This window comes from Opisthocomus hoazin, chromosome 1, assembly GCF_030867145.1.
Source record: "Opisthocomus hoazin isolate bOpiHoa1 chromosome 1, bOpiHoa1.hap1, whole genome shotgun sequence".
Classification (NCBI taxonomy): Eukaryota; Metazoa; Chordata; class Aves; order Opisthocomiformes; family Opisthocomidae; genus Opisthocomus; species Opisthocomus hoazin.
In genome coordinates, this window is record NC_134414.1 from 29,585,572 (window position 1) to 30,730,452 (window position 1,144,881).

Below are 1,144,881 nucleotides of genomic sequence, written 5' to 3' on the forward strand. Positions count from 1 at the left end.
AGGAAGCAGTGAAAGCCCACTGCTCCACAGGGGATGGGGAGCCAGGAGCTGAATGTGACAACACAGCCAGCCAGGCAGGCACTTGGCGGTAAGGACCCAGTCCCGCAGCACCTAAATGAGGCAAGTGGGGTCTGGCTGTGGTAGCCAGAGTCAGACACTGTCCAGTGATTGCAAGGGAAGTCCATAGCAGTGAGGCACAGCCGAGGTCAAGCCAGGAAATCAGCCCACAGGTCACGGTCCAAGCCTGGATCAGCAGGGCCCATGACCAGGCATGGCTGTGGCTGCAGGGCATGGGAGCTGTAGCTCAGGTGGGGGTCAAACAGCTGAGCTGCAGCTTAAAGCAGCTCCCACGAGAAAAGAGTCAGCCTTTGCTGAGGCCTTCCCGAAGAGCTGTCTGGGACCACTTTTTCCAAGGCCACCAAAGAAAGACCCCCAGAAAGACTGGCTCTCAGCTGCGCTATCTCTAAGCTAGCCCTGAGCCCAGGGAGCCAGACTTCTAGGAGGCAGGATGATCTCACGGCACTCGCACTGATACTATTTGATGTCTTTATTAAAGATGAAGTGCACTCTCAGCTTTGTGAATGATACCACTGAGAGGAATGGTTGATAAGGTGAAGGTCTGGGCTGCCATTTGGAGGGACCTCAAGAGGGAGAGAAACAGGCCAGCAGGAACCTGCCAGGGCTCTGCAGGGGCTGGCTGCCCTGCAACGGGAAAATGAGCTGAGAGCCAAGAGCAGCAGCAAGATGGGCAGGGGCAGACCTCACCAACAAGGATCCAGAATGTCTAGTCATTAAATCCGGGTCAGGATCATGTCTGGACACAGAGAACAGCTCCAGCCCCAGTCCAGTGATCACCCCAAAAGTCTGCAGTGACAAGTCAGGTCTGCTGCCATGCTAAGCAGGTCCGAAGTCAAAACAGAGGGTCTGGGCCAGGGTCAGGATCAAGAAGGTGCAAGATCAGGCGCAGAAGTAGATGCTATGCAACAGCAATGTAGCACAGGCAGGAGCCAGCAGTATAGCCTCAGCTTAGAAGTAGTTCCCAAGGGAACGGAGAGGCATGCCCTCACTTCTATCTTGCTTTGTAACAGCTCTTACTCATGAAGGCTCTGACCTCGGACTGAGCCAGCTACACTCCTTAACTCAGCCAACTAAATTACTAGAAGGAAGGAATGTGCTCAGGAACCTGACAGTGCCTCGTGAAATTCAGCAAAGGCAAAGACAAAATCCTGCATCTGGAATAGAATAGTGTAACAGCACAGGCTGACTATCTAGAAAGCAGATCTGTAGAAATGGACCTAGGGTTACCTAAAGGACAAGAAGGTAAGCATGAATAAGCAGGGCACTTCTGCAGCAATGCAAGCTTAAACACAAGTCGGGTTGCATTAGTAAGAATACAGCCAGCAGGTTATTTGAAGTGCTTATTCTCCTCTAGCTGGCACTTGCAAGACTGCACTTGGAAAACCATGTCGAGTTTGGGACTCGCCAGTATAAGAAAGACATCGATAAACTGGCAGAGTGGGCCTAGCGGAGGCCATCAAGATGGTCAGAGAACGAGAGCACGACATACAAAGAAAAGCTGAGAGCACTGAGCTTTTTCATTTTGAATACAAGAAGGCTAGGTAACAGCTAACTGCTGTCTTCAACCATGTGGGTGGAAACAAAAAAATATGGAGCCAGACTTCTTGGATATGCACAGTGAAAATATGAGAGGCAATGAACATGAGCTGCAGGAGGGAAAATTCCTGATAATTACGAGAGAAAAAAAGTTACCGTGAGTATGGCCAAATATTGGAAGAAGATTCCCAGAGAGGCTGTAAACTCCAGAGACATTAAAAACTTGGCTGGACAAAGCTCCTCAGCAACCTAAGTTCAATGTTGGACCCAACTTCGAAGTTTACCCTGTTTAAGGCCTCACAGCACTATTGAGTGTTGCAGGGTCAGAGAAGAGAATTAGACCAGGTCACCTTCCAAGGTGACCCTGCCAGCCTAAATAATGTTGTGCATTTCATTAGGGATGTCTTAGAACATACTTTAAAAGTAAGACTTGGAAACCTGTTCTTTATGTGTCTTCTATTATAAGGTTATAATGAACCTATATACATTGTTCATTACAATGAACAGGTATCGATGGCTCACCGGCCACATGGAAAACGGTGCCATGTGTGCTTCTGCAGGGGTGACCAAGGTTTTATACTTTATAATGATGTCATTAATGATCTGGGTGATGGAACAGAGAGTATGCTTATTAAATCTGCAAACACCACCAGGCTGGAAGCAACTGTGTGTACATTGGAGGACAAGATTAGAATTCAAAATGATCCTGACAAACTGTAGGAATGGTCTGAGAAAAACAGGATGTTATTGAACAGACACAAGTGTGAGGTATTACTTTTAGAAAGCATACCAAATTGCACGAATACAGGATGTGGCTCATCCAGCTTGTTTGTACTTCTGTAGAACAGGATCCAGGGGCAACAGAGCTCACAAGCTGAATAAGAGTCAACAATGTCATGTTGCAGCAATAAAAGCAAACGCTGGTATTTTTTGTTTAAAAGGTGCAGCCTGCAAGACATGTGAAATAATCTTTCCACTCTACACAGTACTGTAAAGTCTCAACTGTAGTAGCCCATCCAGTTTTAAGCACTACGTCAGGAAAGATATAGAACAATTAATTCAAGATTATGACCTTAAAGATCAATCCTATTGGAATTCTGACGACAGGGTGATTTTTACTTCTTTTCTTGGGGCAACTGTAAATATCCGAAATACGTCCTTTTCCCTGCTGCATGCCACACCTTCTTTTACAGTTTTGGTTAAGCCAAAATTAATAAAATATCAGGAAAGTTAATCCTAAAGCAAGGAAAACTAAATAATACTTGGAATTTGAGGAAGAAATGTATCATAGCTCTTTTCTAGATGATGGCATTCTTTTTTTCTTTTCAGTGATGTCAGAAAAGAACTAACCTGAATAACACATTATTTTCATTTTAGTGCAAGCAAACAAGCAACTAAATAAATACCTTTGGACAAATCCTGCACTTACTTTTACTCACGAAAATTCTCTGAAGTTAATTGCTTTGCAGGAATACAATTAAGCATATGTTTACCACATTGTTGTTTGTTTTTTTTTTAAAACTATTTCTAATGTTACAGATATAATAGCTAAATATATATTTTAGGAAGATAATAATAGAATCATACAACAGCCCGGGTGGGAAGGGACCTCCAAAGATCATCTCGTCTGACCTTTTGTGGGAAAGGGAGCCTAGGTGAGATTATCCAACACCCTGCCCAATTGCATCTTGAAAACATCCAGTGATGGGGACTGTACCATGTCCCTGGTGAGGTCATTCTAGCGCATGATTGTTGTCACTGTAAAAAACCTCTTTCTTATGTCAAGATAAAACCTTCCTGGTGCAACTTGTACCCACTGCCCCTTGTCTTCTCTGTCGCTTCTGAAGAGAGAGCCTCCGTCCTCGTTGCAGCTGCCCTTGAAGTACTGGAACACTGCAGTGAGGTCCCCCATAAGCTTTCTCTTCTCCAGGGAGAAAAGACCTAACTTCTTCACCCTTTCCTCATAAGGTCCTTTGATCATCTCCGTGGCCCTCCTTCGGACCCTCCCCAGTCTGCCCATGTCTTTCAAGACTTGTGGGGGCAAGAACTGGACACAGTACTCCAGGTGCAGCCTGATAAGTGCTTAGGAAAAAAGTGCCAAGTAGAGTGGGAAGTAATGTCAAATGATGCTCGTAGTTACTGAAGGTTTGTACCAAAATATCGTTGATATTATCAGCAAACTGTTCAGTGTTCCCTGATAATATTAGGCCATCAAACATATATATTTTTTTGACATAAACTAGCCTACAAATTTTAAACCTTCCACTGATCTCTATCCCTTGGTGTATTATAAATGTTAAATCCACAAAGTTATAATGTAATGATAGCTGTTTGGGAAAATGCTTGTAATGGGATATGAAAGCTTGTGATCCTTTTTGTCTCCTGTTGCTGGTCATACTGTGGTATATAGACAAGAGTGTGTGTCATATTATTGCAGAGAACGTTTCCACCAAAACTTAATTTCCATCATAAGTTATTGTCTAGAAATACATTAAAAGAAAAATGTCAGAAGTAACAATAATTTAGCTCACACTTGTGGAACTTTTAACAATGCTTGCTTGTTATATCATTTTTAAGACACCTGAATTAATTTTGTAAGAGCTATATGTTTTTAATTCTAATTAGAGTTTGGAATTTAGAAGATTTTTTTTTTTTTTTTTTGCTAGAAAACAGCACATGGAATTCTAGTTGTAAAAAGCATCTTGGAGTGAAAATGTCAGTATGGACTGATTTCTTTGTGAATTGGCCACACTGCGATGAACATCAGAGGATAATTCTTAAAGTTAGCTGGCAGCTTGGTATGCTGTAGGCAAATGGAGTGCTTAACAAAGAGCAGGGAATATGGGGAGCAGAAAGACTAACAAGATTCTCTTAAGATCCTTACTGTTGTCTAGAAAATAGATCTTTATGAGTCCTCACACTACCAAATTCCTATTGTGCAAGAGGCAACCGCATAGACTGAAGCATTTACAGATCAAAAAGACAAGACATGAAAACAACAAAATGAAAAATCAGTTATGGAGAGAACTAACAAAGAGGTTAATATTAATAATTGACCTTCATAATAATTGGCCTAATAATGCTTCAACATTAAAAATTACTGTATTTATTTCAGTAGTGAAAAGACTCTCATGGTTAAGTTTGTAAAAAATAATAAAGATGACAAGAAAATGGCTGAATTGCTTTTAAGCAGCTCAAACTCCTGGTTTTAAAGCAAGATTTGTGAATCATTCACAAAATAAACCCTTTCAAAGCCAGGAATGTAAGAGCCATGCATTATCATAACAAATTGTGCTGTATGTGTTCTGTAATATCACGAATCCTGCTATTTACATCTATGCATCTTTTACTATGATTATAGCATAACGAAAGCAATTAAGAAAAAAATGACAAATTGAATATATATTTTGATTTAAAAGTATGAGCTATATTTTAAGTGGATCTGGTTACTGTTTAACTACTTCTCAGACTATTACCTATTTTTACTCTAAAAGCTTACCTTTAATGAATTCTTCCCAGTAGTATTTACAACCTTAAGAACAAACATAATGTCTATTTTATTTTTACTGCTCAGAGTGTAAAAATCAGAGAGAAAATTAATTTTGAATAATATTAATTTCATATAGATATTAAATACATCTTTTTTAAATTACAGCTGAATTACTTGGATAACCTATTGCAATAAAAATCAAAATAACTTAGTGAAGTCATATTGGCTTCATTTACTTCACTGTGACCGAAACGTTTATAATCTCACTTGGAAGGCCTGTTACAGCGTTCCTGAAATTGCACAGGGTATAAAAAAATTTGCCTCTGGAAACACACACAATGTATTTTTTTCATTTTTTTTCTCTATCAAGACCAAAGAAATTATAGAAAAAGCAGGTAGAAATCATTTACAGTTAGAATAGCAAGAATATTCCAACTTCATCTTTTTTTACTTCTGCTTTACTGCACCCTGTCGCGTTGAAGTTTACAGTGAATGGAACTATTTGGTGCAATACATATGCACAGCAGGGTAAGTTTAGATGCTGTGATGGCCTTTCAGTTTGTATTTCCTTGCTTTTTGTTTTAAACTTATAAGAAATCATGGTTTTCAAGAGACAAGGGCTAATAGCACTTCCTGAGCCTGGCACAGGAACAAATCACATTATCCTTACTCATGAGAATAGTCTAATTAAACACAACAGGAGTCCTCATATGGACATGGTAAAGGAAGCAGTATTTTGATGCCACTGTGGCAGATAAATGAAAACTCTCTAACTCTTCCAAACACGGTTCAGTCCTGATCTACATCATTTCAGTATTAAAAAGAAAAAAAACCTGCTAAGATCTACTGTAAATATACACCTGTACAAAGCAGTACCTATTCACTTAAGTAGTTCCATTATTTGTAGCCAAGAGTCTTGTCTTCTAAAAACATGTTTTTTCAACTTTTTTCAGTTGAATGACTACACAATTTTTTTACTGAAAAAAATAAAGCAGTATTGCTACAATTTATTTTACAACTGAAATAAAAATTGAGCTAAAACTTTAAACAATTATTTGTTAGTTTTATTTTCTCCCCCATCTGTCTGTTTGTTGCAAGCATAAGAACATGGATACACGTCTTTTTCTTTGGTGTTTGAAATCATATTTGAGACCACCTTCTGACATTTATGAAGAACAGAGGCTCAGAATATTTAAAGAATATTATGAAAGAAACCTCCTGTCATCTATTACAGATGATGTAAAGGTATGCTCTGGCAGCAATGGCATTGCTTTCTCCCATTTCAGTGGGGAGCAAGTGCTGTGAGAGGTACAGAAAGGGACGAGATCAGATCCTGGCATCAGTTTTGTCTTTGTAAAGGATAAAGGAGTGCACAGGATCCTTCTACACACACTGTCTCCTGCCACACCTAGTCTGGGCCTGTGTCAATGACTGATCTTGCAAGCTGAACTGAAAATCATTATAATTACAAAAATATTGAGATTTGCTAATTCAGAACACCTTGCTGGACTGGGACCCAACTAGCCACCTCATGAATGAAATTGCCACTGACAAATTCACACTCTTTGTACCAAATATGTCAATATCAAGGAGACATGACAAACATTATTTTTAAAGAAAATAAATGAATCATGTTCTGTAGCATTTCTAGTGTACGCACTCTTCTTTTAATTTTCTGTCTGATGAGGTGTTAGAATGGAAGCAAATAAACACTAGACCTGCAATTACTGGCAGGGCTGAGATTAGTGTTACAGATTTGTTGTTCTTTCAGAATGCCAGTGCTACAATAATGTTCACATGAGTTGATGATGAATGGTTCACCTCAATGAAAGTTTGCTTATCAAAAACAAACGCTGTTGATTAGAGAAGACAGCTACTTCTTCACAGTGTTCCAGCTTATATAAATAAAGAGAACATGATTTTCTAAAAATTTCTTTCTAAAACCAAATATGAGTTTAAGAACTAAAGGAAGTCTCTCCTATTAAACATAATGTTGGGAATCCATCTTATTTTATGAAGAGGTTTTTCCCCTGTGCTACATATAGTACACCACATAATTTCAGCAGAAGAATTGACAGTCAACATGTTGAAGTCCTAAACTGGAAATTAGATCATGAAGAATTTCACAAATACAACTTCTAAACAAACTCACAATTGCAACTTTACCAGAAATATATTGTGTGGAGGGATGCATCGATAGTTGTATACAGCGTAGCTGTAGTCAAGAATTACCCCAGCATTTGGGTACCTGTGTAAATCATGGAGTCTTCCACGAGTAGTAGCATGAAGTATAGAATGGACAGTAAGACAGATATCAAACCATATTTTTTAATCTCAGTTTCCTACAGAAAGGAAACTTATGTGGCTGTGCTATTGGTCCATCTATTCCATCACAAAGATGAAGAACAAGTCATTGACAAATTTTAAGCAAACTTAACAATGGACCTCAAAATTACAAAGTTATTTCAGGATTTGTAAAAGTCAGTCAGTGGCTAGAGATTCAAATTTATATACCTACATGTAGAAAAGCAATTATAACTTAGCTCCCTACCCATTTAATAGACAGCAGTTAAGTGATGAATCAGAACAAGAAAACTGGTCAACTTATCAGGCAATATGAAGCTTCCAGCCAACCATACTATTTGTAGCAACATGTCTGTTGTGGTTTTGCCTCAATTTGCAACAAAGAACCATGCAGTTACTCTCTCACTCCTTCCCCTTCCCCAGTGGGATGGGGAGGAGAATCAGAAGGAAGAAGGCAAAAACCCGTGGGCTGCTATGAGAACAGTTTAACAGAATGGCAAAGGAAGAAGACAACAACAATTAATAATATTGATAGAAAGCATATACAACATTCAATGTTCTCACCACCCGATGCTCAGCTTGCTCCTGAGTAGCAAAAGCCTCTCCTTTAGCCAGTTCCCCACTTAAATACTGAGCCTGACATCACATGGTATAGAATATCCCATTTGACTGGCTGTTTGGGTGAGCCCAACCAGCTTCTTGTGAAAATTAACTCTATCCCAGCTGAACCCAAGACAATGTCTCACCATATAGATGTGGATATGGGAATAATAAAGTGTGTTAGTTCCTAAAGGTGTCTAAATTTTTAGTGACTGTTACAGAGTTCTAGGCTTAGGTGTCAAGCAGCTACGGACCTTGCAAACAAGTAAATGCAACATACTGTGTTTACAATCATAGAATCATTTAGGTTGGAAAAGACCTTTAAGAACATCAAGTCCAACCGTTCACCTAGCACTGCCAAGTCCACCATTAAACCATGTCCCTAAGCACCACCTCTACATGTCTTTTAAACGCCTCCAGGGATGGTGACTCAAACACTTCCCTGCTCTACCAGTATGTAGAGCTAATGCATCTCACAGTCCAGAGCTGAGGTCTTCTCTTGCTTCTCTTGGTGGAGCTTAGAGCAGGTGCTGTAATCCTGGAGGATGTAGTGATCGAGTCCTGCTGATTCACTGTGTTCATGCAGTTTATTTACTAAAGCTGGATATAAGGAGGACCAGCAATCCAGCCAAATCCCCAAATTTAGGGTTACAGAACAGACAGGATGAACGGTGTTCTGAGACCAGAGGACGAGAATTGTTGTAAAATTCCACTTTGTGATGACAGTCACTATGAAGCCAAGACAGAAGGTGTTTTTGAACAAGGATGGATTATTTCTAGCACATGTAAAGCAAATATATACAACTTTATTCAAACAAATGTTTGAATAATTTGAGCCTCCTCAAAACATCAGAGGTACTTCTGTTCCTCTGATATAATACTGCAGAGGCTTGAAAAAAGTGCTCATTGCCATGAGGCACCACTGAAACCAAGGGGCCCAGTAAAACTGCCGCCCGTGGGACATCGCTGTATGTAACACCACCACCACGAACCAGAAGCACAGACTCATAGAATCATAGAATGGTTTGGGTTGGAAGGGACCTGAAAGATCATCTAGTTCCAACCCCCTGCCATGAGCAGAAGCGCAGGTATTAATAAGAAATGAGGAAAAATATCCCTCTCCTCAAACAAGGAGTGCACGATCCCTCGGGCCGGCAGACCCCAGGGTTCCCCCTGCGCGTTCCCACGCCCAAGGGGGCCACAGCTCAGGAACCCTTGCACAGCCCCTGACACCCCCACTCAAAACCCACCACTCGCCAAGGCTGAAGTTGCTAAAAAAAAAAAACCACCCCAAAAGGTTCCCGGCCCAGGCACTTTTCCTCACACGACAGCGTGGGACCAGCGTGGGAAAGGCGCGGCGGAGACCACGGCGGCTGGTGCGCGGGAACGGGCCGAGAGGCCCAACAGCGTCCTGCCCAGCCGCGGGTGGGCGCCCTGTGGCGGCGGGGCGAGGCCGGGCCCTCGGCTGGGGGGGGCGCGGGCAGCCCCGCGCCGAGGCGGGCGGGCACCACCCTGTCACTTCAGCCGGCGTTGCGTAATCCCCCCCCCGCAGCAGGCGGGCGCCGGTCCGCGGCGGCGTGCGGCTGCCCCGGCGGGAGGCGGCAGCTCGGCGGCTCGGCGCCTCAGCGCGGCCCCTCACGCCGCTGCGGTGGCGGCGCTGCCCCCGTGCACCTGCTCACCTGTCTCCCGGCCGGCTGGGAGCGGCGGGGGGGGGGGGGGAACCCGGCCACGCCCCCCGACGGGCTCGGCGCAGGCGCCCTAGCGGCTACCGCAGGCAGGGGGCGGCAACATGGCGGCGTGAGCGGCGGCGGTTTGGGCTCCACAACAACAGCGGCAGCGGCGATCGCTCGCGCCGCCGTCACCTCCGCGCGCCGCTCGCCTCGGCTGGGCCGCGCTGCGCTTCGGCCGCGCCCGCCCCTCCCGCCCCGCGGCGGGGAGACGGCCCCGGGCTGGGCAGCCTTCGGCTAACGGGGCATCGGCGCCCATAATAATCCCTCATTATAGCGGAGCGGGGGAGCGGCTCCTGGGACGGTGCCTGCGCCTCGGGCCGGCTCCTTGCGGCCCCGCCGGGTGCGGCTGCGGTGGATGCGCTGCTCGGGCCGGCCGGGCGGGGAGGCGGCGGCGGCAGGTGCCGGTAACGGCGGGGGTTAAATGGCGAGCGAGAAGCCGGTGTCGGGGCCGGACCCGCAGCCCGCGGGACTCATCTCCGTCGGGGCCGGCGGTGGAGGCGGCGGCGGCGGCAGCAGCGTCGCGGTGATGGGGGAGCTGAGGGCGTCGGGCTCCGGGTCCGTGGTGCTCCCCGCGGGGATGATCAACCCGTCGGTGCCGATCCGCAACATCCGCATGAAATTCGCCGTTCTCATCGGACTCATCCAGGTCGGCGAGGTCAGCAACCGGGACATCGTGGAGACGGTGCTGAACCTGGTAAGCGGCCGGGCACCCCGCCCCGGTGACGCCCCGGCGGGCCCCTGGGCACCGGCCCGCGCAGCCCACCTCCTCCCGGGGCCGCTCCCTGCCCCCCGCCCCTGTGCAGCTCCGCAGGGACCTGCGTTTTCCCTGCTCCTGGGTCCCTCCTGTACGCGCGGCCCTTCTCCAGCCCATCGTTCCTTCCCAAACTCCGCTCGTTCCTCCCTCTCGCCGTTAATACCGCGACCGGCTCGTGTCCTCGGCGGGCGGGTGACAGAAGCCCCCTCAGCGCGCCCGGAACTCCGCGCAGGACCCTGGCTAGTCCAGGCAGGCCGCTCTTCCCCTTCCCATTGCCGCCCCCCGCAGAAGTGGAGTGTGTGCGGTTCACGGTGTGGAAAATAAGGAGATTAAGTAATTCGCGATTTCGGGTTCTGGCCGCTGCCCTGTAACCCGGTGGCTTCCTCGCTGGAGGAAGAGTGGCGTGAACACAGTATCTGTTTTTAACTGAAAAGCATTAAAAAAAGCCTGAGCCGCAATCTTTTCTTAGTGGCTGAAACATGTGAAGGGTTTAACCCTGTTAGCTCAGAGCTAGTGGAATGTTTTATGTAGAGGAAGGGGGAGGAGGGAGATTTTTGCAAAGATTTAGTACGCTTTAGTGTCTCTAATAAAGAGTTAGTTGTATTGCAGTATTGTATTGGGTTGCTCATGTCTTAATAATCTGCCATGCTTTCCAAAACACATTCTAGTCTTCAAAGTAAGTGCTGTTGCTAGTTTTGTTTAAGGTCTGTGCGTTGCAGAACACTACTGTAGGCTGGTAAATAGCTTGAAACAGGGAGAAGATGCTGAAATGTAGCTCCTTAGTCATCTGCTCACTTCATGGAGTGAAAGAGTTACTGCAGGACTGTATGACTTAATGTTTTTGCGCTACCTACACCAAAGCCTGAGGAACCTACAGAAGCCAAACGAGTGGATCTAAAAATGAATCACTTTCAATTATGTGCAATTTGGTGCTGCTCCTGAATGCAAGATTTGCTGCAGCAAAGCTTTTGAAGCAGTTCAGTCAATGAAATATCTCATTTTTTGCATATAAAATAGGATAGAAAAATGACTGCTCAAAGCTGAATGGCAATTAATTGAAACTGCCTTTGTTTCAAATGGGTTTAATGCTTCTAACCTCCACTTATTTTATACAAAGTCGTGTAAAGAATATATTTTGTTTCAAGCACTTTAAAAGGATATATTATTATGTTTGATAGCTATTTGCATTTGACCTAGTACAAACTGAATGGGAAAGCTGCAGCATGCGGGGAAGAGACATGGTTTGGTCAGATCATTTTAATATTTATGGTTTGTATGAACAGACAGTGTTAAAGCCATAATAGTTTTGTGAATATTTCAAAACAGTAATCTAGTATATTTCCCACTCCTCTCTACAAGCTGTTTGACACTTAACTGAAACGTGATTTGGAATTTTCTTTTTTGTGCAAGTGTGGTACAAGTCATCATAACTTTATTGGTTTATTACCCATTCCTTTAAAAGTAGCACTCTAAATAAGGGAATGACATGCAGTTACTGTATTAACTGGCCTTGTATAGATCACAACAGATACAAAGGTATTTAATCCTTTTCTGGTTTTCTTTCTTCTTTCATTTTTCTTACTGATATTTAAGCTTGTTTTAATTCTGGCTGTTAATGCGTCAGCAACTAGACTAACATTGGCTTGTCTTTGAGGGAGGGAGGCTAGAATGTGTTTTAGTATTTGTGTGGAGGACATACAGTGCTTGCATAGATCTACCTACTAATTAGTTCCTATTGCTGGAAACTGCTTATATTTAAAAATAAATTCAAGAGTGTTTAACAGTGCTCTCAGCATTGGTAGATATATATGAATGTGAAACTGTTTGGGAGTCTGCTGCAGTAGCGATGCATTCTGGATCAGTCATTACTTAACATATGGACTGTAATATACAATAGTCAGTATTCCTACAGCAGAGAGAGGTTATATTGTGTCTGCTGATCTTTTGCTTCTCAGGGCAGTGAATGTCTCACTTATGCTTGTATATTTGAAACTTAATTTGCTTGCATGTGAAACAAACATAGTGAGTATGGCAGATACAAAGTAAAGCTGGTGGCATATCCCTAAACTACTAAACATTATCTGATTCTGTGTTAAGGATTTGAATAGCAACTTAAAATACAAAATTCAGTTGTATTGAAGAAGCGTTCTTTGGGGAGTGGGGGAGTGGAGAGAATGTCATTGGTGATTTTTTTTTTTTCTTTCAGCCTTTACTATTTCTGAATTACTTTTGATGCAGGTGTGGTAAGGAGTGGACAGAGCTTAAAGAGCTGTTCTCAGTTTGATATATCAGTTGATAAGTCAAGTCTCTGAGAGAAATATGACTTATACTATACCATATTGGATATGTATAGGCTGTTTGGCAATAGCTTTTTAGTATTGGAATTCTGCATAGCTGAGACTTATTTTATTATCAGAGAGAATCAGAAGTTAAAGATTGAGATACTAGTGGTGGGTTTTGGTGTTTTTTTTTTATTTTCCTACCTGAGATTACCGCTCACTTCTGTGTAAAGCCTGAATAAGTCTATTCATTCTTCCTGCATCTGCATGGAAGCAGCAGAAAATGTCTGAGACAAAACTTTGGTTTGGCTTGCCCTTGTCATGGAAATGGTCACTCTTCTTTCCTGTTAAGTTTTCCTCTTAGGGTTTTTACCTTTAAATGTTTGTTTTGGTGGCCCCACACTGTGGTCTGTTTTACGGCATTTCAGACTTACTTCATGTGGTACCTTCTGATGTTGATGAACACAGTGATTTATTGTATCTGTGAGGTGGAGAAGTGCTTTTTATGCAGTGCTGAAAATTCTGTGTCTAATATGTTGTTGCATTTTCAACTTTGCCAAATGTTAGCAGCTGACTTTCAGCTCAGACAGTATTTTGTTCTTGGGCATGCCTACGCTGTTTACGGGATTAGCTGTTTCTCTTGATGATTTTCTTTTTCTTAGCAACACTTCTTTTCCTCCAAACTTAGTGTGTTCGAAGCTCGGTTATACTTGTGTATTTGTTTAATGGAGTATTGCTTTGTAGAGTTTCTAGTATTGTTTGTGTTATTGGTTGTTTAACATTACAGTGGAAGATATAATGGAGAGAGGGTTTGGCCCTTTATATGCCAATGCCTGTGAACTACTTATCCTTAAAAAAACCTGCTAGTGTTAATGCTGTGGACGTCAGAAGATGTTAACGGTCTATGAGCTGAAGGCTCTTCTGGAATGGTTTTATAGAATATTGTATTCCTTTTACATTTCTGGAAGTAGGAGGCAACTCTTCATCGTACCTCATGCATTCTTCTGTGATGGTACTTATTTTGCTTTTGGTCCATGGGTTTATTACGAATGTCCAAGTTCAGCATGCTCTCTCTGAGACGTCTTCACTGACCCCTGTGTACTGCAAAACACCAAACTGGAAAAGGCTTTGCTTGCAAACAACATACTCCTCTAATTGCTCTCAGTGATTTCTCTTTGGGGATATTCTGACACCAGTTCTATGCTTCTGTTGATGAAGAGGCCTTTCCCCTTTCAACAGCTCTTAGGGTACTGTCAAGGTGGTTGTTACTGCTATGATAAATGTGCGTGTTGTTATTCTCCATAGTTCCTTTGCTTCTTGATACCCTTTTGTACTTATGCTACGTGTTAAGCTGATGTTTAAAATAAAGTTCTGCACCGTGTGCTTCAGCAAATATGATACTAATGTAGAACTGGGTCAGTCTGTCCACCTGTATTCTTCTACTGCAGGTGTATTTCTGTTTCAGTTGTTTCCTAGTGCAAAATTGCCACACATGGCTTATGTTTTTCTATAATGTGTCTCGAATGGCCTTTCCTTTCATTGTTTTTACTGGCTTTCTTTCTCAATTCTCTGCTTGTCCAGTATTTTCATGGTCTTGAGAATTTTTCCTTCAGTGTATATTTTGAACTGTTTCTTGTCTGGCCAGCCTTCATCAAACACGAGTATGTGAGTTGCATTGTTTCTTATCTTTTAGAGAGCTTTTACTGTTCCAGTTTGAATTTCTAGAATTTTTGATTCTGAGTTTTGTAGTGCTGATTCTATGGCAGTGTGAAGTAAGAAAGGTGAACAGGAAGCTGACTGATACTGAAAAATTGTGATTGGTGCTGACACATGCTGCTTGTTTTGCCTATGCATGTTGAATAGATGATGTGATGCAGATTTGAATAGATTTCAGTCTGATACAGTTGTAGCTGACCAGGGTTCTCCTTGTGCAATCTGGAAAGCTTTTATGTATGTTTTGTCAGGCTAGAGAGTGCTTTTGAGAAGTAGGTCAAACATCAGGCATAGTTCAAAAGTCTCTTGCTGTTCCTGTTGACTACAGCCCACGCTTCTCCCTACCTCTTCTCATTTTCTTGGCTGTTCCAGCCTACTTCAGTGTTAGTCACCCATCACAAGAGGTAAGCCATTTTTTAGTGCTCTTTCACACTGTGTGCTTGTAGGAGCAGCATTTGCAGCTTCAGAGCAAATGGGTTGGATTATGTGAGAGATCCTTGTTGCCCTACAGGCTGTCTGTAGTAGTGATCACGAGGAAAAATGTAAAGGAAGGCATATGGAAGAAAGGTTATTTGCTTTGGTACTTCTTTTTCTCAAACATTGGTTGAGAGTCTTCTTAAGCTCAAGTTAGCTTTTGATATTTGAGTTCTTTAAATCCATTTACAGTTTTGGTTGCTGCAACATCCCGTGGCACAGTTCTACTCTTGTATGGGGAGGAGGAATCACTTTTGTTCGTTGGATGCTGTTGTACTCTGAGAAAGCGTGGGCCTCATGAGCTGTACCCTGCATCATATGACTCCTGTTTTTCTTTTGGAACTGGCTTTGCGGGCTTGAGAATCTTAATCTGTTTTCTTGGTGGAAACCTTCCCATTTTTGTAGTATAATTCTCTGCCGATAGATGGTGTTATTAAAAAAAGCAAAGTTTGGGGGAATTTTGGAGTCGTTTGCGGTTTTTTTGTTTGACGTGTTTTTTGTATGTGTGTTTTAAGTAATGCTTACCTGGAGGTGGCAATCCTTGTCCAAGTTACTGTCTGTCCCACTGGTCCTTTTTTGTCCTGCCTTTTTCATCTCCATGATAAGCTATCTCTGGATGTTACTGTAGAAGCTACCAGAGCTGTATGAAAAGAACAGCATCAAATGTGAGAGTTTATAATAGCATTCCATGGGCAGCTCCTTAAAAGTACTGTAGCTGTTTTCATTATCTAATACTTTAATGGAAAACTTAGTTTTGGTTACAGAAAATCTTTGAATGACTGAATGTTAACTTAATTTCTTTTAGTATAACTGATTGCATTTGGCTTTTTTATCTAATCTTTGACAGTAGGTGTTTATGGGTGGGAAGTTTTTTCAATCCTTGTATCAGTCATGAAACACTAGTGATATCTCAGCAGGTGGTTTGGAATCTGTTGTGGTTCTGGTATGACGGATTGATACATTTCTATAGGCGATAACTTTAAAATCTGTCCTAGTGAGCATATCACTGAGTATTCCTTCCTTACCACTTAACTCTGAATAGCTGTGTTCTTCTTAGCTTTAGATCTTACTTGTCTTCACAGGATTCAACTCATGGATTATAAGGAAGGTAAATACCTAAAGGCTTTTTTATCATTTTCATCACACTGAAGTAATAAAATTTTGAGACTGGTGTTAATAATAACACCTCCAATCTTTGGCCTTTCCCCCTACTCCCACCTGAGACCCTACCTACATTTTACCCCTTTGCATCAAGCAAAGGATTAGCACCTTTCTCTATCCAGATGCTATTTTTACAAAATTCTGACCTGATTCCTCATTTAAAGCATGTGTTTTATAAGATTAAGCATTTAGCTGTGTACGCAGTTATACAGTAGTCTTTCTCTCCCCTCCATATTTTCCCTCACTTTCCCCCCTGTCCCTTGGCTTTCAGATGAATACTCAAAGGGGCAGAAGTCAAGGGGCACAGCTCGTTAGATTCACAAGGTTGATGTCTAGGAGGCTGTGGTGCCGTTTTTTCTTTCATGTTAATGCTTTCCAGTGTCTCCGCTCATACTTTTCAACTATCTGAATCACTGTATTACATCCTTAAAAAAAAAAACCCAAACAAAAACCAACACCCGAAAAGTGCATAATCATCTCTGAATTCCTACTGAAATGTTGGTTTCCCTGTTACGCCATACTGAATGTAGTGAAAATGGAATGAAATCTGTGATTGGGTTAGTACCAAAACTGAGACTTTTATATCCTGATAAATAACTGTGCACAGTATTAACAGAGCTGTGTTAAGTTAATAAGCTATTTTAAATCAATCTCTTAATCTTACCTGTTCATTAATTGGTACTGCGCTTTTTTGATTTTGTTTCGGTAAATCTGCCATTTCTAACTGACTTGTGTTGCTCTCCCATTACTACAGCATTTTGTAGTAATTTACACAGAACAGTATCATTGCAGCTACCTCATTAGTTGATATCTTGTGTGTGACTGGTGGCCAAAGGGTCAGTGTAGTAGTGTGTGTTTATGTTCATAAAATTGTGATGGAATTTGATTGTTAGTTACCATTCATATTTTTTGAAATATCCCTTTGTGGAGTTTTATTCTTTCATACACAGACAGAACTCTTAATCAAAGAGTCTGAATCAAATCTAGACTTGCTTTTATAATCAGAGGCAGCAGTATTTTGAAACATCGGTTTTGAATTTGATGGTCTACCTCCCACTTCTGTCTCACAAAGGTTTGGCTTGGATGTACTATGGATAATACAGTATTCACTATATAATACTCAGCATACAGATTATGAACAAGTTAAAAAAAATGGATTTATTTGTGGGGAGTCACATACTGCTTACTTAATGATAGAATACCTATTTCAACTATAGGATTATGATGGATTTCAGCTATTTGAACTATAGTTTCCCAACTTCCAATTTAGGAAAATTGTTAATTACATTCATCTGTAAGAGAAAGATTATTTGTTATTTCCAGTAGAGAAGCACTTCAACTTCTGATTGACCTACTGACTCTCTGCTAAAATTTGCATTCTGGAAATATTTGTGGTTTAGAGTTTGTTCTACTTTTGAAGCATATGGAAAATAAAAATTGTCAGTAAATAAGTAAGTCTAAGTAGTTTTGGTGTTCCTGTGATTTATGCCAGTGATACCAATTAATTTATTTTAATGCAACTCTATAATGTGGCTACCCTGCTTTAATTTAAAATTGGGTTGCATCAGTGAAATTGTTCCAACATAACAATTCACTGAAAGCTTGCATAAAAGTGAATACTGCTTATGGTGTTCAACAGCTTACAAATGCTTGACTGGTATATTTGGAAAATGATGTTTGTTTCACTCCCCTTTTGTTTACAGTTGGAAGCCTTTCTTAACTATGCAGAATAGGTATTAGGTTTTTGAATTAGCTGAAAGTGAGATAGGGCAAGATGTTCACTTACAAGTGAAATTATTATTCATGTCATGCTTTTTGGTACCTGATGACTTTTGCAATACTGGAACAGTGTAGGCAGAAGGATGGAAATAATAATTCTCTGAGTAGAGTCTTCTAAACTAACTCCAGTACCAGCAATATGGCATTTTAATTGGTGTTACATGATCTAACTTTTTTTTTTCCCTTTAAATCTTTGTGTTCTGTGACAAACACTCAGTTACATAAAATTTTCTTACTTCCGTTGACTTTTGGTTGCCTGCTTTAAGAGCCGCTGCAACAGAGTTTTTTTCATTTTTGCTTGTTTGTTTTGTAAAAAATAAAAAGTTCTGAATATTTATAAACACAAATATGAATTTGGAAAGAACACGTCCTTTGATTCACAAAGGAGCCTGTACAAACCTATTGAAACAAAGACTCTTTACTACGACAGAGAAAACAATAAGATACGTTTTCAGTAAGTATGGAATAGTAACCACGAAATACATGTTCAGGCTAGTAATGAACTCACTAAAGCCAAGCCCTGTCTTGGATTGCTCATGCCTGACAGATCAGAGTTTGCTCTTACTCTTCAGCAATACTTTGTGTAGCTCACTGCATCCAAAAAATACTTCTTGATTTAATTGTGAGCTAAAAATCTTCCTATGTCACTTATAATGTTAAGAACCTTCAATTAAAAAAAAAAATATTACTATGAAATCAGAGGAGCATTCTTGCTTAAAGTTGAATTTGTGTTTTATAGCTAGTAGAATGGGAAAGCTGTCTACCCTTTCCAGCAGGACATGTACATCAGAATGTAGCTACAGAGTTTTGTCAGCTCCAGTTGTGTAGCATCTCCATAATGTGAGCAAATGTACCTAAAGATTGGGAGAAGCTAAACCACTAGAAATGTAAAATAAGATCTTGAAAAGCGGGGTTTGAAATAGTATATCGGAGGATGTTATGCAGGGAGAGTGAGCTTCCCAGTGGTCTGGAGAATGGACTTGGGTATTCAGCATCTTTGCAAAAAGGCATTAGCTGCAGCTGTTTAATTGCAGTAGTTGTGATGTTGAGAGAATGGGGCAAGAGCAGTTGCCTGAAATGAGAAGAAAAAGTCAGTTTTGTAGCAAGGAAGCAACTTTATCCGTCTTTAAATGGTAATTAATATTTTAATAAATGAAACATAACAAGGAGCCTCAAAGCTGCATTGTGGGTATGTAAAGTTATGGAAAGAGGCAAAGAACCTCATTAAGTGGTGTCTTATACTTCCATGGCTGGTGACTTTTGCTGTTCTCTTCTGAAACTGAGAGCTCCAACAAAAGCCATCATTGTAAACTCAGTGTTTGCATGTCCAGTAGGATTGTTTGCCTCAATATGTTCCTCCATGAGCAAGAAGTTCAATGACATAAAGTTGTCAAAAAATTAGTATCAGCAACCCTCTCTTTTCCTTCTGTTACTCCAGTGAAATGCATTCTCTGTTTTGGAAAATGACAAGGTCTGTGGTTTTTGTGAGTCATATCTGTGACTGATGGCTGCTTGGCTGTTAATATTCATATGCGGAATAGCTGAAACTTACAGAAACATTTGTGTAAGACTACATTTAACTGAATAAGGTCTTCCAAGCAAGATGCTCAAGAGGTGGGAGCTGCTTCATTCTTCTAATTCTTTTTCCCTGAAGAGTTTTCTGGAGCCCCTGCCCCATGTTTTAGTCTCCGGGGTTCCGAAAATCTTCTTCTTGCTTTTTCTTCTTTATCTTCAGCTATGGCATGTATGCCTCCAAGCGACTCATAGAAGTCTGGTTTTTGTTCATTTTATGCAGCTTTTAGGTGATTTGAAAGGCTTTCTCATACACTCTGTTCCTCCTGGAAGTGTTGCAGTTTCCATTGCGTCTTTTGATATCTTAGAGAGCATTATGTGAATGCAGAAATAGACTTGCAAGAAGAGATGCATCTACTGTCCAAGGCTGAACTGGGTTGAGTCCATCTGAAAAGAAACTTCAACATACTGTCCTGGGCTCGTATGCAACACACTCCCCCCCGCCCCTCCAAAATCATGTTAATTACCATGCTTCTCCATTCTTCTCTTTGCCACTAACACTACAACATCCTCCTGGAACTTCATTGTCAGAGCACTTTCATAAACCAGCAGAATCACAGAGGTTTCAAAGGTAGAACAATTGAGGATGGAAGGGTCCTCTGGAGGTCTCCAGGCAAAAATCTGTGCTCAAAGAAGGGTCAGCTAGAGCAAGTTGCTCAGGGCCTTGTCTGGCTGGGTTTTGGATGTTTCTAAGGATGGAGTCTCCCATGTCAAGTTTTTAATTAGATGTAAGTGGAGTTTTCTGTGCCTGTTGCCATTCATCCTGTCACTGAGTGCCACCGAGAAGAGTCTGGCTCCTTTGTCTCTACTCCCTGCCCACCCTAACCCCATTACAAATACACATGCGCGTTTATAAGATCTCTTCAAACCTTCCCTTCTTAAGGCTAAACAATTCCAGCTCTCTTCAGCCTTTGTATGTCAGATGCTCCAATCCCTTAATCATTCGCACATTTTTGTGCAGTTAACAGTGCTCCCTTTCCAAAAAGTGGGAGGTGTAGTCTGGGAAGGCTTTTAATTATAGCCACCCTTTTCCTCATCTCACAGTATGAGCTGCAATATCTACCACAAATAATGCAGTCAATATGGCTGTGCCTAACCCAGCAAAGGACAATTTGCACCACATGCAGCCAAGAAAGAAAACAGACCTTCGTGAGCCACAGCAGCGAGTGTTCGCTTTTCATCTGTTGTGCCTGCTTGCTAATAGATAGCTGTGGATGAAACACACAAACCCGAGAGAGTCTGTCAGTTCTGCAAATCGCAGTTATAGTTGTAGGTAAGCTTTATTTCCTGGATTTCAGAAATATAAAATGTAGCTATATTTGATATTGTGCTGAAAACCTATGAATTTAATATTAATGGCTTAATACTGAGTTAATGAAACTTTGTGGCTCTTAACATGTACTATAAATACTACCTTCTTCGACAAATTAGCATGAATTGAAATGAATTAGCATAGTCTTCAAAGTTACAGATGCTAGATAGCAGAAGAAAATAGATATTCAGTATAGAGCCAAAGCTGTTGAAGTTCTTCATTCAGTTTGTTGAAAAGAATAAATTAATGACTTTATATGTAGTCTAATATTTATAGATGAAATTTTCGATAGCACTTTACGTGCGTATAACTGTGTAACTTGGAAACTGTAGTATATTGAGCAAAGGTGATTGTGTAACAAAATATTTATAGCTCTTGCTTCATGCAAAGAAAATAGTTTTTTCATTCAAAGTAACTTATAATGTACAATAATAAACACATCGTGACTGGAACAATGTGTAGGCTTAGTCACTGAGAGGGTGTCAGTCTTTGACAGTTGATACAGTACAGGATCTGACATTTTAAAGGTAGCGCTCACTGAAGAGGAGTTGATACTGTCTTTAAAACGGACTGTTCTTCAATGAAGAAGCTGATAGTTACAAGTATTTCCTAAAACCCAGAAGCAGGTTATTCCCAGTTCTCACAGTTGTGATGATTTCCCTTATTACTAGTATAAATGTTTTTTTAACAAGGGAAAATTAATTATAGTAAAATAGCTTGTGTGATTTTTTAATAAAAAGTTATTAAATTCTATTTAAGAAGAAATTTGGGTCTATTCACTTTGTTGCATGTCCTGTTTCAGTTAAAAAATAGTTTTCAAGTCTGTAATCCTTTTTGTCACTTGAAGATGTAGTTTAGTAAGCAACCTATCACTTTTTCAGAAACCCAACAGCTCAAACTAATGGCAATACATGTAAAACAAGTATAAAGAGCCTTTGGTGTAACTATAAGCAACAATCAAAAGGAAGGATGGGAAAGGGAGAAGCAGAAGTTTGAACCAAATGAGGCTAAACCTTGGAAGCTGGTACCTTTTAGATTGTCAAAGGTGATACTTCTCCAGTTGAGTCTGTTCTTAAAAGTATCAGCACAAAAAAAAAGTAAATTAACTGTTAGGTGAAGTTTAGTTATTAAGAAATTATACCACCGAAAGGATGCTCTACATTTAAAAAAAACTCTCTAACAATATGAGTGGAGAACCCTGAGTACAACAGGTTGTCTCCTCTGTGATGCAGTGTCTGCCTGGATTTACAGAGACCTTGAAATGACTGGTTATATGATGGTTTATTAATTTTTGAAGTGTCTGAGAGAATTACCACCATCTGTTAATACCGGAGTCTAAACCCACATGTGGGCTTCAGAATGCCTTAAGCATTGATTTTTTTAAGTAAGAAATTCTTCGCTTTAAATTTAAAGCAGTTAAGAGATTTCAGACTTTTTTTTTTTTACAGTGCAGATTTAAGCTCATTGATTGTTTGTCACAGCTTTGATTTGTAGTTCTAGCCTGTCCTCTGAAGTTTAGAATGGCTGCAAATACTTGTAATTGAGCTCTTCTCCTGCACTAGTTATGACATAACTGGCTTTTCAACTTACTCTAAGTCAGTCAAGCTCTGTTTTAGCCAAAACTCACTTCACCCTGAAAAGAGAGCAGCACGTATAATGAATGGGTTGATCTCTAGCCAAGAAAGTACTAAATATGTCTTGTACCAAACTTGATATTATCCAGATGTGTAGATAAAGTTGTAAGAAGCATGTAGTGTTGATACAGTCTGAATCCTTTCTGGAGGTCAGAGGAATCTTAGGAGCACCTTGTTTAAATTACTATTTCAGAATTCCTCTCTCATATGCTCCTTGTGGAGTTACAGTAGATTTTAGGGCTTCCTCAGTAAGGAAGCTGGTTAACCAGCCTGAACTAAACTGGTGCCAGCCTGCTAACATAGGGATCCAGTTTTCTGAACTGTGTCCATGGTCATGTTATGTCTTTCTATATTACCATAGTGTTGTTTCCCTCAGTGCCTTCTAAGTACTAGAGCTTCTGGGGTGTGTGGATTTTTGAAGATGAGAGTTGGGTATTTTGCTTAAGCAGTACATCTGGACTGGCTATGTATGTTTTTACTGCTGTTTTTGAAAAATCTTGAATTTAAGTTTCCTTATGCGTGCATTTTGTAGAGCGTAAGCTGTTGAGGAGAGCACATACTTCATAGTACAAGCACCATGTGGTACAGGCTGCAGCTCATACTGCAGCCAATGTGAATTTTGGTGTAAAACTCCTTAAAGAGATCCTGAAGATTTCCTGGGAGATAGGAAGGAATTGTTTGTGGTCTAAAAACAAATCCTGACTTAAGAAAAACTCCTTAGCATTTCTATTTATTAAGAAAATTGAAATCTAACTAAATAGTCTATACTTAGTGTAGCAAAATGAGATCTTTAAAACACTGTAATTGAAGGCTTCTGAGGCATTATTAAAAATTAATACAGCCAAGAGAGTTATTGAGAAAAGTAGCATTTAGCAGTAATTGTTAATACATTTTGGTACTGCGATATGGTAAGTAGCTTCCAGCTTCTCAATCTATGTTCGTTTTCCCTAGTGATACTTTTAATTATTTTTTTCAACATTTTTTTTCTTCTCATATATTGATAAGTTAAGAGTAACCATTCTAGGACAATAGGTTTGTACTGTGACTGAAAACAATGACGTGCCTGAAGTCTTTTATTGTTAAAAGCATCAAAATAAGCTGTAGAGAAAAAATACTTTAATTAATCAGACTGATCTTTGGAGATTTAAATGTCATAGGAAAAATTGTATCATGATGTTTTGTGGGGACGGTGTCTGGGATGATGCTAGGGTTTTGAAGGTGTTGGGGTTTGGGGATTTTGGTGGTATATTCCTGATCTCAGAGAGTGTATTGGTTTGTGTGGTAGGGTTTCAGTAACAGAGGACCTACAGGGATGGCTTCTGTGAGAAGCTGCTAGAAGCTTCCTCCATGTCCAATAGAGCCAATACTAGCCAGCTCCAAGACAGACCCACTGCTGACCAAGGCCAAGTCCATCTGCGACAGTGGTAGCACTTCTGTGATAATGTATTTAAGAAGGGAAAAATGCTGCTGTGCAGCAACAGCTGAGGAGAAGGCTGAGAAAATGTGAGAGAAATGACTCTGCAGACACCAAGATCAGTGAAGAAGGGGGGAGAGGAGGTGCTCCAGGCGCCAGAGCAGAGATTCCACTGCAACCCATGGAGAAGACCATGGTGAGGCAGGCTGTCCCTCTGCAGCCCATAGACGTCCATGGTGGAGCAGATAGCCACCTGCAGCCCATGGAGGACCCCGCGCCAGAGAAGGTGGATGCCCAAAGGAGCCTGTGACCCCGTGGAGAGCCCATGCCAGAGCAGGCTCCTGGCAGGGCCTGTGACCTCATGGGGGACCCACCCTGGAGGAGCCTGTTAAGGACTGCACCTTGTGGAAGGCACCCACGCTGGAGCAATTCGTGAAGAACTGCAGCCCATAGGAAGGACCCACGTTGGAGAAGTTCATGGAGGACTGTCTTCCATGGGAGGGACTGCATGCTGGGGCAGGGGAAGAGTGTCAGGAGTCCTCTTGAGGGGGAAGGAGTGGCAGAGACAATGTGTGATGAACTGACTGCAGCCCCATTCTCCACCGCCCTGCGCTGCTGCTGAAAATCAGGAGTGAATTTAGGCCAGGGAAGAAGGGAGGAGTGGGGGTGAAGTTGTTTTAAGATTTGGTTTTATTTCTTATTATCTTACTCTGATTTGATTGGTAATAAATTAAACTTTTTCCCCAAGTTCAGTCTGTTTTGTCTGTGATAGTAATTGGTGAGTGATCTCTCCCTGTCTTTATCTCGACCCATGAGCCTTTCATCATATTTTTCTCCCCCTGTCTAGCTGAGGAGGGGAGTGGTAGAGCGACTTGGTGGGCACCTGGCATCCAGCCAGGGTCAACCCACTGCAGAGAGATAGGTTTTGTTTTAATGATGGAAACATTTGAAATATGATTTTTAGGGAGATATAGAAGACCTGTGGGTTAAATATTTTCATTTATAGTTGTAAACAGAATTACAGTTTTAATCAGAGATTGATCGATGTACACTACTATTCATGTTTGTGTATTTCAACAAACAGCTGGTTTTCATCTTTTGAAATCCATGGACTTTATTCATTGCGTTGACATTTGCAGTTGTGAGGTATAATTAAAAAAATGCAATCGATACTTTGGAGTGATAAACAAGGGTTAGTTATGCATACTGGCTGTCCTATATGCATTGTCGTTCCTGATACACCAGTAGATTCTGGCAAGTTAAAAGAACTGACAGTGGTGTGCAGCTCTTCAGCACTCCGCTGCTGCATCTGGAGAGTCTTGTTTGATGGAGAGGAATAAGCTTGTTCTCTCATGCAGGTTGCTGATGTCTCTCTTCACACATGTGGAGCTATTTAGAGACTTCTTGGAGGACAGTGTTACCAGTAAACGGCTTGTATTAAACTTTTTGTGTCTCCGATCCCACATTCTGCTTCAATGTAATGTGGATGAAAGGGCTTACGTTTTGTACTCTATAGCTTTTACATATACATCTAGGGATTGTTTCCTGCTAACTAGTTGTTCTTGTGTGACTTACCCACTGGAAATGCGTGCCCAGCTTTCACACAGCAGGCTCAGAACTTGGGTGTTGTAGGATTTGTATTTGATAAGATACATTGTGCTTTTTAAGTCCATGGCTGAACAGATGGAAAACTGTAACTGTTCTTCTGGTGGAGATGTTTTAACCTGGCTTGGAATATTATAATTGTGTATTAAAGAAGAAAATAAAAGTTGTCTCTTTCAAGTCTATCAGACAGGTACTGCTATTTAAAACTCTCTGTACAGGAGAAAACTGTTATTTGTTTGTTATGGTGGTTGAATGGTAAGCTACAACTGAAATGTAACAAATGCACAGGAGCTTTTTAAGTTTGTGTTGGTTCTGGCTACGTTCAAAATGTACCCAGTTAGTTTTCAGTTAAGCATTATACTGCTGTGGCACAGTTACTGTGTGATTTCTTTTTTTTTTTTTTTTTAAGTGCAAGGCTGGAAGGTTTTTCTAATTTTTTTTGTAGAAGAAAGGATCAGGGCCATGTTTCAACTCCTCCCTCTTATCACTATCATATAGTATTTTCTATTTTCGTTGACTGCCACAGACCAGTATATGTGTGTGTGTTCTATCTGGAAACATTTGATTGTCTTTATCTGTGTTTGGTAGTTATGCTGTGGATGCTTACGTAAGATTTTCTTTGTGTAGGTGAGATTAACATTGTTTAATTTTGTGTGCTTTTTAAACTGCAGGACCATTCTTGTTTTTCCTTGCACAGGACCGGTCAAGACTTTCACAGATGTCTGGCATGTTTAATTGCAAACTACCATTGAACTGCACACACATTTTTAAGTTGGATCATCTTTTTTTGTTTAAAAATTCATGGCAAAAATGAAAGAAAATGGAATGCCTAGTGAGCATTAGTAAACTATGAATGTAAATATAAGCATTTGGAGGCACTTCTGCATTATGAAAAAAATGTTAATGTAGATGATGTTCAAGCTTTGAATCACAGGATTCTGGAGCCTTAAAGATGAACTATGAAGGTTGGTTAAAATAAGAAAAAAAAGAGCCTTGGATCAGTTACAGAATGTGAAATTAGGACTCACAAAGTAATTTAGAATGGAAGGCCTCTTATTAGTGGTAGTCAAAACTGAGAAAGCTGTATTCAAGCATACACTAAGGAGGAGGACATGATGGAACACGTGCAGATCTAAAAATCTGATACCTGCCAGATACTGTGCTTTTTTCCTGTTTGTTTACATAAATAAAATGATTTGTTTCTACTTTCCTATCAAAAATGTTAAAAGGTTGCTTATTTTAAAAAAATGGCTTTATAGGACCTGTATGGTCGTTTTGTCCTTAACAGAGTGGCCTTGTGGCTCTTCTTGCTTGGTTGCTTTGGTGACACCTTACTTACAGGTGAATAACATTTGCTCCTTTGAGATCACAGAATCACAGAACGATAGGATTTGGAAGGGACCTCTGTGGATCATCTAGTCCAACCCCCCTGCAGAAGCAGGGTCACTTAGAGCAGGTTGCACAGGACCTCGTCCAGTAGGGTCCTGAATACCTCCAAAGAAGGAGATGCCACACCCTCTTTGGGCAACCTTGTCCAGTGCTTTGTCACCTTCAGAGTGAAGTTCTTCCTCATGTTCAGATGGAATTTCCTCTGCTTCAGTTTGTGCCCATTGCCCCTTGTCCTGTCGCTGGGCACCACTGCAAAGAGTCTGTCCCCATCCTCCTGACATCCACCCTTAAGATACAGGCATTTATAAGGTCTCCTCTCAGCCTTCTCTTCTTCAGGCTGAACAAGCCCAGCTCTCTCAGCCTTTACTCACAGGAGAGATGCTCCAGTCCCCTAATCATCCTCGTAGCCCTCCGCTGGACTCTGTCCAGTAGCTCCTCATCTTTCTTGAAGTGGGGAGCCCAGAACTGGACACAGTACTCCAGATGGGGCCTCGCTAGGGCAGAGTAGAGCGGTAGGAGAACCTCCCTCGTCCTGCTGGCCACACTCCTCTTAATGCACCCCAGGATCCCATTGGCCTTCTTGGCCACAAGGGCACACTGCTGGCTCATGGATAACCTGTCATCCACCAGCACTCCCAGGTGCAAAGCTGCTCTCCAGCAGGTCTGCCCCGAACCTGTACTGGTGCATGGGGTTGTTCCTCCCCAGGTGCAGGACCCTGCACTTGCCCTTGTTGAACCTCATCAGGTTCCTCTCTGCCCAACTCTCCAGCCTGTCCAGGTCACACTGAATGGCAGCATAGCCTTCTGGTGTATCCACCACACCTCCCAGTTTTGTGTCATCAGCAAACTTGCTGAGGGTACCTTCTAACTCTTCATCCAGGTCATTGATGAAGAAGCTGAACAAGGCTGGGCCCAGTACTGACCCCTGAGGGACACCACTAGTTACCAGCCTCCAACTAGACTCAGCGCTGCTGATGACAGTTCTCTGAGTTCTGCCATTCAGCCAGTTCTCAATCCACCTCACCAACCACTCATCCAGCCCACACTTTCTGAGCTTCCTTAGAAGGATGTTATGGGAGACAGTGTCCAAAGCCTTGCTGAAGTCGAGGTAGACAACATCCACGGCTCTCCCCTCATCTACCCAGCCAGTCATGCCAGTGTAGAAAGCTATCAGATTGGTCAAGCATGATTTCTCCTTGATGAATCCATGCTGACTGCTCCTGAAAACATTCTTTTCCTCCACTTGCTTGATGATGACCTCTAGAATGAACTGCTTCATCGTCTTTCCCGGGATGAAGGTGAGGCTGACCGGCCTGTAGTTCCCTGGGTCCTCCTTCTTGCCCTTTTTGAAGATTGGAGTGACGCTGGCCCTTCTCCAGTCCTCGGGCACCTCTCCTGTCCTCCAGGACTTTTCAAAGATGATGGAGAGTGGCTCAACAACGATGTCCGCCAGCTCCCTCAGCACTTGTGGATGCATTCCATCGGGGCCCATGGATTTGTGGGCATCCAGATTACTTAAGCGATCCCTCACGCAGTCCTCCTCGACCAAGGGAAGGTCATACTCTCTGTAGGCTTCCTCTCTTACCTCCAGGACCTGAGGGCCAGCCTTGCTACTGAAGACTGAAGCAAAGAAGGCATTCCATCACTCAAACAGCGGGTTATGGCTTTATTTTCAAATGAAGTAAATATTGAATTGTTATGGAGAAAAAATACTGAAGATGAGTTTCAGTGACCGTATTTGTGGAGTACTGGGTAGATATTGTTACGGAAGGAAACAGAAACCAAGTGTCTTATTCAAGCTCTCAGTCTGTTTGTTTGGGTTTTTTTCTCGTTTGTAGGTCCAGTCGATTAGATTTACGTATATTCTTACTTCAGCTTTGAATAGCTTTACTATTACAGCTTATCTGTAGCTAAAATTATAGTATTTATTTTTCAAAATTCTTATTTTAAGTCATTCTTCAAAGTGAGTATCATTGCTTATTGAGTGAAGGTAGGGCTACCATAGTCTTTTATCCTGAGTAAACAGATTACATTTTTCTGTACTTAGATTTTCATGAACATTAAAGCTGTGTCTATTCTTACAGGATTTGGGGCTAATTGGTTCTTGGTGTTTTTTTTATGGATTTCAAATGAAAAAATATGTACATATTTCTAGCTCTGCATTCCTTAAAATAAAAACATACTTTTTAAGTAATGTTCACAGTATTTGAAGTGTGAAGTATTTCTTCTAGCTGGAGTATTTTAGGAACATACTTCTTTCCATAAAAATTGTAGATGTGCTTACATTAACTTTGCTAAACTGCTTTTCATGAAGAACAGTGAAAAATCATGTTCAGAATTGTGGGATGATCTTGTCGTTTGGGGTTTTTTTTTTTTTTTACATTTCTTTAAAATACACATTCTTATGGAAGAAATAATGACAAACTAAAAAAAAAAACCAACAAACATAATGAAACTCATTAGACTGGAAGTCAAATAATTCTTTTTAGACTTCTTAGAATACCAGTCTTTTTTAAAAAGGAAAGTTTCTTTGAACTAAAATTTAAAACTGCTTATTTGCGCAGTGGGATATTAAGAGGGTGTCAGGAAGTCTAAGCAGTGGGTGTGGTCTATGAAAGTTTTCTTTCCAGATTGGTTTGTGATAGACAGATGTACGAAGGGCTAGAATTGAATTCCTAATATCATTTTCACTTGTAAGAGAATGGTGGGTTTTAGGCAGCATCAATAAAAGTAATAAGTTGATTCATTTGTGCGCTGTCTTGGTGGATTGTATTTCTACCTTTCTTCATAGATTTTTTAATGACTTCTGAACATCAAAAATGTATTTCACTGGGTGCCAATATACTGTTGAAGGAAAAACCAGGAGTTTTCAAAGCATATGAGAGACTATACAAAGAAATTCTAATGAAAAAATGTGTCTGGTCATGAAGTTTAATTGCCATAGTACATTTTGCTTAAAAGGATGTTTTCAGTGAACATTTTTAACTGTGTGTAAGTAGAATCTAATATAAGAAGAGGAAAATGTTTTGCTTGCAATTTTATATAAATATGCATCTTAATACAGCAACATAAATGCAAATACAACCTTTTTATTTTTAAAGGAGCTTTTTATTTTTAAATTTGTGTGATGTTTTTCCAGAAATTTTGGTTGCCTTTTCTATTTTTATGAATTTTGTTTGTTTGTTTTTTACTCGTACGTCCCCCTTCATGAAATCGGATATGTTAGATAGGCCATCATCTTCTGTTAGGTAATTAGTGGAGGAATTAATTATGTGGTGTAGATAGTACAAGCACCATTTTTTTTGAACATTAGTTGTGCTCTCTAGCAGTAAAGTTTTGTTGAGAAGGGTACATTTACAAACCAGAGTAATTTTGAAAAGTAGGATTTATGCATTTCTGCAAAATCTCTTCCAAATTTCTTGGTCATCAGTGTAAAAGACATCCTTTAATCCCTTTTAAATATTTCATTAGCCACAGAACAGGTACTGACAGGTAAGTTCTTGTATTGTTAACATGTATCTTGCACACTCAGATTACCAGCTGAATTTCAGGTTGGTCTTAAATGTTCAAGTATGGTACTAAACATCTTGTGGAACTCTTACATTCATCAACAAGTTAAAATATTTATTACAAGTGCTACAGGGAGCTATGAAGGCCCCTCCTTTAACTGGAGTAGATGGTTTATGGGATGGGAAAAATGGACAGGAAATAAACCCTTCAACATTCACTGATTTCTCAATTTCAGTATTTATAAAGCTGTGTTCCAAAAGTACTTGGTATATTCCTTTTTTCTGGCTGAGTTAGACATTCTTGCTGTAAGAATGTGTGCGTGTATTACACTAAGGTTTGATTAAGTGATTTTTTTATTTGAGTAAAAATACTGGTTTGATATATTCTTGGTGTTTTTTGATGCCTGAATGTAGTGATGCCAGTCACAAGCCCATGGGATTTCTGCTTAGGTCCTTGATTTGTAGTTGGTGAAGACAGAAAAGAAGTGCATTCTTGTCTCTGTGATAAAATTCTTTATTTGAATAGCTTATTTATTTTAACAATAACTATATGGTGTGGCAGTCACTAATTCGTGAGCTGCTGTGAGGTTCTTGCATCAGAGTTTTTTCAACTTGACAGCAACAATATATTCAGTAGTTGACTGCTGATTAAACTACAATAATTGGTATTAAGGTGCATGTTGAAATGGGGTGTTCATAATGCTGTCCTTAAAAGTGAAAATTTGTGACTGCATGTCAGACTTCTAACAGAGAAGGGGAGGCCATTTAGAAGCTCAGCTGTTTGGATCTGGTTTTGACGAAAGAGGATCTACTGATAGATAAATGTCACTGAGTGATGCTGCTCCAAATTTGAATTATACTATCACTATGAAAGATACGCTCTAAAACTTCAGTCCATTCTAGTAAGACATCAAGAAATCCTTTTAAAAAAAAAAGATAGGCGAGGTTTTAGAGTTGTGAAGCTGGAAGCTAAACTTATTTTTTGTTCCTGCTATAATCGCTCTTTCTACAACTTGGGGGGAAAAATAAAAGCTGGTCAATCTGAGAATCGTTTTCAGATTTCAGTTTTTCAAAATATACTGTCACTTTTCCTAAAACACAGGCGGAAAGCCTTGGCTTGATATAACCAACCATCTGTTGTAGAAGTTGTCCTCAAGATATCACTGCTCTGTGTGTATGAAATTATGGTTTCCTAATTTCTTCTTACCAGCTCTGTTTCTGTGCCCAGATAAACTTCAGTCTTATATGTCCTCAAGATCACATACTTTCAGAGTGCTGCTGGCACAATACTGCTGAGGTTCCTTTTTCCACAAAAAAATGGCAGGACCATCAGACCGTCTGAATTCATAAGTCTTTCCCTCCAAGTTGGTTGTCATTTATCTGCTGACTTGCTCTGGCTACATGAATAAGCTTTCCAACATGCACCTATCAACACTATTGTTATAGTTTGGCTGCGGCCGGCAACAAAAGCGCCGCGCAGCCGCCCCTCTCCCTGCCGGGGTGCGGAGGAGAATGGAAAGAAACAGGCAGAAACTGGTGGGTTGGGATAAGGGCACTTTAACAGAACAGCAAACAAAGGGAAGAGTAACAACAACGATACAGATAAGGAGAAAACACAACACAAACTGCACAACCCAGAGAGCCGCTTTCCCGGAGCACTACTGCGCGCTCCCGAGCCGCGAGAGAGTTCCTGCCGCCCAGCTCCCCGCCAGCTGGAACCCAGCATGACGGCACATGGTATGGAATACCCTGGTCTGTTTGGCCAGGTTGGGTCAGCCCACCCAGCTGTATCGCTTCCTGGATTCCAGTGAAAATTAACCCTGTCCTGGCCGAACACAGGACAACTGTAGAAAAAGGATGCACACCAATATAGTGTAACTTTGGTAAGGACCACATGCCAGGCATTTATCTTGTGTTCAAGATTATGATGTACAGGTGAATGACAACATGACTGTGTTGCTTTACTTCCATAAAAAAGAAATCTGAGTTTATATCATGAAATAGATCAGTCTTTTGGAGTAGCATAGAAATATTAACTTGCCTATCAGTAGTTTCCATTATGGAAGTGGTGAACTTACAAGAAAGCTTATAAGAAACGGAGGAAGGAATCACAGAATCACAGAATCACAGAATAGTAGGGGTTGGAAGGGACCTCTGTGGGTCATCTAGTCCAACCCCCCCGCCGAAGCAGGGTCACCTACAGCAGGCTGCACAGGACCTTGTCCAGGCGGGTCTTGAAAATCTCCAGAGAAGGAGACTCCACAACCTCCCTGGGCAGCCTGTTCCAGTGCTCCGTCACCCTCAGAGAGAAGAAGTTCCTCCTCATGTTCAGACGGAACTTCCTGTGCCTCAGTTTGTGCCCATTGCCCCTTGTCCTGTCGCTGGGCACCACTGAAAAGAGCTTGGCCCCATCCTCCTGACACCCACCCTTCAGATATTTGTAGGCATTTATAAGGTCCCCTCTCAGCCTTCTCTTCTTCAGGCTGAACAAGCCCAGTTCCCTCAACCTCTCCTCGTAGTGGAGATGCTCCAGTCCCCTCACCATCCTTGTAGCCCTCCGCTGGACTCTCTCCAGTAGCTCTTCATCCTTCTTGAACTGGGGAGCCCAGAACTGGACACAGTACTCCAGATGAGGCCTCACCAGGGCAGTGTAGAGGGGAAGGAGAACCTCCCTTGTCCTGCTGGCCACACTCTTCTTGATGCACCCCAGGATCCCATTGGCCTTCTTGGCAGCCAGGGCACACTGCTGGCTCATAGTTAACCTGTCGTCCACCAGGACACCCAGGTCCCTCTCCGCAGAGCTGCTCTCCAGCAGGTCCACCCCAAGCCTGTACTGGTGCATGAGGTTGTTCCTCCCCAGGTGCAGGACCCTGCACTTGCCCTTGTTGAACCTCATCAGGTTCCTCTCTGCCCAGCTCTCCAGCCTATCCAGGTCACGCTGAATGGCAGCACAGCCTTCTGGTGTATCTACCACACCTCCCAGTTTGGTGTCGTCAGCAAACTTGCTGAGGGTACATTCTAACTCTTCATCCAGGTCGTTGATGAAGAAGTTAAACAAGACTGGGCCCAGTACTGACCCCTGAGGGACACCACTTGTCACCAGCCTCCAACTAGACTCAGCGCCGCTGATGACAACCCTCTGAGTTCTGCCATTCAGCCAGTTCTCTATCCACTTCACCGACCACTCATCCAGCCCACACTTCCTCAGCTTCCCCAGGAGGATATCATGGGAGACTGTGTCGAAAGCCTTGCTGAAGTCAAGGTAGATAACATCCACAGCTCTCCCTTCGTCTACCCAGCCAGTCATGTCATCGTAGAAAGCTATCAGATTGGTCAGGCATGATTTCCCCTTGGTGAATCCATGCTGACTACTCCTGATAACCTTCTTTTCTTCCACTTGCTTCATGATGGCCTCCAGGATAAGCTGCTCCATCACCTTTCCCGGGATGGAGGTGAGGCTGACCGGCCTGTAGTTCCCTGGGTCCTCCTTCTTGCCCTTTTTGAAGATTGGAGTGACATTGGCCTTTCTCCAGTCCTCGGGCACCTCTCCTGTCTTCCAGGACCTCTCAAAGATGATGGAGAGTGGCTCAGCAATGACATCCGCCAGCTCCCTCAGCACTCGTGGGTGCATTCCATCGGGGCCCATGGATTTGTGGACATCCAGATCGCTTAAGCGATCCCTCACACAGTCCTCCTCGACCAAGGGAAAGTCGTCCTCTCTGTAGGCCTCCTCTCTTACCTCCGGGGCCTGGGATTCCTGAGGGCCAGTCTTAGCACTGAAGACTGAAGCAAAGAAGGCATTCAGTAGCTCTGCCTTCTCCGCATCCTCCGTCACCAGGACACCCGCCTCATTCAGCAGCGGCCCCACGTTGTCCCTAGCCTGCCTTTTGCTGCTGATGTAGTTGAAGAAGCCCTTCTTGTTGTTTTTGACATCCCTTGCCAGCTTCAATTCCAGGTGAGCCTTGGCCTTCCTCATCGCATCCCTGCATGCTCTCACTATGTTTCTGTACTCTTCCCAAGTGGCCTGTCCCTCTTTCCACATGCCATGCACCTTTCTCTTCTGCCTGATCTCCGCTAGAAGCTCCTTGTTTAACCATGCAGGTCTCCTGCCTCCTTTGCTAAATTTCTTTCTCAGGGGGATGCATTGCTCAGGGGGATGCATGAAGAATGGAGGAAGACTTTTTACCAAGGCCTGTAGTGACAGGACAAGAGCTAATGGTTTTAAACTGAAAGAGGGTAGATTTTGATTGGATATGAGGAATTTTTTTACAATGATGGTGGTGACATACTGAAACAGGTTGCCCAGAGGAGTTGTGGATGCCCCATCATTGAAAGTGTTCAAGGTCAGATTGGATGGGGCTTTGAGCAACCTGAAAGTGAAAGATGTCCGTGCCCATGGCAGGGGGCATTGAACTTCATCATTTTTAAAGGTCTCTTCCAACCCAGACTATTCTGTGATTCTATGAGCACACTGTGGCAAATGAGAAACAAGCATTTTATTTGCTTAGATGGTATAAATAGGAGCTATAATCTGTGCTTCTTGAGGATCTGTTTCTGTGAGATCATTTTTTCATGGAGGGCTCAAATGGAGTGTGCGGCCAGTCTACTTAAAGGTGTTAGTATGTGTTCCCTTCTTCTCCACGCTCTTTGGTGACGGAGATTTGAATGTAGTCAAAGAGGGGAGAGGGGAGGACAGGACTGAGATGAAGTGCTTGTGACCCTGCTTGTGACTGTGTGGGGAAGCTTAGGTGGCATTGTTGTTTCAGTGAGTTAAATCTGTTAGCTAGGATTTGCAAATCTGTTGTGTTCTTGCAAGACCTGCTCAGTCAGAGGATGAAGGGGGTATTTCTTAGCTGAACCTTGTATCCTTTGTGAAATGGATTTTGCATGCTAGGTACCTTTCTTTCCTAAGCCTGTTCAGAAACAGTTAAGGGCTGCGTAGATTCCACTAAAAGAATGAGATTCAAGCATGAGTCTTCCTCGTGGGTGATGGTCATCGTCAGATTAGGATGCTTCTCAGGCTGTGAGCTGCATTATGGTCTGCTGTGCTGAAGCTGTCCAACATCAGCTCTTCTTTGATCTGCTTTTTGTTGTCTCTTCCCACACTCCTTCCATGTAGAGATAGTAAGTCTTAATTTCGTCAGGTAGCTTGTACCTCCGTGGGATCTGAACTTGCCAGTTAGTGGGTGGTTGATATGTGTTCTGCCCTTAGCAATCCATTTATTGTTTCACCTTTTCAGAAAACTTCTGTCTCCACTGGAAGAACTTGTAGCTTTACTGGCACATTACTGTTAACACTGGCTTTTTCTCCAGTAAGAATAAAAAAATCGGATCACTCATTCTCATTGAGGGTCATGACTGAATTTCTCCTTAAATGAGTGTAATTTATTTCTATTTCTTTCTCTGCCTCTCAGGCAGAGGCATTCCTCTTGTATCTTGGCTCCAGGGAAATTACCGTCTTACCACGATGAACTAAGGTACTTAAATTACCATGTATTTTTAAAGATGCAGCCATCTTTGTCTGGAAGATATCAAAGTTCTATACTGTTGTGTCAGAACTTTGTACAAAGCCATGAAAATAGATTCAGTTCAAAGTTGGAGAATTCTCCTTACTGAACATCTAAAGGTTGCTACCTGGAGCTTCTTCCTCATTTCTGTCAAGCTAAGTGTAATCAAAAAAGAACCAAGAATAACACTTTTTGGCAGAGCAGTTTTGCAGTAACTTTCTACACAGGTCCTAAAAAATACTTCCAGTAGCTTATGATTTCACAAGATACTACTCAAGGATTGTTATTTCTCTTAGAACAACCCAATGTGTTTGTGCCTTACAGATGTAAAAATAAGTAATTAAGAAGTATAAAATGTTATTGTTTTGTATATGTGATTGCAGTTAGATTCAGGGTGTCAAGTTGGGAAGCTGGTCTTTCCTTCTTTGAAACCTCTAGCATGACAAGATCCAAGATGTTTTACTGACATCAGTGTTGTCTAGGAATTGGCATAGTCCTTTGGCTAATGCAGATCTGTTGGTAACCCAGTGATGCGACAGTTAGTGGAAGAGGGTTGGGTATGTCAGGATCCTACAGAACTTTGTTGATACGTAGCTATGCGTAGACCTTGATTGCTTCCTTGGAACACAGTCATCTTGTTTTTCACAATGAGAAAAAAATCCCACATTAACTATCAGTGCTAGTACCAGGAATTCTGAAGAGCAACGGAAGTGGTGCAGAGGACCCAGTGTCCACATGATATGCATTTTAGGGGAAGTTACTTCCACCTGATTTTAGTCTGGTGCTGTTTGTTAGCAACTGAAACACACTTTACTTTTGAAGATCTCTTTTTCCCCAGGTTGATTTTTCATGTGTACTCCTGGAGTGCACCTTTCATTCTAGTCATATGAAATATAATTTGTGCACTCCAGGATCGTGTTGTGAGGTGAACTGAAGCATCCGTATTCAAAATGGAGAAATCTAGATGATTTGCTTCAAAAGCATGCATCTGATATCATGAATTGTGATGCCAATGTAGACGTAATTTGAGTTTTCCCTTCTCATTTTTTTTTTTTTCTGTTTAAGTGCACTAATTACCAATCCTCATTTCATACCTGATGATTAAGCAGAGGTGATACCTAGGAAGAACCTTTTTGCCCAGTTAGCACTGTTAAGGTAGATGTAAAACTTTGACTGTACTTTTTCTTAGTCAAAAGTAAAGATTATCACTTTAATTTGTTCTTACTCTAAATTTTCTTCAGTTTAACCTGCATTTTCCCATTAGGAAATTAATTCCCTATAAAATGCTGAACTGTTTATTTATTTATGAGAAGTTTTGCATCTGACTACTGTAAGTATTCAAACTGTGTTTGTCTAGGAAAACTGTAAATTGTTACACTGTCCTCTGCTGCAGGGATCGTACTGTTAACCAGGGAAACACAAAGAAGTGATTTGATCAGTCTCACAGGGATTACAAGAGGAGAAGCTGAAGGTTATGTTTAGTCATGCTAACCATGCATTTCGGTCTTCATTCACTCCTCTGTTTAAAAGCAATACAATTTGCAGAACCCTCAGAGTGATAACACCTTGTTTATGGCCAAAATGAGAAAAATCTACAAACAGAATATGTTTAAATAAGTCTGATAACCTGGAGAATTTGGTGATTTCTACTGCACTCCACCCCCTGCACACCTGCCCCCCCCCAACAGAATTACATTATGATTTGAGTTTTGCAGTAGAAATTTATTTTTGAGTGGATGCTGTATTTTTGGAGAGGAAAAAAGTGATTTCCCCTCCAGTACTACTTTGTGGTAGGTTGACTGTGGCTGGATGCCAGGTGCCCACCAAGCAGCTCTGTCACTCCCCTCCTCAGTAGGGCAGTGAAGAGGAGGGGAGAAAACACTCGTGGGTAAAGATAAAGGCAGTTTAATAAAGCAAGAGCAAAGGCTGACTGTGGAAGCAAAGGAAAACGAAAGATTTGTTCTCTACTTCCCATCAGCAGACAATGTCCAGCCACTTCCCGGGCTTCAGTACGCGTAGTGGTTGCTCCGGAAGACAAACATCTTAGTAACGAATGCCCACTCTTCCTCCTCCTTTCTCTTAGCTTTTATTGCTGCTCAGATGTCATATGGTATGGAACAGCCCTTTGGTCAGTTTGGGTCAGCTGTCCTGGCTATGTCCCCTCCCAAGATCTTGCCCACCCCCAGCTTGCTGGTGGGGGGGGGAGGTGTTGGAGAGACAGCCTTGATGCTGTGCTCAGCGGTAGCCAACACACTGGAGTGTTGTCAGCACCTTTCTAGCTACAAATACAAAGCACAGTACTATGAGGGCTGCTGTGTGGAAAATTAACTCCATCTCAGCGAGGCCCCACGCATTCTTTTATGCATAACTTCATGGGCATGGCCTTCTGCATGCTTCCTTAGTAAGTACTGAGTTAAACAACTGTCTAAAGTAAGATTCTGTTTTGTGTGTGTGTGCTTCAGTATGTGTTTAAAGCCATGTGTTAGGGTCTGCTACAGGAAAATAAATGGTAGGAAATTGGTGCTGTCTGTACCAGGTGAAATTTGTATGTGCTCTGGGAAAGTAAGTAGCCTGAGTCTGTCAGTACAACTGTGAATTCTTCAACAGAGTTTTTCATTGTGCCTCTTTCACTGGATATTTTATTATTTTGGGACTGCAAGCATCTCCTTTCATAGGAGAATTTTGATTGTTTTCATTAAAATATGGTGGCTTAGAACACACTAGTAATGCCAAGTTGCACCAAAGAACCATCTGGCCCAGTATACTGTTTTTCAAAAGTGGTTGCCTAGGGAAGAGTTTTAAGTGCAAGGAAAGCAGGTGACAAAGCCTTTTCCTAATGCTGCTTTAGCCACTCGCAAAACATGGCTCTGAGACTTCTTAGGTGCCGCTTTTGTATACTGAGCATTGGCTGCTGTGTTTTTTCTTACCTCCCTCTAATGAATTTCACTGCTGCTTTTGAACATATGTAAAATGTGTTTGAGCATATATTCCTGTGGGAAGGAATTACAAAACTGATTATGTAGTTTTTATTTTTAAACATACCTTCTCCCACTTGAATGTGATGCCGCTTAGTGCTTGTATTTCAAGAGCTGTTGATGTTTGGCTTTACCATCCGTAATTTTATAGGTCTCATATTTTTTCCTCAGATGCCTTCTTCAGGCTGAAAAGTCCCGATTTACTTATTTTTTTCTAGGAAACTACTCCATATCTAAACAGATATAAACAGTGAATTGAAAAATATTTTAAAACCAGCATTTCAGTTCTTGACTGGAGTGAGAAGTGTTTTCTAGAATTACACCTTTCAATCTTAACTACTGGTTTCTTATTCATGAGCTTGCTGTAACAGATTGAAGTCATAATCCCTTAGTTTTAAATCCCCTAGTTTTGAAAACATACTGGTTCATTCCCCCCTCCCAGTTTAAGTATGTGATACATGGAGCAAATCCTTATCTGTTTTGTTTACTTGCTCCTCCTGTCTTACTAGGCCTTGCACCCTGCTGATACTGGTTATATCTTTTTGTTACAAGTAATCGTAATAACTATTTAGGGATGAGACTATTGTACTATAACTAAATTTTATGACCGTTTATTTTTTTCAGTGGAAAGAGAATACTGGGGAAATTTGTGAAGGCCATTAAAGTTTAATTGGAAAATTCACATGAGCCTTATTTAGGTTAAATTGGTTGCTTACAGGTAGCTGAAATTGTTGCTGTAGTGACATCCACAGAATCTAGTAGTGGTGCTACCTTGATTCTTGACTGGATTTAGCTACTTGTAAATTTGTTACCATGATGTTGTTAGATGAAATACTGAACTTTGGTAATTTATCAGAAGTTTTAATTTAATTGGAATTTTTTTTCTGATGTTTATGTAGCTATCATTACTGGAAAGTAGGATAAAACTCCTCTCGCCTTATACACAGGGCATGAGGACCTATATAAGTATATTTAATTAGTGCTTCACAATGTGCTTATTTTTTATTCTTAAAACATTAAAATACTTTAAAAGTCAGATTGTCAATTATTTTCTATGATTCTGTTGTAAAAACAGGTGGGAGCACAGAGGTGCTAGTATGTTGTTTCTGGCCTTTTTAAACAGTATCTCAAGGTGCTACTATTTTTCCATATTCCCTTGGTTCGTAGCAAGAGAATTCAAAAGGAGGTTGTTTGGCTTTTGTTAAATGTTAGTACTTCTCATAGTAGCTCCCATAATTTACTGTTTGATTTTTGCAAGGTGAATTACACTGATGAAGCAGATATATGGCTTTTATTGCCTAGGTGTGACAGATTGTCTGGTTTTAATGGTTGTATTGAATGTAGACAAATTGTGGCTGATTTTCAGTGTCTTTAGTTGCATGTAGATCTGGTCAGGTTATTGTGTAATTCTTGTCTGGTTTAGGACTAGTTCGGGGCACTGTTTTCAGTCTTTTTGGTTTAGTTCTTTGTGATAGCCTAACCTGCTTTTATGAATTCGTGTCAAAATTCAGTGTGTTATTTCACACTTTTGAGACTACTACTGCTACTAAGCAGTATGTTAACACCGGTATTAACTGATCAATGCTCACAAGAACGTGACCAAAGGCGTTATGAAGATGTGTTTAGATAGCACTTACCATGTGACAAAATACCAGTTTTCTGTGTTTCATCAAAAGCTAAACAAAATGAAGTAAAAACCAAGTCCTGTGAAAGAGAAGGTTATATCTCTTGTCCTCTGACCAAAGCACTGCTGCAGGGCTGTGGAATGAGTAATTAAAGATACTGTAGCTTTTCTTTTCCTGGAGTTGAGTCATACACCTGTTATGAGATTGTGAGATTATGTAGTTGGAAGCATAGCCAGCATTACGTCATGGATTCCCTGACAGGCCTTCTACTGAGACTCTGATGACTGTGAATGTGTCGGGAGGGGAGAATAAAATGGAGAATTGGTGATGATTGCAGTTTGTGGTAGGTACCAAGTCTGAGGCTATCATCTCTACAGGCATACCTTATAGCCCTTAAATAAAGGGAAGTGATGGAGAAGTACTCTTACAGAGGTGGGAAAATACCTGAATTACAATCTTTCTTTCAGTTGACCTTAGAAACGCGCATTTTTTGCATTTCCCTTGTTTTAAGAGATTAGCTCTTTATTTAGGAGCCAAATTAGATCTCTCAAATTTGGTGAGGTGAATGTTGTGCTAATCATCTAGTGATTAATTTTCAGTTAATTTGAGATCCATTATTGCACAGTCAATACTGCCTCTCTTCTTGTGGTATAGTTAGTGGTACTGACATTCAAATCTGGGATTTGAACTTTGAATTTGATATTTTCTGCTTGGACCTTTATAATAGTTTTGGGTTTTTTAACCTAGACTGTTCTGTTGTAATCTATTTTTGTATTGCCTATGCAAATTGTTGTATTGGTTATTATACTGATATCTGTAAAGATTTTTGAGCAATTTTGTTATACTTGATATAAAATGTATCTTTAAGTTTCTGATAGAAAAGCTATGAATATATATGATTTCAGACCATGCTTACAATAAAATCACTGAAATGTTAAGTTCATTATTTTGACTCTTAAGTCATTGTGCATATTTTTGCAGTGTACATCTGTCTCATGGGTACTTTTTTCTTGGTTACAGGACAATTGCCTAGTTAAAATTAGTGGTGTGATTCTTGATGGGTTTTCTGACCCAGACAGGGTATAGAATCATAAAATCATTGAGGCTGGAAAAGACTTCTAAGATTATCAAGTCCAACCGTCAACCCAACACCTCCATGCCTGCTAAACCATGTCCTGAAGTGCCACATGTACGTGTTTTTTGAACACCTCCAGGGACGGTGACTCCACCACCCTGGAGGTGTTCCTCCTGGGCAGTGACTCCTGGGCAGCCTGTTCCAATGCCTGACCACTCCTTCAGTGAAGAAATTTTTCCTAATATCCAATCTAAACCTCGCGTGGTGCAACTTGAGGCTGTTTTCTCTCATCCTATCACTAGTTACTTGTGAGGAAAGACCAACATCTGTCTCTCTACAACCTCCTTTCAGGTAATAGTAGAGGGCAGTAAGGTCTCCCCTTAGCCTTCTCTTCTCCAGACTAAACAGCCCCACTTCCTTCAGCCACTCCTCGTAAGACTTGTTCTCTAGACCCTTCACCAGCCATGTTGCCCTTCTTCGGACACACTCCAGCACCTCAATGTCCTTCTTGTAGTGAGGGGCCCAAAAGTGAACACAGTACTCGAGGTGTGGCCTCACCAGTGCTGAGTACAGGGGCACGATCACCTCCCTTGTCCTGTTGGCCACACTATTCCTGATACAAGCCAGGATGCTGTTGGCCTTCTTGGCCACCTGGGCACACTGCTGGCTCATGTTCATCTGGCTGTCAACCAACACCCCTGGGTCCTTTTCTGCTGGGCAGCTTTCCAGCCACTCCTCCCCAAGCCTGTAGTGTTGCATGGGGTTGTTGTGACACAAGTGCAGGACCTGGCATTTGGCCTTGTTGAACCTCATACAGTTGGCCTCAGTCCATCTATGCAGCCTGTCCTAATGATCCCTCTGTAGAGCCTTCCTACCCTCAAGCAGATCGACGCTCCCACCCAACTTGGTGTCGTCTGCAAACTTACTGAGGGAGCACTCCATCCCCTCATCCAAATCATTGATAAAGATGTTAAACAAGACCGGACCCAAACTGAGCCCTGGGGGACACCACTCGTAACCAGCTGCCAACTGGATTTAACTCCATTCACCGCAACTCCCTGGGCTTGGCCATTGAGCCAGTTTTTTACGCAGTGACACATACATCCGTCCGAACCATGAGCTGGCGGGTCACCTGGTCATAGAAGGAGATCAGGTTGGTCAAGCAGGACCTGCCTTTCATGAGCCCATCCCATAAAATCATTGAGGCTGGAAAAGACCTCTAAGATTATCAAGTCCAACCGTCAACCCAACACCTCCATGCCTGCTAAACCATGTCCTGAAGTGCCACATGTACATGTTTTTTGAACACCTCCAGGGATGGTGACTCCACCACCCTGGCTTGATCCCCTGGTTGTTCTTCGCATGCCCGGTGAGTGCACTCAGGATGAATCACTCCATAATCTTGCCCAGCACCAAGGTCAGGTTGACAGGCCTGTAGTTCCCAGGATCCTCCTTCTGTCCCTTCTTGGAGATGGGTGTTACACTGGCGATCCTCCAGTCATATGGGACCTCCCCTGTTAACCAGGACTGCTGATAAATGATGGAGAGTGGCTTAGTGAGCATTTCTGCCAGCTCCCTCAGAACTCTTGTGTGGACCCTGTCCAGCCCCATAGACTTGTGAGTGTCCAGGTGGCATAGCAGGTCATTAACTGCTTCCTCCTGGATTATGGGAGGCTTATTGTGCTCTCCATCCCTGTCTTCCAGCTCAGGAAGAGGTGAAGAAGGCATTAAGTACCTCAGCCTTTTCCTCATCCTTGGTGGCAATGTTGCCCACCTGCATCCAATAAGGGATGGAGGTTCTCGTTGGCTCTCTTTTTGTTGTTAATGTATTTGTAAAAACATTTTTTTGTTATCCCTTACAACAGTGGCCACACTGAGAGTAATGTTTGTGATTTTAGCTTTGCTTAAATAATAAAGCTTTTATTGCAGCTTCTTTGTGTTTTGGCAAAGAGTAGTCTTGTCTATTTATTTTCGTAAGATTGCAAGTCCAGAGTTACTAAAAATGATAGCCTTCCTTACAGAGTGAAGACTTTATCAGTTGCAACTGTTTCATTTATGACATTAGCCTTAGAAGTCCTAACACTTTAAAAAATAGTAAGAAGTAATCTGTTCTTGCACCTTTTAGAAAATTGCCATTTGCTACATGTGAATCTGAGTAATGGATTTTGAGGATCTGACTAATGGATTTGTACAGTAACTGTTGTCAAAGCTGTAACTTGTAAAGCTTTATCAAATAGCTGTTGGGTACCAAAAGCCAAAAAGAAGCAGGATGTGCAATATATTCTTACGGCAGTTTTCTATAAAAAACTTTTTTTTTTTTCCCCCTAACAGCAAAAAGTTTAAAATCCTTGTCTTGGATTGTTTGTTCTGTGTTGAATACCTAGCCTGAGGCTTGTATTTTGTTCTGTGCTTCACTGATGTTATAAATGAGCATGTCTAAGGAGACTGATGGAGATATTAATTAGGAGTGATTCCTAAAAGAAATAGTGTTGAGCACTGGAGGGCAACATTACTGTTTGCGGGAACCAGTCGGTCTCTGTGTGTGGGAGAACCTGTGCTCACACTCAGTGCTTTATGCCTGCTGGCTTTTCTACTTGCCCTGTTTTCAGGTTCTTCCCATAGATGTTACAATGAATGTAACTGTTACAGCTGACTGCTAATATGGCCTTTGCTCTGCTGTTTCCAGCAGTGTAGTGATTTAATGAAATTATTCGAGTTTTGGTCAAACTTTAAAATTACAGTCTGGGAGTGTCTACTTTTGATGAACTCCATTTACCACTGATGGTAATAAAAAAGTTAACTTCCATTCTGTATAAGCTAGTGATTCTTCAACATTGATTCAGTTAGTATTTTCAAAATGCATACTAAAAATATACATTTCTTTATTAGACGACTGAGGTGTTTGTCAAACTGAATTTGGATGGCAACTGGGTTTCATTCAAGTATATTAAGCAGCATTTTAACAAGTTTTAAAAGTAATTTTAATTGTTTTATGAAGTTTTAAAAGTATCTAATAGTTATATGCTCAGTATTCTAGTATTTGACAACATATTGATCAGGAAATTGAAAAATTGATGAGAACAGTGTTCCAAAACAACTTTGGCATACATGTAATATCAATTAGATGCCCAGATACCTCTGAAAAACTGGCTTCACATCTCCTAAAGATTTTTTTTTTTTTTTTCAAATCCTATAACATGTTTTTTCGAGCAGAGCTTTTGTGTTCTTTTTTGCAACTGGTTCAGTTAAAATATTCTGCTTTTCATTAAGTAGGATAAGCCATTACCTATGTTGCCTCCTTTAAAAACATAGCATTTATCTTGTAGCACTACTGTCTCTACTTGCTTTGACATGGGGCTCACCTTTTAATTGCTGAATTCTGACTCCTGATGCAAAAATCTTTTTGCAAAGATGCAAATAGCATTTTCTTACTGACATCTCTTTAAGGATAGCGGTTTCTTCATGGACCTGCTTCAGCATAATCAAATTTGTCTTTTACAGGTAGTGAATATTTCTGTTTGTTTCTTTACCTGAAGTCACATGGGATGTCTCAGAATTTATGCACAGACTTCTTCTAAAAGAAAGTTTACGTACCCTGTATTTGACAGCATATTAGTTTATTTGTAGTTATTGCAGTCAATAAAGGAGGATTTTGCATTCAGATTTTTTGAGCTGTGTTAGCAGTTATGTATGAATTTCAGTCATGGAATTGTCTTTGCAAAAGATAGCTGTCGAGGTCTTCATCTCCAGGTCACTACTGAAACAATTGTCTGATCTCAAGCTTCAGTCTCTGTGGTTAGAGGAGAATCTTGTGAGTAATCCAGTTCTGAGATGGATTAATTTTCTGACGTAAAACTCTATTGGCAGCATAAGGTATATGCTTGTTGGACTTTGCCCTTTGAAAGCTGCTTGTTGTGTCCGTGGGCTGAGATTCACCTTGGACCAATTTAAGGATTGCCAGGAACAATGTGCTTAATTCTTCTACTATGATAAATATTTAAGAGACCTTGATGTGTCTGTCGATTCAAGAATGTATGCTAATAACATTGATACTGAAAGTTTGGGAAAAAAGACATTGTGGGAAGTGTGAATTAATGAATGAGCAACTGATGGGTAGGAAAATGTAACTATTTTGGTGGAATTGTGTGGAAGTAGGGAAAAAGAGCAGAGAGAAATAAGGTGACATTAGAGTGACAGTGTAAAGAAAGGATTTGGAATGGAGAAGATTCAAGAGGCATCGTCTCATCAAAAGGAAAGTTTAATATTCTTGGAAACATGGAAGATGTGCAAGAAATGATATAAACCACAAGAACAACAAAGGATACAAATAAGGATAATCTAAAATTTGAGGAGCAGGAGGACGAGGAAAGAGGAAGAATGTAGATAATGGGAAGCAAAAGTTAAACACTATGCTTTGACTTTGATTGAAAAAATACTATCTTTAACAGTTTGTGTGGTCTGAGGATGTGGTCTTAACATCTTAATATCCTCAATTTGCAATTTCATGTGATATGATTCTGATAAATGACAGAGGAATCTGGGTTGAATGTTGCTAGTTGTCAAAGGTATTTTCCAGGCTACTTGCATTTCCTTTGGTTAACTCAGTGAGCCAACTGGAATCATGCTGCGAGGTCTTCCATAGTTGCATGGTCTTCAATAGGAACCAAGGAAGCCCTTGTTTTTGCAACACTGCTGATTTGGTTCTAGTCTACATATTTTCCTCCACCATGTCAAACTCTCACTGTAGTTCTGGAGTCACCTTTTCCTGCATGGGCTACCCATTGCAGTCTGTTTCAGAACGTTTGCCTGTTTGACTCTACTGTGCACACATCAGACCTGCTGCCGTAATCACAGAATCACAGAATGGTCGGGGTTGGAAGGGACCTCTGTGGGTCATCTAGTCCAACCCTCCTGCCGAAGCAGGGTCACCTACAGCAGGCTGCACAGGACCGCGTCCAGGTGGGTCTTGAATATCCCCAGAGAAGGAGACTCCACAACCTCCCTGGGCAGCCTGTTCCAGTGCTCCATCACCCTCAGAGGGAAGAAGTTCCTCATGTTCAGACTGAACTTCCTGTGCCTCAGTTTGTGCCCATTGCCCCTTGTCCTGTAGCTGGGCACCACTGAAAAGAGTCTGGCCCCATCCTCCTGACACCCACCCTTCAGATATTTGTAAGCATTGATTAGGTCCCCTCTCAGCCTTCTCTTCTTCAGGCTAAACAAGCCCAGCTCCCTCAGCCTCTCCTCATAGGGGACATGTTCCAGTCCCCTCACCATCCTTGTAGCCCTCCGCTGGACTCTGTCCAGTAGCTCCTCATCTTTCTTGAACTGGGGAGCCCAGAACTGGACAGCGTACTCCAGATGAGGCCTCACCAGGGCAGCGTAGAGGGGAAGGAGAACCTCCCTTGTCCTGCTGGCCACACTCTTCTTGATGCACCCCAGGATCCCATTGGCTTTCTTGGCAGCCAGGGCACACTGCTGGCTCATGGTTAACCTGTCGTCCACCAGGACACCCTGGTCCCTCTCCACAGAGCTGCTCTCCAGCAGAATAATAGAATAGTCTAATAGAATAGACTAGGCTATTTCAGTTGGAAAGAACCTGCAACAATCATCTAGTCTGACTGCCTGGCCACTTCAGGGCTTACCAAAAGTTATTAAAATTATATTATTAAGTCTGTTATTAAGGCCATAGTCCAAGTGCCTGTTAAACACTGACGGGCTTGGGACATCGACCACCTCTCCAGGAAGGCTGTTCCAGTGTTTGACCACCCTCTTGGTAAAGAAATGCTTCTTAATGTCCAGCCTAGACCTCCCCTAGTGCGGCTTTGAACCATTCCCATGTGTCGTGTCACTGGAGAACAGGGAGAAGAGCTCAGCACCTGCCTCCACACTTCATCTCCTCAAGAAGCTGTAGAGAGCAATGGGGTCACCCTGTAATAACGTGATAAAAAGTGAAATTGACCCAAATCGAGTGAAATTGACCCAAATCGAGGAAATACAGGTTTTAAACAGAAGTAGATAGCTTGTTGTAGTTGAAAGCTGATATGTGTTAATCTTGTATTTGCGTCTTGTAAATTAGCTTACAATGTGTCTTGTCATGGATAATATATTTGTAAGTAATATAGTTGCAAGGTATTTAACATATTGGAACTAAATACATATTTCTGTGACGTACAGATTACATTTTTATGCGTGGATCTGTGCATAGCTAGATATTTTATTTCATATTTTCTTTATTCTTCATGTAGTGCATGTGATTTGTGGTAGCTAGATTTAGTAAGACAATAAAACATGGAGGCGTTCTCAGAAAGCTATATTGATTTATCTGCTTCACTGTATCTTGTCATTTGAAAGTGTGGTTTTAATGTGGTTGGAAATTCCATAATTTGCCTTAATGTCAACTTTCTCTGAAGGCTGAACTGTTAATTATGTAAATATTGTATGTATAGTCTCTTAGCCTAGTAATTACACATCTAACAGCCTGGTTGAAGGAAAAAGATAGGTTTTCGTATCTTTGCTGATTTGCGTAGATTTGAAAAATACTGCTTATGCTTTTAATGATTATCTGCTTATTTCTTTTAGTAAGCTTTCCTGATTTAACACCTACAAACAATGGCCTTTTTTAGAGATTAGCTGGAGCTTACCTCTGCAGATGCAGCAAGACTGAAATAGGCTTTAGAATGGTTGTTTAACAGATAAGTTATTTAAATGACACACATTTTGTTTATATAGTGAAATAGTGTACCTTCAAAACGTCAGTCACATAATTAAAAGACTGATAAATTTGTAAAGGTCACTAACCTATCTTTTTTTTTACTAATCTAATGTTTTTAACATTGTTCTCCAGGGATTTGATTCTCTGAAAGTGTGTGTGTGGAAACCCAAACTGTTTTTACTTCAGATTGTAGAGAAATGCTTATCTTTTGTTACAGGCATTTTAGGAAGATATGCTCAACATAGATGCTAAAGGCTACATGAACTGCAGTCCCATGTAGTTTATAAAGGTTCAGTTACTTTCCAATTAAGAATTTTGAGTTGTTGAGCTAGTATTTTATTTTAAAGTTTCCTACTTGTGCTTGTCTTTCCACCATTGTAGAAAGATTTCTTGAGGCTCTTATGAAAGAATACTCTGCTTTTGATGGGATTCTAAGAACCACTTTCAAAAAGAATGAAACTAGGATGTTAGCTCTTCAGGTATTTTGTGCATTCCCCCTGGTATAGGATAAAGAAGCTTGTGGCATCAACTTCTGGAACTTGTTTGTGAATTGTATTCACCAACTGAGTCAATGCATCTCCTCACACAGAGTTTAGAAGGGAAAAAGACTGTCTTTGTTTCTAACTACTTGGGATGTAGTAAGCTTGCATTACTTTCAGAGTTGAGATTGCTTTCTTTTGTTATTTCTGTGATATTTTAACATAGGGGAAGAAAACAGTTATGTACCACCTGCAGGGTGCATACCTTATCTCTGCCTGCAAAGATGGAAGCATTGCCTTTGGTTCTTCTTAAGGAGCAGTTGGCCAGAATCGAAGTCCAGCCACAGTTACAGTGGTGGAGCATTAAGAGCTTGTAGGACTGGATCACACTGTGTTTCTGTTACAGCATCAGCCTTCTGTCCTGCTGTGTCCCTCATCTTTCTGCATCTTTCTACAACTGCGTATCACTATAGTACAGCACATGCACACCTCCTGCCACTGCAGCCTGGTGAGGTCCAGGGCTTTATTTACATAGTGATAGCTGAAGAAACTTTTTTTAACTTTAAAATAAAAAATCTCTGCTGCTAGATGTTGTATGCATAGACTTAGTACATTTAAAAATTATTAAGGTGAGGAAGAACTAGATCAGGCCACTGATTATGGACTGAATGAATCCATAGCTTAGATAAAATGTTGAGCACCTTAAAAGTTAAAATACGACTTTATTTTTGCAGGGGGAAATTAGTAGTTTTGTTGGTGATACCACTAGAATGCCCCAAGGACTGCATAAATCATTAAGAAAGACCAGGGAAAATAGTCATAAAGTCTAGAAACTTACTCTGTCAGTTATTAGACCAAGGATTGGTTAAAACCCGGATGTCTTACTTTGTGAAGTTACGTTCTAAGGATAAGGTAGCTACAAAAATGTTTGGCTTCTTCACTGGACGTGAATCACTGTAATTAAATGTGAAACTGCATTTGCTTGGAAGTAAGATATTTGAAGAAGGATTTTAATGTACTGATAAAATTATTAAAGATTTTATGTTAGAAATGTGATTGGCCTATAGTTGGAGGCTGTGGGGATTATTTACACATATTCAGCATCCTGACAAAGAACACTATTTTGTCTGTACCCCTTCCTTTCTTTTCAGATTGTATTTTACAGTATTTTTTTCCTTATCATTTAGCTAATAATTAAGTAATGAAAGTGACATGAAAATATAAAGAAATAAGGAATGTTTGATCTTTGTCGAGAAGATGAAACAGGTATGGATGGTGTAAAAATTAGAAAAGTAAGTGAAAACAATCCTGAGGAATTGTGCTAAAGCAGTTTTGCATTGCCGTGGTACATTTAATGCAATGAACATAAAAGATGGAATATCCATAGCCCCCGAATTTACAAAGGTTAAGAGGAAGTGAAGAATTTTTATTTTATAAACTCTTATTACGATGGTATGATGCTTCAGAACATCACAATTACATCTAAACATTCCTCGAAAATCATTATTAATGTCCTTATTGTAATGGTATGAAGCTGAAAGAATCAGACATGTCTACATAAAGCTGCAGTTGAAACAACTTGCTGAGACTTAGTTTACCTACTTAGGATGATGTGATTTGCCTGAGTCACCCTGGGTATTGGCATTAAGAGGTAAGTATCATCTTATTGGACTAGTAGTGAAGAACAATTACTTAGAAGAATTCATGTTAGGAAAGCATGCAATTTAGATATTCATGGGTGTTGCAGTTTACAGTTCATGAAGTTATATTAATGAGGTTATATATAGTAAACCAGCTGTGGTCGAGCACTCAATACTGTGGCTATTAAAAAATGCCTAAAGACAAAATGTTTGGTTTAACACGCCCATGTAACCAGGTTTGCATGTACATGATCTGAAGGTTGCTGTCTGAGAAGATTGATACTCAAAGTCCTGACAAGTATCAGATTCTGTTTGAAACCTTTTTCTTCACTTTAGTGTTAGAATAGGTAAAGAGATTTTAAAATAATAATAAAAAAAATGCTTCTGGAGTTAGGAACATAAAATACTTTTTGAATCAGAGGTTGATTAAAGGCTTCAAAAAGCCTTACGAACTTTAAATACAGACCCAACTACTGTGATACTAGGACTTGGTAATTCTTCAGGAACAGTCTGGTGTTTCAGTGTTGCCTGCAGTCTGCTCGATGGAGCATGATGTCACAAAATCAGATTGGAAGTACTCCAAACAGTGCCTGTAATGTCCTTCTCTGTGGTAACTGGTGACAGGTACAGCCGTCGCTCTCTGTTGTTTCCACTTGCTGATAAATGAGTGCAACATCTGTTACTTAATGAGTATCTTAAGGAAAAGTGAAAAAGAAGGAGTGTAATTTTTTTTTTTTTAGCTGACATTGGCCTGTATATTAACCTAGTATACTTTATTTAATTTTTATCAAGAAAATGTGTAGTTTCGTTTGGAGAGTTTTATGTCTGTTCTTGTATTTTGCTAAGGAATATAGGGCATATCCCACAACATGTTTCAATATAAAAGAAATTTAATTGTTGGGAAGCAAGTGTGCAAACATAAAATTGTGGACCTGATTCTGTATCTGATTCTGTAGTTGTCATCTGACTTTTGAGAGCACTGTGTCTTATGTCACCCTCCTCTCTTGTGGAGCAGTGCTTGGCACATAGCGTGTAGGTGCCTTCCAGCAGTCCCTCAGCAGTGTGACAAGTGTAAGGTGTGTGCCTTTTCTCCTGGGGATGACTACCTAAATCAAAGCAGAACTTCTCTTTTGAACCATTACCTTAAAAATAAACAAACTAAAAAATTCCTTGACCCTGAACTATTATCTTGAGGTCTTTGTTGCTCCCAAATCATAGATTTGCAGTATTACAATTATTACAAGTATTATTACAATATCAGGATGATTCCATTGAAGGTGAGGATGTGTTACTGAGGACCTGTTGGCTGTGGGGCTGTATGAATCTGCTGGGATTTGCAGAGCAACCTTTCCTTGCTGCATGAGTCAGCGGTGTGTTCAGCAGCACACGACCTTTCTTTACTTGGTATTTGGCTGTTGAGCTGCTTGATCCCACTCTGCTGACCCTAGCAGGAACTGTACATGTCATGTGGAGCAGCAACTAATAAGCCCAAGTCATCTTCACCCAGCATTTCTAAGGAATTCAAGTATGAAGAAATTGGAGTGTATAATAATGAAAATGCCCCTGAGGAGATCAGGGGAGGTGTAGGTCAGTTCATCTGATAAGCGTACTGGTAAGCAGGTAGAAATCACAATGCAGAATAGAATTAGAGAGCATGTGGGTGAATACTGGAAAAGTTTCAACATGTTTGAAGGATAAGCATTTTCTGAAGGAAACAATGTATATGAGCAGCTTATATCATGCAAAGTATTTGGCTAGATTTTTCACCAAAGGCTCTTTAAAGAATTTGAGCTGCCATGATATAATGGGGGATTCTTATGTGTGTAAAAACTTTAAAATATACAGTGAAAAGGACAAAAAAAAATGCTCTGGTTTCATACTGAAGGGAGGTCACCAATGGAATCCCATAAGGATCTGAACTGAGGCCTGCGCTCTGAATATATTCATAAATCATTTAGAAGAGGAATGAATAATGAGGTGACAAAGTTTGCAGACACTGCAGGGTAATTCAGGATGAGTAAAATCCAGCTGATAAAATGGCAGTTCAGTTCAAAGTAAATAAGTATGTATAAGGAGAGAGGGAATAATCCTAATTTTACATATAGACCTATGGTCCTGCAGTTGGTTGTTACTACTCAGAGAATTAAACCTTTTAGTGGAAATAGATTCATGAAAATGTTAGCTCAGTCCTCAGTCACAGAAAGGGAAGTTTCAGGAATCGTTACGAACGCAGTTGAAAGCAAAAGATCAGAGCAGCACACCAGTCGGGTACAGTTCTGCTGAAATAATGATATGGAGAGTTGAGCAGATTTGCTATTGCTTCTAACTAGGAGTTGTCATATTAATGTAACAAGTAGAAAACATTCAAAACAAAGTAAGATGCTTTTCAGCATACTGAGACTACTTGCTGTGGGCTTTTGCAGCAGAAGCTATCACATACAAGGATATACCCACTAGCTCAAGAAGTCTGAAGAAAATACTAGAGGTTGTAGAATGGAAAATTAGGCCAAGTGATGCATATGCTTACCCTATTCTTATATTTTTTCAATGATGTTTTTAATGTCTTTTTAATGAACAGGTATTTTTCTAGATAGATAACTTTTTTTTTCCTCTGACCTAGTACAGCAGTTCTTACGAACTTTTTCAGTATGAAAACTCTTATTCTGGCCTCAGGCTCTAATTAAAACTAATTAAATTCTTCTCATGAGGGAGAGGTGAGAGGGATGGGAGAAGTAATATTTCTGGTACCTCTCTTCCTCTGGTAGTAGTATCAATGTATGTTTCTCCTCTAGTCCTGCTGATGCTGGTGATCTGACCTTACTTCCTATACTCCTTCTGTCACACAGCTACGTATAGATGTGAGGTGGTTCTCTTTGCTTTGCTGTGAACGTGCTGATCCTGTTCTCCTACCACAGCATGACACTTCCAGCATGCCTAGTGCTTCTTTACTTCCTCAGCTCCTGGTGCTTCGGCAGGGGGGTTGGACTAGATGACCCACAGAGATCCCTTCCAACCCCTACTATTCTGTGATTCTGTGATTCTGTGTGTATCGGATACAAGCAACTGGAGGGAAGCTACCGTGATCTGCTAGACGTAAAGGTTTGCTTCGAGCTTTGCTGTGGAGCAGGAGATAAGGTCTGAAACTGCACTTAAAGACCGACCTAATTACATAGACCAGCCTGTTTATAAATATTATTCCCCCTCCTCTCTCTGAATTGTTTCAAATTAGAGCAGGATAACTAAACTAATTAATGAAACTTTATTGACCTGAATAGGAACCTGCACTAAAACTTAACTCTGTCTCCCCCTGCACCGAAGAACGAAGTTGTTGTGCACTATAGCTTGTTAGCTTTCCAAGGAGACAAATCTGTGTGATGCTAGGGTTATTTTGGGCTTGCTAAGAAACAGTTTCACTGTTAAATAAGATTGAGTTAGAGACATGCCATGATGTGAAAACTGGGAAGATTTTTTATGATCCTTGGTTCTGATGACATTCGTTGGTCTTGAACTGACTCCTTTAGAGATCTGCAATACAGTAAGGGAAGTGCCTCATTTTTATGTTTCAAAGTAAATTGTCAGCTGCAACTTCAAACACAAAATTGTAGGAGGTCTTTTAAAAATGAAAAAACCCATGGAACATAATTAAGATAAACACTAAATCTTTCATTTTGATTGTAATATTGTGAGAAAGTAGTATGGGAAGTGGAAGGTCAGATATGATGTGCTTGTAACATTTGTTTTCTAGGCACTGAAGACTGCCCCGACATTCTCTTCTGCTGTTATTTAGCCAGGCAAGGGCAAGTTATCATCTGCTTAGATTAGACTTCATTAATTATCTGGGTTTGAGATACCGCTGGATACTCACATATGAGTTTAGTGCCACAAGGAGGTACTAGGAGTAGTGCTAAAGTGTAGACTGAATTTTCCTGTTTTCAACCATTTGGGACTTCACCATAAACTGAAAACCCTTCACAGTCCTTTCCTTCTCCTGTGGGACAAGCTCCTATGTTAACTTCGGGTCTTGTCAGAAAACAGATCCAAGAAATTTGCAAGTAGGTGATTGGTAAAAGATTTTAGTTTTCTGAGATCAATTTTGTAACACAAGAAGATGCTGTAATTATTTGAAAAATTTGTAAATATTCATTTATACTGACTTGTAGATTTTGAGTATTTGATTGAAAAGTGCCCTGTGGGTTTACTGAAGTCACACTTCATTTACAAAAATGTAGCACTTCTTTTTCAAAATGTTAGAAGTGAGCGGTGAGAACCTCCCAATGAAGAGAAGCCATGTTTGTGTTGGGGAATTTGATTCTGAAATCATAATCTCTGTTGTTGTGGGTTTACCCAGGTAGGCAGCTAAGGATCACATCGCTGCTTGCTCACTCCCTCTCAGTGGAGAGGGGGAGAGAATCAGAGGGGTAAAAGTGATAAAACTTGTGGGTTGAGATAAAGGCAGTTTAATAGGTAAAGCAAAAGCTGTGCACACAAGCAAAGCAAAACGAGGAATTCCTTCACCACTTCCCGTTGGCAGGCAGGTGTTCAGCCATCCCCAGGAAAGCAGGGCTCCATCACGTGTCCAGTTACTTGGGAAGCCAAATGCCGCCACTCTCAACGTCCCCCCCCCCTTCCTGCTTCTTTCCCCAGCTTTACATGCTGCGCATGATGTCACATGGAGTGGAATATCCCTTTGGTCAGGTGGGGTCAGCTGTCCCGACTGTGTCCTCTCCCAACTCCTTGGGCACCCCCAGCCCACTCGCTGACAGGACAGAGTGAGGAGCAGAAAAGACCTCGATTCTGTGTAAGCGTTGCTCAGCAACAGCTAAAACATCCCTGTGTCATCAAGACTGTTTTGGTGACAAATCCAAAACATAGCCCCATACCAGCTACTATGAAGGAAATTAACTCTATCGCAGTCAAACCCAGCACATCTGGCTTTCAGAAAATGTGAATAAAAATTGGTTAACTTGCAGTGTAGAGAGTAACACCACCCCCTGCTCCCCCCCCAATAAAAAAAAAAACAGCCACCCCCAAACAATGCAACAATTGAGCATGGTATTTAAAATATATAAAGATTTCCACTAGTTCATGTGCCTGTATGTCTTTCCAGATTTCACTTTGAAACAGAAGATGTCTTTTTGTACTTTCTGATCATTTCTGAAGCAATTAATTTGACTTAATTGTCATGATTACCATATTTGTTTAGAGGAGCTTGCTTTAAAAACATTTTAGAAGTGTACTAAAGCATTTAGGATTACACTATATAACTGAGTAAAGGAAATAAGTAAGTATTTTAGCTGCTCTTTTTCACCAAATTTTGAAATGTGTGCTGATTGTAAAATATGTGTGCGTGTGCACACACAAGTAATAATATACAGCTTGAAAACATCTTTGAAATCGTAATACTTATGAAACCATTTCCATATCTCATGTGGGTTTCATGTTTTGCGATGTGTATCTCTCAAGCATTGCAGTTTGCTAAATATGGCAAAAGTAGACTTTACCTTTAGTGTATGTATGACTGTTTGTATTCAACTGTGTACATGCCTGAGGCAGTTGTAGCCTGTGGGTGGCTGGAGCAGAGACACAGCTGCAGGGCTGCAGCCCATGGGTGACTCGTAGTGAAGCAGGGACACCCCACAGGGACACCCCTGAGTTTCTGTTATGTAATGATTCATTTATCATTGGAGATGTCTTTAAAATATATGATATATGCAGTATTTTTCCTGGCTTTTTTAAGAGCTGCTTGAGAGATCTGCCTAATTCAAAAAAACAAACAAACGAAAAAACTGATGTGATTTTGCATGTAGTCCAAATTAAGCAATTTAACTGATCATCTCTAGACAATTGATATGTTAATAAAAATTGAACTGAATCTGCTAAATAGACTAGAAATTTGTTCTAGTTAATGTATCAGTTCATCTTGGTACCTTTTTAGTGTATTAAATTGTGGATGGTAGTCATTTGTTGTTTGCTGTTGTGTAACTTCTTTATCTGGCGTATTGTTCATGTAAAGACAAGGCCGTATTAGAGAAAGCTGAGTTATATTATGAAATACAATACCATACACCCAAAACAGTGTGCATTTAAAATTAGCAGAAGTTTAGGGTTTAGTTCTAAAAGACCATTTTTGGAATTGCGAAGTTATCTGTTCTCTGCGAATATGTTGTCTTATGTTAGATTAAACATATAGATGTTACAAAAACCTTGAGGTTTTTTTGTTTGTTTGTTTCTGTTCTAACTTTTGTAATCCATGGAAATTAAACCAACTTGAAATTCTTATAAGTGGATGAAATATGGGGCTGCCTTTTTTTTTCCCCCTTGAAGTAAAAAGTCTAAATCAAATTCTAAAAGTAATAATTCAACAAAGGATTATTTCACCTTCTTAGTAATTTGTAGGGTCGTGCAAACACAGGAGATGTGTATATCCTAATTTCTGTAGATGTTTTTACAAGACACTCGTTATCCTGATTGAATAAAAGGCAGACAATACACTTTATTTCCAGTGCTGAGATAAGAGTGTCATTGATGAAAAACTTGCATTAACTCCTAATATCTTTATTAAGTACCTCTGTCCTGTCCCAGGGGTCACATTTCAAGTTATAAATGCCTGAACTGTCACTCTGGTGGCTGTTTTGAGTATTATGGTGAGCAGTGGGGTAGCACAACTCCTGGTGTAATATCAGTAAGTGTTAATTGCTCAGCAGCTGGAATTCAAAGCTTGCTAGACATAGCTTTGATCATGTACTACAGTATAGTACTATGAAACTACATCAGTGTTAAGTGGTTGTATGTTATATGTATGATCTGTTATGTTTTGTAGTACATGACTAATTGTCCATGAAAGTATTTATATATGCACATACAAGCATACTGTTCAGTACCTTGGTTGTGTTCAGTGCATGTTATGTGCTATTCTTGTAGCCATTCTGTATCCTTTGTTTGAATTAGGTAGAATGTATGTGTGATAAGTCCAAATTACTTTCTTAACTGTTCTTGCTAGCATCTTAACATCAGATGCAGTCCTGCAGCAACCATCACTTTCCATGTTAATTGTTGCTGTATATAGTTTTTCCAATCTTTTAAGCCCTGGACTTTACTTTTCTTTTGAATGAATCAGTAGATAGAGATCAGTACTATTTTTCATTAGTGAAGGACAATTTCAGTATCAGTTATAATTGCTGTTTTCAGTACTAGGCAGGCTGTAGAGCCCACAATGTGAAGTGAAAGACCATCATTCAGAATTGCTGAGGGGATACCTAGTGAAGGGGGCACTATGCATGCTCATGCAGTATTGTTGGATAAAAGTGTAGCAATGCAGTGAAATCAAAGATGTGTTCATATCTGCTTTATAAAAAAGTTCTGTATCGTTGCAGTCATCCTGTTTTGCATTTAAGAACCACCTCATTTTTTTCCATAGATGCTGTTACTTAGCTAAATCTCTCATTTCTTCCTTGCTTGCTTTCTCTTTTGGGATCCCTACTGAAAATATGGGGAAGACTGGGATCAGATTTCCGTGATTTTGTTCTGACATCCATTAATTTGCAGCACTGTTTTCAGGTTATTTCCAGGCAACACTGATAAATGCTGTGATTAATAAAGTTGTTACTGTGTGAGTCTTTTTCCTAGTTGAACACGATTTTTCCCTTAATGGGAGAAGGGAATAAGCACTGTTTAACACACTTCACTGTACTGTTCAATAGATGAATGGTTTTGCCTTTGCCTCCTTTGTCTCAAGATTTTGCTCTATAAGCGTAGAGTGCTTCTGGTCGAGGAATTCTGTATTTTCTATCGTCTGAATGCTCAATTACTGCTTGTTTCCAGAGAAGGCTCGAAAGCAGTATTGGGTAAGTTGTACTCAGTCAAGCTTCCTCCCGCCCAGTTTAGGCCTTTCAGTTACTTGTTTGGACAGATGTTCATGTCTTGTTGGACTGCAGTTTCCTGTACAGGACCTGCATGGGTATTTACCTATCTTTCATCCAGATCATGTGCCTGATTCATTATAGCTGGGCATTTTTCAGTGCCTTGATGGATGTGTAGCTAGCTTACTGAAGTATTTAATCATTTCTAACTTGTTATATGACTTCAGTTGATGAGGATTTGAAGATGGGGCATAACTTCTTTTAATGACCACTGCTCAGGAAACACATCTAGGATCTGCCTATGCAATAACATAGGTAATAAGCACAACAGCAGTCTGGTAAACACAACAGCTTAGAACAGTTTTAATCTGGTGGAAAGGCATTAACTGATAGCAGCTCTGTACTGCATGAAGAGGTCAACTTTTATAGGCTTTTGGCTGTAAAAGACTATTTCTATACAAATACTGGAAAGATCATGCAAGATATTTGTCACCTGAATAACATATTTAAAATTCAGGGTATTCTGAAAGAGGATCTTTCCAATCATGGCCAGCAGAGAGACTCCACTTTACTGTACCAGTTGCACTTTTCTTTTGTAAAACGAACAGTAAATGAAGCCTAAATCCTGCTGGGAAAGTTCTTGAATTCTAAATGCAAGACAAAAGATGTCATAATTACTCACATGGTCTTTTACTGCACCTCAAAGATTTTAGCAGAGGTAGGTGGGATGTCTTTTGTGGATATGAGCTCTTCTCCATTGACAGTGAAGCTCATCCATGGTAACTTTTCCTTTTGAAAGAGACACAATTTAGTCGTTGGTGTGTCTTATGTGGAGGAGAGGTAAAAAAGAAATACTATCGAACAGTCCCAAAAGAACAGCTATTTTTATGGCAGTGCTTGTGCTAAAATAGAGTACTGCTTTCATATTCTCTGCTGGCACTTACAATTCAACATAAATTATTCTAAGAAAGTAGCAGAAGTCTTTGGTGATTATTTTTAAAGATGTTGTAAGACTTCATAGTCTCTTGAAATGTGCATCTTGAGTTGGACCATCTACCCCATGAAGTTTCATGTTAGCTAAAACCTGGCCATATTAAAAAAAAAAAAAAAAATCTGTAAACTGGCGTAGTACATTTCTGGATTCTTTTATCTCTGTATTTGTTTCTGCAATAAAAACAATGAATGCATTTTATACAGTTTTAGCTCTTGTAACAGTCCCCTTTTGAACAAAGCAGGGAATTCAAGTTAGTGTCTGGGCATACAAAATATGCAGGAATAGCTGTGAATTTTAATACAATGGGGTATGAAGTTCAGCATATCTAATGCAGATCTTAGCACAATATGATTAAGTGTCTAAATTTTGTAGCAGGTGAAAAGAGACTTTTTCATTCGTGTAGCATCCAGATGGTACGTAGAAGAAAATAGGTTAATCCCTATTTTGTGTACGGAACTAGTACATACTCATTAGCAGATGTCTTCTTTGTGGAAATTTCAGTCCGGTTACAATAGAGCTCAGTTCCGTTGCTGTTCCAGCATTTCTGTTTTTATAAGGATCTTGCACATAACATCTAGATCTCTGTGATCCTACAGTTCTTGAATGGTATGATACATTTTTTATTAATCAAATCCTTCATAAGAAACACAAAGTATGCCTTGAATGTTGTTCATTCTGTCATGGATGATCTGTTGAGAACTATCAAAATGAATAGTCTGCTTCACTGATAACACTTTTTGCAAAAAAACAGTCCTTCACTCGTGGTAGAGAGAAAAAAAGTTTGAAGGTAATCATGGTTGAAAGGTCTGTTATGATCCCTTATCTTAAATGTTTACATCTCCTTTGCTTTGACTTAATTATAGTTCTAGAATTTGCTTTGGAAATGTGTATGTGTCTGTATCCGAAGGTTCTTTTCCACAGGCTGTATCTACTCCAAAGAAAGCAGTCCGCATACGTAGGGCCAAGTGGGTACTCTTCAGTTTGTGAATCACGCTCTCATACTGAAAAGATGTTAACAGAAAGATCTCAAAAGCAGAAGGGACTTCTGATCAGACTTTTTCCAGAGCAGTGGTGGGATATATGGTGGACACAGGCTGAACCAGATATTCAGTAATCTTGTTGTGCGGCAGCTCGAAATCTTCCAGAAGAGACAAGAATGTCCATGTTAGTTGAAAGCAATCATACTCCTTTCCTGTAGACAGGAAAGTCAGCTTGGTCAGGAGAAACAGTAAATTAAGCTAAGAAATAAGTTTTATAATTTTTTTTTGAGACAAGTCCTATCACATTAAATTGGTGGTGCTGAGGTCTTGGTTTGTCAAAAATTTCATGTCTGTGTACTACGAAATGTAAGAGTAATTATTGCTTTTTGCAAGTATCCAGAGTGGCCTCTTTTTTTTTTTTTTTTTTGTTTTCTTCTCATCCCATTTTTTAGAATGCACTCTTTTGTGCTCTTTTTTTTCTTCTTCTTTTGGTCAACAACCTGACTATTTAAACATAGGCTATGAATATACTGTGAAATAACTATGGATTCCTTCCAGACAATAGAACAGTAATTTTAAATGGCTTTCAGTAAGAGGAGCTCACATTAACTTTTTCACTTAAAGAACACAGCAAATATCTCTAGATCAAATGAAGTGGTAGTTTGAACAATCATTATAGCGGTTTTCCAAGACAGGAAAATTAATGTAACAAAAGAACAATTTTTGGTTTTAAATATTTGAAAAAGTGATTTCCCTCCTTTAATGACTTGTTTGTCTTTAGCCTTTTAGAATATTGAGTGCAGTATTGAGTGCAGAAACAAGAAATTGATAGTGTCTGTGGAGGAAAGATCACTGTTTATTTTGTGTACACGTCAGAGATGTAACGAACTTCAGCATTCTCCAGTATTGCTACTGGTAAGGCCTCTTTGTCAGAGTCACATCAAAATCCATGGTTGTTTTCTGGGCCTGGTTTTTAGAGCTTTAGTTCATTTTTTTTTCCTTTTTTCCCAAAAGATTTGGAAAAGGTGAAAGAGTATTTTTTCTTGCATCTAAAAATCAAATCGGTGCTTATAATTAGTTGTCGGAACTAAGGCTGACTGCAACCCTAGACAAAAACCACAGGGATTTCTAGTGGTCCTGTCTTTTTTTTTTTTTTTTTTCAAATGTTGATGGCTTTGAAATAAAAACTTAGGTACCTGTTTAATTGTGTGACTCAAGAAATCAAAGCCAATTTGAATATAATGATTTAGTGATTAGGTATACTTTGCAGAAAGTGCTAGTTTCTTGAGACTTTTGGGGAAAGTACCATATTTATCCAACTCTTTGTGAGTGTGATAAGGACTTCTTTTCTAAAATTAGGTCATAATCTTATTTTAAATTAAAATGTTTTATTAGAGGAGTAAATATGTATTTTCAGAGTATCTGAATGATATTAATTTGTATTTAGGCAGTCAGTGTGTCTTCTACTTTTTGCTTCTTCAATGATGTTTTGTAAAGGAAAGCTCAATGCTTGGTAGCCATTAAGATATTCTAATATGTCCCCACATAAAGCCGTATTGCTGAGCTTGATTCCGCCTTTCTGTCAGTGAGTGTCAAGGTGTACAATTTTAGAACTGGTTTTGTTGGTAAATATGTGTAATTTTAGGTGTTCTGATTACAGTTCCTCAAAAACAACTTCGCATTTAAAACAGCCTCAGAAACAGTGCAGGAGGTTGGAGACTCAGTTGACCGAGTTCCTGGTTCTTCATGACATTAGAACTAGTAGATCCAACTGTTCACTTATATTGATAGATTAAAAAGGGAAGTGGGGTTTACATTTTTGTATCTTAGCCTGTTTCAGAAGTTTGAATGAACTGATGAGGGGGCTGGAGCATCTCTCCTGCGAGGAGAGGCTGAGGGAGCTGGGCTTGTTCAGCCTGAAGAAGAGAAGGCTGCGAGGGGACCTAATAAATGTTTATAAATGTCTCAAGGGTGGGTGTCAGGAGGATGGGGCCAGACTCTTTTCAGTGCTGCCCAGTGACAGGACAAGGGGCAATGGGCACAAACTGAAGCATAGGAAGTTCCAGGTGAACATGAGGAAGAACTTCTTCCCTCTGAGGGTGATGGAGCACTGGAACAGGCTGCCCAGGGAGGTTGTGGAGTCTCCCTCTCTGGAGATATTCCAGACCCGCCTGGACAAGGTCCTGTGCAGCCTGCTGTAGGTGACCCTGCTTCGGCAGGGGTGTTGGACTAGATGACCCACAGAGGTCCCTTCCAACCCCTACCATTCTGTGATTCTGTGATAATGATATAGATGAAGATACTAATAAAGTTTAATAATAAATAGACTAAAATTAGATATTTTCCAAAATTTTTCTCTTCATAAAAGAGACTTCTGTGTCGAGGGGTGGCTTAGCCCTTCAGCCAGCAGACCAGTTAACCAATGGCTTTTGTCTGTTTAGTTACATCTATCTCTCAAACTTCAGATGTGCTACTTAATTAGAGCATCAATACATTGTATTTACTTAAGATACAACCTTGTGTGATAGTTGAAAATGTGATTTTAAATTTTGTTTTAATAATTGTTTACTAGTAAAAAAAGAATAAATTTATTGAGGATTTAAGCAGTTCTAAATGTGAGGAATTGAGCTGACTTAGATACATGATATTTTCTTGGTTTAGTCTTAAATGACTTACAGGTATGTGACATTCTCTTTTGTCTTCTTGCTGAAACATAGGCCAGGCTTTCTAAAAGTATGAATATTTTTTTCTGGTGTGTTCACTATTTTGGTGGTTTGAGTTCCTTCTGTAACTGTTTTGATAAAGAAAGTGTTTGTGAAGCACATAAATACAAGCAGTTAATTTAAAACAATGGAAAGGAGCCTTTTGTTGCAACAAGTACTAGAAAAGAACAACAGAAAATTCTGTTAGTGTTTGCTGGTTGATTTTTGTCTGTCACTTGAACAATTACTGCATTGTATACAGGCAATCTTACTCTGCTGGAAGACTTGATAATGGTCCTTTAGGGCACAGCATCTGTAGGTCTTCTCAGAAACAGACCTGTGTTGTCGCAAGCAAGTGTAAGCTGCTGCTTTGTCTGCTGTCGTCTTTCTTACTGTAAGGACAAGTAATAGCCATCTGAGGAGAGAGGGAAAAGGAGCAAGACCCAGAAAGGTGCTGTGGCTTTATAAAAGGCTTGCAGGACAGAAACTTTAATGTATTCCAGCAATGGTTTTCATTTTTAGCAGAAATAAAAGGAGAGCCAACTACATCTAAAGTAGACTGATTTTAACCAAGCACAATCTACACCTTGTGGAGGAGGAGGTAAATTGTGCTAACCATCTCCCTGCACGGCACATTAGAGGTAGCATTTTTGTAGTGTTTTCTTTAGAGAAATGACTCAACAATTAGTTTTGCTTTGATATTTCAGAGATTTTTTAAAAATTATTTTTGATTACCTGATAATAAAGGGAAATTCATTGACTGCGATCTTTGTCAATTAAGGATTTGTGCTTTGTGTCTGTGCACTGTCTCCTGCTTACTGAATGCAACTTGGGGAGGACCTTTCTAGTGACTTTGCATTTAAAAGTGCTGACACTGACATTGCCACTTGGTGGGGAAAACCCATCCATATCCTGTCCTGAAATGCATCTGTGTTGGCAAATAGTGTTTGGTTAGAGAGCAAACGCTACAGCATTTGAAATTGTAGCTTCCTGAGGAGCAATCTGAGCTATACCAGTCAAACTTCCCTTACTATGATAAACAGTACCAAAAGTAAGAATAAAAGCATGGAAAGTTCCTTTTAGAAAAATGAAATACTCTGTTCTGTATTACAAAATCGACAATATAGTTAAAGAAGACGAAATAGAAAAATGTAACTTTAAATTGTGCTTTGACATTCAGATTAATGATTAAATCATTGTATCATTTGATCTACCAGCTGAAAACAACTATTGGTGAAGTTGCTCTGAGCTTTTTGTTTCTTTAGATTATCATGAGGTGGCCTTAACTTTCATGTTTTCTGCCAAATAAGCATCTTGTCTCAGGATTTACACGGCATCTGGCTGTGAAAAATCTATTTTTTAATCCAATTTAAATGAACAAATTAAAAAAGCAGATTTAATAAACAGAACATTTCCATACTGTCTTGCACTCTGAGATGGTGTTTTTCCCCTCCATTCAGAGAGTTTTCTTGAATTCACATTTCAAATGTACAATTTAATTAGTTGGACATGTTACTTCTTACCTAGAGATGATAGTTTTTATGAAGTTGCAAAATCTTCAAGAGCATGCAAAATTTTGTAAATGGTATGTGGTGAAATATTGATTGTAGATGCATCTTACTGAGCTTGAAAGTCATGGTGTCTTCTCCTGTTGACCATGGGAGACACGCTAGGCAGTTAAATCTGGCAGTTTGACTACTTTTTCTAGACTACACGGTCCTAGCTGTAGCTTCATTTTGGAGTTCAGCTGTCATAGCTGATTAAAGACTTAAACTGAAGTCTTAAATTAGTTCCATTAGGTAGATGAAGGGAAGCAAGTGACTATGAAATTATTAATCAGTCCAAGAAGAGAAACTGTCAAAGACTTTAAGTGAAATAAGTAAATTTATCACTTCTGTTTTGCTCCTCAAATTCAATAAACTCTTACATATTGTAATAGCTGAGTTTTAATATCTGGGTTTTCTTCCAAATTAAAAAAAAAAGAGGAGAGGTTTTGATTACATATTAGGAAAAATTTCTTTACTGAAAGAGTGGTCAGACATCAGAACAGGCTGCCCAGGGAGGTGGTGGAGTCACCATCCCTGGAGCTGTTCAAAAACGTGTAGATGTGGCACTTCAGGACATGGTTTAATAGGCATGGTGATGTTGGGTGGACAGCTGGATTTGATGATCTTAGAGGTTTTTCCAACGTAGGAGTCCATGATTCTATGAAATAACAGGTGCAGACTTCATTATGAGTGTGTTTTTTAGGAATTTGAAACTGAAAGTAAAAATTTTGGCCAAAGGAGAATGCCATTAGTTTATTCCAATGTTGAAGTAAATACTTAGTGAAAGATTTATATGAAGGTGTTTCTGCCTCTCTACTCTGCTCTGATGACACCCAATCTGTAGTCCTGTGTCCGCAACTCTGGAGCCCGCAGCACATGAAAGAAATGAACCTGTTGGAGCGGGTCCAGAGGAAGGCCACAAAAATGATCTGAGGGCTGGAGCACCTCTCCTGTGAGGAAAGGCTGAGAGAGTTGGGGCTGTTCAGTCTAGAGAAGAAGAGGCTGCGGGGAGACCTTATAGCAGGCTTTCAGTATTTAAAGGGGGGAAAATCTTTTTAGCAAGGCCTGTTGTGATAGGAGAAGGAGTAATGGCTTTAAGGGAGGGTAGATTTAGACCAGATATAAGGAAGAAATTTTTTTACATTGAGAGTGGTGACACACTGGAATGGTTTGCGCAGAGAGGTAGTGGAGGCCCCCTCCCTGGAAACATTCAAGGCCAGGTAGGACGGGGCTCTGAGCAAGCTGGTCTGGTTGAAGATGTCCCTGCTCACTGCAGGGGGCTTGGCTAGATGACCTCTAAAGGTCCCTTCCAACTCAAAGCATTCTATGATTCTTTGAAAACAGAGGAGAAAAATTGCGAATGTTCAATTGATCAAAGTCTGATCAAAAATTTTCATTAATGAAGATGGGTAGAATTTTTCTTATTTTAAGCTGTTGACAATTTTTAAACGTAATACAGAAGTCAGACAAGTATGTAATTTTCAGGAAAATGCTGGAAATTGCTTTGCTTTGAATTAAAAATGCAAACTTGAAAGTTTGCCTTTTAGATTAGAGGGATGTATTATTTTTTATATAAAATTTTATTTTACTATACTGAAACATAAATTAGCATATTCACTTCTTTAATACATAGTTTTGGTTCCAAAACCACAGAATAGATTTGATTGTTTCTGGCATCCAGAAATACGTAACCAAGTGTCCGTATAATAATTAGAATATTGCCCTTAGTAAGTCACTTACTGAGGTTTTGAAGGAAATGACTGTACACTGTAGTGAACAAAAATAGGTGCTTAAGTAAGAGTTTAAAAGTCCAAGATTACTATTTTGATACTGTCATAGTTCTGAATATTAGCTTTTACCTTAGGTGAAAACTGAAAAGCGTTGTTTGTATTAAATGTTAATTGTATTTGAAATTAGTGCATTATTAAATGTATTGATTATTGGAAGGGCTTCAAATATCGTCTGAATTGACTGACTGTGCTCTAGTTCCAGTCTGCTCAGTTAAAATGAGTAACAGTTCAATAGAGGCATGCAAATGTAAGTTGATGTTTTAACTGTGTACTATAACTCTGTTTGCCCGACAAGGCTGGTTTAATTAGTGAGGTCATTGCGACAGTTAAGTGAAGTGTGAACAGAGAAACTTGGACTTGGTGGCTCTGTTCATTTACTTCCAGGTACTTCTTCCTCACTCTAGTACAGAACACTAGGTGGAGAAAAGAAAGCATCGTTAAACCTGGTAAGATGCATTCTCTGAATGAGTTCCTGCGCTGCTTCTGCAAGTTCCTCTTCAGTGACTGGAGCAGGAATGAAAGCTTGAGGGGACAGAGAAAGTAGAGCAGCATGGTCAGCCCAGAGAAGTATGTTGCTCTATATAATCCCAACAATTTGCTGTGGTCTCCGCTGATCAGCAGTCACCCCTCATCTTGGTGGTGTTCTAGCCATTACCATCAGCTTCAGCTTCAATATCATCCTGAAATCTGTGCTGTCCTCTGCCAAAGCATCATTGTTCCAACCACCCCGGGCCGCTGACTGTTTCTGGAATTGAAGCAAGTTCTGAAGCAGTAGCTTAATCCCTTGTGCCATTCTGAATTCCCGTTGCGTATTGGTGTCACTTAGATGTAGGGGAGAGATGTTTGCTCCAGCTAACATCATGGGAATTACAGAAGACTGAACAGACATGAAACTAGCTGGAGGAGAGGAAGGCTGTGTGAGCAAGCATGAAGAGAATTCTGGTCTGGTGAGGTTTGCAGTGCTCCACTTTGTGCAAAAACCTCTGTGATTTATGACTTAGTTGCAGGAAAAAGTGATGCATTAATAGCAAGAAAATGCATTCATAGATCTCTGCTTATGTAGTATTAAATTAGTTTACACTGTTAATGGCGGCTTCTTAACGAGAAATTCTTTCTGATTCCTTCAGATTACATGTGTTTTACAGTAAACTAGCAGTATGGAAGAGCTGAGTTTGTTGCATAGGCAGAAATTTCGAGGTCAGAATGCATATAGTAAACAACGATGAAACAGCTAAAGAGAAAAATACTGTCAATTCACAGTTTGAATAACATATATTGGTAAGGTTTTAGCTGAGTAAACTTCTAGAAGGTGATGCATATGCAAAAGGCAGCAGAAGTACTTGGCATCTCACTCAAAAAAAACCAAAGCAAAACAAAGAAAAACAAACCCCACCAAAGCAACTTTCACCATGCATCTCTTCAGTTTTTGCTCTTTTTTTTTTCTTTACTTTGAGATTAGAAACCTTTCCCAGGGTAAATTTACCGTTTTCAGTCAGAGTGACTTTCCTGAAATTAACCTAGGGGAAAAGTTGAAATCATACCAGTGTGAACAATGATGTGATAATTACTTTGTTAATTTATAGAAAGGAAGGGGTGGAATGGAGGACTGCAAGAGAATGTAAGTAATACTTATCTTTCTTTTTGTGTTCTGTAATACAAGTGTCAGATTCTGCTAGATACTCCACTTTATAGAGGAAAGAAGTCCCATGCTGGAGTGCGATTTGTGTGACTTTTTTTCATTGTGGTAATAATTATTGTGGCTTTTGTATCTGTTTCTTGTTAGAGAGAAAACATGGTATGAGTTTAGGTGTATGTCAGGCATAATTTGTTTTTTTACACACAGTAACCTTGAAACAGAGGTAATTACAAGATGTCATATAGGCAGATTTTTTCATAAACTGCAGCCTGAGTGAACATCCGTGCAACGCAAGAGTTGTTCTTCTGAAATTGATCTCTTTTGTGTGCATGCTTGTCCCTGCACACACAGCAAATCGGAAATGATTTCTGTTAAATAAAGATTTACCAGTAAAAAGCATAGTATTAAAAAATGTGTAATAGTGCCATCTGCTGACCCCTGTCATAACACAGCTAAGTTGTATGCGTGGGCATTGGAGAAGTCATGGCAGAGAAAAGTAGAACTCCAGTCAGTTGACCTAAATGGAGAAATGAGCCAGATCTGGTAAGAGAAGTTAATACACTTTGAGCTTATACTAATGTAATGGAAAACAAATGCAAATAGAAGTAAATGTTGATCACAAGGAGTTGCTAAGAATTTTCCTGGCAATTTTGGGGCATGTATGTTGATGAATGATGAAATTTCATAGTAAATTAAGGTGAGTCTGATGCTTCCCTGCTGTTGAAAAATGGTTCTGACTTTGTGCTTTCAGTCAACATTAACAGTTTTCCTGTCATGTGGTGAGACATGCATCTGGAAAACTCATCGGTTTGAGGGTGTAAGAATTTATGGCTAGAGAGAAGTGGCTGATAAGACTGCTTGTTTCAGTGGCAGTGTGTTCTTGCACTGTCTTAAGTTGGTCATGAGGCTGCTTATTAAATACTTAATTTGAATCATTGTGAACACCTTTCTGTCATATTTTTTCTGTCCTCCTTTACTCCTGATCCTGAGCAGCTTTCTATGAAGTTTTCATTGTATTATGCTTATTCTTAGAGAAACTTAATGTGAAGATTGTTCTCACTAGCAGTTGTATAGAAATGTACTTACCATTTGGATTAACGAATAAGCTGGAGAGAAAAATACAAACTTTAAAGTCATTTAATTTAAAGTGCAACATTTGGAAGAGCAGTGATCTTGGAACTCAAGATGATCTCAGAAGATTGTTTCAAAGTCCTGAAAACTCACTAAATGACTGGATAGAGAAGATTACTGCAGGCGTGTTTGTGTATGTTTGAAAGGAGAGGCAATATTCAGTATTAGGTAAACTATTTGTATTGGCATTGGTTTTATTTACATGTATCAATAAAAGGTTATAGTTGCAGTATTTCACATGATCTGAAGAGCTTTAGAGAGAGAATTACACTAGCCCGAGCTGATCGTCCTTTATATTGCACCATAGTAAAACAAAGGCACAAAACCAGCGGAGTGCTATGTTACTCTAAAAATAGTGAGCAAAGTAACTGCCAACCTTCTTAATTTTTAAGAATTGCTTTGAAAAATTCATTGTTCGGGACACATTTACTCAATCATATGACAAGTATTTCCACAGAATCATTTTATGTAAGAAAATCAGAATCTGTATTATCGCAGGAACTACTGAGCAATATACGGGTTGTTTTGTTGTTGTTGATATTGGTTTCATAGCTGTTCCATGTGCTGAAACCATGAGAGTTTTCTGAAATTTTATTTTTGATTTACATACTTCAGACTTTGGGTCTTGTACTCATATTGTATGGGAACAAGGCAAAGCATGAAGAAATGCAGTTGCTGGCCTTGCCTTCTATCTGCAGGAATGGCAAGAAGAGGGATACAGGGATCTGCAGTCTCACCTTGATCCCTGGGAAGGCTATGGAGCAGCTAATGCTGGAAATCGTTTCCAGACACATGAAGGACAGGATGATCACCAGGAGCAGTCAGCATGGCTTCACCGAGGGCTTGACGAACCTGATAACCTTCTATGATGAAATGGCTAGCTTGGTGGATGAGGGCAGAGGAGGGGATATTGTCTACCTGAATTTCAGTGAGGCTTTTGATGCTGTCTCCCTCAAGATCCTCATAGGACAGCTGTTGATACACAGGCTGGATGAGCAGACAGTGATGTGGGTTGAAAACTAGCTAAATGACTGAGCCCAAAGGGTGGTGATCAGTGGCACAAAGTCTAGCTGGAGGCCAGGGACTAGTAAATAGGGTCAATAGTGGGTCCAGTGCTGTTCAACATCTTCATTAATGACCTGGATGATGAGACAGAGTGTACCCTCAGCAAGTTTGCACACGACGTAAAACTGGGAAGAGTGGCTAATATATGGTCATGCTGCCATCGACAGGCTGGATAAATGGGCTGACAGGAACCTCGTGATGTTCAGCAGGGGGAACTAAGTCCTGCACCTGGGGAGGAACAACTCCATACACCAGTAGATGCTAGGAGGTCAGTCAACTGGAAAGCAGCTTTGCAGAAAAGGACCTGGGGGTTCTGGTAGACACTATGTTGAACATGAGCCAGCAGTGTGCCCTTGCAGCAAAGAAAGTGAGTGACACCCTGCACTGCATGAGTCAAATTATTGCCAGCAGGTTGAGGGAGATGATCTTTCTCCTCTACTCAGCACTGATGAGGCCACACCTGGAGCACCATGTCCAGTTCTGGGCTCCCCAGTACAAGAGAGAAATGGACATATTGGAGAGAGTCCAGTGAAGGCACACTAAAATCATGAAGGGACTGGAGCATCTCTCCTGTGAGAAAAGGCTGAGAGAGCTGGGACTGTTTAGCCTCAAGAAGAGGAGGCTCAGGGACAATCTTACTAATGTATATAAATACCTGAAGGGAGGGTGCAAAGAGGGCAGAGCCAGGCTCTTTTCTGTGGTGCCCAGAGGCAGCGGGCACAAACTGAAATACAGGACATTCCTTCTGAACAAGAGAAAACACTCTTTTATTCTGAGGGTGATCGAGCATTGGCCCAGGTTACCCGGAGAGGTGGAGTCTCTCACCCTGGGGATATTCAGAAGCCATCTGGACATGGTCCTGGGCAACTGGTTCTAGGCGGCCTTGCTTGAGCAGGGTGTCTGGCTGAGATGACTTCCAGCTTCCAAGCTTAACCATTTTGTGATATGCCTTTGAATTTCTAATAATAAACTAGGAAAACAGGAGTAGCTTGTAAACATGTTACTTTTAGAGGCCTAAAAACAAAATTTATGCTAGGTGGCCTTGATTCTTGATTAAATCTGTTTTAACCAAGTCACTGAAGTAGTGCTTTATTTTAAAGCCTTTGACTTTGTAGTATAATTAGTGTGGGATTATGTAGCTTTAAAACAAATATGAAATCAACCTGAAAACCCACAAAAATCACCCACAAACCCATCCTTGTCAACAAACCTTGAACAGATGGTTTGAAAAAGAATAATTCACTTTCTCGCTAAACTCCCTAAGCAATATCCTTGTAGCAGTGAAAAGCTGCAAAATTTCAGTGAAGAAATTTTTCTTATTTTCTTCAGTGTGGCTGACTGTGTCTCTGCTGTCCTTGCCATTGTCTGGACATGTGTGAGTATCATCATAAAATACAGAGCTACATGTGATAGGCTGAATAGTTCTCTGGATTTCAGTGACTGAATTACTTAGATTTTTTACTGTCAAGAATGAGTGCTCACATAATCAGCTGACAATGTAGATATTTAAATTAAGAGCATGTTTAAACTGTACTGAAGTTCTGCCTGGCATTCCTACAAGACCTCAAAGTTCTTCCTAGTATTGCTTCTATTTTGGAAGCTCTGCCCGTCCAGGTTTCTTAGTGAATTAGAGGTTTCCAGGTGAATTTGCTGGAGTCCCATTTTACAAAAACTTCTTTTTTTGGTGTGCCTAAATTCTGGTCAGGATTTTATGTTTATCTCTTCCAAGTTGCTGCTCTTATATTTGTGGTGAATCGTAGATCTCCTTTTCACTTCTACTGCACGTAACTATTTTTTTTTTCTTTGTGGTACATGTTTTTTGTAGTCAAGATGGTGAAACTTTTCTCTCTGTACTTTTTCTCCTATATGTTCACATATTTCTTTCCTTTTGTCTCTTTTAATTCTTTTTTGCTCTCTATGATTGTTAAAATATTTTTCATTAACTGTCTTTCTATTTTCTGTCTTAACCGAAGTGCCAAGGCACCACTGTAGCCTCATCTCTGATGTGTTAAAGTACATTCTTCAGACTTTGCTCTTTAGTCCATATGTGTTCCAGTTATCCTAGCCATACTTTACACCATTTAATGTCCATTTAGTGAGCTTAGTTTGATTTTTCTCTTTGAATGTAAACTCCTCAGTCTAATAACAAACCAGTTGATTATGAACCTCCTTACTAATTGACTGTCTGACTGGCATGCTGCCATTAATACAACTGGATTTTTTTTCTTATTGTCCCCTCTGGTTTTTTTGGAGTACTATGTCATTTTCTTCCCAGTCTTATATAAGGAGTACTGACTTCCTTTCAAGGTACGCTGCTTGCAGAACACCTCGTAGGGCAACTTGTGATCTGTCCTTTAGCCTAAGTATATTTTAAGATTAAAAAATAATTTTGTGTGCTCATGCAATTTAAAATAAATTAAAAAAAGACTAACAAAATCTCAGCATCTATTTGATTTACATAAAGGTTTTGTGATAAAGCCTTTAGATTTCAGGTGGAGGCTTGTTATAATCATTATAGAAAATAACACAGAAACTTGCATATTTTTACCAGTGCTTATCTGAAAGGGTAGTCTAATGGGAATTTTAATAATGTGATTACTTTTTTTATGGCATTTTTTGTCTTATTTTTTGGCAACAAATAAGCTCAGACTCCTGTAGACAAAGATGTGCTGGCTTGTGGCCCCAATAAGCTTGTTGGGAAGTAGACTCAAAAGACTGACTCTCTTCAGTATCTTGGAGGGGTATTTGGGAGGCTTCTTTTTGTAGTGTTTTTGGTAATGGTAATTGTGTGATATTTACTTTGTAATTTGTGGTTAGGTTTGGCCCGTTGCTCTGTTACCACTTCTGATTATTTTCAGGTTTGCCTTTCTCTGCACTTCATTTTCAGATATAATTTCTTGTTGTTGCTAAGGGAACCTGGGGCTGTAGCTCTTGCTATTTTACTGTCTTACAATGGGTGTAAGCGCTTGCAATGCAGTAGGTTTTCTAAGTTATTTTCTCTTACTCTCTAGTGAATTTCTAGGTTTTATAACTTAATTTATCTGTCTTATAAAATCCATGAACTAGAACTGTAAAATTTCTCTGAATTACTTAATTTTAATATTCATTTTAAAGATAGTTGTTTCTGGAACAGAGTCTTACTTACCAGACTATGAATGTGTTTGATTTATAAATATGTGAGATAAGTTTAATGTTTTGTTTTCAAAGTCTTTTTTAACGTGTAGCAGTAGCTCTGTGTGGGTTTTTTTAATGTTAACTGAGAGCAGGCATCTTAAGGGAATTGCATCAGAATGCTAGGGGATTTCATGCTTACTTACCTTAAAGAATGGCATAAACCTCATTGCTTCCAAATCTTTCAAATCTTTATTTTTGTTTTCACTTATTCCACTAGGTATATCTGAATAATACTAAATTTTTACTTGTATTGCTAAATGGAAAGGAAGGCATCGTAAAAAGAAGAAATAATAGGGGGAAGGCAAGGATTGTGTTTTTGTTTAGTTTTGTTTCTTTTTTTTTTTTTTTCCTCTTACACAGTTTCAAGGTAATTGGTACCAAATCTAGCCAGAGAGCTTTAGGCTTAAATTGCTTTGCCACTGCCCAGTATGCCACAAATATGAGAAGGGGGCTGCTCACGTATGGTAGAACATGAAAACTAAATGGGTTAGCTACCAATACCTGGACTGCTCACCATTGCCATGCTTTGGTTGGATGGTCTTGTCCACTCATTGAGTTGCCCGTAGAGTTTGCTAGCGAAGTACAGAACGGAGTCTGACTTTTCCAATTATTCATATTTTTTTGTGATATTAAAAAGGAAATATAATCTCCATATGTTTTTCTCAAAGCTTTTGTATTTGATGAGCCAAGTGTTTATCAGCTGCTGTGTAGACTGGTCAAAAGACTCGGACTAATCGGTTCTGACTGGTGAAAGTTACATTCCTCTTCCATGGTTTGTGTGGAATAGCAATCATTTTACTGATGCGGGGACTTATTAAGGTGCTACTATAAGAATATAGGTTCAAAAACTGTGCGTGTGTATGGTTGCCAGATGGATAGTTTTTGCATAGAAAGGACAAAATCTCAAGTACCTTATGAAGAGGTGTGTTCTTCCTTGAGGGGAATCTTCTTCTCTTTTTTTAAATAATTTCTTTGAATAAATGCCTGGTTCCTGGTTTGGAGTTGTTCCTTGCTGACAGGGTAGGCTAAGCAAAAGCATCTTCCAGTGTATTTGGAATCTTCAAAATGACAATATTACGTTTTCAGTATTGAAAATGTACTGAAGTTAAACAAAGTACTTACAGTTGACTCCAAAATCTGTTTAGTGCAAACAGTTAGTAAATAACTTTTGTAATACAAAGCTACAATAATATATTTTCATTGCAGAATCAAAATGACTGATGGTTTGACATTAAAAATTCATTCATCTTTGAAGTGTTTCTTTTTCCAGATCTCTTAAAAAATTTTATGAAGGAAATATTTGTAAGTTTAGTAATGCGTGACATTTTTTGTGTAAGTAGTTTTGTTACCTATGAAAATCTGTCAAGTTTTTGCATAGAATTTTTGTTCTTTCAGCATAGTGTGTGCACAGAGAAGGGAGTCAAAAGGAAGCCAGCTGGGCCTGCAGAAAAAGCACTATTGTGTAGCTCTGGTTGCATTACAGCAAGGTCCTTTGGAACAGGCAGAGAGCAATGAGACACAAAAGCCTGTGTGATACTGGAGGCTCTTTTGTTAACGCTTAATAAGCGTAATGTAAGGGCAGCTGACAGTGGAAGCAGGTGGAAATGCTGGAGGTAATTACAAGCACAGATTTGAGAACTGCCGTGGTAAAAGGTAGTGAATAAATTGAGAATACAAGTATTATACTTTATATGTTTTACCATGAGAATTTTTAAATCTGTTATGGTGAAAATAGAGGAAAAGCTAAAACAACAAATCTTTATGCCCTTCAACTAAAGTCACTTAGTATCTGGGATCTGTATATGCTCTGTTGAGTTGTGCTTTGCAGTTTTATATGGAATGCATACAACTGGACTTTGCTGTAATTTACAAATTCCTAGCAAATACTCCACCTCACAAATAAGACACTCGTTATTATAATGGCTCAGACTGGTTTTTTTAATCTCTAAAACTAAATCATGAATTGCTTAAATAAAACTAAGCAATGAAGTTGAATAGTTAAGTCACTTTGCCAGCATTTTGCTCCATCAGCAATCTAAAATATTTTTCAGCGCACAAATTGTTTACTTTGGTATGGCATTGCTCTGAACAAAATAGAATGGCTATGTGATGGTAACTGAAAATAGAGTTTTAGGCAGAATATGGATTTCTTTCTAATAAGAGAAGACAAAAAATAACCATTTCTCTGAGGTCTGGTTCTCTGAACACATCTCTGCAAATTGTCTTAGTACTTTTTCTAGCTTATTTACTTATTTTGTCTATTAGCTTCAGATAGCATTCTCAGTTTGAACCATTATTTGATTCCCTTTCTCCTCTAAGTGTTATATCTCTAATGCAGAAAAGTATTTGAAGTCAGGGGAACCAGCTTGCATAGAGGGATTGCCTCCTGTCATTGTCCCATGGATCAACCACACGTTCAAATCTGTTACGGCATACAGATTTACAGTTAATATGAGAACAGCTTATAGACTGTTCAGATTTTCAAAAGGGTATTATCTCCATTACTAACGTAGTTTTCCTCATAGCTATGAAGTTAAATGCCTTAGGTGCCCTTGCATGTTGCACGTTCTGACCTAGTGTTTTCTTACAGAAACCTGGGTAAATGGGAGTGCTCTGCTTGTCTAATAATGTGTCATGGGCAAAACAGCCTTGACTCGAGGAATTTTTACTCAATTTACTGCCGGTTAACACAAACTCTGGTCACTGATTTGGGTATCAAGGAGAACTAAATAATCGAACACATAGATAAGCATTCTTTTGCACCTGCCCTAGGCTGGAGGCAGGCTGAGCACCTGTCCTCCCCCCAGCTCCTGCTTCCCCTGCCGTCACCATGTATTGTGCTGGGCCCATCCCAGCCCCTCGGTCAGGCTGTGGGCAGCACAGTTGGGAGCCATTCACAGTATGGCTTCTGTCCGGCACGGCTTATGTGGGGAGTGTGTGGCAGGTGCCACGGGAGCCAGGTCCGTTGCTCGGTGAAGCGAAGTTCCTGTGTATTCCAACTTACCAAGAAGGTTTTTTTGCCGTGTTCCAGCCCTTAACTACAGTTACCATTTATAGTCTCACCACATGACAGTTAGTGTCGTATGACAGAGCCAAAATGTTGGATGACATCAAGAAGCAGTTGAATTTCCTCATGCGGTTATCACAGAATCACAGAATCACAGAATGTTAGGGGTTGGAAGGGACCTCAGTAGGTCATCTAGTCAAACCCCCCTGCCAAAGCAGGGTCACCTACAGCAGGCTGCACAGGACCTTGTCCAGGCGGGTCTGGAATATCTCCAGAGAAGGAGACTCCACAACCTCCCTGGGCAAACTCTTCCAGTGCTCCATCACCCTCAGAGGGAAGAAGTTCTTCCTCATGTTCACCTGGAACTTCTTATGCTTCAGTTTGCGCCCATTGCCCCTTGTCCTGTCACTGGGCAGCACTGAAAAGAGTCTGGCCCCATCCTCCTGACACCCACCCTTGAGACATTTATAAACATTTATTAGGTCCCCTCGCAGCCTTCTCTTCTTCAGGCTGAACAAGCCCAGCTCCCTCAGCCTGATTCAGTCACAGGCAGTGGGTCGTCTGATTGCTGCAGTTCTGAAAGAAAATGTTTCTTCGGAGAAGATCAGACAGGTGTCTGACCGGACTTCTGCTCTGAGCTTGCTTTGGGAGAAGTGCTGCAATGAAAACGTTGCCTTGTGAACAGCCGGCTCTGTGGGGTTGGTGGCACTTGTTGCAGTGAAACCTGCTGAGCTTGACTATGTTCTTCGTGGAGATCTCAACCTAATGCCCTCAGCAAGGAATGTGCATGGTTTAGTAAAAATTTTTTGGAAATTACTAAAATTCAGGCTATTCAAATGGGAAAAGATGGAGAAGAGGCTGTTTGGAATCTGTATGGAATCAGGTAGTCAAGCACTGGCACAGACTGCCCACACAGGTTGTGGAACCTCCATCCTTGGAGGTACCAAAACCTGACTGCATGTGAGCCTGGGCAGCCTGCACTAGCTGACTCTGCTTGAGCATGTGGGTTGGACTAGATGATCTGAGGAGATCCTATCCAACCTAAACGATTCTCTGATTCTCTTCTTTTTAGTGATCTCTGCTGCTGCACTTTGCTGGTTCGTTTTCTCAGTGGCTCTATGCGTATTAATAGTTTTCCCCTGCCACACAGATCTTCTTCAGGTTTTCCTCTGACATGCTTTTCCTCGGCGGCTGTCCCTCAGGGGGTTGCCCATGGTTGCTGTCCCTCAGGGGTGTGCAGCACAGGCCAGCTATAGTTGAGTTGTACATCTCCCGAGAGGGTGTTATCCCCAGTTCAAGAAAGATGAAGAGCTACTGGAGAGAGTCCAGCAGAGGGCTACAAGGATAGTGAGGGGACTGGAACATCTCTGCTACGAGGAGAGGCTGAGGGAGCTGGGCTTGTTCAGCCTGAAGAAGAGAAGGCTGCGAGGGGACCTAATATATACTTATAAATATCTGAAGGGTGGGTGTCAGGAGGATGGGGCCAAGCTCTTTTCAGTAGTGCCCAGCGATAGGACAATGGGCAATGGGCACAAACTGAAGCACAGGAAGTTCCGTCTGAACATGAGGAAGAACTTCTTCCCTCTGAGGGTGACGGAGCACTGGAACAGGCTGCCCAGGGAGGTTGTGGAGTCTCCTTCTCTGGAGATATTCAAGACCCGCCTGGACAACGTCCTCCACAGCCTATTGTAGGTGACCCTGCTTTGGCAGGAGGGTTGGATTAGATGACCCACAGAGGTCCCTTCCAACCCCTACCATTCTGTGATTCTGTGTTGGTGTCGCCTGCCCCTGTGGCTGCCACCCCTGCCTTGCAGACAGCCAAGCTGGGGATTGGGATGCTGCTCAGGGGGGTTGCTGTTTTGGGGGGCCGCGGGTTACTCACCTGGTAAGTTGGCTTTGGAGCTGGCTGGGAGTGGCTGTGACCAGCCCAGGGCAGTTCACAGCCGCTCCCACACAAGGCCTCCTGTAGCCTCCTGATACAGAAGCCCTCCCAGCTACGCCTCGTACATACAGCATTTGTCTCAAGAATTTCCGTGTCATTTATTTTGGAAGCTAAGAATGAGGTGAGAGGAGGTGGCATAGGAATAAACGGAGAAGCCTGAGGCCTGTACTTGTACAAACACGAAGTTTGAATTCATTGAAGTTTCAAAGTGCAGCTCCGGCAACTCGCCAGGCAAATATGTTCCTTTAACTTGGAGAGTCTGTCAGAGGTTGGAGATCTTCATCTGTCACCTTGAATCCAGGTTTATGCACGCGTTCATATTGCTGGGCTTCAGAAAAGCTCTGTGCTTGCATCATGAGAAATCAAGTACACACTGATAGTCTTCTGCTTGTGACCTCTTAGAGAGCTGCTTCCCTCCAGCATCCGCTGTACAGTTTTGCTTTTGTGCCTAAAGCCCATATAACACCAGTACTGACTGCACTCCGTTGAACGCTGTTTGATGCCACCATAATTCTTATTAACCCTTCTTAATTCTGAAGAGGGGTGAATACCTACAGGACCCTTTTGACTGAAATAAGACACCGTCTCCAAGTTAAGCTGCTTTGCTTCTCCAGCCATGGCAGCTTGTGTCATCCTAAAGGGCATAACTGAGGGGGAGGTCCAGTCCTCTGGAGCTGATGCCAGGTAGTAATAACCTGAAGTTAAGGAGTAGGGATTTTGGTTTCAGTCTGAACAGGAGGGTTGTTTTGTTTACTTCTGAATTTTTGTAGGCCTATATTTTTTGTATCGTTGAATATGACCTCTCTATATTTTTGTTTCAAAATGTGCAGTTGTTTAGTGCTGATTCTGCCATTACAATGGTGGTGAAATTATTTATGTTCCTACTTGTAGAAGTACTTCAACAACAAAAAAACCCAAACACCAGACATTATTACAGAATGCATAAAGTGTCAGAATAGCAAGTGTAGCAGAAGCGATGTTCGTGAATATAGTAGCATCCCTGGGACTGGCAATGTCTCTGTTTTGAGTGTATGAAATAGATTTGTTACACTTCATTGTATTTTGTTTGCCTGTGCCTATTTTGTCTGTTGTCAGTTTTGTGACAGTTTAGGTTCCAACCTTAAAAGCTGAATATGCTGGCATTCAGAGCTAAGAGCTATGAAAACCCTGCTGTACTGGGCTCTTGCTTAGATGAGATGTGTGTTAATCCAGAAATTCTTTGGAAACACTGTGCATTTTAAGCTTAGTAATTAAGTGTTTATTAAAATAGTCAGACTGCAACATGATCAATATATCAACAGTATTATATTTAAATGCAAATTATATAGGGAAGAATCAGTCCGGTTTTCTAAATGAAGTTTTCCTTAACCACTGAGGAATGGAACTGGATCTTGGAGCATTCTTAATTTTTGCATATCTGTTTACTTTTTAAAGGGACAAAACTGCTCCAAGTTCACATTACTCTTCAAAATGACAATCCTCTTTATATGTTCCAAATAATATCAGAGCTCTGCAGGGCTAGATACTGTATACATTTATATCTTATTTTCCAATGGAAAATTATGAACAGCCTATAAAACCGAGAAGGTCTTGCAATGGTTTTTGAACCCAGTGACAAAGCTACTGAATATAATGCATATTTTTTGACTCATGATCACATAGATAATTAACCATTTGCACAGTGGAGCATTAACATCACAGAGATAACTTGGAGAATCTGTGGTGAATGTATAAGAAAAGTAAATTCCTGTTAAACAGCAGTGCTCTCTTTAGGCTCTAAATTGCAGGGCTAGAAAAGTTTTAAGTGATGGACTTAATTTAAGATAGCTCTTACATTCAGGATCAATAAAATTCTAATCATTTATTCTGTGGTAAATCTTGGATTAGAATATTTTGAAAAAAAACATACACCAGAAGTAAGATTTAGGATAGTGTAAATTTATTTGTGGAAAGGTAAATATACAAAGTAAAGCACCTGGAAAATAATTAATGTGCTGAAAGAATGCCCTACAGGGCCATATTGGAATTATCTTAAATTTTCCTTAGCGTTTTGAAAAAGAGGCAAAAACAGTACATGTGAAAACATAAACATTGTTCAGGTAAGAGCCTGAGAAATTCCCAGTGTATAGGGAATAAAAAGCAAAAGTTTGAACAGGGAATAGGTAATGAAGTAGCATTAAGAAAGCAAAATACAGATAAAACTGAGTATTAATATACAGGACAGTCCACATGAAAAACTATTTCTTACTTGTGTTTTCATGCATATCTTCAGAAAAATTCTTCCTGGTTCAACAAGTGAATAGAAGAAGAAAGCTATTTTAGTATTCATTAAGAACATAATAGAATTTAAAGTTAGAACATTAAAGTTGGTTTTATAAACACATCTTGAACACTATTAATTAGCTGTATTCACAGAATAAAAAGATCTTGCATAACTAATGAAAAATGGGAGGATAATATGAAGAGGAAAGAACAGCAGATTAGGAAGGAAGAAGATAAAGGTATTTTTAAGTAGGAGCAAGGGGAGGAGGGACTGAAGAGAGGATCTCCTTTGTATCTGTGTTAAGATTACATGGAAGAAAAATACTTGAGTCATATAAAAATTTGGCAAAATTAAATGGAATGAAACCTTTGTATTTGCTGGGTAAGATGAGTGGGGAGCTCTGGGATGCAATTTTTTTCGTAAGAACAAAACTAAAAAGTGTAGTTAAGAGAGGTTTTTTGTGTCTTGGAATATAACTTGACTGCTGCTTAGGAGAAAAAGTTTTTTCGTTTTTTTTTTTTGTGTTACTTGCTGTTAAAGCAGTTATAAAATTCTAAAATTAAATGGCTATTGAGTTTCTCCCAGCTCCTCTTTTTTTCATGTTCTCCTCTCTGTGTGCTAATATTTGTGCATAATTTTTTTCAAAATGTGTACTCATGTCAGTTCCTCTGTAACAATACATGTATTGTTTTTTTAATTTTTTTCTTCTTTTTTTCTTTTATTCTCTGGTATGCCTAGAGCTTCTCTAGTTGGTGGAGGTTTTTTTCCTTTCCTGTCTACTAGCCTTCAAAAGTAATTTGTTTTCTGTCCGTAAGAGAACATCTTGCAGGAAAGGACATAAAGCTCAGTCAAACGAACTTATCAGAAAAGATGAGGGGTGACTTGATCTGAAGTGTGTCAGGAATTCCTTGTGGTAAGATTTTCTGTTATAAAAGTCTTGTTAATCTAGTGACAAGAAACATTGTAAGAACAAGTGGCCAGAAACTGCAACAAGGCAAATTATAAATGAGATGTACGTTTTAATAGAATGAAAAGCCACTGTAAGAATTTATCCAGTAGTAGTAGTAAAGTATCCGTCTCTTCCTACTACATATTTTTAAATCAAGAATTTTGATGACTTTATATGGGCTTTAGCAAATCTAAGCACAGGCAAACTGATATTTGTTTTGGAAGGACTTTATAATTTGCTTAATTTTGAATACAAAAGCAAATATGCATTCTGACAACAACTGCTGCATTTTAAGATACTTTCTTCAGAAGAGCAGACTAGAGCTTTTCAAGGAAATGATGAGTGCAAAAAAATGTTTCCCATTGCTGTGTTGGCACTACGCTATAAAAGGTATTCAGTCCAGAGCAGACACTTAGTGAAATAATTGTATTTAATTTCACTGTCAGGTGCTTAACGTAGGGATTTTCTGAGTGTTAACAATGTAACCATCATGGAGGTGGAGGTCTGAATATGGTTGTAACCAAACTCTCGCATGAAAATAAAGCTCACATTCCACTGATTATTTTTCTTAGGTTTGTGCACCTGATAATGTAAAATTTTGCTCACGGTCCCTGTTTTGGTTCTTAATGTCTTTATTGTAGAGTAGTAGAACTTGAGGCGTTGTATTTCATGTGACTGGAGATATTTATGAACCTTACTGTGACATAAGGTATTTTTTTTTTGTGTCCTCCCATCTGATTAAACCATGACTATGATGAGCAATGTTGCACAGTAAGTGCCCAGGTATTCCCTCTTCTGTATGCAGGAATCAGAGGAAACCATTTTTACAATGGATAGTCTTTTTAATCATCTGTCCTTTTAGTCAGAAACCTCTTACTTCAGAAAAGTGGCATAAATAAAACTAAATGGGTAAAAGAACATTATCTTCATCTTGCAAGTTGGAAGACTCAAAAGGAATAGAAGACATTATTAATAGAAGGTGCTCTTTACGTGGAGGGGCATCAGTTACATTTAAATGATTTCAGCAACAAGAAAGCTCTAATAGCTTTTTTCTTACAAATGTTACATAAAAAATGCATAACTCTTAATAATTTCTGCCAATTCTGTAAAACTAGCTTATGGTTTAATAATTTAATTACCAAATCTATGATCAAATAGAGTAAATGAGTCAGATACATGTTTTTATTTGAGTATTTCCTCAAAGCGATGATTGACACAGCAAATATCCCTGCCATAAAAGAGGTTGTGAATCATAACCGGACTTCTTAATTGCACCAAGTTTGCTAAGCTTCGTCAGAATTATTTTTTTGTTATAGCGATGGTGTTGGTTGAATCTGTACACCAGTCTCTGAAGCTTGCAGTAAAGTACAGAGAATAACCTAGTTTCTCTTCTCCCTCTCATAATAAAAACACAAAGTAAAGGCTTTTTATAACCATATTTTGTAATGGAAATTTTAGCAGCATTTTGAATGAACAATTATGTCTTTGTTTCCATGGAGCTAGCGCGAAAATAGCTTGGAAGCAGTGTGGTGGTATTAAGAACATAATTTTAGGGCTACTTTGGGGAACTTTCCACTTGATCTGGTCAAGGCGATTTGAATTAAATGATTTGTCAGAAAAATGTTAGCTGATCAAAAGTAAATTTTATCAGAGTATTTGTTTTGCTGAATCTTTATTTAGCAAACGCTCCCTTGCTTCTCCCTCCCCTCAAGCCTTCCCGTCCATGACAGGCACATTTTCACTTTCTGTAAAAACTAGTGGTGACTTCACCCATAGACTCTCACCGACAGGAGGTATGTGTTGACACCCAGGATGCTGGAGTTTGGGGGAGTACATTTCTCTGTTCATTAAGAAGCATACTTGCACTTTTTGGAAAGTTTTGGCTTCATCTCGTTGTGGAATTGGAGTGTGTGAGGGGTGTTTATTTGAAGTTTGGGGTTATTAAGCTGTTTGTTTTGTAGCTCTCTATATGGGTGTTTAGGATGTCTCAAAACACAGAGTCATAGAATCATTTCAGTTGGAAAAGACCCTTCAGATTATCGGTAGCAACTGTAAATCTAACATTGCCAAGTGGACCACTGAACCATGTCCCTAACTGCCATGTCTACACATCTTTTACCTTCAGGGATGGTGACTCCACCACTTCCCTGGGCAGCCTGTTCCAATGCTTGATAACCCTTTGAGTGAAGACATTTTTTGTAAGATCCAATCTAAACCTCCCCTGATGCAACTTGAGGCCATTGCCTCTTGCCCTGTCGCTAGTTACCTGGGAGAAGAGACCAACACCTGCCTCACTACAACCTCCTTTCAGGCAGTTGTAGAGAGCAGTTAGGTCCCCCCTCAGCCTCCTCTTCTCCAGACTAAAAAGCCCCAGCTCCCTCAGCTGCTTCTCATAAGACTCGTTCTCTAGACCCCTCACCAGCCTTGTTGCTTTTCTCTGGACACGCTCCAGCACCTCAATGTCCTTCTTGTAGTGAGGGGCCCAAAACTGAACACAGTACTCCAGGTGTGGCCTCACTAGTGCTGAGTACAGGGGCACGATGACTTCCGTGCTCCTGCTGGCCACACTATTCCTGATACAAGCCAGGATGCCGTTGGCCTTCTTGGCCACCTGGGCACACTGCTGGCTCATGTTCAGCCGGCTGTCACCCAACAACCCCAGGTCCTTTTCTGCTGGGCAGCTTTCCAGCCACTGTTTCCCAAATAGCATGCTTATTTCCCAAACTGGTGTTAAAAAAGGGGAAAAAGAAAAAAGAAAAAAAGAATGTACTCGCCCTTAAAAATACTGAGAGTTTAGCGCTTCACATCTAGTCTTTGAACTTTCAGAACGTTAGAACCTGAAATTGAAATCCTGAACCTGTTGATGATTTTAGGATAGGTTTTTAGTAGTTATTTTTCAATATAAGGAGATTAGTTGAAGATGACTAGTTGATGCTAAATGTGTAATGTGTGTTCAGCTGTTGAAGTCAGTTCAAAGTTTTGAAATATCATCGGTTGTTTTGTGGTGATTAATGAGTGGGAAGGTATGAACTTCTCTGATGGGACCTTTTGTTTCTTAGGGAACAAGTTTCTTACTTGCTGCTGTCTCCACCCCCCTAAAACTCTTTCCCAGCCCTGGCCCAAGGGTTGCTGTGTATCTTCTATAATGCAAAGAAAGGCCTTAACACAGGCATTACTCCTTGTTACCAGATTCTGATCTGTATTTAAGAAGGTGGGTTGTTAGTATCACGGCAGTGGGTATCAGAAGAAAGCAAAAAGAAACTTGCGCTATTTTTTTTCCCCTTCCCTTTTAGTCTTAGACTGGTAGCCTTAATGCACCATGTTGAAATATCTAATCAGATTATTGAACTCAGTAGCAGTAAAAAAAGAAAAAAAAAGTCAGAAAATCTGAGAAAATAACAGATGAATCGATATAATTATTCATTACCTCTTTCTCAGACATAGCCTTTCTAGCTTGCAGAATAAAAGCACTGCATATTTAATGTCAGGTATTTAACCAGCTATTTCAAAAGGATGAAAAATGTTACAGAGTAGGTATCCTGACCACTATGTAGTGTCTGATTTTTTTCCAGCTGTATCGCTGTAAAATATTGAATCTGGTCAGTCTGGTGTTCCTTTGTTTCCAGTCATTCTGGTACAGATGGATTTGGGAGGTACCTGGGGCTTCAGCAGCTGTGGTGCTTGAAAAGCCTTTTTAAGAGTCCTGTTCTGTAGCTGAACAAGGCAGAACAAGTCCTGCCTTATTCTGTATCCTGAATAGTATCTGAAGTACCTGGTTGTCTGACCTTTATCCAGCCATCTTTTTTCCTTGCACTTGTGTTCGGTGCAACCCTTGACTTTCCCCACTACCTAACGTTCAGCTCAAGCCCTGGCTGTGTTCCTGCCTTGCTGTTTGCATTGGGTTAGTCCAGCTAGTGGCTCTCTGGCTTTAACTGTTCAGTTGGATTGTGCTACATTACACTCCTGTAGTTGAAGGAACTTTGTCTTTCTTTAGCAAATAGTGAGAAGAGGATAGTTACAACCATCATGTATTAATCAACTATTTTGTTATAACAATAGTCAAAACCCTTAAGAATCAGGTGAATAAGCCTGTATGAGTCAAATGGTTTTATCTGCCCACGAGGAGACTGTGGGTACTTCCCTAGTTACTTGTCCTTCATCTTGGTGTTATCTCCTGTGGTTTGAATTAGAGCAATGCTAACACCTTTTTTTTCTGTTGTTACTATTTATTTTTTTTATTCTGTTAATTAGTTAGACATTTCAAGGCCAGTTTATCTAGTCTATCTAGTTATGCTTTAAAAAAAGCTACCCTTTCCTTGCAGACAGGTTTATAAAATTCAGTTAAACAGATGTTCTGAAGTTCACTAAGCGGCAGTTCACCTGTCTTGCCTATTGCAAAGACTTTTGGGTAGACTATTTTTAATAAAATTATGAAACTGTAGTATTTTGGTATGTTAGTTAAATAACATTATGTAAAGTACTAAGTGTTGTTGAATAAGAGTGTGCATAAACTGAATTCCTGATGTTTGCTGATACTCCAGGTTGCATGGTGACATTTTTTTGTAATCGAATGGATCAAAGCTGACTCTTTGGCAGTCCCTTGCCAATTTGCTTGCAGTCTGTTCTTGTGGTCCCCAACCAGAATTATCTTGTTATCTGGCTGAAGGCTTACCTGACTAACTGCAGTATGAATCATAGCTTTTTGTTCTCTTTGAAAACACAGCACTGTATTGAAACTTTGGTATAAATTTGATCTTTACTTCTAGTTTACCTACATTTAAATACGTGCACTTCATGCAGAACAAATGTTTAGAAGAAGCCTGAGGAGAACAGCAAGAATTCAAGCTCATGTTCTGCAGCTGGGGAAGCACAGAAGTGTGGTCACTTCATAGACAGCTGTCTTCTAAGAGACAGCATGTGAGGAGCATTATCAGGGACTTTCCTAGCACCTTTATGAACTTGGTAATATGTGTCCCTTTTGTATGTCGTCTTCAGTTACCCAGTGTTGACTGTATCCCCGTTTTCAGTGTGGTGAATTCTGGACATCTGAAAATAACTGTTTTAAGAAAGAACTTGAGAAGCATGGCTAATATTTGCAGTTAAGCTCATTCCTGCATATTGTAAAACACTATAACAAGTTAAAGAGCTGAGAAGTTCACGAATTTTTACTTCTAGCACAACAGTACAAAGATTTACCAGTGTTTTCAATGTTGAATGTGTACTTTCAGAATTTTCTCAGACTGGATCCTGTCTTTCACAACCAGTTGCAAGACTGCTGATATTTAGGCAGTACTTCTGTAAGGAAATCTTAATAGCTTTACTTAATAGCCGTATGGAATATTCTGTTTTCTGTAATTTGGAGCTGCCTATGTTGTTGTTACAGATTTTTACTCTTAGAAAAGATGGAAATTACTTTCCTTCTTTGAGATTTTTCCAGATTTGAGAATTTCAAATTAAAGCAGAAGGAAAAATATTCTGTGACACTTCAGTGTCATATGGCTTGTGTATGAAACAGTAAGCATCTGACATAGTGGCTTTTCTTATAAAATGTGATAGATAAGGCATTTGGTCATCCATATCTTCTGTCACGATTCCTTGTTTTCACATACTGTGAGTGTTAAGCCTAGTTTCACTATGACCACGTACATCTTAAAATGTCTTTTCTGTAGACTATCATATTTTTCGTTATTTTCATAGCATGCAACTTCTAACTTGGGACATTTAAATATTTTAAATACCATTTAAAATATGTGCGTTACAGAAATGTTTCCTTGTGGTAATTCAGGGTCTCCTTAAAGTTACTCTGACGTGAGTATGTTTAAGTGCTCAGTCAAAAGACTTAAACAGCTCTTACATGTAAGTACCATAAGTGTCTAAAATGTGAGAGGGAGAAGCTTCTAGCAAGGCTGTAATAATATGAAGTCTGCAGAAGTTGAGTAAAACACTTGATATGGAAAATCCCATTTTAAATTTTAAGATGAAAAAATCCAGAGATTGGTTTAGAGAAGTAGTAGAAGGTGTGTGGTCTAGAGAGAGAGAGAGGATAGTTGGTGAGTTTTGATGACAGAGGTAGTAATATACTACTTTGCCATGTATGAGTATACTGTGTGAGTCCGTGTCTTGTGAGAATCGAGCTGTGCAACAACATTCTGCAATGTCTTTCTGATGAAATTTGGTCATGTCTTGTGATGTTGATGAGAGTCAATGAAGCACAAAGATGTATAATGAATGCTTACCCTTTTTCATATGCATGAAAGTGTAATCTTGATTGAGACTGCAACCCGTGTTATTCTGCAGTCATTTCTTTGATACAAATTATAATAGAGTCAGAGAATATCTTGGGAAGGGACCCGTAAGGATCATAAAGTTGAACACCCTGCTGCTCGCAGGACTACGTAAAACGAAGCCATATGACTAAGAGAATCATCCAGATGCTCCTTGAACTCTGGCAGGCTTGGTGCCATGACCACTTCCCTGGGGAGCCTGTGACAGTGACAGACCACCCTCTCAGTGAAGAACCTTTTCCTAATGTCCAATCTGAACTTCCCATGATGCAGCTACATTCCATTTCCTTGAGTCCTATCGCTGGTCACTAGAGAGAGGAGATCAGCACCTCCCTTCTTTCTTCCCCTTGAGAAGGTTGTAGACTGCGATGAGGTCACCCCTTAGCCTTCTCCAAGCTGAACAAACCAAGTGACCTCAGCCACTCCTCACAAGTCTTGCCCTTGAGATCTTTCACCATCTTTGTTGCCTTCCTTCTGGACACGCTAACAATTTAATGTCCTTGTTATACTGAGGCACCCAAAACTACACACAGTACTCGAGCTGGGGCTGCACCAGTGCAGTGTGGAGTGGGACAGTTGCCTCCCTCGACCAGCTAGCTATGCTGTGCTTGATGTACCCCAGGACTCAGTTGGCCCTTTTTGCTGCCAGGTCACACTGTTGACTCATACTCAACTTGCCGTCAACCCAAACCCCAAGATCTCTTTCTGCAGGGCTGCTTGCCAGCCTTTCATCCCCCAATTTGTACATATAACCAGGATTACCCTATCCCAAGTGGAGAATCTGGCACTTGCTCATTAAGTTTTGTATGGTTGGTGATTCCTCAGCCCTCTAGTCTATCCAGATCTCTCTGTAAGGCCTGTCTACCCTAGAAGGAGTCCACAGCTTCTCCTAATTTAATATCATTGGCAAACTTGCTCAACATATGCTCAATTCCTGTGTCCAGATCATTTATAAAAAGATTAAAGATCACTGGCCCTAAAATTGAGCCCTGGGGAACCCTGCTCATGACTGGCACTCCATTTACTGTGAGTCTGTGAGCCTGACCCGTAAGCCAGTTGTTTACCCATCATGTTATGGACTTGTCTAGCTGTGGGCTGGACAATTTGTCCAGAAGGATAGTGTGAGAGACAGTATCAAAGCTTTGCTGAAAACAAAAAAACCCACGTCTGTTGGCTTCTCTTGGTCAAGTAGATGGGTGACCTTGCCATAAAATGAAATTAAGTTAGTTAAACAGGTAGTTCTAGAGAGGAGGTAGAGAAAGAACTGCCATGTAGTGAAGTATTAACAAATGTACCAAGGATGGAATAACTGTATTGCAGCTGTTGGTCTACCTTTTGAAATAGGAAAGATTTATTTAGCTAATTCATCATTAACAGTCAATCTTTATGTGTTTATGTTCCCAGCTTTTATGGCCTGAGATAAAATTCAGGTTATTGATCTAAGGAACAATAGATTTTATGTTGTTGGTTAAAGATCTTTATTAGTGGCTTTAATAAATCATTATTAATTATTATTTTTCAAGTATAGATTATTAAAAGTATGTGTTTATATGCCACTGTAGTGTCTCATAGATATTAAGACAGTTGTATTAAAAAGATGGGCATCCTTAAATAATAAAACATAAAGTGGAAAATATTAACTTTCTTGTAACATTCTGCAGGATTTTTAAAAATCTCATTCTACCAGTGATCTGAAGTAAGCTTTTAATACTACTTAGGATATCTAATTATGCATGAAATGCATGTGGTTAAAAAATGTAAATATTTAGACAAAAGATTATAGTGTTTTTACACTCCTATTAAAACTGAGCATGCTAAATACTTTATATTGAAGAAGTTTTGATGCATTTGTAAGAGTCCTGTACTTGCAGTTTTTTTGAAAACATAGATATAAGTTGAGAATAATTAGCAGTGAAGTAAAATCTAAAAGGATCCATGTAATGTCTTTTCAAAATTATATTGTAAATATGATTTGGTCTGGAATATTAAGAAATTAGAGAGAAGTTTGTGGAAATTACTGTTCAGTCATCTAAGACACTTAAAATGTCTTGAGCTAGGCAAGCAAGGGTTGTGGGAATTTTGATAGTAGGGTACTTTCCACCAACTTCATTTGCTTTTACACAGAGGTACATGGAAGAGAAAAAAAACTTTTTCCAACCATGTTAATAGCACTACCAGAACTTTGAACACGCTTGCTGTGTTGTCTTACGTTGTTGAAGGTGGTTTGAATAGCTGCCATCCTACTATGGATGGGATTTGTATGTGAAGTTTTTGAGGAGATAAGCCCCCGACTATGTATTGAATTGAAATACCCCAAGAAGAATGAACAGAATAATTAGTTGTTTCATTAACTGATACAACTAAAAGTAAAATAGTTTATTTGCAGGATACAATCGTGATTATTGCATGTATTCAGCAAGTCCAGAATATAAGAAGATTTGACATGTAATGAATGTTGGGAGGAGTACTGGAAAGGGAAAGGCTTGAACTTTCGATTAAGATTATACAGTCATTTCAGTGACTATGTTCATGCAAAGTTGTTCTCATCTGTTGATACATGGGGTGAATTATTATTTAACTTGGCATACTCACTTCTGATTATTATCCTTCGATTAAAGAGCAACTGAAGAAGTTTTCTATTTTGCCAGTTGATAAAGGTTTCTGAAGACCTCACTTCTAAAGAGCTTTTATGGAACATCATTATTTATATAGCTATGCTTTTTCCATTTATGTAACTGTTTCATTTCCTCTTTCATTTTCACTTAAATTAAGTATTATTTCTGTTTTACACTGGCCAAAAGAGGAAAAACGTACTCTTAGTGTTAATCATGATGAACTAAGACATAAGTCTCTGAAAATGTTTGTGAACATTTTAATACAAATTAAAATTAATATAGTTAATTAATTATAAATAACAGAAATTTATACTAACTATGTAGTAGTATAAAACAATGCACTTCAGAAGGTAAAAATAATAGCAAAAGTAATACTTTCAGATTGCTTTTCTCAGAGTGTCTTTGTTGCTTTGACATTTCACATATTCAAGGTTCAATTTGGTATGTTTAAAATGAGATCTGAAAAGTCCTTTTGATAGATTCTGACAGGTGTATGTTATTAGATAAGTATTTTTAAAGAGTGAACTGTAGCTACAGTTCCTTTTTGTATTTTATTCCCCTTTCTAAATTGTGTAAGAAATTGAAAGGGGAGGGAAAGTAACAGAAAGTAATGGCTGAATCCAGCCATTTGAGGAGGCCTTGTTTAGAAGTCTGTTGTTTTTATTACTGGTTAGTATTTTATACTTTTTCCTCAAAATCATGAGGTGTGTAAGTGCTTTTAAGATGATGCAAAACCAGTCAAATATCAAGTTTGACTGGCACCTTGTGTGAATTACTTCTAATTTGGTTTTTTTTTTTTTTTTTTTTTTGCTTTCTAATTTCAGTTAGGTGAATGGAATGGTGGGGGCTTTTGCCTTTTTAAGAAAGAAAGTGTTCTAATTTCTTTTCTAAAACATTATGCACCTCAAAACATAATCACTTTAGTTTAAAAGTGTGTTTATTTTGGAACCAATGTCTTCATTAATAAGAAAATAGGAGTGTAATTAAAAAGGGGTTCTAATTCTATTACAATCCTCTTTTCTTACGGCCACCTCCTCTCCCCCCCCCCTTTTTTTTTCCTTTGAATCAGAGACACTTTCCTTTTTACTAAGAAGTTAAGAATTTAATTCTGCTGAGTAGAGGTAAATCTTATTTTAAGTATTGAGAAAAAAATTGTCAGAAAAATTTTTGTACTTTGGCAAGTGTTTAACCAAGAAGAGTACCATGATCCATAGATTATGTGATTTGAAATTGTATTAGAGCTATGTAAATAATAACCAAACATAGTGTCAAAGTAATAATCATATGTATCTCTAAGAAATTTCTCTTTTAATGCAATGCAGAACACTTGATTTTCCTCCATTGTGTAACCATTTACCCTTGTAATTTATTGACACTTCAATTGTAGTTGTCTTGTAATCTAATCAAATGACATGTGATTTCAGTTTTAGCCAGTTACATGATGCCTTAAAAACAATGCGTAGTACAGATGGAGCTGTGTAATTAGTTTTGCAGATGGAGTGTTTGAAACTCAGACTACAGGAATATTGTTTTCAAAATCTGGGTCTGAGTCTTGGAGAGACCTTAAGAGTGCATCTGTAAGTGTTCCCTCCAAGCTTCAGCCTGCATGAGTTGAGTAAATGATGAATAAGTATAGTATCAAAACGTGAAAGAAATGTCAAGATGTCATGGAGTATTTTGCTGAAAAGATATGTTGCCTGTTAATCATATTTTTTGTAAGTGCTTCTCTTGTGTTTTTTTACGAAACCCAACTAAGGGATAATGTGTTGCTGAGAGAGTGGTACTTTTTTTTTTTTAGTGTTGTTTGGGGGAGGAGAGGGTTTAGTATCCTAATTCTTTATTAGTGGAATTATCCTTTCATTTAAAACTGTATTTAACAATTATATATAAATGTAGTTTATGATGGGAAACATAAATGGGAAGGGAGATGTTTGGTGGTGTTTGCGGAGAAGTATGGTACTCGTGTCACATACTGCATTTATGTTGTGTACATATTTACAAGAATCAGTGTGTGGTGCAATTAACATTTTTGGAAGGTTTTTCAGAAGTCTATTTCCTCCTTATCTTATAAACAGTAATAGAAGGTCTAACTTAATTTCATATCTGCTACCCTCTGTTACCTGTTCTCTCTCACAAGTGCTCTTGTAAATGGCCTCACAGTTACAATAGTTCTGTGAAAAAAAAATTCTGTTCTTAGTAGCAGCTGTAAAAGCAAATTAAATATTAGGAGTCATTAATAAGGGGAAGGTGAGCAAAGCAAAGCATTTTTGTGCAACTGTATAAATTAATGATATGCCTGTATTTTGGATGTTGTGTGAAGTTCTGGTAGTTTCCAGTCACAAAAGAATCTATTAGAACTAGTAAAAAATATGAAGGTTAAGAAGGGCGATTAAATATGGATTTCAGATGAGGAGTGACTTAACAAAGTAGGACCATTCAGCTTGGAAAGGAGATGACCAAGTATATAGAAGCCTACACAGAGCACGACTTTCCCTTGGTCGAGGAGGACTGTGTGAGGGATCGCTTAAGTGATCTGGATGTCCACAAATCCATGGGCCCCGATGGAATGCACCCACGAGTGCTGAGGGAGCTGGCGGATGTCATTGCTGAGCCACTCTCCATCATCTTTGAGAGGTCCTGGAGGACAGGAGAGGTGCCCGAGGACTGGAGAAAGGCCAATGTCACTCCAATCTTCAAAAAGGGCAAGAAGGAGGACCCAGGGAACTACAGGCCGGTCAGCCTCACCTCCATCCCGGGAAAGGTGATGGAGCAGCTTATCCTGGAGGCCATCATCAAGCAAGTGGAAGAAAAGAAGGTTATCAGGAGTTGTCAGCATGGATTCACCAAGGGGAAATCATGCCTGACCAATCTGATAGCTTTCTACGATGACATGACTGGCTGGGTAGACGAAGGGAGAGCTGTGGATGTTATCTACCTTGACTTCAGCAAGGCTTTCGACACAGTCTCCCATGATATCCTCCTGGGGAAGCTGAGGAAGTGTGGGCTGGATGAGTGGTCGGTGAAGTGGATAGAGAACTGGCTGAATGGCAGAACTCAGAGGGCTGTCATCAGCGGCGCTGAGTCTAGTTGGAGGCTGGTGACAAGTGGTGTCCCTCAGGGATCAGTACTGGGCCCAGCCTTGTTGAACTTCTTCATCAACGACCTGGATGAAGAGTTAGAATGTACCCTCAGCAAGTTTGCTGATGACACAAAACTGGGAGGTGTGGTAGATACACCAGAAGGCTGTGCTGCCATTCAGCGTGACCTGGATAGGCTGGAGAGCTGGGCAGAGAGGAACCTGATGAGGTTCAACAAGGGCAAGTGCAGGGTCCTGCACCTGGGGAGGAACAACCTCATGCACCAGTACAGGCTTGGGGTGGACCTGCTGGAGAGCAGCTCTGCGGAGAGGGACCTGGGTGTCCTGGTGGACGACAGGTTAACTATGAGCCAGCAGTGTGCCCTGGCTGCCAAGAAGGCCAATGGGATCCTGGGGTGCATCAAGAAGAGTGTGGCCAGCAGGTTGAGGGAGGTTCTCCTTCCCCTCTACACTGCCCTGGTGAGGCCTCATCTGGAGTACTGTGTCCAGTTCTGGGCTCCCCAGTTCAAGAAGGATGAAGAGCTACTGGAGAGAGTCCAGCGGAGGGCTACAAGGATGGTGAGGGGACTGGAGCATCTCCACTACGAGGAGAGGTTGAGGGAACTGGGCTTGTTCAGCCTGAAGAAGAGAAGGCTGCGAGGGGACCTTATAAATGCCTACAAATATCTGAAGGGTGGGTGTCAGGAGGATGGGGCCAAGCTCTTTTCAGTCGTGCCCAGTGACAGGACAAGGGGTAATGGGCACAAACTGAGGCACAGGAAGTTCCGTCTGAACATGAGGAGGAACTTCTTCCCTCTGAGGGTGACGGAGCACTGGAACAGGCTGCCCAGGGAGGTTGTGGAGTCTCCTTCTCTGGAGATATTCAAGACCCGCCTGGACAAGGTCCTGTGCAGCCTGCTGTAGGTGACCCTGCTTCGGCGGGGGGGTTGGACTAGATGACCCACAGAGGTCCCTTCCAACCCCTACTATTCTGTGATTCTGTGATTTGAGGCAGAGGTGAATAAAGGAGAGAATGTGGTAGAAAACACTTATTCTTTGCTTTTCAAAATGAAAGAACTAGAGGGCTGAAATGGAACAATCCTATAGCAGATGTATAACGAGATATTTACACAAATCATGAGGAAACTGTGGAACTCATTACTATGGGATTCTAAGGATGCAAAAAGGTGAGAGTTCAGAAACTAAACAGAAATTAACTGAAGGAAATCCATCAGCTTGTTGAAACAAAGATGTTATTTCTGTATCTAGAAATTCCTGTGTCACAAGTAGTGGCAGGCTGGGACTCTATACTGGAGGAAATTCAGTATATGATTATGCTGTTCGTATACTTTTTGTAGATATTTGGCATTTTACCATTGGGATAGGTGACACAGACCTTTTTGCTGGTTTTATATTCTTGAACAGTAGTTCAAACAGTGATACCAGGGAGACACAATGGGACTACTAGTGCAATATTGAGATAACCTTGTTCTCTGTACAGGGACTTCCTGCTGCAATAATTTCGTTTCATTTCATTATGGGTTTCATCTTTAGAAAGGTGAGTTTATGTTTTTCAAGTGCTGAGATACTTTGTGTAACAAAAAAAAGGTCATAATAAAAGTAACAAAAATAGGGAAGAAACAGACTTACAGTATTAGAATAAATCAAAATTTTCACTCTTATCTTGGCTGTAGATATATAATTACATCTAACCCTAATTACATTGTCCTTTCCTCTGGATCATGGAAAAAGGTGAAAAATGCAAGTTGTACATAAAATGGTGTTAGTTTGGCAAAGCTGAACGATTAAGGGATCCAGCAAGCTTCTTACATAAAGGAAACTCTCTGACCACTGATTGATTATTTCTTATGTTTATTTAACTGCCTTTCAGTTTCCTCACTTAAAATTATCTTTTGTGGTTAGAGTTGCATTATTGATATCTCCTATTTTGCTATATAATTATGGCCTTTGTTCTTGACTTTGTTATCTTCTACAGGTTAAAGAAAATATTTCAGTGGATTAGGAACTGCATAATAAATTAAAAAGGGGGGAGGTGGAAGGCAATTAGGATTCGCTTCTGGCTTTGTAAAACAGCTGTCATTGCGGTCTCTGTGGTGCCTCCTTTAGCGGTTAAGGTTTTAGGTTTTATCCTTACAAAGTCTTAAATCATTAATGACAGCTAAAACGGTGTGGGACACCAGTCATAAACCAGAACAATTATCTTACACTACCCTGAGAGTTATTTAGAGAAGGAAAGGGCACAAATATTGACAAATCTGATTAAAAAAGAAATTGTATTCTAACAAATCTGAGTATCAGCAATTGCCTTTAAAACCAAGGGGAGCTTCTTGTAAGGACTTTTTAAAAAATAAAAAATGGCTTAGAGAAATTCTAAGAGTTTTTAAAGCACAATCCCTGTCCTTTATCAGTATCTTCCTCACTTTTGAGGACAAGAAAAATGTAACAGATAGTGTAACGTCTCTTGATTTTCTTGGGGGGAGGGGGGGGGAAGTATGGATTATCTTTACTTGAAAATTTAGATGATGGTGATTTTTCAACAAACTTCAGGCTACTAAAACTGAGAAGCCACAGGAGTTATTTATAATTCATGTGTGTGTGTAATGTGGTGGTATCCTTCTGCATTTTATCACATATTGAACAACATTATGCGGTTGTGAATTATTGTATTTACTGAGAAATTATTAATGTTTTTTATACTATCTAATTAGATATAGAAGTGTATTGTTAGCTATAAATTAAAATTTATAAGAAAAAATGCTCTTATCAGAAGAACAAAGTAAGCTTTGAGGTAAAATCATGCTTGTTTATACATTTGACTGTGCTTATTTATAGTCAACAGGCATTTCAGTCGTTAACAAGAATTAGGTGGGTTCTACAGGAAGCCTTTATTCAGGCTCCGTTAATAAGTATAACTCAGTTGTAGACTTTATTTATCTACATATCTTTTTAATAGAAGGAATGCTGACTGGGACTTTCCCATTTACTGTTGGCTCTCTTTTACCTCATTATGTCACATGTGGAGAATTGAAAGGAACTGTATCACATGTCTAACATTTGTTTAATAATCAATAAAATCAATGTACAGAAATGAGCTAGGGCTTTTCACTATGCCTAAACACTGGGTTGTTTTCTCCACGTCAGCTTCTGGGGAAAAAAGGCTGTATGATAAATAGCTAGTGCTTTTGGCATCTAATTAAACATGGAATGTTGTTGAAAATGAGCATGTTGAAACTGAATGTAGAGCTTCACAAACTGGTGATGGGCATTGCCATTGTAAAGTTGCAAAATACTGATACCAAAAATGTTACTAGGCATCTCAAAATTATTGATATAAGCAAGCAGCAGGATATTGAGAATTAAGGACACTTCTTTGTTCTTCACATTAAACTCCTGCTTTTTGGCAACATGAAGTGGGGGGTAAGACCTCTATTGGGCACCTCTCACTTCAGTATTGTTTGAGGTCGCGTATCCCCAGCATTGTGGTTCTTCTGGGCTATCACTATATCATTAATCATTAGTATGAACAGGATACTTTTGACACCTATATGTATCAGTTGGAAAAAGGCACTGTCATAACTAACTTCATGGTAATTGTTCTGCTTTTAAATATTGCATAGTCATGATTATGGTTTCTAGGCTTTTCAGAGTCTTAGAGTGTTTTGTGATGAGGGAAATGTTTCACTTCAAAATAAAAGCAGTTAAAGACCTAAACAAAGTCAATGTTTAAGAGAAAGGTGTACATGAGAATTGGACACTTCGAAATTGTATTATGTAATTTTAAAATAGGTAATAGATAGCTTAATCTTAGTGAGAGGAATATAAGTAATTTCTTTTCTTGACCAACACCAGTACAGTGGTATAAAAACAAAGCAAACTGGGTTAATGGCAAGTGATATTTAGCAAAGGAATGGAATTGCATATGTTGAATGTTTTACAGACACCTCATTGCAATATGAAAACTACTTATGCTAACCTTCTTTTTCTTTATGTTCAAATAGTCATATCCTTTAGAATAAAAGGTAGATTATTTCCTGGTTAGCTTATGAATATCTCAGGTAACCGTATTTCATTTGATATGAAAATTGTTGTGTTTTTCTTCTATAATCCTTCTATGTCCTTGATGTACCTGGGAACCATCCCACAGACTATTGTGAGAGAAAATCCACCTTTTTCCAAGACTAAAATTCCATTAAATGTATTGGTGCAGTGTATTCTAGTCACAAAATGCATCTGTGAGTTAAGAAAAAAATAAATTGCTTTGACAAGTACATTTGAATAATAACAAATGTTGTTATCTGTGAAAATAAAAAACCCAAATCTTTTGATTTACTTCGTTACTTTGCTTCTCTTCTGGCTTGGAAGCAAAAGAAGATAGGGTAAAGCAAAAACAAATAAAAAAACCGCAACCCCAAAGCACCACCAAAGAACTTGTTTTAAAATGTAACTGATTGTTGAAGCCTGGAAATTAGAAGCTATTATACCTCTCATAAGCTTATGTTGTACTTAAATCTGTATCTTGATCTTAAAGTGAAGTTTGTGAAAGTGAAAGAGAACCAAGAATGGGCTGTGAAATACTATAAGCAAAATAAACTAGGAATATCTGTTTAGAATACCACGTTTTATGCTCCTTGAACTATGCTTATTTATAAACAACTTTATTGTCCATAAAAATCAGTTTTGAATTTTTGCTTTTTGCTTTCACAGATGTGGCAAACCTAAGCTGCTTGATTTTGCATATTAAAGTAAATTGTCATTAACTGTTCCCTTTTTTGTGGTAAGGGGGCCCCCTTACCTAGCAGACTGATCTCTGTTTGATGAAGTCTGGATCAGAAGGAAACTGTAGGAGGCACTAAACCAGGCAAAGTGAAAACAAGTTGTTGCTTTTAGTTCCGAACTTGAGAATAGTTTTGATTTTACTTCCCTGAAAATAAACATGCGAGTTCTGTTTCTTAGTCTTTCAGTATTCAGGCTCAACATCTTGAACTAGAAGCTCATAGTCTGCTGTAGCCCAAAAACGTCCGTTTGAGATTGGTATAATAAATGGGAAGAGAGTCTTCTCCTGGTGACACAGGAACACTAGACTAGGAGGATGACTTCTGGTTTTATGTTTTGGATTAGGTACTTATATGTAAAATGCCTTTGTCGGTCTTCACTTCTGTCAGAAGTGACTAGGTGGCTCTTCCAGCTCTCCTGAGTGGATAAAATTTGTCCTGTGGCGCGCTTTAAAACTGTCTCCTCTTGCTTCCTTCTAAGGTAGGACTCTTTCAAGGAGTTACAGTCTTGTGCTAATGAAGCTTTTATGAGGGCAGACAATTGAACTTTATCAGACTTGTGTCCTACCCTGAAATCAAGCGTTCTTTACAGTTATGTAAAGAACAGCTAGAGAACTTTGTACCAAATAGCCCACTTTGTATTTTTTTTTTTCTTCTATTTAAGCATCAGTGATACTTAAAAAAGATCTGGCTTTGTCAAGTATGTGTTTAAAAAAGCAGGAGAGAAGAGGAGTTGAAATTCTCTCTTAGCAAACCATTAAGTCGAACTGTTAACTGTCTGTAAGTATGCAGACTTGTGGTGTATTTGAGTGTAATTGCTACTTGTCTCAGTAAATTGTATGCATACTTGACTGCAGTTGGTCTACTGTTGTTTTCGAGGCTTTGCTTTAATGCACACTTGCATTAATATTGATATGCAGAACATTGTATAGCATTGTACCCATAATTCAAATTTTAAGGTGTTCTCAATATACCTCTACGATTTTTTTCTTTTGATTTGACTTTGAGATCTGTCCCATTGAGAAGAGCAGTCCTGTGACCTTTTTTCCATTCAAACATCTTTGATAATTTATTTATTGAATTTCTATTTGATATTTATATTATCAGAGGAGCAAATTAATAAAACTCAACTCATCTGACCTGGATAATTACGTGTTATATGTGTTAACCACAATTCTAATGTACTGCAACACTACAGCATGCCTATTAGAACAAATATAGTTCAAACCATGCCTTGACAGTGTGCTCTTTTTAAACTAAATAGTAGACTTCCATTTCCATCGATCAGGGTTTGGGGATTTTTTTTGCCTTGAAATTTCAGCCAAAGAATTTGAACACGCCATCATGATAAAAGAATCAGACACTAATCAAGACTCAGTACAGGGGACATGTTTTGTGAGCAGCACAACAAAATGATTTTTTCCCTTTCTTGCATGAAAGTGACTTATAATTTTGATACTAAGAATCGATGAAGAGAGTCTGGAATAACATCTCATGTCACATGTAACTCAATTTAAACACATAGAAACCTTTTGTTTCTTAGGTACAGTTCCTTTAAGGGTGTTTCTTTAGGAAAGCTTGCTGAAGTGACTTAACGTTACCATTGCCGTTACTGAAGCATCACCATTATCATTAGATAAGTATTGACAACTGCTATTTTGCTGGTCTTATCAAATGAGCAAACATTTCTTCTGGGACTTGGGTAGTACTGGAATCATAGGACTGGACTGAATGGGTCTTGACAGACGTATACTTCATGTCTGTTACTATCTATACTTATGCATTCTAACATGTGCTTGTTTTCTTTGGAAAACCCTCTCAGGATGAAAGTTTACACCCTCTATAAGCAATGTATTAGGGCTGCATTGTGCCAGCTTTCATAGAATCGTAGAATGGTTTGGGTTGGAAGGGACCTTAAAGATCATCTGGTTCCAACCCTCCTGCCATGAGCAGGGACACCTTCCACTAGACCAGGTTGCTCAGAGCTCCATCCAACCTGGCATTGAACACTTTGCCATGTGAAACTGCATTATGGTTGTTTAGAGGACTATAGCGTATTTTTAAATAAAGCATCAATAGTGCCTAATAAATCTGTGTGTAATATTTTTACAACCATGCCAGTCTCAGTTTGTGTGCTGGGTTAACTGTGGCTGGATGCCAGGTGCCCACCAAGCCGCTCTATCACTCCCCTCCTCAGCAGGACAGTGGAGGGGAGGGGAGAAAATAAGGTGGACAAAACCCCGTGGGTCAAGATAAAGGCAGTTTAATAAAGCAAAAGGCAAGGCCATGTGCGGAAGCAAAGGAAAACAAGTGATTTATCACCTGCTGATGGGAAGTAGAGATTGTTCAGCCACTTCCCAGGCTTCAGTACGCGTAGTGGTTGCTCTGGAAGACAAACATCATAGTAACGAATGCCCCCCCTTCCTCCTCCTTTCTCTTAGCTTTTATTGCTGTTCAGATGTCATATGGTATGGAACAGCCCTTTGGTCAGTTTGGGTCAGCTGTCCTGGCTATGTCCCCTCCCAAGATCTTGCCCACCCCCAGCCTGCTGGTGAGGTGGCGGGGGGTGTTGGAGAGACAGCCTTGATGCTGTGCTCAGCGGTAGCCAACACACTGGAGTGCTGTCAGCACCTTTCTAGCTACAAATACAAAGCACAGTACTATGAGGGCTGCTGTGAGGAAAATTAACTCCATCTCAGGCAGGCCCAATACAGTTCGACAACTGCTAGGTTTGTCCTTTCTTTGTAGAAAACCTGACTGCTGGTGCCAGCTATGTTATTTAGAACTGTCCTCCCAGAAATTAAAGGAAAATAGACAGTTCTTGTAATAATTTTTATTGTCTGTTCCTGGTTTATGTCCTGAGGAAGCTAATGTCCTGAGGCAGGTAACAATGACAACAGGAGGACAGTGGTAAGTACAAAGTTAATCTTCATTGCTTATAGAGCCTTTGTTCTTTCACAACGTGCGTTATCTTCCAAGCATTTCAAATAAATTTTTAATGTTTCTCTTCATGCTTAGAAAAAAGGTCTGAAGTTTAAGAGAAGAGGAAAATCTGTAGGTATTATCAAAACTATTGACTTACAGAAAACGACTGTAGGATGGGGAAATGGCATGAAAAAATGCTTTCCCTGTGTAATAGTGGTGTAATATGCAGGGTTGTTTGAAATGGGGAATAAATATGCTGTATAGTGTATTCAGCAAATCTGAGTTTTGATGTTCTGAGACAAATGTTGAAGTGTGGTGTTTTTGGAAAATCTCAGCAGGCCATGTTCAAGGTTAGCTGGGCTCATACTCTTAAGCAAAGTTTGCTGCATCAGATTACGGTTTGATACTGTGTAATTTACAGTCTTCCCCTTCAGCGCTTTGTTAAGACCACTTATACAAGATTCATTAGAGTTTGCTGAATTGAGCAGTGCTGCTCAGTGAGAAAAACTGTGTGAAGTAAATTTGATAACAGAAGCCAAAAGTTTTAAACCATGGTGGGTTGATTCCAGCCAGCAAATAAGCAGCCACACAACCAGCAGTGTGATGGACAAGAGAATCAGAAGAGCAAAAGCAAGAAAAACCTCATGAGTTGAGATAAAGGCAGTTATAAATATAACCATGTGGGTGTGGAACAAGTGATGCAAAGGCAATCACTCGCTGCCTCCCACAAGCAGACTGATGCCCAGCCAGTCTTCATACAACCCCTGGTTTGGAAGGACTATGCCACAGTGTCCTTGCTGAGCATGATGGTGTGGAACATCCCTTTGGTCAGGTGGGGTCCGGTGCCCTGGCTGTGTCCCCTCCAGCTGCCCACCCCAGCCTGTTCACTGGCAAAGAAATCGGCAGCCTTGGCACTGGGTAAGCACTGCTCAGCCATAGCTAAAACATTGGTGTGTTATCAGCACTCTTTTAGTCACAAATATAAAACATAGCACTAGATGGGCTTCTCTGAAGGAAATTAACTCCATCCCTGCCAGAGGCAGTACACAAACCTACAGCAGTGCCCTCCTCTCCCAAAAGAAAATAGAAGAAGCTAAAGGTAAATCTTTCACTGAAATATTTTTAAGCTTGCATGGTCGCAGAATCACAGAATGTTAGGGGTTGGAAGGGACCTCTGTGGGTCATCTAGTCCAACCCCCCTGCCACAGCAGGGTCACTTAGAGCACGCTGCACAGGACCTCGTCCAGGCAAGTTCTGAATATCTCTAGAGAAGGAGACTCCATAACCTCCCTGGGCAGCCTGTTCCAGTGCTCCATCACCCTCAAAGTAAAGAAATTCTTCCTCATGTTCAGGGAACTTCTAATGCTTCGATTTGTGCCCATTGCCCCTTGTCCTGTAGCTGGGCACCACTGAAAAGAGTCTGGCCCCATCCTCTTGACACCTACCCTGAAGATATTTAAAAGATACCCTCTCAGCCTTCTCCAGGCTAAACAAGCCCAGCTCCCTCAGCCTCTCCTCGTAGGAGAGATGTTCCAGTCCCCTCACCATGCTCGTAGCCCTCCTCTGGACTCTCTCCAGTAGTTCCTCATCTTTCTTGAACTGGGGAGCCCAGCACTGGACACAGTACTGCAGATGGGGCCTCACTAGGGCAGAGTAGAGGGGAAGGAGAACCTCCCTGGACCTGCTGGCCACACTCTCCTTGATGCACCTCGGGATACTATTGGCCTTCTTGGCAGCCAGGGCACACTGCTGGTTCATGGTCAACTTGTCGTCCACCAGGACACCCAAGTCCCTCTCCGCAGAGCTGCTCTCTAGCAGGTCAGCCCAAAGCCTGTACCAGTGCAGATATAACAAGCTCATGCTTGAAAGTACCAAAGTGAAGCTGAATGTGTTACTTCAGATTTTCTCAGCAGGTATAAATAACATTTAAATTATTTTGTTTTCTTGGAATACTTTAAAATTGTCAGTTAATATAGTAGGTAGCATTCCCTTAGTGGCATACTACTGTGTGCGTACTATACATTTTTCAGGATAAAAATGTTTTTTAAGCAGAAATGAATTAAGTCACCTTTAAAAAGGGAACGATAGTGTGGAGAATTTTGTGCTGTTGTAATGATTCACGTGAGAATCAGTCTTTTTATTGCTGTCATTCGTTTATAAACCGTACTGTGAGCACACTGGGTAAGATTAATCTGACATAACTTTAGATGTGCCTGTCTGAACTAGTTGTTCGTTTATAGTCAGTGAAAGGTACTACATTCCCAGGGAAAGATTTATTTCATCATAATGTTGCCTCTAAAATCAGTGAGATGAATCACTTCCCAGAAGCACCTTTTACTTTCTATTGATGGTAAATAGAATTTTGATAATTACTCCAGATACACGTACCCATAATTCGGATCTCAAAAGAACTCCCTTCAACAACTAAAGATTTAAAAAAAAAAAAAAATAGAAGTATGTACCAGTTATGGAAAATAGATGAGATTTAAGTTTTTAGTGCTTGTGGTGTTCTCTGTAATCATACTGATCTATTTAGGTTAACAAGTACATGTGATCAGCACACACATTGGTCACTGAAAAGTTTAAGTGATTTTATTTAGCATTCTAAAGACTTTTACCTAGGGAAATCTTCATTCCTGCAGCTGAAGAAGAATCTTCCTTGAAACCTGAATTAATTGTATAGAAATTTAATGGTTGAGTGAATGACCGGAAGATAGTAACTTTTTTTTTTCTGCCTGGGTCCACCACCGCTTTTGTCAGACTACTGTGTTTTAATGCTGGAATTGGAGCCCTGTCTTTAAAAAACAAGCAGTAGCAGTCTGATTCCACGTATTTTGAACTCTCACTGGTGATTATGAAATTAATTCAATGCTGTTTTGTAGAAAAGATGTTCCAGTTTGAATAAGAATTATTACTGAATGTTATGTGATGGTCTTTGTTATCAAGGGTAAAAAGTTTATGAATTTTCTCTTTAAAGCAACTAATTGAGCTGGGATTTTAAGAGCTTCTCACTCCTATACCAGCTGGTCATTTCAAGCTCTTTCCCTGTGGAAATTTGTGCCAAATGCAAAGTCAGCTGTTTTACAATGCCTGGAAAGATGTATGAACATCAGAGAGAGGAAGAGAATTAATAATTTTGTTTCCAAACTGCTTTCCTCCTCTACTCATAAGGCAAGTTTGTTTATTCTAAGCTTATATGTATATATTTTATCTGAAGTGGTTCTCACAAACTAGTCCAAAACAGATGAGAATGCTTGTCAGGTTGACTGTGATATGCCCTCATTTATTCTTGGCTGTAGAAAAGGTGAAGGGATTGTGACAGTAGTTAATTAGGAGAGGGAAGGAAGGAGAGCCTTGGTGCAAATCGGACCTGAATGTTGTTAGAGTTGTAGTAATTATACCATTGTCATAATTCAGTTTTTCAAGGTTGTTGTCTGTCTAGTATTCTAGAATTGATATTCTTGATTTTTGTTGAAATAAATGCAGAGAGCAATCAAACCTGAAGGAAACTAGAAAGAAGTGCTTCTTTGCTGACAATAAACAGCAATTTTAGAGATTTAGATATTTGAAGACTTTGATTTATTGGTTCTAATATAATTTCTTTGATCAAGACAAATATGTAAAGTAGAAGCCTATTAATGCAGATGGGGAAAAAAGGGTTATAATACAGAGCTTTGTTTTTGTTGTAGATAAGTAGAATGAAATTTCACTTTATGCAGGATAAATGTAAAATTAAAAAAATATGTTTGCCTGCGCAAAAGTGTTTGCACATCTAGTAGTAGATGGTTATAGATAATGTCTTTTTCTCCTTATGTGCATCCTTGTAATTAAGACAACATTTGAGGAAACAACAAAATCTGCCCAAAAATGTGTTCTTAACAATTAAAAGTAAGTTTCAGTTGTATAGATTAGTAGTTCTTAAAACTATGAATCAGAGGAGGCGTAGACAGAAGTATGTGTAAAATGTGGGAAGTAAACAGAAATGTCCAGTTTAGGTACCATGAAACTTCTTCCAAATTATGGTTCAGAACATGAATAAAGAGACTGTTCTGAGAAAGTTGTGATAATTTATCTATTTATCATGAAAGTAATTGCAAAGAAAAATGTTTTATTTGATCTCCCTGTAGATTAGATTTTCACATTTTATTGTTGTAATTGTGTATTTGTATTACTGAGTCATTCTGTCTTTAGCAGAATGCATTCATACTTTTCATTTGACCAAAAAAATACCAAATGCCTCTAAAATATCTTTTTACATTTCACACACTTCTTAAGTTGCTTATACTTGGCAGTTGTTTTTGTGGTGTTTTTATTTGTGCATGAGATTGCCTTGAAAAATCTTCATATCTTCAGGGTTTTTATCTAAAATCCAAGTAGAATAAGATCTGTTATCTTCTTTGTTTTTTTTTTGCCATTCATAGCATTGTCATTTTGATGTTCGATTTGCTTATTTCTTCTAAGATTGACTGCCATCTTTCCTTCTTTGTTCATTTGATGAATTTTCAAGTCAAGAAGCCATCTATTAAGGGAGAAAAGGAGGCTGAGGGGTGACCTGGTTGCTCTCTACAGCTTCCTGAGGAGGAGAAGTGGAGAGGGAGATAATGAGCTCTTCTCCCTGGTATCCAGGGAATGGTTCAAAGCTGTGCCTGGGGAGGTTTAGACTGGACATTAGGAAGCATTACTTTACAGAGAGGGTGGTCAAACATTGGAACAGGCTTCTTAGAGAGGTGGTCGATGCCCCAAGCCTGTCAGTACTGAAGAGGCATTTGGACAATGCCCTTAACAACATGCTTCAATTTTCAGTCAGCCCTGAACTAATCAGGCAGTTGGACTATGGATGATCATTGTAGGTCCCTTCCAGCTGTATCCTCTTCTCTCTGCTCTGCTCTTTTTTCTCCTCTCCTCTCCTCTCCTCTCCTCTCCTCTCCTCTCCTCTCCTCTCCTCTCCTCTCCTCTCCTCTCCTCTCCTCTCCTCTCCTCTCCTCTCCTCTCCTCTCCTCTCCTCTCCTCTCCTCTCCTCTCCTCTCCTCTCCTCTCCTCTCCTCTCCTCTCCTCTCCTCTCCTCTCCTCTCCTCTCCTCTCCTCTCCTCTCCTCTCCTCTCCTCTCCTCTCCTCTCCTCTCTTTCCACTTCAATCCATTCTTCAGAACTTGAAGAATCTGATTCTGAAGAATTCTGATTTTCACGAATAAACAATTTCATTCTGGATGTTCAGCAGTGCATATTTTACTCCATTTCAGGAACTCGTCTGAATATACTGTCAGGCATGTGTAGACAACTTCTATACTTTGGAGGAGTATTTCACCTCTGTTCTAGGTCAAACAGGCATGAAAGACCAGCCGAAGTTCTGCATAGATGCGGCAGCTTAGGAGGAAACCCTTTTATTGAAAAGCATAGTGAGTGGCAGAAGCTTAGTGAGGAATGGCCATAATATTCAGAAAAAAGGAGATTCTGAGTAGTGCAGCTGCTTTTGAGGATGGTGGTGTAGGTGAAGATAGGTTCTTGAAGCAATTTTAAAGCGTGTCAGCCAGTCATTGTAAACAACCTCAGGATAGGGATGATTATAGCGTAATTTGTTTATAACTGCCAGTTCACTGCTTCTTCAGGAGGAATTATATTTGTTGGCCATATTCATCTGATTTGGAACCACGATCCGAACATCAGTTTGCTGCTTTGTTTCTTACAGCTGTGCTGTGAAAGATGCAGAATAGTTAAAAAGTGATACATGAGCTTGGCAAAGTACAAGCAATAATTCATGATACTTAATGACAGTGAAAGCATGGTCTTTACTGAACATTAAATGTTCACACGAAGAACGCAAAATAAGACCGAGTGTTTGACATAAGAAAAAAGATTGTGTTTGAGTTCTATGATATGGAAAGAGCACTGATTTATGGTACGGTATACTAGCTCCTGTAAGGGTTTCGGTGTCAGTGTTCATATTGCACTCTAGCTGAAATTTTTCTTACTACAGAACTCTTCCACATGTTATATTAAAAATAGGTTACTTTATGGCAGTATGATTTAACTCTTTTGTGTCTGGTATTGCATCTAGTATTGTACCCAGGTTATAAAGTTGCAGTTTCATTATGAATTTTTACAGTTGCCTACGGACAGTTTTTAAATGTGGTGTAGTTATTTAAAGTAGCACCCACAGAGACTCCATGATCTCTTTTCTGACTGATAATATCAGATTTGAGAGCCTGACATTTTGTACATATGGGTAGAACTATAATAATGTGGTATTGCTTTGCATTTACTAACTTTGAACTCTTCTTATATGTTGTTGCCTGGCCACTTGATATTGGAAAAAATCTTTGCAGGGCTCAGTACTTGGTTTAATGATTTTTGACTCTTCAGCAAACTTTGTCCTTTCATTAGTATCTGCACTTGTTAGTAGGTCATTATAGCTGTGGTTCTCCGCTGATAACCTCCCCCTGTTGTGAAGGCTGACTGCTTGTTCCTCTCTACCTACTGTCTTTTGCTTGGAAAATGCAGGTGTAGAAATGTTGTTAAAGACTGCTTTTTTTTATAGTGAATATTCCACTTCTTTTCTTGGCTGAATATTATTTTATTTTTCACACTTTAAAGCAGAGGTGGTTGCCTTGTATTTCTTCTTCAACACATTTTAACCATGGTCATTTATTTCTGTATGCTCACTTCATTTTTGTTTAGATTTTGCTTGTCTTCTTAGAATTCTTTTTATCATGACTGTTAATATTTTTAATTTATGTTGATTTTTAGGATGACTACTTTAAAAAAGTAACTGTTCCCCCACTTTCTTAAATTTTTGCTGTGACCATTAATTTGTTCATTAATTTTTTTCCTTTATTGAGGAAATTGACTTTAATGATAATTATGATCATAGTGGCTGAAATATGCTTAAAATGCAGTTAAGGGCAAATCAGGTACCTTTTAATGTTTTCTTTGGTGAAATAAGCAGTCACTCTGGACTATAGATGTCTTGCTGCCAAAAGGACAAGTAAAAGGATCGTAAGAACCTGCCAGATAGTCCATAGCCCAGCAGAAGATTCTCCATGAAACCAATTTTATTAACATTTACTGGTTTTTTTTGACGCAGATTCACTGAGATGTTTTATATATACAGACAGCATGTTTTTAACAGTACTGAAACGTCCCGTCACTTCAGACTGATACAGTGAGCTCTGTTTCAGTCTGGTTTAAATGTTACACGTTAGTATATTAATTTGCATTAGCAAGTAAATACAGTTTGAGTTATTTTAGTCTTTTGTGGATTATATTAGTCTGGTTTAACCATTCTACAGTAGTTTATTAATTTACATTAGCAAGAATTTTATGATGAGTAGTGTTTGAGGAAAGGGTAGTCAATCTGTATTGAACCTCTGCATTCCAACTGAGGTATTACTAGTTTTTTTCCTTGTTCTTAGGTCGATCTGTTATCAAAAACAAATGGTGTGATTCATCTCACCTAAATTAGGTGTCTAAAAGTTGTATATCTGAATATTATTAATTAGAATTGTTGAGGTTAGAAGGGATCTCTGGAGGTTCTCTGATTGAACCCTCCTGCACAAGTGGGGCCAGCTAGAGCTGGTTGTCCAGGTCAACGTCCAGATGGCTTTTGAATGTATCCAAGGATGGAGACTCCACATATGTGGTTTCCTGCATGGAAAGAAATGGAAGGAAGTAGACACTTCCAGGTGCTTCATTTCGCCTTAGGATAAGCATCAAAGAGAGTTTAATTGAATGCCTTCTACAGGTGCTGGTTTTACCTCTGTGTGTTTTTATCATAATCTCAGAGAGGCTCATCCAGATGGAGAGATACAAAAAAACCCACCAGTTACTCCTGTTTTCATAAATGGAAACTCCACCTGGGTTTCTTGAAAAGTGTGGCATTTTGCTCTGTAAAATTATTTCATGATTCTGAAGAATGACCATAGAAATACTGTGCTTCTAACTTTGACAGTTTTATTGCCTGCCCTTGGTACACAATATGTGTTTACTAAATATGCAAATATATCATATGCAGTCACAAGTTCTAAACTAAAATACTAATCATAATTAAGATAATAGTTTTATTTGAATGTAATTAGATGTCTCAGGAGAACTAAGGAGGTAGTCAGTTTATATGTTTCGTATATTAGAAGCTTTTATGTTAGAAAATTATAAATTGGTCATTAGCAATAATTGATAGAGAAAAAGTAATTTGTAAGTGGATGAAAATTATGAATTAGGGTAGAAGCCAAAGCTAGTTCTTGCTTAGTTGCATTAATTGTGTCTGAAGATTGGGACTGAAAGAAGACTTTGAATATTTGAATAGGTTTAACCATCAAAAAAAAGTTTGCATAATATTTCAGGTAGCTTCTTGTTTGGAGTTTAATTTTAAGGCAATATCAACTGCTTTTAAATAGGCTATGAAATACCCTTATATTATAAGTGACCATTGGAAATAAGTACTTATAAGAGATTAATTATTTGGGTATCTTTGATTGAAAACATTATTGCATTTTTAATTACATAACTTCCAGAAAAAAGTAGCAAACAGTGTCCTAAAAGAATTTTAGAATTAATTTATTCTGTTCTTTTGCCTTTCTGAATTGGGTAATATATTTGCAGTTATTGAGATTTAACACTTATGCTTTCGAAAGTTTTCAAAGTTACTGTGAGAAAGTAGGATGCATAAGAGTCAGGCTTTGTTTCCGTCAAAATTGAAAGATGTTTCTGCCATTAAAGGGGGATTTTTTTTTTTCAACTGTTTCATACTCAGTTCAGTAAAGTGTTTTGAGTTCATCTTTTTTAAGTTACGTGACTGAAATTGGTGAATTGCGTTCCTTGAGGTATATTTGATCTTGACTATATCTTTTGCAAATTGTTACCAATTTTTTTCTTTTTTTTAATTTTTCCCCTCCCACCCAAAATGTGCCTGGTAGTTGTGCTATTTAATTGGAGCTCAGGACATTGTATAGCATCTGATGATATCTGGGTAGATAGGAGTCAGGCTGTGATTTCATCAGTACTGCTGTTAAATCATTTTTCATCTGAGTGCTTATTCCTCACCCAGTGCTGTCTCTCTCGTGCACCAGCAGTAGGTTTCCTTGGCCACATGGTGAACTGACCTGTGGTATAATTAACAAGTTTTCCGTGTCTGCTTTGGTCCAGAGCAGATGACTGATTCTTTTTCCGAGCATGACTGAATGACTGTTTCGGTGGTACGATGGAAAGGGCAGTAAAGTCTTGCAAATACATAACTAAGGGCAAATGTTGGTTTATATCAGAAGAAAACATTGCTAGGTTATTTTCAGTGTCTTTTTATTTCCGAGTAGGCAAACTGATCTTCAGAGAACTGTAACAAAGCTTCAATTGCTCTTGAAATTTTCATGTTCTGCAGCTTCTGCACTGCCTCTCTCTGGGCCAGGCTACCATTTCAATTACTCTATAGGAAGGAATATTTCAAATATATTTTTATTTTATTTTATGAAAGTGTTGTATTTATCACTATGACAAAATTGAAGGTAATAAAATGATATTACTGTGCATGTTTTTTACAAGCTAGGTTTTGCATAGCATGATTGTTAATTTTCTGTCTTACAGATCATAGCTGTGAGTTTGTCTATCAAAATTACCTCTCTCATCAAGCAAAAAATATTCAGTGGTGGTCACAGTGAAGGTATGAAAGACACTAAATTGTGTTTCACACAGTAATGCTGTTCTTGTTTTCTTTTGTAGCTGGTTGGTGGCGAATTTGATCTAGAGATGAACTTTATAATCCAGGATGCAGAGAGCATTACGTGCATGTCAGAGCTTTTGGAGCACTGTGATGTAACGTGCCAAGCAGAAATCTGGAGTATGTTCACAGCAATTCTACGTAAAAGTGTCCGTAACTTACAGACTAGCACGGAAGTTGGCTTAATTGAACAGGTACTGCTGAAGATGAGTACTGTGGACGACATGATTGCAGGTATAAATTGCCAGCTGATGAAATAATTATTGCATTCTTGAACTGTCAGCATTTTGTGATTATGGAAGAGTTGGGCATGTCTTGGTTTTTACTTAATGTGGTGTTTTGGTTAGTACTGCTATTGAATCAGAAGTACTTTTTTATCAGTTTCAGCAAAATGACAAAAATATATTCTTAGTTTAAAGTATATGTGGATACATTGTTTAAAAGAACTGCCTGTTAATTCATCTGAGAAGATAATGTTATCTTAGTGACAAAAAAAAGCAATTTGGAACATAATTAAGAACAGTACGTGTTAGACTTATGAACTGTCAGGGTAATGTTTTAGTTTTTAAGTGCATTGATCATTTTGGATTATTCAGATGTTAGAATTGTTATTATGATCCATTTTAAACATAACCTATGCCTGACACCATATCAGAAATTATTCATAGCATTGAATGCTGGACATTTGGATTATATTAAACAATCATTTTGTAATATATAGCTATGCTCCCTATAATATCTCTTCACCTTTTATACTTATGGTTTTTAATGTCCTATAATTTTTACAGCATTAAAAAAATAGCATACTTTGTTTGCTTACTGAAAATAAGTGATGAAGTTATTGCACAGCAAAGGTTTTTAAAGTACTTCTGAAAGAATTTATGTTATTTCATACTACGTCCTCTCAGTAGTAGGGTACAGATTGTAATGCTGAATTACTTGGTTAGAGGAGCAGGCTTGGTTGTCACATTTAAATATGGCAGCTGAGAACTACGTATGAATATTTATCTACTTCTTATGTTTCTTGGGGAGAAACTTAAGCCAAGCAATTTCATTCAACTCAGTGTGAAAATTGTTCTTAATTTTTATATAGTTTGAGACTGATAGTAGGATACTTAAATTTTGAGGCATTATTGAAAGATTGAAGAGGTTTGTATTGCATAATTCTAAAATTTTATTTGATGAGCTGATTTCTGACAGAAATATAGGCTTTGTGGAACAGTAAACCAGGAAGGATTTCAGACCAGAAACAAGAGGAGAACAGCAGCAGCATGAAAACTGGAATATTCGAATACGTTTTTGTCCATGGCTTTTTTTCAGTATGAAGAAGGCTGTAATATTAAGTATTTGAAAAAGCTTCATTGAGTATTTCAAAGCAAGTCTTAGCGAACACCTTGTTATTAGAAGTGTATGTGTAAATGCTAAAACCAGAAGTGTTATACTAAATATTGTACTGTGAGATTCAGACTGAAGTATAATAGATCAATAGAATCACAAACCAGTGGTTTTCGCTAAGTATGTTATGTTTTGCAGGACTTGTAAATATGTCAGAATAGTATCAGGGCAAAGTTACTGTTTTATTCCACATTAAACATAAGACATTAGCTGATGAAAACAAACATTTCTATCTTCAAGTTTTTAAGGGTTTCACTGATGGTAATAATGTGCTTACATCAGTAATCATACCAATAAAATGTGTCAATTTTGAGCTCCCCTGAATAGTACTGCTGTACGTGGTGTATATAACTGTAATGGTGTCCCCATTAGAGAAAAATTTTTAAAATGCTTAGCTAATTGTAGAAGTCAGAAATCGAGAGTACAGGATCTGGCTTCCAGGAGCATTTGGGAATTGAAAAATCACTCTGAATTTACAATTATTTATATAAGCCAGGGGTAGTATATTAACAAAAAAATTAATGGAGCCTCTACCCCATTAGTCTTTTTCTGAGGCTGGTCACACAGTACTTCAGAAGGACACCTTCCACAGAAAAAACGGTAGCAAGCTTACTCTTCTGTATACTTAGATGGACAAAGAGAGCACATATTTAATTTTGAATCAAAACTGAAAATTGGAATTCTGATGGCATTTTAGCCCTGCAATGTGAGCCAATTATCTGAATAGTCTGCTAAATAACGTAAGCGGGAATCAACGTGTCACATTTTGTGGGGTCTTTCTCTGATAACTGTTAATAGATGAGAATGTGGGGTTTTTTGAATTTTTCTGACAAAGACATGGAAGCAGCCAAATTTGTCATTTTGCTTTTATCTCTTGATTTCTGCAAGCGCCTCACTACCCTTTTAGAAATAACAATGTTAATAATAAGTCAGAAGTAATAAATATGGTTGTGTAATTATTAGTTCAATGGTAAGAAACTGATGACAAAATCAGTGACAACTAATGCAGTATCTGTGTTCCCTAATCTGCTTTGTTGAGGTCATAATTGACACCAGATGACTGTGGAACTGCTTTGTCTGAAATATTTCTATGAACTTTCCAAACTCAGAGAATAAAGTAAGAAATTTTGTGGCAAAATGAATTTTAGCATTCAGGGAGGAAGTTTTGAACAAGAGCTGTGTTAGTGCTTAGTCCTAGGAAGTTAATGCCACTTCATTCCTGAAACAGTTGCTAACACTGTCAGCCGGATGTTTTGCGATTGGCTTTTATCATCCATAAAGGGTACAGGTTTTCTGGGTTTTTATTTGTTTGTTTTGGGAGTTGTTTGCTTGTTTTGAGGTCATCAGACTTGTTCCTTTGTGAAATGCTATGATTAGACCTAGATAAGGTTTAAGTAGAAAAGACAGGCATAATATCTGTTTTATGTTCTGACAGCATGCTTTCAGGACCAGTCTAAATCTGAAGCCACTCTTCTCTGGTTTTATGAAAGTAAGACAACAGCAAATAAACATGTACCCAATCTTTTGCAGTGAGAAGAACTTGTCTGTCTGTTTAGATGAAGACTATCAGATTCTTGAGGCTTCTCAGCACTTGAAATATCTCACTTCTTGAGATCTTGCAGATTCAGACTTAATCACCTTGAAAGTCTCAATTGCAATCCAAATGGGATCATTGCCACTTCTGTTCCAATTTGCTTTCCAGAAGCATCACCTGTGAGAAGTCATATCTGTACTGTGATGATCTGTTATGCTAAGACAGGGGATGGTCAGCCATTTTATCAATGATTAAGGGGAAAAGATTACTAAATTACTTGCACAGGTGATTGACACATTTTTTTTAACGGCTGCACAGGGTCTGCTTTGAGGGATTCACTTTTACAGTTCTCTGTTTCCAGGTGATGAGCAGTGAAGCAGCTCATCTGCTCTGAGAGCCTCTTTGGGATAGTGCACCTGTAGCACCTTCAGAGAAGTCTGAATGGTGGATGACAAAGTAGCCTGAACTCATACAGAGTGGAGATGTCTCCCTTGAGCCCCATTTTATTTCCGGCAGTTCTGTTGTGATGCTGTAGGTAGTTTTCTAAAATTGCTGGAACTGAATTCCTAAGCACTGAAACTTCCTAGTTTTTAAGCCAAAATGTTAGTTTTTGACCTCTTTGTCATTAATGGGCTGTTAACAAGCATTGCTCTTTCAACTGATTCCATAAGAAAAACTGCAAAATTATCACCTTCTTTATTGCCAACCTGTAGAAATTAATTTACTTCACCAACAGTGTTCAAACTCAACAGTTTCATGGCTACCTGGGTTAAAAGGTTAAGGAGGCATGAGGGTAGTTTTCCTGAAGTTGCGTTTCCAACGCTGTCCCAATATGTCTTCTAAAGTTAATGCCACACCGTTCATTTTGATATATGCTCATTGTTGCTTGAAAGACAGGCAGGCTCTTTTACCATTGTATTTTCATATTAAATGACTGCTTTAAGCATTCCTTCAAAGTTTCTGGTTAATTTCTAGACAGTATATAAACTGCTTAGTATGAAAGTAGTCAGCAGGTGCCATTAACAGAAATAAAATCTATTGCATTTGGTGCATTTTATAAATGCATTACAAATGAGAAATGGTGCCTGTTTTCTCCTTCTGGACTTAATATTATTTTACCCAGTCGTGTTTTTGAAATGGGATCATAGATACCAGTTATATATATGGTCTGTCTTAATACAGAAGAATGAAGTAAAGATTAAAAAAAATGCAATTGTAGTATGTTTTGTGACCTTTGTCCGTTTATAGATGAGTGGATTATTAGGATTTATAAAGCCAGATGTGGGCTGATTCTTTTATATGAGATTTCTAATAAGTATGAATAAATTCGTGTAATAGAGTACAGTTTAAGTCTTGTTATATTGAAACAAGAAACAAACTTCTTTAGAGGTGTTTACAGCAATGTTTTTACAAACTTCTTTAGAGGTGTTTACAGCAATATTTTTAATTATCAAGTGCTTCGACTTTGCTTGATCTTTACTTGTTACCTACTGGGCTTCAGTGTTTCAGGTCTTTGTTTTACCTAGAGATACATTGTTAGGGAGCTTACATTTATTTCTTCCCATCAATGTTTTATTCATTACTTATAAATATGTGTTTCTAATGCCTGTGGGTTGTCAACAACTTCAGTAGAAAGAAGAAATTTTCTGTGCCAAAAGGTAGTACAGGGCTATAACAATGAAACAAAGCAGCACAAGTTCAGTAATTTTAAAAAAACTGACAATCATTTCTGTGTTTGACTGTAATAATTTACACTTTTGTCATCTATGTTAGAAGATATATTTTTTAAGGTTGTCCTGATTTTCACCAAACAACTTTGCTTCTACGCAACACTTTTTATCTGTAAAGGAAGCAAAATTTGGAGTACCTAAGACTACAGAATAGAAATGAGGAAATTCTCAGCCACAGATTAGTATTCACTCATGCTGGTTTTTCTTTCCGAGTTTTCAGTGTGTTACTGCTCTCAATTTCTGATCACGTACAATATGTGCAATCACTGCCAGCTTCATGTTGCAGGCTGGAGACTGTACAGTGAAGGGGGCAGATGCTTGTAGATACTACAGGAGCTGAGTCATAGAATTCTCTGTCATAAAAGACAAGGGGGTTTAGTTTTCTTAGCTTTATTTTGCTTCCCTTTAAGAAATTCTGTCACAAATATGTGGCACTGGTTTTAAAGGGAAGATTAAAGAAACTCTTCCTTTAAAGAAAAGAGGGGAAAAGTCTTGAACATTAGGAATATATTCAGATCTTATGGCAAAAATGTCTGCAAGTTACAGTGTTTTTCTTTTGCGTTTCCTGACATGCGATTTCATTCACTGAACAGTTTATTGTATGTCCTGTAAATCAGATTATATTTCATTCTTCACACATGCTTTTTGCTTACTGAGGACCACAGGTTGATTTCATGGTGGAACAGGTTAGATATTGATGCTTTTACTCAAAAACACATACGTACAGATTTGCAGAGAGAAAATTTGTTTTAAAACAAAATATCAATGTGAGATGTCCTTGAAAAGGATGAATGCTTTTTAAGATTAGTCTTTGTTAGCACCTGTAAGAGTCATACTTTCACTAATGAACAAGGAGAGCAAGTAGTCCTGCAAAGAAGATATAAGCTTGTTCAAGTTTTCTACAAGTTTTATGGGGGGAATTTTCTGATTGTTGAGAAAATTGAAAATGTTTGTTAATGCTGATTCTATTCTGTCGTAACTTTTTTGTTTTGGGACTTCTGCAATTCACTGCTTGATCTCTGAATTGAATTTCTTATGCCACATCTGTAGAGATAAGCAAATTGTTTTTCCTCCTGCTAGAGGGAAGTAGTAATTCTTAGTAGTGTGTTTTATTCCAGAAGAAAGTGTGGAGTAGAAGGCAAGGTCCAGCATCCCACAAGCTAACAAATCCTTAAAATGAAATTCAGTTTTTTAAAATAAAGATCCAAGCACTAGCAGTAATTTCAAACCTGATAGTCTCTAAAGGGCCTGCTATGTAATGCTATTACTTTTAAAGTTTATGGGTTTGGGGAGATTTTTTTTAATGAAAGTTCTATTACATCAGTTTTGATCACTACTTCTTATAGTGGTCTGTTACTGTTTTCTCGTGATTTTTTTCAGTTTTTTTCATGGTTTTTTGTTTGTTTGGGATTTTTTCATGGCCTTTCATTGTGGTAAAAAGGAAGCATTATCACTGTAGCCAAACCATGGGAACCAAAAAAATTTTCAGTATAATGTGCTGTGCTGAAGTTAGAGAATAATGTGAAGCATCTTTTAGGTCATAAATTTTCGAAAAATACTGACGTCAGAGGAATGAAGAAAACCTTACTGCAGATGTAGGTACCAGAAAGGAGCAATAAATTACTTCATAAAGTATGAAGAATGTTGTAAAACAGAAAGAATTAATTCTTCATGAATTTAATAGATGCTTTGTTCAAAGTGTGATACAAAATCTAAAACTGCATATGTAAATTTATTTTTAAAATAACTAAAACAATGAGAATATGAAATCCTTTGTAAAATATTTAAGGCAACTAAGTTTGATTTTTAGAAATTGTGAGTACATTTTAAAGGTATTAACTTTTTCAGCTTTTTTGTCAAAACAATTAAATTCAGAGTTCAGAATAACTTTATTTTCCTTTGAAGATCTTCTAGTTGATATGTTGGGGGTTCTTGCCAGCTACAGCATCACTGTCAAAGAGTTGAAGCTTTTGTTCAGCATGCTTCGAGGCGAAAATGGAATCTGGGTAAGCTGTGATCAGATAAAGCATTAAGTGTCATTCCATTAGAGCCTGAAGTTAACATAAATTGTCTCCTGGGACATATAGACTTGAATTATCCTTTTTTTTTTCATGTTGATTGAACATGTGTTTATGAAGTATTTTTGCTAACTCCTTTAATTTGCTGTGTTGTTTGAAAGCCATCCAGTTTCCGTTGTAGCCTAGAGTACAAAAATGGTTGTATTAACTGTTGTGCAATTTTCTTGTTTTCACAGCCAAGGCATGCGGTTAAACTATTATCAGTCCTTAATCAGATGCCACAGAGACATGGGCCCGATACCTTTTTCAACTTCCCAGGCTGTAGTGCTGCAGTAAGTTTTCAAACAAAATACTTGAGGAAAAAATAAATTGCTCCTCATTTGCATTTCCTTTCATTTGGTTTTGGAAGTTCTTGAGAAGGAAACGAGATGGGAAGTACATGCTTGAGTAGTGTAGACCTTGACTTCCATCGGTTTGAAAAGTAGTTGTAGTGTTAAGAAGTTGCACTTGTGAGGACAGAATGTCAAATAGCGGATTTTTGTCTATGGAAATGATCATAAAAGTGAAAACTGAAAATTCCAAAGAACAATATTATTTTATTTGGATAATGTAATTGATATTGTGTAAAGTGGAGACTTCAGGAAAACAGAAGGATGAGCTTGTGCATGTCATCACACTTTACAGTGACAGCTTAGTCACAGATTTTGTTATGTCTTTTTCTTTTTGTCTGAACTCCATCAGCCATTGGCTTTCCCTGAAGGCAGTGATTTAAATGCAGTCTTCTTTTGGCTTTACTTTTTGTGACAACTTATAATAATGAAATTGTATTCCTTTCTAAACCTTCTCAAAGGTATATTCTCTTTTCCTTTCACTGCATGTATGTTCAGAAAAACCTAAAAATAAATTCACATACTGTATACAGATTTATAAATAAGATTGTTAAGACAGTAAATAGAAACGCTTAAAAATGAGAAATCCAGATTTGAGGTTCAGTTCCATTCTGTTACGGAACAATATGTGCTCATGGTAGAATTTGGAATCTTTTAAGGGAAAATAATCCTGGGATACCTTTTCATGCCAGTGCGTGAAAGGTGGTAGGAGCTTCTCTTGGGCTGTTCTGCTTGTATTTCCTCAATAGCACTGATGATAGTTTTCTTCAAGCATAAAGCACCACCTCCTCTTCTTTGTGAATACAGCTGTTGGTGTGGTAGATTGCATCAGGAGAATAAACTGGCTGAAAATCACTGTTTTTCACCTGGGTTATTTTTGGCTAGATCACTTCCCTGGACTTTTTTGGTATACAGCTGCACAAACAGATGTGTCAGCAAAATGCACAGGGTGGAGTGTGTAAGGAATTAATTACTGGGTTTTGAAAGAGAGAGTTTTATTTGCTACTGCTAAGTCAAAACCGCAGTTAACCTCTCCTAAAAGTACATGCAGCAGCAAGACAGCTGTTGCAGAATATGAAAGTCTACAATGACACATACTGCTTTGACATTTCTCAGCTTCAGAGGCAAATGCTGATGAAATGTCTCTCTTAAATTTAATTTTGTGTTATAGCTTCAAAAAAAGTTTTGCAGAAGAAGAATTTCAAATATTCCTCCCTGTCCAAAGAGATGCATCAATTATTGGTAATCATATTTAAAATTAAATTTTCAGTGCTGACAGTTTTATGGGGGCATAAAGTTGCTTGATTGAAAGGCATAAGAGGCATTTCTCTTTTCTTGGTTAGGATCGTGTTTCACATACCACTCATCATTGACTGTGCACCTGCAAATCAAGAAATATGAGTTTCATATTTACATTTCTTGAGTAGTACATGTTGGATTACACTGTGAAGTTGTGGAGAGGAGTCATCCTCTGAAGTGGACCTATTTTACTAGCACTGAGCGCAGGTTTTCAGGTCTGATGCACAGTAATGACATCAGACAGAGAAACAACATAAAGTTTCCCTGGCATAATAAATATGGGATTGGCCCTCTTTAAAGTTGAGTGCATGCTCCTTGTATAACCAAGACTTCAGTATGAAAGAGACAAGAGTCTGCTAAACCAGTCTGCTGACCTGCTGGTGAGATCTGCTTCACTGTCCCAGCTGAAGGGCTCTTCCCAGTGCTGTGTTGCATCTGTGCCAGTCTAAGTAGCACATTAGTCACTCTGTTTGGAGGGCACCTTGTAATGGTGGTAGTATTCTTAGCTGGTGCTCCTGTTTGTCATCAAGCAGGAATTTTCCTGTTTCAGGCGGGGAGCTTCATCTCAGGAGGCAGGAGTGATATCCCAAAAGACTTCCTTGAAATGATTTGTACTGAGCCGTTGGTACCAGACTGGTAGCAGAATTTTTGTTATTTTTTTTTTGTCTAGTCGAATACTAGCATAGTCTGAGCACATTGCTGTATCTCATTATAAAATTACGTTGAGTTCCCTATCATTCTTAATTATCTATTTCTCTGCTCTTAAAACTCTTTCAGCAATTGCCTTGCATATAAAAATGGTGAAAAGTCAGCCCCACTCTGTACCATTTTTTTATGTACTTGACTGCATTGGCATAGAATCTTAGTGTGGGTAGTCTTCTGTATGAATCAGGACAGTACAAGATTTGAGCACTGCTGAAAAGATATTTCCAACTGTGACTAATAAGTATCACACAGAATCACAGAAGGCTTGAGGTTGGAAGAGACCTATGGAGGTCGTCTTGGGCAACCCCCTATGCTGAAGCAGGGCCACCTAGACCAGGACCATGTTCAGATGGCTTTTGAGCATCTCCGAGGATGGAGACTCCTTAGACTCTGGGCAACCTGTGCCAGTACTCGGTCAATATCAGTGGTAGCTTTGATAAAAACACTTCAGTACAAATACTAATTAACTATCCTTTATTATATTGAGGTGTAGCAAAAGCTTAAATTATCTTAGTGGAGATGAAAAACATCAACTAAATACACTTAGAAATAACATGCTGTAGTTATTTAGAAAACTGTTTTCTTCTGCTTTGCATTCATATAGAACTTATTGCAAAAAGTGGTATTAAAGGCTATTATTCTTTAACTACTTTTGTGTAGGATATTCTATATTTTGTCTGGTGGAGGGCGAAAGAACTTATTGTAATGAGCACCTACCTCTAAATTATTACAAAAATTTAATTTCTTAAAAGTTTTAAATGACTGCATTTTGTGTATCGTTATCCTACCGATGAGAAAAAATGTTTCCTCTTTTAGTGGTATCATAGAAAAAACTTATTTAGTAAGAGACCTCTGAAGTTCAGTTTGTCAGATTTCCTTCCCAAAGTGTCAAAACTTCAAAAAAGTTTAAACTTCAAATGTAGATCAGATATTCAGGGCCTTGCCCAGGGAGAAAGAGTTCTCTGAAACCTCTTCGTCAGTCTTAGCCCAGAAAAATAAAATATTGAAAAATCAAATTTCTTCCCAGGTCATGCCTTACTAATTTATTTAACTGAGAATAGGGGTAAGATTTTCAGTCTCTTACCTTACTGTTTGTAGGAAAAAAACTCATAGCGCTCTTAAATCAGCGAGAACAACCTGTTTTTATACCATAGTTTTAACAGTGAATCTGAAGTTAATTTGATCTTAATGTTTAAATCTATTGATGAATGAATACTTAGTGAAAGCTGAATGTATAGTTTAGTTTTAGTATAGTTTAGTTTTAGTAATTTTTCTCTTTTTTTCTCTTGATATTGCCCATTTGCAAATCTAGTGTCATGTCCTCTATTGGTAGAATTTATGCAGTTAAAAATTAAAGTAGTTTAAAATAGATAGAAAACTAATGCATTTATTCAAAAGCACTACTTGAAGGATTTTTTTATATTCTTCTCTAATATTTGAAAGTTAGGTCAGATCTGCAGATCTAGGATGACAGGTTTCTAGAAAGGCATTCCCTTTAACCGTACTTCTCAAAAAATTCTTTTTTTGACTTGCTGTTTTCTTCTTTTCTTATTTTCCCCCCCCCAGGCAATTGCATTGCCTCCTATTGCTAAGTGGCCTTATCAAAATGGGTTTACTCTTAACACCTGGTTTCGTATGGATCCACTAAACAATATCAATGTAGATAAGGATAAACCCTATCTTTATTGGTAAGTAACTTATAATGCTGTAGTTATGGTTTGTTTTGACTTCCTAATAACCGTTAATCTTCCTCATATTTTTTTGTTTCTGACATGCTTTTCTTCCCCCAAATGCCTGCAGATTTTAATGGCTGCTTAGTGTATGCAAACTCTTAAAAAGTCATCTGAACTTTTTGCTTTGCAATTTATAAATCCATGGATGCAAGGCATTGTGCCTTGTAGATAAACCATAAAATCTAATGTGATGGTTTCTTTAGCAATTTTGAAGTACATTATTTCTTAGACCCGTAAACTGATAATGTGCTTGTATTTTCTGTTTGGTGTTTAAGATTCTCAGCTGATGTCGATACTATAAAACAAACCGTTTGCACGTTAGCTAGAGGTAATAGAAAGTGGATCTGTGAATATAAAAATGGCTCATTGATCACCCGTTCCCAAAAAGGGAAGCTGTATTTCCTAATAGATTAATTGCAGGAGAGACAATGTTAGTTTACTTAGGTTGACTGTTGTGACAAAAATAGAACTAGTTACATCCTTAATAAAGCCCTCTGATATTTAGAAATTATGGTACAAATATAAAAATGTTTATTCTATTGGTCAGTCATAAAAAAGTCTTTTCCTTTCAGAAATTAATCATATATCTGCTCAAGTATAGTTGTCTTAGCTGAAGGACAAAGGAATGAAGAAACCAAGGAACCTTTTGTTGTGTCAGGATGTGCTGGTATTTTCTTCAGCACTTCTTCATTCTTTATGTATTTGCTAGTTCATATACTTGCCTTTTCTCATATTCTCAAGAACTGTATATCAGCTGTGCAGACAGATGAGGACTGGACATCAAGCAAGATCTATTGAGTTTTGTCAGCTCAGGAATACAAGAGTAGGACAAGGAGGGAAGTAACCAAAAGTAATGCTTCTCACTTTGTAGTCATTCCAGATAGTCTAAAGAGCAGAAGGTTTTAGTAGTCAGCTGAGGAGAGCAGCAGTAGATGTGGTCTCAGGAAGGTACTTGTACTATCTATATATAAAAATCTTACTGTGCGTTTACTCGGAAAATCAAAATAATTCATATTTTTTATGGAACAAATATCTGATTTAAAATAATTTGGGTTTATTCTGAAGAAAAAAATTAGTACATTTTCTCTAAATTACCATCTGGGATAATGCTTTTCCATGCATCCATTTTCTGCTAAATGTTATAGTTATTTTACCATGGAGATTTTTTCAAGCTCTTGGCTGTAGATATGTTTATTAGTATCATCTATATTTTACTTATTTTTCAGTCTGTCAAGAACAGTAACAAATGGAATTATAGAATTAAACTTATATACAAGAATTTAACATGATCATTTGTTTCTCAGCCAAAATTTATGTTTCAAAATTGGCAGCTTTTGGTGATGTAATTGGTTTGAGAATTTATTACTGCCTCAGAACAGGAGAAGCATACTCCGAAGTTGCACAGCCTGTGATGTATGCTGCTTTTCTAAGGGTTAGTAGTGTAGAAAGACCTTCAACTTGGGTGATGGATATGATTCCCTCTGATTCCAGTATAATGCAGAAGCAGCAGTGGCATTAGGTTAGAAGAACTTCAGAAGTTTGATTATTTTATTTAAATATATATTTTCCGTGATGTAGTTCTGATGTTTATTGTGATACGGTTACAACTCTTACTGAATTCTAAGATTTTTGAGCATGCATTTCAGCATATTTTTTGCACTGAAATACTTCAAAATCCTCCGTGTGTTAAGCTTTCCTGAATATTTATGCATACTTCATATTTCTCTGTGTCAGAGGGAATTAACTTCTGGTTCCATTTTTAAGTATATTTATTTAGACCTTTTGTCCAAAAACATAGCCTGTGTTAACTTTGCTACAAAGAAGTGATATAGCTTAGAATAATTACCGTGTATATTCCGTCATGTCCTTAATAAACAGATTTTTCCTTGATTAGAGTGTTTGTTTCCAAATGTGTCATTGAATAAACCCCCCAAAGCTGCCCTTTGAGTTATTGAAGGAACCTGAATTTCTTTCTTCAAAAGAATTCTAGGTCTTACCTTAACATTACACTCTAAAGAATATTTTTTTGTTAACATACTTATTAGATACAACCATAACATTTCCACATTTGCTTAAAAAATGTCCACTGGCAGTATGATTTACTATAATAAGTAACTTAATATAATATCTATTTATTAGGTTGATTAGAATTAAGAGTCTAGCAGAGTAAGAAAAGATCTTTTTTCTTTGAGTTTATATTTCCTCATGGTTGATGTGTGCTTTTCTTTGTTTTCAGGTTTTTTCTCTTTTCATAACCGAGAACGTAACAAAATAATGTCTTCTATATTTTGTTGTTGCAATTTGGAAATCTGGGGAGAAAGTGTAGCCCCAAAACATAAGGAGTTTCAGCACTCTTATTGTAGCGCATAAAGCATAACCTCTCTAGTAAGCATAGGTATTTTGCTGCATGCATAGACTCTTGAAGTAATCTTTGGCCATATCCGTGCTGAATGAATGACTCGTTATCTCACACACACACACACTTGTGCACACAAATCTTTAATTATAGTTCCATGTTTCACTTTCTTATGTCACCTCTTGTGATGGAATATGTGTAAAAGGAGAATATTTATCAAGAGTGGGAAATAAAACTTCTGTGACTAAAAAATGTGGAACTTGCAAGTGCTTTATATGAGCCACAGAAAGAAGTCAGTCCTACGGAAATCAAAAGCCAAAACTGAGTCTGTGTAAATGTAATGTGCACGTACTACACATAAGAGAAACTGAATATGCTGGCCTCAGAAGGAAATTAGGAACAGTGCAAGTACTTGTCATTATTTTGTAGTGGCTTAAAGCAAGACATAATTAATAATTAAAACCAGGAAAAATATTCAAACTAAATCATTCATCCAAACTTCTTTACACAAATTTTAGACTTTGCCACATGAAAGGCTGAGTCGCACACAACCACCACCAAGAGGAAGATACCAAAGCAAAAAGTTGTTTTCTTTTAGTGTGCTTTTTGGACATGTTATATCTTTTTTGGTTTAACTAGATGAAAAATATATGTCATATAAATTAACTCATTCTTCATACTTTCTTCTTAAAAGTCATCCGTCTTTTAAACAATCTATATTTTAAAAGCAATAGCTCACTAGCATGCACAACTTGTAATTATAAAGTGAATGATCTTTTTGTACTGTAGTTTGTTATAAGAGGCCTGTATCACTCCCACCCTCCCCACCCCAACAACCACTCCTATTACCCCTCCACAACAGAGAGCAAGGATTAAAGTAAACCAGCCAGGCAGAGTATTTAATATCTTCACAAACAGACACCTTGCAGCTGATGTTTTTGTCCTGAAATGTTAAACATACAGTCTCTATGCACTGCCAGCAAAATAGCATCATGTTAAAAACATACCATGGAAAACAACAGATTCAACAAAGAACATATACTATTTCAATAGTCATAGAATCATTAAGGTTGGAAAACACCTCTACGGTCATGAAGTCCAACCATCAACCCACCACCACCATGCCTGCTAAACCATGTCCTCAATTGCCACATGTAGACATTTTTTGAACACCTCCAGACTAAACAGTCCCAGCTCCCTCAGCCGCTCTTCATAAGACTTGCTTTCTAGACTCTTCACCAGCCTCATTGCCCTTCTTCGGACACGCTCCAGCACCTCAATGTCTTTCTCGTACTGAGAGGCCCAAAAGTGAACACAGTACTCAAGGTGCGGCCTCTCCAGTGCCGAGTACAGGGGCACAATCACCTCCCTTGTCCTGTTGGCCACACTATTCCTGACACCAGCCAGGATGCCGTTGGCCTTCTTGGCCACCTGGGCACACTGCTGGCTTATGTTCAGCCAGCTGTCAACCAACACCCCAAGGTCCTTTTCTGCTGGGCAGCTTTGCAGCTGCTGCTCCCCAAGCCTGTAATGTTGCATGGGGTTGTTGTGACCGAAGTGCAGGACCTGGCATTTGGCCTTGTTGAACCTCATACAGTTGGCCTCGACCCATCCTGGCATGATCCCTCTTCAGGGCCTTCCTACCCTCAAGCAGATTGACACTCCCACTCAGCTTGGTGTCATCTGCAAACTTACTGAGGGAACACTCAATCCCATCATGCAATTTATTGACAAAGATGTTAAACAAGACCGGACCCAAAACTGAGCCCTGGGGAACACCACTCGTGACTGGCCGCCAGTGGGATTTAAGTCCATTCACTACCACTGTCTGTGCTCGGCCATTCAGCCAGTTTTTTGTGCAGTGAAACATACACCCATCCAAACCATGAGCAGCTGGTTTCTCCAGGAGGATGCTGACGGAGACAGTGTCAAAGGCCTTACTCTAGTCCAGGTAGATAACATCCAGAGTCTTACCCTGATCCACTAGGTGTTTCACCTGGTCATAGAAGGAGATCAGGTTGGTCAAGCAGCACCTGCCTTTCATGAACCTGTGCTGGCTGGGCCTGATCCTCTGGTTGTCCTTCACATGCCTGGTGAGTGCACTCAACATGAACCGCTCCATAATCTTGCCCGGTACCAAGGTCAGGCTGGCAGGCCTGTAGTTCCCAGGATCGTCTTTCTGGCCCTTGTTGTAGATGGATGTTACACTGGCGATCCTCCAGTTGTCTGGGACCTCCCCTGTTAACCAGGACTGCTGACAGATGATGGAGAGTGGCTTGGCCAGCTCCTCTGCCAGCTCCTTCAGTACTCTTGGGTGGATTCCATCTGGCCCCATAGACCTGTGAGTGTCCAGGTGGCATAGCAGGTCATTAACTGCTTCCTCCTGGATTATGGGAGGCTTATTCTGCTCTCCATCCCTGTGTTCCAGCACTGGGGGCTGAGTACCTTGGGAATAAGCAGTGTCGTGTCTTTTCAGTGGCTATCACCAAGAAGTGTCTGGCTCAGTCTTCTTTACTCCCCACCCATCAGGTATTTACACGTCTTCTCTTCTGCAGGCGTAACGGTTCCATATCTCAGCCTCTTCTCATGTGTCGGAGGCTTTGATCATTCAGTCATCTTTGTGGCCCTTTGCTGGACTCAGTCTGATGTGCCCGTGTCTTTCTTGTGCTGTGCATCCCAGATGGCAATGTTTTTCCTAATGCAGCCCCGGATGCCATTGGCTGCCTCTGCCATGAGGGCGCATTACTGGCTCATGGTGAACTTACTGTCCACCCAGACCAGCAGGTCCCCTTTCTGCAAAGCTGGTTTCCAGCTGGTCACTACACAGCATGTGCTGGTGCTTGGGGTAGTTCCTCCTCAGGGGCAGGATTTTGCTCTTTCCTTTGTTGATCTTCATGAGATTCTTGTTGGCCTGTTGTTCCAACCTGCTGTAGTCCCTCTGCACACTGCACACTTACTGGGTGTATCAACCACTGCTTCTGATTTTGCATCATCTGTAAGCTTGCTGAAGGTGCACTCTGTCTCACCAGTCAGGTTATTAATGAAGAATCTGAACAAGACTGGGTTCAGTATTGTCCCCTGGAGTACTCCAGTAGTAACTGGCCTCCAGCTGGACTCATGCCACTGACACCAGTGCTTTTAGCCCAGCAGTTCAGTTAGTTTTCAGAGCACCTCATCGTCCACTTATGTAGCTCGTTCTTCTTTAGTTTGTCATTGAGGTTATTACAGTGTTGAAAGGTCTTGCTGGAAAGTCAGGATAAACATCCACAGCTTTCCTTTCCATCTTCAAAGGCAGTCGTCTCATTGTAGAAGGCTATCAGTTTGATTGAGAATGTTTTCCAATTTGTAAATCCATGCTGACTATTCCCAATCACCTTCTTAAGTATGATCCAGGCTTTAAGTGAGTGCAGAAAGAAGTGGGGAACAGCCGTCGCGTCAGCTTGACCGTGATGTAAAAACTAATGCTTAACAATGAAGAATGAAATGCTTCCACATTTGCCAGATGTGAGGGAAAACTGCTACTGTTCTGTAATTAGCTAAATGCTAAGTGCTGCTTCAAGAACTGTAAGCCAATTTGTTTTGTTTTGCTTTGTTTTTTAAAGAATTTTAATTATCTCTGAGGATGATGTTGGGCAGCTGCTAAGTGACAGTCTGTTTATACATGTGGATTGGAACGTTATTGTAGCTTTCTTACCAAGTACAAAATGAGTGTGACAATCCTGGAAGAAAATCAGAAGTCTTTGATGTTTGCATGGGTGATAAATAGTGATAAGGAGGAAGCTTTGTTGCAGAGCAACCAGGTAGAAATGGTAAGATTCAGAATTCTATAGCACAAAGTTTAGTATAAGCAAACCAACCAAGCCCGTATACCTAGCAGTGAATAATGGGTGCCGTGTTTACAGAATAGGTCATTAGGTATTAGAAAGCAGTAATTCAGAAGGATGTTGAGGGGTATTGTAGGTAACCAACTGACCATAAACTACTTTTCATTGCTGAAAGAGCTACTGTGATCCTGTCAAGGACAGTCTGAACAGAGAAGAGAGTAAAGGTGATGTGATCACTTCCTGAAATCTTGCAAAAGCATTACTGGAATACCATTTACAGTTAATAATTGCTACTTCTTTTAAGAGATCACGGAAAAAAATGGTAATATTCAGAGAACACTCCGGAGTGAATTGTGCTCTGGAAAACACATTTTATAATGAAACCTTCCAAGAAAAAAAAATCAAATTAAGGATGCTCTTGACTTCTGTTCTCAGAATTTATGCAAAATCTAATGTTGATGAATTGTTTAATCTGAGATCCAGTGGGTAGACAGCAAAATAGGAAAATTCAAACTTTTAGACACACAGTACTATGGTCACTTTAACTATCTTAGTTTTAGTAAGACTTGGTGCAATCATAATCACATTTCAATACATTTTTGGAAGTATTTCCTTGAAAATGAGGTATAGATTCTTTGTCATAAAGACAGTGCAAATTTGAGAGTTTAGAGCTAACTTTAAGCACACTCAACTGAGAAGTATCCATCCTCTAAATCTCTATACTTCTTTCTGCTAAAAAAGAAGATAGAGTGACATTACTTCCAAGTGAGGCCTGGAATTAGATATGAAGACTGGGTTTTTGTTGGATTTTCTATGTTTTGGTTTTTTGTTTTGTTTGGGTTTGGTTTTTTTTAAGAGTTGCTTTCTTTCAAATTGTGCATTGGGCTCTGTGAAGGAATTAGAGGGTGAACTGAGGCTGGATTGTCATAATTGTAGTTTTTTGTCCTTAAAACATCCAAGTGCTTCCACAACAATTTAATGGACGAATGGCTAAAAATTCTGAAAGAGCTTTCTAAATTTTATTTTTACTGGTGTCGGGACAAGGAAAAAAACCCAGAAAGGAAAAATACCCAGAAAACCCACAGTGCAAAATGTCTAGACTTTTCAGTCCTCCTCTAGAGCTAATAGTAATAGGGATAATGCAGAACTGTTGCAAAAGCACATAACGGAATTTCAAATTGGTCGCCATCACAGAAATGTGGTGGGACAACTCGCATGACTGCCATGCTGTAATGGATGGCTACAGACTCTTTAGGAAAGACAGGCCAACAAGGAGAGATGGGGGAGTTGCTTTATATGTGAGGGAGCAACTGGAATGCATTGAGCTTTGCCTGGGGGCAGATGAAGAACGAGTTGAGAGCTTATGGGTTACAATTAAGGGACAGGCTCATAAGGGTGACATTACTGTGGGTGTGTACTACAGGCCACCTGACCAGGAGGAGGAAGTTGATGAGGCCTTCTACAGGCAGCTGCAAGCAGCCTCACAGTCACAGGCCCTGGTTCTCATGAGGGACTTTAACCACCCTGACATCAGCTGGGAAGACCATACAGCTAGGCATTCGCAATCCAGGAGGTTCCTACAGAGCATCGATGATAACTTTCTGATGCACGTGGTGCAGCAACCAACAAGGAAAAGCATTCTGCTGGACCTTGTGTTAACAAACAAGGAGGGACTGGTGGAGGATGTGAAGTTTGGAGGTAGACTCGGCTGCAGTGACCATGAAATGGTGGAGTTCAGGATCCTGCGTGGAGGAAGCAGGGTGACAAGTATGATCAAAACATTGGACCTCAGGAGGGCTGACTTTGCCCTCTTCAAGGAGCTACTAGGAGGAATCCTGTGGGCCAGGGCTCTCGAAGGCAGGGGCGTCCATGAGTGCTGGTCGCTGTTTAAACGACACTTCCTCCGTGCTCAGGAGCGGTGCATCGCCCTGAGAAAGAAATCTACCAAAGGAGGCAGGAGACCTGCATGGTTGAACAAGGAGATTCTAGCAGAGCTAAGGTGGAAGAGAAAGGTCCATGGAATGTGGAAAGAGGGGCAGGCCCCTTGGGAAGAGTACAGGAATGTGCTCAGAGCATGCAGGGATGCGACGAGGAAGGCCAAGGCCCACCTGGAATTGAAGCTGGCAAGAGATGTCAAAAACAACAAGAAGGGCTTCTTCAACTACATCAGCAGCAAAAGGAAGGCTAGGGACAATGTGGGGCCGCTGCTGAATGAGGCGGGTGTCCTGGTGACGGAGGATGCACAGAAGGCAGAGCTACTGAATGCCTTCTTTGCTTCAGTCTTCAGTGCCAAGGCAGGCACTCAGGAATCTCAGGCCCCAGAGGTAAGAGAAGAAGCCCACAGAGAGGATGACCTTCCCTTGGTCGAGGAGGACTGTGTGAGGGATCGCTTAAGCAATCTGAATGCCCATAAATCCATGGGCCCCGATGGAATGCACCCACAAGTGCTGAGGGAGCTGGCGGATGTCATTGCTGAGCCACTCTCCATCATCTTTGAGAGGTCCTGGTGGACATGAGAGGTGCCCGAGGACTGGAGAAAGGCCAATGTCACTCCAATCTTCAAAAAGGGCAAGAAGGAGGACCCAGGGAACTACAGGCCGGTCAGCCTCACCTCCATCCCGGGAAAGGTGATGGAGCAGCTTATCCTGGAGGCCATCATGAAGCAAGTGGAGGAAAAGAAGGTTATCAGGAGTAGTCAGCATGGCTTCACGAAGGGGAAATCATGCCTGACCAATCTGATAGCTTTCTACGATGACATGACTGGCTGGGTAGATGAGGGGAGAGCCGTGGATGTTGTCTACCTTGACTTCAGCAAGGCTTTCAACACTGTCTCCCATGACATCCTCCTAGGGAAGCTCAGGAAGTGTGGGCTAGATGAATGGACAGTTAGGTGGATTGAGAACTGGCTGAATGGCAGAACTCAGAGGGTTGTCATCAGCGGCGCTGAGTCTGGTTGGAGGCCGGTAACTAGTGGTGTCCCCCAGGGGTCAGTACTGGGCCCAGCCTTGTTCAACTTCTTCATCAATGACCTGGATGAAGAGTCAGAATGTACCCTCAGCATGTTTGCTGATGAGACCAAACTGGGAGGAGTGGTAGATACACCAGAAGGCTGTGCTGCCATTCAGCGTGACCTGGACAGGCTGGAAAGTTGGGCAGAGAGGAGCCTGATGAGGTTCAAGAAGGGCAAGTGCAGGGTCCTGCACCTGTGGAGGAACAACCCCATGCGTCAGTACAGGCTTGGGGTGGACCTGCTGGAGAGCAGCTCTGTGGAGAGGGACCTGGGTGTGCTGGTGGATGACAGGTTAACCATGAGCCAGCAGTGTGCCCTGGCTGCCAAGAAAGCTAATGGGATCCTGGGGTGCATCAAGAAGAGTGTGGCCAGCAGGACAAGGGAGTTTCTTCTTCCCCTCTACACTGCCCTGGTGAGGCCCCATCTGGAGTACTGCTTCCAGTGCTGGGCTCCCCAGTTCAAGAAAGATGAGGAGCTACTGGAGAGAGTCCAGCGGAGGGCTACGAGGAGGGTGAGGGGACTGGAAGATCTCTCTTACAAGGAGAGGCTGAGGGAGCTGGGCTTGTTTAGCCTGAAGAAGAGAAGGCTGAGAGGGGACTTTCTAAATGCCTGCAAATATCTCAAGGGTGGATGTCAGGAGGATGGGGCCAGACTCTTTTCAGTGGTGCCCAGCGACAGGACAAGGGGCAATGGGCAGAAAGGGAAGCATAGGAAGTTCTGTCTGAAGATGAGGCAGAACTTCTTCCCCCTGAGGGTGACGGAGCACTGGACAAGGTTGCCCAGGGGGGTTGTGGAGTCTCCTTCTCTGGAGATATTCAAGACCCGCCTGGCAAGGTCCTGTGCAGCCTGCTGTAGGTGACTCTGCTTCGGCAGGGGGGTTGGACTAGATGATCCCCAGAGGTCCCTTCCAACCCCTACCATTCTGTGATTCTGTGAAGTCAGTAGAAAAGAACCTTTTTGGTTTTTTTCTTTCAGGCAAGAATGCGTTAGTATCTTCTCAATGTCAGTACTATGATCATATGTTAAGTTGCTTGTAAAGCCCTAAACTAAAGGAACAGATCACTCAGCAGTTTTCACCAGCGGATGGAAGAATGCTTGCCTGCTATGAAAGTGTAATAACATCTAGTAGCTGCTCTGAGAAACTCTCTGAAATGAAACATAACTAGAAGGGCTTTATGAACGATCTGTAGTAAAACTGTATACCAGCTGCTGTGGGAGGTAGTTAAAGGCTCATAAAACCGTATGGGTGTTGACAGTAGTGCTCTTGTTTCTGTGGCTTTCATCTTTGGATGTGACAAGTTCTGCACGTGTAGGTAATTGGTAAGAGAATTTCTGTGCAGTATCCTAGAGACCAGCCCTAACCTACTTTACCTTTTGGCAAGATATAAAATGTGAAGAGTAACATAATCTAGATATTATAACGTTGAGGTAAACAAAGAACATATCCAAGTTCTTAGTTTTGCAACTACTGTTGTGTTAGAGTTCTAATTCACTAGGACAAAAAGTAAAATCTTGGTTAAGCTTCATGTTTAAGAAATCATTGATTCTACTCCAAGATGAAGAGTCCTGCTAGGAAATGAGATATTTTTTCATTATTTCATTGTTTTCTTGTCTTCATATGCTGAACTCCAGGAAGTTACACATGTAAGGACAATTTGGTGTTTAAAATTTCGGGAACAGTCCAATTTGACCATAATGGTGACAAAGTCAGCCCAGTAACTGAAGGGGTTGGGAAAGGGAAAAATTTTAAAGGTGTAGAAATTTCTTCAGGAGCCATTCTTTTCGTATTATTTAATTTTTTTCTTTTTTACTTAGTGTTCTTAGTGTATAACTAAATGCTTGCTAGCTCCTGTTGAAAGTAGTAAGGTGCACTTTACACAATTTATATAAAGTTTCATCAAGTAAAAATGTGAAAAAGTTGCATGATTGGCCATTGATAATTTAAAAAAAAATATTATTTGGCATGTCTAATCAAATAATACTACACCATATGTTGACAAGTAGTGTGTATTTTTTTCAGTATGCTTCAGAATAGGATTCTGTTAGCCAGAACCATTTTAGCTTGTAAAGATGACTTATGTTACTGAGAAACAAATTTGTCGTTATGAGAGATGCAGCTACCTGGTGAAAAGTTCTTTGAATGGCGTAAAACCCTAAGGAGGTAAATCAAAGTCTCAAACTAGCCCACACCAGATTCACTTGTTCTTATTGTAAAAGCTGTATTTTAAGGTTTTTAACCATCATTCTATTGTACAAAATACAGTACTGTGGTCGTGCAGGTTATTTGTGTATAGGGGTACTGCAGGTTCTGTATGTATATGAGTAATGTTCTCCCATGAGGCTGTTCACTGCTCCTTTTGTTGTGGGGTATAGCTGCCTATGGGGTCATTGTGGAAACCAGATCATTGAAATGATCCTTGTTAAAATTAGTTGTTAAAAGACATAGAAGAATGGCAGTATTATAAATTGTCTTCACCGTTGAGGTCAGTGGTGATGGACAGTATGTAATTTTTGTCTTCATTCTTAGATTATATCTTAGGTTTATTTAGAAAGGATTTTTTAGGTTTGTTAGAAGAGAGCCCTTTTTTTGCAAGGAGGATTGTGTGGAAGCCTGTACAAAGGGCTATGACAGGGAATAATGCTTCTTTCCAGCACAGCAGCTTGAGGAAAGATAGAATTGTATACGACGTATAGTGGCAGGTAGAAGAATGAGGAAACCACAGACTGAATTTGAGAAAATAAAGCTTCTGAAGCACCTGAACAGGTTGCTAAAGGGAAAGAGCAAACCAAGACATGCCTCAAGGCCAACAGAACCACCTTGATGACCAGAGATCATGAAGCATAGTCATAGAATCATAGTATAGTTTGGGTTGGAAAGGGCCTTTAAAAGTCATCTAGTCCAATCCTGCTGTAGTGAGCAGGAATATCTTCAGCTAGAGCAAGTTACTCAGAGCCCCGTCCAACCTGACCTTGAATGTTTCCAGGAATGGGGCATCTACCACTTCTCTAGGCAACCTGTTCCAGTGTTTCACCACCCTCATAGTAACCAATTTATTCCTTATATCTAGTGTAAATCTACCCTCCCTTAGTATAAAACCGTTACTTCTTGTCCTGTCACAGCAGGCCTTGCTAAAAAGTTTGTCCCCATCTTTCTTATAAGCCCCTTTTAAGTTCTGAAAGGCTGCAATAAGGCCTCCCTGCAGCCTTCTCTTCTCCAGGCTGAGCAGCCCCAACTCTGTCAGCCTGTCCTCACAGTAGTGGTGCCCCAGCCCTCAGATCATTTTTGTGGCCCTCCTCTGGACCTGCTCCAACAGGTCCATGTCTTTCCTGTGCTGAGGGCTCCAGAACTGGACACAGGACTCCAGGTGGGGTCTCACCAGAGCAGAGTAGAAGGGCAGGATTACCTCCCTTGACCTGCTGGCCACGCTTCTCTTGATGCAGCCCAGGATACGGTTGGCCTTCGGGGCTGCGAGTGCACATTGGTGACTGATGTCCAGGTTTTCATCCACCAGTATCCCGAAGTCCTTCTCCTCATGGCTGCTCTCAATCCCTTCATCCCCCAGCCTGTACTGATAATGAGGGTTCCCCCAGCACATATGCAGGACTCTGCTGTTGGCCTTGTTGAACCTCACGAGGTTCACATTATTCAGAAGGTTCACAGTATGCTGCAACTCCTAACATGACTGAAATCAAGACTGGAAGTAAGGACCTCTGTGCAAGGACCCATTGAGGTGAAGAGGAGTCATCTATAGATGTTGTTACTCCTATTCTGTTTAGCCTGATCGCTTTGTTTTTCACATTTAATACAAGTATTCTAATTATAGCATATGTGGCTTTGTAGAATTTGAGAATGTGGATGTCTCATTTTGATCTGCTTTAAAAATTTCCTCACAGGAGAAGAACATCTAAGCTCTGGTCACCTAAGGGCCTAGTCACAGCACCTGTCTTGTAAGGTCCTTGTTTTTTTCAGAAGGTCGTGGTTTATCGGCTATGTTTTTGACAATGAGGAAAGATGAAAATCTGATTCTTTCCTTCATTGATGTACACATACGGATTGAGCTGTAAGTGTCTGAAGATGGAATTAGGTCTCTAACCATGCAATTTTTCTGCATATTTGTATCAAGATTATATAGTAGGGTAGATGAAGGATGTAGAATTTCAGCAGATATTAAGTAAGGTGAGTTCTGAACAAAGTATTTGCATGTGCCCCTCACCTCTTAATCTCATTATGAAAAACCTAGTAAAAGTGTCTGATGAAAATGTTACAACAATGAAATAATTTAAAACATCATTATTGTAAAAATATGAAATTATTTTGTAAGTTGCCTACATTAAGAAAATGAGAAGGTGTTAATTAGAGGGCTACAGCAGTATGTACAACTGTTCAAAATTAGTCATTTTTTTTGTTATACTTGAAAAGCTTAATTTCAGAATTTATGGATGAAGTTCACCATTTAGACCTTGTATTTCAGCCACTGGTTATTTTTGCAACCTGATTGGTAACAAGATTAAAAAAAATAGACTAAAAGCTTTATAATGTGTGCTCCATATTAATGATAGGAGACTTCTCTTTACTGTACTTAGCTTTTTCAAAGGGAATGAGTGACATACCTGTAGATATGGACTTACCTTTTAAAAATGCTCTGTGTAATGTCATTCATGAATTTCCACCAGCTGCCTTTCCAAAATGTCTTTTAAGAAGTCTAGAATTTCTCTTTACAGTTCTTTTATTTTCAAATATATGTAGAGAAATGTATGAGCTTTCTGCATTATCTGTCTTTATGATATTTGTCACAGCAAAGCTGGAAACCCTTACTAAACTTACTTTGTTAAAATTGCAGTCCTTTATCAATTTGACAAATGAAAATAAAACCACAACTCAGATTGTTAAAGCTTCATATATCATTAGCTTAACTAAATCAGAAGTCTTGAAAAATAAAGAATTCTTGTGCATAGTAATTACCTTGAATCCAACCTGGTGTGTCATACCAGCCGCATTGTTCTCCCAACCCTGTAAAAGTGCTATGCGTCTCACATTTATTCTGTGATAGATTTTTCTTTACCACTTACATTAGATGTGTTATTTTAAATGAGGATGATTTAGGAAACTGAGGGAAAAACCTGACAGATACAATATTTACCATCTTGGATGTTTATTACAAAAAAAAAGTACTGATTTTTTAGTAGACTCTTTAGTAAATGTAGTAGATTTTTGTAGCTTGGAATCAAGTTAGCGATGGAGGTTAGCCGCTCTCCCCAAAGGGATGGTGGGAAGAGAAGGTATAAAGGAAATGACGTTCACCACTCCAGATGCTAATTTCTTTTCTTTCTCATGGCAATTTGAAGTAGTGTTTGGACCTTGTTTTATTACACGATAATTCCCCTTTTTCCGATTTCATGAATAATTCTTTCTTTTCAGTTTCCGCACTAGCAAAGGTGTTGGGTATTCTGCTCATTTTGTTGGCAACTGCTTAATAGTTACATCACTGAAGTCAAAAGGCAAAGGTTTCCAGCACTGTGTGAAATATGACTTTCAGCCACGCAAGGTAAGCAAAGTGGTATTGACAATAAAGAATAATATTGAAAATGTGACAAAGTGCTTCTGGGAAGAATTGCTAAAATCCCTTGAGTGCCAAAGTGTTAATAATCTATAATTTCTTATTTATAAATAGCTTTTCTGTTGGTCATGCAAAGTTTTATGTTAGTTGCAGATGAGAATCAATTAAAAAAATTTAATAATTTATAAAGTGACACTTCTATGAAGTCAGCTTGTTTTTAAAAATACTGTTTAATTAGCTTCAGACAAAGAATTTTGAGTATTTGTAAAATGGTTGTATTTTATTTTTAAAAGGCCATCATTTCTGAAAATTCTGTACTGCGTAACTTTGGAACAATTTTGCTGGCAATGCTGGAATTTCCTTATCTGTTGCTGGGAGATACAAGGCTCTGAACTTTTTTCTGTGTCAGTGGTGTTTTGGGATTTCTCATTTTTCATAGTAAATCTTGATTATTTCTCTAGGTCTTATTATTGTTCATTTCTACTCTGTGCCAAGTAGTCCTAAGTGACCAATGATTCTGCTGGCTTCAATATTTCAGTTAGCTGACTGAAGCATTGACTTTTCTGTACAACGAGCATTATGTGTTTGTCATTGGTAACAGCCTTGTATATATTTTGCTGTGAAGCTAATTTCTGGGTTTATGGCCTTAGAATTTGCATATTGATTTTCAGCGCTTATTTTGTTTTTAGAAGCCAGTCTCTTAGGGAGGGAATGCCATTGTTCACTTACCGGCTTTATGTTCTACTATTTTGTTTGGTATGTATTTGTGATTCAAAATCACTGATTCTAATTTTGTCATGTAGCTTTGAGGTAATTTGTGTTTTTTAAAACATAATAATATCTTTTTCTAGCATATTACTCAGGGATGTATAAAGTCTTATAAACACATAACTGCTGAGTGTATTGTAATGAATCAATTCTGTTTTGCAAATTTTTAGTTTTATAGCCAGAAAAGAGCTCTTTTCAAGTAGCATGTCTGATGCTACTGATAAATGCTTAACCCAGGAACAAATGGAATTTTTAGATTTGGGTTATGTTATTAATAACTAGCTTTTGGGATCTAGCTGATCATTTTTTTACTTCTTGTTGATGAAGAGGCAGTCTTTCGTATTTAACAAGATACTATTTTCATAATTTTTATTATGAATGACTAGTTTCCTTCATGCCATCCCTGGAAAATTTTAGCTCTTGCTATTCTACTTAAGACAGTTAAATCTTTAATACTAGTACATGTATATCGCATTAGATGAATATCAGTTTCAAATCATAATCTTCTGATCTGCAGAAGTATATCCAAATATAACTTCCATGCCAGTTCTATATTTCTCAAAGATCGTGCTTCGTACACTTTGGGTCGTATGTCAGATTAGACAGTATTTGAAATAAATCTTCTAGAATATAATTGCAAGTGGTTTCGTGTGATACTTTTTTTTCCATTAGTAACTTGTGTGTAGATGTATGTGGGAAGGTACATAACATGTAATGAATGGAAGAAAACTTGTCAAATACAATTCCTGTCTCTAACAAGTCAAAACACATCCTGTTTAACATGTAGGTTGGTTTTATTCATGTTATTTAGGTATTACATTGGTTCCACTCTCCGAGCATTGGATGTATAGAGATGTGTATTAAAAAAATGTGTACCCATTTAAAAAGCAGCTTACTGTCCAAATGCTAAGCGGAGAAGTGTGATTTTTGTCATCAGATGTACTATTTTCTAGCCATTTGCTTCCAGATATAAACATTTCAGCAGTAGCTTTTGCCAGAAACACCATGCGCATTAAACTTCTGGATAATGGTTTTTTAAATATTTTTTGTTGAATCACAGTAAAATTATATATTCAAGCCACCTGGTCAAAAGCTTTGTGTAGGCAGATCAGAAAGATACTATGTTCATGTGAGAATCTTCCCACTGTTAACTGTGTCAAATGACACCATTGACAGAATAATATGTAATCTTAATTTAAAACTTTAAGATGCATCGTGGTAATTTTAGGTTTTAATTAGTGTATTTTAACAACATTACAAAAGCAAGTATTTATAAAATATATGGAGAAATTTGGTGACAATATTCCCAAATAGAAAATGTGAGTGTAGTATAGGAGACTGACCTCTCAACAGAGCTAAACTAGCTTTGACAGTGCTGCATTTAATATGTCTATACTGCTTTTGGGGACTCCAAAGTGATATTTTTGTGTGTTAGTAACCCCTAGTAATTTTTCCTCCCTTGAGTTCCAGCCTCAGCATCAAGCCTTATGTAAGTATGAACAGGAAAACACTGTAGTCAAGAGCAAACAACTTATTTTCAGTGTTTCTAATCCTGAAGACCTTTACTAATAGTAGTATAGACTGAAAGAAATTCCACATTTTGGAAGTGCTTCATGTGTGATGCCTTATCTCTCTGCTTGTCCTGTGCAATGGAGTAGGAATATGACTTACTTAGCAGTGGGTGATTAAGATTGAAAGTTTTCAGCAGTATAAAACAATAGACAGCCTGTTATCTGAAATGTCTTGGAATACTACCTAAGGAAGCTCTTGATACAGCAGAGAGGCATGATCTTGGTGCATTTTGGAGAAAATTATATAGGGAAGGGGACAATAGGATGAACTTAAAATTGTATTACTGACTTTGAAAATAAAAAAAAAAGGTAATTTTTCAACTAAACATTGAAGAAAAATTGTGTGTGAGATTATACAACTTGGTTTGGTTCATTGTGTAGTAGTATGGTCTGAAAACCATGTCCTGAGAGACAGAATAGGAGAGAAATCAATAAAATGCCCGTACAACATCAGCGAAGAACATTCACATAAGTGAGACATAGGTAATAGGAAATTATGAGACACACATATATGCTTGCTTCTACATATCTAGAAAAATAAAGGTGAAACTGGAAAGTCTATTTTAAATGAGGTTATTAACATAATAGGAGTATGAGAAGCTTTGTTGACCATCAGTGGGCACTCGTTTCAAATTGAGCTTAAAAGTGACAGTGGGGCAGGTCTTGCCAATAGAGGAGTGATGTCCTGTGATTAAGATTTAACCTGATGAGACATATAAATTCATTGTAACAATAAATAACAGAGTTGCTGCGCACTGAAAATCATTAACTTAAGTAGGAAAACTATACTATTCAGCTTAAATTGTTAGCCACAAGGAAGGTTATAGCGTCTGTGGTGAACTGGGGAAGATCAGAAAGCATACTAATATGAAGAAGCTTACATTAGCTTACATTACTTTGCTATAAACTGGGTGGCATCTTACTGGGATGAGAGTTCAAACTGTTAAATAACAAGCATTTGGATTTATTTCTTTTTGAAACTTTTAGAGACCTCGGAGGTTGACTTTTGCTTGACTTTGTCTTGAAAAATGCAGAATATGTCTGGATATGTAGGATTTCTGTTTCTGTTTTGAAAGGAACTGCAAAAAAATGCCTTCACTCCTTAGGAAAAAAAAAAGGAGCAGTTAAAAGATGGAAGTGTTTGACAGTGCTAGAGAAATTGCTTAAATCCAAACATACAAAAGGCTAAAAGCAAATATACAATTAGTCAAAAAAAATCCAATAGAAAGTTTAAAAGCCCCTCAGAGGTACCTGAGCACAGATAAATAGCAAAGTAGAAAACATTGTAAGTAAAAAGAATTTGTTCAGAAAGCAGAAGTTGTATCAAAATGAAGAATTCTTAGAAAAATATAAATTATGGCAAATTATGTGTAAAATGATAATTCAATTTTTTTTTCCAGTCCATAGGGGCAGTTAGATGAGTAAGGCTTAATAGGAGCCCTTGAAGAATATAATGTCATAACAAAAAAGCTAAATCAATTAGTTGCATCATGGTTTACTACAAGACAAGTCAATGGGATTGGGTCAGAGGAAGCGTCTCAAATTGCAGTGTCAGTAGAAGCGGTGTAAAAATCAGTAGTAGAGAGAGTAATTAGTTGCAGGACTGCACAGGATGCACCCCCAAGTTCAAAATAAATTTGAATAAGACATCTGCCAAATTTTTAATGATTATATATAATCTATTTTGTCAAACAAATGGGTGATGGAAGATGATACAAAAGTTTAGAAAAAGGCTTTTCTTATTTTTAGAATTGCATATTATCATGCCTGATTTTTTAACCATCAAAATGGGGTAGAAGCTAGAAGAATGGAAAGGAAGGATTAGAAAACACATAGATAAACATACTGGGGGCAAAGCAGTGCAATATTGCACTGGAAGTCTTGTCCACCACTTCTGTTCAGTTATTTGAAGGATTCCTACTGTGTAGAAGGACAGGTTTGTGAGCCAGTTGGTACACGCTGTGTGGATTCCCAAAGAACTGTAGGAATTATACTCCTCTGAAAGTCTTAAAGAAATTATGCTGTCATTTGATAAGAGAATTTATATGTTAAAATACAGGGATGGAAGGATATGAATCAAGTGCACAAGCAGGAATCTCAGAAGGACCTTTATTTTCTTGTCGATGAGAATGCATTATGGACTTAACTCGGTGGAGTTTGTCGTCCTCTATTTTAGGAACTAGCTTTGAAAACCTATGTTACTCATTTTATCTAGATTGATACTAGTGACAAATAGGACACAAAAATCCCTTTTAAATACTTGAATACTTGCCTGGCTAAAAACAAATTACGGTTTAAAATGTAAATGTAGTTAATTCAAATGCAGGAGTCAAGGGAGCATTTTTTTTGCTGGATTAGTTATGATAACGAGCTGGTATAGACTGTGCATGCATGCGCATGTGTACAGGCACGTGTATTCAAAAAAAGCTTGATGGTTTTTGTAGAGCTTGCCTTGTGGGTCAGAGTAACAGACATAGGTACTGCTCTGACATAGTGGTGATGCTAAAGATTCAAAAAACTTGTGTGAAAGGAGACTTGGACTAAAAGAAGCTGCATGTGCTTGAACGGTGGTTAATATGGGGAAATAAAAGAGGCTATAAGAAGTGGATTATATAATTTTCCTAAAGTTTGACATGGACGCCAAAGCTCTCCCAAGATAGCATTGCTCATATTAGTTCCTGATGGAGAGTGTTTCAACAAAAGCAATGAACTATTTATTTCCAAATGAAGGAGTCATCTACTAAGCTTAAGCTACACACAGGGACAGTCTTACAAACAGGTATGTTGTCAAAAATGCTCTTAAGCACTGTAAAGCAAAAATCACAGGTACAAGACAAATGGATAAAACTTGAGGCTTATGGTTGTGAGCTGATTTCTGATACAAAAATATTAGAACTGGAAAATGAGTAAACAGTTATAAAACTTACCACTTTGAATAGTACTTTTGCACAGAACACCTTCTGTTGGGATGAAAGCATTTAAAATCATTATCATTTAGTGGAGATTATTGGTAATTTAACCTTTGTAGGAGAGAGAACAGGCGAATTTTTCTTTTAAGAGATTTATGTTAGTTGGTGTGCAAGCTTTGGAAAAGAAGTGTTGATGAAAGCAGAGCTCTAGTCATGCGGTTTGCCCTTCGTTTCTGATTAGCATAGTCACCAGTTAAGCTTCTAGACTTTGAGTTGTGAATATTTTGTTGAATTTAAGATGGGTGTTCCTTTATGAAATAGAATCTGCGTACAAAATGGGGAACAATGTATGCTTATTGAGTTGTGGGGTTTTTTTTATTTTTTGGGGCGAGGGAGAGTAGCCTACAAAAAATACTTGTTCATTCTTGCTTAAAAAAAAAGAGAATTAGACTGGCCACACGTGATTTCAGAAGGCAAAGCTGTAGCAGTATGTCCTTAATCTAGTATTAACCAATAAATCTATTTACTTGGATATCCAAGAAGTGAAGTACTTTTATGTACTGTTGAATGATTGGTAGGGTTTTTTTCCCCTTCCGTTAACTATAGATTTTAGGGGGGGAAAATGATAATGTATTTTTAAAGGCCTGGAAACAAATGTGGAGAAATATCTGTGTTCTAGTTTGTATAGATACTACAGCTATGTAGCAGAATACAGCTCAATTCAAGGACTACTGCAACGATTATTGTCAAAATGTATTTTGCTGCATGCTTTTCTAATTTGTAGTTCTGTGCTTTGTCAGATTTTAAAATCAACATGTGAAAACTGTTTTGCTTTTGCTTTCTCTGAGGCAGAGAGGCAGATTTTTATATCAGTAGGCTCTGTATCTACTTACTCCACCTCAGGGAGAGAGTCACCAAGTGACTTATTAAAATAATACCCCAAGGGGTGCAGAAGTTCTCTGCTTTCAAAAAAAGAGACTTAGCTGAACATAAAAATCAAAATATAATAATTGAAACAGATACCAAGAGAGGGAAGATAAGTAAATTGTAAATTACTATTCCAAATTACTAAAGTACAAAATGTTGTTTTCAAGGCAGATGAGCTGGCTTTTTCACAGATAATAAGATTGGAGGGGGATGTGTTGAGACAGTATAGTTTCACCCCCTGTTCAAAGAAGGGATGCCTAGATCAGGTTGCTCTGGATGTTGTCCAGTTAGGTTTTGAATATCTCCAAGCAAGGAGACTCCACAGTTTCTCTGAGCAACCTGTGCTAGTGTTTGACCATCCTTACTGCTGACTATCGCCCTTCTTATATATGTTGAAGTGGAGTTTCCCTTATTTCGATTTGTGTCCATTGCCTCTTGTCCTGTCACTGGATACTAGTGAGAAGTCTCCGGCTTCATCTTCTTTATCCCCTGCCCATCAAGTATTTATACACATGGATAAGATCCCCCTGAGCCTTCTCTTCTCCAGGCTAAACAGACCCGTATCTCTACCTCTCCTCATGTGTCAGAGGCTTTAATCACTTAATCCTCTTTGTGACCCATTCTGGACTTTCTCCAGTATGTCCATTTTCGTCTGGTTTGTATATATTTTGAAATAATACAGACACTGATTATAGTTAAAGTGTGAGTTGATTTGCAGATCTTAAAGATTAAATTTCCATTCCTAGTCTTAGGTGAGTTTAGAGGTTTGGTTTTGAAGGAAACCTAGGGTTTTCTTCTTGAACTTACTCATCATGGACATACTGATTCCTGTTGAATGGATTATTTGAAAGATCACTATTGTTGTAGTTAGAAGTGTTTTACTGTGGTGCTTTCTCTGTTTGATTGTATAATGCATTTTTAGTGATATGACTGTTGTCCAAAAATTGAAAAATTAGTGGAATGGTAAAGAACAGAGGAAGAAAATCATATGAAGCAATCAGGATGATGTCTTAAACTGGGCTGTAAAATTTGCTTTTGTGAATTTTTTCTTTTTGTTTAATAATCTCTGACAGAGAGCTATGATGAAAAGGCAGAGATAAGTGATCTTAATTTCTTCAGGTAAGTGCACATAGAACTGAATTTCCCATCAGAACTCAGTTATGCTTCGTGTTACAGTGTATAGTGTTTAAATTAAATTACACTTTCAGGAATGGAAGTGTATTCAATGTTTTAATTGTATGTATGCATTTTTGGCTCTAATCCCATAAAGGGATGCAGGTAGGTGCATCATTACATTTAGGCACAGTTCTACTGTCTAGACTTGAAGTTCCACTGACTTGACTGGTAATTTTATGAGTTTGCAGGATTTCATCTGTTTGTAGAACTTTACGAGACTGGTTACTTATTTTTAATGCCATTCTTTATCTTTGTGTTTTATAGTACAAAAACTGCCACTATATACTGATTTTCCATGTCTTTCCAGTGGTACATGATAAGCATTGTACACATCTATAATCGCTGGAGAAACAGTGAAATACGATGTTATGTGAATGGTCAGCTGGTATCCTATGGTGACATGGCCTGGCATGTTAACACGAATGATGTAAGATCTTATTTTATTCCTTTCTCATAGATTTTCATTTTGAAGTAAATTGAAAAAGAAAAAAAAAAGTACTGTATATGTTTTCTCTAGATCCTTGAAAATTTTCTGTCTTTTTTTTAACTTTCTCCTTTAATCTTCCTTAGTTATATACTTAATAAAATGTATTGTTATTGATTTTATATATTAATATTTTTAGAAGATTGAGGATTTTTTTTGCTGTGTTTTGCATAGCTATTTTATGAAATTTTCAGAGATCTTTTTTGGAGAGAATGTTATAGCTAGTATTTTTAATATGTGATACTGTATAGAGGACATTGATAACAGTGGGGTAATGCCTTGCTTTTTTCGCAGAAAAAATTGTGGTAGAGCTACAGATTTAACTTGAGAAAAGTCCTTAAGAAGCACTGATTCATTCTGCTGATGACTATGCATACTGTCAATGTATGCAAAAGTACTCATTTTTGTATCACATTTAAGTTCTGCGTTGGATTCAAGAGGCAATATTTGTTAATGGTTAAAAGATTTCTGTGCTTTTTGTGTTATTGAACATTAAATTTTAAGTAGCTTTTTTAATTTCAGTAGAACTGAGTAGCCTGAACTATAATCAGAGTCATATTGTTTTAAGCACTGTAAAAGTATAGTAAGACATCATTTCTTTTATGCCGAGTTTAGAGTTTTAAACCAACAAGACAGATAAGAGAGACAAAAAGTAAAAGCTAGAAAACGGAAGCATGGAGAAGTGTCAAGAGATTTATTGTATTAAGCAAAGTATAAAGTCTTAAATCTGTCTCGCAGTAACAAGTGTATTTTGCTTTTTATTGTTTGACTTGACATTACTAAATAGGCGGTTGACCAATATTAAAAACACTGTACTAAGTATTAAGGCATTAATATTTAATTAATATTGTTAGCAAATTAATTGCTACAAAATTGCATCCCTGAAATATTGAGCAATTTTCTTTGGTATTAAACTTTCGCATATTTGCCATCCAAACTACTTAAAAGATATTGAAAGACGTACAGTTTCATATCATTAGTCAGCTCAGAGCAAAGACAGTGATCTTGCATCTGCTTGTCCCTGAGGCAGGAACCAGTCATTTTTACCTGCAGAAGATAGCGTGTAAGTACACCTGTATTGGTTAATTGGACTGAGTTCAAATTAACAGTATATTCTTATAGGATATGCATCCATTTTCATATTTCCTATATTTAAATTCTTTTAATGAAATCTCTATAAGTTTCAAAATACCTTTTTTGAGCTCCTGTTTCATTCCTTCTACTTTGGAAGGTTTGAGAGTCTACACCTAATGATGAAGGAATTAGTCACTCCTTCTGGCCCAGCATTTTGGATGGGGAGGGCAGACAAAATGATTCTCTTGTGCTTGTCTCCAGCTAAAGCTGTGCTAAACTTTCAGAGGTGCTCATCAGCTTGCTACGCTTTTGTTATCTCTTATTTATAATAGAATTCTCAGTTGTTTCTGACTGCCTGTATAGGATAAGGAAGCTCTTTTCTACTTAAGGAAATTAACTGTCTTTTGCTAATTTCTAAAGGCAAAGTTGGATTTGAAAGAGAGAGTTTAAATATTACATGTTAATTAAAGTAGGGGGCATGTGCTTGCTGAAGCTTCTGATCATCATTCTTGGTTTTTTTGGTAGCATTTCTACTTGCAAGAAAAGGCAAGCCTTTCAGTTTTTGCAGAGCATGGTTTCTCCTTGGTAGTATAAGCATTTTTGTTATAGGTGACAATTTGATGACTGAAAAGCCAGCTGAGGTCTCAGAGGATCTGGGCTGAGTTACTAGTTACACAGCGTGGGGAATTTGTAATCCTTAATCGTAAATGATTAGCAGGAAGAGATGCTCCTTCTATTCATGTTTTCTTCACAGTATTCCTTTGTACTTTCTCGTGTTACAGAAGTACAATCTTCTCTTAAGGTGGGATTGGTTTACCAAGCTTTAGATGTTTTCGTATAAGTCTTTTAAGTTTCTGCTAAGGTTTTGTTTTGTCTACTGTAGAATAGACTAAGTTATGAAAGAGACGAGTTATCATTAGCTCTCTGCTTTTTAATAACAAAAACCTGTTGTATCAGAAGTAGGAAATAGAATAGAAAGTAGGAGAAAATCAGGAAAGGTGTATGAATGCAATAGTGTGTGTAAAATGCATCGAAAGGAAAATAGAGGAGTGCGTGCATACTATGCAAGTCGGAAATCGTTATTCTTTCTTTAAATCATATATCATGCGTAACTATATATGTAGATTATAGTGATAGATTTAATAGTACAGATTCAAAAACAGATAGTGAAAACTGAGAAGGGAACAGGAGTTGCATATTGTTGACTAAGTGCATCTTACTCTTTTCAGTCTTTTCATTTAAGAGAACACTGAGAGATAATAGAGATGTAGTGTTTAAAACATTAAATATAATGAAGACGAGATTTTTCAGTTGCTCACTGTGTCGAAGCTACCACTGAACAAAATGCATTAAGATTAAATTTTTTGTAGATTAATAAAACATTAATTAGATTTGCATTATTGAGTTTAATATTAGGGGACAGAGTTGAATTTTTTTTTTAAGCATAGGTTTTTTCTTGGTAGAGACTGTGAACTTATTTTATTTTTTTTTCCCAGATTGATCTTGCTTTGCAATGCTTATATTTTATGACCTTTTTTTCAATATCTGAAATTTACCTCTTGTATCCACAAAAGAACTGAAGAATACCTCAGTCTACAATTTTCATATGTACCCTCAAAGACACTGAAGTAAAGATGCAGATGACAAAAAGGGTGAAAGTTTAGAAAGATGCTTTTTTTTCATTTTTAATATTTTTTTTTTCTTGGGTTTCTTTTAATTCATTCTCATTTATACACAGCCCTGAAATCACTGGGTTCTGAACTGTTTCTGTAATATGGGCAGTGAGATATAGCATATGACATGCAGTAGTCATTAAGGCTTCACAATCATATTCTTCACAAATGTGTGTTGTCTTAATAGGCATGTTTTCATCTAGGGATTTGCAAAATGTGTCGTATGCGCAAAACTCTAAATCACTCAAAACTTCTTCAAGATTTTTCGTTTTATTGAGGGGTACTACATGTATTAATAATGTTGTACAATGTTCAGCCGAAATGTTGGAGGATATGAGTGTGGATGAAAAAGGGGAAGACACTGTAAAATTCTTTGTATAGCCATTTCTATTGTGAATGCTGCTGATATACTGTTACCACTGAGCCATTTTGGCTCCACCTCCATTATTGCTATTTAATGAAATATAAAAACCATACCAATGCTGAGATTCATTGTGTTAGGGTGCTACACCAGATACAGTAGCTAGTGGTAAATAACTCATTGAGTTTATATTCCAAGGAATACATATAGCTAGAAATTATGACAAAAAGATTAAGTGAAATGCATGACAGGGTATAGCATAATAAAATGTGTGCAATTGCTTGCTGGTCAGTAGTCACGATCAGCCTTATGGAGTGAATTTTTTATAAGAGATCAAGTACACTTTAAGATGAAAGTTAAATTGGAAGAGTTTGGCTATTACAGCTGTTAGATTAGGAATTCTCCCCAGTTATGGGAAGTAACTTCTCTTTGAGGTGTAGAATATGGGGATACGGAGGATTGGTGGAAGATACTTGTTAGGTAGCTGGATGAATATAAACTTGATGATGTCCTGACATCTTCCACAGTACAGTGCATTTCCGTTGTAGAATAAGGAAATTGTAGAAGGGTTTAAAAGTTGACATAAGTGGTGAAAAGCCAACAGCTTGATGACGTCAGTAGCACTTGGGTTGTATTTGAAAGAGGGCTTATAAACCTCAAGAATATTAAGGATAAAATTATGTCCTTAAGTAACAAAGTCCATAAGTCCCAAGAGTTTGAATTTTTTCTGTAAATAAAATAGGAGGATTCAGACCAAGGCACTGAATGAAGCAGATCTATCAATCACCTCATCTTGGTGTCATTAGTGACATATTACCAGAAATGTACAGAAATAGTTGCACAAACTTGGATCAATTTGTGTCCGTCGGGTTTTAAGCTGTGCAAATGTGAGATAGTTGAGGAAGACCAAATGCACTACGAGTGTAGGGTGCTGATTTTTAAATAAATAAATAGATAAATCAGGTTTACAGATTGTTTGGCATGTGGAACAGAAGTGAATAAAATTTGCCAGAGGATCAGGAGTTAGCCTTACCCTCCAATTAAAAATAATGGAAACATCTAATCCAGAATGAAGCATCAGAAATTAGGAAAGCGTAATCTGGTAAGAATGAAAAAAAGACAGAACTGGAGATTACTACAGGTTAACGGACCTAGAATGTAATTATATGTAAAACTCAGAATCCATTGAGAGCTAAAATGGATGTTGTAGAATTAAGGCTAACTAGAAGAATCCAGAAAATCCCCTTGTAATAGGCAGGAATGTATGTGTCGGAATTTGTAAGTATAAACCAGCAAAAAGCGTGACATCAGTAGCTCAGACAAATTCCTCAAATAAGCATTAAGAATGGCAATTGCTCAACATGAATTGACTTAACACTTTTTGACATTAGTGGCACAGGTGTCAGTAAAGCCTTCAAGGCTGAGCAAGGCTTCGGTGAACTGAATATTGTTAAGTTTCACCATTAGATTTGCCAGTAGTCAGAGTGGACTCAGCCCACCTTCTGCACTGTGCATCCTGGATATGACTTTGTAAACCAATTTTGATGTAGTTTTTTTTCAGAATTTTTTTAGTTTTGTCCAGAATAATTGTAAAAAAAATTTAGAAATTCCAAGGGAAAAATGTAAGAGGTATTTGGTCAAAAGGAGGATAAATCAGGGATAAAATCCTGGATGCCTCTTATCTCACCTCATTGCAAAGCTGAGCTCCAGATCTTTGACTTCCTTCTAACTCTTTAGACAGAGTCCCCTTTTCCTTGTTAATAGCTGATCCACCTAGATCAGTTGCTGTAGCAGTTCACCGTATTTGCTTCCATTCTCCAGACTAACAGAAGTTTTTCTCAGGGTTAAACTCAGCAGCCAAGCAAGGTGAAAAAGCAGACTTTCTAATGCAGATTCTACTGGTTTGCAGATTCATCTCTAAAAGTGACGCTTGATCCTTGTTTCCATTAAGTAAAGTATATGTGACTCAAGGAAACTGAGAGGATAGCCTTGTGCTTCAGGTGTTGTTCTCTTGTGCTGCATCTTGTTTTCTAATTCCCCAGATCTTTATTCTAGACAGTTACATTCTAAACTTTGTTTCATCTGAAAGCCTTTTTTCTTGGAAGCATCAGAAGAAATTAACCTAATTCTTGCAAAATAATTTTTTTTTGGGGGGGAAAAAGCAACAAAACCCCACTTCAAATCTGAAATAATAGGAAATGGGCAGATGGAGAACTGCAGAAGACCTTTGTGCAGAGGAATAGTTGCTGGAAGGAAGAATGGAAAAAAGCAACTCTTGTGACTGTGGAAGAAGACGGAAGAGGAGTTTAAGTTCAAACCAAATCAGTATAGGCTGTGGGCACAGAGGAAGACTGTGCACCAGCTGCAAACTAGAAAAAAATCATATTTTTTTTTTCTGCTAACAATGTTTAGCTATGTTAGCACAACAGTGAAAGGAGAGTGCATTTCCACATGTGCTCGTGTGCATTAGCAGTGGGAGTTCCGATTATAATTACAAGGAACTTCAAAGCTTTTGTGTTTCCTAGAAGGCAATAAGGAAGGTTGTTTGGTACTTGAATGTACTTTTCTAATTTTCTCTGTTGTATGTCGAACAATTAATAAAAAACAAACCCTAGCAGCCAGTCATAACAGCATTGTAATACTGACCCGCAATACAATTAATGCTATGATATGCAAAATGAAGTTCTTCACTGCAGGGAATCAGGTATGAAATAATAAATGATTGATTTATTTTCATAATTAGTCTCCCTTTATTTTTCGGCTTCAGTAGCTGTACATGAATATTACTTCATTGTATAGTTTATATGACTAAACTTTGTTAACATTGCTTCTTTCTGATACAGAGCTATGATAAATGTTTTCTTGGCTCTTCGGAGACTGCTGATGCTAACAGAGTGTTCTGTGGCCAACTTGGAGCAGTATATGTATTCACTGAAGCACTCAACCCAGCACAGATTTTTGCAATACATCAGTTAGGACCTGGATATAAGGTAATAACGGATCTCAAGGAATGTAAAACTGGAAAAATAAAATAATTGATAGATGTAGTTGGAAGATATGTAGGAGGGTAGATATTCCTCTTAGCATCATGCAGACCTGTGTGATTTGTTTTCAGCAAAAGAAGAACATTTCTTCAAGTTTCCTAACTAACCTTAATTTCCACTGGCTTTTTGAAAGATGCAAATCATTTATTTAAAGAGTAGCTGGAACATGTTTGTATGTGAAATTTATGACTTTCTGTCATAATCCTATTACAGCAGTTTTGTATTTGGTGTACTGAATACCAGGGGAATATCTTTCTTCTCTACTGTTCATCTTTAAAATCTTAGTTAATGCAGGTTAACATTCAAAAAGGCGTAATAAACCAATTCTGTTCACATACATGGTTTCAAACAGTTCTGCTGAAGTAAAGTTGAACTTTTTACTCCTACATTGCCAGTGACATTTAGGGGACAGTTTAGACAAATTCGTGGTGCATACATAAACTTGGATCCCTAGTATAAACAGTTATTATGTGTTGGAATGTCTTGGAATGGCTGTGTATTTCATCAAGAAAAGCAACGCAGATGCTTTGCAGAAGTCTGCAGAAACTGCCCAGTGGAGAAGGCTTGAACCCAGCTGAATACTGTTCAATATCTACCATCAATTATTCCCAGGTTTTCTTTTTCTGATTTGTGAAATTTGCAGTATCATCTGAAGTAAACTTTCAGTTTTTTAGCAGATATCATACACTCTGATAATAAAAACTGTAAAATATAGAAAATAAAAATCAACATTTAGATTCTAATAATATTAATTTACTGTGCTGAAAATGATTGCTCTAAATCATTTAATGACAGCTAACCCTTGAATGACAGTGACAGCTGAAAATATCTTTATGGTATGTATGCAGTATGAATACTGGAATAGATGTTAGGGTTACTTGAAGAAGAGGAAGTGTGTTACGGTAGAAAAACCTGCCTTGAAGCTAGTACTGTTCAGTCAGTCAAGAGAAGTGTATCACCTGTGCAAACAAGGAGTACTTTATTCCAGTCTTAATACTGTATTTTGTTTGAACAAATATTTCTGCAAATGTTTTTCTTGGTTGTACAAAAAAAGTAATGTAACCTTATACTTCTTCATAATACGTGTAGTAAATCTTTATGAATTTATGAAGTTCCTGGGTTTGCAGCAGCACAATGAAGTGATGTTACATAGGAATAATGCTTTCATTTGTTTCAAGACGTGAAAATTGTTATGTAATATTTCATGAGTGTTGAAGGGGTTCATAAGGCACACATGCTCTCATGCTAAATGGTGTTTCCAGTAGTTACTGCACTAACCTTATTAGAGTGTTGTCAAATTACCTTGCTTGATTCAGCGGCTTCCATTGAACTACATTTCTTCACACCTGTAGCCCCTTACAGATTTTTGTGAAATGTCAGTTAGTTGAAATGTAATACTTTGGGGATATTTTTCTTTGGTATATCATGCTTTTAGATTTAGGTCATGTTCCCAGCACAGTTAATGCCTCCTTCCTCTCTAAAGCAGCTTCCTTCCTTGTCTGAGAATCTGAAAATATATCTTCCTTATAGCAGTTTAAAAGAGCAGGTTCCTAGAACAGGACTCCAGAAATAACATAATTTCTTTCTCTAACTTCCTTATTTCCACACAATAAGACAAATCAGAATCCTTTTTTCTCACCCTCTTCCAACTCAAGACCTACCCACAACCAAAAATAGAATTGTGTCCTATAATTTATAGATCTTAGGGCACTGACTGTGGCTTTCAGTCAAAGCTTGCCTCTTTCATGTCTCAGTTAAGTTAATTTCTGTAAATTCTTTCAGATTCTCTGTGGGTGCAAAGGTCCATCATTTCAGAACACTTCAGTGTGGTATTTCATAGTCTAGGGGAGCCTCAGTAGCTCAAATTGCTGGACATTAGAGATCACATTATAACTCTTACCTGACTTGCTGATTCAAACTGACCTTTCAAAAACTTTCTTGAGTAGTTCATTACATGTTCTGTTCATTCTAATTGTTGGTACTGTCAGCCAACTGGGAGAATCAACTGTTCAACTTTTCCAAAAGAGCAGCTGTTCTAGATGCATTGTGTACTCCTGTTGTGCCAAAGCTATTCTTCCAAAGGAGAATTATTCAAAATACTTCAGAATTTTTGGAGAATGTCTTCATATAGATGTTTTTTCTTTCCTATGACTGTCTGTGGTAGTTCTATTGATTTACAATTCCTCCTTTAGTCCACTATATCCCAGGATTTTCATTCTTTAGGAACAGTGACCATCCCTTATTTAACACTCTACCTACTTTGTTCATGACAAGAGACTGTGATTTTGCCTCTCATTCAGCTACCCTACAGGACTTTTACTTACTATGTTGACACTTTCAGTTGCTAGAGGTTGCAGAAAGAAAATCGAAATGAGAGCAGCATCCTTGGTCTCACTGTGCTTTTTCTACTACCCGTCATTGTTCCCAGGCAGCAGAGAAGAGAGAGAAGCGTGTCTCAGCTGTGATCTTGAGGGGCTGATAAACACAGAATAGAAGGGCAAGGAAGGTAATGTTGGAGGAAGAGATGCATCTGATAGCAGGGTTTGGTGCTGTTTATAAAGGGACGTTTCAACAAAGTCCTTCCCTAATAGCCCTGTTAAGTCTGCGCCACTCGTCTTAACCCTCCCATACACATTTCAAAGTGAGTTATCGGATTATTCCATAAGTTGCTGCATCTGACTTTGCTCTTGAGTGGTGCTGCGATATCGATCTTTTAGTTGTGTTTGAAGGTTGGAGTAAAAATGCATTAATGCATACACATACAAACTCACACAAAATGCTCTTGAAAATTCAAATTTGCTTAACCTGATTGTAAAATATACTACAAAATAATATTCTGTGTGTGGCCACTGAACCTACAATAGCAAGATGGGGCAAATGGTAAATGAAAAAGCAGCACTCTTGCTGTTGAAGGAAAGGGAAAGCTGCTGATGTTTAGTGGTCCTGATCAAGCACAGCTTCTTTTACTGGAATAGACAATGCTGGAGTAATTCTCAGCTCTCTCTGTTCCCTCTCCTCTTCCTGTAGGAGCAGCAGCTATCCTTGATACCTTCTTTATGGGTCCTGTATATATTTTTACCACATATAGAATATGTTCAATCTAAGGCTCTTTTTTGCTGTCTTTATGCCCTCACACTGATTGTACCAAGTCTCAAAGTTGCATTCCTTTAGTGACCAGTAACTAACAATTTGTAATTTAAGCTTACACGCTTGACAGCCTCTGGTATCCTCCTGTGGTTCTGGATTTTCCCAAGTCCCCAGTACAGTATGTATATACTGAATTTCTTTTCTCTTTCAGTAGATCAGTGTTAGTAGTAAAGGAGTATTATATATCAGAATTTGTAGCCTCTCTTCTCATTCTGTTACAATAATCTTTTGGGTAGGAGACTAGCATTTCCAGTTTATGATCACTTTTGTTAGGCTTTGATGGCAGAAAGTCCCTTTAATTCCTGGTTTTCTCAAAAAAATATGAGACAGTATTATATTGATTCATAACTTATTTGTGCTTGACTGTCAAACAATGGTCTCTGATAAATTCTTGAGGCATAGTAAACATTGAAAACTAGTAGGTAGAATAATGCCAGAATTTGTTTACGAACCTGATTTTATTTTAACTCACACAGTTTAGAAAGTTGCAGAATCTCATGGTGGTGAAATGATACAGATTTTGTGTTGAAACACTGACATATTTAAAATGGCAAAGTTATAAAAAACTATATAGAGATAAAACATTCTGAGCTTTGCAGTCTGACAAAGCATAGAGGCATGAAAAATTTTCTGGGTAAGAAGTGTTTTCTTGTAGTAAAGCATCAAAATATAGTGCATGTAGAATGCAGGTATCTTTGGAAATCAATGAAATCACTAAATTATTTCTGTCTCTGCAGACAGTGCACAGAGATTTATCTGTATAGTTAAAAATGCCCTCTGGGGAGAAATACATCATCTCCTTCCTCAGTACAAATCTGTAATCTGTAGCAGTCATTTCCTGATAAGTGAGATGTAGCCAGCCATATCAACAGAGAGCCAACTCTCAAGCTCTAAGCATAATACTCATTCGCTGGGTTTTTCTACTGGAGTAAGCAGTGTGGCACAATAAGAACACATTTCTAGATTAAAACGTTTGGTGCTGAGGGCTGAATACCCACAGTGTGTGTATTTTGGGTTTTTGCTTCAGACTGGTTTTAGTCTGATCCTTTGGCTGAATGACTGCCACCAGTTGGAGGCCATTTCAGTTTCAGGTGAAAGGAAGCCTCTTTGGTTCTGAACAGCTTTGCGGTGTGAACAGAGCAGCAAGTGGGGATCACTGGGAATTTCCCTACAAAATGGACTCCTAACCCCAGTGCAAATCACAGAATCACAGAATAGTTGAGGTTGTTGGAAGAGACCTCTGGAGGTTATCTGGTCCACCCCCCCTGCTCAAGCAGGGCCACCTGGAGCTAGTTGTCCAGGACCATGTCCAGACAGCTTTCAAGTATATCCAGTGGTAGAGACTCTACCACCTTTATGGGCAACCTGTGCTAATGCTCGGTCATCCTCACAGTGAAAAAGGATTTCCTGATGTTCAGAGGGAGCCTCCTATCTTTCACTTTGTGCACACTGCCTCTCGTCCAGTCACTGGGCACCTCTGAGAAGAGCCTGGCTCCATCTTTTTTGCACCTTCCCTTCACATATTTATACACATTGGTGAGATCTCCCCTGAGGTTTCTTTTCTGCAGGCTGAACAGTCACAGCTCTCTCCGCTTTTCCTCATAGGAGGGATGCTCCAGTTGCTTTGTGATTTTAGTGGCCCTTCATTGGACTCTCTCCAGTAAGTCCATGGCTCTCTTGTACTAGGGAGCCTACAACACCAGGTGTGTCCTCACCAGTGCTGAGTAGAGAGGAAGGATCACCTCGCTTGACCTGCTGGCAGCACTCCTCCTAATGCAGCTAAAGACAGCATTATCCTTCTTTACCAAATGTAGATTAAACCACTGACCTCCCATTCACTTACTTTTGCCCTTCCTACTTGCATTCTCTGTTATGGTGCCTGCATCTCATACATTTGCAGCATGGCATTGCTGCCTCCCTTCTGCCTGACGCATCTGCTCCAAGGGTTCTGCCACAGCTGCAATCATGTGCCCAGTCGATTCAGTCTACATCAATCTTACAACCCACATACAAATGGATGCTTGTCACAAGACCTTATATTGCTGTGTGTCAGTCACTTGCGCGAATGCGCTTTCCCATCCTGGCTGTAAACAAGGAATTTCGTGAGGGTTTCCAACAGCCTTACAAGCTCTGCAGAAGCTGAGCTGGATGGATTTTATGAGTTTGCATAACTGGTAGGAACCTGTAATTTGTTTGGAAAGGGCAGCTGATAGCCTGTAAGTTGCCTGTTTTAATTCTTCTAGCCTGGATAACGAAACCCCTAGTGAAAGTACTTTCAATAGTTTCATGTTATATGATTTCTTACCATGTGGGGGGAGGGAGGGAAAGATATGGTAGGACCAAAAGTATAAAGAGAATTGTGAGGGCTATATGCAGTGAAAACAAGCAAAATGATTCACAATTAACCTCAGCAACAAATTATTTTAAACTGAGTAAGATTTTAGAAATATAACTTTTTTTATATATTGCATTAATTAAATGGTGGCCATATCTAACTAATTTGCTTTAATTGTATCAGTACAGCACTGTATGCTACTGCCAGTTATCTTTTTGCCACTGTCAAAAGATTGTTACATGCAAAAGTAGTTATGTGCCAAGTAAATCTGTCAGTGCTTTGGAGAAACGCAGAAATCTATCTTCCTGTGCTTGATTGATTTAGCAGTGTTGACAGAAAAACTAGTTTTAGATCATATATGAATCATGGTATGTTTAAGAATAATAGAAATTTTCAGTCTTCCTTTGTAAAAGCTTTGAGTTTGAGAATCATTAACTTGAAATGTGGCATTTATATTCTTATTTGGATTTTTTTTAATGCAAGTGACTTGTTTATATATACTTTTGACTGTTAATGAAGTATAAGTTTTAATGAAGATGGTATAGGAGCCTATATTCTAGTTTGACTTTATGTAAACTAAAATACAAGGCATTGAATTTGTTCTTTATTTTTAATACATTGTGTGCTCAATTTTGTATTTTAACATATTTATAGCTGTTTAATATGACACATTATTTCCAGATAGTTACTTCTGAAGCTTGTTAACACTGATGCTGAAAGGAGAGAGAAATAATACTGCATAAAACACCAAATATTATGTTGACAAGTTGATGTGGAGTAAATAGAAAAAATTGTCTCATTGTTCAGTAGCATTAAACTACTGGCAAATAGAAACATAGTTTAGCACTTTCTATCTCCCTCTCAAGTCCAATGTATTTTATGCACATTTTGTGGCAAGGATGTTGTCTAAAATATTTATATTTTAAAACATTTTCTCTTTTTTTTCTCAGAGCACATTCAAATTTAAATCTGAGAGTGACATTCATCTGGCTGAGCACCATAAACAAGTGCTATATGATGGGAAACTTGCTAGTAGCATTGCTTTTACTTATAATGCGAAGGCTACTGATGCTCAGCTATGCCTTGAATCCTCACCAAAGGAAAATCCTTCAATTTTTGTACACTCCCCCCATGCTCTTATGCTTCAGGTTTGTGCTACTAAATGGATGTTCTGTGATAACTGTTAGTTCAACATCATTTTGGTAATACGAGGATTTGTGTGCTAGTGTACAAAGAGATTGTTATTTTGTATTATTTCAGCTCTTACCTACCACTTGAACTGTTCTTTCTTTTCTAACTTCTAGAGTATGAAAATATTTATTTCTTTCTTAAGGAATATTTACTTCATACCATAAGGCACAGTTTGCCATGATACTGAAGTTCTGTTTCGTGTTTGTCTTTAAGTATAGTGATTATAATTGAAACACTAGTAGTGAAAATAAGTGAAAATAAATCTGATTTAGTTTGCACTTAATTCAGTGTTAAAGTGTTCCCAAGTTATGTTTGTAACTGTGCTTTAAAATTGAGATTAACTGAGATTTTTCCTTTTATTTATTTATCTTATTAATTTAGGACGTGAAAGCTATCGTAACCCACTCCATTCACAGCGCAATTCATTCCATTGGAGGGATTCAAGTTCTTTTTCCTCTCTTTGCCCAGTTAGACAATCGACAGCTGCATGACAGTCAGGTGGAAACAACAGTTTGGTAAGCTTCTTTCAAGAAAGATCAAAACAAAATTAAGCTAAGAATATTTCTGTTTTCACTGGGGGAATGTTTCTGAATGCTGTGACTTGTGAGATTGCAGGTAGAACTGGCATAAAATTCATTGGATAAAATAATGAATTCAAATCATTCTAGAGTCTTTAAGGATAGTTTTGGGTCAGTTTTTGCAATTTCTGAAAGAAAATAATGTGTTTTTACTTGACAGTACAATGTTGTTTACTTTCTCAAAGTCTGTGTCATTTGAATTCATATTTTGTAACATTCAAAATCAAGGAAAGATATCTCCTTCCATATTACTATATGGTCAGAAAGTCATAGAGCTATGGTCGGTTACTTTGTGGCCGTATTACAATTACAGCAGTGACTGGGGATACACCAAGAGAGTTTTAAACAGGGTCATACGAAGTCTCTGCTCTGGTGGTATGGAGGTAACCCACAGGTTGAAAAGCCTCCACAAAAGTTAGGTGAATGCTTCCATGCATGGTCTACAAAGGAGTGCTTACCAGTCTGTCAGTACCCACGCTGACTTCTTCAAAGCTAGCTTAACTGTAGTTATTTTTGCAGAGAAGATCTCTTGCCACCTGCTTATCAGGGCAAGTTCCTATTCTAGAGACAACACAAGATGTCTAAACTTGTCAGAACAAAGTGTGTGGCCTAAACCTAAGCCTTTGGAAGTAACAAAACTGAAAAGGTAATGCTGAAGAACTGGTACAGTGTTTTCCCCGTAGCTTGGTATCTAACCTAAACCTGCTAAAAAACACTGTTTAGATGGACAGCATAAGCTGACTCCTGAATCTGAATAAATTTATAAAATAGGTGCATAATTCAGAGTACATGGCTCATTTTCCTGCTTCAAATCACAGAATCACAGAATGTTAGGGGTTGGAAGGGACCTCTGTGGGTCATCTAGTCCAACCCCCCTGCCGAAGCAGGGTCATCTTCAGAAGGCTGCACATGACCTTGTCCAGTCAGGTATTGAATATCTCCAGAGAAGGAGACTCCACAACCTCCCTGGGCAGCCTGTTCCAGTGCTCCGTCACTCTCAGAGTGAAGATGTTCTTCCTCATGTTCAGCTGGAACATTCCTGTGCTTCAGTTTGTGCCCATTGCCCCTTATCCTGTCACTGGGCAACACTGAAAAGAGGCTGGCCCCATCCTCCTGACACCCACCCTTCAGATATTTGTAAGCATTTATTAGGTCCCCTTGCAGCCTTCTCTTCTTCAGGCTAAACAAGCCCAGCTGCCTCAGCCTTTCCTCATAGCAGAAATGCTCCAGTCCCCTCATCATCCTCGTAGCCCTCTGCTGGACTCTCTCCAGTAGCTCCTCATCTTTCTTGAAGTGGGGAGCCCAGAACTGAACACAGTACTCCAGATGGGGCCTCACTAGGGCAGAGTAGAGGGGGAAGAGAACCTCCCTCGACCTGCTGGCCACACTCTTCTTGATGCACCCCAGGATCCCATTGGCTTTCTTGGCAGCCAGAGCACACTGCTGACTCATGGTCAACCTGTCGTCCGCCAGGACGCCCAGGTCCCTCTCCGCAGAGCTGCTCTCCAGCAGGTCCGCCCCGAGCCTGTACTGGTGCAAATACTCTGCTGTTAATTGTTTGAGATATTTCCTATTACATTAGATATTTCAGTAATAAATTAGTTAACTAAGAAATAATTAAATAATACCAAAATTGCCAACAATTTTGAAAAATTTAACTGAAGGTGATACATTGGTATAATTTCTCATGAAAGATCACTTGTCTCAGTCTAATTTAAGAATTTAGTCAATTTGTTGAAGTTTTGTCAGTCGTCTGTTTTCCCCTTTGGTGACTCAAATATTTTTAGCTAAGGCGGGTGCTGTTTTATAATCATTTCTGCAGTGTGAAAAGTTAATGTATTTCATGGGAATGTTTTAGTACAAGCTTAAGTAATACCACAGTCCTAAAAATAATGAATTGTGCTTCTAAGCAGTATAGTGGTGCAAATTTCTTCACTCTACGTTAAAGACAGAAGAGATGGTTGTGTATTAACTCATGTGGGATACTTACTTTTTTGTAGTCTATTTTCCAGTATGTACCTTGCACTGAAGTATTGTGAAGTAAGTGAAATAGAAAAATAACGCTTGGTTTGAAATAATTTTGAAAAAAAAATTTACTGTATGTTTTTATTTGGCACAGCAGTAGGCAAAAATGCTTTATTCCCATTTGAGGAAGAGTATGTGTGTATGTGCACTACATATGGGTAAAATATATGTTAAATTCATTAATAAGATGAGTCTGTAATAAATGATAAAGCAGTAACTAGGTCTGTTTAAAAATGGAGAACTAATACAATGTAAATTTTATAAGATAAAGTTTTTCAAGATAAAGACTAATTCCTCCCAAGTGTATGGTCTTCCCAGTCAGTCAGAACATTCATAAAGTTCAATTTAAAATGTACAGAATATTTCTGGAGTTAGTTGAACTGTAAGTAGGGAAAAAAAGTTGTTCTTGAATAAATCAATGCATTTCTTCTTTAATTAGATTATATTCTACAAAGATATCTGTAATTCATTACGGTATATGATTGTAGAAATACATAATACAATGTATTGTATGTGATCCTAACTCAAGAACATACTCAAAAGACTTTTAAGCAAATGGCTGCTTGATAAGATGTAACTTAAATGTTGAAATACCATGGGTTTGGAGTGTGTGCATTATTTTCTTATATTTCATTTAATAAGATGTACATACTGAGAAAAATAATAGTTTAAGTGAACAAGGAGATAGGCAAATAAAGTAATAAAAGATTTGTGGGGGCAAAGAAAGGACATAATGGGGAAAGGGGGCTTAGCATGAAAAACAGGGCTACATTTAACATTCATTTGTGGAGTGCATAAGGAAAGGATCATAGTATCGTAGAATCATTAAGGTTGGAAAAGACCTCTGAGATCATCAGGTCCAGCTGTCAACCCAACACCACCATGCCTGCTAAATCATGTCCCGAAGTGCCACATCTACATGTTTTTTGAACACCTCCAGGGATGGGGACTCAACCACCTCCCTGGGCAGCCTGTTCCAATGCCTGACCACTCTTTCAGTACAGAAATTTTTCCTAATATCTGACCTAAACCTCACCTGGCACAACTTGAGGCCATTGCCTCTCGTCCTATCGCTAGTTACTTGGGAGAAGAGACCAACATCTGCCTCATTACAGCCTCCTTTCAGGCAGTTGTAGAGAGCGATAAGGTCTCCCCTCAGCCTCCTCTTCTCCAGACTAAACAGCCCCAGCTCCCTCAGCCGCTCCTCATAACACTTGTTCTCTAGACCCCTCACCAGCCTCGTTGCCCTTCTCAGGACACGCTCCAGGACCTCAATGTCCTTCTTGTAGTGAGGGCCCCAAAAGTGAACACAGTACTCGAGATGCGGCATCACCAGTGCCGAGTACAGGGACACGATCACCTCCCTCTTCCTACTGGCCACACTATGCCTGATACAAGCCAGGATGCTGTTGGCCTTCTTGTCATCTGGGCGCACTGCTGGCTCATGTTCAGCCGGCTGTCACGAACACCCCAAGGTCCTTTTCTGCTGGGCAGCTTTGCAGCCACTCCTCCCCAAGCCTGTAGTGTTGCATGGGGTTGTTGTGACCGAAGTGCAGGACCTGGCATTTGGTCTTGTTGAACCTCATACAGTTGGCCTCGGCCCACCAATCCAGTCAGTCCCGATCCCTCTGCAGAGCCTTCCTACCCTTGAGCAGTTGACAGTCCCACCCAGCTTGGTGTCATCTGCAAACTTACTGAGGGAGCACTCAATCCCCTCATCCAATTTATTGACAAAGATGTTAAACAAGACTGGCCCCAGAACTGAGCCCTGTGTAAGAAGTATACTTACCAAGTCCTTTCCTCCTTTCCCATTGTTTCAGACTATTGTCTCTTTATTTGTTCCTTTCCAAAATGCAGTTGTTTAACTGTATCTGATACTTGTTTATACCCTTCTTACCCAGGAAATTACATCTACAACAGCAACGGAGGGCTGCGCCACTTCTTTCTCAAAAGTACTTGTCGTTCAGCCATTGCAATCTGTGTGGTTTTATAAGCAGATAACCTTTAGGTTACTTTGCCAAAAAATAAAAGATCTGGGTGATACTTGATGACAGTAGACAGTTACGTTTGTAAAGGCTTACAGTGTTGTCCCTTGAATAGCTGTGCTGCCTTTTGTCTTAATGTGTTCCTGGTAGGTGGGAAGGATAAACACTTGATACCCCAGTGTAAGGGTGCTAGGTTTCGAGATTACTTTTCTGAGTCCTTCTTACCTCTTTCTCTCCTGCACATACCAAAATTTGTTTAATAATTTCAAGGTTCAAGTAATTTTTTAATTATTTTTTTTAACATTTGAAAGGGTTTAACAGGACTATGAGGGAACACCTTGCTCTTTAGTTGTCTTGATCCACTTACAGTTTTAATCTTTTTCAAATTAATGGATTCATTGTAAAAAAAAAAATTATAAATTATAAAGCAGGGCAATATGAATATAGCAACTTTGTGGTTTAATGGCATTCTTTGTAAATGTTCTTTATTCCTGTAATGTGTACAATATATATATTCCTGTGTGGCTTATCTACAGCTTCCGTGAGATCAAGTATTGAAATAACCTACAGTTCTGCTTTTGAAGCATTATACAGATTCTTATGTTCTCATACACTGAAATTAATAGAATGGAAACAGAGTTCATACCTTAAGTATGTTTTCTTAGATGAAGTGATGCACCTGCTGTTTAAGAGAGTAGTCCCTCCACTTGAATGTAAAGACTGCTGCTTTTCATCCTGCCTTTCAGTGCTCTGGTTAGAATATAAAATTTTGCAGTTTATGTAATGAAAAGAAATAGAGTGTTTTTTTCTGTTATGATACTGTTGTTGTTACCTTTGGTTATACCTGGGTAATATGATAGGAAGGACTTGCTTTGTTCATTTGTGGTCTCACGTGTGGTTTTGAATTCATCTAGGTCTGCTGGGCACAGGCGTACAGACTGATTCTGACAAGGTATTGGGTGCTCAGTCTTTGGCACTGACCCAGTTCCGTCACAGAATAAATAACAAGTGTTAATTCAGATGAGATTGTTGCTTTGGACTGTACCATATTGGGAAAGTATTTGAAAGTAGAAGGAACTGTAGCTGTTTACTTAAATAGATTAAGTCATTGCAAGAATTCTTTTATATACTTATTCTAGAAGTTACTAGCTGGATTTGCTACATGACATACACTGTACGATAAAAATTTAAAATACTTTTACTGTTTGTCATACTAAATAAATGCAGTTCCTAGGCCCACCTTAACTTTCTTAAAGGCAATATATACACCCACCTAAAATTTGTAGCAAAGTAAACGTAGGCATCTTTTCAGTCAGTTTTATTACTGACATTATTTTCACTCTTCGGTGTAGGTAGCCCTGTATATTGCCCACCCATTGTGAGCAAGTCAGTGAAACAGAAATGGTGAGGAGGACAACAGTAAGATTTCAGCTCCTGTTCTTCAGCTTTTCCTGCAAATGTTTTGCATGCTTTGCTTTGATCAATTAATAACCTGTACTCATTTTTTTAGTATCTTTTAGAGTCAGATGATGACTCTTGGGTTCCTGTCTGTAACTAGTGGTGTTGCTGCATCTGCTTTTTGATAGATGAGTAGTTTGATAGGAAATAGGCAATTTTCCTATCAGTTTGCACAGATTGATAGGAAATGCAATTTGATTTCTTGATTTTTTATTAGTTTAATATGAAAAATCTGTGTTTCCAATAATTCTTAATAATGTCATTAGTTTAATTGAATTGAAGATCATGGTAGCAAATAAGATGAATGACACTGGTATCCTACCTACTTAACCTGTCCTCTCCTACTGTCTTTCAAGGTTTTTCTTGTTTGTCACAGCTGGCCCAGGTATTTAAACTTGAGAGTGGGTATGAAAGTCATCCTTTCCAATATTGTTGCATTTAGCTTTGTGCCTGTGATGGAGAGCCAAGGTCCCAGTCCATCGCTGCCTCGAATCTGCAATTTAGAGTTTGCAGAGTTGGGTGCTGATAACCCTCTCCTCATGCGTTTCGAAGGAAAGAAGGCTGAATATTGCACCTGAAATTTCACAGTTCTAGTATAATGTAGCTGTGCTCAGGTGAAATCTTTGCAAACTGTGGCAGCAGGAATGTGACTTGCCAAATCAGACTGCCTGGATGGTAGTTTATATGAAAATAAAGTCACTGTATCATGTGGTAGAAATACTTTGTAAACTCCCAAACTGCGGTACCTCTGCATACTCCAGAAGATCCAGGAACTGTTAATGGTGGCTGATTTATGGCTGGAGTCTGTGTCCCAAAATGTTATGCCCGTAAGTAGAGGCATAACATCTAGTTCTCCCATGCAACACCGATTTATCTGTCTTGTGTTTAGTGGCATCAGTTTGGACAAAACACGTTTAGTAGTCTGCTTTTACTGTCCTCATCGTATGTTATGAGAAAAAGAACTGGAAAGGGGAAAATAAAGAAGTAGTTTCCCCTTTCTCTCCATCAAGCTTACAGAAACAAAAAGTAATTAAAGTGGAAGTTAAAGAAGCACTTTAGAGAGCAGCTGTAACTGTAGCTCATGGGATCTGCCTCTCCATCCCCACCATCTGTCCACATCTCTCCTGCTCTCAGTTTATCTTACCTCCAGCCTGGTTAAGGGAACCCTGCTTGGCTTTGCAGCATGCAGGCTTTAGTGGCCATGACAGCATAAATATGAGTAAATGAATATGAGTAATTTGTAATGTAGCAACAGAGCAATTGATCTTGTTCAAACATGCACAAGTGTTTGATTTCATGCTTTTGCACTGAATATACCTGGATGAAAATCTTTTTTTGTATTCCCAACCCGTATTATAAGTGCAGTCAAAACAGTTTCTGAAATCCATGCCTACCCATTGTACTTTGGTTTTCTTCCTGAAGGAATAAACTAAGAAAGAGGTGATCATCTCATGTCTTCTGTGCATCAAAATATATTGCTAATGTATTGCTGACGCTTCTCCCTGAGGATTTTTAAATTCATACTTTGAAACATTTAGTAAATATTCTGATGAAGTAACAGATTACTTAATGAATCAGCCAAGATCATTTAAAACTGTTTGCTAACAATGAGATGTCATGGCCAGCCAGCAGACAAAGGGTGGTGGTGGTAATAATAATAATAATAATAATAATAATAATAATAATAATAATTTATCTCAATACAGCTACTATAGTGTTTTGAGTTGTAGTTAAGGGGCAGGTACTGTAGGATTTTTTTGTCTGTAAAATCAAAACATTAATTGTTGGCATATGATTTTCCTTGATACCACTTTATCTGTTTATGCTAAGGTTAGTTTTTGAAAGTTGTATTAACAACCTGTGATGGAGTTAATGATACGATTCTTTTGTCTTATTTTGGAGAAGCTGGAAATACAAACGGAATTAGTTTATAAAGGATCCTTCTGAAAGATAATCAGAGAGGAAAAAATACCTGCATCATTCTCTTTTACATAGCCTCTTCAACTTAAATCATAAGTTATTAATCAGCATAGTTAGATCTTTATAGTGTCATGCCTATTTTAATTAAAGGTGCCTTTCGTAAAGCACAATCCAGATAACTTTGTAATACACACTCCAAGATGAAACTTAAAGTAATTAAGGTAATTTTTTCAGAGAAAATTATCATGGGAAAGGATAGACTAGAGAAATTGATCTGTGTACTGATTTCTTAAAAAGGAGCAAGAACAACACCACCACCAACAACACAAACTTCACTTTTATCCTACTGGTACAAATTCTTGACTTCTAGAGTTTTCTTTATTCCTCCAAAGCCTTTATCATCTGAGTTTATTTGAATAGATGACTGATGTTCCTAAAAGGATGCTTATAGAAATCCATTTCATCAGAATAGTTTTTCTAAATCATCCTGTATTTTAGCTCCACAAAACAGTAATAGTTGTTCACTTAGTGGGAACTACCAGTCAATTTAGAATTTGACAAAGGCGGCTCTTTCTTGTTCAATGTTTGTCATAGCAGAAAGAGTTTGTAACCCTGGTATTTCCACTGTAAGCTTCTTTTATGTGTAATTTGAAAAGGTTCTTTAAAGTTCCCATAGATATAAATGAAAGTGAAAATAAAGTATTTATTACTGTGTTTAATTGTTCTTATTTTTAAGGAAGAAGGAAGTGTCATATTTTGGAATTTTGAAGACTTATCTACAGAACCCATTGTTTTTGTGAATCACTGTAGCGTATTTTTTTTTTAAGGAATAACATTACATGGCTGTTGAGTGAAGATTTTGATGTTGAAACGTTATGATGATGAACTATTGAAACATAATAGTTATTTATATTATATCTATGTATTTGAATTAAGGAAATAAGCTAGGTGGTATTTGTAACTTCACAAATGTAACTGAATAACTGAATTATCAAGGTAGGAACTTCACAAATATCATAAATATGTGTAGACATGAAGGCATCCTTAAGAACATCTTCCAGTCAGACAGTATATGCTGTGAACACCAAATCTGTGCTCCGGTTTTATCAAATTTTTTTTTTTTAGAGTCTGCGCAAGGGACATGTATGTTTGAGGGGAAAATCAGGCAACACTGTAACAATGTAATTAATCTCCAGGTTTTTATGTAACAGTATTCCAGAAACTTACTGTCTCTACAATATGCCAATTGTAGAATAAGCAGTATCATAACCATTGGAAATACAGCATCTTCATGTTTTGATCTGCAACATTTTCTTTCTGCTTCTTAGTAATGGAAAGCTGCTGGAAAAATTTTGTCCTGAAATTAATTATATTTTCAGTAGAAATCATCACTGTATTTGCTTTACTGTTGGTTGACATATATACTTTCATTGTGTATCTGTATCTTAGCTGCACTGGAGACAAACTGAGCTGCTCTAGGCAGAGTGAGGTATAGAGGAGATGTAGGAATGGGCTGAAGTATCCTTTATATTTGCCTTTGTATCTAGGGGAGTTGAAAATAGGCAAGAATGGAGAGAGATTTTGTATGGCAGTGCACAGAATTTTGCAAGTTTAATGTGAGCCCTGCAGCAATCCGATGCATTTTAGTTACTGGTAAGTTTGCCTCAGTCTTCACTGGCAACCTCTCTCCTCACCCCTCCCGAGTCGATGAATGGCATGAAGGAGACCAGGAGGGTAAAATCCCTCCAGCTGTAAGTGAAGACCAGGTTCGGGACCTCCTGCAGAACCTAAATGTACAGAAGTCCATGGGACCTGATGAGATGCATCCCAGAGTCCTGAGGGAACTGGCTGACGTAGTTGCCAAGCCACTCTCCATGATATTTGAAAAGTCATGGCAGTCAGGGGAAGTTCCCAGTGACTGGAAAAAGGGAAACATTGTGCCCCTTTTCAAAAAGGGTAGAAAGGAAGACCCTGGGAACTACCGACCTGTCAGCCTCACCTCTGTGCCTGGGAAGATCATGGAACAGATCCTCCTAGAAGATATGCTAAGGCACATGGAGGCCAGGGAGGTGATTCGAGACAGCCAGCATGGCTTCACCAAGGGCAAGTGCTGCCTCACGAACCTAGTGGCTTTCTATGATGGTGTAACAACAAGGGTGGACAAGGGAAAACCTATGGATGTCACCTATCTGGATTTTTGTAAAGCCTTTGACACGGTCCCCCACAACATCCTTCTCTCTAAATTGGAGAGCCATGGATTTGATGGGTGGACCATTCGGTGGATAAGGAATTGGTTGGATGGTGGCAGCCAAAGGGTAGTGGTCAACAGCTCAATGTCCAGATGGAGACCAGTGATGAGTGGAGTCCCTCAGGGGTCCGTACTGGGACCGGTGCTGTTCAATATATTTATCAATGACATGGACAGCAACATCGAGTGTACCCTCAGCAAGTTTGCAGATGACACCAAGCTGAGTGGTACGGTCGAGACACCAGAAGGATGGGATGCCATCCAGAGGGACCTGGACAAGCTGGAGAGGTGGGCCTGTGTGAACCTCATGAGGTTCAACAAGGCCAAGTGCAAGGTCCTACACCTGGGTCGGGGTAATCTGCAGTATCAATACAGGCTGGGGGATGAAAGGATCGAGAGCAGCTCTGCTGAGAGGAGGGACTTGGGGGTACTGATAGACGAAAGGCTGGACATGAGCCGGCAATGTGCGCTGGCAGCCCAGAGGGCCAACCGTGTCCTGGGCTGCATCAGGAGAAGCGTGGCCAGCAGGTCGAGAGAGGTGATTCTGCCCCTCTACTCTGCTCTGGTGAGACCTCCCCTGCAATACTGCGTTCAGCTCTGGAGCCCTCAGCACAAGAAGGACATGGAACTGTTGGAGCGGGTCCAAAGGAGGGCTACAAAAATGATCCGAGGGCTGGAGCACCTCTCCTATGAGGACAGGCTGAGAGAGTTGGGCTTGTTCAGCCTGGAGAAGAGAAGGCTGCGTGGAGACCTGATTGCAGCCTTTCAGTACTTAAAAGGAGCCTATAGGAAAGATGGGGACAATCTTTTTAATAGAGACAGCAGTGACAGGATGAGGGGTAATGGTTTTAAACTAAAACAGGGTAGGTTTAGGCTGGATATAAGGAAGAAATTCTTTACAATGAGGGTTGTGAAACACTGGAACGGGTTGCCCGGAGAGGTGGTGAAGGCCCCATCCCTGGAAACATTCAAGACCAGGTTGGACAGGGCTCTGAGCAACCTGATCTAGTTAGCGGTGTCCCTGCTCGCTGCGGGGGGGTTGGACTAGATGGCCTCTAGGGGTCCCTTCCAACCCAAAACTTTCTATGATTCTATGATTCTGTGATTCTAAGTTTGTTAAATTCTGTTTGAAAAATTGTTCATTATAGAAGACAGCTTCTAGTCAATATTATTTCCCCTGTGTCAACAACAACCTTTTTAAAAGCATGATTTTGGCAACCTGGCTCTGCTGATAAAAATTTTTAAATTTAAAATCTTCAGTTTTAATTTATTTTCAGCTGCCAAGATAACCACATAAATTGACTATCCCTAGAAATATTTAAAAGTTCTGGATACTATCCTCTAAATTAGGCAGTCAGTTCTCTAGAAGACTAAATTCTTAGAATGCAATATTGAGGAGAACAGATCCGTTATGTCAGTATGTATTTGTATGTATGAAATATTTATACACACACACACACACGCTTAAAGGTTTGCTTGAGGTCACTCTGAGCATGTGGGGAAAGAGAAATTTTGACGAGGTTGGGAAAGCTTGTCTAAGAATTGTTGGTTATTTTCAGGCAGATTTAGTGCTTTCTAGCATAAAGTATGTAAGACAGATAACGTAATAGATAAAAACAGTGTTTTGTGCAACAGCTGTTATCTAGTGCAGTTTCATTCCCTGCTTCCTCCTCCAAGAGAGAAGTTTCACCTGAAACAAGTGTAAGCAAGATTTCTGGGAAAAAAATGAGACTAAACATGTAATCTGTTTTCTGCCTGTCTCTGGTCATCATATTCAGGTAGTCATAGCTTCAGTACTGTATGTGCAGTGGGAATTTAAAAACACTTCCATTTTGATTTTACAGTTCTTCTATCAGTTAAAATATTACAGATCTTTTAATTACTTCATTTTCTGCATAAAGATGTGGACAAACTGCTAGTTACTTTTAATTATGGTAATTATTTTTATCAATACTGTGGTCCTATGCAGTGTTCACCTCAAATTTCATTGTGCCTCTAGGTGACTGCTGGCTGGTTCTCTTTAACTACTGCCTTTTCTGGTACTTGGAATGTTTCATGTGCTTGAAGGTGTAAAGTGTAATGATACATTCACGTGTGCTATTCCAAGATTTGAACAACTATATACTACATTCAACTCTATTATTCTTCTGGTATTGAACCAGGATAGGTCCCTAGTATTGTAAGCCAAGATTTTACAAAAATAAGTTAATTTTCCTGTGGGTTTTACTATAATATTGAAAAGTTAGGTGATTGTCCTTGCTCGTCATCAATTTCAGACTGAAAGTATCCTAAAGTGTAAACCCTGTTTGAATTTTTGTGGGTTTTTTTAACCATGGATTTTTCTGATTGTATAATGCTGACTTTGAACTGATACACGCCCACCTTGACAAGCATCCTTTGCATGTCCTTCCTGTTTTGTGGCTGACAGGGTCATTAAAGTCGATCATTTGGGTTTTGAGCAGAAACAGAGGGAAGCCTCTGTTATAGAAAGATGTTACTTTCAGGATAAGACTTGAGTATTTCAGGCAAACTCAAAAAAGACAGGAGGCAATTACAAACATTTTGTAGTGACATATGGGAAGTTTCTCACTTTGAAGAACTTTGATTGATAGAAGCTAGTCATATTCTTCCATGTTTAAGGCTTCTTTCATCAGGACTGAGCACATTCTTGTTCTCCGCACAATATAATAGAACTCAGTGCTGGAACAGATTAGATTTCCTTATCTGTTTCATCTTGTTAGTTTTCATGTCATATTTCCTTCATTTATACCACTCAAACAATTGGACTTTTACTTTTCTGTTGTTGTTGTTCTCTATGCAAGTGGTTAACATTTTAATTTAGTTTCCAAAACCAGTGTCTCCACTGTTTGCCATTTCCATGCAACTCTAACATCAGTTTGATTATGTCTTTGTCAAGAGACTAGAATACCTTTCAACAACTTCATCTGTTCACTAGGAGGCCCAGACATAGTTACAGCTACATCCAGACTAACCGAGTTTCTCAATGCACAGCCCTGGCTTTGGGGTTGTAGCTGGGTAACAGGTGGCAGAGCGAGGAGGGAAACAAAGGGGAAATTATTCAAACATTGTGGTAAAGGTGGGGGGATTTTTTTGTGTGATTACCCCATCCTACATGAAAATTTACAGAGGACAAATGATACAGCCATGGACATTTGTAGAGAATCAAGGACTGAAACCTTTGGTGTGAAGGCATTTCTACCATACAAGTCATTCCTTCAGGCTACTTCTGCCTCCTAACGAACGTCATTATGTGTAATGATGACATGCTTTGTAATGTAATGCTCAAGCTTTGGTTTCAGTGCAACCTCTTACACTTTGATAGTGAGACCCTGACTCTGCCTGTTGTTGGAGATGGGCTTTATATCCACCTTATCCATTTACTTTGAAACATCCAGAGTTTTGTAAAGAACTGTCATAACTTGGGTGCTAAACTCAGCTTCTGCACGCCACGGTGTAGTGAGTATCAGTGGTGACTCCGAGGAAGCTGCTTATGAAAAGCCAGGGTTTTCACTTGTCATTTCATCACGAGTTAGCATTAGCAGAAGTTCCTCGTTTTGCATTTCAACTAGCCACTGAGGTGTGTTCAGTGTAAAACAGTGCGCATCTTTAATTGCTGTCTGATACACAGAATCATTATTATTATTATTATTATTATTTATGGTGGCAATCTTGGGTAGTGCAGAAGGATTAGAAGCTAGAGTTACTGCTTGCAGACCTGAGCTGGCTCTGCAGAGCTGGCTTGTGGTTTTCTTTAAGTGTCTGGTTCGATGGATGTTAAAAGCCATTTTGGACTTGAGAAAAGGCATAGCTCATTCACAAAGGCATTGGCTGAATTAGTACATTTTCCTGGAACTAGAAACATTGGCATCACTTTGCAGTGACAGCTAAGGTAGGTCTGTACAGAGCTAATGTGGGCAGGCAAGATTAAATAGTTCAGCCATACCCCACTTAAAGATGTTTTGTGTCTAAAAAGGGATATTTGGGCTCTATCTGCATCTGAATTAATAAACTTTGTTGATTCAGTCTTTCTTGCTTAGAACCAGCTTGTATGTTGCTGTGTCTGTGGCATGGTTAAATATTAACTGGCCACTGATTATTTCTGAGTTGACTGGTGTGTTTTATGTGTACTAAAAAAGAAGGAAAGAGAGAAAAATCTTTATTGTTAGGGTGTCAATGTGTCTTATAACTTGCATTTGGAGTCCTGTCAGAATTTCTAACAGTTGTGTAGAGATTGTAGTAATATGAGATAATAATAACTCTACCCCATGTGTTTATATCTAAGTTCGTAGAATGGAAAAATAAACTTCGATACAAAGAAAAGGGCTTTTGTAAGTCACTTGTAGAAGTGGAAGCAGAACCTTTTAAGCTTAAGTCTGGTGCTGTGTTCATGGTACAACAATCTTTTAAAATCAAGTTTAAGAATATTTCTTTACTTTTCAGTATAATATTAATAGTATTTTTATTGTAATTTAAGTCTTAATCCTGCAAATATGTATGCTCTTTCTTGACTTTACACATAATGAGTTGTCCTCCTAAGTCGTAAGGTTACTCATAAAGGATGATAGTAAGCACCATCTATATGGAATTTTCTCTGGCCTGTTCAATTATTTTAAAGAAGTTTCTAAATATACATCTTCAGCATTTTACATGAGCTTCTTATGGATTGTCATGTAGTAAAAATGATGAGTATCTTATCTTAGATGGCAAATACAATAGAAACTTTCAGTCAGGGTAAGCAAAAATTGATGCATATGACCTCGTTTGAAATTGATGTGACAGCTTAACAGGCTGTTTTGAGAAAAGCTTTGGAGTACTTTAAATGGATATCATCTGTGTTCTTGTACTGCTGACACTGTGTTGGAGCATTCTGTATGTGATTTTAGACTGATTATTGTGACCATCCAACAATGAAGCTAGACAAGGCACTGTTTCATGTTCAGAGCATGTACTTTGCCTACACTGTGTACTTTTTGCATGGCAGCCTTGCTCACCAAATACAATAAGTTTTGTTTTCCTCAGCATACTGATTTTTTTTCGGTGCTGGCATGGATTAACCAATCTCAACATTTATTTAAAAGATTGTATTTGGAGAGCAAGCGAACCTTTAGCTGACTAGATACTGCAAGTAAAGTTGAAATTTATGAAATACAGGTTGGACATTTCTTTTAATTCACTTTTTCATAGTTGCAAAAGGCACAGGTTTAACCCTTGCCTGTGCCCACCACCTGTTTGAGAACTTTCATGGTTGCAGATGTTTGTCTGTACAGATAGGAACTGTTATAACTATTTTATTTTTGGAACACGAATAATGAATGTATGTATGTGTTGTATATGCAGTACAATGCATTCCGTCATCTACTTTTTTGAAGTATTTGAAAAATCATTTAAAATATTTGCTTTATGTCACAAATATAGGTTTTTTCATTTTCCCTTTCCTCTGGATTTTTCAGCAACAGATGAGTATATTTTTGTCCTTCTCACCACCCAAGACTCAATTGTGATTTTTTTTTTCCCATGGCGCATTGATCTGTCATAGGTTTTCACTGTTGGTTTTCATAACCTAGGTTCACTCTCTTGCCAGGTCTGTCCCCTGAAGTCTTTTGTATCTCTTCTGTTTCTAAATTTTAACCTTTTCCGAACACTTCCCCCCCCCCCCCAACCCCAGCCTGTGCTTTCTGAACACCTCACTTACAGATACTGCTGGGATGGGCTGCTGGGTGATTTCCTTGTGGTCTCTGGAGTTTCTCTATGCTTGCCTAACTGGATGAAAGTGATTCTCAGCCTGTATTTGGTCAGGCCTAGGTATTATTCTCATGTTTAGTCTGGAGAAAGTATGAAGGAAGCTCTCCACTGTTGTTCTCTCTGCCATTGTTCCACTGTGGTTTGTGGTGGGCATTGTTGCCCATGTGCATGTTCAGCCATTTTGTGCCTCGTTTCTGTCATAGTGGTGACTCTGGGGACTGAACATGTGGAACAATGATATGCCTGCTGGCTCCAAATTTTACAGTTTAGCATAGTTAGTCTGGATGGTAAAATGGTTGAAGATGCAGGGGTTGCATCCCTGCCTGCATCATTCTAGCGCTGTCAGCTGGATCCCACTCATCATCTCCTGCGTCTTCTAACTGCAAAACCTTTGGCTAGAAATGCAAGCTGCAGGACTGGATAGTAAAACCAGGGATAGTCCCAGTCAAATCAGGAGAGCCGACAAAATGATTTTGCACTTCTCTTTGATTATGAACTCCCGCTCCTCCCATTTTAATATGTGAACAATCATTGGAGAAATATGTCACAGAAAAAGTAAGAATTTAAGCCTGTTTCTGTTCACTTAATAGCTGTTGAGTGTTGAGAATGTAACAGTTCGATTTTTCTACATTTGCAATCTGAAAAAATGCTTGTTTTTTACATGCAGTGCTACCCTATTGGCTTTCTTGGTTGAGCTTCTTAAGAGTTCAGTAGCCATGCAAGAACAAATGCTTGGTGGAAAAGGCTTTCTAGTCATTGGCTACCTCCTTGAGAAGGTACGTTTGGAGGTTTTTTTGACCTTTGTTCTTAGTATATCCACTGTTTTTTCAATCACTTAGCTTGAAGAACTGGTGGAATAAAATATGTTTGTGATATAAGGTATTTTTAATTTGTAATACTTTTAAGTTGTCTACAGAAGTCTTTTCATCTTCCTTATCCTCTTATATTCAAAGAATCAACTTTCTGGAGTTGATCCTGTTTGTTTACTTTATGTTTTCACTTTAGATCTGTTCGTGAATCACTTCAATGTATTTTCATTTTTGTTTCCTCACTCTCTGTCCCCTAGACTCTCGTTTTGGAAGGTTCACTTGTTCCCAGTTTGTACAAGTGTATCACAGATGTGTCATAGTTTAGGTTTAAATTTCTTTTTTTGTGTATGTCAATAAAAATTAAGTCAATCCCCTGTGGCTCAGTTCTGAAGTTGTTGAAATAGTTGCTGTCTGTTTTGAAGATGAGAAACTGTAAAATAATTTCATTTCTGAAAGGAACAGTTGCAAGGGGCTTTCCCTTTACTTGCTCGTAGTGATGAGCAGTTGCCACAAAACTGACGTTCAGTTCAGATGCTTGTCTGAGGAACATTACCTGCCTCATGGCCCAAAGCCCTCACAAGACCCTGTTTCTGTGATTTAATAATCTGAAAACAAACTACTATCAGCTGTACTAAGACAGTGATACTCTTACGATTGAATCTTATGGTTCTGATATGCTTGAATGGCTGCTACTGTATTTTTTATTAGCGTGTGGTCAGCGTAACAGTAATTTGAGAAGTTGTGACCAGAGCTTTGTGTTGTCTGATGGTGAAATTAAATAACAATTACCTCACTTCTAATCCTGTACTAAATTTTGAAGAGGAATGATAAATAATTTCTCTCATTCTGCTTCCTATGTTATTTTCAGCTAAGGAAATACATTCTTATAGTAGAAGGACTTTACCTTCACTGACCTAATACCTAAAAGCAGAGTATTTTCTATGCTTTTATGTTTTCTGTACTAAGCAAGTGTGATTTAGAATGTTGAAGAACTAGTCTAAGGAGTTTATTTTTCCAGTGGTAGGTTTTCTTGTGACATAATCAGAATCAATTTACAAAGCTCTTAGCTCCAGTTCTACAAGTTCTGTACAGGCAGGCTACTGAGCCCTCATGGAGTCCCTTTCTCTTGCTTACACACATTGAATACATTGATTTAGAATGTTGTACATGAAATTAAAAGAGAAAAATTTGCATACTATTCTAATTAACACCTGCTACAATCATTAAACTCAGGGTGTGTGAATATTTAAAGCATTTTGATTGATTTCTGTCACAACATATTTCTTACAGCATGTGCTGTTTTCTCTTTTTTTTTAATGCTAGTTAAAATTAAAAACAAATGCTATATTCTCCTTAGCTGCAGTTTTTCAAAAGGTTGTATTTTATTTTTTCAGTATATGCTTCTATTCAGTTGGCACACATGGCAGGAAAAAATCCTTTTGTTTCCTAGCCAGGCTCAATTTTATTATTTGTGAATTATCTGTTGTTCATTTGCATGTGATCAAATAGTTCAGAGAGGAGTGAAAGCTTGAAAGCTTTTTTTTTCCTGACTTCATCTTGAAAATAACATTTTTGTTCTTATTAGTTGCAGACTATTTATTGTGAATTGTGATGTACAAACCAAAGGTATCGTAACATTCAGGCTGAACTGGTATTACTGACAAATGGACTTCACTTCTAAAAATAACAAATCTGCATATTCCCAGACTGTACTTACAGCATTAAAAGTAATTGGAACGTTTTGTAGAGAAGGCAAAGGAAAGGATGTTTGGTGGTTTTTCCTGTTAGTTCCTTTTGTTAACTTAGTATATAAAGAAGTATGTCAAAGTCCGTGTGCCAGGTTTTACTGCATAGGAGCAGGTCTCAGCAGTGATTTTATAGCATATGCTATGAAACTGAAGGACTCTCTTGAAATTTGAGGAAACCTTGTACCCAGCTCCTTTAAATACCTGCTTACGTTTAAGAAATAAAAGCAACTCTACCAGTAATGTGCGTTTACGTACTGAGACACCCAATTTCAGTAAGACACATAACTAACTGAAAAAGACGCAAGGACTTCAGAGGAAGTTCTCAAGGCACTGTGCTGTGAAATGTAGAATCCTGGTTGGATTATAATAAAACTAAACCAAAAATGACAGAAAAAACAAACAAACAAAAACAAAACCAAAAAAAACCAAAAAAAACCCCACCAAAACCAAAGCACAAAGGGATTTAACCTCAGTTATTCATGAATGTTTTTAACCTGTTAAATGATGTAGGCATTATAAAGACTGTGAATATGTTTAGAAAGTAAAAGTTGTGGGTAATTTTTTTCTTACTTTCATATGAAATGACATAAAAACATATGAGGTGGCATGTATTTAGTAAAGATGAGCCTCGTGAAAATAATAAGTCATATTTCTGATTGAAGTACATTAATGAAGAAGATTTTTCTTTATCTTTGTTCTTTCTGATTATTTTTCCCCAGTCATCTAGAGTTCATATAACCAGAGCAGTTCTGGAACAATTTTTGTCATTTGCAAAATATTTGGATGGGTTGTCTCATGGAGCACCTCTACTGAAGCAATTATGCGATCACATCCTTTTTAATCCTGCTATCTGGATACATACCCCTGCAAAGGTAATTGTACACTTGAAGGATGTTATGACTCTCCTACAATGAAGTGAAATACTAGTATTCTTTTATACCATGGTACTTAGGGTTTTAATTTTTTTATTTTAAAATATGGTAATAGCAAAGATTTTTTAGATCATAAATTCTATACCCTGCTTAATTATATTCTCCAATGTCTTTTATAAGTTCCTAAAAGCAGTTACATTCTTGCCTAAGATTCTGGCTAATTCTGTTGAAGGACTGTTTGTAGAGACTGAGTCCCTTTTTCAGTTGTTGCATTAGATTGTTTTCCTAAAGATTAAGCACAGAAGTATGCATTTTTAATTATAAACAAAAGATGAGATGTCTTCTGTTACACATTCACATAAGCTTTCATTTTAATTTATGTATTTTGGTTTGATAAAAACTGTAAAAAGTTATTGTTCATCTCTGGGAATAATGAATTAGTTATTTTCCTAAATAATCACAGTTGAGAAATGTGGACCAAAGTGAAAAATGTCATGGTCCTAAAATCTGAAAGTACATACTTTTAATATAAAAAGCCAGAACAGAAAACAAACCAGTATGCTTGTCGTGACTTAAATCATAGAATCATATAAAATTTAGTTTTGAAGGGACCTCTGGACATCATTCCAGGTGTCAGTCCAGTCCCTGCCCTAACTAAAGGTGTAATTATTTTTTAGTTTCTTATATCATATCCAAGGTAAACTCTAAAAAAACCTAGAAGTTAAGGTTACTAATACAGAACTTAAGTTTATGTGGATAACTATTTCATTCTTCAGGTGCAGCTGTCTTTGTATACCTACTTGTCAGCTGAATTCATTGGAACTGCTACAATCTATAACACTATACGCAGAGTAGGAACAGTACTGCAGTTAATGCACACACTGAAATACTACTACTGGGTAGTTAATCCTGCTGATAGCAGTGGCATAACTCCTAAAGGATTAGGTAAGTACAATGCATAAGAAAGCAAATATAAGCATTTCTTGTATAAGACGGTTTATGGTGTAAATGTGTGATCTGTAGGTAAGGAGGAAAGTAAATGGCGAAAATCAGTACCAGTGGGCAACAGTAGAAGGACTGTGCAAGTACTTTTGGTGTACCATACACCTCTGATGAATCATAGAATCATAGGGTCATAGAATGGTTTGGGTTGGAAGGGACCTTAAAGATCTTCTAGTTCCAGCCCCCCTGCCATGGGCAGGGACACCTTCCACTAGACCAGATTGCTCAGAGCTCCATCCAACCTGGGCTTGAACACTTCCAGGGAGGGGGCACCCACAGCTTCTCTGGGCAACTTGTGCCAGTGCCTCACCACCCTCAGCGTAAAGAATTTTCTTCTTGTATCTAATCTAAATCTACACTCTCTTAGTTTAAATTCCTTATGTTTGTATGTATTCCCATAAGATTCCAACTCTGGTCTTCACTCGCATAGCATATTCTTATGAAGGCACACTTTAGGAAATATATTAAAGTCACTGATTTTTCTTCATCTGTAACAAAGAGGAAATCTTAAGTGTATTTCATATACCAGAGAAAGCTCGGTGAGATTTGAGTAATTGGTAGTGTTAAGCAATGTTGAAAACAGAGTGGACACTTCTAGTTGTCACTGCTGAGATCTCTGAAGTTGTATTTCCAGTATGATAATGATTTTTCACTGTCTTTATGAAATAGAGGTTGGTTTAACTTTGCTTATGGTCATGTGCTTAGCTTAACTCAGGAAGCACTGAATGACAGCAACCAGAAAATACAATAATACACACCAGCTAAACGCTGCAAGTAACAGACGTGTATTAACCAGAGCATCAAATCATTCTAATCCTATATACTCCAGCTGTAATGTCATTCCATTTAGCTGACTACTTGTGTAAAGCAGGGAGGATTTGGCTGAAAGTCTCTTAAAAATTAATTCATATAAAGAACTTCATTAATTACTTTATTCTGTAACTATTACTGTCAAGCTGAGAAATTGAATAGTTGGGGAATGTTTTAATGCTGTCACATATCCAAATATTTAAGAATGTGGCTTATATAACATTTAAGTTGTTGGATAATTCTTCATTTGTAAGTGAGCTGTATGCATAGAGTTTTTCTTCCATTTTTTTTTTAATAAATAAACATGGAAGGAATGATTCTTATCCTAGATTAGGAATCCTAATAGGCAGTGAAATTGTAACTTTTTGAGGCTCACAGAAAGAGCTGCTTTTGCAGCTGAGACTTATTCATAGTTCTCTCATAGTATAATTAGATGAATTATATTCTTCATAAAATTGTTAAAATTTGCTTAAAAATACCTAACAAAAGCATGCTGTTTGCTGTTCATTTGAATGTAAAGTTTGTAATACCAGATTATGAAAATTAACTGTGGTGGTTACCTCATTAGCTTGAAATTTTTGTCAGTGATAAAATGATCAGCTTATATGGACATCATATTTGTGAGATGAATGACCAGCTGTTGGGAGGTGATGTTTCCAAGTGTCAACCATATATGCACCTAGAGAGACCTGGAAAATTGCTCAACTAGTTTGAGACTAAGTTCGGTAGTACTGTCTGCTTGTTATTGCTGTAATTGTTTTGGGGATTTGTTTTTGTGTTTGGGTTTTTTTTTTGTTTTGTTTAGTTTGTTAATTAAAGAATTTCTGTGCTTCTGTATCATGATACTAGTACGTAACAACACTTTGAAAATCTGTTGCATATTACAGATGTCCCTCTGGCTAGGCTTGCTCTTTTGTGCAAACAGTATGACATTTCTTTCTGTAGGAGGTATGGCTTGGTTTTATCTTGCCCAGATCTGCCTCTCTGCCGTTAGCTGTATTTTTGGAGTATTTGTATGTGTAATGCCAGCTGAATACCTACAAAAAATATATAATGTATTCATCAAAATCTGAACAGAAGGCATGGGGTACACAAGAATACAAAATTAGGAATGAGAAATGAATCAGTTAACTCTAAATTACCATACATATGGCAGTTTTACTTCCCTAATTTTTCTTTCCTTCTTACTCATTTTTAAGGATATAGTAAGTTCTCTTCTCATTTGTGTCAATTCTAGACAATATTCTGCTGTTCTCAGGAAGGCAGCCAGGTAGTTCCCTGAAAGGTAATCAGATAGTGCAAATTACTGGTGGTTTGATGTAGCAGTATGACAAGAAAAATCACAGTTACCAAGGCCTTCATATAGTAGCTGGGAAGGTGTTTGGTAAGCTGTGAGGCCACACACATTTTCAAATACATGCTATTATCCACTACATCTGAATTTTCTCCTTTGTTTTCTTTAGTTAGATTTACAGATAAACGTGACTTTTTTAAGGGTTAATCTCAACTTCCTTCCTTGTTCCTTATCCTCTTCCTTCCTTCCTGTTGCTTAGACTGCAGAAAGTCCCATGTAATCGATACAACTATAAGAAAGTATTTTGTATTTCTCTTTCCCATCTGTAAAATGACTTTCCCTGTGTTGAGTTGAAGAATGATGGCTTACCAGGGAGAGGGATCAGTGTCATAGCAATGGACGTGCAAGTCCAGCATAGCTGTGGAATTTTCTCCATGCAAATCAGCACTAGGACTTTTTGTGCTTCTATTTCACAGGTAGCTTCTGCTTCTGACTGATACAGCTGTAATAACTGTGGTGATTTGCAAGCAAATGACTGTGGAAATGTTATAATTGCTGAGGTGATGGGTTACTAAATTTAATTTTGTAGTAACTTAATTTCATATTAGTTTTTTATCAAGTTCACTTTAATTACTTTCAGTTGATAAAATCCCTGAAAACTTTTCAAAATGTTTCATCACCTGGATATTACATAGCTTTTCTTCATCAGGTGCTCTTTCTTTTAACGTTAAGTGCAATCTGCCGATGGGATATGCAGGTCTGGCTGATTCAGGCTTATAGTCTTAGAATATTGTAACTAGCTGTAGTTAATGCACTTAATGCTTTTTTCTTTCCACTTCTGTTTTCAGCTGCTCATAACTTCACCAATCTTAATATTTAAAATAGTTGACTGTTCCAGGATTTTGTTTTTGTGTTGATTTTTCTTAGCCTGCATAAAGCCACTACTGCCATGTGTAGCTGCCAAGTTTATCATTTGTTAAGATGTAGAATAATGTGTAGAAAGAAGTTTTTGAAAGTAAGAAATTTATACTGTAAGAATACAATTACGTGAATGTTAGAGTTGCTGCATTTTAAGTAGCATTTGATATTTCAAAATGAAAGAACAGGACCCATTGTCTATGAACAGTAATTTTACTGTAAGAAACAGAAAAATATCATAATGCGAGAAAATGGCATATGATATTCCCTTATCAGAGGCAACTGAAACTCTTAGCTAACTTGACATCAGACTTTTCAGACCTGAAGAAGACTTTAATGGGAATCTTGCCAATATGCAAAATATGACTGTGTGTTACAGTGCCTTCAAATAATTTACTGTCAAATTAGAAAGCAAGCTTATTCATGCAGACATTTTAGTAGTGTGATGCTTTCTTGTCTTCTAGGCATATCTTTTTTTGTGTAGAGATACTGAAACACCTTTTAATATTGGTAGTTTTATTTACTATTACTTGCGGTTACTCTGCTTCAAGGTTTTTTTGCCTTCCCCTGTCTTAATAAAACACAAAGTGGGTGAGTTTTCTGTGCTGACAGTTTAGTATACCTCATTTACAGCCAAAGTGGCTCAATATTGAGGTTTCCAATTTGGCTAACGCTGTTTTCTTAAAAAATGAAAGTTTTCTCCCTTGCTTCTCCTGCTATTCTGCTTATAAAATGGGAGGTGTACATGTTTTGAATTACTTAAAAGGCTCAAATATTTATTTCAAATTTGGTTTTGTATCTCTTTCATTATTGCTTTCCTGTTTTAAGCTGGTATTTCTTCTTGGATTCAGTATACTAAATTTGTGTTTTTTGTTTCCTTCTGAAGTGTTAGAAGCACTTTTTTAGAATGTATACTTATCAGCTTGCTTGATAATTATGCTTAGTAGGTTTTACATTTTAGGCATAGGCAAGTTTTCTGTTTAAAATTGTGAGTGTTACTTTCTTTTTTGTGTTGTGTTTGTGTTTTTTTAAAATTAAATTACCAGTTATAAACAGGTGACAGGACAAAAGTGACTTGTGTTTTATGAAGACCATATTAAAAGTGAACTTGTGAAATAGTTCTCATGTCAAGAAGACCAGAAAATGTCAAGCCAATTTCCACAGGAAAGAATCTCTAAGCTTTATTATATTTTACATCCTACACTTGAACTATAGTTATAGCTGTTGTCTTGATTTGCCATGTGTATGCCTGTAACATTTTGTTAAATGATACAGAATAAGATGTTAAGGTGGGACAAGGTCATAGGGTTGCCCAACAGTTGCAGCAACTAGAGACACAGTGAAGCATGCAATTGAGTAAAAATTATTTGAAATTCTGTTACTTCTTGCTGTAATTATTTGCTTTTGTGGATTTTGGGATTGAGTAAGAGAATAAGAGGGGAGAGATTTGACTCTTTAACTTGCTATGGTAGGTGGTGCATTTCAATGATAATACTTCAAGCTGCCAGAGACGTCTTAGTGTTATGCTGCCAGTCTTTGTGCTTCTTTGATGTTTCGTCATTTCAAAATAGATACTAGACTGATATTTAAAGAAAGGCCAAGCTGTGCTTGTCTTTCAGAAGGGGCAAAACACGTATTTTTAATATCAGAGCAACAGAGAATAATTTAAACACATTTTTAAAATTTTCGTCTTTGGATGTCTACTTACTGCTAGATGGTTTAATTTCTTTGTTAACCTTTTTAAAGAAAAATAAAACATTAATGCAGTAATTTGATGTACAATTTTTGTAAATTTAAGAGAGACCTTGTTAGAGCCCACCAGAATTTTTATGCCTTGAAAAATCTTCATTGGAATTACTTATCAACTGCATGGCATTCTCTGAAAATACTGATGAGCCAACAGTGGTGCAGTAATGAGAAGGTATGAGTTGAAGTCAGTAACACAAAAATAAATATTGTGGAGTTTTTTTTGCAAGAAAAAATAACTTTGGACACACAGTGTTAACAACTCTCAGAAATGTATTGTGTTAAATAACAATTTTGGACCCTGTTGTGGAGTATCCCTGTGAAATACTTGCAACTTCATTGTTGTATGAGAGAAATATGCATTTAAGTTCCAGACTACTGAGTAATGTAGTTCATTCTTGAGCTGTTGGCTGTTTCTTTTTCTCTGCTGGTGTTTCCTGTGTGCTTCCCAACTCTTGCGCCTAATGTCCCAAATCTTACTCTGAATGGACCTCTATGAGCAGTGTCTTGCCTCCTACTAGAGAACGCATGGTTGGTAATGTCCAAGTTACCTCATGTTAAATACAGTTTTTAAGAACATTTTTAATATACAATATTTTGAATATGAGCTAGAAAAGAGGGAATTATGAAAATTATTATAAGGAGAAAATAACTATAGCTTTTGTGGACAGAAAAAGTTGCACAGAGTTATTTCAGGGGCTGGGTTAGAGTGGAACTCAGTTCTCCTTAGCTTTACAACACTGACATAAAGGTAGGTCCTTCTGTGATCCACATAACCTGTGATGTTTTTACGCATGCATGGAGATCAGATTCTGCTATCTGTATCATGTTTCAGTAATTTAAGGAGTAGAAAAATCATGCTTTTTACATATAAAAAAGCCAGGTGGAAGACTGATGCGTTTCATTGCTTGTTGAACTGCTAACACAATATTTTCTTTCCAAAGACACGATTAGAAATCATTATTTTTGTTATTCAAAGCTCCCAATCAGTTTTCTTACATGAGTGCTGGTTGTACTTTACTCTGTGGATATGTTTCCTTATTCCCTCTTAATTAGTTTTGGTTTATGCCCCTGTAATTGTTCTGTGCTGCACGGATGAATTGGATAAGCTTTTTTCATTTATTTTTGTCTGGATAAAGCTGGATAACTCACATTATGAGTGTGCAATAAAAAAAGATGTGATGCAAATCGTGTTCTATCTGCAATGAATACATACATAAAGAATCTAAAAGCAGGAAGTGATTGAGTGACTCACCCTGGTGTGGGATAAGGGAGCCATCCTTTCTCTTCACCGAGTAACAACAATGTTGTTATTTTGTGTTAGGGACGTACGGTTGCTGTACCAGATCTTAAAAGGATTATCGTTGTTGTTGATTTGGTTTGGCGTTGGTTTTAGTCTTTAGCAGTGCTGTTTATCAGTTTATGAGTGATGGTGACACTGAATTGTCTATATCTAGTGGTGGGCACAAAGAATAATAAACAGCAAAGAAAATTACTTTTGAATGTTTGAGTTGAAAAAAAAGATCTGCTTGTCTCTCTTTACCTCGGTGTATGCGTGACACCAAACTGGGAGGTGTGGTAGATACACCAGAAGGCTGTGCTGCCATTCAGCGTGACCTGGATAGGCTGGAAAGCTGGGCAGAGAGGAACCTGATGAGGTTCAACAAAGCCAAATGCAGGGTCCTGCACCTGGGGAGGAACAACCCCATGCACCAGTAAAGGCTTGGGGCGGACCTGCTGGAGAGCAGCTCTGCGGAGAGGGACCTGGGTGTCCTGGTGGACGACAGGTTAACCATGAGCCAGCAGTGTGCCCTGGCTGCCAAGAAAGCCAATGGGATCCTGGGGTGCATCAAGAAGAGTGTGGCTAGCAGGACGAGGGAGGTTTTCCTTCCCCTCTACACTGCCCTAGTGAGGCCTCATCTGGAGTACTGTGTCCAGTTCTGGGCTCCCCAGTTCAAGAAAGATGAAGAGCTACTGGAGAGAGTCCAGCGGAGGGCTACGAGGATGATGAGGGGACTGGAACATCTACGAGGAGAGGTTGAGGGACCTGGGCTTGTTCAGCCTGAAGAAGAGAAGGCTGCGAGGGGACCTAATAAATGCTTACAAATATCTGAAGGGTGTGTGTCAGAGGATAGGGCCAGACTCTTTTCAGTGTTGCCCAGTGACAGGACAAGGGGCAATGGGCGCAAACTGAAGCAGAGGAAGTTCCGTCTGAACATGAGGAAGAACTTCTTCCCTCTGAGGGTGATGGAGCACTGGAACAGGCTGCCCAGGGAGGTTGTGGAGTCTCCTTCTCTGGAGATATTCAAGACCCGCCTGGACAAGGTCCTGTGCAGCTTGCTGTAGGTGACCCTGCTTCGGCAGGAGGGTTGGACTAGATGACCCACAGAGGTCCCTTCCAACCCCTGCTATTCTGTGATTCTGTGTATAAGGATTATTCTTTATTATATCATAAAATATATTATTGTTTGGTCAATAATACATTTTTTAAAATAAGTTTTCAACTAGTGGTGAAGCCAAGGAGTTTGATGACATAACAATTATAGTGGCAAATCCATTTTATGTGGCTTTAAAACTTCCCAGATTAATTAACTCCCTTCAATTAGTATCAGGTGACTTGCATTACTACTGCTGCAGTCCTTTCTTCCACTCTTTACAGCTGTCTGCTGGTTACATAGCCTCCAGTTTCTCAAGCCTCTCTTATTTTTCTTTGTTAGTCCTCTTATTTTTTCAAACTAATAAAGTATTTTGGGTAGAGGCTGTCCCCTTTTTCTGATTCTAAAGCAGTGAATCTTCAACACACAACCAAAATACAGGGAATAAGTACAAGGAGGACCTAAGGAAAAAGCACCATTTTGCCTGCTCCGCATATAACCTGGAGACAACAACTCCTTTGGTATCATTTGCGTGTTAAAGAATCCTTTTCAGGGTGCTCACGCATCTCCAGAGAAACTAGTGAGTATGTGAATAAGCAGTATGAATCTCAGGTATCTTTGAACAGGTTCCCAGTTAATTTGGGATATCTTCTTTTTAATCCCTCCTTGAAATTTCTGTTACAGAAAGCTTTGCAGAGCTCCCTGCTTTCTTAGTGTTCTGTTTTCCGTTTCCATAAATACAGCCTTCCAGAAAAGACAAAATGCCTCTGGTTTTAGGCCTAGTTTTCAGATATTGTCCGATACTGAATCCCAGTAAGGTGTAGGAGGGAGGAGGGTGTGTGAAGAAACAGATTTCTGTTATGCCGTTAGAGGAGTTGAATCTGCATTTGAATTAGGGGGGAAAAAATAGCTCTTGGCTAGAATCACAGCATTGCCATAAAAACTCATGCAAGATTTAATGTAGTTCCAGCTAGTACCAAAAAAATCCAACTTACTTCTGTTTTTACAATGAGAAATAGATGTTTCATGGTTCAATTAGAACGTATGGGTATAAAAATGTTCTTATATCTTTAAAGCCTATGTGATATTTTTTTTACAGCAATATTCTTACTGGTTTTACACGTGGTGGTGGGGAGAGGTTGAGATCTATTTGCTTCTGCCTGAGAAGTACCCAGTTCTCCTCTCTCCACTCCCAAACAAAGAAGAAAACTTGAGAGGATTAGCCACTCTTTTTGTTCCTGATAGCCAAACAAATATAACTTACCTTCAGGTTTGTCCTTGTTGCAAGCTGGAATTACTGTGTGTACAGCAGTGGCTTTGCTTCCAAGAGTGGCACCAGAGACTATAAAAAAATCTTCATTAAAAAGCTGCATTTATCTGGATTGGAAATAATACAGAGACATAGAGTGTTATTAATCTTTGATATGTGTTTATCAGCAGAAGATGAAATGGTTGATGAAAAAATAAATTAGGCTGCATTTATTTTCACTGTGCAAAATTTAAAACTGTCTATGACATGCATTGTTTGGGAAGTAGGGACTTTAAGGAATTTACAGTTCAGCCTTAACTATTTATGAAAGGGAAGAACGGAAAATATGATAGAGCAAGTTTCAAGTAAGTGTAGTTGTCCAGGCTCTGTTTCTTATTCGATTTTTTAAATACTTCTGTTTTCCTGATGTACTGCCTTAAGCACAATTGTTTAAAGTGTTATGGATTACAGATTTTATTTTGTTGGTTTAAATTTAATATTTTCTACAGATGGTAATTTCTCTTCAGTTAAATAGCTTCAGTTTCTGCTACAAGTAATGGCCACCAATAATATTTCATTAATCCTTTCTCTGTTGGCTTTCAGATGGTATTTAACATGGTGGCTTAGTTATTCCAGGTTGTTATCACATATTTTATGTGAGATTCAACTTTGTATTCAGATCCTTTTAAGTTTACATGTCCTCAGTGTAGCTTGTACATGGTGTTTAAACTTTTATTGTTTTCCGTGGAATTCAACTCAATGTAGTCAATAGAACTAATAAATTTTACCCTGAATTGGGCACTGACATTGGGTCAGTTGAGTAGATCTAGTCAATGGAGTAGTTGCTTATACTGGGATTTGAAACTCCCAGCTCATATGAAGACACCTACAGAACATATACCTTAGTTTATTTCTGTCAGTGTAGACCTGATTACTACCTTTCATTTCCCTGTGTCTTTGTTTAAAGAAAAAAAAGGATTTATTTTTTTCCAAATGAAACATCACTTCTGTATAATGGTGTTGTGAAATATGATTCTGAAAGGTCAGAAATTATATCATTTGCAAATATTAACTTTTATATAATGAATAGAATACTAAATATGTGTTAGGAACTGTGATTTCCTTAAGAGGCAGCAGTTGTTAAAGGAATTAATTTATATTTAAAAGTTGTATATTTTGCTTCTTCCAGATGGTCCTCGGCCCTCACAGAAAGAAATCATATCACTAAGGGCATTTATGCTTCTGTTTTTGAAACAACTAATATTAAAGGTAAAACAGTCTATTCCGCATGGAAAACGTGAAGATCTGTTCTGTACATGTAATAGGATTTTTCATAGTAGTAAATATGTAATACTTGTCAGGTATTGTATCTGTTTCTGGATAATTTTAATGTTCATGCACATACTTCTAATCAACATAAAGGTAGTAAATCCACACAATCTTCCTTATTAATGTCACTAAATATGCCGTATGTACTTTATTAAATGTACTTGCAGAAGCAGTATATGACACTACAGAACATTCAGGATTTGGGCTTTTTTTTGTGATAGTAGACAGTTGCTCCATTGATCAAATGAAAAAGGTAATGGCAGTTGTTAAGTTAGTTGTTGCTTTATACTTCTATTTGGTTCTGCCGCTGATTGAAGTGATCTAGGACTCTTTCCCTGTGTTAAAACTGAATGCTAGTCTCTGAGGTGTAATCAGCCATTTGAGACTAGACTGAACACCAGTATTTTCTGGCCTGGCTTATTCCTCATGGTTTTTCTGTTCTGTCTCAGGGATTATAGGAGTGGCAGTAATAGTTGGCAGCATCTGTGGGCCCACACTAACAATCCTTTCTAGCAGGAACAGAGGATGGACTTCATATTGTTTTGAATTGTTAATATGATAAGGAAAAGCAATGGAATGGAAGAGAGAATTTAGTCTTTTGAGTTTAAATAGAAAAGAATCATAGGATTATTTGACTTGGTCCAAGTTTTTCTTGAGCCAAACGTAAAGAATGTATTTTCTCTGAAAAATGCCTCTCCTTTTTTATGTTTTTTTTAGGATCGAGGAGTGAAAGAAGATGAACTGCAGAGCATATTAAATTACTTATTAACAATGCATGAGGTACATTTCTGTAATTATGTATCTTTTACTGTGACCAGTTGTATCAGCTCTATGGGAAGCCTGCTGTTGAGGTTAGTTTGTGGAGTAACATTGATGCTTGTCATGCAGGATGAAAATATTCATGATGTGCTGCAGCTGCTAGTGGCACTAATGTCCGAACATCCAGCATCCATGATACCTGCCTTTGATCAGAGAAATGGGATACGGTAAGACAGTGAAGTGAGAAAATATCTTAAAGGTGGTTCCAGTATCATCACTCTCCAGGTTACTTCTTTTTCACTTGAATAGCACACTTGCTGATCTTTCAGACTACAATTTTATTAGTGTAGGCTATATTTTTTGTCAAAAACAGAGTGTTTTTGATAGCTTAGAGGAAGAAAATTTCTGCTTAAGGTTATCATTATGATATTTGAAGGTAGATGTGCTGTTGTACATGCTTCTCAATCTCAAATAAAAGGGTAATTAACAAGATGCATCAAAAAGCCAAGTATCTATCTCAGAATAATTTTGAATATTCTGTCTTCAGATGTTTAACATAATCTGGAAGGAAAAAGAGGAAAACAAGAGAAATCATGCCCTAATCGTGCCCTCTCAAATCCTCTCTGAAAAGATTAAATATCTGTCTGTGGAATTCATAAGTTACTCTCTTTGACAGTAAAATTAATAACTGATAATTCCAGAGAAGGGGTATTTTTGTTGTTTTCTTATGCCTAATTTGGTAATGCAGTTTTTTTCAGAGATTAATAATTTTCATGTTAGCAATTCAATATTTACTATAGAATTTTATTTTGTGCTGTTCTGAAAATACTTTGGAAAATGCTAGGGGCTTGTAAAACAGGGGGAGGGGGAGGAGGCCATCTACTACCTGAAAGATTCAAGCTCTGTTTTGCCAAAATACTAAGATCTTTGCACAAGTACTTTTTGAAACTGTTTGAATGACAGTGCTAGTTGAAGGGAAGATTCATTGTACTCATGGTTAGGACTTTGTTTTCTGCATCTGGTTGTCTGTATTCAGATGGAATTCTATTCCTGACAGCTTTCAAAGAAGGGTGAGACTGATCTAGAGGATTTAAGATATTTTATGTAACATTTGTGGTATTAAAATTGTTTGATGGTGCAGTCTCTGTGTTTAGAAGTCTGTGTTGAAAAAGCGGAGGGAATGCACAGAATTGCAACAATTAAGTATTAAAAAAAAAAAAAGCCTTGCATAGAATTAGGGGTTCCTCTGCTTTGATTGTCAGAGGATGAAAACTTCAGAGGTCGTTTGGTAATGGCATAAGTCCTTTCAAAAGAGGAAGATACTGTCTGCTAAAGCACTATTTAGTGGAGAAAGACTAAAAAGAATGGCTAAAAGCTGAAACTGAGCTAATTCAAATGGGAGACCAAAATATAAATTTAAATGTTTGTTGAAGAACAGTCCAGGGAAAGGGTAATGCTTTCTGTCTCTTGGTGTCCTCAAATCAAAACTGGTTCCCATTCTGAAAGACTATAGAATTTCTGCTTAAACCAATCATATTAATTAATCTAGTTAAATTTTTAGGCCTTTTTTATCCAGGATTTAAAACCAGAGGGTGTATTTTTTTTTCTACTGCAAATTTTGATGCAATGAGCATGTAGCTTCATAGGCATATGTGGGATTTTGAGTAACATATTGCCATATTTTAGTTTTGACAAAGGAGACTTCACTATAAACATCCTGTGATTAAATGCAGGTACCCTATCCTGTGTAGAAAGGATATTGAGTAGGGTTTTTAAGAACAAGAGGAGATTTGCAGTAGCATGCAGGTACTCCAAGAAACTCCAGGATGTAACCTTTTGTACTCCAATCTGCTTCTCTTGTCTTAAGCTGCAACTGCTCAGACTGTCTTTTATTTGGTTGTTCAAAGGTAGAAGTATGAGAGAAGGTTGTCATTTTCTTTTAGAAAACATTCAACAGAACCAAATGTTACTATGTGTCTAACCTAAAGAATTCATAATCAAACCCTTAGGATGTGCTTGCTGCTTTCAGTATATCCTTCATTTTTGTGTAAATTTCTGTTTTTATAGTTCTATTTATTAAGAAATTTCCCTGAAATGCAATCTATATATGTAATGTTTAGTAATAAACTGAAAAAAATGTTGAATTTGTTTTTCTTTTTTAGAGTAATTTATAAATTATTGGCTTCCAAAAGTGAGAGTATATGGGTGCAAGCTTTGAAGGTCCTTGGATATTTTCTTAAACACTTGGGTCATAAGTAAGTGTAGTTTTACAATCGTTGTAGTTGTGTATTGAAGTTCACAATTCTTCTTGTCATTTTGTCCTGATTACTGTGTATTCTTTGACAGTCTTTAGAAATCATTTAAAGTGCAATTGTTGGGTTTTCTGATTAATAATTTGCACCTTTATACATTGTGATAAAATTAATTTTCCAGTTAACTTGTTACTACTATGACATTTGAAAAGATACAGTGAATGTCTGCCAAATATATGACATGCTGAAATTCAAGTCTTAAAACAAATGAAAAACATTTTCAAAAAACAGTTTTTATAAATGCATACTGTGTGTTCAGCTAAGTATAATAGGGAACATATGAGCGTCATCGAAAATTTGTTGCTGGAATTTTCAGTGTTATTGCGATAAAAGTTTCAGGGCAGTACTTTCAAAAATAGCTTTAAAATTATGGGAAAAACGGAATACAAGAATATGTTATTCACGTGGGAAAGTTTTGGAAAGAAAAGCAAACAGGCTAAGTAAATGATCATTTAAAAAGGAGATAAGGACATACCTCTATGCAAGAAATATTCACATTTAAAAAGAACTGGTGTCACGAAATAGTCATAGTTGTCTTATCTTCCATATTTTGGTGTTAAGAAGAATTAAATAAACATGCAGCGCTGTGTAACCTGCTGTTGCTTACTTCTCCGCTTCTACGTGTGGTGCTTAACTGTCTGCCAGGTTAAGCCACAACAATATTCCAGTGGTAGACTGTGCAGGACAAATATTAACCATATGCTTCACGAGAGACTTCATTGCATAAAACGTCCTTAGAAGGGAAAGGGGCTAGGACTCCAGCCAGAGTGCAGTATTGCTAGACATGCTTTTCTCAGTAAGATCAATAAAGTATGACTGTATAATAGAGAGGTAGTTAGCTGTGAATATGCTCCCAAATGGGATTTTTCTTCTGGGATTCAGCAAGCCAAGTAGTGCTCTGGGAATCAATAAAGCAAATTGATGGTCTACTCAAGAATCTCCAAGGGCTTTTCAAATGTTACTTACTAACAGTCATTCACATTGATAGGAGTTGGATTAAGTAAGATACATCAGATGAAGGTTTGACTTGTGCGGAAGCCTGGTTGTGTCCAAATATTACATATGTTTAAGATATTTATCACGTATCCAGTAAATCAAGTAGCAAACTTTGTCAGTGGAACATTACAGAAAAAGTGATTTTTCAGAAGCCAAAGTTTCATTTCCAGGTCCTTAGTATCTGATTAGAATCATAGAAATATAGAATAGTTTGGGTTGGAAGGGACCTTTAAAGGTCATCTAGTCCAACCCCCCTGCAATAAGAAGGGACATCTCCAACTACATCAGGTTGCTCACAGCACCATCCAACCTGGCTTTGAATGTTTCTAGGGATGGGGCCTCCACTGCCTCTCTGGGCAAGCCGATCCAGTGTTTCACCACCCTTATTGTAAGAAATTTCTGCCTTATATCCAGTCTAAATCTACCCTCCCTTAGTTTAAAGCCATTGCTCCTTGTCCTATCCCAACAAGCCCTGCTGAAAATATTTTCCACATCTTTCCTATAGGCCCCCTTCAGGTACTGAAAGGCTGCCATAAGGTCTCCCCACAGCCTTCCCTTCTCCAGGCTTAACAGCCTCAACTCTCTCAGCTTTTCCTCATATGAGAGCTGTTCCAGCCCTCAGATCATCTTTGTGGCCCTCGTCTGGACCCGCTCCAACAGCTCCATGTCCTTGCTGTGCTGGGTGCTCCAGAGCCAGACACAGGACTCCTGGTGGGGTCCCACCAGAGCCGAGTAGAGGGGCAGAATCACCTCCCTCGACCTGCTGGCCATGCTTCTCTTGATGCAGCCCAGGATACAGTTGGCTTTCTGGGCTGCAAGTGCACATTGTTGGCTCATGTCCAGTTTTTCATCCACCAGTACCCCTAAGTCCTTCTCCTCAGGCCTGCTCTCAATGCCTTCATCCCCCAGCCTGTACTGATAGCAAGGGTTGCCCTAGCCCATGTGCAGGACCTTACGCTTGGCCTTGTTGAATGTCACAAAGTTCACAGGGCCCACTTTTCGAGCTTGTCGAAGTGTGCTTCTGGGTGGCATCCCATCCCTCAGGCATGTCAGCTGCACCACTCAGCTTGGTGTCATCTGCAAACATGCTGAGAGTGCACTCGATCTCACTGTTTAAGTCATTGTTGAAAATGTTAAACAGCACCAGTCCCAGTACGGATGCCTGAGGGACACCGCTTGTCGTTGATCTCCATCTGGACATTGAGTCGTTGACCACTACCCTGTGGATGCGACCATCCAACCAGTTGCTCATCCACTGAACAGTCCACCCATCAAATCCATATCTCTCCAATTTAGAGAGAAAGATGTTGTAGGGGACCATATTGAAGGCTTTATAGAAGTCCAGATAGATGACGTGTAGCTCTTCCCTTGCCCACTGATGCATCACTCCATCACAGAAAGCCACTAGGTTGATCAGGCAGGACTTGCCCTTGGTGAAGCCATGCTGGCTGTCTAAAATCACCTCCCTGTCCTCCATGTGCATTAACGTAGCTCCTAGGAGGATCTGTTCCATGATCTTCCCAGGCACAGAGGTGAGGCTGACAGGCTGGTAGTTCCCAGGGTCCTCCTTTCTACCCTTTTTAAAAATGAGCACAATGTTTCTCTTTTTGCACTCATCAAAGACTTCACCTGACCACTATGACTTTTCAAATATCATGTAGAGTGGCTTGGCAATGACATCAGCCAGTTCCCTCAGGACTCTGGGATACATCTCATCAGGTCCCATAGACTTATGCATCTTCAGGTTCCTGAGGTGGTCATGGACCTTATCTTTCCTTACAGTGGAACAGACTTTGCTTCCTCAGTCCCTGCCTTGTGGTCCATCCAATTGAGATATATAGGAAGAGAGGTTGCCAGTGAAGACCGAGGCAAAAGAGTCGAATACTTCAGCCTGCTCCTCATCTGGTGTTACCAGTTTCCCAGTCATGTTCATTGCAGGAGGTGCACTTTCTTTGACTTTGCTTTTCTGGCTGACATACCTGTAGAAGCCCTACTTGTTATTCTTTGCATCCCTTGCCAAATTCAGCTCTGTCTGCACCTTGGACTTCCTGACCCCATCTGTAGACAACCAGGAAGTGTCCCTATACTCCTCCCAGGATACCTGTTCCTTCTTGCCATTTAGTTTGTCCAGCAGTTCTTGACTCAGCCATGTTGGTTTCTTACCTTCCTTGCCTAATTTTTTACATCTGGGGACTGAGAGCTCTTGCGCTCTATGGAAAGTGGCCTTAAAGATCTGCCTGCAGATTAATAAAATTAAAGATTGCCTACAGCTCGTCATGCTACTTTTCCAGCAGACCTCAGGGTGGTTGAAGTCCCCCAGCAGCGCAAGAGACTGTGAGCATGAAGCCTTCTGGAGCTGGAGTAAGAAAGCTTCATCAGTAACATCTCCTTGATCAGGCGACCTGTAGTAGACACCAGTCACAAGGTTCCCTTTGTTGCCTTGGTCTCCGATTCTTACCCAAAAACTTTCTAGCTGCTCCTGGCTCTTCTTCAGAGGGAGCTCTTCATACCCTATCCAGTTCTTGACCTCAAGGGTAACGCCTCCGCCCTTCCTTCCTCGCATGTCCCTTCTGAACATCCTGAAGCCATAAGACTTGTCATTATGGATGTATCAGCATAGTTTCCATTGTTAAGTGAAAGTAAGTACTTAGCACAAGATTAAATATCTTTATTTTTCATGTAATTGAAGTCATTGAAATCTACTTGAGTATTCTGTGTGAATTTCAAACTTTTTAAAATATTTTCAGACCTCCAAACATCTGTAAATGTTCATGTTTTATGTAGATTTCAGCAAACAAAAATGCCCCTGCCTCCCATTTTCATATCTTACAGCTAGCACTTGTTAGGTGTGCCTATTTGTGCGCATACATACATGTGCATACACTTGATTTTATAAAATGGTAGTCAACTACAGGAAACTCTGATTATAAAATTAGAAACTACCTAAAACTGTAAAGCACTTAAATTTCTGTTTCACAGTGCAGGAAACAGGCATTGTATTTTAATACACTAAAGCAGAATTGCATGAAGAGATGTTATAATGTAATTTATGAAATCTGAACCAATACAATATTATAGAATCATAGAAAGTTTTGGGTCGGAAGGGACCCCTAGAGGTCATCTAGTCCAACCCCCCCGCAGCGAGCAGGCACACCACTAACTAGATCAGGTTGCTCAGAGCCCTGTCCAACCTGGTCTTGAATGTTTCCAGGGATGGGGCCTCCACTACCTCTCTGGGCAACCCGTTCCAGTGTTTCCACCACCCTCTTTGTAAAGAATTTCTTCCTTATATCCAGCCTAAACCTACCCTGTTTTAGTTTAAAACCAAAAGTATAGGTACAAAACCAATTACCATTGCTGTAGTCATCACAGATTAAGCCATAGAGTGAAGGTAATTGATGCTTAGAAGTGACCAGTAATGTGTTAGATGAGAGTCTGAATGACGTAACTGATTTTTCTTTGTCATCTGTGATGACAGGCTACTTTGTCTAACCTTAACAGTTGGCAAAATCATGGTTTTTTCCTTCTCTGCCATCCTTGATTCTTTCTATGCCACCACTGAAATCATACTGTTATTTACTTTCGTTTTTTATCTGCACATTTAAAGGAATTTTCACTTTTGTGTGCTACATCATAGCTCACAAGGTAGAATATTTGTAGTTTTTTCCATATGTAACTCCTGAACTCTCTTCCGTGCATAGAAGAATATACACTATTGCAAGTTGTTGCCACTCTCTTTTGTAGTTATTTGAAAATTATAATATAATGTATTAATTTCAGAAGTTCTAGAATGAATCTTTGTAATTTAAACCTGTGTTATTATCAGCAGTAATCATGAAAAGGGAGCTTCTTAGCTTTTAAATGCATAAAATTTTACAGAAACTTCACTGAATTTTATCTTAAATTTTTCTGCTTCTCTAGAGTATTAATTATTTTGAATAATGGTTTTTATTTCATATTCATTACAGTAGTAGATAAATTTAATGGTGCAATTTACGAGAAGTACTCTATTTATGATGTTATATCCAATTTTTAAAGAACAGTGTTTTGGGACAGATGGAATTCACTGATGCAAGCTGCGTTCTTCTCTGCCTTTTAAGATACGAGTAGTTTTGTTCCTAGCTATAAAATTCACTTCAATCATTTGGAATTTCATAGCTTTTCAGGATTTTATTGCCTTTGCATTATAATGTGTTATTCCAGGATTTAATTATTTTGGCTGCATGCAAGAATGCTGTATAAAAAGAGTGGCAGTACTGATAAATCTGTATGTGTGAGTATTTATGTTGGAAGCTCTGAGGTTGGATTGTCCTGAGTCCTTGAGGGAACGACGAAAGATATGTTCTGCAGTGATCACATTTTAGCCAGCCTGTGAACACCTTGAACGCTCTCAGCCTGAGTAAGATAGAAAGGGATTCCTTTGTCTTTTTCCACTGTGAAAATCATGGAGGGTGAGAATGGTGTGTTTGTTTTGTACAAAAGCTCATCCCAAATACAGCATTGCTTTCTGAGAACCTTTGTGTATTACTGCAATTGCGTTCATATTGGGAAAGATCTTAAATGATGTTTAATTCGTGATATTTACAGAATGACAAATTTTAGAACCTTTTAGTACAACATCAAAATATTTGGGTTTTGGTTGTTTTTTTTTTTGCATTTATTTAAAATGTTTAACATGCTTGGTATTTTCCTAATATTTTTATTTTCTCTTCCAGGCGAAAGGTTGAAATCATGCATACTCACAGTCTTTTCACTCTTCTTGGGGAGAGGTTGATGCTGCATACAAATACGGTGACCGTTACGACATATAACACACTTTATGAGGTACAAATTATTAAACAAAAAAATTGTCATCTCTGTTGTAAAAATTGTGACTTAGTTATACTGTGACTCTGTGCTTTACAATATCCTGATTCTTAACACTTTTGAGAAAATTTTAGATAGAAATTCTAAGAAAGGATTTCTTGGTTCGGAATATACTTTGCCATGCTTTGGATATTTTTCTTAACAATGTCATGATTTTTACATAGTCTCTATAGTACTTCCCACTTGCAGCATTACAAAGGGTGATGGAAAAAATCCTGCTGTCTAAGATGTTCGTCACTTTACACACACAAAAGAAGTTATTGCAGACCTGAAGTTGCTCTTACTTCTCCATTGCAATGGAAAGTGCTGGAGCCAGAGATACCTACCTCTTTTTCTTTCTTTTCTTTTTCTTTTTTGTGTCATTCCTTTCAAGTTTACAAACTTTTGAGAAGTGCATTTCTTCTTTTTTAACTAGTAATGCTGATAGTATGCCAAAGTGATAACAGAAGACAGCCACTTTTGTGTCACAGATAGTGCTTGAGGCGAATATGACTTCAAAGCATTTAAGTGTTCTACCAGGCTCTTGTAGAAACTTCACCTTTGATGATGAGCAATTCTGTTAAAGCAAAATATTGTCAACTTCAAATTGGTCGAAACCCACGTCCACGTGCCTGCAGATGCATAAAGTTCATGTCCAATGTTCAATTATTTTTAAAATGGTGACTTAGAATTGAACCTTTTGCAATTTCTGAGGATCTTCTGCACTAGAAAGACCTTTTTTTAATTATGCTGTTATTTTTTTTTCAGTGTCAAATAGGTGTAATGGCTAGATACTGAGGATTGATTCCAGAAAAGATGGAAGACTAAAGGAGTGCCTGATGTTTAGGGTTGTGAGTCTGAGTGATGTAGAAAATTTTCTCATATTACTGTAAAAATCTAAAAGTCATCTATTTGCCAATGACTTACTCAGACGTCAAGTTCTTTTTTATTGCACATATGTAAGCTTAACCTTTGTGGTTTGACCATTTGGGTCTCACAGTCTAGATGTCTCGGAGTTCAGATTTCTGAGAGCTTCTGTGATTGGTATTCTCAGAAAATACATAACTCAGTGACAAAATTAAAGTCCTCATAGAGTCCAGCATCCACAGGCGTTTACATTGGAAAAAATAGCCAGAGGAGAAGAAAAAGGAGTTAAGTCCCGGAAGTACAAAAGATTTGCCAAGGAGCTGATGCACATATTTTCCATGCTCTCCTAAAAAGCAAAGGCATATTTCTGCTCTGTTTTAAAGGCCAATATGTACAGACCCATTCAAAGATACTGTGTTTACAGCTGATGTTAGTTTGATTACTGATTAATGAATAAGCTGAAGTTCTGTTTTAAAATAAGTAAGAATTACTAGTGAAATGATTCTATTTTGAAATACATTTGCTTGAATATACTTATTGAGAATCTTGTGTTAATATCATTAATTTTTTAGCTTGTTCTTAAAAATATAGTTGATTGCATAGAATCTCTGACAGGTATCCCAGTGTGAAAGGTCTGTGTTGTTGCATCAATGCAGATTAATTAGTTTGTCAGGTTGATGAAACAGGAGAATGATCTGTCTTGATGATTATGTGAAGCCCCAGGATTATTCCTATGGAATGCTGTCTGTGACCATTTCTCTTTCCTAGCTGGAGAAAACCAAACCCACTTTTAAGAAATATTTGGTTTGGTTTTGGGTGGAACGTATGAGAATAACTTTTAATGCACACTGCTCATGAAAGTATTTTTGACCTGTGAATGTATAACACTATGAGGAATATGAATGAAATATATTTAAAACATCATTATTGTATATTTAGTCAGCTAACTAAAAAGGTATTTAACCAGCCACTGTGCATCCATGAAAATCTTGATCCTTGCATAGAAGAATTGCTCATTTCCAGTCTTCAAGAATAAAAACATTTTACCAAAATGTTTTATAGGAAGTTACAGTGTGGCCATGGTAAATGTTCTTAACAAATTTAAAAATGAACAAGGAAATGCTGTAGCATTTAATTAAAGGTAGTAAAAGGAACTTAATATTCTATTTTAGATTTTGACAGAACAAGTATGCACTCAAGTTGTTCATAAACCACATCCAGAGCCAGATTCTACAGTGAAAATTCAGAATCCAAGTAAGGACAATATATTATGTTTGTGTGATAAATGTATTGACTAGAGGTTGTGGGGTTTTTTGAAAAAATATGTTCAAGAAGCGAGTGTAATTTATTAGTGTATCTCAGATACATATGGGTTTCAGTTTCTACTTACATTAGTTCCTGTCAGCAACTTTTTTTTTTTTAATGTTGTTAAAATGTGTTACGTAACTAATTTATTCTTTCAAAGTGATTCTTAAGGTGGTGGCAACGCTGTTAAAAAACTCCACGCCAAGTGCAGAGCTGATGGAAGTTCGACGTTTGTTCTTATCTGATATGATAAAACTCTTTAGTAATAGCCGTGAAAACAGAAGGTATGTCACTACAAATAGTATTTTCTCAACCTTGACTTTTAAGTAATAGCAATCTGTTGTACTCTGTATAAAGTTTTATACCGTATATTAAACGGAATATATAAAAAATAAGTGGAATAGGTCTGTGGTAACTTTTTGTACTTCAGCAGCTAATATTGGGTTCTTCTGTTTAGAATATACTTTGAATTTGTATTCATCCTGAAGTATTTTTAAGTTTTTTCCTGCCCTTGGACTGATGTTCAGAGGAGATGTACCATATTATTTTCCTACTGTTTTAATCATCATAATATTAAAATAAAGAAGCTTTGTTTGGATATATTTTGACCTAATTATTTCACTTTAGATGTTTACTTCAGTGTTCAGTGTGGCAGGACTGGATGTTTTCTCTGGGATACATTAACCCTAAGAACTCCGAAGAGCAGAAGATCACAGAGATGGTTTACAACATTTTCCGTATTCTCTTGTATCATGCAATAAAATATGAATGGGGAGGCTGGAGAGTGTGGGTGGATACTCTTTCTATAGCGCATTCCAAGGTAAGAAGTGGTTCGTGGATGTTTTTTTAATACTGGTAGCTCCCCCGAAGGGACTAGCGATCTACTGAGAGTAGATGTAAAGTGATTCAGTGCCATCTGGTGGCTGTCACCACTCATCTCAAGGTGGCGATTTTTTGTCATCGTTGTACGTCCTTGGCTGTGAAACAATTTGTAAGCTGTATGTAATATGTTGTTCAGATTCTTGTTATTTTTTGTCCACGTTCATGTAGCATATATTGATGCACATAATCTGTTCTTTTCTTTTTAAGGTCACATATGAGGCTCACAAGGAGTATCTAGCAAAAATGTATGAAGAGTATCAAAGGCAGGAGGAAGAAAACATAAAAAAAGGGAAGAAGGGGAATGTGAGCACCATCTCAGGTCTTTCCTCTCAGACAACAGGAGCAAAAGGTGGAATGGAAATTCGAGAGATAGAAGACCTTTCACAAAGCCAAAGTCCAGAAAGTGAAACAGATTACCCTGTCAGTACAGATACGAGGGACTTGCTCATGGCTACGAAGGTGTCAGATGATGTGCTTGGAAGTGCTGAGAGACCAGGAGGAGGAGTGCATGTGGAAGTTCATGACCTTTTAGTTGACATAAAAGCTGAAAAGGTAGAAGCTACTGAAGTAAAACTTGATGATATGGATTTGTCACCAGAGACACTGGTAACTGGAGAAAACGGTGCACTGGTAGAAGTCGAATCTCTTCTAGATAATGTATATAGCGCTGCTGTTGAGAAGCTCCAAAACAATGTTCATGGAAGTGTGGGTATTATTAAGAAGAATGAGGAAAAAGATAATGGTCCATTAATAACTCTGGCTGATGAGAAAGATGAACCTTCTACTAACAGTACCTCATTTCTCTTTGATAAAATACCTAATCAAGAGGAGAAACTTCTACCTGAACTTTCAAGTAATCATATTTCTATTCCAAATGTGCAAGAGACACAGATGCATCTTGGTGTGAATGATGATTTGGGGTTGCTTGCACATATGACAGGTAGTGTAGATATAACATGTTCTTCAAGTATAATGGAGGACAAGGAGTTCAAGATTCACACAACTTCAGATGGAATGAGTAGCATTTCTGAGAGGGAGTTGGCTTCATCGTCTAAAGGATTAGAGTATGCTGAAATGACTGCCACAACTCTTGAGACAGAGTCTTCTGGTAGCAAAACTGTACCTAGTGTTGATGCAGGAAGTATAATATCAGATACAGAAAGATCTGATGATGGTAAGGAAGCAGGAAAGGAGATACGGAAGATCCAGACAACTACCACAACCCAGGTAAGTTTGAAGTGCTGTAGCCGTGTATGTGTCTGAGGTAATCGCTGTTCGTTGCTGCTGGGTAAATTGATAGTATGAGATCTGAGAGGTGTTTGAAGTATATTTCTTTAATTATATGAAAGGTGTCTGTCCTCCAAGCCAATTTGTTTTGCAAATGGCGTAACGTGTAAGGACTGTGAAGTCTTTCATGTCTGTGTAGGAAATATGTATTGCAATTGGGGATGCTTTAGTTTGAAAAGAACTTAGCTAGGAGAATCTCTCATCCATTTTCCTTGGTTCTTCTGGACAGATTAACTGATACTCTTAGAATTCTGCTTTAGACTTTCTTGTTAGTATGTCTTAAGATTACAAATATCTATATTTCACTATGAAATACACATTGAATTGTTTTTTACTGTTGCCGTACCTTTCTCAGGGTGTTGTCTTACAGAACTTTAGTACAGTCTTTCTTCCTGTACAGGAATGATGGCATAAATAATGGCCATATATGTTCCTAAGACAAAAAAAGGAATAGTTTAGGGATAATAGAAGAAACACTGTGACTCAATTTCCAGACCAGAGATGATTAATAAAAGAATATCTGCTTTCTTCTTGGAGATTCTTTCTTGTCTAGGTCTGCCTCTGAAAAATTCTGAGAAATCAGTGGTTTTGCGAGAGCCATAATATTCTAAAAATGGGAAGGCCAAGGTGGAAGGCTACTCTTTGAAAGAATTTGTACTCTGTATGCACAGCAAAATATAGAATCACTTTGAAATTGTAAAGCACAGGATTAATTTCCTCACTGGCATTCTTCAGAGGCTGTAGCATGTAATCAAAGATTGCTTTTAAGGATGCTATCAGGTGAAAGAATTGACTACCTTCAACATTTTACTAGTGGACTATATGTCCAGTATGTACACCAATATTTATCTTCTAGGATTTTAAAGTCAAGCAGACTTTCTGCAACTATGGAAGAAAAGCCAAACAAAGATTGCTTTGCCCAGTACTACGTAGTGTGTACCAAACAGAAGAAAGAGTTTCAGAGATAGACTCAAATACACTCAAAGTATATGTCATCTGATGAAAGAATACAGATCAGGCTGCCTGCTTTGTTCTTCAGGGAGACAGTACTTTCAGAAAAACCCCAGTGAATGGACATTTTAATGTATTTAAACAATCTGTGGTTTCCAAAAATACTTTCCCTTTAAAACAAACAAACAAATAATTAAATAAATAAAACCCCAGTTGCTCAGACCAGTGGGTTCTGACATACAGAAAGAACACTGTCTTCTAAGTGTCTGTTCTACGGCAAGAACCTCTGTTTTGAAGAGAAGTGCAGATGGAGCTCTTGCATTCCCTAGACGGGTAATAGAAGAAAAGTTTGGGGTTCTCTTGTAAGTATTTTTTTAAAACTATGAAAATCCTCACAACATGAGTGACAGACTATCAAGTGTTGTGTATGGGTTCTTATATTTAAAGGCATTCTGTGTAATGCAGAACCAACCCTGAAAGCTCTCGGTAGGAATAGTGTATCTGTTATTATCAGTTCCCGAACACCTTATTTTAAGTCTTAAAATTAAGCTTGATGATACCATGGAAACTGATAAATGGAATGAATGGAGGACAGCAAGAAAAAGGAGCAGTCATTTTTTATTTTGAAAAGTGGAATTTTGTTTAAAGAGTAAAAGACAAGTGAAATGCTAGTATTCATTGGCTATGTATATATATGCACCCATAAACACAGTGAATTTATAAGATATATCTTTAATGAAAAAGGTAATCTGACTTTCTACTAGATACTGTAGAAAATCCTATTGGTGTGACTTTGGGACTTTTCTATTCCTTAACCTCTTTTCTTGATGAATTTTACCTGTAACAGTTGAATTATAAAAATGTAAATTCTTCAAGCCTGTAATTATTTGTTAGGATTAAAATGATACATAAATCTTAATGGTCTTCTATCAGATCATTGTAAGATAGGAGCAACAAAATATTTTCCAAATGTTTTACTTTTAAATTTTTAAAAATTTTTACTTTTTAAATTTTACTTTGTAAATATTTTCTGTTTAAATTAGGTTAACCTTAATAAAAAAAGGTGGAAGTATGTATTAAATAAAACATAAATCAAGCATTATTGTTTTGCTGAGTAAAGAGCAAAGTTAATTTTAACACATCTACAGTGGAGCCGGAGGTTGGGGTTTTGATTGCAGCGTGCATGGGAACTGCCACATTAGATTTGATCTCTGAGACAACTGAAAACACTGAAAAAGACTTAAAGACTGGCAGCCCAAGTGTGGATGGTTGGGTTTCATGGTGGTTTATGCAATGCATATCAAAGCCCATTCTTGCAAATACAGTATTATTGGCTAGATAAAAGCTTTCCTCTTATGATAGAGTTATGATACCGTTACTGCTGCTGACATGACAGCTACCTGGAGTTGTACCCAAAATAGAACAAGGGGTGTAAGTGGAGCTGCTAACCTCAAATTCTCTGAAAACAGATCTGCAAGCAGCTCCCCACCATATCAGTAAGAAGTAAGCTGTCTTATGTTCAAATGGACTGAAAGGAAGCAACGAATTACACAACAAAGTAGAGATGAGAACTCCTGCTTACTTCTAAGAAGCATTTAAAGATAACTTTAAGAAAAACATAGGAAGTGAAAGCAACAGTAACAAATTTGATGATGATAAGTCAAATTGAATGAAGGAAACCTGTCCTCCTCTCAAAATGCTGGCTACAGAAGATCAGAATCAGACTAAAGATCTAGGAAGCTTTCCAGCTCAACTCCAATGCCATGTCCATTTTTACATTGCTAGCACAAATATTTCATGAATGTATTTTTGCTTTTAAATGTCCAGATTTAAAACAGTGTGCTGAGATCAGGAAATGAATAGGTGAGCAAAGCAAGAATATTTTCGATTTACCAGTTTTAAGCTAAATTAAAGTTGCTTTAAAATAATTTCAAGGGTCAGACTTTGTATTTCTTCCTTTCAGAGATGTTGCACATTGTAAGTAATTTCATTGTTATGAATATTTGCCTCAAATTCAGTCCAAATGTTTGTTCTTTACTACTTTTTCCTGCATGGTATTCTCCATCGTGTCTTTTGTTTTGTCTTTAACCAGCAAGTGGAAACAGTCATGACTGTGTAGATATTGAAAGGTATTGTAGGTGGTTAAACCAGGACAAAAGGGAATGAAATTCACATCCACCACCTGTTGGGAGAATCTAAAGAATGTCCTGAGGATCCGTAAAACAGTTAACCAATTAACAAAGTGTAACAAAATTGGCAAAATGAGTTTTAGAAGACTAGACTTGATTCTCTAATGATCCTGCTGAAAAGACCAGATAAATAAATTGCTTTTGAAAAATGAGGAGCTGTCTAAAAGTACACTGATTTCTTGAAGCCATCACTGTATAGTTTGTCCATGTTTTGGGTCAAATATTCAAAGAAAATTGTGTTTTCGGCACAAAACGGGAGTTGTTTCGTATAAACAAATTTTGTCACTGCTGACCTTGTACGTGCTGCATTTGGTCTTTTCTGTAATACTTCATATGAAGAAACCTTAGTGTAGAACGTCGATGAACAGCTGAAAGCAAGGCCAGCCGCAGCCCCTCAGTGCTGATTGATTTGAACTGGAGCAGCTTCTTTACTGAAGGATACTGCCTGCCTTGGAATATCGATATCTCCTTTAGTTTGTGCTCAAGTCCAGTTTTAGCCCATCCTTTCTCAAATTCTGTTATCCACTCAAAAACACATTGTGGAAAGTTAATATGATTTTTGAACTTCTTGTTGATGTAGGCAGTACAGGGTCGATCTGTCACCCAGCAAGACCGGGATTTGCGTGTTGACTTGGGATTTCGAGGAATGCCAATGACGGAAGAGCAGCGACGACAGTTTAGTCCAGGCCCACGCACAACGATGTTTCGTATTCCAGAGTTTAAATGGTCTCCCATGCACCAGCGGCTCCTGACAGACTTGCTTTTTGCACTAGAAACAGATGTACATGTTTGGAGAAGGTAGGTGATTGGTTCTTCTTTAACTCCTGTTCTGCGTTTCCATCAACGAGGAAAAATCAGATGTGTTGTAGAGGGGATGTTGCTGGGATAGTGGGAAGGGAAGGAGTTGCTTTTAGCTGAATTGCCCTGCTGTATCTTGGACCTGCTTTTTTCGTCCCTTCCCAGTCTGTAGCAGCTCTGTTTCACAGGTAACAATTTCTGTTTTCTTGAGAGATTGTATATGCTCATACCTACCTAACTAAACTGAGGTGCTCTTTCAGCTTATGTTTAGCGTTAGAATCTGCTGCTTCTGCTTCAGATGTGAGGAAGACTTGCATGTCTGCTAATGACCAATTTTTTTCAGCTGATCAGTTAAAACAGAACTGCAAACCTTATAAATAAAAACTGTTTCCTATAACATTTTGTAAGGAATCACTCTTTCTAGTTGACAATAGGTTTTTCTGCATGCCAGCTCCTGTTTGTAGTTAGTGTTGGTGTTTGTTTATATTATATTTTGTGACAGCAATGTGATATATATAACTTATTGTTCCAGAGCCCTTAGGTATAACAGACACTATTTAACCAGGAGACAATAGTTCATTTTCAGAAAACTAGAGCATAGTTATATCCAATGACCAATTTATATTGCATTTAATTTCCCCTTTGGTGAACTGTTCTGTGATAGTCACTAGAAAATAGACAATTTTGATCAGTTTTTGAGGGCCAAATATGTGGGAGGGGGTTGTACTTTCTGTTCAGGTAATGCTTGGAGATTGAAGTTCAGTTTGTACATTTTCAATTTACGCCTTCAATTTTTGTTTGCTGGCTGGCAACAATGTTGTTTTGGGAAAAGAACCTACTGGTAGACTGAGTATTCCTCAATATTTTCACACAGTGTTTTCTATTTTTGGGGAGTGACTGTTTCATCGGACAATTTCTCACCAATTAGGAGTTGCTGAGATTTCAGCTAATCTTATTAGCATCTGTGGCTTGCAAGGCTTTTGCTAATGCTAAATTTAATATTAGTTAATATTAGATCAAGGTATCGCCATATTATCAAGTTTCTCCTTTAAAACAGTAGCAGCTGTAATAATGAAGTGTTATCCAGGGTGCTTCAAATGGCACAAAGAAACATTCACGGTCTCGTTGCAAAGAATAAATTTATATAAACTTTTATTTTAACTGTTTGTTTTTAATCCATCCTTTCTTCTGTTCTTGCAGTCACTCCACAAAGTCTGTGATGGACTTCGTCAATAGCAATGAAAATATTATTTTTGTACACAACACAATACACCTCATTTCCCAGATGGTAGACAATATTATTATTGCTTGTGGAGGAATTTTACCATTGCTGTCAGCAGCCACATCCCCAACTGTAAGTACAATATTTCCACCTAGTGGTCATATTAGAAATTGTTTTTACTAATACAAACTACTATTTGCAGCTGACTTTTCTTCTTTAGGGACTCCTGTCCCCTCTCAGCTAATTCCTTCAAAAATTTCAATTTGTTAAAAAAAAACATGTTAAGATTTGATATACAGATTGCTTATTTTGTATTTGAAATGCTAATTTTACTAGAGAAGTAGTACTAAAAATTATATTTCATAGATATTTAGTATTTCATTTGAAAGAGAAGACCATTAGGATCATGGTTACAAGTCATGATTACTGTAACAAAATTACATGCTTATGATGGCTACTCATTGATATTCATAAATCTGTTCTGCATGGGCACCATTTATTTGCATGCCAAATGATATCAGAAGTCATCCCCTCACTACGCTGTTTACTTCCTTCAGTAGTACCTGACCTATGTTTCTTTTTTTTTTTTTTAAAATCCTGTATTGAAATAGGCTGATATTTTTATCCACTCCAATGTTCATAGTAAGTTGTAATTGCTTAGGTGATCACAGTTCAGGCAGGCAGAGTAGCCTAATGGAATGCTTCATGAAAAAGAGAGAAATAGTTTGTAGATATTGCATTATTGACAATAATAATTACAGTATTTGAATGTGAGGCCTAGTCTGTGCATATAATACCTGCAACTATTTATTTCAATCGAAATGTTTTATCTTGAACATCCTGTAAGTGTCTGCAGTTAGTTTTGGTCTTTGAAAGGGGAGAAAATGAGGCCAAGATGGGACAAAGAGGCTCCTCTGAAGTAAGGTGGCTAGTAGGCACTGGAGGCTACAAATGTAGTTTGGCAGTAAAAGCTCAATACCTTGTTCTAGCCATTCAGCAACTGAGATTACTTTGCCTCTACTACTACTTCTAGTTAGCTAGCGAAGAAGACTGTTGTGCACTATTTTATATGAAAGCTATGAATGTATGGACTAGCAATTGGCTAAACATTAATACGACTTTCAGCCAGGCAATTAATGGTTAAATACTATGTCTTTGCTATTTTCACTGTGCTAACTGCAAAAATATTTGCAAGAAGCAAAAGTGCAAGACTCACAGGAAAGACTTCAGTTCTCCGTAGTCACAAGAATGATGTCAAGGTTGCAGAATAGAAGATTCTGCACGTGCTGGATTGTCAATATTGACAAGGATGAGAGTGCGCACCAAGCCACGCTGAGATGCAGGCTGTACTATTAGTCTTCAGATGAAATGACACACAAAATCACACAGAATCACAGAATCACAGAATCACAGAATGGTAGGGGTTGGAAGGGACCTCTGCGGGTCATCTAGTCCAACCCCCCTGCCCAAGCAGGGTCACCTACAGCAGGCTGCACAGGACCTTGTCCAGGCGGGTCTTGAATATCTCCAGAGAAGGAGACTCCACAATCTCCCTGGGCAGCCTGTTCCAGTGCTCCGTCACCCTCAGAGGGAAGAAGTTCTTCCTCATGTTCAGACGGAACTTCCTGTGCTTCAATTTGTGCCCATTGCCCCTTGTCCTGTCACTGGGCACCACTGAAAAGAGTCTGGCCCCATCCTCCTGACACCCACCCTTCAGATATTTATAAGCGTTTATTAGGTCCCCTCGCAGCCTTCTCTTCTTCAGGCTGATAGACACTGGGAGATATTTTTTTAAAACAAACCGTTTAGACATCATTTGAAAATGAAGACGTTTTTGTTGCAATCTTTTATATAAAAATATAAAACAGGCACAGCATTAATTAGGCTGCATCTCCATTGAATCATCTTGGTGGTGGTTTTTAGCTCTTATCCTGGTTTATGATGCTGCAGAGCCATTCTATAGAATAATAATTTTGCAGTTCACCATTTCCCTCTATTCTGGGTAATAAATATATTTATGTGTATGTGTACAGATAAATAGCTGATACAGCTTTATAAATTACACACCCATTTATTAAAATATTGTGTGTTGATACTGCCTTGCTATAATGGCAGTGATTTTCATGCATTGATACAAAAGACAAAATTTTCAAATTTGTGTAGTATGCATGCATTTCTCCACTACATGAGGACTGTGTGTATTACTTAAATGCTCAATTTTGCCATCTGTTTTGGATAATAAAATAAAAATAAATTGTGAAATAAACTAATTCACTAGAAGATCAGTAGCTGGCTTCAAACTGAATTAATCATACCCTGTGAAATTAAAAAAAAAAAAACATGATTACTTTTGTCCCAGATGTACAGGGGTGGTGGGGAGAAGTAATTGATAAAATCACAAATTAACTTCACCTGGAAATGACTGTTACCATCTAGGTGATGATTTCATAATCACTTTCACCTAGCAGAGAAATTCTTCCCTCCCATTCAACTTCATTCCTGTTCTGTCATTGCCTGTCCATACGCATTAGCAAGAAGGTGGCTTTATTCATCAGTGTGATAGATGCAAAGAGCCCAGCACATCCTTCCTCATTCTTAGAAAAGGTGCTCTCTCTCAGTATTGTTCTGAATCACAGTTATGAAGGGACCAGATGCTCTGTTGGGCAGCAGACCATTTCTGAATATCCATCATATGATGAATGAAAAAAATTTCATACTGATTCTCAGACTTACTTTTGCATCCTTGAACTGCTGTGGAGAAAGTGGATGGACTGCTGGTTGGGAATATATTTCTTCTCAGTCTTGAAAGGGCAAAGTAGTCCAGTCCTTACAATCAGTTACAAAAGACTCTCTCACTCTCCTCCTTCCAAGAGCTGCTAATTGGAAGAGAGAAGAGATCTGAAACTGGAAGATTTATATAATGTCTCCACTGCATAAAATAACTTACGGCAGGCATTCTAGTGACACCTTCTGCCAGAGTAACTCTTAAGGGAAGAAAGAGCCAATGCTCTTTTTCTCTCAACAATTCAAAGAATCACAGAATGGCAGAATGGTTGAGGCTGGAAGGGACCTCTGGAGGTCATCTCGTCCAACCCCCCTGCTCAAGCAGGGCCACCTAGAGCTAGTTGCCCAGGAGTGTGTGTTCAGATGGCTTTTGAGTGTCTCTGAGGATGGATACTCTACCACGTCCATGGGCAACCTGTGCCAGTGCTCAGTCACCCTCACAGTGAGAAAGTGTTTCTCAATTTTCAGATGGAACGTGCTGTGTTTCAGTTAATTACATTAATGATTATTTTTTTCCACAAGATATACAGTCCAGATTTTGTGTTGCATCTCATGAATCCCTTTCAACCTCAAGTATTCTGTGATTCCATGTGATTTTGTGATGTGGTAATTTAAACTGGGCATGGTATTAGAGGTCCCATCAGGCCATACTGCATTACTCTTAACAAAAGCAAGCTGTTCCCATGTTGCATAAACTGCCTTACTGGGTCAGCCCAAGGGCCTGGCTGGTTTAGCATTCAGCCTCCGGCAGGGACTGTTTGCAGCTTACATCAAAATACAGAAGTCTGAACAAGCATATTGATTGCTCTAATGATTCTTCATTTCAGCATTTAGGACTTTAACAGCCAGAGAGGGTGTCCAGGCTGTCATGTTTAATAACTACTGAGGAATTTATCCTTCTAGACTTGATCTAATCTTTTTTGAAGCTACTTACGCTTTTAGCCTCCATAATATCCTATGGCATTGAGTCTGACAAAGTAATTACATAACCTTTGAAGCACTTCTTGTCTGTTTTTCTAAGCCTGCTTAAATGCATAAAGTCACTATGTGCCTTACTGTTTATGCTATGAAAGGAGTGGTTAATCACTTCTTTATTCATCTCTATATCATTTATGGCTTTGTAGGCTTGAGTCATATCTCCTGGTGTGCCTGTTTGAATCCTCTGAGTCTTCACTGTGTTAGTCTGTCTGTCTTTGGAAGCCTCGGATCCTCCATATCTCTATTCTGTGGAGCTTTTCTAGGGTGTCAAAACCCTTACATTTTGTAGATCCTGTAGAATACATACATTCAGTTTATCAACAAGTATGAACTCATTTTACTTAATTTCTTCCTTTTCCACTTTCATGAATGGTGACTCAAATATTCCCACTGAAGGCCTTTTGGGCCCATATTGAAATTTTAAAGTAGTAGTTCTTACTTACTTCCTCCTAGTGTGTTGTATTTTTGACGTAGGACACGTATTTACATCTACTCCTGAAAATTAATTGACTTTTTGATCTGGAAGAATGAAATATGAGAGCAAAAAGGGCCATAGAACAGACAGTAACAGACATCACAATGGTAAACCAGGATGGAATTCAGGAAGAGATTAGGATAAATTTAGGTATCCACCTGAAATACTTACATGTGGACTAGATTTCTAGCCAATGGATGTCTGCTCAATAGAAGCAAGGGTTCAGCTGCCTCTGATGTAGACATCTAGTGGCTCATCAGCCAGATCCCTGTTGGGTCCATCAGCTGCAATGATTGCTAAACTGGAGATGAATCCAGCCTCTTTTTCTGAGGTAGCTTACGTTTTGTAACAGAGAAGATGATGGACAGAAACACATAGTTCCTTTATCGATCTCACAGTTGCACCTATCTACAGTTCCTTGACTTCAGTGTGTCAGTCTGAGTTCAAGCGAGGCCTCATCCTGAGCTGCTGGTTCTTAAACCTCAAAGTTTAAGGCTTTTGTCAAGGCTTTTGTCAAGGCTTTTGTCAAGGCTGTTGACACAGTCTCCCTTAACATCCTCACAGGCAAGCTCAGGAAGCATGGCCTAGATGAGTGGACAGGGAGGTGGATTGAGAACTGCCTGAATGGCAGAGCTCAGAGGGTTGTCATCAGCGGCACTGAGTCTAGTTGGAGGCCGGTAACTAGTGGTGTTCCCCAGGGGTCAGTATGCAGCCCAGTCTTGTTCAACTTCTTCATCATTGACTTGAATGAAGGGACAGAGTGTACCCTCAGCAAGTTCGCTGATGACACAAAACTGGGACAAGTGGCTGATACACTGCAAGGCTGTGCTGCCATTCAGCGAGACCTGGACAGGCTGGAGAGTTGGGTGCAGAGGAACCTGATGAAGTTCAACAAGGGCAAGTGCAAGGCTCCTGCACCTGGGGAGGAACAACCCAGTGCACCAGTACAGGCTCGGGGCTGATCTTCTGCAAAGCAGCTTTGCAGAAAAGGACCTGGGAGTGCTGATGGATGACAAGTTGACCATGAGACAGCAGTGTGCCCTGGATGCCAAGAAGGCCAGTGGGATCCTGGGATGCATTAAGAAAAGTGTGGCCAGCAGGTCGAGGGAGGTTCTTCTCCCCCTCTACTCTGCCCTAGTCAGGCCTCATCTGGAATACTGCATCCAGTGCTGGCTCCCCAATTCAAGAAAGAAGTGTTCAGCAGAGAGTTGCGAAGATGATTAGGGGACTGGAGCATCTCTCCTATGAGGAGAGGCTGAGGGATCTGGGCTTGTTCAGCCTGAAGAAGAGAAGGCTGAGCGGGGACCTTATAAATGCCTATACATATCTAAAGGGTGGGTGTCAGCAGGATGGGGCCAGACTCTTTTCAGTGCTGCCCAGTGACAGGACAAGGGGCAATGGGCACAAACTGAAGCACAGGAAGTTCCGTCTGAACATGAGGAAGAACTTCTTCCCTCTGAGGGTGACGGAGCACTGGAACAAGCTGCCCAGGGAGGCTGTGGAGTCTCCTTCTCTGGAGATGTTCAAAACCCACCTGGACAAGGTGACCCTGCTTTGGCAGGGGTGGTTGGACTAGATGATCTCCAGAGGTCCCATCCCACCCCTACCGTTCTGTGATTCTGTGAAACAGTCCTAAATGTCTGTTACAAAACTCTCTTCTCAGCAGTCTGCTAGAGAGTTCTTTGTTAATACATGTGTCCCATTGCCTCTCATTTTTTTAAAGGCATTTCACCTATTTCTCATTAGTAGAGTAGATGCTGAATGTTGGATGCTTGAATTAATTAAGGCTATATGCAGAAAAGAACCAAGAGATAAATTTAGAAAAATGACTTCCAGAATAGTGGAGGAATTGCAGACTGTTTTTTTTCTTTTGTGCAACAGATTCTGTGTGGTGTTCCGTCCCTTGCTGAAAAAGCAGTACTGTCACAGTTTCTTTAAAAAGATGAGTGTTTGGGGAATTTCCCATTTCAGAAGGACTTTTGCCTGTGCGTAGTTAGGATTTGCAATGAAATAGCCATTCTTCTGGGCTGGGTGGAAAATTACTCCATGATCCCTTCTCTGCTGTAGAGCAGGCAATCTTCATTATGGAATTTCCTTACTAAAGAATTCTTGTAATAGGAATCTGCCTTTTGCCTTGCTTTTTTTAATCCAGGCTAGGATGATCTGAATAGTGCTGCGAATAGGAGCCTTTAAATATGAACAGGAAGAATAAAACAAAAAATTCATTATCTGTAAGAACAAACTGCTCACGAATCTGTGAGTGAAGAGGAATAGAGTGAAGGTTATATGTCTGGCTCCATCATCTTTGAGAGGTCCTGGAAGACAGGAGAGGTGCCCGAGGACTGGAGAAAGGCCAATGTCACTCCAATCTTCAAAAAGGGCAAGAAGGAGGACCCAGGGAACTACAGGCCGGTCAGCCTCACCTCCATCCCGGGAAAGGTGATGGAGCAGCTTATCCTGGAGGCCATCATGAAGCAAGTGGAAGAAAAGAAGGTTATCAGGAGTAGTCAGCATGGATTCACCAAGGGGAAATCATGCCTGACCAATCTGATAGCTTTCTACGATGACATGACTGGCTGGGTAGACGAAGGGAGAGCTGTGGATGTTATCTACCTTGACTTCAGCAAGGCTTTCGACACAGTCTCCCATGATATCCTCCTGGGGAAGCTGAGGAAGTGTGGGCTGGATGAGTGGTCGGTGAGGTGGATAGAGAACTGGCTGAATGGCAGAACTCAGAGGGTTGTCATCAGCGGCGCTGAGTCTAGTTGGAGGCTGGTGACAAGTGGTGTCCCTCAGGGATCAGTATCGGGCCCAGCCTTGTTCAGCTTCTTCATCAACGACCTGGATGAAGAGTTAGAATGTACCCTCAGCAAGTTTGCTGACGACACCAAACTGGGAGGTGTGGTAGATACACCAGAAGGCTGTGCTGCCATTCAGCGTGACCTGGATAGGCTGGAGAGCTGGGCAGAGAGGAACCTGATGAGGTTCAAAGAAGGCAAGTGCAGGGTCCTGCACCTGGGGAGGAACAACCTCATGCACCAGTACAGGCTTGGGGTGGACCTGCTGGAGAGCAGCTCTGCGGAGAGGGACCTGGGTGTCCTGGTGGACGACAGGTTAACTATGAGCCAGCAGTGTGCCCTGGCTGCCAAGAAGGCCAATGGGATCCTGGGGTGCATCAAGAAGAGTGTGGCCAGCAGGTTGAGGGAGGTTCTCCTTCCCCTCTACACTGCCCTGGTGAGGCCTCATCTGGAGTACTGTGTCCAGTTCTGGGCTCCCCAGTTCAAGAAGGATGAAGAGCTACTGGAGAGAGTCCAGCGGAGGGCTACAAGGATGGTGAGGGGACTGGAGCATCTCCACTACGAGGAGAGGTTGAGGGAACTGGGCTTGTTCAGCCTGAAGAAGAGAAGACTGCGAGGGGACCTTATAAATGCCTACAAATATCTGAAGGGTGGGTGTCAGGAGGATGGGGCCAAGCTCTTTTCAGTGGTGCCCAGTGACAGGACAAGGGGTAATGGGCACAAACTGAGGCACAGGAAGTTCCGTCTGAACATGAGGAGGAACTTCTCTCTGAGGGTGACGGAGCACTGGAACAGGCTGCCCAGGGAGGTTGTGGAGTCTCCTTCTCTGGAGATATTCAAGACCCGCCTGGACAAGGTCCTGTGCAGCCTGCTGTAGGTGACCCTGCTTCGGCGGGGGGGTTGGACTAGATGACCCACAGAGGTCCCTTCCAACCCCTACTATTCTGTGATTCTGTGACTGGAATACAGGAGAGAGTTTACTGTAAGTCACAGTAATCTATTCCCATGTTTTACTATTTCCCTTGATTTCAGTTCTATACCACATCTGTCTCAGGGTCTGTACAAGGACTTGCTTCAAATGCTGGTCTTTTTAAAGGGTTTTCAATTGTGCATGTGAAAGGATTTGAAGTGGAAGCGAATATTAACAACATCTAACCAGTTTTGTTGTTTCACAATATAAGCTGGACTCTGTTCCACTGTTGATTCTGATGTCTTGCATATTAAATTGGGGGTATTAGAAAACTCTGCCAGTATTATAGGGAAGTCATACAATATGAAATACCGATTTTCTTTTTTTTTTTGCTTTCTCCAGGGGAGGTCTTTGAAGGTTGTATTTTAATTACAGCTATAAGGAAGACATTTTTAAGATAGTGTACAGGTGTGAAAAAAGCGTATTTGGGGAGCTGTAAGGGAAAAGGTTTGCAGAAGATGCTTTCAGTTAATAGCAGCTGATTGCCAGATAAAACACTTTGTGTACAAGCTAGGAACTTGAAATAATCATTGTTTCCTACAAGGGTAACTGTGACAAAAACTTTAGGCCATTGAGTAAGGCAAAAGAAATTTGAGGAGTTGAAATATATGTGACAATTGAGAGTGAATTTCCACACCCCTTGCAACTAGTTTGTTTTTCCACTTCGTCTGTGAAATCTATAATTTTAATTCTTGCTTACAGCATTTAAAATAGCAGCTCTCAGATTGTGATCTGAGGGCTGCTGGTGTTATATGAGCGACTGTCTACAAAACTCAATTAAAGACAGCCTTATTAGGTCTGTGGGTTAAAAGCCAGGATGAGGTATTTTTCTGTATGTCCTTTGTATAGTGTTAGCATTATCGTGTTCATAACTCAAGTGGTACCACAGGTGCTCTGTGATCTATAACAGTTTTGAGAATCAACAGTGGTACGCTGATGTAAAAATTGTCAGCTAGTAATTGAGAGAAAATAGCCATAGGTTAATTCTTGAGGTTCATCCAGCTACGAAAGAAGATGACACACTTAAAATCTGGCTGAATGTGGTATCTTCTGTTCCAAAAGGAAAGCAAGCAGTTTGTTTCAGCATGTTTTTCTTTCTGTTAGATTAGTTCTTTCCACTATTTCAATGACAAAACACTGTCATACACTTGAAAATTCAGTTTCTTTCTCTTTTTTAAAACATAACTAGTGAAAACAAGGATTTGTTCCTGGCTTATTGTGAGAAGAGTGAAGGTGCTACTACCTAAAGTTAAAACATAAGAATTTTACACAGCTATTTAATTGTGAACATTGAAATTTGAAGACTGACTCAGTCCTAGGGTCCTAGGGGCTCAGTGATTCTTTTTTTTCTTTTTTTTTTAAGTTTGGATATCCAGTAGGACATTGGTTTAGGTTGAAGAAATCACACCCAAATGTAATATATATAATGAGCTATGTGTTGCTTCAAAGGAAGGAGCATTATACATGAAGAAAGATTTTACATTCTGTGATTTACATTTGTTTTGTCAAAGCATTTTAAACATATTTGCCTCCTCATACAAAGATTAAATACTTTATTACATTTCAGTTTAATGGCTTGTTGTAAAACGCTCATTTTATTTCTGTGTAATCAGTGAAAACATTACTCTGGTTTACATTGCTTCATAAAATTTCTCTGTGTACTATATAAAAGATGTACATTGGTTTGGAAGAATCAATGTTTACATGAGCTCCATAATAATACAAGATTTACAGTTTTCCTTGTGCATAGCTATCTCTTAGAACTCTTTATTTTCAAATGCTCATGCTAAGCTGAAATGTTTTGCTGTTCTAATTATAGATTAAACAAATGTATACTTCCAATATACTAATTTGTTTCAATTTTACATTGTAGTTTTAGTTAACTTAATAATTTTCTTTTTCTTTTATTGTTGTGATCTGTTGTCTGTTTTTGTCTGTTGCATGTCCAGGGTTCTAAGGTTAGTATTGCTGCTGTAAGTTTCAGTTTTTTGCATTTTCAAAAATGTCTTATTTTTGATCATTTAATATTTTGGCTTTTTTATTATTATTATTTTCCTATATCATATAGTAGGATGTGAATAGGAATATATTGGGTGTAATCATTAACTTTTCCAATTATGTTTCCTTTGAGTAACTTAAAGCACTGTCACGTGTGATGAACATAGGCAGGTTTGATTTGAGTTTAACTGGAGTTATACATGTTGTCAGTAGAAAAACTCTTTAGGCCCTGAGCATGTTTGTTGTATGGGAGACTTGTTACTGCTCTTAAAGTATCCTAAGTAGTCATGAAATGGTGATCAGTTCACTTTTTAAAGAGTTTTTGAGCTACATGTATCTAAAATATTGCCAATACCTGAAAACAGGTTGATCAACAGTGGAGTTTATTTTAAACATTATTAGAATATCGATGTGCTCTATTTAGCAGGTAAAACTGATGGTAAGTTTTGCTGTAAAAACCTGTCAGTCTTTTTTTTTCTTCCATCCAGCAGTATTTTAGAGAAGTTTGTAAAATAAGAGATTTTTTTTCACTTAAAAGTTTTCAAAAATTTTGGTGAAATTTTATTTAAAATGAATTTATACTTAACTTGCAAAAAAAAACCCCAATAGATATACTGAGTAGATTTAAGATTATGATTGGTACGATACAGTTGACGCTTGAGAAAAATCAACAACAGGCAGTCAGTTGGCTGCTAGCAGGCTTGATGTTATTTCAAGCCTGAGTTCAAAGTTCAAGTTTCTGTAACCACCTATGAGTTTTTCTAGCAGACTGTTATGGCTATAGATTTTTGCAAATCTATTTTCTTTGGATGAGTGCTTTCAAAAATGATGTTGCAGTCTGTTATAAAAAAACAGAAACTTATCTTTCCAAAAAGTAGGAACAAAGCACATGCTGAGTGGGGGAGACCTGGCTAAAGAAGATAGGCTGGAAATAGTTCTTCTGAGAATTCTTGTTTTTCCATTTTTCTGATATTATTGGGCAGATCAGACAGATGACAGCCCTTCCTAAATCACTCATGTAACCGACATGTTACATCCTTAAGAGAAATTAAATGAGGTGTTACCTGCCATTGTGGTGACACGTGCCACATTATATCCTTCATCTTTCAAAACAATTGTTTCCTTAATACTGTTTGGCACAGTTTGCACTTTTAGAATTTTTGATGTAAAATATTCTAAAAAGTGATTCATGAATGAGGATACTAATTTTTTAGAAATATGGAAATAAAGGGGTTTTTTACTTTTCTGTATTTCTTTTTCTTTGAAAGGAAATTACCTTAACAGCACAAAACATATTTTGATTTTTTTTCATAATACTTATAAGCAAATTAATGAAACCAAACAAGCACAAAGAAAGTAATACTATTCAAAGGGACTGAACTCTGTGTTCAGAAAAGCCCTGCGGTCTGAAATCTTGTTGACAAATCAATAAGAATCAGCCATCTGTAAACAAGTCTAAAAATAGTATTTAGGCGTATAAATGTGACTTGTGTTAGTCAAGTACTAAATCCCATTTTCAATTTTGCCTAGCTCCAGAGGTAAAAGTGTATAAACAGATATTTTTTTTTAAATTTAACTTAGTATTTCCTCACTTATCTGCGCCGTTAGACACATGAATGCAGTTGGAAACATGACTCTGGACATCTAAGTAGCTTTTTAGAGAAAAAGATGACCCCCTTTTAGACTTCAGAAATATTGACCTCATTCAGCATTCCTATGTGGATTCCCATTAAGGGGAGTCCACCACTATATTAGGAAAGAAATGGCCGTCCTCTGGGAGACGCAAGTTGCACGCCATGTAACTGGGTGCGGTTTGACTTCCCCTCTGCTGCTGTCATGAGGGAGTGAACGTACTTTCTTCTTATCTCCAGCAGAATTGTACTCAGTCAGGCTCCTATGTGGTATAAGCATTCCCAGGGAGAATCAATTTGTGGAAACAGGGCAAAACTGTCCCTTTTTTCCCACTCCACTCCTCCCGTTTACTTGATTATCTAAAGCAACGTAAAAGCTATGCAGACAGTAATTAATTTCCTCTGTTACCTGTCAATTTGCTTAGCCTATGGAAGAATGTAAGAGTACGTTGCATCCTTACATACCGTGCATTTTACTATCTGGCCCTACTTTGTCTGTATGTAATGGCTAATCACTTTCTCATTTATGTTAGACTTTTTCTTGTCTATTACAGCATGTAAATGTAAATAATATTCTCACTCTTCATGCTGTCTTACTTTGAATTTCACTCACAGTTTATGTTAATGGTAATAGTAGGAGATTTTTAAATAACTTTTCAATGTATTTGTCATTAAGCATAACAATTTAGATTTGTATATGTATGTGCTGTCTTTATATTTCAGTTGTGTTTAAACTGTTTAATTCAATTATCTCCTTTTAAAGACTGAATTAGAAAATATCGAAGTGACACAAGGAATGTCAGCAGAGACAGCAGTAACTTTTCTCAGCCGTCTGATGGCAATGGTTGATGTACTGGTATTTGCCAGTTCTCTAAATTTTAGTGAGATTGAAGCTGAAAAAAACATGTCTTCTGGAGGTCTAATGCGGCAGTGCCTAAGGCTTGGTAAGTCGGCAGACAATACATATTAAATAATTACTTACAGATCAATGAGCTACAGGTGGATCAAATAGTGACAGACAGAGGAAAGGGCTTGTACTGACTACGATGTGATAAAATAAAAATCCCATTTATTATTGATTTGCTACAGTTTTATGGTTGATTCAATTTAGGCACAAGAAGAAGTTAAAATGAAATGTCTGAAATTGTTCTTTCTTATGTATTTCAAGTTGTAAATATTTTGGGAGAGTAAAAATATTAAATAAAGTAAGTAAATGGAGATTTTTTTTTTCTTAAGACTGCTTTGGTACCTGTGTGTTGCAGGTTTCCTTATCCGAGTCTTCATGAATTTGGAAGACTACTTATAGGCTATGTAAGATTAAAAGCATGGGATGCGTGTGCAGACTCTGTAGACCTTAATATGTCTCGCAGCAGTCTGGCACCTCTCTTCACTATTCACTATTTGCTATATGCTGTTATAATTTATTTAAAACATTTAAAAATTTATTAATAGTTCAAACTATTCTATGCAAACTATATCACTTTATCCTTGTGAATGTCAGGTTTTGACTGTCATCTGGCATGATGCTGCTTTGCTAGTGTTATGTTCCACATACTATTTGATCTCTCAAATAATGAATAATTTTTGTACTCAGATTCTGTCCTGTTATTAATCACACCGCTTATTAGGTCATTGATAATTATACTGCTTCTGGTATAAAACTTGTGCTTTATTCTTAATGATCAATTTTCATCAAATTCTAAATTACCACCTGCTGTTTTTTTCCTATTCTAGCTTTACGTAAGTACTTCCAGATTTTAAGTGTTGATAACCAATCAATAATATATGAGAGTTCCAGTTCAAAGCCTAATAATTTTTAAATTTTAGTATAGTGATACAGCAATTATATAAAACATTTCCTTGTTCAACTAAAGAATGAAATGAAAAAGTTACCATAATGCTTTCTTAGTACCAACAGAGAGTCTAAAGTGAGAACTATGTTGCGCTTATATTTGGACATGGTTATTGACATATCAAACTAGATGTCCAGACTGCTATCTGATGTTCTGGATATAATAATGAGATAATATTCTAATTTGTAGCATTTTCATAACTTCTTTTTTAGTTTGTTGTGTGGCTGTGAGAAACTGCTTAGAATGTCGGCAGAGGCAGAGAGAGAGAGTGAACAAGACGTCGTTAATCAGCAGTAAAACTCAAGACGCTCTGCAGAGTGTGACTGCAGCAGCAGCAACCAAGGTAACCCAGTCTTCAGCTACCAGCCGCAATGGCAAGTCTGTACCACTGCTTTACAGGATCGGAAAATAATTGTCATTGCCTTCTCAAATATTTGGCACAAGCTTAGGTTTTTTGCTATTAACTGGCTTAAAGTGAAGGTATTGGGCCGGGGCAGGGGCTGCATTTGTAACAAAAACATGTTAATGCAGTAGTATGGTTGGAGCAATTTTAAACAGCTTTTTCACTCTTGCTTGGTCTACTTCAAAGAGCAAGTCCCCATACTCACATCTGTTGCATATACCCGCATAGCTTTTTTAATCTGTCAGGGCACTTACAATTCTGGTGCAATCCCGCAGTCACGTCTTTGTTGGTGGAACATCAGAGTCCCAGTAACTTCAACAGAGCTTTGCATACATATTAAACATCAGTATTTTCTATCTGATTTTAGGAATGAAACTTGGTTAATATTCAATTACAGCTTAGTTTTTCTAGTTTCATTAATTCGTTGTTCATCTTTTTTTTTTTAACTTGTTTACAGCTTTAAGACTTTAGGAGTCCTGAAACTAAAATCTCAAAAAATTTAGTACAACCTGTGACTAAAATACAACACTTTGTATGATGTAAAGGATTTCTTATTTTTTTGCTACTATATTTTCATTACTAAATTCAGTAGGTTTTCTTCTCTGAAGACTTTTTCAGATAGCATTTACAAACTCAGCTCCTTTCACAATACTGTTTCATTAAATCTCACAAAAACATTACATTTCTCCATGTTATCGTATTCAGTGCAAAGCAAATCAGTGTAATGAGACTATTAATTAGGTGTTTAGGCATCATTTGTAATACATTATCTTTTTTTAAAGGAAACATACTACTCTCTGCTTTTGTGATAATAGCAGTTATTCTGTTAGTACGATTCTCAGTAATATGAACATAAACTGATTTTTTTAAAATGTATCTGCTCATTGTTTTTAAAACACATTAGAATTAATTTATTGTACTGCTATGAAGCAACTGTAATCTGAAATAACTTTTTGAGTGCAAATTATATATCTCTGAGAAGAGATACATTTGTTCTGAGGTACTAGGAATATGTAACAATTGGTATCTTAATAGTTAGTATTAAGACAATAATTCAAAACATTGCTTTATTCCTAGAACCCTTGTCTGACTATTATTTTGGAAGTATGTTGGTAGTGAAAAGTCATCTAAGATTGATGCAATGCCTAAAAAATCTGTCAAATTAAGGCTCTAACAGAAATGCTTTGATATTTGGGGGGAAAAAAAAGATCTCACTACTTTTTATTTTTAGACTCCCCTTGAAAATGTCCCTGGCAATCTTTCTCCTATAAAAGACCCTGACAGGCTTCTTCAGGATGTTGATATTAATCGTCTACGAGCAGTTGTTTTTCGTGATGTGGTGAGTAATATGTGCTGTAACTCTTTCTTTATGCAAAATCATCGCTTATATTTTGAAAGAGATTTTGATTGTACTGGAATTAAAAATATCCTTTGTGCACTGCACTTCATATATTATCTGCAAACCATCTGTTTGTGGCTTGGTAACTACCAGACACTTTCTGCATTTTAAAATCCTACTGGTGAGCTATTTGAGATTAGTAGCTAATTGTATTTAACAGTCAAACTTGATATTTTATTAACTAAACAATCACAGCCAGAATAAATCAGTTATGACTATGTTGATTAAAACTGTATTACTAAAGGTGTCCACTATTTGTCCAACTAGGGTAGGAGGAAGAATTATTATATGTATTGCAGAACTGCAGAAAATTGATTCATGAAGACAGTTTTTAGTCCTGCTAAACATATATATCCATATACTAGATATAAATATATATAATTTTTTTCAGAATTTTCTGCAACTGTTTTTAGCATAAAACTGTACCACAATGTGTTTGTTTTTGAAAGTAGTACAATAGGAATTATTACTATGTATATGCAAATAGATATGTTATGTTTAAATGTCTCCAACCAAAGTTCAAGTGGATTGAAGTGAAGACTTCAGTTAGAAATAAGGAAGTAGAAACTTTGCCTGGTCATCTTGAAAGGGCAAGGTTGAATTTGGGTCGAGATCTTTTGTCACCTTCTCTATTGTTAACTAGAGAAGAAGGGAGTAGGGGAAATATTGTTTCTGGCATTTCTATGAAACAACCTCATAAGAGGGTTTCTAGTTATTTTAAGAATTGCAAAGACATGCAACCAAATTAAATAACACCCAGAAAACATGGAAAGCAAGCACTGGATTTGTAACAGAAAATGCATACCTGTGGAACTGAAACAAGGTGAAACTGCTATAGGAGTAGATAGAGGCTGAAATCTTAATTCTACCGTGTTGGGTTTTACACCGTAATAACAATAAAAGATGCTTCAGTTGAACTACAGCAACTTAATCTCAATCAGGAGGAGATCTAAGCCATAGATGGTAGTTGCCATAGAACAGCAGGCTGCATGGGGTGGGAGGAAAAGATGACAACAAACTTGTGGTACTATTAGTTATAAAGCCTTGTGATGATATTGTGTAAAAATGCTATGGAAGTGTCCGATATTATAGTCTGTTCCTTTTTCTCCAACACAGGATGACAGCAAACAGGCTCAGTTCTTAGCTTTGGCGGTAGTCTACTTTATTTCTGTTCTGATGGTCTCCAAATACCGCGATATATTAGAACCGCAACGAGAAACTGCAAGATCTGGGAGCCAGGCAGGTAGAAATATCAGACAAGAAATAAATTCACCAACAAGTACAGGTACATTTGTTTTCTTCAGATGTTATTTTTCATTTTGATACGCAGATTTTTTTTTTAGAACTTTATTTATTTTACTACACAGTTTTTTTAGTGAATATCTTAAGATCCTAATAGGAAATTACTTACCACTTTCTTCCTGTATAAATATTCAGTTCTTTAACATACATTGGCAGATTTCAGTTTTTCTGTATATTTGGTTATAGGATATAACTAATTTTCATTTGCATATTGCTTTTTTTATCCCTTTTTTCTTTAATTTGAAAATAATTAAAAAGCAACAGGGTGCCTGATGGAGTTCAAGATGTAAAGTACAAGATAGCTGATCAGCACAACTTCCTGACTCTCTAATTTGTTAGTAAGAACAGATATCTTTAACTCTATACTATGAAATACATGACGAACAAACACAGCTGTTTGCCCATGTGAACTCTTGTTTGGCTGAGGAGCTTTTTGCAAGGGTAGTGGTGGAGTACTTTCTTGGGAATCCTGCTGTGTTGGTGTCTGCATTTAAAAGCCTATGGAAACAATATAATGAGAAGGAAGCATTTCTACTGCCTGCTTTGACTGAACTGTTTGTGATTTTTAGTAATAGTAGTGGTTTTTACTAGCATATGTTCTTCAGCCTGAGAGGTAGGGAGTCTGTGAGCTGTCAGAACCCATCAGAAATTAAGGATCCAAACTTTACCCTGCTTCGTTTCAATTATTTTACACTGTCAGTTCAGTAGGTTTTTTCAAGTCTGACTGGACTGATTATAACTCTACCTTCTGTCTTAAAAGAGCTGAAAACAGTAACTGAATTTGTCCATGAAGCTCTTTATGTGCATTTTTCTTCATGTATTGATTTTTAATTACTTTCTTCATTTATGGAGTTGTTAATTTTCATTTTTCATAGAATTTATCTTCCAATTTGTGTCATATTTACATTCAATCATTACTTTCTGATTCATCATGCTGTTTTAATTTGCTACTTATACATAACTTTTAAAGTCCATGTGCTTGTAGGCTCTCCATTTTAAATATATTACATGAAAGTCATCAATTATGAGAAATCATATTTTTTTTATGCCTGCCTGGTTCTATGTTATGGTTCTGCACTAAAAAACTGCTAATTTCAGTGAACTATTTCACCCATGATTGTCTTGCCTGTGTCCGTGTGTTTATATATATATATATATATATCTGTGTCTCTTCTTCCCCATGAATGTTGCTCTTGAAGTGCCCAAATAATAGATAATGCTGTTTCCTATCTCTTGATACAGAACTTATTTTCTTCCTTTAGAAATGCAATTTTTTTTGGTTGATAATACCATATTTGCATGTTTCAATGAGATAGGATATCCGTCATGGATCCACAGTGGACCAGGCCACACATGAATACTAGCTGGCTCACATTTGATTCCATGATTTTCTCCACAGTTGTGGTCATACCATCTATCCCTCACCCAAGTTTGAACCATGGATTCCTTGCCAAGTTAATTCCTGAGCAGAGCTTTGCCCACTCATTTTACAAAGGTAATATTAACATCATCTCCTAACCTGTTTGGGTGTTCTTATTTAATGTAATGTAATTCAAGAAGTAACTGTCATGTAATTGTTGAAAAATAAGTATACGCCTCAGGTTACATGGAGATCAGACCTGATGACACCTTCAAAACTTTAACTTCCTGCCTACATTTTTTCTAGGAAATCTCTTTCCCACTTTTACTACCATTTATTAACTTTACTTATTATTAAATAAAATAAAATAAATTTAAAAAGCAGTCAGGAGGAGGGAATGGATGTCAAAAATTGTAAATGCTTTTGGTTTGTGTTTATTCTGCTACAATATTAGGTCCATAAAAATAAAGCCCGGCCTATTTTAAAAATATTGCATACCACATAAAGTATGTAGTACTTTTATAGTATTCCCTGTCCCCATATCTTTTCCTGTTCTTTTGCCTTCCTTTCTTGCTTTTTTTCTTGCCTTCTTGATGGTATGTAAGCCTCTGATACTGTATGTACTGTGAATTATTTTATGCCTGTTAGTTAATGTGCTGTGCTGTGCTTTTCTTGAAGGAAACCGCTTTTGTGACCAGAGCAACTATTACATGTTTTGGGCCTGATTTGTTTTGTTTGTTTGTTTGCTTTAATAGATACTATATAATGTAGGGAATATGTTTTTCAGATGTCATTACTTGAAAAAGAGTTATCCAAGTGTAACTTTAGCCAAGTTTTCATGTACATTTCCCCGTTTATTTGCATGCAGCGTGCTGCGAATACAGAAATGTAAAACAGGTTAAAAAATTTAATCTGATGAAAATGTTCGTGGTATAATTTTGAAAAACCTCAATGGGTAAAGAGATTGATTCATAAAAAGCCTAAGAGATTTGAAAAATCTCTTATATATAAATCTCTGGTATATATCTTTATAAAGAACAGCAATAGTTAACTTCCTACTTTAGTAATAATGCAACTTGTGTTTATCATACAGTGTTCTAGGAGCATTATGTTAAAGTCTTCATTAAATCAACTTAAACTATCACTATGTTAATCTGGCATTTCTTAAACTTTCATATATATATGTATGTATATTATAGATCACTTTAAATTCTCACAACTAGTAAGCAAGGTTTTGAGATTTCGATTAATAAGACTATTGATGGTTGTCCAAAGGAAAAAAGTATATTTTGGATCACTTAGTTTCCTGATGTAATATTCTTTATTCCGACATAGTTGCATTTGTATGATTTAATCCATCGTTGATTAAAAAAGGAATCATTTGCTCTTAGTTCAGAAGAGTACTACAGTTCTATGTGGTACTGCAGAATAAACTCTTAAAACTTAATTAAATATTGCATTCTTATCTTTTTTTTTTTTGCATTTAGAGCATGTTTTGTGTATCAGGCATAGGATATTTTATTTTTAACCAGATTTGCTTGAAAATTGAGGTTGGTTAGACTGCCTCAAACACAGTTATATAAAGACATTTTAATTTTTATCAAATTTGATACAATCAAAATATATTATGCAACATAAATGAGATTATATTGCTATTTGTGCAAAACTCAACATTTGATATAATGGGTGGCAAAAGGAGGGGAAAGCCAAACAGTTTTTCTTCTTATCCACATATAGTACATGAATAAAATATACATAATGAAAGCAGAAAAAAGATTAAGAAGAAATGGAGGCAGCCACACAAGCTCATCAAAATATTTCAGATAAAGCATTTTTTAAGAATAGTTTCTTTGATACTATTGTCCATAGTACTTGTTTTACTCAACAAGTTCAAGTAAAATATAGTTTTGTTTTTAAATTAGTTCAATAGAGCTGTAGCAAAAGTGTGAGCAGGATACCAGAGAGAAGTGTTTTATCTCCAGAATCAAATTATTCAGTAAAGGAAATGTTATCTATAGCTAATTATTTTATTTGTTGATACCATCATATCCTTCAAGCTTTAAGTCTATGAGGTCTCAGCCTCTTACACCCAACTAACCCATTAGAGAAGAAAAATTTTTCTGCTTTTTATATTCTGAACCCAGTTCCTCAGTTTTGAAAAACATTAGCAGGAAGTGAAATGAAAAAAAAATTGCCAACACTGTCAGAAAAGGCTAAAAGTCAAAACCTATTTTGTCATTTAAAGAATCATTCGTTCCAGTGGCTAAGCCAATTGGTTTCCTTGTAGTGATCTGACATGCTTTCAGACGTTGGCAGCAAGCATGTAATATTTGAATGTTATTTTAAATTTTAAGGTATTTTAACATATTATAGAGAGGTTTAATGTAGTATTTAAAAGTCAATACATATTTTTAAAGCAAAATCCCATTTATTAAAAAATGGATAAAAATTCAGTGGTTACATGGAAGTAAAGCCTCTATATTTTATTCATTCGACATGACACTAAATCAATGTAAAGGATTCGTTCTTTGTCAGTCCAATTCAATACAGCAAATTGTGTCATTGTTGTTAGAACTGTACAAGACTTCTTTGGGACAGATCTCTATGAATTAAGGGAGAGAGACTGGCTGCTTGAAAGAAATCTCTTTTTAGTAGATGGAATCTATTTATCTGTTCAGGAAACTTGGGGGGGGGAAGGGTAAGATTGGGAATAGGTATATTAGTGGTATTTAAGACACCGATTTTGTTCTTAGTGATGCTTCTTTTTTTTTCTTTACATGGGGCAATATGTTTAGTTAAAATATATTTAAGGCTGTGTGAGACCCTGCTTGTCTCAGATACATTAAGGTGTGTGATTGGTGTACACTTCTTACGAGTAGCTACAGCTAGTGTCAAGTGCAAGTGACAGCAATTGTAAACATCATTGTACTTGGTATGAAATTTTTAAGTTCACATCATATGCAATGTTGACCTTTGTCTAGTTTATTGATGATATTATATATGAATAAAATGTGGTATTGAAATAAAAGACTTTAAAATATGCTTTGCAAGGAAAAATGTTTGTAGGTGGTTTAATAAGGATTTAGTGTTTGTCTTACTGTTAATCAAATATTGATCACAAGCTATATGTTATCTTATGGTGCTTAAAGGAGAAAGGACACACCCAGGAAGGTAAAAATAAATGATGGCCCATGACTACCATTTAACAATAACAATGTTTGTTTCTGTATAATGTACTGTACTTCTGTATTCTTTTTTCTTTCTAAGCTGGTCCACGAGGAGGAGAAAAGCATGTCTCTATCAGTAGATTTACTCCTTGTCATAACTTTGTCACAAGTGCTTGGGTTTCTCCTACTAGTTTATGATAACTTTTAAAGCGTCTGCAGTACTTCTGAAATAGTCTGTGCTTAGTCAGACAAAGCAGAACTTGCAAAATGAAAAGAAAGCTTCCTCTCTTTTCAGTTCAGGTCATGTATAGTATCATTCTTTGGAGGAGTTTATTAACATGGTCTCAAGGAAAAAAGCAGATCAGAACTATTCTCTTGCATCTGAAGGATGTCTGAGAAACACAGTCCTACAAAAGTAAATGTTGCCAGAGTTGCTTCTTTCTGTCAACAATACCAAAGAATTGGAGTGAGTTAGACTTCTGGGGTGTCAAATGGTTCAGTTTCTCTGCATCTGTGAAGATTTTAAAGTGGAGACTTCAAACCAAGAATATTTAAACGGAAGAGCCTGTCAAGTGGTCTAAAAAGTTGCCTGGCCTACAGACCTTTCAGTTCATCAGATTTCTTCAAATGACTGGGATGAAGAGAAATTCTTCAACGTAATTAAAATGTGGAGGTGTAGAAAAGATGGGAATAGCATTCAAAATGTCTTTGCCAGAAGCAGAGTTGTTTTTACCTGACTAGTCGAAGATGATAACAACATTCTTTATCACTCTCACTGTCTCTGTGACTGTGGGTATTGCAAAATGACCAAAAGCTCTGTACTAGATTTCCAGTTTTTATCTTGAAATAATCAATCATATGTGAGTAGTACTTTCTGGAAAATGTCAGTAGTAAATCAATGTGTGAGCTAGTCATCCTAGACTCCCTTTGTAATAGATGGAAAGAAGTTAGAGCACCTTTAGGGTACAATCCGTCTGGCCTGCTTTAGAGAGAGATAAATTGGGCACTAGAAATCTCTCTTTCCACTCACTGCAGAAGTCATTGTAGACCTCTGCCTTGGTCAGATTAATAGTGACTCCTTTGACTAGGCTTAACTGAACTCCAGACACAGAACTCTCTTTATGACAAAAGCTGGCATGAAATTCTTTGATCTTAGGCACTTCATCCAGTGTAATGACATTAAGTGCCTTAGTAATATCCCCATCCCATAGATAGCTATAATTTGTTACATACAGGTTCATAGATACATATTCTTCTTTATGAGTACTACATGTATATGGGTTGAAAGTAAGAACTTTATATGCGTCTAAACACTTCAATAATGTCTTCAACGTAATGGTTGGCAGGCATGTTCCCTTTGCACCTGGCATCTAATAAATCTGAGCAATGCGTATCATTGTCCCTCCAATAGCCCCTCATTTCATCTCTACCTGTCTAACAGTGTGCAAGGCCACTAATCTACACCTTCCTCCATTGTAAAGTATTTTCGAATACTGATTTGTTTCATTTTATGGTTGAGGGGATTTTCAGTTTTGTCCCTTTGTTTTATTCAGGTCTGCTTTTTTGCTTGCAGAGTGTTTGAGATCCTGGAAGGAGACTATTCACTGCAATCTGAAGTACTAGCAAACCCCTTTATAAAAATCTGTGCCTTTCATCTTTAGCAACATCTTCCACAAAGATCTTGTGTGAGAAATCCTAGCTGTGCTGTGTTTAGTAGGGAAGCAGTGCTAGAGCTTAATCTCTGCTCGTGGTGTTGGGAGATGGTTTCAAGTCCTTTGAAAAGCTTCCTTTCAGATTCAGTAGGATGAATAGTGCCAGTAAGCAAAGCTACCTCCCATGGAAGGCAGGCAAGCTTCTTCTATTTTATTTTGCAAGCAAATACATTAAATTAATCTTAACATCGTAGAAGGTTCAGGTCTTTGTAGGGGGGTTATCAAGACTCTTATAAAGCACATAACTTAATGGCACATTCTGGAAGTGGAACTTGCCGTTTCCCACAGCCAGTTTAAGATAAGATTGTAGAAGTCAGGACATCATTACTGGTCTTTACCTTTGTCCCTTTGGTCAGCAAGAGCTACCCTTGCGAACTGAGCATAAAATGGTGAAATTTGTATTTGTTGAATGGGAGCTTAACTTAAATAGTTTAGAAAATAATGTTTTGTTCTTGGTTGATTTCTCTGGTACAATAGGGATATATTCCCAAAACTGATATGAAAATATCTTCGTTATGTCTGGAAGGTGTGGAAGTCAAGACTGAAAAATTGAGAATAGCTCTTCCTCTTACCAGGTAGAGGTAATCAGTACGTATTTTGAGAGCAGAAATATCTTGTTGTTGGAATAAGACACAGGAGAAATAGAGGAGCATGGTATCTTCTGTTAATAGTAGCTAATCAGCCTTATTATGTAAAAGCAAGTAACCTTAAATTACAGCTATGAATGTGAAGTAGTTTTAGCTATGGTGGTCAGGGTCACTTAAGATTAGTTTTCTCGGTTCTAGCTGTTACCGAAGCTATCCTTGCTTACCTTGTAGGTTTATTGGGCTATTGTTTCTTTCAACAGTGCTTCCACACCTCCAGCAGTGGAAAAGGGTGAATAATCATTTTTTACACTTCAGCTGGCAGCCTGTTAGTTACTGAGAAGACAATTAATGTTAATGAAGTAATGGAAAGCTTGACAGGCTGGAGAGATGGGCCTGCGTGAACCGCATGAAGTTCAACAAGGCCAAGTGCAAGGTCCTGCACGTGGTTCGGGGTAATCCCAAACACAAGTACATGCTGGGCAGAGAGTGGCTTGAGAGCAGCCCTGCGGAGAAGGACGTGGGGGTACTGCTGGGTGAGAAGCTCAACATGAGCCAACAGTGTGCACTTGCAGCCCAGAAAGCCAACTGTATCCTGGGCTGCATCAAGAGAAGCGTGGCCAGCAGGTCGAGGGGAGGTGATTCTGCCCCTTTACTCTGCTCTCATGAAACCCCATCTGGAGTACTGCGTCCAGCTCTGGAGCCCCCAACATAAGAAGGACATGGATGTGTTGGAGCGGGTCCAGAGGAGGGCCACGAGGATGATTGGAGAGCTGGAGTACCTCTCCTATGAGGACAGGCTAAGAGGGAGTTGGGGCTGTTCAGCCTGCAGAAGAGAAGGCTCTGGGGTGACCTTACAGCAGCCTTCCAGTACCTGAAGGAGGCCTACAGGAAGGATGGAGAGGGACTTTTCACAAGGGTGTGTAGTGATAGGACAAGGGGGAATGACTGTAAAGTAAAAGAGAGCAGATTTAGATTAGATAGTAGGAAGAATTTCTTCACCATGAGGGTGGTGAGACACTGGCACAGATTTCCCAGAGAAGCTGTGGCTGCCCCCTCCCTGGAAGTGTTCAAGGACAGGTTGGATGAGCTCTGAGCAACCTGGTCTGGTGGAAGGTGTCCCTGATTATGGCAGGGGGGCTGGAACCAGATGATCTGTAAGGTCCCTTCCAACCCTTACCGTTCTATGATTCTATGATTTTATGATTCTATTTTCGGTTGAAAACTGATGTTTCCACTTAGCATTATTCAGGAGTGTTTTGGAAGTGAAAGCATTGCAACAATGCAATTCAGCTTGTGACATATTGTGGGAAGAAAATCAGTGTGTAGCATTTTATAAAAAATGGATTGGCTTTTGAACTCTCTTGATATCGCTGTCAGTTTTTTTTCCCAAAGCACTGTAAATGAACAGATCTCTTAAAGGTATGTGCTGTGGATGGACTGAAAGCTATTGATTTTTTTTTTCTTGATAGAATGAACTATATTAAAAAGTTGCAGAAATAGCTTTTTTCTTAGAAGACAAGTAAAGCATCAAGTTTTTCTGATCTCGTGGATGTACAGTACTCTGTCCATTATACATTGCTACATTGTTGTTTGTATTTCTAAAGTAGTAGCACAGAGTTTTCCAGCCTATTTTTAAACTAAATATTTTGCATAAGGGTAGCAGTTTAACTATGCAAAGTGGACTATACGACTAACTTCCATAGCCTGTCAAAATATCCTTTGCCTCCACAAAATCCTGACAAAATTCATAGCTTCATCTTCCTCAAAGTCTAGTTGTACATATGTTTTCAAGAAACTGAGTGAAATATTATAAGGGACATGGATGATAGTCTTGATAATCATAAAAGTCAAATTCTACTGAATTTCTGCCTGCTGCTCAAAATTATCATGTTGCTTTCCTGCTGAAATATATGCTGCCTATTCCAACTGCCTCTGAGAGAAAGTACCATAGGAGAGAAATAAATTGAAGACCATAGGATAGTAATAAATACATCCTGATCTAATGTTTATTGCCCTGAACCAACTACTTAATGCATCAGATCATTATGTATGCATGAAGCAGTTGTAATGTGGGGTTTTTTTTGAAGTAACAATAATTGTTTTAATTCATTTGTACAAATGACAGGTGTTTTAAGAGTTCTTTGATTTTTCAAAGTAGTGCTTGATATGAAACATTTTTAGTAGAAGTTTCATCATATCTGTGGAATATAACTCCATGCTTCACTGTTAACTTTTGTGACTGCACAGTGTAACCCAGGGGACAGATTTTTTTTATTATTACTATTGCAAGAAATGCCTAATCACAAAAACATAATTTTTCTCAGGGCAGATCAGAAACACCGATATTATCATAGATCTATTTTTTTCATAATGTTCTTTTTTGATTTTACACAAGACAAACATAAAAAATAAATAAAAACATCAAAACTGACAAAACTTAGGGAAATTCACTTAGGAAAAAAATACATATTACCTTATTGTTCCTAATTTGTGTTTGGTTTTTATTTCAAATGTAAAAAGCTGTTTTTATACTCTGAAGTTGACATTTCTTTAAGACAACTTTTCATTTTCTGAAATTTGTTTTATCTGAAGTCTTTTTTAGTTAATGCCTTGGTAATGCATTGTTTTAGGACTGCTGGCATTTTGTTTGGCAACCGGGTAATCAGTCAGACTGATGTACAGATGTCTTATCCATCAAGCACCAAGTGAAAGCACTTTGATTAGTAAGGAAGAATCAAGACATTGATTAAAGACATTGCCTAAACAGGTCAGGAGTTACATCTGTCATAAGTGGCTCTTTTAGTACTTTTTCTGTGGTCAGGATAGAAGGAGCTGCCCCAGGTGCCCGCCTGAGTCTAGGAGTGATTGTGGGGAAAGAAACAAATCATAAGACTTTTGAGGACCTTGAGCAAATTGAAGCAATTTCCAGTGAGCAAAAAGAGAAGACGTGTGCTTACGGACGTGCAGCTGCGACAAACGGCTGCTAACTGTCCTCTACCACACAGGCTCTTCATCACTTCCCAACCTTGATTTCCCCACCCTTAGTCTCTCCTGGTCCATTTCTCTCCCGTTTCAGAGCATCTCTATTTTTCCTGCTCCAGAGCTACATCCTTCTTCCTCACAGATCCACTCTGGTAAAAGGGAAGCTTCCAACCCTGTCTTACATCTCCTGTCTCAAGATCTGCGCCTTCCGAATGCCAAGCTGCACCAGAGTCTTTCGCATCGGACCTTCCCCAGCCCCCCAGTTTCCAGCTGTGCTCCCCCTGCTCTCAGCCGTTCGTGTCGGAGCCCTGGGCTATCCCTGCTTGTGGCTTTCACTCTTCCCAGCCATATGCTGCCGTGGCATGCGCTGATTGCTGGCACTCTGGTAGACGGACAGAAGTGCTATGACAAAGTAGAAATTCCCATTGCAACTCTGTTCTTGGTTACTCCTTTCAATGTACTTTTAAATCAGACCCTTATTACTCTCTGATTCTGTCCCCATACTTAGTTTCTCGTCTCAGTTTAATTGTGCTGCTTCTCATGTATGAAAACTAGTAGACTGATGGTGCTATGAAGAGTTTTTTCACTCTCTCTTTATAGCCTAGAGCTTAGGCATTGATTAGTTGGCTCAGCCACCTATAGAGGAAGCTGTAATATCACTGCTTGGTTGAGCTGAAAGCATTTTTAGCTTGTAGTGTACTGTCTCTGAAAGTTTGTAGAATACTACAAAGGGGTCTATAAAAGGCAGCTGATAAGGTTATTATTGATGCCTTAAGATAGCTATACAGAAAACAACTCATAAATATTCCAGTGCACATGCAGACTGAAAGATGGCAGCAACCTCTATATCAAGATCGCCCCAAACCTTCCGTTGCTAAATGCTGCTGTATTGTTTGCAGCAGAAATTTGACAATGGTTTGGGATAGTGTGACTTGCAAATAAATTTTCAGCCATATATAAGTAGTTACAAGTAATAATTTCCATACTTTTTTACTTTTGAAAATTTTCAGCTGATTTTTATCTAATGGGGGCGTTAAAAAAGAAAAAAGATCATAGGGATGTACACAGAATTTTTCCTTTTTTTATAGTAAATAAATATTAAAAGCAGAATGTTTTGTGTTGTCTTTTTTTTTAATAAGGAAAAAAATGTATAAATTTACCACAGACATGAAATGTCTCATTATTTAGGTCATAAACATGGGGGATTTTGTATTTTTAGGCATTTGGAAGTAGTGCAAGAACTATTTAGGTAACTCAGTAGGTTAAAACAATTACAATACACTTCATAAATCACAAGCAAACAAGATATTTTAGGGAAGGAGTGTGACAGATGAGGTCACTAGATATACAATATGTCACTTAGTTAACTTAAGCCCATATTTTTCCCATAATGTAGTAGATGAACTCATTAGTTACAATGAAAAACAGTAAGAAGGAGGCATCTGGCTTCCAACTGCCTGTTTCTGACAGAGTTAAGATCGCTAGGTCTAGTAATGTTTCTGCTTTGTCTACTGGCATGGCCTTGTGCTGCACAAAACTGTTGTGGTTTGCTGAAAATTTACATGCTTACCATCACAATTTTATAACACAGACAGATGCAATCAGTTATATTTTTGCTTCTGTTCATGTTTATCGTTTTGCTAAGTTGTTTGAAGTCTTTTGGATTTTTATAAAAGTGTGTGCATTACGGGTTTAAGATTTTTAGTAAATAACGTTGCGAATCAGTATTCGGTACTGATTCCTTATTCCTATATTCTGAAGGCTACAGAAATGCTATGACACTGTGTAAAAGAACATAGAATAAAACTTGTGGATACACACTATTGTAACTAAAATTAGTTGTTTTTTGTGACCCATGCTCAGGAGTTTAGAATTTACCTAAAATAGTACTAATAATGCTGATCCAGAAGATCTTTATTATAACTTTTCAGACATATTTATCTGAAATTCACAAATATGAATTTATTAGTATTCTTATTTGAAAGGCAATTATTTATCGGTTTTATCTATTCTGAATTTATTGTCCTCTGATTTACAAAAAAACCTTGGGCATTTTAAACCCTTATTCATTTAACTTGTTTGATGTTTTAAAAATGAGAGTTAAAGCATTGGATTTGGGTAGGTTTTTGAGATGTTATACATGGTGATAAATCAGACCAAGCTTAACTGACTTAGTGCAATGTATTCGTATAGATACTGAAGACACAATAAGAAAAATAAAGATACAAGTCCGTTTTCTGTTAAATGAAGTATGCATATATTTGCCTGTGTATAGAATAACTTTGCTTGATATTTTTTTCCTAAATCATTTTAATTAGTGTTATGTATTGTATAGTATGTCATATCGAAATTCTGTATCCACATATCTACTTTTCCTTCCAGTTTTATCTTCAAATGGTGCAATTCTCTAGGCATTTTATTCTCATTTGTGAACAAAGGATTACAAGGCACCTGCAGAGTAACTAAGTACAGTCCTATTTATAGTCTTGAAATTAGTTCTGATTTTTGTACTTGCGTTTCTAATTGGAAGGCTATTCCAGAACTTTAATTGCATAGTGGTGGCTGTTACTTCTCAATCTAAATGTATTCCTGGTGAGTTTTCACTCAGTTTTTCTCATGCCAACTCTTCTGTTTAGCTTAAATCCTTTTTCTGGAGTTTGCATCCTGAAAATATTTGTATAGTAACTGTTGTATACCCTCTCAGTATTAGTTTGGCCAGTCTATATCATCCAAACTTTTTTTTCTGTAACAGTCGATCCGTCTTCCTCAAATATGACAGCGTACACAGTATTCCATCACGAACTCTACCAAAGCCTTCTCTAATGTCATTCATACTTCACTGTTGCAGAAGCTATTTCTTCTGAAAAGTTTGGAATCACATTTGCCTTTTCTGTGGTAGTGTTGTATTGGTAACTGAATAGTTACCAGTGATTGATGTATCCAGGTCCTTCTCTTCAGTCATTTCCAGTTGATGAATTCCAGTTATAATGGGAATCTCTATGTTAGTCACTGGATGCATAGCTTTTCACTATGAAATGTAATCTACAGTTCTGTCATGATGCCTTCTTATAAAGAAGCATCAATTGTATCTTGTAACTTTGTCATCAGCAAATTTCACCAGAATGTTTTTACTTTTTCATCTGAAATCTTTATTAAAATTTTAAATGAAATAACTCCTGTGGTAGTTGTCCTCAGTCTAATGTTTTTTCTTTTGAAACTATTTGATGTCTCCTTCTTATGCAGTTTCTTTTCCCACTTTCTATTCATTTCCAGGTGCTCCTGACTAAATTACTATCTGTTGTGACAGCCCCAGCTTTACTGCATTTTATTACATTGGCCCTTATTTTCTTTGAGCAATAAATATTTGAAAAGCCCTTTTAGCAGAGCCATTTTGTAATCTGTCTCATTCCATTCTGTTATGATTCTTTACTCCAAAATAAATCCTGAAATCTTTCTTACTGTTGAAGGCTTGTAGTTGTCCAGATAATTTTTCCCCTTTCTTAAAAAGAGAAACCATGTGTGGTTTTCTCCAGTCATATATCGCTATCTCGACTTCCCTGTTTAGCAAAAGTACTTGCTACTAGACCAGTAATTTTATAGACTGTTTCTCTGAAAATTGGCTTGGGGTCAGTTCATTCCCATGATTTTAAGACATTAAGATCTCTCTTCCGGTTTAGTTAGGGTATTTGAATTTCCACAACTGCATTTCCATTAGCTTTCCTGTCTTTAGTTTTGTGTTCAGCATTGTTGACCTTAATGAAAATTGATGTTAGGTGTACTCTAGCTTCACCATGTAATGGCCCATCTTCTTTTTTTCAGTGTCCTCTTTTCATTTACGTAATGATGGAGCCTTATGCTATTTTACTTACCATACATTACAAGGGCAATAATCTTCTTGACTGGCAGTCAGGTCCTACTCTTCAGTTAATAAGTGTTGTATTTGTATGGATGAAGTTTAAAGAGACAAACAAGCAGAAAATTCATTAGGATCATTCTGTGGATCAGATGGCTTTCTGTGCCAAATATAGGCAGTACTGGGTACTTTTTACTTCCTGACCCGGCAGATGCTAAATGCATTTTATGCAGCTCATAAATCCGGTTTCTACTTCCTGCTTCACAGAGCAGGGCTCATATCTATTTGATAAGATGTGTTTAAGGCACTTAAGAGAAAGAGAAGAAGGAAGTGGCTTCAGCATTTATGGCTATTAAAGAAAACAATAGTCCTTATAATGGGTTATTCTGCCTTGTATTTTTAAAAGCCTCTTCTGTTCTCTCTGTATCTGTTAATACTTGTACACGTGAAGAGGTTCACACTGCCATTAGTTCAAACACATAAATAATCTCATATAGAATTTTTTATGTGCACGTGCATACACGCACACATATACCCATGTGGTGAATATGTAGATATTTTACACCTCACTGTGTCAAACAATTGGTAATAAGTTTTGTGATTATTATTAAAGTTACATTGCTGAAGCACATTTTTTTTTTAATAGTCAGAAAGGCAGAGCTTCATCTAAGTATGTTGTAAAATATTTTCCATAATAAACTGCTATATCAGAATCATGAAAAAAAAAGTGTTACTATTTCACACACAGGCCAGCTAAATTGTATAATCGAGACAAGTAATCCAATGAAAATAAGATAGTTTGTCAATACGTTTAAAAAATTGTTTGAGTGCCAGCTTTTTGTCATTAAAAATAGCCCCAGTCTGTTGCTCTAAAAAAAAAGTAACCTAAAAGATGAATATGGAAGTTATTCACAACTCTAGCTAACTTTCCACTAAGCATAGCAAATTATTCATATTTAATGAAGTTTTTGTGTCTGTTTTACTGAAGTAGTTAGTAGAGGTACACTTTTCTCGGTTACAAGATGTTGTAGAGTCCGTTTCGATCTGGAAATGTTCCAAACTCAACAGATTTCACTTGCCCATCTCTGTAAAGCTGAGTTTATTTTATTCTTAAGATTTACCTGAAAGAATTACAGAATTTTACCATTTGTGGGGGAAGGGGAATTATCTAAAGAATCAACAATAACTCTTCTTTTCTCCATTCATGTATAAATAAATTTGAATTCAGTGTAATAATACGTATGTAAAAATGTGTATAGTACAAATTTTAAACAAAAGATAAAGCAAACAAAAGGTCTAGCAGTTGTCTTTTGAATGCAAGCTTAAGATTTGCTGACAGCAATAAAAAGACTAAATTTTATAGTAATCCTAAAGCAGAAGTGATTGCATTTTTCTCTTCCAGTAGTCTCACAGATAGTACAGATATGCAGTTATTGGCTGTAATTTTTAATCTTGTTTTTGTTGGCAGTATTCTGCTATTTGATAACTGTGTGAGTAGTGGGCTGTAATTTCTAAATGTCACTGAGCTTGCATAATGCAACTTTAGGCTCCCTCTTCCAAGCCTGTATATATGCCAAACAGCTGTTCAAAGCAAAATGTTTTGTACGTAGAATGAGTTTTTAAGGTGTAAACTGCTAAGATTTGTGGGCTTTTTATTACTTATGTTTCTGTCTTGTCAAACCTCGTGATCATGTTTTAGGAGAAAAAAATTCAATTAAGTTATAAATATTGTTCATAATCTCTATTTCACTGCAGAGACACCAACTGTATTTCCCGAAAATATCAAAGATAAAGAAACACCGACACCAGCTGAAGATATTCAGCTGGAAAGCTCTATTCCTCATACAGATTCTGGAATTGGAGACGAACAGATGCCCAGTATTTTGAATGGGACAGACTTGGAAACCAGCACGGGCCCTGATGCTATGAGTGAGCTGTTGTCTACTTTGTCTTCAGAAGTGAAGAAATCTCAGGAGAGCTTAACAGAAAGCCCCAGTGAAATCTTGAAACCCGCATCATCGATATCCAGTATCAGCCAAAGTAAAGGCATCAATGTGAAGGAAATACTGAAAAGTCTTGTGGCAGCCCCTGTTGAAATTGCAGAATGTGGACCGGATCCGATCCCTTACCCAGATCCTGCACTGAAGAGAGAGGCTCATGCTATTCTTCCCATGCAGTTTCACTCATTTGACAGGTATATGGCTGGATTCATTATTTTATATTGATGTTAGTCAGAAATTTGAAGGATTTTTTTTTTTTAAACATGGTTATTCTTCTGTTGGTTTGTATTAGACTATGTTAAAGAACAGCTGTATTACTTCTTCTCTCTGTTACCAAGACAGACTGTATAGTATAGACAAAAGTAATTCACCTTGTTTTTCTCTGTCAGCAGTGAATAAAACTCTATGAGGTACTTTGAAAACAAGCCTGTTGTAAAGAAATATTTTTGCAATAAAATCTTTTTTCCTTTAAAACAGCATTTTAGTGAGGAGAAGGAGGGGTAATATCTGCTGATATAGAACAGACGGACTGTGCAGAAATTCAGTCAAATGTTCTTTCAAAGGCTTAAATCTTAATTGGATCCATCATTGCACTGTTTTCTAGTACTGAAATGCTTTGACCGTGGCAAATTGTATGGTCATGGTGAAACCCAGTTTCCTTTAAAAAGCAAATAGGCTCAAAAGTTAGTGTTTAAAAATAAACTGCTGAACATTTCCACAAGGAGTCCTTTGTTTCCTTTTTTTAGGCTGTAGCTTCCAAGCTTCTAATGAATATACTTTTCCTTAGATGTCCATTCCATCTCAGTTATCCTAAACATGGAAGTTTTGATAAGATGTGCTATCAACAGCATCTTTCCAGAAGAAGGGTAACCTGTTCCATTGTGGGCTCCGTCTTAACCTGTGCAAAGGGCTCACTCTTATGCTGCTTGATGTGGTTACATTTTCCAGTATGACAAGATCCCTGGAGTTTCTTCATAAAAATGTTTTAAAAAAATAAAAAATGGAACCGAGACTTATCTCAAAGATGTGGTAAATCATGTCTCAAAATTTTAAGCAAAATTGTAGAAATATATTAGTGCATCATGCAGGTACAAGAATTAAAATTCTGGAGGAAAGAAAAAAGAAAACAAGACAATGGCTGTTGTGATTGATGAGAAAAATCCATGTGCATTTACAGAAAATCTGCAAAAATGTCACAAATGTCTTCATTAAAGTCTTAAGAAAAACAATATGCAGTCAGTGTTTTCAGCACAATGTAAAGTGCAAGAATACATGAGAATTTTACAACAGAAGTGGAGAAGCACTTTTTCGTTAGGAATTCCATAGAAAAGCCAGTGCCTTTTTGTGTGTTTATGTATATTAGTACTGAAACTGCTTTTCTGAAATAATTCAGTGAACAATCCAGTAGCATCTATTGTAACAAAGAGTGGATTGATAGAAAAAGTGAAATGTGCTTTAGAAGCAATGAATATATCCCTTTGGTAATGATATTTTAGGTCTTAAGGCCATTTCAGAGAAAAGCTCTTTTAAAAACTTTCATTAAGAGTATATTTTTTGTTCATCAATCTGCATGTTTTGATTTTAGAATGATTTCAATGTGAAATGAAAAATATATTTTTTCCTATATGGTTAGGAATTTTTCCATAATCCTGTATGAGGAGCCATCATATTCTAGAATGCATTACTGTATGTGAAGCAGTAGAAAAATTTGTGCTGCATGTAGGATTATTAGCACCTAACTGTAACCACCAAAAGGTTTTTTTAGTTGAACCTATTCAGCTAAATTTCTGCCTTGGTCAATTAAGAAAAATTCTTCATTCAGAGGGTTATTATTAATTCACAAAATGCTAGACACTTAAAATAAAATGGAGTCTATTGCCTCATGAGATGTCTTTGTCTTTGTTAGAGGAAACTTACCATCAAGATGTTTGAAGAGATGAGTTTTATTCTGCGTTTCTTGATTTTAGCTTTATAAGAAAGCGTTAAAAACTGTAACGGGCTGCAACAGGTTGGCCATAACCTGTGTTTAGTGTGAGCACCTCCATTAGATTCTTCTTGCAACAATGTGACTGCTTGTACAGTTTGAACATCATTATTAATAGTTGCTAACATAGAATTATGGAATTATCTGTGAGGTGCTTTTTGTGTAGAGCTTACAGATTTTGATAGGCCTTTCATACTTAATAAGTTTGCTTAGGAGCCTAAAGGGTTTCGTGGTTTGGTTTTTCCCTATCCTGCTACCTTGCTGCCCAAGTTGTGATTCTGTGATTTGCTGTGTGAAGTGTACAGCTATGTTTGTAGCTTTGGTAGTGTATGTTGTACCATGTCAGCCATTGTTTACTTCTTCAGCAAATAAAAAGTAGTAATGGTTGAAGTTTAGGCAAAAGAAGATCGATTTGTGTCCATTTTGTTGGGATATTTTCTTCTCTTCAACAGATCACCCTGCTATCTGATTTTGGTGAGTGAGTTAGGTCATGCTTTTTAATACCACCAAAACTGGCAGGTCCAGGCAGGTCCTAGCAGATGAGGAAGCAGTAAATTCTTACCTGCAACTAAACTCTGTTATTGAACTGTGGGAATCTTGCTAAAAGTACTGATATTGTTAGCCCACAGGACCTCAGCTGGCTGGCTGCACTGCACAGCTACGTTACTGAATAATGACCACTGTTCAGGCAAACACTCCTCTGTGCACTTTGCTTGTGTTTTCAGAGAACTTACTTGACCGCTGTGGCAATTTTTGGAGGCAAAAGGTGGGTGGCATTGTCGCTTTTCTTTTTCAAATTACAGAGAAGAACATTGAGATCCTGACCCTGCAACTTTTCATGTGGGGTGAAACAAAGGTTAGGACAAAAAAACCTTGAATTGCAAATTAAAATAATATTAGAACTAATTAAAATAGTGAGAAAGCAACATGAATTTTAGCTTGTGGTGGTTTATGATCATTTTGTATTGCTTATCATGTCCCAATTATCGTTGAAAAACTGAAAAAAATCACAGTGTGATTGTTTTTGCATGCTTGCTCATGTAAATATAATTGTGTTTACTGATATAAACTAACAATTAAATAATACACAGTGGATATTTTTTAAAAGCTAACACTATGCCTGAGGACCATATTTCTGTGAATCTTCTGTTGCTGTAGTTTATGCAGCTCTTGGTACTTCACTGAGCAGTGTGGCAATTGGTCATGTTTATTCTCTCTAGGGAGAATCTTGAGCAATGGATTGTATGGTTTTGTCAGGTTTTATTTGTTTCAGTTTTTATAAAATATACACAGTGGTTCCATATTTATAAGCAATTCGAGGTTAGAAAAATGTATTTTTCACTTTAATCAAAAGCTATTCTTAGTCCTTGTGAGGCTAGACTTTTTTATTTTATTTTTGCATTTGATGACTGGGTGCCTTGTAAAACAAGAACAGAGGTAATAAGTAATTAGTAGAAAAGTAACAGTATCTTTGTTGTTTTAAAGATATTTCTTTAACTATAATCACTGATCTTACAGGCAGGTAAAAGCCATGTAAAGCAAACTCCTGTAAATAGAACTGAAGTTAGAAATTCTATTCTATCATTTAATAAATGATGTGTTTTGCTCTGCATGTTTCTTTAGTTGTACATTGCTAATATGTTCATAAGAGTCATTGTGTAATAGGCTACAGCGTATTCTTCCGTAGAATTTGTGCAGTTGTAAATGAAACATAAAAGCAGAAAACGTGTCCAAGACGTTTTATCGACTGCAACTTGCATGTAGTTAATGTATGCAGCAGTTCAAGCACTATCGAATGTAAATGATGAGGTGATATTGATGAAAGGAGGGGATTGAGGTCTCGGGGGGCACTGATGACGGATTGAACAGAAGCGGCCTTGCACCGCACGTAACTCAAGTCTGTCGTCTTCACCGCTCAAAGCCGTAATGGGAGGTGGCAGTCTGAAATGAGTTGCCACGGCAAAGAGTATTATTTTTGAAATGCTTTCACACAAATCACTAGGCCCTGCATACAACTTAGTTTCATGCTTTAATGTCATCAGGAGGCACAAATTGGTGTGTCTAATTGTTTGCCACCTGCCAGCAAAATGAGCTGCCAGCCAGCCAGACGGGTTTGATTGTCTGTCAGCTCTTCAATAGATTGAGAGTGACAACATCAAAAATTTCACTTCAAACTCTGGAGCTTTGAGCAGCTTTTCAGAGACCTCTTCCCCACAACTGCTTCTGGACAACTGCGTTTTTCAATTAGTTTTCAATATATCGCTGCCTTCTGCCTCATCTGTCTTAAGGTAGCTGTAATTACATTATAAGCTATATAAACAGATTTCTGGGACGCTGGAGCCTGGATCCTCAAAGTTATGACATGTCTTTTAATGTCAGACTGAATTCCTTGAAAATGGCAGCCAGGATGACATTTTTAGAAGCAAACACAAAGGGTTATTTCACCTAGATTTGCAACTAATGGAGCATAACTGACCAATAATTCCTTTTTGCCTTCTCATCTTATGTCTGACAAAAATCAGCTCCTGTTATTGATTTTTAGGGTTTGGGGATTTCTTGTTTTTGTTTTTTTGTCAGTTTGCATTTTTTCCCACTAGACGCAACCTAGACCATTAACGTTTTTTGAATTTATTTCTGATTCTACCCAATACTGCATTTTGAAGCTTCCATTTGCTCCACTCTACTTTTTTCTAGTGGAGGGTTTTTAGAGGGTGCTATTATTGAAATTGAGAGTGCTCTTGGTTTTATGTCTCATTTATGATTTTTTCAAACTGAGGTAATTTACATGTATCTTCTGTACTTAGCGGAATTATTTCAGTAGGAAGCATGCTTGCATAAGCAGAAAATTTTGAGTTCCTGGAAATGAGACATCAGTTATTTTTTCTGCTATTAAATATCTTATTCGCTTTTAATCCATCATCATTTCATGAATTGGAATACTATGGGCTTGCATAGTTTAAATGCTCAATGAAGTCTTTACAAGCATATTTTGAAATATTTTGAAGGACACCTTTTTGAAGTATTTTATTCTTGTTTGTTGTTTTGGTGTCCCCTGTCCCCCAGTACCCCCCCTGCAGAAGGTCCTTGGAGCCAGTTTTAAAGGTATTTTATGCTAGGAAAGGTGGACATCTTGTGAAATCCAGTCAGGGCCGATACATGTCCTGCCAGTTAGTACAGAAAAACAAGGTCTTCAAAAAGTATGTTTAGATAAAAATCTGTATTTTATGTATGTATGCTAGATTCTCCAAAACATGGTTGCTGAAAACCAGATTTGATTTTCCTGAAAAATTTAATAAAAATTAGTTACAAATTAATATGTTTTAGTGTTCTTCCAACAGAAAGAATTACTTTTTAAAGTTCATAATGAAAAATAATTGGAGAAAACAGACCATCTTTCCTGTGAATCGAGAAGAAACAGTTACAGGTGCTGTCTGTACTTAGTCATTGCATTCCCCATTACTTTGGGTATCACAGTAGTTTGTAAACATGTGGATGAAAAAAAAAAATCAGTAGTGTGGGAATTAAGTTCCTATTCACTCTCAGTAATATTTCTGATCTTTGCCTGGTGGAGATTGTGGTCCAAAGGAAAGATTCTGCAATCTTTTCTAAGGCGGCTGTTAAAATACACTCCAGAGAATGGGAGGTATGGTTTCAGATCCTGTTGGACAGAAAAGGGAATTGAAGTTGCGTTGTCTGTATCGCTAAAGAGTGTCTCAGCCACTCATTTGCTAAACTAAGTAGAGGACAACGTGGAAGCGCACCTCCAGCTCCGCTGTTTGTTTAGAACAATTTCAGCCCGGATTTACTAACAGGTTCAAGTCAACCAAAATTGGGTATATTAACACTCTTTTATTTTCATCTAGCTGTAATCATATTCCTCCTGTCTGTCATGTACCAATCTGTACATAGGTAACTCTTTCAAAACCTTCCTTATAACCTGTGTGATGTGCATCTTTTCACATGCCGTGCACAGAACTGTAGCTATATCTCAACTGAAGCTTTATGTATGTTTTATCAGGAGAAACCAGCATCTCTTTACTCTTTAATATGATTCACTGGATATACAGCTGAAAATTATACTGTTTTTTTGTCTTGCTTTTTTACCCCAATAAGCCACTGTAAAATCACTATTAAAGCTGTTTTCATAGAATCATAGAATCATAAGGGTTGGAAGGGACCTTACAGATCATCTGGTTCCAACCCTCCTGCCATAAGCAGGGACACCTTCCACTAGACCAGGTCGCTCAGAACTCCATCCAACCTGGCCTTGTACACTTTTTTTGACTTTCTCAGGACTGTGGCTTTTTATCTCTTGCTTTTTGGGATTTTTTTGCACCATAGATACAGGATTATGTTCATCACCCATCCCCAGTCTATACCTCATACTGTTTGCTTCTTTATGTTTTTTCCTTTATTCGATTATGTTTCTGGCATTTAATACATGACATTTTCACTTCTATTCACATTCTTTAAACTCATTAAATTTCCAGTATTTCCAATTTCCCTGTTCAGCTAAGACCATTCCTCTTTCTTGACAGTTAGTCTATTAATATTTTACAGTTTTTCCTTCTTTCCTGTCAATATTTTAGAACATTTTAGATACTTCAGCTAATTTATCCTGAATGCAAAGGAGTTACTAGTGATGGGGAATTTCAATGGGGGTAAATACTCACTGCTTTATCTGAGAGCAAAGATCAATGACCTTCACGTCCTTGTCCTTAAACCACACCTCAGATGATTCACTTTCTTCTTAGTGCATACGACCGATTGCTTGTTACAGAATCAAATCACAATCTGGGGCTGAAATCAGGAGGAACACTGAGTAATCAGAATGTTTCATAAAGGACTAGACCTGTACGTAGGTGTGGAGAATAGGAATAAGTTTCAGAGAAAAAATACGAAGTTTTCTTTCCAGAGATTAAATTAATCTAACCACAGGACAAGGTAACATGTAATATAGCAGACAAATTTTCCCCCATGTTCTACCATGATTCCTTCTGAACCATCTGGAAGAAGCTGCTGTTTCACACAGAGTACTGCTGTAAAGAATTTGCCTGAAATCTGTACTGCTTTTTGAAGAGCATTTGAAAATCCTCATGCTTTCTGCTGCTGTGGGGGAGGAAGGGAGGAGCAGTAATATTAGTTCAGCCTTAAGAGGTTCCATATATCCCGGAAGAGTTAAAAGTAGTTCTAATTTAATTGGCACTGCTCAGATAGGTAGCGCAAGACATGTGGTATGGGAGGCGTATCTCTGACCTCTTGACTGACCAGAGTGATCAGGTTGGAAGGCCTTTAGATTTTAAAATGCAGAAGAGGTAAGGAATGTGGATCAGACCAAGAGAGAGAAAATACAGTGCTGCATAACCTGATTCATCTCTCACCAGCACCGGGTAGCTAAATTTTAAAGGAAAGTTCGAGGACTTTTTTTTTTTATTTCAGTTTTCTCTTGTTGCAGTTCAACACATTAATGGTATTATTTTCTGTCTAAACTTACTAAAACCCAGAAGAATCCTGTAGCCATTTGCTGAGGTTATTTAATGAACCAGCAATGCACGAGTGGTGTGTAGGCTGAACAAACAACACTCAAACATAGTGTGAATTCCGAGGACTTCAGGCTTAGATTTACTATTTGACAAGGACACTCATCGAGCAACAAAGTAGTGATTAGCCATCACAATTCTTTATAGAATTGTAAACTACCTGGTGAACAGTTAAATAAAATCAGCTGCTACAGCCAATTACTACTAAGCTTTTGTTGACTAATCATTGAGGCTCATTTGTGACCGTGATAATGTGATTCATTAAAAAGTGGACCACTTTGGAGCATTTTGAAAGTTTGAAATATGTTGTAGAAAACAAGGCATAAAATGCAGTGATGGAAGTGTATATAACCTTTTCTTCTAGTCTATAGATTTCTCTACCTCCATGAAAGAAATATCTGAATGTGCTGTTGGAGTGATTTGATTGGTTAGAAGAAGTTTTTTTTCTCTTGAGCATGATCAGTCATCCTCTTTCACCTTTCTTGTTCTGCTGTTCCTGTAATTGTTTTGCACATTTTTGACCACTGTATTCTGTTGTTGATCTAGTTGTTCAGTCTCCTTCATCTGGATGTCATTCTGTATTCCCTCACTGTATTTTGTTTTATCAGTAGGAATGAGACATTTTGACAAGGTCACCATGTATGAAATATCAGAAAGCTGCATTTTCTCTCAATCTGGAATGATAATATCTTGCTGATTTTGCCTGTTCTTATGGTAGAGAGGTTTCTCCTGATGTTTCTTGATAATCTGTAGTTTAGTAACACCAGACCTGTCTTAATGCCCAGATTCAGATCTACAAAAATCTGTCAACCGTACATAGAGCAGTAGTATTTGTGGGATCTAGGCAGGATTGTCCTTTCTTGCTGTAGGAGTTGATTTTCAGTCTTAAACTACACTCTTGAGAAAAGAGTCTTTGCCTTTATAGGAGGCCGGGATGTTTGGGGATTGGACTAAACGACCTTTAAAGGTCCCTTCCAAGCCAACTATTGTATTACATCTGATGAGAGAAGTTGACATGTGGTCTTCACTGTGGAAAGTTAGGTGATCTTTTGGATACTCTGGAAGACCACTGAGCTGTCTGAAGATGAGAAGGAAGACCTTGAATTTAGCTTCATCATCTTTGGAAAAGTAGCAGAAAAGTAGGAAATACTTTTGAAGCCATTGTATCAGCAATTTAGCAGATACCAATACCAAGCCTTATAGGAGGAAAAAATAGTTTACTTAAAACCCGAAACCAAACAGATCTGGCTCACTCACACTCTGTCTTACGTTTGCAAACACTAGAATTGGTGTGTGTCTAAGGAGTCTGTCCAGCAGTCAGGCATCCCCTGTGCTTGTGTCCGGGTGCTGGGTCCAGGATCTGCTGCAATGATAGGGAGTGCATGGGACACCAGCTGTCAAGTCTTCCTCGCATCTCCTGCGTTCTTCGTAGGTTGCAACTATTTTCAGCTTTTGGATATGTCTTTTTCTACTCTTATGGAGCTGCCAACAGTCTCTCTGTCCTTCCCCTCCTCTTTGAGTCATCACTGTTGACTGTTATTGTCTCCAAGGTCTGGTTAGCTTGTGAAGCTACACACACACCAGTGGTCTTGATGACCTGATAATCTATGTGTCATTAGCATAGGCCAGTCTAAGACAGCTTTTACTGCTGTGTCTTTCCTTCCTGAGCCTCATTACCCAAATATTCCTATTCATTCTTCATTCACACCAATCTTAACCTTTCTCTTGCAGTTCTCTGAAAAGATGCTGTAGGTAATGGTAATAGTTTCCTTATGAAATTAATATAATCAGGAGGTGCTTCCACTTAAGATACTAGTCCTCATTTCTTCTTGTGTTTTTATGCACTACAGGGACTCTGTTCTTGAGCACTGATTCAGTATTCCTGAACAACCAGAACTCAAGTATTTGTGTTAAGTATTAGGTGAGCTAGAGATCTTTGTGTGTGGATAGGAGCTAATTTTAGGAAATCTATTGATGTTATGGAGCAGATTAATCTAACCCATGTAGACCCAGCTTTATTTACCTGTAGCTGCTGCTCTGTAAACACTTCATATCAGCAACAATTATAAGAGATTATTAACTACAGACAAAAGCAATTATTTTAGTGTGACGTATCCTAATCAATAGCTATTGCATTGTGCAGACTCATCTTCTCCTAATGTAAATGGAAGGAGACAGAAAACCATCAATATGCCTAGAATTACCTTTCTAATAGTCCACACTTCAGGGTAGTGGTAAAACTGTTCTTCAGAATGCAGAGACATCAACTGGAACTGTTACCCCTCTAAAAAAGGAGAGAGAAAAATTGCTTATGGGTCATTTTGTACGCTGTCATCATGTAAGAGGAGATCACAAAAAATAACACTTGTATATAATTCTGACAGTGGCATCATCAATACCATTTGCATCAGCAGTCTTTAAAATCCAGGGAGACTGAGGATTTAGACATATATGAACAAACTGTATTACTGTAAAAAATTGTTCCGCACCTTTTGATCCATCATGTGCCATCATATATACACAGAAGTGTAACAAAATAATTACCAAAGGAATGTCTAGAGCAAAATATGGAATTATTATCCTAGTTACATTTTCTTCCTCTTTTATTCGATCACAATGATTAATTTTAAAGAGTGTATCTGTTTAACAAAAAAAGTGTGGATGACGATGATGAAAATACATTTTAATATATAATTTGTTTCAGATTTGTTTTTCATACAGGTTTTCTACTGAAATAGACTTTTTAGGAGCAATTTTTTAAAGAAAAATTGAAATATTAAATGGAAAAATATAAATATAGTTGTCTGCACTATGACAGCTATCCAGTGTTGAAAAAAATAATCATTAAATGTCTCTCTAATATTTTCCTTCTTCTTCCCTTTTAACACATACAGCAAGTCTTTTAGTTTAGAGATTTTTAAAAATAGAGTGGTTTAAGATTAAGTGAGAATGTGTTAGTTTGCATGCAACGTTGTCTATAGATATCTGATGTTATGTCAGATTTTTTGTATGGAAGCCCTGTTCTCTTCTTAAAAGCTTCAAATTCTCAAGACACCTTTATTTTCCAATGGACGTGATATCAGTATTGTGGGAGCAAATATTTACTCTGTTGTATTTTAGGTGTTCAATGTACATCATGTGCTGCTGATTTAAATGAGTGTGAAAGTTTTCCAGAAAGCTGAGTGCAAAATTGTGTTTGTTAGTCAACTATGTTTGCAAGAGCATTATGTGCATGGTACTGAAGAATCAACTACTGTATTCAAGTGTTCAGATGACTGGCAAATAAATTGTTATCTTAGATAACTTCAGGAGGATCAACAAATTAACATACTCATTAAGACTGCATCCATGCGGACTGCTAGTATGCTGGCATTGCTTCCAACACTTAACATTTTCTGTGCAGAGCTAGAACACAGGTGATAGTGGTGTTCGTAACATATCAATGAAATGGTGTGGTCTTTCCTTTTTATGGGCACTGAAAGAATCACATGAAGCTGCAGACAAAGCAGGTCTGGTTTTAGGGTCCATTAATGTAGTCTCACCCTATTTCAGGAAGGTTAAGAAAATTGACACTATGTGTTCCTCAGCAACGGAGTTATAATACAGCGTAATCCCATCATAACCGAAAACTTTTGCTAACTCTGTTGTGCAGTTTTAGTGATCTTCCACTTCTTTTTCCACAGGAGCGTGGTTGTACCGGTGAAGAAACCCCCTCCAGGTAGCCTGGCTGTTACCACAGTTGGAGCTGCCACAGCTGGGAGTGCACTGCCACCGGGTAGTACGCCTAATATATTTGCTGCAACAGGAGCTACACCAAAAAGTATGATTAATACAACAGGTATTGTCCTTAAATATTTTTGTGACCCTCATTTTTTCTTGTTTGTTTTTTGTTTTGTTACTTTTAGTGGTGTTTTGTTTTTTAATCATCTTTTTGTTACTGTTTTTGTACTTCTGAAATAAAGACCTGGAAAGATTCAATCTTGGCCTTTATTAGAGCCAGTTCTCTCTCTTGGTATATATTTATAATCTTTGATAGTGCACAATGGACTTGCACAGCCTTAAATAAGTGAATAAAGAGCCTTAACTTTTATAAGAATAGCTTGGAACTGAAATGAGCTGACTTCTCATTGCTCTGCAGTAGAGGATGTTTATATGATATATACCAATTAATGCCTTTTTGTGCATCAAAGGAAGCAGAGACAACTAACTACTTAATAAATATATTGTAGATTGTGGAAGATTAATATTTTGGGCAATTACTATTTATCAAAAATTATGCTATGATTTTTGGAAGGTTTTTCAGTAAGAATCTATCTAATTTAACTGTAGTCATGTCTTATCAGTAGTTGTTTATTGTGACCTATACAAGGAGGACAATACCTTCTTTTTTAATTATTTATAATAGTAATAGTGTGGTTGTCTATCATGAAGGAGCCTGTTGACCATGGAGACTGTGGTTTCCATTCTGAAATGAATCCTTACTGAGAGCAACTGATGTTTACTTAAACTTCTTTGAAATGTCTGGCTATGGTCTGTTTTCTTTCTAAACTAAGCAAAAGCACTTGAGAGAAGAGCTCTCTTCAAGGATATCACAACTTCAGTCAAGGCTTGAGAAAATGAAAATCTCCCTGGGGTTGCATAAAATGGTGGGGGAAGCTTTTGGCATCCTTCTGCTTCATAGAATAATATGAAGACACACTGATTTTTTTTTCTTTCCTTTTGCAGATTACCTTTAATACCTGGTAATAGAACTTTGATTTTTCTAAGGATAAATAAAAAATCTTAAAATCTAATTATCCTGAGGCAGATGGGAGGAATGAATGCTCTGAATAATGTTATCACTTCTATGAACAGTTCCATTTGTGTAGCCACTTCTGTTAATCTTGAATGGATTTCCTTTTAGGTACTCTTACGTCATGCAAAAAATATCCTACATTGGAAACCTTGTTTTCCAAAATGATACTGAATAGTTTAAGCTTTTCAGTCTTCTCACTGATTAAAGACCTGAACTGTTTGGGCTGGAATGTAGTAGCTCTTCTTTGTAAGTAATTGCATTTAAAAATCAGTAATTTCCCAGATACTGTTCTTAGTAGAGGACAGTATTGCAGACTCCATGGTACATTCACTGTGGATTAAAGGCTGTAGATCTTGTAGCTTTTTTTTTTTAATGCACCTGTTTCATTCTCCTAGTCTATGGATTAGCTTGATTAAAGGAAAAGTACTGATTCAACAGGAGTTCAGCAACTATCAGATTTAATTAGAATTATACGTATACTGAACTTCTTTAGTGATCTTATTTGATAAAGCCTTTTAGGCCTGAATTCATCTGAATGAACTTTATTGATGAATTCTTTTAAGAAATAGTTTGAAAAGTCTTTCCCCTCCAACTTTTTTTGAAGATTTGAATTTTATGCCAACATTCTGAAATACTAAACACATTAATGGCGGTAAAAAAACCTAGTATCACATTGAAAACATAAGTATCTATTCAATTAAAATGCTCATTTTACAATTTTTAATTAAGCTATGCCTACAGTAGTTAAAACAGTGATCATGTATGTCAGTTTTTGAGATACGTACATGAAGTATCCAGATACTTTCTGGTTTATATACTTGTATTCTGTGAAATTATCTATGTTGTTAATGATTTTAAATTAGTGTGTAGAATTTCATTGAACAGCACTTTTTTTTACAATGGTAAAAAAGAAACAGTATACAGTTTTTTAGAAACACTAGATGTCCCCGCAACCCTTCTATTTACAGTTGTTTTTACAGTATGTCCCAGATACTCTAGAAATACAGTTTTATCTTTGAGGTATGTTCTGTGCTGGACTTGTGTAAAAGGTGTTTTTTTCAGTTATTCATGGATTGCAGTCGGTGTTTACATTTCATCCGCCATCGCTGTCATAGTCAATGTCACTGTCACGGTGTAATGAGATGTATGTTACTGAAGTCTTTTCAGTGCTTTGAATGTGTCTTTTGGGAAATAGGCTTTCTTCCTTCATCTCTTTATGTAAAAGACCGGTTTTATAGGTTTTAAACTGGATTTCTGTAATTCATATCCTGATCTTACTTCTGTGTTAATCCAGTAGTTCTAGGTCTGTTTGGCCTGCTCTTCTGGGAGCCTAGCGGGTTAAACAACTTAGCAACTGCACTTGTAGACAACAACCTTAATGAAGAAAATTTAACTTGGGAAGGAAAAGGGAAGAAGTAATAAAAATATGTTACCTATGTATATGTGAATATAAATATGTAAATAATATAAGTAAGCACATGCACACACATGCGTATACACATATATACGAAGCCTTCGTCTTTTTTAAGGTACCCTGTTCCCAGCAAAGTTGCTGTGATTCCTAGCTGGGGAGAAACAGCCTACCTTATATTTTTGTGTTTCCTTCTCCATGTGTTTGGGTACATTTGCAATTTCTATTTAGTCCAAGTCAGAACCCACAGTGTAAGCCACAATCCACCTCCCACTTGCATTATTAAACCAGCAGACTAAATCAGTTCCTAGCCTAAATCCTGAACCTCATCAGCTACTGTAGTGTCAGCAAGCCCAGCAAATCCTGCTGCATTTTGATACTGTTTTGAATATAAATTTTCTTAAATGAGCCAGTCAAACTTGTGATTTTTACCTTATTTCTTTTATCAGTAAAAATTATTTAAAGGCAAATTAAAAAAAAAAAAGAAAACGCCTATCCCTGCTGCCAGAGAATTTTTCACCTTCACCAGCATTTGACCTCTATTTCATTGTCAGCTGACTACTTAAGCAGTTAAGAAACCATAAATGCTTTGTAGGGCTTTGCAGGAAACTGAAAAATAATATATACCTGTGAAATGCAAAGGACAGTAATGTATCATGCTGCTAAAACTGACCAGCAACAGGGAGTTACCAGTTTTCATTTTTCAAAACTGGCAGAATAGTGCCGTTGATCTCTAAACTGAGATTCTCCACCCCTCATTGCTACCTTGGATAAGTCTTGCCTGTCGCCCACATCTCTGGTAGCATTGTGGTCCCTTGAACTTGGAACCCCGGCTACCAGAGCGTTCGCTGCTGCCTGCCTTGCAGGGCCGGGTTGCCCCAGGACTGTGCAGCAGAACAGGGGCCGCATTTATCGCAGTGCCCTCACTGCTGCTTCTGGCCGCTCTGAGCCTTTGCTGGTTTGCTTCAGAGAGGCTGGACTCACAGTGCCATTTCAACCAACATGACAGAATGGCATTTAGAGTCTAAGTTTAGCCCTTAGCTCTGACCCAGATCACATGAAGTATAAATGTGTGCTCTGTCTGTATCTTTTCTCTGGGCAGCTGTTCACAGCCCATTGAAGTGATACCCCCACTGCCTTCCCTACTTTTAAGATCTTAAAATTCTCCATGACTTGAGGAAGGAGTCAGGAAAAGTAAAATTAGAGTCTTAATACTCCTCAGACAGGTTTCCCCCATTACTTCCTGAAGGAATATACGTTTTCTGTCTTCTCCGTCATTTTTTAATTTGCATTTTATTTTCTGCCTGTAGTTGCAGCTGAGCAGCCAAGAAGTGTGTGCATATATACATTATAAAAAATAGTTAAACTTCTATTCTCCACTCAAGCTCATCTTAAATATACCTTTATTTTAGAAAGATCTTGCTTTACAGGATGATGTAAAAATGTTTTCATCTTTGGAATATAATTTTGGAATAATGAAAATGAGGTAAGGATTTATTTTGCCTGATTTTCAGTAGCTTTTTAAGCTTATTATTGTTATACTAGCAAAATAAGGTATTAATTTATATGGTAATCATATGGAATGGTTTTGATTGTTTTAGAATAAATAACATTATTTCCTTACTTAAAAGTAGATGATTAAGACAAGGACTATATTATAAGTCTCTAAAAGTTATGTTTCTTCAGACTGAATTAAGACTTGTATTTTTTGGGGGACAGGTGCAGTAGACTCAGGATCTTCTTCTTCCTCTTCGTCATCCAGCTTTGTTAATGGTGCTACCAGCAAAAATCTGCCAGCTGTCCAAACTGTTGCTCCAATGCCAGAGGATTCAGCTGAAAACATGAGGTACACAAGTTCTGTCTTTGAATATTAATTATGATTTCTCCTTCTGCAATAATTTCATACATACAGATTAGTATAAAATGTATGTTAGCTCATTCAGTGTGCATTATGGTAATTATTAATGTAGTACAATATGTACTTTTTCAGTACTAAAAATGTATATACTAAAATAACACTTCACTGAAAAGTCAGACTTCTAAGAACTATGCCAGGCACTAAAACTTCATTAAAAGCAATTTTTTAGTTGACTGGCTTTTACGTTGCTCGGTAATGATAGTAAGAATTGGAACACAAGCATGACTTGGCAATGGAGCACTAACAAGCATAAAGAGAGATACAACCTCTTCTGAGCAAACAAAAACCCTATTTAAGCTGCAGGGGACGAAACCAGACATGTATTCAGGCAGCTGACTAAATGGTGCACCAGATCTGAGTCTGAGTTGCAAGAGACACATGCCACGGGCTAGCTAATACCCCTCTTACACTTACTGGCAGCCAGGAATATGCCCTCTGACATGCCTGTTAAATATCTTCGTATAATAGGTTATTATTTTGTAAAGGTATTCAGTTGTGCCGCAGCACACCTCAGAGACAAATTTTTGACCTTTTTGAGGTGCACACCTCTCTGTCCAAAAAAGCTGACCCAGGGTATGCTAAAGGAGTTGCCGAGTGTCTCTCAGCTAGCTGGCCACCTTGAGGTGTGGTTTTAAGATTGGAGTGGGGACAGCAGCCAAGTTAGCTATTGATGACCTTACTTGCTCATGAACAAGAGAATTTCATTCCCTAATGAATAAGAAAGGCAATAAGCTTAAATCAAGGGCCCTAGGTAACCTGTAAAAAAAGTATTGGTGCTTCAGCGATTTAACACACAGTGCAAAAAATGCCTTTTTTGGCTGGTCCTATCTGAAGCGTCAGTGAGTGGTGCAGGCGGAATCACAGCAATGGGTGCCAGCCCAGGCTGAAAGCGTAGGGCTGTTGGCTCCACTCCAAAAAGGTGCAAATGAGCAATGAGAGAATGACCAGTTGTATGGCGTTATTTATTGCCTGACAGTGTTATGAGACAAGTTAATAGAATTGTGGCGTAATTAAACCACTCCTTTTGCTTCTTGCCTTCTTCATATATTAGGACAGTGCTTTGCTGAGGGTGAGATCCTTTTTAAAATTCAGATACTGAAGTAGGTTAAAATTAAATTGGATTGTTAATCAGTTTATTTTTCAGTTATTTTAAGCAATGCAATGTTCTTGTCTTTTTCACAAGTATTTTGAAAGTTTATTTTCCTGGAGTCAATAACTTCAGCTGAAAAATCTAGAATTCATATTTGGAACTCAGAATTTGCACTCAGAAGTAGTGGTACTCTGAGTACTAACTGAAATTAGTGACTGAAAAAAATAATGTGGAACACAATATCAGAAGTATAGATAACTTAAAATCTAATCAACCCAAGAAATGTCTTTTGGGTTTTTTTCCCTTTTCTTCCGTGCTTTCCCCACACACTCAGGAAACAATTAAAACTTTATTTTGATAATAGAATTTTTGGTTTTCTCACTTTGAATTCATTGTGCTTCAGCTTTTATGAGATAAAAATCAGAGTTGTTGTGGGGTCAGAGAGCATGAAGTGAATCATAGAATAGAATCATAGAATGCTTTGGATTGGAAGGGACCTTTAAAGATCATCTAGCCCAACCCCCCTGCGGTAAGCAGGGACATCTTCAGGTGCACCAGGTTGCTCAAAGCCCCGTCCAACCTGGCCTTGAATATTTGTAGGGATGGGGCCTCCACTAACTCAGCTAAGCTTTCCCTTACAGCAACTGCATAGGAAAAGAGCTGCTTATGGTTGTAGACTGAGCAAAGTGAGTAGGAGGATGAGCTTGGACTTTTGGATATGTAAAAGTCTTGTTTTGGAGGTGGAGGTTTGGCCTGGAATGAGGTCAGGAAGGCAGCATACTTGGGACTGGGCAGTGTGAGCCCCCACCTCTCTTCGAACTTTCTTGTGACCAATTCAAGCAATAGGTAGTAAGAACTGCCTGCAGGATTCTTTGGTCTTTTTGCTCACAGTTTTAAAAGTATTTCTTTTAATCTGATGTTGCTACTGTGCTTTTTCTTTCCTGTCCCAGTTTATCATCTTTGTATATATAGAAATCATATATATTTATATATAATATATATAATTTATTTTCTGGTGTGTGTTGCCTTTAATCTGCAACATAAACAATCTTGAATTTCATAGAATTTGAAAGCTTGAAGTGTTTATTTGCCTTCAATGTCCAGAAATGGAAAGGAAAAAAAACAATATTCATTCGTACAAAAACCCCTTAGTATCTCTTGGTTCAGTCATGAAAGCTAGTTACATTGATCTCCACAGAGATTTCCATAATGATTGCAGGATGTGTTATAAGGTATAATAGATGTTAGAAACAGCTGTAGAATTAGATTGGTCTCTTTCCTTTTTTGCTCCTCTGTGCGTGTATGTACAGGAAAGGCAATAGATGAGCCACATCCTTCCCTGAAACATTTTTGGGGTCTCTGTGTATGTTTTTTTCTTAATTTTGCTGGTTCTTTTTAAATCTGAAGGACTAGAACTCCAATCAGTTTTCAACATGTTAATGCACCAGCGATTTGTACGAAGGAAGAAGTATTTTTTTTCTTTTTTCTTTATTTAAATACTAATTTCTGTCCTTTGATGTGCATTTTTAAACAGTGCTAAACTTTGGTCTCACATTTTTACAGAATGCTATGCCCAATTGCCCATGAATAGTTCCATAATATACAAGATCCATCAGATATCCATTTCATAACAAGGTGTTTCTTCATAGCTCCTCTCAGGCATTGATTAATAGCACATCCACACCTCCCATATTACTCGCTTCTTAAATAAAAATCAATCATAATTTTAAAACTTATGGACTTGAATTTTTTCATTTATACATAAAGTTTTCAGAGTTAAATGAACTTCAAAATTAGGCCTTTTAAACCAATTTACAGTGAAGGCCTATTTTAAAACACGGTTTAGAGAAGTCTGGGTTCATCTAGTAGGCTTTTTGTCTCTAGCAGCAAAAGCTTGGGGTAGATTCATGTTCCAAATTAAAAATTAAGCTAGTCACCTGTGTTTCAAGTATAGTCAACTGAGGCTTTAGCACAGTGAAATTCCCTTCAACTCATCATCTGTAACAGAGGCTGATGATATGAATCCCTCCTTTAGAATATTAGAAAATCAATATCTGAATCTGAAATGGGAAAGCAACACACTGAAAGAAAATAAGCTATAGGAATTCAGTAAAATGATTGACACAAAACTGGGAGGAGTGGTGGATACACTAGCAGGCTGTGCTGCCATTCAGCGAGACCTGGACAGGCTGGAAAGTTGGGCAGAGGGGCCTGATGAAGTTCAACAAGGGCAAGTGCAGGGTCCTGCACCTGGAGAGAAATAACCCCATTCATCAGTATAGGCTTGGGGCGGACCTGCTGGAAAGCAGCTCTGTGGAGAGGAACCTAGATATGCTGATGGACGACAGGTTGACCATGAGCCAGCAGTGCACCCTGGCTGCCAAGAAAGCCAATGGGATCCTGGGATGCATTAAGAGGAGTGTGGCCAGCAGGTCAAGGGAGGTTCTCCTTCCCCTCTACACTGCCCTAGTGAAGCCTCATCTGGAGTACTGTGTCCAGTTCTGGGCTCACCAGTTCAAGAAAGATGAGGAGCTACTGGACAGAGTCCAGCAGAGGGCTATGAGGATGATGAGGGGACTGGAGCATCTCTCCTATGAGGAGAGGCTGAGGGAGCTGGGCTTGTTCAGCCTGAAGAAGAGAAGGCTGCGAGTGGACCTAATATATGCTTACAAATATCTCAAGGGTGGATGTCAGGAGGATGGGGCCAAACTCTTTTCAGTGCTGCCCAGCAACAGGACAAGGGGCAATGGGCACAAGCTGAAGCAGAGGAAGTTACGTCTGAACATGAGGAAGAACTTCTTCCCTCTGAGGGTGACGGAGCACTGGAACAGGCTGCCCAGGGAGGTTGTGGAGTCTCCTTCTCTGGAGATATTTAAGACCCGCCTGGACAAGGTCCTGTGCAGCCTGCTCTAGGTGACCCTGCTTTGGCAGGGGGCGTTGGACTAGATGACCCACAGAAGTCCCTTCCAACCCCTACCATTCTGTGATTCTGTGATTCTGTGATTCTGTGATTCTGTGGTTTTAAGTTCGTGAAGGATAACTTGCACTGTTTATAATGTCAGCTTTCTTTGTAAATGTAGAGATTTTCATGGGATCTGAATTTAAAAGTCCAGTTTTTCTTAGTGTTTATAGATAGTAGATACAGTATAAAATTTTAATGTCAGTGTTCATTCTCTTAGATTATGTCAATAAATGTATATTCCTATAGGTGCGCTTGTAAATGTCAGTAAGATTTTGGTGCTGTAACTCAAGCACAAAGAGAACCCCTCCAGCCACCAGAAAAAGAACAGCAAAAGTTCTTGGTAGACCAGAACATGCATGTAATTTCACTTCTGTTTTTAAGTTATAGCTCACTTCTTTGAGATAACAGCAGGTTTTTAATCTTGGCATAAAAATTTCAGAGAGCGCAAGTGTTCTGCCCTGTCAAGTTTTGAAAGGGAAGAAGGACTCTTAAGGGGTGCAATCCTTAGCACACTGCTGACATTTGCATATTATTGGTATGTTTGTATCCTCAGACAACGGAATATTGTTTCTGGTATTTGAGAAGCAAACAGAAGTCACAACACCTATTCTCATTGCACAAGTAGAAATTAAGGAGCACACCGTGCTTCAAAGAGGGTATAATCTCAGCAGGCAGAAAAGTATAACTGCAAAGACGAAGTGATTTACATGGAATCATGTTCCCCCAAAGCTGAAGAAAAGAATATTGGTTTTCTTGATACCAGTGCTGAAGCACTTACTCATACACTCCCTTGTCTAGCATGGCACTGCTAGATGTTGTTAGTTGAAAACTTGAACAAAAAAGCAAGTTACTTGTGATTGCTTTGGGTCAATAAAAACTTCTCTTTTCAAGCTTTCAAAGGTATATAAAATGAGGAGGTGCATATAAGCTGAGATAGGTGAAATACACTGACACTTGAATATGTGACATTCTTCTTACTGTGTTTGAAAATGAGAATGAAAATTTTACATGTTCTGGAGTACTCTAAATGCTGTAGAATTTATGAGGCTGACACACTGCTGACTGACAGGACATTTGTGTCTACTTAAAGCCATTTAAACACTGTAAAGTTTAATCAAATTATGGTCAACTTCTTTTCTAAAGAAGCGTACAGTAACTTTTAAAAGCAGGTATGGTTTGATATAATTTAGCATCTGTTGTTAAGTGCTCTTCCAGTCATGGTCTCCGTTTTTCCACAGTATCACTGCAAAGCTTGAAAGAGCCTTAGAAAAGGTGGCTCCTCTCCTGCGAGAAATTTTTGTTGATTTTGCCCCGTTCCTATCCCGAACATTGCTGGGCAGTCATGGACAAGAGCTGTTGATTGAAGGTACTGTTTCTGTTTTAAGATTATATTATTTTAGCTATTAGTCATTTGATGTGAACAGTTTTTCATTTTCACTGGACTTTATATAACTATTTTTGCTAAATAAATGAATCATTTATTAAAGTGTTGTGATTTCACTTCATTGCATTTGATTTCATTTAAAGAAACTGAAAGCAATAGCTTTTGTACTCCTTTTTTCTCTAAGTGAGATGCTGTGTAAAGACACGCCCTGTCATCTTTGAATGCAAAAACCTCTCGGTTTGCTTTTTCCTCCTCAGAGTAATTATTCAAGTGTTTCCGCGTGACTTTGAGAAACTAGTGAAAGATACAAAAAAAGTGTAATCAATTCCCATAGAAGAAAGTTAATTGAAGGCTGTGCTCCAACATTATTGATACATCTATCTATATTTGGTAGGGACACTGTATGCTCAGGTAGGTTGGTTGGAATCACACAGGCAGATAAAGAGTTGTCCCTAGAGGAGAATGAAAAGGGATGATCCCTGCAATAATATCCTTCAACAGTTTCAAGGATTTTTATGGGGTTTCATGTGATGTCTTTGCTTCTTTACAGTTACAAAATTTACCTCGTAAGTGAGGCAGTAAGTAATGCAGAAATTATGCAGAAAGTGCAAATGTGGCAAGCACATGCAGAAAGTGACGAATCAGTGTTCATGCAGTTAAAACATGGGGGAATTTGCATGAGCATGCACTGCTCCCACATCCTATATCCAGAGCAATATATTCAACCAAGTAAATTTTTTTCCTTCCAGAGCTGTTCTTACACACAAAATTGCTGTTTATTGAGAGGAAAAAGTCTCATTAAGGCAAAGCTTTTAATGTTCAAATTCCAAAACTCCTTCTGTTATACATGTGTTTTATGTAAATATTAGTACATAGTCTTTCTATGGTCTCAGTTATTACCCCGCACAATGTTGGCCCTCTTTTACTCTTAATTCTAGAAATGTTTGCAACTTTAACTGAAATCTTTTAAATAAACTTTTACTTTTTTTTATAATTATTGTTTAATAATATTAATGTTTAATAATACCAAGGAATGGTATAGTAGCTTAGTAATTCTACTATATATATATATTCTCTATAGTAGCTTAGTAATTAGGTATTTTATACTGTTTATTTTATACCTGTGAGTAAGTTGCAGTTCTCACTTAATGACACCTGAGATTCATGATCTGAGATGCTCATTGAGAACATTTAGATGACTGTAAGATATTTGATGGATTCTGAAGTCTCTTTTTTCAATGAAGTCAATTGTAAAATTTGTAGCAGTGTTATCTTTTTCCATTTGACAATTGATTAATTGCACTATAGTTTTCATATGATACAAGTAGAATTGTCTTGGTTTCACCTGAGCTCTTTTGTAAATTAAAAAAATTCTTCACCAGTGCCATTATGACTTTGTCTTTTGGTCAGATTTGTAGCTGTGGACAAGGCTACAACAGTACCCGTCATATGACAAAGACTGAAAAGCTAGAGGCCACCAGAACCTCAAAACTGCATGGCAGTATGTGTTTATCTGATTGCCTGTCTGGAGAGAGACGTGGTTTTGTTGGCTGTAGAATTCTTCCAACACCCGCTTGGACTGCTGTTCCAAATTTTGTCCCATCTGTGACTCAGCCCCCCAAGTCAGTCTCAGAAATCATTGTTTATGAACTAAACACGGAGTTCCAAGATAAGTGCTGTCCTTCCCATCACTTAAAATTATGTCTAACCTTCTCTTCAATTCCTCTCTCATTCCTGGTTTCTAAAAACCAGTCCTTTCTTCCCAAAATGTAGAAATAGCAATCTATACAGAAATAATCCAAACATACCTTAGATTTTTACACTGCAGGACTTGAATTTCTGTTTGCTACCTCTAAAACAGTTGGGCTTTTTTTCTTCTTAACAGAGAACTGAGAGAGCTGCTTTTGTAGTCATTGCATACTTCTCATCTGTTCTTTCTTCATTGCCTTTACAAGACCCTTGATCTCTACTAAGCTGAATTTTAGACTAGTGAAGTTGCCTTTAAAAGAGAATTCTAAATTCTCCCCTGGTCTGGTACCTGATTTATTTTGAGAAATTTCCTGTCATTGTTTACTGAAAGCCAGTGGTGGTCCTTGAAGTGCTTGAAAGTGCTCTCCGTGTAATGACTCTGCAAAACAGTGTTTTAGTGGTGTTATTCAAGATATGTGAGTACATAGAATTCCTGTGGGGCTTTGATCATTTAAATTTAATTTAGTACTGGCAAGCAGTAATTAGCTTGACAGTTTTATATGAAATAGTTTCATTTGTTGCTTTACGTGTGAAGGTTTTAGTTATAAGAATCAAAAAGGAGCAAATAAACTTTATTTAATCAAGTCTGAAGCAGTTGTCTGTATTTCAGATTGATCACCATAAAAGTATCTGTTGCATTCTATAAAGCATGTCCTTTTCTTTCTGATTATTCCAGCTTGAAACATTAAAATACCTTTCCTCTTCCTGCAGTCTTTCAAAACCTCCATATGGTACGAAGCCTTTCCCCTATCAGATTTTGCTAAAATCCAAATACCTTCAGGAATCCTTGATGGTGTGTGCTTTTTTTATGAAGCTCTCCCTAGTGCTCTTGTGCATGTGCATGTGTAAAAATTACTAAATCATTTCAGACTTGGTAAGAATACCCACAGTTTTGTAGCTGAGGTTTTGCATGATGAAGAGACAGCCCAAAAGAAAAAGGAACTGAAAAAAAATAATTTTAATACTTCTAAAACAGGTTAATTATGCAAACCTTCCAGAATATCTTATGCTTTGAGATAGGTGGTGTTAATATGTATTTGGAAGCGTGCATACAACTTACTTATGATTTCACCTTTTTATAGTAGTTGAGCTGTCTCGAACTTTTGGTGAAATATCTTGCAGATGTACTGTGCCACCTCATTTTCCTTTAGCTTGTAATATCAGTCTGTCCCATGGAAGACTGGCTGGTTTATTCTCTGAGGAAATTATACTTAATATCCTAGCAGTGGCTTCGTAACTTTTGAGTGGAGTTGAAATGAACGGGCTGCAGTGATCTGGTCAGTCTCAACCAAAAACTTGGATCACTCCTACTTGAAATTGTTAATTTTTTTTACTTGTTCATGTAAATTCCCAAATGTGACTGGTAGCAGAGGAAGCCTGTCAAGTAGTGATCTCACATTGCGGAATATATTTATTGGTAAAACTCTTCATCTGTTTACTTACTGAAATAGTATAATTTTTGCTCCTTTTTCCAAAATGGGTTCTTTCTTCAAAGATATCTTACACTCAACTAAATTTCAAATGTTTCATCAACTTCCCAGAATATTTTGTAAGTGAAAATTGCCCTCAATAATAGGTTAAAAAGGACTGATTTGGAATTCAATGCAAATAGTGTCAAACAGAGTATACCAAAACCAACCCAACACTACTGTGGTTCTTCAACTGAGGACCTTTCAAAGTCTCAGAGAACAGAAGTTGCAAAGGTTAAAATCGTCCATATAGAATCTAATTGGAAACAAACACGCAGTATGTGTAGGTCACGTATTTGAACTTAGCAGTACTCATGGTGGAGTTGCGTTTAACACTTGCACAGATATGTTTTCACTAACTTCCATATGGTCTGAAAATTCCCTCCATGTAAAGTGCATTACAACGTTCTAGTTTTTGTGAAAATGTTACAGGCAAGTGTAATCTGAGCTGTATCCAAAAGAAAAGTTATATCCTCTTTTTGTTAGACACAGATGGGTGAAAATATTTTCACTACAGCTATTCTTGGAGTGTCCTGAACTGTAACAATAGATCCAAGATTGAAACATAGTCACATACAATGCTTTCCCTTCTCTTTAGTGATACCAAACAAAAATTACCAATGCTTTTCATTTTCTGATGTCATTAGCTGGGTATAAGGTCAGCCAGGTAGCCCTTCTCCAAAAGACCTCTTATGAATTCTTCGGCGTGCATTTGGTATGTTCCTGATACATGCACAAGCCAAATCAGACGAAACAGAAAATGTTTTTGTGCTGATAGGAGCAGACTCTGTTTCTCCTCATTAACTCACCACATGGCCTCACGAAAATATTCAGTAGAAGTGGTGATGGACTAGCTTTGTGTGGTACCTGACAGGAGGCTTCTTGAAACAAGTGAAAAATTGCCCAAAACATTCCTTTGGAAACCACAGCTAGAACTTGGGTGCTAAATGACGCTACTTTAAAAGCTCTCAGGGACCGCAAGCGTGGCATCTACCAATACTAGCACAATTAGTTTCTGATTTCCTTGTATAACACTGAGTTTTGTACTAGGAAAAACAGAGCAACTGTTTTCCTGAGATAATATAGCAATCTGGAAATCCCTTCTACTTTCTAGGAAAAGAAAAATAAAAGTAATTTTTTGGTGCCATGGCCTTTGGCTTTCTCTTAGAAACTTTTTAGAACCTTTGTATTATTGTTGTGCTCAGGACCGCAGATGCTATAAAGCAGAGAGACTGCATACTCTTGCAGAACTTTATTTTCCCGTTCGTATTATTCTCTCATTCTTTTATCTCACTCTGCCACATGCAAAATACTTTTGTTTGTGTGTCTTGTCATGTTTTCTTTCAACTAATTAGACTTTTGGTAATTGCTTACCAGTCTATAGCACAGCATGCAGCCAACATTCTAAACAAAATAAATAAATGAATAAATATTAGCAAGTAAGAGATAAAGGAAATAAAAAAACCCAGAATTCTGACTTTAATGTTTGTATTAACTGGAATTAACAGCACATAAGTAAAACCTGAAGCTATTCATAGTGCTGAAATTTCTATAAGCCACTTTTTGATCCTACTTTGATATTTTTCTTAACTGTCTTTATTATGGTGCACAGTTGTTCCTGGCAAAGCTAACTGCTTAGACAGAGATACACAAAATGAGAAGCAAAGGCATTCCACTGGAGAGATATGTTGAATCATTTTGTGAAATAACCGAAACTCAAGAAAAAGCCACATTTCAACACAGCCAAATGCTGAGTCCAATCTCTAGGAGCAAAGAATATAGACTATACCTAGAGAGTAGGAGATTAGGGACGAAGCCACTCAAACAGTGTAGGGATTGTTATAATACTTAGCATACTCTGGGCTCTCTTAGCTCAGTGCTGAGGCAATGAAGACTTTTCCAATACGTGGATGCCTAGGTAGAAGGGGTGAGGAGGTGATTTCATTTCTGTGCACAACTTCAGTAAAACTCCTACCATCTGGTTCTATAGTCAGCATTTCAAGAATGATACGCACACACTTCAGAGGGAACAAAAGAGCCGGGCACAAGAGTGATTGATGGATGGGAGATAAACTCTGTGAAGTACAATGGAAGGAGCTTGATTTGTTCAATGTACCAAAGAGAAGAGATAAAAAAAAGTTAGATACTACAGGATGTCTTAGGCTTTCTAACAACAAAATGTCTAATGAGGGTAAATAACACTGAACAACTTTGCTGGGGCTTACCATCAAGTGTTGAGATCAGTGTTACTTGTAATCTTTATGCCTGTTTTAAGCATTCTTTTTAAATATAGTCTTAAATCTAGCCTCTCAGGAGGAAAAATGGCATGTATCTGCTGAATGGTTTGGGAGCTTCTTTGTGGCTTTGGAGCCTGTGAATTGCCATTTCCTCTGTGCCATACCCTGCAAGGAATGATAGTCTGCATTGACCTTAATTTACTCTAACATTGCCATCACTACATTTGTTCAACTGGTCATGGACAGATGTACTTCAGTGTCAGCTAGTCACCTGCAGGGATCAGCACAAAAAGTGTTTTTTCCTTGTTCTGCAGTTGAGTGCATGTCGACTGCAGATGCAGCTGAGAATATATCATCTTCCCCTGAGGCATCAAAGATGGTCAGTGTTCAAGTCACCATATGAAATAAGCCTTTCTTCTGATTTTTTATGTGTGTTTGTGTGTGTGTATATACATATATAAACTGATTTTTATTTTGTATTTTACAAATTCATTAATCATTATCTTGAGGCTCATTTTAGTATGAGACATTTCCTTCTTTCTCTGCATAATGAAGTTTGTCTATTCAGACAAGCCTCTTATAAGGCTCATGCCAGCTATAGTTTGGTCCCAGATTTCAGAAAGCCCTTGCAAGTGAATGAATGCGTAGCAGTACATATACTTTAATGTGATTTCTTGAGGGTATGAGACTTATGTGGTCACTCTGAGTGAGGAGGATCCCCTGATAACTTTTCAATGTGTTGGCCAGGTTCAAACAGTTTAGCAGAGGATGCTTAAAAGATGCTATTTTTACACAGTATTCACAAATATAGGCATCTGTTTAAAGAAAAGACACTCTATAATGTCTTGGCTGAGGCAGTAGTTACATGTACATTTCTTAATCAGCTTCAGTATTTGCTCTGCACTGTTATTTGGGGTATGTCATCATCACGTAATGAATAAATGGAAAACTTAAAAGTACCTCTAAAAAGTCTCATCTGGCTTATTTGCAGCTGAATAGTATACAGTGTTGGTACAACACTATGGATATTGCAACATAAGGAATAGGCACAAACTGAAGCATAGGAAGTTCCGTCTGAACATGAGGAAGAACTTCTTCACTTTGAGGGTGACGGAGCACTGGAACAGGCTGCCCAGAGAGGGTGTGGATTCTCCTTCTCTGCAGATATTCAAGATCCGCCTGGACAAAATCTTGTGCAGCCTGCTGTAGGTGACCCTGCTTCAGCAGGGGGGTTGGACTAGATGGCCCACAGAGGTCCTTTCCATCCCCTAACATCCTGTGATTCTGTGAAAGCAGGACTGAGAGAGCGATCAGTAGAGACTCAACTCCATTAGACATCAGACAATCCCTGTTAGAAGTCAAGGTGAATGTTAAAAATGTTTCTGCGGGGATGATGTTCTGCAGTGGTCAGGCTGGTGTCATTTGCAGTATGTGTCTCACTGGACATGATCACTCTGGTCAGTCAGGGTCAAGAATATTATGGATCATTTGGTTTGTACTGAGGCGGGAACTCTGAATTAGTTTTAAGGGCCGAGGAGTTCATAATATACTTCTTCTCTGCTGTGCCACCTCCCAATCCTTTCTTTCCATGTGCCCTAGGTGTCTCAGTGTACGTTCGTCTATGTCTAGTAAGAGGTGGTGTTGCAGGCTTTGCACAGTGCAGTTAAAGCCAGTAAATTGCCTGACCCAATCCTCTGGAAGACAGATTTCCTTAATTTGTGGCAGTAGGATTTCTGTTCATAGATTTCTTTTTATCTTTCACTGTAAATGCTTGCTAAAAGATCCCAGCGAAATCGTACTACTGTCCTAAAACAAGCCCTGTTCAGATAATGAGGTAGGAACAATAATGAGTTACAGATAATGTTTTTCTTCAAGAAGTTTAAAAACATTCATTATCACTAACAATATATGGAATAACTTTATATTTTGTACAAGCTTTGAGTGTTTATTAGTACTGTGAAGAAGGTTTTTATGTATTTTTCTTTTTCACTGTATGAATTTCTGCAAGTAATTTGCAAGATTTGTTTTTTAACATGAAGAAAACAATAGGTAATTTTGAAACAGGGCACAAAAACCCTTGAAATCTTCCAATGGATATAATTTTAAATGATGATGATGATTGAAATCCTGCCTGCATATCTTGTAATCACTTCCTAAACAGGAAAAAAAAGTTCATTAATTTCAAACTGCTATTTATAGGCTTGTAAGAAATTTGTTCTAAGAAATTCTCTAGCTATGATGAGCTCTTAGTGTCTCACTGAAAGGCTCCACAGTGTGCTCATGTTTCTGCAAACATTTTGGGACTGAAAGTGTATATTACTGAAAAAAAATATCAGTGAGTCAGATTCACATGGAAACGGAAAATAACATCAGTTTTCTAGAAGGAACAAAGAAATTATGAAAGGTTAAATGGATATTCAGACCTCCCTATTTATTTACATGTACCCCAGCAGAATCAGGGCTCAAAGCTTTGCAACTGTTTTTCAGAATGTGCTACTAGCAACAAGACAAATCCCAATACTTGCATTCAGAAAAGCAACTGAAGAGCAGGTGCCACACTGGAAGTCTCTGTTATTTATCCGCAGTGAAATCTTCAAACTGTAATGACCCCCACACCAGTTACAGAACATTTTTCTTTCATATAACATTCCTTTATGATGCCTTTTAAGGGATACGGTTACGAACAACAGAAAGTGAAAAGGATGCACATTCATTCGATTTTGGAGATTTAACTCTTGAACTACTGAAGTTTCTGTGTGCAGAAGTATGTTCTGAACAGATGTTTAACATGGCAGGAAGCATTATAGATCAGAGATCCAGATAGCAACTAGGAAATGCATAGCATCTGGCACCTTTTTGAAAGTAAACCTGCCAATAATTAATTACGCATATATGCCCTCAGGAAAACAAAAGCTGGTAACAGTGTAAAGTAGTCAGGTTTGCTGAAAAGCTCTGGAAGTTATCCTTGAAAATACAGAAGCCACTAGATGTTTGAAGTTACTAAATTACTGTTGAAAGTGCTAATATAAAAATTATAGTATAGAAACCAAATGATACCAGTTGTTGTTCTTTTAACGCACATAAAGAAATGCACAAACTATTGGAGCCTTTAAGGAGTGAGGAGTTGTTTGTGGTCCTCAGGTTCCACTTACCTTCAGCAGTATTGGGCACTTTCTCACAAGTTTCTCCTTCAAGCTAGTAGTGTGTATTCCAGTTGCAAGCCATAAGGCCTAGGAAGGACAGGCCTTTTTGCCTTAAAACTCCAGAAGAATACCCTCCCTGATGACTTCATACTCCTTCTTTGTCCTGATACCATCCAGGTCAGATGTCCCTCTGTCTTCCTTCTTGTTCTAACTTTTAACTTTCATGGAAAATAATGTTCTTTTTTCACTTTTTTTTTTTTAGTAAGTTTGCCTCCTATTACAAAAAGAGTAACAAGAGATCTATTTAACGTTAATTCAAGGAAATAAGTTTTAAAAGATTCTTGAGAAAGTTCTTAACATGTACAGGCACTACTGTAACATAGCCTGTAGGTGGACTCATCATATCAGGTATACAGCAGTGCTGCATGGTAACATGGACTAAGATGTACAATTATTTTTTAGAATAGCCACCTTTTTCTCCACTTATTATTTTCTCCTCTACTGTCCAGGTCCAAAGAAAAACGAGGTGGTATGCCAAAAAGGTATTCAGTATCTACAGGATGTTCATGCTGTGACTGAAGCTCCCCACAGGGAGAGGTTCTCTGGTTCTTATTCCACTTAATTCATCATTCAGAACTCAGCAGGGGACTTTGCCTGATTTTGGACTTGAAACGGTTAGGCTGGTATTTGCCCCACCCTTTGTCCTCTAAAGGTTTAAAAATGGAATCAATCTACTTTATTATCTCAGCAGAATTTTCCAGAGAACTACCTAACTGATAAACTATAGGGTGCAAATAACATCTCTGTATCAGACTTTGCTCTGAAAGATGTATTTCTCATGAGGTGTAGTCTATTAAACCTTTTCCATGTAGCCTGAGCTCTGTGTCCAGGTTCTTTACAAAACTAATCTCATTAGGGTCACAATTTCTCCTTCTATATTCCTTAACTCTGTGTCTACTAATCACCTGCTCTCATGACCCAGACTGAAAACTTCCAATCAATGACCAAGTTTACTAAACTTCCTTACTTGTCCTGAGGATTTAAAGGCACTTCCACAGTTCATCTTATTATTGGATATGGATGTGCTTGTTTCCATGCCTTCAAGGCATAAACAAAGAATATTCCAGAAAAACTGGAATAAATTAACTTGAGAAACAGCTATACGTGAATCTTAAAGATATACCTATTTATAGAGCCCTTTGGTTTTGAGAGAAAAAAATGTCAACAATAGCGTAAATGTTAATGAACCGTCAATCTTAATTTACCTAGATGTTAACAGACTCCCTGCAGACCTGGGATTATTTTTAAAAGCTCTGAAAGAATACATCTCTACTGTGTTCAGTCTAACTTTATGTTAAAGTTTACCTCCCACCCAAAAAACAAACCTGCTAAACATATATTGTCTTATATCATGTCTTATTTTTGTCTATTGGTATGTGGAATTTTATGATCCAATCTTTTTGTACTAGTAGTGGTGTTGTCTGTGGAGATCTTCTTGCAATGGGAAAACCTCATGCTGAAAGAACTAGTCAGACAACAGAGACAGTTGTGATATGTCAAATTAAGACGGCAAAGTGATGTCAAAGCAGGTCTAGGGAGAGCTCATAACAATGTTACTGTCAAGTAAATAAAGAAAACTGAAACACAAGAAATACAAGTTATTTCGAGAGATCTATGACTGTGGTATGGTTCTGTGTTTTGAGAGGCACTGTTTTAGAATGATTACCATTTGTCAGTAGGGCTTCAGGACAGGAGCAAGATCTGATGGCTGCCAACTAAGGCCATCAAAGTTCAGCGTCGAAGTGGAAATTCATTTTTTTTCCTTGTTATAAAATTCTCAGAAAACAATTACCATCTAAATAAAGTATTAGTTCACCAGCAGTTTGCTCGACTAGGTACAAAAATTAGCTGTGAGTTATGCTACGCAGGAGATCACACCTAGTTAAAATAATGGTCATCTTGGCCTTAGAATTTTAGGAAGCTGCAGGAGTTCTGTGAGGTTTTGTTATATTTCCTATTTGTAGCTTCACTGGTTCACTCACTGATCTCTCAGTATGGCCCCACAGTTGCCAAAGGGAAGAAATACGAGGAAGGAGGACCAGTAAAGAGTAAGTGGTTTTAATGCTCTGCAGCTTATCCTTTGCTCGCCTTCCTTTTTTGTCATTCACCATATGCACGTTTCAGTTGTGTCATGCCATGGTGCTAATATTCCCTCTAATAATAGGAAAGAATGTAATAAAGAACTAGAAGGAAGTAGTAGAAAGAAGGAAACAAAAGGCAGTTCCTGTGTTTAAAAAAGGAGGAGAGAAACAAAAAAGAATAAACAAGCACAGAAAATAAGACGTCAAATAGGAGTAAGTTATAGACTGAAGCGAAGGAAAAGTTGATAAATCTCAGGAAAAAATTAAACCTCATACCTAAGGAAAAAATAAGATTGAGTAATGCATTTTCAGGGGAAGCATGATATTCTAGAGGCTGTCATTTGGGATCGTAATTATGATCCATCTTGTCCAGGATGTCACTTTTGACAGCTTTAGAGAGTATTGGAAAAGGTTCTTGAGATTAAGAGAAAGCATCATAGGTGTAGTGAAGGTATAAAGTACAAACAATTGCTTGTGAGTGAAATTAATGTTCTGATTTCTGCTTGGATACTTCTTTTAAAATAATACACTGTTGAGGTAATTCTTCTGAAATGTATTTCCTGTGACACAAGTTTGAGACCAGGTGAAGGACTGAGAAAAAAGAGGGATAGATGTATCTTCATTCAAATAAGAAAATGTGAGGAATCAGTAGAATGTAAAATCTCAGAACAGTTGTTTTTTCCCAGCTGTATTGCATATATGGCAACTTCTTTGGTATCAGTAGTTTTCATTTAGTAATTTTTGTACAAATTTAATCACAAAAATAGCCACTTGATCTGGAAAGGAATGGCATCTTGAGAAAAATACCACATGACAAATCTTGAAAAATCTTATAATTTGCACATTGTAAATGAATTTGTAAAAGGCTTTTTGCATAATTTTTTTCTTTCTCCACCCATTTAAATAAAATATCCAGGGCAGCAGCTGTAGCAGAAATTTATCCACAGCTTTGAGCCACTAATATCATACGATAAAGGGGGAAATCAGAAGACTTTTAGGATCATATTTTAATTTTCACAGTAGATTGTTGGGTGTTTGGAAAAAAAAAATGGAACTGTTTTCATAGAGATTCTTTCTATATAAATAAGAGGTTTGGATTTTACAAGGGCAAGTAGTGATAGGGCGAGAGGTAATGGTTTTAAACTGAAGGACAGTAGATGTAGATTAGGTATAAGAAAGAAGGTGTTTACCCTGAGGGTTGTGAGGCACTGGCACACGTTGGCCAGAGAAGTTGTGGATCCCCCCTCCCTGGCAGTGTTTAAGGCCAGGCTGGATGGGGCTCTGAGCAGCCTGGTCTGGTGGAAGGTGTCCCTGCCCATGTCATGGGGGCTGGAATTAGACCCAAACCATTCTATGCTTCTGTGATTTTCCAGAACCTCTTTGTAAGTGTAGTTTACTTTGTAGTTCTTCCAGGCTTCCACCAAAATAAAATGTTTATGAGTTACTCAAGTCTACCTGAAACTGAAGTAGACTTTAGCAGAAAAGCAATATTTAAATTTTATAGACATTTGCAAGATCAGAGGTGTTTTAATTTGATCAGCTGCAGTACAGTGTGATCCTTGGTTTACTTATTTTGACCCATTGTCTAGAAGGGGATTTTAGATGAGAAGGAAACACATTCCATTTCCAAATTAAATTCCAGTGTATAATAAGAATTATAGTTTAAAAAAAAAAATTCTGCTTCACTTAAATTTGACAGGGAGTTTCTTTCTTATGATTAACATTTTCGTTGTATTCTTTTATATGAAAAGAATAATTTAGTGTTATTAATGCTTATTAATACAATTTCTCAGTTGATACATGATTAATATAAATTTTAGATCTGTCCTGGTATAGCAATTAGATAAGCATATTCATTCACTAGGTCACATCAGATATTTGAAAAGAGATCCATCCAAAGAGATACTGTTTTAAGAGAAGAACAGAGAAACATAAATGCATATATTGAGTAAATCCCAATGGACCGTTGGCCAAGGAAAAAATTACCACAAGCGCTAAATTAAAAAATGGATCAGTTCTGAAAATCTTCAGTGAGATATTAAACTGAACAGTGGTAGTAGATTTTATTTTATAGATTAAGTGATCTTCTCATTTGATGAATGAGAATTTGTACATCCCATTAACACTAATAGAAAAATAACAAAAATTACGTATGTTGGTATAAGGCTAGACTCTTCAGAGTAAAGTGGCACCAGCTATGTTGGTATAAGGCTAGACTCTTCAGAGTAAAGTGGCACCAGCATCAGTTTTGTCGATATCATTACAACTCATGAGATCACAGTACAAAAGTCAGTAATTTTAAAAAGTGAATTGTGTATACATTGTAATAAATCCCTTCTCTATGGGTATGCTCTCAAGGGTTTTTGCCATTCTGTGGTTCCATCTGGATATTTTATAGTCCTCATTTAGATTCCTTTTTAGTAACTGCAGTGGTGAATAATTACAGGTTTCCTTACTTTAATAAAATAATTCAAGAAACTGTTACACAGAATTCTGATTCTTTTAAATATTATCCTAGCATTAAGATCTGGTTTATTTTACAGATTTGACTAAAAGGCCAAACCATTCAAGTGGGGTTTGAACAGATTAAAATCTATTTTTTATGTTCCCCTGTCATTGTTTATTTGAGGTAAATATCTTAATATATAAATTCTAAAGATTTCTGATAATATTTTAAAGGTATTTTATTTGATAACCTGGATGATACCTTTTCTTAGATTTTCAGGTACCAGATGTAAAGAATATTACATGTGTTGTGCAGTGTCTTACCGTGACGAAAAATCTTACAACTGGCTTGATCAACTACAAAAGCACTGAATCAAATCCACATTCATCGTATTCTTCTGTGTCACTCCTTTGCTCTGTAAAGGAGACCTGCCCATACAAAGGATGGTCTGGAGTACTAACACAGCCATCCTTCATGGTCCCTAGAGTTGGTGGTAATGCTGTATTCTGCCAGTCAAGGCTGCTGAAGGGGGTTGTTAAATCCATAATCCTGAGTTTGTTATTTTAGTGAGTATACATTCTTTGAAATAGCATTTCCTTTCATCTAGTAAAAATGGAGTTGTAAGTATTTTGCAACATGACTGTGATTTCCATCTGCAGACTTTCTGTAATTCCTGAATATTTGCCAGCCTTTGCTTTTCATAAATCAAGACCATTAGTGTAATTTAAAAGTCTAAGAAATACGTGACATATGTATAGTTCTAAAACCAATTTTGAGTGTAATCTTGCAAAACATTACATTCTGTTTAATACACATCTTGCTTTCTTTTTTTCTAATAATTGCTTTGCTTGGAATGAGAACATCTGTCATTTCAGTTAATAGTTTTACATACTTAGCATTTACTTTCAAACTTTTCACCTTTAATTTTCCCTCCACACTCTTTCTTCTCAGTTCTGTAGTGAACTTACCAGCAACTTGATAATTGACTAAAATCATCAACGTGGATCTAGGTTTCTCTGAGTGACAACACACAGCAGAGATGGAATAATGTAGATTTGAACTATCCAAGTAATTTTAATTAATGATCAAAAAAGAAATCCTAAGTTTATGTCTTTGATTCTACGCTGGATTTAGCAAAAGATTTCAAGAGAGAATTTGCCGTACGATTTTGCTGGCAGAATAAAGACATTTTGCAAGAACAAATAAACTTCAAGGAAAACTTGCACTTCCAATTGAAACATCACCATCATTTTTTTGCTAGTACTATCAGAGCCAAAACGTGCTTCAGTTTCTGTCACCAGCATGAACTGTCCTTGAAAATTTGTTGTGCCATTCCTGACAAATGATGAACAGAGTGTAAGGGAATGGTCTATCAAAAACGGAGACACAATTTGTGAGAGGTAATTACTGGTGGAAAATTCCTACTCTGTCTCTTGGCACAGAAGTCGGTGAGCATTATGGAAAGAGATACCACAGTATGAGCTATCAGTAGTTATAGAGAACAATTTGAAACAATACACTTTTCTTTAAAATACACGCAAGATTATATTAGTAGGAAATAGAAAATAGCTGGCCTTACAAAAATACCAGTTTAAAAGGAGAATTCTAGTATTTTCTGATTTTTTTTTTTTCTGGTTTTAGGACCTTATACTCATTTATAAATACATTTTGTGCTCTTTTCATATGCTAATAAAATAACACGTATAATAACATATCTTTATTTTGTCATAAGCATTTTTTGTCTGTACAAAGCTTGTAGTTTTGATGGCATGCTGTAGAGGAGTAATGAAGGCCAAGTTGTCTCAGTGAACTGAATTAAATGGATTAAACTTTCTCACACATTTTGTTTAGCCATACCTGAGACTTTCAGATAAGTAGAAGCTATAACTGAGTGAAAGATTTCTGCAGGCTCCAAAGTATAGTTAATTGCATGGTTTTTTCTAAGCTAAGCATAAGATATAAAAACATTTAACTTTTGTTTTTGCTGATATTACAATCGATTCCAGCTCCAATGAGGGTTTAAGTTGACACAAAGTAAAATCATTGAAAGAAAATGCAAGCAAATCTTGATAAAGACCAGATGAAATTCTGGTGGTATTCAGTTAGACTCTTACACACATTGTATTAATAATAATAAAAAGAAGTTCAAAACCATGATCTTATTTCATAAGGATTTTTTTTTAAATTGATTTTATCAGCCTACGTTAGATTTCTTCAAAATAAAAACTCACACTGACTAGTTCAGCATGGTGACTTCGAGGTTTTGAACCCATGACTTCATTAATGCCAGAGGCATGACTAAAATAGTATAGTTGAACTTAATCTTTTTTTAGACATTAATAAGTCATAGTGAAAAGAAATAATTAGCATATCTTTGGGCCAACGGAAGAACATTGAAAAAGAAGTCAAGTAAACCAGAGCATTTCAAGATAATTGCCAGGCATACATCATTTATTCCAGATTAGCTAAGGTCATGCACTTGATGCTCCCAGTTTTCCCATCCATATATGTGGTCATTGTTGCCATCAAGTTGCTGAATTTTGATGGCTATATTTAAGGGACTGAGAATAGACCATGAAGAAGAGTACTAAGAACAGCAAATACAAAAAGCACGTACTCCATTCAGTTAAACAATGACCTTTTTAACCTTGCTGTATGCAGGAAATATCCACTTGTATTTTAGTAATTGCATTAGCTTCCTTAATGGCATTTGATACAGATGGTATAGGAAGAAGTTATCTGCAACTGAAGAAAGCAGGCAATAGTTTTAGTTTGAATTGCAAATACTTTTTCTCGTTGGAGTTAAGTGGCGGGCAAGAGAACTGAAAGTAAATTTGTGTGCTCTCCTCAAATAAGCCATTATTTTTCAAAGCTTGTTATCATTTTCATTTCTTATTATTAAAACTAATAAAATTTTGCACATTTTAAAAATTTCTGTGAAATCCTGCAAAACTATCAAGAGGAAGAATAAATGCAGTTGTTAGTGCATTTGGGGCTTAGGAAATTGATCTTTATTCTGATTCATGCTACAAATTCTATTTCTGGTTTGGTGATGATACCTCAACCAGTTTGTGCATTCTCTTCTGTCTGTAAAATGGGAGCCGAACATTTTCTTCCTCCTTTACTTTTATCTGGTGAATATATACTGTCTGCTGAAGGAAATTATTTTAGTGTCTGCACCAAGCCAAAAGCAGTGAAGCAATTCACACAAGGTGAACTTCCTAGCAAAGAGGATCACACAAATTTAAAAACCAAAACATTATTAGAATCATCTTTTTTTCTGGTTTATATAGGATAGCTTCAGCAGAACAGGGATGAAGATTCTTCCTTAACTTCTCCTACAGCTTTTGATTATGTGGGGTCTTCATAAATCCGAGATTGCATTCTGACAGTTTTTCATAATAGGCAGAGTGGATCTGTCCTCCGTTAGGTCTGATCTGGTTTTATCTTTCTGTACTATTGACTCCATAATAACTCTGACCATAAACTCTGAAGATTAATTGCGCTTTGCATAACAGGAAAAAAAATCTTTATTTATTTCAAATCTTTCCTGCTTAATCATGAATAAGCAAAAATTGGAAGAAGCACAGGGGACTTAAAAGTAGAGCCTTTGGCAGCTAGGTAGGAGGAAATGGAGCGTATGATGGAGGGCACACATTGACCCTCATGCAATTGGAGGGGAAGGAGTCCTTGAAGTGGGAGTAGGAGGCTGAGAAGCAAGAAGCTTGTAATGTGAAATGGTGACCCTGCCATGAATGTTTCAACTTTTTGTATTCTGTTTTACTTCAGGAAATGTGTGGTGTGAATACTTAAAGGTGAATAGAAAGAATTTCTGTGTCTATTTCCTTCTTTCTACCCATCAAGAGGCATAGGATTCCCCATTTTCTGTTACGGCTACTCCTGGTTTTGCATATTTATAAATAGTGCTCCACACTTAATTTCTGCTGTAGACTGAGCTCTCTGCAAAGGGTGTATTCCTTGCATGCATCTTTGACATAATGAGCTTCCTCTGTGAGGCTTTCCTGTCTCCCTCTATATTTTCACATGTGAAAAGTGCTACAGTCTCTAAGATAGTTGTTTCTTTTTGACATGAGAACCAGCCTCTTAGAACGTCAAATTTCGGATGCTATTGTCTATGAGAGGTATTAATGGCTATTATAAATGGTTGTTTCATCAGCAGGCAATTACAGAGCCGGTTGCAACTCATGGGTGTGCTGATGTGCTAACCAGATGTCAGTTCCGCATCCTCATCTTTCTTTTTCTTAATTTCACCGAAGTCAGTTCGATTCTCCTTTCTGATGCTAGAATGCTACATCCAAGCTTGCAGTCAATTAGATGTGATATACAAAAAGTTATCAGGTGATGTTAATACAAATAGAAAAAAGACATCAGTTTTAGATAAGATGATCATTTTACTAAGCCCGCAGAATCATCAGGCTTTTAAAAAGTATAGTATATAAAAATTTTAATTATTGTAAACAGAAAGTTTTGCACTAAGGTAATTATCACTTCCTTCAAACAGAGTCCTGTTTTGTTATATATATACAGCATTTGTGTCATTAAGACTAGATCGTCATTGTTGTCTGGATGATAATCATGAGTCCTTATCCTAGCTTCGTGCCATTTTAGTCTTGTTTGGTTTGGTCCACACTCCACACTCCAAACATTTTTTCGTATTGTTTCAAGGTATGCAGGTGACATGGGTATCACCAACTGTCTTTGAAAGTTAAGAATTTCTAATTTAATGAATTAAGCCAGGAAATTTTCATTATGCATTTCTTTTTAAAATGTATATTTTGCACTGAGTTTTCTGTTTGGAAACCTGGTGAAGATACAAAGAAATTACTGCTGATGCATGAACATTTGTTATGTAATTTAATTGGTTTATTTTTCATAACTGTGTATGATGTTTGTGCTGGAGACATTCCTTCTTTTGATGTAAAATCAGAAAGTAAAGACATGTACAAATTTAGAAGACTGTAGCATGGGAATCTGTTTCTACGAGCATTATTTTGCCTCCGTCATGTCTTAATATACCTGAGGTCGGATTTTGAAAGATGGTAAGTGAGTGTGTGACAGAAAAGATATTTTTTTTCCAGTTTTACACAATATGAGGTGTGTTCATAATAAACCAGATAACATTCTCTGATAAAATATTTGATCTGCCTGTGCTACCTGCCCTGGTTTAACTGTGGAGTTGAGTCTTATGTTTGGATTTTCTTTGTCAGCTTTCAAACAGTGGAGGTAGCCTGCAGGTGATAAGTACCCCATTAATCTTTCTGATCCTCTAGCACTTGAGCATGAGAATAGCTGATCAATTACAGCAATTGTCTCCCTAAATGAGCTTTTCACATCTGCCTCTTATTTCATTAGTTAACTGTCTGCCCATATATCTGATAGAATGGAATCCTAGTGGCTTCTTACAGCTTGTTCTGTGTTACTGTACAATAAGGATGGGGTTGTTAGCAAAATGGGCACAAAAGGGTATTTATCCACTACCCACAATAAATATCCGTGCTGTTGTCTCTAATCGCAGTTTGTAGAAACCTACTTAAAGCACATTAGTTTGCTTTTCAGTTTCCTATTTAGTCCTTAGTTATAAGCTTTATATTTGTGTATTTATCAGTTTTAGAACACAACCGAAGTGTTGCCATGCCCTAAACCATCATATCAATGTCTGTATGATTATAGATAGAAGCTACCACATAGAAAGTCAACAGTAGAAGTGTGATTTCCTCCTTGTCTCTTTACAATGCATCTTTTAAATACTTAGACATGATATCCTTCTTTCAGAAAGTAAATTTGCATTTCCAAAGCTGCAAACAAGTACTTACAATAGTGGCAATGTTATTAGATGTTGATTATTTAAATTAAGTACAAACCAATGAGTAACAGTTATGCTGCAAAATTCAATGTTTCTTTTAAGAAATATGGCCTACAAATTATGGGTTATAATTTTAATAATAATAAGATTTCACATGAATGCCTCTTTCATCAATACTCAAGCTTTCAATTACAGGAAAATCAATTACCAGATTAAAATTAAAACAATTTCTAAGAAGAGGCCTTATTCTCTACCTATTAATATCTAATCAGTTTATTCTTAAGTATTTATAGGATTTAATATTCAAAGGTTGTTTTCTTATGTTTATCTTCCATTAAGTTGCTTTGGATGATATAGGTATTTTTTATTTATTTATTTATTTATCTGTCTAAATAGGGAACTCAGCTAAATGCCAAAGACACTTACTTTAAAAAAAAATTCCACCCTGAATCTGATATAGATTATTCCAGGTGATTCTTTGATGCTTTCTGATCATTTAAGTATTTTTGCATCTGAAGTTCTCAGATAATTGTGCTTGAAACTTTTTTCAGTGAATTTGAGTGGTGAAAAATATACATTACAGATATTGTATGGAATTTCTGAAACCATGGAGCTATAGTAACTAAATATAACCAATCTTTTTAATTCATTTCTGACTATTTATTGCAGGTCTGGTTTGTATGAAGTCAAGTACTTCAGTGGTTGAACTTGTTATGCTGCTTTGTTCACAGGTAAGACATTCTCTGGGTTTAATTGTGTTAGTTTCTTTGCACAGTGTTGGATTACTGCCAGCCAAAGAATTCTATCTTGATGTTTGTTTCATTCTTCCATTTCAGTATCAGAAAATACAAATTAATCTCTTCTGGTAGCATACAAATTGTAGATTTTTTTTTACATTCCATAGTTTCTCTGTATTTACAGGGTATCAACGTATATTTACATTTGTTCTGTAAAAGTGTATGGATGTACATTATGCACTTTTGCTGTGTATGAACTCTCTTTCAAGCAAGTTCTTATTTAAAATACGTAAATAGGATACTGTTTTTGTGGTTTTATTTGGAAATCTCTTTGAATTATTTTTTTAAATTTAATTTTTTAAAACCTCACTGTGCAATTACTGTATTACTTTTGATATACACGACATAACTTCTTGCATATTTTATATAGCTGTCAGTATACAAAAAACAGAGGAGTATGGCTTAGGTAGTCCACAAGAACTGGCAGAAGCAGAATATTTCTGTTAATGGATTTCTCAGCAATCTGAATCAATTAACATTTTGAATTGCTTTCACAAGTAAAATATTCAAAACTAAAATCATTCTTCATACTGTTTGGATTGTTTATGTCTCAATTTTAATTTTATTTGTTTTGACAGAAGTGTTATTGGCTAATATATATATATAGCCTTTTACTTGAAACTGCCAGTAATAAGTTATCAACATTTTAGAATTTCGCTCGTTTTATAAAATATAAGAAAAATATGATGGCCTAACAGATCCAAATAACTTCACAAGTTTTTATACTTCTCTAAAGACTTATTAACAGTGTTTCAATTACCAAGTTCCCACAGATTTATAATACCAGTTAAACTCAAACCAAGTTAGTATATAAAATGCTCAGATTAACTTGTTATATTATTAACAAGGGAAATTGCTTATTTGTGGCTTTACTTGAGCATTCACTGCTGCACATTGAGAACATGCACCAAAAATGTACTGAAAACAAAAGAGTTTCTAGGGGTAATTGAAATTAAGATCTACTTTTGAGGAATCTATCTGAAAATAATTAACATTTACAACTGGTTTTGGGGGAGGGAGTTCCAACTTACCTGCTGTTTTCTTGTCTGTAGATCGCGTTTCTTCAAGCTTTTGTCATAAGGAAATCATTAAATCTTGTTTTCCTTTTTTTTCTTTTCCTTTTTTTTTTCTTCCTCTTTTAGCCAGGGTGGATATTGGTTAGGGGAAAGTAAAAGAAAAATACATCCTTGGCAGGAATCCTCAGTGGGGTTTGAACTTCAAACCTCCTCCAGCAGGGCACTTGAAAAATTTGTTACCTAATGGTGAAGTCCTGGGTTTCAGGAAGATTCCAAAAGATCCATTAAGGCTTTTGAGCTCTATGTTCATGTTATACAACTTGTTTGTTTGTTTGTTTGTTTTAGCAGCTTTTGAAACATTTTCTTGAGGGAGGGAATAACTTACAGTCCTTTCTTCCCTCATCTTTGGTTTTACTGCAGTTCTCAGGAATAAAATGGAATGTAGCATTAGGGTCTAGTGTCTTCGATGGCCTCATCATCTAATCATAGGTTTAACATTACTCATTTGCTGGCTCCAGGAATTCCTGCCATTAAGGGCCCTAGAGATGAAACTTTGCCTCAGATATTGATTGAAAGGAAGAGAGAGAAATTTAAGCTCTTTCTGCAGTGCTTTTCTTTAGCCATCCCAGTAAAGCTATAGAACAAATGCAGATAAATCAATTCGTTATTTTTATGACTATTGTTTTAAAAATAATATTCATTTTATACCTGAAATAACGTGAAGAGCCTAATAATTTTGAAATTTTGAACATTTATTCATTCTCTTCAGTATTTGCGTGGGAGACCTATTTTCTATCTACTCAATTACTTGGGGAAATGGCAAGCTTTTAGTTTATATACCCCATCTGATACTTCAGGGTTGTTTCCTTATCTTCTAAATAAGAAAGATTTTGTGTCCTGATCTCCATTTATTACTAAGTACTTCAGAAGGTAAGGCTCGAATGTTTGTTCATGATGTTAAATACTTCTACGAACTGGTCAACAGGGGGCTGTAGCAGTGCAAATTGCATTCTTCTCCCCTCACCTTCCTAACTCCAAAAGTATTGCTTCTGTAAATTGCATCTCCACAGAATATTATATTTAATTCTATTGGTGTACTACACAGTCAGGTCTGTAGTTCTAGTCATCTACAGGAAAAAAAAAAGTTATTTTTTTCTATTTACATTTTTAAACTTTTTGTCAAAAGAAAGCATAAGGTAAATGCTATAAAAATACTAATACAGAAGGTGGCTAGAAGAAGAGAATGGCAGACAGACAAATATCTTAATCCAGCCTGTAGCTAACAGAACTTGGAATTCGGAGTTTAGGAGACGTTGCCTGCAGCAATTGAGGTAAACTCATCTCCATAAAAAAAGAGATAGCGCTACCTGACCTTTTCCGTGTGATAAATTGAGTAATATGAACTGGAAAGACTATATAAAGTACTGCTTTTTTTTTTTTGTAATCCTAATGTAACTAGGGCTTTTCTTCCTAACATGGGTAAATCCTTCACATTCAAGTTGAATGACATTTTACAGACTATGTGGGGAAGTTTGAAATGTGTCACTCAAAAGATAGATGACGATATTAAAAACCTTTGAAAAGTACAATTTTGTTTGCACAGAACAGAGTAATTTTAGACATTGAAAAGGAAAGGGAAATGCAAAGTTTGTTTTCCTTTCATTTGCTACAGCAAATTAGATGCTTTTATGCTCTTTATGTTGGAAATACCATGTTAATGACTACAGATTAGCAAGGATGTCAGAATTTTTTTTCTTATCTGAGCTCCTGAATAAAATCAACATTGCCAGCGGCTCATGTCCAAGGTATGGTCTAAATTTACATGAAATATCACATTACAAATGTCTGAAGGTACATGTCATGGATAATTCAGTTCATATGGGCAGCCTTTTAGACTCTGAGGGATATGCAATCAAGCCTTTCCCCCAAAGGAGTTTGGAGTTTCTGTGAAAAATACACTTTAAGTTCTAAAGGAACTCCTGTATGCATAGTGCATCATGTATGGGTTTGGGGAAGAACAGAAAGTTCTACTCTTTGTATTTCAGAATCTTTCTTGTACTGTAACTTGCTTCTCTGCACCCATTTTATATTTTCCTAGTTTCACCTACTTCACTAGATTAAAATTTAGCTAAATTTGAAGGCTTTGATTTTTTTGTTTCTTGTATAAACCAAAAACATACATCCAAGTACTTGAAATATGTTTTTTCTATATAATTGATAATATACATATAGTGATTTTCAGTTTTCATAAAACAGGCATTTTCATTTGGGTTTAGTCTATTTTAACATAAAACGAATGAAAATGTGTGATGTTTGACAAGCTCTGTGCTTGATTAGCTGGTCTTTGTTCCCTCAGCCTAGTTGAGCATGCCACAGCCATATCGCAGATTTCTTCAATAAACCGTACAATTTTTAAAAAATATATATTAATTTTTGCAGTGTAGTTCCTTCTTACATCAGATTTAGATTTCAGTTACTTTTTTCTTATTCTTTCTCTTTTTTTGCCTAGCCAAAACACTACAATAGTTTCTAATTACTTCCAGATCTTTTGCCAGTTTTTCTCTTTGGGGATACATCTTCTACAGAAACTGAATGATGTTATCCCAAAGGAGTTTTATCTCATACTACTTGTATTTTTATGTATCTTATCTATTAACAGTTTATTTTCTTAAACAGAAAATACTGTCTTAATATTTTAGACATCTTGCTACTTGATCTGTTTAAAAATAGAACTGTTTCAGTGGATAAATGGTTACTTTATGGAAAAAAGCGATGTCATTTGTGATTGTAGAATACATGTAGAATACCTGACAAATTTCAGGATTTTGTAGTTTTCAAATACATCATTCATTCTGTTGATTTCCCCTCCCACCATGTTGGAAGTTTGATCAATGCTGTAATTCAGGAGCCTCCAAAGGAAACACCAAAGCTAAAATGAAAACAATCCGCTTCTGAATCACTGAGTAAAAAGATTTCTTTTAGGTGCTATCCCTTGTAAATAGACTTTTATCAGAAAAACTATATGAGAAGTGAGAAAAAGTATATACATAATCAATAAATGCTTTACTTAAAACTGGCAATTGAAACCTGTTAGGAAATCACAGAATGTTCGGATTCTCAAATAAATGATAATACGTGATCCCTCTTATAATTAAGCTGTAAGTGGATGTTGTAAGTTGTTTACTTATATGAAAAATTATAGAACTTGAAGTGCCTTAAAGCAACTATACCAAGAGTACATCCATGACTTGACAAACTCCAGTATGTAATTAATGGGTAAAGTGGGCTTCGGCTAAGCCTTTCAAACGTGTGTTAACAGTGTGAGCCTCATGAATGAGTTGTGTCTGTCCACATTGTCTTACCTATTAACCTGGAAACTCAGAAGCTGCTGGGGCTGAATCCAGGCTGTCTCCATATCACAGGCAGCGATTCAGTACATAATGAATCAAAAAATATCTTTGAAGAATCTGCTGCCATACAGCACAGTCTGTAAAACACTTCCCAACAGTATGACGCGTGTAAAACGTAGTAGTTATATACTACTATATATACACTATAGCAATCAGAACTACAAAGCGGCAAAGTGGGGCAGAAGGCAGGAGAGAGGAAGGTGAATGAGTGCTTTGCCTGTTGTCCTAAGTGGCAAGAAAAAATTTGAAGCAGTAGCAAGAAATTAATCCCACTTCAAGGAGAGGTGGAAAAACAAACAAACAAACAAACAAACCCAAAAGATGTGCCTTACCAGTACAAATTTGAAGGAAATTCTCACTGAGGACATTTGGTGATAGGTTTAGCTCTGAGAATATAGGAAGACCCATCAACCAGGCAGTGGAGAGATGTCAGTATGCACTAGCACATCTAAATGTGCATTCTGCCTCAAAGTATGGTATAGCTCTTGGGCTTCAGAAACCGGCAGCTGCCCAACACAGAAACCAAGCAGAAAAAGAAATCCTTTTCTGGTCCCTACAGCTGACCAGAAGAAACCCTAAAATGTAGGATTCATATAACAGAAACACTGTCCATGCTTCTTGGTACTAAACATACTCTATTCAAGGCTTTCTAGAGAAGTTTAAGTAGGAATTCTCCAGCTCTGCAGTACAGTGCCTACTTTCTTATCAAGCACCATCCTCACAGTTATCTTACCAGGCTCCACCTTAAGGCAGTTAGCTTTATTTCTGTACTACACTATTTGTAGCTCTCTTTTACATTTTAATTTTATGCATTATTAGAAACCTTTTAATTTTCATTATAGATTTTTTTGGTAATAATTTTGTATCTGGTTTCTCTTCTTGCCAGTACTGGATTCAACTTTAATTATGCTTGTTGGTCCTTATTTATTCCCTCCAAAGATATTCCTAGAGTTCTCATACTCCTTAATTTTTGTTTGATAAGCAATAGCTCTTTCAGAGTAACTGTGATAGTAGCACACTAGCAGAATTGTTTGCTAATTGTCTTTTTGGCACCAACTGCAGTAGGAAGGCTGAAGACAAGTTAAATAATGGCTGCTTCTCTTAAATCTAAAGAACAATGAACTTGGGATTTAGTCTATTTAGGAAATTAAGTCTGATATAACTTCAATAGGGAATTTAAGATTGGTTATGCAAATTCCTATGGAGGTGTAATTTTTTAATGTTTCTTTTTCCTAACAATGAAACATGTTGGATGTCTTACCTTTGGCAGTGTTTTCCCATTCGTCCTGTTTGATTGTCCATCGACTCTGTATTTGTACCAGTGCAACTAGAAGGAAACAATGCTGCATGTGGTATCACTGCAAAAGTCTGACTTAAAATTTCACGTAGAAGGGAAGAACACATAAAAACACACATGCAAGCATACAGAAACTCATTGTTTCAATAATCCATTTTTTTCCACCATAACTTGAAAACAGTTATCCTAAAAAAATTCTGGATCTGCTACACTGCTTCTGTCCTGCAGCTGCTTCTTGCTAACCCCAGTTTTGTACCAGTGCTGGTATTTATAAGACTAACTCACAAAGATCTGCAAACTGTTCAGATGTTTGTTTCCTGGCTTAGTGAGTTAAGCTGGCTGAGACCCTAGTTCAAAAGTCACCAGGGCTACTCACAGACAAGGGTTCAGGGTTGCAAATCTGGGAGCACAGAGGAGAAGAGAGAAAATGCCTTTTGTGTTTTCATGGCAGCAAGCTATAAATTCAGATTTCTCCATCTAATCATAGAATCATTTAGGCTGGTAAAGATTTCTAAAATCATCATGTCCAACCATCAACCCATCACCACAATGCCTACTAATCCATGTCCTGAAGTCCCATGTCTACACGTTTTTTGAACACCTCCAGGGATGGTGACTCTACCACTTCCCTGGGCAGCCTGTTCCAACGCCTGACCATTCTTTCAGTAAAGAAATTTTTCCTAATATCCAATCTAAACCTCCCCTGACATAACTTGAGGCTATTGCCTCTCGTCCTATCACTAGTTGCTTGGGAGAAGACACCAACCCCTGCCTCACTACAACCTCCTTTCAGGTAGTTGTAGAGTGCAAGAAGGTCCCCCCTCAGCCTCCTGTTCTCCAGATTAAACAGCCCCAGCTCCCTCAGCCGCTCCTCATAAGACTTGTTCTCTGGACCCTTCATCAGCTTCGCTGCCCTTCTCAGGACACACTCCAGCATCTCAATGTCCTTCTTGTAGTGAGGGCCCCAAAACTGAACACAGTACTCGAGGTGCAGCCTCACCAGTGCCGAGTACAGGGGCACGATCACCTTCCTACTCCTGCTGGCCTCACTATGCCTGATTACATGCCAGGATGTCATTGGCCTTTTTGACCACCTGGGCACACTGCTGGCTCATGTTCAGCCGGCTGTTGACCAGTACCCCCAGGACCTTTTCTGCTGGGCAGCTTTCCAGCCAATGGAGTCATACTCTCAGGCTGCAGTTTCAATGATCAACTTAGGCTTCTCTCTGGCCCAAATCACACTGGAAGAGGTATCATATCTTATGCATGCCTAGCTCCATATTCCTCCTCGCTCCCTTTCACTAATATTGCATACAATGGTGGAAATAGTCACAGCAAAAGAAAAAGCAGTTCTGGATAAAATAGTAATTTTTAACTGATTATACTTCTAGAACAGCTATGTAAGCAAGGAATCATAAAGGTCCAGCAAGAGAGAAACAACAGTCCTACTGTGTCCGTATCCATTATCAAATATGGTATAGCTTAAACATGTACTTACATTCTGATGTTGATTTGGGGCTCTTCACAATCCAGAACATGGCCTGTACACAAATAGGTTGTTATACACACTTAGTGTAATTTCAAAAACCAGAAATTAACTTTTTCCTTTATATTTTTTGCTCTAGAAATTAAGTGGTTTGTTGGGGAGGTGGGATGGTGGTGGTGTGTTTTGGTTTGAGGTTTTTTTTCCTCCACTGTTTCTCACTTGCTTTATAGAATTCTGGAATTTTTCCAAAAGATAATAATTTTGCATTATCCTTTTTTTTTTTTTTTTTAATGCTAAAGTGGTGTCAGAGAATTTTCTTGCATTAAATCCTTGTCCATGTGTGGAATGTCTTCCAGCCAAATCTCAGTCTTCATCTCTTGGCCATCTGCTTCTGATAATCTAACTTTCAAATGGAAATCATCAGTGTATTCTTTCCTACTTGTTGGGCTAGTTTACTTTGTTGATTATTCTTTGGGATGTGCTTCCAGATCCCCGTATACACAGAAGGCAACTAGTGTGGTTTGCCTTTAGTAATAACGAGGATCTTTCCTTCAATATCTTTCTTACACCAGAACCATCATGGAACTTCTGGTCCTTTCTCTTGCCTGTCCTTTTCAGAGTATTTTCGTCAAAAAATCTCAAACAGTACATTTATTACACATCAGTGAGACGCTGATCTGAACCTCTTCTGTCTTCATGGCAAACAGGCAGGATCAGAAAACTGTAAGAATTACTTTCCCCATGCCCTAATATGGCAAGGTGTCTTCCCCTGACTTTTCTACGAAGTTGTTTACAATTGAGAAGGATCTTAAATCAGAGGAAAATACCTAGAAAATCAGAAAGTCAGCTAGTATTTCTTAAGGGGCTGAGAAAGGGTGCAAAAGCTCCTTATTGGAGACCATAATTGTTAATAAATATCACAGAATCAAAGAAAGATAGAATGGTTTTGCCTGGAAGGGACCTTAAAGATCATCTAGTTCCAACCCCTCTGCCATGGCTGGGGCACCTTCCACTAGACCAGGTTGCTCAAAGCCCCATCCAGGCTGGCCTTGTTTTGAGGAATTTCACTATATATATAATGGAGACAATGTGAGAAGTAGTTTTCTGTACATAAAGAAGTCTAATCTCTAATGGTGCATTTTGAAAGACTTCAGATTAGTTATCCACCTCTAACATCAAAGATTGGTCGAGTAATAAGTGGACTGGCTTTTAGGATTAATAGCCATATGTAGCAACACATGTTGTTAACAATAATTTTAGTGTCTCTTAAACGAAGAACTATTTTTCCAGTCAGAAAGTAAGCTCTAGAAGTTGTGGAGATACATGTATCTTCTAACACTTATTTTCTGTCTGTATTGGAAGACATGCAGAATTTCTATAAGGTGATGAATGTTAATATTGCATCAGCTAAATAAATTTTATCATTTCCCTAGTGTTGTTTTGATAGTGTAAATGTTTTTGCAATTGTGGCTGTTTTTTCTCTTTTCTTCTAAGATGCCAATGAAATGTTCCTCTGGGAAGGTTTGACTTCATTTCTAAGATAAATTGGGCAATTACCACAGGTGATCAGAAGGGCAATGGGTCTCTGTGCTCCCAAGAAAGTGAAAAATTAACATACTACTCCAAGTCAAGAAAATAGAGGAAAAATGAGGCTTCAGTTTTGAGAAAATGAAATCTATAACTTTCTGTTACCTTGCTGCATTGTTAAAGTCATATTCACATAAATAGTGTGAAAGTTTCACATTCTTTTCCTTTCTGTGATTTGGCCAGAAGCCTGGTGTATTCCAATACTTGCAGGTTTGCCCTCCAAGGAGGATGTCATCAGTCATTCTGCAACTTCCTTATTGTGGGAAATAGTCACTTTTAAAATGGATGACCATTTTATAGTCATATAAATAGTAAAATTGATCCCAAATTTACTTGAAAGAGTAGACCAAGAATACATTTTATTTATCATCTCTCAGCAGTATACATGTGAGTATGAGAGAAGGCAGTAAAATTGGAATTCTTAGATCCAATTCTCATTCCAAACAATAATGGAAGGTTGTAAAACTCCAATTTCTTTAGATAAATTCTTCTAGAAATGGTGGGGACAGTCCTATGATCTTAAAATCTGCATAATCATCTCAAAAATTGATGAGCAATCTGCTAAAAAATTTATGAGGCTGTATCTCGAAATCAGCTGTTTTTTCTGTTTTTACCTACTTTTAGTGGACATGGTATTCTGCTATAAGGAAACATTTCCTTCAGTCTTGTAACATTTCTTTTGAGTCTTTCCTATTAAATAAAGTAAAGCAAGTTGTTGGTGATTTTAAAAGGCAACTTCACAATATGGAGTTCAAACCCAAGCTAAATTATATGCATGTTGTGAATTGCAAACAAATTTTTATAGAATTTCCTCCTCCTTCTCCTGATAAAATATAGCACCTGTTCAGCTCCATACAAGACTTTTCTCCAAACATGTTAGAGTCAATATAATAGAGTTTCATTTGTGTCAGGAAGTTATGATTAAAATACCGTGACTGAAGAAATGAGGTATCAGCTGAGTTATTAGTATCTTAGACTAGAAAATTCAATAAGTGTTCAATAAGACAAAAGGAAAAAAAAGTACTCAGATTCATTTAAGACAGGGAGAAGAGAGAATTCAGAAGATACAATTGATTGAGACAGTGGCACCTGTAGTGGAAGGAGAATTGTGGGTTGATTACTACACCGGGTATCTGTCCATTCAGTAATTGCAGTTTGTTGAGAAACTTGTGACACAATTTTAGACTTCCTTGCAGAAAGTGGAAGGGGCGAGAGCTCTTATGTAAATTATGAAAACTCTTGAGAACCACTATTCCTTTGTTTTATAAAGATATTATGTCTGATTTATTATCTATTTTTAATATTATCAGAAGACTTTTTTTAAAGACATTTTCTAATCACCATGAATAAAAATTTAAAAGTTATTCTAAGCAAAAGTTGGTTTGGAAAGAAGTATAATATAAAATAAAAATTTTCTTAGCATGCCAAGCTTAGTTGTTCTTTGCTCCTTCAAAATTATTTTTCACCTGTGCAAATTTTCTGGTATCAATTTAACATGTTGCTAAATTTGTCAGTGATGTTTGGCCTCTTTTTTTTTTTCTTTTAGTGTACTGGGGATTGGAGAATTTTAAAGAAATAGGACTAGGGAAATAAGAATATCAGAGAGTAAGAAAATGTATGTCATTATTTCAAAGAAGAGTAAGAAAATGTGTGTCAGGATTTGAAAGAAAAAAAAATCCAACTGAATTTCAAGTAATATCTGTACTGTGTTATGGTTCATTATTTAGAATTTTTAGCCTTTTACTCTCATCTCAGTTTTATACCTCTCCTGTCCTCTTCTGCATGGATGATTTCATAACAAGATTCAGTCTGAACTTTCTGTCAGGGATTGTGTACTGATGCTTTCTGAATGCAGTGATGCTTTTTCAAGCAACAATAGAATAGAGGAGGAGGAGAAGTTTGCAGGGGCGGAGGGGGTGTGGCAATTGCCAGCATACTAATCATTTAGTACATTTTTGATGTCTTCAATAAAAGTTTTCATAATATAAAATATTTAAAACATAGCCATACTGGACAGTAATTGAACTGAATGTCTAAAGTTATAGTGTTTAGTTATTGTGTATGAAGACAATTTTTTATTTGTTTCAACACAAAGTGAAAAATGAAATTTGATATCTTCATTCTGTTTTTAGTACAAAGAAGAGATGTGTCGTCATTCTTGAACACTCTCTCTGTTAGACAGTCTCTAAATGTGCCTCTATCTCCGAGTCTTCTACACCCTACCTTGTTCTGAGAGGTGCACTGCTGGCAGCAATAGTCATCCCCCTTGCCCTGTCAAGCAGGAGCCCCAAAGGAAGAAAGGTCAACACATTCTTCTTGTATAGAAGAAATTCTCTGGTACACAATTTTGTCAAAGTCCTCCGTTACTTCAGCATGTAATTGGCATCACCATTTTTGAGGCACAAAAACGTCTCCCAGCTCTTGTTTTAAGGCTCGGAAGATACAGGGTATGAACTACACCAAAACCATCTGAGATCTACTGTAGTCATTCAAGCACTTAGCTGCTAATAACCAAATGTCTGTACTATGATTCTGCTTGCCTATAGTGTAAATTTTCCAACCACCATCAAAGCGTCCATTACATTTTGTGTTTATCATTCTATTCTGCTTCTTGCATCTTGAGAGTGACAGAGATTTTCTGTGGAATTTAAGTTAATACAAACAAAATTACTGCACATTCTTAGAGCATATAACTCAACATCTAAATCCAGTTCTTAAAGTGCATGCAGTGATCTGAGTAGCCATTGCAAACGCAACTGTAATGCTGACATTCCCAAGTATTTCAGTTTATCGTTTGGGTCTTTTAAAAAGAAACTGGAAAAAAGAAAACCAGGTGCCTCTTCACAAGTACAGTTCACCTCTCAAGATCGTGAATCTGTTATATGAAATTATGCCTAAAACTGAGAGGAAATTGTAATAGTATTATTATTATTTCTGGATTACTGGAGGGTTGACAGTTTGTAGTGAAGTCTGTAGTAGCAAGTTTGTAGTGAAGCAATGCACGAACCATGAAGCCTGGTTTCTTTCTAGTTCCACATCCTTATGTTTTTCACTAGTTTTTGGTAGATAGTTGGGCAGGTTTCACACTTTTGTAGTGTGAATAATTACTTTGGATAAATTGATGAGATTTTCCACCTATGAAGACATAAGAAGAAATTTGTTTGCTTCCACACAGATATCTAATGGCTCTTTAGGTACCTTAAGATACCTCACCTAAAATCCAGTTAGCCATTTTGGATGCCCTGCAGTATCTGAGACCTATGCGCTGAGCAGGAAGATCTGACAAAAGACTTGCAAGAATCTCTTAGTCTTTTGCAGGCACAGGTAGACCCTCTGTCTCTCTTTAAAAAAATGTAATTAGCATGCTTTGTTCTGGCTGTCTTAGGGAGCTGCCTGTTTTTTTTTTTGTTCTCTCTTTTCAACTTCTTTCCTGAATAGTAGTCACACCAATTCTGCTTTCCTGACTGCAAATTCATAGCAGTGGTGGTGCAGAAAAGTATCTCAAAAGAAAATGCTTATAGGGAGTTACATAGTGTACATTAAAAGGCTCTGATTTTTTTAAAGTATATTTATATTAATAATAATAAATAATGCTATATTTTAATAACGCCTCAAAAACTATCTCTAAGCCAGACTTTTGTTTCTTAAAATTTCTCTAAGTGCCTATCTTAAGACAATTGAATCTGTTCCTTTTTAGTTTCTCAGGGTGACTTTGTACTATACCAAGGTGATTTAATTGCTTCCAAAAATTAGATCATTAGGCTTGCTTCAGTTACTGGATTTGGAAAAGAACAAAATTGACAGCACTGAAGAAAGGACCTGTTTCAATGGTTTTCTAGCTCACGAACTAGAGGCTGGAGTACTGATTCTCCATCTTCTCTAATCAGGACTTACCTGCTCAATAATGGATTAAGAATATGTTCATTAGTTGAGTATTTTAGTAGCTTGCATCTTATAAAACCAATCATGAGTACAAGATTATTGTTGTTGCAGATTTTCTTTAAGATGCATTACTTGGTGAAATTTGTGAATTTTCATAGGATCAGTAAGAAGCACTTTGCTGGTTAGTGACTAGTTTTTACAACTATTCTTTGAGAACATTTCCTTATCTGTGCAAAGCTATTTTGGTTTTTTGCCCATATCAGGAAACAAGCATTGGGAATTTCTGCATGATTTTTTTTGTCCTGGAAAAAAAGGAAACATAAAGCAGAATAGTTCTATAACTGTAACTCTCTCTACACATTTTTGTTTATAACGTGAAGTCTCAGAGTAGAAAATTTCTCTTTGAACCATAATCCAGCTAATGTATTTTGATTTATTTTTCTGTGTGATGAAAAGGAAATGTTTATTACTCAGAAAGAAAAGTTTTATGGAATTATCCCAGAAGAAAGTAATCTTTACTTACTGGAGAGATATCTCGACCTTTTTTCATCTTAAGTATCATAAGTCTATTGGTGTGATAGAGACAGTGGGTTGTATGGCAAAAAATCTATTTGTGAAGCATTGAGAATTTTCTCTTTAACTTAGCTATATGAAGTAAAAGTTGTTATCTTTTAATATCTGATAAGTGGTTTAAATCAGTGCTGAAAGTTTATCTTGGAAATCCTTCTTAACAGTAAAAGAATTTTGAAAACTCTGTTTATTAGTGACTGTTTTTGTTTTCCCCTGTAATGGGGAAGAAACAAAGACAGAACTCAAGGAGGGAGGGATGAATGGTACACAGATGCCTGCCCTATATGATAAAATGTACAGGGTGTAACAGTGAAGCAGTGTGAAGAAACTACTGCTGCCGTACTTTGTTTCATTTGTTCGTTGGGCAACTGTACGAATTGGAGAAACAAGATGTGTTTTCATATTCTTTAGACAAGGAAACTAAGGCTTGCTTAAGGGTGAAACAGGAAACGTGACCACGTAAAATTCATTTGAAAATCAGAGTTAATTACAGCTTTTAAATGATCAGGTCAGTCTTCTTTGAAACAAAAAGAAGAAAATAATTCAATTAAGAAGTTCAGCCTAAATTCAAGCTCCTTAGGAAGTCATCAGGGTCAGCTTCAGAAATGTGGTTTAAAATCCTTGGATTTTGATCATGATATATTTTTTCTTCTTAGGAATGGCAAAATTCTATTCAGAAGAATGCAGGACTTGCATTTATTGAGCTCATCAATGAAGGAAGGTAATTAATTTTAAAGCTTTTGAACAAGTAGTCATTTTGCATTTATTCCATTGGGTGCTAATACTTCCTCACCATCTGTTCTAAAAAGATTGTGAAAAGGCCATTTTCATTAAGAGATTTGTTGTATAGATACTTTACATAGTAAATATTTTGTTTGGAAACATGTGAATTCTGAAAATTCTGTTTAGTAACAGAAGGAAATAGCGCTCCCATGAACTGTATATGGGTTTGGGTTTATTTGAGAATTGAACTACCATTTTGCAGAGCAGCAAGGTTGTTTTACACGGACAGTCCAGGGAGCCCAGTCTGTAAACCCATCTGCTGCTCCATCTGTTTCAGGAGCACAGCATTCATTGTACAGATTCACTTCTCTATACTATCATTTAATGAGAAATAATTTTATCTAGAATCTGTGGTCCAATTTGAGTCCTGTAAAACACACAAGGCATTATGTTTATAAGTGCTGCCTTGCTTTTGCAAATAGTTAAGAGACTTTATTATCAATCCTCAAGTAATTTTAATGCTGTATCTGTACTCTGTGCAATGTTTATCAGTACTTCCAGACAGCAAGCTGGGCAGCAAAGGGGTACTCCTTGGCCTTCCTGGTAGTGGAATGCCAAAGACAAATGGAGCCACTTGTGTAATGTTTGTGACTCGTATTGGCCAGTACATTAAATCCATTTGTATATAGATGTCTTGATAAGTGCCACTGAAAAAAAAAATAGTATCAATACTCCTGTTGAAGAGATGCTGTCATTTTATGCGTGGTTTATTTTTTTCACCAGTGATATGTCATTAACAAAGTCAAATGTCAAGTCTTCTCTTTATTATAGGATATTTTTTGTCTAGCTGATATTTCAGTGGTTAAATCATGCATTCATTTAAAATTTAGAAAGTTTAGAAAACATCAGAAGGGCCATGAGGATGGTCGGAGGGATGCAGTACCTATCCTGTGGGGACAGGCTGAGGGAGTTGGGGCTGTTCAGCCTGCAGAAGAGAATGCTCCGGGGTGACCTTATAGCAGCCTTCCAGTACTTGAAGGGATGGAGAGGTGTGTGTAGTGATAGGACAATGGGAATGGCTGTAAACTAAAAGAGGGCAGATTTAGATTAGATATTAGGAAGAAATTCTTCACCATGAGGGTGGTGAAACACTGGCACAGGTTGCCCAGAGAGGTAGTGGAGGCTCCATCCCTGGAAACATTCAAGGCCAGGTTGGATGGAGCTCTGAGCAACCTGGTCTGGTGGAAGATGTCCCTGCTCATGGCAGGGGGGTTGGAACCAGATGATCTATAAGGTCCCTTCCAACCCAAACCATTCTATGATTCTATGCTTCCATGATTTGGGAAACAGGAGCATGTAGCTTATTACCCAATTTTTGGTTGGTGTAAATTTTCTTAGATTCCCTGTGCAGACTGAAGTTACACCGCAATATGGCATTTGGAAGTGTGGTCCTTTCATTGGAAGTTCTTCTTGCTATGGAGTGGCAATATGAGTTTACACCATAAAAAGGTCTCTCCTGAGAGGGTCATGTACTGCACATTATACAATAAATGTTACATGGTAATAGGCTGAATAATTATAGTAAGCTTATGTTCTTGGGTGGTAATATACAATCCCATTTTGACCTTTTTTCTTTTCTCAGCCAGGCTAGTGAGTTCAGATATTATTGCATGCTTGCTATTGACAAAACACTCATTCTGAACAAATCCTACATCTGCATATTTTTAGCGGTCAGGTATTAAGATATCACTGGACCCTCTACTCCTTGCTAACAGTAACTTTTCAAAGCAAAGTAGTGTTTAAGAACTGCTGCTTAAATCCAATCAAAGGAATGTCTAATCTAACTGCCATTAGACATGTGTTCCTCCATATAATTTTGTCAGAAAGGTGTTTTAGAACAAGTGTGTGTGCGTTACTAGAACACTGCTCTTTGCAATCAGCCCATTTGTTTTTGATTTACCCTTTTGGGTATAAAGATAACAATCCTCTAACTGGAAATTGTTATAAATATTTATTCTGCTTAATAGCTAAACTTGTGAATGCAATTCATCAATCATAGCTAGAGAATGCAATTGTGCAGTTGTCAACAATTAACAGGACATAAACAGTTGATGAATGTGCAGCTGAATTAAAGTGCTCCCTAGGATAACCTGAAATTATAAACTGGATCATTTAAAGGAATCTAACAAAGGATCTTTATAATTAAAACAAAGCAGGGTTAATGGGATGTAAAATTGTATATAATCACTGTGCAATAATGATTGAATTTTAAATTATTAAAAGCAAAATGAAGACTAAGAATATTTTGAAGGACTTTCTGAGTAAGATTTTGGGAGACCTGGGTATTAAATCAACAGTTTTGAGAAAGCTTTGTCTCTTGAGCATGGAGGAAAAGGTTTAGATGCAGTGCAGAGTATCGTAGTTTTTAATATCTTCAGTTACATGTCTAGCTGTTTTAATATACAGATACTGTAAGGTGATTGAGTACCTAACTTTTGTTGTTTCTTCTTGAAGTAGTTGGAGTGCCTTTCTGATCTTTGACTTTATTAGAAATGTTTGAAACCAAAATATTTCAGTTTAGTTGTAGTTAAAAAATTATAACATCTATATTCCTATCACTTTAATAAATTGCATTTTCATTTTAAGTCAGTTGATATACTGTGTTTGTTTCTATTTTTTATGGGATTAGATAATGTTTTGCTAGGAAGGTCTGAATTACACATATTTGTAGAATTCAGCATACAAACACTGTTACAGCTTTCTAAAAATAGGAACTGTTGTGACAGTTTTTAACACAACAAGAGTGTCTGACTGTAGAATTAAAATAATACTTTCAAGGAAAACATATGCAAAGGTATTTAGTTTGGAAACGTAGAATAAATAACACTGTCTATAATATGAAAGATTTAGAGACATGCTGGTTATGGTCTTGAACTTTATGCTTCTTTTTAATCAGTCTCTTGCTATGAATATGTGATGTTGAGGGTATCACACATGTCAAGAGCTTCACCGATAACAGCTTAATTAGGATTTCAGATTTACATTAGGGTATGCACATAAGTAGACTTCTTAATTTAAGAGCTGGATGCATCTGCAGTGTTGGCTGTAAAAGGAGACATGAAAAAAGTTCTTTAAGAGGGAGATTACAACCCACATTCAAGTGGGGTGGTGATGGATCAGGTCAAAAGTAAAGGGCACGGGGTGACAAGAACAAGAGATAAGATAGGAGCAACCACCTCAAGTAAATATGTACACAAATGCATACAGTTTGGGAAACTAGCAGTAGAAAGTACTCCATATGCAATCACAGAATTATGAGATCACTGGAATGAGTGAGATTTGGTGAGACAGCCTGCACTGCGTGACAGAAGTGCTGCCATGGGCACATAGAAGTTCCTTGGGAAATATAGGTAAAGAAAGCAAGGAGAGACTGTTGCCTCTCTGTGAAGGAGCAGCTCAGATGTGTGGTGCTCTTCAGTGAGATGGATGACTGTCTTGTTGATAACTTGCAGGACAGAATGAGAGGAGAGTCCCGTAACGGTGATGTCATGGTGAGAGTTTGTTACAGACCACCATTCAGGGCGGGGGAAAGGAAGAAGCATTCTATAAAAAACTGAGGAAGTATTTGGATCACAAACCCTATTACTCATGGAGATCTTGGACCTTGCTGAGATCCTCTGGAAGTGCAATGAGGTGGGGTTCATGCAGTCAAGATAGCTTGAGGGTGCTGGGGGATGACTTCTTGATACAGGACGAACCAACTAAGAGTGACACACAGCTGGATCTGCTATTCACTAGCAAGTATAGTTTTTGGATGTGGTAATTAATGGCATCTTTGACTGTAATTACCGTGAAATACTGGAGTTCAAGATTGTGAGGGAAATGAGAACAGCAGAGTACAGACTTCATGGGTGCAGATTTTAGCTTATTCACAAAACGGATATGTAGAATCCCATGTGAGGCAGATGTGGAGGTCAAGGGAGCTCTGGAAAGGCAGCAGGCCTTTAGGTACATCATCATCCGAGTGCAAGAACAGGAAAAAAAGTAGACGTATCAAGAGACTGGTTTGGCTAACCAAGGAAAATATTATAGAGCTCTGGTGCAAAAAGAGAGTACACAGGAGGTGGAAGTAGAAGCAGGCTAGAAAGGAGGAATTTAGAAATATTGCTTGAGCATGTAAGGAATGTTGTCAGGAAGGCCAATGCTCAACTGGAAATGAGACTTGGAAGAGATATCAAGGGCAACAAGAGCTTCTACCAGTTCATTTCTAGTAAAAGGCTGAACGAGGAAAATGTGTTCTGTTGCTGAATGGGATGGATCATTTAGTAACAGATAAGACTGAGGTGCTCAATGCCGTATTTGCCTCAGCCTGCACCAAAGTTTCTGAAACCTCTTTCTTTAGTGAAAGGATTCAAGGAGAACGACCTACAGTGGATGAGGATTTAGTCAAGGATTCCTTGAAACAACTTGTCCCGTACAAATCCGTAATAACAGATGGGGTATGTCTGCTGGTAGTGGAAGTCCTTGCAAGGCTGATCACTATTATCTCTGAAAGGTCAAGGAAATTGGGGCAGGTCATAGATGCCTGGAGAAAGACAGATGTTGCACCCATCTTCAAAATAGTTAAAAAAAGCCAGAGAACTATAAGCTGGTCAGCTTCTCTTCTGTCCTTTGGAAAACCATGTAGCAAGTCCTTTTGGAATGCCTTTCTGGCTGTGTGAAGGAGAAGGTAATTGAGACCAGCCAACACGGGTTTACAGAAGCTAAACAATCCCTGACCAACCTGTTTGCCTTCTGTGATAAAACTAGATTTGTGGACAACGGCAGAGCATTGAACATCTTTTGTCTTGACATTGGCAAGGTTTCCATGCTGTGTCCCACAATACTCATGTATCAGAGTTAGAATGCTACATTCTGAATGGATGGACAGCTAAACAGGTAGAAAACTGGCTACATAATGGGGCTCCAAGGTTGTAGTTAATTGGTCATACTCTACCTTGGTGTCTTTGACAATTAGAGTATCTCAGGGGTCTATCCTGCCTAACAGATGGATGTTACAGATCATTATCTATTGGTCTTTCAGAATTGGATTACTATCCTCAACTTCTGTTTCCTTCCCCCTTTATATTTTCACAACAATCACCGCTTTAAAGAGATGACCTTGTCCTTTCATTTTAAATAAATTCCTTCCTAAGTACAGAATTTCCTCATCTTAAATAGCAGGAGTAGTCTGATCATAATATAAATTTGAGGAAACATGAGACCATGTTTCATCTCAGATTTAAAATTGTAAGCTTTGTTTCTGTAATTTCATCTCTGTAACCAAATCTTATGGGTAAGGATGAGGGGGAAGGCTAACAAAGCAGATATCCTGCTGGGAGTCTGTTATAGACCACCCAACCAGGATGAAGAGGTACATGAATCATTCTACAAGCGGCTGGCAGAAGTCTCACAATTGCTAGTGCTTGTTCTCATGGGGAATCTCAACTTACTGGATGTCTGCTGGAAATGCAACACATCAGAGAGGAAACAGTCCAGGAGACTCCTGGAGTGTGTGGAAGATAACTTACTGACTCAGCTGGTAAGTGAGTCTACCAGGGGAGGTGCTTCTCTTGACCTGCTGTTTACAAACAGAGAAGGACTGGTGGGAGATGTGGTGGTCGGAGGCTGTCTTGGGCTTAGTGACCATGAAATGATAGAGTTCTTAATTAATGGTGAGGTAAAGAGGGAGGGTCAGCAAAACCACTACCATGGACTCCCGGAGGGCAGACTTTGGCCTGTCCAGGACACTGGTTGAGAAAGTCCCTTAGGAGAGAGTCCTGAAGGGCAAAGGGGCCCAGGAAGGGTGGACATTCTTCAAGGAGGAAGTCTTAAAGTCACAGCAGCAGGCTGTCCCCATGTGCCCATGTGTCCCCATAAGACAAACAGGCAGGGAAGACAACCGGCCTGGCTGAACAGGAAGGTTTTGCTGTGACTCAGGAAAAAAAGGAGAGTTTACCACTCTTGGAAGAAAGGGCGGGCAACTCAGGAAGAGTACAGGGATCTTGTTAGGTCATGCAGAGAGAAAATCAGAAAGGCAAAAGCCCAGCTAGAACTCAGTCTGCAACTGTTGTAAGAGATAACAAAAAATTGTTTTACAAATACATTAACAACAAAAAGAGAGCCAAGGAGAATCTCCATCCATTATTGGATGAAGGGGGGAACATTGCCACCAAGGATGAGGCAAAGGCTGAGGTACTTAATGCCTTCTTTGCCTCAGTCTTTAGTAGTCAGACTGGTTATTCTCAGGGTATTCAGCCCCCTGAGCTGTGAGACGGGGATGGATGCAGAATAAACCTCCCATAATCCAGAAGGAAGCAGTTAACGACCTGCTATGCCACCTGGACACTCACAAGTCTATGGGGCCGGATGTGATCCACCCAAGAGTACTGAGGGAGCTGGCAGAGAAGCTGGCCAAGCCACTCTCCATCATCTGTCAGCAGTCCTGGGTAATGGGGGAGGTCCCAGACAACTGGAGGATCGTCAGTGTAGCACCCATCTACAAGAAGGGCCAGAAGGAGAATCCAGGTAACTACAGGCCTGTCAGCCTGACCTTGGAACTGGCCAAGATTATGGAGTGATTCATCCTCAGTGTGCTCACCGGTCATGTGAAGGACAACCAGGGGATCAGGCCCAGCCAGCATGGGCTCATGAAAGGCAGGTCCTGCCTGACCAACCTGATCTCCTTCTATGACCAGGTGAAACGCCTAGTGGATGAGGGAAAGGCTGTGTATGTTATCTACCTGGACTTCAGTAAAGCCTTTTACACTGTCTCCCACAGCATCCTCCTAGAGAAGCTGGTGGCTCATGTCTTAGACAGGTGTACTCTTTGCTGGGTGAAAAGCTGGCTGGATGGCCGAGCCCAGAGAGTTGTGGTGTGTGGAGAAAAATCCAGTTGCTGACTGGTCACAAGTGGTGCTCCCCAGGGCTCAATTTTGGGGCCAGTCTTGTTTAGTATCTTTACCAATGATCTGGATGAGGGGACTGAGTGCTCCCTCAGTAAGTTTGCAGATGACACCAAGCTGGGTGGGACTGTCAACTGCTCAAGGGTAGGAAGGCTCTGCAGAGGGAACAGGACAGGATGGATCGACGGGCCTAGGTCAGTTTTATGAAGTTTAACAAGGCCAAGTGGCAGGTCCTGCACTTGGGTCACAACAACCCCATGCAACACTACAGGCTTAGGGAAGAGTGGCTAGAAAGCTGCCCGGCAGAAAAGGACCTTGGGGTGCTGGTCAACAGCCGGCTGAACATGAGCTGGCAGTGTGCCCAGGTGGCCAAGAAGGCCAATGACATCCTGGCATGTAATCAAGCATAGTGTGGCCAGCAGGAGCAGGGAGGTGATCGTGCCCCTGTACTTGGCACAGGTGAGGCCGCACCTCGAGTACTGTGTTCAGTTTTGGGGCACTCACTACAGGAAGGACATTGAGGTGCTGGAGCATGTCCAGAGAAGGGCAACGAAGCTGATGAAGGGTCCAGAGAACAAGTCTTATGAGGAGCGGCTGAGGGAGCTGGGGCTGTTTAATCTGGAGAAGAGGAGGCTGAGGGGAGACCTTATTGCTCTCTACAACTACCTGAAAGGAGGCTGTAGTGAGGCAGATGTTGGTCTCTTCTCCCAAGTAACTAGTGATAGGACAAGAGGAAACGGCCTGAAGTTGCCTCGGGGGAGGTCTAGATCAGATATTAGGAAAAATTTCTTTACTGAAAGAATGCTCAAGCATTGAAACAGGCTGCCCAGGGAAGTGGTGGAGTCACCATCCCTGGAGGTGTTAAAAAAATGTCTAGATGTGGCACTTCAGGACACGGTTTAGTAGGCATGGTGTTGTCCGGTTGATGGTTGGATTTGATGATCTTAGAGGTCTTTTCAAACCTATGATTCTGTGATTCTATGATTTTTTAAGTCTACTTTCTTCCTTTAGCCATGAAAATATATACTTTTGCATATCCACCTACCTGGACCTCCAAGCATACTGAAGCTTCACAGTAGGCGTTTTGCTTTTAAACAATGTTTTGTTGAGATTTTTCACTAATTTCCTGGAGAGAGTAGCAGAATGTTTAAATAGACTGGAAATTTGTGTTAGTTTAAATTTAAATGAATTGCTGATTAAACTCCGAAAGGAGGCTAATAAAGACTTACATTCTTTCCATGTTACCTCAGCTAGGCTTGTTGGGTAACTGCAGCAAATTTTCTTTTGGACATCCTCTGTAGCAGTTTGGCAGTTCTGATATGTTTGGTTTGTGGTGAATGAGCTCACAGTCATTATTCACTGTCTGAAATACTTAAATGTTCGGGCCCTATGTTAGAAGATATATCTATGGTGCCATTTGCCATATTTGATTTATGACATGCATTTAGAGTTGCATCCCTAGATACCCCTTGAAGAACTCGTCTAGTAGTTGGGCACAAGAAGGCAGAGAGGAAGCAATTCCTTGTTTCTGTCTTGATAATGGTCTTGATCACAGGGACCTTGAGGTCCGAATGTGGAGCTCACCTGAATCATCCAGGAATGCTAGATACATGGTCTTCAGACATCATGGATATTATGTAGCTGAGGGCTACCAGAACAACTTGCACAGAATTCCAGTCTGACATGGAAAATCCAATATACGCAAATCTAGGCAGAAAATAGCACTGGGGAATCAGTAGCGCTCAGATACAATATATAAGTAAGAACAGAAGTGTTTGATCATTCTGTCTTTGACAGATGTAGCCAAATTCTGTTGCTGTATTGTCATCATCACCAAATTTAGCTTTTGGTTGGAGGAATCCTTTATCAATTGTGAGTGGCTGTTTTATGGAAATCAATCCTAAATGTCATCTTCCACCAGTAGAAGATTCCTGCAAGAGATACTTCTGTGAAACTGGGCACTGAATTTCTGTATTTCTGCTCCAGCCAAGGCATGTTGAGCTCCTTGTTAGATGTGCTTTTTTATAATATCATACTATTTAATACAGCTGTCCTTGCTCTACCTCCACACTAATAATCAGTTTGTGTTAGACAAAGCATACGTTGTTGTGGTAACCATCTATCTATTTGTAGGGTCAGTACAGCTAGGGTTCTTAGATCTGTTTGAAGTTGCTCTATATGGTCTCATTGTCTGAGTTGCTCTATATGTGAGGGAGCAACTGGAATGCATTGAGCTTGGCCTGGGGGCAAGTGAAGAAGGAGTTGAAAGCTTGTGGGTTAGAATTAAGGGACAGGCTCACACGGGTGACATTACGGTGGGTGTATACTATAGGCCACCTGACCAGGAGGAGGAGGTTGATGAGGCCTTCTACAAGCAGCTGCAAGCAGCCTCACAGTCACAGGCTCTGGTTCTCATGGGGGACTTCAACCACCCTGACATCAGTTGGGAAGACCATACAGCTAGGCAGGCGCAATCCAGGAGGTTCCTACAGAGCATCGATTATAACTTTCTGATGCAAGTGGTGGAGGAACCAACAAGGAAAGGCGCGCTGCTGGACCTCGTGTTAACAAACAAGGAGGGACTGGTGGAGGACGTGAAGGTTGGAGGTAGACTCGGCTGCAGTGACCATGAAATGGTCGAGTTCAGGATCCTGCGTGGAGGAAGCAGGGCGATAAGCAGGATCAAAACCCTGGACCTCAGGAGGGCTGACTTTGCCCTCTTCAAGGAGCTACTGGGAGGAATCCCGTGGGCCAGGGCTCTCGAAGGCAGGGGGGTCCATGAGTGCTGGTCGCTTTTTAAACAACACTTCTTCCACGCACAGGAGCAATGCATCCCCCTGAGAAAGAAATTTAGCAAAGGAGGCAGGAGACCTGCATGGTTAGACAAGGAGCTTCTAGCGGAGATCAGGCAGAAGAGAATGGTGCATAGAATGTGGAAAGAGGGACAGGCCACTTGGGAAGAGTACAGAAACGTAGTGAGAGCATGCAGGGATGCGACGAGGAAGGCCAAGGCTCACATGGAATTGAAGCTGGCAAGGGATGTCAAAAACAACAAGAAGGGCTTCTTCAACTACATCAGCAGCAAAAGGAAGGCTAGGGACAACGTGGGGCCGCTGCTGAATGAGGCGGGTGTCCTGGTGACGGAGGATGCGGAGAAGGCAGAGCTACTGAATGCCTTCTTTGCTTCAGTCTTCAGTGCTAAGACTGGCCCTCAGGAATCCCAGGCCCCGGAGGTAAGAGATGAAGCCTACAAAGAGCACAACTTTCCCTTGGTCGAGGAGGACTGTGTGAGGGATCGCTTAAGCGATCTGGACGTCCACAAATCCATGGGCCCCGATGGAATGCACCCACGAGTGCTGAGGGAGCTGGCGGATGTCATTGCTGAGCCACTCTCCATCATCTTTGAGAGGTCCTGGAGGACAGGAGAGGTGCCCGAGGACTGGAGAAAGGCCAATGTCACTCAAATCTTCAAAAAGGGCAAGAAGGAGGACCCAGGGAACTAGAGGCCGGTCAGCCTCACCTCCATCCCGGGAAAGGTGATGGAGCAGCTTATCCTGGAGGCCATCGTGAAGCAAGTGGAAGAAAAGAAGGTTATCAGGAGTAGTCAGCATGGATTCACCAAGGGGAAATCGTGCCTGACCAATCTGATAGCTTTCTACGATGACATGACTGGCTGGGTAGACGAAGGGAGAGCCGTGGATGTTATCTACCTTGACTTCAGCAAGGCTTTCGACACAGTCTCCCATGATATCCTCCTGGGAAAGCTGAGGAAGTGTGGGCTGGATGAGTGGTCGGTGAAGTGGATTGAGAACTGGCTGAATGGCAGAACTCAGAGGGTTGTCATCAGCGGCGCTGAGTCTAGTTGGAGGCTGGTGACAAGTGGTGTCCCTCAGGGGTCAGTACTGGGCCCAGTCTTGTTTAACTTCTTCATCAACGACCTGGATGAAGAGTTAGAATGTACCCTCAGCAAGTTTGCTGACGACACCAAACTGGGAGGTGTGGTAGATACACCAGAAGGCTGTGCTGCCATTCAGCGTGACCTGGATAGGCTGGAAAGCTGGGCAGAGAGGAACCTGATGAGGTTCAAAAAGGGCAAGTGCAGGGTCCTGCACCTGGGGAGGAACAACCTCATGCACCAGTACAGGCTTGGGGTGGACCTGCTGGAGAGCAGCTCTGCGGAGAGGGACCTGGGTGTCCTGGTGGACGACAGGTTAACCATGAGCCAGCAGTGTGCCCTGGCTGCCAAGAAAGCCAATGGGATCCTGGGGTGCATCAAGAAGAGTGTGGCCAGCAGGACAAGGGAGGTTCTCCTTCCCCTCTACACTGCCCTGGTGTACTGCCTCATCTGGAGTACTGTGTCCAGTTCTGGGCTCCCCAGTTCAAGAAGGATGAAGAGCTACTGGAGAGAGTCCAGCGGAGAGCTACAAGGATGGTGAGGGGACTGGAGCATCTCCCCTACGAGGAGAGGTTGAGGGAACTGGGCTTGTTCAGCCTGAAGAAGAGAAGGCTGCGAGGGGACCTTATAAATGCCTACAAATATCTGAAGGGTGGGTGTCAGGAGGATGGGGCCAAGCTCTTTTCAGTGGTGCCCAGTGACAGGACAAGGGGCAATGGGCACAACTGAGGCACAGGAAGTTCCGTCTGAACATGAGGAGGAACTTCTTCCCTCTGAGGGTGACGGAGCACTGGAACAGGCTGCCCAGGGAGGTTGTGGAGTCTCCTTCTCTGGAGATATTCAAGACCCGCCTGGACAAGATCCTGTGCAGCCTACTGTAGGTGACCCTGCTTTGGCAGGGGGCGTTGGACTAGATGACCCACAGAGGTCCCTTCCAACCCCTACTATTCTGTGATTCTGTGATTCTGTGAAGTTTTGGGGCACCCTCTCACCTTCTAACCTTGCCTGATCCAGCCATATCTCAAAGCTGGGGCTGATTCTGAGATGCAGGCCATCTCAGTTGTAACTGCTGGCCTTGGATGTTTACTGGATGGTCATTATTTCAAAGAGACAGGTTTAGAAAATCCTTATGCAAAAAGGAAAATCTTTATGAGGAATAGAATAGATTCTTTGTAGTCAATTCTGAGATTCAGTGAGTCTGTTATAGCTTCTATGGCATTTCTGAAACATTAATAGTTACTTTCCATGAAGTTTATCTTGCCAATGTGCTCATGTTGTAGTCCAGTAGGTAGTCTTTGCATGCTATAGTTTCAAACTTTTCTCTAATAAATTCTTCATCGTTGTGCTTTTGCTAGAAATCAGACCCCTGTGTTAGACGTTGCCTTCTAAAGTTTATAGGAATTTACTTGCAAAGTATTTATAGCAGTACAGCATCTTGTAGGACTTCAAACTCCTCAAGTTAGATCAGTTTATGAATCCTATGATAGATACCAAGTGCAACAATAGATTTCATTTCTTATGAATGCCATTAAGAGTAATAACTGTCAAAACAACTGTGTTTGGTAAAGAAGTGACATATTTCCAGGCTGCTTCTTGGAAAAATTAAGCTATGGGCATCTGATGAAAGCAAGTCAGAGGAACATCTGTTTCCCTGGACATGCGAGTTGGCAGAACTTCAGCAATGAGTAGAGGGAGCAAGACCTTAGCTAAATTATAACAAATGTTCATTTTGTAATCTGTTTTGAAAATTGCTGCTTGGGAATGATCTGCTTTTTTTAGTTTATCTCAAATGAAAGAAAGATTGAGTAACATAAGCATAATTATTTTATCTAGCAGTGTAACAGCTACAAGCCCTCTTTCTCTCTGTGTGAGATTATTGCTAGGAAGAACTGACTGCAGGATAGCAAACTCAGAATAGTTAGTGAGATACAAGTTTTCATCCTTCAGTTCTGATAGGTGTACAAATAGCACTCTTTGTCACAATCTATCCCAATGCATAATCCACGTCTAAACATATTGCAAACATTTTATGTTTTTTACATGTTTCCAAGACAGTTTGGGTACAGTCTTCTCACCATCTCTATTTCCAAAACTCTAAAAAAAAAAATAAATTCTCCTAGGCTCTGGCTATTTACCTGAATGACTTCTTGGAATGTGGAACTCCACAATCCAGCCTTTTTAAACCGCAATATCTGAAAAACAGGGGCATCTGATTGATTACACATGCTTTTTCACAACTCCCTTTAACTGTAAGCACTCTGGACTTCTGAAGTAACCTTGCTGAGGACAGAGTTCAGGAAAGCAAGCCACAGATTCAAATTAACTTCTTACCTACTCCTAAACAACATGCAAATAACTCATATTTATGAACCAGCATGTCCTGAGACATACTCTTACCTAGTCTGCTCTAGTTCATAAGTCTGAGACTCCAGTTTTTACATAAAGGAGAGCTTGCCGTTTACTCTTATTCCTATAGATACTTAAGCCCTGTCATGCTTATTTAAAGAACCAGCATATTTTAATTCTAGTCTTTACTTCCATTTTCCATACATTCAGCTGGAAACTTCACAGCTATCTGCACAGAAAGCTCATTTACCCATAGAATTGTACCAGGAATGGAGTCACAAGTGATTTCAGACTACTTTGTTGGTGGATTCCTTACTGAAAGTCCTTTGATGCAGTCTAAAACCAAATCAAACCCATTTCCTAGTAAGGGAGCTTGAACTTTGGTTCATAAATTTGTGGGCATTGATAGAAATCAAGCTTGTCTTGGTAAAGACAAACTTTAAGTTACCAAGTCAGTGTTTAATCTCTAACTTATCCAGTAAGAATTGCTACTCAAAGAGGAAAAGATTTTTGCTGGTCATCATTTCCTGATTGAGATCAGCTCAGCTGGGGAGAGACACAGCAGCATGTTTGGCTTCAATTCTGGTAGCAGTTTCAGTGATCACAGAATCACAGAATGGTAGGGGTTGGAAGGGACCTCTGGAGCTCATCTAGTCCAACCCCCCTGCCGAAGCAGGGTCACCTACAGCAGGCTGCACAGGACCTCATCTGGGTGGGTTTTGAATATCTCCAGAGAAGGAGACTCCACAGCCTCTCTGGTCAACCTGTTCCAGTGCTCCATCACCCTCAGACAGAAGAAGTTCTTCCTCATGTTCAGACAGAACTTCCTGTGCCTCAGTTTGTGCCCATTGCCCCTTGTCCTGTTGCTGGGCACCACTGGCCCATTCTCTTGACACCCACCCTGAAGATATTTGTAGCCATTTGGAAGGTCCCCTCTCAACCTTCTCTCCTTCAGGCTGAACAAGCCCAGCTCCCTCAGCCTTTGCTTGTAGGAGAGATGCTCCAGTCCCCTCACCATCCTTGTAGCCCTCCGCTGGACTCTCTCCAGTAGCTCCTCATCTTTCTTGAACTGGGGAGCCCAGCACTGGAAACAGTACTCCAGATGGGGCCTCACTAGGGCAGTGTAGAGGGGCAGGAGAACCTCCCTCGACCTGCTGGCCACACTCCTTTTAATGCACCCCAGGATGCCATTGGCCTTCTTGACAACAAGGGCACACTGCTGGCTTACAGTTAACTTGTCATCCATCAGCACGCCCAGGTGCCTCTCCACAGAGCTGCTCTGCAGCAGGTCCGCCCCGAGCCTGTAGTGGTGCATGGGGTTGTTCCTCCCCAAGTGCAGGACCCTGCACTTGCCCTTGTTGAACTTTATCAGGTTCCTCTCTGCCCAACTCTGCAGCCTGTCCAGGTCACGCTGAATGGCAGCACAGCCTTGCAGTGTATCAGCCACTCCTCCCAGTTTTGTGTCATCAGCAAACTTGCTAAGGGTACACTCTGTCCCTTCATCCACATCATTGATGAATAAATTGAACAAGACTGGGTCAAGTACCGACCCCTGAGGAACAACACTAGTTACAGGCCTCCAACTAGACTCTGCATTGCCGATGACAACCCTCTGAGCTCTGCCATTCATGATGCAACTGAAGAAATGGTCACACAAGATAAAGCCAAACATTATTCTAGGTCAGTGCCTATTTTCTTTTGGTAGATCACAAATTACTGGAAAAAGTATAAAAATGTTGCCAGTTGAATCTGGCAGCCAGCAACTAAGCACTAGGCAGTGGCTTGCTCACCCCTGCCCTTCCCCCCAGTGGGATGGTGAAGAGAAATGGACAAAAGGGGAAACTCCTGGGCTGAGATAAAGACAGTTTAATAAGACAACAAAGGAAATAGTAATATTACTACTAATGAAACTGATTAATAATGAATATGCGAAACCAACTATATACAATATAATTTTTCTCACCACTCTATGACCAATTTGCAGTCAGTCCCTGAGCAGTGATGGTGGACCCCGGAAATTACAAATTTCACAAAATGCCGAAAGATGTTCGAACTCCCAGACAAGAGAGGATTTGAACTCATGGAAACGAGATGAGCCAAAAGAAAGCTGCCTACCAGTCAAACCCCATTCCTAAACTGAGCATAAAGTGGATGCTATGGAATATTTCCATTGGCCAGCACGGGCTGTCTGTCTGGCCCTGTAAGAAACTGGAAAAAGTCCTTGGTTTCATAGCAGCAACTGAAAACATCAGTGTTGTCAACATTCTTCTCACACCAAATCCAAAACACAGCAGCTACTGAGAGGAAAATTCACTCTATCCCAGCTGAAACTGGGACAAAAAAGTACAGCAAGCCTGTGGTGACACTTTTCATACAGTTCCTTAGTCCTGTGGGAGGACTACTTGTGTAGAGATTAGTAGAGTATCACACAATCACAGAATCACAGAATGGTAGGGGTTGGAAGGGACCTCTGTGGGTCATCTAGTCCAACCTTCCTGCCGAAGCAGGGTCACCTACAGCAGGCTGCACAGGACCTTGTCCAGGCGGGTCTTGAATATCTCCAGAGAAGGAGACTCCACAACCTCCCTGGGCAGCCTGTTCCAGTGCTCCGTCACCCTCAGAGGGAAGAAGTTCTTCCTCATGTTCAGACGGAACTTCCTGTGCTTCAGTTTGTGCCCATTGCCCCTTGTCCTGTTGCTGGGCACTACTGAAAAGAGCTTGGCCCCATCCTCCTGACACCCACCCTTCAGATATTTGTAGGCATTTATAAGGTCCCCTCGCAGCCTTCTCTTCTTCAAGCTGAACAAGCCCAGGTCCCTCAGCCTCTCCTCGTAGGGGAGATGCTCCAGTCCCCTCACCATCCTTGTAGCCCTCCGCTGGACTCTCTCCAGTAGCTCTTCATCTTTCTTGAACTGGGGAGCCCAGAACTGGACACAGTACTCCAGATGAGGCCTCACCAGGGCAGTGTAGAGGGGCAGGAGAACCTCCCTCGACCTGCTGGCCACACTCTTCTTGATGCACCCCAGGATCCCATTGGCTTTCTTGGCAGCCAGGGCACACTGCTGGCTCATGGTTAACCTGTCGTCCACCAGGACACCCAGGTCCCTCTCCGCAGAGCTGCTCTCCAGCAGGTCCACCCCAAGCCTGTACTGATGCATGGGGTTGTTCCTCCCCAGGTGCAGGACCCTGCATTTGCCTTTGTTGAACCTCATCAGGTTCCTCTCTGCCCAGCTTTCCAGCCTATCCAGGTCACGCTGAATGGCAGCACAGCCTTCTGGTGTATCTACCACACCTCCCAGTTTGGTGTCGTCAGCAAACTTGCTGAGGGTACATTCTAACTCTTCATCCAGGTCGTTGATGAAGAAGCTGAACAAGGCTGGGCCCGATACTGACCCCTGAGGGACACCACTAGTTACCAGCCTCCAGCTAGACTCAGCGCCGCTGATGACAACCCTCTGAGTTCTGCCATTCAGCCAGTTCTCAATCCACTTCACCGACCACTCATCTAGGCCATACTTCCTGAGCCTCCCTAGGAGAATATTATGGGAGACTGTGTCGAAAGCCTTGCTGAAGTCAAGGTAGACAACATCCACAGCTCTCCCTTCGTCTACCCAGCCAGTCATGTCATTGTAGAAAGCTATTAGATTGGTCAGGCATGATTTCCCCTTTGGTGAATCCATGCTGACAACTCCTGATAACCTTCTTTTCTTCCACTTGCTTGATGATGGCCTCCAGGATAAGCTGCTCCATCACCTTTCCCGGGATGGAGGTGAGGCTGACCGGCCTGTAGTTCCCTGGGTCCTCCTTCTTGCCCTTTATGAAGATTGGAGTGACATTGGCCTTTCTCCAGTCCTTGGGCACCTCTCCTGTCCTCCAGGACCTCTCAAAGATGATGGAGAGTGGCTCAGCAATGACATCCGCCAGCTCCCTCAGCACTCATGGGTGCATTCCAATTGGGGCCCATGGATTTGTGGACGTCCAGATCGCCTAAGCGATCCCTCATACAGTTCTCCTCAACCAAGGGAAAGTCGTCCTCTGTGTAGGCTTCATCTCTTACCTCCGGGGCCTGGGATTCCTGAGGGCCAGTCTTAGCACTGAAGACTGAAGCAAAGAAGGCATTCATTAGCTCTCTGCCTTCTCCGCATCCTCCGTCACCAGGACACCCGCCTCATTCAGCAGTGGTCCCACATTGTCCCTAGCCTTCCTTTTGCTGCTGATGTAGTTGAAGAAGCCCTTCTTGTTGTTTTTGACATCCCTTGCCAGCTTCAATTCCAGGTGAGCCTTGGCCTTCCTCGTCGTATCCCTGCACGCTCTGACCATGTTCCTGTACTCTTCCCAAGTGGCCTGCCCCTCTTTCCACATTCCATGGACCTTTCTCTTCTGCCTGATCTCCGCTAGAAGCTCCTTGTTTAACCATGCAGGTCTCCTGCCTGCTTTCCGCGATTTCTTTCTCCGGGGAATGCACCGCTCCTGAGCATGGAGGAAGTGTCGTTTAAAGAGCGACCAGCCCTCTTGGACGCCCCTGCCTTCGAGAGCCCTGGCCCACGGGATTCCTCCCAGTAGCTCCTTGAAGAGGGCGAAGTCAGCCCTCCTGAGGTCCAGGGTTTTGATCCTGCTTATCGCCCTGCTTCCTCCACGCAGGATCCTGAACTCGACCATTTCATGGTCACTGCAGCCAAGTCTACCTCCGACCTTCACATCTTCCACCAGTCCCTCCTTGTTTGTTAATACAAGGTCCAGCACAGTGCCTTTCCTTGTTGGTTCCTCCACCACTTGCATCAGAAAGTTATAATCGATGCTCTGTAGGAACCTCCTGGATTGCGCCTGCCTAGCTGTATGGTCTTCCCAACTGATGTCAGGGTGGTTGAAGTCCCCCATGAGAACCAGGGCCTGTGACTGTGAGGCTGCTTGTAGCTGCTTGTAGAAGGCCTCATCAACCTCCTCCTCCTGGTCAGGTGGCCTGTAGTACACACCCACAGTAATGTCACCCATGTGAGCCTGTCCCTTAATTCTAACCCACAAGCTCTCAACTTGTTCCTCATTTGCCCCCGGGCCAAGCTCAATGCATTCCAGTTGCTCCCTCACATACAGAGCAACTCCCCCATCTCTCCTTGTTGACCTGCCTTTCCTAAAGAGTTTGTAGCCATCCATGACAGCATGCCAGTCATGCGAGTTGTCCCACCACGTTTCTGTGATGGCGACCAAGTCATAGCCGTCCTGCTGTATAATGGCTTCCAGCTCCTCCTGTTTATTGCCCATGCTACGTGCATTGGTATAGACACACTTGAGCTGGGCTGTCAATCTCACCCCTGACCCTGGCACGCCAAGCCTAGGCTCATCCCTAGTGAGCTGGGCAATGTCCCCTTCCCTCTTCGAACCTAGTTTGAAGCCCTCTCAATGAGCCCCGCCAGCTTGTGGCCAAGAATCTTTTTTCCCCTTTGAGATAGCTGCGATCCACCTGTTGCCAGCAGGCCCGGTGCTGTGTACACCTCCCCATGATCAAAGAAGCCAAAATTTGACCGATGGCACCAGTCCCTGAGCCACCTGTTAACCAGGTGAGTTTTCCTGCCCCTTTCAGTGCTGTTCTCTGCTACTGAAGGGATGGAGGAAAAATGATCAGAAGGCCTGATTCATCACTGTCTCAACATCAGTCTATCTACTAGGTCTTTTGAGGGTGGTCTACTAGGTCTTGCTGAGGCAGGGTGAGGATTTACAAGGGTAAATGAGAACAGTGGGTAGAATTCGTTCACAAGTGTTCAGTTGTCAGTGAAAAGGAGATCTCACTAAAGAACGTCTCTTATTTCCAAAGGACAGGAAAAATGGTACTGCTCTCAAATTTCAGATCTTCCATCTGTTTAGCAAATATATATGCATTTTGTGCCTCAAGCTCCTTCTTACTCGGATTGGTCACCCCGGTAGAGAACGATGGTTTGGGATAGATGCAGAGAATGGACTTTTGCCCAGAAGGGAGTGCTCTGTAGAAATCTGTGGATGGCAAGCATAGTTGCGCAGATGATTGAAATATCAATCAGGATATATTGGGTGGGTTTCAAACCTGCATTAATATAAATATTACACCATGTAATATGTTACATAAATATTTTATAATGTAACAGTACATGGAGTTCATACTCATGAAAATATATGCTAGTGACTGTTCGTTCATCTTTTGGAAATGTCTGAGGAGGTAATAGACCGATCTATCACTGAAATCTTCTTGTGCAAAGTCTTAGAATACAGGGCTGAGAATAAGGAAAACACAATTCTAGAATTGGATCAGAAAAGGTATTTCCATTGAAATAAGGCAGCGTTACTGTAGATAGTGACTAGAACTTGTCTAGAATACTGCTCACAGTTTTGGCTATGCACTTTCAGAATAGGTAAAATCAGTGTATGAAATTAGTAAAAACCCAAAAGGCAATATCTTTTCCTAACTGTTCTGTTTTGCCATACAAGAAAAGTCAGAGTGCTGGTTTAATTAGCCTAGTAAAATAGGGATAGATGGAATATCAGAAGGTCAACAGAAGAGAGAAGAGTTGTGTAAACCTAGGGCAACATTTGCATGAAATGAAACAGTAAAGACTACGTAAGAATATATTTGGATTGTAAAGTAAAAGGGTTTTAACCTTCGAAGAACCTTCCAAAGCTGTGCTAGAGGCAAGCAGCTTGATCACATTTTCATAAACTGAAGATACATTTCATGAGCTAGATTTCATTAAAATGCCTTTCATAAACTAAAGACAGTTTATGAAAGAGTTTGCATGACGTAGCTGAGCGTTGCAGTGAAAGAGTGAATTTGCTGACCTGGAGGTCCTTGTTTCTTTCTCTTATCTGCAGTGCGTGAAGGGAGATTATTTTTTTTTTTTATGTACTGGCAGTCTTTAGTATTACAGTGTGAGGTTTCTCCTGATTTGAGATCCTTTCTGAATCACTTCTATGGCTTTTTCTATAAGATTCCAAAAGATAGTTGTAAGCACTTTCTCTTAAGCCAGAAAAGCATGAGGTTTCTTTTTTTTTTTTTAATCTTATGCCATGCATGTGATTGAGTTAGTAAGGATTTAGATAAATTGGAAAGCGTTCAAAGGATGACCACATTACCGTGTATATTCATCAGGTGTAACCCAGTTACGACAGTGTGCTGAGTTGTGCTGCATCTATATGAATTTGAGATTCAATCAGTGTTACCTGGCTATGATTTAATCCAGCTATTACAAGAATAACGCTTTTGCCATCTTTTGCTTAATAGAAATATAGTTTGAGAATACAGGATAATTTCCCATTAGATATAAAAATCAGTACCAAAAAAATTGTATTTAAGTAGTGTTCTTCAATTTCAGAAAGTAAGAAGTTTTCTCGAACAAGTACAGCAAGCACATAAGCAAGATCCTTTGCAAAAACCTCTGTAAGGCGTCACTTCCCTGACCTTGTAGCAGCTGCCTTTCCTTTCAAACTAAGATGACACATTTAACTGCTTTAACTTATTATGCTTCTGTTTTCTGCCTTGTGTTCTTGCACTTACAAATAAAAACATCCAGGCCAAGGCTTCTTTTGGAGGCATTCAAGATTTCTAAATGATGGCCTAGGTTTTAACCCTTCTCTTTTGAAAAAGTCTGTCTTTCTGGCAAGGGATTTTAAGACTAGTATAATTCTTAATGGTCTTCTAGATGCAAAAGCATAGTTTACCTAGTTTTTTCTGTCTCAGGTGCATACAAGCACCCAAGGTAAGTGAATCACAATATATCCCTCATTAGCACACATTGCCACAATATTATTTAATTGTTCAATAGAGTCGGTAGGTTGTGGCCTCACTTCTGTCATAATCCCAAAGTGCTGACCACTGCACAAAACAATTTTTTTGTCTTTTTCTTGAAGAAATCACAATCAGTGATAGAGATATGAGAGTGCATGAAAAAAACATCTAGACACAGTTGAAATGCTATTGAGATATTCCATAGATAAGATTTTTGACAACAAACAAAAAGGAAGAGAGCAGGTATGTCTGTAGTTTCAGATAAAACCAAATAGCCTGGACTGGCCTATGTTCGTACTGCTTAAGGTTAGCACCTGCTAGAGCAGAGTGTCTTCATTCATCCTACACAGCACTTAGTCCAGCTCTTTCCTGAATCCTGTACGGTTCCTGTTTCACCTTAAGATATACTTATTATTAAGATTTACTTATTACTATTCTGTCTGTTTAGTTCAGATTGTTTGGAATAACATGAGGGCTAACTGACAGAGTGATGTGTTGTATGTGTGCTGGGGCATGAAAACACCTGCAGAAATTTCTTGGGTAGCATTGGAGAGAGTTTAAGTTGATTCAGTCTCATCGATGTGTCTTCAGTGAACTGTCCCTTGGACATGCCTGTACATTTTCAATATGGAAGGCAGAGTGAGCCAAAAAATGAGTGGAAGCCGAGCTAATCTGAGTGGTGTAGGTAGTCAGGAGCCAGCACTCAGGTGTGTTCCCTGGTTCCCTCATCTCCTTGACTTTGGGTCCTGAAGATCTGTGGCATTTTGAGGTTACCTGAAATCTGGCTTAGTCTGCCTGATGTGCTGTCCAAAAGCTGCAGCAACTCTGAAGTTGTTCCCAAATGCATCAGATCTCTCAGTCTCTGGAGCAGAAAGGTCCATTAGGGTGGTGGGAGGTACAGCTGGGTTCACCAGCAGTTTCAGCCAGCTGCTGTGAATCATCTGCTGCATGTTTATAAAAGTTTTCATTTTCTCTAAAGTAGCCAGAGATTAGTGTGAACAGATCTTTTTTTTTCTTCTTTTATATATATATATATATTTCCCTGAGTATGGGCAAGTTGTTTATAACTTGGGGAAATTAGCATTCTCTGGGAATGCATTTGAAGTCCCTTGTAGGTGTTTTAGTGCATAAATGGGCATGGAGAACGTGAACGCTTCTTCATACAGATAAATATGACTAAGATGAAGATGGTATGTATTTATCATTGCTCATGGACAGAGGCAGCTTAGGTTGTTTTTGGGGTGTAAAATCTATGCCCAGATGTCTGAGACAATTAACCTGGTGTATCGAAGTTAGTCTTGATCTTTTCTCACCAAATTCTTTGTGGCAGGGAGGGTCGAAGAAACCCATTGATTTCACCTGAAGCCATTTGGAACTAGAAATCCTGCCTGGACCAGAGCTGACTCAAAGATACTGAATTTGCACTGCGCTCCATTTATTCAATAGTTTATTAATTCAGGATGCTGGAAATCTGTGTGTTTAGTTTTGAAATCTTAGCTAGTTGGTTCCAGGTCATTAATATCATATGGAAAAGTTCAGAAAGACCAGCAATGCAAACTTTGATTGGAGATGTTAAACACTCATTTCTAGTATTTTCTCATTTTAGAGAAGCTTGTTAAAGTCGTGAATGCTCACTTCTAATCCATATCTGAGGGCAGTTCTACATTTACCTCTTAACAATAAAAAGCTGAACACTTAACAGTAAATAAATACTAAAGCATATCTTCTGGCAGGGTAGATTAAAAAATAAAGCTAAATTTTGAAGACTACAATGGAAACAACTTTAGTCTTTCAGCTTATAGTTTGCTAAAAACTTTTTGCTTTCAAGAATCACAAAGGGTTAGATGTAACAAAAAGGCTTATTAAAAGCATAAATATCCACTGTGAAACCTTGATCCAAGCTTGTTTGTCTGTAAAAAGAGGCATTTGCATCTTCTCATGCCTCACACCAATATTAAACATTAGCTCAGGGTAAGTGATTTCCTTCCTTCGCAGATGGTAGAACACACCAAAGGAGGCAAGAATAGAGGTCAGCTCTTTCCATCTTAAGGATGTAAGGTCTAGTAATCATGCCTTTAATTTCTAATAATCATAGCTTTCATTAGTGGTGCTTCTAAGCCTTAGAGTGGAATTCACTAGAAATTTCACATTCTTAGTGTAAGAATCTCTGAAGTTTAGTGTGTTTTCCTGATGCTGCTAGAAGGAAAATCCCAGACCGTATGCCATTTTGATACAAAGAGAAACAATTCCTCCTGATGCTAAATAGACCTGTCGGATCTTTGCATCCCAGAAGATATTTCCTCCCTGCTGATAAGAAAAGCAAAGCAATTTTGAGTAGAACGGGGAAGGTTAGATACGGACTGTAGGGACGAGAAAGCAGTTGCTTCCGTTCTTCCAGCCCAGTAAGATATCAGCATTATTCACAACAGTGTTTTTTATACTGCAGTTTTATTATGCATCTCATGGTATTTGGTGGTCTTTACAAAAGTCTTAATTTAAGGTGTGTGATGGATATCCTCAGTCCCCGTCCAATCTTAATCTATTTTTTTCCTTCTGTCTAAGTAAGTTTGTCTAGTCCTGATGCCATGAGAACTTGGAAACATGATTCACTTTTCACTCAGATGTTTGAAAAATATATGAGATATTTATATTATTTTACAATTTTTATAAAATTTTAAATCTCCAGTAATCTGAGACTTTGAAATTGGAATATTTATATTTAATGCTATAAAGGTATCAGTAAGACTTTAAGCAGTTGTCTAGATTTTTTTCAATGATAGTATAGTATTCATATTCATATTGAGACTGCTGTTAAAAGCAGACTAGATATGTAATGCTTCCATAAAGAACTTTTCTATTGAATAATACGTAGCAAGGTTTTTCCATATAACATGATTTTTTTGTGCTTTCAGAAATACAAAAAATTTTCAATAAAATTAAATTTTCCATGTCAACTAATTTGGCAATTACATCACAGTAGTTTCATTAATTTTATTTTTTTTCCATTTTAAGTAAATCTGCTGAAATAACTTATTTTATGTGCATCAAGTACAAAGGTTGATTTTGATTCTTCTTATTTTAGATTATTATGTCATGCAATGAAAGACCATATAGTGCGTGTTGCAAATGAAGCAGAATTTATTTTGAACCGACAAAGAGCTGAAGATGTCCACAAGCATGCTGAGTTTGAGGTAAGTCTGAGAATTGCTGCATTTCTGCTTCTCTGTTTTCACTCAGTTGTCACCTAAACTGTAACCCCATACAATAAAGACTTTTTTCTTCCAAGAAAGAACTTTACATTGCAGGCTTTTCAAAACTAGTTTCTAAAAGCTTTGGTAAATGTCAAACACAAGGAAAGGGGTTTAATTTCTCTTCTCACTGAAATTCATGACAACATTTACAGCTTGAAGAAATCCCTTAATTAGAATGTCTAAACTGATATGGCAGACCCTTCAGCTTCACAAAGAACTTTTCTTATTTATTGCAAATAGTAATGCAAATCACATTAGTAATTATTTTCGTTGGATTTTATCAACAGTATATACGAGTTCAGTAAGAAAGAAAAACAATTAATGTACTTAGGGCATTGCACGAAAAATAAGAAAGAGAAATGTTTTCTTAAACAGAATTAGTATTTTAAGGTAATTTTCTTATAAAATTTTGCGTTTTGGAGCACTTTAAAACATTTGCGTGCTATAATTTGTGTATTGAAATATGATATTACATATCTTTCCTGCTAGTTAAGAATCATTAACTATTGATGCTAAGATTGTGTTTAAAATGTCTGTTTTTTCTAAGTATTGGAAGAAGTAACACAGCAGCTGGATCCTGTAATTCTTTAATGTCTATAATTCTTAGTCCTAAAAGGAGTCAACATTCAATTGCTTTTTTCATCAATGAGTGTTGCAGTGTACAATTTAAATTGCGTTGCTAGCAAATGATGCAAACATACAAAACAGCTCTTTTTTAAAATGTGTTCGGTTTCACAGTGTGTTCCTATTTCAAAAATTTTCATGCAAAAGTGATGAAGCAACGTTAAAAATTCATATTTGACATTATTTTATCAAAAACAGTTTTGCATTTTTATACAGTTATATACATTTTATCATCACTGTTTTTGATTATTTCCAAACCTGTGTGTGCTTGCATACATTTGTGTGTGTGTATACACAAACATACATTTCCACATGTTTTAATGCTCAAGTGACCTAACATTAGGATTAAGATAGACTGACTTAGTATTGATGATAATGAATAACTATATTAATTTATTAATCTGTCAGAAAATGTCAGCAAGCACCTGGTGGCTAGAAAAAGGATCCAGTAATCTTGGTTTTGATGAGGTTTTTATCTCCTTGAAACATCTCTCTTAAATGTGTACTTTGATGTGCTAGCTCTTGTGCTCCTTGACCTAGCTGAAAAGTGTGGGACACAGAGATATCTGTTGTCATTTTGAATACACATAACCTTTACTTCATTTTGTCAGAGCAGACAGCAGACACTTGTCATATGGGATTGCAACAACTTTATTACCAAGCGTATACTGGATATTTTGAACTTAGATAAAATCACATTTACAATTAAGTGTGTGTCAGAGTGAAGTTTCATATTGCCTCAACAATAAATAACATCTGATATTTATCAGAGCATCATGCAGTAACCTAAGATGACAATAGAAGATTGAGTTATCTGCTCTTTGAGGAATATGTTGAGGTATAAGATCTGTCAGAACTCTAGACAAAATGAGAATATTCAATTAACTTCCAGCTTCTGTTAGCAAATAGGATTTAGAATATTAACTAAATTCCCTGAAGGAATAGCCTTAAGTCAGTCTTATTGTCTGGTAGGGAAACCAACACATTTTTTATATATGAAAATTTTCATTATATTTGTCACATGAAAAACCTCAGCTATGTGTTTTAGATGAATTAGATAAAATCTGCAAGTCATAAAGGAAAATTATGAAATGTAGCCTGTGTTAAATATGAAACTCAGATGTACTTAAATAAGGTGATAGTTAAAGTCTGAAAGAATGTTTTATAGATTGTCTTTAATAATGCTAGGTAAATAACTGAACATTTTATTATTCATCCTACTTGAAAGTAGTAGGGACAAAGAGATTTCTGGTAGTTTTCTGTTGCATAATTGTAAACCTGTCATTTTGTTTTAATAAGCTGTATTGGTATAAGTTCTGGGGTTTAATACATGTTAATCATTGCTCTCGGCCAGAGAAGTGAGTGGCTATTTTATTTTTACCTTTTAAACTTTAATTGAATCATTATGGGTGAAATGATTTGGCCCAAGCTTCACCCAGTTACTATGTTGCCTGCGTAGTGGGGAGGCCATGGACCATCATCTAAATTTTATCCTGTGACTCCAGTTGCAGTCAGGGCTAGGGAAATTCCTCCCAGAATGAATGCTTCACAGTTAACTTTCATTTTGTTAACCTTTGTAATTGTTCAAGAAGAAAAATGAAAATTTAATTTTACTGTCCAATGAGCTGGTGAAATATTAACCTCATTACTAAGGCAGATCATTGTACTAATTGGTGCTTCCCTGTACAAGAAGATAAATTGAAAAATGAATTAACCCTTTATGAATTAGTGTAACAATTTCTCTTTTCCAGATAGATTACTTGAAATAATGTCTGTAACACAGTGGAAAGACCACTGTTAAAATCTTACTGAATGCTAATGTGATCTGTAGTAAAATACTTCTGCAAAAATGTGAAGAATAAACTAGAATTTAGTATGAGGCTAACTTAATTTCAATTACTCTTTTGAATGTTAGAAAATAGGATTCTGTTCAGCATCGTGCTAGAGTATTGTTTGTTAAATGTCCTAAAATGGTGCACAATAACTCTGCATGAAAAAATCTCTCTTAAAAGGTGAATTTGAATTAGCTGGCTTGAGAATAATCTAATTTTTGTAATTATACCTAGAGAATGATACTTATAACAGATTTATCTTAGTATGGCTACTTTTGCTTTGTTTAGACATTTTGAAAAGATCTTTACTAGGAAGAAAAATTTAATTTGAACTTAACATGATTTTGAGAAAAGAAATAGAAAATTGATATTGTGCTTATTATACATAAAGAAAAGATTTATCAAAACTAAAATAGACTATGGAATTTTGACAGTTTTAGAAACAAATTTGCGTGAAGGTCAATAATCACAGCATTTGTTTTAGAGGTAGTTATCTCTTAAAGGAAACGTGGTTAAAACATTAGCTCTTTTTCAGTTTCAAAGATGAGTGTTTTTTTAACCTTTAGGGTTTTTTAGAAGTGGTAGTATGTTATGAAAATTTTTCATGTTGTGGTATGAAATAGAAAATATGGATAGTTAGAAAAAATTTCTCTTTAGCATCCATGATAATAAAATTATCAAATTTTAATTGTAGGTATACCATTCTTCTGTGTACCATTTCTACCAGTGTACATAATTTTTCCTGCACATTATGGGTGTTATATCTGTGTTTTATACCCAAGAACGCATGAACCTTTTACAAGTAAACACAAACTTTTAAGGCATATCCATGGTCATGCATATACACACAGAGATGTATAGCTAAATGTTCTTCATTGCAATTCTGTTGTCTTTGCCCTTAATATTTCAATTTTTACATGTTCTAACTGGGTGCTTTTTTGTAAATGTATAGTAGTAGAACCGTTTCAATTGAATGGTGTGTCCTATTCCTCTTTAAAGTATTTTAAACAGTTCATGTCGTATTTAAAGTGTTTTAGGAAATAATCAGTTTAAGGCAATTCCAAATAGCCTGGCTTTTATGAAGTAGATGTACTTTCATTCCTAGTCGCAATGTGCTCAGTATGCTGCTGACAGAAGGGAGGAGGAGAAGATGTGTGATCATCTTATCAGTGCTGCTAAGCATCGAGATCATGTTACAGCCAATCAGCTGAAACAGAAGATACTCAACATTCTCACAAATAAGCATGGGGCCTGGGGAGCTGTTTCTCACAGGTAAGCTGCAAACATGAAATGTGTGGGTTTTAAATGTTACTTTCAAAGTTTAAGAGAAGCAGTCATTATGTAACTGAAATATGAATATATTAGGAGCTAGAATTGCTAAAATGTATTTTCTCTGTTAGTCTTTTTTTCAGCTGGTTCTCGAGAACTCCTCTTTCCTAAAGATTCACAGATCAAACTCCTTTATACATTGCAAACAGGATATTTTACCATATTTTAAATAAATTGTAATGTAATGGGTATTTGTTGATTATAATGCAGTTTTACAGTTAGTGTATTGATAGGTTTTGAGGCTCCTACCAGTACTAGAATCTGACTGAAGTGTTTTGAGTGAGATATTGAGAAACGTAGAGATTTCTGTGTAGATGTCGTCAGAGGAAGCCTGAAATAAAGAAGAGAGAGACTAAATGACTTGTCTAGTATTATAAAGTATGTCAGTATTAGAATAACCAGCAGAACCAGGTCACTTGGGTTGCTGTCTAATGCTTTCTTCTGTTTTTAGCTTTTTCTGTGCATGTAATGAACTGGTAAGATCCACTGGCAAATCTTAACTCTCCTGCAACAAAACAGTAGTCAGTGCCAGCCATGAACAGTCGAACTCTGTATGCTTAAAGCAAAACTTGCATTGTACCTAAATGTAGCATGTGCAAAGCTGAATGTAACCAAGGTACAGCTCAATTCTGCAGATACTCCTGTTAAAAAAATAAATTAAAAAAAAAGATCCAAAATATGTAATTCTACTGTATGTAAGTGATATTACAGTATTTGAGGTTTCAGTCAGAGCTGCATTGAGTACCGTTTGAAAAAATTCCTTCTATTCAACATAGAGGTGAAATTAAACATTTTCATATATCATGCCAAAAACCAGAGCCTTGTTCTTCTGAATCACAAAAATAGCCAGTGGCTAAGGTGCTGACCCTCATGTTGAAGACTTGAGCCGAAATTGCTCCTTTCCTCCATTTAGAGCAAGGTCTTGAACCTTGGTCTGCCATGTGAGTGCCCTGTCTGCAAAAGTAGAGACTGCCAAATCTCTCTCTTGTTTGTGCATTCTAGCCACAAATACTTGATTATTTATTCAGAGTGGAACAGCTCAAACAAGAGAAATCAAGGAAGTTCTGCTCCCAAATAACCAATTTTTTACAGCTTGATTTTCTACTTAAATCCTGTTTAAGTGGACTCTGAGTCAGAGCAGAACAGAAAGCTCCATTTTAGCTCTGAAAAACCTTTTCAGTAAAAATCTAGTTGAGACTGATAGGTTAATACAAAAACTTTTCTCTAGATAACTATTATCTTGCAAAAAATCTATTTGGATTTAGCTTGAATACATATCTAGGGCTTAAGCCTATTAGAAAAGTTGCCAAGTAATAAATTTGACATGTCAGTAATAATGTTTAGTAAGTGCCACATATACTGTCCATTCTTTTTGTAATTCTGTCTATTTGGTTCTTGCAGTTACACAGTCTTTAAAAAATGGAATTTTTCATGTTCACCATCCTTACATCTTCCAAAGAAATCACTATTTCCTTGGTGATGATGGAGATGTATTTATTTTTTTAAAGTGTTAGAAAGTGTGGAAATTCAGTCCTGTAGAAACTCTGCAGCCTAACACCAGAGGCGTTCTGGTGGAAATTACAAAAGTAGCAAGTAGAACATTGTGATGTGGTTGATTCAAAACAGCCGTAGTCCATAATGGATGCTCATGTTCTCTCTAGCTGGGGCTTAAAGCTGTGTATCTGAGACTTGAACCTGATGAAAATAAGTACAATTTTCAGTCCTTTCAATGTCTTTGAATTTTTTAATAAAGTTGTTGCTCAAGTTTGGGAATGGCTGCAGACACTTTGCAGGCTAAAGTCAGTTCCTGGTTACTAAATTTTTCAGGAGACCATCTCTTCTTTGGGCTGGATAACTTTCATTTCCTGGTTTATTGATGGCATCTTAAATGGCAGTAGACCACTGCTGCAGCTTTTTTTGCTCTTCAGTCCATGATAGTTTTTGATGGACCATGAAGCAGCTTGACACCTGTGACAAACCTATCATATTTCTTACATGAAGCAAAAGAAACTCTTATTTTATTCCTGTCATGCCACTTCCCTGGTGTGCCTGCTTCTCAATTACTTGCAGTGCTGCTTTCCCTTTTTGGTGCTTGCCATGATAGGTGAAGCTGTTGTCCTGGCTGTATTTTAGCTGCTGCTTCACCTAGAGAAGAGGTACATGGTGGCAGCACGAGGTCTCCAAGTGGGGTTCCCCATTCGCAGGAGCTTATCGGGAAGCAAATGGCCTTGGACTGTAGGTGTCGCCATGGGTGCTGTGGCAGCCGTGTGGTCCATCACACAAGTGCTCCTTCTGTCATGAGACCAAGTGGACTGTAAATGGAAAGGCCTAGGGTGGCAGCAGGTGGGGGTGAAGGGGGGATGCCCAGTGGGAGGGCCTCTAAGACTTGCTGAGGACCAAGGTCACTGCTTCTCAGTGGGCAGATTTGAAAGGCTTCAAGTGCAGAAAGTAGAGAGGGGTCTAGTTAAACTGCTTAGGGATGAAAGGCAACAACAGTTGTTAGTGGTCAGACATTGGAACAGGCTGCCCAGGGAGGTGGTTGAGTCACCATCCCTGGAGGTGTTCGAAAAACATGTAGATGTGGCACTTTGGGGTATGGTTTAGTAGGCCTGGTGGTATTGGGTGGATGGTTGGACTTGATGACCTTAGAGATCTTTTCCAACCTATGATTCTATGATAATTAGGTAGTTTGTCCAATACTTTTTGTGTGATGGAAATTGAGATGGGTCCTAAAACTGTACACAGCTCTGGTCTTGGCTGGCAGGAGATGCAACAGGCCTCAAGTCTCCAATTTTAATTCCTGACAAATGATGACAGTATTAGCAGTCTCTTTATACACTGTTGCTTATCTGTGTCCCAGGAGATACAGCCTGACTGGAATACAGAGCTACTTAAAAGAAAAAAACCAGGCTGACACTCCAGACGTCTGTACCCCTGTGGTGTCGCTGCCATGTTTCTGTTGGGGAGGGTGTTCCCAGGCCTGAGGCATGCTCCCGGTCTCGTGGCCATCTCTTACGTTGGAGACCCTTCGTGGAAACAGTGAATGGGGGAGATTGTTCTCGGGCCCAGAGGGGTCAGGGGAAGAAACAGGCAACCGTCTCTGCGTGATAAATACCTGGGCACCAGCAATGCCTTTTGACATTCAAAATGGGTAAGATAGGCAAGAAGCTATTTGCGGGGGGATGAGTGTGATTCTTAAAAGCTTCAATTCTCTCTCACATACACAATCTGCAGCTACTGATTTGTTGATGATTGTAGCATATAGTGCACATATATGTTTTTCTTAATCTCTCTTCATCGTAAAGATCATTTTTTAAGTTCTTTGACATAGATGCTCATGTTATAAAATAATACATTCTCATTTTGTGAAATATGACTCAGCTGTAGAGAAAATTTTTCCTTGTGTCTGCAGTTCAACACAATGAGCTGGTAAGCCTCCCCAGCTTTGTGCCTGTGTGTATTGTTTTTGCAGAAAGCAGCAACCAGCATTTATGGTGTTTAATCTGTAGGTGCCACAAAGTTTACGCTTTGTTCATTAAGAAACAAAGAGACTATTGAGAAACACAGAGACTTAGCACTGGGAGGACAAACAAGAAGTCTGATGAGTGAAATTCTATAGTATTTGTAAATTAAGAATTTTAAATATATTATCATAAACTCTTCTCAAAATTTCTGAAGAAACAAGAATGAAGTTGAATGGTGTGAATCAACAAAACACCATATGAAACTTTCAATTCTAAGTTAGATTATAATTACATAGAGATAGTTGAATTATAAATAACATAAAATCATAGGTGAATTGCATTTCAATTACCTTCTTAATTAGCTATTAATTTATGAAGGAGAAATTAATTACATGCAAGTGTTCCACCACTTGAATAAATGCCTACAAATGCAGTAACATTGTACAACCTCTCCCTGTCCATACATTACTCAATCAGTACAGCTTGAGTTGGTCTGAGAACCTGTTTACTCTTTCATCTCCTTCTGTCTAAAAATGGTACATAACGGTTTTGAAAAAAACTTAATTTTGTGTTGCTTATCAGTGGTAACTTCTTTCCCCCTTCACAAATACTTTCTCTTCACCTCTTAGAGTGAAAACCAAACTTCTTCTGTTTAGTTTCTTGCAGGTGTGGGCATCAACTAACTCCTTTACAACAAAAGGAAATTATTCAATCATCTTATTTTCTCCTACATATCTCAGACAAAGAATAATAGATTTCAGAATAAGTCTCATTAGTTTCTTATAAATCCTGCTTGTGCCCTGAAACCAAACTAATTCTGTTTTCCTCATTTTAGCAATTTGACACTTCTAGGTATTTTCGTAATAGCTTACCCTAGACATACAGTTTTTCCCTTTTTTAATTTCAGCATTATACCAAAATTAGAATTCTGCAGGTTTTTCCCTTTCATATGAGAAGTTGATGAGTTGATTGTTTCTTTGATGCATTGCCACTTGTCCAGAGTGAATATGCAACATCCTATTTCCTTGAACTCAGGAAGAATCAAACAGGGTGTTTCATAGCTTAGTGTTCAAAGTTTCTTTAAGCCAGCACTTACCGTTAGCTTTTTTCAGGGTTATAATCTTCATGTCACAACATATGCTTCCTTCTGTCTTCTCTGTCAGCGTCATATTGTGCTTCTCTTCCTTGCCATCTGCTTCTCTCCCCATACACATCTTTCTTTAAAAAAAAAAAAAAAAAGTTTAGTGAAACCTGTCTACACACAGTTCAAATTCCTTATCAACCATATGCATGCCTGTGTTTTAGGCCATAATCCCTTACCATGTTTGTTTGGAGTATTCTCTTATTTCAGCTTCTTGGTTTAATCAGATTTCTGAACTTTTCAGAAACTTTTATTCAAGAATGCTGTATAAATATAGCTCTACCTTACAGTTTCTGTAGGTTTAAGGCAATCTAGGGCAATACAAAGAGTTCTGAGTTCCAGTTTGTGTTTAAAACTAAACATGAAATACTTGTCATAGATATTTTCACATGATCAGTTTTGATATACACAGGAGGACTACTATAATGAGAAAAATGACATTTAAAAATGAGACTTGGTTCTCTTGCTTTCTGTGATTTGATGAAGGAGGTTCCACCTACATTAAATCAGCTTTACCAAATAGCAAGTATACAAGGGCTTTCTCTGTTCAAATCCATCTTTGGTTAAACTAGACACCCATAACAAATTAATCATTCATGGTGGAGGGCAAGGCTGTCAAACTCATTCTGTGGTGAAGACCAAATTCATCTGGGGAGACAGGCTGAAAATAAAAAGTTTCTTGCCAGACAGCTAGTTATGCCTCTCGCTACAGCATGTGCTGCTGCAGGGATTGGGTTCTGCTGGGGACCGGGTGGGAGAGCAGAAAGAGAAGTCCCCTTTTCTGAGCCTATGAGGCTTGGCAGCTAAAGAAGTTGATTCTGGGACGACACTGCTTCTGAAACAAATGTTTCCAGTGTGCAGCAAGGGAGACCAGAATGCAGGAATTTAGTAAGAAGGAGTTTCCTTTACAGCCAGCCTTTGGCATGCTCTGACTCCATCGCTATATTAGCTGCTGTCTTCGGAAGTTCAGAGAGACACAGAACCTATCCTGTCCCCCACTGCAAATCAGCTTCATCTGGTTTAGCTATTCATTCATTTCTGGTTCATTTTAACTACTAGACATAAATTATAAAGGGAGCTTTAGCAACAGTGGAAAAGATGAAGGACCAGATCCTGTCTACTGGATCCAGCAGTGTGTTTGACATGCCTGTTAGAGGGCCAGTTAAGGTTCTACATTTTTCCATGTACTCTGTAAGAACTATGGATTTTCTATGTTTCTGTAATTGGTGGAATCTATTTTTCTTTGCAGAATAGAACCTTCCAGATTGATCTGGTAGAACCTGCACGCTTTTCAGCTCATTCATTAGCTATCCTGATTACAAAGCTCCAAATATTTAGTTCTGAAACAGTTTCATTACAACAAAACATTCAGAAAATGCTTTTCTGCCTTTTGTTGTTTTTACTTAACTGCGCTACCTGATATACCTTGAGATCAGCAAATGTGTCCGCATTATTTACATTTTAAGTCCAGTATTAGTCATCCTTCTGTAGCAGGTTTTAAACATTTTTCTAATCTGATCACTCTTTTGTAGTATTTTACTATTTCAGTCCCCTTCTTACCTTTTCTTACTATGCTTTCAACTGTTTGCTGCTCCTGCTGCTCTGTACCCATGATCTTACATCCCCTACCCATTGCGTCCCCTCTTCCTTCCTCCCTCCCTTGATTGCTTACCACTGTGGTGGAAGGCAGAGACTATTTGAAGGACCTCTTGCTAATGGTGCTGTGGCATTTGATGAGCACAATGGAAAAAGGGGCACAGAAGAATTCTGTATTATTTTCTAATAATAGGAAGTTAGAAGTGGGATGCTATTTCCAGCATAGAGGTATCTGCCAAGGAAGGAGTATTGTATAACCGGAGATGGGCTGTACGAGCGAGGGCACAGTTTGCTTACGTGAGATTTATTCAGCTCTGCATTTGCACAAGGTTACCCAGTTGTTTTGAACCGTGTCACTGTTCTCTGTGGATTTTTTCCCACAACTGGAAGAAATCTCTGAAGAAAGTAGTTTCTTTGGAAAGAGGTAGTATTTTCCAATGCTGGGAAATCCATGGTACTCAGGGAAGACTTGTTCAACTCTACGGAAAGACTTGTTTATCTCTGGGAAGTAAAGTACATAGTATTTCATATTAAAGATGGAAGACTTCTGTGTTTTCTTTCACATTATTACTTCTGCAGTAAGAGAATTCTTTTTTCTGCTTTACTATTTTTTTCACTTCTCTTCAGTCCGTTCTCTGTTTCTATCTAATATTTGTTTTTCCACTTTGGCTTCACAGCAAACACAAAGAGGGAAGTATAGCAATGGTGGTTTTCTTTAAGCTTTAGATCTTTAGATGTCAGTAGAGTCTTTAACTCGAACAGCAATCAGAACATATATGCAAATTGCATACAGTCAACTTACTATGTATATTTTTGTTGTAACAATAACAAAGAAATTTTAAAGTATACATGTATTAAGAGGAAGGTCAACCTGAAAAAATGAGAGGGACTTCTGCTCCTTCTAGCCATAGAGCTAGCACATGCCAGTGCAGCCACGCAGCTTCCAGGATACCAGTCACAAGAACAGCCATAATGGTTCAGACCAGCGGTGCATCTAGCCCTTGTAACGTTATCTTCAGCTATAAGTGAATGCTTGAGAAACAGAAAGATAGGACAAGTAGATATGATAGGTCCCCCTAATACGCACTCAGATTCCTTCAATTTTCAACTCAGGATTTCCTGAGCAATCTCAATTTCAGTCAGTCTCGATTTTGAAGTTTCCTCATCTCTGTAGGGCTTCAAAGTCCAGATGCCTTTCTTCATGCTTTCCTCCTGGTTCCTGCAGAGGAAGCAGCCCCTGAGGTGGTTATCAGCAGACCGGACTAACAGTTGCTGGTATTGGACAACTGTGCTCCTTCTTTCCCTGCCTCCAATTTAGACAAAGGTAGAAACTCAACAGAAACTATGGGGGAAGAATTTCTCATTAGGCAGATAACACTTCCCTCACATGATTCTCTCTTTTTCTCCCATGCCTATCTAGTAATACCTGTGCAAAATAGCAGTGGATTTCCCAACTTCTCCATACGTAAGAATAGAAAGCAAAGAATAAAAAAGGAACAAAAGCCATAGATAAGATTCTGAAAAAGTAAATTTTATATTTCTAAAGCCTTTTTTTATCAGAAATGAAAATTCTTTGATTTATTCTTTACTATGTGACGTAAAATGGGTGAGAAACATCTTAATTTTAAGTCACAGTAAGCTGTTGTAGTACCGTTGCACTCCAGGATTCTTTCCCATGTGATGCTTCAAGCAGGTTACAGAAGATGAATGCAAAGCTGTAGAAAATGTTTTTTTCTAAGAGAAACATCTGTACTGTTTTGACAGACTTCTCAGACATTTTGTTGTCAGAAATGCAAAGTTTAACCAGACGTAAAAACCCAGTGGAGACATTCTGATTCCCCTCCACTCGAAACCTTAATGTGTCTTGCTCTTTTTTATTGGGAATATATTTATGTCCAACCATATGTTTGTAAAATAATTTGAGACATCCAAAGTAGGGTCTGAAAGGGAAATGAAGGTTAAATCATCCTCAGGCACCGAGGCAGGCCTAGTTTGGTACATCCCTATCACATGCTTTGTATCCCCCTGTCTTTGAGGGAGGGAGAGTGGAATTCTACAAACACTTTAGAGAACCTGTTCTATGTCTTTGATAGCTTTATAGTTGGATTTGCATGTACATTATAGAATCATTTTCTTTGCTACAAATTAGATTAATTATACCTTATTTTAAACATAGCCCTTCTCAAAGTCTTTGGAAGCTAATACTATCCTTTAAGGCTGTTGAATTCCAGACTAGACAAACACAGTTTTTTCAGTCTTCCTTTACTGATTAAATTATCTATATCTTGTGTAATGGTAGTGTCTTGCTTTAGATTCCTTGCAGTTTGCCTCCAGCTTCCTTAAAAAGAGGTGCTGCAGTGTGGGACTTGATTACAGGTGAGCCCTCAGCAGTGCACAACACTGCTTAAGCTTGTTACACACTCTAGCTTTACTGATGCGTCCTAAAACGAGATTGTAGGCTCAGTCAGCATTTCCCAGAACAATGCTGCAGGTGTTTTTAAGGCTCTTGTCTCTTTCTTTCATCTTATAGATTTTAGACTTTTTAAAGTTAATTTTGAATTACTATTCTCCTGTGCTATTCTTACAGTTCTCACAGCTTGTTGCCACCTCAAGTTTTATTGTGGATTTTCTCTGATTCTTCATCAAAGTTGGTAATGAAATGTTTAATACAGCAGAATTCAGGAAACAACCCATACAGTTTCACATTTGAAAATATTCCAAATCTGGTAGCGAACCTTTGATACTCGCTATAAACAATCCAGATTTTAACCGTTCATGTATTCCTCTATTATATTGTTACGCATTTCTCTTAGTCTATGCGAAGAGTAAGTACTCTTGTGTCGAAAGCTTACTATTCTGATTATGCTGTAGATGAATAAAATAATAAATCCAATGGGAAAGGTGTGAAGGAAATTACCTGTTCGTAATAAACCCACATTATATTGTTTCATATTAATTAATTGATTGATCAAATCTTCTAATATCTTTACATATATCAAAGGCAAGCATTAATTTATAATGCATTTAGTGTGGTTTTCCCCTTTTAAGACCACATAGCATCCATTTCCAGTCATCTGAAATCACACCTATCCTCTATGAATTTTCAGACAACTGCTAAGTGATCAGGAATTGCCGATTGCCCTCTCCTCCTCCTTTTTTTTTTCTTGCTATATTTCCTTTATGATTATGTGAGTTTAGTAAGGAGGTTTTGACTACAACCACATTGGTATTTTAGTATATTTTGCCTTCCTTCCACATCAGAATTCTTTGGTGTTGTGTCTGTAATATTGTTTTTAGAAATTGTGGCAGGTTTATCCACCAATTTCCTGAGATTTTCTAAGTTTGGGGGATTTAAACTTGTTTTTTCTGTAGCTTTAACATCTTTCCTTGGAAATACGAACTCTGTTTCAATGATTATTTTTACTCTAGATATTCTTCTTAGATATTCTCATGAAAAAAACTTGAACTAGTCAGAATCAAATCTAAAACACCTTGCTGGACTTAAGCTACTTTTCAACCTAGCATACACATCTATAAAAACCATACATATTTAATTTCTTTTTTTTTAAGATTTTTAAGATCTATTGCTTTATTAAATGAGCACTTTACTACCAAGTTTGGTCTTTGTTCAGTTAGTTGTTGAATTTTAGGTTTTTAAAACATCACTTGTCTTCATCCTCTTTCAGAGGTGGTGGTAGAGATGTTTCTGTTCTATCTTAAAGTGCAGTACTAGCTTTTTTTTCCTTTTAACATTGCCCAGACTTTCAATAACTATGTTTCATGCCTATTTCTGAACTTCAGAGGAAGTAAAGTATTATGTGCTGAACAAAAAGTACTTCTTTCCTGTTTTTCCCAGGAACAAACCCTGATTTGTCTCGGCAGGCTTCTAGGATGCCAGCCTAAGTTTTGTCCACTGGATACTTCTTACTTGTTAGTTTCTGTATTTCCCATTTTCCTCCTTATAATCAGCTAAGATACTTAATAGACCGATCCATTTTTCTTGTCTTCTCAGTTGTTTGTTTTCTCTTTCTCCTCCCACCCAGGGGGTTAAAAAAAAACGGCCTTCAAGGTGATTTCTTCCCCCCCCATTTTTGCTTCCCTGTAGTATAATATCATCCTCCTTCACACTAGTTTAGAGCTTTCCTAAGTCAATGTGTCAATCATATAGGTCATCTGATACTAAATAGAAAATATTTTATCACTGCAGAGCAGGTTTTTGTTTCGGTTTATAGTCCCATGTTCGAGGAAATCAAAGTTCTCTGCGCAGCAGTGTCTGTTCTGTCCTTATATCCATACCCTTACCATCAGCCAGAAATACTCTGTGCTTGTGCCTATTTCACTTTGTCTCCTCTTGCTCTGTCTGCAATAATTTTCTTGGAGTCATGTCTTGCAGTATTACTGCACGGGAGTGATAGGCAAGTGAGTGCGCAACTGCTGCTCCCAAGTGCCGCGTAAGAGGTCCGGTTTTCCGGTGTGCAGGAGGAATGTGGTTTGTCGGACACAGAGGGCAGCAACCGGAGCCTTGTCCCTCCGTTCTTACCTTAATAGAGCTTAGCGGGAGCATTCCTTGGGTTTGGTGCTTCTGTACATGTTTGGTCAGCACAGCCTGTATGTTCACAGATATTAAACTAGGAAGATCATCTTTACATAATTCACTTCTCTGATTTCTGAAAAATATTCCCTGCAGACACTTCTCTTTCAATTGGTCAGTGCTGCGTTGTGGGGTTTTTTATGCTGCTTTTTTAAAAACGTGAAAAAATAAATTTGTACAGGTTTATTTTGACTGATTCAAGAACGCCATGTCTGTCATTGACTTCATATGACATGAAGGAGGTTGCTGTACTTAATTATGCTACTTTCCTCGTTGATAAAATAGATATGGTGATACACAGTATACTTCTAAAGAGTAATGAAATCATTTGATGTTGTACTGAAAGTACTGTGTAGGTTTGGTTTCATTGTCTGTTTTTACATGGCTTGTATAGATTTGGTATATTTGTTGTTATAGGATTTACTTTTTCTATAGAACCATATTTTTTCATAACCTGTAAGCTCTGGATTTTTTCAGCAGTAATACCCATTCACATAGTGGTTTGACATATATGTAGACAGATTTCTTGCACACTTACAGACATAAAGTATCTGACAATGACAGATTGCAAGCTTCTCCCAGTATTTGTGCTCCCCGGTATATTGATATCTATTGTCAATAATATAGGCTGTTGGTTAGGTTGTAAAGCTCCATTGCTCGAGTGTTACATTCTGAAGTCATCTGTCATGGATGTGTTGTAGAGATAGGAGACTATTTATGTTTACGGCATTTTAAGTAACTCAGTAAGACCCTTTAGAATTTACAGAAAAGGCTTGTTTACTGTCATCACTGCTCACTTAATCCTGTGACCTTGACATGATAATATGCCCATAAAGCTCCCTGTGGGTAGTTCGATAAAATAGATGAACATCAGACTCTAATGATTGTTTCAGCTTCAGGAATATACTGCCTTATACCATAAATATCTCTTAAACATTCAATAACGTTGAACCATTTTAAAACCCAATAATGTGGCAAACTATCCCATTGTCTAGATTATTAGAAAATCCACAAAAAGATGCATAAGACACAAGTACTTCTGCTGTTCAATTCAAGAATGCTGACAATTCTTTTAAAAAATATTCTGTGTACACAATGCCAATAGACTAAATTAAAACTAAGTTATTTCTTAAAATTAAAATTGAGTTATTTTTCAGATTCCTATTGTTTTTTGTCTTCTCTCCTGATAGCAAATTATATTTACTGGGTAGGAATGCTTTTTGGTTTTGTTACAGTCACAATCTGAATCTAGGAAAGATGAATGTGTAAGAAATTTCTTTTGATGATTTACTAGAAGCTATATTTGCACTAATGGTAAGAAGCAATAAAACCGTACATAAAGAGGAAGCTAAATTTGACTCCTCTTAGGCCCAATTTAGAAATACTACTGAAGCCTTCGGGATACTTTACCATAAGAAGGCCTTAATTTTTATGCATAATATATCTTGTGCTATGTGAAAACATGGAGGAAAGTAAAGCAAGATATATTTGCCTCATGGTGCGTGGAAGTGTTTTTCTGGTATTATTAAAAAACTGTTCATATTTAATTTTTCTTAATGTATTAAGCATTCCAGTTACGAATTTCTATTAGCTAACAGTGTATTATTTTCAGACACTTAGTAATCTTTTACACTGAATGATACCCCAACCTCTTGTGTTTTCTTGAATAAAAAGTGATATTTTCAAAGTTGAAGACAGATTAGTAGTAAATGAAATTTGTTTAGAGAACTTCAGATAGTGTTTTCAGTGGTAGAGTTTCATACTCCACTAAAAAATCTATGAAAATTAATTGAAAGAAATCTATCAGGAAAGAAGAGCAAACAGGAGCAGGAACAGGATTTGATATGTATCCACCAGAACAAAATGGAATCTGCTATCCTTTCTGATTTAACCTCAGTTAAGTACTACTAAGCAGCATGAAAGAAAGTAAAAAAACACCCCGTGTTACCTGGGCAAATGCCAGGCAAGGCTGAATAAAAAAAATAGTTTATTTCGTAATGGTCTTTCCATTTGATATCATCACGAAGAGTTAATGGAGATGTCTGTTTGTATACTCTTAGAGGACCCAGATAGACAAACTGTTGAAGTGTTCCCCAAGTATACATTACTTTAATTTTTCATGGTCTTGGAATTAAAAATGTAGAAAATCTGTGATTGGAAAGTTGTGGGAATGGCCACCAATTTCGTTGATAATGGCTTCAATGAAAACTATGCTGCCTATTAAATTTTAACAAAGAAGGTGTTATAAAGGTTTGAGGCCTGATTGAATATAACTAAAGTATTAAAATTATTACAAAAGATAGATTGGAATTTATGTACAGTTCAGTAGTGTTGGAGGAACATTACCAATTGTCTTTAAAAACAAGAAAATTTATTTTACATACAGAATCACAGAATTACAGAATCACAGAATCACAGAATGGTAGGGGTTGGAAGGGACCTCTGTGGGTCATCTAGTCCAACCCTCCTGCCAAAGCAGGGTCACCTACAGCAGGCTGCACAGGACCTTGTCAAGGCAGGTCTTGAATATCTCCATAGAAGGAGACTCCACAACCTCCCTGGGCAGCCTGTTCCAGTGCTCCGTCACCCTCAGGGTGAAGAAATTCTTCCTCATGTTCAGACGGAACTTCCTGTGCTTCAGTTTGTGCCCATTGCCCCTTGTCCTGTCACTGGGCACTACTGAAAAGAGCTTGGCCCCATCCTCCTGACACCCACCCTTCAGATATTTGTAAGTATATATTAGGTCCCCTCTCAGCCTTCTCTTCTTCAGGCTGAACAAGCCCAGGTCCCTCAGCCTCTCCTCATAGGGGAGATGTTCCAGTCCCCTCACCATCCTCGTAGCCCTCTGCTGGACTCTCTCCAGTAGCTCTTCATCTTTCTTGAACTGGGGAGCCCAGAACTGGACACAGTACTCCAGATGAGGCCTCACTAGGGCAGTGTAGAGGGGCAGGAGAACCTCCCTCAACCTGCTGGCCACACTCTTCTTGATGCACCCCAGGATCCCACTGGCCTTCTTGGCAGCCAGGGCACACTGCTGGCTCATGGTTAACCTGTCGTCCACCAGGACACCCAGGTCCCTCTCCGCAGAGATGCTCTCCAGCAGGTCCGCCCTGAGTCTGTACTGGTGCATGGGGTTATTCCTCCCCAGGTGCAGGACACTGCATTTGCCTTCTTTGAACCTCATCAGGTTCCTCTCTGCCCAACTTTCCAGCCTATCCAGGTCACGCTGAATGGCAGCACAGCCTTATGGTGTGTCGACCACACCTCCCAGTTTGGTGTCATGAGCAAACTTGCTGAGGGTACATTCTAACTCTTCATCCAGGTCGTTGATGAAGAAGTTCAACAAGGCTGAGCCCAGTACTGACCCCTGAGGGACATCGCTAGTTACCAGCCTCCAACTAGACTCAGCGCCGCTGATGACAACCCTCTGAGTTCTGCCATTCAGCCAGTTCTCAATCCACAGATACAAATTATGTTTTTCCATTAGTGTCATTTAGCGTATCAAATATACTCAGGCTTAGGTTTGACTTATTTTTTGGACTAATGATACTCTGTATGTTGCTGCTCTTGTTTGGTGATGAATATATTCTCTTCCCTGGAAAGAAACATGTTTCTTCTTGAATAGACATCCAGTGAAGGCCAGATACGTCAATTTTTCTAATCTGTAGGTGTTGCAGAAAGTAAATCTGCAGGTGATACATTGGGCTCGGGCTATGGTATTCCCTGTATATCTGGATCACTTGATAATCTAGCCAAGCTATGAAAGGGTGTTATTGCCAACTGTGCAGGGAAGTTCAAAAGGTCCTGCTGGGCACTACTAAATTTTAAACAGAGACCTTTTCTTAGGAATGTCCTATTCTGAAAGTACTAGAATAGCTCCTTTATTTCATTGGCACAGTGATGAATTACTACAGGGGGCTCTTTCAATGCAATATTTATTTAGAGGATTCCACTTCTTTAAAAGTAATCAACAAATTCTCAATTTGTGTATACTAAAATAAAAAAAAACATTACTTCTAAATTCTTGTTCTCTAGTATTAGGATTAAGAAAATATATTTATTTTTCCCTTTCTTTTGTTAAATTTAACTTTTCACAGTCCCCACAGTAAAGTTGTAGTGCTACGGTTTTCTAAAAGACATATATTCCTTAGGATAAATCTCTGCTGTAAAAAGGAAAAGGCCACAATGGACATTCCCTCGTAAGAGAACTTCTGCAGATTCCTGTTGTCATTCGTGGTTTCCAAAACATTTATAAGATGTTAAATCACAAGCAGGTTTTGAGGTAGCTCTTAGTAAATAATTGGTTTCCTGGCTACTGGCTGCTTCGGTTCTCCGTTGGCTCTAATACTCTGAAGTTTTTATTATTCTCCCCGTACCAGTTGGTATTACCTGTTGTAAAGGCAAAACACATACCTTCTGCTGGTACTTCTTCAACCCTATTAGAAATTCATAGCTAGTATCATTACAGACATTAGAGAAGCATAAAGGTCAGTGAATGATATAATTGGCATACATATAACTGAATGATGATATCAGTTTCAGAACTTGCTGTCACTTGGACACCTAGAGCAAATGAATTAAGGTAGGGAGCAGAAGATTTTCATACCACCTGACAAATGCTACCTAACTGAGAAACAGCTGTAGGTGTGACTGAAGAGTCATTTTGTAAAACCTTTGAGTTTGGACCTGGCAAACAAGAAAATTTGCAAGGCTCTGGAAGCAATGGTCCTTACTCCCCAGTTTTTATTGTCATGTCTGACATCAACAGTGAAACTACAAAGTATCAGTCAAGCATTTGTGTTACTTTTTGAGCTGCCTGAATTGCAAATTAGTAGCACCTCTTGATTATTTTGAGAGAAGAAAAGAAAGGTGTGAATCTTCTTTCTTTCCATAACCATGTTCACCACTCTTCACTTTGTTCTCCTTATGATGGTTAAAAAAAAGTGATCAGGAACAAAATAAAGAAGTTTTACTAGTCCAGCATCAGTGCAGAAACATTGAAGTTTGGAGTCCTTTATGAGCTGGAATAATTTTCAGGAATTCCAGGAAGGACTAATTTCCTTGATGGAAATTCTAAACTCTGATATGTCTTCACATTTTACAGTTTGCATCAAGAAGGAGCAAAACTCTTAGCAACATTGCCTGAATTTATGAAGGAGGGAAAGATGGCTTGTATACTCCAACATTTACTCTATATTTACACAGCAACTTCCTTTATTTTTCTTTTCTAAACCAGCCAGCAATAATGAAGGGTGAACATGGTTTGCAGGATTTATAGTTGTGGGATGTGCAGCCCCTTCCTCAGATTTCTCCCTAAACCCAATGGTCAGTGCAATTCAATTTAGAGCCAGTTCTGTGCCTTCATTTTCAGTATCTAGGTGTTGCCTACCTTCCAAAACCTTCCTGTAGACTTGGATCAATGAAAAGTTTTTAAATGACACTGTACTGAGCGCACTCAGTGGTTTTTGCTCTCTAGTGTATGGAAAACAAGGGAATTTAACATGCATAATTTATCTGGATATTTCAAGTGTTGAGATTAGGAATTAGAAGACTAAAGAACTGTAAAATGCTGGTTTGTTTTGTGTGCTGCATTAAGTGATTGTGCTTATGCATGCTTTTGCACCATAGTATGAGTTAAGTCACAGAGTATAGTTTTTGAGGTATTCTTCAGCACTATTGCTTAATTATTTTGAGTTTTGTGGTATAATTATTTATTTGAATTTTCAGTCTTACAGATTATATGCCTGGGCATATTTCTTAGGCCACTGAAGAATGCAGGAATATTTTGAATCTGATTTTGAGGCTGGGTGAGAGTTGTTTTTCTGTGGATCAAGAAAGCAATAGGAGTGAAAAAATGATGTGTTATTTCCAAGATCTAAATGTTCTGCAGCAGTAGCAGCAGCTGAGCAACTCACTGTTATTCAATGCTACATTAACTTTTCCATTAATGCTGGTGCTGTAAAATATGAAGCCCTTAAGCACTGTGAAGTTGCTGCCTGATTTTTGTTCCTTTACGTTGCTGCTGTATATTTGCATGCTACAACCATTATATGGATAATCACCATCATTACTTTTTAGAAGGTCATTCTCTTCTTGTTCTGAGTACAGTTAGATACAGAAAAGCCTTAGCAGAAGAAAGGATCTTTAAACATCTTCGCTACAAATGCTGTCTTTTTAGTTATTTGCTACTATGATTACATGATAACAGCCCAAGTGTCAACAAGATATTTTGCTTCTGGGTTTTTATTTCTTCATTAAATAAAAAACAAACACAAAAATAACCCAGGAAAACAAACTAGAGACTAAGACCTATTTTTTTCCTAAAAGCAAATGAAACAAAACAGTGCTGTTTGGGGGGGAATTATTTTTCAGAAATTATTGAATGTTATTTTGCACTGAGATAGATTTTTATTACATAATAAACATATATTCAAAATGCTGGATTTTTTTTTTGACTGGATAATATATGGAGATTAGAATTACAGTTATTTATATTTCTTGTAGTTTTTAAATTTTATTTGAAAATATACATATTTATGGGAATAGTGGATTTATTAAGTGCCATTTAGAGATCAGAGCAGCAATTCATGGCACTTCCAACCAAGACATACTGGCCATTCTACCTACTCTCTCCTCCAGAATTCAGAGTATAGCTCATATGGGAAAGCAAGATTCTTTCTTCAGCTATGAAAGCAGTCACTTTATGCCCTAAATAATGAAGTTATAATCTCGGTGGTGCCAGTGAGGTAACACCTCAATGCAGAATAAATCATTTCAGTCTTCATCTGTCTGCCTAGTTTTCCTCATCTGTAATAGATGAATTATTGTACTTTGCTAACAGAGTGATTTGAGATCTGTTGATGGAAAGAAAAAGCCCTAAAAATAGTGCTTAGTTAATATCTTAAGAGACATGATTTAAATATTTAGTGCTGCTTTGCTTTATTTTTAAACATGCTTTCATTGTGTAGTTCTCTGATGTGTTTATGCTATGCCTCAGATTCATTGTGTTCATTGTTTTGATGGTTAAAATCATCAGCATCTGAATCAGCATCAGTATCTGAGTAACAGGCTGAATTTTTGTAATGGCTCATATAGAGTCTTTTCTAGCTGCATGTAGCCATTGCCATTGCACTTAAGAGCTGTTTCTGACATTTTTGGAACAGAATGAAATGGCACATCTGATTTGACTACCAAGTCCTTACTTGTATGTAAGTGGAATGGTTTTGTTTCTTTTCCATGGTTTTCTCTCCCACCTCTCTATCTTAAATATTTTTTGTGATACTAATTTTTTTTTCAAATTCAGATATTTTGGTGTTGATATTATTGGATTTGAAGTACACATAGGAATATGAATTTAGTATCCAGATGCTAGAAACAACATTATGTATTCTATGACTAGACCGACTATCCATATTGAGCCCTAAGTCTACAAAGAAATTTTACCCTGGTTTCATGGCAGTACATTTGCAAGAATGTTTGGAATTTATTATATACTTTCCATTATGAAAGTACTGTTTGTATTTCCAGAATTTCTCTTACTTAGTGTCTGACTTAATAATTTAGGAATTTTTCACAGTCCTGTGTAGTAATCACTAATCTGAATGGCATTGTATTACCAGCACATGTTCTGAGTGGGCACTTACTAATCTAAACCCTCTTGGGTGTTGCTTGAATCTCATCCCTGGACTGTGTCCTTCCAACATAGGATTATGATTTTTCTCATTTATTTCTCATATACTGCTGAGAAAATTCTTTTACACGTTTGTCCAGGGTGTATTTCCTCTTAAAACCTGTTCAGTGCCTTTTCTGTGTTGATGCACTGGTCGGATAGTCTAGAGTAGTGTGGCACTCAGAAGTGTTTGTGGTCCTGCTTAGGGAGCTGATAAAGGGGCTTTTCGGGAATGGGAAAGAACAGGGTAGAAAAGTCATTGGGTCAAACATGTAAGTTATTTTTAAGCTTTTTTTAGTGGAAGAAGATACTATGGATTGATGAAATAATTTGGAACAAGGAAAGTTGTACAATTAAAATCTTCCTTATAAAATCACACATTTTTTTAATTAATTCACTGTTTTTATCAGTTTGCACGGGCTGTCATAGAAATCAGTAATTATATATGACCAAAGTAACATACAAAAATGTAGTATGTTTTGAATGCTGAGGAACAACAGAGCTCTAAAATGTCACTAAAAGCCAATTAGAAAAGCCTAAGGTGGATAAAACCCAATGTGCTTTTGTAAATAGTATTCTTGTGTAAATATAGGATAAAGATTTTTCTTTCATAAAATAACTGTTTCTAGTTTAAGAATTTGTTTTTTCTTTGAAACTGGAAAAAAAATATCTCTGAAGCATAAAGTGGTTCTAGGTTTGGGGAGCAACTTAGTGTAAGAATTTAATATTCACTGTAACTGAATATTTTCACTTGAAGTTCTAGTTTGTCCTCCTATTCATTAAAACGGAAAAGAATCTCAAGATACTTCATCAAAAAACCAAAAGGAAGTTTTATAGTCTTCCTTGGTATGAATCCAGTTAAAAGATTAACAGTGTTAGACTCTGAAATGAAAAGGCAAAAGTGTATTACTCAAAATATCATTTTAACAGTGATTAGCTGTTACCTGGAAAAATAGATTTCACTTCACTCAGTAGAACACTATATTTTGTTGAAAATCAAAGTTTACAAAATAGATTTCAATATTTTTTAGTATGGCAGGTGATGAATGTTCTCCCACAGAGGTTATATCAGAAAATCAATATTTGTAAAATTGAAACAGTATAGGTTTGTATTGATCCATGTGGCTAAATCAAAATGAAAGGCTTTGTAACAGCTTTCTTAGACAGCCTGCTACCCAGTAATGGCAAACTATCAATTTTAGCTTTCCACTGATAAATCAGCTTGAAAATTGGATGTCAAATTTTTTTTTTACCTGAAGTAGTGATTTTTTTATGCCCTCTAACCTTTCTTGATGTGTTAGATTGGTTTATAAGACTAAGCTCTGCCTTTTTGAAAGCAGTTGTCAAAACTGACATTTAGATATATTTTGAAACAAAACCTAAACTCTTAAAGCCTAATTTTGTCTACTAGCTGACTTGCTGGTAATCGTATGTGTGCACCTCTGTGTAAACAAATATGAATGTTTATGTTTAATACTGAAAATGGCATTGATTTAATACTTCAGGTATATATGTTTCTGTCTTCTCTGGTCTCTGGAGTTCACAAAGGTCAGGTCTTCAACTACAGCTTTTAGAAACTAGTGCTTCAGAAACAATTTTAGCTTTCAGTGGTTAGGAAGATTGATTTTTCTTTAATTCACTGAGTTTCTTTTTTGTTTTGTGTTAAGTGAGACTTTATGAAATGATAACAAGAACATCAGTTTCAGCTGCAGGTTGCAACGTGTCCTGAAAACCTATGTGGTTACTCATTGTTTTTAATAATAGAGAAAAGAGGATACATTTGCTTTTACTCAGAAAATGGATGGCAAAATCCTTTATAATGGTGGAGCTAAACCCTTTAATCTGGGTCAAATGTGGTAGTTTTCAGTGACAGTTGACAGTGCCATACCTTCATGTCTGTACAGCAGAATATGTTAGCTCGAGTGGGTATTGACTGTGAAGTTTGCTGTTGTATAATTACCTTTGGCTGTAGAAAAATGTAGTGTGTATTGATCTAGATGGAAGCATTTGACTAGCAGTTTCCCTTGGCTAACAGTGAGTGTCATCTTTCAGCTGTGATAAATGGTAACGCTCTGGGTCAGCATAATTACTTGGTGGTGAAATGAACCTCCGGTACCCTTCTCCCTCTCACACCAAGGAACCACCATGATCATCTTTATCTGAAAGCCATGATTTACTGAACTAACCAGCCCCTTAATAAAGTCTTTTCCCCCCCTCTCCACAGTACACACCCGCTTCAGTTGTGGGTCTATACTACTATTTTTAAAACTGAACTGTTCCGTTCTGAATCCAGAAGTATGATTTTTTTTTTTCCCCTAACCTCTGTCAGTCGACCTAGACCTGAAGGAGGCCAGCTCTTGCGACAATCTTTTAAACTGTATGTTTAGTGTTTATGTAGAAGAAGGAGAAATATTAAGGTGTTCATCATTTTGACACACTGCTTTTTAAGTTTTGGAATCAAGTGTTATTAACACACTGGTAAATTATTAGTGTACTGCAGTGAAAACTGCCGTATGAATTTATTGTCAATAGCTCTTCAATTTTATAGAGTAATGTACATTCTGGATATGCTGTCGTTTGAGCACAGATGAGGATATCTTTTCACAATATGCTCCTAGAACAGCTTCATTCATCATAATTTTGACACCTCATTTAATACCAGTTTTAAATGCAAGGGATTTTTTTTAAGTATTAGCTGTTTTTCTGTTCGCGTGTGTGTCTAATAGGTGACAAATATGCTATCAGAAATAAGGAAATTAAATTTATTGCTGGAACAGAAAAGTATAATGGTTTGTATTGTTTGGTACCTTTTTAGTGGGGAGCTTTCAATTTGTTATCAATATTTCATTAAAACTTTGTAGCATGTTGTTGAAAATGGATTTGTGTTTACTTGCAAGTAGTGTAATATGGCCCTGGGGTAATGACTTTTTGTTAAGTAATGTTAGTTAAGGAAAATCTGGCAATAGTTTTAGATCATTTTAAGACAGCTGTGAAGGGTTTGGATAAAGGTCATTTTCAATGATTGTACTTAGTTAAATAAATGTGAAAGCTTTCACAATGGGAATCTTGCTTTTCAGTATGCTGTCATAAATTTCCCTTTAACACATCTGGGAATACGAAGTAAAATGTAGTTGTTTCTGCCTGGAAGGCAATGTATTTTATATTTTCCTTGCTTTGTTTGTTTTCCCCTTATAATGCTGTTTATTCGCATAACTAGGGTTCAAAGGTTTTACTTTGTCATAAATTAGATCTTCTGTTCTCTGACAGTTTGTGGGACCCGCTGGATGTGATTTTCAAATGGTTGTAACTTGAAGATTTTTTGCTGAGATTTAGTCATTAAAAGTGTTAAATTTTCTGACAACTTGGCCTCTGTTGTGACCCTGGTTCATTGCTTGCTCTCTCCCTTGGCCACAGCTGGCCTCTTGCTGTTCACAGCTGAAAAGTGAAATCAATGCTGGGTCTAACAAAATGCAGATGAAAGCCATTCTGATCATATATAGTCATTTCCCGTAATTTTATCAGCCTGCAGTTTCTTAAATGATCTCTGGAAATCATTGTTTGTTCATGTGAATACAATATCAAATTTTGTGATAAAATGTCCTGTCTTTTGGAAAAGTAATACTTTCTTAAGCGTTAGCAGTGATATACAGCTTAAATTGCCATAGGACGACTTTGTTAAATACCAGTCTGCTCCTTCCCCCGTTCCCTCCTGAAGGGAAGCACTACCTATGAAAGTCTGTCCAAGAGCCGCTGGCTGAATCCCGCCGGCTTTGAGCCTTTGGAATCTTGCAAATTGAGGTTTTTATGTTCTACAAGGCTGAGAGCTGGAAAGTAAGAACTCTTACCATGTGTCAATCCACATTGCCATTGATCTCTCATCGTTTTTATTTTTATTTGAGCAAGATTGGTAGGAGAGCTATGTTGCAGTTAGAGGTGGCAGCGTATGATGTGGCTTAATGCTCCAAAGGTCACGGAACTACAATGAGTTTGATGGAAAACAGCCTTTCTCCTTATTTTAAACGGTTCCTGCTTTGATTACAGGCATTTATTATAATTATCAAGAGATTAGTCTGTTGTTATAGAAGCCTTGTAATGGAACCATTTAAAAGGAATATAATGGGAGTTTATTGGATTTTGCAAAGGAAAAGAGAACAGATAAAGTAGTGTTTTTTAAATGGATCAACTACTGCCCTAAGCTTACTGATTTTTTTCTTTTGTTTAACTTCATGTTTCACAGTTTTCAGTTACAAACTAAGGAAATCACTCACTTTTTTTGAATTATGAAGAGATTTTATTTATAACAGTTTCTTTGCAGTCTAACCATGTGCAATTTAGTTGTTAAACACATGCTTTCCATAAATATACATACCATAAAATGTGTACTGTTTTACACAGCTGCTTTGTGATTTTATTAATATCCCCATTTTATAAAATGGCAACAAAAAGTATGGTTGATTAAAAATAATATATAAAAGAAATTGCAAATTCTGTATTTCATCTATATTCATGTTCAAGTGCAGCTAGGGTGATTTCTATATTAACAGAATGCTGTAATATTGGTGAAGCTTGGTGAATTTGTTTCATGTTTGTATTACTTTCCTCTACTTAACAGTTTACAGTTGTATTTACTACACTTACTCCAAAAGAATAAATGTTAAGATTATAAATCAATCATTTTAGTCAGATGTTACAGAATACTGTTTGTGACCTGGCAGTGAATGTAAGCAGTAGATGACATTTTAAAAAATTAATAGCTTATAAATTTCGTGGGTTTTATACTAGAAATTAGTTAGTATTTCAAAACCAAGGAATTTCACAGTATGCGTAAGTATGTCTTATCCTTTGTATGAGCACCTTCAAAGGTTTGGGCCAGATCTACGTTAGTTTGAAGAGGAATTACAGAGCCTAAGTCCTCCTGCTGAGATCACACTGTTCTATGCTCGTTAGATGAGCAACGACATGAATTACCTAGTACTTCTGTTAACCCAGAAGTTAATTGGCTGAAACTTAGTTGACATGGGGCTATTTTGATGGCCCTGGGGAATCAGCCCCAAAATAACAGTGGAAAATGGTATAACAGCAAATTACAAGAATCATATTACAAGTCTGCTCCTCTGATGTCTGTTGGCTGCCAGTATAGGAGGCCAAGGGAGGAATATAGTATTTCGCTAGGTGACTTTATCGCAATACTCCCCCAGCATATCCTCCTAGCTTTCAGCAAATTGTAGCTCAGGGACTTCCTGAGCCAGAGGTGAAATCCTTGAGTTTAATAACTTCTGGTGGGTTTTTTCCCCTCTGTGAAAGGAAATGTCTAATCCCTTTAAGATCTCATGTAAACTTCTGTCCACAATGTGCCATAGCGTGGAGTTCCACACCTTGAGTATGTTGCATGAGAAATTCACACAAAGTGCACTTTCATTTGTTTTGAACTTGTTGCTTCATAACTGTACGTACTCCCTAGGTCTTTTCTTATGAGAAGTAGTGAGTCCTTGTTGCCTATTTGCCGTTTTGACTCCATTCATAGTACTGAAGATCACTATCATATTCCTCTCAGTTGTGGTTCTGTTCTTTAGCTGGGGAGATCTGAAGAGGCCTTATCCACCTTCCCAGAGGCTCCCCTAGCAGACTGTAGCTTATACTGGAGTAGGTCTCAGTTAATCTTTCCAGCTGGAGCTATTTTATTTTGTGTAATAGCCAGAGAGAAGAGAATGACATACACATGTACTTGCTTCTCTCATTCCCCACCAACCCTCCCCCATCTGCAGTGTGCCAGGTTTTAGCTTTATTGCCATTAGGAAGCTAACCAGGAATGACTAAAGCTTCCTCAACCAAATCCACACATCTATACTGACTTAATATTTTCAAAAGGGGAAAAATAGTAAAGACTTGGTTTCTGAATTGGAGCAACGTGCTGAGAGATGAGCCTGTGCCTGAGCCATATGGTTCTAGTCCTTTCATTCACCATTCCAATTAACATTCTACTTGTGTAAAATGAGCTGGTATCATCAGAAAAGGCTGACAGTGTTCTGTTCCACAAAAATTTGGTGATTCAAGGGGGAAGCATGTTGTGTCCACCATAGCTTTTGTAGTATAATTGTATTTACCTTTGGATAAAATGAGCTGTAACAGTCTAGGCACAAATTATTATTGGTGCATGTGTTTGAGAGAGAAACACTTTGTTGACAAAGCCTGAAAAAAGTAATTTTGATTTGCTGTCACAGACTTTCAGAGTATCTCCAGAACACTGCAGGCATAATGCTATATAGTGAATTGCATTCTGGTGCCTTTGGACACTGGAGAAGTTAGATAGTGGTTTCTCTATTTTTTGATATGCAATGTACAAATGAAAAATACTTTGCTTGCAAATTTAACTTGAAAATTAGGGAAAGCAACCATGATTCTTACCCTAGTGTATACACCTTGAGCACTGAATGACATATAGTGACACTTGGGCAAAAAATTAATCTGGGGAGTTGAGACATCCCAAAGCAGGGAGAGATTCCTCTTCGTCTCTCTAAGAGTTTCCATATAGTCCTAGTGCAGGGTGTACTGCTGCTCTAGGATCATTGGAGCATTATGACTGTGTTATGCTCATTTTATTTTGTTATTTTGGTATGCTGCCTACGTTGTCCTATAGAACAGAAGTAAAACACAGATTTTTTTTTCTGAGGATTTGTATCTCACTTACACCAGAAAAGCATATACTATCAGAAAGAGCAGTGGTCTAACCTGCTTGCTGTCTTCCTGCTAAATTTCAAGGGCCTGCTGCAGGCAAATGAAGGTTTTAGAGATGTTCACTGAACAGTTTTTATAAACATTTGTAGTGAAAACACCAAGTATTATAAATAAACGAGCTATTACCAGCTCATCCAAAAATTCTTCATAATGTTTCCTGTGTTTTCCTTCTACTCTGTTTGAGTTTCCAGTAATTCTTGTGAACCTATCTGCTCTAAAGGCAGACTCTGAACAATTCCATGCCATCAGCCATTTGCGTGATGGCGGAGTAGACCCTAAGGGAAGAAATGACTGAGTCTATGCATTTGTGACTGCTAACTGGTGACTGATAAAACTCTAGCAAATTGGTGTCTGGGAAGGACGTATTACTGAGAGTCAGTTCTTATCTCTGTGTTTGCTTGAGTGTGAGATTTTTGATGTGTTTTTTTTCTACCAGGTTAGCCATGCTGAAGGCCTCATAGAGTAGCAAAGGCGCCTTCATTGTGAAAGGGCTGACGGTCCTGCTGCTGACCAAAGCCTGATCAGGCAGTATCAACAAGACTCTCTGTCAAGTAAAGAAATTTTGTAAAGTGATCCGATTACTGATAGGGAATAAGTTCTGAATCACACTGCCTTCTCACTGGTCACCAGATTACTATAGTCATAGACACACTGCAGTTGTCGTTAACAGTGTTTTTTTCATTATGAGTCTGTTGAGTTATACTGCCTGTTTGGAATATAATAAGACTGTTACTGGGAATTAATTCGTAACACAATGTTGCAGGTGTGGTGGAGGGTAAAGCAAGAGTATTTTCATAGCATTGTGTATAGTGCTGTGGGGCTCTGAGCAACCTGGTCTACTTGAAGATATCCCTGCTTTCTGCAGGGGAGTTGGGCTAGATGACCTCTAAAGGTTCCTTCCAACCTAAAGCATTCTATGATTCTCTGATATCAAGCTACAGTGTCATTTTCCTAACCTTGAAGCTAAATAATGGAAGTATTACATATTTTTTTCAAGGGATAAATTGAAGCAGAATGGTTTTTTGCTATGAACAAGAATGACTAAAGCAACTTAATTAAGGTACTTTGGAAAAAGAAAGACTCACAGAAGGTCTTAATCTGTAAATATCCATCAGTGAAACAATGTAGAGGAAAGAACTGAACTATGTGGTCTTTTGCTGATAGGACAAGGAGCCTTATGCTAATTCACTTAAACATTAGGAAAAAAGTAACACAGCTGTTGAGCAATACAGGCTTGATGCATATGTTCACCCACCTAGTCCCATGTTGCTTCTGTTGCTTGAATAAAGCATGATACACTAGACAAATGCTATTCTAGAACTGTATTAGAGTTATTTATTTAATTAAAAGTTCTATAAAGCATGAGATGAGAATAGAATCTACATTCATTTTCTGTATAAACGTTTAATAATTTTCAGAGTAATTTAGCAGCTTTTCACACAGTTGTCAATTCAATCCACTTCTTACTAGGCATGTTGGAAGCTGTTCAGTAGTTTCGCTTTTTGGTTTGGTTGTTTGCTTCTTGAAAAAAAAAAAAGCTGTTTTAGAAACAGAAAAAAGTTAACAAAATAGCCTCAGCTAAAGTCATATTTGTATGCAGTAAATAGCAATTTCTGTATATCTTTGTCTACCAGAGTTCAATCTGTAGTGTAAAAAAATACATTGATATTCTACAAGCAGCTTAAAACATTTTCTCAAATTTAGGTGGAATTTAGCCCCTAACATATGTCCTGAAAGATGTCTCATTTTACATATGTGATTAATGGGATTTCTCATAGCCTTATACCTAAACAAAATCATACTTCTTTCTAGAAATGGGCCTAAATTGTATTTTTGAGTGTTTAACTATTAGGCTTTCTCAATTGCTTTAATAACATAGTCTGAGTGTCAGGGGTTTTTTTTCCATTGCTTGAGTTTATAGCTTTTGTTTCCTGAATGAATGTAATTTTATATTCATTATTTTGTATCAATTCAAAAGCATTTTGTTTCCAGTAAGGCATTTACAGTCTGAATCTGGGGATTTTGAATGATGGCCCTCTGATTCTCTCTCGCTATTTTGTAGCAGTAAAATCATAAGCCTGTTCTTTAAAACAGGAACTTTGAATTATTTTTAATTTACACAGAGGAGATGATTTCTGCGATTTTTGTCTGTTTTATATTTCGGGATTCCCTTTATTAGGTCAATCAGGTGATGAAAACACACCTCCATGTGACTTGTAGTGGTATAAGACTGGGACAAGTCAATCAACCACTTTCTTCAATTCTCTCATTTAATGGGATCCATATAGCCTATAGTTCTCATTTTCTCTACCCTCCCTCTTGGATTTCACTCAGTCATGTGAATTCTCTGACCCGATCCTTCCCTTGACAATTCAACGTAAGTCTTAGATGCCAGATTCTTTTGTGAGAACCATAGGTTTTTTACTTTGTCCACTATTGAAACTTTTGTTACTTGAGACAAGAGCAATAAGATTCCTATGACCCAACTTTTCCCAAAGAAACACCAAGAGAGGTGTTCTCTCTATCACCTATGAAATGGGCCTGGGTTGATTAGTTAAATGTCAATAATGTTGACATCTTACGTTAGATGAAAGGAATTCAACTCAGCTAGCATGTGGTATAATTTGATAACCTTAATCTTCCAGAAAATTACAACTGTTAATTGCTAACATTAACTTCCCAGTAATTGAACTGTGCCTTCCAGAATGAAAGAAAGGAAAATAAATTCTACCAGATCAGTTGCAATTTGGTCCTTGTAGAAAAAGCATCTTCCAAAAATAAGGTGATAGTCAACCTCACAGCATCTTCAAACATAATTGCTATTGAGCTACATGGTAGAGATCTGGAGCAGCTAAATGAAGCAAGAGGTTCCAAAGGAATGAAGTTAGTGAAGAAGGGAGAGAGCAGACCGAATTTTCCTCCAAGTTGGTCATTGGAGAACCCCTGAGGCTGGCATGACCTGCTCCCTGGCTCTTAAGCCACATATGACTTTTCAGCACTTCAAGAGCAATGCTTTCCCAAGGCCTGTGTCGCAATGAGCTTTGACAGAAAATATTCTGGGTGATCCAGATTCAGAGCTCAGAGAAAGTAAGCCAAAAAATACCGTCACCATATTGCTTGCAAACCCAGGTACAGATTAAGTCCAGCTCCATTTTATCTCACTTTCCCCCACTTTTGAACTATTCCTAGAATGTTGTCTCTTCTCAACTCATAGCTTGTATTTCACAGTCATGTGGAGTTTTTTATTTTTGTTTTCTTGGATCAGGAAATTTGACTACCCATGCTCTGAAGGGACAGCAGTCCATCCATCCGTTCCCAGGTGTATGGTTCCTTCCATCATCAATTGTCTACCTCAGTACTGATCCGTCAGTCAGCTTTCCTTTCTGGTGTAATAATAGATGGGTTTGAACTCCTGATTTCCATTCTCATCTTCCGCGCAAACTATGGCAATAAAGTACTAAAAAAAAAACAACTTTCAATGAACACATAAAGGATGAAGTCAGCTTAATTAGCAAGGATGAGGATTGCAGTACTTCATTGTCTACACAGAAAAGCGGTGGGGTTTGTGTAAATTTATTAAACTGCTTCTACTGATTTTTCTTTAACTGTATAGTATTAGTTTAAGTAAGAACATACAGCCACATATAGCCAAGTATACATTCTATATTATATTTATAAATGAATGTACATGGAAATTGCAGAAGATACATGTGGTCATGTCACAGATTTGTGCTACAGACAAGGGAAAAATCAGCTGTGTGTTATGATTGCCCCACAGAATTGCATGACAGATCAGGTAGCTCAAAGGAAGGAAAACATTAAAAAGTATATCCAGAAAAATGAGTTGTAAAATACTTTGTATGCAAACATTCTTTAAAGCCTATACAGCTTGTTTTTCAAAACCCACAAAAATAGAGATTTTTTTCAGCAGAGAACAAGGAAGTTTTAATTCTGTGTTGTCTTCTTTTTTATGTCATCTCCCATGAGTTTTGCAGAGCCAAAAATAAATCATTAGGTCATGATGATATATTTTGGGATGTTTTATGGAAGAATGTTTCTATACTTCTAAAGAACCTCTTGACTGTCAGAAATAAAGTAAAAAATAGAACAGTTTTGAATTACTTGCCAAGCTGGCTTCTTAGCTCTTACAAAAATTCCTAGGAACAAAAAAATGTGAAGTTAAGATTACTTCAGCATTTATTTGATAATACTGCAAACATGGTCTCTATTGAAAACTGTAGCACTCATGGCTATGCCACTTGACAAATGTTTATATCATCAATACAAGTTGCATTTTTGAATGGGAATAGCTGTTTATACACCAGTCAAGACTTATCCAGTAATTGGGCCAGCATGTCTTTGTTTCAGCTCTTGAGAACAATATTAGGTTTAAAACTAGAGGGGTGCTCTGTCTTAACTTATGCTGTACTTCCAGATGATACTTGGGAGAAAAAGAAATGTGTCTTGAAAAACTTGCAGAAAGTGTAAAACTGCAGACTTCTATACATTTTGAAGTCAAAGATTTCCAATTACTGAGGTTAAAGCAGCATTTTGCAATAGCAATCATTCTGTTACAATAATGTATTATTAGACTTGCATTTTAATAAACAGCTCTGTGTGATGGAAATTAAAATAATTGCCTAGGTAAAAGTTTATTATTTATTTATTAGATTTTTATTACTGTTGCTGTTTGCTGATAGGCCTCAAGGAAGCTAATTACTTCATCTCAATGCCAGTTTTATAAGTTAGCTGTCTTTAAACAGTTCCAGCTTGAATTATTTATAATGGTTTCAAACAGTAATTCATTATGGGTTTTTAAGAAATAGTATTGAAAAAAAAAACTACATGTCTTAGCTTTAGAATAACACTTTAGAAATATTTAGATAACACATATTTTTCTTTCTCCTAATTAAAGGTTTTGAGAGACAACATTTCTATTCCTGGATATTGTAGCCTTCAAGCCGTGACTTACAAACAGGAGTAACTAGTGACAGAAGAAGTCCTAGCTGTCTACCTCAACCCTGCTGTTTATGTTAAAAGCACAGCTCTAGATTCTTTGACAAGTCATTGCTGGTTTGCCTTGAAACTGGACTGTAGTTTGTACATTCAGTAGCTTCTTCAGCTTTCTATGAGTGGGTGAAATGCCTAGTGGATGAGGGAAAGGTTGTGGATGTTTTTTACCTGGACTTTAGTAATGGCTTTGGCACTGTCTCCCACAGCATCCTCCTGGAGAAACTAGCTGCTCATGCTTTCAATGGGTGTACGCTTTGCTGGGTAAAAAAATGGCTGGACTGCAGAGCCCAGAGAGCTGTGGTGAATGGAGTTAAATCCAGTTGGCAGCCGGTCACGAGTGGTGTTCCCCAGGGCTCAGTTTTGGGACCAGTCTTGTTTAGTATCTTTATCAATGATCTGAATGAGGGGATGGAGTGCTCCCTCAGTAAGTTTGCAGATGACACCAAGCTGGGTGGGAGTGTCGATCTGCTCAATGGTAGGAAGGCTCTGCAGAGGGATCTGGACAGGATGGATCGACGGGCCTAGGTCAGTTGTATGAGTTTCAACAAGGCCAAGTGGCAGGTCCTGCACTTGGGTCACAACAACCCCATGCAGCGCTACAGGCTTGGGGAGGAGTGGCTGGAAAGCTGCCCGGCAGAAAAGGACCTTGGGGTGCTGGTCAACAGCCGGCTGAGCATGAGCTGGCAGTGTGCCCAGGTGGCCAAGAAGGCCAACGGCATCCTGGCTTGTATCAGGAACAGTGTGGCCAGCAGGAGGAGGGAAGTGATTGTGCCCCTGTACTCGGCACAGGTGAGGCCACACCTCGAGTACTGTGTTCAGTTTTGGGCCCCTCACTACAAGAAGGACATTGAGGTGCTGGAGCATGTCCAGAGAAGAGCAATGAAGCTGGTGAAGGGTCTGGAGAACAAGTCTTACAAGGAGTGGCTGAAGGAACTGGGATTGTTTAATCTGGAGAAGAGGAGGCTGAGGGAGGACCTTATTGCTTTTTGTAACTACCTGAAAGGAGGTTGTAGTGAGGCAGGTGTTGGTCTCTTCTCCCAAGTAACTAGCGATAGGATGAGAGGCAAAGGCCTCAAGTTATGTCAGGGGAGATTTAGATTGGATATTGGGAAAAATTTCTTTACTGAAAGAGTGGTCAGACATTGGAACAGGCTGCCCAGGGAAGTGGTGGAGTCGGCATCCCTGGAGGTGTTCAAAAACCACGTAGACCTGGCACTTCGGAACATGTTTCAGCAGGCATGGTGGTGAAGGGTTGCCGGTTGGACTTGATCTTACAGATCTTTTCCAATCTTAATGATGCTATAATTCTATGATTCTCTCACAAGAAATTCAGACTCCTTAATCTGTGCATCTGGAATGGAGCAGACAACTGGGGCAGCATCCTCATCAGCAGTCACACGTTATCCCTACATACAAGTCTGAACCTTTAGCAATTGTCCTTAAAGCAAGCCAATCAGGCACCAAAGTTTCCAGGAGCTTCCACAAGCTCTCTTACTTTGGATACCCAGTCTGAAAACTTGGGGATGTTTTTTCAGTTGTTCAAGCACAGTAACCCTAACTGAAGCAACTCATATATTTACTATATTTTATTACAATAGATAACAATCTTGAAATACAGACTAAATTGTTTTTCTTGTAAAAGGTACCTGCTTCAGTGTAACATCTGCAAAAATCTCAGAACTTCTGTGATGTGCTGATGTGGACAGTATGGGGGTGACATTTACAGCAAGCTGAGGAGGGACCCCAATCTCCAGCTTTGCTTATCTGAGTTTCTTAATGCAGTGGCATTATTGCTATTCAGAATTCAAAGGGACAACAGATTTTTTTTCCTTCTTTTCAGAAAAGGTAGACAAAGCTACCTAAAGGACCCAGAGACGCTCATTTCACTCAGGAGCAAAATATCCTAGCATTTACATAAGTAGAGAAGATGGCACTTGTGCAGAAGGCAAAGGAGGAGGGTGTCACTGGGAGATTTGAATAAATCATTAACTCTGTCTTCCCTTTTCAGTACTACACCTGAACTAAGCAAATAACGCTAAAAAAAAAGCAGTTAGACGGGCAAGAGTTGTTTCTTGGGGAGCTGGGTTTTGGTTTTTTTTCAATGAGTTTCTGTGCAAGAAGGGAATCGGACAGTAAGATGCTATAGTAGAGATGCTATAGTAGAGGCAAAGCAAAAGTCCAAGAGAAAGTTCTCTTACTTTCTGTTGCTCATAACACCAGTTTATGTGTTTTTTCTGCAGCCAGTGGTTTACCTTCCCTAGGCAGAACTGAGTTACCATGCTTCTGACTCAAATGCACTTTGATATTCTTGGCTGAAAAACTGCACAGGGGTAGCGAGCTGTATTAGCAGACAGGTGCTGTCTACGGAATTGTTGCTAGAAGAATATTTAATGTTTGAAGTGCCAAGAGATGAACTACATTGAATACTTGATTTAAAAAAAAAAACACTTTAATCCTGTAAATACTTTAGGTAGTATCATAAGAACTTTACCTATTAAAGTTAACCTTGTTCAAAAACCAGCATCTTTATGGCAAAATTAATAGTTGTACTAAAATAGTTTTCATTTAGTTTGTCAAATCAGAATTTTACTGTGTTAAAATTAGGATAAGTAAGTCATTTTCTGAGATGTTTATCTGATTACTTATGGATTGTAGCTGTAAAATGGCAACATACTTTCCAGACAATTTTGCCAAAATGTTGTACTGTTTCATGAAGACTCCTGTTAGATGCGTTCATAGGGCACCCATTTATATTCTGCTTTTAATATGACACAAAAGGTGCTTCATAAGCAAAATAATATTGCTACCAGCAGGTGGTATACTTGTACAAACAGAAGAAGAGTTGAATGGAAATTTTGATTTAAAACTTTTTTTTAAATCAGAAAACCATATTTTAGTTAAATATTTTGGTGAAAAATTATGATGGTATAACTTGCTATGAAAATTCCTGGTATTTTCCCTTTCATTTTTTCAAATTAATAAAAGCCTTCAAATTTTTTTGTTTTGAAATTTTATTTTTATGTTGTATTTCTTCACAGCAGGAGGGCATAAGCTGTTGTCATGGGACCTATTTCTGATGTGATGTTATAACAAACAATAGGCAAAATGTAATTTTTTTTTTCTTGAAATTGGAAGTAGATTTGCTAGATAGTTCGATTTTGTGTTAGTGTAACTGAGATATTTCTGCAGTTTGAATAAGCAAAGCTGCAACTTAGCATGGAATGCATTTTACTTAATTTTAACCTTCCACAATTATGCTTCTGGTCTAAGCCATTCTGTCTGTCTCTTTTTGCAGTCAGTTAATAAAGAGAGAGGCAACTTCAATACACCATTCATTCCATCCTGGAGTTTGCTGTACTGTGGCATCGTGGTAGTACTTATGAAATCTTACTAAGTATGCCACTGTGCTGAGATGACATGAGGCAACAAAAAATGCATTAAAAACAAAAACGTCCTAAAATACTGTATATTCTTTCAAGACATTTTCCAGAAGTGGATTTTACCCGATTTTTAATTTATTTGAACTTTAAAAAGGCTTTTTGGGTTGTGGGAGTTCTGCTGTTTCTTTCTTTGGAGTGATGACAACACATTCTGAAATAGAAGAAAGGTTCCAAACTAGAAATCAAGAGTTAAACCACAGAGTATTGTTCCAACCCCTTTCTTTTCCTTTTCTTCAAAGATAGTATTACTATATGTCTTCATTTTAGTAACCTTAAAATTTATTGCAATTTGGTGTTTATAGTGATACAATTTGTTATGCACTTACTTTCTGCTGTAGTTGATTTTTTTACTAAAAAAACCCCTTGTGATTCTGGTGACTCAAATGCCAACAATTTATGTATCCACTTTTTATGTTGCCTCACTTGTTCATTCACTGTCATTGGATTAACTAAAACAAACTGAGGAAAAAACTTATGGAAATGACATTGTTTCAGTTACTTGTACTACATGTAGTGTCCTACTATTGCACATTAGTATTTGGATAGATTTGCCAAAGTTGTCTCGCATTGCTTTATATTTATGTTTTACATTAAATCAAATTGATAATTTAAAAAAAATCTACTTACCTTTAGTTTTACTTTGTAGACATTTGGGTTATCATCATTTTCATTTCTAATTTTTTAAGAGGTACATGACTTTTTTCTTTTGTTTTTTTTCCTATATAGCTTTATGCATGGTTAGTCTTACTTCCCTGAAACTGCTGCTTCTTGGTATAAGTTTGCTACTATTTAATAATATAGCAGAGATCTGAATGAACATCCTATCTAAGCTTTATAAAAAATGTAGACAATCAGGATAATTGTTAGTCCTTCTTTGGGTGTGTATTCCTTCAGAACCTATGTAATGTACTAAAATCCTCAATCCTTTTACAGATTGTCTGCAATTTATATAAATTTTCCTGATGTTTAGAAGCAAGTTATCAGACCATATAATATAATCTGGAAATTAACTGCCTTGGAAGTTAGTGTTTCAGGTACTACCATAGCTAAAAGGAACACCCCTATGGCCACAGCCTCCCTTTCACGTCTGCTGGCATTGCTCTTCTTTCTGATCTCTCATCTAACTGAAGATTAATACATCTGGAGAGATTTCTGTTTTCAGCTTCCCCTTTCTATTTTTCATCTTTTGAACTTCAGTGTCCTCGATTTTTTCACTGAAATTGAGTCATAAAGGTGTCAGGAGTTGAAGGGTTTCCTTAGGAGTGTGCATTAAATATACCTTTTTCCAGTGCCTTAAGAAGAGAATAAAAGCCACATAAATCACACCCCTCTTTTTCTGACAAGGATGCTACACTTTAAAACAATTCTTAGAAAATTCTTCCCCAGAAATTTCATGGAGCTTTAATCATTAGTTGTCTTCTGATAGTTTTTGATCTCTTTTCATTTGCAGCCAGTTCTTCCTCTCAGCTTTGTCCTTCATTATTAAGATAAGACCATTAGTAAAATGATTATAGGAGAGAAACTGTGGTGGCAGTTTTCTTCTTGCTTTTCAGAAGTGACTTCTCTGCTCCTATTCTGTAATATTTTCCACTACTTTGAGTTCCTCCGTGCTCTATTTCACCCTTACTTCAAAGTCCACATGAAAACCCTTCCCCTCCACTCAAACCTTGCAAAGCTACGACACATAAATACTTATCTCTGTCGAAGTTTGCAGGTTTGTGAATTGCAGTCATCCTTCACAAGTGTGAACATCTTCAAAATTTTTGCTTTCCTGTTTTAAAACCTTTTACCATTCTCCAGTCTCCACAGGGAAACTTGTGGGTCAACTAGTATGTAATCTGCTGGTAATCTGTGCTGCATATATTATTAAATGTTAAAATGAACCTTTTTTCCCCTCTTTCTGTTCATAAAATAATCATAGAACTCCACAGTTCAGCCCTAAACATCACAGATTTCTAGAGTTCACTGCCTTAAACAAAAGTAGCTCAAATTCAAAGTCTCAAATTATTATAGATTATCTAACATATATTCTTGATAACCCCGTTTTATCCATTTATCCATCCATTATTATTCACATGGATTTCTTTCTCTTCCCATCCAATTTCACAGTTATTTCTCTTCCACTAGTTTCCCTAGTCATTGATTTTCTTCTCACATCTCTGTTCGTTATAAACTTACTGCTTCTCCATTTTTTCCAGCTCAGTTTTGCTTTTTCTTCACCAATCAATAATTACATTTCAAACTTTTTATCTATGCTTTTCAATTTCTTTGCCTCCCAATTCATTGTGTGTACAGTTTCCCATTTCCCAGTATCATCGAAAATATTGCTGGAAGAGACCTTTTAATCTGTCCCTCTGTTTCACTCCTGCTCCAGGAAAATTATTCAAATTAATATTATCTGTTGGTTAGACCCCACTACTTTTCTTTTTTAATTTCTCACTGCCTAACTCTAGACTTTACTATCAAGTCCTTTTTCATTTTTAGGGCTCTGACTTTGTCTATATTTCTCCTCAAATTTCACCAATCATTCCTGTCTTATGTCTCTTCTCATTTTATTTTTTCACATTTTGGCAGCCCTGCACGGGAGGTACAAAAATACTTGTCACCTCTCATGACACTTCTGAGTGCGGCAGTGCTGGCCTGCCTCCTGGCCATGCTGTTGGGACATGAGGCACCTGGCTGGACTGCTGTTCTCTCCCCAGCACCTCCTCCAGCTGTCAATGACCAGGATACTGACTGCAAATTCACAGGGAGCTCCTCTGCTTTCTCTCTCATTTCTACCCTTGCTAGTTTGCTGCCCTGATTACAAATACAAGGTAAAGTGGAGAAAAAGCTGGCAATCATTGATCGTCCAGCCATACCCCAGGAGATGCTACACTTAACGAACAGCCTAGGCATCCCTTGTTTGCCCACTGCAGCGACCTTGCCTTCATCACAATCCCTCGGTATTTATTGCCAGCGTCCTCCCCACTAGCTTCTTATGTTCTTCTTCATCGCCTGTCTTCCTACTGTTATGTCACCTCACCAGTGTCTGAACGTAGCTTCATCGTATTGTACTGATATCCTAAGCCTTGTAGCTCTGCTTCCAGCAATCCGTATATCATCCACATGACTTACCCAGGATGCAGCTGCCCAGGTTCTTTCGAAAATTACAGTATGAAACTTCTCACACAAGAATTGAGTCACTCAACATCATATTCATAAAAAAAAATTTAAAATATTAATTATTACCTACATTTCCTGGAGTATTTAGCATCCTTCTATTTAAATGGTAAGCTCTTTTTCGAAGACTTTTTCCCTTCTACTCTGAAACTCTGCCAAATATACTCCTGGTGTTTATCCATAGTAATCCTTGTACATTTTACTTAAGAAAAAAAAAAATATATTCCTGTTTCTAAGAATGCCTGAAGGTTTTTTTTTAAACTCGTATTTATAGTATTTTTAACATCTTTTCCAACTTTCATTGCATTAGATGTTTCTTGGGTTCATTGACATCTTTCTTCCTTGTGTTGATATTTCCAGCTTTTAGTATTATTGATATTATTGATATTATTTTTTTAACATTATCATAAGTTTTCAGTATTTCTAGTTTTATTTTTGGGATTCTCTAGCATGCTCTTTTAAAAAATGTGATGGAGCTTTGGGATTTTTGTAACTAAAAAAGTCTCTTTGTTTAGAGTAACTAAAGTAGTTACATTAATGATGGCTTCTGATATTTGTTTCTGTACATGTACAACAAGGCTTTGTTTTCTTTTAGCCATTATAACGTGGGATGTGATTTTTGAATACCGGTCTCACGATCTTGATAAAACCAGCAATCACTGTTTCTGTTTTAAGCACAGTCAGAAAAACCTTCACTCGAATACCATTATTGTGTCTGTTGCTGTATCAGTTCTGAACAGCATTTGCTCTTTCATTGTTACAGAAGACTTTTACTACTTAGATCTTCTGACAAGCCAGTTTATATTTTAGCTTGTACTTTTTACAAGTAATAAATATTGCATAAATAATAATTTGTATTTTTTGTAGTTGAAGTTTTTTTCACTTTTTTTTTTTTTAAATGTTACAATATTTCTGTTCTTCATTTTACCTTAGGGAAATGCTTTATACTTTTCCAATACACATGTTTTCTCATTTTTCAAAACATAATCATAATTCCACACTATGAAAAGAATTGTTTTTCCTTTCTAAAATAAGTTACAGAAAAACAACCGGGACTAATTCTTGAAATTACAGATCATCAGTTCCTTGCCTTTTCTGTGCAGTTTCCCAGTGTTACGAAGACTATGGGTTCTCTGACATCCTTCCAGTTCTGTGACCCACCTCTTTTTCCAAACAACTTTCTCCCCTTCCCCCTGCCTGCAAGCTCGTTCCTCTTCATTAACATATTCAAACTTAATCTCTTCCATCTGGCAGCCCATCCTTTGGGCTGAAATCTAAGGATCTTTTATGGACATGTGCCCTGCTCCTCTCCACCATTTGTGCTTGCCTCTAATTGCTGTAGCTGTAGGTGACATACAGCAAACTGCATTTGTGTGTGGACAGGGACTGGGTTTCAGAGCCATGGAGCTGCTGTCGTGGATGCTGACTGCCCACAGGGTGGACAAAGGCTTGCTCTTTAGGACAGCTAATATTCATAAGAAAAAGAAAAAGCCCTTCCCAACACTTCGGAGATGTGGATGAAGGAGTTAATAGAAAATCCTTTCAAAAGTTATCTTTAAAAAGTCTGAGCTATAGAGATGTTGTGAAAAGACAGGGAGGATTTCGCTGTTCAGTCTGGCTTGATACTCCTCTAAATTGTTTTGGTGACAGAGAGCTACACAATTTCTCCTCCAGGAGGGTAATAGATTGGGCTACCTGAAATACTTTAGTCCATCTCAATAATCTTTGTCCCCAAATATATGGAAGGTGTGTGTGGTATGGTAACAAAGAGTGTTAAACAGAATTCTGAGCAGTTCCGAGTTTTAGGGCAACTTCGCTTGGGAGGCTTCAAAGCTGTTTGCTCTAACTTATCAAGGTCCACATTGGCTATCTGGGGTAGCATAAAAGCACTTTGCCTTTCCATCCCATGCTGGCTTTTAACAAGATAAAATGCTGTTTAAAGTAGGAGAATGTACACAGCAAGCTGCTAAGCAGGCACCAGTGATGACGGTGAAATAGAATTTTTAATCCTTCAATAACTAGTAAAATAGGGCTTGTTCCATTAAAACATGTACGTTCTGTGTTTGTATTAACTATATGAAATACTGCACATCTGAAATTTGGGATGAAGTTTGCAACATGCACACCACTCCAAATAAGATTTTTCATTGTTAGTAACCTTGTAATATCACTAGTTTCATACCAACCCTCATTATTATAAGGATGATAAAGGTTTATACTGGGTGATATTACAGTTTGTAAGGAAATTTTCTTGGCAGTTAAACTCATGGTGTGGATTTCTTTGGGTCACGTGTTTTAGGGCGCATTTTAAATAACTTCAGTTAAAATGATACAGATATATTTCTTTTTTGGAGTATGTAGGAGTAGCTTATGAATGATGCTATGACCTTTCAGTTCTTAAAAAAAATTCATTACAGTATGCTTAATATGCACTTTTTCATTCAAACAAACCTGATTCAAAATGTTGCTTAACTGGTATAAGATATGAGGGAGTGAGAAATTGCACTTAATCTTGCATGTGGAAATAAGCATTATTAGTAATATATATTATTAAGAAAAGTAAAGCTTGTTGTAATATTGTACGTGTTGTGGAAATAAATTACCAAAATGACTTGATTTAGTCCACATTGCCTAGGAACAACAGGTTGTAGCAGAAAGAGATGTGGATTATTTGCAGACACCCTCTCTTCTAGGAATGGCTTGTGCCCAGTACAGTGTTAGAAAGTGTAGTTCTGCTTGATTTACAGTCATCATCTAGAGGTACCCAACAGCTACCTGAATTCCTGAAAAATCTTAAAGCCTGAGTGACATCCACAGGATTAGAATATAAGTATTCCTAAAGTGCTGTAATCTGGGGGCTAGACAATTTACTACTGATTCAGTCCATAGCTCTGGACTTTTAAAGTTGGTTAAATTCTTAGTTTTAGGCTGGAGCTTATGGCCACAGTCTTCTACTTACTATTATTTTTAATCTAATAAAAAAAATGTAATAATATAACTTTTTACGAAAATCCCACAAATTTATCTGTCTATAATGCAAGTGATGAAGTTCAGTCATTCAAAGCTTTCTGTAAGTATAGCCATCAGCTTTTCAGTTGTCTGCTTTCTTGCTAACAATAGGGTGTGACAAAACATCTTGTCTTTTTATTAAAGATGTTGCTCAAAGAGTTAAGGGTAAATCTGAGAGTAACTGGTTCAGATTCAGAAACCTTTTCTTTAGGGTTCAGATACCATCTTCCATTATACCAATAATGTTGTGGGATATGTTCCTGTAGAAAACTCTGGGAAGAAACTTCAGTTGTGTTTTAAAAAGACTTATGATTGGGAATAAGGTTTGTGTTCTATTATATCAAAATTTTTATTTTTGCACCAATATTCTGTATTTCAGACTTTGATCCCTGGTGAATTTGTAACCCTTTTTTGGATCCCCAAAATAGACCTTATCTTCTGACAATTTCATCAGGTCTTTACTTAGTGACTTTAAAATCTGTTTTACTTTCAGCTGAGAATATTCAGTATTCTTCAGACTGATTATTGTAATTAATGGATTATCAGATTAAGCACAGAACAAACTAAAAATGTAATTTTTTTAGTCTTTGAATATTTCTTAATTTCATAAAAAAATTTTAATTCTTGCATAGTTATATCATTCTTATTAACCTAACAGCCTTTTTTTATTACTATTGGGGAGACAAACACTATTTCAGAGAACTCTTATGTTTGAAAGAGTTTTCATTAGTATCTTTACTCCTGTTTCATCGTTATTTACTTTTAGATGGAAGTAAAAAGGGAAAGTTTCTTTTCTTTCAAAAAAATCAGTATGATAAAAAGCCTTTAGGATTATCGTTGATATAATCAGTTTAAAACATAGACTAGGAGTGCACAAGGCATCTTTAAGATTTGTCTTTTAAACCATGGGGCAATTGTCTGCCCATGTTTGCATTCATTTCACACAGGGGTCAAGAGGATTTAGCAGTCACAATAGAATTATTCAGTGCTCAATGCAGGAGGAGAAATGATGGACTGATACTTCAAGCTAACACGACGCCTGTGAGCAAAAACTGTATCATAGTACAAAACCAAAGTGGGCTATTTTACTTGGAAAAAGATAATTGGCAGTCAAGCTAGCAAGATATTTCTGTCTCATAGCATGCAGGCCAGGCCATTAATGCTGCATCTTCCCACCATGGTAGCTCAGAGGCACTGCCTCGCCTTTACGCAAGATGCTGTGAGTGGCTCTGGGTGAGGAAGCAGCTCCCACTGAACCCCTGAAGTTGCCTTCTCACTGCTAGTAGATAAGTAAAATGCCTGTTCTGCGAGGCAGCAATGAGGCCCTTCGTGCAGACTCAAGCACATAGTGAAAATTTCATTCAGAATGAAAAAAAACAAGTTGACTAAAAAATGATAGTGTCCTGCTTCTGAAAATTTGCAGCTGGCTGGAAGGTATGCTGCTACATCCACTCCCCTTGGTGCTCTGCCCTCCAGAACTGATCTAGGTCTCATGACAGCAGTTAGTAAAGTTGGACAAAAACTCAGGCAAGCATGAAAAAAGAAGCTAAGTAGACTGTAAAAAATGAAAAGGCCTGTTCTATATTAGCATATCCTCTGGAAATGGCTACCAGCGCATAGCTTCTGAAAGTGAAGGCAATATAGAAAACGGTGGCTGAACTAACGCCTAGAAGAATCCAGCAGAGACGTAGCCCATACTCGCGAGTTGAATACTGGGTGGGGTTTTGGGTTGTTTGGTGTTTTTTTTCCCAGCTGCCTTTTGTCCATGCACCTCCAGGGTTCTGCAGATAGATTGAAAATGACTGGTTTAAAGCAGCGCCCCCCTAGTTATGGTCTGCAAGGTCATGATCTGCAGAATCATTTAAGTGTATAGTGTGTTCAGTTACAAGTTTGATGATAAGGATGCATCCACAAATCTTTTGGTATTTGACAGTGATCCAGAAAGATTTTTAAATGTTGGCTTAAAATACAGCTTTGCCTGAATATCCCACAGTGTACTTACCAAATTGATGTGGGAGATGTTTGTGTTGAGAAGGTCAAGAATTTGTCTGAAAGTGAAGCTGGTCATTTCTTTAGAACCAAAGCTGAATATCAGATAATTATATATGTGAATGTTTTGACTTGAATATAGATTAACAATGGCTTATATAATTCTACAGAACTTTAATATTGCCTTTAAATGTAAAAAGGCAACATAACACAAAGATGGCCATGGTTGTTAATGGTTTGTATTAGCTGGAAGCTATAAAATCATCCTAGTACTGTTAGTGCTGGAATAATAATTTACCAAGACAATTACCACATGGTGGAATTTTTTTGCTGCTCTAATTCAGTGTTATTAATAATGAATAAAATTGCAATTTTCTCAGGTTGCTAGGGGCAGTGGGGAATTATTTCAATGAATATTTCAGCACATTAGTTTAATCATAGTTCCACAAAATTCAAGTGGGCAATATTTTATACTTCTAAGTTCAGTCTGCTAAGGGACCATAGTCATTAAATTGCAAACTATTTGCACTGAGGTCCATTCTATGATTTACAAGCCTTGTTAAAAACACTGTAAAAGAAAGCAAGCTGTGCCATTAATACTTGTAATTTGATGCTGCATTTGTTAATGGGCTCAGTGTGATTAATGTTTCTAGCAGCAGGCAGAACATTCTGAGACGAGCAGTGCTGAGGTTTATAATGTATAAATGCATGTACAGAAACATTAAAATATTATAAGTTTTAGTAATATATGTTTTTACAAGATTGTATTGCTGAAGTAGAAAAGCAGCAGTGAAATTATGCTATAATGTATATAAATACATTTCAAGCTGTGGTAGGTGCTGATGTGTGTGTTCTTTATTTCATAGCCAACTGCATGATTTCTGGCGCTTGGATTACTGGGAAGACGACTTGCGCCGGCGGAGGCGATTTGTTCGCAATGCTTTTGGGTCTACTCATTCTGATGCTCTCCTAAAAGCTGCTGTGGAATATGGTCAGTGCTAACTGCTGCTTGAAAATATATCTGATGATGTTTTCTTGAAGTCCATGAATGCCTGAGGATAGTCTCCCTTCTTTTCTAAGGACAGTGCTGAGAATTCCTAGGACAATGTATTTTTAGAAAAGGAATTCTTTCAATTCTTACACTTTAATGAACCAGAAGACTTGAGCTTGTGGGCTGTTAAATTCTCCGGTCCCCAAGGGATTCACATTATACCTCTCTAGCATTCCCAGACGCTAATTTTGAGACACTGGTAAGAGTAACTGAACTTGTATCTCTGGAGTGACAGAATGAAACTCTTAGGCCATCAAACTAATGTGTCATAATAGTTCTGCTGGAGACCTTTTGTGAATGAGGATTTAACTGTTTTTAAAAAATATCAGAATTTTTATCCTGGCATGCATAGTCTCAAGCCAAAAGTATTTTTTTCTGCAAATCATGAAAAACGTTAAGAACTTGTTTAAAATAATTATTTTAAGGATACTTATGATTTGAATACTGGACTGACTACATGGGAGCTTCAGTCTAGGAACTTCAGGATTGGATGATGTTGGATTTTCATGGAGAGGTAGCTGGAGTATAAAAGAGGAATGAGGAACATGCTTACAGATTCCCTTATATCATCTAAAAGTTTCATATATTTAGTGACTTCTGTACAGCAGACTGAACCTGCGTACTCGAAAAGTCTAAAGCAAATTTTTTTCTCAGGTTTAAACTGGGGTACCTCTCTAAGATATCAAAGGCAGCAATTTTTTAAAGAATGTTAAGATGCTTTTCTGTCTTTTTTTTTTAATCTCTAGTACTGAAAAAAAAATCCTGGGATTCTTTAGCATTTAGGAGTAAAAAATGGAAGCAATTATACACAAAGCAAGTTGAACCTTTCAGCTGATGTGTAGCCAAAGGCTAATGTTGCCAGAAGTTCTGAATATTATAGATATAAAGCCAACCATGTGACTTACACATTTCACCAACTTTGCAGGTTGTTGAGGCACATAGCTGGGATTCAAACAAGGTTAGACACATAAATGAATATCTGTGTGTGCAGTTATACTAGCTAGTGTAATTTAATACTTTTTCAAATGTGAAGGGTAACCTGTGAAGGACTTCAGGTCATAACTGTTCATAAATCGGCTTAAGGAAGATGTTTCCCCCAGTAATACATAATACTGTACATTTGACAGAGAGTTATTTTCTCCACATTCTTCCAAAACATCAGAATAGAGCTCTTATGAGAGGCAGATGGAAAACTGTGCTAATTGCTGTGTTGCTTTTGTAAGGCAAATAATCATCAAAACCACAGCCTTTATGCATTATATAGGCAGGGAACACTTAAAAATATTCTTATTAATTAATATTTTTCATTTTGGATATTAAACTAGCATTAAAACAGGAAGAAATTATTGATAAACTATTACAAAGTTTTAAGCCTTGATATGTTGTTTTTAAAATACAAGGAGCTTTCCATTTACTTAGATGGATTTTGTTTCATGCCTTTACAGCAGGAATGTTGTGTCTTTGGGATAAGATTGTACCCAGAGGATGCTGGAAATGGTTTTAGGTTTTTTTTACAAGAACTATAATACAAGTTGCATTTAAACAGTTTCAGCATGTTGCAAAGATTTCGTCCATTTATGCACTTTCTATGTTCTAGTATTTTAGTGCAGGTGCCAGCTGCCTGATAGCAGACCTAGCCTGCAAGACAAAGCTACAACCGAAAGAAACAGAAAAACTGAAATAGTTACCTTTTCATGTTGGATTGTTTCTATATAATTTCATGCTCCTCACCTGTTAGTGCATTCGACATACAGGAAAATTAAAGCTCAGGTGTGTTTAGAGGTGGTGTGCATCAAACTTCATGGTTACATAAAAATCACAGTAGACTGAAGTTGTCCTGTTTGCAGAATTAAAATAAATAATTCGAACTTTTCACATATATATTAAAATTAACATATGGAATTTTAAAATAGCGTGCATTAAAGTTATAATTCATGGGTTCTGTGTAGAAGTACTTACTTTTTAGAGGCTTAAGCCTTTGGATTTTAATACTGAAACTTTTAGCTGACCTTCCTCTGTAAGAAAACATCCTTAACACTGATGTTATTTTTATGCCTCTTGGTGTTACTAATGAGTTGAATAATTTATGAGGTTGTCATGTGAAAAGGATTTGGTGCAGTTTGATGTACTTTTAGCCTCTGGTGTTGGAATGTGATTAATAAAGAGCTGGAGGCAGATTTTTTTTTCCATAGGGCTTAACTTTCTTTGGGTTGGTTTTTTTTTTATTAGCTTTGTTTTGATAATTTTGTTTGGAACGGTTTGATAGGAAAATGCCCTTAGCTTCCGAAACTAAGCATGATATCACACTACAGAAAGAATTTAAAGCATTTTAAAAAAATCATACTGCATAGTTTTCCAGTAACAGATTTTTCTCCTGACCTCAGATACTTTGTTTGTGAGAAATAAACTATTCATCAAAGCAAAATTGTTAGGCTTTTGTTATATTAATAGCAATATTTCATCTTGACTGATACCTCTAGCACAAGTACAGCTATTTTGAGCATCAGTAAAACAGTGGAAACATCTTACAAGTTTTTGTTATCTACATTGACTGTCAGTTATCATTTAGGATTTTGTGCATAAATATTGCAGTGGAGGAATGTTTAGTCAAAGCCTAAGTCAGCAAGCTCCTCAGTGTCTACGATCAAAGGCATCAACTTAAATAGGTCTGATCAGGCATTGCAGAAGAGGGCAGGCAGTTTCAGCTGAGCAAAAATCACAGAGTAAAGATGACAAAATTAATCAGTCATTTCTTTGGCAGTAAATAATAAGATACGCTGAGGATTGCAGATGAGAGAATTTCCAGATTCCTTGGAGATGTGCCTGCTTAACACCTGATTTATCTAAGCTTGTGCAGCCATCAAGATATGACCTTGATAAATAAAAAAGTGCTGTACAGCTACTCTAGTATTAAATCAGAATTGATATTAGATGTATGGATACTGTAATTATATAATACTTGCAGTCATCAAGGAATAGAGGAGTCTTGGAAATGAAAACTATGTGATCTGTATGTTAGTTTTAAAGAAGTAACAACAAATGTTGAATTCTGTTTTGAGGAGCTAAAAAAAGAAAAGTGTTAATTTTAGCTGAGAAGTGACCTCTTCCTGTAGGAAAAATTATATGTTATATCCACTACTGTGAAATAGTATTCTCTCAAAAAATATCTGCTACAAGGCAAGTGGGTGAAGCTTCTTTTTAACTACAGTCTGTTAGCTGTTGTATGCATGTACAGATGCCTGGTTTTGATAAAATATAATATGCACACATAAATGTATGCGTGTGTGCATATATATAGACCCCTATATATATGTGTACTCAAAGTACCTGGTAAGTAAAAAATATTGCAATGAGGAATTATAACATGTTTCTATAGCTGTATACACCTGTGTGAAAAATTATAGCTTATTGCTATGGCTATATACCTAGATGTCCTTTGAGACTGGAAGTATGTTGGAGTCACAGCAGCGTTTACGAGAGATGGACTGGAGATTTTTTCCTTTTGAGTTAGTCTCCTCCATTTCTAAGTTTTTGATATTAGGCACTGGATTTGTTTTGTAAGCTGTTAAAGTGACTTTCATAACTGGATTTAAAATTCAAGCAAAATTATTTCAGCATCGTATTTGCTGACCCTTTTTGTTTTATTTAAATTCTTACTTGAATAGAAATAAAGATTCGTTTCTCCCTTTTGTGAAGCTGAAGGGATACTACTTACTGCAGTATCAAAGTGCCAGCTCTGATGGAATTTTGAACTACATGGAAACTTTTAGTAGAGTTTTAATTATATAGTGTCAATGGAATTTAAACAGTTCTTTAAGTTTAGATGGAGTTTCAATGTAATTGATTAAATTGTAGATGGAAAAGTAAGGAAGAAAAAAAGATTTTGTAAAAGATCACAAACTTTACTTCTCCAAATTTTACTACCAATAAATGTATTAAATATGCAGATATGACCCGATTCAGAGTGATTCTGTACATGTGGTGAAAGAACTGTCTCTTCCAGTTAATCACCTTAACAGTTTACAGTCAGTGGAGATTAGTATAGATGAGACAGTACTGTACCACTCTGCCAGAGAGACAGAATACTACTCCACAAAGGTCATCTTCAGAGCAAAATAGTTAATTTATTAAGCTTTGGTCCTTCAGTGTTTAAAGATTGTCGTCCACAAACCATCTGCACATATAAGGAGTCCAAGAAAGGACACATTTTCTAGTCTGCACTGCAGGAAATGGGCATGAATAACTAGGTGCCCATGTTCTGAACATATAGATGTAAGCTGGTCAAATACTTCTAGTGTCTGTGCTCAAGAATATTTGGCCTGTTAAGCTGATTTTCGTGACAGATCCTGAATGCTTAGAATGAAAAGAAAAAACAGAAAGAAAGAAAGAGAGAGAGAGAAAGAAAGAAAGAAAGAAAGAAAGAAAGAAAGAAAGAAAGAAAGAAAGAAAGAAAGAAAGAAAGAAAGAAAGAAAGAAAGAAAGAAAGAAAGAAAGAAAGAAAGAAAGAAAGAAAGAAAGAAAGAAAGAAAGAAAGAAAGAAAGAAAGAAAGAAAGAAAGAAAGAAAGAAAGAAAGAAAGGAAAAAGAGCCGTCGTAATGTAATGTGTAATACATTCAGGTTTTGAAATAAAGCCACAGATATGTCTTATGTGTGCAACATGGCAGTTGCTTTTGGACTTGCATATTTTAAGTTACTCTTTCCATTATGAATTTGGACATCTAATTAGCAACCTTATTTCAAGAGTGGTCCTAGCTGAAGCAGACTGTATATGGCTGCTTCTGGGACTTCTCGTTAGCACTCTAAGTTTCAGCAAATGGCCTGTGTGCTCATCATCAGAAATACAGGTTAATTGTACAACAGAATTTAAAAGTATCAGGTTTTGAAATCTGAAAAGTTCAAATCTGAAATCTACTTTCATGAAAGCAGCTGGATTTTGATAGGCTTTCAGAGAATTGCAGGCAGGATTCTTTCAGGCTGCTGAAGGACTTACATTCCAAGAACATTTAGCTTCAAGCAAGTGCTGACTTAAAAGAAAGGCTGTGTGAGTTCCCTGCTCTGGAATTGGGAGTCTGAAATCCATGGGAACCTATACTCCCTCCAGGGACTGTCTTCAGAACAGGGATTCTGGGTGTCCCATGGACCCTAAAGGAAGATTCAATTTTTGAGGGTCCACAATGTTAAAAAAAATTGTACCAAGATGAACTTCCCGTAACTGTAGCTCTAGAGCAACCCCTCAGTGCTGAGAAGTGCAGTGCAGTTGATTCCCACAGCTCCTGACTTCCTACTTCCATCTCATGAGCTGCTGATCTCCCTGCCTTCTGCAGTCAGTGTTGGAACAAAACAGAGGGAGGAGACTCCAGAGGAACTGGTAAGAAGCTGATTTCATTTGGTGTGTGCCAAATGTTGTTCTAGAAATTTAAGTCAGTGTTTTACAAACAAGCTTACCTTAATATTTTCAGGTAAAAAAACATCTGAAGAAATCAAAATGTCCCATGAACTGGAGATGCTCAATTTCATCATCTCTGTTCAAACAAAAGCTTTGCTGTAAAATCAAATGCCTTATTCTAGGAAGTCTGAATGCCTGCCTAAAAGCTAGTCTTTGTTTCCAGATATCCTGCATTATGGGTTCCACCCTTTGATGTATTAGGTTGTTGACACTAATGATGTTGCTAACAGCCTAGAGGTGTCTTTTGTTGGTGAAAATACCACCATTGTTTACAGTAAATTCAAAACTGTCTGTCAAAATTGCTGCATAAATTATATACATCTAAAAAAGTTAATTTACTCTTTCTCAGCTTCATGAAGTCCTCTGACTTCGTTATCTTCACCCTATTGTTTATCTGTACTTACAGAAAATGCTTGCCGTATTTCCAGAGCAGTTTCAACAACACTAATTTCAGAACTGTCTTTAAGAAAACAGTATTTTTTCAGTAACTAATGCAAAACTGAAAGCGAATTGACGACAACTGATACTGGACCATCACTTATCAGAGTTTTGCTAGCAGGCCCACTAGATGCATAAAAACCATAGATGTATCTGCAGTGAGAGACTTCTATATGTACCATGTAAGAGATGAATGACCAAATTATGCTTTCAGTTTTGTCTATGAAATATTCCTTTCTATGCTGTATCTATATGAACAGCTTTGCTGACAGGGCTGAGTTTGTAGATCTTTTTGTAGGCTTCTTTTGCTTTTACTTTTACTTCTAAACTGATCCAGACATTCTTTATATTTTCTTTGTTTAGCCCAGGGGGGAGAAGGCTCAAGGGGGACATATAGTTGTGTATAAATACCTGTTGGGAGAGAATGGAGAAGATTGTGTGAGTCTTCTGAGTGGTGCCCAGCCACAGGACAAGATGCAACAGGCACAAGCTGAAATATAGAGCATTCTATCTAAGCATAGGTAAAAACTGTTTTTTACTCTAATGGGGGTCAAACAATAGAACACGTTGTCCAGAGAAGTTATGTAGTCTCCATCCTTGGAAATACTGAAAACCCAGATTGCCAAGGTCCTGGGCAGCCTGCTTTAACTGACCCTGCTTTAGGCAGAGAGCTGGACTAGCCAATCTCCAGAGGTACCTTCCAGCCTCAAGGATTCTGTGATTCTTGTAATGGAGCCAGAGCTTTACGTAGACCGTTGCCAGAACTTAGTCTTCAGTAATATTTTTAAAACCCTACATTACTTATATCCCGATGTTCAAGACTGATCTTCTTGTGTAATTTCTTATTGAGTTAAAAGCAAAACACAGCACAAACATTTGATTGATACTAGAAATGCAATCCTCAACAACAAATTGCTTTTATCCTCATAAAACTTATTGAGGAATTGCAGAATTACCTATCAAAGAATTACAGAAATGTTGAGGTTGGAAAGGATCTGCTCAAGCAAGGTGACCTAGAGCAGGTTGCCCAGGGCCATCTCCAGACTGCTTTTAAATACCTCCAAGGATGGAGCCTCCACAGCCTCCCTGGGCAACTTGTGCTAGTGGTCAGTCACCATCAGAGTCAAAAAGTGTTTCCTAATGTTCAGAGGGAACTTCCTCTGTTTCAGTGTTTGCCCATTGCCTCTTGTACTGTCACTGAAAGGAGCCTGGCTCCATCCTCTTTGCACGCTCCATTCGGGTACTTATGGTCATTGAGAAGATCCCCCCTGAGCTTTCTCTTCTCTAGGCTGATCAATCCCAGCTCTCTCAGCCTTTCCTCATATAAGAGATGCTTCAGTTTCTTCATCATCTTTATGGCCCCTTGTTAGACTCTCTCCAGCACGTCAATATCTCTCTTGTGCTGAGGAGTCCAGGTGTGGACTCACCAGTGCCGAGTAGAGGGAAAGGATCAGCTCCCTCGACCTGGTGGCAATGCTTGGCCTAATGCAGCCCAGGATAACATTAGCCTTTGCAGCAGAGGTACATTTCTGGCTCATGTTCAACTTGGTGTCCACCAGGACCCTCAGGTCCATTTTTGCAGAGGTGCCTTCCAGCTGGGTTACCCCCAGCACATACTGGTGCCTGAGGTTGTTCCTCCCCCAGGTGCAGGATTTTATAGTTCCCCTTATTGAACTTCATGAGGTTCCTGTCAGCCCATTTCTCCAGCCTGCCGAGGTCCCTCTGGATGGCAGTACAATCCTCAGGAATATCAGCCACTCCTTCCAGTTTCATGTCATGTGCAAACTTGCTGAGCGTACACTCTGTCCCATTATCTAGGTCATTAATGAAGATGCTGAACAGATATGGATCATCACAAAATACTTCTAATATCAATTTTCTCATGGACAGTATAATGTTTATTATTACTGAAATTGAGTCTTCTGTGACTACGTGAGCCAGAAAAATGGTTTTGATAGTCTTTTTTTTTTAACTTACTTAATGCACTGTCCTGAAAATTAGTAACACACACAGTATCATAATATACATTTCTCTGAGGTAATGCAGGTGATGACCCTTATGTAAGATAACTTCCCAGACTAGTATGTATTTAAGTAATGTCTTAAGTATGAATATAGAAGAGAAACTAAAGAACAAAAGCCCTCAACTGAAAAGAAACCCTGTTCCCTCACCCCATTCATGCACACTTAATTTTAGTCTGGAAGTAAACACAAGTTGACAATTGATTGTGAGCAGTTCTAAGAAATAGCATCCACTTTACAGACAGAAGGCACATACATGTTACTTGATGTTCAGTGGTGAGCATTTTAAGATTATGTATGTGGTCATTAAATTAACCCATAACAATGCTTCCATGTGTCATCAAGTCTGCTTTGTTCTTTAGTCTAAATGTGATCATGCTGCCATGTGAGACAAGCATGTAAACCATTCTGCTTCACCTGGAGCACCTAAAATAGTACTCCTACTGCACAACATCCTTTCAGTGTATAAACTAACTTCCACACCTGATTGTGAAATCTCCAATGCACTATGAGTGAGCTTACATCCAAACTGTGTGCCTGAAGGAGTCACAAAAATCTGCGTATTTTTTTAAGCATGGAGTTTTAAGTTTTGTATATACAGCCTTGTAATTGTAGCCCAACAGTGCCATCCACTGCTTCTCCAAATAAAATTCCAAATATTTCATCCTCATAAGGTTTTAGGGGAAAATACGACATGATAATTGTGTCCTCTTAATATTTTACATGGTAATTGTTAGATACAGATGAAATTTAAATTTGTTTAAAGAAAGTTGATGAATAAGAGCTTACATTAGGTATTACTAGAAGGATCTGCAAAGCAAAAGCTTATTTGTGAGAATAATTATATCTAAAATACTAGATTTAACTTGGTCTTCTTTGTAGCACTTCTTAGCCCCACCCCCCCCATCATAAATATATTCTCATTACGTGTATCTGCTATTATGATGATCCTCATTCTTATAGCCCACTGTAATGTAATGAAAGACATCTTCAATATGTAAACTCTAATGAAATCTGCTTAGGTAGGGTACTGAACACTAGTGTGCTGAGTTGTATTGAACATTCAGTGTCTGAGCTTCTGCTATCTGACTAGGTAACGTAAATGGGTTGCAGTTGCATCCTAACGGTCCTTTGCAGTCTCTAAATATCTGCTTCCTGTTACATGCTATTTCTAGCATAGTAATTTTCTTAGCAGCTTTATAAGTTTTAAGTACAGATTCATGTAATAGTCAATTTTTTCTAATGATTTCCTCAAATCTTGAGCATCGGAATCTCTATCTTGACTATAATTCAATCTTTTCACAGATCCAGATAGGATACGAAAACATTTTTTCCCCTCTTCAAAACCTCTGTGTTGGGTTTCGAATGCCTTTCCTCTGAGATTTTCAGGTTATCTGGCATGACCTGGATTTTAGCTGCTATTATGAGTCTGAGCTAATAGATTTTACTGCAGAACTTTCTGGCTCTTTACCAACAGTTAACATAACTACTTCTGTTTCTCACTTCTTCATCTGAAAGCGTATGACTCCGGAATGTTCCTAAAGTAATCAAATTGGCTTGCGAAACCATTCCTAAGACCTAAAAATCACAACTATTACCGGTCTCATAATTCTAGCTGCATTTTTCTCTCTTCCACCATTATATTTTCATGTGAAAAGAATACATGATATCTGTCTATTCTGCCAGATGAAAGTCATTTACTTACCAAAACCAGTAAATTACTATGATGCAGCATTTTTTCAAACCCATGTGAATGGTGTATTTGTTCTATTAATTATCTTCTGTCACTAATTGACAACAAAATAGAAGTTATTGACCCATGTATATTCAGTGCGTCTCATAGAAACACTTTGGAAGAACATTCTGTCAGTGAAAGTCTAATAATAGTACTTCAGGACAGCTTTCACAGCCGGGTGAAAGTAGCTCTGGGGACTCAGGTTTTACCATGTGCTTTTCTTACCTCCTATTTTCCATGCTTCAAGACTCATATTAAGGAGCAACAGCACTTTAAATCTTCTTTGGCTATAAAATATTCCATTTTAAAATTTGCTCCATTCTTCTTATTCTTGATGTCTTCTTGACTGCAGAACTCCATTCTGTACTTTGTATATGAGTAAGTGGAAATATGTATTATTCGTTAAGGGAAAAAGGAGTTTAGTAACACCAATGGCTGAGTAAAGAAGCCAAAGCTGGACCAAATGGGTCTAAAAATGTAAGGTGAAGTTCCACTTCTGCGTGTATGGAGGGAGGTGTTTTCTGAAGACCTGGCTAGGACAGCATGCCAAGTGCATGGCTGGAATGGAAGGCCATTATTTCAGCAGTACTGCAGCCATTACAGCCTAGAATTAAGAGATTGTAGATTCAGATTATAAATTTGAAAAGCCTTTACTCTTCCGCTCTTTCTGACAGCCGGCAGGAGGCATGACAGGCTTTCAAGCAATATACTCAGGTTTCTGAGAGCCTTTGGGCTACTTGCAAGGTAAAGGTGCATTAGGTTGACAGAGGCAAACTGCAGGAGTCTCTTCAATATAAATGATTCTTTGTCTTTCATAAAGCAAATGGAATCACTATGTATAGATTACAAAAATAAAGGAACTGATTTTCAGACACAATATATCTTTTAATATTCCAAAGTATTTTTACTCATCTTTTTACATTGCACTACTTTACATTTCTCACAGAAAATATATTTCTATTGTATCACGTTAAAATTATCATAGAGGTTTCATGTAAATAGTAAGATTTGTACACATGAAAGAAAGACTTATGTATATGTGCACTGGCTATTCCATATCCCTACAAGTACAGTGAGTTCTTCAGTACCACTTATTTTATACATTACTCATTATATAGCATTAGCGTTGAAACACACACAAAAAGTACCAGTGTAGTGAAGCAAACTGGAAGATTTTATGAATTTTCAGCTTTGTGACAGGTACAGGTAAGGGTGCAGAACCACCTAGTGAAAGCACTGTATTAAAAGCCAGATACATTTTATAGAAAAGTTCTCAAATATACCACTAACAAGCACAGCAGAACAGACACCTTGGTAAGAATTCTATGAGCCAGTGTATTATGCACGTTTCCAGTTATATATTTATTTTTGTTTCTTATACCATGTATGCTACATCATGACATTACTTTTTCTTATCCTTATGGTATGCCTAAAGAGTATAGCTCCCAATGTTTTTATGTAAAGCCCTGAACATCATCTACAGTAGATATATTTTCCCAGCTGAAAGGACTATGCGTAATGCTTGAAGAGTGTTTTATTGGTGTCTCTTTTGCCATAGAGCACAAGTCATTCAATCCCATGTCTTCAAAATAGCTGATCATGTTGTCTAAATAGCATCTCACATTCAGTCTGAATGGAAAATAGTATTGCCAGTGCTTGCAAATTTAACATAAATGTAGTAATTTTGCAAGTATCACTGCAGCTGCATGGAAAGTTTTCGTGCTCTTGCGATCTTTGCAAAGCAGAATGAAAGACACCACAGACCCCATGTGGCAGCTTAACGGAAGGTGGGATAAAATACTGCTCTCCTTTTTTTCTTCGCTGCCAACTGCTGCTAAGATTTCTGTGACTTAGCTCTCCTTAGTGTACACACAGGCTTTTTACCTGGGACAGTGATTACCATTCCCCTATTTCAGAGACAAGATAATGAAAATCTTAGAGATTATCTCACTGAGCTGTTTTGAGTAATAGACCCTCAGACTCTGATTTATTTCGATGATATCTTGTGTACTGCTGCTGTTTCACTTTTCATCTGCTAGGCTGTATGAAACAAAGATGTTTTATAACTGCAGCTATTTTTGGGTTTTTTGCAAAAAGAAAAAAAAAGGAGTAAAATTCTGGCCTAAATCAAGCAAATAGCAAAGCTTTGATTTTAAGTTTTTTAATAATTGCAATTTAGGTTCAGAAACTAGGAGCTCATGTTTTTACAACAGCCTGGCCCAAACAGAAGTGCTGTCTATTGCTACTAGAGCATAGTCCCTTAGTAGAGCTAAGATTTAAACACAAATATCCCAGCGTTAGGGCCACACTTCTGTCTTACAAATGTGTATATCCTGTGGGTGCTGCCCTTTGTCTGGTGTTGCTATAGGCATTGATCTACGCAGAAATAGAAACAGTTCCTCCCACCAGTTACTGTTGCTGCTGAAGTGAAAATGATGTATGCCAGCTCTAAAGATGTAGTGATCTATGTGAGGATGAAATGAAATTTGTGCAGAAAAAAATAAAACAGTGCAGCATACAGAGCGAGCTGGAATTGCATGGTGAAAGGCAATGCAATGGAGGGTAAATCTAGATGTTCTAATGACATTATTATATTGGCAAATTTATATAGAAAGGGGACAAACCTTTTAAGAAACAGTTACAGGAGACACTATGCCATGTATATGAAATTTTTCCTGTATAAAGACTGCATAAGATGTTCCTTCTGTATGTCTCAAAGAGCAGAAATTAATTTGAAAAGATTACCATTCCAGAAAGCAAAAACCATTTGAGACATGTTGGCAATTGGTTTTCTCGATCATGAGCTGTTGAAGCTTTCTTCTCCAAGTAGTCTCAACAGAAATTAAAAGAGTTACCTAACTACTGCAATTATGATAGCTACTATCAAATAATTTTAAACTTACTTCCTACACTGTCATTCTCTGCACTAGAGAATGAATTTTTTAGCTGTCCTAGTATGTCTGTGTACAGTCCCTGTTTCCAAAGATCTGATCTTGTTTGGATCTGATAGCAACATTTTAAGAGGTGAGGGACAAACCTGCCTTCTAGCACACATAATCCCCCACGCTTTGGCCACCGAGAGTGAGAATTAAAAAATTAGAAGACAAACCACAATACTACAGCTATATCATTCATATATGTATAAAATACTGGGGTTTGGACCAGTCTCATGGTTTGAAGGCTCTAATTTTTCAATGTTAGGTAAGATTTAGAAATGTTGGTGTAGAATACCCTAGTACAGGAGGTAAGATCACGTTTCACACTTCCCAGTGCGTTACCTCTTGGCTGCTAGCATACACCAAGTGTATGTATTTCTAAAGAGCGTTTCTTTTCTTCCCAAGGAATTATTATGATTAGCCTTTTCAGTTAAAATGTTTTGTGAGCAGGAAGCAAAACTGAGGCTAGCATATGTGGGCACAGTTCCTCAGTGTGGGGAGCGCCTCTTTAGAAGTCTGACAACTTTGATCCTGTCTTTGGGCTCTGCAAGCAGATAAGAGTCAGAACATGGCCTTTCCTGCAGAATGTGTGCTTGGGTTAAGTATTTCAAACTCAAAACTAATCTAAAACTTTCAAGACAAAATCCAGACCTGAATGTTAACACATGACATATTTTTCACTTACATGTTATCTTAAAAAATGTTTTCTCAGATTCTGTTTCAAAAGCATAGAATGCCTTGTTTAGCAGAATTATTTCATTATTTCTTTTTCATGTCATACATATTTAAATCTAATCACCTTTTGCTTCTTACCTTATTAATTACATTTTTCTGTTGAAATAGTTTGATTATCCTCTTCAGTGGCCTGTCCTAAGAAACCTTTGCTTACATGTGAATATTTTGAATTAAGGATAAATGAAATTCCTTTTTGCTGTCAAAACCAAGTTGTGAAAATGCATTTCATGGCTTTGAAAATCAGTACACTCTATTAGCAGACCTGTCAATATAAAAAGTGCATTCCATTTCCACCTCTTGCTCTAATAACCTTTTCTGTGTTACTCAGAGGCAGTTCACATAATCAGAGTATATTGTCAGCTTACTGGAGTTGGGGAAGCATGAAATGAAAATCGCGTTAATATTGATCCAATTCTCTTACTTGCAAGTGTCCTTGATGTCCTTTCCACTGAGCAATAACTGTTGGTGTGATGTAGTTATTTTCCTCTCAGCTATTACTGTACTTCAGTAAAATGGCTGGCAACACAGTTAGGAAAATTTTATTGCTCTTAATTATTTTTCTTGTGTATCATCTTTGCCTGTTTGAGTGATCCACAGCGTATCAGAAAATTCGTTTTCTTTCTGCAATTTATCAAACTACAGTATACACCGAGAGGCTGCATTTCAAACTGACAGGGATTTGTAAAGGTCATCAGTCATGAAATATGAATCCATTCTTGTGTGTACAAGTTACAGTGGCAAACTACATCTTAATCCAAATATAAACATTTGTCCCGTTATAAGGACTTCTGCTGGTTCCAGTCAGAACGAAGACTGCCCTTCAGCAGCCTGAAAATACTGTGTAACATTTGCTGGCCTGGGGATATCCGGCTTTGTCACCCGCTGGCTGTTTATGATCGGCGCTGAATCAGTGCGGGGAACCTTTCTCACATGCTCAGAACGCCTGAAATCTCAAATAAATGTAAAGATAATATTGATTAGTTCTAAAATTGTATTTCATAACCACTCTGAACCTCAGTTTTCCTATCTATAAACAACAAAAATAACTTGTGTCCAACATGGTAACTTCATCTTTATTTTGCGTAGGACTTTGTATATTAGTATACAACACCTTGACTTAAACTACATGTATTTATTGTTTTAAAAGCCCTCGACCTTGTCTGAGAAACCTGTTCATTTTGGCCTTGCCCATATTCTCAGTCTCCTCTTTGGTACAGTTTGCATCAGCCTCGTTTTTAAAATACAAAACGTCTGAGAATTTTTAAGAGGAAAGCATATATAACGGTAGAGTATTTATTTACAAGTGACTCGCATGAAGGAGATCATTTGGTCAGATACTAGATATAAAAATTGGAGAAAAATGTCTGGAATGTCTATGATTAAATTTTCAGGTATTTATCTGTTACAGAAAACAAAAATGTGATTTGGTTTTACTTTTGGAGGAAGTAATTTCCAATACAAATGTATGCAATTTTTAATTTCTATGCAGTTTTCATAGTTTTTCTCCCTCCTTTCTTCAAAGATCCTTAATAATGAAAATATGATTTAGATTCCTCTGGCTTTTATTAAATCTATTAAAACCAGCCTTCCTTTAATAACAGTCACTTCTCTGATTCTCTGGGGAAACTAAATTATATGCCAGTCAAAGCTGCCAGTTCCAGAAACACATTGCAGTTTAAATAAGGGCTCTGGCAGACGCAGGTGGGGACACTTCACCATGGTCTGCCAGAACCGGTCTGCTACTCAAAGGCAGAAGGCCAGACTCGTGAACAGACCCAGGGATCCTTGGTGCACATTTCCCATGGAGTGACCACGGTCCTAGGAGGGCTGGCTTTGTAGCCGTGCAGAAGGATATTAGGCTGGGGTGGAGTGACCACCATGTCGATGATTTAATCTTACTGAGTTTGGTAGAGGTCAGTTTACAGACTCGCAAGCAGATGCTCTCCACAACTGTGACTGCTGCAAGGGTCCCAGTGCCTAACCAAGTTAGTAAAGATTAGCAATGAAAGCAGGGGTTTAAACAGTTAGAACATAAAAAGCAGGAAGATTATCTCTTGAAACTTTTTAATAAATATTTTCAATTATTAATAATGTTGAATGAACGATAACTTGGCAATAGTGTTGCATTTTAATTCTGTGCACACATAAGCTTGATTCTTCCTGTAAAAGTTACAGTTTGTACAATAAACAATAAAATCTCTTCCAAGAAAAAGCTTAGCTCTTGCAAACTCTGCTCATAAGTTATATTTTACCTGTGAAGGGATTTCATGGTTCATATGACCTATCAGGTAGCGTCTTGTGAGGAACTAATTCTGAATTCCTTTATTTAATAAAATACTAAAAACTACCTTAGGTAGTTAAAATTCGGCAACAAAAGCAGTCTTCTGCAGAGCAGTGCACACTAGTGATCTGTAAGGAGGAAAAAGCAACTTTGCCCTTTAAAGTTTCTGAGGAGAGCTAAGCTTCAGAAAAACTGTACTTCAGCTGCCATAAAAGAGAGTTTTTAATTAAATGCAGCATTTTACTGTAAAGAGAACAGACTTTACGTATGTCAAAATGCTCCTTTAGAAGCCACATAAAACTGTGAAAGACAATATATGAAAAAGCTTTCTTATAGAAAAGAAGAACACCATCCCATGAAGCAGATTTCCAGATGTTTGGAAACATTAGAATTTCCTGTCAGTATATTTAGGTAACATTAAAATGAGGTTAACTTTCCATTCTGCCATCTCTCTTCAAAGATCAAAGAGCGCTCACTGCATAAATTGCCTTATCGGTAATTCGTTGAAGTAAACTATGGAAACAACTTTATAAGAAGCAGTAGTCTCCTTTTGCTGGTTACAGTATGACCAAACAAACCTTTCTTAAGATCGAATGTATTTTTTACTTCATTTTATACTAAATACAAAGAGTAAAATTTAAAATGCTACATTTGAATATATAATAAATGAAGTAAAGAGAGAACTGAAAACTCCCTTCCTGTGTTCAGCTAAGTCATAGTAATTAGTGTAATGTCTAACAAAATAAGCATACATAAACATAAATGTGGTCAACAAAATGTTATGTTTGTACAGCTAATTTTAAAATTTTATTTGGGAACAGTTTTGTGGTTTTGGACTCTTACAGTACCTTTGAAATTTAGATTGCATCCCTAGAACCTGTTGTAACATGATATTCTCCTGTTCTTGGGAAATTATTAGGTTTTTGTGGGGATTTTGGTATGGGGGTTTTTTGTCTGCTTAATAACTCTGCTTAAGGAAAAGTAATGCCACTGGAAGAGAGATTAGTAAATTTTTGGCAGTACCATAGAAGTGTACTGTGCGGCTTGCATAACCTTTCAGACATATAAAATACACACCTTTTAATGGAAGTTGGGGTTTTGTAGGGGAGTGCTGGTTGATTGGTTTAATTTCTTTTAAAGATGGCTTTTTCCAGTTATCCTGAAGCTACTGTAGTAAGCTAGTTTTTAATATGCACATTTAAAAGAATTATCAAGATGGTAACAGGTGTAACAAAAGATGGATCTTTTCTTTTTAATCGCTTATCTAGTCTTATACGTGCATTCTCTTGAAATATATTTAAGACAGAGCCTTCATGTTTCAAGATATTAAGGCACCAACTTCAGCTGGACTTCAGTGTGAGCTGAGTGACTTATTTCCTTTAACTTGTTTGCAAAACATAGTTTGAAGAAAGACTTAGCTGCTTATTTCAAGGCTTCTTTCAAAATCCCAGTCTAGAAAAATATCCCTGAAGCAGGAGCTTGATAAGGGCAAGAACAGATAGCATCTGCCAGTTCCAGTTCTGTGCACCTCAATGTCAAAATGTTCCTTTCTTGAAATTATATCTAGTTTCATTTTATTCTTTCATATATTAATGGATTTGAGACATTTTCTAATTAAATTTAGGAACTGACATTAATACAATTCTGTATTGTGTCTTTAAAATACAAACTCTTTGTGTCCTAAAAAGAGTTTTAAATTAAATATCTGGAAATTAATTTAATGTCATTGTAATTTTGCTGGGGCTTTGAAAAAATAATTTGAATTTTTATTTTCTTCAAACATCCTGAAATATCAAGTATTCATTTATTCATCTCTTCTTTTTATAACATTGTTAACAATACTAGACATAGTTTTATGTAATATAATTTTTTATTCAGTTTGTTGTCTGGTTTTAAAGAGACAAGTTGTTTTTGTTTTTCGTCTCATTTGGAGAGGTTCTCTTATTTTAAAACCTTTTTGAAGTTGTCTTGAAATGTAAAAATAGAACATCTGTGACAGATCTGTTTTGGACATATTTCACGTTTCAGGATCCAAGGAGATCTCGTGGTCTGTGGTATTCGCTTGTTAATTTCCTGATGAATGGGTAGAAAGGCCACGAAGTGCACTCAGTACAGCACGTCTTCCGAAGATAGATGATCTCAAATAAATTCTATTCCCAATCAGTTTTTGATTTGTTAGGTGTTAAACCATTTCTTTGTAAGGACAGTGTTTACAAGCCTTGTAATGAGACAGCCCTGTGAGACCTTACTCTTCTTGCTGTAATTTTGATAAATGGAACTCTAATTCATAAAGGATATAGTGATTGAAGGGCAACTCTGGGTCTCGTACACTTTCATTTAGATAAATGTTTGGTACAGTACGGCAAAACTGAGGTGCACTCAACAAAGTGATAAATTTAAGCAACAGCCAAAGCAGAGCGTTTTCCCATCAAGACAAAGAAGCGCCATTTAGTGTATTTCTTTTAGATGAATGTATGTTGAATATTAGAAACCAGAAAGGATTTTAGAAACATTTCTCTTATTGCTAAGCTCCAAATTTGCCAGACTAATTTAATGCCTTCTGCTCTGTCACATTTCTTACACTGGTGTATGGCAATATTTCTGTAGTCTGGTAACTGGAACCCACATCACAAGGGATTTAAAATACACTAAATTTCAGTTTCTTCTGATGCATTTTAAGTGTTAGTAATAATTTGGGCTTGGATCTTTTTTTCTTGTAATTTTAGAAAAATATCTTCATGCATTAATAATTTCAAAGAACTGTCACTAATCTAATCGGTTACTACAGAAATGGTTGACTCCACGATTACTCCGAATTAGTACTTTGAAGTTATTCATTTGAAGATTGTCACATTTTGTGAAGTTGAGAAAGTTTCGTAACACTCACTAGAATTACCAAAAAGGAAAGAACAGTATTTTCATGCTTCCTTCCTCCGCTGTGTTAGTTCATCTCAGACCTGGTCTCCTTTAATGTTAGATGCTTCCAAGCAGGAGCTGTGACTTGTGTCAAATGATGCTAAACTTCCTTGTGGTAAACACAAGTGTAACAAGATCCTGATCTAGTGATTAAATACTCAGGACAATTCTGATGTAGTGAAACTGAAGGTCTGTTACCGCACATTACTCCTTTGTGTTTTTCCAAACTCCTACAATTCTTGCTCCTTTTTGTGAATTAAGAAGAAAGAAAAACTCAAAACACAAACCAACAAACAAACAAACAACAAACACCCAAACCAAACAAAAAAAAATAAAAACTTGGACATAATACTGAAAACTTTTCCAACCATTAGTTGCTTGATTCAATTTTAAATTGAGTGAATAATTACAGTTAGTTGTACTAAGTAGTAACCTATGCAGGTGAGGTAGTGATCACAGCCTAATAACTGAACACAGCAAAACACAGTGTTTTAGTATATATATCAGCATCAGTATTGTCTTTATCGCTATCGTTATGGTCCTAATGGAGAGAGCAACAAATAGGAAGGCTAGAGATGTTGTCCTTAATTTTGGGCTTGGTGAAAAAACTGGGGTTTTGCTTACTTGCTTGTCTTTACCTGCTCTGTGGTTTCAGAAATAGCAGTTGGGATAATAGCAACAGTATACAAAAGGTTAATATTAGGCAATGTCAAACACATGGTTGTCTCATTATGTGGTCGAGTCCGGTATCAAGTGGCACGCTAACACTGACCTTCAGACAGAGTAAACACACTGACAGAAAAATATGCCACCAGCATTTTTATTTGTATGGTGTGACTCTCCTTTACACAGACTAATTAGAAGCCTTATATAAGAGTAGAAGATAAAATCATAACACCTCCCCACTGTTTGTAATAACAAAACTGCCCAACACATCAATTCCATTCCATACATGTATCTTCACTAACCTGCCTGCTTACTATATTCATCTTAGTTGTCCTGTGTTAATATGAGGCCATGAGTCTTAGTGGGCTTTACCTCATCATTTTACATCTATCATAAGAGTATTCATCATGTGAAGTTCAGGCATTGTGGGAGACAAACAAAATCCACGCATGCCTGGCTTTGCTCAGATTTCACCCATCACTGTGTAGCTTAGTGGGAAGCAAGTCTCCACATTATCATACACAAAGGAGAGATTAGGTTTGGGGGTTATTTATTGGTTGGCAGAACTGGAGATGTCCACATTTTATTCGGTCCAAGATGAAGATGCAGGGTTTTCTGTTTAGGAAAAAAGCAGAAAGCTTTCTCTCCTAAGCCTACTATGAGTCTGTAGTACTGAAGATAAAACTAATGACCTCTCCCCGTGTAAGAAAAAAACACTGTGCAGATGTCACAACAGTACGTGCAATCTATTTATGATATGAAAGCTTCTTATGAGTCTGTCATTTGACCACACTATGATTAATTTCTTACATCATGCGAATAAACTCTGGCAAGTGCTGGTACGACCTTCCCAAAACGTAAGATGGTGTATCTTCTGCTGTAAGGAACCATCAGTCTGAATAGAAAAAGACCATTATAGGCAAGAAGAAAGGATGAGGCTTTCCTGTGAAGTCCTTTGAGGTAGTAGGCACATGGCCATTTTTACTGCCCTCCTTAAAAACACGCACACAGGCGCACACCAAAGTTCCCTCGCCATGCTTGACTTTTTTTAGTGTTTTCTGACTCTCTCCTAGCCTGCCTTGGTGTTACTGTATATTGAGATAACCCAGCTCCTACTTCACCATCCTGTCCCTTCCATCTCTAAGATGAAAATCATAACAGATCTTGAATTCCTGAAAGAAATTCCGTTATTTAGAGTAGGTGGTTTGAGGTCTCAGAGGTCAGTCAGTGTCAGGACACCAGGAACCCAAGAGAAACTCTCGCAGGTGGAAAAATAATGGAACTTTTGACATAAAGTAAATAGCAATTACTAGAAGCAGGAGAGTTATTGTGAAACAGAGTTTGTGTTTTAGTCAAGATATATTTTGAAAGACAAGGTTGTGTATTTCGTGAACCTTGATGAAGTTTTAGAAAATGTTCCTCCCCTTCTTCAATAAAGAGGATTTATTCTGCATTTTTTTACTACTTGACTGTGGCTGTTTTATGTTTAAAATATTATTCAACTAAATTCACAACATTTTTAAACTTTTTTTAGGCACTGAAGAAGATGTAGTGAAGTCAAAGAAAACTTTCCGAAGCCAAGCTGTGGTAAATCAGAATGCAGAAACAGAGCTTATGCTGGAAGGCGACGATGATGCTGTTAGCCTGCTCCAAGAGAAAGAGATTGACAACCTTGCAGGTAATTACATTTTTCATTACAACCAAGATATGAGCCAAAAGGCTCTTTTAAACTTCTTAGTTCTAAAACTTTGTGGTTAGTCTCTGAATATTGACAGCTAAGTATACAATTGCAGTACAAACAGATTCTTTGCGTTCTCGATTTGATAAGGTGTCCTACTTCCAAGAAGCAGGGGAATTGATTACAAAGCATGTGTTGACTGTACAGTCTTTCGGCAGAGAAGAGAGAAATAGCAGTACCTCAGGTGCTTTTATTACTGCCTGTGACTTGTTGTAAATTCTCTAAAACCACTATGGGAACATCTCTTTTTTTATGGTTAAAATGGAAATGCGGACTAATTCTGTGGCGCAGGGTTTTGTGAGTCAGAGTGTGGTTGTGCGCGTTAATGACCCGATCTCAAGTGCCACGCAGCTTGTGGAGAGACACCTGCGCTCCTGCTGGCACCCACTTCTCTCGGCGATGGAGTTAAGGGGGATCCACAATATCTCAACCCATCTGTCACAGCGAGGGAAGAAGTTGCCTGTTGTAAACAGGGTCTAAGAAGGAATGAAGCTGTAACCAAGCCATGCACTTCTTTAGTTAGCAGATGAGCTGGGAATGAATCCTCTGTGAAAACAGACAGGAGAGATCCCTTCTGGTACTTTCTCCCTGTGTGAAGGTATGCAGTAAGGTATTAGTTTTATCCATCTTCTAGCAGGTTCTGTTACAGTTCTGTCTGCAATCCTACCTTTCCTAGGTACATAGTCTGGAAAGAAAGGCAGGTTGAAAGTTGGAAATGTACTTTCCTCTCAGACGAGATAAAAATACGAGAACTGTGAAATGCAGTATGAAATTTTTAAAATACCTTTATTAAATTACTCCACTAAGGGGAAGTTTTGTGATGTCTCCAGGGTTGTTTTCTGCATAATTGAATAAAATAGCTACTTTTGCTCCTGCACTTTCTTCTGATGACAAAGCGGAAATTTGTAGCAAAGAGAAGGTCAGAAATAGATGGTGAAAACAAACCAAGCAAAGAAAGAAAGGCAAAAAATGCCTACATGAAAGTTAGTCTCATACTTTGAAACTGAAGCAGAGGAGGGAGAAGAAGTAAATGCTTTTATCTGGGAGCAACCTTCAGTGTATGATTATCACAGTTGATATGTCAACCTGCTTGCTTCCTCAATCTGCTGCTAACCATTGCTGAGACGCTGTTGTCTTAAGTCAATGAAAGAGTGCATCAGGCAGGGCCATTAGTGAGATAATTTGATCAATGTCCCTTTCTTCTTTAGAAGGAAAACTCAGCACTGCTTTGGCTAAGTTCTTATATGTAAGAACAGTGCTTCCAACTAAATATGCATACAGTTGCTGTAATTTAAGGGCTGCAAAATGCAATTAGATTGAAATATTCATTAGAACTGCAAAGTGGACATGAAAAAATGTTGCCTGGTCTGGCAAATCTCACTGTCAGCTATGAAGTTCTAATATATGCCCCAACACTGCCATTTTGTTCCAACGCACCAATGCAATACAATCCCTATAGCTACATCCCTCTGCAAAAAAATGCTATTTCAATGCATCCTTAAGTATTTATGTGCAATGTACCCTTTTACTAGAGAACACTACATGTATAACTTCAGGGCATGGCACAGTAACTCTAGTTCTTTCCTTTTACAGTTTGTAGAAATTGGGAGATACTGTCGGTGTTAGAAAAATAGAAATTATAGAAACTGAAACAAAGTAACATTTGAAATATTGTCACGACATCATCCTAACAGTGTCAGAAATTAGCCTTGTGCTCCCCACGAAGACTAACAGAGCAAGCAAGGTGCTTCCAGGTGTGGTGAGGTGATGGTAGCGGTGCTATATATGTACCAAATCTGCAAAATTCTCAAAAAGAACCCAAGCTCCACTACCTCATTTTTACTATCAGATTAACTGCAGCCTTTGCTACTCGACTCTTGCTCATTTTTGGAGCTGAAATGATTTTGGGAGTTAGTAGTCACACATGGAATCATATGTCTTCTGCAAATTTTACCAGTCAGTGAAAAAAAAACCTCCATACCTTCTGTTTCACTGCGTGGTTTTGCATTTTGTGTATAATGATGCCACTGTTTTCCATGGGTTTCAGTATATACAATGCAATTCTCAAACTTGAGTCCAGTAACTGAAATCAAGAAAAACAGTAGGCAAGAAAGGGGTTGTTGATGCCTAAAAAGGTTAGAACAACATCTGACATCTCTGAAGAGCAGGTCCCAATAAGGCCACACTGTCCATTCTTGTCTAACTTTAAAGCGTTAAGTAGATTCAGTGTATGTGATCTGGAAATATTTGAGATATATCAAGTTATGGTATATTGCAGCATTGTTTATATATAGGTACTCTTCAGAGTGGAATGACACATAGGAATTTCTATATTCAGATATGCCTCCAATTTAACTTTAAAGTTTAAATCAATTTAAACCTGGTTTACAACGATTTGGAGCGTCTCAGTAAGGGACAGGAATTAAACAAAATCATTATAAATCAGATTTAAATTGATTTAAGATTGTCCACATTTAACTGAAACAATTTAACATTGTTTATTCCATGAAACTAACGCACCTTTTAAAGAGACGAGAGACCTTAAGTTTTAGAAAACTTTTAACTAAGAGAATATAAATATTACAGTATTTTGATTTATGAAGTTAAAACTAAAAAAAAAAGGAAAGTTTGAAACAGATTGAGACTGTTCGTACAAAGTTATCTGTACATACCTTTTGTTCCAGAGACTCTTTATAGTTTTTCATCAGCCATGTGGCACAAATCAATGTAAAGTTCACTTTGATAAATTACATATGGGATGGAGAATTTTTTAGATAATTACAGTCTGAATATTTTTATTATATAATCTTAGTATTCCATATGTTGTGATGGCCATTGGTCAGATTTCATTATATTAAGTAGCATTTTAATAAAATATAAAAATCAGATTTCATGTTATTGTAGTCTTAGAATTTTGACTTCTAAGTTTTAGCTAAAGCAGTATTTTTACTGTCTTACAGTATGAGTTATCAAAAGATGTTGTGCTTGTTTTAGCATTTACATATTAAAATATTTTACATTTTTCTGTTTCAGTTTTAGTTCCTTTTCTTCCCAGACTGTTCACTTCAAGAGGCAAGTCACATCTCTGTTAGAACTAATGATTAAGATAGCCCAGTCAATTTTAACAGTTTTCTAATATACTGTGAATCTATGGGTAATAAAATCAAATCCACTGTAGTGAGCTGATATTACTAATTCTTCACTTCTATTCCTTTTTGATTTTCTAATGCTGCAGTAGGGCTCTTAAATACTTACCTTTTCTCTTAAGAGCCTGAGAATGCAATTTTGCTAACAGTTTGTCTTCTGCTTGGTAGGTGATTTCAAAATTAAAATGGATGTATTCTAATATTGTAAGCTGACATTCTAAAATGAAAATATGTTTTATTAGATAATCAATTTTCTTTCACGAAACTTCTTTTCTGAAGCACTGATCTTGCACTAAAATAGGTCATAAAAAAAACGGAATAAGCTTTTAGAAGTTTTACATTTTAAAAATACATTCTCTTGTCTTTGTTGTGAACTTGCAGTTGACTTGCTGAGAATAGTTTGTGCGCATCCGAGAGCAGCATTTAGCCTTACTGACATTTTTGAAAGGTGCATGTTTTGTAACTGGAGCACATTTCATCTGTTTTGTCATATGGCTGGTGGCAATAGCAAATAGGCCCCAGCCAAGCAAAGTATCCCTGATGAAGTATTTTGCTAGTCTCTAAATAGTGATTTCTGGAAAGAAAAAAGGAAATAAAAATAGGAGGATACGAGGCTTTGAGTTGTTTTAGGAAGACAGAAGGCTTTGGCTGGCATCTGTCTGGTTACTTGTATGGGCTCAATCAACTCAGAATCTGACTTCCTCATAAGCCGTGGTGACTTACAGCCTCACAACAGTCTTGCAAGAATAAATACATATTATTTGCTCCATTATATGAGGAGATTGAGCAACCCATCCAAATAAACCCAAGGAAAGCCACTAACTGCCTTTAATGCATCTTAGTCTTAATGTGTCTTAACCTTCACTGCAGAATCTCCCCTTCTTGAACATCTGTCTCTAAGCGGAAGGAAACCCCCCACAATGCAAATGTGCCGGGAGGGTTTGAGTGAAACACAGAATCCCAGCACTGCCCTAACTTTTAGCAACTGCTCTTCAGTGTAGAAATATTTCTAGAAAGCAGCATTACTACTGCTGAACAAGAGCTGATCTTCCATCCAAGCCAGCACAGGTAGCTAGTCCACATTGGCTTGAGGACTAAATGTGATAAGCTCGGCTTCTTGGTGGTGTGCTGAGTATAGTGACTTACTGCCCTGTGCTACAAAACACACTGGGTCATGAGGATTTGACAGCCTGTACTATTATTAATGAGATATAAGACCTTTCACTTCCAGGTCATCTGTTTGAAGTCCAAACAAGACTGGTGGTAACCAAACATTATCAACATCTGTTTTGTGGCCTATGCAAAATAAGCCTTTTGTCTCGTTTCAGACAAACTAGCAGAAATCATCACTATTTTGGGGTTGGGCTAGATGATCCACAGAGGTCCCACATTCTGTTATTCTGTGATTCTGTGAATTTCCAACTGAAAAAATATTTGACTCTGTCATTAGGGGAATTGGAATAGTGCCAAAAGTTCTACTACATAGAGTTACAGTTAAAATTGTGTATCAGTACCTAAACAAAAAAAAGTAGATCGTTTAGCCCATAGGGAAATTTTCTATTCCAGGTTCTAACAAAGGACTCATTTACATTTCTGAAATTATTTTGAAGCCTTTCATAGGGCCAGATGCAGTAATAAAAACACTAACACACCAAGTAACTGCATCTGAAACCACAAAAACCTCACAAAAAAGAGTATTTGGGATAGAAAACTTAAGTACAATTGGCTCATCTTTATATATATGGTATGTATTGAATATTTATACATACACATATTCAGTTACACTAATATTTCTTATGGCCAAAATCTGACACTGAATTTTCCTTACAAGAGTTGACCAGTGTAGACAATTTCTGGTAAGCAAAGCTGTTTGCAATTTTTTCTTACCTATTCTTAAAGAGTAATGGAAGGGCATATTTGCTTGTTTTTTCTTCTATTGCCATCTCAAAATGATTTTAAGGTATGTAGGATCATTTCTGTTGATTTTGTTAATGGAGTTAGACAAACAGTGGATGTTCTTAATTAAAGAAAAGAACAAAAACTTGGGCCTCTACTGAGAAGGCAGATTTTCAAGTTATTACATTTTGCAGGCAAAAAAACCCCATCATTTGTTTGGGGCTAACCAGAGAAAGTTTTATTACATTATCTGCTGTCATTGAAATGGGTTGAAAGAAAGGACCGAATAGCACATTATATTGCCTCCAGCAGCGACCACAGCCTTCCCAGGGTTATTGAGGAGAGGAATCATCTTCATCCCTTTCCACTCCTGGAGAGAAAAGCATTCCAGGGGTTCTGAAAGTGGTCTCATCTTCCCCATCCAACCCTTCTCCTCCCTCCCTGCTGTGTCCTCTCCTGCGAGGCTGGGAGAGCCCTGCTGCCCATCACATGCTCTCCTTCTGCTACAGTGGTTGCCATTCGTACACCAGTGGCTCTGATGGTCTGTGGAGGTCCCAAGGGCAGAAAGCAGCAACCACAGGAGAAGCCCGTGATGTACTCTAACAAATATCCAGTGGCGTTTCCTAATAATGCTTTCTCAGCCTCCAACAGCTTGCACATCTGGGGCTTCCAGAGTGGGAGGTAGTAGTTATTCTCTTTCTTTTTTGCCATTTTCACTTTCTCTCCTCTTTTGCACTGTCTTTTTCTGTCTGGAGGTGACTAAGGTACCTTAAGCTTTTCCATGTTTTATATTTGTTTGTTTTTTTAGGAAAGTATGTATGTACATACATTTTCTTTAAAAGAGTAAAGTAAATATGTGCACACACAAATACATCAGTTAAATTACAAATGTCAAAATTTCATTAGACAACACCAAAAAAAGTCTTCATATTTCTCCTAGTTTATAAAGCTTCTCATTGGAAACTGTTCACTGAATTCAGCATGCACTCCTGAGTAGCTTTCTCCCCTCAAACTCCATTTTTCCTGCAAATTAGCATTCAAGATAGGAGTGTCATTGCGGGGGGTTGCTTGTTTGGGAAAGGGACAGGAATGTGGAAGAAGAGTGATTCTTTTTCCCTTTTTATGGCAGACACATAACTACACAAACCTTGTACTTCCAGACATGGAAATTTAATTCAGCTGCATTTCCATAGTTTCTGCTTATTATATGTTCAGATTTTGATCCTCAAATCTAAGTGTAAAGAAGAAGAACATATTTGTATTAGTTTAATTAGAGTATAGATTTAGGCATAAATTGAAAACAGTTATGCTTTTGATAAGTAATTGGCTTTCACACTGAAAACAAAAAAAAAAGCCCCACACTTTCTGTAACATACTATTTTTAGATGTCTCAGTGTTTTTTCTAATCATTTTTTCCACATTACTATCCCAAATAGCTTAATATTTTATAAGGTGGTTGTCAGTCACATATGATAGTGCTCCTAAGCATAGCTTTGAAGAGCTCTTCTCTTTGTACCTTGTTACACTTCATTCTAAGTCTGAGCATCTTCGACTTTTAAAATGGCAACCGGATTTCCTGCTTTCCAAGCTTTAAAATTAAATCAGTTCAAACTTTGTTGTTTCATATTTGTGGAAGGCTCTGAGAGTGCTTCGTGTGCTCTTACTGTCCACTCATACCACTCTACTTAAATCCCCTTTTTTTCACCCTAACTTGCAAAACTCTTTTCATTTGAAACTTCTAAGGCTTCAGAATCAGGCTACAATGGAACCTACGAGTGCACATTTGTGTAGTGCATAGGTCTGCACCTTCTCTCCCTTGTCCTGAAGTACCACACCCTGGATGGAACTTGTTAGCTGATCAAAGGTCAAGCTTGTGAGCTACCTGATATAGAGGAGGGACACTGCAGGAAGACAGGCCTAGACATAAGGAACCAGACTCCACAGTTCTGCACCTTCTTTCATCTTCACTATGCAATTGATTCCCACATGAAATCCCTGTTCTCCAAAATCATCGTAAGACCCTACAGGGTCCCCCCGCCCCCATCGGGGACCTAGACAGACCTATGTAGATTAGTGGTAGGAGTGTACCAAAACTTTCATTGACCTATGGACAGGATTTTTTGCTTTTTTGTTGTTGTTGTTTTGGCATTCGTGTTATAGAAGCAAGATAAAAAATCAGTGAAAAGGACAATGTGGTCAGTCTTGGCTTCATTGGCCAGCAGTTGTATGAGGGGCAGCCTCATCCATTGTGTTGGGACGGTCCTCCCTGGTAGCCTGTTACACGAGTGCTTTTACCTTAGCTTACTAAAGAAACAAGATTTACGTGACCATCCTCTGTCATCCTCTGTCTTTGTAACTTCTGAACCTGGAAGCCATTCTGAACAAACTTTAACACAGGAGTAAGGATTTCAGAAACAAGAAAATTCCTGCAGTGAAAGCAGGTAGTTAAGGAGGAAAGCCTACAGGACAGAGCTTGCTGCATTGGTTCTCCTTTCATTAAGTACCAGAGAATCTTTGCGGGAGAGTCTTCAGAAGTTTCCTGACTGTGGGAAAGAAAAACATGCAATCAACCAGTAGACACAGTTACACTTGAAAATGTTCTTTGTTCAGTCTGGTGTTGTTTAGAGATACTCCTATTTTCAGAAAACTTTCAAGTTGCATCTTAGAGGATTATCCCAAATACACCTAGTAAGTTACATGCTAATTCAACAACTTATTTCTTTCTTCCCACACACATACAGGAGTAGCTAACCAAATAAGTGAACTTCAAAATATCACAAGCTCGCTGAATGTAACACTTCCCTTCACTGCAGTCGCAAGAAGTAGAAGGCTTACAGTTTATCCTGAAGAGTTTTTCCAGAATGGAGGTTAGAAGAAATGAGAGCTGAGGGCTCACATCTTTCGTTTCATTTCTAATCAATTGAGCTCTATTGGCATGACAAGGTACACAAGTAGGACTGTATAAGATAGCTGTCAAGTCTGGTTCACTCAGACTGGCGACTGGGATTTGATCCCTCGTGTTCCTGACTCGTTACAATGAGCTCCTGTTTCAGTGGTATGCTGCTATAGCAGGATGCTATCTCTGCTTTCTCCTTCCTTCTCCCAATATTAAATATGCTTTTCTAAGGTGGTTTTTTTCTGTTTCCTTTTTATTAAAGAGACAGCTATAGTGGTGCTCTCAGAGAGAAAAACTGTCACTTATACGGACATACTCAGCATCACTTACGGTTTTCTAGGTTGAAAAAAGTACCTTAAATTTTACCTGAAAATGAGGAGGAAGCTAGTGTGGGTCATAGTGCATTAGTGTAGTGTACTCACATCTGGATGCACTGCTTAACAATCAAGTTTTTGGTTTCTAAACCAGCTTAAATTACTCGGTTCTTCCATGGTATAGCTTCAGGCAGAGCACACTGTATGAATCTAATTTTGAAGTGGCAAATGCATGCATTGCAGCAGTGAGGTCTCTCTCCCAAACACTGAAGTTTCTGGCCAGCTGTAAATCATTAAAAAGGGTCTTGATTATTATTAATACCTGATCATCTGGCAGGCTGGCACTCAAACATGTCCTGGAACAATGCTAAATCCACATAAGCCACTCGAACCTTAAGCACAGTTCAGAGGCTCTCATGTATGGCACAGAGCCAACCAGACTTTACCTGCAAAGGGGGCAAAAGCTGATTTTCTGAGTTGCTTTAGGCTGTTAGACACACAGCTGTTTGTTCCGTGGGACCTTCAGTGAGATGATACCGAATAAGATTGACTTTGGTATGGTATTGAGCTTGTCTCTGCATATTCTGCAACCATTCTATTAAGTGGTCATCACGCTTTGAACAATATAAAGAGATACTTATTCCTAGGAATATTGTGAAACACGTTTTCCCTCAGGAAGAAATACTATTTCATATTTTTCTTTCAGTGTGATGAGGAAGGTATGGAATTCAAACAGTAATTTACCTGTGGAGGTGCTTATGTCACTTAATTCAAATGTGTGTAAAGTATGTATATATTTGAGAGAAAATAACTTTTTTTTTCCTTAAGCAACATTAACTATTTTCACAATCTCATAAAAAATACATATTTACTTCTTACTACTTGATCCACAGTTGTAATATGTAAGATTATTTTTATTTACATTTTCTTTTTAATCAAACACATTTGTTTGCTGTTATGGCACCACTTAAGAGAAATGAGTTGCTGTAATTGTTTAGTTATTGTTATTGAAAAAGACCATTGAAGTTGACCTTTGATGTTAGTAGTAGTGTTATGTGCTTTATGGAGGAAAGGGGGGAAAATTGGGAAAAATTTTGGATATCAGGGCCTATCCACACTGGCAATGACATTTAAACAAACAATAAAAATCAATTCGTCCCTCACAATATGAAACATATGATAGTGCAATAGTAAAAAGCCAACAAGTAAGGTTGAATATCCCTGAAAACGGGGGAAAGGAATTGGGGTTGTTATTCAGTGGGGGAGGAGAAAAGCAAGATTATAGTCATGTTGAGACTTAGCTTCTGGCTTTTGCAATCAAAAAGTTGTGCAAATTAGTCTCTTTATTGAAACTGTTGAAAGTGATATGTAAAGGGAACTGTACATATACATTCTTATAAAAGCCTTGGTTTGAACGAAGGAGTTACTCCCTGTATCTGCTATAGTGGAGAACAAATAGGGGGCAACCATTCTCGTGTAAGTTCAATGTATTTACTGCAGAAGTCTTTTTAAAGGGTAGTTTGTATCAGATTTATGAAGACAGTAGGAACAAAAAAGACTAAATTCTGTGAACTGTTTTTTAGGAATTTTACGTTGTTTACTTGTTATTTACATGGCAGTGCATGTATATGTTAATGATGTTAATTGGTTTAAATATTTTTCTGACTACAGAGCTTTTCCCAAAGGCTTCTGGTGCTTATACCTGTTTCTTCTTGTGTGCTATGTGATTTACATTACAAGAAACTGAAGGTTTTGTGTGCCTGAGTGCGTTAGGTGTAAGTTGTTTCAAGAATAAGGATTTGTTGTCATTTTGAATGCAAGTCAACGGCAGGCACACTTGGCTTCAGAGTTAAAGTGCTGAGGGAATTTCAGTTGTCTTATTTCAGGTACACTGTGAGTGATTTTTAATAATTATTCTTAATATTTATAAGTCTTGTTTAAGTATCAGCAAATTCCAAATTGTAGTTTATGGTAACGATTTCACATAGTAAAGGTACTAGTTTCAGCTGATATGTTTCATATTTTCCATTTTAAATGGTATATGAAAGAAAGATTAAGAATTTTTTCTTTTAAAAGTGTCAGCTAAAAACTAAACATGATGATATTCATTACTGTTTTTTTACCCGTATTTTGTAAAATTAAATTGGTCTACTTGGTTGGATTTTTTCAAAACAGTTGTCCCAGCCAGTATTTTTTTCTTCTATAAGTAACCACCAAAATATTATTTTAAAAGTTAGACTTTTAAGGCTGCAGCAGCAAATCGCTTGTTTTCATAATTCAGCATATACAAGCGTATATCTTATCCTACTTAGGAGTAATTATGCCCAGCCATCTTTACAAATATACCTCTGGTGTAATTTTCAGGCTCATGGAAGTAAGGCATCTCTAGCTCTTACAGCTAAAAATGACAGTTTATGAAAATGAAAATGTTTGAAATACCACTCTTGAGGGGCCTTCCTTAAGAGGTGTAGCTCTCCTGGGGTTGCTCTAGCAGATAGCAAACTTTTCCTCCTAACAGAACTTTTAATGTGCATTGTCTTTCTTCGCTTGAGCTTGAAAAACACACGAGTTAAATACGAAGACTGAAGTCTCTAACAAAAAATTAACGGAGGGAAGGAGAGAGATTACGTTCTGCCTTTATTCACTGGGACCTTCTAATCCCACAACCATTTACTTCTGGAAAGGAAATATTATTTTTAAAACGTATATGCGCGGTAGCGTTTATTTTATAAATGTAAATCACATGTGCCGACCGCAGGGACCGGGCAAAGCGGGAAATCCTCCGCTTGAACAGATTACGAGACACGCGGACCCGAAGTGATTTCTGGTCTGGTTTGAAGGCCGGGACTCCTTTTGTCCGGTCGCTGCCTCGGGCCGCTGCGGAGAGGCTGGGCAGACGCAGCGGAGCGATCCCCAGCCAGGGATGCTCTCGCCTGGAGCCCCGGCAGCCGCGGCGGGCGCTCCCGACGCCTGTCCCCCGCGAAGCCCCCCAGCTGCTCTGGCCGAGCGGAGCAGCCGCAGGTCGGCTTCTCCCGCCCCACACCCCCCCTTTCTCCCGGAGCTGGGGGCGAGGTGCCCGCGGTGTATCCAGCCGCGTCCCCGGGGGCCGGTGCCGCTCCTCGGCAGCTGGAGCCGCGCTGGGGTTGAAGATTTTACATCCCCGGCAAAAAAAAAAAAAAAAAAAAAAAAAGGGCGGCTCGCCACCGCGGAGGGGCTGGGGTAAGGCTGGCAGCCGGGGGTAGTCATCTTCCCCGCGTGAGAACGACCCCGTCCCGCGGCTCTCGGCTCAGGTGTGCCGGGTTTTTTGTTTCAGGACATTATCACTTAGGTTCGGGAAGGGACCCAAAGCTTCCCGGTAGCTCCGTGCCCCATGGGAAACCTGCAGTGTTTTGATTATGCTCTATGTAAACATTTTAATATCGGATCCTTAAAATCCAGAGACTGTCCCAAAGGGGATTAAAACATAATCCTCTCTCTCTATAGCTGTAGTGGATTAATTTCGTATTCTCTCAGTGGCTGGCTTGCTCCCTGAAGGCTACAACAAAAAGACTCAGTGCTCCTTAAACATGCTATGGAATTGGAAGTTGTAATTGGAGATTTCCAAAGGACAAGTGTAAAAATGACACACTGTTAATACCGAATATTTTTTTTTCATTTTTGTGCTTTCAGTAGGGGGGAAAAATATCTGCAAAGATTTTTTAACTTAGTTTGAATACCCCCGAAATCCTGTAATTTGACCACTGTTTATTATGCTTTCTGCTGCTTTTCTTACCAAAAGAGAAAAGAAAAAAAAACAAAAACAAACAAAAAAACCCCCACACCAACTCACAAGCAAACGTTTTCTCATCTGGGAAGTACAGTAACCCTTATTCCTTGTCGCATTCCTCTGAGATGTTTACACTGCGACAGATCTAGGGTGTCATCAGAGCAGAGCACAGGGCAGATGCCAAGGTACCGGTCTGGGAGCTCGGAGCCTTTTCTCGGGAGGAGAAGGAGGAAGCCTGAAATCCCCCATTTCCCCTGCATTCAGTAACGGGCTCAGAAGTGAATGTCCCCTTTCCTTCCCCAGCCACCCCCCTGCTTTTGCAGCTCTGCCCCCTCCTCGCAGTACGTGAGCGCGCTGGCTGGCGCGCCCCGGCCAGCTCATTGTCTGCTCCTGGATGTCGCATGACAGGTTTTGCCCTTTGACCACTAAGTAGCGGTGGCTTTATTTTTATTTTAGCCACACAGCACAAGGGAAAAGAGGTAATTGGATTAAATTGATGGCCTTCCTTCTGGGATTCAGCAAAGCCCACAAACGCCTCCTTAAAATGATAGAAGAGCGGGTCGTTTCCAGGACGTGTCTTCCGAAGGCGCTTTTCTTCCCGCACAAAGGCCCTGGAAGCCCATCACCGCGGCTCCCGGCCGCGCCGCGGGGAAGGGCGAGGGGAGGGCTGGGACCCTCCGCTTGAGAGGGCAAGTCCTGCTGCGGGGCAGGGAGCCGCTGTCTGCCCAGACCCCCCCTTCTGTAAACACAAAGAAAGGGGGCCTGGGGAATAGAAACCCAAATCCACTTGTAATCGTACAAGAGAATCGGGCGTAATGACTTGAGCCAGCCTAGATGAAGATGGATGAGGCTTTAAGGCGGCGTTTCGGATCGATCACCCTGCCCTTCGGAGCCCGCAGTCGGGCTTCCCCGGCCCGGCCCGGCCCGGCCCGGCTCCTTTCTGGCCGCGGAGGGAGGGAGAGAAGATGGAGGCGAGACGGGGAGAGCAGCGAAGCCAGCCCGGCGCATGTGATGCCGATCAGCTGACTCGGGTCAAGAGGCTACCGCGGTTTATTAGGAGATGGAAAACAATAAAATGAAAGAAAATAGAGCTTGTATCAATATTATCCAGCCTGCCGCGCCGAGCTGCTGAAAGCTGTCACCGAAACCGTGCGGCTCGGCTTCCCCTGCTGCCCGCCGTCACCCCTGCCTTCCTCTGTATTTACTCTGCGGCGTAAATGACAAAACATGGTGCAGCACGGGCTCAGACCGGGTGTTACGGCGGAGTAAAACACGAACGACACGACAGTTGGATGCGCCGATTCGGGACTAATTCGGGCTGAGCGGGTTAACTCGAAGCGTTGCTCGCAAGGTCCGGCCGTGAAGCAGCGCCGGGGGAGGCGGAGGGGCCGCGGCCGCGCCGGGCCCTCGGAGCAGGGGCTGCCCTCGTCCCCCGGGGTCTGGGGACGGCGGCTGGAAGGGTACCGGGGCCCGCTCTGCCAGCTGAGCAGGGTCCTCCCCGTCGCGGGAGGAGGGGGGGGGGGGGTGTTCAGCTGCGCGAAGCCGCCGGACCCGGCTCGGCGTTCCCCGGGCTGCCGGGCTGCGGAGGGTGCCTCGGTCGGAGCCTGTACCCAGTTTCTCAGCGCCGAGGCTTCTGTTATTCCCGTCTCAGATGTGTGTTTACACGTGTGTGTACAAATTGCCCTACGCGCTTTAGTGGTTACATCTAGAAGAGTGTTTTATATTCAATCTCTTCTTTTAATTGGAGCGAGTGAGCTTCCTAAACACCGACACTGTCAGCTTCGACGGTAGATTGCATTCGTATTGAAGATAGCGAAAAAGCGATCCTATGCATTAAAGCAGAAGTTTGGGATTTTTTTTCCTGAATTAAAACCTAACAATTTGTGCCGAGGAGGCTGCCTTTTACAGTAGGTTGTCCCCATCCCATCTTTTCAGTGCCCGTGCAAGTGTCTCCTTAAGGGATATATTTGTGCGAAACGCCGTTACAGTAATTTTAAAAGGACTGAGCGACAGCAAGCTGAAGTAAAAACGATCTTGCCGTAAATACGTTTAACGATGTGTGCGTGTGTTATGGAAGTAGGTTAAAAATATATATATACATACAATCTTTCGCGATACTTTCGGAGTTGAGATCTGGCCCCAGAGCTAAAAACGCCGTCCCCAGGCTGCGCAGGGGCTGCGGCTGCTCCGGGCCCGGCCCGGCCCGGGGACCCCTCGCCGCCGGGTCGAAGCTGCGTGTAAATGAGTCGTCGCTATCGCACATAAACAGCGATAAGTGTTAACGAGGAGCAAAAGGGCGTGAAAAGGGAAGGGACCTACTTCTGAGAAGCAGCTATTTTTCACCCTAACCCCTCTGAATTTCGCTGCGGGCTGATTTATCTCGCAACCCGGCTCTCTTCTGTCCTGACTGCGGAGTTCAAAGTGCTTGACCGCGGGCGAGGAGGGGGGATAAACACGGGGGTTCGCGCACGGGGTTTGCCCGGGGGCTCTGCGGAGGGGAGGGGAAGGGCCGCCGGGGATGGGGATGGGGCCGGCCGGGCGCCTCCGACCTGACGCCGCTGCCCTTGCCTTGCAGGCCCCGTGGTCCTCAGCACGCCGGCACAGCTGATCGCCCCCGTGGTGGTGGCCAAGGGGACCCTATCCATCACCACCACGGAGATCTACTTCGAGGTGGACGAGGATGACCCGGCCTTCAAGAAGATCGACCCCAAGGTGAGTGCGCCGGGATCGCACCCTCCCCCCAACTCCGCTCCCGCCTGCGCTTTATCAAAAAGAAAAAAGAAAGAGCGCAATGTATTAATGAAGTTACATGCTTTGTTACGGCAGCGCGCATTTTCCAACGGCCTTTCGCTCGGTGCCTTTGTGCGAACGTGGTCACGTTTCGTAGTTGAGCCAATTGCTCTGAAATCCCCGGAGGGAGCAACAGTCCCAGCCTGAGACGCAGCGGAGGGTTTTACCCCATGCCGAGGGTGTCGGAGAATCCCCTGATTTCCAGAGCGTTAGTTTCCGCGTAGGAAAATACGGCGCATTTGAGTAAACACTGCTGAAGTGCAAGTTAATGCTTATTTTCGGGGGAGGGGTAGGGGGGAGATGGGGAAGTAGGCATGTACCCACGACTTGATTCCTGGGAAAGCTCTGTTTTTTTTCTGAAGTCAGTTACTACTACCAGTTCTCCAGCGCCGCCCCCCCCCCCCCCCGGCTCCCCCCCCGGCTCCCCCCCCTCCGCTAAAATCCTCCAACCCAGCCGCAACGGAGCAGGGGTGCGTGACTGGAGCAGAAACCCCTGCGTGGCTTCCTGCCCGCGGGAAGGGAGCGGGGGCTGCCGCGGGAGGGGGGAGGAGGGGGCGTGCGGAAGGGACGCGCGGTGCGGGGCGCTCCTCTCGCCTGCGTCTCCGCCGGTTCTGGTCGCTGTTGCTTTATTTCTTTGTTATTGCGCTGGAAAACGTTGGAAGAGAGAAAATAGGGGAGGTGCTTTTATAGAGACTTTACGGGTTTGGGTTTTTTTTCTGCGGAAATATCGTAAATAATTTCCAGGAAAAAATATGCTAGCGACCTCGTGATTTCTCTTGGACGAATAATTTCTCAAGCTCGGAGCTTTCTTCGCAGTGCTAGAAGAGAAAAAGAGATTCTGTCCCAATCGCTGGGCGTAACGGTTTCGTTGCAGTGCACCCACTGGGGAGAGCTGCCGGCGGGTGTCACGCAGGCGACCGGCCCCGCTCGGCACTTGTTGACTGTCAGGGCACCGAGCAGAGTCCGCCTTGCTGGTTTGCGTTTCTCTCTTCGAGCCGCTTTAAAGAAACGCGTCCCGAGAAGGAGCGGGCGTGGCAGCACGGACGGGCGGTGCGGGATCGCTCGTAGCTCTGCAGCCACGCACATGTTCTTCCCTCCGAATGCCCTGGGAGCGCAGGGGCTGGATTTCTAGGAGTGCGACTGGCAGTCTTATCCCATTCACAACAGATGTGTAGGTCAGAAGTAGTACTGTCGTTCGCTTTGTTGGTGCCGGCTTGAACCTTCCCCCTATAAATTTTGTTTTCTTCTTTATTACTGCGTACACCAAAATGCTGCTTTTATCAGGCTCGCTGCTTGCTCGGTACACTGACTGCTGCAGGGACGTGTTGTGTTCCCTCAGCTTTGTTCAAAACCCGGCAGAAACACAACAGCGCCGTACAGTAAACCCTGCGAAAATAGATTTCTTTTCCGGACGGCTGAAAAAGTGTTACTGCATTAATGGCTACGTCAGCGTCTGACAGTTGCTGATCGTCATCCGGAGCTAAATTCTAACGTGTTTGTGCCACCGATATTTCCCTGTTCTACAAAACTATTCAAAATGCAAAATCAGGAGGCTGCTCTTGAGTTTTCTGCCTTACAGGATTTCAGCAACTGTCAACAGAAAGGCAAAACTCACAAAACGTAGCTGCCTCTGGTTTTTCGTGTAGGAAACTTGATCCGGTATTGAAACGCTTACCCGTGTGCATTTTACTTCATTTATTAGCTTGTAATTAAATAAATCAGCAACAGAAATTAAAATCTAAATCACAAAAGGTAATTATCCAGTGTATTTCAAGTGCATTTTCAAATATATAATTCCAATATTCAAGCGTTATTATATAAGCAGAATCCAAATTTCTTTTGAATATATTTAAATAACATTTCAAGTATATTTATGGAATGTTAGAAATAGAACAAGCAATATATATGAAACGAAAAATGTAAACTTGTTAAGTCCAGACACTTCAAAAGACAATTAACAAAAGTACCATGATAAAATCTACCTTTTTAAATGGTATCTTCTCTTTAGCAGAAAATGTCCTTGAAGTATCCAAAATGGCAATTTAACTTCTGTTCACCAAATCACAAAACACCGACATCCACAATTTCAAAGACAATGTGAGATCACAATATTTGATACAAATTAAAAGGTACATTAGGGTTTGTTCAGGTGGCATATCCAAATAGCTTTTACTCACAGAGGGTTTACATAAAAATACCAGGTTTTGTAATAATCCGTTGGTGCCGTTTCTAGGCAGAATGGTGACAATCGTGTTAAATTACGGCCAATTTTGCTTGCCGGGTAACACTTTTTTTTTTTCCTTTTTTTTTTTTTCTCCTTTTTTTTTTTTTTTACGGGGAACTGCAAAACTGACGAAGATAAGAGGAACGATACTTGCTGTTCTTATTTGCTTTTCTTTGTGAAGAGCCTAAGCTATATTCCTTTTTAAAAGAGAATATTATTTGCGTTGTCGAGTGGGAACATTAGACTTCTCGAACAGGCAGCTTAAACTTCTTCGGGAAATAAGCGGATTTATCGGTCGGGCGGGTTTTGTGGTCACCCTCTAAAGTTTCTCCAAACTTTTCGGGTTGGTGAGTATTTCCCTAGCCAGTCGCCACGTTTGTTTGGCCGCGTTTTCCAGGGCCGAGTGGGGCTTGCCCTGAAACAGGTCTAAGTTGGGCAAGAAGTAGTGCGGGCATCGCCTGCACTGGAGGCAGGAGATGAGCTGCAGTAAAATCCCGTTGAGCCGGTCCCCCAGGCACGACTCGTCCCAGTCCGATTCGCGGGGATGCTTTTCGCACTCGTAGGAAACCAGAGTCTTCATGTGATAGTTATTGAGGGGCTGGCCCGGCAGCTCCAGGTGCCGGTCCCGTAAGGTTTTGAGGATGGAGAGGCATTTCTTCCTGCAGCCGCCCATCTGCAGCCGGTTCTCGGCTTCGGCGAACTGCAGCACCCAGGCATCGCTCTCGGCCGAGCTCTGCTTGCCGGCCAGCGAGTGGCACTCCTTGGACAGGAGGTTGAAGCCCTCCGCCTTGACCTCCGCCACCCGGTTGGGTCCCGGCCAGGGGATGTGGGGAAGCGGCCAGTGGGCAGCGCTCCGCGGCCAGATCCCCGTGCATTTGAACGCCGGGGTGATCTGCACGACGTACCTGTCCCTGATTCTCAGCTTCACCTCGCTGGTGTCCGCCACCATCTTTACCACGTCCCTGTAACTGCACTTATCCACGGCTTGGGCCACCAGAGTCTGAAACCTGGACCGGATTTTGCGAGCGGAGAGGTAGCCAGACGCCGTGATGAACTCCACCCAGAGAGACATGCTCCTCTTGCGCCCGTCGCTCAACTTTAGGACGGCGCAGCCCGGCAAGGAGCCGTCGTCCACGAAGTTGAAAACCCCCATTTGGTTCAGGTACAGCACGACTTCAAACTCCGTGGGGGAGATGACTTCCAGCCCCTCGTAGCGATTGTCCATCTCGTTCAGGGAGCTGATGAAGCGAGGCTCCTGCACCTCCACCTCCTTCAGCACGTCCGACACCACTTTGCAGACTTCCCGGATCGTTTTGGCGATGGCGGCTTTCCTGGCTTGGCATTTCTCGTTGTAGTATTTATTCAAATGATACACCAGCTTGGCCTGGGCCGCGATCATGTTGGGGCAGAGATCCGGGTTGTACACCGGAGTCTCGCAGTAGGCGGTGGGATCCAATGCGGCTGCTAAGGCTGGAGCCAACTTCAGAGGAGAAACGGGCTGCCGCGCTCTGAAACGTTAACAAATGTTTTTTTTCGAAACGCGCTGGGGCTGCTGCTCCTCAGATGCTCTCTTCCTGCTTTTTTAGATCAGCCGTCTCGAAGCGTGCGTGTGTGTGTGTGTGTGGCGGGGGGGCGGCGGGGGGGGGGAGGGCGGGCGGGGGGGACTGGAGGGGGCGATGTTTTTCCTCCCCCTTTTTTTAAAGGGTCCGTGAGTGAGAGGAAAGCATCGGGAGCTGCACCTTCCTCAGCAGCGAGAAAAAAAAACAAAAACAAAAACAAAACAAAAGTTGCACTGAGACACAGCGAGGCTTCCAGTAGTCAAAATAATAAAACCTCTTCGTATTTATTTATGTTTTCCTGTAGTAATCACGATGTGTGTGTGTATGTGTGCAGGGTGGTTAATCAGATGGTGGAAAAAAGTGCCGTGTGTGTGTATATGTCAGAAGAAGCTGGCTGTTGGTTTGTATAAGAGCCCAGGCGCACTCGTGTGGAAATTATAAAGGCAGGGCCAGGCAGGCGGGCGGCCAATCGCCACTGGGCTCGTCACTGCAGCCTCTTTCAGCTCAAACCCGGCTAATTAATCCCTCTCTAGGAGATAGATATGTATACACACACGCGCGCGCACGCAGGCACGTATAGAAAGGTAGAAGGTTACTGACGGAAAAACCGCCCCGGTCATCTGTACGCTCGGAAATCAAGAGAAACCGCTCTGCTTTGGGTGTAACTGGAGGGGTGCTGGCGTTTGGGAAGGAGCTGGCGGGACCCCGGCGTGCCTCCGCACGGCCGGGCGGGAGGGCAGGTGCAGCGGCGGGCGCCCGCCAGACCCGGCCCGCTCTGGCGGGACCGGGGACGCAGGGTCATTAACCCACGCTTGGCCTCACGTCGCGCTGCCCTTTCCTCCCGACAGCTGAGGAGTTGGTTGGGGTTTGTTTGGGTTTGAGGTTTTTTTCTATTTTTTTTTTCTCTCTCGTGAACCGGCCGGTGGACAAGGCAAATTTAGTGTCCTCCGGAATAACATAGTACGCGAAAGTCCACGATTTTGTATCGTTTTAAAAAGATCTTCTGATGGGCTCTGACCGATTTTGAGGTTACAACGCGTTTCGGCGTTGTCTCTGCCTCGCGTTTTGCTTTTGTACCTTCTGACGGGAGAATCAATCGCTAAACGCTCCTGTCGGGTCTTTTTCACGTTCCCTCCAGAAACCAAGCGGCAGATACGAACGGTAAATCTCATCTGCCACTGCTTAGCTTCGTGTTTATATTCCTCCTGGCCCTCCAGAACGTTGTGAAGAGTGGACGTTCAGCTGCTTTTTTAGACGCGCTAGAAGTATCTGTTAATTTTGAACCTGGACGGTTTCTGGCCCAGCGAGCCCCGCTAGCGAGCCGCGTTCCGTGGCCGCGCACACGGGAGGGATGCTGGCGCCGGCAAACGGGCTGGCGTGCCACCCGGCTGACAGCTCGGGGCTTCGCCTGCGCGACGGGTAATTAGCAAATTTCTCCTTCGGTACTTTAGGTGTTAGGAATTGGGACCTTTATTTGCAAATGAGCTGGAGTGGCAAACTTTTCTGCTTTGCCGCATTTACTGAGATTCGCTTCAGGAGAACCCTAAACTATATATATATATACACACATATATGTATATATAAAGAAAAACTATATATATATATATAAAGAAAAAAATTAAGCAGCAAAGCTCTTAATCGCTTGGAATATTTATTCTACTGACCGATCGCTAATTCTGAAAGTAACTGTCACAGGCATATCCATCGCTAAGGAGAGGGTCATACCGCAAACCACTTCACGACATTTATTCGACGCATTAATGCGACCAACTTTATTGCACGTAGCGAAGAATTGCCGACTTTGTGCTTGGCTCGCTCGGTCCGGCGTTTCCACCGGTGCCCCCCGTGCCGCTTCCTCGGAGGAGGCCGGTGCGGGGATCCTTCTCCGCCCGTGCGGGGCTCGGGCAGTCCCGGGGCGGCTGGCTGAAGCCCCGCAGGTGACAGGTCGTACCGGAGAAGCTTCTCCCCGGCCGCAGACCCCCGGCCGGGGCCGCCGTCTGGCTGTTTCGGCCGAAGAGGAGGTGGTTTCCTCCCGGCTTCCCCCTCCGCCCCCCGGCCGGGACACGCGTGGCTCCCCCCGGGCCGCGCCGGCACAGCGCGCCCGGTCCCGGCGCCTCCCCAGCGGCCTCCCTACCCCCCGCCTCCCCTGGGCAGGCACTTACGGGGGTCCCGGCTGGGTCCGAGGGGACAGGCGGGCGCCTCCCCGGCGGCTCTCACCGGCGGCTGCCCCCGGGAGCGCGGAGAACCTGCCGCGGCCGGGGCGGGGTCGGTCCTCTCCCCCCCTTCCGCGGCCGGCTCGGCGGCACCGCCGTGGGCCCCGTCGGCGGGCGGGGAGGGGGAGGCACCTCGCCGGCCCGGCGCATCCCGCCCCGCTGTCCCCGCCGATGGGGCCCGGGACGGGCACCCCCCACTCTCCCCGCCCGCCCGCCCCTCCGTGTCCCCAGACACGGGAGCGGCGCTGGCCGGAGGCTGTGCGGATGGAGGAGAAGCGGCGAAGTCGGGTCCAACTCCGGCGGGCGGATCCCGGGCACCGCCTGAGGCGGGGGGAGGCCCGCGGCGGCCCCGGTCCCCGCCCCGGCGTGCCCGGCGGCGGCCGCTCGTCCCCGGAGCCGAGCGGCGCGGAGCCCCCGGCCCTGCCTCGTCGGGGGCGGCTTCCTCGCCGTTTTGGCGAGGGAGAGCTCCTCTCCGCGCCGAGAGAAAACGAAAGTGGAAGCGGGCGGGTGGCTGGCTGTCCCTTCCCCCCGCCGCCTCGGCCGAGGGGACGGCCCGGGCCCCCGGAGTGGCCGCACCAGGCCCGGCCCCGCTGCCCGCTCGTCGCGGCGGCTGCGCCGGGGCCGCGCGTTGCCCGCGGGCGCGTTGCGGGCGGGGTTCGGCGGGGGTTCGCCCCGTGGGTTTCGGGCTCAGTAAATCCAGTTTGCGAAAGGCGAAAAGGTCGGACCTTGAAGCTGTCAGTAGTCTTAATTTTCACCATGCGGCAAAATTAATTTAAATAAAAATTACGCCTTATATCCTAAATCAGAGCTTTCAGTATCTAACGCCAAGATCAACCTATGATATCTAGCAATGCAGCTTATACATATTTATCGTGGTGGCTGTGGGAACTACTAGCCTCCGCCGTGGCTGGGTGCTGTTTGGCGCTAAAGGTCGCTGTTAACTTCACTACATCATTTCGCACACACGCGATAAACGTTGGACAGTTTGAAAAATTGTGGGTTTAGGCATCGCTGGCACCAGCCAACCGCTGAAATGTAACCGCGGAGGTGACCCAGCCGTTTAACATGACAAGAAGGCGGTGGTTTGGTTTAGATTCCGAAAATTATTATCTAGCTGACTATAGATGATCTAAAAATATGAATGTTTTTGAAGCTTCTGACCGCTTGCTGCAGGTAGTTTTTCTCTGTAAAGAAAATTAATGTGTCCATAAATTATACAGGAAGGAACACCTTTTCATCACGGAGTTTTATTTTTACGTGCATGGAGTTGTTCTGGAAAATCGAGATTAAAATCACCTCATTAAAATGATGATCGATCATTTGTCATGATAATGGTACCATGTGATATTGGTGACTTTTACCAAATTACTGGTTTCTAGCTATTTTCCCCTAATTAGGGGGTACTATGGCAGCATTTGTTGAACTCTGCTTGTTATTTCAAATCTTTCGAACTACAGTGCCTTGTCACATAGTGCTCATGTTAGCCAAAAAGCCAACTGGTCTTGAAAGTCTTTGGCTGCAGGTACTCACCCACACCCTCGAAATGTGATTTGAAAAAAAGAAAAAAAAAAAAGCCTCCATATATAAATTTCACCAATAATTCCTTTCCCTGTGGTGAAGAGTGTGAGTTAAACTACACGTGCAGATGCACATACACAGAAAGTACTTGCATTGATAATCACTTTATATTTCTTATTCCGTAGTGATAGTTCTTCCACACACAACTGCTCATGAATTTTAAAGTTTTATTTTTTAATATCTGCCTATTGCGCTAGGGAGCTAGGAAAAAAAAAAATGAAGCTGAGTTGATTAAATTATTTATCTCTACTGCTGAAGTGAGTTTGAAGGCTCATTGAACGTATCTGATTTCTTGGCTCCTCTTTCTCCCCTTCCCCCCTCAATTCATCCTGCTTATTTCATCCATATCATCCTGCCAGCAACAATAAATTTACTTTTTTTAAAGTAGGAAAACTAAAGACATATTTGTGCTGCATTTGCTTTAAGTGTCAGATTATATAAAATAGGCAGCATCATTTTTTTTGTGATAGAAGTTGATGCTGCCTGCAATTTTCTGTATTCTTATTTGTAGTTCACTTTTTGACTACAGTTTCAAATTTAGGAAAAAATGAAAAGTTAAGTATTAACGTAAGTTGCTATAGTGTTCGCAAAAGTGTAATTTTAATGAACTTACACACTTCATTACTTAGATTTTTGGGTATGAATTTCCGTATCAGTAGGTATGCAGTCAGTTTTCTTCTGTTATCTATGGTTTTCTGCAAATGTTTTTATTTTTTTTGAAAAAATGTGATATAACTCTGTTTTACAGTACACGATTAGCATTCATTAGTGCTAAACTGAACACCTGTATGTGTTCTCTTCCCATTAAAAATAAATAATAAAAAACCCCAAACATTAAAAGAGTGTGCATTACTGTTGGACTTGGTCATCCTGGGTTTTACGGATGAACTGTTAATGCTTTAAATTCCTCTAATCTGCAATCTGTTAAAGGAAAAAAAACCCAGTAATTGATTTGTTTTCTTTAAAATGTTGCATCTCAAAAGTAAACATGGAGCTTGCACAACTGTAATTTTAGCTAGAACTGCAGAAACATTCAAGCAGGAAAAAAATGCATTGAATTATTCATTTGGTTCACTTCTCCATCAGCTTCTCCAAAACCAGACATTCCTTAAAGTAGAGTGTTTTATTTAAGCAGTCCAACGCTGTTGTGTTTTTTTTTTTTAAAGATCTCCTGCTTGGAGAATGCTCTTTTCTGCTGAACTGTGAGAGGAGCATGGAATCAGTGGGGATTAGCGCCTTTTAATCTACTACATCTGTAGTGGGTCATCCAACACTGCAGAACTCTCATTACTCTCTCGTGCTGTATATGATTAAATGACTGAAAATATTCAACGTTGACCTTGAAAATAAAGCTGTATGTGTTGGATGAGCAGCTTCCGAAGACTTTGTGTCTAAACTAGCCTTTCCCCTTGGTAACTTCTAGCCCTGGAATACGTTGTCTGAGAGAGTACTAGAGCGTTAGAACATGTAAGAGGAAACTGAAGTATGGGAGCGTTTGAAATGTATCGTTACATAAATTATGGCATCACTCAGCTTATTCATGCTGTATTTTGCGAGTAACCCAACATCTTATTAGCCCAGTCAAAATGGGAGGGTGGTATGTGTTGAACAGACTTATTTTTGTGACTGGTGTTTTTTTGTAAGCTGGTTTCATATCAACTAGCAAACTAAACTACACTGTCTTGTAGGTAGCTGCTACAGCTGTTGAAACCACCAGAAAACATGTTGCTTAACATCTCTGAATGCTACCCTATATAAGTCTATAAATAAGCGCCGTCTTCTCTTACACATTTTGTCGTGTTACGTGTTCACTGCTAATTTTCACGCTGCCAATTCTTCGGGCATGCTAAGTCCCTCTAACTCAAAACAAAACTTGTCCTCTCCCCTTTCAATAGCATGGCTATGGTAAATTACCTGCACAACTCACTTTATCTCGATTTAGCTATAAAAAGACATGCCTAACATATTTCAATGCAGACTTCTATTTTTTAATGTAGTATACAGCTCTCCAGTATTTTCTTTCCAAATAGCGGTGAAGGGAGGAGTTGAGTGAATTGGTCGTGAGTGATTAATACATTTCACTGAACCTTATGAAGGCCCTGGTCCTGCCAACGCACACATGGTTAGCGAAACATTCAGCTGGTTCTGGTGAGGTCAGGGGCTGCTTTAGGCTCACAGTTAAGTGCACGGGCAGTTATTTGCAGGATCAGGGCCAAACTGGGATAGCACTTGGATGTTAACTTACCAATAGGATGAAATACGGTGTGCCTTTAAAATATCTGAAGCTTCAAATACATGTATTGGTGAGGAAATACATTTTTGGCCCAAAAACCTACTTTTCTGTCAAGCAGAACTTCCCTCTTAATTTCATTTTGGCGATAGTGTTGAATTAGCTTCTTTAGAAAGGACAGTGCTGTTTTGTCCATATTTTAACAAGATGCTCCCACAAAAATGCTTTCCCTAATCTGCTCTAAAGCCTGTACGAGGAGGGTGAGGTTATGCAGAGAAATGAGTGAAAGATTATGCTTTCAAAATCTCAAATCCGTATTTTTCACATATTTTCACATATTCAGGACTATTTCTATAACTCCCAAATGATACAGAATCTTTTAACAGTCTTAAATATAAGCAACCTACTTGCTAAAAACACGTATTCATTGTTCCTAAAAATATTCTGGCTATAACTGTAATATAAACATGTCAACCAACTTATTATTTAAGGAAGAAGGGGAGAGATCTGTTCAGGAAAAACATGATAGTTAGTTCTTTTGGCCTTTAAAATGTATTGATTTTCCTACCACCACCCTGAACTTTTTTTTCTCAGCTGGTGGAACATCATCACTGTGGAGTGCAATATTTTATCTGGGGGGGGAACTGAGTCTTTTATTAAGAGCAGCAAATCACTGTAGTTCTCTTACTTGAGTTTGAAAATTTAACCTAGATCACCTACTGTCCGTCCTACTTTTCCTTGCCATTTTTTCAGCCCAGCTCTAGGATGGAATGTACGAACTAGATCCTTTGCGGACTAGTGCCAGTGTCATTGAAATGAGAAAGACTGCAGAAATAACACGTAGTCTTGTAATTTCATAAACCTCCAATACAGTTGTTGAAAGAGAAATACTAGCTGTTTATGGAAAGACCTGTTTATCTTAAAGGAATATTACTATAAATTTTCCTTAATACTAGAAATAGATTTTGCCGTTTGGGCATGTTATTGTTTATAATACATTAGTGCCATTGAAAAGAAGAAAAAAAATTGGGGTATATCTGTTACGGTCGCGACAATGTTCTCTTGTAAGTCCCCTTAGCTTTAGATGAGGCAAAGGAGATCTCTTTATTATTTCACATTTCTGAATCTTCTTTATTTACAGTTTCAGTTGTTACAGAATAACTGTTTTGTAACATTAAAGTAAACCTGCAGGAAAAATATTATTTTTATTATTTGTCAATGCTGGTTTTAATGGGGTGGATTTACTTCTGTTGTGTGATGTGCTCAAGATACAAGTCATTCCAATTTTGACATGTCAAAAATGGATTGTAAATATATTCTTTATTATTTTTTATTTGGTCATTGAAGTGGTAATTTAAAGTTCTGCAGTGTGTATAGACCTATTAAGAGAGAAGTTACTGCAGTCAGTATGATTATGTCTTATTTTCAGTGAGGTTTTACCATCTCCTTTTCTTGTTTTTCTCTGCAAATTATTTCCAGGAAAGAACTGGCTAATTTTGGCTTCAATTTTTTAAAATAACCTTATAAAAAGGAACAATTAACAAGTGCAGAACTCTTACTAGCACTCTGAAGCACATCACATATGCTAGGTTGTGCCATAATGCTCGCACTTTTCAGCTACACTTCAAGAGATTGATTCTTTAAGTAGGTAAAAAATGACAGTAAATATGTTGGACAACAGTTTTCTCGTTATATTCTGTGAGTACATTCATTATGTATTATTAGTCCTTAATTGCAAAGATGAAGTAATATAACCATTTATCTTGGCAAGCCCATTATTTATAATCTGTACCTTACAAAATTGCATGGATCTGCATGGATGTTTTCTTCTACACATACTATTTAGGTTTTCGACGTAGGGTGTGAGAAAATACTTTTCAGGTTAAATCTGTAACTGACCTAATCCACTCTTGGTAGGCAAATTGCCTATCTCGATGGTGTAAAAGAAGTTCTCTCTCCATCACCCCCCCCAAAACTCGGTTCTTCATTTGTTTTGTTCACCACGCTGCATTAACACTGTTTTCCCTTGTGTGCATCTGCCAGTGTACAATTTAGCCACGGGCATCTGTAGACCTTGTGGTGATCAGTATTGCAGGCAAAAGCCATATGTGTTTAAATAAAAAAAAAAATCTCTTTATTTCATTTGCTTTTTTAACTGGATGGATAACTTTTGTGCCTCAAGACAGAGGAAGAGAAAATACAGAAATAATTAATTGCCTCTATTCTTGAGGCAGTTTCATTTTCCCTCTCCAATATGGAATGCTTGTCAGCTTTCCTGATAAATGACTGCATGTATTTGCATAGATTTTACATTAACACAAAAATTAGTTTTATTTGTGAAAAACTAGTTTACATAATAATGCAAAATCTAGCATTATGGATTATGTTTCCAAATTTGAGAGACTGTGGAGAAATGAGTTTTTTTCTTGGTTTTTTTTTTCAAATTTTGGTTTTGTTTTTTTTTTTTAGTGTCAAAACATATCAGTTTTTAGCTTTATATTTTGCTTCTATAAAATTAAGCAAATCAGGGTCTTTTATTGTTTACAAACTGTTTCTTTCATAGATTGAATGATTGGTGGAAGTATGAACACTACTTTTTTCATAGACTTTTACACATTCTGGGTATTAAATACACTCTTAAATATGAATACATTTGGAAAACCTCATGGAATTGTTCTGAAAAAAAAAAAATTGTGACAAACTTCACTGTTAAATACACTCGAAGAATATAGTCAAATTTCCTAATGCTGCTATTAAAATAGTGCTCTGCCAGGTATTCTTTCAAAGTGTTAACGTACTGCATTAGATTGTGTGCTAGTGTAGGACGATTTTTTTTCCTATATCTAGTAACCTGTCCGTTTTAAGTAATTAGGCATTCCTAGCTTGAAGCGACAGTACTATACCTCTAGTTAAAAACTGTGTTTTAGTCACAATTTGTCAAGTCCATAAATAAAATTTATAAATCAATCAGTCTGAAATATCTTTGAAGGGAAATATACTGCCCTAATTTTGAGCCAGTTGTGGTTATTTTCAAGTGACATGAATTAGATGTTTGCTCCTATAATAAACCTGGTGTCTTCTTGTCTAAAGGCAATTGCTAATTGTGTATCAGCCCGTTCTCTGTGCCAAGGAAAATACAGATACATTCACTGCTGTTATTTCATACTGTATAACAGAAAGAAAATATTGCTCCTTGTGAAGCATGCTATACTTCATGGCAACTTAAGGTAAAGAGTGCCTTTGCCACTTCTTGAATCTGGGACACCCTAGGTGCCAGCTGTCACTGCTCAGCTAATGATGACAAATGCCCCTCTCTATGCAGATTGCAGAGCTTGCAGGCTGCTATGAAAGGCAGCCAGATTACCTTTCTTCAGATAGTAACTTAACCTTTTAAACTCATGTGTCAGAATGAAATTATTAGCTGGGTTACTTTCAATATCTGTTTCTTTAAAAAAAGAAAAAAAAAAAGAGGAGAAAAGAAGAAGGCAGTGACTTCAAATAATACCATAGCAGCTTGTATTCACAAATTGTTCATGCTTCTCTGATGTTTTAAAAATAGGAAATTACTGCCACTGTGCCTGTGAGCATGGTATGGAGTTTGCTGGCCTTGAATGCGTGAATACTGAAGCTGACCTCTCAGTTGCACTACACAAAAATGGGGCCAAGCAGGCCGAATTCTGTCCTTGCTTACATCCACGTAGTGTTACTGGTGCACAGATGTGACAGATCACAGGTTAACTGATGCTATTTATAATAGACCTCAACTGATCTTACGTATTGTGGATATACTCAGTTGTCTCCATGACAGTTGACATTACCGCTCTAAATCTATGAACTTCAGTTAGAGTCCACTGTGTCAAAATTGGGTATTTACTTCATGGGTTTGAGAGGTTTCACAGAACTTGATGTCGTGGTTAATGTTAAGTTACAAATTTAAATAGATTCTTCAGTCAGAGTTTTGGAGTTGCGTTCTAGGTTGTCTTGGAAGTAGCTAACAGATGTGAGGACATGGCATAGTTCCTTAACGGCGTGTCGGAAACGTAATGCAGTGTAGGCACTGGATATGCCGCCGAAAGGTGTAGGGTGCTTTTTCAGTGTGTACACATATGTGTGTCTGTGTTTTTCAGCGGGTCTGTTTGTATGTGTTTATACATTTGAATATAGAAGTAAATAGACACGTGGGCATTCGTATCAATATGTGCACACATGCACTAGCCCACATGTGTAATATCCAAACAATGTGTATTTCTGTGTTTACATTAAAATGCTGACATACATGAGCATGTTTAACTTGCACATTGTATTTGCCATTAAATCAGTCTGTACAGTAAACTGTATATGAATAACAGTTTCCTTTTGAGTAAAGCGTGGGCTTAATACAGTAAACAAGTACTTACTTCCAATATTTTCACATGATCAAATCTCCCTAGAAGTGGGCAATAATAGAAAACTGCAGAAAAGATGGGGAAAGGCAAGGCACTTAATGAGAAGACCAGAAACACTATGGTATATGGATGCAAGGAAGTAAATAGCAAGAATAGGAGGAACAAGCATGTGCATATGGTATGAGACTGGAATGTCCCAGACAGAAAATAGTTATTATGATTGGCAGAAAGTACAGGAGACAGAAAAAAATGCGCAAGTTTACAGAGCAAAGATGAGATCAATGTGGCAATAATCATAATGTGGTTGGTTCTGTAGTAATCATTAAAGGAAAGGTAATCTGATCTATGGACATAATGTTCATTAATATTCTTTTCTCCAGAAAAGAATAGATCTGATTGCTAACACGTGCGTTCTCAAAGAGCTTCAGTCAGTACTTGCCTCTTTTGGTAACAGGGTGTATGAAAGAGAGAGATGCTGTTTAATGTTATATTAGAAATGTTTCCTTTTAAAGTGTGGGGAAGAGTGTTTGGTTTTGCCTGTGCATAAGTATGTTTAATTTAACATCCTGTTTTGGTTTGTTTTGCTTTGTTTTCTCTTGAAGTCATTATGTTCAAAGTATTTAAAACTATACATGTTTCATTATTTCGAGCAAGTGTAGCACAATCTGGGAAATCGAAAAGACAAAGATCTAGTGTTCCGTACTCAGCTTTCTCAGCTTGTTGGTTGAATAGGCATCAAATGAAGTCCAATGCCTATACAAAAGAAATGTTCCTTGTTTGGATTTGCCCCATCTGTGTCATCTGGTGGCTTATGCAATAGGAGGTGTTATCACATGAATCCAAATGCACAAGCCAGTTGTTTTATGGACTCTTTCTGTGCTTGGAGGAGTTTATAAGTTGCCCACTCTATTGTGTGTCAGTCCCAGATGACACGTGTGCATTCTGCTGAGCATATTTTGGGGGTAATTATAACTAATGAAGCCTGGTACACAGCTTGTTCGCAGAGTGATTTATTCTGCTCCCGTCTGATTCCTGAGAGTTCTGTGAAATGGTTGTATTGTGCCTTCCACTTTGAACACGTATGGGAGCATGTGGTATTGAGTCCATCCGAGAAAATTTGCTATTCATTGTACCACAAACTAATTACAAAGATATTGGCTGGGTGCATCTGTGTAAAAATATAGGGACGAACTGAAATTATAAATAGGATTTGTAACTTTAGGGATATTGATTGACTTTAGCATGGCTCTTGTTTAGTTGTTTACTCTTCCCAGACTTACAGTAACCCACTTAGATGTACTCCTGTTAAATGACTCAGAGTCCCTCTGAACCTCGTAAGTTAAAGTTAGGTTCCCTTTATACCTTTTAGCAAAGCAGATTTTGTTACACAATTTGAGTTCTGATAACTGATGATATTTCATGGAAAGATGGATTTAAAAGTTGGGAAGGAAATACCTTGTAGCTTTGCAGGTTTCAGAAAGCAACAGAACAAAAATCATTACTGAAGCCTAGGTGTCAACCTATATTTAACCTGAGATGTACCATTCTCACTCTAGTTTGTCTTGACTTACCAGTGTCTCAAGCAAGTAAATCCACTGACATTAGTGGGACTCCTCCTCTGTACAAGAAGTACTCAGACATTTGTTTGCCAGGATGGTTTTAAAAAACTTTTTTCCAAGATGCTAACATACCTCTGAAGTCATGAAGCAATGGGGTGCACAGAAGCTGCGGGGTTTGTCACTTCATCTACCAGGTTCACAGATATCCAAGCAGGCTGGATGTTTTTGCAAGTATCTCAGCGTCAGTGTTCAGTAATAATAGTCTTCAGTTATATCTGTCTTCACCTATATCAGCTTCTCTCATCTTAACCCTCTAACTCTGTATCTAGATTTGAAAGACTTTTGCATCTTCTTTTTTTAGTGCTTAAGCAAAATTTTTCTTCACAGAAAAAAGAGAGGTTAAAAGTTATAGTAGTGCTTGTAGGAGTGGGAGAAGAGAGCTAAATACTTATTTTGGTACAATTTTGGTACACGTGTTGTAAAAAGCGTTATGTAAGGTTGGAAAACATCTGCTTAGAAAATACAGTTCACATTCTTCACTACTAGCTGCATGAGTAGAAAAATAGTTTTACTGAGAATGAATTATTGTTTTCATCTGTTTTTGTGAAAACAACGTGGGGTGTGCTCAAGATATTAGCAGCAGCATGATGTGTGAGAAGATACCACTAGTTCTCAGAAGTGAATCATGTAAAGTGATGTTCCTCAGCTAGCATGTTAAGCAAGAGGATAATAAAATTTCAACCTAATTTTTATCTGTAACCATGAAGATAAAAGTGGACAGAAGGTCTGCCAGTGACTGCTTTCTTGCTCCTGCATTTGTGTGGAGCATGTTCTCCTAGTAAGAGTTTGCAGTGTTCTATACCCAAGATGATAAACATCAGAAGGTAAGTGTGTTGGAGTAAAGCTCTTTGTATATAGTGGGTGTGAATATACCTGTATATAATGCGTGTGGAGAAACATACAATTTCAAGAACTGACCGGTTTGCTGAGAACAAAAATTGTATCATAATGTAGCAGTTATGCTTAAGGTATTTTAAATAAACAAAATTGGATTTTGGACTGTAGCAATAAGGATGTTCAGCTTTATGCTTTGTTCTGGATTTTCTCCATATATAAAAGTTTGTTCTGAGAAAAATTTTTACACAATGATTTATGGTGATTTGAAAACTGACCTGGGTTTGGGTTCACTGACAATACAATTGTGATAGGTTTTGACTTCTGGGTAACACACGTATTACCTGCTTACCATGCCAGATATTACAAGAGGTTTGCTAAATTGACAACAAACACTTATCATTGAAATCCTCAGATGGGATACACCTCACAGATGAAAACCAGAATATTGCACATTTTGTAAGATTTTCTGTTGTTTTTGTTTGTTCTGTATGAAAGGACTTTGACAAACTACAGTGACTAGTATGTTGGAAAATGCCTAAAAATGAGCAGTTGTTTTCCTTTGAGAAAGGTTGTTACATCTTTAAAGAATAGTTAGCTAAAATTATGGTGTTTGTGCTATTAAAATATTGCAGCTATCAGGTGTAGGTTTTTTTGCTGAGTTATCTACTCATGTTTACTCAGAATACATCTGTTCTATATAATTTTAAACATTTCATAAAATATTTAAGATTAATGGTCCAAATCAAGCACCAGCTAAACCAATGACACTCATTACATCAGATGTAGTTAGGTCAGTGAAGCTTACATGTCATTCTTTTGCGCTGACCAAACTTTTGTTGCATGAACTCATGTCTCGTTTTAGTTGGCCTCTGCAAGAGTTTGCATGAGAGCAGAGTGTGGCCTTCTGAAAGCTGGGAACTACGGCTGTAGTTTCATCCTCTGTGCTGCTCTCTTCTGTAAGCTGCATTCATTTTATTCACTTCCATTCCTGTGCTACTTTACATGAATTTTGTGACAGGAAGGACTATTTAAGTCACCTTGAACCTAGAAACATTGTGTTATACTATGCTAGGGCTAGTGCATATGATATGCTTATCAGTTATGGGCAGGTGAAAATAGTTTTTCATATGAGTCTCTAGAAAACAGTAGTAAAGTAGTACTCATAAGTACCTTCAATGATAACCATTTAGCAGAAATTGGAACTGAGAAGCTGAGTCGCTTTTTGGGCAGTAAATTCTCACTTGTTAAGCTCACCGGTGTCAGCAGCAGACTTTCCTTTCTGCTGGTAAGCCATGCCCTTCCATTTTCCCTGGCAGTCCTCCAGATTTGTGGGGCCAGGCTGCCTAGCTGGACCGTCTGTTTTCTAGAAATTCTGAAAAAGCGTTGACGAAAGAGTGTTTGCCATATTCCATATGTGCCGATCAGTCACACAGTGGACATGTCAGACTGCTTGTAAAGCAAATGCTGGGGTGTGTGAGTTTAGTGAATGCATAAGGAATTTGAACTCCAACCTCTCACTGACCCTATGGTACCATATGTGATGATCAGTTATGCAGGCAAAATGATAGTGATTCATTTAAAACCCCAATTTTTATATCAATTTAATTAAGTTTATACAGCTTTGTGGAATAGGAGAAATAAATCACATACAAGAAGACAAACAAAAAATGTGCTGTGCTTGGGTTAGAAAAATGACAGGATGGGGTAAAGATCAGGGCAGAAGGGTCAAAGAGAATGAATCTGAAATGGAAGACATTAAAATTTTTCAGGAAAAATTAATTTGCAAACTTCTAGAAAAGTTTGTTTCATTGGAGGAAGGGGACTAAAAAAAAATATAAAGAACCAAAGCAGAAAATTAGAAGACAAATTATGAAGGAAAAAGTTATTCTTTGCTTAAAGAAGTTTGAATGAAAATGGAAAAATGTAGGGGTTTCTTCTTATAAATTCCACACTAAGCAGAAATCTCAGCTTTAAGGAATCTCTACCAGGGCACCTACACACGGTTGGCACATGTGGTGACTCTGATGTTGTCGATCATGGTGGAAAGTGTCAACATTTCCCAGGCTTTCTCTTGGCTGTGCTTGAACTCAATGGAGTTGCTGCTTTTGTGGGCGGGAGTTGTTGCTTTGTGAAAGCAGATAAGGTAGTTCTCCAAGAGCTGCTCTCCAGAGCCCCAGATGGTGAAAACAGCAGCCTTTTCAGCATCCTTCACTGACCTAGAGGTTAACGTGCCCAGAGCCTCATGTGAAGTATACAGTAAAGGAAAGCTTTATTAGGACGGGAAACAGGGTATGTTTGAGAAAAGTGAGAAAACAGAAAGATTCCAGAAACTGAGAGAGGACACGTGTAATGGACTTCGTGGCAAGTCTTTAAAAGTTAATTACATTGACACCTTGGCTGATATCTCTTTACCTTCTAAATTAAATCCTAATGAGCAGGGCTGAACGAGACCTTTTTGCATGCCCAAACTGCTGAACTTGCTTGTATTGCATGGTACTGTATGTTCTTAAATTAATGTTACTAAACATGGGGCTTATAAGGCCTTCATTCACAAGCCTACATTGTTTGTTATTGGTCTTGTTTAATATTTATAGAGTGACACACATTTCCATGTGGCCTTAGAGAAATAAAAATTATGTGATTCTGGCCTCATTTTACAGTCTAATTTTGGCGAATGCAAGAAATTGTGAAAAAAAATGGAAAGAAGAGGTAGTAGAAAAGGTACAAAGGTTGTAATAAATAATGCTTGCTACTAGAATATGTAGGAACCTTGTATATCTAATTTTTTTTTAAAGCCAGTATAAAATGGAATATCTAAAAGGACAGTGATACAGGGAAGAAGTTCTATCTAAGGATTAGGACTGGGAGAAACAACAGCTGAAAGGCAAAGGTAGAAGATGTAAGAATTAGATTTCCATTTGATGTGAGTTTGTTTGGACTGGTTGAGGCTGCTGAGAATTCTACCAGAAGTGTTAGAATGAGACGCACTGGCGAGCACAGGTAGGAATATCTCACTGTTCGTGCTCCCAGGTGGAGGAGTTGAAGACCAAACAATAGGCAAGTTGCCTGTTGCTGTCTGTGAAGTAAGCTAACTGAGCCAAACACCAGTGTTGTCAAGGTTTCCCAGAAATGCAGAGTTCAGTGCATGAACACAAAACATTCAGCTGCAAAATTTATGTGTGGATAGGAACGTAGGTTCGATTTCCCGCCCAAGAAAACCCAGCGAAAAAATCTTGGCTGTCCCACGCAGGAGGATGAGGACATTGGTGTAACATGATGATGTTATTTTTTAGACATGGCTGCAGTAATGCATCATGTCACCTTATTGCTATATCGGGCCTGTGATGTTACTTTCTTTCTCCTTTTGGTGTACCCAGTGCTAACATGGCTCTTCAGCTTCGAGACGTGGGGTGCTACGTATCTGAGCCTTCCTTTTGTGTATCTTTGTGGAGTTATTTGTAAAAATAGCCATTTTGACCAAATACTACCATTCTAGTGTTGTGTTTCATTGATACTCAGTGGTACATCAGAAAGTTCACTCATATTTTGTCGAGAGTTGAATGAAAGAATGATTCATCTTTTTAGTCATATAGGCTGCAGAAGTGTTCAGACCGCTTTGTAAATGTTAGGGTGTTACCCTGTCTAGCATACCTCTGCTAATGCAGAAGCACAGAATCAATTATTTATAGTTCTGGATTGGTTTAAAAAACTGTTCTTAAGTACAAATTTGTGCTTTTAACAGCAAAAAGTATAATCTTTGAGTGGAAGGTCTATATACCTGATTCTAATAATCAGACGTAAGTCCCCGCAAAGACTGAAGTATAAAATATCTGTACGAGTGAATGAAATTCTGGCATAAAAGCTGACCAATTTTACGGCTTTTGTGTGACCTTCAGGGTAATTATATGTTGCATGTAGGAGGTGGTCAGTTTTGCACAACCACAATTTGTTTTGTCTGGGGTCTTCTGCTTAGCTGGTAGTAAAAATATGCAAACTCTTTCTCTTTATATCCATGAAGCAAGTAAGTTGCAGTGGCCGTAATTCCTGTTATTAAACATTGTTCATTTCTTAATGTTAATCATTAGGTGGTTGCTAATTTGGCTAAAAAGACAGACAAAGAAAATAGTTTTGCGATAAGAAAGCAGCTTTGTCTCCAGTAAGGGACACTGGATGTAATGCTCTGCACAGTACATCTTACAGAAGCGCATAGGATCTGTTTACCTGGTTGAAATTCAAATTGTTTTATTATGGTGTCAATTCTTTGGTTTTGGCAGCACTTCTAAAGTGTCTGTGCACAAAAGGACTACCACAGTGAATGAATGCTAGTGTTGACACCACCTAACAAGCAGGGATTATGTGTTTACAGAAGAAGTAATATGATAGGTCAAGTATAAGAGGCACTTCTCAAGAGCACTTCACCACATAATGAGTGACTGACTAGAAAGTGCGGAGCTGCCACTCTTTGGCTTCGTTTCGGTGTTGATGCCTGCCTCTCTCCTCCAAAGCCCTCTTGATCATGTTCAGCTGCTCTGTTCTCATGTGGTGAATAATAGTAGAGTAAAGCTGCTTTTCTGTCTCATTTTTCTTGCTAATTTACACATTCAAGCCATTTTTTGTTTGCTATCCTTATTTGCTATTCCCTTTTGTCAAGGCACTGTTCTCTTTTTTGCCTCAGGCCTAGGAACTAATTTGAGCTTCTATAATTACTTCATGTTTTACACCTGTCTGCATATCATGCACCCCTTGTCTCTGTACTTAAGCTGTATATTTCCTTGGGAAAAAAAAAAAAAAAGAAAGGCTAGTTTTCATATACAAGGAATCCCCAAGTTTCTCCTCTCAGTCTTCCTACAGGAGAAACACAATTAAACTGTTGAGATGTTCTCAGCAATGCAGCTGACCTTTTGGGTTCATGAAGGACAAATGAATGCTGTCTGCTCAGACAGTTTGTGTTAAGACATTGTTGAGCAAAGAGCCCTGAGCTTTGTTCCTCTTGAATGAAGCAATGGTTGTAGTCATTTTAAAATCATTAAGAGCCTGAATGCACGGTATCATTGTACAGTGTTTGCTCTACAGCTGCTCTTCTGCTTTAATAGCAGCTTATTAAATTTGGGTCAAGCGCACTCTGAAGAGTATCACAATGAAGAAACTGTTCAAAAAGTTACCTGTTTAAAAAAAAGGCAATTGATTAGATTTTTAACTTAAGTGACAGCTGCAATTCATTGCCTGTTCTTTGTGATGTCCTGCAGCCAGAGTGGAAGCCTTTTGTAATTTGGTCTTCATTTTGTAAAAGCTTTCTTGAATAATCCAGGGTTGCTTTCCACTCTGAGACCGCCTCAATCCAATTAGGAGTTTAACAAGGGTCAAATTAAGGAGACTTTACACTTCATGTTTGCATCATTAGCCATAAGACTGTTTTGTGTGTGCACGACTGTGTGTCGAGGGGAGGAGGGGAGGCTGCAAGATGGGGCAGACACAAAGCTGTCATCCACCATGTGGTGCATCCCGTCGCTGAATGGAGGCACAGCAGGCTAGGAACAACATTTCCCGTTGTCTTTTGGGGCTGTCGTCATGTGGATTTCAGCTGGTACATAGTTGTTTGGAGTTTACAGGTGCTAGCTAGAGCCGAGGAAGAAGAGCGCTCTGCGCCTAGTCTTTTCTCTCCTGGTAGCCTATTGTTACCAGACAAATGACTGGGAAGAGATGAAGTTAGAAATCTCTTGAGCATTCATTATTTTTGATGAGATGACAACTACCCCAGTTCCTTGTTCTCACTACTCATGCTGTTTCCTGTTATTTTTTGAAAACATAATTTTTCTACGTGTTAAGCGTATTGTACAGTGTGAACTTTTTTTATACAAGTAGTTTGTTAGCAGCTTTCAATAATCAGGTGTGCGTATGGAAGACTACAAACACGCAGTCGCATTTTCTACAATAACAAATAATCTTCTAGAAATGGCCTCGGTTTTATTTATGCAATTTTTGACTACGACTACATTTTCCTGATGAATTATTTATAGAAATTGTTGAAAATTAAAGAGAAAACCGTAAGACCGTCTTTTCTATGTAAGATTGTTCTTAATGACAAGAAAAATTCTCCTGCTAATCAGTGTTTAGATGTGTGGGATATTGCTGGAGAACTGTTGCAGTGTCTCTTTAGCAAATGCTTTGTGCTGCTACATACAAAGTAACGATTTATCTAAAAATAACACTTTCATTGTTCCTCCCCCCCTAAACCCATTAATAGGTACTTTAGTATCATGCGAGTTTTCATAGTTTAATCCCTTTTCAAAAGCTTTTCAGAATAAAAGCTCTAAATGGTCCTCAGTATTAATTTGATGTGACTTCTGTACAATATGGTTTGAAACTCTCAGAAGCACATTTTTACAGCTTACCCTTTTTCACTGGATCAGTGTGTGGAAAATACCAGCTAAATGTTTCATGGAGTCTCTGCTATAAGCCTTTTTTGTTGTCTTGCAGATGCTATAGCTTTCTAGTGATTTTTATTTAGTACCATCATTATTAGATAATACTTAAGCCAGATCAAAACCTCTACATATATTATTGTTCATTGAATTTAAATTTTAGGAAATGCCACTTAAAACATAATATAAAAAATAAAGTTTTGGCCTGTCTCTTGAATCTCATCTTATGAGAATTTAGCTTCAACAGTAAACTGTGCATAATAAATGGTGATTGAGTTTAATGTAGTCTGTGTTTGTAGTCAATCAGATCTTTGTTTACATTTAGACAGGAATAGCTGGCTTTAGGGCTTTGGACACCCATAAATAATTAAATTTTTAAAATGCTCAGCTCTCAGTGAAATATTAATCTGATGTGCCTGATAGAAGTAACAAGATATAATTTAAAATTTGTTCTGTCAACTTCTTTATCAAAATAGGAATGCATTTTCTGTTTGGATTGCAGTACGCACAGTGACTGGTGAAAGAAAAAGCTGAACTATCCAATTCTTTTCATAATGTATGTCTGGTGGTGATTATTTTTCTCAAAAACACTACCTAACTCTGGAATAAGAGACGTATAATAGTAACAAATGGTGTGTGGGGGTGTATTTTGTGTTGTTTTGTTTTTTCCTTAGTTACCCCAGTTTTAAGGGTTTTGCATAAATTAGTATCACAAATGAATGAATTGAATGTAAATTGTATGATATAAGCATGTTTGAAGATGTTCAGGTTGTTCTGGGGTCTAGATATCCAAGAGGATCAAAATAATGGGAGATTCAGAATGGGGCAGATTTTGGTTCTTTATTAGTCAGTTTCCTTAGTCCAAAGAGAACCCAGTTACTTGACTATAGAAGCATTTATTCCAGGTCCTGTTTGCCATCCCCAGATAAAATAGGGTGTCAACAGATATTTTTGTTAAAGAAAGCTTCCATCACTAATTTTTAGTATGCTGTCTTCCTGACTGACCATTATGTGTATATATTCAACATGTACCGGTTTATTGTTTTTTTAACCTGGCTACCTTCAGGAAGGTATTTAATTTTATAATTTCAGCATCGTGCAGCCTGAAGAGGTGCCATTTACAAAATTGTAACAAACTGAAGTGAAGAATCATACTGATTATGAAATAACTCCCGTAATACAAATTTTATATTCCGATATTTTATGATTGATGGGCTGAAAAGTGCTATATTATTTCTTCAAAATGAAACTAGTGAACACCTTCCTATGATGAGTAAAAGCCCATTTTGCCTTGCTACTAGATACTTTTATTATAATTTTTTTTTCTACTTTATATGCTTTGGAGTATTGGTGGTCTGCAAGACAAAGAACAGATTTCACAGCTGCAATACCGGAATTTGCAGGTTAAAGGAAAAGTGGGCTTACGGTTGGTGAACATTACCAGTCATTAGTTCCTATTTATCTACCAGAAAACACAATGATAGAAAAAAATATTTCAGTTTTGTATTTCAGTAGGATGTTTTACAAATATAGATATGAACATTTGTATGTAAAGTAGATACAACCTTTGAGCTCTTGGGAAGTTATCAGAGTGGACCTTAATGTCACAAACCTGCCCTGTTTACTAGCATTTCTATAGCCATAAGAGGAAAGACAAACAGCATGATTTATGCATCTGTGTAAGTTGCTGGGAGATCACCCAGTCACCATTTTGTGCCAGTGTCACAGAGATCTGAAGGTGTGAATGGTAAACAGACTGTTCAAGTAAAGCCTGAAAATTTCTGTCAGCTACAAAGGTTGTAATTTTAGATAGACAGATTCAGATTTTACATAATGTCAGGAATTAAATATTTCTTCTCAATTACAGTAAGCCTGTACTACATAAATTTTTTAAAAGCAATGAAGCTTGAAAGGTTGCTAATCTAAACTTTGAGATTTCCCTTATTGGTGTGTACATTTTTGCTACTATTTAGTATTATATAGATATTTTCCTTGTTTTTAATTTTCTATTTTCTTCTGTTTATGTGTTGTTGTAAAACATGTCTGTCTATATTAAAATACAAAGTTATTTGAATTCTTATTGTAACAAAGTCACCATATACCTTGTTTGTTTTGGTTCGTGTTGTTTTTTCTCCTTTCTTCTAACATACAAAACCATTCACTAAACCTAGTTCTACTGTCAAAGCAACTTCAGTATAAAATTGGTTACGTAGTTATCCAGAGGAGGATCAGATGCCAGCTTTATTCCTTTTACAAGGGCTATCTACACTTTTTGTATATAATGAATTTAGTTCTCTTGAAAGATGCTGGATTGACAGCCCTGAAGACCAAAGTCCTTTATTTATGCATGAGCAGCAACAGTTCTGCCTTTCCCACACTGCCCTCCTGATATGCTTCTCCCATGACCTGAAGGATCCCCCTTCGGGGTGACAGCTTAGTGTTCTTCTTACCCATTCACTCCTGCAGTCCTCTGCTGGGAGTGCCAGCAAGAATGCCAGGGTGATGGTGCCTTTTTACTGTGGGTGTTTGATAACTGCCTTTCAGGTCACAGTGGACATCGCATTTTTCACAGATTATTGAACAGCAGTCTGAGGGTGATAACTTTCGGGCTCTTTGGAGTAACGCCAAAGCAGAGGTCGTAGGGCAATTAAAGGCAAGACCAGGGTTTGATTCATTTATTGCATATAGACTAGTAGATTAGAGTCAAGTTCTCTAGCCCGTTACCAATTTCCTGACTGAGCTAGTCCTCTAGGACTTGTTACAGCACTACTAATGTTCCTCAGACCTGCTTCTTTTACCCACATTCACAAGAATGCTTTCTGCAAGCACAAGCCACAAATAGCCCAATTTTCTTCTGGCTGACAAAATGCAAAGCATAACTAATTTGTTAGTGGATTGTACCAAGTCAAATTAGACTCAAAGACCTTATGGGCTAATGGAGTATGTTTCTGATCTCATTTATGGTAAAGTAAATTTGAATTCCATTTGAGTTACGCTAGATACACATGTGGGCATAAGTGCAGTACTTGGTTCCCTGTGTATAATTTACCTACTGGATGTGCGTAATTAGTCCTCTACAAGACATAAGATACAAATGTATATGCAGAGTTATAATGGATCAAATAATATAGTGCTAACAGAAATGCTGACTTTTTCCCTGCAATTGATTTATTTATTGTATTTTGCATCAGCAATACATTAATCTTGGAAATATGTGCTCAGGGCATCTGAGCTGCGATTCAGTGGCCCACTTTTTTGTGTAGTTTGAGAAAAAAGTCCAAAGATTTTGATTTTATGTTTCTAGTTATTCCAGAAAGTAGCACATACGTGTGTTTAAAAAATTACATTAGACTAGGAAGGAAAAGAAGTAACTGTTGTCTTATGCTAAATGGGTGTATTTTCAGTATTCAGTGGAGTACTGAAATATTCCAAGCTCTAAATAAGAATAAGATTGTGTTCTTAACCTGTATTTAAAACAAACCAAAATTTAAAAGGAGATTATTTTTAAACAATCCAGTTCAAGTTTGGAATATATTTTTCATTTGCTTAAAATACTTGAAAACAACAGCCAATCTCTTTATGAAAAAGTTATTCAGCTAGAAAAAAGTAGACAAAAAATCAGTCCCAAAATTATTAACTCAAGGAGAATAACCTCCTGAAAAACATGTTTAATTTGAGAACATCACTTCATAAAGTTGTTTGTAATACTAAATTATTTGAGGAAAAGTATAGAATCTTGGCATAATAGTGAAATCACATGGCAGTATTATAGTGGCCATAACTTGTTTTTCTCTCCCCATGCTCACTAATAAAAAAAAATGGGGGAAAATCTAGAAAAAAAAAAAATCTTCCTCAGTTTCTGCAGGAAGGAAATAAATAAGAAAGTAGATTTTAATTTTATGTCAAAGAAACCCCTGAGGTGGAAAGTTGGGGAAAGCTGCATGGGTTTGTAGCACACAAAATGTCGCTTGAATTTTGCTGCTCAGTAGTTTGATATACTCATTTGCTGATGCGAAATGACGAGGGCTTAGAAAGCGGGGTTTTGTTTTTTAGCTGTCTGTAGACCTGGTGGGGCCTTACAGAAACCCAGTCAGCAGGTCATTAACTCTGGAGAAAACAGCTTGCATTAATATGCTCTAATCCGGTATAATTAGTCAAATTACTGCACGCCGACCGGCTTGTCATGTGTTGTCAGATTTGGCATGCAGGCAGGATCGCCAGGGTCCCTCTGGAATGCCACCCTGGATCAGGGAGGATGGCTCGTTTGTAGCACTGTGGATTTCTTGATGAGGAAAGCAATCGGAATCAGCAGCCATAGCCTTACAGAAAAGAAAAGAAAAAAGAAAACCCCAATATCTGTTATTATTTTGTTGAGAAATAGGGAATTCATGTCATGGGAACTCTTTATGGTTGATTCTAGCTTTAGAAATAGAAGCTGTTCAGTTGCTTCTTACAATTTCCATATATCCAACAAAACTGGAGATCCGCTGTACTGTATAAGATTAGCATTCATAAAACGATTTAAAATAAATAATTACAAGAGGATCAGCTACAAATTACCTACCGCACTGTGACACAGATTATTAAACTACCAGCATGTGGGGGTGCGTTTGTGTGTGTGTGCTCGTGTGTGTGCATGTGCCCCTTTTTCCAGTCGGGGAGGAGGTTATTAAACTGTAAAAGGGCCATATTAGCATAAATTTACAAGAGCTCTTGTTCTGGCGGCATGATAAAAACCTGTGTTACCTTTGCGTTAACACTGAATTGCTTGTTGTGCTTTTGGCAATGACAGATAAGTCAGTGTAATTCCCCATCGCAGCGGAAATGATGCTCCAGATTCCAAACGCATCCTGAAGATGTCACTGACAATAATCTTCAAAGAACGGCCAGTGAAAGTGGGCTGTATGTTTGCAGGATGATATACTGCAAATGACAGGAAGAATTATGTGAGTGAAGACGAATCTGTAACATATTATTAAGCAATTTCACGAGAATAACAGGGATAAAAGGATAATGGATGAGGGTGTCATTATTACCTTCATGTAGAGGGAAAGCAAAAGCAAAGGTAGAGAGACAAGATTAATTGAGGAAGGGTGAAGCATTCATTGCTCATCAGCTCTTTTGTACTCTCTGCTCCTGAAATTCCAGACAAAAAAAAAAAAATAAATTGCTCAGGGCTGCATTTTAATGCAGTTGGCAAGACAGAGCCGAAAACTGACAGGGCACTTTTTAGTCACCTCCCTACTTCCATAAACACGCAACGGCTAGGACTCCTGGAGTCTTCCTGTGGTCAGAACAGTAAACTGGTGGGAGATTCTCTTTTTATTGCAGCTACTGTTTTTCATTGTGCTTCCAAAGCCACCGGTTTTATCTGTTGATGGTGTGGAACTGAACAGGTCGTTCCCTACATGTTGTTTGCATTGCACAGCTGCAAATGTGAGCAGTCTGTGCAGAATAGGTGTCAGCAGAAGGGCTGCTTCTGAACACAAAGCCAAGCTGGAGTGTCCTGCAACGTAGTGACAACATAAAATTATGTCCAAGTATCTAGATTTTACTGGGTTTTAATATGCAAGACAGAGAAGCAGGAAGTAATTTGGCAATTGCGCAAACCCATCCTGCAGTGTTAACTCAAGTAGAATTCCTGTCGAAGTCAAGTTTTGCTTACTCAGAGAGTTATCACTGGGTCAATAATTTCAATTACCATCCCTATTGTCTGCACTTTCTCCAAGTAGAAGCTGATTTTACTGCAGAACATAGTTTTTAAGATAGTCCATTTGCTTTTAAAAATCTTGGTATATAATATTTAAAAAATATATATTTAGAGGTATATAAATATAAAATGTTTTTCCCCTGATAATGATGTTTTCTCTTACATCTTTTGATTTCAAAAGGAACGTCAGGGGCCTGGATAATTAAAAACATGTAACTGTATTCAGAGAATGGATTCTAGGTTTTATGCCTTCATAGCTTTTAACAAAATATTAATCTTCCTTGATTTTCTATTCTGTGTTTATTTCAGATAAGGAGTGATTTTGGTGAAGTAAACAGTAGTGGGTTTTTTTTAACTGATAAAAATTATTCCAAAATTTTGACACCAAAAGAAAGGTAAGGGAATTAATTTCTCAGCTGCACTCTGTAAGGAAAAAAAAAAGAAGAGCTTTTTTAGGAACTTTAGTGATGTAAGGGAGACAGATGAAAACCTGCAGTTTGATAAGAAAGAAAAAAAAGAAGGGTTATATGCCTCGACTGGTTGTTGTTTCTAGTAGTGAAAAATGGGTTTGATTCTTAAATTGAACTGCTCATATACAGTAAGGAGCATATACAGGATTTCAGATAGAATGGCTAAGGTCAATAGCACAGGCTCACTCACTGGCAGTGTCTGAAACCCAGACACTGGGAGGGGAAGGATTTTTCCTGCTACCTCATGCATAATAGCAAGATAAACAGAGAGGGGTACTGGAGGACAGAAGGGGATCGGGAGCTGGGTTATGTTGGGAGGGGGCTGAACTTCATTGCAGTGGGTTTATTGATCATTGATTAATACATGTGTGAAAAGAGCAGATAGCAATTTTGTTCAGTACGATGCTTTGATGTGTTAGCACAAGAATATGAGGAGGTTGTTTCAGAGCGAATACTGTGCTGCCCAGAAATCAAATGATGCTGTGAGGAGCCTCACAGGGCCAAAGGGCTCTCTTCAGGTTCATTACAAAGGTTTACTTAGCCATCTACAGGGTCTTATGCTTAGATCTATCACAATATCTATCACAATAACTAACTTGAACAACGTAACTTAGAAACTGGGTCATCCTACAGGCAGAACACATTTCTGTGCCTGATAGTTCAGATTTCAGATAGTTCCTTTTTGTGGATTTACTTGTTCATAGTATACAGTACAGTTATATTCAAAAGTCTAAAATCACTGCCATTATCAATAAATAATTATCAATAGATAATGGCAGTGGTTAGATAACCCTTGTGAATTTTGCTATTTGTATTCAAAGCAGTTATTGTTAAACCAAGTTCAGAATACAGAAGATATCTAACTGGAGAAATTCATGTTGGTCTTGTATCTTATTTATATTTTAAATTTAAGTAAAAAATTGTATTGACATATTGTAGTGATTTGACCACAGTGCTAGTGGTTCTGCTGCTTAACATCACAAAAATCTTGTCCCGGAAAACAATTTTTGTCTCTGTGAGAGGACGGGAAGATTGCGGTCCTAACATCCACCTCTTTTGCCCCGGGGGAGAGAAGTCAGGCAGTCCATTGGCCCTACTTCTCCCCTAGGTTGGCTTATTACGTTCCAGTATTCAGCAGTGTAATATCTTGCAATAAACCCCTGCGGAACTGACCAAGAATAGTGGAGAACGTGGGAATCTAATTGTGTTCCCCTCGTCCCATCACTGCTCATTGTAATGTTTCTTTGACTCCATTGAGCCTGTGTATTAGAAAGGGGAAGGAGGTAGAGAGCAAAGCATTTTGCCTCCCGAGATTTTATTTTGCTGTGACTAGTGATGCTCAAAAGAGCACAGTGGAATTTTTCATGTCTGTCTTTAACCTAAGCGATCAAGAAATTTGTTTAGCTTTGCAGGTAAAATGCAAACAAAACCAAGTTAGCATTTTTTTCCTCTGCTGGTTGACCTACCAGTCTACCGAAAAAGCTGTACGCCTCAATTTTACAATGTCAACATGTGGCATACGCCTCAGGTGGCTTGCAGTTACTGGTGATTATGTGCAACCAGGAACGAATGCAGCCTGACAATGAGGTTCTCAGCTAAGTTTGAGTGACTCATCGTTATAAAAGAAGTCTCATTCTTCTGCACCCAAACGGTTCCTATATATGGCCAGAACTAAGCAGGTTAGAAAACGCCCTGTCTGCAAAACTGGCTTTGTAGAAAGTTTTGAACAAGTACCTGAACTGATGTGTTCATGCTAAACTGAAGAGTATTTCTTGCCCAGGGAAACAGAGGGACGTCCTGCCAAGACATAGTGATGCCTTCATTGTACGGCATCATTACCTTTCAAGGTGTATTTACTCAATGCAGAGAAATAGCAAAAGATCAGGATATTAGGACTGTATTTTGTCTGTCCAATGACCTGTCTTTTTCTTTTATCACCAAATCATTTGGAAAGAGTGGTGTGGTCACTTTCTTTCTCTCTATCCCTTTCGTTGTGCTTAGTGCTCCCTCCCTGGCCCCACTTTTTAATGCTGTTTCTCCAATCAGAGTTCCTTTCAAACCAAAGCTACAGAAATCAGTGGAAAGACCTGGAATGATTAAAGTGTGTTATGGATAAAGCCTAGTCCTTTTAAAATCAAGTAGATCTGCAATTCCAATCAAGCCTTTTGTAGTTTAATGTTCATGAAAATCCTTAGACATTAGTGGATTCCAGAGGCATAAAGTACTGCCATTCTCATCCGAACAGGGATGTTTATCGTGGAGGAAAACTCAGATAGTTAATGAAAACAGGTTCCAGCTAACTTTAGTCAAGTTCCTATTGTGTTATTGTTTATACTATCAGGAGTTTTACTTGGAATATTTATTGAAATATGTGATGTTTCAGTTCAATATTTTATTTTACCACCTCCTTGCCCTCTAGTGGACAGACGAGCTCGTTGTCAGAGCGCGACACATCTGGGACAGCAATTACTCATAAGCAGATCTTCTTCTTTACATGAAGTGATGTTTTCATGTAAAATAGGTCTTGGGTTGCTTAACTCTTCGGTTGGGATCTATTTAGTTTGTCTGTACTGAGGTAGGGGGATGTTACTTCCTGGTGTTATTTGGTGTAAGCTTATAAAAATTGGAATCTTTTTAGGAGTATTTTGCTCAGTGTCATAGTTAAAGATCCCAGCAGGACCAGACTGAATCTTCCCATATTCTAAGTTTTTAATAATAAGTTTGAAAAGTCATATTTGTTGATTCATTCCCCTATAAAATGACATAAATATTTCAAGCATTTGGGTTTTTATAGAACTAGTTGACATTTTCCATTGTAAAAATTTTATGTTTTTTCATAAATATTAAAAATACCCAAAGTTTTCCTGCTGGTGGAGAAAGCTGAACCAACAGTAACCAACTGATTTTTTAAAACCTCTTCCGAAAATAATGCTCTGACTAAATTTTTTAAAAAATACAGCTGGACTACCTTATTCTTCCTGGTAAATATGATACAACGTAATGATGCAGGAGACTTATGTCAATATTGTACAGTTGCACTGGAGAATCGAAACGGCCAGAGAGAGGGTCACTGTTGTCATTCACTGAGGTATTTCACAAATTATTATGGCCTTGTTTTCTTTATGTTCTGCAGTCTTTTAAATGAATGATACCAGGGACTCCAGGAAGGAGAAGTGTACATATCTAGTCCTCCTCCTGACACAAATACATGTTTCTTCTCAGCAGTTGTTTTTACATGAATGAAACACTCTTCCAAGGGAAGAGCAAGTAAGGTCAGTGTATAGATTCCTGATAGTGGGCACCTGCATGTAAAACCAAATGTTGACTCTCTGAAGTACTTCCAGTTTCTACTTCAAACTTCCAAAGGTAACAGCTGTTTAAAGCACTCAACATTTTTGCAAACAAGTCCAAAATCAGCATTAATATTTATAATAGCTAATGTATCTTATTTAGATGCTGCTTCTAGAGAGATGAAAAAAATTCTCGTGTTTATTTTCTGTGGTGTTAAAGTTTTAAATTATTTATAGTAATTTATATAAAATGGATTGTTCTGTCAACAACACTGATACAGCTCATTCAATTAATTTGGTGGGATAGCATCAAAATAAATATAGGAAAGAATTCTCTTCAGTCCACCCTTCCTCACCCTAATTCTGCTATATCTTCATTTTGTCTAATGATTTTTGGCAGAACAGGCAGGCAAGCAATTGTGGTAATTTTGCATTGCTTTCAGTTTTGGAAGTGTATTCTTAGTCTTGTCTCAGTTTCCTATTCTTCTTTCAAAGGAGAAATACATCTTTTAGCTAACATTTTAGAGCACAAAATAGAAAAAATGCAAATATTCAAAGAAATATGCTTTTTAAAGGCGATTGTGTGGTGTTGGCATGTACAAAAATGCTCAAGTGCTACTACATTCTGAGGGGATGTATAGATTTAAATTACTTCTGTGTGCTTGACAGAGGTAGCTAAAAGTGAATATAGCATTGCAATCAGATACGATGATTAACATTAAATTTGGATAGAAGAAAGTTGGATGCTTATCATGGTAAGAAAAAGGTTAATATTTTAAAGTGAGGCTAAAGGTTGACAGGAGAAAAATTGAGTTAGTTTGCAAAAAAGAAATTTGTTTCTTTAAGTGAAAATTGGGGTCAAGAGGCCAGAGCTCTCTGCTTCAACATGAATGAAATAAATTAAATAATACCACCATAAAGCAGCAGTGCATAAGATAATGATAAAATAGTACACAGTGGTTTTGAGAAAGATACTGTCCACGAGAAAAAAATCTGTAGGAATGCTGTTTCAGATCAGTGGGTTTGGTTTTTTTTTATTTATTACCATTGTTTTCAAATAGAACAGCTTTTTTTTCAGTTGGAAGCTTTTAAATTTTGCAGTACCTTTAATTATTAACAAAGGTGGTAATGCTGATGTTCAGAGAAAATTACAATTTTAATAATTACGTTCTGTCTAGCAGGAATTTCTGGCATTTCAAATGGGCACACTATTCTGTGCCACTTCATGACCTAACGAGTGTGTGATATTAGATGATATTTCCCCGTCTTAAATCAACAGGAGTTGACTGCATTTTTTTGGTCAATGTGTGGTAATTCCTTTATATGTGAATAAAGATAAGACATCTGTAACTAGTCATGTGAAAATACCAGATGTAGGAGATAGGAAATCTATCAGTATCATTGCTCTTCATCTTGTCAATCTGTGTCTTCAACAGGCAGAGCCGGGCAGCTAGTGTACTGTCATCATTACCAGTGTGGCATACCTTGGTTTCTCTAATAATAAGCATCTTTTTCTCCATTCTCTTTATCAAATTAATCAACATAAAATTCTCCCCCAAAACAAGAAAAAACCCCAGGTTTCTTATTTCCTGCTCTCTGAAGGATTTTTTCAATCTAGGTAGCTTATGTATCAAAATGCTAACAGGTTTTGTGACAGTACTTCCTTCCACTGTCACATTTTTCAGATTTTGAAGATGGTTAGGGGATTGTAGGTTAAAGTATGTTTACGTTTGTAGCTAGGTTCCTTGCAGAAGTGCGTTTTTGTCTAGACTGCTCACAGAAGACATTTCCATTTGTATGTGTGCAGTAACACGCTTCTGTTTGAGCTTATCCTCTGAAGTCTACAGATAGGTTTTGAGTAATGGTCAGCTCCGCGATGTATCCTCCTGCAAGAGTAGTGCAAGCTGGGTCCCTCACGGGGAGTTTTAGGCTTTACTGGAAGGTCGAGGGTCACCACTTCTCGCTGGCACTGGCAGTGGGTGCTGCATCCAGTCTCAACTTTTTGTTTTTGTTTTTTTCACAGCTCTAGCTGTAGTATTTAAATTGTGAAAGAGATGATTCCTTCTCTCTTCCTAGGAAAGTAAGATGATACTTAATTGAATACCTAATATCTCAAAATGAAAAAAAAAATCTGATTAACCTTTGGGTTAAAAAAAAAGCATCTTCCTTGTTTGGACCATCTCATCCGTACAGAAGCATCAGGGTGGGTGGCTTTAGCCAGCGTATATTTGGCAGCTGAATCTAGATATTACCCTCCTGTCTGGGGTCATAGTTAGTTTTAAAAGAGTTATGTATGAATTTTCTCTAAATTGTAGCAGAGGGTCATGAATTAGTGTCTAAATGTGGGCTTGACAAGATTATTATAGTCTCTATTTCATGCCAGAAACAAAGATGAATAGAGATAGCAAGCTTTTAAACAGACTTTCTGACATCTATAATGTCAGCAGAGAGTGAATGAATGGCAGGATGCAATAACAAATCTTCATTTTTTATTATTTTATACGGCTTAGATGGACTTACACTCTTTCATAATTCCTTACTAAAATAATTACCAAGTACTACATGAACCAGTCATTTTCCATCCCAGTTACTTTCCAAATCATGCAAATTGTTTACTGAGATGTACATATTAGGATACGTACTCTAGAAGATAAATATATGTTGATTTGCATTTAGGAGTAGATAGGATGCACTTAGTTAAAGCTTTGCACTTTCATTTTAGCTGAATATGTAGTTTTAAGTAATTTTGTTTGTGTCTAGACCTAATAATTTGTTTTTATGCTTGTTGGGGGAACTATTTTTTTGGTGTTTTAAATAATAATTTTCAGCTTTTCTTTCTGTGGATTTACTGATTATCAGATTTCTGGAGCAGAGACCTATGTTAGCCATTTTTTATTATTAAATTTCTGGAGCGGAGATCTGTGTTGGCAATTTTTGAATAAGAAAGACAGGATGCCTACCAGTATAGTACTGCCTTTTCAGTATGACCTCTTTGAAGATACACGTTCAAGATTTTCCTTTTTATTTATTCATTGTGTGTAAATAGGAAAGAACCACCTTTGTCGAGGCCATGGGATCTAATACTGTTTTTTTTTTTAAATTGATATGCTTAAATATGAATATTCATTTCCATTTCAGGAGCACAAACAGCCCAACCATTAGTACTTTGGCAGGTTTTGCCTAAATGATAATACAAACCCTAGAGTGATGGCTATGAAGAGATATAATACTCAGTGAACCCAGTGTCTCTGAAATAATAAAAACACATAGCATTAGTCATTAGTTGAAGGGTATCTCCGCCAATGGGTGCAAATATTTGAATATCTATATATATGTAGGAAAAGAGTGTGTATACACAGCAATAAATACAGCAAAAGCATATCCAGGTACCGCAAATGCTGTCTCATTTTCAATTCTTCTGTAACTGCTGGCATTAACTTTCATTGGTCTTCTTTTTGTTAAAGAAAAGACAGAAACAGTTCCACTAATGGAAACCAGCATGAAGTGCTAGTAGCTTTTAAAAATGTCATTTGTCTGTGTCCCCCCCCCCCCCCCCCCCCAAAAGATATGTAATGGAAACAAAAAGCATTGTTTCCATCCTAATTTTTTTTCTATCTTTTTTTTTTCTTTTTTTTTTTTCCTTTTCCTTGAGCCCATCCTGTCAGGCTGCAAGCGTGAAAGTTATTTTCTGGTGGTGTGATTAGATTGGGGTTGAACTCTCCAGCTGGCAGACCTGTCTGTGACTGGCGGCGGCCTGTCCCCAGTGCTTGTCATCTCCTGACATGCCTGACAGGATGGGGACAGCAGCCCCAGACAGGTTCATTAGATGGTGTTTTCTACAGCTGGGCTAAAAATAAAAAAAAAAAAATCATAATAAAGTAAAAAAAAAAAAAAAGAAAAGGCCACGCTTTGTCAAGGCCCAAGCTGTAGGGGCCCTTCTTGTTGGTTTAAACCAAGGCCTTGTTTTGACAAATTCTGATCTGTGCGGTTTTTAGATTTTCTGACACATTTTTGTTTTCTTCCCCTTTGGCCTGCGCTCTTTGCACTCTGCCTTGTTGCTGCTTCAAAATCCTAACGCCGCCTTCCCAGGAGAGCGGGGAGGATGCTTGCGGAGGGCTTGGAAGAAAAATAGAGCTCTATAGTGCAACAGCAGTAAGTGTTCATTTCCATGGTGATCAGCCCAATGGCACAAAAAACAACCTTGGGACTCTCAATAAGCCAATTACAAGAAAGGTTAAGAGTTTTATAGTGCCAGAAAGATGCCATGTACATGAGAAAATAGTATCGTCACGAGCAATCTACGCTGTTAAATACATTGCTGTCTGGTGCTGCCAGAAATGTAAGCTGTTTATGTTATTTTGGGTTTTTTTTTCGAAGCTGCCAGAGTTTTCTGGTGCTATCGTCAGGTTTTGATGCAGTATGTAAAAAATCTACAGGATTATAGATTGTAAAACAGTTTAAAACAGTAATAAAGCCGTTTGAAAGCATGAGGCACATTGAATGCCACAACGTTAACTAAATGGGTTCAAACTCTGAGTTTTTTACAGATTTGTATCAGACCTCTGTTGAACGTTTTTAGCATAAAGACAAAGGATTTGCCATTGTATACAATTAAAGAATCTCTTATGTTTTTGAAAAGAAAAAGAACATGAAATACCTTCTTTTTTCTGTTGCAAGAATACAGTACATATTGGTTCCTTTAATTTACAGACTGGTGACTGTAGTTTGTCTCCAGGGTTACCTGCTGGTTTTGTTAGGGAGTGTCTCTTGATTCTGGATATTTTAGGTAGCTACGACATGCTGGTGTGTAACAGACTTCTCTAGCTACTGGGAAAAAAAAAATGTTTACTATTTTGCTTACTTTGTCCCTTTGCTTAGGAGTGTGGAGAGCATTACAGCCTTTTATGTTTCCTGCATTTAGCTGCTTGCAGTGTAAGCACAGTGGCTGGAAACCAAGCCCTTCATTCACAGAAATCCTACCACTTACCTTTCCTTTGTATTGTTAGTTACTGCTGCTTTAGTTCATGGTCTCTATGACAACTGTTTAAATTGGGATGGGCAACTGTCATCTCGAGTATTACTGAAAGAAAAGTGTTAGAGAGCACACAGTTCTGTGGATAGAGCATTTCAATATAATCCAATTTTAATTGAGCTCCAGAGACTTTGATGTGCTGCCGAAGGTTGGGAGAGAGCTATTCCAGGGAGAAATTAAAGCAGCCCAGCAAGGCTTCACTACTCCAGACTGTCACCATTTTAAATAAGCATTAGCATCAGACTTAACCTTCCCCTATGAAACATCTCACTTCCCGCTCCCCCCCCCAGCTTTTTGCTTTTTTTTTTTTTTGCAATACGTATAAAGGCAAAGGCACTTTCATCTTTTTATATACATTTCTATATTCCCTTGATTAAGTTTGAAAAGCATGTACTGGACCTGAGACGCATCTGAGGCTGTCTATTGGACCTTGCATTGCAGTTCATAGAAAGAAGTAGAAGCAGAGTGAGGATTAGTTTGCAACAGTCAGATGGCATGTGTTGGATTTTCTCTCTAGGACTGCTCTAGAAGTAACCCATCCTTCTGCTAAAAAGTTGCGTGAGGACTTATTTCAGCTTGATTTCATCATTAACTTCCTTTAATGTAAATGAAGAAGAGCAAATATTTTACTGTAGACTCTCTTACTAACAAAACTAGGTTCTTTCTACAGCTATGTGTCCACTGGCTGATTTTTTTTTTTTTTTTTGGTTTTGCGCATAATAGTCAAAACCATAACAATAACAATTAGTGGTCATATCTCCATTTTTACACAGTGAGGAGATTAGAAGGTGACTAAACTTTCGAACTGTTGAATTAAAATCTTTTATCATCGCTTCATTGAATTAAACTATATGATCCTTTCGTCCCATTTTGTTTTTCTCTCACAAATGTGCATACATACAAAAAGCTTCTAAAATGAAAGGACTTCATAATAATAAAGCAAAACTGAGGATCACTGTATATTTTCCAGTATTTCAATACATTGGACATCATTGCATGTTAGAGAGCTAAGACACCTTTTAACATGATTCATTTTCCTGGTTTTTATTTTTGCCTTTTTTTTCTTTTTCTTTTTTTTCTTAATGTGTGACTTTCTTGGCTTGCAATGAAAGAAAAGCAAATTTGCAAGATGCTGAGCTCTTCTTCTGGATGCTCAGTACTCTCAGCTTCTACTCCAAACAGGAGGAGTTGGGGTACTCAGCTGCAAAGAAAAGATGCATCTTGCAAAATTAAGTCTGTCAGAGACAGACTATTACATAGGGTGCTTGTATTCTTTAGAAGGAATGTGATATACATCAGATCCAGACTTCATGGAAGTAGGAATGGAACCAGTCACACTACAGGCAGTAATCTGCCTGTACAAGTTAGTAGGGTTTATTGACTACTGAAGCAATTAGCCTGTTACCCACATAAAAGAATAAGAATCTAGATTAGTATGAGAATTTGAATAGTTGGCTGTTGTAATCTATTAAAAAAAGGTGGAAAAAATAAATCTCTCTGTAAAGCTTGAGGTAAATTCTATTTAACTAGTAATTTTCTTAATTAAGCAAATATTAAGAATAAATTAATTGAGGCTATGTAAGGGAACCCTGTCAGATTGGGACTGGCATACTTGTTCATAGTTGCATGGTACCTGGAAGTCCATAAAATCTAAATACCTTCTGTGGTGGAGCCGCTTGAAGTGGACAAAAATGGAGGCGCATTCACACAAAGTATCTCTTACATGCTGACAGGTGTTGCAGTAATTTCGTACTGGGAACCCAGAGTTTGCCACAGGAAAGCCAGTGAGTGTGCCCAAATTTATGGCATGCAGGATTGCATTCCAGTTGGCTAGAAATCCAAAGAGGAGGGAGCTGTATATTAAATCTGCTATAGCACTTCTTCCCCTAGCTATTCCAGACATCGGAAGACTATATATGTGCCCTGGAGTCCATTTTTGGTAGACAGCTGAGTAGGGTCTTAATATTCCTGCTAGTTTTTGTGAGAATTTTCTGTACAGGATTAGACCCCCCAAAAGTTCTACGTATCTATTATTTTGACCATTACGCTGTTCAAATTAAACAAGCTGATAGTTAACAATATGAAAGTACACATAGAATATGCAGAATTCACATACTAAAAATATTGTGTAAATGTGGCTCCAGTTATTGAAATGAATATAAAAATAATTTATGGAGTTTTTATGTGCAGTTTACATTTGATATATGTTGATTTCTGCAGTTTTTACATTTTGTATGGGTTTATTTTTCAGTGCTTAATTACTGTATCTGATAAAAAGAAATGTTCCTTAAAGCAGAAAGGACAGGCTGAGAGAGCTGGGGCTGTTCAGCCTGGAGAAGAGAAGGCTCCAGGGAGACCTTATTGTGGCCTTTCACTACCTGAAGGGGGTCTGCAAGAAAGCTGGAGAGGGACATTTTACAAAGGCATGTAGTGATAGGACAAGGGATAATAGCTTCAAGCTGAAAGAGGGTAGGTTTAGATGAGGTACAAGCAAGAAATGCTTTACTATGAGGGTGGTGAGGTGCTGGAACAGGTTGCACAGAGAAGCTGTGGGTGCCTCCTCCCTGGAATTGTTCAAGGCCAGGTTGGACTGAGCTTTGAGCAACCTGGTTAGTGGAAGGTGTCCCTGCTCACAGCAGGAGGGTTGAAACCAGATGATCTTTAAGGTCCCTTCCAACCCAAACCATTCTATGATATGATTCTAAGTATAGAATGCATAGGTACTTTTTCTGTAATATTGAAGCAAAATACGTCTAATAATATGCAAACTAATTTAATGATGATTTAGTTACAAAAGGCAGTTTGCAAGCACTCCAGGTTAAAATTCTCAGAAGAAACTTTGCTATGCTTTCCTTGCACAGAGTTAGTAATATGAGATAATGTTCCATATGTAATAATAAGAAGTATAGTAGAATTTTGGTTGCTGTTGAAACTATGGAATAGGTTTTTCCCAGTGCTATAATTCTTTGTCTTCTCCACCAGTGCAAAAGGAACTCATCCTGAGTTCATCTTAAATGGACTTATAAAGAATTAGTTGATGTGGCAATATATTTTGATGTATGTTCACCATAATATATACACAGCATAATTACTCTCTGGGGTCATCAGAAGTTGACGTAATGTAGAGGAGCCCTGAATCTGCTCTAAATTCCAACGCCAAGCAAACTGACTTCCAGCAGTCACTAGTGCTCCAGACCCAATACTTCTAGTCACAGCTTAGTGTGTGGCAGCTGTAGAATTTTGAATTTCTTGAGGATTATGCTTGTCTGTTACAGACTGTAATACAGAAAGTTTAGGGACGGTGATGATGTTGTAGATGAATACTAGCTATCACTTTATAAATCCATATATTTCTTTTTGCTTATAAAGATAAATTTTAAATTTATTGCTAAAATTTCAGAAGTAGAAATTACTCCAATTATATTCCCAAATGTCGGGATTAGTGGATCAACTTTTGTATTTGAAGTGAACAGCAAAGTGTTACTGGTTTATGATCAGTCTTATATAGGTATGGAAAGAGATAATGGAAACAGAAACTTAATAAAAATTAAGCTTTGTAGTACAAAATATGTTGTCTTCTAACTACTTTTATAGATCTTAGATCATATGCGCCCTGCACTGAATAAATCAAGTGTGAAACTGTTAAAATCCAAGACACTTCCACATATCTGCTGTATGACATTGAGATCACATCTATGAAATGAGGGACATAAACCTATCTTTCTACCTGTCATTCGGTAGGAAATGGGTAGCGTTTAACAAAACTCAACTTTTACAGTTTTCTTAAGACCAGTTGTAGTGCCTTCAGTTACTATAATGTTAATGATTTGCATCATGGTACATTTGAGACTTTAGACATTTTTTATTGCATTGCACTTTTGAATCAATATATCAGCATGCAAGTTCTGAAAAAAAAAAACAAACCCTGAGGTTTTTATGATGTCTTTATTCTTGTGAAAGAACACATCACATACTTGTGGGTACCATACATTCTTTATTCCTCAAACTATTCCGACATTTTTTGCTTTTGCTGAGCCCTAACACTTGGTTAAGTAACTTATCCTCAGTACAAGGGAAAAACTAATACACATGTGGGTGAAGTAAGCACCAGAAGGCACAATTTTAGAAAGCGGAAGAACGTGGGTTTCTTCTAGTCCTTTTACGATAACTGGTTGGTCAGCACACTCACCTGGAAACCCGGGGAGTCTGTTTTCACTTCTTTCCTGTGTTTGAAGGCAGCAGGTTGCCTTGTATGTCGGCAAATTATGACCAGTGAGCAGTGCTTGCTTTGCAGTCCCTGCAGGAATACGGCAGGAGTCAGGGAGCTTCTCTTTCTATTGCTCAGTCGGTCATATGCATGTAGGAGCTTGCCAGGAGCTACCCACCACTGCGTTTCCTTGGGGCAGGTGGTGCAGCTCGCTCATGCCCTGCCTGTCCTGGACCAGCAAGAAGCACTCATCCAGCTGTGCACTGCTCACTGAGAGCGTGGTGCACAGCTGGAGCTGACAGCACTGCTGGGGAAGGGTGTCGTTTGGGTTCACGTGCGTTTGAGACAGAAGGGAACTGAATCTGAGTGCCTACCCCAGCTTCTTGCTTTAGGCAACAGAGAGCTTGTTTGTTTTAATGCTGGTGTTTGAATCTCGTCCCACAACTTTTTTTCAGCTAAAACTTTCACAGATTCTGTCAAATCCACAAATATTTCAAGTTTAATAAAACTGCATTTTTCAGTCATGTAACTATTTAATGAATAAATGTCCAGCTTGGGTTTCAAGTTACAAGCATTTATCAACGCTGTCTTCTCTCTAGGTTTGTGAATATTACAAGCCCCTTCTTTCCATTGCTTTACTTTTGCTAAGGAGGGCCAGAATGAACCAGCTGACAGAAAAACAAGCTCTCCATTTCTAATCCTGGAAAAAAAGTTATATGTTTTTGCTCAGATCATGTCAATTTTATGTCTGTTTTGGCTTCTCCCCTCTACTGAAGATGTAATTTGTACAGTTCTAATTGAAAAAAATTGATTGCATTGCCCTGATGTGGTGCTGGGGCAGAATTGCTCAGAGCAGTTTGACTGTAAGTACTGAGATGACCACCAGCCTGTTTGGATTAATCTCTATGCACCAGATGTAGAGTGAGAAAGGAAACAGCAGCTCTGTTAAGATTTCTCACTAGATTTGAGTCTGACATCCCATTGTTGCCAAAGTCAACAAAAAAATCATCTTGTGAGGCAACAGGCACAATCTACTTCAATCCTCTTGCTAACTAGAACTAATTGAGCTTCTCTACTTTGGATTTTGCCCAATATTTGTTTCCTCAACCTCCATGTTTTGAGGCAGACTGTGGTCTAATATGGCTTTCTATGGCACTAGAATATATTTGTCTTCTGCTTCTCCACAGGCACTGTTACTCTAGCCGGCACCATCAGCTTTATTGCCACTTTTAGAATCCTTAAATCAGCTGAAAATTCTGCTCAGAACAGTAATTGTTGGAATTTAGTTTGGAAGTAGAGCCTAAAAAAGGCCTCTGCCTACTTTTCTAAGGTGGTAATGTCTAAATCTGCTGCCTCTTCTTGATGCTGTTCTTCCCAATAACTTCAGTCCATAGCCAGCATTCCAGGAGTGGCCTAAATTGACAGTCTGTTTGCATGTTGCATAGGAAGGAAACCATACAAAGGCATGCAGATGTGCAACACTCATAAACTGGATGATAGGAAAACATATTATTCAGAATTCTGTTTTCATAAATGCAGTATTTTCCCATGTCAGTAGTGATTATCCGTGTATTTAAGAATATGCGTTGGTGTTTCGCAAAAACAGAAGAGTTGTTAGAAATAATGCATTTAGAACACCTAAAATATTCTCTTTGGATTATTTTGATCTGGATGTTAACATTTAGCAACAGTGTTTCCATATCTAGGAGCAGGGGTTTTTTTGCTCTAATAACCTTACTGCAGCTGCTTCTCAAGAAATCCCCATATGCTTTCTGTTACTTTCCACGAACACAAAATCTTAACATACAAAATTATTTTACCAATGAAAAGAGGAAAATGGTCTGAAAATGGACCAACTTCAAATAATTTTTCGGATGACTGAAAATGAATGTGGGAAGAAGAGCGTCAGTTCCTGGCAGCTGAGTGGGCATTGTTTTAATGGACGCTGAAGCAGTATGCTGACCAGAGAAATCAAATTTAGAAAAGGTTGGGGTGAACAGAACCTCAAGTTTCAAGAAAAGGGGCCTCTTGAAAGCTTAAAAAAACATTGGAAGTAGAAGCTGAGAAGAATTTGGCAAGGAAGTAAAGCCCAAAACCACAAAAATAATATCTGCATTTTTTAGATCCCTGAAGAGCAGGAGAAAAATGAAGCAGGAGTGCCAATATTTATTTAAAAAAAAAAATAGTTCTAAAAAAGATTTTTAAAACTGATGTGAGTGGAGAAATTGTAATGGCAGATAATACTCAGCTCATCCTGCAGAGCATAGTGTCACAAGAGCTACTTAGAGAAAGGCTTTTAAGTCTTACAACTAAAACATTTTACTTAGAAGCATGTTATAAGGAAGGGGAAAAGAGACCTTAATGTACAGAGAAATTGAGAATGCTGTACTAGACCAAAGTGTGCAAAGAGGAGGTCACCAGAGGAGGGCCACAAAGATGATCCGAGGGCTGGAGAACTTCTCCTATGAGGACAGGCTGAGAGAGTTGGGGCTGTTCAGCCTGGAGAAGAGAAGGCTCTGGGCAGACCTTATAGCAGCCTTCCAATACCTGAAGGGGGCCTACAGGAAAGATGGGGAAAATATTTTCAGCAGGGCTTGTTGCAATAGGACAAGGAGCAATGGCTTTAAACTAAGAGAGGGTAGATTTAGAATGGATATAAGGAAGAAATTTTTTACCGTATAGGTGGTGAAACACTGGCACAGGTTGCCCAGAGAGGTGGTAGATGCCCCATCCCTGGAAACATTCAAGGCCAGGTTGGATCTGAGCAGCCTGGTCTTCTTGAAAATGTCCCTGCTTGCTGCAGGGGGGTTGGGCTAAATGACCTCTGAAGGTCCCTTCCAACCCAAACTATTCTATGATTCTATGAGTTCATAAATTCTAAGACATTTACACCAATATTTTCTCAAAAGGAAAAATGGTAACATGGTACTTCGGTGAGATTTTAGAAGTGTTCACTCTGATGTGAGTGTGGGAATTGAGGCAGAGGTGATGTTCTTAAAGTGGCTTGAATCTATACCAAAAAAGAAAATATGAATAAGTCAATGAAATACTAGGGTATTAAATTAATTTGAATTGTCCTTCCTGTCTATTTACATTCTCAGTTTCCCATTTTGGAAAAGTAAAACATATGTTGTTTCATTATTTGAATTTACTTGATTTTGAAATTTCTTAATATGTTTTCTTTATGCATTTACATATCTTGCCATGATATATCCCTTGATACAGTGTATGCATATTTTTCCTGCGAAATCTGAAAGTTGATCATACTCAGTACTTTATCAAACATTTTGAAATTATGTAATGCTTACTCAGTATGGTATTTCATAAACTCTAAGCGTCTGCCTCCATGCCATTAATGTCTGTCGTTTCAATCTGTATTTTGAATACATGTAGCAATCATGCTGTCTGCCACATACTTCTAGTGAGCTCCATGTTGTTATGTGGCTCTGGAGAATAAAGTGTGCTGGATGTGCACAGGAGCCATGTTTTTTAACCTGTGAAGACCTCCACTCAGAATTTCACGTTTTCCTTGAAGCAAATGGCAATGCTAGCAAACACTTGAAAAAGGGAAATCCAAATCCCTGACAGGAGAGAATGATTTTCAGTAATGGTTTTCATGTGTTTGTAACCTCTAAAAGTGTACAATGATGCTAAATTAGTTTATGAATACCTGCTATATACCTGAGTCCGGTGCATAAACACACTTTTGTAACTGGCTCTAGACAGCTCTCTGATGAAATAACTATTCAGTGGGATTTGTTTTTGTGAAGTACTCCGTGTTTTATTGGCAGGCATCTTCTTTTAAGTGTTGAGGTTGCAAATTTGGAAGCATCCTGTAAGACACTGATGCAAGGAATGTACCAGATAAGTTCCATTAATTTTATGGACTAGACTATTATGATATGGTTAATATGAAATCAACTGCTGCATACTATTGCTTGCTATTTAAAATATAACTGTAAAAGGTAGTAGCTTTTCCTGCAGTATTTCTGTTTTCTTCCCCTCCTTGGCGTCTTTTTTTCTTTCTTGCCTATTCATATACAAAAAAGATGAGGTGACCACAAATTTAGATTTTAATTATGGACCTCTTAGCTCACTTTATACAGCAAGCAGGAGATATAATTTCCACCAGTCAATAAGGAGGCAAAAGATCCAAGCAGAACATTTTGGATAGTTCATGCCCATCAAAACTGTATTTGGTTATTTTTGAGGAGGATAGTGTCAGAGTAACAAAAATCTATCTTTTTTTTTTTTAAGTTTACAACACAATTTCATTGTGAAAAACACTTTCTCAACCTTAGGGAATATTAAATATTCATTTGACAAGGATGGACAAGGAAGCTTCAGAGAGTTTCTCTTCTCTTCTTGGCAACTGCATTCACAGTAAAGTCTGTCATGAGAAACTATACGCAAGCTCGTGACCTGGAAACCTGGAACATCAAAGCTATTTCACTTTTGTTCATTTTGATAACATATGTGTAGGGACTGCAGTGTAACTGAAATGAACGAAGATTTCTTCTTCCTGCCTTTTGTTCAAGGTTGGGACACAGGAGATAGACTCGTAGTTGGCCCTTGCAGGTAATGTGTCTTCCAACAGTTGGTGATGATGAATGAAGAATGAAATACAAACAAAAGTCTTACTTAAACTAAAGGACCAATATATATATGGGGATGACAAGGGCTTATTTTGTATTGTAAGAACCACAACTTTGCAAGTTTAGTTAAGAAAAAAAACAAACAAGGTAGAGTATATAGTCAGTGCATAAATAAAATAGTTGTAGCTATAATTGCCAGTGTTAAAACATGCCGAGTTTGCTGAAAATTACAGCACTAGATGCATAATTCAAAAACAAAACACCGGAAAATAGAGAGACTTGAAAAAATTTTTAGGGTTGTTGGACTACTGGAGGGACAGATTATGAATATACAATACAGTGCTTTTAAGTATATGTCTCTAAACCTTTGAATCAAATAAAAAGATGAAGGGTTGCTTTGGGTTGGGCTGCCAGGATGCAGCAACATCCCACTAGACCTTACGCAGTCAAGACAAATCTGTTCAAATGCAGAGCAAATGTTTTTTGAAATGTAAAATACTAAAGTTGGAGAAGTAGGAGGTGTAAATTTAGAAGGAGGAAAAAGGATAAATTCTTAGAACTTTCCTACATATCGAAAGGAAAAGAAAAATAAGTACTGCATGACAAAGACAATACCCCATGTTGCCAGGTAACAGAGCCATCTAACAGGTAGATGGGATTTTGATGTCTAAACTAAGGAAATGCCAGACCTCTTTTGTTTAATGTTCTAACTAAAATAGCAGTGTCCACGTTAAAGAGAGTAGTAGGTACACTTAAGCACTGGATAAAACTGTCTTCATAAGATGGAAAAGTATCTTCAGTAGCAAAATACAGTATTATTGGAAACCCTTCTGGTCATTGATAAAGGAAAAAAAAAATGCATTTAATTTCAGGACATGGCATCTTATTCAGAAAACCTGACTCTCAGGATCCTTTCTGGTATCTGAAAAAAGTAATCTATAGGAATTTTGAAATGTATCTGTGGAAATGCAGCAAAATATGAGCCAGTTCTACTATAGATAAGTACCAGACAACCATGTCCCTTACTGCTCTTGTTGTTAGACAGTATTAGTACAAAAGGTAAAGAATAATCAAGGAAATCAGGGAATAAGTGCTTTGAAAATAAAAACAAAACCACAAAATCCAACAACGTTATATGACATATTAATGGATACATGCATTTTGCGCAAGATATAAACAAAGCTTGGCAAACATTACAAATATCAATTGATACTTTCATCGAAGAATCATGTTAGAATTAAAATACACTGAACCAGAAGTCTGTTGCCAAAAGACAAATGGTGAATTCCCATTGATTAAATTCACATACATAGGCATTGATGAATCATCCAAAATAACTATTTTAAAAAAACGAAATACTGAGCAATAAGCAACAATAAAGAAACAATAAAGAGCACTGACTTTAAATATAAATAACAACAAAATATTGGATGGAGCACATGGTAATATTGGCTTCACATAGCTAGGTAACATAATTTCAGTGTCTTTTGGTGAATGAAGTGGTTATTTCCATGTCTTTATGAGTAATGAAATATGCAATATACCCAGTCTGTAAATAAATGTAAAATAGCCAGGCCCTCATTCATGAGATATGAGAAAATAAAATGCTAAAAATCATCCTGGAAGTAAAAAAAAAAGTATAAACCTTTCAAAGGATTCAAATTCAGAAAAATTAAATTATTTTGGCTCTTATAACAACAACAAGAAAGAATCCTGCGATAATGTCAGTAATTTCTGATGTAAACTGAAGATACCTAGTAATAGTAGATACCTAATAATGGCAGATTTAATGCATCGCTTGAAAATAGTGTTAGATAAATGTTATGGAGGATAACACAAATAGGTAGTATATCTTGGGCAGGAAAACAATACAACAGAAATACTGAAATAATTGAGATGATTTGATATCAACGTGATAATCTGATATTTGTAGGACTAATAGACAGTTAAGAAGAGTGTAATTGAGTATAGTAATTGAATTATAGACTCCTTCCTTTCCTCTGATTTCCTATCCTTTCTTCTGGGTTATTGGAGTGCTATCTGAAGTCCTTCATTTCATAGTGGGGTTGATGTGTCTCTACGAAGTTATGATTACTTTATACTTGAGTAAGAAGAGCAGGGAGAAAAAGGTAACCTTTGTATGGTTATAGAATGTGCTTTTAGTGTTTATCTATAATAACTAAGCTGTGATACGTATGAAGACATTGTAAATGTATTACTGTGAATCATCTAAATGTTAAAACATAGGATATAGTAAGTGTTATACATTTCTCTTTAGAAAAAAATAGGACAAGTAGAAACTTTTTTGAAATAAAAAGTGAATTCCTGAAGCATGGTATTTTGTCAAGGAGCTAACTCTGGCAAATCTGCTGGCTGCTGTAGATCTGGTTACAACTATATACACTTCAGCCTCCTCTCTCTGGGAGACTGCTCTCATCTTTTAGCTTTTTAAACTTGAGTGTTTGCCTCCCTGTTTCCTCTCTGAATCTTAAGAACCCGTGTATTTACAAAAAATCATGTATCAGATAGCAGCAGAATACATTCAAAGAAGGAGGCACTGGAATCCTCACAGTGATTGTTCTTACCCATCTGAATTTCACATACACGATACCAGCTGTATCCTAGCATCTGACCTCAATGAAAGACTGAAGGAAAACTTGGTTTAGTCAGCTTATGAAAGGGAAAGCTAAGCAGTAACTGGATCACAGTCTATAATTACCAACACAAGGAAAAGTTATCTGATACTAGAAGACTCTCTAATCTCACAGACAAAGGTGTCACGAGATCTAGTGGCTAGATGCTGAAGTTAACAGACTTCAAGGAAAAAACGAGGTGCAGATTTTGAACATGAAGGTTAATTTACCGTTGCAAGAGTATAGCGTGTGAGGTAGTAATTCCACAGCTGGCCTGCAACTGAATGGAGGGACCACATAGTCTCTTGTGTTTGTCTGGGAGACTTCCAAAGAAATTGAGTGCCTTCCCTTCTTCAAGGCTGCGTTCAGTTAGTGTGGAGAGCTGAGGTATGTGCAACAGTACCATCAGCCACAGGCTTGCTCTAAGTCTTATCTGTAACTTCTGCCCGTGTAGACAGTACAGGGAGCTCACTGTGTTCCTGTCTCCAGTTTCGATCAAGGACAGGACTGACATTTCAATGTTCTTCCGTGTGCTGAAGCACATTTGTTTTGTTGCTGTTACCATCATCTCTGAAATGGAATCATCATGGTTGTGAGAAAAAAGTCATGGAGAACAAATTAACAAAAATCCACGGAGCTCCTTTCGCGCAAAGTGTACAAACTTAAATTAGGTTTTTCATATTTGAAGACAAGTTCCTAACTTGAAGCTACATCAGTGAAAAAAATTAAGGAATACAATTTCCATTACTTCAAGCATGAAGGATTGTTGACAGCAGCAACATATGGTCTCCCTAACATTTCCCTATTCAGAAGTTGGGGGAGGTCATGATTACAGAAAGCAAAGACCTCAAGTGAGTAAAGCACTGCAAGGTGATATACCAAAGGTTTCTGTATATCTAATGGAGAACAGAGACATTCAGTCTCTCCAGTCGGAGATATTCTTTTTTGCATTGCCCTTTAGTGAAGGTGTTCGTTGTGTTCCTTTGTTTCTCCAGGGCTTCAGCTCTCTTTGTAACTGCAGCCTGGGGGAAGGCACAGTCTACAGAGGCTAGGAAATGCAGTTGGGTGTAGTGAGGGGATGGTCGCCATCCCTAATGACTGACTCCTCATGGGATGAAGTTTCAGGGTCTCAGCTATGGGCAGAGCCCACCTGAGCAGAGGTGGAGGGCTGAAGGCAGCCTTGCAGCTGATGAAGAGGACTGGAAAAGGATTGTTCTACAGCACTTGATACTGCTGGAATGATGATTCACAGATGAGAGAAGTTAATAAAGCTGATAACTAATTAAATTGCGTCTTTTTTGTCTGTTTTCCTGTAGATCCAGAACAGTGAAGAAGTGAAAAAGATTATTTAGGTATTAATATCTGGTGTTAGACCAATACCTTCAGATGAGAAACTGGCAAAATGGAAAAGCGATGCTAATTTTTAACTATTTTATTTTAAAATATTTTCACATTAATTTTAAAATGCAAAAATAAAAATCATTAAATTTTGTTAATGGTTTGGGATATTAAATGTACTTAACTTTAGAAAAATTATTGTGCCGACATATTGTTCTAGCTAATTTCTGTATTTATTAGTGGAATGGAGAGAGTTTTAATTTATGACCATGAAATGGATGTGGATAGCAAGTTAGATTATTTTGGTTGTATTTTGCATAAGACTACCTCAGAAGTAAATCTGTTATCTGATACCTAACTGACGACAGTGTTGTGCACGCTGTTGGAAGAAAATACAGCTAAGCATAATTGCAACTGTGTCCATTATCCTGTGCTTGCTTGTAGATTTTGGGTATTCTTGAGGAAAATAAGTTGATAAAACTCATGACAAATAGATCTTAGGAGTATCAGGTTATTGTGATTACTGATTTTCTAACAGCTATACTTCGTTGCATTTTTCAAAAACATTTAAGTTCATATTTTAACTTGCGGGTTTGAAGTGTGAAAGAAATATGATGAAGTTAACTATACTTCATTGATGGGTAAAATTTACTATGTTCTTATGCAATATTTTAATGGAAAACTCCTGACAATAACTGTCACCTTGACTTTGCTTAAAGGTCCTCGCCTATACAGAAGGCCTTCATGGAAAATGGATGTTCAGTGAGATTCGGGCTGTTTTTTCAAGACGTTATCTTCTCCAGAATACAGCTTTAGAAGTGTTTATGGCAAACAGAAGTATGTCTTTGTTTATTTTGTTGCATAAAAATGTGCTAGCAGTTTTTTTGTGTGTTATTTATCAATCTTAGAATTTAAACTCTATGCTTCCTTTGATAGTGCTTACATCTGTGTTCAACAATGTTTACTCTTGCATGTAGTCATTGTATTTCATATTAAAATCAATCACATAAATCAGTCTCCCTGCATTCTGTGCAGCAGTGAGATGTATTTGTAAAAACAGATCATTTGCAATTGGTAAATTCTTCAAATGCTTGATAGGAAATTTGCTTTTTCTATGATCTCACCCCTTTCCTTCATTTTCTCTAAATATTTTAGTGAAATATCTAGAAGAAAATTTCCTTTTCTAATTATAAACTGAGTTAAAGTAAAAAGGACCAGATTGATAAATGGATCCACTCAGTTTTCTGTGTGTGCTACTCTGGACCAGAGTTGAGTGATTGGTGAGGAGTGTCAGTAGTCTTTTGCCCTGAGGAGCTCTGATGAAAGTTTGACTTCAGCTGGAGAGGTAATTAAACAGTTGCTGGTCCTATGTGCTTTAGTGCGCTAGTTAGAAGACTGAATGCCATACCAGCTACTGAACAGCTTCCCAGCCTGGTAAGAAGGTTGATGGTAAGCCACGGTTCCTCTGAAGGAAGGAGGAAGGTCTTCTGCAAATCAGAGGCTTACTGCCAAAATGTTAACCAGCTAATGATACATAGGTATAAAGTATGCCAGGAGTTTCTGTTGTAACCTGGATCCCCAGCAGGATAAAAGTGGAAATGTCATCTCTTCCCAAATGAGAACCAAAGAGCATTTTAAAAACATATGCGGGTAGAGAAACAGACTTCTGCAGATGGTTTACTAGTCCATGTTTTCTTTTCTTCATTTAGCTTCTGTTATGTTTAATTTTCCTGACCAAGCAACGGTGAAAAAAGTTGTGTACAGCTTACCACGTGTTGGAGTAGGAACCAGCTATGGTTTGCCACAAGCCAGGTAATTTAATTAAAATAGTTTGTATTTTTTGTGTTTATTGTATTACACAAATGATATTTTTAAACATGTCAATACTAAAACATTATTCCTGTCATGAAACTCTAGTTTCTAGACTAGAAAAAAACGCTAGTTTTTTTCTCTAGTTAAAACTAAGATTAGTTTGAGAAATAATACCCTTTGCTTACTATATGGCCTGTTGTTATGGAATAGAAGTGAAAGCAGTGTAAATTCATTTTTTTTCAATCATTACAGGAAATAAGTACCTTCCAGTGAAGGACCAGAAAAAAAGTAATACCTTATCTCTTCAAAGTGTGGTTTTCAGTCAGGTTTTATAGATGTGTAGACAACTGTTCATCCTTGCTGTTATTGTTGTGCAAGGCATGGAACTAAAATTGACTAGATTTTGTGTTTGCTGAATGAAAATTTTTTTTTTATATAGACCTTCTCACTTGTTTTTCATATGAATATGTGTGGGTTTTACTTCATTGATCATCAGTATAGTGCCTATTTTGCAATTTCCAGATTTCTCATAGAAGCATAGAATCATTAAGGTTGGAAAAGACCTCTAAGATCATGAAGTCCCACCGTCAACCCAACACCACCAGGCCTACTAAACTATGTCCTGAAGTGCAATATTTATACATTTTTTGAACACCTCCAGGAATGGTGACTCCGCTACTTCCCTGGGCAGCCTGTTCCAATGCCTGACCACTCTTTCAGTAAAGAAGTTTTTCCTAATATCCAATCTATTCTTCCATTCATTAGTATAATGCATTGTTCTTCTTCTGTTTCCATAACTGAGGATATATATTTTGGACAAGACCAGCTAAGATTCAGTTTTAGAGATTTTCATGTAATATGGACAAGTACAGTTTTTATTATCTCATCAACATCAATATCAAATCAATCTATAGTCAGAAATAGGGCTGGGAATTGTCAGATCCTATTCATATTTTGGTGATGGATGAGATGGTCTTTGTGTGTACTTCACTGAATTGGGGGGGAAATTTCCTTCCTCCAATTTTTATTTTTTGGTTTATAAATGGCTGTTCAGACCTAAAATTGTTTTTGAGGGTGTGTCAGCAGAAGTTTGGTGAAAAATGTTTAGATTCAAGATTAATTTCTGGTCAAAATGAAAGAATGATAAATAAATTTAAGGGAGTGCGGAAACTGCAGGAAATTCACAAAATATGGTTCTTTGGGTTCAGATCTCGCTTTGGCTTGACCTGGCCAAAAGCCAATGACTTAATCATCAGTGTAATGTCTGGGATGTGTCTTTCTTTTTCTTTAAGTCATTTCCCGCAAAATAAAACTTCATATTGTCCTTGGTTTGTCCCACTGCAGAATGTGGAAATACTGTGAAGTGTCAAAGCACTTGCAGGACTGGAGAACTATTTCATTCCCAGCTGAACATCATTCCCTGTCATGAGCTCAAGAGTCTCATGATGCCTAAGGCTTCATCTCCTGAATGTGCTGAAGCTGTTAGGCAAACTGCCAAACTTCTCAAGTTTTCACTGAGATCAAGGGGAAGTTGGGGCATTTCTTTGGAAGGTGCATCTTGTTAGTATTTGCATTGCTCTTCCAAATACTTAAATTAAAGGAATTGCTGTCTCTAAATGGAAAGTAATAGTATTCTTTTCTGAAATAAAAATGGCCACATGTTCTAGAACAAACAAAATGCAAATTTCTCAATCAGAATTTCATATCTACAGTGACATTTTTTACTTATGAAATTCATATCCTTTGTGCATTATTCAGTGAATAATTGTCTGAAAAACTTTGTTGATAGATAATTATTTAGAAAAGTTTGAGCTTCAATATTATATGCAGTTATTTCCATACCTTTTTGATTAAAGTTCAATTTGAATATAAAATGGGCTTGTTAGCATTCAGAATAAATCTGGCATATGGTAGAGAAGTTGTTTTTCTTTCTTGTTTTTGCGTAATCATGGTATGATTTATGCATGATAAAGACCTTGCAATCAGGTTTTTTTCCTTTTTTTCTTATTTCCTTATTGTCTTCAGTAGAACTGGAGTAACTGAGGGAAAATCTGGCTCTATAACTGCTCTGTAGTTAATATTTTGTTGATGTTAGAATATAGTTTCCCATCCTGTGAGTATGTTGGCTCTGGAATGCTAATTTTTAAAATTATGTTTATTTGTGTAAGTAACATAAGGGGAAATTATGCTGAGTAACCAAATGGAGATGCTACGCTGAGTAAAACATTATCCTTTTTTATGACTAATTTTCCAGATTAAGATGTACTTTAAAATATTAAAAAAAAACCCAGATCGTTCTGGTTGTTTTGCTTAAGCTCTTTAGTTTTATTTTTGTAAGTAATATTTCGTCTCTGATACTACTCATACACATTTCATCTAAAGTTAATTACATTACCATAAAGAATTGCATTCATGATGGAAACATTCTGAAGGAGTAAATTACTTTTAATGGAGCACATAGACTTAAAGTGCATTTCTGTTTTCATGGAGAAATCCTGAGATTAACAAAGATGGGAGCAATATTTATGATCTTCTAATAGCACAGAGAATTAGAAGCAAGCAAACTAGTATTGCTTTGCAAGACTCTTACAGACCTGCTGTTCTGAGCAAGTCTCTAGTTTGCCTCTTTGCTACCTTTCCCAACAGCCTGTCTAATGCTTTGATTCAACAAATCATTCAAGCCTGTGCTTAATGTTACAAAGAAGTAATTACATCCTTAAAATTAGTCACATTTTGAAGAGTTTGGTCTGATTTGGCAATCAAATTCATCTGTCTTTAATAAATGCATTTTCACTGTTCCTAAAACATGTTACATTGATTGTAGTTTCCGTATGACCTTGCCATATGATATAACTGGACAGACAGCACTGTGCCTTTTATTTAACTTATTTCTACAGCTCCATAGGATTCTACATAGGTAGAGTAATATCCGCATTTTACAACACTATTAGCAGACCACTTTTTAGGGTTCTAACACCTCAGGTGTAATTTACTGATGCGTTTTTATTGAGGGTAACATTACAGCTTAGAAACCAACTGTGAGCTTCCTGCTGGTTTTGTAAGCATATAGAGATCAAAGAATTGGTAAAAGATACAGTTACAGTATCATACTTCACCACTAAACTCATGCTAGCACCTTCCACTGAAATTTCGTGGGCTATTAATGCATTGGATGAAACAATGGCTCCAGGTATTAAAGCTGAGAAGTACAAATGATGATGTTTTTACTGAAAGAAAACATGTATTTTGACTGGTATGGTAGCTATATTCAACATCAGCTCACTTCTGCCACTTATTCTATATCAGTAGCTTGGTGACAGATTTCCAGATCTCAGTACAGCTGGTTGCAGAGGTTGGATTTTGGGAAGGGAGAGGGGTAGGAAAATGAAGATCTGATGTCATCAAAGCATAAAACCCTGTTTAGAGCTTTGATTAAAAGTGAATATCGATGAGTCTCTTGTCAGAAGCCAGTCACTTTCCCAAGCTTTTTTTTTTTTTTTTCCTGAATAGGAGCAACACAGCACAAAACATCACACTGGTGCTATGTTTTTTACAAGATAGTTAAAGATTCTTTGTATGAACTTGGATTGTAGCTAACTAAATTTGAAGTGTTGTGAAACTGGGTGGGTGATGCTCCGCACATGGGATATGTAACATCTCTTCCCTCAACAAAATGCCATGAAGTCTTTTCTAAACATATTTAAAGCATATAAAAGTTGAAAAATTGGATCATCCCCTTGTACATCAGTCTTCTGCAGTTTCCATTTTGAGTAGGTATTTCACGTTTCTCTAGAAACAAAGGAAGCACATTCATTTGTACGTCTTCGCATTGGTGATGGCATATTGAAGGAGAGAAATAGTTTGATCAAAGTTGGGTGGATTTAGCAAAACACAAAACAGTGGGTCTCCCTGTGTTAAATGAAACAAGCAGGTGTGGAACCAATTTATTGTGCATAATTTTTTTCAGTGTCTGCTGAAATAACTGTGAATCTTTCAGACGCCTTAGATATAGAGTAAATAAAGAGCTTTTTTAGTATATTTTGATTTTCTGTAGAGTTTGCTCGAATCAGACATTCAAATGTGAAGTCCGGCACTTGACAGCTTATAGATTTTTGAGACTCCCTGGGAGATTGTGGGTAAAGTCTAAAAGCAGCTACTAAGCTGTACTGATGCATAAATGTTGTTTTGTCACAGGAGGAACAGAAAGTCTGTGATACAAATGCTTTGTATATCTGATGATCTCTTTAGTATTTTTATTTTCTGTATTTATTAATTTGTGTGTAGCATTAGTCACAGTTTACTGGGAACAGTATGTCTTTGAGAGTTCCACTCTAAAAGTAATTTTTATTGTATAAAATGCAATATAAAGTATGATTAAGTTTACATAATTCTTTAGATAATTTTTCAGAAGAAGCGTAATAGAAATAACTTCCAAAATTTTTGTAATGTCTCCCATGTACTAGTAAAGTATATCTACCATTGGCATCCTGTAGTTTACTGTAAAATAAGGCTAGCCAAGCTGGCAAGACCTCATGTACTGCTATTTTGGGTAAATACAGCGGTTTTTTAAAAAAAAAAAAGAAGAAAGTGTACTTACACTTGCATGGTCATTTTTGTATGCCAGATTTGTAAGCCTCAGTATGGCAGACACCGACAACCTACACACTGACGATCTAGACTAATTGTGATAGCTGTATGGTCCAGCCACATAGCAATACTCATCCTTTCTCCAGAAACAGGGTTTAGTGCATGTGTAGGAGTATGTACATATATCTTTAGAAGTAGACAGTCCACATTTTGTACTCGCTGCCCAATTTGACACCTTGAATATGACTTTATTTTAAGAAAATAGCATTCAGAATCTAAAAATAGTACACTTAGTGTGTTTAGTGTGCAAATGAAATCTGAAGCATTAGGTGTCTCTATTCTTGACAAGCTATATGAATACTAGATATGTTCTTAAAATTCATGAATAAGCTACACATTAGGGATCCTCTCTTTTTTTTTGAACAGGTATAAACATTTTCTCTATTTTGATCCATTTATAAGATTTATTTTTCTGTAAAAAAAGAAAGTATCTGAGGAGCTGAATTTTTTCTCCTTTGAAAAATTTTCTGTGTCTTTTTTTCAGCAAGGACTATTTTCTCTAGAAATGAGTTGTGAGCAGTGCGGCTATTTCTGCTTGTTGCAGATTTTTTTTCTTTAATGCATTAGCCTAGACTAAATCTAGTCTCCTATATTTTACCAACCAGGGACAGTATATGCTGTGGGTAATTTAGAATGTGGTGCATGGTATTTGGTTATTGTGATGTTGTCAAATTAAACATTAGGAGACCTGAAGTTTTCTGCTTTTCACTTCCTTGGCACAGTAGTGTTGTTCTTTCTGCTGTATCCAGTCATGTAAGTTTTAAAAAATGTGTGGAAACTGAGTATCTTAGAAGGTTCTACTTCTCTTCCACGTTTGAACGAAATGCAATTCAGAAGTTGTTAGTGAGAGAGGCAGATTGGCATGTGAGCAGATAACTGAATAAACCTTGTTTCTTTCAGAAACCAGGCTATAAATAGAAGTCTTGGAGCTTACTGGGATATAGGAAGGGATCCTGAGTAGCTAACCATGGAGTAGGTGCAAAAATTGTGGAATAAATATCTTCAACCCAGTGCTGGCAATACATGACACTTTATCACTTACTCACCTTAATGAACTTATCTCAATGTATCCTTTTGAAACAGGGAAATGGTATTCCTCTTTTATTCCTGCTGGACAAGCCAGGCACCAGGAGGTCTGCAGTTTCTTTTACTTCCAGTCTTTTAAGCAAATTGAGAATAAAATAAACCATGAAATATATTATTCTGAATTATTACAGTGCTGTAGTGCTGGCAAAATAAAATACAGATCTTAATTTTAGTACTTTATCAAGTAAGGGTAATCGTGTCTTCTTGACTACATTACATGAAATAAAAAAGCGTCTGAGAGAATCTGAAATTAATCACACTAATAATGTTGCCCTACATCTTAACATTTAATGAGGCTCTTAAAAAAAATCATTCTTTAAATGTATTTCCTAGGAGAATCTCTCTGGCCACTCCCCGACAGCTTTATAAATCCTCCAACATGACTCAGCGCTGGCAGAGACGGGAGATATCGAACTTTGAATACTTGATGTTCCTCAACACTATAGCAGGTAAGGCTTCTGACTCTTTAATCCTTCATAATATGTTTATGTTTGTCAAAGTCTTAAGCACTGTGACTTGATAGAATACATTTATCCCTCTGGAATTCAGCTGCAGCTTTATGATAGATTCTGAAGCACACACATGAAATTTTATCAGAAAATGCACAACCTATCACTGAGACTTTAGATTCCTGTATTGTTGTGGAGGCTGTTCCTTGCTCTCCTTCTGCCATTTCCTCTGCTGACAGCTTTGTCTGAAGCGTTATTAGAGTCAACAAACCATTGCCAGAGAGTGTCTGGAAATAATAATGAGAAAATGTAATTTCGCTACTTCATCATTCTCAGCAACAGCAACTAGACAGCAGAATAACAACAGTATTCTGCCTAGTACAGATGTCACCTGGATTGTGGTATGATTAGATTACAGCATCTTTTCTCATTTAGTTCTTTGAGCTGAAATATAATATCAGATTAGGTATTTAAAATGAGGAATAACTGCCATAGACATCCATTTGTTACTGGCAGAAGAAGAGCTTTTCTGGCAATTGTCATTAATTAAACATTCACAATGGCCTTTTTCCTTTCACCTTTCCCTTTTCTGTGTGTTAACCTCTGTGGTAATTTTAAATGTAAAAAGCAGCAATATTCTACACCGTATACAAGGATTTCCAGGAGGTTTTCTGCTATTATGATCCCTGCCTGTAGCACACATGCAGTTTATGAACCTGCCTGTGGAGAGCCTTCCTCAGACATTTCAGTCCAGTGAGCTTTAATTTGAAACACAAATTAAATTCCACCAGGCATCACTTTGTACTCCAGTGTTACAGCTCTCATCTTTACTTGGTCCTGACTTTTATGTTTGAGGTTATCCTCAGGCCAGACAGAAGACTAATAGAAGACTGAAACCCGAAGGTGGCATTCGTTACGCTGACCAGTCTGACGACAGTCACTGCGTTCTTCCCAGGAGGGCAGTGGCACAACTCAGGAGCTGTCAAACCCACTTGCTTTGAACCCTTAAGCTTTTGCCTCTGTGCTTAAATGGTAGTCATCTTCCATGCAACCAGTCTTACAGACCTTAATAAATGTGCCATCAGATTATCCTGGTGTGATATAGAAGTGCTACCACCGAACAGTGGGAAATCTGAGGGCATGTTTACCTTGTGCAGTGAAGCACAAAGCAGAGTCTCTGAAGCTACTGGAGACCTGGTCTGGAAAGTCCGTGTGTTGCAGTCCCATGCAGGCTCACCATCCTGGTTCCCGAGCATTACAGCCGCAGTCCCGCAGCGCTCTGCTGAAGGAAGGAGCCCTGCCGAGTGTTTATTACGTCTGGCACGGCACCACAGGACTGCCGCTCTCCTGCTTTGGGACACTGGCTGCCTCCAGCTGCTCTGCGTCTCTCGCACATCCCCTGCCCTTCTGGTGACAAGGAGATGCAGGCAGAGCCTCGCAGGCTCCCTGACTGCCTCACCTGAACTTGGAGGGTTTACTGGAGCGCTGGGAAGTTAGCCTAGGTCCCCTCAGTCCTTGTCCAATACATTATTGATAGAACTGTCCTTCACTTGTAATTTCCTTTTTATGATTCATTTCTTCTGTAAGCAGCATGTCTGAACTCTTTAAATGAGAGTAGACAAGAGCCAAGCCAATTTTTGATAAATTACTTTTCATTTTTAATCAGTTTAAAACTGCAAGGTCATTTATTTTTAGGTATATCACCAAAGTATCCAAACCTGGAAGACGTCATTATGTCTAAAGTCAATTAGAAATTGCAGTGACACTTACACTAAAGTATCTATCAGTAAACAAGCTTCAGTCTGAAGAGATTCCTTCAGAGTATCTTAGAGGTCTCAAGAAAAATGTTTTTTGATCTGTTGTTTGATACTAGTACTGCTTGGCAGGCTTTATAGCTGAACATCTGGGTGGTTGCATAAGGCAGGTTTCTCTTAAAGTCATCTATAGCGCTATTCCCCTGCCTTACAACAGGATGGTCTGACATTTGCACTACAGGTGCCACCTCCTATGCCCAAGGTCTGGAGGATTACTGAATGATTATTTTTTTGGGAAGGTTATGTCTATGAGCTTGTATTTTATTTGCAACAGCTTACAGCAACTTGGTCAGTACCTGAGTAGTGTTGCTCTCTGACTCAAAGCACTTTATTTCTGGCAGATTTTTTTATATCAGTCTCTTACTGGTAAATCTCATTTGTTCATGTAATCTTGGGGTGGACCTGCTGGAGAGCAGCTCTGCGGAGAGGGACCTGGGTGTCCTAGTGGACGACAGGTTAACCATGAGCCAGCAGTGTGCCCTGGCTGCCAAGAAAGCCAATGGGATCCTGGGGTGCATCAAGAAGAGTGTGGCCAGCAGGACGAGGGAGGTCCTTCCCCTCTACACTGCCCTGGTGAGGCCTCATCTGGAGTACTGTGTCCAGTTCTGGGCTCCCCAGTTCAAGAAAGATGAAGAGCTACTGGAGAGAGTCCAGCGGACGGCTACGAGGATGGTGAGGGGACTGGAGCATCTCCCCTACGAGGAGAGGTTGAGGGAACTGGGCTTGTTCAGCCTGAAGAAGAGAAGGCTGCGAGGGGACCTTATAAATGCCTACAAATATCTGAAGGGTGGGTGTCAGGAGGATGGGGCCAAGCTCTTTTCAGCAGTGCCCAGTGACAGGACAAGGGGCAATGGGCACAAACTGAGGCACAGGAAGTTCCGTCTGAACATGAGGAAGAACTTCTTCCCTCTGAGGGTGACGGAGCCCTGGAACAGGCTGCCCAGGGAGGTTGTGGAGTCTCCTTCTCTGGAGATATTCAAGACCGGCCTGGACAAGATCCTGTGCAGCCTACTGTAGGTGACCCTGCTTCGGCAGGGGGGTTGGACTAGATGACCCACAGAAGTCCCTTCCAACCCCTACTATTCTGTGATTCTGTGATTCTGTGAATTGTATAAGCTCACTTGCTCGTTTTCACAGCATTACCTAGCATCTTAAGAAGTCTTTCAGCAGTACATGATCAAATTCAAATTCAAATTTAGGTACAGACCATATTGCCCAAAAGAGAGGTAAATTTGAGTCTCTAGAAGAAACTCAGCCTAACTCTTTGTCTCCATCTTGTATTGACATATTTCTTTTGTAAATTCATTCTTTTTAATGATGCTTTGAGGTCACATGTATCAACAAATACATGTTTTCTGAAGGAGAGCCAATATGCTGATTTTTAAAAGTTTTGGAAGTGGCCAGTGTTGTTTAAATAAAAATTAATACCCATGCCTACTGTTCTCCTAAGATGTAAGCAAGTTGTTGAGTAACATTTGAAGGCCTTTCCCTTGTCACAAAGAATATACCTTACTCTGATTTTTATTTCAAACCCATCTGTATTATTTGGCTTTTGATGGTGAGTCCTTACTGATCTATACATTTTTTGTCTTGTTTTCATTTTCCAAGAAGGGTAACAGTCATCATATTAGGCTGGGAAGAAAGTATCACTGTATGATCTCATAAAAGATTTTGTAGGGATGTCTAAAAGCAGCTGAGATTCTTGGGTGCTTTCCCAACCAGCAAGACTGCTGTCACATCTGATAGTGTTCCAGAAGGATTAGTGAAATAAAGGGTCCTGCTGACATCAGCTATGATTGTTGCATTTTTAGAATGGCCTTCAATGCAAAGAGCTTGTGAAAAAGCATGATTGCATTGCTGTACTATGTGCTTTCTGTTTCTGCTTCATTTTTTTGAAGATTTTGAAGATTCGTAGTCTTTTCGAACACAGATAGATTTCAGTTGCTAATGTCATTATAACAACTATACTCACTGATGCACTCTCATAGAAACTTGTGATATTTTTTTAAAAATTAGAGTAAAATTTACCCTTAATAGCTGAACTCCCTGCCAATCACACACACACACACACGCACACACAACCTTTTCTGAAAACAACATAAGAGAATTAAAACTTACTGAAACCGAAGAGGCAATTCTACACATGATAATAAACTTTTTATTTCAGTTTGGAACAAACCCTAAAATTTTCCAACTTTTTGACAGAAGCAAAAATCCCCTAAAGTTATTTTTTGGAAAATCAACCTCATTTTGTAGTTCTAATGAAGTCTGCACTTCAGCTAGGAAGCTGACTTCCAAAAACTCATGAAGAACTTGGGGGTGTTTCAAAGAATCTTGTCATAAAGTTCCTGGCAAGCCAGAAACCCACCCACAACAGAATGCACATGAGCTCCAGGTCCCATGGCAGTGGAGAAAGTTTCAAAATATGAATCTGTGTTGGAAAGCCTAGAAGTTCTCACATCTCCAAGCTGTTTCCTGGTTGCACCATCGCATGACACTGTACTGCCAGAGCCTGAAATCTGGCAATCTGCAGGATCGGGAGCTGTGAGGCAGCCTGAATGACACCACTGCTTTGACAGCTATGCCTCTATTTCTGTAAACCTTCTGTGGAAAGGTATTTCTCTGAAATATTTCCTTTACAACGAATAGGCGTTTTCTGATGAAGCACAAAAAAATTAGTATCTCTACCAGAAATACAGTACAGGAAGCAAAGTACATTTACTACATGTTGCCCTTGTTTTGATAACACTGAACTGATAACTGTCCAGATAGAATCTGTGTTAAACAGAAGCAAATTCTTATATGCACTGTAGAAAGGACCCTTGGCCATCAGAAGAAAATACAGGATTTTCGATTTTGTAAACAGAGATAGAGTATTGAATATATTCATGACCTGCTTTGCCATGTAAAGACAAGACAGGTATTTTCTTTTCTTTTTTCTTTGGAAATCTGATTTCCAAATACATTTTTAATTATAGTCTTTTACAACGAGAACCCGTAAGAAATACTTCCTTAAAAGACAAAACTTCTTTGCCAGTAATTGTTTGTGTAGGCAGTGATGGCCTAGTTTTAGCCTATAACTCTTTGTTTAAGCAGCAGCTTCTTTTCTAACAATATAATTGTTTTTAGCCATTGAGAAATAAGTGCATCAAATTTTTCTTATTCGTATTGCCATTTAGCTCTTACTGGCGTATTCAGCATATCCGAACCATAGCTTAGTCATTTAAGAAACGTGGAGGTTTGGCACTTATGAAATGTTGGTTATCTGCTGGTAGGTGATACATAGGTCCCTTCGTTGTTTTTACTTCTCTTCCAAATAAATAGAGGTCCACTAACAAAGCTGTTTAGTACACTTTTTGCCAATTATTTGTAGCTTCCTTTCTTGTTACAATGGTGCTTAATTAGCATCTAGCCCTTTACAAACCAGTAAGAAAGCACTTGTTTTTTCTTGTGATCCTTTTCTGAAATCATTCAAGAAACAGCAGCTTTGGAAGAGAGATGTTCAGGAGTGAGGCTTCTGATACCAACTCTTTCCTGTCATTATGACATGCAACTGGGTGCTTTCCCACAAGAAGTCCTTTGCCTGCCCGGTAATACTGTTAATTACACAGACTGGTTGGTCCCTGTAGAACAGAACTACTGAAATAAATATAAGAATCTCTCCTTAAATCTCTCCCTGGTTTGCCAATATATCTGTCCTGACAAGCATGGCCCCTGGCTGTTCTGTAAGTTCTTAATCAATGTTTGAAATACTGAAGTGTCCCCTTGGAAAAAATCCATCTTTCCATGACTCTTTTTTTCAAATCTTTATATCACCCTTTTACCATCTCTGAAACATTGCCTGGCTTCATTTTTAGTTTAACTGTTTCTGTTGTGATCTATATTTGTGACTCACTAACTGTTCAGCTAGCTTAGGTGTCTGTTTCTAGATCATTTATTACCATCACTTGCGCTGGGCTGATGACTCATTGCAATTTCAATTCAGAATTGCTCTCCATTTTCAAAACTCTCTGAAGTCGTGTTTCAACCTGTTTCTCTGGCCCTCTAGCCAACTATTTTCTCACCTCCCTATTCTGTTTCCAAGGTCTTCACCTCTTTCTTGCCCTCTTTTCTGACTCGAGCATATTTCATCATATTTACGGCTCTGGGTTTTTCTCCGAGAGGTAAACACTGCACTCTGGTACTTATCAATCAGTCTCAGTGTTATACTCTCTGTGCCCCTGGTTTTTGTCCTGGTTGTGTAGACATAAGCCTTCCTGGCCACCTTCCCCCTCCTCCTACCTATTCCTTTCTTAGGGATCCTTTAGCTTTGAAGGCTTGGAAGCCGCTATGATTATACTAATTGTCCTTACTTCAGGCACACAGGAAAAGGCCACATTGCATGTGATCAGCATGTATGTCAACTGAACCCTCTGGGTGATATAGGGAACAAGTAATTTTTACTATTCTCAGTTACAAGATTATTGAAAAAAGTACTTAAAAGTAATCCCACTGCAGCAAAACAAATCAAGAGGAGTGGGAATAAGAAGTCGTTTTGTCATATGGTGGCAGTGCCCACTATTTTAGTTAGAAGTCTAGTTTTTAAATCTATTTCTCAGTATTTAACTGATTTCTGCTGTGTTTTTCTTTTCAAATTGCAGAATATTAAATGTGTGTTTGCGTTTGTATTGGTTGGAATTTTAATTCTTTTAAATCCTACCTGCCACAGCTTTTAAAAGAAGCGGAGAATAATTATGTCCATAATTTTTATAAGTCATTTCTTGTAGTGGAAATGGATTATTTTTAAAGGTTTGTGGAAAAAAATGACATCTTTAGTCAGGTAATAAATTCAAATGAACTTCTTCCCCCTCCTTCTTTTTTTTCGCCTGTTTAGCATTTTCCACTTTTTTACTCTGTGATGTACAAGCCCTCACTGGTTAATTATGTATATATTTAGCTACTGCATGTGTTGGGCTTATTATTGTCATCTAATTAGATGTAACTCGAACTGCTTGCTTCTAGAAAAATCATTAAAAATTCTTTCCTAATGACCTAGAGATGACAAAATGTCTGTAAAGTGTGAAGAAGCAGACAAGTGCAGGAACATCGCTCTTAAAGAGTGTTAATCCAGATGCTGCAATCATCTAATTAAACAATATTTTGCTGTCATTAACATTTTCACCAAGGAATTGCAGTTATAATTTCTTTGTCAGCTGTCTCTAGCTCACTTTACCTTCAAAACTAAAGTGCCATATAAAAACATTAAATTGGATGGTTTAATTAAAAAGTTTTTTTTAAGGAAGAAACATATCCAGTATTCCTGAGATCTCATTTACTATGCCTCAGTTTTATTGTTCAAGTAGATTAGTGTCATAGGCTTGCGATATTTAATATTCAGCGTTTAATATTAATCTCTCTAAGCATACTTGGGGAAAAATCTGAAGTTTCTGCAAAGGTATAGGGACTATGAATAGCAGTACAGATTTATGTTTTATTTTTATTTAGCTAAAGAACCAAATAATTCTTCCTGGAAGCACCAGACAATTGATGAGATGGCTAAGTATAATAATCTGCTGACTTTCTTCTGAAAAAAATCATTGTGAAGCCAGAACTGATCAAGAAAGCATTCCTAATAAAGTTAAACCACTAATATTTATGTATGTTTAGAATTAGGGATTTGTAATCCCATTATAGGCCTAGATCACTGTCCTCCACTCAGATAAGCATAGATGTGCAGGCTTATCTCATCATGTAGGGCTGGTCTCCTTTCACAATTTAGGTTATGGTTCATCTTCTAGAGTCATTTTTATTTGTTGATATTAAAAAGTTGTTGAATTCAGAAAACTAAATCACTAACTTATTTGCTAAACAATTTAATAGCTGTTCTTAGTAGTTAACCTCGTCATGAATAAAATGTGGTTTATAAGTATTGAAGGAGAAGAGAAGTAAATATTTTGTTTATTTTTTCACAAGACTATGGTTATATTTATCAAATACATAATCACTAAGGCTCCATTGTTTGTAACCTGTCCTACCTACACTGAGAGCTAAACTGCTTTAAGTTATTTCACATTGTGCGGTAAATAAATGCACACAGGAGTTACTGCAGTGTCCTGACGTGGAGCTAAATCCACATGATAATTTGTTCATGTGTCCATACTCTTAAGTAACCTATCAAAACCACACAGCAAAGGAGAACTCATATACAGCAGCTAAGCTCAAGACAGCTTTTTTCTTGCTCTATTCATATGTGATTTTCCCATGTGGAATAGGTACGAAAGGTCAAAATCTTGTTCAGTGAATATTGAAATCGAAATGAAATTTACATCAAAATTAAATAACATCTTGATATGAAAAATCTCAATTTTGAAATAAAAAGTCATTTTGGATAACCCTAAATTTCCTTTCAAAATTTTGCAAAAGGATGTTCTTACCTTTCCAAATGATTATATAGTGTGTTTTCAGTTGAAGGTCTTTATTACTGTGAACTCTTTTCCAGAAAACTTTTGATTCTGAAGAAGCATCATTTTTGTTTATGCTTTGTAATAGACTATAGTCACCTTGGTCATTCTCTTCCTGAATCCCAAATTTCTTTTAGTCTGCTGTCTGCATAAGCACAGATGTCTGTCTTTTATGGGAGCTTTTGCACATGCTTCTGTTAACTTAATTGAGGATTCTGATGGTGAGAAAAGCATTTATTATATATAGGTATAGTTTTATAAAGGCTGTTTTTTATAGAACCTTAAATTTTACAATCTCAAGAAACTTTACAACTTGTATGTAATTAATCCCTTGCCGGTGAGGAATAGAATTGATTTGACAGATGTGGAAAATGAGGCAGAGTTGTCTTACTTCAAGACATATAGAACCCCTCAAAAAACCCTTAAACCAATTAATATTTTGCCAGGGAGTACCTTTGCTTTTCCTCCCTCACACAGACAAATTCTGGTGTATTTCTTGATTTGATAAATTCTCATTCTGTTCAAGAATAATTTTGCATTAATTCATCATTGATATTACGGAATCATTTTTGGTTTTAGCCGTCTTTATTTGTGTGTGGCACACAGTGCTGATATTGCTTTTTTAACAAAGTTGTATTTGTACCTAAATAATTTTTTATTTTCTTGTGAGCATGTTCAAAATGTAAAAGTGAGGACGCACAGTTGTTAACAATATGCACGTTTCCTGTTTTCCATGAAACTATGTACAAAATAGAAACATGCTTCTTGTTCATCAACTTCTCTTGAAAAAACAAGGTGTTTGCAGAGCAGTGAAAGTTTCACATTTTATTAAAGCAGAGCTGATTTTTATGGAGAATTGCAAATGCTACTCAGAACAAGGAGGCCAGTGTTTTCTTGTGCCGGGTTTTGTACCCCAGGAATCTGTCCAGAATCTGGAAGGAAGCAGTTAGTGAGACAGGGCTGTAAATCTGCTGCAGGACTGGGAATTGTTAACCTGGGTTATTTCAGTCTGCTAATTATATTATATAAATACACACACATATATTTATGACCTGATTTTGTTTTTTAAGACTCGTATTGCATATTGTGTGGTTCTCAGTAAATCAATATGGTGGATGGTTCTGTACTGAGCAACTTCATTTGTCTTACCACTGAAATGTTAAATACTACCAAATATCAGCTGACACTGAAATAACAGCCCTTCCCAAACATGCTTTTCCTGGTGGTGAATTAATAATTTTCAGTTCAATTCAGTTGCAGATTGTTCTTTTGAAAGTGTGGCTAAAGATGGTTTTTGCATGTTTGAGCTGATAGGATGGTACCAATGTTTCTTTTATTACGTTTGGAGAGAGTGGCCAGGACAGTCAGCTCTGTCTTTTAGGAGGGAGAAAATGTTTTGTAATTTTCAAATTGGGTACATAATACTGTTAAAGCAAACATGAATTCTTCCACTTTTATTCCACTGTTGCACTGAAATTTCACCACTTCTTCAGTGAAGAAGAGCCATGGGGAATAGTGGATTGATACGGTCTATCTAGGATAGACCTAGATTGCAAACCTCAAATTTACCCCCGTACTGGTGGACTCTCATTTAATCTTTGCCAGCTAATGATACTGCATACAGTATAAGGGAAAATAATAGTGTAGTGTTTTTAAATTTCAATGTTCATGCTATGAAAATAGCTTCATGGAAATAAAACAGAAAATGTGTATTGGCGTATGGTGGGTCTTAGCTGATTTTGAAAGATACTGTGCTCTCTATAGTATGCTGATTTCTGCGTTGAGTTCTCATTCGAGATAAGTGCATCTAAATGGCTACTTTTATCTGGAAGGTTTATATCTGATTCTGTCAAGTGATGGGAACTGGGAACATATGATGCAACATAAGTATTCTCTAGATTCTCCTTCTCTGGAGATATTCAAGAGCTGCCTGGACAAGGTCCTGTGCAGCCTGCTGTAGGTGACCCTGCTTCAGCAGGAGGGTTGGACTAGATGACCCACAGAGGTCCCTTCCAACCCCCACCATTCGGTGATTCTGTGATTGTTTTTCAGTTGGAGAAGTGAACTCTATTTCCTAATTCTTCAAATTCTTTCTTTCTTAATAGGACGAACATACAATGATCTGAACCAATACCCTGTATTTCCGTGGGTTTTAACAAACTATGAATCTGAAGAGTTAGACCTGACCCTTCCAGGCAACTTCAGGGATCTTTCAAAGGTATGCTTCAATTCTGTTATAAACAGTCAGCCAGCCCTTTTTTGGAAGAGATTTTATTTTGTATTTATAGTCTGGTTAAGTTAGGTCTTTATCTTAAAGTCAGAAAAGTCTGAAATAGACCTTTCTATTTTAGAATTATTTTATACAGAATCTCTACACTATGCTAATTCTGTGCCCCTGACTAATCTGATTCCAAACTTGCAGCTCTTCTGTGCCTTCTGACTTACGTATCATGAGTGCATCAGACCTTAATTATCTCCCTTAGTTTATGAAAGCTGATCCTTTGGAAATAAAGCACTTGGACTATTTTTTCACTTGGTTTTGCAGTGACTAGACGAGTAATATAATAGCAGCACCTCCTTTTGGTTTCATAATTATTCAGTAAACAAGTATTTTGTATTTTGGACCCTGAAATATCTGATCCCTGTCATTATTTGTGATTTTTGTCCTCCAACCGGACTTGGGCAGTTAGTGCTTTATAATAATACAGTTCCTAGTATTTGTTTCTCTAATAGCACCAGGCTGCCGTCTATACCCAGCTCTGGTACTCTGGTTGCATCAACAAACTGGAGAGGAGGCGTGTCCTGGCCAAGCATAGCAGAAGCATATGGAGGGGCTCTACTTTTGGCCAACTGTAATAAAGACAAAAACCAGGATTTGAAACTGAGTTGTGGGAAGTATCTGCTATGGTTCCTATCAGCTATGAAAGTGTATGCACGTTCTTACCAGTGAAGGTGGGTAGCCTTGCAACATCCCCAGCGTGAGGTTTCTGTTGCCCGGGCTTGACAGCTTTCTTGCATCCTTGCCACAGTTCCCCAGCCAGGAAGGAGAAGTTGCTTGTACAAGTTGAGTGAGGCTCAAAACCGCAGGAGGCTGTCACTCGCTGGCTTAAGGAATGAGGCTGGAGGGGAGAAAATGACCCCGAAGGCTCGGTCTGCAACCCTGTGCTGTAGCCCCTGCTTTCGCTTCTGCTGCTTGTCAGGGGTGAGGCTTTCTGGGGCTTCTGCCTTGAAGCCTGCTTTTCTTTCCTCCTCTTCCTGCAAACACATATCCTGGGCAGCAATGGAGAGATCCCGCCCTGGGTACCTCACAGTCTTATATCTCTGTTGCGAAGAGCGTGCTTCGTGCAGTACTTCCAGAAGTATTGTAACCATTCCTGGAAGCCTGTTTTTGTGAGACTACCAATATAATTTGAGTAGGACTTGATTGCATGACAGCAGATAGAGACACGTAAGTGTCCTCTCCCTTTTTTCTTAGGTAAATAAATAATAAACCCAGAAATTAAACTACATTCACAGTATGCTTCAAGTGTAAACAAATTGGTTGAGACTCTGCTTATGTGATGTAAAACTTCTGACCTTTCATAATATTATAGGTATGTTTGACAAATGTGTTTTTCAGTTCTATAGCACCATTGTAATCTGTGCCAGGAGCAATAAAAGAAAATCCACAGACACGAGTTAATAAAAATCAGTGATCACATTGCGCTGGCTTGTTCCCTAGCATGTATAAAAATATTTCTGTTTGAGAGTTGTTTCTAGTGATAAACATTTCATTAAGATGCTTACACTTTTCAAAATCTCTCAAACTCACTTCTTTCTAGCATTAATAGCTCTGTGTGTGGTGAAGGGCAACGAGATTAGACAGCGTCTTGTGAGTCCTTCATTAGGTACTTCATTTTGGTTGAATCCAAATTTTTATGGCAGCCTATGAAAGTATGTAATTGCTACAGGAAGTAGTGTCATAGTTGAATAGATAGGCTTTCCTCATGAGTTAGTGAAGACTCATTATGGAATTAGTGTTGTATAGCTTATTAAGTATCACTGCGCGCCTAGTAGTGCTCTCCCTTGAAAGGAAATGTAAAATCAAGTCCCTGATTATTTATGTTTCTTCAAGAATCTGTGCATTGTGCACAGCAGTTTTTTGCCTGAGGACCTTTTCTTATCCAATTTGATAACAGCGTTCACTTATTCAAAAGCTACCAGTGGTTTCCTCTGGAAAAGCCAGGGTTTTGACCACTGAAAAAAAGCCTACACAGAACTAATTAAGTAGAATGGTCTTTCCTTTCTGGCAAGATCTGGGCTGCATTTATCCCATGGATGTGTGAGAAAACACATGTGCAATCTGTAAAGTGTTGTGGGATCCCTCAGGATAAAAGGGGTGTAAATGTCAATTTTTTCCAGTGTTTATTATATTAACATCTGATAGGTTTCATTTCACAACAGTTTTAAAAGGAAAAATGGATTAATGATTTTTTGTGAAAGGCAGTGCCCAGTTAAGATGAAATGCCTTACTTTGTGTGCTTTGACTGTTATGCGTTACTTGCATCCTATTTCAATTTGTGCATTATCGGTAAAAATAATCAAAATCAGAACCTATCTGAAGTGTTTCCTTGGCAATTCTCTTTTCCTTTTTGATATTGTCCTGTATCTGTAAGTAAGCTCCTTCTTTCCTTGTTAGGGAGGTGAATCCTGAGTAGCCTAGTGTTTAAAAGCAGGAGTTAGTGATTTATTGTTCACATTATTGAACCGGGATGTGCCATCAAGCCTCGGCCAGACCTCTGGGGCAGGCCCACACAGTATCGTTTCCATGAGGAGCCGCTTCCTTCTGTCAGATTTTACCCTGCAAAGGAGAAATGTTCCTGCAGATTTGACGGCAAATCAGAACCTCCAGCTAAGCTGTTGATAGATAAAATCTCCTGTGTCAGTTCCTGCCCTTCTGTCTTCCCGCAAGTTTGCCCTTCTTAGGTTTCACAAAGCCTCTATCCTTAATATTTAGTAATTAATACCCCTCAAACAATCTTTTGAAATGATGCAGAATTCTAACACTATTACATATGTGGTAAAACCCACAAAAAGCAATGAAATTAAAAAGAGAGAGCAACGATCATGCTTTGATTTTTTGGTTTACAATGGGTTTGGTAGGTAAATGTAGATGCTAAATCTAACTTCTTTTAAAATGATTGATTTGTGTATTGTCCCACGAAGTTCATATAAAGCTCCAGTGTCAGTTATGATAAATGACTTTTGAATTTTTTGACCTTTGATTCCTAGGCTTTCTGTGTAAAATATGACACACCACCTTTGTGATATCACCACTCCTAAGAGAACATATTTGACAAATGCAATTCGTATGTTTTGTGGAAATGAGATTAGATGTGTTTGGCTTGCTTACCATGTCAGTGACAGAGTAAAACATATGCCTTTTATATTTAGCTCAAACTTAAATATTTACATTTCTGCAAAGCCATCTTGAACATGTAACTTTTCCTTTCCTTCCATTCCCTTGTGTTCTGGTTTTATGTAGCGCTCCTCAGTGTGGTACTTTTACATCCAAATGTTGCTTGTTCTTTCAGAATGATTATATTTAAATATTAATCTGGAAATTCCTCTGCCCTTTTTCTTCGAAGTGTTTGGAAGTTCCCTTATCAAAGTTTTTTTTTTCCCCTTTTACATATAGTTTGAGGCTTAAAACCAGGGCCCATGGACATGGAAGGTGCTGCAGCAGTAGGATATATTGGACCTTTCATTTGATTAGACAGTGTAGGCTCAAGTTTTATTCATTACATACACAAGGTTAAAGGTTATATTTATTGTTTGACAGGATGAAAAGCTAATGAGAGAGACTGTCATAGATACATAGATTATCTTTTCACTATCAAACCACCAGGTGATCTGCTTATTTTCTTCTTTACTAGAGATTTCCTGTGGAAGAATACCTATGGTATTAAACATTAGTGTGGGAAATGCATATGCAGCCCTTACTGTACACTGATTTTTGGGGGGTTTCGGCATACTTAAAACGTGGTGTGGTTTGTTTATGCAAAACTGTATGACTTTTACTCCTAAATTATAGTGAATGCATGGATTTGACATGCTGCATTGTCCCTGCTCATTAAAGTGTAAATGGGAATCACTCCTCATTTACTTCCAGTCATACATCCTGTTAAATAAAATGATTTCTTCACCAGGCAAAGTAATACTAATATTGACATGTGTATGAGACATCACACACCCATTCATTGAGTGGAAAAAATTATATTTTGTTAATATAGAAGGTGTTTGACTGACGGGTGGTGATAAGCATAACCACTTTTCCTTATTACTGTGCCATTTCAAGAAAAGGAAGTGATAAAGCCCCAAGGCTTCTAAATGTAATAATGCAAATGAACGCATCAAAGTGTGAATATTTCAAGGCAAACCACGCTTAATACTTCCAAAAATGTGTATGTCGTGGAATGGAGTTTATGGGCTTAGCAAGAGCCACTCTCACTGGATAAATGAAATCAGTTTCTGTAACTTAAACTTCTCTACCACACGCAACTCTAACATCAGAAGAACAATTAGTTTGATTCTTATTTGGTTTAAACCTCACAATTAAACATTTTCTTTTCTTAAATATGAAGTTCATTTACTCAGTGAAACTCTTGTACTTTGAATGTGCCAGAACTTTTATATTTGATGATGTTGATATTGCTATGTTGAAGAAAAGCTATTTACAAATTTGGATACAGTCAGAATTTATTTTAAACTTTAAGGTACCATCCTAAGATGTCCTACTTAAAGGTTGTTTGGTGGGGTTTTTTTTAATAAAAAAGCAAGCAGTGAGGAAAAGCTGAGTCTGTATTCACCCAGAGCCAAATAAAGCCACGCTGAAGATTTCTTTTGTACCCAGCTACGATTTTGCGCAGTACATTACAAAAGAAGAGACAAACAGATAAGGTAGCAGCTGCATGAATTAGAGTCAAGATAAGCAGAATATTTCAGTGGCTGGATAAATAGGATGCTATGTTCAGTTCTGCTCTCATGAGAGAGTGTAGTGCTATGAAGACAGCCGGCAAAACAGTAAATATTACATGAGCTAACATAACATGTCCAGTTGATATAAACACTAGATGTATTGACAATGCACTGGTTCAAAGGCCAGAAGTCTGAAGAGATTAGCCAGATAAAAAAGAATGACATGAATAGCAGTATGTTTTTAATGCTAAAATAAATACTTACTTTATTTTTAAATGGAAAAAGAAGCATAAAATAAACTCAAACAGCAGCTTTTAATACATCAGAAGTGAAGTGGCTGAATAGGCATTGTCAGTGAGTTGTTTTGCTTGGTTGGAGTAGAGAATAGCTTATAAAACAATCTTATGAAAAGTTAATACTCTTTGATACGAGTCCTTATGGAGGGCTTTTTTTAATAAAAAGACAAATTTTGTGTTTGGAAAAAGCATTTTAGAAAACATTATAGAAAGAATTTTTTGTTTAGTGTTCAGAACAATTTTTTTGACTCAAATTACATTTCTCTACTAGTCTTATGGTTAAGGTACTGGACTGAAACATAGTACATGGATTGAGATTTGCCTTTGTATTATTTGTGCATTTCATTTAACTAGTTTGCATGGCAGTGGAACCTCATTGAAATGGAAGTAAAATTGTTTTCTTCTGTTACATGAAGATAACAGGATAAATCCATAAATAAACTTTATCTCCATTTTATAGCCACAGTTTCAGATTAAAACTGTAGTCATAGACTTTCTGGACTGAGAATGGCACTGTGTGGAAGAGTGACCAAAGCTCCATATACCCTGCACATTTCACAAGAAATGTGAGAGACTCCCATTACTGTAGAACTTGTCATCTAGCAGTACACATGCTTCATCAGAGTAAAACTGGATTAGGTGCTGGTTTGTACAACTGAGTTTTAAAATCTTTACAGAAAATGTATGTCTTTACCGAAGGATAAACTGTTACCATTTCTATGGGCGACAGCGTTTTGCCACATGGACACAGAAAAACCACTAAGGAAGCCAGAGGCAGACCTCTTTGAATTTACTCCGTGCTGTTTTATTTACGGAAGTTTTCACTTTCAGAAAACACCTGGTCATTTGGTACATATGAGCAGATCTAGTTGGTGTTAATCAGCAAATTTTTAAATAACACAACAAAATCATGAGAGATTTGAGCGCTTTCCATGACTGTTACCACTGTGCGTGGTTTTCTGCATCAGGAGAGGCGAAGTCCTTACGGTTAATGTGCAGAGAAGTGGTTCACATAAGGGTCTCCAGTGCTGCACAGAAAAGGAGAAAAGGGGGATCAGATATTCCTTGCATTTCTTCACCACGGGCCAGAGATCCCCAATGTAACGCTGACCCAGAAGCTGCAGCGGTATGAGCGTGGTGCAGCTCCCAGCTCTTCTCCCTGTACAGTGGTGCATTGACCCAGCCGCGCTGCTTCTGACATTCCAGCTGTCAGCTCTGCACACATGGTGCTGTGTTTGCACGCCGGCCCCTCTAGAGCTAGCTCAGAGATTTCTAGCACACCTTTGCATTGCAAGCTGTAGTCATACCTAAGCAGTTTACCCAGGAACACTAGAAATCTTGGCGGAATGGCAGAAATGAACTTACATCTCCTGAATCACAGGCTACCATCCAGATCACTAGTTCATCCAGTCCAGGATCTGTCCTGAGCTGTCGAGGTGAGACTTTCTCGCTGAAGAGCAGCTCTGCCTCACCTCCTTGTTCCTCTCTTTCTTTCCTTCTCTCTGGGACAAGGAAGGGTAATTCCCAGAAAAGATTCTTCCCAGAGATTTTCACATGAAGATTTCCATACGATACAAGAAGAGAGATGACTCTCGTGATACTTCACTTAGAGTCCATTTTATTCGGCAGATATTTTGTGCATTTCAGCATTTTCTTTCGAATGAATCCTAAAGTAATTGAAAAAAAAATGGATTCTGACTCTGAAAAGAATATTGATGAGGATGAAGGTAATCTTCAGAATACAGCTTTTTAGGTTTATCATTTAATAAATTGAACATGTGTCTTCTGAAAGTAGATTATTTTTGCTACTTTTGCAGACATTTTTACATGAAAATGGTAATGCACAGTCTTACAACCTTGTATCTTTTATCTTTTAATTTGAAATAACACTTCTCCCTGAAGAACCTAGAAAACACAACAGTGTGTTTGCATTAGTGTTTTATGTGACTTTGGAAAATTATTGTCAAGTTCTTGAGAGAAAGTACCTTTCTCATTAAATACAACTATATATATATGAGTTATTTAAAGCCAGGAGTTAAACCATCATTAAAACTTTGCTAGTCTATAAAATAAAATACCTTGTAATTATTTTGGAGCATCAGTTATGCTTCACAGTTCTTGTTACTGTAATCAATTTGCAGTGAAGAATGAAAACACATAGCTTGTTTGATGAAAGACATCTGATCAGCTTCAAATATATTTTGAAAGGCCTGGAGTTTTGATTTTCAGTCTTGCATTAATCACCATATCTCTTCTCTACTGCGCCTTCAAACATATATGTACAATAATATTGTGACAGGTGATGCCTCTGTCTTCCATAGCCTCAGAATTCACTGCAGCATAGAGTAAGATGCACCTTCACAGTGGGGGAAGAGATATTCTCAGGGTGTTTTTCCATTGCAAAATACAGTCTCACCAATTTATCTGCCCGTTTGTGTTTCCTTCTCAGAGGGGGTGAACATTTCCTGTTAACAGATGAGGGTGGGAATTACTGCATTAGCTTTTGAAATGTGCAGTTGGGGACTGGAATTTGTACTGCCAGAGAAGTGGATGCACAGTAGCTTGATGAGGGTGATGTCAGCAGGTCCCATGCAGTCCCCAAAGCATCCCAGAGCATTGGTATCATTTAGCAAAGTGCACATGAATCTGCGCAGTTTGTCAGTCTAATAGGAATAAAATGTCTTTCAAGAAGTTATTCTTTCAAGAACGTGACTGAACAACCATTTGTATGTATCGGCAACTTACAGCCTATAATAATGCCAGCATGTTTCCTGACAGTGGCAGGATGTGTAAGGAAACAGAGTATAACGACAATGCAAATACTTGTTTTCTCTTTTACCAGTAGTTGGGAAACAAGCCTGGAAAGCGTTAGGGAATGGCTCATACTTCTCTTTCAAGAAGGTTTTGTGAGGTGTTGCAGTGCAATCTATATCAGATAACTCTGATCCTTAGGGACTGCGTATACATTTTACATGTATGAGAAAGCTATTAACATCTCCATTACACAGCAAAGTATTAAGCATCCAGAGCATTTCATGTGAAAAATGCCGAAATCATAATGTATTAAAATGTGTTTGTCAAACACTGCTATTTAAAAACAAGCTCTACTATAAAAAAATTGGAAAACTGCATGTTCTGTGTCAGCCTTTTTAACAGCCATCTCAAAAAACATAGCAGAGCTGAAGGAATAAAATTCTTACAGCTTTAAAATTGTTCAGTTACAGACATAGTGTAGTGAAACACACTGATTTGCCCTTGTACTAGTATTTCCATTCCAAATGACTTTGTATTTTAACTCAGTAGAAGAATTGTGCTGTGGCATGAAATGCAAGAATACCTGTTAGCATTTTGAAAAGGGTCAAAGTCCTTGAGTTATGTTTGTTTTCAAGTTGTAATTCCCTTAGTAATATGAATTCTAACTCTTAAATTTTGATTAATACAAATCAGGCAATAATTGAAAATTATAATAAGTTTAGACAATTATTTGGTGTGCAAGTGTGCTCTCCTCTAAGTATTAAACTTTGTGTGTTTGTTAGGTTAATTTTACTACAAAAGCTAAAATATGAAGATTCTTTGCATAGAGGTAGTAAATACACTACTACTATCTCATCTTGAAAAACAGATTTAAGATCACTTATATATTTCAACATCTTGTCTGCTTTCTGTTGTACTTTATCATAGTGACTTTTGTATCATATAATAACAAACACATTTTGCAAAAAAATTAGGATATAAAGTGGGTTAAAAAGAAATTGTAGGAAAGCCTGTATCCCCTAAGTAGACACGTCAAAACCAGCAGTTCCTACTACTATCTTACATTTCTTTTGGTTTTCACACGATTTGTATAGATTGTCTGCTAAGTATGCTCAGAATGGAGTTTAAATCTGTTAATAATTTCCAAATTCTGTTGTTTTTAAGGACAAAGCTTGTTTGTTTCACTCAGTAAAACCTGGCTTTGTTCAGTCAGAAAGTAGATCCAGTCTTGCAGGACTACGCATGGTTTTTAAGTATTTCTGCTTAGGATCACCAGACACCATCAGCAGTTCCGCGTGAAATCTTTTCATCATGAACGGTGCATTACAAAGTATCCTGTGTGAGCAAAAGTCAGTTTTCATTAACTATGTGATTATGGTGAATGACAGCAACAGAAATATTAGTTTGGCCTCAATGCATTTAAAATGCAGTTTTAGAAGTCTATTTCCAGAACAATGTTACTGAATTAATTGGGAAACTACTCATACTTCAAGAAGGTCTTGAAAGTTTGCAGATGTGGATCACTTATATATGTCAATTAAAATAAGGAAAGTCGTAAGACTTTTTGTACATAAAGCCTTTGAAAAGAAATTCTAAGCCTACAGCAGTCTGAAGGGATTACTACAGCATGGAATGAGTTTGGTTGCAGTCTTCTATGTAGTGAATCTTAGTGTAGAATTAACGTACGACTTATCAGACAGGCTGATAATGTATTTGATCTCTTATCTCTTTGTAGCCTATTGGTGCTTTGAACCCAAAGAGAGCAGTCTTCTATGCAGAACGGTATGAGACATGGGAAGATGATCAGACTCCACCTTATCATTACAACACTCACTACTCTACATCTACTTCTACATTGGCTTGGCTTGTTCGTATTGTAAGTATTTTTAGATCCTGGTTTTCATCATTGTCTTTATGCACAACATCTATTCTGCCACTTAACACTATTTTGATTTTTCTAATGAAAGTACCTTTCTATCCAAAGCCCATTGTCCCTATCTTCAAATCTCAGAAATTCTCTAGATATACTGTGTATGCTCACTTGTAGTGATTCCTTCCTACCCAAACAATCTGAAATAGATTTAGACACAAAATTGTGGTAGTGTAAGGACACATACGATGAAGAAAATTCATCTAAAACTGAATCCATCTAAAAATTTCTTTAGACAATACAGAAAGCTGATACTACTCATATATTTGCATATTATTTTCAGCTAGGGACAGATATATATAACATTAATGAAAAACCTTTTTAAAAAGCACTTTAGGTTTTGTCAGGTGGAGAGGTGAATTATAGAACCAATTTTATATTAAAGCAGTATGGAATGATATTTTATGCAAATGAAATATCCTTCTCAATGAATTAGTAGCTTACAGTTTTCAGAAATGTAAAAATGTAGATTCTAGCTTCGAACTGCTCTTTCAGTTCTGGAAATTTCATGCTTAAGGCCTATCCTCAAAATCAGATCTAGGGAAGGGGGGCAAATTTCAACAACAGAATGAATCTGAATTTGATTTCTGTGTTAAGACAATGAATTACAAAAAAAAAGAAATGTTGATGAGAGACTTAAGGTTTCACAGATAAACCTGGATTAATGAAAAATTGAGTCACTGTAATTTCTGAACTTAAACTACACACTGCCAATAAAAATCTGTTGCATAAGATGTATTCTAAGCAAGTTTTTCACACAACTAAGCAAAGCAGAGCTGCACAAAGCTAGGCATCTGAGTTTTTACTCGTCTCAGCTTCCCTTAGACATGTCCTGTCTTTCTGCTCAGACGGGAAGAATTCATGTGTCTATGAGTTCAGGATATACTTCTTCTTAACCCGTGGGAAACTAAACATTGATTACACTCCTATATGGGGTGATCACTGTACTCCTCCTAAATGTTGCTAAATTATTCATGTACTGTGAATACATTTTATAGTTCACATGTGCTTCTTTGTTGCCTTTAAGTATATTAAAAACAGTGGGTTTATTTGCATGTTTATCTATTAACTTTGGCTGCTATTCAACAAAAGGTCCCCTCTTGCTAGCCGGCAAATCCTGAGGTCTGAAAGTCTGCTTACAGGCTGAATGTACAACACACCAAGGAGTATTCAATTCCTGCATTAGGCTAATGCTGTGTCATTTTTACTACTGTTGTTTATGTAGTACTGTAGGTGTTCTTGCTCTCTTTCTCTTCTGCCCTAAAAGAGTGAGAGAACAAGATCTCTGCCTTGACGACCTTGCAATATAGACCTGACAAATTATGTTTATTAGAGGAAGCAATATATTGTGAGAATAAAAAGCAGAAATGAGAAGGAAAAGCAGTGCTTTCCAGGGAAGAGATTGCTCATGGCAAGAAGGTGAAAAAAAAAAAGGGACAATTTAAGTAAGGGAGCACACCCAGATAGGTATTTTGAAGGTTATTTAAATAGGAGTGACCAGCAAAGAAAAGCAGTCACTAGTGGGAGGAGACAACAGAGGTGACAGGGAGAGAGATGTGGGGAAAATTTACATCTCAGAAAAGGGAAAAAAGAAATAACGTGATGAAATCAGATAGGACTGTGTATGGAAACTCAAAAGAAAGATATGAAAAAAAATTATACAGAGACAGTAAAAGGTTATAGCTATGGGGATTATAAAGTCATAGTGATCCTTAGAGAGGTACTCTGGGCTATAAAATGAAAGATGAAAGAGATGATTATGCCAGTGAAGTTGATAGATAAAGCAAAGTCATATTTCAGAAAGTTAAAGTAGCTTTCTTGCTCGTGAATTTTTTGAGCTAGTGTTTTGTTATGAATTTGTGAAGAAGACAGTGTAAAAACGTTTTATAGAAGGTAAAATTACAGTCTAGTCCAGGAAGAGGAAGGTGACAATACGAGATGCAGAGATTCAGACACAAAAATGCTTTCAATATTTTAATATATTGGAGAAAATTCGTGGGAAGAGATGTATTGCTGTGGAGCTTTTAGTAAAAGGTGACAACAAACTAAGAATGAAAGAGAGGAATGGAAAGTAAAATCATGGGAGAAGACTGCATAGACAAAAAAAATAAAAGAAAAAGGAAAGAAAAAAGAGAAAAATGGAGAGAAAACAAACAAGTAAACAAACAAACAAAAAGTATATTGGGGGTGAGATAGTCTGGATAGAAGCAGAACAAACCAGTATAGTGTAATGTGGATCTGGGGAGGGAGAAAGTACACGCCTAGACCTTTGTACTGGAGGAAACAGTCGTTGCAATAGGAAAGGAAGTTTCAGCCACTCTGAAGTATGTATATATAGAGTTGTGTTATTGCCACAAAATCTTAAAATTTTTTTTTAATCTTGCTTTTTGGCTTTGGCAGATGCAATCTGGTTCCTGACAGTTCTCTTCAAAACATTGCTTGTAATATCATATTTCTGAGTCAATTCTGTGATAATCTACTCCCTACTGCCTTATATTTCCCTCTTTTGCTTTCCTTTATCTGACATATCAGGCTACTTTTATAAAAGGCACTTTATGCCTTAGCCTCAGTTCTGTCCTATTTAATTGGTTTTGATAAAATCAATCTCTGCCTCGGTTTTGTCATTAATAAATTTTTCACTGGTAATGCTGTTTTATCTTGAGTTCTTTTGTGTACTAAGAGTGTCCAGTAAAAATCCGTCTTTAAAATTGACCTATTTCATTATGTTTTCAAAAATATGGCAGTGGCTTAGCATATGGTATGTTGAAGCTACTGATAATTACAGCAACTATAATAATTTTATCAATAATTTTTGTTCTTCTGCCTTTCATGACACTTAGTAGAATAGGGTGTAATCCTTAGCTGAAGCTGTGGGCTACTAGTGCATCTGCAAAGCTACTGTTTGTATTTTCTGTGAGCTGGTTGCACAAGTCTAGGTGTACTCCATTCTCTTCTGTAAGAATGCTAGCAGAAGAATGAAGGCAGTTTCAGGATAAGCAACGGTTCAGCCTCACCAGGCCGTATATCAAATTGGTTATGGTCACTTTTGAGGGTTGTACAGCTGACCCTGAAACTATCCCAAAGCAAGATAATGCACACACTGTCTTTCTGTACAGCCTCCCCTCTTCTTCCCCCCTCCCTGCCATGTGTGCATGCACAAACTCATATGCGAATTGAAATTATAATTCTTAGGTAACCCATACATATTTATTTAAACTAATCCATTGTGCATTTCAGAGCACTCCATAATACTAGAATTCTGAAAGGTCAGGAAACAATCCTGTAACTAGCTTCATAAGAAATGAACTGAGACACAGCCGAGAAACTTTTAATAATATAATTACAAATGAATCCTGCATGTTCTCTAAAAATGTTAGGGTTGTATTAAAAATCAGCTGTCTCTTGAAAGTGATCAGCATGTTTTCTAAGTTGAGGGGTAGACTATTAAAGGTTAGATAACTACTTAGCAGAGATAGATAATGAATGTGAAAGTCTACCGCATTGTTCAGTCAGGTTAATAATGATGACAAAAACTAACATTTTGTATAATATTTCCTTCCTCTTCTTTAAGGTGTTACTGAAATCAAACCATGGTTACACATTTTTGCACATCGCACATCCTTAGGTCTAAACCTAAGAAATTCTAATTCTTCCTTAGGAAATCTGAGCCAACACCACTCATTAGTTTCCTCCAGCAAACACAAGAAAAGGAATTCTGAAAAGGGGTGCACTGTTCTGTTGGCAACATTCCACTTTTGTATCAATGAAGTTAAATATTCATAGTTTATAGATAGAATTGTAGAGTCATAGAATCATTGAATGGTTTGAGTTGGAAGTGACCTTAAAGATCATCTAGTTCCAACCCCCGTGCCATGAGCAGGGACATCTTCCACTAGACCAGGTTGCTGATAGGTGACCTTACCACCTGTTTCAAGAGTAATTTTTTTCATGTGCTTTCCGTGGAGGCCAGTGAATATATGAGTTGCAGTACGCAGACTAGTTTAAACACAGAATCCTCCATCAGAATGCTGTATATTCCAGTGACTTGAATGTCAGCCTGAAAAGTAGATGGAATAAAACAGAAAGTAGATGGAAGATTTAATTGTCTTGAATGTGAATATCATAATTATTTTCACATTTTTAGGTGAAATAAGCTAGAGCTATCGTGCAATTGGGTGCTCTCAGTAGTAGCTGTTGCAGAAGTTGTGTTTGTGTGAATCAGCTGTGGTCAAGAAGTTTGCAGAGAATAATTGGTTTCCAGTTTCTGTTACTGTAACCAAGTACTTGTCCAAGGTAGAAGAAAATCTGGATTTATTACGAGTCAGGGCTGATTGAGCTGAAACCAGTTTTTAGTGAGATTCAAAGGTGGGGAGGACCTGAAATCCCCTTATAAACAGAAGTGATAGATCCGAGTTGATAGGTCTGAGCAGGACAGTCACAGATCAGACAAAAGGTGTACATCACTCTGACAAAGCCCCAAATACTCTTTTTCTCCTTACAAATGGCTGAAAAGACATTTTTTGTTTGATGTAAGATGACTTAGAATGGCACATCCCTTCCTCTTCCTTCCCCTACTCCCATTCAAATGGGACTAGGCACTGTTAAAAGGGAATGGAGGGAGAGAAATGCTGTTGAATGGAAGAATTCCTTGTTCCCACAGCTCAAGCTTATATTCCTCGTAATCGAGTACCCCACGAATTTCTCTTCTTGTTGGCAGTGAACAAGGCGTGAATTTTATTCAGAATGTTAGGAATGAATGAGATGGCATTATAATGAAAACATCGTGCAGCTTTATAGCTTTTGCAGCAACAAAACCTTGACATGAAATGACAGTAATCGGTACCATAGAATAACAGTATTTAAATGAGTACATTGAATACAGATATGAATTGTATTTATATAACATAAGCACTTGACTTTCAGAGACTAAAAATTACCTTAAATTATGTGAGAGGTCTGAGATAAAGCAAGAGAAAGCTCTGAATTTCTGCTAAGGATTAAAAATCCAAAAAGATAGGCACAACAGGTCATAGCAGGACAACATAATAGGGCACCCTGTAGTGCTCAGCTATTAAAAGTTTAATCCTTGATTATGAATTGTATTGCTTTTGTATATTTGTCGCAGATGCTTAAAATAGTGTTGTCATGGAATTTTGGATTAATATTTTTACATAATTTATTGTAATTACATCATTTTTCTGGTTTCTGCTTTTTTTAAATCCATCAACTGCTTCTGATTTCAGAAACTCAGCAGTGACCCACAGTCTGGTGCACAATAATATTCACAACAAATTACATGTATCTTTTCAAGAAAAATAGCAATTGGTAAGGGTTGGTAGAAGACAGAATTATTTGTGCTCAGATCAACAAAGTGCAAAGTTTTTCAGTAGGGGCAAACTAGAAAAATAGCATAATTTGCAAAGATTGCTACTGCAAATATATACAGAGATTTGGGGGAGGAATTCAGTTAAAATAAAAATAAATCAAATGTTTAAAGAATTTATGTGAATTTAATGTTAAAATTATAATATTAATAAAATTTCAGGATAAATTAATGTAATCCAATTCCTGTGTGTATTGTTTTCCATTTGCTAGCTCTGGGTCTGAATCATACCCTTTTTCATTTATATTTTACCTGAAGTTCACTATATGAAGCACTGTAAAATCTATGCACATAAAAACGTAATTTATTTTCTTTCAATATTTCAATTTATTGTGATTCTTTTATGCTGCTTGCCCAGTTGAACTACTGTTAAATTTTAATATTCTGTTCAAATTATAAACCTCTTGCTCACTTGCCACGCATGCTTTCAAAATTCACGAGTGCAAAGTCATTGTGCAATGAGAGGTAGGGTCCTCCAAAAAGAAATGATATTGTGATTATTTTTTATTTAATTTAATTATTTGTAGTTAATTATTTAACACATACTACGATTCTCTGATGGGAATAAATGCACTGGTGAAAGTGTATTTCTTACATTGTTACCTATTCTTTTGAATGTATCTTTTTAATGCAAATCCCCAATGTTTTAAGAGAAAAAAAGACATGGGAAAAAATCCACTGTTCAATTAGCAGCAGAATGTCTTGCATTATTATAATGAAACAATTCCATATTTGCACTGGTTTACACTGACAGTTAAGATACTGTCTCTGGCTAATAGAATAAAAAAATCTTTGTTCAAATATAAACAATTCCCTGAAGCTACTTCAAAGGTACCAGCATACTATGATGACAAGAAGAGAGATACCCTATTCCTTCCCCTTTAGAGAGAGAAATTGAGAGTTTTTCTCTTCTTTGAAAGAAGGTAGTCTGTGTTGACTGTTGTATATGATAGAAAAGATTGATTGGGAAGACATGCAGAGTAAAGATTAGAGAAACAATGGTCTCTGGAAGTCTGAATTCCCTCTTTTATTTTCCTTGTCCTCTGGATTTTTTCACTACCTTGCATCCATGTTTTCCTTATGCATATTTTAATGGCTCTTAGATGCTGCAAAAAATTAATTACTTCAATCCTCTTTAATCTTGGGTAATTTAAACACAAAGTGTACAATGTGACGCAATTCCCTCAAAATTTCTTTATTAATGGAGGAGTTCTCTGCTTTGTTGAAAAGTTTCAGAAAAGGAGACAGAGGATATATAGAATAAAATTGAAATAGTAGATGGGTTATTCTGTAATAATAATTATGATCTGGTGCTTATGAACTGCCTTGATTAATGAAATTTCCAAATGATCAGGACATACAAGGAAATAAATTTGGGTGTGAATTTTACAAAATGGACATTTTTTGCAAATGTTCCGCATCAGACTTTGGCAAAGAGGAAGAAGTAGTTTCCATCCATGTGGACATATTGCCAAATATTAATTGAATCAGAGAGCTAAGGGTGTGGTGCTGGAAAACCAGGGAATTGGCAATGATCTCGCTACTCAGGTTCTGCTGTCAAATTAAGGACCTGGTCCCCTGTTATCCCCTCCCCTGCAGTGGAGTGCAGTGACATAAAAATGTGTTCTCCAGACTGAGACTTGAGCTTCCATTTAGTAAATATTGGGAGTGTGGTTTCAGGTAGAATTAACAAATGTAAAAACTCTAAATATTTCATCTCTGTACCTCTGCCCCAACGTAATGCTAACACTAGATATCCAGTAACCATAGTCAGGCTTGTAATGACTGTACAACCATTCTGCCCACTATGAAGCAAAATGGAACCTCCTCAGGTCTTTCAAATTAAATGAAAACAAAAGGAAAACCCAGGCGCTGGATTTTTTTAAGATTTTATTTTGACATGCCATCTTATAAGGGGTAAACAAAGCATGGTAATACAAATAACAGAGAGGATGTTTATATAATGGTTGCAGTGAAGTAAGCCGCCATTGTGAGCTGGAACTAAGCTACACAGGTCTGCCACTGATGGGTAATTAGTCTTATGGAAGAGTGAATATATAAAATATCCTTTCCTGCCAGAACTCAAGATTTGTGTGTGCAAAATATGTTAGTACCAGTAAATGTACGAAGATACTCAATACAGGTATCCATGCACAGAAATAACTGTGAGGTGCCATATTTTTCTTTAATTCTACCTTTATGAAGTATTTTGATGTGCAAAAGTAATTTGATTTCGTTAGAAACCTGCTGCATGATTCCTTCTGCTGTTTTCTTAATCCGTCTTCATTTCATTGACTACAGGAGCCCTTTACAACATTCTTTCTAAATGCAAATGATGGCAAATTTGACCACCCAGATCGAACCTTCTCTTCAGTAGCCAGGTCTTGGAGGAACAGCCAAAGAGATACCTCAGATGTGAAGGTAAGATACGTTAAATAAATTGATAACTACGCATTTTCATTTATGGTATTTTGTTTTATGTAGGGATGAAGAGGGTTTTGTATTTCATATCTTTATATTCACTACACTAGAGATAGTTTAAATAAAAGGTAGATATTACGAAAGATTATTGTTCTAACAGAAACAATCAAAAATTCTTTGAAGTTCAGTGGACAAAAGGTGTTTTGTTTTTAGAGAGAAACAACCTAACTGATCTAATTTAGATCAGATAATCAGGAGACGGAGAAAAGCCCAATAAATTGTTCTTTCCTGCTGTTAACTCAATATTTGGCCCACTCCATAAAACACAGCAGGAATTGGATTTGACCTTAAAGTGTCATATTGTTATAGCTTGCCTAGCTCTGGGTTTGCATTGCCTGGGGCAATTAATAAAGCATTAATGACAAGACCCATTTAAAATGTTGGCTTTTCTGTACAGCTTTAGCTTTTACTTGACTGTGCCTGGGGATATTATGCAACAATACACATTAGATTAAAACAACGTCTACACGATATACAGAAACAGCCGGAGAGCAGGGTGATTTTACTGTTGTTATTCCTTACCTATTGTGAAGTACAAAGGGTTATTGTTCATATACATGGGGTCTTATCAGAAAGAACCCAAAATCTAATAATATTTTGAACAATATGATCCTTTTTTGATTCTGATTTTCTAGTAATAAGGTAGGCAAAAGCTGCAGTATACCATTAGTTGCTCTTTTTAAAACTTTATTTTATAGTGAATATATCTCTCCTATTTCGATACTGCCACTCATACTAGGAAATGCCAAAGTCAAGGTCACGTTACCATTATATTTTTTACTTAACTTGACAAAAGAAGAAGATGTACATTTGTTGATTTATTTTTATTCCAGAGCTCCTGTTTGTATAAATATTCCAGCAGTCTCTGAAATGTATGCGGACAAACCATGTTGTCATTATTCACTTACTAGTTAGAATAACAAATTGTAAATTGTATGGCCATATTAGCATATGGGAGAAAGTGCTTTTTAAAGAAAAGAAATTAACCTAAACCTTTTACAATCCATTTCATGTTTATTTATGCTTCTCTGGAAGTCAATAGCATTTTAAGTACTATCACTGTTACCTTTGAAAGAAAAATAAAGGAAATTTCAGAACTTGGAAGGAATTCAAGTTAATATATACTATATTTGAAATGCAGCGATTTCTTAAAATTCAAAGTGCTGATATTTTGATTTTTCTCTTTCAATGAAATCTGGTTTCCGTGGTATTCCACCAGTATATCTGGGAAAATGGCCTCCTAGGGGTGGGACTGAAACAAAAGATAAGAGCCTTAAACTGAGGAATAAGGGAAGACAGTTGGAAGTGACTGTAATCTTCTTGTCTGGCTTTAGTACACAGGAGGAGTGCCGTTAAATACATGAAGGCATTGCAAAAGATAAAGGAATATCTGTGGACAGATGGAGGGATGGTATTCAACTGGGGTACATAATTACTGAAAGGATTCTTCCTAATGTAGCAATCGAATGAGTTATCAGTAAAATAAAGAACTGAAATGTTTGTATGAAAATACCAGGAGTCTTGTGAACCAGGTAGGGTAATTTAAACTGCTGCTGCCAGCCACTGCAGGGATGTGGGAATTATGGAGCAATAACAGTTGTATTACAAAATATATCTGTATTAAAAGAAAATTCCAAGTTATTAAAATAAAATATGTATTAACAAGATGCTCAAAACGGGGTACTCACCTTCAGAAAAGCAAGGCAAAAGGTGAAGATGTGGGGTAGCTATGTACTTTAATGTTACTGAATTTAAAGAAGGGAGTTAGGGATAACTTGGATAAAATAGTAACAATTAAGGTTCAGAGCTGCATTGAGGGAAAGACGGTAAAATAATGTATCCTAGAATACATTTGGGAGTCTGCTGTAGAGCCCCAGAGTCAGATTTAGATATGTATACATTTCTGTTATGCCATTAGGAAGAAAAATACTACTTGGAGCTAAGTCATTACAGCAAATCTAATATGGGAGGCCCAGATGAGGTATGTTAGCCAATAAATGTTTTCTCCAGATAATCCCTGACCTCTCTGTTCAGGGATACTTTAGGGATTAAAGATGCTGTTTAAAATATGCTTTTGTTAATTAATAAAGCTACAGGGAGGGTGGGTTTAGAAATTAACCTTGAGTTCATTTATTATGAGTTGATTCAGCTTAAGATAAAAATAGATAAACAACATCAGGTTTGAAAATAAGCTAAATCTTTAAGGGATGCTAAAGCAAGTAGAAAAAGTTCATAAGCTATCTAAAGAAAAAAGAAAAAGTAAAAAAAGGTAGAAGTGAGAGGAGCCTTTTTAATGTATTTAATACCAGTGTTCAATGTATTGCATAATCAAATTCGTTTGTTATATATTAATACAAAGCCACTTCTGGAATAAGTCAACTGAAGTACACTTCAGTAGCCTAAGCAATATACATGTCAATGCATTGCTGTATAGTGTTCGGTTTAACAAGGACACTTGAAGATCAGCAGGATGGCAGAAAGCTTATAGTGAGACTGAAGCTATATCCTTAGCGTTATCACTAGAATATCTCATGGCGTCTAAATTCCACCTGAAATAGTCTGATTAGTCATTCATTTGTTTCAGAGCTCTTATGTACTTGGATAAGCCAAGTTTTTGTTTCTTCCTTGTTCAATTTTTTGTATGTATTCATGCTGGGTAAAGCAAATTCTTAGTTCTTCCCTTGGCTGGGAGCTAGCTAGCAGAAATGTATACCCAAACTGGAGGGAGCCATAAGAAGAGCAGCAAATGTGTTTAAGGAGTTGGATACAGGAAGAAAAGTGTGTGTATGTGTGGGGTAATTAATGTCTAAAGGTGAAGATATGGGATCACAAAAGCTATAAATATGCAAACTTACAAAAGGGAGAAGAATTGTTAGGGAACAGAGAGGTAGACCTCAGAGGAAAGGGATGAGAGTTGAAAAATGCTTACTTAACCCATGGAATATGAAGAGTTAAAGTGGAATTGAGTATTCTCTGAATTTGAATATCCTCACAAGGGGAAGAAGTAAAACCCTTTTTTCTTGAGCTTCTTAGAACCATAGACTGTCAAAGCACTGGAAAAGCATCAGGGACAATCGTGAATTGGCAAGAGGATGCACTAGTTGACCCTTTAGGCCCTTTTCATTTGTAGAGTCTGTGTTTCTTAGCGATAAATCAAGAGTGAGTATAGCAGCTAATTGTTGCTGTTGTTTGTTGCTTCAGATCTTAATGAACTGCATTTCTCAATGCCATGACATCAGGGCCAACTTTTCCCTGAGGCCTCAGAGTTCATTCTACAAAAGGATGAGAAACTGAACTATTATTAATACTAAAAATACACCATTTTTTCAGATTAGTTGTGCTACTGCTTGGAATGCCTTACAGGCTTTTAAAGTGTTTTAATCAAGTTTTCAGGGACTGGAAAAACAGTGAGGTTTGCCGAACCCCTCAAAGTCTCCACCTGTTTTGTGCACTCTGCTCACAGGAGCAACCACTGACTTGTACAACAAAAGTCCTTTAGCTCTGAGAGTCTGAAACATCCAAAAATTCATGTTCAGCTGTCTGGTAGCTTCTAATATTTATCTAGCAGTCCTGTGAGAAAGTAAATGCTGTGCAAAGTATAGAGGTTGTGTGTGAGTACAAAATCTTAAAGCATGTTCTCTGTCAAAGTGTTCTACATATTTGTGTAGCTTCTGGTTGCACACAGTTATAAATGGGGGTCTCTGGCAATGTGGATTCCCGTGTGACATACATGCTGTAAATTGTTTTCCCACCCTAAAGATTTTTTCAGTCTTTATCGTAAATATTAGGTGTGTGGAATACAGACTATCCATCAAAGTAGCAAACTTTCAAAACTGCTAAGAATAGCAAGTGTTCATTATTCATGTATTCCTTATTATATATTTGAAATTCATCTGAGCTGCTATAAGTACATTTAATCTCTGATCTCACTAATCTCATTAATTACTGTGGCACAGGTTATGAAATAATTTAAAAACAGCGTGTGTAATGAATTAATCTGACATTTTTCAATGATGTGTGTTGTAAGAGGGACACAATTTTTGCTTTCAAGTACCATATTAAATAACTATATGAATTGCCTTAATTCTTTATTAGTAAGGTCTAATTAGAAAAATCCTTTTAAAATTATTTTTTATGAAAATAAACTCTGTGTTATGATTTTTTTCATCAGTTGATGTTTAAGAAAGAGGTCTACAACATGCTTTATTCTTAAGTGCTTAACTCACTTCTGGAGGGGATCAGTTTTAACTAGTAAATTGAGATTTTTAAGCAATGCAGACACTTCTCGCAACACTGTTCTTTTGCAACCTCAATGTAAGTTTAAAGGAAACATCCAAATCACTTTTAAAAAATGCTGCCTTAAAATTAAAAAAAATAAATACCTGCCATTTGCAAAGGAATGTCTATCTCTTTAGGAAGCTGCAAGTCTGTGGGTCAGTCTCCTTTTTTTCACATGTTTGTGTCCTCTCTGGCATTCTGTCTCTCTGTTTCTCCCTCTCTTCCTTTCCCCTCCCTCCTTCCCTCTCTCCCTTTACCTACGTGTACTCTCCTCTGGAATGAGATTGTTTCACATTGAGCTAATGAAAATAGGGCTGTGGCAGTAGTTTGATCAGTCTGAAAAACAAGCCATAATTGCTACAACTTGAATTGTGGCAAAAGGTACACCACCTTTGAAAAATGAAGTGTATGATAGATTATTGCTCAATGGATGATTAAAGATCTACATAGACAATTTTGTTCTGTACAATTGGGCTGTTTTGGTTCATTTTCAAAGAAACCTGTTCACCTACAGTGGATGAAACAGAATGAATACGGTATGTGCTATATTAGAGTGGTAACACACAAGGGAGAACCTGGATAACAGAGTTTATTTTATTATGTCTCCCTTTATCAACATTGACCTTCTCTCGAGATAATCAGTACAAGCTGGAGGAAGAATGAATGTTCGCAGAGTGACCTTTGAGGAAACAAGTCACCCGGAAATGACCATAACTTGGCCAGTCAGCTTTCACATTTTTTCCTTTCCACCTCCGCCCCCGCTCCAGTGTTTTGTAACATTGACTTCCCCAGAACCTCCTGTTCAGGCACTAATCTTTCCTAATGCCTCTCAAACTTGTTATATTACTTTTTGAATAGTGTGTTTAGAAGTTAGAAAGGTAGCTCTGACAAAATGTCATTAAGGTGCCTTAGTGTGAATGAACGCAGCTAATGGAGGTACTCATGAGTGACTTGTTGACCCAGTACTAGGCTCTTGTGGAATTAATGGATGCCAGGGGATCAACCTTTTGGGAGGAAAAGAAAGAAAGAAAAAGAAATGTCAGCTTTAAAACTTTGAAATGAATTATATTAGAAAAGTGAAAACGTCTGGGTTGGATTTGATTTCATTGGGAGGCTATAAAATGGTATACCCTTAGCAAAACATATTAAACTGAAACATCAGATTTGATGCAAGTGGTGTACAATTATGATAGTGTTAATAGTGGTCCTCTGTCACCCCAAGATGTATTTTTAAGGTTTAATTTCTCAGCAGCTTGGATTTGTCACAGGCTTGTAAATTAGAAAATGCATTTGGGGATGTTTTCTTATATGAAGACACAAGGCATATAACACTGTTAAGTATACCTTGGGGTTTTAGTATAGCTATTAAAATAAACTAGAGATCACATTTACAGACAAGAAATGTCTGTTGTAATATTCATTTTACCTTTTTTTTACACCCTTCGGTAGCTGTACTGCATCGTTCTTCATCTGAGAAAAGCCACGCTTCTCGGGCAGTTTGGAAGGTAGCTGACTATTAAATGATAGAAAGCTAACCTGTCTTATTAGAAGTGTGAATGAAAGGGGAGCAGGGGAGGTTACCAGCTTGTGAAATGTCAAGGACTACTAGACAGAAATTACTGCAAATGGATTTAGATCACTAGAATCCCTATTTTTATTAACTCTTTGAACTCTAGATATTTATTGTGGTAAGAAATTACCCATGACAGGTTATGTAGTTGGCAAGATTTATTTAGAACCTTTGATATATTTTGGCAAGAGCGAAAGAACCAGTGAAATTTACTGAATTGTATCAGTTAATGCAAAATCATATATCAGCTGAACGGCATACAATAACAATATGCATCTCAATTTCTTAACTGGTCTGTGAATATTTTAAAAATACCAGACTTTTTTAAAATCCTGGTCTTCTGTGTCATTATTCTTTGTATTCCCTCATTTTAAGCCTGCAAATTGACGTAACTTCTGGGGAAACTTTTTTATGTTGTTAGTTTTGATGTTTTCTTTCATGTCTTGATTTACACTGGCTGACTCGATGTTTGTCATGCCGGAAGATAATATTTTGAGATATGTCTTTCATGATCATTTGTAGCTTGAAACACAAAATTGTCAAAGTCATGATACCTTCAGACAAGCATTCCTTTGCATAGGCCTGGCATTACATTGACCTTTTACCAGTAGTGCCACTGAAGGTGCAATAGGAGTTTTAAGGATCCTCTTATCAACTATTCTGTCAAGCGGAAACCAGATCAGGAGACAGAAGGTCTTCTGTGTCCCGTGCCCTGGTGTGAATACCAGCACTGAAATACATTTTTCCCCTGCTAATTTCTGAGTCTCCTTGTCCTTATCTTCAGGTTGAATTTAACAAACTCTGAAGAACGAAGCTGGTGATTTGTAAGAAGCTATGTTGTATGGCAAATTACACTGTGTATAAAAATGAAAAAAAAATAGCAGATCCTGTCAGAAAAGTATGCAATCTTAATCTCTGATCTAAAGACCAAAGAGGTTGATAAAAACATTTATTTTGGCTTCTATGTGATGAACATATGACAAAATATAGTAAGGCCAAAGTACAGGAGTAAATTAAGTTACACCCTGTTCAGGAATAATTCTGCTAGCTAGTTTTGGGGAGATTAGAAGAATATTTTACCCATATGTAACTAGAACTGAAGCAATGTAACAATACGGAAGATAAAATCATTGTCCTTCATTTGGACTTTTAAGAGCTGAAAGGCTGTAAAGCTGGTAAGATAATGCGTTCCAAACATGTAATAAATTATGCAAAGAGAAAACAGTACTCTGTTCTCTGTATCTGTGATGGATTGATAGCTAGGACAATGGAAAATGGTCTTGCATTGTGTAATGAAAGATTCAGGCCAGGCATTTGGTAAAACTTCCTCAGGTGAGGAATACCAAAGTCAGTTGATGGAAGGATTGTGGAATTGCTGTCACTCAAGTTCTGGGACAACAGGTTAGACAGATATCTGGCAGGAAATATGGTATAGCTAAACCTCTTCCTGAGTGGAGGAATGGGCAAGGTCAACTCTCCAAATGTGACCCTGAAACAGTTAGATATTTGAGGTATCTGTTCCCTGTCCTTAACTGGAGAAGCACAAAAAGAGCTGTCTCTCTCCAGCCATAATCTTTATTAGAATATGAACTGGCACAAACCCACCTACTAAACAAAGAAAAGCCAAACTCTGGCTGAGAAAAAAATGTAAATTGGTTTTGAAAATACCTCTAGCCCTTGCTAGTGTTGTCCTTTCCTTCATTCTTGTGTTCATTCTTGCAAGTTTCAGTGGCTTCTTGGTTAAAGCAGTTCTCTCTGGGGTCCAGTTGTCATCTTGCCATCTCCGCTGAAGTTCACTCTTGTTTGCTCCTTCCTTTTTCTAGCAACCCCCCAGGCTCCGTCCTTGCTGCCTGCTCTGTCCTTGCTAATCCTTCCTCTCTCTGCTTCTCCCAGCTTGTCCTTCTCCTAGCAAAGCATGCTCAGGGGCGCTGGGGAAGGGAGTATTTGCCTTTCCATCCTCACCCAGCGCCTGCCATTGGCATGAGGTAGAAGAGACAACTTCTTCATTTTTTTGCAGCAGAATAAACAGTGAACACATAAAAACAAGCCTTTCTATCACAGTTCTCTAGATTAGTTGTATTTTCTATGCTTCTAAGTAGCTAAATACACATTTTGAAGATTTTTTTCAAGTGTTAGCAAGTTCATACTTACAGGGTGCCACAAGTTTTCATAATGGGTCTGTGTTATAATGTATATTCATTCATTCTCCAGAGATGAGAAGGAAGTGGATTTATCTGAGCTGTTTTTAAGTGTTGTGGTTGCTTAGTCTAGTTGATAGTGGAGACAGCAGAATTGCAAGAGGAATATCAAATGCTACCAAAGAAAACTGAATGGTTAATGTGAAGTATGGGAAATATGTAAGTATCTGGAAAAGGTCACATGCAACATTCTTCACATCTCAAGAAAAGGTTCAATTCGTGTTAAATAGTACTCAAATAAGCAAACAAAATTGTAAGCTGCACTAAGAACAACATTGAAGAGAATGCTGAGACTGTAACACTCATTAAATTTATTTAAAATACTATGTTTAGTTTTGTTACTTTGACTAAAAAAAAAAAATACCAGGAGTTGTGTAACTGAATTGATTAGGGTTCTAGAGAGAGTGTTATTTGAAGAGGATTTAAAAGTCTGGCGCTGGTTAGTTTCCAGAGCACAGGAATAAGACAGGTCAAACTAAACATATACAACACAATAAATCTTATGAACAAAGTTAATAGCATGCTTTCTATTTATTCTATTTCTATTTATGTTTTCTGCTATACCAGACAAGGGAACACTAAATTACGCTGAAAGCAAATAGCAACAAAGATAAAATTACTAAATTGAAATACCATTAAAAATATTCAGTGACTTAAATCCCTTTGTTTCAAGATACCCCTGAAGTCAGAAGGTTAGCGGAATTCAGTTAAACACTAGATCTGTCTCTGGGTAGCACAAATCTTTTAGATACGTTAGATGTAAGAGTTCACAATTAGATCCTAGGACATTTAAAAATGAAAAAGGAAATTTAAGAATTAATACATCTTTGATGGAATCAAAAACTTGCTTACTATTTGACATTAGTACACCACTGTGTTGCATAAAAATGGTAATACTTAAAAAGTGGTACGCATTTCAAGGCTTTTGTATCGAATAGAAATAAATTTTACTTTTTTTCTTTAATAATTTCTGCTTCATTTGAATATTGACTTTTAATTTAATTTTGACTTAATATTTTGTCATTCTGAGATGCTTATGAATGTTTCCTTTCTTTAACGAAAAGCTCTCAGTTTGTCTGTGACTTGTATGGTAGCACATGTTGGGTTGTGGCCAGCTCTTAGTCCCAAGTCAGTAGTAGTTTGCTGAGCTCTAGAAGGATTAATGTCTAGCTTTCTCCAACTTCAAAGGTCATTCATTTTTCTTTGGGGTCCACTGGAGAAAACCAAAAGGCTTCCTCGGGAACTTGAGCATTAGAGAATCATGTTTTGGGGAAAGAGAGGAAGTTTGCTTTTAGAAATACTCTGAGTAAATTAGAGGTATATAATCAAACTGAAGATTGTCAGTGAAATAATAATTTTTCTTTTAACCTTATAGGATATTCAGGATTGCTTTTAGTTTAGCTTTGCTCTAACTGCTGGTTTATTATTTACTGCATGTAATATTTTAAATTTTTTTTGTTATTTGAAATTATAGCTTGTTTCATTATGAGCTATACAAGCTCAGGCATGTCTCGCTTAGTGTTTTACACTGGTTAGATATTGATTGGCATTGCATTTTAGTCTAATCTGAATTCAGACTGTTTATAGTGTATTAAAAATGATGTAAAGAAGCAAGTAAATTGCCTCCCTAAGCATACTTGAAATTATAACATAAATATTATCATTTTTTTTTAAATGAATCAATTTGAAAGGACCATCTATGCTTTAACTGCTCTATTCTCTGTGGAGTTGCAGATCAGGTTTAATTAGATAAGTTTGTGTCTGCACTGATTTTGTTTTACGCTTCGCATGTCTGCAGCCTTTGAAAGGACCACAAAGAGACTCAGGTTTCAGGTGCTGTGTCATCAGTTTTGATCATGTTACACAACTGAATGCCATAATGCTTTTAACAATGTAATTGAGTGAATTTAATCCATATCTGGATATTAGAAAAGAGATAGCAGGCTTTAAAGCTTTTTTTGTTATTGCAGTTCAGTACTTACTACTAAAATAATAGACAGCAACAAATGGTGATATTTATTATGTCAAAATGCATTTCTACTTAGCTATCCTGGAAATTCAGAAAAACTTCACACCCTAACTTATCTATAATGTATTACTACACTGCAGATGATCTTTGCCACTCAGTTATTGATCTTTCACCATTTAAATAGAATGTATTTCTGTTTTAAGGACATTTGTTGTACTGAGATTTTTCTCTCCATGCATTTTTAAGTTTTTCTTAGAGTAGAAAAATTCATTCACCCTGATTTATTTTTCCTTATATAGGTAATCAAACTGCCACATTTTCTTATGCAATTAAGGAATAGAGAGAAAGTAAAATCAAGACAGTGTTACATCAGCAACTTTTTCCTGCTTTTAAGTAACTTAGTTACATAGTGATTAAAAAATCCAACATATTTATAGTATTGAAGGCTTAGCACACAATTGCTTGTACCTGTTATTCTGAGGAAGTCTCCTTTATTGATATACACTGCTTTTCCAAAGGTATGTTTTTCATAAAAACATATATGGGAAAAACAAAGGTTGAATATTTCATTATAAAAAGTATGTTTGACCGTAAGTACAAGAAAACAGATTATAAAATTTCTTAAACAAGTGCATAGAAACTTAAAAAAAACCCAGGAATGCCTTAATGTGTGCTACAACAGAGCCTGATTCTAGCAACACCATTTAACATCTCTGTATAAATGTAAAGACTCATTGTGTGTTTTCTGCTTGCTAGGAGTTAATCCCAGAGTTTTACTACCTGCCAGAGATGTTTGTGAACAGTAACGGCTATAATCTAGGAATCAGAGAAGATGAAGTTATTGTGAATGATGTTGATCTCCCCCCATGGGCCAAGAAGCCTGAAGACTTTGTCCGTATCAACAGAATGGTAAGCTGCCCTTTAGTTTAGCTGAAGTGAGGAGTTCTGTGTTTTATCAAACTAACCTTATGCTGGTTTTCATCTCTTTAGAGCTAGATCTATAGAAATAAAATAAAAAGTGAAGGAGAATTTGCATTCTGTCTTGCTTGACAGAACCCTTTGTTTTAGAACGGATTTTGCTTCCATGTGCCTGAATCATGGAAAATGAAATTCAGTTATTTACTCTCTCATGAGAAGGCATCATATGGGTGTGAGCTGGACAATACAGGATAGCCTCAAAAATTTAAGTCCGTCTTAAGTCTTAGGACAGATTTCAATTTATAGCAGGTTAATTTACATAAGGTTATTATAAATGCTGGTATCTTGCAAGACGTATTCTGTTCCTTACATGACTAAAGTTATGAACTTCAATTCATCAGAGGTGAACTGGAAGTGTAGAAATGTGAGCACAAGCCAACAACTGCAGTCTCTGAAGAAATTTTGCAGAAGAATTTCTCTGATGTAAATCATCATGAAGTCTGCAGAATGTAAACATGAAAAACATTTAGATATATTGTATATTTTTTGCTTTAATTTGATAGAAAATTATTTTATTAATGATAGAGTTAATATATACATTTACTTCTAGTCATTTGTAGGAAAACAAGGTATATTCTGATCTTTTGGCCAGCAATAGTTTAATTTGTGGTTCTGTTCTGGACATGGATCTTCCTTAAAATGCATGTTATTTGTCCTGCTTGTAGAGTCAGGAATATACTTTCAAGACGCTGAGGGTTTCCGTACAGTTTCAGAACTGTTCAACTTGTACATTATTCCCTATAGTGCTTTTTGGTAGCATTGTAAGTCTAGCAATGTTGGTTTTCTTCTAATCTGTTTGGCAATTAAATTTCAAGAACTGTCTATTTAAAGAAAGTTGTTCTTCAGGAGCTGATAGAAAAAAAAGCCATATGAAGTTTGAAAGAATAGAAGAATATTATAAAAACAAACGTATTCCTAGACATATATGATTTAGAAGTGTCATCTGTTCAGAAGAGTAACTGGTTTGACATATATACAGAAGTCTCCTAAGCAAGTGATGGCAATCTCATCGCTTGAAACGTAAGAAATGCACTACACAAAGCATGAGAAATGTGTTTCAGGGATTAATCCTTCATTGGCGGGAAGAAGCTGAGCAGCATTTTCTGTCTTTTTCCTGGCTGATTTATCTTATAGCTGCATATACTGTAACATTCTTTCTAAGAAGAAGTCATAGTCACAGCTGGTGGCAATAAATTCAAATGTAATTTTACTAGCAAAGGAGGTGGACTCAAAGGGCACTCCTACCCTGCATTAGCATTCTCAAGTGTGGGATGCGCAGTGATATGTATGTGTCTCTGGAGTGCTCATGTCGCTGCACAGAGCCCATTTTTGTTTGTGGTTGTGGCTAAACCTGCACTGGTCCCAGGAGTAAGCACGTGAAAGTTGACCAAGAGATTTAGTTTTGACATCTGAAAGAACAGAAGTGTGATAACTTAGTGAAAAAGGATAATAAGCTGCCACCTATTGGGGAATATAATGAGAGAAGCATATTGATGACTCCCTTTGGGAAATCTTATAAAGAATATTCCTTCTCGGATCCTCAGTTTTGTTTCTCCATCTTTCCTTTCCACAAAGCTGGAATGAATAGTAGGAGGCTAAAAGGCACTATGTAGTAAGAGATCACCTGAAGAAAAGCTTTAGCTTTAGTTTATTTGATTTCTCTCAGGCAATTTCTACTTCTTAGAAAATAGAATAGAAGCTTTCTACAGAAAAGTTTTGTGCGGGATATTTACGGCTGTTCAGGAAAACAGCTGCTTGCATGAATTTAGAGTAGAGCATTTATGCCTTTTCAGGATGATACTTTCAAGAAAGACTGGTAGTTAAAAGCTGGAAATACCTTTGAAATATTAAGCTGTAATAGCACTAATGACTGATTCCATACGTGTGTAAATATGCTCAGACTGCCATGAGAGAGACAAACCGATGTTAAAATTAGAGTAGTATTAGAATTACAGGCTTCGACTAATTGAGTACTTCACAGATTTCTAAAACCACAAATGATCTCACTGATGTGTCACACCCTTCCGATACTGTCTTCAACCCCTGTCCCCATAGGTGTGAGCATCATGCTGTTATTATACAGTTTTGCCTGGAGGCATTTTCTGCATGGCCTTTATTCATCTCAGCATCTACTTTCAGCAAGAGCACGATCAGTAGTTAAAATTCAGTTCTACACAGATACATGCTATTTTCAAGTCGGATGAAGTTCACAAATGATAAAGTTGGAAATTGCCTGGAAAACAGGAGAAAGAGGCATAGATTTATTTGAATTAGATGCAGAAAATACACTGAAAATCACCTTGGGAGGAAATAATTACAGATATTCAATAGGAAGCAGAAGTCTGGAGACAAAAATAGCACCAAAGATAGAGCAGGAGCGAGGGAAGTGTAACAATGAGCAGCAATTAGATTAGATAAATCTCTGTAATGCTCTAGTCACCAGAAATATGTGTATTTTGATGCCATCCATGAAGAATCATTGCATCACAGAGGATGTAAACAGTTGTACCTGTCTATGGTCCTTTTGAGACTGCACCTGGAATACTGGAGTCACTTGTGGGCTGAAAGAAGTATTCACATTTGGATGGAGTTCAGAGGATAGAAACAAACTGAGTAACTTCGGGATGCTTAAAGAGCATGATATACGCATATTTTTTTGTAAAGCTTATTATAAAGTAGCAACTAGCTAAAGTAGGATAATCCCTTTCATGAAAATGAAGATAGTATGTGTAGTAAGAAGTAAAGAAATTATATTTTGAAATGTAAAATCTGTACTATTTTTTCAAAAAAACTTTCTTGCTTAGGGTTTTATTAGCACATAGAGCAAACTCCCAGTGTGTCCTTTTTTTGGTCGCTAGACCTACACTAGTCAAAATAAGGAACAAATATAAAGGGATTGGAAAGTTTGACATTCGCTACCCAATGTCTGATTCCATGTTTTGAGCTGGCCAGCAGATGTATTATTCAGTTAGGTCATCCGCAGGCCAAGCTTTGGCTGTTGTACAAGAATCTATCTTGAGAAAAAAAGATCGCCTGGGTGTGGTGCTGACGTGTAAAACACAGCAAGCTTGTGCAAGTCCAGAATTTCTGCAGCAACTTAGCAAAGCAAGTAGAGAGCATGTTTACAGGAAAGCCACAGAAAATTGATGAATATTTGATATAAGTGTTATCCTGATCCCATGTCTAAATGAATCAGCGGTAGTCATTTCATTTCAGTGTAAAGGATCCTACGTGATACTGCGTAGCATGCAGTGGGATCTTGTTTTTCCTTAGTTGGCAATATTTTCTTCTGTTCATACATATTTTTTGCTTGCTGCGTATGTAGGAGTAAACACAAATCCCTATATACAGCCTACTTGCACATTTATAAATGTAAACATTTTCGTTAAATAACAGCAAGAATTTTAGCATTTCATCCTGAGACTTACCAAGGCAAGTAGAGAACAGCCTAGAAAACGTCGCAGAGGCACAGTGACATAAATCAATGTAATTTAACCAATTGGTTAACAAACTTAACTAAAATTCTGTGCAAATTAATAAAAGACAGGCAGGTTTTGGTGTTTTATTTTATTGTTCAGTTGGGTGTTTTACACTTGTAACTAAACAGAGAAGTGAAGGTGGAAATGGTTTTCCATCAAAAGAGATTCTCTTAGACTTGTGAAAATTAGACCTATTATAAAGACCAGAAAAGACATTCAGTCAAATTATTTTTAAGACCTATTACAGTAGCTTCTAAAGCACTCACTGTATACATCAGGGGCTTGTTGTAGCAGTTTTATTTATCCATACAAAGCTAGACTGATTGCTACGGAGTTACTCATGAAACATTAATAAAGCACTACGTTCAATGCTAACATGATTATGGTCTGACCTCGGTGATGGCACAAAGGACAGAGGCAGAAAGTGTCCCTGATAACATTACCCTAATGCTAGGCTCATCAATCATAATCTCCCAGTTTACCAGGAAAAAAACCCCACGCATAAAACCTTCCACAGATGTGCATCTGTAGTCCTGCTCAGCCTCTCAATCCCCACAGACTTAGAGCAGTCCTGAGAGCCAGAAATAGAACAGATTCAGTCAGTAAGTCAAGCATGTTAAATCAAGGCAGGGAACACCACTGTGAGACACTGGAGCAGAGCTTTTGTAATAAGTGTTCTTTAGTTTTGAAACAAAAGATGCAAGATTGTTTAATTCAAAGTTAATTATAATGATATTTTCATTATAGCTTATGCACATATTAAATTACAAATTACAGCGTTGAGTAAAATGCATTCACTGTAAATTATACTTTTGAAAGACTAAAAGGTGTCCTGTTTTTGTTATACATATTTTGTTCCTATTACATAACCATTACTAAGATTGAATTTTCTTTCTGTCTTTGAAATGATTTATTTGCACTCTTCTGCTGCCAGTTACATTTTTGTACAGTTCCCTGGCTATTCAGAAGCATGCATAGTATTTCATAATTAAAAACCTTCTTGAATAGTCATTAGAAACATCTATTATGAAATCTCTGTGCTGTGAGGATCTGGAAGATTTATCTTTTCTCCTCACCATTCAGCAGCAGCTGACATTCCTTTTTTACCAGATAAGCAGTAGATAAGATTTGGTATTACTTCTTCAGTAGTAGCTTTTGTTTTAGTTTGTGTATTGCCAAGGTTTGTTCTAAATGCAGTTAAAACTCATTCAGCTAACAGGGGTTTCAATCTAATTTGGAAATGGCAGTGAGTTAAAAAACCCCAACTTTCTTTATCACTGCAGAATCTTATTTACTTCTTGAAGATGCTCACATAAAGGATCAGTTTCTGCGCAGATATCCCTGAATAACCCAAATCTGTAGAATGCACTTCTGCTTCACTTCTGTGAAAATATTACTTTCTTTAAACGAACATAACCAATTTCAGGTGTCAGCATTGCCTGTTTTGTTTTACAGCAATAGTCAAGGAGTTTACTCCAATAGCCAGTTCAAGAAATGGTAAACGAGGCAGCGAAATTGCAGGCGGAGAGAGTTTGTGCTGCAGAGGAGCAGGGATGTAAGGGGAGAGGAGAAAAACCCAGCTTGTGGGCTGAAACAGCTGGTGGTCTGTTACTGAGCAGAGCAACAAACCCAGAGTATCTCAGAGTAGCTTTAAGGAAATATTTTCAACCATACTGAATATAAGTTAGTAGCAAGATACTGTGGTAGGAGTTCCTGGAGAGACAGACGGCATCTAGCTTTGGAGGGGACGGAAACAAGGCAGGAGGTGCAGAAAGGGGAGGGGCCGGTGCAGCTGTGGTCCCAACATGGAGCAGCGTCAGACCTTTCCTCTTCTCTGGTGAGACAAAATACCCAGGTAACACAAAATGGCCACGTGTTTAGAAAGGTTGGAATAGCATATTTTATAAATCCAGAATGCCTGATACTTTACACAGCACATGGTGTGCAATAAAATAAAAACCAATGCCTCCTACTGGAATCTCTGTAAAAAGTAGTTTTAATACCAAATTAGGATGAGCGGAAAGTGTGCAGCGTTCATACTGCACAAAGGTCTGAAAAGAGCTATAGTGCTTGATCCCACTAAGTAGTAACTTGGCTAATATTAACTTTATTTAGGGTACATGTAAACATAAACTTACTAATACCTATTTATATTTTAGAACAGCTACTGGTTAGATTTTCAGCCTGTAGAACATGTGTGCATACATTTGCCTGCAAAAACACAAAAGCCACAGTACTTTTACTTCATAATATTTGTCTTTCTCTCGCTAGATGTATAATAATGCTTGCGATTTACTTATTGGGAATAAAAGTCACTCGACTGAAAACAGTAACACAAGAGACTCCTTCCTCAAAACAAAACCCATGAAAAAATACTGACTGTAATGCTGCTATTTGAAAATTAAGCCGTAAAACAGTGGTTCAAACAAGTTCAGTTTGAGAGTGCCTGAATAAAACTCTGTTTTCTGTACATTTCAATTATAATAGAAAACAAGCTGGATATTAGTTACCTTCTGTTCAACAGCAAGAATCTTTAAAAAACATGAATAATATTATATAATTATATAAGTAATAATTATTATTGCTTTTGTAAAAAAAATTTCATTCCTTACATTTCATATTGCATATATGCTCAATAAATTAAAGCCCCATAAATGCTTTAAAGCCAAACTGTTCTTGAAAAATGCTGTTCTTTAGGGCCATCACCAGCCTATTTAAAGGGTATTATTATCTTTTTCTGTATGTTGTTCCTACTGTACCTACAAATTATTTTCTGTGCAGAAAATTCCCTCACCCTATTCCCTACTGAGCACTGCATATTCCTGAGAAACCAAACGATGTACTGTTGACAGTGAACAGCTCATAAATTTTCAGGAGGCACTTACATAGAGCCTGTGCATTAGAGCAAATTAGGGAGAGGTTTCTGCAAGTATCGCATGAGTAGCGTTGCAGAAGTGCTTGGGAGAAACACCGGTAAACCAGGTCAGAGCTGACATCAGAAGCTATCTCCTGACTAAAACGAATCCAGGTGATAAAGCACAGATCAGGAGCCTTCTCCCCACGGCGGGCCAGGTAGGACTTTGCAGCCTTTTGGTGGCCCGTTCTTGAGTGCGCTTTACCTGTTGCTCGTGCCAGCACCGCACCCCGCACAGCACCCTGATGTTGGGGCCATGAGCATCTCACAGCACCCATCGCAGCCTGCAGACGGCGGCTCTGTGGTGCCAAGGCCCATGTGGAGCCACTCTCCTGCACAGCTCTGGCACCCCTCTATGCCTTCCACTCTGGTCTCCGCCCCAGATCCCACCACCACACTGGTCTTCCACCACAAAGCGCCTGGCAGGCAGGGACCTGTTAGTCCCCTTGCCACCGCCAGCATCCTCGCATCCCTGACATCAATTCTTCTGACTTCCAAATGTCTGTGGAGTTCTTAAAATTGTAGTTCAAAGTAATTAAATTCACTCCTCACAAATTTCCCTAAATCTTGTGTTGCATTTCAGCACAGACCTTTAAAGAACCATTAGATAAACATAGTGCAATAAATCTGCTTAAAGATTTGGAGACAGAAGACATGACATGCTGGTGTTAAAAAGTAGCTCATTTGTTTAATAAGTTATTAGAGAACCATTCACCCATGTGAAACAGAAATTCTCCAAACCTGCCAGGGTCAGTAAGACCTTCTCTGGAATGACAAGCTGCTGAGTAAGGGCTGGTCATGCAAGTAGAAACTGCCTCAGGGAAACGTAACATAGGCGTTCAACTCTCCTAACACCAGGGAGAGGAAGTTAGGGGAGATAAAGGGTGCAATATGCTCATTTGACCCAAGGATTTATTTTTTCGAATTTACTGTCCCACCTTTAAATAGTCAGAAGTTTTGCTGTTTTCCTGAAATGCTCTCCATATTCTAGAAATAACAATGCTATTTTTGATCAAAGCAAATGCCTAACCATTTTTTTTTTGTTAACTACTTTTTAATAAATAAATAATAGATACAGATGCAACAGGAACTTACAAATATGCAGAGTTCGGAGGCGGAAGAGACCAGTTAGGCTGCTTGCTGTAAGTTGGTCGGAGGTGAATGCTGGAAAGACAGCAGGCTTTAAATTTTATTTTAAGTTTTATTACAGACAAAGGAACATTAAAAATTGAACATTTGAAAGTTATGAAATGCTTTATTTATGGTTTCTGTGACATACTTAGTTTTCTTCTTGCATGCTAGCATCCTGCGTGTTAAATGAGGTAAAAGTCCTATGAAAAAGATTATATGGGATGTTGTAGTTGCTGGCTATATCATGTTGCACACGTTCAATACAGTGTAATTAAGGACCTGGCATTTCTTAACTATTTATTTGAAGACATGCTTTGAAACCAAATAGTATTAGCTTAACAGTATTTAGTGTTAATTAGTATGAATGCCATTTGAATACTATTACTCACAATTTGCATATGATGGCCTCTGATTTTAAAAAGGAAAGGAAATAACAATTTTTATATGGTTCTCTGCCACATTTCCTTGTAGCTTCTTATGGTATGCTGAACTTAAATCCTTGAAAACTGTGCTGCGTGTCAGCTATTAAGCCTGAGCCTTTCCATCCATTTTCCTCAGAAACATCAGTCACTGGTTTCGACAGAAAAGGGTCTGGTTTTCCAGCACAGCACAGAGAGTTCCTCTTCCACGTAGCGCGTTACAGGGAGAATGTCTGAGGAATGATCGCATGGTTACCCGGGGAGCCAGACCCCTGTGGCTTGCCGTGTCTGTGGGGTAGTGGGCAGGGGGCTGCTGCCGGTGGGCAGTGCATGGCATGGTACTACAATGTCTGATGGTTATTTCTGAAGCAGCCTTCTTTTGAGGTAAATGAATAAAATGAATACATGTTTTTTCCAAAGTTTATTCGCCTGTAAAATTTGAACTTTCCTGGGGCAGACATGAAGCCCTGTCCTAGCTGGAAAGTGTCGCTGCGGAGTAGCGACACTGTGCTAGAAACAATGGATGAATCAGGATTTCTTAAGGGGAACAAAAAAAAAAGCCATGATCTTTGAGAATAGAATATATTAGATAATGTAATATAGAGGGTTGCTGCAAGCTCTGTATGCAGTGAGTAGTGATAAGCTTGACATAGATGTTTACATAATAAATAGTATTAAGGCTGGTATTTTTTTTTTGTGAGTAAGCCAGACTCTTCTCAGTGGTGCCCAGTGACAGGACTGGAGGCAATGGACACAAACTGAAATACAGGAGGAAACAATTCTTTACTGTGAGGGTGACCAAGCACTCTCACATGTTGCCCGGGAAGGCTGTGGAATCTCCATCCTTGGAGGTATTCAACAGCTGGCTGGGTTCAGTCCTGGGCAGCCTGCTTGGGTCCTGCTTGAGCAGAGGGGTTGGACCAGAAGACCTCCAGAGGTCCCTTCCAACATCAACCCTTCTGTGATTCTGTATTTTTTTTTTCTAGCAAACTAGTTGGAAGTTAGTTCCCAGATATGAGAACTGAACAGCACTTGTTCTGATCAAAGGGACTCAGGTGTATGACACTGTACAAAAGCAGGACTGTGACATAATTTGGTCAAGGACGTGTGTGAAAACTTTGGTAATGAAACATGAATCAATTCCTCATCAGTCCTTCTCTGAAGGTGGCATTAGGAAAGTAGGAATGAGTGTGCCAGGATGCCCTCTTAAATACGTGATGCGTCTTTATAGGGGAACGATTTGTGTATCCAGGTACGGGCTCATGGGAATCATGACAAGTAGTTTGGTAGGGGGATAAGGAGAAACTGTAATGCCTTCGGCTTTCAAAACCTCCCATTCAGGCAGTGGAATCAGCTAAGGATGCCAGCCGTGTCTGATAAAGGTGTATTGGTTGGCTCAGGCGAAATGGTAATACCATCATCATTTCCTCCATCTAGAATTAATCTCTTTCCATATGCTGAGCAAAGTAATAGCAATCCTTGAACTCATTTTTAAACTAGCTGGTCATGGCCTGTGTCTTCTTTGGTGAACCAACCTAATGTCACAAATGAATGTGAAAAATGCTTTTCTCCTTCAAGAGATCAGTCACAACTCACACATTGAGTTCAGAACCTTATTTTGCCAATGTAGCTTTTTAATCCTCAAGTTTCCATTTTATATTTAAGACTAAATATAACTAGTTGGAGAATTAGTTGGAAGACTGGGATTTTGAAATTATTTTCCCATTTTCATCAGTTTTTCTTAACAAATTACCTAAGTTATTTGACAAGCCCAAAAATTAATAATTAAAACCCTTGCAGCTAGGACAAACCCAGTAGCTGAGAAGAAAATTAACTTGATGTAAAGCACGGAAGGAAAGAATAATATCTTTTTAGTTTCTCTCCCAATATAATTCATTCTGGTTTCTAAAGTTTGATAGATTCCAAATATATTGAATAAACCTGAACAGGAAGTCTAACGAAACCCATTTTATTTCTTCAGTTAATAGGTAGGATGCAATTTAAGCATGAAATTGCAAGATGGAATTTACTTCCTAACTCTGAATTCCACTTGCAGGCCCTGGAAAGTGAGTTTGTATCATGTCAGCTTCATCAGTGGATTGACCTTATATTTGGCTACAAGCAACGAGGACCAGAAGCAGTGCGTGCCCTGAACGTTTTCCACTACCTAACATATGAAGGCTCTGTGAACCTGGACAGTATCACTGATCCTGTCCTCAGGGAGGTAGGTGTTTACTGCCATTTCGTTCTGAAAACTATGGTCAGTACCAGAAACGGTACTTTTTCCATCTTTCGCTGCTGGAGAAGATTGTTCTGTGTGACTTGATTCAGAACCTAAGCCCTTCAGAAGCAAGTATTAATAAACTGGCAATAAAACTGATGACCCAAAGTATTTTGTTTGCTTGAAGTTACTAATATATTTTATGGTCAGTTATGATATGTAAATTGTAATGTATATTCTGTAATATATGTTCTGCTATTAATTATAATTTACTTTTACTAAATTCTCTTAGTGGAACTGAAAAGCTGAAAGAAAAAAACTTTATCATAGTCATAGTGAAAAAAAATCTAACCTTTTCAGTTGAATAATGTTGTTGAGAATATGTATCTGAAAAAGAATTTATTTGCTAGATGGACTGTAGCAATTATTCAGATTAGTTTTATGTTAATCATGTAAAGTATAATCAGTTACCAAAATAGGAAATGTTTGCTATTTATTACGCATACAAGTATTTATGTTTGTATATATGTATGTGTGAAATATTTATATGTGTGCATATATACAAGTAAGTGTTTCCAAGTTATCAGTAAATTTAAAAAAAAAAAATTGTGCTAGCTGTCCTGATACATGTTTCCTTCCAGTAACTGTATTTGTTTTTAGTAAGGCTATTAATTTGAATGATAATTTCCTAATATCATCCATTCGTTGGCTAAAATAATTGAAATTTGGTGAAAAGTGTGAAGAAGCAACAGCTGCTAGATGAGTACTGCTGTGATGAAGCTCTACACACAGTCTTTCATTCCCCCAGATCGCTGCCATCTGCTGTATGCAAAACAGTAATAATTTATACATTGGAAGGTGATGGGTTTTTGTTTGTTTGTTTGTTTGTTTTCCAATCTTGGAGACAGAAATCTACAGATTTCAGAAAGAGATTCTAGAAAGCATTCGTGTTCAGTTAAATATTGGGGTTTGGCATGCTGTTTTTTAGTAGTGTATTGTTGCATCTTGTTACATTTGGTGCTTCTTGAAGAGCAGAATTAAAGCAACGTTCAGACCCCTAGCTTCCTAGAGCTAGATTTTCACACCATGCACTGCAAAGCTTGTATTTTGTAAACAGTTAGTATTTGCTTAGTTTTAAGAATGGCCAGTATTACATTGATCCCACTGCCTCAAATATTTGATGGTAACATCTACGTAATTGTTTTCTGGATTTCAAAGTTTGAGCACAAGAAGAGTCAATAAGGTACAAAGCTGGAGATACAAAGGAACAATGCTTTTAAAAGTATAGAACAGGTGTCAAGCACCATGAATACATGGGATCTGCATGGCTGAAGATCTTGATTTGCATGGACAGACTCCTGTGTCTTGACTTTAAGGGTCTACTCCCACAAGGCAGCTTGTAGGATTGAGGTCTGTCTGTCTGTCTGTGCACCTTACTTAACATCTCACGACGTGATGAGACTCTTCAGCTCTCCTGTGGCTCTACTTACATGCATAATGTGTCATCAGAAATTTCAAGAAATTCATGGAGATGTTTTTGTTCACTCACTTGTACATCTAACCCATGCCCTGTCAGTCAACAGCATATAAACCTCTTCTTAAGCTATTTACACTGTATAAAATTCTGAAAGGAAAACTTTATCTTCATTGCCACAAGTTAGATTAGTAAATAAAAATCATCCTTAGCAATGAGAAGGCAACATGTCTAGAAAAAATGACTCCTCCTAGTTTTTCTTGTATATAGGTACATAAAGTTGTATGCAATCATTTAAAAATAGTATGGTTTCTCCTTGAAGAGACATTGGTGATTTGTGGTTTGTCATAAAAAGGTTTAAAAAAATATTTTCTATTAATTTTTAATCAGAAATTACAACATATATGTAAATATAGACAGATTTAGAGCCACCTTCTTTTTCCCTGAGCTCTGTTTATGAAACTAGCAGACATTCTCTGCCCAGTAATAAAGCATTTGACATCTTGATGATCAAGTAGATGAGGTATTTGGATGTCATGTTTCTGTTGCAAGTATATATTATCTATACAAATTGTTTAGTTGGCTTTTTTTTTTCTTACTTTATTCTGGCTTTTTCTAGTTATTCCAGAAAATAATTTAGAAGAGAAAAGATCTTTTAAAAGCCTCTGAGTCCCACTTATAAATACAGCAATGTAAGAATAGGAACACTAGCACGCTGAAAATCATGATAATAGTTGTTTAATATATTTTACAGTGGCAGGTAGTAGTGTCTGGCGTCTTAATTTAGGAACACTGCAAATTAAAATAGAGCTTTACAGTTATCCAGGAAAATGCATATCTCAGTATCCAAATGCTCTTGATGTCTATTTTCTAAATAAACGGAAACATTTCTGTTCTGTCACACACAAGACAGTGAATATGCTCAATAAAAAGCTGTGAAATAAGCCAATCAATGCAACCTTATTGACAGCAGCCATTATCAGAGCAATGGGCTCAAATATGGCAGCAGCCTGCTCAAACTGTGGCCGTAACTAATTTCATATTGAGCTGAGTTCCAGCAGAACCTGTCCAGTGAAATAAGGCTCCAAATAAATCCCCATCCCATTCAGGTCTGAGCTGACTGAAAGGCGTAATTTAAAAAGGCAGCTCCCCATGAGCTGTTCGTGCCATACCTTGGCCCTTTCACTTTCACCCTCAGCTTGAGCACCTCACTTAACCGCTGAGGAACATGTTGGTCTTAGCTTTCTGTGAAGAATGGTAAAGGAGTCTCTTCAGCAGCCATCTGACAGGAGCAAAAATTTATTCAATGGTGGGTAACTCATCCCTGCCATTCCTTACATCTTTCTCCCAGGCATGGGGCAGCCTTCTAAGACCTCTCTACTGTTTAACACTGGTAAAATGGCCATCCTGTGCTTTTGTAATAGCTCTTAGGTGACTTAGGATCTGCACTGGATGGGTAATATATACTTATTTCATTTAAACATACTGTTTTTGATTTTTCAAACAACTTTGTTATTTTTTGATACCACAAAAAATATTCGATTGCTAAATTTTTTTTCAAGTAGCGGTAAGGGCAACATGAAAGTCCTGACTTAAATGCTCCACAGAATGTATAAAATTTGATTTTGTTGTTTAGATCTTTTATGATTGGAAATTGGGAAATTCTCCCCTTCTATCAGTTCTCATAGTCTCTCTTATTCTGCACATTGCCAAATTGTTTTCAGACTGTAATAAGGAGGAGAAAAAATATGTAATAAACAAACATTTTTGAGGCCCCAAATTATTCTTTTGTTTGTTTTTTTTTATTGCAACCTTTTGTATTCTATTTGTAAATTTTTCCTTTTTTAAAGCAAAAGCAATGAGGTGAAAGCTAAAACTTGAAGACAGCTTAAGGATATTGATTCATTCTTGCTTGACAGGTGAAATCATGGTTGCAGCACTAACCACAGCAATTACAGCATTAAAATGTCAAGAAATTAGAGGTCAGAATAGCAGATAATTTTCTTCCTTTTGTCAGATTAAAAATTGACATTCTTTGACAGCACAGGATCTCTGGCTGAGAAAATTATGACAGCTTAACTCATCTTGTACTTGTAAAGCAGTAATTGATAATGAACTTTATATGACAGTCTTCTCCTGTGGAGAAACATGACAGAACACCCCTGGTACAAAGCCTGTATCTCTTTTTAATATGTAAACAGTAGTTATATTGGACATTAGATGTTATTTGGAATTGTCTTTACTGGTACTTTACATCATAATCCAAATCCTTTCCAGTGGACATATTTAGCTGACTTCAGGGGGTTGATGCTGAGAATGCTAATGTATAAAGAACAGTATCAGAGATGTAGTTTATTTGTGGTGCTTCGATGTTGTTGGTTCACTTCTTTTGGAAAATATAGTTCCTCCTCTGATTTCTCCCAGAATGTCTATAGATTTTAAAAGCCTTATTTTTCCCAAACACTTGGAAATCTGGACACTCAAAAATCAAGAGCTGTATTTTTTTCAAGTTAGGAACTTGGGGTTTTTGCATGATGCAAAGTGTTGTGGCTGAAAGGGAACAGCACAGTTATACTGGCCATTAGAAAATGCAGCCGAAGAGCTAAAATTATTTTCAGTACTACCTTGTGGATTAAACTCAAAATAATTAAGTGGGCATGTTCTGTTAGTGCATAATAGATTACCTGCATGTAGTACTGAAAGCACATCTAGTGTGCAGAAAAGTACGATTTCAGGTTTTCTGTTTCTTTGTTGAAATTAGAGCCAGATCTCTATTTAGTTTTTTTCAGATGTTCAGCTTGTTTATGCTTAGAAATGTTTTGAAAAATCAAGTGAAGCATTGTACTGCAGAGCTATTGGTTTGCGCTAGGCTTTAGGGTAGCTTTGTGTCATCCTTGGGTTGGAAGTGAGTTTCAAATACAGCTTAGCGGTGCCGAACAGTGAATTTCCTGCAACTGCCACATCTTCACCAAACGCTTGCGTCCCCCCAGTCCAACAGGAATTGGAAGTGTGTAGGAAAGCAAGGGGGTGTGAAGATGCCGGGCTCAGATATTTTTTCCGAGCAGCCACCTGTCAAAATACCTGAGCATGCTTGCTACTCACACAACAAATTGAAAAATGATTAAAATTGCTAGTGTTTGACAGGCAGTTGCTGTGCCCGTAAACTAATCCTAGTAGGACAGTTTTGCTGGCAGCTAACAGAGCATATGGCCTATGCAATATTTATTTCTTTAGTGGTGACTTGATATTTAGCATATTTAAATAATTTGAAAAGTCATAATGATGCAGTAGTCTTGCAGTGCTTTTCAGTTACCCTCATTTTTGGGGTTTATTTTTCCTCTTATATATTCTTCTGTTATCTCTTTCTTTGATCTGACAGGAATAACAAAGCATCCCTCTGGATCTGCTGTAGTGAAATATGCCCACAGGAAGCAGAGTAGATCACATCAGTTTTCACTTCTTTCTTTTTTTTTCTCCTTTCTTTTTTTTTTCACTCCTTGCTGAAACACTCTTTGCTACTACAGAGGGCTGACATGATAGGGCTGTCAAGACTCAGCAAGATAGATATATCTTTAACAAAGGGAGCTGGAATGCTAGCCTTTCCCTGGTGGCTGAGCCTGGCAAATTTATGAGAAAAAAATTAACACACTTTTCTAATAGCACTGTATAACGCTTTCAAGGTAACGCCAGCCCTTGCAATCATGTGCTCATTCTTCGTTTCACTCAGAGTTATTCTTATTTATTCTGATTTAATTTTTAACTTGTTAGATCTTTTTCTTCTGGTCACTGTTTCTTTGATGTGACAAGAATATCAAAACCACCCCTATGGATCTGCTTGATTGAATTGTACCCACAGCACTGGCCACTTCCAGGTTCAGTTGTGCTTAATTGCCTCCATACAAGGGATGGTCTTCGCTTCCTTGCTGGGAGCAGTCCTACTTAGGCATGAATACGGATCGTGGTGAAGGACAGCGGGAAGCTGCAAGTAGTATCAGTATCCGCTTTTTTCAAGGTTCGTGGCAGGGAGCAAGAATTTATTCGAGTAAAAGCCATCATCAAAGTAGAAATTATTTTCTTATATGCCAAGGGCTCTGTTTTTCTCTAAGAAATGTGCACTTGCATGCTGTTGATTTTTGTCAAGAAGTCTGCATCTCCTTCACTCGCAGGTACTGTGTTTCCCAGACATGCAAAACAGGGAATTTTTTCTGAATTTATACTGTTTTGGGGAAGAACGCTTTTATTATTTTGTAGTATTTTTGGCCTGTGAGTCTGTTTCATATGCATTAAGACATTATCAACAGAAAGTGAAATGTATTTTTATGTTTCACTTGGGGAGCATCTATGGAGATAATAATTTTTATGTATTTCCAGTGAGTTTCAGAGTTCAATATCCTTTTCTGAAAATGGGAAAGGAAGGTTTTTTACTTGTTGTCACTTTGCTACGATAGCTCTCTGTAGATCACGAAGAAAAACCCAGGGATTTTTTGAGGGTAAGATATTTATTTCCATATGTAAAGATTCCTGCAAAAGGCACTGAATACAGGAGGAGACACCTTAAATCAGAATATTCAGCAAGGAATTAGTGTAAATTGCATGAGGTCAGTTACCACACAGTAATTGCCCAACGTATAGGCTTTTAGTTTGAAATTAAGGTGTACTCTTTTACTTCTTTCATGTTCAGGGGAAAGGGCTTTCAGAAGGTGTTTACTGCAGAATAACAGAAATTTTTTAACTATGCATCCAGTTTTATTATGAAATAACCTTTTGGGAGCACCTACCCTAAGTAACAGAAGCCATTTATTACAAGGGATCAGAAATAGTGATCTGATCCACAGGATTCCAAGTTTAAAGTATCCTTGTACCATTGCATAAAATAATTATGTCCAGTTAGATTAATGATAGATCATGATATCTCCAGTTAATGAATGTATTAGAGATGATCAGGTAGTCAGTATTTTAGTGAATCTGTGCTGATTTGAGTTCATGACCATTCCTGGGTCGTGCTGTTATAGGTTTCTGGGAATTCAGAATCTTTTCGTAGTCAAGAAAACAGACAGTTCCTAGAAGTAAAACAAACTGTGGCATACAGATGTTTTTTTGGTCCATAATGGCACATTAGAAGGTTTGGGATTTACTTATTATTCATTGTACTTGTGATGGAAAACCTCAGCATCCAGACAGAGCTAAGCACTGCCGCTCAGCATACATCACCAGCCGTACACCGAGCACTCAAACTGAAGAACTGCCAGTGACTTATTTAGCTGATGAGACTTCAGCTAACCTACTTGACAAATATTTCAGATAATTCACTCATCAAAGGAATGCTGGGGTGAGCCTGTAAATAACTCATAGTCAGGAAAAATGTTTCAACCTACTTTGAGTATTATTTAGAATAAATGGCTTGGGCAGTTCTCATCTATGTTAGAAAGTTCATATGCATTTTTGTAGAACATCCTGGAGTCTTACCCAAACTGAGTTTAGTGCTTTGCTCTTATAAAAAGAACATCATTAACTGCAATTGCTCTCTTTTATTGCAGAAATGTATAAAATATGGGCCTTGTACATGAAAATTTCTTCTTTGTTGTCTGGTTATTTTGTTTTTCTCCATATGGATGACAGGTACCAATTATTGATTTTTAAAATTAGCAACAAGCATTTTAACATACACTTAAAGTAATATTTTATGTGAGAGAGAGGGAGATGGGGTGAAAATTACCGCATCTGATTGTAACAGAAATAGCCGGAAGGGGCTGCTTTTTTCCTATTAGCACAGATTTCAGTTATATTACGCTGCCATTACCTCAGCATAAATTAACTATTATTCAAAACATTTCACCCATGGCAGTTTATTGGAACAGATATTACTCAGTCTAAGTATCTAGTCATTCACTTAGAAAGATGCAAAGCTGAGCTTTCTAAATGCTTTAAACATATTGATAATGTGCCTCTTTAATGCCATTTTGAAGACTGTGTACAGTATATCTATATTATTGTTTTCAATTTGTGTCAAGAACAAAGTGAAGTTTTGAAGGATGCGTTCTGGGAAATAATCCAAACAGAATTATTTCTTTATAAGCTAAACCCTGAAAATAACTGAGAACATTCATTTCAAATATAACAGTATAACCTGTTTCCAGACCTGAAATTCTAATATACACTGAAGCTTCATGAATACTATATACGACACCTTTCAGTATGTATGTTTTACCTGCTTCCCTGTCAGTCCTTTTTCGGCTGTTAGTTTTGAAGGTTTGCCTGTTCACTGAGATAGTTCTTGTGTCCTGCAGTGGATAAATTGAAAGCTGGCTGATGGTTGGAGCCTCATCATAACCACAATTTGTAGCAAAGAGCATGTGCTTGGCAAATCTCAGAACACCTTCTGAAGGTGGGAACAAGGCAGGTGATTTGTGATAGAAAGATGAAGCTGAGAGCAAAGAGATAAGCCAGCATTTACTTTCCATTCAGATAAAAAAGAAAAAGAAGAAAACTACTAATGTTATACTACCACATTCTTAATGCATTTTATTTCATTAACAAAGAAAGATTTCACTCCTGAGTTTTGCTTTTTTTTTTTTTGACAAAGCAAAGTAGCACATGAAGTCACACGTTTAATTTTGTAAGTCACACTTTTGATTTTGTGTAGTTTTATATTTACAAAACAAGAACAACATATGCATGCTAGAACTTTGGTTTGCTGAGTCTGTTTTGTTTTACAAGCATTAAAAAATCTCTTCAGTGATCATGTTTTATTTCAGTAAGAAACCAGAAGAGAAAAAGTCGCAGCTATAATGTGTTCTTCAGTGATCAAGTACCTTTTCCTCTTTTATTACTGCAAGCTTTCAGAAGGCCTGTTCTGTTGTTTGCTTTCCTGTTTCCTTCATTTTCTTTTGTGTTTTCCTGCAGGGGATGTTCTTAATTGTAAAATAAGTAGAAATAAATATGATGTGTACTTTCTATGTAATAGATTTCTGAATCCTGTGTAAGTTATCCTTCTGGCAGTAAAGATGACTCGTTAGGTGAGCTTTTAATAATGTTTATTTTCCACTACGAGGATATTCTCTAGAATTGATCCTATACCTTCATTTATTGCCTTCTACATCAAAGATGTCAGTGTCCCAGTAGTTCAGCTTATGTCATCTGATTTCTTGTCAGCCACTGGCCAAACTGCCATGGGGTATGAACAGCCACTAATAGACCCCTTTTCTCTCATATTTTGGTTAAACTTCCTCATGAGCATGGTATGTTATTCTCTACACTGGCTTACCAGAAAGATTTGAGAGAGTTTGGAGAAGAGCATTCCAGTGATGAGAGGACAGAGAAGACTGGTTTATGAACAGGATTTCAAGAGCTTGACGGGAAATAATGGAGTGAAAGGGAACATGCAGCAGAAAGGCAGGAATATGGAGAGCTGCTCATGCCAGCTGAGATAGGGATATTACTTGGTCTGATGCCAGATTAACTAGTAGTTACAGGATCAAATTCAGACAGGAAAGTGCAGGCTTAATGGCAGAAGAAGTTTCCTAAGGTCTATAGGCTGTAATTTGGCTGTGCAAATCTCATAAGAGAAATTGTAGAAGCCTCATTAAATGGGTCATTTCAAACTAGAATGGGCAAACACTGTAAAAATGCATTGTTAGCAACAATTTATTCTATGGGCAGATAGAAAAGTTGGGACTTTCTCATCTTTCTCTTTTATTCTGCTATGTTCTGTTACGGTGATAGCTGTAAGCATAACATGAACACAACTACTTTGTCAGTAACTGTGTTTGTCTTACAATTACATTAACTTCCATCCTAATTCATTGCATCATTTTTTTGTTTTCATTTGGGATTATCTTTGTAAGTTTTTAACTTTTGACAAATTAATGGTAAATGTAGAAATTATTTTTTTAGAATTGCTACTATTATGGGTGGAAATTTTTCAAGACTGTCAGTTTAGCTCTTTGGAGCTCTTCAGTGTTTAAGCCCCACTGTCTGAGGGGTTGGTCCTTTGTTGATTTACCTAGGCTAAAGTCAACAGGTTGACAAGATGTGGTCAGTAGATGTCCTGAGGACCTACCATATACAGATTGCTATCCAGGGTTATAGTTTACTACACTTCCTACAACCAAGCCCAGTTGCATGTAATTTACACCAAATCACAGAAGTTAAATACTGTCCTAAATAGTCACATTCTCTTTTTTATTTCTTATATTGCCAATTTTGTCAGAATGTTACAGAAAATTTGTAGATGTGTAGTAGCTTTACAGAATACAATGCAAATGTATGAGCATTTCCTAAAATAGAAAGAGGACAGTATTGAGGTGGGAAATGTAATTGAAGTAGAAGGCGAGTAAGGAAATAACATGAGATATTTTCTTTAAAAGTGATCAATTCAGTTGATGGACAGAAAATTAATGAAAGAGGTGGGGAAATTCAAGAATTTTCATTCTTCAAAAAATCATGCCCTCCTGAAATAAAATCATAGAATCATAGAATCGTAGAATCATAGAATAAACTTGTCATGCAGAAACTTTACATAAATTTATTGTTGATATAACAAAGTTTAACTGTGAATTTTTAAAGCTCACAATTTAGCTCTTAAAATAAAAAGCATAGTTAAAAACAGCTGTAAGAATGCAGTGTTAAAGCTCTTAGTCACGAAGAAAAAAAAAGAATTAATTGGAAAAGAGTGGATGAAGTTTCAAAGTTTCAATGAAACCTCCTGCTGATATTACTGTTGCATTTCTATGGATAGGATGCCTATGCTTAAAAGCCTCTGTGCTCCTAAAAATGACAATTAAAAGCATACACTGTGTGTTAAACAAAACCAAAGGCAAGGAGAGCTAATAAATAGTATTAAACCTGATGTAGTCCCCAACAAAGTCTCCCTTCTATCAGCACAGAGTAAAATTTTCCTGTGTGTGAGAGGCTGTACACTATTCAGATGACATCAGCCTCCCTGAAAACCACGGGAAGCAGCCCAGTGCTGCTTCCTTGGCTCCACTCCCAATTACTCCCCAAAGCACTTAACAAGTCTAGGGTACTTGTATTTTATTCTCATACCGGTTAGTTTTTCCTTTTCTGCCAGCAGCTGTGCGGTACCAGCAGTGCCAAGCTCTTTCTGATTCTGTGATCTTTCCTGGATAGCAGAAGTCACGAGCCATTTGGTTACCCAGCCTGAAAGTCAGGGGTGCTTCAGAATTATTCAATTCCCCAGTTTCCTCAGAAATACCACTGGTTTTTTTTGCTTGATGCATTGGCCAGTTAAGAGCTGTGAGTGGAGGTCAGGTTGACCACTTGTGCTTTCCAGACCAGGATATGGAATAGGGACAGAGATGCTCAGTTTTGCTGTTTTGTCCAGACTAGAGATTGCTCCGTGTCTCTTTCCCCAGAAGATCTTCATGAACAATAGAAGTTTCTTCTTTCTTCTGCCTCAATGGAGAGGAAAAGTAACAAGAGACTTTTCACAAGTACCTTCTCTGTTTTGCAGCATTTCTACTCCTGGACAGTATCTGGAGCTTTATTATTGTAGGAGTATAAAGATATAATAGTACCACTGTCTTCATTGCCACAGAACTAACTTCTGCTTTCAGCTCAGCGTTCTGGTTAGTATAAATGGTGATGGATCAGTGACGTGTGAGTTTGAAGTTAAAAAAAATCTTTTTAAATAGTTGGAAAACCAAAAGTACCTTCAATTTTTGCCCAGAATAAAGCCCTGCATGTTCTATAGTGCTTAACTGAAAAGGCCAGGTTGAGCAGCTTCCCTTTGTGTCTGAAGAAAAGAAATAAAAGTGGGGGATGAAGGAGGGAAAATGGAATTGAGTGGCGAGATGGGCATTTATGCAACTCCTGTCTTCTTGCGGGAGAAGGAGGCCAAGGTGCAATGGGAGTATGAGAAGGCAGGTGAACAGCAAAGAGGGGAAAAGGACAGAAAGGAGATTTGGAGTTCTTGAGGCAGAGGAGAAGGAAGGGGATGGATTAGGAAGGCAGTCTTTGGGAACCTTATAGAAGCAGTGAAGGCGTTACCATAGGAACAGAGAGCTCTTAGTGGGGTTGTTAATGCAGAGAAATGATGTTTGGAGCCTTCACAGAGCTTTATGGGATTTTTTTAGTCTTGACCTTTGGGACTTGTTGTTTCATTAGTGAGTTCACTGAGATACTGTATAATATAATCTAGTTAGGCATTTCTAAGCAAAAAAGACTTTATATTAAGTACTTTTGACTCGTAAAATTTAGGAGGTTTCTAAATGTAGTTGGTGGTATTTTGAAAAATACTACTGGCAAGTTTTAGCCTAGCATAACTGGATCTTCGGGCTTTCTGGCTGTTACTCACTGCTTTTCACATGTGGAAACAATTGCAGTGTCTCAGACAGCAGCAGTGTTTTTTTAAAATGCCTGTAAATTTTTGTGACTGTCAACTAAGAGATGCTAATGACAGTTTTCATGCAATTTTTTTATTCCTTCACTTCCTCTTTTGTAGACTTTGAATATCTGTAATGGTTCCAGTCAGAAGAGAAACTACATTTAAAAGTTCAGAGGATTTTTTATTTCTTACTCAGGAAATGTAACAAATTTATCTCTGCTTTAGAAAAGCCTTGAAATAAATTTTCGTTATTGGAGATAACGGGCTTGAAATCCTAGGAGCCTTTTCAGAAAAGAATGTTTGTGTCATAAGTTTGCTCTGTTTCAAAAAAAAAAAAAAAAATCCATCCCAAAGATCAAAAACCATAAATTAAGATGTCAGCATCCTGGCTTCTATTTCATATGCAAAAGAGAAAAATAAATTAGTTACAGGATGACATAAGGGAGAGGAAAGGAAACACTTGGCTTAAAATCCAGAGCAAGAGTGTCAAGAAGTAAAAGGTATGACAAACCTAAGACTGTAACGATGGATTGAAAAAAAAAAAAAAGACAACAGAAAGATGAGATGCAGGCAAGGATAGCTTCGAGAGGAGTTTTGGTAGTAACAAAAGCTTGAATTTCTTGGAACTTGAAACAGTTGACACAAACTCAGGAAGAAAGAAACAGTTTGGCCAGAATAGAAGAATGATGTTCTGAACAAGATCTTGCTAAGACCTAAGAGTGAGGACTCTCTCTTAGTAAAAGGGTTTATATAACAGGAGGCACACTCAGGCAACAGAACCGGTTTTGTTTGGTTTGCAAATGCTAGCTAGGACACATCTGCAATTCTGCATGTTGTGATGCTTTGATTGCCATCACATAAAGGAGTAATACAACGGAGTAGTAGCAACAGGGAAATTCTATGTTGCAGGTGTACATTTTAGTAATTTGCATTGCAGAATCAAGATGTCAAAGAGAAGCTTGTTCCATAGACTTAAACACCAGATGGGAAAGATCATCTAGATTGGCCTCTCACCCAACAAATCACATAGAGCTTTTGTCCATGTAGCGTTTTGAACATAACCAAAAATGTTGGTGTCTGAAAGACACAAAGAGGATATGGAAGTGTTTCCTTATATAGGTAGAGTTTGGGTGATGAGAAGTTGTTTCAGTCAGTTACCTTAAATATTTATCATATAAAATTAGCCACAAAAGTTCTTGTTTTAAAAGAAATGAGAGAAAGTCTTCAGAAAAGGTAAAATTGCTTGTCAGAATGAGAGGAATCCTTGTTTCTGGGGATGTCAATTATATGACAATAGGAAAATTATTTCAGGGCAATTATCAGTCGTCTAAAGATAAAATATCCTGATTGCCCAGGTTTCAAAACCTTAACTGTTTATGGTATGAAGTTATATATTTAATGAATTATTGTATCATGCTATTACATCTCTCACAAAAGTAACTTAGCAGTAAAATCTTTTATGTGTTGTACTCAGTAACTTAATGATCAAAGAAGGCATCATTTTCTTTTACTAACTTAATACAGATTTAGGAGAATGATGACAGAGCAATGATTTCATTTGGCATGACATCAATGAACACACAAGAGTTTCAGTAAATGTTACCAATCTGTATGGGACAGGAATTATTACAAACATGAACATAAGAAATACAATAGTTAGACTGGAGAAAATAATGGCATAAAATGAGAATAATGAAATGTTCTTTGGATGAGGGACAACCTCATTGCTCTCTACAGCTTCCTGAGGAGCGGAAGTGGAGAGAGAGTTGCTGAACTCTTCTCCCTGTTCTCCAGTGAGAGGATGCATGGCAACAGTGCAAAGCTGCATCAGACAGGGGAGTTTCAGACTGGACATTAGGAAGCATTTCTTTACCGAGAGGGTAGTCAAGCACTGGAACAGGCTTCCTGGAGAGGTGGTCGATGCCCCAACCCTGTCAGTATTTAAGAGGCAATGGACAATGCCATTAACAACATTCTTTAATTTTTCATAGAATCATAGAATTGGAAGGGACTTTTAAAGGTCCTCTAGTCCAGCCCCCTGGCAATGATCAGGGACATCTTCAACTAAATCTGGTTGATAAGGTCAGGCTTTTGTTCAGCCCTGAATTGGTCAGGCAGTTGGACTAGATGATCATTGTAAGTCCCTTCCAACTGAAATTTCTGTTCTATTCTATTCTATTCTATTCTATTCTATTCTATTCTATTCTATTCTATTCTATATGAAAGAGAAAAAAAAGTTTTGAATGTAATTGTAAACAAAACTATAAGCAGATGTGTGACTTTCTTCAGTTCTAGCCTATGTTTACAGCTTTGCACAGCGTTGACTCTACAAGCAAAGGGATGCTCCCTGTCTGTCTTGTATACAGGCAAACAGCAGGGAAGAAAAGGCAGTGAAATTGCCATGGGCTGGGAGCAAAACTCGCGGCTTTAAAAATTATCGCAATTATAAAAAGAAAGTGATGAACTGAGCAGCGTGGCCTGCGGATCCCGTATAACAACATAGACCTCGTCAGAGGAATTGGGAGTTGAAGCTGTTTGCTTTAGAGCATAATAGAGTTTGCTGTAGTTTTTAGTGTAATTTAATGAGAGAATTTTATTATATCAGTGGTAAACTTCTTTGTTCCAGGCAGAGTTGGAAGGATACAAGAAAGAGAAAAAACTATAGAATATTTTTTGCCTTCTGGTGTAGTTAGAAAGTGATGACAGCATTTCACTTCTTGACATCAGACTTTTTCAGTGTAAAGAACTTTCCCATGATTTTCTGGGGAATGCACTACTGGAGAGGAAAAAGCAGTATCTGTGCTCAGGCACACGGGAACCTCACACATGAGAGTATGCCTGAAAGAGTAAGCGATGCTCTCAGCTAAACCTACCCTGGCTGCAGGATATCCATCTTTATGGTATTTTTGCTTTACCTTCTCTGTTTATGAAATGTATTGAATTTATCTCCCATTTGCAGTGTGTTAACCAAATGCTTCCTTAAGCTGGCGGTGTTTAAAATATTTTTGTTTCATGAGAGGCATATTGGACTATCAGGGCAAGAATGGGAGAACTGCAAAGGTGAAAGAGGGAAGAACTAGGTATCACAATTAGTAGCTTAATGAGGTAAATGTGAAAGCTGAAAGGCAGCGCTCCTTGAGACACATAAGGTCACCGTTGTGACTCGTGCCTGTAAAGAGAATGGGAGATCTTGCCTTTCGCGTTCTCATTCCTTTCATTGTACTATTTCCTTCTGCAGGGGAATGAGGAAGAAGTTCAGGGGAGGGCTGACTCTGGGAGGAGGCTGAAGGTTAGCTCTGAACTATTGGTCTTCTGCTGGGGAGCCGTTTAATTGCACACTGGATCCAGTGAGATGCCTCCTGTGAGGGGAAGGAGCTTAACGTTGCCCCTTCTCCATTGTTAAATTAATAAAGTAGTGGCCTGTGGAGAAAATCCATTTCTGTGCCCATCTTTCAGTCCCTTGAGTATCCTGATTAAATAACCAACTGTATCGAAGCCTCCAGACTAGTTGAGTCATTGCTTGTGTTTAAACTACAGCACTCTTTCCTCAAAACATACAGTAATAAAATGGAAATCAATACTCTTAACCTAACTTATCAAAAGTCCTGAAGATATTGATGCTGCTTAACAGCTGTAGATGCAAATGAAAAAGCGGTATCTCACACCACTCATACAAAACAACCACATTTCAAGCTGCTTATGCTACCCACCAAAGGGCTGTCAATCATGTTTGCGCTGAAGAAGAGGGTGCTTGGGGGCTGTTGAGTGTGCTGGCTGCATGGCAGGGAGAGCACATAAAAGATTCCTGCATTCGCTTGGATGCAAAAATGAAATAAGCTTTCAGGAAAGGCTGAGTTGGATGACTGTTGCTGTGGTGCGTATTTCTCGAATGGCTACAGATTTTCACTCTTCGTTGGACTCGGTCCCCATGCACAGGGGAAAATGGGCTGTAGAAAAACCTGAATGTGGTACACAAGAGGAACAAAATACACCAGGAATATGGGAATTAGTAATAAAATGACTGAATATGTAAAAAAAGTTATAAAACCATAAAAAAACTCAGATGATACATATGTTAGAAAGATTAACCAATTATGGTAGTAATCAGTAAAGACGAATGAAAAAAGCCGCCTCACATAAAACATTGTCTTACTATCTGCAATGCAGTCTGTTTTTAGGAATTTATTTCTTCCCTCCATGATTCAAAGCAAAAGTGCTCGTGCTTTTATGATTCTGTGTTATGTGGTCACCAGGCATCTTACCAAAGAGGAGTTTGCAAATGAGATGGACCATTATATCTTCTTTGGTTATTTTACCTGCATTTCTAAAGAACTTTCTTAGAGAAAAAAATACATTAAAAATAAACTGCTTTGTGGTTTACCCTTTCTGCACAGGTACATCAAAGAGCAAATAAAACCTTCACTTCTGTGGTGTTTTCAGATGAGTCAATTCTAGCATTTTTCAATTTAGATTAGGACTGTGCTTCGCAGATGAATCTGCTGATCATCCCTATTTGCCATGCTGTCATTCACATTGCAGAGCAGTTTTGGAGCATGAGAACTGGCTTCTAAGCCACAGAAGCAGTGTGTTCCAGGGATCCAGCTAGCAGAGCTCAGCCATGGTAGAGGTCTGCAGCCACGCTGGAGCCAACCTGGTGGGAAAACCCTGCAGTGGGCACGGTTTCAGCATGGGTTCCTCAACAGGAAGGTGACACTGAGCTCTTCTCCCTGTGATCCAGTGATAGAACACGTGGGAATGGCTCAAAGCTGTGTCAGGGGATGTTCAGACTGGACATTAGGAAGCATTTCTTTACCGAGAGGGTGAGCAAACATTGGAACAGGCTTCCTAGAGAGGTGGTCAATGCCCCAAGCCTGTCAGTGTTTAAGAGGCATTTGGACAATGCCCTTAATAATATGCATTAACTTTGGGTCAGCAGTCAAGCAGTTGGACTAGATGCTCGTTTTAGGTCCCTTCCAACTGAAACAAAATGCTATTCTATTCTAAGACCAAGTCTTTTGCTCTGCAGCTCTGCTCCTGCTGAGTTACGCTGCTTGCTGTTGGAGGCATTGCCTTTGACTACTAAAAATAGTTCTTATACCTAAAGAAACAGATTGCTTGAATTATTTAATTGCAGATTTTTATTTCTGACAACCAGAATTAAGAAATAATTAAAATTAAATACTTCAGTAGACTGCCTAATGAGCAAAGTGGATGTACTGAACTCTTCATTCCACAGGAAGCTGACACTAAGGACTGATCCTCCAGGTTGCAGAGGAGCATCCCAGTGTCCTTGTGAATGTACAGTCTGCCTTTGAGCATAAAATTTGGAACCCAATAGTTTGTTTCCTGTGAGGAAAATACATTGAGGATATTGCTCCTTGTATCTAAGATTAGTATCATTCATAAGATTGAATGATTTGATATATTGATTTCTTGATGAAAATGTATGTAAATATATAAATGTCTCCATATTATTGTTAAATGGCCATGAAGTGCTATGAAGTTGTGTTTTGCTTGATTGCATAAATTACGATGTATGAGATCAACTCATTTTAAACTTTGAATTGCCAGCAAATTTGCAGATATTTTTTTTCCTTATTCTGACCGATAATTATCAAATAATAGGCCATTTTATCTTTCTGCAGTACATGATCATATCCTAACAGACACTCCCTGAAGTGTCTAGAGTACAAATCTTATTACGTGTGCATTTAAAACAGTAGGGAATCTCAAATCAGCTCACTAAATAGCTTTGCTGCAATACCTTATTAAGAAAGTGAAAACTAATATAATTTTCATTTTACTGTTCTGAAAGCGTTAAATCTGGCAGCTGCTGAATTCCAAGCTTATATTGTTTCTGCATGAAAAACATTTAAAGGTGAAATGAGAATAGACTTTATTTTATTAAAATTTGTATTGATTTTGCCTCAACATGTGTCTCATGGAATTGTGTAGCACTTTGCATGCAGTACTCAAGATCTGATGTGAGAAAAGGAATTGATTAATTAGAATTAAATGTTTAAGAATATTAAATAAATCTAAAGTTTGATGATTTACAGTTCAAGAAAAACTGTGGTGTACACTTGCCAGTTTTCAGATTAATTTCAGATACAGCCAGAGTTCTCTTGTAAACAAATCAATGTATTACATTATTATTCACAGATCTGTTCTGTACCTGCTTTTCATTTTGTGTCAAGAGATCTGATAAGAGGCAGCATTAGGAATACCCTTGGGCCAGTCACTCTATCTGTATATGCTTATGTTTATCTTCTGTGTTAAGTTTTGACAAGGTTTTTCTGTCTTTTTTAAGTGTTGTGAGCTCCAGAGAGGAATACCAGTTGTAGCTGTGCACAACTGTGGTGTTGTGCAGACTACATTCTCAGTGCAGTAGTTGAATATTATTGATATTTTTTAAAAAACATTGTTCAGTTTCTTTAATGCTTCTAAGAGCTGTCAGTTTTACAAATGGTATTTTTGAAAGAAAAGAATAACATTACTATCCATGGGGTGGGGCAGAGGTGGTTGTCTTGTAAGTGCAAGCCAGCAAAAGTGTTCAATATTCCCTGAATATCAAGGTCTTGATTCTGCATCTGTTCTGGTTGCAGAAGGACTTGGCATTAACTTAAAATGTTTCAAAATTATGGGCGCGTAAAGTATGTCAGGGACTATTTACCAGGACATCTTCAGCAGTAAAATAACAGTTGCTTTTGACAGTTAAGTTTTAAGTGTTCATTCCTCATAATCTGAAAAGTTCATGCTGGTTTATTATCGTGTTCTGTTTATCTTTCTCTTCCTCTGTTACTATCATAAATGGACCTGAACTGGGAGGAAAAGTCAGCAAAGTTTATGCCTGCAGAATTTACAGCCAAACAATCAGAATTTGCCAAGACCGGACAACATGAAAGTAAACATGTACATTAGAATTTTGCTGCAATGAAAAGAAAATTAATAATTCATTTCAATGTGCCCATGAGAGAACAGAAGTATCATTTAAAGGATCACTATAAAGGGTAGGAGAGGAAGATCTGGTTTTTGTTCAGTATTGCTGCCAAATACAATTCACACTCTTATTTCAACACAGAATTCTTTCAAAAATGAAAATTAAATTAACCTTGATAATTATTTGAAAAAAGAAAAATGGAAATTTCTTTTCTGAAAATACTATTGACAGATCTGCGTGAAAGCACGTATCATGCAATGCCTGATATTGTTAGTATTAGTCTTTGTCATTTTGAAAATGAAATTCACAAACAAGTATAATTCCCTTCCCTGCTCCCCGCCAAGCAAATCAGTTGTAGAGTACTGAATGTAATAGAAAATGCTGCCTTTGATTTGACTTGACATGAATTTTGTATTCCTGTATAAAAAGTATCTACATGAGTGAATGTACCTACATGGTGTGTAAAGAGATACTATTTGTATGGTACATATAGATAGCTCCTGTATAGACATATACACATGTACATGCATATGCCCACACAAATATGTTGGTTTTGTATAAAATTACTCTATGATTTTAAATTAATTCACCATTAAATGATGTTAGTAAAACCTGAGGTGCTCACCGGTTCCCACTCTGTGCCTTGGAGACTGAAGTTCACTCTGAATTAGTCAGCAAACAAGAAATCACCTGTAGCGGGATAATTACAGCATCAGATGTACTAGGGCTACAATCCATTGAAAGTCCTTAGCCGCTTGACAGGACTTTGCATTAAGTTTCTTCTTTGGCAAATGTTTGTTTGTGGTATTCCATTATATACCTGTCAATCTAGGGCATCAAGAGTGGTGGACATTAGTGACCTGTTAGGAAATTTCTCTCTAACATCTGTTCTCGCATCTATGCTGTGAAGCGGAGGAAAACACAGACTGGCTTGTAGGAATTACAAAAGATGTAGATTAAAAGAATTCTTCTGTATCATGAAGTATTTATTGTGTTTCTTACTATTTTATGTCTGAAAGCAATAACGTAATTTACCAAGATAGTAATGTTTTTGGTGGTTTTTCAAGTTTCTTATGTGGTAGCAAATGAAAAATTCATAAAGCTCACAAGAAAGGGTCAGTAGTGCAGGGTAAAGTGTATATATAGGTATGTAATGCACAGTGCATTTCAAAATCTGCCAGTTTTGTTTTCTATGAACGCTTTATTCTTGATTTTACAAGGTCAAATAAAATATACCTGTCTGAAAAATAAGGAGTGTTCTTTAACAGTATTGCTTTTACAAGCAGCAATTTTTTACCAAGGTTTTTAAGAATATATCTTAGATATATTTTTGTTCGAATGAACTGTTTGAGTAGTGGAAGCATCTCAGTATATGGGCTATGTTCTACTCCCTTGCGAATTACTCCAGATTTATTCGAAAAGTAGATTTTACTCTTGAAGAATGCATTGAAATTGCTAAGTTTTCATTTCAAACCTGTGAAACCTGAAAGCCCATGAAAAAAAGCAATAAAATTAAGCATGAAATAAATACTCAGTGAATGTATGCGACTTGGAGGGATTTTTACACTAGTCTGAATGTGTCTTGCAAGATGTGTTTCTGGGATTTTTTTATTTTAACCTACTCATATTTTTGTTGCAACTGTAATTATTTTGTTTTTGTTATATTTCATACATGAATTTTATTTCTCAGTTTGCTTTCCTTTCCCCCCATTTAAGATTCCAGAGGCTTATTTTATTAGAGATCCTCACACTTTCCTCCTTACAAAGGACTTTATTAAGGTATATATGTTCTTTTTAGTGCAAAAATGCTCTCTCAAGACCCGAGCTGCATGTCCTCACAGGTTAACATTTTCACATATAACGCCAGTTACTGGAAATGAGAATGGTTAGTTGGTTAACTGAAGCATGCTTGAAAGGAGAAGCAAAGCTTGTCTACAAAATACTAACACTTGGATGAGTCTGCAGCCTGGGAGGAGAGCACCGGGTGTATTTTCTGGACGTTTTTCATGGCTGACTTGGGATATGCCTGCGTTGTCACACAGTGTGTTGACCTCTCTCCTTGACGCATATTGCTCATGACAGTCCCTCTCCCTTGCCTGCAGGCCATGGAGGCGCAGATACAGAGCTTTGGACAGACGCCATCGCAGTTGCTCATTGAGCCCCATCCACCTCGGAGCTCTGCCATGCACCTGGTGAGACATAACTGCTGGCCGGGAATGCCTTCCCTTTGAACCTGAGGAACCGTTGTAGGTCATAAAGTACCCATTAAGCAACACTTCTAATGCCCTCGCTTTCCCATGCAGCCATACTTCCTCCTGGCAGCAATGACTCGCATTGCTCTAGCATAGCAAGGTGGAAGTTTGAATAGCTTTAACTTCCTATAGTCCTGGCTTCTCCTGTCTCATATTGAATAAAAAGGCCCTATCTTTGTAAATATACACTTGATAAATACATATTTACATTCCTATTTCTGCAAGTAAGGGGAATGACTGCAGGCTTTTCTTACAGTGAACATGTTGTTTTGTTTTGGTTTAAAGGATGTATTGTTAGGGGCTGATTTATGAGTGATGCCTGCTTGACAAAAATGAAGTGTTGAAGTTCAAATCATGCTGGAATCCTTTGCCTGTTCCCCCGGGAGAATACAATGTATATTTCAAATTTCAATTTGAACTCCAAACTTCATTCCTGACGCATTCTTCTCTTTGCTTCTTGCAAAGAATTATATGAAATAGATAGACTGAACGAGACAGATCTCTGTCCCCCTCAGTGCCTTTGATTAAATGCTTACAGCTAGATATTTTCTTTGAAGTTTTGTAAATCAACAGTAATACGTGCAGTAGTTTCAATCTTTTTAGCAAACTATAAGGAAATCATTCTATCTAGTTATACACTGTGAAAGTAGGAACTGATCTGGAAGTGTTAGCTGTATTAATAAAAGTAATGTGTAGATGTCAAATGCACATAACATTTATTTTCTATTTTTAGGGTATGGATAATATATTTTAATCATAATTTCAAGTGAGAAGTAAAAAGGATTTCTTTACCTTCTAAAAATAATACTATTTGTTATAATAGTCATTGAAAAAAATAGCATTAACCCCAGTACTTAAGAACAGTATTATTGTCCATGTACAAAAAACTGTGTCACTTGTAGACTCAACAAGTTTATGATTGCTTACAGACTCCCTAATAAGTATGTGCTTTACATAGAATTAAAATGTCTATGTTTGGAAGTGCTGTATTTCGTATAAAGGATTCATTAAGAAAAAATAAATATCTGTAAGTTTAAGAGGGATCTTAAAATTTCTTTTTTCAACCATTGTAGTTTATAGCATTTATATTTATGAAGTATTAATCGATTAACTCTTTTCTTTGACTCATATGTCTATTGTATGAATATTAACTGCTGTATAAATTTACATTTTGCTATGTATTAATTAATGCTAATGGTCATTTTGCGCCCTGTAATGGTCACCCTTACCATACCTATTCTCTGCTTGTCCTCGTGTAATGATCCAATGATAGCTTCTGATCTTGCTCTCCTCCATCACTAGTGTAGACGCACAGGTAGCGTTGTTTTCCCTGTATGTGCACATGCTTGCCTGCTCTTTTTTAACCTCGTTTTCCCTCAGACCTCCTCACTAATTGTGTTATCCCTTCTGTTTTCTTCTGCTCTCTTCTCCTTTCTACTCAACAGTGTTTCCTTCCACAGAGCCCCCTCATGTTTAAAGATCAGATGCAGCAGGACGTCATCATGGTGCTGAAGTTCCCATCAAATTCCCCTGTCACACACGTGGCAGCCAACACGCTGCCCCACCTGACCATTCCTGCCGTGGTGACCGTCACTTGCAGCAGGCTGTTTGCAGTCAATCGGTGGCACAACACAGTAGGTAGGTTCTCATGGGCACGTTTTGTTCAAATTTGAAGACCTTAACAGCACAGCTTTAATTCCGAGTGCAATTTAGCTAGATATGGGTTAATCTCCCTCACCTGCCTGTGCACAAAAATTTACTGTTTTTTCTGGTTTGTGTCAAATAATCAAAGCTTGTATTTTCCCTGGTGTCATTCCTAGAAACATTCTCCCTAGCAGCAGCACATCACCATGGCAGCCAATCGATTTGTGGTTACATCAGGATCAGCCTTTGATATAATGCTTTTCAGGAGAGTGCTGCTGTTCTTGACACAGCCGATATTAATATGTCCCAGGTTTCAGGAATACATACTGGCATGCTAGAGAGTGTACATCACTGTCTGCTGCTTGAAAGAGATTTCAGATCTGTCCAGGAGCTTGTCATATGCCTTCCCCTGGGTCACCGTTAAATAACGTGGGACCCTAAGCAAGCCTAAGCAGCCGAACACCAAACTATTCTCAAGAGAAGTTTCCTCATTCCCTTCCAAAAGCCCATCCAATAAGGTCATCCCAAATTCCCCTTCCAGCCCCTCTGCTCACCTCTCCATATTGTCACTAGGACTGTCCTGTCTCCTCACTTGGACATGTAGGTGCGGAGGTTGTCCCAGGCATTGCTAAATAGGTGGTGGGGCCATGAGGTATATGAGGGAATGGACAGGTTTCATTTTCTAAGGTTTCTTCCTGCTGTGGTAGCACTCCTGCTGCAGTGTCTGGAAACTTTTGAAGGTTTCTTAGCACCTGGGAAAATCAGAAAGGTACCTGACATTTGAGAGTGTGACTCAGTAGTTGGGTCAGGAATTTTCTAGGGACTAGGCAAAAAAAGAAAAATTCTTCACCCTTTATGCACAGGACAAACCCCTGGACAGAAGTAAGTCCTCCTGGAGAAGGATTTGTGATACTTAGGTTAAACGTCTACCTCCAGTACACTTAAAGAGGTTCTAGATTGCTTAGGGATTTCACTGGCTTAAATGTAAACATCTCCTCAAGTGAATAGTTCAAGTCAAGTGAAATAGATGTCACCTCTTGTGCTCAAGGTTGGCCAAAGCCTGGTGTTACAAGCAATAATTAGAGGAATGAATGGGAATTCCCTTACAGGCATGCATTAGAGAAACTATCAGAGTAAGTGAAGTTAATATCACTCTGAATTCTTGAATAGCAACGTAAGGTTTCATATTAGTTTTATTCTGAACATTTAAATAATGTTAGCATGAATTACCTCGTCTTTGTTTACAAACAAACTTTGTGTGGCGGTCACTGTCAAGTGAGGGGAAGTCAAAATTCCTACCCATACTTTGCGGTGAAGCGAAGGTCACTAATATTAAAGTGCCCTGGATTTCAAGGGTTTCCTTAACAACTGTTACTTGAAGTCATCTAGTTTAGTAGAAGTCTTGCTGGCCTTTACGATACATGTGACTGTTACAGTTTAGTTGTTCATATACACTCTTCTAAAACAGAAGTCGTGTTGCAAACATGCAGAATTCATGTTATGAATCAACCATGAACTAAATTTCACACCATTTGAAATCCTCTGGTGTAAATTTCAAAGAGAGGAATACTTTCTCAATATGTTATAACAGGAAGAGACGGGGAAAAAAAACTGTTTGGAGAATCAAAACTCATTCTAATTATTTTCTTGACTTTTACATCCTGCCTGGCAATGTCTTTTATTTTGTAAGAGGTTAATCCAGGACAGGGTATCAAATTCCTACTGTTACCGTAATATTATTTCAATAAATCACAGCTCTAGTATAAAGGATAGGTTCATCTACAGAAATGTGTACACAGACCACTTATACTGTTGTGGGATGTATGCAGAGCTGTAGAGTTTATACACAGTAGAAGGCATTTACATAGCCTTCTCACAATAAAAGAAAATGAATCTAAGTTAATACCAGTAAAGATCTGTCTCAGACTGGTTTGGTTTTGAAAGAAGAGAGAGAAAAAAGGGAAGGAAAAGTTCTCAGAGCATAGTTTTTCAGAAGATGGCAGGGCTAGGTGTAGACCCTGTGTTCTGTTACCTTCTCCGGTTGTCTGTTGCAGTAGTAGAAAATGCAGTTTATTCTCCAGAACTCTGTATCTCCTCTTATTCTTGTGCAGCATGTCATTTCCTGACAAAAATTGTGTTTTCAGTAGTGACCACTGTGATTTATATGCTAGGGAAGGTGCTCAGAAGAGACAAAGCAATGCTATCTGTGCATGAGAGTGGATAGCACTAAATATGCAGCCCCTGATGCACATTTAAACAGCATAAAGACACTCAGGACAGAACTAATAAGAGTAATTGTGGCAAATTTACTGTAGCGCACAATTTCCCAGCTGAAAATTCTAGAGAAATCCATGAAAAGGTTTAAGTTTCTGTCACTTACAGGTTTCCATATGTAAGAAACTCATAACAATGTTTAATACAATTTTTTTTTCTGTGCTATTGTAAGATCTCACCCAGTGCTCAAATGTAGGAAACATTCTCTGTTACACTATTTGAAAGGAGATGTTTAATGAATATTTTAAACCTAGAAAAGTCATATAAAAATTTAGACAACAAGAATCCTATGTGCTTTATTTGTCCTTTCATGTGTAGGCCTTCGTGGAGCACCAGGATATTCTTTGGATCAAGCCCATCATCTTCCAATTGAAATGGATCCATTGATTGGTATGTCAAGATGAAAATGTAGCAATATATTTGAAATCAGCATCTTCAAGAATTATTGATTAAGCTGTATTTGTATATTAGGGTTCATTTAACACGGAAGATAGGAAAACACTTATTCTTGTCAGTCCTGGAGAACTAAAAACATTAGTTACTGATGCTGAATGAATTACATGAGTGCTTTTCGTTATTAACATCACCAGCAATTGGTATTTAAGAAACAACCAATTAAGTCAGTTTCATTGTCAGCCTGTATCTATAATTCTTTTCTCTTATCAGGTCACATCATTAGTAAAATAAAATGTGGGGGTTTGGTAAAGTTCACATATTTTCAGTTCCTACAGGCAGCACTGTGTATATCAGCGTAGATGCAGATCTATTTCTTTGCATTCAGGTTATGGTTTGGATTGTTTTAGTCAGCATTACTGAATTCATAAAGAAAAGACTGTATTTTAAATTGATACATGATTGTACTTTTTAAATCCAAAAATATCTGATAAAGTGAAGTATTTTGAGAAATAACATCTGCTAAAACTGTTACAGAGATTGCAGGATTTGTATTCCTAGCGGTCATTATTACTCCTTAATTGCAACTATTTGGTTTGTGGTTGTTTGTTTATTTTTTTGCAGTAGGCATATTTATGAGACAAAAATTGGGGATAGGGAAGGTTCTTAGAGATGATTTTGCAGCATTGGTGAGAAAAGAAATGCATTTTTAAACATCTCCAGATGAAAAGTTCCTTTTTCGTCTGTGTCAATATTCATGGTGGAAAGATTTATATACAAGTACCTCAGGCGAGTTAGCTTTCTCATTCTGTATGCTTCATTTGCTCATATAATTATGATAGTTTTCTCTTCAGGTTTTCCTCTCAAAAGCTAGGGCACAATTATTGTGCCCACCTGTTCTGGAAATTTGAGTAATTTGTAATTCATTATCTTTCAGTGGATGGACATAGAGGGTCTGGAAATTTAAATATGCGTTCATGGAAAGTATATAAACATGTTATGAGCTTTTACAAGCAAATTTAAAATAGTTTTTTTTTTGGTTGAGTCTCATTTCATGCAGTGAGAGCAATTTCAGTAGAATAAACAAAAATAGGGACAGAAGAACTTTCGCAATATTATCTGCATTAAATTGTGTTCCTACGTTAGGAGAAACATGTCTCTCAGAGTGAGTTTTGTCTCACCTAACTTCAATTAGCTGAAGTTAGTTGTCAAGATTCCCTCCATAGCTACTGTAGAAAGAGAAACCATCCTCTGGAGTTGTCTAGCACTTAGACAGCTGTTACAGCGTGAGACGACTTGCCACATGAAGCAATGTCTCTCTCCAGTGAGTATAGAGGGAGCACAGGTAATTAACTTAGATTATATACTGAACTCTTAGTAAATTAAAATTAGGTGAGAAGCAACACACTTTTATTATATTGCCAAATCGTGTCTGTTGGGTCACGGGAAGTAAAAAGCACATGGTTACCTGGTTACTCCCAGTCCTTCCTGACAGCTCCGTTTGACAGTCAGGGTGGTGGGATTCTGCGTGAACCATTGCTTTTCCCTCTGTCTGGGGGAATTTCCAGGTGGAAATGACACTACTGCCCATGGCCGGCTCCCGGCTTGAGAAGTAGGTGATAGGACAGTGTTTAAAAAGCACATTTAAATTTGAATTGCTTAATTAGTTGAATCTTTACGTCTTTGACCTGGTTAAGCATCTGCAGGTATAGGGGATGTCAAGGTCACACAACACAAGCTGGGATATTTTCCGAAGGAGAGATGCCAACCAGCAAGAATTTACTTTCTGCAGTATTGTTAGCGTTGGCTTGGTATTTTAAATGGACATTCATCATTTTCCCCTAGTTCAGTTTGGGTTTGGAGAATACTTCAGCAAAGCACTTAAAATATTGCCACATACTATGCAGTGCATCAGGCAGTTCGTAAGAAATTGTCATCTCCTGTAAAATCTTTTGTCTTATTCAAAGGGAAACCAGAAATCTCACAACAATTTTGTATTTCTGACACCCGTATAGACAGCTCTAAATGTTCATATTCAAAGTGCTTACTCAACAACAAATTCACAGTTCATTGAAAGTTAAATGTATTCATTTTCTCCTGTAAGTGGATGACAGGAAGGTGTTGGAGTGGCTTACTTGTAAAATGTGTTTTGCATTTTGTTACAGCCAATAACTCTGGTGTGAACAAACGGCAGATCACAGACCTTGTGGATCAGAGCATCCAGATCAATGCACATTGTTTCGTGGTCACAGCAGATAATCGCTACATTCTTATCTGTGGCTTCTGGGACAAGAGCTTTCGAGTTTATTCTACAGAAACAGGTGACCCTATATACAACTACCTGTTTCTTCTTAGGTCACAAAGTAGATGGTTGTCTTAATGCTACCGTATCTAATGCCTGTGCTTACCCCTCAATACATGATAATTCATTAATGTTTGAGAATAATAGGTTTAAGATGATTTTTTGGAAGATAAAAGATGTAAAAGGAAATGAAAAGGTATGTTTCTGGTAACTTCTGAAAAGCATTGTTGCATTCAGGGAATCGATCATATCAAAAGGATCAACCAAAATTTTTGTTACAATATTTTTTGTGGCTGTATTGTTTCTATCTCATATTTATTTCATGTAATAAGGAAGTAGGTTGCATAGCCTGCTACCAGGAACCAGTATTTTGTTTCTTTGTCTGATTGCTTAGCCTAATATCATTGAGTATATTGCTAAAAACTGATTGCAATAATAGAAAGAAAGAGGTGATGATCATACTAGACCTTCATTTGACATTAACATAGAACAAATATACATTTTTAATATAAAAATGTAGCACTATTATGGAAAAGGTCATGTGCCATCTTATGCATATCATTCATGAAATTCACAAATAGCATTCTAACACCTTTGCTTAAATACTGATGGAGCAGTAACTCCACTAAATATTCAGTGACTGCAGCACTGACTTGATTTTCAGAGATAAGGGTTAGACTTTGGATTGACACAGAGCAAAGCCCTCAATAGGAAAATAAAAAGAGGAAAAGAAAAGTTTTATCTTTGTGATTTTTTAATCTCATTGTAGCATGTAGTGAACTCTAATTAAGGGACATGAGGGAAAAATTACATTTGAGCTGAATATTTCTTAATGATTTAGTTAATGATTTCGAAATGCTGCAAGTACTTAAAAAAAAATGAATTTGTGTCACTTTGCACTCCCACCAGGAAAATTAACTCAGATTGTGTTTGGCCACTGGGATGTCGTGACTTGCCTTGCCAGATCAGAGTCCTACATCGGTGGTGATTGCTACATCGTGTCCGGGTCTCGTGACGCTACATTGCTGCTTTGGTATTGGAGTGGCCGACATCATATTATAGGTGATAATCCAAATAGCAGTAAGTATCCTGTAAAAGACGGCTTCCTGAGAGGTCCTCTGTCACACCTATTCATTTTTAGCATTCCTTCTGTTAGCTTCAGAAGGTGTTACCAAATATATCGATTACTTCACTTGCGGGTTGAAGGTTGGTATAAGAAGAGCACCCCATGCTAAGCAATTCATTGAGTCTAGCCAAAAAAATGCTTAAACAGTCTGTGCGTGGTAACAGATAATAGTATGGGAGTAATTCTTAAATTCATAATTGCCTTTATCACTTACTGAATCATGTCATCATAAACTAGAACAAGATGATTTTGGCCTTTAAGTGATAGGACGTATATCACTATATTTTGACTCTTCTTTCCCCAGAAATATTTTTTGGCATTTTAACATGCTCCTTTTGTGCTACAGCATGCTATATCAGCTGCTTGCCTTTACAAAAAAGGAGCGTCTCACATGCCATGGAATTAAATGAGTCCCTTTGAGAAAGGTCTTTCTATAGCAGACAAACCTTTAGAGAAGCAATGTGACTGAATAAAAATAGAAAAAGATAAAATGTCAGGAAGAGTTTACATTTTGTTTGCAGGGGACTAACTATCAGTGTTTTGCAGAATGAAGGGGACACAATAATAATACTACTAATTTATATAAGAGGGCACTTAACGTGCATTACTAATTTACAAGGTCCCTTCATCCAAGCCAGAAATGTTACCACAGCTAAAGACAAGAGCAACTTTTATCCATATAATAGAGCTGTTTTGTACAACACTAAATCCATTTCATTTAAAGCAGTTTCTGAATTCTGATTATTGCTTTCAGCACAAGGATATTGCCTCTTTAGATAAACATAGAAGAATCCATCACTACCAATTTTGATCTCTTGTTCAAGTACTGACTGGAGGCAGTTGTAGACCTGTCAGTTACAGACATCTAAGTGAAAGTATTCCTCAACTGAATGTCAGGTAGAAAAGTGTTTTATTTGTTACAAAGTAAATATTTTGTTAATTCCTCAGCAGCAGATTTTTTGTTGTGTTTTAATTTTCTTCCATTTGTCTGTAAGCAGAGAAAACAGACAGATAAAAGCCTCACTTTCTCACCTGATTTTCTTTTGCTTTTATAACAGAGAGAGAATGGAGGGGTAAAAAAAAAAAATGTTCCCATAACGAATTTCTCTATTTTTATGTATATTCCAGTACTTTTTTAGCACTTAGTTCTGAGACAGGGTGAAATTCAGTCTGAAATGGAGTTTTTGTCAGGGCACTCTGTTTAGCTTGATTTCATTTTGCTTCGCTGAACGCCTGTGTGTTTTATATCAAGTATTAGTAACTACTATGCTAAGGACCAGGGAAAAATAAGAGCTTGCTGCTTTCATTAAGGAAAAAATGTAAGATTTTTCCTTTACTTCCTTTGATTATATGGGGCTTAGACAGCCTTACCATTAGCCTCTCCTTACTGGCTGATGCAAACTGCTCCAATTCTTTTGCAGATAGTTTTATTTTAGTTCTGATATCTTTTTGTCATAATGAATATGTCTGAATGCAAGAAAGTGGTATTTTTTGGAATGTCAGGTTTAATATCTTAGCTGTGTGACTTCGTAAGTGTCTGCTTGGAGATCTTTAATTTTATGAAAAGAAAGGATATCAGTCTGCTGACAGAAATCAATGGAAACAAAAATGAATTGAATAATTTGCTCTCCATCTCTATGTCTATACAGATAAGGCGCTGTTTTGCTGAAGAAAGGGCCTTATAGTCAGATTAAATGGAGACTGTGCTGCAGATAGTCATGTCCAGGCAAATGTAATCTCGCAGGCACAGGTAGCAGAACTCAAGAAGATGAAGTACCGAAGTCCACTGTGGTAGCTTTAAAATACGTTGATCAGATTTCTTACTACTCAGACATGTTGAAGAGTCATGTTGAGGAAGAGTGATGTCATCACTATTATTACTACCTCTACTCATTGGATTAAATATACCATGGATATGCTAATGATGTACTAGTAATGTACTATAACCAGAACTTCATGTGTTGTAAACATATCCTGATTAACAGCTACTTAGACTTCTCATGAACATACATCAGTAAGGACAGACCACATGAGTGATTATATGCCTGAAGGACCTTCTGCCTTTTAAAACTTCTACAGTTACTAAATCTTTCTGCTGCAGTAATTACTAGATTCTGCTCCCTACCACAAACAGATAAGACAGTTGTTGTATGACTGATTCCCTGCATATTACTTTCCAGGACTGAAGCATTTTCAATAATCCTTATGAAAATATGTTTGCAGTTTTACATAGTTAAAGCCACTAAAATAGTAAAGAAATGTTTCCTAATATATTCTTCTCCTATACTTACTAGTAGAAGATTAGGATTTACCTTGTAGGAAAAGTGAAAGTGAGATGTTCACTGTAGGTCAAATCCAATTAGTTAACATCTTTGGAATGAATTTCCAGAAAGATGTAGATGATATTTGCAGGGGAAAGAAGGGGGATTAGTTTTTTAAAAGCTGTCATCTGGAGACACAGATAAGATATTTTATACTACAGACTGTAAGAAGGTGAAGAATTCAAAGAAAATTGTCAGGTATAGTAATTATCTGGGTTAGATGCTTGACTTTATAAAGATCTTTTAACTGAAAGACAGTTAATTATCAATTTCAGCTTTAATGCATCTGATTACCAAAAGGAGCTTTACTTGTTTCAGAAAATGTTGGAGGGGGTGGGACGGGGGAAAGCAAACCTCCAGTCCTAAACGGTATATATAATTTAATGTTTGTATAGGAAAATTTAGATAAAATTTAATTAGAAAACATAGGAATCGCAATCATTTATCGTGAAATACTCTGGGGCAAAAGATTGACAGAACAAACTCCTTACCAATTTTGCTAAAATTCCTTATTCCAGAATCAATGAGTGAGTTACACAAAATCTTTACTAAACAACATATATGTCAATACCCTAACCTGTCGGACTTGTGTAGAGCCTTCTGCTGAAAATCTTGTGTGGGCGTGTTGTGAGGGGGTGACCTCAGCCATGTCTGTGAGAAATACAGGACCGGTTCTAGTTTAAAGAGGAGAACTGAGAAAAATTGTGTCTTGGATAAGACTCTTGCAAGTGGCTGCTCCAACTCAGTAGCTGAAAACTTGCCTATGAGTGACCTTCATTTTACAAGTTAAAAATAATTTTTCCAATCAATGCATTTAGTAAGTGATCACTTTTATTCTACAGTAAGTATCACAAAGAAGTTTCTGGTTCAGTTTGCACTTGTCTCAATTTCTTGAGACTTCTCACAATTACTGAGAAGACTGAAATTTTACCAGATTTTAAATGCAATGTTTTCCATGGAGTAGCTTGCAAAAATAGCTTGTAAAAAAACCTTCTGGTTAGAATGTTTGTCCAGGAAGTGGGAGACTAAGTTCTTGGTCTCCAGAGACTGGGGGAATTCAAACTCGCGTTCCCATATTCACAAGCATGTGCTGAGTATCAGGCTATAAAATAATGTGGGAGGGGCCCCCTGTGAACCTCCAGCTGTGGTGGAAAGCAAAATTCTTTACTCTGCTCTTGTTTGTGGATCGTATGTGATGTGATGATTGGGTAGAAACAGAGATAATTTGAGAAATCAGGAACCAAAACTGCATACCTTCAACAGCAGTATGTAGGGCAAATCTCCCTACTTGCACTTACTCTGGTCCAACAAAAATTGGTTTCATGTCTATGCAATGGCTAAGCTTTAATACCAGTGGTAGTAAATGTCCTTTTCTAGCCTAGGCTAGATGCTGGTACCTGGGGATGCTCCTGGAAAGTGGGAAGTGTGGCATGAATTCCTTTAGGCTGAAGAGCAGTTGAATGCGGGTTTTTATGTACGTTTGAGCCTCCCCTTATTACTTTATCCTTGCTTAGATAAGTACCATCTTTGCAAAAACACTGAACTGAATGAAGCTTAGTCATCTTGCCAGGGTCAGATACCTACTTTCTAAGCCAAAATTGCCCATCTGAAATAGGTAATCTGAATCTGCACCTTATTAAGTTGATGACCACATTATATAAATCCGCTACAGTTGAGAGAACAGAGAAAGGAATCTGTTTTCTCTTAGGAAGACATAGCACATACAAAGGACATAGTTGTGCTTATTTTAATTCTTTGAAGTGATCTGGGAAATGTAAATCTTTGCAGTTCTAAGAGATTGAATAGAAAAACTATTGTGATGGAATTTGACAATTTGTGTTTTGATTTTTTTTCTCTTGTGATAGATAGGGATTTGTTTTAGCTAAGTGCTAATTTGTATACAAATTTATTCTCACATAGCAACTGTATTAGTCATCACAAAAAGGAGCAAAGAGAGTACATGATATGCCCTGGAGTTCAACATGAATCATTATAGTTGTTTTATTTTTATATTTAATGATTGCTTTATTGAATGTCTCTTTCAAACAAGTGACTTTGAAAATGGGAATTATCTCTGAGTCTCTGAACAGATACCAAAGTGGGTGATAGAATTGCAGAAAAGTGAGGGACAGATGCTTTAATCTGAAACAGACACAAATTCAGAAACTAATTTGAAAGTGATAAAAATTAATTTGCACACTTTAATTGGAATCAGACTCCTGCATGAAAGAAAGGAGAGTTAGGCAGCTTGTGCTAAAAGCTGATTGAATTTTTTGTCAGGTAAGTATGTTGGACTTGGCCGCTTATCCTCTTGAGCCTCTCTGTGCAATATATTACATTCACCCTCTGACTGGTGTTCTTTAAAAGGATCAATGCTATTCCTCTTTTGTCCCTAGAGCCTGAAATTTCATTGATCTTGGGACTTGACATTTCTCATTACCCATTGTAGCTTCCAAGAGGATGGTCACAAGAGGTGTGAGAGTTAACCCTGCTTTTTCTAACAGGAACTGTGCAGACCATTGGAAAATATTGTGTCTATCAGCCCTAAACTGGGTTTGTTTAGCATTGTAACATAATCCTCAGAACTACTAACAATTCATCCTATCCCAGTGAGTGTATTCTGTATTTACCTGAAAGGGAGGGTAAGCGCTACCATAAGGGATCTTTGTCAACTTAACCTACACTTTTATTTTAAGTCTGTCACAAGGTATACTGTTATGTTTCCTTTTACATAAGATCGTTCTGAAACAATTTAAATTTCTGAACATCACAGGTTTTGTGAGTTTGTATGTTGAAAGAGTAGTTATACTGAACTCAGAGTATTCACTTATTCTTTTAGATCCCTCTATATTTTAATACCTTATAGCATGCCCTGGTTTGACCTTGAAAGGGCAGCAGTTTAAAAATAGCCACCGGTGTGTTCTGTACCAAGTGGACTGGACGGCTGTCTAAAGGCCCTGCACAAGCACATTGGCACATATGCACTCTGCTTTGCCTGTTTATTGTGAGTTACTTAGAGTTATATAAGAGTTATTATAGTACTTGTATGTTTGTGCAGTTTAGGTATTAATTTTTAAAATACGGTGTCTTAGCACTGTTCTGCAAGACTAGAAACTCTTTGAAGACTAGTATGTAATTTTTACTGGTGCTGTCTCTACTCTGGTAGTCAAAGACATCTCTCTCCTAAGACTGCTACGCAAAGGTAAAAGAGCCAATGATGCGCCCGAACTAATGCAGTTATATCTAGCATTTTATCAACAGATGTCTGTGCCCATGCTTTGCTGCGTACCCTGTGGGAGCTCTATGGTGCAGGCGGTTTAGCAACTTGCCAAAGTTCCCAAAGCAATTTAGTGGAAGAAATAGGAAGAGAAGCTGAAAATCCTTATGCTCCTCTCCTCCACTGTATTTTTCATTTTGGGGTCTGGATAGGTGCAAGGTACCTGAAAGTCCACTCACCTGGGTGAATCATTTGTAGCTATATAATGCTGCTCACATTCCTCAGCAAATAAACTGGTTCTGCCAGAGGTGAGAATATCTTGAATATATGAATATTTTTCTGTCAGCAACCTTGATTTTACAACCGTTGCTCCCTCATGTTGTGGACATTGCTATTGGCTATTTCCTGTTTTGAAATGTTCCTATTTATTGGTCATAGCCTTATCTCCAAGATGTTTTTTGCTGACAGTAAAAATTCAAGAAGGCTATTATACTTTCACTTCTGTGAAAGCCATGATAGTTTCTATTTTTTTTTTCTGATGAGTATCCCCTCAAAAATGCTAATAGCAAAGTAAATTATGTTCAACAAATAATATGGCTATAGCCTTGTACTTGCTTCCATCGAAATCAGAGATGAAAAGGAAGCTGGAATTTGCTTTGTGCTCGCATGTTTCTTTATACAGAAGACTCCTAGATGTATCCCCACAGCAATCTATGCGTAATTCCCGGAAAAGGCCAATAGGAGAGAAATATTAGCACTGTCTATTCTTTTTGTTTTCTTATTCTTTGTTTCCTTACCATGCGAGCACACCGTTTGTTCCAGGAGAACCTTACAATAGTATTAAGCATTAGATTTTTCAGAGAGAAGGGAAGATGTATTCTATTTTAGACTTTGTAGAAGAACTTACTTGTTTGGAATTACAACACAGATTTTTTTTTTTCCTTCTGCCCTCTAGTAATTCGGTTCAAAGGTGCTCCTTTGGGGAAATTACAGGGAGTTTACAGTGATGGTATCTCAGTTCATAGGTAGGATATTTTCACCTGCAATTCCCTCAGAGCTGCAGCCTTTGACCTCTGGCTACATCCATCAGTGGTGATGTGACAGTGACAGAATATTTTGCTGGATTTTGAATGATTCCTGGAGTTCACAACTTCTGTCCTTAGCAATAAAATGTAATATGACTGAGGTTCTCTTGCCCATGCCACAGCTTTTCCTGTAGAAAGTATCACTGAATATTTTTTTCTTTGAGTCCTAAGGGGAAAAATGCAATTTTCAATTACTATCGGACTGTTAATCCTAATAATGACAGTCCATTATTTATTTGCATTTACTGAAAATCAGGACTCAAAGATCTGTGTATCAGGGCAGTTGTTTCTTATAAGCATTTTCCTTTATAAATCAAGAAGTCAATTAAATGTTCTTATTTTTCATATTCTGACATCTTACAGGTTCATGTTATTATAGTTTTTTTCCTAGGAAACACTGAGTATAATGTCCTTTTGAAAATTACATTATTTATTTTCCATTAAAGAATTTCTAACCATGTAATAATTTCAGTCATTCACCCTTGCTGTCTAATGACACTACTGTATATGGGTCTGTAATAAGAACGTAATCCAAGATGACCCTTGAGCGTAATTCCTCTTTTTTCCAGGTGGACATATAGAATAATGAAAAAAAAAAAAAAGTTTAAAATTCTGAATTTAGCTGAACTTAATTTTTTTTCACTTTTCTTTTATGCACTGGGAGAAAAGAAGACCTCAAAAGGAGATGGAGTTCTCAACAGCAACATTGATGAAGAAATTATAAAAGTCTAAATCTCAAAATATATCTAATCTTTGATGAGATACAGAAAGCGTCACTCCTATTTCTTCCAACATCCATGCTTCCCTAGCAGTGAAGCCCAATTTTCAGTTCACATCTTCAGTTTCCAGACCAGAAAGATTCTTGTCTTTCAGGCTAGATTAAACATTGGGAAACTAGGATTTATTGGGTTAGATATTTTCATTAGAGATAGGAAAGTGTTAACGTGTCTGTACAATGCAATGATAAGACCATGTAGATTGGCCCACCCTGTACTATTGGGTCCAAAACTGATGTCCATAAATCCATGGCTGGTAGTTCTCAGCTGGTTCAGAAATACAGTAAAATACATGGAATTATTATTAAAATTTTGATGGCAGGAGACAGGTTTGACAAGAAATACTGTAGATTCATGCTAAATTTTCAAGAACTATTGTTATATATGTATATATATATATACATATATATATTCTGCCTGCCCAAATTTTAAGAAAGAACTTGGTGCCAGACAGGGGCAGGTAAGGGTTGCTACAATGACTAATAAATGGCAAGCCCATCACTTCACAGGAGTTTATAAGAGTTTGGTTTGTTTAACAGAGCCGAAAGAAAGACTTAGAGGGCTGATTTATTCTGTGAATACATGAGTGGGAAAACACAAGAATGGGAGAAGACCTGAAGCTGAAGGACAGTGCTGACACAAGAACAAAGAGATACAAGGCAGACACGAATAAATTCAAACTGAAAATCAGAATATTTCTCTCCTGTAGAGTAGAAAAGGTCTGAATATCCTTCCAAGTCACATACCCAGATAGCCATTTCATTAATTTATTAACAGGTTTATATGCTGTGAGTGTCCGCAATAAAAAAGACTAAATTCATTGACCCACAGAAGTCTGCCCAAGCCTCCATTCTTAGTGCATATCTTTCAGAAACCCATGCTATATTGCTTAGCCACTCAGGTAGTTCCCTTTTTAATTTGTTTTAGTGTTTAACCATTTTTCCAGTTAGGAAACTGCATTTTCTTGCAGAGTTGAAATGTGTGCAGCCATTCACCCATTGGACCTTGCTGTGCCATTAGCTGCAAGATAAATTTCTGGGCTATTTGGCATCTTTTACTCCTGTGTCTCCCAGTTACCGTGGTCAAGTCACTGCTTTGCTGCCTGTGCAGTGCAGAGAGAAAACACTTTAAACACTGTGCAGCCTCCTGTCTTCTTCTCTATATCAGTTGTGCAAGCCTCCTTTAAGCTCATTTCTGTAAATGTGGGTACAAGACACTAATCTTTCTGGTCTGCATTGGCAAGATAGTTCTCAACTCCTATTTGCTATTCTAGGGTATTGCACTGAAAGCTAATCTTGAGGGAGTTTTCCTTTCTGGCTCCATAAATCCTACTCTGACTCACTGCCTTTCAGAACAGAATCTGCTCTCCAGTGAGCAGAGCTTGTGCTTCTGCAGGAGCGTCAACCTTCCACTTGGCTGCATACAAAATAAATAAAATAAATTAAACACATTTTTCTACCTTTTTGTTAAACTAGGCAGTGACTTTCTCTCTTCATTATACAGTTGCCCATGAATCTTTGTATTGGTTTTATATACACGATATCTTACCAGCAAAGATTTTGTATTATTCTGTAGATAACATTATTGATCAGTGTTTGATTAAGAATCGATTCCCAGCTCCTACTTGGACAACCTAATTTCCAATATCCTGATATGTAGGTCATAGTAGATGCCTTTCTATGGACAAAAAATTTCAAGATCTGTCATTGAACCAGCTTCTGTGCCTTCCATGTTGGCCACAGTCAGTTCCAGATAAAACAGGTTTAAACCAAAACATGATATTACTAAGACAAATATCTTGAAAAAAATACATGGACGCCATTTTGACATAGCCATCTTTATCAGCTATACCTGTCATCCTGTCAAAAACAGTCAAGAAGCTTGCTTGACAAGACTCCCCTTCTAGTACAGCATGGTGACTGGCATTACTGAGAGTTTTGCTTCCAATTCTTTTTTAGCAGAACTGTGGATTAACCATTTTGTTATTTTGCATAGGATTAGTGTTACAGTAATTCATCTGTAGTTACCTAGGTAATTTCTTTTATCCTTTTTGACTGGCAGAGCTCCAGTCCTTTCCAATTTTCCAATTTTCTGTATTTCAGTGTTACAAAGTAAATATAACCAGATGAAATCTGTGTTATCTAGTAAGTTGCTAATTTTTTATTCCTGATTCACGTTCTTTGCCTGGCAAAGCAGGATCAAATACTGAGCAATTCCTTACTGCATATAGGAGTTTCACTGTTAAGATGTCAGCATCTGTTATTATTAGAAACAACAGAGATGTTGCTGTTTTTCATATAAACACTCCATGAATGCCCATTCCTGTATATAAAAAATAAATATTTAGGGAGTAGTCTATGCTACTCTTTAATAAATTGAATGTGATAAAAATGGCATAGTTATCCATAGTAATATATATAAAATGATGTATACCCATAACCATTTTTATTGTAATTTTAATCTATAAGCATTCAATGTGTCTCTGAATCAATAATGTCTATGCAACATTAGTATCTTTCTAGTACAGTGCTGTTCCTTCTCTCTTCTTTTCCTACCCCCAGTTTCATGAAACAAATTGTGATCATTAATATAGGAACATCCTCAACTCATGCTACTCTTTAGGTTTGTAGCAGAAGTCTAGAGACATACACGCTCAACAGCAGACCCTTACATTACAGCTGCTTTTAGTGCCACCACACTTTGTGTTCTTTGTCTGAAATATACATTTTCAGGTTTTTTAGGTCATAGAACGCAATGTGTTGTTATCGTTTGTGTATTGTAAACAGCAAGCGGTACGTAATTTCTAAACCAAAGAAGTTTTCTTTTTGTTAATGTATTAATTAATGCACTAGGGAGCTGTGCTTATGAAACTTTATGATATCTGAATGTATTTTGCTCAAAAACCTAAATATGAGATATTAAAGCACAGTGCACCTCTCTTTGATGCTTACTGATTTAAGGCAAATTATAGCAAAGTTCTTTTGTTGATAAATCAGGTCTGGTTTGGCATTTCTCTGTCGTTTCCTTTTTTTGTTTTTATTCTTGTGTTTTTTTAACAGGTGATTATCCAGCTCCCCGTGCTGTTCTAACTGGTCATGACCATGAAGTTGTCTGCGTGTCAGTCTGTGCGGAGTTGGGACTTGTTATCAGTGGTGCTAAAGGTCAGAAATGTTTTCATGATTTAAGTCTTAACAGTTTTAGAGCCTTTTGTAGTGGTACTTCTCAGTCTTCCCTCAAGCCACATATAGTTTAAATATCCAAAGTCTCTTCTACTAAGGTGTGTTGTAATTCTAGGGGAATCTGCAGCAGCTTACTCTGAATGTTACTACTTACTATCTGGATTTACAAGATTTAGACACAAATTAAGTTGATCATTCCTTCTAACTGTCAGCCTGTGCTACTGTTCTCCCCAGATCTGGAAGAGTAGTTGATAAAAATTTATATAATAATCCATAATGACATCTACTGATTTTGAAGAAACCTGTTGATAGAGACCTCTATTTAGGGGAGGGCCAACCCCAAGTTCTCCACTCTGATCTTAATTGAATGGCAGTTTGTAGGACTTACCTCAGTCTCCTCGGCAAGGGGAGCAGGGACAATTTGCTTGGTTTAGGATCTGCGGACAGCAGTAGGTTTTTTTTGTAGTGGATTACAAATAATAAGGAGTTTTCAGGTTTGTTGTTACTCCTATTAAAATTTTTGAGCCATCTGTTCACACTTTCTCTCTGTTACTTATCTATGGAATCCAGAGTATCCAACAGTTGCTAACACAAATGTTCAAAATACCTTTCCAAAACTGCAGCAGTCCCTTTATAACTGATAATCAATGTAAATTAATCACCCGCCTCAATCATCATTTGCTTCATCTTTCCTTATTTTGTTTCTCCTTCATTTGTTCCATTTTACTTGTTCTGCCCACCTTCTCCTTTTTCCCTGAATTCCACATCTACTTTTCTTCCCCCACTGCCCTCTCTCACTCAGCTTCTTTTCTTAATTTGGCAAACTGCATGTCTTTTTCTCTTTTCCTTTCTTATTTGCCCCCTCCCACCCCCCTTCTTTCTTACTTCCTTTTGTGCTACATTATTTCTTCTCCCTTCTTATTTCCTTTCTTTATATTGCCCTTGTCCTTCCTTAAGGTTCTTCTTCCTTGTAGATCTTCCTATCTCATATCCACTCCACTCCTATGTCCGCATCCAGCTACTTGCTTTTTCTGCAGTGATGCCTGTTTTATCCATCCCCACAGATATACTAGTACTCCATTTTAAAAAGTTTGCTACTTCTGAAGGGAAGAAGGATGTGTTGCCTGTTCTGCCCACTTTTGCTCACAGCTGATCTCCTGGGTTATCTTCTTTTATACTGCCTCAGAGCTCAACATTTATTTTCAAAGCTGAGTGTGAAACTTTTGAGTAAAGGCATTTTTAACAGGAAATCCTAATGGGTCATTAACTCTAGTAATGACATACTATAGAACAGTCATAGGCAAAGTCAAGACATTTATGAAAAAAAATGTACAGTGATGCTGAACCTAAAGTTTTGTCTTGCAGCATTGCTTTTTCTTATCTTTTAAGGCAGCTTTGTACACTCTTACTGCCATAATAGTATACCCTTTTCAAATATCTTTTTGCAAGTTTCCTCTAGTTAAAATGACTGGAATCTGTACTGTTATCTGCTGCTTCATTAAGTACATGATGCTTTGAAAACTTATCTGTTTTTAGAGGTGAAGGGTGCTGGAGGACCAAGGACTTTTACATCAAATTCAGAAGATGTTTGTAATTGATCGAGAGAAATGGGGGCCCAGTCTGTCCCTGAGTTACTCAGTTCATCTGCTTCCTGCCAAACTCTAGCCCATATCTAAAGGCAGAGGGGAAATCCCTTTTTTTATTGCTGGTTTCTGGCAGATGCCTGTTTTGAAGCTGCTTCAGTTTCTGTCCTTTCCAGTCCCTTTCCCGTTTCCTAGACTGCATTTCATGGCAGCACGGCATTGCTCTGCCGTCCTGCCTGAGCACTGCCCATGCTCCCTCATGGGGCAGCTGCCTCTCCAGAGCTGGCTACGATAACATGCCCAGTGCTGGAGAACCTGCTGAGGCAGGGAGACAGCACATATAGGACTCCTCTGAGAAAAATGTTTAGTGCTGGGTTGATGTTTGCGTGTTCTAATCCAACAAACCCAAAGAAAGAGCGGTCAGTCTGTATGTCTTTAGAGTAGCATCCTAAATCAGATTTTCTTTGTGCCTTTTCATGTCCATGACCACTCAGCTATGAAGGTATTACACTTTTCTTTTGAAAAATCTAACATGGTTTTTATTCTAAAGGTAGAGGAATCAATTCTTATAAAATTCTGGCACTTCAGTATTTCCAAAGCTGAAACTCAAATATCTGAGAAAATAAACTAATTCCATTGCAGTCATATCCCATGGACTCAGTAAGGCTTGAGGTCTGTCTGCATAAGGCTTTATGCAAACACAGCTAAAAACCTGTACCACAGGGCTCGCAGATGAATTCACTGATGCTGTGATTCGTTCTAACTGGGCAAACCCAGCTGCTGTGGGAATTTCAGAGAAGTTAGAAGGGCTTAACATGAGGTGGCTCAGTCTGCCATATGCATTTACTTTCAGGGTCATGAGCCAGTTTTATAAGGAAGAGGTTACTGTGCTGTCCAGGAGTATCCTGCGATTCATAAAAGAAAACATTTAGTAGTTACCATGACTCATTACATTTATCTCAAAGAGACTCTTTTTCGTTGTAGGAATACAGATCTCGCTTTCAAAACAGCTTTTCTCATAGATCTTGAAATGGAAATAGCCTGATTTAGCATCTTAAAATGTACATTGTAGATTTCACAGTTGTTTTTTTTCTTTCATCAGCAGTAATAAAAAGACATTAAAATCTCGTATTAAAATCGCTCTGGAGTAAATGCAGTTACAGTGTGGTCTCCCAAAAGCTCTTGTAGTCCAGATATCATAGTAACTCTGTAGGCGGTCAGATGACTCCCATTGTTTAAACATTTCAGGACTGAAATCTATGCATATAACATATTCACTGGGGGAGAGGACCTACGAGGAACTGCCATTGTCTATAGGAGAAATATGCAGTGATGCGATTATATGCCCTCTGGGAGTTGCTCCTAGTAGTCACTGATAGAGCCCCATCTGTTTAATGTGAATGGGCAGGCTAAAGAGAGTTCATGTTGTTGGAGGAAAGCAGTAAGGCTGACACTTTTGAATGCTGGGAAAGAGGAAAGAATATTTTAGGAGACAGATGAATGAAAACTCCTACCAGTTTAAGTAAATAATGAACTACCACTTTTAGACACGTTGTATCTATTTTCTTAATATGCTAGCTCTTGTGTTTCCTTTTCTGCAGTGTATTTTAAATTCTTTAAGCAAACATTGCATCTTGTTATACCTATGCAGGACTAATGTGATATAAATGTATTACATTTGTGTGCAGTGTGTATCATTTGTATAAGCAGTAAATGTATGATCTATTATGTTTTCATATACAGAAGGTCCTTGTCTGGTACACACAATTACTGGAGATTTGCTGAGAGCCCTGGAAGGAACAGAAAACTGCTTGTATCCTCGCTTAATTTCAGTATCTAGTGAAGGTCACTGCATCATCTACTATGAACGAGGACGGTTCAGCAATTTCAGCATTAATGGCAAACTCTTAGCTCAGATGGAGATCAATGATTCAACCAGGGTAAATCTCAATGCAAGCAAATATTTGTTGTGTCTCGCCTTTATTTGTTAAAATAAAGTGAATTTATTTGCCATGTGTTTTAAAGGAAACTGCATGTGTAAAATTGCTGCCTCCTGGTTAAGTCATATTCATCTCCACCTCCAAAAGCAAAAATGCGCTTGAGCTTTTCCAGCATAAAAAAGAACAAATTATTTATAATCCCACACGATTCCTGGAATTTTTGTTTGGAATTAAATTTCAATGGGAAATACATCTTTAAAACAAAATGCTCTGAAAAGAATCTGTTCTTCATTTGTCAGCCATGACATGAATTGGTGCCTTCAGGGCTCTGCTCTGTCACTAGCACTTGAAGCAGCATTAGGAATGCAGATCGCTGCTGTGCTTTAGGTGTTAGTGATGGCACCGAGCACTGTAGGACAAACATCAAAATGTTGTGTGCTGAACTCAAGTCTTGGCAGATTCAGTTAAAGAGCTTTTTGGTTGTATATCATGTTGGAAACCACACAGTTGTTTTATTTAAGATTTGGAGATCCAAAATTTGTTTGTTTATTTTTTGACTGGGGAGAAAAAGAAGTGGGAGCCTTTTTCTTCAAATTTAAAGTGGGCAGAGCAAAAGAAATGCTTTTAAGTTGATTAAATATCTGTAATATTGACCTGTTTCCGTCAAAGCTAACTGTGTGCTTGGGTTTTGCCTTTTTCTCCTGAAGGCCATCCTCCTGAGCAGTGATGGGCAGAACCTGGTGACAGGGGGAGACAACGGTGTAGTGGAAGTATGGCAGGCCTGTGACTTCAAGCAGCTCTATATTTACCCGGGCTGTGATGCTGGCATAAGAGCTATGGATCTGTCTCATGATCAGAGGTGAGTTTGTCGTTAGTGTTGGTATGTAAATGTTAAAATTGCATAAAGTATACATCTCCATGAACTTTAAGCATGAATTTATGGTATGCAGTCATTAACAGGATATGGTATAAAACCATTACCCCAGTTGTTATCTTGCTGATTTATCTGACTCAGCATTTTTTCTGATCCTTGAGTCTCATAGCAGAAGTGCTTAACATTAAGGTGAGGTCTTGCATCCTGGAAGTCAGTAAACCAGAGACTCAGCTAGCAAAATATGAGAAAAATTTCATTAACTTAAGAACATAGGAATAGTCAGACTGGATCAGAGTGCAGTAGTGCCTATTAACCAATACCTTAAAACCAATTACAAAATTTGTGGTACATTTCTGATTTTCAGCTGTGTGGAGCTTGAGAACTTCTTGGGGTTGCATCTGGTCTGTAACTGTAATATTATCAGTGGATCTATCTACCACGAGTGAGTGTGGTCCTTTCCTTTGACCTGCTTGAGATGCAGTGTACAAGCCTAGATTTTTGCAGTCACTGCTGTGGCACTAAAATGCACACTGTAAATGTAAAAGTTATATGATCCTGGCCCCTCAGTATTCTGTTGTAATGCGATTGTAATGTGATTATAACGTAAGCCTGTATAGTGCATTTATATGGGGTTATGAGTGGATTTGCTGTTGACATCACACAGCAGTCTTGTGTTTTTTATTAATATACAAACTCATGACATGAAAAGAACTCATAGGATAGTAGAAAAATCATACAGCATTCATTTCAGTTTATTTTTCTTACACTTTTTAGCATTTCTATGCTATGTACCCATTTTGTAAAACACCAAAAACACCTATAAACAAAATATATACCTAATTTACTCATATATGAGTAGATGACTTGAAACAAGTTTTTTGTCTCAAGCTTAGCCTAATTGAAACTAACTTACTGGAAGACTCCTATTCGCTTCTGGAGCTTTGCCAGTTTATGCGTACAGTACTGTGCTCTGTGCGAGGAGATTTATTTATGCTGCAAAAATTTATAGCTAGCCTGTTTTCTCTGTCCCTTATTGTAATACCAGTCGGCAAAGCCCCAGCTGCACAAAGTGCTTTAAGTACCTGCTTAGCTTCAGTCACATAATTAAGCAGAGAATGGCTGTTGTGTGGTTTGAGAGAAGTGGTGACAGATAACTAATCCAATTTTAAAACTCAGCTAGCGGAGTTGGAGGATATGTGATAACTGGAAAACCACCTCAACTATTGTCACAAGAACCACGTAAAAATGGGGCTACATTTCAGTATAAAACTTTTTAGGAGTACCAAGGTGTGATCAGCTTATGATTAAGGGATCAGTTCGGTTGTCTTCGCAGAGGCATCTCATTCTCTCTGGGAGGCCCTGGGATATCCAGCTGATCCCAGCTGCAGCCCCAAGTGCCGAGCACTCCACAGGTCCTGTGTCCCAGCTGCCAGCCAATGTTGACCTGTCAGCCACCCTGGGGCACCTCCAGTGGCATGAGGTGCCTGCAATTAGGCAGCTGGGTTCCGAAACAACTGAATGAAGACGTTTTGGCATAGATGTCTTCATGTGAGCTACGGGAATAAGCTCCCATAATAACCATGGCCATTTACTTGCTGCAGCCTGTGGAGTCTAGAGGACAGTTAAGCTCACGCTAAAGTACATGCTCAGTGACTTGTAGAAAGTCAGTTTCAGGCTGCAGTGAGGATACTGACTAGGGCCTAATCTGGTTGCCTAGCCGTAGCCAGTTAGCACTGTTTGAGATACTCAGAGGTCTGAGGTACGTACCTGGGGTGGCACATGTGAGAAAGGACCTAGTGAAGACCCACACCCTTCTGGAGAGGCAGCTGGAGGCAAAGCAGGGTATGCAAGAGCATCTCAAATGGGATGATTCTTTTACTTATGTGAAGGTGACCGAATGGATCTCTAGATCTCCCTTGACCATAATGAGAACATGGAAATTAGGCTCATATGTCAACACCTAAATGTAGCGTCTCCGTCGCAAACTTAATCCCACACATGAGCTTAATCTTCAGACCGTGTTGCAAAAAGTGCCTCGTTCTTTTAGCTTTTTCACTGTTCATAGTAAACCATTGCTTGAGAAGGTAAAATAGGATGAACGGGACCATCTTTTCTATCTTTTTCAGAACTCTGATTACTGGCATGGCTTCTGGCAGCATCGTAGCTTTTAATATAGATTTTAACCGGTGGCATTATGAACATCAGAACAGATACTGAAGCGGAATGAAGAACTAAAAGCCCAGGTAAAGCTGAGAGCACAAGTGCTGCAATGAAAGGTGTAGTTCTCTGGTGGAAAACCACGTCTGCATTGACCTCCGTTGTACATTCCATTACACCCAGCAATAGCTGTACATTGTAGTCAGCAATCATTTTACTTTGTGTGTTTTTTCACAACTGAACACCAGCTGCTGAAAAGCAAGCTTGTATCATGTAAATTATATGAATTAGGAGATGTTTTGGTAATTATTTCATATATCTTTGTTTATTGAGAAAAGGTAGTAGGATGCGCCACAAGAGACTTTTGAAAATTCTGGGGAACCTTGTGTCCAGTTATTTCAATGTTTAGGCTTTGAACCTAACATGCATCCCATCTCCAGCCACTTTTCAAGCTGAGATTAAAAAAAAAAATACGTTTGATACTTTGTACATCAAATGCACATCTTAACTTTAAAGGGGTACTTTTGTAAAAGTAAAACCTTGTATAAAGAACAAAACTGTTTCTTAATTTTATTGTGGAGTTACAACTTGCATGTACTTTAAACCTGATGTCTTGAAGGAACAGGTGCATTCACACAAATCAAACTGGAGATCTGCCTAAGGGTACAGCTTGCGTTAAAGGGTTGAATTTGGGTGCAAACAGTAATTTTGACATTTCCACCAACACGTTTTTCACATTTTGAATCTAAACTTTACCCCTTTTAAGTGGAGTTCTGCTCATGAAGCATTTGGATAAAAAGCCATCATTTGCCATATTTACACTTTATACAACAGAAATTAAATTCCTGTCTTTTAAATTCAAAGACTAGAGAGAAAGGGAGCAAAGAGGGAAGTTCAGTTTAATGCTTTGTAATGCTTAATGACTCCCAATACAGATAAAGTGCTATACTTCTGGATTATTAACATTTGGCATACAATCTATGGGCGAGAGAGCCCCCAGTGATTTTTTCCCTTACTTTTCTTCTGAGCAGCTCGGTTTATTTGACAGCCTTAGCTTCATTGTAAAGGTGACTGAGGTTATTCTTTTCGGTTCTTCTGAAAATCTCACCTGAAACCACTCAGACTAAGGCACTTCATGTTTTACAATACTGTAATGATAACTATCAGAATAATTTTCTGCACATTGTACTGATCAAATTACACACCCAGGGGTATATACACTTTAATTCATGTTTCTTCTTTGTATATTTGGTGACTGTATTGTCATAGATGTACATATTGTGTCGGTAGGGCTATGAGGCATGTAACAGGAATGTAATTTTCTCAGAATTTACACTCACTTGCAGTCATTTATTTAAAAAGATAATGGATTCTTTGTATTGGCACTTTGCACCAGAAACATATCATTATTTATTGATGTGATTACTTATTTGTTATCCACCTTGTATTAGTAAGTTTAGCACTGAATTTCCTTCTTCATTGTTGTTTGTATTTATAAGATTCGGAAATCATGGGGATCAGTGTAATGATTAAGTTATTCATCACCCACCCGTCTGTAAGCAATATCTTGAGTTTGTAGCTTAGAATTGGGAGACTATTGAACATCTGGAAGACAAGTTCATTTCATCTTGAGATCATGGTGAAATATTTTGGATATATAAATTCCTTAAGCTATTGTAACCATGTTTTATTGCAAAGATGTAAAATATGCCAGATGTGTGTGAGTTGGAAATCAAACAGAAAAATAAAATATGCAAAGAATTCAGTGATTGTTTTTCATTTCAATGAACTTTTCGTCAAAACATTCACATTATCATTAGGAACAAACAATTATTTTAAGAAATCCCTCTTACAAAAATTATGCATGCCTGGGTGGTTGTGTTTCCTGGGCTCTCAGGAAAAAAAACAGACATTATAGAGTGTGTTTTGCAACTCATTTGATTGTCAGTACATGAAGAGAAACTACTAGAGCTACATTGATCAGCACAAGTGAAAAATCAAAGCCTTTAAGGGACATTTTGGATCCTTGTGAACAGGCAATAATCTTGTACAATAGACCTCACAGAAAGCAAAGATCTGATGAGAGCCATTTCGGGTATTTCTCAATATCTGATAAGATGGAATTAATTTAACCTTATTTTAAGCATTGAAATTTAGATGTCTACACTCCCTGCACAGCAGAACTAAACAGGTGGGATAAATTGCCTTTTGGAAATGCTGAGGTCCCTACGAAGATTATAGCAAGTAAGTGAAGATAGATAGTGATCGAAGTGTCAGATGTCTAATCTGAGGTGGTAATGATAAGCAAATATTTTCCTCATAATTAGAAAACTCCCAATTGACTTAAAAGAAGAATAACAGCCAACACTTCAATTTGTTGCCCCACTCATTGCCTTTCTGTTTAGCTGGTTTGTTCTTTAAACAATTATCAAAATGAACTAAAGCCAATATTGGGAACCTCATTAGAATACAGGATACATTTTAGCAGATATCTGTTTACATCAATCAGCTTTTCAGTTGGGTAACCTAACTTGTTTCGGGTCTGGAGGAGAGATGGGGAGGAGATGAGATGATTGGTGTATTAATAGTGGCATGTGAAACAGTTTTATTGGTATGCCACAACCTCCATTCCATTAGTATAGAAGTATCACCCCTAATTTCATATTTTATTCAACAAATTGATTAAAAAAATGCACCACTGCAGTTAAGCAAAAAATGAGTATTACCTTAATTAATGTTGTTTGCGTGAAATCTCTCAGCATTATGCAAAGTACAATTTAGTCACAAATTAACAGGTTTTGTGCCCAGACAAATCTTTGTGTGAGAAATTGGCCATGGGTTACAAAAAGAAAAAATCCTTCTGCATTGCATTCATGGTTAAGGGTCCCCAGACAGACAAATCAGGCATAATAATAATAATAATAATAATAATAATAATATAAGGCTCCAGCTACCTGATGGTTTAAGTTTCCACAAAGGCACAGGACAAGGAGAATGTTCTAGTGGGCTGATGTAATCACATAGACCAATTTGATGTTAGTCTTTGCAGTGAAATGTTGCTTTTGTCTTTTATTCTCTATTTAATTTCTATTTTTAAAGAAAAAAAAATTGCTATGATTGTGCCAGGATATTCAAATTCCTTCGTTTTTTTTGTTAATTTGTGTTAATTACATTAGTATACACCTTTCTGTTGCTGGGTCACTTAATGAAGAAAGGTAACATTTACAGATCTCCAGTTTATGTCACAAGACTTTTCCGAAGCTTCAGCTGCCCCATTACTGTCACACAGTAAAGCTGGGCTGACTCGCCTTTCTTCTCTATAGAAATGAGAGTTACTGATTCCAGGGAGTCTCGGAGAGCTGCCTGCGGAAGACGAAGCAGTTTGGACCAAACCAGTTAAATGCCACCAATCTCTCAGCTAAGGCAGATGCAGCGTTAGGGGTACAACTGTGCAGCTAAAACATACCCACAATGAAAATAACCTGCAGTTATTGGCTGTGTTCCTGCCAGTCAGTCCCAGGGTTAGAACTGGACTGTAAGCTAATGCTGTAGTGGGAGGACGATGCAACAGCTACAAGGCTTATTCCTTGTCCAGACCCTGCCACTGTTGAGGATGCTGCTGCTTTCTCTACAAGAGCAGCAATAAAAGAAAGGCTGCAGCATTTTACCCCAAGGAAAGACTAGTTAGGCTCAATTTACTGGCGGAGCCTCGGGTAAATAATGATTATGTTGATCGAGAATCTCACAGGTTGTGCTTGTAGAGCTAAAAATGCTGCCTGTGAACAGCAGTTGTGGCGAATGCTTGTTACCATATAGTGCATCAACCCTGCTGACAAGCAAGCGGGGTGTTTGAAGCAAACCTCGTGCTGCCAGAGATAAAGCATTTGAGGCAGACACAGGGAACGAAGGGCTGACTTCTGATAACAGCAAGAGAACCACCTCCTGATATAAGACGCCTAGTACATATAAATATTTTATTTGGAGACTTCTAGCTGGAGTTTATGCTTACATTTTCCAATGGTTTAATTGTGGACTGGTTTTATTTAGGCTTGCGTGTGTGTGTGTGTGTTACTTGCAAACACTAAAAATGAACGACTAAAACATAAGCTGGTACTTAAAGAAGGGAAGAAGTACTGGAAATTTATTTGTCTATGCAATACCATACAGTTTATAGACTCTCTAACCCTGGTGATTCGTTTTGCAACATCTACAGTTAAACTTCAAGATCAGCAACTGACAAGAAAACAAGTCTGGAGATTGCTTTATTGTAAAATTTATAAGCTGTGGCCATATAATTAGTTTACAGAGGGATTTGCCTAGATGAAAATCTGCCAAACAGCTGACTGGGATTACGGGTGCCTCTATGGTGACATCATGCCTAAACAGCGCTACAGCTCCACAGTGTTAGTTAGAAGAAAATTCTCTCTCAATTGCACCCCATTTGCACAGACAAGGACCTGGGTAACTAACATATGGGTACCTATGTGCAAAACTGAGAGCCTGGAGTGCTTTTTTTTCATTAAGAGATTGGCATAAGGGCTCTGTGTGCCTGAAGGTGCCACAATGCCAAACTACCTTCAGCTTAGCGTTCCTAACATGAAGCAGAGAATATGCTCTTATGTACAAAACTAGACAGGAAAAAAATTCTTCTCTGGTGCCAGAGGATTACAGACAGCTAAAAGCTATTAGCACCAGTGGATTTGTCTTAAAAGTTCCGTGTCTGTTTATACTTTAAAGAGACTTAGTCTTGGCAGGATACTGCAATGACCAAGCATTGTGGCAACATTAATCCTAGTACCATATCTGTGCAAATTTAAGAATGATGCACTTAGTCTCCCTTACTGTGTAGCAGAACTAGTGATTGTCAGAAAAGGCAGCAGAACAATTCAAAGTGGTGTTTCAGTCTGTTCAGCTGTACAGTTATACGTATAAATCCAGTGCCCACAGCTGTTCAGATACATTGGTTTGTACAGAGCTATCAAACAGGAAATAAAATAGTGCCTGGTGGCCAGCGCCCCTGCACACATATCTTTTCACATAATAATAACAGAAAAAAGAGACTGCTTTGATAGGAAGGCAGCAGGACACTGGGAAGGGGCCAGAGGCTTGGAAAACAGTCAGAGAGGGACAGATTTCCTCTTCAACAAAACACTTGGTCCATTTCTTCCAAATTGTCCCCTCTCTGCTCTTGCAATGTCCCTTCCCTCACCCTTTCCTCTGCTAAATGCTTCTGTCTCCCTTGTTTCAACTTGCCATGAAGAGCCTGCTGTAAGCTGGGTTCTCCCTCCTGCAACCATGTCCCTCCTCGTACCCATCACCCTTGCTGTCCCAGTGTGAGCTGCAGGAGGTAAAAACCTGAAATGAAAATGGTATGCTATCTTTCAGCTGTCTATTCGAGCAGAACCAGCAGCCACGTGGGATTATTATTCTCCTAGTAATTAACACAGGTCAGGGCCCTTCTCTGACCCGAAAGCAAGTGGCATGACAGCCTCTAGCCATGCCTCCAGACTCCCTGGGACCGGGCCCTTAACCCATCCTAGCCCATGCGTACTGCAGGGCGTTGTTTAGAGGGTGGCGGTTTAAAGGTGTGCCAGTTACACCACGCAGATGAGCACAGCTCAGTGCCCAAGCCTGCACCTTTCATTGCTCAAGTTGCTAGTAGCCTAGGCACCTACAAGGAGTCCCTTGGGCTCCATGATCATCAGCCTATCAACCATATCGCATAATCAAAGCAGATGGAGATTGGGGCTCAGTAACAGCCACTCCCAGCCACAAATCTATGCACAAAACTGCTCTATCCTATTCGAGCACTACACCCTAAGACTACAGCTTTTGGATCACTTACTACAGCTACTGCAATAACTTAGGTGAGATATGCTCAGCTTGTTAAGACCTTTGTGCTTTTTGGCACATTCAAACTCATGTTCTCCTTGCGTGCTGCCTTATGTGTACCTTTTCATGAGGGAACATCAATACTGGCTAGAAAGAGCTTCTGCTTGCTCTGTAGTCCTGATGAGGTATGCGGTCAGGGCTCCTTCTTGGCCATTCCTCCACATAAAGCTTTTCTGACACCAGCTTCAGATCCATGAAAATGGATACCTTAGAAAGAGGTACTAAGCTACTATCACCATTGCGTCCTTTGTTGTCCACTGCTTACAGCAGAGGCTTGTGCCCTGACTTAGTAAGTCCCTCAATAGTAAGAAGTTATCTTCTCTGAGACAAGCCTGCTAGCCAGACACCTACTGCAGCACTTAGCAACATCAAGTGGGAAGGATTCAGCAGGGACATAAACTCCAGACATGTAGTGAATTAATATGGATCCTGTGCAGGAGCTGGCTACAGATAGTGTACTCACATACACCTCATTCCATGTAGGCTGGGATTAGTGTCCCAAGGGGTGCTGATCCTTCTTCATTGATGGATGATCTGGCCAGTACACTAGTCAGGAACACCTGATTTCCATGTTGGTCCATAATGAATGTGAGGAGGCAACACATACATGACTAGAGAGCTCAAGTGTTATGATTTTCTGCAAAGTGCAATGTACTAATTGAAGGAGGGGTGAAAGGATGAGTTTTAGATGTACGTAAGGATAAAAACTTGAAGAGAAATTTCTTGCCCGTAAATTTTCTTCAAGGTAAGCGACATTTTCAACCTATTGCTCAACCCCTGTCTCACGAGTCCCTCCCTGTTTGTGGGGTTATACATATGTAAGTATAATGTCATTACCTAAATTATACTCAAATCTTGTTTCAAGAATCTAATATCTCTCTATATCTGGGCTGTAGAGAATCATGTTAGGGGACTGCAACTCCTTCCCTCTGAGGGTGACAGAGCACTGGAACAGGCTGCCCAGGGAGGTTGTGGAGTCTCCTTCTCTGGAGATATTCAAGACCCGCCTGGACAAGGTCCTGTGCAGCCTGCTGTAGGTGACCCTGCTTCGGCAGGCGGGTTGGACTAGATGACCCACAGAGGTCCCTTCCAACCCCTACTATTCTGTGATTCTGTGATTCTGTGAAATGTCCATTTCTAGGCATTTAATGTGGATCTATTTATAAGTGCATAAAAACTCTAGTCCGTCTTGAAGACTGTTTTTCTTTTCAGACATCAATGTTGGCAGTAAATGCTTTTAAATATATTTTCAGTAGAAGTCGTCCTCCTTCTCAATAATGCTCTTTTCCACAACACTTTTAGCTGAAAATATTTTTGCACTTTCTGTAAAAATTATCTCTCAAATACAAACTATGCATGTTTCAAAGCATAAAAGGCTAAGAGAACAGGGAAACTTTAAGCAAGCATTATAACTGCAAAGCAGATCCACTGAAAGGCTTTTCCAGAAGAAAACATGCAAGATCTCAAATCAATGAGAAATTTATGAACTCAGAAACAAATCCATTTTTGACAGATAAAATAAAAAAAAGGGATTCTGCCTTGGGCAAATGTGGGGCAATCAGTGTCCTCTTGCTGTATCCTTCATTTCTTTTAGCCTTTGGAAGAAGGTTTTTAGTGGACAAAAGTTTCTGCAAGATTCCAGCAGAACCAGCTACGTTTTGGACACCGGAAACAACTATGTTTTGGTCTACTGACATGGATGTGACTGTTATTTCTTGATCAAAATATTATGCAATATTAGTCAAATGCCTTTCATGAAACTGTTGCTATTCCTTTCAACACATTTGTAATCTCATTAAAACCTTATCAAGTCTGTCTATTTTTCACATATTCTTGTGACAGCAAATTATCTTTTTATTTTAACTCATCTGTAAATTCCTTATTAGCTACTATTTTCCATGGGATCCTGTCAGGATGACAGGCTCATCATAATTTGATTCATTTTTCCTTTTAATATATTTGCAAGGATTTTTGTGTCTTCATCAGTTTCTCACCTAAAAAAAAAAAGGAAAAGAAAAAGGAAAGGAAAAAAAACCCACCAACCCCAAAGCAAAAATCAATAATCGAAAAAACACCCCATCCAGACTGTTTAAACTCTTGGAGGCAAGTTACAGACTACATTGCCTTGAGACACCTTATGTTAGCAGAGCATTTAATCTCAAGCACATGGAAATTAAGTAGTCCCTATTATTTAATTTATCATTTTCACTGAGAGACAGGTGAGTACTTGTAGTGTTAAGACCAGTACAATTTTTTCATTAAGAACTCCTAGAAGGATATAGTGCCACCTTTACAGTCTCGCAGGTCATTTCTCTGTCTTGTGTAACACCCCAGGCTAGAGGGATTTCTATGAGCAATCCTCAGCTCCGTTGCCATTTCAGAGGATCAAAATGCCATCAGCCATTGGAGAGACCAGACCCACTTTGTCTTGGAGCTGAAGAACTAATGTCTTTCTCTGGTGTGGATAATTTGGAAATGGATGGGACTTAGCTCGACTGATTCAAGAAGCTGTTGTGAGACTTTCAAACAAGGCTTTTGGAGGGGAACAGGTGATCCCCCTGCATATTAGCTGAGATGACAGGATTTTCTCCCATAGAGACTTCTTGCCTTTCACTACATTTCCTGAACTAAAGAAATGGGGGAAAAAACAATGTGGGAAAGGAACATGTTTGTACAAAAAGGGGCAGAGATTGTAGCCAGGACAATGCCAAATGACACCACAACTTGAAGGGACAGTGCAGCTACCCGGGGCCTCCTCTGTCTCCGGACACCCCAGGTTTTGTTTCTATGGGCTTCATCGATAGAACACAGAAAATGAGAGTTGCAAAGTCAAACCAAAGCACTTTCTCCTCCTCAGAGATAATGAGTTGATTACACCAAATCCTGTGGATCTACAGTGTAAAGACATCCAGACCAGTTACCTTCTGCTAGCAAACCCGAAGATGTCCCATGTCTCTGAGACGTCCCTCATCCTGGCAATGTGATCAAAGAGGTTTTTTAGAAATCTGGGGAAGGATTACTTGTAGAGAAAAATGCCTTTTTTATTAAACCAAAGCAAAGGATATGCAAATGTTGGATAAGAGGAAACAATGATTTATGCCAGACACGCTGGAAGTCCAGATAACATTGACAAACATGCTACAAGGACAGGTTTCACGTTCATGCCCCAAACACGCTCAGTTTCTGGGCTGAAATGAGGACTCCTCCGGTTACGGACTCACTCCCAGGCTCTGTGCCTCAAGCCTCAGGCCTAGCCACCTTCCCCATTGCCAGTAAGAACAGTGCTGCAGGGTCAAATTAGGTGCTCAGTTACACCTGCGCTCCCCCGGGCCGCGGATTAGGCCGGTGGCGAGAGGGGTGGAATCCCCGTGCGCTGGCGGGGCCGGGCGGGTGTCGCTGCCTGAACTCGTTACGCGATTATGTTGATGACGCGTGAGAGGCACAGGCGGCCCTCGCACACGGTGGCTGCAGTGATAAGAGTTGGAGCCAAAACATGCGAGCTAAATCAAATTACTGACACCCTCTCTGCTCCTTCATTTCCGTCTGGCTATTAATCCTGCAGCTGTTTCAAGCCAGCGTCGAGGGAGAGTAGGGGAAAGCTAGGACTTCAAAGCCCCCCTCCAAGGGAGACACGTGCCCACTCAGGACAGGAAGAGAAAAGTAATTCTGAGCCTAGATGGGGAAATCTTATATAAAAAAGTGTGTTCCTTGGGCGCTGGACATTTCCTGGAGCAGACAGGGACAGGCATGGGGCAACACCTCCAGTCCACCTAATTCTTCCTTTGGAGATAGCCTGCTCCCCTCTTGAACTAAAGCAGTTATGCATATTATGGTGTAGGCTGTCTTTTCAACCACATGTGACAATAAATAATAAAAAGCAACTTTCATGGATTTACAGGCAGCTAGCTAGCTCTTATAATAAAAAATGAAAGACTCATAGGAATGTACTTAGTGGTTGACTGGAAAATAAATGACTGGGTAGAAAACCATGAAGATATGAAAGGCAATCTTATAAATGTCACTGCAGGTGAATATACAGCAACATTTTAGACATAAGAGTTGTTACTCCAAAAAAGAAGATATCTTCCAGTTTAATGAGTGTCCTAAGTGCCAGTGGTGATGTATACTGATTGGAGATCTTTTGCATATGTTCTGGAATTGTCCAGAGTAACACAAGATTGGCAAGAGACACTGATAAGCAAATCCATACAGTCCCTTTGAAGCCTGAAGTAAAACTACTCGTTTGTATGACTGGTTCAGGAGGCCCTATGCTCACTCCACTCTAACACTTTCTTCTCAGTCAACTTGATAATACTTCACCTTTAGTTCATCAGCCTAATATTGATCTCAGTGTCTTTTGATGCTTTCTATAAAACCTGGATTTTGAAATACATCTAATACAAGGTTAAATAACGAGATCAACATAGTGTGGTAATAAGTGTAGTAAACATTATTTTCTGGACTATAGTGGATCTCCTATGAGCACGAAAAAATTTTAGAAGTAAAAAGATATTTTTACATATAAAGTCACTTCTGAAAAGACTCCATGGAACTTAAGGAGGCTTTTATAGAAATATCCACTATTCATGTACAGACAACAGGATTAATAAGGATTAGAGTGACAGCAGCTATAATACAGAGGTCATTAGCAACTATTTTTTACCATTTACAATTTGTACATTTATGTGCAGTCTAATTTCTTCTATAACTTAGGCCTAAGTCTGTATGTACAAACTATTTCTAAGCATGCAAACTATGTCAAACAGGATCCTCATTGTTCTGTATTTCCCAACAGTGTTCAAGCAACTCCAATAGCCAATTTGAGCTCCAAAACATGGTTTTGGTAAAGCGAGTTTTAACCTCAAGTTCATTGTAAATTCTGCCTTTTTTTCTATTTACATATGTTTTGTGCAATCTTATTTACAATTACCTAGTATATATTATATAATGCAGCAAAACAGAAACACAGAAGTTACACTATATCCTAAAGTTATTATTGGTCACAATAGTTATTACTAGAAAGACTCTATCTAATTGATCTAAGAAGTGTAACTCAAATTCTAGAAACAAAAACAACTAACATAATACTTCTGCTTGAGAAAGTTGTCTAGATTTGGCAAGCCACATATACATAGAATCATAGAATCATAGAATCATAGAATCATAGAATGATAGGGGTTGGAAAGGACCTCTGTGGGTCATCTAGTCCAATCCTCCTGCTGAAGCAGGGTCACCTACAGCAGGCTGCACAGGACCGTGTCCAGGCGGATCTTGAATATCTCCAGAGAAGGAGACTCCACAACCTCTCTGGGCAGCCTGTTCCAGTGCTCCGTCACCCTCAGAGGGAAGAAGCTCTTCCTCATGTTCAGACGGAACTTCCTATGCTTCATTTTGTGCCCATTGCCCCTTGTCCTGTCGCTGGGCACCACTGAAAAGAGCTTGGCCCCATCCTCCTGACACCCACCCTTCAGATATTTGTAAGCATATATTAGGTCCCGTCGCAGCCTTCTCTTCTTCAGGCTGAACAAGCCCAGCTCCCTCAGCCTCTCTTCGTAGGAGAGATGCTCCGGTCCCCTCACCATCCTCATAGCCCTCCACTGGACTCTCTCCAGTAGCTCTTCATCTTTCTTGAACTGGGGAGCCCAGAACTGGACACAGTACTCCAGATGAGGCCTCACTAGGGCAGTGTAGAGGGGAAGGAGAACCTCCCTCGACCTGCTGGCCACACTCTTCTTGATGCACCCCAGGATCCCATTACCTTTCTTGCCAGAAAATTTGACTATTGAAACCACTGAAAATACTTCAGATCATGCTCTCTGTTCTTAATAGCCATGCACCTACATCTGCCAGGGTGCACTTAGTACAAAAATTGTTATGAAACATGTATGTTTAAATGGTGCAATCATAAGTAACTTTTCTGAGCCAAGATCACTCAAATGTTATCAGATCAGGAAGTCTATCTACCTTCCTGACTGGCAGTTACCTAGAGAAAAACCTGTGCAATCTTACTGGTTTTATCATGGAAGTGCAGGGGTGACCAAATACTGCAAAATTTTCATGTAGCGTTTTGGTACAATCTTTTAAAGTTATTTTCTGCTGGTGATGGTAATGGACTGGACAAATAAGAGGAGCAACTTTATCAACAAACTACTCAGCAAGGATTGTCAGGCAGCAGGTAGATAGTTTATATAGCTCCAATTTCTAAAAGACATTTCCCAAGGAGGTTAGATTTGCCAAAAGGAACTGGGCTGAGCATCACTAGGACATGTCAGATAGAAAACAAACATGAAGAACTGGAAGCACACATGTAAGTGCTTCAACAACCCTGTTTTCCAGTGGGATAATAAACCAGGGCAACTCACACCTGGGCATGGCTTTCCAAAGCTTTCCTAAAAGCACCATATTTTCTTCTTTTCAAAGCAGAGGAACAATGCTGCCCTGCAGAAAACATACAAAGCACTGCTGTTCAACATGTTGTTCCCTGAATTAGGACTATACGGATGAAAGAAACTGGGAGCAACACCTGCGTCATCTGAGTAACACAAGAGCCCCCAACTTCTTAACAAGTAAAGCCATGTTGCTGACAAGCACCCTATTAGCTCTGTCTTTTAAAGCCTTATCTAGGGAGACTGCTGTGAAATCAGGGAAGGAAATAAGAATACAGCTGTCATAACACCCTGAGTGAATCACCTGAGCGAACTCTCTGTCTTCAGAAACTAGCCACTGTAACTGGAATACGGAGCTGCAGAGCCCACCTTTGCACCAGCTCTGGCTGATAAGTAGCAAGTGACACTTGCTAAATGCTTCTCAGAAAGTCCATATCTGAATTAAGGAAAGACTAGGTACATTCCTTGATTTCATTAACAACTTCACTTTTCCTTATCTATCCACTACACTAAAAATCAATGTGTAATTGAGAATGCAGAGGCTAAAGGGACTCAAGACACTTATTGCACAAGACACGTAAGCTCAGTGCTATTTACAGTAGAAAACTACACTTTTCTAGTTAGCTATGAGAAAATGTTTTCTGATATTTTAAAATTTTCATACTTTCAAAAATTATAATCCCCAATCTCGTGCAAAAGAAGAATGACAGGTCTTTAGATACAAAAGGAAAACATTCTGAATTGGCTTTACCACTACTAAATCTAGGTTACAGTGATACACTGGCTTACAGGCCTGGTTAAATTCCAGAGAAACACACTTCGTGGCAACATTTATCTGCATATCACACTTGACAATTTATCATATGTTACTCTGTGTCTTCCAGGGGAGAAGAGAACTAAGTTGAAGCCTGAATTTCTGTCAGGAGTCTGGTGTGACCCCCTGAATTAAATATATGATTCATTAGCATTTGAAGAGTAACATCTTGTAAAAACAACTCCTGAAGACTAAGCCTCAAATCTTACCGATTCTAGTCTAGTATGTCCTCAGATTAACTAATTCTCATTGAGGCAAGTCAAGTAAAGAGGACAAGTAAAGTACCTACGTCCATGTCATTTAGCTATTTACCAATATGCAGATGGGTTTCAAGACCATTGGCTGGGACATGCTCAGCATGGAAATGTACCCACTAAACCCAGGATTTATTTCGCCCAACCCTTCAGCTGTCTAAGACCAAATATCCAAATCCATACCTGTCACCCCAGGATTCCTTTGTTGTCAATGGAAAGACGTAAACAGGGACTTGTGGAGAGGGAGTCATTTGAACTATTGAGATACTTGTCTTGGTTATCTAGGATACCTAACAAAATAAATCTTCCTGCAGCAATACATACTTATTTCTCTCTCCACTGGTGACAAACGCAACCTGAGGTGACTGGCATAGAAGTAAATACCTCACATCTATACAAGTTGGGCTGCAGTTAAAGCATTTCAAACTGGGGTTGACCATCTGGCCCCTCCTTTCCCTGTGGTCCAGCCAAATTGACTCTCCCTACCCTGCATGTATGGCTTCTTCTCCCACCTGCCCGGTAAAGTGGGCCAGGAAGTGGATCAGGCTGGAAAGAGACACTTTCTCCCATTTTTTCGTTGCTCATTGACTTAATTCTTGGCTGGATCAGTTCTTTGATGGATTAAAGCTGAGCCACACTGTCCAACCACCCCCTCTGTGAGCGGTGTTACAGGTATCCCTGGAACAAGGTCAAAGGAGAGAACACATAGTGAGGTGGAAGGTGGAAGGGAGGAGGAGTACACAGTACCCCAGGAGTCGGATGAACGATCAAATCTGGCATGCTCTGTCAAGAGTGGGTTATCCCTGGAGAGCACAGCCTGAGGCACGGGTTGTGTACAAAGAAATACATCAGGCAAGCGCCTACTGCAAGTCAGCCAAATGCAAGGAGAGAGACTTTTCTGGTTGGATCTTGGTGGCAGTAGTTTCAGCATGATTTTCTTTCTCCTGTGTTTCTTTCTAAGTGCCTGTAACCATGATTTCTGTTAGAATGTTTTAAATGAATAAATGGTTTTCCATTTTACTGTATCGTAATTCGAATTAAGAATGATTTCATGAGACCTGCTTACAACAAAGCATTCCTTATGCAGGATACGATAAATCTAAACCACAAGGTCAGGGCTACAGACATAAGTGCCAAATTCACCAAAACCCTGCCTGAAGGTAGCCAAAAAAGAGCTCAGCACATCTCCATCAAAGGTGCAGAAGCCAGACAAATATCTGGGGATCAGGTGAAGAAGTGTCTCCCAGATATCAATAACAGCCAGAAAAATTCCCCAGTGTTTCTAGCAGTATTTAAGGAGCATGCTTGGACCCAGAGATATGTCCTTAGCTTGTGCAATTTCCGCCAATTCAAAACGTTCGTCTAAGGGACTGTCTATTAACAGACTGGGGAGTACTGCATCCACAGCAGGAGTTTGGAGCCAGACCTATCGTCCAAGCAGAGGAAGGGAAAGGTAGACAGGAGAGACGCCTCAACACACTCCAAAATGTCTCTTATCTAAAGACAGGAGACATATCGAAGGGCAGAAATGAAACCTACAGCATCGTGTCCTAATGAGAAGTCAGAAATAACATTTATTTCCTGTATTTTGTATCTGCCTTTTAAACCCAATCGGCTAACGACGCATACAGCTCCAACACTCTCCCATTTTCTGTTCCTTAGCTAGGGAGCACAGATGCAGCAAACAGTTAGAGTCCAAGCAGAATTAATTTGTTAAATAATTTAGCTAAGCGGGTGAGTTAAGTAGGTACCCTCAGAATTAAATTCATTATACCAAGAGGGCCTTACGGATAGCACAAACACCTGCCTGAAATACCTGAAGAAACTCCACAGAGAAAATTTCAAAATCTCCCATGAAACCCTAAAAATTGTCTTGTGTAAACTGTTGTGCATTTTACGCTTTATTTTTTATACTGAATTTAGTTTATTGTTGGGGAGGGAAGAAAAGTGGTTATTAAAAACATCTGATTTCAGTCCAATGTTTTCTATAATTTGATCTTGTCAACAGATGGGGGGATATCTACTGAGCATATAATAGGTTTATCACTGCTCGAATGCAACTGCTGCCAAATCTCTAAGCTTAGAGTCTTCTCTGAGCTATAACATTGTGAAATCCACAATGACTATATTGAAACTCACAAATGTTTCTTTGTGACATTTTAAATGAAAGTAAATTCTGTAGAATTAGAATATTTGTGCTGTTTTGTAGGCACTGTCTTGTAATAAGCAAGTATTACCAGCAAAGCAGAATGGTTTGGTGATGATATTCATTGGGCAGAATGAGCTCCCGAACGGCTGTCGACCTTTGTTCTTAGCTAAGGCGGATACAGAAGTGTAGAAATGACCAAATGCAATGTATCACAATTTCTAAGGTTGGGTTGAATTATACTACTGACATTTTATTGTATACGTCGGGCTGGCCAGCTTTTAAAATTTTATGTAGTGTTTGTTTTGGAATGGAGGTCATTTCTGTGGTTATGGATTAGTAGTGCAGCTTGGCTTTTCCCACTCCCTGTTACCTCAGGCTATAGCTGGAGAATATTTTTTGTTTGATATTGCCAACTTAGAATTTATAGGTGCACAGCTCACACCACCAGTTGCCAGAGGCACTCATAAACCCTTCTTCCTTGCACAAACTATCAATATATATCCTGATCAGGAGCACACACTGAAAGTAATGGCTCTTTGTTTCCCTCTGGCTGCAAAGTGCCATTGCTGGCCACCAGGACTCGGGTAAAAGGAAAGCAGTGATAGTTATTGTGCTCCAACAGATGCCTCAGTGAGTTTAACTTGATGATATAAAATACAATAAAATGGCCCTACCTGGAGCAACTCTACAGAGAAAATCTGGCCGAAACTCGCATTTGGTCTAAATGAGACCAGGAGGACTCAGTAGTCAGTGCCTAACACAGGGCTCAGAAGAGGAGGAGAGGTCAATGTGAAAAGTCTTCCTCCTCCTTCTCCTCTTCCTCCTCCTCTGCTTAATCAGAACATTACTGGCAAACTGGGATTTCTTCTACCAATCACACTTTTTCAGAAATCTGAGAAGTCTGGTAGAAACACCTTTTCAGACTGAGATTTTACCAAAGGAAGGAAGCCTGGAGCTGTGTCTGTAAGGTGCTGATCTGATATGTGAGGGACTCGTTTTGAAATGTCAAGACTGCTTTGAGGAAGACTGAGCAGGGTGTGACTCCTGGTCAGGTACTGCTCACACACCCCTGCACACATACAGGCACAGAAACAGTTTACCCTTCATCAAAAGTGTTCAAAAAGAGCCTGCATTCCAATGGTAACAAAAAAACCCCTCCTAAACCACAGGAGTTATTACCAAAAAAATAATAAAATATCTGTCCTCTATTCAAATTTGCCATGGAAAGACCTTTGCAACATCAATCAGAGCTCAAGTAGGCTGCAAAATTTATGCTGTGTGGAGGGGAGGTTTTTAATAAAGGCGTAAAAAGAGAATGGATATTAAGCATGACAAACATCTGCCCAAGAACAAAGCAGGTGAAAACCATTTTCATCTGCCCAGGCCTACAAATGCTGCCTGAGCCATTCCTGACATAGAAACAGGACACTAAAGGCTCAGCTTTCACCATCTCCAAAGACTTGGCCAGAAACTTGTAACAGTTGAAAAATACTTTAGACTGTATAATTTAGGAGATCATAAAACCAGTAGGAGCGTTTGAGAATTATTTAGATTTATGAGGTGATGGAAGTTACTTAGACATCCACACAGTCAGAATCTCTTCCATGGAGTCAAACTGCTTAAAGATCAAAGTATCTGTATCAACATTATCACCAGGCACCAAAAAAAAGCCACGACATATAGCAGATGCCCCTTCTGTCTGCCCTCAAATTGTCAAGAGTTAGCAATTTTCAGTGGTATTGGGCAGGGCACACAAAACATACACATGTAACTTAGAGGGGGAGGCAGACTGAGGCAGACTAAGACCAAAAATAGGCAAAATTGTACATGCCCTTGCTGCTTTCTGTCCTTTAAATTTATAATTTTCATGCTGTATATACCATTAAACATAGAAACTCTGAACATTAGGAAGCGTGTACATTTCCAGCAGTGGTGGTGATCAACAAGCAAGTCTAAGCAGATGCAGAAAATGAAGTAAACTGCTAATATGCCTTTAAAGGAAGTGTTGTCTCCATGGTCTACATCAGGAAATGAGGCTCCTGGAAATTCTAATACTGGAAATGAACGTCCATAGCTTTGTGACCATCACACAAATGCGCATGGCTTTCTTCAGGAAGTAATCTCCATTGTGGCTGTTCATTCTTTCATGTTTTGACCTGACAGTTCATGAAATAGGGATTAACTCAATGGGAAATCAATAATCCGTAGTAAATCCTGTACCAATCTACATTTAAATATGAACTCATTTCACTTTTTTCCCCATTTATAAGTAACATGAGTTGTCTAAAAGTCAGTGGGCTTCAGATTTCTGAAAGCTGTTATTTCATATGCAGGGAGAAACTTAAATGTGTAAACAACCTGTGCCTTCTTAACAAAATCCAAAATCTATTATGCAGAAAAGTTGTGCAGAAAACAAACTCTGTTGCTCACAACTGGGTGAATACAGCACATTGCTCTTACTCCCCATAGGCTTTGGAGCTCCACTGACTCCAATGGGAACAAGTGGGTCTCGTATGCCAGAGAGGTTGTCCAGAAGCTACCATGTGATAAGTCATACTTCAAATATGCACAAAAGCAGATATGACTAGACTATGGATCTATTCTTCAGTGCTTCTGAAAGGCAAACCATGGGTATTTACAGTTGTGCACCCTCACCACTGCAATTCTCAAACCTCTGCATACCAGCTCTCTCTTAGCATCTGTGTTTCCACTGCTGAAGTGCTCATGGTGCTTACACTTCTGCTGTTGTGCACACAAAAAAGTGCTTCTGCCTGAGCAGTGCTAAGTTTTGTAACACTTGATTCCATCCTAAATCTTATTTGATGCACAAACTAGGCAAGAAAAATTCCATCTCAGTAGCAAGGACAAGTGGATCAGACAAATTCAGATATCCCCCTTCCCTACCAGCAGTACAACTCTCCCTCCCAAGCTGTGATCAAGCAAGACCGTGGTACTTTAGTTGAGGAGGTCTGACACATGCTGCCTGGTGCAGGACCTGGCCTGTCCTGCCTGCTCAGGGGACACGTACAGGATGGGGTATTTCAGGCAAGACAGCCAAGGCACATTGATTTCTGCCCTTGACAAGTCCCAGCTGCCATCATCTTCCTGTTCTCGTGCAATGTAAAGTACCTGTAAAAGAGATAATCAAATTTACCTCCTGTGTGACTTGCTTCCAGCAGAGTCAGGCACTGTTACTGCCATTAGAAAAAGTACTGCAAGGAGATTTCATCAGAAGTGTGGTACAGTTTCCTGGTCAACCATTCCTAGGAGAAATCCATTCAAAATATGGTAGGTACAGAGAAGAGTTGCCAGGTCTGATAGGCTGTGAGTAGACCAGGAGGGCAAACACAAAGGAACTATTTTCAAATAAATGATAATTCTCACAGAAGAAACAAAAGGTACAAACATTATGTAATCAGAAGATTTTTAACGATTGCAGAGTGGATACTCTGTGATGCATTTGGCTTCCAGGGCAGTGGACTCAACTCAAACGACCCAGGAGGTGGCTTTCTTACTGTATGAACATCAAAGAGGGAAGAAAGATGAAGATGCTGGTAAAACCCTTTAAAAAAGCAAAGGCTGATGTAGAGAAACTGAAGTCCTTTCTCAACCCTACGTGACTGGCCTCTTGAACAAAGATGTTCCTGAGGATCCTGTCAAAATTAAAGGGACTTAAGAAACAGCTCCTGGACTTGGAAGGCTCTTATCAGGAGAAATGAGTTAATTAGAGGGGACCAGTAATCCTGAATGGAAATGGACTGAGACCTTAATGAACAGTCAGGAGTGGGGATGTAGATGAGCACCTGCTTCCCTAATTTCTGTGTTACCTGCTGGGCGGTCTGAAGAAACCCAGAGCTGCTTCAGAGCTCCTTCAGTGAAATCTACAGTCACTTGCTTCGACTACAACATGACCCAGAAAGGGTAAGCTCTGAGGGAAAGGGTTTAAGCTAGCTGAAATCTTACAGGTTTCTCCACCTTGGAGTAATGGAGGTTAACATTCAGCTTTTGGGAAGGTAAGGGTCTGTGGCTAGGAAGCATACCAGAGAGCTGCTGTGAATCTGACGCAAAATGGAAGGGGAGCCTTAAAGGAAGGTGTATATCCCACCCACAACATGTATATACCTGATTAAAGAGCCCTGGAGACGTGTCCCAAGATAGCTACTCCTGTTTTCCAAACTGACATCCACCACAACAAATGTATGTGTAGAGGGCACAAAGAATGGACTCCACATGAAGACCTCAGATTTCCACACGGGTTTCACCAACATCTTTTGCAGCCCTCATTGCAATAACTCAGCCTCAAACCCTTCTGTCCCAGAAGTACCTTGACCCTTCGCAAGGCTGCGGACTTGCGTTTGGGAGACTGCTTCCCTCAGAATTTAATCCTAACCATTTCCTAACCCAGAACTGCCATCCCCAACACTCTCCCATTCCCTTATTTTACCGGGCAACTTAATGTCATCAAGATGTTCAGTACATCTGGGCTGAGACTGGAGGAAAAGTGGAAACCACACTGAGCTCAGCTGAAGCAAGGAAAAGAAGACTATCTGAGATCAGTATTCAGCAAAAAAATCCCCTCCAGGAGACTCAGCACCTGTAAAAGGTCTCCTAGGGGAGGGCAAGCTCTCTTCTTGCAAATCCTGTCCTCCCACCACAGACCTTATCTGAATAAGTAAGACTGTAGCAGAGGACCTGCTCGCAGGGTCAAGAGCCTCACATTTTCCTTCTGAATGACAAAGTCCATCTTAATGTGTCTTGCAGGAAATTTTCCATCGTCCCTTCCCAGCTGCAGTGGGAACAGGGCTGCCTCCCACGCACCCCCTGAGCCCACTGCCAGTTTCATTGTTCTCAGCGAAGGCAGCTGCTGTGGGAGAAAGGTAACGGGGGCTGTTCCCAAAGACAGCTCTGAACACAGGCTAGAAATTTTGAAGCATAACCTGAATTTAAAAAAAAAAAGAGAAAAAGACTTAGAAGGGAAACTGAGCCCAGGAGTGGCATGTTCATATTAACATTACTCAACGGACAACCTGCTGTAATTGGACCCCCTGGAGCTTTATCAGGGTGAGATTTTCACTCTTACTAGACTGAATAGTCATGATGAAGTATGAAAACACACATGTCCCTGTGCTTAGGTCTGTGCTTGGTTAGAACTGCGTCACTCACAAGCAGACACAGACATTAAGACTGTTGTTATCTGGTAACAAGTTGTACTGGAGGGATTTACAAGGCACCCACTGAGAACAACTATCCTGTAATATAGATATTATGGAAAAGATACAGTTTAATCTGTAGATCCTAACAGTTTTATCTCAGTTTTTCTGGAGCTGAACTTTAACCAGTTGCTTTTTTTAGCCAGGTGTCCTTTCAAATAGCAGAGAGGCAAAAGCCATTGCCATTTTCCTTTGTTCTCACTCAGCTTTCATACTGGGGTGAACATGGGGCCAGTCTTACCCCAGACAGCCTGTTTGCAGCTATCTCAGGCATGGTTAGAGAAGCTGCAGCTACATTTATGACTTCCATTGAAACATAGCCTCCAACAGTCATCCTTCACATTACCGTGTCGCTTCTCCACACTGACAGTGCATTGCACTACAGGGGCACCTTCAATGCAAGGACTGTAAAGCACTCTACAACACCAGACTGCTTATGAATTAAGCCTTGCTTGCACTGGCAAGCAATTCTTGTAGTCAATTAAACACCCCTTCCAAGCCCCGAAACAAATTATTGAGACCACAAAAATCGCCTCAGAGGATATGCAGCATCCCTTGGCTTCCCAGCCCTCCTCCTTCCCTCACAGATGTATGTAGTGTTGATTATTGCCTGCATTAAGACAAATTATATTTAACAGAACAGAAGCTGTACACTTTTTTAAAGCAGGCTGGCTCTGTGTGACTGTGTTGAACAAACAGTCCTACTGAGGCAGTAGCTCACAGTTATTGCTTGGTTCTTTTTTTTTGATTAAAAAAAATGCTTCCCTATAAAACTTGGGATGCAATAAAAATGAAGATGAAGGAAACAAAGGGTTGTGAAAACATTCAGAACCCTGATTAATGGGAAAAATCCCAGCAGAATCGAATTCTTTGATTCTCACATTTCTATGTTAAGACAGACTTCCCAGGAAGCTCATTCTCACATCAGCAGCGTACCTGATATCCACAGAGCAAATGAACAGGAACTCACCGCGGTGCCAGACTGCTATCAGCCATTAGAGCAGGAAAGATTTACAGCATGAAGCTGTACAATAAACCATCCTTATGATGATAAATCAATTCTCAGAGAAGAGAGAGGAATGTGCTGCTGTGGGCTGCTGTGGTTAAGGCACAGGAGTGGATGTCAAAAAAAGAGCATCGTGCGGATGGCTCTGTACACCTTCACGGTGCTGCTCTGTGAGCTTTGGCAATTCATGAAACCTTTTCCTGCATTGTCCATCTTCTGAGTATGATATTTCCTTTTTTCATGTATTCATGCCTGTGAAGGGCTCTGGCATTCTTAAGTAGGAGGTGAGGCAGAAGCACAGTTTTGCAATGCTTTTCTGAATGCGCCAAAAGGGTTTTAAATGCATTTTAGTGTCTTACAGGGCTGACACATGGTTGAGGAGAAATATACATTTCTTGGGGGAAGCATAACAATGAATTTTTAATGAAGAACGGTCAAAAAGGTCAAAAGAGCACAATGCAACTCCTTTCATAGTGATGTGATAAGCTGGAACCACACGTCTGCAAGAGACGTAACGGGAATAAAGAAAGCATCCTGATAACCAGAGTTAATCACCTGTCATGGCCTCACCAGCACATGCTACCCTTCTTGGAAAGGGAGGGGAAAAAGCAGCCTTAAAAAGGAACAGTGTTTCAGGCACATATGGCTGAAAAAGAAGCTCTACAGCAAATAGTAAAACCAGTTTGTCACTGGTGAAAATCCAGACCTCGTTTACCAGACATGCAAAAGACAAATCTGAATAGTGGGAAATATCTGTTTAAGAACTTCAAGCTTCTTTTGTTTTCAGCAACAGATCAATCAAGGAAGAGGAGGGGAATGGGAAGAATATACTGGGACCTATCTGTCCTTGGGAACAGACAACGGGGCAAGAAATGGAAGGTGCCCCGGTGTGACTCAGTTTTCACAACTTGTACACACTCTGGACATCCACAGCAGAGCTAGTTGTCCTCAGCTCCCTTTACTGACAAAGGATGTAAACAAGAGTTTCAAGAACACAACTCCTCTCATTTTAAAGCAAACACTTAAAACAGAGATCTGCTGTTTTAAAATGTTTTTTTTTCTCTGTTTTGTCTACAAAGACGGTTCAGGATGACTAAATCAAATGGAGACAGCTGAAGGTGGTATGAAGAATCCCATCCCAAGATTCATTGCAAGATGAATTTCCTTTTCCAATTGTCCTGTAACAATGATACCTGTCTCAATGACATGGTAATTCCTCACAGAAATGAAGCTGTTGGGAAAATTCCTGTTTACAAAAAGAAAGGAAATTTGAGAACGGTGTTTTTCATACAAAGGTGTTTGGACCTCAGAATGATTTTAACTGTTTCCATGTGTTATGATTTCCATGTTCCTGTCCCAAGCACACATCAAAATTGATTGTGAAAATGGTCTTTTGCTTTTTTGCACTCAATTATTCATATGCCTGCGTGAAAGCCTCAAATTTAACTGCGCACCTGAATTGTCAGTGTATCTGAAGTCCTAAAGGATCTCAAATTTGCAAGTGGCTGTTGTTTAAACGAAAATAAACCCCTGGGAAAGCTGAAAGCCTCATGTTGATGTTAGGTATGAAACAATGCCTGCTTAACAATGGTGTAAACATAACTTGCTGGTATTTGCTGGCCAGCTATGAAATTTTCAGGTTTAAAAATGGGAATGAGCATATGCTAACAAGCAGGTCATTGGCCTGGGCTAGAGAGCATACTTCTTTCTGCCATTGATGAAGTGCAGCAGCACCTTAGAAGCAGGATCGCATGAACTAAATATTTTTACAGAACATAGCAAGATGGTTCCATGGATCTTAGTGACACTAAATGCTAACGTAATATAAATATTTAACAACCTCTACTTCCAAGAAAATTCAGGCCACATGAAACATACATTAGGATTGTGTGTCATGAGCCTATTCCAGTATTAGCATAATGAGATCTAAACTGGCCAGCCAAAATAACAAAATAGTTACTACAAAACAGGAGCTAAGCTATCTGCCATGCTGTCTTCATCTGTCTTACGATAGTGCAAGTCCAAGCTGCAGTCTGTGATACTTAGCCAAAACTCAGAGAAGATTAGTAAATCAGGTGTCCTGGTCCACAATACTGGGCTGAAAGATAAAGTGGAATTCCTTTAATCTGTTAATCAGGATTCTAACATTCAAACGCCCTATCCTGAAGCTTTTCAAACTGACATTGTGTTGAATGATAAAATTAATATCAGTTGACAGTTTGCCAGAAGCCATTAATTTAAACTCTCATTTTTGTTTCAGGGTTTGTTAATTTTGTTGTGACCTTAGAAGAGGAAGAATCCAAGAACCACCATGTTCCCCATTTTTTCTTTTTTTCTTTTTTTCAAAGCAGAAACATTATTTGTAAAATTTTGTAACCACACCTTTTTTTTAAAAAAAAGAATTAAAAATGAAATTAGACCTTTGTTTATACAATACTCTGCACTGGTCCTGGATTTATTTTTGAAAGTTGGTAAACTCTCCTTCCAAATTAAATTGATTAAATAGGTACAGCTGAGTAAATGGATGGAGTTAGGCTGTAACTCATATGTTTTCACTTTAAAATTACATGTAGAAGAACACGGAGGAAGGGACCAAAGAAGAAAAAGTGTACAGCGGAGAGTTCACCATTTTCAAGATTCAGAAAATAAAATTACAAACAAGATTTGATGCCCACCACATTTTGCTCTCACGTAGCAGACGCTGTGGTCAGCTATGGCTGGCTTACTCACACCACTGCCTGTGATGCAAAGCACACATCTTTCTAAGTAGCACTGGTGGGTCCTTTGAAAGTGTTCTGTATCTCACGTTGCATCATCTAGATGGATTTTCACATGGTTTGTTTGCCATAACATGGAGTAGGTACACAAAAAACATTACCAAAATGCAGCTGAAATGCTTCCATAACAAAGTACTCTGGTCAAAAACATTTCCTTTATCTGAAGAATAAAGAATATCTCCAGTCCTATGTAGCAAGCAGCATCTGTAAGTCTTCAAAGGAGGAATCTAGTCATTCTAGTTAATTCTATTATTTCCGTACCAAAAGCACATAATAGACTGTAAGCCAATTCCTTTGTGTACATGAAATAATTAAGGTACTGCAATGAACTAAATGGTTTCTACAAAAATGAAAATTACAGGCAATTCTGTGTAGTGTAAATGGATTTTATACCATTTTTGTTAAACTGTGAAGAATAAAACAGGCATAATTTTCTTAGTATTGGTCTTCCCCCTCTTGATAACAGGAAATATTAAATATATATAAATCTTTACACATGTAAAATATAAAAGGAAATATATGGACATATTAAAAATCCAGTACAATGGCTTTGTGGAGGCTGAAAATAAACAGATGTCTGCCTCATCTTGAAAAATATCTTATGTACTCTTCTGCTGGCAAGAAGCTGTGTAGGCTAATTTGCAAAGAATTTTTGCCATTGCTGAAAGAAGACTGTGGAAAAAGCTTCTGTATCTGCTCTGAAAACTGTTGAAGTTACTATGACAGTAGAAACACATACTTCTTTCCTTAGTGTATAACAAGGCCATTAAAACAAACTATTTTGTTTCTGCTCCGTATATTATGCCTTAGTGTTACAGCCTTTGAAACCTGCCTGTAATAGGAATTTAATTTGCTTTTACCAGTGCTTTTCTACAGTATTTACAGTAACCCTTGTTGAATTATTTTCATCCACATCCCATGTGAATGCTTTTCCCTTCCTGCTTGTTTGCTCTAGGCAAACACTGAGCAGACTTACACTGTGAGATCCAGTTCTCACTTTTGTTTAATGGGTCAAACATATTTTCCATATTACGTTGTTCATTATATCTCAACATTTGGTTATAGACCTAGCCGCAGATCTAATCACTACATGACAGAAGTGATATAATATATAGGGACCATTTCCAACACATACAGTTAAAATACTGCTAAAAATATTTTTTGTGCATAGGGAAATTTCTTGAATAAGCAAATGTGGATCCCTCCCATTACATGCAGCAGAAGTTCAGGATGATCTCAGGCATTTTTTTATCATTCAGGGCATCATATTCTCAAGCCACTGAAATGCCCAGTTAGAAGATCAGCAGCACAGTTCTCAAAGCAAATATTATATTACTTCTGATTTGTAGAAGTGAAGTTTCTACCTCACCAGGAGTGAGAGGTGGCAGGTCCATGCTCCGTAAAAGGGATACCGTGGAAACTTCTTTCTGACTCCACAGGGGAGCTGCTCTGTGAGCCTGCAAGCTCCCAGAAGAGAAAAGATGCCAGACAGGTAGAAAACAAATTGTGAAAAATGGTCACCTTATGAATATCCCTGTTCACTACAGATATGAGTGTATTCCAGTGAACAAAAAGCTGAAAGCTCTCCCTGCTGACTGGAAGCTAGCCAATGTTAATTCAATTTGCAAAGGTGTGAGGGAAGACCCCGGGGACTACGGAACTGTTAGTCTAACCTCAGTTCCTGGAAAAATTATGGAGAAGATTATACTGGGTACTATTGAAAGGCATTTAAAGAGCAACACAGTCATCAGTCACAGACAACATGGGTTCACAAAGGTAAAGTCCTGATTAATTAATTTGCTATCCTTCTACAACAAGGTCATCTGCCCAGTGGAAGAAGGGAAGGCAGTGGATGTAGTTTTTCTGGATTTTAGTAAGGCTTTTGATACTGGCTTTCACAGCATCCTTCTGGACAAGCTGTCCAGTTGTGGGATGAGCGGGTTCACTGTGACCTGGCTGAAGGGCAGAGCTCAAAGGGTTGTAGTGAATGGGGCTGCATCTGGCTGGCAACAGGTCACCAGTGGTGTCCTCAGAGCTTAATTCTAGGGCCAGTCCTGTTCAATATTTTTATCAATGATCTGGATGAAGGAGTTGAATGCACCATTAGCAAGTTTGCTGATGATACCAAACTGGAAGGTTCTGTTGACACTCTGGAGGGACAAGAGGCCTTGCAGAGGGCTCTGCATAGATTGGAGCACTGGGAAAAGATTAATAGGATGAAATTCAACAAGAACAAATGCCAGATTCTGCACCTGGGATGGAGTAATTCTAGGTCCAAGCATAAACTGGGAGAGGAGTGGCTGGAGAGCAGCCCTGCAGAAAGGGACCTGGGGGTGCTGGTTGGCAGCAGCCTCCACAGGAGCCAGCCCCGTGCCCTGGGAGCCCAGAGGGCAAACCCCACCCTGGGGTGCATCAAACTCCGCACAATCAGCCGATCAGAAGAGGGAATTGTCCTGCTGTGTTCAGCGTTGGTGCGGCCTCATCTTGAGCACTGTGTGCAGTTCTGGGCCCCACAATTTGAGAAGGATGTGAAGGCCCTTGAATGTGTCCAGAGGAGGGCAACAAAGCTGGTGAGAGGGCTGGAAGGCATGTTCTGTGAGGAGCAGCTGAGGACTCTGGGCTTGTCTAGTTTGGAGAAAAGACTGGCAGAGTTCAAAACACTGGGCCCGAAGTATACCAGGAGAGGATCAGAACAACATGTGCAACTGTCAGGACGCTGTGCCTTTGGCTCACCCAGCCACTGAGTAATCTGGAAATCAGCAGCTGAACCTATGGCAATATCATTTTTGTTAATGAGGACAAGTACTAAAAGCTGCACATTTGTTCAGCAGGAAACCAACTAGCATCAGCAGGACTTTGGCAAAATTAGACTAAACTATACTTGTCAGGTCAGCCGACGTGACAACCATAACCAGCATCTACGAACGGCCACTGCAAGGCGCTGGCAGCAGGTGGCTGTCCCCTGGGTCTGAGCTGAGACAGTTCCTGTCGCACGGCACTGGCTACAGAAAGCCCACGGAAAATGGTGCTACTTGTTTGCTGGTTGCCACTCCAGCAAAAGGGACAAATCCATGAGCACCCATGTGATACCTGAGTCTTGAAACTGGAGACACATAAGGTTACCTCAATGTAAGTCATCCTGTGAGAACTAGAGTAAATCAAAATGCCTAAAATGGAACGAACTTTAATTTGGGGGGCATAGGGATATGAATTGTTGCACACAGAATAAATGGGAACTAATTTGTTTTTACAGAAATAAAATGCTCATTTATAGCAGCAGCACTGGAGAGACAAAATAAATGAACTTTAGCAAAAACTGTGCCCAGGAGACCCAGTGGGGAACTCAGAGGGTGTGACAAAGGTGATTAAGGGAAACAACAGCAGAACTACAGCTTGAGCAAGTGACAGTTCACGAGAACTTCAGACCACACGAACCAACATGTAAGTCAGTACATTTCCTCACACGGTCTCAGAGGGGCTTAGACATCAAACTGCACCTGAAGAGGTTCTTGGCTTCTACCTACAGCACCCGCAGCTGCTTCAGGGAGTCCACCCAACAGATATTTATTGTGACATCAGTGCATTAGACCTGACCATGTCTACAAGAATGGTATTAAATTGTTGTCTCGGAGCATTTCTCAGTGCTGCTCTCTATGCAGTCGTCAACTGAGGTCAAGCTGGAGCTCACTCAGCCATTGCTGCAGCAGTGCCAGCCTTCAGCTTCAGTTCAGCTCTGGCTCCAAGGCTTGCAGGCAGCCCACAGAGCTCAGGCTGTGCACTTACTCCTCTGTGTGGCCACTGCAAGGTGTGATACACAGATTCCACCTTCTTCTTCTGCTCCAATACAAAAGCCACTGTTTAAATATTTACCTAGCACACCCTCTTCTTTCCTGTGTCTCAGACTCTAACAACTGTCAACTACCTTTTTGTCCTTTCGTTTCACATTATCAATTTACTTTTGATTGTTAGTCACAACAAAAGGTCATGTAAGATGGAACATTGTTAGTTTAAAATGTAGATGGAAAATACTGAAAATTCTGCCAATGTATAGCTGATGAAACTTTCCAACTTCGTCAGTTTTCTGCATAGGAAATATTACTGTGCTGAACTAAGAATTTACTAAAATCAAATCGGTGTTCAGCTGATGGAAGATAACTTTTATTTATAGCACCCAAAGCCTTTTTTAAACAGCTCACCCAGCAAGAATTTCTATTTAGCAGCAGGCTGGGAGACTTTTTCAGTAGCTTTCCTTGGGAGAAATCCCTCAAGACCCAAGAAACTCGCAGCCCTGCATTGGTGTGTGTCCACACTACTCAGTACTGAACAGCCATGTTAAACAGTTGAAAGCACATATCAGCAGCAAAATTGATATTTAGCCACTTCTACAGGAAAGCACTTTGAAGATTCAAACACTGGTCTTCACAATTTAAATTCTGACCCCAAGATTAGTTTTCTTGACTGAGAAATGAACAGGCTGATTTTACAGAGATAGATCAGTAAAGTCACTACACGAAAACTCAAGTTTGCTGTCTCTGTTTTACATTAAAGAAACATCGTAAGTGAAAGAGATTGTAAATATTGACCCCTTATCCCAAACATCCATCTCTCCATTCTGTTTCACCCTGCATTAATTATGACACTGATGATGCTACATTTTTCCTTGTCATATACTTCAGCTGTTGTGCAACCTGGATAAACACAGGTACCAGGGGACTTGAAAAGGGGGAGTTACAGAGAAAGGACAGCCACATCACTTAATCTAAGTCATAGAAATCATTTGAAGAGCATCAGTGACCCATGGAATATATGTGTTATCTCTCTTCACATCTCAAACTTTCTTCACACAAGAGATTGTAACAGAGCAATAGACACAGAGATGAACAGCTCAAGCAAAGAGAAGAACATCCAGTGGGATCATGCAATTGCCTACTGTTATCCCAGAGAAAAAAGAGATTGCTAGATCTGTCTGATACTTCCGATGATACCTCAGCTCTTTCCTACTTTACTCCATATGTTTAAAATAAAAGCTTTATAGTGATCTGCTCTGAAATTGAGCTTACCTTGGCAGTTGGAGATAGACAGTTTCTCAAGCTGGAGGGAAAAACAAAGTCACAAAAGAAAAATAAATATATTGCAGCCACTGAGAAGACGACCCAGATCAAAATGCTCTACACCCCTCCCTGACACCTGCGATGTGGACATCCCGGGAGGTGTCAGGAAGAGGATTGAAAATATCTAGTTCCCCACCTCAGCACACACAAGGCTAAGTGTTCAGGCCCTGTGCATTTTAGCAGTCAAACCCACAAGATGGCAGCTGAGATGGGTGCTGCTGTGTTTAGCACAGAGGCTGTGCAAACAGTAGCATGGTGGCAGGAGGTACGGCTCACCTTGTCACCTACACTGTTACAAACAGTTTGGCTTCCCCCGTGCCGCTTCCTCTCCCGCTTGTGACAATGCACCATTAGGGATGTGGTTTGTGTCTGTAACTGTGTGCATTTGCACATATGTGTATGTTTAGCTAGTTCCTAGTTATGTCTATCAGCTCATGATTATTAAAATACATTGACCAGGGAAATTACATCCCTGTGCTTTAGCCTGGGCTTTTGAGGATGCAGGAACAACTCTTCAGTGAAGAGTTTTTTCTTCCTACCTTGCTTTCATTCCAGGGCACCTAGACAAGAAAGCAATCACAATTTGAAAACTGCTTAGTCCATGGTAGCACAGCAGCAAAACGGAGCTTGAAAACTGGCAGCCAGAAGGGCCAACCATGTCCTGGGGTGCATGAAGCACAGCATGGCTAGCTGGTTGAGGGATGTGACTGTCCACTCTACGCTGCACTGGTGCAGCCCCACCTCATGTACTGTGTACAGTTTTGGGCACCTCAGTATAAGAAGGACATTAAACTGTTAGCGTGTCCAGAGGAGGGTGACCAAGATAGTCAAGGGTCTCGAGGGCAAGACTTGTGAGGAGCCACTGAGGTCACTTGGTTTGTTCAGCTTGGAGGAGTGCCCTGATGGCAGTCTACAACTTCCTCAAAGGGAAGAGCAGAGGGGAAGGTGCTGATCTCCTCTCTCTGGTGACCAGCGATAAGATACGAGGAAATGGAATGAAGCTGCATCAGAGGAAGTTCGGACTGGATATAAGGAAAAGGTTCTTCATTGAGAGTGTGGCCTGTCACTGGCACAGGCTGCCCAGGGAAGTGGTCATGGCACCAAGCCTGTCAGAGTTCAAGGAGCACCTGGACAATGCCCTTAGTTGTATGGTAGTCCTGAGAGGAGCAGGGAGTTGGACTTGATGATCTTTATAGGTCCCTTCCAACTTGACATATTTTATGATTCTGTGAATCTATGAACCCATCTAAGTCTGCTGCTCTCTGTGTGGAAATACCTGCAGTTGTAACAACTACTGGGGCCGCTCAGTATGAGCGACTCAGGCTGCCTTTATCCAAACCTCGCAGACTACGGCTTCCCTGGCAGCCTCTCAACAGAGTCATGTAGCCATGAAACTTCACAGAAAACTCCATATGAGAAGGGATTTGTTACTGTTATACAAGGGTAGTTTTCAGTTATGTGACAATATACTCAACTGTCGCTGTTTCCATTTCTCCCCACACATCATTGGTGTTATTTGAATTAAACTCAGACTACTGATCTCTTCCTGAGGAGCTAATGGAGCAGACGTTATATGGAACATGCTAAATGGAAACATGGCATGTATTTTGTTAATGGACTATACAGATTTTTGTGAGGCAGAACTGAGGAAATCAGCCCATTGCTATTTCTGGCTTCGCTGGACGGATGTTTTTAGCATAATGTTTGCATACAGAAAAGCCAAGTTCTACAACCATAAAGGCTAGCACAGCCTGGCATTCAGACAGGGAAGGCAGAGGGTTGGCTGGGGAATATGGCAATAAACTGAGTGAACAGTGGATATGGCCATGCTAAAATCTAGATTTTATTTCCACCCTTGTCAGAAATTACTTTTGTATGACCTGTGCATTATGTAACTTGAAAAAAGGGTTAAAAGTGCTTGCAAACTTGGGGTCAGAGGCATTACAGCAAAATAAATGTTAGGAATATCACAGAATTATTGGTAGCAAATGGTAGATGACGTCAGTTTACAACCTGTTGGTTCCCAGCCTAATTCAGTGTTTTTCTAAGACACAGGGTCTCTATTTCTCTTGAAGAGGTGGGGGAAAGCAGAAAGGAGCCCTTATATAAAAGACGTGTATCACATGTAGTGCTCTGAAGGGCTGCTGCACAGAGGCAACTAAAGGACTGTCACTAAGTCACCTGTATATTATCATGTAGTACTGGGGAGATGTGCAATGTCTTGCATTGGACCAGTTCAAAACCTTGAAGAAAACAGGTGGCCTTTAGGACATTCAAGCCCTTTTTAGTCTGCAAGACAGGCATCAAACCTCAAGCCAAGCACCAAGTGAGAGCAACAGCTCAGCACCACTGCTACAGGGTCAAGAGAGAAACAAAGTAAAATTCACCAATAGAGTACCCAGGCAGCACTGCCTGGCTCTTGTCACTGGTGCCTGATCAGACAGACTGGCTCAGAGAGTAGAACATCATCAAACAGTTAACAAATTAGGTACATGGGACTTATCCTAAGTCTTGCTTTCCCATACAACTGTTTGGAGGTAACTTACGTCAGCCTCACTGGAATTTTTTTTAATGAAATAAAACTTTCAGTTGTAAAAATCCAGTAATAATCACAGGATCAATGCAGAGTGGTTGATACGGCAGAAGAGAAATATTCTGCTCATTCTAGCATAGCTTATAGACTAAGATGAGCCAGCCAGTCTGAATTAAAACACCAAGTGCTTGACACAAGGTCCTTGCATGTCTGGATATGAAGATCGTACACTTCAAAGGTAAAGCAGAAGTTTGGTAGTGGAAACAAGACTTCAAACAGGTCGGTCTAGTCCCAGGGAAGTCAACGGCAAAATGTGAAACTATGGTGGAATGTGAAGGTGCAACATGAATTTAGGTAGGTAAAACAATTCAGTTCCGGGTGAAGAATACAGTTTTTCGATATCTGAAATTGTGGTAAAGCCATCTTCGTTTGCATCTCTTCCTGTGAACAAGGATTGTGAATCAGTGTCTTGCCCTTTAACCAGTCCTGTAACAGGCAAGTGTTTGATGTCAAGACACCTGACAGTGACTGTCATGTCAGACAGTCATTTGCTGGATTTTCTCCTGGCAATCACATTGCAGATAACTCTCTATTTTGCTATCTAATCATGGACTACTGTGCTGAATTGCTCTCTTCATTGATTTTACCTTTCCCAGAGACAAGGTCACAGGTTTTTCGACTAGTCTCGCAGACCAGTTCAGCCTTTGCTCTAGAATTCACTGTTTTGGGCTAAATAGGACTCTGAAATTCAGTAGCCAGTGGACGAGCCAGTGATGTTAGTACCAAAGGTTTCCCCGTTATGAGAGTCTGTCACCTGGGCAGAGAGTTGAGAGGGTTGGGTGGCAAGGCACAGGCTGATCATGAAAATCAAAGAGTGCAGTGTCAGGCCTAACTCCACCTAGAGCCACAAAAAAATGAGTCTCATTTATTTTGCTTTCCTTATTAATAAAGCTGCAACTCATTATGTAAACCATATGGTGTCTCCTCAGTTGGATACATTAATGAAATTCTCTGAAGAGGGAAGCTTGATTTTTTCTGGTAAAGATGGGAACTCTTCTTTTTTTTTATATCCCTTTTTCCTTCTTTTGGCCATTTGCATTTAGTCACAGTCTCCTCAAATCTACTTCTTACTCTTCAGTCAAAAAATGTGACAACGGATTTCCAGAAGGGCAGGGCCAGGGGGGAGAGGAGAGATGACAGGAACAAGAAATTATTTTCTCCGGCATTTCATGATCATTTTTTAAGTACTTCTTTTCATTTCTCTTCCTTACATCCATGTAACTTCCCTGTGTAAGCAAGAACAGATGTTGCAACAAGCAGAGTTCACCCTTTGACCCTGAGATCTCATTGCTTCTTTTCTCTGGTGCATGTTTGGATTTAGAGTGAAAGCCCTACAAAAATGCAGGGGGTGGGGTGAGATGTGAGGCAGGGGAAGAATCTAATTTTGGAAAGTCTTCCCTAGCAAACCCTGCCCAACTTCCACTTGTCTCACTTTATCTGTGAATGTTTCAGTCCCAGAAGCTGAAGACATCTGAAATGCACTCACATACCACACTGAGCAGTGTTGTGTCAGAATACCCGGTTGCATAAATTAGATCTCCTTCTCCAAAACGATTTTCAGGAGGCACGACCTCTTGCCATTCCTACTGTGCATAACGCATTGCAGCAGATGACAGCCCCTTGTCCACATTAGCCCCTTGCACAGACCCCTCTGTAGAGATCTATGTCTTCTTGATCTGCAACTTTTTCCTACACACACACAAACAATTTTCACTCACCGGCAATTAAAAAAAATTAAAAAAATCTACAGCAATACTATCACTCCCCTTCTTGCCCTGTATTTTCCTATCATTTTTGCCATTGTTTTTGCAGACCCTGCTCAAGCTGCCCGTGCTGCCCCTCAACCACTCTCCCATTTACACCCACTATGGGACACGTCTGCTGCCCTGCTCCCAGTCACCCTCTCACAGCTCTCCGTCCCTGTCACTCCCAGCTGGCTTGGGTGGGGAGGGCAGGCACTACGCCAGCAGCCGGCATCTGCGACAAACAGCTGGCAAGGGCTGAGGAGTTTGCTGAGAGCGGCTGCTAGCTGTGCTGCACAGGGCTGCTGGCAGGGACCAGAGCTGCCTCTGATATTGTTTGAAAAGCAAGGGCTGCCCCAGAGAAAGCAGTGCTCCTCAACAGTCTGCCTTTCCCACTGCCACTTGCCGGGACTGTCAGGTCACCCCCGGGTCCTCCTGCGGGAGCAGGACAGGGGCTTCCCGAATGCTGTGTGACAGACACACTTAAGAACGCTGGCCGGGAAGCTCTCAAATGAGCTGCCTACGGCCTCCCAGGACATGTGTCCTGTGAATATCTCCACTCCCACAACTCTCTTCTCAACTCTGTCTTTCCTCTCTGTATGCATTGCTTGCAGCCACGGCCACGGAGGCGCGTCCGGCAGTGGGAAGCAAGTGTTGCCATCCTCCCATGGGCCACCCGTCCCCACGCTCCCTTTTGTGCTGCTGAGTGAGTGGCGCTGCCAGTGACATGCAGATGACAATGGTGGGTCCTTGCACCTACCAGAATCAACTCACGCTCCGTAGGAAAACCCACTCCAGGAGCTGCAAGAAAGAAAAACAAACAAGAAAACCAACACAATTACAGCCATTATAACTCAGTATGATTCTTAACTTTTTATAGCCCTTTGTCTGGCCTGGTTTTGATTGTTCAGAGGATCTTTTCACAGGGAGATTACTTCTCAGCCAAATACTCTGTCAAAAAATCTCTCAGCAGCCACAGTTTTCCACTCTGTTCTTCTCTGCTTCATCCTTCTTTTTGATATACCTAAAGCGTACCTCCCCATTCTTCTGCACATATACATCTTAAAGTATTTGTCAATATGAGATGTCTATCCATCTTAACCTTCCAAATACCTTGTTTTCTAACAACTGATGTATAAACATTGGCTTTCTGAGTCTTGATACTAAATATAATTCTCTGCAGCATTTAAGCTCCTCAGAATATGGATTCTTTGTTTACATATGTCCCCTGTTAAAAAGAAAAAAAAAATCAATATTTAGCTTATGCAGAAGGGTACTTTGGAAACTAATATTCTCTCAAAGGAAAGAGCAGTTTCTGAGAAGGGAGAAAAGACTAGAGATTAGAGCTGGCAGCTCTCCATTGTGTGGCCACTTATTGTCACAGAATCCAGCAAGCGACGGCTCCTGCCATTTCCTTTTGATTTCTCTGCGTAAATCTGCTCTCACCTAAAGCTTGACCACATGACAGTACATACTCACATTAAACTGATTATTTCTGTCTGAGCTGGGTGTAGAAGAGGCAGTTTTAACTTCCACATAAAAAATGTCCCTTCTGGAAATACCCCCATTGACTGCAGAAGGAATTACATTTCACATCCCTGACAGACCCCTGCATTTTGTGTTAAATTCTTGATGATAACCAGGCAAAAGACAGTCCAGCCTAACATCTGCATTCAAAGTTGATTAAAATGTCCAGATAAGGTAGCCAGACACACAGATTAACCTAAAAATCTACAGGTTTCAAATACTACAGATCAGATTAAAATTTTACCAGTCTTAAGCAGTATCAGCCACTTGCCACAATACATGTTCAAAAATTTACTTGACTAACCTGGAAATAGTTTGTAGCTAACCAAGCTTCATGGCAATACAGGGGGGTAAGAGACAATTCATGACCTGTCGAGCTGGTGCTCCCCACAGTTAGAGTGCAAGCACAGAAAGTAAGAGCAGCTGGGTTTGCACAGGGGAATAAATACGCTGACTGCAGAGATTTCTTCTAGTGATAACTAGGCCTCCCTCTTCCTGCAGATACAGCATTTATCTGGAGAAAAGTGGTTCATCTGCAGGGTGGGACTATAAGCGAGTTGGATTAGTTAAAGTACTGAGCATCCTGCTGGTGAATTCAGCAAGCTATCTCTGCAGTCCCTGTGGACCAAGACAAGTACGGCTCTATTTCCTTCTTTCTCTAACCTCCCAGCTGTTGGGTCAAAGCATGATTTAAATCCACAAATCAAGCAAAAATTTATAGCAAATTCCAATCAGATGCATTTTATTAATCGCTTGCAGAAGATGCTGACATCATACAAATGCAGGTTTATAGTTTTTTATTTGGAAAATTAAGCTATAATAGAGCAAAGCAGATAAATCAGTCAGACCAAGTATGTGAACAGTTGTAGAATTTCAAGTAGGAAAGCCTCCTTATAGCATTTATATGACCCAGATTATTTAGAAAGTCTTATTAAAAGGAACAGGATGCAGCATTTCACATGTTTCACCGTCTCTAGCTTTGTGATAAAGGTTTCAGGAACTCACAAAATTAAGCTGTTCACATTGTTGGTTGCACGTCATCTCTGAAGGCACAAGGAAGTACCTGTCATCACTTTATTTGACTTTCCCTCTCAGGTTTGTGGTATGCTGCTGGACTGCACACAAGAATGGGGTCCAGCCACTCCCAGTTTAGGATTTTGTGTGTGACCTTATACAAGTTACAAGCATTTCTGAACAACCCAGAGATCCTCATACCTAAATGTTATGGGGTGGCATCTTGCTGTGCTGGGTGGCGTACAGACAAGGACTGCTTTGAAAAGCTCACTGTGGTGGGTTGACCCTGACTGGACACCAGGTGCCCACCAAAGCTGTTCTATCACTCCTCCTCCTCAGCCAGACAGGGGAGAGAAAATATAATGAAAGGCTCGGGGGTCAAGATATGGGCAGGGAGAGATCACTCAGCAATTACCGTCATGGGCAAAAACAGACTTGACTTGAGGAAATTAGTTTAACTTATTGCCAGTCAAATCAGAGTAAGGTAATGAGAAATCTAAAACTGAATCTCAAAACACCTTCCCCCCACCCCTCCCTTCCTCCCAGGCTCAACTTCACTGCTGAATTCTCTACCTCCTCCCCTCGAGAGGCACAAGGGGATGGGGAATGGGGGCTGTGGTCAGTTCATCACACGTTGTCTTGCCTCTGCTTCCTCCTCAGGGGGAGAACTCCTCACACTCCTCCCCGGCCCCACTGTGAGGTCCCTCCCATGGGAGATAGTTGTCCATGAGCTACTCCAACATGGGTCCTTCCCACAGGCTGCAGTTCTTCACGAACTGCTCCAGCATGGGTCCCTTCGATGGGGTGCAGTCCTTCAGGAGCAGACTGCTCCAGCATGGGTCCCCCACAGGATCACAAGTCCTGCCAACAAATCCACTTCCACATGGGTTCTAGCTCTCTTCACAGGTCCACAGGTCCTGCCAGGATCCTGCTCCAGCATGGTCTTCCCACAGGGTCACAGCCCCCTTCGGGCATCCACCTGCTCTGGCGTGGGGTCCTCCACGGGCTGCAGGTGGATATCTGCTCCACTGTGGACCTCCATGTGCTGCAGAGGGACAACGTGCCTCACCACAGTCTTCTCCATGGGGTGCAGAGCAATCTCTGCTCCGGCGCCTGGAGCACCTGCTCCCTCTCCTTCTTCACTGACCTCACATATTTTCTCACATATTCTCATTCCTTTATCCCATTTCAGGGTTTTTTTCCCCTTCTTAAATATGTTATGACAGAGGCGCTACCACTGTCACTGATGGGCTTGGCCTTGCCCAGTGGCGTGTCCATCTTGGAGCCGGCTGGCATCGCCTCTATCAGATATAGGGGAAGCTTCTAGCAGCTTCTCACAGAGCCATCCCTGTAGCCCTTTTGTTGTCAAAACCTCACCATGCAAACGCAGTACACTGTCACAATTACCTGAAGAGTACCTTTACACTCCAGTCGCAGTATGTGTAGGCTGTTCTATCTTCTTTTTCTGCCATGGCTGGTTTCCCTTTTTGCTTTGTCACATGTCTACTTTTTGGTTGGCCCTGTCTTTCTTCTGCACAGCAAAACTAGCCATTGATTTTATTTCTTTTCACTAGGCAAACTCTGTCTTCTCCCTGTAACCATGTTTTGCCACATGCAACTCTCCTGAGCTAGCTGCCTGACTTCCATATTTTCTTGTTCAGGAGATGACTTAGCTTGTCTGCAGACCCTCTTCTAAACTCCATGAAATCCACTGTCCTAGCACCTCCTCCATCTAGTGCTGGAACACCTCGTGTGTATTAGGAACCCACTTCAGAACAATGTAGACCTAATGGATTCTGTTTATTTTTTTGTCTCAGTAGCCACACATGTGCCTTTCTCTTCTTAATTCCTGCTCTTAAAGAAGAAAAGAAAATCCCACAAAGCATTTCATAGAGTCTTTCAGATACCTGATCCCATTTCCTGTTTTGTGTATGGTATCTCACTAAAAATATATAATCCAGAGTCATGCACAGCAAAATGGCAGTTATACAAGGAACATTCCTTTTAATGTCACAGTTCTACATTTGGAGAAAGCATCCACATTGACATCATTAATATATGTACTATTTATCACTATCTTGCCACTGTTATGATTCAGTGAAAATAATTTCTAAGACTTAATTCCTATGGCTTTCCTGCTCACAGGAAATATCTATGTGAATAGCTGTCTGAGTAAAACCTTTGCCTTTCTGGTTCTCACTCTCACTTGCTGCACAGCACTGTGTGTTGTTCACCTAAAATGTTCCACACAAGAAGTTGTTGCAATTCAAGTTTCTCATCCACAGATACATTTTTCAGCCTTCTCTGACATTTTCCATTTTTCTTGCACAGAGTCTTTTGTGAATTCACCAGCTATTGCTTGGTAAGGAGATATGTTATTTATACTGGATCTACTCCTTAACCCTTACTTATTTGATTTTACCTGATCTGACATCTTGTTTCTCAGCCCACATATATGTATGCAAATCTGCTTGGAGTATTTCCCATTTCTTTATAATTTTTAGTTCCCACAATTGCATATTTTATACAGATTTATTCAACTCCCTATTCACTACTGACATCTTGACACTAGCAAACAGCCGCTCACTGAAAATCTTTTCCCATGACTTAGCTTGGGAATCAGTTTTTCCCTGTTTCCTTTGTCTGCCTGTGAGTTTAAACACTGAAGGTTTTCCTCTGCAGCAGCCACATTGGTCTAAGCCAACTGAATTAACCTTCCTCACATCCTGCGCTCTAGTGATCCTCCCAGCCCAGAAAACACAAGGAAGCCCATCCAGGCAGTGGACCTTGGAACAAACCCTCCTCTGCTGAGGCAAAAAAATGACATTAATTGAATCAAATGACTTTGAAGCCCTGTAACAATCACTGTACATGGAAGGACCTCATCAGTATCTCCACTATTTCACAGTATATTTTTTTCAGACTCCTCAGATTAATACCATCTGCTCCTGGTAATTCACTGCATTTGTCTTTCTCAAGTTGCTTCATAACTTCCTCCTGAGAGGCTGCAATCTCTCTTAAGGCCAACGTCTGATTTCCCATAGGAAATGCCCTCTGAATAGCACCTTCCATGGAAAACACAGATGCAGGAAATTTGACTTTACTCTTAGCTAAGCCTCCTTTCCAGCTGACTCCTCATTGCCTAATGGTGCACAGTCACTTGTGCAGATTTCTAAACACTAAGAGGTAGCTGTGAGATTCTTGTTTTGGAAATACTTTTTACATTTGAGATAAAACTTTCCTGTACTTATGCGGCACAAAGACTCTTCATAGTCTCAAAGTTTCTTTATAGTGTTTTTCCACAACATTTATTGAGGTACAATTTATTGGTAAATATTCTCCCCATTTTTACACATTTTTCTTTATGTTCACAACCATTATGTCTTCCTGGAAGAATTTCTATTGATTAGAAGCAAGCTGAGCCTTCTGCATTCCTCGCCTCAATTAATTCCTGCAATTGCATAATGAATCTCTTCCTCTTCTATAGTCTCCAAAATGAGTTATCAAATAATCACTTACTTATGCTCTCAGTAAACTGCTCCAATCTGCCATTCTGCAAAGGCCAACGAGGTGATGCACTAATTATGCACTGCTAGAGCTGCCAATTTAGTAATATCTTACAAAGGAATGGCCTTGGCTAAGAAAATAGTTTGGATTTGAACATCATGTATGGGTGCTGCTTGTTCAAACAGAACCAGTAACATTATTTAAATCTCACTGACTCAAGAAAATATGGAGAGGCATGCAAATTCTGCTGTCAAGCCAACAAAGTAAACAAACTAAGACACAATGGGATTAAAAGATGGGATAAAAATCTGAGATCAAAGAATCCTCGTCAGAAACTCTTATGCACCAACAGTCACTTGTCATGCAAAATGAATTGCAACTATACTGAAATCAGACAGGGAGAAAAAGCATCCCCAGAACAACTACAATTGTTGGTTTCCAAGGGGTTTACAGCATCAGATGCAATTCCTTATAACACTGTTATAAACAATTTGGAATCTAGTAAATGCTACAGATGATAGGTGTAGAGTACTTTCTGCAAGGATTTCCAATTAATAGGCAGCTGTATTCTGTACTTCTGTTTTACAGCTACAGCAGATCCAAGAGTAGTGAACCCAGATCACTAATTATGATGTGCCATGTGGCTTAATCAGTTTGCCATCTTTCCTTTTTAGCTAAATGAAAACAGGATTAAAAAACAATGTACAAAATGTAGGAGGGTATCCTTTGAACAAAATAACTCACAGCTAGGTAATGCTAAACTGTCACCAATGTCTGATGACAATGTGGAAAGAATCAATCACAGAGTACTTTGGCGAGGTTTGGAAAGAAGAAATTGTGTAAAGATAATATATAATGAAGATGTTCTTGATAACACCACCTAACACCTATAGGATGCCTCTTCTACAGTTTCAGATATTATTTATAGTAAATTCTTCTACAGTAAGTATAGTATTTACATTCTTTGTAGTCAATTTTTGTAGAAACCTAGTAAACTCTCTAACACTGGAGTCAATTGTGTGACTCTACAATTTTACCAAATTCCTTGATTCACTGAGTTTCCATTGGTTTTCTCAAGACAGGTGGGATTGAGAAAGATTATAAACAAAATTAATCTGCAGATTGGATTAATGGTAGGGCCATACCAGTCAAGAAAGACAAGAAACCTTCTGGGAACAGACTCTTTAGGAAAGACAGACTAACAAGGAGAGATGGGGGAGTTGCTCTATATGTGAGGGAGCAACTGGAATGCATTGAGCTTGGCCCGGGGGCAAATGAGGAACGAGTTGAAAGCTTGTGGGTTAGAATAAGGGACAGGCTCATAAGGGTGACATTACTGTGGGTGTATACTACAGGCCACCTGACCAGGAGGAGGAGGTTGATGAGGCCTTCTACAGGCAGCTGCAAGCAGCCTCACAGTCACAGGCCCTGGTTCTCATGGGGAACTTCAACCACCCTGACATCAGCTGGGAAGACCATACAGCTAGGCAGGCGCAATCCAGGAGGTTCCTACAGAGCATCGATGATAACTTTCTGATGCAAGTGGTGGAGGAACCAACAAGGAAAGGCGCGCTGCTGGACCTCATGTTAACAAACAAGGGGGGACTGGTGGAGGATGTGAAGGTTGGAGGTAGACTCGGCTGCAGTGACCATGAAATGGTCGAGTTCAGGATCCTGCGTGGAGGAAGCAGGGCGATAAGCAGGATCAAAACCCTGGACCTCAGGAGGGCTGACTTTGCCCTCTTCAAGGAGCTACTGGGAGGAATCCCGTGGGCCAGGGCTCTCGAAGGAAGGGGGGTCCATGAGTGCTGGTCGCTCTTTAAACAACACTTCTTCCATGCACAGGAGCAATGCATCCCCCTGAGAAAGAAATTTAGCAAAGGAGGAAGGAGACCTGCATGGTTAAACAAGGAGCTTCTAGCGGAGATCAGGCAGAAGAGAAAGGTGCATAGAATGTGGAAAGAGGGACAGGCCACTTGGGAAGAGTACAGAAACGTGGTGAGAGCATGCAGGGATGCGATGAGGAAGGCCAAGGCTCACCTGGAATTGAAGCTGGGAAGGGATGTCAAAAACAACAAGAAGGGCTTCTTCAACTACATCAGCAGCAAAAGGGAGGCTAGGGACAATGTGGGGCCGCTGCTGAATGAGGCGGGTGTCCTGGTGACGGAGGATGCGGAGAAGGCAGAGCTACTGAATGCCTTCTTTGCTTCAGTCTTCAGTGCTAAGACTGGCCCTCAGGAATCCCAGGCCCCGGAGGTAAGAGAAGAAGCCTACAAAGAGGACGACTTTCCCTTGGTCGAGGAGGACTGTGTGAGGGATCGCTTAAGTGATCTGGATGTCCACAAATCCATGGGCCCCGATGGAATGCACCCACGAGTGCTGAGGGAGCTGGCAGATGTCATTGCTGAGCCACTCTCCATCATCTTTGAGAGGTCCTGGAGGACAGGAGAGGTGCCCGAGGACTGGAGAAAGGCCAATGTCACTCCAGTCTTCAAAAAGGGCAAGAAGGAGGACCCAGGGAACTACAGGCCGGTCAGCCTCACCTCCATCCCGGGAAAGGTGATGGAGCAGCTTATCCTGGAGGCCATCATGAAGCAAGTAGAAGAAAAAAAGGATATCAGGAGTAGTCAGCATGGATTCACCAAGGGGAAATCATGCCTGACCAATCTGATAGCTTTCTACGATGACATGACTGGCTGGGTAGACGAAGGGAGAGCCGTGGATGTTGTCTACCTTGACTTCAGCAAGGCTTTCGACACAGTCTCCCATGATATCCTCCTAGGGAAGCTCAGGAAGTGTGGGCTGGATGAGTGGTCGGTGAAGTGGATAGAGAACTGGCTGAATGGCAGAACTCAGAGGGCTGTCATCAGCGGCGCTGAGTCTAGTTGGAGGCTGGTAACTAGTGGTGTCCCCCAGGGGTCAGTACTGGGCCCAGTCTTGTTTAACTTCTTCATCAACAACCTGGATGAAGAGTTAGAATGTACCCTCAGCAAGTTTGCTGATGACACCAAACTGGGAGGTGTGGTAGACACACCGGAAGGCTGTGCTGCCATTCAGCGTGACCTGGATAGGCTGGAAAGCTGGGCAGAGAGGAACCTGATGAGGTTCAACAAAAGCAAATGCAGGGTCCTGCACCTGGGGAGGAACAACCTCATGCACCAGTACAGGCTTGGGGTGGACCTGCTGGAGAGCAGCTCTGCGGAGAGGGACCTGGGTGTGCTGGTGGACGACAGGTTAACCATGAGCCAGCAGTATGCCCTGGCTGCCAAGAAAGCCAATGGGATCCTGGGGTGCATCAAGAAGAGTGTGGCCAGCAGGACGAGGGAGGTTCTCCTTCCCCTCTACACTGCCCTGGTGAGGCCTCATCTGGAGTACTGTGTCCAGTTCTGGGCTCCCCAGTTCAAGAAAGATGAAGAGCTACTGGAGAGAGTCCAGTGGAGGGCTACGAGGATGGTGAGGGGACTGGAGCATCTCCCCTACGAGGAGAGGTTGAGGGAACTGGGCTTGTTCAGCCTGAAGAAGAGAAGGCTGCGAGGGGACCTAATAAATGCCTACAAATATCTGAAGGGTGGGTGTCAGGAGGATGGGGCCAAGCTCTTTTCAGTGGTGCCCAGTGACAGGACAAGGGGCAATGGGCAAAAACTGAAGCACAGGAAGTTCCGTCTGAACATGAGGAAGAACTTCTTCCCTCTGAGGGTGACGGAGCACTGGAACAGGCTGCCCAGGGAGGTTGTGGAGTCTCCTTCTCTGGAGATATTCAAGACCCGCCTGGACAAGGTCCTGTGCAGCCTGCTGTAGGTGACCCTGCTCCGGCAGGGGGGTTGGACTAGATGACCCACAGAAGTCCCTTCCAACCCCTACTATTCTGTGATTCTGTGATTCTGTGAACTGGTCATGGCCTGACTTACTGGTGATATTTATTTCTACCTACCACTATTTGAAAATTGGTTCATGTTCTAAAGCATACAGAAATATTATGCCTTCAACCTTTATTAAAATTATTTGCTAAAGATTTTCAGATACTTCTTTAAAAGCTTCCTGCTCTATTTGAGATGCTTTGTAAACTCTCTTTACAAAGTTGTTGCAGGTTTTCCAGGTATTTCTCACCTTGTAGAATATCTGCAGATTGTGCAGCAAGAGGAAATACTTTTTCATGTCCTTTTGATATTTACTCTCTTTCAGTTTCTTTCAACATACTTTTACTTCTATATTGTGAGAATGGGTGTAAAAATAGTGCTGGTTTACATTGTGTTTATCAGTTATTTCTTAGTACATTTGTATTATCACTCTCTTCTCTCTTTTCTGCCCTAAAGAAAACAGGTCAGGGTATGAATTAACCATTTTCTTGTTTCTAAATGCTTGTCGTGAATACTTCCCTTCCTGATGAGATAACCTGAACTAAACATTTTGTATAGCACTATTTCTGTCCTGAAATAACAACTGATTTATATAGATGACTTTATAATACCTCCAGAATTATCATTGTCCCTTTTCTAAAATATTGCTGAGGTTGGGGTTTTTGCTGGTTTTGCACATTGGGTAGAAGCCATAATTATGTTCCCATAATAGTACCCAGGTGTCTTTCCTGAGTTAATTTAGAATTCAGTAAGGCATATGACTAATTAAAACTTCATTTAAGAATCAGATACTCTTGAGGGCTGTGCATAAATGACTTTATGACATTTTTAAACATACAGAAAAATGATCTGTGGGGTATGTCAGCTGCTCCATGACTCTACTGCCTGATAAGCAATTAAATTTTTTAAAAGTATGTCTTTCTCTGTTTTAGACTTTTAAGTGTATAGAATGAACAACAAACAAAAAAAATTTTTTAGCTTAAAAAAATAAATTAAGGAGAAGCTATGACCCCGAATCTAATGTTAGTTGTTTTAACTCTTGAGGCAAATTTTGCAAGAAAAATACAGGGAAAATATTATGCAACGTGGTTATCGAAAGCCAGACTGATCTTCGATGCAATTGCTTGATTCTTGCTTATAGACTGAGAAGATTACAAGCCCTGCAGGTAACAAAACATGGCTCTGGAACTGAAAAGCAGTATAAAGTTATAAATAGAAATTCACTGTCAAATATTTCTTCAGCATCAGTGGAGATGAGACACAGACGGAGAGGAGATTAAATCTACAGGAGACCTGGGGTATATTAATTAAGTGTCTGACATTACAGAACACATGTCCGGGGTGAACATAACCAATCTCATCTTGGTGAATTGATTTTCTGATAGTGTCTTGAAGACTAGTGGCCAGCATTCTTGATAAAAATCTTTACATCTACATTAGCTAGTGAAATCAGGACATAAGCATCACATTCTGGGCATTTATTAGATTTAACTTAAATGCTAAATTCTTGCATGGCAAGCAGCCACTTTCTCTAGAGTTACTGAACTTATTCCCTATCAGATGGAAAAGCAACTGTGAAAAATCTTTACATAAGCCTCCTGGGACTCCATCAAAGCCAGGTGTTTTAGCAAGAGAGAATTCTTCATCTGATCTCCAAGTTTCCTAAAACATTACTGTCTTTTCTGCTGTTACCTAGAAAAGGCAGGAACTGTTGTTTAACTTACTGACTGAAATGGAAAACAGGGATGTGCTGGGTTCCGTAGTGCTGTTTTTGTCATGCTTTTAAAAAGATCCAAATGTAGATAAAACTAAGAAAAAACTGTATTAAAATAATCTGAATGAGGTTGCAAAGTCAAGTAACAAAAGTAGGGAAAATTGTGGCAGTCTTCACTCAATCCCCCTCCATTACTCTGCAGCGTCACTATAACATAGTAAATGATGCAGTCCCCAATATAATCAAAAAAAGTGTTCAGAAATTTTGGGAAAAATAACAAGTTTCAGAATTAAATGTTTAGCTGTCCACCCCAACAGGATACATACAGAGTCTTGACATGCATGCACATAAACACACTTTGATAATTTCTCCTTTTGCAAATGATTTCCCCAGCCCTTATAAATGACCTTTCTTTCCAGCAGCTTAGTGATTTTCCTCTTCTTTGCATGCAGGTAGGAACTGCTATAGTTTTCCACTCTTTATGCACTAGTGCAGTGAAGCTTTCTGCTCTTCTCACCCTTCCAACCTCACTTCATCTCCAAGCACATATGTGAAATCAATGACTAATGTAAAAATGGCTTACTGTCCCTTAAAGAGCACTGCATCAGCAAAATGAGACAAAAAGAACACTATTAAGAGATCCAAGTTCTGATCTTCTAAATCTAGAACTCTGTCTTGACAAATGTAATGGGAGGAAGGGGCAGGAAAAGGGTGGGTTAAAGAAGCTGCATGTGAGAAAAAGAAATAATGAGCAAACTGTTGCATAGTAAGCTGAAATCTCAACTCCTTCTTAGCTACTGTCTCCTGCTCCAAGACTTCTCCTTAAATACACAATAAAATGTTCATTTTACAGTTAGCTCTGACTTTTTCAGAACTCAGTCACGAGCTTTTTATTCTCTTTCTTAGCATCTACTGCAATGAGGTCCTGCTTTGTGGTTGGTGCTTCTGTGCACTACTTTATGGCAATAAATTACTTAAATAAATAAGCCTCCCATTTCAGATTTATTTCAGAGGATTTTTTAGCCAACATCAGCAACATTATAGTTTACTGTATGATACGTAGATACTTCCCCTCAGCTCAGTTTTATCTTCTGCTAGGCTCTATGGTCTTCATGGAGTACACATGTGTGTCATCAGCAGAACAGACCATTAAATATATAATTTACACTTTAACATATGCTGGGCAAAAATACACACTTTTTGCCATATATCCACCGAAAACTTCCTCTGAGAAAGAATTCAATTACAACCAAGGGAGCTAATTTTCTTGAAAAGTCAGCACCAAGCCAGAGTCACTACAAAGAAACGTGTATTTGAGAGGAAGCCATCAGAAAACTTGAGAAGTTGGCACATGCAACTCAGCACTTCTTTTTTCTGTGTTTGTATCACTGATCCATAAACAGCCCAAGTGATGGTTGGAAAGAGTAAGCAAATCACAGAATCACAGAATCACAGTATGTTCGGGGTTGGAAGGGACCTCTGTGGGTCATCTAGTCCAACCCCCCTGCCGAAGCAGGGTCACCTACAGCAGGCTGCACAGGATCTTGTCCAGGCGGGTCTTGAATATCTCCAGAGAAGGAGACTCCACAACCTCCCTGGGCAGCCTGTTCCAGTGCTCCGTCACCCTCAGAGGGAAGAAGTTCTTCCTCATGTTCAGACGGAACTTCCTATGCTTTAGTTTGTGCCCATTGCCCCTTGTCCTGTCGCTGGGCACCACTGAAAAGAGTCTGGCCCCATCCTCCTGACACCGACCCTTAAGGTATTTATAAGCGTTTATGAGGTCCCCTCTCAGCCTTCTCTTCTTCAGGATAAACAAGCCCAGCTCCCTCAGCCTTTCCTCATAGGAGAGATGCTGCAGTCTCCTCATCAATGACTGCTCAGTTGCTTAAAGTAGGAATCCAGTTAAAGTGTCATGTACATGTATTAAACACACAAACTGTTTTCTTTTCCCACACCCAAATCTGTGCTGAGGTACCTCTCCTGGCCATTTATTCTATGTAGGCTGAATCATCAATAGCTAACATGAAATTTGAAAGCCAATTTTTAAGTTTTAGACAAAGAGTTTTACCAATCTACGCAAGTAGAAAGACAAACACATTATAGATATATACCACACATAATACATACAATGTGTGTGTGTGCAGGCAAATATGTATGTGTATAAATATAAACACATAGAATGATAGAGTCATAGAATGGTTAAATATCATCTAGTTCCAACCCCTCTGCCATGGGCAGGGGTACCTTCCACTAGACCAGGTTTCTCAAAGCCTCAACCAACCTAGCCTTGAACACTGCCAGGGAGGGGGTAGCCACAGCTTCTCTGGGCAACCTGTGCCAGTGCCTCACCACCCTCAGAGTAAAGAATTTCTTTCTTTCATCTGATCTAAATCAACCCTCTTTTAATTTAAAGCCACTACTCTTTGTCCTATCACTACATGCCCTTGTAAAAAGTCCCTCTCCAGCTTCCTTGTAGGCCCCTTCAGGTACTAAAAGGCCACAACAAGGTCTCCCTGCAGCTTCCCTTCTCCAGGCTGAACAGCCCCAACTCTCTCAGCCTTTCTTCACAGGAGAGGTGCTCCAGCCCTCGGATCGTTTCTGTGGCCCTCCTCTGGATCTGCTACAACAGCTCCATGTCTTTCCTGTGCTGAGGGCACCAGAACTGGACGCAGGACTCCAGGTGGGGGCTCACCAAAGCAGGGTAGAGGGGCAGAATCACCTCTCTTGACCTGCTGGCCATGCTACTTTTGATGCAGTCCATGACATGGTTGGCCTTCTGGGCTGTGAGCACACACTGCTGGGTCATATTGAGCTTTTCGTCAGCCAGCACCCCCAAGTCCTCGGCTGGGCTGCTCTCAATCCATTCTCTGCCCAGTCTGTGTTTGTCCTTGGGATTGCCCCAAGCCATGTGCAGGACCTTGCACGTGGCCTTGTTGAACCTCATGAGGTTCACATGGGCCTGCCTTTCAAGCCTGTCAAGGTCCCTCCGGATGGCATGCTTTTCCTCCGGTGTGTCAACCACACGACACAACTTGGTGTCATCAACAAACTTGCTGAGGATGCACGCAATCCCACTGTGCATGTCATTGACAAAGACATTAAACAGTGCCAGTTCTAATATCAATCCCTGAGGATCGCCACTCGTCAATGATCTCCACTTGGACATCAAGCCATTGACCACAGATCTTTTGAGTGTGACCATCCAGCCAATTCCTTATCCACAGAGTGGCCCATCCATCAAATCCATGTCTTTCCAATACAGAGAAAAGGATGTCGTGCCGGACGGTGTCAAATGCTTTGTTCAAGTCCAAGTAGATGACATCAGCTGCTCTGCTCTTATCCACCAATGCAGCAACCCTGTCATAGGCCACTAAATTTATCAGGCACAGTTTGCCATTAGTGAAGCCATGTTGGCTATCACCAGTCTCCTCCTTATTTTCTGTGTGTCTTGGCATAGTTTCCAGGAGGATCTGCTCCATGATCTTGCATGGCACAGAGGTGAGACCAACTGGCCTGTAGTTCCCCGGGTCTTCCTTTTTACCCTTTTTAAAAGTGGGGGTTATGCTTCCCCATTTCCAGTCATTGGGAACTTCACTGGACTGCCAAGACTTCTCAAATATGATGGAGAGTGGCTTAGTAACTTCATCCGCCTGTTCCCTCAGGACCTGAGGATGTACCTCATCAGGTCCCATGGACTTGGGCACTTTCAGGATCCTAAGATGGTCCTGAACCTGATCTTCTCCTACAATGGACAGTTCTTCATTCTCCCAGTCCCTGCCTTTGCCTTCCGCGACTTGGGCTGTGTGGCTGGAGCATTTACTGGTGAAGACTGAGGCAAAAAAGTCATTGAGTACCTCAGCCTTACCCATATCTTGGGTAACCTGGTCTCCTGTTTGTTTCCAGAGGAGGCCCACATTTTCCTTACCCTTCCTTCTATCATTGACGTACCTGTAGAAGCATTTCTTGTTGCCTTTGATGTCCCTGGCCAGATTTAATTCTGTCAGGGCTTTAGCTTTCCTAACTTGATCCCTGGCTGTTTGGGCAATTTCTCTGTATTCCTCCCAGGTTACTTGTGCTTGCTTACGCTCTCTGTAGGCTTCCTTTTTATGTTTGAGTTTGTCCGGGAGTATCTTGTTCATCCATGCAGGCTTCCTGGAATTTATGCCTGACTTCCTCTCGGTTGGGATGCATCGTTCCTGAGCTTGGAGGAGGTGTGTCTTGAATATCAGCCAGCTTTCTTGAGTCCCTCTTCCCTCCATGACTTTATCCCATGGTACTCTACCAAGCAGACCCCTGAAGAGACCAAAGTCTGCTCTCCTGAAGTCCAGGGTAGTGAGGTTGCTGTGCAACCTCCTCGCTGCTTTAAGGATCTTGAACTCCATCATTTCCTGGTCACTGCAGCCAAGGCTGTCCTTGAGCTTCACATTCCTCGAAAGCCCTTCCTTGTTGGTAAAGTCCAGCATAGCACCTCTCCTCGTTGGCTCAGAAGGAAGTTATCATCAACTCAGTCCAGGAACCTCCCAGATTGCTTATTCCCTGCTGTGTTGTCCCACCAACAGATATCAGGGTGGTTCAAGTCCCCTACGAGGACTAGGGATTGTGAACATGAGGCTGCTCCTGTCTGCCTCCAGAGGGCCTCATCCGCTCTGTATTCCTGGCCTGGTGGTCTGTAGCAGACCCTCACTACAATGTCACCTGTCCCTGCTCTGTCTTTAATCATGACCTATGAGCTTTTGGTCAGCTCCTCATCCATCCTCAGGCAGAGCTTCACACACTCCAGCTGATCATTGGCATTGACACTCCTTCCTCATCTTCCCTGCCTGTCTTTCCTCAAGAGTCTGTATCCTTCCATGTCAACTCTCCAGTCATAGGTGCCATCCCACCATGTCTCAGTGATGCCAATGAGACCATAGCCCTGAAGGCATGCGCACGTCTCTAACTCCTCTTGTTTATTCCTTATGCTGCATGCATAGAGGCATTTAAGTTGGTCCCCTGCTGGAGCTGACACTGTCTAGAGTCACTTTGTGCTGCCCTTCAGGTGCTCTCCTGCTGACCTGTGATGCTTTTCCAGACTCTGGGAATCTGTTTCTGGCGTTGGCATCAAACTGGTAGGAGTGGGATGGATTGAGGTTCCCCTCCCCCAGCAACTTCATTTTAAAGCCGTCTTCACCAGTTTGGCAAGACTATGACCAAAGATGCTCTTCCTTTTCTCTGTCAGATGGAGTCCATCAGCCCCCGGTAGACCAGGTGTATCAAAGTAAGTCCCATGATCTAAGAAGCCAAACCCCTACCATTTGTTGATTTGCCAGGTTCAGCTGGCCCTTTCAAGCCCCTTCCCTTTGACCGGGAGGATTGATGAAAAAACTACCTGCATTCCAGAGTCCCTTACCACCATCACAGGGCTCTGTAATAATTTTTGATACCCCTTCGACTACTCCTGGCTGTATTTCTGGTGTCCATGTGAAACAGCAGCAGCGGATAATAGTCGGTGGGCTGTACGAGATTTGGTAGCCTTTCGGTGACATCCCTGATATGAGACCCCCCATAAACTCTCTACAGGTGTGTAAGTATACATATGTATGTATAAGTAAATCTATATTACTTGCAAAGCAGGAACAGGTGCAATGAAAAGAAGAATTATTATTATTTACTTTTTATGAAATAAAGACTGTAAAATATTAGGGAATTTGTATAAGAAACGTTGAATTCAGCAGCAGTATTTTACAGCTATTAGTGCAAGACCTCATTGTGTTTTCCTTTCTACAGGGGTCGTGCCCCTTATGGTGTTTTGTTTTTATAGCTCTTCAGAACTGAACAAACCAGAAACTAAACAAAACTCAGCTAAAACCATTGTGGTTAACCTAGGTGTGAAGCATGACATCATGAAAAACAGTTTTGCCCAACTTCCACATGAAACAAAAACCAGCCATGACTGACTCACAAAAGTCAGCTGATGTTCACCAGAAACTGCTGAAACTTGTTTTCCTTATGGAACTTGTCTTGGGTTTGGGGGTTTTTTTAGATTTTAAGGAATGAAAATTAAAAAATTCCAATAAATATTTAGCTATGTTTTTCCAAATCTCTTAGAATCCTGGGAAGGAGTATAAATCTCAGTCTTCTCCTTTATGTTTGGAGATCCATGGAGAAGCCAATCTGAAAACGTGCTTTAACAGAAAGAAATTTAAAAAAAAGAAAGGAAAAAACAAAGTTATCGTGAAAAAAATGCTTTTGGAAACTTCAGCCTTACACTAGAGCAGATGTACTTGAGTTTGGTTCACAGTCATGAGGTGGTACTCACATTCAAAGCCTAAAACTACACTTCGGTAACTGAAGCAAGTAGCTTCATGTCTCTGCATTACCATTCAGATTAGCCCATAATCCAATTCTTGTCACAAAACACTACATCAGCTAAAATGAACGTTCTCTTGCTAATTCTGTAGTGTCTAGGTGCAGACATCTTTCCTTTCCCTGAAACTATCTGTAACTCTCTTAAGTTTAGATTATTTATTCATAGTCTCTGCCCTCAGTGCCCAGTAGATATTATCAAAGATAAGCATGCAACAGATGACTACAAAATACGGTTTCTTTACTTTTCTGTAAAGGAGTTACAGTTACACTGTAAAAGTGCTGCTAATTTGTATGACAGGCAATACTTGGGTTTTTTCCCTTCCCATCCACAACTCCTTGAAACTCCTGTAAGGAGAGTGAGACAGGTGGGACCCCCAGGGAGAGCAGAAATTGCCACCGCCACTGGTCAGCATCCTGAGGCTTTGGCCAGCATGAGAGGAGCCACAGCCAGGAGGAGAACTTGTTTGTCTTCAAGCATGGAGACAAATTGCTGCGAGGGACAGACAGACTCCAACCTCCGAGATGACCGGAGGAGCTTTCCTAGGGACCAGAGATCACTGGGCCGGGCTGGCAGCAATGGACAAAGTCCCTGGGATGACTGAAAACGAGTCATGATGAAAGGACTCCAGGGGAAAAGGGAGAGTTACCTGCATGTCTTCGTTATTTCTGTTTGTATGACCGAGTCACTGGGAGTTTTATTACTTGGGAAGGCAGTTAATTACTCTAGCCCAGGTGTGAACAAAACCTGGCTCTTCAGCTTTCAAAAGCTTTTCAGTCTCTCAGAGGCATTCACTAACAAAAAGGTCTGACAAAGCATCTTTGGCTAACTGATTGCCGACCACAACTTGCCACCGTCATCATTTTGTGAGGCAAATAAAGCACTTTAGAGTACTCGCCCATCTGGCTCCTTCTGCAAGCTGCCTGTGCCAGCACTAATGACTTCGGTGCGTCTACAGACATGTGAGATACGCATCCCCCCTTCCCAAAAATAACATTTCCAGATTCTAGCTATAATTCCTGTTTCTGGATCCAGCAAATCTGCGCAATCACAGGATCACAGGATCACAGAATCACAGTATGTTAGGGGTTGGAAGGGACCTCTGGGGATCATCTAGTCCAACCCACCTGCCAAAGCAGGGTCACCTAAGAGCAGGTTGCACATGACTTTGTCCAGGTGGGTCTTGAATATCTCCAGAGAAGGAGACTCCACAACCTCCCTGGGCAGCCTGTTCCAGTGCTCTGTCACCCTCAGAGGGAAGAAGTTCTTCCTCATCTTCAGATGGAACTTCCTCTGTTTCAGTTTGTGCCCGATGCCCCTTGTCCTGTTGCTGGGCACCACTGAAAAGAGTTTGGCTCCATACTCTTGACACCCACCGTTGAGATATTTATAGGCATTTAGAAAGTCCCCTCTCAGTCTTGTCTTCTTCAGGCTAAACAAGCCCAGCTCCCTCAGCCTCTCCTCATAGGAGAGATGCTCCAGCCCCCTCATCATTTTTGTAGCCCTCCACTGGACTCTCCCCAGTAGTTCCTCATCTTTCTTGAACTGGGGAGCCCAATAGCAGTTTAGTATACAATAGAGCAGCTGATAAAGCACCAGCCAAAATGTTTAAGGAGGTGTCTTAAAGTTGTTTGCTCCATGTCTCCCTAAAATTTGCTGTATGACTGTTTTCAAGAAAAAGTTTTTTAATATAAAGCTAAACATGATGTTTCTGAAAAAAAAAAAAGATTTTCATCAAGGACGTACACACACAGGGTCCTCCACACACAGGCTCTTTGCTCAGACTGAGATGTAAAAAGCTGAAGTGTCCCTGGAGCTGTAGGCTTGCTGGGTCTCTCCATGCATACCCTAACCCTAATGGCAGCTTGGGGCTGAGGCTGAGGTCCCCAGCACTGTGGGTGGCCCGGATTAGAAAGGTGTGGAGGGAGCAATGTTGGTGCAGTACTGTGCTCTGCCTGGCATGCCTTTCCAGCCCCAGTGTCCTTGGATCTCAAGGCTTTGTACTCTCTAAATCCTAACCTTAATCCTAACTGTAATGCTAACCCTAAACGTAATGGCAGCTTGGGTCTGAGGTCCCCAGCACCATGGCTGGCTCTGATTAGAAAGGTGTGGAGGGAGCAATGTTTGTGCAGTGCCATGCTCCACTTGGCATGTTTTTTCCAGCTTCATCGTCCCAGCAACTCCATCCCTAGCCTTTGTGTCTCTCTGAACCCTAACCCCAACCTTAATGGGGGATTTATGTTGAGGCTGAGGTCCCCATGAGGATGGCTGCCCAAATTTAAAACTTGTGGAGGCGGCAATGTTCGTGCAGTGCTGTGCTCCCCTTGACATGCCTTTTCTAGCCCCAGTGTCACTGGAGTTGTGGGCTTTGTGTCTCTCTAAACCCTAACCCTAACTGTAACCCTAACAGAATCTTAGGGTTGAGGCAGGGGTCCCAACCACCGTGGATGGCCTAGATTAGGAAGATTTGGAAGGAGCAAGACTGGTGCAGTGCTGTGCTCCCCTTGGCATGTTTTTTCCAGCTCCACTCTCCCTGGAGCTGTAGCCTTTGTGGTTCTCTTAACCCTAACCGTAACCATAAGAATAATGGCAGCTTGGGGAGGAGGTTAAGGTCCCCAACACCATGGGTTGCCCAGATTAACAAAGTGTGGAGGAAACAATATTGGTGCAGTGCCATGGTCCCCTTGGCATGCGTTTTCCAGCCCCAGCGTCCCTGGAGCTGTAGGCTTTGTGGCTCTCAATATTATACCAGTGATTCCCTTCACCTTCAACACTTGTGGCAGGAAAATATACTTTCCACACAAAATATAGCTTAGATAGTTTGGACTAAGGCTCTTTCAAATGCTCTCAGTTAACTATTTCTTTTTCTGTTTTTGCTGGAGAAAGAAGTGTGATGTAATGGACTGGTATAAGAGGACACAGTATTATTTCTCTTCGTAGGGCTAGGACAGAACATGCGTCACGACCTGTTAGGAGCGCAACAATATTACTCAGGAAGAAGTTTAAAAAAGAGGTGAAATAGCCATAAAGATACAGGAAATAACTCCACATTTCTGTAAGTGAGACATAAGTTTCTGCAGTATTTGTATAGGAAGGATACATTCTTTATCAATGCAATCAGTGTGATTAATAAAGGCAAAACTGCTACTGGGCACTTCACTGGCATGAGGTTATTGTGCTAACTTACACAGGGCTTATTCAGCACACATTTCCTTTCAGAGGTTTGCACACAAAGATTTTGGTGCCTAACTTTGCCCAGTCAGAAGTCCTGACAGAAAGGGTTTCAGGACAAGATCCAAGACGTCATGATGTGCCTCCTTTGACCATTGTAACCAGAGTGTGGATATTCCTGTCACACCTGTGAGTGGGAGAGTCATGGCATTGCTGCACGTCTTTCCCATAGCCTTGCTTGTCCTCTAGACATCGTACTGTCCCCTGATCCCAAAACAGCTCTACTGCTTCCTGTGTCTATCGCAGGCTTTGTGTGTGCCTTGTTTCAGAGACATCAGGAAAAAGAACAGTCCTACCTGCTTTTTTTCCCCTTTCCCCTTCATAACACTCCTCTACATTGTGCACTATGTCTGTTCCCAAAGCATTGTTTTCTGCATTTCTTTCCTAGAAGGATCCAATTTACTTTTATTTAAGGGACCAGATGTGCTTAGGTGCCCACAATTAACTCCCTGCCTCATTGCATTGTAACACGCGTCCCAGGCTGAGGCAGCCGGCAAGTCCTAGCTGCTCCTGCGGTGCTCTCTTGCTGGAGCTTTCAAATGAAATTCCAGAACTGAGGCATCTTCTTGTTTAGGTTTTTAATTTGGGGTTTTTTTTAGGTGTCCTAAAATGCACTAGAAAAGGCGAAACAGAGAGTTGAGGCATGGTTAAAGTAGTTGAGTAAATGAGTACCCACACCTTTGGGAAACATCATTTGTTCTGGAGACCTTTGATTGAGACATATGAATTTCTTACCTCATGCTTTCAAAATATCAGCTGGATGAATGCTTAAGAAATCCTGTTTGTATCTAAATAATCAGCACCAGTCACTGAATTATGTTAGTTATTGGTACATATAACATACTACGTCTGAGTGTGCAAAATTATTTTAACCCTGAAACAAAGCTTTCAGATATTGGTGGTTTGAACAGGCTCCATCTGATTGTTCACTGAGCCCACAATGCCTGATAGCAAGAAATGTAGAGGAATTCTGTCACTGGCAAAACCTTACGGGAACATCATGGAGGAGTTCAGGAGATAAACAGTGTAGTGCACAGAAGCAGAGAAACTGTAAAGGATTATTCCCAAGTAATGCTAGCCTTACAGATGCCTGTATCTGAGCCAGTCATACAGCTAACAATTCATTTGACATATTTCATGCAGCCTTAGGATGAGAGGGGTTGTGTCTTGCAAATGCTTGTTCTCTGCATTGACTATAAATGCAGCTTTGAGGGACGGGCTCCGATGCAGACACACTTGTGGTGCCTCCTTTGCCACTGATCCGTGTTTCTCCATGAACCTGCCCCATGGAGCAGGCAGGCTTGCCTCGCTGGTGGGCCACAGACCCTCCTCAGGAACTGTCGTGTGCCTCTACCTCTGGAGGCCCCTCGCTAAACCCACAGAGGGCACATTTATTTAGCAGCGGCTGCAACAGGTCAGCGCTTCTTCAGCCTGTACCAAAGCCTGACCTCCTCATGGTGAGGCAGCACAGCCTGGTGCAGGCCTCTGCATTTATTCCTTGTGTTCTACCTCCTGCGGGTCTCTTTTGTCCCTTAGCCAGGTGACTTACACTCCCACACTGGCTGGTGTCAAAGTATGACCGTGCTTTGAGCCATCTAATAAATTCACTATCACGGTGGAGAAAAACTTGATTCTCTCGTTTCCCAGTGCAGTGCTCTCTGCCACAGTGACGCCTGGGCCAGCGGGATGTTGTTGACACCTCCCACCATAGCAGAGGGCCTCTGCCTCACTGACAGGCAGCTGGAAGCTGTTTCTGCCTTTCCTGACCCATGTGTTACCTCCCCACGAGGTTCAGATGGGCCTGATATGCTGGGTCTCTTGGGTGTCGGGGACAAGGTGCAGGAGAGACAGATGGTTTGCCGAGGGCCAGGGCTGGCCCTGCCGCAGGCCGGGGAGAGGAACACCCCACCGCTACTGCTGGCCAGCGACCAGAAAGGCGGAGGGGGGGGAACCGGCTGCTCTTCCCTCAACTCAGGCTTGGCAAAACCCACAAACATGCATTTATTCGCAATATTCAAAACAGACAACATAGCCACAAATGTTTCTAAAAGATGTAGGCAGAAAAAATAAAAGGGAAAATGTGCTTAATCTGCTTATACTAAGGTAACATGAGGAAGTTCCTTCACTTCATCATTCAGTGGATTTGCTGTTTACCTCCTGAGGAGATGACAGTCAGTTTCTTCCTTTGCAGAAAGCTCAGCTTTTATGGCCAACAGGCCCTCTGAAACTGCCTAAAGGGTAAAGACTGGCTTCAACTCTCATCCCTCAATGCTTCTTTTTGTGCCTGAAGTAGCAGACAGGCTGTTCACCCTCATGAGCAGAATAAAGGTTGCTTCCCAACTACAGCAATGTTACAGCAAACCCAGTCTGCTGTTGTGTTTTACATGTAATATATTGGATCAGTTATAATGTATTAGTAGTTATATCAATAATTCACTAATATTTCAAAGAGTATCGCATTAGGAGTCACCTGCTGTTCTTAACCAGTGAGTAAAGGACTGTGGCTGAATGGGATCTGAACCTCTTCCCCTGGTCTTTTGGCAGCTTCTTGGTGTGACTAAGCAAGGAATGCGTCTTTCATCGAACCCTGTGTTGTCCATCATTTTGTACTTAGAAACCTGTACACTTGTAGCACACCAGCTGTGTATAATTCATTACTAATATTCACCCAGAGAAGACAGTGATCAATCACAGTGAGGCAGCAGTGGGTTTGGGGTGACTGGTCCTAAACCTCTACTGAGAAAGATGAGGCACATACCGTGCATGGATAAGAGAAAGGAAGATGAGAACGGGGAAATGAATCACCATATTCTGAGCTTTGTAGGTGGTCATGGATCTAGAAGAAAGAAAAAATGTTTTCATTAGTTATTTGTTTGCTTTTGAGCAGAAAGCTTTGACTATTTAGTTATTATTCTTCCTTTTGTAACAAAATTGTATTTTGTTGACACACTTAATTATGAGATGGAAGTGAGTGCTCTGACCTGTTGTACACCAGGAATTCACATGACACGACTGCAGGTCTATTTTAATGTTAAAGAACATTAGTGAGGGAAACTGATCTACTCACTTTGGATTAAGGACCAAAATAGCTTTTGCCGACTGCTTCAGATTAGGCATGTAGACCAATTCACACCTTACAGAAGGTAGGAAAAAAGTGCATAAAGACACAAGACATGCCATGTTGTGCAACTCTGAGCAGACTCAAATGCTCCCAAGTCTGTGTTACGTGCCTATTGGGTCATGTTGCCAGAAAAGAAGGATTTTCTGAAAGTCAGGGGGAAAAATTATTGGCTAATTAATGCACCAGTTGATCAAAAGGGTGATCAAAAATGAAGGAAGGAGGGGAAGAAGGAAAAGATCCACTATGCAAAAAAACAAACAAGCAAACATTTAAATTAAAAGTCATCAAATTAGCATGATTAATGCAAAGCTGAAGTGGATGGTAAGCTACTGGCAGGAAGGATTCAAATACGTGGATATTGGCAGTCTATCATCCTGAAGATGAAAAAGCAGAGTTATTAATATTCAAGAACTTGCTTTTGAAGCTCTGGATCATTCACATCCATATACAGTTTTTCCATATAAAACTAGCTGAGGCCGCTGGAGAAGGACTGAATTACATGGCAGGTTAGATAGATAATGCAGTGGGAAAATCAATGGTGATGATAAGAAGAGTTTCTTAAATTTTAAGTTCTTGTCCATGAACAAAAGAGAAACATACTGCTTAAGTCAGCAGAACAAACAAAGCAAATAATGGAAGGAAACCTCAAGTAGAAGTGACTCAGCCTATAAACCTGAGGCCTCAGCAAGAAAAGCAGTGACGAGGGAAACAGACACAAACTTAAATTTAAGGAAGATGAGATTTAAACTGGATGACAGGAAAAAAAATCTGACTCAAAAGGTTACTGAGTTAAAGATCAGGCTGCTAAGGCAAATAGTTCAAGATACAATTATCAAACAATTTAATACTGGAACCAAAGAGCATTTGTTTAGGGGGATTCATTCTGATAAAGCCAGCGGTCCAGACCAGACAGAGCTGTGATTCTTTCCAGCCAAATTTATCCTATAAAAAACAGAGTGGAATTCCTTTTACTCATTTCCAGTAAATTAAACCACATCAAACTTAATCTTTTTTACTTAAATGCTGCAATGTGCTTGTCCTCGGAGTGTTTGTGTTGTGGCCCAGGTTTACAAGGTTGCTGCAGATTACAGCATTGTCATCTGACACATGCACATCATTAACTTAACAGTCAGGGCTGAAGCACTATATCTATAAACAGCAGTGGTCTGGGGCAAAGGAGATTTCTGGTCTAACTGCCAAAGAACAATGCCAGCTTCTGCTGCCATATGGCATGGGGACAAGCAGCAGGGTCAGTATTACACAGTGTGTCACCTGGTTTCCTTCCTCAGACTGCTGAGCATTAGCCAAGGAACTGTTCACCTAGGCTTGCAAGGCAGTGCCACTTGTGCAGTCAGCCTGTGTGGATTTTTTTGAAAGAATAATGTTAAAGATGTGCAAAATACTCAGCCGTTTAGTTTTATGGGAGTTTTCCCATCCCCTCCCCAATCTTTTTCTTTTCTTGGTAAGGGCTGAATAATAGCTTCTAAGGAAAGCTAGCTGGAAAACCAATGTTTCCTCTGAGAAGAAAATTAGAATTATGAAATAAGGGAATGTTTTTTCCAAAAATATTCACAGGATTATAATCTTGAAGAGGTCTGTTTCAATGAGAGAATTGATGGTCATTCATGTCATGAACGGTCATGACATTCGTGGTCACAAAATTTCAGAACAGCACATTTTACGTTGGAAAGATCAAATGATGCAGTCCAACCTAGGACAGGAAGCCTAGGAGCAGCCATTTTCACCTGTAATTTCAGTGCATCAGAACAAGATAAAATACTTCTCTCTTTGGCAGCAAAAGAGGAAGGATAATAGCATCCCTTTAAAACGAGGGATGAAGCAGAGGTAGAAGGAAGAGGGGAAGAAGATGCAGCAGCTGTTGCTTCATTTCAGGGCTTTTCTGCCATTCATTTATATTGCAGGGCAGAGAGACCAAGTCCTCCAGCTGCAAGTGGGAAAAGGTGACAACAAAGCTGCAAGAACTGCCTCCTGAAGGTCCATCGTACTGCTTGCTGCTCAAAACATCAGCAAGCCAGCTCTCCACGCATCCCTTCAGCCACCGCAACCCAGCACCCCTTGCAGAAAGGCAGCCAGATGCGACCACCAAGCTGCCCTTTTGGGCAGGAGGACTGCCAGCTCCCATCCACCTCAAGCTGGCAAAAGGGCCGACAGCTAATTTAGGCTTCTCTCAGCTACTGAGCTGCTGATTTTCACAATACTTGTACGTCCTTAATTATTTTTGAGAATTCTGCCTCTTCTCTCCAAGTTGGTTGAGATCAGCCAACAGACTCAGAAGTTGCGAAGGGAGGAGTGGGCGAGGAGCAGGCTGATGACAGCGGGACACACAGAGAGGAAAAGAGGTAAGATTTTAACTAATGGTATTCTGACACCCAAACCAATGAATTTTTCTCTGCAGATGCAGGCAAGCGGTGGTACGTTGACAGCTCTGTGGGCACAGGAGCCTCGTCTGAGTGTAATTTAAGACACACATGAAAGGCAGCACACGTGAGACTGAGTGAAAGTCCTACGGGAGATTTTTCTTCCACATTTGGACTTCAAGTAAGTAGTAAAGTAAGAGTTTGATGCTTGATTTCTGGCTATCCCATTCATTTTCTGCCTGGCCCAAATTTGCATTACCTCATTTACAGTGTAACCCAAGTCACTGGAGGGGTAAGTGCACAGCCTTGGTGTCCCAGGGAAACAGCTGGATGAGGGAGTGTGGCACAGCAGGCGGCTTGGAGCTTGCAGCCTTCTGAGCATTCACATGGAAGCATATTTATTTCACTTTTTCTCAGTATTACTCGTCTCTGTTATCTTTTTCCTCATTCGCTCTCCTGGTACTGTAATACTTTCTGGAAAAGTGCTTTGAATTTATCCTCTTCTCATGGTAGCTTGCATGCATTGCCCCTCTGCCTCTTGTGCTTTGCTGTAGCTAAAAGCACTTGAACAGGCCTTGAAAGCTTTGCCTTCATCTGATTTCCATTTTTATTTCAGAAACAGGAGAGTAAAGAAACACTTTCCTCTCCTCTCCCTGAACTGGGATGGCAGAGAGGGGACAGGGCTTGAAAACAAGCAGACTTTTAAAGAGGGCAAAGGTCTCCATAAATGTCACCGTTTCAAGACAGGTGCAGAATTGAGCTGGCCCCACCAAAACTTGTTCTTTTCAGGAAGTGGCCCCAGAAACAGCCTTTGAATCCCCCAGACAAGCTATACTCAAACACAAGCTTGGCCAGCCAACTTGTTTTAAGCTCAGAGTTATTACGCTGGACAGAATAGAAATAAAAAGGATTCATTAACCTCCTCCCCCCTGCCCACCCTTGCAGATAGATCGTTTCACTCAGCCTTGGCTTCAGCCAGCTCAACGGCTTCGTAGTTGCAGCAAACTGCCTAGCCCATTTTGTTCCTCCAGATGCTATTTCCATCACTCTTGAGCTCGCGACATGTCTTTTCCTCTCTGTTTTCAGCAGTTTCTGCATTTCTGCAGGCTCCAGGACTCGGTGGAGCAGCCTGCACTGCTCCTGGAGGAGCTGGCTGCTGCCCCTCCACATGGACCACCGCCTCTCTAAAGAATACATCATGCAAGTTAAAAAGTTAACAAATAAACCAGATCTTGGCCATCACACAGGCCTTGGCTGTTCAAACAGACAGCTTGTTTTCCTGTTGTTTCTTTGAAGAGCTCTAGTACCTCTGTGCTCTGCTGCAAGGACATAAAATTGGCCACTAAGCTGATGCTGGGGTCACAGCGAGGCCACGTGCTGCTCCTGTGATTTGGGCAATATGAAAAGTTTCTGGACACTGATAGTTGCACAGGCTCACTGGAACCTGTTAGACATTTACTTCTAAAAATCTTCATTCTTTTGATGTGTTTCAAGGGCTTCCTCCACGCCAGCTGCGGTGAAGTCTCCCCTGAGCAGAGCATAAACCTGTAGCACAGACACAACATCAGAGCTGCAGACAGGAGGCTAAAACAAAAGCAGCTGTCACCTCTTCATTTGGCCTAAAAGAAAAATCCACAGGTTTTGGAATCAAGCGGAAAAGATGAAGTCTAGTACCGCAAAGTGGGGAGCCGGGGCAGCCATCTCCTGCCTCCACTCTGGCATGGTCCGCGAGAGCCAGCTGACTGCTCCTCCCCTTATAGCATTGCACTTCACTGTCGCTACATCATTTGCACACTCGTGCAGCGTGAAATGCTCTGCAGCCAGAGCAGCTAGTCATCTCTCACCGGCTCCTGCACCGTGAAACCTTTTAGACCGTGAGTCACTGAAATCCTGCAGTCTGGAAACTTTTGCTTGGTTCACGGCATGTCAGGTTTTTGTGCTCTCCTTTTCAGCTCATCACTCTTCACTGGGTATGTTCTCTTGATTTGTGAACTGCTGGTCTCTAGGAATTTCAGTGCCACATGGTTATTTGTGGTCTGGCTTTCTCCATCTATCATTTTATATATATGTATACCAGTCTCCACCACACTCCAGCTCCTAGGTCTGATTGAGTTCTCAGCCTCTCTCAGGGTTTTACCAGTGGCCTCAGGGCAGAACAAGGCAGTATCTGTCAGTCTGCGTCCCCATACAGGCACACAGCTGGTCATTAAACCTTTCCAATGCCCTCAGAAAATTTCCACTTATGGCAATTATGGTACCATCAACCTCGAGTCACAGGCAGGAATCTACAAGTCCCTTCCAAGTATATCTTCTGTAAAGGGTAAAGGTTGGCATTTTAATGGCAACCACTGCGAATTTTACACAAATTAGGCTACTGAGCACATTAATACGTGCAGTCAGTGAGTTAGCTACTTAACTGATCCATTTGGGTGAAATGGGAAAGACTGCAGGGCAAGAGGACCAGTTTCTCCTGACATGTAAAGAGAAGGGGATGACACTTTCTGATCCATTACAGACTCACAATCAGAAGAAAATATTATAACTAATTACCCACAGGTGTTTTCTTAGCAGTAACAAAAACACCAAAGGGAGAAGCCCACAGTTCTCAAAAAATTAACACAGAAACAACATGAAACTTTTCTGCTACACACTGGGGAAGGATGGATGGTGTTCTTCACCGATGTACAGAAAACTGGACCTATATAGGGAAAAAAAAAAAATCAGGAGTTTCTTCTCCTCCAGCTAATGGAAGGAACCGCTTCTGCAGGAGAGTGATTGTACATCTTTTGTGGCACTTCAACCCAGTATTTCAGTAAACAGCCAAATTCCTGTGCCATATCTGCAGGACTGTGGTCTACAACGCCCTTCCTCCCTTTGTGTCATGGCCCTCAGCGCAGGGGGAACAGCTAGCCTGGCTGCTGTGCTTCACTTCCAGCTCTGTGGCTGTAAAGTCTGCAGGTAGAGAGGGCCTGTGGGCTCTGCAGCCTTCAGTAATTAGGTGTGCATTAAGAAAATGGTTTTAAAGGATCTTTAAGAAAAGAAATCTAGGCCGAAATGTCTTCCTCAGTTGCAGTTTAATTCAGCATCGCCTGGTCAAAAATGAGATATTTCATATTCTCAAGGAAAAACTGGAACTGACAAATTCATTACTTAATCAGGCTAATCTAGTAAATTAAGAGGTAATTCTGAAGAAATAATGAAAACTCTCTAGTGGCATATTAATTATGACTTTCTTTTCAGCTATTAAGAACAGAGGATTATGGATGTGGCCAAGAATAAAAAGAGATTTATTTTCAGGGTCAGTGGATTTATCTTTCCAGGCGTCGAACAGAAAAGAATAAATTGATTTCTCTCCATGCAGGTGATTTGAGAAACTTTGGACAAGAGATGTCTTTTTGTTTTTACTACATTGCATAATTAAACTTAGTATATTTCAAAGTTCAGTATCTACTCAAAAACATTCAAATTCATGTTTTTGATCAAAAATCCAGCAATCTCTAACAACAGGCAACAGTGTCAGTGCTAAAAATACAACTTTCTAATTGTAATGCCGTTCATTAAATTTGCTATCTGTGTATTTTATTTCTCCTAAATAAAGCTGGTATAAAAAGATATCAGTTTGGAGGATATCCTGGAACGTTGTGCCATAGATTTGTCTATGTGGCAATGGCATGTAAAACAACAATACTAAGCTCCATGTTGCATCAAGGGAAATAAATAGTGAATTACCAAGGTTTCCATTCAGGTTATTTCTCTGCCTGGAGTGCAACATGTCTGTGCTTCAGAATGATCAGCTTGGACATAATCTAGATCCTAGCTTCCTTATCTGTCTGTTGCCCAAAGAGGAGAAACACAATAAGAATTGGATAGTTCTTTGATGTAATGCTGTTAATCTTTCTTTTTCAATGTTTCCAAAGTCCCATTTCCCTGAGCATAACAGAAACAAATGAAAGGAGTCAAGTTTGAGTTTTGAAGAAGTTTTCTGTTTAAAAAAACAAAAGCAAACCCCAAACCACAAATCCATCTGCTTTCCAGGGAAGATTTGGTTATGACCATTTACTACCGATTTGCTAGTCACCCACAGGGTCCCCGTTTGCTGCCTGATGCCTGGCACATGCTCACAGTCAGTACAGAGGCAAGAAACCAGCACCCCAACAGCTGCATCTTTCAGTCCCTTTGCAGAAGTGTGTCTTTCAGGGCTATCATTGGTTCAAGTATCTTTCAAAAACAGGATTTCACTGGCTTTCATTTAGCCAGACTAAATGGTATTTAAGGCATGATCAGTTTTTAGCTTGTCGGAAGCTGCTGATGACCGTACAGTGCCCAGGAGCCTCATGGCTGCTGGTGTTTTCTGGCAGAGACCAGCAGCACAAAGCCTGCCTGCTGCCACGCAGTGAGCCAGGATTGAGTTTTCTACCTACACCACCGCAAGTGGAAAACACTGCCTAGCCAGAGCAGCTCTGGGGCAGAGCAAAAAGCTGCAACCAGGGCAGCATCTAGACTTAAGGTTTCCAGCAACTGCCTTTTCCTGTCTTGAAAGTTAAGTGGCAACAAATAATAAAGCTATATCTCATTTATCACCTTGAGGCAAGTGACTGCAAGATAGATTCTGTGTGTCTTCCATCACTGTCCTTTAGAAAGCACTGGAAAAACCTGAAGTAGACAATCTGAAGGCAATACACGATGCCTCCTCTCCACGTATTCCCAGTTTTATGGAGCGTGTGTAATGTTTAAATGTAAATGATCATGTCCCAATTTCCTCCAAGTCTTCTTTTGTTATTGCAATATTTTTTCACATCACACTTTCAGTTTATTCAAAATAAAAATGCTTTGAGATCTGGATATAAAGAACTTGATCCCCACAGACACAATACACACTTTTTAGACTTTATGCCTTACTTTCATGTACAATTTAAGCCACCACTGCTGTTGAAAGTAGTTCCATCTTCCCACTGCAGCAGTCACCTTTTCACACCCTTTTTTCTTGCACGCTGATGTATCACAAAAGATAAACAGAACCAGGTAATTAATGCAGGGTAAAACTTTCTTATTCCCCTGGAGCAGTTTCCCCGATCTGTACGGATGTACAACATTTGCACTGCACAAGAGAAGGGGAACGTAGGAAGGAGAAAGAAAGAAGTGGCCTGGGGGGCCTGGAGGTGTGTGAAAGGGGGCAGAGAAAAAGGAGGCTGTTTTGTCTAAAGACAGCGAAGGTTGGTGAAGGTTTATGGTGTTCACGAATTGCTAGGCTTCATTTCAGCATACCAAACACTTGCGCTGTCAGTAAGATGGAGGGGACACTCCTTGGGAAGACATAGTCCAAAAGGGAAAGTACCACATGCCTATAAACCTGCTCTCAGTTTTTAATCTCTGTGAAACATGAAAATTCATCTTCTAGACAGACAGCCATTTTCTGACTGACTCTTTAGATTTGCAGCTAAATCTCGTGCATCAAGAATCGCTCCATGAACCAGCCGTTAAATAGCAACTATTAACTTGTAAATGAGAGTGGGATAAAATGCAGGCTTTTATCAACATAGATAAAATAGCACTTTTTCTGCCTTTCAGCAAAAACAATCAGAAAGCCCTGGTGGGATCTCATATTACTCAGACTCCTTATTTGTAGCTTTTACACTCTAGCACACTTGCTGATAATGTATGAAGTATGAAATTAAAACTAAATCAATTGTCAGAATAAATGGAAAAGTACACTATGCAATGCATTATCCTCTGGTCTTTTATTGTATTTCTTTATTCACCTGCTAATTCCCAAAATCCAGCCATTTACAATGAAACTTCCAGTCATTAGTGGGATTTAGCAGACTTCCACTGTAAAATAGTATTCACATTTCTCAAGAGAGTTGGTGTGTATAGTGTTGAAGGGCACCAGATACAAAGGCTGTCAGTCCACAACTATATTTGATTTCCATATGCTTATCCAAACTCACCTCCTGTGCTGGGAAATTAACACATGAAGTGCGAATCTTTTGAATAGTTTCTTCTTTATATTTTATAATCTTGTTCATCAAGACTCACTTTGGTGCAGAGGTTTATGTGGGAAAACTAGGATGTGGCTGCATGACTAATTTTTAAAGCCTGTGCACAGCTTCTCAGGAATGCAGCTGGATGTAACTCCTTAGTGGCTTGCTTGTGATGACTGAATTGAAATATATTGAAATGCTTCTCTGCTGAAGAAACATGAACTCATTAGAAGTTGAGACTAGAGCTGAAGTATTAAGTGATTTGTCTACTCTTTTATTACCATTTTAGAGCAAACACTTTACATAAAATTAAATAAGAACTTAAAAACTTAGCTCATAAGTTAAGATGACAATATAAGATCTCATTCCTGTTAATTTCCATTTATTAGCATAAATGGTAGGATTTGAAAAACACCATTTGGCTTCCCTCTTTATTTTTGCAGGAATATGTATCATCTAGAAATTGTTTAATCAGTACCTTGAAAATTAAAGATTCATCTATGCCATTCAAACTACATAGTAAATCCTAAGTTTCTCACTTTATGAAAGAAGTGAAATTTTTTCTAAATTGAAATAATTTAGAAACTTGTTTAGAGGCCACTATTTCCTTAGATAGCTTCTTAGCATGCATGAGAAAAGTGCTATTTAATTTCACACTCAACTAATCCTTTAACAATTTTCTTTCAGGCAGAATATAAAAGGTTATTATTAATTCCTTAATAAAATCAAAAGTAAGTTATAGCGGATATGTCTTTAACCTTGGACAAGTTTGAGTAATTTTTTTCCCCTCAGATGAGACATTGAAGATCAGCACAAACAGAAAGTGATAAATTGGCCTCTGGGAATTACTCAAGAGTCCTCCTCCTCCCTTTTTTCACAACTCTCTCTGGAAATCCCTCTCCTGAACTACTTCTGGTTTTAGCATCAGTCAGTCAATTTGATTCCTTCCACTCCTTAACTATCTATGGCAAAAGTTGTCAAGATCTGATGTTACCCACCTTAAATTTTAACTCCCTATTGCACTGGAGTAATTTCACAAACACTACACCTAGTTAAGATTCCTGACGAATGCCATATTGCAAGAAGTTCATATTTTAAAGGCTTATTTGCCTTCTCCTATGTGCTTGGATTTGCTGAAGAGAAAAAAAAATCTGTCACTCTTCTTTGCAAGACTCAGCACCAGGAATTCCCTTGAACATACAATCCATTGCATTTACAAATAATCCTCTCTCTCAATTTACCAATTTCTGTCTTAATAGTTCTCAAACTCTTACCATATTATGGACCCCAGCTTCAATAGCTGTGGGCATTCTGCTTGAAAAGAAAATAAATTTATAGGTGCTGTTCTTCACATAAGACCCTTCTGGTCTTACTAGCAGATGTCGAAGCATTCCAGACACCTCATGGAGATGGGTAGGTAAAAAAAGTAAAAAATGCTGAATGGCAACAGTAGGGGTGGTGGTAGTAGTAGGAGTAGTAGTTGTCATAGTAGCAGCAGCAGCAGCAGTAACGGTCGTAGTATTAATGTCAGCTCTTCTTGAGAGTAACTCTAGACAAGTAATCTAGGCTTCTTTTCCTCACTGCTTTGTTTTCCAGGCACTTCAAGTAGATGTGTATGAATAACTCATCACTGGCTTTAAAAACTGTTAGGGACATAGAAATACAAGGCACCTTCTGGGTTTCTGAGTGCAATGTCTTCCTACAACAGGAAACGCATATGAGGACATATCAGAAACACCTCAAGAAGAAGTTTCTCATCAACAGATCAAGTTCCACCTGAAAATCAGTTGGAGTTTCTTGGCTCCAACAATTCTACTGGAAAAAAACTCTCAAAAAATCTGTTCGATCAGTTGGTTGGAAACCATCTTCCAAATGCCAGTCTACATTTGTCATGGCTAATCTCTATCAATACGCTTTTTTCTACCTCTGTCATTTAGCATAAACAGTTACCTTCCCAACCTGATATCTACTCGTGGCTTGACAAAATGTGCAGCACTGCAGGCAGACACCAAGAAAATGGCACAACTCTGTCCAGTGTCCCCTCCCACTTAGGTAGGGTGAACACTTCTGGAAATGACTTAGCGCTGTGGTTCATCACTCAAGTCAATCACTAAGAAGATTAGGAAGACTTCTCCATTACTGCTGGGTCATTCCATGAACTCTTTATTTCATGGATGCTTTGTTCCTTCCTCTGGCCTCTTCTGCAGAAAACTGCAGGTAATATGAAGCCTCAATACAGCAACTCAATTCTTACTGAAGCTATTTGGCTATTTGCGCTATCCAAGCATAGATGCAGACAACTGTAAATTACATAGACATCACTTTTTGAAAGCTGTCATTGCCCAAAAGGATCCAGTCAGGTAGAAGCACGCTGCAGAATTGCTGTTCAAAAAAATTAACTTACAGTCATTTTTTAAACACCTAATTTCCCCACCAGCCTGTATGCAACACTACTTCAAACAGCTACACACGGTCTCATTTAGTGAATATATGAGGAAGAGGTCTGCATTATGTTTGCTAAAAGAACTAGGATTTCAGTTCCATCTGCTGCTGAGTGTGTTTGATTTGTATATTAATTATGCCTGTTTGTAGCTGTAAATTTGCTCCAGGTTAGTAGCTGATTGGCTCTGCAAATGGATTCATTACACTGTGTGGCTCCCTTGCACTTTTATAGTTTTCAAATGATTCCATACTTCTGCTTTTTAAACTGCTTTTAATACCTCTCTTATTCAGTGTGAGCTTTCAACCCTGTCTCATTCAGACTATTTTTTCCCCCTTAAGAGAAAACACGTTGATTTGATTCTTCTCTTCATGGACCCTTTTGGCTGGTGTAACGTCAGCTTTGTCCATGGTGCTACTCTAACACACAAGACAAAACTGCTGCTTCTCCTAGTCTTACTGGGAAATTCAGCATATTCACATTTAGCGTTTGCTACGTGGAATGACTTTAACTAATGTGTTTAGCAATTACATGAGCACTCAGCAGGGCATATATATGCACCCGTTACTGTGCAAACTTTAAATGCTTGTCACGTTGAAATAAAACTCTCCCATATGTGGACCATTTTTCCTCTTGATCACTGGGTTTTCTCCCTGGTTTACAAAATGCCCCAAAGTTCTGAGCTGTCACCTTTGTAGTTAAGACCTGCGAGATATGCTTGAAAATTTAACACGTCTGAAATGAGCTGCATAAAAACTGCCTTTGTTGAAGCCGCTCCCGTTTGTGTCTGTGTGTCTGAATGTTTGTGTACACTTAGAAAATAAATTTCGAAGAGGTCAAGCTGATTTCCCTCATATTTTAGGAAAAGAATCACTCTGAGCTGAAAAATTGTATGCCAAGTTTCTGCCTGAAGCAAATTTTTACGATCAAATTAAAAACCTTTGAGACCCAGAGTTTATAATGGAAATACTAACACAACCTTAACCACGGCAGCTCTAGCAGGCACTGCAAAAATATTAGGAAAGGTCTCCCTGCCCACAATCTAAACTAAATAAAAAAGATGCCATTTTCTAACATATACCCCAGGCTAACAAATAACAATGATTTAATGTACTTGCCCTGTGGTAATATAGTAGCACTGCAAACCTCTGAGTCAATTTTTCTTTTCTTTTCTTTTTTTTTTCCTTTTTAAACATATATGCCCCATAGGGAAAGGATTGCAATTTTGCTCTTATTTGTGGATATATCGCTTTCATTTCGACAATCCTTGAAAGCCTTCCTGCTGTCACACGCTACTGTATGCGAGCACCCAACTGAATAAAGACCCACCAGGCTTTTTCAGGAGTTTATTCACAGGTTTGGCTTTGCTTATTGTAGTATGCACCACATTTAGATTAGATGAGGGCTACTGTAAAGCAATAACATTGTCAATGACTGGAATCTCACTTTCCCCTCTAACAGTCTGAAGCAAATTAATGTATTGGTTGTTCGTTAACAAGTAAACAGTTTCTGCTACAATGTCAAGGAAAAAGAATGTGTTCATTAATATGAACAATCTTCATCTACAAAGATGATTTACACAATGCATGTCATGAGATAGCTTTCCCCTAACTAGTACACTACCAAACCGAAAAGCTGATTCTTAGGACTTTCTTGAAATTACAATATTGTTTGTTTACCAATAAGAAAGACAGTCTTAGTCACCTATGCCACCATTGTAAGCTCTATAGTAAGTACTTAAAAAAAGAGAGATTTCTGGAATCACTTGTAGAATTAATAAAATTGATAACTACAGACTTACACTGCATCAATGATACATATTATTCCTGTGATAAGTTAAGCTAAAAATAAGATTAATTTGGTTATAGAAATTCCTTAAACAACAACACTTAAATTATTTCAAACTTGAATTTTTTCCAAGAATTTTCTGAAAAAATCAGCAAACACTGGCTAAAAAAGCAAAGCAGTTTGGATACACCAATGTAATCAGCATGCCTAGTGCTTTTCTGTTAACCCTCTGAGTAGAACCATAGTATTCTGGATTTTTTGTACACTAATGCTATGAAAATTGTAACTTACAGAAATATCAATTCATACGTCATGACTTAATAAATCATGTTTTAAATATATTTAGGCTAGGCATCTCATCTAGTGAGCAATTCGTCCATCCTAGATTTTTAATCATCCACTAGAGAAGCCAGTCTCTAGCAAATACAAGGGAAGCCTAGATGATCGCCCAAGATTAGATGCTTTACTCTTATATGGATACATCCAGATGGAACAACGCCCAGCTCAGTAGCATTTAACTAATCCTGTGCTATCACCCATCAGTACTACATTTTCACATCAAAGTTTGCTTACTGCATGTAAGTTCACTAGAATATTGCACTTAGGTTGGAGTCCGTGTTATCCCCACTTATATTTAATTGAGAGGAATTAAGCTGGAAGTGACCCTGTTCTACTATTCTGTTACTACTAAGATCAGACCGACAGGCCTCTCCAGAGATTAAAGATTAGATGACCTGAATCACCCTTTCAAAGCGCTTCTCTCTATCTCCTTGGTGATAGATGGTGCCTACCACGACTGCCATCCATCTAGGCTAACTACATAGGCTTGGTGGGAGGAAGCTGGCCTTGTATATGTAATAAGCATTTAAAAAAAAAAAATGTTGTCACATTTAGCACCAAAACGATGCAAGGACTCAAAAGGGAAATAAAGAAAGAAGTCGAGAGGACTGGTATGCGTTACAGTAAAATGACCACAGCGTGCTATGTGCTCTCCCAGATTATCACATTAGAAATAGTCTGTTATCTTTGATTTCTTTTTTCACTGGTTCTTCAAGTATTTTTAGGGCAATGTATTCTGTCTTCACTTATTGCCAGGAATTCAGAGGTTAGACAAGAAAAGGGGCAGTTGCTGCCAAACAAGCCTGAATCATTATTATTTCCATGAAACCATACATATATATATATATATATGGTTCTATTTAAAAATATATACGGATATATTTAAAACCATCATGCAAACCACTTTTAAAACAGTTTAAATATCCAGATACCTTTCCTTGAAGCCTAACTAGAGGCTATCAGCAATTTGAAACCCAATCTCACAGATCTAAAAATAGTTTAAATGTTTTTACAGTTATGTTCATAAAACATGAACCAAAGACCAGAAACATATAAGACGTTGGGGATGAGTAGGGATTTCAGGATCTAAGATTATTTTTACATACATTTTAAGTAGTACAAGATGGTGTAAGATGAAGGAGGCAAACATCTTATTTTAATGATAATCCTGTATTCCAAAGCAAAGAAAAGGTGATAGGAAAATCCCAGATGGGTCTTTGAATAATATTTCTCACGTTTAAGGTGAAGCATATTTTTTTCCCTCCTGACTTCCCTCTATAATTAAGAAGAATGAATATTAGCCTTTGCTTTAAGAATGCCAAATTTTCCCAAAACTCAAGGAGCACGTCGTATTTATAGACACTTTTTTATTACCAAATGTATGTCTTGCATTTACGTGGTTGCATTGTATCTCTTCTAGAGGGAAGGCTGTGATATGACGTCGGAAGGGCAATGCTGGAAAAACGTGCCAGATCCTGATCTACTGATGTAAATCCTGATTGATGCAGGTAAGCGGCAAGGTGGGATTTACCCTGGCTGAGGGTGTGGTCCCATGGAAATATAATCCCTCTCCCATCCACATGTTACCAAACTCCAGCCTCTAACATCACAATGGTGGTGGCTGTGCCCTATCTACCAAGGGTCCGCTTTCGGCAGTGACTCTAGGTTGGATGTGCATGGTCAAGGATCTGCCACAGACACAGCCCTTTCCGAAACCTTAAAATCTGAGAACTTTGTGTGGCAGTTCCTTTATCCTTTAATCTCTTGCCCCTGTGGAGTTCTCCAACAAGACACCTATTTGCTTCACTTGGGTTACTCAGGTTCCAAACAGAGTAACTGAGGCCATGCACAGGCCTTCTACCCATGGACATACATTCAGAGATCAGAGTCTCCTTATGGCTTAAGGTGAGATTCATTCTACTAAACTCATGATCTCAAGTTTGGTGTCTGATGTAAGCTTCCACCAGAAGTTCCTTCTACAGTCAATGGAGTGAGAGCAATAGGTGAATCAAAGCATGAGTCCTGCCCAAAAGGTGTGCCCATGACAAGGGGGATGAATCCAACCTGGAAATGCTCATCCCTACTACCAAGGAAGACAGGAGATCTAGTTTCGACTAAATGTCTCGCTTCTGGATTATTAACATTGGGTGAAATTAACTGATTTCTGCATGAAATACTTGTACCACCTGTGAAGACTCACAAGATGAAATGCCCACATTTGAAATCTTCAGAGCTCTTAATGTATAAATTTTCATGAATGAGACAATGAAAGATGCATTTTTAAGGATGGAGAAACAAAACAATTTTCGCGTTTCTTGAAATATGGTTCAACTGATACTTCCAGGTAGGAATGCAAAAGAGCATTACACTAGCTCCAGCAAGCCGCAGGTACACCTCCGCTGCCACAGCTGCTCGTAGGAACAGTTCCCTGAGCAAACACAAATCAGAATGGAAATGGCACAGAGGGCAACTAGCTCTGTTCCGCCAAAAATTATTTATACTTCCCAGTCAGACCAGAAAACTCGGTGTATCTTTTTGGGTAGCATATTACTATTTCTAGCTGTACGATATGAAAGAAAAAGGGAGAAAGAAAGAGAAAGAAAGGGCAAGGAGAAAGAGGAAACTGCATTCATGTTACTTTTTAAAACACTGTGAGAAACTTTTAACTACAGAGAAGAAAACTTCCATTTTATATAAGCAATACGATAAAGTATAAATTTCATCACGTTGTTTTTTATTTTAGAACAGGATTTTGGAAGTTGCCTTTTTAATTCAAGTGAAATGCCGAGTGATTTTATAATAATTTTTCTTTCAAATTATCACATCTGAAGCAAAAGTCTACAAAGTGTAATATTTCTGTGGAAGTCAATTTCAGGACACTGGTTAAATAAAATGCTATAATGCTGTGTTGAGGTTTTAACAAACCAGAAATAGGTATACTCTGTGTAAATGCCCATTTTATTAAATGTTACAAATAGAACTGGTGAATCATTTTTAGTTTCTCCATTCTGCGACAAAACTTTTGCTAATTCAGTTTAGGCATTACATATATATTAAATGACTTGTATTTTCCACGATTTAGAAATACTCTAGCTCTTTTAAGGGTAATTCTCATCAATGTTAATCTTTAGAAGTGACTCTCCCGGAATAACCAGGTCATGTTGAGAGGATGCCTGTACATTTCTGAGTATGAGGCAAAGGAACCAGGAACTTCTCAACTAGATCATTACATACCATTACATGACAGAATGTATCCTCAAGCCATTTCCCAAGACTCTGCACTGTCATTAGCAGCAAACGATTTGGAAGCAACCTTTTGTGGCCATCATCATGTCATATTCTGTAAACTATGAGGCTGACCTAAACTGAATTTCCCATTTAGCCTGCATAATATCCTCCACAGACAGTCACTCTCTGTGGAAGCATGATGCAGGTTTAGAAAGAGCTGCTGTAGAAGATACGGTTTATTTAATTTTATTTTCATTTTTAATGCCTATATTGGCAAACCCTAAGCAATAGTGTGTTTGATATTGTTTTCGCCAGAAACTGGCAAGGAACTTTAGGGTACCATAAAAGATATGTGCGTATAAAAGCAAAAAAGCCAGAATAAAGCCCTAATGTGGGTTGTCAAGATTTAAGCTGATCACTTACTCAGAGGGTTAACGTGCTAAAATTACATACTGCGGTTCCTAGCTTCACTGATGAAAACATTCACTGCTTCTATCTTTAAATAAAAAAGCAAAATAGCCTTAACCCTTTGAGGATCATATTAGCAGCAAGTTGCAATCTAAACAGAGAACAAGTATTTCAATCAATTAGGAAATTTTTCTTACAAAGATTCTGTGAGCACCCTTTTCTGTTCCACCATTGCAGCGTTTACTGCTGGATACATCAGCTGTAATCACTTCACACAGGTCTGAAGGATTTTCAGGGTCTCAAAGGGTTAAAGCCAAGACTTTTGAGTAAAAGTGTTTTATTAAAAGGGTGAGTTAGGTGAGCGAACAGTCTCGGATGAACTTGGTGAATAGTCTTCCGATTCGGAGTTGAGTTCAGGTGGAGCTTGCTGTGCCTTGTAACGTCCCCTCACATCCTGGTTGCGTCTTCGTCGGAAAACCTGCCTCTCCTTATCAAGAGCGGTGGTCTGGCAGGGGCATAAAATAAGAATAAATGAAATTAGGCTGTGTGTGAAATGCAAAGCTAATGAAAACCATGAGTTTTTATGTGGCCTGCAAATACCAGGGATAATAAATGTTCAGATCAAATTAAACCTGTTCTGTCTCAGTCAGGTCTGAAAGGTTTAGCCCAAAACATAGCTAAATGCTTTAAAAAGTGCATTTCCCAAACCTTAAGAGGTAGCGTGACATCATCGAGCAGATACAGTACCATATATATGGATGCCATATGTTCTACTTCTGGATGCTATTAATTTCATCCTTTAATAGATTCAAATTTCAAGCCAAATACCAACTGACCTCCTCCCCACCCTTCTCAAAGTATAAATCTGTTTCTACAGGCAAGGCAGAGATGTACATTTGTCTTTGATTTGACCTAATGAAGGCTGATGCACACTCACTCATGTTCAAGACAGTGCAATCAGCTAACAAAGATGGATTGTGATGAAGTTGTCAGACGAGAGAGAGAAAAACAAATACCAAAGGGAGCTAGCCCAGCTCTTTGACACCTCCTCATGCCACTCAATGGATGTTCTTAGGGAGACCGCTGAAGAGCTCTGACGGAAAGACCCATTTAGCCTGACCACCTTGCGTCCTCCTGTTAACCAAGGTCTATCAAATTAAATGCTAATTTTATCTAGGTCTATCTAAAGTATCTAGAAATGGGGAAGAAGAACGCTTACTTGATGGGCTTTATATTTTGATCCGTTTCTGCCACTGTTGAGAAAGCAAGTCATAATAAGATGGCTGTCACTTCTAGCCACATCCTTTCTGCTGCTTTGTCTGGCACATTTACAAGGGGAAACTACAACCCAGGTAAGGGCAGCCCAGCTCTGGCCAATGATGTCAAGCATGGGACTCGGTTTTGCTGTTTTCTTGATTACGGGGTATTAGACTGCGGTCCCTGAAATCTCTGTAAAAGTACAAGTTCAACAGGGTGGCCTTGATTCAGCACGAGCACTTTGACACACAGTTAGACGCCTTCGGAAGCAGGGCTGCCTTCTTAAAACATGGCCCGTGATTTTTTTGAAAAAGCAAAACGGGAAAAGGCAGGTGGCTAGTAAGATGACATATAAAATGCAAACAAATATCTGATCATGGCACTGGAGGCAAAGATCATTCCGAGAATGGTTTAACTGCAAAGACTTGTAAAATTTGTCCTTAGTATGAATATCTCTATTTAAAAGAATGTAGCCAAAAGGTTATTCTACTTCAAAGGATTTATTGTTTTCTCTTGAGATATACATGACTGATTTCTCTAAAAAATTTACCAGTTATAGTGTGACCCTCATAGGAGAGGAAAGCCAACATGTTTTTGAGAACAAAATGAAAACTAAATCCATCATACCGGTGCCGAATAGCATTATAGCTATCCCTGCTCCAAAATAATGCAATCAGCATTCGATAGTGATGAAATAGACAGAAAGATGGACGAGAGTGCAGAGCTACTATAGCAAATGGATTTAGTTAGGCTAAATTGCTGAACTATTACTTTTGTGTCTAGAATCTACATAGCAATATCTTAAAGGGGTAAAATAATTAACTTCGATAACTTCATCTCTATATTTTAAATAACAATCGCTACAAAATCCAGCACTTCTCATCTGCTCAGAATTTCTTTGTTTACTGCTAATCTTTTGGTTAAGAGCTCTAATTAGTATTTTCAATGCCTTCTACAATTCTCAGCCTTGAACCAATTCAGGTTTTGATTATTTTTTAATGTGAAACAGAAGAGTACCTAGATCTTTTACACGCAGTGAATATACTGCATACAGTATGTAATTTTGTGTGAAAATTGAAAAGAATGGCATAAATTACCATTCTATAAAATACAGATTTTCATTTAAAAGATTTTTTTATGCTTACAGGAAATCAGCATTTATATAAAGTTTAAACCACATCGCATCATCCTGAGGTAATAGATACTCTGCTCTGAGAAGTTTAAACATTTCTAGCGGAATTAATAAAAATACTTGTATTAGATTCAAAATTTACTTTTAAAATCTGCTGCATGAGAATGGTAAATACATATGTAAAAACTGAAGGTATTTAAAATTAGGTAAGTTACACAGAAGTGAATACTCTTGAATAAAAGATTCTTTTTGAAATTTAGACTAGGGTATTGGTTTTTTTAAAGGACAAAATTATGAAATTACTGAACTAACTAGATAATTACATATTAGGACATCATTTTAAAGATATCTTTAAAAAATAAACCTCAAGATACTACTTTTCTACTATTTTGAGGGAAGTTTTGGATGTTTTTGTTTAAATGTACAGAAAGGAACTTCCTGTCTCATTAATCAAAAATACCAAGCAAAAAAACCTGATGATCCCACCTCACCCAGCACCTTATGCTGTAGTTTATAGGACCAAATATTTGTGGCTCCATAACCCTTCAGCAAACTCCTGTGATATTTACATTTGTATCCCAAGTCGAATTTGGCCTAACTGGTCTTTATAAAGGTATGCTTGTAAACTCAGGGGCATTATTGTTGTTACTTTCCTGGGCTGAGGGACATTCAGAGCCTTTCTCCCCCAAAGAGCTTATTGAATAAAAATGTGTAAAGCCATGGAGAGCTAAAGAAGGGAGCATTTACCTAGTGAAAGTAAAACTACACAGGTCATATTCTAACATTTAGTGTTTCACGTGTCAGAACCACAGAATGGGTCAGAGCTGGCCACAGAGCGCTCACAAACCCTGTAGAACTGGCAAGATGGGCCTTATTCTGCCCAACGTTGCAATGACGCTTTGCACTTCCAGTGTCTCTCACACTGCCAGGCAGTACGGCCAGTCTGCATTCTGCACAAATGCGAGTTTTCCTTTAAAGAGGTCACAGTTCTTTTTACCTCTAAAGAATTTCATAATATGATAGATTAACGCTTTGGAACGCAGGGGAGATGGTAAGATACGCTGGAGTGTGGACTGCATGTGTTTTATAAGTAATTTTCACCTACCGTACACCTTTGTTCACGTGGGCATGTTCCAAAAATCAGCCTTTTCATCATTGCTGTTGTTTTTGTAACAAAGGCCTCTCATACGCATTGCCTTGGTTTAATAGATTTATTATTTCATCTACTATTCAGCTGGGTGGTTCGCCAGTGCATGAACCAGTCCATTATGGTTTTCCAGGGCATTTCTGCTTTAAGCTACTCTTTCAATAAATAATAAGAGGATCTGAAGTGCACTTATGCTTCACAGGGCTGCCAATCCCAGATTTTCATTATCACATTTTGACATTCTTTTTTTTTCCCAGCTCGAGGTGAGAGAGTGAGAACTTTGAGCAGTATATGATAGTAACGGCAACTAAAATGTAAGGATAGCATTCTTATTTAAGATATGCGGCTGTCCTCTTACAATCCACATGAGGAAATGTAGAGCTCCTTATCCAGCAGCAGATAAGTGGATTGCCTCTAATAGTTTGGTGCTGATGGGTCTGAAGCACTTCATTAAGCACTAATGTATTTTGCACCAACATTTAGTAATCCTGACACCCAGCACCAACTGGTTAACAAGCCATTTTTGGAAATGCATTTAATTTGAAGTAATGGAGCATTATTTTAAAATAATTGTTTCTGTCACCTACATACTTAGGTGCAGTTAGCATTTTTCCAGGATTCTGCCACAGGGATTGTCTTCTTCTTGATTTCTGTGTCTTCACATTGCAGGACTCCTGAGCCATGAAAGCTCATTTTTCTTGGAAAACATTGAACTCTGTGTTTATGGAAAGAAATTCAAAAACTACAACTGCTTTAATTTATATGTTGTATCTGGAGTGGGAAGCACCTATTTTAGCCATGGGGTGATATTTTCTGTCAGGTCAGTAATTATTGGATTGAAGCAACTGCATTTTATGAATGCAAGCAGTGACCGTTTTTCTTTTCACTTGTCTTAATTTACTGGTGGCCACCAAATATAGATACATATTCATTTCATTAATAAAAGAACATTATTGTGCATTTTGCCTCTTAGCCCATCCATTATTCATACCAGCCAGGAGACTGAACTGGGGATGCAGCTGTTCATGCATTAATCTAAGAAACCCTTCACTCGCTTTCATTCTGCAGGAGCATATTTGCAATTTGTTTGCTATTTTCGTGATGCTTTTTTTAGTGTGTGGAATTACATGGACATATTTATTGAAACAGTGGTGTTTTTCTTCCAGTGCATTCTTTTATATACATGTATGTATATGCAGGTATTTAAATGTTCACATCTAGATAATTTTATCCTATTTCCTTAAGCTTCTGGCTAGTGACCTCAATACGTTGAGATATGTAAAGGCACGTTTCCCTACTGCAAAAATGACCATGAAACAATGCTTGTGGCACGAGCCAGGCAGCCCTTCAGTCTGACCTGTTTTTATTTTTTCCATGGGTTTTCAGGTTATATACATATATAGATATATATACACACACACACACACATATATATATATATATATATATATATGATTGATTCATGATTCAAGACACTTTTTGGAGAGTACTTCAAACTTAGCAATGCACCTCAGTCCAGGAGCGAATGACACGTTACTTTTAGCCCCTCAGGCACAAGCTATAACTAAGTCAAGTTACACGGCGATTTGGAGACGTGCAAATGACCACATCGAGGGGACAAATTAATCGAGTGGATTTGAACCTAGACCTCCAAATACAAAAGGCCAGTGCTTTAGCGCACCATGTAACTTCTGGCATGGAATTTAGCTAAAATGAAAATAAAAAAGAAAGAAAACCAAATCAACTTGATGTATGCTTTGTACCGTATTGGTGTGTGAATACAAAGACAAGTATTCTACACATACAACTGCTGAATTCATATTGCTATACTTAAGTTTGTATTTATTCTTTGACATCACCCCATCTTAGAGACATGATTCCTCAGCTGGTTTCAATTACATGTGGAAGAGACTTAGTGCCAAGTTGTTTGCATGGATGAATTTTATTTACAGTTTGTAAATCAGCTGTGGTTTTCTTAGTCAAGGAGCAGGAGAAGAGATTCTAAATTAGGTTAGATGTTTGCCTGTTTTTACCAATATTCACGGTATTAAAAATGGCACCTAACAGATAGCAAGCCTGATTCCCAACTTCCGTGTCCCGTTGCCAAGATGTCTGGCTGTAACTTTTGACCTGAAAGTGTATTGTATCCACTTGGGACAGGTGCAAGTAGATCGACAGATACATAGTAAAGGAACCAAACACAGAGGACGGAACTACAGGTTTTCAAATTAGCTATTCAGACACTTTTTCAACTGTGACAGTGAGAATTGTATTTTAAAAATCCAGTATCTTATGAGTTCAGTATGTACTGGATTGATGATTTCATTAAGTATCCAATGTAACTTATCTCCTTGCTATTGTCATTAGATAGATAAGATCATTAATGACCTTCCCATACATTTCCTGGTTTTTATTTTGCTCCTTTAGCTTTTATATAGTGTCTGTTGGTATATTAAAAATAACACACACTAACACTTTATGCTAATCTTATATATAATACTACATATACTAACATACTAATATTTTACATTAGATACATCCTCTCTGGTGCTTCTGAATCAGCCCAGAAAAGGCATAAAATTCAGGCCATTCAGTTGGTAGCAGATTAATGTAATGTTAAGATTCGGACATAAACCAAAACTAGTCATGCAGTTCAGGGTTGAAGGAAACACTGATAAGTTACGCAAAGCATTACGCCTTCAAAATGGGCTGCCATTATGAGGAACAGGTAACGCAGCTGAAGAAGGCTATGGACCTGGGACTGCAATGCCTAGGGCTAAGGGGAAGGCTTGAAACACTTTCACTCTTAATATTCTGGCTTACTTACAAGAAAGCCAAAAAACTTGAATCACATAAACTATTTAAAAAGTCTCAGTTAAGCAGATATTAAAGAAAAGTTCTTATAGTAAAGTAAATCTGTCAGTTAGGGTATTTCTGATGGACAACGCAGGTGCCATCTGGATTTTTTTGTGGTCACTGTTGCTGAGTTCCAGTAGAAGGGATATTATAAAAGATTAGTACATTGGCTTTAACCCTTTTACAAAGAGATCTGTCAGAGAATGGGCTGACTTCGGAGGAAAAAAGAGAAATTCCAAACATTGTACCTCTGCTCAGAGATGGGTGATCTCTGCTGTCTTTGACTTGAGTTGACATCGGCAGTTTGGGGTGAATGGAGATGTGATTGCACCATGGGCATCACCCAGCTACATCAAGGCTGGCTTTCCTGGCTATCAGGACCAATAAGTTTCACCAGCCTTGGGGCAGTGCAGACTGCAGGGGTTTCACTGGCACCTCCAGATCTCCTTCCCTGCTGATGCTGCTCTGGCCTTTTCTGCACTGCTGATTGCAGGGCTGATGTCCTGACAGCATTAGATGGGCTGCTTCTAAAACATGGAGTAGTCTGGGGTCCAAATGGTTTTACTGATTTGGCCCCTGTGATTTTCCTGTTCATCATATTCAAGGAACACTGTAAGATTTTCCAGGCATTATATCTCATATAAGGTGTGTTGTATTCTAGTGTCTCAAAAAAGCCAGTCTCTTTTGTCCATATTATCTTACTGAAAGAGAATAAAACAGGATGCAGAACGAGTGCTCAGAAAATTGGGACTTTGAGGCACTTTTTGAATAGGAAAGTCTTTTAGGCGGAGAAAGGAAAAGGTTTTCTGGTTGACTGAAGGAGGAAATAGTGCCGTTTAAAAAGATGTTTTAGAAGACTGCTTGAAACTAGGGATGAAAATGATCAAAGGAGTGCAAGAAGAAACGAGTAGTTTAATACTAACAAAAGGAGTATTACATTTTGCTTGGGACCCGCTTTCATTTTTCGGCCGTACTTGTGAATTCAGGTTAATTTTCATGGGCCTGTGATAAATTAACTGTTTTATAGACAGGAATGGATGAACCTTTTCATATGTTTCATATTTATGCTTAGAGCACTTGCTAAATCGAAATGGCTTTGTTTAGATTAAAAAGTTGGTCACTACCACAGTTGCTTGTTTGTTGGAGATGAAAGACGACCGAACACAGGGCAGTGCTTGTTCGGAGGTACCCCCTAGATGGGTATGTTCTAGCATTTCCTAATTAGAGCATCTACGCCTAGGAGCCCTGCTCTCCCAATTTGCCTTGCCACGCTAGGTGCCTTGTTTGGAAAGCACTAATTATAAACACTGTTGTTACTGCCCCCAGCTGGAAAACAGAGCAGTTTATGTATGAATAAGAGAGATTATCGCCCATCTGCTCCAGCCCATTATTCAGGGATGTGTCATTTTGTATGCTGATGGCAGCCATTACTAGTGCTTTAGTCAAATGCCTTTTTTTTTTTTTATAGCGTTTATTTATTTCCCAAGTTGCAGAATTAGAGTCTTCCTCCCCTACATCCTCAAAATGCGTATGTTTTTTTTCAAAATCTGGTCTATGCAGTTAAACTGAGTCAAGGCCAATCTGAGAGGAGATGCTCGCTTTTCTCACAGGCTCCTGTTTCTGGTGGTCTGCTCCCCATGAAGCTGGGGTTTTAAAAGATCCAAACACTGTGTACGGCAAATGGAAAGACAGATTTTTTTTTTGGTGTAAAATAAAAATTGTAAAGCAGAGCAGGAGTGCAAGCTGATTGTGGATAGCAATTAAACTCTAGGAAGACAAATAAAGCTCATGTGAGCTTTCCCTCTTTTTACAGAGGAGGCATTAAATTTGCAACTATTTGACAAAGTCCTGCCCAGCACAAACCACCATCTTTCCTTCTTGAGCAGAAAATAAAAATTCCTCTAATATTATCAAACCCACACTTAGCAAAAGCTGGGCACTCAGGCCCCATTACTCCCTTCTTCAAAATCAAAAAGCACAGCTGCTGTGCTGCCAGCTCTCAGTCAGCTGCGTTCCGGGGCTGGAACCTGCGAAGCATGATGCCAAGTGCCAAGACAGACCAAGCAGGTTTTGTGCTGTCCTCACAGGTCGTGGTAGGTTTACAGTCACCAATGCAAGTGCACTAGGCTGGAATTACAGACCCTGTTGCACATTTAAGCGCTTGGAGTGAGTGTTTCTCAGTCCTTGCTAGCCAACGTTCAGCTGATGGATGGGAACTACTTTTCTACTTCTTGCCTGAAAAGTAGGATTATTTTTGGTTTTGCTTTCCCCAGAACATCCATGTCAGAGTCTACTTAACCCTCAGTGTGAGCTCAGGGAACTGCTGGGTTTTGTGGAAACTGTGCTGTAGCCCAGTCTATGCACTCGGTGAAACAATCCAAGGTGGGAGTTCTACTTGCAGTGACCATCTCTGCTGTTTCGCTGATGTGGTTAATTTGCTGGGTTTTTCCAAATACCTCACAGACAAGTTTTTAAAGGCTTCAATCCCTGCACTGTTAGAAAACGCAGGTTTTGCAAAAAACTTAAAAATTTCTCCAGCTATCAAAATGCAGGTCTTGTGAGTAATAAGGAGGAAAAAAGCCAGCAAAATAACCACCTGATGGAAATTCCAGGACTCTGGATTGATTGAGGAGGTGCACGGGCCTCGTGTGGGCTATCAGACCTGGATCCCTGCTTGCCCCTGCTCCAGAATATCCCCCTCCCACCCAGAGTCCCATTTTATCATACAGGTTAAGCCAGCTAACAACAACCCTGGCACAGTTACACAATGAAGAAAATATACTCAAAGGACTCATGCAATATTTAAAAAAATCAAATCAAAACAAATAGGTATCAGAAGGGTTTTCAAAAGAAAAGAGAAAGAATGCATTGTTAGAAACACAAGCTTACCAGCACATACAATGCATTGTATTTCATTGAACTTGGGAGAGTTTCTACGAACCGCGTTATGTAAATGCATTGTTCAATCTAAGGTAAGGATTGTGTTTAGTGGGTTTAAAATGACAGTATATAGCTCCACATCTCGCATGGAAAAAGAGGAAAATATATGCTGAGTGCCTGTTGCTGCTCCGTGTGTTTCAAACCAGGAGCGCAGGGGAAGCAGATGCCTTAACAAGCAATAGGGAGGGGGAGGGTGCGTACTTCAGCATATCTAGTCGATTTTTCTATATACACTGTCCTTTTAACTATAGGGGAAACTGATACTGAGCATGTGCGATGAAGAGAAAGCTGGCGATGTGGGTGTGAGGGATGGGTGAAGAAAGGGAATGAGGGGGTGTGGCATCTCAATCAAGATTAAAACGAAACTGATAAAGCAGCATATGGACCGGATAACAAATCAAAAAGCATGTTTATCCACTGAAGGAACTGGTTAATGGAGACTGCCAGCACGTTGCCATGGAAACACTGACTGTTGGTGCTGCACCATCTCATACCTTATCCAATACATTCCTGGTTGTTGGTAGTAGTCCAAAGACCCTGATCGCTTGATGGTAAACCCGTGGTCCAGCTGAGCAGAGAGAAACGGGGCAACTCAGTGGATCGACATTAGGCTAAAGAATTCAGACTCCAGAGCAAGCTGTTCCTTATTTAGTGCATATTTACTGTGTTCACTTTCAGAAGGCACTTATCTAACATCCTAACGCTGCGTACCGGAGATGAAAATGAAAAAGAAAAAAAAAGCAAAGAAATAAAAGATACTAACTCTAGATTTCGTCTTGCTAAATGAGAATCCAATTTATTCAAACTAAAATGGAGTTTGTGAAACAGGTTACTTAATGCATAATGCATTCATTTAAAAGTCTGACAAATATCTTGTTACCTCCGAAGACAGAAGTGTCCTTTTAAGTTGCACGTACCAGTAATGGAAAATTATCTTTTGCAATTAAACTGAGAGGTTTAATAATTAAAAAAAAATGCAGTGCAACCATCACAAGGAGCAGGCTAGACAGACTACACAAGGCTTAAATTAGACTGCTTCATAATCATGGAATGAGTAAAGATGAAAAGAATCAGGTTTTGATACCACATCAATCATGGTAATTCATTTCTAAAAATGCGTTAACCTTGGAGAGCAGGACTACGCAGAGCCATGAATAACATTGTTTATCATTTCAGCTTACACCTCATGCTCAAAAAGATAACAGTACAAAACTATTCCATTTAAAATTGCACCAATTAAAGTCAAAATGGAAATGAACTTAATATTGTGTCCAGGAAAGCGTGCTCGTGATATTAGTTAAGGAATATAGATCTTTTAAGTTTAGTTTATCATTAGCAGAATCATGTGCATAGGAACAAAGAAAACGTGTTGTATTCTCTAATCCTTCTGTGCTGCACTAACAGACAGTGGACACATCATTTAGCTGAGTTAAACAAAAATTTTGGGGAAAACATCTTGAGGGAGACACTCTGCCCACTTTAAAATTGTTAGTTGTGATGATTTTCACATTTTGCCCTATGAAGAGAAAAGGCCATTTTGTGCTTCAGTAAGAGCGTGGCATATATTTCCAATACTGATGACAGTTTCCAACTCTAAATTCAGAACAGCAGTTCATCACATTTCTAGTTACCAACCACTTCAAGGGTAGCTAGGAGCTAACTGCAAATTTAAATTTTTCTTGATGAGTCCTCTGCAAGTGTAGAATTTAATCATTTATTCCATTTTGTTAAAACAATACCACTTTCATCTTATTTAGAATTATTTAAAGGACGTTTCCTGGTTAAAACCATGAGAATCTTGTGCGTAGAGTGAATTTTCTGTTGGCTTTACTACTGGTCTACTATTGCCATCTACTGGCTTCCTTTCACGCTGCACACAAAATAATACACACAAGGGACGTTTTCTTAAAAGGCAGAACAAAATTACTGCCCTAAAATCGAATAGCTAAAAAGTAATAAAGAGCAAATCGGGAGAGCTGCTTCCTAACACGAGCTGAAGCAATTTCATGGGTGTGGAAATCCCACCATGAGAAACCCGACTGGGGACTGTGATCCCGGGACAACACAGACAATAGACGGGAAGGGACATCCATGGCACGGGTTCCTCTTCAAGCCAAGCAAAACTGACAGACTAAACTTGGCTTCTCTTCCACGCCACCTGAGAAGTCCCACCTCTAAAAACACCACTTCGAATTTGTGGTTCTATTTCAGAGTCGGCGGAGTGCAGGGCAATGACCCACCCGCTGCCTTTCCCTTGCTGGACTGCGGGCAGTGGCCCCACGCCAGAGGACTCTGCAAGAGGCACAGAGCTGCACCAACTTTCTGAGCAGCTTTTCTCTTCTGCTGTCCTACTTGATTCCTCTAAGTGTCCAGCTGGAGTTTACTCCCATTGCCAAGACAGAGACCTCATACAACCTTAACAGAGAATTATCATTAGTCTTTTCCTCTGTCTTAACAATGGCAAAAATACAAGCACAAAAGCGACAACATACAGGCAAGGCTTTAACACTTCAGACAAGAACACAAATTAAACGATGCTCAGTTCATCTATGGAATTACAGCACACCTCTGGATCTCGGAAGCATTCTCAAAAGATGATTTCGGCTCTCGGTCACTCTAGCCGCTGTCATTACAGCCCAGAGGATACAGACACAGGGTATTGTTTTGTGGCCAAAGGAAAAAACAAATGGGATGACATCCTTGGAGAACTGAAGGAAAAAAATGATCCCCAAATATTAAATAGACTACTTTGTAAAAGTCTGGTTTTATGTTTTTACTGCAGTATCTTTTATAAACACCACCAAGGAACTACAAAATCCTGTTCCTGTTGGAAAGCTGCCTGAGAAACCTGATCCTGTAAGTATTTTGACACACACTTAAGGGTAACGCGGCCATTCTGACAGACCGGAAGGGCACTCGCCCAGCCCCTGTCCCCTACAGAGACCGGCAGTCAGTGCCTATGACAAGAGTTTAAGAACAGGGCAAGTAAAGCGATCTTTTTCCTACATACTCTCCCGTCAGCAAGCAGGGGTTTTTAGGGACTTGTTAATTCTCTTGCTGTTTTAAAAGCTGGCCCTCCAATTCAAATTTTTGCTGGCAAAGCTATGTTGGTTTAAGAGAGTTTTTTTCCCAGCTGACATAGTTATGCTGGCAGACCTTTTAACGAGGTATTAATGTATCAACAGAAAAGTCTCTTTGCCTGTGCAGTTAATTTTGCTTGAGCAATCACCTTCTGCTACATCAGCAAAGGAACTACTTTGCTACGCATGCACAACACATTCATTACTGTAGTTTGTCCAAACTGACAAATCCTTTCAAATGTGGATGAACTTGAAGCCTGGACACATGCACGAGATCTTGTAGTATGTCTCTGCCCTGAATGCTCAGAGGCAACTTTTACTGAAGATCACCACACCAACACAGCAGATCCGAGTCTGAACCAAAGGAGTCAATGCAATCTATTTGGACATTACTGAAGGAAGCAGTAGCCACAGTAGATGTATATAAAATATACAAGGCTTCAAGCTTCCTCACAGTCAAGCTGACCACAAACACATCTTTAGGAACTTAATTTTCATATTATAGTTTTAATTGGTGCATATGATAAATAGTGGTTGAGATCTTTGAGGTGTGTTACTTCTTACCACTGAATAAAACAAGCATATAATATCATACCAGTGTGAGGACGAAGAAAAAACTAAATACCACAGATTAGCTGCTCTGTACATAAATAGAGTTATAAAACTCAAAATAATGCTAATATTTATCTCTTATACTATTAAGATATATAAATATATGCACATATTAACACATTTTCACAAACATACACACACAAACACAGATGTGTTATATAATACATAGAAGGCATCTCTATATATTATATACACAAGCACTCTCTCAAAAAGTTACAGTAAACATACGGGCAGGCACAATAAAACAGTATTTTTGTAGAAAATATACGTCGTGCACATATTCAGTGCTGAACAATGTTACAGCATCTGTACATACTTTGAAAATCCTAAATGTAGAGCAGGCTTCATTAATAAGATTTATTTCTATGATATTTGAGATTGCACAGTTAAAGGAAGATTCCCAGATGTAAAATCCTGATGATTTCAATATCAAATGTCTGTCAAGTATCCTTTCAAATGCAGAAACAACAATTAAAGGTTTTGTTGTTTTGCTTTTGGCTTTATTTTGCTTATCAAATTAGTTTTGTAGATATTAAAGGTAATTTATTCTTAAAATCAAAATTATCTAGCTTTCTGGAATGTTACCAAAACACTAAACAAGTCTATACTTCCCCATATCTTTAAAGTTTTTAGCAAATAATTGACCCAAGCTAATCAAACCACTTTCTGAATTGTATAAAAATATTCTAAACATTTCTACTTTATAGGCCAAGTTGCAGGATTAATTGTGCCAGAGTATGATTTTCATGCACAGAGATGATCACTAAAAATAATCTGTTACATTTTCAAACTCTAAAAAATAAATAAAAGCCAATAACAATATAATTAAACATACACATTTTTTTTCCTGATGTATAATGTTTTGCAGTGGAAAGATTCACTACAGTGCCTTTTTCATTACTCCAGTGTCAAACTGCTGTAAACAATTCCTTGGCAGAGCAACTGGGGCAAAGAAAAAAAAAAGAGGAGGGTGGGGATATTAAAAACATAAAGGAGGCGAGGGATGGATGAGGACAGAGGCATCATTTCTCGCTTTTAAGCTTTGAAGTATCTGAGCAGTAATTCTCATGGACAAGCGTGCTGGCAGTCCATTCGAAAGGAACACGGTTTCAGCTAGTCTATAAGAACATACCTGCATTTCAGATGAGCAATGGGTATGTGATGTTTTAGTTGTGGGAGAGTTGTTGCAGTATTATTGCTTAAAAATGAAAATAAATAAATGCTGACTATGTTAGCTGATGACTGAGAAAATCTAGGAAAAGCATGAGAAACAACTTGCTTCCATGTTGAGGACGTTCAGGGTTGGAAAGAGTAAAGAAAAAATATGAGAGGCACAGCTTGAAATTTTAAGTACTTCTACCAAGTAACTTTGAGAGAGTATTCATTTTGCTGCACAAACGGTTCACACCTGTGAGCCAGATTGCATGTGCTGAGCTGAGTTTACTTCATGCTGATTTAACTCACCACTGGAGGGGCTGAGCTGAGAAACATGAAAGTGGAAACAGTACAAGAGAGCGTACATGTGCAGTCACACCACCTGCAATTTATGGAAGCTGGGAATGAACACTGAGTAATCCGATATGGGAATGGTTATGTTTAATGTGTCACTTCTTTTTAGTGACTATTTGGAGCATTAACATTACCATGAGTAATAAAGAAAAGCTTACAAACACAGGCAGATGTATCAAAAATGTAAAGGATGTGCATGTTGCTATTCGATGGCATTAGTATGAATAATCTCATAAAACACTGAATATATTCTGTGCGCATGTATAAGTAACACACATGTTCCTCTTTGGGAAAAAAATACAAATGTATGCCATGTATGCTACACTGAGGATGCCACTGAAACCTCAGTAAAGCTTGGTCAAAAGTTTGGTCAAGCTTGGTTTCAGAAGCTCTGACATGTTCTAACCTGGAATGCTTAGACTGGAGTTGCAACATGACAGAAGGCAGCAAGGAGCTCCATTAAGTCTTTACCCAGTTAAGCCCTTCTGCCTAAAGGGAAGCAGCTTGCATGTGGCAGTACAATAAAACGCCGCTGCTCAGCTAAATTTGAAGTGGCTAGACTCATATCAACTATGAAGGTAGCAGTGAGGCATCATAGCTCTCTGTGATGTCTTCAGAGAAGAGAAGTTCAGGCTGCAATACAGATTTTCTGTTACAATTTCAAAATAATTTCCACTCATTGTAAAGTTCTAACACAACCTCTGTGTGGCCCCAATCCATGTGATGATCCTGCTGCCAAGTAAAATGTCATGATCCCGTCATGACCCCACAGCTTGAATTGTTGAATCTACATTGGAGTCAGGTCCACTGATCTTGTGGTAAAATGTGGAAGTGTGGGTACTGTTTGATCTGCTAGGGCTGTTAAATAACAATGTGACTCACAAGGAGAATCAAAGGAGAAATTGTGCAGAATATCCATCTAACTGTGTATATTAATTAAACACTCAAATTATCTAAAGATTAACCCTCGCCGGTTTCTTTTGGTGGCATGTCCTAAACACATACTGTCTTGTGGGCACATATTGAAGTGTTTCAGGTGTGTATTTCAGATGCTTACTGCTATTACAGAAACTCCAGCTGCTGTGCTGTTCGGTTTAGGGCCTGTGTTGAAATGCTTCTTTATCTTCCCAGCTACTGACAGCTGATGCTCATTCTCTGGAAGGCCATCATCCTGCAGAGGAATAAAGCCGAAAAACACTTCAGAGAGAGAAGTGAAATGAAAGAATTGCAAAGTGATTCTGATAGCGCCTGTCAATACAGAAAAGTTTACAAAAAAGTTTATAATGAGGTATGAGTCAGTCCTTCTCTCCATTAATATATCTAAGGTATTTACAAGAAGAACATCATATTATGTTATGAACCAGTCTCCCTCTTCTTCTTTACCCAATATCTTCTTCTCAAACTCTAGGTAATGTTAACTAATAATTGAAAAATATTTTATTATTCTTTCTACCATGTCTTAACTACCACTGCCCAGTTATTTTTAGGTCCATTAATATCTCAAAGCTTGATAAGTTCAGATCTGATTATGATTCTGTTTACTCACCGCATAAATTTAAAGATCACGACCTCAAAAGCAGAAAGAGCCCAAGAGATTACAGAAACCAGAAGCCCCGTTTTGCTAGGACACAGGAAAAGATCTCCAAAAGCCCTGTGAGACACCAACCAGGTCCCTGTGTCTTTGTAAAGCTTACAACCTCAGGGACTATGAGGTTGGGTGAATGCTCCAGCCACGACTCAGAGTCCCACAGTGAGGAAACCCAGGCAGGATGGGCGCTGAGATGTGCCCCGGCAAAGATCCTCGGGGCAGGTAAGCGTGGGACCTCACCAACGCCAGGATGTATCATTGCATACGTCTGCCAGCCAGCTCAGGCACAGGCTTATGGCTTGCTGTGGCACTCCCTGCACACTATGACCATACTAAAACCATAATTAAACAAAGCCACCTCTGCAAATCGAATTTCCAACTGACTGATAACAAGGGACTGCAAATCCTTCTCCTGGTCCCAAGTCACACGAGCCTGGGATGCTGTGGGGAAAGCATAGACAGAGGTACAGACTGCCTGGGAAAGCAGAGAAGGGCTGGAGCCCGCTGTGGGTCGCTTCCTCTTCCTTGCTGAATGACACGCGATCTCAACTTGAGCTAACCTGAGGTCAAAGCCGGCACGCAACTACACGGCCAAGCAGCGGCAGATGCGTGTTCCGCTGTCACGTGCTCCAGGTGAGCTGGCTGCGTGCAAGCTCCAGCCCAGAAGCCGTGCAGCTGGGCTGGGACGTGCCTCTCCCGGCCGAGACATCCCGCTCTTCAGAGCAAACCTGTCTGTCTGCACCTAGGCACGCAGGCGTCCTCGACGCTGAAGCCAAACCCTAGCAGAAAGTAGGGAGATTGCAGTTCTGTGCAAGAGAGTGGGTTGAATTCAAGCCCAAGAGAAGAAAGGAGTTTTTAAGAAAGTGAAAATAAGACCCTTAGGCCTAAAAAAAGTGCAAAAAGCCAATGCTCAGTGAAACTTCCCTGCTATCAGAATAAGCAGGATTTCAGACAACAATATGCAGAACAGGCAGAAGAGGCAACAAACTGCAGAATAAACAGAACATGCAGGACATCAGGCCACTGGCCATCTGCAATAGTTATCCCAAGCTAGTACTGCATGGTATGTGTAGCTACCAACAACAGAAAAAGTTCTTAAAAATTCACTTAAGCAACATCCTAGCAGAATACAGGCAAACAAGAGACAAGACCAGAATACAGAGAGATTACAGACAATTTTTTCCGGCTTTGCAGCAATTCTGTGTGCACTTAAAGAGTTACAGAGTCGCTGCAGTAAATCATGAGTTCAGTGAGCACATGGGAATTTTGGGGAGGTTGGTCAGGGTTTGTTATTTATTTAGCTTGGGGAGTTTGTGTTTAGAGATCCTTCACTCACCCCTTAACAAAATGTCTCAGCTGGCAAAATACGGTCAAGTGCACACAGCTGCAAAACACAAAACACAACAATACAACCCAGTAGCTGATTATTGTCTAGCACCGGGGAGTCTTGGCTCGGTGGTATCTGACCCCTAAAAATAACCTGCTTTCCGCTGACCTTGCCTTTTCCAGAAAAAAGCTAGTCTGTAAAGTGAACTCTTCTTCACTGGAGGGAGGGAACAACAACAAAAAAATCATTCTCTTGGCTTTCTTGACACGAAAGCCTGCCAAACATTCATGTCGTCTTGTCAAAAGACTAAATTACGGAGAAGACAATAGTTACCAAGACTGTGGTAGTATTTTATTGGTGAAGCACCACACCCACAGCTCCAGTGGCAACGCGCCAGAGACACATAGTTTGGCCTCCAGCTTTTAGATGAAATCTCTTCTAGCTCAGTTTAAGATGCAGCATAGGGATATACGGGAATTACTCTATTGTTATTAAATTTTCTTACTACCATTGGTGCTACCTGATGTTTAGTAGTTATCACTTTTTTATTCCAACATGCTTTATAAACAAGCTAATACATATTAGCTGGGTCCTGGAACAACTTCAGCCAACAATAAAATAGTTAGATATTGAGGGTGAGAGATGACAGCTGTTTAACTACATACATAACAAGCTGCTCTGCAGTTTAAAAAGGCAAGAAGTGAAAAAAACCTCATCAGATTCACCAGAAGCAGCAGGATATGTGGTAGAATTGTAGAACCGGCTAAACATTGTTGACCAGAGTTTCATCAGGTTGCTGTAATGGGAAGGATGTCAGTCCCCAAAGAGGTTAACTGTTCCTTTCCTCTATTTTATCCTTTTTCCTATAGGAGCTATTTCTTGCAGCAGGTTAGGATCACAGAATTTCATCTCAGCTTTAGCAGACAGAACAAGACCTTTTTAAGAAAAGTAGTGATTTTTCGTGCTCATCTCTGGGAACTGCAGTCATGAGTTTCAAAAAGTGTTGACTGCTGAAAGAAGTGCTTTACCGAGAATGTCACAGAAGTTGAGCAGTGAAAAACCTTTGACAGTTCGAAAATTGTGGTCCAGGATCTCAGTTTTCACCTGGACAATGTAAATTGCTTGGGATCCTCAGATACATATATATTTTTTTTAAATCAGACTCCACAAAATCCTTCATCTTTCATGGCCTATTTGCAAGAAATCAAAACACAATGGAAAAAAAGAAGAGGCAGAGTGTCTTGGTGTCATTTGAGTAACTAATAAACACTGTTTTAAAAATTGCATTGTTCTCTATGGCAGGAGAATCTGCCACTCAAAGAAAAATGAAGTGTTAAAAAGGTGGAATGAAGTTCAGGGTTCCCAGACTCCTACTGCTCTGAAGCACTAGGATCCATTTCACAAGCTGGTCACAAGAGCTTTATTTTCCAGGTCTAAAAGCATCAGATGAATAGGTCATTATATAAATAACAGCAGAAAACTAGAGCAAATAGAAGTGCTGGAAAAGCTTTTGGGGTCTGTTTCCTTTAAGGATTACAAGGAAATTTTTCTTTGGGCAGTGTCCTAGGGTGTAATCAAAAGTAATGCAGCTGCCAAATAAGAAATGTCTTTTTAAATTAACTTCCTTACAAATGTTCAGCTTATTACTATTTACTGCTTGGTTATTCATTTCTTTTGCACACAAATTTCCAAGGCAGATGTGGTTAAGGAAATATGCAAAAGCTCCAGTTTCCCTAATTCTTTTTTGGCTGGTGCGTGCCATCTTCCCCCTCCAGCAACAGCACACCACATTTTATACTGATTATTTTAACAGAGAAGGACTTACAGAATGCAGTCCATGCCTTTCAGCATTCACTGCTCAATGCTGTATTAGGAAATATTTACCACTTCTACAACAAAAAGAGAGCAGGTTTGTCCTGTAACTTGTATAGTATCATTCAGGTCATCAATATCACCAATGTTTAAAACGCCAGACCTCAAGCTTCCAGCCTCTTTTATAATTCTTTGGTTTTGTGAAGGATTTGAGCAGGTAAAGGAAAGAGCTGGGATCCCTACAGGGGAAGTATAAACTGATGGATTTGTTTCCAGGTCTAAGCGTGCTGCATAGGAGAGACAAATCCAAATAAACTAAATGGAGGGGGCAAGGAACTGCTGTTGCATTTAGAATTCAAGATCTCCATCTGTGGCAGTGGCAGGTAGCCAAGATCTTTTCAGGTTTTGTTTTTTTGAATTGAAAACAGCTGGGATATTATTGACATAGGAACTGCTTTACTGGTCTGACTCTGACCATAACAAGTTTTGCAGTTTCCAAGAGGATTCCAGCTATTTTTATAGCAAAAACTGAAACTGAAATGAGGGTTGGCTCCTACTGAAACTGTCAAAGCACATTCCAGGAATCTCAGCAATTTACCAAGTAATCACATAGTAAGCAGCTATAAAGTAGAATGGTTATTTACAATCTACAAAATGGTTTTATACAGTGTAAGCAGTTACAACACTTCTACCAAAGGTTTGATCAAAGAGAGAAAATGTTTCTTAAAACTGTCGAAGAGAACACATGCCTGCTTTTCAAGCCATCTGTCCTCTCCAGTATTTTAGCTGCAAGTTTAACTCCCTATGAATAAACTCAAAACTGAAATAAGAAAAAAGAAAGTAAAGTCCAGCATTTGGTGCCGTGAACAAGCATTTAAGCAGGTTCTCTTGGAAAACAGAGCGTTAGGTGAAAACTCTGTGTACTTTCTTTCTCAGAAAGACAGTATTTTACGAAAGTTGTAGATAGTTGCTCAGGTAATTACGACACATAGATCGCAGAGCCTTTTATAAAGAGGGGTGAGTATATTAATGCCCTGTGCTGAAGCTGGGAAAATGAGGTACAGGAAGGTCATGTGACAGACTCCCAGATGGTCAAACTGGTGATGGAGGTATGGGGACGTGAGGTCAGATCCGACACCCGGATACCGTTCTGCCTCCATACCCACGCAGGCTGTGCCTGCTAGGCTGTCCACTGCACGCTTCTCAGGCCCACTTCAGGGAAGCACCCTTTTTCACAGAGGCATTTAAGCACCTGTTTCAAGTCAGCCATGTTCTTATTTCTCCCGAAGTGAACTAGGATTTTAGTGCCATCTAGTTCATTTTATGCCCAATATTGAGCGTTTCCATGTGTGATGCCTTGAAATCGGAGCGATGCTTGGAATGCACTCAATCAAGCACTTCCCTGAACTGGTCCCAGTGCTGGCCTTTCTCCTTCCAGAAAAAAAAAATCTGGAGCATACATAAGAGAATTCAAAAGAGGTTTTGATCTGCATTATGAACTACTGTTAGTGTACTGCTGAAGACAAAATACTGATTCGTCCCAGTTGCTAAAAGCAGCAATTCGACAGAAAAGAAGAAATCACAGAACTGTCATGAAATACTTGTTTCACTTATTTATGGACAGAACGGCTACAGGTTTTGATTGCAAAGAGTTATAATCAGCTTAAAACTATGACAAATGCAGCAGAGCTAGACCAAAGGTGAATTGAACACAGTATCTTGTTTCCAATAGTGCAGCATAGTCACTGTTTATGAAATAGTACATTTAACAAAGACAAGATCTTGAACTTTCCCTGGTATATCCTCCAGTTTCTGCCAACCAAGTACTTAAGAACTTTGTGAGCCAAGAGTTGTATCCAGTCCATCACTTTTAATAGGCACCTATGGGCTCATCCTCCAAAAATGTATCAAACTCTCTTTTGAATCCATTTATATTTGGCCTCTACAGCACCCTCTGGCAAAGGGCTCCACATTTTAACTTATTGCACAGAAACCCAGGAATTTGTCAGGGTGCTTCAGTAACCAGAGTTGAGGTTTGGTTAGCAGAGCTCTGCAGTGTTAAAAGACTTTAGCCCCCTATCCCCTTTCCCTGTCCCTCTCCATCAGCAGGCACTAGCGAGGGCAGGGAGCAGACCTTCATGTCACCTGCACACCATCGCCATCATGTTACTGACACAGAGCTGCACCTCTTCTTCTTAACACACCTCGCTAAAAAGGCTTCTTAAAATACATCATGGTATAACTGAAGCAAAAAAAAAAAATAAGGCATCCGGGGGAGCATTACCAGTTCCAATGTATTTTTTTCAGAAAAAGAGGAAGATTAGTGACCACATCCTTATGTGGTGTAAACAAGTGATGTTTCAGTAACCTCAGCAGCAGTGTGCAGACTGACACCATGGGTGACTTGGCCCCTTTGTGGCTTCTGATCAGTCACTTCCATCTTTTCCTCAGCAGCACTCCAGAAATCCCCACCCGTCCTCCTCCCGTGGAGACAGAGACACCTCAGTTACCAAAAGTCATTATAAACCATGACAGAACACTATGTCCAAGGACAGCACCTGGCACAAAGGAAAATTAATATTTCAGCTACTTGAATGTCATCTTAAAAATGAAAAGATTTTCATCAGACTTTTTCCTGGATCCTTGCACTCTTCGCGCACTGCAGAAGTGCTCTGCACGACAATAGCACTTACAATTTAAAAAAAAAGAGGTTTGGGCAATAAGGGAGACTCCAAGACTAAAGCATATACTTGGTAAACACTTGACTGATCACCACTATTCTGGACTATATGGAGGACACTTACATAAAAAAAAGATTAATATTTGAGGTTACTATATCGTTGAATTTTTAGAACAGTGTTCTAGTGAAAAAAAGATTTTGGATACAGCAGCTGAGGGACCAAACAGTATTTGAGTGAGGACTGCACGCTCATACTTGCAACAAACAAAGTGAAACATTATTTCTTCCTCCTTTAATTTTTTTTTCTGCTTGTCCCAGTTTTATTTCTTTTCTCAATCTTCCCTTCCGAATTTGAGTCAGGATTTTGTCCAATCTTTCCTTCTCGTCATCCAAATATTTGAAGAGATATTAAATAGTCTGAAATAATTAACAAATATGAAGTAGTGTCCTTGTCTTAACATTAATTAAAGAGAACTCTCTCTATTCTCTGCCAGATATATCTGTATGCCACCTCACTGATTACCACTTTTATGGCAAATGTCCAGTCACTTGGAGATAAACCAGGATACATAAATAGCTATTTCATGGTAACTCTGATTAAATGGATATGGCTGCACATAAATATATGTATATTTCAACATCAGAAGCTAAATATGATTCTAAAAGTCTCCCTTTTTCATGCTGGATCAAGTAGGCTTAACACTATGGACTATAATTCAATAGCTCTTAATCATGACTGTCAGATTTTTGAGTCCATCTGATTTTAGGAGGGCAAAATGTGTCACTGAACCCACAAGCTGATTTTTAGAGGTATAAATTTGTCAAGTGTGCTTGAGATTTGTTGAAAACCTGGCCCAAAATATTTCAGAGAAAATGCAGCTGAGCATGCATAAAATAGCGGATACTCCAAGGTATGCATGATATACTAATCCAGCCTGTAATCCAGCTTATTTCCATTTAAACCTGTGGCATTTTTAGAATGTGCTGGCTCCAAAAGGGCATAGAAAGAACTTGACAGAAAAGAGCTCAAAGTTGCCACATTACAAGCTGCATCTACAAGCCTGAAAATACTTACATTAACCCATGGATGCTCAAGAACTTGTAAGGCTGAGAACCGCAGATCTACATCTACTTGAAGCATCATTGTGATAAGTTCCTGAGAAATGGAATACTGCGTCAAATTTAAAGAACATTTTTAAAGAACAAATCAACATTTAATTCACTAAAGTGCTCTTCAACTGATTATGTAAGAATGCTCAAAGAGAGACTGAACTACCAACTGCAGAAATATATTAAGATTATTAAAAAAAAAGTCAGCTATGAACTGCTGAACTTCAAGCTGAACTTTTAAATCAATATCTAACAGTACCTTGAAAAGCTAGAAGACAGTTCTGAGTTACAGTTCTGCAGCCACTGTTCAAGAGAAAAGCACTTAATACATAATGTACAAAACAGATGGTTGCATGAAATTAGGTTAGTTTCCCATTAAGCAAAGGCCAATTCCTCTGTAGGAAAAAAAGCCAGAAAATCTAGAATTTTACTTTACGCTCTTGTATAAATGACATAGTAGATATTAAAAAAAAAAAACCACTTAAAAACATGATTTTTTATCCTCTGATTTCCTCTACAATTACCTAGTTTTCAACTAACATGTAATTAAACATATATATAATTCCACCAGTGAGTGGAATGCACAGAAAACAGGATGGCAATATGACAGCAAATAAAAGGGTATCACCAAAGACCAAAGTTCATAATTCTTAGTGACAAGGAGAAGTTAAATGAATAGGCTAATGCTTCAAAACAGAAATTTTAGACTGAACTGTTTGGAAGAAGGAGTTTCGCAGGAGAACACCATTGGCAAAGGACTCACAGAGTTGTCATTAATGATGCTAGGAAATAAAGCCTGCTACAACACAATTACGTGGTTTAGAGGACTTCTTCCAACTCATCTGTTAACCTCATTAGTTAACACTCTAAAACGCTAGTCCTGATCTCCCTCCCCATCTCTGTAAAAGCAGGATGCAACTCTTCAAAGAATGGAGATTCAGAACGTAGATGTCCTTCTCTCTATATATTTATACATATGACTATAGTGAATGCCAGATCCCTAGAAAGTCTGTGAGTGCACTAGTAGGAATTGAAAAACCTGATATGCTCTGCAAGTATAACGAACCCTCTCATGATCTGTATCTGAAAAGTACTGTATCTGCCTTAGCACACCTCACGCTCCACCTCTCCCGTCACGTGTCAAGATGCTATGACCCATAACTGGTGGACAGAAGTTGTCTCTATTTTGTACCACACTGACAACAACAGGGAGTCAAAGGCAATATGGGGCCTTGTTCTTTGAGAGAAAGAAACAACAAGCATATCATCTAATGGGATTAATAAGGGGAAAACAGCCTTCCTATAATATTATTATACAATATTCAAAGGCTCCAGGTTGGTACCTGGTCCCCATCATAAATACATACAAAGCACAGTCCCAGGGAGCTTTCAAGCTAAGAAGTGTACGGTCAAGCAAAGTTACTTAAAATTATTCTTGATCAATAAGGGCTGCTGGTGCTTCTGTTGTGTGAGACATCACATAGAGATGGGATCCATTTCAGAACCACCTGGAGTCTAACAGACAGACCGTAATAAAACAACAACATACTCGGTGACCCAGGGGAATTTATAGGTGTAGCAGGAGATGTATGAAACATGTCAAATACAGCACTGTGAAAGAACAACATTCATCAGATACTGGCACCAGGAATAATATCAGAGAAAAAAATATCACCAACTATATAAACCTACCTTTGCAGAGTCAGAAACATTGTCCCAATATGGAGATGGAAAATCCACCTGTCCCATCAAAATCTGATCAAAAAGCACTTCTTGGTCATCTCCACTTCTGTAAAGTGAAAACCAAACAAAAACAACAACAAAACCCACACAGAAATTATTTCCAGAGCTGGTTTCAATAGGCTTCTTGAAATTGCTTTTAATTGGCGATCCCTTGGTATGCTTTTGGAAGCTGTTGATTCTCCCCAAGCATGCAGCCATGGGTGTGAATGGTGAGGTTATAAAACAAAGTGCAGTTGGTACATCATTTCTGAGGTAACCTGCTACTCTTCAGGATTGTCAACAACTTCGCAATTGCTTTGAGGGGGAGAAAAGATCTGATGTGTCCTTACTAAGTGGCTTACATTTTAATTACCTTTTACCGACCACAAAATATGTTGTATTTGGTCCATGAAAGAAGATGCTTATTTCACTGCGTATTTTAAACATCAGGCAAAGGCAGCCAGAACCCGTAATGGAGGGTCTTGTTTTGTAATGCAATGAAGTTTAAACTACAATAAACAAACATGAGACAGAGATTTTACTGTAAAATCACAGGCATCTATGGGATTTGTGTAAATTACTGTGCAGAGCAAGGGAAAAAACAAAACCTAAGAGAAAAGAACTTTTTCCAGTGGAAATCTCTGTGCTTAATGCAAAAGCAGCACAGGGACCAATTCACAGAACAAAGATGGTGGAATAGATGAGTCCATACCCACGGAATGGAGGGAAACCACAGAGCAGGATGTAAGTAATCACACCGGCTGCCCAGATGTCCACCTTCAAGCCATATCTAGAAGTGTGAGAGACATGGTTAGAGACATCCGACTCCTATGAACTACAGTACAAGAACAGAGGAACCATTTTCAGAATTGTTAATAATTTCTTGTATATTCTCCTCTGAACTCTCTCTAACTACTTATCTTAATTCTGCTTTCAAATCTTTTTTACATTTACATCTTAAATTCAGATCAGATCAGAATATAGGAGCGCACAGAAGATGTTGTGCTGTATTCTTGATTTAGACAGTGATGCCTACCAACATGAGGCCTGCAGAGGTGACACAGGCTGCTCAAGCCAGCAGGCATTTACTCTGTGGAACAAATCAGAAGAAGAGGACAGTGCATGATAACGAAATAAAATTAAGTGAACGGTAGTTAGCAGTCTCTGGGGGCAGCTTAAGAATTACTTTTACTGTATCTGCAAAAGGCTAGTTAGTAACTCAGTTTTAAGCTGAGAAGTTTGAGGCCAACAACTGTCAGAGGAACCTAATACAACTCCACAGCTGGCCCTGCTCTGCGCTGGTTTGGACAAGATACCCTCCAGAGGTCCCTTCCAACTTAATTGTTCCATGAGCCATGATTATGCATCATACACAAGCAAAAGCAGCATAAAATCCTCAAGTGCAAGAACTATCTGGCACATTGGCGAGAACACGCACCACTTGTGTACACTTCAATGAATAATCACTAGAAGTGATTTACCCAGTTTCAGCGATGATTTCTGGAGCTACATATGTTGGGGTCCCACAAACAGTATACAGAGGTCCATCCACAATCGTTGCTAAGCCAAAGTCTCCTAGCTTCAGGGACTTGCTCCCATCTTGGTGTTCATAAACCTAAATCAAGAGGAAAATTCAAACGTTTAACACAGTTAAAGGTAACTACTGTATCGTTTATTAACTGCCTGAAATGTTCCTTCTAATTTGCAGTCTTTTTTCTCCTCCTTACCTACAACACACTTCTCTGCATGCTTTGAAAATTCACAGAAAATTTGGACAACTTCCCTTGAATGCACTTGGGGTGTTTGGGAAAGACTTACCTCGCTACCCAGCCAACAAAGGACATGCTACATGCTAGAAGCTAAAGCCCAGAATAAAAGGTCTGACCTTCCAGCAGCAACGTTCCTAGGTTACCTCCCCAATGACAACCAATTCACAGAGCAGGGTTTTGAAGTTTATTCATTTTACTTGCACAGAGCTTAAAGGCTTGCACAGGAATTTCAGCTTCTTAGATAATACAACAACTGCACCGATAGCAGCAACAGATTCTTCTCTGCGTATTGAAGTCAGAAGATGCAAACCTGGCTGGACTATTTCACCTAGAAACACTGACCTCTCCTTGGACCACTGTTCAATACCAATCAGTGTCTTCATGGTATGTTACCATCATCATCAATGGACATAGGTAGGGCTGTTAATCACTATACATGAAAATCCTGTCTTAAAACATGGTCTTCACAGCAGCAACGTGATCTTTTGTGGGTTTTTATGGGTGCAAAGAGAGATTAAGATAAAGTCACCAGAAAAAAGCTGGAAATAGCCATTCAACATACACAATCTTAAAAGCTGGCTCAATGTGAAAGCACAACCTTAAACCTGCAAATGCTGAAAACATACAAAAATGCTTAAAATAAAAAGACTGAATTAACCACTAGACTGCGAGTCTTTCTTTAATCCAGTTGCTGTTTTGGGTTCTTGCTTGCTGTTTCAAAATTGTTTGTGATGCAATTTAATGCTGTTTACCATAACAGCACCTTAAAAAATGGAAACAGTCTACAGGAGGTCTTCTCAAAGTATATATGCATGATGTTCTTATTTCGCAACCCAAATCAAAGCTCCATGCAGCCTGGATCACCAATGGTGATATCCTGATGACAATTAGCAGTAGTACCATTGTGCAAAAATAGAAGATATCACACTTCACAAACAAAATCAAAATCATCCTTAACGCCCATCTTGACCAGCTACTCCTACATCACAAATCACATTTATCTACAACTGCTTGCACATGAAAACCCTAGATTTTTTTCTTACAAAAATGCAATAAACTCTACAATACTACAAATGCAACAGATCCTACAATTCTTATACAGTTCACTTGGTGCCAAAATGAAATCTTGAAGTCTCTCACTATGGTTTGCTACAGAACTGCTACAGCTCATAACAACTAGTTCTGTTATACAGCCCCCCAGGTTTCTCCCTTGTTAATGTCAGTCATGTCTAGGGAGAAAACCCCGCTCTGTCCTGAATCCCTGCTACCAGGTGATACTGTCACAAGTAGACATTCAGAATACACAAAATTCATCCCTTTTCCTTATGTTATTTTTAATAATACAACCGGATCTTTAAGAGAACCAGCAATTTGATATGGATTCACATTTCTCTGCTACTAAGCCAGAAAAAAGATAGGCTTATAGAAACGCACTGGAAAAAAAGCAATTATGGTTTTATTAAAAACACAGATTGTTAAATACATCTGGTTCCTGAAACTAAAGAAAGTGCTCTCTGAAATGGCAGTTATAAATCTATTTTCAACAACAGTTTTAATTAAAGGCTAGAGACTAGAGCTTTAAATATTCACTTGCTGAAAAATGTAAACCATGCACTTCGACATCAAGGGCTGAATCCAGTTTAATTAGCATCTCAGATTCTATTTCATGCGGTTATCTTGTACAAAGCCCTCTCTGAGCTGTGTTAACCTAGTGAACATTCATAAACTCCCTCCTTCAACAGACCACACCTTGTATGACTCATATATCCTGGAAATTAACTACAGAAAAGGCTTGTTTAGCAATATTTACCAATGCAGAAGGTTTGGTACTCTGCATTTTCTACTATTTTGCTCCATCTGTCTCCAGGAATTACCTTGCTTGGAAAACTACTTCGGTTGACTTGTAAAATTGAAGAAAGTAACTTCTCCTCACCCTGTTATAACTCCACATAAAAAGGAGCCCAATGTGAAGCTGTGGTATGTTACTTGCCAGTCAAGGAATGTGAAAGATAATTTAATGCTCATGTTATTCAGAACAAATGCTATATGTGTTCCACTGCATTTAAATACTGAAGGGCAATTAAAGAAATGGGGATTAGTGCAAATTACCTACTACGTAGTGCTTTCACTGTTTTAACTAAGCAATAAAACTGTGTAATTGTACAACACTAATTGAATGCAGCCACACATAATTGTGTGCCACCATATGTATCCTATTACTATAAAGACTGTCAGTATTTTCTAAGCTGCTCTTGTGATGAGTGCAGATGGCAACAGTCAGAGAAGTTGTTCTCTAGGGTTTATTATATGGCTATAAAGACATCCCATGACCTGACAAAATAAACGTGCTAAATAGCAGCAATTATGAAAAATGTTCCAATTAAAACATGGAAGACACTCTCCAGAGAACAAAAAAAATGCTAAAAAATCACAGGTATTCAGCATACCCTAAACTCTTGGGCAGTTGACTGTTAGGTGGGCTTTGCATGCCTTGAGGATAGTAAGGAATATTTAAGCACTTACAGAAATAACTGGTGTTGCATGTAGGTCATTGAGCCAGATCCACACACATGAAGATTTACCAGCAGGGTCTATAGCTGATGGTACACATCAGCTCTAAGCATGGAAGTTACTTTTGGGGAAAATAGAAATCAAAGGAGAGAAAGAGGGAGGTGAAAGGGAAAGCTCTGCCTGGAGCCGGGAAGAGATGCAGTAAGGAGGCTCCAAGTGAGCGCTTTGGGCAGGCCTGTTAAAGGCTCCTCTAAACCTAAAGCTACAATCCATGGGTAGGAAAAAAGCAAGGGGAAAGGGCAGATTCTCACATCGGTGGCCAGGAGAACCTGCTGTGACAACATTACTGGGGCTTGCAGGTGCAAGACGTGACAGTAACAGCGTGAAGCAACAGCACAAGAACAACAAAGGAAAAATACAGCCATGACCACTTCGGTGCAGGGTTACAGAGCTGCAAGCAAAAGGCAGGCTACAGAAGGCAAGTAGCAGGTCTTGCACAACAGAAAGTCTAAGACCCATCTGGCATTTTGCAAGTGTTTTATAAATGCCATGAAAATAACCCTAATTGCAATCTTGTGACATAAGGAACTACCCACTCTATTTGACAGATAAGAAGATGAAAGTAGAAAGGTCAAGAGACACTAAGGCCACAGACAGCCAGTGTCAGAGATGGGGTCAGAACTCGGGTAAGGCTGGTTGCAAAGCACTTTTCTAAAACAGTGCTTGTTTCTTTCCAGGACCTGATAAACCTTAGAGAATTAATATAATTTGTGAATCAAATGTTGGCTTTTGAGAGTTAGGATGCTGCAAGAGGTTAAGTGCTGCATCCTCACTGCTCAGTATCAATATCAACCTGGGACATTTATATACACACAACCCTGGAAAAATCACTCAGAAATGATTCAGCTACAATGCAGACAGTGTTATCGTTCCTGGTAGTGGGTAATTACCAGAGACAGCTGGGCAGGCAAATCTAATCCTCTCCCTGTTGCCTCCACCTCCTGCCTACCTTCCTCTCTTCCTCCAGAAGCTTAACTCTACTGTTGTCAGACTTCAGGCATTTAGAGACATGTCAAGACAGCAGCAGGGCAAGCCTTGCCCCAGACCAAGACCCTCCTGCACTCTCCAAGTCACAGTATTAATGAATCCTGGCATGTGATTGCCATGCCGTCTGCATGCAGCCATCTACGAACACCAGTACAAGGGCTGCGAAAGGAGTACCAACTGCTAGTGTCTACGCTGGTGTCTAGTGAAACTTCTACTCAACATGTTTTTAGCAGTTTCTGGAAAATGAGGGCAAGCTGCTTCCTCACCCAGAACTACAAAGGCACCTGTCATTAGAGGAACCTCTACTGTAAAAATCCCACTCTCTGGAAGTTGAGTAAGATCTACTCGAGTCAACTTTTCCATAAAACCTCTTCAGTATCAAGCAGGAATAAATGCACTTAGTCATGGCAGAGAGCACACAGCTGAGACAACTGGTATATAATCTTAAACATTGTTTTACGCTTGCAGAATGTGTGGAGAATTAGGACATCTTGATACTGGAACATATCAGCAAACTTGGGAAAACTCAGAGAACAGTGAAATAATCAGGAAAAATTAATTTCTCAGAAGACATAAAACTAAGTCAGTTGGAGAACACAATTGCTGCATTGAAGAGTGCAAAAGCCTCAGAAGGACTAATTGCCAGGGTATGTTTTTCATTGTCTTCAGAGGATAGGGCTCATATAGATTCAGTCAGGAAAAGGAAGAGTCAGGCTTTTTACTAAAGTGTATTAATAAAAAGTGCTATGGGATTATTTGGGAGATGCAGCAGGGAAAGGAAGGACTCTGAAGTCTCTTCCTGGTTCTGCCCTGACTTACTACGCGATTAGGGCACAACACTGATAGCTACCATGTCTGTAAAACTGAACTGCTGCTAATTACTGAGGCAGCCGCAGAAGTACAGAATGGTCTATCGAGGACAGAATACCTCTGTGTTTACGAGAAGCCTGAAATTACACTGCGGCTCATTGAAAGGTCACTTCTAGTGATCGCTGGAACAACTTTGTCACTGTGTCCTGGGGAACAGTCTAGACATACCAGCTGATGTTACTGTACTTTTTGTGACAGCTGTTATTCTTAGGAGAGCTTTATAACACTACGGTTAAAATTAAAAAACCAATGACTTCAAAGACTGAAACAAACTTGGGATGTGTGTGTAGGGAGGGAGAAGCGCAGACCTTCTCTCACACTCCCAAGTTATCAACAACACCAAAAGTTGAATTTTCACTTACCAGTAGATTCTCTGGCTTGATATCCCTGTGGACAATGTTCAGGCTGTGAAGATATTTGATGGCACTGGCCAGATTGTAAAGCATCCCACTGGCATCCCGCTCTGTATATTTGTTGGTGGAAGTAATAGCATCAAAAAGATCTCCTCCCTGGAGCAAAATGACCACAGCATATGAGCAACACTGCTTGTGAAATTACTGAAAAATTTAGGGATGATCAAGGACCACCATTTATAGGGGAGGAGGAGGGAGGAGCAGTACAGTTTCCCAACAGCTATAAACTCTGGATACTGTGATGACATCCCCATAATGGCAGCTGAACATACCAGTAATTCAGAATCTTTCGTTGTGGTTTGCTTGGTCAGCCAAGAGGCCGGAGTCTCCACTACGAACCGTTCCTACCTGCTGCTGCTTCTGTAACATGTCCAGCACCTGCCGACCTGTGCGTTCAGAACCCGTGTTGCAAACTTCTGGCATGTGTATACTCTCGCCTGTCGCGACGTCTTGTACCAACCCTTGCCACTCTATTATAACCACAAACAGCCTGACTTCAAATTTTTGCCCAAAGTCTGACCGAACTCAAGAAGAATGAAGACATTCTGAGTAAAATTCAAACCAGCTGCCTGCCATCACTGCTAGTGTATTTTAAAAGTCTGCTTCCATCTCATAAAACTTTGAAAACATGGATTTTAGAAACCACTTTCTCTACACAAGATGTGAAGTTTTTGGTAGTGTGATGCTCTACTTGCAGCTAATACTGAAGAACTTCCCAGCATATATGTCAGACAATCATACTGGAAGACACTTAAGAATTACCATTAGTATTTCACCACAGCTACAAACACAGATGGCACCTTGTCCCACTTCCAGCTCATTGTGCTGTCTTATTCAGCTAAAAGCTACTGCCAGTGAAAGAAAAACAAGAAAAGAAGAGAGCAAGAAAGAAGAAAAGGAGGAAAATAAGTCCTCAAAGTTGCAATGATCTTCACCAGGATCGGAGGCAGCCATGACATTTGGATTGCGTTTCCAGATCTGAGCTGGCAAGTGGCAAGAAGAACATGTAAGTGCTTGGAGAAAGACTAAAAAAAAGTTTAAAGAAGAGATTAAGGAGGAAGCTTGGCAGAGTGGAGGAGAAAAACAGACACCTTCTGAGAGATATTACTCAAAGGTATTCGGCCTTTGGCCAAAATCAAAGCATCACCATAATGGAAACACAGACCAACCGACAAAAAAAAAGAGGAGGAAAATGATAATTCTGCAAAAACAATGCAAAAAATCCTTGCTGCAGTCAAAACACCACAGAACAAAATATATCACTGGACACTGTGTTTTAAAGAAAAAGTGGATATTTTCTGAAGGCAGAAGAGGAATCCCAGTGTTTCCAACTCTCTTGATTTTATGAACAGTCTGAAGTTATTTGGTGTTTTTTCTTAAGGCTCAGCTCCAGAGTAAACACTGTTTTCACTATGAGAAAGGAGGAGGGGGAAGAATAAAAAAAAAAAAGATTTTTTCCAGGAATCATGGCTACAGAGAAAGAAGTAGCAAAAGACAACCACCAAAGACTCAAGCCTGAGAAAACAGACATTACTTGTTAAAAAAGCCCAAACAAACTATTCAAAATTTTGCATTGTCGAGGTGCAGCTGAAGTCTGCCAGAGCAGGTTTATTCCCACTATAGATGCAAAATACCAGCTTTGGAAACCGCTTGCAGCCAACCATTGTCAAATCTGGACCACATCAAAACCTCTTGCTCTGGCTGGTGACTGATCAAGATACATCAAGATACACAGTGTCAAGGGAAAGGAGGAAGAAAAGGCCAAACTAAACCAGATATAGGATTAGAGAGAAAGGCCAAATATTTGGCAAAAGTACAATACTATGTACTTCATGGCATTAACTGATCCCTACGTATTAGATATCAGCATGTGGCAAAATATGTCGGATAAATAATCTATCATCCCTAAGCTCCTTCCTGTGAAGCCCCTGTACCAGCTGCTTTTTAACATGAGGTAGTGGATTAGACAGATCTTTGGTCTTATCTAATATCTTCCAGATGTTCAGAAGAAGTGTCAATAACATCAGCAAAGGATCTGCCTCCAAACAAAGAAAACAGCCTGAGCTGAGATGGGAGGGCTGAGAAGGAAAGAAGCTGAACCTCAAAAAAAGAAACGAAAATTTTGGCATAAAGTCAGAAGAAAGAGAACAAACACACAAGAGAAACCTAAACCCAGAAAAATATAGAGGCTGCAGAGCACAGTAACAGATGGTCAAGCCAATTTGAAGCAGAATAATTTTCTCCAGTTAAGCAGCCCACTTTACTTGGTAAAATTTCTTACCGGGTAGCCTGCTGAGAAAAGAGAACACATATTTAGCCTGTGGGATTCTCTGCAGTTAAAAGAGAGGTGACAGCCTGCAAAGAGTTAATGGAGCTGACAGCTATATCAGGCGGAATTGTTTTCAGACTTCCCTTTCCCTGAAGAGCACTTCAACCTGCAAGGTTCTGCTTAGCCAATTCACACAGCAGGTCACTATCATTTATTCAGGCACAAGGGGTGAGTTCAGGCTGACATTTCAGTCTTCAGTCCCCTCTTCTGGAGTGAAATGGGACCAGTAACATCTGAATGCAGTTTTATCATCTGTGCACATGAGGAAGTACACTTGGAAGTACAGTAACCAATTATTTATTTATTACCTTGTTATGTAAATGATATAATCTCTCTTTTCTTCTGCAAAAGTGAAATCATATCCTGGAGCAGTAAAGGAAACTCTGCAATAAATCTTGCTTGTTAAATTGGCCAAACCCCTGTTAGGTTTGAATAACAATTTTGTTTCGCTGTGTAAAAAGGCAACGTGCCAGAAACCAGGTCCTTGCTTCCTTTTACAAGCACCACTTGCAATGTGTTTATATTTGTATTTATGAAGTGCCTTTTCTTACACTTTACAAAGCCATGAATGGCCTATCTGCCAGGAGGTGAGGGCAGTACTTGCAGCAGCCACTTATGTCAAACATGTTACTGCCAATTAATGCAGGGTGGTATTAACTGAAACCGTACTCTGCAGTATCAAGCCTTTTCTCCTTGAATTTCTTTCCTGTCTGTGCGTTTGATTTAAAGCTGGGTCCTCAAAAGTCAGTCACTAGCAGATGGTTAATCAATTCTAGCAGTGCATGCTATGAAATGGTCGTAGTCAGCAACTGGTGAATAAGCAATTAATGTCTTTCCAGAAATACCTTTCCTGGTGCCCAGATAGTATAACAAGTTTGTTTTTTTTTTTTTTTTTTCCAATTAAATATTAAGGAATAGATGTTTGCTTCAAAGAAGCAAAGTTAACTTCCTAGCTTTAGGATACTTCTTCTAAATTTCTTCTATTATTCTACATAAAAGTAGAAACAGTGCTCTCTAGGATATCTGACCTACAGAGATGTGTAGAAAGCCCTTCTATAGCATAGCTAAAGGCATAAATATCTTGTTATGTGCAGCAATCCTGAAGAGTAAAGAAGAACGAGTGCAAACCCCCAGGTTTTTCCAGAACGTGAATATAATGGTTGGTTTTCTTTATATACATCTTTTAGGCTAGTTATATAAGTTTTCGGTCCCCTCCTCTCTTATTTATCTGAGTAGGACTTTGATGAAAAATCCACCGGAGACTGCAGTTTGAACATTTTTCAAGTATGAATAGCACAGCAGGTTGCACCCATAAAACCAGTTACGTGCTTACGTCTTGGCATGTTAGACAAGACACAGCTTTTACTTCTTAGCACACCTCATGGGGCCAAGCTGAAGGATTTGTCAATGCAAGCTGTAGCTGTGGCTATGCTGGATTACAACGCTGTGCAAGAGTATTGAGGTACCTTTGAACAAGCTCTCATGGACACTGAAAAACCTACAGTAACACAGAACTCAGAACAAGCTCACTTATTATAGAAAAGACCAGTAATTATGATAAAAATAGCGTTGGATGGCTAATAGCATCTGATCTGAAGCTGTGCTATTTCACATTGCGCTCCCGAATGCAAGATGGGGCTGTGAGTGTGAAGAAGGTGGGGAAATTCTTCTGGGACTGGTTACACAGAGCGATTCATGATGTGGAAGAGTGCTACTATTTTGCTTATTTTCTTAGGATTTAACCACTCCATCAGAGACTAAATGGGGATGCCGCGTACCCTGTCAGCTCCTTGCCACCAGCATGCCCCAGTGTGCTTCCTCAGAGTTTGGAGGTGGTGGACTGGTTTGGAGGTGGGTTAGCTGGACCACAAGCTCCACAGCACCGCTCACATCAAGTAGGGCAATGGGCAGACTCAAACCTAAGAGGACAATGTTGCCATTTCCTCAGCTGTGGTGCATGGCCTGAGCTTCTCATGGACAACAACGGTGCCCCGGCCTGCCGCAAGAACAGGGAAAATCTGTGGGCACCCTTGACAGCCTCCCAGCTCTGTACTGGGAACATGGCTTGTGTCACTGCTGCTGCCACTGAGCAGGGAGGATATGGAATGAAACAACACACTTTTCATTCTCCTTGCTCTCATATTCCAGCCCAGAAATTGAGGCGCTCTTGAAAAAACACTTGGAGCTGCGATCATCCTATCTAATATCTCAGTGAGGTGCCTACACTAAGAGCATCCTTTAAACTCCACCTACAACCAGAGCAAAGCAGATAACAATCCTGCTTGCCAGAACTGCTTTCTCTCACGACCTCTTGTGGTGCCTGTTTCTAACCACGGATACAGAGGATGTCTACTGAAGGTGTCCACACTTCTTCAGACAAGTGGAAGTGATCTGGCTGCCGGGGTTCAGACTGCCTGATTTGCTCAGAAGTGTTGAGTGCCCATATACACTTGGCCTGCACACAAATGCTGCTGCTGCACAGCTTTACTGAAGTCTTTGTCCTTAAACACGTAAAACAATGAATTTCCCAGGTGTAGGCATGATAGGCTGCCCTAGGAGAATGAGCTGATCAATACACAGAAATGGAGGTGGTTGCTGGAAAGATCTTCTTCCCACAGAATAGTTGTGAAAGGAAAGAGAATCGCTAATCCCATTAGTGCATGTGAAAAACAGACGTATGCTCTTAAAGTAAGTATGGAGGACAAAATGTCCTCTGTGGTTTTCTGTCCTAATTTGTACCAATTACTGAAGTGTATTTTTACCACCTTTACTGAAATGTATTTTTACCACCTTTTATGCACAGTGACATATTCATGTATTAGCACCACAACCGAGAGCTAAATTCATGCTTCTCACACTGCACCATTGACAGTATGGGGGCAAGGCATGACCTGGTCTGAGTTTCATAACCCATTTTCCATCAGTCAGTGAAATAAATGCATGCGATCTGGAAGTTACAATGAAAAATAAATAGGGTCTCAAAGGTAAAATATTGCATTTGCAAGCTTACTTTTCAGAATAGAACCATGCTTTAAATAGAAGGTTTTTCTCTTTCACTTGTCCCCTTCTCCAGCTTAAATTTAGATTATTATCAAGGACGCAAGCTTGACAATGTCTTAATGTAAACCAGTATAGAAAAAAGACAGGTAGTATTATTTAAATTTATCATAAATTAATAAAATCTAATTAAACTCTATTTTATCAAAGAATATTGAATTTTGAAGGCTGATATTCATGGCTATTTGGACTGGGCGTATTTTCTATTCACCTCAAGGCAGATGCATTTCTTTCAGATAAAACTTTTTAGAAAGACTTCTTTTGAGGGAGCAAATAAAAATGGTGATCTCTGAAGTACTGTCCACAAAGCACTTCTGCGTGTGGCTTACGGAAAGTTAATTCTTGAAATATTTGAAAACTAAAAAAAAAAATCTGACAGTTACACATCTTTCAGTGGGGTGCTTGAGAAGACTACCTTCAGAGACCCCTCCCTTTCTAAATGATTCTATGATTCCATGATGTTTAGTAAGCTTTAGTACCGATGAAATTTCTCAATATGGTTGAAACAACCCTTGACAAGCAGCTTGTCTCCAAAATACTCACCTTTACAAGTTCCATGACAAGGTACAACTCCGTTGGCATGTCCATCTCCTCAATCAGAAGTACAATATTGGGATGCTTGACTCGTCTTAAAATAGATACTTCATTCTGGATCATGTGTTCCTGCCACACAAAAGAAATCTTTAATGACTATGGGTTGGTGGGAAATACTTTCACCTCCATTGCACAGTGGAAAATGCAGATAGAATTGGGACCTGCATGGATTATTCATTTTTTTAAAAGAAGGTAACAGACGGTGCCTCCAGCAATATGGAAGGGACACATCTAGAAACATCATCATTGTGATAACTGAAAGAAGAACAGAGAGGAGAACATAGAAAAAGAAATAGAGGAAAAGACATGTTTCTGATACAGCGAAAAGTTAAATATGGAAGCTTCTAAAATTTCTTCTCTAATGCAGAATTTTTACATTTAAAATACTTTAGCATCTTCTCAGAGAACCTTTTGTTATAGTTTTGAAAAGGTAGCAGAAATTCACTTACTATAAAACTGATATCAGTTTGATTAACCTTGCATACTGTTTAGACATAGTGACCGGTTTTATAATTATTAGTACTATTTTTCCATTTTCTGTAATATCTGGGATTATGAAAGCTAGAGGACACAATTACAGGAGTAAAGAGCAAGGGGAATGAGTGTACCCACACACAACCAGCCAACTGGGGAATCAGCAACATACATCTAGAAAGGCACATTGCAGCCTTATATACTGATACTCCAAGGGTCTCTGGAGGGCAGGCAAAGGCTTCAACCAAAAAGATTCTATCATTTGCCAGCAAGAAAACAAATACCAACAGCTTCACAAAGTTATCTCTCACACAATATTTCTTGAAAAAAAATAAAATATTTTGGTCTCATTTGATTTTTTTGTACTTACTTTTCCTCTACATTTACTTTTTTTGATTATTTTCAGAGCATATTCTCTACCAGTTGATCTGAGGAAAAAGAAAAGAAAAAATTGTATATTCAATTACATTAAATATTTTTCTCAGTCAAGTTTCTATTTGTCATTTGAGCACAGTAGGTCTGGGCAAGAATTTTATTTAAGTATTTGTTTTGTCAAGAAATGAAGCTTGGGTCTGTCTGGAATTGTGAACTTGAGCCAAGTTTATTGAATACGTGTGCCTGAGAAAAAAGCATTAAGCATTTTTTTTAAAAAATGAAGACATTTCAATGTTTTTGAAACAAAATCACTTGATTTTTGCATTTTGTAGTGGTATTTGTTCTTTCTTCTGCAATTTTATGTAAAAACATTATACAGTATTTACAGATCCAAATATTCTCAAAACCAAAAAGTTTTGTTTTCTGTTAAACAAAAAAAAACAAGCCATGGAAAATACATTTCTTTTTTTTTTTTACTTAAAATGAAGAGTCTTTTGTTTTATCTTAGCACTCACAACCGCTAAGATAAAAAAGTCGGTCCTTGGAATATTGTTTTATGTATTCAGTAAGTATATGATACTTCGCAGAGTTAAATCTGATGTTTATGGGACAGAATATGAAAGGATCAGACAGTGAGAAATTGTAGAGAATTAGTTCAGGATGAGGACACATTTCCCTTTAGGTGGGTTTTTTTGGAAGCCATATAATATTTATCACTACCACATACATATTTTTTTATATAGAATGCTAACATAGAAAACTAAGCTTGCAGAGAAGTTCACAATATCAACTTCTATTTCTTAACCAAGTTACAGAACCAAAACATGGTTGTAAGGATGATACCGAGAAGCTCTGTTCACAAGCTTTAGTTTCACTATAAGGTTAAATGAAGAATGGATAACATAACAAAAAGCTCTTACTGAAATGCTTTTGTTTCCTAATAAAAATCTAAAGAGTTTACAGAAGTCTAACACATTGCCCTGAGGCATATATTTGGTTAAAAAATAAAAACAACTTCTCAAGCATATGGGGTGATTTTTTTTTTTATTCTTCATTTAGCAAAACATGGTTAAATTGATACATTAAATTGATATATAGTAAGTTAAATAAGGAAACGAACATGCCTAAAAGTGTGTACAGCCTGTCAAGGAGGACATGCAAAGTGAGTGGTAAACAGAAAGCACTGCTTTCATGGAGACCTCCTCTGGCAATGATGTACCACTAGGCATTAATTTAAGGGAAGATGGGGACTTTAGTAAAAAGAAAAAGAAACCCCAAAATATTAATTCTGTTTGAGTTCCCAAGTCAGCAGGGAGCAAAGACAGTCTGTATGAAGACATCAGTTAAAAGACTGTGCAAAGAAATCCCACCGGATGACGATGTTTACGACTTGGGAAAAAAAGTACAGCATGGTTGTTCAAGACTTAGGCAAAGAAAAACTAAGAACTTGTCATTTCTGTACTCCCCCACAAAGGGGTTTAATGCTACAGCCCCCTGAAATGGGCTGCACTCCACGTGGGGTGCCCCTTCCCAGTGCTGCTGTTTGGTGGCTACCAAAATGGTGCCTAGCAGTGAGGCGACAGGCAGAGGTATGGACATTATTTTGGGGGAATGGAAGGAGGATGTAGAAGAAGGAATGTTAGAAACTAGGATATCTGGTGTTCAAACTCTGACAAAATATGCCCTCTTGCAATAGGAGTCTCTTTCAAGCTGCTTGGTTGCCCTAAGAATGCTTCCTTTCTGTCATGAGAAAGGAAATTGATGTTTTTTGTTGGCCATGGGAGACTCCATGTACTCCAAAACACTGGGAAATCTGAGCTAGTGAGGAAATGTCAGAATTTGGAAGTATCTGAAAGTTAAAAATGAACACATATAAAAACACCGCAGGACAAATTGTGCAGATGATGGAGCAGATATGTAACGAGCAGATGACAACTCTGACTGCTCTTTGTTTTGGTAAAAAGAAAATTAAAGCTAAGATAATGCAAATCCTTTCCCCTAAAAAGCTGCAGAACCGCAGGCTGTCAGCAGCGCTGCAGCTTACACGCCTGTCAAAAAAACACACACGGCCATGCCAGAAACTCATGGTGAAAAAAGCATATCACCTCTCACCCATCACTCAACCCAAACAATAAATAGGTGCCACACGAAGTAGGGAACACGTTATGGCTGGATCAAAGTCCGGACCCAGAGCATTAACGCAGGGCACCGAGTTAGACCTGTAGTTCATAACAGGGCTCCGTGCCACGCTCCACGGCTGTTTTAACCTTTTGCAAAGTTCACAGAGATTTCCACTGCACTGGAAACAAACATCTATCTTCATTATTTTACTGTGAGCATTAATTATATCTGTGTGTGTGTGTGTGCGCGCGCACCTTCACAGATGCACAGAATGCAGTTTAGAAGTTCCCACGTGAAAATTTTGAAGATCGTTTTCGGTTTCTATTATCTGGACTGTTTGTTGTCAGAGGGAAACACCTGTGAATCCATTTGAAGAGTGTCCAACCACTGCACACGGGCTGGTCTCCACAGCTACGGAGAAGCATCCATGTGATCAGTGAAGACGTGTAACGAGACCCATTCCTACTTGCTTAACACCTCATGGTGCTACTCCTTTGAAGTCTAACTCACACAGGAATCGTACGTCAGAAGAAAGTGGAAAAGTCCTCTGTCCCAAGTATCACCCCATCAATTCTGGCTCTGCAAATGATGGGCATATCAGGCTTTGAAGTGAGGTGTTTTTCACTTAGAAAGACTATCAAGAGTGTTTTTCAAGGGGTTTCACATGTACTGGCTTTAATTTACCCTCCAAGCCTTTAATTTCTCCTTCCACACTTGGGATGGCAAGGGTATACTGCTTTAGAAGTGGAGACCAACAGAAATAATTCTGCTTTAATTTTCAAGCTCTCCCAAAGTAGTAACTCTCTGATATGAATGGGATCTATGGAATGGTATCACTCAGAGACCATAAGAGTATGTATCTGGGAATCTTTGTGCAATCAGGCTATCTGAGCACATGTTCACTAGACACATTGTGTTATCGGATACTTCTGGGACCAGAAGGATACAGAGGACAGGAAACAGTTTTCATCTAAACTCTCAAGGATATTGTAATCAGCATTATTTTTAGGTGTGGTGGAACCTATATGTAATTCTGCTCATGTCTTTTCTCTCAGCGTGAGACAGAGTTGTACAATGTGCACTAGCACATTTCAACTGTCTCACAGCACAACTGGTATTTTCTGCTGAATGGCAGCGTATGAAAACCTCAACCTTTTTTTTATTTTGCCTTGTAATCTGTTTCTCTCAGTCGCTACTCACTTGACTTTTAGCTTGCCTTTTTCTCTCTTCTTAGTTACATGTTTTCACTCCTGTTTTTCATCAGTCATACCCCCTCCATAGGGGGCCATGCTTTCTTGTTTTCGACTGTTTAGCTTTGCTTCCTTTAGGTTTCCATATTCCCCTGTTCAGCGTTCGGACCCTGGGGTTTGATCTGAACAGCTATCGCCCTCCGGATGACCAGTTCCACCACAAACTCACTCTGATGGAGCTCGAAAGGCCTCACAAGAGCTTTGGCCAAGTCCCACAAGCACACTGTCAGCTGATACAAAATCCACTCTTCCCCCTTTCCCCAACAGCTGTCTGCATGGTCTCCGACTAGCCAGATGCAGACTGGGACCTGTCTTTTTCCAAAATGACACTAATTTTAAAATCAGCGAAGCTAATTTATCATCATCTGCCATGAGATTTAATCTTGACTTACTCTCTAGGGTTTATATCACACTCTTACAGGCTAAAGAACAAAAGTTCTTTCTTTGAGCCCAAAGGTGAGGTTACAGTCTTCTGTTAGAGTCTCCTCCCTAGGTTATGGTAGTAGGGGATATAAAACTTCATTCATGGAATTTTGTTATCAGACCTTGATATCTCTGCTGTTCTTTCTTTTGGACATCTCTAGCTCTGGCAGTTTTTTGCCTTCTCTGCACTGCTATTACCTAACACGAGCAATCTTACAACCATTTCACATACAAGTACCTTCTGTCTTTTTTAATCCACATTCTTATATTTTTAACACCACCATGAAAAGGCACCTGCAGTTCTGCTCAGAGCACTTCTGTCTTTGTTCTCTGTTTTTTACACTCTTCACGGTAGTTAGAGCCACTTCAAACCTGGTTCATGACCTGTCTGACCAGATTTAGAAGCCAACACCTGAGCTAGTCAACCTGGACGCTTTCAGCAACACCGACATTTGAGGTGACTTGTGCCTTCTCTAATCTGGAGTGGATGTCTAAAATCAGTCTTTAAGGGTGACTGTTCTCAAATTTTAACAGTAAAGGACACTGAAGAAGTTAGATTTTGATGCCTGCAGCGCAGGCTCCTACAGTTCGATGGAGCTCATATAATGGCATAAAGCAGGCCAGCAAGAGACAGATGCTCATTTAATTAAAGATAAACATGGAGAGATTTCTCCTCAGTGTCAGATGGCAGAATAGGTGGTTTCAAAGTCAGCTCTTTGTGCTGACCACCACCACTACACGCACACACAATATTTCCTGACTTCTTTACAGAATGCTCCTGCATGTGAAATGTTTCGTCAGTCTAATGTAAAGGAAGAGTTGCAAGAATATACTGCAAAAAAAGACATTATTTCAGTGTAACGAGAAAGATTTAACACAAAGAACTGGTAAAATCACGTGAAATGCAGCAAAAAAAAACCATATAAAACCCACAAAGAATGAAATTCATAGATTGTCCCTTGGACTCACTCCTTTTTTTCATATTAGAGGGCACTAGTCTAGTTTTTCCATCTGGCATTGAGACATTTCCTTATCACACATCCTACATTCTACAAATAAATGCATGATCTAGAAAAAAGCGTGACATTAATGATTATTTTTACAGTAATAAGCATATTTTTCTCCTCACCTTTCTATACACTCCTTCACAATAGCAAAATTTCCATCTCCTATAGTCCTTCCAACTTTATATCGCTCTGCTATCGATGCTGGAACCTGGAAACCTTCCTCCAACACTTCTGAAAGAATCATTAGTACATTTTTATTGTTAGTGAAGGAAACACAGATGTTGCACATAACATGCATCTTAAGTCTAAGGTTTAGGAGCCTGGAAACCATTCAGAGTCGGTATCTCACTTACTGTACAGTGAAACCATGCTGCTGACATTGTATATACTCAACAGGTTTCACACAGATACAATAATGAAAAATAAGACTTATAGGGGCTCAAACATACCATCATTCGAGTGTTGCACAGTTTGCCATTCCCATTGCAATATGCCCCCGGGACAAAACCAAAATTGTATTTCTTTAATTATGAAAAGGCCTCTGTGATCTGCACAAGCGCAGAACAGCCTCCAAAAAGGGCTGGCGCTCCTTGACACAGCATGATTAAACATATGTACCAAAGAAGTCCAACACTCAAGCACTTATTTTATTACATCCTGTAAACTGAGACATCCATAAAACTCCTCATGTGCTAAGTGCTAGTTCTCCCCCTCCCCCAATATTAAATATTTACTTTTTAAACAAATGTTCTCAATAATACTACCTCGCATGCAACCTGGGCACCAGATGTTTAGGTAAAATTGCATTACACAGTGTCTAAGCACAAGAAAAGTTTGTTGTTTCATGTGTTTTAGTGCTCATTCACGTACCACTATTTTTAAATGTATTTGAAATAGCGTGTTACAAATACCTAACATGCCTCTAAAAGCTGACTGTCAACTGCAGCTGATGCAAACTACTATATAAATATTGTAAAGTAAAAAAGATGCCTCTCAAAAATGTGACTTGAATTTACACTCTTTAAGACCGTGCTTTTAACTGCATCTTTATCTGTCCTTTGTTCCAGTTTAGCATGAAAAGTGAATGTTATGATACAAGGCGGCTGGGGTTTGCCTGAATTCACAGGCAGCACAAAGAGTTACTGTCAGACGGGAACATACACCTATATTTGTGTATGTGCGTGTGTGAACTGGCAGTATTTGAGCAGACGTTGTCCCTTAGCCGGCTTGCTCAAAGCCTTAGCACGGGGGGAGACTCATAATTTCTGAGTAAAGACCCAGGACTGCAGCATGTTCTTTAGTACCATGCCAGATGAGTCAGAAACGAATGAAATAATCCAGTCAGCACTGCGTCACCTGCAGAACTAATATCTTGAGTATCCTGCAACAAAACCACCGTTGAATAGGGATGTCCAGATCAAATCTGATCCGGAATGAACCTAACTGGTTTGCTAAGACTGATGAGCCTGCTCACGGAGAGTCATCCAGCCCGCAACTCTCCCACCTTCTCCGGCAGGAAGAATGACTCATGTCCTACACAACTGCTGTTCTCAGTGCATCGACTGCTTTCAAATGTCAGCTTTCAAATGTTACCTTCTGCAGGTCCATCATTTTCATCCATAGAGCTGCAAACTTTGGTGGATGCTAATGAGGTAGAGGAGCCACTGTGTTGGGAGCTCTGGAAATGGAGAGACACAAATGAAAACAGATGATTTTTAAGGAGCATGACTACTCGCAGTACGTTCCTGCTGGACACACGTCCCAGAGAGGCTTTGGCATTCCCTATGTCAAGTAGCAATTTAGTTTGGTGGAGGGGATATGCGGATGCTTGGGAAGAGTCCAGTTTTTCCACTGCAATTACACTTCTGGTACCCCTGCGTAGGTGGAGGTATCCCTGACCCGTCACGTGCAGCAATGTGCAGCAATGCTTTAATGTACAATCCATTAGTTTCTCCCTATTCCACACACATTTTGGCAGGGAAAACCGAGGAGTCGGATGCCCTCTGCAGGCAGGAGACTCTTTTCTCAGCGACACCGTTAACCCAGCAGGCACTGGAAGCAGGAACGTCTGTTTTGACTGGAGGTGGCTTTGTTATGGGCAGAATTCCTCACTTTTGCAAACCTCCCCGTGGTGAAATCCTCCCCCGTTGTGTTTTAGAAAGCAGAAATTATTACGGTAATGTATGAAGAAAATAAAATAACAGGGTGAATAACATTTGTTTTTTTGAAAAGCATTTGATTCAGTAGAGCTCACTTGAGGCACAAGTCTGTACCTTGGCATTAAGTACTTGTACAGCAAATGTCTACCTTTGCCTAACCAGTTAATGGGTGAGGAAGTTATCTTTGTAGTCTCTAGAAGGAGACTCATCGCCACCCAGCTCGGATGCCAAAAATCTAGCAGGCAGGATCTCACCAGGGAAGCCTTCCAAAGCACCTATCAGTGTCTATCAGTTACGTGTAGACTCCAGATACATACTTTAGACTGCTTCATCATGCATCTAGATGGATGAAACTACACAGACATATGAGACGGACTGGATTTCACCCAAAACTTTCATCCTGTGCTGCATAACAATTATACAAATAAATCTTCAGGATTCTCCCATCTTCAAAGGAAACCAGAGAAAGCTACAAATGTAAAAGTGGCCCTTTAAACAAACTTACAGCAAAACTGAGCATTTCCTCAGGTCCTCGTGTTGCAACATAAGTGAGAATTATTCAGAGGATTTCCAAAAAGAAAACTTTCTTGGGTTCACACAGTTTACACGCTGAAAGGTTACAAAGTGCTGCTGCATCTAATTACCTCCTTCAGTCTGTATATTACATAAAATTGCAGGCTGTACTGCGTGTAACTAACACTAGCAGTTCCCTCTCTGTGTTTGCAAGGTATCTAGATGCCCGCCATCAGGGTGCCAATCCACTTTACAAATTTAACACGGCTTCTTTGGAATGATTCCTCTCCTCTGCCACCACAGATCACGGCCGACAACTGGAGCAAGAATAACCAGCAATGCAGCAGCAGGGATTTTCGCAGAGTATGGAGCCAGGGAGAAGGCAGTCAGCAGAGTTAAAAGCTGGCCAGTACGCCGAGTTCATTTGAACAGACTAACTTTTAATTTCTCTCACAATAGATTAAGGTCATATGATTCAGACAAAGGCTGAACTTGGCCTGTTTTTCACCGAATAATCCTGAGAGCTTGCACAGCCCGTCTACCAAGAGATTCTTTGCCCTTTTTTTTTTCTCTTTTAATCAAGCCCAGCTTATTCTTTTCATCCATCCAAGCATTTCTTCTGAGCTTTGACCAGAATTAAAAACTGCCTTAATCAGGTTTTGGACTACTTTTGCTGCTTCTTGACAACCGAAGTGAGCACTGACTGATTTTATGGAGTTCGCTAAGATACTGCTGCCCTTGTTTCACGATTAGGGTGTGTTTATGTGTGTGCTGTTCCTGTGCTAAAGTCTGCGGGGCGTCTCAGTAAAAACTTACCTCTGGTTCACTTTTGAACAAATGAGCTGATGAGGATCAAGGTAACAGGAAAATGCTAGGAGTTCTCATGCCTGGAGAAGTCACTCTCCAAGCCTATTTTTATACACATGTAATGAGAGAATTGTTCCCTCTACACTCCTGCTTGTAAAATAAGCAGAAAAACATGTTTTCTCTACTCATTCTGCTGTGTCTGTTTGTTTTGCTAGACCAGGCATCCAATTTCTTACTTCTTTTCCCATTCCACAGTATTTTTTTGCCATTTAAATATGCTTAATATTTGTTACATATGTAATCATGAATGAAATTTTACAACATTTAAGGGGTACAACACGAAAAGGTGAGTGCTAGATTTTCTATAGCTTATCAAACAACCCCTTTATTCTTTTTTTTTTTTTGCCTTTTAAATAGTGAGATTCCACTTTTCAGCAGATGTTAGGCCAGGACTGCTGACTACGCACTGCTGCAGCCTTCTTTAGCAGTCTGACGGTCTCTTTACGGAGTCTTACACCCATTTTTCTCATTTGTGAGAATGGGAGACATGACAATCGAGACCTAACTCAGTGGCCACATCCTCTCAAAACGGGCACCTGGAGAGACTCAAGTTTCTACTTGGGAACCTAATTTTTCAAGGACCCTCAAGATGAGGTTTAGCCGAGAACTGTGACTGCTCAGTCCTTCCAGCATCAGACTCCTTCGAAGGCCCATTTCAGCAAAGCGCTGCAGCAAGTGCTTCACTTTAAATACAAACTTAAAGGCACACACACGACTGAAATTAAATTCACTCCTAAATATCTGTCTTGGGTATAGCTCCCTAAATCTGTATTTAGCCTAGGTTTGGTTAAACAAACTGAAAAAAAAGTGGCGCGTAGAAAATTTAAAGGAAATAAGACATCAACATGAGATCAATTTTTTAAGTGCCTGTCTTTCTTTTCTTATTGAGATTACATAAGTATGGGAAGGCTAAGATGATATTCATAACTGAAGAAGAACTGAAGTGATGCACTAGTAGCATACACTGCACCGCAGGTCCGCAAACACAGCACACAGCACACAGCCCCGTCAGCGCGGTCTGCGTGCGAAGCACCAGCGCGTGAGCAGAAGCACAGCTCACCAGTGGCAAGGAAGCAGCAGCTAAGAAGACATTTGCTAAAAATACGTACTGGGATTTTTAAAAAGTCTTTACATTTTTTTTTTTTTTTTAATATGAAGAAAACACATACTTTTCACTGCCTTTGCTGAACCTCTCCTATTAAAACAACAGATTAAAAAAGAAATCAGAACTGTATACTTGCACATATTCACCAGGTCTGCTCATGGTCCCCCTTTCACAATTAAGAGACATTACTAGGTAAACAAGACACAAATATTTTTGTCTTTATTCAGTCCTCTGGAACAACACGCAGGCATTTATTTATTTATCTTTACTTCAGCAAGAAGGACATTCCGTTTATTTAGACTTTAATTAGCTCGATGTTCTCACAAGCTGCAAGCCCTCCGGGTCCAGCAATCCTTGTGGGTCTCGGTGTTCCTTCCAGTTGGCTTGCCAATCCTGAGGCAGGCTGTCATGCACGCTGTTGCTCTCACAGCTGTGGACCCCACCAGGGACATTGCAGATGGGGGGGGGGGAACAAACTCTAAGCAAGAGGATAATCTCTTCAACACACAGTCGTTAATGCAATTAGCTGTATTAATTTTAAGAGATGCTGAGGTGCTTGAAATGTCATCACTTTTACACAGATTTAAAGGGGTCCAGTTGCACAGGTTGCCAGCACATGGCCATTTTTATGGCACACCTCCATAAAAGCAATGGCATAAAAAAATCAGGTCTTTGGTGTAAGGATTTCAGATCCTATTCAGGTGTATATAACAGATGGCCAGCACACCACACATCTCATTGATGTGAACGGAAACATTAGCGCTATAGAGTTTCATCCGTGTCTCACTGGGAGATTTATTTAGCAACTGTTTTGTAAATAGTTTGTATCTCAGTGGAAATTGTGCTAAATCCACAAAAAAAAAGGCAATAAAATAAATATTACTGCAATTTCTCTCTCCCCATACTCACCTTTGTCCTAAAATAATCTTAAAATCCCACTCCAAGTAAACAGAGGGAATTGTTCTTGAGGACTACTAGTACCAACAGTTATGAAAAGAAACTTAAAAAATTATGACTAAGTTTGTTAACGTAATTCAGATTCCTGAATCTTAAACTCCAAGCACTGCATTATATTTTCCAAACCTCTCAAAACCTTTATTAGTGCATATGGAGTCTACAAAGTCTCTCAACAATAGATCCCTTTGTATTTTCCTAGCACGAAGGAAGCATCTGGAAGAAATGTGAGTAACAGATATGCACACAGGTGTAACGCTAAGTTTGGATCTCATGCAAAGTTCTGCTTTTTTAAAAATGGGTTTAATGAAGCGAAGATTAAAATTAGCAGACAAAGTGTAAATTCAGCAAGGAGGCTCAGGATACAGGAATTACTAACGTCTTTACATGATGCCTCCTAAGATTTTCTCTATTCTGAAGAATTCCACGTAATTTGAAAAAACATAGAGAAAAAGCTATGTGTGTCAATAATATGTTTACGACAAAGCTCCACTCAGCAAGGATAAATAGGATTAAAACCCAAATGAAACAGTTTAGCACCCATGCTCATCTCTTTTGGAGCCCATACTAATGTTCAGTCTGATTATAAATAACCTTTGCAAGGTAGTTGTCATGAATCCCTGACATAGCCAATTCCTTAGCCTAAAGACCAACGCGGTTAATGGTAAAATAACGACAACAGTCAAGTGCACGTATCGGCTTTGAAGGCCTTTGAAAGGTTCCACAAATTCCTGCAAGACGTTACAGTGTTAAGCAAGAAATAAGTGAGTCAATACAACAAAAATGGTACATCTCCAGAGAACAAAAGGTAAGCAGAGGACAGCTGGTTTAAAATAGTAAAAAAAATGTACTTTCATGAACCTTTTAGATGACAAACTCAGCTTTTTATTATTGAATTTAGAGAGAAGCAAAGGGTTACACTGACACTCCCTCTCCCGACTCTGTCCAGAGAAAAATGTTTTTGATTTTCCTTTGCTTGATTGCTTACATTTTTTGGCCCAGCCAGCCGAGACAGGAAAAACAGTTTCATGTAAACAGTACAGAGCTAGCAAAAAATTACTTCACGGAGAAACACCAAATCCGCAATCTTCATGCCGAAAGAATGGAAGCCAATGGAATTCAATGTACAGAAAGAGAAATGATGCCATTGTTTTCTTTTTAACTTCGGACACTGCACTAAACTGACACATAAGATCCAAATTTATTTATGAACTGCTTCATCTGGAAAGGAACAATAAGAAACATATGCAAATCTGCTACTTATCCACATCTCTACATCCTGCCCTCTCTTGTTAGACACTTGACTTCAGAGAGGCCCTACATAGGGAAATCATATTTTGTTCATTTATGCAAGTCAGGATTTACACAGCATGGAGAAGTTCCAACAACACAAGCAGTAATCCGGCGTGCTTCATTCAGGAACTTGTGTTGGCTTTCTTCTTCAAGGGACAGAGGGACAAATGGGAGAGTTTGCAAGGAAACGGAGCTGACAGACTGCAGTTAAATTTCCAAGCTGAAGCACTTTGTTTTATTAGGATCCTCTTCTTAAGCCACAACATCGACTGCTTACACACTCATTTGGTTTGTGTAACAAGGCAATTCTGAGAGACCAGCAGAGTTTCCTATATGGTATTTAACAGTACACTTAAATGTAACCTCCGCTAGCTCCTAACAGCTGCTTCCAAAGCTGAGTCATAATTCAGACTGTAGGCTCACTCAACCTTTGGCATGCTCCAGAAAAGACTGACGATCTAAAAAAATGTATGTATCAGATTCACAGTATCGGAAGTTGACCTGTCATTACTATATCCATACTGCAGTTAACACAAAGAGTTACATGTGAAGCAGTGCAATGTGAAGGTTTCCTTTTTCCTTTTCTAAAGTTCTACACAGGTAAAATTTTCCACTCGACTACAGAATAAATATTGAAAGGCCATCGAAGGAGGTTCTCATTTTTTCCATCTAATTAAGGGCACAGCACAATAGGTGCTTTTATTTTTAATCTGAGTTGTATTTTAAAAGCTTTTCTGGTATTCTTAACTGTTACTTCGTAGAGACAGAACCGTATTTTCTATCTTCCTTTCCTCATTTCTATAGTGCTGATTCCTTTCTATGTCTGCACACCTTTTTCAGGCAGACCTATTTACTAGCAACCAAGAGGGTTCCAAAACTGGAACTTTTATCAGTCGCACAGGTCCTTCTAGGAGAGTGTCTGAATATCAGCTGAAGCATCAGTTTGGCAGGTGACATGTCAGAAATTATAGTGTCTCTCTTCCCCTGCTCCCACCAGACAAAAAATAGAAGTAGGCTATAGATATCTATTTTTAAAGAGTGGAAAGACAGATCAAAAAAACAAGGTACTTCTTTCAAAACACTGTGGGTATGGTTCAGTCCTCTTAGCTTTTCACAGGCTTATTTTCCTGATACTTGTCTTAAGAGGAGTGCTGCTGTAGTTGGGCTGTCAGCACTGAGCTGCTCCCTTGCTTCAGTCCACCAATTTCCCACTTCATACTTCAAAGCTATCCCGTTGCGTGCACACAAACTTACCCAGAAGGAACTCAAGGCAGGTGTATCTACTGTCTCCAAAAGACCTGTTAGAAACCAAATTCTTCCTTGAAGGATCTTTCGCGTCTACACATCAGAGCCCAGAGTTTATTATTTACAAAGGCACTGAATGCATCTATTATGTAAAGGAACCCTTTAGGATGCATGAATCCCATACACTTGTGCTATGTGAACCGTTAAATGGACAGTGCTGATCCAAAATGAACAAGTAATTCCAACTGTACGCATTTTTTAAAGCCTGTTAATCACATTCCCAAAATAAACTCACTGAACAGTGTGTATTTTTCAAATATATTTATTACATCGCTTACAATCTACAGTAATGTTAAATCTAGCGAAACAACAAATCGCAACCAGGATGACATGGTCAAATATGAAACACAAGTACAACACAGTATGATGAAACAATGGCACAATAATGAAGGTGATTTTCTTCAGCTGATTATATGAAACAAACATTCACCAGCATTTAATTTTCCAAGTTTTACATCTTTTTGTTGATAAGTCAACAGCTTTCTTTTTGGTTTCCTGCATCACATTAATACAAAAATGGTATTTTTTAAAAAGCAAATATCCAAGCACTTTTCTTTAAAAAAAATAATTGTATGCATAACTTTGTAAAATCTTCAACTTATGTTGTAAATGCGCCAATATTTACAATATCATAGTGCAACTAACAGAATGAAGAGGCCTTAGCACAAACATCGTTAGCTCCTCTTTCACTAGAGTCCAAATTCCAAAACACTGTATTGCAGGACAAACCACAAACTAATTACCTCGTGTAACAGCAGACAACAAGTACACGCTGAACACAGTAGAGCTTTTTTCATACTTCACTGCTGAGGGTTAATTCAAGCAAATTTTAATATAATCAACATGCGCAAACACAGACACAAGAATGTATACGACTACGTACGTGTGCACTGCGTGTGCTTTTAACCCTTCGCTAAGGCGTGCGTACACAACACATGTACCTACCTACCCATCGCCTTCCGCGGGGAGTCAGGGCGCTCCGCCAGGCTGAAAGACCTTGTGCGAGGGGGAAAGGGGCAAAGCGAGCCGGCCGCGAGCCGCCAGGACAGCCAGCGCCGCTCCGAATCGCCTCTGCTCGGCCCGGTGAGCCCTGCTTTCCGGCCAGGGGGCTTTCCCGGCGGGCGGCAGACCCGTCGCCAAAGGGTGCGACAGCCCCTTGCTGGCTTTGCTCTGCGCGTAAAGCTACCGCTGGCCGCGTGACAGGGCATTTTTCTATTGATCACTCTGAGTTACAAGTTCTTGTCCCGTCACTAACAGATAAACCGAAAGTGAAGGTTAAATTAAGGACAATCTTGTATTCGGTTGTATACCGTTAACTGGATAAGAGGAAATCACAGACAACATTAACCTAAGTATTTATCAAGTGATGAGGTAAATTAGCACCATACAGATTTCTTGTTTGTTCATTTCTCTAATGTTTGTGCCAAAAAGGTAAACTCAGATTGATCAGAGGTTCTTTTCTGTTAATCCGTTTTAACATTCAGAGTTTGAGGACTTTTTTTGTAACATACTGCACTATATTAAGTTCACATCACAGTGTGAAGTATGAAACTGTAAAAGCGAACGCTATTACTTATTTCAATCCTCAACCCAGGTGTTCTTCAAGGCTGTTTAACATTATGTATCCTTTCTTGTAATATACATTTATAGTCACAACATTAATGCCCCAGAAGTTTCATTTTACAGCCATATATGCCCTCTGAAAATGACTTAAAGAGAAAAATAACTAAATGTAATGTGCTGCTGCTGAATTATTTTACAAATTGAAAAGTGGTTTTCATATTGGATAATGAATGCTAAAGATTTAACTGATTTCAGCAAAAGAACTAATATTGCATGACTTCATACACTGCAGAACAGTGCAGCTTAAGAGGAGACACAAGTCTGAACACGTCAACATAATACCATCTAAAATTTAGGATTAATGTTTTGTCTGTGTATCTGTATTTGTGCGTAAGGTCCTATCCTTCCCACCTTGAAGTCAATCCTGGTTTTGTCACTAACTTAAAACTGCGCAGAACTTAGCCCTTGTTTGTACGTGAGATCTCTTAAAATTGTACAGACTGCCTCGGGGGAGCTGCTCAGCAAGTGCAGGCTCGTGCACCTCCACTGACTTGGAGCTACAGCGAATCCCCCAGATGAATATCTTCCCGTTAATACGTTTTCCCCACATATTTGTTTAAAGCCACGAATGTGACATAACCGTACATGGGTTTCAATGCCATTAATCTATATGTGTGTGCGTGTGTGAATATAAACATACACAATCTGTGCTTCACATGTGAACTGTTTGTTGCATAAAAGAAGAAGAAAAGAGATTAAAAAAAACTCCAGAAAGTTGCATTAGGGAAATAATCACAAGTATTCATAAAGCTTGAAGGGAAGCAGAGCATTCACAATCTATACAAGACTCTTTAGCTACATCATAATCACCTTAGAGTAGGCACAAGTAATGCAGCATACAGAGAACTATCAGAGGTTCAAACACTATAAAGTTGCTTAAGCTATTCCGTTATTTAATGAAGTTGATGAAATCTAGGGACAAACTAAACCCTGTGCTGTTGCAAGCGGAACTACAGCATCAAAAAACACAATTTTGGTTTCACCCATAAACTGAAACCTTCTGGTCTTGCTCAAAAGAAACATTTCATTTCTGCTCATGTATAATGGGAATTACATTCCATGCAAAAGGGATCTCAAAGACTATAAACATTGTACCTTTTCAATCTCTAAGGGACTTTCATTCCTTAAATGCAATATTAATGACACATATTGCCCCTGAATAGCCCCTTAATACAAGTCATATGTTGAAATGATTACATGTTATGGACTAGCATATTCTCCGAAACAGTTTTGATGGAGAACTCGCTATGATAACAATTACTGATCTAAGGCCCATTTTTCTTTTCCACAGCTAAGCAAAGCCGTGGGATTCAGGTTTGCTAGCAATCTGTGCTCCCTGTGCAGAACATTCTTAATAAACTGCCTTAAGCAGCACTAGCCTATATGGAAGAGGGGAGGAAAAATAAAATCCCTGGAATTTATTTTCTTTGCAGGGAAAAACAATTTTCAAAATGTCAGTAACTATTTTGTTCAGCCTGGTGGAGCTGTCTGAATTTTTGGAAACGGATCCCAATGCACCTTTACATGATATGCATTTCTTGGGATTAAGTAATACATTTTACAAAGACATTGCCTTGTAACAGGCAAACATGCAAGTAACTTCACAGCTGCGAGCTTTTTCAGTAGAACAGGACAGCCTTAGGATCAGGCTGGGGCCGGGGTGGGGGGACTGTTCCTATTGCTGGGAACAGTTTTAGATCTGAAGTCTGAAGCAGCAACAGCAAAAATGCATTTCAAAAGGGAATGACCCAACCGCTTCAGCAAACCTGCCAGATCAATGATACTCTCTCCAGGTGATACTGGAACCAAGTATTGAAAACAGAAAAGGTAAGTTTTGTATTCTGCTGCCCTTTTACTTCTTTTTGCAAATATCCTCCAGAAAGAAAACAATATTGACACAGGGAAGCCGTAACATCACATGCCAACATTTTCCAGCTGCTGAGTTTTATGATGGACAAATCAGTGTAAAGGAATTATTTCACTATGTTTACAAGCTGGCATGTGGCAGCTAAACATTTTCTGCTATTAAATAAATTTTCCTGATTTCAAAATAGATTAAATCACCACTAAGTACCTCAAAAATATAATCTCTATAGACTTTTGTTGAGGATCAGAATCACATTGATTTCTAATTCTTAAATCATTAGTATTTGCGATACTGAAAGGAAAGGCATAAGACAGGAAATGTGTGTGATCACTACACTATGGGCTTAAATACAACAGATAAATTTCAAAGCAATATGCAACACAGGACGGGAAATATTGCTATCATGTAAATTAAAGCAGTCGACTAATATTCTCACAATAAAGCAGCAGAAAACAAATAAGATTAGTAGATATTTGTTAAGCAACTGGTTATAATGCATGACCTACTTTAACACTAAAGGAGTTTTGCATATTCATGCTGCACAAAATGACCACCTCTAGAAATTACAGAAACAGAGAAATTAGGTCAATAGGAGGATGATTTACAGTACCACCATTTCCGTAGCCTTTCATTTTAAAATGTATAAAATGTCTTCTTGTGGCAAACAAAAAATGATGTTCCTGTCCTTAACATAAGTGAAAATAATGACTAGTTTCTCAGGCAAAACGTGTTTTTTCCAAAAGGTGTCATCATGTGTGTGTCAGATGACGCTGCCAGCCAGCAGGGCCCCATATTTCCTCGTTTAGAAATCTGTCCATATTTACTTGCAACACACAGATAATCAGGTTTAACAGCTCTTGCCAGGTAAAACATTCATGTTGCCTGTGAAATCCCTTAATTTTACAGTCATCAGTGAAAGGTAATGCAGTGAAAAGAACTTGAACGCTGCTTTGAAAGCATTTACTTTTTGTCCTGTCACCACATGGGATTTCTTCATTTTCTTTGCATTTAGATAAAAAACTCAACTTAGAGTGTTCCAAATGTGCATGTCGGGATCAGACAGCGTGGTGCAAGCAGTTTAATATGGCAGGTTTTCTCTTTTCTGCATTTTACCTACGCATTGCTAAAAGCAAAGCATTCATTAACTGTTCATACCAAAATGAATAAAGATACCTATGTTAAAAACAGAACATATAATCAGTACCTTAGACGATAAAAAGAATGCTATTCATAAATGTGCCCACTATGGATTTGTGCGTTATATTCACCTTATCCAGTCTTCGTTCCTTAAAGTGTGCACAATACTGTTTTGTATTTGATGGACATATTCGATGGCTCATTCAGTACAAATTCCTGCATTAAAATGCAGTGGTAAAGCCAAAAATACCCCCACACTCTAGAATTAATTTGGCCCCATGTTTTAATATCAAATATGCAAAACTCTTTTGTGCGAATCACTATTACTGTAAATTAGCAGCTATTCTCTTTAAAAATGTTAAATCTTCACCAAATCACAAACCATAAACATTGTTCCATTTTCTCTTTTACACTGAGTCTCCTACTGAATCCATATCATCCGAAGAGAGTGGGCGATACAGGTCCTGTAAGATGAAGTGCAGTATAGATTTGTTTATTGTGTTTAATTTGTTGCACTGCAACTGTCTTATACTCTTTCTGTTACTGTGGACCAGAAGACACCGTTTAACATAAAACACACATATTCTATACAATCAGATTTTTTGGCTTAATTTCACATAATTATTTTTTCATCAACAAATAGATGGTTAGCAAATAAAGCTGGAGTTTCAACGTACAACATATTCTAAGAGGCAATTGTTTTTTTCTTTGATTCTTTCCTATTAAACACTATTAAAACAATATTTGTCTGTTCTGGAGGGTCTCCTAATTGTTTGGCAACTTGGCAATCTGAATTTAATCTTACAGGGAATATATTTCCCTTTTTGCTGTTTCACAGACAGCAGTAGGAAAGTAAGTGCTTAACTCCTGTAAGGTAATCAAAACTTGCCACCCACTGGTGACACAGCATGGATCCAGCAACCTCTAAGCCCCAGAATGCTGACACTGAATACTGCCGTTACCTGTAGCGTACTGACAATGGTATCTCTTTTCCACAGTTTTTCTGTGTCTGCGTGCATGTGTAAAAAGGCAGCATGTAAAATCCCCTCGTCACCAGCTCTTTCTGACAGTAGCCAAGCAACCAGCTCATGACAGCAGGGAGAGAGCCGGAGCGTACGGATCCACTTCGGTTTTTCAACACCCACTCTGAGCATCCTCTGATGGATCAGATAATCCTCAAATGCCAGAGGTGTTAGGGGATGATACATTGCCCTACCCAGCCCACCCAGCACAACAATCCTCTCCAAGACAAACAACAGCACTGAATGCAATAGGAAGCTCGGTGAGGAGAAGCGGCAGGGGACAGAGCAGTCCCCTTTCAGGTGAATGAAGCACAGCGGATGGTGCAGGGAGGCACCGAGCAGGCAGGTGCCCGGCACACCTCACAGGCAAGCTCTGATACCTTTAAGCTGTTTCTGGAGATCCTTTAAGCGTAAAACATATATATGAAATAAAAAACTACTACAAGACAAAATACAAGAACACACAAGAGTGGGAAGGCTGACAGAGCCGGCTTTAGGGTTGACCTTGGTCTGGGGCTTTTTGGAGGTTTTTTAATCACAGGAAGATAACCGAGACAAAAAATAAACAAACCTAAAAGCTATACTATAAAACAAGGACTACCTAAAAGGAATGCTTTACAGATTTCAAATTTACAAGGATCTCAATAATCGATGCAGGTTTATGTTTTACTTGCAGGCATGATATAAAGGGGATTTAAGTCCCTTAAAGGAGTTTTTCGTTCCCTAGAATGTTTATTCTGCATGTACGCTGCCAATGGGCATGTGTACACAGAGCAGCAGACATGTCAGAGTGGCAGAGTGAAAATCAGATCTTAAATACATTTCTCTTCTGTTGTGAACAATGTAGACATAAGAGGAATTTTAAACAGACAAGACCATCTCATTCTGAATACTAATTAGTTAGTTAATTATTAAAATTTCTTTTGAGCGTCTACAGTTCGGGCATTTCTAATATATAGTACAGAACAAAAATCTTTTGATTTGCTAGGGAGGGTAACATCCCAAACTTTCGAATAATATCGTCCAGGTCACTGCTCACTCTTGCGAATATAAAAATTATGCAATCAGGACTTAGTAAGCAGATACTTGTGAGAACTGACTTTTAATAATTAGGGAATATTTTTGTGTTTATTTTAATAACTCTATGGTTGTTTTAAAGCAAATCATGCACAAGATTTCAGGATCATATTCTCTGCTTTTTCGTATACTATTAAATACTTTAAAAGTTTTAAAACTTTTTTAAAGCTCTCCTTTCTGCAAGAGTTTTCCTTGCCTATAACTAGCCGAAGAGCTGTATTTCTGAAAAATATGAGGAAAATCTATTTATTATTTTGCACTGTTTAACAAAAAGACAAAATTTGCTGAATGAACAAGACTGCTTGGCCACATACAACTCAAAAAAATCCTTATATACATAGAATTCATCCTCTTTGATTAGTCAAGAGGTACCTTAAATCTCATGTTTTATTATTCTATAGGTTCTAGTCTGTACAGAAGTAGAAAAAACATTTAAAATAATGGCAAGCAACAGAAAATCAGGTATAAAGCACAGAATGTGTCCACCTTCATTGAAATAATGATTCAGATTACAAGACAGTGGGAAAATAAGCTCATAAACTATTATAAAGGGTAGTTAAATAAAATGTGGAGGTTGCTCTTATGTATAGTTCTGATTGCCATGTCAGCTTTTCTGAGTCTGCGTCATTAACTATACTCTGTTGTGGCAGGAACTATATTCATGTGCAACACAATAACTCTCTGCTTCGACTGCTATAAACCTGAATTTCAGATGTTTTAATCTTCTGTGGAAATACACAATTAAGTACGTAACAATTTAAAAACAAGAATCCTAATTTCCTACTTAAGAATAAATATACAGGAAGAGATAAACTACAAGAAAATGTAACTATAGCACACAGCCTGCAAGTTAAAATACTCAGAAGCTGATAACTGGTTGATAGTTAGCTCAGATAGCTGATGAGTGTTTCCTAGTTTACTTTCAAGTCCTTGTATTATACCCATGAAATTAATCTTTCAAATCTTACTTTCCTCAAATAGAGAATTTTGCCCAAGATTATAAAAATATAACTTTCACTCATCTCTGAATTTCTGGAAACAACTCAGCCACATACATATGCAAGTGAGAAAGGATGAAACTTTATCTTTTTATGTGCTTGCTTTTGAGGGTACAAAATTTTATCTGTAGGGTTATAAGAGTGCTATTTTCATAAGCATGTTCCACAGCAGCATTTCTGGCTTTATTTACATCAGTGGAAAGCCTTCCATCAAAGGCCAGAGTTTATTTTTTATAAAAAGGTGAGTGATGAAACGTCAGTAAGTAAGATGATTGTTCCCTATTTTAAGTTGCCTAATGCACACCACAATTGGAAGGAATCTTTTCTTTGGAAAATTCTACCGTCTGTACTATTTTTACAGGTCTTTACCACTCACAGGGAGAAGTCACTCAGTTTGTGGAAGTACCTTGGTTTTGCACCTCTGAATTCAAAAGCGTGACTTCCTCCCTCCTGCACTTCCTAGGAAAACCACTGGCAGCCTGCCCAAAGCCCTTAGCATTTTGACGGACCAAGCCTGCAACTCCCTCACAGCACTCGGATGGGGATGCTGAAGAGCTGCTTGATTAGTTACGCCAAGGGGAATCAGGCTATGCTAGAGTCAACGCTCCCTACCGCCTTCCAGACCCAGCACACACCGCCGGCATCCCATGTACCTGACAGCACGAGAGCACAGGCACTCCTCTAACTCTCACCACACAGAGAGAGGGGCAGAGAAAAAAAGTTACGCAGCTGAGCTGGCATTGCCAGGAGCCAGCATCTTATTTCAGTGCCAAAGCAGTAGCTCCCTCAAACTCCACATAAAGAGAGAAACCCAGACCTAACAGAAACCCAGCCATCACCTTCAACCTCAGAACATGGCTCTAGCAGCCAACACCCTTCTTTTGAGCGTGGGGTGGGAATACCTCACCCCTCAACACTGGGGACAAGGGGGGTACTGAAATCTGTCTCCTCTCTTATAGGTCTATCACATTATACCAACATTTCAACAACCTCTTAGGCAATAAACCTTCTCCAGAAGCTGGCTTGTCAGCCCTGTAGCTGAAGCCACTGAAGACAAAGCAAATTGCTTTGCATTCAAATTTGGTTTATGACATAAACTAACCTGTCCTCTAAATAAAAATCAAATTGAAAAATACAAAAGATGGTATTGAAACAAAACAGAACACCTTTTGTACTGCTAACAAGAAAATTAAGATTAGTAAGCACTGTTTAGTTGCTGTTCGTAGAACTAATATAGTCATTGGAATACACATTGTGACCTTTAACGACACAATCCTATGTTTTTGCACCGAACTTTGAGCTCATTCACTTCACAAGTTAAACATGAAAGGAGCTGAAATAAATTCTCAGAGCAAGTGTAAAGTTTCCATCCCTCAACTCCTGAGCAGTCGATTTTGTAACCTAAATAACATTATTGCAATGCACTTTTACATGATTGCAATCTATTTTTACATGGATGTATACCATATTTTGTCAGTTAAACAAAAAAAGGTTGTCTAAAATAAAGCCATATAAGCATGAAAGGTCCCCTGTGAGGTCAAGGGGAGTGGATATGGTTATCTGAGAAGAGAATTTAACTCTTTAACAATGTCTGATCTCTCCTGCAGTTTACTTCAATATTTATTTTCTATACAGTTAGCTATGTGATTATGTTACCACTACAGAGCCCTTTGCATCCATAATGGTGCCACTTGGTGATCCTGTTACACTTCCACATAGGGAACCTGGATAAGCAGCATCCCATTCACTCTCCTCTTCACATTTGAAAGTCAGAAACCTTGCAGACAAGCACCCTTTGAGTCTAATGGTGCTGTCTGCACGGTTCCCACTCACCCATCCACAAACATAAACAGAAAAACATTTCTTCACTGTGGGGAAAGAAGCATCAGTGGTGGGGAAGGAAGTTTAGGAAAAGTTACCAAAGAAAAGAAACAGCCTTACAGTACCTGGAAATCCACTGTATTCTGATAGAATCCATCTAGACAGACACCCTTACATCACCAATGTATAATTCATTCGGAAGACTCTTTCTTCCCTCTTCAGTGACTTATTAATGCTTCATTAATAAGCTTTGAGAGTAAGAGCAAACAGGTTTGGAAGACATTGCATTCAAGAAGATTTTAGTACCAGCTCACCCAACTGAAATGGGCATCTTTACTCTCTGCGTGCCAGACGATGAAAACCACGACACTACCCTGAGGCTCCAAGCTGCCGCTCACTGGCTATCTCTGTATTGCAAGATCACAGTCGGCTTCTGCATCTATAAACAAGTCATGGCAGAAACCCATGGCTGTACCCCAGCCCGAGGTACGAATTGGGCATGCACAATTCCTCAGCTCCCTGGTATCCACCGCGCACAAAGAAGGGTACCACAGGCCAGGAGGGAGTTGTGCCATGCTACAGCTATTCCTGATCTGGAGATCTGGGGAATCAGGTCTGCACCAGCCCCTAAAGTCAAGCACTGCCAATTTTGCACATAATCCCCTTACTTTGAGAGACACAAGTTATGTCTTTACTTAAAAACTGAAAAGGCAGAAAAAGCATGTGTTCAAATTGTGTTTATAAACAAGCCTGAGATACAGAGTACTGCCTTAGGGAAGCTTTCATTGAGAACTGATCACAGTTTAGAAAATAGCAGAAGAGAAGAGACATAGACGTCTGTCCCATGGCTTTTGAACAGATACAATTAATTAAATCAGCATGTGGAGCCTTTTGGGTTGAACAAGTAATATTTTGTCAGAGGGTTACAGCAGTAACATAGGTACTACCTTAATTCTGGATGCTTAGGTACATTGTAGATTCCTCTATACATGGTAACCAGGGGGAACCTACAACTACTAACAACTCTGGTCCAGCAAAGTGACTGACAAGTCTCGTGCTGCCTTGGTACTGACAGTATCTTCCCTGCACAGGGCTATGATATCACAGCTAATCCAGAGCTGAATTCCACAGCGCATTCTTTCACCTTGCTTCAAAATCAAATTTGTAGGTTTTGCAAGTGACATAATGCCCATAGCAAATTAAGAACAAAAAAATGTCTTTGACAACGTGAACATTTCCTTCCAGTTGGGAAATGTTTGGAAAAAGAACCTAAAACAAAAAAAAAGTTTTGCAAGAAAGGAGAAAGATACCCCTGTTTTTCCCCTCAAAGATAAACCAATTCCCAGCGTACTTTGCATTTTGACAGACAGAGAACAGTTGTATTCCACTTCAGCATGTTGTACAAACCCAATAAGGACTGTAGCCAGGCTCTTCCACCCTACCACTCTACCCACAAGGAATCAGTGGGGAGAGGGCTATCGGATAATGGCTATGCAGGATTCTCCCCGGCCACGCTCAGAAATCAGTTTCCTTATTTCCTTACCCTCTGTTTCCGTAGGCTTCCTGGGCTGGTGGGAGATGGGCTTGGAGACTTCCCAGAGCGGGGAGTAGAAAGCTGGCTACCAGGGGTTCCATTCACTAAAAGGACAATAAATTGAAAAAAATAAATACAAGGCATTGTTAGAAGCAAAGAAATAGTTAAATCAACATATTTCTTTTCATTCTTTGTTGAACAGATTAATTTGATTTTGCTTAATGTTTTAAACATTAAATAAGATAATTCACAAAAGAACTCTTTGCTCAGTTTTGGCTCATAAAGCCAGTTTTTATACAGAGTGAAAGCAAATAATCAACAAACCTCAAAAGACTGTTTAGTCAATGGCAGAGAACATGATCACATTTTCTTAAACTGTATTGTTCCTGTGCTTGAAAGAGACGGAGAGCAAGGTGCTTTGTCAGCCTTAACAGACACTTGCTATATGTAAAGCTTTTCATTCCATTTAGTTATGGCTTGAAAATGCTACCTACCAAAAATAAACAGCAGCATTGCTTACAGGAACAAATCAGCTGCTTGCTGTTCCTCACTCATTCATTCGGAGACAATTTTGCAATACTGTCTGACCCAAACATCACCTCAGATTTAACCCAGGACTTTCTAGAGGCAAATAAATTGGACGTAACACCTCAAGCCTAACTTACAGCAAAGCATCACTTTCTCAAATAAGGAAGTTCCTTCAGATACGACGGTGCCTATTGTTTTAGAAGCATCTTTTGCCTGCATGTGACACTATCCATTAAATTAACAAAACAATACCAGCAGAGGACAGAGTTCTACTACAAAGTAATCACACGAGAGGCTAACAATAACATTCACACAGAAGCACTGATAGAAACACTACAAAGCGTGTATCACATATATATATACACATATGTGTGTGTAAATATTCTTAAACAAGCAACTGTTATATCACAGTCCACATTTGGCAGCACCTGCAAAAAACAGAATCGGCAATCAGATTCCCAGATTCTGTGACAGCAGAATATTTACACACTAGGATATCAACAAGGCATTTGACTTACCTTCTATGAGTTCTAACATGGACAAAATCTTACTGTTTAACCTGATGACAGCAAGCAGCAAAATTCCTGCTCTGTGCTAAGTCAAGCCGTAGCCAAACTGAGAAGCAATGGGATTAGTTAAGGATAGCTGGGGCTGCTCACAGAGTGAGCTGAACGCGATGCAGGATTCATAAGCAGAAGCCTTTTCTGCGTAAGGCTGACGTCTTCAGAGCAGCAGTGGGAGGTGCAGGTGCTGTCTTAGGGCTACATCAAAGGTGTCAATTAAGCATAATGCTGCTGCTTCACAACGCTGAGCCACCGCAACCCCCAGTCGCTTTCCATGGAGCCCTGAAAGCCTCAGCAATTTTATATGCTGTGCACTGAATCACAATGAGGTGCCTTTGGGGCCAATATACCAAATGACTCATCCAAAAATCAAAATGACAATAACTCTTGTAAAACCACGGCTGACTGGCAATCTAGCAAATGCTAATTCCTTTAGATAATACAGTAGGCACTTCTAATAGATTTTTCTTACTTTTTACACTATACATTGTTCTCACTGGCTAATACTGGGCCTGCACATTATAAGGAAGAAACATCTATACCTACCACATCACATACATCAATAAAACACATTATACTACATGATAAACAATGATCACTTAAAAGTGCTTAGGTGCCACAAGTGATCAAATCTCAGCATCACTTTGTGCAAGCCACTGTTTAAGCTAAAGGTGCAATATATTTGTACAACCACAGGAAAACCAAGATACACTAATTGGATTTAAATAGGCTGCTTTTCTAGAAAACCATTCCATTCATCTAGGCTTTGAATTCTCTTTATACAGAGCAGAATGGTTTGCACATGTCAGCACTGATTCAAGTGTTTTACTAAGTGTGTGGGGGAAAGCACATGACTATGGACACATTCACTGAAGTTCACACAATATTCAGCCCATAGGTCTGGCCAATAACGACTAAAATAAAATTTATTATGAATACTTCTGAAATCATTTAGGAAAAGGGCAAGATGAGGACATTAAAAATGAGCTTTATGGAATCTCAAACTTCTAAACTTTTAGAGGGCTTCTTATAAACAAACACGGTATTGTTTGGAAACTAATACTAAAATACTACTGTTGACATGGAGCTAGTCCTCAGGTTTGCTCAGTAACAAGACCAGTGCCCTGCCTTCTCTTTAAACCAAGCAGATATTCTTAGGTATTATCATTATGAGAAAATTTAAGATACACTTTAATAAAGCTTGTAGCTCTAGGCACCGGTTCCTGTTCCTTACAGACTGACTCCTTCATAACTTTCAACAATAGTTTTTCTTAGAATTACTATTGCAATTAATCTGTTCTGAAGACACACACTTGAGGCTACCAAGTGGAACAAGACAAATCACGCAACGGGTTATTTCACAGAATGACAGAATGTTAGGGCTTGGAAGGGACCTCTGTGGGTCATCTAGTCCAAACCCCCTGCCGAAGCAGGGTCACCTACAGCAGGCTGCACAGGACCTTGTCCAGGCGGGTCTTGAATATCTCCAGAGAAGGAGACTCCACAACCTCCCTGGGCAGCCTGTTCCAGTGCTCCGTCACCCTCAGAGGGAAGAAGTTCTTCCTCATGTTCAGGTGGAGCTTCCTGTGCTTCAGTTTGTGCCCGTTGCCCCTTGTCCTGTTGCTGGGCACCACTGAAAAGAGTCTGGCCCCATCCTCTTGACACCCACCCTTAAGATATTTATAGGCATTTAGCAGGTCCCCTGTCAGCGTTCTCTTCTTCAGGCTGAACAAGCCCAGCTCCCTCAGCCTCTCCTCGTAGGAGAGATGCTCCAGTCCCCTCATCATCCTCGTAGCCCTCCGCTGGGCTCTCTCCAGTAGCTCCTCATCTTTCTTGAGCTGGGGAGCCCAGAACTAGACAGAGTACTCCAGATCGGGCCTCACCAGGGCAGAGTAGAGGGGGAGAAGAACCTCCCTCGACCTGCTGGCCACACTCCTCTTAATGCACCCCAGTACACTACTGGGCTTCTTGACAACAAGGACACACTGCTGGCTCATGGTTAACGTGTCATCCCCCAAGTTGGTCGTTGGTATTTGACTCATGATGTATTTCCTACATGTAGTATGTTGATGAGTATCTATTTGAGATGAAAAAACAAAGTATTATAAACCCTAAAAATTACTCACTGGCCACCACCAGAGTATCCAGAGCATTTCAGCTAAGCTCCGATGCTCCCCCCAACAGCAGTTTATAAAAAGGAAAATTATGATAGTTGTGCTTGTGTTGGCCATCTGGAATACATGAAATCAAGGACACAATTAATGGATCAATGCCTTCAGCAGACTGAAATGGAGTTTGCTCACCTCCTTACCCATATCTAAAATACATAGGTGCTAAGTACACAAAACGCATACCAGGATTTTTGTGAGCCTATAACGACTCCCTGTGGAGAGTTGTTTAGGAAACTCTAGAGACGGCAATTAGCACTGGGGATGAGGTTCCTTTTACCAGTATTAAGGTACCTACTGTGTAGGCTTCTGCATCTGAAGCAGTTTTCTAGAGCTCATTTTAACCAAGTTGCTGTCGTAGCATGAGTTCTACACTCCCCAAGTAACCATCTGAAACAGACCTGATGAACAATGTACTAGGAGCATCCACTGCAGCGCAGACGTCTAAAGTTTGGCAAGATGAATCCAAATCCACACACCTAAAGGTTTAGGATATGCTGGAGATGAGGCAAAATCCTTAAAATTCTACCCACCTACCATTTTTAGTGGATTTTATTCTAAGCACAGAACTCCATTAAATAAACTCTGATGACGGAAGGCCATATAGAGTCTATATTGGAGTCAACCTAAACAGGGACTTGGGTGACGTGGGTACTACTACCAGCTCTCTATACACATCTGCACAACATCAGACAAGTCATGTCATCTCTACCATTTGTCTGCTTCGGCTCTCTGTGTGCATCATGTTGTCTGTATTCTGGGTGTTCTGCATACCTGGAGATACACATTACTATTACTACCGATACTATTAATACAATGCTTAAGACAGACTTTGCAACAGGGAAGAAATAATAACTCCTAGTAATTCCCCAGTCCCCTCCAGGGCCCTCCTTTTTTACCTCTTGTTTATGACTTGCTGGCCATTCCATCTCTGACTAGCTCCTCGACAGTCATTACACTGAATTTGATATTCGGTGCTGTATAGCAGGAAGAGACTGGACTGATTCTGACTCCCTTCTTAAAATCCATTTACATTTACGACACCTTTCTTACATATTTAGCTCATGATGCAACAAATATGTGAATAAAACCTGTAACATTTAATAATAATGCATTCCTGATAAGTACAGGAATATAGTCTAAACTGCCTTAAAACCCATTTCTAGGTGGAATGCATTCTGGTTGGAAACAGCATTCCTGTCCAGTATTTGCACTGCATTTCTCACTAACTGATAGAGCACACGTTCCTACAGGGAACCCTGATGTAGATAAAGACATACGAAATGGTAAATCAATTTTGTGATTAATCTTGTTATTGAGTGAGGCAAGAGGTTTCTTGTCACTTTTTATTCACAAAATGGCAGGGGTCAGAGACTTCAGCTTAACATACAGCGCCCTCCCATCGTCTCATGAAAAAGATTTATCCATTCAAAATTTCACAGGTGAAATATGTGTTGGAAAGCTAAAACAATAACAAAATCATTGTGGCTGCTCTGAGAAGAGGTATGCAACTGCTCAGCTGGGAACTCCTTTCCTTACTGTCCTCTCTTGCAGAGGATGCACAGCAGGGCAAGAACCTGTATTTGTATTTGTTTTTCCAGCACCTGGCACACACATGAAGGTAGAAAACCCCACAAAATAGAATGCTAAAGCTGGGTACCATCATCTACTGAGATAAATGGAAAATAGGTTTTCATAGGGAGATGTTTATAAACTAGTGAAAATGCTGTAAATAAAGTACTTTGACAGCTGTTATGGGTTTACGTGGTAAAGTTTTGGTAGCAAGCGGGCTATAGGGGTGGCTTCTGTGAGAAGCTGCGAGAAGCTTCCCCCATGTCTGATAAAGCCAGGGCCGGTCGGCTCCAAGACGGACCCGCCACTGGCAAAGGTCAAGCCCATCAGCGACGGTGGTAGCGCCTCTGGGATAACATGTTTAAGAAGGAGAAGTAAAAAAAAACTGTGGTGAGATGGCATTTGAGAGACAGGAGTGAGATGATGTGAGAGAAACAACTCTGCGACACCAAGGTCAGTGAAGAAGGAGGGGGGGGAGGAGGTGCTCGAGACGCTGGAGCAGAGAGTCTTCCCTTGCAGCTTGTGCTGAAGACCATGGTGAGGCAGGGTGTTCCTGTGCAGTCCATAGAGGGCCACGGTGGAGCAGATATCCACCTGTAGCCTGTGGAAGGGACCCCATGCTGGAGCAGGTGGGTGTCTGAAGGACGCTGTGACCCCATGGGGAGCCCACGCTGGAGCAGCCTCCTGCCAGGACCTGCGGACCCGTGGAGAGAGAAGCCCACGCCGGAGCAGGTTTGCTGGCAGGACTTGTGACCCCGTGGGGGACCCATGCTGGAGCAGCCTGTTCCTGCAGGACTGCACCCCATGGGAAGGACCCATGCTGGGGCAGTTCGTGAAGAGCAGCAGCCGGTGGGAAGGATGGGAGAAGTTTGTAGAGAACTGTCTTCCGTGAGAAGGACCTCACAGAGCAGGGGCAGAGTGTGAGGAGTCCTCCGCCTGAGGAGGAAGGAGCAGCAGAGACATGTGATGAACTGACCGTGGGCCCTATTCCCCATCCCCCTGTGCAGCTCAGGGGGAGGAGGAAGAGAAACGGGAGTGAAGTTGAGCCTGGGAAGAAGGGACGGGTGGAAGGAAGGTGTTTTAAGATCTAGTTTTATTTCTCATTATCCTACTCTGATTTGATTGCTGATAAATTAAATTTCCTTTTCTCCCCAAGTTCAGTCTGTTTTGTCCGTGACAGTAATTGGTGAGTGATCTCTCCCTCTCCTAATCTCCACCTTCGAGCCTTTCATTGTATTTCCTCTCCCCTGTCCAGCTGAGGAGGGAGGGTCATAGAGTGGTTTTGGTGGGCACCTGAAATTTATCCAGGCCAAATCAAAACAACAGCATTCCAATAAATATATTTTGATAGGGCATCTTTTTATTAAGCAATAAAAAGTGATAAAAGCTGAATTAAAGTATCAAGTGCCAGTCTGAGAAGCTGCCAATGCCACGGCACTGAATGAAAATCACACTCTCCTATAAAACTGCCTGTTGATGTGTTAGCACCTTGTACCCTGTAAAACACGTTGAGATTACTCTGTGTGTTTACAAAAGTGGTCTGCCAAACACAAAAGCGTGTGTGAAGAGGAACAAGAAGACTATGGGAAAGGAACAGTTCAGGCTTTTTCACAGCCAGAACTTATTCATGACTAGGACAGCCAAAACCAAAAAAATGAGTTACAGAAGACAGAACAACATGTGTAGGTCATCTTCAGCTACTGTTAGCTAGAAAATGGTGACGCGAGATCACTACTTGACCTTGTCTCAATTACTCTTCTAGTCTGTCACTGTCCTTCCAAAACAACATTTTTGTCTCAAGAAGATTATGTAGTTACAGAGTAGTTAAGGAACAAAACATATCTTGCCTTTTCATTCCTTCTGGTTTTGTATTCTACTTGTATACATCTTGTCATTTTTGTCTTCATTCCAAAAGACAGAGTTTGTCCAGAGCACCACATTAAGCAAATGCCCTCAGTATCACTCCCCAGTAAAGACAAGGCTTTGCAGGTTCTATCTTAGCATGCAACTGGTTGAGAAAAATCCCAAATAACCAGTACCGCATTCATTTTAACTGGTGTTAACTGTCCTTTTCACAGTGAATCTTTTCCAGAGTTTATGTCAAGAAGTTCTGCAGATACAAGAACATCTCTCTGCCACTGAAGACAAGGCTTGACAGACCCATACAGAGCTTTCACCTCATCAGCCCTCGTGAGGCCCCACCTGGAGTACTCTGTCCAGTTCTGGGCTCCCCAGTTCAAGAAAGATGAAGAGCTACTGGAGAGAGTCCAGCGGAGGGCTACGAGGATGATGAGGGGACTGGAGCATCTCTCCTACGAGGAGAGGTTGAGGGAACTGGGCTTGTTCAGGCTGAAGAAGAGAAGGCTGAGAGGGGACCTAATAAATGCTTATAAATATCTCAAGGGTGGGTGTCAGGAGGACGGGGCCAAACTCTTTTCAGTGGTGCCCAGTGACAGGACAAGGGGCAACGGGCACAAACTGAAGCACAGGAAGCTCCACCTGAACATGAGGAAGAACTTCTTCCCTCTGAGGGTGACGGAGCACTGGAACAGGCTGCCCAGCGAGGCTGTGGATTCTCCTTCTCTGGAGATATTCAAGACCCGCCTGGACAAGGTCCTGTGCAGCCTACTGTAGGTGACCCTGCTTTGGCAGGGGGGTTGGACTAGACGACCCACAGAGGTCCCTTCCAACCCGTAATATTCTATGATTCTGTGATTCTGTGAACAGATCAACAGATTAGAAATGTCAACAGAAAGGATCACCTTCAGGTCAGGTTTACTTTCCCGTCCCGGCAGCCAGCAATACCCAAGCCCCTGTAAGTCATCGGTACCTGTGGTAGCCACACAACGTAAGTCATGCAGTGCAGAGCTCAGTGGGGAGTGCAAACCGCCCACATACTCAGCCCACCCTGGTCTCTATGGAGTGGCCACTATGATAGCACTTCTACCTCAACCTGAAATCAGCTATGTCTGCGCTATCCAGCAGAGAAGTGCTGCAGACATGTAGACATTGCAGACATGCCCGATATCTCTGAAGACAGGAGCCTTCCTGGAAAAAGCAATTCCCTGGAATCCATGAGTATTTTTTTTTTTTTGAGCCTCAGAAGGTGTGTAAGTGCCTCTCAGTTTTTTCTCTGCACTTCATCAGAGTACACGTGATACCTATGATCTTGGCTGTAAATTTCATCTAGAACCTAATCGAGAGAGCATCTACATGTACATAAGATTTCAAGAAAATCTTGCTTTTGAACTGTTTTGCCTAATTGGAAAGACTAGGATTCTCAAATCAGCCTGTGCGAATGGAGTAGCAACTCTGAGGATGCCTCTTCAGCTGGCATTCAACTTTTTAATCCTTTAAGAGGTTTAAACTATTCAGTCTAACCAAATCTATTTCTCTTACTAACTCTTGATCTTTGTTACAGGCAATAAATGATAAAACTTCATTTTTTAATGATTAGTATCATATACAAACACCATAAATAAAAAATTAAAAGGAAGCCAGGATCAAAGTAAAAATCATCTGGAAATCCCTGGTTCTGTAAGATGACTCCATCACTCCCAGGGGTTTGTATTCTTGGCTTCAGGAAAGTTTCACTTCAGCTTATTTATTACAAAATCTGCCAGCTGCGTACCGATAATGGTGTGAATAAAAACATGTGACACCAGCAAGGACAATGTAATACGTCATGTTGCTTCCTTTGGGATCCAGAAGACCTTCTTGGGTCAGATGGCTGAAGGAGGGTTGTTTCTGGATAACGGCCTAGGGATGAACTACCCAACTAAACGAAAACATCTTCTTGCAGAGGAGCACATCTACTTCTTTTTTTCTAACTAGCTGAGAAAAGTACGAGCATCTGCTCGAGAGCAGCCTTCAGTAAGATCCAATTTCCATATCTTAATCCACTTTTTTCTTTAGGGAACATCTACAGTTTTGATCAGGCTTTAGTTTCACATGTAGCTTCACAATTTCTTTGCCCAGGTGCAAATATTTTAAAAATCCCCATAGCCCTTGGTAATGCGACCTACTCTATCCATTCTGCACACACGTTCCCTTTGTCATTCGGAATAGATATGTATCATCCCAGCTTTTCTTGAAACAGACACTTGTCACGCGAAACAACTGAAACTCTTAAATAACTCTTCTTAACACTAAACCTGTTACAAATAAGATTTCAAGTATCCGGAATATTTTGGGTGATAGTTTGAGGGGAACAGGAGAAAGTTCCGAGGGGAAGAGAAGTGAGAAAGAAATAATTTTGAGGGAGGTACTCAAATTGAAGTAAAAAAAAAAAAGAAGCTACCTTTGTTAAGACCAAGTCCTGAAAATTAGAGTTGGGATGGGATTTCAGAGGCTGAAAAAGAGTTGACTTGAACGCAGCACCTTTCCTTAATTTAATGATGGACTGAGGGCACATTAATTCCAGCCGTCTCATGCTTCCCTTGATTTGATTAAAAATAATGATCCTGAAGAAGTAAGCACTGCATTCTTCAAACCCGTTACCTCTTCACCTGCGCTGAGGCTGCCACCAATGGTGTTAATTGGTAGCTGGACAGAAGCCGACAGCTACTGAAGAGCCGTCAGACATTCATAATTTTCAGTCACCAGCGACGGGCTGATACCCGGTCTCACTGAAATTCAAGGTCTCTTTTATGATGTCCTTTCCCGAGTAAAATCTGATGCTAACAAAAAAACATCAAAGTGTTTTAAAGGCTTTAAGAAGACATCAGGAAAATTAAATAGAGGCAGGATTATCTATTGCACTTGGAAGCAGACTTCAGCCCACTGCCTGCCTGGAGGTCACGCTACCTTTCTCTGCTTCTCTGCTTCGCCTTGTTCCCTGCTTCTCTCTTCTATTCAGACTGAAAGCATTTCGAAGCAGACAATACCTCAAATGCATTTGAAAAAAACCAGAAAGCAATCCTCCTGCAGCGAGATTCCTGTCTTGTGGTACTGTTTTGAAACACTGTCAGATGTAAACAAAAAACTGAACAAAACACATAATAATGGAGAAGTCAGCCCTTATCACAGATCTTCCTAGCTTGCATGTAGTCTTTTAAGAAAACAGTATTCTGTGGTTTTATATGAAAATAGGATGCATTTGCTCTCAGGAGCATGGGAGGCTACCAGGAAAATATAAGCAAAATTAAGAATATGCTCTCTTAAAAAAAAAAAAAAAGGAAAAATCAAGGATGTAAACAAGGTGAACACCACCTATGGAAAGACATACATTCCTCTAAAATATGTCAAGAAATTTTGTAAAAGCAGATGCAGCTTTTTTGCTCACTGTAGATTGCACAGCTCAAGAAAGGGTGAGGAGTGTGTGTCCCCCGTTCCCTCGCAGACTGACACGTCTTTCCTTGCCCTCGCTTACCCAGAGAACAGATGTGAACCTGCGTGGCACCGAGCACTGGTGTAGCCTCTGGTATCACTCAGGGTCTTTCCCTGCAACCTTGCAGCCTGCTTTCCACTTGCAGCTCCACCCTTTCCCCCACGCTGCCACGGCAGCGTGTCCCAGAGCCTGTGGGATGGTATTTTTTTACCCTGTGGTTCCCACGCTGTTACTGCCATGGCCATGCACCTGCAAAGCCCGACAGCATTGTTGCGGTAGATTCTGGACAGGGCTTTAAGGCTCGCCAAGGATGCTGCCTTTAGAGGCAATGGAGGGAGACAGGCACCTCCAAGGGGTGAAAGTTACCTAGGACCCTTAGGAATGTCACTAAGAGCCCTTTGCCCTCAGTACCAGTACCATGAGACGATGAGGGAAATGGTTCTCCAGAGCAGCGGCTGGGGGCTCATCAAAGAGGAGGGACTCAAGGTCCTTTGCCTGCTCCTGCGCACAGCCAGGGGCCACCACGACAAGGTGAGACTGAAACAGAAAGCTGTACACATTAGGGGTGAGGGCATTCTGGCAGGATTTTCTCTAAAAATCATTTGTTAACATTACTGAATTTGTCTTCAAAGCACCAGTTTTGGTAAAATGGTATTGCTCCAAACTTACAGATGTGAAATTGAGACACAGACACTAAAGAAAACCAACAAACGGACCAACCCTCCAAAACAACCCCTTTAATTTCTGTAAGGAACTTCAGAAGCTACCGGGACGAATTTGGGAAACTTCATCATTCCATACCCCTGTCTGCTCAGAACAAGGGTCTCATGGACTTCACTGCATTTATCAACTTTTAGTTCAATCCAAAGTTTGGCTCCATTCAGTTATCACTTGAAATTCTGTGTCAAAGAAGGGAAACAGTTCTTGAGGATGGTATTTAAGTGCTTAGACCGAAGCTTCATTTAGACATCCATTTCTCTAAAAATGGGGAAATGACCCAAAGACTGTACCTTCATTAACTCTAAATATGGTCAATCCTGACCAACTATCCTGAACTGGAGGAGAATAAAAATAATTTTGAATACCTGACATTAAAGACTATAACTTACTACAGATGCATACAGGAGAGAATTAAGGGTAACTCAAGGATATCCCTTCATTTTAGGATTTTATCAGTTTTAATATGCAACTTTGAGATGTTTATATTTTTCTAACATAGTCTTTTTCTATGCAACTTTCCTTTTTTGGCCCATGTTGTTATCCACGTATATTATCTCGACATAGGCACTAATTGACGACCAAGACAGGCACCTGATCCTTTTGCGTAGCAAGAATGTGCAGACTTTTCAAAACACAGCAAGAATCAAACAAGAGGAATCACATTCTTTCTAATTAGCAACACGCTCTTCTCCACACAGCTTGCTTAGCTTTTTCTCAAGGGTACATTATCAATAATGCTTTCTGCCTGCCTTTCATCCTTACTTTTCTCAACTTTCTTTTACGATACAAGTCCCTACAAAATGACACACCTTTCTTTTTGCAATGTGTATGTATTGCCTTTGATCTGAGCAAAGAATCTACTGTTTTTCTCCAGTATTTTTTATGTTTATCCCTAAAGAAAAAAACCCTAACAGTAATGTAATGACAAACTGAAAGCAGTTTAAAAGCACAGAATAAAAAAAATAATTATGTACACCCTTAGCAGTAACAACATGACAACAAAAGCATAACTTCTAGTTATGTACTAGTCATTTAGGAGACTCTCAAATACTGAGATGCTTAATGTAAACAACATGGAAAAAATTATCTGCTCATATGTGCACTAGATGGTAGCTTTTCTATTCTGCTACTGTCACAGGTACATAATTCCAGTAAATAGGCAGTATTTTCAGGCCTACTGAATGGCAGAATAGTGAAATCTGTACATATTGTCTGCATTTCATGAGAGCACTTTGATTTTTGTCAAACAATATCGAAAAGTTAGTGTTTCGTTTTTTTCCCCACTGTTATTTTTTAATCCAGTGTCTAACATCAAATTGTGTATTTTTAACATCTATTGATTGGTTTTCATTTCACATGAGCTAAAAACAATTCTTGAAGGCAAGTGCCCACTTAGTACAATATTCCTTCCTTTTATGACAGTAATATTGGTGTAAATACTCATGTATGTAAGGTGAGAAATCGGCTTCCTGTAACATTCACACAATTAAACTTCACTGTTCACAGGAAGCAAACACAAGAGGCGCTGACAGCCAAATCAGATCCCCTGTCTCCACTAAAATCATCTTCTATAGAAACATTTTCAGTTGTTTACCCTTTTAAGCTGTAATAAGTTATAGAATGGAACGGAATGGAATGCCATGCCATGCCATGCCATGCTTCAGTTGGATGGGACCTACAATGATCATCTACTCCAACTGCCTGACCAATTCAGGGCTGACCAAAAGTTAAAACATGTTACTAAGGGCATTGTCCAGATGCCTCTTAAACACTGACAGGCTTGCGGCATCGACCACCTCTACAGCAAGCCTCTTCCAGTGTTTTGCCACCCTCTCCATAAAGAAATGCTTCCTAATGTCCTGCCCAAACTCCCCCTGGTGCAGCTTTGAACCATTCCCACGCATCCTGTCACTGGAGAACAGGGAGAAGAGCTCAGCACCTCCCTCCCCACTTTCCCCTCTTCAGGAAGACATAGAGAGCAATGATGTGGCCCCTCAGCCTCCTTTTCTCCAAACCAGACAAGCCCAAAGTCCTCAGCTGCTCCTCACAGAACATGCCTTCCAGACTTCTCACCAGCTTTGTTGCCCTCCTCTGGACACATTCAAGGACCTTTTCACATCATTCTCAAATTGTGGGGCCCAGAACTGCACACAGAGCTCAAGGTGAGCCCACACCAACGCTGACACAATGGGACAATCCCCTCTTCCGACCGGCTGGTTGTGCTGTGTCTGACGCAACCCAGGGTGGGGTTTGCCCTCCAGGCTGCCAGGCCACAGGGCTGGCTCCTGTGGAGCCTGCTGCCGGCCAGCACCACCAGGTCCCTTTCTGCAGGGCTGCTCTCCAGCCACTCCTCTCCCAGTTTATACTTGTGCCCAGCACTACTCTGCCCCAAGTGCAGAATGCGGTACTTGGACTTGTTAAATTTTGTGCCATTAATCATTGCCCAGTGCTCCAATGTTATCTAGATCCCTCTCCAAGGCCACCTGTCCATTCAGAGAGTCCACAGCACCTCCCAGTTTGGTGTCATCAGCAAACTTGCTAATGGTGCATTCAACTCCTGCACCCAGAACATCAATAAAAATACCGAGCAGAACTGGCCCTAGAATTGATCCCTGAGGAACATTGCTGGTGACCAGTCACCAGCCAGAGGCAGTCCCATTCACTATGACCCTTTGAACCCCGCTCTTCAGCCAGTTCTTCACCCAGGCTCCTACCGGTTGACAGACTGTTCTGTCAGCATCCTATACATTCCTGTAGGGCTTCATCTGATGTCTTTCTTTAAGGAAATCTTAATTACAGTGTCCAAATGATTATGTCAAATAGGCAAGGTCATGGATCACCTTTTGACAAATTAATCTGTGCTTATTTTGTGTAAATTTATTACTTTTACATAAGATATCTTTAAGATGTGTAAATCTGCCATCAGCACAGAAGCATCCAAAATGGTTTGTATTTTAATATTTCCACTACACTGTTTCTTTTCTTGTTATATACTTAATGATATATTAATTATTATTGTGGCATAATGAAAACATTCCTTTTTTTCAGAAGCTGTAAAATAATCTCCTGATCTTTTGCAGTGATTGAACATGTAATGGTATTCTGCTCGGACCCTTGTAAAACTGAACTGCAGGAAATTAAGATTTACTCACCTACACTTCTCCTGCATGTTTAAGTAAAAACTTCTATTTCTCTCAGGACCAAAACCAAGAAGGTATCACATAGTCAATATGACTAAAATCTTGCCAGTCCCTTGGCAGAAACATTTGTTATGCATAGCAGGACAGTTATTCCACATAGAAATGAATATGTACAGTTCAGTGTCCATTACCTGTACTCCCAAATGAATATTTGTTAGAAAAAAAGTCCATAACATTCACGCACCAAACAGGGCCTCCCTTGCTAAAGTTTAATTTAACTCTGTTCCACCTAGCTACAGAGAAAGCTACTCAATATATGCCTAAGAAAGAGCTTGTTCCTCACAACTGATACTTCTTCTCGTTACCTCTTTTCAGGTTTCTTTATTTCAGCTGTTCTTAGGATGTGTAGGTGGCACTTTGCCACCCAGCCCTGCTACCCACGTCTACACCTCTGTCTCTCATTGTGTCTCTCCCACTTTCCTCCTCCCCTGAGTAAGAACACTTTTTTTCTCAGCTTAGTCTTCTTGTGAAAAATATGGTTCCAGCTGGTCCATGCCTCCCCTCTTTGAAACCAGCTAGGAGGATCTGGGACCTTCCGATCACCACCTCCCCATAAAGACCTTGCGGTGCTGGATGCAGGTCCCAGTATGACGTTCGCTTCCCTGTTGGCAGAAGACTTATGGCAGAAAGAGCGAGGTGGCTTTGAGAGAGCTCTCCTGTTTGCCTCTTGTAAAATCCATATTCAAAAGCAATGCTGCAAATGCTGGATTTGGTCCACTCAGCTGGCCCACACCAAGTATTAATTGTACTTTCAGACACAAATACTGGCAAACTATCTAATGCACTTGTTTTTGTTTATTTATTTGTTTTGCTTGGGAAAAAGCTGCAGGGGGCAACTAGTCATAGACTATTTAGTGGGGGTAGCTTCAAAGGCAGCCAAAGCAAGGCCTTCAGACAGAACTTTTCAAAGCTTTTTGCTGTGTCTTCTCCAGCCTGTACCACTGGCTTGTTAGGTCAACTCTGACTTACCTGTTCCTCAGTTACCTTTGCACCTCACATTCACATCTGCAACTGCATTCTTTCTTTGCCCTGCCCTCCTTTCCTCAGTATCCTCCTTGTCTTTAACCTACTCTTTCCTCATTGCTGCCTCTTAACTCCCCCAGAAATGAAATACAAAAACAGACTGCGAAATCAACTTTTGCAGACACAGATCCTACGCTGCATAGCTTGGACTACTTTCTGCACTGGGCTTATTCAGTTCCTAGTACAAAGAACAACTCTTTTGTCAATCTTGAAGTATTGGCAGAAACATCATGCACAGAAACTAAAGTAAAATGAACTGTGGTAATGCCAGAGTATGATTTGCAAAACACTGAAGAATTATTTTGTATTGGGAAGACACTTCATCTCAGACGCAACTGAGAAAACAAGTGTATTTTTACTATCAACTGTTTCATACATACAATGTTTTTCCACAGAAACATAGAATTTTAAGCACATTGCCAATTGTATTGAAACAGACTGGTTGCTGCTGTTAAGAAAGGTTTCTTGCTTGCTTTACCTGAGCTGGTAGAAGCAGGAGACTTGCTGCGTCGGGATGGGCCTGGACTCTTGGTGTTGCTCCTACGTGAAGTCGAAGCTATTTTGGTATAGGAAGTGGATTTCACCACCCGACATTCTAAAAGACAAAGAAACTGCATAAGTTAGCAATTAAGAAAGCCAGCAAGATTCTGTAACAGAAAGAGCACTGAAAAGCACAAACATTTAGCCCACGCTTGTTTTCATTCATCTTGAGGAGTTTTATGGGATAATATAAAATCTGTATAAATGGCTCCATTAAAATCCAAGTACAGTGTGTACCACATCCCAGACAAAGGAACTGCTGCAGTAATCCAGACTTTTAGATACCATGGTTACTGCAGGTACTTAGGACAGCTTAATTTAACAGTGCTGAGACTACATGTAAAACTTATTTGCTTTTGAAGGTTTCAGCACATGCATTCAGTAATGGGTTTTTTTTGTAAAAGATCCAAATGCAATATAAGCATTTTTGTCAACCTAGTCAGTCTCCTCTAGAAGAACCGGAAGGCTGCTTTGATATATCAAAATGTTAAGACTGTACAAGATGACGCAGGTGTCTGTCACTCATGAAAGGTTTGAAGAAAGTGAAGCAGGTTTGTTGCTCCTGCTTAATCCTCTGGTGAGCAACAGCCCACATTGTATAGCACACGCAATTCATCACAGGTTGAGGGAAATGGCACTACTTGCTCATAAGAGACATCAGTAAAATCAATGAAGAGGCGAAATTACCCTCCCACTTGAGAACACTGCAAGATGTTCAGGTTAGAGTTTATATACACCCACACAGCTCTGTAGGCATTCTTGCATTACGCCTGCAAAATGGTTCTTGGCCTGAGGATGAAAGAACTTAGTGTGCATAATGCTGATGTCTTGCACTCATAATGGATACTAGATTAATCACCGGACATATTATACAGTCAGGGGAAAAAAAAAAAAGTTTCCGCTTCTTAGCCAATATACAATTAGAAGTCTGCTGCAATGTTTACACTGTCTTCACCTGACGATGTCAGTATACTTCACTTGTTTAAAAACACATCAGTAAACACTTAGTTCTGTATCAGACCTGTTCCCCATTTTCTTCCCATGGTTAAGGTTTCTCAACATAGGCTAAGAGAAATAAACAAGAATTTTTATTCCCTAGTAAGAAAATACCATGTACTAGCCTGCACATTATTTAGTCTTCACAGATGATCAGTGGAGCCTGTAACATAGTTTAGACAGATTAGAGAACAAAGAAATAAAATCGAGCATAACTAATTAACTTAAACATATCCACCAGAGAATGATGTCATGAAATGTATTTCTCTTGGCTGCCCTAACTGTTTGTCTTTCGTCAAGCTGTTGAAGGAAATAGAAGCAAGAACTGATGCGTTACTGAGGGAACGTCCAGCACAGCTGAGAGCTGAGAGGCCCAGAGAAATGCCCTGGTCTTCCCAAAGAAGCTTTTCTTCCCAAACTTTCCCACCTCCCTAATGCCCAATAGTAGCTAATTTCTTTCTGTTGACATTTTATGTGATTCATTGATGACTACTCTATTTTACACCGAACGATGAGTGGAAACGGAGCAAAACATTTACTCTGTTGTAAGAGGAAATTATCAACTGAAAACAGGAGGAATCAGATGAAAGCTTTCAATTAGATTCCACTAGGTAACTACAGCAGGAACCTTACATTGATGTATTGGCACAAACAGCTGCTCCAGAAACCGTCTACATATGTTGAGTGTAGGTTCTTTACCTTTCTTGCAAACAAAGATTGAAAATGTCCAAACACCTAACAGCCAGCTTATGTGATCTTGTAAAACTACAGTGTAATCCCAGTGTGGGCCCCATTCACATGAATCAGTTGGGAAGGGAACTGAATATTTTAATGGTCAACAAACAATAAGACTAAAGTAGAATGACCCAATCAAGCTAACCCCATTAGATTATAGTCATTTGCTTAGTAGAAAAACTTAAGAGTCATGAAGAAAGCAGCCAGCTACTTTCTGTAATATACTTTACTATGTAAAAAGCTTTCCTGTTTCCAACATGTAAACAGTTATCTACATCCCTTTCTCGCAATTCATGCTATGCACGAAAGCTTAACTCTTATCTTGTTACACATATTAATACTAGCTCAAGTTCTCTCAGTAACTTATAATCACCCAGAGTCAGAGGTTAGAAATAAGATTCTGTTATTTGAATGTGTATTTCCTCTCCTAGTATCGGAAAGGACCAGGCAGAAAGTGGTACGAAAAGAAAGCAGAGGCAAGTAAACGCACATCCAGGTTATCTTTCCATCCTACTGAAATAATGCTGCTGAGGACAATGAAATGAAAATAATTAATAAAAAGTTATTCTTCTTTATCTGGGGTTTTGTCACACATAGGCAAGAATGGTGTGGGTGACCTGAACTGCAGAGGCTAACAATATCTTGTCACCATCTTCCTTGTCTCCCAGCAAGAAGTGCTCCGAGTCACACACTACCGAGGGGTGCTACCATTTCTGGGAAAGAGGGAGACTGGCAACTGGCTGCACCCATCAGGGCATTTGACCACCCCTCACTACTGATAGTCTCCTTAGAAAGGGTGATGTTAGGAGTGGTCTGCAAATTGTCCTGATGGGCTACATATAGACCATGACCTGTTATTTGAGTAACCCTATACTAGTGGCACGTTATTCCACGAGGAACCCACCTATCACAGCTAGCTGAACATTAAATCTTTCTCCACTGGAGCAGAAACACAGATGATCATATGTTCATACGATAAGTTGAGAAATGGAACGCTCATCATAGGATAATCCAGGTTGGACATGAGAAGTTCTCTAGTCCAATTTCCTGCTCAAAGCTTGAAGTAGCCTCACATTCAGAGTCCTGGTCCACTTGGGGGACACTTCAACCAACCTGAGGAACAACACAGCAGGTCATAAACAGTGCAGGAGGATCCTGGAGAGCATTAGTGACAACTTCCTGATCCAAGTGACAGAGAAACCAGTGAGGAGAGATGCTCTGTTCACACTCACAAAAAAGAAATGGGTCACTGGGGATGTGAAGGCAGTCTTGTCTGCAGTGACCATGAGACAGTGGAGTTCAGGATCATGAGGGGATGAAGCATGGCAAAAAGAAGGATCACAGTTCTGGACTTCATGAGAGCAAGCTTTGAACTCTTCAGGTATCTGCTTGGAAGAGTCTCATTGGAAAAGGCCCTGGAGGGAAGACGGACCCAAGAAAGCTGATTAATATTCAAGGATCACCTCCTCCAACCTCCAAAAGAGCACCTCAACAAGCAAGAAGTTGAGAAAAAATGCCAGGAAGTCTGCTTGGATGAACAAGTTTCTCCTGGAAAAACTCAAACATAAAAAGGAAGTATAAAAAAGATGAAAGCAGGAACAGGTAACTGGGAAGGAATATAGAGCAAGCCCGAGCATGGAGACACACAGTTAGGAAAGCCAAAGCCCAACTGGAATTGAATCTGATGGGACGTGTCAAGGGCAAGAAGAAGTGTTTCTTTACATACATAGGGAACAAGAGGAAGACTAAGGCAAATGCACACCCACTGCTGAATGAAGCAGGGCCTTGGTGACACAGAACTTTGAAAAGGCTAAAATACTGAATGGTTTCTTTGCCTCAGCCTTTACTAGCAAGTCTGGCCTTCAGGAATCCCAGGTCCCAAAAGCAGAATGAAAGCCTGGAGAAAGGAATATCTACCCTTGGTGTAAAAGGATCAGATTAGAGAATACTTAAGCAAAGTAGACATACATAGGTCCACAGGACCTGACAAGATGCACCCCGCAACTGCTGAGGGAGTTGGTTGATGTCACTGCAAAGTTACTGTCAATAATTTTTGAATGATACTGGTGATTAGGATAGCCATTTGAAGACCCAGCAAGTCTCAATCCTGTCTTCAGAAAGAACAGAGAGGAGTACCCAGGGAACTAGAGACAGGTCAGCTTCACATCAGTCCCTGGGAAGGTGACAGATCAATGAACCCTGAAAATAATTTCAAGGAACATTAAGCAGAAGAAAAGCATCAGAAGTAGTCAGCATGGATTCACCAATGGGAAGTCATGCTTGACCAACCTGATAACTTTCCGCAATGAAATGAGTGGCTTGGTAGATGAAGGGAGAGTAGTGGATATTGTCTACCTGGATTTCAGTTGAGGCTTACTTCGCAGTTTCCCATAAAATCCTCATAGAAAAACTGTTGATGTACAGGCTTGATGAGCAGAGAGCAATTGGACTGAAAACTGGCAGAGTGGCTGGGCCTAAGAAGTAGTGATCAGTAGCATGAAGTCTAGTTGGAGGCCTTCTCAACATCTTCATTAGTGATCTGGATGACGGGGCAGAGTACACTCTCAGCAAGTTTGCTGACGACATAAAACTGGGAGGAGTGGCTGATACACTAGAGGGTTTTGATGCCATCCAGTGGGCCTCAACATGTTGGAGAAATGGGCTGGCAAGAACCTTATAAAGTGCAACAAGGAGAACTTCAAAGTCCTGCACCTGGGGAGGAACAATTCCATGCATCAATATTTGCTGAGGGTCACTCAGCTGGAAAGCAGCTTGGCAGAAAAAGACCAGGGTGTCCTGGTGGACAGCAAGAGGACCATGGGCCAGCAACACACTCTTGCTTCAAAGCAGGCAAATGGTATCCTGGACTGCATTAGGGGGAACGTTATCAGCAGGTGATCCTTACCCTCTGCTCAGAACTGGTGAGGTCACACCTGGAGTACTGTATTCATTTCTGGGCTCCCCAGTACAAAAGAGATATGGAGGTACTGGAGAGAGTTCAGCAAAAGGACATTAAGATGATTAAGCAACTGGAACATCTCTCTTATGAGGAAAAGCTGAGGGAGCTGGGACTGTTCAGCCTAAAGAAGAGAAGACTCACGCAGAATCTTATCAATGTATATAAATACTTTCAGGGAGAGTGCAAAGAAGACAGAGCAAGGCTATTTTCAGCAATGTCCAGTGCCAGGGCAAGAGACAGTGGGCATAAACTGAAACACAGGAGGTTCTGTCTGAACTTTTTACAGTGAGGGTGACTGAGCACTAGAACTGGTTGCCCAGATAGGTGGTGAAATATCCATCCTTGGAGATGTGGTCCTGGGAAACCAGCTCTAGGTGACCTGCTTGAGCAGGGGAGTTGGACCAGATGACCTTCCAACCTCAAGCATTCTGAGATTCTGTTCTTCTCAGGGCTTTGTCCAGTTGTTTCTGGAAAATTCCCAAGGATGGAAACTGCACAGCATCCCTGGGCAAACCCATTCCAGTGCCTGACTGCCATCACAGTGGAAATGTTATTCTTTATATCCAGTCTGAACCACTTGTTTCAATTTATACCTATCACCTCTCATTGTCTACCTTACATCACTATGAGAAGTCCGACTCCATCATCTTGATGGTGAAGAGAGCTGCCCCACTGGAACTGAGGGCTGATGGTAGGTCCCCCTGAAGCCATCTCCTTTTCCAGGCTGAACAAGCCCAGCTCCATCAGCCTCTCTTCCTGGGGCAAGTACTTCAGCTCCCCACCATCATGATGGTCCTCCTCTAACTGCCTCCCATTTAGTGACATCTTCCTTGAACTGGGGGACTTTAAACTGGACACAGTATTCCAGATGTGGCCTTACATGTGCTGAGTGGAGGAGGCTAACTACTTCCCTGTCTCTACTGAGTCTACTCCTGTTCATACAGCCCTGGATGCTGTTAGCATTCTTTGCTCTCAGGGCAAGTCTCTCTTCTCTTTAGTCCGCGTCACAGAAATTTTCTCTCCTTCCCTATTTTTCTATTTGTACAAACCCTTTTGAGGTCAGTTATTAACTTATTTGGCACAATTTTCTTGTTCGTCTCAAAAATATTTCACAGGTTGTGAAATTTTAAAAGGTCGTAGTTCAAATGAGCGTATATTCTCTCTGCTTGAATACTGCTGTGAACCTTAAGGTAAATTTTGTCAAGTGCCATGTTTCCTACGGGTCTACAAGTTTATTCACAAGTAACATGGGTTGCAGTAGGGCCTATGGAGAACCCTGTGGGCAAGCCTTCAGTGCTGTGGACACCAGGGTCAGGCAACTCATATCTTCAAAGACTGTGGCAAGACAGAGTCTAAAACAATTCCCAGTCACGGGTAGAACATAACCATGCTTCTTCTTGTAAATAGGTCTCAGCTCTCATGAACAGTTTCTATATGCAATTCTGTTGTCACTTTTTTAGTTTGGAAAATAAAATTTTTTTGCAGGCAAAGATCCCAGTCAGTATCCACACAACCGCTGCTTGTCTCCTCTAAGACATTACCATGATCCGCCTGTTGCTGTAGGAGAACTATGTGTACATAAAGAAGAAGGGAAAACAAAACAAAAATGCCTGTTTGTTAAAATCATATTTTCTACACAGAATCTGTACCAGCAAGGAAATAAATTCGCATCTTCTCATCAACAGTATTCTGATAACTATACAATATGTCCTTGGTAAGCTATGAAATAGGAGAGCATTTTTCCTCTGATTTTCTTTTGATGCCAAAACTGTATCAGAAATAGATCTGAACTCCTGACAGAAGAGAGCTATACTGCTTTTCTCACTCATGTGGGCATGCTCAGCCAAGAAGAAACACCCCGTGTTTCTACAGAATGCTCAGTGAGGAAAGAAATGTATCACGAAGCCCCAGTCCCTCCTCTCACCATCGACTGACTAAGATTAAAGGTACAAAATGATGATACCCATTGTAACGTGAAGCAAAAGAAGGTCAACTTCAAGGTGTGATCACAAGCTTTATTGCTTTCCATCTCAGAATACCAGAAAAATAAGAATGTTTTTCCAGCCAAAACATCTTGCAAAAAGATGTTCTATTGTATAACTACAGACAGAACTACAAAGTAGGAGGGAGAAGTATAGACTATCGGCATCAAGACTAACAATGTAACACTGCAGTCCCTTTATAGCATGGAATATTACCACAGAGGTCTGAGACATTTACTGGACATTAACAACAATAAGTCTGAGAAAAAAAAGAGGAAATACTCAAGGCAACGATTTGACATCACTGAGACAGCGTAAGGACAAGATAAGGAACACAAAGTTCCTGAGATTACACAGCGGTGTCAATGAGCAGTAGGAACTGATACAACTAGTAGGAACCCAAACGTGTTTACCTGTGAGCTCTTCTTACCATTTTCAAATGGATAAAATGTAAGCATGAGGTTACTGAGGGATGCTAATATGGAGAATCATAACACCTCCAGTCTCCAGCTCCATGATGTTTTATTTCTAAAAGGCTTCATTAGCTTCTATGTTCATTAGATTTTACAATAGCAAGAAATCAGCAGAGAGTAACTAATCTCCAATAAATGTGTCATAAAGCGAACACATTTAATGTGTTTCTAGAGAAGACCGTGAAAAGTTATCTAAATTACCAGGAGATCAAAAAGGCTTACTTGTCAGCTACTCAGAAGTTGACTGTATGCCCTTCATGAGTTCTTTCCGGGCTAAAATATCACTCTCTGCTGTGTTTTGCTTTTTTTTTGAGGCCTGTGTGTAGGGGATAGATATTTATTTTTTTGGTATCCCTGCCAATCTGTTTCTCTAAGACGAGAACATTTAACTTGGTTTCAGCAACAGCTGTATCCTACAGATAAGCAAGGAGGGAGGATCAAGGATGTCTGTGGTTGTTGGTAAGCCACTTTACGGAAAGCTTTAGGCTGGTACCTTTTACCACCGCTTAAAGATATTCGCCTCACTAGCAATGTCCTCAGGCCGATCAGTAGATCATTACCCCAAATGCAAGACCAATTTTAGTTTTTAATGTTAAGAGTAATTTGTTCCATGTTGCTAATTCTTAATGCAGCTAATACGATTTTACTTTTCAGTTGCATTCATGCCTTCAATTAAAACCAGTAATCTTCTGTTTGCAGAACTAAGTTTCACTCTCTTCAGCAAAATGGAAAAGGTACCGTCCTGTCTAGTGGCACTGATACACACTGCAGTTCACCCAACCCTACTGATTAATCAGTGGCAGCTATGACTTGTAATTACAACGTCTTCAAAAGGGTAACTATCCTACAGTTTCCAGAAATGAAAGCTATATAGAATGTTTCACAGAGGTTTAAGTAATTCCAAATCTTCTATCGTCATGGTTGTGCCTATTTAAATTTTGTGCTGCATGTCTTCCTGTTCATTCTGTTCCTGATGCAGATGGACAGTGATGTATGCATAGAATACAAAATCTGAAAGTTTTATCCCATGTACTAAGCTTTCTGCCTCTATAAATGCATGGTTTTAGAGACATCTTATCTTTTGATTTGATTTCTTACCAGTCCTCCACTCATGATAAAAATCAGGAATACTGTCTATTATTTCAATCATGTGCTGAACGTTTGTGGTAGCATATACCAAAATCTCCATTTTTTTTTTTTCCCTGCCAAGAAATATGCTTTTACTGTGGTATAAAATATAGAAAAAGCTAGATTTTCTTTGACATGAAAAATCATTCTCCAGTTCTGAAACTGGGATAAGTATTCACTGACATGGCAAAAGCTACGTACAATAAAATATGAACAATTAAAGCCATCTATGCCTTATTGCAAAATCAATAAAATAGAGAATCTTGCAAACTCTCTGGAACACAAATAGCTTCAATCAACCTAAGAATGCTTTCAGATGCATGTACCACACCAAAAATACCTTGTAAGTTAGAAATAAGGAAGGTATTCATGAATTCATGTATTATCACTAATACCTCATTCTGCTCTAATGTATCACTTTCAAAGTCTTTCTTTGTTTCTAAATTCACTGAAGTCAACCAGAAAGTTTTTCTAAAAAGGTAAATAGATTATATGCATAATCAAAATGTCTCTTCAAGTATTTCCTACTTTCTCTTCAAACATGCTCTTGTCTACGTAACCTAAGGACACTGTTAGGAGGATTGAACTCATCTAGTACTAGATAGCTAAAAATATGATGCATACATATGAACTATTCACTCCATGGTCCTTCTACAGTCAGTGGAACACATTCATTTCTGTGACCTATCTTAGGAACCTGTAAGTTAGAAAAGATGATGCCCCTCTACTCTGCTTTTATTTCCTCTCTGCCTCACTCTGGTGAGACCCCACCTGGAGTCCTGCACCCAGCTCTGGAACCCTCAGCACTGGAAAGACATGGAGCTGTTGGAGCGGTTCCAAGAGGAGGGTCACAAAAATGATCAGAGGAATGGAGCACCTCTCCTATGAGAAAAGGTTGAGAGAGTTGGGGTTGTTCAGCCAGGAGAAGAAAATGCTCTGGGCAGACCTTATAGCAGCCTTGCAGTACGTGAAGGGGCCTACAAGAAAGCCAACGAGGGACATTTTACAAGGGCATGTAGTGATAGGACAAGGGGGAATGGCTTTGAACTGAAAGAGTGTAGGTTTAGACTAGATGTAAGGAAGAAATTCTTTACTCTGAGGGTGGTGAGGCACTGGCACAGGTTGCCCAGAGAAGCTGTGGATGCCCCCTCCCTGGAAGCGTTCAAGGCCAGGTTGGATGGGGCTCTGAGGAACCTGTTCTAGTGGAAGGTGTCCCTGCCCACGGCAGGGGGGTTGGAACTAGATGATCTATCAGGTCCCTTCCAACCCAAACGATTCTATGATTCTATGAATCTTACTCATGAATGACCAGACATAAATTATAGATCTTGCATGCTGCTGAACATACCCTAATTAAAGCAGTATCTTTCGATGGGGATGGGTTCTTTTACTCAATAGAAACAGTAACACAAGGTTGTTGCTGTATTTCATGATCTTAGTGCGTGTGAGTAGGTTTCATCTCCCTGTCTTCTCCAAGTGCTAACCTTTTTGTCAGGATCACCTCACACAAACCTCCACGTTAATATTCTGGCTATACAAACACTATGATGTTAAATTTTACTTTTCAACAGAGAAGGAATCTGCTACCGTGAAAAATTCTACCCCACAGAAGTGATAATGAAGAGTTAAAAAACATTTTCATCACTGCAACAGCTCCTTTGACAAGGCACAATAATTATTTTCCAACTCTGCATTTGTAGGCAGCCAAAATTAGTAGACTTCTTCAAAACCTGCTTGCCTAAATGAATCTGAAATATTTCCTACTGAATCCATGTGAATGAATTTGCATGTGTAAAATATTAATTTCTGAAACTGAAATTGCATTATCAGAAATTATTTTTAAGAAACTTGAAGACTGAGTTGAAATAAGAATTTTGTCATTAGCTAAACACACACCACTAACACACATGTAATCTTTAACACGTATGTCTTGTGTGTCTTGCCACATACTCTGCTTCACTTCCAGAGTTTTTAATTTTCACTGTTTGCTCAATATACTTCACTCGAGCTGTTCCAATGCTGATATAAATGTTCATTAGCTTGCTCCTATATTCAGAACCCTCCCCCCACTTCTGCAGGTTTACCACACCAACTGCACTGAGCAAATATTAGAAAGTTACTTTTAACTGGAAATGGTTACAATGACACAATTGATTACAACTGCAGTCAACTTCTTATTTTAATTTATGGCCTCAGCATTACTCATGATGAAAAAAAGTGTGTCCTGCCTTTGATTATGGCTTTCATTTTCTTTCTGTGACAAAAGCTTGTTTACTGGGCATATACTGCAACAGCAGATATCTCTCAATACATCTGGTGAAGTCAGGGGATAAATTCATCACTGAAGTGCCTTATTTTATCCGCACAATTTGGATGGCATTTTTCTTGGCATTGTTTTATTCATGCAACAGAAGATAAAATGAGAGGAAGGTACAAACAGATTAGTTCTTCACTTTTCTGTTCAGCAAGATCAGTGGCTTGCTTCCCTGTCCAGCACAAAGAGGTAATATCGGTCATATTACCTGTTAAAAATCATCTTGTTCTTTACTTTGAGAATAAACAGACCTCCTATCCAATCCATATGGTAAATATTAACATCATCCTAAGCAGCAAGTACACAGGCATTTCATCAGATTTTTTTTTTTATTCCAGCCTAAAAGAAGTGACATTGTTAGAGTCCAAGATATTCTGGGGTTTTGGTACTACTACTTGCTGTCTGAAGAGTATCACTTGTTTTCCACTGTCTTCCACTTCAAATGACTCTTTTGGAAGTTTACAAGTTCAAGTCCTTTCCACGCTTAAAAAAGTAAAAATTTCTATTTGCAGAACATTGGCTTCACACGGAAAGCATCAGCTAAAAGTATTACTGAGAAATATCCATTCGTAACAGTTAACTTTTAACACATTTTAACCAGATCTCCTGAAGTTACAGATTTTTCCAAGTAACTGATTTGCAGTGAGAGAGAAAATATGTATTTAAACTGAATGTCCTATTTATTTCTGCTTTGATGTTTTTTTCTCAAGAATATCTGCATATTTATAATGCACTTATTAGTCTAACAACTTTACTGTGCAGTATTACTTTTTAAAAGCTTTCTTTTTTCTTCAAAGAAACAAAATACACTATACTGGGACAAAGATTATAGTCATAATAGTTAAGCACAAACCAAATTCCCATGGTACTTACACAGCTAATTAGTTAAGTTACCAAGGAGTCTTGCACAAAAGAAAGGATATACAAATACAAACTATCCATTAAAACTGGATGAATATGAGAAGCCAACTGTTTAATTTTTTGTTTGTTTCAATTTTCATTAAAAAGACTAACTTCAATCAGGCAGATTACATAACTTTAGCAACAGCAGGATTAGAAGGCAAGACAACCTAAGAGAAGAACAGGTTAGACAGAGTCCTTAGATAACATTTTCAAATTAGCTGTGAAGAATATTTAGGGACACATCTGAGACAATCTCTGAGATACCAGACACTATTTTTTGAGAATTGTGGAGGACAAGCAAAGTTCCAAGAGAATAGAAGAAGTCAAAGCAAGTGCCGATCTTTAAAACTGGGACAAATCAGAAAACTCAAGAGTTGCAGAGCAGTCAGCCTAAATTGAGATTACGGGAAAAAAAAATCCAAAGCAAGGCTATGGAGAAGACAGAGTCAGGCTCCTTTCCTTTTGGTTGTGGCAAGACAAGAGGCAATGGTCACAAACTGAAACACAGGAGGTTTCCTCTGAACATCAGGGAACACTTTTTCACTCTAAGGGTGACCGAGCACTGGCACAGGTTGCCCAGAGAGGTGCTGGAGTCTCCAGCCTTGGGGATATTCAAAAGCCATCTAGACAAGATCCTGGGCACCTGGCTCCTGGTGGCCCTGCTTGAGCAGGGAGGTTGGACCAGATGACCTCCAGAGGTCCCTTCCAACCTCAACCACTCTGTGATTCTGTGACAATACAAAACAATAAAGTAAACAAACCACTTGAAGCTTAGAAAATAGTAAAATTATACATAATAGTCTAAGTAGCTTTGTTAAGAACAAACTGTGCCAAAGTAATCTTTCCATAACAGGATAACCGGGGGGGACCGTAGAAGTGATAAACTTTTCTAATTGCGATTTTGAAACCCATGCCGTAACTTAGGAAAATACCACCTACAAGAAACCTCTTTTAAGATGGATACTGGAAAACCAAACCAGAGTAATTACCAGTTGGTTTACTGTCAAACTGGGAGAGAATGAGTGGAGGAGCTCACTAGGGTTTTGTCTCTGAGCCTGGTACTAATCAATATTTTTATTAACAAGCTGAGTACATATTTTAAATCTGCAGATGAGACTGCCATAGGTAAAGCTGTAAGCACTATAGAAGAACATAAATGGTATTTAGAAGAATCCTGAAAACTGGAGAAGTCACCAGAAAAAACAGAGAGAACTCAACAAGTCCAAAGTACTACAACAAGGAAAGAATAAGCAGCAGAAAAAAGGTAGAAGCCAGCTCACTACATGAGTCTGTGGCATAAACGCTGAACAGCGGTTCTGCAAAGACAGATTTAAGTTTTGCAGTGAGTCACATGCTGAATCTGAAGTAAACTACTGCAGCAAAAGGAATCATCATCCTGCTGGCATGAACAGGGGCACTCTGTGGAGGACACCTGAATTACTCTGTTCTCCTCAGGACTACTGCAGTGTTAACTAACACAACAAATCCACGTTTGTGTTTCCCATTTAGAAACAAGGCTTCCACCTTCAGAAGGCTGAGAGAATACCAAGAAAGATCACAACTCTGTGAAACATGACCAATGAAGGATAACTACTATAAACGAGATCTGGTTTTTTGGTGGTTTTTTTTTCAGAAAAGAAGTGATGAGACAAAACAGCAGCCTTCAATACTTAATAGATTGCCAAAAACAAGAAAAAAGAAATTCCTACTATTAGTTGTGTCACAAATAGGACAAAGAAGAGCGATCTTAGGTTTCTAAAAGGCAGATTAATTCAGACACGAGGAAACGTGTCTTTAACTGCAAGGGTAAGGAAGTACTGGAACAGATCATGTGGAGGACTTTTTGAATTTCCCTACCTAGAACTTCACACAGACAGGTTAGCCAGAAACCTGTAAAGCCAATTTAGGTATAGCAGGTCGTCCCTTGAGACCTCTCAGATCCCTTCTGATTCTTTTGATTAAGTCTTCCTAGTATGATTCATAGAAGGTACTCAAGTTTTTTCCCTGTCAGCACTTCTGTCTGCATTTAGCTGAAAGATAAGTAAAAGGAAGAGAGGCACTCTAATGTAAAACTGACTGAAAGTCCAAGAACATTTTAGAAAGCGAAAAGTGCTTGCTTAATGGGTGAATTAAAATCACTATCATTTCCTCAGTGGGGTGACTACTGAGATATAAATCTTTCATTTGTCGTCAAAAGCCAGACTGATTAGCTTTAAGAATTTCTCTCAGCGGGGCATTAGCAGAATTGGTATCTCCCAAAAAACACAGACTTTCTCCTTCACCAACAATTCAGAATCTTGTTGGCTAATATTCTCTTGTACCATTAAGATGTGTACTTTCCTTCCAAACCAACTATATGATGGAACTTCATACTGAGAAAAGACATTTCTTACCAACTTCATGGATTACATGCCTTTTTACTCTCATTGGACAGATCTAAACTGATTTTGTGATGCTACAGTTGCTTGAGGAGGCATGACTGTCTACATCTTCCACAACTCAATCTGCTCTAGAAACACGTCTTTCATTCTTAAGCCCATATACAGGCATGTCCAGACGAAAAAAACCAAAACCAAACCAGAAACTCACACATGCTACCCAGTTCAAGAAAAGCTGTCATAAAAAAAACCTAAATAAAAGCCAACCAACAGATAACATTTTAGCCCACACCATCTGAAGCAGTCTGGATTGTAAACATGTGAAGCAAGGATCACAGCTTAATATGCAGCTGATGCTTAAACGATAATCAACAAGTAGTGGGTAGGCAAAGGGGGACAGGAGGAGAGCTAACTATGCAAGGATAAGACTATACTTATACACAATGAGTTTGGTTATTGTTGGAAGCAATGCTTCACACTCTACCTTATAAAATTACAGGTTATCATTTATTATAGTATCAAACATTTCAGTGGATCATTGTTTTTAGAGTCTTTTTGTAAAATTAGTTCACTACTGAGTCGCAAAAACTTAGCTGACATTAGACAAATCCAGTCCGAGCTGATCTTCTTCCACAAAATGAAAGTCATTACTATGATTGACAAAGTATGCTAAGCCAAGTCTCATTTTTTTAAATCTTTGACCCATGTAATTTTGTGTTCTCCAAGGTGGTGTCCAAGAAACATCTCTAGCTCTGTATCTCCTCCATTAATTTTAAAGAAATTCAAATGTGGAACCCTATCCATTGTTAATTTTTTAAATAAAGATTAAATTCCACTAAGTGTTTGAAGAGGGCTGTCATATGGGTTGACAAAGCACTGGGCTGCTTTTGAGTCGTGTAGCAACTATGAAAGATGAAAAAATAATTAATTTAACAAGTTCTGCCATATTATTCTTTGTGAGTCACCCACAATTTTCTCAGATATGTTCTTTATTTAAAGTCTTACTTCTTTAAAACATGCATTTAGAAGTTTGGGATTATTCAATATGTAAAAGCAAGAGTATTCCCAGTCTTGGAAGGGATGCAACACTCAGAAGCTGTTTCTGAAGAGATAAGGAACAGCTACCAGTAAAGACCTGATGCAAAGCCTATGTCTACTAACTTATTTTCTATAAATATTCTCAAAAAGACACTTAATTTCCTGTGAAAAATCATTGCAATATACTTCTTTTTTTTACAAGAATATTTTTAAAAAAACAATTACCAAGAATTCTTGTCACAGTTGAACCCAGCTGTTAACTTAAAAAACAGATTTGTTCATAGGACATGCTCCTATTTTCATTCAAACATTCTAAGAGAAAATGTGACTTCTTTCTCACAAACTGAAGCACATACACAGCAATGTTGTTCAAAGTCACAAAATACTGAATTAAGCAACAATGCCGATGACAAAATATAGTCCCTAGAATTCCTGATTTCCATTCTACCAGTACTGGAACCCAAGAAGCTCTTCAAGAACATCATACATCTGATTCGTAACTGAAACATAGAAATACTGAAGACAAAATATCCTTGCCTTAACTTTCCAATTTGCTTCTAACCTCCCCGTGGTTTTGTGTCAGTCCCAGCTTCCCATCTGTCTGTTCCTCCCACAAAAAAAAGCCTCTGCACTTTCTCTGACACCAACTTCTATGAATAGCAAGCTCTCCCTGAGGCGACCTGCACAAGGCAGCTTCCCCCTCCGTATGATCCCCCGATGATTTTATAGTTTAAATGTTGCTATCGGCATGATGTAACACAACGCAAAACAAACAGATGGGCAAGGGATGTAAAGCACGGCCAGGCCTAAACTGGAAAACATCACTGCCAGAGCTGTTGTTGGGCTCACAGCTGCTGACATTGCCCCTGGGACGTGTGCGCGCTGAAGCTCTGCTGGCGGCTGCGCTGCTGGCTGAGGTTTGCGGCATGTGGTTCTATTTAGGTGCCACAAGCTGGGCTTTGTTTGCTCGCTCCACATTTACATGTGCCTGCATGCAAACCTGGGGAGATAAAAGGTAATTCCGGATGCCAAAACTCTGTTGTGTAAATCAGGCGTGTTTTCCTACACCAAAAGAATGCTAGGAACAAACAGGAGTTTTTTAATGAGGCGTGTTCGCTTTGTGACTGCAGTGTAGACATCTGGAGGTACCATCCTAGGTTTAACTTCAGTACTGGTAGCAACCTAGCTACAGGAAAATGGAGCTTGGAAAGCTAAATTAGCATATGTTAACTTCTGTGCTGCTGCAACAGACTGTTTGAGAGGGTTTATTTAAATCTCACTTGGGCATCTCTAGTATTAATAGGAATTCGGTGATGGCACTGAAGAGAAATAATCAGTCCCAGTCCAATTTCTTTCCTAATTATCATGTTCCACTCCATCTTTATGTGACTGAAGGTGTAGTTCATCAATCATATAAAAGCAGAGTATCAGCGACATTGCTTTAAGGAAAAGTAATTCTAACAATAAAGAGACATTGGAAAAAAGATGCATGTATTATAAACTGGTGTAAATACAACGACAAATCGCAAGAGAACATGGTAACCCAAACCCTCCAGTACTTTGACCGTCCAGTCTCAATCCATCACCCTATAGATTGTGACTGGACAACGGTGCTTCTGCAGCAGTTATGGTCTAAAGCCAGGAGCAAGGAACGCTTGATGGACTGAGCTCTGCATCTGAAGTGACCGACTGAAGAAGCTGAAGAAGAGCAGTAGCATTCCACCTCCCTGAATTGTTTCAAACAAGCAGCACCTTTTAAAGTCGCCAACCTGACGCATACGCTGCCTTCCTGCTTGCAGAGGAGCTCTTTCCCCTAATATTCACATCTGATGAAACCAAATGATGGCTTTCTTGTAACTTATAAGCTAGATATTCTATGGCCTTCTCACAGGTGAGAGGAATACAGTGCAAACACTAGAGTCTGAAATTAAGTCTCTAGAGTCTCATATTAAGTATGAGAAATCTGAGAGATTTACAAAAATAAAAGTAATAAATATAGATACAGAAGTAAGGTTTTAGATGGGTTGAAAGACGTTAAAGAGACAGGAGGAGTTTTCTGAAGGGCATGAATACTGAATTCATACCTCATTTCCATCAGAGCAGGATTTGTAGGTTCTAAAATACCTGGATTAAGATCTGGGCCACTTCAAAACAGACAAATGCAAACAAAGATTTTCATGTTGTTCATTATTTCTTCCATTCCTTCACTGAAATTAACATTTTCATGCATTAAATATGACTTTAAAAACAGAAATAGATAAACAGAGGTATTCTGTACGTACTCCCCAAAACCTAACTCTTTATTCCAACAAACTTGCAAATTACATACTGATAACTAACAAGGTAAGACAGTTAAATTACCTAGTTGTTATGTGCAAAATTGGTCCACTTCCAGTTATTATTCAAGCGTCAGAAGACATGAAAGGAATGGATTGATGAGGCAGGAGGATATAATGATCCATATATATTTTATTGAGGCAAAAGGTTTTTTCTGGCTATTGATGCAAAGACGACAGAAAAATTTACACAAAAGCTCCCAAAACTAATCAGCGACTTCGAGGCAGAAGACATCATCAGCCACAGTTCCTACTCCCAGGCACCTCATCAATGATTTAACATGACAGAGGGGACTGCAGCTTCATTATCTGGTGATATTTTATTTATTCATACTTAATTACTGCATATCATAACAATTCAAAACTTGACTGCATTGCAGAAGATGCGGGAAGGAATGAAGCTGTTATACCGGCTGTACTAACACATCTGCTTCACAGACCTACAGGGATTCACTCGGCTACAGTATATAATAAAAGTGAAAAAACACTTATATTCTACAAATGAATTACAAATTCTCCACATTAAAACTGGCTGAAATATATGATGATGTCTTCAAAATTCATGTGGTGGACATGAAGACTTCTATTTATCTTCACTATATGCTGAGAGTGTTTGGGCCAAAATCCGCAGTTCAGGTGAACCAAGAGGAGGAAAAAAAATGATGGCAGAAGAAAAAAAAAAAGTAACATGACAAATTAGCAGAATCAAACCTCTCCCCCAGTGGGAGGGAGAGGTGAAGGCCAAAGGATAGATTAATCTTGCTATATCATATGGTCTTGATCTTAAAAATTTCTCTGCGTGTTTAGCAGAAATCACACACACAATGGGGAGACTTTGAAATGATCAGGAGCCAGAGCAGATTAAGATGAAATGGGGCCAGGTCCAAAAAGCCGTCAGCCTCCCACCCTTTCCTGCAGACTCCCCTGTGGGCAGGAGAGTGTTTCGTGGCTCCAAAGTGCTCGTCTGCGCTGAGCCCCTTGATGAGCGCTCTCGCTCCCCGTGTCTCTGACAGAGCAGGAGTTTTCACTTCTCTTTTCACAGCAGTATGAGCCACAGCTGTGGACACAGGTCTTTGTAACCCTTCTTACTCTGTGGCCCCAAACCAACGTGCAGAACCTGGCTGACCCAATCACAGCAAAAATGGATCCATGCCCAGTCAAAACAGAAACAGTATTTTTAAAAAGCAAAAGAAATGAGAAACTTTATTAGGTCTGTTTTAAAACAGTAATTTAAAAAAGAAAAAAGGCTCAAGCAGACGATCAGGTTACTGCAGCTTACCGAGTTCCTGAGTGTCAGCTGAGTCACAGGAATTATCTGCATATATGCATGATAAATATGAGTTAATGCAACACGGCCTAACCGAGCTTACAATAGAAGAAGATTAAATTACATGCACGTGGACAATTGCTACAGCTGAACTGATGTACAATTACTTTCCGAGCTACTGAAATGGCTTGTGTATGTGAACTTTAAAGTCTACAAGCCAAACAAATAATTTAGAATAAAAAGAATGGAATTTAAAGGGGTTTAAAATAATCTATTTATTTAACAAGTGACACAATGACAAAAATGCTGCAGGACCCCTAAAAAGTATAAACGCTGTTGTAACTACTGTTCTGAAAATCCAAATGTGTCCGTATGGACTAGCGTTTGACTAACTTGCTTTCAGAACAGGTAGGTGCAAGAGCATGTGTTCATTCACATAAATCTAACAGCAGTACTTTCAGTCTCTTTTAAGATAAAGAAAATTTGTTCCATGATTTATGATCTCACTGAGTTGCCATACTGAATTAGGCAGCTGAAACAATCTCTGTCATCCTGCGAATTATTATTAATATGGTATCGTACATACATACACTGACCCATACGTTTTATTTGAATTCATTGTGGGTGCGGATAACATAATAATTTTACAAGAAAGGGTTATACATCCACTAAGGACAAACTATTAGAAACATCCGCTCAGAACTCCTGTGCAAAGCATGCGCAATGCAAACACCAACATAATTCCCAATTTTACACTGGCACAACTATTGCATTCTGTAACTTGAGAGATACCTTGTGTAGATCAGATACTGTGCTCCCCATTCCTCATTACGAAGAGCAATTCAAGACACCTTTACAGCTGTTGCTGTATACATCATCTTCAGTTCCTCTTTTCTTGATTCCTGCTCTTTTTTCCTCAGTTTCCTAATTAGATGACTTACATTTGTTTGCTCTTTCAATACTACCCTATAAATATCTGCCAATCAAGTTATTACTCACTGAACAAGGCAGAACTCTTTGTTCTTCCCCCTAATTTTTCCCTGCAACCATAACTCCTTGCAGGTTTGCCTCTAATATTTAGATGTGCTTGAATGAAATGCGTTGGCTTATACCTAATGCAATGCATGTGTTTATGGAACACAGCAGGCGCACACTCCATTTTCAAAAGACATAACAACAGAACAACCATTTACGAAAGTTTTACTGTTTCTGATTCTCGCTTCCTCTTCACCCCCCAACCCCTCGCAGAGTCCAACTGGAACATCTGGGTGCACTGAGTTAAATAATGGACTCTTTGTTTGAAGAAAATTCACAGGAAACATTAAACTTCTCTTAAGACAGGGGAGGTGAGTGCATGGGAGCCAGGATGGAAGAAAGTCAAAGAGTCAAATGGAGAACTGTGATTCCTGGGGACAGAAATTTAAATGTATCACTTGGACGTGTGAAGTTCTACCACCAATACCAGGGTCTTGCCAAAGTATGTAGCAGCTAACTGTCACGGCAATGTGGGGCTTCTCTGCACCTCCTATGTTGGAAGGAAAAGGAAGAAATAAATTCCCACCTAAACAGGTAGGGATGAATCTGGCAAGATAGTCTCCCTTTCCATGGGAGAATTTCTGCAAGGCTTTTGTGGATGCACTGCAGTTCTAAGAAGACTATAAAGAATTTGGTCTGATGTCTGCACAACTTTCCACACATTAATGTATCTCAAGAGGGTGTATGCTACATTTTCTTTTGTGAAATTGCACCACAGGGAGAATAAAGGAGCTAATAAAACCTGGAGAAGTTATAGATGTGCATTGTTTTTCCAGTTCAGTTTGGTGAGGAAGCTTTTTAGATCAATAGAACTCTATATCCATCCTTGGTTTGATACAATGCATTGCTTTTTATTACTACAGCAAATGAGCAATAATTTCATTTTAATCTGAAGGTCAGTTTAAATAATATGGAAAGTTCTACAGCTTTATTTTTAGAAGTTAGCATGGGCTTGTTTTTTTCTTTAAATCTGCATAGATCCAGTCCCCAAAGTTAAATGCAGATCTTCTATATCTGGACACAATTGTGTTCAACAAAAGGTTTCTACATACGTAGGTACCTAAATATTTTATGGCTCCCCTAGCAATTTGAAATGGAAAATGAATCTCTATGGAAGCAACAGAACTTCAGCATAGCAGTGTGCTGCTGATCTCCACAAGATTAATTTTACATCTCAGGCATAAGCTATTTTTTCTTTATGCACGTAGGGGGTGGGAAAATATGTGGTGATTTTACTGTATTGGTACTATAGAAGTGGAGAACGCCCACATAAAGCAAAAGCCTTATGCTTCACTTATCTGGATTTATTCTACTATCTACTAAGTAACAAAGGAGACAAGGGACAGCATTATCTCCTTCTCCCTTTTTCATCTTACACAGAAATAATACTAACCAATTGGTTTAAGCTGTTATCAGATACAGGACCCAGATTCACATTATGAGACTCACCTCAAAAACTATCAGCTGCATGACCTGAAGTAAGAAAAGCCACGTTGCACACAATAATGAGAACCCCTGCACTCATCTTAGAGAAGCTTGACCTTCCCTAAGATGGGCAATTTTTCTGCAAGTTTACTAGTCAAAAACCTCGTAATTTTGCTGCTTCATTAAAATAAACCTATATGAAAAACAGAGCTACGTATTTCAACCTCACATTCCAGGCATCAATGAAGAGAGGCTGAAGTAAAGGATTCATTTAGCATATGCGTCTATAAAGAAAATTTATTCTCAAAGTATGCTATAAAAACAAACCAAGAAGCAATTCAGTCCGACCAATTTTTTTCCTGTCATTTTTACAAAACTTTTCTCCTCATTTCTTTCGAATTTCCATAACTTTCTACCTGTACATCATATTGAGTACCTGAAAGCAACTGACTGAATTGGTTAGCAGTTAGTTTTCTTTTAATACCTTATCTTATATCTTAGGTTTTATGGTTTCCATAACTAAATGACCTTGATATATTTTCAACTTTATATGTATGGTCTAGAGAGCTAAATGTCTTTAAAGAGAAACCAACAGAAAACAGGCTTTTCTCAGTTTATTCCACTCTCTAAATATTTTAAATTTTTTTTTTTAAACAGCAGATGTTTAATATGTACACTTCAGTGCATGTTCTCAGCTTGCACATCTTGATTTTAATTCAGTTATGACAAAGGCCCTGTGACAATATGCACCAGCTGATGATGTTCCTCTTGGACTGTATTTGGCTGTACATAAAGCTTCTAACAAGGCTTCGTATTTTCCCCCTATTTTCTTAAATAAATCATTATACATATTTCTGCAATGATGTCTTAGAGTTGTTTTTAATTATGTGATTTCGATTATTTCTTTTTTTTACTCTGAACAGGACAGGGAAAATGAAATTTGAAAATACGTCTTATTTAAAGGGTATCAGCGAATGCCTAAATACCTGCCTTCATTAAATATTCCAAACTTATAACCAAGCTTCTGCTTTTTTTGACAGTGAGTTTGCTCCTACTACAAGCAGTAGCACCAGCATAAGCAGGAAACCACAGTGGTCACTCCAAATGTATAAAACCACCAAAGTTAAAGCTGAAAAAATGACAAAGACCCAATCTCATTACGAGTTACAAGAAGAAAAACATTGGAAAAACTTCAATATAACAGAGTTTATCATTAACATGAATACGTATTCCCATCATCTCATTTCTATATTTCCAGTAAATTAGTTTTTGTCAGTAAGAAGAAAGGGACACAGGATATTTTTGTTTCAAAGGCCAGTAATATCTAAGAAATGGAATTCCCAAGAAACTTCCAGAACACAGCAGCTTTGACTCAGTGACAATATTCAAGCATGTCCTTAACTGCACTGCTCAGTCAGAATCAAAAATATTGTCTACAAGCATCTTATCACATCTTGACACTTATTCTGTCTATCAGCTCTCTCCCCTCTTCCTCAGGAGTAGGTGGGGGTTTTGCTTGGCTTTGTGATGATACACTGAAGCAGTGAGGGAGTAGGGAGAGAAACTGGGAGATAAAAATAGAGGAGTTGGCATTGAAGGTGTTACTGCAGAAAGCGCAATCAACAGTGAGGAATCTGAAAAGGGTCAAAGAGAAGAAGGGTGCTGCAAAGTCTTTGTGATCCAGCCATGAATGGACAATTAAGAATCCCTGAGAAACCACATTTGATGGAGTGAAAACAACACAAGCAACACTGGGGCTACAGCTAGAGAATGAGGACACAACCACAAATACAGAATTTGAGAAGATCACCCAAGGGGAAGACCACCTGTGTCAGCTATACGAACAGTGGTGTCCTGGCAAAGGAGGAGTTGCGGTGTAAGAGAGATATCAATTACCCACTCTTTACATGTCCAAGTATCACATTTTCAACTGCTGTTCTTGTTACTATAGCATTTTTTGACTGTTTTTAGTGTTATTTTCAATCTGCTGTGTTGCCACAGGTATTCGCTGCAGCCTACCATTAGCAGTGACATTGTGTTAGAAAACACTGTGTTCTTTCATTAAGGAGCTAATTATTTTTTTAAATGCATGCTGTGTTGCAATATATACACTGGCATTATGCGGAGAAGGGGTACTAAAGACAGAAGTTCACCAGAGGGCCAGATGTAACTTTTTTTTTCAGTCCAAAGGTGTCTGTTGGCTTAAAACCAAATGCCAGGATTTCCTTTTACTTCAGGCCTCAGATTTAATAACATGATCTGCACAGTTCTATCTTATCTTCTCATTTCTAGAACTTTTAAAGGCTTTTGAGATCAATGTGTTTGCTTTTAAAATGACCTTTCCTCGAACAGTTCAAACATCAAGCTACCTAAAGCTTTTTTTCCCCCTCCATAAAGTCATAAAAGATAAAATATACTAATACAGGTATTTATTTTGTTTATTTTTACCAAAATCAGCTCATACTCCTAGATGTTGATAACACATTGAACGTTTCTGAACATTTTCATCAAATTCTTTGACATAAAAGATGTCCAGTAAATTTTATTTAAGTTTTTTAATATTTGCTTTGATGATCTATATGTTCAGATGTCTCTGAGCACCTGACTTTTGTGAGGGCTTAGACCCTCAGGCTAATAATGGCATGAGAAGTCCTAGATGGCACAGTTGCATTGTTCTCCAGACACTATCCTTAACAGACATTCCAATGTAAAACACATAATTTTTTTCTTGCTGCAGTAATTGGTAGCATTATTTAAGATAAATTTTTAAATTAAATAGCAATTTTAAAATTTTGTACTTCTGCTGAAGTGCATGTCAAGACATGCACAAAGAAACACCAGATTATTCCGTTCTGTGACTCATATTTAGAACATTGCCACATTTAAAAGGTAAGATATTTGGTGCCAAGAACTTTTGTTTCTTTGCAACTCACATGTATAATGTTGCCTACAACCACATCACGAGCCCTCCTTTCTACTGCCAAACACATTATTGAGATTACATTAAGTGGAACATTACAGTTCACTTCAACTGCATATTCAATTCAATGTTATAGTTGACGCTGTTTGATACCTCCCATTATAAAATGTTGTTTTAAATGAAAACTTTAACTGTGGATTGAAATCTTCCATGTTTACTGTCTGTCCTCAGGCTGATTTACTCAACTTATAAGTCCTCAACTAATTCCCAAAAGTTAGAGATGTTTCAGGCAAAGTTTATTATTTGTGAAGAAAGCAAGACTGGAACAGACCCAAACCTGCCTGATTCCATAAAATTTTTCATTTGATCGTGTTTAGTTTTTCTGTGATTCACACAGCTCCACAGAAAACCAAAGGTCTGGACAAAATACAAACCTCTAGAAGTGTTTTCAAGTGATTAAAAGACTTCCTTAGAAGTCTTCAGACCTTACAGAGAAATTTCTGAAGAGCCTGCCTGCATCACAGAGCATCCATCTCCACGACAGCTTCTGCCCCTCGACCACACGGTTAAGTGTGCCATGTTGTACAACCACCAGTGAGCATCCCCCACTTGGAGCTATCAGGGGAGAAGCACAACTTTCTTTCCAATTTCCCTTCCTGATATTCCCAGGCTACTGCTATTCCAGGCATAGAAAGGACAGCTGGAGACTCCCTGTTTTGTACTCTCGGTGGCAAAGGCAGGAGGAAACAGCCACCCTGAAGCGCTGAGGGAGCCAAATAATGCTGAAGTAAACCACAGTTTGACAGGCAACCATAACTCATGAATTCCCTAACAGTTCCGAGCCCGGTTTGTGTAATATTTGCACAGTATTACTATACAGTGCTTTGGATTTGGAGACGTTTGTCCCTTTTTTTTTAGCTGAAGCATTTATTTAGATTTTTACATGAGCTTATATAGAAGAGATGTTTAAAAATCGTAAAATTCTACCAAATAACAAACAGCAACAAAATAAATTACTTCTGATCTTAAAAAGAAAACCCAAAACCAAACTCCCCAAAAAACTTTCTGAAAAGAAGTGAAAATCAATAGTTCAGTAAAGAAATAAAATCCCTAAGCAAGAGAATCTGTTGGCCATGAAAGTTTTGTTCCCGTTTGTATATGCACGCAAACACACGTCTATCCAGAAAGTATTTTTAGTTCTTTCCTTATACTGTATCTGCTCTTATTATAGTCCAATTTTAGCTGTTTCCACACATCATTTCTATTCCTGCCCTTCTCTATCACAGACCACACATTACCACTCAGCTGGTTACAACATGAGGGTAGAGGAAAACAAGCGCACTAATTGATTCATTTGGAAATACTTTGAAGGTGAAGAAGACAGGGTAAAAAATATTAGCATGAAATTTCTTGAGCATCAAGCTCTAATGGCTTCTCACCAGCATTTCTACACAATATGAATCGGCCCCTGTGCTGTGACAAGGTGAGCCAGCAAAGGTGGGACACTTTCCTTGGATGTTAAGTTGTATTCTAAGAAGGCACAACTTGAACACTGTGCATAGAGCACACCGATAGTTGTTGCGCCACATTTGATAATTTCTTGGCATCTTACAGCTCAAGTATCTAACAACACAGATAATGTATGCAAATGCTGGAAAAATAAATCACAGGTTTCAGATGTATAAACCAACATCTACTCAAATAAAATTCTACTAACACCCAAGTTATCTGGCCCCAATTATGCTTTTATTTTGCCACTGTTTATCTGTGAAGTTATGGTTTCTAGCTAACCTATGCACTGTTTTATACTCCCAAGTATCGGACATTTAAGTCTGAGATTTTAATTAGTGCTCTGTGGCTTTGAAATACCCAGGAGACATATATTACTGTTTCATTTAGTTTCTTCTTTCCTTCTTCATTACTGGGTTTGCAGATCACAGGCAACTTCAAAGAAAATGAGGCCAACTGCAACTACAGCAGCAATGGTGGCAGTCACATATTCTGCCTAGTTAGGCACTTCTAATGCACACAATATGTGGCACCTAAACTCTTCCCAAGTGGGAGGCCTGACAGCAATGCTACTTCTAATGATAAATGCACAGCAAGTGTATGCTGCTGTAGGAAGAAAGCACTCAACATTCTAAAAATCGTGTTTTGGGATGGGGATCTTTTTTCCCCTCACGTCTCCTGTTCTCAATGTATGCACAGTTGCTGTGTCATATTTCATGACAGTATACCCAAGAATAACATTAAACATATATGTCCAGGCATCTACTAGTTTAGTAAAGTTGCTCCCATATATAAGAATTGCTAATCACACTCAAAAAATACACAATCTTTATCTTGAAGAAACTGTGGGTAAGGGAAAGAAGTATTAAGATGGCTAGACAGAATCATACAGAAGTACTTTCAGATGTCCCATATATACTACCTAAATCATCTTTTCCCCAGACTCGGAGTGAAGGACTAACCCATGGGATGAATGTGATGGATGATCTTTGAACAGACCACTCACATCATCTTCAAGAGCTTCATGTCAGCCTTCTGCGGTTAAAGACATGAAAAAACCCGTGCGTAATTCGAATGTTGGTGTTTGCCTGAATTTATATGGAGCCCTGAAACAGCAACAGCCCTGCGCATTGCTGGTGGTGGTGAGCAATGGTGCTTTAAAATATCATTGTCATTAAAAAGGACGTGGTAAAATTGATGGAGCATCATGAAAGATTTCCTGAAAGGGTGATAAAGACATTTAAACAGCTTTCAATAGTTTTGAGAACTATTCATCTAAGCTATTTAGAAAGGAGGAGAAAAAGACCTGCCCATGTTAAGTACCAAATATTTTCAGTTGCCCATCCACCTAACTGAATCATGAGGTTCACCAGAAGAAAGGTAAGTAATGTCACTGAAGAAAGACTTGAAACAGAAGTCTTGCAGATATGAGTCCAGGAAGGCTATTTCATGTGTGTGGTGGAGGAGAGGGAAAGTAAGATCTGGAAAACATGGGGGAAACTGGCTACCAAAGATAGGAATACTTGTGAAAGACCAGGTAACATTATGAGCTGTTCAAAAGAAAGGCAGGAGCTCTTAAGGGACTTCTAGGGCATTGAAAGGAGAATTATGTTCTAATCTCATTCAGAAAGTATTAATTCTGTGATTATAAGGTAAGCATGTTTAGAAGTTGTCCTTGTGATCTGTTGAGGAGAGAAACTGCTCATCTGGAAAACTCTATCATAGCTAGCATGTTAACATAACCTCATTCATCAGAGACATTCTTTAATTATGTCCACAAATGACTTATTTTCTAAACTTGCCATATAAGCAGAAAATATGTTTCAGAAGCTTGGCCTTGTATGTTCACACCCTTCCAACTAAAAGATTCTATTATTTACTTTATGTACTATCACAAAGTGAGATCCATTGTATCATTCAAATATATAAAGACTATATGAAGAGCTAATATGAAAACACAGATATAGCTATTGCAATTTACTATACATCACAGTAAGCTGTTCCTTTGCCATCCATTTGAGACTTTGGAGAAGGTGCAATAAATATACAATCCAATGCTAAATTAAAAAAAATATTTACAATCCAATGCTAAATTAAAAAATACCCACAGTTAATGTCAATATTCTGGGACAGCAACAAGAACTACACAAGTTGTCTTCAGTATACAGCACCAATAATTTGAAACAGGCGTTATGAGAACGCAAGCATTTTTTGAAATCTTCCAGATGACTATTTTGCTGGAAGAAATAAGGCTGCTGCCCTACACTATGCAGGCAAAGCCCTCCCCAGAGGGCAAAAACTCCCAAAAGCTAACAAAATCCCTGTAGTTTAATTGAGGCTGGTTTATGTGCTTAAAAAGGAAACCTCACTTACGTCCAATTGCAGCAATATAATTTGAATAAGTAACTGTCCATGCAGTTTCCATCTCAGAAACTCAGAGCTGCTTACAGGCTAGTAAAGAATATCCCCTGAAGCAGCTGCCATTACTGACAATATATATGCCTCTCTCTTCTTGGTAACAACCACAGAACCTCCTTATTCAGGTCTCCAATTTCAATAATATCTACTTCCAGCATCATGAATTCACTCAAAACTCGTTCCTAATGAATGGTGTGAAAGGGACAGCGACAAACACAATAACCTGCAAGGTCTCTCTTGGGTCTTTCACATCCCGTAATTTCATGTATTAGATCTCGAAAGAATTAACCTGGCAGTGTCACAGGCGAGAAGCATTTGTCCTTCTCTTTAAATCCTAAAGAATAGTTATGAATAACCCACTTGAGCTCACAAACATTTCTATTTTGCACTGTACCCACACACTCCAGTTACTTTTAAACAACTCTAAGAAGTCTTATTGTACCTCTGTACTACAAGCAATTCCTGTTATATATAGCTGTATCTCCATCAGTAAGTGCCTGTCATCTACGAGTTCCAAATACGTAATAAGCACCTGGATCAAATTCAGAGTCGGAAACAATGACATCATAAAAGTTAGAAGAGGAAATACTCAATATCCTACCTCACCAAAGATAAAAGCTGTTAAAGTTCAATGCAGTGCAAATTACATTACAGCTCAACGCCACAAAAATTCAGAGAATGCAAAATCTCATAACGAAGCTATTCATTAAATTCACCTCTAACACAACACAGAAATATACAGTATCAAGGCACCTCTTATTTTAGCTAAAAAATTGTAGCTTCACTTCTGAAGGGGAGTTCAGCACTTTGACCTCAGCCAAAGCCAAACTCTGCAGCTGAGAAGGCTACACTCAACAGAGGATCCAGGAAAAGGATAAAGATGACAAAAAAAGCATGTTTTCCACAAATTCTTGGGGCCCTTGAGATGACTGAAAACTTTTTAGCACAGTCCTGGACTCCAGAGACACACCAACTGATAAGACTCTGAGCACCAGAGCTCATGAATAATCACGGTTCCTGCATAAAGTGTCTACTGATACATCAGCTCTTTAATCACCTTATGAAATTCTCAACCCTGAAACTAATTGATAAAGGCTTTGCTCCTTCCAAAGCTACATCACTCTTCAGATCAGTTACCAAACACTAATGCAATGCAGCAAGAACTGTCTGTCTTTTAGCAAGGCTATATGCTACCAGTGCCAAAAAAGTTCTCAAGTGTGAATGCCTGACCTGGACTCTAGAAATTCACGGCATAAATGGGGAGATGAAGAGCAAGGTATCTATTTAGATATCCTAAGGTATAACAGCACACTATTTGTATTAGGTTTTGACTCTTTTTATTTTCTTTTTTCAACGCTTGGGCACAAGTTCCTTCAAATTACCTGCAACAGATTTTTGGACTATCTGTACAACTCTAGCTTGGAAGGAAATCCTTCTTTGTAATGTTAATGTCCCAGTGAGTTGTAGGAACCATTAAATAACTGCTGCAGTGACATTCTTGTTGGACAAGATGTGATTATGTAATGTGAAACATGGTAATTTTTATGTCATTTACGAGTTAGTTTCCTACTCAATTTTTTTTCACAATATAAATTACTATAAACTGGATATAGGTTCACAAAGGTCTGCAAACAAAGCAGTCTGACACAGAGAAACAAGAAATACAGGGGTAGATCATGAAACTTTAGAAACAATTTTAAGAACTTAAGAGAAAAATATTTTACATAGCATAAAAAAAATCAGTTTTAAAGGCAAAAGCAACCCTAAATTCTGTTTGCTGCTCAGATGCTATCACTAAAAAAACAGGCATCACACTAACTGAAAATTACTGTTTACTTCATGTACATGAAATTACCAAGTTAAAGTTCACTGATAATAAGAACAAAGATACCTACATATACAATATTTAAAGTGCTGGTGTGATCAAGGAGCTATGCCTATTGCATGCTGGTTTATGGATGGGACCCCAGAAAGGATGAAGCCTCCTGGGGCTGGATTGTCATTTCCAAAGCTTAAGGTTCCTTCACTCTTGAAGTTGATTCGCAGATGCAAAACAGGTTCCCAAGACTGGGGTTCACCTGGGTGACAAAGCGACATGGGGCATGGTTGTGCCAGTCAGTGGGGACAGCACAAGCCAGCAAGAGCACCCACAACTGTGCCTCGTTCCATTACCGAGCAACTGGCACACTAACTTTAACAGATGACAGTTACAGGTCCACGTCTATGTATTTTTGCTTATCAATGATGGTGGATACAGACACTGCAAACTATACTAGGAAGGATGGAGCTGAATGGAAGTGCTTTTCCTCTCTGGTGTACATCCTTACTTACTAGCCTGCAGACATATGCTGCTTCTTGCTTCCTACCTCTTCAGTTTGATGACTCTCGTGTTCCTGCATGCAAAACACCAGGACACTTGTTTTGGAGGCGGAAAATGCGGACCAGTGCCAGTAAGAATCAGACTATTTTAGCCTCCCAGGAAGTCATTGGTTTTGGTACCCAGTATAGCTCAACCAATTTGTAGGGGTTTAGGCTAATTATAGACTCGCCCATGACAAGAATATGAGGTATCTTGGAACTCTGTCAAAAATGTTGGCTATGCTGTGCTACCTTGCTATGTACCTACAATACTTACTATGCAACTACTGGCGTGTTTATTTTGCATTTCTTGCAGGTTTTCCTCTCATCTTGTCCTTTACCAAACATCATCCATCCATCCACCTAAAACAGAGTGTTATATATCAAGGGGCAGGAAAAATGTTGTAGGGTCTTTTCACACCATTCCTGTGTCTTCACTATGAAAAGCTGCATCCAAATCCAGTCCAATTCACCAATCACACACTTCCCTAAAGAATGCGACTATTCCAAATTCAGACCTGTGTAACTGGTCTGAATTTGGTTTTGGTTGGCAGGAATATGTAAGTAGATGTAGGTCGCTTGTAATAGGTAGGAAAAGGAGATGAAACTTTCAAAACATTGCTGAAAAAATAGAGAAGGAATTATAACAATCATATTTTTGTTCCATTTAAACACAAGCTGTTATATAAGTGTCCACTGCAGTAAGTTTGGTTTTAAAGAAAGTTAAACAGGCACACACTGTCTCTCTTGCAGCTAATAAAGTCATTTAACATACCTCATGGAATTCAGAACATTACAAACTGATTTTTTTTTTCTAGGTACTGCCTCAAATCTGCCTGTAATAAAAGTATTGAAAGCTATTAGGCATAATTTTTAAAGAAGAAAACCATAAAGTGATATTGTCTGAAGAAATAAAACCACCTGGTATTATAATTGCTATTTAAAATAACAACATTACTTGGCATGCCCTTAAAAATGCCTACAGTGTCAAATATTAATGATTTTGCATGTTTTTATCAAATTTTCATACACACAAAAAATATTGAGCTGCAACATAAAAGAAATATCAAATCAATCAGAGCCTAAGTAGTCTACAAATGGATACAGGAAAAAAGGCAAAACCGGAGATTCAGACAAACTTACTATAACACGGAGCTCCTCAATGGTGTATTTTCACAGACAAAATCCTCATGCACCAAACAATTAAACACAGTGCTTTTACTAAAGCAAAACATTTTTATACGCTGACATTAAATCAACATTCACACCTGGACACACATGCCTCGCACATTGAGAGCTGTGTTGCAACGCGGGCAGCAAAACCCGCCTGCCATCTATAGGCACACACAATTGCCAGCCCACCCACATTTTTGCCTCTTCTGCCTCCACAATGGCACCGCTGTCTCCAGCTGCAGCAGACTTACCGCAACATTGCTTTACCTTCTGACAGAAAATCCAGAAATTTGCTTCCTAAGGTAAAAAATATCTAGGCTAACAGCAGGATATCTGGAAAATGTGGCTTTACTCAGAACATCTGCTAACACCACAGCACTTACTGAGGTGTGTAAAGTCCCAACGATTTTTTTTTTCTTCTGAGAAAGTTTAAATAATTGCAGATTGAAAATGCATGTTAGGCTGGAAATAGCCTATGAAACTATCTTTCATTCTGTATATCACACCGTACTTCAGAGACTGTTCAGAGGAGTGTTTTGAAGTTTAGAGATGAGATTGTTCATAGGGCTGATGTCCTATCTGAAAACACAAAGAGCTCATTTTTACTGAGTATGGCATATTAGATCAGTAAATGAATGACAGACAAGCTTTACTAATATAAGATTCTTTTGCTTTACAGAAGGGTGCATAGCATTAAATTCTGTTACTATCTTAATAATGTAAACAAATCTATTTTTCCATCAACAGTGACAGGTCTTACTTGCACAACATGACGCATTTTGCAACTGACTTTACTTCTGCATTCTTCTTTGGGACAGTAATTTTCATTTTTCCAAAGATTCTAATTAAGCAGGGTGCTTTTTTCCCATGATCTATTCCATTTTTTTCTGAATACAGAGGCCAAAATATTGAAATAGTAGGTCTGTTATCATGATACACTGTATCATGACTTCAGTTCTTGGTGGTTTGTTTGGGTTTTTTTTAATCGCCTCATCTGGCCAAAATCTAATTTAATTTCTTTTGTAAAGTCAAAATCAGCATAATTTTGGCAAATATGACTATGTGAACATTTTCATGTCTAGATTTTGGTATAGACTTCTTTACCGATCTATTGTTTTTAGGCTTTCCATTTTATGCAAGTTGAGTTTGGATCCTTACCAATACAGTTTGGATAAATGCAAACCTGAGACAGCTTTTGGATTGCTTTTTGGTTGAAATTCCAAACCTCCTCCAATGTTCAAGTCCTCAAACTCTTAACTCCAACAGACTTCACTAATTCTCTGGATTTTTCAAATTGTTCTCTCATAATATTAAAGAAAAACAAAACAACTTGATTGCTAGACTGGTTTGGTTTTCTTTAATCTTCTATTCAACATAAATGAAAACAACACACGATGACATCTAATGCTCTAAGATAGCTATTCTGTAATATCATTAACAGTACTAAATCTAAAATGGTATTATGGTTTATAGGCTCACTATACAAATCTATTAGTTTCCACAAATGGAATAAATGTTCCCAGTTAGCATTAGCAGTATTTCGTCTCTAATCTGTATCTAGGAAGTTTAAAGCTTCTCATAATATGTCAGTATTTCTCCAGCTGGCAGAAACTACACAGCTGCCTGTCTGCCTTCCAGTCTCAGCTGTGATCCCAGTGGACTCCCAGCAGAATCTCAGGAGGACATTAATCCCCAAAGTGATTTTAAAAAAATCGTTCCTGTTTTATTCATGTAGGTTTGTCCTTATTATTAAATGCTTACATATGAATTTTAAAATTATATTTTTAATGACAACTTCAAGTATTTTATTCTATCTGAGTCAGGATCCCTATTGTGTATTCCCCAAGGTTCCTCTATTTTTTTTTGAGCAGAAAACAATATATCCTATCTTACAGCCCTGCAAGACAGCAACTGCTAAGCAAAAATAAGTCTATTCCATTTTCTTATGTCACCTAATTCTGTCGACATTAATGTGCTTGCAAAACAGAAAGAGCATATAAAGTTAAAGACAGAAATAATTTTTTTAAAGCATCATCATTTGTTCTCCTACGGGATTTTTTCTTCCTAAACATGGTGTCTTCATCAGAAACTGCTTTGCTCTGTAAGTTGTCTTCTCATTTTTACTACACAATCTTAACAGTTCTAAGTAGCTGTGAATTATCTCTTTCCCATTCCACAGTAACAGCAAAAACTAAGTGATTCAAATTTCTTTGTCTTATAACAACTCTCCACTCTATTACAAATAATTAGAAATCTTCCAAAAACTTTCCCTGACCCAGGTCCTTCAGTTAAAAGAAAGAGATCTCAGGTTAGTTCTCCTCTTGCTTCATTAAATTTTAAGTCCCTAGAAGATTTTCTTCCTAAAGAAAAAAAAACAAGAATTACAATTCCTCTAGAACAAAATTTAAAAACAGCTCTAACTGAAGAATAAAGGAATCCAAATCAGAGCTCCATGACCTACCACCTACGGGTGTTCAGTTCCATGGCAACATGAGACTTCCTAATGATTACTCAGCCTTAGATTACTTTATGCATAATATTAGCATCCAGGGATGCAGGGAGCTGTGCTATGAAAAAAGTTGATTGGAAGGTGACTGTTCACAAAAGTAACCTGAACAGTCAGGGAACACTTGTGAGTTTTTCAATGGGAAATTTCTGAAGGTTGCATTTTGAAAACCACAGCCCTGAGCCACTATTGCAGCGCATACGGTGAACGACTGGTTTTGTGGTGCGGACCAACACAGCCATTACACAGAGGTCTTCAACTGGCTGTACTGGGAGGACAGTAAAACCCTTTATACTTCATATGTTTGTGTCTATATATACAGCATCTCACTCAATATGTTATGAGTACATAAATATGAATACTTATAACTGATGTACTCAGCTTTTGATTTTACCACTTTGAAATATTATCCAGGTTGTTTTTAATTCTCTCTCAGCTGCTGTACTGTCGTTTGTTTGATAGGATTTTTTTTAAAAAAAGGCCTTTAATGAATATTAAGGATTAATATTTTCCTTATATGACTTCAGAAAGTTTCTGCTTTCTAAAAGCTAATGGAATCTGGATTTTGAATAATTAAGAATCTGTAGACAGCTCTGGCATTAAAACAGTGTGCACACACTTACTCAAGCCATGACAAAACTCCAGGTACAGGGCCTGTATCTAGTAAGAGAAGTAGAAAATTACAATAGTCAGTTTAACAAGTCAGTCCAGTTTTATCGATGATGAATAGAGTCTAATCTCAATAAAAAAACTCCCTGATACAACCACACTACCCAACAAACAGGCAGGTCTCCAGGGCACATCCTAATACAGTTTAGCAGACGGCACAGTTTGTTCAGGTTCTCAAACTGAACTATAAAGCACTGACGCTACAAGAACTACTCATCTCGAAGCTGTCTCATACAACTAGAGAAAATGGGACTATGTTGCTCACCCAAAAGATCTCCCGTAATAGGACTACAGGGTACATCTTTTCAGAAATAGATCAGATTCTAATAGTTTCCAGCACTAGAAAATATCTGCAAACTGTGAAAAATACAAATACAAATATACTCACCAAGATTACCCACACTGTATGCTCCATTTCACTAACGTAATTAACAAGACAAGGAAAAGTCCAAAAATAAACATCTGGGAAAGGTGATTTCTAAACATCTCTGATGTTAAGCTCCTCTGTGCTTGTCACCAAACTACTTCACAGATTCAGTGCAGGGGTTATAACATACAGCTACTATCTGCTGCTTCCATCGTCATTGGAATTGGAGAAGTAGAAGGTAAAGTCTCTCCTAAAAAGCACTCAAAGGAAGCTGGTATTTTGGAAGCTACCATCTTCTGAGGATACAGACTGAACATAGAAGCTCAAAACTCAACCTGTGATCTAGAATAGCGTATTATACAAACCGAGGAGTAGGCTCACCGTTTGTAAAACAAAGCAGCTTCCCTGAAAGAACAGATATGAAACAGTCAAATTAAGAACTCAAGTGCCAAGATCTACTTGGTTATGTCTACCAAATCTGTGTTCCTTCCTCAGAATTGAAAGTTAGTTTATAGAACTGGTCATAAAAATTGGAATTGCACTCTTTGCATTTTGATATGCAACTGAGATTTTCATAGTTTGGGAAGCTAGCTTAAAATGTGTTGTAAGAAAAAACCTTTTCTCCTGAACCAGTCTGATTAATCCAAATATTCCCCTGGCAAGATTCAGTTCAACACAAAAATAAAATGAAAGTCCAAAAATATCAAGCTATACAAAACGAATAAACACATTCTGTCTACCCTGTTATTAACTACATATTGACACCACCTGTTATGAATAAAACCTCCTGTACATTAATAATACTGATAATGTTTAATAACAATTTTTTCTTATTTAAAACAAGCTGAATCTTTATAAACTCCCAATGCAATTTAATTAATTTGCATATCTTATTGAGAAATGGTTGATATTTTTGGACCCAAATTTCTTAGTATTTGTATATCCATAATAAATTTAACCATGGAAAAATGTTGAAGGAATATGCACACTCTAAACTCCTTATGCAAATGAAGTGGGAATTTCCACCAGTTCTAATTTATTGGATGGCGTTTCATTCATGCTATTTTTAACAGACATAAGAGCAAGCAAATACTGCAGAAAACATATTGAAGAACATTTGGTTCAATGAGCAGAGTGAACTACCATCGACTACAGCCTTATTGTTTGGCTAGTTTCAGTGAGAGATGGTTTCATAAGTTTTAAGTGATCACGATTTTTCCTGGTTGTACAGACAGGCAACTTTTTCATAGCAACATTGGTGAAAAGTGATAACTATGCAAATACAGATGCATGCATGGTGAGGAGGTGGGGAAAGGGAATGAAGAGAGACGCACTCCGGTGTAAATCTGGACTGGAAAGTACATATGTAATCTTCTTGAAAGCTCTAATGTCCTCATTCATGTCCATAAATCTGCCAGCCAGTGAGAGCAAAGATTTATGATTTCAGTGACCCAGCTTTCACTGCTAGAGATGCTTAGGCAGAAAGGTGAGAAGCAATGTCTCACACAGGTAGACCTGTGAGACACAGTCGAGAATATTCAAAGCAAATAGCCTGCAGACAACAGATAAAGAAATGGGCTCACGTAATCAAGAACACATCTATAGAAAAGCCAAATATTAAAAGAGAAATCCCGCACAGTAAAAAACTGAAGTTCTGTGAATGCATTTTTCTTGTGAACAGCTCATTTGACTCAAGTGTTATTACAGATATTATTTAATGAACGCCACATGATATTATATTAACAGCCACCTGACGATCACGCTAACAGCCTGTTCTTAGTGTTTAACTGCAGATCAGCATTCTCCTTTTAAGAGCTGAACACAACCGAAACAAGTGAGTGACTCGCACGCTACCGTACAGCCAAGTACCTCCGAGCCTTCCTCGGAGCACGGGCTGAGGGAGAGAGGTACCTCCAGGGCAGCTGGATGCAGCTGCTCTCAGTGAGGGAATATTCCCATCGGTTTTGGGAAAGCTGTGAAGCTTTCACGCTGCCAGATAAAAGAGAGACCCCATTAACGTCCTTACTGTGAGGAAGGGAACGAGGACAGCAGTGTGCCAAACAGGAGGGAGCTGAGGGTGATGTGCAAGTGTCTAAGGCATGATGAGAGGGTGGAGATGGAACTGGAAGTCTTGGAGTAGGAAAATACAGGGGGAACTGGATGCAAATCCACAGGAAAATGGCTTCTTTCCTTCTGCCCTTTTGGAAACATTAGTCTAAATGGTACACACAGCCAGACAACTGGTCCCTCCTGCCTTCATTCGCTTCTGCCTTGTACACAGAATATCTTTCTCCAAGGCCCAGCAGTTGTTGACATTTGAAAATATCACACTGCAGTGGAACACTTTATATTTATGCCTCTGTTGAAAGCAAGCTATATCTCAAAGTCCCCAGAACTCACCGCTACTTTCCAATTGCCAAAGCACGAGTTTTTGACGAGGGCAGAGTAAGTCAGCTAGCATGCTCTCCACTCCTAAGTCCAGCCAAGAGCTGCTTAACACATCAGTCTGTCCTATAAATCAGGGTAGACAAGTACTAGAGCCGATTTCCCTTTCCTCCGTCTTTTAGGAAGGACAGAGTAATGGAGGTTAGAGAAACCTGACAGTTATTAACCAGGACAAACGTGATACTCCTGCCCTTAACCGCAGTTACTGACTCAGATGCTTGTGCATGCCTTCATGTGCACACACACGTGTGCGGACACCACAGGACTCAGATTTTCCTGGCAAGTGGTCTGCTGCTGGCAAGATGAAGCAGTAACACTGCTGGCACAGAGATGCTTAGCTGAGGATGAACACAGGCCAGCAAAGTTAAAGTGAAATTAAGTTTCAAAGATTCCAGCCTTAATTTTCCCCTAGAAGAGAGCCATTCTCATCATTGTTTCCGTAACAGTAATATGTGCTCTTGATAAGTGATCTGCAGTTGTTTTCACATCCAGACACATTGTACTGGTTACGCTCTGCTTGGAGGCAGACACTGGCTTTGGTCAGCTGAGATAGCCCTTCTACATGATGCTCCTCAGTATGTGATGAAGTCTGTCACACTTAGGTTTGTGTGACTCTTAAGCCTCCAGAGCACTCAGCCAACACTAGCTAACATAAAAAATAAACTATTTTTAAAAAATTTAAAGTCTGATACTGTCAGCCTCCAAAACTTTCTTATTTTACAACACTAAGAAAGAAATATCTGTATAAGCCAAGGAGATGTTCTCATTTAAGGCCAATCCCATGAGCTACTTACATTGCCAAATCCTATTTAGATACCTAAATAATAGCTGATTGCAAATATTTTTGTGAGTGTGGCCCTTAAACCTTAATTTCTGCCAACATGCAGCTGAGGGCTATAGAAAACCATCCTCTGACTTCTCTCCTTTGCAAACTGAACCACCATCAGTTAAAGAAAACCTGGGATTTCTGGGAAAGTTTCCAGAACTGCAAGCTAACAATGCCTGAAGCAGCCACTGCCATATTCTACGCTGAGGAATTTTTCTTCTTACAAGCTGGCTGATGTAATGTGTGCTTCCTCAATATAATGTTTTTGTGCTTATATTTCCCACAAAAACTTTCTGTGAAAATAGCATCACTACTGATGCTTGACAAACAAGGAGTATTCACTCCTTAATTTTCTGCTCATTGCCATGCATCTTCACGTCCCATTTGCAGATCTCTTGATGGAAGCGTGTGTGGCTATCGTATCTATCAATTAGGTCAGATATGGAGATGATTGCTAGGAATTGTGATGGGGGTGGTGACTATTGATTCCGTATTATTTCATGCAATAAACAGTGTGTTTAATATGAAAACCATCTGTACATCAAGGAAGAAAGAAGAAACTGCAATGTATAGTGCCGACTGCTTGTTTTTCTCTTGGATGGATCCCTAATTAACTGACTTTTCTTAACTGATTGCCAAGGGGACATGCAGTGCCTCTTCCTGAAAGACATAAAACAGAAAAGGGATATGATACAAAGAAGGAGCACACTCCCTCCTTCAAGAACAGGTTTAAGCCTGAAGTCAAAACAAAAAGATGACAAAATTGATGAGACTCATGGCAGTCCACAGGTTTTTTCAAAGAAAAAGGAATCATCTGTTTCCCATGTTCACAGTAGATAAGAAAAGTAGTAATGGTCTTCATCCACAGCAAGAGAAGCTCGAGTAAAACACTGAGGATAGTTCACCACTGGCACAGAATGTTTCGGACGGTTACAGATTCCTCCTCATCAGAGGCGTTAAAGGGGCATGTTAGACAAGTATATCAAACAAAATCGGGAATATTAAACCCACACTTAGACAGGGAGATTGATTCATTGACTTCTAGTCTGTTTTTTCTAAATTTCTGATTCTGTCACTTGTAGAAGGTGTTATCCTGTGGCTAGGAGCAAGCCATGAAGCAGGATAAAGAAAGATGACTAGAAATAATGCAGAGTCATCAGTCTTTAGACTTTTCCTTTCTGATGGGTTGGAATTAATCTCATCCTAAAAGTTTTTACAGCAACTTTAGAGAAAGACAATGTAGATAAGAACAGCTAAATCAGTCATATAGATCCCTTTATAAAAGCAAACCAGACATTTCTGGAGCATAATTCAGACAAACTGTTCGAAACATTCACCTTTAACTGAGTCAACCAAACATCTACCACCTATCTTGTCAATAGGTCTAAGTTTTATTTACTGGGAAAGAAACCTACTGGGACTGGCTCAGTTGGAGGTACCTACTCTCTTGATACCTAGTGTTAGCTAAAATGAATCCCAATACAAGTGAGTGGTTTTCCAATCACAGAAACTTTGTCTCTCACTCACGCCTAGTATCAGGAGCTCTGAACCCAGACCACAGGACAAGGGCATTCTACCTCCCTGATAAATAATTCCCTAATTATTTAATTATTTAGTCTCTTCACTTTTCTCTCTCACCTTTAAATTTTGTTTTTCTTTACCCCTTAAGCTGTAACACTTTACCTGTTCTTCTCATCATCTGGCTGAAACTGGGAAACACTAGAGGGATGTAGTGACAGAGACTAGCACAGTGCTGCTTCAAGCTGCTTTTCAGGGAAGCAGAGACAGGCTTTCCTAGCCTTGTACAGTTGGACAGCACTTACTGATAATTTTAATGTTGTTAGATTAATTGAGGAACACAAAGACATACAGTGTGACCACACAAACTTCATATGCCAAGCAAAACCAGCTGAAAACTCAGCTGTTTTTTAATTCTTTCTCCAAATCTTGCTCCTACCTCAGAGAAGGCTGACTAGATCTATATCAGTTGGTACATCACATATTGATGGCAAGCAACCTAAACAAGTTTTCTGATACCAAACTTCTCCAAAAATAGAGAGCAAAGTTGATGTACTCTTTGCAAAAGAATTAGAGGCATAGTCTGGAGTCTGATTTTCTGCTCTTGCTTTTGCTCCTGTTGTCGAAACAGTCAATGTTCACTGAATCTTTACCTAGTAGAAAAGCAAACACCACAACAAATTGCTAAAGCTGTATTTTCAGCCTAGATTCTAAGCTTTTTTTTTGTCTCAGCATAATATGGTTTTAAGCACAAATGCTCCAGGGAAAGATAGTGCTTACTCAAAAAGATGATGATATGTCAGACAAATACAGACTAGGCAGAGTCAGGCTGTGTCTGTACTTTGACATGAGACCTCCAAAACTGGGTTTAGACAAATCTGCTGTCAGTACATCTCCCTGAGTCAGTGCTGGAAAAGCTGTCGCAGGATTCACTGCAAGGAGACACCAGGCGGCCGACAGTGTCATCTTTCAGATAAGAGACACAAGTGAATCCAGACAACTCTCTGGCTCCCCTCTCATTCAAGGCAAGGACGGCTATGCTGGCCACTTTGGCACCTGCGAAGCTCCCCTGCTACCCAAACACATCCCCCTTACCTTTCTAATTCCTGTCCCAAAGATGGCTAAAATTACATTTCCATGATTAGTACATTATATCTCAGAGGCAACTACAGCAATTTTATTATTGCAAAGAGCAAATCTGGTGCATTACTTGATTTTTATTTTCATATGATAAGGTCCTCCAGAAGAAGGCGGAATGTGTGCTTGCCGATACATTTGTCTGGATCCAGGTAAACCACGAAGCCTTCCAGTTTCAAAGGTTAGTCAGGAAAACACAATTGCACCATCTTTCATTTTAAATGTATATTTGCATCAAAACCAGTGAAGAAGTGGTGAAGTTAAATAAGCATGCACATGATGACTACGAAGAAGTTACTACCGTAACAAATTCTCTCCTGACTGATTTGTCAATCAGCTGTTCTTCGAGACCTTTGATATTTTGAAAAAAGATGAGAGGAGTTGATACCAATGGATTACAAACACACCCTGGACTGAGAAAGAGTGCAGGGGCAATAAAACCTTTTCTGAGTCTCGCTCTACACAAAAATGAAATCAATTTCAGTGGTAGCTTTTTTTTTTCAGGCACACAAAGCTTATAGGTTTTTTTCTTACTACTGTGGTTCTGATGCAGGAATATTCTTTGTAACAATAAAGGTATTTGCAAATCAAACATGTAGTTTCCTTAGAGGATTATGTACATTGATTATATTATGTTAGTCAGTCTCTGAAAACAGAACTCCATGAATTTTCTCAGATGACTTAGCATTTGCTGATTATATTTATCTTTCATACAGAATTGTATCTATCTTCCTTTATCATACTACCTATGAAGCATTACCTAAATCTCAATTGTAAGCACTGTGACATTGAAAGATTGTGACAAAGAGGCAGAATAAATTCAAAGAGAAAATAAAGACAAAACGTTAAGAAAGACCTTGCAAAAAAGGAGTTCCACCAAACACATGACTATTTCCTACAGTGTATGAAATACAAGCTGAAGTAAAGTTTTATGCTGCATAGGCAGATACGTTTCCCTTGGCAGCTTTATTTTTGCTTTCAGTCACTGCTTATTTTCACTATTCAGAATTTAAAGAATAAAAATATTTATCCTCTGAAATCAATTTAAGTGATACAGTTTTGGCTTAATTAGCATGGTATAGAAATCTGCTCCCTACTCTGGTTGTAAACATTTTAAAAATGTATCTTCTTACCACTTTCATCCAGCAAGAAATCATCCTGGTAACGGAACTTTTCTGGTCCACATGCAATAAAAATGTCATCATCGCCAAAGAAATCCTGAAGGCACATCACCTGCAAGCAAAAAGGAAAGGAAGGCATTGTATGAAATACCTCATCTTCAGAATTGTAAGAACAATAAATCCCTCCTTGTCTCCAGCTGCGTGAAAACTCTTCACTTTTAATGGAATCAACAGGGCTTCATCTCCAGATAAATTTCAAAGCTGTGCTCTGACCATCTGTTACAAGTGAGAAACACTTTTATGGACACTGCAGGAAGAGAGAGATAAGACAAAAAAGCCATAACTGTCACATTTATTACAAGATGCATCAATGGGGTATGAGGTAAATGCCTTTTGTTTACGCACAAGGTATCATTCCGTAGTTAGTGGATAATTAATTTGCTTTTGAGCCCACATCTGTATCCTTGAGAATGAGCAATGAAACAAGGTTACAGCTTTGTGTGCAGAGAGAAATGTAGTTATTTCAGCAAAATCTCCCTGACAGGGAATGAAACTCATACGAGTGAACTGAGTCTCCATCACAAACTCTGCCTCTTTGCCAGCAGAGTCGATATGAAGTCTCTTTGAAGGCATCAAGCTGAACAATCCGATGAGCTGGGAATGATTCTTCTAGTACTGAGTAAAAGGATAATCCCTTTCTACTCCCACATATGAACAGTCAGGATTACTTTGGTGTAGTTTTATGCCTATACATAAGATTTCCAGGGAGACCTTACTGCAGCCTTTCATTACTTAAAGGGGGCTTATAAGAAAGATGGGAACGGACCTTTTGTGGTAGGACATGGGGTAATGGTTTTAAACTAAATGAGGGTAGATTCAGACTAGATTATAAGGAAGAAATTTTTTACGACGAGTGTGGTGAAACACTGGAACAGATTGCCCAGGGAGGTGGTAGATGCCCCATCCCTGGAAACACTCAAGGCCAGGTTGGACGGGGCTCTGAGCAGCCTGGTCTAGTGGAAGATATCCCTGCTCATTGCAGGGGGGTTGGACTAGATGACCTTTCAAAATCCCTTCCAACCCAAACCATTCTATGATTCTATGATCTCCTTACAGCAGCTTTTAGTTCACAAGGCACTACTTAACAGTTCAATGTTTCCATTCATATGATTGTTTTTACTTACATTCTTAAAGAAAAATAAGTAATTTTCCCTAAACCTGACTGCGGACTTACTGAGCCAGTTCTGACAAATTTAAAAAAGAAATTAGATATCTGACTACCTTTGAAAAAACAAAGACACTTGGTAAGCTCTGCTCCTGGTTCAGATTTACAAGAAGATTTTAAAAGGCTGTGTTTGCTTATTTTTCATATAAAGTTTTGCAATTAAATAGTGTACCAACGTTTGAACAGGGTAATTTCATAAATAGAGTTTCAAGGCTATAGACAGGAAAGGAACACCTAATCTCTAAAAATTGACAAAACAGTTGAGAACAGTCCAGATGAAACAGACCTCCCTCCTCACAAAAAGCAGGGGGGGAGGAAAGTCAGCATTTAAGCCTATGAAAACACAAGTGAAAGGATTAGTTAATGAGATTTTGCCAGACTTTGGCATAAAAACAAGCACCCCCCAAGCTGCAGTGACTAGTGCCTAGGGGTTATAGAATTCATATCAAACATGCCTGAAGGCTTTGGCATCTACAACCGTTACGAGCCTCTATGCTAGAAAAACCTTAAGGAAGAAAAATAGTGCTACAGGTTGTGACTTGCTTGCAGAGTAAGATTTGTCATTAAAACTATTTTCAAGGTAGAGCAGTAACAAATGAAAAAATAGGAAAATGAGAGAAAAAGTAGATGAAATAAATAAATACCCAGAAAGAGACAAAGGTACTCCCCAAATTATCCCTTCCTCAAGCAATGCACATAATTTTAAATTCAGGTCCACTACAATCACCATTGTCATCTTAACACCACACAGTACCTGAACACCAACATCAAAAATGTAAATATTTGACGGAGCTTTTTACCATGTTCCTACTCAGTTTATGTTCTATTAGTGTATCAGCCTCAGCAACCCTCATACAGACTTGTTTACTTCCCATCTTATTTTTCTGGTCCACAAGACATATTCTGCCTATCTTCCCACCCCATACTCCCACCAAGCACCAAGCTTCAAACATCTCTTCCCTTCAGTCAAGTTCCTCTGAAATCGCCACCCCTCCCACGGCATGTACAAAACTACTAATTTGCAGAGTGACATTAAAAATCCTGCGAGTTCCTGTTTGCCTCCCCAGTTTGACACGTTTCTGGGGAGTGATAACCTTTACATTTGTATTTACACTAAGCAGAGTATTAGAACTGAATAAATAACAAGTGACCCCCGGCACAAAGTTGAGCTATTTTGACAACAAGCACGAATAAAAAAATAAATTAGTATCTGAATCAAAAAATTGTATGGATTTACTAAAACTCAAAACTGCTTGACTCTGCCCAGTGAAGAGAGTTTCATTCAAACCTAAACAAGATATTAGAATGGAGGTAGCAACACCCAACCAGGCTCAGCTACGCCACTATTTAAAGCATCTCAGGTTCAATCAGTGCAATTTATAAGCAAATAAGAAACAAAATAGAATTAGCACAATAGAAAAATAATTTGTACTTAGATATCCTTCTTTTTTATTAAACTTTACATTTTTAAGTATTCCTATACTTGCTTCTTTTCTCTATGCTCTCAGTTTCCTACTCTGTATGTAAAACTACATACACCTCTTACAGTTTTTCTTGCCTCCTGAGATTTTATTATTTTGGGAATTACAATTCTAGCTCCTAGAAAGCTCATAGCAAGAGCATAAGTTCCCACCAAATCCATCCACCTCCAGAATAACTTCCCTTCAGGCTTCCAGTATCTTTTTATATTATTTATTGGAAGCCTTGAGATGTCCTTCCCTGCCTGCACTTTCCATCCTTTCTGTCTCAGCATCCCTGGCCCAGCCCTCTCCGCTCCCCAACTCACGCTCCCCAGAGGTTACGCCGAAGGGGCCCTTCCTGAAGGCGTCTAACACACACACAACACCCCCTTCCAGGCTTCTTCGGAGAGAAATCTGCAAGCACTTTCTATTCACACTCAGTCATCAGCTAAGCAACAGGACCTGCTTCTTATTACCCATTTTCACTTCCGAAGAACACAGCTCCGCAGAAGTTATGATTTAGAAGATCAAGGATTTGTATCACCCGCACCGGACTGTGCCAGTGCTTAAGAGCCCAGCGTGCTCTGTTGCATGTGCTCAGCTTTAAAACTAGTCAATTTTTAAAATAGTGAATCACTAAAGCCTCCCATAACATTTTTGTTGTTTGCAAGTCACAGAATCCATCTTCTTCGTTTTGACCAAAAAGTTTTTATCTATCTTCCATATTCCAACACGATGTTTCTCAGAGTGGGGAAAACAAAGTCTATGCAGGAGCAGTAAAACATACACCTTAAGTAAAAAGAACCTGAAAAAAAATGTTTTCTACCACTCACTTGGTACTAAATATACCGTGACACTTGTAAACAAAAAATGTTCTGTCAAAGAAGTGATATTTAAAGTTAATGGTGTCTTGCTTACACCGTGTAGGAGAATGAATAAACAACAAACAGTACGAGGCCAGGGAGTCTCAGGCATTACAATTCTTTGCATTGGTGGTGAGAAAGACAAGCAGCAGCAAAGAAAACCGATCCCTAGTACGAGCTTCAGGCAGCACGCAAGTCACAAACCAGACCAACTGACCCTGTACGTCCTCAGCGCAAAACAGAGGAGAGGCAGAGGAGTTGGTCATGCCTGAACTCACCTGAGAAAGCTGTATGGGCTGAAGCCTGCATCCCCCCCCAAATCCTTGTCCTAGTAAACAACTCAAGAACCTCACGCCCCCTTCTGGTGGGAGACATGGGTCTGTGCCTAGGAAGAACCCCAGGTTACATTGTAGTTGGTGTGGAGCTTTCGCTGGGAGCCCAGAGGGGACACGGGGACGCAGCCGGGCCGGGCACAGCCCCCAGCAGAGCACACCGTGGGGCTGCCGAGCTGCCCCAGAAGGACAACAGGGAGTGGAGAAGCAAATCTGGCTTCCAGCCCAGCCTCAGGACTGGGTTTGCATCATAGCACGGACACTGCAGGCACTTAAAAATTACCATCACTTCTCTGTATTTTTACAAACAGGAGAGTACCCGGAACCAATGAGAAATATCCTAACTATTGTGGAGCCTTTCGTTTTCCCTTGACGGGCCTGAAACATCTAAGCTCTTAATATTCACCTCTTTGAAGCTGGTAATTTTGTTACAGAGCAGCTCTTTCTATCTACAAAAGATGAGAGAAATTATGCTTTACATTTTGGAGCACAGATGACCCAAGAGTAAGAACAGTAGCTCACAGAGCCATTACCTGATTTTATCCCCTCACCACAAGTGAGAAAAAGCAGTCAGTAGTAGTGTGGAAGAGGTGCAGAGGGAGGAAGAGAGAGAAGGAGGAACAGAGCGAAAAGAGAAGGAGAGGGAGAGGGGAAGAGAGGGAGAGGGGAAGAGAGGGAGGAAGGGAAGAGAGGGAAGGATTGAGTCAATCCCTTCCTCTAAGAGTATTAAGTGAAAGCTGCTGATTAAATCACCTTTTATAATGGCCATATTCTGGCTATAGTGGGGTCAGGGGCCTTTTTGAATTCATGTTTTAACATGAATACACACATACAAAAAAACCAAAACAAAATTCTTTGCATATACCAGTCACAGCGAATCAAATACTTTCCTATTGTTTTATTGACCACATATCAAGTTAATATCAACTTTGAAGTTTTTAAACAAAAAGTAATCAGAAACCCAAATGTTCCTCTGCATTCCTGAACAGCTCACAGCACCAGCAACAGTACACCACCACCACAGGACTGCTAACTCTCACGTTTTTGTTACAGTTTTCATAATGCTGGATTCTTGGACGGAAAAGAATGAGGGGGGTGTTCTGTGTATTTGTCTTCTTTTAATAACAACAACTTAATTAGACTCAAAGCTGAAAGCTATTTTGGATGAGCAATAAGAAAACCTCAAGCTGGGGTGCCCTCAGGCACCAAGGCCATTGGAGAGCTGAAAAGAAAAGTGAGGACAAACAAATGAAGTGGTAAACCAAAAAAGATGCTGAAGGATACAAGGAGAACTCAAATGATAAGTGGCATAGGAGTTATCTGAAAAAAGAGGGGAAATGAAGGATGGCAAAGGGAAAACATGAGGAAAAAATTCCTTCACAAAGGAAGGGAGCTGCAAGGGAGGAGCGTACACAGGGTGACAGAGGATGGTGGCATGGAAAGAGCATCCCAAAGGAGGGGGGGCAGGCAGAGAGTGAGTGGCAAGTGCCCTCCAGACTTCATCCCGTAGCCAGCCAGCTGGGAAGTTTGAAAGCAATTTTGAAGCAGCCTTTCTGAACCTGAAACAATCTCATGTTGAGTTTGATTATCATTTCCCTGACAGTGAAAAAGACATTAAGAAATCCTTTATCCTTGGAAAAACCTCAGTGTTTAAATGACTCATGATTTTAGGACTCTGACTCATTAATTTTGTGTCAAGTTTTATGAGTTTTATTACAGAGCTGTTTTTCATTTTCCTGCTACTTTTGATTCACTCACCCTCAATGTTTAATTCCCAGACAGGCCTCTCTAGTTCTTTGTATGTTGAAGGAGCTCACTATATCTACGTTCTACCTTTTTTCTCCTTTTTTTCTTCCTCTAACTGATTTTTCCTATAAAACACAGCCCTTCTTTGTTTTAAGACATCAAGTGATCTTTATCGATGTTTTCCTGCTATTTTCCTCCTTAATCAAACTGTATTTTCCACTAACCACCATCCGTGCAGTACTGATTTTATGCATTTCCCCACTCTTTTTCTATTTGTTCATGATGGAACATATCAGATTAGATCCTGAACTGATTTCACTGCCATCTACCACTGGCAGTAAGAAGTCTAACGACAGCTATGGATTTTCCTGAGAGCTTAGAAACCAGACAAGTTGTTTGTACAGGTATTAACATAGTCTTGTTTAACTTCATGATCCTAGCAGAATTACACAGGAATAGAGAGACCTTCTACATTACTACATTTATCTCCCGGCCAGTACAGGGCTGTTTCCCATAACAGCTTTCCCAATGTTTTCTTCAGTTTTGTGATATATTCCTGTCTGAGTACAGCTTCCCTTAGCAGAAAGACCTGTAAAAGAACCAACTGTTACTCATTCAAAAGGATTTCATGGCTTCAGGAAAATCATAAATTAATCATGCCATACTGGTATAATTGCTCTTTTGGTCATTGCTGTGAAACAAGAAATCTAAACGTATCAATAAGGCTTTCAGGAAGGGGAAAGAAAAATACTCATTGTTTCTAAAAAAATGTTATATCAATATTATTGATATAACATTTTTTAAAAAATTAAATTTTATTTTATTGGAGGAACCTCTGCCTGTTCTGTTCTGTGTGGACTATGGGATAATAGCAAGAAATATCCTTTCTGGAGGAAAGGAATTAGACATCAACAGGAATTCACAGAGCATCACATGTGAGCGTTTCCTTCAAGTTTACGGCAAGTCTATTTCCCTTCCTGTTGGCTCAGGCTCTGAGGCTTTTATTCATGCCCTTTCACATTTATCTGTCATTACACACATGCCATTTCTTGAGATTCAGTCAGCTACGAAAAAATATAATTTATCATCAGCATATATGTACTTCCTTTCTCAGCTTCTGATCCAAGTTCTCTCCTCAGGTGGTGGCTTAGCCGAAGGCCTTGGCAGGTATCAGCTACACATTTCCAAAGCTGAACGGCACTGAATTTGTTCCTTTCTGTTGGAGTGAAATCTCCATGGTGACAACTGCATCATCAAGCTGTGAAAGCTTTTCAGTGAAGAAGAGTGTTTTATCATGAGATTCTCATTACAAGAGTGCCCTCTGTAAATGAAGAGGAGATGTTACCGTAGGGATTTCTGTAAAAAAATACCGTAGGGCTTCAAACTGGCTGCAGCTACACAGCAGTGCCGTCTTAACCAACTGGCTTGTGAGGATACCTTGCAGATTAATGCCTCTGAAATGTACGTGTGTACATGCGTCCCCAAATTAGATAAACACAAGACACCTTCACAGTTAGAAACATATGAATTTTCATACTCAAACTCAGCAGAAATAGCTTGCTCTACTGCTGCCTCACAGGAGCAGATGGAAAGCAAGGCGCCATTTTGGGGCACCATGCTTTGCCCTCCCCACACTTTCCTCCTCAGCCGCCTGTTGATCGGCACCAGCTCAGGACTGACTGCTCTGCCTTTTGTTCTCTCTGTCCCCAATACAGAAGTTGCTCTCTTCATTGAAATGTTGAAGATGTAGTATCAGTTTACTCCTACGATGTGTGTGTTCATCCATTCTGTAGTATACACAACTTGGCCTGTATGATCTTTATCCAACTAAAACTTGGCAAATAAATCACTAGGAATGAAATATCTGTTTTCCTCAGCTAAAATACCTATTTCTGTCTTAGTCAGTAAGGGCTTTTCACAAGGACAAGAAAGCCTTTCCACACTATGCTTTATACATTAATCTTAATATCCTCCGTTTTGATTTTCTGTGTTGCACTAAATGATGGTCCGCCTAAAAAAAAAATCGACCTAAATTAAGATCCCAGGTTTTGCAATTGTGCCATCACCTTCTTCTTGAGGTACATGTTTAATTTGTGATGACATCTTTTAAAAAACTTTCAAATTAATCCTCTAAAGTTCAGATAAAGATAATAGAAACTTGGCAGTTCTAATTCACTAAAACTACTGTACCTGGGCTGGAAACATTAGGTGAGACCTGAATAATTTCGTCATTAGATTAAAACTAACCTAGTAAGCAAGTTTCTTTGTTATAGAATTTGAGGAGAGCAGGGGATATTTCCCAACAGGGGACCCATGTGCTCATGCATGAATGCAATGCTCAGAAGCACTCACATTCAGTTGCATGAAAGGTTTCTCTGTGGGAACCATTAACAAGGCCACTTCAAACTCCTCCTGTCAAAAATTGCTTCATGGCAGACAGGATGAGAGCAGTGAGAATGTGGCTCCTATCCACACCCAAAAATGACTCCTTGAACATTACTTTGACAGCTGCACCAATGCACAATTGTGCTGACTAATGAATGTGGAGCATGATAACGCACATTCACATGGGAAGGAGGAAAAATGCAGAGACAGCATCATCAAGCCTAGAGTGGGCATCTCTTTTCACCTACTTTTCCATCTCCTGCACCAAATATAAACTTGCTGCTCTCCCATCTTCTAACCAGCTTATTGCTTCCTTTGTCCCCTCGCTCCACTACTCAAACCCCGCAGCGTACTAAAATTTCATTTCCCTCTGCACCTCTTACTTCCGAACGCTTCCAGCTCTGACACCGGTTCTTGCAGTCACTTCTAACTCAAAACACTACCACTGCCCTCTCACTTCAGTTCTCTCATCTAAACTTGGCTCCCTACATCACACACCACAACAATATATCTTGCCCAAGCAACTCCCATCTCCTCTTCTACCAGACTCCATTTTCTCCCCTAGATTTGAATTATTTGAGCACTTTCTTTCCATTCCCTCTATACCCTGGCTACAACACTCTGGCAACACAATGTAATTCTGCTCCCACGTCCTCCTCTTCAGCACCCTCTGAAGAGCACCACAGGCATTAAGTTGTGGCTCTTCACAATCTCTCCACCACTCCTCTAAGGAGAGCATTTGTAAACCCAACAGCAGTCTTTTCTGAAATGCTTTTTCCTCATTCTCAATTTAACTCCAGTTTATCAGAGCCACATAATTTATGTGGAAATCTCCATTGTGGTTTTCACGGTACCATATTTAGTTATTCTCCTGCTCACAAAGACTGAAATCAATGCATTTCTGTGCAGTTCCAAACCACTCTTTCATTTCTGGAGTAGTTTAGTCTTTGGCTCCTTCCTCTTTCTCTGTACTATATCCTTGATTACAGTCATAAGGAAATCCTACACCTTCTATATTTCCAACTCTACCGGCTTCCCAAGTTCATAATCTTAGTGTGTTCCTCCTGGTTTTTTATATCCTAAATTTAGATACCATTTTGCTCCTTAACTCCATATACAAAAGGTGTCTCACATACTATAATTGAAACCTTAACTCAATATACCTCTTTCACTTTAACTATCCAGCTCCTGCCTGGTAGTATTCCAGTCTGTCCAAAGCAACTGAGAGTGGGCATTTCAGAGGAGTATGTCAGATCTTGCAGTTATCACATGTGAACTGAACAAACACCTTTACTAGCTTCACCCAACCCTCTAATGGTCAAAGACCAATGAAGCATAAGCTTTTGCACTTGCATAACTGGAGTGCATTGCAGGTTCATTCTGTCGACAGAAAACCACAACTCTTGGTAGAGTTCCTCTCTTATTTCTGCTGTATCTCTTTTCAGAGTGACTATCATATACAACTTAAATTGAGGAAACCCAAATCTGTACAGTTTATACACTCACCAATAATTTTTCATCATGTTTTATGCATTTTATCTTTATATTTGATGTTTATTTACTTTCCAATATGGATTCAACAAAAGTCGTGAGTTATCCACAAACTGACTCATCTTCATTTCGGGCATTTCACTTCCCCAAGCTATTGACAGATACCCTTATTTAGTCAGAATCCAAGGTTTGTGTGCTGCAGAGATTTTCATATCTAACTAGGACCACATGAGATGAACTGATGAAGCAGAACATCACAGTGGTATTTCTTCATACGGATACCAAGGAGGTAGAGATTTTCTTCAAAGTTTTGGAGCCAAGAAGACACTCTCTCCACAGTTGGTGTATCCATATCTGGGCAATACATTGCTGCTAAGCTGTTACAATACGATGCTGGGGCACCTTGAATCACCTTCCTCCACATGGCCCGTGTACACAGGACAACCTCTGGATCTTTGGAGACCTCATCATCAAGCTCACTGTAGATGACTTCTAGCACTGCTAATTCTCTCAGGTACTGGATGTCTTCATCTGCAGTAGTCCACTTTTCTGGGGAGTTTGCAAGATCTTCCTTGAATGGGTATCTTGCCCTCACACTTGAGAGGAGCTGTCTCCAGAGACCACAAATTGCTGCCTCTTTACCAAGTCCTCTCTCAATTCCCTGATTTCTAGCAAGGGATCCCAGCTGTTGGCCTTCTTCCCCTTCCAGCTGCTGACTATCAGCCCCATTATCCCAGCAGGGAGCAGCCAGGCAGCAATACACTCACGTGGCTGGTGGCTGTAATCTTGTCACATGTCTCGAAGTTCTGCTGAGGTCAGGGACCAGCTGATTTCCTCTTCCTGTTTGAGCTCTCTGACTTCTTCCTCCAATTCCCTTGTCGAAGGACCAGCTTCTTAATCAAATCTTTCCTTTTCTTCATCCTCTCTTACTAATCAACAATATGGACCCATTGCTCTCCTTGTCCACTGTTTTTTGCTTTCCACTAGTAGGGCAATTACAGCAGTTGTTGTTTGGGTCCCTACCTCAACTCTACTGTCCTCAGATGCAGTCTTCTGAAAGTACTGAACTGTGGCTTGATAGGCACAGGCCAGACCCCAGTACAATGCTAGAAGCTGCTGGTTTTCATCGGGGTAAACAAGGCACTCTTCTATCAGGTGGCACGACAGTTTGCCTGGGTTGTTTGCCTGTTCAGGTGTAAAATCCCAGGCTACGAGAGGTGATAACTGTCCTAGGAACCTGCCCAGATCCTTCCACACACCCTGCCACCCAGGGACTGGCTGTTTTAGGGTATGTTTCAGTATCGCCTCACCCAAAATCTGTTTTCTCTTGCACCAGGACGAGACCACATTCTACAAAAACCATAAAATGCCAACTGTATTAATTAGTAGCATTAGACACCTCACATGAGGGTGAACAAGGACCTCGGGAGCCTGTCTAATAAAACCATCCACAGAAATTTCAGGTAGGGAGAGGGAGATGTATTCCCTCATCTCCACAAACTAGCTTCTGCAATACAGCAAGGCTGTGAACACCAGGTCAAAGCACATAGACATCATTTGTACCAACATGTTCCCAAGTTCCTCCTTCTGCCCTACAAAACGGCTTCCCCAGCAAAGTAAAGCTGTCAATGCCAGGCGAAAGTACAAAGCCATTATTTGTATTAACATGTTCCAAAGCTCAGCGAAATAAAGAGATAAGCAGCGCAAATGACCAATTCTGTGACCCACATAGGAGCCTGCCACTTAATAACGACTATAGCTGTAGCACATTTAGTACAAAACTGCCGTTGTATTCGAGCCCCACATTGGGCGCCAAGAAATGTTGTAGTTTTGCCTCAATTTGCAACAAAGAACCATGCAGTTACTCTCTCACTCCTTCCCCCTCCCTGGTGGGATGGGGAGGAGAATCACAAGGAAAAAAGGCAAAACTCGTGGACTGGGATGAGAACCATTTAACAGAATGGCAAAGGGAGAAGAAAACAAGAATCAATAATACTGATAAAAAGAACATACAGCATTCAATGTTCTCACCACTCGATGCTCAGCTGCTCCTGGGTAGCAAAAAGTCTTCCTTCAGCCAGCTCCCCTCTTAAATACTGATTATGACAACCACATGGTATAGAATACACTATTTGATTGGCTGTTTGGGTCAGCCCAACCAGCTTGTTGTGAAAATTAACTCTATCCTAGCTGAACCCAGGACAACACTCAAGGTCTCATAACTTGCTCAACTCCAAAGCAACATACCAGGCCTAAAAATAGTTCAAAAATTCTTAATAGCAAGTTTTAACACTACTTCTTTTGGGGCTTCAAAATTTTTGTTGTTTGGCATTTCCTACAAAATGAGAATCTGCGTTTCCAGCCAGGTATATCCTATGTTTTGGCTGAAAGTACCTTGTGGGATTGGCTACTCCTTAAACTACTGTAAGGTGTCTAGCAAATCTCAAACAGTAACAAACAAGCAATGACTTGCATACAACAGGTCACAAAATGCTTGATCCAACCCCCCACCCAGGGTCAACAAAAAGATGGACTTTTGCTCCAAGTTCTGAATCAGAGCTGTATCCTATTGTTTTGTGGTCCAACAGGTGACCCATAGCATTTTCTTGGCAGACAAGAGGCTGCTAGAGCATAAAGCAATGCAAAAGCAGCTGTACATCCTCTACCATCTGCACAGGGTGACACAGAAAGCAGGATCAGTCATTATTATTGCCTTTTCTGTTGGTACTGAGAAAGGATGGAGGAATGCTCTCTTTCCCCAGCAGCTCTGCTCGGTAACATCTACTGGAAGCAGCAGTTGGCCAGGCACCTGTACATTGCAGCGCAAGTCAGAACTACTCCCACAACCAGGGAAAGCCAACACCACAGGTGCTACCTCAAAAATAATGGTATTATTATTTGTAATATTATTTATCATTATGTTTAAAATAATATTTTAATTAAATTTATTTTTTATTGATAATACAAAAGATAAAGCTGAATTACCAGATAGATTATTCAGGCAAGTAAGCAGAAAGGCACACTTTCAAGGACTGAGGCAGTTTCTGAGCAAATTTTTTGGCAAAGACACAGGAAAGTGAACCTTCAGGTTCAGAAGGCCAGCTGGATTCAGAAGCAGGATGTCCATCTGTTCACAAGCGTATCCCCAAGCATTCTTTTTCCCTGTCAAATACACAGTGCATATTCCTACACCACAATTAAAAGGGAGATAACTTTGCAGCCCCAGAGCCCAGACAATCTTGCTCATAAAAGTCAAACACATGTGCCAGCTCAACATTTCTCATAAATAATTAATCACTTGGCCACATCAACTAGAGTCTTCTTTTGCATCGAAGGAAACTGAATCCTGCTAGTCACCGTAAAATACACTCCTGTTAATCCCACAGCAATTGCACAACAGATCAGCATGCTTGTGATGGAAAATTCAAACAGCAGAGCAAAGCTTGTAAAAGGACAGAGAGGAAAAAAACTCCTCACACATTTCAAATAAATCAGTGTTAAACAGAGGATATTTCTTCAGAACAATCAAACATTGAGAGAATGGCTGATTTAACAACAGAAGATATAATTAATGAGCCAATGGAAAAAAACAGTTGAGACTTTGATGGCAGAGTTCAGCTACATCTGGATTAACTTTTTTTCTCTGGCATATTCATGTATTTTCCTGTTTCGGTTGCAATACAACACTACCGTTTAGTGGCCAGACACACAAAAAGCCGACTCCAGCAGCCCTTCTGTCTTTTTGTCCAAACAGATGGCAACTATTTTAAGAGTAAATAGTGTACTCACATAATCCTAAGAACCAGGAAATTAATATTACTCTAATTGCTGATCGCTAAGCAAAATAAAATTTCTGTGAAGTTAGCTGCTTGAGTAAAGCATCGTCAGAGGTACTAAAATAGTTTCAAAGACTAGGCAAACACAACAGAAACATTTGCAAGTCATTACCAGGGAAAACATGATACTATCTCACAGATCTCTGTGGACTTCTGTTGAAATGTCTCTGAATTTCAGAATGTGTACACACAAGGGAAACAATTTACGCAGTTATACAAACTGTGAGTTATTTATTTCATGATTATTACTGAATTCTACCGTTAAATACTCAGGAACAGTAAAATTCAGCACAGAATATGTCAGCCATGATCTAACGAGTGAGGAATCCCGCTTACACTAGCATGGCTAACAGCCTCTGTGTCGAGATGCGATTTACTTCTACTTTTTTGCCATTCAAATCATCGTACTCCTGCAACCGGACTTGAACAAAAGCCGCTGGTTTCAGAGCAGTCTCTTAAACTATCTTCAGTGCTTGCCAGCGTGTTCTTCAAAAAGCAGTGACACTTGAGAGCTTGTTGGCTGAAGGCCGCCTTTCATGACAAAACCTCTTATGAATGAAAAACCTACCATTTGAAGGCCATGTAGTACAAAACCCGAGTGGCTTTTCGATCATCAATCATGTTACAAGTGAAAATGCTATTTTTTTCATCGGTTGGGATAATATTACTTTTTAGAATACCATGCCAGATATATTAAAAAATTAAAATCCACAGCTTTGTTATGTTCGCAATCAAAAGCAGAGCACTGGACTAGATTGTCATGTCTGTGTGTGAAGTTTCTAAAATAAGCGAGAACAATCAATCATGAATTTCCATTGTTCACATTTCATGACAAATTTGAGATGATGATTTAATCCTATGCTTTTAGTTGCTTAGAGCAGTTAAACGAGGGGGCAGAGACCAGCAACATGAAATGAATTCATTCAAAAGAAGAATGCAGTCAGGTGCCACTTTCTAGGAATTATAATTACAGGTTTGAAGACAAAAAGGAAATGTCTTTTTAAAGTACAGATAAAAATATTTTTCAGGGTAAGCTTCTAATGCTAGATTAAATTAAACATTGTAATCAGTCATGCTCACTGTGTTTAATAAACGCATTATATTAGCCCACTTCCTCAAAAGGCAATTAGTGGGTCTGCTGTTTCTGAAGCAGTTTTAATGTATTTCCCCTCAAATTTCACAAGCTTGGATTTTATTCATAATCTCAAAAATAAGGTGCACATGATCAATTTTTCTCAAAATCTGCTTTTTTCAAATACTTGCAGATTGATAAAGCCTTGTGATTACAATTTCTCCTTAAATTCAATATAATTTTTCAACCAAAGGCACTCTCACCATTTTATCTAAAAGTGTGCAATACTGTTCTCTTCATGTTCAAACAAGAGATCTAGCAAACACATGCTATAAGGCAAGTATGAGTCCTTGAATTAAATCTCAGAGCAGAAGCACTTGATTCATTTTTCCCCACAGTCCACTACGTGTTTTTCTAGAGGTCTCCTTATTTGGGGGAAGTTTTGCTCAGCAGGAAGCTATAAACTGGGTCCTGCTCTGCTGGGCTGGCCAGATGCTGCTCTCTACCTTCCCAGCTGGGAACTGTGGCAGCAAGCTGCAATCACTTTTTGAGACACTGGGAGATCATGCGGTCCTCCCTTGGAGACCGCGGAAGACACCGTTTATCTGAGAATTGGTCTGGATAAAATTTACTAGTTGTCTGGATCCAAATCCAGATGGAAATCTTCTATCTGTAATTTTGCTTTAGATACTGCAAATCCCTCTACAACATATATTGTATTATATACACCACTGACCAATACATGAAAAGGTCAAAGTTATAGTCTACACACCATTATGAAAGCATCCAAATTACAGACTACAATGTCATCAGGTCCACCTGGTGGCATTCAAAGAGGCAGTTTCTGCAAAGCTCCTCAGAAACAAAGATTTACTTTCATTTGGACTGGTCTTTGGATTCAGAGCCATCGGCCTCACAGGATGTCTTTGTCAAATGTGGGAATATCCAGCTCTGGAGCCCTCAGCTCAGGAAAGACATGGACCCCTGTTGGAGCTGGTCCAAGAGGAGGGCCATTAAAATGATCTGAGGGCTGGAGCACCTCTCGTGTAAGGAAAGGCTGAGAGAGTTGGGGTTGTTCAGTCTGAAGAAGAGAAGGCTCCAGGGAGACTTTATTGCAGCTTTTCAGTACCTGAAGGGGGCTTATAAAAAAGGCCAACAAGGGACTTTTTAGCAGGGCCTGTAGTGGTAGGACAAGCACTAATGGTTTTAAACTGAAGAGGGTTGGTTTAGACTGGACGTGAGAAAGAAATTCTTTACTCCGAGGGCGGTGAGACACTGGCACAGGTTGCCCAGAGAAGCTGTGGCTGCCCCCTCCCTGGAAGTGTTCAAGGCCAGGCTGGATGGGGCTCTGAGGAACCTGGTCTAGTGGAAGGTGTCCCTGCCCATGGCAGGGGGGCTGGAACTAGAAGATATTTAAGGTCCCTTCCAACCCAAATCATTCTATGATTCTATGAATATTTCTGGCTTGCTTTCTCTTGTGAGACAGAAAGCATGGACTGCAGAAGCAGGTAGAAATATGGAATTTGTAAGAGCTATTAATAACTGAACTGAACTTATCACACCTTGTGCCTGCAGCAGAACTAGATTTCAACCAGTGATTCAAGCAGCAGATGGACCGTGCAATAACATGTAGCTACCCAAACACATTTAGAGACGGGAGATTTATTTTTCCTTCTTTAAAAGTATTTTAATTCCAAAATCCCAGTGCTACAATGCAAGCATCACCTTGACGTCCATGACAAAATGTTCTCATGTTAGCTTACTGACTAATCATGGACTCCGGTGATAATGCTGTAAACTGCGTTTCTTTCAGGTATAATCATTAATAAAGAGCATGCGGGACAGCACTCCATCGTATACTGTCTGGAACATAACTGAGATGTATGATGCCTTTTGGCTGGATATACATGCAAAGTTAAGGCTCAGCATGCAACACTGACAAAGAACAACATGGTTGACTTCGAAAAAAAAAGGAGGAAAAGGGAAAACAGATGTCAAGGTTTCAACAAGTCATTGCACGCTGCAGCTGGAACCAGTACAAAAACAACGTAAGTATGCTGATAATGTAGCATTTCATGTAACGATAAGGGCAATAAAACAGCAGAAAATGCAAAACCTCGAATGGCTAAACACCTTCCTCAAATTCCAGAGGGTCAGTTGGGCTGAACAATAATAGCAATCCTTTCAATAACCAGATCAAATGATTCAATTATTAAAGCTCTTTATGCTCAAGAAAAGTGAAAATTGAGAGATTCTCTTTCTTCTAAATGAAGAATACAGACAATAAACCTAAAGTCCAATCCAAACAGACATTCAGATGCATGCTATCTCATCACCATCACTCTTGAAACTATTTGGCAATAGTTTCCATTATTCCAACAGATGTTAACAAGATGAATAGAGAGCATGTTAAATAAACATTGATATTAACATATAAGTACCTATCTAGCAAAGCCACTGTTCAAATCATATCCTTCCCCAAGAGCATTTCTTGGGAAATTAATCAGACAATTTGTCTCACTAGTAAATGCTATAAATTCAAGGTATTTCCATTAACAGAGACCGTATCTTATCATCTTCCGTCTGAACACGAGGAAGAATTTCTTCCCTCTGAGGGTGACGGAGCACTGGAACAGGCTGCCCAGGGAGGTTGTGGAGTCTCCTTCTCTGGAGATATTCAAGACTCGCCTGGACAAGGTCCTGTGCAGCCTGCTGTAGGTGACCCTGCTTCGGCAGGGGGGTTGGACTAGATGACCCACAGAGGTCCCTTCCAACCCCTACTATTCTGTGATTCTGTGATTCTGTGATTCTGTGATCCCTCAGAAAAAATACTAAGCAGCGTAAACAGGGTCTACATGAGTAATCTGTAACTGGACTCCAGTGGAGTGATTCTCGTAACTGGAAAGCCGTTCTCACTGGGCTTTGCTTCCTTAGGACAGAGCAGCAAAGGTAGGAAATGTGCAGAGAGAATTTAACTTACAAAAATTTACAACGTGAAAGAGTTCAAAAGCTTAAGGATGAAGAAAGAGCAGACACAAGCAATAATCAGAAAAATCTGGAATTTCAAGGCCAGCTCTGTGGAAGAGACACCTTGGTCAGAATAGTGTCTCCACTACGCAGGCGGGCTGGTTACAACAGTTGAGATTTCTGAAGCACGTGGAGATTGCTTTCTCATGTAAATGTTTCTTAAGGGAATGCAGACTTTTGCTTCATTCTGTGAGTCTTTCAGTACAGCAAGTTCTGGGACATTAAGAAATCCAGTAAGTAAAAGATGAGCAGAGTTTACAAATCCGTTAATATGACACGAACCATCAGGAACAGAGATGACATCACAGAACGAAAGCAAGCAAAAAACTCAGATTGACACTTGGAAAAAATATTTTACAAGCAGTGATAGAGTGACAACTGACTGCTCAAAGATCTGAGAATTAAAAAGAAACCTGCGAGAGGTAGCTAAACAAAACCATGCAGAGTCAGTTAAAGTTTCAAATAAATCCAGGCCAGCAAAACACAGAATAAATTAACATAGCAATGGGAGGTGAAGAGGAACTTTCTCAAGCACGTCAGAAAGTTCTAGCGTGATGATGTAGAAAACAACTCCCTCAAAATCCCTTCTATTTTGCAGGAAAAACTTTTTTTAATATTTAAACTGTAATCTTGATCTCAGCTGTAAATGTAAAAGGAGGTATTGCATTAAGAACAGATATCCAGAGTTGTTAATTTTAAGATTAAAATTATTAGAATACACTGTTAAATTGTACTTGTTGCCTAAGAAAATGTAAAGGATAATTTTTGGCTGCCATACAACCCTCTTGCATTCATTGCTGACCCCACAGCTGCATATTTATAGATTCCACAAGCCAAGAGCATTGCATTCGTCCCTAATTACTAGAAAGTTCATCCTCATCTGTGCACCTTTAGGGTGACTTATTTTAAGTTGTAGTGTAGCTTAGAGGAAACATGTGGAGACATAATAAGTGCCAAAGGGATTTGGAAGCATTTTTATTTTTTTTGACATAATAAGATAGATCAAACTGACACCCTGATGCAGATGCACATCTCTGCTGGCAGTTGCAGCATCGCTTACATGCAATAGCCGAACCGAAAATATTTGCCAGATGTGCTTGGAAATGATATGCAATTTAACACACATTTGAAGAAGAACTGACTTAAAAAACAAATGAAATCAAAAAGATGAAGCAATCTGTGCTCAGGCACTGCAACTCTAGATAACTTGTTGAACTGGAGGCCCAGCAGTCCGGCAAACCATTCGGCACTTTGGCTGTTCCTTACACAACTTCACAAACTTCTTCTGACCTCTATCCCCAATGTTCTGATCCTTCCGCCGATTATGAACAACTTCATAGCCTTCAGCTAAAAATCCTTTACTTCTGAGAGCCTACCTCTTTTAGGGAACGATGTGATAAGGAAACATGAAAGAAGTCAGGCTACAAAATGCAGGAGAATTGAGTGCATTTGCGATTCAGGAGGCTGCTTGGCGCAGAAATCTTTGAGAGAGAAAGATACAAGAACAGAGAACAGCACCGTGTTGGGAAGGGACATTTCCACCAAAAGCAATTTCAGCTGTGATAATGCTCTTCTGTGCTTCTGAATTTCCTTTTCACTCAGTGAGGCTCTTCTGCAGCGCAAAGGGTCAGGTCCCCAGGAGGACAGCCGATCTCTGCAACGCACCCAAGTTCAATGCTTGCATCCAGACGTGAACTAAATCCATCCACATTTCTCTACACATCCCATGTGTATCAATATTAACAGACCTAAAGATCCTAGGACACAATTTGTAACTGCCAATGTAATGAACCAGAAAATGTCTGGCCTATAAGGAAAAAAAAAAAAATAGATGAAGGTTTGTCCAAACTGGTTATCTCTCCTAAGTTTAGGTATGTCCGTGAAAGGTCATAGTCTGAATCTTTCTCCTATGCTTGTATATGGTTTTGTTGCTGGGGTTTGGGTTGGTTTTTTTTTTTCGTTAACCCAGAAACTGAAAGAACTGAGTTGCCAGCTCAGAAGCAAAGAGAGGAGAAAGGTAAGTATCTTAGCTAAGTATCTTCACCACCTGAGAGCAAAGATGGAGCTGTGGATACACTAACTGGCTGGGTCATTTCTGCAGAATTAAAAAAAAAATGTAATTCTCAAGTCAGACAAAAGCAGCAAGAAGGAACTGACTATGCAGCCCACAGACAGTGACACACTCTGATGGGGATGGAAGTAATTATGAGCCAGCCTTAGTCCTGGGACTTTTCAAGGAGTCCTTGAGTGATATTCACAGACATGAGGCACATGAGAGGGGATAAGCACTCCCACTTATATTAATGGCAAGGCTCCAATTACTCAGACTGGCTTCATTAGTTTGGAAGTGTTGTTAATTACTTTCAGCAAGCACAGGTAATGCTTCAGAAAAAATATGAGATGCTTTTCTTTCTTAAGGGAAGTCACAATCTCATATTGGTATACACAGTATAAGTCTTTCTGTTGGTTAAAGGAAAACCTGAAAAGGGGGAATATGACCACAGAAAAATGAGTTTCACAACCCTGCCTGCAGGGCACTGCCAAGTGCATAACCGTTCAAGGGTGCTCTGCATAGTTGCTCTTCTCAATGTGTGTCAGGCAGCAACATATATGAGATGCATTTGTTTTGTATTAACTACATAATTATAATTTTCTAGCAAATTTATAACAAGCAGCAGACTTAGCCAAAAATACCTCAGACATACGCTCTTACTTGAGCTTTCCCTGTCATTTAAAATCAACTTAACCCTTTCAATCCCCAAAGACACTTCTTCCCATCCCTTTTCATTTTGTAAAGTAGTTACTTTGCCCTTTGTTCAAGATGATTAGCCTTTAATGCAACCCTTTTTTCCAGAAGCCAAGAGGTTGTGGACATGTCTTCCCTTCTTATAATACAAACAAACCTGCAAGCGTACAAAATTCCTTTTGTCTAGCTTAGAGCAGTAATTTGGTATAGAAATAACCTACAAGGACAGAACAAGCTCTCCGTAGGAGCCAGAGAGTTTAGCACTACCAGTGATGCATCAGTATAAGACCAGTGATAGGGCTCGGAAAGGTGTTTTATAGGTCTTTTTAGTTGGTAATACACAATTTGGGCATATCATAGGTATTAATATTCCTATAGCATAGTTATTAATATTCCTAGTCACCATCCCTGGAGGTGTTCAGAAAACACATAGATGTGGCACGTTGGGATATGGTTTAGTAGGCATGGTGTTGTTGGGTGGATGGTTGGACTTGATGATCTTGGAGGTCTTTTCCAACCTAGGATTCTATGATTCTATGATTCTTTAAAACTAAGTTATAATAAATTGTATTTCTTTTCTCTTGCTATTGTACACAGAGGGAATGTATTCACAAAAGTTAACTTTATGAACAGGAAGTTCTTCAATAGAAAGAAGCAGATCTTAAAAAAGGTGATTCAGAGCAGGAGCAAAACGTTAAGTGCTTTGAATTACCTTCAAGAGGTATGTCACTGCTGACAGGCGTAGCTTAAAATCCTTGTAAAAAAACAGCCTTACTAGTTAACCTTTGTAAATACGTTTACTTGGCATCCCTAATTGTCTCAAAACTTCCTAAACCTGCAAATTAGCGCGGGAGAGGGACAAAAGAGAGCCACAGCAATGGAAAAAGAAAAGAGCCCTAATCGAGATTCAGAAGATGTAGCTAAAGATCCTCCAGACTACATTAGAACTTGCCTCTGCAAATAGAAACCTGATCACATAAGTCATGTCTTAATTTCTCTCAAGTGACCCAAAAGTTATGCTTATAAATATCTTAAGTGTGGGTGTTAGGAGGACGGGGCCAGACTCTTTTCAGTGGTGCCCAGCAACAGGACAAGGGGCAACGGGCACAAACTGAAGCACAGGAAGCTCCACTTGAACATGAGGAAGAACTTCTTCACTCTGAGGGTGACGGAGCACTGGACCAGGCTGTCCAGAGAGGTTGTGGAGTCTCCTCTGGAGAAGTTCAAGACCCGCCTGGATGCGTTGCTGTGCAGCCTGCTGTAGGTGACCCTGCTTCGGCAGGGGGGTTGGACTAGATGATCCACAGAGGTCCCTTAAAACCCCAAACATTCTGTGATTCTGTGATTCTGTGAAAAGCTGGTGGAAAAATATTCAAGAGGGGAAAAGCCATCCCCTGTTTGGAGTGGCACGATAACTCCACCAGCTCGAAGGCTCAGAAAGAACACAAAGCTCTGAGTTACTATCAGGAGCATCTTTTAAAACATTTCTTGTGCAGAGATAACTGCCTATTTTACTGAGTTCTCAGCGGCCACTTCCGAATGAACTCATTCCTGGCAAAGAGCCACCATCCTAACTGCCCTAAGCAGCCTTGCCTTCCCTCCTAACCAGCCATGAATATTCAGGGCAACGAATGATGCTTCTAAATGAGGGTAAGTGGTTCCTTCTCCATCTGAAGTGGCTCCAGAGGTCTCCACTCCATTTTAATTACTCAGCGCAGACCTCAAATGCTCCGCGTACTCCAGCTCAGCAACATATGACGGACTTGCTTGGTTTATCATCATTTTACGGACGTTTATTGAACGGTGGCGTTATAAATTTGAATATTTATGTGAAAGCAGCCGGCTGACAGCACGCTCACGAGCTGCAGGCGCCGGACAAGGCAGACTTCAGAGGAACGGAGGCGGCTCCCCGGCCCGGCCAGGCCCGGAGGGGAGGGGAGGGGAGGGGAGGGGAGGGGAGGGGAGGGGAGGGGAGCCTCCCGGCCCAGCCCGGAGGGGAGGGGAGCGGAGCGGAGGGTAGCGGAACCCCCGGCCCGGCGCCGCTGCCACCGCCCGCTTGCACACACGGGGGAGCTGCGGCTCCGCGGAGCCCCGTCGCCCCGCCCCGCCCCTCGCCCCTCGCCCCTCCCCTCCCGGCTCCCCGCCCCGCCCGGCTCCCGCCCCGCCCCTCGCCCCGCCCGGCGCCCCGCCCCTCGCCCCGCCCCCAACCCTCTCATCCCAGCCCTCAGCAGCTCTCGGCGTTGGTTTGTTGTATTTTCATTAATTTTTTTTACGCTCTCTAGCAAAGAGACTTAGGGCTTCATACCTGGCATCTTTACATCCAGACAGGGTGAAGGGGGAAAGCAGCACGTAACCGCAGGAATGAAGGGGGGAAGAGGCTCATCAGGGAACTCTCCAACAGCCTCCAGGGAGCTGTTGCTGCAGAACTTCAAGACCTACGACTTTTCGTTTTTCAAAGGTGAGAAACCGGTTGTTTCCACCCAGGAGGAAGCCCTGCTCCCTTGCCGACATTTCAGACGCACGAACTTCGCTTTTCTTGAAGCTGTGCTTGCCCATGAGCAATCCCCCAAGCTAGCGCTCGCAGCGTGAAATTTGCTGTTCACACTTTCTCCCGTTTTGTCTGAACATCAGGAAACAGATTTTAATGTGAGGGCGACCGAGTGCTGGCAAATTGCCCAGGGAGGCTGTGCCATCTCCAGCCCCAGAGATACTCAGAAGCCATCTGGACACAGTCCTGGGCAGCCGGCTCTAGGTGAGCCTGCCTGAGCAGACGACATCCAGATGCCCCTTCCAGCCTCAACCATTCTGTGATTCTGTGATTTTTTTCCTTCAGTTCATTTTCTCCTCCCATCACTCTCTCACTCTTTTTTCCATTTAATACCTGCTGCCTCACTTGCCCTGTTCCCACCCTGTTGTCTCTCTGCTTATTCTTTATCTTCTGTTTATCCCTCTTGGGACAGTCAAAGAATATTCTGCCCTTGGGAAGTAACAGGAGAGGCTACATGTTGGGCAACTGGAGCTAACGATCACGTCCTACAGAAGCATCTTCCATCTTTACAGTAACATGGGACAAGAGGCATTGCAGGAGAACATTGATACCCGTAAATGTAAAATTTCCACTTACTAGAGTGATTGTAATTAAACTAAAGTAGATCCTTGCTGTTTTGAGAAGACAGGAAAGCTCTAAGATGAAAAGGCTCCTAAATAACTCTACTTAGACAAACTTCACTTGCTGTTTTGGGGGGACAGGAAAGCTCTAAGATAGAGAGACTCCTAAATAATGTTATTTAGACAGCTCGGCCTTGGGAGGTCAGGTGTGCCAAGCCACAGAGATCAAGAGGCACCAAGAGGGCAACAAGACCAGAGCAAAACAACCTGGAAGGACACGGTATACGTGATCTTAGAACTGAGTTTACGCAGAAACAAAGGTCAACCAGCGGACACTGTGATGAGGAGTATAAGCCTTCATCTTAAGACCCCCAAAGACCACCCGCGGACACTAACAGACATGCGTGAAAGACATTAACATATGCTAATTAGTTATTGGGAAAGTCATGAATATGCTAAGCATTTCCCAGACTTATAATGAATATGTATATTGTGATTGTATTTAACCTGAAATGACATGGTATTTCGCACGCATGTTTGGAGGAGAGATCCCCCGTGTGCCCGGCGCCGCAATAAAGAATACCTGCTTAATAAATAGTCTTCCGACTATTGAGTCTTCAACTCTGGCTTTTCATGGCATCAACGTCATCACCATGGCTGGGGGATATCAATTCACGTGTATGTATTACCATACCTACTGCGCGTAACCAGTAAATTGCACTATTTGTATCAATATAAAAATGCTTCCCGGTGTCATGAGGACCACTAACATGCTGGAAGCAAATGTAAACATTGTTTATGGAATTGCCACACACGGTAAGTATTCTACAAAATCAAGTTGAAATTTCTGATTTTTTTTTTTTTTTATAACTGAGTTTTGAAACTAATTGTAAAGGATGATATGCAGCCCTTTATATAGGTTTAGAAGCAAAAACCCCTGACAGGGAGCGAAGAACGTGCTCCAAAATAACTCATTCCCTTAAAAATGCAAAAAATAAAAACCTGACATCAGTGTAAGTCACTTTCATTAACAACAATGCAATAGAAATAAATACGAGAATGGACTGTGTGTCTATAATTCACGGGAGACAATCCTCACCACCACCGATCCCTCTCAGTTTTGCCTGAGCTCCACAAACAAATTCCTCACCCGGACATCAAATTGCAAAGCCACTCATCTCGATTAACCTAACTGCCAGAAGTCAAATTATTCCTGACCCTTCTCCTGAGGAAGAGTGGTAACTCTTTTCTCCAGCTGTGGAAACTCCAGTCAGACTCGGGGCAGGGAGGGAATAAAAGGCTGTTTCCCCTCCTGCATCACCTGCCCCAGCGAGGGCACATGGCCTTCCTGGAACAGAGCAGCACCAGCTCGGGAAAGCTCTTCCCTGCTTCAAAAAGCTGAAACACACAATAAACAAAAGTTTTAGAATAAAAGCCTTCGATGCTCCTTCTGTTGCCTCTCAAGCTCTGAGCTTACCTGCTGGCATGCAATTAAAACTATCTGAAGAGTACTAACAAAAAGTATTGGGTCCACTGCACTGCATCCATAAAACTAAAAACTCAAGCTCGTTATGGAATGGCATATTAAACAGTGTTTCAGGGCTGAGGCTTGCACTATTATGACTATTTAAATGAGAAACGAATAATCTGCATGAAAGAAATGGGGAGCCCAGTCCTGAAGAAAGATACTCTACTGCGCTGTTGTGCCTCTGCTCCAGGTACCTAATTCCCATTAAGAGAAATAAAGGATGTATCTCAAACTCAGTTAAGGAAAACTTTGAAATAAGTTTTCTGTATCAGAAATTGACCTCACCAACAGAAGTTTCTGTTTCTCAGCAGCACTAACTGTTCAATCCAGTTAAGTTTATAGCTGGCGTATCACACCCATGGGGGCACGCAGCCGTGCTGTGGATGCAAGGGGCCATGCAATTCCGTAGCCCTGAAACTACCGGGTGCTCTCAGGCACATGGACCACAACAGGTGAGAATGGGAGAGATCCCCTAGGACATCTATGCTTTTTGGTCCTCACTCTACTGGTATTTTTCAACTTTTCAAAACACAACAAAATCCATATCCTTTGAGGTGCAAGATTTATGTATTCTTCAAAAAAAATGCAATTTCAAAAATAATGCTGCATTCCTGTGTAACCCTACCATTTGTTCGCTAAATCCGTCTCTCAGCAAAAGCCCTGCATTCCAACAATCGCTTACTTTCTTGTTACAGTCTTAGCTGCCATGTCTTGATAAACAGATGTTTCCATGGAGATGACAAATGAATATCATCCATGTTGCAATGAGCTTCTGATTTCATCTTGAACCATTAGCTTTCAAACCACAGCTTATTCATTATTCATTTGCAGTAAGGAAATGGCTGAAACCCAGAGCATTACGGCAGATGAAAATCTGTGCGTGCAGACCAGAAGAAAGTGCATTTGCCACCACGCAAAATGAACAAAACTCCCTGGGATTAAAATAACGATCCTAGAAGTTGTCCTAAAGGCCTACAAAATTTTTCCCCTCAATTAATAGCATGCCTACATAAAGTATGGGAATTAAGACACATTTTAAATATTCAGGCAGGCAGGGGACTTTCAGAAGGAAAAAAACAGTAGGTGACTTTCAACTTTTTTACACAGTAAGAATGGCATTAAAGGCTTTTTGGAAACTCAGGAACAGGCACAAACATAAATCATCAAAAATTTGACTTTACAGATTAATAGGAACGTGTAATTTTTTGTGCTTTTAGACTGTCCTTGAGTATGAAACCAATATCTGATTCCCCTTAAGAAAATGCCTTTCTTTTATCACTGCCTGAAGGGTGACTGTAGTCTTTGGCAGCTCTGAGGGAGTCTAAGAAAGAGAAGGAGAAAATATTCTCAGTATTTCCATAACTAAAAACCTTTGCAGTCGCTGCAGTTCTTTTTTTTTTTAAAACGACTTTAAAGCTCATGAGAGCTTTCCACTCTGCAGGAATAAACGTCTACTTTTGTCTGCTCAACTTAGAGAAATCTTTATTCTTCTATATTTAACTAAATTAAAGGCAGTACAATTTTGATATGGCAAATTACATTAACATACAATACCAGTCCAGTCCATCATCTGAAAACATTTTTTCAGTCCTAAGTCCTGGGCTAGAAGGAGAAAAAAAGTCAGTGCACTGTTATTGCTGCAAGTAGCACCCTCTGAAAGAAGTTTTGTACCTTCTGACCTTTCACATACAAGGGCTTCAAATTTCTGGTAATTCAAAGAATATAAAATACTCTTTCTTAAATGGTGGCCTAAGACTAGCCTCCTTGGAAGGAAGGAGTCTGTGACAAATGCTTGAAAGACATAGCAGACGCATGCACTGCAGGGTCACCTAATTTTTACTGCCTGCTCATTATCTATCACTGGCTGTAACAGAATTCAAATTTAATATAATTAAGGTAGGCAGGAATTTTCTGGCTGATTGTGAGGTTGAAGGTGTTCATATATACATGACCTGAAAGACATTTTGTCTGGATGAAAGTTATCATGTATCTGATCCAGGGAAACAAAACAGGCCATATAAAAGTGGGACGTCCTTCACACTTGCCCTGGTTAATAACATCCATGCTCCTGCTGCCTGAGCACTGGAGCTGTCCTGGGAAAAGCATGTCAATTAGAGTAAGTTATAACCAATTACGTGTCTCATCATTTGAATTATTGTCCATTAAGAACTGACCTGAGTTTACAAAGCACATTTCATTTATGTAATAGGCTTAATACCAGTGTGACGAGAGGTTGAAGGGTAACAAGAAATGATGAACAGAGATTGCTTTGTTACATGGAGACGGGACAATGAGCAGCAGCTCATTTTTTCCACTAAAGCTATGTGCCATTTTCATACTGCTACTATCTTACCTACTGTCCCAGATTACCATGAAGCCAGAATGACCGCATGCTCCACTGCACAAACAGCCATCTCCATAAAGTCTCTTCATATCTCACAGATGAGGCTTTATCAAGCATAACATGGGGATGAGGTGAAGCAAGCAGCAAAGGCCAACTCTTATTCATGTCAAGAAATATGCAGGCAGGCTAGACAAAGCGCCTAGCTCTTCCTGTGCAGGTTGCCTCACGTGGAGCAGCACGTCTACTAAATGACCTTTTCTGCACAAACACAAACTTGCCAGGGTCTTTTTCTGTTGTTGCAGATGGAGAGGGAGAGAAAACCACTGCCCAGCCTTTTCAACCTCTGAGGATTTGATCCACCACATTTAATTTAGGGAGTTTTTCCACTCTCAACTCACAATAGAAGTTTCAGTTGAATCTGTCTATTATTGCAGTTCACAGTAGTTAAGGTCTGGAGCTGCCTAAAGTTTGAAGTGAGACATTTGGGACACGGGCTGTTAGAAAATGGATTTGTCTCTGAGACCTGACTCTTATCTTACTTGGCAGGAAATGGGAAATGCTCTCTCTTCATCATGCTCTTCATTTGCCTCTGAGCACAGATCCGTAATAACGGCGACAACATGTTCTCACTCACAAGCACAAACTGTAACTCTCTGAGGAAATAAAAGCAACAAGTAGATAGCCAAAGCCACGGAAACCTTTCACTGCAACATGGTTGGTATTCCAATGGAGTGAAACATGCGCTCTTTTCCCCTGAGAAGAAAACCAAGAAACCCCAGGATGGAACACAGCATTCCAGATACAATGTCCTGGAGTACTTTTTTGTAACTTCCTAAGATAAACACACAAAAGACTTACACTTCTGGTGATGATATTTACTGGAGCTAAGATGACCACTGTGAACCCACTGTAGAGCACACTGGATCTTCTGAAAGACAGTGTGATATTAAGTGTTATGATTGCAAATCCTTCTTTAACCTGTAATTTCTCTTTGCTTGCTCTAGCACATATTTGTATAAACCTGTCACTGTCTGCCTACTTGCTACAGCCTTTACCTTTTCCAGCTGGATATGCAGAAGTAACTCCACAGGCAGACAGCATAAGACTGTCTGAATCCACTAATAAGCGAGCACACACGGTCCTTCAGCAGAAGAATCACTGCAGCCACCCCACTTCACCTGGTGCAGAAGCAAACCCTCCTCTGCTATTACCTTCAGTTAGACACTGTCATGCACAATACATGTGACCCTTTGAAATCTGCAGCTTCAAATTCATTTAATGAACATAATCCTATATTTACTACTGTTTCAAATACCTTACAGCATTAAAAATCTACAAGGTAAGGTAACGTCCATGGGAAGACAAGAAGCCATATATTTATATAACCGACCATTTCTGGGGTGACAGCGAAGTTTGAAAATCACAGCCCTAAAAGTCCAGGACTGGAAAATGATATGCAGGAAGGGCTAATTAGCAGTCATAACAGACTAATTAATGTACTGAGTCCTAACAGAGAATAAAGGTTCATACCCCTATAGCATTTGGGCTATATAGATTTAACCCCTAGGCCTAGGAATGCACTTGTCTAGGTTCTGTTCCAAGTTCAATTTCAGTCTGACCTTCCAGAAGCCACCACGTGATTTGTTCCAGTTTAATCAATGTGTTACAGTACATGTACATTTTTTCATTCATTTACAGCGTCCTCAGTTTGGAGAGCATTCAGTAAAAAGCGTAACGCAGAGAAGTTAATTTTTTCTTGAGCACTGAAGAAGAACCTAAATTTTCTGCTTTAAACCTAGAATAAGATATGGAAACTTTATCCATTAAAACTATTCGGCCTTTGTTCAACGACATGATATGAGAGTAAGAACACATGATCTTCAAAAAAAGTTTGCCCCAACATTATTCCTTTTCCTATTAAGAAATAACTAAAGTCCAGAGAACACAGTTTTTATGGTTAAGTTCTACCCCACTGCGATACTACAGAAAACAGCACTTCAAGCATAGAAACTCTCATCTACTCCAGTTCAAGTCACATTGTATGGGGAGAAATAGGCTTATTCCCCCCACTTCGGCCAAGCACAGTTAACAGAAAGCAGCAAGTCTCTATACAACGTGGCCTGACAAGGCAGATATGACAGCCCAGAGCAGCGGTGTCACACATTGGGAAGTCATCCTGCCACAGCCTGAAGTCACACTCAGTGTGCAGCACTATTAAAGCCATGGGCCATTGCAACCAAAGCCTTTGCCCTAGTGAGGCCCCATCTGGAGTACCGTGTCTAGTTCTGGGCTCTCCAGTTCAAGAAAGATGAGGAGCTACTGGAGAGAGTCCAGCAGCAGAGGGCACAACGATGATGAGGGGACTGGAGCATCTCTTCTACAAGGAAAGGCTGAGGGAGCTGGGATTGTTTAGCCTGAAGAAGAGAGGGCTGAGAGGGGACCTTCTAAATGCCTATAAATATCTTAAAGGTGGGTGTCAAGAGGATGGGGCCAGACTCTTTTCAGTGGTGCCCAGTGACAGGACAAGGGGCAACGGGCACAAACTGAAGCAGAGCAAGTTCCAGCTAAACATGAGGAAGAACTTCTTCACTCTGAGGGTGATGGAGCACTGGAACAGGCTGCCCAGGGAGGTTGAGGAGTCTCCTTCTCTGGAGATATTCAAGACCCGCCTGGACAAGGTCCTGTGCAGCCTGCTGTAGGTGACCCTGCTTTGGCAGGGGGGTTGGACTAGATGACCCACAGAGGTCCCTTCCAACCCCTGCCATTCTGTCATTCTGTGATTCTACCAACGTCTGCTTGGCAGAAAAAGCAGCAGAGGCTCAACTATGTCTTTGTGAACATCCTTCCCAAGTTAGAAAAAACAGGAGAAACACACTGAAACTAGGAACTGCTCATCTGCAGAACCACACTGCAGCACTTCTTCCCCAGTATGTCTATCTAGGGACCACACTAGTGCAGCTTATCTTACTTTTCCTCTTTCCTTTCCGGCTTGAGTACTTGGGGTGATCCCTCACCACCTGCCTGCAAGTAAAGGACTCGGGGATCTCTGACCTGAAAATTGTGGAAGAAGATGCAGCAGGATGGGAAGGTCGGCACTATCTACAATACCGCTAATTCTGAAGCCCCTCAAATGACCAGACTTCAAACCCTCCTGTCATCTCATGGTGGGAGAAGCCCCACGAAGAGCCAGGGGAGAGAGTCTCAGAGTCTGTGACATTCCTGTGAAAGCAATCACAAGCCCTCACTCACACAGTCCCTATTCACCAGGCACAAATGGGGCCAAACACAAAGCTTTTCACCACTGCATTTTACCATCTTTGAAGTCAATCTCTACGGCTAAACAGCTCACCGGACATTTTCAGAATTATGTATAATCTTTGCAGTTTCCTACCTGCTTGATGATGAACTGTAACTAGAACGGACAAAGCACTACTGCAGTACCACTACAAGGAAAAATTGCTTCCATTTTAAACTATTACTTCTCTTCTGAACAAGATTTTATTTTTGTCTCATGAAACCTGCTTTTCCTAACTTCTTCCCTGCAGAAGGGAGAATTTATGCTATGTGTAGAGCTGCCTCCACTATGTATAGATGGTATTATAGATCATCATCTTTGATGATCATGTTGAGATCTTAAACCATTTGACATTTTTCACACCAGTGTCAGTCCCAGAACACAGCAGGGAAATCAGCAGCAGCTGTTCAGCCGTTTCTCTGTTACCAGCTAGGATAAAACTTGAACAACTCAAGTGCTTTATACAGAAGATTTAGCCCTTCCACCCTTTGGAGCAGGGACTACACCAAGGGTAAAGAAAAGCCTCATTTCTCTCCCTGTGAAAATTCCAGCTTGCTCAGATTTTAAGGCGGGTGCGCATTATTCAAGGGCGCATCCTGTAGAAGCGTATTAGAATCGGACAATCTCTTTTTCTCACACTCTGCCTCCACGGGGCAATTTCTAGCCCCAGAAAGCGCAAAGCAACATCAGGGAGGATGTGCCCCTCCCGGCTCCACGGCACAATAAAACCAAAAAGCCCCATTTTTGCACATGCAATTGCCGCTCCAGCCACCAGATGCTACTGCGGCATTAGAATGGGAGCTGGGGGCTGCGGCTGCCGCGCTCCCCATAGTCCCCTACTGGGCAATGGACATTATACAGAGTCTTTAATTACATGATCGTACACTACCTCATCCCCCGAGCAGGTGTCCTTTGGAAGAGGATAATGAAGAAAGCTATTATCTGTAGAATCCTTCCTCATCTGCTGGAAAAGTTAGCAGGTACGTACCGAGCGAAATGAGACTGCAGGGGAAGAGGAGGGTGTCGTGGCTGAGGCTGCTGAACACAATGAAGCTGTGCTGCTAAAGAGGCTGTCAGAAAGGGCCGCCTCGTAGGGAGCCAGGGTACAGACATATCACTCTGGCCATCCAGAATCAGAAGGTATTTGAGGCACTGTATTTCATCTCTCCATGTTTCCATTTTCTCCGTAAAATTGGGATAACGCCTGCCAATGACTCTGAAGCGACTTTACGAGCACTAAATAAATAGTGGTTCTGATGTGTTAATGCATTTATACATGAACAATTAATAGCAGTAAGACTTAGCATTGCACACAGTATAGAGAAGAAAAAAATGGCTATTTAATACACAGCCATTCAGGTAATTTTGTTTTGTTTTGTTTTTAATAAAAAGCTAAATATGTACAAAACCCAAAAAGGATACCTGTCCAACCCACTTTAAGGACCTTTGACAGCATTAAACTTCTTCAATGTACAGCACAGCTCAAACTTCCACCTCCTTCCAGGCAGACTGGAAGAAAATTCAGAAGCCACAGTTAAGGAGAGGGCCTCCGGTAGGCTGACCGTAAGACAGTCAGCACATCACGGCCACTGCTCCCTTCCTGCAACAAAACTCGAGCTCTGGTTGCCTGGCATGAGGAGAAAGACAGCCATGGTATCTCACGGACGGCCAGATGGCAGGAATGAAGATGGGGTGCAGAGAACAGGAATGAGTGACGAAGCCCACAGTAAATAGTTCAAACAAGTATCCAAACTACACTGGAAGCCTAGATTTAACACTTAACCCTTCAGCCATTTGCAGTCCAGTTTTCCCCAATGAACGTCCAATAATCTTTGCATTACCTCCTTCCCTACTTGCTACAACAAAAACCCGATGTCTGTGCACTGTCATCAGGAGGGTTTAAATCATGCAGAGATGGGATAACTCAAACCCTTCCAACTCTTCTCCCTCCATGACCAGACCCGTGTTTTGCATAGCTGCCCATGCCTGCTCCCACTAAAGCAGCTCAGCAGGAAAACAGCTACTGCCCGGGAGGCTGCTCTTTGCCGCCGCAGGCTAGAAGGAAGGGGGAAGGCACAGGGGCAGAATTAGTAGCTTAACTTATTCAAAGCAAAGCCACCTTATCACCAAATTGAAGGTAATCATATCACACGGGAGAGAGAAATTATGCTTTTTTCCCTTTTTTTTTTTTTTAATCTTTGGATTGCAATGTCCTGATAAGCAATCAGGCTCAAACATTTTAGTTCAACATGCAGAATCTACAGTACCTCATTTCCTATAGATAGCATTTTTCCATCATCAAAAGTAAGTCCTTATTCCCCTCACCAACTCTCAGCTCCTTTCTCAAACCACACTCAGTCCACAAGCTCAAAGCAGAGCTGCTGCCCGACTGCCTGCTGCTTCCAGCAACAGTCCTGCTCTGTCAGAGCTTCAGCCTTGCCTGCAGCCATTTAAACGTCCAGCACACAGATACCTTTCCTCTCATCTTCCCCCTTTCCCTCCGGCAGAGAAAACAGGAGCCTGTGACACAGGCCAGGTTTCCTCCCTTTCTTTTCCCTATGTATTTGCCCGTTCTTTCTGCGCGGCAGAGCATTCAGATAGATTCATAAAGGGATGCTGCTGAAACGGCATCCCTAAGCAATTATCAGGAACTGCTTTTTTCTGTACAACTGCCTGGAGCACAGCGCTGAGGGGTGCAGAACTGGGATGGGGTAAAGGACAGAGGCAAGAAGATCAAGAAATGAGACAGAAAGGGATAAAGGCTGAAAGATCACTGTTCAAAAGCACAAAAGGTTGCTAAAGGCAAGATCTCTCTGGATGAGGACTTTGGGTTTGGCACCTTTTCCCAGTGATCGCTCATCCGGATCTTACTGCCAGGACGGCTCTGTGGTTGACTAAAGAAGTCAACTAAAAGACGAAAGAAATGACTTATTTTATCTTGAATGTTACCAACATTTCAAAAGATTTTTTGAAGTGACAAGACTGTTCTGCTCCACTTTCTTATGTAAGTTTTGCAGACTATTTTTCTGATATAAGCCACAGTACAGAGACAAAGGCAGGGGATGAAAGAATAATATAAAACATGTTCATATGTGTTTGAGAGAGAACAGCAACTGCATCTTAATCCTTCCTCTGTGTTACCACAACTACATGCACCACAGGCTGAGTTCTTATTATTATTCCACTAATAGATTATTCTACTAATAACAAATAGAATGTATCGTATTTATTATTGTAAATATAATAATAGAATTATTTTTTCTACTAATTCACAATTTACTGAAAAACTGAAATGTAGCATATAAAGAGCATCTTGTTTTGCCCAAAGAAAGCCCTAAACTAGCCTAGAACTTTTCAGAGGCTTCGAACCTTGAACTATTTGAACACTTCAGCCTATGGAAAAAGTCATCAGCTCCTTCACTGAATAAGCATGGCTAGGACACTTGTCCTTACGAGATCCCACCAGTTCCAAACTTTCAAGATTACAAAGACACGACAGTGAGAGGAACCAAGCCACCAGAAACAGTCACAGCTGGAACTGAAACAAGGCTAATCCAAGCCAAAGTACTGCAATGCTGAGCAGGATGGGGTGGCAGAACTTCATCTTTCAGTCTGGTAGTAACACAGGTGCAACCACCATGAAAAAGGAGAGTCTAAAGAAGTAAATTATCAGTGCTCGCTCTTTTCTTAGGTAAGGCCAATCCAGTAAATGTTTTAAGTCCTGTCAAATGAACTAGCAAGTGACCTTTAGGGCAGATGCAGTTTCTGTAGGATAGTACACAATTTCCCTACACCACAGGCTTTGTTATGTTATTTCTTGGACAAGTGCTGGATGGCTGGTCTGGATACATGTGATATGAAGAGGGAAGTTGCTAACTGAGAGCACAGGGGTCTCATGTGAGTAATACTGACTGTAGAGAGCATGAGACACCACCTGAAATGTTCCTTCCCTACCCACGGGAACATGGGATTAGAGGCCAGTCAGTGAAGGTAGCTTCATCCAGTTCACGCAGTAGATTCTTGGAAGAGGTGAAGACACACTGCTGTACATTGTCATGTACAGAGCACTGTATCTGTCAAGAACTGTGCAGGTCAAGAACTGTGCAGGAACCACTCAGTGCAATAAGCCCCCACCCTAAAGAGAGAAACATACATGTCATTTTTTGAGTGCTGATGGAGGAATCTCCAAAAATTTATCCATATAGGAGCCTCTTGGCAGGACAAAGAGACATGGAAATCAGATTTTGAATTAAATTTACCTTCCCACAAAGAAGTCCCTGCAAAATAATAGGAACAAAAGTTAGTTTTTGTAGTGATAGACAGGCAACACGTCTCTGGAAATGAGAGGGGCAGCAGCTAGCTAAGGAACCTACCATAATCAAGAGACTGCATTTGTCAGAAGTTCATCTTCAAGGGGTAATTCCTTACCATGGGATGCAACTCATCTGAAAACCAATGCTTTAATAACAAGTGATCTCACCACCACACGGCTCCAGTCTAGGCTCTTCCTCCACATAAGAAACCAGAAAGAAGATCAATTGCCAAGCATCTTCTACCTCTATTGAAATCTAGCCCTACAAGTGAATGCCACTTGGCCCTCTCTGGGGTCTTGATCTTCTGACAGTGTCTCCGTATTGCCTGCATTGCTGGACCATAAAACAAGCCTCCCGACCTACCCTTCCAGACATGGTTACTGTTTGACTGAGGGGGGCAGTTGGAGGCTTCAGGAAAGAAGCACAAATGCTGCAGTTTCCTCTGCCTTGTAGGAGTGGGTTGCAGTTCTCAGACTGTGTAGGTGCCTCAGAAGACCTTCAGGCCTGGGAAGCATCTAGAAAGCTGCTCATATCCTACAGAAGGGCCACCTACTCAGAAAATACTGCCTCTACATTCATTATCTCTTTGCTTCCCATAGAGAGGGATGTTAGGGATATTATCAAACCCCAGTGCTTCCTAAAGAGAGGGATACTAGGAGCAATAGTTCTGTTTCTTGCAAAGACTTTGTTCTTTTTAAAAAGTAATAGAAATGGTGAGAGAAGAGATCATTTTACTAAGTTTAACTTGGACAGAGTTTAATCACCTGACATGAAATTCTGCTCGGGCTCCCAGTACAGTTCAGCAGGAGCATTTTAAGCCTGTTTCAAGCAATACCAGAAGGAATTTCACTTCTTTCTGCAAGCTTCTTCCATCACACTGACAGCAATCACATTTTAACCATAGAAAACTTTCGAGAAGTAGTACTCAGTGGGCCTAAAAACAGCACTGCTGATTGCCATGGAACTTGACTGCCATTTTCTATTCACAAAACCCTTTCAGTTCTTGCAGTGCATGCTGTTACGCAATGTAATTTTCCAGTTATAATGAGGTTTAAAATAGCTAGCGAGACAATCTAGAACAAAATAGAGCACATGCAGTAGGTATTTTTTATGTGTTTCCGCTTCATTATCAGTAAGGCTTCCAGCTACTTCTTCATACATTGATAGAGAAGTGTGACGTTATTTTGTTATAATTAAGCATGAGATTTGGATCTTAACTGATTGACCCTAAACTTGGGGCTGTTTTAATTTCTGTATGCTCACTCTTTTTGCTTCAAAAGAATTTCCTTATTTCTTTAAATCTCCCAGATGTGATACCACAATAAGGTGTAAAGGAACTGCTAGGATTCAGTGGCAGACAGCATCACAGCCGTCCGTCTGCGATGGCAAGTGGGACATGCCTGCCCCACGGTAACAGTGACGGCCTGGGAAGGTAAAGTGGCCCATACTGAGTCTTGTGCTCCTGTAGGGATGGTGCTTCCAATACTAGTTTGTTAATCTAAAACTAGTGTGGAAACCTCTACTGTGTGCTCTTGTGACAGTGGCACAGACAAATACCGAGGCGCTCACATGCATGTCAAAATAGCATCTTCCAAAAGGTACCCTTCAGAAGAAACAGGAGCAAAACTGAATCCTTGGGTCAATTTTAATTTTCATACAGTGGTAAAACTGTGGATGAGGGTAAAGGCAGTTGCATTCGGATGGATTTTACGTGTCATGAATAGTTGGTTTTTTCCCCTATGGCCACAACACTGTTAATAAAGCAGCACATGGAGGACAAAGCCAGATCAGCTGTCCTACACATCATTACGTGCATGGGAAATTATAAATTCAAAACACCTAAACTTGCTGACTTTAGTCTACCCAGTCACAGAATCATAAAATCATTGAATGCTTTGGGTTGGAAGAGACCTTTGGAGGTCATCTAGCCCAACCCCCCTACAGTAGGCAGGGACATCTTCAACAAGACCAGGTTGCTCAGAGCTCCATCCAACCTGGCCTTGAATGTTTCCAGGGATGGGGCCTCCACTACCTCTCTGGGCAACCTGTGCCAGTGTTTCACCACCCTCATTGCAAAAAATTTCCTCCTTCTATCCAGTCTAAATCTACACTCCCTTAGTTTAAAGCCATTACTCCTTGTCCTATCACAACAAGCCTTGCTAAAAAGATCTTCCCCACCTTTCCTACAGGCCCCCTTCAGGTACTGGAAGGCTGCTATAAGGTCTCCCCAAAGCTTTCTCTTCTCCAGGCTGAACCACCTCAACTGTCTGAGCGTTTCCTCATAGAAGAGGTGCTCCAGCCCTCGGATCATCTTTGTGCCCCTCCTCTGGACCCGCTCCAACAGCTCCATGTCCTTCTTGCACTGGGGGCTCCAGAGCTGGACACAGGACTCCAGGTGGGGTCTCACCAGAGCAGAGTAGAGGGGCAGAATCACCTCCCTCGACCTGTTTGCCATACTTTGCTTGATACAGCCCAGGACATGGTTGGCCTTCTGGGCTGCAAGCGCACACTGCTGGGTCAAGTTTTCATCCACCAGTACCCCCAAGTCCTTCTAGGTAGGGCTGCTCTTAATCCCTTCATCCCCCAGCCTGTATTGATACTGGGGGTTGCTGTGACCCAGGTGCAGGACCTTGCATTTGGCCTTGTTGAACCTCATGAGGTTCACATAGGCTCACTTCATGAGCTTGTCCAGGTTCCTCTGGACAGCATCCCGTCCTTCTGGTGCGTCAGTGACTACTGTGTGTCTGAAAGAGGCAGGGAGCACCTGCGGATTTTCAGTAGCTGTCATTGAGCCACCATTCCAGCAGAATACACATTGCCTTGCGGTGTGAGGGCATGCTAAACTACCTGAATGTTGGTAATTCTCTGTCCTTCTACAATTCCTAAAAGGTGCCGAGTCGGTGCCTGTGAAGGACAGACACATCCCATTACAGTTCATGTGGAAAGAGACACAGAGCAGCACTGAGGACTGGCCCATGGGACAGCAGCTCCACAGCAGAACGCTGTGTTGCGCCCTTCCAGCTCCCAAAGGACTACTCCTTCCTGCTTCACCTTCACGGGCTTTTGGAGGACTAGGGAGCTCATCTGCTAGTTTTCAAATGGCTGACTTGTGAAACGGTGCCATAAAATTCCCACTTTCCAAAGCAACAATCTCATCCAAGCATCTCAAGGAAAACAGAGTAATGATTTTCCACACCTTCAGCCTGCCAATAAATGGCTTGGTGAGAAGACACATAGAAGTTACAGGCCTGATTGCTTTCACATGCAAGAATCCTATTTTATTCATGGCAACAGGAACTTCCTCTGTATCTACGCTACTTTAAGAAGCAGAAGTCTGTCTGAGGGCCTCAATCATCTATACCTTATCACTTTGTGATACATCCCAGCTCTGAGGTCTATGTTCTTTTCCAGTGCAACAAACATTTCGAAGCACAGGGAAGCTAGAAGTGCAGTTTTATTAAGTAATCTAATTGCATCCCTAATTCTAGCTTCTGATCAACTCTACTGAAAATATTTATTTAAATGCCCCTTCCATACAGAAAGGCAGACAAAAAAATATGAGTAGTATGAAAAAACACAACTGCAGCCAACAAAGCGTTATTGAAAGGCACTTTCATTCTCATTTTTTCCCCTATGCAATATTTCTTCTAGAAGAGCAGCTAAAATGCCAAAAAGTGCCATTCTGATTCAAGACCTCTCCAGGTACGTCTGACGTTTTAGTGCAGCTCAACCTCATTTGGCCCTTTACCCCTCTGCCTCGCCAGCCACCCAAACACTTATTCTCCAGAGATCAGTACGGAATCAGACTTTATCTCAATTGCCATTTTCTTCTTCTTCCCTTCCACTAGAATGAACAATACTCTTTTCCACCACTGCACAGTGACCGAGCTTTCACCTTCCCACACTTCAGGATAGGAAATGTATGCCTGACTTTTCATGCAACCAACAGCAGCATTTCACTGCATCTGTTTTTAAAGCCTTCTACACATAATCTTCCAATAATAATAATAAAAAAGTATTGACTACTAAATTTATCTTCTAGATAAAGAATAGTAAATTGATAATGTAAGTGCATTACCTCTGAAGTAATAACCACAATCTGAAAATTACTGGAGAACAGAAACGAGTCTGAACTGAATGCACGAGCACACACTTGCAGCTCCAAAAGAAGATGCTCCCCAGCTTTGAGTGGCCACATATGTCTTCCAAAATTCTGGGCATAACTGATCGTAAAAAAATATTGCAACTATTTTTTTCATTTGTGCAGAAGCTGTGGCTTGGCCAAGCAAGATAACATGGGCTAAAAGCCTTTCTTAGTTTAGTGGTTAAACAAAGCAATTTAAGGTATCTTTTATCAAATCACACAAATGGAAAGGACAGGAATAAATAGTAGCACAGTAAAATCTGTAAAAGGACAGAAAATCCGTAAAGAAATAAGACAAAGGAAAAATCTCACCTCCAAGGACTCAGGATACTGAAAATACTCAAGCAAATCAAGAATAAAAGCAGTAGTATAGGTTTTCTATGGATCGGGATGGCAAAGTTGTTAATAAAGATGCAGAAAATGTTCGTCTATCCTCCATTTCGGAAATGGAACAAAAGTTATTGCATCAAGCCATGACAGAGTGTATTCCAATCCCTTGATAACTGAAAGTATTTACTACAAAATGAACCTTTTAAAATTGGAAGAGCTGGATAAGCATCATCCAAAAGTCTGGAAGAGATTAGTTGAATAACAGTCTATCTTGTTGATATATGAATCTTTGGCTGCTACAGAAACTTCTAAAGTCTGGAAGGGTACCAATAAAAAACAAAAGTCATTTCAGATAACAGTGGCAGATATACTCTAGTTAGCCTGACACCAGTCCTGATGAATGTAATACATTTGGGAAATAAAGAATTAGAGGATAGCAATATAATTAATGGTGGTCAACACAATTGTGTGGAAAAATCTACCTTGTCAGATAAACCTGAGTTTATTCTCCGATGAAATAACAATTTGATTGATAAAGGTAACTACGCAGATGCAACAGACAAACTTACATGAGACCTCTGAGTTGTTACTGCATGACATTCTGATTCAAAAATTAGCAGTATTCAGTATCAGTAAAGCACATGGTAAGTGGATTAAGGTGGCTGAATAACAGTTTTCAAACAGTAGCTGCAACTGGGAAATCACCTTGAAAAGGCAACATTTCCAGCAGGGATCCACAGGGACTGGCACTGGGCTTGATAATCTTTAACAGATTTTTTTTTTCAGTCAGTGACCCCAAAATAAATACAATAAAGTCACTTCTGATGAGATTTGTGACAGACAAAGCTAGGCATAATATGTAAGAAGTGCCTTGCAAATCATGTTTTATGGATTTCTAATAATTCTGCAGTGCTACTCTGGACCGTCAGGTGACATCTAGACAAGTAAATTGAACATTTCCCTAATGTGGGAGTGTGCTAGCGAGCTCAGACCAAAAAGCATTCCAGGGAGCCTACAAATGATTTAATGCTATGGGCAACAGGGTTTCAGTGACAGAAGATGCCGTAGAGTCCAAGAAAGACAAAAAAACAAAGAAAAATTTATAAAACGTGACATATGAAAAAAATTGAGCAAGCTAGAGTCATTTAGTCTGGACAAAAAGCAGTGACTTGGTCATAAGCATTTGTATATAGAAAGGACTACTGACTGCATGGGAAAAGGATACGTAGCTAGAACAGGAAGAAATGTAATTGTAAGCAAGTAAGATTTAGGTCAATCTTTGGGAGAAACTTTTTGTAAGCAAGAACAGTAAAACAGTGGAAAAGATTCCACGGAGAACTTGCAGCATCTCTGGGGGGCTGAAGCTTTAGACAAACATATGCCAAGAGCTGGTCCTGCCTTGGAAAAGGGAGGCTGACTCAACAGGCCATGGACCCCTTTGAAGTGCTTTCAAGTATTTTTCTCCCACAACACTATAGCACACATACAAAAAAAGAATACAATTCCCCACTTCTGGGAGAATAAATTTATTTCTCCCTCTTACGCTGCCAAAGCCTAATGTATTTACAGCTTATCTTTTACCCAGCACTGATAAGAATGTTTGCAAAGTCACAGAAACCCAAAGCCCAGATAGAAACTTGCGAGTTCTGCTGAAGTATCTTCTTGTATTGACAAAAATAAAGACTGAAGCATTTTTCTGAGTCATTAGATAAGATCTCTAGATACTCCCAGTTTTGTTGTGCAGAGAAAAGTCTACCTCCAGATCACTCTGTTGTGGGTTTTTTGATCACCTCATCTGTAAAAATGATGTTATATGTAACAAAGATAATCTTCATGTTTGCTATCTTCAGCTTCCATGTGGAGAGCAGACACAAGGTGTCAAAACCAAATCGGTGATACGATTCTTATTCTTCTCGACAATACAATGGATATAAAGAGGGGGGATGCAGAAAGTTCTTTCTTTTGTACACAAGGTATTTTTACCTAGTGAAAAACCATAGATTTAGAACAAGAAGTTTTAGAAAATATTTATTACATCTGTTAAGAGGGCCATTGTAAACAGGATATACTTGGAAAAGTTTGTAAAACCAGAATCTGTTTCTACATTTGGACTCTCTTCCCTGGATATGTCAAATACCCTTGCATGCTCGCCTTTTACAACTCATCTTTAAAAGAAAAGGGAAGAATAGAGCCACGGGCTTTGAATCATGGTTCTGTGCGACACAGAGCACATAAACGACAGCAGTATCCCCTAAGCCAGCTTGCCTGAAACAATGTAAGAAGAACAGGAACCGTTCTTTTTCCCTCAGAACACCCAACCTTAATTAAAAAACCTATTTCCAATGCCACATGAAGCTAATGAGAGATACTAATTTCTCTGAGAGACTGAATATCTTCACTAAAGAATCAGTCTAAACCTATTTGATTTTGCTAACTCTGAAACTGATAACACTAGGGCAAGAGTCCAGCCTCTGACAGAAAGTAGCTTTACATTCCAACAAAATTTCTGGCCCTATCTGTAAACAGAAAATGGACTTTTAACCCTCTCTCACATACACACATGCTTATACACACAACTGTAACTTTCAGGACTTTTCAAGTATGTCTTCAGCTGAAATAACAGGCATCACATAAGACCTGTATATTTCATAAGTATTCAATTTAAAGTTGAGATGGAAACTAAGAAGGAACTGAAAACTATGATCAATTGTGCCAGCTCAGAATGAAAGTTATCTGTCCATTTGTCATGTTAGTTGAACTCACTGCATTAACAGTAGACAGAGTTTAGAATCTAGTAACATTTTCAATGATTTCTGTTTTTCTATGAGAAATTACATTAGACTTCGGAATTAAACGTAAAAACTGTTTCCTATTTCTATCTGAGATCGATCACCTACTGCTCATGCAATGAGAAACCGTGAACAGTAATTCCCTATTTAACTTTCCCATGTTATTCATTATTGCATGACCTCAACTCCTTTTCCCTTTTGTTGGCTTTCCTCTCCATGCTAAAAAGTTCCTAGTCTGGGAAGAAGTTTCAGGTCTTTTTTCCACATCCTCTACTCTTCTCTGTACATCAGAGAAAAAAGAGGGTTGGGTAGGACTGCATGCACAACCTGAGAAGTGTGTATGCCACTACGGTGGTGTGGGCATCAGCAGCATCTGCTGTTTTGTCTTCAAACCACTTCTAACGCCCCATTGGCATCCTTGACCACTGCTAAGTATTGAAGCTGAGGTTTTCAAAAGAGAATCCATTGCAACTTCAAGATCATTTTCCTTAACAGAAACAGCTGATTTAGAAATGATTTAATGCCTAGTTAGGCGCACTGCTTCTCACCTGCTGACAAGAAGTTACATTTGTGCTTTCCTTCTTGCCAGTTGTTTAAGAACACAAAACACTTGTGTAAGTCTTTGCCACCAGCTTTAGCACTGACTTTCCTGATAGGAAACACTTTGTCAACCAACACTGATCCCTCTTCCCAGATATTTATGAGCATGACGAACAGCACAAGTCGTAGCACAGAACCTTCTGGGACTTCATTACCAATCTGATCTTACTCCCACCATCTGTTTCTCAGCTTTCCATTCATTACAGGCTAAGCAGATCGTTTTTTTCCATGATGCTCCCTTACTTATCCAACTCCAAACACCTGAATATGTCTCAAATCATCGTTTCTTGGCTGACACATAGAGCTCCACAAAAATGAACCTTGAAAAGAAATCTGAACTTGGAGGAGGTAAGAAATCTTACCAGCAATTCATATTGGATATTTCATGGACAAGGAACGGCACAGTCACAACCAAAATAAAATAACCTCAGCCTGTTTAGTTGTAAGCTATAATTTTCAAATAAAAAGATTTTTGAAATGTTAAATATGTAGTCAAGCTTCCCAAAGGTCAAAAAATTGCAAGGTTGTTGTGTGTTTGTTTGTTTTTTTTTTTAAATGCATGCTTACCTCTGTTTTTGGATTAATGACATTTTACTCATTTGTGTGAACACAGGGCTTCTGCCAGGAATAAAAGTGGTGTTTCATTGCATTCTAGTTGACTCTTTGCGTGCTAAAATTCAACATGTTTTTATTCTCCAGACTTACCTGTAAGACCTCTCGGACATCTTTTCACACATTAAATCTCTTGCCTATAATGAAGGTTGAGTCAAGTGAAAGCAAAAAGGTCAAAGAAAAGCCACACTACTGTGCAGAGGATTGCAGGGAAGTACGAGATAGGAGTCAGTTGTGCAAGTCTTACTTGTACAGTAAAAGACATGACAGCTCTGCTTATACTCCACTTCTTTATCGCATCAGTCTGTGTTCCAGTTCAGTCTATAAATGGTTTGGGTAAAGACTATACTGTGTATTGTCCAAAATCTAGCACAATAAAGTCAATACCGCTTGACCCACTTGCAACACATTTCAGCTGGAAACTCTTTATAAGAAGACCATTCCTTAGAAACACTTTCCTTTGTGCTCTCTGCTTCCTTGTCACATCTGCAGAAGTTCTATCCATGGACCCACGCATCCACCCACATTTGCCCACAGAAAGGGGGCAATCAATCCATATGCTGTTACCCAGTGTCTAGGTAACAGGTACTGTACCTTTAAAACACCTCAGCCTAAGTCGTTCTGAGTTCAGCTGTTAGAGGCTGGCTTCCAAAATAATTTTTTTTCAACTTTTCTTTAAATAGCATAAATCACAATCCTCCAGTTGTATATCTGGACAACAACAAGAAATACACCCACCTTTCCAAAGCCATTTGTTTGAATTTCCCTGCTGTCACTACCACCAAAGTATTCTGACAGCCCCACAAATTTCTCCATGGGGTTAAAGGATTTGGATTGAGTGGGAAGGGGATTTCAAGTCTTTCTTCCTAGGAGGAGAACCCTTAGGAACTTCCTTAAAGAATGGATGCTAAAAGGCCTCCGTGACCTCGCTTCATACGAAAGCCAGACTGGATTCTGACTTAAGCAAGAGGTTAATGAGTTGAACAGTCTGACATGTTCATTTGATAGGCAGTGATGAAAGGCCAGCTGTCAGATTTAATTTGTTTCAAGATAAGCTGATTTATTGCTTACAAGTAATACGGCTGGCACAGGACATGTGTCTGAGTAATGGTATATTTCAAACATTATCACACAAACATTCAATAGCAGTAGAGCACATTCACTGTTCAGAACAATAACTGCAATTTTTGAAATGCTGTTTCAAGCCATCACTTTTCTGTATCTTCCCATGTCAAAAAAAAAAAAAAAGAATAACCTTTTTCCCCAATAAAAAAATAAATATATCTTTCTTTTTTTTTCATATGTAGCTGGTACACCACAACTAGCTGCTATCAGTTATATCTATACATAGCCACTTTAATCATACTCATCTTTAAGTTTTAAAAACTGAACTGCAATCTATTTATAAAGAGCTTTGGGAAAATTGTTTTGTTGGTGCTGTAGTAATCAGTGCTTTCAACTCTGCATATTCCCTTACTTTCCACTTGCATCAGTATCTCCTGCTAGTCTCATGTTTTACCACCATTTTGAATCAAAAAGAAAGCTCAAACTTACTAAGTAACAAAGATACAGTGAAATTAATTTAACAGCCAAAACCAGGCCTACCATGTGACTCTGAGTGTTACATTATTTTTTAATGAATACTGAACAAGAAGTTTTAAAGGGGGGAAAGATTAATCAAATTGCCTTTACAGGATAACCAATGGAAGGAGAGTTAAAAGCAGCAGCGGAGTCAACAGCGTTGAAGGACTGCAAGGTACAGAGATGCTGAGTGACAGGATAGGAGGCAGAAGATTGATAGGGGATACCAAAGTGAATCAGGGCAATCAGAAAGGACAGATACCCTTACAGAAAAACTGGACAATGTACAAAAGTCAAAGGAATTGCCCCTTTTGTTGCAGGAAAGAGTTAACCAAGGTAGAGGTTAAACAGAGAAAGTTCTCAAGCTGTTTAATAGAAAAGAGTGAGGAGGCCGGGGGGGTTGTACTGGAGGAGGGAGGACCCAGGCAATGGAAGTGACCAGGCACCACTGCCTGCCTGCTCCAAGGCCAGGTGGCTCTGAGATGGAGAAGCCTCCGTAAGGCAGGAGCTTAGACAGAGAGCAACACCAAGACCAACCTCATGTGAACCATAGATTCTGGTTTAAAGATCTGAAGTGGGCATTCCAGAAAGAGCAAAAGGACAGAAGGAAGGTAAAATCAGACACTCTGGTTTCTCTTGCCTCTGCAACTACTGCTCCATTTTCTGCTCTTCTCCAAGTTCACAGACACAAAGCATTTGCTCACTGTCTTCAGTCTTGGAATTCCCACCCCCATCTTCATGCCTAGTCCACTTTCGGTTTTGCTTCTTGTTGTCCGCTGAAATTACTCTTGCCAAACTCTCGAAGGATCTCTTCCTTGTCCCCACCTGTCCTCTACACATCACTGTACCCTTTTCACAATCTGTTGCATCACGAAGCAGTAGTGCAATGTTTGTAAACACTATTTAAAAATGTTTGCAAAACAGAGCCACAGAAGAGATAAAAATGGGTTGGTATTTCATCTACTTTTTTTTTTTGTTTAACCAGACAGAAAAGCTTAAAAGTACTTCAATGAGTTCATTAAAGAGGACTCACCGTGGTAGTATTTATTTTATAAGGGTTAGTTAAATAATACCAGGTACACAGATTTGGTATCAGGAAACAACACACCAGCGTTTTCTCTTAGTCACGGGTATATATACTTCTGAAACTGAAGGCAGTAAGTCTTCTTGTGAGGCAAGTCTTGTGAGGCAAGGCTGGAAAGAAACTGCACGAACCCTAGCAAGAAGCAAAGCATCTACAGACAACAGGAAGCTCACGTCTCACATTTACCCACAGTTTTGTAGAGATGATTTCTCAGGGAACAGGGCTTGAATTGTTCTCTTTTTGCTTGGAAAGAAAGGGCTACAGTCTTCATATGAAGAGGAGGCTCATGAGCCATTCACAATAGTAGCAGCATGAAAGAAACATTTATTGTTTTTGAAATGGGAAAAGAGGAAAAGTGAGTTGCATTAAGTGTCCTAGGCATCACCATCAGAGCGACAAGGAAGCCTCCCACCAGGCTTCATCACAGCCATCACTTCCCACTCGTAATGCCAACTTATGCTATGCCTGTCCCTGAGGTACCCAGTTACCTCCACAGTCTGACGTACTTGAGAGTTTCTCTCCCTGGTAACGTCCTGCCCTACCAGGGAAGGCTTCAGATACTTGATGACCTTAATATGTATTTCTTACAGCACAAGGCTTCAAAGTCATTTTTGTGTTTCAGTCATGAGGCAGACTAGCGTGGTGCCATCTGATTTTGCTACAGCAATGTCCTCTGTTGGCCACCCCTTGCTGAAGAAGCTGCCCTGCACATGCACCTTTGCCTCTCGGGATGAACTGCGTCTCTTGTGAGGAACCACCACCCTCGCTATACAGACCCTTCAAAGAGATGCTTGGGTCAGCTCTGCGATGAACTTTTACAACAGCTACAGCCTGGAAAGCTGCAGGCTGAGTAAAGAAATACAATTTTATTGCTCTCATTACAAGCACTGATGCAGAAGTGGAACAGAAATTAGAAGTCAGTACTGATTCTGAAGTTCTGCCAACTGTATTCTAAAGTATATTAATTGTCTCTGTGACAGAAATTGCACATCCAGGAGGACCATTCCTTCCTATCTGAAATAACAACTAACTACTGAAAAGTCTTCACCCAGCTGTAAAATCTAACATGAAAATCTTGTTGAAAAAAAACTGCTGAAGGCCAGCACTTCAACACAGGCAAATCTTCCTTCTGTATCTACTAAACCTTGCTGTTTTTCCTTATTCAGTAGCATCAAATGACTACATTTTTCCATCAATGCTTATGGACGGAAAAAACTCCGAGAATATAAACTCTCTGGTATGGCAGTATGCTTCTCCTGCTTTAAGCAACAGCATTTTTCCTGCATCCGATACTGAGATTCCTATGTTGACCAAGTAAAACTCCATACGATACTGCTGTTTTTCTCTCTATTTGTTGGCAATTTCTGTCTCCCTCGTTTATGATCCACGTCCTCCCTGCTGTGCCCCTGATTATGTCCTTAAATGTCTCAATCCTTAGGAACACTTGACATCCCCAAACCAAAACAAAAGTAGATATGTGCTTTCAGAAATGCAGGCATTCCTACAGAGAGAGAGAGGATCGACAGATTCTCCTAGGTTTTTCTACTCTTATGCAGTTTTAAGTGTCTCAATTTTATCATCTTTTCTGTCAGTAAAACAGACCTACGACATCTTGTAAGCTGTTACATTTTGAGTATGTGAGCAATGCAGCTTTGCCTCATGAATCTTATTCATCGGAAATGTTTTTCTACATTCTTTTACTACAGTTCTAATTCTAGCTGAAACTGCTGCCATTACCTGGATTAATCCAATGGATTAACAGGTCATTTTTTTTCTTTTAACTTTTAAATTACTGTTTATTATTTTGCTGTTTATCATTCTTTTAACTTGCAGTTTTATTCCAATGATGATTTTTAAAATGTAGCACATTACCAATCAAAAACAAAATAATAGCACATTACTTGTATTTATCTCCAAAATTGTAAAGTTCTGTAATTAAGAATAAAATTCAAATGGAGTCAGTAGGAACAATTTTTAAAAAAACTGAAAATAAAGACCATTCTGCTGCTAGTGAGATTAGTCTTTCAGTCACCACAAGCAATGTGACATCCTACAAGATGCCACAGGGTACACGGTAAGCCAATTTCAGATCAACCCTTCTGAAGTGTGCAGATGGAGCAAGTAGCCACCACACTTTGCACAGCCAACATACAGTGTAATATCTCTTTGTTCCTTGGAATGTAGATTACTTTTTCCTAAATACATACTGATATATTTGACACCTGTATCCCAGCTAGCAGACATGGCCAGTTATGCAGTAGCGTATTTATGAGTAGTGGGATGGTCCACACAGCTTTTGTACTCCGTGAGAACGTAGAGAAGAACAGTAGTAACACTGAACCCTGATCCTAAATTTCTGGATGTTTATCAAAAGTCCCTCTATTGAAATCCATTGTATGCTCCTAAGGGAATTTACATGAAAAATAGATTTAATTTGTTTTTTAAAATTTCTGAAATTAAACGTACATCTCTCATCATCCCATTAACATCTACAAGTTACTCACATCTTTGTGCTACAATTGCACAGAAAAATCCTTTTGCATTAGAGCATCGTCCTTGTATTTCAAAAAATTCATCTGCTGTCACTTGGAATGCAAGACAACTGGCATACCAGCATGATCTAGGATAATAATGTACTAGTTGAAATTAAGCCAAGCTCCAACATCATATCACTAAGCTGCTGCTGTATGCCAAGTAATTGTGTATCTGCAACATAGCACACAGGACCTATTTGCAAAGCATTTAAATTAGGTTGGCATACATTTCACGACCTTTCCACAATAATGCAGACGAGCAATTATTCTAGTTATGTTCCTGCTTCTTAGATGTCAGGCCATAATTAACTGCCTTACGGATAAAAAGTGGAGGTCACAAATATTTCTACCTGGAGACTGAAACTGGTGAAGACATCAGTAGGAAATTTGGAAGGGAAGCAAAATTAACCAGATGAAGCACAGTGTTTATGTAACTGAGGCACGCTATACTGCAGCATTTATTTTAGTTCCAGGGGAAGGAAAGACATAGGAAGCAAAAATAATGTTTTGTTTGGATCTTCTTCACTGAGCAGAACAAGGCAGGGTAACTCAACTGGAGGGACCCAGTAACATCAGAAGAATATAACAGTCAAAAGACGGGCTCACAAAATTTCTGAACAGTTCTATTAACATTTAGATTTATATAGTCCATGTATTTAAGCGTGACAGCTGAGCTATCAGAGCTGCAGGCAAGAGAAAAGCCTATAAATATAGGAGTTGATGACAGCACCAGTGACTTGAGCGAAGAGACTGACCTGAGACTATGATACATGCCAGCTGTCACAGGGACATCCCAGTGCCTGTTTTACTCTGGAGTTTACATATTAGCAAAAGTTAGAGAGAATTTTTAAACTCTAGAGATTATGACATTCAACAGCAGCTATCAGCTAACTGTTTTTAATTGTGATTTTATTTGGTTTCAGAAAGAACGAAGATAAAAATTTTGGGAAGGTTATGTTTGTAGACCCCCTTAGGCTGATGGGAAAGAGCAGCTTTAACAGACAGCCTTAACAAAATCCTGTAAAAATGATACTATGAACACTGACCACTACATTCGCACAACCTTAGCTGTCAGTCACAGACGTCACATGTAAGCAGGAACAGTGCAACCAACTCTCTGCAATTCAAACGATGAGTGAAGTCCTTATGATACCCAACACATTTCAAACCCATTCGCCAGAACAGAACCTATTTAGCTAATCAAAGAAAAGCAGGGGGTTTAGCCAGGAATTACACTTCACAATAGTTTTTTATTTTCTTATAACTTCAGTTTTAGCCCACAGCTCTGGTTACAGAAGATTGCCATGGGCATCAGTGCAGCCCCTGACCCAGCCTGAGAGGGGCTGCAGCGATGGAGATCCCTCCTGTGCTAAACGAAGGGCCAGGTTTGTTCACAGAAGGTTGCACAGGGGAGAAGGCAGGCGGTGGGCAGAAGCCTGAATATGTTCTGTCCCACTCTGGACAGCCCTGAAAAAAGTACCTGAGATTGTGCGCTTCAGTAAAGAGCTAACCTGAGCACTATAAAAAGAAGTCTTAAATAATCTACCTCCATTATGCTTTATAAAAATGGAATCTGGTCAGAGAACAACATTCCTAAGTGTTATTCGAGAACAATTTACATGCATTTCACATGTCAGTTCAGGGCAACAAGCCCATACAGAAGAAAACGCAAAAACCCCTCCAACCTAGAACTGCAGTGAACCATAAATGCGTTAATTGTATTATGACAGTATTTTAAATTCTGATAGAAATATACAGGACAGTCCCTGGTCTGTAAAGCTTACCTTTTATATACATAATATGTCACTTAGGACACAGAAAGACAGATGAATTGATTTGTTGAGGAAGCATGTGCTGAGAAGTGTCCCATATTTTGCCCGCTCCAGTGCTGTATCTACAGCCCTACTTTCTGGAGGCAGGCAGCTTTTATAGGAAATGTTTCTTGGTCTTGTAAAGCACACAGAAAACTGAAAACAAAACAAGACCTGGATTCGTACTGTTATTTTTCATTAAAGCCAGGAAGCTGTTCTCACCTTGCTATGGACTGACTTTTCATCAATGCTCCACAGAACACTAACAAACACTGCTTGAAGCAGTAAACTGAAACCATCAATAGCTTAGTAAATGTTCCTTATGTGTTTCTAGAATGAACATCAAGATGTGTCAAAGAACACACAAAACTACCTAAGGTTTCACCTATCTCAAAACCAACCCAAGCACATGCATAGACTGAGGAATATTAATAACACGCTTTGCCTCATAAAAAAGACAGCCAACGCAGACAAGCTACACTTTGATGCATGACTTTTGGAATGTCTTAGAAAATGAATAAAAATAATTTTTATTAGGCTAACAGCATGGAGAAGGCATGGCTCATCCCTTCCTGGAAACTTATTCTACATTCAGAAAACCTGAAAATGCTTTAGGACCTACAAAAAGATGTGGAGGATGACATTTCTCTTGAAGAAAACTATACCAGGGAAAAGATCAAGAAAATATAGGCAGATGGGAGTCAGGAATGGTTAATTTTTTTTTAATCAATGCAGAGGCAAATAATTTTATTTTGAAAGGTTTTGCTTTTCATTGTGTGTTATGATTCTTTACTGTAGCTTCAAGTATGATGGTAGCGAAACACCCCTGTAGTGAAAATATTCTATTTTCTCAGCATAGTTTTTGCTATAGAACCTCCTCCTAGTGACCCCAATTCATATAATCTAAAAACCTTTAAAATATTGAAACCATCCATACTCCAGGCTTAGCTTTAATTTAATCTTGGCCTGGTCTGAACTTCTGGCTTCTGGAATCCAAACTAAACTGTTTTAGCCTTCATTAGCTCTGCATCCATTCCTTAAGAACTTGCCACCTCGGAGACAAACGCTCTGCACACAGAAATATCACAGAGGTGAAGGTCTTCAGCTTGGATTACTGTGTTACCTCAAAGCAAAATCCATATTAAAGGTCTGCTTCCAGTTCTTTTATTCCCGTATTACCTGCTCACTTGCACCTCAAACTTGTCAGCATCTCTGCACAGAATCCTTCCCGTTCTGTCTCTCCCCCAAGCTTTGTCTTCTTTTCTTGATCTTTCACTACGTGTGTCTTGTCCTGCGGGTGGTACTCAAATGACCCTCTCAGCCACTGGTTTCCAGCAATTTTGGGAAGTTTTAAGGCAAGATTCCTTTTTGACTCTACCATCCTGAGTTCCATATCCTGTTTATGTTTCTAGTTAATGATGTGTATCTCCCACTGTCATTTTGTAAGAATCCCTGCATTTTCAGGATTAAAGTCGAAGCTTACATTGAAACAAAGTATTGGTGTATACAGCCTATATTTCTTTCAAATGCTACAAAAATTCACCGTATGCAACTCTGTAAAACATTTTATCTATTTTAATACACTCTTTCAAAAAAAAAGACTAACTACCAATACAACCATCCCTCCTCCACAGCTTTACCTCCTACAAGAAGCCTGAATAATGGAAACTTTCATTTTACTTGGAACTTCCACTAGTAATTACCCTCTAATAGCACCTTTCAAAACCAATTCAAAATCCTTAACTCCCAGGAAGAAGTCTTAGAAAAAAAATGCTGCAAAGTATACGAGTCAGCTCCAGCTTACAGATACTTGAAAAATACTTCTGGTATTTCTGGTGATCTCAAATTACATTTTTTCTAGGCCAGTGAGCAGTGACTGCTAATACAAACAGATTATCATGTGATGAGGTAAAAATAAAGAGGTGTTTTAGCAGACCTCACACTTTTCATACATTTGAACAACTAACAGTCTACCAAGACTGCCTACTTCTGCTGTCCACAGTCTGAGCAAGAGAGTACGGATGAAATGGAAGACTTCAAATCTCTAAAACACAGCGCTGCCTCAAGAAGGATGCACAAGGGCAGTTTATGATCAACTACTGCAACCCACCGAGTGACACAGGGTGCAGCCATATCCATCACTTTTACAGCTGCAGCTGTTCTGAAGTCTAAAAAGACAACCTTATATGCCAGAAATAATACCTAGAAAAACTTCATCCACGGAGCTCCCAAAACAATGATAAAAATGTGACAGGGTTTTTTTTTGTTGGTTTGTTTAAACAGAGAATGAAATGCAGTGGATTTATATATGAAAGATATTGGAGTAATGACTACCGTGCAACTTAGATAACACCACGAACCCCAAATCCTCACCGCTGGTGTTGAGCTATGCTGGCTGGCTATCTATTAAACTAGTCCATCAAACGTGAGGTCTGTAAGACTTTCACAAACGGAGGCTCTCCCTAGTGTCTCTCTAAGCAGTATATACACAAATGCTTTACGCTTTTTACCAAGACAAGACTCTGATCACCAGCCTGAAATGGAGACGCTGCCACAGCAGAAAGCTGCAGCACGGCTATTCTGCAGCAGCGTTCACTGTAGCTGATAAGAATATTAAGGAGTGCAAAGGATTAACACAGAGCTGCAGTTCTGTTCCAAAGAGCTTCTCGTTAAGATTATTCTATAGCCGTACTGCCTACATTTTGACTCAAAGCACTGGCACTTATGTGGCTGAAGAACAGCCACGTGTCCAGTTTGGGTGCCATTCCCAGCCCCATACATCTCCAGAAGTTCTGTCTAAGGCAACTTTCTGCTTCCAACCTAAATCCAGAATACCAGTCCCTTCAAATCCTACACATGCCTTCCAAGAAAAGTGGCAACCAGTTTTGGTTTTGAGAGAAAACTGCCTCGTACTCTTTGACAACCTAAACTGTGCAGATCTCTAGAAGCACCCCAAAGCCACAGTTTGGTTTTCCAAAAGACAGCACTGAATCACAGCAGCACATTAATAAATCAATGGTAGCAGCTACTTGGCATACAAGTCTGCAAGAATACTCTCTTGTATAGCACTTTACACCATCACTCCACACGCCTTCCTTTAAAAAACTGCCATGTAGTCTGGCCTTCTTTCCAAGACTCCAAAAATCTAAACCTTACAATTTGAAACATTTCTAAGAGTAGCATCATCCCTCCAAAAACTATTCACCACAATACGTATATTAAAAATATGATTAACCCATCAAAGAGCATGGTGGGTGGAAAGGAAAAAAATTCTAGCAAAACAATGCAGAGGTGGAACAGCCAAACCTGACACTTGCAAATGGAAGAAGTGGATCTTATTATTACACAGCAATAAACATCTTTTAATGGAAAAAAACTAGAATAATACACTAGCAATTCCTTCGTTTGTCATCAAAAGGTACATTTTTATTTTTGATTGGATCTGTTTAACCTAATCTAACTAAAAATTTGTCCACTGCATGGTCAAGGCTATTTTTTTTCAACACTTTGCAAAGCTAAAGTGTTAAGATGTAGCTCGAAAAATAAAAAATCAAGCCTTGTAACTACACAGGAAACAAGTCACCATATGGTCGCCTTACTACACAGGCAAGGGAGGTTCAAAGAATGTCTGAAGTCCTCAATAGCAGTTTGCAATTATAATAAACTCACTTGATCTGCATTTAATGACAAGCCATTCTTGGAGATTGACCCAAAATACTGACAATTTTCAGCTCCAGTTCCATAGTTTTGCTCCTTCTGTGGCCTGGTGAAGAGCACAGGGAGCAGCTGTTTGCTGCTTGGTGATATTAGGGTTTTCCAGTAGATGTGGTGAACACATGCAAGCAGAAACATCTACAAAGGAATAGGAAGATGAAAAATTTCTATCTTCAGAGAGAGCTCCAGAAAAGAGAAGCAGAGGCTCCTGCCACTTGAATAATTCCTAAGCTAGGAGGAATAGTATGATCCTTGCACTGAAACTGTTCCCTGGCAAAAGTTTTCCAGGAAGCTGTTCTGGCACAAATTTTGTGACACTGGATACCAGGACTAGAAAGGGTTAGCTACAGTTGTTACACTCCAAAGCAGAATGGTAGCATGGTTTGGATGCATGTTATAAAATCCTAGTTGTCCAATTTCATTTGTACTGGAATAGTTAAAATTCAAGCCTAAAGCTGGTTTAAACTTCCAGAACAGCTCCCTTTAACCTAACAGAAAACTGTTGCCAACCACTGCCTTGTAAACGTAATTTTAATCAAATCCAAGTATTTCTGGTTCCTACTTTGACAGCAAAGAGACTCTACACCTGACACCCTAGAACACAAGCCGGCAACGTCAATGGAAGCGCGGAGCCCAACTTTGCAACAGAACAGTTTATATTTTACACATGAAAAAGAGATTCTCATTAAGTACCCAAAATCCAGTTCTGTCATGCATGAAAAAATTAATTCCTACTGTATCAAGTGGATTTTAACACGGCGTTTTGTGCTCTTGTGTAAAGCAGGCTGAAAAAACATTGGAATGTTTCTCATTGGGAAATGAGGATTTGGTTTAATTGAAACATTTTGTGAGAACACAGGAATTTCATCAATATTTTAAGCAAAAACACTGGCAATGTTTTTGAAGTGCTCCATTCTCAAATGAGATTGAAATTTTGTCCCAATTAAGCACAAAACTCTGACATCTCAGAATCTCCCACAGAACGAAAATTCCTCATGATCAGTTACAGGCTTGAAGCTTGAGTCTGCAAGTGGCTGTTGTAATCCATTTCAAAGGGTACTTACTTCTATTTACAGCAAATATGAACTGGAAAAGTCTTGGAAAAAATCATGACAAAAATAATAACTTAATGGAAACTCTCTACTTCTTCAACAGTATTTTTATTGTTCCTTGAAACTAAAATTGTCCACATCCCATTTGCAGCAAAACTAAGGCTTCTTAGAAGAAAATTCACAAAAGTATGTATTTTAAAAGTATTGACACCTCAGTTTTGTACATAGGTAAACAAGAGTGTTCCAGTGACACTATTTCACCACCCTGAATCACCAGCTTGCAGCAGCTGAGGGGATGAGCAAGGGCAAAATATTAACGTGCACAGCCATGCAATCTTCATAGTAAAGCAAAACACGATAGCGAAATACTCTCAAAGTTCATCACTTCCTAAACATTTCAAATAATATCATCACATAATTTTAGGAAGTCTTTTTTCTACCTTCCTTTACAAGTTTTAACTTGAATCCATCACAGTATTCAGTACTGGGAGCATTGGGAGGTAAGGTGTGAAGTTCCTTTACCCCTCTTCATGCTGAGACTCTACTTGCTCTTAATATTCTAAGCACTACCTCTTCAGTTATGCAAACTTTTGGGATTTCTTGTGGAACTTAATCATAACCGATGTACAATTCTTCCAAGGTTAGGAATTAGGTTTTAATTTACCCTGCAAGCAGCACGGTATGCATATATTCTGAGGAAAGACACTAAAACTGTCCCTCTTGAAAGCAAACATCGCACCATAACCAAATCCTTTTTTTTTTTCCTCAGTGACCTCTTCAGTAGAAGGAGTAATTCCATAAATATTAGCTCTCATAGGTGTAAATTGAAGCAGTCAGTGCAACTGATTACAAGTTTCCTAATTTTCCTGAACCTTCTGAAATACACTTTTCATTCCATTAGCCAGTATTTGTGTAACAAACTGATACAGAAAGATTTAAAAAACATCTTGCTATGTACCTTTGTGAAGTTCTTAGAAGCCAAGATTACACTGTCTGATCATTCCTCATCTGCAGGAATTCTTGTAGAATTTGAACTGCATGGAAGAGGAAGGTGCTCTTCTATTGGATCGAAGCAAAGCAAGTATCCCATTTTGTTTATCCATACCTCTAGTTAACTGGGAAATGTTTCCCTTGAGGAACACCTCCTTAGTAACTGGTTTTCTCAAATATATAACTGGTACAATGCAACACACATACCAAAACGGTCCCTGAGATTCTGTACCCCTGACTACTGGTCACTATGCTCAGAGAGTGAACAGTCACCAGTTGTTCATCCCCTTTGGCTTGCGCAGAGAGGTGGATGAAAGCAGCAAAGCTTTGTCAGTAATACTGTGGAGTGATATCCAGAGCTGGGGAGTAGCAAATAGCTTTGTGGGAGACGGAGTTGGAGGCTTTCCCTCCTCTTCTACACTCAGTATGCCACTGGCCAGTAACCAAAAAGCAGTACTGACCGGTGGGTATATACCAGAAGACAACTAAAGTTTGAAACTAACATTTCAAGAACCAGAGAACAGCATTCTGACAAAGCAGGTTTACAAACTAGTAGCATCACAGGGTTAAGAAATGAGTCAGTTTGCTACCTAGTAGTCTGGCACAGCATGCAAACAAGACAACATAAAGAAGGAATGGCAAAGTCAATTTCTTTGAGATTCTTTTTCATTGCCAATGCAAAAAGAGGGCAGAAAGGAAAAAAAATTTGCAGGTGAGCTGTTAACTAGCTAAGTGATATAAAACAGAACTAAGGCTGAAACATTTCATCATAAAGGATAAAATAATGTCCCTGTCATTATCATCAAAGAAGGATGCTAAACAACAGATGCTCCAGTAAGGGTTCTGAATCAGTAAATTTGGGCATACCTTACATTTAAGACCTTTAAAAGAGGGCAAATGAGGTGCTCTGAAGGAATAAAAGTCCACCAACACTGGGAAGAGGGTCCAGTCCAACAATCAAGGGAACTGAGCAGGGCTATCTGGATAATTAAAAAGTCTTGTCAATCAGACACTGGGTTCTAGGAAAATAAGACAGTAACTGATGTGGGGTTCAAGCAATTAAAAGAAGGAAATATAATGAATGACAACTGGGACAGATTTACGGAAAAACAGGTCTTGTTAAACTAAATTGATATTTTGTGAATGGGGAAATAGTTGCTTTAAACAGTGTGCTACTTCTGACAGGTGAACTGGTAAACACTAGTACCAGCTGTAATGTTAAGACCAAACAGAGCAAATAAAGTGCTTGGATGCAAAAAACATGATCTCAAGTAGCAGAAGCAATGCTACTTCTGTGTTTTGGGCTAACCCAGATGTTTCTGGAACACTGGCTGCTCTAGGACAGTGCCAGTAAGTTGGAGAGTTTAGAGAACAGCCAGTAGAACAACTGAGGGCTCAGAACACACCCCTTTACTGTAACATACAAGGAGACCTATCCATTCCTTTTGTCAAAGAGCAGGAAAAAAGGACTACAGACTGAGCAGCTACATGGGAAACAGAAACTTAATTATTTAAGAATTTCTGTCTACCTGACAAAGACCTAATCACGGCAAATTACTGAAAGTTGAAGCTGGATAAATTCACATCAAAATGTGCACCCTATTTCTCAACAAAGGAAAATATTAAGCCACTTAGAGTAACTAGCAAGGGTTATGGTGGATTTTTCAACCACTGGGAACTTTTTACATATTATTTATGCTGTAGTGGATGCTATTCAAATATAGCTAAAAGCCTGGGAGCCAAAATGAGAACAGTAACCCTCTTTGTTCTGCTTTACTTCGTAGATCGGGGTAGGTGACCACAACAGATCTTTCCGATCTTTTCATCTCTGCTCCCATGTATAATTTCCCCTCATTTTTTCTTTAATAGATAACCACTGTGTTCTGTTATGGACAAAGTCCTCTTATTGGTTCACCAGTGTCCTGGGTTTGGCCAGGACAGGGTTAATTTTCACCAGACTCCAGGAAGGGGCACAGCCAGGGGGTGGGGGCTGACCCCACCTGGCCAAACAGAGCCGGGTATTCCGTACCATGTGACGTCACGCTGGGTTCCGGTGGGGGGGGCGGCGCGGCGGGAACTCACTCGCGGCTCGGGAGCGTGCGGCGCCAGTGCAGTCCGAGAGAGCGGGTCTATTTTTGTCGTGTTTTCTCCTTACCTGTATCGTTGTTGTTCCTGTTTTCCCTCTTTTTGCTGTTCTGTTAAACTGCCCTTATCCCGACCCACCAATTTTCTGCCTCTTTCTTTTCATTCTCCTCCGCACGCCGGCGGGGGGAGGGGCAGCCGCGTGGCGCTTTTGTTGCTGGCGGCAGCCGAAACCAAGACAACCAGGCACTGAAAATAGCACTCATTTTGTACTTCGTTGCAGTTCTGAACTAAAGCCATTACCGTAACAGCTCATAAGCTCAACAGTTTTAGGATGCTTATTTGCCTTATCCTAATCCCTCAGGAAAGCAGCCCCAGTTAGTTCAGAAAGTTACCTACTTGTCTGAGAAATATAGGTCCAGCCAAAGCACCATCAGCAAGTATTGCATCTTCCACGGCGCTGTGTACTGTGTTCACAATGTGCTCCTCTGCAATAATCCAGCCTTCTCTTTCCAATGGAAGTACAAAACCAAGACCAAGACCCAAACAACAATGATTACGATCTCTTCATTAATCACTTTCTAGTCCTCCTAATAAAGAGATCTAAACAAAAGTATGTTTCTTCCATCACTAAACACCATGCCTCACTTAGATATTTATCCCAATCACTCCTCTGGTAAATCTCTGTATTAATGTGACACGCTGCCGGCTCACAGGAAATCTTGAATTCTCTGCAGATGTTGGAAAGCAGGACAGAAGTTAGTCCTTTTTGTTTTGTCACTAAATTCAGGATTTGTTGAGAAATGTCTTCCCATAGCTTCAGCACATCTATATGCTGACATCAGCAGTTGCCTTGGAAACTAAACTGCTCAAAATGTAAGAAGGACAGAAGATATGTTAGCCAACAGCTTCAGAATTGTTCCCATCATTAACCAAATCCACCATTTGTCAACCTCTACAGTGTTACAGGAACTGCTGCTAAGTAATTCTGCCAACAGATGTTTTGCCCGTGCAAATGAAGAAGTTTCCTCCCTGCAAAAGGTAGCTTCTACAATTTGTGCATTTATTGGGCTTTGGGGTGGGTTTTTGGGGGGTAGAGGGGGGTTAAATTTATGAGAGAATTACCAGAGCCCTAGTTATAGCTAGCCATTCAGCACTCTGGTAGCTGGAAGGGAGGAAAACCATACAATGATGGTTTTTACGTTCCCCATTCATGCAAGATGGAGCCACAGTCTTCACTTAAACACTTAAACATTCCAATATTGCAGACTATTATTCAAGATGCACACAGGCAAGTGAATCAAATGGGGTGCATTAAGCAGAGTGTGGCCAGCAGGTCGAGGGAGGTTCTCCTTCCCCTCTACACTGCCCTAGTGAGGCCCCATCTGGAGTACTCTGTCCAGTTCTGGGCTCCCCAGCTCAAAAAAGATGAGGAGCTACTGGAGAGAGTGGAGGGCTATGAGGATGATGAGGGCACTGGAGCATCTCTCCTGTGAGGAGAGGCTGAGGGAGCTGGGCTTGTTCAGCCTAAAGAAGAGAAGGCTCAAAGGGGACCTTATACATGCTTATAAATATCTTGAGGGTGGGTGTCAAGAGGACGGGGCCAGATTCTTTTCAGTGGTGCCCAGCAACAGGACGAGGGGCAATGGGCACAAACTGAAGCAGAGCAAGTTCCAGCTGAACATGAGGAAGAGCTTCTTCACTCTGAGGGTGACGGAGCACTGGAACAGGCTGCCCAGGGAGGTTGTGGAGTCTCCTTCTCTGAAGATATCCAAAACCCGCCTGGACAAGGTCCGGTGCAGCCTGCTGCAGGTGACCCTGCTTCAGCAGGGGGGTTGGACTAGATGACCCACAGAGGTCCCTTCCAAACACCCTAACATTCTGTGATTCTGTGACTCTGTGACAGCTGCTGAGGGGAACAACTTTCAGATTTGTGCACAAAGGAACAAAGAAGAAGGAAAAAAAAGATTACTTGGCAGTTTCATGCTCTTTCTCATTCAGCTCTAGAAATCGTACATTTTTCACCAATAGAAAAGCGAAATATGAGTTCAGATGACTGTTCAAATCATACCACACTGACAAAGAAGTCATATTTAATGAAACTGCGGTTTATTTTAACATTGGGACAATGCGATACATACAGGCACTGATATACAAGGCTAACTTGTCTAGAGCCTTCCCTCTAATGGATGTAAAAATCCTTGCAATCCTTTAATTATCTGTACTACATCAAACATACTGAGATTTGAATAAGGGATGCAGAATTCCACATTAGTATGCAAGAGAAGAATTTTCAAAAGCACTCAAGGTCATCTTTGCTAGAAGGCATCTTTTTCATGAGAAAAAAAAAAAACCACATTGCCTTGTCTCCTCTGTTCCAGGAGATCTTACATTAAATTCAGGAGCAGGCACTTGTGCCCTACTTTCAAATATCTCCCATAGCCCCACAGGCTGGGCAAGGTGGAAGACGGAGAACCAAATTTGACTTTCGGACAACTTAACCCATATACCATGATACCATCAGTGGCAACGTGGCTGCCAGGAGGGTTCACAGAAATATGCATCTACATTGTTTTGCTTACTGCTGCTGGGAATTCTGTGTCTAACTCTATATTCTAATAAGAATTATCTTAACAATATGCTCCTTGAAAACAGTAACAATTCTTCTGCCTTCACATCTTCGTAGCTACCACCTTGCACCTCTACAGTTCTTGAGGGAATCTGTGACAAGCCTAACTTTAAGACTTGCTTAGTTGTTACCCGTGATGGATTAAACAGTTCAAAATAGCAACCTTCTTCCAAATCAACATTGTTCATTCTCCCCCAAAGCACCCAAAAAGCAGAGGAAAAAAGGTTAAGCACATAATGCTTGGAGCTTGCTTCCAGCTTATCCCCTTCCTTAGGGCTTAGATGACCCAGGATGGCCCAGGCATCCAGCAGAGCCCCTTGCCTTAATCCACAGCACTGCTCTTTGGAAGCAGCTCTTCATTTCTCCCCCTTTATTACACGTTCTAACTTAGAAATAGTCTCTTGAAATTCTTTTTATAGTTTAATTCACTATTTTTTTCCGACCATGTTCCAAACAGTCCTCTTATCTCCACAATAATCAGTCAAAATAATATGCATAATTGTCACAATAAATAATCAATTCTCCAGCACATTTTTCCTCTTTTTTTTTTTTCCAAAATACTTTCAGATCACTAAAGTCAATCTGTGACAAGAGCTTGATCTGTGAGGAAGATGTACAACGACGAGTCAAGTATGTGTATATGAGATGACTGGATTGCGATAATTGATTCTGTATGAGCTTCCTTTTATCTTTCCTGGCCTCCAGCAAGGCTGCAAGCTTTACCTCAAGGGATGCAGCCGCATCAGAACAAATTTGTCTCCAGACCTTTCAACCCAAAGCTCTCCATGCAATTATTCATACTGAGCTGACAAACTTTAAGACATAATTTCCCAGTACCCTTGTATTAGCCTCTGGACGGTCTTCTGTCACAAGCAAGGCAGCAGCAAGAGACCTGTTTGTGTAACCCATAATCTGCCATCTGGACTGCGTGCACAGTACAGATGAGACCTTTTCAGAAATGTGACAGTGTTGGGGAGGTTGCTATAAGATGGCATCTTAGCAGGTAACTACATTGGTTCCTGCAGGTGCTGCAGATTAATTATTCAAGCAGTTTGATATGGCAGCCATACAGTCTCCAAGACGTGACTCTACAAAGGAAAGGAGAATCTACGGTCAGGTAGCAGTCTGCAGGCTTAGTGGTCTCTGGAAACCCTTGTTCATGTCAAATACTATTTTGTAGGCAACTAATGCATGAGCTTGGTTTGGTGATAATTATGAAATTTCTCTCTGTAGCATCAGGAAAATGGAGAAAGTACTGGCACAAATAGTAAAATTCTCAGGGTCTTTGAGTCTTTGTGCCAGTTTTGCAGCTCGTCATGACGTAGGTTCAAAACTCATCTCTGTCCTTTCAGAAACAATAGTGAGACTACGATTTCTGGATGAAGCTAAAGAATGTGACTAAAAAAGTGACTTAAGAGCATGCAGTGAGCCAGCATTGCATTTGCACCTCTGCCTAGGGAGATGCCTTGTTCTCTTCCTCCCCAGCTCTCCTATTACCCCAAACAAAACAAAAAGCCTTCCACCAAATAAAGGGATCCAAGTAAGACTCAGACTACTTACTGTTAGAGGACCGCTATGTTGTTTCAACCATCCAGTTCCTATAGAGCTTAAACAATGATACAACCATAGATTTCAAGATTTGCTTAACATTTTCACTACTTATAAGACCACAAAGCAAACGGTGGAGCAGGGTATTTGGGGCTTTGGGGGGAGAGGGAGGCAGTGAGGGTTGTTTTTACAGAACTAAAGAATTAGAAGTTAAAAGCCTACCCTGTGACTTTAAAAACAAATTTAGCACACAAGTCAAAAAAGGTTTCAGCTCGTTGTCTGAAGACAGAGCATAGTTAATGGAGGACAGCAAACCTGAAAGGGTAATTCATTGCATCGGTCATATCAGTTTATTTCAAGAGGAACTGAATTGCCCTGTGAAAATACCTACTTATCTCTAAACAATTGGCTTAGACTAGACATTGACCTTTAGACAGTTAGTGCTAGGTGAGATGAATCACCCCTTCCTTTATTCTCTTCTACCTCTGTACCTCTCTGCCTGCAGGAACATAAGGGAAACAGCCCCTGTTTGTAATTCAGGTAGGGCTGACGCTGTTGTACACTACTCAGCAGCTCAAGTTTCTCGTGTATTAATCCCTGAGATGCTCTAGCCTACAGGGAACCAATAGGACACAGATATAGCTGGTTTCTCTAAAACAATAATCCCAAGCTAGAAAATCCCAGTAACTGAGTTTTTCATATGTTCATAGAATATTAGTCTACAGGTGTTCCTCCCTACCTCCAAACATCACAAAAAAAACCACCACCACCACCAAAGATTTCAAATGGAAGCACCTCTTCAAAGACTGTCAGCCAGTGAAGCTAGGCTACCCCCCAGGCCTTTTCAAATGAGGCACAGCAGGTAGCTGAGACAAGCAAAACTTCAATCTATGTTGCTATTATCCTCAGCAAAACATTTCATTTCAGCAAACACATAGAAAATTTCTATAGCTGCTTTCAGACCTGGTTATCTAATAAACTCCTTGCTGAATTTTTATTATTCAATTAATGCACAAACATGTATCTACCAGTAAACACAGTTTAAAAGTCAAGCATCAATTGTGAAAGAATTCTGTTGCTCTAACTTCTCTGCCTACTAGATTTTGATCAAAGTATCTTAAAATGTCTTACCACTCTCCTTATAGCCACATCTGCCTTTTACGTATTAAAAAAATTTCACATACAGAAAGTGACAGCTCTTCATTTTAGGAGAAAACAGTGTCATTGAGCAACTTTCTAAAGGTTCGTCTTCTTGCTTTTATCCACACTGAAATCTTTTCCTACCCCCTCGTTAAGTGTCCCGGTGAATTTGCATTCCTGTCTAATCCTGGGCCCAACAAAGCACGGTCCTGACACTGTCATCCGATTTCTCAGTGAAAAGCCAATGAAGTTTTAAAGTAATAATGGCTCTTCATGGCCTGCTAGGCAAACTGACTAATGGACCTGGGATTTGGAAAAAGAAATGCTTCTAGTGACACAGAAAGGAAGGTTACAACATTGGGGATGCATTTTAAAATATAATCCCTCGGTGATAAACTCAGGACCGGGAAAACAGCTTCTTGAACCATTTAAGCTCAGAAGTAGAAATACAGGGAGAGTCCAACCCACCCATCAGCCTCACACGCATCTGCCCAGGCAATAGCAAGAGGGTTTGTTTAGGGACTGCAGATCACGCAACCTAAGTTTAAGCAGACAGGATACAACATACCGATCGCAACAAACAGGGTGCAAGTGGTGACACGGTTGCTAGCCGGTCCTTCAGCTGGCATAAAAACTGTGCCGTGAGTATTTCTGCTTTGCACCACTCCCGACAGCAGGTGAAACATTATGAGCTGGTACTAGAGACACCTTGTACTCAAAAGCACCCACCTCAGAAATTACAATAAGAGTGCCTTAGTTTTATTTAATTATTTACTCTAGCCCTCAAAGTCATGGATAGGTACAAAGCAGAAAGATCCAAAAGAAGAGCTGGGAAATTAGAAATAACACCAAAAAGTTTTACTTGATGCCACTCCATGAGCAGGGGCAGTCTGGACAGGCAGCGTGCTTACACCCAGGGACCCACATTGCTCATCTTTGCTCAAGGCTCAGTGAGCCGAGAGCTAGCACGCAGTCAGCAGATAGCTCCATCCCATTCCTGATGAGCTTTTCAAATGACCCACTATTGCAAGAACTGCTACATTTCCACAGAGTAGTCCTGGATGGAAGTAGATAAACCGTGTCTGTTTTACAGTATGACTGCAGAATAGCATGGCAGTGTGTTTTCAGGCAACATCTTCAGAGTTCATATAAATGCTCAGCAAAGAGCAGTGTTGTGGTCTCTTACAGGTGCTGCACCAAACGCATGACTAAAGTTCTTGCCAGTGAAAACCTCCCACTGACCTACCAACCACCTTCACTACTTCTGATCCTACAGCAGAAAGGCAGAGATGAGCGACAGGCAGAGGTTCTAGAGGAGCGAAGAGGAACTTTCTGATTATACAAGGTAGAAAAGGGAAATATTTAGGTACTGTAGATGTGTCCCCTCTCTTTTTTTTGCAGGACTGATGAAAAGATAGGTATCTTCTGACCTTCCTCTGCTCAGTACATCTGGGAAGGAGAAGAATGGAGCTTGCTGCAGCCACTCCCCAGATCCAAAGAGCTCCAAAGTGTAGCAGAATCATTGAGCAGCATTGAACTGAGGCTAGGGGTCCTGGTGTCGGCTGGGATAGAGTTAACTTTCCTCTCAGTAGCTGCTGTTTTGGATTTAGTATGAGAAGAATGCTGATAACACTGCTGTTTTCAGTTGTTGCTATCCAAGTTTCTCCTATTCAGCTGATGAGCACGTGTGCAGGAGCTGGGAGGGAGCATGGCCAGAGAGACAGCCAAGCTGCCAATGGAAATATTCCATACCATAGACGGCATGCTCAGTTTAGGAACAGAGGCTGCCTGGGGGGCAGGAAGCTATCTGTTCTTCTCGTTTCCATGTGTTCGAATCCTCTCTTCTCTGGGAGGTCAAACTTTTTTTCAGAAATTTAGCAAAATGCTCAATTTCCAAGTTGGGGACTGACTGCACATTGATCATCGAATTGTGAGAAAACTGTATTGTGTATAGTTTGCTTTGCATATTCATTATTATCATTATTATTAGTATTAGTAGTAGTATTAGTAGTATTAATATTTTTCCTTTCTTGCCTTATTAAAGTGTCTTTATCTCAACCCAGGAGTTTCCCATTTTGCCCATTTCTCCACCCCATCCCACCTGGGGGGGGAAGGGTGAGCGAGTGGCTGTCCAGTGCATAGTTGCCGGCTGCCGGGTTAAACTACGACACCCAGTAGCGATTTTTTTCCCAGGAAAGAAAAGGTGACATAGGTACACAGGTGTTGGATCAGATCTGGACAAATAGTACTGGATGAATTTGTGGGATATAATCAGTGCTTGGGAACAGTTTTCCAGCTGCTACTTCCAGCAAACAGCAAGAGTTTCCACAAGTGGAAATAAACCACTGCAGGAGCAGGATATTAAGACTTTTGTAAGGCTCATGAATGTAAACTGCAGTTAATTACCACCAACTTTTTTTTTTTTTCCTTTTCTTTTAATACTATGATTATTTGACATTATTAACATGGAATCCAAACCCCAAAATACATGATTTCAATGCTGCACAGTTACAAAAGTATGCACCAAATAAAGGTCAGGCACTACTCAGAGGAACAGTGAAAACCTAACATTTTTGTGGTATTCATTTGTCATGATGGCACATCTTCCTTAAATGGAAAACCAGAGCAATATATTAGATATTGCTCAATTTTGGGATGTTCATAGCAACTATAATACTTCCAGTACGAATCTTTGCTGAAAATTTCACGAAGGAGATAAAAATCTGTAATATAATACTGTAATTATAATGTAGCAAAAATATTTCTAACTTTTATGAACAGAAATACACTCTCAAGTGTACACTGCCTAGTTGCAACAATTTCTTTTTTTCCAGCTATTGAACTGGCAGGTAGGAAGTGCGAACTCGTATGCTGCTGGGTGCATAAGCACTTCATGGACAACTCACAGAAATACCGTCCTTACAATATTCCCAAGACCTGTGTTGAGCTTCCAATATCTCAGAACCAGCCAAGTTCAACTGCAGTGCATTTTTTTTTTTTTGTGATTACACCTTCAAGGAGAAAAGAAAAAAAAATATTGATGTGGCAAAGGGTATGAAAACTGCATGCAAGAAGAATGCTTCTGGTAGGCAGCCAAAAATTGTGAATACAGAAATAACCTCAGGTGTACTCAAGAAAAGCAACAACTTGGCCAAGACTAATGAGGCATTTATCTTTCAGAGCCGAAGGAGTAGAAGTCTCTGTGTGGTGTCTCTACAGTACTTCATCAGATCTCTCAGGAACAGGATGTGAAATGACTGAATGCACTCAACGGAGTATCCGAGCAGCTAACAAGAAAAATAAAGAACTGGGGGAAGCGAGAGATGTACCTCAAATACCACCTCTGCCAATCTTAAATGCTTCACTCCAAGCATTCATCCACAAGCCACAGCCTTTCCATAAGGGAAAAGAAAGAAGGGACTACTACTTTTTAATCATCAAAGGCAGCAGACAAGCAATATTCTAATGGTTAAAGGAGATAATTCCCTTTCCTCAGGAAAGTGCTCTAACCACCAGGTCAAACTGTTCTGGGCAGCAGCACTTAACGCCATAATAAAGCTGTTTCACTTTGCAAAGCACAGCACAGACCAGTATTATTTTAGAAAGCCAGCTAACATGAAGGACTATAATTTTCCAGCCCAGATATGAGTGTACTCAAGAGCAAAGACAACGTAAATGCCAGTTACTATACCATGTTACACTTTTGTTATTAATCTACAGTTTGGTAAGCCTGTGCCACTCTGGTCATGCACAGAAATACAAATTCTCTATGTTGTGGGAGAACTAGCTTGAAAACTGAAGATCAGGTCCTTTTTTTTTTTTTTAAATTATCCCTAGCTTTTCAGGCAAGTATCTGATTTTCACGCTTACATCTGATGCCTCATCCATAAAAGCGCAATGACAAAAAACAGCATCACCACATTATGCAATTACGCAGTACATTCACCCCCACTGCCCTTACAGTCCTCTGCTTCTCATCCACCACACGGCGCACAGCCACCACAAGTTTACTTGTAAGGACCCCTGGGCTATCTTCATCTCTTCATTTTCCTATCACTCTATTAAACCGCCCATTAAATAAACTTTCAATTAAGAACTCTTGTTATTATAGAGAGCTGCTAACAAATCACCTGCAAGTGCTCAGCCCTCAGTACCAAGTCTGAAACATTTGGCATCCATGACACAATAAATTCAGTTTTGATTTTTCTAAGCAAGGTAAGGAGGTGTTAAATGCAGATACCAAAGCACTGAGTCATACTAGACTACTATATATAATGCTGAATTTAGAAAAAAAGTAAGTATCTACGACATCTCAAAGACTGATTTCTTTTGAAATCAAAAGAGGATGGAAAAGGCAGCTATTTTAAAAAATGCTGGCAAAGTGAAAATCCTGTTCGCTGTTCATTTCCTGGCAAAAGTCTAAAAAAGATGAATGAGGAGAAACTGAATAATTTTCTCCAGTCTTACTAAGGGCAAGGTAATACAGTATACAGCAAGAACCTAGTGAATGTTTCAGAGGTACTGACACAAACTTTTTTTTCTCCAAACTTTAATGTAAGCTAATCTCTGATATTTCAGGTGTGGACACTTACATACATGACCCAGAAATGTAACAGTACCCCCACACACACTTCCTCCTATTCCTCTACCTTATTTTGCAGGGCAATCTCCAGCAGAGACTAGCTCTTCACTGTGGTAATTGTCAGAATGAAGAACAAGTCCTCTATGCATAAACTACCTTACTTAGACCAAGATGTAGATTAAATACTCACAGTCGCTGATACTGTATTTATTTGTTCTGTACAGATTTATTCTACGTGCATTTCCTTACTCACTTTTAGTTTCAACTGCCTAACCCCGTGAAGAAGGCAGCCTTAATGAGAGCACAAAGCTATGGATAACGCCCTTTGAGCAGAGGTCCCTGACATCAGCTGGGAAGACCATATAGCCAGGCAGGCGCAATCCAGGAGGTTCCTACAGAGCATCGATGATAACTTTCTGATGCAAGTGGTGGAGGAACCAACAAGGAAAGGTGCTCTGCTGGACCTTCTATTAACAAACACAGAGGGACTGGTGGAGGATGTGAAGGCTGGAGGTAGACTCGGCTGCAGTGACCATGAAATGGTCGAGTTCAGGATCCTGCGTGGAGGAAGCAGGGCGATAAGCAGGATCAAAACCCTGGACCTCAGGAGGGCTGACTTTGCCCTCTTCAAGGAGCTACTGGGAGGAATCCTGTGGGCCAGGGCTCTCGAAGGCAGTGGGGTCCAAGAGGGCTGGTCGCTCTTTAAATGTCACTTTCTCCATGCTCAGGAGCGGTGCATTCCCCTGAGAAAGAAATCGAGCAAAGGAGGCAGGAGACCTGCATGGTTAAAAAACAAGGAGCTTTCAGCGGAGATCAGGTGGAAGAGAAAGGTCCATGAAATGTGGAAAGAGGGACAGGCCACTTGGGAAGAGTACAGGAATGTGGTCAGAGCATGCAGGGATGCCACGAGGAAGGCCAAAGCCCACCTGGAATTGAAGCTGGCAAGGGATGTCAAAAACAACAAGAAGGGCTTCTTCAACTACATCAGCAGCAAAAAGAAGGCTAGGGACAATGTGGGGCCGCTACAGAATGAGGCGGGTGTCCTGGTGACGGAGGATGCGGAGAAGGCAGAGCTACTGAATGCCTTCTTTGCTTCAGTCTTCGGTGCCAAGGCAGGCCCTCAGGAATCCCAGGCCCCAGAGGTAAGAGAAGAAGCCCACAGAGAGGATGATTTTCCCTTGGTCAAGGAGGACTGTGTGAGGGATCGCTTAAGCAATCTGGACGTCCACAAACCCATGGGCCCCGATGGAATGCACCCACGAGTGCTGAGGGAGGTGGCGGATGTCATTGCTGAGCCACTCTCCATCATCTTTGAGAGGTCCTGGAGGACAGGAGAGGTGCCCGAGGACGGGAGAAAAGCCAATGTCATTCCAATCTTCAAAAAGGGCAAGAAGGAGGACCCAGGGAACTACAGGCCGGTCAGCCTCACCTTCATCCCGGGAAAGGTGATGGAGCAGCTTATCCTGGAGGTCATCCAAAAGCAAGCGGAGGAGAAGGTTATCAGGAGTAGTCAGCATGGATTCACCAAGGGGAAATCATGTCTGACCAATCTGATAGCTTTCTACGATGACATGACTGGCTGGGTAGATGAAGGGAGAGCCGTGGATGTTGTCTACCTAGACTTCAGCAAGGCTTTCGACACAGTCTCCCATGATATCCTGCTAGGGGAGCTGAGGAAGTGTGGGCTGGATGAGTGGTCGGTGAAGTGGATTGAGAACTGGCTGAATGGCAGAACTCAGAGGGTTGTCATCAGCAGCACCGTGTCTAGTTGGAGGCCGGTAACTAGTGGTGTCCCCCAGGGGTCAGTACTGGGCCCAGCCTTGTTTAACTTCTTCATCAACGACCTGGATGAAGAGCTAGAATGTACCCTCAGCAAGTTTGCTGATGACAACAAACTGGGAGGTGTGGTAGACACACCAGAAGGCTGTGCTGCCATTCAGCATGACCTGGACAGGCTGGAAAGTTGGGCAGAGAGGAACCTGATGAGGTTCAACAAAGGCAAATGCAGGGTCCTGCACCTGGGAGGAACAATCCCATGCACCAGTACAGGCTTGGGGTGGACCTGCTGGAGAGCAGCTCTGCGGAGAGGGACCTGGGTGTCCTGGTGGACGACAGGTTGACCATGAGCCAGCAGTGTGCCCTGGCTGCCAAGAAGGCCAATGGGATCCTTGGGGTGCATTAGGAGGAGTGTGGCCAGTAGGTCGAGGGAGGTTCTCCTTCCCCTCTACACTGCCCTGGTGAGGCCCCATCTAGAGTACTCTGTCCAGTTCTGGGCTCCCCAGCTCAAAAAAGATGAGGAGCTACTGGAGAGAGTCCAGTGGAGGGCTACAAGGATGATGAGGGGACTGGAACATCTGCCCTACGAGGAGAGGCTGAGCGAGCTGGGCTTGTTCAGCCTGAAGAAGAGAAGGCTGAGAGGGGACCTAATATATACTTACAAATATCTGAAGGGTGAGTGTCAGGAGGATGGGGTCAAGCTCTTTTCAGTGGTGCCCAGTGACAGGACAAGGGGCAATGGGCACAAACTGAAGCACAGGAAGTTCCGTCTGAACATGAGGAAGAATTTCTTCCCTCTGAGGGTGACGGAGCACTGGAACAGGCTGCCCAGGGAGGTGGCGGAGTCTCCTTCTCTGGAGATATTCAAGACCCGCCTGGACAAGGTCCTGTGCAGCCTGCTGTAGGTGACCCTGCTTTGACTGGAGGGTTGGACTAGATGACCCACAGAGGTCCCTTGCAACCCCTACCATTCTGTGATTCTGTGATTCTGTATCAATGAGAAGAGAGCAACTACTGTTAAAATGCTTCACCTGTATCTAATGTGAAAGTATTGGCAAAGAGAAGTGATGGTCTATAATGTCCCATACCGAAGGTCGACCCAAGGTCACTTTGCAAATGTATTACAGGCATACTGAATGTTAAACAGAAATGGGAGGTTCACACAAACTGCCATCATGGACGGGAGCTACGCATTTCAAACAAGTCATGGAATCATAGCATAGTTTGGGTTGGAAGGGACCTTTAAAGATACCTAGTCCAACCACCCCTGCCATGGGCAGGGACATCTTTCACAGGACTAGGCTGCTCAAAGCCACATCCAACCCAGCCTCGAACACTTCCAGTGATGGGGCACCCAAAGTCAGCTGTGAGTAGTTTGAAATGCAGCATCTCCAAACTGACTGGTGAAGGACCTTGCACCTTCAGACAACACACCCACAGACACAAAAAGCCCCACACGACCTCATGCAATGTGTTCTGGGAGTCAGAGTAAAGAGACTCAGAACTGTAACCCAAGGAAAGATACTGTTACTCCTCCCTCCTAAAACTAGCAGGTACTGGGAAGCAAAAGGACAACAGTGTCTTCTTTTATGTTGCATAAGACTTTTTTTTTTTTTTTAATGAGGCAAATAAGGACAGAATATGGAGCAGATACTGTCCTCCAAAATACGCAGCTCATACATCTATTTTTCATCTCATTCCTGAATTAGTATATACCTGGTTCTGGGACTTAAAATTATATGAAAGCTTTTCTACACAAAAAAAAAAAAAGGTATCTGATTAGCCCTAACAACTCCTTTGCTTCTGGGAAGAGTGCTTTCTGTTCAAAGCAAACGATCTATTATTTCACAGCCAATACCATGTATATTTTTGTTTTGGCTCATTAACCTGAGCTGGGCAAGCTGTAAATACAAAGCTCTGTTCTCATTGATTCATTTTTAGAATTAAAACAATGGATTCAGCAAAAGAGGCAAAATGTTTATCATTAGCGATGAATCACTCCAGCCAGTGCCCGCCTGAAAGACAAATGTTGCTGAAAAATAGTCTTACGATAACACATTGTGAATAGTCTGAATTTTGTTCACAGGCTTACTTTTAATACTAAAAGCCAGATGCTGCCTGTTAGAAAAACGTACTTCGGCCAAAATTGTCATCATCTTCTATATGCTACAACGACAGCAGAATTTCTACCAGATTATGCCCTTTGATTTTCGCATATCTGTGTGTGCAGATCTGGGCGTGGGAAGGACTTGCAGATTCGCACTTTGGAAAAACCAAACATTGTTAGCTAAATCTACTCCTGAAGCTGAGATTAGATGAAGCTTCTGTTTTCCTAGACAAAAGCCACTGATTTCCAAGGCAAAACTGATAACTCCCAATGAAGTTCTTCCAGAAAGGAGAGTATAAATGTGTCTGTGTGCTATTGTTAATCAATTGTATCTCAAGCTAATCAGCGTTGTCTGGGAGGCCAGAATCTGATAACAACCCTGAATACTGCTGTGTTATATCATAAGGGCAGAACTCGCCCTTCTTGGCTAACACACACAAGGCAAATTTATGAAACAGGCGTAGCAACTCAGGCTTTATGAATCATGTAAAAGTTCTCTTTTTCACACCTGAGTGCCTCCCTTTCAGTAGATAAACAAAAGTTTGTCAGAAGTAAATTAAAAATAATTGCACTGTGGCATAACGTGAACTTTTTATCGATAAAGTTACACATTTTTATTCTTCATTACTATATTGCTTTTTGTATGAGTAGTAGTGCACATAGTAACTATGAAATAAAGGCCAGAGGAAATATTATCACAGTCTCTTAACGCCCATTTTCAGAACTGACTCAGATATTGAGGAAACCAAGGACTGAATCACGTTTGACCATTCTTGATTTAGAACGTGAAGCCAAACAAAAAGCCTACAACTTACAAGTCAAGTCCTCCCAATTTTAAATTCTCTCAGACGAGCAATTCATATAAGCAACGAATTGCAACTATCTCGAGCAGTTTAGAATCATAGAATCATTTAGGCTGGAAAAGACCTTTAAGATCGACTTCAACCATAAATCTAGCATTGCCAAGTCCACCACTAAACCACGTCCCTAAGCACCACATCTACATGTCTCTTAAATACCTCCAGCAACGGTGACTCCACCACTTCCCTGGGCAGCCTGTTCCAATGCCTGACCACTCTTTCAGTAAAGAAAATTTTCCTAATATCCAATCTAAACCTCCCCTGACACAACTTGAGGCCATTGCCTCTCGTCCTATCACTAGTTACCTGGGAGAAGAGACCAACACCCACCTCACTACAACCTCCCTGCAGGTAGTTGTAGAGAGCAATAAGGTCCCCCCTCAGCCTCCTTTTCTCCAGGCTAAACAATCCTAGCTCCATCAGCTGCTCCTCATAAGTCTTGTTCTCTAGACCCCTTACCTGCCTTGTTGCCCTTCTCTGGACACATTCCAGCAACTCAATGTCCTGCTTGTAGTGAGGAGACCAAAACTGAACACAGTAGTCCAGGTGCAGCCTCACCAGTGCCCAGTACAGGGAGATGACTACTTCCCTAATCCTGCTGGCCACATGACTCCTGATACAAGCCAGGATGCCATTGACCTTCTTGGCCACCTGGGCACACTGCTGGTTCATGTTCAGCCGGCTGCCAACCAGCATCCCAAGGTCCTTTTCCACCAGGCAGCTTTCCAGCCACCCCTCCCCAAGCCTGTAGCACTGCATGGGGTTGTTGTGACTCAAGTGCAGGACCCGGCATTTGGCCTTGTTGAACCTCATACAGTTGGCCTTGGCCCATTGATCCAACCTGCCCAGATCCCTCTGCAGAGTCTTCCTAACCTCAAGCAGATCAAGACTCCCACCCATCTTGGTGTCATCTGCAAACTCATTGAGGGTGCACTCAATCCCCTCATCCAGATCATTGACAAAGACGTTAACAGAACTGGTCCCAGTACCGAGCCCTGGGGAACAGGACTTGTGACCGGCCACTAACTGGATTTAACTCCATTCACCTGAACTCTTTGGACCTGGCCATCCAGTCAGTGTTTCACCCAGCAAAGAGCACAGCTGTGCAAGCCAGGAGCAGCCAGTTTCCGCAGAAGAATGCTGTGGTAAACGACATCAAAGGCTTTACTCAAGTCCAGGTAGACAACATCCACAGCCTCTCCCTCATCCAGGTCACCTTGTCATAGAAGATCAGGCTAGGCAAGCAGGACCTGCCTTTCATAAACCCATGTTGACTGGGCCTGATCCCCTGGTTGTCCTGTGTGCGCCATGTGATGGCACTCAGGTGCCTCGGTGTTGGTGGGACTAATGCTTAAAATGCAGGGCTTAGAAAGCAAACACCAAGGATATGAAAGAGAAGGAAAAGAAAATTGAAGTTATCACAATAAAGTCATGCAGAACAACTTCACTGTAACCAGCAAGTTTGGCATGAAAACACATGGAAAGGAGAGAGAATGGGACCTCTTCTGTTGATGGTATCTGAGAGGAAAATTAGCAGGGTTTAATAGATGAGCATACTTTCTTTGAGAGGCCCTGAGAAAGATGGAGAGGATTTACAGAAAGACTTACAGAAAGATGGAGGCGATCAGACATGGTAAGTCATTCACCTCTGTGACAGGCTATTTTAAGCTAAAAGCTATGGCCAAAAGGCAGATGCGTAGACAAGCAGCTAAAATGCTGCAGTCCCACCTCCAAAGTCAGGGCACTCACCCTCTGTTCTGAAACCTTCACTACAGTGAATGCAAAATGCCCCACTGCCAGCACACGCACGAGTGGCCTGGCTCCTCACAGGCCCTCCTTTTGGCTGTTTCACAAGGGAATGGGGCACTCTGGTAGAACTTTGGCTAACACTGAGCCTTGACTGGTGTCAAAAGAAAAAATGCTCACAAAGTGGGTTTAGTCAGAGATGCTTCCTAGGGTAAGTGCCTGCAAAATCTCAGAAGGTTCAGGGAAATTGGAAGGTTCCTGAGAAGGACAAATAGCACCTCTGGAGTGCCAGAGGTCTGCCACTGGTCTTTTTTCCACAAGAACCCCTGAACTTCTATAACCCACTCCAACAACCACCAACACGCCCCTCCAGCCTGCAAGGATTCTCCGGAGAGAGGATTATCTATCAAATCTCATTAATTTTTCTGATCTTTCTTCTTAACCAGTTTCTTCCCCAGACCACAGTTGCAGGTGTCCATCCTGGTGTTCCCAGACAGACACACAGACCTTGTTCGCCTGAGGTTCTTGTTCCTCTAAGTCAATAACGCTCAGTAATCAGCGGTAAGGGGGATACCAAATGCAGGCTGGGCACATCACGCTCTCCTGCCCACAACTGGAAGGTCCATTTGGAAAATTTAACTGAAGTACTTCAGTCACAAGGGTGGGAAAGCGATAACGAACGACAGGCTGTTCCCAGGAAAAATGTGTCCATGTCTGAGCCATTGCAAATGAACTCCATCATAGAAACAAAATTACCCTGTAAATGTTTTGATAGCAGCCAAAGAAAGAAAAACTTCTAAATAAGATCTGAATTGAAGAAACAGACACTAAGCTAACTTAGCTTGTTTATTTAGTTTGGTTGATTGTTTATAATGTCACCGCTGTACGGCAAATGCCAACTCATGTAGAGCATGACATGGCACTCTGGGAACTGCAGCTGTATTACATCGTTAGAGTCCTGCTCCCGGTACAGTCCACAAATTCTCAATACGAGATATCTGTGCAAATGCACCACTGCAATAGAAGTAACTGGAGTGTGTTACCAACTACAGTGAACAGTATGGCAACAGATGCAGATAACTTGAACAGATGTCAGAGCAACTAATCCCTTTTTGCTGATTTTCAGGAAACAAACGTTTGTCCTTTGAAAACTGAACGTTATTTCTACAGAATGATAAATAAAAAGAAAAGCAGACACTTAGATGCTTTGCATCTGATGTACAGCCTTTAAAAATGTAAATGGGTGGTGTTTGGCTCCTAGGCTGACTTACAGCAACGTAAATTTGGTTTCTTCTTTGTAATCACAGTACAGGAATATATACTATTCCATCTACAAGCAAGTCTCCTCTTGTCATTAAATTTCTCCTTTTGTTTTTACTTGTGATTATCAGGAAGTAGCTATATTTATTGAGACTGTAATGGCAATTTCAGAAATGGTATCTCCATTTCCTGCAATATAAAGTTTTCAGGAGAAAAAAAAAACACCACACACAAGCACAGAAACAACCATGGAAAGTTATGAAACAAGTTTATCACCATACTTATAATGGACTTAAAAAGACTTAACAAATTAGAGGTCATCCAGTTAACAGTTCTTCATTCCGATTTGTTTTGAAGCTACACAGCCCTTGCTAACCTCTCTTCCTCACCCCTGTGGTGGGTTTAGCCTGGCTGGACACCAGGTGCCCACCAAAGCCGCTCTATCACTCCCCCTCCTCAGCCAGACAGGGGAGAGAAAATACACCGAAAGGCTCGGGGGTCGAGATAAGGGTAGGGAGAGATCACTCAGCAATTACTGTCATGGGCAAAACAGACTTGACTTGGGGAAACTAGTTTAATTTATTGCCAGTCAAATCAGAGTAATTCAATGAGAAATATAAAACTGAATCTCAAAACACCTTTCCCCACCCCTCCTTTCTTCCCAGGCTCAGCTTTACTCCCATATTCTCTATCTCCTTCCCCTGAGGAGCACAGGGGAATGGGGGCTGCGGTCAGTTCATCACATTATCTCTGCCGCTTCTTCCTCCACAGGGGGAGGACTCCTCACACTCCGTTCCTGCCCCACTGTGGGGTCCCTCCCATGGGAGACAGTTCTCCATGTACTGCTGCAACGTGGGTCCTTCCCACAGGCTGCAGTTCTTCATGAACTGCCCCAGCATGGGTCCCTTCGATGGGGTGCAGTCCTTCAGGAACAGGCTGCTCCAGCGTGGGTGCCCCATGGTGTCACAAGACGTGCCAGCAAATCTACTCCAGTGTGGGCTCATCTCTCCACGGGGCCACAGGACCTGCCCAGAGCCTGCTCCATCACAGACTTCGTATGGAGTTACAGCCCCCTTCAGGTCCACATGCTCTGGCGTGGGGTCCTCCATGGGCTGCAGGTGGATATGTGCTCCACCGTGGACCTCCATGGGCTGCAGGGGCACAGCCTGCCTCACTATGGTCTTCTCCATGGGCTGCAGGGGAATCTCTGTTCCAGTGCCTGGAGCATCTCCTCCCTCTCCTTCTTCACTGACCTTGGTGTCTGCAGAGTTGTTTCTCTCGCATAGTCTCACTTCTCTCTCCATTGCTGTACAGTTTTTTTCCCCCTGTCTTTAATACGTTATCCCAGAGGTGCTACCACCATCACTGATGGGCTTGGCATTGGCCAGTGGCGGGGCCGTGTTGGAGCTGGCTAGCATTGGCTCTATCGGACACGGGGCTTCTCACAGAAGCCACTCCTGTAGCCCCCCCACTACCAAAGCCTTGCCACGCAAATCCATCACAGCCCTCAATATTTTAATTGGTATCAAACACTTGAAATAAGAGGTTACATTTGTGGGCCAAATCCCATGCGCACCCAGGAGTCACACGTGGATGCAAGTGAAAAGTACCCACTTTGATCCCATTCAGGTTCCCTACAGTAACAAACTCCAAACTGGGAAAGGAGCCTTTGTGATCATCGATTTGTCCTGTCCATTTAAAATTAAACAGTTTCAATTAACAGATATCAGATTAGACTACAAACTGCTCTGCCAAGAGCCTCACTGTATTTTTGCAGTCTCACTTTTCGTTTTTTTTCATCTCTCCACACCACGCTTCATGACAGAGTTCGCAGCAGCCCAGCAGGGCTTATTAACTCGGGCTGCCCGCTGAGCCTGGACACGCCATGTCTGCACCTCCTGGGCAAGGCGCTTGCTTATCCAGCAAACACGATCCTTGCAGAGGTGAGGCACTTGGAGCTGGGATCTGAGCAACACCATGGGAGAGTTTCAACAGAGAAAACAAGTATTCTGGGGTGAGTCTCTAACAGAGATGTGGCACAGCCATTACTGGTGTCACTCAGCCACAGCAGAGACTTCACCCTGAGGAACCTGCATCTCTAGCAAATGTCCCAGCCAATGCGTTATTGGATTTTCTCCTCTCCTTCTCTCCAGAAGCTCTAAAGGAGTAGATTTCATGCATATGGTGAGCAGAGTATTTTCTGGATTTTGGGAACTAAATTTGGAAGGAAAGTTGTTTCCTACACCATCTCCTCCCCCTCTTCCCCTCTGACACGGAGTCTGGCATTGGGCAAGTCAGCTAACTGATGTGGCCAACTATGGAAAACATTTTCTTCATATTAGAAGAGGGAATCAAGTTTTGAAGTATCTGATACAAAAATGAGCTGCAATCAACATCAGGTGTACTTTTCAGTTCCCATTCTTTAATACAAGTAAGAATTAGCATGCAGTTATGTGCACACTGAATAAATAAAATTTCATGTCTGTCTTTCTGAACTGCAAAATCACGAGAAGAAATACAGTCATAACTTCTTGGTGCCAACAGACACAAAAACACAGTACAAACCTCGCAGAAGATGCAAATCCTTCCTGATTACTTTTTAAACAAGCTGGAGACACTGAAGGAAACAAATGCCATAATGTTTCAACCTGAGTGCATAACTCTGATACACAGCTGCAGTGTGGACGGTCATCAACCAAGGCCAACTCTGAAAAAAATTCTCGTGAATCAGCAAAAACAGTCAGAAGTTATCAGGCACACAGAGCATACACAGAAATTTTACATTAAAATCAACATCACTATCAGCTTCCTCTATTTGTTGCATACTTTTGTGTAACCAGAATTGACAAATCTTTGTGCTCACAGCACTACAAGTTTTAGATACTATACAGAAACAGGCTGGAAGAATCACATGGATTTTATTCTGCTCGACCTGAAGTACAGAGGCTGGATCTGGGCTCCCAAGATAATTCAGTTATGCCCCAGACAGCTTCATGTCCTCAGGGCAAATTGCAAGTATAAGAAAAGGGTCTTCAGGGCAAAGGCTGGATTCACTGCCCTGGCAGCTACTGCAGCAGCTTAACCCAGAGCCTGCTTGCAGTCCCTCAAGCCTATCATGTCGGTGGGTACCTACACCTGCATTGCTCCCCAGCAACACCGAAGCTGTCACACACGCACAGAACAGCAGTGGTGCGAACGAGCCGCGAACCCCATGCAAGCAGGAACTAACTATTCTTCTGCACAAGCGCAATGCACGCGCCCTGTCAAGACCTGCGTGTCCAACGTCTCCAAAACCACCGTGGATATGCATTGGGTTTACCAAGTGGGGGGAATGCCGCGCCGCTCTCCTCTAGCACTAATTTAAACTACCAACCAAATATTGTGAATGGGCGTAATCAATAGTTGATCTGGAAAACAGCATCTTCTTTAGTTAAATCCTTTTACTTCCCACGTTTGAGATTTATTACTTTTGACCTAGACGGGTTGAGACTGCTCAGCAACTCACGAGACCAAACCATTCATGTAGAGTTTTGACCTATGTAGATAAACTTTTGTAATGTTCCTCATCTCTAAGGTACAGATAATGATGGATACCATGTAAATATCTACCACACATAAGAAAAAGACAGAAAAGATTTACATAGTTTCAGCTGGAGCAACAAAAGATAATGTGGAGGAAAAACAGTCTGAAGGAAGTTTTAAATTGCAAATATTCTATGTTTTGCATGTGTCTCTGCAAATTTTTCTGAGACCAGAACTGAACTTAGTCATCATTTGCTTTATGAATGCTTCAGGAAAGTCAAACTTTGCAGCATATAGTTTTGTGTCTAACATTGCAGTGAGGATAACTAAATTGTTCTACAGTAGTTGGTAAGCAGATATTTGCTACTGTTTCAGAGTGAAGCTATAGTAAAATCTAGGGTAGCACGTAAAACACCTTTCATTACCTCCTCATAAATGCCAGGCACATTGCAACAGTCAAACCTCACCTCCAGCAGTCTAATCCCACAAAGCTGGTTTCACAAATTTCTCATTAAAGGATGCACTGATGCGGTCCTGGTGCATGTCATACTAAATATGCTGCCTTGTTTAATTCTGGTATCTTACAGGAAAAGCCAGATCATTGAATAATCAGATTTAGCTATCAGCACAGCAGGAGATCTATGTTTTAAACCAATTTAAGGACTGCAAATACCATATGCCAGCTGACAAAATCAAGCAACATAATTGACTCAAACACGATCCTCTGCTGTTCGGCTGTTGTTTATTGCAGGTCAATCTATGAAGCTACCCTACAAGAACAGCCACAGTTCCTTTTGTCAGGGGCCACTCAGCTGACAGCCTCATTAAAATGCCTTCATGCACAATCTGCATGAATAAGTGAAGCTTAGTATTTAACCATTAGAAAGTTTAAGCAAGCTTGTGGAGAGGTAAGTTTGTGGAGAGGAGGAATGTAAGGAAACTGTTTAATATACAACAATTTCTAATTCTTTTTGCCAAGAGAGACTGTGTGGGAGTTTCTCCACTGCGTGCTCACTCCACTCCCATTGCTAAGATAGGGGGTCCAGTCTGCTGTTCACTGCCTTCTGTCCCCTGCATCAGAGGCAGTTTACTGGGAAGGAAGAAAAGCAGAGGCTGCTGCAAGGAGTGGTTAAAACCTGTGCTGTTGTGGCTAGCAAACAGCCTCCGCCTGGCTTAGAGCTAGCTCAGCATGGCTTAAAGCTAGCTCAGTACGCATAGGGAACTGCGGTCACACTCCAGACCGCATTGCAGACACACCAGGAGCTTTCATTACTGCAACCCTCTGGAAGCTTACAGAGAAATATTGGAGAGAACACATGCACGCCTGTGACCACCGCCACTCCTGAGCTTTCCAGTCTGAGGATTGCACAGAGAAGATGGTTGAAATTGAGGATTTCAGTTTAACAATCAGAAATCTTTAAGTTACTCAACAAAGGTTTCACAGGGAAGGTATTCCCTAAGCTCCTCTATCCCTCCTGACAAGCAATTACAGCTGCTCGCTGCACAGCTCCTGTTTGAAACTGGCTGATATATAAGGGGTAAAGAGGAAACAGATCTGGTTTTTTTTTTAAAAAAAAAAAAAAAAGATGGCCATCCAGCAGAGATGAGCTGCAAATCCCATACTCTCCGCATTTCTGTAGGTACTTTAAGATTCTTTGGGCTGACTGGCATAGTGCAAGTAGACATCATTCACTTTTGCCAGATAACAGAAAATGCTTTCTTCTGCAGGGAGTCGGACTGAAACAGAGAGTTCAAAACATGTAGTTCAGCAAAGTCATCTTCCAAAAATATAGGGCCCCTGCCCTTCAGCACACAGTGTAAGTGCTTTTTACAAATGTTATCCATTTCTACACACAAAATACAGACCAGAACTTCTTTCCAGTTACACTGGAGTTGCATGATCTGAAGAAAGAGCAGAATAAGACCTTGCTCACCCATGAGTTCATGTACCATCATCTTTTTATCAGCATAACATATAACTAAATGAATTTCCTTACACCACAGTAATGAAATATTATTTATGGCGTGAATAGGAAGAACAAAAGCTACCACACTAAATTCATCTTCTGCAAGTGGTGAACACTCTGTTTTTAATATGGCCTTTGAGATAACCAATATATACCTGCAGCTATCATGGGAAAACATGACAAGCAATAAAGTACAAGCAATTCCACCTCCTTGACTATATTAAGGCAATAGTTCTTTAAGTATCTTCTGATACTAAAACCACACAATGAGAACTTGAACATTTGGATATTAAACTGCACAAACTCATTTTACTGCCTCGCAGTAAGCTGACAGAAGTGATCCATACTGCATCCTATGTAAGTACAACCACACGAGTTAAAAAAAAAGCCAAACCTTAAAAACATTGGACTGCACCAGACCAAACACTGGCAATAGCAAATACGATTAGGATGATCACACACCTTTGCTGGTTTTGTGTGCATTCATGGCACGCAGTAAATGAGATGAGAAACCTGTATGAAGAAAATTATATGCAACGGCATAACTAAAAAGACAGCCTCTGGTCACACACAGAGGCTGAATACACTTATGCGCACAAGAAATAGCCTTTCTTAATTTTTAAGTAACAGATTTTGCAACCTCAATAAGGACCTTTTCAGAATAAGGACTTTCCCCTCCTCTTTTTAATGCAGTTTCATGAAGATTACATGAAAAGGAAAAATATAAATTATTATTATATACAAGATTTACTGTAACGCACAGTCAATGGCAGCATAGGGAGTTCAGTACATGAACAAAAACCACAGACACAGACTGCCACAGCCATGGGCCATGTCATGGAAGTTTTCTAGATCTTTGCTCATTCCTGGTGCTCTTGCATTTGGCTTGTCTCCAACTAGTCAAACATCTTTTCTGAAGCCTGAAGCCCTATGCAGGGCATATTTCATTTCACTCCTTACTTGGTATTTTCTGAGTCAGACCAGTGCTGCATATAACCACTCTGCTTATACAGCCAATGGCAATATTTTCCAACAAGATGTCGCTCCCTGTTAGTGTTTAGCTGGAATCAACTACAACTTCAAAATTCTTTTACTCAGACCTGCTTAGCTAGCAAATAATTTCCATGAGGTATTTGATCATTCTTCCCAACTTGGCATTTAACTTTTACAGTGTAAAAAAAGAGAAGCCCTCAATTTTAAACCTGTTCTCCAACACAGCTTCCATCTCTGATACAATTTGCACAACAGATCCTAATTAAAACATTAATATTAATTACTAGCAGACTTAGTACAGTTTACTACAAAATTGGGAATTTCTCTGCAGCTGAAATTAAACAAGCATAATCATACACTAAAATTGGTTCTATGTCTACTTTGTACAAAGCTTCAACTAGATAGTATTTTTACACCCTGTTCATAGCAGCACTAGGAAACTGTTGAAAGCTTTCCTACAGTCAAGATCTATCAAATCTACTTCTCCCATATCCAGCAGGCACTTTGCTCTGTCACAGAAGGAAGACAGACTGATTCAAAATGACTTGTCTTTGACAAACCTATGTGGATTGTTGCTTACCGCCTCACTTTCTTCCAAATGCTTATAAATTGTTTCAGTATTTTTCCAGGAATTAATCTGCCTGGCCTATAGTTCTGTTCTCTACTTCCACCCCCCGTTCCCTTTAGAAACAGGCACTAAATTGGTCCTTTTTCAGTTTTCCAGAATTTCAGTTACCTTCTGTTCATTCTCAAATAAGGTTCCTAATAGCATCAACCCATTCTAGTCACTTGACTAAACCTTCCACCCGCCATAAGAGTATTTAGAAGAGGACCCCAAGCTTTAGCCGCTGTGTATGTATGCTAGGCTGTGTTCCGACATCTTAGCCCTTGTGCTTGTCTGCTCAGTTAATCCTCATCAGTAAAGTAAAAACAGTGCTTACAACCTCTGTAGCAACATCTCTTGGTAACTTTATAGCCTTTCTGCCTAAACAGACAAGTTCTTTCTTTAACGATTTCTCTTGCTACTAATATATTTACAGTATGTTTTCTGGCTGCAGCTTTGTCAGCTCTGTCTTGTTTTACACAGAGTTCTTCTAATAATGTCTCTACATGGGAGTACTATTCTTTTATAAGACATATTCAAAAGCTGACCTAGTACCCCCTTTTTGCACAGCTCCTTCAGTTTCAGACTAATTAATAACCTGTAATTAGGCAGTGGCAATTATGGTTATCTATTCTTCCCAAAGAAACAGCTTGTACTTGTGCCCTTACAGCACATCTGTAAGAAACCACTAAATCTTCTGTCCTCAGACTTTGACAAATTGTTTGATTTTCTGAAGTATGCTTTCCAGGCCATTGCTTAATAGCCACTTTCATCCAATTCACCATCCTTCTCTACCCATTCCTTCCTTTCAGTTAGAAGCAAATAGAGTAGACATTCACCATGAGTTCCTTTCAGCACTGCTCATCAAAAGAAGTGCTGAAATTTTGCTGGACTGTACATGTTACAATTGTATTTTCTGGAAGTTGTCAGAGTAGTTGAACTTCCCCTGAATACTATATGCCCTGTACTTGGCAACACACATGGATGTGTAACAGCCTACTTGAGGCATCTAAAGAAAAAAAGCATAACCTTTTTTTCTTCTTTAGAGGCTTTCAACACTGCCTAGTGGATTAAGTAAAGGCATCTTTAACATACAACGGAAGAATTTCTTCTCTTACCTGTCCTTGTTTTTCCTTAAGTAAAATGTACTTATTCAGCACTTCAGTCACAAAAATTATGCCACTTACTTGACTTGAGAGGCCAGCAGGTTGAGGGAGGTGATTCTCCCCGTCTGGTCTGCTCTGGTGAGACCCCACCTGGAGTCCTGCATCAAGCTCTGGAGACCTCAGCACAGGAAAGACATGGAGCTGCTGGAGCGGGTCCAGAGGAGGCCACAAAAATGATCCAAGGGCTGGAGCACCTCTCCTGTGAGGAAGGGCTGAGAGAGTTGGGGCTGTTCAGGGTGGAGAAGAGAAGGGTCTGGGGAAACCTTATAGCAGCCTTCCAGTACTTAAAGGGGTAAAACAAGAAAGACTGAGAGAGACTTTTTACCAGGGCTTGTAGTGGTAGGACAAGGGGCAACAGCTCTAAACTAAAAGAGGGTAGGTTTAGATTGAACACAAGGAAGACATTTTTTACAATGAGGGTGGCGAGACACTGGCACAGGTTGCCCAGAGAAGCTGTGGATGCCCCATCATTGGAAGTGTTCCAGGCCAGGTTGGATGGGTCTTTGAGCAACCTGGTCTAGTGGAAGGTGCCCCTGCCCATGACAGAGGTGGTTGGATTACATATCTTTAAAGATCCCTTCCAACCCAAACCATTCTATGATTATGCTAAATAAAGTACAACTTTGATGTACAAGTATATTCAGTTCCCCTCATTTCAAATATATAAACTCATCATTTCCACAATTAAAGCAGCATCCTCATGGACTAGATTCCAGGCTGAAACAGGAAGGTATTTGATCCTTACTACTACCTAATCAGAATAGCAACACTTCATGTGATACGATGAAAGTGGAGTATCGTAACAGGAGACTTCAGCTCATTTCCTCTCAATGTAGATCACAAACATTCCATCGTATCAGGATGTGATTTTTTTTTTTTTTTGCACTAAATCAGTGAGTGGTTCACAGAGCAGCTGGGTAGGAAGCCCACAAAAGAAAATGCAACCCTTGATTTGGTCCTAAATATAGAGTGGCTCTTCAGCTACAAGATTTCGAAAAATCCTGCATGCTTCCCAGCAGGAGCAGTGGAGGCAAAAAAAAACCTACAATTTTACCCAGCTTCAGAGAGTGCAAGCATGAGAAGTAAGGAAGCTTGTTAAGAGAATCCAAAAGGGCCAGATATAGAATTTAAATCTTTGCAGGCATTGTGGAAATTATTAACGGTGATAAGACCGGAAAGACAAGGCAGGTACATATTTCCTATTAAGTAAAACCTGAAAAAGGAAGAAAGGAAACCAGAACAGTTAGAATAACAGTGTTACCCTCAAAAAAGCTGAAGTCAAGCCCAAATAGAAAAAAATAGCTCAATAGATCATAAACTTTGGCAAATTAAATGTAAAAGCACAGCAAGGCAGACAAAATAAAAAAATCTGACGAGCAACTGGCAGACACTAACAAGAAATCTTTCTTCAAGAATATCAGGAACAAGAAGCCTTCCAGAAACTCTGGAAAGTCACAATAAGAACTCAACAGCTAGAGTCCCTTGTCCTCCACATCACTGCAACGAATCCTAGACCAATGGCTTTGATACACACACCTCAGAGCCTGAATGCCAAATCGCATGGACAGAACTATCTTGGTGCTTCTAAGGATGCAGGTGTGAGAGTGCAGAATGAAACCGGTTTTGTAGTAAAATAAAAACACTTTTCCCTCCTACAAAGTCTCACTGAGTTTTGCCACATTATTGCCACAATATTGCAACACTATTTACTACAATTCCCCTACCGGGACCCCTCTTTGCAGGGGACTTCAAGGACGTGTTTGAAATTGCAATGACTGTATGAGCAGATACAGAAGGAACTAACAAAACAATGTTAATAACTCACCAGGACCAGACGGCACTCAACCCAGGAATCCTAAAGGAACTCAAGCATGAAATCAGTGAATTACTAACACAACGGTATGTCACCTCTCAATTAAAAGTATCTTGGTAGTAGAGGACTGTGTGGTGGCAAAGGTTACAGGCTTTTAAGAGACTGCATGAAAGACCTTAAGCCAGAGATCTGAGCTGCACATATTAATAAAAACTGCAATGAAGAACAGAATTAGGAGATATTTGGACAAATATGATCCAGCTGGGAAGAGTCAGACTGGCTTTTGTAATGGGATGTCCTGACAGGCCTACTGGGGTTCTATCTACAAGCCAGTGAAGAATGTTAACCCAGTCCCTCTCCTTCAAATTTTAAAAGACTTTCAATTAAGACCTTCATTAAAGCTTTTAAGGACGCTAAGTATGCAAAAAAGCAAAGGTCCTTCTAGCACAGGCAAATAATTGATTGAAACATTGACCACTTACTCCTACTCATGTTTCCAATTCTTGCTGTCACCAGTGGAGTTCCAGAGATATCTGTGCTGAAACATACACGACGTACAGCCTTCTTGCTCCAGATAAAGGGGTGAGGAGTGCACTCACAATATCCACCAAAGTTAAGTTACTCGAGGTAATAAATGAGAAGGCAACATACACAAAGCAAAGACTTTATGAAAAATGACTGAATAGACAATAAAATGGCAGATAATGTTCAGTGTAGTTAAATCATGAATTATGTACACAGGAAAAACAATCTTAACTTCAGAAAGAAAATTGTGAGCTTGAGTATACCGTGACCTGTTAGCAGTGAGATCCTGGTAGTTATGACAGACAGCTGCATGAAAGTATCAGCCCCCTGCTCAGCAAGCAGTTAAAATAGGAAATAAATTGTCAGGAATCATTAGGAAAGAAAGTTCAATAAATGCCTAATAGAGTTTCAGAAGGACAAAGCAGAGATGATTTTGCAGTCCATGGACATCATTCCCTAATAAAGCCCAAGGCAAGAACTACCAGTCGAACAACACTTTGCTCTCCAGAATATGTGAGGTCTGACAGACACTCGGAACTCTTTGAAGGAAAGCTTTCAGAAACTTTCTCCAGAAAGGCTGGCTTACCAGAGCACCTTCTCAGATATTCACGATGCAAAAACGGAGCATAATTTAGCTCTTAGCAGATTTCCCCTCCCTACCTTTGTCTTTTTCATAACGACCAGTGGACACTTCTGAAACTATCAGGGGGACAGTTTCAGAAAAGCATTTGCATTAGCATCATTCCCAAAGTCTTACAGAACAGAAACTTTTAATAGGGACTGTTATATTGATCTGTCTGTACACATTTTCCTACCACAAGATAAACAGTGAAAATAATTACATCAACATGTCATGTATTCTGAAAATTGTTTTTTACTGCACGTTAACAAATGCAATTAGATGTTCATGGGCCAGAAAAAGTACCAGAAAATCTAATTCTCTTGTTGTCAATTACTCTCTTGAGACACATACGGTCACAGTGAATAAAAACTGAAACTCTGAAATAACCTACATTTCCACCCCACCAGCTGTTATTCTTCCACTGAAAGATAAAACTTTTCCAGCTTTTTTGACAGTTCCAAAAAAATGAAAGCCATCCCCAATCTGCATTCTTTTCTGTTATACTCAGTTTTGAGCAGTCTGCATATAAAAAAGTACTTCATACACAGAAAAAAAATTAAACTATTCAGATTACTTCTGCCTAAGTAATTAAATCAAAAAGTTCTTACAATGCTGTCAAATCGATGTGCCCCAAATCCACAAAGGTGACCCCAAACTTCCTAACACAAAAAGCAAATGGAAGATCTTCAAGGGTTAATAAAAAACAGCATGTGGACAAAATGCTGTGAACCACATTTCTAGAATTTTTTCCGAAGCATAACATCCAGCAGCTTAGAAGAAAAAATGCAATACGGATTCTCACACAAAGCTGCAAGAGTTCTGAAGCCACATTTTCAAGACAGACAATGACTACCACAAAACTACAGATAAAAAAATCAGAGCTGCCAGCACTGCAATTAAACACCTCCGAACAGCCCGTTTAGTTTAAAATTTCTGGCCAGATAGCGTCCTTGGTTTGCTCTTCTCACCCCGTGACAGTGCCACCTCTCTGCTGCCGTGGGCGTGCTGACATGGTTGTTCCATAATGCCCTCGCTCCCAAGTGGGAGTAAAAAAAAAACAAACCCAACCAAAACACCCTCAAAACTGGAAACCAACAGTTTTTCAGATAGGCTGTGCTCCTCTAGGAGCTCTATTACTGTTTTTGGGGTGGATTCCCAGGTCACAGAGAGTCCCAGCCCCCATCTCTTCCTTTTGCTCCTAGCAGTGTCCAGTGCCAGGCACGTCCTCCAGCACCCTGGCGATGTTCTGCCCCAGCGGTGGCTTTCTGTGATGCAGACATCTACATGAACTCTGGTTACCTCAAGCTCCATTTCACAAAGAAACAACCCCCTCCTGCAGGTCCAGTTAATCTCATCTTACCAATGACCACGAGCCATGCCTTAGAAATGCCTATATCTTTTCACTGGCTATTACAAGAGTCTAGACAATTAGCTTAAACAGAGGAGGCTGAGCTGCAAACATCTGAAATGAGGCAAATGAATATCACCCGAAGATGCAGGCTCACGGCTGTGCAAGGCTCCTTCCCTTCCCATTCAGGGCTGGGCTGCCTCAGCTCCTGTTCGCATTCTCCTTAGGCCCCTGACATATGTCAGTCCTCAGTCTACAGATCCTGGGAGCTTCATTTAAATTTTTAATTATGTCCTTCCTGAATAAATACATAGCTTCATAAAAGTTCCACATCGTTAAATATTATAAAGAATCAAGGGCAAAAAATGTATGTATGAAAACATATGGGAATATCCATGGCAGAATTAGACAGACTTAAGTCTTCTGTTCAGAAAGACACAACGAAATAGAAATTTAAGTGAATGAACTTGGTAACCCCCACGGTCGCTGTGATACTCTCCCCCATATCAGTAACTCCACCTTAATAAGCAAACCAAGCCAAATTCCACAAAGAAGCATTAATTCAGAACCTCATCTGGGCTTTTGTTGCTTTTAAGTCAACAGCACTGAGACACCATCCCGTGCTTTGGAGTACTTTAGAAATTACCAAATCAAGGTAAAAATCTGACATTACATAAACCTTTGTCAGGGAGTTAAGAAAGAAGGGGAATCCAAACAGAAGAGGACATTAACAGCCTTTTCTTATGAAGGAGCTTTTCCTATGAAATAGCTCCAATGACCAGTGCTAAGCTGTGTGGCAAGAAAGTGTAGGAACAGCCTCTCTTCAGTGAGAGAGTTGTCACCAGAGACAGCATGTTCCTGATCATAAGTATGAACTTAGGTTATCTTTGCAATGGAAAAAGGTAAGTCTAGTCACAAGAAGGGAAAATCACCTTCAATCAAAACAGAAATACTCCTTTCCTGGGTGAAGGTGGGTGCTTCCATCCAGCTGGATCCTTTCAAGCATCAGCAACAAAGTAACCCTGTTCTAAAGAAGGGAGCAGAGTTGCGTTGTCTTCTCTAGTATCCTTATAAAGACTCAGTCATCCAACAGCTATCAAGCTTGATCCAGCTCTATACTCTTACCTGAAAGATCCAACGCTATCTAGATCCTACCTGCTCTAGATCTAGATCTGCTCCCTTTCACTTCTTTGTCTCATCCAAACTCCACACACAGCTGTAACTTCCCAGTCCTCTCTCATTCACTGGTATCAATCTTTGAGAAAGTTTCTCTCAACTCCTCTATTGTCTCACTATTTCTGAACTTCGTTGTTTCACCATGAATTGATCCTTTCCTCTCATCTGCTTGTCAAAATGACAAATGCTTCCACTGCAGCGCTTGCTTTGTATGTAAGCTTCTTCCTTCTCTAATTCAGAGGATCCTTTCTCTCCACTCTCTGAGCTGGTAGACAATACCATTCATTGCCACTTGATTTTTTGCCTTTCTGAGTTAGAAAGCTTCAATATCCAAAATAACATTGTAAATTCTATTCCAAAAGTGAGAAAGATTAACAGCACCTTGGTTAAGTCCTCCTCTGAACAGCCCTTTCTCTCTTGCCCAGGACTGCAGGAGTCAGTCTCCTACAGCTAGCTGCAAGGCTGTACCACAAGCAGATCAATTAAATGCCAAAGTCAGACAGTATCCCATCCCCAATGCCTTCGCTTTTGCAGTTGTAAAAAGATCACTTCCCTTCAACTTCAACAGAGATACATTTTCTACATTTTTGCAGACACTTTAAGTACTGCTGAGGTTTCAGAATACAAATTGGTGATATTACAGCACAGCCACATAATGACATCCTGAGCGATTTGCTAAGGGCTATGCCTCAGTGCTACAGAAATCCAGCAAGTGGAAACAGCAAAATCACTTTACATTAGTAGGAATGGCATGTCTTATTTAAGAATCAGAAGAGCAGCACGGGATCTAGTTTCAACATTTTTTTTATCTCACTTTATCTTTCTAATACCACGTATACGACAGTAAGAAGCAGAAATCCCTGTGGCTTGCTAGCTCAGGTAACTCTCCACAAAGGCTGCAGTCACTGGAGCTCTGTATTAAAAAGTTGCTGACCCAGAAGAGCAGCTGCTAATGGGACGAGCAGATGCACCAGCCTTCTGCCAGCTGGTACAGAGGGAGAGCAGATACCCCGAGAGCTGCCACTGAGCTGGCCTGTCACAGCTGTGCCACTGCCCTTTACCCCAGGAGTCTCTGCTCAAAAGAAAAGTGGTTTTCCACAACAGCAGATCAGCACAAAGCATTCACAAAGTAGCACTTCACAAAAATTATCTGAAGACTTACTCAACTCTGCAATACGTCTAAGTAACTGATGACCGTCATTTGATTCATCTCCCTACCCAAACTGTATTATTACCTGAAATTAAAGAGAATCATCTTTGGCAAGAAAACATCCTAACATAGCAAATAACAAACACCATGATCATGCTCTCTTGACCGTGCCCCGATTCACATTCCTGTTTGGGAGGGAGTCACAGACTGTCCACATCCCAAAAATGTAACTTCTCAGTTCAACATACTCCAGAGTGAGAGCAAAGAGCAGAAAACATGACAGCTAATTAGGACCTCACCTTTTGGGCCCTACTACAGTATTTTTTCTGAACTCCTTAGAAAAACTGTGTTGAAAAATGAGTGTACTGAAAAATGGTAGTTAGAGCGCTTATCTTGTAAGAACTTTTTTGGACTATCACATGTGGTACCTGCAGACACATGCAGTCATCTGTATTGTACCTTACCCTTGGCCGATGAGACTGCTAGAGGTGCTCCAGCCATTCCATTCTCTGGTTCCGTGTTAACTGGTCCTGCTCACTCACACAGGAGAACATGTTTACTTTTCTGGTTTGAATTTCAAAGACATCAAAACACCTGGTAAAGCAACTTATGGGCCACATGCAGCATTAGAGACAGCAAAACCTTTTCAAAAGTAATAAACAATCCGAAGACAGACAGGAAAAGTGGGGATTTTGTAATACCAAAACCACAGCGAACTCAAGCTTCTCAGCAGCATGCAATTCTCTTTACCCTTTTCAAGAGCAATGGCAGCATGTCCATTGCTATTTCAGGTTTAAAAACCAGTACCAGAACACTAAACCATACATTCAGTCGGTATAGCCAAAAAAACGATTCTAATACATCATTTGGAGTATTCCAATACAACGTTAGACCTAAGTACAACGTTACACTAAAGGCCACGTGCACTTGAATCTGGAGGTTAAGTAACTACATAAAAACAGGAAAGAAAAAAAGAAAAACCAAAAAGTCTGAAACAATCTAATCTTGTAAGGAAACAGGCCTTATGCAAACACACTGTGTACTGGAAACTTCTCCCAAGTAACTAGCGATAGGACGAGAGGAAATGACCTTAAGTTGCGTCAGGGGAGGTTTAGACTGGATATTAGGAAAAATTTCTTTACTGAAACAGTGGTCAGGCATTGGAACAGGCTGCCCAGGGAAGTGGTGGAGTCCCCATCCCTGAAGGTGTTCAAAAATCATGTAGATGTGGCACTTTGGGACGTGGTTTAGGAGGCGTGGTGGTGTTGGTGTTGGTAGAGGTGCTCCAGCCATTCCATTCTCTGGTTCCGTGTTAACTGGTCCTGCTCACTCACACAGGAGAACATGTTTACTTTTCTGGTTTGAATTTCAAAGACATCAAAACACCTGGTAAAGCAACTTATGGGCCACATGCAGCATTAGAGACAGCAAAACCTGACTTGGTGGACTTGGTGGTCTTAGAGGTCTTTTCCAACCTTTAATGATTCTATGAAACTGCATATTTTTATCTCCACAATATTTAAAATCATTGGCTTTACTCAAATTTGACAGAGAAGCAGAGGTCTCAGCTATTTAACAAATCTCCTCATTGTAAGATACTACAAATAAAGAAAGATATAAAAACGATTCCTGGGAGGAGGAGGCTGCACAGGGGCTCACCGCCATTCATCAGCGAGGCTGCACTGCCAAGACAGGTTACAGGCAACCACTGAAAAGCCTTCAGTGCTGCTTTGTTGCACTCTAAGTTTATCAACCACGGAAAGCTAGATTTCCCTTTTGCTTTGTCTTGTCTTACTTTCAAAACAGAACAAAGTAAAATTTACTTAAAATATGTTTTCATAAAACTGAAAAGTGAAGGATTCCATGATCTTTATTGTTCTGCATCTTTAAAACAATCATAAAAACAACCATTACTCCTAACTTCAAAGCTAAACACCCTGAACAGAGCCACGAAAACCAGCTCTGTAGAACATGCTAAGTTTAAAAACAAAACAAGAAAGCCAAACAGACTTTTTTACCCCTGGGAAAACCAAAACATCTAAGTAAAAATTATGCTAGCAGATGCCTGCTTTCTCTTCAGGGGAGAAAAGGCTACAACTTTTAAAGTATTTTGTAATTAACTCTTGTTACTATATTGGATCGAGATGATTTTACCACAAAAGCTGACACACAATGCATTTTTCAGTCTCCTATGTTAGCAAAAGAGAAATTAATTTTATATAGCCTTAAAATCCCAGTGTGTTGCAGCAACAGTCAGAGGTGATCAAGTGGGATTAAAAGTAGATAATGAAAGCAACTCTTCCTGCAAAGCCCTGACAGCGTATGCCTGCAGTTACTTGTGACTCGAAGCACACCACGCTGATCTTGCCATCAGCGGGCACTTGCTTTCCTGTGTATGCCGAAAGAATCACTCTGCTGGGCTGCAAACTCTCTGAGCTTTAAGCACCATTAAAAGCACACGAGTTGAGAACTTTACGCAAGGGATTTCTGTGAAGCCACAGAAGACATTTCCTCCTTGTTCATCACTTAAACACTGCTTTATCTAGAGACAAGATCACAGTTATGCCCATCTTCATGTAACTTTCCTCCTGCCCAAACACCATCTTCTAAAAATAATGTTATTTGCTACTCCAGTATGATGTTTTGCCTAGCACATCATCTTCATTTCAGAAGCTGAAAAGGGCACTCAGCAAACAGAGGTTGCTGAATAACCTTTATTTATTTTGGTCGTGTAACCAGTATCTCTACATTGAAGTCCTCTCCCCTGAGGCACAAAGTGGCAAACAGATGAATAAGCGGAGAAATTTGAAGACTGATGAAAGGAAACCAAGAAGCTTTTACATAAAAGGCAGACCCCACATGACTTTACCGTACGCTGAGCACTACCAGTCACATGGGAAATCCCCGCTCAGGTCTTTATAGAGTTGGAAGCACATCTCTTCCCCAGCAGCCAAAGTCTGCTTACCTTCCTTACACTGAGGTGAGCTCAGTAGTGGTATGTAGTGCACCATCAAGGCTAAGAGACGAATTAATATCATATTCTGACCAGAACCCTTTCCTCCTGCCTTTCTTCCCCTTTGTTTCCCCTTTTTATATGGAATAATGATATTAACCCACTTCTAAAAATGGAAATGTTTTTCTCCAGAATTTGGCAAGGTATGATGTAGCTGGAGTAAAACTTCCTATGTCATGTAGCAGTCTCACATCACCCTAATGTGGGAAGCCTCATTAACTACAGCTCTGACATGAAGAGATTTCTTCATATTGAAAATCTTTGAACACTAGTTTCAACAAGAAGTTCTTATAATTCCACAATCTGGAGCACAGACTCACCATTTGCTTAGGAACCTACAGCCAAGTTCATGACTTTCAAAATTCTTGTGAAAACCCTCTCAAATTGGACCAAATTACAGACTTCTGAAATGAGCATAACCTAACTATATTCAGCTGCTATCTGCTAGGATGTGGTTTCACCACAACTGCAACCAGCCCGCGATAGTGCTGCTGTCATGTGGCCAGTCACATCCTACCCTCCCACCTCTGGCCAGCTGTAGCACTTTCTCCCCATCCCCCAGTTTGTACTGGGATTAGTGCTTTTGGAATCCCAGTCAGCCATCTCCAAGCCCTGGCGCTGGCGCGGAAGAGGCAAGGGGAAACACAACTGCATCTTTTGGCAGCACTGCTAACAGAACACCAGCCAAACAGGAAACTGCTTTCTAGGATGCTGCTCTGTCGACAGCAAAGCTCTGGAGATTCGGTCTGGACGAAGCATGATCATTATACCACGCTCGCCTGAGCTGGTAATAAAAAAATCCCATCTCTCTATGACACTGAACATTAGCATCTTAAAAATCATTTTGAGTTTCAAAATCAGGCAAATCTCTACTGCGTGTATAATGACTACAACAGGTGCTCAGAAACAGAGGAAAATAGGAAAACACCCAATTAAAGATAAGCACAAAAATAAGAATATACTGAAGGGCCACAAGGATAGCATGAAGGGAGAGATGCAATAATCATTTTATGCTCCAGACTAGCAACTTACACTGTATTAATCAACAAATAGCTAGTCCAAGAGACTCAATTGAAACAGTTTTGGCAGAGGACTGAAGGTAGCTAGATAAAATCATAGAGAGATTTGAAAAAGAAGGGGAGGTAGACTACCATCTGTGTATGCCATCTCCTAGAAATCGTGTAAATGCACATTTTCTAAACAGAAATAAAAAATGACAGTATTTCGACAATATACTGAAAATGGATACCAGTGCAGAAGCTCATGCTTACATATATAATTCAAACAAGCTTTAACATAAAGTGTTCTGTACAAGATAAATTTATGCGTTCTCTATTTTTATATGAAGGTACTATGCCAAGAGGTCATATTAGAAAAAAAAGGCCTACTTTACACTTATTGGACTTTAATAACAAATACCAGAAACTCATCTACATAGAATTTGTATTTGCATTGAATATGACACAGTTACCTTCATGATTTTGAGGCAAAGAGGGCTGTTGTTGTTTCTTTCCAAGACAAATAGTTTTTAAAAAGGATGCAAGACTGAAATTTTGTTATAATCTTTAAAAAAATAATCTAAGAATCTATGCATCACAGAATGCCAGTGCTAGTGTGCTGTCTCCTATTTTCACTTGCTCCATGTTCCATAAAGTTTTATCACACACACCTGCACAAATCTTGATTCTTTGCATATGTTCATCCATCAACAAGCAGACATGATGCAGATCACTGAGGTCTCCTGAGGAATACTAATCCCAGTAAGAAAATTTGTCCCAAGCACAACAATGAGGAAGTATCAACAGTCGTGATTTACAAAGCATACAAGCGAACAAAATCTCAAGACTATCAAAACTCTACATGGGTCAATTATTACACAGCTAATACACAGGATTCAAGATGAGCAGCTGCCACGTACCTAACATTCAAAGGCACACTCTTCCCTGAGGAATGTGGTTTGTCACATTGACTGTGGGCTGTGAATGGTCAACTGCCATTCACCAGCAGTTCATGACAGAAGCTGGGCTTGCTGGCCTACACAAACAGGCCAATAAAAAAAAAATAGATGCAAAAAACCACAAAATTAGGAAGTATTCACAGAACCATAGATATTTGGTTGGAAATGACCTCTGGGGATCTTTATTCCAGACTCCCATTCCTTCCTGGTGGCTTCCACCTAGTAAAGCTCCAAAAACTTCTAGGGGTGAAGATTACACAAACTCCAAGCAAACTGATTTAGTGCTGTACCATCCTCCTAGTGAAAATGTTTTTCATAGAATCACAGAATCATAGAATCATTAAGGTTGGAAAAGACCTCTAAGATTATCAAGTCCAACCGTCAACCCAACACCACCAGGCCTGCTAAACACCATGCCTGTTAAACCATGTCTTGAAGTGCCATATCCACATAGTTTTTGAACGCCTCCAGGGACGTTGACTCCACCGCTTCCCTGGGCAGCCTGTTCCAATGCCTGACCACTCTTTCGGTAAAGAAATTTTTCCCAATATGCAATCTAAGCCTCCCCTGACACAACTTGAGGTCATTTTTCCTAATATCCAGACGGAACGTCCCAAGTGAGCCATTCCCCTTGCTACTTTGCTTCACACTACTTTTTTGTAGCCTTTGATGAGCCTTGCAGGCTCATCAGTTGAGGTATATCCAACTACTTAGAGAAGTAATCCTTACATTCTTGCTCCCCAGCTGCTGGCTGCTCCTCTCCCTTCCAAACCACTTTGCTAGGAAAGAAGCTTTGTCCACAAAAACTGATGGGGTGGGGGAAGAGTACGTCAGCCTTTTGTGCGTTACCTGCCATTGGGCTGCCTTCTTCCATCCTTGAACACCACCCCTTTTTCCCTGAACTTGCTCTTGCAACTACCATGCCTGTAAGATCCTTTCTTGTTATCCTTCATGTCCTGCATTAAAAAAAAATTTCTCCAGCAAACCCCTCTGCAAATGATCAAATTATGTGTTGCTTTGTTAAACAGCCACGGTTAGGTATGAATCTTACTGTATGTTGAAAAAAATACAATGTGATTCACTGCTTATAATAACCTATGTCCTCTCCTAAATGCTGAGGCAGTTTGTCTAGTAGAGAGTCTGCAGTGCCCATGCAGCGCTTGAGTTGAGGGTATGGATGAAAGCTGGGAGAGTAAGCAGCAGAGCTGAGAAGCTGAACTGTAGGAGAGGAGACTTTGGGTTATTCCAGGAATTGCTAGGTAGAAACCAATGGGAAACTGCCATGAAGTCAAGTGTCTACCCTACATCCCTTTGCATTAAGAAGCCTCTGCTGCTCAGCCCCTCTATGGGTAGTGTTTAAAAAATCTCTTCTTTCTATGACACTAGTTTGCTGCTAAGATTAGGAATCACTTCCTGTGGTTAAGTAAAGGGTTACAGACAGCCCCTGACCCTATTATAAAAACAAAGTGTGATGGACATACTGTCCTTCATTCAGAACGTTTGAATCAGAGCTAGGAACTGAACTGAAACTCCAAGGTCAGTTTGTTTTCCTACTGGCTTTCCTTACTTGCTCTTCTGAAGGGGAGCCTTTACATGGCTCACTGAAACAACTACTTGACAAACTCTTTTAAGACTTGCAAATCCTACACTTGCCCAAGTTGCTCTGTGAAGTAAACCCTGAAAAAAACTCCATCATATAGTTCCTAAAATTGTGTCTGGTTTTGCTTATATGCACTTTCTACCTGACATTACCTGTCAGCACAGGCCGAGAAACCCAAGCATCAGAGCCAAGTTTAAAAGACCCAACCCAGCAGAGTTTGTGATCCTGCTGGCAAAGGTGAACAATTTGAAAGGTATTTAGGTGGCTAATGATGCTGTTAAGCATCTAATAAGGCTTTCAGAAGAATACTAGCTGCAGGTAGCTAAGTACACATAAACATCTTTTAAAATCTTGCCAAGGGTGCAGAGACGTTTCTGAAAAGTAGCTGCAGGAGTCTCACAAATTCCACACTGCCTCTCAGCAGAGAAGCCTAACAATTAGTTTATGGGCCACTAACTAGAAGGTTTGATGTCTCCTGCCACCGAATTTATTTGCAAACACTGTGTTGCCTGATTTGCGTTTGCTTCTGGTGTATCCGAAAGCTAACATTCCAAAGACCTCTGCAATCTCGAACGGTTTGTTTCTGACTGGACACCAACTTCCTTGCTCTAAAGCAAAGTTTTAGAGAAGTCCTGGGAACTGGGGATAAGCTCAGAAATAAAGTCAAAAGAAAATAATTATTTGGGCTGAGGGACAAAGAAGCCTTTTAAAACTGTAAATTGCTTTATGAGGTGAAATTGCATCAAGGGGTAATCTACCAGCAGGAGAGGGAAGAACACACCATCTTTACTTACACACGTTTTAAACTCTACTGCAGTCTCACGTTCTCACAATTATTTCTAGGCATTGCAGTATTACATATGGTTTTCATCTTCGCACTACACATGCAGGATGCCTTATTTTCCACATCATAATCCTGGCTTGGACTTGGGGGAATCTAACTCCTCCCTAACGCCAATGCACAATTTTAATCAGGAATCATGCAATATTTCATCATTTCCTTAAAGTGCCTGCTTCTGGTTTCAGGCAATTATGCAATACTTCTTCAATTTAAATTTCAGCATACAGTGTGCTGTACCAGGGAACTGTTAACTATCCCCAGCCGAAAGTCTGGAAGAGCATCTAGTGGGGAAAAAAAAGGCAGGGGGTGGCAGAGAAAGGAAGTGGAAGTTTCTTTTTTTATTATTTTTAAAATAAGCATACCGGTTTGTAAGCCAATCATGATCATTTGGTCCTTCATTTCAAGTGCTTGAGATAAAGAGATTGATATAGTTACTAGTTTGAATGCTGCGAAAGTAGCCATGCTAGTACACACAGCTTCTTGTTCTGGAATTGTACCTAAGGACCATTATAACAAGAGACCTTATACATTAATACATTGCACAGACAGTTTATTCAATCCAAATATTTTTTCTGAAAATAAGCCCAAGACCAAGATTAAAAGCATGTCTAAGATGTGATACAAGACTCAAAAGTCATAAGTACAAGAGACCACCACTGCTCCGCAATATGGCCAAGATCAGCAGGATGTGGGGAAGTTGTCAGTTTTCAGCTAGATCCTCAAGTTCCCTCTGTACCTGCCAAATAATGATTCACAGCAGAAGAATTCTCAAAATATTGCACAGCAATCATGAGAAAGCAATCAAGAGAAGCATTATGGCTTGCTGCATAGATCAAAGGCAAATCAAGGCTGAATTATTGTAAAGAGATCTTCCCTAGGTAAAAGAACCAATCCATTTAACGTACAAACATGATGACTAATGTTCAATACACAAAGCAACAGGTTAAGATGCTCCCCCTTTCTAATATCAGCAACTAAGAAACTGCAAACCAACTAAACAAAAAAAAAAAATCCAACCCAAACTCTAAAGCTACACACATAACCCATGTAATTCAGCTCACTGAAGCTATACAAAAAACCCTCTAAGGATAACTACTGCGAACACGAGAGGCAGTTCCTGACACCTTACCAAGGGACATTCAGCTTGCTCAGAAAGTCCACTGCTCTTCACCGCTGGGCTTCTAGACCTAAGACAACGCTGCTCTTCCAAAACTGCAATTTGCTGATGGTGAAGAGAACCCAAAACCCATCTCTCCTCAGAAGTCCCTTCAGCTGGCCTCAGCTCTCTCAGCTGCGCTTAGGAAGATGCAGCAAGCAGTCGCATCTAGGAAGGCTGCCCAGCACAGCCCCTGGGACTATCCTGCCGCTGCTAAACTTCAGCAAACTGAGCCACACTATAGCAGGCTAACTTCCTGCCCAGATTTAAAACCACAATTAGAAAAACCCATTAACTTAAGAAACAAGAGTGAAGGAAAAAAGGGAGCATTTTGCAAGGAACATGTATGTCTTGCAAGATTCCCCCTTGAAAACAGCTGTGAACAATAAATACAACTTCACTTTCAAATCACAGGATGGGCTCTTGCCACTGCAGTGAAAATACAGCCAAGCCTGCGCATGTTCAAAAGAGAGCAAGTATGTCTGAAGCCTTGCAACCCTTCTCTGCTCCCTTTCAGAGGGCAAGAAAACTATCAATATCATTTGTTGCTCCATCAGCCAAAGTGGCAGGTTTGTGGGCAATCTAGAATTTCCACCTTGGGTGATTAAACACTGCAGCGTGATACCCTACCCTGGAGCTCTTCCCCATACATATGCTTTAATAAGCCCTGGAAGTTGAACTAAACTAGACTTAAACCCTCTAAGCCAACTTCGAACCCTGGGAAGTATATTCTGCTTAGGTGCATATTTCAAATGTCACTACTATTAGATGTAGTTTATGTGACTAACGAGCCAAAGCCATTGAGGCCTCACAAAGAATACAGAAAAAAAAAAAAGTCCCAAAGGCAAAAACTGCACAACATAGTAAGGAAATAAATTTATGTACTCCTATTCCCTATCTTGCCAAAGGCATCCCAATTTATAATGAATTGTCTCTGTTAATCAGAATAAGAGGTCTAGCTAAATGCAACCAAACTTTTAGATACTGTTTAAAATGGCAGGAAAGAGGGGGAAAATCTTTTTAGCAAGGCCTGCTATGATAAAAGAAGAAGTAATAGCTTTAAACTAAAGAAGGTAGATTTAGACTGGATATAAGGAAGAAATTTTTCACAATGAGGGTGGTGAAACACTGGAATGGGTTGCCCAGAGAGGTAGTGGAGGCCCCATCCCTGGAAACATTCAAGGCCAGGTTGGACGGGGCTCTGAGCAACCCGGTCTGGTTTAAGATGTTCCTGCCTACTGCAGGGAGGTTGGGCTAGATGACCTCTAAAGGTCCCTTCCAGCCCAAAGCATTCTGTGATTCTATGAAAATGAGTAATAGGTAAAGGAACATCAACATCACTATGTGACATTTAAAACTAGCAAGACTAACGCTTGTCTATATGCATTCATTGGGCAGGCTAGGTATAAGGAGCTTATAGAAGGTCCTTATATACAGAATATCTAAAGAATTTCAGCACACCCTTGCAGAGCTTTAAATAACAAGGCAGCACACAGAACAGACTCTCACAAAGAAAAAAATATTAAAAAAAAATATCTAAGGATGGCTCATGAGACTTTCAGCAACTCATACAGAAACGCAGCAGCCATGAACTTTGCTTACCTAATTTTTGAAGGGCAGTCTTGGAAAGAAAATCCAGGAACAGGCAAAATGGTTTGCCCAAAAACTGGAGCAGCTCTGGAGCCGGGTGATGGCTAAAGAAGGGGTGTAGAATCTCAAGCAGAGTCCTTTTGCAGGAGCGGAACAAAACAGGACTTCTTTTTTGATGCCACTTTGTGTATTTATATGTAAACCCAATATTATACCCTTAATGTTTTCTAACACAAGGCTTGATTGGACTAATCATTCAAGGCTAAAAAGGGTCAGCAGCCTGCTAAGTGTATAGAAATCCCTGTATCACCCAGCTGGTGTCAATGACTTTATCAAATCAACACTAATGTAATATGAGAGTAACCTGCTTTCAAGGGTGCATTATTTAGTTCTCTATTTAGACAGCAAGTACTGACAACTTACTAAGCGGAAATTTCAGTCACCTGCTGGTTTTTAGTGGTATTTCAGAAAAGTCTCAATTCTGTGATAACATTCCTCTGAACTACCCTTACACAGAAATCTACCCAAAGAGATTTCTAGAAAGTTATTTACTCGGTCAGCTGAACTCCTTTCTTAAGGCAATATTATTATGCTTACAGAATTTCCTCACAGCCCAGCTCCAAGACAGGGCACAGACTGTAGCTAAGCCTTAGTTTTGGAATTATAAGATGTGCTGTGAAATAGTCATGGTTAAATTCAGTGTCTCTTTCTCTTTCCAGAGACTTTGGAGGCACCATAAAAAGAGATTGTTTTTTAGCTAGGACTGGGATGATTGCAAGCTACGTTAGGTAGCACAAACACCTTAAAACCGTCATTCAGTTCCTTCCTATGAGACTGAACTATCAGAAAATTGGACTATTAGACACCCTCCAACCTAGGATCAAAACAAGAATACTTTGATAGTACGAAAAGCTAGGAGGAGTATGCAGGACAGGGCTGGCTGACGCAGCTTCCGTGCTGAAAGCTGCAGAGCCACAGCCAGGCTGGGAAGCCAGCCCTGCTGGTGTGAGCACACCACACAACGTGAGTTACTTCACAGCAACCCCATCTCATCAAAGCCGCACCAACCTGGGCAACGAAGAGTTTCCCCATTCAAGCCCTCTTCTAGAACACATTCTTTTCAGACATGATAGAGCTAGCAAAAATAAGGACTTTCTTACAATATCACAGAATCACAGAATGATAGGGGTTGGAAGGGACCTCTGTGGGTCATCTAGTCCAACCCTCCTGCCAAAGCAGGGTCACCTAGAGCAGGCTTGCACAGGACCTTGTCCAGGCGGGTCTTGAATATCTCCAGAGAAGGAGACTCCACAACCTCCCTGGGCAGCCTGTTCCAGGGCTCCGTCACCCTCAGAGGGAAGAAGTTCTTCCTCATGTTCAGATGGAACTTCCTGTGCTTCAGTTTGTGCCCATTGCCCCTTGTCCTGTCACTGGGCACTACTGCAAAGAACTTGGCCCCATCCTCCTGACACCCACCCTTCAGATATTTGTAAGTATATATTAGGTCCCCTCTCAGCCTTCTCCAGGCTGAACAAGCCCAGTTCCCTCAACCTCTCCTCGTAGGATAGATGTTCCAGTCCCCTCACCATCCTTGTAGCCCTCCGCTGGACTCTCTCCAGTAGCTCCTCATCTTTCTTGAACTGGGGAGCCCAGAACTGGACACAGTACTCCAGATGAGGCCTCACTAGGGCAGAGTAGAGGGGAAGGAGAACCTCCCTCGACCTGCTGGCCACACTCCTAACGCATCCCAAAATGCCATTGGCCTTCTTGGCAGCCAGGGCACACTGCTGGCTCATGGTTAACCTGTCATCCACCAGGACACCCAGGTCCCTCTCCGCAGAGCTGCTCTCCAGCAGGTCCACCCCAAGCCTGTACTGATGCATGGGGTTGTTCCTCCCCAGGTGCAGGACCCTGCATTTGCCCATGTTGAACCTCATCAGGTTCCTCTCTGCCCAACTTTCCAGCCTGTCCAGGTCACGCTGAATGGCAGCACAGCCTTCCGGTGTATTCACCACTCCTCCCAGTTTGGTGTCATCAGCAAACTTGCTGAGGGTACATTCCAACTCTTCATCCAGGTCGTTGATGAAGAAGTTCAACAAGGCTGGGCCCAGTACTGACCCCTGGGGGACACCACTTGTTACCAGCCTCCAACTAGACTCAGCGCCACTGACGACAGCACTCTGAGTTCTGCCATTCAGCCAGTTCTCAATCCACCTCACCGACCACTCATCTAGCCCATACGTCCTGAGCTTCCCTAGGAGGATATTATGGGAGACTGTGTCGAAAACCTTGCTGAACTCGAGGTAGACAACATCCACGGCTCTCCCTTCATCTACCCAGACAGTCACGTCATCATAGAAAGCTATCAGATTGGTCAGGCATGATTTCCCCTTGGTGAATCCATGCTGACTACTCCTGATAACCTTCTTTTCCTCTACTTGCTTTTTGATGACCTCCAGGATAAGCTGCTCCATCACCTTTCCCGGGATGGAGGTGAGGCTGACCGGCCTGTAGTTCCCTGGGTCCTCCTTCTTGCCCTTTTTGAAGATTGGAATGACATTGGCTTTTCTCCCGTCCTCGGGCACCTCTCCTGTCCTCCAGGACCTCTCAAAGATGATGCAGAGTGGCTCAGCAATGACATCCGCCAGCTCCCTCAGCACTCGTGGGTGTATTCCATCGGGGCCCATGGATTTGTGGGCGTCCAGATCGCTTAAGCGATCCCTCACACAGTCTTCCTCGACCAAGGGAAAATCATCCTCTCTGTGGGCTTCTTCTCTTACCTCCGGGGCCTGGGATTCCTGAGGGCCTGCCTTGGCACCGAAGACTGAAGCAAAGAAGGCATTCAGTAGCTCTGCCTTCTCCGCATCCTCCGTCACCAGGACACCCGCCTCATTCAGTAGCGGCCCCACATTGTCCCTAGCCTTCCTTTTGCTGCTGATGTAGTTGAAGAAGCCCTTCTTGTTGTTTTTGACATCCCTTGCCAGCTTCAATTCCAGGTGGGCTTTGGCCTTCCTCGTCGCATCCCTGCACGCTCTCACCACGTTTCTGTACTCTTCCCAAGTGGCCTGCCCCTCTTTCCACATTCCATGGACCTTTCTCTTCTGCCTGATCTCTGCTAGAAGCTCCTTGGTTTTTAACCATGCAGGTCTCCTGCCTCCTTTGCTCAATTTCTTTCTCAGGGGGATACACCGCTCCTGAGCATATGATATAATATGCATATGATATAATATGCATATGATATACATGTGTGCATTCAGCATTTATTAGATTTTGGCAGAGTAGGTAATAGAGAAAGATGAAATATAGGACATGCACTTTACATAAAACATTTGTGTGGATTTGCTGTCTGTTACTTTGAAGTGTGTTATATAAGAGGAAGGAAAAAAAGCATCCCCAGTTTGGCCAGGCTCTGTAGAATCTGGATGACCGATCTCATTTAAATAAAGGTCTAACATTAAGTCAGACAGTAGTGCTCATTTGTATTGTAATGTCCTGTTCTCCCTTGTAAATGGTATTTATAATAAATGTTTTTATTTAACAAATATTTAAACAGTGATCACAGGCTCTCCAATCAACCTGTCTGGTCAGACATGAGAACATCGGTACAGTTCACAGTATCTACCCTCAGCCAACACACCAAATGCTGTGCTGCACCTGGTTCGAAAGGACAAGTTCAGGTCAAATTCTTAATCTAGTCGCCTGGCTTTAACTTTTACATTAAGTATGTTTTAGTATCTAATTGATTCATATAATTTTTAAGTAAATCATGCCTCGAGTGACTTGTAAAGCTATTTGGGCAACTGTAAATTATTGTAAGTGAATTATATAGAAAGAGAATTCAATGTTCCCCATTTAATAATCCCCAAATGGTTTTTAAAGAACATTGTAGGGCTTCTGTCAGGGAATACAGTATCCAAAACAGAGAGCAAGTACAAAGGATAGGCTGCTATTTATGGCATTCACTAAAAGATAGGTAACTTGCTCCTCTCTTTTCCAGTGCATTCTGTCTTCTCTGTTCAAAGCTTTCAGATTACAGCTAACTAGGACCAAAAAGGGGTTGAGGGGTCTTTGTTTTGCACTATGAAATACCACCACCATACCCACTGCTTTATTCCTAACTTGCAAAATGTAGATCGTTTGCTTAAGGTGTAATACAATATTTGAAATCTGGTATCTAGCACTTCAAACATTAATCTAAGTCAAGTTATTGCTCATTCTTATTTCCAGTAGGTTTATCTGTGCTGACTGCACTATAGCTTTCCTTACAAACATTCTCACTATGAAACAACAGATTATTTGTATTACAACAACATAGGAAACTTTGAGCACTTCTCCACTTATATTAGAAATAAAAAAAAATATCAGTTCAGTAATAGAGGTGATAACAACAGTCAGAGATAAAACTGCACTTCACTCAGCAATCCATCAAGCTGGGAATACCATGCAGAGACACTGCCTTGCTTCAGACTGAACTCCAGTCTTCCAAAGCCAAAGCATTTCTGAACCAAGCTATATCAAGTCCAAAAGAACTCCTGCGAGTTAGCCTGCAGGCACGCCAGTTCACGTAAGCAGGGCTAGTACTGGGTGACAAAGGGCTTTAAAAAGCATCCAAAAACTAGCAAGTAGTAACAGTGCTTTTTGGCCACACTTACACTACGAAGCTACGCCCTGCTCAGCACCTCCAAAAGCAAAGTGGCTGCAGGTGATGTAACTTTTTGTGTAAGCCATGGAATCAGAGATGCTATCGAATTTCTAATCACTCAGCTTCTCCTTGTACTCTGGTAAGAGGCAATGTGATTGCAAACTCCTCCTGGCATTTTAGCTACAGGAGGAAAGAACTGTTCTTGGCCTCTTTTCTTACACACTTGTGGGCAGACAATACCATGCAATAGCTTCTCTCTTTCACAGGAGTATCTGCATTTCTGCATATAACAAACTACTCCATATTATACAATACTCACTTCACCCTCCTTGCAGCTATATCAAATAATTTTGATTTAAAAACCACTGATGAGTAGCACTCATGTAACACTGTATAGTAACAGCACTTCATCAGAGAATCAACGAGAGGAGGTAGACTAAATCTGAGCTACAGATTCTATACTAAGAACAAAAGTCCCTATTTCTGTGTCTACACCAGCCTCTGAGGAAGAGCCCAATTCTCTCATTCTTTCACAGAACTGGATTTATTAGTATGTTTATGTGTGATGTACAATATTTTGTCCTGATTACCACTTACAAAATTAAAAAGCAAATTAGTATTCTCCTTTGAAAACATCTACATTACTTTGCAACAAATTCCAAATGAATTCCGTAGCTACTGTGAGACCATGCAGCCAGAAATTCACAGCCATAGAACTGATGGCTGCAAGGCAGCCTCAAAAATAAAATTTTGCACTAACACAGAATCATGACTCACAATATGCTCCCCCTATCTGCATTCATTTTAGAAAACTGACAAACTGATGACAAGTGTCAGTTTGTGCTTGTTAAAAGAAAGATCAGATGGGAATCCAGATTGTAGTTTTACCGGAGGTCAAACAAGAAAATACTTTTAGAGTTCCAGAGAGCCTGGGCAGCCATGTGTCCAACAGTGATCCTAACAGTGCTCACTTGTAATCCTATCTTTGCTGGGCTGATAGAATGACAGAATGATAACATCTAATTGCTCTCTGCAAATCACAGAATTGGGACTTTCTTTCCTTTTCTTTTATCTTTTCTCCATTTTTTTTCAACCAGACTGTAACACTATTTATTGTATAGTTGGTTAAGCTGTCCTGAAAACATGCATTTTCCGATTCATTGTGTCTATGCAGCTATTACACCTTTCCACAGGAGTCCTGTTGCTGCATATAACAGGAGGTTTGTGATGGCTGAATTAAAAAGAAAAGCCAACACCTCAATTATATGTTAAAAAAAAAAAAAAAAGGTCCTGCTAACAGTCAATACGGAGGCCATACTCCATCGAATATCAAGCTTACACTTCCACTGGCTATTAGCGCCAAGAATGAAATCACTCTGTAGCAGTGTCCCTGTCCTTTGTGCAGCAGAAGCTGTTCCTCGGCAACCGATGCAGACAACTGAGTTACTATGGAAACAGGAAAGACTAATTTATAAAAACTCTGAAACAAAGCAACTGTAAAGGCAACCCTAAATGGAGTGGGTATGTTCTGTGTTACTTCCTACAGCATTCCCATCGTAAAAAAAACAACCAAACAAAAAAACTTAACTAAATTACTAATTGTAATTTTCATTTTTTCTGTAAAATTTGGTTTACAGAGAGCTAATGTTTCATTGCATCTGCACCAAACAGCCCCTTTCTCCCTTTGGGTCAAGTTGAAAAATATACCTGAAGATTTATACCGCAGTTGAAGAGGAACGCTTCCCATTTCAGACAGTGTTTTTCTCTTTCAGGGAAGAGGAAGGCTGAGGGGGAAAAGGCACAGAACAACTGTCGAGGGCTATGCCCCGGAATATTTGCAAGCTGGATAAAGCAAGTGTTCACATAGTGAAAAGGCAGAACAGTTGTGTACATCATAGCTCACTTGAGTTAAGGAATGTATATTGAAGTTTCTTATTCATTAATAAATATTTATTAGTAGAACATATTTTATCTTCTTTAGTAATTAGAGAGACGCCAGAGACGGCCATCTCCTGAACACATTTGAACCACATTTACATCTTGTGTCTGTGTATGTGTGGAGAGTATGCTCAAGGCACACATTTTTACCAGAGAACAAGAGGGGGGGTAAAAACCCCACCACACGCTGTATTTCCCAGCAAAGGAAACCAATATAACAATAAGTCCTCTCTTCAAAGAGAAAACTAGTACGTTCAGCTGCCTAGCCAGGCAGCTTAGCTCCTCAGCATGATATACTCAAGAGAGAGAGAGATGCAGAGAGCCTGAGTACATTTGCTCAGAGACGCAGACTCACTGCTGGCAGGTTCCCACCGAGAGCGCAGGACAGACTCTCCTCCTGCCACGTTAACCTCAGCACGCCTCCAGTTCTCCATGACACCTCTGCAGAGTTAGGCAGTAACTACTTGTCTACTGCCTGGCTGGCCAGTGCTTCTGTGCTAGGTGACCAGATGGATACTGCCAAACACGGCATCAGTGAGGAGAGTCCTGGCTGCCTCACCTCCGCAAGGGGAAAGGTCCACTGGCAGCACCTAGGGCGTCAGCCTGAGCCTGTTCTGCTCAGCCATAAAACTCCATAAAGTCATCGGAACTGCTTCAAAATCACTATTTCTCTTTCAACTTTGACTTCAGCAGACCCATACGTTCAAAATGTCTTAGGTAAGGACTGAAATAAATAGTCCATACACTTTATTTCCACAGGAAACTAGACTGGAACTGAAGGCATCAGCAAGTTTAATAGAAAAGGCATCCTCTTGATGCTTTCTTCAAGTCAAAGAAATCAGTCACTCAACTGTACTCATCCTCAACTACTCAATGAACTGTGAAAACCAGTATTCTCATTGGTGATTGTCACGTGTGTAAAACCCAGCAGAGCTAAAGGAATGCAGCTGCTCTGGAGAAATGCTGCACGTCAGTCCATTACTGTGAATTATAAAAGGAAAAAAACCACACACCCCAACTGATCAACTCCCTGAGTTGTCTTAGTTTAACACCTTACCAGCAATGTAAACAAACAAACAAACAAATTCTGCACAGATTCCATTCATTTAAATGCAATAGTGAAATAATTTCTGAGCTATAGGGTGCTTGTAAGCAGTTTCTCCGGTGCATTACATTGCACATCAACAGTCTATTTCCCCCAACAGACAGACTCACCCTAACAACCTGACAGATACCACTGCATGCAATTTCTCCAGAGAGTTTTAAAAGTACATAGAGGTTACTTTCCTTGACCTCAGGAAGTCAGTCAATAAAACTCCACCTGGATATCTGACAGCATTACACTCTGAAGACACTTTCAAAATGGTGGGTGACAAATCCATTCTTCACTGCCTACATTAATTCAGTTTACCCACAGAGCAGATCAGAACTCCAATTTGTCATCAAACTATTAACTTATTGGAACAGGGTAGCTGTTGTGATATATGTTAAATCAAGAATATGCTGTTTACTGGTTATATTAACAGTTCCTTCATCCCTCATCCTAAAACATCCATTGGATTAAGGATCCTTCGTCATTCTGAACCACAAGCAATAACAAACATTTCCTCAGTACCTCTGAAAGTAAGGACTTTCACACTTTTATATGAAAGCAACACACTTCAATAGCTCTAAAGATCACTGGCAGCATTAAAATGACGACTGTTGGTGATGATTTTCCACGGCCTAAAAAGATATTAACAAATCTTTTTTAACAAAGCAATTGGCAGATTGTTTGCATTTACATGTGATGGAGCAAGATCAGGGAAGAACCATTCCAAACTTTTTAATAACATTTTCTTCTCCAAAGACACCTGTATATGCTATGCCATATAGGAAAACTATTTCCTTATAAAGCCAGCTGCCATAGTTAAGGACTAGTCCAGGCAGGCTTTGCTCAGTACTAGTTCCTAGCAGAACCAAACTTCACAAAGCTGAGGGAAATCTGAACCATGCTAACACGGAGCAGGGAGATGACAGGGGGTGAAAATCCACCTGAAAAAATAATTGGGATAGCACAATGCCAAGTTTTTGTTCACAGACAACAATGACTAGAAGAAACAAAAAAGAAATAAAGAAATAGCAGAAAAAATTCTAACTCCTTATTAGTTCTCGAGAGAAGCGATGCGAGTACTGGATTGTGGGTGTATGTGTACACAGGCACACAAAAGAGCTCCAACCTGCCTTCCCAGATGGGCAAATTACTGACTAGCAAAGATTTATGCAGGCAGCTCTGAAGGAATGAAATCTGAATTAAGCAGGGTCATAAAAGAAAGAAAGAAAAATCATCTCTTTTTAATGTAGACTGATCGTATCCTCTTTCAGGAAATCAATTTACATTTAATCAGGGGAAGGAGAAAACACCCCCAAACAACATCCCCTTTGCCTCCCCACCCCTTGCCACACACCATCTTCCCTAAGTGAAGGGAGAAAACCAAGAAGAGTACAGTTTGCCCGTGTATTTTGCAACGTTAGCAAGTAGCCGACAGTCTGGCTTCTCCTCCATATGACAATTCAGAAGCAACTAAATGAAATAAAATGCCTGAAGAGAGTTCTCGCAGGGTATGAAATTTTATGAATGAAATCAGTACCAAAAATCCCAGGTTAATTTCGTTTATTATTCTATCGCAGGATGTGTCACAATACTTGAACCTTGCTAGCATTAGCCAGTTGACTCAGAATGGTATTATTCACAGCACTTAAATCTTTTCTGAGAAAGGAAGTTTGAGAACATGAAGCCTACAGAAGATGTTAAAGTCATATGAAAAAGAGATGCCTAAAGGGAAGAAAACCCCAAATTATGGTTTCATTAACAAGACAAAGTTAGGCTACTAAGGGTACTAAGACTTTTGTATGCTAAAATTTTTAATCAAAAAGCTCTACTTAGCTTGAGCTACAGCTTCACCAAATTAACTCTTGAGATACGTCCGCAATTAAATTTTTTTCAGACTTGCTAAAGATCTAACATAAATACTTGGATACATCACAGCTTACGTAGATGGCAGAAGACTATCTAAATTACTTGTTATGTTTTTGGAAATGGAGGATCATCTACCCTTCTAGGGTCCCTCTCTTCCTTCTTTGGGATGCATTATTTGGAATTTGCCAGGAGACAGCTGCTTCTCCCTCTGCAGTGCCTACTGATAACCCTCCTACTCCCAGGGCTCCTGTAAGAGTTTCACGGGATTGTAAATCAGTTCCTTTTCCCAACCTACGTGTAAGACAGGATCCTGTGTGAAGGGGTGAGTGATCTTTTCATGTCTCTTCAGTAGGTTCGTGCTGCTTTCTACAAACTCCTCTCTCCTTGCTGTTTCTTCCGTGCTGTGTTTAGCCTCACCGTTCCACTCTACTAGCACCACCCATGACAACTTTAAATTGTCCCCTCAACTCCTGTCTGGGTCTCACCTCATGGAGGGCAGATTATCCAGTTCCACGCTCATATTCGTGTCCAGTGCTAAATAATCAGCCTCTCCTTCTCTATATCTCTAAGTGATTGAGATTGAGTACTAATTTAAAAAACAATTATGTACACCTTACTAAAGGCAAAATGTCTCTGTCTTATTTTGCATATGCCTCCCATTTAACGGTTATCCGGCATTTTCTCCCTGACCTTGATTAGGACAGCAGGCAAAGTCTTTGTTCTTTCTGATGCAGCATACACCCACTGCTCCTCGAAAAACTGTTCCAGCTCTACTTGACAAGCTGAAAATGACTTATCACCTTTTCTAATGTGCTTGGAGGTTTTTGTACCAAGTTTAAAGACTCATTTCCAGGGAGTAATCTAAAATAATACAGAACAAAAGCTAAGGAAATTTGGTACACGTTTTTAGTGAGGCTTTGTTGGCAAAGAACGGAAACACTTACTCTACAGACAGACTACCATTGAGTTAGGATACAAAAACTTCCCACACAGCCTACCTAGGTTCTTCTGGGGGAGAACATTTGGAGCTGTAAGGCTGCCTGTCATTTCAGGATTTTAGAATGATGTTAAGTCATGACAGGCTCCTTTAAAAAAAGAAAAGTAAGCTTGATGACTGCATAACATCATAACCTTCCCATTCCAATGCTGCAGCAGGACAAGATGCTGCAGTTTGGAATTAAAGGCAAGGGAGAACCTCCCCTACCCAGGGGAGGAACTGGAGGCAGCACTGAAGAGCTTCCATCAGTATAGCCACCATATAGGTCATTTTTCAGAGCACCCACCTCTTATTTCAGCGATCCCTCTGATTATTTGCCTGTAAGAGAAGAAGCACTGTTAAAATTTTCCTCTTCCTACAAGAGGTACACTGTGACATTCAGTTGTTCCTCTCCCCCTCCTTCCATAACATTTAAGAGAGCAATTCCTACTGTATGCTGTGAAAGATGACTGGCATTCACTTGGACTCAGCACAAGAGAAATCAGAGCTTAATTTTCTTTTCTAGGACAGCCCTCCTCCATCTGCAGCTAGAAGCGTTCATTTTTTACAGGGATGCTACATTTAAAAGCTACTCCTCCTACAGTGTCACTGAAGACTTGCCAGAGAAAGGAAAGTCTCATCCTTTCATTCTCATCACTTCCCTCCCCCCACAAACAACAAAAGTATAACACACAACAGGCTGTATACCAGGACCATACATTTAAATACTGCTGCTTAAACAAGATTTAAACAAAGCTGCAATATAATTTCGGTTGAAAGCATTTATCAGGACGGTGTTATTCCTACAAATACTATTCATCTGTAATGACTGCTGTACTTCTTTACCCATTTGCTCCTTCAGTCCCACATTTAAAATTCAGTAAATGTTTTAAAAATAATTTTAGCTTCACGGCATTATTTCTTGTTCATGTCTTAATGAAACTGTATGATTATAAAAACTATTCAACTGAATAGCTTTTTGTCAGAAACAGAAGTTATTGGGTAAATGTATTCACTTTGACAAATATTTTAAATGAAAATATCAGCCATTTTATTAACTACTGGAAAACTATAAAAGGTTTTATTTCCTTTCAATCTCATGTTATAGAAATGGAGCCTCAGAGAGACTTTAGCTAGGTGCTTGTCACGTACATACTACGGATACTGAGTGATCATCTCAAGTTTATTTGTTGCTAAATTGAATGAAAAAAACTGAAAAATTCCTGGTTCTCAGCCAGTTAGAATAGCCCTGTCCTTCCTATTTCACCCCTTTAGATACTCTGTCTCTCTCAACCTTTGCTCACCATACTGAGACCAATCAATGCTAATATTAGTCCAACTGTCTTTACATAAGGTACTGAAATTTTAGTTTGCCTATTCCTAATAAAAAAAAACAGATGTCAGCAACTGCTTTCACAAAGATCCTAATCAACTGCAAAACCACTAAACACTTCTTACTTTTATGTCCCATTCTCCTACATACATACGTTTTTCCACCATCTCATAGCAATGAAATGCTGAACACTTCTTGTGTTAAAATCCTCCACATATCATGCCTACTGCACTCACATCTGGTTTCTGTTCCTCTGTTTCTGATAGGCCATTTGATTATTCTTTCCTACATTAACTGCTTCACATTTGCCTTATTAAATTTTACACCGATTGCAGCCCGTGTTCCCAATTCATCAAGATCAGACTCTATTTAAACAGATTCCTCCAGAGTATTCGCAATGCTCCTCAATCTGCCCCAGAACAGATGTGTTCTGGTTTAGAAACTGAAATGTCCATATATAATTTTTTTTTTCCTTAAAGTCTATAAGCTACCTTCTTTTTCACAAATAAATAGAGAATTGAAGGTACTGGAGCATAGGATGTATTTTTAAGTAGCCAGAACAAAAAAACAGAAGTGCAATAGCATTACAGATACCAATATGGACTACTCAGATAGCAGGAAATAATAGAGTGCCTTTTTGTATTCCAGGTGCCCTCACTCTAAACCAACTGCTTAGGTGTAAACCCTGCTCCCATCATCCTACCCACACAGGAGCACTGGCCCTATTCATGCTCACATAGTTACAGTAAGAGGGGACAGAAAATAAAACTACTCTGTATCAGAATCGGTGATGTCATATATGAACTTCTTCACGATCATGAGCTTCTACATTTTTAACTTTTTTATTCTGAAGCGTCAAGACAGAATTATGGCATGCATGAGTTTACTCTCATGCGAACACAGGGTTTCTCATTATCAGTGCCTACTGTGCCAGGATCACTTCCCTCAACACACACGTGTTACACTCACCTCCTTTTCAAAGTTATTTCCTCTCCAAGGAGTATGCAAGTATGCCATTTAAACACTCCATATATTGCATTAGCTTCAACTCAGATTTTGTGTGGGCGTAAGATGCAAACACAGATTTCATACATGGAGAAACAGCAGAAGGTTAAAGAAATCTTGATTATAAGCATACAAGGTATACAAAAACAGAACAAAAGAGCTGGACTATAGACTCTAGATGTGTTCAGGAGACCATTTCACACACAGAACAAACTCCACAGAAAGCACAATTTGTCAGATTTTTCTAAATTTTAAATGAACAGGAGTTGCCACTAGAAACAATAAAAAAAAGAGATAATACTGAAATACACAAGAAGAATAGTTAAAAACTCAAAGAAAATGAAGGAGACTCCTAGAAAACATTCAGAAACAGACAAATGTCAGAGGCAGATAAGAAATCAAGAAAGGGAACACAAGACAGCAGGATATTTCAGGGACAACTAGAATAAAGAAAATGTCAAATGTTTAGCTTTTGGATGCATGCTGTACCAGCAGCTGCAGTTTGCAATTCAAATTAATGAAAAACAGACACATAACCTGGCTGCAAGGGAAGGCAGGTGAAGGCATTTTAAGCAGCAAACATCCTTCTATTTAAAAAGTCAGCATGTGCATTTCAGACAACGTCTGTCTTCCCTCACTTTTAATCAAAGGCACTCTGCCCTGGCTAGTCCACAAGATGCCTCCAGTCTTCCCCTACTGTCTGGCAGCTTTGAGAAAACCATTGCTTGAACCAAGCCAAAAAGATAATTAAACGCAGTTCAAACTGAGATTTCACTCTCCATTCACTTGATGAGTAAATGTCTCTTACAGTTTTAAGCTATTAAAGGTCAGAGGAGTTTTATTTAACAGAAGTTTCTGAGATCCAACATTTAACAGAAAACCAAACCCACCAGAACAACTGATTCGGGAGAGGCAATCAGCCTTAACTACTTAACATGAGTTTTATTTTCAGCAACTTCCAACTCCGAATTCAAAACCATATAATGCTTTCGTGATTCCAGTGGGAACACACTACTGTGTTTTGTCTTGCCTTCTAAACCTACACTCACTTATCTCTGATAATTTCAAACCCATCTGTGCTGATTTTTATCTATGTGTAAAGTACCATACCCTGTCCTGCATGCCTCAAGTCCCCAAAGACTTCTTTGCTCTTTTGTGTATGACTTCCAGAATTCATTCCTATGAAAGAAGCTTGATTCCCTCCTCGGCAGCCTTCCCAAGCAAAAACACCTCCTTGCAGTAGGTGGACTGAGCTACTTCAAAAGTTTTTTGGGAGAAAATCTAATAGAAAGTACTTAATAAAATTTAAGAACAAACTATATGTGACATACACCTTGTCACATGCCATTAACCAGTGATATCAGGAAAATAGTCTCGAAAGAGTTTCATTTATTTATAAAAATCTAAGCTGTTTTCAGAGCACTGCTGTCTTCATTTAGTACAATGCAAATATTTTAACCTACTGGTAATTGTATTAGCTCCTAAATCTGATTGAGTCTGGAGATTCTGCCCCCATGAACTGGCACAGCATAGTGGGGACATAGATTCAGAAGAGATTAAGTCAATACTTCCTACAGGATTGAACAAATTAGTTTCCAGCATAAAGAGGAATGGAGGGGGAAAGAAGCAGAACACATTGTACATCACTGATTTAATAGTACTTAATATTTTTGTCCCTGAAAATCCTCCCAGTCCCAGTCCCTCTTCTATTGAAATACACAGCAGAAATCCTCGGACACACAGAGCAAGGAAACAGAATTGCATCTCCAACTTCTATACACAGCAGGGTCATTTAAGAAAGAATCCTTCTAGAGGCAGAGACCTGGATTCATCTTGATGAACACCTGAGAAGTATGTCATTGCCCTAGACTCACTTTCTACAGAAAAAGAACCATGAGAGGCAATTCCAGACCAAATAGTTAGAATATTCAAAGGTATTTGTGTTCCTTGCCGCTCACTGTACGAGACAGCAAAGTGTATGGTTTAAGCAGCTGGAAAATATTGAAAATAAGTTAAGATGCTTCACAGTTGACTGCAGTTTCAGAAACAAAAGTGTGTTCATAAAAGCTTAATTAGAAAAACAAGATACAAAATTGAGCTGTCACTACTATTTCCTCCACCTTCAGTAATTTTAGGACTATTTTGCCAGTATCAATTGCATTTGTAGTGTTTTAAAGATCTTAGTTCCTATAAACAGATAGAGAAAAATGAAAGGATCAGGTTTCACAGAAAAACACAGCAAGTGACAGAATATTTACGTAGTTTGCCCTCTCAATATTCATCATTCACAGAAGAATTTTCTCTGCACAACAGCTTGGAGAAAGGTGTTGCAAGAGAAACATAGCTGGAAAGAAATAAGTAATCAAGGACATACTTGCATTAAGTCTCAAGTAGCTGTTCAAACTTGAGTTTGATTAAAAAGAGTTATCAGTCTTTAGCTCAACATTTTCAAAAGGTTTTCCAAGTGTTTGTGCAAAAATTCAAGGCCCAACAATCCAAGGATAGAATTATACTAAAATGCCTACATTACAAAGTAAATATTTAAATTCTAATAAACTGCAAGAGTACTAAGGATTTTTCCTATAACTAGTATAATTTAACTTCTTAGGAAAGAAACACATGCTACAAAAAAAAACTATGAGAGAAGAATGTTTTTTTCTTTTGATGATGCTTAGAATTCTGCTAAATGGCTAGGAATTTTAATCCTCTTGTAAGGAACACAAACAACCAAGTGAATCCAAGATTCATCACCCTTCTTTACAGTCTAATTACATCATACCACTTAAGAGAAAGGACATACACACACCACACTTACTTACGCTAATGAAAAAATATTACTAGCAATAACAGCTTCAGAGACTAAAAATAAAATCATCCCTGTGAACATGACAGTTTGACAATACACACTGTAAACTCTTCAAACTACTGATCTTCTGCTCATTCAGTGGAAGTCATGAATGGTGGAGCAGAACAGAGAAAGTTTAGGATGACTTCTATTTGAAAGCATCACAAAAAGATTTCAGCTGTTGACAGAGAACCTATCCTGTCCTGAGAACTTTATGCTACTGAGCAGTAATCTCTCACCTGTCTCCACAAAATAATCATACAGCATCATCAGAGAAGTCTGTGATTACTCCTCCAAGTCCTCTTTCACCAAAGAAATAAGCAAAAAAACCTCACAACCAAAACCACCACCAAGACCATACAGCCAGGGATGTTTCCATCTACTTTTCCTCTTCCCCACCTAGTCAGCATTATGCAAATTAGAACTTAACTGCATGAGAATCTCTTATTAGTTATATCGTACATTTAAAGCAATGAAGCAAAGTCCAGATGTGGAGGAAAAGGACACGATAGTAACCGCTAGTTCTAAATAACACCACCATCTCCTTCCCACTGAGGCACCCTTCCTCACACTTATACAATATGATACTCCACCTTTGAGAAGCTGGAAATTACTCTTCTTTAAAAAAGGCTTCTGACTGTACATAAACTCTCTAATGAGAAGCTGAATAGCCTCATAAGACAGTAAGATCAACTTATGTGATATTTAAAATATACTGAGGCAGATATGCAAGTTTTCATTCTTCTTCAATTAACAACAGCTTTTCTTTTGCACAGTATGAAAGCCAATCTAAAGGTCGTAGAAGATGGCACCTTCTCTTAATTTTCAAAGTCGGCCTACAGTTCCTGAGGGATGCCAGTTAGCAACCCTGGAAACTCCTATTGTGAGAGAGCTTTTAGAGATGGAGCAACACAGTTGTCAGTCTCAGCTTAATAGGAACCGACCCTAGACAAATGAACGTGAACACTCCTTTCAATTAGGAATAGGCTTCTGTTCACTCCTTTACAGAAGACTTCATTTGAGTAACAATAAAAATTGTTACGACATCAAAACAGCCTACACAGAGTCACCAAGGTTCAAGAACCTATCACAGCTCTCCTCCAACACTAGGATAATACCAATTGCCAGCAAACTGTCTACCCTAGCATGTCTTTGAATGATTTTGAACCAGATTTTGATGCTTTTCTTACTAGTCTAATTTGTAATAGAAGTTCATTTGTCTCAATAGGAATCACAAGAATCTTCCAAGACACCCAGAGCCCATCACCACCTGCTGAGAGAGGCAATTTTCAGTCACTGATTTTTTTTTTTTTCCTGTTGGTTTTCAGTCTATCATGTCTTCAAGAAAGGGACTTTTCCCCTGGATCAAGAAAATATCCTCATCTTTTAAGTCCTTCCCCAAAATCCATTTCAAAATACCAAAGCCAGAAATGGTACATCTTCCAGAGAAAGAAAAAGGTTTTTTGATTAAATATACTGCAGGCAGAAAGGAGGGAAAGTGAGGTGCATTAAAAGCTGCAGAGAAGCTCCTTGTTCTTAGAGAGTCTCTCTTACAGCTATGTAGCAAGGTGGTCTGTCAGCATACCCCAAGCAGGGCCCTAAACGTCACGTATAAAATTCAGCAGTGTGGCCACCACGCATTCACATTAGAAGCCCTTTAGGGAGGAACAGCTTGTACAGTGTAAGCACAATGGGTTCCAGGTCCCCAGGTGCAATATTTAAGCACCAGCTCAAAAACCTACGCACCAGTTTCCCTAGCTGTTGCTTCCCCGTTAAAATGCTTGCGTGACCTGCAGAAGCCATTTTACTTAATGTTTGCTGCCAATGAGTCAGTGTCTGCACAGCTGCATCTCACAGAGAATTCACCATCGTCCTCTGGTTAACCAACACCACCCCTGTGTGCCTGTGGCTGGCAGGGAGCTCCAAAGCCTTCAACAAAAGAGAGAAGTTACTGCACTCAAGAGAGGTCATACAGAAGATAAAATAGCACTTATTGTCCATATTTTTCAAACTAGGAATAATTTTCAGTTGCATGCATCTCAAGTGGATTATAACTACCAATGAAGAACAAATAAAAAGAATATGCACTCCCAGCCAAACTAAAAATTAAATGTGCCTTCTATATTAAGAATAGAATTGATTACAAATACTGATGTGGATCAAAATTACAGAGCACACACAAAATGAGTCACTTGCTGCACATAAACTTTATTTTGTTTAACATTCATTTTGTCTAGCTTGTTGTACAACATAACGCTACACAAATGCTAAGTAGAGAATGTCTTCTCATGAATGATACCTAACTTGTTTTATGTAGGCTTTCCTGTACCAAGGACAATCCAGGTCTAGAGAAAGACATTTGAGAACTTTAATCCATCCTACAATTGGGTAGATTTGGCCAATAATTTACGTTAGAATACAGACATTATTACCAAATGTTTTCCACTTGTTAAGAACAAATCAACAAAAAACCCAAGGGCTCAGTTTAGGTGTAGGTGCAAACAGTTGTTTTCTTTTCCTTGAGTGAGTAGCTTCTTAAAAAAGTAGTACCAATTCCCTATTAAAAGCTAAAGATATTAGGTGCCTTCGCAGAGAGGAGTCCACAGGAAAGGGAGTTTATTTGTGTCATAAGATACCCCCTTTAGAGTGGGGTTCCAAAAAAACCCAAAACCATATTACAATCAATTAAGAGGATTCAAGCTTTCCAGCACTGTGATGTTCCCTCTCCTCGCAGCCACAATTTTGTTAAAAGCTACTTTACTGGCTTAAAGCAAGGTTATCAAGGGACTCACTCCCATTCCACCCTACGCTTCTCACACACACTTCTATAAGGTATGTCTTTAAGTAACAGTAGCTGTATGTCATATTTGTAAAGGTAATTTGATTTGAAATAATATATTAAAAAAAAAATTCAGATAGTGACTTTTATTCTGGCTTCTCTGCCACTGACCACTTCACTGTCTGGAGCCAAATCCACAGCATAATGCACACACTGAAAAATAATTTGCATGATTGCATCTAGTTAAGCTAAACAAACCACCTGTTCAAATAAGTACGTCTCACTATAAACCAGATGTTTGTTCTTTCAAAAGCAAATGGAGCACTTACAAGGTGATAAAGCATTTTTGTCCAAACTCTAGTCTTTGTCCAAACATGCAAACTGTAAACACCTTGTACAAATATACACATAACTCTTGAAAAGATGGCACTGTTTCACAATTTTGCTGTTATGTGTGACCTTCTTTAGTTTTCTCCCATTTTAATCATTAGTATTGTTCTAGAAGTGCATCAGTACACAGAAACCAGAGAACTGAGCTTGCAACACAGCAGTCTGGCTCTATCTCCACAGACAGCTTGCACCCTTGATGTTAAATCTGATTTGTGTGTCCACGCTCTGCCTTCTACAAAAGCATATTTTAATGGACATTAAAAATGACACCTGCTGTTAAGGGAAGGTTAAAAATTAAACAGCAACAGTGCAGCTACAGTAAAGCAAAACATAGGTACAAGAAAGTGTTCCTTCTCTGCACAAGTACCTGCGAATATTAAAGGTCAACACTAATAATATCTTTTCAAGCACTTAAACAACCTTTTAGTCTAAAAAAATGAGTAATACCCCCAAGTAAGAGCATGCCCTCATGATCTGAATTCCTACAGGCAGCCATTAAACCTACTAATTCTATTTTTGTTTTCCTTACACAGCAAAGTTGGCAAGGAAAACACTTCAAGACCTCCCTCTGGAAAGGTTTTAATTTTGGCCTGAGCTCATTAGACTGTTAAACACTTCTGAAAGTCCCACCATCTTCTTCAGCTTCATCAGTATCTTAAAGGGAAGTGATTCTACCTCTTCCTCTAGAGTACAAATGGCATCAGTTCCTTGCACTAGTAGAAAAAGTAAGTATATCCATAGAAATATACATATACTATTCTAGACACGGGATGAAACCCATCCGGCTCTGAGGAATCATTAATAATTGGACTGTGAGACTATACTAAAGGCAGGCCACCAATGTGCTATACGATCCGATTACCGTGTATATTGTGTCCCTTTCTGTGAAAATTAAATAATATTCTAAATTCTCAGAGATCTTGAAATACCAATTCTGATGAGTTATATAGAGATGCAAACAAACCATTAGTCTCCCTGTTTGTAGTAAGGAGAAACACATTTTAACAAAACTAAATTAAATGCATGAAATCCAAAGTAAATACCCACCCAACATTGGAAAAAAATGAAGCTTCAGTCCCTGAACTGCCACTGACCCAACGAGACAAGTTCAGTTAATTTCATTGGGGTTTGTTTTCTTGGATCGTGTCTTCTTGGATTATTTTTGTGGTTTTGGTTTGTTGAGGTTTTCTCCCCCCTTCTTCTGCTATTCCAGCATTAAAAAATTGAAATGGCTACTACAACACATCTGCTTAATCAAGCTCCCTGGGGTTCTCAGGAACACCCACAAAGCATCATGTGCATCAAAAATTAGAGAATTTTCCAAAACCAACAAGGGATTTTGGGGATAGAGGAAGCAACTGGGTGTCATGGAAAAGCTTTCTTCCTAGCAATCGTAACTTTCCCCAGGTACTGACTGACCAAGTACAACCTGTCTCATCAAGACAAACTATTTACATTGTCATCAAATTTTATAGGCAATCACTTAAATTTCTTTTAACTGAACATAATATTTATTAACATCTTTTAGAGATACAACTGCAAATATCACAACTAACCAGACTGTTGGGAGTGAGCATTTAATCTCAATTCCTCAATGCGCAGCATCAGCATGGGACAATCATCTGACTCGGATGCCCCGTTCAAGCTCTGGCTCCTACTACTTTTTTTTATTAGGCTGAGGCATCTAATGATAGTACCCAGCAGCCCAACTGCACTAACAACATACGGGACTCCTGTCAATTTTTGCCGTGGATGGGCAATTCCAGCGTTGGCCTCATAAAGTAACTCACAAGAGAGGACTGTACAGAATAGCCTTTCTCCAAGTTACATTCCCAAAGAATAATCCTAGTAGAGCTTTATTCTCTTATCCTTACAGTAAATTACTTCTCTTGGCTTAGAGCTTTAAGATTTTATTGCTTTTTAAGTTAGCGATGAAAGATTTAATCACAGATCTCTTAGATTTAACCACTGAACACCGGCTTTTCCAGAACCTTCCAAGCTCCAACAGGAGTCACAGTAGAAGTTCCCAACTATAAACACTACTGGAAAAACTTTGGATTTACCATGGATTTCCTCCCAGTAATCATTCACAGCTTGAGTTTAGCAATAAAGAAATTCATCATCATGCCTCCAAAGCCATCTGGGAGATCAGGCTTTTGGCAGAGAAAAAATGGAGCAGCCATTGCCTAGCAGCGCAGGAAATCAATGACTTCCCCACGCAGGGGCGAGCAACAGGCTGCTCCAGCTGAGCACAGGGTCACTCCTTTTCCTCTCTGCCAGCAAAGCAGCTTTGTACGTGCAGCGAGCAAAGCCTCCATTACGCTGGCAGGACACACAGACCTCTTCCCCCAAAGCCTGCCCTTACCAGTAGGGTCAGGCATCCAGCTACGCAGTTTCAAGTGAATAGCCAGAATGGAGAGGGAGTGAATACATGTGGAGACACTGGTCTGCTGGGAAAGCCTTTAGACACAGGGATTTCAGGCTATGAGGTAGGTAACAAATGTCCCAGTACAACACTGATTTAAGCTCATCTGAAATCCCATGACTTGACAACTGAACTTTGACAACATCAGGGCCCGGAGAGCCTGGTTTTCCCCTTCTCCCCATGTTGTGATTTAATCCCAGCCAGCAACTTCATACCAGACAGCTGCTCACTCACACGCCCCCTCTTCCCCCCGCCACAGGATGGGGACAAGAATGGGGAAAAAGTAAAAACTCGTGGGTTGAAATAAGGACAGTTTAATAGGAAAGCAAAAGAAAGTGATAACAATAATAATAGTAATGATAACATATACACAAAACAGGTGATGTACAAGTGCAATGACTCACCACCCGATGAACGATACACAGCCTGTCCCCCAGCAGCTACTGCTGCCCCCCGGCCAACTCCCCCAGCTTACGTACTGAGCGTGACGTCGTATGGTATGGAATAGCCCCCTGGGCCACTTTGGGTCAGCTGTCCTGGCTGTGTCCCCTCCCAGCTTCCCGTGCACCTGGCAGGCCAGGCCAGTGTGAGAAGCTAAAAATCCTTGACTGCCCAGCAATAACTAAAAATACCAGTACGTTATCAACATTATTTTCATCCAAAATCTAAAACACAGCACTACATCAGCTACCAGAAAGAAAGTTAATTCTATCCCACCCAAAAGCAGGACACCTCAGCAGCAGGACAGTACTATTTACTTCCAGTAATTAGAGCTCTAAACCAGGTGTAAAGGTATTTTTTCATTTTAAGCACAACTGTCAAAGGGGAGTTTGGGATACTAAAAAAAAAAAAAAACCCACAAAAGTGAGCACACTATCCAGGAGACAACAGCCCAGATTACAGCCTGGAAGGATGCCACTTCTTCACAGCTAAACCACCAGTTTATTTACATATACAATGCAAAATGGGTATGTGTCCCTTTTTATTGAGATGGTTTGCCATCCTTCCAGCCTGTACTTCTTCACAGCTAAACCACCAGTTTATTTACATATACAATACAAAATGGGTATGTGTACCTTTTTATTGAGATGGTTTGCCAGAACTGGCATAGTCACTCAAGATCTTCTGTCAAGGTCACACCAGAGCCCACCACTGATCTCTGCAGCTTTAAAATCCCAACTCCTTCCTTAAATTTACTAGCCTTAGTACTCCCTGGAACACGAGGCAAGGGAAGAAGGACAAGAGTTGAGTTTCCCTAGACACACATTTCACCTTTGCTACAGGCAAAAAGAATTTCACATCCATATTTTTGCTCCAGGACAAAGTTCCCAACAAGGTCACAGTAATGGGATCACTACAGGCATGTATGCAGTCATCAAGAACTGAATTACTGCCTGTAACTGGTGTCAGAGGTTACTGATACAAAACAGCAGATGGAAGGGACTTCTGGTCAATCCGGACTTGGCCCTGATTTGAACCAGTGCTCTGGATAAGCAGCTTGTCCATTAACCAGCCCTCCCTGAGCTCAGAAGGTGCTGCTGTAGCTGCTTCCAGAGCTATGCCTGCTTATTAACCCCGGTAACTGGAGATGTGTTAGGATCACCACTGGATCTGGCTGGCTGAGTATTTTCCCGTATCAAGAATATTTTGCAGCATCTCCTGACAGCTACACTGTTAGCTGTATATCTGTGAATCATTGAACCTAGAGTCTGTAAAACACAGCCGTATTACAGGAGAAATATCTTCTAGCTTCTCAGGGAGACTGTTCACTCATCTTCCTACCCACATTTTCTACCTCTATCATTTCTTCAGTTTAATAAGTTACATTCGTAAATGCAAGTACCTGCCTTATTTCTCTAGAGTCACCATTGCTCTAAATCAATTCAGGTCATGCTGAAATTAGTCTTGTCCTTCACCAGGTTAACAGCTTCTCCAGTTTTTCTATAATTAATACATGTCCGTAGATAAATTACAAATAAAGTGAAAGACAAAAAAAGAAGTAGGATTACTCTGTAATATTTTTTCTTGTCCCTCTATCCCCAAGTTCAATAAGAAGCCTCTCAAAACCTCACCCTACCACAATTTATTCAGCAAAAAGAAGACACTGCTTGAAGGTATTTCATAGAAGAAATAACATGTAACCTACAAGAGTTTCCTCAATAAATGTGGGCACCACACATAACCCCACCTCTTTTCCTGCAAACAGGAAAAAGCTCACTCATTTTCTAAGCTTGCACCTTCTTCATAGTCCATTCAAGCTGCAGTAAGACTCGTCGTTTGGTCACTGTGGACAGCAGTAGGCTTGCATTTATTGTGGTGGAATGCGCCCTCACTGTTTGTTCTTTGAGTTTATGGCAAGGCAAGTACAATGACTCATAAAACTGCTGCAAGAAAAAGCTGAAACAAGTTAACAGAATGAGCTTCTTTAAAATTACATCCTTCATCCTATGTTTCCGGTATGCAGAGCCAAAACCACATCACGCTTTTGACTGACAGATTTAGAGATATTTTTTATGATAAATGGCATGAACATCACTGAAGCCAAGTAATGCTTCATGATCTGTTCCTGAACTGCTCACAGATCTTAAGTACACTATAAGCTGTGGCAGGCCTGGTTCTATGTTCTAGACAAAAATGATTATTTTACTAGCGTACTATTCTTTTCTTCTGGGAAAATTATATTTTTCTATGCTGAGAATACCATGAAAATGCTTACCTGTTTTCCATCTAATGTGTATAGGCGTTTAACCACCCCTGAATCCAGCTTGATGGCATCGGTTATATCAGTAAGAACCTGTTCAAATGAATGGGCTGTCTTCTTGTTGAGCAGAATCCGGACTGCTTTCCGTGGCTTCACTCCGCTCCTGATGATAGTGACTAGTTTAGGCCTAATGAAATCCTTATTCTCTTTTGCATCTGGAGTACCTCCCTTAGCAGTGGCAAGAGACGGCACTGAACGAGAAGCAGAAGTTGTCTTAACATTCACTGACCAGTTTGGGTTTACATTCTTCGTGTACTCCAGTTTCTTGAAGGGTTCTATGGAACCACATACATAGCTTTCCCCTGCGGAAACAAAAATGCCAGACCAGCAAGTCAGATGGGAGCAGGGTGAAGAAACAGAAAAATACAAAATCAAATCCTTCTCAAACTATTAAACATAATTCTTATCATTCTTGATCTACAGTGCATAAAGTATTGATCTCTTCCCTTCTCACATGCTAAAGACTAAAAAAAAAAAAAAAAAAAAATCTTTTAAAGATCACTTGTCTGCTACCCATTCTGAAAACGCTGTTACAAAATCCTGGAAAGCACAGTTTTCTTTTCAGAAAACACCATCTGCAGCGGGAATCGCTGCCATCAGTGAGTAGCGTTCATATCTAATCAGCTGCCCAGCCCCAGCACATTATCACAGTAGTCCTCCAGCCTTCACACTTAAATGGCCCGCTCCTAACGAAACAGCAGGCCCCAGACACTTCAGAGGAAATAACATGAAACGTTATCAAAAAACTATAGGTTACACATAACTTTCCATAAAGTGTGGATGAAAGTGTCATAGGAGATTTGTTAACATTTTATTATTTAAAGCTTTAAGTAGCATAAACCCAGGATACATATAGGCAAGAAATCTCACTGTATTATTCTACTGACTCAATAAATAATATGAGGGGGAAAGGAAGGCAAAGAGTAGTAATTACAGAGTTCTCCTCATAACAAGTTTATAATACTTTAAAGAAAAAAAGTGGATTATAGCCCGTATTTCTACTGGAATGTTATCTACAATAAAACATTTTTGCAGTTACCACACCCACGCAATTTCTGGAGAACTATAACACAGCCAGAACACACCAGCAATTTTCTGTTCAGCACCACCTTAATCCAGTCCAGCTTCCATCACGTGCAGCTGCACCAAGCAGGCACCCCTACCCTCTCCCTTGAGCTCGACTGAGTGACCGCGCTGCCAGTTGCGCTGGGTGAGCGGGATCAGCTCATTGATCTGACTGAACATAACAAAGACAATACTAATTTTGTAACAACAGGCTGATCCAACACACCCTCTGGCTGGGGAAAAAAAAAAAAAAAAAAAAAAGAAAAAAAATAATACTAAATCCAGCAAGACCACACCTTCTGGCAGCCTGCAGTTAAACTCTACTACAAATCATGCAAAATCCTATCCCGAACAATATCACAAAAACATCTGAAATGTTTTAATTCTTCTGGGTTCAGTAGTTCAGCGTATGCTAACAGCACAGAGGCCTTCATGTTAGCAGTTTAGCTCAAGGTATTAAAATAAAAAAACTCAGTGATGTACCCCTTATGCCAAAAAGCATATAAGAAATAATGATTTTCCTATGGATCCCTACCCTCAGGAAAGAGGATTCACAGTTCAATTATTAAAAGAAAAAGAAATATTTAAATCTTAATTCTGGACACAAGTTTTAAGGTTTCAGGGCACCCAACCCCACAGACAGTACAGCACACAAGAAATGCTGGCAGACACACAGAGGTACCACCATTAGGTGGGATCCACTGCGAAATGAGGCCCCAGATGCAGCAGAGGATCAAGTCTGTCGGCATGATGCTCCAAAGGTGAGACAGTAACACACTGCGCAGTGATTATCAGAAAAGCAGTGGAAGAACTCCAACAGAAGACAAAAAAGTCAGAGCAACAAGTGAAGATAGACCACTAAGCAGCAAAGATAACGACAGATGACATTAAGATGGGTGGGAGTGTTGATCTGCTGGAGGGTAGGAAGGCTCTGCAGAGATCTGGACAGGCTGTATCAATGGTTTAGATTGGATATCAGGAGAAATTTCTTCGCTGAAAGGGTTATCAAGCACTGGAACAGGCTGCCCAGGGAAGTGGTGGAGTCACCATCCCTGAAGGTATCTCCATAAGCCAGCAGTGTGCCCTTGTTGCCAAGAAGGCCAATGGGATCCTGAAGTGCAGGAAGAAGAGTGTGGCCAGCAGGTCGAGGGAGGTTCTCCTCCCCCTCTACTCTGCCCTAATGAGGCCTCATCTGGAGTACTGTGTCCAGTTCTGGGCTCCCTAGTTCAAGAAAGATGAGGAGCTACTGGAGAGAGTCCAGCGGAGGGCTACGAGGACAATGAGGGCACTGGAGCATCTCTCCTATGAGGAAAGGCTGAGGGAGCTGGGCTTGTTCAGCCTGAAGAAGAGAAGGTTGAGAGGGGACCTTATAAATGGCTCTAAATATCTTAAGGGTGGGTGTCAGGAGGATGGGACCAGACACTTCTCAGCGATGCCCAGTGAAAGGACAAGGGGCAACGGGCACAAACTGAAGCAGAGGAAGTTCCAGATGAACACAAGGAAGAAGTTCTTTATTCTGAGGGTGATGGAGCACTGGAACAGGCTGCCCAGAGGCGTTGTGGAGTCTCCTTCTCTGCAGATGTTCAAAACCTGCCTGGACGAGGTCCTGTGCAGCCTGCTGTAGACGACCCTGCTTCTGCAGGGGGGTTGGACTAGATGACCCACAGAGGTCCCTTCCAACATCACACTATTTTCCCTTTCTTCATTTCGAGCAGTACTGTATTACATCAGTGACATCCTTGTCTCTAAATTGGAAAGACATGGATTTGATGGATGGACCACTCGGTGGATAAGAAATTGGCTGGATGGTTGCACTCAGAGTTGTGGTCAACAGCTCAATGACCAACTGGAGACCAGTGACAAGTGGCATTCGTCAGGAGTCAGTACGGGGACCAGTGCTGTTTAACATCTTCATCTGTGACTGGACAGTGGGATTGAGTGCATCCTCAGCAAGTTTGCCAATGACACCAAGCTATGTGATGCAGTCAACACACTGGAGGGAAACGATGTCATCCAGAGGGACCTTGACAGGCTGGAGAGCCTCCTGTGAATCTCATGAAGTTTAATAAGGCCAGGTGCAAAGCCCTGCACATGGGTCAGGGCAATTCCAAGGACAAACACAGGCTGGGCAGAGAATGGATTGAGAGGAGCCCTGATGAGAAGGACTTGGGCTGTTGGTTGACAAGAAGCTCAACATGACCCGGCAGTGTGCGCTCACAGCCCAGAAAGCCAACCACATCCTGGGCTGCATCAAAAGAAGCACGGCCAGCAGGTCGAGGGAGGTGATCCTGCCACTCTGCTCTGCTGAGACCCCACCTGGAGTCCTGCATCCATCTCTGGAGCCCTCAGCACAGGAAAGACATGGAGCTGTTGGAGCAGGTCCAGAGGAAGGCCACTAAAATGATCAGAGGGATGGAACACCTCTCCTATGCAGACAGGCTGAGAGAGTTGGGCTTGTTCGGACTAGAGAAGAGAATGCTCTGGGGAGACCTTATTGCAGTCTTCCAGTCCTCAAAGGGGGCCTACAAGAAAGCTGGAGAGGGACTTTTTACAAAGGCAAGCAGTAATGGCTTCAAGCTGAAAGAGGGTAGATTTAGATTAAATAGAAGAAAGAAATTATTTACCGTGAGGGTGGTGAGGCACTGGAACAGGTTGCCCAGAGAAGCTGTAGATGGCCCCTCCCTGAAAGTGTTCAACGCCAGGTTGGACGGGGCTTTGAGCCTGCCCAGGGCAGGGGGGGTGGAACTAGATGATTTTTAAGGTCCTTTCCAACCCAAACTGTTCTATGATTCTATGATCAATAAAATATTTGCAGCAACATACATTTTTTCCCCTTGAAAAGGCTCATATCTAGCTACAGATTATCTTGGAGGTAGAGTATCCAAGGCCTTCTAAGATGAAATATCTTTAGTAAGAACTATTTTGTATCGCAAAACAGAAATACAGACACCTCTTCCATAATGCTGCTACTTAAGACTGTTTATACTTCAAGCGAAGTGCTGGGGCTTATAAACCTTCAGGGATGTTAGCCAGGGACTGCAGTTCTCTTTCACAGTGGTCCTAAGTGCCACGCCTGTAAGAACAAAACCTAAATGGACAAAAGCCCCATGTCCTAAAAGTATCTTTTATCTGATCTTAAGATCAGTAAACCCTGTTTTAGGGTGACATCCAGCAAACTAAGTACTCAAAACATTAGAAACTCAAATACAGTCTTCAGTTTCCTGAACATGGGACCCACCCTGACAGCCGCCAGAAATTTCAACGTGTATCCTAATCCTTTAGCGTCAGTGGTGTTTGCACACAAAGCAAATCTCAAAGGAAAGGACAAAAAGTCTACACCTAGATTTTCATCCTCTCTTTCACAGTTACCTCAAGGACACAAGACTGCAAAGAAGTTTCGCAAGGGGCATGACCCACTGGTCCACCAAATCCACCTTATGCCCTAACAATTGTTTCCTCACCAAAACTAGCAGGTGATGACACAATTCTCTTCTATTTTTTTTCTTCTTATTTTTGGTAACCTTTGGCTACAACTGCCTTGCAGACAACAGCCCCATCCCTGTGACTTGTACCTGAGGGGGAACAGAAGCTGTGATCTGTGGACATGTAATACCAGCAGCAAGTTGGTTTCCCCAGCTCCAGAGCACCAGGAAAATATACCTCCAGGGGTAATCCCACGGGGCACCATCAGCTCTTACTCTGGGTAGGGCCTAAGCACAAATACAGCCCACTAAGACTAGCTTTGACTAACTGGCAGCTGGAGGAAGAAGGTGACAATCTCCAAACACTGGATGTATAATGGAACATGTGTCGAAGAAGGAATCATCAGAGATGTTGGCTTAAACAAAAGCATAGAAAAGACAGCCCACTTCAAATGTCTGTTAGACTGCAGCTCCCCAAGAGAGGGGAGCGAGTGTTTCACAGTGCAGTCAGCTGTCACTAATGAAATTTTGACTCCTGATTACAGTATCAATAGCCATTAGAAAAAGAACAGGAGGACACCCAGCTGTTCTGGGATATCTGACATCTAGGAACAAAGTCATTACTAAACGTTAGAAAGTATCCCTTTCTTGACAGCCATCCTGTCTTCTCACAGCATCAGTGAAAATGAAACAAACACCACCCTAATCCTTAAAAAAAAAAAAAACCCACCCACCAAAAAAACATAATGCTTGTTTGCCAGTTTTGAACCAGTAATCCTACAATTTAAATTTTGCAAGTACTCAACACTTCAAGAAATTCCATGTGGAACAATTAAAATAAATCTTAGCATTGAGAAGCTAATCTGAAAGCTCATCATACAGAAGGACATATCCCAAAACATGGTTTATGCTTAAAAAAAAAGACACAAGCAAAAACCTACTACCTGTAGTTACACATCTGTCAAAAATTCAATGCAGCTGAACAACTCGAGCCACATAACACTGAAGGATAGCTCTTATAAGTCATGACAGAATTTCATGACACGCTTGATGTATTAAAAATATAATTTAAAAAATAGTATCTGTGTACAAGGTGGCTGTTAAGGAGACATTGAATCACTGTCTGTAAGTACTGGAGCTTTCCCGATGCAAGTGTTTGATTCCCTCTTTGGCATATTGGTATTAGCAGTTAGTTTGTTTCCTTCAGCTTGCTGATATTCTCACTAGAAGAATGATCAAGGCATTATCTCTTAAAAGGGATTATTTGCATTGCTTTTCTGTGCTAAAGGTGACTTGGCCTAAACTGGCTTCATAAAGAAGCCAGATGGTCTTAGGTGAAAACCCTAGAGAAGGAACAGAGAACCTGTTTGAATCATGCAAGCAGAGAAGGAACAACCAACCCCTTTGTGAGGCAGCAGGACTGCCAATGTATTTTAAATGGTCTTGATTCCTCGTAGGAGAGTACGTAGGAGGGAAGGACAGTTAATTTACAAGCCCAGGAACTGCAGTAATTGCACCCTTTGGTGGTGAGGCATGCTGGCAACGACTCTCAGTGCAGCAGTCATTCATCGCAGTCCATTTCCCCCAACAGAGAAAACAGATTAAAAGAACAGGAGATATCTACAATAAACAGATTAAGAGCACAGGGAAGGGACAGGCACCCCCAGCACCCCATGCAACAGGTACATCTGTCCTTCTTCACTTCCACCCTTTGGTGTTGTACACGCAAAAGGCAGAAGAGCAATCTCTCAGGGGAAAAGACAAAGAATTCTGAGTATCCCTCACCACGCAGAGCAGATTGCAAAAAAGATGACCTGAACCAAATAAGTTACTACCTGATAGTTCCCAAATGTGTTAATTAATAGAGCAATAACCTACTTAAACTACATTACTGCTGCCTTGTCTTTCGGCAGTGTCTGAAAAGATGCAACAGTGCAAAAGAGATGGAGCATCTACAGGAAATAAATCTGACCTACCCATGTTCACTTCGCAATCAGATGCACCAGAAACTTTAAATCAGATCTCCTCAGACCTTTTAAAGGACTTATTTCGCACATAACTCTTTCTGCTCAGCTCAGACCAAAATTTATTTTTTTCCTCATCAAAAGCCAAGAGAAAAAATAAAGACACGCTTCCTCCCCCTCTGCCCCCCAAATTCCAAGTCTTGTTACAAGCAATATAAGCATTGTACATGCTTTAAAAAAAAACTGTAAGAAAAGCAGAAACAGAAACCATGTGAACTTCCAAGAAGTTCTTAAGCAAGACACGATGTGAATCAACTGGCTAACGGATGAATCTTCTCAAATTCATGAAATAAAATAATCAAATAAACAGTGCCAGAACAACCCTCTACCATTTTATGCAACAGGATTATTCAGCTGTTTGTTTATTAAACAATATAAGGATTGTAGGCATTGCTGCCACAGGATTCAGTCCAAGTTTCACTAACTTTGATAGCCCTGGATCAAGTCCATGGTAAATATCCAGTGTAAACTCAATCCTATAAACAAATGTCCACACAGACTCCGCTCTACAAACATTTAAACAGATACTTTACCATGATTATTTTGATAGCGTATTACATACGCATAAGAATCATTCCAGCCCATCAATTTCCAGCTGCTGAGGTAGGCATTGCTTAGAAGAAAGAGCATTAGCTCCAGAGCGCATCAGAGACCACGTCAATCAATTCCTACAGTCCAGCCTGGCTGGGCTTCTCACCAGCACCGCTGGACTGGGTGGCAGAGTCAAGGAGGCAGCAGCACCAAACAGGAGAAGGAAAAGCTGAGAGGAACAAGGTGACAGTGGGAGTAGCAAGACCCACATACAAAGTCAGGCATCCTGTCACAGCCCACCACTTTAGCAAGGAGACACTGCCTTTTGAACCCTCCACTGGCAAGCAGTTCCTCTGCTGCATCGAACACAAACTGCCTGCCTTCACCGGCAGGGGCCCTCCCGACATCCTCCTGTGAGCCATCACCTCCTCTGCCACTGCAGGGAGGTTCACATCTCCCAGGAGTCATTAACCAGTTAACAGCCATTAAAAGATTTTGAAACTGGTATATCTGTGCTTTTTCAAATTGCCCCTTCATTGAGGATTGCAGCTCTGAGAGAAACCCCAAGAGACATTCATTTTTCTTTTTCAGACTATTTCTTAAAACTATTTTTGCCATTATGCCTACACAAAATGTGCAAGCACACTTCTCAGTCTTTACAATAGTTTGGCAGTGCACCCATGCAATACTGCCAGTATCATGCAATACTGACATGTGACAATATTGTTTCCCAGTACTCTCCTGACCTTGTGGTTTGGGGTTTTTAGTTTGTCTTTGACTGCCAGTTCTCTGCTGCAGGGTTCATCTTTTGTGGTAGGTACTGTGGAAATCTAAAACAATTGATTCTGGTTCATACCCAAGACTCTGAGGTAATATTATAATAAAAATTAATGAGAAAGGGATGCAGTTCTGGCTATGGATTGATTCTGTGGTCTTTGTTCCACACAGCAGGACCCCAGGAGTAAAACTGTAAATAATGCTCTTTGTTTCAGAGTTATCCTGCTCATTCCAATCTATTACTGTTCAATGGTAATTTGGGGGGTAAGACCCATCAGTCCATCTCTGCCTTTAGCTGTGAAGATGCTACGCTTCTGGAAAAGCAAAAGGCACTCAGTCCTTTCCTGAGACTTTTTTTACAGCTAGACAATTTAGCCTTAAGAGCAACTTCATCTTTATTGTTTCTATATGCTTTGATTGCACGCCATACCTAGGGAATAAAGTCATGTTACATTTGGACATCATTCTTTAAAGGTAAGAGGGGCCTGAACATCAGGTCTGACAAAAATAAGGTAACTCGAATCCATTGCATTCTTTCCTTCATCTAAGGAGAAGAGCAGTTAGAGCGTGTGAAACTTTACAACAGGACATACCCCTTGTTATCCAATCCCAACAAATCTCACATGCCCCATATCTTAAAAAAAAAAAAAAAAAAAAAAACACCAAACAAACCAACCAAAACCCCAGGGAAGTCATTAGTTTCAACTAAAGGGAAGATGTGTCCATGTACCTCGAAATAACCTACATCACCAGGATACAGCCATGCCAGCTCTGAACTGTAGGCAGGACAGAACTAAATATTACTGAAGCAAAACAGCTCCTTTACAGCCTTTCTCCTTTGGGACTGTCTTTCATGCAGTTCTACGTATTTAGCTCTGGGATGAAAGACAGCGGCTGCTGTCATGTTTCCCCCAGGAGATAGCTGCTTCTCTGTCTACACGTACTGTACGGGAAGGTAAGAGTACAGTAACTTACTCACAGGCATAAAGGCAAAAAAACCAACACCAAATCAAGGCCTTACACATCTACTTTACAACACAATCACTAAAATCAATGCCCCAAAAAAAATCTAAATTCATAACAGTCTCATTAAATGAATTCATACAGTAAGGGAATAGTCTCACCATGAAGAAAGCAACACTTCATATTTCAATAGTTTGAGCACAAATGTCACTTGGCAAGAGGCAAAAATCAAGTGATTTTCCAGCTATTTAAGCACAAAGCACAGCTTCAAGCTAATTAATGCTGTACCAGACTAGCCAAACTCTAATAAACTTGTACAGTAAAGAGTGGAAGGGGCTTCTGTAAAAACCATCACTGAGCTAATAATACATGAACCTGTACTCGACAGTGAAGCTCTACGAGGCAAACAGAACAAAATAACCCACCTTGCAGTTCTGTACAAACAGACAGAAGCCCCCTTTCAGGTGGAACAAGGATGTAGCTCTCTACTTCCACACAAAGATTGACTTCTGTAAATCCCACAGTGTTAATGGCACAAGAAAATAAGACTGTCCAACTTGAACTAGATACAGGAAGGAAGGATGTATTCACTGGAAAGGTAGAGAATAAAGTCCCACAGAACTAAAAGAAATCCCAAAGCCCTTCTTTAAAATAAACTTATGCTCTTGTACTGTCATTCATTTTGACAGACTGATTTATAACTGGTATTATTCTTCTCTAGCATGCCAAAATAAACCAATCTTATAGGTTGCTGAATTTATTTCTACATTCAGTTCTTTCTTTTCAAAAGCTGGTTCTGCTGGCAGCAAAAGCTTGTGCAAATCAACATTAACATCAATGATACTTGCCTCTTGATGAGCGTACCAATCAAATAAGCATAATTATTTACACCACCACTGAGAAGAAAATGCACAATCACTGCTTTTAAACAGATGTTGATTAATATTGGTCTTTCCTCCCAGAAATTGATTTTTTCCACCAATTAAATACTGCCCTGACAAATACAGTTCTAACTCTGCCCTGGAATTCATAACCTTGATCTTAAAACCAGTTTCCTTTTCATTTCACTAAACCTATGGTCCTAACCCCCAAACCCCTTACTTGCATGGACAATCCCACCACTTCAATTTTCTTTTTGGGCATCTTCATGTTGTCTCCTACTCTCCTTTCTATGCAAGGAGGATTAATTATCAAGAATATCCTCTTCTCAAAACTTCTCCTTAAAAAGCTTTTCTGCTATGACACCTAAAGGAGACAACTCAGTGGTGCCTGAACACCTGCTATGCAAAGATGTGCTCCTCTTTGAGGAACCTTGTTCAGCATCACTCTTTTCTTCTCCCCACATTCGCCGCCTTCCGATCCTCTCATTACATCCTGATACTGCAAGTTCCCTCACCCGGTGCTACAAACTGAAAATCATACAGAAATTACAATCTCTGTTACAACTCTAAATTGGCTGTCCAGTGGCTACATATCCACGCTTTAGAGGTCTGCCCATGGCACGCTGGGGCCAGCGGCAGGACGGAAGCAATGATGAAAAAATTGTTCCACCTTTATTTTCTTGGAACACTGTCAAGCACCTGCATTTAAACTTTACAGATAAAAGACAACCTCAGTTATGGCCATGTGCTAGTTAATGCTTTCAGACCTTCCACATTCTGATGTTTTATGCTAGTTGCTACTGCCTACACACACAAAAAGCCACAAGCAGTTTATGTTGGAAAAGTTACTTCAGTGATCTGTAAAACTTGTAAGAGGTATTATTAATATCCTAGCCCTAATATCCAAATCGATTAATGCTAACAGCTTCTTTTGCCAACAAAACTGTCACTGAAGAAGTGATAAATTCAGTGCTGATGGGAAAATTAGAGACCAGCATTTCTGATGTCTAACAGTGACCAAGCCAGTTCTGACCAAATCACCAGTGACGCTTTACACTGCGAGTACTTATTTAAAAACAACATAAGGATGCCAGCGGACTGGGGAAGAGGAATAGGGAAATGCTATAGGGCAGAAAAGTTTACATTCTACCCCAGTTGAACCATGGCTACAACACTACTCTTTTAACACGTTGCCTACGTTTATGCCACTCCATGAGAGGAGAGTATTTTACTTAAGGCATATTTACTTGTAGGGAAGAGTTGGAGTTCTTCATTAGGCGCAGACAGACTTAAAAAAAAAATCCATCAGAACTGAATTTCAGGCAGGCTCCATCAGCACCACAGACCTTATCAAGTTTAACTGACTGAATGCTCATTGGTATTTTTAAATATGCAAGTTCTAAAGAAGCAGCAGATATGATCTTCAAGATCTAGGATTATCAACACTAAGTTATCACAGAATCACAGAATAGTAGGGGTTGGAAGGGACCTCTGTGGGTCATCTAGTCCAACCCTCCTGCCGAAGCAGGGTCACCTACAGCAAGCTGCACAGGACCTTGTCCAGGCGGGTCTTGAATATCTCCAGAGAAGGAGACTCCACAACCACTCTGGGCAGCCTGTTCCAGTGCTCCGTCACCCTCAGAGGGAAGAAGTTCTTCCTCATGATCAGATGGAACTTCCTGTGCCTCAGTTTGTGCCCATTGCCCCTTGTCCTGTCACTGGGCACCACTGAAAAGAGCTGGGGCCCATCCTCCTGACACCCATCCTTCAGATATTTGTAAGCATTTATAAGGTCCCCTCGCAGCCTTCTCTTCTTCAGGCTCAACAAGCCCAGCTCCCTCAACCTCTCCTCGTAGGGGAGATGCTCCAGTCCACTCATCATCCTTGTAGCCCTCCGCTGGACTCTCTCCAGTAGCTCTTCATCTTTCTTGAACTGGGGAGCCCAGAACTGGACACAGTACTCTAGATGAGGCCTCACCAGGGCAGTGTAGAGGGGAAGGAGAACCTCCCTCGTCCTGCTGGCCACACTCTTCTTGATGCACCCCAGGATCCCATTAGCTTTCTTGGCAGCCAGGGCACACTGCTGGCTCATGGTTAACCTGTCGTCCACCAGGACACCCAGGTCCCTCTCCACGGAGCTGCTCTCCAGCAGGTCCACCCCAAGCCTGTACTGGTGCATGAGGTTGTTCCTCCCCAGGTGCAGGACCCTGCATTTGCCCATGTTGAACCTCATCAGGTTCCTCTCTGTCCAGCTTTCCAGCCTATCCAGGTCACGCTGAATGGCAGCACAGCCTTCTGGTGTATCTACCACACCTCCCAGTTTGTTGTCATCAGCAAACTTGCTGAGGGTACATTCTAACTCTTCATCCAGGTCGTTGATGAAGAAGTTAAACAAGACTGGGCCCAGTACTGACCCCTGGGGGACACCACTTGTTACCAGCCTCCAACTAGACTCAGCGCCGCTGATGACAACCCTCTGAGTTCTGCCATTCAGCCAGTTCTCTATCCACTTCACCGACCACTCATCCAGCCCACACTTCCTCAGCTTCCCTAGGAGGATATAAGTTAACAGAAACGGAAAGGTCAGACACTTTCAATAAGAGGGAAACGAGCAGCAAGGCAACAATATTTCATGGCACAATTTAAGATATTCACAATTCTAGTTACATGATTGAAGATCCTTTCTTTCTCAATAAGAACAACAATACCATTACCTATTTGCAGAAGACTTAAGAGACTAGACAAAAAAACACTGACTCAAACATAACTTTACACCTCCAGATCGTACTGCTGACCTTCTACTAGCTGGTCCAAGGAGGAAATCTTCTTGGAGCCATCAATTGTGTAGATTGTTCTCACTCCCTGGGGCAGATTCACATTGTCAGACAGAGTTCGGGTCAGATCAGCCAGGAGAGCTTCAAAGGATCTAAACCGGTCAGGGGAGATGGCATACACAATCCCTTTGAAATACCGGTCTCCATTACGATAGAAACGAACTTTCTTGGCTTTCTTCTCAGAACTCAGGGTCTGTAGAGTACGGGTTCGGTAAAAGCTGCAGTGGGCACTGTGAGTAGGGCTGGGCAAACCATTTACCCGGGACCCTCTGCCATATCGCTGCGCTTTATCACGCTCATCAAAATGCTCCAGCTCCATATCTCTCCCAAAGGACATCTTGAAGTTCAACCTAAGGGATGCACAAGAGAAGAGGAAAAAGTTTGAGAAACTTACACATTTTAAGGGAGCTCACTTTGAGACTTGATGTTCTATGCATAGCACTTACAGAGGACTACTTTCCAGGTTCATAAAGATATTTGAATCAAACCATGCTACATTCACATGTTGATTTTACAGCTAACTCTCTTGCCATGACATAAAACCTCGTTTATAAATTAGGCATTTATACACTGTAGAAATGTCACTCATGAAACCAACTGCTAGCAACATGCAAACATCAAAAAGTCCCTGTTTAAATTCAGCAAGAACTCTGAAAATTATGTGACAACGTTGAGCTACTGGGAAAAAAAAAAAGAACAAACACACCAACTTTCTACTTTTTTCTCCTATTATATTCAGATGCTCTTTGAGTCCAGCCTACCTTCTAGACCGTTTGCCCCCACTAAACTCTTTGTTCCCACTGTGATCTCAAGAGGTGTCATTTCAGAAGGGCAACCATTGCCAGCAAGTAAGCAATTAAGAACTTCTCAGCAGAACAGACGTCGCAGGCTGACGATGAGAATCAGGACTGCCCCTTAGTGGGCCAAGCTCACTGTTCAAAAGCCCTTGCGTATTCCAACCACTGGTTTCCCTACAGCCTAAGCTTTGTAATAAATTACTTCAGTTGTCCCTGTGCAAATACTTTGCAAACTCTGAACCAATAGAAATGCTCAAAAGTCATGAAATAAAGATTAGAGGGAGACAGGAAGCCAGTATGTTTCAGTGAGCAAGCTACTTTAGTGCTCTGTAACATTCACAAGACGTATTATTAATATCCTAGGCCTAGTATTCAAATTGATTAAGGCTGGCAGCTTCTCTTGCCTACAAAACTATCACTGAAGGAGTGATAAATTCAGTGTCAACAGGCAAATTAGCAATTGGTGTCTCCCAAGTTTGACAGTGACAAAATCCCATCAGCTCTGACCAGAATGATCCTGGTTGTTCAATATAGTTCACATAAATGGAAGTTCACATGTTCTGAAATAAAATCAAGGATATAGATACATCCGTTCCTTTTTACAACCGACACAAGACTAATTACCACAAATCACACATTAATCTTCACAAATAAAAAGAACAAAAATATGAAAAGAAATTTAGAATGATCAAAAGATCATTAGGTTCAAAACACATTTCTTGTAATTTAGGAGCCACCCAGATCTGCAGTTGTCTGCAGAACAGCAAAGCACAGTACGTTTATTTATAGAATGGATGCATGGACCTAATTTAGAAGTGGTCTCTCTCATTGATTTCCAATATAAAGAAAAAAAATAGCAAGCATGAGCTTTGTTTCAACCACTCATAATTGTGTGACCATTAAGAAAAAAAACTATATATTCAGACCAGCTGTAAAACAGCAGAAGGAAATACACAAAGACTTATGGATGCTCTTTAGCTTACAGAAGTTTGTATTAAACCAATGATTATACAGCTGGACCCTGATGCTGCAAAGCTGTCGGGGGTATGCTGAGCAACTTCTCAGAGGGGTTCACGTGCTTGGCTAGAATGAGCACCTAAGGCTAACCGGGCCCTGGTGGAAATTATTTACCCTGCTTTGGTCACAGCTCACAACTTACTTTGCTACACTGGCACAGGATTAGATGCTTATGTATATATGCAAGATTTATATTTGTAAATACTTTAAAGGTAGGTACCTAACATACATATATGGTGCAGTATATATGTGTGTGTATTTCATATATATATATATATATACACACTTAAAAGAAAGAGACCGACCTACGTTTTTCCTCCTCAGCATACATACACACATACACCCCACTTCAGTGAAAAGAACAAGAAGGTTTGCTGTGGCGTTTCACTGACACTTCTCTATAGGTTAAATACAAAATAACACTTAGTGACCACAGTTTTGGATCAAGATTGTACCGCCAACGTTTCCACGTCAAAAAAAATTGTCATTTGTTTTATTGATTTTCTAATTCCAATGACACCCTGTTATTCAGATTTAAACAACCTCAGAACTCACAATTCAGCAACCGTATCTCAAAAGCAATACCCGTGCCAAGAAAAATGGATTTTTCTTAGGTCTGCTGTTTCATTTGCTCAAACCATCTCAAACACACACACAAAAAAAAAAAGAGGAAAAACAAGCTTACACAAAGATATACTTATTTAAGAGACGTTCAGCATCACTAATTTTGGATGGGGGGAGGAAGAAGTGCGAGTCATTGCCCTTTCTTCTGCGCTCTTATGCTTTAATCGATAATGGCTGTAATTCCCAATCACGCCCTTTAAAACAGAAATGGAGCTCCCCTCGAACACCCGCCCCACTACCGCCAGAACAGCGTGTTCAAACCACAAGGTCAGAGCAGACAAAGAAATCCTGATCAATTTGATCCGATCAGATGTCTCCGCGTGTGCATATAAATATAATATACCCAATAGATGCAGAAAAATGAAAGGACACACCCCGGGTAAGCCACCATGCCCAACACTTCACAACCGGCACATCTGTTCAAGAATTATTTACAATGCAGGTGTGGGGGAGCAGTTACAGAAAACAACCATACACGCTGATTAAAAAAACAGAAAAAAAGCCACAACCCATCCCGCGGGGACGCGGCTGGGACCCAGCGCAGATCGTTCCCAGCCCGAGCAGCGGAGCGGGCTGGCTACCAACTCCGGGGGGGGGGGGGACGGGACACGACGTGGATGCCTGCGGCAGCGCCTTCAAAGATAACGGGGTTTGCTCTGCCGGGGTAGGGGAGTCGCGTCCGACGCCCCCGCAGCCCGGGCGGGCAGCGCGCCCCGGACCGCCCGGGGAGGGTAACGCGGCCTGCTCGCCGCCGGCCACACTCACCCAGCGCCGGGGCAGCGCCCAGCGCCCACCCCGGGGCTGCCGGGGACGGCCAGGCCCACCCGCCCCAGCCCGCCGCAGGCCGCCCGCCCGGGCACAGCGCTGCGGCGCTCGGCCGAGGCCGCCGCCCCACACAATGGGCACAGGTGCACCGCGCCGCGGCGGGCGCGCCTCGGAGAGGGACGGCCCCGGCCCCGGCGCTTACCTGCTCTGCGCAGCCCGGCGAGCACCCTTCTCCCTCAGACCGGCCGGCGGGGCGCGGAGGGAAGACGGCGGCTCGACGTGGGAAGCGGCCAAAGAGCGAGGGCTCCCCTCCTCCTCCCTCCTCCTTCTCCTCACCCGCCGGCGACCACCCGGCTTTCCCCGCAGTAGCTGCCGCAGAAAGCGGCTCCGCTGCCTTTGTTACGCCTCCCCTGCCTGGAGCGCGCTGCCGGGGAGCCCAAGCCGCAGCTGCTTCGCCTTTCTGCTGCTGCTGCCGGCGATTTGCATTAGCCCGGCCCTCACCGAGATGCGGCTCTGCGCGCCAGCCTCTCCCCGCCGCTCCCTCCAGAGGGCGGCGCCGCCGCCTTCTCCCCCTCTCCCTCCGCTCTCTCAGCGCCGCGGGGCGACCCGCAGCCCCGGGCGGCAGCCCGCTGGGACGGTCTGTGACGCTACCGGTGGGCTCCCCCTAAGGTGATCCGTGGCTGCAGCGCGGGTCGCTGCCTGCCCGCCGCCTCCCGCCGCCCCGGGGAGCCCCGGCCGCTGAGACGGGCCCGATCGGGGCAGGGTAGGGGATGGCGGGGGGCAGCTGCCGTGTTCGCCGGGCCGTGGCCCGGCGTCCAGAAAAGGGCCCTTATAAGTATTTTTTGCCGGATGTGTCGCTTGGTGTCTCCGTGAGGTTTGCCTGGTGCCAAAGTGCTGAGAGCCCCCCCCCCCCCCCAGTCACCAGAGCCCCGTGGCGGGGGCCGAGTGCCGAAGGCGGGGTTGGTGTGGAATTCGAGGACGAAAACTTGATCCGGGCTTCCTCACACCACTCACTCAGTTACAGCTGACCTCGGAGGGGACGAATCTCCCTAGATGCTACAGTTTTTATGCTGAAATTTCCCAGAAGGTGTGTTTGCCCACAGGCACCTCGGGCTCCGCCTGACTGACTTTCTCCTCTGACACCCAGACCCCTCAGGTCTCAGAGCACGTTGGCTAAGTCAACCGCACGCAAAAATTCAGCTGTAACTGATGCTTTCTCCTCAAAGGCTTTGTTATTCTCCACTATAATATAAACATCTCAGTGGTTAAAATGTTCTTGAGGTGAAGGGCCTGGTTTGCTTTCCTTTGTGCAACAAAGACTTGAGCTCTCCCCGGCTTGTCAGGTAACCAGCCCACGCAGTCCAGGGGGACATGGGTAGAAGGAAAACACAGTCTGTCCCTTCTGCTGGAGCTGCTCCACTTTGTGCTCTGAAAGAATTAAAAATGCATTAGATCAGAGAGAGGGAATTAGTCGGTAACCTCGTGGTTATGGCACTCAGTTGGGAAGGACAAAAGATGGCTTTGTGTGTCTGTGTTACGGACTGTTTATGTGTTTTATATCCATAAATCCAGAAACAGCCAGTGGAGCAGGGACTTCAGCCCCGAGTGCCCTGCTCCCAGTGACAGACCTCTAACCAGAACAGAGGCTCCTGCGGCTCCTGCTTCATCTGTCTAAAGGCGAACGAAGCCTTCAGTCTACAAAAACCGTGAGGCTCAAAAGACGGGGATGGAGCACTCCTTTTCTACTGCCCTGGAATATTCCAGAGAGGGTGTTAGGAGACAGGAGATTCCCTAAAGGAGAAAAATTAATTGTAGCTGTGTTTAATCATACTGGAGGAGTTCGTTAATCACCAAAGTATAGAGCAGAGACAGGAGTCTGCTGGCTACGCTTGTTTCCTTAGTTTTTGAAAGAGAAATTAGCGCATAAAACCTTCAGGAAAACCTCTGCTCGAAGAATTAAAATATTTGAACACTGAAGAGATTCAGAACTCAATGCACAACTCTGTCCTCAGCACGCTCTTAGCACCTAGCTTCATTTTTGTAGATCTCGTTCTAAGGCACTCAGTTCTTCACCCGTGGGGCGCTCAGGCACTTTAGTAAAGATTGTCATTTTTCAGATGCAAGTTCCTGAAAACTGAGCACCTCCACATGGAGTATTTCACCAGATATATTGCTTTTTAGTCTATTGCTTTTGAAAATCTCTTGGTCTGTGTTTAGACGTAACCGATGAGGCAACATTGCTAATGTTGGTATACTTGACAGGAGAATGGAAACTAATTTTAAAAGAATTCTGGTAATCTTGCAATAAAATTCTATGCTTTAAACCACTTCTTTTGTAGGTCAACAATCAAATAAAATATTCATGACAGTCTTAAATGATAATGAAAACCAGGAGATCGCAAAAATTAGGGATGGAGAAGACTGTTGTGGTTCTGACAAAGGATTGTGCTTTACCATTCTTCAGTGTTGTTTTGTCCAGTTCATTTTCAATGTCTCAGGTAATGGGGCTTCTACTTCCCAAAGGAGACATCTCTTCAAAGTTGAATTCCCCCAATTAGAAGGAATTTTCTTCTGACGATCAGGTTAATGGAAGTTTCTTATGTTTCAGCTCATTACTTTAGCTATAGTGCCTTGTGTTCACGTACATAATTTATTTCTCCCGTTGGTGTTTACATCTCTCTGACATGTATTATTTACGTCCAGCCTAAGTGTGCAAAATATTTCACAGATGTTCAAGAAAGAACTTCACCCTGATTATGCTAAAAAATAGTAAAGCTCAAAAGAAAAGAATGCAATATAAATCAATACTAAACTATAAACCCAATAGGAAAGTATCTTTTAAAAAGTGTTATTTTGTTCATTTACAGTTTTGTGTTTAACATGAAGACTTAACACGGTATTGTACAGTCTGTCTGTCATGCATGCTTGCCATGCTTTTCTTTTTAAAGCACTTTAAAACATGCATTTCGTTTACCTTTTTCATGTGTTTGTCCTCAAATTAAAACAATGCGATTCTAAATAGAAACAAAGCTTGCGTAAATTGTTCCAACAGTTATAGAGTTGCCCTATTAAAGGACTGTACTGGTTTGCTGACACAAAATTGTCTTTCCTCATTGGACAGGCTTTGGAATATTGTGCGTTTCCTGAGTCCTCTGGAACGCATCCTGATAAACCACAGTGCAGTCGCTTCTTAATCCATCTCACTTTGGATGAAGTGAGTCACTTGGACTTCTCATCGCTGTTATTGTTAATCAAGTTTTTCAGATCTAACAGTGTTCCAACAGTGCTTTTCTGAACATTTCTAATTTTTAAGCACCTTTGTCAAAAGCATACGGTAGAATTGAGTACAGTTTTGTTGCCACCCAACTCTCCTGTCTCTGAAGGCTGCACCAAATGTCTTGGAACATTGTTCTGGGAGCTTCTCTGTAGTTGGCTAACCACTGTGACCCCTAAATCCTTTTCAGAGTCACTGCTTTCCAGGACACAGGCTCCAGTCTTCTAAACGTGACCTACATTCTTTGTTCCTGCTGAATGACCTTGCATTCAGCTGTCTCAGAAAACATGTTCAAGTGATCCTGGCTTACTAAAGGATGTCAGTTTCCCTACAGAAAAACTGTTTCGTCTTTGCATTATTTAGTGCTTTATGCATTTCATGTCATCTGCAAATTTTGCCTTTAATGCTGTTAAATATTCCTTCAGATCACTCATAAATTTATGTAGTAGCAGAGGACAGCAATTCTCTAAAATGTGGGGCTCAGTCCCCCAAGGAAGCGGTGTCAAGCGCATTTTCAGAGCCCATTCCGCTTCACGCCAGAGAGGCACTCGGCTCTCAGGCTGCCAGACCAGGCCGAGGGAATCGGTGTCGGAGCGGTCACGCGTGCCGGTGTTGGCACCCAGCCGGTGCCAGCTCCCAGCAGGTATCTGAGTGGCGGGAGCCACACCGGGCACCGGGAACGCCTTGGGAAAAGCTCACGAGAAAGAGCAGAACTGTACGAGTTACTCGAGGGTAATGATGAGCTGTTTAGAGTTACTTTTGGAGATCTGTCAGGATCTTTCAGGACAAGGGGTAATGGGCACAAACTGAGGCACAGGAAGTTCCGTCTGAACATGAGGAGGAACTTCTTCTCTCTGAGGGTGACGGAGCACTGGAACAGGCTGCCCAGGGAGGTTGTGGAGTCTCCTTCTCTGGAGATATTCAAGACCCGCCTGGACAAGGTCCTGTGCAGCCTGCTGTAGATGACCCTGCTTCGGCGGGGGGGTTGGACTAGATGACCCACAGAGGTCCCTTCCAACCCCTACTATTCTGTGATTCTGTGATTCTGTGATTCTGTGATCTGTCATTTAGCCGGGTTTTAATTAATTATTATGTGTTACACTGATTTTGTATAACGCTAATCACTGAATTACATTGACGTACTGCTGTATGTCTGTTGCTTTACAGAAGCATAAGTTGATGCAATCACCTTTATCAATCATATTCAGCAGTCTCACCCAGCAAGCTACCCAACTGGCAGTAATTGTACAATCATTTTCTGTATTGATTACCTCATGTATCAGGCCTTCAGTTATTTTGCCTGCTACTGATTCCAGCATAGCTAGAATTACATAATCAAGATCATATTTTTTATGTTGTCCAAAAGTAACGTTGGCTTTATCCAGGTTTTTAATACTTCCTTAATATTCTTTAATTTCTTGAATAGAAATATTAATTGTTCAGGCAGACTAGCAATAAATTCTTCTTAAACTACCCATGTGTTAAGGACTATTTGCATATTATTTTAGGCAAAAACATATGGCATTTATGACTGGGATGGGACTGCATTATGTAGAAATATTCATTGAAAACTTCTGTGTTCTGCATTGTTATTGACAATTTTAACAGTTTTCTTCTAACAACAGACATAGATTTTGCTATGTGTGCTGGTTTTGACTGGCATAGGATTAATTTTCTTCATGGTAGCCAGTATCAGTCTATGTTTTGCATTTGTGCCGAAAACAGTGTTGATGATACAGGGGTGTTTTCGTTACTGCTGAGCAGCGCTTACACAGAGTCGAGGCCTTTTCTGCTCCTCACCTGCCCTGTCAGTGAGCGGGCTGGGGGTGCCCAAGGAGCTGGGAGAAGACACAACCAGGACGGCTGACCCCACCTGACCAAAGGGATATTCCATGCCATGTGACATTGTGCGCAGCAATAAAAAGCTGGGGAAACAAAACGGAAGGAGGGATGCTAAGAGTGGTGGTGTTCAGCTTCCCAAGTAACTGCTACGTGTGATGGAGCCCTGCTTTCCTGGGGATGGCTGAACACCTGCCTGCCGACGGGAAGTGGTGAACGAATTCTTTGCTGGTATGCATGGCTTTTGCTTTACCTATTAAACTGTCTTTATCTCAAGCCATGAGTTTTCTCACTTTTACCCTTATAATTCTCTCTCTCATCCCACTGGGATTAATTTTGTTCACAATATTTTTTTTTTTAATTCCTTTGTCCTTAGTACTTCTGACTGTAAAATTACTCACTGATGACTTCTTACATGTCTGTTGTTGATATTTCGCTTGTCCAGACTTACTATAATGAGTAAATGAAAAGGTTTTGCTCTATTATCTGTCTTTATGTATTTCTCTTCAGTGAAGATATTTGTAACAAAAGATAATACTCTCTTTAACTGCACAACTGGATTTTTTAATTTGGTAAAATCATTCACAGTTAAAGACTCTTTTTTTCCTTGTTTATCTGCTTATAACTGACTTCTTCAAGAAATTCATCCTTTTAAAAACAGAATATAGACCAAGACTTAACTCTCGCTGCATACAGCAGATATAATTACATGCTGGTCATTGAATAAAACATTCTTAAAGTTATTTCTACGTGTTTGTCCACTGAAAAGACGTACCATTGCACCGTGAACTTGTATTGGAAAATTATGGTGTTTCACTTTTTGATACTCCATGGATATTTTAACTATGTCAACAAAAGACTTCCAGCACGGTTTGTCAGACTCATGTCTCTCTTTTTTTTTTTCTTTCAGATATTGTTGAGATGTTTCAGATACTATTATTTCAGATATTATTAAGGGCATGTTTAAAAAGCAGTTTGTCTGATTTGACTTGCTTGCCCATTTTGAACCTAAAACCCTGTCGTTTGGGATTATCAGTTGTAAATGAACTGTCCGGGTGGCAGGCCAAATCCTACCTGTGAAACAACTCTTATCCATCTCCAAAATATTCTTCATCATCTTGTAGTATAGCAAGATATGTATCTGAGTAAACTGTTAACTATTATCTTTCTCCTTTCCAGGTTGCCAAGAAGCTGAATTAGAATAATTCTGAAGTTGCAGGATCTGAATTTTTGCTGGTCTTTGGTTCAAACTAATTAAAGTAAATTGATATTCTTTGCTGACTGTTAACCTTTGGCAGAAGCATTTTAAATAATTTAGAAAATGTATGTTCACAATAACCTCAGCTGAATCTCAGCAGTATTCACGTGCTCTAAGCTGAGGCTTTGGGGATCGTCATTTTCCTTTTGAGAGAAAGGTGGAATGTTTTATGAATATGAATGCACAGACTGTACACAGTTTTTTGAACAGAGGAACAGCATATGTGGTAGTTTCATTTACCAGTTTTAAAAAAAAGTTAGAGGGGCTAGAACTGGGATAAAATTTTTACAAACATTATTTTTAAAAAGGACTTGCTTTCCAAAAGAATTTAGAGGGTGAAACTGTAGTTTTTCACATTCTAGATGCCATTTTGGTGATACACTAGCCACATGAGATTGTCAAGCAGTGTTTGCTGGGTTCCACACCTCCCGTTACAACCAGAATGAGGTCCTTTGGACAGCATGTATCTTTTCTGAGTGAGGATTTGGATGCCACCCTCTCCCACAGTTCACTCGCAGGCTAGGAATGTAAGGCGCCGGCTGTTGCTTCACCCTAGCCTGCCACTTCTCTCCTCATGCAGGTTGTGTACTATGGAGGAATCCTGGTCTACTGCCTACGTGGTCTGAAAAGGCTCCTTTACTGGTGGTCCTTCCACTCAACCGCCCTATGGCTAAGCACAGCAACAGGTAGAATTGATTCCATGACATTTAATTAAAGATTCATCTGCATTATGGAAGAATGTCCAATTCTCATTAATTTAGAGGAGATTCAATCTCCAAATTATCACGGTAATCATAAAGATTTCGGCCTGACTGTCTAATACCATTAGTGCACAGATAAATAGTAAGTATTGTTTTAAGGTGCTGAGCAGCAAACAATTTTATCTGCAAATTATTGGCAGTATAAAGATCTAGAGAAACACTCTTTAATAATGTCTCTGTTGGTGCTAATTCTGGTATGCTAAGGTATGCTTAGTCACCAGAAGGTTGTGCACTGCTGTAAGGTTCATCAGGTAAAAGATAAAATGATTGCGAATATCAATCCTAAATACCCTATTGCTAAATAAAAATGAAGGTAAATATACAGGCAGTAATAGTTTTATAACTGATAGAGCAAAGTGTTTTAATTAGCAAGGCTACTTTAAGAGTTGTGACTTTTCTGGGGACATGGCTCAAGGTAAAATCAGATCAAAGTATAATATCCCCACAGTCCACACAGACTGTGTCAGGGACGCAGAAATAACCAAAATAGTATACACAGAGGAAAAAGTATGTAAGTTAGAGAATCTCTTTGAGATAAACTAAAAGGCTAGTAAATGGAGAAGGCATAACGGAGAGCCTTCTCCCCTTTCACCACAGAAAGAACTTAAATGCCTAAAACTGTATTCAGACTTCAGAAACCTAAATAAAAAGCTGAAATCTACCCAACACACTACTGTTTTGGATAGTTCCAGATACCTGCAGTTCTACTGCACCATGCTAGCATTACCCCAAAGGACATGATGTCCCTCAATGTCCGGATGGAGACCAGTGATGAGTGGAGTCCCTCAGGGGTCCGTACTGGGACCGGTGCTGTTCAATATATTTATCAATGACATGGACAGCGACATCGAGTGTATCCTCAGCAAGTTTGCAGATGACACCAAGCTGAGTGGTACACTCGAGACACCAGACGGACGGGATGCCATCCAGAGGGACCTGGACAAGCTGGAGAGGTGGGCCTGTGTGAACCTCATGAGGTTCAACAAGGCCAAGTGCAAGGTCCTACACCCAGGTGAGGGTAATCCCCGCTATCAATACAGGCTGGGGGATGAAAGGATCGAGAGCAGCTCTGCTGAGAGGGACTTGGGGGTACTGATAGACGAAAGGCTGGACATGAGCCGGCAATGTGCACTGGCAGCCCAGAGGGCCAACCGTGTCCTGGGCTGCATCAAGAGAAGCGTGGCCAGCAGGTCGAGAGAGGTGATTCTGCCCCTCTACTCTGCTCTGGTGAGACCTCACCTGGAGTACTGCGTTCAGCTCTGGAGCCCTCAGCACAAGAAGGACATGGAACTGTTGGAGCGGGTCCAGAGGAGGGCTACAAAAATGATCCGAGGGCTGGAGCACCTCTCCTATGAGGACAGGCTGAGACAGTTGGGCTTGTTCAGCCAGGAGAAGAGAAGGCTGCGGGGAGACCTGATTGCAGCCTTTCAGTACTTAAAGGGAGCCTATAGGAAAGATGGGGACAATCTTTTTAGTAGAGACAGCAGTGACAGGACGAGGGGTAATGGTTTTAAACTAAAACAGGGTAGGTTTAGGCTGGATATAAGGAAGAAATTCTTTACAATGAGGGTGGTGAAACACTGGAACGGGTTGCCCAGAGAGGTGGTGGAGGCCCCATCCCTGGAAACATTCAAGACCAGGTTGGACAGGGCTCTGAGCAACCTGATCTAGTTAGCGGTGTTCCTGCTCGCTGCAGGGGGATTGGACTAGATGACCTCTAGGGGTCCCTTCCGACCCAAAACTTTGATTCTATGATTCTATGATTCTATGAAAAATTGACCTTGCAAACTCTTCAGCCAGTCTAAATTACAATGATCTGGAATTATTCAAAATTAAACAAGTATTTTTAAGAGCTGCTATTTAGCATTACTTGTCAGAAAAGGTAAGGCAAAAGCTCTGGGCTGGAGTAGATAGAGGTTTCCTGTAATTTTAAAACTGTGGGTTGTCAGCTCAGTCCTTTGATAAGAAGTAAAGCCATCGCTAATCTGTACAGAAACTGTGTTTGTGTGGGGAAACTAATGAGACCTAGAAGAGAATAAGGTAGCTGGCAGTTCTGCATCACCACATAACTCTTTTTCTGCTTGTCCTTGTGGTTACGTTTTGAAAGTTTAGGCGCAGTCAACATGAAGTATGTTCACATATAGCTTTAAACATGAACTTTGATAAAAAGAGGCTGTTACGGTTGATAGCCAGAAAGAACTCAAACACAAATCTTAAGATTACATTCAAACCATTGTTAATAGGAAGGAAAGTAGTATTAAGCAAGATAATCCACGTGCTCTTAGATGGTAACAAAGCAAAACCTAATTTGCCATGAAAGCACAATTCAGAGTCTTCCGTTTCGAAGAACTAATTAATTTTGTTTTAGTATAGGAAAGTTTGATGTAACAAATCCCTTGAAAATTTATGAAGGGATGTTTTAAATGAACAGAATTACACCTCTTTACAGCTTTAAAATAAAGGACCTTAAATCATGCATGGTTTAAGTTTGTGAAGCTTCAGTAAAGCAAGTTCATGTGGAAAACCATCATTTTTTAAGCTTAACTATTAACTGATGATATTGCACTAGATAGTGACATTGAAGTTTCTCTTTTCTTTCTTACCTTTTGGATGAGGTAGGCCTAGGGGAGACTGCCTCCAAGCAATTATTCTTGTTTTGTTACCTCAGTTTAATTTCGTCAGGGTTATTAAATTTAGAATTACCTGAAGAACAGAAAACCCACTTGTCAGTTTAAAAAATGGCTGGGTCATTTGATGCACTGGAATGCCATCATGGGAAGAATTGGACATTAAGTGGAGTTACCATGGACGCAGAAGCTCCCATGGAAGCTAGTTTTAGGCATTTTTCAATCTTGTTAATTACACAGTTATCAGAGAAGAAGAAGATCTTTTCTGTTCTTTCATTTGTCAGGTTTCTTTTCAAGTATTTCTGATTTCTTGATGAGACTTCCTTTTTCAGACGTGTCTCACAGTGATGTCAGTATTTCCATGGTAAATCAAGGTTCCCCTGTAAAGTGAGGTGACAAACACTCATTTCTCACTTGGTAACACTGCTGTCTAGTGTGATGATAACATCTCACTTTTCCAAGTGGTAAGTTATTCTGGGGGTTGAAGAGTGACCAATGTCACGATTGCAGGGAAAGCTTCAGCCAAGCTTTTTTTTTTGGTCACTCCGAGTCTGCCTTTATTTATCCTTGGTGAAATCTCACCATTCTCCTATGCCTCCATCAGCCTCGGAGCTGAAGTACTGTATTTATCATCTGTGACTTACCTGAAAGGTTAGACAAGTTTGAGTACCTTTGGGATTCTGTATCCAGTAGACCTGTCAAGTGCCACACGGTGAAACAGATCCTGCCTCTCCTCTTTAGCTCTGTCTGTACCTCTTGCATTCATGCAGTGCAGCGCTTTGCTTTCCTGCTCTATCATGTTCCTCAGATGATATCCTAGCTCTGCAGTTCCTTCCCTCCCTTCCTCCCTCCCTCCTCTCAATCACATGCTATAAGGTGCCAGACACATCCCACACCATACACCAATCTGTAGTGCTCTCTCATGCACAGAAGATAATTAAGGAATGTATAAAGATGTGAATCCTTTTTAAAAACAAAGTATAGTTTCCTCTGCAGAAGAAATAAAGCTTTTAGGGCAAATTATGGTAGAACAATCTAAAGATGTGTTTATATTGCTCTAAGACCTATAATTTTGTGATGGTCATCTATGAAGCCTCACTTTTATCCAAATATCCCAAAAGTGATTACTATGTCTAAGTTTTGTTCTTGCAGACTTGCTCTTGCCTCTGTCTTACAGGGTCCTTCCTTATCCTGCTATCATTCCTTCAGCATGTGTTCACAAGCTTTGGCTCTTCTGGTCTTCTCTTCTTCAGGGCTTATGGCTCTGGTTGTTGACCCTGAACAGCTCATAGGTTTGTTAGGGTAGCTATATTGAGAACATTTCTTCTTTTCTCACTATTTCCTCTGGCAGAGTGCTACCAGATAAGTCCTAATATAGCAAGCATCCCATTAACCAAGCAATACACATAATCTCTCTCAGAACAGTACTATATTTAACATGGTCATTAAAAAATGCTGCTAGGGATTCATCTCATAGACCTGTTACTATTCTGCTGCCTACAAAATAAAAGACTAGCACACCATCTTAATTATGCCAAATAATTACGAGTTACCATCAGAGACTCTCAGGATACATTTAATTCAGAAACTGAGGGAAGCATATGAAAAGGGAAGGGAAGTAAAATGAAGTTGCTAATAAAGCTGAGATTTTCCTTACTATGCACGTTACCATGTCAACCTGAGTTATGCAGCATCACATTTGAGATCTATTCAAGACCCCTTCAAAAGCTTAGCAACTAACCAGGATGTTATAGATGGATTTTCAGCTGATTTTGGCATCTTTTGCATGATAAATGCTACTTTACCACATTCTTTTTCTGGTTTAATATCAAATGCAACTGAGCAAATGTTTAATATCCATCATGCAGATGGTTTATTATGTAAGAGACAATTACTTGTCCCACTTTGAAAGTACTAAACCATGCAGAAAACATGAGGCTCAATCATTTTAAGATGTCAAGGAACTTAGTACAAATTATTATTTCTTGCACATAGCAGAGAAAAACATGCAACCTCAGTATTCTCTGTATAAATTAGTTTCAGATGGTATAACTATGATTCTCTTAAATTAGTATGTGAATATTTGCTCTGTTCTAGCTGCCTTCTTAAAGTGAGCATATCTTTCCACTGCTGTCTGGCAATGGTCTAAAGCCTTTTATTGAAAGCTGAAGCAATATAAAATTTGTCAGCTGATCTTTCAGAAAAAACACTTTTCTTTATTCTTAAATACTTAAATATATATAATGACCTTTAGCATTATTAGTTTGCTATTTAAAATATCTTACGTACGTTATGAGGAGTATTAGTTCCAGTTTCAGCATCTTAGATTTGAGAATTATACAAGCTGGTACACAACAGAAGTTGGTAGATAGCAGCTGCAGAGGAATTACAACACTTTTACCTGTTTCCCGTGTTAACTGAGCTATTTAAATTAATTTCAAGGAATAAAAGCTGAAAAAAAATATTCCTCAAAAGCAAAATAAAAGTATCAGCCGGGAATTACTTAAATTAGAATTCTTAGTGAAGAATTTCTTTTTAGTAAAACACTGTATCAAAACTACAAAAGGGAGTAAATCCAGAAGAATGGGTAAATCCATTGCACAATATCATGGTAATCACTTAGCTAGGTTAAAGCCATCAATAATGTAAAAGTGATTAAACACAGTTATCAACAGACGCAGAAAGTTCCCTCACACTTAAGACAGATGCTGAAAAAATTGTTCCCAGAGCAGCAGAATGAATGGAGTTCAGTCGATAGCACGTCTTGCCTATACTGATTCTTTGATGTCCAATGGTGAATAAGCTTCTTAACCTTTTCCTCAGCAAGGACACAAATACCTTTTCTCTCTACCCAGCTGTCTCATTTTGTAACATTTGAAGGAAGTCAGCCTACTTGAGCTCTCACCTCTTGTCCAATTTGATTACAGTTTCCAGTGGCTGCAAATGATCAGGAGGCAGCTGATGGATATGGCTTGCTCCCCAAGGCAGCTGAGGGAAATATCTTGCTCCCCAAGGGCAGGAGGCTGGCAGTGATCTTCCAGAGAGTGTAAAGAGCATCGGGGTGAGGATGGATGGTCCCCACCTCAGCACTGCCAACAACAGGTTGAAAGTTCAGACAACGAAATGTAGGTGCTCAGTTGCCAGTACTTGCTCCATACTTTAGAGGAGCTAATTTTGAATTGAACCTCACTGAATTTTCTGAGTTTCACGTCCTTAGAAAACAAAGGTAAACCACTGCAGAAAACCTTGTCTTGGCAAACAAATGCTGGGCACATCCATTTATACGATGCTTGTGTGTTCCTTGCACAACTCAGCTTATTCCCCAAACATCCATAATCTTAGCAGGAAAATTGTCTTCTTATGCTACTTCATATTCCAGAACAAAAACAGGACTACAGAATAAGCAACACTCTCCTCTGGCTTATTGACGTTATGTTTAGAGGCAGACAGCGTGCAGGAGTGTAACCCTACTGCCTACTAGTTACTCAAAGATGTAATTCTCAGACTGTGGTTTCCAGGGGTTCTGTATTTTGTCTGATCCCTGCTGATGCTGGGTACAGAAATAGTCCAGCAAACAGTGGGGATCTCAAGCCAGGAGATACCCCCAAGTTTTGTTGTTTTCTGTTTTCTCTCCTTTCCATTGACAAAAGTAAATAGGGAGCAAGAGGGAAATGCAAGGAAATGGCAAAGGTGGATTAGAAAGAAAGAAAAAATCAGAATAATAATTAATTTTCAGTTGTGTGAATAGTTTTGAAAAATGTACCTATAGCAAAATGCATGGTTTTGGCAGGCTTGTGAGATAAAATAATACTGGTAGAAGCTGACAGTTGTAATTTGCAAGGGAGATGAAGTGTCCCTAAACAAACTAAAGCTGAACTCCATAGTAAGATGAATATTTGAGCATCTGGGACAAAAAATGCTTTTTTCTCCTTTTTCATTAAACAGGGATTGCTTCATTGTTGCTGGACATACATAGTGAGTCCTTCATCTTCCCCACTGCCACACACTGTAAAGTGCAAAGCTGGAAGAATTGCCCTACATTCAGCATCTTTTCTGTGGTTCTGTCTGTGCAAGGAGCCGTGAAAACTGCAGGAAACAACGTTGTAATAGTGATTTTCCTGAACTCCCTGCAGAGTTTGTGGTGTTCATATCTTTTCATTCTCAAACCAGAGAGGAAACACAAAGCTTCTGGGTAAGAAAGGATAAAAAAAGCACAAAGCCGGGTGAAGAAAAAGGGGAAACAAGAGAAAGATAGATCTTTAAAACATATGCCAAGTATTACAGTATTATGACTGTGTTTGGTGATAATATGCGTGTAAGAAGTCACTGGTCCTATCAGTGGGAATATATTCTCTCATATACATCTGATATCGTATGCTTTCACAGCTATGTGCAAGATGATACAATAAAAATTGTGATTACAGGCTTTAAACAGCACTAATTACTGCCCATGTTTGGTCAGTCTCCCTTATATTTCACAGTTTGCCACCTTCAAACAACAATGTGCGGTATGTCTTCCAAAGTGTAAGTAGAGCAAGTTTAAGTGGTGATACCCTAAACAAATAATGCATCTGATTTTTTTTATTATAAGACAATATGGCTAAAAATATTTGCTACTCTCCCTTAGGTATATCAGGAGTCCCAGCACATTTTCCCACAAGTAGAACCCAGCAGAATAAGAGCAGAACTGGTATATTCCTGAATTCTAGAAAAGTTAGATAAATGTATGTGCTGAGAGTTGAGGGACTGCATATCTCTATAGCAAAGGGGTGAGATTGCCATGTGGGAGCTGAGAGGAAGAAACAGGCTGCTGTGTTGAAAACTGAGGGGGAGAATAGTTATATAAAGACAGAAGACAAGGTACTGCCTACAAGCCAGATAGAAAAAGAAATACTTTGGGGAGAATCAGCGATAATCAGAGACAAACAGGAAAAGCAGAGGGTATATACATGCACCCATGTACGCACATCAGACACGCTGCAAAGTCAGACAAGGGAGGTTAGCTGTTTAGTGTTTGTACAGATCCTCTTCTGTTGTATATCCTAGCCTCTCCATCCTCTTTTGCTTGTCAGTTTCTTATGTATCATCTTCTTTTTTTTTTTCTTGTATACAAGAATGAGCTAAAATGTAGGAAATCAAATTGCCTTGTTTTTTAAAAAATAGAAATACATGGCAGCATCCTGAAAGGGAATTTAGCCTGTCCCAAGCAACCATAAATTTACCCCTCAGAGAGCCAGGGTTAGACCTATAACATATATAACATGCTTACTCTTTGAGAGGTACAGCCCACTGGTTTCTAGACTTTCATTTGAAAACGTTAGCAAAATGGTGTGATTTGTGCAATATTGGCAAGCATATGCTTCCTATCTTAACATTGTTAAAGAAAAGACTGCCATTTATTGTACAATTCAGTATAGTGCAGTGGAGAAAAGGTACAGTGGTGGCCCTTTACATGTGACTGTAACACAAATGGCATATAAATAATCCTTAAAAGCGGAGGGGGAATGTAATGGGGCACTGGGTATAAGATACCCTTTTTCTTCTTAGTCCCAGTTTAGACTGTGATCACTGAGTTCTTAATCTTGCAATTACTAGGTTATGTGTACAGTATTAAGGCATTTACAAAATTAACAGTTCTATTATACTAACAATTGGAAACTGGCATTAGCTGTTTATCAGACCAGTAGCCTGTGGAAATTAGTACTGTGTGATAATGGGACAAGGGGCTATGTCTGCACATTTGTCTCTGCCTCTCCCTACCAAGAGCTCTGGAAACCCTGCTGAGACAAAACGCCCAGGCTTTAGCAGAGGGAACACAGCTATGTCTCGCCATGGCCAGCAGCACACAAACCCTTCACCCTTCTGGGGACGCAGTCCTGAATTAAAGGACTCAATACAGAATCATGATACCAGGTCTGTCTCAAGTAATGACGGACAGCAGCTTCTTAGCTTAGTTTCTACCCTGGACCCTCACAATGCTTTAATCCTTCAGCTTGTCCATCACCCTGCTGTGCCTCTGTGCTCCTCAGGTATTGTCTAATTGTCTCTCTTACTTCTGTCATCCAGGTAGAGTATGTCAGTGCAGGATCACTATCTATCCATGATAGTAGGCTCAAAGGGTCTCTGCTGCCTTCTGTGCAGACACAGGTCATCATACAATGAAATAAAGAACAGCGGTGACAGGCTCTGAATATCATCTCATTTTACCCAAAAGGGCCAAATGAAAACTAAGTAGGAAATGAAAGGAAGTCCCCACTCTGCCCCTAAGGATTGTTGTCACGGTCCTTAGTTATGAAATTGCAAGGACTGGAGGGGTTTCTCTTCAGATTGCAATACAGATTGCTATGAAGTATCTTCTAAAGAATTTTTCTGAATGTTTCCTTTCTAAGATTGGTTTCAAAAGACAGGCGAGGAGATACGTTTCATGTTTAAAGGTTTATGTTTATGTTTAATGTTTCATGTTTTATCTTGACCACAGTAGCAAAAAGGTATCATCAGACTGAAGGTGTCTGCAAATTAATATTGCTGCTGATCACATTAATTTTTAAAAAATTAAAGTCAGTTATCTTTAGACTTGAAGCATCTTCCTCAATAAATACAGTGATGCTGCATCTTTAACTAGCGATGGAAAGACAGCTTAGGTGGGAATCTGTATCAGGACAAGGTTTATTTTCTAAAAGTAAACAAAAAATCAGTTTCTAAATCACTAAAAGAAAAGAGAAAGAACAAGCATTAGAGAGGTGAGATGAAGGTGGCATCCAAGAGGAGAGCTAAGCATGGGTTACCTAGACGGGCTAATACAGGACAGATAATGTAATTCTAATAAAACCAACCAGCATTATGACCTAGTAGCATATTTACCTATATGCTAATTGAAGTGTATACTAGCCCCCTAGAAATCAGTAAACTTAAATACCCACTTAAATCTCTTCCTTTAATAAAACTTTAAGAATAATGGAATTTTACTTTGTTTAGAAATAATGCAAAATACTGTGTATGCCTAGTACTTTTAAGAAAGTGCTAGAGAATGAAGAAAAAAAGCGTAATTACATAAAGAAAGATTATATGTGCTGCCCAAAACTGTAAGAACAGCCCTCATGAATGAACTCAGCTTCACTAAAGCATAGCCAAGTTTGCAGAGCTGAAAAGCTATGTTTAGCTGTTCATCTGAGGTTTACACATTTTATTAAAGAAAATCTCATCCTGATTCAGTGCACTGCTAACACTAGCAAAATTCTTAATCATTTCAAGGGCTGCAGCAGCAGGAGACCTTTGACACACGAATGAAAGCTGGGGATGGATACAACAAAATGTAGTTAATAACTGGACACCATTTCCCCAGATCAAAAATGCATCAATTTTATTATAGGTAAGTACAACGTATCCAAGGGGCTGACTAATGTCTTTGAAGTCACTGGTTTGCAGAGATTTTTATTTAGACGTCATGGTGGATCAGGCCTATACCAAGCTGTGTTGCTCACTTAAACTCTGAACACGGTTTGGGACCCAGTGCAAAAACCACACAAGTAACATGAACAATCGCTGAGACCCAATGAAGCTAATTATTTGCATTAGTATCACAGAATCACAGAATCACAGAATCACAGAATAGTAGGGGTTGGAAGGGACCTCTGTGGGTCATCTAGTCCAACCCCCCTGCCGAAGCAGGGTCACCTACAGCAGGCTGCACAGGACCTTGTCCAGGCGGGTCTTGAATATCTCCAGAGAAGGAGACTCCACAACCTCCCTGGGCAGCCTGTTCCAGTGCTCCGTCACCCTCAGAGGGAAGAAGTTCTTCCTCATGTTCAGACGGAACTTCCTGTGCCTCAGTTTGTGCCCATTGCCCCTTGTCCTGTCACTGGGCACCACTGAAAAGAGCTTGGCCCCATCCTCCTGACACCCACCCTTCAGATATTTGTAGGCATTTATAAGGTCCCCTCGCAGCCTTCTCTTCTTCAGGCTGAACAAGCCCAGTTCCCTCAACCTCTCCTCGTAGGAGAGATGCTCCAGTCCCCTCACCATCCTTGTAGCCCTCCGCTGGACTCTCTCCAGTAGCTCTTCATCTTTCTTGAACTGGGGAGCCCAGAACTGGACACAGTACTCCACATGAGGCCTCACCAGGGCAGTGTAGAGGGGAAGGAGAACCTCCCTCGTCCTGCTGGCCACACTCTTCTTGATGCACCCCAGGATCCCATTGGCTTTCTTGGCAGCCAGGGCACACTGCTGGCTCATGGTTAACCTGTTGTCCACCAGGACACCCAGGTCCCTCTCCGCAGAGCTGCTCTCCAGCAGGTCCACCCCAAGCCTGTACTGGTGCATGAGGTTGTTCCTCCCCAGGTGCAGGACCCTGCATTTGCCTTTGTCCAGTAAAGTGATGTACATGCGTAAGTGTGTGTCAAAGACAGGTATTTAGACTTCATCTAAACATTTTTGTGGAATGATATACATTAAGGTGTTTGGATACCTCAGCAAGGTGCAAAAAACTTACAGACAATACAGGTGGGACCGAAGCACGCATATTTTGTGCAGCAGGGAGGGGAAGTTCTGCTGTTTGTAGTTTGTTGCCGCTAACACAATTGTGAACTTGCCATCAGCTGCCTGAATAATAGGTAAAGCTCAGTTTCTTTGGCTGTACCTACACTGCTGAATGCATTCACTGCAGGGGGATCCCTGGCCCCACGCTGCGTGGTGCAGAAGGGCTCATGGCCACACTGGGGCTTCCTCCGCTCAAACAAGCTGGCTGCATCCACATTGTCCCTGGGCTTCCTCCTCAAGGACCTACACGGTGTCCTGGTTGCTCAGAGATACAACTGGGTTTTAATATTTTGTGTTTTCTAGTTGAAATTGTCTGAAAACATATAAGGATCTTGTTTCAGCCTATGAAGAGTGTGAAACAGCTGTATTACCTGTCTGGGGGAGACATGTAAGGTTGCTTGAGGCTGCAAAGCCTACCGAGAGTGGTTTGGAAGAATGGGATGCAGGAGTTAGAGCTTGTGCAGGCTCATATATATGTCTTTGGAGAATGGTTTTTGGACTGAATTATCCCCAGAACTGCACCTAGATTTTTTTTTGTGGGGAACCAAATGTTTCAGTCTAAAAGAGTGCTTACCACTGAACTAGTGGATACAGTATCGATGATCAGGGAGCCAAGACCCACAAGACAACTGGGGGACCAAGATATTTGGTAGCTATGAAGTACCCCTTGAGAATAGATTACGAACACACAATTCCCCATGAACCATTCAGAGAGTCTGTTAGCTCTCTGAAAAAATATAAACAAGTCACCTGTGAAAAATGACAATATGAATCTTATTGTTTTCCTCAGACATTCGACTGCTGCCATATAAAATTCTTTTTGTTTGACAGTCTCTCCCTGGTATTAAAAATAAATACAGTTTAAAATGATTTTGCCATCTCCTGTTATCACAGGCTATGGCTGACTTTTAACAAGAAATACAGCTTCAAAGAACTCAAGTTCAATGGCTTGCTCTAAATGAATTCTGAGTGTTTACATCTTTCCTTTAACGTCAGTCACGTTGTTTGGAATCAACCACTTAAACAGCACATGGTTTCCAGTTTCATCTTCATCAACTGTGTAATTATAAGAGGCAATATTTTATCTCTTGTTTTGAGAAGTAAAAAAATGAATTTATTCACACAAGTAGGTGCGAGAAGCACAAAAAGGTGTGAGCCTGGTGTTGTCAGATCCTTCCTTGACTTCATTCAAAGCTGTAGAAACACATCCTCCCAAGACCTAAGAAGAGTAGCCACAAAGAAAGTGGAAGCTTAACAAGTTGTTTTCGCCCTAGTGTCGAACCCTTTCACGGGTGCCTGTGCATGTTGGGAACTAGTCACACCGAAACAGGCTGCAGAGTTCGCTGAAATGAATTTCATTCTAGGTTTCAAGACCTCTGCAGGCTTTAGGTGTGAGCCGTGCTGGGGTACGTCGCCCTGCGAAGGCTGATACTTCCAGATATGCAATGACACAAGGTATTGTGGATACGCCCCGAGAGCAAAGAGAAGGGCTGTTAGTCGCTTTAGGGGCCTTTAGGTGTTTAAAAGGCAGCTAAATAGGGGGTTGCTGGGATCAGAATTTCTTGCTCTCCTTCACATACTCAATGAGAGGAGAAAAATAACTAGCAGAAATCCATCGTGACCTGTGAGAAAACAAGCAGCATAATCAAGGAACTCATTGAGATGGGGTAGATTACAGAAAAAGAGCACCAAGATGCTTTTAACTGCATACCACAGAAACACAACTGACTGTATTCTTTGATACTGTATTTCAGTTATCTAAAAAAAATCAAAGAAAATTAAGCAAAAAGAATCCTTCAGGCTCAGAAGAATTTAAATATTAATGTTTCCTAGCATAATAGAACCATAATCTTATTAAAAGTTGGTCCTAAATGTTCATATTTTACCAATTAGGTAAAAGCTTTGTGAATAAAGTCCTTACAGAGCAAATTTAGTTCACATATTTCAAACTTACTGAGAATTTCTTTCCTAATAGAAGCTCTTATTGACTGTTTTAGCAGAACAGGGCCCCACTGGAGAGTAAAAATCACTTGTTTTATAAAGGGAAGTTCTGCTATAGTTATTCCAGAAATCTTCAGAAACTATTAGAGAATTATACAATATTATCTATTTTTAAAAAGTACAATTTATATTTTTAGTATGCTAGATTAACTTGGGCAGAGAGGAACCTGATGAGGTTCAACAAAGCCAAATGCAGGGTCCTGCACCTGGGGAGGAACAACCCCATGCATCAGTACAGGCTTGGGGTGGACCTGCTGGAGAGCAGCTCTGCAGAGAGGGACCTGGGTGTCCTGGTGGACAACAGGTTGACCATGAGCCAGCAGTGTGCCCTGGCTGCCAAGAAAGCTAACGGGATCCTGGGATGCATTAGGAGGAGTGTGGCCAGTAGGTCGAGGGAGGTTCTCCTTCCCCTCTACACTGCCCTAGTGAGGCCTCATCTGGAGTACTCTGTCCAGTTCTGGGCTCCCCCAGCTCAAGAAAGATGAAGAGCTACTGGAGAGAGTCCAGCGGAGGGCTACAAGGATGGTGAGGGTACTGGAGCTTCTCCCCTACGAGGAAAGGCTGAGGGAGCTGGGATTGTTCAGCCTGAAGAAGAGAAGGCTGCAAGGGGACCTAATAAATGCTTACAAATATCTGAAGGGTGGGTGTCAGGAGGATGGGGCCAAGCTCTTTTCACAGAATCACAGAATCACAGAATCACAGAATCACAGAATCACAGAATAGTAGGGGTTGGAAGGGACCTCTGTGGGTCATCTAGTCCAACCCCCCTGCCGAAGCAGGGTCACCTACAGTAGGCTGCACAGGACCTTGTCCAGGCGGGTTTTGAATATCTCCAGAGAAGGAGAATCCACAACCTCCCTGGGCAGCCTGTTCCAGTGCTCCATCACCCTCAGAGGGAAGAAGTTCTTCCTCATGTTCAGACGGAACTTCCTGTGCCTCAGTTTGTGCCCATTGCCCCTTGTCCTGTCACTGGGCACCACTGAAAAGAGTTTGGCCCCATCCTCCTGACACCCACCCTTCAGATATTTGTAGGCATTTATAAGGTCCCCTCGCAGCCTTCTCTTCTTCAGGCTGAACAAGCCCAGTTCCCTCAACCTCTCCTCGTAGGGGAGATGCTCCAGTCCCCTCACCATCCTTGTAGCCCTCCGCTGGACTCTCTCAAGTAGCTCTTCATCTTTCTTGAACTGGGGAGCCCAGAACTGGACAGAATACTCCAGATGAGGCCTCACCAGGGCAGTGTAGAGGGGAAGGAGAACCTCCCTCGTCCTGCTGGCCACGCTCTTCTTGATGCACCCCAGGATCCCATTGGCTTTCTTGGCAGCCAGGGCACACTGCTGGCTCGTGGTTAACCTGTTGTCCACCAGGACACCCAGGTCCCTCTCCGCAGAGCTGCTCTCCAGCAGGTCCACCCCAAGCCTGTACTGGTGCATGAGGTTGTTCCTCCCCAGGTGCAGGACCCTGCACTTACCCTTGTTGAACCTCATCAGGTTCCTCTCTGCCCAGCTTTCCAGCCTATCCAGGTCACGCTGAATGGCAGCACAGCCTTCTGGTGTATCTACCACACCTCCCAGTTTGGTGTCGTCAGCAAACTTGCTGAGGGTACATTCTAACTCTTCATCCAGGTCGTTGATGAAGAAGTTAAACAAGACTGGGCCCAGTACTGACCCCTGGGGGACACCACTGTTAGTGGTGCCCAGTGACAGGACAAGGGGCAACGGGCACAAACTGAGGCACAGGAAGTTCCATCTGAACATGAGGAAGAACTTCTTCCCTCTGAGGGTGACGGAGCACTGGAACAGGCTGCCCAGGGAGGTTGTGGAGTCTCCTTCTCTAGAGATATTCAAGACCCGCCTGGACAAGGTCCTGTGCAGCCTGCTCTAGGTGACCCTGCTTCGGCAGGGGGGTTGGACTAGATGACCCACAGAGGTCCCTTCCAACCCCTACTATTCTGTGATTCTGTGATTCTGTGAGATGATACTGGAAAAAGTTTCAATACATAATTGATTTGTTCCAGTAGAGCTCTAAAATAATTTCCATTAGAACAAGCAATATTTATAGAAAACAATATTGAGAGAAATCATTTTAAAGGCAAAAATGATTACGCATTACGTAACACCTTGTGAATTTCCATGCTATTATGAACTGCTTGAAAATTGTGCTTTCCATAGATTAAATCTCAGATAAATGAGGCTGTGGTTGAAAAACTTAAAAAATAATTTAGAGTTGCTTTTTCATGCTAGAACAATAAATATTCAGCAGAGGAAAAAAAAAAAAGAAAAAAAGATTATTTCTTTGCTGGGTTATTCAACAGTTTGAGGGGCTATTTTAGTCCCATAATCAAGAATGGTTTGGGAATAAAATAGGATAATGAGGATTTAAGTTGTATATGATAATATTCAATCTCCAACCTTGTGACCAGATATGACAGCAGCAAAAGATCTATATTTCAGATTAATCAAGCATTATGGAAAAGTGGAGTAAATTAGGTGGCTCGAGATACAACTTCTCAAGTAACTGATACCAGGTTTGGATAACAGGTAGGCTGTCATTTAGATTAGCAGAAACCTTACATTTTTTAATCATTAACATGCATTGCTCCATTGTAGTTATCCTTAACAAAAGCTGAGCTTTATTTGCCAGCAACTCAGATCTGTGCTTATGTGGTCCCCACACAGAAAAGAACAATTTCACATTTGAAAATGAAGATTTGTAAAAAAATGAGTAAAGTATCATTGTTAAATGATGTATTTTAAGTATTAGACAGTAAAAGCTTACTGAGCCATACACATCAAACTGGCTGAGTGTCATCTGTCTGAATTTGGCCTGTTGCTTTTGTCTAATACCCTAAGCATGTTTGGCTCTGTAATCTCTGCATGTTTGGTCTGACAGGGACAGAAAAATACTTTGATATCAATACTTTTGATATTCCAAAAGGATTTGGGAAGCATTTGTGTATTCCAAATATTTTGCTTATATAAAACAATTTAAAATTAATATATAGTGTAACAAGTTAGTTGTCTGAGTTGGCCATAAACCACAAAAATTTTAATTTTTTAGTAAAACTTTCAGCACAGCACTGATTGTGTATAGCATATTCTTCACACAAATCTTTAAAAAGCATAAGAAGTATGGAGAAAGCTTTGCAAAACAGGAAGACGACAGCAAGACAGAAAGATAATACAGAATAAACTGGACAACAAAGTTTTCATTTGAATAAAATGGCTCAGAATAATAGATAGATAATAGATAACAGAGAGCGTGTCCTTTCTTCTGTCTCAGCCTGGCAGCCCATTCAGAAGCAGCTCTTTGAGAACACCCTGCTAATGCTGTTTTCTGATAGGGACTCCGTGTAGGAGACATCAAAGTAAATCTTGATATCTCTGGCTGTGGTCTACAACGTTATAACAAAAAAAGATCCAAAAAACCTCCAAGATGTCACAAGGAATAGATTTACTCCATGGTGTTGGATCCACGATCCCTGGAACATGAAAGATGCGTAAGCATGCTGTAGAGATGGGACTCCCACATTACTTTGCTGACTGGTGTTGCCATACTGCCTTATTTATATACTAAGAAAGAGAAGTCTGTCCATTCAACCATGTTCATGAATTTAATTAAACCATTTTTAAAACGTGGGTAATGTCTGGATTAGCCTTCCATCCTGCATTCCAGCCGGAATCGAGATTGTCTTCTGTGTGCTCTTCCAACTTCCATGATGATTTCCACGGGATTCAGTAGTGACAATGCTGTACACATCTGCAGACTCTTTTCAGATTCCATTTCAGTGACTTCTAGAACAATCCATATCTACCTGTGCATAATACTGCCAGCTCCTCCCAGCAGCACTGGCAGTCCACAGGCAATCTGGTGAGTTAAACTAATTAGGAAACGTACTTTTTTTCAAAAATTCTTCATGTGGATGCTAAGTCATTTTGGATACCTGATTGCCCTTAGGCGTTTCACAATGTTCTCAGACAAAACAGACAAGGCTTTCACCACAGTAAGATGAAATCTGACCAAATATTTATCAGTTATTTAAAACTTCCATGTGATTACTTGCTTCACTCTATAAACTTTTACAAGTTAATTGTGTTAGTCTCTTTATTACATCCACCTCCCGCTTTGACAATGCACAAGAGCTACATGAAATTGTTTCAAATCACTATAGGATTTAGTGTGTCAAACTGATTAGTGGTTTGTTACTATGATTTTATATTCCAGAACTGTGAGCTCAGTTGTTTTCCAGTACATTGTATGCATTATTTTACAGCAAAGCTTCGGAGACTTTTCTGCTGCTGGAAGCCTCTTGCAAATTCATTCTGTTTTGACTGGACGACAGGATATCAGCAGGGGATGACTAAAAACCAGCAACAACAAAAAAACCCCTTTCCCTTCAGGAGGCTGAAACTCAGCTGGAACACAGAGTTCTTGTTGGATGGGAAGGAATTTTTAATTATGTAGAAAGAATAGCTGAATAAAGGTGAAAATGTAAATAATTAACGACTGACTTCACCCTACAAGAGCAAGAGTTCTTCTTGAACATTTTTAAACAGAAAATAATTATTATAACATTTCAGAATATAAGAAATAAACTACTTTTGCAGGTACTCTTTTCTGTTTCCTAGAATAAAGCACCCCAATATGACTATGTCACTTAAACTTTTGCAAAGGGAAGAAAATCCTCTGACTTTCCTTATGCATATTCTGATTAGCTCATGGAAATGTCAGAGTCTTCGCACACGTAACTGGTGTGTGAAAGTCTTCAGTGGTGAAAGGAAGAGGGGGAGGAAAAAAGCCTAGACAGTCTTCCTTCGCTGTAATCACATGGTGTTTGTAATCAAATGGCACTATCCTTTTTCAGAGAAGTTGAAGAGCTAAGTCCAGAACAAAAGTTAATTGAAGAAACAGGACAACAGCTGTTAGAACCTAAGGAGGAACCTGTAACAGTAAACAGACTGCCAGTGTGCACTGAATCGGCCAAAGCAAAGGATGCAAAACAGTGACGGAGGTGAGAAATTATGAGCTTTAGTATGAGCCGGTGCATTGACGATGAATGTCATTTCTAGTGTGATTAGTTCTTCAAGATAAAACAAACTGGGTAGAGCACTGGGTTCCTTCAAAAAGCCCAAACCCTAACAGCTAGAAAACCCTCCTTAAAGAGAACTAGGTAAGATTTGTGGAAAAACATGATGGGCACCTGAATTCCACACTGACTTTCAGGACAGAGAAAGTGAGATGGATTCCATCCTACACTATCCCTCTTTTCTCTGAGTCCAGTATGTCCATGCCCTTCTCGGACTGGGGAACACAGAACTGGACACAGCACTCCAGATACGGTTTCACAAGAGCCAAACTGACGGGAAGACTTGGTTCCCTGGACACGCATGCTGGTGCAGCCCAGGAGGCTGCTGGCCGCCTTTGACACAGGGGTGCATTGCTGGCTCATGGTCAACTTGTTTTCCACCAGAGCCCTGGTGTCCCTCTCTGCAAAGCTGCTTTCCAGCTGTTGGTGCCTGGGGTTTTTCTGTTCCAGACATTGGAGATGACTGCATTTGCATTTGTTGAACTTCATGAGGTTCCTGAGGTTCTTTTAAATCCCTAAGCCAAATTATATTCAAACCTAAATGAGCTGAATTTTTCATAGATTAAAAAAATGAACTAAAAGCAATGAAAAGAGATTTTCCTTCGGATAATTCTTGGAAGCATTGCAAACCTGCGGGGCTGCATTCTACTTACAGCTGAGTAATGTTTGAAAGAAACTGGTGAGTCCAATAAACAATTCTTGCTGCTCCCTGTGCGATTAGTATTTTCAACTAATAGAAGGTCAGTAGCTCAGATGCATTTTAGTGCTTCAAATACACCATTTCGCTTTGACAAGGCAGCTGTGTAAAGTTATTTCATTTTAGGAGGAAATGTAGGGCTGAACAAATCTTCTCAATTATTTCTTGAAATTTCAAGCTTCTTAGATCAGGCATTTTCATACTGAAAGCAGACATTCTTATTTGTGAGCCTGGTATGACACTTAGCTTTATTTACTGCCTGGCGGCATAGCTAGCTACAACCATTTCAGGAAAACAAGATGTTGCTAGTATTTTTATCCCAGTTATGCAGGTATCACCAGAAGAATATATTGCTTTCAAGTTCTCCACGGACCACAAATGATGGCAGTCTAAACAGCCTTTAGTTTTCTTATCCGCATGAATTTTACTCCTCTGCAAACTGACAGTGCTCTGCCTGAAATAAAAAAAAAAAAAAAAGGAAATGGTCTTATTATTGCTATTATTAGTTGCAGCACAGTTTCTGCTGCGGATGCCAAGGGTAATCAAGGTGATGGAAACCCACACACTTAATTCTCACTCAGTATATTAAAAGATGTCAAGAGACAAGTCCTGAGCTCTTTAACTTAGATAAACCTCAACTGAAAAAAAAAGGTTACCTGAATAGTAATTTACACTTAAGATTAACTTAGGCACATAGTTGCCATTAATTTGATGAAAATTCAATACACTCTTAAATCTCACCCTCAGTTTATATTTAGACTGGTAATGCCAGTAAAATAAAAACTGTAATATTTTACCCTGCCGAGATACTCAGACATTTAATATAATACATAATACAACAATATATCATAATGTTTACGAATTTAATTTAGCAAACTGCAAAATTTGCTTCACCCTGATAAACTCTCTCTATATACATACACATATTTCAGTGTTCTACACTGCTTCAAAACATTGTCTGGAGAAAGACACTTCTCTTAGTGAGAAGATGTATTCCCTGAGGAGAAGGAAGGGAGAAGGAATGTCTTTGAGATACACTGGTGAGGCATTTTCAAATGACAAGAACTTCTGGGAGCACCAGAAGAAGAATTAAGTGATCTTGTAACCTCTTAGTAATGCTTACGTTTTTGTGCCTAGCTCAAGTCTCAGGATAGAATCTGCGTGGTCTTGTTACCTTTTGTTTACTTTTTCACTTTCACTGTTACTGATTTCTTGTTGTTAAATAGTTCAGAGCAAACTATGCACTACACTAGAAAGTAAGGCTGTAGTCCTTTCTGTGCACACCCCATGCACGGCATGGGATGGAGATGGTCTCACCTGTGCAGAATGTTATGTTATCGCCCCTTCTCCTCAGAACCCTTGTGTGGTGTGAGGCCTTTCCTGTGGCTTATGTGCCTGTAGACCTCCGGGCTGTGACTGCTAGATGGAAGCTGAATGTGTTGGCATCAGGACTGAGGAGCCACCCCATCCCAGTCCCTGTCCCGTGCAGCCAGTTTGTTGCAGTCCATGAGCTCGGGGCCAGCCAGCAGCTGGGCTGAGCGGTGTCCCTGAAGAATCAACAGAATAGAGATTATCCTCAGCCAGCAAAGTAGTTATGAATAGTGTTTAATAAGAAAACAGGACAGTCTGCAGTGATCAGCTGCTGGGCTTGTCCAGACAAGGATAAGACCAACTACTTGTTTATATATAGCTGGCCCCTATTATCCACCTCTCCTCTCCATTTTCATGTACTTGTTCCTTCCACATCCATCTTGGTCCCTCCTTTCCTCACCTTTATCCCTTCCCTTAAACATCCCATAATAAGTTCCCCACTTTTTCAAAACCCATCAAGTATCCCATAAAAAGTTTTACACAATCCCGCAAGCCCCCTCAGATATCCCAAAGCACGTTTGCTCTTTCCCATGAGACCCATGGTAAACCTGTTCCCCATCCCTTCTTATCAGTCACAAAGTCCTGGTTGAACCTCCTCAGGGCCTTGACTGGCTCCTTCAGTGGCCCGTCCTTCAGTGATTTGAGTGCTCATGTCTTCAGGATTGTGTCCGTTATCTCCTGTTCCTCACGGTTTCTGTATCAGGGTGTGGTTTATTACTTCTCATGTCTCTTACCCTCGCTTTTTATGCTGAATTACCATTAACCAGATATCCCCACAAAACAGATGTTCTTCCATGCCAGGTAGCTACACAGCCTTTACTTTCCTACACAGTCTTTTACTTTCCACATACCCTTTCATTCCACACATCCTTACACAGATTTCTGACCATTAATTTTAGGCACTCAACTGAGTTTTCTCTATAGTCAAAGCTGAGAGAGAAATTTCGGTGAAAAATGCACTTGCCTCAAAACTGAATCAGTTTCTAGGAGCAACTCTCTGTCTGTCTTGTCCTGAGAGGGAATCTTAAGACTATTCTCCCAAATTAAGGAAGGATCAAGTCTCTTATGGGATGATAATTTGGATAATTTCCTGAACATGGGAAAACTAAAAAAACTCAAACTCAGATTTTCTAACTCTTTTTAAGATTTCTGGAGTTCACCAAAGTAATATTTGAAACATGATTTCACGTAAAAAGATTTAGTCAAGAAAAGTCTATAGTATAACAAAATACTTCCCTTCCTTGTCCAGTGTTCATAGTACACGTCACTGTGGCCTGGCAGCTGGAAATTTGACAGCATATTAACGTAGTGGATTCAGAACCCTTCCACTCTTCTTCTATATGCACAAACAGTGTTTTTTTTCCTTTCCTTTTTCTCTTCACTCTTCTCAGATTCATGTCCCAAGCAGTCTTCCTCCTCCCTTGCTGACATTGGCAAGAGCTGGGAACCACTAGATTCAGACCAGCAAGATATTTGCCTTTGAGCGATGAGCAGACCTTGCATCAGCGTAAAGTGGTGTTCCCTCCATGTTCTGAACCATACATTGATCTCCCTCCAGCCCCAATGATGAGTATGGTGCATCTCTGCTTACAATCTCAAAAAAAAAAAAAAACAAAAAAGAAAAGAAAAGAAACAAATCCTGACCAGTCAGACTTTGGCATATCCCTGACAGCTGTGTCATGCTGCGGTCACAACATGCCTTCAAGCATGAAAAACGGTCTTAGTAAAGCTCAACTTATAAATATGGAGAAATGAGAAGATTCTGCTTCGTACTTCTGCATGCTTTAAAATCTGCCCGAAAGACAGGGATGAGGGCTTAAGCTAAGACAGTTATTGAGGAAAATGAGATTCTGGCATGAAGAACTGGATCAGCACAACCTGCACTCACCCACCACCGGAGGAAAGAGTAACTTGCCATCTTTTTAACCACAACTGCTTTACTCCTCTTTCTGCATTCCCACATTGTGCAGCTGCAGGCTGGCTGGCTGAGCCGACGGGAAAGTGAAGACAGGCACCTGCATAAAGATAAAAAGGCTGCCTATAAACCAGCCCTGCCAAGGTCCACAGTAAAATCCTCAGGACAGCTGAAAGTCCAGACCAGTGCTCAAAGCATCTTTAATTTTGATTATTCCGGCTTGTTCATGAAAGGAAAGCAAAAGGTCACTCAAGTCAAATCTGGTTTGAGTCTTATGAAGCATTGCTGTGAGCTGTCAACGCTTTGTTGACTAGGGTAGCGCTGGTGACTCGCTGCAGTCTTGCACTGCCTCTCTTGTTGGCACGTAGCTCCTTTGGCAGCTGTGATGAGTGAAAAATATCCCTCGGTGGCTTTTGCATGGTTGTTTCTACTAAATTTCTGAGTGCCATATTCTAGTGTGTGTTCCAGCTTGTTAGAGAAGGTGATGGATAATCCTTGGACAGCAGTCTGGCCCCGGCTTCTGGAGAGCAACGCACTGCGCACACATAAATATACAATTGTAAGAGCTGCTCGTGGGCATACCTCCAGGTAACTCATAGCTAAGTGACATGGTTTCAGAGAGCATCTATGATAGATCTACATGTACTTTGTGCCTTTATAATGACAGGTACAGCCACACAAAGAGCACTAAGAAGACCAATGGCCCAGGCTATTCTAAGACTAAGAAAAATGACTCCTGACAAAAGACGGGTTATATTTCCTGCTGTCCAACCTGATCTCCTTTTATGACCAGGTGACCTGCCTAGTGGATGAGGGAAAGGCTGTGGATATCATCTACCTGGACTTTAGTAAGGCCTTCGACACTGTTCCCCACAGCATCCTCCTGGAGAAACTAGCTGCCCATGGTTTGATGGGCGTACTCTTCACTGGATAAAGAACTGGTTGAATGGCTGAGTGCAGAGAGTCGTAGTGAACGGAGTTAAATCCAGCTGGTGGACAGTCAGGTGGTGTTCTCCAGGGCTCAGTTTTGGGTCCAGTCTTGTTTAACATCTTTATCAGTGATCTGGATGAGGGGATTGAGTGCTCCCTCAGTAAGTTTGCAGATGACACCAAGCAAACACGAGTGTCGATCTGCTCGAGAGTAGGAAAGCTCTGCAGAGGGATCTGGACACACTGAATCGATGGACCGAGGCCAGCTGTATGAGGTTCAACAAGGCCAAATGCTGGGTTCTGCAGTTGGGTCACAACAACCCCATGCAGTGCTACAGGCTTGGGGAGGAGTGGCTGGAAAGCTGCACAGCAGAAAAGGACCTTGGGGTGTTGGTTGACAGCTGGCTGAACATGAGCCAGCAGTGTGCCCAGGTGGCCAAGAAGGCCAACGGCATCCTGGCTTGTATCAGGAATAGTGTGGCAGGACAAGGGAGGTGATTGCTCCCCTGTACTCGGCACTGGTGAGGCTGCACCTTGAGTACGGTGTTCAGTTTTGGTCCCCTCACTACAAGAAGGACATTGAGTTGCTGGAGCGTGTACAGAGAAGGGCAATGAGGCTGCTGAGGGGTCTAGAGCACAAGTCTTATGAGGAGTGGCTGAGGGAACTGGGATTGTTTAGTCTGGAGAAGAAGAGGCTGAGGGGGGACCTTATCGCTCCCTACAACTGCCTGAAAGGGGGTTGTAGAGAGGCAGGAGCTGGCCTTTTCTCCCAGGTAACAGGCAATAGGATGAGAGGCAATGGCCTCAAGTTGTGTCAGGGGAGGTTTAGATTGGATATTAGGAAAAATTTCTTTACTGAAAGAGTGTTCAGGCATTGGAACAGGCTGCCCAGGGAAGCGGTGGAGTCACCATCGCTGGAGGTGTTTAAAAAACGTGTAGATGTGGCACTTTGTGATATGGTTTGGTAGAGATGGTGGTGTTGGGCGGATGGTTGGACTTGATGATCTTAGAGGTCTTTTCCAACCTATGATTCTATGATTCTACGATTCTATAATTCTATGATATACTTGCCAAGATCCTCTTCTTGTGCATGTTGCATAAATCTGGTGTGTTGACGCTCAGCAGTGAAGACAAACGACTAAGATGCAGGTCCTGAAGGACCCACATCTGTCAGGAATACCTCTGTGCCACGACACAGGCTGGTGGTGATGGATGTCCAGGCATTAGATGCCTCTTATGAGCCCTTTCATTGCTTTGAAGTGTTTTTGCAGTGTAACTATGGGAAAAAAATCAGTTAAGCACGGGGAAGTATTTTTAGGCAGGGTGTACAATGCTGTAAAGCATCCTAGAAGGAGTTCAGAGTGCCTGAGATATCCTATCTTGGATACACCTTGTATAACCAGACAGTGCCTAATATAACATCATTTTCCCCCCTTTATTTGCTGCAGGAGATCAAACAGCTGTTCATGGTAATAACTTAATTTGTTCTCTAGTTAAAATAATTAGAAATGTGTATTCCCCTGGAAAGCAAACTGTGCTGCAGTAGTTCCTCCATGCACTACAACAACACTCACCATGTGTTAGGGCTTCTTCTGTCAGAGGGAAAGCAGCACGAGCTCTTCCTAAGGAACACAGTCCCATTTCACTTCATGTGCCCTGGCTTTGTACCACATCTGAAGGAGTTCACGGACAACACTGTTATGTTGCTTGACAGCCAATTTTCATAGAAGTTGTACATTGCAACACTTGGATTAACTAGTAATTGGTAATATTTTCTTTAATTCATACAGGCATAAGTCTTTGAGGAGGTGCATCAGAAAGCAAAGTGAGTCCACTGTTTAAAAAAAAGGCAAACATTTACCCTCTAGAATCACTCACTGCTCCTCTTTTACTTTGTTTCCATGTATTTTAGTGCTTTTTCCCCTACGCAGCATGATCCAAATTTTTCAAGTTAAATCAACTTCTACATATTGCTGCTTCTATGTCTTTTACAAAGCAGACACTAACACTGAAACATTCATCTGTAGTGTTTGCTCTTTATTCTTTTCATTATTAAGTAATGGGATTGTAAAATCAGCATTTAGAAACTTTGTTAAAAGAACAGCCATATCAATTATGAGTTTGAAAATATTTTATCTTTCATTTTACGTACTCCACAATGCAGTGACAAATTATAATCTGTCAATCAGTGGGAGACCTTTCACTGTGATTTTTTTTGGTTTTTTTCCTAGAAGTCTGGCATATTTGCAGTTATTTCAGGTGCATCGCCTCTTTTCCCTGCCAACACATGGTGACGTTTCGAACCAGCCCTGCAGATGCACACGGCAGCTCTGGAAGGAACTCCGCCGTGGCAGTCATGCTCTTCTGTTCACAGGGATACGTTTCCTGCTAACTTGTTACTGGAAGTTTGAAAATGTCTTGAAAGAAGACAGGCCTCTCCTGTCGTCCTTCCAAAAGTGGAGGGAGAAAGAGTTGTGTACTATCATTACAGTCATGCTGGTTTTCTTCCCATCTAGCTAAATGTCGGCCTTTTAAAAGTCCGGCTTAAGGATTCATTTTAAAACCACGTGTCAAAGGCAGACTTGCAGGTGAGCTGGATGGTGTGGAAAAGCAGACGGCAACGAGCGACTGACAGACGTGAAAACGTGGAGAGCATGAAGCTGAGAAACCACAAACTGAGACACCACATTGTGTTTATCACAAATGGACTTCAAGGAAAGCTGAGAGTTTAATCTCCTCTTCGTACTTTTGGTCTATTTTTGTTCTTGAATGAGGGGAAAGTTGGTTTCACCTTTCAGTTCTTATGCAACAGAACAGTTTTAGCAAAATGTTTACATTTCTTCCTGAAGGGTTTTGCTCTGACTATGGCTATTATAAAAGTGCTATAACAAGAAGAGCTTAGAAAAAAATGTTCTGTTTCCCTTATGCTGTGTAAATGACTGCACCATGTGCATCTCCAGTCCCCTCTGCCAGCACAACTCAGTGAGTTTTAAGGTGAATAACAGGCCCTTTACATCTCTCTTGGTTCTCCCTGCCTAATAACCACATTGTCCTAAAACTACCAGTTTTCTGCCTGATAAAAAAGTCATTTTCAAAGTAAAAAAGAGAAGCAAAGAGATGAAGGAAAGCACGGACCATAGGCAAGGTTAGTTCACCAGCCAGCTCTTTGAAGAAGGAGGCAGAAGGCAGCAAAAGCAGAGCTGTGTCATAATTTTTTTGATGTTTCCTCTGCTTTTCAAAGCGCCTTGGCCATTTGATCTCTAGCAGACAGGTGCTGTAGGCTTTTTTCAGCAAAAGGTTTATCTTTATATGCCACTTTTGGAACTGTATTTCATAGAGAATGGCAAGACAAACTACCGATCTTCAAAACAATTTGCAAGCACAATGGAAAGCTATCACAATATCATTCTCTTAATTTCTCTTTCTGAGGCTCACTTTTACAGATCTTTTTTTTTGATCGTGCTCCCTCAATGAACGTTGGTGCTACTTGACCTTTAAATGTCAAAATGCATTTGAATGGCATTTACTGTGAACTCTGCAGCTATGTGTGAATGGCTAATATACATAAAAATGAAGAGATATATTTCATGATGCCCAGCTAGGCTTATGAATTCGCTTTATTATTCCTATCACCTCCCCACCCTCACAAAAAAAAATTTTCAACTGGCTACTGCTATTTTAAGAAGAGAGTAGGGAGGGTGTACACAGGCAAGCTGATTGACAGAAGTCAGCTAACTCTTCCAGCTAAAGGTCTGAATCTGCAAGCTGTTTCTTGTGGGTGGATCTCTGTGCTTAGATTGAGAACCCTGCAGAATTTAAACTGAAATCAGCTATAGCTAAGCTATGAGGCATAAAGTCTTACTTTAAAAGTGAAACTCTTACTTACAAAGAGAAGTCACTTTACATATTATTATTACCACTTTCTGTTTGCTCCTGATCAGTTTTAATATACAAATATTCTCCGTATTTTAATTTTTTGTGTTTATCTCACATTGAACAATAAGAAGACATTTCCATCACTGCATCTGCCTGGGTGAAATCTGAAATCTGAACCAAATATCCCATCTTTTTGCTTGAAAAGTTATGGAGAAAGGCAGAGCAGAGGAGCCAGTCATGAGGAGGGAACTGAAAATATTCCCAGTACGGTCAACAGTTTCATTCAGGCTCGTCTCTCTAACCCAAAGCTGTTTGGCAATGATTCAGTCATAATAGATGTTCTGTACCAATCTCAGCTAGGACAAAATATCAGATTTTGTCCAGTTCTCATGACAGTAAAAAAAAAAAAAAAAGGAAGATAAAAGGTCCCTTTCTTCAGTTTCTGAAGCAGAACGTGATAGATTTTGAAGCCATTAATTCAAAATTATGTCTGTGGCATGCTGCAGAAAAGAATAGGGATTTCCTACCGTCCTTTGGCTTGCAGAGGTGGACTGGTCAGTTTTACCCGCTAGAGGGTCTTTCTGCCTACAGAGAAGAGGCCTAGCCTTCAGGAAGGGAGAATGAAAAATACTGATTAACTTGATGCTGTTTCTCACACTCACTTGGTCCAGACTGGTAGAAATTAGAGGAGCAGGGCTCTGCTGTGCTGCAGAAGCTGCCTCCAGCCTGAAGAGCCTGCAGGTAGCTAGTCACTGGAGAAATCCGGGTACAGCAGCTTGCTGGGTGGCCAGCCAATAAACTCAAATAATTCCGTTTTTTGGTACACAAAAAAATGTAAGCATGCACAATTTCCACCATTCATTCAATTTTCTTGTTTTGTCTTTCTGAGTTAGAAGGTACGGACTCATTTGCAGATTTTTACTGGTGATGCCTGTCATGCTGAGATGGAGGCACCTCTCGAACATGACAGAATTATAGTGCTTACAACACCCACAGGAAAGTTGTTATCCCACAGGCAAGTGAGAAATTGAGTCACCGTATCATCATCATCTCCTACAGCCCAGTCGAGTGTCCTAATTATAACATCATTCCCCCCTCAGAATCATCTAAGGAAAACGAAGCCTTAAAGGTAGAAGTACCTCAGTAGCATTGCGGAGCCTTGCCGGCAAAACAAGCAGTCTCACGTTTGAATTACGGACATCTAGGCGAGATCACGACCTGCAGGATGACCTCAGGAGGTGCTGTAGGCCAAAGCAAGGGCTGTTCAATATTGCCCTGATGAAGTCCCTTATCCCAAAGTAAATGGGGTATGGCCATCACTGGGGACTTTCTGCCCAGCCACGCAGAGCTCCCTCCTCTATGTTCACCAGTACACATACTGACCCAGTGCCACGTAGGTTTACTGAGCCTTCCTCCCAACGAAAGGAGCGAATTTGGTTCCTTAGTGGCCTTTAGAAAGCAAACTTAAAAGTAATCATCTATTCTTAGCTGGATCACTTCTGCTTTCAAAACTTGTTTTCCCAAGAGCACAGCGCAGATGAGTGGGATGTTGTCCATGGAGCTGTATGGCTTGCCTGCAACTTCCACCCACCATCCTGAAGAAGGTACCTGATAGTTAAAGGTACAATACAGCAAAAAGAAAGAAAATTCTCATATTACAAACCCAAGAAAATTCTCTTTCAGTTCGGTAACTGTCACCTGAGAACAAAATCACAGGTATTGCAGATTTTTGTAGTTTGCCCCACATTAGCCTCAAGTTTTGTCGTGCGGTGCAGATCTCCTCCAAGAGGGCAAGCACACTGCGCGTGTGCTCCCCGCGATGCACTGCTGCACTGGGAACACTGGTAATGGTGATGGTGACAGGCGCTCACAGAAAGCAATACCTCCATTCCTCCGTGCTGAAAACTGCGCTCTCAGCAGCTGAAACGGTGCCTTCTACCTGAAAATTCAAAGACAAAGCCAAGCCTCATAAATAGAATACACGTCATTAAAAGTCATCAAAAACCTTTGGTCTGAAGCATTTCCAACAGATTTCTTATCACAGTTTTTTTGCTGAAGGTAAAATATATATATTGGAACAATAAGCAGCGACATTTGGTAGTCTGCTTCCATTTGTCTCCATAGCAAAGACTGTGCTTATTCCAGGGAAGCTGCAACCTTAGACATGGCACATCTCCTCTGGGCTGACTTTGATTTCCTAACTTTTCTATCAGAAAATTCAAGCCACTTTTCTCAAAAACTATCTGCGTTTCTCAGGTTTGTGATTCCACTACCCAATTAAGAGCCAGGTGCCTCAAAGCAACTTCAGCATCCAACTATGATATTGGCACCTTTAATACTTTCACCACAGTCTTGGTTGAAAACTGCAGGACAAGATGTGTGCAACAAGAAAAGGCTTCTTTGATTACAGTGTCATACCGGGAGAGAAAATCTTCCAGTATTTCGGCACACACTGAAGATGCCTAAACTTGTCCTTTCCGAGAGTCACCAGCTTGACTAATCAGCTCATAGACAGAATAATTTTGATATCACTGCTTTGTCGAAAGTGTCAAAATCACAGCTTCAGGCTCTTTAATATCAGTTGTGTTTAAGGTCAGTGAAAAAGCAGAAGAGGGAGACTGACCTGTTATATTTAAAGTAATGCTTCATAGGCAACAACAAAGAGAAAAACTAACCTGGTATGAGCACAGCTCCCAGAGATGTACGTATTAGAACTGTTGGTTTGCCAGGGAGAGGGTGAAAAGATTACACAAAACCTCTTTGGCGTTCCTTATTCAGGAGACCTTTTCCTTTCACTTGATTATGATTACTCTCAGTCTTCTTGTACACACAAACATTTCATAACCTACAGTGATATTAAAAAAACCCCACCAAACTACTGTGTTTAACCATTCCAGTAGTGCATTTTCTGTTTGTCAAACACCAGTGAATTCTGGATGACTGTGGAAAACACGTATGTTGCGACATACACACAATGATATCAGCGATGCCTACGCAATGACATCAGCGATGCATTTATTTCTGCACTGTAGAAAACTCGACTAACAAGAAACCACCAAAAGGCTGAACTGTCCCAGAGACATTCGAGGGATCTGAAATGGAGTAGTAGAGCACAGAACTTTCTGGTTCAGCTGCATTTCAGCGTGAAGTGGCCAATAACTGACATGGAAGCTTGCCCCAGAAATAGTTTCCCTACTTGGTTTGGATCAGATAAAGCAGAGCTGATGGGAGCTCTCCTCTGTTCTTGGTCATCACCCTGGTAACTGGACTACTGGCTGGCTTAGCCTTCTCCCCACTCAGAACCTGAGCGCTGCAAATCTCAGCCTTCGATTTCTGACTTTCCCCATTTAATGTACAGAGAGCATCAGTGGCAGATTCCCTTTCTGGAACCTGACTTTCAAACCCCGTATAATTTAGAGCCTCTTTGTATCTACTCTGTAAAGTCCTTTGAAAACCTGGCTCTTAGCACAAACCTTAATAACATATTCTGCATTATTTTCTGTTTCACCCTCTTTTTAAGGGTCCAGCAATCCACTGGATACTGTCAGACAGACTTTGCACAGATATATTTGGCAAATACCTCAGTTACACTCCACAGCTCAAAAGGAACGCCAAAACCATGCAGGTTTACTTGAGAACATTTTGTTTCTCTTTTTTCTTTATATGAGAATTTAACCAGTCCATTAAACTTCAGCTTTATCTCTGCAAGTAAATAAATTATGACCTCAGCAAGCCTCTTTTCTTCTGTAGCAGAAGTATCTTCCTTGCCTCTGAGCACCATTTCAGATTTAAAATAGTCCCTCAAAGGTATTTCTTAAGTAAACCTTTCAAAGGCTCTTATAAGGTGACCTTCCTCCTCTCCCCCTGCTTACCGATGCTTGTTTTAAATTGAAGTTTATATAAAGTTTGATACACCAGCGTTTTTATAGAAAAGCTGAACTTTCCCTCAAAATAACTCAAGCCAAAGCTTGTATGGAACAGTTTTCTCTTCCACTGCATAAATCAATTATCTAGATTTTAGGAAGGATTGTTTTGGGTTGGGGGTGTGGGGCAGGGGGGTTGCACATCACCAGAGCTTTGGCTGGGAAAGCAGCAGGGTCCTCTTTGTCCTCTGCAGTGTTAGCATGCTCTTTTTTCCATTTTCTGTATCTTTGGGCACGGACCGTTCTTTCTTTCCTCCTCGGAAATGTCGTGGGCACTGCTGCCACCCGATAGTTCCGTGAGATCAGACAAGCAGTCCACAGAGCTGTACTAAGCAGTAAAATTCAGGTAATTTACAGGTAAAGATTTTATGGTGAGAGAAGAGAGGGCAGATTGTTCCAAAAGGGCACAGCAGGCACCGCTGCGGCCAGCGCTGGCATTAGGAACCAGATGGTGCTGGGAAAATACCAGGCCAGAGAATAACGAACGAATCTTCTGTGGCTCAGGCTTGCAGGTGACCAATTGTGACTAACGGAGAGGAAGGAATACGTCTGCAGTACTGTGAAATGCTCTGGTGAGAAAGCATGTGCTGCAGATACCAGAGAACAGAAGAACAAGCAATCAAAGCAGTTACGTAGGCAGGGGAAGCTACTAGGAGGGCAAGGCAAGTATTTTTGCCAAGGTTTTTGGAATATCTGCCATGAAAACTGCTATAACTCCCCCCACCAAATGCCAGCCCAGGGGCACAGTGTGAAATGCCAGATCTCTGCAGAGGCTTTAGCGCAAGTTCACATCGCTTCCACCTCTGTGTTCTTCTTAGCTTTTCAGGAAACGCTAATTGTGATGATGTCCACACAGCGATAAAATAAGCCAACAGAGAACGCTCTGCTACTCTGAATCTTGAGGCACTGTCAAACGCTGATCTCTAAAGCCATGTGTGTTGCTGTAACTGTTGAATCTTCTCCTAATCGTCCTACCCCCACAACGCGTGGCTTCAAGTGACATGTGAGCCCTGAACGGGAAGGCTGAGGGGCCAGGGGAGGACGCAATAAGCGCATGAACCCACCACTGTCAGGTAACTCACACACACGTGCCGTGTGCTAAAGCCATAAACCCTGGCCTGCCCGTAACGATCTCGGGCACGATAATCCCTTAATGAGCAACAGCAGGTGCTGAAGTGCTTAAAGTAAATCACTTCTGCATTTTAGCGAGTTGTTTTTTATGTCATCACTGTCAACAAGCGCAAGTCTGACAGGACCGGTGGTGGCCAGTGACCTCTGCTACTGCGGGCTGGGAGCTGCAAGGGATGGCAGGGCAGGGCAGGGCAGGCAGGCAGGGCCCGTCCCACCACCCCAGCCAGGACGGACGCACCGGGGGCAGCTCCAGCCCCGGGGAACTGGGCCCCTCCCTGGGGATGGGGACAGCCGAGGCTGGGACAGGACATCTGCCCGCAGTGAGGGGACCAGGGTCAGACCCAGCCCAGGATGGCCGAGGCATCAAAGCGCAGCCAAGGAAGTGGCGTTGCTATATCAAATTTCCGGTTTTCCAATTTTGATTGGGTTGGAAAGAGACATTTTTTCTGCCTCGGGCAAGCCTTCTGTTGGTTCGGATTGTTAGGGGTTCCCATTACTTGTCCAGCTGAGCACATCTGCGAGTACCCCCAGGAACACCAGGCTCTGCGTGTTTTCATACAAATTAAGAAACATCAGCCAAGGCAGCAACGAGCACAGCACAATACAGCGAGTTTTCAGACTTGGTGCTTCACTGCGGATGTCTGGAGTGGAAAACATAGCACAGGCATACGGTCCTCCACTCCTCCCCTCTCCTCACGACCCACCTGACGGACGCATGGCTCTCGCACCCCTCCGAGCCGGGATGGCCGCGGCGGCACAGGAGCAGCGTCCAACCTCGCCATTCCGGTGCTGGCGAGAGGCCACAGGCTTGGCCAAAGAGGTGATCTCTGACGGCAGCCTAAGGCAAGGCAGATGATTTCATCCAAAAATTTTAAGTGTATTTGGACAAATTATCCTTGCCCTAGAAATACATTACACTAATAAAGTTATGCTGTCTGCCACTGCAGGCCTGGCAGGACTTGTGAACTATTTTAATCCTCCAAGACCACGTTTGCCCAGCCCATAATTTGACTTGTCATCAGTAAATCCCTAGCTCAGCTTTTTAAAAGATAGGAACACACAAAAAACCATCGATTTCCAGGTTATTGATTCCTGTCACGACTGCATCAGTTTTCTTCTCAGGTCTGCAGCGAATTGATCTATGGGCTGTATTTTCCCACCTGTATATTGGAGGTCCGCAGGCTTTAGAGAGGGCTTTTTAGAATAATGTGGCAGCTTGTTGCTTTGATTTCAAAAGATCATGGAGCTTGCCAAATCTCTTCAAAGGGAAGGGGAGAAAAACGGTAATTTGTCCTTGTAAGTGCTGATGCAACATGAGAATAGATCCGGGGGCCTTGTAAACACGGTGCTTAAAGAACAGGTCCCCTGTTGTGTGCTGGGCTGCTGCACGAGGAGAAGAATCACCCAGAGGAGAGTCAAATTGCAGCTCAGGATTTCTTCTTGGCTCAGACCCTCTACTGATCTTGGGTGTCACTCTCCCTAACGAGAGCAAGAAAAATAAAGACATTTTCAAGAACAGGATTCAACCTACCTAGCTACATGCCAGACAGGTTATTCTGCATTTGTCATCCTATATTCTCTTTCTAGTCAGTGGAGAGAAACCCAGTAGATGTGTCACCTGATCCATTTTAGGCATCTTTGTTAGAATGAGAAGAACTGCTCCCCTGAAAGTGTCTATTCTTTTCCCATTGACTACACACGGAGTATACAGTGATTAGCTCAGATTTATGACTTCTAAGCCCCAAGCTGGGACAGCTGATTCCCATGCTTACATTTCCTTCTTTTCCTCTTCTGCTCTTTTTTTTAAGATGGCTCAGTATCCTATTCCTGATCAGCACACGATGAGTCAAGGGGGCACACTCTCGTCGCTTCATCCTTCCCCCAAAATAACCCTTCAGCTGTGCGTGACTCCGCTGCCCCCAGCCTGCGGCACTCCCCTACGCCACACCACTCCTCGGCAGATTCCCCGCAGGACACTTGCTGGGTGTGAGGGGGGATCAGGCAGCTGCAGGAGGAAGCGCCTGTCGTGCAGAGCAAGGCGTGGGCTCGGCTGGACCTCACAAGGGGTCCTTCACTTTTCACGGCTGACATTTTTTTCCTTTGACAAGTTTTGCAGAGCAACTGGTGACACTGCTGGGCCACGTTCACTGGGAAATGCCCTGACATGAATCTTCACTGGCAATTCTTTTCAGTAAGATGCAGCAGCCACAGCTGTTACGTTTCTGTGCCAACACAGCACCAAAGTTACCCATTTTCACTGCAAGACAAAAGAAAACCCATTTGATTTAGGTCAGGCTTACTTAGGCTCATCGTGTTTTCAGCAGCTGGCTACCTTCCAGCACTGGTGTATTTATCTTCGTATCACTTTTCAGCCCCAGAAATGTACTATTCTCCCCACTTGACAGACAGGTTCCTGGAGCAGAGTTCATCTTCTCCCAGGCAACAAAGGGAGGGCTGGGGAAGTTACCTGGGAACCAGAGCATAGGAACTTTACCAGCCTGGAAACGAAGCTCTGCTGCTTCCATCAGGGAAGCCAGCACCAAGGAAGTCTTTGATACGGAATCCTGACGGAGTAGTGACAATCCTCAAACATGGGCCAGGCCGTGGCAAGAGAGTGCTCCTAGCTGCCAGATTTGGAGCAACTGCATTGCCTATACCTGGAAGCCCAGCTCTAACTTAGGAACTGGCCAGGTACCCCCGGGCATGAGCACAAGCAGCTGATTAGCATCTCCTAGCTAGGTGTGCTGAAGCATCTGCAAGTCAGTACTGTGTTTTCAGCCCTGTTTTGTCCCTGGTTATAATGGGCAAAGGAACTTCAGCTGGGGGCAGCTCCCTCAGATGATCTGCCTTTCTAGAGGGAGACCTGGAGATGCTCAGACCAGCCCTGCGCTCAGGGAAGCGGCCCACTGTCCTTCTCAGCCCTCAGCTCTGCACTGCGGGTGGACAGAGCGCAACGCCGTTACTGTGGTACTGCCATCAGGCAGACATCTCCCTTCCTTCCCACTGCTGTCAGGGGATACGCCGACATCTCTGGTCATGGAAAGGATGTCCGAGAGGTTGGTAAAAAGAGCCACAAGCACCATGGGAAATTTCTACAAAGTAATGGCAAGGGCACAGCGAAGCCAGCTAGCTGTTACCTGTTCTGCCAGCCAGAGGACACTAAACACACCTTGATCCTCCTTCATGAGAAAACTTGTGGAGTTTTGACAGTGTTTTTAGGAGGATACTGCCAGCTCCACAGAGGATGGGACTGTGGTGGAAGCTACCTGTGTGGCAGGCAGCACCCCGAACGGGTTCAGAGGTTAAAGACATTCCAGTGGCTCAGCTGCTGGTGGTTCTTGCTGAAAGGGTGGCACGGCCTGGCTGAGCCCCTTCCGTGGAGCGGTGCACTGCTTTGCATGCAGAACCACAGTGAAAGCTGGGCCCATCCGCATGCGGCTCCTGGAGGTGGTTCTCAGTCAGCAGCTTATGGCACAGGTTAGTGAAGTGCAGGAGGACTGGATTCCAAGCTGTAACCTGCAAAGAACTACACACGATGTTACTATCTTTGGAAGAGAGGGCCAAACTGATCTGCCAAGTTAAACGACATACTGCCACCTTAGGAAAGCCTCATTACGCGGTCCAGAGCTGTCTGCCATTAGTGTGACACTCATATGTGAAGAGGTAAAACTGTTGCAATTAGCTGTGATTTTCATCCACATACTTCACTTCTGCTTCCAGCCAGAGTTAGTTCAAATTACTGTTCATGTTTGACACCAGTCTGGCAGCAACAGCAGAAGCTTCATAACACAGACGTTCGTTTATTTATTAATTTATATCTGAAAATGCCTGTGCAGCATCTTCCACTACTGGCAATGTATTCAGACTAAATTATGCATCTCGTCTTTACCAGTGGAGATGGAATATCTCAGGAATCAGGGAAGCTGTGAACTGTACCACCTAGTCAGTTATTTATGTGGAGAACCCATTAAACAACGTATTTAAGCAATGAAATATCTTGCTTATTGTTAATAACATCCTGAATATGAGGAAGCTTATCATCCAAGTTCTCTGGAGTCTGTGGTTATGCTGCATAATTACATAATTATCAACCACACAGTCAATGCCTATTCAGTAAACATTTTAATTTAATTCTGTCATAGAGTAATACAGTGGTGCTATACTGATTTATTAAAAAGAAAAATCATGACTCAATATCCTCTTAAATCATGAGACTTAAAAAACCCCCTGTTTTTCAGGAAATAAGAAACGTTTGCTTACCAGCATTTGAGTTTTTCAATCCATATTTTCCAGCAACAACATGGGTAAATACTTAAAAAGCCATAGTTCCCTCAAAATCATGACTCATCTGAAACCAGCGGCACTACACGAGTAACCACGTAAGGGAAGCATAGTCTCAGGTCCCAAGAGTTAGGATATCAAATTTCTTGGTCCATCAACTAAAGGCACTTACACAGTACAACCAGTACATCTGGAATCTCAATTACATACTGTGCTGCAGGAAGAAGTTTGGCCAGATGCAAACCTTCATCTCTAATCCCATCTTCCTCTGACATTTAGCTCCATTCACTCACTGACCACAACTACCAGCAATTCAATTTCTTATTTTCGTCTTCAGATTTGTCCATTTAGACTATGCTGCAGAGACCTTAGAGGAGACAGAATTTGGCTTGTAATGGTGAGCAACATTACAAAAGATCACCCTGTCACGAAACCAGGGAAAAAACAGACATCACTGTGCTCCCATCTCTACTTTAAATAAACATAGCTCTGTGGTTCAGTCTTCCATGTCTAAAGTAATAGTATATACTGTGCTTTGAAGGATTAATTACTCCTAAATGTGCAGAAATATTCATATAGAAGATACTGTATAAAGACATGTAAGTGTTCATTGCTGCACACGTAAACAAAACCCATTTCACAGCACAGCATACTGCTAATGAGAAAAGTCCACGCAAGATAAATTCAGGAATTTCAAAACACTTCTCCATCCAAAACCACCAAACCAAACAAAGAATTCCAACATAGTTTGGGAAAGCTCATGGTGCAAAAGTTTTATTCAGGTCCAAAGAAATAGCACAACATTTTTGAAACCAAGAACTATCTTTTTGCTATTGCAAAGAAACTTTAGTCATCAAACTTAATCACGAGGGAGCCCTTATTTTCAGAAAGGCGGGAAGAAAATGAAGTGCCAAGTGACTGAAAGAGTACAGAACTATAACCATTTTACACAGAAAACATTACAGCTGGACACACAATTAGAATGGTCAAACATGTTTTAGAGTGAACTACCATCCTACTGAGTTTCAAATCCTGAGCTTGTTCCTGGCAAGCTGAAGCAGGGACTAAGGAGGACATGGTCTGCTCCTCTCCTCAGGCCGTCGCTGTACCAAACTGTACCAATACATGTATCTTCTTAGGCTTCAAAATAAAATGTCTCTTTTTAAGTCCTCAGAGAGGACTACCCATGAGGAAAATGTCCAAGTCTCCTGCTGTGAGTAAACGCTGTTCTGCCACATTTGTGCAATGTTTCCAGTTATTTTGAGGTGCTACAGGGACCGGCCTCGAGTGCATTGACTAACACTGGATTCAGAGACAGCAGGAGTCAATGTCCGCTGCCTAAGTCCAAGAACTGGATATTCTTCACTACTGCAGATGTCCCTTGTCCTTTATGCCAAAAGGACCATTACAGTGATTTTTTTCCCTCCCCTTCTCCACAATGACAAATGCCAGCACAGTCAGAATTTGGAAACTTTCCATGTGAAAAATAGGAACAGAAGAGCGCTAACCTCATCAGCTGTGCTACGCTTTCAGCTGTGACTGTGGGGAGAAAAACTGGCCAGGCAGACCATCCTGCTTATGAAAGAATGATACCAGGTGCATCATGACAGATCTGTAATAAATCTCATACTATGTAAGAGAAAAAAATGGGTTTTCCATACTGAATATGCTGTACAGTACTGCAGGTGCTCTTTCTCTGCAGTTTAGAATGACATCACTGATCTCTTTGTATGAGTTTAATTACAGCCTCACTTTAATGCTGCCAGTAATAAGGAACTATTAGTACTGCTCTTGAAGAGGCAAAAAGCTTTATTAGATACTGCAAAGAGCTAGGGATGCTCTTAAAAAATAATAAAGGGCAGTCAATCAATCACATTTGGTCTGCCAAGAGCTTTTAAGATGCAACCCAGAGGCCTGAAGCTTCATTACCAAAACATTTTTCCTGTTGCTACTTAAAAAAATTCTGCCGAAGTTTAATGACTAAAATGTAGGTAATGAAACTGCAACAATAACTGCATGCTTAAGAATGAAAACACAAAGTAGTTCTATCTTCATTGAACAGCTGACTTTTAAGACTGGCACTATTTTGGACCCTAAAAATACATGGATCAGTGCCATAGAAGAATGCATAGAGATTTTTATGGAACCCAGACTGTGGATGCAAAGGTTCACCTGAGAGTTCTAATTTCAAATCAGGAAACATAACGTGTATATAGTATTTAAAAGAAAGAATCCATCCACACGATTGTCTCCGAAGAATCCTTAATAAAATGTGCTCAATTTTTCTTCCATTTGTCTCCTTTACTAGTGCCTAAAGTAGCTGGAAATGGTGCTGTGCTTCTAAACCATGCAGACAGAAAGTGGTGGCCAACACAGGACCTGTGGCAAGCCAGCTTTTAAACAAGTTGGGTATGGAGGTGTTTTGTCTTCTCTGCTAGACTAAGAAAGCTCACGGAGTACAAAACAACTTTACGCTGTAAAGGGACTCTGCTGTATGGTATCATGTACGAAATCAGACTGCCTAGTATACTATGCTGTCGGTCTTCAAAGCCAAAGGAAAAGCATTAACATGAGGAAGAACTTCACCACCCTGAGGGTGACGGAGTACTGGAACAGGCTGCCCAGGGAGGCTGTGGAGTCTCCTTCTCTTGAGGTATTCAGGACCCGCCTGGACAAGGTCCTGTGCAGCCTGCTGTAGGTGACCCTGCTTCGGCAGGAGGGTTGGACTAGATGACCCACAGAGGTCCCTTCCAACCCCTGCCATTCTGTCATTCTGTGATTCTGTGATTCTGTGTTCAGCTGGGCCAACATCAGACTACTCAAGAGTCTCTCCTTGCCACCTATACTGAATGGGGATGCCCTTGGATGGAATTTTAGCTGAGGTTTACTCTTTTGGGTGGTGAGATAATACTTCGGGTTACATCATTCTGCGTTTTTCTTCTTGTTGGTTGAGAGGTCAAAAATGTTAGAGGCTTGTTTGTTTTCAATGGTTGATGTGCAGTCAAAGAGTTCAAAGAGTTCAAGAGTTCACACACACCTAATGTATACAGAAATTAAATGTTCTCCAAGGCCTCCAACTTCGTGATACCCAGAATCACTGATCAGAACCAGAATGGAAAGGGTCAGATATCACCAGAACAAAGATGGCAACTAGAAGAGCAATTCCTTTAGGCAGAGGAACACTCACATTAAGGCTGCCAAGAAGACATACCAGTCTGGGTTTGGTGTTATAATACGGCACAAATACATTTTCAATTAGAAACTTTCAGCTTAACTAAATTTTTTAAAAAGTGTTTGGAAGTTCTTGTCATAAATATTAAGTCAGTGCTTTAGTTTTGGAAGCTGCTTCATTCCTACAGTCTTTTTAATCAATCCTTTTTGGGAATTAATGGTCTTCGGGTTTCCTGGAACACTGTGTCTCCCTCTGAAATAAAATGGGTGAAGTTAAGAAGTGTCATGTTCCCTGTAAGCTTTAACTGCTAGAAATTTGCATGCTTTTTATATTTGCATAACTGATTACTATTGTGAATTAATAAACCTGAGAGAGGAAAAAACAAGTATATTTCTGGGTTTGCAGGCTAGCAGAGCATCTAATTATTCTGCATACAAACTTAATCCTCATCTCATCGTTCCTGACTACTTCCCGTTACCTAAATGATGGCATTTGAAGAACACGAACGGAATACTAAACATTTGCACAAAGAGAAAGGTAACTGGCTCAGGAGACGTTTTCACCAGTTACATAATCCCCATTAGGAAATGCAAAACCACTTCAGGTAGATGTCGTCACAGTTCTCTGCAGGTGTTTCACTCTGGAGATCCACGCTCTTGAGCACATGGTCTTACATAGGAAATGCTGCCAGCAGACTTCTGAAGTGGTACTGATCATGGATACACACACCATCTACATGAAACCTACTAGAGCTGGTTTCATCTTAATCTTCTAAGAGAAAGCAGTGTGAATGTAAAGAAATCTCCAAGGGGGAATGCTGATTCCACAAACTGGAAAGGTCATTCTCATGACCAAGCAGCATGCATCTCCACTGTTATGCAGCGTACCTTTGTTTCTCTCCCTGTTTATTACTACAGTGGACAGAGCACTTTACATACTCCAGTGACAACATACAGGGTTTCAATGTCTTTCTCAGGTAAAGGCATTCTGAAGGAAAATCTATCACAACATCACATCATTATATTCATGATGGCAGCCAGAGAAATATTTTGTTATGCGGTGGAAGTTGTGATGACATGATCTGTGCAACTTTCAAATTTCTGGGCAAACAGCCAACAAAGTTGTCCCTAGGGCTCGGCAGTCTTCTTGAGATTGACACATCCTTCGTTCCAGTTCTTACAAACAGTCACGGTCTTGAAGGAACAGCTGGCCTGTCCTGGTTTTGGTTGAAACAGAACTGATTCCCCATAGAGATATGGAGCTGCTTCTATTCAGAGCTTGGAAGATCAGAACCCAAGGCCCCAGCTTGCTCAATAATCAATTGATATTCAAATTCAACTCAATTGATTATTCAACATCAATTGACTAGTCTGTAGATCACTGTAGAGCTGGACCAAGCAGACAGCATATGTCTCTGTGGAATTCTGCAGGCAGCAAAACCTCTTTCCAATCAGTCTTATGGACTTAGAAACCAGGTAGATGCATCCAGTGCTCTGTTGAAACTGAGCTAATAAGCCATGCTCTGTGTCTCAGTCTAACAGTAAGGGCTCAGAATGACATCAAATTGGCTGCTCAGATTGCATCAGAGACAAGCATCAGCAAGACATCCATGTTTTTACCAACTGCCAGCTAGCCTAGCTGCTTCTTGTCCAGTAAAACACCACGAAAAGAACCTCTACTGAACTTGGCGTCCATGTTTGGATGGCCAGGAAACTGAATGAATCAACAATTAGTGTTCACAATTACTACTCAAAAATGTTTCAGTGTTTGATGTACAGGTTGGGTTTTTCATACCTGTACCTATAGTTAAAACAAACATTAAGCCTAGTTTCTTAGTATGGTTTGAAATCCACTGGAGGCGGGCATTTTCTGGAAGGCCAACAGAAGTGAGATAAGAAGTCTGGAGAGAAAATTTTCAAATTATTCTCAAGAACATGTTTCTTTTCAATCATGCATGTCTTCTCTTGTTTGAATTAAATTATTTCTCATTAATGTCAGCTTAAATGAACAACCTTCAGGCTGTAAACCAAAACATAATTAAAAAGGAATAATATAACAATGGCTGTGCTAAGCTTGTGATGATCAAGGGGTGCTTAGTTACATTCTAGTATTTCCTTAAATGCCACATTCTTATCTCCACATTGCCAGCTGAAACCATAGTTTGACCTGAAAGTTCTAAGTCACTGGTTACAAAAGCCAATGCTTTGTGAACTGCGTCCTTTGCTACTAAGGGCAACTTAAAAGATGAACAATTCCCTTCATGTCTGTAAAGTACTTTGAAAAGTTAAAAAAAAAATCCTCTGAAGGAAAATGGGTTGAAAGGGGTATTTTGTTACAATATGCATCTTCTGAGACCAGCAATTACCGGACACTTTATTTTCTTTTACACTTTATTGTCTTCTGTTTGATAGAAAGAAAATTACAGAAACACACTGTCATTCAATTTCAGGAGAAGTAATGGTCTACTAACATAAACTATAAAAAAAACCCCAGCATAATCACAGATGAGTGCTAACCCTCAGCAAATCTCAGTATCTGGCTGATGATATTTATCTCCCAGCAGAGACAGAAGAGTTCTAGCTTCCCGACCTTCTCCACCACATGAGCTATGTTAGACATCACCGGGGCCTGAAGCAACACACCGGCTATATATGGGGTACCTCAGAACTAGACAATGCTTATTCTATATTGGGAAGCTTCAGTTACAGACTTTAATTCATATTGCCCTGCATTAATTCTACCAATATCCTCTCCTGGAGCATGAAGATCCACTGTTCCGACTCATGAAATCCTGTGATTCTGTGCTTACACAGAATGAAAGGATAAAGCTGGTAAGCAAATATGTCTATATAATTTCATGCTTATAATTTACTCATTACATTTTCAGATGTTCCCAATACGTATTGTGTATGCTTATTTTAATAATATAGGTAAGTGGGTGCATGGAAAAGTACTTACTGTGAGATAGTAAATACATGGAAACCATACTAGCTCAGGAAGTCTCCAAATATAAAGTATTTGGGAGAGTTCCAAAAGCAAATATTGTATCTGCCTGCTTACACACTTTTGTAGGCATCTACTTATGGCCACTGGAGGCAGGATACTGGCTCTGACACACATTTGACGTGATTCCCTATATTCGCTGTACTCTATCATCTCCACATTTTCAGTTAGGCTGAAAAACAAATCTCCAATTTCAAGCTTTCTTACAAGCACTACAATCAGAAATTCATTTTATTTTTATATAGGTCAGAGCAGGTGGGCTTTTTTCAAATTTAAATTTCTAACCCATATAATAAACAGAAATCTGAAACAATGAAGCCCTTCTATGTTTTCATCTAAAAATCACTCACATTTTCAGCCACAAAAAGCTTTACAACCTCTATTGCCTAAAAAAGGACCAAGCAAGGCATTTATTTAATTCAATTACTCTTAAAGGACTAAAGGGTATACTTGTTGCTCCCAACTCGGCAGTAGTATAGAAAAAAAAATCATTCATTATAAACACAAGTTGAAAGGGAATCACATCAGAGGTATTATAAAACTTCAAAAAGGCTACACATATATCTGTTTTCAATATTGCAACACACTTAGTATTAAATAAAATTGATTGAAAAGCAGTATCAAAAACAATGTTAAGATTAATACTTTGTCAGTAGAATTATGCTCAGTGATACTTACCATGAACAGAGTTGCAATATTCAAAACATAGTACTTCGCAAAAAAAAATAAACCAGAAAACAGAGGAAATATAAAGGAAATTTACCTCAGTGTCTGGTTTTCTCCCTTGCCTGTCAGAGCACCTGTTTTTTGCCTTTCAATGATTTTAAGCGTAGCTGAGGTCTGCAATAGCCAAATTTTTACAAAACAAGTTAAATCCTAACCACAATCACAGTTAAGGAAGTAAAATATTTCCAAACTAATCTTGACCCACTATGGTCTTAGTGCCATAAAGTACTTTCAGCACATATTATACTGACACTTTGTTGATTTGGGGAATTGAACACATAACAAAATCCTTCGCTGTGCAAAAATGTTATTATTTATTAAGCTGGATGATCAGAGAAATTGTAATTTCAATCAGCATATTTTTGGTCAAGCTGCCTGGAATTCCACATTTCCAGTGAAGAAGCAGTATATTTCTAACATACTTCCCTGAATGCAAAACAATACAAATCACAGTAATTCAGTTGTACTTTCGAATGATTAAACCATTAAAGAAGAACACAAACTACTGTAGAAACAATAACAGAGCACGGAAATCTCTGCCCACTCTGGAAGTCTACACCACTGGACATACTGAACCCCCCCTCAGCTGTTACCCTTGGTACTGCATTGAACAGCATCCAAGCAGGATCAGATCAGTGGGTTCTCCTGCTCCGTAGCTCACAGGGCTGCCCTCTCACCCAGCACTTGCTGGCTCATCCAGCTGCTTTTACTGGAACTGCCTCTCAGAGGGACAGCTATACCGTGGACCGAAAACCAGAAAACGCAGAAAGTTTAGGGCTTTTCTGGCTGCTCTGCACACTTGGGTGCCTAGTCTAAGTGAATGGAATTTACTCAGCCCTTTTAAAGAGATCCATCAGAAACATGTAATAAATATATGATTATCACGATATACAACGTATTGGCTACACCAGGCCAGCACAGACTTTTTGAAAGCGTAGAGTTAGATTTTGGGGCTACCTAAACAAGGCTCAAGGTTTGAATTATTGTATGATATTACATTAGATTACAACATTACATTTTATAGCATGTGTGAAAACATCTTGCACTTGTGAGAAAAACCTCTGGCACTAAAAACAAGCATGTCTCCCTGCTTAAGACAATGGTTTCTACTGTCCTTCCCTGTACAGTGCACTAGGCAAGTACTCCTGTAGCAAAGTCAGCTCTAACTAAAGCAGAGTCTTTTCAGAGTGCAAGCATAAAAATGGAATAGGATCTGCACAGATTTACTTCCTTGAAGGCAAGAAATTTTTTGCACTCGAAGAACTCTAGTACGAAGGATGATGGCTCATATAGTTTATCATCTTTCTCAGCAGCTGTGATTCTGAGACACGAGGCAAGACCTATGCTACAATTACCTTCACGGTTTTATAATTTCTATGACTATGGAGTTCCAGTATATACAATTATTATCCATAGCACTGTTTTTGCTGGTACAGTTTACTCCAAGCATATCCCAACTAAAATGAGCCGCTGTTGCACAAGCAGCTTTCCAGCTGTACCTATCTATAACTGCGGGCTTCTTCTGCAAAGAAATCCCAATCACAAGTCAGACTCTACTATGCTAGTAGAATTTTGTGGTAAAAATCTGGCCTGAAAGAATGCCCTTTTAAAGACCAGCTATCGTTCTTCTTTGCCTGCTTCTCAAATCAATTTCTGAATACCACCAGAAAGTACTTTGAGATTTGTGGAGCCCAAATCCCAAACCAACATTTTTTCAGACTGAAAAAAATCCTAAAAAATCAAACAAGAATTCACCATAAACCATCGGTGCCTCTAGCATGAGTTTCCAAGCTTGTGAAATCTTTAATTTATTTTAAAACTACCATTTAAAATTGACTGTATCTTTATGGATCCAGACAAGACAAACAACAAAAGCACTCAGAAGACACACGTATTTTGTAAAAAAGCAGAAAAGCACTCAATAATAAAAAAGGTAAATCAAAGAAATTGCTGCTCAGAAGCATCTCTCTCTTCTGCTTCTGCGGCAGGCTTCAGGAGGGATCCAAAATAAAGCAGAAAAAACCCCAAAACATCTGGGATTTTTTTAACACCTACCAGTAAAAACTTCCATTCTATCTTTTTTTTTTTTTTTTACCGTGAGTTATAGGAAAGCACAAACATAATGAGGAAAAAAAAGGCCTAAAACCCATTCTATCCACTCTCTGTAACTAAGAGAGTGTCACTGGAATATATTGTTGTCACAGGATAACAATATCTGGTAGCATATTTACTTTTGAATGTGTGGAAAATGCTAGTCTATGGGTAAATCCTTCTAACTCAACTGCTGCCAACATTACTGTGCAGACTCTAGCACAGTGAAATTTTAATACATCTGAAAGAGTCTGGATTGAATGTAAGTTTACTTCTGCCTCTGTTGTTAAAATGAACCGCTAAAAGGGTGGGCATACATATGTAGATTTTAAAAGAATGTAAAAGCAACGAACAAATCAAAGTCACAGCAGAACAGGACCGGAAGGGACCGAATGAGCCACTGATTCTTTGGCAACCAACAGTCAGCCGTGATTAGGTTGACTGCCATGTTCAAATTAGCAACATAAAATGTGGATGTTTAATCAAAACTCCTCACCTAGACTCTGCTTATAGCTCAGGAAGAGAGACAGGTAAGTCCAGGGGAAATTAATTTCATCTGGATCCAAAACAGCTGTGATGGTTTGCACCTTAAACATGCTTCTCTCTCCACAGATTACGGAGGATCCCTCCACAACTGCTTTAGATTGGCTGTCTAACATTCAGAGAACTAAAGACAAGGAAATTAATCTGAAGATGACTATTTTGCTCTCATATGAATCTGAAATCATGGGGGCAAATAATTGATTACTGAAAATATAATGCACTAACTACCTTGAATGTCGGTGGCAAAATCCTAGTCCCCAATGCCCCGTTTAAGCAACGTCAGTGCATATACCTCACTTCAAATAATGTTTTAGGCATATTTAAGTGCTTCTCTAGGCAGCCGAACATGGGCACTCCTCTTGCTAGCATGTTCAGTAATAAAACCATCTTTTATCTCCTACCTTCTTCTTCCAGCAGTTCCCAGTTTCACTGTTACTGCAAAGATATTAACAGTTCTCACGGGCATTTCCTGGGCTTTTTCTTGCTTTCATGCTGGAAAGTCAGTTTAAGCAATTCTTTCAGATTTCCCCAAGCAGCAACGAACCGTGTAAGGTAATCAGTTGCCCACTGTGCAAACACATGGAAACACTGCTAATTACAGCCTTTCACCCCAGTTAGCTATAACAGGGATTCAGTGACAGTCATTCCTGAGTATCACACTAAGCTATTACTTTCACATTATTCAGGAATTGAGCACTCTTTCAGAATAAGAACTACTAGAAATCTTTACAGGTTCCTTCGCAGGTTCCTCTAGTTTGTAGTATCAACTGTTATGTATTACATAATTTGCAGCAATAAAATATAACCTTCACAAAAAAAAAGGTATCTTATACCTTGTCTTCTATATTTATTTGAAATATGTGCTGTGTTGTCATTCTGAGCTGGCTGGCTAGTTTGTCTGCAAAAGAAAAAAGGAGAACTACAAAAAAGAGGAACTTCTACCTAAGGTGGGTGTCACTCCTGCTAATAATTTGGTTCTGTTCTTTTCAACTGAAACACTAAACTAGCACAGCAGTCTTGTGACTAATGGATACTCAAGCAAGCATCAGAAAATTGCTCCAGCTTCCTCAGTTAAGAGCACTTCGACTGTCCTTGGGAACAATGAAACTGCAATTGACACGAAAGCAACCAAAAATATTTCAAAATAAATAAACTGTACCAATCTTTCAATTTCTAGCTCTTAAAAATTTTTAAAAGCAGCTTTTGTAATGGATTTGGTAGATGAATGGGGTGATAAAAGACTTTGACCTAATGACATTAACAGGTGCTGTTGCTGTATTAAGAAAGCACAATGATTTTAAAAAGTTATTGACTCACAGAGTTTTTTTCTTACCTGTAAGATCTCTGAGAGGTACATGCGCCGCTCGTCATTAGCTTTGTGGTAAGCCTACATTTAAAATAAGGGATACAGGCTACCATTAAGCAAAATATTTTAAAAATTGAATGATACAGGAAGAAACAAATTTAGAGCAGAGCTTTTTTCCAGTGACGTATTTTGTAGAACTACTCTATTGCGTTCCACACACATTGTCTGTTTATCAGACAACATAATGGCTTTTGTAGATTAGAGGCATCCAGTGATTACAAACCTTTGCTTCTTGTTCCAGTCTAAGTTCATAGTCTTTCAGCTGATTTAGGAGACTTTTCTTTTCTTCTTCTAGTTGTTTAAGAACATCCTTTAAGGAACCCTGTGGTTATAGTAAATAAAATTATGTTTTATAAATATTTCCATTCTGGATAAAGATACCACCACCATAGTCCTTTATTTATCAAGCATTATGATGTTTGTCATTCTATTTGCCTCTTGTGCACTTATTGTTTACATGGTTCTAGCTGGCACACTGCAGAGACAAAAGCAATTAGCTATATGCTACAATTATCAGTTACGTACGACACATTTCCACTGTGTTAAAATGATACAGATATGGTTTTCCACACTGCTGCTCCTTGATAGGTTAGCAAAGTCCTTGTGGTGACCAGACAGAATTGCTGCTTACTTCAGAGTTCACTCTGATGGCTCCTTTTCAGTAGGAGTAAGATTTCAGATCTCACCTGCACATCTGTTTTCAAACCATTTGCCGAGAGAGTAGCTGGGCTGGCTGAAGAGGCACACGGGATGTCAAAGGTAACCTACAGCAACTTGTCTAGAAAGCATTATTTTGTGTGGAGGCTGTATGTCTTAGGTGTGTAGCCATTTCCCTTGTCTACAATTGGGATGAGCTGAAATAACAGTGGTAGAGCCCATTTTTGGTTACTGGCTGTCCTGGTCTTGGCTGGGATAGAGTTAATTTCCCTCCCAGTAGCTGCTGTGTTTTGGACTTCGTAGAAGAAGAATGTTAATAACACTGATGTTTTAAGTTGTGGCTATGAAATCAAGGACTTTTCCCAGTTTCTCGTATTCAGCTAATGAGCAGGTGCGCAGGAGCTGGGAGGGAGCAGGGCCAGACAGACAGCCTAAGCTGGCCAGTGGGAATATTCCATACCATAGACGGTACCCTCAGTTTGTGGTTGGGGGTTGGCCAGGAGGCAGGAGGCTATCTGCTTCTCGTTTTCCATGAGCTCCAACTCTCTCTTGTCCGGGAGTTCAAACTTTTTTGGGAATTTCATGATTTCAGGGTTCTGTTCTCGGGGACTGGCTGCGAATTGGTCACTGGGTGGTGAGAAAAATTGTATTGTATATAGTTTGCTTTGCATATTCATTAGTATCATTGTTATCATTAGTAGTAGGAGCTTTATTAGTAGTATTCCCTTTGTTGCTCTATTAAACTGTCTTTATCTCAACCCAGGAGATTCCCCTTTTGTCCATTTCTCCTCCCACTGGGGGGAAGGGGAGGGGTGAGCGAGCGGCTGTCTAGTGCTTAGTTGCCGGCTGCCAGGTTAAACTGCGACACTGGCGCTGGCCAGTTCTTTGTTTGCTGTGTCGTGGAACTAGAACGCACACCCAAGCAGGTCCTCCTCCACTTCTAGCACAGAAAACTGCTTCTCATAATCCCCTTCATAAATCGATCCATTCCATCCAGTAGAGACAGTCTTATTGGGAGGCTCTAATAATAGATGGCTTTTTGAATTCCTTCCTCAGATTATTCAAGGTCAGTTTATACCTGTTTGTTCTTGTCTTGAAATTATCTTTAAGATAACTGCTTTTCTTCCTCCCTGGTGTTTGCCCCTAGCATGCACAGACAGAAAACAGGAACATCTTTTTTCAACACTCATTTTACTAGGACATATAAGCTGAGCTTTTAAAAATGGTCCCTCACACAGCAGGCTGTCCTTTCATCTAGCCATCACAGTAACCCCTTTGTACACCAGGCTGGAGCTCAGCCTTCTTACGGTTGGAGAACTGAACCATAATGGAGTATGCAGTATTCCAGAAGCCATCTCACTGCCTTGAACAATGTCAGTCACACTTCTTCTTCTGTACAGAGAAATTTTAGGACTGTATCTTCCTTTTTGACAGCTGCACAGTGATGGCTCACAGTCAACATGGGATCAGCTAGAACATCCAGATTCTGCTCTGCAGCTATGGCCAGGTGATCAGCTCTCAATTTATAACAGAATTTGTTTACTGTTTCCTAAATCCTTTGGTCTACAGTATTAAATTTTAATCCCATTTTTAATAATCTAGTCTTCAGTGTCATTCTTTTTCTAAGCTATGTCTAGATCTCTATTATGTAATTGATATCAGGAGAAAGATTTCATAATCTATTTCTATTTTGTGTATCAAGGTCAGGCATTAAATGTCGAGATTAGTTCTAAACCTGGTCCTGGAAGAACTCTGCTTGTACTCTCCCAACATCCTCCTTCACTAGTCACCACTATCATCTTCCATTCATGCCAGCTCCTTCAACAAATCGACTAATTTTCATTTTCTTCAAATTAATCGGTCACTTCCCATGTAACATGGTATCTTTATCAGAGGTCACAGTGAACAAGATTACTGTATCTGTTGTGACAACAAATCTATTGTCTCATCACAGAATGTCAACAGGTTTGCCTCCCATGAGCCACTTTTAATAAATACATATTTTAGTCTGGTTTTGCAACAATTATTCATCTCTATCTTAAAAAAAAAGATTTGCTTTTCTCCAATGCACACAATGCCATCATCCACAGCTTTATTAAAACCACTTGCTATCAGATCAGTGATGTAGCAAGCCAGTTCTTTCAAAATCCTAAGGTACGGATTACCCATTTCCCTCGATCTAAAAAAAAATAAAAAGTAAAAGTCTCTCACATCTGCTACAAATCACATCTAACTCTGTTTTGATCTTTCCTGCCAAGTACATACCCTTAATACTTGTTATCCCATCATGTTTTCGTTATCAATGCTATTACACTTCAGGCTAGTCAGGTTCTTCCGTTTGTCTGCTTAGGCCCTTTGTGTAAAATAAGTATCTGTTTCAGAATTTTTATTTCTTTTTATTTCTAACTCAGGCATCTCCCTAGTCAAAATAGCTGAAACCTTTCACTTTCTGTACTGATTGCCTGACCATTGCCTTAATAATCAGTTATTTCTTCTCATGACCTTAATGCTTTGCTATGCCTTTACTTACCAGATGTTACTGGTAAACATGGAAAGGAAGATAATATGACTCTCTCCAAACATTCTCCCCATTCTTTTTTCATGGAAATTTTTCCCTATTTATCATGCAAACATCAGATCCAGAAGGCCAGTATGCATATATGGTCTATTTCTCAGAGAGTTTATGAATGCTCGCTAATTGTAACAAAATCCCAAACCTAATTTAAGCCTTAAGGGATTAGTACTGGGTCTGGTCCTGTTTAACATCTTCATTAATGATCTGGACGATGGGGCAGAATGTTCCCTCAGCAAGGTTGCAGATGACACAGATTTAAATTAGATATAAGAAAGACTGTGAAGGTGGTGAGGCACTGGCACAGGTTGCCCAGAGAAGCTGTGGATGCCCCCACCCTGGCACTGTTCAAGGCCAGGTTGAATGGGGCATTGAGCAACCCGGTCTAGTGGAAGATGACCCTGGCCATGGCAGGGGCGTTGGAACCAGATGATCTATAAGGTCTCTTCAAACCCAAACCATTCTATGATTCTATGATTCTCTGACGACAGACTAGGAGGAGTGGATGATATGCCAGAGGGTCATGCTGCCATCCAGAGGGACCTCAACAGGCTGGAGAAATGGGCTGACAGGAACCTTATGCAGTTGAAGAAGGACAAGTCCAAAGTCCTGCACCTGGGGAGGAACAACCCCATGAACTGACACACGCTGAAGGCTTCTCAGCTGGAAAGCAGCACGGTAGAGAGGGACCTGGGTGTCCTGGTGGACAACAAGTTGAATATAAGCCAGCAATGTGCCCTTGTTGCAAAGGGGGCCAATGTCATCCTGGGCTGCATGAGGCAAAGCATAGCCAGCAGGTCGAGGGAGGTGATCCTTCCCCTCTACTTGGCACTGGTGAGGCCACATCTGGAGTGCTGTGTCCAGTTCTGGGCTCCCCAGTACAAGAGAGACCTGAACATACTGGAGAGAGTTCAATGAAGGGTCACAAGGATGATTAAGGGACTGGAGCATCTCTCAGTGAGGAAAGGCTGAGAGAGCTGGGACTGTTCAGCCTAGAGAAGAGAAGGCTGAGGGTGGATCTTATTAATGTATATAATTACCTGGAGCGAGGATGCAAAGAAGACATACCCAGGCTCTTTTCAGTGGCGCCCAGTGCCAGGACACAAGGCAATGGGCACAAGCTGAAACACAGGAGGTTCCCTCTGAACATCAGGAAACAGTTTTTTACTGTGAGAGTGACCAGGCACTGGACTAGGTTGCCCAGGAAGGTTGTGGAGTCTCCCTCCTCAGAGATATTAAAAAACCATCCAGACATGATCCTGGGCTCTAGGTTTAGCAGGATTGGACAAGACAACCCCCAGAGGTCCCTTCCAACCTCAACAATTCTGTGACCTTCATTTTATTGTTACAATGGTGCTTTCCATGTCTTAGTCAGTATCTTGGTCACACCAGTTCAGTTTCCACTTTTTTGGGCATCCATCCAGCCTAGCACAGTCTTCTTTGGTCTGTTCCAGAATGAATTTGAAAATGCCATTTTTCATTACACTAAAGATGATATCATTCTTATAAAAGCATTTTCATCTCAGGTCCATAACGTATAGCCTTGACTTTGGACATCATCAAGCCATTCTATTTTCTGGATGTGTACAGCAATAGTCCTACCAAGGGTTTTGAACAGACAGCCACCAAACATATACATCCGCCTCTTTGAAATCACCAGTCTTCTCCTTTCTAACATCTGCAGATCATTGCATCTTTTATTCTTTTTCATAATTTTCTGTACAACACATTACTTACTTGGCTCCAAATTTTATTTTTCACAAAAACATTTCTGGCTTTTACTGAGATCTTCCTGGGAGTGATTTCCATTAAAGTCAAGATTTTGCAGGAGCATGGCAAAAGGCACAGAACTTTTAAACCTGCTGCCAAGAGAGAATAACCCCTCTCACTGTTCAAAAAAAAAAAAAAAAAAGATATACAGAAGAGCTATAAGCTATATCTTTCAAGAATGTTTTGCACATGACACAACTGTTGTTAACTTTAATCTGTTATACCAGACACACCGCAGACATGAAAAGAATTGGATTTTTTTGGTTTTTTTCCTAATTAAAGCAGAAGTACCTTGGATGCAGATGAAATCTTTGTCCTAATACAGAAGGCTCCTACAGTCAATACAGTCAACATTGGCCAATTCAAGGAAAAAAAGTAAGCTGCAGATTAAAGAGAAGATTTGGCTAAATTCCACTGGGGTCATGTGTTATTTCATCACAACATCAGTGTCTGTACAGAATTAAACAAGATAGACAAGACTTCAGCCCTGTCAAGTTCGGAAACTATTTTTTTTTGCCTTCTTGACCCAACTGCGCATTAAAGATTATAACCATGTGACAGCATATCTTGCACAACATATTTTGTACCACCACAGTAAGCTTAAATACAGTAAAAACAGAAGTTTATGCTGCTCTCCAGCATATATAAAATCCATAGCCCACTATTTATTTCCTCACTAGATTGTCTATCAATGTTATGTACGACAGCACAACTTGGTGTTGCAGCTGTTGGTCACAACAGAGCAATTTGGTATCTCCTCAGTGATGGTACTCATCTAATTTCTTTGAGTTCTTTCACCTACAAAGTAAACTACTTTTAGATCTTTTTTTTCACTTAATCTTTTCAGAAGCGCCATCTATTTTTTGCTGCCAATGCAGCTGGCTGGGCACTCATTTAGCTCTGGAGCAAGGATGATATCCAACCGCAAGCAAATAGTGCACTACACTGCTTCTGATGAGCAAGCAGACGGAAATAGGTTGATAATGTGACTAAAGTATACAGTTACCATCCTTACAATATCTGGGTGTCTCATAATTTGTAATGTACCTATGGTTACAATTCCCTTGTGAAATAAGAAAGTTATAAATTACTCCCAAATTACAGATTTGGAAGTGAAGCCCAAAATCAAAAAGGGACTAGAGTCTAAATTGCACTTCAGGCAGAATTTAACATTCTAATGCTAAGAAACCAATCCATGCAATGTCTTAGGTTCTTCACAGGGGGTTTTGTCATATAACTTAGGTAGGCATCTGAGCTGTTGCTGTTGCGGGTGCCCATAAGCACAAGCGTAATCAGGCTGCTTAGTCTGCTGCCGAAAGCCTTTATGGAGTCTCAAAGCAGAGCTCCCTGGTGGTCATCTCCATAGTGGGGCACAACATGAGAAGCATGCTCCACCTACATTACATGAAGAAGGAATCCTCTTCTGTCTAACAGCCTAAAAATTAACCCACAAAGAAATTAGATGAGTTACATTTTAGTTCTGTGCCACCCTAAGAGCTTGAATTCTCACATCTCATATCCTGAGAGTGCCCTTGCCATCACACTTCACTAGCGCTGAGGTAATTTTTGAAGCCAGGCCATTAATTAGTCAGAAATGCAAAATTTACATGGATGGAGAAGGAACACATGAGAACGGCTGCAAGATCACGCCTCCTGCTGGAAAGCAGGCAGGATTTCAGACACAATTCTTGGGTATTTCTAACCAACTTCCCATTGGTTTTCCATCTCTGCTACACGCTCTGTTGTGAATCCCAAGCTAGCTGCCCTTCTCCTAGTTAGTACTTGGGAAACTTCGGCAGCTAACTCAGCTTTCTGACTTCAGCTCCCGTGTCTACACACCTGACGACGCAGAGCTCAGTATGGCAATACTGAAGTTCCTATGCGAATCTAGCGACACAGATATTCCTACTCAACTAAAAGACCTCTCCAGGTCCCCAAACACTATAAAATGCAATTTCAAGAACAGTCACAAGAAAAATTTAAATGGTAAAACTTCAAGGAGGTTCTAGAGACCCTCTTTAGCCAGGACTGGTTGTAAGTTGCCTCCCACCCCTACTTTCAAGGCAGCAATTGAAGAACTAGCTGAGACCTTATATATCTGAAGTCTTTAGCTGATGCCCAACAATACAGATCAAGAAGCGAGACACACCAGCATATGAACTCAGCCAAATCATTCAGGGTTGGATTTCCCTTTCCTGTATTCTGTAGGAAGTAAGCGGAAAGAAACCTCACTGAACCAGATTAAATTCTCAATGCTTACGGCTGTATGATCAGCTTAGTACTTAATACAGTAAAACAACTCAAAAGCTCACAGGAAACAAAGTTTAAAGCATACAGTAACAGACTTGTAGCAGAGTTGTTGGAGCACAGAAAAGCCTCAATACAAAGCAAGGACCAGTGAGAACTCAAGAGAACTAGAAGAAGCCTCCCAGGTATGCAGCACTCCCCCAGAGGGAGAAATTGCCAGCAAAACTCCTGGATAAACCAGTAAGATAAATTCTGAAAAAAAGCTTTTTAGAAGTGGTTTAACTGAATATTGAAATGGTTTTTTTAAGTTAGATTTACTACAGGTTCTTCTGCTAAGTCTTGAATAGCTGGACAATGTATTCCTGAAAAGGAGACATAAGCTGACTAAGGGATTTAACCTGAATTTAAGATCCTTAGTTTTCAGTAAGTCGTCCATGTCAAGCCACTCTGAGCAAGCTGGTAAGCTAAAAGACACACTGAGATTTTAAATGAATACTTCCTTTATGTAACAGAATTTTGCAGGGCTTAGCAAAATTCACTCTCAGAGCAATGATACATGAAGTCTCGTGTCCAGCAGTGACCAAGTCTAGAGTTTCACAAAGGGAACACCAATTCTCCAGTTCTTTTTTTCACACAATTTCCTTTTCATTTGACTGAAGTTACATATTTGGCTTAACACTTGGCAGAAAATGAAATTATACAGAATGATACTGCAGCTGAATTTTAAGGCCACCCACGTAAGTTGCTCTTATTCTGGCTTTTTCCTTGCCCTGCTACCAGGGGCAACAGAGGTGACAATTTCTATCAATCATTTCACAACAGACAAGGTGACAAATCCATGACATCATCAAGAGGCTCAGACTTGTTTTCATAAGAGCCAGCTCAAGCAGACTATTGATCCTTATGGCAACATGCTTCAGCTCTAATCCTCTTTAATTTTTCTCCCTGAGTTAGAACAGAAGCAATACATTTGTCAGTCATGTAGAAAAAAAATCAACACAAGAAGTCTTTGCAATCCATTCTACTTGACATTTTAAATCAAATGAAGTTTTGTTTCGGAAATAAACTCCCTTCCCTCCAAGAATATGAGCTGATGTTCATGAGCTGATTTAGCTGAATCTTTTAACATAACATTTTAAACTCATCAAGAGCAAAAAGCAATACTACATCTTCAGTTTTACTGTAACGGGATTTGATTTTATGTTGAGATCCATAAACTCATTAGTCATATATTACTGAAAAAATGATACATAAAAATTATTTAGCATAGCTTATTTCCACATACACTATGCACTCAATATATATTCAGTAGATGCTGTCAGGGCTTCGGCATAGGTGAAGAAAGGCTCCCTGTACTTGTCTAAATGCCAAGTGCCCTCTCGTGGTTAGCAGCATCTTCATAGTCAAAACCGGACCAAGAGCTGAAATACACGAACCCAGTGTGTCCTGTTCGCACCAGACATTGGCAAGGGCCAGGGTAAAAAAATCAGTCTGGAGACTTGTTGGAAAGACCAGGCTCCTTCAGTGTAATAGGTGTGGGACACTGATACCCTAAATCCTTATGTCAGTGGTCAGCGGTCTCCACAGCATTGCTCACAGAGGTTATCTGCCGATTTGGGGAGGAGGAAGTTAAAATGGAGACCTCCATGGCTGTGGTTCAGATTGACAGAACAACTTGTTGCTGACTCTGAAGCATTTCACTGAGTATCTCACCTGGTAGGCCTGAAAAAGGCTGGAGATATTGCTTCCTTACACATTTGCTGTGGAAGATATCCCAGGGCTCCAGTCAATTGCTAAGGAATTCTGGAGAACAGCCAGCCAATAATGTCACTTGACTGCATGATTTTTCCCTCATTGTGTTGTTTGAAATACAAAGTGTTTTCTGCTTCTGTGAATACCACAAAGTGATTTGAGTAGAATTGTCTGCTGGTTTGTGCAAGGCCACCAGGAGGAACAAGTAACACCAACATGACAAGGAGAGGAAAAAATGCAAATCAAAAAGGTCTCTTGGAGGCACCCAAAATACTTGTCTGAGGTCAGATGAAAGGAGTAGGAAAGGGAAGTCTGAGAGGAGGCAGGATACAGCTTAGGGCAGTCAGACCAGACTGCAGAACTTTCTTCAAAATGTTTCCAACTTTCATGAAAAGACAGGATGGCAGATTTCTTCGTCCCACAGAGCTACTGATGACTTAATCCAGCAAGAGCAACAAGGTTCATTTAACAGAGACTTGCTAGGAGAATTGTCAGCATTTCCTATGCCATTATGAAGTGCTGATGTTCCCTAGCAGTTATCAACACCTGCTGAAATACAAAGTCTTCGCTTGCATGTTTTCACAAACCCAAGGTTCCCCTCCTGTCACGTTGCCCACGCCTTCTCCAGTGTGACACTGCCACACATTCTGCTCGCAGTGTAAAACTCACAGCAAAAACCCTGAGGTGGTTGTGTGAGGGTCTCAGTTCTGCAGTCACTGTGCTCTCAGAAAGGCAGCTTTGCAAAGCAAGTATCTCGCCCTTAATGTCAGAATTTTCTCAGCTATGGTGCTGGACATTACTGAAAATGGTGATGTATCACAGAAACCTTGGTTCCTTGGCTAATCTTAACTAGAGCGTTGCTAAGGCAATGCTATCAGGAGTGTGCTCTTCTGAACTGATTTTGCAGTATGCTTTTCAGTATTTGCATACTAAGGCTGCTATCTAGGGATTCTTTCTTGCAGAAATGGTGCAAGAGAAAGGAATAATTTTCTTTCTGCTTTTATGGGAAATTAAGCTTAGCAGAGAGCATGTATTTCACCAAAGCTCATTTAGTGAAAAAATGAGAACAAATGAATGCAGCGTGTTTAAGAAAGGCAAGTTAAATTCACATCAAGTTATACTTTAGAGAGAAGACATTCCTTCTGTAATTATTTCTGAAGTGCTGTATGACATTTGCATTATTCATTGGGACATAAAGGAAATAACTGACTAAAGAGTTTTCACTGTTGGAACTCCCTTGTGCATGTCACTGTTTAGGTTATTTTTAATCTGCCCTCGGTACACAGAAATGGTTTTCTGAACCCTGGCTGTAAAAATTTGTGTTTTCAAGGTATTTGCTCTGCATTTACCGTCATGTGACACCTACATGATTTTTTTGAAACATAAAATGGATTATCTCAAGTCAGTATAAGGACTTCAGAATGACAATTGTATATTTAAATGGTTTAAGGGTGTTTTTAACAGCAAGGAATCATTCATCAGTACAATTCTAATTCTAAAGCAAAAACAGTGCAAGCCATCTGCAACAATTATTGCTATTTATCAACACAGAAAATCCTCTGTTCTTCCTTGTTCATCACTCTAGAATTTGCATTTGTATTCTTCTCTTTCATTCAGCTTTTTATAGCCTGCTGACTGCCAGTGTCCCTGATGACTAATTTTTTTTTATTTTCCCTGTAATGCTCGATATTGAGAAAATACTTCATGCTACCTATCTCTAAATGGGATGAATTACTCTACAGACATGTTTTTCTCCTTCTATTGACTACGGCAGGACCTTAAATGACTAGCTGAGTGAGATAAATCTTTTTAGTACCTTTGAGATATCTCCTCTGTTAAATACAGCTAAAATTGCTTAGCAAGTTATTAGAGGTCCTTCTCATTAACTGCACAGTTCTAACTTCCTTGGGAGCATAGGTTAAAAAGACTTGCAAATACTACTTAATTTTCTAAATATGTTTCTCAAAACAAAGTCTACTGTCTACTGTTGCCATATTCTGGAAACTATATCACCTTGCTGGAAGAATCACTTATACTATCTTTCCACAGAGCTTCACATGCAACTGCAACACCATAGTGTACTTCTGATTTAACACGCACACGCACGACTTTATATATACCCACTCTCCGCATTTTTACTTTGAGAAAATGCAGATTGATGACTGGCTGCAAAGCTCTTTGTTTTTCTATGCCCACTCACCACATCTGCTCTTTATTCTCACCTGTGGAGAAGCTAAATATTCCCCCCTACTCCTCAGAACAACTCTCAGAAACATAAAAAGGATCTGGATAAACCTGCATGCTTCAACACCACAAAATGATCTGTGGGGTTTTTTTTTTAACAGTGTTTTATTTCCTAAAATTTAATAGAAAAAGAAGCAGTTCTGCATCATCCAAGAGTATCTGTAAATATACACTGACTTTTCTAATAGCTTCAGAGAAAAAAAACCAGCAAAGCCCACAAAATACATCTATTTTCTTCCCCTCTTTTCATCTCCTGAAAACCAAAACAAGGAAAAATGAAACATTTCACTAAATCCCTAAACACTTTTTTTTCCCCTCTGGGTAGCAAACAGAGGAATATCTTCACACTAAGCTGAAAGGCTGAAGGAAGGACTTCAAACTGCAGAAGAAAAACCTACGGCACGGCACATTGGCTCCAGACTTCCCCAGGTGTCACTGAGTAAGTCCAGGACTCTCCAAACTGCCTGCTAGACTCCTTCCATCAGTATGAGTCTTTCAGTTGTGTTGTCATTCCTTCCTTTGTGGGAAAAGTAATCAAACCCCTCGGAACTATAGCTCATAGGTGAGGATGCAAGGCAGTACTGAGTAGGGATTAGAAATGTACCGGACTGGTGCAGCCCAGCTGCTGGTAAAGGAGATTATTTTACTGGTAATGACTCTCTGAGTGCTTGGCAAGGTGTAACTGGATGTGTTAAGAGAGTACTAGCAGTTGGATGGAAATAAACACCTCTGATACCGTAAACACGCATGCCAGTCTGTGCTTTACAGGCTGACAGGAATAACATTGTCTGAAGCAGACTCTACTGTAAATTTTCTAGATTGATGTTCTGTCTCCAAAACTTTTCTTCAAATATAATCCCAGTTGTATTTTCAAAGCAGCTCCGTGAAACGGGAAAGTGGGATTGGAAAGATTTTGTTTTCTTTTTAATTAACTGTTTAACAAAAAAAAAAATCTTGCCAACCTAGAAAACACCGTGGTCTCTAGGACAGTACTAAAACTGGCAAGAATATTTACTGTCTGAAATCCAGATCAGAAAGAGCAGTTAATTGTTCACACCCTGCTTACAACAGATAATCATCCCCACTAATAGGGCATGCAGCCTCCTCTAGGCTCCGTAAACTCCCATTAATCTTCAGAATCTCAAGCACAAAAAAGTAAGATGGAAACACTTCTGTAAGCGTAAGCAACTGGAATAAAATCGTCAGAGCCCTGCCTCATAATGTTCATTATTCCTGCTTAGGTAACAAGGCATTATCACATCTTTGTCTGTCTTCCTTATTTTAAAAGTGGGTAAGAGCAGAAAAGGTCTCAAAGTAAAAGATTTTAGCAGATGACAAACTAAGGAAAAAGCAGTCCTGAATCTAAAACTGTTTTCGCTCCATTTACTTCTTTAGAAGACTAAATGGCAAAAATATTTGCTGTTTTTTTCTTGCCATTTTCTGCTCAAGATCACAGAAAAATGTTTCATGTTTTGTTGAAATACAGGTCATGAAATATGAGTGTACTAACCCATAAAATTTTAAAAATGAAAACAGATACTTCCTTTAGTGTTGCAAAACTGGTGTATTTACTGTACAATAAGGAATTTTCCTGTAACTGTATTATGCAAAATGTTACTGCAACTATTCATCTGTGTTGTCACAGCTGATACAAAACCGGGAGTAGTGACTGATACACCAGAGGACTGGGTTGCCTTCAGAAGGGCCTCAACAGCCTCGAGAAATAGGCTGAGAGGAATCACGTGAAGTTCAGTTCAACAGGAGGAAATGCAAAGTCCCGTCCCCGGGGCAAAATAACCCCAGACACCAGCGTACGCTGGGGGCCAACTGGCTGGAAAGCAGCTTGGCAGAGAATGACGTTGGGGTCCTCATGGACAACAAGATGACCACAGGCCAGCAATGCACTCTCGCTGCAAAGAAGGCCAGTGGCGGCCTGGGCTCCATTAGGATATTGCCAGCAGGTTGAGGGAGGTGATCCATCCCTTCTCTTTAGCACCAGTGAGACATATCCAGAGGCTGGGTCTGGTTCTGGGTTCCCCAGGACTAGATATGGATTTCCTGGACGATGTTGAGCAGGGGGCTACAAAGATGATGAAGGGACTGAGCGTCTGACAGATGAGGAGAGGCTGAGAGAGCTAGGATGGTTCAGCCTGGGGAAGAGTGGTGCACAGTGAGAGGACAAGAGGCAAAGGGCACAAACTGAAACACATGAAATTCCATCTGATCACAGTAAAGCACTTTTCTTGCTGTGAGAGTGTTCAAACACTGGAATACATTACCCAGAAAAGTTGTGGAGTCTCCATCTGCAGAAATGTTAAAAGCCCAACTGGACATGATCTTGTGCAACCTGCTGTAGTTGGCCCTGCTTGAGCAGGAGGGGCAGACTACAAGATCTCAAAGGCAGCCGTTCCAACCTAAATGATTCCATGATTTTGTGATCAAGGTTTAACATTTTTCCATTTATTCATGGAACTAGTCTAGCTACTCCATCTCATATGCCTTACTGCAGGGCAATCACACAACCTTCATTCAGTCAAAAATTTTACTACATGATTCTTCCCAATGTTTAGGTCTTCCAAGGTCTTACATAACTCCTATTTAATGATTTTGCTCCATACTTCATAAATTTATAAGCAACTGCATATCTGAAAGAATAAAAAAGCAGGACTGACTGTTTTGGTTTCTAGACCAGGCTGCTGATACTTTCTGTCACGAAAAACTGAAGATTACACAAGTTCTTCAATTACACTGCGACTTTTTGTTAACCAACTAAATGCCATACTACTCACCACAGGCATTTGATCAAAGGTGCGAACAATGGACAACTTATCTACAAATAAGCAGAAAATTTGACCCATTGATACAACTTCAACATATAATCACTAATTCTTTTGAAAAGCAGTTATGAACACCCATTTCTACCTGCTGGATTGCCACGAATAAGTTCCACCTTCTCCTGAAGTATATGAATTTGCCTTTCCAGCTGCTTGTTCAATTCTACTTGTGTCTCATATCTGGTTTTCCATTCATTACCTTAAAAAGAAACTCAGGGTTATTCTGTTTCCCAGATTATTTTGTGTCATTTCAATTAAACGTTAGCATTTTTTCAAACCATCCCCCATTTTCTGGAGACTGAGAAAGTTTCCAGTTAGTAATTCTAATAACGAGGATTCTTGCATACAAAAGAGCTTGAAAATATACATCAAGGGAATTTTTCACCGGGCTTACTGTGGTCAGAATATTAACTATCTCTATGAATTCATGTTATTTGTAGTTTCGTTAATAATTAAAGCTAACATGAAGCATGTCGTATTCCTTAATTTCACACTTGCAACATCATACTGGTAACAGTCATGTTTGGAAAGCGAAAACTTAAATTTCTAAATAAACCTTTGTATCTCCGTAGAGCCTACCCAAAAGAATTAATTTTCTGTGTTTCCTAATCAATTAGCAAGACTTTATTGCAATTCACTTACCTTCATCTTCAACGCTGTTAAGTCTTTTTTCCAGTTCTGTTACTGTGTTTTTCAGTTCAAATATTGAGATCTCAAGCATTTGCCTGTGGCATTTAGAGAAGTCAATAAACAGGCTATTGCATTAATCTTATTATTAAAATTAAAAAGAATAATTTGCATATATTTTCAGATTAAGCATCTATTGGTCTTCCCTATGTAATTACATCCTCTTGCCCGCGCTTTTTAATGTATTTTTCTCTACGGATAATACAGTGCCTTAAAAAAAATAGAAGCAGTTCTACTTTGTGAATAAAATTACAGAATCACAGAATCACAGAATCACAGAATGGTAGGGGTTGGAAGGGATCTCTGTGGGTCATCTAGTCCAACGCCCCCTGCCAAAGCAGGGTCACCTACAGCAGGCTGCACAGGACCTTGTCCAGGCGGGTCTTGAATATCTCCAGAGAAGGAGAATTCAAAGCCTCCCTGGGCAGCCTGTTCCAGTGCTCCGTCACCCTCAGAGGGAAGAAGTTCTTCCTCATGTTCAGACGGAACTTCCTGTGCTTCAGTTTGTGCCCATTGCCCCTTGTCCTGTCGCTGGGCACCACTGAAAAGAGCTTGGCCCCATCCTCCTGACACCCACCCTTCAGATATTTGGAAGTATATATTAGGTCCCCTCGCAGCCTTCTCTTCTTCAGGCTGAACAAGCCCAGCTCCCTCAGCCTCTCCTCATGGGAGAGATGTTCCAGTCCCCTCATCATCCTTGTAGCCCTCCGCTGGACTCTCTCCAGTAACTCCTCATCTTTCTTGAAGTGGGGAGCCCAGAACTGGACACAGTACTCCACATGAGGCCTCACTAGGGCAGTGTAGAGGGGAAGGAGAACCTCCCTCGACCTGCTGGCCACACTCCTCCTAATGCACCCCAGAATGCCATTGGCCTTCTTGGCAGCCAGGGCACACTGCTGGCTCATGGTTAACCTGTTGTCCACCAGCATATCCAGGTCCCTCTCCACCGAGCTGCTCTCCAGCAGGTCCACCCCAAGCCTGTACTGATGCATGGGGTTGTTCCTTCCCAGGTGCAGGACCCTGCATTTGCCTTTGTTGAACCTCATCAGGTTCCTCTCTGCCCAACTTTCCAGCCTATCCAGGTCACGCTGAATGGCAGCACAGCCTTCTGGTGTATCTAATTACTTCCATGAAAAAACAAGACCAACATTTCTTAAAATTTACTAACTGTCTAGCAGATCATCAGAACTAGATGATCTTTAAGGTCCCTTCCAACTCTTACCATTCTGTGATTCTATGAAGTAAACAAATGTAGACACTGGGTTTCATTCTTCATCTAAAAGAAGATGCCCAAGGAATATGTTTTTTGAAACAAGAATATGCCTGAGATGTACTATTAGAAATTCTGAATTAATGCTTCATTTTGATTCATTGCTCAATGATTAATAGTTAATTTCTAAATTGTACCATAACAAAACCAACCAAAGCATACCATGTATTATGACCATCAGAAAAGAAAGCTAGTGATTAAAGTGAGTGTTACAAAAACATACAGGAGCTAAAGCCACCATTTTTTTCAGTAGCTTGAACTGTATCTTGTAAGAAAATACAATTTTGCCCATTGATTACTTCTGTATAGTGGCTGGGCAGCCAGACAACTGGCAAGTATCATGGGAACCAGACCCTTTCTTTCTTGAAAGGTATGACCAGAAGCAAAAGCTTGCAGAGGGCTTACTCTTGATGAGAGCCCAACCCACCTGCATGCATCATGCAACGCGCTGAATGACTCTCATCCTTTTAAGTGGCAGGATGGTAGTTTAGTGTGCTACAATGAATCATACGATCTCAGTCACGCCACGAGGAAATTACTGCTAACTAAATTATTGACCATATTGACGCCAACAGCCTGGTTCTTTTTGGAGACGCCTATGGAGAAATGCTCCTGCCTGTGAGATCCCAACAAGTCAGCCCACGCCAGCACAGCTGCAAGAAAAACAGCGCAACACAACACCAGAGCAGGTTGTAGTTTTGTCCTTTGAAGTTAAGTTTGGAAGACCAAGATTAAGAAAAACAACCAATGGTTCTTGGGTGCCTCCATTTTTCAGTGCCCAGATTGAGATATTTCAAAAGAATTGAGAATGCAACTCTGCAAATAAGGCCCTTTAGAAAATGCTTTACAATACTGATATGATGACACATCTTTTAAATCTTAGCCTAGTTCATTAAAACATGCAAAACAGAAAATCACTGTGCTGCCCTATTTTTTGGTGGTTCTTATTTTTAAAGGCGGGGCTTCCATGTCAACACGGATCTTCTCTTTCCGAACACGTTCATAATAAGAAATGGTCTTCAAGAAATAGATAATTAGGCCATAAGAAACCAAGGCTCTGAGGATAGAGCTGATCACTGAGAAATGATATCACCTGTTGCACTCCTCACGCTCATATTCAGTTGGTGGCATTTCTTTTCCATAGCTTGAAACACCAGATTTTAACCAAAAGCTGCAGAAGCAGAAGCAAACCAACCAATCTTAAGAAACAGAAGAGGTATGCCTGGAATGGGGCGGGCTGGAGAGCTGAAATATCAAATAAACGTAAAGAAGAGTAACTTGAAGTAACTGAAGTAAGTTTTCAGTGCAAGAAACACACGGAGCCCAGTAAGACAGACATTTCAAATGGCGGCGGAGAGCTGTGTCTTCCAATCCCTCCTTGCTCCATTGCTCTCTTTGTCCCTACCAATGTTAAACTAGAGAAGGGTGACATAGGCAAAGAAATAATGAAAGTACTGGTAACTTGCTGGGGACAAAAAGGGTGTGGTGAAAGCCCCAGCAAAAGACAGATGTGAAACACATGAGTCAAAAAGATTAGAAGCAGGAAAACCAAAGGAAATTTGATTGCTGCTGCCTGTTTGCTCCCACTCCAAATGAAAGAGGCAGATGGCTAGGAAGAAGGAAGACAAGATCTTACTACACTGCGGGTATCATTCCAGTACAAATAGGTAAGATTTCTATAAAGCAGATTTCTATCAACATCCCAGTGCTCGGAAAAGAGGAAATTCTGATGACACCGAGTCCCAAAATGGGATTTTAGGAAGGAAGTAATAGTGGAAATTAGACATAGTCAAAGCTGTAACTAGAGCTGAGCTGTATCAAAATGAAATTGTTTTCCTTTTCAAACAAATCCTAGCTAGGTGCTTAAGATGGATGCAGAGGGATAACACAGGAAGAACGAGTTCTTTAAATCAAATGTTTTCAGTTTTTAATTTCTGTTATCATTCCAGGACTATATACAACATTTCTTACATTAGATTTTATTATTCTTTCTGCACCATTAGCAAAACTGCCAGCCAACTTCCAATTACATTTTGTCATGATGAAAATGTGTGCAGAAATGATAAATTTTCAGGTGTCAGACTGTAATTGCTACACTGACAGAAAGTCTTATTTTCATTTGGCAATTGAAACCATTTAAAAAAAAAAATCTAGTTACTATTAAACATTTAACACTCCAAAAGCACCCAGAAAGTAGCCAGAGTGGAACCTCTCTATTTTAGTCAGTGTATATGCAGTATATCACAGTTCCTGCACTGACAGAGAAGGGACGCAGAAATAATTCATTTTTACGAACTTGGTAAATACTTCATCTTTTTAATATATTGGAGTATTTTGCATTTCTGGAGTTATTTCTAATTGTGATAGGAAGTGATGGTCACACCATGTATCTGTCACTGTGAATTTAACGCAGCTGTGTACAGCTGCCTGCCCAGAGACTTGGTCTGTCTTTACAGTGACCACGGTGTGACTTTACTTGCGACCTCACATGTTAAACATAATCAGACATATTCAAGCCTATGAATCTTTCTCGTAGAATCATAGAATGGTTTGTGTTGGAATATTTAAAGGTCCCCAAGTCCAACCCCCCTGCAGCAAGCAGGGACACCTTCAACTCCATCAGGTTGCTCAGAGCCCTGTCCAGCCTGACCTTGAACACTTCCAGGGATGGGGCATCTACCACCTCTCCGGGCAACCCATTCCAGTGCTTCACCACCCTCACTGTAAAAAATTTATTCCTTATATCTAGTCTAAAACTGGCCTCTTTTAGTTTAAAACCATTACCTATTAAAAAGTTTGTCCCCATCCTTCCTATAGGCCCCTGCAGGTACTGGAAGGCTGCAGTAAGGTCTCCTTGAAGCCTTCTCTTCTTTAAACTGAACAGCCCCAACTCTCAGCCTTTCCTCACAGGAGAGGTGTTCCAACCACCTGATCATTTTTGTGGCCCTCCTCTGGACCTGCTCCAACAGCTCTATGTCCTTCTTGTGCTGGGGGCTCCAGAGCTGGACACGGGACTCCAGGTGGGGTCTCACCAGAGTGGAGTAAAGAGGCAGAATCACCTCCCTCGACCTGCTGGCCATGCTTGTCTTGATGCAGCCCAGTACATGGTCAGCCTTCAGGGCTGCAAGCGCACACTGCTGGGTCGTGTCCAACTTTTCATCCCCCAGTACCCCCAAGTCCTTCTCTGCAGGGCTGCTCTCAATCCCTTCATCCTCCAGCCTGTACTGGTACCATGTCAATGAACAATTTATAGCCATCACAGAAGAAAGGCTGCAAATCCTGAATGCTCACATTTAAGTCATCAGGGGAACTTACCTACATCCTTGCATACTAAGCATAATAAGAAAGCTCTTGTGAAGAGAAAAAAGTACAGTTCAGATAAGAAGGCTGTGATTGAAATGACAAAAGAAAAAAAAATTACTGTTTCTTTTTAAGACAGTTTACAGGTGCTATTTTACTTGAAAGTGGCAGCCACTTAGAATGAAAGCCATTTTGCTGCACATTTTGCTATCCAGATCTGGATATCTGGCCTGAAGCCATTTTCTATAGTGGAGAAAGAAATGAGTGAAACGTTACAGGAGCAGCTCAAGGCAAATAATCAGTCCTAGGGCATCAGCTTTATAACACAGCAGACCTTTACTCATTCCTGTAGTAGACAAAATATATAGATGCCTTCAGAATCTATGAACAAAGCAGAAGCAATAGCACGCACTGCAAAGGGCACCACAGGGAAGAGCATACACAGCATGGAAAGCTACAGACTTCTGTCGCTTCTAGTCAGCAGTGTGCTGGGAAAATGCTGCAGCTTTCTTTGCCAGGAAAACCACAGAAGCTGAAATTTCACAAGCTGAATTAACACACAACTCTATCAATATTAGTAAGTAGCTGACATGCATAAAAATATGGCTTTAAGACCTCTTTGTCTATTAAGAAGTATACTGCAGCATTAAATGCCGTCTCTCTCTCTCTCTGAGGCATTTGCCATGACATTTCCCAACCAAAACCTGTACTGAATCTTGATTACAGTAATTCAGAGTCAGATTTCAGCTGACTTTCATTAAAGCCTTCAAAAGATTTCACAGTATTACATCTACAACCATTGAGAATCAGCAGGTACTCTCTTTAGGTACAGACCCCTTACAGACATTGATGATTCAGTTTATTCCTTGAAGTAAAAATCTCTTCTTCGGGAGTATTAAATGAAAGTGGTAGGTGGGCTGTTAGCAAACTGCCTACACAGCACAACAATGAAGGAAGCCAGTGAAAAGATGACGAGGGTGAGACGGCTGTGAAGGAATGCAGACAGCTATCTGCAAGCATCATCCTCAGCTTGCTTTGTACCCAACAGAGAGAAACCGGCACCTCCTAGGCTGTGAGGCACCTCAGGCTACACCAGCCAGCCAAAGCACGTCAGACGGATCACACCTTCCAAGAGCCTTTCTGTATTTGTGGACTACACCTGCCTTGGTGGTTAACCGTTAGGATGAATAAGTAACTTCTGTGAAACAGGCAATAATGGTATCGTCTATTTGCCCACAGAAGATATACATGGGAAACAGCTGTAGAATCCACCTGGAGCAGCAAGTCTTTTACTGTCGTGCCATCACAATGAAGTTTTTTATTAAATATCTATTTTTCCATCGGCAAATAAGTTATCACTTCACAGTGTCCTGGACTTTGGGCCCAGTCTTGCAGAAGATTCTCAGGGATATCTGCAAGAAATTAAGGTGCACAAAGAATCCAAATTTTCATTAATTAAAAAAAAAAAAATAAATCAGAGCAGTGACACAAAGCCAGTACCATTCTGCTTTTTATCTGAACAGCTCTAATATCAGGGTTGTGCATCTGGTAAAAGAATTGGTGCATGCAGAGGACAATGGATACACTACACTGACACACTACTGTTCAGGAGACTTAGTAAAGGAGATTTGCTTACGCGTTGGTGCAAGTATGTCCAAGCTCCTTTTTGTGTCATTTTGAATGCAGAAGCTGCCTAACCATTCTGAATCTGTAATATTAGTTTCCCCCTTTCCATTAGTGAATAAACATTTTACCAGATCCACAACTGCAGGACGAGTTTGCAAAGAATCTGCAGCCTAGACACTGAAAGAAACATCACCCAGGGGAAAAACCAGCATGGAATAGAATGTTTGAAAATGGTATGTATTAAGGGTCTGACTTTACAGCTCCTGACATTTTCCAACTTTTGATTTATTAACATTCAAAAGGCAATTGTGTTCTTTGACAAAGGGGAAAATGTATAACTTCCTAAGCAAACTGGGAAAAAAGCCAGCCTGGAATCCCACCACTGCGTGAGCATCAACAACCATCGGAGCACTGAAACATCTGCTGCATAAGCAAGAGGACTAACTGCAGGAGCAACCAGCCCTCGTCTCCTCTGCAAACGGCCCTACAGAGATACTGCACCTCCTCGGTAGGTTTCAGAGATATTTACTGACAGCAGAGTGAAATCCAGCTGTCCAGCTTTACTCAACGTTGTGCAAAGAAGCGTGCACCTCGTTGTCCATTTGATTCTCCTTCCCCTAAAGAGGCATGCACCCACACGAGGTCTTCTCTGTTCTTACCCCCCCAATGGCTTCCACCCCAGCGTACCGCTTTGGGCTGGGATACAGTGAATTTTACCTCATTCGGCGCTGTGCGACGGAACCACTGCTGGTAACACACCGGTACTTTGCCTGTCGCTGAGCAGTGCCGACAGGTCAAGCCCCTTTCTGCTCCTCACCCTGCCCTGTCAGCGAGCTGGCCGGGGGTGCCCAAGGCGCTGGCAGGGGACACGGCCGCGACACCCGACCAAGGGACAGCCCACGACGTGCGGGGTTCTGTCGGTGAAGTGGATAGAGAACTGGCTGAATGGCAGAACTCAGAGGGTTGTCATCAGTGGCGCTGAGTCTAGTTGGAGGCTGGTGACAAGTGGTGTCCCTCAGGGGTCAGTACTGGGCCCAGTCTTGTTTAACTTCTTCATCAACGACCTGGATGAAGGGTTAGAATGTACCCTCAGCAAGTTTGCTGACGACACCAAACTGGGAGGTGTGGTAGATACACCAGAAGGCTGTGCTGCCATTCAGCGTGACCTGGATAGGCTGGAAAGTTGGGCAGAGAGGAACCTGATGAGGTTCAACAAGGGCAAGTGCAGGGTCCTGCACCTGGGGAGGAACAACCTCATGCACCAGTACAGGCTTGGGGTGGACCTGCTGGAGAGCAGCTCTGCGGAGACGGACCTGGGTGTCCTGGTGGACGACAGGTTAACCATGAGCCAGCAGTGTGCCCTGGCTGCCAAGAAAGCTAATGGGATCCTGGGGTGCATCAAGAAGAGTGTGGCCAGCAGGTCAAGGGAGGTTCTCCTTCCCCTCTACACTGCCCTGGTGAGGCCTCATCTGGAGTACTGTGTCCAGTTCTGGGCTCCCCAGTTCAAGAAAGATGAAGAGCTACTGGAGAGAGTCCAGCGGAGGGCTACAAGGATGGTGAGGGGACTGGAGCATCTCCACTACGAGGAGAGGTTGAGGGAACTGGGCTTGTTCAGCCTGAAGAAGAGAAGGCTGCGAGGGGACCTTATAAATGCCTACAAATATCTGAAGGGTGGGTGTCAGGAGGATGGGGCCAAGCTCTTTTCAGTGGTGCCCAGCACAGGACAAGGGGGAATGGGCACAAACTGAAGCACAGGAAGTTCCGTCTGAACATGAGGAAGAACTTCTTCCCTCTGAGGGTGACGGAGCACTGGAACAGGCTGCCCAGGGAGGTTGTGGATTCTCCTTCTCTGGAGATATTCAAGACCCGCCTGGACAAGATCCTGTGCAGCCTGCTGTAGGTGACCCTGCTTCGGCAGGGGGGTTGGACTAGATGACCCACAGAGGTCCCTTCCAACCCCTGTTATTCTGTGATTCTGTGATTCTCCTCAGCAATGAAACCGGGGGCTCGCGTTTGCCAGGGCTGCCCCTGCTCGGGGACTGCCATCAGCTGGCGATGGTGAGCTGCTGGGCTTTACTGCATCAAATGAATGCTTTTCTTGGGTTTGCTTCCATTTTTTTTGTTCTTCTTATTAAACTGTCTTTCACCCCACAAATTCTCTCACTTTTCCCCTTCCGACTCTCTCCCTTTGCCCAGCCCGCCGTTCCCTGCGCCCCACGCCGTCCCCTCAGCCCCAACCGCGCTCCCGGCACGGTCCCTCCCGGCAGACACCCGGCCGCCCAGCCCGCTCCCCACCCGCCGCACCCGTCCCGGGGAGCAGCCGCCATTTTGCCGCCGGGAGGCGGCGGGAGCCACCCCGGACCCCGGCCGGTCCCTCGGCGGGGCTCTCCTCCCCCCCCCCGGCACTCACTTCTTCCGCCTCTCCCGCCCCAGCTCCAGCGCCAGGCGGTCGAGGTCTTCCCCCATGGCGCCGACAGCCCCCGCCCCGCCGGCAGCCCCGGCGGCGGCGGCCGTTGCGCGGGGTAACGAACGCTGCGCGCCCGGCACAGCCCTGAGGCCCCGGCGCAGGCCCAAGGCCCCGGCGCGGCGTGTCCCGCCCTCCCGCAGAGCGCCCGCAGTCCCGGCCCCGGCCCCGGCCCGGCCACCCCTCGGGGCGGGCGACCCCGCTCTCCGCGGCCGCCGCGGCTCTCCCGCTGCCCGGGGACAGCGGCGCGGGGGCCGGGGCCGCCTTCGCCTCCTCCGCCCGGGCCGTGCCCTGGGCCGTGGCGTCTGCCCGCCCTGGCAGCACCCCTCGCCCACCGCCAACTGGGCCCGTCGGTCCGCGGGGTTTTCCCCCGGCCCCGGCGCAGGGACGTCCCCAGCCTGTGGCTCGGCTGCCGCAGAAATCAGCGGGGGAACCGCGGAACAGCTCTGGGCCAGTTCGAAGAGTTCTGCCCGCGCAGGGTGAGCTGCTGGCGTGCTCAGCTTTCCATGACCTGGGAAACACAAATACCTGCAGATTTTTTTTTTTTTTTAAACACTTCTTCTGGGTGGAAAGTAGCACGGTTTTAAATAAAGGCCTTGACCCACATCTGAAGGCAGGACGGGGCCTGGTCTGAAAAGAGCGCGTAGCCTCTGTGTTTTAGCAGCCTTGGTAACTGGGATCTGTGCTGTGTGTAAGCCAGTCTGCAAGAGCCTAACTGGAGACAGGACAGAAATGCTCAGAACAATCGGTCTTAATCATCACTGACTGAGTCAATGGAGTTAATTAGTCAACAGATACTGGCTGATACTTTAATCACAGAATGGTAGGGGTTGGAAGGGACCTCTGTGGGTCATCTAGTCCAACCCCCCTGCCCAAGCAGGGTCACCTAAAGCAGGCTGCACAGGACCTTGTCCAGGTGGGTCTTGAATATCTCCAGAGAAGGAGAATCCACAACCTCCCTGGGCAGCCTGTTCCAGTGCTCCATCACCCTCAGAGGGAAGAAGTTCTTCCTCATGTTCAGATGGAACTTCCTGTGCTTCAGTTTGTGCCCGTTGCCCCTTGTCCTGTCGCTGGGCACCACTGAAAAGAGTCTGGCCCCATCCTCCTGACACTCACCCTTCAGATATTTATAGGCATTTAGAAGGTCCCCTCTCAGCCTTCTCTTCTTCAGGCTTCCTCAGTCTTTCCTCATAGGAGAGATGCTCCAGTCCCCTCATCATCTTTGTAGCCCTCCACTGGACTCTCTCCAGTAGCTCCTTTCTTTCTTGAACTGGGGAGCCCAGAACTGGACAGAGTACTCCAGATGGGCCCTCACTAGGACAGAGTAGAGGGGGAGAAGAACCTCCCTCGACCTACTGGCCACACTCTTCTTAATGCACCCCAGGATGCCACTGGCCTTCTTGGCAGCCAGGGCACACTGCTGGCTCATGCCCTTGCATGCACTTGCCCTTGTTGAACTTCATCAGGTTCCTCTGTGCCCAACTCTCCAGCCTGTCCAGGTCACACTGGATGGCAGCACAGCCTGCTGGTGTATGCACCACTCCTCCCAGTTTTGTGTCACCAGCAAACTTGCTGAGGGTACACTTTGTCCCTTCATCCAGGTCATTGATGAAGTTGAACAAGACTGGGCCAAGTACTGACCCCTGGGGGACACCACTAGTTACTGGCCTCCAGCTAGACTCTTGCAATGGTCTGTGTTCATGCTTAAAAATGTTTTGAGGTTGCATTTTTCAAACAAGGAATTTCAGATCGGTTCCTGGCTTTCTCAAGGAAAAGCCTTCTGGAGTGGATGGAATTAATCTGCCAGCTTGGTGCTGCGAGAGTGGCATCGTCTCTGCCAGGCTTTCCCTGCCGCCTTCTGCGGCTGTTTCACTGCCAGCTCTGACCTGCCTGTAACTCTCCGACGAGCTGGTACAGCTCATGAAACTTGGAAGACTGACATTGGGGAAACTGCTGGCAGTTTCTGCTGGCTGGGGAGCTGAAATGGCTCGCCAGCTGCTCAGAAAAGCACCGGAGTTGATGCGATTGAGAGGGTGAAACAGAGTGGTTAGCGTGCTCGTTGGTCAGCTCACCATCTCGTGGGACCTAGTGCTCACTAGAGAATCTATCTGTTCGCTCTCTCAGGAAGGAGACGGACTGGAATTTTGCTTTGCTGGTATACTATGAAAAAAACAAAGGGTGTAGTGTCCCAGTCACTCAGAAGTAATTCTGTTTGCACAAGCCAAAAGCAATACCCCTATAGCTTGTTGGGGAACAGAGGCACTGCTTTCAGCGTTTAAAATGAGGGTTATGTATTACCATTACTTTAATATAGCATAAATCAGTGTTGCCATACGAAGTCAGCCCTGAAATTTTGTGTATTTTACTGCTAAGGTGGTAGTTTGTGACACTGGAATGGGCCGACCTAACACCTTACAGATACTGCAGCAGCAGGGTCACTAACCCAGCAGGACCTCGTGCCTGGGGGTAGGATGGAGGGTGAGAAGCTTGACTGTAAGAAGAAAAAGTCATTTTAATTTCACCTGTCTTACATGTGTTAGGGCAGGCAGGTGATTTTTGGCAGTCTCAAGTTATAATTGGTGCTATCATCTAATCAGTGAATTATCACTCGAGGTGTGGATTGAATTCAAAATTGGCTGAAGTACTTTAATCAAGACACAGATTTAGAAGAGTGCTGCACTGTAACTGCTCGTTTTGCTTTCAGGATTTACTGAATGCTACCTTTTCAAGAGACATATTGAAAACATGTTCCATACCAAACCAATAATTGACTAGGACCTAGCTTAGCATTTCTAACTAACTCAGTGTGCTGAATCTTAACAGCAAATGTGTCAATCAGTAACCATTTTCCTTGTTACCCGTTTTTGTGAAGAACTGCTTCAAGATGAACTTCACCGGCCTACTTGCAGAGTTCTCAGCTGGAGGGCACGTTCAGAGGGCTCAGAAAGATCTCTGGAATCACAAGGTAGCCTGAGAACAGAGAGCACAGGGTAATTGTGGGCTGTATCCCGGCCACGGAGCCCTCTCTCTGCCCCAGGAGCGTCACCTCCTCTCCAGAAGACTTCCAGGTCCCAGCCTCAGCTCGGGTATTACTAGGTGTCCTAACCAGGTTAGCTCTCAGGAACTAGCTCACAGTGCACATCAGGATGAGCCCAGGCAGCGCTGGCTGGGTTGGCACGGGGCAGCAGGTCTAACTGTGTGCTTCACCAGATGGTTTGGGAGCTGCAGCGAGAGAAGAACAAAAGCGTCTTGTGGACTGATGTCTCGTGTGAGTGGGTTAAAACTTCCAACCGTTAATCTTTTTACCAGTTACTGCAGTAACATGGTGGTGCTTGCAACACATCAGTTTTCCTCCATTTCTTTATTCCAAATAAATCTTCTAAAGTTAGATATATGGATACCTATAAATGTACTTTAGTTGTTTTAAAGCTTTTAATGTTATTTTTGAGACTAAATTTTTAGTAAGAAAAGCTATGAAATTTGGTCGCAGCACAAAGTGGTTTGAAAACAGAATTTTATACTTAAATACATATCTTTGTATTATGTGAAGGCAATAAACAGCTAGAGTTGTTTAAACTTGCTGGAGACAAACATCTGGATTATGACAAAAATTTAATTTTTACAAAGAAGCCGTTATTTCTGTAGCACCAATAAGCGGGGTATGATGAGATGACTGGCTGTGTGGACGAGGGGAAACTGAAGGGTGTTGTGTGTTTTGACCTTACCAAGGACTTTGATACAGTCTCCCAGAGTTCCTTTATAGCCAGATTGGTGAGATACAGATTGGATAACTGAGAAGTAAGGTTGGTGGAAAACTGGTTGGCTGGGCCATCAGGCTTGAAGTGTGGTGATCAGCAGTATGACTGCTTGACTCTGGGATCAACACCTGAGCCAAAACTCTTCGTTCTTTATTAACAACCTGGAAGACTGAGCACACTTGGCAAGTTTGCCAATGAATCGAGGGGAGCAGTCACCGTGCAAGAGGGACGGGCTGCCATTCAGAGGGGGCTGGACAGCCTGGAGTAACAGGCTGCTGAGAAGAATCTAATGAAGTTCAACCAAAATCAAATGCAAAGCGTAGCCAGGAGGCCAAGGGAGGCGATTCTTCCCCTCCGCCCAGCGCTCGTGGGACCGCGTGCTGGAGTGCTTGGCTTTGGCCTCCCAGACAAACCCTAAGGGCTGCCAGGCTGGTCAGGGGCTGGCACACGTGGCCTACGTTCAGCCTGGAGAAGAGAAGGCATGAGGAGATCTTGGTGCTGTCAACAGCTACGTAAGAGGAGGGTGCAGAGCAGACAGAGAAGCCAGACTCTTCTCCAGTGCGTGCTGGGGAAGCATAAGCAGCAATGCACTTGAGCGCATATAAAAAATTTTGGCTCAATGTAAGGGAGAAATACTTACCTTTACCAGAGTCAAACCTGGCAGAGGTTGCCCAGAGAGGCTGTAAAGTCTCCATCCTTGGAGATAATCAAACCATGAGCAGAACTGGCACAGAGTACTGTGCTCCAGCTGGATCTGATCTGAGGAGGGTGGACTATAGACCTCTATAGTCTGGGACTTTTGGAGAGGTGGTCAGCTATGTGGTGAGCTGGTCAGCATGTTTTAGTGGTAGTTTTACAAATTCTTTTTTAAAGAATTACAGATTTAGTTTGTCAGGGAATGTTACGAAATAGACAATCCTAAAGTGGCTTTAAATCAGCACTAAACCAACCGACCAACCCACCCTCGGAATCCAGAGGAATCCGTTCAAATACAGGGGTTTAGACTTGGGGTAAGAGCAGCAGTTTATACCTACGGAATGATGAAGATGCCAGACACAGCAGTAGCTCAGAATGACTTCGAGGTCATTAAAAGCAATCTTCTCAAGACAAGATTTGAGACTAATATTGTAGCAGAAAAGACTTTGAATAAATTAATTTGGAAGTAGGAATGGGGTAGCAGTTCACTCAGTAAACAGCATTAGTAAGACTACTTCTAGGACTGCCATACATCAAAAGATGTTCAGTGTTCAAAGGAGAAACAAAACCAAACTGGGAATAGAAAACAAACCTAAGGTATGAGGCTTGGGGAGCTTAGTGTGTGTACTGGATAAAAGGGAGAGCTGAGAGAAGGCTGCTGCACATAGGAGAGGAACTGGGGGGAAAACTATGGATTTGCCGCCCAGGGCCCCAGTAGTGACAGCTGAAGCAGGGTAAGTTCAACAGCCAGTGCAAAAAGGAACATCATGGATGTATCACATGAAAAACTGTAAAATGGGGTAAGCATTATTAAAAAAATTAGCTTTAATCTACTTTGACACAAATTTGAAAGACTGAGTAGATGTGAAGAGAACAACAGCGTGCTGAACAGGACAACAATGCTCGCCTGGTACTGAGGCAATAAAGATTTAAATGCCATCAGTATGCTACAGTTTGGTCTCTTGAAGACTAACACTTTCTTCTTAACTGTTGTTTTAATACAACTTGTTGTTCTGATGGTTTATAGATGAAACTAAAGGGCACGAGCTGTATGCAAAACCAAAATGGGAGGGAGAAGGAAGATACAAATACATACGTCCCTATTGTAAGTGCAGTTCGTAACAACAAAAATGCTTTTGCTAGTGTGAAGTCTCTAGTAGCCTTAAGTTGATTACAGGCAAGTGACAGACTGTAGGAACAGGAATTGTTGCCGTATACTTTTGAGGGATCTTTTTAGTCTGAAATATTTTAAGCTCTAATTGATGAGCTTGTTTCTACTGTAGCCATACCCCAATACTGTTGTTTCAGTACTTCAGAAGTCCTAGTCTTTCCACTCACTGATCTGTACAGTAGCTTCACATCATAAAAAAGTCAAGCACAGATTAACCGACTTCAATTTCATCTTTATTTCCATAAATCAAAGTTACACTTCCAGTGGTTAGATCCTTTGTTTCACATTTCTAACCCCAAGTGCACACCTACAGTAGCTACCACAAGATGTGCACCTATTCCCATTCTAGTAGACATTATTTGTTACTGTGTTTTTTCAATCTGATGCAAGTATTATTTTCTAAGAACCATTTACTATTATTTTCTCAATTTACATGAAGTGGAGATAAGACATAAATTGATGGTGTTCTCTTTGCTGCAGGTCCAGCTGATATTACAATGTATAGCAGCTTTAAAAATCAGTAACTGTTAAATAGCAGTGTAAAAGCATCTCAAGGGTTCTATGTATGGACTTACTTCACACTGCACTAGGAACAGGATGAAAAACCTACACAGTAGTGTCTATTCCATTCCACACACATCTATTAAAAGGGCTTGTCTTCACACCCTTTCAAGACATACCTTGTGCAACTATGAATTTAATTAATGGAATAAAGATGCTGACTGATAGAACTACTTGTTGAAGCAAATACACAATGTCTTCCATTAGGAGGCCATGATACATACTCTGCATCTTTCTGGAGTGGTTGAAAAATACAGAATGCGTAGAAGTTCCTAGTGTCTTCTGTAGAACGTTTTTAAGAAAAATACTTTCATTTATGCAAAAACATACTTTTCTTCTCTACATAAAAATCTCAATTTCAAAGGATCTTTGTATATTCCTTACGGAGTCAATGGGAGAATACATTTTTCTAGAGTTGCAAATACCCTCTTTCAGAAGAAATGCTTGATCTCTTTGGTTTGCTTATATGCTGGATGGAAAAAAAAATAGTTTTAAAGGGAATAAATACCTAGTTACTCGAGGTTCACCTTTCATTTCTTCTAACATGAACTTTGGATAAGATTAGCTGTTTGGTAGCTGAAAAGGGAAATTCTCTACAAAACAACAAAACAAAGTTGATTTCAGTAGTGCATATTTAGTAAGACAAGGCTGTTTTAGTAAAACTAACTCTTAAAGACAGTCAAAAAAACAAAACTAGAAGTCCTATCTGTTCCAGAATTAGTAATCCTATTTTTTCTGTATCACCACCTTCTTTACAAATATAAAGTATTATAAAAAATATTCACAGTAGTATTTCTACATTAATCTATTCCATATTTTGGAAAAGTGCTTACAGAGGCAAGTTTATTAACTGCAAACTCATATCCTTCCAGTTATCCAAAGCCCCGATCCAGTTGTTTAAACCCTTGTTCAATACAGAACAAGGAGTTCAGACAACTCTCTCTTTCTCCTACAAACAGCCTCCCTACAGTTGCTTGAAAAGTACAGTGTGATTTGTGTTAAATTGCAGATTAGCAGTGCAGTGGCTTCTAAATAGGAAGTTTGATCTCTAGTGTAAGGCTTTGAGAAATTTTTCATTGCTTTCACTTTTTATCCTTCTTTTCATTATCCAGTACTTTATATTCATCTAACACAGCATGGCCAGTTTCCTTTGCAGTTCTCTTTACAACAGCTTTGATACCGATGTGGTCAATGTTAAATGCTGTCACACCAACATTGATTGCAGAATTCATAGCGTTGTCTGTAGCACAGCCAGCATCATCTCCATACCTTAAGAAAGACAGCAGTTTTGTAGACATGTTTACTTAGTATTATTCTCATCAGAATTCTTTTGAAAGCAAAATTTTAAGGGTTACCAAGAATAAACAATAAGCACACACCTGATTAAATAAATAAAATTAATAATTACCATAATAATATATACCATAATATAATATATATGGTATATATGATATATACCATAATATAAAATTAATAATTACCACAATAATTTCTATTTTGTAATTATTTGTAATAATAATCTGTAATTATTATTGTAATTTCTAATTGGTAATTACTAATAAAATTAGAAATTACCAAGCCATTTGAGTAAGGGCTGTTCCTCTATCAGACAGATTACTCTTTCAAGATACCAATATCCTCAAAAAACCCTTTGCCTTTCTCCCTCTTTCCCCTCAAGTTTTGAAGAGAAGAGCAGAAAGCTTATCTATAGAGCCATAAGAAGGGGGGTGGAGGCGGGGAGTTGTGTGCAATAGCCTATAAGTACATTTTCACCCAAATTCTTAGATAAAACTCCTAGTAGCTTCTATTGCCCCACTTAAGTCATCGCAGCTAGACCCCTGCAGCTGCTAAACCTTCTCAGACCGTAGCACGGGGGGCAGCACTGAGGAGGAAAGAGGGCAAACACTGTTCAGCCTCTTACAGAAAAAGGGACTGGAATCACCTCAGGCGTATTTTTTCTCAGCTGGTACCACCGCTGCCAGAACAGTGCTTGCTTAGTACTTGTCCTGTATCACCTCTGCCTGCGTCTACATGGTATAATACGATACTACGTCTGGTGTAGCAGCAACACACCGACATGTTAGTTCCAACTCCCAAAAGTAGACTCACTGAGGTTAGCACACCACTGTGCCCCAAAGCACGTTAACCCAGACAGTCTAACAGGTCTGCTGGGTACAAAGAATTGCTGACACAGCTACGCTCTTATGTTGGTGGCACTAAGGCCCCTACAAAAAAAAAATTCATTGTGCAGTGAAAACTTATGTGAAGTAACCTGGAATCAATACAGTTGCAAAAGGGAAGGGGGGGGGGGGCAGGGAGAAAAAGTTACACAAACCCCCAAAAGGCTCAAAGCTATCTTGAGGACTCGGTGAAAACTACCAAGATAAAACCTCTGGTCTCTCCACTGGGCTGTGGGTCCAGCTTGTTTATGTGCTAGGTGACAAATCAGCAGTCTCACGTTAATTACTCAAGTGTGAAGAAAGGTACACATCTACACCAGCAGCGAGAGCACACTGAAGGAGCACAGCAGTATAGCGAGAGCAGTAACTCCAGCTGTTCTGGGCAGCCAGACATTTCCCCGGAGAGCACTGGAATCAGACAAACCAGGACAAAGGGAAGTATTTCTGCCAGCGTCAGAATCCCAGCAGTTAACAGAGTTGCCTTTCCCTGTGCTTCTTATGACCAGAGATTCTCCGAGGACCTCAAAATAAGGCTAGAGAGAAGCACACACTATCAAAGAATCCAAAAATCTATCGTATTGTCAGTACAGCAGCCACGGCGTAATGGCTGGCACCAAGAATGCAACTGAATAAAAAGAGTTAGTGCTTTTTTGGTTTTAGTTCTCTGATAGATTAACAGCCTTGAATCACCAACATCTAATTTTCAGATCACAGAATTAATATCACAGCAGAAGTGCAGTATTTGTCAATTTGATTAATGATTTTCACCTCAGGAACATCATAAGCCAGCCTTATATAGCATCAGTAAAACAGGTAACTTCATTTAAAGTAAGACTGCAGCTTATCCAATACAGTTAGACTAACAATTTCTTAATATTTGATAACAGATCAATATTTGATAATTGTCTCGGATCATTTGTAGCTTTCTTTTAAACCAAACAGGTGGGCTACACTTGCTTTCCCCCAATTCTGATCAGCATACACATGCGATGAGCATCTCTTTGTAATTCCATCCACAAAGGTATCACAGATCAGTTTTAGCTGATTTTTTTATTGATTTAGAAACACTGTGATGATGCTCCTTTAGCTTTGTTTCCATTAAGTGGAATTTAGCTCATTTACTGAAGTATTTTGAGTGTCAGAAATCTTTGTCACTGAAACAAAAAACAGCTTCCAAAAGAGATGTTATGTAGAATTTTTGTACATTTATATAGATTCTAAAGATCAACTATCAAATATTTTGAACTGTATTGTAATTAACTGTACAATTTAATTACTTATTGTTTTTCACTTGGTGGCTGTTGACTGCTGATCACACTTTCCATTTTTATATCTAAAGCAAAAACATGAATGTGAATTTATGTGAAACGAGTACAATACCTTGACATTCCTACTGAAAACAAACATAATAAAGCACCACTATCTCGCCTCCTATTTGAAATGCATCACAACACAACCCTGAACACCAATCCACTTAATACTGTAGGCTGATGCTTACCTTGTTACCTTCTGCCAGTAGCCTGTATGCACTTCCAGCAATCCTTTTTAACAGCTCTCCTGCCACACTTATCACCAATTCCCTTTAACCTACATGCTTTTGCTTACTCTTCACTTTCTGGTATACCTATTACTACACTTTGAGGGGTGCATTTCACACGTTTTGCAGTTATTTCAATATATGCCCTTATTCTCCACAGCATCTTCCAGTACCTGCACTCACCTTTGTTCTTTCCACCATCTTAGTAACCTCTCTTAATCCCAAATGTTACTATCCTATTCCGCCGTTATCTTTTTCTAAGAACATCTTTATTTTGCAAGTCAAGGCTATCCTATTATTGCTTTTTATGCCTCAGGTTTCCTTACACACTTTTCTTTTTTATACCATCTCGCTTTAGTCAGACCTGCTGACAGCTGAAGTTCTTCCATCTTTCTTCAAATTTAGCTAAGTTTACATCAATTCAGGATCAGAGCTGAGAGGTTTAAACCAGCAGCTACTTTCATAATGACATTATACTGTAGAGCAAAGATACAAATCTGAACATTATTCGTAGCATAGCCTGAAGCTGTAATACTTCTAGAAGAGAGCTAAAAAATACTTACCACAAACATTTACTCATTTCATATTTTTAAGCACAGGAGACGCCCATTACCGTGCACTTAGCAGCTTATCATGTGCTGCGTAATTAGAGAAAGGCAGGTATTTCAGTCAGCTTCCCTGCACTTCCATAAGCTTTTTTTGCCAGTATCCAAACACAATGACAGTATGTTGTAGAAGATGAAACAAATAAAAACATAACTTACTTGTATTTGACAGTTTTTACAGTCTCAGTTGAAACACTTTTAGCAATGCACTTCGCTGCACTTTCTAAACCTTGCCACACCGTTGAAAACCCTGTAAAGAAGAACAGCTTGTTTCAGTTAATAGCACTGAAAAGTACACAATTAAAAAAGAGTAAGGAATTTTTATTACCTTGAACTCCACTTGCTGCTACCACCAAAGCACCATCAAAAGTGGATTTGCCATCTTTATCTTTCTTAAGGGATTCTGGAACTAATTTGCTGCCATGCTTCTTCACATGTGGAGCCAGCTCCTTTCCGACATAGCTTGCTATAGAACACACTCCCTCAACTGCCATAAAACAACAGTATGCAGATTATTTAGTAAGAACATCTTTAAAAGTCCTCACTCCCAATTAAAAGTAAGCTTCACTGAAGTCTTAAGCGTTGCTTCTATTTAACTAAGCTTATTTGAAAGACAGGCTTCAAGCCACGCTTAAGTACCCAACTGATAGAGAAGCAACCTTATTTTTCAGATTCTGTACAGCTTCAGGTCCTAAGAAACAAATAAGGTTGGACCTACGGCTAAAAAGCCCTTTACAAGAAATACATATACGTCACACACTCTGTTTCCATTGCTTTGTTACCCTCAACTTGCAGATACAGAACAAGCTGTGTTTCTTTCCTGACTTGTCTTATGCTCTTCAAAGTATTTTTACAACATCCAGCATAATTTGCTTTTAAACTTGCATGAGTCACTAGACACTGAATATAAACATTAAAGCAAATAAACAACATAATGAAGTCACTGAGTGCTGCTAGGGTTACCAAGCTCCTCTGAACACCAAGCCATTTCTGTCTGGAAGTTTATACATCGTCTAATAGATTTGTTTCAGGTGTGCAAATTTAACACACACACACATTGTCTAGTTGCACAACGTGTATGTTAGTAACCAGTGACAGTACAGCTTCTAAAATACACGGTTATCAGCTTAAGAAGAAAGAGAGACCTTTTTGAATTAACTTCTAAAACTTAGAAAAACATGCCAAACGTAAGACTGTACAGACTATTCTTTTAGGAAATAAAAAGATGCCTCAAGGCCATATAATAAGTATTTGTCCGAAAGCACATCTCTTGCAGGAGATAACTAGGCACGAACTACTGATCACTGGATCTCATCAGGTCAGTCCCTCCTCTACTTCACTGGCTAGAGAAACGAGCTCTCATTTTACAGAATATTTATTATTTAAAGCAAAAATATAATATACTGTGAGATGGCAATTTTTACCTAAGAACTGGCTGACTTTCACAGCTCCTCCAGTAGCCTGTTTTGCTACATGCAGCCCCTTTGCTACAGTTGGGTTGACTTCCAGAGGTTTTTCTTCTGGTTGAATGTGTTCTCTCAGTTTAGACGCTCCTTTGTGGATAGCTTTACCAGTATATTCTGCTCCTTTTATTAGGCCCCAGCTTACCCAAGATGCACCTTCAAGGCAAAAATTGGTTTTCTTAGAATGTACAATTTTACAGACTATGATTCCTACCGCTTTCCCTCCTCTGCCTCCGCAACACTGACTTCAGAAACATTCCTGATGACACAGCCTGCCGTTATACTCTTCCCTGAACAGGCCAGCATGAATTCTTGTAATGCTTTCTGCTCCTACACCACCCACTTTTTTTCCAGTTCACTTAAGTTTAATACAGCCAGCCCTCATGCAAATGTCAGCTTAATGCAGGTACTCATTTTTTTAACAGATATCCAAGCCCCAGCTGGGTCAGAAGTGACAGAACCGCACATCTCAATGCTATTAACGTTCTGAAAATGTACAACCCAACCCTCCAGCCCCCAGCAGATTCGTATTTATTACAATCAGCGGGTGGTCATTAGTACATTACAAAGGTTCTCAGAGGGAAGAAAATGTTTATCTGCAGAAATCACAACAGACGCCTGCTTTAATATAACTGCTTATACAGGACTAAAATTGTTCTATCACAGCAGTCTGAGTCACATGGGCGATACGCTAACATACACTCAAATCAGGAGACTAACCTATTTGCAATGAACAAGGCTGCTGGCAACGGACTGAAATTCTGCACTGTTTTGATAAAGCTCATCAAAGTATCCTTTAGATGATCACAGCTGGAACTGGTAAACAACTCCTCCTGACCACACAGCTTCTACCAGCACACATGCATTTACGTGAAAATACTGTTTAAATGTTACTCACAGAGATTTATATTCAACACAATCCTCTTATTACAGCAGTACCTGACAAGATTCCATGGGCAACTTTCTCGCTCCATTCTGGCAACTCTTTCTGATTTTCTGCTCCTTCAGGTCGTGGTTGGATACGCACAGTCTGAGGCAAGTTAACTGCATCACTAGAGGCTTCTGAAGGCTAACAAGTGAAAGTAAACATCTGAGAGTCCATTTCTCAACCAATTATCAGGATTTCTGTTTTAGATGGTTTAGATCATACGGATCCATTATCAAATAACACTAATGTTGTGTATTCCTTGGGTAAGTGTACAGAAACTCCAGGGAAATTTGTGATTCAAGTACTGTTGCACAGAAACGCTATGCATTCAAAAAAGCTTAGCAGACAGCTCAGCATTTTCTGTACACTTTCTTCCTCCAAATACAATGGAAAGATCTTCTTGCCCACACAGCCATATGGTCAATAGCCAAGTAGGGAAGACTAGCAGTCCAAGTCAACTAGCAAAAAATGTAAGAGACCTGGCCACCATAATTTTAATCTTCTCAGAGGGAAGTCAACTCTGTTGTTATTCGGTATGGGAACTGCAGTCTTTCATTGGAGAATCCAGCTGCACTAAAAGAATGCAGCTGTTCTGATTGTTTTGCTCCTCCTCCTTCTCTCCCAAATTCAAAAATAAAGGAGATTATTCATTCTATGTGCTGTCCATACTTTTGCAGATTGGCACCGCCAAGGAACACATCAAGCTGTGCATGATACTGCTCCCCATTTAAAGGCGGGTGGATGGGTTGTTTGCGATTTCGTGTCAAACACTACGGTTTCTGGAGCAAACATTAATTGTTCAAACACACCAACCACCACCACAGCCTGGTCAGTGTTTCTAACAAGTGTAACATCACTTTGCACAGTTCACAGACAATGTATAATTAAACTTTAATTACAATTTTTTTGCTTTCTGTAATAGATTTAGGTTTTTATTAACATTCTATGTTTAGGACTTTTTCAATATAACAGTAAAAAAAGCCCAACATTTCAGTGATTGTAAACACTGCTAGTTAATGATGGATTGAAAGAAAAACACCTTTTTTTTTTAGTCTAGAAGAGTCTAAGTGAAAGCATTCATAGATGAAACCTATGAGCAGAACAGAATATAGAACAGTATTTGATATGATATGGAATTCTTAGATTGCCCTGAAAGATTTACTGGAAATAAAAGCAGGATATTGCACAAAGATGACTGTTTCAGCAAAACAAATCAAAACCAAGATTAACAGAAAAGAGTAGATTCAGACTTAGAAGGTTAACAAGTATACTGCCATGTACTGTATCATCAACTACTGCTTGACAGCAGTGCAAAAACTCATATTTAAGAAAGGTCTTTAGCATGTGACCAAAATATTTTGTGGGCTGGGCAGGAGAAATAACCTTAATACACAGCTATAGCTAAAAAAGCAAACAAAAAAAAAAATCCCATTAAAAAACCCAAGCTATGTTCCAGATATAATTTAGTGACACCACAGTTCAGGTCACTATGTAGAAAACAGTCAATGAGACTTCTAAGGATTATACTAAGGAGCAGAAATGGATTCTCTACTAAGACAGGTAAATCAATACTACAATTACATTAAATATAGTTGTTAATTAGATCCTCATGAGTACTATATGAAACAGACACATTAAACGGCCATCAGACACGGCTTTGAAATATTTGTGCCATATCACAGTTTTTAAAACTCCAGAGATCTGCTGATTTGCAAAATGTGGTAGCCTGCAGTAACTGAATCAGCTCTGAACAAAAAATCCCAAACAAACAAACAAAAAACCAACCAAAAAAAATGCCAACAGGGCACAGCATACATTGCTGGTGTCAATCAAGTCTGGAATCTCAGCAGTTCTAACATGTATTTCAGTGACTTCTTTTTTTTCTATAGAATTTTGGAATCACTGTCCTGGAATTTACCTGGACTTTGTGGCCAGACATCTGTTTAAATTTATCTTCAAAATGCACGCTCTCAGTTGCTGTGAGCTCTGAAGATAACCCTACTCTCTCATGGGATCCTGGCACCTGTGACATTGTATGAGGGAACATTAACAAAAACATGGAATTTTATGACAACAAGGAACTAATGAGATACCCAATTTGAACTATGACTTTCTACACAGGAAAGATTACAGAATTTTATCCAGTAAATCCTGCACTGAAGTATCACGTAATTCTGTAGCGCACTTCCCTTTTAAGTAAAAATCCGTGGCCTCCTGTGCTAGTGAAATTCCCTGCTGAACTCAACAGGATTTGTAACGTAACAGCACTCCACGCACACGGGATGCTGCAAACTGATCCTTCATCATCACTGCATTCAAATCTTTGTGATTCAACGAGATTCTGTCCTTCATGAAAAGATATAGTCTTGCTATGAGCATTTAAGTAGTTATTGATTACCCTTTTTCCTGAAATGGTGCCCCTACAGTAACATACTTCACCTTGTTTCCAGTCACTGTATCTTATTGCACCTTAGAAAAAACCCATAGTCTAACAATTTTCTCTATCTGTTAACATCTTACTGCAGTAAAGCACTAGATTTATGTATTTTGAGATCACATTTGAAGGCAGATTTTCGACATACACACTATTTTCACAGGTCTTCTCCGAAGCAGCTTAATATTTTTGAACTATAAACACATTTGGGCACCATATTGCATGAATAGTACCATCAAAACTACACAGAGAGCACATGCATGTGCACACAGAGGAAAAAACCTGCTTTCTCCTGAACAGAAAATTTCATTTTGGGTCCTATGTTCTCTTTTGGAAAAAGAGTGAAAATACACAAAATGGTCTCCAATTCCTCTCTGTGCTTACAGTTTAGTATTTTAAAATTTTTCTCCTCCCACCTCATAGAGCCTACAGTTTCATTATTCGGTTGCTTAACCTTGGCTACATCATCTATTTCTCGCTGGTGAGCTTAACAAGCAAGACACAGAACTTTGCAGTTTTACACAATTAAATGTAAATGGGAGAATATATCAATCATTTTGATCCTTCCTTATTGCCTTATAAAAGGCAGCCCAGGAATTTACCTGGATTCGAAGGTCAGACATCTGTTTTAAGAGATCCTCAAACAGCTCTCTGTCAGCTGCTGGAAGCTCTGAAGACAACACTACGCCCACGTAGGACCCTGGTATCTGGGACATGGTGTCAGGGAACATGTAGACTCCAGTATTGCAGCACAGAACAGGAGACTGGTTACACATCAGAGGATACAACCAGTCACAAACCTAGAAAAAGAGACGTACAGAAAGGGAATTAAAGGATTCTTTTAAAAAGAAAGGTAGGCAGAATGTACTGATAAGCACCACAAACTCAGTTTTCCATAAAGTTTAGTAAGAAAAATAAAAAAGCCTTATGATACCCTGGAAAAAAAAAAAAAAAGAAAGAAACGCCAAAACAAAAATCCCACGACTGTAGAAATATCATTCTTGATTAGTTCCAATTAATGTAGAGAAAATACTAATTTCCACAGAACTATGATTCAGGCTGGTAGCCTCTTAAGTGAAGTCTAGCCTTGAGGCCCAGGGTGGAAGCAGATGAAAAGCACTGCCAAACAAGTCAGGACTGACAGCGCTTGTAACCTCCTGCAGATCTCCGGAGAGGTTTATATGGTAGGATAAAGGGAACATATGGCTGTTGCTGGCCGACTGTTGAAGACTGCTAACGCAGGCGGAGGTGAACCAGCAGATCCAAAATCAGGAATCAGTTTTTGTTTGTTCCTCCAAGTTCCCCCTTCGCTGATGAGACTTCCAACAGCCAATCTTAGCAGCAACAAGGAGATCCAAAGTCAGAAGCCAGACCAGAAACACAATGTACATTACAGAACATGCTCACTCACATGAAGCAAGCACGGACTGAGAAAATCCAAACAACGCATCTTCTTTATTTCAGAGTCTGGATTAACACAGCCCCACAAACTCCAAGTTATCAGTTGTCCAGAATGCAATACCTTATCACTAGTTAAGACGAAGCGGGTAGCGCACAACCTTGTTTTACACTGACATGTTACAACAGGTGAATCAACAGGTCTTCTCTATGTGAAGAAAGGGAATTTAATTTTATGAAATGAAAAGTCAGCTCCTTTAGAAAATGGTATTCACCAGAACAGTCAGCACCTGACAACCCTGGGAAAACACAGAGATGATTTTCACAGAAAAAGTCATAAAAGTGTGTATTTTTCCAACAGCTGTAACATCCTTCATATTATCACCCAGATTTAGGCTCAGAAGAGCAAGAACTTAACAAGACTGCCTTTTAAAGTTTTATAACAGCTCTTGAAATTTAATTAAAAGAGAAAATTATTTTCCTGTTACCTGAAGAAACGCAGGTGGACGATTCTGGGCCGTGCCGCTATCTGCATCCAAGAACTTCACAATGCGTAGATATCCAGGATACGAAGGAGCACTAACCTGCCCGTCAGGAGTCACAAAGAATATCTGTACTCCTTGGGGAATCAAGATCAGCTCATCTGCATCCACTCCCAGGTTCTCAAGGGGGGGTGGCTGAGTACACTTACTGTAGTAGTCCTCGCCTACAGAAGAAAACTCCCCAGAGTCTGTGCCGTAAGACACAGTAAAATGGCCGTTGGTAGCTTGAGGAGTATAGGCAGGAGGTGCTTCATTTGGCAGACAAAGAGGTTTTGCAGATGACGGACTCATAGCTGCAATTTGCCCCTGGCTCACAGCTGCGACACTTCCATCTGTTGCAGGTGGCTGACTTGGTACAAAGAGAGAATCAGGAGCTGGGGGTCTTTCTGGCTTTTCTTTGGAAGGAATGGATGGGTACAACCTGGGCACACCAGCAGGGGCATCCATAGCAGCAGGACTTGCTTGTACGGGTGGGCTGTTTTGTTCCAGAATTCCGAGTCGAGCGCGAACGTTTTGGAGGGTCTCCCTCATCTTCTGCTGCATTTGCCTGGCAGACTCCCACTGAGACCCCACGCGTGTCGGACCCTGCGATGGAATGCTAACTCCTCGGACCAAGTGGTCAAGCCCTTGCTTATAATAACTTCTTGCCTCTTCTTTCTGACCCAGTTCATCTGTATTCAGTCCTTTATTGATAAAAATAAAGGCTTTCCTGTACTCTTCATTAATAGCTTTAATATTTGCATCTTCTTGCATAACCGGATCCTGCAGCGGTTCCATTACTGCAAATTGGAATAAAAATTATTAAGAGTATTCATAGATGAAGCCAAACAATGTTTACCTTAGAATAAAATGCCTTGTAAATAGTTTCTAATGATGACCACATTGCACGTATTAGCAGAAAGCTATCTAGCTGCTTGGTACAGTGTCTGATATGTTACGGTTATCTCCTAATAACCTTAAGATTTGGAACATGCGATCCCAGGACAGCAAGGAATTTATAACCATCACCTCTAGTTACATCACAGACACGTATTTCTTAAAAGTTAACATCAGGTATGTCCATATTCTTCTGATATTAAACCTTGCATCTTAAAAAGTATTAAGATCAGCAGCAAAGAGAGGAGTAAATAAATAATGTAAAAATCTAACTTTATCTTTGATAATATTTCCAAAATAATCTCTAAGATTCAGTTAACATTTTGTCTCTAAGTAAAGGCTGAACTTACAAACTCAGTATATTTTCATATGAATAATTTAAGGGAAAGCACTCAACAGATTTAAATAAATCTTGATCAGCTTCAACTAACATCAACACACAGAACTGGGAAGAGAAACTTTTGAACAGTTAAAGCCATGTTTTACGAAATGAAAACAGGGAAGTACTTATTTCCTTTACAGTGTTTATAAAGTGAGAAAGACATCTGGTGTTTTCCCCTCCTTGCTCCCAGGTGATAAAAACTTGCGGTACCAATATGTATAAAAGGTTGCAGGTTCTCTGTCTACTTTGGAATGCATTCCTCAAACTGCCTGATGTATATTTCAACAACTGAAAAGCAGAAAAGAATCCAATAGGTTTATTTGAACTTTAAAATGCGTAAAATTGCTGTTTTAACTGAGTGCAGGTCTTCAGTCTTGGCCAAATGCAGCTAATACAAATCATTCTTGGCCTAAGATAGCATTTACAACACACAATGTAAAATATTCCAGTGAAGTTTTTTTGCTGACAGTGTTGAGGCATTGTCAAGTCAGAAAAATCAGGTTATTATACTGGAAGAGAATAATGGTTGTGGACAACAAAAATGGAATACTATATAAAAATGAAAGAGCACACATTTTCAAGAAAAACAATGACTCTCTGCTGTAAGCTGGATGGAAGAAAGGAGAAAAATCTAGAGATATGATTCGAGGGCTGGAGCACCTCTCCTATGAGGACAGGCTGAGAGAGTTGGGCTTGTTCAGCCTGGAGAAGAAAAGGCTGCGGCGAGACCTGATTGCAGCATTTCAGTACTTAAAGGGAGCCTATAGGAAAGATGGGGACAATCTTTTTAGTAGAGACAGCAGTGACAGGACGAGGGGTAATGGTTTTAAACTAAAACAGGGTAGGTTTAGGCTGGATATAAGGAAGAAATTCTTTACAATGAGGGTTGTGAAACACTGGAACGGGTTGCCCAGAGAGGTAGTGGAGGCCCCATCCCTGGAAACATTCAAGACCAGGTTGGACAGGGCTCTGAGCAACCTGATCTAGTTAGCGGTGTCCCTGCTCGCTGCAGGGGGGTTGGACTAGATGACCTCTAGGGGTCCCTTCCGACCCAAAACTTTCTATGATTCTATGATTCTATAATCACAATGACAGCAAACTACAGAAAAACACGGGGGCAAGTAAAATCCAAAGAGCAAAAATAAAAATACTTCCATTACACATACAGAAGCATTAATGGCACTGTACACAGCGTTGGTGAGACCTCACACAACACCAAACCCCATTCAAGAAAGCTGCATCAGTACAGGAAGAGGAGTGCAGAAGGTTATTGATTTTTTTCAGGTGAATCAATTACTTTTCCCTACAGAGAGGTAAGTTTGGCTTATCAAGCCAATAAACCAAAGGCCAATAAACCAACAGATTAACCATTGGATTAGTCTCCAGAAATATACTGAATGAAAAGAAAAAAGTAAAACAGGGAAAAAGAAAAGAACTACTGAATTCCAAACTTTTAATAGAAACCTGAAATAGTACCTACATTTATTTATCTCTTCTTGTGTCAGTCAACTATTAGTAAGGTAAAATATATATATATATATATATATATAAAAATCTGGAAAATATCCTTCCTCTACTCCAACAAAAACAGAGAAAACTTAAGAAGTGTAGGTCATGAAAAGATTTTCAAGAGGCAAAGATAGAATACTGTCCTCTACTGTGCCCACATCCTTTATGATCAAAATGCAGATAGCACTTATGTGACTGAAGCATCTGCAGTCACCTGACAGAAGTGCCATGTAATCTGGAACGCATCTGTATTTTTACAATGCGACAGAATCCAATTTCATGCAAAAGAAGAGATGCGCGATTTCAGTCCCACGACAGACACACCTAGGAACACGACAGGGATGGCTCGCGAGGACAGCTCACGTGGAGTGGATCAGCAGCGACTCCAGCCACCAGGCTCGCCGCCCATTCCCCACCACGTAGCAGAAAAACAAATCTTGGGATGGAGGAAATTCTTCTGGTTCACTGCAGTCACTTGCTGCCAACAGGCTCGACATCTTTGATTTAAGCTGAACAACAACACTGGCATAAACATTGTGTATTTAATAACCACGAAGGACATTAAGTTTAGAAGTTAGAAGCATGCTTCTGACCAGCACAACAGCAAGCAATTATAATGAAAGTAACTGGAAAGACTCTAACAAGTTTGCAAATACAGCTGGATCCTTACATGAAAGTTACACTTGACCATGTCATGAATTTTATCGTCTAGACACTAACCATTTGAGACATGCATAGTCAAATTATTTGGTAGCAAAAAAACCTGGAGAATCCCAAACTGCATCATCTTGTGTCAACACCTGCATTTACTAATGAAAAATCCATTTCTCCTTTTAAGAATGATATAAAGGTCAAAAACAATTTAACAGTAAAGAACTCTGATTTAAAAGTTACTGTAGGTTTCCAAAACACAGAAAATGTTTAGAAGACATTTTAGAGAAAGACAGAGACCTAAGATCACAGTTTACTTATTTATGAGCAAAATTTAGCGTTTTGACATTTTCAGTGCCTGTAGCAAGTAATTCTGTAACAAGTCGCTTCTTAAAGGCTTTAAGTAAACAATTCATTTGTGTGAACACAATTGCAGCACCACCGTCTACTTTGCCCCGTGTTTTCTGATTTGCTTTTGCTGCGGGGGGCTAAGGCAAAGACACTTCACAGTTCTTAAATAATTCTTTTGCTAGTGATTGTTAGTATATAACAAGAAGAGACATGAAGTAAAATCCTAAAGTCACAGCTACATTTCAGCTTCATAGTGAATTACTTTGCTATTCACTGCATGCTGGTCACGTTGTCAACACCACTGTTCTTGCTAAAGCTCAGTCTTTATCAGAACTAAAAAAGGTCTGTAAGAAAACAGAGACGTCAGCACGATCAGTGTATACAGGGCATTAGTGCACGGCTGTGCATGGCAGAGATACGAAAGCTGGCTCAGCAGTTCAAAAGAGCGTGAGTGTTAGAACTCATCTCTGATTGAGGAATCCCAAGTTTGCAGTCTATGTACGGTACAGTTACCACCAAACCATGCACTCGGGTGGCAAAGCACCTGGAAATGGGAGAAGGAATTCACAACAGATTTTTAAGTTTAACACAAGATAACTAAAAGTCAGCCTGAAGAGCCGAATTTAATTAATTCTTATTATTAAAATTAGCACAAAATAATGGATGGTATAAAGTAAATAAGCCAACTGGGTAGCTCCCTCACAACAGAAGAAATATTCTCTGAAACAGAACATTTAAGTAGTAATCCGATCATGTGCAACGAAGATTCTGTCATTACTATTTTCAGTGTATGATCTTAATATAGTATATAAGTGCCCTGCATGTTTTCATATTCATTTGTAATCAATTTCTGTACAATGCAGAGTCTTCTTACCTCTGTTTTAAAGCTGGAATGAATGGCAAAGTCTATATTATTGAATATGAGAGTGCTGCAAAGCAACCTTTGGTCCTACGGCTGGTACAGATCGGCCCAGATCTGCACTACTTAGTGCTAAATAAGATTTAAAGGAATTTGTCTTGGAGAATGCTGGTCCAAAACAGAGCTAAGAAAAGAGCTAACAGGCACTGCAGATAATCACAGATCAATCCAATGCTTGAGCTCATGCCTCGGCCCTTTTTCATTTATCAGTACAGATATACTCTGTGGTTTTAAGTGACTTGACCAAAATAGGATACAGTGCAACAGGGAAACTTGAGTTCAGTTTGACACTGTAAGCTAACATCTCAACTATCTGGCTCACCACCCTTCCCCTGAAGGAGCAAATCCCACTTCACTAAAAAATAATGTATATTAAAAAAATATATAGCTCAATGGTGCATCCTGCTGCCAGAAGGTAAACATGAAGACTAAAGCTTATTAAGAGGATTAAATATCCTGACTGACAGAGGTAGGACACTCTTTTCAATCTCACTATTTTTGAAACGTGGGGGGAAAAGGCAAAACCAGAAGAAACCCCTTAATCCAAGAGCTCTTCCTACACAATAACTGTTTTTCTAACAGCCACTGATTTAAAAGATGAAAAGGATGAAGGAGAACTACCATGCAGACAAAACTGTTTAAGTCTTACTTCTGTAGGGAAAGAGCAATCAATAAAGTATTAGTAACTTGGAAGAATTTAGAGAACCAACTGAATTAGAACAACTGTTATAAAGGATTTAAACTAATAGAAGCCAGGTACTAGCTGATAAACTTCAGGTTTTTTGCTTTTAGTTTATTTAAATTAGTTTGTTTACAGTAGCCCTTAAATTTTTCATTAAGCAATGGCCTACTTGTAGTTTTTAAGCACCGAAGGCTAGATAATATCAAAGATCAGGCAACAGGGGAAGTCGGCGATCTTAGCTAACACGGTAATTTTTACTCCCTTAAAATTACAGACTTCAACAGACTCCCATCCTCCGACATTTCAGCCTACACCATCTTCTCAGGCTGGTACGCCAGCACCTACATTCACCCAGCCAGCATGCCTAACTCTCCTCCTCTCGGTACTCCTGCCATCTCCAGCCTTTTTCTGTCCAAATAAATAGACTTCCCTCCTGAGTCCTTGGCCTGAATTTCCATTACATGATCTCATGCAGAGCTTTTAGGCTCTTTCTCTCTAAAAAGGCAAGTGAAAATCCAGCCGGGCAGACAATTCCCTTCATCACACAGCTGTGCTGTCTGGCACTTACGTGTTTCACAGCCCTGAGGTACAGGGACATCACCACTACCCACTATGCCACTGCCAAAGATTCCAACAACATCACAGAATATTTAGTGCCACGTACGACAGCTATTTAACACTTATCCATTAGCACGGCCCCTGCCCATTTCCGACCACTGCCAATGCGTTTTTCCACGTACAGACAACCCAAGCCCAGACTGCCTGAGGTGAATCTATTAAAATACGACAAAATACAGGGAGTTTTCCGAATTATTTGGACAAGTAAGCTCTCAGGTCCATAAGGAGACACCCCAACAATTACTTATTACCATGGCCTGGCCTGGTCACACCCCACCCCGCCACCGCAGCCCGCCCGGTGCCCCCTCGGCCCGCCTGCAGCGCAGGGCCCTGCTCCGCCCGGCCGCCCTCAGCCGCCCCCGCGCCGTCCCCAGGCCCCAGGCCCCAGGCCCAGCCCGGGCCGGGCCGGGCCGGGCCGGGCCGGCGTCCCGGCTCCCCGCCGCTCACGCAGCCGTCCCCGCCCGCCGCTCACCGGAGCGCCGCGTTCGCTTCGGGACGCGGCCCCGGGTGGCGGCCGCGCTGCGGTGCCCACCCCGCCCTAGGCGAGGAAGCCGCTTCACCACCGCCCGGCTCGGCAGGGAGCCCCCAGGAGGACCTGAGGCCGCGGCCGCGCTCACCGAGCCGAGCCCCGCCGCGCCCGGGCCCGCCTGCGCCGCCGCCTCCCGGGTCAGGCGGCCGCGGGCGGGGCCGGCGGCACGCGGCCGTGACGTCACGGCGCGCCCGTCGCCGGGGAGAGTGGGTGCTGAGGGGGACGAGGCCCGGGGCGGGGGAGAGGGGCGGTGGCTGTGCCTCTCCGGGGCAGGGGGCCGGCGGAGGCTCCCCTCCGACCCCGAGCAGGGAGCCCGGCTGCCCCCGATGGCGCCTCTCGGCTGCGGGAGGCAGGAGTTGCGCCGGCGGTGCGGAAGGCGGAGAGGAGAGGAGAGGAGAGGAGAGGAGAGGAGAGGAGAGCGGTCGCGCTTGGACGCCCGGCGCCTGCCTGAGGACAGGGAGACGCCAAAACTCCTGGTGTGAAAACAGTTGTTGGGGTTTCCGAATGTCATCTGGCAGTTTGTCATTGATTTGCAACTTTCACCATCAATACCAAGAACCTGGACAGGCTGGAGAGTTGGGTGCAGGGGAACCTGATGAGGTTCAACGAGGGCAAGCACAGGGTCCTGCACCTGGGGAGGAAGAACCCCATGCATCAGTACAGAGTCGGGGCGGACCTGCTGGAGAGCAGCTCTGTGGAGAGGGACCTGGGTGTCCTGGTGGACGACAGGTTAACCATGAGCCAGCAGTGTGCCCTGGCTGCCAAGAAAGCTAATGGGATCCTGGGGTGCATTAAGAGGAGTGTGGCCAGCAGGTCGAGGGAGGTTCTCCTTCCCCTCTACTCTGCCCTGGTGAGGCCCCATCTGGAGTACTCTGTCCAGTTCTGGGCTCCCCAGTTCAAGAAAGATGAGGAGCTACTGGAGAGAGTCCGGTGGAGGGCTACGAGGATGATGAGGGGACTGGAGCATCTCTCCCATGAGGAGAGGTTGAGGGAACTGGGCTTGTTCAGCCTGAAGAAGAGAAGGCTGAGAGAGGACTTTCTAAATGCCTGTAAATACCTTAAGGGTGGGTGTCAGGAGGATGGGGCCAGACTCTTTTCAGTGGTGCCCAGTGACAGGACAAGGGGCAATGGGCACAAACTGAAGCATAGGAAGCTCCAGCTGAAGATGAGGAAGAACTTCTTCAGTCTGAGGGTGACGGAGCACTGGAATAGGCTTCCCAGGGAGGCTGTGGATTCTCCTTCTCTGGAGATATTCAAGACCCGCCTGGACTTGGTCTGTGCAGCCTGCTGTAGGTGACTCTGCTTCAGCAGGAGGGTTGGACTAGATGACCCACAGAGATCCCTTCCAACCCCGAACATTCTGTGATTCTGTAATCTGCAGTCTGACTTCCACATAGAATTTCAGACCATGTCAAGTCTGAATATGGTCGCAGTTAATTAGCCCCAGCAGGGGCCTAATTAAAAAAATGTAAAAACTTTCTTACTCAGGTATGGCTATGTGGCTATGTCTATGCTGATGGTGAATCAACTTTGGCCCACAGACTGTCAGAAATTCGTGGTAAACGCTGTGCGAAGGCAGCGGCAGCCCGGTCTGGCGCAGTCCTGGAATATGGGTTTGTCTCTTCACCGCGTTTAGCTCTGGGGCAATCGCTGGACGTTTGTCACATGCTGTAGCTTCTAGCACAACGTTTGTTGGGGAATTCTCTCTTCCCAACTTCTGACTTGCCCGCTCTTCGCTCCTTTCCCTACTGACAACAAACAGAGAACAACCTGGAGCAGAGACCAGCCGCCCCCAAACCACGGAGGGTTCCTCCCGTCAAACAACGATGGGGACGACGTTTGCCTGTGAATTAGTGTGCACATGGGTGAGGGTGGCATGTGTGGTTTGGGCTGGTGGAGAGGGCCCTAAGCGTTGGGTTAGCGCAAGGATAGGTTGGGTGCAGATAACTACGTGACACTGAATTAAGTGGATATTTTCAACACTTACAAGTTACTGAAAAATAGTTTTACAAAGGAAAGTGACACTCTGTTTTCAAGCAGTGCTGCAAGTCAGTCGAAGGACTTTTATTAGTATTTTTGTCTACTGTGCAGGTGGACAGACACCGGTGCGGTTTGCCTGGGGGGCTGTGCAGCCACCATCCCTGGGGTGTTCAGAGCCCAGCTGGACAAGACCCTGAGCAACTTGGTGTAGCTTCAGAGTTGGCTGTGCTTTGGGTGGAGGTTTGCACTAGATGGCCTTCAGAGATCCTCCAAGCCTAAATTTTTCTGTGATTCTACGAAATAAGTGCTGGCTTCACACTTAAACAGATAAAAACCCACACCCAAACCAACTGAAACGGCATCCATAAGTGGATTCCTAGAGAGTAGAAGCAACAGACAATTCTTCACCTCAGAGCTCTCCTTCTTCAGTTTGGTACCTTCTTAAATACACGGTTTAATCAGAATGTAGAAATGGATTAAATAAACCAACGGAAAGACTGCTGAAACACAGGTCAGTCTTGAGGAGATGTAAGTGATGAGGTGGTTACAGATTGAGGTTTTTTGTTTCTGTAAGAGCAGAAGCTGCAGGCAGTTTATACAGACCAGCTGGGAGGATGCCTCCTAACGAGAAACATTTATATCATTTTTATCATTCAGTAGAGAGAGCTCAGCATTTTCAGTAGCTCAGCATTTTCTGGAAACAGGCCTAAATAATCCCTTGTGCCAGCATTGTTTTGTGGAAGCTGCTCTGCCTCTTTGGCGAAGGTCAGAGCAGTGTCACGAGGGAGGGAAGAGCTGGACCAGACGTATGCCGAGGCCGCCGGGCTGCGTCCTCCAAGCTGCCAGGAACGCATAGGCACGTCCGCCCTGACGATGTGTCCTTCCATGCAGGTGCTGCTTGGCCATATCAGGCCTCCTCACAGGGCTGCTTGTATCCGCTGTGAGTTTGTATGAGCTGCAGGGCTTTGGCTTTAAGTCAGAATTTGCATCAGTTGAGGGCTGAACCTTTGTCGCAACACGTTCTCGCCTATAGCTGTAGAAACAAACCGCTTCTCTCTGGCCTGAATCTGCAAAAATGAGAGCGCGTGTTTATCCCACAGCAGTCTGCATCCTCATTTGCAAATTATAACTCTGTTTGCGGTGAGCTATATCTGTAGTGATTCCAATCTAAACAACCACTGTGGGCTTGCTTAATTTTTGTCTGCACTTTCACAAAAATAATTTTCTGCAAATATCTCCTTTTTTATGCTTTAATAACACACAAACATGTTCTGCGTGAGCTAGGCAATACTTGTAGATATATGTATTTGTATACCTTATATTTAGGTATATAAGCATCCATATATATACAAGTTATTTAAGTGTCATTCAAACAGTAAAATCATCGAAGGATCTCAAACTGATCTGTAAAAGTTAGTAAACATGGGGAGCGTGAGTCTGTGAATAAAAAATATGTGAGAATTCTCCAAAACCGCTTACTAGTATGCAAATAAATTTCATTGCCTTATACCAAACGCCAGCATGACTGTAACCTGGTTAAACATCTGATGGGAATCCTGCTGGGTAGACGGAGGGCTTTTAGTCAGCAGCCCCCCAAACACTGATGGAAGCACAGTAAATCACTGTTGTGGGGGTACAACTAAATATATAATTATTCTACAGCTTGTAACAACAGTAAAAACTTCCGTGGTAGATGAGTAGATGATCTTACTGTGATGATCACCTCTTTTCTGCCTTCAAACTCCATAATTGTTCGCAGATAAATTATCCTCAAGCCAAGTGAGGAAACGGCAATAACAGCTGTCTGACACAGGTAACATTGCAGCTTTTTGGAATTACACCGGCTACTGACCTCAGAGTGAACTGGCACTTTGTTAAGGTGCAAGAACACGTCTTCGGCGTGTGTGTGCAGCATTGAGAGGCCTGAACTGCAAGCATGGGTAATGCACTTAACAGCCTAGACAGCAGAAGAGCGTGAAACGTCTGGAAAGGGTAGGTGGCTCCTGAAAAGATCTTGTCTGGGATGCCCACTCCCACAGGGTGATGGAATAACCCGGCTCTTCACAGTACGGCCCTGGGAAGAAGGAGGCTCTGCCAACTTGGAGACCTTGGTACGGGTCCAGACATCACCTGTGCATTGCGTTTGGCTTCTTGCCAGGCTGCAGCCATCTTGAGCAAGGTTCTTCCCTGCCCTTCACTGTAAGCAGTTATTTGCATGTGTTGAATCATTAAACACCACCTCCCTGTGCTGCCGTATACTTATATTGAATAGGGGTACCCACAGAGTAATCACAGAAACCCAAGACCATTTTATGGGACCCCAGATTTGACATTTCCTACCTTCAGAGATGCTACAAGCATGGTCCTCAAGTCCAGCCTAAGTGTAACTTTTTCTGGAAAGGGGTCAAAGCGCTCTTGGAGGGTCTGCTGCGGCAGGGTCTGCTGCAGTGGAGACAGGAATGTGAGAACTTGGGAGGCAGATGACGGGCCAGCTTAAGCTGAGTGGGAGTTCAGTTTGTTAATGCCGCAGTACATTAAGTGAGTTGACAAAAATGGTCAGAAGAGAATACTACCAGGGAAATACCCGGCTGTGTAAAGACTAGTGGTAACAAAGCTGTTCTCTTGGGTGGTTTGTAGCTAAATGTGTCCCTGCTGGGACAGAACACGGTAAGGCTGCACACCACAGAACCTGAGATATTCACATGTGGGGATTACAATAGTGGGATGCTGCTTGTTCAGTTCAGAGGAAAAATAAATTCAAATGCTGATGGAGTACTCTGTTGTGCCCCTTTGTGGCACTTGGAATCGTGGCCGCTTTATTAGATAGCAGCTATGTGTTTTCCAGAATGATTTGACATCCTGCCAGACTGCAGAAAGCGGCAGAGGTGCTGAAATGTATTTGTTTTAGCACCAAAAATGCAAAGTATGTTGCTGTCAAAAAAGAGATACCATTCAGGGGCAAGGACTTCGCACTTCACAAGCCCAGGAGTGAAATTTTGTAGAAGTAATAAATAATCCTGAATTATGCCATTTATCCTCGGCTTGGGGTTTTTTTTGGGAGGGGGGGAAGGCTACACAGAAGATTAAAAATACGAAATTGAAAATGCAGAATTAGAAATCAGTGCATTTCACACTGTATCTATAATTAAACATTTTTTTTAATGCTCTTGATATTTGGGAGAAACAGATGTCTGCATGCTGATTTCACTGCACCATAAAATAAATTTTCTGGGAACATGAAAGATAACTTCTTGTTTGTGTTCTGGCTTTTTGTGGCTCACACCACCATGAGGCACTAATGTGTCAAACTGAAAAAATAATGCATAGCTCTAATGATACCAAGCGTTGTTTTTTCTTTTGTTTTTCAGTGGCCGAGAGTGGCTTGGCATTTGTGGTTAATTTAGTTAGTCATTTGATTGTGTTTAGTTTCTTCATCTTTTAGTAAGAAGCTGTAATCATAGAATCACAGAATCATAGAATCATTAAGGCTGGAAAAGACCTCTAAGATCATCAAGTCCAACTGTCACCCCAACACCACCATGCCTGCTAAACCATATCACCAAGTGCCACATCTACATGGTTTTCGAACACCTCCAGGGATGGGGACTCCACCGCTTCCCTGGGCAGCCTGTTCCAATGCCTGATCACTCTTTCAGTAAAGAAATTTTTCCTAATATCCAATCTAAACCTCCCCTGACACAACTTGAGGTCATTACCTCTCGTCCTATTGCTAGTTACCTGGGAGAAGAGACCAACACCTGCCTCACTACAACCTCCTTTCAGGCAGTTGTAGAGAGCAACAAGGTCCTCCCTCCACCTCCTCTTCTCCAGACTAAACAGCCCCAGCTCCCTCAGCTGCTCCTCATAAGACTTGTTCTCTAGACCCCTCACCAGCCTCATTGCTCTTCTCTCATTCAGCTTTCTGTGTATGTGAGCGCGCGTGGGTGTACAAAAGCACATATACCCTATCTCCAAAGTGTGCTATTCCAAAAATGGCATTGGCAGAATTAGGGCCTCGTGATACACTGTATGTAAGAACAACTATCATCAAGATTTTGCTTCAGATGACATGGGAGAACATCTGTTTTCATAATGATTTAGGTGAAGCAATCTGGGGCCCTGCCTGTGGCAGTTCTGGTTTGTCTTCTTGTAGTCTCAGCTCTTCAAGATTTGATATTCAGGCTAATCTCCTGTTGCTTGAACTAGAATGGGTGTGAGGGCTGTTATTCTGCAAGTAACAGCATGTTTTCTTGCATCTTCCTTTGATGAATCTGGTATTGGCCAGATTTTGGACTAGACAATTCCGTGAACTGGTCCTGTGAAGAGATGTATGTCATATTGTGTGTGTTGTTCAGTAAGGATATATGAAATACTAGCTGAAAGACATCTGCTTATGCAGATTTCCTCTCCTTTTCTGTTTAAGGTATGTCTGTCTTTGGATAGGTTTCACTTTCTAGTTGGAATCCCACTGTGTGTGTGCTAGATTATGTAGAGTTTTTCTTCCTCAAGTGGGAAGTGGATAGCTTTCCCGATAGCTTTGTACTTACAAGTGAGACTGTGTGTTTAACTGGGTGGCATATCTGTCATGTAATTACATCAGTTTTCCCCGCCTAAGTAAGAAAGTCGAAGGAGTCACATCTTAATTTGTTTTGAAATATAAGCTCCTCAAATTGATGGGCAGGAGCTCAACCAGAATGATTCTAGTTATCCACTGAGTAATCCCAAACAACAGTCTGGCTCCGCAGAGCTCTGTATAGGATGCTCTGGGCGAAATGTGGAAATAAGCGGTGGCAATCAATTCTTCTAGTTCACAAGTCTAGGCGCTGAGACCATCCATGGCCCTCTCAGTACCAGGGCAAGTCCTGTGCATGTGTCTCCAGTCTCTAGGTCCTTTGGTTACCCAAAGAGGTGTGGAGCCGGATGCTTGGTGGATCAACGTCTTGAGCATGCAATGATACGCATCCGAAAGTGCCTCCACAGGGCCGATGGCAGAACTCAAATACTGCAGTTCAAATATGGAGTGTTCAGCTGACACTCTGTATAAAGAGTTTCCAAACAACTCATGTATCAAACAGAATAATAAGAATATGTGTGGTTTTAACTTGTATATACTTGTCATACTTATGTAAACCTTTGGAAAAAAGGATCCTGCATGTGTAAAATAAGTCATTCACAAGGAATAGCTTGTTCACCATCAGATGCAATAATTTTAACCTTGTTCTTATCCTTTCAGTTTGCTGTCAAAACAGTATTTTATAATATTATTTTTTAAATAATAAATGGTGCCTACACCTTTTTAAATTAACAGAAATGCATTTGGAATTCTTGTATCTCTATTCTGCTCTGTTCCAAACCGAAACTGAAAAAATGAGTAGAACTGGACTAAAGATATACTGTTACTGTATAGCTAGATGGCAGCATTCACATTGCTTTGAGAAAAACTAGGGTTATTTGAAAGAATTTCCGAAAAATCTGGTTGCTCTGTAACAGTTAAATGGCATGGTCCTGTTTTGAAATGTGCTGTGTAAGAATGTCTGAATACCAAATATATCTGAAAATCTGACCATTTCATTTGGGTGTCTAAATTGGAGGTGCATAATTTGGCCCTACAGATGATGAGGATGAAATGTAGTATTTCCCTGTTTATCTAAAAAGGTAAAAATCTGATTATGTGTTTACATCTTTCAAAATAGGCTACTATATTATTATATGTGATTCTTTTCACTTGAGAATTTTGTGAATAAGATACTGCAATAAAATAAAACAAAAATATTCTTTTTACACACCTACTCCATTCCCTTAAAATTCAAGGCAATATTAATGGAAAAATTGAATCTTTGCCATGGACTCAGCAGACCTTGAATCGTTCTTAAAATTACCTTTTACTTTTTTCCTTTAGTAGAAAACCTCCCAAACCTCATTTATTTCATTACAAAAGCAATTAAACGTAGTACAGTAAAATGCACAAGCTATTGAACGTGTCTATAATAACAGACTAGTCTGTAAACACAATGAATAGGGAAACAGATTCCAGCTTCAATTCCCAAGAAGCTACTTTCAACTGCATTAGAGAGAAATATATGTTTATGATAGTCTCATGAAATGCTACAACAAGCTTGTTTTGATGATATATGAATTTTATTCCTTTCAGATACATAACAAAATACTTATTCAACAAAGTCTTTTTGCATGTCCAACAAGCTCTTTCTGTCTATCCCACCAAGCCTTACCTACCTTCACCGAGCATAACCCCACCACCTCTTGCCTTGCCCTATAAGGGGACAGGGACACCTTTCAGAACGTTGCCGCATCTTTCTTCCTCCTTGCTGAAGATGTTTATTTGCCTAGCCCAGGCTACTGAGCATAGTGGCACAGCCTTCCTGTCCCTAATGCGTCAGCCCACGTGAAGGTGAGCCTGGGAAGACCCAGGCTGGGGGAGATCGGGCCCCGCTGGCTCACACAGCCTGAGGCTGGCACAGAGCTTCTGCTCTGAGCGAAGTTGTGGGCTGACTCCACCTTGTCCTGTCTGTTTTCTCAGGGATGACAAATATTTGCTCATTTGCTAAAAAGCCTGCTTTGCAGTTATGTGCAGCCTTGGATGCCTGATGCTTTATAAGAAACAGAGTTTGTCTGCACTCAGCTGAGGACCAGAGTTGCAAGGAGCTGAGTGCCAAAAAAGCACAGAGGCATGAGACCAGGAAGGTACGGGTGTGGGTAAGGAGGAGACAAGTAGGTTTGGGCAATGATTTCTGTGTAGCACAGGCAATATTTTGTAAATCAAGAAGAGACAATCATCTGGGCTAAATAGTGTTGCTTTATGGTATATTTGCTGTTGGATGTAAGATGCTGTGTAGATGGCCGGTGACAACTGTGGATCATTTAGGTCATTTGAGGGAGCATCATGGAAGGTGTTGGAAAAGCTGAGTACTCTGGAGGTTTTTTCTACACTTAATGGTGTGCTGATTCTTCTGCATGAACAGAGCTGTGAATTCTTTACTTAGTCTCATAGTTTTTACAATGAGAGTAGTGAGACACTGGAACAGGTTGCCCAGAGAAGTTGTGGATGCCCCATCCCTGGAAACATTTAAGGCCAGGTTGGATGGGGCTCTGAGTAACCTGGTCTAGTGGAACATGTCCCTGCTCATAGCAGGGAGTTTGGACCTAGATCATCTTTAAAGGTCCCTTCCAACCCTAAGCATTCTGTGATTCTATGTTTCATTCTTGCAGGCTTACTGATTCCACTGCTAACTGCTTACAAATTGTCTCTAAATGTATGCAAATTTATATATTCTTTTACTAGTGAGATGGTATTTCCTAGAATCCTCCTGTTTGTGATATTCCAGCACTGAGGGTTGCATAGACATGGAGAACAACAAGGAAGCTCCCGCGCTGGAAGGACTTGCCTTCTGAATAGGAGAATAAAGACAGCAGGGGATACAGACAAGAAGTCCCAGAAAGCCACGGGACTGTTCAGGGCCATGTTCAACCTTGAAGTAAATTAAAGAGTAAATTAAAGTGTTCTGATATCTTCTGAAAATCATCTCTGCTCACACTTCTGAAGGGTCCATGGGGACAGGATGAATGTGGACTAAACCTCAGACAGGCTGGTTCCCTGGCAGGGGAGAGGGGGAGCTGTCAGGAGTGGCTGTCCTCAGGTGCTAGCCACCACTTCTACGGCGACACAAGTCATGAAAGCCTCTGGGATTGTGCTGACCTGATCTGGCGGCCAAAGGAGATCCTGGCACTGCCAGGATGATGTGGGCATATTGTCTTTTCTGGCAAGCTGTTGCTGTGGCCTCAGCATTAAAACAGGGCTGATTTTAGCCCTGCTATCACAGTTCAATTATTTACGAATTTCAGCTCACTGTCCTTGGAGGTACCACTGAGAGAACCTTTTCTGCTGCTCTCTGTACTTTCTTATCTCTAGCTTATAGACTAAACTGCAGAAAGCAAAGCAGGCGAACTACGCAGTGTGCAGAGGTGTCGGCATGAAATCAAATAATACTGCAGATAAAATCAGGTTTTGCTCAGGGTCTGTCTGTACTGCAGATCATAGGGATAGTACAGAGATGCTTAAAGCTATTTTCAGTATTTCTGCATAACGGCGAAGGTTATATTATGGACATATCTGCTTGAAATCATAATGCAGAGTCTAAGCATGATTTTATTAGCAAAAATGCACCATTATACTTCTATTCAGTAATTCTGGTCTTACAGCCCTGTTCTGACTGCCTTCCTTGCCAATCCATAGACTAAAAGCTTGCTGAACTTTCTTATTTTTTCTGTAAATCCAATACCTGTGCTTTTTAGTTTATAGGAATGTGGTTTTCTGTATTTATCAGCTCAGTGGAGGAAAGCTGCCGTCAGAACCTAAAATCAAGCTCCAAAGTTTCTGCAGATATGTAATATCAACCAAAGGTCAGTAAATCTCATAATCAAAAGCTGTACAGTACGGAACAAAGGTCAATAGTTCATTGAATCTCATCATCAGAAGCTATAAAAGTTTGATGAAAAAGTTACCTGAAAATTCACAGCTCTCTTATCAATACTTAGATAGGGAGCTCAGTGCAAAGCCTTGGGCTTGAATGTACAGGTAAACGTGCCAGGTCATATATTACTTACCAATGTAATTGAATTTATTTTCAAATTTGCCAAAACATGAGAAAAATGAGATCACGATAACACCAACAGCTAAGTACATCCTTAATGTTAGGACTGACCTGCTGTAAATGGACCTACAGGTGTAGCATTTTGTCCGAATATCTAGGGAATTTGTGACTCATTAACCACTGTCCTTATGCTAACTCCTGTTCCCTAGGTTAGAAGGCTGCATCAGAGATACCTCATGGTTATTACAGCTCACATACTTACTCAGAGATACCTCATGGCTGTTACAGCTTGGCAGTCACAATACTTAAGTACCTGAAGCTTATGTAAATCCTGAACTTTAAACAAAAGCTTCTTTGTTGCTGTCTTTGTGCGCTTCCCCAGGTAAATTACACAGTACAAGTGCTGGCATGTTGTTCCAACATTGTACAAATAAATTACAGTCTTCTTGGGTGAAGGAGAACTATGTATTAAATTTAGTGAACGTGAAACTCTCCTGAAATGAAATAAGTATTTTTTAATTTTCTAGAATTTATATTAGACTTCAAAATTATTGTAATTGAAAGATTTTATATCTTTCCTTTTTATTCAGGGATTACAAGGAGAGCCCTTCTGGAGGTAATTTAACACAAGTCCAAATAACTAGCACTGAGATGTCTTTAACCTATTGGATAAAGTGTCTGTATGATATTGAAATGCAAGTAATAAGGTTATATCCCAAGGATTACATTTTTATGAGAAAGTTTTCATACCTTTTGTTCCTTGGTGCCTGAGACATTATTATATTTCAATACAATTATTTTATTACCCTCAAGTATTATTTATTAAAATATTTAAGAAAACATAATATGCAGCATAATTAAATCTAGGTTTTTTATGTGCTTAGGACTCGATACGTGTTATTTGGGAATTAACCTGGTTTGAATTCTGTACTTGTAGGACCAAAATACCCTTGCATTTTCCCCCTTGCAAATCAAATGAACTAATATTCATTTCATCCTTCAAAAGCCCAGGAATTCATGCTTTCTGCATACTAGTGGATTCCAGAGAGGCTGAGGGTGTAATTACTTAAACAATCAAACCATCCTGGTTTAAAAACCAACCAACAAACCAACCCATGAAGAACTGTTTCTTTTTATTTGATTTGGCAGGTTTTTAACACCACTGATGCAGTTCATGGTAGGTCCCCATCACAGTCATGTCCACAGACCTGATGGGAGGATGAACTGCAGCATGGAGGTGGGGAGCTTGTTAGAACAGCCTTGCTGCCAGAGTAAACGGGGTGCCTCCAGCACCCTAAGGATCTAAAATACACCCTGCGCAAATTTTATAACTATTTTCAAAAGCTGCATGAGTAAAAATATTCAAGAGCAGAACATTGTTCTCCCAGCTTCAAGAATGGGTGGTGAAGTGGTTTATACAGTTTTATTGTTTTGTTTGAAGCCTCTAAAAGTGAAATAGTTCCTTCAGACATTTTTATCTGGTAGGAGGGAAAACAGTGAGTGTATAAAAAATGCTTTGGGACTGAAATTAAGTTGCCAAATTTAACCTAAATTTGAGTTAATCCCTACTGAACTGAATTCTGTGTGAACAGGATTATACACATCAGAGGTGAGACAGCTTCCAGTTGTTTGTCAGATCTAATTTGAAATACTTAACGTAAGAGGCCTTATATCACCTCTGAAACACAGCACCCTCATTTTCTTGTATTAGACCTTTCTGCCTCAGCTTTTGTACTTATGGTAAAAGCAGCATTCCCTGGCGTTGTCAACTGTTGCCCTATCTTTAATGTTCCCTCTGGAAAAGATTACAGCCAGAAGAGATCTGGAAAGAGATTAAAAATCAATTTAAAAAAAAAAAAGCTCATGTAAAGCAACAAGTATGGCAAATACTGCATTTCCCCAAATACATGCAGTGAATGCTCCCTCCTAAAACCGTTCTTGCTTCTTGTAACCTTATTGAAAGTAATTCTGCTCACTTGTTGGCCAGCCCTGACTACCCTACTCTGTATAACAGCACCTGATGTCAAGACCTACAAATGATCCTAGGTGTTATTCTATATTAAATACACTCAAATAGCAGTGTGTTAAGATATAATGAAACTGTGACTCTAGCATGAAGAGTCATGAACCAAACTTTGAGAGACTGGTGGGCAAAGACGAGAAGCTGACATGAACAAGCTAGCAAGCGGATATCATGTGTAAGGAGGAAACAGGAGACAATATGTGATTGAAGCAGTACAATATAGATAGATATTTTACTGACAGCTCAGTGATAGCCAGGGCATTGCGCTACCTGGGCAAAGCAACAGCATTTCTGTGCTAATGTAAGGGCTCCGCAGGGGAGAAGAGCCCCCTCCAACCTAGTGCTGACATACTCTTTCTCACTGTAAAGCAGGAAAACTTGCCAAACTTGATGGGGTAATGGGAAGGTTTCTATTATTAAGAGTATTATTAAGAGCAATGGGCCAACAAGTGTTCATTCTCAATCTTGGTCAATCTAAAGTGCCTCATATAACTGACTGGTATAATTAAGTCAGATTGGTCAATTATGCTGGAAATACATCAATCCAAAGGTGATTCAGAAGTTCCTTGCACTAATTCTTTCATTAACTGCAGAAAACCTGAACTAATTATCTTATTATAATATACTGTTTAAGCCTTAACTCATAGTTGATAGTTTTACTTTGTGGACACATTCTTAAAACAAACATTTTACTTAGAAAACACAGTGTAAATGTCATAAGGCCTTATGAATAAAATATTTGTCGGTAAAATTATTGAATACACTCCTCAGAATCAGTAAGATGACCCCACCACTTTCCCGCTGTTACAGGTGCTTACTGTTATGGAGGCTGCTGCCACGTGTGTTGTTGAAGTCCAAAGCCCTGTGCCGTGCTAACAGCCACCGGCTGCTGGGCAATGCCAGTCGCCCGCCTTGTGCAATAACCTCTTTCTGAGGGGCAGCAATAGCGGCTGGAGTCGGTGAGGGCCAGGAGCTCTTAAGCTGGAAGCAGAAAAGGAGATATGTCCATGGCCTTATTCGTATTTTGTCATTTGATTTCTATACAACCCAGGAAGTGTCTTACCACGAGGCAGGTACAATACCCAAGTTTGCCATGAAGCACTTGAAAACTGGAGTGATTTCTGTCTTCAGACAGACAGAAGAAGGTGTGCAGAGCCTCTGAGCTGTATTCTCACACCGACTCCTGGAAAGGTGTCCTCTGCGCATGAAGGGTCTTGTGTGGGGACCCAAAAGAGAAGAGAATGAGGCTTCCCAGTCTTTCAGAAACCTGAAGGGGTGAGGATATCCCTAGATGCAGCAGCTGAATCCACGTCTCGCATGCTGTTTTTTGCAGATGTGCTGATCTTCCTTTCTCGTTCCTTTAGGGCTGGAACTGACACAGGCTAATGCCTCCAACGCACCATAACCACCAAGTAGCTGCAAAGAAGTGCACCAGCACGCACAATATTAAACAGAAACACCAATTTCTTCAGTTTCCCTGTAGAATAACTGTACTGTAAGGAATCAATAATTTGGCTCTGTTGATTTTTGCGTATGTATGTTAGCAGTTATGTTGATCTGGGGCTGTAGCCTTTTAAAGCACATCTTTTGCTGCTCTTTTAAAACGTCAAAATTTCTAAAACTATTAGATGAGAATGTCCTCAGTCTGGTCAAGAATCTGGGAGGAATGATACATCTCTAGGTTTGCTGGCTGCCCACAGCTGTAGCAGAGGTGGCCTGTGCACAGGGAGCTGCTGCCGGGCTACCGACCTCGCTTCTGCCTCTCTTCCCTGGGCACGGCTGTGCAGGAGCTGAGACCTGGGCTTGGAGGAAGGCCGGGAGCACTGGGGAGGTTCGGGCAGGCACACCAGTGCTGCTCTGTTGTTGTTGTTGAATGCACTGCATTTCTTGCATGAGCAAAAGTAAAGACCAGTTAATTTGGAAACCTGCAGGAAGGCGGTACATCTGTCACAACTGTTGTCCGCCTGCAGCAACGATGCCCTGGCGGTGTGGAGTGCCGGCCGTGCTGCGAGCAGCCGGGGTGTTAGCAGTGCTGCTGGCAGCTGTGAGAGCGCTGGGTGGCACAAGGGACAGCGGGGGACCCCCAGCCAGGCAGCCGGGGACAGTCCAGCCCAGCTTGGCATGTAAGGACGCGTGGGGCTGCGCACCTGGGATCTGGGGGCAGCTCCGTGGTGCGGGAGCTCTCCCAGCAGCAGTTTCTTCAAAACTGACAAACTCCATCTCGCTTCACCCCTGCCAAGAGCCACATACAAAGTCCCTGCATTTCCTAGCCTCCTCCCGTGGTCCATCCATCCATCCATCCATCCATCCAACCATCCATCCATCCATCCATCCATCCATCCATCCATCCATCCATCCATCCATCCATCCGTCCATCCGTCTATCCCCCCACGCCGGGAGGCAGCTGCCTGCACTGACCCTGTGGTTTTGAGTCAGCGTGAGCAGCACGTCCTGTGTATCGGCTGGAGAAGCTGACTTCCGCCGCTCATCCTTTATCTTTGCTGCAGACCTGCTGTGGGCTCTTCCTCAGAAAGGGCTGAGTTTCTGCGATTCCTTTGTCTGATGTATGCAATTAATTAAAATCTCTGGGTGAAAAGCTCTTCCGAATGAAATGTCCTATATAAATATGTTATTAATGTTGCCAAAAATGATTTTGAAACCCTGCTTATCTCTATCTTGTTTTTCCTGGTTTGGTTCCTTTAGAAAAAGGCATAATAATAATAATGAATAATGTGACGATACCATCTTTTTCTATTGCTTTAGTTTTTTAAATGTGTTGGCATTATCTTTCTCAGCAGTCACCATTGCACTGAGTGGATATAAACCCTTATTAAGAGACTGCCTATGTGCCTAAATTGCACATAGCCATCACCTTGAATTTGGTTGTCTGTCCCTCAACCAAATTCTAATTCATAGAAACATTAGTAATACCTTAGTATTCTTGATGTACATCACCTTTAAAATCAATTCAAATGTTAATAAGCTAAATTCACTCCAAGAAATAGTGTCCTGTGTTCTTGGAAATGATACCAAATCCTATCACTTCACCATTTTCAAATTAAAGCTGGACAAACACACAGTTTATGATTTGGAGACAGCCAGTAAAGAAACAATATGCATTACTCATCCACTCTTCACTTCTGAGACCAGTATCAGCTGAAAGCTGCATATAAATATTCTACGTTGTTCAATAAACAAATGTCAATAGATGCATAGAGAAGGCAGCTCTTGATAAACAATCTTTTATGAAAGATTTCTTAGAGAAGCTGACACCAGTGAAGAGAGTGGCCTCCCGTGTATTTGTTTTCGGTATGAGTTTCTACAAGTTGATGTGTACACTACTCCTAATTAGCATGACTGCACATCGGCTCGGCGCTCTTTTGGTAGCTAATATCAGCAGTGCTACGACTCGCTGTGTAACCGAAGAAACGTGGGGCAGTCACTGTTGTACCACGCTACTGGAATTACAAAGATGTTGCAGTTTCTTAGTAAAAGACACTGCAGGTTAGAAGAGCAGGTATTTTGGATCTCAAAGCAGTAGGGCTAAAATCTATACAGAGCTTCAGGTGCATTAGCAATACCTTGGAAATAGACTGAGCAAAATCATTCTTTTTAAATAATAATAATAAAAAAGCCATAGATTTTTAACAAAAATCTAGATATAGATCTCTGTACCACAGAAGGTGCCTGGTGAATGCTAAAATGAAGACCAAAAGGCACTGGAGAGAAGCATTCTTGTGATCTTTTTACTGCTTTTCCTCTCACCTTACCTGCAGCCATCAGGCACGGAGGGATGTGCCATAGGGGCACCCCACCAGCTTTGTCTACCTGCAGTGCCCAGCATCAGCCGGCTGTTTGTTTTTCTTCTTCAGCTGCATCTCTCAGCTTTTCTTTGAATCTATAAATCCTGTGGTTTATCTTTTATTGCTCACCAGAGGGAGATAACAACAATAAAACCTTTTGTTCCAACAGTGATAAAAGCATGAGAAGGAGAGATGGCATCCTCCATCTTCCTTCAAAACAACAAAAGTCAGTCTGACAGAATGCTGTGTGCGTGAGGTTGGGGATTAAGGGAGTGCGTTGGGCCAATGTAGGCAGTGAGCATGATGCCAGGACGGTTTGCTTCACCCTCCTGGCAGGCCAGCAGCAAAAGATTTGCAGGAGAAAATTACCATCTGCAACCATTCGTATACATTTCTGTATAGAACATCTATCTGTCAGTGGTAAAGGGAAGGGAAGGGAAGGGAAGGGAAGGGAAGGGAAGGGAAGGGAAGGGAAGGGAAGGGAAGGGAAGGGAAGGGAAGGGAAGGGAAGGGAAGGGAAGGGAAGGGAAGGGAAGGGAAGGGAAGGGAAGGGAAGGGAAGGGAAGGGAAGGGAAGGGAAGGGAAGGGAAGGGAAGGGAAGGGAAGCAGTGACAAATTGTTCAAGGTCATGGGTAGCCAAAAGATCCCGACCCTGCAAAATATCTATCAGAGTCTCCAATAAGCTTTGGGAGCAGTTTGCAGGCAGCAGCTCTCCCAGGGTACCAGCACTTCATTTTTATAGGATGAGGTTACGCTGGGCAAGTTGCTGACAGCAGCCTTAGCAGCATGTGCTGGTTTGCTTTTTCCCACCATGGAGAATTCGAATAACCTCCTCAGCACTCTCTGCCCCAATGGGGCAACCCACCTCCTGCCTGAGGACTGTTCTTGACCCATGAGACAATGCAGGTCAAGAGTTAAAGGGTGACCACTCTTCTTCTAGACAGTACTCTGAGCACAACAATCTCAACTTTTGCCAAAAACACCTTTTTAACAGAGAGATGTTCAACATACAGAAATCAAAGTGAGTATAGAGCTCTTGGTGGTCCAGATAGTTAGACTGAAGTCGCTTCTCAAGAAAGATACTCTTCCCTCTACTCAGATGAAATGACTACATTAGCTGATCACAGAATCACAGAATCACAGAATGGTAGGGGTTGGAAGGGACCTCTGGGGGTCATCTAGTCCAACCCCCCTGCCAAAGCAGGGTCACCTACAGCAGGCTGCACAGGACCTTGTCCAGGCGGGTCTTGAATAACTCCAGAGAAGGAGAATCCACCACCTCCCTGGGCAGCCTGTTCCAGTGCTCCGTCACCCTCAGAGGGAAGAAGTTCTTCCTCATGTTCAGACGGAACTTCCTGTGCCTCAGTCTGTGCCCATTCCCCCTTGTCCTGTTGCTGGGCACCACTGAAAAGAGTTTGGCCCCATCCTCCTGACATTCGCCCTTGAGATATTTGTAAGTATATATTAGGTCCCCTCTCAGCCTGCTCTTCTTCAGGCTGAGCAAGCTCAGCTCCCTCAGCCTCTCCTTGTAGGAGAGATGCTCCAGTCCCCTCACCATCCTTGTAGCCCTCCGCTGGACTCTCTCCAGTAGCTCCTCATCTTTCTTGAACTGGGGAGCCCAGAACTGGACACAGTACTCCAGATGGGGCCTCACTAGGGCAGTGTAGAGGGGAAGGAGAACCTCCCTCGTCCTGCTGGCCACACTCCTCTTGATGCACCCCAGGATCCCGTTATGATATCATAGTCTCTTTCCACTTTAATTTTTCTGCGCAAAGACATTTTTATAAAGGTCTGTCCTGACTGCTGCTCTGGAGCTGGGAGCAGACTATACAGTGATTAGAGCACAGAGAGGGTCAGGGCTCACAGCCTCTTAGTCAAGGAGACATCTGACGTGAAGTTTCCCCCATCTTAGTTGGAACGCTTATTACCTGAGCATTGTTACCCCCAGCACTAACGGTTTTGTGATTGTAGGTTGTCATTTCCCATGCCTTTCAATGGTCTTTAAACAAGCCCTCAGACAAAACATTTCCTTTGTTACAGAATAAAATAAATACAAAACCCTAAAAATACTTATTTTATCTCAGTATACCTTCTTCTTGGGTTTTTTGGTGGGATTTCTTTGTTAAGCCACAAGACAAGAAAGGATATTGGCAAACTCCTGGTCTGTACCACCAGGCAGCAGATTCAAAGCTTGGGGTTTTATTGCCATGAGACTGGGGGAATGGAGCTCACTGGTAGCAGGGCTCCCCCTCTGTGAGACTCTTTGGCAATATGTTCAGCTGAATGCTAGGCATAGCAGTTAATATGGATCTTGCCACAAAGTGGGATTTTTGTTCCCTGAAAAAGTCATGCATTTTCCTTGCTTAGACTCCATGCACACTCTTTCTCCTATTATTTCAAAATACACTCTGTTCAAAACCATTGTCAAAAGCATAAAGAAACAAAATTATTTTTCCTTAAATATAGCATATCTTATTTTTCTTATGATTGTACTTTGCAGTGGTTTTCTACAGATAACACTGTACATGGTACAGTACGTGCTGGCAGTGTTATTAAAAGCGAAGCACAGGGGAAGAAAAAATATGAGGTTTATCTCATTATCTTTAGGAGCCTCCAGATAAAATTGTAAATGGTTGTTTACATAAAGCTTTCTAGTTCTCACCACCAAGCTTTGTACAAATTCACACATCTTGTCACAAGCACAGGGAAAGTATGGGAAAATTAAAAATGCAAGCTTTGCTGACCTTTTAATTTTGCATATCTTTGCTATCTTTGTTTTCAACAAGAATTTTGCAGGGGATGTTAATGCTGTCCTATTAAGAGAGCTCTTTGACATGTGTGTGTATATATATATACATACATATATATGTGTGTGTATTACTGTACTAGCCCTAGCAGTACTTGCACCTGGAACACAAAATTCACTCACAGAGCTGAGCTAATACAGACACACGAAGACATTCAGCCTCCTCCCACGAGCCTTACAATACAATTTAAAATAAGTTGCGAGCATGAGGAAAAACAATCATTGGGAAGAATGAGCGGAGAGGACAGGATATCTCAGATAACACTGTGATACACAAGCTATTGTAGGTTTAGCTTTAAGCCCTTCTTTTAATTTCCCATGCAGCGAGCATCTGTTTGGGTGGGTATTTCTGGCTGCGTCTGATTATCAGAGAAAAGCAGGAGCCTGCTGTGCTGGGAGTTGCGCGGACACATTTGTTCAGTGGGACATTTCTCCCCTCTCAAGGCCACTTAGTGTTTCCAAAGTGGCCCGAAAAACCCTTGTCTTCCTTAGAGCACGTCTGCCTTTTTAAGTCAGAGCAGCACCAGGGTGTAATGGTTTCCTCATTACTTGAGGTCTCTCTCTCCCATCAGTCAGGGTTGCCTCCGAGTCAGGGAGCTGATGTGCTCTGCACTGCAAAACCTTGCGAGAGGCGAGGTGGTGTTCTCATTAAAGTAACCGCGAAACCCTTGGGAACATCCCGGCCTTCAAGAAACTCAATTTGTTGTTTGACCTGTTTTCTTCAGAGAGGCTGCTGGAGAAGGTGGAGGAAGGGTTTGGCGTGCAGTACCCACGCTGACCCATCAGGCAGGATCACGGGAATACATCATTTATGAATCACGCTGTATTAACTCACCTACAGCTCTACAGAGAATACAACTTGTAAAAAAAAATTCTTAAAATGTTACCTGAGGTACTGCATAGCAAATCAATTAATAATTAGTAATCCATTAATAAGGAGCTATTTTTACAGTTTAATAGAGTTCTGTGCTGAGCTTAGCTGAAAGGTTGTTTCAGGTGGTTATAGGGACTGTAGATTTTATATGTGGATGTATGTGTTTGATTTCTCACTGCCTTGGATTTTGTATAATCACATGCATATGGAAAAAAATGTTGGAAAGCTCTGTCAAATCAGACTGGTAGCGATGTACAGTTTGGACAGTTGCAGATGACTAGATGGGTGGAGAATCAAACCCTCTTCTGTCAAGACAGTGGTGAAAGACCAGGCTCCAAAGCCTAACTTGGACAGTAAAAGATAGGAGTACGTTTGTAGCAATTCATTAAGTAATAGTGCATTTATTCTATATACCACTTGCTACAGTGGCTTCTGAATGTGTCATTTTAGCAGTCTTTTTTATTACCAAGTCTCAACAGATCATGCAAAAAACCAAATTGTGAATTGGTAGTCACAACATTAGTCTGCTGCACATTTAAACAGACTGTTGAAAGAGAATTTTTTAACAGCTAAAATCCAAGCACCTGGCAAGCAGAATGTTTTGCAAGGAGATTGGTTTATTTCACTTGACAGTTTTATTAAGCTTTAATCACCTTCTGAATGCGTGCATTGTCTAGTACCCGCTGTTCCTATGGCCTAAATTGGGGACTTTTAAAAAGATTAATACTTATTTTTCTGCTTCTCAAGCACAGTGTAGTTCTGCTGTCTTTCATTATTAACTGTAAACCAGAGACAGAAACTGGTGAGATAAAATGAGGCAATAAAACAAAATTAAAGTGCTGTCAACACTAGATTTGTCAGGAATTTAACGAGATTTGCAATTAAGGGTGCTGATTATAGGTAATATTTCACAATGCCATTCATCACTCCACAAAATAATGTACTTTTAGGAGACAACTCTAACTGTGTTCTGAAATGATGGAGGTACTCACAGACGAGACTGATGTGTGCCGTGAGGACATTGCCCCTATGCTCCATTTAAAGGCTATGTGCATTGTACAAGGTTAAAGTTGTCTCTTACCCAGTGCTTGGTTAACAGAAAGCTTAAATAACACTAAGAGAACACCCAGCTCAGCTCGAACTGTCTCCTGCTAGTCATTCTTACGGTTTTATGCGGATCCCATCCTTTCCCCATTTCTCTCTGATCTCCACATCTTCTCCATGCTGCAGGGATGCGTGCGGCATGTGCAGCTGGGGCACGGCACGAGTCAGTAGCCAAAGGTGTGCGATAAGGCTACTGCCCTGTCTGGCTACTGTGGATCCCCCATCCCCGTTGTCCAAACACCCATTAGCAGCCAGGCCTCATGGGGACAGCCTTTACGGCAAGCACTCTGCAATGTTTAAATTTCTGGCACAGGGAGCATAGTGAGACACTTTAATTGCTCTGTCATTGCCCCTGTACCTGGGAAACTTGCCCTCCAATGGTTTTCTAGGAAAGTGAAAAACCTGAAGAATTTACTGAAGAACTTAAAGGCAGATTTACCTTCAGTGCTTTTTTCTCAAATATCAATCTAGTTGTTTCCATAGATTACTTTCACTTCACACTTGTACAGACGAGAGAATGAAGTCAGTCAGATCTGCTAGGTGTCGTCCTCTACTTATTTATGTTGGTGCAACTTAAGGTAGTTGCTAAACATGTGAAAACAAGAGAGGAATGAGGATCTATCAGCAGAATGACTCACACCTGGTGGGTGTGCACAAGTAATACCAGAACTGTCTTGCCCGATGAGGAATCTGCTTCAAAACCGATCCTTTGTGTCCACAGAGAGCTGTGTAGAAATGACAGTCTGAATAACAAAGCAGCTGACTTCAGTGTGGACACAGGTACTTAGATGTCCAAAAGCTGGAAAGCACTTCAACTGCACATGCACATTTACGCTACTTGTTATTTTTGGCTACCATCACACAAAAAATATTGCTGGCTTTCTTGTTAGCAGAGGTTGAGAAGATGACATCAAAGCTAATCAAAAAGGCAGTTTTAGAGCTGAAAGCTATGATAAGTTAGTCCAAGTCCTGAAAATCCTGATGGACCCTGGTAGTCTGACTCACACAACCACTTCCTCCTTATCAGACCCCTCTTCATCTGGAGAAGCAGTACCGAAGAGTCTGAGAAAATCTGATCACATATTACCTGGAGCTGGCTCAGTACAGCTGTAAGATTCAATACAGTAGTATTTCTGAAGCTAAGAAAGAAATCATTTATAGGTACTAAGATTTTAACTGGTAGCCCAGTCAACAGTATTCAGTATTCCTCAATTATGTAGCTTTATTTTAACCACTTTTTGTCACCGATTTACGGGATATCAAGTCATCAGGATGTCAAGAACGTAGGCCTGAGCCTATGGACTATCATGTGAGGCTATGGCAGATGTTCTGGGTGATTTAATATAGACATGGAAAAAAAAGCAAACCGACAGTTAGCTGTGACCAGTGTCAATGGCTTACGCCTTACAGTGCTCACAGCACTGGACTTGGCATTGACATAGAGTTACTGAGCACTGAGTGGTCCAGAGCAAGCCAGGGAGCCCTAAATCTGGGGCATTTTCTTGTATCTTTCGAAATGTCAGCCAAGAAATATATATAGTATTGTTTTGCTTTTTGATGCGTGCCAAATCACTTTTGGGTTGTAGATGTGATTTTCATTCCTTTCTGGGGTGTTCTGGAAGATGCTGTCAAGGTTGTGAAAAAGGCTTACTGGCTCTTTAATGAAGTCCTCACCCAGTAAATGCTGGAGTGAATGGAAAATCTAATTTTGTTTCCAGTCATGGTTAGACGACGACACAAATCCCCTACAATTCATTACAAAACCCAAAATGGTGCAGCCCAGTTCAACACCCAGCAGCCTGAATGTTGACTCTGGTCAACAGCTGGGGATTTTTTGAACCATCGTTTCTCTTTGGGTGTGGACATAATCTTCTCTTTGGTCTTTCCCTTATTTCACAGGGCCAAGATCCAAGCTCAGTGCCCACCACTGCACACACGACAGAGGACACCTTCAGTTTAACACCTCTGCCAGCCCATGCTCCTGAGGTCTGAGAGGGGAACCACCCGACAGCAGCCACGTTCCTTGGTAAGTTCCTATTCTCAGACCACAGTTATTCAGGGCATTATGTCATTTGTTTCAGCCTGTTTTTATTGACTGGGTAAATAACTCTCTGGATTACAGCAGTTACAGTTTTTCCTGCGGTTATGTTTGGCAACAAGCTGCTCACCCTTCTTTAACTGCGCTGTTAATTAGGAGGTCTATGTTTCCCTTCTTGTCAAAAGCAACTAAGCTCCCTGCCACTGGAATTCCTTCTCCTCCCTTCTCCTAGGGTGACAGAACAGTGATCGTTCACTTGGTTACGCTTCAAGTCTTTGTATGCTTTTAATAAAATCTGTAATTAATACTTTGAGAGGGCTTTTTATTTTTTTCTGTGGCTGAGTACATCTTGAGCACAACTTTTTAATGGCAGTAAACAAAAATTAATTGCACTCCCAGCACGACTCTGACATTTCTTGTAACGATGCAATAGCCTTGGGTGGCTAAATATGAATGTCTAAAAGAAATCAGTATAGTATTTGTAACAAAGAACCTCACTTCATCAACTTATTAAGTGCTAAAGGGAAAAATCTGCCCAAACACTGCCAAATTTTTGGTAGTATTAAAATACAGAAATACAGAGTCACTGGACTTTCTGGGAACACAGGGCAAGCCATTAGTGGCCTTTTCCTAGGTTTTAGAAGAAAGCAGCAATAGTCTTTGACCTGTAAAAATGTATAAAGAGCATGAAAAGCTTGAATGGACTCCAGCTGAAGCCGAAGACAAAACTAGACATGCCAATATAGGCAGAAATGGGCCCAAAACATCCACACATGGGAAATTGATAATAGCATTATTTCTAAATACAGAGTATATATTACTTATTGCCATCAGATATCACAGACTGAGAGTTTAGTTTTAGACTTTGAAAAAAAATTAGACATTAATATGCTTCTAGATACAAAATAATCACAAGACATCATGTTCATCTCACATAACTTGAGACAGTCTGTGTCTGTAGCCAAAGGAGGGAGAAAGGCACCTCCTGAGTTTGACTCAGATTTTCAGTCTTTAGGCTCCAGTTTAAAAGGAGATGTGCCCTTCTTTTGCAAGAGAACATAAATTTCAAATTTTGTCTTCCAAAGAAGATAAATTATTAAGCAAGACATACTCTGCTTTCCATACCTGGACTACAAGAAAATTTTCTCTGGTTTATATGCCACTGATCACTATCATGACCAGACACCTGGAATATAATAAGGATGCAGCACTTTCTGTATTCACACAATGTGCACATGAAAGGAGTTTTGTATTTTTCTGAATAATAAAGAGTTGGTCCTTGCCTGAGGTAGGCTGTTCAACTAGATGAACCACAGGTCTGCTGGGAAGACAGTCACATATCTGTTCATGTATTCTGATTCTTAACCTATTTTCGTATTCTTGTAGGAGCTTTACATTCCATTTTAAAATCTCAGCCTGACTTTCTGAAAGAAGTTATATTTATGTAGCCATTGAATGAAAACTATATTTATTGGCTCTGAAGAAACATACTATTCCCTACTGTGAAGTGCCCTGCTCAGTTCTTACAAATCCTTTACCATGTTGTCTGTACTATAACATTTCCATGTAGTTTGCTTTGAAGGCATCCATCGGTTTTTCAAGTTTTGAGATTCCCTTGTGTACCAAGAAACTACATAGATAAGTTCATTACAATGCCTTAGGACAGAAATCACAAGATGCATTTAAAAACTTGAGCCTGGGAGAGGGTGATATCATATGCTGTATCAATGCAGCCTTCAGCACCTATGGTGGAGATACAAGAAACAGCAACTCCATCACATTCAAAGTATGGGCTAGATAAAGTGACAGGGAGGTGGAATGAAAACTGGCTGAAATGCCAGGCTGAAAAGATTGTAGTCAGTAGCACAAAGTCCAGATGGAGGCAAGTCACTGCTGGTGTACCCCAGGGGTCAACACTGGGGACAATTCCATTTAACATCTTCATTAATGACTCTGATGATGGGAAAAAGTGCACCCTTAGTGAGTTTGCACAACGAAACTGGGAGGAGTGACTGCTACACCATATGGGTGTGCTGCCCTTCAGAAGGACCTCAGCAAGCTGGAGAAATGGGCTGACAGAAACCTCATGCAGTTCAGTAAGGGGAAATGCCAAATCCTGCAAGCGGGGAGAGACAAGCCCAGACACCAGCATATGCAGGGGGCTGACCAGCTGGAAGGAAGCTTGGTGGAGAATGACCTTGGAATCCTGGTAGAGAACAGGGTGACCACAGGCCAGCAACACACTCTTGCTGCAAAGGCGGCCAGTGGCTTCCTGGGCTGTATTAGGAATAACATTGCCAGCAGGTTAAGGGAGGTGATCCGTCTGCTCCACTCAGCGCTGGTGAGGCCACACCTGGTCCAGTTCTGGGCTCCTCAGTACAAGATACAGATTTACTGGAGTGAGTCTAGCACAGGGCTATGAGGATGATGTAAGGACTGGAGCATCTGACAGATGAGGAGAGGCTGAGAGAGCTGTGACGGTTCAGCCCAAAGAAGAGAAGGCCCAGGAGGAATCTCAGCAATGTGTATAAATGTGTGACGGGAGGGAATGAAGAAGAGAGAGCCAGGCTTTTCTCAGTGGTGCCCAGTGACAGGACAAGAGGCAATGGGCACAAACTGAAACACATAAAATTCCATCTGAACACAAGAAAGTACTGTTTTTTTACTGTGAGAGTGGTCAAACACTGGAACACATTAGTGAGTGAAGTTGTGGATTCTTTATCTGCAGAGATATGCAAACCCATCTGGGCATGATGCTGGCAGCCTGCTGTAGCTGACCCTGCCTGAGCACGGGGTCTGGACTAGATGATCAAGAGCTCCCTCCCAACCTAAATGATTTTGTGACTTTGTGATTCATGATCCTTGAAAGTCCTCGTATTGCTAATAGCTTATTGTAACTGCAGTTGCCTGCAACTGCAGACTGAATAGCTGTTTGCTGTTTCTAAAAAGTTTGCAGAAGCTTGGTTAAAACTAGTCCGAATACATTTGTTGGGTTTTTTTCCCCACAGAATCATATTTCTTCAATAAAAATTCCTACAGGTAATTGGAGTATTTTCATTTCAAAATCCTCTGAAACTCCTTCATATTTGACTTTATGCATTTTTATTTATTATTTTTAAGTGTTTCATGGCATCAGGAATGATAGTGCTACAGCATAGATGGAATATCTACTTCTTAAAATCAGTAAAAGCAGTTAATACATTTTACTGATTGAAACAGCTTATTTTTTTTAACATTAATATCTCGGGTTGTTTCATTTCAGTGCACAGGGAATCTACAAAAGGTATTCTGTCCAACCACGAAGTAGTAATTTATCTTCATGATTCTAGAGTAAAAATAACAAGAATATTTCCTCTATGTATATGCAGTATGTTTGTTTGTGGTGGTAAATATTATATGCTACAATAGGTATTTTGTGAAATAAATTAACACAAACAATATTTAATATTACATTCTCAAATTTTAAAAAGAAGTTTTGCATATTAGTTTTTATGTGAAAATCCTATTTCATGGGAAACTAAACTGTGTCTTCAGGCAAGAAAGACATTTCAAAAAGTCATAATTTCCAGCAAATTTGGAATTCTGTTTCAACTGTCTCAATTTCTCCAGATTATGAGTGTTTTACTAATCCGTTTCATAAGCAGCAACTGAGAAAGAGCATGTCACAAAAAGAGGAGGACCTGATCCCCTGGATCTCATGCATGCATAAACCAGAGAGGAAAGTCTCCCAAAGTCAAATGGGAGTTTCCTGTCTCATGCCAATAAATGTGAGAGATGAATCAGGTGTAGCGGTAACCAGTTGGTTATTTAGACATTAATTAACCTTTCCAAGACTTCAGTACATCACTGTTTCACAGGCACGCAGCAGAGGAGAAGTCTTCCTGGGCATTTCCAGCCAGGTGCTGAGAAGCCTCAGTTTCCCTGAAAGGAGACTATTTGCACACATTAAAGATGCTCAGTGGCATCCAGAACTGGGTCCAGATTGTCTCCGGTGAAAGAGCGTATTCTGGGACTGCCAAATAACCTCACTGGCACTGTGTGCTGGGGAGGGACCCCGGAGAAGCGGACTGGCCGTACAGTGCTTGAACGGGACTGCTGCACAGGGGAGCTGGCCCTGCCTGCTGGGGCTGATCTGTCATAACAAACACCAGGTCATTAGCAGGTAGAAGCATAATTACCATGTTCCAAAAAGGATACTGAGATTAAATGGGCAACAAGGAGACAGTAATTACAGGAGAAGGGGAAAGCAGTGACATGTATGTCCTGTTATGGTATATCTGGCTCCAAAGGCTTCCTTACTTGCCCTAAAACGACGAGGTCCCATGTCTCCATCACCCTAGTGCTGAGATCAATGCAAGAATCAGGTTTAAAGCTGTCAGCAGTGCACAACTATATACTGGAAAAGGACCACCAGGAAAATTATTTGAGATCTTAAAGGGTATCGTGCATTGGTGTCCAACAACAAGATCTGAAACCCTAAAAAGCTGGCAAAAAAGTTAAAAGTGCTCTGCTTTCTTGGTGCTATGCAAATACAAAAAATAAAAGAAGAAAGTCCAAATACACATGCTAGGCATTAAAAGGAAATCTGAATTTAGTAAATGAAACAGAGTTCTGTAAGTACTGCCTCTGACAGTGTATCCTATTTCGAGAAAGGCATTTATTTCTCACTATCTTAGTACCACAATGGTAGTCTGTAAGCTAGAGATAAACAGAAATTATTTTTTGCTGGCTAACAAATGAATGGTCTGGGATGTTTTACGGATAAGGACTCTTCTAAAATGGCTGCAGTTCCTTCACCTCTCAGATGCCCATCTCTTTTCTGGAGGGTATTAGAAGCAAAGGTTTCCCCGGCTTTAGAGACAACCTATGGATGCTTATTAACTACCTGAGAATAAGACACGGTTGGCTTCTGGGGTGGAAAGCAGGGAATGATGAAAACAGGGTGAAGGCAGCATCTGAAGAACAGAAGAACGTGACACCAATCTCTTGACTGTCCAGACTAAAAAGGGAGGAAAGAGTTTGCAGTTTCCTTACTGTGTTTTCTGAGGAAAGAGCTGCTTCCAGTGTAGGCAATTAGGTAAATATAAACATGTGGGTGAAAGCTTATGGGGTCATCTACTCAGTGATGCTATAGCCCAAATATAGCTCTACAGGAAATAATTTTCAGAGAAGAGTTGTTTTGATCTTAGAGGCCAAAAAGTCAGTTAGATCTTCGCATTGAGCTTTCTATCTACTATCATGCCATAAAATTTTTCCCCAGGTACTGTAGTCTGGTAGCATGTATATTTTTTCAATGTGTATCTTAAGTAAAGGCATACCTAAGACATTGAAAGATACTCTGTTTTCCCCTGGGGATTTGCTGTAATGGGTAATCAATCTCATTGTTACAAACATTTGCTTTATGTCTAATTGGAAGCTGACTGTTTTCAGGTACTTGTCGTTGAATCTTATTATCTTGGTGTCTGCTGAAATAAATGGGCTTTTCAGGCTTGGTATCTTCTTCCCATGGGATTCTTGATGCAGTCCTATCATCTTTCAGTCTTCTGCTTCGTAAGAAGTTGAGATATTTAAATCTCTTCCTGTAAGGCCTTTTTTTTTAATAAAAACCTCCACGTCTTTTTTTTTATTTATTCTGTTCCGCATCCCTTGCTACATTTTCAACATCTTTTTCATATGCACACATTGGTTTTCCTTATTCAAATTATCGTTCATGTTTTCTACATTATAGAGATCCTATTCTTCACCACATTCAATTTGGAAATTCGAATTCTGTGATCTCAGAGCTTCTTGGCTTTCCAAGAGGTAGCCAAGATGAATGTTAGCAAGCCAAAGAGCACAGATGTGGTACCACATCAACAGAACTTTTTAAATTTTAAACAACGTCAAATAGATGTGCTGAATTTGCCAGTCCTCTGTTTTCCCCTTTTATTTACCCACCTCCACTGCTTATAGACAGATTTGCTCTCTATTTAGTAATTGGATTATCTTATTGTCTGGATTTCTTTATTCACGCTGTCAGGATTTCTTTCATTCACACCAGACTTTTAATATCTCTCCCTCCCACAAGGTCATTTTTTCCAGCTATGCATTGCGTTTTCATGAGAGGTATACACTTGCAATTACAGGTGCTCTATAAATCATCATCACTGTGAATCACAGACATAAATAAACAAGGCTGATGAAAGACCTTTTACTGCTATCAGTTATAACATAAAACAGGTTACACAGACAAGCTGTGACCTGTGAGATCAGATTGGTATCTAGAGCTTTAATCTCTGTTCTTGGCTGCAGTAGAGAAAAATGGCTATCATTTATTACTAGCAAAGCATTCAGAAAGCAATAAGAATGTGTGAGCTCAACCACATTAAACAGTAGCTGCTGTGTATGTACATAAGCAGTGCTGTACCATATATCTACTACAAACATTTATTAGCAATATGCTGTAATTATGAACACAGATTCATTACAGACAACTTGAAACAGCAGAATTCACATAATTGCAATGGGAAAGTGTAATTGCAAAGAGCAAGCATCGTTAACTAATTTACTCAGATAATCAAAGGCCAACTAAAACTACATTGTGGAGAAACCACACAGTATTCCAATTAAAACACATAAACCAAAGAAAAAAGGCAGGGGAACTCTCCAAGTAATGGAAGAGCTTGGCTACTTCTGTTTCTTCTTTCAATGCACTTCCCTGGCCATAAGGTTAATAATGCTGATACGCAGTTTGTGAACAGTGCATCGTTGCAAGCAGCCATATATTTGTATTTTTCTTTAATCTGAATAGGGCGAGACTGCAATACTCCAGCTATGATCAGTTCAGTACAGCCTATTTGCTTCACAGGTTATGAAATTCACACTTATGGCCTGATGTCTAAGGAGCTCATCTAACAGTTTTGATGAATCTTGCCACTGTCTTCTAGGCGAAATAGGGGAAAGCATGCCAGCGACACGAAACCACCAGGCAATGGCTCTGTTTAGCCATCCTCTGTCTAAGCACCTGTGTCTCCTTTCACCCATGCATGGTGGCGTGAAGTCATGTACTTAATATGTAAGGCATACAGTTCAGAGGACAACCTCTCTTCCAGTTTAGGTGGAACCATTGCCAGACTTCAGCAATGCCAAATCTTCCACGCAGAGCTAACTGAAAAACAACAGTTGCTTGTCATGATTCATTCTGATAAATAGTTGCCATTCTGATCATTCCCTCCAAAATCAAAACATGCATTGCTTTTGTTGTAACAAAGTTTTATGGTATGAATTTTAGCACATGGAAAGTTCCAAAGAAGTCACTACTCTGTCAAAATCCAACATACTGCATTTTCACTGGTACTTTCGAGCTCTGCCGAGCTGAGGCCTTCATGAATAGCCTTTGCCTCCATTACACCTACTTCTCAAAACAACAAAGATAAAAAACTATTTTTCAGGATAAAATTTGCCTCAGTTTTTATTACAAGTAGTTGATCTCCAACTAGTCATGCATACAAAACTCATCTGCTTTATATGCATACAAGCTACCCCATTTGAATTACTAGCACAAACAAGTGGAACCGATAGCAACAAATAATAAATAGCGGTCCTTTCAATGTCCAGGTGCTGCACTCTGAGAGCTTGTCTGTGATTTGTAATTCGAGAAACAGAGCCAAAGAGTCAGTTCCATAGGATCATCAAGTCAAAAAATTAATTTCTTCTGAAACTTTTCAAATGTCAGCTTCTGAGTAGAAATGAACAGCAGCTGTCAAAAACAGCTGAGTAACAGATGCTCTGAATATAGGGACCATAAATTAGGGGCTGGCTGTTTTACGATACAGAGAAACTTGTAAGGGAATAAAATATGGACAGCAGAAATGTTTGATTTTAAGCTTGATATTTTCCCTTCACGTGCAGCACTAAAGGGTATGGTTTATATTCTATGATTGTTTTGACACTGGAAAACCTCATCTTCTTGTCCTGGGTAAAATGGGAGTAACTGGAGTGGTGCTGGGCAACCTACATAGTCACAAAGCTAGCAGGAGCAGCCCTAGACTGATGTGGAGAAGTAACCCCAAAGCTGGAAATGTTTGAAGCCATATTTCTCACCTGTCACACCACCTGATTTGGAAACATCTTTGCGGTCAGCTTCAGGCTATTCTGCTGGTACCCTGTAGTGCAAGGCACTGGGGATAGTGTACCTCATAATCCTGGTAAGAAAGGCACTCAGACTCCATAAGCTGTTGTTTAAAATACCATTTTCTGGAGCTAACACAATAACGAGAAAGAATACAGATAATCTTACGTCCCTTCAGGTGCTGGGAACCCCAAGCTGTGCAGCGTCAGACAGACCTCTGCTCAGGGCATGTTGTACAGATCCCACCCGGAGTAAGATTCACTGACATTTTGGTTTCAAGACCTCTTATAGAATGTTCTTAGACAAAAACTATTGTATTCATCATTTCTACCCTCAAACACCCTATGTTCACATGAGAACTTGCTGCTCCACTTCAAGATAGAGAACAAGGCCACACAGGTGGTGTAATCGACAACACCAAGTGGGAGCTGCCTGCGGGCTGCTCTGTTACCGTCACCCGGCTGAGTTTATGCTGAGGCCAAGAGACCTGCGCAGCCCAGCACAGGTCTGAAGGACAAGCTGTATGCGCAGCACAGCGCAGCACCGGCCTGCACCCACTCAGGTTCACTGTTACGTAGACAGCTAGCTCTTTGATGAACAAGAGTCTTCTGGTTAGGATCGTTAACAACTCCAAAGGGGAAAATCTTGCACCCGCTCAAGGCTTCAGGCTTTGCTTCCCTGCTGTGGGCATCAGCTGGTGCTCTGCCCCAGCTTGGCAGCTTCTACTGCTCCTTGAGGTGAGTTCTGCCTGCTGTCAGATGTGACACACGGTGACAAAGTGTTGTTGCTGGAGGCTCTCTTTGTTATCTAGCATGAGGGCAATGGGATTTGCAGGCAGGCTGTGCTCCAAGGTCTGGGGACCCACAGAGGTGAAAAGGACACGGAGTGCACCAGGGTTCTCCCAGCACCAACCACGCCATGAACACCACAGCTGCAAGCACAGAAGCGAGTGTTCTCCTCCTGTAGAGGGAACAAGATGCTTATGGCTCTGTCTGGGACGTTGGATATGTTGCTGCTTCCCTTCCTTCTTTACATAGACACCCTCAAACTTTCACAGAGTATTTCTCCTTTCTGCAGGAAGTGGAGGATGATTATCTGCACAATAGAGGAAAAATCTCACAGTCTCACCTTGCACAGCATTTGCCAAGAAAATTGTGTACTGTAACTGTAAAGACATTCAACATCCAGGGAACAGGAATCTGCTTTCGAGGGCTGCTCTGGGATCATCACAGCTCTTCTTACACCAGCCTCACATGGTTGTCTCTGGGCTGTTCTGGAGAATGGATTTTCAAGAACACTCTGCTTACTAAGGTCCTATATTTATTGTCCTCCCTCATGCCCCTGGCTCCATATCTTTACATAAGAATAACTCCACACCCACTTTACATTTAATATATGTGCTATAGTGGCATGCAGTATAGTAAGAATCAGAAATTGTCTTATAGCACTCCACGTAATAGAATAGGCCGCTTGATTGATCCTGCAAGCAGTATGAACCTTTTGCACTGATCGGTGATTTGGCTTAAAGAAAATCACTCCGATCACTTTCCAGATTAATTTCAGTTCTCAGACTTTATAATCTGCTGTCATACACATAATGAGTAGGAGTTATTAATTTAGGCCTCTGGTTAGGGAGAAAGCTTTAACTCTGACCCTTGGAGTTAACTGATCTTATAAAGTCAGTATATTTAAAAATACATAAAAGTTCGTATTACAGCAGAGCCCTAAAATACATAGAGAAAACGTAATTTTGCCCAATATAAAATTGTATGTGTGTGGCGGTTTGATTGTTTTCTTTTCTATAACTGAAAGGTTTAGTGCATGAAACCTGGTGGAACTCGCTTAACAGAGAACACTGGCGAAGTTATGAGAGTAAACTTCATCATTAAATGATTCTGAAAAGCAAATATCAAGTATTTTCTAGAGAAGCCTAAGGAATACTGATGCATTACAAATAAGAGTTATGTAGACATCATTCACGGAAGCATCACAGAGGGGAAACATAAATTTTTAAAGTACATCAGGAGTGCATAAGCAAGTTTAAAGAAATATGTCCACTGGAAGAAGCTATTTTCTTTTACATCCTGTAAATTACAGGTGAATAGTACGCATATGCTCAGTTGACAAGCATACATGTAGCCCTATTTAAATTATACCAATTAACACTAGATAATCAGTACAACCTGAACCATTAAGTTTAAATTAAGGGTTAATAAAAAACAACAACAACAAAAAAGGTTATAAACATTCCAATATATAGTTTCCATCTTCTAGGACTCAGAACACTGTTATTTTTATAAAACTTCCCTGAAATATTTTAGAAAAGCAATTTAGTGTTTTGAAACTCTGATTTAAACACAGTATGTCTTCCTTTTTATCTCTGCCTTTTTTTTTTTTTGCCTGTGAAAGCAACAGAACAAACAACCTCTTTCAGTTCTGGCCTGGTTTTGAGTTTCTGGAGGGTGCCGAACAAGCACAATTCTTGCTCTCAGATCATTTCTTCTATGCTTAGGAATACAGGCTTGGAAAAACTTACAGTATTAGGTTCTCTTGTCTATCAAAACAGAGAGTCCACATACCTACTGCTAATGGGGACTAGTCCCTGGCCGTGCTAACCTTTGGGTTATGCTGGCAAACTGTTGCAAAGCACGATGTAGCATGAGCCTGGACTGCAGCAGGGACCATGTCAAAGCCACGCTAACGACTGTACGGTATAGATGACTGAACTGCATGGTAGTGTACATTTTCTGGCCCTTTTAATGCACTATCATAAGCCAAGTAATACAGACTGTGTCTGTGACTGCCTGCCTGACCAGCGATATGTGATCATATCTGTTAGGTTGTTGGGTACACAGAGCTTTTTCTCATTGGGCTACAGACTTGTCCAAACTCACTGTTCATCGTGGGCTTTCATGCAGAGGAATACTAGGTAAGCTTGGACCTGAGTGCTGGTTTGGGCCTGTGCTAAACATGCAGTACAGATAGAGAAAGGCAGTGATCTATCTAATACATGCAGAGAGTTGGTGGCTCAACCAAGGCTGTGTCTTGGTCTTGTTTGTATGCCCTGGCCAACAGCTCCTGAGCCCTGGACTCGTGTCTTAAGTGCTGGCCATTTTTCTGATTTTGGTAGTTCAGAAAAACACTGAAACTCAAGATAAAATCTACATATTCTTAAATAATGGGAAATTAATTTACTGGTAACATTATCAAAGCAAACTGCAGCCTGAGGACTTTTCATGACCCTAGGAATCATAGCCATATGAAGGAAGAGAGGTCATGTTTGTCACTGCTTTGCTACTATAAGACTATACAACAAGGTCGTGGTGGGACCTTGCAGGTCACTGAGTCCAGGCACGGCTCTTATTGTCAAGGAGATTTCATAATCCTTTTTAGAAACTTTCTGAACTCAAAGACTGCTCCCACAGCACATTTTCCAGGATGTTATGCAGCTGTGCATTAAATGTGCTGTGCAGTGGGACTTCCAGGGTTGCTCTGCAATAAGCTGACCTCAGAAGAGTCTGTGGCACACGTGGATCTGCTGTGTGATTGCTCAGTACATTGGCCAAAAAAAACTTGCCAAATATTGAATGTAACCTGGCCAAGGCCATAATAACTCTGTGTCTAACCTGCCTGAATGGGTTTTCCTATATGAATATTGTGTTGTAATTCAATATGGGACTTAGAGACAAGGCTGGGAAGTTGCAACAGTTTTACATTAGCTGCTTCTCATCTTATACTTACACATTTGTAAAACAATGGCTTTTTAATTAATTACCAGTGAAGATGCTACTTACAAGCTGCAAGCCAAATAGCTATTTCAGCCAAGCTGAACACCTAGGGATTAAAACACACTAGGGACCAAAAGATACTTCAAAGGGTGAAGAGAGGACAGCTGACAGTTGTCTGATTTGTGGATAGAGGGAGCTGCTGGGAGCTTCTGGAGCAGCTGTGTCCTTCTCAAGCTCATGAGAGGAAGAAATATGCAGAAAATTATCTTGGGTAAAAAAATGCTAAGATTTCCTTTCAAAAGGCAGTTTTGCCCCTATATGCTTATAATTAGAGCACAAGCGAATCATGTGGTTTCAAGCCACAGAGATAAAGGATGCTCCCTACAGGGGCGACATGACCAAGAACCCAGGAGGGGGGTGTGGTGGTGGTGCTAGCTTGAAAACTCTGAATTGAACGAGAAAGGAAAAACCAGAGTGTGCTTCATCTCTCCTCCTGCTCCCAGGCACAGTAACAAGCACCTGCATTTCTGCAGACAATATTTCTCTCTCTCCTGTAAACAAGTCTAGTAAAAACGTTGACATAATAAAATTTAATCTTCAAATATTTCTGCTGGGAAATTTAAAAATAAAATCCATCTCTTCAATCTCTAAAGAAGCCTCCTGTGGCACTTCTTGGAGGTCTGACATCGGGGCAGAACAGGAGGCCAGGCGCAGTCTCCCTCCATGCCCTGGACTGTGAATGGAAGCCTGTGTGGAGCTTGCTGCCTGAAAGCTGGGACTTAACAGAGGTCCTCAGAGAAGAAAGCAGGAGCCTGTGCCTGCTCCCATGGCATGGAAGAAGGGAAATGCCTTTAACTGAAAAGGACACCAAATCCAGAAGTTTCAGCACTCAAAGCCAAAACTGCAAAAAGGATAAAGAGCAAAGGAGCTAGGAAAGATTCACAAGACAGAGACAAGTCCTAACCAGCCCCTTAATACTACGTTTTCTGGAGCCACAGAGGAAGCGTCCTTGCCAACTCAGGAATTGCTCTGACTTCTCTGTCTTCCCAGAAATCATAAGTAAGACAGCAATTACTGCAAGAAACCCTAAGGAGTCCACTCAGGAAGGCTTCAGTTTCCTCTCAAGCACACACAGGGAAGCTCAGAAGTAAATGATTAATGGCCCAAAGCTTTATTTGATCTGCTGCTACAATTAAGTAGTAGCTGGCAAAGCTCACTGGCCTCCCTCCGGTACTAATACATATTGGGCTGTTTCAAAGAGTTCCTGAGAAACTGGAGCGTAGATAACCTCATTAAAAGCTATTTGAGAGGCGTTTCAGTTACATTAATGTACTATATGACTACTGAAGATATCCATATGCTGCTCATATATAAAAATATGACTAAGTCATCTGTTGGGTAGCTGAGGTCCTTCAGTAATGTCTAAATGGTATACAGATATGATGGGTATTTGGATAGAAAGGATATTCACTGACTAAAGACAAATTTAGTAAATAAATTCCATCCATATATTTGGCTAGGAGTGACACGTGATCTTCGCATGAATGTGAGTTACATGTCAGACCTCTAACTATTAAGTTCTGACATTTCTCATGACAAATACCATCTAGAGAGACTGAGCAGTTAGAAAAATAGGTTTGGGCAGAGGTAAAATTATTTTTATAAGCTACAGGCAGTTTTCACAAACAGCATTTACCCATCTGAAAATATGTACTTGCATAATGTTTCATCTACCTCGGTATCATACCCAGATGTTTTTACTGAAAAAAAAAAAAGAAAAAAAAACAGCTCTGGCACTGCCAAAGGAAGATCCCTTGAAAGAGCAGCTGGTATTTTCAATGTTGACTAATAGTGTAACATTTTAAAAAGTATGAAAAATTAAACAGCACTTAAAATTACCCAGGCATAGGGCACTAGGTCTGTAAAGACAAGGGATAGCACCACTCCCACTGCCTTCCTGATGCTGGAACCTCACTGTCATCATTTCTTTTGTGCTGGACCTACAGCTCCTGGAGCTCTCTGGAAGCCCAGCTCAGAGAACTGACTCCACAGTAACAACGCTGTGTTGTTGTTGTGGCAATGTTACTTCTCAGGTGTCTGACAGCCACCCAAGTCCTTCTGCCAGCAGAAGGGTGGCAGCTGCGGTGAGTGGCTGGGAGCAGGGCAGTCTTCGTCCGTGGCAGGCCATACCGTGAATGAAAACGCGTGCAGAACCAGGCCATCAGGGACATATAGATGCCTTTGGGGATCTGAGCCCTAGAACCATCATCTCACTGATGTCCTGAGGGAATGGGTTGTCTAAGTCATTCCCTTATTTTTTATAGCTTTTCATTTTATTCTTGAATATACAACTTCCATTATTCTCAGAGGAGATTTTGAAACTATTGACCAGTATTGATCTAAGGTTAGAAGAGTGGTGCCAGCTACTTAAAATATAATTAAAGACTGAAATCAGAGTCCTGATATTCCTGAATTAGAAGAACATTGCTAAATGGTAATTGGAAGTGAAAGAAAATTCTTGCTTTGATGAAAAATTCATCTGTTTTCTTCCTTTATTGCTAAAACTTGTGAGACTGAGCTTTTTTTCACCCATAAAATACATACATTTCAAAAGCCTTTTGTTTAATAAATGTTATTAAAACAGAAATTTTTAATTAAAATATGGAATAGTCACACATTTAGAAATGGTTTTGATTAACACCCACCTTCTTAGACTGCTATAGATTCTACATATATCATAGCACAGAATTTTTTCAATATTTTTTAGTAATCCCATTAAAACAACAGGACAAAGAGTATTTAAAGTTCTGCTTAAGCTGATAAGTAATTTCAAAGGCTGGCAGCTAGTCTGATGTTCTCCAGAAATTAAAACTTTGCACAAAAATGTTTAAAGAAGTGTCCCCAAGCGAAGTCTTCCTTGTGCAAACCTGGAGTTTAGAGATGTCACGAAAGACAGAGAAGAACACACAAGTACAGCGTAACCTTCTGCCTCTCTGATCTGCACTTGCCTGTAGTGGTGACAGCTCCGCTGTGACAACTCCCTGCTTACGACGTTGCTGCTGCAATGACGTGGAGCTCCTCCCGTCAAAAAGGAGAAGTGGTGTTACATGGCCAACAGATCAAACATGGGCAACATTTTTCACCTTGAGATATACCAGTTGCCTCCTACAGTAAATTCATTTTGGAGGGGAAAAGTCAATTAAAAAATAAACATAAGAAAAATGGGAAGAAAAAATACAGACCTTAATACAGCCTGGATGACGAGAACTGCAAAAAACCAGTTCTGACACAAGACCTTGCTTGCATTGCATCCGAATTTTGGATCATAGCTCCTACATTTCAGTCACGCTGGGGAGCGTCTCAAGAAGTACCACCACTGCCCAAGGCAGAGACGTTTTGACAGCAGTTTCCTTAACTTGCTCTTGCAGATCCGCAAAGAGGGAAGCGCCCAGTTTTCCCGCGCTGTCTCTTCTGGGGCATCACAGTCCTGACACCTAACCTGAATCCCATGCTGAGGTTCTTGCTCTTTTGTCTCCACTGTGGACCTTCAGCGGGCCCACGTGCCACACAGGCTGTACTCTTGTTTGTCCATGGTAGGACAGCCATGGACACGGTGATTCATGCTCCGTCCGAGGTTCACTGTAACCTCCTGGCTCTTCTTCACAGAGCTGCTACCTCCGCAGCCATGCCCCATCCCACACCTCCGCGGCCCACGATGGCTCTGTCTGACCTCGTGCTTCAGGACCGTCCCGCTCTTCCAGAACGTTCTTTGGGTTTGACAAAACCCCGTCTGAAACCTTGTTCCCCAGCACTGCCACAGCCCTTCCCACCACCCTCGGCGGCGTCACCCAGAGGTTCGGTGGGGGTGAGCCGTTACCCACCCCACGGGCGAAGATCTCTGGGGACGCCAAACCACCCACTGCTCCACTCCCCTCAGGGAGCCCCGCGTTCCTGGGAGCTGCTCCCGCCTTCAGCTTCGCCACCGGTTCCGCAGCTGTCCTCTCACTCGGGCTTCACCAGAGCGCCACAAAAGTCAAAATCCACGCTTAAATAAACCAAAACCTCCTTTTTTCGTGGTGTTTTTTTGGTGTGTGGTTTTTTGTTTTTTTTTTTTTTTTTCCCCGTACCACAGAGCGAGAGGCTCGCGGGCAGCGGGCGGCGGGGGCGCGGGGGGGCGGCAGCGCGGCCGGGCCCGCGGCGGGCGGACCGTCCGCGGTCTCCATGTCCACCCGCCGCCGCTTGGGTTGCCACGGCGGCGGCGCCGGGGGTTGCGGCCCGGGCTTCCAACCGGCCGCGGCCAACAGCCGCCCGCCGCCGCCTCCATTGGCCGCCGCCGCCGCCTATATAGGGGGGGCGGGGGGACGGGCAACCTCCTCGGCGGTGCGCGGCGCGGCGTGCGGCGGGGGCCGGTGGCGAGGGCCGGTGGCGAGCGGGGCCGGGCGGTGCGGGCTCCCTCCCTCCCCCGTGCCTGCCTTCCTGAGGGGCAGGAGGGGCTGCGCCAAATACCTTGGGGTTATTTAGTTTTGGGTGTTTTTTTCCCAACTTTAATTTGATTTTGTGTGTTTTGTTTTCTTTTTTTTTCGTTTCTCCTCCGAAAGGTACCGGCGCCGGGGCGATGCGCCGCACCGGTGAGAAGAGCCGGGCGGGGCGGCGGGAGCCCTGCCCCGCTGTGCCCCGCAGCGGCGGGCGGGCCGTGCTGGGGGTGCTGGCGGAGAACGGGCAGCAGCAGCGGCCCGGCGGCCAGGTGAGCCCCGCTCCTCCCCGCCCAGCCCCCGGCTGCCGGGACCCCCAGGAAGCCCCGGCCGCCCCCCCCTCCGGGGGCCGGGGGAGCTCGCTGCCGCGCTGCGGGCCCCCCGCCGCAGGCTTCCCTCGGGGCTGCGGGGAGAGGCCCGGGCGTGAGCAGTTGGGTCGGGCCGCGGTTAACGAGCGTGAGTGTTCCCGAGAAGCCCCGCTGGTAACCGCCTGGTCCTGATCAGCGGGCGCTCCTCCCCGCAGATGCTTTGCAGGGACGATCCCCCCGAGGAGGAAGGGAGGCTCGGTGGGGCTGTGCTCGGGCACTTACGAAGCGTCGGGGGTGGCTTGAGAAAAGTTCCTTGGCTGATGCTTGCCCCAAGGTCGTGTTGCTGTCTGGCTGGCCGTGCTCCCTTCAGGGTGACAGAGCCTCCGAGAAGCTCAAGCTCACAGCACAGTGTCTGTCCGCCCTTCTGTCCCTTGGGCCCTCCTGGGGTTTGCTGGTGTGGCAGGGAAAACGTTATTGCGCTGACTTACGGGACCTGAAACAGCAGCTGTTGTGCGTACACAAACTCCTCTTGGTTGCGACTGTGTAAAGCCCCTAACTCACGTGGTGGCTCACTGGTGGTAGGTGATGTGGAGGATTGCACCCTGGTCACATGCTGCAGTTCTAGGGGTTGTGACGCTTGCGCTCAGATGTTCAGACTTAGGTTTGTAACTCGGCATGAAATGCCTTCTCGCAGGTGAAGTCCTGCGTAAGTCTGTGATGGTGCCTGAGCACTTATTTTTGTGACTTTAACTGGCTGCACTTCAAAGCAGCTGCTCCTCACCAGAACTGGATGCAGAGCAGGTCCTGCACTTGCAGCACCCTGGGAACTGAGCAGCCCCCTGGCCGCATGCTCCTCAGCGGTGGGCACTGGAGATGAGGCCGCTCCCTGGTTCTGGACGTTCACTAGACCTCGCTCTTTCTGTCAGGAGTCTCTTGCGGGAAGACAGCAACGAGCGGTACTTCTGAAGCATCAGCTGTAGCTGTGGTTTTTTCCAGTTAGCTTTTACATTACTGATGTCTGTTAGGCAAGGAAAGTGATTTTCTTTTCTAAAACAAGTGATACTTGCTGTTGTTTTCTTCCTGAGTTGCCCTCTCACAGTGTGACTGCGTGCTCTGTTTCAGGGTGCTACTGTTATCAGACGCTTGTCTGGCTCTGAAAACACCAACCCTTCATCTGGAAAAGATGAATTGCCCAACTACGTGGTCAGCGCTGCCCCAAAGCAAACGTTTGCTATCTACGTGGATGAACCAGAAGAGAAAGAAAACTACAGCTGCCAGGTGGCTGAGGAGCTGGAATCAAGCCTGTGTGAACTGGATACTAGTGCAATGACATCCAGTATTCACCTGCTGCTGGATCTGAGTACAGGTAACTCCTGCTGCTACTCAGATGGTATCTATAGCAGAAGTACACCTAGGGTCGTTATGAATTGTGATGCTGTTAAGCTGGTGAGTAGCTTATGTTACAATAAATAACACTTCAAGATAACTTGGATTGTGCCTACACAAGGCACAAAATTTCTGTGCTAGAGACAGCAGAAGGTGAAGAGGCTAATTAAGCAAATGTCATGCTGCTTCCTCTTACCTGTTAGGATCTCCTATGACAGTGGACACATCCTTCCAGTCCCAGCCCGAGGATCACCTGGGAGATGTCATAACTCTGACTGTGGGAGAGTATGCAGAAGACATTCATCAGTACCTCCGAGAGGCTGAAGTGAGTGGCTTGGAACAAGCCCACAGGTATTTGTGGTCTCTGGGCTACAATACTGCAGAGGTGTATGGCTGCCCCAGGATAACCTGAGGCTGCCACTGAACTACAAAGGTGAGAAAGCAAGCAGTAAAACCCATCTCTGAGGGCAACATCTAGACAGTGGTGAGATCTTTCAGGATTACTCTGTGTCCCTGAGATTTCCACCATTGGAGCGTCTTTTGGCTCTTCGGCATAAAGAATTCCTGCAGATGAGAGCTGAATGCTGTAAAAATACTAAAGCAGTTGGATGTGATCTTACTGACTGCTCTCTTGCTATAGTGGTAATTTTTCCTGCCTTTCTGTATCGGAACAGTAAAGTGCAGTCTCCCAATAGGAAGAGGGGAAAAATAGGATTTGCTGATTTTCAGGTCCCTCTGAATGGCTCATGCGCTTGATGGCAAAGGCTGTCCATAGTCCAGGAGGTCACTTACTACGCTGCTGCTAACATAGTAGTCCTTGCTCTGCAGTGTAGAAATGCTACTCTCTAGAGGTGCTGCTAATTAATACTGCTAGCACTATGATTATAGTTAGTAGTAAAGAGTTATTAATAGTGGAACAACTCATACTCCTTCTGGTATAAGTATAAAGAATGTTAATCAGCTCAGCCATTGATGGCTCTCTTCAGCGTGAGCGTCCTGATTCTCCAACTCTCTCCAAACAGGTAAGATTCAGGCCCAAGCCCTACTACATGAGAAAGCAACCGGATATCACAACAGGAATGCGTGCCATCTTGGTCGACTGGCTGGTGGAAGTAGGGGAAGAGTATAAGCTTCGGACAGAGACTTTGTACTTGGCGGTGAACTTCCTGGACAGGTTTCTTTCCTGCATGTCTGTTCTCAGAGGGAAGCTGCAGCTCGTAGGAACAGCAGCAATTCTTCTGGCTGCGTAAGTGTTTTATCAGCTCCTGAAATCCCAGTGAACTAGAACTTATTTTTGGACTGAGTCTTTTAGTTCAATTTGAAGGACTGAAGCTGACAGTGGTAGTCAGGTTTTTGTGGTATCTCAAGGTTAGCAGCTTCGCCTGCTTTGGCAGTAGCAAAATTAAACACTGAATGTTTGATGTGAGGAACTGTAATGGGAAAACCTGTAACCATAACAGCAGGAACGAAAACACTACTGTGTTAGGCTGCTAGCCTATAAGGCTGTAGTAGATTCATGGTTGCAATCTGTAATTAGCCTTGAACTGCTTTAATTAGACAGGGTCTAACATAACCTAGGAGCGTGTGGGTTTTTGTCTGGAGTGCATTGTGTTCCTGAGAATTTCTCTCTGAGAGCTTGCTGTTGGTCAAGAGCTAACAAGGCGAGTGTGTTTCTATCTAGACTGATGACTTGGGAGTTCCTCTAAACATCTTTGCTCAAATTTGAAACTCAGTTGTTACCTAGCCTGGAGGAAGGACTGAAATAAGAGCTCTACACAAGTCTTAGCACGAGCCCATGACATTACTGATATTGGTCTATCAGAAAGCATTCTCTGACCATAACTTCCAAGCTAACAAATGTGGCTTTTGTGTTCCTTTTGCAGGAAATATGAAGAGATCTACCCTCCAGAAGTGGATGAATTTGTTTATATAACAGATGATACCTATACAAAGAGGCAGCTGCTAAGGATGGAACACCTGCTTCTCAAAGTGTTGGCTTTTGACCTAACAGCCCCAACTATCAACCAGTTCCTCCTTCAGTATCTTCAGAGACATGGAGTCTGCATGAGGACAGAGAACTTTGCAAGGGTATGAATTATCTTCCTTTTAGGACTGAAAGGGGAGAAGTGATGCTAAAGGCAGAATCACTTGTATTTTACAATGTGATCTGAGCAGACAGGTTCTGCTACTATACTGTGCTCTATCAGAAGATACTGTTTCTCATGCTGAGTCTTGGGACTGCAGCAGGCCTAAAACAGGATGTGTTGTAGCCTACTACTTTCAGCAGGTGGCTTGTGTGCTGAGACTTTGGGATAAGTGTCTCGTGGAAGTCCTTAGTTTGGTCCCTCTGTCTGGTCAGGGATAATGTGCTGACTGGGCAGCTAGGTGGTAAGCACTGTTTTTAAAACAGCCAGATTCCTGCATAGCAAGTCTGCCCTGGCCATGGTGGTACTAGTACTGCTACGCAATGACACAGCATATGCCTGCATAACTGCATGGACAGCCCTGCTTGGAAAACAGTTAACCTGAGCTTATAGAAAAACATCTGACCTGCTGCTTATCTGCAAAGGGTGTATGTAGGATTGTACAGTGACTCTACTTCAGCAGAGCCCAGATCCTGTCTTAGAGCTGTCCATTTATCCCCAATGTCCAAGTGAGTTCCACCTATGTGAACAAGAGCCTTGGAGGATGGGAAGAGTGTGTGTCTTATTTTTATAAAACATGAATTTTCTAAGTCTTTATCTGTAAAATTACATCAGAGCTGATGATGGGACCAGAACTTCAAATTGCAGTGTAGATTGCTTAGGCTTTGACAAAGTGTGGTCTCTCTGTCCCCGGTGAAATATGCTACAGGTTTTCCTGTATGATAACAGGACTAGAATGCTATTTCTGCCCACCAGACATGTAACTCATGTTTTTTACATGAAACTGAGACCTTTGACGATTTTCAGTGCTTGCTGTATTGGCCTGATTTTCAAACAGAATGAGCCCAGCTGGTATAGACTTGTGGGTTTTTTGTTCAGTATCTTGCAGAGCTGAGCCTCCTTGAAGCTGATCCTTTTCTGAAGTATCTTCCTTCACAAACTGCTGCAGCAGCCTACTGTCTAGCGAACTATACGGTGAACAGGTCTTTCTGGGTAAGCACAACAACTGCATGTTAATGAGTAGCTCAGGCATTTTGTTATTAGAACTAGGCTGAGAAGCACAAAGAGTAGCTTCAAAGAATGTTGCCATAAAGGCTGAAATTCTAGGAAGAGTTTCTGTTCCTGAGCTGATGGGACTACCTGATAAACAAATGTTAAATCAACCTGAAATATCCTGCCTCTTCTCTGAAATGGGAGGGACCTTGCTGTCTTGCTCACATCAAGTCTGCATCTAAGGCCTTGTCAATCTTTAATCTCCAGAACTCCTCCCCTAAATCCCAAATACAGTGCCAAGGCTTTCTCGAAGGAATGGGAAAGCTGAATGTGTCTACTTGAGTGATTAGACTGAGTGACTGCTGTAATGCAAGCCTTGGTAGAGCTCTCAGCTGTGTGTTGGAGGAATCGCTTTAGCAAAGAGCACAGTCCAGAAGAGATGTAATGGATGCTACATGCTTAGAGCAGAAGGAGCTTGTTGGCAGATCCCCTGGCACCAATGAAGATCTAGAGTGAAACTGATGGCAGGATACACTTGAGTCCTTCTCAAGCCTAAAGAATCTAGAGTGAGCGCTGATACAGTGAAAATGATTTGCTTCTGTAGAAAACTATCTATTAGATGAATGTTGTCTATGATAGAGTAACACTGGTTTTTCTCCTCTGACCAGCCGGAAGCACTTGCTGCATTCACAGGGTATTCATTAAGTGAGATAGTGCCTTGCCTGACTGATCTACACAAAGCATGCCTTGATGTTCCCCATTGCCAACTGCAAGCAATTAAGGAGAAGTACAAGCACTCAAAGTAAGTAACCAGGAAGCTAGTGTTATTTTACCTGGAGGCTGTAAACCCAGGATGCCTCTGGTTTAGCAGCTTGGGATACAGCTGCTGTAGCTGACAAACCTCTCATAGTGGTCAGCTTCTATTCCTGAAACGGAAGCCTCTATCAGCCTCTTAAGGGGGAAAACTTTTCTGACCAGAAGAGTAGTTCATCCATAGGTATACAGATGTACTGGATAGTCATCCTGCAACACTGCAGAAGAATTGTTTTCTTCCCCAGCATATTGCATAAGAAGGCGATATATTTATGTTTGTCTAGCTAAGCTAACATCTTTAGTGACTGCATTTCTGTTCCAGGTACCTGCAGGTGTCTCTTCTGGAGCCCCCAGCAGTTCTTCCTCTACAGTAGAGACTGTGGATCCAGGACTTGGGGACTGTATCCTCCCAATCAGCAAAGCTGGTCTAACGCTTCATAGAGCACTGCAGGTCATGTGTCTGTGTCCGTAGTGATCAGAATGGGTTTTAGCAAGTATTTTTTAATTAGATGCCTTTTAAAAAAGGATATTAGACTATAGCTCTTAATATAACTGACAGCACTTTTAATAAATGTCTTATTACACCATTCCTCTGTGAATTTTCTGACTCCAGTTAATATCTGCAGTAACAGTGAGTGGCAAGTGTTGTGGGTTTTTTATGAAATCATTGTGAGTTGGACATGTAAGTGGGGCTTGAAGCAACACAGCCTGACATCTCAACAGACAAAGGTGATTTGCTGTAGTATCTTACCTATTTCTTCCTCTTCTGCGACAAGGTCATGTGGCTGTGAAGAGAACCTGTTTTCTGCAACTTGTTTACTGTATCACAGCAAAAACATCCAGATGCAAGTAGTCTATGAACTCTGAACTTGGGTGTAGAAGACGATCAATGTTGAGGTAGAAGTCAAACTTCCCTTTATGGAGGCGAGTAAGGGGGATTTGTCTGGGAGCTGGAGGAAGGGGAGATTGTGGCTGGCAGAGCTTGAGGAATGCTTCAAACACTGGTGGACAGACTGCAGTAGAGAGCAATGCCAACTGCTGTGAGGAAGAAACTGGGACATCTAAGGTACTGGGACAGCAGAGTTGACCTAGATGGCTGTTGTGTCATACTTGTGGTATTGAGTAGTCTTCTGGCATAGCTGTCTGACCTCTCCTGCCCCTAGAGCACTGCTGAACACATGTGCTGTGCAGTCCCTAGAGAATCACCACTCTTGGCAGGAAGAAGGGGAGTGATGGGACAGGACTAAGTGCTCCGTTATCCTGAGCTGCCACACTGTCTTGTGCCCACCAGTTATTCATTAGTGTGTTTAAAAAAACAAAACACTACCTTGAGTACTCATAAACACACCCCCTGTCCAAAATAGTTTAAAAAAAAAAAGAAATTTAGTTGGTCTTGTTGGTCAACACATAGAGAGCTATATTTAACTCAAAGGGCAAGGTAAGTCTGAGGCATTCTCTTGCTGTAAGAGTTTAAAACCTTCAGTGCCTATGGATTCCTAAGAGAGTAATCTCTACGGGGCATTATGTGTTTCCAAGCAAGAATATGCTTAACACTTGACATTAACATGCAATTCAGCAGAATTACTAAGTACCAGCTAAGAAGCCTCTTGCTTTAATTTTAAAACCTGGTTACACCAGTATGTGTGTGTTGTGAGGCTCTTCTTAGCTTCAGGGGCTTCACTTCCCTCTGCATGTAAGACTTTCTTCCCCCTCCCTCTCTGGGCTGGTGAATCCTCCTAATAATGCAGACCCTTGTGTGGGGTTGGAACAACATGGTCTGTAAGGTCCCTTCCACCACAGACCATTCTGTGATTCTTTCAGAACAGAGGTACTGGTAATGACTGATTCACTTGTCTCGAAGTAGATATCCTTTAAGGGAGTTGAGCATTCCGTTTCAGTCTAGTCTATGCAGTTCTTGTTCTCTTGCTTCAAACACTTTCTAGTCAAGTAAATGAATCTGTCTTGGTATTCCCTGGCAAGGACAGTTGTGACCACATATCCCATGCGGTATCCACTTTATGATGGGGGCCCAGATCCATGGATTGCCTTCATGCAAGAAATTTCACAGCTTGTTTTAAAGGTGGGCTGTGAACTTCACTCATGCCTGCAGCCAACTCCTTTGAAGTAGGTGGCTCAGTGCAAAGGTCAGAGGGGAGTGGTGGATTCCTTGGTTGATAGTTTCACAAGAAATTGGCGAATGCATGAACTCTTATTAAATCTAGCAGGCTTGTGAGTACCAGCTTGCTTATGGTGTGTCAGACTGAACATAAGCTGTCCCGAAACCCCAGGTTAATAAGCTGTTTTCTAGTCATAAGTAATAGTGCTTTTAACTGCAGTTACTGTAGTGTTGAGTATCTTGGAAGCAGTAATGAATGTTTTGAGTGCAGAACTGTTTTCCTAGTGTTTTAGCGGTTTGAAGGTATTCCTATGGTCACATCACAACAGTAATGGGGAAGGGATGAGTTTTGATCTTGTAAACAGTCTATGACTACAGTGACGTATTGTGTTCCTGGGCCAACAGATTTGGTGCATCTAACACAGTAGGAGATGTCCAGGTATGAATTTACTAAATGTTTTACCACGTAGTGTCTTCCTAGAAGCCAAACTTTCCCTCTGATTTACTATTTTAGAGTTTACTTAGCTGCAAGACAGATACAATAGTTGCATTTAACTTCGTTGAAGCTTTGATTCTCCGGTATACAAACTTGCCTGACTTTTTTTTCTTTTTTTTTTTAAATTATAGTATCTGAAGATGACTGTGCTTAGTCTGCTTTCCTGTTTGTTTTGTCATTATTTTGCAACTGGGCTAGTGGCTTAAATGTTCTTTTAGTCCAAAGGCTAAAAAGTGAAAATGAAAAAAGATAAGTAGCTAAGGTGAAGAATTATATAATGCTGCATTGTGAATGTTAATAACAAGTTTGTGCAAGATGGATTTAATTTAATTTGTGAGACAGAAGAACTGATCTTGAAGTCGTCTCAGATGAGATCTGTAGGGGGTAATGGCATTTTGAATGTTCCTGCTCCACTCTCAGTTCCTTTGTATTTGTCTTACTTCTAGCAAGGAGAAGTTTTATTGCTCTTGTATGAGTAGCCTTGACTCTTCCAAGGTGAAAACTGGGTGCTATCTCCTCTCTCATTCTATGTGGGTCATCATACTTAACTCTGGCCTACCTTTCATGCGGGCTCTCCTCTGGAGCTGATACCTGAGGAAGGTATAAGAGATGCTTCTGTTTGGCATATTATGGTAATGAAGGTGAAATAATGCAGTTTACGCATCTGCATTTAGGCACTTCATCATATTAAAACACTTTAGAGTGCTTAAAAGATGTGCTGAAAATAATCAAGTGTACAGGAATATGGATTTATAAGGAGGGAGATGAAAGCAACCCAAGGGGAAGCTGTAAGTTTTCATTGATGTAGTGCTTGTGCCATACAGAAAAACTTAAGACCTGTAAAGCTCACAACCTTGTGTGATGTTTGAAACAAACAGAACCAGACTTCTTGAAGACAGCCATATCCTGGAAAAGAAATAAAGGGCAATCAACATCAAAGCCTAAACAGAGGCAATCTCAGTTCTTGACCATCCCCCTTAGTGGCTTGTAGACCATGGCCACAAATAAGACCTCATTTTCTTTGTTCAGGAAATACTTAAACTGTTGCAGTTTCAGAACTGTCAAGCCTGATCTTACACAGTTGGCTCTGCTATGAAGATCAGTCTGACTTTCAGCATATGTGTTTCAAAGTTTGAGTATTGACTTCTATGCAGGCCACAGTATCTTCACCCCAGTTAAAATGTATTGGGACAACACACTAGAAATAAAACCTGCTGGTGAGACAGCAGGCTGAATGCATCCAAGCAGCTCTGAGTGATCATTCAATGCTCAATTCCAACCCGCTCCACTCAGAAGTGTTGAGGATTTTAGCTTTGACCCTGGATGTTCATTTCAAGAGCTCTTCAACATTTGCATTAGAAACAAACAAAAAGCTCCCTAATCTTATTCTAGTAGTTTCCATACTATCATGCTGTGATTTTCAGAAGACCCAAATATGCTGTGGTTGCATGATCTTGATTCTTCTGTGTTGTAATTAATTTTTTTAACCAGTAACTTCTAACATTAAATATTGTAGCTGCCTCTGGTGTCCTGAGAAAGCTGTTCTTTGTAGCTGGGGATGTGTTGTAGATCCATCTTTCCCTTAAGATTAAGATGGAGAAGCAGAATACAAAAATGATACTCTATGGGAAGGTACTGATTTAACAACTAGGATCTGTCTTTGGAGTGTCTCTGGAGTGAGATAGTGATGTCTGAGAGGTAATTGGGTAATTAGGGAGGATGATTTAACTGTGGTCAGGACAGTTAAGCTGTTAATTCATGCCTGAAGGGTGTCTGCCTTGCTGGGAAGTCTGGTTGTGTGATTAGTTTGTGTACATACCTGCTTGTTGTCAGTTCTACAAATGACTAGAATTAGCTCTGATCGCTGGGGTTGGTACTTATTTTTGCCTGTGACCTTGAAGCAGCTTGTGGGGCTGCTCTTGAGGATGAGAAACAAGCCAGCAGCATCAGTGGTTGCTTCCTGGAATTAAGCTTTTTGTCTTGCAGTTTTCCACAGCACCCGCTGCCACAGAGCAAGATCATCTTTGTACACTGAGGAGCCGTGCAGACTCTGATAGGCAGATGTGAGCTGGAGGAAGCACACACCCATCCCCTACCACTCAAAAATTCTAGAGCCCTGTCAAGTTGAGTCTTATGAACTATGTTAGGTCCTCTGCTGCTCGTACTGGATGTATGTATTTTCCCATTGCATCAGACAATTAAGAGTCTCATTGAATACTTATTTTTAGCTGTTGTGTCTGCTTCATAATTTTTTCTCTTGTATGGTAAGCTCAGACTTTCTTTTGGATGCTTCTTCAGATTGCATCCACTTAAAATAAAATATACAAAACTTCACATGATGAGATGCCCATAACGAACATCTCTGGCAAAATGTTAATGAGGATCTGCACTTTATGTTCCTGCAGAGATGCAGAGAAACATTGGTTTAGAAAGCCTGTGTGATGAGTAGCTAATATAGCCGGTCCCAGCTCTTTCGTGCCCTGTTTGAGGTTTGTCAGGGTAGATGGCAGCAGTACAAACATCGAAGATTAGCACAGACAAACTTCCAGGACAGTCTACAGAATGATACTGAGCATATGATACAGTTAATCCTAAAATACGTGCCTACCCTCATCAAATTAACTTGCAACTAAACTAAGGCAAGGCAAGAAAGACCAGGCTAGTCCTTGCCCTAATCCTGCTGAAGATGCTAAAATTATGACTCTGTCCTGGAGTTTTGTACAGTGCTTGTCTAGCTAGGCTGTGCTGGAACTGAAAATAATTGTGGGCTGAGCAAGGGCTGGTTGCTGGCCAAATGTCTGTCTCCATTTGGCTTGTTTCCACGATGCTAAGGGCTAGCTCCTTTTTTTAAGCAGATTTAACCTGGGGAGAGCTGGTTGAAGCAGGACAAAATAGTCAATGTGAGCTAACAGGCTGTGTGGGTGGCTGTGTTCAGTGCTCATGCTCGCTGTCTGCCCCCCTTTTGTCTTAGCAGTGTGCCCAGAATGACCAAGTGTCCCCATCACTAATACCAGTAAATACCTAGCTAAACCATAAGGGAGTCCTCAGCCCTTGTCTTTCAGATGTTCAGACCCTCTTCATCTGAACACAGAGGAGCACTACCGCAGCCAAGTGCTGGAGGAACAGGCTCATGATAAAGCATTGAGTTCTGGCAAGAAATAGGCCTCTTCCCTTCACCATCTGCAGCCAAGCTGCTTTTTCTGTTTGTTTATTATTGTTTGTGTTTTGATGTGTAAATAACTTGAAACATTAGGAAAGAGAGCCCTAGAGTCCACATTATTCAACAGATTAGGCATTTGGTACTAATCGGCGAGCTGCTTACAGTAAAATGCTGTAAACCCTATCCCCGCCTAGGCAGAACGTGGAGTGCGACATGTATCTTCAAAAGAGAATCATCCTCCATTTGGTCCTTTTTCTCTCACAAGGAGGACAGAAATATCTGGGAATCAACAGAATGGATGGAAAAACAGACTGCAGATGAGCAGCAGCAGCGCTGCTCTCCCACGTGGCAATGGAGTGAGATGTTGAGGTGGCAGAACCAGGTTCACTCCAAACCATATTTGCATAGCACAACGCTTAGGAGCAATGTACCCGTCCCAGGGCTGTGATGTGTTATCACCTCTATTTATGGAAGAGGCGTGTAAAAGTATTCACAGGTTCAGCCGTACAAGAAAAGACCTTGAGCTTTTTATTGTGTTAAAACAGAAGCAAAGAGTGAATTGGCTTGTAGTAAAAATACTAGAGGTAGTGTATTCTGATGGTCTCCAAAGAGTACAACCAGAAGAGGGCACCAACGGCCTTGGTCCGTGGCTTGAGGGGACAGTCAACCTGAGCGTTTCCCGAAAGGATGCTGGGTCAGAGCTCAGGAAGGCTCTTTGGCCTTGGACTCATTTTTGCATGTTTTTGGGTAGACTAGCAACATTTGAGATCGCTGCAACAATACAGTTAGGTTCAGTTAGTGTTTTTTTTTTATTGTTACCAGGATTTAGTGAAGCTGCAATGTCAGGTTGTCAGGCACGCTGCCTAGCCCTTGCACATGGTGCTACGGGCTTACTTGAAGAAAATAAATGCAATTTTTCAGAACATCCATAGTCTTGTACTGTGAAGTTTGACTTTTTGCACTGGTTGATCTGACACTTCGTTAGATCTTTTTTCTCATCTACATAAATCAGGCTATCTGATGTTGACTTAAAAACTGCTTCAGACAGGATAAAAATGTGATGGAAGCTGTTAATGTTCATGGTATAGGTAAGTGCTCTGTTGAAGCAGGTCTGATGGAGTAGCATCTCCTTATATTGCAGGTTGGGCAGATGAAGCCCTTGTAATACTACGGAGCTTGTATGGTTTGTGCAAGAGAGAGAGGAATTCCTGCCAGATGATTCAGTACTGTTTGGAGGGAGGGGGGGCAAAGGTAATAAAAAATCAATGATAATTTCAAAGTTAGAATGTGTTCCTCTCATTCATTGAGAATTTCAGTGTTAATTCTTGTTTCAAGGTAATCTAGCCAGATGGAGAATGGTTATGTAAAACAATTACTGCCCAGTTTATGGTGTTTAAGTATCCTTTTTTGGATCTTTGTCATGTTTTCCTTGTTTGGTTCCCAACTTGATTTGAGATTTACTTTCACAAGCTGCTCACCCATACTATTCTGTACTTTTCTATCTGCAGCTATTTCTAAAGCGTACTTACTCTCAGCTTTGGCCTCTGAACAGGTACACTGGCAGTCAGTGAAAAGCTTGTATCCAGAGCAGTCATGTGAGTGCTGCAGCAGTGATCTTGCACTATTCAATGCAAAACTTGTCAGTAAAGCATTTTTTGAGTGAAATGGAAATGCGTTTTCCTTGGACAGTTATGTTGCTGAGTTGTGACTGAGCCTAGGTGCTGTATTCTTTTTGACCTCTCGCGTGTATCTATACAGATGTACTTTTAAGACAATTGCTGAACTAGTTGTCAAATGCACAGAGGCATGGGCTGCCTGATGCGCTCCATGGACGTTGGCTAGAAGAAAACGCATGTTGTGTTCTGGCTAACAGTAGCAGCTTTTGGGAGGTGTTGCTGTCTGTGAGTAAAAGAGGTATGGGGGAGAGCAGAGCATGTTCATATCATGCCTGCATATCTTCAGTAGGCACTTGAGTACCTGTGAACAAATGCAATTTTCCGCATATGCCTGTGCATCTGCTAGCTGAACATTGTACTCCTTCCTCTGTCTTTTTTTCTTCATTCAGTGACTGATCACAACTTTCAAATGCTGTGGAACAAGGACGTGGCTCTGCAGTGTTTCGTTTGCCAGCAGGATAACGCTGTGCAGGGCTCCTGGCCCGGAGCCAGCAAATAATATATCTCCCATCATACAAGACAGACACACTAATGCTGAACAGAGCACACTGTGCTTAAAAGCATCTCCCTGCACCAAGTCTTGCACGTGAAGTTGGCTCCTAATCTTTTTTTAGCTAGTTATCCTGTATCATCTGGTGAAAAGACAAACCCAGCAGGGAGTAAACAGGCTCTGATGGCTCTATTTTTTCAGCAAGTAATCAGGACAGAAAGCTCAGCTGCAGTCTGCTGGATTATGTCTCACAAAACTGTACCTTCTGTAAATAGCTTCTTGTTTTAGTGCACGAATGTTAGGCCATCATGAAACTCAGCGCCACCACTTCCAGCGCTCCCGGACCACTGAGCTGGGCAGTATGTTAGGCATGTACGAGTAAGTTCTGCTCTTTAATACTGTTCTCTGGGCCAATGCAGAGGTTACAGTCTGGGAACTGCTGATCTCTGTAACTTGTGTTAAAGCAAATGCTGACTGGACTTAAACTGGGAAAATCCTTTACTTCATTGTCAAATGAAATCTCCAGAACCTTTCATAGCTATCTTGTGAAGAGAAAAGGAGCTTTTGAAAACAAACAAAACAACCCCACCAAACTTAGATTCACAATCTAATTACCAAGAAGACTACATTGTCGATATTGTATCAATACTGTACTGCATTGTCTCTAGCAGAACACAATATTAATTAAAAAGTTGCTGTTTCCTCTGTGTGGAGAAGAGAAATTTCTGGATGCTTTTGGATGGGAAAAGCCTCCACAGGTGGTTGGTGAGTGTCTGAAAAAATAATATTTTGGAATCTTTGGGTTTTTTTCCTTGTATGCTGTGACATGAGTGATCACTCTAAAGATGCTTAAGAGGATTCTGGGAATTTCTTTGTGCTAATTCATATTAAATGCAGTGAATCTATTTGCCCTTGATGTTCTGTAAGTGACTTTGCTAAAGGATTAAAGGCTGTCACTGGATTTTGGTTTATTACCCTCCTCGAGTGCCACTATCTCAAACTAGTGAAACCTTCACTAAATCTCATACTGCCTTCAAATGGCGCCTGCATTTCACTTGGCAGATGAATGACCCAAAATCAGCAGCTTCCTGCCTTTCTCTAGAAACAGGAAAAGGCTGTTGTGAATACTGCCCCCTGTAGTAAACGTTACAGAAATATGTGACGTAGCATAATTAGCCAATGATTACAGTATTGATTAACCACAGCCTGTTTACCCCACAGGCGGAATTTAAAACAGGAACATATTTTACAAATACTTTGACTATCTATGCTCTGTATCCAGGTTTGATGGTGACAATTTCTGAAAGCTCACCAACAAAAGAGGTGCTGATCTGAAACTCTGCACTGTTTGGTAAAAGGCTTTGTTCCTTGCACTTTTCTCTAAGGAAAGCTCTATATGTCACTGCAGAGAGCCAAGCAAACACATGAAGCTTCCAGTGCTCACCAGCAAGCACTTGGATCAAAACAAGTGGGTACTCTCATTGTGGCTGATCCCATTGTGCAGAGGCTGAAGAGGAGCATGGCTTCTTGTTGAGAGAGCCGCTAACATGGTCACTCTTTTGCTTAATTGATTGTCTTACTTGTATTTGTTCTGTCTTGAATAAATGCTTTGTAGGGTCTTGCTGAGCAGAGTGCTTTTCATTTGTTTCATTGGTGGTTCTGTTCTCTGGACCTTTGAAGTTACTCTGTCTATGAACAGTCTCACATTGTACTTCAACCACGGAAGAAACCTGTGTGTATCAGTTGAGACAACTGGTATGTTACGATAGTTGTAGGCATTGGTTGACTAGAAGGCCTGTTGCGGTTCAGGCTTTGGCAACAAAAAGTGATCGGGTTTTTTGCTCAATATAGAATCAGAGCGTTTAGAGGCCTTAGTTGACACTGTCTGTATAGATGCACAGATTTTTAGGGTCAGAAGAGGTTATCAGACTTTCTGATGCCTTTTATACCTCTTTAAACATGTTTGATTGCTGCTAAACCCCTTGATACTAGAACCTTTATATTTTTATCTTGTACATAACTGACTCTAATTTCAAGTCCTTTAGTTTGTGCTTTTCCCAACTAGGCTAAAGAGCTCTTCAGTAGCTGCATTTTGTTCCCATGTGAAGCTGTAACCACAACAATCAAGTTACCGCATGGTTTTTCTCTTGTAAACAAAATGAACTGAGGTTTCTATGCTCTTTATGGTAATAAATTATTTTTAGTTCTCGTGTGTTTACAGCAAGCCTCTCCAGCTACTGAACATCCTCTTAAAACAGAGGCATCAGGGGATGGGACACAGCTCTCGTCGTGGTCTCATGAACGGAGCAGGTATAAGCCGCAGGATTGGAAGGTCCATGGTCCCTGAGGAAAGTAACCTTATAACAAGTGTCGAGAGTAAGCACTGGCAGCTAACACGCTGCTGAAGACATGGCTCTTGCTGAATCCTGCTTGCAAAGACAGCTTATTCACTGAATTTTTTTCTCTTTCCCCAGTGTACACAAATCAACGGCTGTGTGTCTGCCTCCTGGCAAGTTACCAAAGCCATGAGTTAGGCAGGAGCTGGCCAGATGTCTTCGACACTGAGATGCACTGCTAATATATACTAATTGCAATTATTATGCTGGTATTAAATATCCCCAGCTGTTTTTTATCTGAAGTCACCACCACTAAAGGACTTTAAGCTCTTCAAGGTATTTCTTTAAAATACGCGGCGGGAAGGGACTCGCGGCTCGGGTGCGCGCGGCGGCGGTTGTGGAGGGCGGCTCTCCGGGTTGTGCGGTTTGTTCTGTGTTTTCTCCTTATTTGTATCGTTGTTGTTCCTGTTCCCTTTGCTTGCTGTTCCGTTAAACTGCCCTTATCCCGACCCACCAGCTTCTGCCTTTTTTCTTTCCATTCTCCTCCGCACCCCGGCGGGGGGAGGGGCAGCCACGTGGTGCTTTTGTTGCCGGCGGCAGCCCAAGCCATAACAAAAGCTGTTCTAAAGTTTGCCTCTTTGTTTCCCACTAAGCAAATCGGCAGTTAAATATTTATTTTAATTGGCAATAAATTAAGTTTAATTTTCCCCAGCTCTGGTCTGTTTTGCCCGTGACTGAGGAAGCAGGGTTTGTTTAGCCTGGAGAAAAGGTGGCTAAGGAAAACTTAATTGCTTTCAACTACTTTAATGGAAGCTTGTTAGAAAGCCAGAATGGGATTTCTCCGAGGGGCACAGCTGAGGCAGGGAGGCAGTGGCAGCAAGGGAGGCCCTGACTGTGCCTGAGGGAAAAAGACTTCACCGTGAGACTGGCTGAGCACTGGTGCAGGTTTCCCAGAGACCTGGTGGGACCTCCATCCTTGGAGGTGTCCAGAGGTCAATGGGACAGACCTGGAGCACCTGGTCTGGCTGTGAGGTTAGCTCTGCTCTGGGGTGGTGGCCTCCAGAGGGGGGGTCTAACCCGGATCCTCTGTCGTCCTGCAGGATGCACTGGTGGAATGGGCAAACACAACTGTAGAGGGACTGGTTTTGCCCTGTGTTCCTATTTAACATGAACAGCTAAAAGTTAATTAGAATGACACTCAGGGATGGCAAGAGCAACATTATGTAAAAAGGTGTGGAGTAGTTTCCTGATCATTTGAGCTACAGAGCAACAGAGCCTCCACCCTTTAGTATGTTACTACATGTGCTTGTTTTTATGCATAGGCATACGTAAGCATATGAATACACATTGAGGAAAAATGGTGAATGGTTGTATCCAGGCTGCCTATGGTCAGGGCTTGACCCAAACACCATGACGTCTAAGCCTGAGAGAACACTGACAGTTTTGGTCACCTGCTTCTGAGACCTGAGAAGAAAGGAGTTATGATCACTGAGAATCACAGAATCACAGAATGTTCGGGATTGGAAGGGATCTCTGCAGGTCATCTAGTCCAACCCCCCTGCCGAAGCAGAGTCACCTACAGCAGGCTGCACAGGACCTTGTCCAGGCGGGTCTTGAATATCTCCAGAGAAGGAGACTCCACCACCTCCCTGGGCAGCCTGTTCCAGTGCTCCGTCACCCTCAGAGGGAAGAAGTTCTTCCTCATGTTCAGATGGAACTTCCTATGCTTCAGTCTGTGCCCATTGCCCCTTGTCCTGTCGCTGGGCACCACTGAAAAGAGTCTGGCCCTACGCTCTTAACACCCACTCTTTAGATATTCATAGGCATTTAAAAGGTCCCCTCTCAGCCTTCTCTTCTTCAGGCTGAACAAGCCCAGCTCCCTCAGCCTTTCCTTGTAGAAGAGATGCTCCAGTCCCTTCATCATCTTTGTAGCCCTCCGCTGGACTCTCTCCAGTAGCTCCTCATCTTTCTTGAACTGGGGAGCCCAGAACTGGACAGAGTACTCCAGATGAGGCCTCACTAGGGCAGAGTAGAGGGGGAGGAGAACCTCCCTCGACCTGCTGGCCACACTCCTCTTAATGCACCCCAGGATCCCACTGGCCTTCTTGGCAACCAGGGCACACTGCTGGCTCATGGTCAACTTGTCATCCACCAGAAGCAGCCCAAGTGCAAATTAATCCTGAACAGCAAGTAATCTTCACAGTATTGAATCTTAGGATGTGTAATACTGCTTGGGATACATTCTGCAGAGCCCAGGTCAGTACAAAGATCAAAAAGCAGTTGTCCTGCTGTAGCATTAAATCACAAATGTGTTGCCTTGCTGCTGTACATGCCAGAAGTTCTAATTAATTGCGTTTTGGCAAGGTTTTTGTTTTGTCAATGCTTATCAAAGCCATGACAATGCAAAAAAAAGAGAATCAGACTCTTCCTAAAGCAGAAGTCAATATTTTCAATATCAACTTTAATTGACATATATGTTCCTCCTGTAATCTGGTGCCTTGATCCTCAGAAGTTTAAAGTGGGAGATAGGAAATTTATTGTAATGGTAAAAATCTCTACAGCTGTCGAGTGTTGAGGGTTTTTTGTATTTTTGCTCCCTTTCTGGGCACACAGCCTCTGTTTTGACCATGTTCTTGGTCATCTCTGTGCTCACATCCTCTGTTAATTTTAAGATGCTGCACAGAGCTTCAATGTGTGATCTACCACCTGTGGCCCTCAGTTTTGTCACAGTCATCACTGTCATAATCGATGACAGAAATGTTGTCATAACAGTTTTCATGCCGATTTGATCCGTTGTGCCATCTGCTACTATGGTGAACAGAAAAGCTATTTGGTAGCTTTGACCTTCCTACCCTAGAAGATGAAAAAAAGCTAGCTCACTCCATGGCATCAGTAAGTGTTTGTTAGAAACAATCTTGGGCTAAAGCTGGACTTGTATTTTGGGTGTGAAAGGCTCCAGTAGGCTACCTCAGGCCATGGAGAAAGCTTTCAGGAATGCCTGAATGACCGAGTAGCCTAGATTTTCATTTTAAGAAACTTATACTCCAGTATTATTTAGATACTTAAAAACTTTCAGAATCAGTGGTAATACTTGATTGGGGTTCGCTGTGCAGCTTGTTCTCATTTTGAAATGCACCGAGAAGTTTATTAACTAATTCACTCACCTCTAATTTATTTTAACTGATTGCACTGTTAGTGTGATGATAGGTGTTGAAAACTATGGCAATGTTTCTTTCTTGTTATTTAGGAAAAATCTCATTATTATTATTAGAGAAGCTGAAGCGCTGTAAGGTACCAAGAGCAGAGATGCAGCAGTCTGGAACCTCAGTGAAGGTTTGGGATTTTCAAAGCAGTGCCAGACTCCGTTGCTAACACTTTCCAAGGTGGACTCATACTGCAATTTTTTTGGGGGGTCATTTAACACTTCACTAAACATGCCATTGTTCTTTATTATGGCAGCAACTTAAAATAATTTTCACGTTTTGAAATGACTATGTAAACAGATTTACTCAAACTTCCATGGGAACCAGGGCTGTAGAAAAGTCTCAGCAGTAACCTAACAAGAAACATCTATTCTGTTCACTCTAGGGTTGGAAGTTCTGCGTATTTACATATTGCCTCTACATTACTAATTCTAGTCATAATTGGTTTTCATTTCTGGAAAAGACTGAATATTGCATTAGAAGTGTTGAGCACATCAGCAGCTGCAGCGTTTATAATCTTATGCCCTTTCGCACGTTTTATGGGAAATGCCTTCAAATCCATGCTGGTATTACCTAAGTGGAGTAGCTTCATGCATTTTTGTACAGTTTCTTTATTTTTGCGGAAATTTTGCACAATTGTTTTGCAAAATGCTATGTTTATAACTTCCTAGAAACAGAGGTAGTGTTTACTGACTAAGAGGAGCCTGGGAGTTGGGTTTCAAACTGTTTTGAGGCAGAAAAGTAGGGTGGGGTTTTCAAAGGTGCTTGGTGTAATCTTTATTCCCATTGAAGTAGGTGGGAGTGTCAGAACTCCTGGGACTGCTCAAAAGAATGATGTGAAGCTTTTTACAGTAGGTTTAGCCTCATTTTCTTGTTTCTATGTCTGCAAAAATGAAGGCAATGATAATCTGTCACAGACATGTCAGTTAATGTCTTGCAAGAGGAACAAAAAAAACCCTCTTAAAGTTTCATATACCAGGAAAAATTGTGCACTGGTAACTCAGATTTTTCTGGTTTGGTGTTCAAATGATCTGAGTTTGCCTCCCTTCTTTTGGAAAAACTGAAACAGTGATCAGGGTAGCTGGGCAGACATCTGGAACTGGTGACATCTGGTCAGAGAAGGGATTTGGTCAAGAACAAAGTCAGCTAGTAACATGTGATGGATGAGGTGCAGAGACAGGTTGTTGTCTGGAGCTTGCTGAGGATGGAGTCTTTGCAGCCCAGGATTTAAGGAGCTGGAATGGGTGAATGTGGAAAGGATGAGTCTGACTTGTTAAATAAACTGTAATTGTCCCTTCCTCTCCAGAAGCCTTTACTCATGCGATTTAGAACATTCAAAACTGCTTAAGTAATCAGCAGAAGAATAAAGAGCTGAAAAAACCCCCTCAGAAGGTAAGCAAACCCCTCCAACTCTTTCGGCCTTGATGCCAGCCTTACCAGGGGTAAGGCTCTTGCTGAGGAAAAGAGGAGGGTGAAAAGAGATTGTTTCCAGCCTGTCCTACAGAACTGTCTTGCCATGGGTCATCTCTGGATAAAAGCTGTAGGGCAGAGGCACCTGCTGTTGGTGGTTTACATGGTCCGGAGCTCCTGAATTCAATTCCGTCGCTGCTAGTGCAGGTTAAGCCTCTTCAGTTTTTCACGGTAATTGTGACAAATGGGAGCCCAGGGGCTCAGATATTTTCTTCTGAAAATCAGGCTTCCTGTGTGGGCGGTTGATAAATGGAAGTCTTGAAGCTTAAAATGTCTGCCTTCTGTTCCTCTGTACCTTTTTTTCACCTATAGACATAAAGCTGTTTCAGCATAGTTTTCTGAAGATATTTTGAGGCTTTTCCTGAGAAATTAGCAGGTACAAAACTGTATATAATATAAGAAAACAAATACATTAGTAGTAAGAGTAGAAAATATTTCTGTCAGTACCCAAAGGAAAGAAAAATGTATTTACACACAACTGAGGCTGGACAGGCGGAAGTGTTAAATACCTTTTCTGCTTTAACCTTCACCTTTTGGTGGCTGTAGTTGAACTGTTAACTATCCTTAGTGGCAACAAGGTGAGAAGTCCAGCTGTGATAGACATAATGTTCAAAGAGTAAGTCATTAACAACCTCCCTCCCAGAACTGGGAAGTGAGTTTCAGAAGACAGTAAAAGGCAAACTTAGGGTTTTTTGACTGGGGAAAGAAAGGAGGTACTAGGAAGTTATAGATTACTTGGCCTCAGTTTTGAACCAGGAACACAACAGAAGGAATGTTCAAATAATTTGTCATCACCTAGACAATAACTAAGGTGAATGACAGCCAATATTGTTAGATGTGAGCTCACTGTATATCAGCCTAATGTCCTCCTAGAATGGGTGTTGTAAGTAAAGAAAAAGCAAATATGTTATTTTTTTCTTATGTGGTTTTTTTTTTAATAAGGCTTTTGTCTATGATGACACTCATGTAAGTAAGGGGAAGCCTGGATTTGATGAAAAGGAGTGAGGTTATGTGATTGGTAGAAAATTGTACTCAGATGGTCGTTATCTCTAGCTAGTTATCCAAATGGATAGTTATTAATGAAAAATTGTTTTCACTAACAACTTGAATGAAGTAGAGAGCATGCTTCTAAAAGTGTGGGTGGTACTAAGGTGAAAAAGGCTGCAGATCCGCTGGGGGACAGCCTCGGTGTTCTAACAGTTCTGCCAGGCTGAAGGGGTCTGAGCAGAGAATGCACTTCCGTAAGGATGAATGCACGTTTGCACAGAGGCAGGAGTGGGAAAGCTGGGGAATACAGAGTGGGGACTGGTCGCTGGGGAAGGCCTGTGTTTCAAACAGGAGTCAGCAATGTCAGGCTGGGAGGTGCTAACAGGAACAAGGTCTGGTGATTGTAAATGCACTCCTTGCATGCTGCTCAGAGTGGTAAGGGAGGCTCTGAAAGGGTCCGGAGGGAGCAAGGCCAGCTGCCCACCATGCATGGCTGCTGCAGGAGGCCTGGCTTTGCTCACCATAGAGAAGGGAGGGCAAAAGTGGTACAGGAGTATGGTCTTCAAATACAGGTAAGGGAGGGAATAAATCAAAGGGGCAACAAGGAGGAACAGGCTCACATTACAGCGATGGAGATTTTGGTTATCTCTCAAGGAAAGAACTATGTAGCAAGACAGCTGAGCCTGGAAATTGATCATCTTGGTGCTGTTGCTTGTGGAGGTTTTTAAGAGTAAGTCGGGCAGCTAAATATTGAGAGCAGTACAGGTACGGATGCTGCTGCCTCAGGAGTGGGAAGGCCAAGATAACTGCATGAGGAGATACTCCTAACACAATAATATGATTTTTATGAAATGACGGTAGAGCTGGTGGGGCAGGACTCATATGACACTGTTCTCTACACATTTTGTGATGTGAGTAAAAATACGACTCTTTATGGCTCTTTACCTACCACTTCTGCCAAATCATGATCTAGCTTGAGGGCTTGCTGACAGTCCAGTTGATTGTTTTTGCTCATGCTGGCCCTTGTTAAAACGTGATTTGGAAATGCTGCTGATGCTAGAAAAGAGAATAAAAGTCAGCTTAGGCTCCCATGGCTCTGTGGACTCAGCATTGTTCTGTGTATTCATACTGTCATTGCAGTTGCAAATAGCCCTGGGCAACAGAACGGCCATATAGCTGAAATGAGTATTAGCCTTAGGGACTTGACCCTGTCTTACTTGTATATCAAATACTCCAAAACTAAATACAGTAATATGAATAATGAAATTATGGTGGGTAAACACAGGCATCTGACAGAGGTTCTGCTTTAATGCTGATGGAGATCAGTAGTATAAAGTGGAAACTAAGATGCTGACATGAAATCGCTGTGTGAAAGCACAGGTGGTTTGTCTGCACACTCTGGGGGAAGAGCATGAGGTGTCCTTCAGTAAACCTAACTACGTAGCACCTGGTGCCTTGCCTTGCTGTACTGGCAACAGTGATAACTTGTACCTCCTAGGCTTTTGACACATGTAATGTCCAAAGGCGTCTCAGGTGCTCTTTACTGGCAGCATCAATGGAGCACATTGTTCAAAATTCTACATCCCCCTCCTGTTTTTCTAATTTTGTTAAATTTTCTTTTGGAAAAGAGGAAACTGCAGGAAAGGAGGCAGTAAATAAAGCTCTAAGACTTTTTATTTTGAAGGCGGCTCAGCTGAAGACTTTCTCATGTGGAAGAAGAATGCAGAGAATGAATTCTAAAATTCTGTAGCAAAAGAAAGATGACAAACTTCTCTCCTGCTCTGTGTAAACTGTGAGGAGATCATTACATCCCAGGATAATTCAGCAGGAAGGTACCTCAGGAGGTCTCTAGTCCAGCCTCTGGCATGAAGTGGGATCAGCCATGAGGGCAGAGCTGGCTGCTCAGAGTTTTATTCCACCTAGTCTGAAAACTTCTGAGGATGGAGATGGCACAGTCTCTCTGGGCAACCTGTTCCACTGCATCATTGCCCTCATGGTGAAAAAGTTTCTCCATATAGCCAGTTTGAGCATCCCTTGTTTGGACTGATAATTATTGCATCTCATGCTCCCATCATGCACCATTGTGGAGAGCCCAGCTCTGCTCTCTTGATGACCTCCTCATAGATTTTGTACAGCCCTTTTTCTCCCCAACTTGTTAGAAAAGTGATTTATTTTTCAGTTTTATGTCTAAGGTATTTGTCTTAGAGTACCAAGAGACCATCAATACCTCCACTTTCACGGGTAGAGAACTAATCTCAGCTGAGTGAAGTTGTTTGATTATTTAGATGCCCTGTTGATCTGACAGTAAGGTCTAACTCAGCTCCAGACTAAGGCACATAAATCTAGGTTTCTGCATCGTGGATGCCTTCATGGGAAGTTGTCCTGGGTTTGGCCAGAACAGGGTTAATTTTCACCGGAATCCAGGAAGGGGCACAGCCGGGGGGTGGGGGCTGACCCCACCTGGCCATACAGAGCCGGGTATTCCATACCATGTGACGTCACGCTGGGTTCCGGTGGGGGGGGGCGGTGCGGCGGGAAGGGACTCGCGGCTTGGGCGGGCGCAGCGCCGGTCCGGTTTCGGGAGAGCGGCTGTTGTACGGTTCGTGGTTGTGTTTTCTCCTTATTTGTATCGTTGTTGTTCCTGTTTTCCCTCTGTTTGCTGTTCTGTTAAACTGCCCTTATCCCGACCCACCAGTTTCTGCCTCTTTCTTTCCATTCTCCTCCGCACGCCGGCGGGGGGAGGGGCGGCCGCGTGGCGCTTTTGTTGCCGGCGGCAGCCGAAACCAAAACAGAAGTGAGCGTCTAAGCTGACATTATATTCAGCACAAACCTGTTCCTGAACCTGGAGCTTGAATCCCACTGAAAGAAACTGGTTCAAACTGATAAAGAAAGTCAGTAGCAGAGCGGCATTTGAACTCGCATCTCTGTGGTCTGTGCTGGATGTCCTACATACTGGAAGGGTTGTTCTGTGCCAGAGGAACTGTGCGATTTTGTACGGTGAATACCAGACGGTAGAAAGGCACAGTTTGTTCAAAGCAACACTAGTAGTTTAGAGAATTGTGCGTAGGTTGTTTTTTTTTTGCTTATATACAAAGCTTGTTTGGCAGTTCTGCAACAGCGTTTTCTCTGGTTTCCAGCTCAGTGGCATTGGGTCTAAACACTGTGATTTATTCTCTCAAGTAATTTACTTAAAACTATGACAGCCTCCTTTTGGACTGACATGTGGAAATCACAGTGAATTCAATATTGAGAAAAATGAATGCCTGTTACAGAGGTGAATTCAATGCACATGAAAGCAGAGTGACAGCTGTAATTATTTAACACTTATTTTAAGGGGAGAATAGTTGGTCTGATCATAAATAGCTTTAGAAATGCTAACTCCTTTTGTGGTTACTGAGAGTGCACTATTAAATATATGAAATAAAAACCAAAATACTGAAAGAGGTGTAAAATATCTTTGCTGTTCAGAGGATTTTGCTTTGTGGTATTTAGCTGTACATCGGTGTCTCTCTGTTCTCTAGCTCCTCAGGCTCTAGCAGATTATATTCCCCAGTGTTTGTCTCACATTGCTAGTTTGGTGGTACCCCAAGGAGTCTGTGTCTTTCACGATGAGGACTTTTGTTTAACCAAGCCAGGAAAATGATGAATGATAACTGGAAATGAACACAGTATGACACTGGGCTTTGCTAGTGGTCAGGAAGAGTGATGACTGCTGTTTGGAAAAACCTCTCTCTTTGGAGTTTAGATGTCTCTTAATTATTTAAAAAAAAAACAACAAACTATAAGGAGGCACAGTGCAAGTCTGCTATGGCTGTGGAGAGAGAATACAAAGTCTCTTGTATATTTTTTTTTTGTATCCTGGGAAGATAAATTTGGTAGAATGACAGAAGATGAGAATACTTATACATGTAAAATTATAATACGGAAAAGCAAGTAACTCCATCTGTTACTTCTAAAACACCCAGATCTCCCTTTTTCTTTCTATTTCCACTTCTTGTCCTCTATGACAAACATTCTGAAATGGAAAAGGCAAAAATCTTAAAACGCGTAAGGATAAGTACCTGCAATGTACTGCAGTGATTTCATCTATGTACAATTCTGGTTGCCCACATTCAACAAAGTTGAATTCTACAGAGCAAGAAAAGGTTAGTAGGATGGTTGAACCTTTCTTGTGAATCTATATTGCAAAATAAAAGTTATAACGGCTTTTGTAGTTTATCTCAGATTGGTATTCAACTCTCCACAGATACATATTTATTGTATGAACATTAGGAGGCAAGCAACCTCTTGAAGATAAGAAGCATGAAAAGACAGAGCTCAATAAGTTTATCCTGGTTTTATACACTGTGGAAATGAAATTCTGGAACAGCCTTCCAGTAGGGGCTGTGGGCCAAGAAGGAGCTTACTCCTGGATTATGGCAAGGCAGCGTAAAATGGGGTAGCACGTGACAGCACACTGAAAGAGTGTCTACATTGCTCAATAACAGAGGCCAGGGAACAAGCCCAAGTTTCCCACCCCTGTTTGTTATTAGCTTGCTTCTTCGTGTTGCTGTGGCCTATTCCAACTAGCACTCTCAAAGGTGATGTCCAGGCATGGTTCCAAGGACAGTTTCCTTCAAGGCTTCTATGCAAAAACTGATATAAATGTGACTGCACCAAGGTGGGTTCCTATGGCTCTCCATAGTTCTCCAAGCTATCACAGAGGGGGTTGCACTCTTAAACATGCTCTGATGCTACTTGCTGGATAAGTTTGGCTGCTGCATGGTGTTTTGCTGGCTCTCATTTCCGGAGCTTGTCCACCCTGTAAGATAATGTCGGTCTCCCAGGTCAGTGCCTGCAGATCCTTGGTTCTGATTAATGGTCTCTTGACCCACCTTGAGGGGGGCCATCCATTTCAGGTGATACAAAATCAACATCTGTGTCTGTACAATTACTAGACCTCAGTTCCCAGACAGCGGAAGAAGTGGTTAGAGACTGTGGAAGGCAGTACAAGGTCTCAGTCTAGGGGAAATATTTAGGACCCAAGCAACCTAAGGCCGTATTTCTTTTCAGTGTGTGACATAGCATCTTCCCTAATTTTTCCTGCCAGGAGAATTGATTGGCACATATCAGAGTCAAGCCCATGTGCGTACCAGTATGTAGGGACTAGGGACTGCGGGCAGTGACAAATACTAACTAGAAAACAGCCAAATGTGATCACTTAGACATTGCCAGATCCCAGAATGCTTCTTCAAATCACATGGTCTCTGTTTCAAAGGTGGAGGCTTTCAAGGGGTCTTTGGGAAGCCAGTAGTACTGACAGCAGGTTCCCGAAAGACTGTCTTCATTCCTATCTTGTCACTATGCCCAGCCTAGGCTGGGCCAAACATCAGTGTGAGGAAGAGGCTTCACAGAGTATCCTTGGATCAGAGACTGTAACTTGCCATTGATTTTCCACTTGCTGAAAACAGTTGGTAGCAGTTAGGTGTTCATTCAGGGCAGCACTGCATGGGAAGTCTGAGGCACCTGGCTGCTTGGTTCAGCTCAAAGAGTGAGTTGTGTGACATCCAGCTGACTGAATAGCTGCTATAGGTAGTTCCCACATCAGCTGTTCACTCCGACATCTTCCTGCAACTGCCTATCAAGCAATCTCAGTTAATGGATACTTCTGCAAAAATTATAATCTTATCCAGTTGTGAGCAGGAGAACACCCGCATTTATGGAATATTCTTGTTAGTAGTTCAACCAGTCCCATGACAGGAAGAGTCTATTACACAGGTCTCGTATTTTATTCCATTTCAGAAAATGATAACCCTATTTCAACTGTATCTCGAGAGAGCAATAGTTTTCCTACCCTTACGTATACGTTCTTTTAAAGTGTAACGAGCCAATGGATTTCTCTGTGGCTCAGGCAGAGACAGAGCTGGAGGGCTAGTGGCCAGCTCTTAAATGGTAAATGACAGCTGATGGAAAAGGAATTACAGGACAGCATCTGGAAACCCTAACTTTTCTTCTCCTCTTCTTTAGTGCTTGCAGGTGGCACTAGGCTGTAGCCCACAACAATGAATCTTACTCATGGACCTGTGAGGAAGCCCAGAGGCACTCTGCTCAGAGATAAGGAAATCCTTGCAGAGTTTCCCATTAACATTGACAGGAGAGCAATGTGAGGTCTTCCCGTGGGGAAAGGGCTCAGTTAACCCCTGCGTTTGAGAAGGGTGTAGACTCACAATTCCTCTATCATCTACCTGATGTGTAAAACAACAGTCTGGCCTCGAGTCTGGATTTTTCAGAGCTTCTGACACACAGGAGTGAAACTCTAGAGTTCTGCCATTGCTACACCGCTAATTTGCACTGTTTGTTTTTATCATGGGCACGTGCAGCTGAGGAAGATGTGCTACTGAATTTCGTTTTTGAGCAGCGTAGGTGCTGACAGGCACTGAGATTTATATAAGGTTGTGACATTTATAGCTCACTGAATGGCTGAAGTTTCTTCCAGAATATTTTACGGTTTTCTTTTGTGTTTTTACTATACTAAACCCAGTATTTTCTATTTACTCATTTTATCAAGCCCAGTTTTTATTAGACTTGCAGAAACAGAAATAAAGATGAAGTCCCCCATGAGAACAAGGGCTAGCACTTGTGAGACCTCTCTCAGCTGCTTGTAGAGTATTCCAAAGGCCTCCTGGTTGGATGGTCTATCACAGACTCCCTCGATAATACCTACCTTGTTGGCTTTTGCCATGATCCCTACATGGAAACCCTGTTTAATGCACCCCAGGGTGAGGTTTCCCTCCAGGCTTCGCTCCAGCCATATCCTCTCCCCATTTACATTTCTGCCTGGCCTTCCTCTGTTCCCAGGGTCAGAGTCCGGCACTTGTTAAATGCAAATCCATTGGAGAGGTGAGAGCAGAACTTGCTCTACTCTGTCCCTGCCAAAGGCTGCTCTCTGCTGCTGCAGCTGTGAAGGGAGCCAGGACTGGGAGTGTGAACACGGGGCTCAGCCAGCTTGCTCCCCGCAGGAAACAATCTGCTTTGTCTTTGCTTTGTATTTACTGTTTCTTGGAGACAGCAGTAACACGACCACTGACAGATATGCCTCCATAACTCTTCTGGTACATGGACATCTGCTTTCATGTCAGACTGGGCAGTCAGAAGTCTCTGGGTGCAAGGCAGGTCTAAAATTACCCAATATAGGTTGGAGTAGCAGAAGTGGGAGTGTGTGTGCTGGAGGCACACGTATGAAAGCACGAGAAAGAACTTCTCCCCAAGGGGTGCCTCCTGCTGCTACTGCTGTGGCTGCTGGTGGTGCTGTGGAGCCCGAGTGTGGGTCTCAGCCGGGTGTGGAGCTCCCTGTAAGAGTCGTGGATGCCCTCATACCACCACCACTGCTCTTTCTGGGCAGATTTTGGGCCCCGGGAGCTCTGTCTTGCCGCATAGGTCTGTGCTTTGCCCGTTGCAGGGGCCCAAGAGCCAGGGGCCATGGCCATTTGGGCAGGCTGTCACCCTGGGACTGTGTCACTGGTGACAGCACAGAGGACAAGCCTCCATCATCTTTGAGCCACTCTCCATCATCTTTGAGAGGTCCTGGAGGACAGGAGAGGTGCCCGAGGACTGGAGAAAGGCCAATGTCACTCCAATCTTCAAAAAGGGCAAGAAGGAGGACCCAGGGAACTACAGGCCGGTCAGCCTCACCTCCATCCCAGGAAAGGTGGTGGAGCAGCTTATCCTGGAGGTCATCAACAAGCAAGTGGAGGAGAAGAAGGTTATCAGGAGTAGTCAGCATGGATTCACCAAGGGGAAATCATGCCTGACCAATCTGATAGCTTTCTACAATGACACGACTGGCTGGGTAGACAAAGGAAGAGCCGTGGATGTTGTCTACCTCGACTTCAGCAAGGCTTTCGACACAGTCTCCCATAATATCCTCCTAGGGAAGCTTAGGAAGTGTGGGCTGGATGAGTGGTCGGTGAGGTGGACTGAGAACTGGCTGAATGGCAGAACTCAGAGGGTTGTCATCAGCGGCGCTGAGTCTAGTTGGAGGCTGGTAACTAGTGGTGTCCCTCAGGGGTCAGTACTGGGCCCAGTCTTGTTTAACTTCTTCATCAACGACCTGGATGAAGAGTTAGAATGTACCCTCAGCAAGTTTGCTGATGACACCAAACTGGGAGGTGTGGTAGACACACCGGAAGGCTGTGCTGCCATTCAGTGTGACCTGGACAGGCTGGAAAGTTGGGCAGAGAGGAACCTGATGATGTTCAACAAAGCCAAATGAAGGGTCCTGCACCTGGGGAGGAACAACCCCATGCATCAGTACAGGCTTGGGGTGGACCTGCTGGAGAGCACCTCTGCGGAGAGGGACCTGGGAGTGCTGGTGGATGACAGGTTGACCATGAGCCAGCAGTGTGCCCTGGCTGCCAAGAAAGCCGGTGATATCCTGGGGTGCATTAAGAGGAGTGTGGCCAGCAGGACGAGGGAGGTTCTCCTTCCCCTCTACACTGCCCTGGTGAGGCCCCATCTGGAGTACTGTGTCCAGTTCTGGGCTCCCCAGTTCAAGAAAGATGAGGAGCTACTGGAGAGAGTCCGGTGGAGGGGTACGAGGATGATGAGGGGACTGGAGCATCTCTCCCATGAGGAGAGGCTGAGGGAACTGGGCTTGTTCAGCCTGAAGAAGAGAAGGCTGAGAGAGGACTTTCTAAATGCCTGTAAATACCTTAAGGGTGGGTGTCAGGAGGATGGGGCCAAGCTCTTTTCAGTGGTGCCCAGCGACAGGAGAAGGGGCAATGGGCACAAACTGAAGCAGAGGAAGTTCCGTCTGAATGTGAGGAAGAATTTCTTCCCTCTGAGGGTGACGGAGCACTGGAACAGTTTGCCCAGAGATGTTGTGGAGTCTCCTTCTCTGGAGATATTCAAGACCCGCCTGGACAAGGTCCTGTGCAGCCTGCTGTAGGTGACCCTGCTTTGGCAGGGGGGTTGGACTAGATGACCCACAGAGGTCCCTTCCAACCCTGAACATTCTGTGATTCTATGATTCCGTGAAGTCACAGAGGCGTGTCCCCAGGGGAGGCAGCCGGCAGTACGGCTCAGGAAGGCAATGAGTGGGGAAGGCTGGGCTGGACGAGGGCTGGGGCAGAAGTGCTGGCCACCAGGGGGAGTTGTCAGGCTGGGGCGAGGGCACAGGCGCTGCGGGGAGCACCTTGGGCAGGGCAGGTGCTGGCCTTGGGGCTGGGCGCAGAGGTGCCCGGGGCTGCCAGCCATGGCCAGTGCGTGGGGTGCTGCAGGGATGTGCCCCCATCCGCACAGCACTCACCAACCTTCCCCTTGCTGCCTCCGAGCTGCTTCCAGCCCTCTCCCAGCCATCCCCGGGCCCCTGCGTCTACTGCCCCTGCTGCCGCAGCCACCATCTCCCTCTCTCCCACCCAGCCCCGCTCAGCCCCTTCTCTCTCTCCCTTCTCCTCCAGGCCATGGCTCTGGGCGTCACCCACATCCTGACCGTGCTGAGCATCCTTCAATCCATGCTGCGAGTGGGTGAGTGGAGAGATGTGGCCGCGCAAGAGCTCATGCAGGAGTATGAGCAGCAGCAGCAGCAGGAAATGGCTTGGCTGCTGGAGATGGAACTGAAGAGCAAGGAGCCGCATGGGCTGGCCCACGAAAGCGTGCTCCTCGCTGCCTGTCAGCACTGGTGGTTCTGGGTCTGTGCGGAAATCCTGCTCATCCTCTTTGGGATCTACTGGCTGCCCAGGCAGAGGAGCGCTGACTGTGACAGCGGCAGCCAGGAGGGAAACTCCAGCAGCGAGGAAGAGGAGAGCGACAAGGAAGAGTAGGAGGACAAACCAGACCCTGCTGACCATCTCTCATTTCCACTGCCAAGGAATGGTGCTGCCCCTCTCCTGCTCCTGCAAGATCCAGCTGCAGAGTGCCCCTGAGAGCACCCTTGGACCTGTGGGACTGTAAGATAATAGTGGTAGATGTAAATAAGGTAGCTGGCAGTTTCTTCTTGTGTAGTTCAGATTGTTCAGCAGAGATAGATGGGCGTGCATGCAAGCGACCGCAAAGTTGCCAATAAATTAGCTTGTTGGAAGAAAGACTTTGTGCGTGTATTTGTGGGCAAAGCTTTGTCAGGGAATGTGGTCCCCTCTGAGATGCCTCCACGCTCAGCTGCCGATGAATCAGGTGAGCGTTTTGTGGAGCAGCAGGTTCGGGAGGCTCTGTTTTCCCCCACTCTAGCTCAGCTTCCCCGCCTGCCCTCGCTCCTCTGTCAGGGGACAAAGCTGGGTGGGAGAGGCCGGCACTGGCAGGTCATACAGGCCTTACGTACAGGCCGCCACAGGCATTACGTACCTCAGCCTTTGTCACTCAGCCTTTGTCAGTGTGTTTTCCCACACGTCCAGCAAGGGATGGAGATACTCCTTAGCCCTGCTTTTGTTGTGAATGTATTCATAGAAACTTTTTTTTTTGGTCATTAACTGCAGTAGCCAATTTAACTTCTAGTTGGGCTTTGGCCCTTCTCAGTTTCTCCCTCACGAAATCCTTGCAGTCCTTCTGAGTTGCCTGGTTCTTCTTCCAAAGATCATAAAGTCTCTTTTTTTTTTTTCGCCGAGTACCTTCCACAGCTTTTTGTTCATCCAGGCTGGTCTTCCTCCCCACCTCATCAGCCAGCTCCTGCTCTCTTGTCTTTAAAAAACAATAGCAGTACTTTAACTAGCCCAGGCATCAGAGATTTGAAACAGAGGTTTTTTTATTGATGTCAAGTAAAGTAGAGGATAAAGTTATTAGTGAAAACTATGATTAATGAACTATTTTTATTTATACAAGTTTTATCTATATATTGCTTTATGTAGGTCACACAAGAAGAGTGGCCATCTTTTGGGTAACTCCATTGGGATCGAAACAACAGCTTGATGGTCCGATTTCTTGGAAGAAATGTGTGCTTTTCTTGTTATTTCTGTTTAATACAAATTCAGATTGGGTTAGTTTTAGCTGTAAGATTTTATATGATATGCTATCCTCATGTCCACTTTTTATTATGTATGTAGGTATTTAAAATATAAAGGTCTACAGCTCACTCTGTTTCTGAAGTCCTTTAATCTTCCCCTTTCCTCATCATTGTTTTACCTGAGGAAATTTTCTTTATCAGATTGGTTACAGAAAATGATGGTCTCTAGGCAGAATTTGCTGCAGTAGATAAAAGTATTTTAAATTCATATATTCGTGTCTGAAATTCTGTTTTCATGTATTTTCGAATTGTAAAGATCTTTGTATGCTCAGGCTCTTTTATAAGTCAGGATAGTGGTACTGTACAATCCACTCCTACAACGGTATCCTTCAGAATTTTCTTGCATTTACTGCAGAATTTGATCGGAGATGAAAAACATATGAACATACTCTCTTTTTTGATAATCAAAAATTCTGAGCAATTTGTAATTGTTAAAATGTCTTTGGGATATTTTGAAGTCTGTCCATTTGTTGGTAATTCACCTAACATACACAGGCCAACGATTAATTAATTGGCTTTTGGATTTTACAAGAAATATCTTCTTGGATTTTAATCTGATTGGAACAGACAAGGGGCATGGTCTTATCTGTATTCCCAGGAGGAGTGAAGTAGAAAAGTTCCCTTCTTTGCCTTTTGATTACATTTAAACTCACTACACATGCTTTAATTGAATTTTTATCAAATGACTTAAAGCTTGAAAGCAAATGAACCAAGTTCAATTTTTGGGATTATTATCTGCTAACATGAAACGCACAGAGTTATCAATTTGTCTTATTTTTACTGGGCAAATACTGTTATAATTTTGGCCAACAGAGGCAAGCATTCCTTCTGAAGACCAGATGTCAGAGCCTAGGGGCTAATTTGAAGTATCTGTTAGCCAGGCACACAAGCATGCAGGCTCAGTCCTACCCTCCCGGTAGGCAGCAGTGAATTTCTGTCTTTTGAAACACTGGAGAGACAGGTTGTCTATAGCAAACCAGGGTCCTCCGAGAGGAAGTAAGCTCAAGGAGTATTGTATGAGAAGCCAGTCCATGCTTCTGCAGTAATATTCTGCACATCACTGATGCCTTCAGCAGGAACTTAACAAGCCGTTTTCCCAAGAGAGTCAGTTAAGCATAAATGTTTTTCTCAGCTGTGTTCTATCATCTTTCTTCCTGGTCCCTGCATTATCTTTTTTTCTCTACCAGGTATGTCAAATATGCCATTTGGGCTTTGGCCCTCCTGACATTTTCATGTGGGCCAAAGATCCTCCAAAATCTAAGCTTCCATACGAATATGCCTCTAATGCATGGTAAACCTGATCTGTATACAAGCATAAAGTTCAGGCCTTTCTACAGACTTTTTATATCAGTCAGTGAACTTTTTGCAGTATCAAGGTGGAATTCATTTGATCTAAAACTCAAATGTCTTATCTAAACCAGCTGCCTGGGCTTTGACTCCCTACAGTCAATGAGGGGAGAAAAGCACCTTCAAAAGCTGTTATCCCGTCTCACACACATGCCTTAAGATGAGATGAACGACACCCTCAAGGCACTTATTTCTCTTGGTTGATGCTACATGAAGCTTAACTTCCACATCTAGTCTTAAACATCCACCGTGATCCCAGAAACATTTCCCTTAACTGTTTCATTGGCATCATGGGTAGTGATGATGATGTAATTACCGCAGGAAAAATATGCAGATAAGAGAAAAGGAAAATGAGAGAAAGAGATGGGGGGAAAAGAGGAATAGGCAATTTTTCTGCAGACAATAAACAAAATAGTAAGATGGAACAAAGGATACAAATAGCAGTGGTCCTAAAAGGCATTAATTTTTCCACTGAATGAGGTGGCAAGGAACTGAATAAATAATCACTCTTAGTTATTATTTCAGGGCACCTTCTGTCCTTCAGCTCTGCTGATAAGTCCCATTTATATCCCTAGGATATGTTGTGTTTTGGTCTCAAGATTAAAGAGCATTCCTAAGAGTCTTTCCTCTTAGGTTAACTTGGAGGCATCTTTTCCTTTTTCTGTGGCATGATCTTGGATCTTTCTGCTGTCATCTCTAAAGTCTGGATGTGATTCCTCAGCTTTTGTCTCTGATCTCTAATTTTTGCAGCTGTGCCTCCTGAATGTATTAGAAGCCATCTGCCACTGGTTAAAACTGACCTGTTTCTCTACTGTCGTAGTTCAGATCCTTGCTCCTACTTCCTGAGAAGTGAAATGCAGGTATTCTGGCAGAAAGCAAGTGAGCCGCTTGAGTGCTCCAAGAGGTCTGTGAGGCATCAGCAGACCACAATGTAATACGACCATTTAGAATTGATCATCCAGGGATGCACCTGAGGAATAGACATTGTCTTAATCAAAATAGGCCTCCACAGAGTCAGGCTACTGTGTTCATGTCACAGAGGTGAGAGCATGAGGTTCATCGACTGCTGTGTCTCTCTGATGAAGGAGAGGAAAAGAGAAAAGGATATTCCTCTTCTTAAAATCTAATCTTTAACCCTCAGTAGAGTTGAGGGGGGCTTGATAATTTAGACCTCAGGTTCTCATTAGTTTGGAAATTTATACTTGAGCTTATTACCTTGAGTCAGCGATGTCTTATGGAGGAAAGAGCTTTTGTTTACAGGCTGCGGCAGTACTTCAGATATCTCCCATGGTGGGTGGTTGAGCTCTGCCCACACCTCCCACCAGGCTTACCAGTAGCGCTGCCTGCCTTGGTGGGACCGACGTTGCTCCTGCCTGCCCAAGACACTGATTTTTGCATTTCTGCAGACTTCATAAAATACTGTGATATCTCATGGAAAGGTTTAATTATAGGTTTGGGAGGGAGGAGGGTGGAGTGTTGATCTTTCTTTATATTTTTAGGATCTTTCTTACTCTTTGGTACCTGAAGGCTTTGTTCTTTAGAAATGCTGGGCAGACAATGGAAGACTGCAGAAACAGTTTCTCTGCTTTCTCCATTTATGCGTAAAAGAAAGAAATGTGTTCTTTTCCAGTGGCCCAGGGTGTGTTCAAGTAAGTAATCTCTCCTCACCTGACTTTGCAAGCTGACTTCCTGGATCTATTTAGTCTCCTAGGATTCTGTCCATAGATCTTGAAATGGTGACCATTATTTTACTAGTGCTAAGCGTTGCTCTTCCCTCTGACTCTGAATTCAGGAGAATACATGGAAACCACACCTTCAGGATGTAGCAAAATATGTTTATTGATACAAAAAAGGAGCAATTAAAAGATGCTAACAGTTGAATTGAGATGGTATCTTACGCCGCTTGTGATGCTGGGACCCCCAAATGATGGCATTGGCTGGACCACTTCTTTGGTATACAGCACTCTGCGCAGTCCTATCTGCAATGAGACGTGGGCTGGCAGGGCTTCCCCACTTTTACTCCATCAAACTCTCTTTTTACACTTCTTCCTTTGTAGCATAAACAGCTTAAATACCACGCAGCTGCATGCTGTTTATACAGAGCTAATTACTGCTAAACTTGTTGCCAGACCTTTGTACACAGCCCCTAGCCCCTCATGACAACCAGTACCTTCCATGTTTCTGCTACAGTTGACATTTTATACAAGTTCTTTTCTCCCATAAACATTTGTAAGTTTGAATTTTCCCTCTGAAGATTTTCTCTCTGCACCTTTATGAATATTAGTCTTAATTCAGAAGCTCAGAACACCCACAGTCAATAAGCTAAAAGTAAGCTATCTTTGCATTTTTACATTGACTCTGAGTATAGATAATTTTTGCAGTGTATATGAGGAAAGCAGAGCAAAACTCAGGCTCCGTGGTATTTTAACATTCTGACCATCCTGCTGAAAATTTTTTTTACATTTGAACACTTCAATTTTTTCCTGGCACTTTCATCATAATGTGGTGTACTTTGGTTGTGGTAAGAGAAGTGTGAAGAATCACAAGTGCTATCTGTCTTGTAGGTTTATTTTAATATTTGTAGAAGCAATTCTGCTTCATTGTCACTGAAGTTCTTGTGACAGATCCACAACATAAATTCCACCCCTCTCCATGGAGAGTTTTCTTTTTATCTCAAAAAAAGCAAGCCTAAAGGAAGGTACAGTGCAATATTTCATAGGATCTGTGTGGAAGAATGCTTTTTTAGTTGCTGCTGTCAAAAAAGAGAAAGAAAGAATAAAAAACCTTCAACTACCACACTCATTGCTCCTCCTCACTCTTCAGATTTAGCACTAACCTAAATGACATTGCAGCCTATTGAATCAATGGGATTTTTATGTCATAGACTGAAGAATCTTATGCCTTGATTGCAATTCTTTATATCCTTCTCCTAAAAATGCAAAAAATCACCAGATCCACTTTTAGCATAAGAAATCTCTCTTTGGATGCCATTAGGCAGATGCTGGTCCTCAGCTCAGTACCAGCAGGAAGCCTATGCAATGTTATGTCTCTTTGCTATTACACTGTGCGTTCAGTATTGCAGCACATGCTCCAGAACTCAGAATTACTTTCTTCTTCAGTTGCTGGTAGTTCCTGTGTCAGAATAAATAGAGTTTTCCTTAGCTCAGGCAGAGTTCTAGAAACACACACCTCCTATACAAGTACACTGCTCAGAATGTAAAGTCACAGGAAAAATGTCTGTTCCAGTCCATGGTAAAGAGTATCTGAAAAGCTTGACATCATTTCTTTGCTATATCCATGGGGCATGAGAATAGTGACAGCAAAACATGTGCTTCTCACTGCTTTAAAATATATAGAGTCCCACACCTTGCCGGAAGTACTTTCTAGCAGAATCAGACCTGAAGAGAAAGGAAAGAAAAGGAAATGAATTGAGATGCAGCTGATCATAAAGGCGCAACAGAGATTCACTTTGTTTTGCAACATTCGTTCCTGGTTTCTTTGCATTCTGTAATAGAAATGAGGGAAAAAGTTACATCTAATGGTACTTATAGGGGTTGTAAAGGTGCAGGAAAATGGGCAAATGTTAGTTGTGGTTGCGAACAATAGTGAAGCCTGTTGTAGGAACAGTGCAGGAAGTCATGTATTTAAGATACCAGTAACATATAATGATCTGGATAATGACCTAAAGAAAGGGCCAAAATCATGTAAGATCTCTGACTCCCCATCTTTTTGGTTACTATGTGTGCTTGTGGTGTACTCCTCTCACATAGAAGAACAGATTTTCACAGGCTTTGTGAGTGAACTGAAGAAACTGGTGCTGTGGAGATGTCCTCTGTTGGCCAAAAGTCAAAAAAATCTTCGCATTTTGATATAATATGGTCAAAGCATGTCTTGCATGATGTTGTTTTGCATTGAAGGTCTCCACAGGGGAGACACTAACAGCCCCAACACATTCCTAGCTTGTAGTTTGTTATTTTCCCCTATACCAGTTTCAACATGTATAACAATAGTAGTGAGCAATATCACCAGCTCTGTGTCCTCAAAGTGATTCTGAGCTCTTTCCATAGAAGTCCTGGTCATACTGGAGCTAAAATGATCCACTTGTGTTATGTGACCACAAAGAACACAAAGACTGCTGTGTGCTCTGTAAAGCTCCTAGGAAGAAAATGGATTTGTGATCTGGTGCTTATTCCCTGAATATCAATTAATGAACGGATTTTTTCCTAGTTTCCTGGGGCTGGGAGAGAGGGAAAGGGCCTTGCTTAGGCTTCTGTAAGTGTTCCAGGGATTCCTTACCATGGGCCTCTTCTCTGGAGAACTTGCCCACAGTGTGGGACAAGCCAGAAGGGGCGTGTTGTGATGGGAAGTGAAATGTTTTCCTTTGTCTCCTCTCCTATCTTGCTCCTGCTCACCACGACCTTGTGTCTCCAAATCTCAATTGTTAAACTAAATGATTAGGTTACTAAAATAGCTAAGATAAGACTGTTCTGCTTCGGTAACTAGGCATGCAATAGAAAAAAAGTACCACTGTAGGTAGAAACATGATTTCTTAACTTGTGTGCTTACCTTATATTTCTATCATATGATCAACTATTATTTTGTAATTAATACAATTTTTTAAGACACATTTTCTGCATCTCCGAGTGCCTTCATGTAGCAGAATCATATATGACGGAGTCCTTGAAAACAAAGCTGTAGATTAAGCTGTGCTTCAAGCATATATGCTACTTCGCCTGGTCATCACTAGTCTGTATCTGTATAACTTCAATAAAACCTGCAGATTTCCAACTGCAGATTTAATCTATAAAAATTATCAAATATAAGAATGAATGTGATTTCATGTGATTTCAATCATTCTATGATTCCATGTCTACTAGTATGCCTAAGTTTGCTATGTAGTTATCTGAGTCAGGACGCTTTTAAGGAAGCCAATCCTGTAGGCACATGCTTGGTTAAACTGACTTCTTGCTAGCATTTGTTCTACCTACGACTAAATGTTTTGACCTTGGAATTGCCTAGGCTGTGTATTTGCACAATAGTAAGGCTTTCAAATCCAAACTTTAATGTCCAAGAAAAGGATCTATATGTAAAAAAAAATTAGAATTAAGCAGTAAGATTCCTAGGAATTGCACGTTATGCAGAGATAACCCAGACCTCAAAGGTGGTTCTTGAGCCAACCGTCAGCAACCCAGCAAGAGTCTTATCTCATATGAACACAGCCCTTGGGGTGTGCTGTTGGAATAATTAACTGGCAACTAGAAAAAAATGCTGCATGCAGGACTACATGTAGTTAATCTTTTAAGAAGCATAATTTAATTTTCTATTAAAAGTGGCTTAACTGAAACTTTTAAATTTTGCTTAGGGGAAAAAATGTACACATTTCAGACCAGATTCTCAGAAGTATTCATATGCTTGAATGACAACGAAAATCTGGCCCTCAGTCCATGTGTTTCTGTGGAAATGCAAAATGTGTGCAAGTTATGTTCTGTTAATTTCTGCTTAATTATATATCCCCCCAAGGACTCAGCTTTAGTAAGTTCCATTTTTGCATATTAATTTCCTAGACAGAACATTTAATCATGAAGCTGAGAAAAGAGTAACCTTTAATCACCATTAGAGAAGTGAGAGCTTTAGGAAAGGGATGGTGGGGTGTAGGAACTCTGATCACCTGGGAAGCCATTCACCTTTGGGTCACGTGTTCCCACCGAGGTGTCCTTAGGAATAACCAAGAGCAGTTCCTGCCTCATGGTGTTCCCTTGCTTACTAGAAAATGAACTTGTAGTCTCAGGCCATCACCTTTGCCTTCTCTGTGACCTGGCAGCTTCTGAAGACAGTCAAAAGCCCGGCTGGCTGCAGAAATACTAGGGCTAGCTAGAGAAACTGGTATTCCTACCAGGGAGGGCAGCCTCATGGGTCTGAGGGTGACTTGCTCCATCAAACTTCCCTTTCTGTAAACAACCAGACGACTCCAGTTCCCACCTTCCACCAGCAATCTTCCTGTGTCAGGTCCTTATTAGGATTTGTTTTGTCTAAGGTGTCACGCTTACAGTCATGGATGTTAAAAAAAACCCAAACAATCGCACCATTATTTTTGCCCATGGCCTGTGGTATTGGCACGTAAATGCTGTTCCTGTATCTGCTAGTCTACCAATGGCCTGTCCCATGCCTGTCCCTGATCAAAGCCCTACAGGCTTCTCGGTGTTATCCCCAGTTTCCCACAGAAATTAGGTTTCGTACAGTTTATGTGCAGATTGGCACCCTGTGCTGTTGGCCAAGTGCAGCTCACACGGCTGCAGGGAGCTCTCTCAACTGTAGCACCCTCCAAGAAGTCTTGCTAAAATACTTGGCTGGGTGGAGGAGAGAAAGTGTGCTTGCCCTGGCTGTAAGAAAGGGTGAAATGTTCGCCTAAACAGCAGACAGAGTCCAAGAAAGAGAGCATGAGAGAAAGAACGAGGGAGAGTGAGAACATGCATAAGGGTATGCCTCTGCTTGCTATCACTCTTGAAAAGGTTCATACCTAACACACATGTTTTTCAGTTGTCAGTATGAATCAAGCCAAATACAGAAATCCAGGGGAAAACAACCTACACTAGTTCTGCAGCTCATCAGCCCTCTGGTGTAATTGCTTCAGTGATGAGCCAGAGACACTATTTGGTCTGTCTGTGCATATTACACGAGTCACACTCTGAGCTAGTTAAGATATAAGAACTTTGCTTCGTAGTTTGTGAATCATACTATTCAGATGTGTTAAATGCTATCAACCACTTTCTTTCTTCAAAGGAGCACAAAGTTATCTTTTGATCTTCAGAAAAAACAGGTCCAAGGGTAAGTAAAATAAATGTATTTTTTAAATTACTGAGTCTGAGTAAAGCAAGCTTTAAAGTTTCTGGAGCTGATAGTCATAGTTGCACAATGTAGAAAAAATTTAGTTCGGTCATCTTGCTTATATAGGTATGTCACAAACTCAGATGAGATCAGTGAAGTTAAAAAACACAAAGCTAATGAATATGAGACAGATGTCACAGAATCATAGAATTATTTAAGTTGGAAAAGGCCTCTAAGATGATCAATGTCATGTAGAACGATCTTCAGTCCTCAGATTTTGGTTTGATTCCTTTGCCTCAAGGGAGGAAAAGTAACAATTTGAAAAATTAAAGTTATTTGAAATAGAAAAGTACTTTTCAACTTGTGCCCTTTCTGCTGTACAACTGAAATGAGGTGACATTCATGTAATTTTAAATTAGTCGCATTTTGAAGTATGGGTGAAATGAACTGAAACATAGAAGTACATTTTCTTCTGTAGCACTCTGGAAAATAAGTTGTTGCAGTCAGTCATTTTCTGGAGGAAAAAGAACCCTATTATGCTGAGTTTCTTATTTGATGCAGATCTAGTCTGCTTGGCAGAGTTAATCAAACATTGATTCTTGGACTAATTTTCACTTTACTGTGTGCATGTGTGATAGCAGAGAGAATAGTCTGTACTGATGAGGTATGCACACTGGCTCACTCTCTCTGTCTTCGCCTTTCAAAGCTTGGGAAAACTCTAAGGTCAAGCCACAAGGGAGCTAGAAGGAATTAAGAGGCAAGTCCTGTGACCAGAGGCAGCAGATAGAACCGTTATGTGCAGTCTAGACATTTGCCATGTCAGTATTTAGTCTGGGAAAAACCCCTATGGCTGGTGCTGCTTTCTGATGTGGATGCCTGGTGGGGAGCTGTGTGTGGTTAGCAGCCACAGCTTTTCCTGTTTACGGGGAGGAGGATATTTCTTCTGAAGCAACACAAATTCTTGAGATAGGGTTATCGTAGCGGCACAGTACTCTGAGGTCTGGATACTGCTCTTCGGCTGAAATTGTCAGTGTTGCCTAGGTCAGGTACACATGGAGTCATCCAAGTATCAAGTCATCGCTTGTTTCCTATGGGAAGCTAACCTGGGATACTCAATGTCTGCAGTTTCTTGGTGGTTGTACGACATGAGCAAAATGCTGCTCTCTGTGACATATCCTCCTGCTGTGAGTGATGCCATTTTCCTTTCTACACAACTGCCTAAACTCTTTCAATGCTGAGTCATTGGCCTCGAGTTGTGTCAGGGGAGGTTTAGACTGGGTATTAGGAAAAATTTCTTTACTGAAAGAGTGGTCAGACATTGGAATAGGCTGCCCAGGGAAGTGGTTGAGTCACCATCCCTGGAGGCGTTCAAAAAATGTGTAGATGTGGCACTTCGGGATATGATTTAGTAGACACAGTGGTGTTGGGTTGACTGTTGGACGTGAGGATCTTAGAGGTCTTTTCCAACCTATGATTCTATGATTCTACGATTATCCTTCCCTCCACCTCTTCTTGCCTGGGTTATTGCAAATCTGCATGTGCAGAATCACATGCAGTCAAAAAAACTTTGTTATATTTCTCAGTATTCCATTGTCAAGTTATGTCATGTCTTTTTGTCTTTTCTCTCTTCCTCTCTCTAGGTTCATTCCTAACTTTTCACTGGCTTCTCTTCGGTCCCACCAAACTAGCTTGTAACTGTCAAGGCACAAGCTTTCTTCTTTACAGTTTCTGCCATCTGGAACAGTATTCTTGTAAATCTCTACCTCATTGACTCATAGATTCTTTTTTTTTTGTCATATGAAAACAAATCCCTTCCCTCATCTCTTTCTCTTTGTTCATCTCTCCCTCCAAGACACTGTAGCTTTTCATGCTTTAACTGTTTTTTAACTTAGTTTTTGAAGCCTAAACCCTGAGTCTAATATTCAGAAGCCTGGGCTTCTGTCCTTCCTCAGTATACTTTGGATTCAGAAGATGTCAAACCTGAACAAAGTTCTGTTAGGTGGTTTCTGAAAGTATGTTAAAAGAGACAAATTTACAAATGTTTTAATAAAATATAAGACCAGTTGAAATGCTTCCAAGTGTTTGTTGTACGGTTCAGGAGTTTGTTTTAGAAGAAATACATTTTTCCCTTCAGTGAAGACAGCTTTTTCAGAAGCCTTTATAGAATTATCTGATAATAAAAGTCACCACTACTGGACATTGTGCAACTGGGGGTGAATTGCAAACATTACTAATTAGATGAAAAGCAAGATGAAATTTCTTCTCATTTAAAAGCATATGAAGATTTGTCACTAATAAGATTAAAGTGATACCCCTTCTCCACCTGTCAGATCTGATTGCCTTTGTAGGTACAAAGGCTCAAATCAAGGGTTCACTCATGTTCCTTCATTGTAAGAAAAATAGGAATAAAGTGCCAAGTACTCTCTTCTAGTGCCTGTGTCTCTGTAATGCTAATAATGGTAGGAATGTTCTTCCATTAGGGTGTGAGAGATTTAAATCCGTAAATAACCTGAGTGAATAGAAATGATTTCCTATCCCTCTAGTGACCAAATTGATTTTTTTATCACTTAGAAAGAGGGAAGGTGCCATTAATATTGAACGGGAACATGTCTGAATGGATCTCTTGTGATTTCTGCAAGAAAAGGCAGCCCTTCTCTGAAGCCAGAGAATGCCTGCTGTACACTTAAAACACTTTACAGCCTTTATTTGCTAAGGTTAGTGGTGAGGGCTAAAGCAGCAAAGTCAGTATGCTTGGTAGATTATATAAAATCCATTTATTTTTATAAGAAAGTCAGGGTCTCACATTGCCAATATTTTAATGAAATATCACAGATGCTTAACAAAAAAAAGTGATCCTTTCTGTATCATGAAACTAGAAGCTGATGAAATGAAGAATGAGCTAAAACGTCTTAAGCAAAAAAGTGTTTTAGCAGGCATTCGAATGTAACACAGTGTTGCTTATTCATTCATCTTTGTAGCTGTATACGAGCACGACAGAAGAGCAGTACCCGAGGGAGCTGGGTTTTGTGCCCTCTGTTCTCTTCCATGTACACAGACTAGCTGTAACCTTGAGATGCAGAGTTTGGAGGACGGTTTCCAGATCAATTTTTCCAATTTGGCTTCTCTAACTGGAGCCGTAGCTGATACTGCTTGACTGTCAAGGTTTGTTATATGGGGTCTTGCCAGCCAGTGTGTCAGTATGAAAGGAGCTTTCCATGAAAGCTGAGGACATGCACTGTATTTTTATCCTGAAGCCGTCTGTGTGGAAGGACAGGTAATTAACTCAGCATGAAAATTAAAAGGCATAACTGGGATCTGTTAGAGCAAGCAAACAGACTCGATGGCAGACTGCTGCCTGGGGGAGCTTTGCAGCCCAACTCCTGGCTATGAGACTACCACCAGTGCAGTGCCTTTGCAGTGAAGAGCTTGGGCACCGTAGATACCTGCTGCTCTCATCATCAGAGAAACCAGCCGGGGACGGAAACCTTCCTGAGAGGCAAAGTCAGTACTCAGACAGTGCCGAGTCTGTGGCTTCAGCTGCGCTACCTGTACCTGAACTAGTTAGTCAGGACACACCCAAAAGACACAAATTGTGGGCTGCAGTCTACTGCTGAAAACTGTGAAATCCAGACCTGCCAGCATTGCGAAGTCTAAAAGCAGCCTGTGGGCATGCTCTGATCAATTCTGTATCCCCGTCACACAGGGCAGCTCAGACCTGTGCGGCTGGCCTGAGCAGTGACTCTCCTGGGACTGATGGGTGCCACAGAGCCGTGCCTCCTGGAGAACAAAATTTCTATTGATTTCTGCTCAGTGTCCTGAAAGAGCAGCTTGCTGCCAAAAGCAACAGTACTGGCAGCTATAATCTTTCCATTAATTCATAGCTGAGGTTGTGGAGGACAGCTTCTGCCCCTAGGCTTCTCTCCCTGTAGCCTCAAAGCCTGCCATCACTGGGACTGTGCAGGGTCAGTTGCTTCTCAGCTCTTATCAGACTTTCCACATGGCACGGTAGTCTCTGCTGTAAAATCAGTCTTTTGTTTCCGTGAAGGCGAAGAAAGTCTCAGACTCTAATAATAAGCAGCTGTGGGTGAATGCAACACAACAACACTGATTCACCTTCATTTGCAGATTGCCACTTGCTAGTCTGGTTTTGTTGTTTATCTGAACTACTGTCAGCTCCTCTCCACAACCAGGCAAAATCCACACACCCCTACTGCTGGTAACAAAGTACAAAACTAGACTAGCTGACAAGGTATTTTCTAACTGAGAGGCTTTTGTGCCAGGGTATTTCTTTAATATGGAGTTGCACAGAGGGTGGCACAAAGACCTAACTATGAGTTTACTACTACTAAATAACTGAAATGCCATGTGAAATGTCAGTGGAGATCTTGAAGTAATTATATCCACTAAAAACCTCCAATTAAGATGTTACTTTCCACTAGAGACAATGGGCCAGATTCTGTATCCAAGGTAACTCCACAAAGCACTTTAGAGACAAACTGAATTTATGCTCTAGCAAAAGATAATGCAATTGATATTATTAATTTCCTTCTATAGCAGAAGCCTACTGGGAACCTGGAAAGGACTTGCCACAGTTATTTATATGGTAAACTGAGATAAGCTGAATAAAGGTATATTTTACAGGCCAAAACCTGTTAAGGAGCATCTACCAACAAATTAGATGTCTTATACTGAAGAGCACAATCACTGCTGCAGCAGGTTTGTTGGATTCTGTCTGTCATGCTCCTTTCCTGAAATCACTGCAGTTAGATGTTTAAAAAAATCTGGGCCGTGACCTTTTTTAACTTGCAAAGATGCAAAGGCATAGAAGCTTCAGCCTTCACCTTTAGAGCATGTTCAGGGTGGCAGCACAAAGTGCAGATCCACTGCAGTTTATTTCTGTGCAGCACAATCTTTTAATTCCTCCATTCTCATTATAGTCAATCCAGTAAATAAAAGATGTATATAACCAGATGAGAAATATGGAGAAAAGATGAGACGAATAGCAAATTTAAACCTATACAAATGTTATACCCACTTAACAACACTCTACACAGTGGAAGACCTTCCCAATACCCTAGTGAACAGGATATTTTCACAGTCTTGCTCAAGTGGTTCCTACTTACAAATAATTTTGTCAATGTCACCCCAAGTCACACCAGACTTAGTGTCCATCATTACAAGCAGGGAAGCTCTAGATCATGCGAGGGGGAAGATGTTGGGTAACTACAATAAATGCATGGACACAGGCTCTTCTATTGAGAATTTCAGACTCTTCTTAGCTACATGCACAATTTACATCCTTGCATCCCATTGAGATTTATGGAGATCAATTATTTTAATTCCCTCTCCAGTGGCCTTCCAGTGCCCTTAAATTTAACTTTAGACCTCTAAAGCTATGGCCAGTTGCAGCAGGGAGATTCTACTGTGTTTTCAAATACAGAAAATTAACTATATAGTAGCAGCTTAATGAACCATTAAATACACTGGAAGTAAAAGAAAAAAGTCCCCATCAACTGTACTGTATTTTTATTTAATATTTGGAGCCATATGTTAAAACTGTATAACAGTGTGGAGCTTCCCAGAAAACTACGACTCAAATATCTGAAAAAAATCACAAGCTCTGTCAGCCTGTCAAGTCTGTAATGTGCCCTAGGAAAGCAGCGCTGGTGAAAGGCAAGGTTCACCATTTTGGGGCAGAAGAGCACTTGAGGCCCAGAAGTGAAGTGCTGGAGCGCGTGGAGGCACAGCCGGCACCATTCGCACTGCACCACGTTGCAGTAACCCACAGAGCTGCGGGTGCACATCTTCAGGACACGATTTTAACCTGGCACTAGTCAGAATCCTCTCACATTGCAGGGATGAATGTGCACCATGACTCCCTTTGCAGGCCTGAGAAGTTATGTCCAGTTGTAGTTTGTGTAAGCTGACAACCTCTGTAAACATAGATGCAAGTCTTAGACCTCAACAGCAAAACCTGTTGTGAGCTGCTGCAACTCCCAACACCTATTACAGTGCGAGATGTGTTTTGAAAGAGCAGTTTAACCTACTGGGCACAGAAGATAACTGTATTTCTTAGGTGTTTTTTTCCCCTGTGATGTTAAAATGGATTCTAACCGCGTGTTAGAGTAAGTGTGGCTGATCTGTCATGTAACTTGCCCTTGTGATGAAAGGTCTGGGACTGCATAGCAGCACCTCTGTAAGGACTAACTGATGTGAAAGTCAAACTGACTATCTCAAACTATTTCCAGCAGAAAATGTGAAAAAATTGGATGTATGATGTCTTCCTGTTTTGTAGAAAATCTTTGGTTGCCTTCTCTGGATTCATGTTCATTTCATTTCATTTCATTTCATTTGACTTCTTACTGTTCTCCTCTACCAACACTCTCCTTTACTAAAAAATATGTTATTTCCTTCTCTTCCCGTGAGTTTGCACTCATACATTAGAGTGATCCTGGTGTCCAGACCTAGCATTTTTGTGTTATGTCAAGCATGCTTTTAGTTTTTTTAAGTGGTGGAAGACTGTATACTCTTCAATACTGTATGGCCCGTTTGAAAAAAAAAAAGTTCTCTTTCTCACCATGCTGGCTACTTCTTAATTCATTCATCAACCCTATCTTTCTTCTTACTTTACAGCTCCACAGAGTTGTTATGGTTACACATCTAGTAGCAGTATAAAGGTTTTTGTGGATACTACTAATGCAATGGATCAGCTCAGAATTTAGCTGTAAGGTCTTCAGGAATGTATTTATCCAGGTAGTATTTATCTTGCCCTAGTGACACATCGTGTCTCCTCGGCTCTGGCGCCTGCAGTGGTCTTTCTCGATTACACTGTGTAGAAACACTGGTAGCTTGGGTCCCTTCTGCAGCTGCCAGCGGAGCGTTCACAGTGCTCAGGGGTGCAGTGCCTCAGTGTAAAGGGCTTGAGTGCCTATCGGTTTATCCTTTCTGTTTTAGATTAACGATATGCAATTATAAATTTGGGTCCATGTTCCATGGTTCTTTTTTCATATGAGGAATCAATAACATTAATTGAGAGAATTTTTTTTTTCCCCCCTCAAAAAGATAATAGCTGTTTTGGAGTTATTATTTCAGGTGTTTGGGTAGCTGCCTTTCTTTTACATTAATGCTTACCACTTTAGTTCCTTACTTTTACACACTATTCCTGTTGCAGGAAAACTGCAAGATGACATGTAGTGCAGAATACTCAATTTCCAAAATGCTCTTTTTGTCCTATAGCAAGTCAACTGAGAACTTAAATATGTTTCTTGCTTTCTCTCCAGCTTTACCTGCTGTTAGAATCAGTGCACCTGGCACAATCCTGGCACATTCATCCATGGCAAAATCATCCAATGATCTTCATATGTGGGGGAGGGTAGTGACTGATCTCAAATGATATTTGTATTGAAGAAGCCTGTAAGGCCTGGTAAAGGTAGTTAACCTACCGTGACACCTATATTCAGATGCTAGTCATGGTGACAAAATAAAAATGTTTAACATGGAGGCTTGTAAAACCAGTACTTTCCTCTTCCCGCTTTTGACAATAGTTTCAATCAGAGTCACATTTGATCCTATGAAACTAGTTGGCTGCAATTTTTGAAATAAGTACTTAATTCTTTCCGTTCTGTCTTTTAGCGTTCTTTGGCAATATATATACTTCACCCTATAAGAATTACCTGATCTAATTATTTTAGCCCATGCAGGCACTTTCTTCCAATTTCTTCCCTCACATTTGAATTAGATAATTGCAAAACCTGATGCTTGATATCCACTAATCACCTACTTGAAGTATTGATCTGCAGCCTTCAAGTCTCTGAGAGATGAGAAATGACCACTTAATGACTATCTCTGCAAAGACAGACAACTGGGAAACTTGCCATACTGAGAGTTTTATATAAGAAACAGCATCACCAGAGGCTTCACCTGCCTCCCAGCTGTGTCTGAAATACAAAAAACATCCTCCAGAACCCCACCAATACACCCTTCTCCCATGGTGTTGGCTCTGGCTTTCTAGATGATCTCCAGAGGTCCCTTCCAACCCTTACCATTCTGTGATTCTCTGTGTGATCTCCCATTTAACAACTGGCAACACTACCTTTTCCTGTTCACAGCTTTCAGAAATTTATACATGAGTAATCAGAACAGAACTCTTGATGGTTTTATTTCCCTTTTATGTTTTTAGAAGCATTTCATTAATATGTTGTTATCAGAAACTCCTTTTCTCTGTTCATATATACACCCATGTAAATAAACCAGGGAGAGACAGAAGTTCAACCATGAACTGTCTTCCCACAGAGTTCCAATTAAAGCTTGCTGGGTTAGGTTTTATTCTGAGAAAAACTAGCCTCAGGTTTTCACAGCTGAATCACGAGCATGTCCTTTTCATAAAACATATGCATATACTCAGTGCTTTACAACCTAATCGTGGTCTTGGGTTTAAATGATTCACATGTTGCACTGAAGTCTGCATTTTTTAAAGGCAATCTGAAAAATAAACCATATTCAAGACAGGCTGCAGAATTACAAAGGTTATCAAGAACAAATTTGCACCAAAATTCTTCTGCCTTGTGCCATGCATTATTAAACATTAAAAAATGTTTTGCAATGTCTCACTGCTTAATAATGTTTTGAAAATGAATTATTAGTGAAACAGACATTTTTAGCTTTAACTAAGTAGGAGGCCTTCTGTTATGAAGACTTCTGTGTTAAGTCACCCAAGAGAGTGTTTTTGACTGGAGTTTAAATATAAGAACCTGCCTTTCCAATTATCAAATAATTTGTTTCTGCTATATAGTCACCCCTGGATGCGGGATATTCTCACAAGGCAGAGACAGAAAAATTGGCGTGTTAGCAAGTTTTAAATAAAATCCTGCCTTTCATTTCTTTCCTTGCAGCCCAGATTTCTCTTTCCACATTCACTGGTTCAGAGGAATAAGGGGATTCTCCAGGTCTGACGTGCGTGATAAAAAGACAAGGCACCAAAAAATTGACATGCTATAACTGCTGTACTAGAGTGGAGCAGTGACCTCACTGGCCCAATAGATTTTTTTTCACAAAAATTGAGATTTCATGGAAGAGGCCGGAAAGTGGTAGTGGAGAATTAGAGGCTTACCTGCTTGTATAATTTCCACCCACTCTTTTCCCTCCACTGACTAGCAGAGTAGTTCCTGTGAGCCCCCATGAAAGTTTGGGGTTTAGCTTAAACTGTTGTAATTAAACACACAAGATGCAGTTGTGGGATTCCCGGTAGCTACATACTATCCAATTTTCTAACGTTTTTGTAAGACGCTACTTTCTTTCCTCAGTTAAATTTGTGGCAATACATTTCATGCTTAAATTTATGTCTAAAAAGTATTTTTTCTGTCTGTGAGTTTCACAGATGCTCGCTTGAGAGAAGGTAAACAGGATAATCTAATTTACTTCTTGCATATTCTTTTATGTGCCAGACCCCTTGCTTAGGTTCCTCCTTTAAGTTAATAGCCTGTATTTCTTTACTCACTCTTCTCTCTAAAAACCTTTGATCATCATTGCTGGTCTTCAAACACGTTCTAATATCTGCCAGGCCCTTTTTTCGGGTTAGGGCTATGAGAAGCACAGATGATGGTTAGATTGTACATTGGAATTATGGAAGGATAATGAGAAGCAGTGAGAACAGAGGGACAAGGCACTCTGTGGTAACAAAGGGAAGAGTAAAAGGGAGTGAAAGGGCATGAGTGAAAAAAGGAGAAAACACAATACAGGTAAGAAAAATAATTGGGCAAGTAAACCATTAGCTACTCTGTCACAATAGTACCCAGAGATACCAAGTGACTGTAGGAGGCAATAATGCCATGTCAGCAGCCTCTCCACACCCTCCCAGGGGCTCACAGGGCAAGGTTTTAATAATTTCCTACTGGGAATGATTCCTCATTTTGCCTTTGGGGAAAGTATTGGGCAAACAGCCCCAAGGAGTCCCAACCAAACCACTGCCAAGTGGTAAATTGTACACCAAGAACTGGGATTAGGGGACACAGTGTTGGTGTGTAAGGGGGGGATATACTCTGAGGTTGCCGAGGAGAGGTTGCATTGCAGTAGTTTCTTCATTCTAACTGAAATGCCTCTGCCTCATTTTGTTATGCCAGTGGTGTTAAACGACTATGTGTATCCGCTTGGCCGGTTGGCACGGTGTTCTGGGCAGGCGGTGGTGCATCATTCTCCTGGCCAAGAGTTTTATACCAATGGCCTCTTACAGCAGACTGCTGGATGCTGCCACAGCCAAAAGCCCCCAAAGAACAAATGGCAGTCAGACGTAATTGAGTGAAAGCTCTGTAGCTGTCAAGTCTATTATTAATAAGTTGGATGTAGTCCCTACAGAGAACTGACAAAAAAGGAGGATTACACAAAAAAAAGTGAAGTTGTGGAAGTCCTTACCACAAGATTATGTAAAAGCTAAAAGTTTACAGGAGTTCGAAAGGAACCACAGAAAGTTCAAGAAATAGAAATCCATGGAGGGTTTTTAAATACATAGAAATTTTCTCTACTTGAAAAAGAACCTGTGCAACAAAAGTGTAGAGGCTGGAGACTCTCAGAGGGAAGACTATGTATGTTTGCCCTGTTCTTAGAATCTTTTGGTGGTGAGATGGTGTGACATGGTACAGTAACTAATATATCCTGAAATGAGCTGAAAATTTTGATTTATTATGATGTGCATACAAAGGATATTTCTTATGATACCAAAATATGCATGGATATATGATAAACAAAACCACCAGGAATGCCAAAAGGAAATTATTTCTTGCAAAACAACCAATCCCTCGCTTATCTTTATGTTCAGGTTTTCGGAAAAACCTGCGAACTTTCAAGACAGGAGGCTGAAATCAAAGGGGATAATTCTAACAGTTGAAAGGCGTGGACTCAGAAGTAGTTGTACAGCACATTAATTTTCCCACAACCCTGCTCATGCTAAACTGTTGCTCTTCTACAGAAGAAAATTACTTGTCTCTTTTGCTGTCTCACAAATGTTAACAACTTTATCATGTCTTCTCTTGCTAACATTCTCCTGTACTCAACAGTCAGTAGGCACCGTGTTTACTTCAATTCTCTGCATCTGGTGCAAACACAATTGTTAAAACCAGTACTATTGCTCCCAGACTGTTATTAAAGTGAAGTCTGCTCTTCCTGCTGCAGACCTGAGGAATGGTCTGTGTGCCTGAAAATATGTCAGTCGCTTCACATAGATTAGTTCTAAAGGAAAAATTTGTCCCTCTCTACAAGCTTTGCACTGATTAAAAAATACAAAACTTGGAAAAAACACAAAGGAGAGAGGAAACAAAATCCCAAAGAAAATAGGACAGAAGACACAAATCATTACACAGTGTTAGGTCCCTGCTAGTCTCAGAGAAAAACGTGAAAGACCAGTGAGAATGAGACAGATGACTTCATCCTGAGGAGTGATACGGATTAGATATTGTCTCCAAAACTCCCCAGACCAGGCTGGGGTTTAGGGGCTGGTATTATCAAATGCTAGGTAATTACAGAACAATTTTCCTTCAAGACTGTTCAAACACTGTTCAGTCTTTCCATCGCAAAACAGGCAGTGTGGGGCTGTCCAAATCAAGGGAGAAGCAGTATCATAGCTCCCTGTTAGAAATTACAGGGTTTCTGAGCCAGGGCTACTTGTGTCAAATTGCCACAATCCTGGCATGTGCTATGTCTTCCAATGCCAGTTTTTTGAACTGTTGTTGGGCAGTGTGGCCATGTACTGCCAAATTCTGTCATCAGTAAGAACAGGGTAATCCACATGCACTTGGGACTCTGCAGGCAGATGGATTAGGCTTTCTGGTTGCTGATGCTCTGGTCATGTAGCTGGCAAAGAAAGAAGAGGAACAGGACAGTAAAAGTGACAATTTCTGGATATTTCTTCAGAGCAAGTTCTCTCAAGAAAAGGAGACTTTCCGAACCATACAAACTGCAGAAGACATGCAAATTTTCCCCAAATTACTCAAGCAGGAAGATGCCTGAAGGAGGGAAATTTTCTCCTGCAGCAAGTTCCCTCTATGGAGATATGATTCTGGGCTCAGCCAGCTAGTCATTAATTAATAGTGCCAACACGACATGCTAGGTAATGAAGCAGCCAAACAATTGAGGCCGTAGCCATGCAGATCTCACTTCTGGACTTCAGAAGAACACCATCCTGGTTCTGCTTGTTATGGAGAAATGCTGTGTGACAGGACACTAAGACGTAGCACTGGCACTTAGTGTCTCTGCCCAGGGATGGGACTTCTTTAATCTAATTTTTGCTGTCTAAAGGGTCTCTAGTTTAAACTCTTTCCCTACAATCACTATGTAGTTCCTAGAGGAAGAGGTACCTTTGCAGACTGATTCACTCCTTATTTGTTTTACACATCTTTCTCAGGATAGGCCGACATCCTCTGCAAGTGCCTACCTGCCTCTGGCTATAGAGGAAACGAGTCCAGACAGCTGACCTAGACCAGAGAGTAGACATTAAACAAGCTGAATCCTCCTCAGTCTCAAGGTAACCAATGATCAAAATGTTCTTTCCTCATAATTTTAGGAAGTTTTTTTCATCTTCTTTTCTCTCCTTGGAGTGTTTTTTTAGAGGCTGGGTATTTTCGAAGTAATTTTCTCTTGCTAGAAGTTTTCTGGAGCAGAAGTTCAAGTTTGGGTGGCTGGCAGCCTGCAAAGGGCAGCAGGCAGGGAGGTAAAAAGAGAAATTTTTGTCTCTGTAGCCTGCTGCCTGAGTTGGAGGGTAGGTCTGAATCAGAGGAACTTTGCGGTGAGCTCACCTAAGCTGTTTTAAAGGAAAACACGCATGAGAAGTTGTCTTAAACTAATTGAAAAAGGTAAAGTCAATGTTTTGAAGCAGCCTTTTTAGTGGCAACTCATGGACTTTCTTCTGAGGTTTAAAAACAACTCAGTATGGTACATATCACTGTACCCTGCTGTGGAAAAATCAAATTAAATGATGGGACCATGTAAGAAAAGGAAACTGATAAAAATACGAGAATGCAGAGAATTAGGATATTGACGTAAAACAAGAAAAGAAATAACTGAATGCTTCTGGGTGAATTGCTTTAATTCAGTTGAAAATAGAAAGTCTTCCCAACTTAACAATCTCTGTTTGTGTGTGACTATCTGCAGTAGGAGAAAGGGTCTCGTGTAATAGCCTGTAACATACTTCTCTTTGCAGAAGATATTGTACACAGACAATAAGTTGTAATGATCAAGATACTTATCTCTTAACAATTACGAAGGGAAACATTCAAATTTTATCTCAGGTTCTGCAAAGTGAGGCTCCAGCCCTCCTGCTCTTGTTACATCCACGTGTAGCAGGAGCTTTGGACCTGCACTCTGCTCCTCTTCTGTAATAAGGCTTTAACAGGTGACATTTGTTATTAGTAACATGTAAATTTGCTAGAGAAGCACTACTTGCATGACAATAATTGAGTACCCACTACTGGACTTGTTATCCACCAGCCGTGCTATGGCTTGTAGTTTTTCTTTAGATATTTTGCTAAGCTGAAACACAGCATACAGAAAAAAAAAAATCAAAAAAAGGAAAAGGATGTAATTCTGACTTACAAAAATATACCTCATGAAGTTCAGCAAGGCCAAGCACAAGGTCCTGCACGTGGGTCGGGGCAGTCCTGAACACAAATACAGTCTGGGCAGAGAATGGATTGAGAGCAGCCCTGATGACAAGGACTTGGAGGGGTTGGTTGATGAGAAGCTCAACATGACCCAGCAATACACGCTCACAACCCAGAAGGCCAACCATATCCTGAGCTGCATCAAGAGAAGCATGGCCAGCAGGTCGAGGGAGGTGATCCTGCCCCTCTGCTCTGCTCTGGTGAGACCCCACCTGGAGTCCTGCATCCAGCTCTGGAGCTCTCAGCACAGGAAAGACATGGAGCAGTTGGAGCAGGTCCAGAGGAAGTCCACAAAAATGATCCGAGGGCTGGAGCACCTCTCCTGTGAGGAAAAGCTGAGAGAGTTGGGGCTGTTCATCCTGCAAAAGAGAAAGCTCCGGGGAGACCTTATTGCAGCCTTCCAGTACTTAAAGAGGGCCTAGAGGAAAGCCGACAAGGGACTTTTTACAAGCGCATTAGTGATAGGACAAGAGGTAATGGCGTTAAACTGAAAAAGGGCAGATTTAGATCAGATATAAGGAAGAAATTCTTTACTATGAGGGTAGTGAGACACTGGCACAGGTTGCCCAGAGAAGCTGTGGATGCCCCCTCCCTGGAAGTGTTCAAGGCCAGGTTGGATGGGGCTTTGAGCAACCTGGCCTAGTGGAAGGTATCCCTGCCCATGGCAGGGAGGCTGGAACTAGATGACCTTTAAGCTCCCTTCCAACCCAAACCATTCTGTGATTCTATGATTCTATATCTAATTATATTCTGAGCCTTAAACATTAAACAAACAAACAAATTGCTGTTTCTGCTGAGATCTGAGAGCCAGGAAGCTTCAGAGCTGTTGCTCTGCCTACTCCATCAGGCAGCTGAAATTTTTAAACAAATTGCTGTTTCTGCTGAGATCTGAGAGCCAGGAAGCTTCAGAGCTGTTGCTCTGCCTACTCCATCAGGCAGCTGAAATTTTTGCAGCTGTCTTTGATGATGTTCATAGTGTGTTAAATGGGTAAAACAGCCTCTTTATCATGCGTGTTGCTGTTAAGTATTTTAATACAGGAAAATACTTTAAAAATAAGTTAGCCATCTTTATCATCAACTGAAGGAACTCATGAGGGCTTCTGAGATTATTACATTAGTCGTGTTACCTATCGTTTTTACCTTCAGACTGGTATCTGTATTACTCATGAAACTTGCAACTTCTTGAACACTCTTTCTGTTTTGCTTGGCCTAGCCCAGAATTACTGTAGATGAGCTACGAACAACAGAATCAGAAACTAATTTAATTTATGCTGAAATTTTTCAACTCACTGATGTTTTTTGTTCTCAATCAGCATTTTTTAATGTTTCATCTCAAAGCCAAGTGGTCTTTTTAAAGCCCCTAGGACTCGAACTCATGTAGAAATATTAAAATCTCTCCAGTCCTTGGAGTTGACTCAATTCATCCTCCATCCTTGACTGTCTCCTTTGCCTGCCATGCATAACCATCAGTACTGGCTATGCTCAGCGTGTGTGTCTACAAAATGAGAACTACAATGCTTCAAAGTGCTTGGAGGTCTGAAGAAAAGAGCTGAGTTTTACATATACAAGGTTATTATGACCATCTTTTGAAAAGTCAGTTTAAAACAAAGGAGTTGCCAAGTGAAAATCAAAGAAGAAAATGACTGAATATTTCAGTTACATACATCACCAACAGAAGGGAAACTTGCATACACAGAATGGAAGACTTTCATCTGCAACATAGACAGCTACCTCCAATATTTAAGCACATTGCGAAGATGTTGGATTAATTTCCTACTCCAGATGACATCAGCAAAAATTTTGTTAGGCAGAGAACTTTGGATGTTATCTTGATCCCTGGTAATTAGTAATAATGATAAATTTATAGTGTTTAGGCAGTGGCTATTCATTTCACAGAAATCACAGTGCTTCACCTTATTTTGCAAGCCATGAAGTGGCCTGCTCTTTCTTCCCTCCCCTGTTATGCAGTACTGCAACCCTTGGGAGTTTCTGCAGAATCAACTCATCCTTGATCTTTCTAACTCATTCCCATAAATAAGTACTTCAGAAGCATCTCCTGCAGTTCCTGCTTTTGACAAGGTAGGAAGCCTTTCTTCACTCAGAGTAACTCACCGTGTCGTATCAAGGCTGACCTCGGTTTTGTCTCATCTGGGATGACTGATGTGTTTAATATTTAACAAACCACCGATCATACTGAGTCATTTGCTGTTGGTACTTCAGTGTTGGCTTCTTTTTTTTCAGTGAAACTATGCAGTAATTACTTGCCCTCTTTCTAGGTGCAATGCACCTAGATGGTCTGGACTTCAGGTGTATACATAAAGGCAGATCTGCAGAAGTTGGTGGAGCTCTGCTTGTTGATCCCCACCTAATGATGCAGCCCCCTGTGTCTCCATCAGTAAAGATGCTCGTGGAGAATTTGCTTATTGAAGTTTGGTTTAAGCTTTGGATTTGTTTGGAAAGACTTTGTAATGACTAAACGACAGGGCTGTGAACAGGGTAGCTAACAGAAGTACTCTATCAAACTCTATCAAACTTTTTCTTCTATCAATATATCCCATTAGATCTTTAAAAAAACCATCATCGCATCCTCAGAAAGACACCTGAGTCCCACACAAAGGTGTGGGCCACCATTCCTGGTGTTTGCTAAGTAATTTCTTCCTCAGCTGCCGCAGGGCTTTGCTGACTGATAAGCTCATCGTTACATGTTATTGTAAAGCTGTTGCTGTGCAGCAGTACTGCCGCTGAACTCACTGGCTCATAAAGCAAGGTGCTTTGCTTTTGGCAGTGCCAGTGAACTTCAGAAAGTAAACAGAAAGTTGAACCAAGAACAAAACTATATGCTGAGGTCGGGAAAATGATGTAAATGTCACAGTATTGATATTAGGGGGCACAACCTCTTTATAAATGAGTATAAATTAATAGTTACAAATTCCAGAACATTTCTTGCTTCCTCTGGGACCCTGGAGGATACCATCACAATTTTGATAGAGCACACATCTGGCAATGCCACTACATTGTTACACTGACCAAATGCCTGAAGTTCACAGGAATTGTGTTTTTTTGTCACAGAGTGAAGTTCTCAGGTAAATTTTCAGGTCACCTCTTGGGCTTTCCCCTCAGGGAGTGGAGGAGGTGTAACTGACTGCAAGAGTCCCCACATGGGCTTCATCTACTGACCACCGTCTAGTGGCACAGACAGGGTGGCACAGCCTGTGGAGCTGGCTCAGGTTGTTGCATGCATCCAACACAGTGAGCCTTTTCCTGGTTTAGTCCGCACTGGTACATCCACCCCCACTGGTGTCCTCTGAGCTCTCTTTGCAGCTGTATCCTTCATATTATGCCATTCTCCAGCTGGGACTGGGGGCACTGTGCCCCCTCACCCTGTTATAGCCATTCACCAACTCGTATGCACTGGTGCTTCTACCAGCAACCACGAACAGCGCTCTCAGCTGCATCTCACTTCTGCCCTCTTAGGACATGTCTAGAGACAGCTTCTGAAATGGCCCTTTGTTGGAAACCTTTCTTCCTCTGGGTAATATCTGAATGTCAGATGCTAATATTATTATTTTTGATTGTCTATGAATATTGCTAATTTTAATGATCATTTACATCGTAGTCCCCTTTGTTAAAGGTGAATTCAGTGCCAGGTTGCTGTTGACTGGGATGAAGGAGGAACAGGATCAGTAATAGCCATTTGAATAGTTACTGGTGATTTTCTTAGCTTTCTTTACTGGGATGTGCTCTGTCCAAATCTGATACCACGGGGAAAGCTTCCAGCTCCTACCAAACCCTGCAGGAACTGAGGAAATTGAGCACTCACAGGACCAGGCTGTTTGGCATTGTTCTTGCTGAGCAGGTCGTCTCCCGTAGTTTGCAAATCCATGAATCCCTCCTCAGTCCATGGAGGGGAACAGACACAGCAGCATCAACCACAAGACTGACACCCATGATTCAGACTGAAGTGTTTCCTGCTGGGGCGGATTGTAAGCATTGAAAAAATGCAGGTGGCCTCTTCAGAAAAAAAAGGCTTTTTTTTGTTTTTGCCGTTCTGATATGTTCTTCCTGTGGACGGCACAGTTATTCTTATCTCTCCTGGTTCATTAGGTTTGTTGGAGATTTAGCTCTAATCCGAGACATAAAATCCTGAAATAAGGGTGAGTACCCTAAAGAAGGTAGAAGAACCCCATTTGTCATAAAAGTTGCTGTTTTCTCTATTTGCTGATCCTTCCAAGAATCTAGGACACTACATGACTCTCCAGTTTAACTATGTCTGTTTATTAAAGATTAGAAATACTTGTGGATCACCCTCTCTGGATCTGCTTTGGGAGGTGATTTGGGCTGCAGTGGGATTTGTGTGTGTGGAGTGACACATCTCGGTTACAGACACCTGCTTACACATCAGCCTGATTGCACACCAGAATGACCGTCTGTTGTATCCCACGCAAGCATAAAATTCTAAAACCTCTTCCTCTCCGTGTGAATTATTTTAACTGTTTTTTGAGGGTAGAGAAAATAAAAAGCCTGAAAAAATAGAAACTCTGTTATGTGCAGAAATGATCGCCTTAATCAGGCACCACAAGAACAACCAGCAGTGCAAACCTCTACACTTTGAACTGCAAAAACGAATTTACGTACTGACATGGAGGAGATGCTAGAGAGGAAATGCAGGGGAATGCAGGGTACACTTCTGCAGTGTACTGCATTGCTGTTAGTAGGAAGCAGAAAGATGATGAGGGTGAGAAAAACTGTTTTTCTGGAAGAGTACTGTGCAGAGTGCAGAGCCAGGATCGCAGAAAGGAAGGTGGGGCACACGGGTCTGGTGTTATCTTCTGAAAGGCAGCTGTGTTAGTAAGCAGAATTTAAGTCACCCGTATCAGAGATTCCCAACCTATTCCCAACCCTACTGCAAGTTACAACTCTTCTCTCTGCATTTATTAGACCGTAAAGTGAGGCAACAACACCTGACTATCTTCTACAGCTAGAAGACAGCTTCTTAATAAAAAGTTCTGTGAATTACTTTTCAATAAATTATAAGCAGTAGGGAGACAGAAATTTTGAAGTTATCAGTCAGCTTAATCTTAGACAAAAAGACTTTTTCCTTGAACAGAAAGGGAAAAATCACTGTCTCTCTCTAATTTACATGGTCTGAATGGGCTTCTGGAGGGCTATGCAAGGCAAAGGATAACCTTCCCATGCAGTAATAATGTACTGCAGCTTTGCACAAATGAATAACTTCCTGCATGCATAACATATAAGGGCAAGAAGGAGTTTTACATCGTTGGGTCCAACCAATTTCACAAGCCACTGCATTTCATGCAGTCACCCACGTATGAAGATGCCTTGTATGACTAAAGCATGTCTTTGAGCATGCTTAATAAGGCTGAAATTGATAACACCAAAAAGTGGAGGATCTTGCTACTCTCTTGGTTATGCATTTTAATGGGAAATTGTCCTTACTTTTAAACATGTGTGTAAAATTTCTCATTGAACTTTGTATAGCTTCAGCTTCCAAATATATCTATAAACTCTTCCAAATATGCCTTTCTCCACTAGACTTAAAACTTTCTGAGTATCCAGATTTTTCTACCTGTAAAGGTACTTAGGCATAGGCAACAAGCCACCATTCATTCTGCTTGTGGTACATTAAACAATCTGATCTTGTCAAGTTTCCCACTGTAAAGCATTTTCTCTGGTCCTCAAAGGTCTTACAAAACCCCTACATCTAGTATATATGTGTAGTTAGCTCTATCAGCCCGATTTCTCCACCAAACCCTATTCTTCCCTTTAAGGAGGTTGCAAGGCAGGTTTTCTGAAAATACATGCTGAAAAATGAGGGACAGAAAACAGAGATTTCTTTTGACACCTGTTGGTGGGCAGGGAGAAAAAATGCTCTGGGCTGCTTGAAAACTCCCAGCGACAGAGAGAGTGTCACGAAGTGAGGAAAGTTTGTGTTGTTTTTTTGTAGATAACGGGCTTCATTTGCTTTTAATAATGCACATGAAAATGTCAGTTTACTACATATATTTTAACATTTTGGAAGTGATCTGCTATTGTCCTTTTCAGGCAAAGGAAAAAAAGGGATAACAGGTTCTCTGACAAAAAAAGTGGTCTGGACAGGGGTGTCCGGACAAGAAGGAAGAGTCTCCCCCTCTGATGGTCTGTGGATGCTACTAGAAGGGCACTCGGTGCAAAAAAAAAATTTAAAAAGAAAGAAGTTTCAGGAACTGGCATTATCTAACTTTGCCAACTGCAATGGTGTGTTTTGTGAAAACATTTAGAGCTGAAGCCTTACTTGGAGACTGCAAACTGTAGTTTGGTAATTGTCCTTAGAAGGACAGAATACTCCCTTTTGGTCATTAAAGAAAATTATTATAACATTACCAAAACTTTAAATATTTCATGGTGAAAAGCAAATCTTAGTAACGGTTAAAAAATATACTCTCTCAAAGTATCCGAAACAACTAATAGAGTATTTTCCTTTAATGAAGATGTAGATATTTTAATGCAGGAACAAGGGAACCTTCCTGGCTGGTTAGACAGCTACAGTGTAATTGGCTACATCCAAGCTTCACAGTTTTGTGTTCCCTAGGGGCAGCAGGGAAAAAGGCATTTATAGGATATGTTTCATGTGGTCTGTTTTACATAGCTCCTTTAGGATGAAATGAATCACACTCTAGATGTACCTAGACGACAAGCTCAGACATAGAAATCCACATTTTCACATGTATGTGTTTAGCCCCACAAATCTTACCCTGGTCTCCTTCTCCTCCATAATACGCATTGCTTGAACTACACAATTCCTCTTTTCTTCCTCCAAACCCCCACTAAAACAATCTTGCACACAATCTTTCCCTGCATGATGGTAGTTCTGGCTTGTAAAGGTTTCTATCGTGTAGATCTCAATGCCCTTGAGTGTGTTACTAACACATGCATTCAGTGATTTGGCAGGAATACAGAACGTTGTTTTCCTAAGCTACAGAACTTCTTTGGGTGCTGGGGAATGAATCACCTTGCCACCATACAAATTCCTTTTTGCTTTAGTTGTCAGTTTGGACTCTTTGGGTTCAGCTTAGTGGATTCACATCACAAAGATCATCTTCAACTTTCTCCATGATACTTACATGCAGTACTTGTCAAAACAGACAACCTTTTTATGACAGTGTCTGGCTTGAATCATTTTCACACCTAAGCACAAACAAGTGTCTTGCAACATTCAACTACGTTACTTTGTGAACTTTTAGGGATTTACAAAGAACATGTGAATTTCTGCAATTTCAGAAAGAGACTTTGCAAAAGCTCCTGTGGTTGTCCATGTTGCAAAAAGTCTGTTCTGTAAAAAGTAGTGTTTCCTTTCCATGAGTTTTGCTTGCCTGTAAAGGCACTAATAAAGTCATACCTTGAAAAGGGGTGGAAGTTGATCAGTGCTCTACCTGCATCAATCCCCATGGCCATGTTACCTTATTAGTATTGCAGAAGCTGTTATTGCCGCTAAACTCAAGAGTACCTGCTAAAGGTGGTTATTCCTGTGGGTAGCAGACTGCATGCAAATAATGTTTGCCTTCCTTTGAGATGATTGCTGAAGCTTGATTTTCTCACACTGATTTTTTTACTAGCTTGAGCAGAGGTGTCTGCATGTGATATAAAGAATATTATGCTATAGGTTAACTTTGTAATTACTCTTTTTTCTCCCCTTTTCAAACAAAGAATTCTACGAGATTTATTTTGGTGCAGGAAGGTAACAAAACCACAAAAACATCGTGACACCTGTTGGAGACGTGAACCTTTGGTTTTGCTAGAAAAAAGGCTTATAGTGGGGTTTTTGGTACATCTCTCAGCACCTTTTCTTGATGTCCCCTAGCAAACATCAAACATTGCATCAGCGTGGCACTGTCATGTGATTAATACACACTCAGCCTATTCCTCACCTGATTTTGTCTCCTCAGCTGGTACCTGCCTTTGATCAAATTCAGATGACTAAGGAAAGCACTTATATATGAACTAGCTGTATATATTCCTCTTGTAGTTTCCTTTACATGGAGCATAAACACTTTCAAGACATAATTCTTCTCATACATAACTAAGGTCTAAAATAGGTCAGATATATGGTGCCCTAAAAGTGCTTATTTCTGTCCAGTGACCATAAAGACAGTTTAAGGTGGAAGGCTCAGGTGTGGATGTATATGCCTACTGATGCATTCCTGAAGCCTGGCTATGCTGACCCAGGCTAGGGCACTGTAGGTGTGGTGACAGATGTTCACTGACAGCATAACATCTTGAGTTTTGGTCACAGTTTATGGATGCAAGGGATAATCGGTCCCTCCTGTTATTCAATAGGACAGAAAATACCTTAATCTATGCAGCATTTAAATAAGCTCCACAATAATCATTAATGATTTTACAACATGTTCTAGGAAATTATGCCTTGAGAAACTGTTTTTTCTATATGTGACCACCCAAACAAAGTCTTAGCAAAAAAAGAAAATTTAATCTCCTCACTCAGGGTAGAGCAGTTGATGAATTTCTTTAGCCAAGACACAGTTTGGGAAAAGTCTTCTTTTTCATCTACTAACAGTGTGAGAAATTCTTCATGCAACAGAAGCTGGTACATTGACCTTTGATACCGGTTGGGGAGAGAGAAAGCCATGACTCACCCATAGCTAGTTCTTTGATGTCATCTCTCATCGGTAAGGCTGCTCAACTCCAAATCTCTTGCACCATCTGTTGCTTTTGATCTGGCTGCTTTTGGTGCTGTCATTAGCACTTTGTTACGTATGGAAAGCTTATCCATTAACAAGCTGTCTTGTTGTTAGATACATATTACATTTCCCTTTGTCATCATGGATGATGTGTAATACTTGTCCAGATTCAGCCCCTGGATTTTGGAGATGCACTTTTTGGCTGAATCTTTTATTTTACTGGCTCCCATGTGGCTTCAGAGATACAGCTAGTCCTTACTGCAAAGTCAGTCATCATTACCACTCTTTGCAAAGAGATTACTTCTGAAGAATTCAAACAGGCCTGGTATACAGAACTTTTTTGTTTTAAAGTATGCAGTATCTGACTCATCCACCTTGTATATTTCTACACTGTTATTGTTGTCCTTCTCATTTCTGAAAGGATAATAGTAACAAAATTCATGAAAATGAACTTGTTCATTCATCATCTTTCACCTGACAATGGCAAGGTGCTTAATGCCCATCTTCTTTGCTACAGCATTTGACATATGTATGTCTGTATATCCAGCGCTCCATAGCTTCTCTGGCCTTATAGATACTTTTTTTATTTCTGTCTGAAAATATATTCTGCTGTACATGATTTAGATTTCTCAGACATTGCCTAGAGGTTTCATCTCTGCCAGTGTCATTGCTGTCTTGCTTTCTTCACAAAGTAGTGATCGGAAGCTGTTTTCACTCTAAAGCTGTTGTGACATTTTGATGGTGCTATGAAGAACTGGAACATGCTGGTGAATCTAGGCAGCTCCCAGAAGAATATCCCTTTATTATGTATTCTGGAGGGACAGCTGTGTGGCACTGGATCTCCTGCAGCTGGTGAAGTGCATATGATTTCTTTCCTTCTTTGGAAAAGTTTCCACTGGCTCATCCATCTTTAGGGCTTTATATTTACAATGAGAGTTGACAGTTTATAGTGAATTACTCATCATTCCTCCCCTAGATTGTCATCAGCATCTAAATAAACAAAATAAACAATAAACAGTAGCAACAATTGTACAATCAGAACAAAAAATTATCACAAAATTATTGCATTGCTACTACCATGGAAATGTTGGCACTAGAAAAAGGGCTTTATCAAACCACACGGATAGATATTCAGCTAAGATTTTGCCGGGTACCAATTCTCGCATCCAGAATTGTTATATAGAGTCATCCCACCTGCAATGAGCAGAGCACTGAGGCAGCATTTCACGGGCCAAATAGAGCTGCAGTGATGCAAGAGTGATTTGAAGGTGCCAGAGATGCTCTTGGGCTATGAGCTGTAGCAAAGATCTCTCTGACAGACTCTGGTGAGGACCATGGTGCTGACCGCAACACATGAGGGGTCTGGGACAGCACAGCACTTCAGAGCCACATTCGACCTACTCAGATTTTGAACCCTCTTAGGTCTTAAAACCAACTGCAAATGAGGGTAGTGAAAGGGGAAATATGTCCTACTAGCATACATTATCTTCTTAACTAAGTTCTGAGAACAACAGCAGAATAAGGACAATCTTTATACAGGCCATGTCTGTAAACTTAACTGTAGCACTTTGGCCACAAATTACGTTTGTTTTAGGATAAAAGGCTATTCCCAGTGAAGATCTTTTCATTGCTGGTGCCACAATGAAAATACACTTAGCAAAATTTTTCTGCATACTAATGAAGCAACCACTCATCTTAGCAACTTTAAGCTTAATGGTGGTCATCAATCTTCTGACTAGCCTTCCAAAGTATCAGCAAACGAGTGTTTTATTTGGTCTTCTCTCTGTGGAATAGCAATATTTGCGCTCTTCCAGTGGTGTGTAAGTCTATCTATCAATTCTTAATGAGGGAAGAAGAGAGGGTCATACTGTGATGAAATCATTTATGTCTTCCACTCACAAGAGCAGGAGAATAATCATCTCAGAGGACTTTCCTCTTCAGTCATTGCACCACAACAGAGCCTTAGTTTGTGTCTGACCAAAGCCTCTCAGGGAATCCTTTCACGGTCATTTTCTTTTCCTTAGGAATGGCTGATCTTTTCTGAAGTGCCTCCACAAGCACAAAGCAGAATGAGCTCCCTGAGTACCTGCTTTACCTAAGTGGCTTTCACCCTGCCAAACCTGTGTGCTTGCAGCTGCCCAGCACCAGATCTTCCCATTCTCCTGACTTCAGTGTCTGCCAATTTTTTCTCTACCTTGAGTTTGTAAAATGAATCTATTTAAGGATATTTTATTCTTTTTTTATTAATTAAACTCCTAAAGAGAGGTTTTATTTTTAGCCTAGATCATTGGCCCCATGAGTTTACATTGACACATCTGTAGGAGGGTTGATTTGGTTTAGGATGGAAGCGATAGGGATGGCGAGATGGGGAAATGGTACTGCTTAGGTCCACCTCCCCTGCCAAGCCTATTGTTCCATGAAACTACACGCTCTGTAATCAGCTGGCAATTTCCATTTACTTTTTCTGGCTTTGTCTCCTTGTACTTTTCTTGCAAAGTTTTTTGCCCCTTGTGTTTATGAGATGACTGAAGTTAGTCAGAGTTTCACTGCTCCAAACAATAAATGAAGCTTTATTGCCCTGAAGAAATGTTTTCGTTTCAAAGCAGCTCTACTAGCCTCGGTTCAGTGAAAAAAATGCTGTAAAATAACTCCTACAGCTGATAACTTTTTCCTTTACAAATATCTCTCAAATCCTTAAAAAGGCAATTGTGAAAAGTAATAAACAAATCTTTAAGACAAATGCAGAAAATTCTCTGCTGATTAAAGACAAATTCCCCCAAAATTAAGCAAATTAAGAAACCATAGTCTGTTCATGATCTGTCTTTAAAAGATTGCTATTTTGATCAGATACAGAACTGATTCTCACAAACAAAATGATTGTGTTTATTCTTTTGGCTTTCTAGAAAGAGAACCTTTCAAATTATATCTATTTTCTAAGACAAAACAAAATGGATGTCCTCTCATCACGTCTGGTTTATATGTACATGATATATATATATATGTATGTACAACAAGCTTGTGTTTTTACTAATTAGACTTAAAATTAATAAAATTCGGATTATGCTTTCCAAATAATTTAATTTGACTCTTATACTGGGGTAGGGTAAATAATTTTTAACAAGGAACATATGAATATTCTTTCTATTCAGGAGTTCTCTCTGAACAAAGCCTAATTATTCCCAGTGTAGTTGCCAGTCATAATTATTTGCTCAATAACTCATGCAAATAATTTGCAGCCATAATTCATTCTTAAGCAGGTTCATTGAGCCCATTTGAATTCTGAGCTATGAAGGTTGGGAGCATGATCATGCTGTATTTTTCTATCCTTGATGGCAGAGGCAATTGAATCAAACTTTTCATTCAGCATAAGTGCTCTCTTAAATTGGGATACATTTGTGTGTGTGATTTAGTACCTTTCAGTGATGGAAGAAAATTGACTGCAACTCTTTTAATCAGGTGTCTGGTGCAACCTGAAACTTTTGATGACTAAATTATTGAAAACTATAATCGGTCTGGAACAAGTTATGCCATTAATCATCCCGAATGTAAATTCTCTGCTGAAAGATTGCTAAAAGGTAAACCAATGTTTTAAAAATCAAAGGAATATTTGGAAGGATTGTTTTAGGCTGCTGTTGATAACAGCTAGATAAAAATATTATGATTAGCTCAAGAATGTATACCAGTGTACTATATAGAAACATCACATGGTGAAAAACCAAACCCTGCGAAAATATTATAAATTGGATAGTCTCTGAAAGAAATCCTTCTCTCTGTGAGAGAGAGAGAAATCTTCCCTTTGTTATTTTCAATCATCTCAAGGATTTCAGTAGTGAAAACAGCTTGAATTAGACAGAGGAAAAGGGAAATTTTAATTGTCTCTACTTGAGACAGCAGTTTAGGTACATTCACTCAGAAAACAGAGATTGTTTTAATTTTTCCTTTTTTTTTTTTTTTTTATTTTGTGCTTTTTTTTCTTAGTGCTTTCTATTTGCCAAGCTTCAAGTTCTTACTAATACCATTACTGCAAAGCTCTCCCAATTTATCGGCAGCTAAGACAATAAATGATCTGCTTTAGCTATGACATTGTTCAGCTGAGATTTGGCTGAGTTAAAAACGGTGTAATGTGGAGGAGTCCCAATGGAGAGGTGCAACTGCTTCTCACAGTAGGAGCACTGGTATAAACATCTGAACGTATGAACACGTTGGGATGACTGAGCACCTACAGCTGCAGAAGCAGAGAGTTAAATGGTGGATGCTAAAATGCCTAACTTGGGGCAACTATCTGCCCGCTTTCAAAAAAAAAAGTAATTTTTTAGTTTTTGCAGTCTAACATGAGGCAAAAACTCTGGCAAGTGGTTACTCACAGTTGTTATGCTGTTTTGAGCACATTTGAGCAATCTGGGAACCAAACTGGTTCTTCAGAGGCTGAGACCTCTTTTAAACTGCAGTAGCTCCCTTCTTGGAGGACCTGCACTGACACACAGGGGAAAATCAGCATCTGCACTGCTGCCAAAGGGGAACAGAGGCACCAAAACCCTCGCCTGCCCGGTTACTGTAGTCCTGCCTGGCAGACCAAGGGGAGACAGTGTTTGTCACAGCCGTGATCCTTCTTCCAGTGCCCAAAAAAGACTAGATCAAGAAATCCTGCATGCTGATGATAGGATCTGGTAGACGTTGTTAAATATGTGAGGCTGCTGCATCACTGCATCCCCAGGTCCAGCTGACAGCAAGGCTGAGCATGTGTTGCCAGCTAGCACACACACGGATTGCAGATATATACATATATGTGTCTGGTGACACGGATCAGCACAGGCAGAAAGCACCCATCACTCACACAAACATGAAGGGCACAGATGGCCCAGTCCTGTTGCTCCTTTTCTGCTGGTCAGGACTGAAGTCCACTAGTGGGGTATGGGCACATGTATACACACACACAGTATAGATCCCTCCAACAGTGGTGCTGGCTGCTCAGTCCATCCTTTAACTCTTCTGGCTCTTAGACCTATGAACCTCTCCCAGTGAGCTCCACACCCCTGTGGGCAGTGACCCCCACCCTTAGCTAGGGTGATGTGGAAGAACCTGTCCTGGGGCCATGCCCTGGGGCTTTGGCAGGTCTAAGGGCTGCTCAGCAGGGGCTGGTGCTACCTTGACACTGCTGAGTTAGGGAGTTCCCACTGCTGTTGCTCCTCTGCTCCATTGCATTTGCAGCAGTAAGCCCTTAATCACAGCATCTAACATGATCCCACTGATCCAGTACTGATATACCAAAGGTGGTAACTGATAGCAAAACTGACAGTCACGTCCCTGTTTGTTACATTTCTACATGTCTCAGTTTATATCATTTTTCCAATAAACCTTTTAAAACAGACTCACTTTTACAGTAAATGAGCTAAATGTGACTTTTTTGCTCATCTATAGCAGCCTGAGGGCCACTGTGGGCAGAGCTGTCCCACATTGGCAGGATAGAGCTGATGGAATTTAAGTTCACAATTAACAATTATTTTCTTGTTCTGGTTCTTTGTTCACTATTTTTTATCTTGTCAATAATATAAAACCTTGCTCAGTGGATACTTGCTATAGGAATGAACATCAATAAAAGGTTTAGATAAAAAAAACCATCTTTGAAAAACAACTATTGCAAGCACCACAAGCAGAGAAGAGCATGTGTACAGTTATCTGCAGAAGATAATTCTTATTTTAGTAAAAGCTTATGTCTGGAAATTTCTGAGGAAGTTGAAGGATTCCAGCTGGGTTCTTTACGCTACTGAGTGGCGGTGGACCTTGAACACCTATATTTCACCTAACTTTGAAAACCTGTTCTCCAGATTTAGATTCTGATGCATTAAGGGAGCCTGTTCACAGCTGCCTGGTGGCAACTCTATGTGTCTCTGGGATCAAACTGGGCACCTGGAATTTCTGTTAATTTCCTTAGCCTTTTTCCTGCAAAATGTACGCTCCTGATCAATGTTGTATTGTCACACACAGGTCTCCCTGACCAGTCCACTATTAGGACTTCTGTTTCTGATTGATCCAGTTCAACAAAGTCCTGCTCCAAAGAGTTTATCAAGCAACATAAAAAGTAGTCTGCTCGACAGCATCAGATACCCTGAGCAAGCCTCTTCTGTAGATTTCTGTTTGCACTTCTGACATCAGCATCTTTAACTGAGGGCTGGATTTGGCCTTTCATGTTGTCATTCAAAGAACATTTCCAGGAAAAGCAGAAATGAGCCAAAAAAATATGATGTCATGGTAAAAGCCAGCATTTTTTGTTTAAGGACTTACTGCTTAGTAAATTAGAAACCTGCATTTTAAAATGAACTGATCTTCAGCTTCCTCTGACTGTTGCAATGCATATTTACGGAGTTCAGTGTGTTGGAGAAAACCAAGCTTAAGCACGAGGTCTCAGGATTCATTACTCTGGTGGATTGCTCCAGTGGAGGCACGTCCCCACTTGGGATTTGCCTAAGCTCAACAAACATTTCAGTAAATCTTTAATTTGCTGTTATGTATGTGTGGCAACCGATCAGCCTTAAAACATGCGGGAGGGGACAATCTTGAAGTCCTCCCTGATGTCCTGCAACAGAGCTGAGAAAGAACTTCGTGCTTTGTCTACTGACAGGGGCCCCAGGCACTCGATGATCACCATCTAGCTGATGTGCTCCATTTTTAGAAGCACAGACAGAGCCTTCTGGACTGGCTCTGGCTACACAAGCCACAGCTGTGGTGATCGCCTCTCCCATGGATCCACAGGAAAACAAATCAGAGGCCAAGTTAGCAAAGGTGGTCACATACTTAACGTGGTAAAACAACACATGGGTATTTTTCTAGGTATTTAAGTACCTAATTCTGCTGAAAGGCTGAAAAACATTTTTGGAAGTTCACAGGACTCTGGCTTGGCCATTGCATTATTTGCACCTGTGCAGCTGTGCCATGACGATTTGGTGGTTTCTACCTACAACATATGAAGGGATCCCTAAGCCAAGGCAAATGTCTGCCGTCAGGCTCCTAGGCACCTTCAGAATCCCACCAGTGCCCACTTGCAATGTATCAGCATTTTGTACAGACTATCAAATGACCAAAGTCTGGTAAAATAACCTTGAACCATTTTTATTGGGGATGGATTTCAACTTGCCATCTCCAGATCGTCTCACAGATTTCACTATCTGTTCTGGCCATTTGCTTCCTCCTCTTCCTCTTCATTGTTAAGACACAGATTGAAATTCCTATTCTCTGGCAGTGTATTGAAATGGAGGGAACTTTTTCATTAAACTCAGAATTGGAAATTGTATTATAATCCCTGAGATGCTAAAAAGTCAGATTTTCAACTTCAGGAGATTTATAAGGTTTTAAGAGTTTTTCCCTGAGTCTTCATGCTCCTGGAGAAAAGCTTTTAAAATCAGAGATGTATAACTTCTATGTATATAAGTGTATATTTATGCACATATATATGTGTGGTTTTGAGTTCTGCCCACGCCTTCAGTTATTCTGTGGAATGATGGGTATAATCCAGCTTGGTCTTCTCTTGCAGCAGTTCCAGTCAAAGAGAATACAGAATAGCTGTGGCCTTAAGCCACTGTCTATAAGAACACTTGCCAACCTAGTACAGGACTTGAAGCAAAATCTGTGTCAGATGGATTTCTCACTGTGCTCTGAAGTGTTTCTTTATCTCTTGTTCCCCACTCCTTAGGATTTACGGACTCACAATCCTTGGTATCTAATTGCTGATACTGCACCTTCCTTCTCCCCACTTCTCTTTGTTCTTTGAAACTAGCCAAGCTGTCAATCAGCAAAGAAGGAATAAAACCATAAACATTATAGTTGACAAAAGCCAGGTGATTCTTGCTGCTCACAAATCAAAAGGTGTTTTTCTTATTAAGACACATTTTAGATACTGCATAATTGCTTCTGGAAAAATGTATTGCTGCTGATACTGAATGCTTCGATAGAGAGGGTCACACTGCCGAGAGCACTGCTGGCCTGCTTCACTGGTTCACTGGCCCTATTGAAATGTTGTTCTTCACGTCTCCAGAAACTCTGCTTTCTAATTTTCTGTATTAGTAATCCTCTGAGCATCCTGATACACACCCCTAAGCACTTCACAGAGAAACAGGCACTGACAGCAAACTGTATTTTTTCTTTGGCTTCCGGGGGACACTAAACCTGAAACAAATGAATACTCACTACCAAAAAGCAAAAGATCTCATTCTTGTGAAAGAAAATATGCTACTCAGTATCTTCATCTTATCCTTTACTTTTTCCCCAAAGTGAACATCTGGGCATCTTTCTGAGTCACATGCAGCTGTCTGTGGGAGGCCTAAAAATACAACATAAAATACCTCACTCAAAACAGATCCTTCAGACAAACTTTCTTGGTTTCTCATTCACTTTCATTTCAGAAAAAAATACAACATCTTTGAACTGAAATCTTAGTTTCTCATATCTATATTACATAAAAGCTATCTTATGTGAAATGATGGAAAGAACGAAGGCACTAAATTATTCATAGGCTTGCTGAGAAGATCTAGGACTTATCATAATGAATGTTAAATTCCTGACCAGGTTGCTACCTGCTGCAAATTGCTTCTGTCTGCTTCAGTAGCTGAGGCGAGGTGTGTTGATATTCTCACTGTAGAGCCTTTGTCATCAGTCCTCTATCATATGATATGTCTATGCTGTGCAACGTGTATAAAGTCTTGTGATACCTACTGCAGTCTGAAATGAAATAATTTGAGCACCAGCAAGCTGTTGGGCACAGGAATGAGGTCTTCCCAGAGAGACTGGAAGTCTGGATTCATAAAGCTCCTTGGTTTGTCATGGGAGGAAAACGATTGGTGCCATTTACTAGTAACTCTTCCAGCTTATGAGTTTATCTGGAGAAAGCTCTTATTTGTTCCATGTAGCCCCACTGAAAGTAGAAAAGTTGCTGTTGTTTTTCAGTGCAGAGTCTGATGGAAACCATGACCTGTGGGTGGACCTGGCAGGATAGCTCCTTTGGAGGGGTTCCAGGACTCATGATCTATATCTACGCCACTAAGTGGAAGAGAGCCAGAGCGGAAACTTGTGGTCTTGAGGCCAAGGGGCATCAACTGGCTCTTGCCGACATGGCTTAGAGCTCACCACAGAGCAGAGCAGGTTATATCTACACTACATTGCACTTGACTTTGAGAGTTTTCTAGGTCCCATGTAAAGCCCTGTGGCTTGTATAATTTTTCCAGGTTTGACTACCTTGTACCGGTGTTGCACATAATGTCCTCGGAGAGCTGTTCCTGGAGTGAAGTATACCCCTAATTTTGCCCAGGAGAGAACTAGGTGAAGTGGCTGAAAGCCCAGCAGGAAACGAACTATTAATTAAGATGGCCTATTGAGGTGTATGATTCTAGCTTTGTTCCTGGTTTGCTCTCATTAGCAGTGTCAATGTAATTACTGTCTCTAGATTTTCAGGTCTCCTACGAGCTCCTGGTGATCTGCAGAGTTTATGGAGGTATCTATTGCTCATCTTGCAGGGAGGCAACTGCAGGAGATTTCCTTTTGCTCTCTTCCTCCTGTGAGACTGATGGCAGGAGATGCATGACTCAGTGGCCATGCAGGAGCCTTATGGCTCCCAGGTGTCTTTTTCTCTCAGTATGTAGGAGTTTTTGTTGCCCAATGACATGGTACGTGCTGTCTCACAACACAACAGATTCTTCTTCCAGTAACAGCCCTTTACTGGTCCAGCCCATCACAGGAAGGATCGGCCTGCCTCCATGTGTTTGAAGAGAAAAGGAAGTCAGCATTTGTTTTGGCTCTGCCCTACTTTGCCATTATGAAAACCAGTCTTCAGACACAGCTGCCTAAAGCAGGTTGCCAAACCCATTCTGAGACACCAAAATAAAAGGTGCCAGCTTCACAGATGCTCTGGGCATGGGAATCAGAAGAAGCTGTACTTTAGCAGCAGTCCTGAAAATAAGGCCATCATTAACACAGTAAACTAAATCCTGCTCTAGGCTTGCAGTGTTTGGAAAATCAAGCTGTAAAAGTCAAGCTGCTTTCTGCATTTCATTTTGCAGTAATAGTAGTACTGATATATCTGCACTGATTCAGACTCGCGATGAAAAGAGTGGGGTACCTGAGAAATGCTGTGGTCACTAATGGCTGCTTACCCATTTGCATAGGAAGACCTTTAAGACTTCCTAGGACAGCTTTTCAGGTGCTTACATCTTATGATTCACAACAATCTTCTATAAATGCAACTTTCTTTATTTATAGGTGCTCTAAGATGTCACATGTTTCATTTTTGTGTGAGGAGGTATGTGAATCTTTCTCCATCATGGCAGCCTCCTACTTCCAGTGAGCACTGCAAAGCCAAAAGCATTTAAAAACACCTCTGATACTTTTATTTCTTTTAGCACCTTAGCCCAGTTAATGAACTTAAACTTCTTTTCTCATTTAACTGTCACGGTGTATTTTAAAACAACACACAGTGAAGGGAAGATAAGCAGGACATGTGGCCAAAATCTCACCTCTGCTTGTGCTGTGAGCTTGTCAGCCTAAACAGAAAGTGCTGCCATTGTGACTAAAGATAGCAGAACTGGGATGAAATTCTGAGGTGTCTTAATCAAATGACCTGCTTCAGGCACAAGGTATTAAGAACAGATCTAGTTTATTTAGCACAGCTCTCACTATAGTTTTCTGACAAAGCTTTTGTTCTTAGTGCTCCATTAGTATACCAGCATTCACCATCTGTCTGGTTCTCAGAGTAAGTTTCAAGTAGTTGCTGTGGCACATACTTTTAAAATGACTTCTTTCTTAGCTTCTCTCTAAGGAAAGAAAGACATTTTCAAGGACAAAACTGTGAGATAAGAATGTCAGTTTTAACCCACAGAAATATTTGGGTATTTTGCATTCAGTCCATTGCAGCAACAGCTACTGCAACCCAGTAATAGAACCAGAAACCGGGAAGCTGCAGACCTCAGCTCTTTGGGGCTACTGTGATTGTAGTACAAGTATCCTTCTGAGTTACTTCCTTTCAGCAGGAATTTACAGAAAATGCAAATAACTTTTCCAAACAACACAGATTTAAGGTGGAATAAAATTCTGAAGAAAATACATCTTCTTTAATTGTTATTGGTGAGCATGCTAAGAGAACTTGTAACAGAATTTAATAAATGGAAGGGAAACAAGTTGTGAATAAATACCTTAAAGAACTTTTTTAAAGTCGTATTCATTGGAGTGAATCATTATCCTTAAATTTACTGTAAATCTGACCTTACGAAGTTTTTTTGTTAATCAATTTACTGCAGTAGTTTTTGCAGAAGGATTATGTTTATAAAATCTTGGCTCAAACTGTAACAGATGATAGACAGCCTCATGACAAGCCCACATCTTGCAGGTAAAATTCCACTAGCAAAAGGTCAGGTCTAGTAAACTCCTCCAGAATAGGATAGGAAAACAAAGACTGAGCCTGTTATTCCATCAATTCTCAGCTGGGATACAAGCCAGAATTACCAGAAGCACTACTGGAGTAAGGAAGAACTGTGTGTAACCTACATGCAATCTTAACATACTGGGTGCAATTCTACTTTGGTTAACATAGTGTTTTGTGCTATCTTATTGCTGAAAATGTAGAATGGTGCTGTCTCACAAGCTCTGTCTTTAAACCTAGTTTTATTAGTAGCCATTTGCTGAATATCAGTCAAAAGACAACCAAGGTTTCTAAATTCAAATATCTATTGTTACCTTACCAGATCAATATTAAACAGCTCACTGAATAATTGAAGTCTGAAAGATTTTGAGTGCTCCTGAAGGCAAGAAAAACAGTAGATGCCCAGATACTTGCAATACAGACTGCTTATTCAGGGATCTAACTTCTGGCATGCATTTTTAAGATCATTGGCTTCTACAATCAATTCTTTGCAAAGCTGCAAGAGAAGTCTGCCTCTCTTGTAGGGAAGTCGGAGCAGCCTGATGTGAAAATATTACAGTATTTGAAGAACAACTTCTGAAATAATCTCTGTATTTCTCTGCAAGGGAAGGGAAAGGGAGTGAAATAGTCTCCTTTCACATCACTACAGTGTAGATCTGCCTAACCCTGATCTTTGGTTACAACCACAGTGGTAAGGAAAAGCTGCAGGTGTATCTCACTTGTACTTGAAAGCCGATTTCACTCGAACATTGTCTTACGAACTTAATGTTTGTCCAAGCAGTCCATTTAATCCAGTAGCTGCTGTCCCACAGAGCAGTATACCAGGTGCTTCAGAGACCAGTGCCACAGCTGGGGTTTCTTCTACCCTGTGGGAAACATCTCCCCAATTCCTGTCACCCAGTAACTGGATTATAGGAAATATGAAGAAGGAACATTCTGGGGAGAACTGTTTGTTTATAACCACAGATGTTCTTACAGTCCACACAGATGAGACCTTGGCCTCTATCATCTCCTGTTTCAATGAATTCCACACATTAATTATACAATATGCCAAAGAGCAAATACCAAAAATCTTACTTGCATTTTCTTGGAAAGTCCTGCAAAGGCCTTCATTCAGCTTTTCAGGCAACCTCTGAAAAATGCATACTAATGTCAGAGGTCATGTCTTTCAGACTACATGTTGGAAGTGAAACCCGGCATGAACAGAAGTTTATCTAAAATACACAACAAAAGTATAGCTTCCATTGTACATGGTTTTGAGTCCAAACTGCAAAGCTGAATCCTGCAAACTGTGTGAGAGACTTAACTGAATCCAGCCACTAATTCTAGTTTGGCATCTGGAAGTGATGAAGAAATCAGAAATACACATCCATGCTTGCCAAGGAAAGAGGTGGCTGGTGAAGCCAGACGGGATTTATGGACTTTATGGGGGGAGGGTCTGCAAGTGGAAGAGAGGGGACTGGCAGACAGGAGGTCTCAGCCCAGAACTTAGCTCTGCTCCAAAATTTCTGGGTCCTTTAAACCAAATTTCATAGAATCACAGAATCATAGAATGATTCAGGTTGGAAGGGACCTTACAGATCATCTAGTTCCAACCCCCCTGCCATGGGCAGGGACACCTTCCACTAGACCAGGTTGCTCAAAGCCCCATCCAACCTGGCCTTGAGCACTGCCAGGGAGCGGGCATCCACAGCTTCTCTGGGCAACCTGTGCCAGTCTTTCACCACCCTCAGAACAAAGAATTTCTTTCTTAAATCTAATCTAAATCTACCCTGTTCTAGTTTAAAGCCATGACCCCTTGTCCTATCACTACATGCCCTTGTAAAAAGTCCCTCTCCAGCTTCCTTGTAGGCCCCTTCAGGTACTGAAAGGCTGCTATAAGGTCTTCCTGGAGCCTTCTCTTCACCACCCTGAACAACCCTAACTCTCTCAGTCTTTCCTCACAGGAGAGGTGTTCCAGCACTCTGACCATTTTTGTGGCCCTCCTCTGGACTCCCTCCAACAGGTCCGTGTCTTTCCTATGCTGAGGGCTCCAGAGCTGGATGCAGGACTCCAGGTGGGGTCTCACCAGAGCAGAGCAGAGGGGCAGGATCACCTCCCTCGACCTGCTGGCCACGCTTCTTTTGATGCAGCCCAGGATACAGTTGGCTTTCTGGGCTGCTTTTCGTCAATGAGCATCCCCAAGTCCTTGTCATCAGGGCTGCTCTCAATCCATTCTCTGCCCAGCCTGTATTTGTGTTTGGGATTGCCCCAACCCATGTGCAGGACCTTGCATTTGGCCTTGTTGAATCTCATGAGGTTTGCACAGGCCCACCTCTCAAGCCTGTCAAAGTCCCTCTGGATGGCATCCCTTCCCTCCAGCATGTGGACCACACCACACAACTTGGTGTCATCGAGAAACTTGCTGAGGGTGTGCTCAATCCCATTGTCCATGTCTCCAACAAAGATGTTAAACAGCACTGGTCCCAATACTGACCCCTGAGGAATGCCACTCGTCACTGGTCTCCACTTTTCATCAAGCCAATGACTGCAGCTCTTTGCTTGAGACCATCCAGGCAATTCCTTACTCACCAAGTGGTCCATCCATCAGATCCATGCCTCTCCAATTTAGAGACAAGGATGTCATGCAGGACAGTGTCAAATGCTTTGCTCAAGTCCAGGCAGATGACATCAGTTGCTCTTCTCTTATGTACCAATATAGTAACCTCATCACAGAAGGCCACCACATTTGTCAGGCACAGTTTGCCCTTAGTGAAGACATGTTGGCTGTCACCAATCATCTCTTTATTTCCATGTGCCTTAGCATAGTTTCCAGGAGGATCTGCTCTATGATCTTGCGGGGCACAGAGGTGAGACTGACTGGCCTGTAGTTCCCCAGGTCTTCCTTTTTATCCTTTTTAAACTCTTGAGCTTGCAAGTGTTCCATCATTTTGAAACCCAAACTTTGAAACTCTTGATATGTGGCTTCATTTTTCAAAGATCTGCTCCTGAATCAGGCTGAAACAACCCTTTCATTGCCAGCAGTGTGCCGATTGCCTGGCTACTACAGTGCTCTCTGCTGCTGGGTACTACCACCTGCCTTGATACCAGAGCTTGTGTTTCTGGTCTGTAAGATTTTGCATAATGACAGTGAAACCAGGGATTTTGCCACTGAAATTTCACATTATTTTTATCAGCTAATTTTAGCAAAAAAAGGGGTTTTGATACACGTGTGCAGAGAAATACGAAGAAACAGATTTTTTTTCCCATTCTTATGCTTCTTTTTTCCACGTCCGTATTTATACTGCTGAACAAACATAGCTGAATCTTTTTTTTCGTTTTCTTTCTCTACATGGGCACTGTGATCATTCACTGTGTGTCTGAGATGCACACAAATTCTGGAAACTTTGCACCAGCAGACTGCATGCATTTTACTTTTGTGTACTGTACAAAAAAGAAGAGGGTCACATTATTACGCTGGAGAGTTTTATTGCTCTGGTATGAAAGAGTGTTGTTTTGTCTTCCATGAGCTGGTTTGGATTTGCATCACTGGGACAAGGACAAGAACAGTTCTTCGTCCACAGTATGTGTAGGTTACATAACCTTCAGGGCAGAAGGGAAAAGACAAAGAAGTATGTTGATTACGGTCACTGCAGATGATGGGAGCTGGCCACCAGGTCTCAGCTCCAGCAAATTTGGGAGGCTTCAGTGTGGCGTTGAGAGTTGGAAGGATAATTGATAACAGTTTAGGAAAAAAGAGTGGTTCTTGAAAATCAAGAGTATGAAGCTCTCAGTAAAAAGTACAGGTGAATTTTGTAATAAAGATAAAAAAAATACTGATGAGTTGGGAAGCATTTATGGCCAAATTAATAAGAATTTTTTCTAACTGTTGGACAGATCCTTTTGACATAGCTGCTGTCTCAGAAAAGAATTCAGCAGCAATGTGGTCCCCACTTCAGAGCATTTACTGTCTAGAAGATGAAAATGTGAAAGAAGTTGTCACCGAAGAAGCTTTCTTTTTCTCTTCCAGTTTAGTAGTTGTTTCATTCATCACCTTTCTTGGCATTATGAAAGAAGCAGTTCTTTTGGAAGGCTATGAATTATTAAAGCTCATCAGATGACAACCAAGAGATCTTTTATCCCTATGCATATACTACAGACTGCTACCAGAGAGAAATGTTAGGGAGATACACACCTTTTTGCTGAGCCAATGCTTTGGGGGTTTCTGTTCTCATGCACCTGAGCAGCTGCAGACAAGAAGGCATGTGGCTGGGAGGAGGGACAGGGACAGGACTTAAAGTTTCATCCTCAGCTAAGCAGAAAGAGATTTAGAAAAGTACTCATTTCTGGAGGAATGGCACACTGGGAGCCTGATCAGTATCTGGAGAGGCATTAGAGATATTTTATTTAGCTATAGAAGAGTAAATAAAAATGTAAAAGAAAATCAAAATAGTGTCAGCTAACATATAAGCTAATGTTATGACTACTATAGACATCCCCAAGAGGATTAAATGCACTCCAGTTTCATCCAGTCACATCTCAAATATCTAGGAGAGTGTAGGAATTCATCGTCCCAATTGAATGGGGCAACGGTAGAACTTTGCTTTGCACATTTGTGCAAAGTGTAGCAAAGTAAAAAAACTGTATAGTGGCAGAGCAGGAACCAAAGGGAGATGAAACATTTTAAGAGTATTATTAATTGTTTAATGAATCCTTTCCAAATTCTGTAGCTACATTAGAATGTAGACCAGATAAGTGGTTCTCTGTGAATTTATGAATTTACAGCTTAGATATTGTTGGTTCATTCTGACCTTAAAGGGAGGATTGCAGTGGTAAATAAGACTTTGAAGGAAACAGTCCCAGTATATTTTTTTTATTTTCAAATGCATAAGATTTCTTCCACTTGGGAATAATGTTGTCTGCTCATGTACTATGTGGAGAAAGGATTTGGGCCAGGAAGCTTCACAGCACAGAGAGAACAATTGCTGGACAATGTCCTCAATGCAAAGAGACTTGGTATTCTATTGTTTGCAGGCATTATTGTTCACCAGATTTGCTACATCAGTCATTTTCTGAAAGGTGCTAATAGTGACCTTGGTATTGCAATATCTGAGAGCCTCTCACATGCCTCCATTATATTAGCCACAATGCTCCCTCCTGCAATTCAGAGAAATCACATTAGCTCTATTGCCAGCAGAGAACTGAAGCACAAAGAGCTTTAGTAACCTGTTGGAGATAACACAGGGACTCTGTGGTGGAGAGGGAAGCGAGCAGCATCCAGGACTTCAGCCGCAGCTCCCATCTCCCTCCCCAGCTCCCTACTCTCACCACCCACCCCTAAACCCCCCTCGTGCAGCCAGAGCTAATGCACTGATAGGGATGCTGGATTGTTTTACAGCGGCATGTACAATTACTGGAAGTAACTTTATTAATTTCTAATGACTCAGGTTATTCATCCTTCAGTATTCATGTGGGAGTAGGAATCCAGCGAGCTGAAACACTACTGCTGCTGCTAAAGCTAAACCTGAAACACAGATTTAGTGGTGCCCTTTGCTTACATCAACAGAGAAGCAAAACCAGAGCTCATCCCAACTTCCTCACAATGTTTCTCTGAATGTAAATGTGAAAAGCCAGCCTGAACAGCTCTTTGCGATTCGCTTTTCCAGTCTGCATTTATAAATCTTAGCTTTTAATGTTCTTGCTGCTGGGCTACTTAACGAGAAAGGTTAAATGGTATGACAGAAATCAGAGTTGCTGTAGTCTTTGAATAGGCTCTCCTAGGGTCTGTTGGTGAGATTTAGTGGTCAAGGTCATGCAAAGGTCACTTTTTATGAATTGCAATCACCTTGTTGCTTCTTATCTCTTTCTTCCCCCACCATTATCCTCAAAGAGAAGAAAAGCACATAAGGACAAGTAGTTCTCTAAGTAAGCTAAGAACCTGAGTGCAGGGTGAGCAACCTGAGATGTGACCGTCAGTCATTTACTTTTCCAGTATTGATCTGTGCTTTCACTCCTATTGCTGTTTATGTTTACTGCTGACTGACTGTGTCCTGCCAGCCCTGCATAAATTTGTTATTATCACAAGAGAAATATCATAGCCCAGCTGACTGTTATACTTTCTACATATCTAGCAACAACATAGATGTTCCAGAGAAGGCCTTCCTCATCTGTTGATTGAGGACACTTAGGAATTGGGACAGCTCTTCTGCAAGCCACTGAACAGATAATTGATAACATCTGGCCACCCAACATCTACTCAGACTCAGTGGAGGAAGCCTGGAGCTTGGCTTTGGTATCTGGAATCTACAAAGCTGAGCCTTTCTGCTGCAAGAGGGACAGTCTGTTTGCTGCCATGTCAAAGTCAGGACCTAAGGTCCGTGTTTTTCTTCTATATCTCTGAAATGACTTGTCCTTCAGATCTGCTAGGAGGCTTTGTGGAAACTACAGTTGTACCTGGACACTTCCAGCAGACATGAACACAGGACTTTGTTTTCCTCTTCTTCATTGACAGCTGCACCCTGTACCAGAGGGTCAATAGATACACAAGCACATTCCTCTGTGAGGGCATGAAGATGCTGAAAGCTGCAGACATGAGCATGCCCTTCCCGCACACTTCTCCAAGCTGTGAGCCAGCTCTGGGGATTGAATAATCCTGTCACATAAACTGCAAAGAAGAGCCCCTGTCTGTATCCATCTATGGAGACAAGCCATGACTGTCTGTGACCTTGCTAATGATACATTAAACAAGCACTTCACTCACAGTCTCTTTACTGCTTCCAATTCGACTCATTGCTTGAGAATGAATTTTTCAGGACTAATTACATCTAATCATGTGTGACTTGAACATGTGAGCAAACTAAAGGTTCAGCAGCAAGGCATGAGAGGAATGAGAAATTGGTTGGCAAGGTGTCATGCTTTAACCCCAGTAGGCAGCAAAGCACCACACAGCTGCTCACTCACTCTCACCCACTGGGATGGGAGAATGAATTATAAGGGTAAGAGTGCAAAAATTCGTAGGTTGAGATAAAGATGGTTTAATTATTTAGGAAAAAAAAAAAGATAGGAAAAAAAAAGAGAGGAAAAAAACAAAACCAAGAAAAACAAGCAATGCAAAAAAAACCCAGTTGCTCATCACCAACCAATTGATGCCCAGCTAGCTCCCAAGCAACCTGGCAAACCTCCCCCTTCCCACCTCGCCCTGCCCAGTACTATTGCTGCGCATGATATCATATGTTTGGGATATCCCTTTGGTCAGCTGTCCCGGCTGTGTCCCCTTGCAGCATTTTGTGCACCCCCAGTCCACTCACTGGCATGGCAGTGTGAGAAGAAGGAAAGGCCTTTATGCTGTGTAAGAACTGCTCAGCAACAGCTGAAACATCGGTGTGTTATCAATACTGTTTTCATCACAAATCCAAAACATAGTATCTGTGAAGAAAATTAACTCTATCCCAGCAAAAGACAGTACAAAAGGATAAAAAGCTATGAGCTTTAAGCTATGAAGAGGTAGAACGTAGCCCATCCCGAAGAGACTGAGTAAAGCACAGACTGTCTCCAGGAAAAAAGGTTGAGCATGCAGGACCTATTTTTAATATAAATGGTAGTTATGAGAAGGGAGAGTCTCCTCATCTTTATTTTAAGTCAATGAGAGGACAGGGTGCAACGGACCATGCCATGATGCAATTGCCTCACTTCATGAGGGAGGGCAGCAAGATGGGCTTTGAGGAAGAAAGTTTTGATAGACTCAGGCAACTGGTGAGTGAGATCTTACAGGAGGCAATCAACCTGGAAATGGAGTAGATATAGCTGTTTCTTTAAAGAAATGCTTTTAAGAGCACAGCTGCCAGCTGTCCCAGAGAGGAAGAGGAATAAGAAGTTTAGTAAGAGGTTAGAGTCGCTAATTACTGACCTCTTCTTTGATCCAAGCTCAAGCGGGCACACAGAAAGAGAAGTGAGAAAAGATGGGTGAGTGCAATTCCAAAACATAAACATGAGGGTATATGGAAATCAGGAAAAGAAAGGCACAAAGTGAGATACCTTCTATCTCTCGTCATAGCATGATTTTTTGTTAGCTTCTGTAGGAGCACCAGTAATAAGGAGACAAGCAGGAAATGTTTAATCCATTATCGATAGAAGGGGAAAGCTATTACCTGATTATGCTTAATGCCTTTTGCTTACATCCTTGTTAAATGGGTTTTTTGCTTCCCTTAGTGAAAAAGGTTAACTGCAATCAATTGACTTACCATTTCATACCCATGACAAAGGGGCAAGATGCACCTCAGGGTGTATCGCAGCCGCAGCAAGCACAGAGCTGTGGGAAGATGTGAGCTCCTGTGAGGCTGGCAAAGGCACAGATGCTGCTGAGCCTCTGTGAAAGGGTAGGGAAGAGCCAGGCAATTCCTTGTCTTCAGGTCCCAGAAAGATCCTGCAACAAATAATCTTTATAGAATCACTTAGAAGAAAGCCAAGTGTATCAACTCTGACGGGTTTACTGAGATTACTTAGGAATAAACATCCCACTCCAAAAAGACAGTCTGGTAGAAGACGAGTTGGGTTACAGTTGCCAGCTGAATAGGGGGCAGGAATTGCATGGTTTTGAAAAGTAAAAGCAGGCAAACACCATCCCTAAACTGGAAGATAGCCTGTAAACAAGTCAAGGAGTTGTCTGTTTCTCAGCTGTCGGGAGGTAGGCTTTGGTTTCTGTGACCAATTTTTAGTGCTGAAGAGAGCCAATGAAATGATTGGGGGAAGATATGGCTTATGAGGAAAGGTCAAAATGAATTGAGGTCGTTTAGCCTGCAGAGCGGAGGCTGGTGTGTAGGTATGAAACGGAGGAGAGGTGACTGCCAAAAGGAAGAGAAGAAGCTGACCTCTGCCCGGTGTGGGCTGGGTGGGAAGTTGTGGGCTTGCGCTGCTGCCGGGAAACTGAGAGCTGTCAGGAGCCATTCAGGCTGGGAGGATCCTGCCCCCTGAGATGCCTTTCAGCTCGGCGTCCTCTGAGCCTCTGTGAGAACCACAGTCTGAAGGACCTGGCAGCCACATAGAAAACGGCCTGGGGGCGTCTGGGTGGGCTGGAGGAGAAAAAATAGCATTTGACAAGCAGGGCTTCCCGATGCCATTGCAACTGCTTGAAGATGGGCTGTGTTTAATGGCTTCAGTGGCAAGCTGAAAAGTCTTGCAGGCTTTTCTGGTACAGCTCTTTGGAAACTTCCGTGGGCACCGATGTCATTCAGACAATGCAACACCAGCAACCAGCCCTCCAAGGCAAGCCAAGGACCCCACTCCCTGCAGCTCCGCAGCGTGGCAGGGTGGGAGGTTGGGGCTGAGACCTTACTGCACTCCCCAGAACGTCGCAGCTTTTGCCCCAGTCACAGCAGTGACTCTGTGCAGCTCCCGAAAAAAAAGCCCACTTATATAAAATTCTGTAAAGACCATGAGACTCCGTTTCTCATTTGTCATGAACATGGTGCTGATGCAGGGACAGCAGGAGTTGAGAAAAGCATTGCACACTTGCAATTTGTGGGAAATATCTACGCAAGTCAGATCACCTGCTACACGCAAGTACCCATGGAAATGGGCCTTTGTCATGACATGTTAGTGCCAAATTTTATCTCTGATTATTGTAGTTCAACCCTGCCAAATCAGCTCAGCCCGCGGAGTCACGTATTTAGCAGACAGTAAGATCATTTCTCCACACGAAAGGCTGGATCTCCGCATTGTGGGTGGACAGAGCAGCGACAGAATGAAGCCCCTTCTGCAGCAGACACGTCAGCGCACAGATACCATCCAGCTGTCATTCGAGTGGCCGGAGCCTCTGAAAGGTTATATTAAATAAAACGAGAAAGGTTTGTTGGACAAACGAAAGGTAGCTCTGAGGTCACGTGGCTCAGTGAGTCTGCAGCAGCAGCTCACAGGATGCGTCCAGCTCAGGAGATAGGTATGAAGGAGCTCTACACTGAAGAGGTAGCTCAGGTCCTGGTGAGAGGCCAGGTGTAACATCCTAGGTCCAGTGTGGCTGCTTTCCAAAACTGCTGTGTGAGTTTCAGAGGATTCATTGGCTTCTGTACTGTCCCTACCTTAGCAAGCTCAGAAAGGATTTTATTTACATAAAATGCAGTTTCAGCATAGGTATGCTATGAGGATAAGACCAGAATGCAGAGCAGAATATTTGTAAATCAGTCATAATCTTTCCGTGTAACCTTTGACACATGGTGGTAACTTTTCCTATTAGTATGCAAAGTTTGCCTTGGTCAGACTGAGGAGCTGAAAAAAATACATAAGCCACCCTCAAAGCCCAGATGAAACATCGCCGGTTTTGTAAGTGGTTAAACTAAGCCTGGAGGACTCCTGCTTTCTGAGACAGGAACTAACCATCTCTAATAGGTCTTTTCCATCTCTGGCTTCTCTGAAGCTGAGAGTCTTTGAAGATTGTGACTGACAGGCTCATTAACACTGAACAGCCTCAAACACAAGCAGAATAACTCGTGGAGCTAATTAGAGGAACACTGGGATAAAGAGAGCATGACAATAAAAAACTTTCTGACGTTAATTAGAGGAAGGAAAGAAGCAAGGCTGAGCTTCCCGAAAGAAATGTGAGTTGAGAGTGAGTAATCCTGCAGGATGCCGAGCACTCGGGGAGGCTTCGAGGCGTGCTCCCGGGAAGGCATTGCAGCAGGGCACGGAGCCAGGACACAGGGCTCCCCGCACCACAGAGGGATGTGCCCCAAGTCCCTGGTGAAAGAAAAGGAGGGAGAAACAGCTTGCAGAAAAGACCTGACTGGAAGAAAGAGTGATTTCTTTCTGCCTGTCTCCAACCTGATACAGAGGTTTTAATTCGAGCAGGCTAAGGTAAAACGCAAAGCAAGGGGGAGGAAAGCAAATCCAGCCCCAAAATCAGCAACACTCAGGTTAAGAGGAAGGAAGCGTGAGAAACAGAGAGTAGCTGTGGGGCTTGAAAGGTGTTAACACGTGTTGCTGTGCATCTTAACTCTCTCCCACGTCGTTTAAAAAATGCACTAATGTTTTTTCCCCATTCCTGTCTTCTGTCTCTCTCTACTTGTTTCCAGCTGGAACTCTCCAGGACACATTTTTCTCAGGTGTGCTCCTACAGATTCACATGCTCATTTTCCTTTCTGTGGGGCTCGGTGGTGGTGGCTCTGCCCCTCGCAATATTCGGGCTCCAGTGGAGCCCCACACAGAGACAGCTCCATGGCCGGCTCTGCTCCAGCCCAGGGTGGTTGTGCAGATCCCACCGCTCTGTCTACACAGGCATACAGACATTTCAACTAGGAAAAGTGTTACCCAAAACTGCTGGCATCAGCTTGGGAGAAACCAGGTGCAAGGGTCTCTGAGGGTCTCGATGCGGCAGGAGCACAGCAGCTGCCCTGCCCCAACGTTTCTGAGCATGGAGATTCTCACTAATGAGAAATGGAAATGTAGCTGCATATGTCTTCCTTTTCAAATAAAAGAAAGAGAAAAACGCCAGTAACTCTCAGAGAGTAACCCTACGGATGTAAAGAGTTCAGAAGCAGACATAATGGCCACATGCATCTAGAAAGGTGGTACAATTTCACCTCCTACATGTAACACAAGGGGGAAATCGTGTGTTTTCACAACTGCTTCTTTCTTCCTCATATCCACTATCTCATTTCACCTCAACATGACACGTGGGTTTTCTTATTTTGGGCTCACACTAAAGAATTTCCTTTGCTCATACAGAATCAATGGATGCATTTTTACTTACAGTCGTATTAAAATATTCTTTGTGGCATCTGTATTTGTTGAGAGGACAAGAAGCTTCTTTAGCATGTAAAGCATTCAACTTTTCTTAAAATTCTGTTTTTCCCATAACAACTGATTGCAGTATTTGTCATAATATCTTTATGCTTATTTCTGACGAAACAGCTTGGAAGAAGCTGTACAGCATGATTTGGATAGGGATTAGAACAGTATAAATAACAGAAAAAACACCCCAAAAAATCACCAGGGAAAATGTGTTGTTTTTTCTAAAGGCTTTTATCACCATCACATCTGAGTACTGTTTTTATATTTAATGACCAAAGAAAAAGAGTTGTTATCCTGGAAGGCACAGTGTATGTGTTGCATAAGACTTTCTGAAAGCACAGGAGATGGTCAGCCAGCTGCCAAGGTTCTGTTAAGAAACCCTGTCTAAAGAAATATATTCTGCATAAAGCTTAAAAGCCGGTGATGTGACAGCCTTCTGATGAGGGTGAATTTCATCAGGAAAACCCTGTCACCTCCCAGCAGCTGCGACGTGGTCCTTTGCAGCCAGGGCAGTCAGAGCCCCCTCGTCAGCTCCAGTCACTGCCATGGAATTGAGGGCTGATCCTTTTGGGGATATAAGAAGTAACTAAATCTTTGCATTTTTGCATCTGCAAGCCAAAAAAAGTTTCAAGGCCAGACACAATGGCAACAAAATCTTGACTTGGGGAACCAGAAGAAGAGATGACAGTGTTTTCATTCCCTTTTCTGTATTACTCAGCTGTTTTGCTTGCTAAGCTCTAGAGAAACGGGCTTTTGCTTTTAATCATAATTAGGAAAGTGAAGGTTTTAGAACACTCCCTCCTGGGGTAGGCACTGCTTCGAAATAATAACAAAGAGATTGTTGATTTTAACAGTGAGCAGGGGATAAAATTCAGGAAAGCATCCTCTGCCAGTGTAATTTGTGCCTATGATTTACCCTGTTGCTTCTTTGGGTTTGTGGCTCTGCTGTGGGCATGCACGTCTGGACGAAGAGCTGCATGAGGGTAGGTGCGTGCTCGTACCAGAAAGGAGGATGCAGAGCCCCAGCCACCAGAAAAAGGCTCCTAAGGCAGATTATGCCTGGAAATATAAAAATTGCATAGCTTCCAATGGCATGTGCCACAGAAACCAAGGAGTTTTGTTTCTTGCAGAGCTGGAAAACAGCACCTGCAGGTCAACACAGCTGGCAAATGGCAAACCAGTTGGGTGTTTAATTGAAGAGGAACAAAGAGGAAAAAGTGATAAAAGTCACTTCTTAAGAGAAAACTTAGTCAAAGGATGCACTCCAGGATTTTCAAGTGCAAACATCTCCTGGCTTCAGCCAGGCCCCAGGAGAAGGGTGACTTTAAAGAAAACAAAATTCCTCAGGGAAGGCAGGCACAACAATTATTCATTTCTCAAATACAAGGAGGGCAGCATTCTCACCACTGTGCAGCCAAAGCACTAGCAGTACTGAACACTGCAGTTAGTTACCTGTCTTGGCTTCTTTATCTCCTTTATTTTTGTATCTTGGCTTTTTATCTCACATTGTTCTTTTTCTCAGGGAGTGGTTCATTACTTTCTTCATTTTCCAAACTTCTATGGGAAGTTTCGTATTCTTTTTTTACCTCCACTGCAATTTCAAAGCATGTAAAGAACTATAAATACTCACTCTGTTGCAAAATCATAGGAAAAAGCTCACATCTTCAAACAATCTCAGAAGCAAATAATGAAATATGAAGCATAGAAACACAAAAACACATATTTGCACCTCTCATTCCAAATGTGAAAACCCAGTATAAAAAGGAACTCAAAAGCTTTGATGTGTTTCCTGTGTTTTTATCAATTTACTTTGTGGAGCTAAAATAAGCCTTTGAGACAAGAAGTTCCAAATCTGGGAACTTTGAAACTCTCACTCAGTAATTCTGGCAGACTCATGTATTTAGGGGGTGAGGGGGTGGGGGGAGAGAAAAAAGGCAAGAGCTTGATCTAAGTGTTTAAACATATAAACTATTGTCTGCAATTATTTCGGGTCAGTAATATTTTTTCTGAAAGTCTCTAAGAATCATGACTTTCTTTATGCAATAGAGGACTACTCCTCTGTTTCTGGAAGCCAGGGGAGCAGGACAAGTAAACAAAGGAAGATATCACAAGAGATTTAACAATTGAACTGGACAAATTTGATTACAAATGTGCTTCCAGCCACTTTCTGCTAAAGAGAGTCAAAATACTTACAGGATAAAACACATACAGAAAAATGTCCTAGAAAATGTACTAGAAAATGATAGTCTGTCTACACCTTTTTAAATAGCTTATATACACCTGCGTAATGAGTCCTGTCCCATTCAGAGCCTGTAAGTTCTGCTAGAGTGTGAATTGAACACTCAGAAATGAACAGAAATCCTCTACGCACATTACTTAAAAACATCAATGCACAGATATTATTATTGATTTAACATTATAATAATAATGCATGGATATTATTATTGATTTAACATTGTAATAATCTAAGTCAATATCTATTGACTTCTCCAGGCTTTTAGGATGGTTTCCACAGTCCTTCTAAAATGTGTCAAAATTACTTTCGACCTCATTTTTTTCACTGAGACCTTTCCATCCAAGAAGCAATCTAGATAGGTGCATATTTAAGGCTTTCAGCTGATCTCCATTTTTCTTTGTTGTTGTTCTTCCCAGTTATGGTAAGGACATTGATGTTCAGCCACACTATGAATGGAGTTCTAAGGTTCTTTGGCTGTGCTAATTCAGTTGTCTCAGAGTGGCTGCCTGACAGCAGGCTCACTATTGACCAAGTAATATTTAATAGCCTTTCATCTACATATGTCTAGGTGCAAAATGTTAGCTTTCAGCATACGTCAGAGGCAGAAAAATTAAAGATCGGGAGGGCAACAACAGTTTCATAACTGTGTCTTGTAAAGAAAGAAGCTGTAGACATATATATAATAGGATTTCCCTCAGGCACCTTGAACTGTCAAAAAAGTTTTAAGATGGCTTTTCTCCCACTTAGCTGATGTCTCAAAAAGGTTTCTAGCCAAAGATAACTGTCTGGGTTTCCTCAAGGTAGAGGAGAGAGTCCAGTGTCACCAAAAACTAGTTTGTCCATTTGGCTGAGGGTGGGAGAACCTGAAGTGCTGATGAACATTGCTTGTCTCCATTAGCACCACTGAAGCGGCTCCCTGGTCTTCAGGTGGTTAAAGGTAAGGGAGAGCCTCAGTCATGCTGATAAACCAGCTCCCTCCTGCCTGCTTTTGCTTTGCTCTTCTCTGAAATGGATGGTTTAATCCAAGAGGGCAGAAGGACATTTATCTTGCCTAGAAACCTGTGCAACATGATCTTCTTTTGCACATAAATATTTGTAGGTAAATGCCACCCATCCCTGGATTCCCTAAATTTCCAGCTATTCTTACATGTGTTAATTAGATAATTGGCAACTGATTATGTGCATTTATTGTACCTTGCTCTCTGCACAGTCTCCTTTGTCTTGTGCTGGATATTAAGAACTGTATGACTGTTACAAAAATAACCATGATTGCAAGTCATACTCTGGGAGTTTTACAGGTATTTTACCTATGAAAAAAAGCTGTGAAACAGGTAGTTAAAAAAAACATGTTAGAATTTTGAAATAATTAAAGCCCAGACAATTATGCTTGTCTCCCTCAGACTAGACTGCAATTATGGAAGCCAGTTATCACCTATCTTTTGCAAAGCCTCAAATTCTGGCCGTTAGCTCTGAATGTACCACAAAAAGTCAGGAGATAAAGGTAGTACTCTTGATCACTGACCTTTGAAACAGTACTTTTATAAAGGAAAACCTAGGCAGCAGTTTGTCATCCCTTTCCAATTTGCAACTTTCTTGACCTAGCAGGGCAATATATCTATCAGATTTTTAAGATATCTTTTTTGGGAGAGTGCCAAAGCATCACTCCAGTCACTTATTCTTTTACAACACAGATGATGTAATTTAAATATTTATTTCTCTGTGGTCATATACTCCACAGTGCATTTGGGGAACCTCATTCCACTGGTTAAACATAAATTTATTTATATTACAGCATTTCTGCAGTAAAAAATGATTAGGGTCACAGTGAACTCACAATTATGTAACGCATCACCCCAGTTCCCAAATGGCTTACCAGGCCACATCATTCAGGCTAAGCACATCCTAACCTACCAGCGTTGATTTTATCACTCTTTTACCTGATTAGCAGAGACGAGCAAGCAAAGAGAACAGAATTCCCCTCTGCTAAAGGAGCCTTTCTCCCGTTATAACAGATGTAGTGCATTCATAACCCACCCAGCGTCAGGTATCCAGATCCTTTCTTCACACACTTTTACAGCTACCAACCAGCTACATAGGGCCAGGATGGCCAGAGCTGTCACTTTCTGCTCTTAGACCTATTACTATACAGGGTTAATTTCTTCTTTGCTCTTCAGTAGCAACTGTTGGCTCTCAAGGTTCTAGAAATACCTGAGCGTCTGTGATCTATTACTTGCTTTGATAAAAGATGGATTTGACTGTAGATATCACAGAATCACAGAATCACAGAATCACAGAATCACAGAACGGTAGGGGTTGGAAGGGACCTCTGTATGTCATCTAGTCCAACCCCCCTGCCAAAGCAGGGTCACCTACAGCAGGCTGCACAGGACCTTGTCCAGGCGGGTCTTGAATATCTCCAGAGAGAGAGACTCCACAACCTCCCTGGGCAGCCTGTTCCAGTGCTCCGTCACCCTCAGAGGGAAGAAGTTCTTCCTCATGTTCAGACGGAACTTGCTCTGCTTCATTTTGTGCCCATTGCCCCTTGTCCTGTTGCTGGGCACCACTGAAAAGAGTTTGAACCCATCCTCCTGACACCCACCCTTCAGATATTTGTAGGCATTTAGAAGGTCCCCTCTCAGCCTTCTCTTCTTCAGGCTAAACAAGCCCAGCTCCCTCAGCCTCTCCTCACAGGAGAGATGCTCCTGTCCCCTCATCATCCTCGTAGCCCTCCACTGGACTCTCTCCAGTAGCTCCTCATCTTTCTTGAAGTGGGGAGCCCAGAACTGGACAGAGTACTCCAGATGGGGCCTCACTAGGGCAGAGTAGAGGGGAAGGTGAACCTCTCTCGACCTGCTGGCCACACTCCTCCTAGTGCACCCCGGGATCCCACTGGCCTTCTTGGCAACTAGGGAAAACTGCTGGCTCATGGTCAACCTGTCGTCCATCAGCATATCCAGTTCCCTCTTCGCAGAGCTGCTCTCAAGCAGGTCCGCCCCAAGCCTGTACTGGTGCATGGGGTTGTTCCTCCCCAGGTGCAGGACCCTCCACTTGCCCTTGTTGAACCTCATCAGGTTCCTCTCTGCCCAACTTTCCAGCCTATCCAGGTCACGCTGAATGGCAGCACAGCCTTCTGGTGTATCTACCACTCCTCCCCGTTTGGTGTCATCAGCAAACTTGCTGAGGGTACATTCTAACTCATCATCCAGGTCGTTGATGAAGAAGTTAAACAAGACTGGGCTGAGTACTAACCCCTGGGGGACACCACTAGTTACCGGCCTCCAACTAGACTCAGCACTGCTGATGACAGCCCTCTGAGTTCTGCCATTCAGGCAGTTCTCAGTCCACCTCACCGACCACTTATCCAGCCCACACTTCCTGAGCTTCCCTAGGAGGATGTTATGGGAGACAGTGTCAAAGGCCTTGCTGAAGTCTAGGTAGACAACATCCACGGCTCTCCCCTCATCTACCCAGCCAGTCACAAAAATGAAATAAATTAAACCCATCTTATTGGCTATGAAATGACCTTTTTATGTGGTGAGTTCTTCCAGCTAAATTTTCCTTGAGTATATATTCTACATAAAATTAGGGGTTGAACCCAGTCGACCTAGTTGCCTGTCCTTTAACCTCACATGCCAATGAAAGACATAGCTTTGGACACATATGTACACCCTAGTAATACAAAGGAGAATGAAAATTTACTTGTCCTCACCATGGTCTTGTGGACTTCTTTCTGTGTTGGGATGTAAAAAGCTTTATCTGGCTAAATGCCAACAGCTGAGTCACAGTTCAAGATATGACTCAAAATCTGCTTAATCTGTTTTTTCTCATAGCTCATCATAATTTGGCTACTACCTGCTAGTGAGCTCCGTGTCTACATAAAGCATGGCTTTCAGTGAATTTATTCTGAATTCTCCTTCACCAATTGATCACTTCATCTTCCAATAACTATATTATGAAAACGGATTAACTTCTACCCTGCTTTTCAGCCAGAAAGGTATGAAGTGCTTTCATTCATTTACATGGACCGACAAAAAAATGTCAAAGATAAACTGAGGACCATGCTCATCCTTTGAGAATAACACCTGACTTTGTCAGGGTAACTGGTCTCTCATGGCCTGGTTTTAAAGCAATTTCAAAAAAAATAACCTAATAGTCTACACAAAAGCTTGTATTATATACTCGTATTTGATTATTTACATTACTCACAAAAGTGGAAAGTTACTTGAGCATACATACCTTCTTGTCTGGAAACCTTGTTTTGGGAAAAAGGAGATTGTTACTGATAATTAGATGGTAGGTGAAATAAATGTACGATGTCTGGAAAAACAACTTTTAGGTGACAAGTTGTTTTCCCAATACAATTAAAATAAAGACTCTATGCCTCAACTGATAATAATTTACAGCAGCTGTAAAGTAGCTGAGATTTTAAACTTAAAGCTTGAGAAAGGAGATGATTCTTTCTTAGCACAGTAACTTTCTTTACCACCAAATAAGAAATTAAACAATACATAGCACAATCTTGTTGGCTGTAATGTATCACATAGCAATCCCTGAGTTACCTAATTCATGTAGCAATTAACAACTATGCTATGAATCCTGTGCTACACATCAGGATACCCTATGCTGTTAGCTAACCACTTTAGTGTTTACTTTACATTTACATCACATCACCATTATGGGCCACAATGTCACCTCTCTTGACCTTCCAGTAAATGTCAGGTGTTAGGAGGCAAAACAGCTCGACTCTTAACTATCTTATCAGTTGCCAGAAATTAAGTTATCTATCTCAGCACCTTAGCCTAAACATGTTCTGGTTTTAACACATCAGCACATCAGACAGTTTGTTGCTCTGTCATCTAATGAACAAAAAGAAGCTGCCTTTGTTTTTTATCCTGAAGGTAAAATTACTCACATTCCAATCTATCTCTTCTGTTGCAACTATTGAAACCCCATTTCAGAAATTAAAGTCGCTTTTGACTTACTTTGCTAAAATTAATGGAATCTTAATGGAGAGCAAATAGATCCCATATCTTACTGGATAATAGAGAAAAGTGAGGGAATTCATTTGTTTTAAGTGGTTTTCTCCTACTGTTAATCATGGCAATAAGAATATGCAGAAACTTACCTCTTGAGGGGGGAGGGATGATGGATTCATTTAATTGCAGGTTTTGGTGCCTCTATGTCAGGACTTAACATTTGGGTAGAATTATAGAAATGTCAGGCAGAAGGGCTATCAACTCACTGTACTGAGAATCAGCATCCTTCAACCATCCCTGAGAGATGTTTTTCTACTTTTCTTTAAAGTGCGTTGAATAAGGCAGGTTCTCATCCACTCAAGACCATGGAAAGAATGGCAAGAGCAAGAGTTGTTTAAGTATGACTAGGTGGAGTCCATCTGACTTGAGGGGTAGGGAGGAACACGACAAGCATGGGTCATCACTCTTCAGTCATCTAGTACAGTACATGTCCCGACCACACTGTACACAGGGTGAGTTATCCAATGGTGAACTTGCTTCCAGAATAGTTTGTATTCGTACTAGGCTGTGGTATGGAAAGTAACTAGCAGCTAACTAGTGGACCTTCTGGTTTTGCACATGATTGTATATGAGACGCGTTCTGCTAAGACCGATGCAGCACAGCCTATGTGCTAGGTACAGTTAGTACAACTGTCTTTGGAAGCTTACCAGCACCTGACTTGTCACCACTAAATCAAGGCAGGGGAAGGGAGAGATCTGCAGCAGTGCAATTAAATGGTTCAAGTGCCATTAACAAGTGGCATACAGATATGAGCAATTCCAAGATCATTCTTTTGGAAAAAGTGAGGAAGTGAGTGCTGCAAGCACAATCCCCCCTTTGGCAACATATGGATATTTAATGCTGGTGTTGAATATTAATAAATACTAATTGATTTGACTTAGTTATTTGAGACATAAACCCTCCCATTTTTGAGCTGCAGGCATTGATAAGCCAGATAACATGCTTATCACTTTTGAGAACTGTCACTAGCTTGTAACTGTTTGACAAGGATTGTAGTCTAACACTAAAAGGTTGCAAGAGGACTCCTGCTGCAAGCCTACCTGTAAACATCTACCTAACATAGCCTTGCTGCCATGTTCACTGAACAACTAGGGAAAAAAAAATACTAGCTATAGCAAAATGCTTCGATAACTAATTGACACAGACTTAATATAGTGCTGTGCTACTATACTAGTACAATGACATGCAACACATCAAGGGCCAGGCAACAGGAAGACAGAAGAAGGATATGTGCTGGCTCTTCATAATCTAATATGACTGCAGGACACCAGCAGTCAGAACCGGGCATGGCTAACAAAATGAGCCCTTGTAATAACCCATTTGCTCTTCCTAAACACTACACTAAGTACAGGGGAAATCAGAAACAGCAGAGAAGGTAGTGGGTGGCTCAGGTATGTCTTTTGTGGATCTCAATACTCAAAGAGCCTAAATAATGAACATGGACTTGGAAGTTGCATGGAAGCTTAAATGAAGAGAATAAGCACACAAGGAACAACAGCAATGAGCAGAAAGTGTAGCTCATGTCAATACAAATTTTTGCACAAATTTCAGAAACAACAGAGAAGAAAAGGGCAATGAATTTTGTCAGGTTTTATGCAACTAGGATGAAGGCAAAAATTTAAGCAGCAAAAACAGGACAAGGCAAACAAGGATCGCCTGTCTTATGTCCAGATATAGATAAAACTGAGCGTGCAGTATAAACACTCTCTCTGGTTAGTCAAGGCTGGAAACGACAAGAGAGCTTCTTGCAAATAGAAGGTTGTTAGTCATATTTGGATGAGAAAAAGTACTGTGAAAATAATATAATATATGTACTAATTAATCCTATAAGCAGCTAGGAGAGCAGTCTTTTTTGCACTTCATCAAATAATAGAGCACAGTTTGCTCCTCCAGTTGGTTTAATGGGACCTCAAACCATTTGCAACTAAGCTTAACTCTGGCTAAAGGAAATCTAAAAAGATGTAAAGAGAGTACACTCATAATCATATGTATATATTAAAGGCATATTTAATTTAGGCAAATACATAGTAATTCAAAACACCTGTAATCCAAAGTACTAGTTTTTAGTATAATTTCCATCAGCTCTATAGGATTCATCTGCACTGCATGGTTAACCACTGTGACTGACAGAGCTAATTTAAGTGTTAATAAGCTAATATATACAACAGATGTCTTCCTTGCTCAAGTATGAGAAAAGTCTGGACACATAAAACCTTACCTACTGCAGACAGACTTGTTTTTCCCCGGAATATTAAGCTAATATTGCAAGCGTCAGTTGCAGTAGACTCATTTTTCCATAGTTGTTCCAGGTTGCCTCACGTGGGTTGTGTATTGGTAAAACAGGTCCACTGGAGTCGATCTGTCAAACTGAAATTCGACCAGGGAACACATTTGACAGGGGAACTGACAGTTAGTACATAAAATAGAACAGGTTTCATATCCCTCTCTGTCCTCAGTCATCACAGCAAGTAGAAAGTCTGATCTGCACCACCAGATTTTTATTGAAAAGATTTCTCATTATAAGTGTGAAGGACTGGAACAGTCGCTGAAGCCTTCTGAAAGTCAGAGCCACCCCAGTGAATGTGACAAATAGCATTTCCATCAAAGTGATAAGGGGGTGAAGAAACAGAACTTCTTGGTTGCCTGTTGGGGGAACCACATGCTAAAGAGACACATGTGGACGTTTTCTTGCAAAAAGTATATGCTTGCAACAAAACGTTTAAATTTTATGCACAATAATTTGAAATAGGAGATCAGCTGTTGCTTTGGTGTCTGCACTGTGAAGATAATTTGTGTCAAAAAAGGGTTGTATCCCCATTTTCTGTTTCAGGCAAAATGAATTCACTCCTATTTTTTAGAAATGAGACACTAGTAACATTTAAAGAAATAGAGGTGATCAAGTTATTTTTTGTAATGTGAAATAATGTTATGACCCAGGCCATGGACTGTTTGATGTCAAATGGAACCATCAGCAAATACCTGATCAGTGTATCCTCTTCATGCAGCACCTCCCATAATTAGTTATTTGGGAACAGGATTTGTGATTATGGAAAATAGAAAGGCAACTGAAAGGTTCACTGAACATGAGTAGCTATTGGAAGATACATCTATAAAATTGTCTAAATTAGCTCCAGCTGACATAGGGAATCAAAACACAAAAATCTCCTTGAAGTTAGAGAGAAAAAGAAAACTCTGGAAGTAACAAATAAATAACAAGTAATTAACAGGGGACCCTAACTAAGTAGAAATTATTCTTTGACCCTCAACAGGAAGATACTTGCAGGAATTAGTGTTTTACAAAAGGGAGGAATAATATTGCTTACTAACTGTTATCTTAGAAGATATCTGTCTTCTTGCTTATAGTGTCCTTACTGCAGATTTCATTTTCACTCTCCATATATGAGACAGCATGGGATGAGCTATAATTACACCTTTTCCAATCTCTGATGTGAATCCCTTACCTAAATTGCACCCCACTGGGAGAATGAATTTGAATGGTATATAAATAAGTCAAGTTTCACATAATATACCAGCCTTAAAACTGAGGATATTATTTGATTACAATGATGGCTGTAATAGTAAAATAAGCAATTAAATGCATAAGGTAGAAAAATCATGAAATGATTTTGTATGTGATGTTGGTTTAGAATCATATCTCTAATATATGTAGAAAAATGAACTGTGGTGTTCTGAACACACAGTGCTACCTTGCACATCAAAACACTCTGAAGCTGTAACACCACTTGGACTAGTGAAAGTTTGTCTTATTGCACCATGGAGTTAGTGCTAGCATGTTTTATTCAGCTATACAACTGAGGTTTTTCAGCTGGAAGTCTTGAGGTGTTAGTGTAAATTAAAAAGGAATCACAGAATCATAGGATAGTTTGGCTTGGAATGAACCTTTAAAGGTCAGCTAGTCCAAACCCCCTGTCCTTGAAGGCTTGCAGGGATAGGGCATCTACCACCTGTCTGGGAAACCTGTTCCAGTGGTTCACCACCCTCATCGTAAAAAATTTCTTCCTTATATCCAGTCTAAATCTACCCTCCCTTAGTTTAAAACCATTACTGCTTGTCCTATCACAACAGCCCCTGCTAAAAAGATTGTCCCCATCTTTCCTACAGACCCCCTTTAAGTACCGGAGGGCTGCAATAAGGTCTCCCCGCAGACTTCTCTTCTCCAGGTTGAACAGCCCCAACTGTTTCAGCCTTCCCTCATTGGAGAGGTGTTCCAGCACTCGGATCATCTTCGTGGCCCTCCTCTGGACCCAGTCCAAGAGCTCCATGTCCTTCTTGTGTTGAGGGGTCCAGAGCTGGATGCAGGACTCCAGGTGGGGTCTCACCAGAGTGAAGCAGAGGGGCAGGATCACCTCCCTTGACCTGCTGGCCACACTTTGCTTGATGCAGTCCAGGATACGGTCGGCCTTCTGGGCTGCAAGCACATATTGCTTGCTCATGTCCAACTTTTCATCCACCAGCACCCCCAAGTCCTTCTTGGCAGGGCTGCTCGCAATCCCTCTATCTCCCAGCATGTATTGATAGTGTGAGTTTCCCTGACCCAGGTGCAGGACACTGCACTTCGCCTCGTTGAACCTCATGAGGTTCATAAGCCCCCATCTCCAGCATGTCCAGGTCCCTCTGCATGGCATCCCATCCCTCAGGCATGTCGACCACACCACTCAGCTTGGTGTCATCTGCAGACTTGCTGAGGGTGAATCGTACATTCAAAGTATGATACATGCAATTTATTGAGGTAACATCAACAGAAAGAGCAGCAGAAATGGCATATATTTTTTTCCTATTTAATCAAAACAATAAGACATATTAGACAGATAGTCCCTGGATAATGATACTCCAGTTTTAGTATAGATTATATTAATTTATTTGTATTTCTGCAATTTAAACCCAGATCAGATTCTACATAAACGATGATGTAATACCAGAGCTGTATTTCATCGACTCCTTGCTTTTATGCTAAGCCTTATTACTGAAACTAATTAATAGTTTATCTTTGGAATCTCAGTTCTTTGCACTTACAGTTCCAGCAGACACAAGATGCAGATGACTTTGAAGAAGGAATGCCTTATTAGGTAGAATTAGTACAAGAGCCTTTGGAAGTTTGCCAAAATCTGAGCTTTTAGGAACAAATCAAGTTGAAAAAAAGGTGGCTGAAATTCATGAGACTGAAAAATATCTGATGAAAAAAAATCTATAAAACTGATAGTTTAAGAACTGGATGAATACATGACAACTCTAAAGTCATCCCTCTGGTTGGTAATATAGCGACTGTTTTGTTGTTACCGATAACCACTAACTGACATTGACTTCATCAGTTGATTGCTTCTGGTTGATATTGATTGCTTTTGGTTGATGAACTGGAAGTTTTGTCCATCAGACTTTTTTTTACCTTTATGCAGTTATAACCCTACTAAAAGTTTACCCCATTTTTTTGCAGGGAAATAGTCCTGTTCTAGAAAATAAATGTTCTGTATTATATACGGCCTCTCAGAGCTGCATTTTCCACCAAAAGTATCCTATCGCATACCAGTAGTTGTTATTTATACAAATGTATTGGAGGTTTAGGTGACCAGATCTTCACTCACAGCAACAACCTGGCCCATTGTGCCGTGCTTTTTCTTTCACGATGAATGCAGAGCCTAGTCCCACGTCACAGCCCTTCGTTACCTCTCAAAAGGAAAAGTTCATGGCCAGACCCAGTTTTCTTCAAAATAATAGCATTTGGGAAGAACGACGTTACTGATCCAGAAATAGGACTGATATTTTGAGATAGGGAATGGCTTTGCAAGGATGTGAGAAAAAATAAAGCCCAACTGTGCAACATAATATTCACAAGAGTAAAGGACACTAATTTTTATAGTGATGGTGGGGTCGGGCCCTGTATAATTGCTATGATCAAGAGAAATCTGCTTCCTAAGGGAAGTGAAGAAATATATCCCACATGTATTTTAATTTCAAGGACAAGACCTCAGTCCAGCAGAAGCCTACTTGTTTAGACTCCGCAACCATGAGAGAAACTCCATTAACCCTCTAATGAGTGGAGACAAGTAGGATCAGAAAAGGGGATTGCATTTTCTTATTAGGAGTTACAGCAGCAATGACTTTTCTATTACAAGAAAGTAAATTTTACAGATTACATGCCTGATTTCCTATGGCAGTGGAGTTGACACAATCTCATCTGTCTCATCTGTGTATAATTTCCTGCCTCTTTATATCTTTTCAACACTGGCCAATGTCAGCAAAAAAATCTCAAAGTTACTAAATCCCATTAATTTCATGCAAATTGGCAATGTGGTGGAGGGAACATATTTGAATTAGTTAATTGACTGAGGGAAAGCCTGTCGGGTGAGCTAAATCACATTAGCAGACATTGGAGAATCCACTGAGCAAGAAGCCATGTAGATGAAGATGACTGTTTAGTTTTCTGGTATAGGCCCAAACTGAAGCTTAAGAAAGAGGCAGCCACAGACTCAGTAAGTATCTGTCCTGTTGTGACACAAAATTATTGACACTTTAAACCCTAGACTGGCAAATAACTAATATCATGATGTTCTCACCTTCCTTTCATGCAGGCTACACCTTAGTAACACAAAGACATACTGAGATTTTGCACTTACCCATGTCGATTCTAGTCTTTTTAATATCACTAATAATTATCCGTAAAAGTAAAGAATTCAAACCGCCCTAAAGAAATCTGTTGATAAGGATTAAAAGTGAGAACAAACACTGTCTGAAAAGAAAATACCTGAAATTATTATATTCAAGAGAAGGGAGGACATTATAGAAGAGTTCGGAGCAGAAGAGAGCTTTGGATAAGAAAATTTGCCAGAACACATACAAAAAAGCAAGCAGAGCACTTGCCTGCTGCAGTGGCAGTTCAGAGAACAAGAAAAAAAAAAATCAGAGAACAAAAGTTACTGAAGGTCTGGAGAAAATCTTACAGCAGTTAAAACTGTTGGCCCAATTTCCTCTGTCACCATTAAGAAAATGTACAAGATACATTATCAAAATGTTTGGGATTTCAGCAAATACAATGTGTCTTTTCCATATTCAGTTGATTGAACACACTAGCAGAGGCTCCATTTTTAGCTTTAAAAGTAATTAAAAAACCCTGATAGTCAGCAGAAAATATGAAAGAATACAAATTTTAACAAACGAATAGAAGTAAAAGTGAGTCTGTTTCACATAATTTAAAATTAAGAATACTTTACCACTTTACAAATATTCATTTGCTACTTGTATGCGTGTACATATAAATGTAGCCATGGAAAAAAGTCTCCTTATGCAACCTCTTTTTCTGGTTACAAATAAATGGTTTGTGGATAAAGAAAAAAAATAGCACCAAAATATATTGGTACAGGCTAGAATGGTATATTCACATATACATAGTGCTCTTCAAGCACTACACATGTGCAAATATGAATGTATATGTGATATATATACACTTGAACCCCAAAATATAAGTATTTATAAATCTGTTTTTATACTAATACAGATTTTTTTTGTGAAGGTGAAACATGATAATGGTCCAAATATAAGCCAGACTGTAAACTAGCAGAAGGAAGATCAAAGAGCTTTAAGCTCTTCTGAAGCCCTCGTTAATATTTTTCAGGTTTTTTGACATGTGTCTGCGGGGCTATGAGTTACCGCATACCTTTGATACACAATTTGCTGCTGCCCTGGTTTTATTTCTGAAGGGTGCTGCTGGGGGTAGACGGTGTTACCTACAAGAGACGTGGAATACGTGGTATCCACAAACTGGTGATGAGACCATTAAAACTCTGGAAGCAATTGCTGCTGGGTTAGCTGGAACTGCATCCTTGCAGGACGGGCACAGACACCCCTCTTCTCCTTTGCTAATTCCCTTCTCAAATTTATGTTTATCAGATTTATCAGGCTCTTTTTGGCTCTGACTTGAAGTTTGCCTTAACTACATCCAGAGAAAAACACAAACCATCCTACCCCAAGAGCTCTACTACTAACAGGCTGCTTCTTAGCCTAAGAGAAAACAAAACAAAACAGAAAACAGAAGCAAAAAAGATAAAAAGTCCTATGCACAGAAATATTGGGTTTGCTCCAGTTGTTCAAACTGAGCTGAAAACAGTTAAGACAGAGGGACTATCACCCAAGCTGGACCATAGTGGTACCACGTAAAAACCTCAGCCTGATTCCTGGGGGCTGATGACTGAAAGGGAAAAAGCTAAAGTGCAGATCAGTCAGTGTGCTACATAGCAGCAAGAATCAGAGCTAATGTATAATTCAAGCAGTGTGTTAATTAGTGGAACATAGATTACAAGCCCTGAGAAATGACAGAAGAAATAGTTTCTCTTTGAATTTAAAAGCATTGTAAACTTGTGCCTGGGGATTATTTAACAACAGACTTCCTTCTATCAGATAATTAATAATTTACCAGTTTTAAGAACAGGAAAATTTGAAATTTTTTTAAGCATGAACATCTGACTCCACTGGGTTACTCTAAAGGTCCCCACATAACCTCAAATGAAAATACTTTAGTTTTCACAGCAGAACAAGAACACAATTGGGAAGAAGGGGAAAGGTTCACTTCAGAAGAGGAAGGTCACCCTTTAGAATGATTTAAAACTCAATTCAACCACATTAGGTCCCAAACAATTGGAAGAAACACTTTTGTATTTCCCCTTAACAGATTTTAGCTTGACTTTTAGTTGCCTGCTACCTAAGTTTGTTAGTGATTCTGACTAGCCCCCAAATGTTAAGCATAATGTCAATAGCCTGCGAGATGCCCTCTGCTTTCTGTGGGTATTTCCCTCTGTCTTGAGGCCACACTGAGAACAGTTTTCCCAGAAGGGCAACCCTCTGGCATTGCTCCCTCTGCTCCAGGAGTGAAAGCTACTCCCTTCCTCACTGCTAGCGTGTTTTGTTTTGTTTTTTTTCCTTGATGCCAAATTTACCTGTACACATTCCTATTGCCAGTTTGCACTAGGATGACACCAGTCTCTTCCAGCTCCTAGGGAATGTCACTTATGGCCACTTTCACAGAGATCAGCAAGCATGGCCATGGCCCAAGGAAGATGTTGGCCTCCATCACAGCAGCACTGAGCACCACGAATGCCGCCCAACAGCCCACTGCAAGCCATGGGCTTGGGCAGGTGAGCAGCCCTATGCATCAAAAAAATACCCTCTCTTTGTAGCCTTGTGCCAGGGCACAGCACTGCACAACAGGCAACAGCAACAGAAACTACTATGCAAAAGGCAGAAATAACAATTGATGACTTCCAAAGCATGTCTCAGATGAGCTGACAACTGCCAAGTCCCAGACAGCCAGACCGATGCCGAAACTGAAACACCAGCAGCAACTCACCCCTCGGCTGGGCTTACCGTGCTTGGTAAATTGGAGAGTGTGTCATCGATTAAAGAGCGCGGAGCAGGTCTTCGGGGTTTTATCAGCAGTAAAATGAATCTCCAGGAAAAGCGTCTCCCTGGCTGAGGGATACGGAGCGATGCTCAGCGGGGCTTTGCAAACAGCCTCGGATTACAGCAGAGCAGTGTCACCGCCAAGGCATGCAGATGGGTTGACAACTTAAAGAGCAAGAAGAGTAAGGACTAGCTCTGTGCCAGACTAGCTTCCTGCTGAAAGAACAAAAGCGAACAAGCAAACTAAACACAACAAAAAAAAAGAAAGCTTCACTAATAAGGCACTGAAAAGAAGCATACGGTTTAAAAAGTCTTGAAATTTGCCTAGCTCATCTAATGGGAGAAGAGTTTGTTCCTTTGTAAAACTAAATGCTTAAAGAAGAACTCTGCAGCATAAAAATTATGGTTTCCATTCAGGTCCCCCAGGTTTTTACATAGGGTTCTCAGACTCCTAAATCATGTCTGCCCCTCCTCTTCCCATCAATGCATCCTAAAAGGATTTATGGGAAACTCCCACCCACCCGCACCTGGCTCCTTGCCCGCCCTTTCGTCGCTCCTGAAACCCCAACCCCACTGATGGGGTATCCTGCTGCATCAGGGCTGTTCTAGTGTTATATTTCCTTCTCAAGTACGGGAACCAAACAGCACAGGGAAAACCCTGAAAATGGTGTAAAGGGCTGATGTTCCTCTTTCACTAACCAAATACTCATACCTGTGTTGCTGCTCTTCAGCCTCCTCCCCATCTCCATCTGCTGTAATCCTTCTCACTCAGGCCTGCAAATCGCCTTATATGTCTTGGGATGAAGAAGTAATAAATTAAAGAATGAATAACTCTACCCAAAGAAGCAAAAGCTTCTAACAACGGCTATCTATTATTTATTTGTTGCCATCAAATTAATAAGTGCTGTTTGTCTTTCGGGCTATTGCTTTATAACTGTCTGCTGTATGTCTTTCATGAAAAAATTAAGACATCCGTTACAGTAACAGCCCTTATCGCTTGCACTTTATGTTTTCAAAACACTTTACAAGCATTATATCATATTAATGATGTGGTGTACAATAAACTCATTGCAACAAACAGGTAAAATTATTGTTTTCTGACATCTAGAATGCATGTGAATCACCATAATACAAACACTATCACAACATATCCTTTATTTTTATTATACATTCTGAGCAAAGTGTCTCTAAAACCAACCTCAAGCATAGTCTTCTTGGCTCACTTGTCAAAGGTAGAAATAATTCGTGTGAGATGCCTGCACTCAGACATCTCTGCTCTTTAAAAAGTGTGGATCAACAAGACATCCAGGGTTCACCTCCGCATCTTTAGGTCCTACCACCACCTTCCCAGTCCCCCCACCTCTGATTGCCTCCCACATGCTGTCATGGTGATCGTTCGGAAGAGGGGCCGCAAACCCCCACTGGAGCTGCAGCTTCTGCGTGTGGCAGGTACCCAGGTCTTACACAGAGTGCTTTGATCTACAAAACTATTAAATGATGTTTTCCTCTACTTATGCATGCAAAACACTGGGTGCAATTTAGCTGAAAGAATATATTAACACTAATTAGCCTTCATATTGTAAGAGATTAAATTCTGTCACCAGTCCATGTTTAACCACTGCTGTCCCACTGTCATTGCTGATGACTCTCTCGTTATTAACATTTTTGATAATCAAAAGAGACAATGCCTCCAACCCAGAAGACCCAAAGAAGGACATAAATCCAACATATTTTTGTGTGAAATTTTTCACTGAAATATGGAACTTGGATCATTCGAGAAGAATCTAATATCATTCCTTTGATTTGCTTTGCATGGATGGGGATTTGTCCATTCAGCTCCCTTTAAATTCATGGGTGAGTGAACGCACATATGACTAGTAATTTTATCGCCAGCTACCATCCCGCTTAGCTTTTAAGTAACATGACATCAAACAATCAGAAAATCAGCCTTTATGTCAGCTCCAAACTTGGAAATACTGACAGTAAGCTAGAGCCAATATAATGCTTATTACTTTTCTATATCTTCTGTCCCTTTCTGCCTACAGAGTGCCACTTGAGATCAAAACTACTAGTGTTTACTCTTCTCAGTTTGGTGGTAGCATTTGGAGCTGGGGCAGTCTCACCTCGCCCTGCAGAGGCTGGCAGGCTCCCCTCACCAGCAGTGCCCGTGGCTGCTGTGTTTGCCCGCGCTCAGCCCTGGCCACAGCTTTGCTCCACTCTGAAGCCCCCGTACGAAGGTGTTCGGGGTTGTTTCCACGCTGCGCCTTGCTGCTTTCTCAGCCCTTATCAAGGCTGGGATTGCCACTTTCTCATTAGCATTGATAAGCAATGTTTTAATTGCAACAGCCTCCGTTACTTCTTGTATTACACACAATAGGGTGAATGACCACAGCTTTGGTTTTGGGAGGTGTTGAGAGCAACCAGCACTTTATCGGATTGGTGATGGCAGAAGCAAGACTACAAACCAGGCTATTTTATGCTCACTCTCCTGCAGTAACCAAAAGATACTTTACTTGTGATATCCTCTATTTATGTACAAATCTTACGTTACCCATCCAAGAACCCACTCTGCTTGTATAAACATATTTTGCTTGAGCAACTGATGAATATCAGCATTTTGTGGATGAAATTTAGGCAATAATGTTGAAAGTAGAGGCATAAATGTCTATGAGAGCTTTAATTTGTAGAATTTATCGAGTAAGGTTTTTATGTCTCGTAACTGATGTAGTGTCAGAGGAATTAATTTGATTTCTGCTGAGTCATTGTGGATGTATACAACTATCACTGAGCAGATTAAAAAAAGAACTTATTTTCTTAAGTTACAAGACCTTGATGATGAACTCCCACTGGCTAAAGCAAGACAATGCATCTTAAAAACATGTATAAAAATCTAAATTTATAAACTGTATGTAAGATTTCCTGAAATTTGCTCCTGATATTTGCACCTATCTAGCTGATTATCAACCTTAGTCAGAGGAGAAATGGCATTCAATTGTTTCAATTCTACTCAGAAGTAAATAAATTAATCTGAGGATTTTCAGCTACTAGAGAAGAAAGCACCTGGGCAGCCATGGCTTTCAGACACTATTCTAACTAAAAGGAGACAAAATATCCTTAGAGAGGAGTAATGTTCAATATTAGAGTGAAACTGTTTGATTAATAGAAAAGGACCATATGAGACTGCTTTCATAGCTTTTTTAATTTCAGACATAGCCTTGCTCTCCTGACACACATAAAGCACCACAGCAGTAAGTCACCCTGTCTTGCTCTTCCTTGCACAAAGTTTTGGTCAATGGGGTGGTGGCTATAATTTTAGTTAGCACAGTGGCGAGTTTACAGAGAGTCTGCAGTCTGTAAAGCTGGTATCAGGGCGTTTCCCTCCTCTGACTTGCATCCAGTAATTTAAATTTTCTACTTAGGTGTTCATGCTATGCTTTTCTTTTCAGAAAAGCTAATGAAATTAAGTGCCCTCTTAGAAATGTTTCCCTGTCTTCCAGAATAAAATTAAATGAATGAAAGAATATTTTTAATGTATAAAATGGCACAGCTGGGAGGGATAAATGAAGAGAAGAACCACATTCATACATAACTGTTGACTTCCTACAGAAGCAAACACACTTGGGCTCCAGGTTGGTTGCCATCCTAAGATGGCAGTTTTAAATACTACAAATATTTCCCAAGTTAAGAAGAGACATATACTACAGAAACTCAAATACCCTGGCAAGGTTTAAGGGATAAATTCTGGACTCATAATTCTACTATGCAATATAGTGTGAAAAATAAACAGAGAAAGTGAGCAGCATTTACGCCTCCTGAGATCTTGCAGACCTATGGCAACGTGCAGGCATTCTCTGCTGTAGTCGCTATACGCCCACCTGTATCTTTGCAGCCCATGCAAGCGTAAGAAATAGAGGAAAATTAGACTCTGCTGTAAGGCAATGTCTGAATTAGTTTGGAATACGTGTATTGTAAGTACAGTTAAGTTTTTGTACCTCGACCCTGTATTGCTTGTTCTGGCTTTAGACCTCTGTCCTTTCACCAAGCAAAAAGTTGTTATTTCAGATATACAGCAACATACAGAATTGACAGGAATGTTAGTAAATTAAATTTACAACATTTAAAAAAATATTATTCTGGTGTCAGCTAATAACTTAGTGCACTTTAATGATCAGGAAGCCAGGAGGTATAATATCACAACTTGCATGACAGAACACAGGATCAATGGTTTGATAAAAATGTATTTTTGGAAAAAATTGTGATACCTTTGCTTCAGCTCAAGTGATAACTTTGAATTTTGATATATCTTTTTGTAAGGCAGTGTCTCTGGCATTTGTACAAAGAATATGTCAAAGCAGTCAGTCAAGCTTGTAGTCGGATGGACTAGCAAATAACTAGAAAGTGGGAAAACTGAAGACTTTGGTCATTACTGAGCTGGGCTCAATGTGAATGAGTGACCTCAGGGAAAAAGCTCCAGTATACGCCCTCCATTGAAAGTCTGTGAATTTTTAGAACTACTTTTCCATACTTTTCTATTTACTGGGGAAAAAGTAATAATCGTACACATACATTCAACTTATTTTCTGAAAATTCAGTATTTATGCATAATAATAACTCATTTGTTATTGTTAACTGATTTATACAGTTTAAAAACAATTACTTCAGCATAAGGGCAACAGAAATACTAAATCAAATCCTTCCTTCACCTGTGATGCTATTTGCTAAGGACTTTGTATGCATTGCACTATAGTGCGTCCAAAACTTAACAGGTTGAATAAATAGCAACCTTTCATGTTTTCTTGCTTCCAAATCAAGTCCTTCACAGTTCATGTGACCATAACCAGGGACATGAATTTACCTTCTACTGATAGCCAGGACTACAGACCAAGAAATCCAGCATCTTACTAGTATGCATGCACATATGTATGTGCATAAATTATGAGAATGCAAAAAATAGTGACATCAACAAAGACATGGTGGAATAGTAAACCTATGAAAAATCAGATTCTAGGCAGTGATGCACTTGTTGTTGTTGCAGAGGGTGAAAAACTGGCACGAGCTGAACTCCTTCAATTAGTTATAAAGGACAACTTGGAACAGAGATTATAAAACAAAACACAAATTCATTTTCCATAGCTCTTCTGCTAACAATAAGAAATAGCTGCCAAACAGAATAATCTCACGGACTTCAATGTTGGGAACTTGGCTCAAGAAAACTATCTTCCAGATTGAGCAATGGGAATAAATTAGTCAGTTTGTGGATGACTGCTCCTTACAAGGGTCTGGGTTCCTCACAGGGATCATTCTTTCTTGCCACTCACGAATCACTGATGCGCATGGAACTGCACATGCATAAAATTATCTGAGAAGTGAATCATCCCCAGCATGCAGCTATTAGCCCACCATCCCAAAACTGCTAAACCATCTTTCTCAGTCATCCCTTGAGTCTTCTCAACAGTAATGTGATTAGTTTTGCTCCATTTTATTAATTAATAGCAAAACTTTAAGAAATAAAATCTCTTTTATAGCATCTTTCTTTGGAAGAGCTCTCAGCCTAGAAAGGACATTGGGGAATGCAATGGAGAGGTGTCATCAGAGAGACCAAGACAGGTCCTGTCCTCCAAGTGCCACCTGACCCTCCTGCCACAGAGCTGTCCCTCCACACACCTTGGGTGATTTTTGGAAATAAGAGTAAGGTTTTCCAAGCTAACAAAACCTGAAAACGAGGAAAGGGAAAAATCTAAGATTAAAATTAGCCAGACTGACAAAATACAGGACATACTCCTGACACAACTTACATATGACTGAGTGTTGCATTACCCTCTCCGTGTTGGCTGGCCCTGGGTGATAGTCTTACCTGCAGTGAGATTGAGCCTGGGCTGGAAAGCATGACCCAGAAATCTAGTATGACCTAGATGATCTGCCTTTCACAGACAAACCTATGTCTTCAAACAGCTGGAGCAGGCATCTTCTCTTACTGCTCCGTTTATACTTCAGCAGAGCTTTGAGCTTCCAAGCCTCAAAAGTGCAACATAGGAAGAGCTTGTCTGTTGGGCTTCCTCTGGTCCGAAATCCAGTCAAAAAAAAAATAGCAAGAAGGAATTGCATTTGGATAGATACACATAAAATTGGATAAGAAAGCATAATTATCCCCATCCTGAGTTCTGTTTAAAACCTGAGGAGACACTAGAAAGGAGAACCTAACGAGGCAGGAATAAGGGAATTGTAGTTTGTAAGTGGTCTGAAGCATAGCTGCATAACATAGCATGTATTTTATGCTTACTTTAGGGTAAGAGTGTAGAAAACTGCAAAGTTCCACTTTCTACAAGCAGACAAGCACTTCCAGTGAAGAGTTATTTGCCTTTCTATCAGTCTTATGCTTCAGCATCCTTGACTGCAGTCAAGTGACGCCAAAGGCAAGCGATCTGATGTTAATGTCAGCGGAGGACTGTCCTCACACATTACAAAGTGCATGTTTAGTACTTCTCAGAATCAGCTCCAACTTATTTAAACACTGTCTCAGTCAAAAAGCCTGTGAAAATTTAATTTGCCATTAGCATAGCTGAGTTTTGGGAAGAAAAAGAGCTTTTGTCCCTTTGTGTATCTTCAGTGCCACTGGCCAAAGCTAACCTGTGATTATTTACCTTTGGTATTATCAGACTCTGAACCAGTAGGAATCCACTCAGGTTTTTTTCCCAGCAATTCAAGTGTGAATAGACCACAGAAAGAGGCAGGAACAGATGCTATTTCTTCACTCTCAGTCGGTGACAGAAACTGCATTTCATTATAGGGTTGAGATGAAAAGCTGATCTTCTCAGAGTATATATTCCTCGGCTGGCTTGTGTAGATGCACTCAGGAGCTGATACGTTATCAGAATTATTCTATCTCAGTGCTGATGTCATAACATTCTATGTTACCACTCTCCCAATAATTAGCTAAGGTTATCACACAGTTCATAGATTTCCTCTGATTCTGATGAAACGGGGACACTGCTGGAAAAGGCAATGTTACCCCTCAGGGACAAAAAGCAGCAGCAGCCATTGACCTTTGGGATGCTAAAATTATCAAAAACCCTCTCGCTTCTCTGAATTATAACGAACTTTCTTCCCTTACATTGATTTAGGTTTTCCTCAGTTCAGAATCTATTACTGCTTTTTGGGGGTTTTTTTAAATAAAAGAAAAAAGTGCCTCCTAAAGAGATAGAGACCTCTTTTGGGAATATTTCATCCGACACACATAAATAGACAGGCTGCAGTAGCTGTGCTACATTCCCTGGGTAAAAGGCAGCTCCAGGTGAGATATGTCTTGCGCTTTCAGTTTGTTTTCCCTCCTCTCTGTCTGCTCTGCAGCCAGCTCTGTGGGCTTCAGACAGAAGGCCCCTGATGAAGTTCGTCATTACTATCGTCGCTTCTGCTGTTTTGTGGGGATAAGATTGATCTTTTTACCAGATCATTTCTCTTTGTCATGGAGGTCCTGATTTTCATTTATACTTGGGCCACTTTGGAGTGCTCTGGCAGTGTAATGGGGCTTTAAAACCAGTTCAGATCACATTTGTGCTCACTTTAAAGCACTTCTGCTCTGACAGAATGGTATTAAATGTTTGTAGAGTACGTGGGCTTCAGGTTTCTAATGTTTTGATTAACTAACAGCTGCATACCTATCTTTTGAAAATGACATCATCATTAAGACACCACAGGTAAGGAGACCACAGCAGCTCTGCCTCGAATATATCCAGTACTCTGAAGTGGATCATGTGATACAGGTGCAATAGCAACCAAGAGTATGTCTATCAGAAGACATAATACAGAATTACACCTCAAACAGCACTTCGAATGTGTATTACAAGGAGAGAAACTCTGATCTGGAAATTTAGCAGCAAGTATTACAGAGAACAGTGTTGGCTCATTAATTATGTGAATGCAGCAATGAAAGTGAGAAAATGCACTATATAGCTGAGACCAGACTCTGCAATTTGGAGGCCACATTCAGGCTGTTGACCACACATATAGAAATGCAGATACATATAATCTGAGCAAAATAACCAACTCACTATATCAGCAAAGGGCATAAGGATCAATGGAAAACAAGTTGTAGTGGCCGATGCAGTGATATGCTTTTGGGAGAGGTTAGGAGTTGCAGGCAGGGTAAAGGTACAGAATAAGACTTGGATTTGGAAATCATGGTTTGGCACTTAAAACTTTTCTGGCCCGTCAATGAGGTCCATGAGGGTACAAAACACTTTCTAGATTGCAGTTCACTGCCCCTGACTTAAGTAATCAGAAAAAAAAAAGGGTGGAGGGAGTGTGATTCTCTTGTCACTAAAATACTTAATTGTATGTGCATATTTGGAGGTGTCTTATGTGAGCTGAGTGCCCAAGATCCCATTATAGACAGTGGAGAACTCAGGCTCAGCTCAGCTCAGCGCCATTTGAGATGCCCTTATGCATCCTGCCTGCTTCCCAGTTATGAGGTAAGAAATTTTCAGGTTTCCTACGGGCCCTTTTCATATCTACCAGCACTGTACCACGTCTCAGGTACCCTATGACATCTAAAATGTCATGGATGGATCTCTGTGGGCAATTAAATCAAGGCCAAGATGCCACAGTTTATGGGTTTAATCTGATTTCACGAATACTTATGTAAACCAAAAATCACTTCGCTGAAATAGGTGAACTAGACCCTGTGAACTCAGGGCAAGAAACAGCATGGTCTTCCTCGCAGCAAGAGAAGTGTTATTAGGCATCAGAAAAACCACACAGACAGACACACATCCCACTCTGTAACTGCTCTGCCTAGTGAAGCTTCAAGTGGAGCTTGCATCTTCGTAAAGACCCGAAGTCATTAGCCTCAAGACAGAATTCTGTAGGAAACAAGTTTCCGCAGTTGCAGTACTTGCAGAACTATTTATTTATCATAAGGTGTATACAAATTTCGTTGCCTTTAAAATCAGGTGCAACTTCCTCATCTGGCTCTGTATTACAGCATTTGCTGTTGGCTGTTCATGCACCCTGGTTCCTAGAAGCAGCAGCAGTCCCTGGACACGAGAAGACATCACTGGCTGACCTTGGACATTAGCCGTGTACTTAATGTACCTCACTGCAGATATGTCCTAAACAGAGAGCCGACTTATAAACATTAAAAAGATTCTATGATAAATGTTAACTATTAACAGACAGAGCTGACCCATGCGAGCATATCATGGATAAACAGTGCACGAGGCACTTGTCCTTTTATTAGCATGTGAATATATTAGTATTATACAAGTGACATTTAGGGAAATGAATAGCCCGTTATTCCATAGGGCTCTCATTAAAGGCAGCCTCTCCTGAGGTTGCTGGATGGTGAAGTTCCTAAGTGGATTAGTAGGAAGCGTGGAGAGAATGAATGAACTTTGCAGTGACTACTCTTAATAATGACTGCAGGTAATTAAAAAGACTAGATGTATCTGGAGAATTCTGTGTCTAATAGTGGTCTAACAGAATTTGAAAAACCTCTAACGATGGAGTGAATTGAGCTTTAAAAATCATTTAGCTGGTCCTTGCATTAACAAGTAGCTTTTATGTGATGGAGGAATTAGAAGTTAAATATTGACTCAATAAGTCTTTAAAGACTTTTCTTATTTGCAGTGTTGGCCATTATTCAGTAGTAATGTTTATGCAAATTGTAGTGCAGAAGCCTTTTCGGTATCGGAAAATGTTACCCTGCAAACTCGTTAGCTTTCAGCCACTGTGTTCACAAAAAACCACAAGACAAAAGATGTGCTGGAGGCAGAGCTACAAGCTGAGTACAAATCCAGGCACTAAGATGACACAGTCAGGTTGAGGAAGGCATCGCTGCTCGCTGCCTTCCCCTGGGAGCTCAGTGAAGAACGAGGGAAGTGCCAGCATTTCTTGGTAAAGGACTACCTGTCCATATAGCAGAGGGTTTTGTTTCTATTCTGGCTCTTAGTAGACCTATGTTCTCCATACATAAATATTTAAAGTGAAGACCCAGCTGGACAGATGAGGATCTGATTTTCTAGAGTGGGATTTAGTTCATGAAACTGCTGTGTGTCTACATCTTAGGACTGTAATAAAGCAGCCCTGAGTTTCCTCAATACTCAAAAAGAGAAAAATAAATGGATTTAAGGCCATCAGAAAAAGTAATGTACACATAACTCACGTGTTCAACCTTAGAGGAGTAAGAATTCCCTCTGGAGGTTTTCACAGTCACCTACCGCTCTCCATTGACAACAAAGCAAATTTAAGCTCATCTTCAGACGCTTAAAACACAGTTCTGATGCATAATTTGGGTGAGCTGCATCCAGCCATGCACTTCAATATACAAATTACAATGTCTTGGTGAGGGCAAAAAGAGCCAGCTACAGATTCTAACGATGAAGATAAAGGGAGAAATTTGGATAAAACGCTTATTTGTTGGTTGATTTCATAACAACAGAAAAAGTTCCGCATTTCACACTGTAGAAGCCCACAGAAGGCTGGGATTGTATCAGTTTCTTCAGCTGAAGTTCCCCAAGCTGTGGTACACCTGGAAGGAATACTAAAGCAGAAAAGATGTTGTGAAGCCAAGCAGACAGCATCCACTGCACACATTTGAAATGGATATAGCAAATCTGTAGGCAGATGTTCCAGCAGTGCGGGGGAATCAAGAAGCTGCTTGCTTCCTCCACCACCTAATGGCTCTGAGCAGGTACAAGGAGTCATATCAAGAACCATCAAAGCAGTAATAATAGTAATATGCAATTTCCCATACTTTTCCGTATATAAAGCCACTACATCCACTGAAGCTGCACTCTCTCACAGACAGCCTAGTAGCAGCAGGAATGACACAGAGTTCTGGAAGCCAAACTGGACTAAGCATCGGTCAAGCCGTATCTGCCCTTTCCAGGCCAGAACCTCAGAGACAACCGTACCCATCCAGTGTGCTCTCCAGACCTTCAACCCGCTGCTCTGACTCCAAGGCAAAGTCAATACCTAGCTGACGGTAGCTGCATTTAAAAAAAAAAATTAAAAAATGCTTTGTAAGGACTTTTGTGTTTTCTCACAATCTGAAGGCTCTCCATGCATTTTTCTGCTTTGCTGTTCCTTCATCCATTTTTCAAACCTTCTCCAGAAAGATCTTGTCTGTCTTCCTGTTTCTCTTTCTCTGTTTAACGCTTGACTGGAACATTTTCTCTTTTCAAAACATTGTGAGATGTATTTTGCATGAAAGACACTGTCCTGAGGAAGGGCCAGCTCACACTGTGCTGTTTGCACAGAAAGCAAGAAGCAGGAAGGGCAATAAAAGAGCAACTTAATTACTTTGGAGCTGTGGCGCTTCCCACCACTGCGGCCTCTGCATGAGGTCCTGACGCAGCCACAAAGCCTGTGAGAGGCACGATCTTGCTGACAGCTCTCCGGTGCTGCTTCAACCAATGTCACCGAGCAGCTCACGGCAGATGAGCAAGCCACAAAGAGCGGCAGGACATCAGTGATGTAACCCCAAGCTAAAAAAACATCAGGAAATATCAGTGACCTCCGAGAAGCACAAAAGCCTTTCTGTCCCCTTCTCCTCTGCTGAATAAACACGTACCCTCTTCTAGCGGCACTGTTCACCTCCCCTCGAGAGGTGTTTTGTTCAGAAAAAGAGTGAAAAATCAGAGCACAGCTGCAAAAACTAATTCCCACTCCTAGCCTAAGTACTGGTGTCTTTCTGTAGCTATACAAGCTAGGATGTTATGACCTCGCCTACACTACACAGGTCGAGATTGTAAGACATACTGAACAGATCTGGATCTGACTTCTGAGCTGCTCCCAGAGCCAAGGATGACTACTGACTATGCCTGATGCTGGGGGGTAAGTACACCCATCAGTAGGAAGCATTTAGGAATTTCCTCATTCCTCAATGGATTAGGCTTTGAACTAAAATCCACTAAAGCAAGAAAAGTCCAAGGGATCACAACTTGTTTTCTTTAGAAAGCACCGATTTTCTTTTTGGCCAGTGCTAGTAACACCACGTCTGGCTCAGCAGCCACTTCAATTCTGTTGCATTTGCCTTTTCTTCAGCTCTTCTTCTTCCCACTTGACCTCAGGGGGAAATTCTTGCTGTCTGTCCCAGCTTGCAATTCCACTGCTGGAATAATTGAGCTGTACCAGAAGAAGCATTTCTCTTGGCTTCTTTCTCTTTTCGATACTCAATCATTTTGCTTTACTGCTTTTGCTTCTCCCATCTCCTGAGGAGTTTTGTACCTGGGACCCTATCTATGTGACAAAACTAATATCGAGAACTTCAGTCCACCATCTGTCTCTATCCCCAGTGACATGCCGCACACAGGGCTTGTACCAAGGAGCCCTCTAGTCTGAGCACACAAAGAAGAAACGATATAGCAAACTCCCAGTATTTTTTCTGAAATGGTTTCAGCAGGATTCTTCACCTCTAATCTAACCATTGCCAGTAGTGTAGTAGGTTTCTACAATATTTCTTTCCCTACAGTTTCAACAGGCTTTGTGTGTTACTGCCACAGCAGCTCACGTACTCAGCATGTCCACTGTCAAACGCGCCCTTTTCTGCAGAGGCTGCAAGTGGGACTGAGCCAGCGGTCTGCCGCTTTCGGGTTAGGGACATCACAGCGCTAACTGATACTCTGTTCTTTCTGTGATCACACGACATACACATGACTTTCCACCCCGAGAAGCCAAACCTAAACAAAAACCTTCGCAAAACCCCAAAACCATTGACTGCTTTTTTCGTAGGTGATATATGGAGAAGGCATTTTTGCCACTTGAAAGTCAAACCCACCTCTTGTATGCCACTGCATTCACAGGTTATTATCAGGGAGAAATTTTGTTCATTCCTTGGGAATTATTTTCTCTTTAAGATTTGTCTTTTGTTTACTTATTCATATGTCTTCTTCCTCCAAAACTGACTTTGTTTCCTGACATCCCAAGTTACACTTCTACTGGAAGTGCAAAGACTGTATCGAAGAAAGCAC

General features: G+C 40.1%; 6 protein-coding genes across 18 annotated transcripts; 2 read left to right on the top strand and 4 right to left on the bottom strand.

The window, feature by feature from the left end:
• The first annotated feature begins 9,915 nt into the window (after positions 1-9,915).
• On the top strand, positions 9,916-554,381 carry NBEA (neurobeachin). Of its 5 annotated transcripts, none has more exons than XM_075420361.1 (58): positions 9,916-10,432; positions 110,783-111,014; positions 117,345-117,445; positions 117,694-117,789; positions 121,417-121,538; positions 136,193-136,319; positions 143,990-144,109; positions 150,118-150,264; positions 156,751-156,948; positions 157,373-157,506; positions 173,636-173,744; positions 176,245-176,397; positions 177,174-177,342; positions 186,981-187,060; positions 187,838-187,900; positions 188,009-188,106; positions 190,042-190,134; positions 195,903-196,011; positions 198,072-198,153; positions 198,365-198,488; positions 198,832-199,024; positions 199,294-200,313; positions 204,094-204,311; positions 205,512-205,665; positions 215,488-215,511; positions 217,931-218,111; positions 219,233-219,363; positions 220,655-220,762; positions 221,939-222,107; positions 223,524-223,619; positions 237,541-237,979; positions 248,993-249,147; positions 253,235-253,361; positions 258,724-258,851; positions 278,548-278,609; positions 292,580-292,644; positions 316,664-316,772; positions 320,394-320,560; positions 363,293-363,417; positions 384,186-384,329; positions 398,983-399,119; positions 450,259-450,376; positions 451,249-451,351; positions 457,418-457,533; positions 467,893-468,005; positions 477,530-477,670; positions 485,409-485,528; positions 496,360-496,512; positions 506,581-506,748; positions 527,607-527,696; positions 529,217-529,394; positions 531,993-532,064; positions 534,233-534,388; positions 535,279-535,449; positions 545,954-546,055; positions 549,400-549,596; positions 550,304-550,455; positions 552,597-554,381. In XM_075420361.1, exons 1-58 carry the CDS (start codon positions 10,160-10,162, stop codon positions 552,685-552,687), a joined length of 8,823 nt encoding a protein of 2,940 aa, XP_075276476.1. In that variant the 5' UTR covers positions 9,916-10,159; the 3' UTR covers positions 552,688-554,381. The 5 variants fall into 5 exon arrangements, with proteins under 5 accessions (XP_075276476.1, XP_075276466.1, XP_075276486.1 ...); XM_075420351.1 differs by having other exon boundaries at positions 9,917-10,432; positions 529,202-529,394; XM_075420371.1 differs by having other exon boundaries at positions 9,917-10,432; positions 248,993-249,129; positions 529,202-529,394.
• On the bottom strand, positions 401,741-403,010 carry MAB21L1 (mab-21 like 1). Its single transcript, XM_009938128.2, has one exon. It carries the CDS (start codon positions 402,818-402,820, stop codon positions 401,741-401,743), a length of 1,080 nt encoding a protein of 359 aa, XP_009936430.1. The 5' UTR covers positions 402,821-403,010.
• Positions 554,382-623,009: 68,628 nt separating the features above from the next.
• DCLK1 (doublecortin like kinase 1) lies at positions 623,010-888,396 on the bottom strand. 4 transcript variants are annotated; one of them, XM_075420405.1, is made up of 18 exons: positions 888,047-888,391; positions 884,603-884,991; positions 872,100-872,446; positions 747,319-747,418; positions 705,309-705,425; positions 689,737-689,831; positions 672,046-672,130; positions 670,575-670,683; positions 665,647-665,704; positions 664,752-664,871; positions 658,772-658,918; positions 653,694-653,827; positions 652,925-653,002; positions 652,183-652,279; positions 650,456-650,536; positions 643,031-643,144; positions 637,267-637,340; positions 627,789-627,945 (listed from the first exon to the last, which is right to left on the bottom strand). In XM_075420405.1, the coding sequence occupies exons 2-18, from the start codon at positions 884,976-884,978 to the stop codon at positions 627,888-627,890; spliced, it is 2,190 nt and encodes a 729-aa protein (XP_075276520.1). In that variant the 5' UTR covers positions 884,979-884,991; positions 888,047-888,391; the 3' UTR covers positions 627,789-627,887. The 4 variants fall into 4 exon arrangements, with proteins under 4 accessions (XP_075276510.1, XP_009936426.1, XP_075276520.1 ...); XM_075420395.1 differs by lacking the exon at positions 637,267-637,340 and having other exon boundaries at positions 623,010-627,945; positions 888,047-888,390; XM_009938124.2 differs by lacking the exons at positions 637,267-637,340; positions 705,309-705,425; positions 747,319-747,418; ... (1 more) ...; positions 884,603-884,991; positions 888,047-888,391 and adding an exon at positions 690,774-691,070 and having other exon boundaries at positions 623,010-627,945.
• A 43,628-nt stretch (positions 888,397-932,024) lies between these two features.
• CCDC169 (coiled-coil domain containing 169) lies at positions 932,025-965,721 on the bottom strand. Its single transcript, XM_075420433.1, has 8 exons — positions 965,617-965,721; positions 956,966-957,048; positions 956,412-956,522; positions 956,279-956,319; positions 942,471-942,569; positions 942,215-942,268; positions 938,285-938,361; positions 932,025-934,770 (listed from the first exon to the last, which is right to left on the bottom strand). Exons 1-8 carry the CDS (start codon positions 965,670-965,672, stop codon positions 934,668-934,670), a joined length of 624 nt encoding a protein of 207 aa, XP_075276548.1. The 5' UTR covers positions 965,673-965,721; the 3' UTR covers positions 932,025-934,667.
• Positions 965,722-971,512: 5,791 nt separating this feature from the next.
• Positions 971,513-989,599, bottom strand: SPART (spartin). 6 transcript variants are annotated; one of them, XM_075420457.1, is made up of 10 exons: positions 989,404-989,596; positions 986,035-986,219; positions 982,890-983,722; positions 981,606-981,803; positions 980,488-980,592; positions 978,581-978,710; positions 977,603-977,797; positions 976,507-976,665; positions 976,338-976,428; positions 971,513-973,125 (listed from the first exon to the last, which is right to left on the bottom strand). In XM_075420457.1, exons 3-10 carry the CDS (start codon positions 983,718-983,720, stop codon positions 972,939-972,941), a joined length of 1,896 nt encoding a protein of 631 aa, XP_075276572.1. In that variant the 5' UTR covers positions 983,721-983,722; positions 986,035-986,219; positions 989,404-989,596; the 3' UTR covers positions 971,513-972,938. The 6 variants fall into 6 exon arrangements, with proteins under 6 accessions (XP_075276572.1, XP_075276581.1, XP_075276611.1 ...); XM_075420485.1 differs by lacking the exon at positions 986,035-986,219 and adding an exon at positions 975,314-975,369 and having other exon boundaries at positions 973,040-973,125; XM_075420466.1 differs by lacking the exon at positions 986,035-986,219 and having other exon boundaries at positions 989,549-989,599.
• A 39,451-nt stretch (positions 989,600-1,029,050) lies between these two features.
• Positions 1,029,051-1,035,206, top strand: CCNA1 (cyclin A1). Its single transcript, XM_075428949.1, has 8 exons — positions 1,029,051-1,029,279; positions 1,030,438-1,030,681; positions 1,030,905-1,031,026; positions 1,031,724-1,031,947; positions 1,032,585-1,032,789; positions 1,033,725-1,033,838; positions 1,034,507-1,034,640; positions 1,034,974-1,035,206. Exons 1-8 carry the CDS (start codon positions 1,029,151-1,029,153, stop codon positions 1,035,023-1,035,025), a joined length of 1,224 nt encoding a protein of 407 aa, XP_075285064.1. The 5' UTR covers positions 1,029,051-1,029,150; the 3' UTR covers positions 1,035,026-1,035,206.
• Positions 1,035,207-1,144,881: the final 109,675 nt, after the last annotated feature.

Excerpts from the sequence above, each read along its gene's own strand:
- CCNA1 (XM_075428949.1), top strand. The coding sequence starts at position 1,029,151 with ATGCGCCGCACCGGTGAGAAGAGCCGGGCGGGGCGGCGGGAGCCCTGC. Across the intron at positions 1,030,682-1,030,904 it reads GCTGCTGGATCTGAGTACAG|GATCTCCTATGACAGTGGAC; the intron begins GTAACTCCTGCT and ends CTTACCTGTTAG. Across the intron at positions 1,034,641-1,034,973 it reads GAGAAGTACAAGCACTCAAA|GTACCTGCAGGTGTCTCTTC; the intron begins GTAAGTAACCAG and ends TTTCTGTTCCAG.
- SPART (XM_075420466.1), bottom strand. The coding sequence starts at position 983,720 with ATGGAACCGCTGCAGGATCCGGTTATGCAAGAAGATGCAAATATTAAA. Across the intron at positions 980,593-981,605 it reads TGTCTGACCTTCGAATCCAG|GTGCCAGGATCCCATGAGAG; the intron begins GTAAATTCCTGG and ends ACAATGTCACAG. Across the intron at positions 973,126-976,337 it reads GTAAAAACTGTCAAATACAA|GTATGGAGATGATGCTGGCT; the intron begins GTAAGTTATGTT and ends GTCTTTCTTAAG.
- DCLK1 (XM_075420395.1), bottom strand. The coding sequence starts at position 884,978 with ATGTCCTTTGGGAGAGATATGGAGCTGGAGCATTTTGATGAGCGTGAT. Across the intron at positions 658,919-664,751 it reads TTGTCATGGAACTTGTAAAG|GGAGGAGATCTTTTTGATGC; the intron begins GTGAGTATTTTG and ends ATTTTGCTCCAG. Across the intron at positions 653,828-658,771 it reads TCAAGCCAGAGAATCTACTG|GTTTATGAACACCAAGATGG; the intron begins GTAAGTGAAAAT and ends CTCTTGATTTAG.
- CCDC169 (XM_075420433.1), bottom strand. The coding sequence starts at position 965,672 with ATGGGGGAAGACCTCGACCGCCTGGCGCTGGAGCTGGGGCGGGAGAGG. Across the intron at positions 956,523-956,965 it reads TAACAGCGTTGAAGATGAAG|GTAATGAATGGAAAACCAGA; the intron begins GTAAGTGAATTG and ends TTTCTTTTTAAG. Across the intron at positions 942,269-942,470 it reads GACTGGAACAAGAAGCAAAG|GCTTACCACAAAGCTAATGA; the intron begins GTTTGTAATCAC and ends TTTTAAATGTAG.
- MAB21L1 (XM_009938128.2), bottom strand. The coding sequence starts at position 402,820 with ATGATCGCGGCCCAGGCCAAGCTGGTGTATCATTTGAATAAATACTAC.
- NBEA (XM_075420351.1), top strand. The coding sequence starts at position 10,160 with ATGGCGAGCGAGAAGCCGGTGTCGGGGCCGGACCCGCAGCCCGCGGGA. Across the intron at positions 190,135-195,902 it reads CTTAAACACTTGGGTCATAA|GCGAAAGGTTGAAATCATGC; the intron begins GTAAGTGTAGTT and ends TTTCTCTTCCAG. Across the intron at positions 550,456-552,596 it reads GATCTGTCTCATGATCAGAG|AACTCTGATTACTGGCATGG; the intron begins GTGAGTTTGTCG and ends TATCTTTTTCAG.